At 40.7% G+C, this 1,027,500-nt stretch overlaps 5 protein-coding genes, 1 non-coding gene and 1 pseudogene across 10 annotated transcripts in view; 3 read left to right on the top strand and 4 right to left on the bottom strand.

Moving 5' to 3' along the window:
- The window catches only part of Fmn1 (formin 1), a 365,829-nt gene extending 108,042 nt beyond the window's left edge, over positions 1-257,787 (bottom strand). The window contains exons 1-14 of one of the 3 annotated variants that reach the window (XM_036185303.1): positions 257,698-257,787; positions 220,316-222,300; positions 158,674-158,849; positions 143,991-144,108; positions 112,478-112,539; positions 75,352-76,145; positions 71,659-71,809; positions 37,463-37,550; positions 20,856-20,917; positions 18,830-18,918; positions 12,290-12,419; positions 10,323-10,469; positions 9,133-9,192; positions 2,053-2,173 (exon numbers count right to left, since the gene is read on the bottom strand). In XM_036185303.1, the coding sequence (XP_036041196.1) occupies positions 2,053-2,173; positions 9,133-9,192; positions 10,323-10,469; positions 12,290-12,419; positions 18,830-18,918; positions 20,856-20,917; positions 37,463-37,550; positions 71,659-71,809; positions 75,352-76,145; positions 112,478-112,539; positions 143,991-144,108; positions 158,674-158,849; positions 220,316-222,179 (3,862 nt within the window). In that variant the 5' untranslated portion in view covers positions 222,180-222,300; positions 257,698-257,787. Of the gene's footprint in view, positions 1-2,052; positions 2,174-9,132; positions 9,193-10,322; positions 10,470-12,289; positions 12,420-18,829; positions 18,919-20,855; positions 20,918-37,462; positions 37,551-71,658; positions 71,810-75,351; positions 76,146-112,477; positions 112,540-143,990; positions 144,109-145,534; positions 146,922-158,673; positions 158,850-220,315; positions 222,301-257,697 lie in introns of those variants that run through there. The other 2 variants (XM_036185304.1, XM_036185305.1) reach the window with 2 other exon arrangements.
- Positions 257,788-274,062: 16,275 nt separating this feature from the next.
- On the bottom strand, positions 274,063-284,405 carry LOC118582815 (transmembrane and coiled-coil domain-containing protein 5B-like). Its single transcript, XM_036185924.1, has 11 exons — positions 284,161-284,405; positions 283,379-283,528; positions 282,789-282,906; positions 282,434-282,484; positions 281,344-281,412; positions 280,249-280,305; positions 279,721-279,780; positions 279,193-279,257; positions 275,802-275,877; positions 275,526-275,569; positions 274,063-274,449 (listed from the first exon to the last, which is right to left on the bottom strand). Exons 1-11 carry the CDS (start codon positions 284,223-284,225, stop codon positions 274,251-274,253), a joined length of 954 nt encoding a protein of 317 aa, XP_036041817.1. The 5' UTR covers positions 284,226-284,405; the 3' UTR covers positions 274,063-274,250.
- Positions 284,406-339,148: 54,743 nt separating this feature from the next.
- Positions 339,149-861,104, top strand: Ryr3 (ryanodine receptor 3). The gene is given in 106 exon segments (XM_036183838.1): positions 339,149-339,465; positions 507,345-507,464; positions 539,603-539,710; positions 565,670-565,744; positions 568,555-568,633; positions 574,641-574,753; positions 575,595-575,694; positions 579,057-579,150; positions 583,735-583,809; positions 585,743-585,899; positions 600,371-600,544; positions 603,965-604,086; positions 613,270-613,438; positions 615,345-615,480; positions 615,913-616,008; positions 617,469-617,587; positions 622,204-622,337; positions 623,516-623,754; positions 630,722-630,914; positions 642,397-642,613; positions 647,307-647,411; positions 649,047-649,150; positions 650,338-650,421; positions 652,884-653,043; positions 654,822-654,969; positions 656,781-656,989; positions 657,555-657,729; positions 667,076-667,146; positions 667,148-667,285; positions 669,068-669,243; positions 670,469-670,505; positions 671,828-671,991; positions 675,235-675,400; positions 679,829-679,915; positions 680,324-680,550; positions 682,339-683,131; positions 685,789-685,989; positions 691,234-691,336; positions 692,124-692,261; positions 709,950-710,223; positions 711,485-711,599; positions 713,115-713,244; positions 714,390-714,493; positions 719,625-719,760; positions 731,197-731,377; positions 732,329-732,437; positions 734,252-734,372; positions 736,297-736,466; positions 739,327-739,547; positions 745,012-745,102; positions 746,917-747,057; positions 748,287-748,450; positions 750,390-750,468; positions 754,247-754,336; positions 755,215-755,361; positions 755,522-755,584; positions 756,651-756,726; positions 756,838-756,961; positions 759,209-759,324; positions 759,826-759,893; positions 760,873-760,994; positions 766,303-766,352; positions 766,757-766,817; positions 770,429-770,667; positions 772,131-772,212; positions 779,813-779,943; positions 785,787-786,107; positions 788,799-789,039; positions 802,442-802,529; positions 802,645-802,737; positions 805,307-805,327; positions 807,887-807,901; positions 811,130-811,300; positions 811,575-811,634; positions 814,010-814,141; positions 814,591-814,703; positions 817,894-817,990; positions 819,672-819,778; positions 820,147-820,198; positions 821,119-821,175; positions 822,363-822,462; positions 822,615-822,694; positions 824,809-824,885; positions 827,543-827,616; positions 827,870-827,887; positions 828,292-828,372; positions 829,152-829,240; positions 830,134-830,262; positions 833,082-833,186; positions 834,927-835,008; positions 835,671-837,001; positions 839,025-839,083; positions 839,692-839,863; positions 840,786-840,872; positions 841,997-842,197; positions 846,935-847,065; positions 851,121-851,163; positions 851,576-851,703; positions 852,064-852,124; positions 852,484-852,630; positions 854,439-854,573; positions 855,935-856,091; positions 856,884-856,948; positions 857,338-857,438; positions 859,547-859,598; positions 860,490-861,104. Coding segments are annotated over 106 exon segments (14,631 nt in total). The 5' UTR covers positions 339,149-339,414; the 3' UTR covers positions 860,586-861,104.
- Positions 768,274-768,754, top strand: LOC118581575 (annotated as a pseudogene).
- On the bottom strand, positions 839,243-997,528 carry Aven (apoptosis and caspase activation inhibitor). Of its 3 annotated transcripts, none has more exons than XM_036183843.1 (7): positions 997,226-997,528; positions 975,454-975,631; positions 866,412-866,482; positions 864,838-864,933; positions 862,645-862,978; positions 861,746-861,899; positions 839,243-840,088 (listed from the first exon to the last, which is right to left on the bottom strand). In XM_036183843.1, exons 1-6 carry the CDS (start codon positions 997,454-997,456, stop codon positions 861,784-861,786), a joined length of 1,026 nt encoding a protein of 341 aa, XP_036039736.1. In that variant the 5' UTR covers positions 997,457-997,528; the 3' UTR covers positions 839,243-840,088; positions 861,746-861,783. The 3 variants fall into 3 exon arrangements, with proteins under 3 accessions (XP_036039736.1, XP_036039735.1, XP_036039734.1); XM_036183842.1 differs by lacking the exon at positions 839,243-840,088 and adding an exon at positions 840,099-840,431; XM_036183841.1 differs by lacking the exon at positions 839,243-840,088 and having other exon boundaries at positions 860,766-861,899.
- Chrm5 (cholinergic receptor muscarinic 5) lies at positions 949,296-1,013,851 on the top strand. Its single transcript, XM_036183840.1, has 2 exons — positions 949,296-949,928; positions 1,011,071-1,013,851. Exon 2 carries the CDS (start codon positions 1,011,153-1,011,155, stop codon positions 1,012,749-1,012,751), a length of 1,599 nt encoding a protein of 532 aa, XP_036039733.1. The 5' UTR covers positions 949,296-949,928; positions 1,011,071-1,011,152; the 3' UTR covers positions 1,012,752-1,013,851.
- LOC118583311 lies at positions 988,756-988,884 on the bottom strand. The gene has a single exon (XR_004944895.1). It is a non-coding gene; the product is annotated as a small nucleolar RNA SNORA11 (small nucleolar RNA).
- Positions 1,013,852-1,027,500: the final 13,649 nt, after the last annotated feature.

Raw genomic sequence — 1,027,500 nt, 5'->3', positions numbered from 1 at the left:
TGGAGGCAAGAGTGACACTCAGCAGCATCCCCAGCCAAAGTGAGATGCCCTAGGGAACCTGCCTCTCCCTTCTCCTCCCCTCCGTTTTCTATTCATCATCAAGCTCATATGAATAAGGACAGCCATGAGGATGTCAGGGGCGGTAGGCCTTCACGGGAAAGGGCAAGATCAAACAGAGATCAAGTTTCTTCCCAAACATCTATGAAGGGTCAGGCCAAGGGCTTTGCAAGGGTCAGAGAGATAGGACTAAGAATGGACACTAAGGGACAGTTCACATCTTGTATCCCCATTCCCCACTATGGACCTTTGCTGCCATCCTGAAAGTTGCCTGCCTCCTAACTCTACCACTGGAGAAGTATAGAGAAGACTCCATGTGATGGCTTATTATTCTGTTTTATTACAGTACAAACACAGCTGGTATCAGAGATAAAGATAAAACTGTCAGTTCCTTAAAAGAAAATTTAAAAAAAGAACCTAAGTTCACATAGAAGACTACTGTATAAAAGATCCATTTGGTTGAATTCATTCTCTCAACCACATCAACAACAGTGGGTGTGGGACAGAACCAGCATGCTCCTTTAAGAATAATTTACAAGGTTAAAAATATTAACTTGTAACCACTCTCCTTACTTGAATAAGTTTTATGTCCAAGGTAAATATAAATGACTCCCCCTGCCACAGTGAGCACATCTTTCCCACTTTGCTTCCATGTCCAGGCCGATCTCAAACTGAAGACTGGGGTTTTGGAGCACTCTTTCACAATAAACCTTTTTAAAATGTTTATTTTATGTTTGAGTGCAAAAATATTCCTGGTTGAAACTCTGCATTTCCTCAAGTCCTCCTTCTGGTACCTGGGGGCCCCATTTCCATATTAATACACTCTCTAAATTCTCCATAGAACACTTCCATTGGAGTCACACCAGTGTCCCGGCTAGTATTTATATTCCTGGACAAAGAGATGTCTCCATAGCGAAAACACAGGACTTGAGAGATGCCAAAGGAAAATTCCTGCCCAAGAGACATGTACTTTTTTTTTAACCTTCTAAAAAGCCAAAAATATGGCTTTCAGGCTTTTGGATTCTGTCATTAAAATTGTGAATTTAACTAAAATAGAACATTTACTGTGAGTTTTTAATCTATCTCAATAGAGTTGTGTCAAAACCAGAGATAGAGCTATGGCAGGCGTGCATATATGTGACAAGAATATGTCTTTATATATACATATGTGTGTACATGTACCTATATACATGAATATGTATATATGTAGTAAAATAAGCTTAGAAAAATATATGATATGTAATTGGATAGGCTCGATCAAAACAGAGGACACCTGCCTCTGACCAAAGACAATTTCCCTAAGTCTCGACTTTCTCATCTCTAAAATGATGCTAATATAGTTCCTGCTTATCATAGTTGTTATAAGAATGATTTAAAAAAAGGTATGCTTGTAATAAGCAGCCATTATTATTAAAGCTGTAACTACTGAATATCAGAAGAAGGCAGATATGGAGCAGGAGAGATAGCTCAGTAGAAAACAGCTTGCCTTATAACTATGAGGACTCAAGTTTGAATCTCAGAACTTTTTTTTTAAAAGCAGGTATGGTGGTGCACACTTATAATCTTAGCACAGGAGGCGGAGGGTAGGAAGGCCCCTGGGGCTTGTTGGTAAACCAGCTTAGTCTACTTGGTGAATTTCAGGTCAAGGAGAGATCCTATCTCAAAGACAAAACCAAAAACTACACCAAAAAGATGAGCTATACTCAAGAGCTGACACCCAACATGGCTGGCCTCCACACACACCTGCATGCAAACTCCTCCAACCACAAACAGATGAGTATACAGGGGTAGACAATGACATGGCAAGACACAGAGATGCCAAATGATCACCAGCTAAATCAGAGGAATGTGTGGATTTACTGCCTGCAAATACTGTCCTGAGAAGGAATGTCCCATGATGGCTGCAGTAGCCCATGGGGGATCTCCATACCAACCAACGAGTCAGCCATCAAATGAAACTGTTCTAAGAAGTCACCTTTACAATTATCCCATTACCTTCTAGCTGTCGCTTCAGTTTTCTCAAATCTTTTACGAGGTCTTCAAACTTGACTTGGGAGGCCAGAAAGAAATCTTGAGGTTCAGGTAGTGGGAAAACACTCTTGTCTGTTCCAGCTTCCTAAAAGATAGGGAAAAGAAAAGCACAGGGCTGGAGTGATGGCTCAGCAGTTAAGAGCACTGGCTGCTCTTCCAGAGAACCCAGGTTCAATTCCCAGCACCCACACACGGCAGCTCAAACTGTTTGTAACTCCACTTCCATAGGATCTCACACCTTCACACAGACATATGTGCAGGCAAAACACCAACGCACATAAAAATAATTTTAAAAAATTAGAAAAAATAAACAAACATACCAAATTAACTAGTAGAGCCATTCTATTTCCTGCTTGTTGCTTCTGTTGACATTCCGCAGCATCAGTCAGAAAAAAATAAGCTGACTCATGTGGTTAAATAGGAATCATGGCACTGCTCTCTTAAACCAGGACTCTGTACTTTGAAACCTTTGAGTATCTTTTTGGTCTTCCTGTCATTGAGACTGGCCACAGTGCTGGCATGGGCTGCGTTTCTATCTTGCCTTATGAGTGGAAGAGGAAACTGTCAGGTAGATTCTCATCTATTTCTCTCTATTCCCATGGAAAGAGAGAGAGGGGAAACACATGAAAGTTCTTACATTGAAAGTACTTGTTTGAGTTACACATGCAAGCAATCAGCTAACCCACCTTAGGGTGTGCCAGTGGGTGTGGATTGGACAAGAAGGCACTGAGTGGGGCATGCTAACTCCCCTCCTTTACTTTCCCTTTCTGCAGCTTAAACTCTGGTGTGTGTGTGTGTGTGTGTGTGTGTGTGTGTGTGTGTGTGTGTACAATCCGGTTTTTTAATGTGTATATGTGTGTGTGTACAATCCGGTTTTTTAATGTGTATATAAAGCTCCTGTAAATGCTTTTGGTTTATCTTAGGAGGTATTCAGTGCAGACATGGTTGAGTATGGTTTTGACAAGGTCCACAGCTCTATCTGATGGACGATCTGAGCTGTGAATTATCTTAAAGGATAGACACTTCAGGCATACCGAAACATAAGCGGAGCCTTAAATATCCTCCACAGCTAGGCTGCTTTCTCCTGAGTTGTTTAATGTAAGCTGCTATCTTGCGTATCTTAGTCTTCGGTTGTTTTTCTCTGTGCACAGGTTCCTTTGCCAGCTTTCCTCACACTCCATCTTTCCGAGTGCCATTAGGACTAATTCCAAATGCTGAAAGTGCTTTACAAGGCACTTTATGATCTGGCCTGTGTCTACAGCACCAGCCTTAGACCTATCTTCCCCCAACATCAAGTGTTATGCCCAAGCTTTCATGAAACAAGAGAACAAGCCAGTTTTCATACCTCTAGACCCTTGTTGACAAAGCTGTTCTTTTCCATTTCCTTAGATTCTCCTTATAGTTCCTTGTTCATACTTGTTTTTTAAGTCTTAACATAAACATTACTTCCTCAAAGATTTCCAGGACCTCTCCAAACTTGCATGTATCTCAGTGTTATTCAAGAGTGTCTAAGCCTATTGCCATGGCATTTATTGCTATTAATTTGAGTATTTTTTTAACCATTAGATTGTATGTCTGATATACTAGACTATAAACACATCAATGGTAGGGAGTCTCTCTTGTTCTTGAAATAGTATATCGTATCTGACATATCAGTAAATGGTTTTAGTTAGGCACCACTGCAGACAGTTCATGAAATATTGCTTTGTGAAGTATGCAAATTTATTATATCTATTTTAATAATATGTAGTTTTAATAACTTCATACATGTATAAGGTATGTTTTGGTCAAATCTACTCCCCATTACTACACTCTTCAAATTCTTCCCTTTTCCCCTACAACTACTTTTCTCTTCCAACTTTTCATGCTCTCTCTTAAGAGTATTGAGTCTACTTAGTACTCTCTGCATGCAAATGAATATAGAATCATCTACTAGAGCATGGGTAGGTTCTCAGTGGCTTCATCCCTGAAGAAAAATGACTCTCTTGGAGCAGTCATCAATTTCCAGAGTCTTGTGGGTAAAGGGTTTGACTTTTGGAACCCCTCCACCATCCACATTGGGATTTTGGCTGTTTTCATCTTACCCAGGTCTTGTGCATGCAATGTGATAGAGAAGTCCTGCTTAGAGCTGACCACTCCACAGTACCAGACATGGAGTTTATGACTCTATTTTCCTATAGTTTTAGGAATTGCCTGGATCCTTCCCCTTCCTCTAAGTCAGTCGTTCTCTACCGTTGGGTCTCAAGCCCTTTGGGGTCAAATGACCCTTTTATAGGGGTTGCCTAAGACCATTGAAAAACACAGATATTTATATTACAAGTCATCATAACAGTAGCAAAATTATAGTTATGAAGTAGCAGCAAAAATAATTTTATGGTTAGGGGACACCACAACTTGAGGAAGTGTATTAAAGGGTCTCAGCATTAGGAAGGTTGAGAACCACTGATCTAAATCTTTCAGATTCTTTGGAGGCTTGGGGAAGGTGGCTCTCATCATTTTATCAGTACTTAAACCACCCATATTTCCCCATCTCCCTATACTTATTTTTCTACTTTAAAAACAACTGGAATGTTGTGAATATCAAATCTGAATGCAAAGTGAAAAGCCATCTAAAGCATGCCCTACAAAGCACCATGGGGACCCACACTGGAGGAACTCCAGTATAATACTTTATAAGCTTTGTGTCCAATTCTATCATGGCTTCAATTTTTTTTATGAGGTAGGAAAAAAGAAAATGCTGGTAATGAATCAGTCTGGTAGGATCCAGTCAAAGTACTGGGAGTTGACAAGGCATTTTCTCTGAATAACTTTCTTCAACCTCCACAAACCTAGACTTGGACCCAATGCCAGGCAGAAGAAGCAAGAAGCTGAAAGGACTCACCTATCCTCAGGTCCCTGCTCATCGTCACTGGCCACAAAAATCATCACTTTTGCCCAAGGGCAAAGAACTTCATAAATCACACAACTCCCCTTTGTGCAATGTGTTCTTCAGTGAACACTGATAGGGCACTACACAAATGTGGATAGGGCTCATACCCTGTGTGCAACTATTCTGATCATATTTTCCTCCACAAAGTCAATTCCATGGCATCCTGCTCTCACTAACCACCATATTCCATGGACTAATCTCAGCCTTTCTACAGAACAATTGACTGGCTAGAAACATCTGCCCTTGGGGAATCTACAGTTACAAATGTCACCTGCCAAGATTCCTCAGGGTAGTTCTGGCCTGTGGGTACTTGTTGTCAGAACTTGGAGTATGTTCAGATGTGCCTTCTGCTGCTAAATTTCCCGAAGCTCAGTGCATCTTCCTCACTCCAGAAAAACAAAACTATTTTCTCACATCTAGTTCTTTACATTGGCCAATTTATTCCACTTTTGATTATATTTATATTATATAATGTAGTTAATGCTTATTAGACCAGGGACATCTCCCTGGTAGACACTAAAAAGTTAACAGCGAATTCTGGCTCTCAAAGAAAAATGTCAAGATCATTGATAACTTATATACTATTCACAGAAGAAGCAAAAGAGATTGTTGGAGACCTGAACAGAATATTCACCCAGGCTTCCAAGGTGAGAGCTTCAAAGATTTCCTTTAAGGATCAGGATGTGAGCAAATACTTATGTAAGGGGGGAGCATGAAACATTGGATTGAATGATTGTTTTAATATAGTTTTCATTTTTACAGATGCACATTAATTATGCTTAGTAATTGAAAATTTAAAAAGTATCGTAACTCTAACATCCCCAAATAATGAAATGTATTACTATATATCGTTCCAGGTTTTTTCTGAGTTAGTGTTACATTTACATCTACCTATTTTAAATATGTGTGTGTATGCATTTATAATTTCAAAACACATGCATATAATTTTTCTTGTTTTAAACATGTGCATATAATTTTTCTTGTTTTTTTTTTTGAGACAAGGTTTCTCTGTGTAGTCCTGGCTGTTCTGGAACTCTGTATACAAACTGGCCTTGAATTAAGAGGCCCATCTGTCTCTGCCTCCCTGCTGGGATTGAAGGCATATGCCACCAAACCACCCTATTTTATGCATATATATACATAATTTAAAAGCAGACAGATTATTTTCCAGGGCCACTACATTGTGTCCTAAACACTTTCTGTTGGGGCATATTATTTTAAAGTTTGTTGCATTTTTTCCTACTGCTTTTGTTAACAATTCAAAGATGTGTTTGATTAAATAAAATTAACCTGTAAACAGGAGGCTGAGTCAGCAACTAGCTGACAGGAAGCAGTAAAAAGGAACCACATATAGCAAGGGTTTTTTAAGTGGGGCTGAGACAAGGACACTGGGACTTTTCGAAGACACCAGCAAAGGGAGAAGGTTAGCTACTTGCTATTCAGCAGATTAGAATTCCACCTCAAACCTTGAATTGTGAATTCCTTAGATTTAGATAAAGTTTCCCCTAGTAACTTTGAAATAGTTGGTTCCTGAGGGAACATTATCCCCTCAGGCTGCTGCCCTTGTGGCTGAAGCCATTGCTAAAGGGCAGCTACTGTAGATAATAAAAAACAGTTAACAACAATTGGTGCCCAACATGGGGCTCAAACCATGACCCTGAGATTGAGAGTCTCAAGCTCTACTGACTTTCCACAGCAGTCTATTATTTCATTTGACAATTCTAACATGATTCATTTGTTAAGCATTGGATACCTACAAAAAAAAAAAAAATCAAGTTTTTTGCTACTTTAATTATCATAAGCAGAATAGTAATGCAAGTCCTCAGTTATAAATTCCTAGAAATCTTATGCATATTTCTAGAGTTTTTGATATAGGAAGGCTGAAATCTTTTTAGCTCACTAAGCATATATGTACCAATTAAGCAAAGGTGTCCCTGGAGGATTGCTGGACCATGTTTTAGTTTTAATTCCTTGAGGACTGCCCAAAATTTGATTTACACAACACCTCAGAAACCATTTTACATTCTCAGAAACTATGGTCAAGGGTTCTAAGTAGCCCCTAACATGGTAATATCATTTTCTTTCTACAGTGATTGTCCTAAATGGGTATGTTGGGATATCTTGTTGTGGCTGTGACTATTGATTAGTGATGCTGAACATTTCTTGGTATACCTGTTGATCAGTACTGTGGTCTTTCTTTATATAAAATTATGTAATTTCTTTATAAGGGTCTGCAATTCCCTGAATAAATCCACAATACATGTTAATAACGTCATGGGGAGTTTTCTCCCTAAGACCTCCAAATATGTTATTTCTTGAGAGGAATAATAGAAATGTAAAAGGATTGAGAGATGGTCCCATGATTAAGAGCATTTGCTGTTCTTGCAGAGGACCTGTGTAGTTGGTGACCTTCTCTCCAGCCCCTGCCAAGCCCTGTTAGTCCAACAACCCATTTATAAAATAAACATAAAGACATTTATATTATTTAAACTGCTTGGCCATTAGCTCAGGCCTACCATTGTCTAGCTCTTACTCTTATAATTAGCCTATTTCTATTAATCTATACTTTGCCACGTGGCTCGTGGCTTAACAGTACCTTACATCTTGTCATGGCAGCAGCTGGCAGTCTCTCTACCCAGCCTTCCACCTCCCAGAATTCTCTTCTCTCTTGTCCCACCTATACTTCCTGCCTGGCCACTGGCCAAACAGCATTTTATTTATACAGAGCGATATCCACAGCAGACCTGGATTCATTTGTCAGCACACATTCAGCAGCTCACAAGAGCCTGTAACTCTAGATCCAGAGGACCCAATGCTGATGCCGTTTTCTGGCTTCCACCTGTCATATATGTGGTATATGTATATACAGGCAGGCAAACCTCATGTAAAATAAAAATAAATCTTTTTTTTTTTAATTTGAGACATAGATAGTTCTAATCTGGATGAACATCAGAGTCTTAGGTCTTGATTCACTTGAAGTAGAGATCTATTTCTATTTTGAATATAAAAGTTGTATTGGAAACACACATAAAAGACTATGAGGGGGCTTAGAGCAGCAGTTCTCAACCTGTGGGTCTTGACCCCTTGGGAGGGAGTTCTCTCTACTTTGAGATTTTTGTCTTTTTGTATCAATTTCAACAACCAACGAACAGTCCTCCTTTCTCCTCAAAGTGAGGACTCTCAGTTCTTAGTTCCAAAAGAAGGAATAAAGGAGAAAATTGTGCTCAGGAGTATATACAAAGAAGTGCTCAATTCCAATTGAAATGTATTCTAAGCAGATAGCATGTTCTTGCTCTGTTTTCTTCTCAAATTTAATGCCTCTAACTTGTTCCCTGAGGTACTATTTGTAGACTTTTGGTAATTAAGGTAGATGTGGTACACAAGGCTTTAATTCCAGTACTTAGGAGGCAGAAGCAGGCAGAGTGAGTTCAAGTCCAGCCTGGTCCACATAGTGAGTTTCAGGCCAGTCCAGGATACTTGCTAAGACCTTTTCCCCCAAAACAAACTAACAAATAAAAATAACTAGGCTGGGGAGCTAGCTCAACAGTTAAAGGAGCTAACTGTTCTTACATTGTTCTTACTGTTTCCCAACATCAGTGTGGCAGCTCACAGTTACTGCAATTCCAGTTTAGGGGATTTGAAACCTCTTCTGGCCTCTGCAGGCTCCTGCATACATGTGGCACATATAAACTCACACAGGCAAACACACATACACATAAAATATGAATAAGTAACTAAATGTCTTTAAAAAGAAGAAAATTATAGTGTTTTGATTTCCTCAATGTTGAGCAGTAGCTCAGAATTCAGTTTCAACTCTAATCAACTCCTGAATGAATCTAGAGTTCAGAAAACCCCATCATCTGGTCATGAGGCAATGAGGGATCTATCTGAAGCTGGCAGACTCAGTGGCCTCCTGTCTTTTTGACACTTCCTTTTCTAAAACCCAGGTGTACCTTTTTATCTTCACTGGGGAGCTCTGTTTCAGACACAAAGTTGGACTGGAGGAAAGCCATCCCTCCATGTAGACCAAATCTAGTTCCTGAATGCTAAGGATTCATTAGAGTTGAAACCTGCCGGAACACTGATTTCCCCAGTGCTGTTTTCTTATTTCCTACCTGATCATAGTACCGCAGATAATACTTCACGACATAGTCCACCAGGTTCATCCCATTGTCCTAGGTTTAAAAGAGAAGGCCAAATGACAGCAGTTCACAGGAGACCCTGAATGCTTCCCAGGTGAGAACTGAAAACCCAACTCACACTGCTTACCATTTGTGAGACTGAGTCCTATTTCTGTTACATAATGACCAGATTTTCCTTCCTCCTCCTAGTTTCATTCATTTTTTTAATGCCAGCTATAAAGAGAAATGACACCACACCACTTTTTCCCCCCCAGGAGGAAAACTCAAACAAAATAGGTAATTCAGGAGACCATCGAGATTCCGGCTAAGACAAATATACAAACAAACAAAAATCATCACCCCATATTTCCTGGCATGCTGCCAAGACAGGAGGGGGTGGGAAACGCGAAAGGGAGCTGTGGACTAGAAGAGAAAACCATCTCTCCCTTCCGACTTCTCAGAAAATGTGTGCTCTTAATGGCGTGAAAAACAATCAGGGCCAGCTTAAAAGGAAAGCCGTGCCACTTTATGACCCTGGAAGGCCAGGGGGAGCGGGCCCTCCCACAAGGCAGCCTTTGTGTCCTGTTCACAGGGGTCTAGTTCTAATTTGCCTGTGTATTTCCCTTCTCTGCTCCCCCCTGCCCCCATGGGACGCCCAGATATGGGCTGGTTGTTTCTAAAAAGGTGGCTCCACAGGGGTGTGGAGCCAAATGATAATCAGGCTCAGGGAGTTGACAGGAGACTCCAGCCCCAATTGTTGTGGGCAAAAGAATAATTCAAATACTAGGCTCAACAGTGTCTGCCACTCAAGAATGAGTAAATTACAAGTGGTCAGTACTAAATTCAAACAGACTTTAGCCTCTGCCTTATGACTAATACAAAATGCTGTTTCAGCTTGTACTGCAGTAGTACTTCAATGTCTAACCATATATGTTAGAGCCTAAACATATAATGTATTTTATCACTCAAAATGAGGTCTAATATTAAAGAGATAAAAGGCCACGTTCAAGGAAAAACAAAGCACAGAAGGGGAAAACAGAAATGTATGCTTTCAGCTAAATGATCACTATTAGAGGAAAGATAAGATAAATGGATCCGTCTGTAATACTTTGTTTTAAATTAGAGATTCGTAAGAAAAATAACACTAACACGTAGACACTTTAGTATGAAAAGTAAATAAATACCCGACTTTTGACGTCTTTGAGTTTGGGTAGGATTTCTAAACCATATCCATCTGCTTGCCCTCGAGTCCTATTTCCTCCATTCATATAATTTCCAAAAGCCAGAATGAGAGCTAAGATGTCCTTTACACTCTTCATGTGCAGCAAGCCCTGCGATGGCAAATACAAGTCATTATGGTCTGAACTCCAAACACAGTCATGTCTGCTCAACAGCAAAGGCTTCTTAAAGTAACCAAATCCTGTTACCTGGCTTGTAACCAGTCATATTAACAGTTGGCAAATATAAGATACATTTCATTAAGCGGTATCTTGTGGGTAGGGGAGCACAAACAGCCACAATTTCCTACTTCTGCAACAAAGTTCTAATAACGAGGGCTGGACCTTTGTGTTTATTTTTCATTTTGAGGCAGTTTTGATCTTGGTACTTTAAAGTACTTATAGGTTAATAACAGAGAATGTAGTTATTTTTTGATAATTCTAAGTCATAAAAGGTCAGGTGTCTTTTTAGGACCTCTTTTGGAACCACAGGCCTATATACAAAGAATATAGTCAAACTTAGAGTAGACATAACAGCAAGAGTAGGCATAGTCCTACGAGATTAATTTTGATAAGGCACTTTGAGGTCAGAGGTTATATTAAGTTTTTTTCAAAATGTACCTTCCCTGGGAGTTTGCTTCACATTTATTAACTTTCACAATGTTAAACTGCCAAGCATTTTCTTTAGCTTCCTATCTCTTTCAGTTCCCTCTCTCTCTCTCTCTCTCTCTCTCTCTCTCTCTCTCTCTCTCTCTCTTTGGTTTTTTGAGACAAGGTTTCTCTGTGTAGCTTTGCACTTTTCCTGGAACTCACTTGGTAGCCCAGGCTGGCCTTGAACTCACCGAGATCCACCTGGCTCTGCCTCCCGAGTGCTGGGATTAAAGGCGTGTGCTACTACCGTCCGGCACGTTTTTCTCTCTTAATCTTTGCTTCAAGTGCAAACTTTCAAACAGAAAGTCTTCCTTATACGATTAGTTGTCTTTATCATCTTTTTTTTTTTTTTTTATTACATTTCCTTGTGGTATGGAGTGGGTGGCTGTGGGGGCATGCAAGTGTCTGGAGGTCACAGGACAACCTACAGGAACTGGTTCTTTCTTTCCACCATGCAGACCCTGAAGATCAAGCTCAGATCATCAGACTTAGTGGCAGGCGCCTTACCCACTGAGCTATCTTGCCAATCCAGCTTTATCTTCTTTTATTTTAGGATAAAAAGAAAAATAAAGTTCAGACCTAGGTAGACTTCTGCCCTGGTCTCTCAGAGGTTATTAATACATATATTATATGTTGGTAATGGTTATTCTTTCTTCATTGAAAATTATATGTCACAGGGGAAAAAATCATGCCTTCTGGCAAGTGATGAAGTATTAGAGAATTTGTGGAACACACTTATATCATGATCTTAAGAACATGGATGAAAGTGAAAGGGCTGGGGATTAGACGTGAGCTTTGTTCAGAATGTGGTGTGTGTTGTCAGTCACTCACAATCACAGTTAGTTACTTCAAGTCTCCAGGATGTTTTCATTTTATGATGTAGACAGATTTCAGATGATCACCTTCATGGGCTTCAAGTAAAATCTCTTCGTGATTTGAAGAGTTGAACAGGGATCAACCTATTTTGTTTTTAGTTTTTGGTGGCCAGTATGTACACAGTGAGGTATTGACATTTTATTTATTTATCTTTTTAGAATCTGTAAAAAAAAGATTATTTTTCCCTCTCTTCCCTCTCTGCTTCAGTTCACATCTCGCCGTTTCTTTCCTTCCCTAACCTCCATGCACTTGGACAGGACAAACACCACACTTCCCTTCAACAGTCAATGTAAAGTACAGACGACTTACATTCTATAAATCACTAATGTTGGGTCTTCCTCACCTCTCATTTCCTCATTTCCTCCCAATAAGGGCAAAGCAGGCTTTAAATTAAATGGCAGACATACCTTAGAGGCTCGTGTGACAATCTCTACTTTCCTGTGTAAGGAAGTAACACCCTCGGAAAACACAGCCCTGAAGATTATACATTGGGCACGCTCAGCAAAATTGGGAATCTGGGCTAACTCATGCAGAAATCTGTAAAAATAAAAATAAATCATTTTGCTTTATGCGTAGTCATAGGGGAAACTTAAGAAAGAGGACTGGTACAGATCGACCAAGGGGAACATTCCTTACATCATGATTTCAGTTTATAAAGGGAGTCAGCTGGGCTGACTTAAAGAACTTCATCTGCTCCATTGTTGACAATAGGGCCTCTGTCTAGTAAGCTCATATGATGGTGAATAATGTAGATGAGAAGAAAGTTTATGCAAGTATTCTGAAAATGTTACCTCTCTCGTGTGATCCAAACAAGAGGCTAAACCCAGATGGAAAGCCCTGGTCTTTACTGTATGAGATGACACAATCAATTCTTGTGTCATGTAGAATTTTCTAAAAGTATATCAACGTAGGCAGAGCAGACTGAAGACTTTGGAAAAATGCCTACAGTCAAATGATAAGACCTTGCTGAAGTGAGATTGTTATTATTTTTGTTCAATTATGTAACAGTCTATGATCTCCTTTTCCATATATTTGTTAACCCTTTGTCTCAATTTACCCACATGGGTGCAGCTGATAGATAGCTCAGTACTTAGAAGAAAGCAGAAGCTCATAAAGTAGATAGTCTAAAATCTTTAAAAAGTATGCCAGACAGCTCTTGAGAGTCAAAATTGGTTAATGCTCCACACACAGTAGCTCACTGTCTGGGTGACTGGGCACCAAATGAAGCTGGAAGAGCAGCCTGCTTTTGAGGCCAACCACCAACTACCAGTGGAAAGGATATAAAGTAATATGAGTTGAAATGGTTGGCTATGAACTCAGAAAGGGAGAGAATCCACTAACAGCCCTTAATTTCATTTTGGAGTTGAAATGATTATTAGCAGCTATTTCTGAAAGTCTTGGTCAATTCACAATACCATCACTTTGAAATTATGAAGTCTCCCACCAAATATAGTTTTGTAGATGAACTCAGCTGTTACTCTCTCTGTGTCTAATGAAAGAGGAGCAGCAGGAAATGGAGCAGATGGAGCTGGAGTAGCAGATAGGGCAAGGGGAAGAGAAAGGGGAGGAAAAGAGGAGGGGTCAACTTTCTTCTTCTATTGGCAGTCTTGCTATGTAGCCCAGACAGCCTCTAACTCACTATTCTCCTGCCTCAGTATCCTCATTTATTGAAATTATAAGGATGTACCACCATCCCTGCTTCTACGCTCCTTTCTGTCCTTAAGGGTTTTTTTTTGTTGTTTTTTGTTTTTGATTTTTTGCTCTGTATTCTGTTCTTTCCACAGGATTTTGGGGGGAGGTGATTTAGTGTTCTTGTTTGTTTTTGTTGTATACTTGTTTTTGAGACAAGGTTTTACTTACAGCTTACTTACAGTTTAGGATATCTCAAAATTTCAATCCCCCTGTCTCAGCTTCCCAAGTACTGGGATAATAGTTGTGTAACACTCCAACCTCCTAAGATTTTGGATTTAATACATTTTTTATAATCAGCCATTTTTCTTAAGTCTTCTGACCAGGTCCTAGTTGTTGTCATTTCCCCCTGCCCAGCCTTTTCAAATACTGTGGAAATGAAGCTTGGGGGACTCAAACTAGAAAACACTCCCTTCTCTTCGGGTTCTGAGCCTACAGCCACAGTTATTAGCACGCTGCATACTATTGCATTGAAGAGAACATGGCAGCGTTGCATAGGGACAGGAAGAGAGTAACTGCCTTTCTTTTCTAATTTGTTCCCTCATGAGTACAGTGCAGAATTGACCAGAGTCATTCATCACGAGTGACATCAGAGTTGTCGCCAGTTTGCACAACGAGCAGGAAACATCTCTGGGGACTGGCAGCATTTGGTTCTGTGATGAGTTCTGGGAAGGTTGACTCCTTAAGATGCTGCGAGCCAGTCCAGAAAGAGCCCTGCATTTTTCACCTCCCCACAGCAACTGTGTCATCTCTTCAGACCCTGTGAAGGACCTTGGTCTCTCAACTAAGTAAATGGCCACTAGAGATGAAGACAGTAACGAGGGTGCAATAGATAGCCTATGAGTGAACAAACAGAGCAGTGCTTTGGTTCACCCACCAGGACATGGATGGGAAACAGGTAATTCAGGAGGAAAAAGAACTAATGGTCTCTTAGAGGAGCCATAGGACCCAATTGTGGAAACAAGACTAGAGGCTCTTCAACAAAGAAAAGAGTGAAACTGCAAAGCTATCTGATTAAAAACTTACAGAGGATGAGGGCTTGCTCTGGAAAGGTTCTCAAAGCATCTTAAGGCCCCAGGTCTCAAGGAGTTGGGAGGGGACGGCAGATGAAGGGGCTTTACTTTTGCATAGAACCTATCACTGCTAATGAGTCCTAGTGCATTAGCCGTGGTCACTCAGTTCTTCAGCTGTGTGTAAAGCCTTTACAGTACCTCAGGCCTGGGAACAGGATTTGGCTTACGTATGGTTCCTTTTTGACACTGAAAAAGACACTCATAATTACTGAAGTGTGGAAAAATTGTGATCAGTGATGCGAGGCTTGAGGAGGCAATGTTAGCTGTGGTCACTGAGCCTCCCCATGATGCTGTGAATGGCATGGCTGACAACCAGAGAAGTGAGCTGAGACAGGTTAGATGGTGTCTGTAAGGAAGCTGGGGGAAAGTAAATGGAGTTTTGCATTCTGAAATGTACGTTTTCTGAACAAATGGAGGGTTTCAGGCAGAGACATAATACTTTTAATTTTTTATTTCATACAATCACCATAGCAGTGGCATGGTGACCTGGAAACAGCAGCATATTTCAGGCTTGGGGAAGTGGAAGGGACCTTGCAAGGGGAAGAAGGTAAGAGGTCCTGTGATGGTGGAGAAAGGCAAATAGGTAAGAGGGCTGTGGAGCAGAAAGACCCTGGGGGACTGGTCCCTCGTGATGCTGGAAGAGGCCAAGATGACTTCTGGGGTTTGGCCTTGGAAACATTTGGTAAAATTTAAAGATATAAAACACAAGAGAAGTAAAATCAGAAAAGAAAATATATGAATTTATGGAACTTTTAACACAAATATAAGCAGGCAAAGGCTCAAGGAAAGGCACTATTGCTCTTTCCTCATCTGTCTGGAAGGTGCCAGAAGGAAAGGTCATCCATATCAAAGGCTCCTTGAACCAAGCGTTTGATGAACTCTGCCCCCTGCTCCCTTGTGCTGTATGTCTACTCGTAAGTGCTGGGATAATAAGCCATTACAGACCCCCAAGCACAGTATCTTGAATAGTAGGGCCTTCATATTTACAGATATTCATGGACTAATTTCCATTTGGGCTACTCAACAGTTTAATTCTAGATTTTATAACAGAAAAGACAGACACTCGAGCGAGGGAGCAATGTGGTTTATTTCCCTGGGAAGGACTATAGCTCAGCCTGCACTCACAACAGAAGGGCTGGGGCTCACTCACAGTCACAGTGGCAACTCAGCTGACAGGTGGGATGATGCTGTGTGGTCCGGCATTTGAAAAGAAACTAATGTGATCTCTCTCTCATCATTCCCCAAAACCCTTGGTGATATGATCTAAGGTATGTGCTCAACAGTGGTCTCATCCACGGTATTATTCCACAATGTAGCCTATACTCAAGGAAGCAAAACACTACAGCTAGTTGTGGACCTCTGTGAAAGGTCCTAATGTGATGTGCACAATGTCCTCACTGCAGACCACAGGAGGCCTAATCAGTCAATAGGTCTTACCAGGAGTGCCACACCCTCTCTCCTCTCTCACTGACAATCTCAAAGCAGGAAATAAAGGGAGCGGAGGGACATCCCTGGAGTGAGTGGCTCTCAGACAGCCAGGTCCCAAGCAGATGACACCTCTGTAGAAATGGTTTTCTAAATCTGGCACTGGGGTGTAGGAGAGTTGATGAGGTGAGTGATGAGACCAGCCTCTCCATGCTGTGATTTACAGGACTGGGCAGCATACGGCTCTTAAGAAACTGAAATGCTAAACTCAATGATTCATATTTCCCAGTATGTAAAACATGCTTATAGTCCACTCATTGGGAATAAGTAGCAAATAAAATCGCCAGAGAACCAGTCTCTGGCATAGATCAGACAAAAGCTGCCTTCAGGGACGTGGAGAGCAAAGGTGAGGTGTGCTTGAGTCTGGGGACCTCAACCTCTCGATGCCAGTCCCTGAGCCTCGTCTGCCACCTGAGTAGCCCCACATGACAGGTATCGTTGCCTCCAGTAACAGTGGTGAGTGTTCAGGGAATCAGCACAATGGCCCTCCGAACTTCGAAAATGCTTATCTAGCTAGATCCTGGGTGGTGGTAGGGGGGATAACAAGTAGTGCGCTAATTAGTTGCCACCATTATTCTATGCCCTGGCAATTAGTGCTGAGAAATGATGCTGGGAGGTTGTACTACAAAAGGCAGAGGAATGCCTCTCTTGGCAGACACACACTGTCCATTTCACATCAGTGGTTCATTGTACCCCATCCCCTCAACTTACGGCAGGTTTTACTGAGTGTGGACAAATTAGAGCTAATGGACCAAACCCAACCAGCCATTTCTACTTGTGTGACTTGTGACCTTAAGAATGGTTTTATATTTTAAATGATTGTAAAAAGTATAGGAGTATTTTTGAGATGGAAAATAATGCAAAATTCAAATCTTGGCAATTTTAAATAAAATTGAGGTCCAGATGTGTCCTTTTGCTTACATATTATCCATGGTTGCTTTTGAACTTTGATAGTACAATGGCTGACTTGAGGAGCCATGAGAGATCCTTTAACCCACAAAGTATAAAATACTATCTAGTCTTTTACAGGAAAAGTTTGCCAACCCCAGGCTTACAATTGTACCACATAATTGGGCATACTAACCCTGCCTAATTGTTTGATATGCCTTATCATCTCCAAATACTACCAGTGGCCGTACCAGTGTCTACATATCTCACCACTAGTCACTTCTCCAGTGATCCTTAGTGATTTAACAGGAGTTAATTCACAGTAGGTAAACCTGACTTCTGGGTAAGCAGCATCAGCAGTGGTGGAGGTGGTAGGGCTGATGGCTGATGTTAATGAGACAAAAGGACAGTAGAATCCCATCTGAATTGATCTATACATATTCTTAGGCTTTATGGACCAGGTTTAAGGGACAGGAGTCTGGGCTATAGTTCCATTTGAGAGGATCCCATCTAAGGTTCATAAGTTATCAGCAAGGTTTGACAGTATTTTGGGTAAACCTCGGATCTCTAAAAAACTACTTTGCCAGTCATTTAGAGATGCTTTCTTCTGGGTCTATGAGAACTGAGGCATCCAAACATACAGCATAGAGTATAAGACAGAACCTTGGGTGCCTGTAGGGGTAACCGGTTACACTCAATCTAATTTCTGCTTTCTCTTTGCTTTTTGTAGCTACCTCTCCTTGGCTGCAGAAGGCTAGCTTGAACGGAACGTGAAGCACTCCAAGTAGCAATCGGCACATGAGCCCCAAACTGTAGTGGATAGCCAACCCAGCATTGGCCTGGAAGTTCCAACCCCCATTGAGGCTTCAGTAATGATCACGCCCACAAGGCGGGGCAGAGGAGGGAGCCGAAGACTGAAGATCAGGAGGAGGTAGCTCTCTTGGTTTGGGGCTCTGGACGCTGGAGGTAGACTGAGCAGAGTTCTCCAGAGAACACCGCCGGACTGCGCTATACCTTTGCCAGACCCTGCAACCTATCCCTTCATTAGTAAGTTACCCCACAAAATAAACCTCCCTTTTAACTACGTGGAGTGGCCTTAATAATTTCACCAATACCAAACCAGCAGTGTGTTTGCAGTCTTAGTCCCTAAAGAGCTTACTGGGGACTCCTGGGAACTCATCTGTGACCTGAAGACCTCAAGGGTCAAACCAACAAGAAGCCACTCAGGTGTCCAGCAGAGGTCTGAGTTCTCAATGTGGGGGATTGGTACTACAAACCAAAGCTGACAGTTCTAGAGAATTAATGGAAACAAGAGCAAGCCACACAGATGGGGGATAAGAAAGACCTAACCTAATCAGCACAAGTGGAGAAGTTTGTGGGAAACCGGCCACCTTCAGGCTACATTTACTGAGCATGACATCTAAGAAAACCAGTCTGAATTTGGTTGGTGACTCCGCTATCATCTTTTTAACACATCAGCAAAACTTGAGGCAGCGCAGTAACGCCTTTTTCCTTCCTCAGTTACCCTTTTGGCTAAAATGTTTAGTCTAGGAGGAATTAAGTTGCTAGAACAAGAAAGGGGAGTGGTGTGGGGTGAAAGCAGGGGGAGAGACACACTGCATCCAACAGCACACATCTCAGCAGCCTTCCCAGCAGCCGAGTCATCCTGCTGGATGCAATAGGGCACAGAATGACGCTGTTGTAACTCAGCTCTCTGCACCATTTAGACTTGACATTCATAGCTGGGAGGCAGACAGATGGAGTTTATAGCTCTCCTTTCAGACTAACCAAAGGTATTTCAAGGATCCTTACTGTTCAGGTTTGTCCAGCAGCTTCAAGTCTTCTTCTTTGCATGTCTCGTAGTACTTTCTTATTTTAGTCAGTTCATCCTCTTGGGCTCGCTGCATCAAGAGTAGAGAAGAAATAAACCACACACACACACACACACACACACACACACACACACACACACACACACACATACATACACACACACATACATACACACACATACATACACACACACACACATACATACACACACACATACATACACACACACACATACATACACACACACATACATACACACACATACATACACACACACACACATACATACACACACACATACATACACACACATACATACACACACATACATACACACACACATACATACACACACATACATACACACACATACATACACACACACACACACACACACACACACACACACACACACACAGTCAAGTGAATCAGTCTCAGACCATAGGAATCCATTTGTGATCCCACACCCTGCAGCACTGGTATCCCTTAGGCCTCACCCCAAGCATAAGAAACTCTACAGTTGGGCCCAGAAAACCCTTTCCAGTCATTCTGATACAAGTTCAAGTTTGGCAGTCACTAGCTAAAGCAAACGGTCATGACAAGTGCACGCATCCAGACACACAGCTTAACAGAGTTGAGAGCTTGAGTCTTCTGTGGGGCAAGCTGCCCTTACTTTCTTCCTCCACGGGCTTTCCACACTATTATTTGTAGTTGCTATTTTCTTTTTTCCTGAATTTCATAGGTGTGTGTTATTTACACCACTTATTTAGGCATTTAGTGACACACTTTATAATTTGCCCAACATTTCCTGTTGTGTACAGACTTACTTCCTCTACTGGCCATATGCATACTCTTGAAAACATGACAGTGACAGAAAGCATCAGGAAGGCACCTTGCTTGATAGAGTTCTTTGCCATCAATTACTGTATCCTCATTTTTCAGGGGATAAGTCCCCAAGGCTTGCACTAATCTACTGATAATGAGTTTTGGATTCGGGATCCTCACACTATCCTCCAGGCACTCAATAAATGTACCACTAACTCCCAATGGGTTTATTTGTGAGAACTATACTGATAGAAACAAGTAAAAAGCTCCTACCCAGCACTAAATAATTTTTTAAATACATGAAGAATGTGAAAATATGTAGGGAATTGGTGAGCTCCCTGGGCTATATTAGACTATGGAAATTTAAGGTCCCAGCCTTAAAGCCAATAATCCTGTGAGCAGAGTGACTATAACATGTCACAAGGCCCCATGCAGTTATCTGAGAATTGCCATGGTTTAGGGACTCCAGTTCCATCTATGTTTCTACATCCTGAAAGTCAATGAGCAGAATAGGTGACACTCATGGGACTTCTGATTCTCCAGAATCATGTCCTCACAAGAGCCTATGAATTCTGCTCACTATTTCCACTTACAAAGACTTTGTGCATTACAGTGATGTTTCTTAAACATGATTCATGATGTTCCTAAACTGTGTGACTCGGCTTTTGGAATGGGCTCTGGGCTCCATGAGAAGAACTTATAAGGTACTTAATCAATTCTTGTTCAATAGAAAAAAGTCAGGTAGGGTCCCACTCTAATCTGGATTTTAAAGCTAGAACACACAAATGCCATCTAATGCTGCCTCCTGCATGAAATGTCAGCAGCTCATCTGTTATGAGAATAATCATCCAAGCAGCTATAGGGATTCCTATTCCTCTGAGGAAGATACTGAGTGTGGCAGCATCAAGTAGGAGGCTCACTTTCATTCACTCTGTCAGCTAGCACTGGGGTCAGGCTCTAGGGTGCACCTGTGGTCTCTGCTTTGATGGTGTCAGTGAGATCTACTAGGGCAGACACTGCAGTGGGAGTTAAGAACACACCCCCTCATGTGTAAATTTGCATCTCTGAGTCTGCATCTCTTCCACATTGCATTCAGATCCTAACTACCAAAAACAGCTTGGTGATGTTTAGGGTAGAAATAAATATGAAAACTCCAGCTCTGTATGCCTTTGACACTCACATTTTCATATAAGGCTGCCAGGGTCTCCAGGTCAACCACAGAGTCATCCACGTTAAATATGGCTGTGAAAAAGAAATAAGAAAAAAAGGGATAAAGGCTTTGACTTAGTCCCCAAACCAATGTTCACTCCAGGCCCTGCTTCCCCACAATATAGGCCTGCACCTCTTACACAGGTTCTGCCTGCCAGTTTGTTTCTGTTCCCCTTCCTCTCATACCACGGGGGTTCATTTGAAAGCAAACTCAAAATTGTCCCTATGGCTGGCCTGAGCATTGGCCCTGCCTTATTTAATTCTTCAGGCTTTGAGTCCTTTCTGTAGTTTAATTTAGGCTCCACAGGAGAAGTGTTTGTGCTTTTAAACTAAATCAGTTTTGAGGTTTGAAGCACAATTTTAAATCTTTCTTCCCGGCTGGTAATTGAAGAGATTTAGCACTTAATGCAGAAGAATTGACTCTTGCCCATTACCAGGAAGGGAAAGAGAAGAAAAAAGAACGATGTTGGCAAATTAAATGAATTCAGGCATGTGATTTCAGGCACCTTTCTGTGGCCACCGCGAACATCTTGTTTGGATTAAAAAGACAAGAAAGAATAATCATTGTATCAATAGCAAATTAAGATCACAGAAACCTCCCAGGAACTAGTATCAAGATAAGTTTTTATTTCCATGTTTTTATTAGAATTCTACCTTTGGTTCTGTATCTTAAATGAGCCATTTTGCTGTTAGCTAGTATGCTTATGATTTCATCTGTGGAGGTTCCTTCCCAAATATGTTGAGATACACATGCAACAGATTTTTAAAGCTTTAGTGGAATTGGCTATCAAAGTGTTTGAAATTGGCAGGGCCCACATCTTTAAATAATTATTTAAAACTAATAAGGTTTTTCCCCTCAGCCCTACCTCCCTTCCCTGACTTTACATTGTGAAATTAACCAGCGTGCTAGTAAATTTTCTCTGTGGCAGGCTAATTAATTTTATTAAACCAACCAGTGATGCTCAGAATGCCTTGAAATTCTGCTCTCCAAGCTATTCTGCTCCTCCTATTGCACCATGTTTTCCTGGAGAATGTAGAGATCAAGGTGAAGGGCAGGTTGCTTCTGAATTTTTTTCCCCTCCTATCATTTAGAGTCATATGAGCACATTCAAACATTTCAATAAAAATTATTTAGTGGAGGTAAGAGCACATCCTGTCGTAGAATACCAAGGAGAATACTTAAATTCCTTCGAGGGCCACTTTCTCTAACTTAGACACTCATCCACAAGTTATTTCTAGACTTATAGATGGGAGGGAGATTGGACGATATGGAATTGTCCTTCCAGGAAAGCCAGTGTGAACCCTGACACACACACACACACACACACACACACACACACACACACACACACACACAATGTAGTTTGAGAAAAGAATGAGAGAACTTAAGTGTTTCAGGATCAGGACTGGTGCATTGTTTGTGGAGATAATACTGACTCACTAATTGGTCAGATGGACAATACATTTCCAAATGGCTGATGCTTTTAAACACAGGCAAATGAAAAAGGCCCAGAACAATGTCTCTTTTATGTGAACTCCAATATTCTGTTGTTTAAAATTAGCTGATATGAATGAATAAGAAAAGGCACAAACACAAAGATAGTTTTTAAAGGAATGATTGCTTAAAAAATCATGCACCCTGAGTACTGTATCTGAGCTTGGAACCCAAATCAAACAATCTCTGTCACCGAGAGAGAGAGAGAGAGAGAGAGAGAGAGAGAGAGAGAGAGAGAGAGAGAGAGAGAGATATCTGGGATTTTTCCACACTGAGTAAATGCTTGATTTAAAAGAGTTAGTCATCCTCGACCCCAGATACATGGTTCAGTGGTTTGTATTACTGGGTACCAGGCAGCAAAAAGAACATATGAAGAAAGGATGGGACCAGAAACAGGCTGGGCTCTAGGGACACTTATTCACCCATTTATCCTCCTAGGCACCAAATAATTATTTGTTGAGTGTGCACGAAAATCAGTTTTCCAGAAATTGTCTTCAAAGGCCATGGGCATTGAAGACAAAAGTGTTGCTGACACTTAAAGTTTTGGATCTCATGAAATTTCTATCTTAGACTGAGGAAGAGAAAATAAATAAATGCATGATTGCAGGGGGCAGTAAACTTAAGAGGAAGTAAACTGAGCTGGGGGTAAAGATTAGCTGTAGCCTAGCATGCATGGATTCCTCCTGGGTTTGATCCTTAGCACCCAAAAGAACAGGGAAAAGAAATAACAGACAAATGTGTATAACAAGAGGTAACATGATCAAGAAAGGCTTCTTACGGGAGGTGACATTTCAGTTAAGACCTAAAAAGGTCAATGTTGTGACTATCTTGGCAGAAGAACATTCAGGGGCGCGGGGGGGGGGGGTAACTGCCAAAGTGAGACTCTTTTGGAGGTGGACTGGGGAGAGGTGACTTCCATGAACAGAGCTAACCTTATCCACTGTATGAGCTAATGCGGTAGGATGTGGGACCTGGGGATAGCTGTAAAACAGACACAACACCCTTTACCACTTACTGAAGATATGGAGTGAGGCAATACGTGTGGTTGCCATACCACAGAAAGGATAGGCCCATGACTGAACCTAAGAAAGGCCTATGATGATTATGACTTCAATTATGTATTGCCATGTGTTTAAAAGCTTGCTCTAAGAAGTGGAGAAGACTTGGAACTACCAGGAATTCATGCTCTAAGTACAACTTCTGGAATTCTTTGCTGTTTCAGGTAGTCTTTGCTATGAAACCCTCTTGGTCCTTCCTGCCAGAATCCAACTGAGGCATAACTCAGAAAGCTTTATTAACATGGTAAGTATAGGTTTAGATATCTCAAAGTTATGAAGAATACTGTGTAAAATACCTTATAGGCAACTTCATATATCCAGACCTATTGATATAGCCTAATGCTTCTCTCTAAGTTCAATCCTTCCCACAGGCCATCCTTCATTATATAACCAAAGTTAGTTAATTAGCTAGCTGTTTAAGTAATGAGTGAATGAGTAACAAAGTAATGAGTTAATTAGCTACTTAGTTAGTTCATTAGTTAGCTCCTAGTCTCATTTCTGACCTCCACCTCCTCCATGCTTCTCAGATGCAACTCCCCATCTGTCATCATACCTTAGATTCTTCCCTTTCCACATCTCATCTACTGAGGCTCAGGACTCAGACAGTCCCTGGCCTGGAAGGACAACTCTTGAATTTCGGCTAGAGAATCCTCAGTCAGCCACAGTACTTCATATTTTAAATGGAATAAAAACAGTGTAATGTTAGAACGTGCAACTTGCTAACTGTGCAATAGTTTCTCTCCTGCACTAGACTGGAAGATTCCTGAAGTCAGGGATTGTTCCTTCGGCACCTTGACCACTCTTCCTGGGTTGAAATTGGTACAAAACAGTGGTGTGTGTGTGTGTGTGTGTGTGTGTGTGTGTGTGTGTGTGTGTGTCAGAGACAGAGACAGACAGATGGAAGGAGAGAGGGAGACAGACAGACAGAGAGAGGAAGGGAAGGAGAGAGAGACAGATAGACAGACAGACAGAGACAGAGACAGAGACAGAGACAGAGAGATTGATTGATTGATTGATTCTACGGGGCTCCCAAAGTCTGAATTTTGGTGGATATGAGGAAAGTTTCTTGATAAGGAGAGCTTTGGATCTTGAAAACACACAGGGACACTGAGGTGAGGAAGGGCAGGAGTTAAACAAATCAGAATATTATATTACACATTCTGTATTTGAATTCAGCTTGCTTTGTTCCTTCTTAATCTCCCCTTTCCAAAAATCTAGGTGTTTTCAATTGGGTTAAGTAATCAAGATGTTTAGTTACTGTCTCACTATAGCTAAGCTGCAGTCCTAAATACTGAAAGACAAAGATAATTTAATAAGTGATTTTCCTATCATTAAAGTATGACTACGACAGGTGCTATCCCATCATTCCACCTTCAAAAAATTTTTTTAGGAAGAAATGTCACCTTAGAATAAATTTTTCAAGTTAAGGTTAACTGGTATAATGTTCCAGGTAGACTCCTAAACTCCACTTGCTAATCATTATTAATTAAGCCAAACTCTTGTCATGCAAAGACAATTTCTAAACTTACAATATGTCCCATGGAACGTAAAATGGAAGGACGTGAGACAGCGAAAGAAGGAGATGCTGACAGGTTCACAGAATCTTTTAGAAATTGCAAGTTTTTTTGGCTTGAAAAGAATTAACAAGACTGAGGAGATGGGTCGGCCTGTAGTTGAGGATGAGACCTTGTAGAATTTGGAGCCCTGTGAAAGGACCTGCTACACACTTGATGAGCATCAGGGAGTTGCTAGGCACTTTTGTGCTGAGGAATTTGGACAGTTTAGCACCTAATTCAATGGCTAAGGTGTGAAAACCCTTAGGGTACAGGTGGCTTCCTGGAGCACTCTCTGGAACTGTCCTTGACTCTGGAGAACTGGGAAGTGAAAGCACACTGAGGCTTTAAGGAACCCAGAGTCAAGGGAGAACCCCCATGCCATCCCCACAGAAGCAGATAGAACAGAGCCCACGGGGGTGGGGGATGGATCAGAGGAAAGAGAATGCTAAAGGAAAAGGATATCAAGAGATCACTTTGGTCCTATGATGTGTTTCTAGTAAAGCCTCATGTCAACCAGATATGGATCCTACAATTAAAATAAAATTCAAAGACAGAGGAAGCGGTTCCAAGAGACTATCTAGTTTCTCCTGGGATCTTCAGGAGATTAAATTATTTCTATTTTTTCCTTTGTATAGCACACCCATCAAAAGGGAAGGCTTGGCCACAGGTCTCTGGGGAGGGCTGGCATACATGGACATAATTCAGCTTCCTATTCGCCAAATGTAGTCTAGGTGCTAGGGGTGGTGGCAGGATCCATATGTCAGATACGTCTTAAAATACTGAAATCAACAAAGGACCCAATCACTCATGCAAACATTCATATTCAACTTAGAAGCCATTACATGAACTTATTTAATTAGTTAAATGATAACCACAGTCTTTGATTAAAATATGTGTGAAGTTCCCTAGGATCAGACTGCTTCTGCCATTTTATAATAGAAAATATGCATTCTTGATAAGTCAACAGTAAAGGGCTTGCCTAGTGCATGCAAGACCATAGGGTCAATCAGCAGAACCACAAAACAACAATAACAAACAAATGAATATAAACAAACAAACGCATATTTTTCTCTCTCTCTGTCATTTGCCTGTCCCCACAAATAGGTGTTCAACTTTCTTAGAAACCGAATAAAAAATGACTGCCCACCTAACTCTCTAGCAAGTCACAAAGCTTTGGTACAGTAATTCTGAGTAATCCCTGCTTTGGTCCCATCTGCAAAGGGCTCATTATTCCAACACTCCTGCAGACGGTGTCAGAAAGGTGAAGTGTCAAATCCACAAAGGGGAGACCCCAGCAGCTCTTTGCTACTGCAATATCAATCATTGCTGGTGGTTTTTACTTTTATCTCCCTCCCTCCTCTGTTATCCCTGCCTCACACTGTCAGTTCAGTTAGAATATTTCACCTACACCTCACAATATGTCAAAAGGAAGGAGACACACGCTGTGAAAAGCTGGTAATTTTATTGGGTTCCTTTACCTTTAAAAATCTGTTACTTGGTCAAGTCTGGTTTCTGGACTTCTTTTTTTGCAGGGAAATTGAGGCAAACATTTTTATGTGGTCCTCTGGTGCCTGCTCTGTGCTCCAAGGATTATATACACAAGGATCATTAGAGTAGTGTTTCACCCATTAAGATATAATAACCGTCAGCAGGGACAAAAAGCAGACCAGTATCACAAATTCAAACTAACAGGCATACATAAAAAACTATGTGCCTGCTTGAGGCACATGCGCAGGTCAGGGTCTTACTCAACAGGCAAATCCCCTCCCTGGCTCTTCTGTCAGGGAAGCAGGAAGAACCTACAAGAGTTCTCTCAGCCCTCTAGCCACTTTTCCATCCTGAACATAACTCTGTCTCTGAGTGTATCTGTCTAAATGAGTAGTGTGCTTGGTGTTTGAAAGATGTGTAACTAGAAAGCCAAGTAAAGCAGGGACGGTGACTTGTCACAAGAATATTTGTTCTTTGTTTTTCTTTTGGTGATGCTGGAGTTTGCCATGCTTAGAGGTACTCTACTATTGAGACACATTCCCAGCTTGGGAGATGTTCATTTTGACTGAAGAATCACCTCCACGCAAGAGCTGTGGGAGAGAGATAACACACGGGCTTTCTTATAGGTTAGCCAAGGAAAGTGTGGTTATCCAAAGGAAGGAGATTCCACAGACAGATAGGTGTGTAGAGTAATTCTTCTGCAGCCCATTTTATTCCTTTGTATAATCATTTGTACTACTTAAGTAGCTGACAGGATTGCCTCGCACAGGGTGACCTGTAACAAGCACAAATGACTTAGATCTTTTATCAGCCAGTAAAAGAAAGACTGACAAAATTAGCTGACTCTGTTGGTGAACATTGTTTTGTTGGCAATGCTCACTGGTAAGCAGCCAACATAAAACTTAGTTGTTTTGCTCAAATTACTCTATTCCTTTTCTAGGGATCAATAAAAGTTACTGGTGAGTAAAGGAGAAAAGAATGAGAAAGTAATACAGAAGAATATAGATTTTAAAAACTCTGTATACTTCTCCCAAAAAACTGCAAAAAAAAAGAAAGAAAGAAAGAAAAAAAGAAAGAAAGAAAGAAAGAAAAGAAAAGAAAAAAGAAAAAAATTATTCTCCCAGGCTCAACCAAAGAAAAGGGAAGCACAATGGGGTTCAAGGGAGGGTAATGGCAGAATCTGAGTGCTGAAGAGAAGGCGAGAACTTCTCACAGCTTCAGCTACCAACTATGGAGGCCACCACTCTAAGGGAGCTGGGAGTCCATCTGGTGAGAGGAAGGGATAGGGGCAGGCAGAGAGGAATGTGGAGTCAGAGGTGGAGGAACCATTCTGCTGAGGTAAGACCTCCTGTCCCCACTGAAGGGCCCCTGGACAAGGACAAGTCTCTTTTCTTCACAGTAGCAGAATTCCTCTGGACCCTTTCCTCCCCCTGCCTCGTCCCCACGCCCACCCTCACCCCCAAGTCACTGTGTTTCTCCTCCCCTGGGCATCCAGCATGCCTGTTCAGACACAGATCCATACAAACCCTTGCTGGATGCTAGCGTCCAAAAGATATGCTCCAGGGCACCCACTAAAAAGCAGCATAAAGAAGACTCTGACCATTTCATTAGAGGGTAGGGGCTGTGGGCGGACTTCTCTGAGGATTAGCAGTGAGTGATTACTGCAGGCTTTCTCTGGGCCAGCATTGCTCAAAGTGTTTCACATGCAACTTCTCGAAGAAGGGGGTGCTGTTGCCTGGGTTTTATGAATAATAAAAGTGAGGTATGAAATCACTCAGCTTGATTTCTCAAGCTCAACTCTGCAGTCATCAACCCTCCAATGAAGAAGAGAAATTTACCAGACCAAGACTGTACATCTTCTGTTCTTTATAGGTATAGCCTTACCATTGGAAAAGACATTTAAACAACAAACAGAGTAATCTAAAAACAGACTAAATTCCTCTAAGATAACGAACCATCAACTGGCAGACAAAAGTCTACAGAAAAAACTTCATTTTTCTGAATGGCATTACATGCCTTTTATACAAATAAAGGTGTCTGAGGGGAATCTCATGTGGTTATAAAAAATCCACATTCACTAATATTTTACTATCTCCAGTGTTAACTCTAACAATTCAGTTTATCTAATGCAATGACCCAACTTCAATCTTTTCATAATTGAAGTTATTCTAAAGAATAACCTGGTGTTCCAATTGAGTTACCTTACATAGAATTTCTGGGAGGGAGGAACTGAGAGTTTGAAAATGCTTTCTCTTAAACAAAAGCTATAGAAATAACTGGAATTTTTATATTTCATGCTAAAAGTCACCAAAAGAGAAGCAAAACCACACTGGGAAACGAGGAAACGCAAAATGACCTCCAGATACATAAAGAATAGGTAGTAGCGAGGGAAAGCAATTTCTAGTCTTCACTGCACTTCTGAATGCCTGGTGGAGCATAACAGTAGCTGATGAAGACCTTAATTTAGGCCCTGATGGGATGAGAAGCAAGTGTGACGGACAAAGTAAATATGGGCTGTCTGGAGAAAAGTGGAAATGGTCACACAAAAGGAACATTTAGCTCATCCATCCTAAAACCTCAAAATCATTCAATCTTCTAACACAACAATCCCAACTTTCCCTAAGTCCAGGCATGTACCATGCCCCAAGATACCATCATGTAACTACAGTTAAGATTGTCCGTGGTTCAAACCTCAAAGAAAGGCAGAGTGTCGGATTCACAAGACTTCCCTGCCAGCGTCGCCTCTATTCTCGGGAGGGCGGTGGAATGAGAAGCAGTTTGTGTTAAGCTACCTCTGTCCCTCCATTCGTTCTGCTCTTTTAAGCCAAATTACATTCCAGGCAGATTGGACAGTCTCGGCAGAGTGCCTGGAGGAAAAGTATAAAGAGGTCCCAGCCTCCACTTTCGGACGCCATCCTGCTATTGAAGGAATGTCTACTGGCTTAGAAAGAGGCGAGGGGAGCCCCACTGCCGAGGTGTTTCAGACTCAGTGGGAGCAAAGAAAAGGTAGGAAAGGAAAGGGAAGTATTAGAAAGACCGCTTCCTTCTCCTAATTTTCTAAATTGGCCTCAATCGGTGCTTAATGAATTGACACTCGCCTCGTCACTGGGTTGCTATGCCAGCAGATTATGGTCACAAGTCACTCATGGTGGGTAAGCTCCTTCACTATGTGACAGCTTCACTTTCTTTGCTTTCAATATGTTGTGATTTAGGCTGAGGAGGACAATTTAAGTGAAGTTCTTTTCACTCTAATGTCTATTTCTAATTAAACTTCACAATATACACCAGGTGCCTTTGAGATTTCTGCAGAGAAACCCTACCCTGAAGGGAAATGGTAAGAGAATGGCAGAGGCTTTGTCTTTATTGTCCACGGAACAAGAGTGAAAAGCACAATCATCTCGTATTTGCCAAGGAGCTGTGTCCCATAAACCTTATTGAAATTTCCACCTTTTCATCACAATTGTATCCAAACGTGAATCCAAAGCTATCAAAATTAGCAAGACATTTAGAATCTTGTGAATCTCCTTTAATTTGGATCTTCTGTTTCAGAATGTGGATGTTAGCTCTGCTGTGCATTTGTGTAGCATACATATTAGAATGTACACCTTGCTCTAAAACACCAGACTGGTGAGGGTTATCTGTAAGGGTACTATTGAGTTCTTAGGCTAAGGTGAGATTTTTCTCAGGAAAGTCTTAAATGACCTATGGTGTATTCCCAATGCTGAATCAGATTCATTTGGACAACTTCCCTAAGTACTGACGTGGATTTCTGGAACTTATAAGAGCAAAGCAACAGGTCCAGTGGGTGGGTACTCTGGGATCTGTGTTCCAGGCTCGGAGCCTTCCTTAACTGGCCTTCCTTTCTCACACTGACACTCTGACACTGAGAGGCTACAACACAATGCAGCTGAACCCAGTTGACCAGACCAGTAGGAACTCAATGAAAAATGTTTTATTTTGATGTTAGATTAAATATTATAAATATAAGTTCTGAGTGTGCGGGAAATTCCAAATGAATGCCAGGAGGTTTCTGGCACCTACTCTATTGCAAGGCATATGGAGGTTTATATCAAGAAGAGTCAACAGCAATTTTCCATCTCCCCTGGGACAAGAATAAGAGGAAATTACTAACATGGAATGAAAACATTAATTTGCAATCATGTAGGCAGTCACTGTGTCCACACATGCCAAATGCTTCTAAATGTAAGTCATCCTATCTCATGATTGAAAGCTAGGGGTAAGTAAATCAGTGATTCAGTATATCTTGAGTGAAACACAGGCTTTCTGGGACCGCTGATTGTCTTTGAAAACCATTTTCTCTATAATCACTCCTTTGGTGAATCTGTTCTAGACCTCAGGAAGTATGCTACTTTGAGCAGAGAAAACCCCAGACTTACCTTTTGAAGGGTGTTGTGTCTGTAGCCTAGCCTTACTCCTTTCCCACCAGGGCAGAGTTTTCAGTGTTCCCCAGACACTAGCTTGAACAGCTCTAGTGAAGGGATGCTAAAATCATCTAAAACAGAATTTATTCTTTCCTTAAAGCTGCTTTTGCTGCTACACCTCTGGTTTACCTTTTGTTTTTGTTTTTGTTTTTCATTTGCAAAGGTGCAGCCCAGAATTTGGTTTCCATTACTCCCATAGATGTTACTACTAACTACAACTACTCTCTTTAAAAATCCCATGTTTCTTTTAAAATAATGTATGTCAGCCTTGGTTCTGACCTTCAGCATTTATCATGTAAGCCCACATAATCTCTCATAGATTTATCCACCTGTATTAGTCACTCTTCTGGTAATTATGATCAAATACCCAAAGAGACAAAGTAGGAAGGATTTCTTTGGTTCACAGTTTCAGACGGTTCATCCATGGATGTTGGCCACACAGACTTGGGCAGAAGATTATCATAGCACACGTGTGACAGAGCTGTATTTCAGCTCCTGATGGACAGGAAGCAGAAAGAAGGGGAATATGGGGAGGAGCCAGAACAAGAAAAAGCCCTCAAGGACATGACAAGTCAGAGCCCTCATGAGCTGAGCTGATAGTCTCTGCAGATGCCATCATAGACTTGTCCAGAAGTGTGCTTCATAACACAGGTGTTTCTTAATCCAATCAGGATGGCAATCACAACTGACTGTCAAATCATCTTCAGTTCTATTTTCATTTATTTATTCAACAAGCCCTTAATGATCCCTATGTGGATACCAGACACAGGAAGGAGGTTTCTGGGGTTCACATCTGTGGGCACTCCCTTTCTTGGAGCTTCTATCCTGATAGTGTATGCAAATGTAGGAAAAGAAGACATGCAAACCAAACAAAATATTGGGCTCTGTGTAAAACTAAAATAGTAAATGGTGAGATAGCAGGAGGGTAAATCTGAGAAGGCCTCTGTCAGGTGATGGTTAATCCCAAATCCACAGAAAGATAGGGAGCTGGCTCCACAGACTGGAAGGTAGGAAAGCATTTCTGAAAGAGGGAATGTACTGTCCATATGACATGTGCAGCACACTCAAGGATAAAAAGGAAGTTCCTTAAGGGATCGAGGAAGACCATGGTGGATAGTTAGAAGTTCAGAGAGAGTGGAAGCAAGCAGGGTAAAGGGGGAAATAAAGACTTCGGCAGCAGTATGCAGGACATCAAAGCTTCAAGATACTGTGGTCCTCCGGCTCAGATCACAGTACTATGGCCCTCAAATGTCTTCTGTTTCTGATGTAAAACGTGCAGATCCCTTCTGATGATATAGGTGGCCTTTCCTGGTGTATGTGCTGCTCATGATTTGAGTCTTAGATTCTGAAACAAGCTGCATTTGATTGCTGCCCATACACTGCATTTGATTGGAGCCTCCTTTTCACTTGTCTTGTCCCATGTTTGTCCCTCACTTGGAAAGGCCCCTTTCCCTAATGGGATCATCTCAAGTCTTACAGGACACCATGGCTGTGATTTCACAGCCAATTCTTTTGGAACCTCTAACTGATGACACATCCAGTGAGCTCCTGAGAATGCTTAGAGTCTGGTCCTAGTGCAGAACCTGACAGGGCTAGCAATCAGTATATGCCAAAGGCAAGGCAGGAGGGTGGTTCGCTTTGGTCAGGGCACTAGAACAGAATCTATTCTATTTAGTATAATAATAGTTAATCTTTTTTTCAAAATTGAAATTAAATTCAGCAAATATGAAAATAAGACTTTAAATTGTGATTTGAGTTCATTAGTTCATTTAGTTGTAAGCAGTGTTAACAACCAGAGAACTTCATTGAAACCTGATATAAATGTACAAGGAATTGTCTTTGTTATATGCTGCCTTGCTATTTAGAGTGCCATAACTTCACATTATGACAATTTATTTATAGATAGTGGACCTAGTTAATATCAGACTACCTAATGGCATACTTGATACAGAAATGGTAGCAGGTGGGAGTGAAGCTCAGTGGTAGAGCAAATCCCCAGGAAGTGCAAGGTTGTGTGTTTGATCCTCAGCACTGCAGATAGATAAGTAGGTAGATAGGTAGGCAGATAGATAGATAGATAGATAGATAGATAGATAGATAGACAGATTGAAAAGTCACTGTCATTTAGAAAACAGGAACCCTGAATTGCTTCAGGATGCTGACAGGTCCCTCTACTGGCAAGCTGAAGAGTACATTTTTTTTCCAGGAATCAGGTGTTTACTTTTCAGGATTGGTCTATGCTTGTTTCTTTGCACTCATACCATCATCTACCTGTCTCTTACTCAAAATATGTTATTGTGTTTGCTAGGAATGTGCTGAAGTATAGATCATATCTTACATGGGAAACAGCATAAATATACATCATATCAAGTGGAGACATATGAAGGAAAAAATGGGCAAGCATGGTCACTGTTTTACGTACAATAAACTTTATTCAGTTCCTTTTGCGTATGTCCTGTTGAGTATGACAGATTGCCACATGGATAAGGGTCATTTTGAGTCATGTGATACTGCAGTAAACCAACTCAGAATCATAAATGTTTTCATGGCATTACAACCTCATTGGATTGAATATTCTTTGTGAGGAAAAACAAGATAGTAGCTTGCCTGGACCTTTCCAATGCTGTAGTTGAGAACATGATTATGTGAAATAAATGTGAACTTTTCTGTACTGGATTTCAGGTTATATACACTATTTCTTGGGACTTTGAAAAGAATAAATTAGCATCTTTTGTTTTTGCAGCCTGACAAATATCCTATATCTAGAAGGTAGAAAGATATGCTCTTAACTGGCCATATCAGCCTTGAGGGTTTGCCTAGCTATAAGCTGGACTCCTCCAATCAGATCTTGCTCAGTCTCCTCACATGAACATTAATGTTTCAGGCTGGCACCAGCATGAGGTATTTTTTCAACAGGACAACAGCACAGGGCCAAGTATATTCCATTCACAATCATACTTGGATACAGAATGAAAGCTCATTCAGACACCAGTGTCAGTCAATGACTCTCAAGGAATAATTTAATAACATAGCCTCTGGTGATTTTGCTATATTCATCTGGTATGTATTATTATATGATGAACTGGCATGGAGATTAGTGTTTTACAACTAAGGAGCCAACCGTGTAGAGTATAACTGTCTCAGTTAGAGTTTCTATTGCCGTGAAGAGACACTGTTGACCTCAGCAACTCTTATAAGGAAAACACTTAATTTAGGGGGCTCACTTACAGGTCAGATGTTCAGTCCATTATCATCATAGTGGGGAGCATGGCAGCATGCAGCCGACATGGTAACAACATAGTAGCTGAGAATTCTACATCTTGCAGGCAACAGGAAGTTGACTGAGAACCTGGGCAGTATCCTGAGCATAGGAAACCTCAAAGCCCACCCCTACAATGACACACTTCCTCCAACAAGGCCATACCAACTCCAACAAAGCCACATCTCCCAATGAGATCCTGAGATTGAGATTATGGGGGCCAATTACATCCAAACTACCACACTAACCAAAGTGTCTGTGGCAGAGAAAAATCTATAATCATACATACAAGACACAGAAGTCTGTGATGCTATGATTAGGATTTTTAATGCTAAGACAAAAGATCATGTTTACTCCACATACACACGTTCTTGCCTAGAGTGGGAGGGTCCAGACAAACTAAAATCTTGTTCACTTCACAATGACTATCCAGTCCGATGGGACTGTAATGCCATGGAAAAGTGTATGGCCCTGCATTGGTAACTACTATCTCACATGAGTCAAATGCCCCTTATCTATATGGCAATCTGTCATACTCAGTGACACATACGCAAAAGGAACTGAACAAAGTTTCAGGGGTTGTTGAAAGCTGGAAAATCCATATTGTGAGATAAAATCAAATCTCCCTGGGATCTACCAAGCATGTGAGAAGCACAAGTTAAGAGCAAAACTCTTGTACCACAGTTGTTGAATCTTCTCATTCCAATGATTATACCCTACATGTAGTTTCTCTTCAAAGGACTATCAAATTCTGATTGAAAGTTTCCTTCTAAAAGGTCCTAAAGCCAATGAAACCTTCTAATTTCAATAGTAGGCCTTTCAAATAATAGAGTGTGTTTGAAACTGTTCCAAACTGCCATCAACTATGACAGTTTTCAAGTTTAATATGCACACTTATATGTTTGGTTCTATTATTAAGCCAAAATAATTTTTAAAAAATCAGCCTATTTACATACTCTGTGACTATCATTTACTTAAAACGTTTTATTATCTTTAATAAACTCATTTTTTTGTATTGCAACAAAATTGTAATCTCCTACCAAATCCATTTTGAAAGGAAAAGTAATGTGAGGAAGGATCTTGAGTGACTTCAGAAGCCTTCTCCTGAGCAGCGGCAGAGTAAAATGACTTTGTGCAAGAGGGGCAAACCTTAAGTGAAGGGCTCTTTTCAAGTGTTTGTGCCACTCAACCCATGCTCAACTGCACTGAAAGCCCCTCATGTTATCAGTGACATGTCTAAGTAAAGGCTAACATTTAATTGATGGTTAAAAAGGGGCAATATTGTTTTAATGTAAGACACAAGAGACATGATGACTTTTGGTCTACTTTTATTAAGGAAAATGTATACAAATAAAACTTATTCTTTTTAAAATTATAATAAAAAGGGGTTAGAGAGATGGCTCAGTGGTTAAGAGAAATTGTTGCTTTTGCAGAGAATTTGGGCTCAGTTCCCAGCACCCACATGGTGATTAACAACAGCTATAACTCCAGTCCCATAAGACACTGTGCCCTTTTGGTTTTCATGGGCACTGTATGCATATGGTGCATAAATATACATACAGATATAACATCTATACATACAAATTAAAAATAAATAAACCTTTTAAAACTTATATTGAGAAGCATTTTATTTAGGAAGTCATCTTTCCAGAGTTCAGGTTCTGAAGATTATTTTTATTCATGTCTTTCTGAGGAACCAACATGAAAGACAAAAATTTTCAAGTTTAGAAATCAAGGTGGGATTTTCTCCCTTCCTCTTAATTCATTTTTTTTTCCTAGCCAGTCTATGCATCAACCTCTTTAAATGCTTTTATTTAAAACTATGCCAAAGATAACAAAGTGAAATGCTCTCATTTAAAGAAAGAAGTAGGGACAGACAATGGCAAAATCAAGTGGTTGTTATGTGGTTTTTCTATATAGACATATTCCATCTAAAGAATAAGAAATGATTGAATCCATCCATCAATATCTTATATATTCCTAATGAAGGAATAAACCTAGCCAAAAATCCTCAGTGCCTAGTAACCTCACAAGCCACTCAGTACTAACTTCAAAGAAGTCGTGTATATATACCAAACAGCATCTATGAGGAATTCCTCAGTTACCCAGTGTAAATCTAAACCTGCTGTGGATATCGCTCTGTGTAAATAAATTTCTGATTGGCCAGTGGTCAGGCAGGAAGTATAGGCGGGACAAGAGAGAAGAGAATTCTGGGAAGTAGAAGGCTGGAGAGACACCACCAGCCGCCGCCGCCATGAGAAGCAACATGTAAAGATACTGGTAAGCCACAAGCCATGTGGCAAAGTATAGATAAGCAGAAATGGGTTAATTTAAGATAGAAAAAGTAGGTAACAAGAAGCCTGCCACAGCCATACAGTTTGTAAGCAATATAAGTCTCTGTGTGCTTTCTTGGTTGGGTCTGAGCGACTGTGGGACTGGCGGGTGAGAGAGATTTGTCCTGACTATGGGCCTACAGGAAAACTCTAACTACATAAACCAAACTAATACTGCACAGGAAACATAAGAGGATAGACAAATGTGAGAGATAAAACATGTTAATGTAATTGGCAAAATATCAAAGTGGGAAACTGTAAGGCAAGTGAGTGGGTTTCCTCAACAAATGAATTTCCAAGGTAAAACTCAAAATGAAAACAGGGCGCAGAAAAATATACATCAAAAGAAATTTAAGAGATACCTCAATGGCATGTAGGATGTCTTTTGGGATCCTCACTGAAAATAGGTGCCAAAGAAAGGGTCCATTAATAAGTACATAGCCAACCAAGTAAATGATAGCTGCATCTATGAAGATACTGAGAAATTTTTATTAATCATTTTTAAGACAAGATAATGGGGCTAAAGTTGTATTTTGGGAAAGTCCTTTCCCCTTTTATTGGTAGTACTAATGTTTTTGTGAGATTAATTACAAAATGTCTGAGAGATCTTTCTCCTAACAATCTAGTCGGTACAGGGATTGCTTATATCAAAGAAAAGTAACAATGGATTCTGACTGGGTATTGTTACCAGACAGTCTAACTTTTTCCTGTGTTTGAAAATTTTCACAACTGAGTGCTCAGAAGACTTTCAAAGGAGGACTGTTAGGGAATAGGAAGTAGATTGGCTGGAAATGCAAGAGGGATGATGTAGGCAACAGGAGAGAAATAAAAAATACCTCAATATTCATATAAAAATATCACAGTAAAGCTGTAGTCTTATATAATTAACATGCGTGGAAAAGTACAGAGAATTCAAAAGCCAGAGGGAAATGATGGGAAAGACTTACCCTGTTGGATATCCTTCATTTCTAAATGTAAACTAGATATCAAAATTCCCACAGTTTGAGATCGTTTTCCATCCAATAACTTGATGATCTATAATTTTAAATAAAGAGAGAAAATACAAGCTCAAACAATCATGCAATCCCTCAGGAAAAAAAAAAAAACCAAAGACTTTAAGACTTTTAGATACATTGATATACTTATGGAAAAACTGACCCAGTACCACAGGCACTTGACTTAATGCTTAAATGGAAAGCAGTGTGTCTACATTACAGACATTTTAAAAATAAAGGAAAATTCCATGCAGAGTTCAGCTGGTCTAACACAAACAGCAAAAATCTTTAAAGTATTTTACTGACTTTTTTCTTTTAGGTTTTAAAATACTGTGCCTCACCATGTAGACCAGATTGGCCTAGGACCCATGACCTCAGCCTCCTGAGTGCAGAGGTTCCAGGAATGTGCCACCACTCCTGAAAACTTTGACCTCCTCAAACACAAGGGTCCTAGACAACAAGACATATGGATTCTGACTGCTGCTAGGTGAGAGCAAGCTAATCCACCACAACTTCATTGGGTGGGAGGGATATTATCACAGAAAGCCTCCCTTAGTTCTAGAGTGCTACCTGCCACTGAACTCGCATGTTTTTTCTGAAGTTGGTTCTGCTTCCCCAAAACAAGGAGGGAGGCAAGTATTTGTAGGCTCTGCCCCTACATATGTACTGAATTCTCTTCATGCTTCTAATGAAACCTCCAGACACATCCCTCTAAGTTTCTACTTATCTAGTCTTTTATTATGGAATTAATCAGATTCCTTTTCAAAACACCCATCCTTGTACATCATCTCACCAAAACCTTTTCATCTTGAATAATGGAAACTATCTGAGCGGCAACCTCCCAATACTACCTTCCCCCATAGAGAATCAAGTCATCTAGGAAGAGAGACAACTCTATTTGTTCTTCTTTACTGTAGGTGTATTAATTACTTAATTAAATATGGTGGTTTGAATAGGAATGGTCCCTATAGACTCAAATATTTGAATTCTCAATCACTGGGGAGTAGTGCTACTTGAGAGAGATTAGGGGGTGTGGCCTTGGTGGAGGAAGTGTGTCATTGGGGATAGGCTTTGGGGTTTCAAATGCTCAAACCAGACTGAGTGTCTTGCTCTCGTTATGCTGCCTGACTGTTCAGATGTAGAACTCTCAACTACCTCTCCAGCACCATGTCTACCTAACAGTTGCCATGCCATAATGTTAATGGACTAAACCTCTGAAACAATAAGCCAGCCCGAATGTTTTTCTCTATAAGAGTTGCTGTGGTCATGGTGTCTCTTCACAGCAATAGAATACAGATTAAGACAATTAATTAATTAGGTTATTAATTAATTGATTAATTTTTCTTGCCTAGAACAAGCTAGACCCTCTACTACTACACTAACTGAGGTGGTAAAAGTGCGCACCCATGACTTATTCTTGATTACACTGACAAAGGTTTCAGTTGATCACCATTGATTAGGATATATCTTCAAGCTTTTAAAACATGGCCTTCATTATGCTCAATTTCCTTCTGTGATTAGTTCAGTATGTCTTTTTAAATCAGGAAATGTGTTGTGCTAGTTAGTTTTTTGTCAACTTAGCACAAACTCAATTTAGAAAGAGAAGCCTCAGTTCAGAAAATGCCTCTGTCAGATTGGCCTGTAGAAAAGTATGTAGGGAATTTTCTTGATTATTGATTGATGTGGGAGGGTGCAGCCCAGTGCTAACCTTGGGCAAGTGGTCCTAAGTTGTATAAGAAAACAACCTTAGCAAGCCATCAGGAGACTGCTAGCAAGCAGCATTCCTGTGTGATCCCTGCTTCAGTTCCTTCCTCTGGGTTTCTGCCTTGAATCCCTGCCCTCACTTCCTTTGGTGATGCACTGTTAGCTGTTGGTCATGGTGTTTTATTGCAGCAATAAAACCCCAAGACAGATGTCCAATTTCGTCAAGTGCTCTATGTCTCTTGAGATGAACATGTGATTTTTATCCTTTGTTTTGTTAATGTATCCGAATTATACACACACACACACACACACACACACACACACACCCCACACACATACACATACATATGCACAAATATACATATGGAGAGAGAGGGAGAGAGGGAGGAAGAAAGAGAGGAAAGGGGAGGGAGAGAGAGAGAGAGAGAGAGAGAGAGAGAGAGAGAGAGGAGAGAACACCAGCCATTTGAGCATCACAGTGATAAGCCCTGTGTAACTATAACATTTGATCTTTCCAATGTTATCTTGAATTTGGCTTGCTAGTATTTTGTTCGTGGTATTCCTCTATATTAACCAGGGTCAATGCTGCTTTTCATTTCTTGCAGTGTCTTTGATATCAGAGAAATCCTCACTTCATAAAATGAATCTGCAAGTGTTCCAATTTCAGATTTTTGAAGAGCTTGTGAAACAATGGCCTGAATTTTTTCTCAAGTGTTTGGTAGACTTGTCTACTATTTTCCCTTCAGAGAGATGCTAGAGTTCTGGTTCAATTCTCTTGCAGCTGAAAGCTGTTCAGATTTTCTGTTACCTCATGATACTGCCTTGGGTGAGTTACAGGTTTCTAGGAATTGATCCATCTCATCCAGGTTACTCAAAGTTTTGGCATATCAAATATATATAAATATATATATATATATATATATATATATATATATATATATATGTAGTTATTCATATTGGCTTCTCATATTTTTCTGTGGTATCAGTTATAAATTCTGTGCTTTTGTTTGTGATTCCACATACTTGGGTCTGCTCTCTTTTTTTCTCTTTCCACTTAAAAATTTGTCAGTTTTGTTTATTATGAAAAACGCAGTTTTAAATTTTTTGACATGTTTCCTGTGGAGGCCCAAATTACTCAGGATTAGAGAATCTGAGCTTGCTTTATCAAGCAGGTCTGCATAATGGGATAATTTGGCCATGGATATGTTTACCAGGTGTTTGGAAGGCTCTGCACTTGGCTGTATGGTGTGCTTTGATCTTGCAAGGGAGAGGTCTTTTGCCTCTCCCCTTGACATATTGTAAAAAGCCCCTTTGAATAAAGTTCTGAGTGATTGGGTATTGATCCAGGGCCCTCCCAAAGATATCTTGTGTCTCTATCTTTCTCTTCATCATCTATGTCTATCTTTCTACCTAATATTCTCTCATTCCTCTCTCCTCCATTCAAGAACCATTCGATAGGTGGGAGCAGGTCTGGAGCTGGCATCTCACAGTCTCCCAGTTTCCAATCCTTCTTTTATGGATTCATGTTCAAATGCTTACTGTTTCACCCTTCTGCTGACTCTGAGCTTAGTCTGTTCAAGTCACACAATGCAATGTATGAAGTTATATTGTTAGGATATTTTTCAACATACTCGTCAGCTCTATAAACCTTCATTATTGCTATCTGTGGTATCATGTAAGGTTCAGGATGCTGTGTTATGTCTTTGTTTGTTTCAAGCAATTTTTCTATTTTCCTTTGAGTTTCTCCTTTAACTCTCTAGTTGTTCAGAAGTGTGTTGCTTAACTTCAACTTATTTCTGATTTTTCTAGCTTTCATTCTGTTATTACTGGTAGATTCATTTCATTGTGGTCACTACCAACTTGGTATGGTTTCAACACACAATCAAGTTGGTATGGTTTCAACATCTTAAATTCGTTGAGACTTATTTTGTGACCTGACAATGTTCCAACTGAAAGGAATGTGTATTCCACTCCTGTCATCAGAATGCATTGCAGCATCACCTCAAGGCATCCACAAGGGACTGGCACCAGGGCCATCACAAATACTCAAACTTACTGATGCTCTAGCCTGTTATTGTATGCTTATTAATTACTTATACTGCCACTGAAATGTAAATTGTATGTAGATCTTTCTTAGGCAGTATTTCTCTGGGTATATATAATGACAAGAAATATATCTGCCTATGTTCAACACAACTATCATAGTCCAACTAGGTGAACAAGAGGCAAACAGTGATTGCAAGAGAGACCAAGGAACTGAAAAGACTATGGTAGAGAATTCCAACCTGTCACTCCATGCACAGGGGCCCAGAACAGTACTTGCTATTCAAGCTTTGCTTTCTGGTTCTTCTGGAGTTAAAGTTCTGTCTGTTTCATATAGTTAGTGCTGATGTTGGGTGTGTGCATAGTTATAAGTATGATATTTTTTGATGGATTGGCTATTTTATCACTATGTACTTTCTGTCTTTTATGACAGTGTTTTTTTACATAAAGTATTTCATGGAGTCATGTTTTATATGATCATTTGGCTTCTTTTTTTTTTCTTAGCTAAGGATTTTTCAGTTTTACTGAAGTTTATAAAAGCAACTCTTAAATTGTCTTTTTCTATACTTTCTTATTTTCATGCCTTAAGTGTGTTCCTAAGTTTGAACTGACTCTCTTCTGGACAGTATACTGCTCATCTTTTTATTTTGCAGAATCTGTCAGTGACTGTCTTCTGATTGAGGAAAATTATCCATTTACATTCAAAGACCTTAGTGATAGAGACGTACTGCTGCCAGCTTTCTCGTCTCTGGTTTTTAATTTGTTACCCTTTCCTTCCCAGGCTACTCTCTTTGGTCTTGTTCATTTTTTACAGTGATATACTTTGGTTCTCTTCGTATTTTCTTTGAAGGGCTTTTTGTTCAAACCCTGTCTGGTCAGCTCAGGATTTACGTTAAATGCCCCATATTTGTAACAGTCTAATTTAAGCTGATCACTCACATACTTCTGCTTTAGTTTACCTCTTCACCCCTTTGTACTACATTACTGGAGTCACACACTTCTGATGGTGCAGTCAAGAATGCATTAAGCTTTTTATACTATTCTTTCAAGCGCTGTGGCATGGGTAAAAATGGTTTACTCACTGCCATTAGAGTATCTTATATTTGTTTGGATATGTTCCTCACCAGTGAGCTTTCTGCGCACATGCGTGTGTGTGTGTGTGTGTGTGTGTGTGTGTGTGTGGTGTGTTTCAGCTTACAGAATAAACATCTGCCTTATTTCATATAAAGTTCATCACTACGTCAAGTAGTGAAGAGCTTCTATAGCTGTTGCTCGCCTTTGTTTACTTTCCTTCATACCTGAGGGAGAGTTTGCTTACACACATTACAATTGGCTAGGAGTTTTCTTTCAGTATTTGGAATATAGCATCTTTCAGGCCTAGAAATCATGGTTGGAAAGTGTGCCTTTTCATATAACAAGTGGCTTTTGTCTTGTGTTCACAATTATTTCTCTCCCTTTACCTTCTGAAGATTTGATTACAGTGTATCTTGCTGTGTCCTATTGAGTTCTCCTCATTGGGATCCATTAGACATCCAGATTCAGGAAGCTCATTTCCACACCTATATTTAGGCATTTTTCTTTTGTCAAATGTGCATTCTGCACCTCCTCTCCCATCTTCTCCCATTATGTGCTGTTTAGTCTGCTTGGTGACATCCTTTATACCACCCTCCACCTCCCACCTTAGATGTCAGAGTCCAGCTCTAACCTGTCAAAGGGTTTGTGGAGGGGGAAGGAGAGAGGAATGAGGAAATATTAGATAGAAATATCGGCAGAGATGGAGAGAAAGACAGATACACAGGATAGCTTCGGGAGGACCCTGGGTCAATACCCAGTTGCCTCAAGTTTTATTCTCATGGGCATTTTATATAATACCAAGGGGAGAGACAAAAGATCTCAAGATCAAAGCACAGCCAAGTGTAGACCCTTTAAAACACCTAGTAATCTGGCCCCTTGGCCAAATAATCCTATTATGCAGTCCTGCTGGGTAAAGCAAGCTCAGATTCTCTGACCTTGAGTAGGGCCTTACTATGAGCCTCTGTGGGCCCCCACATTTAGACTTTCTTCACTCTTTTTTATGCATTCCTATAGCTTTGAACTCTCCAGTCACCTTCTCTGCCTGGGTAAGAAAGCTGCTGAAGCTTTGTAGTAATTTTTCAACTCAGTGATTAGGTTTCACCACTTCACAGTTTCTATTTGCTCATTTCAAATGCTTTCTAGCTCTGCTAATCTCTCATCCTGTCCCTGCCTCATTTCCCCCATCACTAACATCACTATTACATTTATCTCAAATTACTTGTCAAGTATATCATGTGTGTTTGCAACTACAAATTCATTTCTGTTATTTGTTTTGTACCTTTGCTAGGTCCTAGCCTCTGTGTTTCTCTATATACCTTGTTACTTTGGGCTGATATATTTATGAAAAAAGTAGTCATTTCCACCAGTCTTTAGCTTTACAGATTGGTTTCAACAGAGAAAGTCTCCTACCAATAAGCCAAAGTGAGTAAGAATTCTTAGGTCCATGGATGAGCATTCTACAGACATATGAATTCCCAAGTTCCCAATGAAAGAGGTCTTAATGGCTTCCCCACACTATGATTCTTCTTCCTCTGTTGTGTGGAGCACCATCACTTCTCTAGAGACATTAATATTTTTCCCAATTCACTTTTGTTCTCATCACCCCCCAAGCATCTAGAGTATGTCAGGTCCTATGAACAAAATGAGTTGAGTAAGAAAGAAACCAGCTGAAAAAAAAAATTAGAACATTGCATGCAACCTCCACTCTTCCCTCTCCTATAAGCCATGGGGGAAGCCACTAAGCTGTGCTGGCCTCTGCCTGTACACCACAGGTGCTTTATAGCAATGGCAAGCCAGCTCTTTTTGTTCCCAGTAGTCCTACTCATGGACAGTATGCTGGGCTTGTCAGTACTCCTAAGTCAGGAAGACAGAAACCAGTCCCTGGGCAGCCCTCCAAAAAGCCAGCATACTGATTGCATGCTCCAATTTTTTTCTTCCCAAGAGAGAAACCAAGAGTTAGGGGTTTACTCCAACCCACACTACATTGAGAAAAGGAAAGAGTAAATGGAAATAAGTACATGCTAGATAGTGTAGTTACCTTTGCTCACAGCCTCCCCCAACTTGGCATCTTCTCTTCTTGGATTGAGACAACAGAAACTGGTCTTTCAGGTGCTTCCTGAATACAATTGACACAAATGACCATCTTCTCCATTTCCCTTCCTAGAGAACCTGAGAGTGTTCTGTAGATCACTATGCAGTGAGCAGGGAGGAAGTCTTCAATGTGGAAATGCTACACATGTTCCTAGCATCTTTATTGGGATGCTCTTTAGGGAACAAGACATGTGGGATGCTCTTAACTGATGTCTGGATTTCTCATAAAGAAAATTGGTATGTACATGGGATGAGGAGGGTCTGGTGCTTTCTACTTTGCCATCTTAACATCATAACATGTTTCTGAGATAGACACAGAAAGAGAAGTGAGTGGTTAAAAGTGGCTGGTATACACTAGGCATGTTGCACAGCCCCAGGTGGCTCACACGGCTACAGTGTGAGCATGAACCATTATATGGAAGCTAAGTCAGGCCACACGGCAAGGTGCCTGGCTTCTTCCTCAGAGTTGGAGGTCAGCATCACACAAACTATAATTTGAAATGTAGAGGGAGACAAGGAAAGGGGGAGAAGGCATATCTAGTTTAAAATATCTTCCGTAAGCCCAGTCATGTCCAATGACTAAAGGGAGACAAACCCAAACAGAATAAAACATGCACCAACCTTAGACTACTTCTAAACTGACCAAAGGAAACTGCCACACATATTTTGATCATTTCAAATTTAGTCAGACTGGCCATGCTGGCTGTGAGGAGCAAGTGTTAGGAGTAAGGAGATGAAGGAAACTGGAAAGCTGAACGGGAGAAAAATGAAGGTTTTCATCTATTTGCTTCTTCTCAAGTCTCAGCCAATCTGATCTCAGCACAGGCTGGAGCAGAGCAGGGTCCAAGCACCGAAAACTCTCATGCTAAAGACTCCAACTGGCCAGGTGTGGCGCTAAAGACTGAAGACACAGATCAGGTTCTAAAGACGTAAGTTCACAGAGATATTTGTGCTGTGATTTTTGTTTTTCACCTTTCTTTTTGTGAATTTGTATTTTTAATAACAGAAACCAATGTCTTTTAGGTGTGTGTGTGGTGTGTGTGGTGTATGGTACATGTACGTGGGTATACAGGTGCCGGAGAAGAACATCAGGTACCTTCCTCCATCACTCTCTACCTTATTTCTTTAGGACAAGGTCTTCTCCTGCTAACAGGCTGGCTGCCCATCCTGCTCACAGCATCCACTTGTCTCCATCCCTCAGTGCTGGGGTTACAGGCACACACAGCCATGCCTGGCTGTGAGTGCTAGAGATTTGAACTCAGATCTTTGTGCCCCCTCCAGTCCTCTCCCCAACTCCACAGATGCCTTTGTTTAAAAATATAAAGAGTAGCCTGGCAATGGTGGTGCACACCTTTAATCCCAGCACTTGGGAGGCAAAGGCAGGCAGATTTCTATGATTTCAAGGCCAGCCTGGTCTACAAAGTGAGTTCTAGGACAGCCAGGGCTATTACAAAGAGGAATCCTGTCTCAAAAAACCAAATATACATTTATTTATATATATATATATATATATATGTATATATATATATATATATAATATATTTTATTATAAATCAGTCATTGTATAATTAACATGTATAACACATATGTACTTAATTATATATTTTATTATGTATTAAAATTATTGTATAATTATAATAACTAATATGTATAATACACACACATATGAGAAACAGTAAAAATGTGCTCTTTTTTTTGTTTTTGTTTTTGTTTTTCAAGACAGGGTTTCTCTGTGTAGCTTTGCGCCTTTTCCTGGATCTCACTCTGTAGCCCAGGCTGGCCTCAAACTCACAGAGATCTGCCTGCCTCTGCCTCCCAAGTGCTAGGATTAAAGGCGTGCGCCAAATGTGCTCTTATCTTCTGACCTTACTCTCTAGTTAACCAGCATTGGTAATGGGGGTATTCCACAGTCTACACCTACACAAGTACACATGCCCACATGTGTAGAGCTTATGGATAAACTATGGAAGTGGCACACTGGAGTTGTAGCTCAGTGACAGAATGAGTGCCTAACATCAGCAAATGAGGTCCCGGGCTCACTAGTGAGAGAAGAAAGGCAAGTGTGTGCTTCCATCTGTGCAGACTGTTTGTTTTTGTTTTGTTTCTCATTCTGCAACTTTTGTCCCAGTCCAGAAATACATCCCTGACAAATCCCATGTCCACAAGTATGTGATACTGCTTGTATCTTCTACTGAGGGATATTAGGACTTCCCCAAATGCTGCCAATTCAGAATGTTGTGATCACCACCAAAGGAACTTGCCCATAGTCATGAATCTGTCTTTTTGTAGAATAGAATTACAGTTGTTCAAACAATATTCCCATTCTAAAAGTTGATATGCATCACCAAATTGTTTTTAATAGGTGGAAGAAACTTACATTCTGACAAGCATTTGGCAGAATGATTGTCCTCCTGCCCCACTTATTCCTTTTATTACCAAGTAAAATCTATTATTATTTTTTTAAAAAAGGTAAAATGTTTTTCATTCTTTCAATCTACAATTTTACTGATGTAATAGTAAGATTAAAGATTTGGGTTATGGGCTGCATGTCCTTATGAACTGTCTTCATATTCTTCTTGGTATGTTCTCTAAGTACCAGATTTATTAAGTTGGTATGCTACAAAGGAATGTAAATAACGATATAGCTGAACAGGTGGAGGAAAGATTTTCTAAGAGACTTCCATAGAGAAAGACATTTTCTCAGGGAATATGAGGCCTGAGAATTACCCTTTACTGTGCCCCAGTCCATTGCACCTTCAAGAGTCCAGACATACAGTTGGGGGCATTGAACACTCCACTATTATAAATTTTACTCCATTAGTGGCTCCCTGTGGATTTGGGATAATTGGCAATGTTTCTGCATTCTGCAGTCCTATAAGGTAAATGTGCTGCCTCATGCTAGGGGTGATTTCAGGGTCCTGGAAACAAAAACACATGGCTCAGCTAGTCCGACTCTCAGTTCTTAACTGTGATAAAAACCCAGGGTCTCCTTACCAATTATATCTCTGTGAACTGAGGAATCTGCCTTTCTAATTGAACAGCCAGAAGAAAACATGGAAGCAAAGAGACAAAGAAAACAAACAGAAGAATGATGATTTCAAATAGGCTGAGTCTTTGAATTAGTTGGTTTTCTACCAATGGTCATTATTTTGTTTTAAAAGTAATTTTTAATAATTTTTAGGATCAATATAAAACTTCAAATAATCAGAACTCAATGTAACAGAAATTTCTCCTTGCAGCATGAATCTTAAAGGTACTTATTAATAAAATCAAACCTGAGCCAGGTATTGGGGTGAATGCTGGAAAATCAAAGAAGCAGAATAAGCCACAGCTTCCTCACCTCACCAGTTCCTCAGCTGATTGATCCTGTTTCCTCAGACTTGGAAACCTCTAAGTCCTCATCCAAATGGATCTCAGCTGAACTGTTGCTAAAAGCCTAAAAGCTTAACCAGCCAAATGCTTCTAGATTCTGGTCTTCACACCTTATATATCTTTCTGCTTTCTGCCATCACTCCCTGGGATTAAAGGTGTGTGTCACCATGCCTGGCTGTTTCCAATGTGGCCTTGAACTCACAGAGATCCAGAGGGATTTCTGCCTCTGGAATGCTAGGATTAAAGGTGTGAGTGCCACCATTTTCTAGCCTCTGTATCTAGTGGCTGTTTTGTTCTTTGACCCCAGATAAGTTTATTAGTATGCACAATATTTTGGGGAACACAATTCCTCCACATCTGGTTTTTTTTTTGTATTACATATATCATTAGTAAGCTAATTTCTAGATAGACAAAGTAAATATAGAGAATACGTCTTAAAAAGAAAGACCATATGACAAGAAGATGAGTAAGTATTAGATATTTGTTGTGCCAAATTTACTGACTTATCTAGGATAGAATGGGCTTGAAAGAAATCTAAAAATTGATTACACCTTCATATTTTCAGATTTAGTGAATATTCTAGACTGGTGATCATGATGATTACTGGAAAAATTAAGATTTCAAAGTTGTCTGAGATTGTCAGATATTAAATATCTTTTCATAGTAGTACGATGATTAACTTTAAATGTCACCTTTCCATAACTTGGAGTCAACTGAGGAAAGAGACTCCATTGGGGAACTGTCTGGATCAGTGGATCTCTGGGTATGCCTGAGAATTTTCTTTGTTGGTAACTGAAGTAGGAAGACGCAGTCTACTGTGGGCAGCACCATCACCTAGACAGGAGGTCGTAAACAGTATGAAACAGAAGGAAGTTGGCTGAGTGAATTGATCAGCATGGATACATTAATTTTTCCTTGCTCTCAACTACGAATGTAGTGTGGCAAGTTTTCTCAAGCTCCTGTCTTTGTGATTTCTATGCAATAAGGGATTGTAACCTGAAACTGGGTGCCAAATAAATCCTTTCCTCCCCTAAGTTGCTTTTAGTCAGGATGTTTTATCACAGCAACAGAAATTAAACTAGGACAAGTATGAATTTAACTGTTACATTTAAAAAATAGCCACAGAATTCTGAATACAAAAGGTTGTATCAAACCAATTAGAAAATAAAAATCATTAAGACCAACTCATTCCATGTAGTAGTCTAGTTTTCATTACTCATTTCATTAAGCATTTTTAAAGTTGTCTGCTCTAAAGAAACAATGTAACAACCTAGAAAGAAGGCTTCGAGTGACAAAATCAGTAGTTCTCCCCTTCAGCTGCAGGCTGAGCCTTTGTGGTCCATTGGCCAGTTATGTGATCAGCATCATGACTGGGTGGAAGTCAGAAGTCTGAAGACTGGCATTCTGTCTCTAGTCCTTGTTTATCAACTCATCCTTGTGTCAGGGTTGGACAGGCAGTGTGTCCAGAACAGTAGCTCTCACAGTGTACAAATTGGCATGTCTGCTGCAAAGGATGGAAAAGTTACACATGCATGCGTGTATGTGTATACACATCTCTGTCTGAAGGGAGTTCAAAGACCGCTTTAAACATATGGGGCTAGTGAGATAGCTTGATTGGCAATGTGCTTGCTATACAAACATGAAAACCGGAGTCCAAATTCCCAGCACCTGTGTGAAAACCCATGCATGGTAATATGTGCCTATAATCCTAGCACTGGGTAGGTGGAGACAAGAGTATCCTGAGGGTTGCTGAAAGTGAATTTATTTAGAGAAGGATTCTAAATGAGATGGCTGTTCTATAGTGTCTGGGGGACTCCAAAACAATTCTCAAAATGTTACCTTTTTCCTTCAACAGGAGTCCAAAGTCTGACCTTCAGAAAAATCTCTCCATGGAGACCAGCAGAGAAATAAGGCTTGCATACCAGAAGCCCCATGCTCAGACACTATTGCCTTTGACTACCATGCTGGAGATGTTTCAAGGCTTTAGGACCCAAAGGCAGTGAGGGCTCTCATGATGGAGAAGGGCACAGGGTTGGTCCATCACCTTTCATTGCTGGACATTGGTAGGATCCCTGACTTTTAACATTCTAAAGCTTCATCTGATGAGTCTCATGTTAATACTTTTCATGTTCATACAGATCCAGTACACAGGAGGCTTGTGTAAGTTCCCAGCTGGAATTTGTTCCATAGAGGTTCTTCAATAGTAGTGTCTAGTCTGGGTTGTATGGGAAAGTTCTTTCAGAAGGAGTTACTGGAGAACACGAAGATTGACATAACTTTGTTTATCCAATGTGGACTCCATTGAACTAAAGAGTTTAGAACATTTAAACCCTAACAATGAAGAAATCTGCAAATTTTGTCTAATTTATCCCTTTGGTGCTATATATTTAAGTATGGATGAGATTTTAGAACTGGTGTGCTTGAACAAAATTATGAAATTCTTATGATTGTATCAATATAAGGCACATGTATTTGTAGTCATTTTCTCACAAGTTAGAGCTTTATTTCCAGTAAACACAAACTAAATTTTTAATCCTTTATGGTATCTACTTTTCATTCATATGCACCTTTCTTGATTTGTCAGAATCCTCAAACTCACTCCCTACCAGCAGATGACTTTTGCTATGGAAGTGTGTTATTTCCCACCCGACTCAAATCCCTAGGCTCCCATCTTGAATAACCTTTTACTATATGCTGGCCGGGGAAGACAGACAACCGCTGGCCACAGATCCCTGCACCAAGCTTGGGAAACCACACGGGCCTCTTAACAAGAGTTGCTTTATATAAAATCCTGAAGAATCGGTTTCTGAGGAATATTAGCAAGCCCTCAGTTTATCTCAGTTCTATCTGGAGTCAGCAGAACTCGGCAGCACACAGCCTTCATCTTAGGTATAATTTCAGTTGGGGGATAATGAGATTTGGGAAGCATTCTAGTGACCTACAAGTGGACCATGTGCAGGGGCAAATTCACAAGTTGCATTAAACCCTATTAGACATGCCTAGTTTAAGGTAGAGCCTTTCCAGACTCCTGCCACATACCACAATTACGGCATGTCACACATGCGCACTATTACAGTGCCTAGGGAACTCAAAGGGAGAAAGGCAAGCCCACTTTCCAGTGCTGGAACCTATGCTTGAGCCAGTGTACACAATTGATATTTTTACATATATGGATTAAAATGAAAAGCTGTCTCACTGAATAAGAATTAAGACAAAAATGAGAAGACAGATGGCTATCCTGGAAAAACCACACCCTTGCCTCTCCACTAGAAATGTCATGACAGATAGACTGAGAATGAACTCTTGCCAAGTTCAGGGAGACTTTTACAGAAAATCTACAGAAATCCATAGGTATTGCCAGCTTGCTGCCTGCACTTGGCAGACGAGGCCAAGAGTAAAAATAAAAATAGATGTTTCTGAATGGACCATGAAAGCTGGACTCAGTCTCGGATGAATGAGGAATGTGTCACAGCGACAAAACTCAGAGCCACGTATCTCCTTCTCCCATGGAGCCTTGTCTTTGCTGAGATCATGAAGATTGATTCCTACAGTTACACATCTACTGGACACCAGACACATTCAAATCTGTAACAGATCCAGCAGACCATTTGTTCTTGGGCTTAGTTCCCCGGCTTGAACCTTCTTAGTCTCCATCATGGGGGTTTTGTCACCCATGAGGTCTCAATAATCACAGACCTGGAGGACAGGCCTCCTGTCCACTTAAATAGATAGGTGGGTAGACATTGACTTTCACAGAAATTATGTACAGCACATACCCACATGTAGCACACTTTCAAGGATGTAGAATAAACAGGCACGTGGCTTGTCTGGTTAGATTGCACAAAAGAGTGCAGGACATGCAGAAAGTAAGTAATTTGATTCTCCCAAAGTTAAACTTTCCAAAGGGGCAAGCTTTTTTTTTTTTTTTTAAATTTTTTAATGTAATATGCTTCTGATTAGTTTGATGCTGGCTTTTACACATGCAATAACAGCCCAGATACTTAAAAATATATGTATCATTTTCTTTTTAATTAGGTATATGTATGTGTGTAGGGGGAGGTATGCATATGGGTGCAGGAGCCAGAGCCAGCCATAGACGAAGTTGGATTCTGAGAGCTGGAGCTTCAGGCAGATGTGAACCTAATGTGGGTGCTGAGAACCAAACTCAGGTCCTCTGAGATATTTCTCAGACCCCAGTCTCCATTTCTGTACTTTTGATTGGTGGTGTCTTGCATTTGTCTTCATATCTATGCTTGCAAATACTAATTCCCGGCAAAACTCTGGGTAGGAAGAGGTTGGTATTCACCTCTTCTAGTGACAAGTTAGCTTGTCTGTGATTCACTGTGATCTTTACATTTCTCAGTCACAGGTTCCAAAACACAATAAGCGATAGCTACAACAGTCATTACAGAAGTTTTGTGTTGTTTTTGGTTTGCTTTGAGATGTGGTCTAACTATGTCACCCATGCTGGCCTTGAACTTGTGATCATCTAGCCTCAGTATCCCAAGTGCTCACATTTACAGGCTTAAGCCAATATATCCAGCTGTCTTGATTATGGAGGCTTAAAGACAGGCATACTTTTCCATTCAAGGGGAAGAAACTGGAGCTAGGATGTAGGAGTGGTAGAGCACTTGTCTGCCCTGCATGTGGCCTTGGGATTAATCTCCAGTGTGGAGTGCATGGGGCAAAAGGGAGGTGCTAGAGACACAATCCAGTTTTATAGCTATGGCTTTTCTTGTGACTCTGCGTTGGTTAATTTCATGTCCACTTGACACAAGCTAGAGTCATCTGACAAGAGAGAACCCCAACTGAGAAAATGACTCTATAAGACTGGGCTATAGGTAAGCTTGAAGGACATTTTCTTAATTAGTGATTAATATGGTATGTTCAGACTGTTATGGGTGGGGCCTTCCCTGGGCTGGTGGTCCTGGGTTGTATAAGAAAGCAGGCTGAGCAAGTTACGAGGAGCAAGCCAGTTAGCAGCACCCTTTCATGACCTCTGCATCAGCTTCTTTTTCCATCATCCTGGCCTGTTTGTTTTGCTCTAACTTCCTTTGATGCTCTGACTTCCTTTGATGACCAACAGTGATGTAGAACTGTGGCTTGCTCTTCATCAGCCACAAAACTTCTGCAAATGACTATTGCATCCATCTCTTGTTTTGCTTTGGAACCCTGTGGCTGAGAAATGTAAAGATTACACTGAATAAGACAATCTAAACTGTCTACAAAATTAACCATTTCCTCCCCAACTTGCTTTTGGTCATGGTGTTTAATCACTGTAATAGTAACCTTAACTAAGGCAGACTCCATCTGCCACTTCTCATATAGAAGAGAATGGAAATGGGACAGGTAAGCAACTACTTCTCCTGGCCAGTGGCAAGAGTGGGTACCAGCTGGAGAGAAGAGCTAGACCAGAACTGGCAGCCATATTACTTTCTACCCTGAGAGACCATGAGCGCTTCCTTGGACATGCAATTGCTCCTAGGCAGGTGCCCAGGAAAATAAATGCAGACTCAGGTCTTGCCTCTCTGCTTTTCCATGTTCCACCCCCAGCCACTGGCATGGCACCAGAGAGACAGTTGGCAGGCTCTATGGTGCCACATTATAAAATGTCAACTGACTTGGTGCAAACAAACCCCAGCTGCTGATGGCCAATGTAGCCCAGCATGCTTCTGGGCAGAGGCCTCTGTCAACTGGCCTGATAATGCCATTAAAATGAGCTTTCCACACGCAGCCTGATAATCTGCCCCATTAAATGTTTCAAGGGAAACTGAGCTTCCCTGTTCTGTCAGAATGTTAGGTCTGACTCTCTTCCATGGCCTTATTTTTAGGGACACATAAAATTACCCAGATGAAGTTTACTTTAAGGATTTGGGCTCCTTACCAAGAAATGTGAAAAGGCAAATTGTCATCCTGTCCTAAGTCTGAGAACATATTTGGCAAACCCATCCCCTCACTGATGAGACTGAAAAACTCTTTTATTGGTTTAAAGCCTGGTGAATTCTGTCCTGCAAGCAAGCTCAGAGGAGGCCACAGCAGGTGAAGGCTGTGGCTGTGGTGGGGGAGCAGTGAAGGATGTGACAGGCAGGAGAAATTTCTGAAGATTTAGCACTTTGGTGTTATATAGAAAGAAAGCCCCCAAAAACCAAATCGCATCTCCCACCACCCACCCCCCCACCCCCCACCCCCACCCCCCGCACTGATCATGAATCTTGAGAGAAGAAATGACAAAGAGAAATCACTGCCTGAAGGTAGCCCAATTTTCAATTTCTTCATTGAAGATCACAAGACAAGTTTTAAGTTGCCAGTTTGGGGCCATTTGTTAAGTTACCCTTGAACAGACACAAGGCATGGTTTCTGATGCTCCTGGTGATGCTTATATACTACTGGTCCATGGGCTGCAGTCATTAGTGAGGTGACTGCAAATTAAAGTTGTATTTCCTGTAACTGAAGGTTGAAGTAGTGTTGAAATATATGTCTTCATGTTTATAAAGATTTATTTTATTCCTTGTGTATGTGTGTATCTGCATATGTGTGGGAATGCTCACTGAAGCCTTAAAAGGGCATTAAATATCCTTGAGCCAGAGTTGTAGGTGGTTGTGAGCTGCCCAAGGTGGGTGCTGGGAACTGAACTCTAGTCATCTGCAAAAGCAATATGCATTGTTAACCACTGAGCCATCTCTGTGGCCCCTGTATGTTTATAAATCCCTGATGATTGAAGTGTCTTTTTCCTCTTGTTAACTAGGTGGAAATACCTCCAGTGTCAGTCTCCATGAAATCACCCACATATTTAGTCAATAATGGTGGCTAAAAAAATCATATAAGGCAGATTCCAAGTACACAGACTACCATATTGCCCTCCTAAAAGCTCTGAGAACAAAGTTTGTATGATGTTTGGACTTCCTGTATCATCTCTATATAATCTGTCATCTAATAAGAAAAACCTTGAACAGTCTTTTATATATCCTTGGTGGCTCAAACAGTGCTTTTGTTTCCCAAGTCTGAAGTGCTAGCTAGTCTCCTGAAAAGAGCATATGCTAGTAATTACTCCAAGCTGCTCAGAGATAATGGACAACAGAGAAGTTATTATCCTCAATGTCATCATATGTCTTTGATATGATAATCATTGAATTCAAGATATCAAAAATGATGGATGGCTTTTGATTTCAAGAATATCCAAGATGCAAATCACCTGGCTTGTCCAGACTCTGTCATGGCTGGTGAAGATCAACCCACAGTGAGCAGTCCAAGCTTCAGCCACTGGATGGTGACAGCTGACACAGAACTCATAAGGAAATACTTCCTCCTTTGAAGACACCTGAGGTGACATCACAGCTTCCTTTTGCAGATCCACTTTACCTAGAGCAGTTCTCAGAAGCCTTAACTGGCCATCACTGCTGGAACGTATGCTACTCTGTTAATTCTGAGAAGCAGCTGCTGACATGGGCAGCACATTGCTTATTGGGGCAGAGTTTCTTTCAAACACATACAATGATGATACTGAAACATGTTAAAAGGGAAAGCTGGGGTAGTTCTGTGTGAGCATGTATGACTGCTAGGACATTGGTGAGGGTCCTAGAACAATGCCGCTCTAATTGGTCTTCTGGTCCTTCTTACTAAGTACAGCAGGTAAAGGAAGGGAACGATTGTCACATGCCTGGTCCTGGTTCCTGTAAAAGGAGTGGGCTCCCTGATTTCCATTTAGCACCAGTCCTAGAGCAGAGCTCCAATCTACTGACTCCAGAATCAGAAACATAAGCACTTTAAGATTTCTTCAAATGGACTAGTTCATAATAAGCACACAGTAGGTGATTTGTATAGTTACCCAAGCATCTTGTGTCCTATCACTTGAAATATATCTCACCTTAAGAAACCCCAAAACCATCAAAATACCTTGGAACATGGCCCATCTGTCCTACTATATTTCATCGAAGACAGTCACATCTTTCATTTAATTACACATAAATAGCAATTATGAAACCATTTTCTAACTAGAATTTTATTTTGCTTTTATTCTTTTGAAAAAGTTATTTGCCACAAACACATAATCCTATAAAATTCCTTAGTTTTTCTTAGTTTTGAACTTTAGAGTAATGTAATTTTTCTTTGGAGAATATTTTAATGAATGACATATTTAAGAATCATCACTGTAGCTACACATGGTGGCACATGTTGGCTAGCTCAGCACTTGTGGAAGCTTGCTAGTTAGAGACCAACTCTGCTAAACACTGAGCTCTATAGTGATATTTTATTTGTATTAAAATGTGATTTTATTTGCATGTCAATAAAGTTGCCTTGAGGTCAGAGCAAGCCAGAGCAGAAGCAGAGCAGTAGTGGGGCACGCCTTTAATCCCAGCACTTGGGAGGCAGAGCTAGGCGGATCTCTGTGTGTTCAAGGACACAGCCAGCATGGCAGACACGCGCCTTTAATCTCAATACCAACCATAGACGACCTGGAGGTCTGTACAAACAGGCAGTGACAAGGAGGTCATGTGGCTGGGTTTACAACCAATGAAAAAAACAGAACAGAAAGTCTTTAAATAGACAGGACACACAGAAGTAGGTCTCTTGCGGAGAGGAGGAACCGCAGAAGCAGTGAAGAGTAAGGTTTTCCGCTTTTGCTCTGACCTCATGGTTTTTAACTCTGCAATCGATTCTGTGTTTCTTATTTAACAAGCCGGATACATCTACAGAGCTCCTAAACCAATCTGGAATAAAAGCAAAAACAAAGACCAGAGAGAATCACTGGTGTAGGTGAAGGTACCTATAGCTCATCTTTTTCAAAGCTGTGCAGCCTTCTATACTCTGAGTATACATGAGTTCATTTATGCATTCTAGCATTGACAAACGAACATTGATGTTGTTTTCGCATTTTTGTTTTAACAAAGGTTTCACAAACCTTTTCATGTATTCTTCTAGTACAAATGTATGAAAATCTGAACAGAGTGTATACCCAGGTTCTCATTAATTAGACAGAGCCACACTGCCTTTGAGCACAAGAAACATTTGAATGCTATCAGCTGTAAGTGGAGTTACTTCTCTCCTTAGGTCTCCCAACATTTCAGAACTAGATTTTTCAATTGTTTTCCAAGCCTATGGGTCCTCAATGGACCTCAGTTAAGTTTTGTTTTATATTTTCAGAATGCTGATCATCTTCTCAAGTTTATTGGCAATTCATTCCATAAGTCTGGCCAAATTTATTATTTGTTTAGTGTATGCATCTGTGTGGGGGTGTGCACATGCAGGGACACATTTGTGTTGGTCAGAGGACAACATGTGGAACTTGGCTCTTGCCTTCCACTGTGAAGGTTCCAGGAATAAATAAAAGCAGGTCTTCAGGCTTGGTGTCAAGTACCTTTACCTGTTGAGCCTTTTCGCTGCCCATACCCTTTAGTTTAGCACCTCTCCATTGGAAATGGAATTTTTTCAGTCATCTATAAGAATCCTATATACACTTAAGAATATGTTTGTATGCATTTCAGATATGCTTTCCAAGCTTGTGGCTTAATTTTCATACTCTGCAGAATTTATTCACAAGCAAGCATTCTTTATTAATGTGATCATTTTCCCTCTTTTGATAATATTTTCTTTATCTTTTCCATCTGATGCCAGGAGACATGGGTCTATATTCTCATTCTGACCCTGATAGATCTATAATTTTTTTTTTCATTAAGGGAGGCTGGGCTTCATTTTATTTCCTTTCACACAATATTATTTTCATCTTTTAAAATACCTTTTCAGTAGTTGATTTTGCTCATGGATTTGAGATACCATATTTCTCAAAGACATGTTCTTAGAAATGCTCAGTCTTCTCCTCTTTCAGTCCTTCTTTCCTCTTGCATCAATTACTAGTTTTCTATGCTATCCTACCAAATCTCCAATTATTTTTCTTGATAAAAAGTAGATGGGGATCTTCTACTCAGTTTTCAACTTCATTTATTTATTGGAGTTTCTTGTTTATTTTGAATTTTTGTCTTCTAAATAAACTTTAGAGTTAAATCCTTAAATACCAAATAATCCTATTTGTTTTGACCAGAGTACTTTGAATCTCTGAATCCACTTGGGTAGCTGATGTAATGCCTGTCTTCATATGACAATATGCCTTTCTCCTTTTGTTTAGAGCTACTTAAATGCTTTCAATAAAGACAATATTTTCTACATTAATTATGAGTGCTTTGATTTATCCTGAGGTAGTTAATGTTTCTATAATAGTATTTTCACAACTAGAATTCCAAGCTCCTTATTGCTAATATATAAAAGTACAATTGGTTATTATAAGACAACATTATATCTAACATGCAATCATATTCTCTTATGTTTATGTTGAATTCAACAGAAAGGGATTTTCTTCACAGAAAATCACATCAAAAAAACAATACTGTTTCATCTATATCTCGTTTTTTTGGGTTTTTTGTTTGTTTGTTTGTTTGTTTGTTTGTTTGTTTTTGAGTCAGAGTTTCTCTGTGTATTCCTGACTATCCATCCTGTAGACCAGACTGGGCCCAATTTCACAGAGATCCGCCTGCCTCTGCCTTCCCAGTGCTGAGATTAAAGGCGTGCACCGCCACCACCTGGCTCTCTGTTACATTTCTGTCTTTGCAACATGGTTTGTTTATCATTCCTTTGGCTGACCACACTGTCTTTGATTTCTACCACAATCATAAACGAAAGCAGTAGACACAGGTGTTCCTGTTTTGTTTTGATTTCAAAAAGAAAGCTTTAAAATTCTCACCAAATATGCCTTTATCTTGTGCCTTTTAAGTAAACACTTAGTTGAATAGTAACCATATTCTCTTCCATTCATAGTTAAGCTATAAAGTTTCATTGTAAATCATAATGACATTTAAACAAATGTTTTGGCATCATCTTTTCTGATCATGATATTGTTTTTCTTCCCTTATTCTGTTAACAACCCACTGATTTATGAGAGCATTTTACAATTTGAATCAAATTTTCCTTTCTGAAACACGTCACATTAATCATCAAACAGTTTCTATACTACATTGCATTCTGTTTTTCAATATTCTGGCTAGGGCTTCTGCTTCTATCTTTGTGGTTTTCCCTGTATCTGACCTGTGTGTCCTGTCTGGTAGTGCCATCAAGGACACGGATGCTATCAATGACATTGACATGATACTCCATCCCCTGAAACATTGCGTCTAGGCAAAGTTGGGAGCAATAAAGCCATCTGGCCTTGGCCCATGCTCTGTGTGATGATTTGAAGCTACTAATCTAATTTCCTTAATATTTGTAGAGCCATCCAGATGCCTTATTTCTTCTTGGCTGTTCTGATAGTTGATATTTTTCTAGGGAGTTACTTTATGTTATTGCATTTACTGGAGGGGCTGGCCCGTCATCTGCCACATACCCCTTTGTATCAGGAGTGACCTGTACTCTTACTTCCTAGCACTTGTTACTTGTTCATTTTGTTCAGTTCTGCTGAGTTTTTGAATACTGTTACAGTTTTCAATTAAACTGTTGTCTATATTGATTTTCTGAGCTGTGTTTAGAGTCTCTAAAATTTGTATTCTCATCTCATTTTAAATGTACAGAGCTCACTCCTATGAGCCTGTAACTTGCAAAAACAGTTTTCCATTGTTAACTTAAAATTTCCTTCTAATTCCTTTGGGTTTTGTTTGTTTGTTTTGTTCTAGCTATTAATTTTGGATGTTTCACTTTTTAAAAACAAATCTTTATCTTACTGAATTTAAATATTTACAACCATACATTTTCAATTTCAACTTTAAATTTTCATACATGGAATTTTTAACTTTTTTGTAATAACTATTCTCCAAATTCTATTATAATTAACTTCTTTTTTTGTTTTTTATTTCGAGACAGGGTTTCTCTGTAGCTTTGGAGCCTGTCCTGGACTAGCTCTGTAAACCAAGCTGGCCTCAAACTCACAGAGATCCGCCTGGCTCTGCCTCCCAGTGTTGGGATTACATGCGTGTGCCACCACCGCCTGGCTTATTATAATTAATTTCTTAACCAATGAATACTACTGATGATAATTATTTTTGAAAATGTAAGAGTTTTTTATATTGACATGGGTAAATAGTTGTTTTTGTTGTTGAATGAATGATTTCTAACATTATCTCACTCTTAGAGAAAGATGTGGGCTATGTGGGAAAGCCCTTATCTTTGTAGAGATTTGCAATGTTCTTCTTTACGGTTTCTAAAATCGGCTTCAAAACAAAGCTTTGATTTGCCAGGCATAGTGTTTCACACCTATAATTCCAGAACTTCAGAGGCTGAGCAAGAAACCTAAGCCAGTCTGAATGACAGCCTGCCTCAAAACCCTATAAGAACAACAACACAAACAAAAAACCTGCTTCTTTTCTTTCTTTCTTTTTTGTTTACACACATGTATAAATATGGCAGTTAATTTGGTGTACTTCTTAATAGAGAACTTAGCCTAGCATCATATTTAAGGATCTCACCATCCCCTAAATCAGCCGTTTTACTTACATGTTTGCATTAGTTGTTTGTAGTCCACAGTGGGCTACAAAGACTTAAGGAGGCCAGGTCACGTTACCTGCCAAACCCTGACTGTGCTAAAAAGGGTGCCAGGATGGAGAGGCACATTTTGTTATCTTTTGTTCTATTCCCCGATTTTCTTTCGGCATTGAGGGCATTCGCCTTACAGCATCAGACTGAAATCCCTTCACTTAAATTGCATAGCTGTGCCCCAGCAGGGCCCACACGAACACAAAGACAGAGCAAAATGGATTTCTGCTAAGCCAGCGGGGCCCAAGAATATCAGTCAAAGGTGAAACAACTGGTTATAACTCAACCTTCTGCTATCCTCTGGGATGACATTAAAGAGGTTATTATTGCTGTTGTTTTTTCTGGTGATGTTGGCAATACAGTGGGACAGTGAACATCTTATGCAGACAACTGTACAGATGAGCCTTAGGAAGGTGAAAGAGTTACCCTTTGTACAGAAAAGAACAGATGTTTCCCAAGCCCCTCAAGCCTTCCTGTACTCTACCTCCATTTCTAGTCTATTCACATCTCTTATCATATTGGGCTTGCTAGAGAAAGCACATGGTTTCACACTTGTAATTTGGGCCTCTTCTGTCGCCTTGCCATTGACTTCCTGTTGCTCTGAGCAGACATGGTGATCTCAGCTATAGGTGAGAATCCTGTATGCTGATCCACATTCTACCTCCTTCTCCAAGCATATTCAATCCCAGAGGCCCATGGCTTCCATAGGTGGCAACTCAATGGCTAAGCCCCTACAAGGCTAGTTTCATATAAACATCATAAGGCCTAGTTTCTCCAGTGTCTTACTAATGCCTTCTAAACATAGTATGCTGCAGGCATTTCACCGCTACATTTTGAATCACATTCTTCCCTAAGCAATCATCTGAATGTCTCAGTTTTTCCATTAGTAAGATGATTAGAGTACAGAGTGATCTATTTATAATAAGCCCCAGCTTAAGCACTGTGGCTTTTCTTTGGCCTCATTTTAAATGCATCTCTCTTTGTTAATTAATATGCCTTATCCCAGATTTGCAAGTCACAAGAATGTTCCTGAGTTGGCCAGGGAGGAGGAGAACCACACCCCGGGCGGAAGCTGCAACCGTCCTCAGAATTGATGAGAATGCAATAATCATGTGAAGAGCAATGCTTAAGAGCTGGGTTCCAGGCTTGTCTTAGGCTGGTGGTTCTCAAGCTTCCTAATACTGCAACCCTTTAATATAGTTCCTCATGTTGTGCTGATCTCCCAACCATAATTTCCATTGCTCCTTCATAACTGTAATTTTGCTGCTGTTATGAGTCTTGATGTAAATGTCTGCAGGATTTTTGACATGCCACCCCTGTGAAAGGGTCATTTGTCCCCTAAAAGAGTCACAACCCACAGGCTGAGAACCACTATCTTAGGAAGGTGACAGAGTCTATGAGAGAGTAAAGAATAATGCTAACTAGATGGGACTGAAACCCTGGGACTTGGTCCCTATTGCTTTTAAACCTCCCTTCTCACCTAGGATATTTGGCACATGCAAAACACCTTAATGTGACTTAGTAAGGCACCTGGCAGAAAAGTTGATTAATGAAGATGAAGACACTAAAACTCAGGTTATTGAGTAACCAGGGCCTGGAGCCAGACCCCAATTAAACCACAAGTGGTAAAGGAAGGGATGAAAATGCCCAGTAGGTTCCATCTGGCTGCTTCTGGGGGTTAGCACAGAGCCTCACAGCCTTGTCAAATTAGCCTTCCCACCTCTTTTCCAGTGCAGGGAGGACCTGAAGGGGTTCTCCAGGGGACCTGGGCAATGCAGGGGCTCCAGCACTCCCTAGAGAGGGGCTGGAAAGTAAGGAATCCCGCTGGAAGCAAGCATGACTCACTGGTAGCCCAATCTTCTTTGTCATTCATTTCACAGGAGGGCCCCTAAACCTCCAATCCCATTTGTACCCCACTGAGGAGATCTGATAACAGTCTTGGCAGACCTTAGGCTTTTCAAACTTCTGGCAGGGGCCTCACTGACCCATAACATGGCTGTACACATGATTTCTTCTCATACTGTCTTTGTAAATTGACCATGGCTAACCTTGCAGTTCTAATCAGATCAATCAGAATAACATTTCTTTAGCTGCTGCTCACTGGCAGCCTCCTGGGCTGAAGCGTGACTCAGAGTCAGCCTTGGACACCAAAGGCGGATTTTGGAGTTTCCAGTGGTCTCAGGTTTCTTTTGCTTTTATCACAGTTGGTGAGCTTTGTAAGGTCCGTGTTTACAGCCATGCAAATTAGCCTCAGCTGGAGAGAACTCAGGTCGGGCCTAAATGAAATCACGCACTGAGTCAAAGGTATTTTATCAAAAATTACAAGTGTGGCCACAATACTGGGGTTAAACCAGACTCCCTTAGCAAGTAAACTGACAGCTTTGTCTAGTGGAACCTGAACTCTTGGCCTCTGGAAGCTGCAGTCTCCTAAGGAATGGTAGGATGATGAAGGGCCAGGCCAGCCTAGTGGAGGCAGGCCAATCCCACTGATGGCTATGGCTGCCAAGCACTTTTTGGATATAAGGACAGTTGTGATGAAGGGATATTGCATTTTTAGAGGAAGAAATGTGTTTGCAAGCTTGGTTTACAGTATAATTTCTGTCATTCATTGGTTGGGCAAGTCTCAGATTGACTGACTTACACACATACTCAGTTTCAAAATGTCTGTGAGACAAGGTGTCTACATGCAGTTAAGTTCTGACATTTTGTACCTGGAAAGAGTTGTTTAAAACTCCCTCTTCAGATGCTATGCCACTTACAAAAGCTAAATGATATAAGACGCAACCCCTAGTTAGTTGCCTCTGGCTCCAAATCTACATTGAGATTTTCCAAAGATTGCCAATTGATATCTTAGTACCTAAAGGAACTTTATTTTAAAATGATTCTGTTAAAATAGGGGGGTTATTAAAACCACAGTTATTCCCTGAGCCCCATGTACCTGTGATTCATACAACACGACATAAGCTTTAAGGCAGCCAAGTTTCCAGAATGCTCCAGGAGTGCTGAGATGTTGGTTCCTGTGAAATTCTCTTGTCTAGCTGCCCTCTCACACAGAATTAAAACCTGTGGATGTTAAGTGTTCTCATCTGCAGGGCAACCATCTGAGCCTCGGAGTCCCTCAAACTGAGGCCTATCTATTGACAGACAAGACAACTGTCACACAGACTTCACAGGTCTCATCCGGGATCTGACTCTTGGCTGGGGTGGGTCGGAACTATAAAGCAGGAGCACTGACAGCAAGCCAGTGCTACTTTGACTGGACAATGACTGGAAATAAGAGTCAGACTTTGCCAAGTGAACCTAAAGTCAACACTGTAGTTACATTTAGATGAAGGCACTGGATTTCATGGAACTAAGAACACAACCCTCAGCTGTCTATTCTTGGCCTGCTACTTATGAGCTGTGTGATACTAGGCTGTGTGAAACCCAACCCCTCTGTACTCTAGTCTCCTAATTGGCAAAATGGGAGTAATGCTGGTAATCACCTTCCTGAGCTCTTGTGGAATTAACTACGTTAATATATACCAAGCAATTAAACTATTAAAACAAAAACCTCCTAGCATCACTACCACTAGTGAAAGCTTCTGTGGTCATCTTCACTTGGAGAATACCCCCCAAATCCAAAATTATTGAGTCTTCTTCTGACCATAATGAGCATCTGCCTTGGGATGGGGCGGGGGATAGTCTGTGCATGTGAAAAGGTAATTGTCAACTTCACATACTCGGGTGTGTGCCCTGCAAAGCATTTTCAAGATTAGTGTGAAGCATCCACATGACCTGGCCTTGTGACTTGAGTACGCATGTTGGATCTTTCTTATTACTTTTCCATCCTCAATACACTTCTCCTGTAGATCTGGACATTGGAAGAATCGCTGCCACCGTCGTATCCTAGCATGGCCACTCAGCCCCATCCCTTCTCCAGCTCCAGGCACTGCTTACCATCTTAGAAACTTGGAATAAAGGAATGAGGTTCCAGGTGACTTCCGAAAAACAACAACGCACTGTATTTAATTGGTTTTCTCCCAGTATAACTTCAAGCATCTAATTACACCTTGTCCTTTTTAATTAGTGATCCTAAAGTGTATATTCAAATAACCCTTCTCTGTCTTTATATAGATTTTAAAGATAAGGTAGAGAAGGGGGTAGGTTCTAGAATTAGTCCAAAGGAGCGGAATCCCATAGTTCATCCACTGTGAATTTGAGCCATTCATTCCACACTCTGCAACTCTGCTTAGGGACAGCTTTTACTGTGCTGACACAAGCTTTTCCAATATGCACTTGGCTCAGAGAACTTGGGATAATGTGATGTGAAATTTGGCCTCCTGGGCTTCCATTGCTCTCTGGACCAGGCAAGACTTAGCTGCGACTCTCATTCTAAGGTGCCCTCTTGTGGCTTTTGGGAGGAAATGACTGTTCTGATGACAAACTGGCCTGAGTTATGAACCCAGATTAAATTATTCTTTTAACAGCCAAGCTTATAAACAGAGCTGAACTCCCAGGACAATACCGTAGATTCGATATTCTGAAACAAACACCGATATCCACACTTAAGTTTTACCCACTTTCTAAGAATAAGCAGGTAAAATAGACGTTGAAGCCAACTTCGGGGGTTATCTCAATTCTGAAAAACCCCAAAGGAAGTAATGTTCTGCTGGTACCTGTGTGGGAGAAATGGTACCCACTTCCTTTGGGTAAACTACTAGTTGGAGGTTTGTTAACTGCATAACAGAAAAAGCATTGATTATTCTAGGTCTACTCCGGGGTCTGGGTAAAGTACTAATATTCCCAGGACGCAGATTTGTACAATCAACACTTGGGCATTCTTGACACAATAACTCAACACACTTATCAAACACAGGAGAAATGTTAAAGACATGCCAACTTATCCTCACCCCAAGGGGCGAAATAATACATATACCTTTCCAAGGCAGCACAGAGAAATTATCTTTGTTTTTACAATTACAAAAGCTGGAGTAATATAAACTTGGAAGGGCAGCAGGTTATAAAAACCCTATAAATTTATGTTCAGGCTTCCAAGCAATGCTCTCTTTTCACCCTTCTCCCCTCCCTACTACAATGAGACACAAAGTCTGGGACTTGAGCATTAAAGCCTCAATCCTCGCCAAAGTTACCAAATTACAATCAATGCTGAAGGATTTTGGCACCAGGAAGTTTCAACAGAGTATCATCTGATAAGCCATCACAGCCCATCTCCCCTAAAAGGACTCAGAGAAAGTGGCCAGTACTTCATTAATTCTTAAGAAATATCCACTAAGGAGACAGAGGGAGGAGGATGCTTTCATACATCTTACAGGAGAGATGATTCATAATTCAAAGTCAGATTAGAGCATCTCAAGAGCAGAAGGATATTGGCGGGTCTTGAAGATTTTCTGTCAGGCAAGTTTAGAAAATAACTGGGAAGCTTATCAAAAATTAGTGACCTCTTTGACAGAGGCCAAGAGAAAGAGCCTCTGGCAATAGAGACAGACACTTGGAACCCTGTCAAGGCACTGACCTTCTTGCTCGGGAACAAATGTAACTTAGGAAGAGTGTAAACACGTACGCACTAATAGTGTAAACACTTATTTTACAGTGCAAGAAAGAGAACACAAGCCAACCTGAGATGAAGTACTAGCTGTTGGAATGTGTCATTACAGGAAGTTGTGGAATGCATCTATAAATAATGGAAAACAAGAATGGTCCAGAGATGTTCTAGATTCTTTTTAAGCTTTTTTTTTTTTTTTAAACAAAACAAAACAAAACACAGTCTCATGTAGCCCAGCATTGCCTAGAATTTATGACCCTCTTGCTTCAGCCTCCCAGGTGCCAGGATTACAAGTGTGTGTCAACATACTTGGCAATGTTTTCTTCCCAAAGCTCTGACATGACAGCAGTTTATAAAACAAGAGATTGACATAAACCTCTGAGAATGCCTATAAGTATTTTCATAATTATAATTTCATTTTATTCCCATAACAGCCATGTTAAGAAGTTGATACTCAATTTTATAGAGAAAAGGTTGATGTGGGAAGGTAGTTCACTCTGACTAGAGGAATAATAAAGACTGTATGGAATGGCGGGAAGACTGTGTCGACTGGCGGGGATATTGTCAATTGTATTCCATGTTCTTGTTCTCAATTTGGTTCCTGCTGTGTCTGTAATGGCTGATGGGCCTGATATGAGGACGAGGATGGCAATAACCTGAGTATGCAAAGTGTCCTGCCTAAGAATTTTTGTTGATTCATAAAATGCAATGGATTGGCTCAAGGGAAATAACACACATGAAATCTATGTATTTCGTAGCACTAACTGTACACAAGGCACATATTTTTCTTCAGGAGTTTGACTCCCCACACCCACCCCACCCCAGTAGAATACTAAAGAACACTTTGGATAATCTAACAATGAAAGCAACAGTTTAGACTTCATCAGGTGTAGCTGTGTCTTGGCTCCTGTAACAATGGCTGTTCCTGTTTATCAACTTCAACTCAATCATCTCAGTGAAAACTGTGACTGTCAACAGTGTGGTGAATTAAAAGAGGAATCATAGACATATGCTGAAGACCTTGTGGATACTCTCCAATGCTCATCATCAACATCTTCCCAGTTAGAGAAGTTCAAAGCCTTAGAATTCACTTCAGTCTTGGTTTCTATGTCATGATGAGAGAATGGAACTACACCAGGAGTGGGTTTCCTTTTCATTCTTTGACTGCTTGTTGTAGAATAAGAGTCTTGCTCAGTTTGAGAAGCCATGTTTGTCTTAGTGTAAGACAAGATCAACTTTGGGAAATGTAAACACTGCTATAAAGCTTGACATTAGAAGTTCTCATCTGAGTTCAGCTGACTGAACAATAAAGCCCATCTTTTCTGAAGCATACATGTGGAATGCTCTGCTCTACCTCAGAGATCTGCACATTTCTGCCTTGATGTTGGCTCAGCCCCTCCTTCCAAAGTTCAGAGAGCTGGATGGTTCAATATCCAACACACACCGTTCTTCCTCTAGTTCAGACATTAGAAAAAGACCTACTGGACAAGTGTTCTTGTGGTTTCCTCATATGGGAACCATCTCATGATTATGCTGAAGGATTTGGCCCCTGAAGCTGAAAGTCCTTTAAAAAGCCACTTTCATCTTCACTTCAGGAGAAAAGAAAACAAACATCGGATTCTAGAAGGGATCCATCTTGACGTTTGAAATCTGGCCACAGGCATGGAGGCTGAGTGGGCTCAAAGGGGCAGGTTTGCAATTTTCTGGCATTGACTTAGCTTTTTACTTTCTTTACAACTTAAAACCCCAGCTTAAGGTAGGCTACAAAGTTCACTGAAAACTCCAAACACCATTCCTCCTGGGAAGCCCATGGAGTTTTGGCTCCATTTGCAGTGAACCCTCAAACATAGCATGCATGCATGTAGATTCTGTGGGGTGATGGAACCTCACCAAGGAGCAAGCCTGAAGAGTTCAAAGGAAGCATATCCCTCCTTCCTACAATGCAATAAAACAAAGAATCAAGGACTAATTGCCTTAATTGAAATCAACTGTTGGGTAGGCACACAATTAGGAGATAAGAAACAAGAATGAATGACCAAATGTTAACATACTTGAAAACAAATATTCTCTTACAAAAACAGAAATAACTCATTTTAGGAAGAAACAACATGTTACCAAAACATCCACAGAGAAACAAAACAGAGCAATACAATTGAAGAAGAAATGGAGAACACAGAAGAATTTAATGTGATATTACATAAGACAATACTTGGTTAGTTAGAGAAGCTTTGTTGTTGATAGAGGTAAACTGAGGGCATCTTTAGAGTATAGAGATTTTCCTTCTGCCTTTCTTATAGTGATAGATGGCATCTAAAAAGCCAGCCCCCCCCACACGCCACACAACACACACTCATCCATCCATCCATCCATCCATCCATCCATCCATCCATCCACCCACCCATCCACAAGAACCTAGCTTTCCTGTAATCTACTTCACGGCTGGTCAGTGACTTCTTGCCTGGTACTGCTCTTACAGATGAATTTCAGTTGTTCCATGTAACATGTACTCTTTAAAGTTTCACTCTGTGACTAGAGAGATGGATCAGTGGTTAAGAGCACTTGCTGTTCTTCCATTGAGCTTGAGTTTGAGTCCTAGAACCATGTTAGATAGCCCACACCTGCTTTAACTCTAGCTCCAGGGATCCAAGGCCCACTTCCAGCCTCCACAGTCATTCACACATTCACATTCACACACAGACACAGACACACACACAGACACACACACACACACACACACACACACACACACACAAATACATACACATGTACACAATTAAAAGTTAAAAAAAAAAGTAAAGATTCATTACCATATCTAATTATTGGGATCACATTTTTCTCATGATAAAATACTTCTGGTGTACTTAGAGGATAAAAATTGCTGATCATGGTTTTAGGCCCATGGGAAAATTTAATTTGGATCACAAAACTACCATCAGGAACTTCTGGTTTGTCTTTTGTAAGATGCAGCCCATTTCATGTAATATAGTTATGTTTGTAGCGGCACAGGGAGTATGAACTGACACATGAAATCCACCACATAATTTAAGAAGGAAGTACAGATGGCAGTAACACCATCTGATATATACTTGAAACTTTCTCAGATCCCCATAGATTTCACAGCACCCTGGTCAAGTAGATTTGGTCCTGATAATCATATCAATAGGAAATATGAGAAGAAAGACAACCACTCCCTCCAAGTTCACAGAGCCAATTGGCAACTGAACAAGGGCTCACTGGGTCCTTAGCACCATTCTGCTGTTAACCAAACATGAATACCAAACATGACTGTGGCAATGTTGGTGACCACAGCAAGCTATCACAGAATGTGGAGAGCAGCCATCATAGAATGTGGGCTGATCACATACCATAGACTATGGACAATATGAGCTCAGTTCATTATCACAGAAGGGCATGATGTATGGCTCTTGTATTAGTCAGCTTTCATGCTCAACAACAAGATACCTGAGAATTCCTGAAACAAATAACTTAGAAAGAGAAAGAGCATATTTTTGCCCATTATTCTGTATGTTCTATGTCAAAATCTAGTGTTTCTTTTGTTTCAGGCCTTCTGCAAAAGCACCAACCATATCAGGACAGGAGAACATGGAAGACCCAACTGCTCTGCCCACTTCATGAGCTGGAAGTGAGGAGAGACTAAGGTCCTATAATCCTATTGAGGGTATGTCTCTAGTGACTTAAGGACCTTCTACAGGACTCTGTGTCTCAAAGGTTGCAGTAGTACCATCCTGGGAACCAAAGCTTTACCAAATGGGTCTTTGGGAGACTTACTAAACTACAACAGATATTATCTTGTGCTATGGCTAAGGGATTAGGAGACAACAAGGGATGGCACCTTTCTTTGTGTTGAGGTGTTTAACTGAGGTCATATTTGGCCTCACTCATATCTGCCTAGTTGCTGGATGATGGTAAAGTTGTTCTGTAGCTGGAAGATTTCCTGTGTCCTGCCTGGCCCACAGTCTGGGCAAATCTCTCACCCACAGTCTCACAGCCTTTTATAAAATAATCACACAGAGGCTTAATATAATTTACAACTGCTTGGCTATTAGTTCAAGCTTATTACTGACTAGCTCTTACACTTAAATTAACCCATAATTATTATCTATGTTTAGCCACATGGCTTGATACCTTTTCTCAATTCTGCCTTCACATCTTGCTTCCTCTGTGTCTGGCTGGTGACTCCTGACTCAGCCTTCCTCTTCCCGGAATTCTCCTCATCTGCTTGTCCTGCCTACACTTCCTGCCTGGCTACTGGCCAATCAGCATTTTATTTATTAACCAATCAGAGCAACACACATTCACAGCATACAAAACAAAATTCCATAGCATTGTTCTATAGATGACTAGTGGCTTTTGGTTTTTAAATCCTCATGCTTTTACACAGAAGTCATCTTCCCAATGGGACTTGCCTTGAAAACCCCATTTAAAACTGCCGCCCCCACCCACACCTTGCCTATGCTGATCCCCTCACCTTGCTCTACTATAGGATTGTCAAAATTTGCTTGTATTAATGCCTGTTAAACTCCACAGGGCAACAACCATTTGGGGGTTGGTTTTTCTCCCTCTTACACATTGCTAATATTTACAAAGAGCTGTCCAAAAGAACTTACTGTGTTACCATATTTAGTAGCTACTGAAGAAAAATAGCTAGTGTAAAGGACTGAACATTCCATTGTTTGTTATTATTTAAATGGCTACATGTTATCACATTCTAGTACATACTTAGAACACTGCCCTGTACCAGAGAGTCTAATAAATTGGTTCTATGAATGAATTTATTATTGATGAGATATAATTGCACATATATATATACATATTTATGTATGCATGAGTGAGTGCATATGCATTTGGAAGCCAGAGGCTGATAATGGGTGTCTTCTCCAATTACTCTACTCTCTACTTTTTGAGGCAGAGTCTCCTGTTGAACCTAGACTTCACTATACTGAATGGCTAGCAAGCCCCACAGATCTTCTTATCTTTGTCTTTCCAGTGCCAATATTACAGGCATTCACTTTACTCCTAGCTTTTTTGAACCCCTGGGGATCAAACTCAGGTCTTCACATTTATTGGTAAGGCACTTTACCAACTGAGCAATCACCGCAGTCCTATGATATCTAATTTTTTTGGGGTGGGATACAAACTACTTTTACTAACAGCAATTTAAACACATTTTTCAATATAATTAATGACTATAGTTGTGCTGGATAGTTTTATGTCAACTTGATACAAGCTAGGTTCATTGGAGAAAAAGGAATTTCAATTGAGAAAATGCCTCCATAAGATCTGGCTGTAGGCAAGTCTATAGGGGGTTTTCTTAATTAGGGATCGATATAGGAGGGCCCAGTTCATTGTGGGTGAGGTTACCCCAGGCTAGCAGTCCTGGGTTCTATAAGAAAGCAGGTTGAGCAAGCCATGAGGGGCAAACAAGTAAGCAACACTGCTCCATGGCCTCTGCATCAGCTCCTGTGTCTAGGTTCCTGCCCTGTTTGAGTTCCTGTCCCAACTTCCTTTAATGACAAACAGTGACAAGGAAGCATAGGCCTAGTAAACTCTTTCCTCTACAAGTTTCTTTGGTCATGGTATTTCATCACAGCAATAGTAACCCTAATCAAGGAAAACAATAGTTCAGAATAAAATTTGAAAATTCAGAAGACAGCAAGCACAGATTTCTTTAACTAACTGGATCCTTCTGCCATCTAAGACTTAGATCATTTTCTGGGGAAAGAGCAAGAACCAGCGGGATGTAGTGAACACCCGTGTGCCTGTCATTACAGCGATGACATCACAGTACCTTTTTGGCTTTGTTCTTCTTCTGATAGGTCTCTGACAGGGGTTTTTTCTTCTGTTGAGTTGTGTCTTTGGAGAATAAATATTCAAATTCACTGGTGTCCCTAATATGAGGTTCTTCTAAGGAGTCCCATAAAGTTGGTGTGGCATCTTGGCTTGAAAGAGAAAAAAGCATCAAGTTAATCATAGGAAACAAAGCAGGAAATAGTATAATATGCTGAAATCTTTCTCTAGTACACTTCTTAAAAAGTGTAAAACCCTGGTAAAGCTCAGATAAAAGCTTTTCAAGTCACACATTTTAGACGTCAAAATACGTAACAGATATTTGAACCTACATCTTCACTTAAACATCCAAAATACATGATGGTGATTAGTTCAGTCCAGAGTGCTAGAGAAGGCCCTTAGGACTAGAATTCCTGTGGGTGAGATTTCGTTCCTCTCTCAGTTGTGGCATCTCCAGAAGCCAAAAATATCATTATAGGGAGGCAGAAGGGATAATCAATTCTATACATGGGCAAGGTCATCCTGTTAAATAAAATGTATAAGCATGTATGCAAGAGACATGTATGTGGGGAAGGATATGCATACCATGGCATGCATGTGCAAGTCAGAGGAGAATTTCAGTTCTCTCCTTCCACCACTCAGAACCTGGGGATCAAATTCAAGTCACCAGGCTTGGCTGCAAGCATCCTACCCCCACAGAGCCATTTCACGGGCCCAAAGTCATTCTTTAAAGGATTGAAAATGGAACAGCAAGGTAGAGATGTGCCCCCTCTGAGGATTGTAAATACAGCTGTTGGGACTGAGTCAGGTCAGCTTAGTCCAGAGACTTAATAAATACATGACTAGTCAGCTACTCATTTGATACATTGGGTGTATAGCATCCTACCAGAGACAACACTGCCACACAAAACCATATAATTTTGCCATGCATCAGCCCCCACCATGGGGATTCCACCTAAAGCATCTATGGGGAATTTGTATTTTATTTTCTAGAAATAGGCTGTTATGAATCAATGAGCATGCAGCTGCTGGAAATCAAGTATATCGGAAGCACCTCGAAGAGCTGGGGTATATGGGCCTCTTTAGAGTCTCCCTCATTTGGAATGTGTGTGTCATTTGCTTTCTGCACACTGGTGGCATTGAAATGCTTTCTCAAGTTATTATTAATGCCACAGAAAGAAAAAGTAAATTTCTTCTATATTGATTTTTCAAATACATGAGCATGGCATGCACGATCCTTAACACTTAACACTATTTACCTTTGTTTCAATATGTATTTTTTGTTTCAATTAAAAATAAAAATAAAGCTACCTTTATATAATAGACTACATAGACTACATATAATAAACACATTCGTTACGCTATTAAAGGATTTGGTAGCAAACCATGATTTTCATACTCAAAGCAGTCGTGCTCAGAGGTGGAGAAATTTTTTTGAGGGAGCCATGATGAAAGAATGGGGATGTGTTCCATTGGCAGGGAGTGGCCATGCTGTGGTCTTAACATCGCAGAGAGGACAAGGCTGACACGTCCACCACGTCAGTCACTCCTAATGTCCTGCTCATCTGCTTTTCAGTGGATTTGAAGCACTAGATTTACAGTGTTTGCAGAACCAGCTCAACCAATGTAACTAATGGAAGTTGGAGCATTTGACTGTTTTCCATTTTTAAAAAAAGTGGGAAATTACAAGAGGAAAAAAAAATCAATGATTTTCCCCCAACTCTTATTTACTCTTCTTTGAACAGTGTATGAAGGAAGGGCCTGTCCTCCAGCATGAGGTTTTATGATGCTATGTCTATGGCATTGGCTGCTCATGAAGTCTCTTGGGGGATGAAGGGAAGGCACGCAAGTGAGAAACAGGTGTGAGACAGTTATATGTGCTGTCAGAATGTGCCGGTCCAGGGCTCACAGGTGGGATTCATCACTGTAGAGTGACTGTACAATGAGTTGAGAGCACTAATAAGGAAACACAACTCAAATATTCTGGGAAATCATCTCTTAGGAAATATCTAAATCTTGAATGAGAAATGGGATACTAGCACATTACTGTTAGTGTTGGGGACTATTTTAGGATCATATTTTTTTTAAACTATTCATTTGGGAAATTATAAAGCACTTTTTATCAGCATTAAATAAATACATCTAGAAATTTCTGCAAGTAAACTCTTGACCCTTATTTTTTGGCAAGAGGACTGGGGACAATATGAAATACATCATCAACTTTGGTCATCACATGCTTGGTTTGGTGGTATTTCCCCTGCTCTTATACTAGTTTCCAATTTTTTTCCTATAATTGTGAACTACAAGTTATTTTGTTTAGTTATATTGCTTTCCCTAAGCAAAATTTTAGAAAAACTTGAAAATTCAATTTTGAATTGGGGAATAAGCTTTTTTTTAAAAAATGTAGTTTTAGCCAGGCAGCAGTGGCACACAGCTTTAATCCCAGCACTCTGGAGGCAGAACCAGGTAAATCTCTGTGAGGTTGAGGCCAGCCTGGTCTACAGAGCAAGACCCAGGATAGGCACCAAAACTACACAGAGAAACCCTGACTCAAAAATATACATTCTTTGCAAATAAATAAATTTCAAAACTAGAAAGTGATTAAGAAACAAGTCAATATTTCTCTCATTGTCTTTCTGAGAGGTTCAGAAATGAAGCAAGAAATGTAACTCTAACGTGCTTGGATGGAGGTTTCCAAGTCACCATGACTTTCCGCCTTATAGCTCAAGCTCAATAACATACACAAATGGAAGGTGCTTGCCATATCAGCTCCCCACACATGCTACTTTCTCTGGATATCAATAAGGAATATGGCTGTAAAAGAAGTCTCATGAACAGAGTTCAAAGGGGGGGGGCATATATTTTAAGACTCTCTTCTGATCTAGACAATGAATAACTCAGCCATCTCAGTGTTTTCATAAAAAGTTGAAAAGCATACTTGTAACTGCTAAATATCTAGATTCAACAAGGAGCCCTAGAGACTAGTGAATAATACTTTTGAATGTATCTACAGGGACATTTCCAGAGAGAATTACAATAGGGTGGGAAGATTAGTCCTGGATATGAGCATATCATCCCACAGGCTCATGGACCAGATGAAAAAAAAAAAGAAAGCTTCTGTTGTATTCTGTTTCTCTCCTTCCTGGCCAGTAGATGAGCTACTTCACTGTGCCATATCCTCACTGGCATGATAGACTGAAATCTCTGAGACCATAAGCCAAAATAAATCCTTCACACTTTTTCTCAGGTATTTGTCATAGTGATAGAAAAAGAAAGGACAACATCAGACCCAAAGGTTGGTTATCAAAAACTAAGAAAGAGTATCATAAAAGACACTGCAGAAATCCTCAATGAACCAATAGTGCAGACTCTGCTCCAATATCTTTATAATTACTCAACTAAGTCAGTGGTGTTAGAGATGGCCCTAGCTTAGACCTGAATTCTTCTCTAGTCCATAAAATGGAACATTTATCTTGAAGACTAATCTGATACTGAACACATTCCTTCTCCCAGAAGACCTGGAAAAGACAATCTCCCCCAGACACTGTAAGCTTGAGTACTTAAGGTACTCACCATATTATAATATTTAAAAATGGGTATTACCCAATGTAAATATTGAGCTGTCAATAATAAAATGCCACTTGGGAAGAATCCTGTGAATTTGTAACAGAGAATGGGACAAGGGAGAGCTTACCTATTATCACTTATTTGTATTCTAGTCCAATACAAAGGCTTCATGGGACAGCTGGGTTCAATGGCTGGTTTACGAGGACACTGACTAGAAGAAGAGCTGAGTCCAAAGGATAGTCCAGGAGGAGGTGGAGGTGCAAGTCCTGGGGGAGGATGAGGAGGAGGAGGAAGAGGAGGAGGAGGAGGAGGAGGAAGCCCTCCACTGTTAGGAGGAGCCAGGACATTAGGAAGTGGTGGTGGGGGAGGAGGTGGGGGAGGTCCAGCACTTGGAGGCAGAGGAGGTGGTGGAGGAGGTGGAGGAGGTGGTGGTGGCGGCCCAGCACTCATAGGTGATATGGGTGGCGCTGGTGGCAAAGGTCCAAGTCCAGTGGGGAGAGGTGGAGGGGGAGGAATGAGAGGGGGAGGAAGAGGAGGTGTGGGAGGTGGAGGTGATGTCTTCTGTTGACTAGATGAGATGCCTTCCCCTGTCTGAAGTGGTGCATGGATGTCTTTTGTGGGAGAGAGTTGGGTTAACGAGATATTCAACTTCTTGGGTACTATCTGGTTGCTTCTGGTTGTCTTGCTTTCACCTTCACAGGGCTTGAGGAATGTCTCTCTGTCTGTCTGGATGCACACATTTCTGAAGGCCTTTGGGGGGCAGTCATCATCAGTGGAGATACATGCGTCTCTCATCTCTTCACATCCTCCTCCCCAGCGGTGGTCTAACTGTTGCTTGAGATTTTCAATAGTTTCTTCAAGTCTTGCTGTTATTAATGCATGCTCACCCCGGATGTGAAATGTCTTAAGTTCAAATTGAGCCTGCAAGAAAAAAAAAATCAAGGGGAAAGTAAGAGCTTAATGATAACAAACCTATAATAGGCATTCAATAGTACCATGAATGTGTAAATGCATCCTTTAAAGCAATGGTTCTCTACCTTCCTAATGCTGCAACCCTTTAATAAAGTTCTTCATATTGTGGTGATTCCCAACCATAAAATTATTTCCATTGCAAATTCATAACTGTAATTTGCTACTGTTATGAATTGCAATGTAAATATATTTTGGAGATAGAGGTTTGCCAAGGGGTCATGACCCACAGGTTGAGAAGCACTATCCTAAAGACTGGCGCACATAATGCAGAGAAATGAAGACATTTGTTCAAGAATCCAAAAAGGTATAAATCTTCATTTCAGAACTTTCTAGACAACTAAACATCTAGGAACTATTGAATAATATCATCCTGTCTGAGTTTATGGGAGATTACTGCCATGAGTTAAGGTTTAGAGTAAATCTACTTAAGAACTTTCACTTAATATCAAATGCAGAAGAAATAAATTTAATAGAGGTTTGGACATGCTTGGATGTATCTCTTACAGCTTTTGGTGTGGACTGAGAAAAACAAAGGTAAGGGCGTAGGGGAGGACACTTAGAGCTTGTGCTGGTGTGGGGCTGTTCTTCTCTGTTTGTTAGAGGGTCTCCCCCATCAGCTTTCCATAGTACTGCTGCAGAAACAGAAGGCATGGGGAAGAGCAATGCCACTTTGGATTGTCTGTCTGTTTTTTCAGTTTCCAGATGAAAGCTGACCAGTGTCACTATTTGGGGCTATTTCTCACTGCTGCCCCTCATCTGGGTTCTTAGCTCCACTGGATGACATCAGTGGAATACTGTCTTTATTTCTGCATCCCAGCAGTGAGTGCAGCATTGGAAAGGAAGGTGGATAAAATCTCAGAAACAGCCACACATACTCTCTGTCTTAAGAGCCTTGCTTAATGGCTAATCAAGTCTTTCTTTGCTATAATGTCAGCTCACAGATATCTAGAATAACAGCTACACACGAGGGTATAATCCTTTACACTGTTAAAGAAATGTGTTTAATGATCTAGTCAGCAAGTTTAAATAAAAAGGAAAGCTTTTCTCTGCCTTCATTGAGATACATTTTAACTATTTTTTTTAACTAGGTTCAAATTTTCCCAATATTGATTCTTACAAATCAATCCCCAAATACCAGGAGAATTTAGAGACAGAAGTTTCTGATCATCCCATTCTTAAACATGGTAGCTCCAGCGAAACTATGAAGAAGCAGAGAGAGCAGGGCACTAAAATGTGCAACACAGTGGATGGGATTCACACTATCTATCCCGTGCCTAAACTTTGCTGCTCTATAGGTCTGTGGCCTTAGCCTAGCCATTTCCTCATTGGGGGTAATGATGAGCCATTTCCAGTTTGTTTGTTTTAATGATTAAATGAGATGCTTCATGTAAATCAGGACACTTCCACTGGTGTTAATAACGATGACATTGGAATAAGAACTTTGTAAATTCTTATTATTGTAAATTTTCAGATAACACTTTGGTTGAATGAAGGCATAAAACCAGAAAAAGCTGAAGCCATCAATATGAGCAATACACTACAAATACAAAAGTGTGCTCAATTTTCATGTGTTCTACTACCAAGCACTTGAAAGCAACTTGAAACTTCATCCAGCCACGGAGTTAAGGCTGACTTTGTTTCAGCATCTTCCCAGATCCATCATTTCTCTCCACCTCTCCTACATCCTACCACAATTTCTATTCCGCATTACGCACCAACATTTTAATTTCTGTGACTACTTTAGTTCTGTCACAACAAAATAACTTAGTATTGGTGTTCCTCACCAAACCTATTTTCAAGACAAGTTTTTGTATTGCTTTGTATTGACAAGTATTACTGAGTCAATCAATACTGACAGGTCAAGAACTGACTTAAGACTTCAACCTCTTACGGATACAAAATAACTGCAAAGACAAGCATTCTCTAAAGAAATTCCCCTTCAATAAGATAACTGAGCAACATCTATAAGTATAGGCCCAGGACCCAACTCTCAACCAAATCTGATGATATGTGCTTGTAAGTATTGTTTTGGAAGCTAAGTGTGAGCTTACTGATATAGGCAGAAGAGAAATTGGACAGGTTAATGTCTATCATAGTTTCTCTGTAAGAAAAATGAGGGTAATAGTAGGATCCACTTTCCAAAGCAGCCATGATGGGTAGATGAGTCCCCATTTATAAAATCAGGCATTGAGGGGCATTTAGAATGAAGTACTGTGTAAGTCCACATCATTGCTGTTGCCTTTTGCAGTGCTAGACATTAACCAGAGACCAATGACCACATCTGTGTGTTGTGAACTCACTACACGTAATCCTAGTGAAATGCTCTATCTATCCTGCTCCATGCTTCAAAAGTATACATTAAATCTTCCCCATCCACCTCTTTTCCTTTATGGCAGAGCTTTTGGGAGTAAAAATACAAGAACAAAACATTTAAAAAATTACCCAACGTTTGCTGTGTCCACTTTTTTAGCTATTTGCTTCTAGCCAAACTACAGTTGGCTTCTGTCCACTGTTCTATAAAAACTCATGTGATTTAGCCAGCATTTTTGGGTGGATTTTACCTGTCCTCTCTGTTGGTGCTGTCTGCAGCTGGTATCTTGAAATTGAATGTCCCTGGAATCCTAATTCCACCCCATACTCCTATCCAGGTATTTTTCCTCCTACCTCTCTGCTCTCTCCAGTCAGCCCTGGACTGCCTTCCCCTTCATTCCTCAGATGTTGATTTGCAAGGCATCTTTTTGTCACTCTTTTTCTTACATTGTACTCTCTCTCTAGGTTTTCTGTATTCACAGGATAAATGAAATTCACTCAATGATACACTGGCAACCTCTAAATTGGTACCTTGAGACTGTGATTCCAACTACCCTTTAGATTAACATGCCTGCCTATTTAATCAGCTAACACAGACTTCACAAGTCTGAAACAGCATTCATTAGGGGAAAACTCCAATTTGTTTCTCCTCTGAAATTTCTCTTACATCATCTGGCATCACCCGTACCCCATGTGGGCTCCTTGGTTGCACTCAGTCTCTGATTTAGTCCTTTGTTTTCATCCATGCCACCTAAGCCTTTCGCTGGACCCTTTTTTTTTTTTTTTTTTTTTTTAAATCAGGACAGGGGTTAGAAATCTACCTGGTTTTATTTGCTTGTTTTATGTTTGTCTTTAAACTTTAATTTAGCCAACTCTAATTCTAGGAAGACTTTTCTCAGAAACAAATTCATGTGTTTTATTCCTTAAGACCCTTTCCACACTGAGCTATTGCTTACAGACCTGAACGGTAGAGTTAGCACAGAGCGCTCCACTTATCACTTTTCTGCCTCCTTTGTGTACTTTGGGCCCTTGCCCCATGCTGAGATATGCCAGGGATTCCAGACTTATATATTTCCTTGCATCTCCCAGGCCCACGCTCTTTCATGAAAATAATTGTCCCCTCGGACTCCTTTCCTTTGCAGCAAACAACCAAGGAAAGATCACCAAGAGTAGATTTACCAGTGTAGATTCCATAAGCATGTTCTATATAAGTTGTACTCATTGCCATGGGGGAGGGATAATTAAGAAGGCAAACAATGAATTCCCAGGCATTCCACACCAACTTGTTGAGGTTATGATGGGAAATCCTACCGATCACTAAGATCACCCCCTTACCCACAAACGAGAACTGAACCTATGCCCACCACTACTCAATAATCTCTTTATCTTGGTAGAAAGCCCCTCATTCCACCCATCAATTTCCTACTAATTATTTCAAATGTGTATGGTTGTGTTATACATCAAGCATCTAAGGTCCATGCACACCAGAAAATGAGCTTTTTGGGAAGCTGCTTTTAACTCTATTTGTGCTCTCCTTACAACATCTCTGCACATGCTCTTTTCCCTTCTTTGTTGAGGCTCATCTCTAGAGGCAGAAGTGATGAGGTCAGAGCAGAACTTTGCTTGATAATCATGTGCTTACTCTAAGATAATCTTTCTTCAGGATCCTGGCTTTCTTTATGAACCATCAAGCCCAGGTCACAGAACCCTCAGCTACAAATAACTAAGTGAATGGAACATAGAGCCTCTATAACTTGTGTACTCTACTTGAACAGTGAACTCACAAGAGTCTCTTAATCCTAGCTCCTTCAAACTCACAACCATCAACAAGGCAATCCAAATTAAATCATGCTGCTTTCTTTCTTCAACATTATTTCTATTGGTCCAAGGAATAGTTCTCAAGCTTGTTCTCTGTCAGAACCTCCAGAGAGCTTTGTAGAAGATACCAACAGGCCCATTCCTGCAGACTTTCCCTTGTACCAGTGGTATTAGGACTCCCTAAGAGGTTTTGCCAGGAGCCAGAGCAGAAGCCAACAGCAACTGTTGGGTCATTTTTTACTCTAATTTAACACAGCAGCTGAGATAATTTGACACCATGGTACCAGTTCCTTCTTATGGCCTTTCCTAATTCTGATATGGCCCAGTAAATAGGGTATTTCTTCACTATCCATAATGAAAAAATAGTACTTTGACACAGCAAACATTAAATGCTTTACATGATAGTTGTTACTTGTGCAAACTTGGTCTCTGCCTACTTTTTTCAGACACTTCCCTATACAATCCTTAAGTTGAACTTGAATGCATCTTCACTCTCACATCCCACTTGCTTGCATGCTACCTCATCAACACCTTCAATATCTTATTTGCCCTAGGAAAAACTCACTGAAGCTCAGCTGAACTTTTCTTGGTTCTTCTAGACACAAATTCTCCATTGTCTGTATTGCCAAAGAACTTTCTAGGTTCTAATTGTATGATAGTCATTTATGTTTATCTTCTTTGAAAATCTAAAGGCTCCAGGCAGTTAGGAACTACACCTTATGCATGTTTAAACTTCCAGAACATTACATGGCATTTGGCTAGTTAAGTATCCACAAATGCTAAGTGAGTTGAATTGATTGATTGATTCACCTTTTAAGTATAAAGTCTTCCTTGAGCCTCTGTAATACCTACCCAACTACAAATGAAGCTTCAATAAATAAGCATGAGGTTCTCTTTGTGTTTATGGTAGTTCTGTATACAGCATAAACTGCAAGACCTCACAGTTGTCAGTTATCAGCCATCACTTACAGATTGATGAAGACCTTTTTCTCATACATGCCCCCAGAGCCCTTCCCTTTGCCTAACCTCTCTGGGTCTATGGACTGTAGCTTGGTTATCATTTTCTTAATGGCAAATATCTACTAATAAACAAATACATACCATGTTTGTCTTTCTGAGTTTGGGTTATCTCACTCAGGATGAGTCTTTCTAGTTCTATCCATCTGCCTGCAAATTTCATGATGTCATTTTTTTTAAAAACAGTGAGTAACACTCCCTTATATAAATGCACCTCATTTTCTTTATCTGTTCTTCAGTTGAGGAACATCTAAGTTGTTTCCAATTTTTGGCTATTATGAATAAAGCCACAATGAACATAGTTGAGGCAAGTGTCCTTATGGTAAGATGGAGTGTCTTGAGGTAAGATAGCTTAGTCTTGAGGAACTGCTATATCGATTTCCATAGTGACTGTACAAGTCTGCATTCCCATCAGCAATGGAGGAGTGTATGACTTGCTCCACATCCTCTCCAGCATGGGCTGTCACTTGTGTTATTGATTTAACAGGTGTAAGATGGAATCTCAAAGTAGTTTTGATTTGTATTTCCTTGGTGGCTAAGGATATTGAACATTTCTGTAAGTGTTTCTCATCCATTTGAGATTCCTCTATTGAGAATTCTGTTTAGATCTATACCTAAATTTTAAATTGGATTATTTTGTTTTTTCGTATCTAGTTTCTCAAGTTCTTTATATATTTTGGGTATTAATCCTCTGTTGGATGTGGAGTTGGTAATAGTCTTTTCCCATTCTGTAAGCTGCCTCTTTGATCGACAGTGTCCTTTGCCTTACAGAAGCTTTTCAATTTCATGAGGTCCCATTTATTAATTGTTGATCTTAGTGCCTGTGCTATTGGTGTTCTGTTCAGAGTCTTCTCCTGCACCAATGTGTTCAAGGCTATTCCTCACTTTCCCTTCTGTCAGGTTCAGTGCATCTAGTATATGTTGAGGTCTCTGATCCACTTGGACTGGAGTTTTGTGCAGGGTGATGAATATGGATCTATTTGCAGCCTTCTACAGGCAGCTGTCCAGTTTGGTCAGCATCATTTGCTGCGGATGCTGTCTTTTTTCCAGTGTGTTTTTCTGGTATCTCTATCAAAAATCAGGTGTCCATAGGTGTGTGGATTTACGTCTTGGATTTCAATTCTTCACCATCAATCCATGTGTCACTTTTTAATGCCAATACCATTATGTTTTTATTATAAATAGCTCTTTAGTACATCATGAAATCAGGATAGTGATACCTCCAGCAATTCTTTTATTATTCAGGATTGTTTTAGCTATCCAGAATTTTTTGTTTTGTTTTTTTCATATGAAGTTGAGAACTATCTTTTCAAGATCTATAAAGAATAATTTTAGAATTTTGATGGGGATTGCACTGAATTTGTAGATTGCTATTTTTTTTTAGGATGGCTATTTTTATTATGTTAAATCCTACTGATCCATGAGCATGGGAGATCTTTCCATCTTCTGAGATATTCTTCAATTTCTTTCCTCAAATCCTGTCATACAGGCCTTTCACTTGTTTGGTTAGAGATACCCCAAGATATTTTGTAATATTTGAGGCCACTGTGAAAGCTGTGAATGGACTTCTTCCTTAGTCCATTTGTCATTTGTATAAAGGAGGACTACTAACTTTTTTTTTTTTTTTAGGTAATCTTGTATCCAGCCACTTTGCTGAAAGTGTTTATCAGCTATAGGAATCTCTGGTGGAATTATTAGGGTCATTTTGTATACTATCATATCAACTACAAACAATAATACTTAGACTTCTTCCTTTCCAATTTGTATCCCCTTGATCTCCTTCAGTTGTCTTATTGGAGCTAGCTAGAACATCAAGTACTATATTGAATAGATATGAAAAGAGTGTACAGTGTGGTGATATTGTGTTCCCCAAAATATTGTGCACCCTAATAAACTTATCTAGGGTCAGAGAACAGAACAGCCACTAGATAATAGAGGCCAGAAAATGGTGGCACACACACCTTTAATGCTAGCATTCCAAAGGCAGAGATCCATCTGGATCTCTGTGAGTTCAAAGCCATACTGGAAACAGCCAGGCATACGCCTTTAATCCCAGGAAGTGATGGCAGGAAGCAGAAAGGTATATAAGGTGTGAGGACCAGGAACTAGAGCCTGTTAAGCTTTTAGGCTTTAGAGCAGCAGTTCAGCTGAGATCCATTTGGATGAGGACTCAGGCTTCCAGTCTGAGGAAACAGGATCAGCTGATGAATTGGCAAGGTGAGGAAGCTGTTCCTTGTTCTGCTCCTCTGATCTTCCAGCATTCACCCCAATACCTGGCTTCAGGTTTGATTTTATTAGTAAGACCTTTTAAGATTCATGCTACAGAACAGGCTTGTCTTGTTTTCTGATTTTAGTGGAATTCCTTTGAATTTCTCTCCATTTAATTTGATGTTGGCTATAGGCTTGCTATAATTTGCCTATATTATGTTTAGGTGTTTTCCTTGTATCCCTAATCTCTCCAGGACTTTTATCACAAAGGAGTGTCAGATTTTGTCAAAGGCCTTTTCTGCATCTAATGAAATGATCTATTTCAGTTTGTTTACATGGTAGATTACATTTATGGATTTTCCTGTATTGAATCATCCCTGCATCTCTGGTATGAAGCTTTACTTGATCATAGTGGATGATCTTTAAGATGTGTTCTTGGATTCAGTTTGCAAGTATTTTTGAGTATTTTTGCATCTATGTTCATAAGGGAAACAGCTTTCTAATTCTCTTTCTTTGTTAAGTCTTTATATGGTTTGGGTATCAGAATAACGGTGATCTCATAAAATGAATTGGGCAGTGTTACTTCTGTTTCCATTTTCTGGAATAATTTGAAGAGTATTGCCATTAACTCTTCTTTGAAAGCTTGGTAGAATTCCGTGCTAAACCCATATGGCCCTAGGCTTCCCCCTCCCACCCCCTACCCCCACTCCCGCCAGTTGGGGAGACTTTTAGTGACTGCTTCTATTTCCTTAGGGGTTATAAGTCTATTTTTTTTTTTAAAGTATAGCCTTACAATTCTCTGGATTTCCTTGGTGTCTCCTGTTATGTACCCTTTTTTGTTTCTGATTTTGTTAATTTGGATATTCTTTCTCCATCTTTTACTTAGTTGGAATAAGGGTTTTTCTATCTTGTTGATTTTCTCAGAGACCAAACTATTAGTTTCATTGAATTGTATTATCCTCTTTGTTTCTATTTTATTGATTTCAAACCCCAAGTTTGATCATCTCTTACCATCTACTCCTCTTGGGTGTGCTTACTTCTTTTTGTTCTTTCATATATGTTGTTAAGTTGCTAGTATGATATCTCTCCTCCTTTTTTAAATATACTATGAACTTTCCTTTTAGTACAGATTTCATTGTGTCCCATAAGTTTAAGTATGCTGTGTATTCATTTTCATTGGATTCTACAAAGTCTTTAATTTCTTTCTTATTTATTCTTTGACACAGTAGTCATTCAGTAGAGAGTTGTTCAGTTTCCATGCATTTATAAGTTTTCTGTTGTTGTTGATATCCAGCTTTAATCCATGGTGGTCTGATAGGATGCAGGGAGTTATTTTAATTTTCTTGTATCTGTTTAGATTTGCTTTGTGACCAAACATATGGTCAATTTTGGAGAAAGTTCCATGAGATGCTGAGAAAAAAAATGGATATTTTTTATGTTTGGATGAAGTGTTCTATAAATACCTGTTGGGTGCATTTGGTTTACAATGTTTGTTAGCTCCAGTGTTCCTCTGTTTTGTTTTTCTCAGGTGATCTGTTCACTGGTGAGAGTGGGGTACTAAAGTCTCCCACTATCAGTGTGTGACAGTCAAGATGCGCCTTAAACTGTAGTGGTGTTTCCTTTACAAACATGGGTATCCTTGCATTTAGGGCATAGATATTAAGAATTGAAAAATCATCTTGGTGCATTTTCCCCTTGATGAGTATGAAGTATCCTTCTCCCATCTCTTTTGATTAGTTTTAGTTTGAAATCTATTTTTGCTAGATATCAAAATGGCTATGCCAGTTTGCTTAGTTCCATTTGCTTGGTATATCTTTCTCAAACACTTTATCCTGGGATAATGTCTATCCTTGATGCTGAGATGTGTTTCTTAGATGCAGCAGAAGAATGGATCCTGTTTTTGCATCCATTCTGTTAGTCTGGTTTTTTTTATTGGGAAATTGTGACAATTGATATTGAGAGATACCAATGATCAATGACTGTTGATTCCTGTTATTTTGTTGTTGCTGCTGGTTGTGGTGTGTGTGTGTGTGTGTGTGTGTGTGTGTGTGTGTGTGTGTGTGTTTCCCTTTTTTTTTGGTTTTGCTGGTATGAGATTATTTATTTCTGTGTTTAAGTGTAGTTAACCTCCTTAGGTTAAAGTTTTCCTTCTAGTACTTTCTGTAAGGCTGGATTTGTAGATAGAGATTGTTTAAATTTGACATTATTACAGAATATCTTATTTTCTCTATCCATGGTGACTGAAAGTTTTGCTGGATATAGTATCTGGGTAACACCTGTAGTCTTTGAGAGTCTACTGCACATCTGTCCAGTCCTGTCTGGCTTTGTCTCTATTGATATATATTACTTGGTCTTTTTCTCTTGCAGCTTTTAATAGCCTTTCTTTGTTCTGTATGTTTAGAGTTTTGATTACTATGTGGCAAAGGGACTTTTTTTCTGGTCAAATATATGTGGTGTTCTGTAAGCTTCTTGTATCTTTACAGACATCTCCTTTTTAGGTTAGAAAAACTTTCTTCTATGATTTTGTTGAAAATATTTTTCTGGGCCTATGAGCTGGGTTTCTCCTTCCTCTATTCCTATTATTCCTGGGTTTGGTCTATACATTTTTTCCTGAATTCCTATTCCAGATCGCCTGGATGTTATGTGTCAGGAATTTTTTAGATTTAACATTTTTGACTGATTTATCTATTTCTTCTTTCATTTCTTCAATGAATGAGATTCTCTCTTTCCTGTCTTGTATTCTGTTGGTGATGCTTGTGTCTGTAGCTCCTGTTCACTTATCTAGATTTTCCATCTCCAGAATTCCCTCAGTTTGTGTTTTCTTTATTTCCATTTTCAGGTTTTGAACAATTTTATTCATTTTCCTCAACTGTTTGTTTTTATCTTGGGTTTATTTGGGGGATTCATTCATCTCCTCCAATTGTTGTGCTTCCCTGGATTTCTTTAAGGTATTTATTAATTTTCTCTTTTTTAAAAAAAATCACTATCATCTTCATGTAGTAACAACCTTTTTCCTTGTGCTTCAGCTATTTTGGAATATTCAGGGCCTTCTGTAGGATAGCAGGGCACTAGTGAAGACATACTGTCCTGGCTATTTTGATTGTATTTTTATGCTGGTATCCAGGCATCTGGGTGTTGGTGCTGATTTCAGGGAGGTCAGGAGGGAATGGTCTGTGGGATCCACAGGAGGCATGGATGGGGTGGTAGGTAGGCTGCATCTGGGATGAACCTGAGGGGATTGGGTCTATTGGGGGAATACAGAGAACAAAGAATTTCTGTAGGCAGGCCATCTGGTCTTGGGGCAGGCTTGGCACATGGTTGAGCAGTGGGTGTCTCTGATACAGACTCTTGACAGGCCACGGACATCACTTCTTATCTGTTTCTATCCACTTTTTTGTCCTAGAAAACTCAGTTTTTAAAATTAATGTATTTCTCAAAGTTATTGTTGACTGTGCCTAGTTTTAATAATTCAAAATACATAATGTGGATAAGTATCCGCTCCTTAGTATATTCAAAGGCTATCCTCATATGAGTGAGAACTGAATCACATTTATGATTCTAATCTGATTAGGAACTGGGTTTTACACAACTCCCCCAGTTTCCTCTGGGGCTGGCTCTCCCTTCCCCTACCAAATCCTCATTATTTTTTAATATCCTCCATAGTACTACCTTTCAGAGATACTATCGAAAGAACACACTGTACTGAAACTCAAGCAACATTAGGAGACATTTGCTTGTCTGGTCTCCACCAGCATGTCTGTCAAAGAGAAGGTGGAAAAACGCCTGCTGATGACAGACACCAGGTTAGAGCCAGCACAGTGCAAGAACGATCCATTAGCATTGTGTTCTTGTTACAAACATTCTCTCCCATTGGTGCTGCCAGGGCAGTAAAAAGTCAGGTTGAACGGCTGTATGACAGGAGCAAGTCAATCCTTTCCAGGGCCTCTTCCAAATGCTCCATCTTTGTGTTGGGGAAAGGGAGACAGTACCGGGAAACTATGCAAAAGGACAGCACAGCTTTACCACTCTAGAGTACAGAGGAAGCTGAGGGGAACAGGGGAAAGGAAAGGGAAGGAAAGTGGGACTTGGAGGATATAGAAGGCTCGATTCAGTTCCCACAGAGGCAAGAATATGGTGCCTCTGTCATTTTGGATATGGCTGGGTTTTTCTGTTGTGTTTCATTTTGATAGCTTGCCAAACACTACAACTGTCCTTAACTGGCTTACTGTTGCCACAGTAAAACCAAAGGTCTCTATTAATGAAAAGAATGGCACTGGGTTTATGAAAAGCCCATAAATTGCCAATAGCTGGTTTTAATTAACTATTATCAGCATTTTTTTCTTCTTATCAGAAATAAAAGCACATCAAGTTACAACCAAAAGGGCATCTCAGGGACACTCAGAAACATGAGGCACATCTGATATATCACCATAATGAGAACTTACTAAAAATGGGAGAAACAGGAGGGGGGGTGAGAGAGGAAAGAACATTCAAAGCAATGGAATGTTCACTTAGATTGACATGGGAGTAGATCCCAATGCATGAAATGTTGGAGTATGAATACATGTACATGGCCTATCTGTGATGCTGAGGCTCTGAAAGGACAAAGAAATCAACAGAGTATTGAGCACACTGCCAAGAGTCTCCATTTACTTATGTAGTTCTTGTAGTTCTGTGAGGCACACTTTGTTGAGGATGTTTCAACCTGTATAAGAGCCCACATCTGGGAAATTGTCATAAAAGAATTTGAATCCTGTTAGGTATAAAGATTCATGTTCCTTCCACAACATTATTCTGAATGATTATCAAATAGCCAACTAGATAGTAAGTTAACCAGACTAACTCTAAATTAGTAAGGAGGAATAATATATACTACTTATAATTTATAATACATTTGTATTATATTAGTGTGTACAATTTTGGCAACAACCAGAATGCTGACTTTGATATTTTTATTTCCCAAATGAGGAAAGAGAAATATAGATATATTTAAAGGGCCACTAAGAAAAAGACTCAAGTATAGCATGCACTTTCTCGTCCAACATTGGTGATTGATAATTTTTCCCACTAAATACCTCATAGTAAGTCAAAATATCAAAACAAATATAGATATAGTTTCTTATCAGAGATCCTTGATTGAAAACACTTCCTGTCTGTTCTTCCAAAAAGTAGCTGGAGTCATTAAACTACAGGCTGAGGTTTGAATAGTTTCCATGCAAATGGCGGGAAGAGCATTGGCTATAAAGGTCAACAGAGCTAGATTCTCCTTCTGGATTCTTAAGTCACTAGCTCCTTGCCCTTTGCCAAGTTTTAAATTTTCTCTAAGCTTCATTTTGTTGTCTAAAATTAGATATTTAAAACTTAATCCATGAAGCTTCCTCTAGCTCTACAACATTAACAATTTTCACACACACAGGACTTCATATCTTTCTCTCAAATTCCCTTGAATGCTGACAGCTTTGGTTTTGAAAACCTCATATAGCTTAGAGTGCGGTATTACACAGTCTATAGAAAGAGCCCCAACTTTCATTATCAAAGCAAATGTTCTCATGAGGTCAGACAGACTCATTAAAATTCTGTGAAAATACATCAGTATCCAATGGAAGGAAAATTATACATATTTTTGAGAGGTGATATTTCAAAGAATTCAGTAGTAAACTTTCAAAATAAGCAACTATAAGTAGAGATAGTCACAAAAGTAGTGGGAAAGTAAAATAGATCAAAAAATGTTGGAAATTTGCACCGGGGCTAGAACTTGAGATACAAAATGAGTGTAGTCAACATGTATTTTGTGAAATAAATAAAAATAAAAAAACTTAGGGGATATCTTAGTAACATTTTACTTCTAATTTTTTAATGTCACCAAATAGAGTACAGGTCTTAGGATAAATACACAATGGGATATCTGTTAAAATAATTTTCAGTCTTCGTTTTTCCAAAATGTAATTCTAAACCTAATGAGCAAACCCAAGACCACACATTTTTAGACAGTTGGCCAACACACTAATCCCTTCTGTAGCAAAAAAAGAAAATTGGAGTTTTATGCTGTATTATCACTACAAATCCCACAACTAATCCAATGAGGTATTGTTTAGAGTTCTTGTGTGCTAAGAAGCAAAAGACAGGGAACTCTGGCCCTTAAAAGTGACAGCCTCTTAAGTATAAGATCACTTTAACATTTTGGTCCCAGTGTCTCACTCACTTGTCTTTGAGGAGGAAACCTCCTATGACCGATGCCCCATCCATACAGCAGTTATATTTTGGAACTAGGATACAGTATCATCTGAAACTAAATTATGCTTGATTTGCATGCTCCCAACTTTTGGCTTGAACATTCTTTTTCTTGTTTTGTTTTGTTGTTTAAAAACCAAGCAGGAAACTAAAAATTACTATTAGGCAAGTTACAAAGAATTGTCCAATGAGAGTTAATCGATATCAAAAAGAACCGGCTGTTAAGTTCTTTTGGAATAAAAATAAGGCTGCAAAATTTTATGTATCAGATTCTGGGACATGTAGGGCCCTGCGAGGTGGCTTAGTGGTGTAAGGCACTTGCTTCCAACCTGACAACCTGAGTTTGATGTCTGGGATCCACATGGTGGAGGTCAAACAAATACAAATACATACATATAAAATATTAAGTAATCCTAGAATTTTAATATATATTTATATACTGTTAATAAATTTACATACAATTTATATAACATAAAATATAATAATATGTAATGTATTAAGATTCTAGGATTTCCATCCACAAAAAAGGTTTATATTTTTATAATTTATATAGACTTCTGGTAACCAAATATCACTCAGGTAAATGATTAAGATAAATTTCCTACTTGTAGCTGGTTTGTTGTTATAAGAACTAAGGAAACCATTAACTCATCTTCACTATAATAATGGAGAAAGGAGTCTTTGCTATCTCTAATAGTCAAATGCTGTAGAATGAGCATTTCCAGTGTATAGAGAAAGTTCTCTTATCTCTAGTAATCAAATACTGTAGAGTGAGCATCTCCAGTGTATAGAGAAAGGGCTCTTTGCTATCTCTAATAGTCCAGTGCTATAGAGTAAGCATCTCTGATGTATAGAGAAGGGGCTCTTTGCTATGGCTAATAGTCCAATGCTCTAGAATATAGAATGAGCATCCCCAGCATACCAGGTCTTAAGAAAATGAGCACCAAAATGCTTGTATTTTGGAGAAGCTTATGTTGAAGCTGAAAATAGCAGTGTGTTCGTGTCATTTGTCACTTGAAGTATGGCTGAGTTGGCAAGGCTTCACAGGACTGTTACTATCAAGGTACTATTCAAATGTAAGTAAAAAAAATCAATTAATTGGGCTCCTGTCATCACACACACACACACACACACACACACACACACACACACACACACTACATCAGACAGGAGAGTAAAACAAGTCCTCAAAATCTTTAAAGGCCTGCAGCTTAGAGATGCACAAGGGTCTAAGCCCTTCAGGGAAATGCTGAATCTCCTCCACAATTATTACATGATTTCCGACTCTAGAGTCCATTTTCTGAACTTCCACTTTGCAAGTCTGGGATGAGAGATGATTGGTGGTAATCATCTGGGATGGCGCTACAAAACTCATCAGCATTCTAACCTTTAGAAACCTGGATCCTGGCCAGGGTGTGTGATGGACAACCCAAGGCTCCACGTTGGGTTGTTCTGTTAGCTTTAAGACTATGATGTTGCCCCACCCCCACTTTTCTCACTGTATTTTCTACCATATTACTGATAAAGGCTCTGATTAGTCTCACAGTAGTTGATCAATAGTATGAATAATAAAATGCCTTTAAATAAAACTTTCCACAATTCTGAAAGGAAAATAAATCTAACATCATCTATCAACTAAACAAAGTTATTTATAATATTAGTATTATTATTGAATTTGCTGTTTGACATTTTCATCATGGATACAATGTGTTCTGATTACTTTCCCACCCCTTGTGGCTCTCTCCCACTCTTATCATCCCCAGCTCCTTCCTACAAGTCCCTTTGCCATATTCATGTGTTCCTCTTTTGTTTTGATACCCAGTGAGTTTATCCAGGGCCATCGGTGTGATCTTGGGCTTTGACCTCTCCTTTGGAGCCTGGTAGGCTCATCAGTGGTTACACAACAGATGACAGTGACTTCTAACTTCCCAGAATCGAGCAGTGGCCACTAGTTCATTGTGGGTGGGGAAAAGGCCCACCCTTTGCATCCTTCCCCATATCTAAGGCTGTCTGTTGACAGGCCCATTTTTTGTGCAGACTAAGTGTGAGAAAGAGCAGTTGTATTGAACTTATAACTAGAATGGCCGTATCATGCCAGATTTTCTTAAACTAGTGTTTGTTTAAATCCAGCCTTAAGAATGGATCAGTATTAGTGTAACAGAGTACCTTAGGCTTTTGAACTTGTCCTCTAAACAACACATGCATATTTTTCTTAGTTACATAGGGCATCACCAATCAAAACAGACAGAATTGTTCCATGATACAATTATATCAGTTGTTTCATATACTTTGGGGGTCCAAGATGAAGACTATATAATTACATCAGCTTTACGTTCTTGCAGAAGTACCTATTCTGTGAAACTAGGATGCTGTTGCTTGCCTTGCTTCCCAATACAGTTTTCATGGAAGGTAAAAAAAAAAAAAAAATTAGAACAAGCTTCAGAAAAACTAAAAAAATAAATTACTGTGGTTGAGAAACACTTATAGGGCTTATATAATATGAGACATAACTAACAGCAGCTACTGGGAATTAAATTTCACTCTCTATCATAAGCTAAGAAAGACTACAACCCAGAGTTGTACGTTTTATGCTGCCATCACCGTGCTGAAAATGCTCACATAAATAGCCCATGGCATCCCCAAATTACCCAGCATGGTAGGTTTTTCCTCATGCTTCTTTGGATCTTTAGATTTCTATGGTGGTTTTAGAACCTTGGTCCTCTTGCTATATCTGAAACTATCCTGCCTCCTATTGGCTTTATTTCTATCATTCAAATATGAGTCAACTTCATGAGGTCATCACTTTTGTCTCTTGTTCTCTTATGCACCCCCAAGCAGATATTTCTGAATCAAGGAAGAGTTTTCTAATGTCCCCATTCAACTCTCAGAAGTCTCTACTTACTTTGTCTGGGAGGACTGGGTTCACTTAGTAAAAGGAAAAGGAGTGGAGGAGGAATGACTGGGAAATGTCCATAAAGGACTGTAACACACTGGGCAGACTCATTTGTACAATCTTTCCTCAATAAGCTCAAAGCTGGTAAGTGCACAGCTGACTATGGCCATGGTCTTTCCTCTCAAATCTCATCAAACCCTAGCACTTAGAAGCCCAAAGTTCTAGGTCCATCCCATACAGACAGTGTTGAGTTTGTTTTGTCTACTGGTTCTTCCATCTAAATAATTATATAATACACACGGGGCCCGGATGAGAGTCAACAAATGAAGTGACCCAGAATAAGTCAAAATAAACATTCTTCAGTGCACAAATATTGCTGTAACTGTGAACAGATGCCACGTTTCTGTTTAGGAAGAATTTTCAGAGCACGGTTCTTATTCTAACATCACTAAAGAATGAATCAAAGTATTTAATTTGATGAATATACTCAACTATTTTAAACACTCTCTCCTCTTCTCTCTTTCTTCTCTTCTCCTTCTCCCCCTCCTCCTCCTCCTCCTCCTCCTCCTCCTCCTCCTCCTCCTCCTTCTCTCTCTCTCTCTCTCTCTCTCTCTCTCTCTCTCTCTCTCCTTCCCTCCCCTCCCTCCCCTCTCTCCCCTCTCTCCCGTCTCTCCCCTTTTTCCTCTCTCTCCCTCTCCCCCACCCTCTCTCTCATATACTGGTTGTCTTAGTTCCCAATTCTCTTTCAATGGAACAGACAACAAAACAACAGAGGAGGGCATGGAAATGCCTTAAGCAATGAAAAGACCCTTGATGTGGCACCTGGTATGGTTTGGACAGCAAATCCCCACCCCCAGTTCTTGTATAGAAGCCTTGGTTCCCAAATGGCAGCACTACAGGGGAGAGATCCTGGAAGCTTGAGAAGCTGAGGCCTAGCTAAAGTCTACAGGCATGTCTTCAGGGGCTCTATGTTGTCCTGGTCCCTTCCTATGCTTCTCTGATTCCTGTCTACTGTGAGGGGATTTGCTTTGTTCCACCACTCGGGTTCTCAACAATAAAGCAAGTCTACCATGAACCTCTGAAATTGTGAACCAAAACAAATCTTCTCTCCTTTAGAATTGTTTTTCCCAGTGTTTGTCACTGTGGTGACAAAATGATTAATGCAGCATCCAAGACAATGTGGGTGATAGATTTTTTTTTCCCTTTGTAGTAGAAAGAATATTTCTAAGTTTCTGTCCAAAAGTAATTTGGTTTATCCAAATATGGACAGTTAAGGGTCTATCTAGGATGGGGCAGAAGTTTTTCTTGAGTTGAATTGTTTCGTATGGAATCTTTTGCAACTAAGAATGTTTAGAACCGGTAGGATAGAAGCTATAAAGTCATCCACAGCCACCAATTTTGCAAACAGCAGTGGCCCCCAACATTGTGCCATTTTGAGTAACAGCACAATTCTAAAACTTCACGGAGAAGTTTCCTGGACCACAGGGCATCAATACCCACCATCTCTAGAAACGGCTTTGGCAGTGTCACCCCAATTTACTTGAGCTCAGAGAGAACTGATGTAATATTTACAAAAACAGATCTGTTCTTTGTATAAACATGAATTAAGAAAAACATAAATCCCCCATCTAGGTTTATTTTTCTGTGGGGTTTTAATTATATATTTATAAACCTAGGGTGTCCGATGCCTTAAACAGTTAAGATAACAATGGGATTTGGCAGAACATGTGTTCCAATTACTAGATGGCTGATGATACTTGGAACTTCGAGATTCACAAGAAACACCATTGTAGAAGGATGTGGTCAGAACAACTTGGAAGGGATCAGATCTCATTTTGACTTGATTCTGTCCTCCTGGAATATGGACAAACCACATTCTTCTTCCCTCCCTCCTCTCTTCCATTAAACTGCATTACTTTTGATTGATATCCATCTCTGTAATCTGTACTTTTTGAAAGGGTAATTACTACAACCCAGTTTTTACCCTAAATACATATAAGAAATGAATTTAAATAACCCTTATTTTCTAGCTGATTAAAAGTGAAATATAATGTATAAAATGTTTTCATCATATATCTTAAATTCTGTGCAATATTTAAATATCATTTCAAATTCGTTCTGACAGAGGATTATGGATGGTTATTCTTTTTCTTCCCTGTAACCCATCTCAGACTTTAGAGCTGCACATATTTAACAGTGTAGAGAGACAGGGTCAGTATCACTTGAAAGCTCAGCCATAACTACTTCACAAGTTATGCAGAGATTAATAACTAACTACATATGTTCATGACTGAGGGTCAGCCTTATAATGTTCCATCAAACCACATGACATCTATGCTATTCCACATGATGGCCCCCTTGCTGTTTCACAGAATGGGCATGTCAGCTACAAGAGACAACTTCTCAGTCTTCTACCACATCCCCTTCAGGAGAAAATGAACTGGCAGAGTAGCTGTGCTAGCCATCTGTCTTAAACAGTTACAAACCACTCACACTCTAAATATTTAGATTACTAGGAATTCTAAGTTGGACCATCCCCTTTTCTCCAGTGTGCATCAGAGCAGAAGGCAGCTTCCTGGTTGCATGCAATTGAACACGATATTATTAGTACAGCATATGAAACTGGTTAGAATGGCTGAGGTATTTGAAGAAAAGAATTTGATTTTTATAAATATTAGCAAGAAGATCTTCTTTTCATCCAAATGTTGTTAAAATGCACCCCATCTTAACTGTATTTGTAAAAAAAAAAAAAAATACAAACCAAACAGAAAACTATTTTCTTCTGAGTCACTTTCTCATTTGTATTTGCTTCGTGTTATTTTTCAGATTTTTAAACCAATTCATCATAGGTAGTAATAGTGTAGAATTAAATTCAAACCTGACCTATCTGTGACAATAATACTAATAATCCAATTCTATAAGTGGAATTCATCAAGGAGGAAGCTTCTTTTCATGCATGAGTATTATTGGCTTTATGATTTCAGGGTTGCTGTGCAAAACCTTTCAGGGATCTTCAGCAATGTCCTCTAGGCTTCTGAGTAATGTTTTTCTTAAAAATCTTTTGTGAACAGAGTGCCTGAATGCAGGTCTGGGGGAAAAATGGGGAAAAGGCATTCCAGGAGGTATTACAGAAGCTGGCAGCCTCTCTGTCTCTTTTCTAGGTAATGAGGTTGCTAATGAGCTGAGTGATGCTGTTAGAGTCCAAGAGCTGAATCTGAGGCAAAAAGAACGGTAAATGTGAACGCTTAGCCATATCTCACAATCCATAGATTTCATCTGAGAACCAGAAAGTAATCCACATGTGATAAAGAATGAGGGTTGAGGGAAAATTATTAACAACTTTTTGGCCTTAAGAACAATTATTTGCTTTAAAATAAAAAGTATTTTAAATAAATGATTCAAAGATGTGCCCACATTCTTTGATTGGTCTGTGAATTCCTAACAGAAATGTGCTCAATTTCATTTATATTTGAGAAAATGTTGTTTCTAAACATGTAAACTTAAATGTCAGACAGTATATTATTCTCTGTATCACCCTCCGGTGTAGGGTTGTATCTACCACTTAAAGTGAAACCAGTGACAACTGTGATAGAGCAATTGATCGGGAAGACTCAGCTTTCAGTCACAATGCTTCTATGATATCATCTTGAGCTCCCCTGTTGCTGACTGTAAGCAGTTTCCAACAACTATCAAAGGATGGTTGACAGTTTTGTCTGTAATAATCCTATTCCTTTAGGAAGTGTATCATCTCCACTATATGTACTGAGAAGGAAGAAAAGGAAGCCCTTAAGCTACATCCTACAACAGCTTTGAGTTCTTCATCTATAAAGAAGCCATAAATGGTCACAGACTCAAAATCCATGTCACAGACACCTTACCTACTATAAATGGCCATCCACAATAACTATCTAAATACAGAGCATATGCTAACTGTTCATCTAAGAAGACCCGAAGTATAACCACCATTCTACCAGTAAAAAAATTACAAATTGACAAAGTGTCTTAAAAGAAAAAACTTCTGGGAAGATAGTTTTCTCACTACAGTTCCCCTTTGTCTCTGAATTTGAAAAACACTAATGTAGTCAAAAGTTTTCTCTGGTCCCACCCAGCCCCCACAGTCCTGTGGCTGCTTATAAAATAATCATTCAGAGGCTTTTATTAATTACTAATTGAATGGCCTATGGCAGGCCTTTTGCTAGCTAGCTCCTATATCTTAAATTAACCAATTTATATTTATCTATGTTTTGTCACATGTTCTGTGGCTTTACCAGTCTCCTGGCATGTTGCTCCTTGGGTAGCAGGCTGGCCTCTCCCTAGACTCTGCCTTCCTCTTTCCTGTCTCACTCCTTGGATTTCCCACCTGCCATAGGTCAAAGCAGCTTATTTATTAACCAATGGGAACAACATATATCCACAGCATGCAGAAAGACATCCCCCTGCACACTAACTATTCTACTGTAGAGGGAGAAAAAGAAAAAGACAAAGAAGGAGGAGGAGGAGGAGGAGGAGGAGGAGGAGGAGGAGGAGGAGAAAGAAGAAAAAGTGAGAAATGTGTTATATATGATATATATATAATGCCAATGAACTCCTATTGAACTCAATAAGTGAGAGCACAAAGAAGGAGAGTGGGAAAATATAGGCAGAAGGTGAAAGTATAAAGCAAAATAGGTACGAAGCTGATATCAGAAGGTTTTAAATACCAGAGTAAGTCCATTACATTTGACTTACTAGATAATCATGAGCCTCTAGAGATGGCTGCAAGTGAAGAATAATGATCTAAGAAGGGCACGGAAGTGTGGAAGCTAGGCTAAAACCCTACATTCACACGACAGCATGAGGATGTTGGAAGGTACATCAGAGAACAAGGGAGCTACAATTGGCATTGTTTGGCCATCAAGAAGATGCTGAAACTGAGAGAGCAAGAGCTGTTAAGGATGCATCTGAGATTTCTGGTGTGGACTTCCAGGAGAAAGGTACAACTTCAAGTAAACAGGGTAGCTAAGAAAAGATACTTCTCTGAGAATTGTGCCATGACCAGAAGGGGGCTCTAAATGATGTGGAGTTCCTCAAATTTGGAGGTTATTAGTCTTCAGGTGCTCCAGCTTTGGAAGTTTTAGAATGAGATAGTGGAAACATTTTCCAATGTTCCAGAAAATGTTCCAGAAATATGATGCTGGAACCCAGGGGAAAACACGAACCCAAACAAGTAGATGTGAAGTGCCCTTGCACAGAGGTAAAGTTGCAAAAATAATCTCTAAGTGACAAAGCCAAGTGAATAAACCCTCTTTGGAAGGGCTGAGTGTGAGGCAAGGCCAAACAGATGGTTCAGAAGTATAGCCAAAGGAAGTACGAAAGGAACTGGGTCCTGGCTGTGGGTGCGGAGGATGCAGAACTGTGAGGTCGGCACCTGCTCTACAACCCAACTCAACAGACTGGTCCAAGATGACGGACGGCACTGGACAATTACCTCAAATGTGGTTTGAGGATCCATGTCAGAGAAACTAGAGCAGAAGGGAACTGGTGCAGGGGACTGTGGCATGAACTTGGTGTTTGGGTACTTTTCCAGGGAGAGCAAGGCATTTAAGCTCAAGGAAATAGAATGATGGAAGGAAGGAATCTAAATGTATAGAATGGCTGAATCCATCACTAAAAATGAGGAAGCCATGTGTCTTGAATGAAACAACCACTGTGCACAAGTGCAGGAGGTGGTCAAGGATGATACCCAAGATCGAGTAAGAAAACACTGGCTGAATTAGGAAGTCTCTCTTCCTGTGTGAAGAGAGAAGAAGTGCACAAAGCAAAAAGACAAGCAAAGAAAAGAAGATGTTGGCAGGTCTGCAACCCCACCACTCCCATTTATTCCTCTGAGTTCCTCCATTTCATCATCTTCCAGTCTTGGGAATATTTTCTGAGCAATTTACACCTTCCTGTCCAGCTCCCCGACTGATCTGCTCAGGCTGAAAATTCGAGACTGGTTTCAGGCTAGTTTCATGCACCACCCATCTAGCACAGGCCTGTTCCTTCTTTATGCAGCATTAGCAACTTTGACAAACCTCAGCTTATGCATTCTGAACAATACAGAGGCACTGTCACAAAGCACAACTGTCGGAAGGGTCTGTTGGGCTGCAGCTCAGTCTGCATCTTCTCACTCTGAAGTCTTGTGTTCTTTCTCCTGGTGCTAGTCAACACAGGCGGTGGACTCTGTTTCTGTCTAAACACTAGTCCCTGGCTTGCTGTCAGAGACCTAACTTTAAATGGCCGAAGGAGCTTGATAAATGGTGTGAAAATTTTATGGTCCTTCCGTCAGGTACCATAATTTATTATCACATAATGCACAGTTAGAAGAACCGAAAGGAACCATCCCACAAAGGCAAACGGTGTAGGGGCAATGGCCCTCTGACACTCTGAGGCCACAGGCGTTATATGGATCCAATAAGAAAGCTGCTTCTAGAAATGGGAAAACAACCTCTTGATCTTGCAGAATGTTTTTAGACACCTAAAGGCTCTTTTATTACTGTGGCTGATTAAAATGAAAAGTCTAAACGACTAAAATGTTCTTTTTGATGAGTTTTTGCCATGAACTATGGACCTTGTAGTCCCGTGGGACTTGAGCCCTTTGATCCTGGGCACTCACATAAATTTAGACCCATAAAACATCATTGGATTTGGTTTTATTGGTGTGGCTGATCTTGCCAGATTTGTAAGGCAATCTTGTTTTCTCCCCTCCTCGGTTTTGAGCCTATCTACCATTGTTTTACAGCCAGAAAAAAAAAAAAAAAAAAAAAGAGCTTCCATTGGCGGTTGATATTCAAACAATCAAAAGTGAGCCGCGCCTCTGGAACATTGGGATTTCGCAGAAAAACCATGATACCGCACTGTGTTCATCAAGATTGGAACCAACGTTACTCTATGTGCTCAGAACAGATTATCAAAACGGAAACCTTGTTCTACATCATAACAATCACAGCTTTTCTCTCAAGATAGTTAACGATGGTGTAGTTGGTTGGGAGCCTCTCCTTAACAGCTGAGCCATCTGAACAACACAAGTTTGAGGTGAAAAAAGTGCAGGCAAATTTATAAGTCCTAAGTGTCTAGCAGGGCTAAATTTGAAAACTTGTTTTCATGGGAGAAATGAGGAGTTACTCAATCATACATTTGTTATGAAAAGATACTTAATAAACACAATTTAAATATTCGATTTATTTCCTTTCCTTATCTTCTAATCATTCTCCAGTACTTGTATCTGTGCCACAGTCCCACATTCCTGTAACCGAAAAAGTAAAATTTTTACTATAAAGAATTTATGAAGTAGATTTCATCTACTGTACAAGAAGGAGAAGAACAGGAGGAAGGCGAGGAGGATGAGGAGGAGGAAGCAAAAATGTCATCACAATTTATGAGCAAGCAAAGCTACAGAGGACTTTAGAAAGTCTTGCATTCCAAGACCAATAAAATCAATAGTTTGTCATAATTATGTTTTAAGGAATAAAATATCAAATTGGGCTGTTAGGAAAACTAATGTTGCATTTGGCCTATTCCCTAGGCCAGGGAATATTTGAGCTGAGTAAGAAGTTCTCAATCATTTTATATTTCATGGATTTTTCTGAAAGCTAGAAAACTGTCCTCTCTAAAGTCATGAGACGTTTCAACAATCTATGTAGAGTGATGTTGAGTATGCGCTTCCATCTCCAGGTTGATGCCTTGTGACAGTCTCAGATGTGCTCTCAGGGAGGACCTCAGAGAATGGACCATCCAGAAGAGAAGTCTTCCCTAGCACACTCATGTCCTTGTCATCTGATGTGAACTCGTTCAGTTAAGCCATGTGAAACAGACTGTTTTATACACCGAGGCAGGTCAAACATTAGCCATTTCCTATAGTTAAATATTTGAACTTCCTCTGTCGAATTTGATTTCTGAATACTTTGAATTTTGTTTATTTATCTCTACAGCAGAAAGGGCATCAAGCTAAAATAAACCAAAACCAAACCAAACCAAAGACACAGCAACAACAACCCACAGACACATGCACACAGTGTATGACATAGATACCTACAGATATTATAAAGAAACTACCCCAGTTGATGGACACAATTGCCTGGTGATGTATGTATAATGAGTTTAGATATGGAAATGATACCCAATTGCACTCAATATGATAGTATATTAGTTGCACCCTCTTCTTCCCTGGTAATTCATTTGAGAAATATTTAGTGTATAAAATCCTGGGTACCACAGACAGCATTAGGCTGTAAATGTTTAAAGCAGTGGTTCTCAACCTTCCTAATACTGAGACCCTTTAATACAGTTCCTCATGTTGTAGTGACCCCAACCATAAAATGATTTTGTTGCTACTTCATAACTGTAATTTTTCTACTGTTACGAATCGTAGTGTAAATATCTGATATGCAGCATATCTGATATGTGACCCCAGGTTGAAAACCACTGATTAAAATGGAAACAATGGTGAGAGACTCAGCAGCTCTAGTTCCAGTAGAAGCCAACACTGGCACAGATACCGGGCCAGTGCTCGTGGCCAGAGAGCACAGCTCTTTCCTTCATTCCTGTGCCTTGAAGTCACCAGTATCTCTGTCGTGAATGACCCTGAGCCCTTCCCATTTCCCTCCATTTCCTAAAATCCACCTCTCCAACAGCAACAGGACTTTGGAAAATGCAGACCCACTTCAGTCTCCACACAGTACCAGCCAGCGGATCTCATCACATCCTCGGGGCAAAAATCCCATCCTGAGGGCAACATGAGAAGACTTGAAAAGAGCCCTGCAAGGCCTCCTGCCTTCCTGCGCTATGGGGGTATTTTAAACCACAGGCCAAGATCAATAGGCAGGATAACAAAGTGGCAGGCCAATTTGTATCTTATCTCAGCATCTCCTTAGAGTTACTCTGTAGGACATCGCATGCAGGAAGTTCTCTTTCACAGCACCCCTTTCCTTCCACATACATGTAAACACAGAATCTAAGACTTGGTAAGATGACTTTCCCCTTCTGAGACACGGCATATAAAGTTTGAGAAGTTCTACTTCAAAACTTTGTTTTCAGCTGTCGTTGTTTGCCGCTCAGGATGCTCTGGTGATCAGACTCTCTGTGGAACTTTGGAGTAGCAAGGCTCTTCACACCTTAAGTGCTACATAAAATGTCACTTCCTAATAGTTTATGTCCTTGCCCACCAAAGTTATACCCTCTCAGATCATGCCTCCAAAACTCAGCACGCAACATTCCATGAGAAATATTCTCTTAATCTTATTCTTTCTCCCCTTTCCCTCTCTTCCCCTTCTCTCTCCCTCTTTCCCCTCCCCCTTCCTCACTCCCCATCCCAACGAACAGGAGTCTGTTCAGTCCCTTTAGCATCTGCACAGTGCTAACAATCTGTAGGCACTTCATTAATATGTCCTGAAAGAAAGAATGAATGGATGATAGAGATATCTCTAGCTCCCTTTTCCATTTTTAAATGATAGAAAATCAGTCTCTAAAGTCATTTTTAGGTGACCTTTTGTCTTTTGTCATATACAATGGATATATGGATGAATAAACAGAAAGACAAAGATGAGAGAGAAGCTATATACTTCTGTAAAGCCTTATCTCTGGTTATAAACACACACACAAACACATTTTATGGGTATGTTTCTCTATGAAATTACTAAGTTATACTATTTATTTTAATTCCACTTGTTAAAAGCAAAAACTCTTAGTATAAAACAGGAGAGGCTTCAAGCATCAGAAGAAAGCATACTTGGTTCTAAGACAAAAAGGGCCAACCTGACCTCCAGTGGTGAGTCTAGGAATTGCTTCTAAAATAAAACTAGATTCCCTATCAGACAGAAAACCACATTTCTCAGTTAAGACTATTTACTATGTACGGTCATGACAGATAAAGAAAATTAAAATAAAAATAAATGGAACTCTATGCACCAGCTTCCACAGACAGAATAAGAAATTCTCACCCATTGATGGTAATCAGAGACATATATATCAAGTTGTAGCTAAGGAAAGTTTTCTTCATAGCAATGATCCTGCGATTCAGGAAGGACTTGTACTGATGGTAATGAAGGGGCACTGACAACTTAGTACAAACATCCATGCCATTGCGAACTAATGAACACATTCTTCATTCTACCTTGCCTCCTTCTGTCAGTTGGTACAACCTGAGACCTGACAACAAGTGAACTGTGTGGGGTCAACACTCAGACAGAGGTACCCTGGATGCCAGGTATGCCAGGGACTGCCTACTTCATAGCCTCCATGAGCACTCAGCTCCAAGTCTACCCACACCCTTCTAAGGAGCCTAAGGGTCTCAGTCACTACATGGGAAAACCAGAAAATGCACAGGATTCGATTCCATTCAACTCATAATAGTTTATATTGTGCACAATGAAAAGAGAGATTAAAATATTCCTTAAGGCATTCTCTTTCTTCTTTTATTGGCACCTTATTTACACTGATATGAACACTTGGGGGAATACCAGGAAAGTTTTACAAAATGTCATGTTTCACATTTGTGGCAGTTTTGTTCAATGTCCAAATTGCTCCCTTGACCTCACAGAAATTATGATTTAAATGTGCTGTGTTGATAAAGACAAATACACAAATGGATAGGTCTCGGATCAACATTTTTTCGAGCTGAGTTGTATCAGCTCATGTGTAGCAAGCAGTCAGTTTGTTCTAACAGCAAGGTGTGAACCATTAGAAAGGACCAATGAACAGGGTCAGAGATTGTAAAGTAAGAACACTCACACATTTCTTTTCATGGAAGCCACCATATCCTTTGGTTCCCCTGGGGACAAGGTACAACCTAAGTTAATATTCCACTTGGCAGTGATCCCTGGACCATTCTGCTGTGGGAGTTACCATAAATGTGACTGTGTTGTGCAATGACCAGAGCCTGCCAGAGGCCATTGCTCAGTGATGCTTCTCCTCACTTAGGAACGGAGCGTGTGATGAATGGAGTAAACCAAAATGCTTCCCGTAAAGGGAAGGTCAAGTGCTGGCGGGTCCATTTCCTTGTATCCCACAACCCAAAGAATAGCAGTGAAGAACAGACAAAACAGGCTGTCACTTCTAGGACAGTCCCAAACTGCTTAAAGTGCTGGCCCTAAACACGACTGCTAAAGCATCAAGCTCCCCACAGACAGCCGAAGGCAATGCTTGTTACTTTTACTCTTTTGCCTTTAAAACAGAAACAACAGAAATTCAAAGAGGTCTTTCTACCCCACATTCCCACTTCCCTCCTGACCCTTAGGAGAAAATGGGGCCTTTCCAGATTTCACAGGCTGTTTTGGGAGCTGCTTCCTTCTGGGAGTGGTATGCCTGACGAGGCTCCACTTAGGGTACAAGTAGGACCCCACCACACATCTCCCCACAGGCCACTGAGAGTGGTTCACTGCCTAATAAGAACAGCAGCTAGAAGGAGCTAAAAGGTTTTTGCTCATTTTAAAGGCATGGAACAAGTAGGGATTTAGAGGCTCTAAATTAGACAAAAACATACTGAAATGTGATACGTAAAAATTTAAGTACAAAGGTGGTCTAGGGTAGCGCTCAAAGACTCTACTAGGGATTGTGTAGTCAGATTCTTCATTTTAGATGCTGGGAAGATGAGCCCAATATGTTGCTCCTAGCTCATGGTATTTACAGTGTTTAACGGAACAGAATCCAGATGTAAGTCTAATTTTCTGTGGATTAATGCTGTGTTGCTTACTGGAAAGAGCAATGCTTTCAAATCAGACCTACCTAGCTGGATTAAACTCAGGCTCCATTTACTAGCTCAGAACTTCCAACGAAAGTCACAATCTTTAGAGGTTTTCTGTTGGGCACATGACAGGGACTTGATGAGAGTTGGGCCCAGTTATTTTCATGTATAAATTATAGGAAATATCTGTATATAACCCATGGACCAAGAACTTTTCTAGGCACTTGCCTTAGAAAGCTTTAAATGTTAATCTGACACACCCCAGAGCAATGATTCTCAACCTTCCTAATGATGTGACCCTTTAATATAGTTCCTCATGATGACGTGACCCTCCCCACAACCATAAAATTATTTCACTGCAGTTACTACTTCATAACTGCAATTTTGCTACTGTTATGAATAATAAGGTTAATATCTGATGTGGTGATATTCTGTGTATCAAATAAAGCTTGCCTGAGGATCAGAGGACAGAGCCAGCCACGAGATTAAACATAGAGGCCAGGCAGTGGTGGCACACACCTTTAATCCTAGCACTCGGGACACAGAGATCTGTTTGGATCTCTATGATTCAAAGCCACCCTGGACTACATGAGATTGATTCAGTCTAGGAGAGAAACAGAGCCAGGCAATAGTGGCACACACCTTTAATCCTAGTATTTGGGAGTCACAAGCATTTAATCCCAGCACTTGAGAACTCATACATTTGCTACCAGTATTTGGGAGGCACACGCGCTATTAATCCCAACACTAGGAAGAAAGTGAAATGGCTGGGTGGAGAAAGGCATATAAGGCATGAGGAGACAGGAACTAGAGGGCTTTTTTGCTGAGGACTCAGAGGCTTTCAGTCAGAGGATTCTTGGAGATAGGATCTCACCTTCCATTCTGCCTGAGGATTTGGTAATGGTGAGAAGTTTCTCTAGTTTTTCTCTGATCTTTCAGCATTTACCCCAATATCTGGCTCTGAGTTATTATAAGACCATTTAGGATTCGTGCAACAATCTGATATGTAGGATATCTTGCCACCCACAGGTTGAGAACCACTGCCCTAGAGTCTCCAGAGAAGGAAGCCTACATTGAGGGAAAGAACAGATCTGAATGGCCTGTGGGCATGCTTGTTTTGATTAATTGATTTGGGAGGGCATAAACCATTGTGGTCAGAGACATCCCCTGGGCAGGTAGTTCTGGGGTATAAGGAAGCTTAAGATATATAAGAGCTTAAGAGAGAGACAATAAGAAGTTTCCTCCATGATTTCTGTTTTAAGTTCCTGCTTGAGTTTCTGCGCTGACTTTCCTTGATGATGGACTTTGACCTGACAATGTAAGAAGAGGAAAAAACACTTCCTTCTCAAAGTTGCTTTTGGATAGAGCAGTTTATCACAGCAACAGAGATCACTGGGTCAGCGTTGGATTAGACAGAGAGAAACACAAAAATCACCGCTGCCTCAGTAATGCCTTGAGTAAGCAGATGAGAGACCAGAGCCTCACAGCACAGATGTGTGATAAATCCTCTCAAAAAATTTGAGTGAAATTCAGCAAGCAATTTCTGCATGGAGATAATATATTATATGACACAACACCACACAGAGATCAAAACAGGAGCTTCTGGTGTCGGGGGGAGCCATTCAAATGTCTGTAGTTCTTTTCTAACAAGGCAAATCTGCACCAAATGAACAGGTAGATATTTCTCAATCTTAAACTGACCCTAAACCACACATCTTTTTTGGGAGCATTTCAAAAGCTGCTGTTCTGTGGAACAGGCTTCAGGGAGACTTGGTGCAGAGCACAGCTTTTTAAAATAGCTGTGAGAGCAATGACTAATCTGACACGAGTTAAGAAGTTTCTGAATGTGCAATGACCAAAAATTAATGAAAACCAACTGTGGGGTGAATCTGAGGTCACTCTGGTGGTACTCGTCCTGGTTGGGTCACACAAATGCGGCCTCATTCCAGAGCATACACACGCTTGCTTCCCACTGCATCTGTCAGCCCACCATGGAACACCCATGAATGCTGCCGGAGCCAGTTCAGCTCCGAGAAGGCAATGATACATTACAAACCCCCGTGTTTTTACTGTGCCTGCAGCTTTCTGCTCTTAGAGAAGCCACGGGTTAGTATAGAAAACATTTTAATATTTCCTTCTCATCATTTCTTAGCACATGGTGTTGAAAATGAATTATCTTTGGCTTGGATAGTGTCATAATATCTAGCTTTAATGTTTGTAAAGTCCCTGAATCGAGTTTCATTTAAAAGGAAAAATTAAATGAATTTTGGCTTGCAATTAGAACAGAATTTCCAAAGACTTCAGAAATGGCCCTAAATATACTTTTGCCATTTTTTTATTTATGCAACATAATCTCAGCACTGATAATTATAATCTATAATCTAAATATCAATAAAACTTAAAAATAAAGATGTTCTATGTACTTCAGAATCAAATATTCAGCAAAATTTAATTCTTTATGCAAAAAAACCATATCTATCTCACTTTGTATATACCTAAATGCCCAAGTGTTCTCGTTAGTTTGTGATTGTCAACTTGATACATCCTAGAGACATTGGGAAGAAGGAACCTCAATTGAAGAATAAAGTTGGCCTGTGAGCATGTCTATGGAGCATTGTAAGGCTTGCTAATCAATGTAGGAGCGTCCAGCCCACTGTGGGCAGCACCATCCCTAGGCAGGTTAGCCTGGGCTTTATAAGAAAGCTACCTAAGCATGAAGAGCCAGGAGCAAACAAGTAAACAACATTCCTTTATTGTTTCTGCTTCAGTTCCTGCTTGAGTTCTACCCTGATTTCCTTCAGTGAAGGGCTATGACCTGAAAGTAGAGGCCAAACACACGTGTCCTAGCCCTCAGCCCCACCTTCCCACCCCTAGCCCCACCAAATTGCTTTTGGTCATGGAGTTTATAATAGCAACAGAAAAATAACTTAGAACAACAGTATTCCGTGAAAATACTCTAGGATGAAATGAGGTCATGAGTAAAATAATGAAGAAGATCCGGTTTGGACCGTCCTGATACTGAGCACCAGAGCATGAGAATGGACTGAAAGCACAGTTAAGTTACATTCAAAGAGTAAGTCAAATGTCCTGAAGAAATACTCACAACATCCACAACCACAAAACTCAAAAAGCACTCTAGGCTCAATTTGTCTAATTACAAAGAGATTTAACCCAAGGAAAATGAATGAGAAGCATCTGTGCTACAGAACCAATGCCATCAGGGTGTGTCCTACTCAACATCCCTTGAGTGGAGTGGTGATGCTAGCTTCACCACCAACAAGGTCAATAACACACAGTTGCTAAGACTGGGAAACTAAGTCTCAGAGAAGTTACCTATTTCATGTGGTCATTGTGCAAGATACTGGAGCCCTGATGCCAAAGAGAACTGAGTTATCTCACGCTACCATATGAAAGGGTTTGTGGTGGTGATTTTCAAATCCTAGGTCCTAAGCAACCTCAAAGAAATAACTATTGTACTGGGAGAGAATGAGTTTTACCAAATGCCTGAAGAGGTCTAAACTGTTTCTACCCGGTGATCGTGAACTTGCTGAGCAGTGCTTCCTATAAACCCTACAGAGAAGCTTCTCAGGCAAGAAGCTCTAAGGAAACATAAAAGGGAAGTTTCTGTCTTTCCCCAAAGGAAGCAAAAATCATAAGATTATCAAAACCTGAACTAGACAATAATGAGTATCATGAAGTGACCAAACTTTGAAGATGAGAAAGAGAACACATATTTTTGGGGAGGGAGATAAAAGAAAGAACTTTCCTATGGTAAAAATATAAATTACATGAAATAATAACATCATAGAAAATGTCTGGTTCCTTCCCTGGTTATTTGAAACATCAGCCAAATGTTTGAACTTGCCAGTAGTGGATAAGCATAAGGAAGCAATATCTGATTCATTAAAGATATCAATAAAAAGTTTTATGTGTGTGAGTACACATTTGAAAAGCTACTCTGAGAATCAAGCCTGGTTCTCACACTACTCCACAACTGTCAGATGAAGAGAATGAAAGAGCCTAAAAGCTCCTCCACCTATTGGCCTTCATGAGACAGTCTGCAAAGCCAATCTCCCACCGGAGCATTCTACATAGTTTCCATTGCTGGAGGATTCTGTGGTCCAGAACAGTACAGAAAGGCAGGCTTAGGAAGCCCTGAAACACCTGACTTCTCCATGCCCTGTCAATGAAAAAGAAAACAAAACTAAAGGCTTCCGGGGCATCACACATAAAGACATGAGCACCAAAGCATCAGACCTCCCAGCCATTACCTTCCACCAGTCCGGTGGTATTTGCCATAGGTAGGGGTGATATTCAGAGAGAATCCACAAGTGCAGCCAGGCTGGGTTTTGGTCTGTATTTGTTATGAACGGTATCTACACTGACTGGTTGCTGTTGTCCATTATCATTCAGAAATGGGAGATAATTGAAGCACACAGGAGTCAAGCAGGTAAACCACCCAGGGCAGACAGTGGTAGACAGAAAAGCATAGGTGAAGTGGTCAGCAGCTACCATGTTAAGCAGTTGGAAGTTACATGGAACAACATTACTGCCAAATTTTCTAATGTATTTAAACAAAATGCTAGAAATCCATTTCTTACACATCTCTGCATTCAAAAATGTGTCTTCCTATTTCATATCTTTAAAGTGCTATATTTGAAATAAAAATGCTTCTTGGGGGCACACCACAGACCGCTGGCTGGCTGCCTGTGACTGCAGTACATTACAAGACTATTCAACTATAGAAACTGGGCTTGCTGCCCACACAGCCGTAGCATGCCACAGGACTCTACAACTTGGCATAACCAATGTATTTGGGTTCTAAAAAAAAAAAAAAAAAAATTTAACTTCACCAATAACATCAAAAGAGTGGATAATTGTTTAAGAAATTTACTCTCTAAAACCTCTAAATTATAATTATGAAAATTTGTTAATGTTCAGTAATGCTAATCATATCATAATCTAACTCATATTTAAAACAGGAATCAGCATCACACTACATTTTTCCCTGTCATTTCCTCTTCACTCTTCCATCTCTTGTTGTTAGTCTGGATGTCCAGTGTTCCCCCAAAGCCCATATGTTCAAAGTTTGGTCCCCAGCCCATAGGACAACAGGCAGCTGACCGGATGGACCTTCAGGAAGAAGAACCTAGTGGAAGGAAGTGAGAACAGTAAGGGGGTGCCTTTGAAGGGAACAGTGGGATCCTGGGCCCCTCCTGTCTCTCTCTTTGCTTCACATACTCAGTGAAGTCAACATGCCTTTCCTGCCATGCACTCCCACCATAAGTCAAATGGAATAAGGACAACTGACTATGGACTGAGACCATGAAGCAAAAATAAACCTTTTTCTGCTTTGAGTCTATTGCAGTGTATGTTTGCTACAGTGCTGGCATGTTGACTAACATGCCAAGATTTTCTTCATTTGAGAGGTAGGATTAGAAGATTTTTGCAGTATAATTTACACGTAATGTGCTTAGCTCAGTGCCCACTGGAGTAATAACTCCAAAGCTAAGCATTTCCCTCTAGTGAGACTATTATTTCATTGGCCCATTCCTTACAGAGCTGATTTGCAAGCAGGAAAACTAAAGACTCTGACCACCTCACTGTTACTAAGCCTGTCTAGGGAAGCACTCCTGTCCTGACTCTTCTCTTAACCATGCTTTAACTATCCACCAGCAACTTCAAATCCTAGGGACCTTTCTCATTCCACCACAGAGAAAAAGGAAGTGACTTCATTTTACAAACAAGGAAATGGGCTCAATCTGTCCCTTTTCCCTAGGAGTGAGAGGCACTTTTTCCACTTTGTTTCTTTGTTAAATTAACTCATTCCCTCTTCCAAACCATGCATATCAGTGTGAATGGGTATGACATGAATCTGTACAATAGCTATTTGCAATGACTTCAGGTAAAACCCAACATAGCGTCTCACTTTTTTTTTTTCTTTTTATGACTTGCTTTCTTCACATTTACTTACTCATGTACTATTTTGTGAGTGGGTAGGTGCGGGTTCATGCAAACATGCACACATGTCCTCATGCTATGGCATGCCTGTGAAAATCAGAGGACAACACATAGGAGCCCCACTTCTCTTTCTACCATGTGGCCCCTGAGGATTGAACCAGGTAACTACTTGGTGACCCCTGAGCTACCTTGCTAACCCTTCTACTGCATAAAAACATACTATAGAAAACTGAAAGGAGGAACTTATACAAATCTAATTAAGTAGTTAGTAAACAAAATATACAAGGAATACAGATAACCTGCTAACAGGAAAACCAGGTTTTAAAATGAGCAAGGAAAGGAGTAGCTATTTCCCAAAAGTACACATAAAATGGCCAGCAGGTATATGGAAATATGCTCAGCATCACTAATTATCAGGGAAATGTAAATTAAAACTACAGTGGGGTGTCCTTTCTCACTTGTCCTAATGGCTATCACTAAAAAAGATGGAGGGCAGCAAGTGCTGGCCAGGACATGGTGAAAGGGAACCATTAACTCCTTTCAAGGGAATGTAAGCTAGTAACTTTATGAAAAACCGAACCACCGTATGAATGAGCAGCTCTGCTACTATAAATGTTCACAAGGAAGCTATCGATAGCTGCAGTCCTGTGCTCCCGGCAACACTGTTCACAAAAGGGAAGATATAGACTCAATCTGCATGTCTGTAAAAGAATGGAAGAGTAAAGAATATGCATAGCACAGCGGAGTATTATTCAGCCAAAACTAAAAGAGGAAATCCTGTCATTGTCAGTAATATGGATGAAGCTGAAAGATGTTAAGAAAAATAAACCAGGCACAGAAAGAAAAACTCTGTGTGATCTCACTTATAGGTTGGTTTTAAGAAAGTGAATTCACAAAAACAGAGTCAAATGATGGCTACTAGGGGATGGGGGTGATAGGTAGGGAAATAACTGAGGAGAGGTTGATCAAAGGATGTAAAATTTCAGTTTGATATGAGAAGTTGAAGTGCTTGCTTGTAGTGGCCATTCCAGCAGCAATGCATTACCTACCTGAACACTGCTAACAGAATGGAGTCTACTTACTAAAGTATCAGTTAAGTATATGAGGTAATACATTTGTAAATGAAGCTCAGTCATGCAACAAAGTATGATATTCCAAAACATGTTGTGCACCATAAATTATATTCAACTCCTATTTGTCAACAATAACAACAACAAAAAATGAACAGGAATATTTGATCCACAAATTCATTGAAGTAGCACATTTGTAAGTAAACTCCATTTAATCTCTCCAGAATGCACACTATCTCCAAACATGCCAGGTACTACAAATTATAATTTCTATTTGTCAATAACATTTAAAAGGAAGGATAGTTTAGCCACAAACTGATTAAAGTAGCAAATAATGGAGTTTATATTTAAGGGAGTAGGAGTTTTATTTAAAATTTGCCACTATTCCTGGATAATGTATGTGGCTTACCCCACCCACGAATAACCTAGACTTCAGGGCTGATTCACTATCCAGCGGCTTGAAATTAAGACTCTGAACTTCCTGCCATAGGCCCTGTAAGCAAACAACAAACCTAGAGACTGACAATTCGATGGTAAACAGAGGAGGACCCACTGGCACCTGTCAGCACACCCTGAGGACACAGGGTGACTCAGCACACTCTTCATCTGCATGATATGCCCCAGGGAGGAACCAAGAGGCACGCAGAGAACGGAGTGGAACAGAAATCAATTCCAGGGTGTAGAGCAACATCAAGTTTTAAAATACTTCCCAAGATCAGTGAATGTCTCAACACTCTCTTCTTTCCTGATTTAAAAACACAGAATCACGCTTGCCAAAGCCAAAAGCATTTACAGTGATTTCTTTCAATGTTAGAAACCAGAGTTTATTAAACACCGCATCCAAGGCTTTCATCCTGGAATAAGGTTGATGCCCATTGGCAGCTGTGAGCTGCAGATGAAATCTAGTTAGATGCTCCCCACTAAGAGGAATATTTACTTCACTTGGTGCCCACTGGCAGCTGGGAGCTGCAGCTGCTATCCAGTTAAATACTCCCTACAAGAGAGGAATATTTACTTCAGCACACAAGAAAAATAACCATCAGAAGGCCAGTTCAATAGAATCAAAGAGATATACCTGCAGGTTTTCGATTTCTTCTTTGTGCTCCCTCTTCAGATGTAAGATAGCAGCCTGGTATTCTGGAAGATCACAAGAGAAGCCAGTTACAAAGGAGCACAAATGAGTCAGAAACTTCAAAGGCATATCACCTGAATCCCAGCCGGCAGCCACCCTCCAAATAACCACATCACGTGTGGACAGGAAGGAGAGCTGTTAGACACATCGTGTCCAGACACAGCCAGGACTGGGGTAAAAGGGGATTCCTTCCCTTCAATACAGCCTGGATCATGGAAAGTGCCAAATTCAGCAACCAGGGCAGGGGTAAAAAGAGAAGAGGCATGTGAGTGAGAGCCAGATAAAGAGTGGGTCAGGTGTTGGTCATCAAGGAGCTGAAAGTTCATGCCCCACGGTGAACAACACAGATGTGTTAAGGGAGATTATAAAAGAAACTTTCTATATGAGATCACAGAGCTCCATTTTTAACTCTGTTTTAAAAAAGAAAACAGAGAGAGAGAGAGAGAGAGAGAGAGAGAGAGAGAGAGAGAGAGAACAAGACATGAATGAAGGCAAGCTGTTTCTAGTCTCTTGGTCAACCAAGAAAGCCAAGACCGTTTGAAGGAGAGATTCCCAGGAGAATTGAGGCAGTTAAGTTGGACAAAAATAAGTTTCTAGTCCACTTTTCATCTGAATGACATTCATCGCAGAAATACAACCCCAGTGTACACAGGAACTGCAGCCAGGTATTAAAACTACCACCCCTACTAGCTGAGCGGAAAGCACAGGAATCACCTCTACTTCCAGGAGAACAGCTAATGTGCATAGGACCACAGAACCATTTGTGCTAGAGAGAACTACAAAGCAAAATGCTGTGACTATGGACTTTTGTGGGACAAACAAGCTCTTTACAAATGTGTTCACCGTCACAAGTCTGTACTGCAAGAAACAGACTATTCCTCTAATTTGGTATCATGAGTTAGGCAGGCAAGCTCGAGTTCCATTTCAAAATGGATGAGGATGCAGTAGAGCCCCACCAGGAGAGGAGCTTGGCTGTTAAGAGCTAGCCACATGGCAGCCCTGTGAGGACTGAGCTCCCGTGGTAATGCTGTGAGCTCTCAATTTATACCACACCAAAGATCAAATCACTTGTTGCTATCCCCAACAAGCACTGCTATAATCTGGGACACCACCATCTTTCCAATACCCTACATTCTCCTTCCCAGAGGCTGCCTCATTCCCCTCTTACCAACATAAACAGAGTTTCCTCCATCACAGTATGAGCAATCTATTAAAGATATGACCCAGACCATATCTCACCCCTGGTTTTCCACAGAACTTGGACTCCAGACTCCAACCTGTAGGGGCCAGGGGGTGGCTCCATGGTGAAAATGCTTTTTGCACAAGCGTGAAAATTGAGTTCAGATACCCAGCACCCAAATAAAAGCTGGGTTTGGCAGCATGCATCTGCAACCAAAGAGCTAGGTCAGAGCAAGGAGACAGGTGGAGTTCAGGGGTTCACTAGCCAAACAGTCTGGCTGAAATAGAAAGGTCTAGGTTCAGTGAGATGTCCTGTCCCCCAAAATATGGTTGAGATCAATTGAGGAAACACCAGACATCAAACTCTTGTGCCTCTACCCCTACCACACAAGTATGGACAAGGGTACCTAGACACATGAGAACACAGGTGTACACACACACACACACACACACACACACACACACACACACACGCGCGCGCGCGCGCCCCAAGGACTATAGCCTTTGCTTTTTGTGATCTGTTTCCTCTCATCTCATGTTACTCCTTCTACCAGCCCATTCATTACATTCCAGGCACACCGGCTTCTTGCCATCTCTTAAATTTATCAAATGCTTTTCTAATGGTCTTTGAGGTAGAGCCCCAACCTATGTGACAATAAATATATGAACCCAGTCAACCCAATATTCTATGAAGCAGTCAAAGGAAACCAGTAAATTCAACCTTCTTGAAAAGTATCTACCTTGCTCTGAACAGAAATCACATAGACCATCTTATACATTTATTCATTTTATATAGAATGTGTCAGTAAGGGTGTGACATATAGAATTATGACTAACTTACTAACAAATTGACAAAAGAGGTCACTGCAAAACTAACACCCAGAAAAGCACGATCTATCTCCTCCTTAAGCAAATATTTTGGATAAGCATACCACCATTACAGGTGAACAGAAAGCACACCCTTATGCCAGTAAGAGTAATAAAAGGAAATGCAGCCTTTATTAATGAGATATTCATTTTAAGACTTCAGAAGGTAACAGGATGGAATACAAAGGTTCCTCATAGGGCTGGCAAGATTGCTCAGTATATCAAGGTGCTTGTCACCAAGCCTGACAACCTGAACTTGATCCCCAGAACCTACATAGTGAAATGAAAGAACTGACTTCTGCAAGTTGTTTTCTGACCTCCACATATGCATTGAGGCAGGCACACACACACACACACACACACACACACACACACACACACACACCATTATATCTAATAAAAATTTAAGTAAACATTCCCAAATAATCCTGAATCAAAGCTAGGTTGGCAGTTTCACAAGTGCCTTATGGGAAGCAACCCTCTGCTCTTCCGTTTCGATTTGAAAATGTCTTAAAGTAGCTTGGGGCACATTCTCAAGGAGGATGATGAGACAGAGATGTTAAGTACAAGACCAAGGATGCTAGCATTAGTTAAGAAGAAAACTTAACCCTGGTATTTGGTGGCTGAGATTTTGTTCTCGTGGGACAGAGGAACAGAGGGTTTGAATCTCAGGACTTGAAAGTGGCAAATCCCTCTGCCCTCTGCAGTCACCAGAACCTCGATGAAAACTCAGACATTAATGAAAATATTTTATATTTTGCACCAAATAAAGAAGCCCAAGACATCCTTTCTTTTACATCGTATAAGAAAGACAGAAAACACAAAATCTCCTTAGAGGCAGAATCCAACATTCTGGAAAATGATATACAAGAACTTCCTTCCACAGAGTTCGTTCTAACCCAGCACTTTAATCAAACTCGGGGCTTCACTTGGCGGCTTCCTGACCTGTTCACAGCAATGAAACATCTTTTCTGTCAAGTGTCTGGCCTGTGTCTCCAACTTGCCAGAGGCAGAATCAGAAACAACTTCGCTAACACTGAAGGTACAGGTCCACCATAGCTGTTGGCTACAGCTGGCCATACACATTTATCTCAGGAAATATGAGACTGGTCTTGTTCTTTGACAGCACTGGCCTCAGGAACAGATTGAAGTACACACTACAGACTTCCAAGAAGACCCTATCATAACTAAGCCCACGTGGCAGAGGAGGAACCTGAGATGTTCAGGTTGAACAGCCTTCCCAAAGCCACAAGCAATAAATGCCAATGACAACACTTAGCTCCAGAGAACCTGTGCCATTTAGCCTGGGGACTGTTGGCTTGGTGTAGCTCTCGTTCCTTTGGTTGGATAAACATGAAGTACATACAAAACTTGGGATCCCTAGAAACTTCAAGGTTGCTCGCTTTGTCCAAACACCAAACTTACTTAAAAGTCTGGATATTTTCTCTAAGTTGTTAAAAGAGGGATTATGTCAGGGCTCAGCAATCAAGAGCCCTAGCTGCTCTTCCAGAGGATCCAGGTTACATTCCCAGAACCCATATGGTAGTTCACAATCATCTGTAACTCCAGTTCCAGAGAATCTCATGCCCTAATCTGGCCTCTGCAGCCACCAGGCATGCATGTGGTTCTAATATACATACGGGAGGGAAAAAAAACCCCACCTATATACGTAACACGATTTTTAAAGTTTAAAAATTAATTAATTAATTAAAAGGAGATCTCATCTATTTTGAATCCCGAGATTTGAGGAAGAGGGGTGTCAAAGTAAACAGTGTAAGGTCTGATGTCTAGTAAATTCAAGGATTGAGGTTAGGTTCCGTCCATTTTCTCCAGATTCCCAGGCTAGTAGTCACTGTCCATTGTTAAATCTGACTTTACTTACCCTCTCACACTGCCTTAGCTAGGGTTTCTACTGCTGTGAGGAAACACCACAACCAAAAGCAAGTTGGGGAGGAAAGGGTTTATTTGGCTTCCACTTCCACCACTGGAGGAAGTCAGGACAGGAACTCAAGCAGGGCAGGAACCTGGAGGCAGGAGCTGATGCAGAGGCCATGGAGGGGACCGGCTTACTAGCTTGCTCCTCATGGCTTGCTCAGCCTGCTTTCTTATAGAACCTAAGACCACCAGCCCAGGGATGGCCCCACCTACCATGGGCTGGGCCCTCCCCCATGGATCACTAATTGAGAACATGCAACAGCCAGTCCTTCCTCTCTGATGACTCTAGCTTGTGTCAAGTTGACACACAAAACCAGCCAGTGTGAGCTCCTGTTTTTAGTATACTTAGGCAGGCAAAGAATGCAGCCAGGTCTCAGCCTGCCATGCCTCCATAAGTAATGCAGCTAGCCAGTGCTAGCCATGTGGCCTGGGGGAAAAAACAAAAACAAAAAACAAAAAACAAAACAACAACAACAAAAAACCTTTGTACCTGCCAGAAACAGTGGGAAAGGAAGCCAAGGTAAAGGGAGAGCAGTGCTGGGGGAGGGGCACTGCCAGCAGGTGGTTAAAGGCATGATGCAAGTTCTGCTTGATGGATGGATGGATTTTTATTTATTTATGTAGGAGAGCAGTGCTGGGGGAGGGACACTGCCAGCAGGTGGTTGAAGGCATGATGCAAGTTCTGCTTGATGGATGGATGGATTTTTATTTATTTATGTATTTGTTTGTTTGTTTGTTTGTTTGTTTGTTTTACAGAGGGCTGCAGTATATAGCCCTCCCTGGCTGACTTGAACTCATACAGATCCATCTGCCTCTGCCTCTTCAGTACTCAGATTAAAGGCATACCCCACCATGCTCCGCATGGTATTTGTTTGAAGTGTTTGAGTGTGTTCATGCGTGTAAGTTCAGTGCCCATGGATACTAGAAGAGGATTCCAATCCCCTGGAGCTGGAGTTTTGAACGATTATAAACAGCCCAATGTGAGTGCTGGGAGCTGAACTCTGGTCCTGTGCTCGAGCTGTAGGGCTTTTACACTCTTAACTGCTGAGCCAGCTCTCCAGCCCCTTGCTTGACACTTTGGATGTTTGGCTGCTGACAACTTTGAACTTCCTTCTTTCCCATCTTCCCATATAAGGGTTAATGGGCAAGAAAGCCTTTAAACTTGGCAATAGTCAGACCACACAAATTACTGCCCATGAATGGAAACCCTCACCCCATTCATGCCTTCAAAAACTAGGAAATCTTAGGCCAATCTCTTTTTCTTGCTCTTCCTCAAATCATTTTCAGACCAGCCTTGGAAATCTCAGGATGTATGGAAAAAAAAAACCTTGTCATACATTCTTGTATGTGTGAATAGTGTGTGCACAAGGTCTCAGCATCTGAGTCAGGTTAGGGGTCAAATGTCCATGTGGTCCCTTCAGAAAGGATGAGGCTGTGTAGAGGTTACGTGAACAATGGGTCAATTGATTACCATCTTACATGTATACAGAAAGGATAATAATTTCTGTACCTAAACAACACAGCACTGGGCAACAGATGGGAAAGATACAATAATTCAAGAATTATAATTGTCAGTATCTAACCTTGGCCAAGAACACTTGAGATTTCTTTGGGCAGAAACATAAGAATTACCAGCATTAAAGGGTGAGGAGAAGCCTCAACTCTCTAAGCTTATTAATATCCTATTGTTTGGTCTAACCTCCTTAGAGAACCCCATTTATATATTAAAATACTACTTCCCTCAGAGTGATGATATTAGGAGAAGGGATCTTTGAGTGGGAATTGGGTTATGAGGACAAAACCACCATGAACCTGTGAATGGAATTAGTGTCCTTACACAAGAGTCTCCTAAACCCATCCCTCTCACCATGGGTCAACATAAGAAGCATCTACCCAACAAGAACATCTGGTGGGTCAGGAAATGGACCCTCCTCCAACACTGAATCTGCTGCCACCCTGAACTTGGGCTTCCCAGTCGTCAACACGATGAAAAATAATTTTCTTTTGTTTATAAGCTCCCCGGCTTATGGAATTTTGGTTACAGTGGCATGAACCTACTCTACCCAATAGCTTCTTTCACTGAGCCAGGCACTCAACTAAGCAGAGTGTGTATAAAAATGAGCAGAGCACATTTCCAAACTCAAAAGGTCATTCAAGCCAGCAGCAGTGTGCACACCTTTAATCCCAGCACTTGGGAGGCACAGGCAGGAGGATCTCCATGAGTTTGAGGCCAGCCTGGTCTACAGAGTGAGTTCCAGGACAACTAGGGTTACACGTGAAACCCTGTCTCAAAATACAAAACCAAACCAAAAAGGTCATTCAAGGGTTAGATCCTTGATATGAAAGAAGCTTTCATCATGAATACTCTGGTATGACAAAATTAAGTCTTTGTTGTCTCAAAAGGCCTTATTTGATCTCATCTGAATGTTTTATTTGCAGACATGGATTGGAACATTGCTAGAAAAATATTCATCACTAGCACCCCCTTTCCTTTGGGATATAGAAAATCCCCTTGCTTTCAATTTGGCCGAGTGACTATCTTGAGCTGATGGAATACAGGTGGGTAGGATTAAAGAGGACACATTTGATGACAGCTTTGCTTGCCTCTAGCAGTACTGCTCCTGCTTTTAGGTAAGAACACACCTTGGGTGCCTGCTACTTCCTTAGCGTGGGTTTGGAGAAAGCACAGACCCAAACCCTAGGCACAGCAGGTAAGGAAGCCAGCTCGGAGGAGCTCACCTGAACAACTATCTTTACATAAACTTGTTACTGAGTGCTGTTGGAAATTACATTGGTTTGTTGCATAGCTTTGCTGCTGCCGGCAATGGTTAATGAATATGTCTGGCAAGTTTCCAGGCAAGTTTACTAGTTAGAAAATTTCAGAGGATTAGAGACATGAGATGGGTTCTCCCCAAACAACATAGGCAGGCAGGCAAAGAAGTTAATGGGCCTAAATGAACATGTATATACTTATACTACTTCATACTGAAAATCTGAGCAAGAGACAGTTCCGAGATAATGATGTGAAACAGGTTCAAAGATCATGGTCATAGCTGTGACTCTGAACATTACCTGTATTGCCAGAGCACATTGCTGGATGGCTCACCCTGGAGAAAACAGCCATTCCATCAAACCCTAGATGCCTTAGATAATCTGTCTTTTTACTTCATCCTCTTACTCCTATATCCCATTCTGTTAGGGTGAAGATGCCAAGCAGTTTAGAATTCCAGGAACACAAGCGTGATGAAGCTTATCTCCTCCCTACACACTGAGAATAAAATGTAGAAACAACTGAAAGTACTTGATTCTGTCACTAGATGGCAGTCACAATACTGCACATTGGAACTACCTACCAAGCACCAGAGCAACTCCTGAAGGCTCCTTGGGATGCAGGGATGAGGAGGGTGAGGATCAGGGGACCTGGGGTGGGGGTGGGGAACTGAACCAAAGCTGAGGAACAACGCCTGTCATTCAAAAAGTTAGAATGGATATGGTCACTACTTCAGAAGAAGCAGAACACGTGCAGGATTTTCCCAACCATGCCTACAAAAAAGGCAAGCATGATGGAGGGGGCTTCTAGGTGTTCCCGGCTAGCATCTGACATCAGCACTGACATCTCAATTATAATGCAAGAGAGTTAAGTCACAGGTGAGTAGCTGAACAGAACATCCTAGACAGCAGTGTGATGAAGCAACCATGTGGTATCAGGTGTCCAGGGCCTCTGGCTCTGAGTTTGCTGGGACCTGGTTCCAGAAGGAGGCAGGACAGTTACTGCAGTCACCAGGGCTGAATACCCCTATGGGTGAAGAAGACTCTAAGACCATGTGTACAGTTCAGAAACCAACAGAGGTGTGCTTCCGCCGGTGGGAAAGGGAAGCCGAAGAAAGCATCGGCAGGATGCAAAGAGGATTAGAGATGACCTGATTAAGAGCAAGCTTCCAACCTTACGTCTCATCCCATGCTTGTTCCCATTGACTGGTCATGCAGCATTTGTATCATTCTGGTAGGAAACCCCAAAATACCATTCTTCTAAGATGCACTTCTTGTCTGGAGGTCTCGTGAAATACACAATTCCTCAAATCATTCTATAGATAGGAACCTTCAAGCCAAAGCTCTAATCTGCACCATCAAGAAACTTAACAATCAAAGCAAACAAAAAGATCAACAATAGAAGTACAATATCACCCAATACAAATTTAAACATAAAACACACTGAAAATGTTTCATCATTTTCAGAATCCTTAGCAAGTCTAAAATAAGAACAATCATTGTTAACAAAAATGACAATATCTCACTTTCAAAACAAGGACAAGGAAAGAACAGTAGGTGACTCTAAAGATGTGACATGCTAAATTTAAACACAGGTTTAGAAATAAAAAGCTCAAGAGCTTTGACATAAACTCTAGTCCAAAAAGCATTTTTGAGTAAAAAAAATACTGAATAATTAAAAGTTTGGCATGCTATAATAAAAGGAAAATAAGAATGAATCATAGGACCAGGGAGTGGACTCGGCAGGTAAAAGCACTTGTGCAGCATGAAGATCTGAGTTCAAATACCCAGCATTCATACATAACCAAAATAAAACAGTACAAAGACCTAGGCATGGTCACCCAGCTGTACTGCAGCCCTGTGAGGTGAGACATGAGGCTCACAAAGGCTTGATGGCTGCCACCCTAGTTCCCAGGTTTGGTGAGACAGCCTACCTCAAGGAAATAAGGTGAGAGGCATCTGGCAGGACACTTGCAATCATAATTAAGAGGCTTTGTCATTGATATAGAGATAGCAAAATAATATATGCAGTGAGTATATGTGTGGAGCTCAGAGAGCAACTTGTAGATTTTCCCCTTACAGGGTCCCAGGGATCGAACTCAAGTCCTCAGCTCGTTGGCGAGTGCCTTTAGCCACCGAGCCATCTCATCAAATATTACTAGTTGAATTTATCAAGAACTTTAGCACACTTCACACATAATGGTGAAACTTGAGGTAAACATATTGATGTAAGATTAGTGTACAGATTTCCACAGTATATTGAGTTACATACTACTAATGAGTCAATATGATGACTTTATTTAATGTCATGGAACGATATCAAAAAATCATGTGTTGAACCTAAAAAAAAAAAAAATAGAATGCTTCATTAGGGAAGCATCTGCTACTCTTTTTGTTAAATATTTGTGATGTGTCTGCCATTGTGCTTTCTAAATCTTTGTGTTTGCTCCCATAGATTACTGTCACTCTCTGCCAAGGTCCCAGAGGAAAACTTTCTACTCTTTTAGTGTGGGAAGTGAGTACTGAATAATAACCGGTCAGGTTCCCAAGAATAACTGACTCTTGTTTTGGCACAGTGACCAGTACCCAGCCATATGGGGGGAAAAAGTAGGCATTTACATCACTCCTTCCCCAAGGCTCAGGGAATCTTGTAGAGGAGGGGGCTGAAAGAATATAAGAACTAAGGAAGGGGTGCAGTGCTGTGTAATTATTTCCTACCAGTTGAAAAACATTCCCTTCTGAAGGGAAGAAGTAAACTCATAAGACTCAAGAAGTAAAGGAAACTTACATAAAAAGGCTGAGGAAGATCCTGAAACTGACAGGATTCAAAAGGCCCCTCCATAGTGCTGTATAATAAACAAGCAATTTCTGAAGACTCTCTAATTCAGTGAGCTGTCTTCAGGTTTTGTAGGGAGCTCTAGGGATGGAACTTTTGAGAGTTATTGACCAATATGCTGTTTTTATGTTAGATTTTGTGTCAACTCGACACAAAATAGTACCTAAGGGGCATTTTCTTGATTAATGATTAATGATTGACACCAAAGGGGCTAGCCCACTGTGGGTGGTGCAACCTCCACATAAAAAAGCAGATTGAGTAAGTCATGGAGAGCAAACCAGTAAGCAGTTGAGTTCATGCCCTGACTTTCCTTCATGATGGAGGTAGCCTATAAGCTGTAAGCTGAAATGCTTTCCTCCCCAAGTTGTTTTTAGTCATGGCATTTAATCACACCAACATAAACCAAATTAAAACACTACGACTAGGGTAGGCTTTGCACAATACAGCTGTTTGTGTCACCCATGCTCCTATACATAACCCAGAGAAATTCAATGGTTCACTAAGAGTAAGAATACCTAGCCTCAAAATCACCCACACTTCTCTATATTACATTAGAGCTTTGAAACAATGGAGTAAAAAAATGGAGATGAAAATTTTTCTAGAGAGATGAAACTAATATTTTTATAGTTGTTAAAAACATATATTGTGATAGCATTTGCATAGAGCTTGAAAGACCCATGCTCTACAGCATCTAGGAATACATAAATAGGTAGACTGTGAATGGCACTCCAGTGAGTTCTGCAAGGTGATGACCACATAAGAAATGCTGGAATCATTCACCATCTCTACAGAAAGCAGCAAAGAAATCAGATACAGGGCTTAGCAAAAGGGTCTTCAAGACTAGCTCCATAAATTTCAGAAATATGAATAAAGATTTAGTAATATAAAGATATTACTCTACCTTTGTTTTGTATCATTTTGAAATTATTTGTGATTCTCTTCCATATCAATAATGAATGTGTTCAAAATTAATATATGTAGTACACTTATATCTATTCTATATGGGACTAGATATAGCAGAATAGTCAATGAGAAAGTGTTAAAACTAAAATAGAATGAAATTACACGGTATTAGAAGATGACTGTTCTTTGTGTGGCATGCATCATCATGAGCTGACTAGATTCAAACTTTGGGAGAAGCTGCTTGCTTTTTCACTTGTACTTCTGATTCAATCACTGAAAGCCCTTTATTTAAAACTGACAAAATGAACCTCAGAAGAGAGAGCTGAAGGTCAGTCTCTGGAGAGGCAGGTGAAAATCAGCCAAATCTAACTGGAAGGAGAGTGGAATTTTCTCTTAAATCAGGCCAGGCAAGTACCCAGGAGGCCAGGCTACCTGCCCAGGTTTCTAAGGGAGACAAGACACTTGTGTCTCTCACATGGTGGAAAAGTACCCTAAATATAACATGTTGCAGCTGCTCCTTAGATTGTTGTCTATAGCTGTAAGGTCTAACTGGCATCATCTCTACCACTCAGATTTTAAGAAGTGTGTGTGTGTGTGTGTGTGTGTGTGTGTGTGTGTGTGTGTGTGTGTGTAAGTAACTTGGGCATATTATTTTCAAGCCTACATCTCTCATTTACAACATTAAAGATGAGAAAACCTCTAAGACAATTGGAAAGGAAAATCAGCCAATGTGATAATTTAGGGTAAAATGAAGTAGTGGTCTCTCAGCAGGAGGGCCCACTCACAAAGAATGTATAAATGCTCTGGCCCTCTCCTCCACTGCTATGCCCAAAGTTTTGCCAGGCATGTAAAATAAAAACAGGTAATGTTCAGTTGCACTCAGAATGTGGACTTACAGCAACAACAGATGAGGTTATGGAATATGTCACATACAATTAAACTAAATATATATTCATTGCTTATGTATGAAGTTCACAATTTGTTTAGCAACTCTAAGACTTCCAAGGATACTTGTTGGAAACTTTGTGCAGCAGGCCAGCAATGTGTAGAAATCCAGGACTATACATGCACACAGGTAGGAACTATCAACTAGATTCTTTTGGATAGCCAAAAATTACTGGTTCTACATATCTCACATGCCTCTTTAAAAGAATCTAGCTTGTACTGTTCCTTGTGGTCACTTTTTAGGATTTTTTTCCTCTTAGTAACAGGATCTTCCTAAGTTAACTGACTTCCTCATGATTGATTCAGTGAGAAATTTCCAGTTTTCCAAGATAAACAAGACACTGAAACAGAGATAAAACACATTCAAATATGGATAGTCTCTACTTTCCCTTCTTGTACGGGGCTGGGAATACCATGGACAAGGGCATACAAAGAAAAAAGCACTCACTGATTCTAATAAAATATAGTGCAAAATAAAGTAACCTCAAAGGCTATAATGAGACACGTGGGAAACTGTGAGGTGCCCAGCTAGCTAACTTTGATCTTGCTCAGCAATGTTAACCTCAGAATCAGGAACATAAATGAGATGATTAGAGAACTGTGAAAGTCAAAACTTTTCCACCAGACAGCCTATTTTATCATCTCATAAAGCCTTTGCCCCATGCTAATCTACTATTTTTCAGGGCTGACTTACATTAGAATAACCTACAGAAGTTGATCCTGGCTCATGCCTGGATCCTAACCCCAAAGACAGACATCTGAATCAAGGTGATTTTGATAAGGTAGACAAAATAGAGAACTGCTGTATTGGTTTTTATTTGTTTGCTTGCTTGCTTTGTTTTGTTTTATTCTCAAGTGTCAGGAGGCTACATTTGCATCTCAATTTTTTAAAGATTTATTTATTGTATATACAGTGTTCTGCCTGCATGTATGCCTGCACACCAGAAGAGTGTGCCAGATTTCATTGTAGATGGTTGTGAGCCACCATGTGGTTGCTGGGAATTGAACTCAGGACCTCTGGAAGAGCTGCCAGTGCTCTCAACCTCTGAGGCATCTCTTCAGCTCTGCATCTCAATTTTTAAAGGTATGCTCTACATAGGACAACTCAAGCTCTGTTCCCTCCAACTCATGAAGCCACTGAGCAGACCTTGTGTTTAACCAAGAGCTAATACAATAGAGTCAGGCTCTTTTTTTTTTTTTTTTTTTTACTGCATGCAGTTTCCCTGAGATTCTAGCATCTATGAATAGTTACAGAAAAAAGCACTTAAGTGTCTTCAAATTCTTCCCCCTTACTACTGATACAACCATACCATAAAGACTTGTTTTACCAACTTGAGAATAACTCAATTGAAAAGGAATAAATGAACCATTACAGTAAATGGCATTGGCAAATTAATGCTAGTCTGTAGTCTTATACTGTTGTGTAGCAACAGATTAATTACATCTCAGATTAATTACATCTCATTTTAGAGGGAAAATTATTAAGACACAGGATGTCAGGCAGGAGGTAAAACATTCCAACCTGTAGGGGAGCTTTAAGCCCAAGTAGTAAACAATATAATGGCTTCAGGAAGTCCCTGAAACGGACCAGATTCACCAGGTCCTTCTCTTGCCACGCATAAATAACCAGCAAGGACTGCTGAGAGATACTCTCAGACAAGGTAAGCTCCCTGGAAAAAGGAGAAACAAGCAGAGCTGCCTGGAAAAGGCCCAGAGTAGCTGAGCTAGCTGGGAAGGGCACTCTCCAACCTGTTGAGCCGCCTGCAGGTTTTGGATTTCACTCCCTGTTTCCAGCTTTCATGAGTTGTCACCCATGCTGGGGTGGGCTTTGGTGATTCAGCTGTGTTTGAGTTATTTCTGTTTCTATAAGTAACCCACAATCCATATTCCTGTCAGTAACATCAATAAAATTTACTGGTTCACCAAGTTGGACTTTGGTGGTATCCATACTTGGGTGTGTCAGCAGTTCTGTATCTGGGTAAGCAGACATTTGTTCACATCTCCCCAGAAATAGTGCCACAAAGCATATACAAAACAAAACCATAATATCACAGAATTTAAAGATGTATTTTCTGAGGCCACTGAGGCCAGTCCTCCTCCCTCTAAATCCTTATAATAAAATTAAGATATGGATACTCAAATCACTCATATAATTAATAACAGAAAATCACAGATCTATATTAATTGGAATCACATTTTATGGTCACACAAGGGGAAAAATACATATAGTTGTTGAGCTGGGGACAAGTCACTTGACTTCCAGCCTAATGTATTTTCTAGCATACTTTAAAACCTCTTTATAGCTTTAAAATGGAATCAAATATTCAGAGTATAAGGAAATGGAGAGAACTGGCTGTTTGATGAGAGGTAGAAAGCATCTGAAGTAGCAGTCGCTGAGAGTGGAGTGTAGACTGGGTATACAGAGACAGCGGCAGGCAGCATGGAGGACCCATATATAATCAGAGAGCACAGCATGGAAGGCCACACATAATCAGAGAACACAGCCTTTCAGTGGCAGAACCTGGAGAATTCCAGAACTTTCTTATAGCAGCTTTTGCTGTTCAGACTAAAGGTAGGAAAAAACAAGAATTAGAATTTTTCTAGAACTGGGATTTCCTAGGTGTCTCTTCCTTAAAGAAATTAAGACATTATTAAGAATGTAACATCATGGGCTGGAGAGAAGGCTCAGTGGTTAAGGGCGCTGGCAGTTCTTCCAGAGGTCCCAAGTTCAATTCCCACCAACCACATGGCTCACAACCATCTATAATGAGATCTGGTGCCCTCTTCTGGCCTGTAGGCATGCAGGCAGAATATGTATATACATTATATATATATATATATATATATATATATATATATATATATATATAATATATATATAATATATATATATATATAATATATATATATATATATAATCACAGATTCCAGAGAAGAAAGTGCTGACAGACAAGAAGTATGCATGGAGTCAACATCCCAAGGAAGAAAGTAGGTATGTGTTTGCGGAAAGCTGAGGAAGAACGTTGGGATGATGGAAAGTGCTGGGGGAAACCTGGAATGTTATACCTTAACCATTTTTAAAAGTCCACAAAGTAGATACATAGCATTAATTAACTAAAATGAAAGAAAATTCTCCTGGAATTGAGAAGTCAAGATGAGAAAAAGATTCCAAGTGGTCATTAAGGGAAATTAGATACTGGGGTTCTGGGACATCAATAGATGGGTATACCAAGAAAATAGACTCTGATAGTCATAGAATACAGCCCTGCAAGGCTTCAAAGGACACAAAGATTATGTGACACTTTGTATATTGATGTCTGATTCTTTACTGGGTTTTGGTTTTGCTCTTAAGGCCTCTCTTACAAGGAGCTTACAATAGATATATCCTTAACAGTTTAGTGGGTTGTTCTAGTCTGGATGTAACTAAAAACCAAATGGATAATAGCCAACTCTTTTTTAGTATTTTATATTGCCAACCTATGTTTTCATGCTTTGCAAATGACATTTCCACAAATGTGGAACTAGAAGCCACCATTAATTCTAACATGCATAGTATTTATGTTCCACAAAGAAAAAAAATGCTGCCAATTATAACTTCACATCCAAATAGCAGATATATACAATATATATCATACATTAAAGAATATTTACTAATAGCTCATAAGAATTTTATGTGCCTGACAACATACCACTTCCACATTAGAGGAAAAGCAAACACGGAAAGGTTAAATAGTTGCCTAAAGCCAGAGGTAACATGTAGTAGAGCCAGGATTTGAACTCAGAAAGCTAACCTCTGAATGTATACAGAATACTATCCCAGCTCAATTAGTACTGAGGAAGAGAAAAGAAACATGATATGAGAATCTGAGCTTTGTACTCAAAGAAGGAATGAGCATTGGAGAGTTTGTGGCTGATGTATCTGAATATTTGGATAAGTCAGAGAGGCCTTGCGTTCCACAAAATAGGTTAGACCAGGCCTGGTCCTCTGCAAACCTTCTTTCCCAGCTAGCAGTTTCTTGAAGCTCGGTCCTGGGCACCACTAGTTAGCAGCAATTCATCTCTGCCAGCTGGGAAGCCCTTCCATCTGGCCATTTTAAATCCATTACATCCTTAGGAATATATAGTCTTCTATTCTTCCAAGTATCATGTATTTCAGTTAATTTAGATAATAACCAGAGTCACAACTGCAGTTGTGACTAACAGAGAAGCCAGCTAAAGGAGCATCCAGGCACCCAGCTACACAGGCTCTGCATCTTCTACATTTTTCATAATCAGTAAGCTGGAAGCCAGACTCATGAAGTTTATTCATTTAATTTACAGCTCACTGACTTAGTTGCTATGGTAACAGATGCCACAGAAATAGAAAGTCACGGTCACGGTTGACATTTCCCACTGACATACAAACAAATGTTGAATTTTACTGATCATCAAAGATATACTGGCAATATACAGAATGGCAATATACCATTATTATGTCTCCCTTTTAAGTCATAAAACCCAATGTCTTAAAAAAAAATCAACAATTTCTAAGCCTTATTATCATAATTATCAGTGAGGGAACGGCAGTTACTTGTGGCTAGAGCTCTGCTAGGACAATCGGTAACATCTGTTGAGAATGTTGTATGAACGAGGCGCTGTGCTGATAAGCATTTACAGAGAAAGACACCATAGCATTCCATTCCATTGGACACTCAGAGGGATCAATTAAGAGAGAGAAATGGGTGCCATCTTTAGTAATTATCTCAAATTCTGAACAGGTGCATGGGGAGTTTGATAACTCTTCCTTTGAAAGCACACCCCCAAAGGAAATTTAGAATTCATTCAAAGATTCAGATGCAAGTATTCATTACAATGTTGTTACAATGACAAAATAGTTATCAACTTGTTGTGCTTAATAAAGTTTTACATTTTTACCCACCACTACTGTAATACTATTGTGAATATCAACTTCATATGTTTAGTAAAGTCCATTATTTAACTTCATCACAATTCTAATACTCTGTAGTTATTAAAATGATGAATACAATGTTCCCTGTAGATGTAACCGTCTTGTTAAATAAGAAACACAGAGCCAATTGCAGAGTTAAAAGCCAAGAGGTCAGAGCAATAGCTGAGAGCTGAAAACCTTATCCGTCAATGCTGCTCTGTCTTTCCTGTCCGCAAGAGAGCTACTTCCTGTGTTTTTTTGTCTTTTTTATAGACTTTTTGTTCTGTCTTCTCATTGGTTGTAAACCCAACCACATGACCTTGTCACTGCCTGTCTGTACAGACCTCCAGGTTTTCTATGGTTGGTATTGAGATTAAAGGCGTGTGTCGCCATGCTGGCTGTATCCTTGAACACACAGAGATCCTGCCTAGCTCTGCCTCCCAAGTGCTGGGATTAAAGGTGTGCACCACCACTGCCCAGCTTCTGCTATGGCTTGCTCTGACCTCAAGGCAACTTTATTAATATACAAATAAAATCACATTTCAGTACAAATAAAATATCACTATAGTTCCCTTCTGTTTATATGGTTTCCCACAATTAGTTTTAGTTACTGGCAGAATGAGAACAGCTTATGCACAGAGTTTGGGTATCTTGGTGGCGTGGCTCTGCTTCTGAGCCAGTATTGAGGAGTTGTTTCCACTCACATAGATCATGGACTCAGAGATCTGAGCATTGTGACTGACGAAACTGGTTCTGGACTAAGAAGGCCTGCTTCAGGTCTCAGCTCTGTCATCCCTGTGCATGGGACCCAAGGGCTCAGTTTCTCCGCTGTTTCCTCCTCTGTCTAGGTGTGTGTGTGTGTGTGGGGGGGTTGATTCTGATTCCCATCCCAGGGCTTTACAAGCCATGGGGTTGATATTTAGACAGTGCTGAGAGGGTTATCTGCGCCCAGACATAAACAGTGTGTCAACGGGCACACTTTCTCCCTCTTTGACATTATTTCTTAACTGTACTCAGAATGCCTCAGTTTCTTCCTGCCTCACTGTAAGCTCTCACTAACTTTCCCTCAGTCTCTTCCTGGTCCAGTCCCTGGCTGGACCTGTCCTGGTTCACCTTTTCCATCTACAATGACCATCTCATCTAGTCCAAAGTTTTTAACACTGACTTTTGCCCATGCCATGACTCCCCAATGTGTAACTGCTGCTAATAAAGCCTCCTCCACTATCCCCCACTCATAACTCCAAGTGCTAGCTCAACATTTGATACTACATGTCAAATCAGCATGCCAATTTTACTACACACACTTCATCTATCCACTTCTCTCCTCCAGGCCATGGGAATTCCACACTCCCTTTGCTCGAGTCAAAAACGGACGCTTTCTGATTCTTCTCCCTCACCTTCAGTCTACTGGGAAATTGTAATGGCTCTTCCTCCCAAATGAATACGTAGAAATGTATCCATTACTACCACGATAGTCCAAGCCACCACCTCCTATGAAATTTAGTTCTTGTTGGGATTCCCATGACTGTCTTCTGAGAATTAGTTTCTTAGTGACTGTAAGTCTACCTACCACCCAACCTCCTACCTTGTTTTCCAGTCAACACAGAAGCCATAGGGAGCCTTTCTAAACAAAAGGACTATAATGTCATACCTCTGTTCAAATATATCTGGTAACTCCCAGTTCACTTGACACAGAACCAAAACAAACACATCTTATGTGGGACTACAATGTTCAAACAAAGGCTCACTCCTTAATCTTCCTGCATCACAGAAGCCTTTGACAGTTGACAAAGTCTATGGACCCCTTCCCAGAAAATGGTGTTATGGTTATAAAGAAAAAAACAACAATAATAAATTGCAGGAGAAATCAATTCAGTTTTTAAATGTTTTTAAGTGCAATGTAACCTATGTGTTCCAGTATTAAAATAGCAAGATCTAGTGGGAGGTCCATGACAGTACTGCTACTTTGTAGAAATGAGTCTGCCACATCTACCTGCTGTGGCAGACAGAACTAATTCAATAAATGTCAACTTTAACCATATGTATTTTTATTCTTGAATGTGACCCAGTTATAGTAAACTACATTTGCAGCAAGGTCATGAGTGCTTGTGGCACAACATTCTTTAAAGTGTAATGAAGAACTCTGTTCTTCAAATTCTTTCATGCACATAATACATTTTAAAATTTTCTTATCCACAAAAACCCACATATGTAAATTGGCATCTAAAACTATTTTAATTTTGATAGAGTCTCACTATGTAGCCTTAGATGGCATGAAATTTACGGTATAGAGCCTTGAACTCAGATCCACCCACCTCTGACTTCCAAGTTCTATAAAACTCCTGTATACGTAAACTGATATAAAAGGAAAGTTCTGGAGGGCTTACAGATCTTGATAACAATTGAACAAACATTTTACAATATCTAAGTTTTAGTCTGAGGCTACTCACATGCAACTTAACAGACCCTTGAATTCTACCCATGAACACTTTGAAATCCTCTTGATAAAGATTGTTGCTCTGTATTACTTCTGGATACTTCTCCATTGCAAACTGCTTAGCTGTTCCAGTGATAGAAACTAGACAGTAGCCTAGAGCAGTGGTTCTTAACCTGTGGGTGGCAACCCCTTTAGAATCACAGATTGGATATCCTGTATATCAGATATTTATATTATGATTCATAACAGTAGCAAAATTATAGGTATGAAGTAGCAGCAAAAATAATTTTATGGCTGGGGATCACCACAACATGAGGAACTGTATCAAAAGATTGCAGCATTAAAAAGGTTGAGAACCATGGGCCCAGAAGCTTCCCATCTTCTGTTCCCTTTGCCTGTATCCCCCTTACCACCTCCTCTTCACTTGTTCTGTCCAGGTACCCGCTCTAGCTACCCCAACCATCTCTCTAAGAGAACGGCTGGGGGCATCTCACTGCATTTCTTCCTGTTCTTCTGTTCTATGGGTCTATATCTGAAATCCACAAGTAACTTTTATTAAAGAGGCTTGAAGCCCTTCACTGACTCTAATTTCACTATGAAAAATGGACAAATAAGGTAACACCCTAGTTCTTCTCTTGTAAACCTCCCAGAGGCAACTCAAAGACTAGCAAGCCCTGTTCACACAGACACTGAGTGGTTTTGTGGGTCCACCATGGCAGGATGTGGTCTTTCACAGTGGAAATATCTACATACTCTCCACAGTCTCATCCCTTCAAACATTCCAGGGCTAATCTGGGCTTGGTGAGAGGGAAGTAGGTATAAGGAGTGGAGGAAATGACCCAGCATACTGACTGAGACCCTGAGGAGTTATGGGAACTCTAGACAGACTTGGGACTGAGGTTGGAGAAAGGGAGAAGGGAATTCTCTGAGCAGATTCACTCTAGAGAGCTGTCTGTGTCCTCTGTAACCTTAGGCTCCAGTTATAACCACTGTAAACCAGGCAGGAAGCCACAGTGAGAGCAGTTCAGCCATGCCCCGGGGAAAGATAAACAATATTGACACTTGTGTAAAATGAGCTGGTTGCTTTGGCCTACAGCACTGACTCGTGTATATTTCATTCCTAGAAGAGATCTGCTAATAGTAGTCCATATTTTCAACAAGGTCTCAGGTGATATGGGAACAGTATTTTTCAGAGTAGAACCCAAAACAGTGTTCTCCAAACTGTTTTGTGCATAAACCCAGGGAATTTTCCTTCCAAAAAATAACATACTCCTTACACATAAGTAAATTGACACCTAAAACATTTTCAAGTTTAAACTGTTGTAAAATTCAAGTTATGAAGAATATGAATACTGATATCTTAAAACAACTCCAGCACATTTAATGGAATCTAACAAACATCTTGCCTTACAACACCCAGCCCCATCTGTTTTTTAAAAAGTATGAACAAATTCTGCTTTAACATTCAGAACTTCTTTATGGCTTCTTTTTATCTCTTAAAACATTTCAATTTCAATTTTACCACAGAATTTATCCAAGAGACAGTTTTCTGACAGAATGACTTGCATTAATCATCTCCTCACAATTTCTATGGGATAAAAATGTAAAAAAAAATTTAAAAAATTTTATTTTCAGAAGAATGTTGGCTGTAGGTTTACTTCTGAGTAAGTTATTCATTTTATCGGAATGAGTAGATGTGCTATTAGGCAATTTAATAAACTCTGAACAAGTTTCCAGAAAGAAATTGTACTGTTAACTTGAACCTTCTGCAAAGCTGATTAACTCAACAGAACTTCGATGACTGAGGAGAAGTTGGATGGTTGCTGGTTCAGAGACTAATTATAATTTGTCTTAGGCTTAGGCTACCTTTAGCCCCCTAAATAGCCATTCCTTGCTTGCCTCTGTGTGACAGAACATCCTGTGACTGGCAGATATAAACCTTTTGCAATATATTTTAAAAATACTACTTTCTACCAACCCAAAGGCTAAGAAAACCATGGGACCACATCCAAGGCCTACAGCAGAGGTTTCAACCCACCCACCTGATGCTTCAACATTTTTTCAAAGTGCCTTGATTTATGACTTCCTTTTTTCCATTACCATAAAAAAACCTCATCAAACTATTAGCATGTTGGAACACAAAACATGGAATCTGGAGAAACTAAATCTGAGCCCCCAGGCCATGGTCACTCATATTTGGCTTCAGAATAAACCTCTGAGGTAAGAGTTGTGTAGTTTTTGTGTGGACCAAGGCATCTCAGGTACCAAGAGGCAAGGGAGCACCTGGGAAGCAGGCTGCTATAAGTTGTCTCCACAGCACCCACAGAAAGGGCCTGCTATGTCCCTCGGTCTGAAGACTCTTCATGTCTTGATTATTCAAATGCTTGAGCATCTTACTAAAAAGAGTCCCAAGACTATTCTTCAGGGAAAACTGGAAGTCTGAATAGGGCTCAAGGAACAAAGTGTTAACAAGTGGTATGAAGCTTAAATACAAGTTCAATAATCAAACAGCTGTCACAGGCAGTGTCTGATGGCCAGGGGATTCAGAAGAAGTCGTGAGAGTGGGGTACAGTCAGGGTCTCTGTTAAGAAAGCAAAGCTGATACCGAGAAAAGTGGGTAGAATCTGAAAGATGAAGTAAAGATAAATAATTGGCAGAGCTGGAAAGGTACAGGATAATGCAGTTGGCATTGTTTCCTTTGGCTCATCAGAGAGACCCCTGTGGAATGGCAGTGTGCTATCTTACTTGATTGTTGCAAATATGATAATTATTTGTTATTAAAAATAAGTTATTAAGAGAAATAATTCTCAGATAAGTTGGTTTTGGACAAGTTGCATTATATGAGCTCATTAAAGAAGAAATGGCCAGGTGCTAAAGGTATGTTTCATCCAATAATTAAATAAGTCATAAAAAATAAAGAACATACATATGTAATATATATGTGTACCTATTATATATATATATAAAACTTTTAAGTTTCACATTCTTCCTAGGATGAGCAAAACAGTAAATATTTTAAGTTCAAATGATCCAATTTATGCTTCCAATATCTGAAGCAATAGGTTTAACATGAAAAAGATGAGGCACCACCTAAAATGAAACCATGAGCAGCTACTGATTTGAATGATGTCAGTTCCATCATTATACCATATCACAGATAATAAACACTTAGAATGTATCTGTCCACAAGACAATGGAAGTCACCGACTGCCCCTACTATCTGCCCTCTAGACCATACAAAGAACTCCAGGCAAGACTTCTTACGCAGACCACTCTTCTTACCTCCCCTGCTACATTAACAGTCTTCCTTAATATCCTAGAGGACTTAATACCATATATGGTTATGTCATTTCTCTGCCTAAAATTGCTCAGTGGCTTCCCCAAATGTCTGTAAGACAGGCCTCAACTTGGCATACCACATAAATTCCTCCTCCTGCTCAAGACCCTTTAGCCTACAAATCTATAGGCTTACTACCATTGCATACCATACTCTCTATCCCTATCCCTCAGGATGGCCCTGAACTTGGGATCCTCCTGCTTCAGCCTCCAGAGTTTCTGAGAGTATAAGGCCCAGCTTGCTTATTTATTTGTGTATTTATTTATTTATAACAACCACAAGAAACTGATGTGTGTGCGTTTGTTCTTCCTCAGCTTCATCCCACGTACCCAGACTATTATTTTCCAAGTTTACTTGTGAGGCTTAGTCTAATTTCTTCCACCAAGGACTGATGTTATCAAACACATGCCATGTATTCTATCAGAGCAATTAGGATGTTGGATTAATCTTTTTCAGATACATTACACATTTTTCCCACACTCCATTCTCCAACCTAACAACCTATACCTCGGCCAAAAATAAAACCAAAAAATAAAAATAAAATCACTAGCTGTTTCAGAGTAAGAATCTAGCTGTATTCATCATTATATTCCAAGCACTTATCACATGTACCCATGCATAGGACTCAGTGAATATTTGCTAAATGAATGGATATATTATTAAATACACTTGCAAATTTAATAACAGTACCAATGAAGTATATACTTACAATGTGTTAGTGTCACTAAATAGGAATGAGATACAATCTCGGACTGTGATATCTCAGCCATTTGCAAGTTCTAGGATTACATCATGAGATAGAATGTGTTCTCACAAAGTCAAGGAAAATCCCCTAGGAGTCACCCTAGCCATGCCACAAAGCTCAACACACAATGGCAGCTCTTTATCTGAATTCACCTCTACTTATCTTGAAAACTGGTAAACTGAAGGAGTCATAATGCTAAGGAAAAAAAAGAGAGAGCACAGAAGACAGATTTGAAAATCATTCATTTATTTCTATTTTAACAGATTTAATATACTTCCTTGGCTATTGTACTCTGTCACTTAATACACAGAAATATCCTAACATTTTCCTTTCAGTGAAGATTTTTCATTATTTAAGATGCCAGATTTCCAGAGGAGGGGTATATACAATGCACATTTTTATTTCAATGCATTTATTATACATGTTCATCTTCACATGTATGAAATGTCATAATTAAATCCTTATTGTAAATAATAAATAAATGTTAATTGTATTGGTTACTTTTCTGTTGCTGTGGTAAAATACCACCTCCAGAAGAAACTGAAGGAGGAAAGAGTTTATTTTATCTTACAATTCCAAAAATGTAGTTTGTGTAATGGTGTGAAAGGCACAGCAGCAGCAGGAAGAAGCAGGGAGATCACATCTCAGCCCCACAGAGGAAGCAGAGAGAGACAGAGATAAAGATAGAGAACCAGAAATGGGGAGCTCTAGACTGAAAGCCCGCCCACCCCCAGTGATGTACTTCCTCCAGCAAGGCTTTACTTCATAAAGGTTCTATTATCTCTTTACAGTCACCGACTGGACACCAAGATTCCAAACACATGAGCCTATTGGGAGATATTTCTTTTTTAAACTGCTACACTAGTGAAGATAAGAGAACATTAAAATACATAGCCAGAAAATCATCAAATAAAATTCAGCATTATATCACAATTGCACAACACTTAACTCTCAAGAAAGTAGAAATGGATCTTCATTAACAAATCAAAATATCAGTCAATTGATGGTGGCACAGGCCTTTAACCCCAGTACTTGGGAAGCAGAGGCAGGCGGATCTCTGTGAGTTCAAGAGCAGCCTGGTCTACAGAGTGAGTTCTAGGACAGCCAAGGTTACAGAGAGAGACTCTGTCAGAAACAAACAAACAAACAAAAAACAAAAATAAAAATGTCAATCACCAACCAGACTGAAGAATATCACAAGTCATTTTAATAAGTATCTCTCTAGTGCAGTAAATTCAAACATTGAAAGGAAGCGTTGAAATTAACAACGACATCCAGATGGCCACTATTTTCTGTTTTCAGCTTTATTTTTCAAGTTCCAGATAGCAGGGAGGACTTGGGGACAACTGTGATTTATTCTCTAATGTAAACAACCCAATTAAAAAATGCACATAGGACTAGAACAGAAATTGCCGCCAACAAAGATATGCATGTGTCCAGTAGGCCCTCAAAAGAACGTTCAGCATCACACAATTGGAGAATGCAATCTACAGCATTGGAGTCATATTCATTAGAATGGTTACTCTAAAAAAATATAATGCTTGCAGGATATGAAGAAATAGAAGCTTGTGAAGTATTGATGGCAAAGAAAAATAATATAGCTATTATTTATTTGTTTATTATGTATTGAGGCCAGGTATGGTAACACTCCATCAAGCTCAGCACTTGGGAGGCAGAGACGTGCAAATCTCCAAAATGGAGGCCAGCCTAGGCTGTCTACATAAGAGTTCCAGGCCAGCTAGGGTATACATTGAGACCCTGACTGAAAAGAAAAAGACTAGAAATTCCTCAAAAAAGTAATCTGTCAATATGACTTCTAGACACACACACACACACACACACACACACACACACACACAGTGGGGAAGGAGAGGGAGGGAGGGAGGGAGGGAGGGAGGGAGGGAGGGAGGGAGGAAGGAACACATACATACTAAAGGACTAAAAGCAGACTCTTGAAGTGGGGTTTGATACAATCAAATAGATGCATTACTGAAATAAACAGGAGATAGGAGCAGCACACACACACACACACACACACACACACACACACACACACACACACACAGTTTCTTAGGATCTACTGAATGATTCCAAAGGACAGTGTCTTAGATTTGAGGGAAGGGACTCATAATGCTGTGTCTTCCCATTCAGAAGCAGGAACTGTCTCTCCAGCTATTCAGGACATAGTTTATGTGCTTTTGTAAGCGTGTACCGTTTTTCTTGTTGCAGCTTTTTCATACTTAAGTGTATTTCTTGATATCTACTTATGAATGGAATTTTACCCAGTGCACACGTGTGTGTGTGTGTGTGTGTGTGTGTGTGTGTGTGTGTGTGTGTGTCTGCGTCTATTGTCTGTGTGTGTTTGCTTCTTTTATACTACCAGGACTTGACTTTAGGGGGGTATGCATACTGGATAAGTACTCTGTCACTACATATACACCCAGCCTTCTTACTACTTTTCAATTGATTTACTTGTTCATGTATATGTAAGCCGCCTAAACTGCAACAAGAACAAAAATCCTAGGAAGACTTGTCTACAAAGCTGTAACAAAAGGTAACATGGGGTAAAGACATAGCCACGTGGAAGCTAAGTCTGTAATATATACAAAGGGGACCTGAGTCTGCCCACCAATGTCCACTGATGGAAGAAAGAGAATTGACGTCTCAAGTTATCCTCTGACTTCCATGTATAATGATGCACCCTCAAATAGTAGGCAAATACCTACACAGATGTATAAATAAAACCCACATTTTAAAACATGCACTGAATATAATATAAATGTGTCAGCACTGAGATTGGGGGAATTATTCTCTGCTCCCCCCCCCCAGCCACAGTTCCAAGCATTACAGCAAGTCAAAGTTCAGTACTTTCACTTCACCTCCAGCTTCCCAGTCTACCCGTCTGCACAAACCCCCAAAATGCAAGGCTGTCCTGGTCTCTAGTCTGTACAGCTCCCGATTTATGTGCTATCAAAATTACTTCATGCAAGTGACTGGCAGAGTGACACACAGAGTAGAACGCTGGAGCAAATCCATCACCGAGGCAGTGTAAGAGGACCCAGGACAATCCTTCTTGATACATGACTTTAAAGCAATATCCACCCATAACTAACACACTCGTTAGCCACGGATGGGGAAATTAAGACTCAAGTTATAGTGAGCCAATAAAATAGTCCAAGATATTTTTAGCTCTCCTTGGCTGATGAAGCAAGCATGTCTGACTCACCAGGAAGAGCTCCCTCACTTCATAAAGATACAAAGGCAAATGAGAAACAAACCAGAGGGTGGGTGGATACTCAGGTGAGGGTTGAGCTGATCCGTAGGTCTCTCAATAAGGAACATTTCCAAGCTGTTCTGAGCTGCTCCAAGCTTTTGGAAGTTTAAGTCCCAGGAGACACACCCATGCTGACAGCTTGCTCCTGAGAACTTCAATACCCTGTGCTGAGTTCTCTTTTCCACAAAAGCCATAGTTACTCTTACGCTCAGAGGACAGTATTTATGGCACTCCAAGCCTGGCTTGGAAGTGTTGGCAGTAGAGAGCAAGGTTTCCTAGATGTGCATAGGAAGAGAAACCAAAAGTCCACAGTCCCTATCAGAGATATGAGTGCTTCTGTTCCCTTCCCATGAGCAATAAGAGATTGACAATTCAAAAAGTGTTTGTGCTTTCCAAGTACTTTGCTAACTTGTAAAGTTACTAACACATTTTAAATTCCACAAGCTTTCACCTTATTTTCTCTCAGGATTTTTAGGCATACCATAATAAAATATTGAGTAATGTTACCAATCACGAAACAGAGTAGGAGATGGATGGGTGGAAGGGAGTAAATGTCATGGACAGAAACCCCTCATCTTAATCTGGAAGCACACACACATGGCTGGGTGTCTGAATCTGGGGGTGTACACATAAAGCTAGGCATCAGACACCATACAATGCTGAGGGCAGCATGTGTTTCACTAGCCTTTAGCTATCACCACATTTTTTAATTAAGTTTTCTGAGAGTTATTTAATTTTTATATTATGTATATGAGTGTTTTGTCTGTGTGTATATTTGTGAGCATGTACACGCAGTGCCCTCAGAATCCACAAGAAGGTGTTGGATACCCTTAGGATTGGAGTTACACATTTTTAGCTACCATGTGAATAATAGGAATCAGCCAGGTCCTCTGAAAAAGCAGTTACATGCTTCACCTGCTGATCCATCCCTCAAGCCCCATCACTATGTTTTAAAGGAGTCTCCAACATTTAGAATCACTAAACAAAGACTCAGAGAAGGCACCTCTGTATTCACTGAGTCCAAGTGTGACCCTAACTGGGACGAACTCTGGACTTGGGAAGACAATCCACAAAAGCCATGAAGCTTAAGCTGTTAGACTGTTAGAATCATTCTGGAAACAGGGCACTAAATCTAAGAAGAAAATTCAAACAAAACATTTATTTTTAAATAATGTGTCTGCAGATATATTGAGGTAAACTCAAAACACATATATAAGGGCATATACATATGTATGTACATAAGCAGATATTATTTTTAGTTTTTCCAAAAACCATAAAGCACTCTGAATAAAGAGTTTTCTATAATATGTGCAAGCAGTTTCATTCTTACCTCACACTAACTTACAGGGCAATGTAATCCCAAGAAAAAATTACCAAAAAGGACCCCTCTGTGAAGAGTTTCAGAAGAATAGATACATCAGAAAACCAAAAATATTTTTTGAAGTATACAGGAGAGCTGGAGGTGCCACTGTGAGGTGTGCTATGGCACCACAGAGCTGAAAATGCCAATGAGATATAGAAACACAGCCAAGGGAAGTCCAAAGCAGGCATGACCTTAGTTCAGAGAGGGGACAGTTATCCCAAAAGCTTGCTGGGAAATCAAGTCACAATTCATGAAAGAAACAATCCTAGATGTCCAACTCAGATTGTGCTCCAAATTAAGTTCTGTTGTGAAATGGAGGGAGAGAGAAAAGGAAGCAGGAAGTCACTTCAGGAACCGCAGGCAGTGTACCTGTACTGGGCAAAATTCACTTACCTCTCGAGATCTGCTGTCACCTTTCTTTACGATCTGTCTGTTAAGTGGCTGCAGAAGACCTGGCTTCTCTTTGAATTTGGTCAGTGGGCAAGAAGACAGAGTAACCCACTTAAAAACAACAACAACAACACCAACAAAACATAAGACTAGCCACAGCTTGCATCAATAGTATTGGAAGGAAGAATGGCAAATCCAAGAGGAATATGGATTTGTTGCACAGACTGTCCCATCCCAAGCCAAGAAAAATTAGGATAAATCTCTCTGTTCACTCAAAGTGACTGAGACATTCAGAACACAAGACAGGATCACACTGACAATAACAGTATAGGAAGGCACAGCACAAGGCATGCTGGAGGTGGGGCGGGTGGTGCAAAGCACTTCAGGCACACTATGAACTAACACTGGGTTCCCAACTCAACCTCTGTAGAGGCCAACTGCAGCCCCCGTGCAAGTCCACTAAGTGACAGTTCTCAAGTGGCACATCAGAAGGGCTCAGAGGCCAGAAGTAGCAATTCCCTTAATATGGGCACAGGACAACCTGAGGCCAGGGGATGCTCCAGCAGAACCCAAAAGACTTACTCCCAAGAGAAGTGATTGCAGTGTCCAGAACCGCAGAAGACGCTGATGGCTGAGCAATAGCAGGAGGGAGCATGTGGGCCATGGGCATGAACAACCACTGTGAAGTACCCTTTAGACTAAAAAGACTCCAGAAACCACCATTAACATAACAGATTCTTCTATATCAGCTCCTTTCCTTTTTAGTCTGAACAAAAATTAATTCACAGGACTAAGTGATTTCTTAAGCCACTCAAAAGAATGCTGATTAGGAAAAATCAATAAAGTGGCTGAGGGCATCACAGAGAAGAGTAGGAGGAACCCATGATGGAAAAGTTAGGCTTTATATGGAATGACCACCTATCTCAACAGCACAGAATTCCAACAGGACATGTGAAATAGAAATACCGAAATCTTACTCTAAGAAAGTCTGGCAAGAATAAAGTACACTGAAGATGTAAAGGCTCAAGACTTCAGCTACCTTGAATTGCCTTCAATCAGACCTCTGTCTCTAAGCTCCCTACAGACTGGCTATTTCAGTATGTTTCCCCAGGGGCAAGGAAGCCAATGGAGAGTCCACAAAATATGGTCAATTACACACCAAATTCTTCTGAGATTTCACTTTACTCAACAACAGAGCTTAAGATAAGCATGGTGTGTGTGTGTGTGTGTGTGTGTGTGTGTGTGTGTGTGTGTGTGTGTGTGTGTTCACTTTCTCAAAATTATCAGTGAGGTACAAAAACGTGTGGGTTATCTTATTCTTCTATGGAAACCACACCTCCTAAAATACATCAGTGCTAGAAGATTCCCAGGCAGCCAAGCACCAGACACAGAAACAGAGTAGTGCCAAAGTATTACCACTGAGGGCTGCCTGGGAGTGCAAAGCCAGCCTGCTGTGTATTACTCCACCCAAAGAACTATCCTTATTCCCTCTTTCATCTGTCCCCTTCTCCCCAGGTCACTTAAGGTCTTAATGGCTCTGGCAACACATGTCAGAAAGACCAGGAACCACTGCCAAGGTTAACAGGGATGGATGCTCCTGCGAGCTTACAGAAGTGAAAGTCAAAGGAATAAGACAATGCAAAAACTAAGGATCAAGTCAAGGCAGGACTAGACTGGATTCAAGATGCGCATATGACATTTCCTTCCTTTTCTGCTCGGCAAATGTCCATCACAACAAGGAAGGTTGCCATGCTATACTAATTAGAACAAGACTAAAATCTCCAAATTAGGAATTAGGACTCATTGCATTCTTTTTTGTTAGTTAAGGCAAATTTCAGGTGATTTAATTGCTCACTCTGGACTACAATAAGCGAATAACTTGGTGGGTGGGTCAATATTGTGATCATAGATAGCATACAATTTGGGTGTGTGCCAGAAAACTGAAATGGCAGTACATATTTTCACTAAGGATAAAGTATTTTCATCCTGTAAGAAAAGCAATGCAGAAAAATAAGGTGATATGAAGTAGTTACTGTGCTAGAAAAATCACAAGTTTGTGGTTGGTATGTGGAGGCTACAGACTCCCTCCAGTCTCCATTGCCAATGTGTATATTCTCAACTGCTAATACTTGATATTACAAAACAAAAAAACAAAAACAAAAAAGCCTACTGAGCCAACTAAACTTTGAGTCATTTACAGAAACAAGTGTTTTTCTATAATTATGTATATTATACTTAATATGCATGTTTATCAACAGCAACAAAAAAATAAGCCACATATAAAAGAAGAATAAAGGGAGAACTTTCCTTCAGCTTCTGAAGATTCACTGCAGTGAACTGCTAACATGGGTAGAATGGGAACAGACACAAATGTGAGGCACATGGAGGAAGTCAGGAAGTCATGAGATTTAGCAATGAAGATTCCCCTGTCCCACGAGGAAGACAGAAAATAGAAAATGCAAAGTCCTTGGGCTCACAGAACAGACAAAATTGTAAATGAGTCTTTTCTACAGGAGAGCTTTTCCCCCTGAATATTGACCAGGACTGAAATGGAAAATGGTGGCATTTTTGCAAAAGCCTGTCCAGCTGCATGACGGACTTCAGCTTTCCTTTTCTTCCTACCACATGACTTTAGTTAAGTGAAAACTGAGCAAAGACCAGAGGTGATTGGTTTCTCAGAAAGCTGCTTCTAGCACCTGCCAATTTCTAGGTAATCCTCTAAATAAAATAAAAGCAATGCCACCCTACTTTGGAGTGACAGTCCTAGGTATGACAGATAAATCTCCAAATACCAGAAAGAAAGTAAAGAGGTTTCAATAAAAACCAACCCCATCTCCTTAACACACACACACACACACACACACACACACACACACACACACACACAATTAAAATATATCCATGTCTAGTTCTACTTGATTTTTTTAAAAATACTCATGTAAACCTTTTGCTTAAAGAGTGAAATATCTAGAGTCCTATTCCATTTGAATAGATTCAAGTTAAGTTCCTGGGAAGTTGTCCAGAGAGTTAGATTGCTTTAAAATTGGACATGCGTTAAATGAAGCTTTGTCTTGCAAAAGTGAGCGAGTAACTGATATGGCATCTGTATGTTCAGTCCGCACAAGGTTCCTTTATCTGGGAAGCATTACTCAGAGACAAACAGCACATCAGATTACAGTCCTGGAGAATCACACTTGCCTCTTCTACTGATGCTGCCAGTTCACACAAACATTATATGTGCATTAGCCACCTGCTTCTAGAAGAATTTGTAATTGACCTGCTCCACTTCGCTCCCCAAAGGCTCTCCCACTTGACACATATGCCCCCTTTCATTCACTCCACTGAAGTCACCTTTCAGCCCTAAGAGGCTCACTCGCAGGAAATGTGCAAAGTGGTGAGCTTTCATACCAGGGGCAAAAACAGAAGAAGCCTTCTGCATTACAATGTATAATGAAACCAGAGCCCCAATTCTGGGAGTTCTCTGGACTTGCACTAAAAGCCATTGCAGGAGGAGGTTGGTTCCTGGGTGCCAGGTCCCTTCCACGTTACCTGCTTCAGTGTACTTCAGTCCCACTTTTTCCTCTGTGTCCTTTGTCTTTGGGGGTGGCCAGACAGCTTGGAGTCTGCCAGGAGTCCTGTCGTCCTGCTCTGTGGGGCTCTGGTCCGGCTGTGCAAAACAGGTAGAGAATAATTTAAGTGGAGTGTGGCCAGAGCACACTGATTCTTGAAAACACACATCTTAACACTAATTCTAATATCAATTTAATGTCCAGTGGCACGTTGCTTCCATTACTTGTAATTGAACCATCTTAGTACAGTATGAACCTCTTTCCAGAAGGGTAATGGATCAGTTGGGGCAAAAACTAAAGCAAATGAAACAAAAATCAATCAATCAAACAAACACACAACCCTTAAGACCACCTAACATGCAACCCTTTATGTATTATTTTTGTTATTCGGTGTTTTAAAGGGCGCCAGTAATTTTTGAACTGCAGAAACAAAAACAAATGTGTTATCATCTGGCACATTTATAGGAATATTTACAAATGTACTCCAAACAAACTGCACTATTTACATTAAGGACTAAGTTTGCATTCTCCATGAACATTAGCAATAATTGAAGACATACTTCTCTAAGCATTCCACACTAATTTTAATTCTATCCTATTACAAAATAAAAGAGATCAATTGATTCCATGTTCAAGTTTTGTTTGTTTGTTTGTTTTTTAAACAGAAGTTGTATTTTGCAACTATAATGCTATGGTGTGTTTAGATTTAACAACTTATGATAATTTTCTAGAGACTTTAATTTTTAATAGCTTAATTAAATATACAAGCAGACATGATAATCCTATACTGAATTGATGTTTAACAAGAAATTCTACCCATTGTTCCCATGAACTTTCAATGCCAAACATTCCCTGGTCATTATAAATTAACTTTCTTTGAATAATTACATCTTTTATTAGCTAGAGTATCTTGTGGTCTGGTTTTATTTATTCTTTCCATAAGGGTGAGGGCTAGGTTCCTCTTTTTGTATATGGGGAGGCAGGCTCAGAGATTATCAAGGTCACCTCACCATAAATGGCAGAGTTGGGATTAAAAAACAGTTCTCATTTTAAATTTAGTACTCAGCCAAAAAACCACATAAACAACACAGAACATCTCAGTAACATCATAAATACATATTTTGCTAAATGGCACACTTTCAAAGGAGAGCCTTGTGTTCACAGGAGAATAACTGAATGGTGAAGAAATCCCTATAAATTTGGGCTATACTTGCACATCACTTTGCTAACGTTTTATAAGCACAATGACCATTGATGTTTAAACTCAGGGTGCACATTTTCCCTTCCTTCCCACACATCCTACACAGATAACAATTACATTCAAGAAAAATAGAAGAGATTACTTTGTCCAACTTTGTACTCTTTTGCAAGATAAATTTAATATCATTATTATATTTTTTTTACCAAAGAAAGTAAAATACTAATAAAGACAGGCAACTAGGATTCATTTTAACAGGAAACCGAGAAAGAAAAGAATTACAGCATTATATATTACGTCAAAATGCAGAACCCAATTCTACATACGCTTTTGGGATCAGAGGGGCTGTCTGCTGGCCTTGACTTGGACCTTTCGAACACAGCGCGGAGTGATTCCCTCTCGTGTCGCATCTTCCGCTTAAGAGCTTCCAGCTCCGAGGTGTCAGCTGTGGTCCCCTTTTTAGGGGGACGGATGAATAAGGCCTTAAAAGCCTCCAGGGCAGTCTCCGGTGGCTTTGCCTTCACCTGGCCACCCTGGACTTGGGCATCTCCAGAACGCTTCTGGCTCTCCTGGTCAGTACTATAGCCCATCTCGTCTGCCCCAGGGAACTCGGGGTCGGCTTCCTTCGCTTCGGTTCTTGGCATGTCAATGTTGAGTAGCTGAGATAGCTGCTCCAGGAGAGTGGGAGTGGCCTTCGGATCGGTTGTTCTACCCTGGCTCTTCACTGTCTGCAGGCCTCCCTGCACCAGAGATTTATGAACAGGCTGGGTCAACTTGAGCAAAGCCAAGTCTCCGTCCTTGGGTTTGATTTCAGTAATGGTCTCCCCTGCCTCGGCTGGAGCCCCCTTCTTCAGCACACGGAGCCCACTAAAGAAAGCTGGAAGCTGGAACGACTTCTCTCCGGGAGCTTCTCTCTCTCTTTTAGATACAGTACTCTCAGTGACACCGACAGTCTGGTCTGATGCTGCGGGTGGGATTGGGGGCCTTTCTTCTGCAGCCTGGCCCTGCCCGTGGCTGTGCTCTGCCACATGGCTACCATCACCGCCAGGGTCCAGTTTGCTACTTGTCTCAGGCAAAGTTCTCTTAGAATCACCACGGAGTTCGGCATCATCAGTTTCCCCAGTGTCGTCAGAATCTCCCGGTCTTTCTTTAGGCTCCTGACATGGTTCAGATGAAACAACAGTGGTCAACTCCCGGGTATCACGGCCACTTCCTTCTTCTGCCTCTTGGCCTCCATCTTCAGAGTCAGAATCACTGGTGGTGTGAACCAGGGTCCCACGGACCCAAATGACACCCTCACCATCCACATTCACAGTGGCAGGTGAAAGCAACTCATGACCAGGGGAAGAGGTGTTTGAACTGGCTTTCCCCTGATTTCCCTCCGATCTTGTCTCCGCCCTTGCTGACTTCCCATCATTTTCAAGATCAGGTGGAACTGGAGCCTCTGGCAGTGGCTGATCTGAGCCTTCACTGGGATCATCTCGCTCAGGAGCGGGATCCACCTCTAAACTGCGAAATGCCTTCAGCACAGCATCTTCTTCCTCAGGATCCAAGGAATCCAATTTACTTGTAAATCCAAACAGTGATTTCATAGAGAATTTACTCAGGATCGACTGAGCCATCTCAAGCCCGGCTTCGGGTTTGTCTGGTTCCAGCACATCTCTGCTGTTGTTGAGAGAGTTACCAACCTCCTCCATGTCCCCGCAGTGCCCTTGACAGAAGTTCTGCCTTGTGTTACCTGCCCTGCTCGCTCAGTTTATCCGCTCCATCTGCTCTTGACTTACAGGACAGGGAGCTACAGGACCGGGGAGAGAGCCAGGCTTTCAGCAGCTCTGAAAACACACTTGGTCTCTTTCAGGTCACAGAGCCCTCCCTTCCGGGTTGTTCGATGCCGGCGTGCCCAGGGCAACTTGCTAAGTCTGGGCAACTCTATGCCCCAAGGCAGCTGGGGCTGCACACCTTACTACACATGGGCAGGCAGGCTGCTCTTCTGGACTTCCGTATTTGCTCCCCAGGACAAAAGGCGTTTTGTCACACGCAAAGTCAGCCTGTCCCGTAATCCCAGCCCAGGACTTCAGGAGGAGCTCCGCCCCGTGCCTACGATTCTCCTGGTCGAATTCAACTTCCTCATTGGTGAGCAAGTTGAGGTTCCTAAAAGTGCTGAGCCGGCAAGCTGGTCCAGTCAGCCCTGAACCACCCCCTGGTGCAGCCCAAGAGATTCCAAAGTGAATCAGCAGAAAATGACCAAAGGACTTCAGAAGTGAGCCCTCTTTTCCATCCTGATCTTAATCAGAGGCCTGGGCCAGCCTGGTCCCAAACCCAGCATTTTGCCCACATCAACAGCCTCCTGCAAACCCCTAATCAAAGACAGGAAGTAAAGAAAAAGATCTTCTCAAAGTGCCTAGAACTCTCAGAGCAGTTAATTTACTACCCTTGGAATGTCTTTTTGTTTTTAAATGCTTTCCTCCAGCTAGCCGGCAGGTTTCATCTGGAATGCAGATTTTCTCTGACTGCTGGGAAGGAAAACCAACTAGACTGGTTTCAGATTACAGCTGTTTTAGCTCTGCCCTGCCTGGGTGTTCTGCAAACAGGTACTTAGACAAACACGCCCACCACGCCCAGAGTCCACCTACTGTAGAGCAGCAGAATAAACAGCCCCAGCTGAGTACCAGTGCTTACTGGCCATCCTTAGGTCTCTTTCTGTCCAGCAGCAGTGACTCCCTCAGTGAGTCCTGGTGGCAGAAGAGACTCCTTTCTGCTTTGGTGTTGCAACCAAATAAATGGACCTGGCATGGCACAATTTTGGCATACAACTTGCCTTCTTGGTCAGTCATTCACCAAAGATTCCCAAGGATCTTTATTTCTCTAAAGGTCTAAAATATGTATCAGTTTTGGTCTCCACTGCCCATTCTGTGCAAAGAATCAAAAACAAAGAAACCCAGCACAGATTAGATAAAATGCCATTTTGATTATATGCAGATCTAGAAATCTGAGGATATAGGGGTAAGGGAATCATAGCTGCCTAGTTACCTCTTGGGAGCTTCCTGTCAAACTCTGTCTGAGGAATTCTGCTTGCAATAATGCATTTTAACAATGTATGATTGCACATAAGGAAAACACAGACAAAGGGTGTGTATATTCCATCACACCTTACAGGAAAGAATAAACCCTAATTGGTTCCTGTGGCTAAATTGTTCCTGGATGACCCCCCAACTCTGATATTTTGGGGTTACTAACTGACCTAAATTTAAAAGGTGTGGTGCTAAGAATGTAGCTCAGTCAGTAGAATGTGTGACTAGCATGCACAAGGCTTTGGGCTCAATCTCCAGGAGAGCACATAACAAAATTAAACAAAACAAAGTAAACATCAGGGCAGGGTGAAAGAAGAAAGAAAGAAAGAAAGAAAGAAAGAAAGAAAGAAAGAAAGAAAGAAAGAAAGAAAGAAAGAAAGAAAGAAAGGAAGGAAGGAAGGAAGGAAGGAAGGAAGGAAGGAAGGGGAAAAGAGAAAGAAAAAGAAAGATTTAATGGTGCCATTCCAAATAAGCATCCGTTCTAGAGGAAATGCCCATTGATAAAAATCTGACTTCATTGAGATTGTGGAAAGAAGGGATCATCACACCAGTTTCATGAGCTACGTACACAAACACAAGACCAGAGGAGGAGACTCAGTTTTGCATACTTGGTATTTTCCTTCTCTCTCAAGATGTTTCATTTGCACAGATATAACTGAGGACTGATTTCAGCCACCTCTACAGACTTGGGCAAAAATACAAGCTGTGAGGGATCATTAGTTCCTCTACATCATAGTTCTGGGCAGATGTACAGGATTTCAGTGTCCCCTCATTATCCACAGGTGCCAACGCTATTTCATTGAAAATGGATCCAGACATTAATGGACCGACACCCTTCTGCTCTAGGTAGTAAGGCTTTATTAGATTTATTTTAGATTAAGAAATCAAAGTGAAGAGAAGGTAATTGAGTAGAGTTTAACAGGGTAGCAGGTGTGAATGAAGACAGTAATATCTAGAATTGAGGATTTACTATGTGCCCAAGCATTGTATTAAATGCTTTGCAAATACTAACTCATTTAGATATAGATAGCCGTTATAACTTGGAACTTATTCTATTTCTCCTACTGGAAAACAGATACAAAAATATTAAGTAATTCATGTTTATAGGGTCAATGAACAATAGAACCAGAATTTGATTCTAGGATGTACTCTTAACCACCCTCTAGAATTGAGAACTGGGCTTCCTGCCCTCATAGGACATCACACATGGCTGAGCCTTGAAATACAAAGGTGGTAGACTCTTAGGATCTAAGGAACACTTTCTCCTTTAGGATGACATGGATACAGACTTCACAAAAAGTTATTGACAGAGAATGATTTATGTTGCTGGAACTTTAGGACAAATTATCTAAAATTTTATTTAAATGCTTAATTATATAATTTAAACAATTAAATTATTATCCAAAATTAGTTTAAATTATTTAGGAAAATTATTACAGAAAAGTCAGAAATGAAGGCAGAATGAGAGAAACTTCCAGCAGAGGAGTTTCTAAGAGAGGAAAATGTCATTGAATTTTTCTTGTCTAGAAGATTTGTAGGGCTATGGCAGAAACTGAGTAGAGGATGAGGTAATCTCTACTAAGGTAGGTTAATTTTCTGGGTTTTCAAGGACTAAATCAATGGTGAGCCTGGACATTCTTGTACCCATGGCCCAACTAGAGAGATGATCGCATATTGCTGATGGACTGCCTACCCAGTCAGGGGTAGATGACTCCTCTCTCTGTCCATCCCTGACTCCAGCTTTGACCTTGCCAGTCTGCTACCTGTTAGTCACTTGACCAACATTACTACCTTCAGATTTTGCAAATGTCTCACAGCTATCAATTACACTAGACTTTCTTTGTTCTCTTATTTGTATGACCAGCTTACAGCTTTACCACGGCAGAGAGCTAACTCCCATCCCAGCCACTAAGATGTACCTGCAGTCTTTCTTGGTTACCTCATTTTTAGCTCCTCTACAGAATGGTCTGAGGTGGTCTACTAGCAGGAACCTTCTAGTTAGACGCTATCCCTCCTTACCTGTCACAATCAGCTCCTTTAGGAGCGAGAATTTACAAAAGGACAATACCAAGTTGTGTCATTCCTCAGGAGTTTCAGAGGGGGCCTGCTAGGCTGCTGTCAGTGGCCCAGAGCTCTGTCCTTCCACTTCTTTTCTGTCTAGCCTGGTTATCTGATACCCAGCTCTTAGACCTCTTCTTCTACATCTTCTTTAGGCTTTGCCAAGTTAACCTTTCTTCTTCCTTTCAATTCCAACCTCTGTTCTCACTTTTACTTATGTGAGCAACTTACCCCGTCTGTGATGGGTCCCTTTCCATTACAAAGCACAGAGAGCTTTCTGTCTGCTGGATCACTATGGAGGAAGGGAAAAGAATGGGCAAGGCTAAACTGTATTGAGTCCAGGGAGTATCTTTTAGTTCACCAAATGAATGTTCACCTGATGTAATATTAGGAAAGTGGAGGGGGTGCTTTTCTGACATCTAAAATTATGAAGTTTCGTCCAAAAGGATCGATCATAGGGTTGTGGAAGGATATGTGTATTTCTGAGGCTGAATTGGACCTTGGAAAATTACAAGTGAAATATCTTGACCTCATTTGAAAGATGAAGACACCTGAAGACTGCTACCAGCTGATTCTGCACAAACAGCCTATCTAGAAGGGAAACGAGGTTCCCCAGCTCCTGGCCACCTTGTAGCATGCTGCCCACTGCTAGGACAGGAGATCTTACCCTTCACTTTTCTCATCTTCTAACATCTTCCTGCTACTTAATTCAGAGGAAAGTGAACTAAACTTTAGAGTCCACACTCATGTAAATTAAGCTGGAGACAACCTTAGGCTTCTCCAAGGCTTGTGGTATCTGCGCCACCACCACTCCCCACCCCCAACCAACTTATACCACCCTCAGTAATAGCCATCAACTATTTCTGTTAATCCGTTGAACAACAACAACAACAACAACAACAACAAAAGGCCATATAGCCAGGCTGTGGTGGTGCATGCCTTCAATTGGATCTCTAGTTCGAGGCTAGCCTGGTTTACAGAGTAAGTTCAAGCACAGCCAGGGACCACACAGAAAAACCCTGTCTTGAGAAAACAGACAAAACCAGGCCACATGTTCACTCTGTAAGGACAAGTCCCAGTGATTAAGGCCTTTTCCTGTGAGCAGGGTAAAACATTTCCAAGACTGGTTCCACCATGGAAATGCGCTAAATATGGACAACAGCATAAAAGAATAGGACAGGAGAATGGTGAGATTGGCCATGCTGTGGAAGTGGGAGGGAGCAGAGTGTGCATGATCTTTCTGTGAACAAGGGCCATGTGCAGTTAGGAGCATGGTTCTGGTTCCTAGGTTCCATCCAAGCTTGGCACCTAAGCCTGCTTCCTGGCCAGTGACATCGGCTCCCCGCGCTGTGGCTTGATCACCTGGAATATGACAGTATTACGTCATGGTGATTGTGAGGATTACACAAACAGCTGTATGTGCTTGATACTCCCCTCCACCATGCCTGGTCAAAGTACTTCGTGAGTACTTCAGCCTTTCACAGGAAAGAAACAACCTTTTTAGTGAGTCAAGCCATATCTACCAGACTAGTTTTGTTTTATTTTTGTCAATAGGAAACATATGTATACTGATGAACTGACAGTCCAAGCAGGCAGCTGCTCCCTTTCAAGTCCCCATAATCCACGCATTTGGAAAGAGGGACCAAAGGTCTCCAAATCACTGTTTCATCTATACTCCACTGGACTCCAAAGCCAATTCTTTCATGGGATTCCTCTGAATGTTTCAGGGCCTTCCAGGGTTGGATTTTCCATCTCTTTCACCTTTGGAGATAGTTTTCACAGGTGACTCTGCAAAAGGCCACTAAGTTCACTCTATTCTTTATTATATTTCCTGGTTCAAGATAATTTTTAAACCAACTCAACCATTGTGAGGGGTGGGGGTTAGGAGATATCTGTAGATATGGAATATCTTTCCACTCTTCCTCAAATGTCCGCTGAAGCACACAGATAGCAACTCTATAAGGAAAGCCATGCATCTGTGATTCCTAAGTCCCCATCCTCACCATGGGAGCTGGGAGCTCTGATCCTTTTTCCATTTTTCCTTTTTTTTTTTTTTTTTTTTGTCATTATGAGAATTCATTAGACTTCAAAGGTGATGTTTATTTACCATGTAAAAAGTAAGATCAAGCTGGCCATTACAAGGCAGTGAGGTTCTTATTATCAAATATTTCTAAGACTGAGTTCCTTGAGCCAGTGTCAAAGATTATCTGATAACAAAGATAACAGAGAGGGAGGGGACTCACTATAATGACAAATGAAATCATGGAAAAAGAAACTCTATGACTCCACTTGCATGGCTGGTGGGAGGGGCAGCCATTAAGGTACAGAATTTTGTGGGCCATGTTTCTGAAGGATCTTGGGGTTCTCCAAAGCAGGGAGAAAGAGTTTGTTGTGCCACAGGGACACTATGATAGAAGGCATGGGGTCTGTGGAGAAACCATTCCAAAGTTGCTTCTGGTAAAGTTACCAAGAGGGTCTGGAATCTAATAAACTACTTTTGCCTAACGTGGCTTGCTTGTTTCTCCTCCTTCCCAAACAGCAACACCAGATAGCTCTCTGCTGCTATAAGTAGGTATCTGTTCCTTTCCTTCCTTGATTCTTATATTAATTATTTAGTTACATATACAATTATGGATCTCATTAGGACATTTACATAGATGTGTATGACTGTACTTAGTACAGTGTACTCCGTTCATATTTGTCTCTTTCCACTCATGGTCTCCTCCAGCTCTCCAAGGGAGTCACCCATCCCAAACTTCTGCTTTACATAACATTAATAGAGAAGAACATTTAACATTTTTAAAAAGTCTAGATTCTGCATATGAGAGATAACATGTAATATTTGTCTTGTCATTTCTTTTCATCATTATCTAGTTATCTTAAGGATTAGTTCAATCTCAAAACTATAATTCCCCAAATCCTTTTATAAGTTTTTAAACTTAAAGTAGTAAATAGAAAAGGCCAGGGAAGACAGAGACATACCTAAAACAAAATGGAGAGGGCATGGTAGCTGAAGTGGCATGCACCTATTGTTCTAGTACTTTAGAGGGGGAGGCAATAGGAAGAAAGTTTGAGACCAGCCTGGCTACACAGTGAGTTCAAAGCCAGCCTAGGCTGCATACTGAGCCCTAGTCTCAAATAAAAACAAAAATTGCTCACTTATTGAATACTTATTTAACTTGTCAAGGCTCTAGATTCAATCCCCAGCATCACAAAAAAGGGACGGTGGGAAGAGAGGGAGGTAAGGAGGAAAAGGCAGATAAATGAGAGAGGCATGCACTGAAACAGAAGACACCAGAGTTTAGTTACTAGGAGATCTAGGATGCAAAGTGTCTTAATTTCATTTCCATTGCTGTGATAAAATACCATGACCAAAAGCATCATGGGAGGAAAGGGGTTTCTATTTTGGCTTTCACACCCCAATCACAGTCTATCACTGAGGGAAGTCAAGGCAGAAATCCTGGTTGGAGATGGGTATGCTAGCTGTGGTGAACCTCACCAGCTTTACAATGGCCTTATAAAGTCTGCTTGGAGACAACCAGAGTTTCTGAATGCCACTGATATCCAAAGTAAGCAGTATACAGGATGGGTTCTTTATGAAATTTTTCTAATGCCTAAATTTGCCCCACAGATCTATGAGAAAGTTATCATTAGCTTCAATTTTTAAAAATTAGTTCTGCACAATGCAAGTGTGTACAATAAAGGTAACATTCTATCTCTTGACCTCTGAAACAGTCAACAGTAGTCCCACTCAGGTGGTTTCTATGCACCTAAAACATGGCCAGTGACTAAAAAAAAAAAAAAAAAAAAAAAAAAGAAGCTTTTAATAGGACTTCATTGTAGTTCATTTAAATAGCCCCATGTGCTAACCAGCCACTCTAGTGAACACTGTTATAGATGTTATAGGGTATTCACAGAAATTAGGTCAAGTCTGAGATTAGATACCCCAGGAATGGCAAAGCCAGGTTTTGTACTGGATCCATCTAAGCATAAATGTTTCCTAGTTTCCTAGTAGTGTGATTTTTTTAAGCTATAGTGTAGCAGTTCTCTTTTCCATTGAAACACAGAAAGGGAGGCAGAAGACATCACCTTAAAAAACAAACAAACAAACAAACAACAAACAAAAACTTTGTTTTATTTCCTTTAGTTCGGTCGTTCGATGCTGTTTTGCATTTCCTTACTGTGTTAGCCACTGCTGTTCAGCTGACACAGCTGGAGTCATCTGAGAAGAGGAACCTTGTGGGAGTTTGAATAAGAATGGCTCCAACCAGTTCATAGATTTGAATGTTTGGTCACAGGGAGTGGTACTGTTTGAAGGGATTAGGAGGTGTGGTCTTGTTGGAGGAAGTTTGTCACTGGGGGTGGGCTTTAGAGTTTCAGAAGCCCAAGCCTGGCCTAGTGGCTCTCTCTCTTCCTGCTGCCTGTGGATCCTGATATAGAATTCTCAGCTCTTTCTCCAGGACCATGCCAGCCTGCATGCTACCAGGCTTCCAGCCATGCTGACAATGGATTAAACCTCTTCAGCTATAAGTAAGCCCCAATGAAATGTTTTCCTTTATAAGAATTGCTGGAGTTATGGTGTCTCTTCACAGCAACAGAAACCCTAACTAAGACAAACTTCAACTGAAAAAAATGCCTCCATCAGATAGATGCCCTGTAGAAAATCCTGTGTGGCATTTTCTTGATTAATGATTGACATGGGAAGACCCAGCCCACTGTGGATTTTGTTACCCCTGGGCAGGTGGTAATAAAAAAGCAGGTGGAAGAAGCAATTAAGAAGCATCCCTTCATGGCCTCTACTTAAGTTCCTGCCTTCAGGTTCCTTGAGTTTCTGCCCTGACTTTCTTCAGTGATAGACTGTGATTGGGTGTGAGAGACAAAATGTAAACCTTTCTCCCCAAGCTGCTTTGGTCATGGTATTTTATCACAGCAAAAGAAAGAAAATTAAGACACTTCAACGTCCTAGATTTTCTTGTAACTAAACAATGAATATCCAGCTGAATGGAAGGACTCTAGCAACCCAGACTAATGCAGGTTCTACTATGATTTATGGATACAAAACTCCCAAGAGTTATTAAATGTTCCAGTTGCCATCCTTTCACACAACTGAGAGTCAGCACAGACATAGGAAAAGGCTTAGGAAACTCAGTCTAAAGGGCGACACTAGAAATTATGTTTAAATTTGAAAGCAGAACTGTGCTGCTCTAATGTCTATTGGTGATCAAACTATTGCCTGGTAAGTATATTCCTCCCTGTCCCTAGGTTTGGTGATGACTTGGATCTGAAATGCCCCACTCAAAGCTCATGAATTGACACCTTGATTCCTTATGAGGGGAGGTGGCTGGATCAAGAGGGTTCTACTTTTACAATGGATTAATCTATTCAAAGGTGTATAACTTAATGGTGGTAGAAGCTTAAAAGAGTTGGGGCCTAATTGGAAGAAGTTGGTTACTGGGAGTATGCCTCAGGATATTTTGTCCCTGTGTGTACTGGCTAGTTTTATGTCAATTTGATACAAGCTAGAATCATCAGAGAGGAGGGACTTCAATTGAGAAAACATCTCTGTAAGATCGGGCTGCAGGCAAGCTTATAGGGCGTTTTCTTAATTAGTGATTGATATGGGAGGATCCAGACTATTATGAGTAGTGCCATTCCTGGGCTGGTGGTCTTAGATTCTATAAAAAAGCAGGCTGAGCAAGCCATGAGGAGCAAGCCTGTAAGCAGCACTTCTCCATGACCTCCACATCAGCTCCTACCTCCAGGTTCCTGCCCATCTAGAGTTCCTGCCCTCACTGCTTTTGATAATGAACTGTTATATGGAACTGTGAATGAAATAAGCCCTTTCCTCCCCAAGTTACCTTGGGTCATGATGTTTCATCACAGCAATAGTAACCCTAACTAAGACACTGTGCCTGCACACCTCCACCTCTACCTCCCTGTGCCTACTGACTGTTAGGAGTTGAACAACCTGACTTGACCATGTATCCTCTACCAGAACAGTCTACCTTATCACACACCTAAAGTAATGGAGTCAGCTGATCACAAACTGGCATCTCTGAAACCATAGCAGAAAATAAACTTGATGTATGTCAGATATCTTGATGGAAAGCTGATTAACCCAGTATCGAAACCTCAGCCCCTTTTCCCCCAGCCAAGAAAGACCTCTGATGCATTTGTTACTAACAGGGTGCATGCACATTTTCTAAATTGGAGACTATTTCAAGTGGAAGTCTCACTTGGAATAGCAACATCAAACCTGTAAGATTCAAGCCACACTGCCTGAAGAAGAGAAGAAGAACCTAAAAGGGAAAGAAGAAATCCAGAGCCCAGAGGGTAGGAACTGCTGACCTGCAGAACCTTAAGAAACTACTCCTGTTGGAAAATCGAGAGGCGTGGAAATATATTTTATTTTTACACATATTCATATAAGTAATGTGTAAATATATATTTAAATATATTTTAGTATATATTTTCAGGAAAAGAGCTTCCTTTCTGGGTAGTGATACCTGTCAAAAGCCCCCAGAACATTTGTGGGAAATAGAAATTGAACATAAGGAAATAGTCCTAAATGTTGAGGGGCAAAAATAAATACTATTCCAAAAATGAAAACAAAGTAAACATTCAATAATGAGAAAATGATCAAACTCAGGCATACCCTTGATATGACAACCACTTAAAGTATCTCTCTTAAGACTTTCAAACAGCATGGGTAAACCATAAAGAAAGAAGGTTGTAAAATCTAGCATGATTGCTTTAGAAAAACAAGTCTTGAACAGTGAAAAATAAAAGAAAATTTATTAATGTGTCACAGTGCTGCCTTTGTGCTGAGACAATGAGTTGACTCCATTCCCTTCAGCACCTCTATGTTTCACATAGTTTTCCAGGACTATGTATGATTCTTGTAATTGTAATAAATTAAGCAAAGACATAATTCCATTCACATAGAAGGAAAAAAAATCAGGATTACATGGTTTGTCATATTTCCAACAAAACAAAACTACAATCAATCGTGAAAGGAAACAGAAGCAGCCTTTCAAAGTCCCTTCACTGTTCTCCTCCAGGCTGCCTGTGGTTTGCAGCCTGCAGTTTGTATCCCATGCAGATCAAAATAATTTGCCAATAGATGTCACTGTTGTACTTAAACTGAGCTCATCCCAGCTTTGACTTTGCAAGGAGTCCAAACAAGAGACTGTACAAATCTCTGCATCAACTGTTAGTTTGTTCCCTTTTGACTTTATTATGAATCTCGCTCTCTGTTTCTCTGCCTCCCTCCCTCCCTCGTGTGTATGTGTGTGTGTGTGTGTGTGTGTGTGTGTGTGTGTGTGTGTGTGTGTTAATAGGAACTGAACCCAACTCCTCTGTAAGAAGCAGCAAGTACTCTTAACCACTGAGACAGTTCTCCAAACCCTCAAACCTCTTTGTATGAAAATGCTTTTCTTTTTTTTGTGCCAAATTTTTTTCTTAAAATAAACTACAGTGACTATTATTGGACAGTTATGGAAAGCAAAAAGTTCTATTCAATGGTTACCACCCATCTGAAAATGGCAGATCTTACACATACCTATGATTATCCAGTGCTACCTAGATGATCGTAAGCCTAACCCACACTCACCATACCCGTAGTTTCAGATCAGAATACAATGAAGCAGAGAACAAGAGATTGTCAATAGGAATCAAAATAGAAAAAGCCACAGGGAACCATAGGGAAGAGAGGGTAGTAAAAAATGGAATGGATGGTTTGGTCAACTCTAAATCTGCCATCTAAATCTGGAAGTGGTAAAGCCTGCCCAATGCTTTGTACTGGGGAGTCAATGCTTTTGTGTCAGTGGATATGTGAAAGAATGAGAAAGGAGAGGCCTGGGTTTTTAAATGGGTCATCCTGTATTTGGCAGATTTCCCACCAACTTGTTGGGCTGTTATTTGAGCAGCTGGAGAGAAAGGAAGGTTTATAGATGTGCAATGAAGACAGGTGACTTGGGTTTCACTGGAAAATGCAGAGCAAATCTGTCAGCTAGCATATGTTATTCATAAATTTTTAGTACAATGATATTAAGTGACTAGCAGCAAATGAGCTTCTTCCCACGGGGAGATTTAGGCATCAGAGCTAATGAGACAGAGTACTCTGAAAAGAAACTATTGATCCAGTCACCTTCCAGTGCACAGATTTCAGATGGCCTTGGTTTGCTGCAGCCCATTGATTTTTTTTTTCAAATAATGATCCACATATAAAATACAGTTTCAGCAACTTTACACATACAATTTACACTAAGTACATATAAAATGAGCCTCTGCTGACCACAAAGAACCACAGATTAAACATGAAGATTTCTACTTACATTGAGATCCAAGTACAATTCGCTTCTACTTGACTTTTCTCTTTCTTCATGTAGCAGAAATGGACAGGGTTGTCCAGCTCTATAACCCAGGACCCAAGCACCTCCATCTTTATTGGGAAGGTCTTTAGCTGTCTGCTCATTGCTGCTGTCACAGGGAAAGCCTTCAGAGGTGACACCTAAGTAAACACAGGGAAGAGTGTCAATGACACAGCAGGCAGATGAAAGACAATGGAGTCTGCAAGTTTAGGACTTCTACAAGGCAGTCTCCATATTCTGACTTCACTTTCTAGTTTATATTTTTAGAGTTTACTGTCCTTGTAAAGGGCTTTCCCAATTACTCTTTTTGGGGTCTCGGGCATATGCCCTCGTCTCTAAAAGGCTGGTCTACTAGCTCTTCGCTATGGAGACACAGACCTGTTTGCCAGCCCAGGTTTGTGCCTATTCACAATAGAATCAGGGGAAGGGCAGGGGAATAGAGGCAGGGGATCTTAGCACCTCTCCTCCATGGTGTCACTCCCAAGCCAAGTCACAAATGTATTTGATTGTCTGGGCCTGCAGCTGTGGCTGTGCCTTATTTCCAGGGACAGAATCTTCATGCACTGTGCACACTGGCATGTATTAGTTTGATGATGGGGGAATGCTGCATGAGTAACCTATTTGGGACTGATGTTGTCATCTCCAGAATATTCAGTTAACTTACTCTTACCTAAACTATGTCAGGATGACAGTGGGGCTGTCTTCAAATTTTAACATAACCTGGAGGTGGGAAACACCAGTGTTCCCATTTTAAGGGGGAAACTAAAGTACAGAGAAGGTAAGCAATAGTCTCAAGTTCATAAGATTGGTAAAGGAGATGGAATGGTCGGAAGCCAGGCAGCTGAACACCTGAGGCTATGCTCTCAGAAACTATGTACATGCCTGACATTCTTATGATTGGCAACACATGTTCTGTGATAAAAGGATGTCATTCATGGTCAGAAAAGCTACATGCTCCAGCCCTGGGTGTGTCACAGTTTATGCCAGTTTACTGAAGAACTTGAGATGCCTCTTAGTGAAAAAAGTGACCCCCTAAACCTATCAAATGGGAGTTCCTCAGACTCATTTGGTCATGGAATCCATTTAAACATCTGCTGAGCAAAACAGGTTGTAAACCATTAGTGCTCTACTGGAATGCAGTTTGGGAAATACTAGATTGGATCAATGACAGACAAGCCTCTTGAGGCATGGGCATTCCTGGTCCACTAAATTCCTGGTAAGCAGCCTCAGCAAACCTGGAGCAACCAGGTGGATGCAAAGTCTTAGGCCTAGTGTCTTTTTGCAAAGGGGATCACCGGATATGTGATAGGGTGTTTATTATACATAATCCCTGTAAGAGAGGAGCTCTGGCAGTGATCCAAAGCCAGCTAATGGCCTCTGCCAGCTGAAAACCTGACTCACAAACAACCTGAGCTGAGAATAACTCAGCACACAAAGGGCTGCAAGGCAGCATGCTTTTCTTAGATTAGAGTAGCATTTTACGAGTCAGAAAAGTTGAGAACACTTAAAGTTTTGAGTTTTGTTTGCTTGTTCAGTTTGGTTCGTTGAGTTTTAATCACACTTCAAGTGAAAATGACAAAGGTCTCAATGTTTCTACAGTTGCCCTCTGAAGGCTGTCCAAAAACCACTTTCAGACATTAGGAAACAAACAAACAAACAAACAAGAGTCCAGGACATCAGGAGTTCACTGTCATCTCTGCAAGTGTAGGGTGTCTGTCTGGAAAGTGAACTCGGATACTTTCTTCACAAGGACACAGTGCCTCAAGATGAGCGTCTGTCCACTTGAGGCCCTCAATACCTGCTATCAGCAGAAGATATAGCCAGCTGGTCACCTCAGCTTTGACTTAGGGAGTCATGTGTTGTGGTGTCCCTAACTCCTGTTCTCAAGAAGCAGGGGGAAAGGCTAATGCCTAAAAGAACTTCAAAGCACCTCCACATGCATCCTGGAAAGGAAATCACTATTGTGAAGACCTGACTCATGTGGCTTTAGTGGCTGTGGGATGGTTCATTCTTCCTTCTAGAACATTCTGCCTCTATTGTTAAGAAAAGAGGAAACCTACAGAGGACTCGCATCATACCCTTGTAAACCTATGGAGTGCACTCACCACACTGTCTTGCTTCTCAGGTCTGTAATTACTAACCAGACCCCTCTCTTAGATCCCTACTGTCTGCACTTTGGCTATGCAATAAGTGCTGTCTTTGGATGAAGGTTACATGGATTAACATAACTATATACACACAACATATACCACAAAATGCATTGTACAGCACCCCAAGTAAGACATTCATATTATCAGAGCATATTGTCTGGTGAGACTAAGTTTATTATTACAGTATGAATAGTGGAATCAGAGTAGTGAATTCACACAATAGCAAAGGCTTGTGTTCTCAATGTGAACACACATACAAACACACTCACATACCTGTAGTGTCTAGCAAACACTACATTAATGAGGTGAGGCATGCAATCAATTCACTCTTTATACAGAGGAAAACAAGAGAAAGCTTAAGCAGAAGCAAAAAAAATTTAATTCTGGAGTTGATTTTCATTTTTATTTGTTTGGTTTTGGTTTTTCAAGACAGGGTTTCTCTGTGTAGCTTTGGCTGTCTTGAAACTCACTCTGTAGACCAGGCTGACCTCAAACTCAGAGATTACCTGCTTCTGCCTCCTGAGTGCTGGGATTAAAGGTGTGCACCACCACCACCCCCCAGCATTGATTTTCATCTTAAAGAGCCAATTTTTGATGCCTAATATCTAACCAGACAATAATTTATGAAGAAAACATTCAAGATAAACCATGATGTGATAATTTTGACAAGGATTATTAGGACAGGAAGGAAAGAGATTACATGAAACTGTTATCTCAGAACTTTGACAAACTAAGGACAGAGGATGAATTCTAATTTAAAAAAAAGAATAGATAACAAATTTAAGAAGTTTTTAAAAAAACTTTAATAATATAAAAATGAATTATTTATAAGATAATATACATGTCTATATTTATTTAAATAGGGCATGCCCATATTATTTTTTTAGCTGAGTAAACAAACAAACAAACAAAAAACTTAACTTAAAACAAGTAAATGTGTCAGCATAGTCAACCGACCCTTAATTTCTTGTACAAATAGATTTTCAAGGTGTTAGATTTTCATTGAACAATCTTTCTGAAACACTGAAAGTCATCAATTTAATCAACTATCTTTCCCTTTGATGTTATGAGTCTCACTGTATTAAATACGCATTAATTGTTTTGTTTCTCGGTGGCACATTGGCCCCTTGATTGATCACATATATACACACAGGTTAACTGGACAGGTGATCATGGTTAATAGGACATACAGCACAGATACACAAAGGGTAAGGTGGCTTACCTTTAAAGTCTGTGCTTTCCCCAACCATTCACATGATGAGCTGCACTCTGCTGAAGCTAACCTATGACATCAGCCCGGGGGCTGCTGTCAGTCATCAAAACAGTGGAAGCAGACAGAAAAAAAAAGGTAATATGCCATGTACAATGGAGGCAGTATTCGCAATCCACCTTCCCCAAGTGCAATCCATCTCCCTGCCTTTGCTCCCTTCCTGCTTTGTCAGTGTGAACTCAGGATTTTACCACGACCCCTATGAGGGCCAGTGTTTCATAACTGTATACATATTGGATCTGGCCATGCAGCCTGCTCTGGCTGAATGAGGGTGGGCAATATAATAATACACAATTATTCACACCCATACCCATAGCTCTGGCAAAAAGTAGAGTCTCATGGCTAGTTTTGGTCAGACTTGGTGCTCTATAGTGTCATGCCCCAACTCCCATTATACTGGTGGCAAATGATAAGATGTAATAGAACTACCAATATGGGTAGAATTTTGAAGAAAAAAAAACCCTGTTAATACATCCTAGAAGAAACATGAGCAAGGAGCAGCAGGTCCTCTGCACCATGAGATGGGATTATGTGAGGAGGAAGGTATGTCTAAGTGGAAGACGGCTGCTGGTAGGTCAGGAAGTAGGAAGGACTGGGGAGCAGGCTATAGCAGTTTGAGAATCTACCAGGGAAGGATCATAGCTATCAAATGAATGAAGTGCTTGAATGTCTAGAATGATATTTAACATCAAACTAAATGAAACAGGGTTCTACTTCGCCTACCCACCCATGTTACAGCTGAGGGAACTAAATCCCAGGAGGATTTCTGTATTTCCAGAACACTTATTAGTGGCAAAGCTGGAATGACAATCCAGTTTCTAGAATGTCTCCTATGCTACTTAGAGAAGGACATTACTTATGGACACTCCATTGACAGGGATACTGAGTTAAGAGACAGAAGAGGGAGTGAGGAAGAGCACTGGCAGGGCTTTGATAGGTGAGCTTGATTCCTGGCTGCCTCCGATACTAACTGCTTAACCTTGAAGCTACCAAGCATCCTCACATCATCACTTCCTCACCAGTAAAGGTGGGATAATAGGGAGAAGCCTGGCAATGAACTAAAATCGAAATAATTTTCTCCCAGGAATTTCCTAGGCTGTGGATTGCATGTGTATGAATTGCATGAGGGATGCAAATAAGTCCTTGCTTAAAGAAATAATACATGCAATGGAGGTACACTAAATATCACTGTGTGCATGAAGAAGAACTTTGTATCAAAGAAGTTAACGGGATTAATTGAGCTCATAAGAATCGATGAAAGCACTCTGGTACTGTAGATCCCAAGTCTGTTCAGAGACCCCCAAAACAGAATTAATATTATCTGATGTAATTGCTCCAGGTTAGTGGCTGATCAGCTCTGGTCATAGCTCCTCAGGGGTCTTCATGGAGACACTAAGACATTTCTTCACTGAAGGTCAGATACACAATCCTTGAACCCAGTATGGCTATTTATAGACATAGCTTCCAATAAAATACTATTTTAAAGGGTTATATCAATATACACTGTGATAATAATTACATTAACCTTCACACATGGTCTTTTCGTGGGAGGGATATAGATGCCAAGTGAGGGGAAAATAGGACTGAAATAAGGAAACTCCTTTGTAAATATAGTCATGCTGAATATTTTAACAAGGATTGCACGTTTCAAGTAGCACAAATGATGCTGAGAATGGGTAAAGACTAGGGGGAGATGCATCTAGGTAAAAATTAGTGTTAAATGACTGAAAGATGTTTAGAAAGTTGTAGAAGTCATGAGACATTAAGACCCTCTTTATAGTCTCAGTAAATGTTTAAAAAATAGATGCTGATTCTTTAAATGTCTAAGTTATCAAAAAACTGGGTATTTTGGTTGATAATGAATATACTTACTAGAAACTCTTCAAAGTCAAGAAAGCATACAGTTTTAAGTCACTAAAAGTAAAACCAAATGATATTTTTCTTTTCATTTATTATTAGTCCAATTATTATGTGTATAGCTGCACAGTAAGAAGGCTGGTTTAAAAAATACATGTAATGATTAAGGAGATATGATAAAGGAAAACTGTAAAGTACTAAGCATTAGCTTGTAAAACATAAATATGAATAATTTTTTTAAAAACCCTGTTGGAAATGATTTTGAGATCTAAAGAAATAAGAACAAACATAGCAAGATAATCAGGGAGTGGGGGTCCTTTTATTAATATCAATAGCAAACATTTAAGAGACAAGAATAAAATCTGATTCTAAGCATGAAGTAAAAGAAAATATGAAATTACATTCCATTATTTCATTTCTGTTACCAAAACAAAGAAAAAGACTAGTCTCTTGGGTCTAATATTGATTTTTCTGATACAGAATTCTGATAGGTGTAGCTATAGAAGTGAGTTTTGATCTTAACCTTAACTCCATGCCAGGTGTTTGACCAATTATTTCCACTGAGTTTTGTTAGCAGCATTGGAGTTATATGGCAGATCAAGTTGTCTGCTCATAATCTTTGCTCTTCCAGCCAGAGAAGTGTGGCTATTGCCTTGAGTGCCCAATGCAGAGCAGCCTGTTAGAAGTCTCTACAAAACATCCAGATTCTCACATCACTGCCTTTTGCCAAAGGGTCTTGACACCAGAATTTTCCAACATGTCTTCTCCCACCAGGCACCAGTACTGACAACAAGCCTTGTGCCAGCAATCTTCGTTGAGGTTCCCAACAAACTAATTTTTCTAAGGGTGAGTCATGTCTGATATAAGGAATTTATTATGTTTTATACAATATATATATATTACACATGACTGGGGATCTTCTTAAAGACTCTGCAAGCTAGGCATAAAGTCTTCCTATTTTAAAGATGAAGTTAGCTTTGCTCAGGGAGAAACAGGAAGTAGTAGAACCGAATTCAGAGTTAACCTCCTGACATACACAGCTAAACCAACTGCAGGAAACAATTATTTTCAGATATTCAAAGGCAGCAGTATATGTCCTGAGAGCATAGAAACATGTGAGATAAGCCATACAACTACCCATGATTTCTGCCAAAGGTTGATTTCTGGATTGCAGAGGAAAAATAAAGTGAGCCCTGGTAACTTTTCTGACATGGCTCCCAAATAACTACATGGAGACTGACTATTAATTATGAAAGTTCAGCCTTACCTTAGGCTTGTTCCAATAGCTCTAATAACTTAAATTAACCTGCTTTTATCAATCTATGTTTACCATGTGGTTTTTTAACTTTCATTCTGCATGTCTGATTTCCTCCATGTCTCATTGGTGCCTCTGCCCTTCTTCTTCCCAGAGTCCTCTCTATCCCTGAAGTCCTTCCTAACCTCTTCTTGCCTAGCTATTGGACACTTGGCTCTTTATTCAACCAGAAGATGCCTTGGCAAAGACACATCTTCACAGAATAAACAAATATTCCTCAACACTTGTCAGTTTCTTCTCATTGGATACTTGCTTCTCTTTCAATCCCAGAAGTCATCTTACGGGTTGTCCACACTTGTTAGTTCCTAGGAACCCATAGACTCCTTCCTGCTTATTTTCTTAACTAGGCCAATCGGTTCAGAAACAACCTCTAAAATTATCTTCAGTTTGGACTCACTAAACCCACTCTCTAACTTTCCTTCAGGAACTCAGACAAAGACAGCCAGCGGCACTTGCAATGGCACCTCTTTCCTGCCCTCTAACATGCTCCAACTTACTAATGTATGTAGGCCCTTGATATCTGACACTCACTGTATTGACTTAGAATAATAGCAGTAATGTAATTGGCCCATCAAAATGATCAAGCCCTCTTCATCATCTATACTGACAGAGAACAGGGAAATTTATAGGCCAGAAAGAAGGCAGTGATTTAAAATGAGTATGCTGCTGTCATTCCTAGATGAAGAGGATTCACTTGGTACAAAAGAGGAACATTTTTAAGATCAATAAAGATACAGGTCCAGGAAACTCCACAGACATAGTTGGTAGCAATACCATATCTGAACAGCAGCTGCAATTGGCCTCCCTGTGTAACTGAGCTTACAATAAGCTAGCTGTTCTCCAAAAGTCACCTAATGTTCTGACAAACCCAAAAGGAATTCCAGTGGTAACGTGCTAAGAATTAATATCATCTCGGTACCTTCCTGATCTTTGATGCTGGCACAAATCTCTCCAGCTCACTCAAGGCTTAGTGTATGTCTTCAAGTAACAGTGAAATAATATGATGCTTTCTCTCCCCAAACACGTAGGTATAAGGAATTCATATTCAAGTTCAAATGAATGGCCTAGCAGACATATTCATTTTACTCACTTTTAAGTATTTTAAATATTTTTATCCTCCCTTCAAAGTATATGATCCAGAAAAAGGAAAAAAAAAAAACCACTAAAGCAGGAGACTATTAGAGGGTTTAGGGTCTTTTCAGTACATTTTATTCAGCTAAAGTGCCACAGTTTCTTTTCATTGCACCTTTGAATCCATTTTCTCAAACATGAAATTAGCCCTAAATCATGTTTAATTAACTAGCTTGTTTTTTCCATCATACCAATATTTGAACACCACCCCCCAGGGACTGTTGCAATCATCAGTGTCACTTTGCTATGTCTTAAGGCTATTATTGCACCAGAAAACACAGCTCTGATTTAAATTGCATGTCTGCAGGAAAAAAAATCAATTTACTAAAAGAAAATTAATTCCATAACCAAAATTTTATGAAAGCAATGGATCCATAAAGTGAGTCAAATGTGTACTAAGAATAGAACTGAACATCTTTCTTGGCCAACAGGGACTTATCAATGTACTCCAATTCATGATAAACATTCACTGGGAAAAATTCCACTAAATAATAATAGAGATCTTTCAGCTTAAGGTTGCTGAAAAAATCATAAATTAGCACAAGATTATCAGTAATGCTTCAGTATCACAAAAAGGTTTAGACTGGCATGTATTTTAGTGACAAATGTTTCCGAAGCCAGGCTTCTACTGTAGGCTTACACTTTATGTTCAGACATGGAAGTAAACTTGCCGAATCATCACAACTCAAGTAGGATTATACAGGTCAGTGGTGACTCTGCAAACAATTAATGCTCTCTTCCTTTATTTAAATGAAAACATACACACGAAGGGCAGGAATGTACTTAATTCCTGGGAAAAGCCACAGGCTCGCTCATGTCCATGGGGTTGGAGGAAATGACTTTTCTGAGGACTCAGCATTGCTCAAGCTGCTGAGACACCAATTGGCAAAGGAAATAAGAACACATTGCTACGGCAACTGGCAACATGAATCAATCCCTACAGCAATGTCTCCCAGCTAATTTAATCCTAAAATAGTTCTGTAGTTTGCCATGGAATCCAGGGCAGTGTGAGTTACTGCAAGGATAAAACAGTAAAGAAAACAATGGGATAATTTGATGTAAATTAGTAAAGGTGCTACTTTGCTGAAGGGACTTAACACTATTTTCTTTGCAAAAACAATTGTTGAATCATGTCTATTTTTGAAACAATCCAAATTTGAGTCTTAATATTTGTACCCTTAAAAGAACAGCAAGGAAGAAGTCAGGGAGACAGCTCAGTGTGTAAAATGCCTGTTTTATAAGTATGAGGACCAAAGTCCCAATTCCCAGTGCCCACACAAAATGTTGATGCAATAGTATGCATCTATGATGGCAGTGCTGGAGGGGTGGGGCAGACACAGTCAGATCCCTGTAGCTCACTGGATAGCCAGCTTGGCCAAATCGATGAACTCCAGGTTCAGTAAGAGACTGTCTCAAAAAGTAATGTGGAAAGTGATCAATTAAGACATTCATTGTTGACTTTTCACACACACACACACACACACACACACACAGAGAGAGAGAGAGAGAGAGAGAGAGAGAGAGAGAACCACCCCCCCCCCCCCCACATGAGTGTGTACATACACATACACAAGGAAAAAGCAATGACAAATTTGAAATATCTTTTATTGTTGCTATGGTACAGAACGACTATTTTCAAGAGTTTTCAGAGGGAATGGCAGCAGCATTCACTGAGGTAGGGTTCTGCCTCATGACACAAAGCACATGCTGACCTGAAGGCCCATACATGCTAGTGTATCTCTCTTTGCCTGGATATAGGAGAACATAAATGGAAGGGCTAACACCAATTGCCACAACCTTGCATGACTCCTGGGACTTGACCTAATTCGGGGGTGGTCATTGAGGGAATAAAGAAAAAATAGACAGATGGACACACAAGAAAGCCGGGTTCAGGTGGACTGGGTTTTCTGATGGAGAAGGCACAGCACTGTGAAAACTCGATGTGTTTATTACATACTGTTGAACAGAGAGGCAGGGACAAGGCAGGAACAGCAGAACGAGGAGGTAGGATTATTTCAGACAGATAATCAAAGAGACAGGGTTTATGGTATACAGCAGGATCAGTAGGCAAGTGTAGCTAATCTCTGCAGGAGCAGTCTCTGTAGGGGAGCAATCTTCAGGATATAGATATTCAAGAGGGGAAAGCTATGGCAGACTTTTTTTACACACTTTATCCACATTCACACTTGGGCCAGGAGAGCAGCTTTGTCGTTTCCCTGAGCCTAACCCAGAGAAGGCTTTGACATTTTTCCCTAAGTCTGAGGCTATGGTCTGGGCATAGTCATGCCCATGTCAACAGCACACACTCACTCAAGCCTTCACACTCAGAATTTCCTCATCTCCTAAGTCATTCTCACACTCTCCAATGATTCCAGGCCCCAAGTGCTGAGTATTCTGAGCAGTTTATTACTAAACAGAGTTATGGTCCCACTGATTACCTGACGGAAAAAGAGAACAGGCAAAAATAAGTAGGTTGTAATGAACAGTGAGTAACCATGGGATTGATGAGGATTTGGTGGGACATGAGCAGAGCATGAAGTTAGCAGCCTAATGTGTTTTCTAGGCTAGACTGCCAAAGGTCCAGACCTCAGGACTAAACCGTCGTTGCCACCCAAAGAAACCCAGGTCAACTGAAATGCTGTTGGCTAAATGCAAGAGTAATGACTGTGGAAAAATCCAGTGTGCTAAAAAAACAAAAACAAAAACAAAACAAACTTGTAATTACTAGAAGGAATCAAGACTAAATTTATATATTCTCACACACTGTTGCTATAGCTACAGATAAGTATTACTTCCTGGTTTTGGTTTAAAAAATATTACACACTCCCCCCCTCCCCTTTTAACGTTAAGAGGATAGGCTAACTGAAATTGGGGGATTTTTTTCATAAAGTTCATAAGTTACAAAGTAAGAAAATGACTCTTCATGGAATTGAGAAAAGACATGAGTGCCACTCAGGACCCCAGACTCAGGAAAGCACCCATGGCATTGCTATTGGATTTAATAGCTGCAGCATTTGGCTGCCCCATATTCGGAAGACGTGTCTAGAGCTGGCACATGCTGTTGGGACCTACTGTGACACACAGAATGAATATGTGAAAATTGGAAAGTACAGCTTGGATTAGCTTCCCGGCCCACAACCATTCTCAGTGTTCTGCAAGCTATTCACGGCATGTAGAGGTAAGCTCTGAGTGGCCATGTCTCCACCAATAGCTAGGCTTCTCAGAGGTGACTGATCAGCAAGGGTCAGAGAACCCCAATTAATGTGAATGTGTTTTTCTCATCATCAAATTATATCCATGAGACTGAAAGAAATAATCACTGGTCTGAGTCTTATAAATAGTAGAAAATACCCACAGTTGTTTGTTTTTTTTTTCCTAGTGTCATCTTTGTATATCTGTAACAACAGGCAGTCCTGAACTCTACATAGTACCTAAGATTTCATGTTAGGCATTACTTCTGTGGCTGAAAAAACTTTAATATCTACAGAAGTCTATGAAACAAAAAAGTGTATTGTTTATCTTGCCATTTGACATATTTCTTTGAACTGTTTAGTTTTCTGTCTTAACATCCTGGCAGAATGGCCCTCTTGTTGTTGCCTCCCTTACACATTTTCTATTTTATTCATAGAATTTATTTCCTGTATTGATGAAATAGCAATACAAGACATAAGATCTATTTCCTTCTATATAGATGGCATTGTGGTGGTTCCCCTTTTAAAAGAAAGAAAAGGCAAATGCTCATACAGTCCAGACATTTCGCATATTTCCGCCAACTCCTGCAGCTCACAACCGTGTTACAGATGTAGCAAAAAAAGAAAACAGGACTTAGGTTGGATGGCATGTTGTAGAAAAAGAATGGTTAGAATCCAGTTATTGGCAAGAAATCCAACAACTTTCAGACTCAATGGAAGGGTTTTGGAGTTCCTTATTAATGTGTTTCGTGGCCCAGGAGGAAAGTGTGAAGGAATGTCCACCCTGTTTTGGGCATCCTTCGACTAATCTCTATGTCTCTGGTTTTTGCCTGAGAACTTATTGGCAGGTCTTTATCAAGGGTATCCTGTCAGATTAACAAGAAATCAGAAAAATATATGAAACTCAACTAGTTACTGTAGCAAAAGTTTTCAAGAGGAAAAAACAAGCAACAAGAAAAGATGCAGTGAATTAGTAGGTATGGCTCTTCTGTTCATTTCTTACTCCTATGAGTGGAGAAAGGAGGGGATAGTGATAGCAAATGAACATGTGAAGTAAATCCCAAATAGCATTGATTATCTTGCTTTCTTTACAATTAAGAAAAGATGATTAGATTATGAAATTATAAGAATGTAATATTGAGAATAATTAGAAGATTTACATTAATAACATAATGCTCTGTGTTATTGAGTAATGGAGCAAGGCTCCTAGAGAAGGAAAAGTTAGGGAGAAAAGAGTAGGGAAAAATTAAAGGATAAGAAAGTCACTTTAAACCAAGAATGACCCAATCACTCAGATTCCTCTCTCACTCTGGAAAGAAAGGTCAACTGATAGCTCCAGTGACATGTAACTGGATCCCATTCCTCTTTTGATGTTCTCACCAAGAAGGGTTTAACTGCCCTTTCCTTGATTCATTAGCTGGTCACTTCAAAGAGACCCTAAAAGGCCAATATTTGCCTAGACAACTCCTTTACCTCAGTAAATCTAGACAAAACCCCCAAAGCCATTCATCCTAAATTTCACACATTATTGCCTTTGGCCCCTGTCAGTGACCTCAGCCTACAATATTGATTGCTGCTTGCCTCCCAATATGAATCTCTCCAATGATCAATCAGTCAGCAGAAGAGACAGTCATCCAATCTGATACTAAAGATGAACCAACATCAAGGGTTAACCCAAGAGGAAACCTCACGATTTAGAAGATAAGCTACGTCTTTACCACTTACAGGCCATTTCCAAGCAAGACAGGAATGGCCCACACTTCATCTGTGACTCAAGATTCTGAAATATGAAGATGGATATGCTATTTAGTAACAAGTAAACTTAAATAACTTATGAAATTAAAAAGGTGTCTTTGTTCTAACAAGTAAGATCTGTGGGACTTCTGTGCAAGGAGAGCGCAGCCATCTATGATGTCTATTTTTCAACACAAAAGATTAATAAGGAAAATTGTCCTTATTAGTAAGTGTGGGGACTGTTCAACATACTAGTAATGAAAGATACACAAGATAAAAGAAGAAAAAATACAGAACGGTCATAAATTTGGAAAGGCTAAAATATAACATGCAAAGCTGGTGACAAGTAGCAATGTAGGCACTCTGTCCTAAGCAGGAAGGCACCCATCATGTTTAAGCTAACCCCAGACACTTATAATACTAGGCCCAGAAAGTCTCCATTATTTTTGTTTAACAAACAAATTAACACATATTATACATACTTTGTTGGGATAATATAATCTACTGGATAAAAACAGGAACAAACAGCAAGGCATGATGTATGCCTTTAATCTCAGCACTCTGGAAGGAGAGGCAGGTGGATCTCTGTGAGTTTGAAGCCAACCTGGTCTACATAGAGAATTCCAGGACAGTGATAGCTATATAGAGAGACTCTGTCTAAAATACAAACAAACAAAAGTCCAACACTAAAAGAATTTTAATGACTTGACATACATCATAATTCTCTTAGCTTTAGTGAACATGTATAATATAAGTCCTTTATATTTTTGAGAATTGTCTTTGGATGGCACTTAAGGATAATAAATATTCAGGGTAAATGAGTTAATATGTCTAAGTGCTATGTAATTATAAACTGTAATTAAATGTTGGTTTAAAATATTTTTCTACAGTGTTTCTGACCTTGTATTTATTTCTTATAGCATATTTAGAACAGTTTATGAACTGATTAATATTGGTTCTTTTCCATTTGTTTTGTTCATGTCAGCTATTAATTATATGCATTTTTTAAATATATGATGTAATGTTTTCAGCATATAGGTAACATAAAATATAAAATATGTTAAAAATCACACGAGATGCATAAAAGTCCTCAGTTGAGATATACTACTGCATACTCACTGGGATGGGTGGCACCAAAGTCAGAACCATAAGTTCATGTGAAGAAATCCAAACACTTATACAGTGTTGAAGGGAATATAAAGACATGCAGCATCTTCAGAAAACAATATAGCATTTCCTCAAAGGGGTAAATACAGAATTACAGTATGGCTCAGGAATTAATTCTACTACTACATGGAGGAAAAAGGAAGACATGTGTCCATACAGAGACCTTCATGTGAACGTGCATAGGAGCATTATTCCTAATAGCTAAAAGGTGAAAATAAACCAAATGCTTGTGAATGGATGAGCAAAATAGGACATATTCATAAAACAGAATGTTATTTGTCTATAGAGAGAATACATTAGAAAACATTATTCTGAGTAAAAGATGCCAATCACAAAACACAATATAAAATATATAATATATGTATTCTATTTAGTTGAAATATTTTAAAAAAGTAGATTAATGTTTACCTAGGGCTAGACGGGGTTGTGTGATGGTGAATGACTGAAAAGAAGTGTAGTTTGGAGGGGTAGTAAGACATTCTAAAACAGATTGGGATGATGGCTATGCTCCATGAATACACTAGAACAACTGAATTGTGTATTTTTTATTTAGTTATTTTTTCCTCCAAGACAGTGTTTCTCTGAGTAGACCTGGCTGTCCTGGAACTCACTCCGTAGACCAGGCTAGCTTGAACTTGGAAATCAGCCTGCCTCTGCCCCTCAAGTGCTGGGATTAAAGGCATGTGCCACCACTGCCCAGCTTAATTGTATATTTTAACTGGGTTAATTTATGAGATGGGTATCTCCATAAAGCTGTCTAAACTAAAGACTGAGTTACAGTCTTATGTGAGCTGTTTGTATTATACATTATGACAGTTCTGAAAAAAAACTAGCATGGACAAAGTGTTCATATTTTTATAACATATTCCTACGTATTTATATAAATTTACTGGAGGCAAAGTTTTGTGAATAATGGTGTTAGCCAGTGTCATTTCTATTAGCTTCTAGCTGAAACAACTTTAAGGGCTCATGTGGAATAAAGGACTCTAAGTGGTGTGGTTTATCTACATGGTAAAATATCATCAACCATTATAACTGAAAACTGTAATTCATAAAACCATACAGAAACATTAGAAGTTTTAAAATAAATGTTGGGGGTAGTATTTGAAATATAAAATAGACATATCTAAGTCACTTAAAATTCCTGCCTCTATGAGAATAATTGAAGTGGTTGGATAATAGAAGTTTTTATTGTCTTTTCCTATAGTACTTTTCTTAGATAATCCTCTTAATTAAAAATATTGTATTGCTATTGCTTCATCAAACCAAAAGTGAGTACAGCAGTCCAACAAATTTAAAAGATTCCCTAGAGATACCTAATAAAACAGCATTAGGAAGACACACAAGGAAGAATAATGGACACCATTGGAATTAGAGGTAGCAGAATCTACAACTCCAGCTCATCAGGTGACAGGAACATATCCTACTTGTGCATGGGGTGTGTGTGTGTGTGTGTGTGTGTGTGTGTGTGTGTGTGTGTGTGTGTGTTGTTGTTGTTGTTGTTGTTGTTTCCACCAAGTACAAGTACCAGGCATTGCTCACATCTGGAAGATAAGAGTGGCATTGAAAGGGAGATCAAGCCATGGGGAGTATTGTTTGTTAGGGAGTGAGGTGAAGATGATGAAGGGTCATTAGGGTCATCCGAATCCTTAGTTTAATAGTCACTGTGTTGATACTGTCCAAAAGCTGTAGCCATCAGCTTCCAACTGCCCTCTGAGGTGCAGCACACAGAGAAGAGGAAAGAGCAGGAAGAGAATAAGAGAACCTTGGCTAGTGTTTCCTCTGTTTTCTTCATCGTAGTCTGAGTGAGGATGGAAATAGAGAATGAAATACTTTAAATAAAGTTCAATCAAAACATTGACCACCCCAAAGCACATCTACCTCTAAACAGTGGGTATCAAATGCCTGGATTGGTTGGTTTGACTTCGATGCCTCAGACCTGAAGCTTGACCTATGGACTTTGTGAGCATCTGTTAAGGGAGTATTCACTTTCTGACATGTGCTCCTTTATATGAGTTCAATCAGCTTCAAAGTAGGAACTGTAGCAAACAAGCGTCCACTACAAATTTAATTATTTATTGTTTTTGCTATCTAAGCTTCCTATTCCTTCAGTTAGTAGTCAATAACAATGAAGCAAAACTGTTAAGTTTGTGATATTTGTTTAAAGAGCATTCCTACCTGCCCTTTATTCATCATTTTAAAAATTTATTTAATTTTATGGGTATGGTATTTTGCCTTCATGTATGTCTATGAACCACATGTGAATGTGTAGTTTAGAACCTAGAAGAAGGCATTGGATCCTCTGGAACTGGCATTACAGACAGCTATTAGCAGTCATGTAGGTACTAGGAATTGAATCTGGATCCTCTGGAAGAGCAGTCAGTGTACTAATCCATGGATCCATCTCCCTAGCCCCCTTTTAGTTATTTACCATTGAAGTAAAATTTACTTGAATGTTAAATAGATGAGTAGAAGGAAGAATAGCCCCAATGTTCAGGGATGAGTGTTGCAATGATTCACTGGATTTTTTCCCCAGTCTTTCTTTCTACAGACACTGGATATACTGTTTTCTTTATGTAGCATCACTATGAACACATGGTATGCCACACATTATAATGAAGCCACCCTTTCACAATGGCAGTTTGTTTCCACTTGAAGTATTAACCTTACTCCTCCATCCTTATTCAATGGCTAGACTTGTCCAAAAGCAAAACATCAGTCATCTATGTATTGAAGCACCTTCCTTTACAGCCCACTACCCCACATTAAGTAGCACCACCACATGCTTTATATGTTGACTGTCTTCTTCTATGCAGGAGCCGCTTGAACAACCAGAGCAGCCATAATGCAGCAGAGCTTCACTGCATCACCTTAGATATTGGGTACCAGGCTTAGATTTGAGCCTGGTCAGATGCTTTAGCCCATCCATTTCCAGAACATCTCCTGTAGTTCAATCCACTGAAGTTCCATTACACTTCAAAGCCAATGAAATCCCTATTGAAAACTGCTCCTACTGTTCCTTTATCATTTGTTTTCCCACAAGTGTGAGAAACCAGATAAACAACCATCTGTCCATTGCTTACTTAGCTCAGAGATTGCTCTGGGCCTGGCTCCCTAAGGTCCAAGTCAAGCTCCTCTCTGGGCAGCAATCCACAGTCTTCCAGGCTGGCTTCTTATCTCATGTCTTCTCTGAATTAAAACCCAGGCTGGCTCCTTTCAGTGCCTGCTCAGTCCTGGAAGTCCTATAGGATGCTACTTCTGGGTCTTGCCTTTCATCTCCACACTTCACAGAAACAGATGGGTGACTCTCCAAGGATACATAGCCCAGGCCTATGGTAGAGACACTCCAGTAGCTCACAACTCCAAGCAAAGCACCCTAGCAGACTAACTTCATGACCTGGACACAAGAAAAAAAAATGGCCTGATGCTTCCTTAACAGCTAGACTTCAACACACATATATTAAGAAATCACTAAAATCTGAATGTTTCCTCAGAAATTTTCAATCTGTGTGAGGACACTGAATTCCCAGAAGCCTGTCTTGCTGTATCTGTTCCTTTTCTAGAACAAGTCATTGTTGGCTTAATCACTTGACTCACCCAGCTGCTTGTTTGTGTACACTAGAACATCACGCAAGCGACAGTCTTTCTTTGTCTCATGACAAAGCACTTGGGACTTCCTTCTGCTGCTGGGCGACCGACAATAAGCCTTTATTGGAGACAGTCAGCAAGTAAATACAGTATGATGGTAGCTTGAACTATGAAGTCTGGATTTCTCATCGCTTGACTATGGACAGAATTCAAATGGCCTTAAAGCACTATAATTAAAAGAAGGAGAAGGATCCTACTTTAGCTGATAAGATCCTTGACTTCTGGAAGGGTTTTATTTTTCCTTCTTTAGTTTTCCTCTCTCTAAACAACTGTAAACATCTGTGTAGCTGCTGTTAAACCAGCTGCTAGCCAAGTGTGCAAGTCTGGTTGATGACCATGTGCAAGTCCAGAATATCATATGTAATGTTTATACATCCATCAAAACTCCATGTGGGAATGGAGGTGGGGTAGCTCAGTCCATAGAGAACTTGCAGACAAAGGACAAGAGTGTGATTCCCGGAACCCATGTGAAAACAAACAAATGAACAAAATGTCAGACATAGTACTAGGTGCTTGATATCCCAGCACTAATTAGGAAGAGACAGGATGCCTCTTGTTGGGCTAATTGGTAGCCAGCCTAGCCTACTTAGCAAGTACCAGATCAGTGAAAAATCCTACCTCCAAAAGAACAGAACTCAAGTAGAATACCAAGGTTGTCTACTGCTTCTGGCCCCAAACACATGGACACACACACACACACACACACACACACACACACACACACACACTTCTTTGTCTGTCTCTCTGTCTCCCTCTCTGTATGTGTATGGCTCATCTCTCCATTCAGTAAAAATGCTGATGAGGCACCAACTATGCTAAGCTCTGGCCTTCAAGAAGTCCAGTCTCTGTGAAGAAAGTAATGGCCTAAAGAGATCCTTGCAATTTAAATGTGAAAGCAAATCACCAAGGGAAAAATGTTTAGTGCCATCTAAGGCAAGGGAAGGGGAGGGCAGGAGAGTAAGGGTCATAAAAATAATACTCCTGGGAAATAATCAGGAACATCACACATAGGAGAATGTATGTGTGTATCTGTCAAAAGACTGGAGCATGCCCTGATTCATGGACAAGCTTCAGCTCCTCAAGGCCCTAATGCACACTCCAGATAAGGAAGTTGCATTTCATGCTCAAGTCATGAAAATGTCTTGATTGGAGAGAAACTTGGTTCCTTGCCAGACTCCCTAACACCCCCACCTCTTTCGTCTCCACCTTTGAAACGCAGGCAGTTCTCCCACAGGCCACAGCTGTGGTACACCCAGCACCTGGCACAGCAGCTGTGGAGAACATCTGCATCATCTAGTCTGTATCCTGTGGCCTGTCTGCTCTTCCTCATCCTTCCTGCCTCTCTTATTCCCTGTTCTATTCTCACTTCCTGTAGTGCAGCTATTGGTCAGGCTTTGTTACTGCTTATGAGTTCTCCTTCTATGATACTGTTGGCTCCTTACCTGCTTGTGGTCAGGTGAGCATATTGACCTTAGCAGTTTCAGGTGACAGCATTCTCATTACTTTAACTGCTATCAGCAGATCCATCTACATAGTTATTTATTTAACTAGGTTCTCACACAGATCTGCTTATGATAGTGATAATAATAACAATTATTATTGTTATTATTTATTATTATTATCTGGTAATGCTGGACTGTGTTAAAGAATTTTCTTGGGGTGGATAGGGACTATAGTCTCTCAACTTAAAAGGCACTGACACAGAAAGACTAGAGATCTAACCATAAAAAGAAGGGTCCCGTGCTTGGTCTACTTGTAGGACTCCTAAAATTGGGAGCAGGGACTGTCTCTTATGCTTTGTCTGGCTCTTGGGAACCTACTCCTCAGACTGGATTGCCTTGCCCAACCTGAGTACAAGGGAATACTTGTATTGAAAAGGAATGCTTATCACGAAAAATTTAGAATAATAAAAAAGTGTGAGCTTTGGACTCAGAAGGATTACTATCCATATAGCTTAGGCTAGGTCCTTTATCTATATATTAGAGGGAGTAGATGTCTTCCTAAAGTTTTGTGAAGATTGAAAAAAGTGAAATATTTAAAATACTTAATAAAGCATAAATGGTTGCTATTATCATTACCACCTACACTATTTCCTACTACAACCAATAAAGTCTGGCAATAAAGTCAATGACCTAATTAAGTAAGAGTTATAGATGATCCTGCAGGGACTAGGAGCATCCTATTTGAAGTTAGAGTCAATATCAGAATCAGATATATCATTTACATATCAAAGAATTAAGAATGATGGAGAACCCACATGATCTACCTTTGGGTCTATTCCAGTCTAATATAGGGGAACAGGACTTTGCCACTAGAAATTCTGGATGATTAATGTAAAGGAAAAATGCCTTAGCTACTGAGTGTTGGCACAAAAAAAAAATTATACTTCCCAACAGATCTCATGAGTCCCCCAGTCCCCAAGTCAAAAAGGAAACTCAAACAAACCCAGTGCCACTGCTGAAAGCTATATGCCCTGAGATTCTAATAACAATGATATCCTATTTAACAACATCTGCCCCAAAGAAATGATTGGAACAACATCTCAACTAAAGATAAAAATAAATGTTTGCTCTTTGCATTGCATTAAACATAGAGAGCAGTTCAGAGTAATATATCAAGTTAAAAATTATGAAGATTTTTTTGCAGTGATTCCAACAAACAGGTATGTGTTTCTGATACACCCCCATCTGCTAAGGATCGGAGCCACCGCAGCAAACAGCATGTTTTTACTATCTCCATAAGACAGAAAGCACACAGATTAGCATCTCTTGAAGGAAGTGCCTCTAAAGCAAACAACACTTGCATAACATGCTCAGAGTTATGGAAGAAATTGTTAGAACCAAGAGCAAAAGTCAGATTTATCCTATATTTAAATTCCCATTTCTCATGCAGCCTGGGTCTTTGTAATGAGCTGGTAGCAGAGAGGAAGAATAATTTCCCTCATGATCGTAGGGAGAAAAACCTTTGCTTTCCCAAACCAAAGTAATGATACAGAATTGTTAATTTGCACAGACATTTTCTAAAACTGATTCTGATCTTATGAGATGAAATACCATGAATTTTAAGCTAACGTAAATATAACTACATGCTTTCCAAGAGATGCTAAGTGATCACAGAATGTAATTTGAAAACTTAAATTATTTGATTTGTTGCCTAATATCCTCCAAAGGGAAGTTTAGCATTTTGTCCTTTAGTTACTAGTTCCCACCAAACAATCTGTCTTAAAGACTTTTCTTGCTTGTTTTTTTACTAAGCTTCCTTGTGGTTTACTATAACCACTTCATTTGGAACTATAGGAATGAATTGATCCTCCAAGCACAGAGATCCTCAATGGCTTACTAGCAAGCCCATTAAAAAAAAAAAAAAAAAGAAAAGAAAAGAAAAAAGAAAAAAATCAAGACTATAGCTTCAAATAAGCACCAGCAAACGGAAAGAGTAAGGTTAAAAAAAATGTTAGTTTTTTCCCCCCTTAGGGCTGAAATAATGTATTTTACATAATTCATTTCAACTATGTAATTTCTCTAGGTTGAATATAAAATTAATGTTTCTGTAGGAATAAAGTAAGAGCTATGAGAAAGTTCTCATAGAAGAGAAGTTGAGAAATCGCTTCACATTCTAATATCCATTCTAAATATGAGGCATGAAATGTTATCACATACATAGCTAAGTAATTTAGGTTAATCATTTTTTGATATTGATACAATATTACACCAACCTATTTTTTTAATGGAATAAAATTTTCATTATTCAAAACCACATTTATACTGGGAGGATTTAGGGTGAAAATAAATTTTTCTTAAAAAAGATTATCCCTCAAATATCCTTTAAAAATTAAACACAGAAATCATTAGTTTAATTTAATACAATCAAAGGGAAATATTAACATTTTTTAAAAGCTGAGACAAGCGGCACTTCAGAGTTCTAACTAGGAAATTGGTTCTCTAGAGTCCCATAAAAATTATTAAAGAAGAATTTCCAATTCTGGTCATCGCAATTCAAAACCAAAAACCCATTTCCCCACCTAAAAATAAATGCAGGGTTATGCTTCCAAGCTTACCTTCCTCTGGGGTTACTGACCTCCTGTGTCGGCACTTCCAGACCTTGGGAACTGAAATGGACTGCCCGTACCTTGGGCTATAGCGGTAGTATGCACCCATGGTGCTGAAGGGTGGTGAGCCTGTAGTAAACATGATGGACTCTCAGCACAGCCTGAGAAGAGCTGTGTGGAGAATGTGGCTTCCCCGCTCCATCTCAGGAGCAACTGGTACAGTGCCACCTGGGAAGAGCCTCTGCCAGAAGTAATGAGTCAACCTTGCAACTGCATCGGTGGGCAGACAGGTTCCACCACCTCACAGTGGGGGGAAGGATAAACACTTTATAGAAACCAACAGTGTCCTTCAAGACGTTCCTTTTGTCCACTTCCTTTTTGAGGAGCCAGCAGACATCGCTTAGTTTGCAGTTAAACTCACAACTTACAGTTTTTGACTCATATTTTTAATATCACTCAAAACTAAGTTGTCTTGTTTGAAAAGTGAATGTATCTACTATACCTGACTTCAGAACATGTTAGGAATTGTATTTCCGGGTTCTGAAAGACAACCCCTTACCTCAAGTTTCACAGAGTGACCTCCATCACTACATTTAACACTGGATGTAATCCTGAACTCTGAAAAAAAAAACACTGTATAATTATCTTAATGAGACTTTGTGTTTACATTGTGTCTTTTATCTAAAGAGCTCAAAGCATTTTTCAAATATATCTTATTAAGCTTCACAACACCCTGTTCAGGAATGCTATACTAAGGATTATTATTATCCATTTTACCAGTGGGGAAACAGAGAGATTACCAATTAAATGACTCAATTTGAGGTCACTAAACACAGCATACTGCAGGGCTCTTAACTCTAATCCCAAGGACATGCCCAACTGAGTAAGAGACCTTCAGGTTGTTGTAAGCTTTAGTTCTTAGAGACAGTCTGTTCTTATTTTGCTGTATAGGTTTAGACAACAGAAAGCAAATTAATATGTGTCATATCACCAATTAGGTCACACCTGCTGGAGCTAGCATAAGTACCCACTCTATTGGCTTTACATTCCTCTGTTCCCAAAGGCCACCACCATCCCCTCCACTGATGGACCAGGCCATAGCCGGTGTTCATGTATTGCATAGAACGGTGGTCAATGAGCTTTTCCCGTGCCCCAGGAGGAAAAGGACTGTGAAGCAAGCACCTTTCCCTCACTTCACGTTTTTGGGGTAATCCAGAGGATGGTAGTGTCGTACCTTACAGGAAAAGTCGAAGCCTCCGCTGCAAAGGAATCATAAGGGAGCAGTGACAATTTCATTTCCCATCTAAGACTTGCAAGTTTATCATCCTATGCATACTCACTGGGATTCAATACAGAGTTACACAATTAAAAAACGAATCTATGATGTTGCTGCCTCCAGAGATTTGCACTCTTGTACCAAGAGATCTGTGAATTCTCTTAGGCAAGGGTACAAGTATACTCTTTTGCAGATTAATTTGACTGTCTTTCCATTTGGTAATATCTCCTCCTCATTGTTATTTGTTAGTGAGCATATAGCTACACTGTTCCTTTAAGTGACTACATTTACATTTCACATACACATATGAAAATATATGAAATTTATGTTACCCTCTCCCATTTTATTTGCTATTTTGGGCATTTCTTTTTATGTCCTATGAACTGCAGTGAGCATCTTTGTGTGTCTAAATGTGTGGGATTTTAAGGTATTTTTATGTTTCCCATTATTACATAATCTTCAGACCACTTGATTCTCTAAAGCATGGCTGGTGATCTCACTGCTCTGTTCAGAGAGTTGCTTATAGTAATAAAATTGTCACCCTTTTCTTAGGATTACTTTGCAGAAGAGGTTTTGACTTTTTCTGTAAGATACTATACTACCATCCTCTATATGACCTCAAAAATGTGAAAGTGCAGGGGAGGGGGGAAGGTGCTTGCTGCTCAAAAAGAGACACTGAATTGGATCTCTAGCACCCACATCAAAACAACAACAACAACAACAACACACACACACACACACACACACACACGAGAATGTTTCCCATATACAGGTGGAAAAATGATTAGAGGAAGTTATCAGAAGAGTATATATAATCATCCATCTGTGATTTATAGTTTATATTCTCCAAGGACTTAGTTCAACAACAACAAAACAAAATCATTTTCTTTTGCCAACAGACAGGATAGTGGGTCACATGTCTTAGAGAAAAATGTGTTTTGCAAATAAAGCCTCAATAACATGATTATCCTGAGCATGGATATCTTATGACTGGATGCTTTGTGCCTCTTACCTCCAAATCACATGGAAGATTCATATTATCTTCAAATCAATGCCAATAGTGTTTTCAGTGTCCTACACTGTCGGTAAGCTGGAAGGCCGATAGGAACGTCTTCTTTCCAGTGGGATTTGCCACTGGGTTAGTTTTACTTTCACAAAATACAAGTTTGGAAGTCCTGTCTGTCTTCTCACTGCCTAATAATGATATAGTTGGCAAGATTCCTTTTTAGTCTGAAGAGCTAAGCCTTAGAGCAGCCAACAACTGAACTGGCCCTCCACCATTTTTTTTTTTATTAATGAATTCATTTATTCATTTACTAAATACGTACTTCAAGCAAACAATGTAAATAAGATCCAGCCACCGTTCTCAAACAGCTGATCATAGTCAGGGCAACAGCTGGAGAAAGAGGTGGAGAGAAATGCTCTGGAGGCATGGCCAAAGTCCTGGGAACTTCCATAGCTAACTAAACAGTGAAACAATTTCTGCTCAGCTGGCAGATGAAGCACTCTGCCTTCTGTCAGTAGAAGCCTAACCTGTCTTACATTCCTCTTCAAAGTAAATGAGCTAAGCATGATTGCTTATTCTTACATAGTTCAATTCCATTTGTTCCTAATTTTTCTCAAAACATTGTTGTGTTCTCTAAGTTCGAGTAACTACATGATTGTGCTTTTCAGGAAAAAAGTAGTTTTTAAACCTAGCAATTCTTTAACAGTAGTCTTTCTGAGAGTGCACGCTATAGCATGAAGGTGAGGTGGTTTAGAATGGGTTTTATGAAAGTTCTATTGCTTCTAGGTCATAAACAATAGTCTTGTCTCTTCAATGTTCTGCCTACAGATAGCTTCATGCAAAGTTTCCAGATGTCTTGAGTACAAAACAAGCAACAGAATAAACAACCAGGCCAACACCCTGATGTCACCTTCAAAATAGTCCCACAAAGTGATGCACTAATAGGTACTTCTAATGGCTATTGATGACATGTGGGATGTGAGAAAGACCTTAGCATATATGTCAAATCTATAAATGCTGAATTTGGTCCTTGCTGGCCTAGCCTACCTCAAGTTTGTTCCTGCAAACAGATAAAGATAAGAGTCTTTGTTCAGACTACTGCCCTCATTTTGCTTCATAATATGAAAGGAGAGAGGACTGCTAATATTTCTTATGTGTCAGGATAGTGAAAGATTGACATAGTAAAGGATTATAAATGCATGCTAAATTGATGTTATCATCCTTTATATTAATATAAAGGATGATAACATCAATTTAGCATGCATTATGTGAGAAGCATTGATTTAAATATTATCTATCTATCTATCTATCTATCTATCTATCTATCATCATCATCCCTTATAACCACACCACTAAGTAATCATTACTAATGCCTTAAAAAAGAACAGGTAGGCCATAGAGTTTAAATGCTTTGACCATATTCACAAAACTTAATAGGTTTAGAGACTATCTATAACCTTCTGACTAAAGCTCAAAGATGAAATTATCTATAATCCCCCTCTTTCCCTTAATTTCAGATAATGATGCCAACTTTGCTATTCTGGTAAAGTTTTCCATATCCTGCCCTTTCTTTCCAGCCTTAGGCTTGGTCCTTATCACAAATTCACCTTTCCCTTTCTAGCCTCTTTCCACCGTTCACTCTGGCTTCTGGTTAATCTTTCTGAGCCAAGGCTGAGAACATGCCTCTCCTCAGATCAAAGGCCTTTTATGGCTTTTCATTATCTTTTAAATTAGGTAAACACTCCTCTATAAGGCATTCAAGTCTCTCTTCAGAATGTAGTTTATAGACATGATTAATTAATGCCTGTTGAATGAATATATGAATGAAAACAGCAGCTATGACAAGAACTGTCATAGTGCTGTATGTATCTTTAAGGCACAAATAATGTCTTCTAGAGTCTATTCAGTCTTAAATTCACTAATACCCAGAAAATATAAAACTTAAAGCAGCATAGGTGGGCAGATGGTACCATCAACAGAGATATCTATTTGAGTTCTGATTTGCAACAACAACTGTATGTCTTTCCCATAGATCCTTAGCCTAGTATTAAGGTGTGCTTTCTTCCATTTGACCTGTGGATCACATTGAGTAGAATCATTACATTGCAAGGAAAGTGGCATCCGCAGAATAGCATGCATTAGCTCCTATAAACCCAATCTCCAGTCTTACAGACGCAGTTCAGCCCAGTTACCCCAATGCTATATGCCTTCTGCATCTCTTGATTTTGGTTTCCCCTTACACTGTCAAGGCAGTCATTACAGCCTAAGAATTATACCCTTCTAGCTTGGTGAACATAGTTAGGAAGGAATGTTCCGGCAAAGCCAGGGTGAACTCATCAGTGAATAGGCTGCATGAACTCTCATTGCCCAATCCTCAGTTGCAGAGGCACCTCCAGCTCCAGGAAGATCAGCGTTACTCTCACCATAGGAAAAGAGAAGTGAAAAGGAACTTCTGAAAGGAAAGAGGAGTGCCATTCTCAGACAGAAGGGAAACAAGTGCAAGAAAAGAAAATGACATCTAGCGTGAAAAAGTTGAGTCATGACTGTGAGAAGGACACAGCTCCTTGCTGGACTTAGAGCTGCACTCTGTTTCCCCTTATTACATTCTTCTGGTAGAGTAATTCAATACAAAATGAGAAGGGGGGTTCTTGGTTCTTGGTTTTTGTTTTACACATTTTCTTTAAATTAGAAAGGGAATCATATCATGGTGCCTTGCTGGCCACAAGGGCAAACCTTAAAAATCCTACGTGCTACTCTTCTCTGCTGAGGCTTTGAAGTTGAACTCAGAGCCAACTGAGTATGGGAACATCCAGAATACACATTCCCCAAGCCCACCTCACCATCGTGAGATTGTCAGATAATTTAGAGTGACAGAGTTTCTCTATACCATTCCTCTGTCTAAAATTGTCTGACACCTCATCAATGAGACTTCAACCAGGGAGGACACTGGGTGCTCTCAGGTGCAGAGGCCACCACCAGGTCCAATGCATACTTGCTCTAAGTGTTCACCTTAAAAAGGTCACCCCTCTCAGCCCAAGTTTATCGTCCATACATTGATGCCATTTCTCAAAGACGTTCTTGTAAGGTTCAGCAATAAAATGTAGAAAGCTCCAACAGATAGTAAGCTGTATGTGAGTGTTAACTAGCATCATTCGGTAGAATAATTTTGTCTTAAAATCTTATCTTGAAGATTAGTGCTGATGGGAAAAAGTTAGACTCTTCATGGATCATAAGCACTAACTGGGACAATACAAGTACTCATGCAGAGTAAGTATCCAGTGGTATTTAAATTGTGATGTTTGGGGCTCAAATAGGCAATCCTCAAATTTTGATATCTAAATTGTAGCTTTAAATGGCAAATTTTGTATGGTCAAACTTTTGTTAGAATGTCCCACCATTTGAGTGATGAATTCCTCCATACCTTCACACAGGGTTATTTAGTAAGAGGTTTGTTAATATTAGATGCCTAAATACCTAACTTCCTAAGCAGAGGTTGGCTATTTATAGCCTGAAGAAAAATGCCAAATTGCTTTCTAAACTGTCTTTTATGAAGCCTCTTTTTGTGGTTAAAAAGGTTCTTCTTTGCAATAAGTCACTAAGTTGAGAGAGTGGTTCCTAAGTGAGATGATGATAATGATGTCGGCCTTGTAGTAAAATTGTGGAAATCAGATGAGATAAAGCAAATGAAAGGGCTCCACAGGTGACAAAATACTGTGTGAACGTGACACTTACACAGCCTTATACAGTGTGGTTCCCACTGCAGGTACCACAGCTGTTGACTTCAAGGGTTACCCTGGGTCATGTGGAGGCGTACATCTTCATTAGAGACATAGTTTGTTACTAAGCATCGTGTGAGGACACACAGGAAGTTATTCTAGATTTCAGAGGAAGAGAGGGGCAGTGTCCAAGGAAGCACAGTTGTGAGGAGAGCAGGGTTCCAAGCCTTTGGAGACAAGCAAAAGTTAAGCATGGAGGAAGGAAAGAGAATGGTGGACTGGCAGTTCTGTAGAGCAGGCTGAAGTAGAGAAAAGAGAGGAGCCTGAGACACAGTGTTTTTGCAGGAAATAGCACATGAAATAGAGCTTGGAAAGGAAGGTCAGTGTAGGTAGATGGAGAAGACAAGCCACCTTTGGGCACTCTCCATACTCACTGGGTACCTCTAAGCTTACGGAAGAAGTCCCACAGATTTAGTTGAGAGGTCTTAGTATTTCTACTTATCCTACAATCAGACCAGAGAGAAAAAGAGGAAGAATGGAGGGATAGGCAGAAAAGAGAAAGCTGCAAAGTCTGGCAGCATGCCCAGAGTGGCACCAACTCAGCAGACAGGAAGAGGAGGCAAGAAAAGAACAGGGGAGGCTGCAGGCAGGTCAGAGCAGAAACCAGGGGAAGGGGTTGGGAGAGACAAATTACTGTAACAGCTAAATTGCAGGGCCATGAAACCTGAAGGATTCTGGATCCGCCTTCCTGGTGTGTCCTCTGGCTTTGAAACCTTGGGAAAGAAAGCCGATACTCATAAATAACTATGGCTGGGAAGCTGCATAGTGGGAAGTGTGTTCATGTTGATGAAAGGCAAGGGGGGGTTCCTGACAAAGAGAGAACTGTGGCTGGTTGGGACTGCACAGAGTTTGCAGGATGCCATCATGGCTACATGTGGGTGTTAGAGAAAAGCACAGAGTGAACACTGCAAAAAGCCATGCTGAGCTGCTGCTGTTCTCCAGGCACTGTGCTGGGGGCTAGAGAGGAGAGGAATGACAGATAGGGTCAGGCTGACAAGGGCAAGGAGGGTGTTTTACATATTTTTTTTCCCATGAGACAAGGTTTCGCTGTGTAGCCCTGGCTGTCCTGGAACTCACTCATAGCCTGCCTCTGCCTCCCGAGTGTTGGGATTAAACTGTGCTCTACCACGCCCACTAGGGTTTTCATCTTATGCTCCAACAGAGAAAATCAGGCCAGATCTGCTTCCTTCAAGAAACTTTTCTCAAAAAGAATCAAATGGTAAAATGCACCATCATTATTCAACCACAAGTTTCCTTCCCCATTGGTTTCAGAAGCCATAATTAATACTCCCCCAGATTCAGCATGCACCCTAAAGTCTTGCAATAAACTAGAGTCTGTCCACCTACTTAACCATCCCCTCAAGAGATGGATCAGGACAACAAAGGTAGATCATGAAGCTGAGGAAATAACTCAGTAACACACTTACTGTGCAAGCATTAGGACCTGAATCCACTCCTGAGAACCACATTTAAAAAGCTAGATATAGACCGGGCAGTGGTGGCACTTGGGAGGCAGAGGCAGGTGGATCTCTCTGAGTTCAAGGCCAGCCTGGTCTCCAAAGTGAGTTCCAGGAAAGGCACAAAGCTACACAGCAAAACCCTGTCGCAAAAAAAAAAAAAAAAAAAGCCAGATATGGTGGTACTTATAATACCAGTGTTGAGGAATCCCTTGGACTCTCTGGCCAGCCATCCCTCATCTACTTAGCCACTTCCAGGCTAAATAACAGACTGTCTTAAAAGACAAGGGAGGTAGCACCAGAAGCTGACACTTGCGCAGATGTGCACACACATGGGTGACTATTAATTAAATAAAATCCAAGAATATATTTCTTCATGAAGTAGGAACCAGATGACAAAAAATTAAAAAACAAAACAAAACACTGAATCCTTTTAAACAGACCAAGTGTTCAGTCATATTAAAGGCACTCAGCCAAAGAAAATACAAAATACAAATATTTTCAAATCAAACCCAGCTTCGTTCCAACTGAAGCTCCTACTTGAGATTGTAAGACCTCCTCTTTTAGTGTAGGTATAGTAAAAATGGCATTCCATTCCATGAAGAACTCTTGTCAGTGTAGGACTGAGTGACATGGATGGCACTTGGCTGGGTTTCTGAGGGATCTCATAGCCTTGTTCACTCAGCAAACAGACAGACAGAGGAGGAGAGGGAATGAGGGGGGAGGGAGAAAGAGTAGGAAAAGCTGAGAAAGGAGATAGAAAAGGGGACAGGAAGAGAGGGAAGCAGGGAGTGACAGAGAGACAGAGTCAGATGCATGAGATAAGAAAACATGCAGAAAATAGCAGCATGCTCAGATATGGAGGGTCAGAGAGAAAGGGCAGAGAGGAAGTAGGGAGGAACCAAGAGAAAGAAGGAAAAGGAGACAGTACAACAGAATAGGATGGAGAAGCAGAAAAAGAACAACCAACCCTTCAGAAAGGAAGGAGGAGGAGGAAGAGAAGGAAGCTTGTGAAAAAGCAATGGCCACAGTTTTCTAACAAGGCATCCATCAGCTGAAAGTTTGGCCATAGCTACTAGTTCTGATTCTGAGTCTTCCAATTCCTGCAGGATCTCCACAATTCACCGCCTCTCTTGGGTTGGCAATTGTCCATTCATTAATCAGCCAAATCACTCTAACAGAGGAATTTGTATTCATATGACACTTCAAAGTCCATTTGTAAAAAGCCTCATGGGCGCCAGCACAGGCATTATACAGAGGGTGAGGCATCGAGGTATTCTGTGTAAAGACGTATTTTAAAGTCTCATTTGCATAACTGTCAGTGAAAACAGCAATTAGGTGACAACACCGTGTGATTAGCTTCCAAAAATTAGAGGTGAGGATTAAAATCACTCAGTGAAATCTAAAAACTCTAGGTCATAAAGAATAAGTACTTTAAATATAACTAATGTATCATTTTTTTTAAAAAAAAAATGAGGTAAGTAGACTCAAATCAAGTTGGGAGTAAAATAAGCCTGGGACCTGAGTGACAGAGAGCCTGAGTGACAGCCAGGCTCTTCAAATGCCGTTGAAATCAGCACCTGCACCCTCCGTCTTCTGTTCAGTGAGATGCTGCTTACTTCAAACATGCCTTTTAACTGACAGGTTGATCAAGAATTTTATGATGTCTACTTCATGGCATGCACCTTACCAGACACCCCCATATACATGATCTCAGGGAGCTGCATATCATCCTTTACAGTGGGGGTGATTATTCCTATTCCAGGGGAGACCAGAGCTTAATGGAGGGAATTCAGCCCTTAGAGTGGGTAATGCCAAGGCCAGCACAGAGTTCTAGGCTTGACACATTTTGTAAAATACCAGACTGTTCCCGCTGTTCAGACTTCTGGGCATGAAGAAATTGACTGGCATCCAGAAAGGAAGAGGCTGGAATGTAAATGTTTGTTTATCTGCATACTTGATGCATATGAGTTCTCATGTATATCTATATACCAGAAAAGGGCAATGGATCCCATTATCGATGGTTGTTAACCACCATGTGGTTGCTGGGAATTGAGCTTAGGAGCTCTGGAAGAGCAACCAGTGTTCTTAACCACTGAGCCATCTCTCCAGCCTGAAAAATCTCTTTTCTTGAGACAAGCTCCCTCTCTGGGGATGTTAGGCTTGGGATTCCTGGAAGAAATTCCATTTCTTGGCATATCTTGATTTAACGGTTTGGTTGCCAATGTGAGGCATACAAGCGTCCATTTAGAATATCCTCATTCCTTTTAGGTATGTGGGTTACAAAAGGAACCTCCCCTGCTGGCACACTCATTTCCAACTTACAGCCTCTAGAACGAGGACATAACATTTTTGTGGTTTAAGCCACTCAGTGAGTGGTATTGTCATATAGTGTTATGGCAGCTCTTGCAAACTCACACAAGTACTTACTGTGTGCCATACACTGAACTCCAGATATGCATATCATATGATCAAAATACAATGTATAAAAGTATGGAATTTTAAAAGTAAATTTAAAAGTAATAATAAAAATGTCATAGTAAATAAGGTAGAGGCTATACTCTCAAGAGTTCAGGATCTTGAAAGAGCCACATTAAAACAGCTCACAACTGCCTGTAACTCCAGCTCCAGGGGATCAGCCATTCTCTTCTGACTGTCATGGACATCCTTGGCATACACATAAATACACACAAGTAAATAATAATATAAATATTTTAAAATTCAAACCGGCAATTAGAATAAGGCATGTTAAATGCTACAGAGGAACAACTGCAGAGTGCTATGGAGCCTATAGGAAGACCATGTAATCTAATGCGGGGATATGTATGAGATGGGGCTTCTGGAAAAAACACCTTTCCATTCTTGACCCCAACTCCCCCCAAAGCAGAAACTCTTCCTCTGTGCCAGTCATTTAAGGTCACTCTACTGACTCTTTCTATTCCTTACTTATTATAACCATTTATCTCATTAAGAAGAAACTCACTGCGTTCAGGAGACTATCTAACATACCCAAATGTGGATCAACATATGGAAACATGGAAACATACACTGCAAAGACCAAGCATATAAACCCAAGTGTGTAGTATATACCTGCAATCCCAGGACTACTGAGGCTGAAGCAGGAGAATTGTGAGTTCAAGTCCAGCCTAGGCTACAAATAGCAAGACCCTGTATCAATAAAGCAACCAACTAATCAACTAACAACCAACATGGAAACATATTTTAAATGCTTAAGTCTAGGCATCAGCTTCATGAAACTGTTTAGAAATGTCAATATGTAAGAGTAAATGTTAGAATATGAGAGCAAAGATTAGCACAAGCTAAGAATGTAACAGAAAGCTTTAAAAAATTAAGTGAGCCCAAATCTAGAATATATGCAGTCCTTGATTTTAAGCAGTTCTGGTGTCAATAAAATACTGTGCTATGATTTTGATAAGACAGATGTGCATTCCTAAACCCCAAGTCATTGAGTGGTATTTGTTTTTAAAATAAGATGTTCTTCCAGTTTTATTGTCAAAATACCCAGTACATTAGGATTTAGTCACTAGCTGTGTTTCCTAGTAGAGGTTAAATTCCAGGCTTCAGTTTTTCCACATGGGGAACAAATAGTAACACTTGTAAATGCTGTCATGCGGCTGAGGGCAGTGTAAGATAAGATGGCTGATGTCTATGACAATGCATGGCAAACTAGACGGCATTGGATTAAAGTGAGTGTGAGTAGTGGGCAACTACTTTTACTGATTCAAGGGCACTCCTTGTGATGACGTCAATGGAAGTGGCACAAAGAAGTAAGATTTTAAGATCACTGGTTATCACCGGCCATCGACACTTGCTCGATGTATGTGAGTGAGGTCCAGCTCACTTTAAGATGGACTCTGCAGGGCAAGGATCCCATCAGTACACATTTCACGTGGATCTTTCATAAGCTATGAATGTAGCATGCAGAAAGCCTCCTGCGTCCCCTCCAGCAAGCATCTTTCCAGATGACAAGGCTGCCATGTGCTCTGTGTGTTCTACATAGACAGATGACTAGATGATCTTGGGCTAAAGTTCAAAAGCCTCCTGAGCAACCAACACACCACAGGAAGGTGATGAGAATGGCAGGTTAGGGACTTAGAATAAGCAGTAAATCCTAGGAAAATGCCCAACTTAGACAAAGAAGAACTCTACAGTGTCATTTGATGCTACTTAAAAAGATGTGAGAAGGTGCTTTAAGACTCCACTGAAAAACAGAGCAGACAGACAGAGCATGTATCATTACCTGCACATGCCTACCTTGGCCCTCTGTGCCAGAAAAGAACAAAAGATGAAGACAGCCAGGGTCTAGCATGTGTTCCGTGTGCTGTGTGCCTTCCTCCTTACCCAGTGCAATTATCTAGACTAGGTAGAAGACCAGAAATAATATTTCCCATATCTGGATAGACAAAATATTTTCTTTTCTTTCCTTTCTTAGCCTGTACCATTCGAACGCTTCGGCATGACACTCCCCACCCCCCTCCTTCTAGCCTGACTGTAAATAATTGTAATTGAACAAAATATGAGCAGGGGGATCTTTTCAATATAACATCCTCTGAGCCTTAGAGCCTTTGGTTTCGCTATGACAGTTGCTCCTGCTGTCTCCCATACTGTGCTCAGGAGAAATGTTATTTCACACACACACTAGCTCTCTTTTTTTTTCATGGAACTCTGACTTGACACACTGTGGATCAACTGATATTTCAGGCTTCAGTCTGATGATGCCACCTGTCAGGTGACATTACATTTTCCCCTTATACACCCCCACATTATGTCATTTGACAAAGGAGCCTCAGCCCAGAACTGGCTTGATAGTGTGAGTTACAGCTATTTCCTGTATTACCGCCATATGCGTGCATTATATTCAGACACTGGCCACAGCTAAGGACTTTCTCCTCTTTGAGCCATTCTCCTGAGAACTTTGAGGGCCTTCATGATTTGTTTCTTAGGTATTCTTCCTATTTCCTCTGCTAATTCTGTATAATGCTGCAACTTGGGTTCTTGCACCACCGTCTCTAGCTCCTCAGGGAGCATGCCATGTCCTACCTGGACCTGCATGACTCTAACAGCCTCTAAGAAACGCCTTAGAATTCAAATGGGAGAAACCCAGAGGGGCTGTAAAGTCTGTGAGCACACACACCCCTCTACTGGACAAAACGTGAAGGTACACAGGCATCTGGGGAAGGACTACAGAACTCTCTAACTAGAAAAGGGTCTCTCTTATTTTTTAATTTCTTTTTTAAATTATTATTATGTGTTTTAATTTTATACATCAGCCATGGGTTCCCCTGTCCTCCCCCTCCCGCCCCTACCCCTACCTTCCCTCCATTCCCTCCCCTCCATTCCCATCTCCTCCAGGGCCAAGACTCCCCTGGGGATTCATTTAAACCTGGTGGATTCAGTACAGGCAGGTCCTGTCCCCTCCTTCCAGGCTGAGCAAAGTGTCCCTGTGTAAGCCCAAGGTTCCAAACAGTCAGCTCATACACCAAGGACAGGTCCCCCGGTCCCACAGCCTGGGTGTCTCCCAAACAGTTCAAGCTATTCAATTGTCTCACTTATCTAGAGGGCCTGCTCCAGCTGGGGGCTCCACAGCCGTTGGTTCATAATTCATGTGCTTCCATTTGATTGGCTATTTGTCCCTGTGCTTTTTGCAATCTTGGATTCAACAATTCACGCTCTTGCAGTCGAAAAGGGTCTCTTATTCACTGACTGCACATGTGCAAGCAGAGGCCCACCATAGCACCTTGAGGCATGGGAGTTAGAGGAAGAGCACTATGGCTCTGTGCCAAGGTGATCGTTGCATGCAAGTACACATCCACAAATCAGTTCACCTGGTCTGTGCCTTTGAGTTCCCAGGGCTTTTCAGGTTATAAGTTAAAACTTTCCCTAGTGGAGTCATCAGCCAAAACTCAGGTGTTGTGAGATAGAACAGTAAATGGTACATCTGGGCACACATTTCAGCCACAGCATCAGCAGCCTCCATGAGCCTAGACCAGACGAGGGTACACTTCCATTGTCTCTCTGAACAATAAAGGAGTGGGAATGGTCTGGAACAAGGCTTCACCATGCAGACATCTGAGGATTCTCTGCATGTGACAGTGCTCCAGAGTACAAACAAAGTCACTGTGGAAAAGTAGGGAAGAGTGCCCACTGGAATGCTCCATATTTGGGTTCTAATCCTGGCGCTAACACCAATCAGCTGTTGGCCCTAGAAGAGTCAGCTCTTGTCTCCAGGGTTCTGGCCTAACAAGAAATGAGGCTGTGTCTGAATGCCCAAATTTCTAGATATTAGCAGCTGATGAAAACTGCAGAATTGACATTTTCTTCTAAGGACCCTAACAGCTCCAGGAGTATGGTGACACATATAGGAGACAACTAGAAGTATTAGCTATTCTACTTGGTTTATAATAAATGCAACTGAGTAGAGTATACACTGAACTATTTGCTCAGAGTTCAGAAGAGCACAATTCAACATGCTCACTCTACTGCCAGCATACCACAAAGCCTTTATAAGTCATGGCAGAAAACATCCAGAAAACCACTGTCCTCTGTGAGTGGTAGTGCACCCAACAAGTTGCCAAATTAGACAGCTGACTCCACTAATCTTAAATATGAATGTAGGAATTCACATAAAAGACGAGTCAAAACCTGGTAAGCATGCCACTGGGTTACCTGAGGCTAGCTCAAGAGCAGGTAAGCAGCCATGCCAAGCTAATGATTTCTAGACACTCTGAGCCCACGTAATCAGGATGAACAACAGGCTTGGGGAGAAGAACACACTCCTCAGGCTAACAGCTTCAAGGCAGGTTCTCTACCAAGCTACATAACCACTCATGGGGTCTCCAGCCCCCAGCCTCGGTTCCACATTCATTCTGTAGTCACCATAGACATGAGAGGAAACAGCAGTGCACAGAGTGAGATTTAGCACAAGGTCAGGTCAAGAGCAGGAACACTGGAAGGAGGGAGCTGGGAAAACCAGGATCCTGAGTAGAGTACTGGCTTAACTTGCATGACATTGAGCTACCTCACCTTTTCTGGAAGATCTAAAAATGCACTGGAGTCACAAGGTTTGGAATTAAAATTAAAGGCCATCTATACATCAGAAATATTTTGTTCCCAGAATTTCTTCCTTCAAATGATCTTTCAGTGCTTTCTCTCTCCCCCTCCTCCTGCCTAGCTCTCTTTTACTAATTAATTATTTGTTAATTAATTTTTAAATTTTGGTTTACCAAGAATTGTGTTAAAAGTGTTCAAGTCCAGATGAAGGGCAGCTCTGTCTGACTTGCACAAAAGACCATCAAGACCAAAGAAGTTAAAAATACTATTTTAGAACTGGTACCAGCAGTTCCTCTAGGCAAAAAGTCTCTTCAAAAGGCTGATGTAACCTCTTAAGAATCTTTGGACTCTCTCCCCTCTTAAGTCTTCCATTGTAGAGCTGTGTCTCTCAAAAGAAAGAGATTGTTGGTGTTAACTGCCAACTGAAGTTTTCACACCAGATCCTTCAGGGTACAGCACAGCTTGGGCAGGGAGGAGAAGGCTACTCTGCCTGCCTGCCCACCCTGGTGTTGCTTCCCACTGGCACCAGGCAGGAAAGAGCCCTGTTCTTCCTAGATGTAAGACAGGCAGTTCCCTTTGGAATTGGAGGTTTCTTGGCAGGATCTTGTGAGGCTAGGAAATCAAGGGCTCTGCTGCTGAGGCTTCTTGGGAGCACCTACTCTCCCACAAGAATGCCACCAGAGTCGATGAGCTTACATAATACTTGTAAAACACATTAGCTAGGACAGAGTTACTATCAACCATTGTACCAACATAAACTACCAAATCTTTAGGTTAAAAAGATGCAGATTTCCCTGTATTAGTTAGAAGTCACAATTGATGGGTTGGTTTATATATTTTGCTATTTATCCCTCTAGAATGAATGTGAGCTCTGCAGAGATGGGAATTATCTTGAGTTTTATCCATTGGGTCTATCTCCATTATGCCTAGAAGGATGATGAATCCATGATAGGTATATTTAATGAATGATATAGTGACTTTTGAATGTCTCATGATTACAAACACAAATGATCACAGTGACAGAGCTGTGTAGATGGCTTAATTTCACAGCATGTCATTTCACTGGTACAGGGACATCACAATGTGCTTAAAGGGGGGGGGGCGCGGGTAATGACAGGTGATGACGCCAGAGTCTTTATTTCCTTTGTATTTAACCTTCTCTATCTTGGTTCCACACTTATTCAGATATAATGATCTCTGTCTCAAAGATATGATGGTTAGGACTCTCTTGAAAAGTGTATGGTATTGAAGAGGTGTACAACTCTAGAAAAAATATGAAAAATACCCATTTTCACAAACATATGCCATCTGCCCCCACAGACAAGGACAGAAGCACATGCAGAAACAGAGATAGAGGGAAAGCTTCAAATCTTCCACCTCCCACATCTGTGGAGTGGCTCTTAAAATGTGGCTTGCTAATTTTATAACTTCTTTCAGGATGGAAATGTCTAAGCAAGCACTTTCCTTGGTGAACAACATTACAGCAATTTCATCTTGAAAACAGAGAAGTAACGATCACTGTAAGGGATGCACAGAGTTTGACACTGAGATATAGCAAGGGTCCAGGTGCGTTTGTATGAAGTCTAAAGCAAGGCTTCCTGCTCTGATTTTATCACCATTTAAAAATATTTTATCTACTATTTTGGATGCAAGTCCCTTAAACCCTTCCTGGAATAAATTAAGATTAAGACTAAGCCTTTTTTAAAAAGGCAGAAACATGCACACACTCACCTAACAGAGATTTTTTTTTTTAAAGAATCTGTTAACAGTGCATATGACTGTTCTATGTAAACAATAAACTGGGTAGCCACAGATGCCTGAATTTGGTGGTTCTTTTCTTTCTTTTTCCTTCTTTCCTTTTCTTTCTTCTTTTTTTTCAGTCTTCAGTCAAGACCACCCCTGACAGTTATTTTTTTATTTTTGTAGCAGTAGGATCTTCACTTCTACCATCTCTTCTGTGTGCTCGGCAAGAGTTTCATCAGCCTTTGGGAGTTCCCACCTCAAACAAGAAAGGTAGCTGTATATGTTAAGGAAAAGAAAGATACTTGGCATGATTCAGAACTGATGTGGTTTCAAAGAAAGTGACATGACTGACAGATCAGTTAAGCCCAAAATACATGAGCTCAAACAACAAAGCTTCATGGTTACATCAAGGAAATTCCCAGCATCTATACTTCTTCCCAGGAAGGGGTGGGGAGTTCTGATTTTTCAAAAAGCTGTAATTCAGATCCTACTCAAGAAATGATTTCCCTATCCAAATCAGATGTCATGTTTACTTTCACATTTCCAAGTCTATGTGAAATGCTTGCATATCTTTTATTTTCCTTTCCATGTGAATGTGTGTGTGGTGTGCATTCATTCATGCTTACATGTGCATGTGTGGTTACACATGCAGGTATGTGGTGTATGAGTATGGAAGCCAGAGGTTGATGTTAAGAATCTTTCTCAGTGGCTCTCCACCCTCCTCCTCCTCCTCTTCTTCTTCCTTTTATCTCTCTTTGAGATCGCATTTCATTGTGTAGAACAGGCTGGCCTGGAATTTACAGAGATCCATCTGCCTCTGATTCTCAAGTGCTGGGATTAAAGGTATGCACCACAACACTTGGTTATCCATATTCTTTTTGTCTTACAGTATCTCATTGAAATCCATAGATGGCCAATATGGCTAGTCTCACTGGCCAGCTTTCTCCAGGAACCCCTTGTCTCTGCCCTCCGTGGCTGCAATTATAGTTGGACAACACATCTCATGGCATTTATGTGGGTTTTGAGGACCCAAACTTTAGTTCTCTAGCCCATGGGGAAATTGCTTTAACTGCTGAGCTGTCCTGCCTGCCAGTCTTCATAATTCTTTAATGGTGAATGACCTTAAGGAAACAGTGAACCTCAGGTACCTCAGCCTCCTAAGGAACTCTGCACCATGTGGCTAGCTCAGCAAATTGGCTCCAGGTTTTTACTCTACTCTCTGTCTCCTGTGAAAGGAGTCATGGTAGTCAGATACAGGACTGCAACTGCAGTTGGTCAAACTTGAGTTTGCTTCTGTATCCTGACAGCCATGTGGGCAATTTACTTTCAAGTGACTGAGGTAATGCCATCTTGTCCTGATCTTACCCTGACTCCATTTTGTGTCTGCTCAGGTACTTTTCAGCCCCCAACCCATGATAAGTCACATCCACCTTGGCAGCACATTTGGTACTTTCTATGACCATGACCATGGCCCAGATGTATAACCATAACAGCTGATGTGTTCTGCCAAAACAAAGGTTACCAGGTTCCCCTGACCCACACCTGACAATGATGTCATTTTGGCTTTGGTTTCTACCTTTATAAATGCTGTATGCCTGAGATTCAATACCAAGAGTTCTTTAGTAAAAGAGGCTGTTCTTGGTTGTTGGCTAATACAAGACTCTAACCTGCCCTTGGTGGTCTGTAAATTTCTCACCTGGACTAGAATGGCTTCACTTCTTTGAATGTGTTTTGCCTTTCATTCTCTATAATGAAAACAGCAGTAACTCTTGAGTGGATTGGTCTGAGTTACCTATAGTATTTATGGAGTGTCTATCCAAAACCTTGTACCTATGAAGCCGTGTTCAGTAAAGGTCTGTTGTTGATGTTACTGCCGTTTGACAGTCAATGTCCAAAGGCACAGATGTGAAATTACAGGCAGGGTCAAAGTCAGTGTTGGGAAATGGAAGAAATTAAGGAACGTGAGAAGAGAAATGGATGTGTGTTCATGCTGGGAAAGGGCTCCAGGAAAGGCTGTCCACAGGAACATTATCACTGATGTCTACACTTACAGGTATTAGATTCCTATCAGAAGCAACCTACAGACGTAGATTGATATGCATCACCAACTCTTGGTCACTGTACTCTGCAGCTGTTGTTTCTTGCCCTCCAGAGCTTCCTGTTTCACCCCCTCTTGCCAATACAATGTGGCCAGAGCAGGTTTCCTTACAGTGGCATCACCTTCTCCTCTGCCACCCCCTCCCATGCACAGCTTGGTTGTCTCCCAGTGCCCTTCCTTGTCCAGCAACACACAGCCCTCAGCTCAGCTCAACTTCAACATGGACACACTGAGACTTGAATTATCTTAGCAGCTCTGCTTTCTGCTGTTTCACTAGATGTTGTAGTTACTTTTTTATTGTTGTGATAAGACACTATGACTGAGGAAACTTATAAGGGAAAACATTTATTTGGGGCTTACAGTTTCAGGTGGGTTAGAGTCCATGGACATCACTGTAGGAAAAACAGAAGCAGGCAGGCATGGAATTGGAGCAGTAGCTGAGAGCTCACATTTTGAGATACAACCACAAGGCAGAGAGAGTAAACTGGGAATGTTGAGATTTTTTTTAAACCTCAAAGGCTACTCCCACTGATATTCCTCCAAAAGGCCACACTGTTTAATCCTTCTCAAACAGTTTTCCCAACTGGGAATCAAATAATTCAAATATAAGAGCTAATGAGGGACAATGTCATTTAAACCACCACATTCCACTCCCACGTAATCACATCATAGAACAAGTGTATTTAGTACAACTTCAAAAGTCCCCAATAGTTTAAAATTCCAAAGTCCAAAGATTCTTCTGGGAGTCAAAAAAACTCTCTTCATTAAATTAAGTCCATAGTATTATCTGATACTAATATATAGGTTATGCTCAATTTATGCTCAAACTGTATTTTATGAATAGGTTATTTCATCCATGTTTCAGACAAAATTTATGTACTTCATGTAGTCCCTATGAATTTTAAATTTCTTTTGTATACAAGAGCAATTTGTATTCTCTCTTCCCTAAGCTGTTTAACTAGTTAAGTAAATGAAGCAGAGTCCCACTTCTGGACTAGTACAGTTTGGATCTAAATGTTCCCTAAAGTTCAGTCCCCAGAGAGGTGCTGCTAGGAGGTAAAAGAGGCACAGAGACATCAGGATGCCTTTACGTCACTGGAGGCAGCCCTTGAAGGGGATGGTGAGCACCTGATCTTCTCCTCACTCTTCTTTGTTTCCCGACCACAAGATAAACATTTCCTCAGTTACATGCTCCCCACCATTGCCAATTGGCACCACTGACATCAATAAAACAAATTCCTTTGTACGTTACGTCATGAAATCATAGGGAACGAGCTTCAGCAGTTCAGGATCCTTCCATGAGTTCTCATAAAGCCTGCCTCTGGGAGCAGCAGGCTGATGCTGTAGTTGAACACAGGTTTCTTTGTCTTTCTTTCTCTTTTTTTTTCTGATTATTTTCTTCACTCATTTCAGGAAGCTCTCTTGACTCTTACAGTGCTTAACATGCTCAGTATGCACATTACTTCTCTTGGCAAGAATCTTGTCTGTGGCTTGTTGGTTTGCAGCAACACCAAAAGTATGCCAAGTGACACTGTAAAAGATTCCAGTTTGCCATGATGACATTCATGAGACGTTCCTTTTTTAAAACAACAACAACAACAAAAACAAAAACCAGTACTCATGCCCTTGATATCTATATTGTCATTTTTTGGGGGGGGCGGGATTCACTCATATGTGGCCTAAAAAACAACCCTGTGTTCTTTCTTTAAAGGCACAGAGAACATATAAGGGACGCCTTTCTTTTCACTTTGTGTTTGTCGTTTTTTATGAATAATTGGAAGACACCTGCTCTGTTTAAAAGAGGTTTGGGTTTGTTTTTGATTTTTTTATTTTTAAAGAATATTTCATGGCGTGGGCTGTGCATGTTTAAAATCAAGGTTTAAATCTTCTCACAAAGAAATATTTGGAATATGTATTTTAAGATCTATATCTATTTTTAAACAATTAAAAAAAAACATCCATAGTTGGGGATTTAGCTCAGTGGTAGAACGTTTGCCTAGCAAGCACAAGGCCCTGGGTTCGATCCTCAGCTCAAAAAAAAAAAAAAAATCCGTGTCCTTTATAATATTTCACATTTCTCATATGGCTAAGCCACATACCTGATGCCCAGTCTGTTCTTGATGACACTGAGTCAGTTTATACACTCAATCCAAAAGGAGAAAAGGATAAAGTTTGTCTAGAACTAAGGCTGCTCTCTGCAGGTCTAGTCTAGGAGACTTCTTGAGGATAAATTCTCTTGCTGGAAACTGTAGGAGACCAGCCCCAACCTATCGAAGGGTTCTTGGGGGCGGGGAGAATAAGGAATGAGGAAGTATTAGATAGAAATATAGATAGAGATGATGAGAAACAGAGACACAGGATAGCTTCGGGAGGGCCCTGGGTCAATACCCAGTCACTCCAAGTTTAATCATGATGTGCTTTTTATACATTAGCAAGGAGAGGGACAAAAGACCTCACCCTTTGAAGGTTGAGGTATAAAGTATCAACAAGTATAGACTCTTCCAAACATCTTGTAATCATGCCTTTGGCCAAATCATCATATTATGCAGTCCTGCTGGGTAAAGCAAGCTCAGACTTTCTGACCTTGAGTAAGGCCTTATTAGGGATCCTCTGTGGGCCCCCACAGAAAACCTAAAAGCACAGATTATCTTTTAAGTCATTAAATTATAGATGGCAGAGTAGATGCAAGAAAATGATTTATTTGACCAGCTGAGCTTGTCAATAATAAAAATGTAAGTATACAATTGAGCTTTTGTTTTATGCAAAGAAATAAAATGCAGAAGCCAAATCTAAACCAAAACTAGACTGTACAAAAGTTTCCCTGCAAAGCATCTAATTTCTGAACACACTCTGGTGGGCAAGGCTCAGAGCCCTGCAGTAAAGTGTAATCCTGTGTAATTAGGTTTGCAAAGACAAGATGCGATAACACATGGTAAATCCTCTTGTCTCTCAATCACTCTGTCTTCTGAACCTTGTTGTTTTTTACAATACATGGGAAAAAAGAAGAATGGGACTCTGGCAGTCAACCAATGAACAATAAATGTATTCTTCCAATTTCTTTTCCTGATGATTTGGAGAATGGGGGAGAAAGAAAGGACATGCCACCGAGCAAATGTAGGAAGGGCTGTAACTGGGAGTGCTGGAGTATAATTTTAATAAACATTAAAAAATAACTTCTGACTATAATATTTGAGTCTGAGTAATTCTAGGACATTGATGAAAAACTTAATTTTAGATAAGGATTTTCTTCTGTAGGCATAAAATCCTTCAATGATGTAAAGTTAATATTTATTAAATAGTACTAGCAGATGAAAATTATTTTGTTATTAGCACATTTTAATATGTTTTAAGTTGGTACTAGTAGAATGCATGAAGTATCCTCAGTAAAACAGCATTCTGTTAAGAGGTAATGGTTATTCTGTGTCTACTATTCTAGGCGTGAAACTCTTGTTAGAACAATGAGATAAAGCCTCTTAGTCTATAATAACAAAGCCCATGGCAGAAACTATTCTTTAACTTATGAATTTATAATGGCAACAAATATTATTTGAAAATAAGCAACTATATACAGTTCAGTGGAGATTTATCTAGGCAGAAGATTGGAAACAAAATATACATGGTGAATGATACTCCAGATTTTGATAAAAATAAAATCTTTAGACATTCTTTATGAGTGCTTTGGTTTGATGTCTATGAGAACATTATGAGCTTTGGTTAAGTCTGACCTGGAATCTACTTCTTCAATCATTATTCAGATATCTTGGCCAGGCTTCACTATGGTCTCACTCCAACTTCCATGGTTCAGTAACCCCTTCGTATCTGAAATATGAATAAAGGCTGGAAACTCACATTTAGAAGGGAGTCTGCTCCATCTCAAATGCTGTCTGAAATGTTCACTATTGGTTGATTACAGGCTGAGAGTACAGACAAGGGAGGGAGAAAGTCAAATCGTTAGACCCCAGACATGCCACATACAGACTGCAGCCCCTTTGGACCCGTACACTGGTGTTTCTGAGCACTTCCAGCCAACTCCAGCATCCCATTTGCTGTGCATTCTCTTAGATAAGAGTGGCAGGGAAGAAAAGCAGGGAAATTATTGTAGAAATCCGAAGCATAACTCTTATCTTTGTTGACACATCTAATTTATGACTGCCTTCACTATCCAATCAAAATCTAAGTTCTTTGAAAATCTATCCTCAGAGTTAACAGCTAACTAGTTAATGCTTTCACAAAATCAACAGGAGTAGTAGTACATTGTGACAGCAGTTGAAGCAGAAATGCTGCTAGGGGTTGTTCCTATTGGCACACCCCGACGGTATGACTGACTGACACTGTGATGACCATCTTACGGACTCTTCTTAAGAACTCTGTGATGTCCATTTTGTTATTCCCAGCAGAGAGAAAACTGAAACTGAAGAGGCTTTCTATAACATGTGTTACATCTCAGCAGCAGAATTCTAATTTGCCTCATTCTGTGATGTCTCCTCCACTCACCATCTAACCAAGCATAGAAAAACCATACAGTTTAAGCAACTACAACTTTTTAAATTTAAAGAGAGGATAGTCCACCAAGAGAATGAAAGATAGAAACACACATAGAAGGCAGTTAGTGAAGGAGGTTCTTAGGAACCTTCCAGAATGACCATGTAGTATCATAATCAAATATTACTTTCTCAAGAGTGACAAATGAGCCATAATAAATGGCAGAAAACCCATTTATTTCTTAAACTCACCTTCCAGGCATCAGCTCACTGTGGAAAATGAACAGAGTCTGAGTAAATACTCTGTTATTAAAATTAGAGAATTCAGAGGCTTAGAACCAGACTAATCTCAAAGAGTCCCTGTCCTCAGAGATTCATTATAAGCTTCTCATTTGACAATTGGCAAGAAGTAGTCCAGGAATATTGTAAGTGGTATTTCAATTACCATGTATTACACTTAGAATTTAAATATAAGTGATGATTTAAATACTGAACAAAAAACATTTTTTTTTTCAAAACCTTGCCCCTTAATCCATATTGAGTAAAAGTCGGAATGGTATACTGTAAAAGTTGCTTATCCCATTGGGTGTAGGTGCTAGTAGTGGTTAATTCTTTATAATAATACTAAGGGTATCAACAAATTGCTTTTAGGGCTGGAGAGATGGTTCAGAGCTTAAGAGCACTGGCTGATCTTCCAGAGGGCCTGGATTTGATTCCTAGCCCCACAACTCCCAACTTTTTCTTGCCTCCCAGGTCACCAGACATGCACATGCTGCACAGACATACATTTAGGCATACTACCCATACACATTAAAATATTTTTAAAGAAATTGCTTATAGAGGAAATTTAAGATTGAAAGTAAATATTTAGATATCTATTGTAGTACAAACTTAAAGTCACTGAAAATCCATATACACTTTGAGTTATCTATAAACCAGTAGTAGGAGCATCCTAACAAGAAAGGAGAACACCAAGACTGATGTTGGAAGGCCCAGCATATCCTGTCACCCAACATCACATGTGGGTAGAACCTTGCTTTTCATTTTCTTCAGTATTAAGGGACTAATATAGGGATTCCCACAACAATATTTTTAATCATAAATATAGAAGGGACAACTATCACCAGTTAAATCATAGGTGGAGCTTGGAGAACTGTCACTGGCTTTAGCAAAAGAAATTAGAAATTGTTGAAATTCCTTGAGGGTATGTGCTTCCAAGAACTTATTCCTGAGGGTAACCTTTTATTTTTTTTAAATATATGTCAACATACTTTATGTCTCAGGAAAATATATTCATCTCATTTTTTAAGGATTAAAAATAAACTCAATGTTACCAACAGGCAGTAATACATTCAAAAGAGAAGCACTGGATGACAAAGGCCTATTTTGTTCTGCCAATGGGGGGAAAAAACAAGTTATCTGCTGAGCCATTTTAATTAATTTGAGTGTGGGGACTACATTTAAATGCATGATGCACTGGGCATGGTGATCAATTAGGAGCCCTTCACAAATAGAACTAATCTTATAATGACATTAGGAGATATATCACAAAAGAAAACAAAGTAATCATGACAGCATCTGTGTTTTCAGCCCTTATCTTGAAGAGTGTGACATTATAGAAAAGCCACTTGGAACTGGTGAGTCCTCTCTTTCAATCAAAGCCACCCAGGTGGCTGGGAGACAGCTTAGTTGGTAAAGTGTCTACTACACAAACAGAAACTATGGAGGAATGATACTTGCTGGCTTTCTCATGCTCATGATCTTATACAGCCTGGGATGACCTGCCTTGGAAATTGTGCTACCCACAGTTGGCTGGTCCCTTCTACCTCAATTAGCAATCAAGACAATCCTTCACAGATATGCCCATAGGGCAGTCTGATCCAGGGAATTCCTCAATTGAGACTTCTCTTAGATAACATTAGGCTATGTCAGTGGACAGTTAAAGCTAACTAGGAGGGGGATAAATATAAATGATGCTTCAGATGGCCGAGAAAATATGTTGGACTTCCAAAGATGTAGTCTACAAAGAATGTCTACTCAACTTTGAGTCTCCATGGCCCAGAGACCTTGGAAATCGCAAGAATAATTGAAAAGTTATTGCTATTTTTGAATTTGTCACCTGCAGTCATCATAATAATTCCATATACCATTTCATAAGATAATAGCATGTTATACTAACATATGGCTATGTTAAATGAATCAAAAATCCTTTACACCAAAATATTTTATTAGAGAAATGATAAAGAGCTATGCTCAGCAAATAATTGAATTATCACTTAGCTATATGTAAATATTTTGAGTAACTGTTATAGGTCTCATCAGATTTAGGAACTTGTACACTGTGAGTATAAACATGTTTCTTATTTTTTATTATCTCACTGATAATTGTTGTGCATTGCTTTTATATGGGAAGGGGTAGGGTCTTGCTGAACATTTTCCTGTCTGTCATTTGATGCTGTGGTCATAATTTTTTATATGGTCATAAATAGTAGCCATTCTGGCCTCAATGCAGATGTCTTCAAATGGTTATGGAGGCCTGCCAAGTGCCAGTTGCTGCCATACAGTCCAAGATGCTACTGCTCCGAATCATATTCAAGTACACATTAGCATGCTAGTATATAGTGATTATAATTAGCTTTATGTTATTAGCAAATATGTTTGAGCTGTCAGATTTCATCTACTAAAAGCATTAAAACATCACAATCACAACCACACATCTACAGCTTTTCTTTAACAAGCCACAGCCCTGTCACTGTGCTGCCATCTTCCTGATGTCCTTAAGAACAAATGTTTTGAAAGAAATCATGTGACAAGGTATGACTAGACTCACAAACAGCCTTTGTCAGGAAACTGTGCCAACCTCATCGCTGCACAAGCTGCTCAATCTTAGCCCCTGTATTTGTGGAGAAACTCATGTCTTTATGGCTTTTGGACTGTTTTTTCTTTCAGAGGAAGAGCTCTGCCTTCTGACAACTCACTTGCCTTTTGGTTACTTCCCCCCCATGTTGGTTAAGCAAGCCATAGTCCACACAGTTGTCAATTGAGCTGGGTTGAGGAAGACACCTGTCTTGGAAGGCGGCAGATTCACTACCATATCACTAAACCTCTGTCTTGAAATCAGAATGTCTAAATTAAATTCTGCCAATTACTAGCTATGTGTCATTGAGCTATTGCTTATCATACAATGAGAGAAATCAGAAGTTCTATAATGGAGAAGACAGCAAGAATGTAAAATGATGTATTATACTGAAATAACTTTAGATTTAGAGAAAAGTTTTAAACATAGGGACTTCCAATATTCCCTCCTCCCAGCTTTTCAACACATACAAAGTTTGAAGCTTTATGTGAGAAAAAGGTTAAGATCAGGAAAAGAATAAGTGTACAAAAACTTGAATACTTTTCAAATTAGTGATCTAAATAGTTTTGGAGAAGTATATGTTAAATACTAAACCAAGTTTCTTCAGTACACATACAAGTGTGTGTGTGTGTGTGTGTGTGTGTGTGTGTGTGTGTGTGTGTGTGTGCATCTATCATTCTGATTTACAGATAAAAAAGCAGAAGAGTTACCAATTTTCTAGCTCGAGGTAGAGCCAGAATTTGATCCAAAATATGTATCTCCAGCATACTGTCACACCAATATGTGATGATTAGCGTGGTCCAGAAATGGAGGCAACTTATTATAGTTACCTCAGGAAAAGTTGTGGGGACAAGGTTTTGATAGTAGAAGCAGAAGACAAGACCAGAGAGGCAATGATAAGTCCTAGACTATGGAAGATCACAGTGTTAGGGAGGACTTTAAGATCTTAAGATTCCTGTGTGCATGCCCAGAATAACTCCCTCATCTTTAGTGAAGGCAGAAGCTATGAACATAGTGGCCTACCATATCCTCTATGATTGAGTTATGAGTTATTAGCAAAACTAAAGGAATTCTGCAGATGTAAAGAAGGTCCTTGGGGCTCTCACACATCCCCATTTCCTAACACCCTCAAACTTTCAGGCCATTGTACAGGTTCATCCATTCCTTCCCTGTCTTCTTTTCAGCTTCCACTCTCAGAATTCTATAAAAAATCTTGCTTTGCTAGGTGATAACAGGAACTTTACAGGCAGACCAGTGTGATGTCTTAGAGTGAGTTTTGCTGGTAGCTTTTGGAAGTCAGTCGCATAATCACAGCTTATGGCTGCATGGTAGCAAGTTTTCTAGCACAATGCTTTCACACAGAACATGAGCTTCAATGGTGGGCATTAGGCACTCCTCAGATGAGCTTTGCCAACAACCCTGGATCACAGCCAAGAGTACTAATAGGCATCTGCCCAGCCTTCTAGTTCATGGACATGGGTCATAAAGCACAGTTCATTCAAGGCAAAGTGCAAAGGTGCCAGCCTTTGATCATGCATAATGCAACACAGTTAATCTGTGACCAATGGAACACATGAAACATTACATGCCTCTGGTTTCTATGATGTTTGATCACTTGGCTACCCCTGGCATTGACAATAAAGTTAAGTTTCATTATAAAATTTAAGATCTGCTCTGATAAAGTTATCACACAAAAGGCTTCTCTTTGAGTACCCTTTTCATTTAATTGCATTCTCACCTTATGTGGGCCCTAGACATCTTATACCCATTCATGGGTAAGTTGTTGTAAGATTATAACTGTCTAATACTGACGGCAATCACATGATACAACATGAAGCAGTTTCATTCTGTTTAACATGGGACAAATGGAAACAAATTGTCCCCATTGCTGGGTTGCAGACAAGATGTTACATCATTCATCCATCCATCTATTCATTCACTATTTAATGAAACACTTATTGAGTACAAATAATGTTTCAGATATTCAAATTGATTTTACATATATGTAATAGCAGTGCTGACTTTGAGGAGAATCTTTTTAAAAGAGGAACATCAGCTTCAATTTCTCTGTGTTCAAATATGAGCTAAACAAGTTCTTGGTAGTAATGGGACAGGACAGAGGCAAACCAATTCTACTCCCCTTGTGGGAGTCAGCAAAAGGAGCTTATGTCTAAATACTCCAAAGAGCAACCTGACATCCCTCCTATTCACTGTCTAGACAAATTAAAGCCACTCAATCACAGTTTCAAACTTCCTTCACAGAAGTTACCGTAGACCATCACATTTGTGTTGACGTCAGTCAACTGCCTGGTCACTGGAAGTTGAAAGGTTGCTGTTGATCAAACTGAACAAGCACCTTTAAAAACATCAGCACATGTTGACCAACCATTAAGGAAATGTGAATCATAAATCCAAAGAGTCTGATGGGGCTTCTAACAGATACAGCAATGAGGACTTTTACAACAAGATGCATGTTATTATGAAGGGACACAGGCAAGTGAAGGCTGAAACCCATTACCTTGACAAAGTAACACAGAAATCAGGAGGAACTGGATAGATAGTAGTTGTAGAGGTTGAGAAGGCTTTCAAGAAAGAAAATATAGTCCTATATATAATTAGTAGGAGGAAAAAGAGATTTTATTTACCTTGGAGTTTTTTTGCTATCTCATAATTTATTTTATATTGCAATATTAGTAATTGAATATTCAATTTAGTTCCTTTATGATTTAATTAAAATTTGACACCAGAATTAATTTAAAAGAAGACTGTGAACCATTTTAAACCAGGCTTTATGCAAGTACATCAGAGACATCATATATAAATAACTCCTTTCCTTAAAATATTTACAGATTTGTTAGAAAATCCAATATTAGTCTGTACAAAAAAGACAAAGTTACCATGTAAACCAATACCTTAAAAAAAACAGAAGCAATCCAACTATTAGTGACTCCACACCTGAGAGACCAATATTCAGGAATCTGAAGCAGGAGGAGTGCCATGAATTTAAGGCCAGTCTGGGCTACAAAGTGAGACCATGTTTCAAAAACAATACAATATAACACAACACATGGTAATATGATACAGAACTAGAAACAATCCAGAGCAAAGAAACCACTTTACACAGCGTAACTGGTTCTAAAGAAATATTTGCAGTATCATTTTATCCCTGGAAAACAGCAACAAATGATGGGCTATTAAAGTCCTTTCTAGCCCCATAGGCTGACAGTAACCTGTAGTTATAATAATGCTAACATTTCCTAGTGATTTAGGAAGTATTTTCAATGATACTATGCCATGGGTTCACAAGATAACATTATGGATTTGATATTAGTCCTTCTAACAAATGCAGTTTGGGGGATATTAAGTTGCAAAATAAGCTGCCTAGACCCATCTTCGTGGTTGTGCTCCCCCTATAGATGCGCCAATTCCTCCTAGACCCTTGTAGAAATCATAGGAACCCAGGGATGTAATACACAAGCTCATAGGCACTGTTCTCTTGCTTTCTGGTTGCTTAAGGTGCCTCTTGTTGCTGACAAAATTGGCACAAAGTTCTGCTCCAATCAAAGGTGCCAGATGGATTGCTCAAGGCACAGCTGCCTACATATCCCACTTCTCCTTAGGAAAAGATAAAATCTAGTTCACCCTACTGTATTATGCCTGCCATGCTGCTTCAAAAGCTCCCCGGGTAGAGACCCTGCATCCATATTAGTACATTCTACTACACAGACTGCATCCTCAGTGTCTCCAAGAAACTTTAGTAGCATTACTTTAAATAGTGACCCTACCATTTGTTTTCTTTTCCTAGGATGCAGACTTGAGCTTCCTAGGAGCCCGAGGGGTTTAGAAGATCTGAGGGACATGAGTCATATTGCTTTCAGACTTATCCTTCCCAGTGAAGCTGGTAGTCTCCAAACTGCCTCTCAACTCCCCCCTTCTTTCGGGTGAGCTGTGTCTTGTGATATTCCTCTGCGGATTCAAGGAACAGACTCTTGATGGGCCCAACCTCCTAATTATGCAGACATGCCCAGACAGCTCTGAATTCTAGGGAGAATGGAAGGGAGCCTCAAGCTGCACATGTTATTTACTTCCCACAACTCCTCTGGGATAGTCTGGAAGCCTGTGGCTTCAGCAACTCACTGGACGATTTGGCAGCTCTTCTTCTAAACCAAAAACTCAGATGCAGAACATTAACTTAAGTTCACAAAGAACAAAAGGTATCATGGCTTAGGAGGAAATATGTGCAACTTGGATGATACAACTTACTGTCTTAGGAATACAATTGTTACAAGACTTTTAGGCATGGGGATTGCAAGGCTTTAAGTCCTGCTTCATTGCTAGCATGAAAGCAGATCCACTCCACAGCCTCTTCTCCACACGGATGCCTGGATCCACCTTTTGGGGGCCTGCTGTTCTGTTCACTCACATTGCCCTTATTGGGGTGCCAACAGCTTCTGCCACGGAGTCTCGGCTTATTGCTTAACAGAAAGAGTTCTGTTTGTCTCTAGTTTCCGCACTACAAGTTGTTGGGCTTCTGACAACAAACATCATGACTCCATTCCTACCAAACTCCCTTCTCCGCAGAGACAGAGCTAGTCTTCCCAGGGGCAGGGAATGTCTGCCCAGATACTTGGTCCAAACTTCTCTCACAGTACTCTTCCCATTGTTCAGTGATCCTTTCTATGACCAACTGTCCTACAAGGACCCTACGAACCCATCTGTGTCTTCTACAAGCCTGAGTTCTAATTCTAACCTAGTTCCAACCCTTTCCTGTAAGGATCTGGGTCCCACAGAAAGAATCAGGTTTGAAATGTTGGGAAAAATTATCCAGCTGAGACTAAGTCATGGACCTCTCTGTGGGAGTGGAGAAACTCCACAACACACTGTGACAGGAGGCTGCATTGCCAGGACATGCAGAGGAACTTTAGGCTGATGACATGCCCAAGCTTCATATTCCAGGGGCCACTCAATATGGTTTGACTTCTATCTATGAATTACTCAGCTGGGTGTGCTGATTCAGGCCTACAATCCCAGCACAAGAAAATGCCTGGCCTACAACCTACAGATCACAGTAATCTACCTGCCTCTACTTCCCAAGTGCTAGGATTAAAGGCATGTGAACACCACAGCAGGCTTAATAGTATGAGTCTGTAGATGTCTCAATCAATGACAATCTGGAAGCATGGTTATGTTTGTTTGTGTGTGTGTGTGTGTGTGTGTGTGTGTGTGTGTGTGTGTGTACATATACACCTACATACACACATCAATAAACACACATTAAACTTCTTTAAAGTTTAATAACTATGTCTTAGTTAGGGTTTCTTTTCACAAGACACCATGATCACAGCTACTCTTATAAAGGAAAACATTTCATTGGGGCTGGCTTACAGTTTCAGAGGTTTAGTCCATTATCATCATGTCGGGAAGTGTGGCAGCATGCAGACATGCTGCTGTAAAGGTAGCTAATATTCTATATCTGGATCGGCAGGAATAAAGAGAGTGAGCCATTGGGCCTGGCTTGAGCTTCTGAAACCTCAAAGCCCAAAACCAGTGACACACTTCCTCCAACAAGGCCATACTTACTCCAAGACCACATGTCCTAATCCTTTCAAATAGTGCCATTCCCTACAGCCTATGGGGGCCATTTTCATTCAAACTACCACAACCCATTTTTTTCTTTTTGAATTTTTAGTAGCTTTTACTTTTAAAAAAAATACTCTTGGTTCTTTTTTTTTTTTTTTTTTGAGATTTATTTATTTATTATGTATACAGTGTCCTGCCTGCATATATGCCTTCACACCAGAAGAGGGCACCAGATCCCATTATTGATGGTTGTGAGTCACTATGTAGTTGCTGGGAATTGAACACAGAACCTCTGGAAAAGCAGCTAGTGCTCTTAACTTCTGAGCCATTTCTCCAGCCCAAGTAGCTTTGACTTTAAACCACGATGCTAATTCTGCTGTTTCAAAATTTCGTCTTTGGAATTATTTAGATGGCTTTGCAAGTCTAACACCACAGACTGCCATCTTGCTTTAACTCTTGTGTTCTGAATCCAAACGAATCACCATTTATTAGAGGGTGTTGTCCTCACAGCACAACACAACCACAGTACAGGAAAGACATTCATGGCCACAGACAGCCTGAACCTCCGAAGCATATCCCTTTTCCAAAACCAAAAAGTGAATGAGAGAAATACCCATCACTTATTGTGTATGGAAATTGACCTTATAATACAAAGTGTTTATTGGTAGATTGTTTCATATACTGATCAGCTATTCTTCATTTGAGCTAACTGGGTAAGATAGATTTAATTCTATGTTCTTAAAAAAGAAAAGAAGCACACACAACAATACCAATCATTGTTGAGAACATGAGCTCCACTCTCTATAATTTCTTTTTCAATCTATGGACCAAAAACTACACAAGAAGGTCTTCTAATTATTTACTTTTTTTCTGTGTGAACTCTCGACAATGAAAGAGACAGTCAACCTGATTCAACATAGAGCTATAAAATATGAAAAGGAAGGAAACACTATAGCAGTCACTTACCACCAAGATGACCATTGCTCTGCAATATATATGCCCACACCCTGCTCCTCCATCTTTGTATTCACTCTGTGGTCATCTAAATACCATTCTGTCTTTCCACATCTAATACTGATATTTTAGGGAGGAACTTTAGCTACCATTTCTACTTGGTCAGCACCCCCTCATCACAGCTCTTACCACCTACTTACCAGATCATTCTACTGAAACAGCTTCCTCTAAGGCAATTACAAGCAAGTCTTTTCTTGGTCTTCATGCTGCAGGCAGTTCACCTGCATCACCAAGTCTGCCACTCCTCAGGTTTCTGAGGCTAGGCCCTGGAGGGCAGACCTTGCAGCTCATAACCAGCAGCTTGTGGTTCCCTTACATTTGGTCTTTTGCTTAGCTACTTCAGAAAGTAAGGCTAGGCTGTCTACTGCTCCTACCACATGGTCCTCCTTTTGAAGTGTTCTTCAGTGGAGAAGAGAGGAATGAGGAAGTATCAGAGAGACCTAGCCAACAAGAAGAAAGACAGAGACACACGATAGTCTCAGGAGGGCCTGGATCAATATCCAACAGCCTCATCCTTTACTGAAAAGAGCTTTTTATAATATGCCAAGGGGAGAGGCAAAAACCCTCCCCCTTCCAAGATCAAAGCATACTGTTCAACCAAGTGTAGACCCTTCCAAACACCTGGTAAACATGCCCATGACCAAATCATCTCGTGTTGTAGCCCTGTTGGGTAAAGCAAGCCCAGAATCTCTGACCCTGAGTAAATTCTCACTAGGAAGCCTCTATGGGCTCCCACAGCCCTCTCCTTTTGGCTCCTTCTTCAGGCTCCAGGGACAACTCCATTCCCTGTTGTCTCACTCTACCCTGATTTCTGTTCCCTGTTGGAACTCTGTCGAATCCAAGAGCCCCTCTAGACTGCCCCTCTTGGTTAGGTTCTGATTTTGTTCTGTTCCCATCAATTTTACCACCAAATATACTCCCTTTAGGGCATTGCCTCCATGACTCTCCAGATACTTACCTTTTTTTTTTTTTTTTTTGACAAGTGCTATATTCTCAGAGCTGAGTTTCCTGTTTCATTAGAAGGCACAGGAAAACACAGAAAGTGTGCTTCCACTATAATCCTACCCCTACACATCACATATACGATATATGGTTTTTCTTAAAGAAATAAAAATGCAATTTCTAGAAGAAACACAGGGGATACCCTTCAAGAGTTTGGGTTACCTACAGACTTTTAAAATAGAATAGCAAAAGTATAGGAGCTAACTAAGTATCAACAGATGGGACCCTATGAGAAGAAAGAGTTTCTGTACAGCAAAGAAAACAACAGCAGAGCAAGTAAGCAGTCTATAGAACAGGAGAAAACCTTTGCTAGCTATACTTAAGCAAGGGACTTAGTTTACAAGGGACTAGAATTTACAAAGAACTGCAGAAATTAAACACCCAAGAAATAAAACTGCCCACCAACAAAGGCAGATGATCTGAATAGACACTTATCAAAAAGAAGCAGAAATGGCCAATAAGTATTTTAAAAGTATTCAATATGCCTAGCCACTAGGAGAATACAAATTAGAACTACTTTGAAATACCACCTCACCCGAGTCAGAATGTATCATCAATACATTTAATAACATACAGAGAGAAACAAACCCTTATTCACTGTTGGTGGGGAGTAAAGACAACCATTGTGGAAATCAGTTTTGAGATTTCTCAGAACTTAAAAATAGAACTACCATATGGCCCATTTCTCTTACTCCTGGGCATATATCCAGAGAAATCTATACACTACCACTGAGATGCTTACATGCCATGTTTATTGGTGGTGCATTATTCACTATAGCAAAGAACTGGAATCGACATAGTTGTCCATCAACACATGAGTGGACAGTGAAAATTTAGTATATGTGACTGGAGAGATGGCTCATCAGTTAAGAGCCTTGTTGTTCTTGTGGAGGACCTTGGTTCAATGACAAGCACCCACATGGAGGCTTACAACCATACACAACTCCTGTTTCATGGCATCCCATGCCCTCTTCTGACTTCCATGGGTTCCAGACCCTCACATGGGGCATAGACAAAAATAAATCTTGAAAAAGAAAATTTGGTGCAAGTGTGTGCATACATAAACACACACACACACACACACACACACACACACACACACACACACAATTCATCTCTAAAGAAAAATAAAAGCACAAAATTTTCAGGAAATTGGATGAACTGAGAATATTAGGCAAAGTCACACAATCTCAGAAAGAAAAGAAGCATGTTCTTATATGCAGAATCTAGCCAGCAAGATATGTGTGTATATAAACATATGTAAATGTGGGCACAGTATACAATTTCAAAAAGAGAAAAAGGCTAGACATTAGGGGATGAAGAGAGACTGAATACAGGCAATGAATATGAGCTAAGAAGTAGGATATACAGCCAATATGTTTTAGTTCTAATGCTGTCATGGATTTTTCAATTTTGGTGGTAGATAATTACATAAAATATATTAGATATGGAAAATATTAAAACACAGTATGAAGCTCTTTCAGAATGAAGATTCCCTTTCAAGTGGCCACTTTAATTGTATAGAAATTCATTGAGATATATAGTTTGGGAGTCTGGTTAATTTTAGTGTTTGATCCCCCCCCAATTTTTAAAACAATAATGCATAAACTAAATTGTAAACTATTTTAAAAAGAAAAAATAAATTAAAAATGAGTAGAATTGGCATTAGAGAAGTAGCTCAGTAAGTAAGACAGCTTGCTGTGTAAGCATGAGAACCCGAGTTCAAATCCCAAGAACCCACATGAAACACTGGGTGGCTGCATTTCTGCCTATAACCCCAGCACTATAGTGGTCAGAGACAAGAGGGTCACTGAGGCTTGCCAGCTACCAGCCTGGCTCCAAATTCAGTGAGAAACCTTGTCTCAAGAGAATAAGGTGGAAAGTGACAGACCAGAACACTTAGTATTTTTTGGCCTGGGCATGGGCACAGATATGGGTACACAGTGATATATAAAAACACAGGTAAAAATAATAAATAAAATGCTTAAAATAATTCTTCCAAAATTATAAGAGTGACATATACCCCCACATCTAGGGAAGCAGTGTAAAAATATGCGAAGTAGAAAAGTGAATGCTCCCATATACCCAGTTCTTACACATTGCTTTCCAGTGCATTACCCACCTGCAACTGTCTTGCCCTTTGAATCTTAACAGCCCAACCAATCTTTCTTTGTTTCTGTGATATTCACACATACACCAAATATTTGCACATGGAAAGAAGTGATAGTAGTTTTGCAAGAAACAAGACCATTCTACATATTATTTTGTAATTTGTTAGAAATCTATATTGATACTTTAGATAGCTCATAACATTACAGAAGAAAAATGTGTTATAATATATTGAAACATGTCTCCACTGATGGACACTCAGTTTTTTTTCCCTAGAAGTTTTGAAAATATAAAAACTGCAACAAGGCCAACAAGATGCTTAGCAGGTAAAGTGTCTGCCATGCAAGCCTGATGACCTAAAGTCAATCTCTGGCGCCCACATAAAGGTAGAAGCAGAGAACTAACACCACAAAGCAGTGCTCTGACCTCCATGCCTGCACACCACCTCCATCACACACATGTACACAAGTAACAGTCATAATAATGACAATAAAAATTTAAATTGCTACAGTAAATACCTGTATGCACATAGTAATACTGGCACATACATTCATTTAAGCTAAGTTCTTAAAAGTCGGGTCACTAGGTCATACCTACACATAATTTTAATGATGACCCTTTGATATCTCCTGTTAATTCAGTTATTATATTCTAGATATAATAAGATATATACAATTTCTATATAATCTCTATTCTATTTACAATTACAGGTAACTTTCTATGTACTACATAATTTCTGAAGTTAGCTAAATATGTGTCTATATATCTATTAATGTTTTGGACTTCCTTAAATTTCATCAAATTACATCAAACCTCAATGTTTAAATGCAAAGAATTTATATCTACTCCACATAATATAAATGCATAGAGAAACCAAAGTTTTGACAGAAGAATTAGATACAATATACTCTTTTACATAAGTGCCTCTCAATTTTAAATAAGCTGATATTAAAATTACATCTTTTATGAGAACAAGAATTGGTCAAATGATTTCAAAATCCAGAAACTCTATGTTTGAAGCATGTGCTTCCATCACACCTAAGACTAACTCCAAACACACTAACTCCATAGACCAAAAATCATGTTTTCTGGACAACACAAAGAAGACTAGATAGGTCTCAGTGTGGTGAGTCAACTGACATGTGATGCTTGTGTCATTCAAAGGGTTCATTTTTAGATCAAGATAAATGAAAACAGAAAATCCAAAAAGGATTCCAATGCTAAGCCCCCCAAACACTGTTATGTAGGTTAGCACATCTAAAATTCTCTCAAAGTTAATTAAAAAAATAACATTTCTCAAAGGCTTGGCAACATTCAGTCACCTCTATCACCAAAGTAAAGTCCTATAAACCAGTATAAAGTGGTTAGTAGAGAAAACTCTGGACACTTTTCATATTTAGTATGTACTCTACTTGATCATATTGTTGACATGTAAGAAACTCCTGTGTACAGGGCATGGGATGAAGAGTCAGAAAATGTATAAAGCCAACAGAAGATGACTCAGTGGCCTTTGCAATACCTTTATCTTATGCCCTCCATAGCTGGCAATGGCACTGGATTTAAATGCTAGGTCTTATTGTGGATTTCACTTTCTACACAGAATTGACTACTTGCCTGTAACTCTAGTGTCTTCCAATTAGAAATATGTCTTTTGATAGAAAATAAATGAAAACAGAAAACCTGAAATAATTCAAACACTGAACCCTGAGGAGTTAATATCTTACTTGAGTAATTAACAAGGACTTTCAATTATCTTGCTCTCATCACTTCAGTGAAAAAAAACCGTAGTTGTTATTTCCAGAGGAAATCCATGTCCACAGACCATAAACTCAAGTTAGTTAATAGCTAACTTGGGGAAAAGGTGGGAGTTGGAGTCAGATGAAGGACCACTGCCAGGTGATGGTAAATGAGTTACCTCCAGACAGCCAGCTGCTACTGTCTGAGGCCTCTACTGAGACTTAGTGAGAGGAGATGCAAAAAGCAAGACAGAAGCAGCCAGAAAGAACTAGCTGAACTCACTGCAGGAGTGACTAAAAAATGACAAGGACTCTGGCTAAAGAAGGAAAAGCAAAGAGAAGAAAAGGTACAAAAAGATATAGATCAAAGGTGCTAGCTAGAACTCTTCCTCCTCCATGCTTCTCAAGAAGAAGCCAGTAAGATAGGGTTTGAGTGTCTTGGGACAAAGTCTAAGAGATTCTATCTAAAACAGAAACCAAGGTCTCTCCCACTCCCACTCTCCTCCCACTTTCCAATCCCTTGCATAAGATTAGATGCACAGGAGGTCTCCATATCAGGGAATCCTGTGATTTTTATAATTGGTTCCTAAAAGTACTACTTGAGATCTCAGTGGAAGGCTGGGCCAAAGTAAAAACAGTGATCATGAAGAACTACAAGGAGAAACCACATGGAAAACAGAACCATCCATTCAACTTGGCCCTCAATGGGTTCACAGTCAACAGAAATTAAATATCTTCTTACGTGCTTACAAACAACTAAGTTTAATCCAGACAGGATGTGGCTTTTATAACATAAGAAAACTGCAATAAATGACAAAATAATCCTAAATTAAGGGACAAAAGTCTTATAAAATACCAAATATGTTCATTGTAGAGATTCTAGATGAGGAGTACATAGAACCCTAGAATCTGATGCAATTTCTAAATCTTAGTTTCTTTTTCTGTTCCCATGATCAGATACCCTGACCAAAGCAACTTATGGGAGAAAAATTCACTTTGGCTCAGATTTCATCATGGCAGGCAAGAGAAAAGCAGCAGGAACTTGAAGCAGTTGAAGCACTGCATCCACAACCCACAAACAGAGAGCAATGAGTGAATATATACGCTGGTGCTCAGATCACTTTATCCATTTTACATCATCCAGTATTCCCTGCCAAGGGAATGTTTCTGACTACAGTTAATATAGATCTTCCCACACCAATAAACATAATCAAGATACTATCCACAGGCATGCCCAAAGGACCATCTCCCAGGTGACTGTAGACTGTCAAGTTGACATCAACACTATCCATAACAGAACCTTCAGAGTTAAGGCAACAACTCTGCACTCTGCTTCCTCCTCTAACTCCACTGAGCTGGCTTGTCAAGGGATTCCAAGTGGCCAGCATCCATGCTGAGAAAGTATTTTCATTATTAGGGTTTTGCTGTGCATGACATGAATTTTAGAATTCTATGGCTTTCCTACTGGGACAGAAAGTGGCAAGTTTTACCAAACTAAGATTGACATATTGAATAAATGAGATGGAAAAAGTATTGACCACATTTTAAAGAAATACCTCCCTGCATCAGGGACATAGAGAAATTTATAAACTGTCACAAACTCAAGAGGAACTGAAAGCTTCTGGCAATGCTTCTTTGCTAAATCAATATATTTTTATCTCAAAATTTCACATGAGTTCTCTATAAATAAAATTCCAATGCCCTCTAAGAGATCATATATCATATTACAAGTTATTTTCTAACCTAAGATGCTGACCATATGCTGCTGAGGAACTGATCACCTGCACAAGGGCATACAAAACCCTGAATGTCTGAGTACACTGGCTTGGAAAACATCAAGGATTGGGACTCATGACTGAACACTCAAAATTATTTTTTATGTAAAAATTTAAATGACATCAAGCATACTAGTCAGAGGAGCTCATTAGTATCTTATGCATGAAAAATGGCATTGTTACCCTCGTCACGGTAGTAACCCATCAATAGAACATACTTAACATTCAACAGCTGCATTGTGCTTGTTTGAGTGACTATATAGAAAAGAGAATAAAAGAAAACCTGACCAAGTTCCTTCTTCCAAAAAAGAAAATTGTGTCTTCTTTTCAGAGCTAAGCTTTCACTGTCAAGTCCAGCTGGCCTTAAAGTTTCCCTGCAGCCCAGGCTGGCCTTAAATTCTCTCTGTAGCCAGGCCAGCCTTAAACTGGTGGTCCCCTTACCCCAGCCTTCCAACTGCTAGAACTATAGGCATGGACCAGCACACTATGTACCCAAATATCTTCATATTAGATTGAATGCTTCCTTTCTGGCAAGAAAAGTATTTTTGTCATAAATCACGGCACTTACATAAATATAGAAAACAGAACAAAACCTAAGTAGTTACTGACATGCGAACACAAACAGCATGTGTTTGTCCTTTTGCTTAGAGACTCCCTAGAATGACATCAGTAGCATCACCAGTAGAATTTAGGTCAATGGGCCAATTACTCAATGCTGACATCAAAGGCAGAGACAAGCTGCTGCTTCTCTGCCTGTTTCTTTTTGAGTCTTAGTGTTAAGCAATCTCGGAAGCAACTTTATGTGCCATAAATAAATAAATAAATAAATAAATAAATAAATAAATAAATAAATAACAAATAATAAGCAAATCTCAAAAGATCATACGAAGTATTTGCTTCTAGAAAAAAATCACACTTTTAGTTCTCTGGGTCAACGGCATGTTTACCATTCCCACACCCCCGACACAAATCTCAGTTTTCTTGTTACCAAGTGAATGAACAGCCCTAGGAATATTAGTCCATTGTTAATTAGCTAGTCTCTTAACAGCAGAAGCCAACCAATTGTATTTGAATCTCCCAAACACAGATGGAAACAGCTTAAACAGTGGCTAACCTGGTGGCGGCTGGTGCTGGGGTGGAGCTGTGATCTTCTCTGGCCTCAAGCTTTTTTCTGAAGGTTCCTCAGATACCAGCCAAGTTTGGCTTGCGCTGAGGGAAGTCGGGCTGCCTCCTTTGGTCTCCGTGACCTTCGTAGCAGATGATGGCTCCAAGGTGACAGCGGAGGGAAACCCGGAGGAGACACCGTTCTTCCTACCAGGGCACTCATTAAAAGCAGCTTCCCCTTCGCTAGGCAGTGGAGGGAGCAGGAGGATCCTGTGGTGTTGCTGAGGGCTGGGGCACCTTGGAGACAGAGGCGAGGGAACAGGTGACAGCCGTTTGTGTGCGCTGGACTGAGGCGATGAATTATTGAATACCATGCTGCGAGCTTTTGGTGTTTGGGGGGCTGGCTTCCTCTCATCACATTTGGGTTGTGGGGAGTCAGGACCTACAGTGTGGGGCAGATCCAGAAGCAAGGATTTATGGCCACTCTTGGGTAGCCCTGCCTTCATTTGGCTTCTAGTTTCCGGGAGAGTGTGGGTGGCCCTTGTGTTGAGGGAGAAGCCTAGTCTTTTCCCCTCAGTGGCTTCATCTAACTTCTCACTCTCTATCACCTTCCGGAGAACCTTGTTCACAGCCCCCTCGGTGCTGGCTGGTTCACTGGGAATGGACCCTCTTTCTGTGGCTGAGGGTTGCAATGACTTGACCCCCTGCTGCTCCTCCCCCAGGCTCCTGGAACTTTGAGTCTCATCTTTAGCTCCTGAGAGGATGAGGAAGTCAGCTTTTGGGATGGACGCAGTATGGGTCTCTAAGCAAAAGGCAACCCTTTCCTCACCATCAGGATGAGCCCTAATTACCCTTTGAACTTGAGCAGAAAGCTCCTGGACCTTGGCCACCACTGTGGAAACAGGTTTCTTCCTGCAAGTCCTTTCCAATGATTTTGACTTCCGAGTCCCGCCCCTCTCTGCCCCTGGATGTTTCTCATGACTTTCGGACAAACTTGGAGGCTCCCGCTCCTGAGGACTCTTGAGCCGCCTTCCTAGGCCAGCATCTCCTACCTCGGTGGGGCTGCTGTCAGGAGACAGAGGTCCTTCAAGATCAGTGTCCTCTGAGGTCCTCCCAGAGCTCCGGAAGCCCAGGTCTGCATCTGGTGTCCTGAGGATGTTGGCAGGGCAGCTCTCTCTCCTCCGTGGGGAAGAGGTAAGTGTTCCGTGGGGAACTAAGTTTCCTCTTTCTTCCAGGAGTCGAAGATTAGGCCTAACCCGGGAAGGAGGAAGGGAGCTACTGGAACAGACCTGGTCCTTCCCCATCAGAGGAGCTGATTCCTGGCGGCCACGCCCTTTCCTCCTGATTCTCTGCAGCCGGAGCTCCTCAGGGCTCTCTCTCCTCCTGCCAGACCTCCGGGGCTTTTTGCTCCCTTGGGTGCTCCTCCTAATGAGCGAGTTCACAGCGAGCTCCTTGCTCCAGCTGCCAGCACTCTGGAAGCAGTCGTCCCCAGGCACAAGGCTCACTGATAGCTCCTGGAAGTTCCCTTCCTGGTTCCCCATTGAAATGCCCAGGATGTGGTCTGACCTCAGCAGACTGTCCAGCAGCCTCTCCCTCTCTGCTGTGAGCTTGTATAGCTCTGTCAGAATGTCTTTTGTGGGAGTCTGTTTGAAAAATATGTCGCCGGGATGTTCGTTGGGCTGCTGGCTGAGGCTGGTGATGTCTGGCCCCTCCCTGACTTGGTAGCAGTTGTGAAAAGCGTTATTGGATCTGTCTAGAGTTACAGTGCCCTTGTATGAAAATCCTCTGACTTCCCCCTTTGGAAGATAGAAGCTGATATAGCAGAGTTCAGTGACGGGGTTATGCAACTGGAGGGTGCAGTGAGTGCCTTCCATTATGCCTACCTAATTATTCATGCTGTGGAGATGCTGGTCTGTGGTCAGCTCCAGTGGGGAGGCATGTGATGGTGGCTAGACAGAGCAGGCAGCTGACAGTCCTCTCCGGCAATGAGGCTGCCTGTTAGAGAAACACAGGAAGAAAGCAGCTTGTCTAACAGAGTGTACACATTGAAGGGCAACATCAATCACGACATAACCACACTGATCCTTTCTAGCCAGGAGCCTGATGGCAGCTTAAGCTTCTACCCACCTTGACCAGGAGGCTTTTCTATAGCTAAGTGATGGGAAGAGCTCTCACTGCAGTCAACGGATCCCCTTTCTTCGCTTGGGGATCCACTGTACAGCCCACAGCCAGTCTGTCTACTTTCTTCAGACCACAATTTCTATTCGGTAGAAGAGCTGTGAACCTTACAGGAATTCTGGGAGATGAGGACTTTGAGAACCTTAGAAACAATCATTGTTTTAGTGACTTATGTTTGGAATGTTATTTTCAAAGCTGAGAAGCTTTTGGTATCATAAAAAACATTCTGAGGTTCTCTTACATTGAAGCACAGTGTGAGGTTGAAGTATCAGAGCAGAATCTGATGAGAGATGAAGTTTCAGGCCTGCTTGATCTCTTGGCAGTGCTCTATCAAGAAGCTTTGTACAAAATACATGATGTTTTAAATTTAAATGTTTAAAATTAAATAATTCTGGAGGCTTAATCAAGTCTTGATTTGTTTTGAGATAGGTCTTGCCATGTAGCCTTGGCTGGCCTGAATGTGCTATGTAGACTAGGCTGGACTTGAACTTGTTGTGATGATCCTCCTCCCTCTGCCAGCCAAATGCTGAGATCAGATGTGATCACTGCCATGCCCAGCTTGATTTTTATTTAAAAATGTTTTCCCTTTCTACCTATTGACTATTTGAAGACAGTGGAATAGCAAAGAAAAATAGTGCTGGTCCTTTGGGATTTTTAATGACTTGATCATAAAAGTCGTTAGAAATGCCATGAGAATGGTGAAAGTGGCCTCTGCTTTATGTGATTTGGTAGGGGAGGTCCTCAAAATTGTCTTCATAACTAATACCTTCACATACAATTATGGAGCTTAGAACGCTATACTATAACACTTCATTTCTGAAGTTAATATACGACCCAGTCTTCAAGTTGCCCTCACTTAAAGGACACCCCCCCCCAGGAATAAAAAAATAACAACCATTTAACCACTGATGTAGTTTGTAAATTACTTTCCCCAAGTGTTTTATTTTTTTTTTCTTAACTGGTTTTAAATTAGAAAAAAAGTTATATAAAGGTATATTTTGAATTCCAAAAAGAGGAAGAATTTGTAACGCAAACTCCTTCAGGAAAACATATGGAGCCAAGTGATGACATGACATGGGCGGTGTATGTGAGTGGGTGGGTGGCAGGGTCACCTGGTCAAGACAGAAGTGTCAGGAGGATTCAGAGATTACATAATTTCAAATTAAAAATATGTCTGCTTGTTTGGAAAGCCTATTTTCTAAGAGACAGGACTTTTGTAAGTAGAGTACATATTCACATATACTGTCATTTTCTTCTTCTCTTAAATCAAAGGGTCTTCAGAGTACAAGGAGAAGATGCCCAGAAGAGATAAAAAGTCATCACAGGCCTTGACTTTTTCATAATTGCATATGGCCTGCTCGCATTCTGATCATCCTATCTTTAAAATCTTTCTAAAATGCTTGCTGTTGTTATATCCTAAGCATGTATGTGTGTATTGATACAAGATGCACAAACTCTCTGAACATATGCAAGAACCCATTTGAGAGGTAACATTTTAGTCTGTGATTTAAAACAATTACAAAGAGTGATGGGTGTCTGCTATGCATGATCAAGAGTTCCACTTATGAATTATGAGACAAGCTGAAGTGAGTACCAAAGGGCTGTTGTGAATTATGGGAAGATAAGTTCCTTTCCTTTGCCTTTAAGTATCCTCCTCTGGCTCAACTTAGCTCATTGACTTCCCTGGAAGATGGGAAGTGTCTGATGTAGGGAGAGAAGCACACTGCAGATTTTTCAGAATCTCTTCCAAATAGCAGTTCACAGTCATGTCATAATGTCAAGTAGGACTACAGCTGCCTATTACCTCTTCCCGAGGAAGATATACACACACTTAAGCTTTGAATTTGTCATCTCATTTAATTAGCATGGCAACATTTACAGATGAAAAAACTGAAGGTCAGAGACATAAGGAACTTGTCTATGAGGGTTCCCCTAAGAAGAGACAAGTTTCAAAGTCAGGTCTATCTCCTAACATTGATTTGTGTGTAAATCTGCTTTCCCTCTATTGTTTCTACTGATGATCAGAGACCCCCTTAGTTATGTTAATGTGATGTAACACAGTTTCCTCATAAATGCCCCATATCTTCTAACATTCACTGAACACTGTCAGCATGTCTGACTAGATGAAGCACTCCTTTTTAAAGGAAAGGTGAGAAAAAGGGCAACAAAAATTCATTGAGTTGAAAAGTAAAAACTGCCTTTGCCTATAAAGGGGGACCCAATGAAATTAAAGATGGCACAAGTAATATTAAGGGAAAGAATAGTAATGGGGATGAGGTATAAGTAAGGAGAGGGAGAGGGAAGTTAGGGATAACTCATACTAAGGACGTTTAAAAAAACAAAATGAAAACCTATGGTTTTATAAATTCATACATATATTTCTATAAGAGTTTACTTGGAGCAACCCTACACAGGAGATTATGCTCATCGCAGAAGCCATACACTGCCAAATAAAGAGTCCACTGTCAGATGTAAAATACCTTCCCTCGAGTTTTTGGTCACAGAAGATGCCCCTCCCCCCAAAAAATACAGGCTATTGTCACTTCTTTTAGTTTCCCACCAGAAGTTGATGGTAAGACCCTATTGTTGAAGATATCACACATACTGTTTAGAAAACAAGAAGAAATCAAGTTCATACTGACCAGCTTCTCTCTGCTGGCTTGTTTTCATCGTAATTAGAAGGTGCTATGTTGGCTGAAGAAGGGAAAAAGTCATTATCAATCTTCCTCAGCTGCGAACCTTATGAACTGCAATAACAACCAGTGTGGCAGAATATGCCCAGTGGTGCAACAGCAGTACAAATGTTGTGAGGGTAACCAACCATTTTCCGATTGGCTTTAAGATCTGCTTCACACACACACACATACACACACACACACACACACACACACACACACACACTTGCTTGGTGCTGCAAATCTGGCCCCAAATCCACGGCTACAAAGCTTCTAGGCCATGTGTATTGTGGAGGGCTTCTGGGGATAAGAGAGTCAGTTTTCCTTAAGGGTCAAATATGCCCCAGTAGATAGCCTGTTCAGGAGTATATGAGAAGCAAAAGTTGGGATCAGGAAGTTATTTATTTAAAAAAAAAGGGGGGGGAGGGCATAAAGTGGGAGTAGATCTGAGAGGAGGTGTATATAACCAAAATATGTTATATGAAATTCTCATGAAATCAATAAAAATACTGATTATAAAGAGAAATCAAGGGTAGAAGGACTCATAGAAAGGCCATTAACTTTTATGAGGATATCAGACATGTGCCAGGCCAGGGAGCTAAGTGTTTTGTGTTCTGGTCTTAGTGTATCTCTGTTATACAAATGGAGGAAATGTCATGGTTACAATTATGTTAGTCCTAATCACAAAACAAAATCAAGGTTTAGGAAATTATGATATGGGATTTTGTAGCAATAAATAATAATGCAAGCCATGCAGCTACCATTACACATAAAGGCTTCCTAGGACTGCATCATCTCCATCCTCCCTGAGATGCCAACATAGAATGCCTTTACCTCACTTGTGAAGCCCAGGTCTGTAGATGTGTTGGTTTTATGTCAACTCTATCACAAGCTAGAGTCACTGGGGAAGAGAGAGATTCTCAATTGAGAAAATGTCTCCCTAAGACTGGCCTATAGGCAAGTCTGCCAGGCATTTTCTTTATTAATGATTGACATAAGAAGGCCCAGGCAGGCCACTGTAGGTGGTGACAACCCCATACAAGTGGTCCTGATTTGTGTTAAAATGAGCAAACCAATAAGCAGCACACCTCCATGGTTTCTGCTTCAACTCCTGTCTCCAGTTCCTGCCCTGAGTTCCTGCCCTGACTTCCCTCACTAACAATAATGTGACCCGAGAGCTGTAAGAAATAAAGCCCTTCCTCCATAAGTTGCTTTTGGTCATGCTCTTTTTACCAAAGCAACAGAAGCCCTAACTAAGTCCCTAACTAAGCTCTAACTTAAGTTTCTTGTGACCAAGAAACTACAGAAATGATTCACCTAAAGAAGAAAAGTGTGTGAACAAATGAACATTCATTCTAAGGTACCAAGCTAAAAGGCCTGAAGGCACACGAGCTCTAGTTGTGTGGATCTATTCGGGAGTAGGATGACTGTACTGAGTCATCACACAGATTTTTCCATTTGAGAAACCAGAGAGAGAGCAGAACTATATGTAAGTCTTACAGGAAAAAGGTAAAGTAAAAAGGCACACAATGTGGAATGGGGTTCAGTATGCCAACACTGCCCTCCATGCTGAGCGTTCGGAGCTATATCAGGCAGCATTTCCTCATTCTGCCTTGACTCAACACAGCAGCTCTGCAGGAACCACACATTAGATTACACATCTTAATTTGGTTCATGAAGCAGCTTTCTCTGGTTGTACTCAGTGTCAAAGCACTCTGCTTCCCTGGGGAGTCTCATGCCTCCCATTTCCTCTTGCTAACTCTCAGGCTGACATTTCCTCTGTGACAATACTGCTGTGGTGATTTATTTCCTGACTAATTTTCCAATAGCAAGCAGATGACTTCACTCAACCCCAGATGAAAATATCTGTTGTGTCTTCTCATAATGAGAAATGATTGCTTTTTAGGAGATGGTATCCAATGCTCATAACATATTTCACAAAATTCCCAAAATAAGTTCCCAGAATTAGTTGAAGTCATTCTGTCTGCTGACTGTAGATTTCCTAATTGATTTTGGCCCTAAAAGACCAATATAAAGCTTTCTTTGGTTAGTCATTGGCACAGACATGACCTGGGACTCCATCTGGGCCCAATATTGCAAAGATTGATTCTCTATAATGTCCATTATTGAACTGTAAATTTTCCATTTGTTCACTCAGGTTCATTCTTCACACTGTTCAAAACACCAGAGAACTGACTTTTATGGATTCAGTTAAGAAATGCCCCTGCAGTTTGACTTCTACTGGGTTTAGTCTTTGAGAAACAACCATAGCAGATTGCAGAGAGAAATTAAGAGAGGCCGCGGTGTTTATTACCTGGCTCCCTCTCTCCTAGGCTGAGGTTTGCTGTGGTTGTACTCTCTAATGGAGACCATGGCTCCTCTTGGGTACCAGGCACTGCTCCAGCCAGAGATCTTTCCTCTGGGTACCAGTCACTGCTCCTTCCCATTGCTTATTCAATTCTAAATGGTTTAAAGTCTCCCTCTTGTGATTTTGGACAAATTCATGCCTATCTGTCCCCTCTCTATCTATCCTCTGAGATTCAGGGTAGTGCTACTGTTTTGTGCTTTGCTTAGTTTTTCAAATAAGAAATATAAAAATTAAGGAAGACATACAACACCTTCCTGGCTTTTCTCTCATTTGAGGAAAATTTTGGTTTTTGTTTTGTTTTGTTTTGTTTTTGTTGTTAACTTACACTCTGTAAAAGTAGGAGTAAGAAAGATACAAAATCACTACAATATATAAGAAAGACACCCAACCTATAAGATATCAAAAAACAAATCAAGAGAGTTCAGGGAATAAAAGACAGAGCACATAATGTTTGTAGGATTAGCATAATTTGTCAGGCAGAAGAAAACATTTCAAGCATCTCCTAACTGAAAGGTAAGTTTGACAGGGACAGATGAAGAAGATGGATAACTAAGAACTGAGGACATTACCTAAGACAATGAAATCAGCTAATACGTACAAAGGGGAAATTCACTCTCATTTTTCAGATGTCTACCAGGAGAGTTAGTCAAGGAAGATAAAGCTGAGGCTGAATAATTTTTAAAGATCATCAATGTATTGAGCAGTAGTTCTGGAAGCTGGAAAATCTAAAACTATGGCATGACACCTGGCGAGGGCCCCTGTACTGCATCACCCCATCCAGAAGGTGGAAGGACAAGAATACACTAGCAAGTGGAGCTAAATGTGCTTTTCAACCAAACCACAAGATGCTCTTAACCCCATGAACTCGGGTCTATTCCCAGCACCCAAATGGTGGCTCATAACCATCCTAGCTGCAGTTCCAGGGAATCTGATGCCCTCCTCTGGCCTCCACAGGCATCAGGTATGCATGTGGTGAAATACAGATATGTAGGCAAAATACTCATACATATAAATCTTTTAAAAAGTAAATGTACTGTAACAGACATTTTGACAGCAATGACAACATTATTTGCTTATGAGGGTAGGGCCTTCACTCCCTATATACATCTTGTTTCCTCCCTTTATAAACACATTTGCATTGGGGACTGAGTTTCTAACATAGGAGCTTCAGAGGAAAAAAAAAAATCAAACCACAGCAACAGTGATGCCCTGTTGCAGAAACATTTAAAATCAGGTTGATTTGAAATTAATTATAACTTCATGGACAAATTATTCACGAAGCCACGGATGAGTTTTGATCAGAGAAGTATGTTTAGCACTAAATTCAAGAAAGATTAACTTGGCAGTAATGTCAGGACAGACTGGAGTAGAAAGAGACTGGCAGGTATTCAAGAATGAGAAGTAGGGACATCAAATTCTGAAAGGAAGTTGAGAAAGAAAGAAATGGAACAGGATTAGACACTGGAAAGTAGTTTCTAAGTAGAACAACAGAGCACTGGATAGTTCTGTAAAGGGTAAGAGAGAATGGTGAGGAGAAGGAAATGTGAGAAGTAGGGTTAAGTCCTATGTTTGCATATTTGTATCATTTTTCTAGAACATTGGGGACCTAGGAATGTTTTTAAGTTGAAAAGAAGGTGGTAGTAAGAATGGGGATACTGAGAGAACAAATGGAAGACTGAAACAATTATGAGACATTAGATAAAGGTGGGACATGCAGGAAGGAGAAGGCATGGGTTCCAGGACACAGGCGAAGAGCCATCATTGACGAGAAAGGTCTTTTCATGTCAAAAGTCTGTAGCTAAGCAAAGAAAAGAAGATGGTAATACAGGAAGCACTGAACCTGATATTACATACTCTCAGTGGTGTTTCTTTTCTTCAGAAAGACTCACAATTTTATGATTTTCTTTGCATTACAAGTAGAGGAGCACTAAACCAGGCTATACGCAAGAGCCAAAATATCTGTCTTTCAAACTCCATTTTTACTGTGAAATCACCCACACTCTAAGTTGGGTCTTATGCTGAAAAGTATCTACCACAAATAAAGAGGAAGCAAAATTTTAGTCAATAGAATTATTTTAATCAGTGAATTATCAAAGCAAGGAGGGGGAAGGGTGCCATATTTGGGGGGTCATTTTTATTGCTAGGCTTATTTATTTATTAAATATTTATTTATGACCCAGCAATGAACCTGCTCAGTTACCCCATATGCTTCATGATATATACGGAAGTTATCCAGATATACTTTGTGATATGTACTGCAAAGTCTCTCAAACACCACAGTGAACCTTCTCTATGCCTGTCCACCTCCTCTCTCCCTCCTCTCCCTCCAAGTCTCATTACATAAAGAAGAGTGAGTATCAGTTTTCCACGTGATCTCCATGTGAACATAAGGTTTGGAATCCTCCATACATTAATGGGTCCATGTGACTATCTGATTTATATCATCTCTATAATCTATGCCATCCATATTGAAGGAATAAGGCATTCTTCATGATTTGAAAAGGAAGTAGTGGTGAGATTTTTACTCACTGAATGCTCAAGGCTTTATCACAATGGCTGACCATGTAGCATCTCACAAAGTGAGTTAGATACACTCCAACTCAGGTGTTGGACTTGGCATGTATTTTATCTGCAGTAGAAATTTGCCACTGTGGTGAGAGCTAGCTTGGAGTGTTGGTAATTCCAAAGTCAAATTGAAGCTCCAAAGGATTCAGAAAATACATAATTTTCCCTCTGTAATGCACGCTGCAAGAACAGAAAAGAAAATGATAAAATCATAGTCTTTACAAATAAAAAGAAAATCATCAAGGGACTATGTGAAGACTCTCTGTTTCAGTGTTTCCTGTCTCATAATTATTTTCTCTCTTTCACTTATTTTTGAGTATGTAACAGTCCTTTCTTTCAAAGACACCTTCTTTTTCAAAAGTTAAAGAGTTTCTTTTAGGTCTGACAGCCTACTCTGTGTAGTTTTTACCCCTCATCCCCATGGGAACTTCAAGTCAAAAATAATCATTACATATGCTAAGTGAAATTTGTGTTTTCAGATTGAAGAGTTTGCTCTTAAGAGCAGCTCTGATTAGAATAGATATTTGCACATGCACACACAGCCCTTTACAGGGTCAAGGCTTCAGACAGGAGCTTTGAAGAACTCTCAGATTCAAAGTCCTATAACAGAGCACAGCACAACAGAAGAAAAGGGACCTCAGGATTTTAGGACAGAAAGTTTCTTAGTCAACCCTTTCAATTCCTTTATGAACATCTCTGTTGGAAGAAAACCCTCCTTGTTTCATATTACTTGTGTTTATGTTTTACATATTCTACAAGTTTTTTAGAGATCATGACAATGTGACAGTTTACAAAACTATTATGACAAGCTGTCTAGCCTGAACTGTTGTGTAAGTCACACAACTATCCAAGGCAACAGCCATCATCATCACCACTGTACACACTGACTGCTTCTACTCACATGTCTAGTCAACAATCATCATGCAACTCAAACCCAGGTTTCTAGACACCTAACAGAGTTCTCTTACCACTCCTCAACTTCCACTTATAGGCAATTTTAAAAGAAAGAGAGTAAGAGAAACAAAATATCATACAAAAAGCAATATTTATTGTTCAATAGTATTTAAAATGCAAGTTGACTCAAAGCCACTTGTTCATAAGGTCTCTCACTCATGTATGACTTTTTAACTCCTCAGAGAGACATCCTTTTAGAATTACTTATCTGATCCTACGAGAGACTAATTTACAGGCAACAGTTTCATAGGTACACCTGACCCCTTTCTACTTGTTATTATTCAGGGAGGCATTTTTATTTATATATCATAAACTCTGATGTTCACCACAGGAATCAAAAGAAATTCCTGTTCATCTTTATCTAGTGTAATTTTATGAAATACACCAAAAGAAATGTAATTTTGCAAAAGTACCATACCTGTATGTATACACTGATTAAGCAGAAGGGTCTCCTTGGGGTGGGAAGGCAGGATAACCCCATGAGGGAAGCCCTGCTCATGAGCTGGAAGCACCTGCACCACATGCCAGTACAGTGAGGACAACTGTCATCACCACTGTGCTCTGCCAAGCTTGTCTTTCTTCATGAACTAGTCAAAGGATGGGGAGATATCACTTGAGGATGAACAATCAAAATCAAGATTGAACATTTCAACAAAAAATAGGTAGCTTCACATTTGGCTAAAGGGGTGGAAGAGGACAGGGGGAAGGAGAATGACATTAACCAGTGCCAGGACCTAGGCTAAGTGGATCCCAAGCCTTGTGTATTCAGTTCCCATGGAGCTTTGAGATGGGTTCTAGCAATTCTTCAATTCCCACCCCTCCTTGGGAACCCAAATCTGCAAAGCTATTGTTACAGAGCTGGAGCTTGAATCCTACCTGCTTAAAAACCGTTATGTGTAGAAGCTATAAAAGACTGCATTTCTAAAATGTTAAGGGGAGTTACTTTGTATGTGGGGACCTCAAGGGATCTGTACCATAACTACTGAAGGATTATTTTCCTTCTCTTTGGAAAGGGATCAATAGTTTGTTGCAACCAACCCACTAACCAGGATCTGTGTACAACTTGACCAGAATATAAAGTCTCTAATCTGGCAGCAGGGAAAAGGACATGTAATTTTCTTTCTTTTTTAATCTTGACAATGATTTTATTTTTTATAATATAAAATATAGTAAGATAAAACAAAAACGAACATATTGAATTTGGACAAAACAAATAAGCAAAAAGGAAAAGACCCCAAGAGAAGGCACAATTTGATACCCACTCATTTGCACACTCAGGAATCCTGTAAAAACACAAAACTGGAAGCCATAATACATATGCAGAAAACCTGGTGTGGAATTTCATTAAGTTGCAAGGCGTTTTTTGTTTTGTTTTGTCCCTGGGCTATCTAATCTCAGGTTCTGTGTCACTCAAGCTGTGTTGGATAAGGGATCCATCTCATGGAGTGGGCCTTAAGTCAAACAGATATTGGTTGGTTATCCCCACAAGCTTTGTGCCACCATTGCCCTAGCATATCTTGCAGGTGGGACAACATTGTAGATCAAAGGCTTTGTGGCTGGGTTGGTTTTTATGTTTCTCTTTTGAGTAGTGTACAGAATATCTATCTGTACCAAAGTTGTGAGGGTGCTGTCTTCAGCAATGGGCTTTACCATCAGTTTGTGGAGAGCAACCTATAATCTTAACAACAGCCTGGGTTGTTTGGAGATGCCCATTGGATTCCTTTGGCCAACAACTCAATTATATGTAACCCAATCCCAGTACTAGAAGCTTCATTTGGTAACAAGAGATGTCCAGTTGGGGCTCTGTCTCACCCATTATTTGTCAAATTTTGGTTAGATCACCTTTATATATATAAATATATGAGTTTCTGCTACATCAAGTTTCCATACTATCCCTCAAATGGCCCTTAATTATAGCTGTCTCTCTCCATATTCCTTCCCTCATCCTTGATCCTCTCATTCCTAATGAGAACAAGATTTATCTGTCCCCTTACTCTGTACTGAACCTCTGTAGTTCCACAGATTTGTACCTTGGTTATCATTGACTTAACTAACATCCACATATAACCGAATACCTGAATACATTCAATATTTATGTAGATGTAACCGTCTCGTTAAATAAGAAACACAGAGCCAATTGCAGAGTTAAAAGCCAAGAGGTCAGAGCAATAGTTAAGAGCTATAAACCTTACCCTTCACTGCTGCTCTGTCCTTCCCTCAGCAAGAGACCTACTTCCTGTGTGTTTTTCCTTTTTATAGACTTTCTATTCTGCCTTCTCATTGGTTGTAAACCCAACCACATGACCTCCTCATCACTGCCTGTCTGTATAGACCTCCAGGTCTTCTATGGCTGGTATTGAGATTAAAGGCGTGTATCTCCATGCTGGTTGTATCCTTGAACACACAGAGAGCTGCCTAGCTCTGCCTCCCAAGTGCTGGGATTAAAGGTGTGCACCACCACCGGCCAGCTTCTGCTATGGCTTGCTCTGACCCCAAGGCAACTTTATTAACATACAAATAAAATCATATTTCAGTACAAATAAAATATCACCACATATTAGTCTTTCTGTGTCTAGGATACTTCACTCAGGATATTTTTTTCTAATTCTATCCATTTACCTGTAAATTTCACTATTTCATTTTTTTTTAAACAGTAGAGTAATACTCCATTGTGTAAATGTGCCACATTTTATTTACCTATTCTTCTGCTGAATCTAGAAATCTTTATAATTTCTGGCTATAATGAATAGGGCAGGAATGAACATGGTTAAGCAAGTGTCTCTGTGGTAGGACGAAACATCCTTCAGGTACATAGCTGGATCTTGAGATAGATTGATTCCTGTCTTTTTAAGGAACCACCTCACTGATTTCCATAGTGGCTTGTTGTGGGATGACTCATCCCTAACAGGCTTGAGGGCTAGCCAGCAAGTAAAAAAGATACTTTCTGAGAGCCAACCTGGGTCTGCCTAAGGGCCTTAGCAACAGCAGCTGAAACATGATCTGAAGATGACCTGGACCAATGAGGGGCAGCCATGTCACACTAGCAGATGCATATTCATCAGACTTCCCCCAGGGTGGGTGAAGGGTACATAAGGCTTGCCTCTTCCTAAATAAACTGAGCTTGTTGTTTCAGCATTCTCCCAGAGTCTGTGTCATTGACTCTGCGCCTACTTGGCCCCCTCCCCCAAAGGGAACAACAGCAAGGACCCTGATACAGCTTGTGGGAGCCCTGCTGGGAGACCGGCTCCCACATTTTTTGACAGGGTACTCTTACAGAGAGAGAGATAAGAGATATTAGATAGAAAGATAGAGGAGAGAGAAACAGAAACACAGGATACCCTAGGAAGGGCCTGGATCATTATCCATTGGCCCCTCCTGTCTCTTCTAAAGGGCTATCTATAGGAATGCCAAGGGGGGAGCAAAGACCTCCCCACAGAACAGCCAAGTACAGACCCTTCCAATCACCTGATAACTACACATGTGGTCAAGCAATCCTCTAATGCAATCCTGCTGGGTAAAGCAAGCTCAGATCTCACAAGAAAACCTATGTGGACCTCCACAGTGGCTGTACAGGTTTGCATCCCCACCAGTAATGGAGGAGTGTTCCCCTTACCTCACGTCCTCACTAGCATGAGCTGTCACTTGTTTTATTGATCCTAGCCATTCTGACAGGTATAAGATGAAGTCTCAAATTAGTTTCTCAGATGACTAAGAATGCCGAACAGTTCTTTAAGTGTTCCTCACCCATTTGAGTTTCTTCATTTGACAATTCTCTGTTTATGTCTATACTCCATTTTTTTTTTTTTAAAAAAACTGGGTTATTTGTTTTCTTGATATCTAGGTTTTCTTTTAAATTCCTATTAAGAATTCTTCTTGTCCTGAAAGTACACTAGGGCTTGTGGTTAATGATTATGTTAAGAGCCCACAGAAGGACTTGTTCCACAGTACCCCATGAAGGGGTAAGAAAGGTTAAAAATGCCTCAAATTAAGATAATTACAATTAAACAGGAGTGTGTTTCTACCAGAGGGGATGTAATAAGAAAAGGTCAGAGTATTGCCTGCAGTCCTTATAGTCTTAGAGTAGTCCTGGCTTTGAGTATAGATAGTTGAACTCTGTCTGCCTAATAATCAAAGCAATGCCACCTTTGACAGAAGGCTACATGTTCTAAAGGTTACATATGAACTATAACTAGTACTTACCCCTTAATATCAGAGTTCACATCAATTAATGCCTTAATTACAGATAATCATAGTTTCTACAGACACTAAGACGGATATTCTAAGTTACAGAAGCCAGTGTCTGACCCAGGCACTTAGAAAGAGACAGTGTCTACATCTTACACCAATAGTACACACCTCTAACAAACTGAGCTACTCTGAGGATTTCTCATTCATTTGCCTCTCACAGCTCCATGATCCTATGCAGAAGTACAGTGCTCACAATTCTTACAGTTGGACGTGTCACATGAAGTTCTCTAATGATTCTTTCACAATGCTATGCCCTGTTGTAGAAACACTACCAGGTGATTCCTTCAATTTTCAATTCTGTTCCTTGAATTTCATAGGAAAACAAAAAACATAAAGGGGTTGTACTATACAAAAATTAAAATAAAAAATTATAACTATCCCAGTGGATAAATAATAAAGACTATAAACATACATTTCTGAGACTTATTGGTAAAGTCAAACTTTGATGAGCATGCAGTGGGCTCAGATAACCCAGTATAGTGACTTCACATTGCTTACAGAATTCTATGTCCCTGGGATTCAGCACACATTAAGAAAACAACAGTAAAATATTCTTTGAAAAAGAGAAATCAGTTTAATAAAAACATTTCTGAATTTGGGGTTGAAATTATAATTTGAGCAAATAAGTACATGCAATTTAAAAACTGGAATTGAGTTTTGTGACAAATGGCTGCTGCTCCGACTTCCAATGGAAACTATGTTGGTTCTCTGGACTACCTTGGAAAGGAAGTCTCTGAGTGCAGAACAAACTATATTGTCTGTGACAGTTCCGACAGATGGTCTGAAATGAAATAAATATCTAATAAGTGCAGCAACTAGATCTGCCAGAAAAATTCAGGATGACAGAGGAATTGGACCCATGGACCCAGGCTTTATCAAAGGTGTTTTCTTGGATAGGCTATGATTTTAAAAACTGCAAATGATACAACTTTTTGCATCCCAAACTGAAAAATAAATGTGTGAAACAGATGGAAACACAACTGAGCAATTACTAAGCACTCTTTTGTCATCAGGTTAAGTCATGACATTCTCTAAAGTGGGCACAGACTTCATGATAAATCAATTTTCCAGCTGGATGATTGGGTGTGGATTAAGAGATGAAAATTTATCAAAGATATCCTCTTCAAAGGGCCTGACACCAGTAAGAGAAATCAATTTGGCTGCACTGGAGGGCTATTTGAACCAAGTAAATGTATAGCCATAAAATGTTTCCTCTAAAAGACATGTTTTGCATCAGTAGAATGTTTCAGTAAAAGCCACATTTATAAGTACTTTCAGCCAATTTAATTCCACTGGTGGTTGATAATAGAGGAAAAGTGAACCATGTTTTTGTTTTCTTTTTTAATCTTGAGTTTAGAAGGCAGGGCATATTTCCTTAGTTTTTCTTAAGTATTAACTGCCTTCCCAGGCTCTAAGCATCACTAATGTAGCAATTATAGTCAGTGCTTCTTCATGCTAGAGTATTTAAATAAAATACTGTTCACAAATGTAGTCAAAAACATGATGACTAATAGCATTAGATCAAGGCCACCACCTGAAAATATAAGACACAGCTATGCATTGCTTAAATAAAATGACTCAAATATGCTTATAATTTTTACAATGTTCATGGATTTCATGATTTTAATGAAAACTTGATGTCATTACTAAAATATATAGAGGAGAACAGAGATTATGAGTAAACACTAACTTACTGTTCATTAATGATATAGTGTAGCCATTCCCTCTAGGCTAAACATGATCATAATAAACTTGAAACTGAGCAGCTATGATGACCTGCATGAGACCCTCATGAGATCTGGCCCAACATTCCCTCACAGAAGGAAGGAGGAGGCTCACAAGATCATCATGAGGCCCTTTCCTCCCTGACATTCCAATTGCTGCTATATAAGAGATAAACAATGGACCAAAAAGGACCCACTGATGCTGCCTTTGAGTCACTCCAGATCCTGTAAGTAACCCCAACAAACTCATTGGTTCACCAAGCTGGACTTGAGTGGAATACTTTGTTCTGTCAGTGCTCCTTCTATCTGTAGTGAATATTTCTGGATGTCTCCCTCCATACTCCCATCGAAGAAGTTGAGGTCACAGCCATGGATACAGTTATGCAGCAGATACCAAGATAACCATCAGAAGAATGGCAAGGGGAAGAAAGGCATAGCACACACTATGGATGTGCTACACAGATCTTCAGAGCCAGAACCACCAGTCGTAGCCAGTGCTCAGTAAAGCATGATATAGTCATCACAAACTAGGATGGAAGACTGGAGAGAGGTGCCTGACACTGGTTATGAGGATTGACATTAAGTTAGAGTCTCTACACTTTTTCTTTTTGTTTAATTAACTCTAGCTATTTGTCTTCCATATCATTGGGATATAATCTTCATTTTTTATGTCATATTACATGACATATTACACTCATGAGTAACAATGGGCAGAGCTGAGCTTCAACACAAGGGAGTCTGATTCCATAGTCAATAACTTCTCAGTACAGCCTGTTTGAACAGGTCAGTCTTGAAGACTGTCTGCCAATATCTTGTCAGCAAAAAGTTTTAAAATGACATAAGGAAAACAAGAAAGTAGGTGATTTCATTCAGTAATGGTTAAGAAAATATGGGAAATGGAGAAGTAAATAATCCAATTTTAAGGAGAAAAAGAATAAGATAAGTGAAGGGAGCTAGCTATGTAACAAATAATGCACCAAGAATGGTTATCTGGAAATTTTCCAATAAAAGAACAACAGTACATATCCCACAACACACTGACATTATGGCTAAATAACATTAGCAGAAGGTAATGTGCCAGGGTAACCTATCTGAGCCGTCCTGGGTACACAGAGTCTACCTCTTCCTGATGCTGGTGGACAAAGATTCCTTGGTGAGTTTATTATTCAAGTAGGTTGTCAGGGGAATGTTTGTGGGGCTGGAAGGGAAGGGAAACAGGGGAGGACATGTTTAGTTATAAGAATCTGGAGGCATGATGTAGGGGAAAGGGTAGAAAAAGAAAGCTTATAACAATGGGGAGAAAGAGACAGATTCTGATTCAGGTGAAAAGAAGGAGGAAATAGTTGGTGTTTGTAGAGAAAAGTTCTGCAGATCCATGAAATCAAGCTGTGTTGATGCAGGCCCAAGAAAAAGGGGCCACTCTTCCCAAGCGGGGAATTTTCTTTTTCTTTTGTGGCAATAGGGATGAAGCCCAGAGCATTGCAAATGCTAAGCAGGCTGTCTACCTCTGAGCTATACCAGCAGTCTTTATGGAGTGCAGCAGAGAAAGGGACAAGGTGCTGGGAGGACAAGGCTAGAGACAAGTATGATTGGTCAGACTGCTGAGAATACAAGACACTGGGAAATAACTGAGGGAGGATTTAAGAGGTAAACTGAGCCCAGTGTAAACAGGAAATAACTAGTGGCATATTATTATGGTGACCTCAATAGATCCTGTAAATAAGTGATTGATGGGTTATGTTTTTATAGGGTGAAGAAGCAAATGACAAACGAATGGACATGAAAGAGAAGAAATGCAGTGATAGATACGGTTTCCATTGCAAAGAAAAGAAATCAAACATATGCAAATGAAATGAACTTTTGAAGAGAGGCTTGATAACCTGTGTCATTTACTACAACTTGATCATAATTTGATAGAAATTTTAATGGAATTGAATCCTTACACATTTGATTCCACAAGCCGGTAACCTTCCTTATCAATGTCTCCTCAGATTCTAATCTACTTCCAGGTTGTTAATTTCTACCTCCATGAAAGATTTCATACCTAAAAGAATTGGCCTCAGAACTCTTTCCTCCTCTGCTGGTGTTTGTATTCATTGTCTCATGAGTTCTCCTTGGAAAAGTAAAAAGTCCATAACATTTTGAACCACAAGATTTTCATTTCAAACAGAAAGGCAGTCCCCAATAATCATTGCATTTTACTGATTTAGATAATTAGACCATCTACAACCTCAACACATACAACTTGATTCACTTGTATTTAAGGGATCAATAGACAGACAAATATTAGCCATTAGATTCTTGATCAAGTTCATGTCACTTTTCATGGTTTTACTAAGGCTGACATTGACATGCTGTCAATCAGTATGGCCAACTGGCCAACATTTTGATTTATACAAAAGTTGGGCACTCAATCAGAAATCTTCCTACAATCAACACCCTGCTGCTTCCAAAAGCAAAGTGTAATGAGTCAAGAACATTGAGATTTCTACTTTAAAATCTGAGGAATGACCTGTGGGCCTGCACAGGAATCTCAGTTTACTGAGGAGACCTTTCAGGTAGAAAGATTTTTTCTTTCCATGTCCATTACTAAGCTGGACCCTTTCAAAGGAAGGAGCTTTTCCTGCAAAGGAAGGTCAGAGACTTCATAACTTCACAGGTTGTTTCTAAGGAGAGGACTGGGATTCTGGAAGGAAACATTCTCATCTTCTAAGTGTGCCGCCATCTATTTACTTCTTCCACTACCTCTGTTTTACAAGAAATTCAAGGAGATAGGACACTTCTGTTCCTTGGCATCTAGAAGAAGAATGGGGCTTTAAAAACCAGCACAGTCCAATGTGCACAATGCTTGCCTGGCAGCTACTAGGTACAGCCTCAGTGAGGTAAAACTTACTACAGACTACAGCAGAGAAACCCTACACATTCCTGTATATGCCATTCCCTTCAAATAAGACAAAATATTTATGATCAGAATTGAACTGACTGTTGACTATGATGTTTCAAATCTCCATAATGCTTTTTTTTGGGGGAAATTCATACACATCATGTTATTTAAATGGGCAATTTACCTGAAAACTGCAGTAAGATCAAAACATAAAAATGTGAGAGACACGAATTTCACTGAAGAACAGCCATTTGGAGCACCACCAAGGGTAATAGTACATCTTCATTTTAGACATCCTTTATGGAGCATTTACTACAGAGTGGGCGTTTTCCTCTATGCCATTCTCGATGGATAATTTGTCTCTAAGCTCCACTGGCCAGCCCCTCTGCATTTACTTTCCCTCTAACTATAGTTGCTTTCCTGGCTCTAGGAAAACTCACTCTTGAAATACAACCAGTTATAAATCATTTAGGCTCTTTACTATCTGTGCCATCCATAAAATCATTTTCAAAGTCCCCTGTCAGTGAATAATGGCAAGCTGTGAAGCTAATTAGAAGAATTCTAGTTCTCTGTAAATAGTGGAAGTACTGATAGGGCCCAAGGATTTTCCTGGCACTGACAACATCCCAACACTGCTGCCTGTAGCTAAGAAACCCGTTTGGAATACAGAGAGGGTTCCAAAGCTTTGGCTACTAAGTGAAAGATAAACACTCTGTTTTTTTAAATAAGACATTTCTTATTACTTAGTGACCACTGGTGGTGCACTGGCTATTCTTCTAAGGACTTTGCCTGTCTTAACCTAATCTTCACACACACAAAAGAAGTCTATGAGGTAGATAAGGTGGTCTCTATGTTACCTATGGAACTCCTGGTGCACAGGGAGCGGCTTCTGTCTGTGGTCTCACAGGCAGTAAGTGGTTGAGCTAGGGTACAAATGTTGCTGGTTTGGGAGCACAGGCTCTCAGGTCTCTCTGAAGACCAATCAGGAACTCTAGTGTCATACAGAAGACAGATTCACTTTTTGTTTTTGCTAGCTTCTCTCTTTAAATCACACAATATGGACTACTCAGCACATACTTGGGTGCTCCAGGACTGAACATTCTTCACTAGAGACAATGTAGCTCTGGTAGTGAAGACAGAGGGGAAAGTAACGAACTCAGAGTGAGAAGCTTTGGACTCAGGCCTAATTTTATTAATTACCAACCAAGTAGAGTACTCTTTGGCAAGTTTCTCAGCCCCCCTCGACCACTTACAGTGCCATTCCATAATTCTCCCAGTAGAGAAAGGGACACACTCAGCAAACTACTTTTCTAGGTGTGGTGGTTTGAAAGAAAATAGCCCCCGAAGGGAGTGGCACTGTTAGGAGGTGTGGTCTTGTTGGAGGAAGTGTGTCACTGTGGGGGTGGGCTTTGAGGTCTCTTTTTCTCAAGTTTCCCTCAGTGTGACAGTCAGTTGACTTCCTGTTGCCTTAAAGATGTAGTACTCTCAGCCCCAGCATCACATCTACCTACACACTGTCATGATCCCCTTCATTGATCATAATGGACTGAACCTCTGAAAATGTGAGTCCCCCTCAATTAAATGTTTTCTTTATAGGAGTTGCCATGGTCATGGTGTCTCTTCACAGCAACACTAAACCCTAATGAAGACAGAAGTTGGTACCAGGTTCTGGAGTATTGCTATGATAGGCCTGACCATACTTTGGTTTGGAGTGATTTGAACTTTGGTACTTTGCATTATAAAAGCAGTGGAATGCTTTAAGCACTGCTTAATGGGCCATACCAGTAGGAGCATGGAAGACAGTGGTGCTAAGAATTATTTGAACTGTCCAGAGGTTTTAGAGAAGAATTTTATCATGTTGCCTAGAGAACATTCTTGTGATATTTTGGTGAAGGAAGTGGCTGCCTTTTGTCCTTGTCCAAAGAGTCTGCCTGGGGCTAAAGTGAATAGTTTCGGATTAATATCACTGGCAGAAGAAATCTCAAAACAGCCTAGTATAGACTGTAATATGGATATTAGTGAAAACTCTAATGAAGATATATAATGAAAGGATCAAGCTAAGCAGGGAAAAATATTTGAGGAGAAAAAGAACAGCAGAAAGCAGAATGAAGCTAAGTTCATTATTCAAGGAGATAAATAGATTGAGAAAAGAAATAAAGGGAGTGGCGACCTCAGGACAAGATCCCACCCAGCTAAGTTTCCAACTTGTGAAAAGGAACTAAAGAAAAGTTTAGAACTGAGTGTGGTGGTGCACACCTTTAATCTCAGAACTGGGAAAACAGAGGCTGGAGAGATCTCTGAGTTTGAGGCCAGGTTGGTCAAAAGATCCAGTTCAAGGACAGCCAAGCTTAGGCAATAAAGGAAACAGGAAGCTGGTGAAGATGAAATTAAAAAGGGGGGCCATGTTCTAGGCCTAGTAAGCAGCAGAACTTGGCAACTGTGGCCATGTGGTTCTGACGTTAAAGATAGAAGAAATGGGTTATAGAGGTTGCTTCTGCACCTAAGGACAGCATGTGTCAGGGGTGCCCCTGAATAGAGGCGTGGTAGAGAGGTCATTCTGTGAAGCTGTGAAGTTGCAGCCTGGATTGCCTTTGAGTACCCAAGATGTCAGAGATGTCAGAGTCCTGGGATACCTGCTGAGAAGAGCTGCTAACAGGGAGTGGAAACAGCCCAAGAGAAAGAAGTGTGTTGCAGTTAACAAAACTGAACAGAATTGGAGAGTTGGAGAGTGTTTTGACATCAGACATGGAGATAGAGAGTTTGGAGTTTGCTCAGCTAATTTTCTGTCTTGCTTCAGTCCAGCATTTCCTCATTATGTTCCCTTCCTTGTGTTTTGGTATTGTGATGTATAACCTGTGCCATTACATGTTGGAACTACGTGGTCTGCTTTTTGATTTTCATTTTTACAGGGGCATTACAGTTAAGAGATTGCCATGCGTCTCAGAAGAGACTTTGAACTTCGGATTTTTAAATATTGTTGAGAATGTGATAAACTGTGGGAACTTTTGATGTTGGACTGAATGCATTTTTTTTTTTTGCATTATGATATGGCTATAAGCTTTTGTGGGTCAGGGAGTGGAATGTGGTGGTTTGAAAAAAAATGGCCCCCAAAGGGAGTGACACTATTAGGAAGTGTGGCCTTGTTGGAGGAAGTGTGTCACTGTGGGGGCAGGCTTTGAGCTCTCTTTTTCTCAAGATTCGCTGTAGCACGAATCTTAAAAGTTCTTATTAACAAAAACAAACCTGGAGCTGGGTATTGGGGTGAACACTAGAAGATCAGAGAAGCAAAACAAGCCATAGTCACCTCACCTCACCAATTCCTCAGCTGATCCTGTTTCCTCAGACTAGAAACCTCTGAGTCCTTATCCAAATGGATCTCAGTTGAACTGTTGCTCGAAAGCCTGAAAGCTTAACCAGCTCTAGTTCCTCATCCTCATGCCTTAAATACCTTTCTGCTTTCTGCTGTCACTTTCTGGATTAAAGGCATGTGTCACTATGCCTGGCTGTTTCCAGTGTGGCCTTGAACTCACAGAGATCCAGACGGATTTCTGCCTCTGGAATGCTAGGATTAAAGACATGTGTGCCACTATTTTCTGGCCTCTATATCTAGTGGCTGTTCTGTTCTCTGACCCCAGAGAAGTTTATTAGGGTACACAACATTTTGGGGAACACAATACCACCATAATTCCCTCAGTGTAACAGTCAATCAACTTCCTATTGCCTGCAAGATGTAGTACTCTCAGCTCCAGCACCATGTCTGCCTGCATGTTGTCATGCTCCCCTTTATGATCATAAAAGACTGAACCTCCAAAACTGTAAGCAAGCCCCCCTCAATTAAATGTTTTCTTTATATGAGTTGCTATGGTCAATGTGTCTCTTCACAGCAATAGTAAATCCTAACTAAGACAGAAGGTAAATGGAAAATTCAGGGTGCACACAGGATCTGAACTGAGACTTCTAAGGCAAAAAAGACACCACAAGACAGTAAGTTGTGAAAGGAAAGTTTAAGAAATTTAGATAGAGGGAGAAAAGACACATCTTTATCATCAATAAGAACTAAAAGAAAAAAATGAAAAGCATTGAAACAAATAATAACATTGAGCATAAAATTAACATGTTTTTGGAATTGCCTCTATTGTTACACAGCAATCACTGTCAGTTTGAGACTCAGGCCATATCCACCCCTCTACCCCAGTATTTTCAAGGCTTCCCCTTCTTTGGTCCAGACATTTAATTTGACATTAAACATATACCACCTGAAAGGCTGTCTTTAATTTCTCCTACATGGCCCATGTACAAAGGTCTTCAATTGGAGACCTTCTAGAGTTTTGACCTAACAGTTGAAAGCAGCTCATTATGTCTTTGTAGTCTTCTCTGGGACTCCAACATCTCTAGCCATCTGTATTAGTCATGGTTCTCTAAAATAACAGAATTTATAGAACAGAATGAGAGAGAGAGAGAGAGAGAGAGAGAGAGAGAGAGAGAGAGAGAGAGAGAGACTGATTTACAGGCTGCAGTCCAGCTAATCTAACAATGGGTGTTTGTGAACAGAAAGTCCAAGAACCCAGTAGTTGCTCAGACCACAAGACTGGATGTCACAGACGGTCTTCCAAATAGGATGGAATCCTAAAGAAGTAGGCTCTAATGCCAGCGGAGGAATAGATGTGCTAGCAAGGTGAGGGCAAGCTGGCAAAGAGCAAAAGCTTCCTTCTTCCATATCTTTATATAGGCTTCCAGCAGAAAGTATGGCCCAAATTAAAGATGTGTCTTTCCAACTCAAGATCCAGATTAAAGGTGTGTGTTGTCTCATCTCAAGATCCCAATTAAAGGCATGTGTTTTCCTGTCTCAAAGGTACCATCTAGAAGTGTATTTACCCACTTCAAACCAAGCAAAAAATATCTCACAGGTGTGCCCTCCATTTCTGAACTGTAGTTTATTCCAGATATAGTCAGGTTGACAACCAAGAATAGAATAGCCATCAAACCATCTGGCACAAGGCTTGCATCAATGTTATTATGCCAAAGAATTCAGATGTTCACATGCCTTTGAGCTCCATGATTCATAGTCTTAGGGACAGAGTATCCCAGATTCCTACCATTAACATAGCTTTAGGACCCAAGTTCAAATGCCAGATCTTCTATTTCAGCATGCCAACCTGAGACAGTTATATAATAAGAATGTGCCTTTATTTCTCATCCTTGCAATGCAGTTCATAATGCTCGATAGCATCTTTTGACCAACATGGTATCTGGAAGACACTTAGGAGTATGCTCTACACCCCTGTTATGGAATCAGTTCCCAGAGGACATTGCCTCCCACTGCCAAAGAGATATTCACAGTGTGGTTATTTTTATTATACTCCAGGCACAGCTACCTTTCAGAGATTCTGATGCAGGCCACATCTTCCTCCCTGGGGCTCTGCACATGCTATTCCATCTGCAGAATGTGACTGCTATCTGTAATTCATATGACGTAGTCTGAATTTTTTCCATATATTTCACAGCTTTGCTCCTAAACAGTCTTACATCAGGTTCTATCTCAGCCTGCCACTTCTGCAGAAATCTCTCACCTCGTTGTCTAGGGCAGCAAACTTCCCTCCTTCTGAGCCCTTTTAGAGTTGTAACTACTACCGTTGGTGCCAAACCACATCCTGTCCACATCAACTCCATAGAGAGAAGCCTGCCCAGGGCTTTCTGTTCAGTGGCCTTGGTGTGTCCCTGGGAATGATTCTTCTTTAAAAACAGACTGGCTTTAGGTCTTATTAGAATGATAGTCAGGAACATCCAGATGATGCAAATTTGGGGACCCATTACCTAAGATTCTAAGTCTAACAGGAAGCTACTGGGGAATTCTAACCTGGGAGAAACATGGTTTAGCTACTGCTTTGTGGAATACAGACTAAGCAGGAGCCTACCTGAAGAGGATCTCTGAAGTCTGGCTCATTCCAGTTGGTTCATCAGGAAGGGAGAAAAATCTTACTCTTTCTTAGACATGAGGCAGGATAAGTAAACAGTGTAGAAATAGACACACAGTTCATCTGCTGTATGAACATTTCACAAAGGGGATGCTTAAATGTGGGTGACAATGAGAAGAAGATTCAGAAATGCTGATCTAGACTATGTGAGAGGCAGTAGGTGTACCTTCTTAGGACCAGCCATCCATTATACATACACTGGCCTGGGATGGCCCCAGAAGCCTCCTGGGCCAATAGCCCTAGAACTGCCCTGTCACCTCATGTTTCCTTGGAGCTGCGCAGACACTGACTCATTCACCTTCTCAATGGGAAGATGGTCCAGTAAGATAAGATAGTCTATTTGCAAGTCAGCTTCTCTGAACACAGATGCTCCTGTTTGCAGCGTCTCTGGAAGTACAAGTGAAGGAAGGAAGTTGCAGGAGGTACACAGGGCAGCGCAGATACCTCGCACCTCAGCGGGACCTCTCTGTCCCATGCTTCACAGTTCTCTTCCTACCAAGATTCTATCTGGTTCTTACCAGATGAATTCCTGGGCTTTCAGAAGAGTGCAAGATAAAGGTCTCATCCCCTGGAAATCCTGAGTAGGCAGATATTCTTTTGTTTGAACATCCCAAGTGCTTTATAAAAATACTAATAATGCCAATAGCTGCTATTTCTTGAACACTTAGGGAGATACTATTGTAAGTCTTTAATTTACATTATTTCATTTAATAGTCTCACTGTTCACCCTATTTTACAGAAATAACACCAAGGTTAAGGGGAGTGAAAGGGCTTTCCTGATATTATACATCTTGTAAGTATATAACAGACACCACGCAATAAACAGTCTTCTAACTCTCAGGCTGTACATACATGGCTTTGCACCTCACCTCATTGGATCACAATCAACAGGCACGCACCTCTTTCCTCTATTATCTCTAATAACCGAAGACCCAGCCCTGATGCCATGAATTTTACAGTCAACTTTTGTAAAACTTCAGGATATTACTTGCCAAGACTCAGCTTTGCCATCTATAAAACAGATACATTAAATGTCTTCCTAGTGGATCAAGACAAAAATCAGACACATCTTTTTACACACCACAGAAAATGGCACATAGATACTTAGCGAAACATGTATTTACTAAGTGACTATGGAATGCCAGATCTTATGTGGGGAAAGTAATAATAAAACAGCTGCCTTTGCAGCCAACACACTAGGAATTTACTGTATGTTGGCTGCACTAATTCTTTGAGGACAGGGGCTATGTGTGCTTTAACATGGGTTTTCTGTGGAAATTCCTGATAGTGAGTAAATATGCAATAACATTTTGGTGAGCAAACAATAAGGCTAACAGTTCACACCATTTCAGAAATCCAAAGTGTTAGAGATTATGTTAACATAGTGGTTGACATTTATCTAAGAGTAGGTAAATGAAATACAAAGGAAATATCCCCAGAGTTTGCATACATGGAAGCCATTTAAGCTTGGCACCACCACTACACAACTTACACTATTATACTTGCAGCCCAAAACAGAATAACAAAATAGAATGGCATAGAAGTAAGGATATATTGAATAATACTCAGATGTAGGGACAAGAGGGGAGAAGTTTCAAAGGCACTCATCTTTAAGAGATAGCAATCAACTGATGCTATATGAAGACAATAATTTATGAGCATAACTTATTCTTAACCAAAACTCTTATTATTTTTAGTCAGACATTTTAAAGAAACAACATATCTGAAATGAGGTAAATTTAGTTCAAGTTTCATTTTTCTTTTAGTTTCATTTTCTTTAATTGCTTAGAATTCAAAAATTTATATTATTTTTGTTATACTTGTTTACTCATTTTCACATAAATATTTATAAACATCCAGGTCTGAAATAATATACATCTAAGGTTAACAATGGGAATTATAGTATGAGAATTTTAATTGCTCTCATAATCTCCTAATTTTTGGCCTACTTGAAATTCTTTTTTTTTTTTTTGAGACAGGGTTTCTCTGGGTAGCTTTGCACCTTTCCTGGAATTCACTTGGTAGCCCAGGTTGGCCTCGAACTCACAGAGATCCGCCTGGCTCTGCCTCCCGAGTGCTGGGATTAAAGACATGCACCACCACCGCCCAGCTCTGCAATTCTTAATAATGAACATACATTATTTTCATAAAGTGTGTTTCAGGGCTGAGAAGATGATTCATACATGCAATGTTTCCTTTACACTTCATTCTCAGGTATTTTACCTACTGTTAGATAATGTCAGCCTACTATGTTAACATAAAGCACTTGCCATGCACACATGGGGACTGGACTTCGGGTTCCCAGAGACCATATAATAGTGAGTACTACCTGGTTTCCCAGCACTCAGAAGGCAGAGATGGGATCTAGCTAGACTAGCAGAAATGGTGAGTCCTGGGTTCACAAGAGACTGGCCTTAACATGAAAAATGGAGCACTCAAGGAAGACACTGGATATCAACCTCTGGCCTCCAAATGCAGGCACAGATGAATGCACACACTCATACCCACCTATACAAGCACACATGCACACAGACCACAACAATTCAAAAACACTTATTTAGAAAAGCTTTAAGTTGGTATAATTTGGAATAATTCAAGGAATCTACTCATTTTATGTAAAAATCCAGCATTCCCCATGTTTAGCATTATCATATCCATATTGCGATAGTTACTTCTTTCAATTGCAGTGAACAACTCATTGCTGACTATACTATAAAGGATAAATAAATTCTTATTGCCTTTACTTTTAGAAATGTCTTCTGCCAATCAAACTCTGGAGCTTTTATATCTGTTTTAGCAAAAGAAGGGAGATTCTATTAAACTATGTTTGTGAAGTGCTTTAACTGCTACTGCATTCTGCCAAAGTATGGGCTGGCATTCTAGTCTAGGAGTTAATGTTATTCACAGGGAAAATGATGCAATCTTTAAAGAAAACAGGTATTAGTCACTGTGCTCCATCCCATTTCAGTACCAGCCTCTCTCCACTGCAGCCTTTATGAATACCTATACCACCTTGCCTTGAACTAATTTCTCTACCACAAAAGGCAACCTCATGGCATTCCAGGTAGCTCTAAATATGAATACATATTTCTCTTACAGTGACTTAACTCTATTTCTATCCATTTCTTCTTCTAACTGCCTGTACTGTAGCCCAGCTCTTCTCCTGTCCAACTACCTTTAAACTCCTGCAAACTTCCTATGCTTCCCGAGGTATCTCATCCTGGCTTCACCATCCCCAGCTCTCGAGTGAGCCCTGAAGTGGAGAGCTACCAGCTTTGACAATCACGATGGTCATTCGACTCTCTCTAGTGGGTAAGGCAGTGCCTAGAGCCAAAACCATTCCTTTGAAAACATGTCAAAGTGTGTTCAGGAATCAGAAATCCAGCTCATGTAGCTGTCCCTTTAAATCATTCGATGAACACATCCTAAGTTGCTAGATTCTCTTACAATTGCTTCACCTATCTTGGATTTCAGTTTCCTCTTTACCCTGGCTATTATTCTTGGCAAACTGGTGATCATTCTTACATTACTTTTGGCTGAAAGTGGCTGAAACTTGGGTTTTAAGGCACCTTAAGCAAAATCGGAAGCAAATGGGATGCTGTGGAATTCATGGACCATTTCATGAAATCAGTTAAAGAGAAGACTGAGCCAATGGCAGGAAGAAGCTGAAGCAGGCCTTCCAGAAGTAAGTTTCTCAGGCTGGACCCTGGAGTACTTCTCTATAACTTAACTCAGGTGACTCCTGCATCCTGCCATCCTCTAATCCAAAACACTAGTTTGGGGGAAATAACTCATGTGTCCCCTCCTGGGTAAAAATTGTATTGCTCATTTATCTAGGTGTGGTCAGGGATGGAGTTCTGAATATATGAACCTTTTGATTATAGGTCATCCTTAGAAAAAGGGAAGTAGGTATTCACAGGACATCTCAAAAAGTTGCTCTGGTTCTAGAAGCAAAGTTACATGCAGAGATATTAATCTATATTCATCTTATTTCCCACCTTTCCTCCTTGACAGGCATCAAAATGGGAAGTTATTGAATCTGGACAAGGGAGGTAAGTAGAAAAACAGAAATAACTTGTCAATAGTTCTAGATATCTCCAAATCTTAAATTCTTAGAAGGATTTCTCAAGACGATAAAAAATCTTCTTAGGGAATTTCTTTGAGACTATTAAAAGAGATAGAGAATTTTAGATATGAAGAGTCCCAAAGAAACATAAAAGGAGGATTCTCTCAGAGTTCTTAGGGGAAAGGGAGAGAGAGGTGCAGCAACCCAGAAAGAGGAATACCCATGCCTTGCTTCCTAGCAGTCACAAAAAAAGCCATAACACCCCACAGGTGTGTGTGTGTGTGTGTGTGTGTGTGTGTGTGTGTGTGTGTGTGTGTGTGTGTAGTATGTGTAGGTAGATGGGTACATAGGAAAGGTCATAAAGATTCCTAAGGACAAAGTATGACCTGAACACTACACTGAGAGAGTTGTGGTGACAAAATGCTGGGTGCTACAATGTCATTCTTGTGGTCTACTACCTCCATGACAAGAAGGCTCCCTCTGCCAATGCTGTGGCATGCTATCATTCTCCCGGACCACAGTTCTGGGGAGTGGTGTAGCTCTAAGAATGGTGGGGGTCAACTGCTTAACCTTCACAAGAAAGAAGATGATTAAAACAGAAATTAAAGCTGTCCGTAAGGAAGAGATTAGGTTCTTGATTTGTGGCTGTTCTCGCTGATGGGGATGCTTATCTCCTCAGCTTGAATGAAACAGACAGCAGCAAAATGAGACCAGTAGTTCTGCCTCACCAACGCGGATTTATCAAGCTAGAGAAAGTGTAACAATGAAAGCCCACCCCAGTTCCTAAAAATTTGTAGGAGAGCTCTTCCAATCCTCTTCTAGTTCACAGTATTCCTTCTGCTGTTCTCCAGGGGCGATGACACGGCCTTCTGTGTGTGTTCTTAGGCTGGACCCGTCCCCTTGTCCCCTCTCTTAGATGTGCTTCAGGCAGAAGCACCACCTTGCTTTGTCATTTGACCAGCTTGGGACTTGCACTTCATAATAAATTCTGTCTTAGCTGAGCTCTTGGATTTAGCAAATAGTAAGAGATTGGCAGCTATGGAGATGCTTCATCCTGAAGTGAAAATAAGAGGGGGCGGGGACTAAACAGCCAACTCACCCAGACTGAGCCTAGGATTTCACTACCCTTTGCCCTCTTCATGTTTGGAATTAGAAGAACAATTACTTCCAGAAAGGAGCTCAGTGATGCAGTGAATAAAGCCAGCGTGTCAGGTGACCTGGATCTATTCTTAGCCCTGTACTGTGCAGGAGTGACCTTGGGCAAGTCATTTTTCACATCCTAATCTCATTTTCCACTATACAAATAAGAAAGACTCCTTGTTACCTCCTTACAAAACAATGTATATGTAAGAATTATGCACATGATGGTGATTAAGAAAACATGTTTTCCTTAGTAATCTGTCATCATTTTTCTGAAGATACTGTGATCTTTGTGGCATTAAAGTTCTTCAAATATTCCTAAGAATTAAAATAACATGTATTTGCAGAGCTTAAAATTAGGACTAGCTTAAGCCAAATCAGAAAGTGGACTTAACACAAAGACAGTACCCTCCACTACACATGACTGTTCTAACCTTAATTACCTGGGACTTACTTGAATGGGTAGCAAAACCAGAATTCAAAAGTCCTGCCACTCTCCTATGGGTAAACAGTGGAGGATGCTAGAGAAGAAACAGATCTATGGAGATGAGGACACTGTCAAACAAGGCCAGGACTGGTGCCAATTCTATAAATGATTCCACTTTCTGCAGATCTGTTAGCTTAATTTTTTTTTTTTGCAAAGCTTTCCAAATGTGTGCTAGGCTTAGAAATGTGTCCAAAGTGACTGCCTTCATCTAAAAAGAGAACGGATGACCATTTTAATGAGTCTAAAAAGCCGCTCTTGCTTTTTCACTAGATTTGTACTCAAAATATTGCACTATATTTGTGGCTTATCCTGCTTTAAAGTAAAATAAATTAAAACCAAGAGTATTCTCACTGGTCTACTAGGGCATAGAAAGTAGAATGCAAGCCTCGCAAGTGGGCAAGATACTAACCAGATCCTACTTAAAACTATACCCTTGAGCAAACACATTAACCTCTCTGAGTCCTGGTCCTCTCTCTATAAGAGGTTCAGCACCACTTACTTTGTGCACATGATAGGCCAGCAGAGCTCATAACCAAGGCAAGGTTTTAAAATCCTGTGTATTAGGATGAGCCCAGGGGAGGCAACAGGCACTTCTCACTGCCTCCCTTTGACTATCCTTTAAGGATTATTTTTCCTTTGCTAGGACACTAGGTTGCATGGACTATGTGTTGGAATGGTGAAAACCCAGCTCTACTAATACTCACAGGGCTAAAAGCACCAAGGTGTGCTTTTTCTTGTCAGTGAACACATCAAAGCAGAAGTGTACATTTTTACACAGTACCTCTTATATAGCAGTTCTCAACTTGTGGGCTGTGACCCCTTTGGGGGGTTGCATAGCAGATATCCTGCATATCAGATATTTATTTACATTATGACTCATAACAGTAGCAAAATTACAGTTATGAAGTAGCAACTAAATAATTTTATGGTTGGGGGTCACTGCACCATGAAGAATTATATTAAAGGGTGGCAGCATTAGGAAGGTTGAGAACCACTGATACAATGCTTACACACAAACTATTTTCCAGATAGGAGACAAGATATTGTATTCTCAATGAATGGGGAAATCTTATTTAGCACCTCTAGAGGCCCAAACACATTTAAACACAATTTGTGTCAATGTTTATTTCTCTCATAATAGAAAGATCATTATCTATTTCCATAACAATTATTCCAAAATAATTTCTACATTCTAGTTCAGCAATTTTATACCATCAACGTGCAAAACGCTTTCTTTTTTCTTTTCTTTTCTTTTTTTTCTTTGGTTTTTCGAGACAGGGTTTCCCTGTGTAGCTTTGCGCCTTTCCTGGAACTCACTTGGTAGCCCAGGCTGGCCTTGAACTCACAGAGATCCACCTGGCTCTGCCTCCCGAGTTCTGGGATTACAGGCGTGCGCCACCACTGTCCGGCCCCCTTTCTTTTTCATACTTAGAAAAATTCATCTAAGACAGCCAAGGCTGTTACATAGAGAAACTCCATCTCAAAACAAGACAAAACAAAACCCCTGAGACCCTGGACAGAGATTTGGCACTTGTAGAGAGCTTTCAGAGAGCGAGGGCAGCACCATGGTCACCTGTACACACCTAGAAGGGTGCCTTCTCTTCCATAGGTGACACCATTCATTCAGACATTTTCATTTGGACTTCATTTGCATGAGTATCAGGCTAGGAAATTAGAATTACTACAACAAATGGGTTACTGGGGGAAGGCTTTTCCTACTAACCAGGAAGGGTCTTGTTCTCTTTGAAACATCTGTAATTTTTCTTCCCATGTTTCATAGCAGGTATTAGAGGAAAAAGCATCAAGCCTGGATGAGTGGGAATAGATGTCCACAGGGGTTCAAAGCAGAGCAGCTATGGCTGAGGGCTTGTTTAACAGCACTGTTCTATTGGATGGATTTTTTTTTTTAATGCACCAGTGTTGAGGTCATTCATGTCCACTGTGCTTCCTTCCCCCTAAACATGCCCTCAAGCACTCTCAGTGAGAAGGGAAAGCTCAGGGCAGGCATGTGAGAATTGGACCTGTCAGCTGCAACATAATGCTATTTGCTGTGCTGCTTTTTATCTATCCTCCCCAGTCTGCTGCTTCTCAATTAATGTCCCAACCCTGGTGGACAACACAAATGCTAAAAAGTCCTGCCAATTCCAAAATACCACCCTCAATCGCTTGTCACCGGGAAGACCAAAGAAAAATGTGGTTAATTTGAGGTATATCGGTATTTAACAATGATCTGCAACACTTTAGACAGGAGATCAGGGATGAATCTAATAAAATAGAACACAAAACAAGTCAGTTTTGATTAGGGCAGGGAAATAAGAGATATGTTGGTTTGGAGAAAAGAAAATAAAAAGGACTTGGCTAGAAGCTGACTTCCTGCAGAGAAGTTAAGAGGTTTGTTCAGCATAGGGAAGTAGAGGTAGGGTAGGGAAGAAGAGGCAGGGAGGCCCAATGAAGGAACAGTTCTCCCCCTAATCACAGAGGCACTAGGGTAGTATATGTTCAAGGGTCGGGTGAGTACAGAAAATCACTAGATTATTCTGTTATCATGAGACTGTTTTTACTCTTCATTAAAGAACCAGGAAACTCTAAGGAAGACTCTAAGAGTCCATTCCTGAGTTTCCAGCCTTTTATTTTGATGAGGTCAGGAGGCTGTACCCACTCTACCTCCTCCTACCACAGTAATTATTGTCTTATAGGGACACGGATTACTGCTTTGTCGGCAGTTCAGCACAGACCCTGAACACGGGGATGTTTGTTTTCTTCCAAAGGCCAGCCTGTTGGTGCAGGCTCACATTTGCTTTCCGTGGTTTAGCATCTCTGCAAAGATCAAGCATGTCAGATGAATGGCTGTAACTTTTGTCAGCACACAAGCTGAGAAATGCTAAGAATTAAGCTGATTTTAAGTCAAATACTATGTACATCCCCAAAATATAGCTGGTGTTAAAAATCTGGCCCCAAAGAGATTATAAGTGACCCCAAACATGATCAAACCACCAACAGTGGAATCACTGCAGGTTCTTCAACATCCCTGATGATTTTTCTTGCTTCCACAATAAAATTTTAATTTAAAATATTAAAAGCAAGATCATCTGAAACAAAATTCAGTCTTCAATGATATGCATGAACTCAGAGCTTTAACATAACTAGGTTGTGGAGCACTGTATACCAGGTCAGAGAAAGGTGTTCCTTAGACCTGTATCAAGGATGTTAACCAACATCATGCCAAGTTCCACACTGTTCCCCATTCCTACCTCTCTTCCTTTGCTCCACCAATTTTATATCTAGATAGGGCAGAAGACTAGGATATGAAACTCAATCCTCAGACAATCATAAGATCTATGGCACCCCATTCCCTTGGCTAAAGCAGTTAGTCCAGACAGGCCATACCTGTGAATAAAGGGCTTTTCAAGTGCAATTCTTTCCTGGGACTTTTCACTTAGGACTTGGGGAAGGGAGCAGCCTTGGGTTATGGAACTAGAAGGATATGAATCTAGAGTTTGTGAAGGCACAGGGAGGGCAGGGTCTGTAACAGAAGAGAGTAAGGCCAATAAGGGAAGAGAAAAAGCAGAGCTAAAAGAGAACCAGCAAAAATACCAAAAGACAAAGAGTTAGAAAACAAAATGGCAACTTTAGAAGCCACCTGGAGGTAGACTAGCTTTCTCACCAGGATATTAGGACCTCATTGGGCTCAGTTATGTGAGACCCAAATGCCCATCCTTTTGCTTAGGATTCTTCTGCTGGACTTCTGTCCCATATAAAAAAAAAAATAGCCTACTAATATAAAGGACAATAAACTCCAAATTTCAAAGTATCCCCCTCCCCGAAGCAGATGGAATGATGTTAAGTTCTCTGAATAAGAGATTCAAACTACATAGTTATTCAGTGGTTCTGTCTAGTTTGTAGTCTTAGAAAAGAATAATGCTGTTACACAATAAGTTACTTCAGGGTGGTGATTTAGAGTTGCTTCAATTCCCACAGACATTTGAAGCAAAGCTGTTTGCTTCCCCTGGGCAGAAGCCAATGTATTCACTAATGATTCTGCAGAAAGCACAATTTATCAAGTCAGTGTGGTGAACCGCCACTGAGAAAAGAACAGCCTAGGACAGACCCAGAGACTAGAGAGGAGTCCCCTCTAAAGCTTCAGCTTTAATGCATTTGAGCTGAAAGCTTGCTAGGCATTTCCACGGGCTGGAGTATAGCATGGCTGCTTAAACACAGATGGCTTCAATCAGTGGGTCCCTTAAGGGGCCATCCTATTGGGAATCTGAAGATGACCACTACCTATTAGCATAAGTACCAAGATCTAAAGCACACAGAGGAAGAAAGAAGGCACACTTTTTAGAGCCTTTGTTATCCTTGTGGGCTCGTATTACTAACAGCACTGATCATTAATTCCACCAATCACTATCTGCCAGGAAATTACTAAACATTTTTATTTACATGATTTCATGTATTTTACAACTTCCCTATGAGAGGAGAGGTAAGATTACCTGCGTTTCTCAAGATGAGAAATTAAGTTCAAGAAGATGACTTACCAAAATCATGAAACTAAGGCTAGCCCAGGACTTGAAACTTGCCTAATGGGTTTATGAGTTTAACCAGTATGATCCACTGCCAGGTATTAACCAGTGTTTCCCTCCAACAAGGCTGCTACCTCCTAGTTCCTGTACTATGCCTAGCAACCTGCCATGTGTTGATGCTGCCACTAGACTGCATACCCTGGAGAGAAAATGAAGATTATTATGGAGGTATTTCTGGCTGAGGAGAATTGGGAGCCCTGGAATCCTCAAAAGCAATGATTCCATGATGAGGGGTAATCTGATATTCGATTCTCAGCTTTAATGCTTTCCTCCTAAAAGAGGGCTAATAAATCAGAGGTCTAATAGACCTTGCAGCAAGCCCTGGAAAGAACTAAGCAATGGTTGTCGAGTCTCAGATATATATCTAGAAAATACCTTCTGGTCTAGACAATATTTAATATTCTCTCTCTCTCTCTCTCTCTCTCTCTCTCTCTCTCTCTCTCTCCCTCCCTCCCTCCCTCCCTCCCTCCCTCCCTCCCTCCCTCCTCATCCCTCTGGAACTTACATTCCCTCTATGGTGACACATACCCCCATCTGCAAGCATGAATACTAAATAAGCTTTGGTACAACTGCAGCCACTGTGGGAGAAAGTCAGATAGATGCTTTGCTGCCTGACCTGTTCCTCTCAAAGGCTCACCTCCTTATGGGTATAACTTGCCTTCCATAGCTCTATACCACAAGATCCCAGACCCTGCATCTGGTCCATCAGGACTGTGTCAGTGCCAACATCAAACTCTGTAGGAGTTAGTAAGCAGAAATGTTGATGATTAAAACAGAGAGGTTTCTTTTGCGCGCGCGCGCGCACACACACACACACACACACACACACACACACACACACACACACACACTGCTCCCAGTTAGTTGTCCTTGAGTTAAAACAAGGTTTGGTTTGTGGTCTCTGGAGACAAGGACATTGTCTGCTGTTGGAAGGAGGAGTGTCCAACACTTACATAGAGGAACAGAGACCGCCTTTGGAGAACTAGAGTGTTCCGAATGGAGGAGGAGATGATGTTGTTGGTGATGGTTGTGATGATGACAAGGTGACAGAAGAAAACGGTAATGGTGAATGCCACCTATAAACACAAGATCAGTACAGCAACAGATACCCTCATTACTGCCAAGACAAACACGAAGCAGCGTCTATTCTCAATCCATCTTCATTGCAGTATAATTGCATCGTTTAAAAAAAAAATTAAAAATAAAAGCCTGCATCCTTCCCCTCTTTGGCCCTCCAACCCTCCCAGCTTTCCTGAGCCAAGCTGGAATGAGACCGCACTGAACGGGTCAAGAAGGCTAGGGCCTGAGACATGAACTAATGACATGAGTTCTGTAGAGAGGGATGTTGGGGTGATTCCAGGGGCCACCAACGCACTTCCCAGCACCCAGCAGCCTGGCTGCAGAGCTGGAGGAACCAACTCTAGAGAGGACGCTAAGGTACGAGCTTATCAGCTTTGGCCAGAACCCTACAGACGGGGAGGCCGAGCAGGTAGCCCTTGGCTGGCAAAAAAGAGGTAGGACAGACGGCCAGGAGCAAGACTCTTTTACCTGACCAGGTACAGCAGGGCAGCGGTGGCTGCGAAGATGCCTCAGCTCTCCAGTCCAGAGTCACAGCAGGGAAGCAGCCGCTGCGCCTGCCACCGCCGAGGCCCCGCCCCCAGCCGCAAGCTCCGCCTCGCTAGCACGCGCCTACCTGACAGGCTGTTTGGGGGAGGTGTGCAATGGACTGATAGACAGCCATCCTGACCAATAGAAATGTGTAGCGGCTGCTGAGCTAGAGGATGGGAAGGCGGGCAGAGAGCCGCAGCGCCAAATTAACTGACCAAGCACTGTTCCTGGCCCGATTGCTGAACCCTCTCGGCGTCTCAGCGTGGCCTGGGACCTGGTTGCAGGGTCGAACACCATGGTTTTTAGGCTTGCTCTAAGTGACCGGTGAAGGGAGTCCATCCCCCTTGCTTGCAGCCTTTCGTGGCGCAGGCTCGGGATTCGCTGGAAGTGATGGGGGAGGGAGCTGGTGCCCTCAGCTTTGCCAAGGTTCCCTAGCTTTAGAGACGTGGCCAGGCCTAGTGGCTGCCTGGGGTCCTCCCAGCGTCCCTTACTGCATTCTCTATTCTAATCTAAAATTGACCCGCTCCCCCTAAAGATGGAAAATTCAATAAACCAAACCTTTATGTTAGTTCTCCAGCAGGTCTTGGCCTAACCTTTCAGTCCCCTCCAAACTGCTCTTCCCGGAAACGACCCAAAAGCTAAATCATTTTAAACAGAAAAATATTCAGAGTTGGGGTGTCGGGTGTCAAGGAGCCGGGGTCCTGCAAGGCAGCGAGCTTGCTTGAGTGAATCTTGCATCCTTGAAGTTCTTTGCAGCACTGCTAAAGTGTTGGTAACTCAGCACAGATCTTGATACCCAGAGACACTGCTTTGTTCCAAATAAAGCTCTAACCACTGATGATTACAGCTCAAACCAGGAAACCTTTCATAAGAGGATTAGAGATCTTAATGACATTGGGATGTGGTATGTGATTTGGGGATCTTTTCCAAGTAGGTAGGCAGGAAAGGGCATTGCCTTTAATCCGCTCCCACATAAATACAAAATCCACCATCTGTTCTTAAAAGCACAGTTACATCCCCGAGTAGTATAAAATGGTAAATAAGTATGAAAATATTTGAGAAAGTGTAGAGTGATTTTTCCTTCAAACATTTTTCTATAAATAATTTGTGAGAACTCTGATGTATTCTTAAAATAAGAGCTAAATGCCAATAAATGCCAGATAGATAGACAGGTAAATGGGTAGGAAGGTAGGTAGGTAGGTAGGTAGATAGATAGATAGATAGATAGATAGATAGATAGATAGATAGATAGATTCTTTTTCGATCCTCACTTATATCTGAAGTGAATTCCATGGACAGATATGGAAATTTGAGTTTCTAGAGGTTAAGTAATTGTCTTCCTGGAGTTCATACTAAGTCAGTACTTCTCTGTATTTATCACGGAGTATAAATATATTAACATTTTTTTTGGCTTGGAAATATTTTCTTTTCCCCTGAAACGTATCCTAGAGGAACCTAGTTACCCTATGACCAGCACCTTCAAATTTCAATCTTCAAAGCACTTCCAATGCCCAAGTATGACCTTCAAAATGTGTTAGAAGTATTTGTAAGTCAGCTTTGCTCATAGGAAGGGCTGTGATAGGAAGGAAGTACATTTATCCAGGGCTTGACACCACCTAGTTGCTAATTGATGTAGGAATTCTTTAAAGTACTCTAACAAAGTAGTTTCTTGGCTTTGAGAATTTAGTCCTAGGAAGGAAATAAAAAAAGGATCTAGTAACCCCAAATCTTCATCCAGTATTGTCTCAACAAAGTTCCAAAGAAATTTCTAAACCCTATTCTGACCTTTAATCAAACCCACAAATGTTGTTCTTACCCAAGGAAGGCAGGAGGAGGGAAGAGGTGGTTTATTAGCTGTCTGTTACTGTGACAAAATATCAGAGATAAAAATCTCAGAGGATGGGGTTGGGGATTTAGCTCAGTGGTAGCAAGTGCAAGGCCCTGGGTTTGGTCCTCAGCTCTGGGAAAAAGAGAGAGAGAGAGAGAGAGAGAGAGAGAGAGAGAGAGAGAGAGAAATCTCAGAGGAGACAGGGCTAGAGAGATGACTCAATAGTTAAGCACTCAATGCTCTTGCAGAGGACCAGGGTTCAGGTCTTAGCACAGCCTATGCACAACTCCAATTCTTGGGATTCCAACACATGGTGCACATGTATACAGGCAAAACACTCATACACATAAAACAATGTATTTTTAAAATATTAGAGCAAAGGGAGAGAAAAGTCTTCAATTCACAAATTCCCTTGTGATCCTTTTATTACCACCAATAGCGAGTAAAATTACCATCCGCATCACAATGGGTTAATTCCACTTGGGAAAAGAAATCATCCTCTTCCTATAGGAAGAAGAGAAGGAGAAGCTTAAGCCAGGTTTTATACTCAGATGTACCCATAATATACCTGAAGTTTCTCTGCCCTACTACTCTTTTTATATAGCAATTTTAAGATTAATTTATTTTTATTTTTTTTAAATTTATGTGTATGTATATATGTGGCATGTGTGTGAGGGTGTCTGAAGAGGCCAGAAGAGGGCATCAGATGCCCTGGAGCTGGAGTTAAAAGTAGCGTGAACCACCTGACATGAGTACTGAGACTGGAACTCAGATCATCTGCAAAAGCAGCGAGTGCTCTTACATGCTGAGCTTGGTCTCCATCCCCTCTATACAGTAAATGAAACCCAAGGATATGTTGTTCGGCTACTAAGGGTTCTCTTTTTAAGAATAAGGTAAATAGGTCATACTCAGATGGCATTCTCTCTGAAGCCTTCCCCCTGTAAATTTCCAGTTCTCTATCATGTTGTCTGTACTTACCCCATCATCTATTTGTTTCCTCCACAGATGCCCTTTTATTACCTCCAACTTCAAGTACCCAGCCCACAGATCACACTGCATTGAATACTCTCAGCAGAACAAACCATCTCTTCCTACAGGAATTCATTGTCTATGGTTTGTCACTGTATCCCTCACAAGTCCTTGTGTATTATTATGAGTGACCTACTTTGCACAGTTGAATCATTTTTTTTTCCCCTGAGGTGGGTGGGTGACTTCAAGGTGTGGCTTCAAAGGATTGATTAACAAAAACAGCAGAGAAATAAGATGCACAGAGAAGAACAGGAATATTGGTGTTCTTATCTGAAAGGACTCTAAACCCAACAGGGAAGCACAGAGATGGGAAGTAACTGGTAACATCTTCTATGGTTGCTAGATCCCACTTCTGAAGTTGTGACCAATCAGAAACAAGGTTTGTCAGGGAAGTGAGTCTGTAGAATTGGTGTCTGGATGTAAGGGGCCAGAAGGGATGATGAGGTACTGGCAGAGACTACTGAGAGGTATAAAGAGAAATAGGAATGGAACCAAAGAGCTCTTCTAGAAAAAATAAATTTGTTCATTTCTTTTGTCAGGGATGATCCCACAGTAAATCATTCTAGAAAGAGCTCAACATTTTATCCCTCTGACTAGTAATGTGGTCCAGCTCAAATTAGTCCACCAATCTCAACTGGTTTCTGTATCTATCACTGACTAGGAATGACAAAGACATACAACATTCTGCAAGATTGATTTTGCATTTATTTCAACCCCCAGATAAACTATGAATGGGAGGGAAAGGCCATCCATGAGGAGTATTAATCATGAAACCAATGATCACATCCCTCTGGAATGTAGGACACTGATGGAACAGCTAATCTCCAAGAAGCTTCCTCCTCATTTGCCCTCAGCTGGATAAGCGGCTTTTTGTCTCAACATCAGATAAATTCAACTCACCTGCTGTGGGTTCACCATAGTATAGATGCTGTACTATAGACCGATAGCTCTCATCATCTCTGAATTCTCTGAACATGCATCAAAATGACAACCTTGCCAACATGTCTAAGAATTCCAGACACAAAAAGCGAAGCTTTGTGCTATAACACTATCAATTCATGTGGGTTCATAGCTGGGGAAAAGATTAGCTGGACTGTGGAAGACAGAATCCAAATAGCAGACCTCCATATTACTTGGACCATTGGATAGCTCATTGCCTTGGATGGGGCTCCTCTTCTGATGTATCATCCAGGTTTATTTATTCCCCACACAGTCTGAAGAGGATTTAAGTGACAAATTACCCTTGTAACATTGTGATGTGTAGGTGAATATTGTGGAAGCCAGTAAAATGTTTGCAGACTGACAAGATTTTTTTTTAACTAGCTCACAGAAGTCTTAAAAAATATCTTCAGTACTACCAGAGGTACCATATGGAGAAATCACTCTCACAGTGCTCTAAAGCTACTGCATTTATGTAATCATTGTGTCCAAAAGAACAAAAACCTGCATCTGAAGCTGAAAATATGAACTCACTCAATAATTCCCTAAAGGAACTTAGCTTTGACTTCCCAGAACACATCACAGTGAATATAGCTCTCTTGAATATAGAGGTGAGAAGAATGGACAGAATTGTGAGGGAGTCATGCCAAGAGACATATCCTAAGCAATGACAGCAGGGTTTCTGTTCAGTAAAATCCTACTGACTTGTCATTAGCTGGCAAGAGTAGCCTGGCAGGTCGCTTTGTCAAAGAGTCATTTATTAGTCACAAAATCCACAGGGCTGCACCCCTGAGGGCAGAAGAGAGAAAACAGCAGGCCTCCAAAGCACCTGCTTTGTGGTGAACAATTCAAAGATGATAGGAAAGGGAAAATACCTCCCACAGAGACTAGGGCAGTGCTGCAGACAATGCAGCCTAATCATGCTCCATGGCATAAATGAGCCCAGAGCTGTCACAGTCAGGGGAGTCAGAACCCAGAACAGCAGGCTCCGCCAAGGACAGCTGCAGCCTCCACCAGAAAGGAAAAGTATTTTAATTTCATTATAATACTATCACACAAATGTTGTAGCTTGAAAGACACAAGAAGCAAATCAAAATTGATGATAACCCAGTATTGAATCAGCAAGTATTCCTTGAACCACTTTTCAATACCAGGCTGTTTTCTAGATCATGGTGATGGAAAGGTCGCTAATCAGCTCTCTTTGAACTTGAACTGCCCAAGAGGAAACAGAGGTGAATTATGTGATCACACAGAGGGGAAGGTTATCACTTTCTAGGCTGAGTACCAGAGAGAAGAGAATGTGTTCTCTAAAAGCAGAATAGAAGAGAACCTGGCTAGACTCAGCAGGGGATGGGAGGAGCAGCATCTGAGAAAGGCTTCCAGAGGGGAGTGACCCTTAAGCTGAGGTCTGAGGAACTGATGAGTCAAAAGAGGATGGAGAACCAGCCAGACAGAAAGAATAACATGCACAAAGCTGCTTGGCTTTGCAAGGCTCAGGAGAGAACCTGCAGTGTATTGAAGAACTGAGAAAAGCCAATGTGAATAGCTTCACAGAGCACAAAGGGGATGGTGCACATGGGACTGGAGAGGTGCGCAGGGTCAGACTACACAGGACACTGTTAACTTTCATATAAGTCCTTCAGGTACCTGTGTTTATGCACATATGTGCTCGTATATTGGATGCACATGTGGACATATGCACATAACCATTACCATCAAACGCTAGTTTTCCTCAGGAAAGCTTTCAGCAATTAATATCTTTGCATTATACAAGTGTCAGATTCATTTCACGCCTCCCAGCATTCATTATTGCTTGTTATATTAACATTTAATAAGCAAAAATATCACTTAAGTTTTGACACAGCTGGGAATAAATATTATTGCCTTTTTTTTTTTTTTTTTTTTGCTCGCTTCACAGAAAGGACTTTTGTTGAAAGCATCTTACCAAGAGAGCCAGTCTACATAATCTTCACTTTCTACTCGTTTCTGAAAAAGGGCATTGACATGTGAAGCAATTGATATATGAAGATTAGTGTTAGATGCTAGCCTTAGTTCAATTTGACACATAAGATTCATTTCCTTCTGGCCATTCACCCAGGGATAGAACTCATTGAAAGAGAAAAGTCTTCTAAGAGTGTTCAGAAAAAAAAAAAAAAAAAGCCACATCTGCACTTGATAGGAAATGGGCTAAAATGAAGGAAGCAAGGAATGATGGGGCTGCAGCTTGTTCCAAGAAAAAGCAGGAACCCATGAGAAGATGGGCACATGAAGAGAAGCAGTTTGGATCCAAACCTGAGAGCTTCACCAGCCTGCTAGAGGAGAGCTTTGCTCACCTTTGCATACATTGTGCGAAGACTCTATGGCTTTCCATCTAACCTTGAGTCTATTCTGCATGACAGATTTTGATATCTGAAATCAGGTCCATGACAGAAGGTGTGTGCATGATGTAAGGGCTTATGCATATGGTATAGATGTTTAGTTTCTTCTGGGAATAAAATCATATACGAGGGCTCACAGAAGTCACATCTGTTGAGTTGAAGATGTGGAAAAGGGAGGATTACTTAATTTCATCCATATGGACATGAGAATCTTGACAGTGATGGTCAGAAGGGACCCAGTACAGAATCTGTTGCACCAATACTGGAGTGATGGTTAAGTGGAGAACTTTATCATTTATATAATTGATTTGGCCCATAGTACAATAAAGTGTTCATCCTGCATAAGTTTACAGTTCTAGCTCACAAGACAAGATGGTGGGACAACCCTGTCTTGGGGTCTATTCTATAATGCTCTTCTTCTGTCTGACACTCTGGGCATTAATGACATACTGCGGTAGCATAGCCAAATATGGCTTCTGTGGACATCTGTCTTGTTCAGTTACAAAGCGCCCAAGTACAGAAGAATATGACAATTTGGTTAATGCTTTCCTTTGATATTTTGAAATTCTAAATTATTTCTGAACAATGGGTTTCACATTTGCACTTTGTGTAGGAATCTACACATATTATAGTAGGTCCTAGTCACATCCCATTACTAAAAATATTGTTTCCAAATTGAAAATATTTACACTTTAGGTAATTAATAGTATAATGTATGGTTAGAAGAAAGTGCTTGAAATAAGAAAGTTAAGAGTTCATGTTGTAGTTCTCATTTTACTAACAGTGTGACTTCTGAGATATAGTCTTTTAAAAACTTCCATTTCTTCATCTATGTCTACATTATAGTTTGAATTTATTTCTAAATTTATAATTATAATGTGGCAAAGTACTCCACTTTCTGTGTGGCATAATACATGGAAATAATATCAGCATGAGTATATGGGCACACATATTTTCCTTTTGTATATTTCTTAATACTTAATGAAGACTTTGCTTCCCTCCAATTCAGTCAGAAAAAAAAATGTCACTTAATAAAAACTTGTATGTGTGTGTGTGAATCAGCTGTCTGACTTCTTTCTTTCATTTTTTTTTTTAAAAGATTTTTTAAAAAAATTTATTTTGTATGCCTACAGGCCAGAAGAGGGCACCAGATCTTGTTACAGATGGTTTTGAGCCACCATGTGGTTGCTAGGAATTGAACTCAGGACCTCTGATAGAGTAGCCAGTGTTCTTAAGCTCTGAGCCATCTCTCCAGCCCAGCTATCTGATTTCTATGCCTCTATATTTCCTTCATCTGTACACATTGTTCTCTAGTCATGGCTGCTGAGGCCCTCCCTGTAGAAATTCCATTAGTATTTCTGTTCATGTAACAGATACATATTTAAACTATAAAACTTCATAAAGAATAACTGCTTGGGATAGACTCTGAATTCTCACACCATTTCCATCCTCATCCCTGTCATCTTCATTCTATAAGAATTTTACATGCCATCACCAAGAACAAATACTATTTTGGCAGTACCATGAGTGGCATTTCTATTTAATCATGTGTATGCCAAGATGTGTAAATTCATATATGGAAGCTTCACTTAAGATCAGGCTGGGGAAAGGCTGAATAAGAGCAGTTTCTGGATAAGCATGGGGACCCAACTTCAAATTACCATAAGTTATGCAAAACTAGCCATCCAACCAACCAACAACAACCAAGTGAGCATGGCTTTGTACACACACACACACACACACACACACACACGCATACATGACACACACTCTGTACACTCAATATATATACAATATATACATATGTAAGTGTGCATGCACAATAACACAAATAAGATGTCAAAATAGAGAACCCAACTTAATATCTTAAAGAATTTCAAAAGTGTTCTGATGTCTGTACCTAGATTGAACTGTGTAAGAAGTATAAAGAGGGATTGATGGATAGGCAGAGGAATGAATCGGGGTCACATCTGTAACCAAGCAAATATTCTTGGTTATTAATTAAAAATCTAGCTGGTAAGGCTAGACTGGTGTGTGTGTGTGTGTGTGTGTGTGTGTGTATGTGTGCATGTGTTTGAAAAAAACAAGAAAATGTAGGGGAGTGATAGTCAGTAGTATATTGTTTGCTTGCATTATCTGGGGGAAAATCAGGAAATGCAATAAAATTAAGATTTTTGTCTTAATGCACTCTGACAATACTGAGCCTGCCTGCTAAAGGGTGGACAGAGGGGGCATAAGCTGCCTTTGCAAAGAACATAAGCTCACAAGGTCATTATAGTCCCCAATACTGTTACAGCCCTAATTCTGATGCCTTGTATCTTTTCTGAGTTTAGGTTTCTCATATGACCCCCACAGACATTTGATTTCCAACCCCTGTTGTAAATACATATGTGCCAATATATTGGTTATGGAATTATAAAATGAACTGTAATTCATTTCCAGAGGTTTTTTTTTTTTTAAAAAAAAAAAACAACATGGAGTCTTTAAAAATCTCTCTCAGAAGTATCTATAAATTTCTTGAAATTACATGCAAAGTATGGTGCTTATGTCCCCATGATTCTGGGAAGACAGCTCATAGATTTTTACTGGCTTTTTAAAGAGATAAAAGCTTCAAGGATGAGAACCATCATAAGATAAGAAGTACAATAACAGCTTTTAAAGTCTTCAAAATTTAAAGTACAATCTACACATAATCAATCAAGTACAGACTTATCTTCCCTTGTGCCTTCTCCAGACATGTGTCTATGGTTATGAGAGAGAGAGAAAGAGGAGTTTGTAAAAAAAAAAAAAAAAAAAAGGAGGAGATGAGTGAGGAAGGGAGAGGAAGGGTCTAGACAGTAAGGTAAGACTTACTGAAGGCAAAGGACTAGTGTAGTATAATGTCAAATTCTGTGGCTTTGGAATGAGAGGTCTTTTTCATTTGCATACTCAAAGGCTAGCAACTTTTTCTTTTGCAGTTCTCATACTTTTAAAGTAGTGGTTCTCAACTTGTGGGCCATGACCCCTTTGGAGTCATGTACCAGATATTTACATTATGATTCATAACAGCAGCAAAATTACAGCTATGAAGCAGCAAGAAAATAATTTTATGGTTGGGAGTCACCATAACATGAGCAACTCTATTAAAGGGTCACAGCATTAGGAAGTTTGAGAACCACTGTCTTAAAGGCTCAGAGAGGAATCTGGGGATGGGTCCACAACACAGAAACTGGAGCCAAGATATTCCAGTTATCTGTTTTCAGACATGAGTGCAATCCAGCCCACTACAGCATCTCTAAAATAAATACTAAAATACTACGAGGCCAAGGCTCTTTAAATGCTCTGCTTCCTATGATTCCTGCTTCTGAGAGACCAGAACACACCTTCAGTCCTAGATCACTTTCTTCTTGGTTGTACAGACTGTTGCAGTATTTCAGCTTTACCTCAGGAAACCCAGTTCCTCACCAGCGGATATCAATGTTGCTGATTGTGTTTTAGGGTAGATTTCACAATAGACCTTCATTAGGACAAGGTGTGCAGCTTCGTTTTTCTCATTTACACAGAAGCATCTAATGGCTGGATTCTAGAGTCATGTGAGGTATAATGATGCTCCTAGCCAAGAAGAAGACAATGGTGACTACTGAGCTGGAGCTTATGCCTCCCTGTGGATCAGGTGAAACAAGAGCAGGAACAAGGCCCACTAGCAGGGAGCTGTGCTTTCATTCCATCCATGCTAGTTTGTGGCTTAGCTCTCCATTGCAGGGAAGCAATCTCTTGTGGCATCAACAGGACGGCTGTTAAACGAGATGTGACCATTAACAAAAGTATGCTTGATAGCATACCATCAGAACCCCTAATCACTATGTTTCCAATGATGAGCCAAGGATAAATGAAGAAAGACAGATGAAGGAAGGAAAGAAGGAAGGGAGGGGGAGGGAGGAAGGAAGGCAGGAAGGGAGGAAGGAAGGAAGGAAGGAAGGAAGGAAGGAAGGAAGGAGGGAGGGAGGGAGGGAGGGAGGGAGGAAGGAAGGAAGGAAGGAAGGAAGGAAGGAAGGAAGGAAGGAAGGAAGGAAGGAAGGCCAGTATTATGGTTTGAATATGAAATGTCCCTACAGGCTCATGGGAAGTCATTGAATGTTTAGAAGGAGGTTTGAGTAAAGGAAATGGGTTGTGAGAGCGGGACTCAAGATTTATAGTACATCCTTGCTTCCGCATATTCTCTCTACTTCCTGATTACTGAGCTATGAGGGAGCTGTTGGCAAGGCCTTCTGCCACAAGCCAAGCCAGATGAAGCCCATCTAGCCACCAAATGTTGGCTGACACAATAGAATGATCCTTCTAAACTATAAGGCAAACAAACAAATGAATCCTCCTCTTCACTAAGTTAGTCATGGCAAATGTCTCATCACAACAACAAGCAACACAACTAACACATCCAGACTCACAGGTGGTGGGGATCTCGAGTTACGCTTGTCTCTTAGTCTTTGGAATTCTTGTCTTTGCTAGTTCAGTTATCTGACTTCTATGCCGGGGCAGAAGATCACTGGGCCTTTGCCCATTGGTACAGGTTGAATACCCAGATCTTACACAAGTCTAGAACACTAGGAAGAGGAGACAGTCGATGAGTGATGTTCTGCTCCCAGAGAGTGTCCTTTACTTCCAGGTTTTGCTTCAGATGTTTGTATACTGCTGGTTTAGGGTAGAATCCCTTGATTAATTTCTACTAATAGTTTGAATTGTTAGCAAAAATAAATACTTCAGATGTTTTATTTTCACTGTGTTAAGTCTCTTTATATCAATGAATCAGGCAATTCGAGTAAAGTGGAACCTACTCATTTTGTTTTGCTATTTAAAACTCCCCTGATTGGTTTAGCTCCAGTAAACTAAGAATCTAAGATAGTCGACACACTTCTTGCCAGCTGAGTGAGCTCTTTGAGAAATGGCCTAGAGATGGAGACTGTAATATTTTCAAGGTCCCACATACACAAATAACACTGATATAAAGTTAGTAGCTACATTAAAACATAAGTAAGCGTAAATCACTTTTAAAAGACCATATGCAAAAGGCTAGAAAGTCCCACCACCATAGTTTTACCACAGAATCGAGTTTTACATTGATATTATCTGGGACACTTTTTTTGTTGTCTCCCTCATCCTTTCTATAACATAAAGAATGAATCCGCTCTGGTCTTTCAGCTCTCAGGAACTTGGGCTCTGCAGGGAGACACAGTTGTAGGATGCAGCCTTATATCGGAGGCCTAGAGGGTCTGACCATTCTACTAACCTTGCAGGTGAACTCTCAGCCAGCTGCCCCAAGCCCTTCACAAACAAGACCCTGAAGATGGAGCCACCTGCTTAATTCAGAATAAAGTCACTTGGTGGTGGTGATGGGGTGCATTCATGACATTTTTAAGTTGAAGAGGGCATTTGTGCTAAAATTTGTCTTATGTATATGGAGCTACTTGCAATCATTTTTTGTAAGCTTAGTAGTATGCTTAATATTTTAAAATTTCTTTCAATTTTAGCAAAAATAAAAATAAACAGAAGACAGCAACCAGATTCCAAGTAACCATAGATCAGTAATTAGAGATCACACTATACCTTAGACACCAAATATGTATTTGGAGTAAGGATTAGAGGAGGAATAATCTGACTGGGTTACAGGAACTTTCCCCCAAACCATAAAGAAATGGTGTTCTCATCCAGGGAGCCTGAGAAAATAGCCCTTCAATTAAGATTAATATCAGAGCACACAGAGAATAATAGCTTCATTGAAAATTCAATTATAAGCCAAACTCTTTCTCTCTGGTTGGAAATGCCTTCTCAGTCTCATGAAACTTTTGACGTCAGTGAGTAAAGGACAAGAGAGTACAGATGAGACACACCTCTGTACTTAAGAGCAGATCATACAGGACCTCTGTCACCTTTTCAAGATTGGAGAGAGAAATAGGCGAATAGCTAGAAGTTGGATTTTAAAGCTCCCTTTTCGTCTCTATGTCAAAGCAGGACAAAGATGTGAAGCTGTCGGGAGAGAATGTAGTTTAAACCCTTGATTTTAGAGTCATCCTGGGATCTTTATATTGTCTAGTTCTCTATGTCAAGGCATCCCCATTTCAAGTTTGGGGCAAAGGGTATACGATATAAGAGGAAGCTCCTCAGCTTCATGTGCATCCATCTCTTTGTGCTTCATGTTTACCCTTTATGGTAGCAGAGACTTGAAAACTGCAACCTGGCTTAACCATTCCAAGCTCTCTGCTTCAACATTTCACACACACACACACACACACACACACACACACACACACACACACTACTAACAGAAGTGAGCACATACTAAACATTGATAGAGCAGCCCTTTCCCAGAACTTTCTCAGCACAGACCGATTTAGACACAATTGCCTGGCACGTACTATAGATTATATCTGGGAAAGCATGGGAGCAGGGCAGAAGGCCAGATCCAGATCCAGGTACACCGAGGACAGCACTCAGCATAGCCTTCTTCAGATTGGGTTCTATAGCCATACTCTGACACCCAACAAGAACGAACATGTCTTATAGTTGAATGCAAATATTTGCCACAGGAGGATGAATTCACATCCAAGAACAATCCAAGGAACAAAATACACTTCAGATTCCTCCCAGTTAACCTGTAAATGTATCACTTAGGTTTCTAAAGCAATCTCAAGCCAGTGACTATTATTCTTAAAGGATCCAAAGTCCTCCTGGCTTGCTGTTGCAAAGTACCATAGTGTGGTGGAATATCATTCTAACTAGGCAAAGATGTGTTACATTTGTTTATGCTGCAGAATATTACTTTAACTATGTGAAAGTGTGTTACATTTGTTTTTGCTGGCTTTGCTAATGACGTAATGATGTGTTACATTTATTTATGCTGCATCTGTTTAATTATGAAAAGATACACTGCTGATTCACTGTGCCTGCCTAAGGCACCTGATTGGCCTAATCAAAAGCTGAACTGCCAATAGCTAGGTAGGAGAGAGATAGGCAGGGCTGGTGGGGAAAGAGAATAAGTAAGAGGAGGACTCTAGGCTTGAGAAGAATGAGGACAGAAAGATGGGGACATGCCGGGAACCAGAAGCCAGCCAGCTGCCAGCTAGGCAGCCACAGGAAGCAGTGAAAATAAGAGATACAGAAGGAAAGATTTTAAAAAGCTCTGAGGAAAAACATAGACGAAGAGAAACAGGTTAAGTTATAAGACCTAGTGGGACAAGCATAAGATAAGACCGAGCATTCAAAACTAACAAGTCTCCATGTCTTGATTTGGGAACTTGCTGGTGACCCCAAAGAAAAAGCCTGCTACACCACAGGCCTAGTAGCTTACAACCAACAGACAGTGATTTCTAGGGTCTGGGGTAATCCAAACCAAGGAGCCAGCAAGTTCAGAATCTGAGGAGAACTCTGGGAGTCAGGTGGGAAGGGGCAGGATAGAAACAAGTGTAGAGGGCCACACACTCACAAAGAAGCATTAGAGAAACCAGGAATGTTAAGCACACAGGCCTTCCTCTTTAGCACAAGGGTTGTGCATACCTGTTTTCCACCAAGAAGGCTGGAAATGGATGTTTTAATAACCTGGTAATCTTTGTTCTTCTGTAGAGCCAGCCCTCACCTGAATCCCTCATATCCTGAGCATCGTTTCTCAGTCAATATTACCCACCCTTATGAAAGAGGTCCGGCTGACGTTTTGCAGACCTTTGCAGATCTGTCCACAAGATCTGAGATTTGAGGAGCTGAAACAATGGGGCAGACTACAGTCTAATGCTTTAGACAACCTTACTTCAGTTTCAGCGTGTTTTTATACACGAATGTTACAGAGAAAGCAATGATCCAAGGAAGGTTGTTTGAGTTCAGAAAAATATGATCAGAAGAACATCTAAATAAAAGCTAGTAAGCATATACTAAATATTGACAGAGCAGCCCATATCCAGAATTTTCTCAGGACAGACAATGGCTATGATGAAATTCCATGACTAAGAGCAACATGGGGAGGGAAGGGTTTATTTCACTGACACTTCCATGTAACAGTTCATCATCAAGAGCAGTGAGGGCAGGAACTCAAGTAGGGCAGGAACCTGGAGGCAGGAGCTTATGCAGAGGCCATGAAGGGTGCTGCCCACTGACTTGCTTCCTTCCCATGGCTTGCTCAGCCTGCTTCCTTATAGAACTCAGGACTACCAGCCCAGGTATGGTATCACCCCAATGGGCTGGGCCCTCCTACATCAATTACTAATTAAGAAAATGCCCTACAGGTTTTCCTACAGACAATGTTGTGGGGATTTTTCTCAATCATGGCTCATTTCTTGCTGATGACTCTAGCTTGTGTCAAGTTGACATAAACCTAGCTAGCACAGGGCCCCAAATGCTGAAGCTTCAGCATGGAACATCTCGGGCCTGGATCCTGTCCTGAAAGGAACCAGAAGAAACTCAGAATTCCCATAAATAGACTTACCTTAATGAGGTGTGGGCAGGGAACCCTCAGAAGGCCCTCACAGCTATGTGGCTGCTGAACCTCTCTGGGTACCACTCCCCTTGACATCTAGATGGTTCCTTCACCTCACCCAGTTCTTTTTTATAATGCTAACTTATTAGTGAACATTTCTTCTCAGCACCCCAACTAGCTACTTAACTTGGCTATATCACATAACAGCATCTGATATTTGTATATCCAATTGCTTGTCTGCTTACCAGCTATGATTTTGGCAGAATTTGGTCTATTTTCTTCAATCCTAAAATTCTAATTTCTAGAATTTCCAGAATACTGACTAGCCAAACAATGTTGTTCAATAAATGTTTTACAAGTTGTTAACTGAATTAATGAGTAATGAAAAATAATTTAAATTTTTAGAAAATAGAGAAAGAACCGTCCAGGAATGATGTCTAACTGATCTTGCTAGTTGAAGGCCGCTGAAGTGCACAGTGCTTTCATTTCATCTGGCCACAAGAGGGTGCTGCGGATCAGTTTTTTTGTTGTTGGTTTTGTTTGTTTGTTTGGTTGGTTGGTTTTTTGCACATGCCATAGTCAAATATTCAGAGACTATTTGTACTTTCTACTTTCTTAGGCCTCAGAAAGGAAACCTGAGGTAGGATCGTGTCTGCAGCCAAAACATTCAATGTGCTGCCTTTCCTCTGATGTTGTTGAACAAAACTGTTAAAAATCTGTATCAAGAATGAGCCCTAGAAGAGAAAACTCCCCCAGGAAGCAAGAACACGTGGAATGTGCTGAGAGACACCGCCAAGAAAGGCTCTTCTGCCGTGGTAGCTTCTGTAAGCACAGAGGTGCTGCTGGCTGAACTGTGGCCTTATGTTTTCACCATCTCCTCCCTCCCTCCCTCCCTCCCTCCCTCCCTCCCTCTCTTCCTCCCTCCCTCCTCCCATGACATCAGCACTTTGTGCTCCTAAAAGCACACACTAGCCTAAGGCCAGGCCCTAGCCTCGTGGTTTTAGCTGTCATCCTCTAGGTGTGCTGGAAAAGGGCTCCTATTTTGTCATGCCACTGTGACAAGAGGCGGTGTGGTGACTGGTCAGAAATAGAGGATGCCTGTCTCGAGGTCAAAGCACTTCCAAACGACAACAGAAGGTGGAAGACAGGGGACTACCGGAAACCCAGAGAAGGTTCTGGGAGCTTTTGGTAGAAGGTGGGAATGGCTGTCTCCAGTTGGGAGGAATTAGAGGGTAGGATTTGATGAAAATCAAAAATATTTGCTTAGCTGTATCTAAAAGCACACATTTTTTATTTGGTTGTATCTTGAAGTATTTTATGAATTTTATTTTTATTAACACTTGAATTTATTTTCTTCTCATTTATGAATGAGTAATTACCTATGTATAGGGAAAAGGGTCATTTTTTTAGAACCCCACTATTTTAAGATAATATAAAGCACAAAAAGTTATAGGGAGAGAATATGCCATTAATATGAGACTGGAAATCTAGTTCCATGAATGCCCTCATGCATGAATCCCTAAATAACTCAGAATCTAACAAACGAACATGTGGTTTTATTTTTTTCTTTAATAAAATGAAGCAGAAAATGGAACTCCCAGGGGATTTTTTTATTTTCATTTTGTCTGAAGAGAACAGGGAACCTGTGAATACATAGAAAGGCCCCAGGATGCACAGACCAACACAGTGAATTGTGGTCAAATGCATTCTGTATTTGACAGAGAGACACTCCAGAAGAGAATTAAATATAAAGCTCAGCTGTCACATAGAGGCTCTGAGTCATAGGCTTCCAGTTTCTCCCTGGCCCACATCACCAACCCAGGGCCACAGCCATGGCCCCTCCATTAGGGGTGCAATGTGAGGCCTGGCAGGTCACCTGACACTAGTGTGGTAGCACATCTTCCACCTCTAGAGTAAGGAAGGGAAACAATATGTCCCTCAGCCACTTCAGTGTGCTTCTGCTCATCAGCACGGGCAGAGTGTCCACGAGAAAGTCCGGGTTTATGTACTGTAGGTGGAACAACAGATAACCCAATAACCGAACGAAGACCATGATCATGAAGAAAAGGTACCGGAAGTGCCTGCAAAGAGGAAGCCATTAGCATGCGGGAACAGAATGCTTTAACATCAAGCAGTGGGAAATGAACTTGTAAATGGATGCCAGCAAATTGCTTTCTTTTGGCAAAACTGTCTGGGGGTACGTAGGGAACAGGGGGTAGAGATGGTGAATGCAGATAACAGAACACAGAAAACCTGTGATTTAGTGGTCAAGAATTGAACATTTCCTTCATGACCTTTAAGTTGGAATAGATGACCTTCTGGTAGTATACATGGGGCAGGGCTTTTGGAGGTTAACAGCAAATGTTTATGATGGTCACATTGTGAGCCTCATGGCCAGGGGTGCTCTTCATGTCTCCTATAACAAGCAATTCTAGAAAACTAAAGGTAAGTCTCCTTATTTCAAAAATTTGAAAAAGAAAAGATAGAATCTGCTGGGCGGCAGAGGCACACACCTTGAATCCCAGCACTCGGGAGGCAGAATCAGGCAGATCTCTGTGAGTTTGAGGCCAGCCTGGTCTACAGAGCAACATCCAGGACAGGCACCAAAACTACACAGAGAAACCCTGTCTTGAAAAAAAGAAAGAAAGAAAGAAAGAAAGACAGAGACAGAAAGACAGAAAGAAAGAAAGACAGAGACAGGGAAGGAAGGAAGGAAGGAAGGAAGGAAGGAAGGAAGGAAGAAAAGACATTATTCATCATTCAAGTGATTTCCCCCTAAATTTCTCAGCCCACAGTAGAACAATAATGAATGTTAATGTGCCCCATCATCTTTTTCCAAGAATGTAGCAAAGGTTTGGGATGCCAGGACCTGAAAAACCAAAAGGGATCACGCTGGGGAACAGAGAGGAATTGAAATGAAATGTGACCTACAGCTTCCATCCTTCTCAAAAGTAGACACTAATTCCTCCAGCTATTTAGAACCATGTTTGTCTGCTGTCCTAATTCTGTATATAGAAAGAAAGGAAGAGTTTAGAGAACTCAACGTGCATGGCTATCTATTTGATGCTAATACTCATTCTGTTGGCCTGTATTAAGTCAACTGCACAGTAAACGTGGCCTGGACCAACTAGGTCAGAGGCATGATTCTGCCACTTACCTAACCAAAAACTTTCTCTTCTGGTTCTTGACGATTTTCTTCTCCTGTGGAAAGTAATGAACACAAAAACTACGCGTAACTGGAATCTCAAAGAGAAGCAGTGCAGTGATTAGGGAACTACAAGGAGAGTCTTGCAGTTAGGCTAGCTATCTGCCTTTTGCCAAATGCCATGGTGTGGTGCTAGGCAACAGAACCTCACTTGCTTTCTCCAGGATTTTTAGAAAGAGGAAGAAGAAGGGCTAGAGAAAAGCCAAAGTGGGGACAGGCAAGACTCACCATGTTGCTTTGAATGGTCTCTACCAGGATTGCCCCAGGTTCCACTGTTTGGGAAGAGTCATTTTGGGCTTTGGATCTGGATTTAAAAACAACAACAGTAACAAAAGATCAGAGCCAGTTGTGATGTGACCCCAGGAACTGCTGCAAGAATTTTCATGAAACACCTGCGGCATGGTTGAAACAGCATACAAAGACATTGGGAAACATGATTGATTCTTTTGAAATTATTTTCAAATTTAGCATACAATGGGTATCATTATGGCCTTTTCATACATATGATTTATTATACTTTCTCCTAATTTATTCCTTTGTAATTACCTTCTTGTGACCTCCTATTTCCTCTTTGATTGATTCACTTTCTCCCCACAAGAGTCCTCAACTTCTGCCTCCATGTCACATGTATTCCTTTTTTTTTAGGGGGGCATTGAGAAATGAACTGAGGACTTTACATGTTCTAGGCAAATACTCTACCACTGAGCTACATCCTATCCCCATTCTGTCTTGGGAGGGTTTTTATTGCTGCAATGAAACACCATGACCCAAAGCAACTTGAGGAATAAAAGGTTTATTTGGCTTATACTTCACATCACTGTTCGTCACTGAAGGAAGTTAGGACAGGAACTCAAACAGGGCAGGAACCTGGAGGCAAGAACTGATGCAGAGGCCATGGAAGAGTGCTGCTTACTGGCTTGCTCTTCTTGGCTTGCTCAGTCTGTTTTCTAATAGAACCCAGGATCACCAGCCTAAGGATAGCACCACCTAAAATGGGCTGAGCCCTTCCCCATCAATCACTCATTAATAAAATGTCCTAAAGGTTTGCCTACAGCCCAGTCTTATGGAGGCATCTTCTCAATTGAGGTTCCCTCCTCTGCAATCATTCTAGCTTGTGTCAAGTTGACATAAAACTAGCCAGCACACATTCCATTCTTAAGAGAAAGATAATCTGTACCTTAGCTCTGCCTAAATCTCTGGCTGACTTTCAAACTGAACTTCTCAGGGCAGTCTGAGCATCCCTGCTGAGGTTAGAAGACTGGACTGGAATGTGAGCTATCACCAGAGACAGACTGTATGGCTCTAACCTAACATCAGAATGATATCCAGAAACTCCACAAGTCTGGCTCTCTTTCTTTCTATTTTTCCTCCATGTTTGAACTGCTCCATACATACAATTCACACAATGTGTTTGGCTTGATGTCAGGCCACAAGGAATGACATTGGGGGAAATAACTTCCTGCCATTCTCCTCTTCAACTGCCCACTCTTCTCTAACACCTGCCTGCTTGTCCTCTCTCTCCAAAGCCTTCTGGGCACTATAGGTTACTTATCTTATTTAGAATTGTTTTCTGTTAGAGAATTAATCCAGTGAGCTTATCCAGCATTTTCATGGTTTGTTTTGTTTTGTTTTGTTTTTTATAGTAATCAATAAAAGTGTAAAGGGAGAATTGGCACAGGCTCTTGGCTCTTCCATGATGATGTAAGCAGTTTGTGTCAGATCATCCTACTTCCAAAAGTAACTATAAAACTGGGCAAAATGCACCAGGGAATGTATTGGAGATGGTAGTCAGGAGTTAAAGGGAAACAAGGGTTTTTCTCAAGAACATATGGCAACCTGCATTGTAGGGAAATAAAGTCCTAGCAGAAAATAGTGATGTCAACAGGCTGAGGAGGCAGAGTTCAGTGTTTAAGACTGTCAAAGCAAATATCTAAATGGGCTTCCCTGGCAATGGGGCTGGCTTCTAGTTACCTGTGTGTCATTCAAGGCTCAAGAAAAGAAAAAAAAAATCAGAAAGCAATGTTAATATACAATTCAGTATATAGAAGCCTACGTATTTCTATATTTTAGCAGTTACCACTCATAAAATCAAATGAACACAACATTTACAATATCAAAAGCTATCAGTATGACTAAAGATGTGTAAGAATACTACATAGAATGACAATACACTATAGGAAAGTTAAAGATCTAAATAAATGGATGGATAAAGTTGGAACACCTGTTAGCTAGACATTAATTAACTTCCAATTTTATTTACAGATCCCAATAATTGCCATCAAAATCTCAGTAAGTTTTTTTTTTTTTGGTAGAAATTGAAACTGTTTAAAAAAATTTGTATTGAAATTTATGGTTCCAAAAGTAGCCAAAATAATCTTAAACAAGAAAGACTTGCAGATTATATCTACCATATATCAAGGCTAACTATGAAGCTATAATAATTAAGACAATTCAGTAGAGGTAAAAGGACAGAGATACAGATTAATTGTGAAGAATAAAGCACATAAAAAATAGGCTCACCAAGGTCTACCAAGGCACCCATGGAAATAAATCATCTCTCTAAACGTTCAAGTTTTAAATACTTAAAAGTTTAAAGAATGTACAGGGCTAGTTGGACACAGGAAAGATAGATTTCAGATGAGTACAAGCATAAACAATAAACATCTGGGGGAAATCATAGTGTCATTCTACTGAGAATTGAACTCAAGACCTGAGGAAAACAATAAGCAAATAGGAATGGCACTTTTACCCACTGAGCAATCTTCCAGCCCAGAATTCTTGTAAAGTTCTTGTGAGTGAGGATATTGATACAGATTGTTTCATCTAGTACAACCAAGATATGTATACCCAATGACCCTTCAAAAATGGAAGGATACATTTAAATATCCCCAAACTTGAAATAGTCAAAGTGTTCATCAGTGACAGATTAGTTGTGTCATATTCATACAGTGGAATATTATAAAGAGTAAGTCAACTGATGCAATAGAGATAAGCCTCTGAGAAAGCCAGACATAAGGATATATACTGAATGTATAGAAAAAATGAGGATAGAGTTTTAAAATGATCAGACTAGTGGTTACTTTTGCCATGGGTATTGACAGGGTAGAGAGTCCAAGGAAGTTCTGTGGCTTATATTCTATGTAGCTCTGAGTGGTACTAATGTATATTGTATAATATGTGATACAATTAAGAAGTATAAACAAAAAGAATATGTGTCAAGTTCTGTGAAATAAACCTACAAATCTCTGGTCATTCATTGTGTCAAAGTCCTGGGAAATGTTGTGAAACACACAGATGCCAGTAATTTCTGTACCTTGCATGTACTATCTCTTTGCTATGTTTTTTCATCTCTGAACATAGCTTGAGTCGTGTTGGGGACACTGTGTTCCACTAAGGATATATGAAAAGAGCATCATAAAAACATTTCAGGTCCCAGTTACTGGGTAGGACACTAGTCTGAATGCTGATGACTATTCAGTCTGAAGCACGAGTAGAGCTTGCCAGGGATGGCCTGATGGGTGTATGTCCTTTACCAATTTGTCAAATGTTCTGCTCTTCAGGGAACTGCCTTGGGACAGGCACTGCGATCCACCAGGGGGCGGTCATTACCCAAACTCACATTTCTTTTTCAAGCAGTGTCATTTCTTGTTCCTTCTCCATCTCCCTCAGAATGTCTTGGTATTTCTTCCCACGGGGGAGAGCATAACAAACAAGAAATGTTGTCTTTATTTCAAAGTCACTGTTAGGAATATTCCACTAAAACGAACTCCTAAGTTGCCAAATACTCACACAAGAGGGGGTGCACAAAGTAGGGGGCATTATTCTAATGAAAAAGTCAGAGTCCTAGTGACAGAATGGGCCTATAAGAACAAAAGTTCCTCTTCTAGACCTTGACAGTACTCAAAATGCAGATCTGACTGGGACTAACAGAATTCCCAGAGCATGTAACCCTAGCTCCCTGAAGCCTTGGTGTCCTCCTCAGAACTCCTCAGACTTACCAGACAAGTGGGTTGAGGAACCCTGTATGACAGGGTTCAACACATTGTCTAGGGCCCTCATATTTGATGGTTATTCTGTTATGAGAAAAGAGCTCTTTCTTGACTTGGGGAGATCTGCCTTCACTCTGACTTCCCCAGTAATGTTGTACCTTTATGTAGTGGGCCTGGTCTTCACAGAGCTGGTATACAGATTGGTAGTCACTTTCCATCTAGAAAAAGAAGAAAGCAAAGGAACCTCATGAATCCAATCGGTACCAAGTTTTGGCTGCTTCCCTTGGAACCTGCCTGGTACATTAGACATGTGGCCGGTTACTTAGCAACTCCTGACTTGAAGGGAAACAACCACCTCTCAAAAGGTGTCCTCATCATTCAGGCACAGGGTCTAATTTTGAGTGGGGGAGGGGGAAAACGTCATCCATGTTGTCCTGTGCCTCTCTGGAAAACAGGAGGGAGTATTAGATTTGGGGTTCTATGAGGCAGGTGAGTGTTTAAAAAATGTTAAGGCCAGTATTTAATGAATGCATTTTTCCACCTGTCTGTGAATCAGAAACTTACTTGCCAGCTTTTCCTGCTCCACCCCTCCCATGCCTGAAAACCTTTCTAAAGCCCCTGAGGCTTTCCCTCCTATTTAGGTCCGAGGTAGACACTTAGTGACAAAGGCACTGGTCTAATCTAACCTTAGCCATTTCCTTCTCTTGTTGTGCACAGGACTCGGTCGACTTTTGTAGTTTCACCTAGGGAAGACAGTAACAGCAGAAAGTGAACAGCATTCCTTTGTGCAAGGAAAACCCAGGCTAGCAGAAAGCAAACTCAGGGTGGCTGTCATGTATTGAGGACAAATAATTAAGGAAGGATATAGTCATTGCCCATTTTTCAAATGAGGAATCAAAGGCACAGAGACATTCTATATACAGCTAAACCAAGTCTCAGAATGGCAGAGTTGACATTTGAACCTTAGTAGGCAGACTCTCCAGTGAATCTTGCCGTTCTCCTTCTTCCTACTGAGCAAAGCCCATCGGCCTTTTTCTCCCACTTATTGAGGATGGTGCACACATGCTCTCTAAATCACACGAGAGTCATAGGAGACCTCCCACTTTGTCAGAGAAAAGCAGACAACGGAGCTCTTGATGGTGGGCTCAGCCAAATGGAATGCTTGCCCCCTAAAACTGCAGAGAGCTTCCTAATAGGTTTTACCACCAACTTGAGTCCATTTCATTTGTTCATTTAACAAGTATCTATTGGACATCTGCTATGTGTTAGAATGTTCTAGCACTGGGGTGCAAACAATATAGTTTTACAAATTAATACTCTCAGTTGCTTTACTTTCCATTAAAGGAAAAAGACAAAATACAATTTGAAAATAAAATTTACTCTATGAGCCACAGCTTAGCAAAGCATATAAGACCATTGATACATCCTTATGTAACTGTGAGAATTAGCATTTACTTTCTACTTGAATGTCTGTATTTGCATTGTCCTTAATTAGATACATACTGCTCTGGGGAAGACACCAGTACATTTTTGGAATGTGTTTCATTAACTAGTGAGACTTTCACTACCTGAAGGCAATGTAGGCACCTCTGCTCCAAGTGTGACAGTAATGTTAGGATACCCCATGGGAAAAAAGGATGCTGGCTCTTCACTAATGCACAAATAGACACACTTGGTGTCACACATAGGAGGATCTATGAAAAAAGTCTCCCAGAACCTAGGACCTATACATGTGTCACACACACAAAAAAAAATAAATCCCAGTTTGCTGTTCTACTCACCTTCAATTCTGCTATTTTCTTTTTCACAGTTTCTGAATCAGGGCCAGCATTTTTAAGTCCTCTTGAAATCTGAAATATCATTCCAAAAACTGAACTCATCAAGGCAAATGGATAAGCTATGAAGGTTAGACCTAGCCAGCAGAACAACTGTGGTTACTAATTCGGGTACTGAAACATCTTGGATAGAAACATGTCTTCTTGATCCTGTGGAAGTTGCCTGACTCCACACTTAGTGTACAGCCTTTTACTTTTTAAAATCCATATTTACTTGTAGTTTGTGTGTGTCTCTGTGTGTGTGTGTCTATGTCTGTGTGTGTCTGTGTCTTTCTGTGTGTGTGTGTGTGTGTGTGTGTGTGTGTGTGTGTGTGTGTCTGTGTGTGTCTGTGTGTGTCTGTGTGTGTAGGTATGTACATGTGAGTGCAGCTGCCTTTGACATCCAGAAGAGGGTGTGAAATCTCTTGGAGCTTGAAACAGAGGTGGTTGTGAATCACCTGACCTGTACTGGGAACAGAGCTCAGGCTCTTTGTAAGAGTATGTGCTTTTGATCACTAAGCCCTAAGGGGACACCATTTTCTGTGTCTAAGACCATCACTGCTCCATAATGAGGAGAGACTGGGCATAGCAGTAGGAGCAGGGAAGGAGAGGTAAATCATTGCTCAGTTTGCAGTTCCTTCCTCTCCCCTGACCTATTGGGACAGAGGGCAAATACTGGCTTTGTGTCTGAAGACTCTGAAGGTGACAGGAGCACAGACACTTCACTGTCTTCTCCTTGTTTTTCTGACTAGAGAGTTCAGGACGTTAACAACTCTATTAGAATTCTTTAGAAATTAGTCATATTTTAAGGATAGACTCAGTGTCTGGAAAAATCCCTTCATTTGTTTGTAGTCTATATATTTTATGTGGTTACATATAATTGATGAGGGTACATATGTATATATATGTACACACAAACACACACACACATATACATATTATTCTGAACATCTCCAGAACTCACCTTTTATGTCTCCTGCCCATTCCACCAGGCTTTCTTTTGAAATGACAATGGTATAGGAAATGGGGTACCTTATGACGTGAGGTGTCTCCTTACCTTTTTCTGAAGTTCCATGACATTCCTGCTTAGGGTCTTATTCTTTTTCTCCTATAGGAAAAAGGAATTTAAGGAGACAAACAGATTCTGCTCTCAGCCTTTTCTCTTACCAAGGCCACTTATGTAATATGTAAGGATGAGTGTGTCAAGTTAAAAAAAAAATGCACCCTGGTCTGACATGGGGATTCTGGGACAGAGCCAAGGTCTTGTCCCCATGCTTCATTGCCCCAGCGCTCTCCCAAGCAGCTGTGATTTCTGTAGTCACAGAGGCCGAGCATGTGGCCAGCCTCTGGGGAGAAGAACAGGATGGTAAGTGCAAAAAGCATCTGAGGGTCTCTTTTAGAAGGCTCCTCACCAGCTTTGCTGTCTCCAGCTCCAGGTCCTTCAGGGCATTCTCCCTCTGCACGGTGATCTCACTGAGGTCATCCTTCTCTGAGACTTTCCCAATGGACAGGGCAATATCTCTTTCAAGACTGAAAAACAAAGTTACTCAGATGTGGCTCAGCCCTAAGGAAGTTGCCACCAAAATCACACCACCAACATCTTGGGTTGACGGTTGTAATAAAATGTCGACCAAAGGAAGAAACTGAGTGCAAAGATCTGTACCAAAGCCTTTTGAGGGCATCACAGCTCGTGTTTCAGGATTTAAAGAACACACTGAGATTTACGCCAGGGAAATACACCTTCCTCCACTTCTCTCTAATATATAGACGTCACCTGAGGAACTCCACTTCCCTCTAATCTATGGACATCACCTGAAGAACTCCACTTCCCTCTAATCTATGGACATCACCTGAAGAACTCCACTTCCCTCTAATCTATAAACATCACCTGAAGAACTCCACTTCCCTCTAATCTATGGACATCACCCAAGGAGCTCCACTTCCCTCTAATTTACGGACATCACTTCGGGGGGCTTCTCCTTCAGAAATGACAAAGCCTGACCTTTGAATAGATTCCTCTTTCTTTTGAATTTTTCTGAGGAGAATCTGATTGGCCTCATCCAGCCTCTGTAGATCCTTCTCAAGGTCCAAGTTCAGATAGTTGAGACTCTGTTTTATGGCTTCTAAAGTCGGTATTTCTGTTATCTCATGCCTAAAGGAAAAGTGCCTTCGTAACTAAACTCAGATCAGAACATTAGAATTCCAAGAAAACATCCCCGAATTCTCAGTCTCCTGTTGTTTATGTGCCTTATTGGTTCACTATTTTTCCCATGATAAACCAACCCCTACAGTGTTTCTCATAAAGTAAATGTCTGTCATATCACACTTTAATTCAAAATACTGTAAGTTATAGTAGACTGTAAATCTTTTGTGAGCAAAAGAAAAACCATACTTTTTATATAAATTATTGTACTCTAATTTGCTCACTTCCAAAATTTTTACATGGAGAATATGGAATCTAAGCAATACCTATAAGGCATTTAAAGATAGAAAATGAAAGAAATTTCTTAAGTCTCTTGTCACAAACTTGAATATTTTCTGTTTGGTTTGTCAAAAGCTGAGGCTGGGTAGGAAGAAAGGAAGGCAATGAATCTTTCCCCTAAATCAGGCCAGTGTGTGGGGTGGCTAGGTGGCTTTTACAGCATGATGAAAGGGACATGGAACTGAAATTTCTTCTAAGATCCTCTCAGGCTTAAGGAGATACATCCTTCACAACCATGGTCTGGATTGCTGGAAATTGGTAGAGCAGTCATCCTTCTAGTTCCCTATTGTGGTATTACTTACCCATCATCCAATAGGTTCTGTCCATTGTCTTCCATCGTTGGCTTCCTAGATGTGAGTGCAGACATCTGTCATGAAAATGAAGGTCCTACAATCCATCATGTCATCAGCCAGAAAGGAGCTGGCAAAAGTCAGACACTCTTTGGGCAAGGCAGAGTCAAGTTGGAGCCTTCTGTATGCTCTCACTTTTCCAGACTCAGTTTCAACATTCTATACAAACTAAATTTCAGCAAACTAGATCACAGCTTGATTTTGGGATCTCAGAACCAATCACATTGGGTGTAGAAATCTTTTCAATTTCTTCTCTTTTGATCCTTTCCCTTTCTTGCTTGCTCTTGCTCTGGTAGGTAAAAATTTAAGGGACATGTGATAGACTCGTGTATGTCTATTGATATACAAAAATAATTTATTTCTCACTCAAACCCTCAGCAAACAACAAAACAAAACAAAAACCCCAAACAAAACGAAACAAAAAAAGAATGGAGAAGCTGGCTGCCTGATTTCTATTAGCCTATTACTTTCTAGCTTTTCAACAAGCTCTGGACAGTAAAGGCTGAGTTGATTAAGTAACACGATACCACTATTGGAAACAAGACAGAGGCATCAAGCTTTGAGACAGACCCCAAAGCTGGTATTTTATAACTACCACAGCAGCACTGAAGTTCAGAACCAAATTCAATCCTAGGAAGGCAGAATACCAGAATGCCATTATCTTTTCCATTCTGCCCTTTGCTTTACAACTTTACATCTTAATACCTTTTGAAGTTCGTCTCCCACCTCTTTTCCTTCCATCATTTCTGCTTCATTTTTCTTTTTTTCCAGAATTCTGTTTACCCACAAGAAAAACCAAACTGTGCTAATACCTTTTTAAACACAACTTTCCTTTTTCAACAGAGATTTCTTTTGTTTCAAACAGATTTCCTTTCCAGCTAGATGCTAGGACTGTCACTCAAGGGGTTGCCTTGCTGACTGAGACTCCACACATAACTGGGCTGGTTACTCTGGCTGGGTGGGGCAGCATGTCATAGTGGGATAGTGACATCGTCTTGTCATCCCAATAGCAAAGTGGGAAAGTCCAGAACTTCAGGGTAGTTCAGGTGTCTTATGAAACAGGAATAGGTCCTATAGAACAAACTTGGGCAGAGCTAAAACATCTTCCAAGGCAGCAACAATCTGCTCTATGAGGAACACACTCACCTCCCAAATCTCTAGACCTAGCAGTTGTTTTGACCTCTCTCATTTCTCTTCCATGATCTCTGTGTGGCACGTTCACAAGTTACTGCAGTTAAACTCAAATGTGCACCTCCATTGAGTTATCCAAAGGGTATGAGGTAGGAAAGTCAGAAAGAAGGCCAGAAGAATCTGAATGGTATCTGAGCCTTTGTTCTTACCACATGGGCCTTTTGGAGCTATAAAAATTTATCCTCCTGCCCTGCACTGGTCCTCTAGGTCATTGGGAAAGAAGAGTGAGATGTTTTGATGGTGACAGGAATACAAGAAGATGAGAAGGCAAAAGTGGAAGGTGGGAAAAGAAATGTTATGTCCAGAGACACAACTCCACTACCTACTCCTATAGATTCCCCCCTTTATTTTTGAGGTCTTAAATTATTGCAGGAGTAGAAGGCATTTAGCATATCAGTGTCATCTTGGCAAACATCCTAGGATTCTTCTCTCTACTAAGATAAGGCAGGATATAGAATTGTAAAACTATCAATAGAGCATAAGCTAGGCATGCCCCTGTAAACAAACTCCCGCCTAGATTGTACTCCATAATCTGAATCAAACCTATTAGAGACAAATGGCAGTAACCTCCAGTCCCTGGGAAGGTCTTTGAAACCATTTTGTCCAGGAATGTGCCTCTCAAGCAGAGACCTCTTCTGTAACCTCCTCACCCCTTCTCCACTAAGCTCACACACTGCTGCATGACCATGTTTCCAAACACCAAACAACCAGTCCCAGCAGAATTAAGCCCTTGACTCTGTTCTCCTGTTTTGGCATTTTGTATTATTTTCAGTCTGGTTTTCATCCTACAGTTAAGCCATAGGATGGCCTCCTGAGTGCATTTTAATCATTCATTTTTCTGTCCCTGCCTAGGTGTGCTCCAGGGTTCTGTTCAGACAAAATTCAATATGGCAGGAATATTTTAAGAATAAATGGATTAATAGATGATTTGTATGATTCCTATTATCTAAAACAGGAGAGCAGGATTCTTTGGCTCCTTCTCCTTCTAACACACCTAAAACAGACTCCCCTGTACAGCCAGATCAGAACATGATCATTATTGGTAGTGTGCCATGGCAGAATCCCACTGGACAGCCACATTCTCTAGGCTCCACTGGTTGAAAAACTGTGATGAAAATATTCTTCCAACCAAACTGCATCTTCTTTTTTTTAAGGACACTGTACAAATTCTCCCTTTATATGAAACCTTCCATGAATTATTCTTAGCTCATCACCTCAAAGAAACAATATATACTTTGTGTGAAAACATATTTTCCTTTGAAACCAAGAAGCTCAAAGGCACAACTGAAGCTCTAAATGTTTACTATTGTACTTTATTCTCTCCTTTTCATGTGAGACCTGGACATCAAATTCAAGTTCTCATGCTTATATCAAATGCCCTTAACTGTTGAGCCATCTTGAAGGTCTCTCAATTTATTTATATAGTGTCCAAGGGCTAGACGATGCTTCATGTCTTTTGTGACAGTTAAGAAGTGTGACAGCACAGTAGTTAATAATGAGGTGAAACTGATTACATTCCAGAGGATGGGATGTAGACCCATTTCCTCATGTATCAGTTGTATTTTGTCAGCTGCACACAAACTTAGACATACTTAGGAAGAAAGACTCTTAACTGAGAAAATGCTTCTGTCACAAACTGCGTATACGCAATTCTGTAGGGCATTTTCTTGATTAATGATTGATATGGGAAGGCTCAGCCTATTGTGGATGAAGTCGGTCCTGGGCAGGTGACCCTGGGTTGTATAAAAAAGCAGACAGAGCAAGCTATGAGGAACAAGCCAGTACACAGCATTCCTCCACAGTTTCTGCTTCAGTTTCTGCCTCCAGGTTCCTGTCTTGAGTTTCCTCCCCGATTTCCCTTCATGATGGACTACAACTATCAGATGAACATTTTCCTTTCTAAGATGCTTTTACTTATGATGTTTTATTACAGCAATAAAAACCCTAACTAAGACAAATCAGTAGCTAATTTGGGCAGAAAAAATGGGGACTTTCATTGCTAGAAACAGGAATTTGCAGGTTGGAGAGATAAATCAGTTATTAGTGAAGGGATTGCAATACAAACATGAGGACCAATGTCCCTAGCTCCCACACACATATAAAAAGAAGGGCATGGCTGCAAGAACCTGTAATCCCAGTGCCAGGAATATTCATGCCTAGAGCGTGCTGCTAGCTGGTCTCACTGAACTGGTAAACTCCATGCTCAGTAACAGACCATGTCTCACAACATAAGGTGTACAGCAATAATGGAAGACATATAACAATTGACTCTGGTTTCTGCATACACACACATTAAATGTCCAGGAGGACAACGGCTAGGCTGTATGATAAATATATAATTGGTTTTTGAAACTACCTAACTACTTTCAAATGGCTACACCATTTCATATAACTATCACTAAATGCATCACAGCTCCATTTCTTCAACATAATTACTAGCATTTGGTGTTGTTATTAATTGACTTTAGTTACTCTGACAGTTTTACTGTTACAGAACAGTAGTATCTTAATTTGAATTTCCCTAGGGGTAACAATGTTACCCTTATGTTTACACACAAACTTGATTGCCAAGCATGATTTGAAGGTATTCTCTCCCATCCTGTGGCTTAGTTTGTTCTTCCATCCTTGTCTGTTTGGTGTGTGTATGTGAGGAGGGGAAGAAGGGGAGGGAGAGAGGGTGTGAGCCAGCATATCTTTTCATGTGGGGGTTTGGGGGTGTAGGCATTGGTATCTTTGTCACTCACTCTCCACTTTGGCTTTTGAGACAAGGACTCTTGCTAAGGTGGAACTCATGGATTTGGCTAGACTGACTGGCCAGCAAGCTTCAGGGGTCCAACTTTCTCTACCTCTCCAGCACTGGGATTTCAGGGGCATATTTCTATGTTTGTGTGGTAAGCAATTTATCCAATGAGCCACCTCTCATCTTTGTCCTTTCATTCTCTAAATAGAGTTCTCACAAAGCAAATTTCTAATAATTTTATATTCAATTCATAGAAATTTTTGTTTGTGGATGATGCTTTTGGCATCATCCCTAAAAGTCTTCTTCAAGCCCCTACTCCTGAAGATTTTTCTCCTATGAGTTTTAGAGTTCTTCATGTCATTAGCTTTAGTAACTCTGCCAGACATTCAAGAAACTGAGAGACTCTAGGCCTATATGGCTGAAGATGGATGCCCCAAAGTTACAGAGGAACTTTGAATGACTGTCTAGGCAGGCAGCTGTCTCTGTCATTCTAGAATTTTTGGAAGATGCTTACAATGCTCTTCCTGTTTACTTAGGTAATATTATATCCTTTTGAGGTCTTGGATGTAGTTGAATACTAGATAGTTATAATTATGGTTTTCCTTGTTATGATAAAAGATAAATTAGATATGAAACTTTAGATTCACAAATACAGGATAGATAAAATATTTTCTTTCTCTTTACAAAATACAAATAGACTAGATATTGTAACTGTAATTCTTGCTTAATAACTGTTTGTTATATGTAATTTTACTATGTTAAAATTAAAACCTTCCTTTTTAATTAAACAGAAAAGGGGAAATACTGTGGGATAATGCTTTTGTACACTGGTTTAATAAAATGCTGATTGGTCAGTAATCAGGCAGGAAATATAGGTGGGATAAACAGACAAGGAGAATTCTGGGGAGAAGAAGGCTGAGTCAGGAGATGCCAACTTGTCGTCCAGGGAGCAGCATGTAATAGCACACAGAAAAAGCCATGGAAGACATGGCGACATATAGATTAACAGAAATGGGCTGAGTTTAAGTGTAAGAGCTAGTCAGTTGTTAGCCTGAGCTAATGACCAAGCAGTTATAGTTAATATAATCCTCTGTGTGTTTACTTGGGGGATGCGAGTGGGAGAGATTTGTCCAGACCGCCGGCAGGCAGGAAATCTTCTGGCTACAGCTCTTAGCTAGGGTATATGCATAACTAATTGGTAAGATCTATCTGATCTTCCTGGGGCACATTTACAAATATTTTCACTCATATGTCAGCAACAAAGATCAAACCTTTTCAGAATAACCTTGAGTTCTTTTTCTCTGATTTATCTCTACAGTGGATAATCCATGAACAACTCACATAAATGTGCACCAAGTTCTCACTTCACTGTTTTATACAGTTTTCTTTATATCTTGTAAGCAAACAAATACAATGGTATCATTGTGACATAATAGACCTTAAAACATTTTCATCCTTAGATGAGTCTAATCCTAAACTCCTTGGGCATCCACAGGCCCACCCTTGCCTGGTTGTGCATTTATAATGTTGCATCCAGCAATGTCAGGCTTCTGTGACTTAGAAAAACAGAATGAAGTCTCCTGTTTTCTCTTTGAAATTATGGCTTTGTATTCTCAACTGTTTATCTTACTGAGAACTGCTTCTGCTTTGCCCCAGGAGCCAGGCAGCGGTGGAGCTCTGTGCTAATTTGGTGGGTCCAGAATGTAGTTTTAACCTTTGCCTTTGAAGTCCTGTAAGTCAAAAGGGTTTGTGTTGTTATACTATTTTAGTTCTCCACAAATATCACACTGTGATGGGAATAATCGTTGTGTTGTTAGGAATTAGCTCTGTTTTCCAAGTGTGAAGGGGCAATTTTCAATTGTTAGATTATATACCCAAAATATGACTAAAAAGATGGACTTAATACACATTTCAAAAGATATTGTGTTCCCTGATTCATATGCAAATATGTGAAGAAAAGAATATTTTATGGTTTAGAAGAGACTTAATTCTTTTGTATCTTATATAGCTTTTCATAACATTAAGACTAAGTTGTCAATCAAAACCAACAGAATTAAATAAAATAAAAATTTCTGTATTATTAAGAGAGTTTCCCTGGGGCAATAGTCAAACTACACAATTTTTAACTAACATCTATGTTGTCTGAATGGAAATACAGCAAATGGATTCATACAAAAATCATAGCCTCTAAACCATTATGATAAAATGCCTTTACCCTGGTGTCACTAGTATCTCAGAGAACACTAAATTCAATGACTCCCAGAATAACTAGTAAGATGCTGGGCTATTTGAGACCAGAAAATGCTACCATCAGAATCTTGAAGACATCAAAATCTGATCTCTCCTCTGTAATCCACCTATAATAGTGTTTGTTAAGGGAATCTTAGCTGCCTTCCTGCCTTCTCCATTAGCTGAGAAATTTGAACTTGAATCGTCAGCTGGACAATGCTAGGCATAACCTAATAATTTACATGAGGTAACAAAAGGTCACATGTTCTACTTACAGGATATGGACTGGAATACGAATGGTACAATGTATTTGGAGACAGCAGCTACTCTGGAGGGTTCATGTATAAAAAATTGTAAATGGCAAAATAGAACAGATACTTGATCCCATGGTTAGAAATTTTACTGTCTGTCTTATCTTAAAAATACATGTGAACTTCTACGCTGAAGAAAATGCACAATCCTTTTCATGTAGTACTGCTAATAATAGCTACACATTGACAGAAACTTTAAGTGTAGTGAGCTGTGGTTATAGACATAATTTGTGACACACAGAAGTAGAAACCATTTGTAATGACATTGGATAATGTAATTGAACCTCCTGATCATAATGCTGATCCAAATAGGCAGAGCACAGAAGAATGTATGTGCTTTCATTCAATATACATAAGGTAAAAAACAGACAAAACTAAACATTGTGGTCAAGGGTAATATATGTAGGTGATAAGACTGAAGTAGAAATAAGGGGATAATTATAACATTCACAGTGGTTAGTATTCTAGAAAAGAGAGGGGATGAGATCAGAGTAGGAAAGGGAACATGTGGAACATATTTCATTTTCTGGCCTGGGTATATGAGTGTTGCTTAATAACTCTTTCCTCAATGTTATGCATATATTTTATACTATATTTATACTTGATTTCATGCTAAAATATTCATCTCAAGCTTATCATAGTGACCTGTGCTTTAAATCTCAGTTTTCAGAGGCTGGAGGAGGAGAATTATAAGTTTGACACCAGCTTGAACTATACAGGACTTCTCTAAACAGAAAAGAAAAAAAATGCATATATCTTTTAAAAAAAAGTTAAATCCTCAAGAACAACTTGTGATCAAATATTCTTGGCAGTATGATCTTCCATTGGAAATTGGCTGACCCAGCAGAGGCTGCATTGTTAGAGAAAATGGTCTCTCCCCTCCCATCAGCTCCACAACTAAGGGTGAGGTTGTATATATAGCTTCCTTCTCTGTGCAGGGATGCTGTCTGGCTTGGGCTTATACAGGTTTTACACATGCTATCATAACTTCTATGTCTTTGTATATGCAGCTGCCCTGCTGTTCAGATCAGGTTTCTGTGTAGTTTCATCCACTTTTGCCTCTTACACTATGTCCACCTTCTCTTCTGTGATCCCTGAGGCCTGAGAGGATGTGGCATATATGTTCCCTTTGGGACTGAGCAAGAATGTCTGTGTACCATGAGTGTACAGTGAACACAGACGTCAGAAAAGAGCATCAGACTCTCTAGAACTTGAGTTACAGTCAGTCGTGAGCCACCATCTTGGTGCTGTCAACCAAACCTGAGTCCTCTGTAAGAGTAATGAGAGCTCTTAACTGCTAAACCATCCCTCCAACCGTCCTCTCCAAGACAGGGTTGACTTTTATGATTGCTTTGCTGTCAATCATGCTAGGATCCAAACATAATCAAATTAACTCATTCAAACTTAACATTGACTTGCATAATGCATACTTGTATAGTGCTTGAGGTTTGCTAGTTGAGCAGTGTGATTTTGTAATATTTCTCCTATATCTACAATCCTGTTACATTCAGTTGCCATTACTTTAGTCTCTTTTCATATAGATAGTTTTGCCTTCTTTTGTCTTTCATAGACACTGAGGGTTTTGAAGAGTATAAGTAAATTGTGGTTGATGTACTGTGCACCCCAATAAACTTATCTGGGGTTAGAGAACAGAACAGCCAGTAGATAGACATAGAGGCCAGTAAATCGTGCCACACACACCTTTAATCCTATCACTTGGGAGGAAGAGATCCACCTGGATCTATGTGAGTTCAAGGCCATACTGGAAACAGCCAGACATGGTGACACATACCTTTAATCCCAGGAAGTGATGGCAGGAAACAGAAAGGTATATAAGATGTGAGGAAAAAAAGAAAAGAAAGGAAAAAAAAAGGTGTGAGTGCCATCATTTGGGTGTTGGTGGCACACACCTTTAATCACAGTACTTGGGAGGCAGAGGCAGGGGCAGGCGGATCTCTGTGAGTTCGAGGCCAGCCTGGTCCACAAAGCGAGATTCAGAAAGGTGAAAAACAGAGAAACGCTGTCTCGAAAAACCAAAAAAAAAAGATGTGAGGAAACTTCTAGCCTTTTATCAGCAGTTCAGCTGAGATCCATTCGAGTGAGGACTCAGAAAATTTCAGTCTGAAGATTCGTGGAAACAGGATCTGATGAGGAGTTGTTGAAGTGAGGTTAGCTGTGGCTTGTTTGATTTTTGTTAAGACCTCTTAAGATTCATGTCACAGTGAGTTTTCACACAGAATATTCCTCCTGGCATGTAATAAGTGGCTTATATATAATTTTTTTCTTAACACCAAGAAAGAAAGAAGAATAACAAAAGAAGGTGGAAAGGGCAGAGAGGGAGAGTGAGAGAGAGAGAGAGAGTGAGAGAGAGAGAGAGAGAGAGAGAGAGAGAGAGAGAGAGAGACTAAGACTCCAGGCATGCTCTAGGCATGTCTTAGGGTTACTATTTCTGTGATAAGTACCATGACAAAAAGTAACTTGGAGAAGAAAGGGTTTGTTTCTGCCTATGGTTGTAGTCCATCATGAAAGAAAGTCAGGGTAGGAACTCCAGCAGACAACTGGAATCAGAAACTGAAGCAGAGGCTATGGAGAAATTCTGCTTACTGACTTGCTCTCCATAGTTTGCTCAGATGGGTTTATATACAATACAGACCATCTGCCCAGGTATGGCACCTGGGTTGCTAACCATAATGGGTTAGACCCTCCCATATCAATCATTGATCCACAAAAAGGCCCACTGACTTGCCTACAGGTCCATTTTATAGAAGCATTTTCTCAGTTGAGGGTCCCTCTTCCAAAAATAAACTCTAGTTTGTAATCAAGTTGACACAAAGTTCTCATGATCTTATTCCATATAGGTCAATTTGACACATGAAAAAATTAGTTTCTAGGTTAATTAAAACTAACTCAAAACTGATCATCCAGACAGTGTTAGTTCTAAACAGAAATCTGACATGGAAAGAGAGGTCTTGTGAAGGTTGGAGTGCACTCAGAAATTGTCACAAAGCAAGCCGTGCTTTTATGAAGCAACCAGAGGTGGCAGACTGGATAAGCCTTACCAGGACACAAAAATCTGTCATGCCTTATGAACATCCATGTCTGTGGCAGGTTGCACTCTCCAAAAAATGGCCCCAAGAGTGGCACTCTAGAACCTGCCACTCTGTTATCCAGATAAGGAGTTCCAGTCCCTCCCCCTTGACTTTGAACGACTTGTGACTGTGTACATAATTAAACTGCACTGGAAATAATACTGAGTGGTTTCAGAGATTAGATCAGAAATATCTATCAGCTTCAGCCTCATTCTCTTGAGACTCAGGCTTCGAGCAAATCCAAGAAGGCAAAAGAAAGGAAGAGAGCTATCGGGCCCCAGGCCTGGCTGAGTATCTCTGCAATAGCCAGGACTGATCCTGTCATCACACAAGAATAGTAGAACATGAGTCCTCTAATCTCCAGCCAGATAGCTCTGTGGAGAAGAGGGTGGGGTTTTTCTGAGCCCTAAGTTGTGGCTCTGTCTGCCGGCAGTTGTGTTTGTCTTCAGCTTTTCATTCTTGTGTGTAATTTCTTGCTACATAGCATTTGATCACCAAGATGATGTCTAATATGTACGTGTCACATGAGCAAGAGGCAAAAAACAAGGAGTGAGGTACTCAAGCCATTTCTAATAACAAGCATCCTGTTCAAGGGTTCCATAAGGGAAGGAGGCAGATGTGACACCCCTGAGCCATATCAACAAGAAACAGAAGTCACCCCTGAAGGGCTCTTGAAAGACTGTCATTCCAGAATCAAAGCTGGCTACAGAGACCTGCCCTTGTCCTTGATGCTAAATGTGACATTTCTTGTCACATCCATCATCTTATGATTGTCCTGCTTCTTAGATCTTAGTGTCAGTCTCCCAGGCCACTCTATGTCATCGAAACCCAGCCTCAAAAATGCAAAACATTTAGCAGCCGCTTCCATGATGTCAACCCACAATTGACAAAGGTAGTCACCACCATCATGTTCAATATTAACCCAATTGTTCAAAGCCCAAGTCCTAAGTCAGTCTCAGGAAAGAAATGTTATTATCTTCTGATAGATTTATCAAATGAGGATTGGGCTTTTTCATCCTTGATTGATAGTGGCCCTTGATTGCCACAGAAAGAGCTCTCAATCTCTTGTAAAATTTATTATCAACTCTTTCTTTTTCTCAAGTCCATCTAGGGAATATTTTGAAGAGTTAATTGCAATTGATAAACTGTAATTAGGAGCTTATGGTTTCCCTAGAGTTTGCAGCCAATAGCTACAGAATCTTATTAGAGAATTTAATTAATGGATTTCCATTTCCATTTTCACTTATTAGGAGAGAAACCAGAACAGTGATGAAGAGCTTTCCACAGAAATGGAAAAAAAGTTGTATAAATTATAATTTTTAAAGCCTCATTATAAAAAGAAAATACTTTAAATGAAATCTCATTCAGATAAATAAAGAAGGATGCTCCTCGGCTCATTCTTAATTGCTATCCCTATTTTTAAAAGAAAGTAAGTCTCAAAGCAATATTCTAGCTTCTCACAAAACCAGTTCATTATAGATTTAGAAAAACATAATCTGGATGATATGGGAAATTTGGGGCAAAGATTACTTTGACTAAGAGACAACTTGGAAGTTAGTGACATTAATGCCTGCTTGCTCAAAAATAGGCAGTATTTGACAGAATTCTCTTTATTCTGTTATATTAGTCTTACTCTGTCACGATATTTTATTTGTGCTTTGATAAATAAAGCTTGCTTGGAGATCAAGGGGAAAAGGCCAACCATTTTAAGTAAACAAAGTCAGGCAGTACACGCCCTTAATCTGATAATTTAGCAGGCAGGGTCTCAGTGTTCAAGGCCATACTAGGGAACAGAGCCAAGTTGTAGTGACACACGCCTTTAATCCCAATACCAACCATAGAGAACTGGAGGTCTATACAGACTTGCAGTGACAAGGAAGTGAGATAGCTGGGCTAAAAGCCACTGAGAAGTCAGAAAAGCAAGGCATATAAAGGCATGGTTAGATAGGATGCAACTCACATTTGGAAGCTGCAGAGTTGGTGAGGTAAAGTTAGCTGGTGGCTCTCCCTATTTCCCTGATCTCTCTAAGGCTTTCACCCATATATTTGGCTCCGTGTATTTTATTTAATAAAACCATTTAGAAATTCATCTACATTACTCAAATATATTCCTACCAATTTTTTTTCTTTTTTTTCTTTATTAAGAAATTTTCTACTCATTCCACATACCATCCACAGTTCCCTCCTCCTCCCTCGGCCTACCCTCACCCCTCTTTCCCAAGTCACCCCACATTCCTACATCCCCCAAATAGAGGTCTGCCATGGGGAGTCAACAAAGCCCAGCACACTGAGCCTAGGCAGATTCAAGCCCCTTCCCACTGCACCAACGCTGTGCAAGGCATCACACCACAGGCACCAGATTCCCAGAAGCCTGCCCACCAATTTTTAAAAATGATTAAAATACTCCAAATATCCACTAATCAACAGTGAAAATTTTGGCAGATGCTGAGAATAGAACTCAGGTGTTTGTGCTTCTGTGGCTAGCACGTTACTGACTATATCTCCCCAGTACTCACTTCTTCTTTTATGCCATATGTACACATGACTTTATGTATCTATATAAAACCTAGAAACCATAAATGAGAGGAAACATGGTACTAGGCTTTCTGAGAATGGTGTAGTGCACTTAATATGATTCTTTCCAGCTGCATCCATTCTTCTGCAAACGATGTAACGTTGTTCACCTTTACAGATGAAAAAAATCCCATTGTGTCTATGAATCACATTTTCTTTTTCTGTTCCTTTGTGATTAGAGACACAGGTTGGTTCTGTTACTTAGTTATTGTGAAGTTTCTCTGCACTATGTTGCCTTGGACTCTTTCAGGTAAATGCCTAGGAATAGTGTAGATAGGTCATATATCAGGTTTATTTTAGCTTATTGAGAAAACTAGACATGAGTTTCCACGATGGCTTCGCTAGTTTATGTTTCTACAGCTAGAAAGTTTCACTTCTGTCCATGTCATCATGAGCTTTTGGTGTCGTTTGTGTTCTTAATGACTGCCGTTCTGGCCAAGGTGAGACAGAATCCCAGTGTGGTTTCAACTTGCATATTTCTCTGATGGGTAGTGAGGTTGAACACTTTTTCATGTGAATTGCCCCACTTATAATTTATCATTTGAGAACAGTATGCTATTTCATTCATTCACTGATTGGTTGAATTGTTGGATTTCTGTTTTTGTAGTTCATTGTATATTTTTTTTTAGTCCTCTGTTACATGTGTAGTTAGAAATGATTTTCTCCCAATCTGTAGACTGTCTCTTTATTCATTAACTCTTTCCTTTCTGTGCAGAAGTTCTTATTTTCATGAGTCCCATTTGTTAATTGTTGGCATGATTTCTCCAGTGAGTGGGTCCTATTCAGAAAGTCCTTGCCCATGACTGTATCTTGTTGTCTTTTCCTATTTTTTCCTAAAAGTTTTAGAGTTTCTTGTTTTTTTCTAAGAGTTTTAGATATTTTGAGACAGGGTTTCTCTGTGTAATAGTCTTGGCTGTCTAAAACTCACTTTGTATAGACCAGGCTGGCCTCAAGAGTTTCAGATCTTATATTAAGATCTTTGGTCCATTGGCAGTTGTGTTTTGTCCCTGTAGATAGGAGCTTAGGGATCTAGATTAATTTTTCTCTATACAAATATCCAGTTTTCTTAGCCTCAGTTGTTTCATCTTTGTAGAAAATCAGGTGACTTTAGACGTGTGGATTTATATCTAGGTCTTTGATTTTGGATTGCTTTGGATGAGATCTATTGTGCTTCCATATTAATTATATTTTTTTATATTTATGTGGAGATAGCATTAAAATTTCAATGGTGACTGCATTGAATATGTAGATTGCTCTTATTTTAGTCTAGCAAATTTTACAATATTAACTTTTCCAAACCATAAACATTGGAGTTCTTTTCATCTCCCATTGTTTTCTTCAGTGTCTTAAAGTTTTCAGCACAGCATTCTTTTACTTCCTAGGTTATTTCAAAAATATCCTTTTTTATTGATTAAATGTATCCTGTCCTTTAATGATTTCATTCAGACTATAATATGTAGTCTGATGATTCTCCTATGATCTCCTCTCTTAGCTCCCTTCCACACCTGTCCTCCCTCTCCCTCTCTAAAGGTTGCTTTCCAATGTTCATGTCTTTTTCTGAGTCTAAGAGGAGGTGGAACACATGTCAATTTTAGGTGTGAGCACTCAATAGTCACTTACTCTTAGCACTTGGAGCAACCTTGAGTCTTTGCATTCACTGCCATTGGCTGTCTTGACTGAATGCTTCTTTTGAGGCAACTGCAAATGGAATTTGCCTGATTTCTTTCTCAGTCACTGGTACAAAGGAAGCTTATTTGTGTGTGTAGGTTTTGTGTTTTTGTGTGTAGCTTCCTGCCATTTTCCTGAAAGTGCTTTTAAAATCTAAGAGTTTTCTGGTAGAGTCTGTGGGATTTCTAGTACATAGAATCATACCACTTGCAAAAAAGGATATTATGACTTCTTCCTTTCCTATTTATATCCATTTTATTTCCTTCTTTTATCTTATTTTGATAGATATGACTTCAAGCCTTGTATTGAATAGCAGCGGAGACAATGGACACTCTAGTGTTATTTCTGATTATAGTAAATGTACTTTTAGTTTTTCTTCATTTATTATATTGTGGATTGTAAGTTTGTTGCATACAGCTTTTATAATGTTAAGGGGAAAGAGGAGAGAGAAGATGACAGCAGAGCATGACAGGCCCAGCTTACTAAATTGGCATTGGGTATTCAGTAAGGGCGAATAAATATGAAGGGGAGAGAAATGGGTTGGGGTAAGGAGTCTGAATGCAATCTTATTTGCTTTCTGATTCCAGCCCAGCTCTCTAAGTGTCTCTTCCAAAGTTCACAGGTATCTGTCACACCCCTGGGTGGTCCTTTGTAAGTTCCATTATAGGTACTTGTCACATCACTGGAAAGACATTCAGTGGCCCAGTTGTGAGTGCTGTTTTCACTTCCATGTGGTCCTTCAAGAGGTGTGGTCACAGATGCTGAGTCCATCAGTGGGGAAACCTTTACAAGATGGTCCATGCAGGTAACACCCCTGGGTGGTCCTTCATAATTCTAGTTGTGCATACTGGCACAGTCCTGGGTGCTCCTTCCTCATATTGAGTGCACTGCTTAGAATCTTTGTCTATGTTCTCATGAGGGCTCTGCTCCTGACCAGCTTTCCCCTTTGCTAGGTACTGTTCTCATTAATACTCCAGTGACAGAGACATAGAGGCATTTAAAAAGTATGTGATGGATGAATAAGTAGAAAAAGGATGGCCATAGTTCCTTCAGCTAAATTCCAAAAGTAAAGCACATTAAAAGGCTGTCCTCAGTTTTATTTAATCTTTGTAATTGTTGTGTCAATCATTCTACTATATTTCACTGATCAGAAACAATAAAATTGACTAAATAAAATTGAGCTCTGTGTGTGTGTGTGTGTGTGTGTGTGTGTGTGTGTTTGAGTGTGAGTATGTGTGTGTGTGTTTATGTGTATCATATCATACAGAACAGCTATATGAGTTCTTTTCTTTTAAAACAGTGATCAGGGTTCTATAAACTTAAAATAAATCTATTTCCACTGAGCAAATAGATATAGATGGAGTCACATATCTCCCAGAGATAGTTTTTCCTTTCCAATCCAACTTAATTTGGAACCCAGAAAACAGATGGCCATAAAGAGAAAGGAAGGAGCTTTTTCCTCCTTTTGTGAACAAGAACATTATTTCCACTGGGTTCAAGCAGAAACCTTACACTGAAAACTTCTTACTTTATGTCTCTGTCAAAAAGGGAGCCAGATAAAGCTTATCCAAGCTGTGCTGAGGTCACTTCTGGTCCCCTTCTCAGGGCCAGATGATCTGAGGCTCTCTATTGGGTTGGACTTTAGTCAGGCTGCATTAAGCCACTGAAAACGATCCTTTCTCACATCTTCTCTAAAAACAAGCAAACCAGATTATTTCCTTGCCTGATAAAGACAGATGCCAATGTTAATTGCTACTTGAAATGAGAAAGGTGGCAGGAAATGATTTTAATTAAGATTTTTGAAGATATACATAATTATCATATTTTTGATTAAGTATCTGGAACCATATTGAATGCCCATACAATCAGTAGTTGTCACAATTTATATTAACATGTCAAGGTAAATCATAATACTGGGACTAAACAGTAATGAATGATGACAATAAGGAAGGTACTTTTATTAATTGTCAAACTGAAATATGCAACGAACTACTTCCTAGAGTTAATATGTAGCGAACTACTTCCTAGTGTTAATATGCAGCGAACTACTTCCTAGAGTTAGAGAAGTGGTTTATGAGAACTTAATTGGCTTCAAGAACCCAAATGCTAAATATCCTAATTCTCCAAAATGTTTAAAATATCCAATTTCATTTTTTATGTTCCCAGTCTTCAAGATACCCTGTTTTTCATGCTCCAAGGTACCAAACAATCCTTGGGTTAGAAACAGAGTGTGCTGACTGTGAGCAGTCTAGCTAGGTTTATAATAAGAGATAGAGGGCTTACAAATGATTTGCTGCAGGCCTAGGTGGACTAGCCATGTGGGAGAGCTCTGTATTTGATTGAGAGACTTGCTTCATTGAATATGGTGGAAGAGTGACCTAGGATGATTCCTTACATCAACTTCAGGCCTCCATCTGCACATGCATAGCCACCCCTCCATGCATCCACGCATATATGCAAACATGCACACACACATACAAACATGCTTATATGCACACACATACATACACACATGCATAACACATACATCAAAAAAGGCAAAAACTCAAAAAGTAATGATCTGTTGGATATAGGCAGACCTGGATTCTTTTTGATGAGCTGAGAAAGGATGAAGCTTGTTTTCAGATTTTAATTAAAAATCACATTTTTGTTACTCATTCATCTACCTACTGGACATATAAGTTGCCCTCACATCTTATTAATTGTGAGCAATGTTGAAATGAACATAGGTTTGCACATATCTCTAAAGAATCCTAGGTCAAATGGTAGTTCTATTTTTATGTTTTGGAGGAATGTTCATATTGTTCTCCACAGAGACCATACAAATTTATATTCCCCCAAAACAGTTCACAAAGCTTCCCTCTTCAAATCCTCATTAACATTTATTATCATTTTTATGTAGTACTTATCTAAACAGATGTGAAGTAATAGCTCATTGTGGTTTGGACACAAGTTTATTTGATGTTTAGCAATGTTAAGATCATCAGACAAAGATGTTGAGCTTTGTGTATCTTTAAAAAAAATCTACTTAGCAATTCCTTTGCCTATTTATAATTAGATTCTTATCTATTTGCTATTAAGTAGTAGGATTTACTTGATTTTTTAATGTTAACTCTTCATCAGATGTTTTATAAGTTCTTTTACCCCATCGTATTAGTTACTTCTTCATGGGCTTTTTTTTCCTTGAGGGTTTTTATATATGAGAATATTGTGTTTGCCTAATTTCCACCCACTCAAATGCCTGTGCCCCACTAATCAACCTCTTTCAAGTTTATGACCTTGTCTTCTCCATTTATTTTTGTTACACACAAACATGCACACACACACACACACACACACACACACACACACACACACACACACAAACACACACACCTGGGTCCAATTACTGTTAACCTTATTTGCACATGCATACAGCTGACCACTTAGAGGTCTTACTGACTTACTTAGGGTCTTGACCTTAAAGTAAAGCAAAACAGCTCACCAAATAAAAACAAATCAAATAACCAACCAACCAGACAAACAGACAAAATTGATTCACCTCTCCTTAGTAATCATTGACTACCTATAGTTTTCCATCTAGGGGCAAGCCTTGTGAATTTTCCTCCATTAGTGTTGGTGTACCAACTGGTATGGTCTTTGCAGATCTTGTGCAGGCAGCCTGTTGAGAGTTATGGGTGCAACATCCTTGTCACCCGATGATCATTTGTCTGCATTTTGATCAGTTGTAGATTTCTTTCCTAGTCTCTATCTGCTGCAAAAAAGAATCTTCCTTGATGAGATGTGAGGGCTGCATCTATGCAATACATAAGGTTGGGTGTCTTAATCAGGGTTTCTATTGCTGTGATAAAATACCAAGACCAAAAGCAAGTTGCTGAGGAAAGGGTTTATTTGACTTACACTTCCAATTGTCTGTAATTGAAGGAACTCAGGGCAGGAACTCAAACAGGGCAGGAACCATACAGAGGCCATGAAGAGAGCTGCATACTTGCCCATGACTTTCTAAGCCTGCTTTCTTGCAGAATCAAGGACCACCAGCCTAGGGGTAGCCCCACCCAAAATGGGCTGGGCCCTTCCTCACTAACCACTAATTAAGAAAATGCTCTATAGGCTTGCCTGCAGTCCAATCTTATGGAAGTATTTTCTCAATTGAGGCTCCCTCCTCTTCAATGACACTAGTTTGTATCAAGTGGACATAAAACTAGTCAGCACAGTGGATATTTTGAAGGCAGTTGAAAACTTTAGTAATATGGCAATAGTAGGTTCTCCTTGAGGACTTCTCTCACCATAGATTCTTGGTTTACAGTTACCAGTCATCAGTTTCCTCCAATTGAGCATACTTTAGTTCTAAATAGACAGCTGTTGATCAACTCCAAGATACAAGTGCCACTATTACCCCATTGGAGATACTCACCTTGCAGGCTCTTTCATTGTTGTCATTCAGTCCTTATAATTAGGTAGGGCTATTGCTAACCTTTAACTCCCTTGTCAGTTTGTATAGAACTTCCTGAATCTCTGTCAGGGAGAGAGCTTCCAAGTCCTGTGACTGAATTGTATGGCAACAGGGTCTTAACTTGATGTTCTGGCGTGGTTGCCTCTTCATTTGGCTGACTATTTTGTTGTGGTACAGAAGTATTTCTAGTTGGGTAGCATTCTGCTTATCCCTTTGCTTTGTTGCCTCTGATTTTGGTGTCATTCTCGGGAAATTATGATCCAGAACAATGTTATGTCAATTTTACTTTGTTCTTTTAGGATTTGTTGTTGTTGTTGTTGTTGTTCAGAGAAGTATTTAAGTTTCTTATTCATTCTGTGTTTTCAACTTTTATATTTCAAGTATGGTTTAAGATGAGGGTCAGATTTCATTCTTTTACATGTGGATAACTAACTGTTCCTATACTATTTTTCTGAAGAAACTATCCTTTTCCTTTTCCAATTGTGTGTGTGTGTGTGTGTGTGTGTGTGTGTGTGTGTTCTCTGGACTTCATGAAAGATAACTGGTGTTGTAGAGCACTACTCCTAACAAACCAGACTCTGTCTTCATCAGATTAGCAATGCCTGTTTGCAAGAGGATATCCTGATCTGGCTTGATAGCAGTTGGTGTTCTGTCATAGAAAGAGGATTAGGGAGAGTTACTGGACTCACCTGAGATTCCAGAAGCTTAACCCAGCCATTTGTATGCAGTTACACACTAAGTTCACGTGGCCTCAAGGCATCAGGAGGTGCTAAGGTATATACAGGTGGGGGAAGGTTGAGTAGGAGGCTCCAGCTGCTTTGAGGTCACCTGTGTCCTATAAGCAACCTTTCACCCATGGTCTCTGAATACGCTCAATGTTTATGGTTCCCCAGGTTGAAGTTTGAATGCATACTTTGGTTTATCCTTGGACCTTTGTAATGAGAATGTAGACACTGTTTACATCTCTCTAGGGAAGGAATTCTCACAGCAATGGGACTGCTACGTGCATGGATTTATTTTTGGGTTCTCTACATTATTTACGTGGGTCTGTACATTGGCTTTCATGCAAAGATCATACTGTTTGGTTACCCTAATTTTACAACATATCTAAATTAAGAAGAATGATGCAGTTTTTCTCTTGTTCAAGATTATTTTGGCTATTAGCTGCTGTTGCTAGTTTCCTAAAATAATATTATAGGGTTGTTTATCCTAAGTCTCTGAAGTTATTGGTATTTTGATGGAAATTGCCTTAAATCCTTAGATAGTTATTTGGAAAAAATTTTAAATATTAACTTATCTATTGCATGGAAATTTCATTTATAAGGGGAAATTTCATTTATAAGTTTACACAAACAAAGTAAACTCTCAGATTAGCTCCTGTTGTATTCTGTGAACCACACTATTGGCTGTTTCAACTGCTCTACCATGCTTGGCACAGCTTTTTCTGCCACAGAGGGAACTGAACTGTGTTCTCTGTGAGCAGCTCTTCCTTGTTCTCAGTTATTGGGATTGTCCTTGGCTGGGTATGCAGTCTAGGGAGGCTGAATTCAGAGAAGACCAAAACAACAGTGATCAAATCAGAAGAGTGTGGAAGAATCTCTGGGATGCTAATGTTCGTTGGTTGTCTCTGGGGGCATATTTTTATTTTGAATATTTGTGTTTTCCTGAATTTGCTGTTTGAAGAAACAAATAGTCAAAACAACCTTTAAGAAGCTTCTTAATATAATCAAAGGAAAAAATACTCAGATTAATGGATTCTTATACCAGTAATGTTTCTCCAAAATGTCTGGGAAGTGTTACTAGCTAGGGGTCTTGTCTTGTTTGGGGTTTTCTTTCTCTGCCAATTAAAGAATCAACAGGCAGGGAAAAATTCTTAGCTACAGCAGGCAGCAACAGGTAAAAAGCTTATTAAAGGCAAACATACAGACACACAGATACACAGAGACACACACACAGACACACACATAGACACACACATATGGATGCGCACACAACAACAAAGAGAGACATACAAACAGAGAGAGACATACAAACAGAGGGAGGGAGGGAAGGAAGGAGGGAGAGAGAGAGAGAGAGAGAGAGAGAGAGAGAGAGAGAGAGAGAGAGAGAGAGAGATTGAGACTATTTGCAGAGCAAAAAGGAACAAGTCCATTTCCCCTGGTTACTCTGGGGATTTTATAATTTTTTGGTGGCCTGGGATGGATCCCCTCCCCTCATTTTTGGTTGATGGGCTTTTAAAAAGAAGAAAGTAAAGTCGATAGTCTCACAGATTTAGGTAAATAGAACCTGTAGCCTTGAACATGCCTGACCAGCCTGAATTGGTCAGCTAGAAACAACTGGCACTGGTGGGAGAAGCAGCCTTCCAGGTGTTATCTCAGGTCAGGACGGTAAGGGAGAAGCTGAAAATCTGCAATCACTTTCTCTCTCTATCTGCCTTCCAGGGATCTGTGTAGATCTTAGGCCCTTGAAAGTGCTCCACCCTAAACACAGATCCCTCCTGACAAGGGATCACCTGTATCCCTAGAAAGGGGCTAAAATGTTTCCATCTCAGCATCTCACAGTTCCTCTCATTGTAGTGACATGCCCAATAATACTGTAATAATAACTCAGCGTAGTAGTATAATCATCTATAGGGGGAGGTACACTCAATGAATACAAGCATCTATCCTCCTGATAGTTAATATTTTCATTATTAGAAATTAATTATTAGCTTTCTATATTTGGCTTAAAGTAATGGATTTTGTTTTTCAGATTCCAACTGAGAACAATCCACCCTCAAAGTCACCTTATTCCAAATCCTATTTCAGTCTGGCTAATGTGTTTGTCCTCACATGTCCTGGAGAGGACACAGGCTCTGCTGCTCATCTGCTACAGAGGAGTGGTCTGAATACTAGTTAGCAACCAATTATTGGAGCTATTGCCGAAGATCAAATATTTTATTGAAACCATGCCAGGAAATAGAGAAGTTTAATTAGACAGGGTTGCAGACCCCTCTTCATCTAGTATTCATTCAAGGACTATCTTAGAGCATTTTAAATGTAATTCCCTAGTGTAACTGAAGAGAAAAAGCTTCAAGATAAATCATGATTGTCCATCAAATCACTCAAGAAGGGATCATAACTGATGTGAAGGACCAGCTAACCTGCAGGTCTTATCTTAGCAACATGCTGCTGAAGATGGGAGAGAATGGGCAATGCCCCGTCTTAATGGATAGGTAATGGCAAATCCCATGTTTCCTTCCATTCCCTCTTGCCATTCTAACTACTCTTGTAACACTATTTTTGTAGTGTAACTGACTTATATATAAACACAAATAACTACAGTGTTAGATATGCTATAGATGTGTTATAGATAGCTATAACTAACTCATTGCTATTTTCTCTATCATCAGTGGGCTTGTAAGCATACAAGAAAACATTATACTTCGTAGAAAAAGCTGTTTAGTCTATTTAGTAAAAGTCTTAAAAGACAATCTTTATAGGGACAGTGTTAGAATTCCTAACTTTCAGATCTCTTTTCTTCAATAGATCCAATCCGTGTGGCCTTGACCTTTGAGAATTGAGACAGGCCCCTTAGAAAATAAAGGTGGTAAGTCGGATCTTTTCAACATCTTCAGTTTTATGAAGAGTGGGGAATGGGAGATGAGTCCCATAAGCCAGGACTTTCATCTTCTCTCCTTCTGGAGCCTCTGCTTTCAAGGAACATGGGAAATGCTGAGGTACCACAGTCCTAGGGTTCTGGACTGTATCCCTGGGAAAGGTGATGGATGCTGCTGACCTTCTGGGAAGCCTGGCTCGCTCTTTGGTCCATGCCTATCATGGCGTCAGAGTGACAGAAGAGGAACCTGGCTGGATAGGTGAGCCTGGAGCACTGCTCTTTATTTGCTGTTGGGAACATTTTGTCTGAACAGATCACTCATGCACCCTGCTGAAGAGATGGGAAGTGCCAGGAGAGCTAGGGCACCAGCAGGATAAAGAGAATCCAAGGAAAGGTGTCTTCATAAAGGTTCAGGTGGCTGTGACCCAGGCTCCAGAAATAAGTTCCTGAGCATGACACCAGAGACCTATATGAAATTGGCCATACCATAATAATTATCACAAGAGGTTGCAGTTAAAAAGAAAAAAAAATCATAGAGACCAGAAAGCCCCCAGAGGATACCCACAGTAGGACCACTATAAGATGCCTGATACATCACTCTAAGAAGGAAAAAAAAGGGTAGGTCAGTACCCTGAAAGGTTGAGAACTTACCCAGAAAGACTGAGTGATCCAAAATGTACCATTCATGTTAGTCCCAAAAGGAAATTGAGCACTGAATAATCTTATGACTTAACCAAAAGGAGATTGGTTAAATCCTAAGAGACAGAAACTTTAATTAGGAAGCTAATTAGTAAGTTTCCTTAGTACTTAGTGAGACTGGAGGCTTATAGAAAATTAACTACATATGCTTAAGTATATAGTCTGAGTTATTTGCATCTCTGGTGCATTGGCTGAGTAAACACTACTGCAGCTCCAAGGAAAGTGATTTCTTTGAATTTGGCTATGATCATAAACTGCACATAGGGAGGAAAAGGTGAGTGGGTGCAGACTATCTAACTCATCCCAGTTCTGTCCATAGACACAGGGATCATTCTTTGTTCTTTTAGGTTATGCCCTGGGGATGTTCTCCTTGTATTTTTGAATCTGTCTCTGAATCTCTTCCTCCTCCTCCCCTTCCTCCTCCTCCTCCTCCTCCTCCTCCTCCTCCTCCTCCTCCTCCTCCTCCTCCTCCTCACAGTAGCTAAATTAATAAGGAAATGTACCAAGTTCCATCACTACAAGACTGCAGGATTCATAAGGGTTTGTATGGTGGCTCAGCAAGGGTATTGAAGCTCTGATTTTGTTCCATCTTCCTGGTTGTCACTGGTGCTGTTTTACCTGGCTAGTGTATTGTTGCTACAATTCTAGTAGTCACATGACAGTATAATATCCTGAGGAAGTGGTACCAATTTGTCCCAAGGAAGTGATACCAATTTGTTCCATGTTTCCTAAGAGCCCTCAGGTCTTCCTGATCTTATTTGCAAAACTTTGTTAATCTACTCTTAGTCATACATTGATAAGGGGAAGGAATTCTAAAAGACAAACTGATTTTATTTAATAAAAGTGGCATATGGTATCTGCAATAAATATCTATTTCTTGTCTTTTTTCTCCTTTCTCTTTCTTTCTTTCTTTCTTTCTTTCTTTCTTTCTTTCTTTTCTTTCTTTCTTCCTTCCTTCCTTTTTCCTTCCTTCCTTCTTTCCTTTCTCTTTCTTTCTCTCTTTCTTTCTCCCTCTCTCTTTTTTCTGTCTTTTTTACTCCAGTGATGGATGATTAATTTCTTCCTCACTATTTCTTGAAGTCTTGGGTACATTTTTGGGGGTGCAGATCTTCCCAACTGGTTCTGCAACAATACTAGTATCATAGTATTCATGGTGTGGAAGGATCTAGTGCAGAGTAGGAGGAGAAGGAGCTGTGGTTCAAGAAAATAAGACAGTCTGAATTCTTGTTATCAGCACACCACCACTGTATTTTCCCTTTTCCTTTTAATGCTTCACCTCTCCCCACTACTTGCCTTTTTTAAAGGAAGAAAGAAACATGAGTTGGTATGAGAGATAATCTTCCATTTGACATTCAAAGCTCTCCATGTCCATAAAATGGCATTTCCCCCCCCAGGATTTTCCATATAATGATCTCCCTTATGTATTTCAGTTGTCTTTGCCCAGGCATGTCATGAGACTTTCATTTTTCCTTACCAGCCTCATTGAAGCTGTGGGAACACGATCAAACTGTCATATTGTTGGTTGAGCATTTCCAAGTGTCTGAGATACAAACATTGGGCAGAGGTGGGGTCTATGTCCAAATGAGGATTGCAGAGATCAGCTCTGGGGAGGTAAGGAGGAAGTAGTTTCCAAAGGATAGACTATGTGGGGCTGACCACTGGGGTAGAACTGCGTGTAATGTTTGCAATACTATATGAAATGACTGGCATCATATTTGCATCCTTTTTTCCTTTAATTGAAAATACATTTTTTCTTACATAATATATTCTTTGCCATACAGAAACTTTTCAGTTTCATTAAGGTACCATTTACTAATTGTTGATATTAGTACCTGTGCTAATAGTGTTCTATTCAGAAAGTCTTTTCCTGTGCCAATGAGTTCAAGGCTATTTCCCACTTTAGCATAGTCTGTGGGTCTGGTTTTATGTGAAGGTTTTTGATTCATTTGGAGTTGAGTTTGGTGCAGGGTAATAAGTATGGATCTATTTGGATTCTTCTACATTGAGCCATCCAATTTGACTAGCACCATTTGTTGAAGAAGCTGTCTTTTCTTCCAGTGTGTGTGTATATATATTGTGTGTATATATATGTGTGTGTGTGTGTGTGTGTGTGTGTGTGTGTGTGTATTCAAAGGTTTGTGAATTTGTCTGTTTTCAATGTGATTCCATTGATCAACATTTCTGTTTTTGTGCCAATACCATACCAGGCTGTTTTATTACTATAATTCTATAGTATAACTTGAAATCGGGCATGCTGATACCTTTAATAGTTCTTCTATTATTCAGGATTGTTTTATCTATCTGAGTTTTTTTTTTGTTTGTTTGTTTTTTGTTTTTGTTTTTTTTTTTTTTTTGGTGTTGGTGTGTGTGTGTTTCCAATGAAGCTAAAATTTGCCCTTTCAAGATCTGTGAAGAATTGTGCTGGAATTTTTATGGGAATTGCTTTGACTCTGTGGATTGTTTTTAGTAGGATGACCTCTTTTATGATATTAATCCTGATCCATGAGATATTCATGGGAGATATTTCTATCTTCTGATATCTTCTCCAATTCCTTTAATGTCTTAAAATTTTATCATGCAATCATTTGCTTGGTTAGAGTTACCCCAGGATATTTTTCTTTTTTGAGACTAATATAAAAGGTGTTGTTTCCCTGATTTATTTTTCAGTCAATTTGTCATTTGTATATAGGAGGACTACTGATTTTTGTGAGTTAAATTTGGATTCATATACTTTGCTGAAATTTTTTTTTAACGTCTGTAGAAGTTTCCTGATGGAATTTTTAGGGTCACTAATGTATACTATGATATCATATTCAAATAAAGATACTTAAACTTCTTCCTTTCTAATTTATATTCCCTTGATCTCCATCAGTTGGCTTATTGCTTTAGCTAAGACTTCAAGTACTGTATTGAATAGATATGGAAAGAGTGGTCAACTTTGCCTTGTTCTTAATTTTAGTGGAATTGCCTTGTGTTTCTCCCTATTTAAGTTGATGTTGGCAGTGGGCTTTCTGTAAACTACCTTTCTTGTGTTTAGGAACGTCCCTTTTGTCCCTATTCTCTCCAGGACTTTTATCATGAAGGAGTGTTTGATTTTATCAAAGACCCATTTTTTTCATCTTATGAAATGATCATTTTTCTTTTTGTCTTGCAGTTTGTTTATACATGGTTCAGTACATTTGTCAACTTATGTATATTGAACCATCCCTGCATCTCTGGAATGAAGCTTACTTGGTTGTGGTGGATAATCTTCTTGATGTGTCTTGTATTCAGTTCGCAAGTATTCTTTTGAGAATTTTTGCACCTGTGTTCATAAGGGAAATTGGTCTATAATTCTCTTTGTTGGGTCTTTATGTGCTATGAGTATCAGGATGACTGTGGCCTAGTAAAACAAATCAAGCAGTGCTCCTTATGTTTCTATTTTGTGGAAGAAAATGAGGAGTATTGGCATTAAGTCTTCTTTGAAAGTCTAGTAAAATTCTGTGCTCAGCTCATCCTGCCCTGGGATCTTTTTTGGTTGGAAGATTTTAGTAACTACTTATATTTCAGTGGGGGTTACAGATCTATTTAAAGTCCATATCTGATTTTCATTTGACTTGGTAATATTATATCTATATTCTTTATATTTTCCAATTTTGTGGAGTACAGGTTTTTTAAGGATGTCCTTATGATTCTCTAGATTTTCTTGGTGTCTGATGTTTTATCCCCTTTTTCATTTCTAATTTTGTTGATTTGGAGCTCCTTTCTGCTTTTTAGTTAATTTGGATGAGGGTTTGTCAGTCTTACTTATTTTCTCAAAAAATCAATTTTTGTTTCAATGATTCTTGTTATAGTTTTTGTCCGGTTGTTTGTTTCTGTTTTATTGATCTCAGCCCCAAGTCTAGTTATTTCTTGCCATCTACTCCTTTGGGGTATGATTTCTTCTTGTTCTAGACCTTTCAGTTGTACAGTTACATGACTAGGATTAGATCTCTCCAATTTTTTTTATGTAGGTACTTAGTGCTATGAAATTGCATCTTAGAACCACCCTCATTGTGTTCCATATACCTGGGCATATATTGTATTTATTTTTATTCAGTTCTGGAAATATTTAATTTCTTTCTTGATCTACTTTTCATTCAGTAGTGAGTTGTTCAGTTTCCATGAGTTTATAAGCTTTCTGTTGTTTCTGTTGTTGACATCAAACTCATATCTGTAGTGGCCTAATAGGATTCAGGGAGTTATTTCAATTTTTGTCTATCTGCTGAGACTTGCTTTATGTCTGGATATGTGGTTAGTTTTTGAAAAAATTCAATGGGTGCTGAGAAGAAAGTATATTCTCTTGTGTTTGGACAAAATATTCTGTAAATATTTGTTAGGTCCATTTGGTTTATAACATCTGTTACCTCCAATATTGAAGATTTGCAATTAGCCTACCTCCTTCCCTGGCTGGAGTGACCTGCAGGTTCCCAGGGCTACTTGCACACTTTACAGCTCATTCTATCATTACAAAGTTCCAACATAATCACTAATAAGTAACTATCATTTTAATTCTAATGAATAGGTATGAAATGTTATCCCACTATCCCCAGGTTCATCTGTGATCTTCAGTGGTTAGCACACTGTACTATATACCTGTGGTATCTGCATTCACAGTGGATTTAATCAACTCATATGCCTCCAGAACCTACTAGTGTTGTTTTGCTAAATGGAAATGTTGTCAAACTGACTTTTGAACCCTCGTATTTATATCCATTGATTGATGCTGCTCTCAGCCTGGTTAAAGAAGCTTTTGTTTGCTATGGTGGCAATTCATGCAGAGACTCATGACTAGTCAAAGTGCTGAGAATAAGTAACTGCTGAGTCATCAGCTGTAAATGAGAGATATATGTCTCCTTCTTCAAGCTGTAGGGGATATCCTAGAGAATGGGGCAGACACAATGTGATAGTCAGAGCACGGCAGGAGCTCATGCAAAGGACATCTTCTGGACATGACATGACTGTTGCACTCATGAGTTCACAGCCACCAGTAACCTGCACAAGACCCACACAAGACAGAACCAGTATTCTATGATGGATGGCAGATAGAGGCTCATGAGGTTCCATTTCTCCATTAGGAACTATGGGCAATTAATGATTTCTGGAAGAGGGAGTATTATTTTCTTCTGTAATGTGGCCACTGATAAACTGTCAATACTCCAGTAGGTAATCTTCAATCATGCTGATGTATTCACCCATAATTTAACTCAGTGGATCACTAAAAATAAGACACAAAAGTAGGAGGGGAACAAGGAGGGAAGAAGGTGTTCAGTGGGAGAGGGAGGGGAATGAGGCCAGATAATGGAGGGTAATGACCAAATTTCATTATACACATGTCTGAAATTGTCAAAGAATAAAAAATAATTTTTCTCCCCCAACAAAACACACCTGTGCTGATAGGCTTTCCTTGTCATTATTTTCTGAACAATAAGCATCCATATAGTAATAGGTATTATCAATAATCTAGAGATAATTTATATAGACAGGAGATCTATATAGGATATATGCAAATACAACATTATTATATGAAAGAGACATGAGCATCCTCCTCACATTTTGGAGGAGCAACAATTGTATATATACTAACTTAACGACAAAATTAAAATGCTGCTAAAACATATTTTTACTCTTAAAAATGTAAACTTGGTATTTTACTAAAGCATTATAAATTGTAAAACCACTCCAGGAATAAAATAGCAGCATGTTTAATGCCACCACTGCGAATAATTTGTCTTAGGCTAACATGCACAGACGTTTTCTACAATATACACACACATATATGTTTGTACATAATGAATAACAAAACACAAACCATTTTGTAAATCACTTTTGTTACTTAAAACACAGAAATAAATATTTTCTCATGTAATTATTTCCCTATAACATAAACTTTTTCCTTAGTAACTCTTTACTGTCCTTAAATCATCACAATGAAATATTACTAGAGACTCCCTTTCTTGCCTCTGTTGTTTGCAGAGAAAAATATGAACCATGAAAATTTTATAATTGTCTTAAATGAACATAGAAGTTAATGAAAAGCCAATGTTGGATGAGAGTCCAGATCTCCTGTAGGCTCTTAGTTCCCCATATAATAAATAGATCTGACTTGTCTCCTCTTCTCAAATGTTCTTATCTTTTCTAAAACGTGGGACAGCATAGATTTAATGTATTAAAATTCCTCACATGAGGCTCCAAAATGCATCAATTTGAGCACATTAATAATAAATTCAGACTCACCAATAATATATCAGTGTCAGCTTAAAAAAAGACATCAAAGAACTTCCCCTTGTCATTTCACTATGAGTGAGCCCAGATTTGAAATCTCCACTTAGCTCTCCTTGTATCTTAGTTATCCATGTCCGTTATATTAGTTAAATCTTTGCCCACATGAATGCTGTCATATGAATCTGTCTGTCCCTCTGTGTCTGAGTGTCCCTGACAAAGGGATTCACTATCTCCTTTATTGAACAGCAAAGAAATACCAAAGGGGGAAGGAATGGTGGGTAATTTACAGAAGTCTCTGGCAGAGTTTTAAAAGGAATGAAGTCACTGTCTCTGATTAACCCCAACAGATAGTAAACAGTGCTGTAAACATCATTGTTTATCAAGCAATATTCATATGTTGCTTTCAACTTTATAGGTATGCATTTTATAAGATTGCTGTCAAACTATATTTGCTGTTTTCAGCAAATGATTATCATAACACACATAAAAATGCATGCATTACTCTTGGACCAAGGACATGGAAGGGGACATATACTTAAGACAATAGCTATATATTAGCCTAGGATATAAAAATGGATTACATGGAAAAATCTAAGGCAAGCAAGATTGGATGTTAAATTGTTCTCTTAAGGGCAGGTTAAACAAACAGGCTGAGTATACAACAGGATAGCAGTCTTAAGTCTTAAGTGACCCCAAGGTGTATTATTAACTCTGGCTGTCAAGTCTAGCAAAAAATTTAGTCTCTTAGAATGTGAAAGATATTTTTTTTTCATAATGCATTGCCATAGGAGCCATGGGTCAGATCTCCGACTGGCCTAACAGTATAATTTGGATAGACACTTGAAAGTTCTCCCCAGTAGAAATCTGAAAGAAAATTCTTCCTTATACATCTGTTTTCAAGAGACCATTTTGTCCCAATATATTAATACTTTCCTAATTTCTCTAGGCTAACTGTAAATTCTGTTCACATACAGCCTCTTTCAGTCAGATACTATGCAATTTTCATCCCTTTTCTAGCTCAGAACCATTCTTCTGCCTCCGTACCAGACAAGAAAAACTGCCATTGGTACAAAGACTCTACCTGTGCCCAGTCCCATGAAAGAGAAAGAAACTAAGCCAAGTAGCATTCTAGAATTTGTCCTAAATCTTGGACTTCATTATCAATAGCTGCCTGTCACCTGGTGTAATATAGCGCAGTGTTCTTTGTGTCAGAGTCTTTTAATATTACTATCATTGTTTCAGTGCAGATTTCTCAATGTAGTTAGCCATGTGGGTGGGAGCACAATCCATCTAACAAATGAATAAATACAAGGAGTTGGTCAATGGTCAAGCATGAAGGGACCAGTGATGCATCAGACTGATATAGCGAAAATTCATTTGACTAAGAAAATACAGTAGGAAGTGGTAAGCCATGACAGGGGTGGGAAGGGGGCACAGTGGCAGTGCCCGGAACTACAGAGTGCTTAATGCCCAAATTAAGAGAGACTGTAATCAAGAGAGACTTTCTGGATGATGAAAACGAGGATGAGAAGGAGTTGTCTTTAGAAGCCATAATGTTTGAAGACATGGTGTGTGTGTGTGTGTGTGTGTGTGTGTGTGTGTGTGTGTGTGAGAGAGAGAGAGAGAGAGAGAGAGAGAGAGAGAGAGAGAGAGAGAGAGAGATTACAATAAAAAGAAATGAACATACCTATATAAGTAGATCACTGGTTTCTATTACTTAATTAAACCAAGCTATAGGCAAGCCGCTTTTGTATTCACACATGTACACTAGCCTGCCTCTTGACCCACCCACTTAAGCCCCCAAATAAAACATACAGTGTTTGTCACTTAGTAAATGTGCAACTAAACACTTCAGTTCTGATGTCTGTTAATTTTCCTTGTAATCTCAGCCTAGTACCAACATTTAAATACCACCAACTTGAGAGCTTTTTTGCTCCTTACTGTAGTACTGTGACTGTTCTCTTTCAGTTGGATGGAACCCTAGAAATGATATTAGTCCATTTGTTTGGTATGTGTAGGGGCTAAGGAGACAGTTCAGCATGTAAAGTGTGAGGATCAGAGTTTGGATCCCCAGAAACCCATGTAAATGCCAGTTGGACACTCAGCTGTCTAGCCAGGGAAGGAAGAGACAAAGGATCCCCAGAGCCAACTGGCTATAAGACTAGCCAGCTCTTCAAGCCTCAGGTTTGATGAAAGACTTCCAAAATGAATAAGGTGGAAGAGGAAAGGAGGATGATTCCTGACATCAGTCTTGGGTCTCCAGGCACACGTAAGTGTACCCTTACACATACAAAAGTGTATATGCACACACACACACACATGAAAAGGTGAAGAAAAATACCCAGCATGGTTGTGAATGCCTGTAATCTCAATACAGGGAAGACTGAGGCAGAAGAATCATGAGTTAAAGGCCAACCTGGGTTATGCAGCGAGTTTCAGGACATTCTGAACTACTACATAGTAAGACCTCACTCAGGAATTTAAAACACTAATATGAAAAAATAATAGGTTTAATATAAAAGCATATCACTGTTGAGTGAGGTGCTTTCCTTTAATGTGAACATTCCTGCTTATGGGAGACATTCTATATTTCACTATTGCTAATGTTAACCATTTTCCTCCCTGACCAGTTGTGATCTAAAGAGGACAATGTTCTAAGTAACTGGGTTTGACATGGATGAGTATTTTGTGTAAAGTGCATGTAAATCTCACACACATCTCTTTTTGGCAGGCCTGTCACCCTCAGTAGGCTATAGATACCAGGCTACAGCCTTGTTGGGTCAGAGCTGTAGGTGGAATGACCAGAAACCAGACTGTCCATGAAATAAGGATGGATTATAGAGCAGGCCACAGAGGCAAGAAAAGCCAAAACTTAGTTCCAAATAACTAAGATCCAAATCAGCTATAAATCAGACAAAATCAGACAAGTGATTACTAGTTATTAATCTTGTGTGTGTGTGTGTGTGTGTGTGCATGTGTGTATGTGAGTGTGTGTGTGTGTGTGTGTGAGAGAGAGAGAGAGAGAGAGAGAGAGAGAGAATGAATGAATGAATGAATGAATGAATGAATGAATCAGAATGCAAACAACCCCCCAAACTCAGTGATTAAACGTTTGCTCTTCCGTGGCTCAGCTGCCAGGTCATGTGTGGCTCTTCTTAGCTTGTCTGCACATGTCTAGACTTGGCTTTAGTGGTTGGAGCTACACAGAGACTACAGGAGAAGCTACTAAAGCTGAAGAAGAAGCCATTAGCTACAATGTGTGGTTTATTGAGGAAAATCAAAGTACAGACAAGTTGGCATCAGCAAATTGCAGGCTTGGACATGATATAACTACATTTGTTGAAATTTTATGTATGCCAGGCATGCCCATGCATAATAGCAGTCCCAGCACTGTTCAGGCATAGGCAGAAGTATGAGTTCAAGGCCAGTCCTGGTTAAATGGCAAGTTACAGGACAGTCTGAGTTACATAATAAGACAATGATATACATTTTGTATAAAACACATCTATTTTGAGTGAGACCTCTCATGGGGGAATCTTCATCACATGACTGCTTTGACCAAAACCATGTTACCTGGACACCAGGCTGGAAGGAGTCCTCTGCCTGGGAGAATGATGGGCACCCCAGTCAATCCCCTCTAGCACCTCAGAATATTCATCTGCAATAGTGGGGCTAGTTGCTTTACCTGTTAGCATTCAGCATACTTTTCCTGTTAATTGGGGATTGATGTAATTCTTTTCTGGCTGGTTGCACAAATAAAATTTTAACAGCTGGGCCACAATTAAATTTAATTGGATACTTGAACAACAGAACTTGTTCAACTCACCTATTAAGTGCTCAGTGATTTTAATGTTAGCCCACATTACTCTGTCACCCATCCTCCCTACAAGTATAGTTTATATTTTCAAATGTCATCAGTAACTCTTTGCTATGATCATAAAACCAATGGTTTCAGCTGTGATGCTGATCTCAGTTCTTGAGTATCCTTACCTGGAAACTCCAGAGTACCTGAGTCCCTGCATCCCATCTCTTGAGGTGTCAACTACAGATAGCTTTGCCTGTGAACTGTCTTTTGCTTTTTCTGCAATATGCCCTTTCTTACTGTCTTTCTGCATAATTCTGTTAGCCTCTTGGGAGCATTATAGTCAGCCATAATTCTACCCTTCATCATTATACTGTATGTTTAACTTTTATTTTGACATATTTTTGGATGTTCTGAAGAATTTTGACAGTAAAATAAATTCCAGAACAATTTTAATATTAATATATTTTAACTTTCACTTCTTCACTCTCTTTCAAACACACCACATACTTATGTGACTAGTATCCATCTCATATATAAACACATATGTGTATGTGTGTGTCTCTCATTATACACACATACATTTATATATATACTCCTATATTTCTGAACCGTAAGACAGTTGTAGATGTTTCTTATTTCTAAATGCTTCAGTATACATTCTCTACAAATAAGAATTTTATCCTGCATAGTAGCAATAGTAATTATTAAAATTGGAAATCACACTGACAATACATTTTTCTAATCTATAGACGTTATTCAGTATTCTCCAATTATCCCAATAATGTCCTCATGGTTAATACCCAGATCACATGCTTCTTTCAGTTGCCACATATGCTTAAGTTCACTTTGGATATCAATCTGAAACTACTTGTGTTTATTCCCCTTACATGGAATCATCCTCTCCCTTTACTGAAGACTTCTTGGCTTTGTTTAAAGTTCATGTTTGATCACTGTCAAAATTAGAGTTAGTTGTAAAACACAAACCCTTGAATACTTTGAAAGGAGTAGTAATCTTTAGTAGCTAGATTCCCCATAGGCAGCTATATTAATCCAATGTCATTCCCATTTGTGATCATATTGTAAGGCTCAAGGACAATGGAAATAGAAGGTATCTCCAACTGAGCAAGGCAGGTGACTAAGTGTGCACTGTGGACTCAATATAGAGATGTAAGCTAGTTGTCATAATTGACATTCATCTCTAGTTGCAGGCTGTAAAATCATACAGCCCAAGCCCTACTTGTGGCCAGCCTGTGGACTCCACATGCCATTTCTAAATAATTTATTTATTTTCACTTCACGTGCATTGGTGTTTTGCCACAGGTGTCAGGTCCCTTGGAACTGGAACTACAGACAGTTATGAGCTGCCATGTAGTTACTGGGAATTGAACTCAGGACCTTTGGAAGAACAGCCAGTGCTCTTAACCACTGAGCCATCTCTCCAGCCTTGCTTTGCTGTTCTTGAAACCCAGTCTCTACTTGGTATCCAAGTTCCAAAGGCTGCCTTCAGTTCTTATGATCTTCTATCCCTCGCACTTACCTCTGTTAACTTCCTGCTCTTTTATCTCCAGGACTATACTTTGATCTTAATCTATTTCTCCAGGAGAATGAGACCACTTCCCATGAGTCTGACTAGTCACTGGAGTCCTACAAGTTACAGACTGTTTTTGTAATACTGAATGTCCTCTTGGTTTTCAAAATATCTTCCCTTCCTTAGATTCCACATAACTTTATCACATATATGTTATAGAAGACACACACACACACACACACACACACACACACACACACACACACACACACACGAAGTACATGAGCTGTATTTTCTGCTTTCTCCAGGTGACTACTTTCTTGTTGTCTGAAACTGTAATTCCTAGATCCTGGCTGTAGCCACTGGACTGGGTTCTCCTCAGTCTTGACACGTGACTCTGTCTTCTGGTAACTCTGGCTCCCTCATTTAGCAGGTATACTCCATATCTGGACCCTTTCCAAGTTGTCCTATCCTGCCACTTCTGGCCATAAGTAGCCAAACTACCTCTCATTACTGCAAAGTGTTAGTTAATTAAACAACCATATGTGCAAGCTGCAGGTTGCTCAATCAATGTCAACTTGTCAGAGATCCCTAGAGAATACTGAAGGGCTTTCAACCTGGAGCTGCACTGTTCAATCCTTTTGTCTTTTTAAACCAAGGACTAGAAGAAAGCTAGAAAAGGAACGTTTGTAAAATATCTAAGTACCTGTAGCTCAGAGAAATCATAAATATAGTCTTTCAATACTTAAAGTATGTTCTAAGCTAAGACCATAATGAAATGGGAAAATAAATATGTACTGAAGTCAATACATATAAAGACCTTCCTTTAGCTTCAGAGCTTGAATTTACCAAACATAGAAAAATTCAGAAAAATCTAAGTTTTCATATCCATTATCATTTGACTATCCAGCAACACCAAGCTGTAAACAACTCTTTTGGATGCTGTACTGGCTGGCTTTGAGTTGATTTTTCCACCTAGAAGAGCCTTCCCTGCTCCTTTTGCCTCTCTCCATCTTCTCCCTCCATGATTCAGATGGTTGCCTCCTTAGAGCCTTGCTGGACAACCTAGATGTGCTGTTTGCTCCTCTTCTGTGGCCTGGTGTGTTCCTGTTTGTTGTACCAAACACATTACATAGGAGCATGACCTACATCTAATTCCCAAAGGAGTCTGGGAGATCTCCAAGACAGGGATGCTGGGTCATTCTTGCTCTTTCAGTTTTTTACATTATAGTACATTGCCAGGCCATGGCACACTAAATGATGACTAAATGTGTGAAAATGCTAAAACAAACATGTTCCTTTAACAACCTCTTCTTCTTCCATGGGCTTGCCTCTAGAAGACATAAGCTACTTCAAGCTACCTTTCTGAGTTCCTGGAGGCTTGCTTTTTACCTCTGTCTGTACATCCTGTTGATGCTCTTGCTTGTTCATTGTTGAAACCATGGTACCTTCTTTGGAAGGTAATTCTTACATGACTTACTCCCCTTGATTATTTAACTTACTATATAGTTTCTAACTTTCCCTTGCTTGGAGCCTACATTCACCCTCAACTCACTGCTTTATTTTCTGCTTAGCCTGGGTTCCCAAACCTGTAATGAGGTCCAGCTTTGTTTATATCTCCATCCACAAGTCCAGCTTCTGCCCTGAGACTCAGTATATGTAAGAGTCATTTTCTGAACCATTGTTCTGCAGTCCCCTCTTGCCCCACCTTGTCTCCACTGGCCCTGTGTGAGGGCTAGAGGAGTAAGCTCTGGGCTTTAGTTGACTTCAGGTGTAAGACAAGCTGTCAACATGACAGAGCATCTATTAAAGCACATGCTTTTGTATAATTCATTAGCAGAAAGGCAACAGATACCATGAACAGAATGCCTTATTACATTCTGACTAGACAAACCAATCAAGATGTCACATTTAAGGACAATACAAATTGAGTTTCTTCAAAGGAGGCAAACCAGCAATCAGGATTCCTAGTCCTCTCCTGGAAAGCAGGTGGTTTGGGGGTATAGAGATTCAATAACAGAAAAGTCATCATGGAAAGAAATGAAATATTGTTCTAAATGGTATGGCAGCACATACTTGTAATCTCAACTCATGGGAAGTAGAGGCAGGAGAAATGCCTGTCTATAGCTTGGCTGTCCTAGTTTTCTCTCTGTTGCTGTGATAAACACCATAACTGAAAGCAACTTGGGAAGGAAGGGGTTTATTTGGCTTAAACTTCAGCATCATGGACCCATGATTGAGGGAAGACAGAGCAGGAACTTGAGGCAGGAGCCTGGAGGCAGTAATTGAAGCAGAAGCATGGGGAACACTGCTTATTGGCTTGCTTTCTTATACTACCTAGGACTATCTGCCCCATGGTGACACCACACGCAGTGGTCTGGACCCTCCCACTTCAATCATCAATCATTAATCAAGAAAAGGCCCCACAGACATGCACACAGAACAATCTGATGGAGGAAATATCTCAACAGAATCTCCCCCTTCCTAGATATGTCTACATTTGTGTCAAGTTGACAAAAACTAACCACCACAATGGCCATGTCTCAAAAACCAAAGCACAACAACAACAAAAAAAAGACTAGCAATGCTTTCTTTTTTCTCTATTTCCCTCTCTCTCTCATTTATTTACTTATTTATTTTCATTTTATACCAACTACAGTTCCACTCTGTTCTCTCCTCTCATCCTCCAGTCTCCCCTCCCAACCCACCTCCAGTCCCTCCTCCAACAAGGTAAGTTGGAGTCAACCGAGCCTGATACACTCAGTTGAGGCAGGTCCAAGCCCCTCCCCCTGCATCAAGGCTGTACAAGGTGTCTCACCATAGATACTGGGTTCCAAAAAGCCAGCTCATGCACCAGGGAATGATCCTGATCCTATTGCCAGGGAGCCACTTAAGCAGATCAAGCTACACAATTGTCTTGCTTATGCAGAAGGCCTAGCCTAGTCCCATGGAGACTCCACAGCTTTTGGTCTAAAGTTTATGAGTTCCCACTAGTTTGGTTTTGTTGTCTCTGTAGGTTTCCCCATCATGATCTTGATGCCCTTGTTCATTGAATCCCTCTTCTCTCTCTTCGACTGGACTCCTAGAGCTCGGCCTGGTGCTTGACTGTGGATCCCTGCATCTGCTTCCATCAGTTCCTGGATGAAGGCTCTATGAGGACAGTTTAGGGTATTCACTGATCTGATTACTAGGATCTAGCAATACTTTTTAAGTGAAGTCTTTTGTAATAAACAATGGTAGAAATTTCCTCTAAGAACAATTTAAATGCAAAATGGGGTGTTTTCACAGTTTAGTAGTATATAAATGTATACTATACATTGCATTACTACAATTATATATAAATTTCTACATTTTAATATAATTTCCATATTTGTATATAAGTGTTTTATTTTCATACATATATTTTAAGAAAAAGAGGAAAGGGATGGTGGGATGTCTTAGAGGCTCAGAGTGCTCACTGCTCTTCAGAGAACACAAGTGTGGTTGCCAGCATCCACATTACGGAGTTCACAATTACCTATGACTCCAGTTGTAGAGGAATTGACATTTCTGGTTTCTTGTGCATATACCTGCATTCACATGCACATACACACACAGACAAAAGATTAAAGAAATAATATAAATCATTAAAATAAAGGGTATTTAGAAAACCATGAATATCAGGCATTTTATGGAACTTGTTTGCTGTGAAAAAAGTTGGAATGCATACATTCTAAGATGTCTTTAGCCTCTATAATTCCCATCTTATAAACTACTAAAACTTAACTTGCAGCCCATTCTCTACAGTTATGCATGCAGTCACACATTCGACATATCACCTTGCAAACTTATTGAATGAATATTGTGTCTTTGTACCCAGTTCAACTTTCCTATCCTTATAAGGAGGACATATATACCATACAAACTCATCAATAAGTATTTGCACATAAATTAATGGATGAATGAGAGGATGGATCAAACAAACATGTGGAATATTACTATTCTTGGAATTGTTCTGTGACTTTGAGGAATCCTTCAACTTTTTCCTGATTAATAAAATAAAAATTATTCATTCTACTACCTGAAATATTAGAGGATATGGTTATGCATGCATTTAAAGGCACTGCAAACATTAATATATTAGAAGAAAACATATTTTGAGAATCCTTTTTCTTTGACCTTTTTGTGTTTTAAATTCCTCTATTAAAACTTGGACTTTTTTATATTATGGAGTTTTATAGCAGTCATTTAAGGTTTACATGCATTTTTATTCATGAGATTAATTTTTTTACTATGTCATATTCTTTGTAAGAAATCTTTACGGAGCCATAAAATCTTTTGTGGCATGGGTTAGAATACATTAACTAAGTAATATGGCTTTAGTTATACTACCTAAATTCAATGTGTTAAATAAAAATTATGTACTTTCCCCATTAATTATCAACAGCAAAAGTAGGATCAGCATACAAAATACTCATGAAGTTTCAGACAAGCAATTTTTCTTTTTCGGATGGGCAGGCATTGACCCCTTCAGTTCACACTTACTCTATTGTCTGACACAGGCAGTAATTCCACCCCATTCACCTTATTCACACCTTCAGTTATATAAATCCAAGAAGCTCCTAACCAAAACTAGAACCATCAAATACTCATCCTTGTAGCACAAATCTTAAAGAGTCTTAGTAATAAAAACAAATCTGGAGCCAGTTATTGGGGTGAATGCTGGATCAGAGAGGCAGAACAAGCCACAGCTACCTCACCTCTCCAGTTCCTCAGCTGATCCTGTTTCCTCAGAGTGGAAGCCTCTGAGTCTTATCCAGATGAATCTCAGCTGAACTGTGCTGCTCAAAGCCTAAAAACTTAACCAGCCAAATGCTTCTAGTTTCTGGCCCTCATACTTTATATACCTTTTTGCTTTCTACCATCACTCCCTGGGATTAAAGGCGTGAGTCACCATGCTTGGCTGTATCCTTGAACAGATGGATTTCTGGCTCTGGAATGCTAGAATTAAAGGCGTGTGCTACCACTGCCTATCCTCATGTCTAATATTGTGGCTGTTCTGTCTCTGACCCCAGATAAGTTTATTAGAGTGCACAATATTTTGGGGAATACCATACCACATCTTCCCAAATCCAAGTTTAAGAATGAATTTCAATCTCACTTCTGGTAACTTTGTCTTGATGTCTACTTCTGTCATACCCTCCAAAGCCTTTCAAATAACCAGAAAAAGGTGTTATGTGCACTCACTATTTTTAATTATAATGTGTATTTTTAGTCTATATTGATTTCAGTCTTCTGGAGAGCGTTTATTCACTGAGTTACAAATAACATTGGAGATAGTTTAAGGAAAATTTACTTAAGGTTGTTGGAATACACAATAAAACCCCCAAACACAGAGCTTGATAGTGATAGTATCAGACCTAGAACCCTGTCACTGTTGCTTAGATAATCTTTCAAACTCAATTATTCAATTATTTTTGCTTCCTGGATATTTTCAAGGTTGTTGACCTTTTATGTTCACGTCCATATGGAGTGGGTCTATGAAGATGTCCTGATGGAGTCACGTCTTTACATACAGGAGGGTTGTTTCCCGCTATCAAATATACAATCAATCTCAGCAGCACAGAGCACTTATTAATGGCTTTTTTTTTTTTTTAGAGAAAGAGAATACTATAATGAATTATCAGTGATATTCTCTAGATCCCTAGTTTCTAAATTCTTCACAAGGTATAGGAAAGGTACTATAGTTGCTTATTGTTTGCTCATGTTCTGAAAATTCTGAGTTTATATTTGTTACATATAAAAACTGTCAGAATATTTTAGATAAACCTGATAGATCAAAGCAAATTCAAATGCCTTATCAGAAACTAGATTCACACCATGCCACTAGAGGGCAGCCTAATGTAATTATATGAGGGTGTGTGAGTCCAGACTCCTGAGAATCTGGGGTAAGCCTAAAATGTTTCAGAAGGGGAAAAAAAAATGCCAAACAAGAATATCCATATAGGATGCTAAAATACAAACACATACAATCTTCTGACCCTGGTTTGTTCATTGAGGACATAATTACTATTCCCTGCTTGATACTATTTGCCTTGGTTATTTTTAACTCTGGTTTAATCCTGGCTATTGCCTATTGCAATAGGTCATACATTAACTTTGAATTCAGGTTGAGAGACTATTATATAGTGTGAGTCACCATATTTCCAATTTACTACCTAAACTTGAAAGATCTCATGAGCCACTGCAAACACACAGGAACCCCTCCAAATGCATCCATTCCATAAATTCCCTGGTCCCTCCTACTGTTACCATAGCCACGGAGTTCTCAAGATCTAACCCAAATTCCTGACTCTATGCAGAAACCCACTCCTGGTTTATCCTGGATACTCTTGGAAACAGCTGGTTACCTATGCAGAGGGCTCTGTGATGTCCTTTTGGGCCTTTTATTCTTCTAGTGACACAGTGTGCTTTTCAGCTAGTTTCCTTTTGACATCACAGGCCACTGCTGCCTTCTTCCTCAACAAGAATAGCAGAAACCACTTATTTTAGTTGGTTTTGTTCTTTTTAACCTTTTGTTCCAAAATGTTGGATTAACTTGCCTCTCAGTGCCAAATTGGGGTCCATCCAATGGTCACTGGTGAGTGGCCTTTTCTTGCTTACTTTGGCTTTAACCAAAGGTATCAATGTATACCAGAGCCCATATCCACCATGAATACTTGGTGTTTCTAATCCCTTCAGCAGGATAATATGAAAGCAGCCCCCAACTCTCTGCCAAATAGGATAATGGCTCCTTAAATCAGCCTTTCCAAAGTCTAGCTACTGGACAAGCCACAGCCCCCTTGTGCCTGAATGCAATTTCTCAGACAAGCCTCAGTGACAAAGCAATATTCAGGGACTTCTGGGTAGAGGAGCCTGTGAAGTTGGGCACTATGGCCTCAGCGATGGCCACTTCACTCAGAGTTCATCTCTAATAATATCTCATGAATACAATCTTTCCAGGGACACAAATCAGGTGGCTTCTTCAATCTGTGTGCCAAACTCCTAAGCTATGTATGGGTCATGCTGCAAATATGTGGGCATTAAGGCCTGGGTTTTCGTGGATGCAGACCTGAGGCAGCTCTGCCATAAGGCATTTCCAACAACCTCAGGAACCCTAGCAAACAAACATGCTGCTGATCAATGCTGTGTCCTTTCCCAGCTAAGGAGAAAAGCTCCTATCCAAACACTGACAGGACATTCTTGGGCCGAAGGGTATAGCCGCTCATGCACACAGCAGAAGGTCATCATGGAAGAGAGTTTTCTTTAGTCAATGAATGGCTCCCTTTCCCCCATTCTTTCTCTTTTCCTCAACAGTTGGAGGAGAACGAAACAGAAGCAAGAAAAGTGCTTTATGTTTTATCTGTTCTCATTCACAGCAGGGACTGTGACCAATAATTGGTCTCTCTAGTGCTTGGCATATTAAATATCAACTATGAAATAAGAACAGAAAGCCCACTTTCCAGCTTGCCTATTCTTTCTGACACACGTAAGTTCTAGGCATTCACTAGTAGCTGTAATGAACGTATTTTCAGGCCTTTCACTGCGCCACACACTTGTGCTAATCATGTTTAGACTTTTGTTGTTGTTGTTAATTTTCACCACAGCATTTGCAGGTATCATTTTCATCATTGTTATTATTTCCATTTTACAGATGGAGAAACTGAGGCTGGGAGAGTATAAGAAATTTGCTCAAGTTCTCACAGCTGGAAAAGCCATGAGACCAGTTCTGAGTTAGCATTTGAAATGACATTCTAGACTAGGCTTACATAGTACACTGAACTAGGGCACATACATGTACAGTGGTGTGATTTTTGCCTCTGTTGCCAATCACAAATGTATACTTTAAGCGTCTATGCTTTAAAAACAAGTGTGGTAACAGGGAAAAGTGTAGCATCTATGAACTCTGCAGCTTCACAGGCCAAGGAAAAGCTCTATGCCCCACCTGCTAGGCTTGCAGAGAGCTTAGCCTGGCCTCAGAAACAGTTCCAGCTATAGGTCAAGTTCTAATTGAATACACTTTGTACAGGTGAATGGCCAGCAATATCCACACATACTTTCACACTGTGTATTATAGGCTCAAGGCCCTGCTGGGCTTTAGAAGATAAAGAAGAAATATGAAAGATGACCTTAATTTGCAATTGAACTTCAGCAAGAAAACAACAACAAAAACAAACAAACAAACAAACAAACAAAAAACAGGACTCAAGGTTTTATGACCACTTTACATGATTCCTAATCCCCAAGGCCGGCTGGTCATTCTTGATGTCTACCCGTCAAACCCAACACACCTTGCTTCCTGCTGCAGCAAGAGCAGAGCAGAGTGATATCTGGAACTGGTTTGTCAAGCCATTGGTCCTATGATCCCTTAGATCTTTAAACAGGTTTTTGTGAAAACTGTACTTGATAATATCTATGATATTAGAAATAAAAAAGGATAATTTAAAAATATTAACTTTCAAGTAACAGTAACAGAATAATTCCATATGGCATTTTATTTAAACTTAACTGCATTATTCCCTCCATTAGTGAGAAATGGCACTGTTGCACATTTTCAAATGTCTAACATTTATTTATTTGTTTAGTGTGTATGTGTGCATGTATGCAGATGTGCATGTGTGTACATGCATGTACAAACATGGCACATGTGTGTAAGTCAGAGGCTAACTTAAAGGACTTGGCTCTCTACTTCCACTGTGTGGGTTCCAAGGATTAAATTCAGGGCTCCAGGTTTGGTGAACCATCTTTCCAACTTTCAAATGTTAGGGACACCTCAATGTTCTCACATACTTGGAGATTTTTTAGTTTTTTCTTAAAACATTTGGATTAGCAAACACAATATAGGTTTCATTATGGTATTTTCAAACAAACCTTTTGTTGTTGTTGATTCTCATCCACATCTTCTTGGGGTTCTGGTATGGCAGCTTGTATGGATTAATGTCTGCCTATGGCTTATCTTGGAAAATGTACAGAAATTCCCTGTGTAATCAGACCCCTACCAGAACAATGGGCTTCAAGAAGTCCAAAAGTACTTGACTTTCCCTGAGGACCTCATCACTACTGTAATTTTTGGCTTAAGACATTGGACGTTCCTATTAGCCATCCTTTATATGAAGAGACATAAATTCACAAGACTCCACTGCAGAGACAAGGAAATAACTATGGTATATAAAATCATGTATTAGCCAGTGGTTCCCTAAGAAGATGGAGAAAGAGAGCAAGAGAGACAAGTGTTGATGGTTCAAACAGTCAGAAGTATCTGAGGAGGATATTATCAATGATCAATTCACCCTGAAGTAGAGGAACACAGCAGGGCATAAACTCGAGAAATTCCTGGAATTCTCACAGGGGCGGGGATGAGGTTTTCTTCTGTGTTATTTAATTCTTATTTTTCAAATGAAAACATCTTTCCCTTTGAAACATGGTGAGGACCAGTGACAAAATTATTGGATATTCCGGTCCTTCAGGATTCTAATAGATACAAGAAGCAGTAAGTTCTCAGGGTTGTGTACACATATGCAGGACGCAGAAGGCTACTTCAAGGAGCAAACACAGCAGTTGTGAGGAAGGTCAAATTCTTATGCCTGCTGGGTAAACTGTCAGGAAGAACAAACAGGAAACTAAGGCAGCAGTTGCAATGTACATGATTCATCTTCCACTAGGTTTCAACTCATTGGACCAGGTCCCCACAGAAAACCTGGCTCATCTCCTTTCCATAATGTAACTGTAAATATTAATGAAAACTACAAAATGCCTCCAAGACCACCAGAGAAGCATAAAACTGACCCCTGCTCACCATTTTGCTTGAATAAGTTCCTTTCTACAAATTTGTATAAATAAAATTATTTTCAAGCCTAGGGACTAACTAGAAAAATACAGAGCAAGGAGAAGATAAAAAGAAAAAGCTGGTTATATGCAAAGGAAATAGAGGAGAAACATAGGATGGAAGCAGAGAAACTGCCACAGGGAGACATGCATAATTATAAGGCTGATAGAAGAGTGGCAGAGAGAAAGATCACAGTCCATAGGGTAAATCACCCTTAACATTGCCTTTATAGCAGGAGTTAGAGAAATAAACATTATTTACAACTCTTTCTTTTTCCTTATCTTTAGTGTGGGAAGGAGAACTTATCTGACTTTGCCAGGCAGGCTTAATTGACCTAAATTATTAACTCCAATGAGCAGGTCTCTGGACCAGAACTTCCTATCCCTGTGTTCTTTGTTGGATAACTTGGACTCTTTCATATTTGTTACAGAGAAGATGTGTGCTCCCCTCTCTCTCTGGATCAAGTCCTTACCCTCAAAGTTACACTGAGTAGGAGGCAACCTTTGAGATGGTCTCCAGTGATCTCTACCTGCTGGTATTTCTCATGCCTTTTGTGTATCTCCTCCCTTTAATGGGGGGTGCTGTGCCTAATGATGAGCCCCTAATGAGTAGAACACAGCAGGACAATGAGTATTCATTTTTAATTTAAGCTTGTGACTGTATTGTTAGCACTCTTGACTTATCTGAACCTTCTCACTTGTTAGTGAAACAAACTTCTCAGCTGTAAGTTGCTCTACAGGGAGACCCACCTGTCACAGAGTTGAAGGTAAAAAGGAAATTGGATGCTATGCCTCAGACAGCTCATTTGTAAAACTGGACCGCAACAATGATGACAACACAGGGCTTCTGTACTTTAAAGAGTTTGATGCATGTTCAAAACCAGAACAGTACCTGACACACAATAAACATACATACAGCCAATGTTAGCTTCTCAGTACTGCCATGGACCATATCACGACCACTGAAAGTTCAGAGAAAGATCACTGGAGCTCTTTCTAGAGAAAGCACATTATACTGATGGATTATTAATAACAATGTTGCATCTTACATCGCCAACATTCAATTTTCAGTCTTAACTTCCTAAGCTTTAAATATCTCTGATCAAAATAAAAAAATGGAATGTCCTTAGACATAGTTACTCTGAGATCCCAGTGCTCTTCTGATCTTGGAACAATAAAGAAGATTTCTCAGCTATGTGAGATATAAACTACACAGACATCTTCCATTTGGTTCTTCTCATCATGAAATGATTTCTTCCCCAAGGATATTTAGTTCTTGGTTATAGAATTGTTTGCTAAAAGTGTGGAAAGGATTGGCTTGGAACACTGAGTGAAAGCTGCTTCTACCTAGCCTGGTTAACCTAGAATATTACAGAACCGCTCCTTCTATGACTTTTTGTTGGGTTGGAGGCAAGGGGTGTGTGGGAAGGAGTATGCAACATGCAAAGAGCAAGCCGAAAGGTCATTGTCACTCATCTCTCTTTTCTAGGTCACAAACCGAGGCAGATACTCTTCTATCACTACTTCTCCAAGCTCTCTTATGAGGAGGGAGTGAATGCTTGAGTGATGGTTTCCCCAGTGCATCTGGTATAGCAAAAGAAAAGCTTCAGGTAATAAGTATTTTGATTTTCAAAAATACTGCCCGAAGCAACAGATGGGATGTTAAGTACTAGCTGGATACTACTCCTGGTTTTGTAAATATGGGGCTGAACCCAGATCTCAAGAAATTCTTCCACTCCTAGAGATCCAAGAAAAACAAAGGTGGAACATCTGTTGACCAAGGCAAGGAAGCTGTCACTCAAGTGTGTCTCAATCTATTCTTTCTTGTCCGTTTTCAATTGCTTTCCAAAGTCTTGTAGTAGCTACTGTAAGACGGTTAGCCAGAGAGACGGTCTCCACAGCTGAGTTGAAATGAGGAATACCAAATTGTCTATAATATGTAAGTGCTTTATATCAATTTGCAGGATATAATTTGACTATCTTTGTTTCTAAATAATTTCAAAGAATTCCTTTTGTCTCTTTGAACTGGAGATAACATCATACTGATTTGATTTTCCTTTGAAATCAGACAATATGCCAATCCCATGTTAGCTGAGAAACCTTATAGCTGCTCCTTAACTTTCACTCTTATCTGTAAAATGAGGTAAAATGCCTACCTTGCAAGATTGCTGATAGTTGTTATGCTATGAGAAGCAAAGTTTAGTGTGGGAAGTCAGGATAGGGGTAGGGAGATTAAGAGCCCTGGCTGGCTCTGGAGGAGGTAGTTTAGAATGGGTAGTGTTATCTCTGGAGTAAAGCACTTGGCATATTCTGGGATACTGATAGATTGTAGTAAGCCTCAGCCCCAGCCCCCAGACTCTCAGCATTAACAAACAGCAAATGAATCCGGGAAGTTCGTAAGCTCCGTCAATGTATTGCTGCCTCCTCTAAGTTTCAATTTCTCAAAGCAGAAACTGATTTTTTTTCTTCAAATTACTAAATAGTTGATTCCATGAATTGTGTGCCACAGATTCTTTCCTAGATTCCTGGGATTTTTGTTAAGGAGACTCAGGGTATCATCTGGGATGAGAGGACCAAGTTCTCCATGAAAAGTTCTGTTCATTGCCCCCTACTGGGTTCATTTCTCCACTGCTTTCATTTTGAGATCCTGCTCTCATGTCTTGTCTTTGGATGTCAGTGGCAATGAGGACCACGATATATTTATTCACATCGAGTTTCTGAGGACCTCACCATCATAGGGTACTTTCCGGCCCAATTTCCAATTGCTCAGTGGCTTGTTCTGTCAGCTGGAGCAACCTGGATGTGCTGGAGAATTAACACACCTGGGAGCAGCTTTCACCCATGGGCTGACCAGAAGGACTTTATAAATAACCTGGCCTCCTTGTCTTCCTGTGGGTGGTTTTGAGAGGCATATTTGTCATTAGTCACAGAAAGATTAGGTTCTGCTCCTCATACCTATAGCTGGGTTACTAACTTAGTTTCTTCCTTTATTTCCTTCCTTTCACACGCTCTGGGATCACCTTGCAAACCCTTTCCTTGGGTCTGCTTTTTGAGAAACCACAGGGCAACCTAAGATATCTGCTCATCATCACCAGACTCTGCTGAGGACTTCACTACCACTGACTCTTTCCGTTCTCTGAGCGCTGCCTGAACATTTCTGAAAGTTTCCTTTCCCTTTGTAAATAAGAAAACCAAAGAAAGGAAAGGTTATGTATCTCACCCAAGTCTACAAAACTAGTAATTATTGGTGCTGAGATCCAAAGTGTAATGTTCTCAAACGAAGGAACTTGGAAATCTGCTGATCCAGTTAGAGAGTTTGCCCTTTGGATAAAAATCACAATGTCCTCCAAATCCCTTAGCAAAGCTATTTTTCTCTCATTAAGTCCCGAATCTTGCTTTAGTTTTAAATGTTTCAAATCCAGATGATCTTGGTTTGTCACTCAAAGGTGACCCTTTATTAGAGGTGGGAGTTTTGCTTCTTTCACTCCAATTGCATGATGGGAGCCAGAGCAGGGGCAACATGATAAGGGTGAGTGGGGAGTCCTGCTATAGTTCCTGAATAATGTTGGTTCTTCTGGTTCCTGTGCCCACAAAGCAGGGGAGCCACAGCCTTGGTTCCAATCATTGTGCTCCAAGGATCGTAACAGGTAAAGAGATGTTGGGAGGCAGGAAAAGCCTGGTTGTACATAGAAAAGGATGATTTAAATTCTGTCTTCAACACTCTGTTTTTGAAGAACCAGTGAGTGGTACATAAGAAATGGCTTGAGGTATCTGGCTTGAAGCTAGCAAGATAAATCAGAAATTAATTGGACAATAAACATGTGAACACAGTAACAATGGCTGATGAAGGGACACAAATCCAGTGTTTGGAGATGAAGTGGGTGCAGGAAGGGATCCTGAGCTGCTCATTTCTCATGTGAGGAGGAAATGAGGTCAGCAGAAGGGACAGAGAAGGAACAGCCCATTGAAGGAGGTGAACCAGGATAGTGTCAGAGAAGTTGTTTCAGAAAATACTGATTAACAAGACCAAACAACACAGTGGTGACGGAGAAAGGAACTGATGTAATGCACTTCTGACATCTCATAATATGAAGTCATAGACCATAATGCTGAGGTATAAACTAAAAGGACCCAGAAAACATGTAAAAAGGTGTGTGAGTCATATAATTTAATAAATCTATGCTTTGCTTTTGTGAAGGCTGTACTAGTATACCTAAAAATGTGACTCCACCAGTCCTCATCATTTGTGAGTATACTGTTTTGTGAGTAACAAGTATTTAAGCTAAGAGTCCTTAAGATTAACTTCAACCTGGTCTTTGTTTCTCTCTTTCCTTTTGTTATTTGTATTAGTTTTAAAAAGCAGCAAATAGCTTCTTAGGTGACAGGCTCTAGCTAACCACAGAGAGAATTTCAGCATACTTATTATGTACTTCAAAGATTTTGAGCTTAGTAAATTCACTTAACACTACAACTTTACTTAGGATGAACTGATTTTATTTGAAATTAAATATGCTCTCAAAGATCTTATGCACACAGTGATATTACCCTAAGTTCAGTTACAAAGAAACATGGAAAATAAATACTAAACAAAGAACTTGGAGACTGGTGCCCTAGTCCCAACTTTTATCAATGCAATCTAGTCTTTTATCAATGCAGTTTACCTAGCAATGGCAGAACTCATTTTTCTTTTAACTTAAAACTAATTTAGTTTGTATGGGCATACTTATGCTGTGGCATGTGTGTTAGGGAGGGTGGTTAGAGGACACCTTGCAGGAGTTGGTTATTTCCTTCCATGACATGGGTTCTGGGGATTAAATTAAGTTGTCATGCTTGGTGGCATGTACCTTTATCCACTGAGCCAACTCCACAGCTAGGGAGTTGACTTTTTATCAGGGTTCCCAAAATTAGTATTGATCCCTGATAAAGAAGTGTGTGTGTGTGTGTGTGTGTGTGTGTGTGTGTGTGTAAGTATATTCATGCAATTAGAGAAATAAAGGGAGGATAGAGTGAGTTATTGTAGGTCATATTTGTCTTTTCTCCTGTTTTAGGTTAAAACAACATACTTTTTTGTACAATGAAAACAGCCATCACCCGTGAGATTTCAGTGTGCTTAATGGCAACATAAAAAGCTTACAAACCCATGAGATACATTTTTTACTGGTCTGTAGATGCACTGGACAACAATGGTTCTGTCTGTCCAACTTCTAGGTTGTATGTATGCAGTGGATAATAATACAAAATATCTGACTCTTATTTCGAACTTAGACCAGAGCAACAGGAGCCACTCAGCAGCCCTGCAAGGCTCTCATGTAGAGTCCAGCAACATTCTGCCATGCCTGCTGGCAGTACTGGTGACATATTGAGAAGGAAATTTCAAAGCATAACTTGCATCCCAAGACACCAGCACTCTGAATACCAACAGAAAATTATGCATCCTTGTCATGCAGAGAGAAGGAAGGTTTGCTTTGTTAAATTGCGTGAGCTATTTTAAAGGAAATTCTGCCAGCTCAAATAAGTTGGAAATGAGAGCTGTTGAGAACATGGTGTAGGGACAGGTCGAACCCAGAGGTTGGCATAAAAAAACTACCCTAGGATCAGAATCAAAGTCATTTACCTACATTTTTGTCTACTGAAATGTGGGTCTTGCCCTGACACCTGAAATAGATGACATAAAACCCTACCAGTCTCCCTTCCCACTGTGTATCATCCTATTTCAGCAGTAACTGTTCAAGCTGTGGTGAGTCAGGGCGGATTGTTGATGGCAGCAGCTTTAATATATCTGTGCCACAGAGTTGTGGGAAGAATTAAAATGTATAAAGTAAAAATCAAATGCATCCAGGTTAGTGTGAGACTTACAGGATTAAGTATAGTTCCATGAGGCACTGGGGTTCCATCCCATCAAGCCCAGGGGGAAACCTGAATGGAGAAGATGGGTACTGACAATTCCACCTCCTGGAGGAAGCCATACATTTCAATATGCCATAGCAACAGAAGACATTTCTCATTAAAGGTAAAGGCATAATACAGCTCAGAAAAACCCTCCTAGAAACAAACAGAAAAAACAGTATTGATATTCACCATTAACTTGTAGTATATGAGCTCTGCCCAAGATATTTTGCTTATTGTGACTGGAACTCATTTTCAGAAGCCAGTAGTTCTTTCTATATGAGTAAAAACTCATTAAAATCAAATGCCAAGAGAACTTAAAAAAAATGCAGGAACACAGACATAGCTGAAAGGCAGGCAGTGGAAACCACAGCACAGGAGAGAGGTAGAGACAGACCTGCAAGCCATATCTCAGGATTTTTATATGGAACACACTAAAAAAGATTTTTAAAATGAATTTTTTAGTGTTTATGTTGGCGGGAGGGTATGTGCACATGAGTGTTGGTACCCACAGAGGCTGGAGGCATTGGAAGCCCTAGGCCTGTAGTTAAAGGCAGTTGTGAGGCACCTGATGTGAATGCTGGGTTGCAAACTCAGGTGATACAGCTGAACCATCTATCCAGCCCCTATAGTGAGCACTTGCACGTGGTGCTGCACAGCATTTTATAACCACCAAGTCATTTAATTCTGCTTACAGGAACCCCAAGAAGTAGGTATATTCACCCCCATTTCCCAGAAGATGAAGCAGATCCTAAGAATTCAAATCTCTCTGCTCAGTCATTCAATCCTTAAATGGCACAGTTTAACTTGGGCCTCAAACCCTCATCTTATCAACGTCAATGTGGATATAATGCATAACAGCTTGAGTTCTTGTTAAATTCAGGCTGACCCAGAAGCAAATGTATACAAACCTTGATGGTGATAGCAGCTTCAACTGTTGCTTTAGCAACTTGTCATAGCTGGAGGTTCCTGAGGGTAAAGAAGTTCTATGGATGGCGCACGGAGAAAGCCTTTGTAGGCATGCTCAGCTCACTTCCATCTCTGCTGTGAACACAGGGTGTCCCAGAGAACAGAGTCCTTTCTTTGATTGTCTTAGGAGTGTTGCACCAGAATGGTATATTAACTCTGACCTTATAATGTAGTCCTTCAATCTTAAGATATTGCAAAAGAAAAAGAAGCAGGGGGAAGGGGAGAGGAAGAAGACAGAGAAAGAAAAGGGGGGAATTCCATGTGTTCAGCTTCAGGCAGATATGTGTGATTGTGGATCCTTGCCTGTGTTAAGCATGTAGGTATCTGTAGCTTTTCTGAGAGAGAAAGAGTTATCACTAGAAGAAGAAATGCATTTTTCACACACCTATCCCCTTCCAAAGAAGTGAATCTTGCAGTTGCTCCTGAAGTCAGTAGAGCAAAGATAGACACCAACTTGGCTGTTTATTGTAGATGTTCTAGAAATGAATAATAATCACTTCCAAACATTAAAAGACGTTGGTAAAATGTGTTTCCCATCCTTCCTATTGATATCAAAAGTGGTGTGCTTTCCTGTTACTTTTGCTCATGAGTTACAGGTGGCTGAACTAGTTACTTGTCTCATTGCCGTGACAAATGCCTGGCAGAGCAGTGTCAAGAAGACAGAGTTCATTTTGTCTCCCAGTTTGAGGGCGCTGTCTATCACAGTGGGGTGGGGGAGACGTGGCGGAAACTTGAGGTTCCTGTTCATATTGTATGCACAGACAAGACAGACAGAGAGGTGCACATGTGTACACACACACACACTCACACTTGGGGTGGTGGCAGGGGAAACTCATGCTCAGTTCACTTTCTCCTTTTGTTTAGTCTGCCCCCAGACCATGCTATAGTGGTACCTGAATTCAGGGCAGGTCTTTCCTCCTCTGTTAAACCTTTCTGGAAACTCCCTCATAGACAGACCCAGAAGAATGTTTTCCTGTAGGTTCTAAATCCAGTTACGTGCACAATGGAAATCCACCACCACAGTAGAAATACCTTTTGTCCTATCACATGTAGAAGAGATTCATGACTTAAATACCCAAGTGAAAAACACAGAAAGTTTTCTTTTCCCTTGGCTGATGGAAAAATAAATATTCAGTCAATATATGGATAGGATTAATCTATATGATGACATATTAAAAATAACAGTGCTAGCAGAGTCAGCTTCCTCAACTCTACAGTTCTTGAAATTATTGCCTTTATCCTTTCTCTAAGTGGAACCTGAGTCAGTACAGATCAAAGCATGAGCGTAATTAGCTCAAGAAATGCACTTCAGCAAATAGATGATGTCTAAAGTTAGGGGATGTTTCTAGTGTGATCTCTGTTACTGTGATAAACATCATGACCAAAAGCAACTTGGGGAGGAAAAGCTTAATTTTAGCTTGTAGGTTACAGTCCATCATTGGTGAGAGCCAACTGTGCTGGCTAGTTTTATGTCAACTTGACACAAGATAGAGTCATAGGAGAGGAGAGAGCCTCACTTGAGAAAATGACTCCATAAGAGTAGGCTGCAGGCAAGCCTACAGGGCATTTTCTTAATTAGTGATTAGAGGGGAAAGGCCCATTGTGGGTGGGGCCACCCCTACTCTGGTGGTCCTGGGTTTGGCAAGAGAGCAGGCTGAGGGAGCCATGGGCAAGTAAGCAGCTCCCCTCCAAGGCCTCTGTAACAGCTCTGGCCTCCAGGTTCCTGCTCTGTTTGAGTTCCTGTGGCGACTTTCTTCAGTGATGAACAGTGATGTGGAAGCTTAAGCCAAATAAACCCTTTCTTCCCCAAGTTGTTTTTGGTCATGGTGCTTCATCACAGCAATAGTAACCCTAATTAGACACCAATGTAGGAACTTGATGCAGAAACCATGGAGAAATGATGCTTACTGACTTATTTACCTAGCTTTCTTATACAAGGACCACACACTCAAAGGTGATCTCTCCCACAGAGGACTGGGCTGTCCTCCATTAATTAGCAATCAAGAAAATGTTCCCACAGATTTGGCCACAGGCCAGCCTGAAGGAGGCAATTCCTCAACTGAGGATCCCTCCACCCAGGTACGTCAAGTTGACAACCAAGATTAGTCAACACAGCAGGTGATGCTGAAATGGCATTGAAGGGAAGTTTAATGTTATATTCAGTTTACTATAAGTCCATGTGGGCAAAGAAAAAAAGTCAAATATGGCCTCATAGCTCCTAGGTCCTCAAGAATCATTTCGTTGCTGTATTTAATGCTGTCTTCCTTCTTGCTAAATGAACAAAGATTTATGAGGTTTGGGGACAAAGTGAAGGGGCCAGGTCCTTAACTCACGAATAGAGTGAAACTAAGCAGCCTTTCTGGGATTGAATACACAACTGTGGCCCCATTAACACTATAACACTATACATATAACTGGCCACCATGAATAACAATGCATAGAAAACGAGGTGCTTATTTACATGGCAGGGGCCATTTTTCACGAGTATGCTAAAGCTTTGTTTATCTAATTGATAAAACACACCTGAGAGTCCCTTTTGCGTGACAAGTAAGCAGGATTAAATAATTACAGAAACATAGTGTTAGTGATATTTTCAGAGCCTAGCAAACTGTGTGTGTAAATGCACAACGTGCTGAAAGGACTAAAAGTGAAAATTGTCTCTGTCCCCATAGGCTGTCCCCCAGCTGCAATGGTGTCAGTTGCACAGTCCCCCTCCATGCAAATGCCCCTGGCTTCCTTGCTGACTTTTTCAACAATTCAAGCATCCCAAGAACATTTTATTGTTCTGCGGGTTCTGCTGAAGATCTAACTGTGGCTGATAGCTTTCCTGAGGATTTAGAAATCCAAGAGGCCTTCTGCCGTTCAGAATGTACTCTTGTTCCCAATGATGGAAATAAGAAGAATCTTTATCCAAAGATAGGTCATAGAGGTAAGCATGGCCAGGTGGCTCCCAAAATGTAAAACACCACAATGTATAGATGGCATGATTTGTCCCAGGCAGGCTTTAGAGAAGTTGCTAGGTTTAAACCCAGAGTTGCCACTTGCCACTTGCCTACATCTCTCAAGGCTCTTTCTTTTAAACATTTCTTTTGCCAGGAAACGCCTTGATCAGCATTCAGAAGGGGCATCCTGCACCTTGAGTCTTCAGAGGACCAATATGACTGCTCCTAAATCCTAAAAAAAAAAAAAAAAAAAAAAACCTACCCAAGGCTGGGTGAGTGTTAGCCTTCTAGGACTTGTTGTATGTACTCCCTCTCCTTTGCTCTCCTCAGAGTCCACAGGGCTGGGAGTCTAAAGTGAAGAGTAAGGGTAAGGAGGCACACAAAGGAATGACTCTGATGTCATCTAACTTCCAAATTGAGGACAGAATGGGAGCCCCCTGAAGCGCCCTGTGGCTACTGCATCTTTATTCAGTGGAGGTGCAGTGTGTCCTTATCAGATTTGTGTGTGTGTGTGTGTGTGTGTGTGTGTGTGTGTGTGTGTTTAAAAACATTTATTGAGTTTGTTAGTCGACAATTTCACACATATGTAATGTGCATTCTGATAACTATACTCCCTCCTTTGTGCGTTCTGACTATTGTACTCTCTCCTTATCAAATTTTAAAAAGAGTGAAGGGGTTCTCTAAAGGTGCAAGATGAGCTACCCAGGGAGTTACAAACTTTGTTATGAATGAACAGTCACAGCACCCTTCTCTCCTTGCTGTATGAAAAACCAAGGCACACACAAACTGAGTCTTCCACGCGTGGTGATGGGTCAACGCCATGAGATGGGCATTCCAACGCAAATAGGAAATTTCTCTCTCTCTCTCTCTCTCTCTCTCTCTCTCTCTCTCTCTCTCTCTCTCTCTCTCTCTCTCACACACACACACACACACACACACACACACACACACACACGCAAAGTGGACAAATCTAGAGGGCTGGTGCCCAATTTGGGGGCACCGAATCTAAGCAACTGGCCTTTGTGTAAGAGCCATCTTCCCGTCGCCGCGGGGCGCGCGTCTCCACCAAATGTGCGGTGCGGTGCGGTGCGGGGGAGGCTCCACGGCGCCGGCCCGGGTCCCCCGCTCTGCCCCACACCCGCCTGTCGCGCGCCGCGCTGCGCTGTCCGCGGAGTCCGCGGCTGCCGCGCACTTGGCTGGGGCGAGAGGAGAGAGGGGTGGGCGGGCTGCTCGCCTGGCATTGGCGCTCTGCAGTGCAGTCAAGTGTTAGCCCAGCTCCCTATATGGTCGGGGATTAGCCGAGGCTGAGCGAGGAGCGGGAGGAGGAGGACGAGGAGGAGGAGAAAGAGCAACGGCAGAGCGGCAGTCAGCGCACGCCGCTGCCTGGGGGAAACAGAGGCGCCCGAAGCTGGGGCGCCGCCGCTCACGCCCCGGGAGCCATGGCCGAAACCGGAGAAGGAGGCGAGGATGAGATCCAGTTCCTGCGGACTGTGAGTCTCCGCGGTCGGGCGAGGCGGCGGGCAGGTGGGGAGGAGCGCGGCGCGGCGAGGAGGGGCTGCGCTGCGCCGCGGTGCGGGGCGCGTTCTCCGCACTCGCGGGCTGCAGAGGCGGACCTGCCACCTACCCTCCGGGCGGCGAGGGGCTGCGTGGGAAGCGGCACCTTCTCCAGCCTTTCCCCTCTTTTGGTGCCGTCACCTCTCACTCTCAGCTCTCCCACCCGGGACAGCTCGCTCTTGGGGCAACTCGCTACTTGGTCTGAAACCTTTGATGTCCAAACTTCAAGCTGGGCTTAGCTCGTGATTGCTCAGACCCACAAGATCAGAGGTGCTCTACGATCGAACGGCCTCCTGTCACCTCCACACTTCTTCCGCTCCCTTTCCTCATTCGAGCTGTTCTCGGGCTCTAGGGGACCACCAAGAAAAGAGCCAGTGGGGCAGGGGTGAGAGTGGGGAGCTCGGTCCAGAAATCGATGCCTGCTCTTGGTGGCAGTACTGGGACCGCTTAGAAGGGAATTCACCCAGTGCTGTCCATCTCCTCTTTCTTTACATCTCTATCTAGCAACTGCTGTTAATCCTTACTTGACTCACCGGCGGGTATGTGAGAGCTACTGCTTCTGTTCCAGGCTCCCAAGAACCCTGCAGAATAGGGAAATCCCGGTCTGTGGCTCCGCGTCATCAGGTCCCCTTCCTGGCACTGGAGGGCAATGCTCCATCCCAGATTTGGGAGCGGGGGCGAAGTCCCATTGCAGCTATGTCAGCCTTCTCCTTGAGGAGTTAACACTTCAAGGTGGACCACCACCTTGGAGGATGAGGAGCACCTGGTTGCTACTTAGAGCTGATTTCAGCCACGTGACCTTGAGCAGCTCACATAATTCTCTCTACCCAGCCTCAGTTTCCTCTTGTGTAAAATGGAAGAAAATGTAACTAGCATTTTCTGGCAGATAAGAATTAAACGAGATTGTGAATGTCATAATATTTTTAAACAGCAGAATGCTTTGTAGGTGCTAAGTGATTTTATGCGAGCTATCTAGGTCTGGAGAATTAGAATGAAATTCTTGTCTCGCAGTGTCTTCTTTGTGATCACCCTGCTTCTTTCTGACCTGGTCACAGTGGATGACAACTTCTCTTATGTCCATCTTTTGGAACATTCCCTCCCTCTTTGAAGAGCTTCCTTATTTTCAGCACCCCACTCTGTTGTCTGTTTTTTTCAAACATGGTTTCTTGGCCAAGGCTCAGTCTTGGGTCTTGTTTGGGGGATTGGGAAGGACCCACCATCCTCCTAATACTTCTGAAAGCCAGAAGCTCTACCACGTCCTCCTGGTTCATCTTTACACTACACAGAACGCCTGGCAAGCTATCTGTTCTTCCCAGAGCCCTGCGGGGCCCTTCTGCTTTCCCTCCAACAGGTGTCCTCAGTATTGAATGGCTGACAGAGCAGGTGTTTCTAGTTTTGTGCCCTCCTCAGTCCATGTTGTTGTCGTTATTAGTCATTATTGTTATTAGAAAAGTCTAGGCACTGATAATTGAGGAAATTCCCCTTGGAAAGATTGTGGCAACTTGAAGATGTGACTCAAGGAGTTAGGTTAGGGACCCGAGACTTTCTTCAGGTCTTTATCTAAGCTGCTTTTCTTGAATTCTGTGGCCATCTTCCCCTCAGTGCTGGGCAATGGTGCTGTATTAGAGAACACCTGTAGCCAAGACTTAGCGTAGCAGTGGTTCTTAAGCTTTGTGTCATCAGCTTCCTGGAGATCAGAGTAGGTGGACCCCTTTTAAAGCCATCTAGAAAGCTTGTGAGGTTCAGGCACCCTGATAAAGAGCCCTGTTGCAGAGTGCTTAGTATATGCACAGCTTAGAGGGAGAGCCGAGGTCACCGTGGGGGTGAATGACTCTAAATGTGACAAAATCAATACTTTCTTCACTGTCATCATATGAAGTATGGTTTTGGGTGTGTTCTTAGTTCTTCGTCCCACAGAGCAGCTTACGATTCTCATCTTATTTTTTCTTGGAACAGAGGAAGGTACAGGAAATCAAATGACTTGGCTGTGACTGCCCAGCAAGTTACTGGTAATTGTCATTATGTAATTTTAAGTTTAACTCCCAATGGGGCTGTGAGGCTTGCTCCAGAGGTTAGAATATGAGGAGACCACGCAGATGAAAACCTGCAGCTCTCTGAATTTGATTCTGTCCCTCATTGTAGTTAGAGTTTTCCTGCCTGGCCCAGTCAGGACAAATCTCTCTTACCCGCCAGTCCCATAGTCGCTCAGACCCAACCAAGAAAGCACATAGAAACTTACATTGTTTACAAACTGTATGGCTGTGGCAGGCTGCTTGTTATCTACTTCTTCTCTCTTAAATTAACCCATTTCTGCTTATCTATACTTTGCCACATGGCTTGTGGCTTACCAGTGTCTTTACATGTTGCTTCTCATGGCGGCGGCTGGCAGTGTCTCTCCCTAGCCTTCTACTTCCCAGAATCCTCTCCTCTCTTGTCCCGTCTATACTTTCTGCCTAGCCACTGGCCAAACAGCATTTTATTTGTACAGAGCGATATCCACAGTACTTCCCCTTTTCTTTTTTTTTTTTAAGGAAGGTTTTAACTTTTACATAGTAAAATTACATATAACAAAACAATTATCAAGCAAGAATTATAGTTACATTATTAAAGAAGATATTCTATCTTATATTGGTGAGCCTAAGGTTTTATATCTAACTTATCTTGTATCATAACTGAGCAAAATTATAACTATCTAGTCTTTAACCACATCAAAGACCTCAGAAGGATATAATATTACCTGAGAACCAGGAGAAGGATGCAAGCATTTTTCGGGAGTCTTGCAAGGGTAGACAGAGACAGCTGGCAGCCTGGACAGTCACCTAAGGTTTCTCCACAGTGTTGGGGCATCATCTTCAGCCTACAGGCTTAGCGTGTCTGACAGACTCTTTTGTGAACTAAGATGTATACAAGGTCAACAGTTTGACCTCACTTTTGGTGAGAGCAGTCCATGTACCAGAAACACCTGAATTCCATTAGTGTCATGACATGATTCAGGATTTTAAATTCTGGAAATTATTGATGTCTTTTCAATTCAGCTGTCCATTTTTCTTGGCTGTGTATATGTGGCTTCATCTTGGCATCCTGTTCTTCTCCACATCTCTCTATTAAACGCCAGTCTACTATTGAGAGAGGTGAGCTTAGTTATTCTTCAAGAATAACTGTTTCATCTGCTGTACCATTGCATATCAGAAGCCATTGGCCCACTCCCTGTTCAGCTGCCTTCGAAGAAAAGGGCACGGTACCTTTTACAGATTGCAAAGGTCACTCACTTCAGGGATGGTGCCATATTGTCCTGGCTTCAGAAGATGCCTTTTGTTAAAGCCACAACCACACTTGTTTTGGCAAGAATTGGTAGTCCTTGGTTTCATGTCCTGTCTGTCCTGTTTGTCAGCAGTTGATTCGAGGATACTTTGTTGTCCAGTGGCTGACTTTTGTCACAATGAAAGTTAGCTCCATATGCAGTTTCTTCAATGCCCATATTTTCTCTGAAGTAGATTGGTACTGCCAGGAGCCGTCATGTCTCATAGTCATAGCAAAAAAGAAAAATTCTTAAGTTATTAAAACATTTTAAATGACATATTCTGTAGATCTCTGAAGGGTTTGAAGATTACCCGTCTATCTGAAATATCTCTGTGTATACCTAGAAGACTTAACTAACATGGCTATGAGTATGATTATCATAGATGACCAGTTATTAATCTATTTTTAATTATCCATTACAATTTAAATGAGCTATACAAACATAATACCTTAAACATGATTAGAAATATACACACAGTATAACAAAATTAACTTTAAGTTTGTATCAATAGACTAAAATCTATACCAATGTAAAACATTTTAAACAAGTTGTTGCTCTTTAGAAGTAAGTTCCTTAATCTATCCTTTCATCCTATTATATCTGTATCATATCCCCTTTTCTTCTTTAGAAAGAGATCACATTTATAATCAACCTGCTTTAAAGAAAAATATTGGTTTTTCTCTGTCCCACACCAGAGGGCTCTTCTGATTTGGGACACAAGAATCTCTTAACCCTTTCTTTTAGCAATATGTCTGGGTTTAGAGAAGGAGTGAGCCAATTCCATCTCCAAAGCCAACTTGATAATTTTGGGAATGTGGGCGTAGTTTCTCTTACTACTTCCTGCTGGAGGGGGGCGCTGTATCTTATGGGGACATAAAGAAAATTTTAGGATTATGAAGTAGTCCATGAGGGTAAACCTCTGAGCCAGTTGCCTTAAAACCATTCTGGATGTTGGATCATCTGGGCCATGGTGTCATCTGAGACCTTTCAGGTGGTCTTGGCTGATCAAACCTGATGTATCTTAATCTGGAACAAATCCACAGCCTCTGGCTTTCTGTGGAAACAAAAGCAGAGACTCTTCCAAAGCAACATATCCTTATATCCAACTTTTGAAGTCAAGGTACCATTAAAATTTACATACTTGTTTAACTCAACAGCTTTTACGAACAAATCTTTTTCTGCAGTTAAAAATCCCAAAGACAACATAAACCAGATTCTCTGTGTAATATCCATCTTTGTAAGACTGAAACGCTGCTGTGGCTGCTGGCTCCGCCCACCTCAGCTTTCCAACATGGCGGTGATAGTTTACCACCAGCTCTGGGTCTGGAGCCATGTGTACCATCAACTATCAGAAGCAGTTCTATTAAAGCAGCGCATAGCCCAGAAACTTTTTTTTTTTTTAACTAGCAAAGGCTAAATCCACCATGCAGCAGAGTAAAGTGCTGCTTGTAGACTCCTCATTCCCGCCACACTGCAGGTCAGACGCACATGCCAGAAACCCGCCATAGTAGCTCAAACCGGCAGGCTGCCGCTAACTTGAGAAAGACAACTAGGAAGCTGTTTTTAGCTCCGTCTTAGAATCTTTTTTCTCAGGTTTTAGGTGGAAACTCTTGCCAATACGTTGGGCGCCATTTGTAGTTAGAGTTTTCCTGCCTGGCCCAGTCAGGACAAATCTCTCTTACCCGCCAGTCCCATAGTCGCTCAGACCCAACCAAGAAAGCACATAGAAACTTACATTGTTTACAAACTGTATGGCTGTGGCAGGCTGCTTGTTATCTACTTCTTCTCTCTTAAATTAACCCATTTCTGCTTATCTATACTTTGCCACATGGCTTGTGGCTTACCAGTGTCTTTACATGTTGCTTCTCATGGCGGCGGCTGGCAGTGTCTCTCCCTAGCCTTCTACTTCCCAGAATCCTCTCCTCTCTTGTCCCGTCTATACTTTCTGCCTAGCCACTGGCCAAACAGCATTTTATTTGTACAGAGCGATATCCACAGCACCTCATTAGCCATGACTTAGATGAAACAGTTTATAGGAACTTGGGAATCATAAGCTTGATCTCTACACAAAAATTTGGTATTATCTTTCTGTGTTTCAGAGAGACAAGAATTTCTATGCTATTCTAGCAGGGTCATGATTTCACCTGAGAAAATACCTGTGCTGTACATAGTGTTTCACTTAGAACTCACTTCTACATTGGTATTTTTTTTTTCTTTCTCATGAACAGAATCTTCTAAAGCATATTGGCCATGTGTCAGTCACCTTAATATTGTTTTCAGCCAGAGGTGATCATTTGATAATGGAACAGAATCATCCTTTTACAGCTGTGAACTTTAAAGGAATGCCATCTCAGAGAGCGGAGGCTTTTAAATCTACTTTAAAAACAAACTGTAGAGTAGCATTGTGCCATGGATCTTAATCAAATTGTGGGTCATTATGATGTCATGTGGAATATACTAGTGCCCAACAGTGAAAGTAGCTGGAATCAGTGGTCGTATGAAATGAGCTAGAAGGCAGCCTAGGTGTGCCTTTAGATACTTATGAATTGGTGTTCTATATTCTGGCACATATGAAACCCACTGTTTCCTAAGCAAGCACAGGTCTACAAAGGGGTTTAGAAATGAAATTTAATGTCCTTGTACCCAAACCTTAAGAAGGTGTGATGAAAGTTCATAAAGTCTAGACTCACTGGAAGCCATGTCTATTATTTAGAGAAGCAGACAGAAGAATCGTCTTATCTTTAAGGCTAGATTTTTCTCTCCATTGCTGTTGGCAGTGGCGTCTTCCTCCCTTCCAATTTCTTGCTGACGTAGCCAGTGTTGCTGACGTGGCTCTGGAGCTGCTCGGAAGCAGATAAACCTGCCAGCCACTGATACAAAAACAAGAAGTTATGGGAAGAAGAGTGACAGTTACCCTGTCTTCAAACAGTTGGCAGAGTGGCTGGCAAAGAGAGTGCCAGGGAGATGCTGTTTCCCCCTGGACTAGAGTAGTCATTTAAAACTACGACTAAGCTCTGAGCCTTCGCCTACTGTTTTTCAGATGCCATGCACCTCTCCTTGTTAATTTCATTTTATCATACAGGGAATTAAAACAGAACTTGGGGTGAGGTAGGCATCCATTCCTATTAAAGATTGGTCACAGTCTGCCAAGCTGAGCCCCATCTGTAGAAAACTGTTCTCCTTTGCCCCTGAACTACACTTGAACAAGGAAAGGTATTTGGTCTGAAATTCAAGGACTGCTCTGGTTCTACCATGGTGCCTCAGACAGATCCTTGCATTAGACTTTTACCCCTGATGTGAGTTCTTCTGCCCCTCTGGAACTCGTGGCCCCTGGCTGGAATGCTGATGAACATTTACCTGGTGGCTCATGGGTTCTAGCTTGCTTTCTTGTAGGCATTGTGTGCTTACTTACCAGCTTGTAAAGTCAGATACTTTTGCTCCGTATGCCAAATAGGAAAGATGTGAAAAACATCCTCCTGGTGTAAGAGAGAAGAGTGGAGGTAGTGAAAGAAGACAGACCCTAGACACGCAGGTGTGGACTGCTGCAGGCTGGACCAGAGGCTCTACTGCTGGATGAGTGTGGATATTAAAACTGGCCTCCCAAGGTCACTGCAGGGCTTCCCATCTTCACAGTCTCTTTCTTGACAGCCTCTCAGAATTGGTTTGATTTTTGTACCAGTGGACCAGTGTATCCTCTTCTTCTCAGTGAAATGCCCCTACTGGGTGTGAGAAGGAAGCAAGATCCTTTCTCCCAAGTAATCAAGTTGAGCTGGGAAAACTGTTTGGTGTTTTTGTTTTTGTTTTTCCATTAGAGTGTTGTGGCTCTTATCTTGCTGCGGCCTAAATGCTCATGACCAGGCTTGACCAGAGTTTTTAGCTTCTGAGCTTTAGAAAAAGAACGGACAGTGGCTGCAAGCTTGGGAGTGTTTAGCCCACTACAAAGGGTGAGACCAAGCAGCCAGCCTGCATTGAGGGATGCATGAGCAATGCTTTTGCTTACTCTTTTATGAAGGTATTAAGGAAAGATGAGGACACTTAAGGGAAATTGTTCTTTTCTGATGAAATTTTAAGTTTAGTTTCTAACCTTCATTTAATGTACACTAAGTATGTTTCTTCAGCTCTTTGGGGCTGATCCGAAGTGGGGGAAATGTTGAATTGGAAATGGGTGGGGAGAATTTACCTGGAGAGTAAAATACTCTAATGCTTATTTTTGAAAAGTTTGCTTTTGAATTGGTTTATATCCATATTTGCCTCTTTGATTGTTTTATGATTATTTATTTTACTTTATCCCTCGACTTTCCCTTTGTATTGCTACTTAAAGAATTTTATGTTTAAATCCACTGACCCCATGATTTTGATTGACCTGCACCCTATTTATCCTTTTCAGCAATCTTACTTCTCTGTGTAAGTTGAGGAGGCCCCTGTCTTCAGAATGCTCTATTGTAGCTCCATTTCCTCAGTTCCATCAGAATAAACCCTTCTAAATTAGCTCTATTCATAAAGATACCCTCAATATAAGATTTATCCAGTAGGAGTAGAAGGCTGTAATAAAAATATTGAACTTAGAGGAATTCTTATTTCTTATATTAGCTCATTTGTGACCTTGAATGAGTCATTTAAGAAAACTGAGATGTTTTGTTTGTTTGTTTCACACTCTGTATAGAGAATATGCCTTACTAGAGAGTCATGAAAGGCAACAGTAATTCCAAAAATACTCCCAACGACAAAAGCAGGCACATTTCATAGGGCACTGTCATTGTGTCTGTCCTACAACAGGAAATCAATCCTGCTTGTGATTGGCTCTTGATGGAAAAGTACCGGAGTGGTTCCCCATCTCTCCAATGTGTTCCGTGTCTTCAATCCATCCAGATTGGATGCTGCTCTGGTGCTTTTAACTATAACAAACCTCAACTTCTTTCAAGCTATTTCTTTAGAGGATATGAAACGCAAATTATAACACATATAGCCAGGTAGGCTCCTGGGAGTCCGGCTGCCTAACCGGACACTCAGGTGCTTATTGTCATCTCAGAACATCACCAAAGCTGCTGGTGTCACTTACTATTGAACCCCACAGCTGCCTTTCCCATCTCCCTCCACTCGCTTTCAAAGCTCATTATTCCTTTCTCTACAAGATTTGCTTTCCTTTAAAGCACTATAGCTCTCCCACCCAGAGGTTTTGCTGTTTATCTTATCTGGTATCTGCTTAAGAAGTAGGGTCCTTTGCAAAAAGTCATTTTGAAACCAACTGGAAACAGATGCCATTGTAATGGAGACTCCTGCCCAGCCAGGGCTAAGACTGTTTGGGTGATCATTCTCCCCAGGGGGCCGTGGTGGTCTTGCAGGTCTAAGATTGATGTCCTCACAGACATCCTCTTGTTTGGGGTATTTTAGGGACATCCTTCCAGCCACTGCAGTTTGCCTTGGTTCAGTGAGTTTTGCCCTCACAGCACCTCTCCAGTTCAGAAAGAGGGAAGAAAAAGTGCTGGCACCTTACCCCGGATCCCGCTACAGTGAAGAGCCAGCTGAGGTGCCAAGTTTTGTTTTGTTTTTTTCTTCTTCCTTATGTCATTCTTGATTCTGGGTTGTTAGAAAACAAAACTCAGTTTGGTCTGAGACTGGTGATGTAGTATTTCAAAGAGCCACACCCTTCCCCTCACACACATTCCTTCCTTTCTGTAGCTCAGGGCACCATTCCCTCCCCCTTTTCCTTTTCCTGTATACTTAGACAGTGAATCCTCCATTGGTTTATGGTGATCATTGTCTTGGCATGTCTCCTTGGGGTTAACTATTATTTCATTCAATGCCCTAGAAAAAGAAAAGGAAAACATTCCATCTTAAAATCAGATTACAACGGTAGTCAGAAACTACACTTTTCCCTGGGTGATAGCTTCTGGCTTCTGCTTGGTTTAAAGTATAAAGGAGACAAGAAGGAACTCTGGAGGCAGAGCTACAGCTGGCAGTACTCTTTATCAACACATTTCCTACTGACTCAGTTTGTGTTATAGGAAGCAGCCAGGGTAGTGAGCAAGGCAGGGCAGCTGGAATGAAAATGTGGGAATGAAAGTGTAGGCGGATCTTGGTGACCACATGACCCATGTACAAGATACCTTTCTCCTTTGTCTGCCTTTGGGGGCAAAGTATTGTCTCAAGGTATTTCTTCTACCCAGAAAACTGAATTATGAAATTGTTAGTTCAGCAGGTACCGCTAATGATTAGCATCATTAACAGCCAAACAAAGCAAGTTCCCAAAGAAGTAGGCGTTGCACTGGAGAAAGAGAACATGCAGAAGCACTGCTGAGGGGGCCAGTGTGGGTGGGAACAGCACTGGCTCCCGCAGAACCCTTAGTGTGATCTGCAGAGTCAAGGTACAGGAATCTGGGCCACATGCTTTTGGTTGAGTAGACAGTAGAGATTTCGTATTTATTTCAACCTTTGAGCCGATTATGAAGGGTGAGTAAGAGCTGTCCAGCCTGACTCAGGCATTAGGAAGACCAATCTTTATAGTCATGATTGAACCTAATATATAACATACATTTAAAAAAAAAAAAGCTACTTGTTCTTTGGGGGCCTGCCACCCAGCTCTAAAATAAATACACAGAGGCTTAATTTTCCTTACGAATGCCTGGCCTTAGCTTGGCTTATTTTTAGACAACTTTTCTTAAGTTATCCCATCTACCTTTTGCTTCTGGGCTTTTTACCTTTCTCTATTCTATATACCTTTCTTTACTCCTTACTCTGTAGTTGGCTGTGTGGCTAGCCCCTGGTGTCCTCCTTGCCTTCACCTTCTCTTTCTTCCCCCTCTTCTCTTCTTCTCCTTCTATTTATTATCTTTGCCTAGCATCCCTGCCTATCCCTCTCCTGCCTAGGTATTGACTGTTCAACTTTTTATTAGAAAAATCAAGTGTTTTAGGCAGCTTCACAGAGTTAAACAAATGCAACACATCTTTGCATCATTAAACAAATATTCCACAGCATAAGGAAATGTAACACATCTTAAACTGATTCCACAAAAATATATGTTATCAAAAATGATTCAGGATCAAAGATAACAATATGAGAAAGAAAGTCTCACTTTTTCTAAGATGATGTGGCTTTACATCAAAGTGAGAGCTAAGCTTGCATCTCTCCTGAGGCATGGGAGTGTCCAAACGATAAATCCATCGTCAGTTATATCCATTGAGGTATACTTGTTGTAATCCTAAGCACATGCTCCAGACTCTACCAAACCAACCACAGAGCAGTCTTATAGTAAACAAGGAGTGTGTTGAAGGGAGACACAGAAACAAACAAACAAACAAACAAACAAACAACAACAACAACAACAACAAAAATACTTCTTCCTGGAAGATGGTCATGGCTACCCCACCAATGATGAGGCCTGCTGTTCCTTCTCTAACAGTTTTACAGTTGACCTCTCTAATGAACCTAAGTATAGAGAGCTCATCAATGGGACCACAGGAAGAAGTGGAAATTCTCAATAGCACATACATGTTCATGTTGTAAAATATATTGATTTGAACTCCCACACTGTGATATAGTAAAGATCCAGGCTGTACATAACAGTAGGACAGTAAGAGAGATCTAGCTGTTGACTACCACACTGACCCAGAAACAAAATCTAAGAGATTGGATGGAAATAAGATAACTGTCTTAGAAAAGTTTGAGCCTCTCATTGCAGGCACTCAGGACACAAGACTGTGGTTCCCCCTTCCATCTATGCTGGCGATTCCTAAAATAAACAACATTAAGGCTTTAAACAAATATAATTTCTTTACAAGAGTGAAGCATGAAAAACACAACAAAGAACATAGGGGTCAAATGAATAAAGTCAGAGCCTTAGTACTTGGTATACTCTACAGTATTTCTTTTGTTGGATACCTGAAGGGCTGAAGGGTTGCCTGCTCTTTTGAGGCTTTTAGTTTATTCATTATAATGGCATGTTAGTTATTATTACTTCTCAGGGATACTTTGGGGGACTCTGAAACTGCTCTAGAACCCCTACACACACACACACACACACACACACACACACACACACACACAGACACAGACACAGACAGACAGAGACAGACAGAGACACAGACACAGATACACAGAGTGAAAGATTTAGAATAGCACTTATCTGATTGTCTGGAAGACATTTACCTTTGTAGAGCATTAGCTATATACATTGTGAAATCCAGAAACACAGGAATTTTAATTTAGTCTAGTCAGTTCCTTAGCACCTAGGCACTAGAGGAACCACAAGTTTAAACAACATTGGGGAAATCAAACAAATAGCTAAATGTGTAGATCAGCTTTATTTGCAAAGAAAGGCTGGCCTGCTACACACATTCAAACAAACAAAATTCTTAATGCTACCAGTCAAGCAAAACACATCTGCAGCAGAGTTCAGAACTGCCTGCCAATTTGCAGCTGTGGATGAAGCCTCAGAATCTGTTGGAATGAATGCATGCTGCAGAACACATGAATATTTTTATATGAGTAGGATTGGGCTCACAGCACATATCAAGATCCTTGGATAAAGCGTTAATATAAAAGATGATGTATCATTTATCACAGTAGAAGAAAGATTGGCAGGCAGACAGATTAATGGGTTTAAGAAGTGATAGATGTTATCATCAACAATGAAGGCAGTATTTTCTAGCTTTTGAAAACCCCTTAAAATGGTTTTAAAGATAGACATAATAAAATTTTAAGTAAGCAAGCTATCTAGTCAACATTTATTGACCAACTACTGAATAAGTAGTTGGAGTTACCTCATCCTGAATAAGTCCTTGGAGTTTCGTCTATGAACAAGAAGACATTGTAATGGTGAAAGACTGAGAGAATCAAGTTAATAGGTATCTTACCTGTGTCTTGAATTAGCAAGGATATCAGTTACTTCTAATTATAACTTTTTGCATGTTTTTATGGTGAAAATGTTTTCTGGTTAATGTGTAGGACCTTGGGAGGTTTAATTCTGTACCAATCTCCTTGTGTGTTAAATAAGGGTACTAACAGTGCCTGTCTCAAAGGGTTGTTGTGAAGATTAAATGTGCGAATCTATGTAAGGTGCTTAGAGCAGCACCCAACCACAATAAGTCCTCAGTAAATATTAGCTATTAATATTGTCTCAACAAACAGTGCAAACATTGACATTAGTCACATTAGCTCTTCAAATGTCACTACACAGTACAAAGAGACAATCCCCTATGGTTAGTTCATGGTCTTGATTCCCAACTTTCTTTTAACTATAAAAGCAGGCCTGAAAAATGGAAATGAGCGGCAGTGCCTGGGCCCTCAGAAGTAGAGGTTGTCTAGTTAGTGCTTGAAGGTCTTCTTTGCAAATTGTCCTGATGCAAAAGCCAGTGATTTCTCCCACCAGCACTTTTCACTCATGTCAGAAAATAGGCAACATAATTTGGAGAATTCTCAACCACGAAAATCTCATTGTGTTGATGGGGGAGTTATTTTATCCTTGTTCAACCTATGCTTTAATGAAGAAATTTGTGTCTCCCTGGAAATTCACTGTCTTACCAACAACATGAAGTCATCCTATTGTAGAGACCTGGCTATTCATTATCTCAGTCCTGATACCCTCTTATCTAAACCCCAATGAATGACCCTAAAGCCATGCCTGACTCTTCTTCTATGCTGTCATGCCATTTTTTCATACAGGCTTGTGCTGAGGGGAGTGGTTTAAAACTCTGATTCATTATCCTCCTCTCTATCAGCATTTTTCCTATCTTCCCCTCTTGGCTTTCCATGTAAAAATTGAATAACATTGGTTACTGAAATCTGTGACTATTTACCTTGTTAAAATACTCTGATTTGTAAAAAGTGATAGGTTTGTAGGTAAGCCTAGGCATGGGGGCAGGATGGTGGTGCCACTTTTTGATTAGATTAGAAAACCCTCACTGGCTTCTCATTTCACTCATAAAGCTGTTTCCAGAAACTGTAAACTGAATTATACAAGTATATGGGGAATTTAACTTAAAAAATTAAAATATGTTTTCTCTAAATAATGAGGATAGATTGGCTTTTAATTTCCTTAAAGGAGTTTTTTTGGGGGGGACATTTAATCTTAGTATTTTACTAAATATCAATAATACCTTTCACTTCTTAAATTGTGAGTGGAAAAGTAAACTACATGGGTAAGGCAAACATGATCACCACCATGTCAGAAACAAGCTGAAAAGAAAACTTATATGGATGAGTTATTTTATCTAGTCCAGCTTCAACCTCAGTCCATAGAATTTTGAAAATGATAACAGATTTCCCTAACAATCAGTTTTTCTGTTTTTGTGATAAAATATCCTGACAAAAGCTACTTCAGGGAGAAAGGTTTTATTGACTCACAGATCAAGGTTGCAAGTCTGTCATGGTGAGGCAGCCATAGTAGCCAGAGCCTGAGGTAGCTTGTCGTGTTATAGCCAGAGTCAAGAAACAGAAAACAATGAATGCTTATGCTTATGCATAGCTCACTATATAGAATATATATATAGAATATATATATAGAATATATATATATATATATATATATATATGTGTGTGTGTGTGTGTGTGTGTGTGTGTGTGTGTGTGTGTGTGTGTGTTCTAGAATACCAGCCAAGGGAATGGTGCCACCTAACAGTGAAAACATCTTACTTTAACCTAATCAAGATTATCCCCTATAGGCTTACCCAGCAGCCCATCTCCCAGGTAGTTCCAGGTCCCATCAAGTTGACAACTGAGATTAATTATTACACTTACAGAGAGGGATCAGAATGAAATGAAGACATTCCAAGATTCTGTAGAGCAAGGCCCTATTTTGTTAGTTTGTCTCCCTTCTTCTCAACATCTGATGTTCAACATTTGAAGATATTCTCAGCCAGATGCTTTGTAAAGTTCTTACTGCTCCAAAGATAACAAACATACAAGCATTGGTATAGGGAGGGACACATTTGTCCCTTCAGAAGCTCATGTATTGGAATCTTGATCCAGAATTCATGTGTTGATAATAGTTGAAGACCTTTACGGTTAGACAAGGTCATGAGAGTTGAGTCTCCAGGATGGAATTAGTAGTTTTAGATAACAAGTAACAGAGATCTTAGCTCACATGCTCCCTATATTTTTTTGCACTCATTTTTCCCTATTCTAATATTATGAAGAACTACAAAGACCAGATACACGCACTATGCTCTTGCACTTCCAGCCTCTAGAATTATGAGTCAGAATCTTCTGTTATTCATAATTTAGGAAGCCTGTGACATTCTATTATAGTATCATGAAACAGGCTAGCACATGATCATTGGAATTTGGGAAATAATGAGCTCTGATTATATATGTATTGAACTTAGTACTCTAAATAAATAAATTTTCAATCAAATGTATTATATACATAATACATACATATTAATAAATACATATTATATGTATAATAATATAAAAGAAGTTTATTTTGTGTTCTGTATGCATTTGTTTTTGTATGTAAATATTATACTGATTTATCATTAGACATGATTGTACACACTTCCTATAAATGAGTGTAATAAGTATGTATTGCCTAGTCAGAACATTTTTTTTTCACTGAACATCTTAGTTCTATCCTGTTATCAGTCATTATAGTTAATGGTTTCCCAATGGTCTTGTGATCAGTATCAATGCCTCTGCTCTAGGTAGTCTCTGAAAAGGGTGGTTAAGTGTTTTAGGTGATTCAGACCCATATATGGATTCCACATTTGTCAGTTGCTAATTATGACATTGACAGTTTTTTCATCTTCTGGAAAAACAATACTAGGAAGTTTTCATGTTTATAGAATCATGATGAGCATAGAGCCTGTGTCAATTTATGAATAATTTTCTCCTGTATTACTGATGTGTGACTTTCTGGGGGTACATGAGCAAACATCTATTCACCCCAGATATGTCATCATCAAAAGGACAAAGTAACAATTCATGGAAGATAGGCTCGAAAAACCAGCAAGTTCATTGGGCTTATTTACAGAACGTGGACAAAGAGTTCCTTACAGGCACATGATTGGCTCAAGGATAGCTCCATCATCAATAAGCCCACTCCAGCACTAGTGAGGAGTTCCATCAGCTGCATCCTTGAAGCTCCTGAACAACTTGTTAGCTGGTGGAAATCCTCTGCTTTCCAGAAGTCATTTACTGTTTATACAACCTCCAAGTGACAGTCTGGTGAATCTTGGGAGTTTCAGACTTTGTAGAGACTTGCGAGTTGCTTGCATCCCAAACTTACAAGTTTTGTTTACTTTCTGAGTCTTAACAAGCATCCTCCAGGAATGGAGTGTTTCAATTAGGAGTAAAAAGCTATATAACAGTTACTATATATGAGATGAGATGTAATGCACATTTCTGTGGTATGTCCTACCTACTTTCTGGTGGCTGGGAACTAACTCCCTTGCCAAGTCCCAGTATGCATGTTCAGCCTATGCTTCTCTGAGCCATCTGTGATCCTGAAGCAGCTGCTTTTCAGTGATATGAGAACTGTTTGAGGGATATAAAATATACTTAAACTGTTTATTTACTACAGTCCCTAGCTTAATTAATTGAGAACAGAATCTAAATAGCTCCCCCACCTGTACCCCAGAAGCCACAGCCAAGGGAAACCTGCGGATATGCTTGTGTTTGGGTTTAATTTTCTGAATCTATGAAAGTTACAGCCCTAGCTCATGCTTTAAGGATCAGCATTAGCCTGAGCCTGTCTCTCGGCTCTCTGGTGTGTGATATTTTAGTTGATCCCTAGGCTGTGCCAAGAGAATGTCACTCATGTTCATGTCTCTGTGAAGCCTCTAGATACATGTAAGATGACAAATAATTCAGAGAGTTGAAGAGGCTCCTGGAACTAGTGTAAACTGCATCAAATTAAACTTAAAGACAGATTTGTTGGGGTTTTAGTGTAACAGGGGATTTAGTGCTAATCCATTTCTAACCCAGAGGTTAGGTATATATTATGCCCCTGAGGATGTCAAGATATTTTTTCCCAGTGCTTACTGAGTTAGATCAAAGCTAATAGTTTTCTTTTGAAATTTTTTTATTGCATTTATTTATTTATTGTGAGGGAAGTGAGAGTACAACTTGTTAGAGTGAGTTCTTTTCTTCTACCATGTGGGTTCATTTGAGAGCGAATGAAGATTGTCAGGCTTGGCAAGCAAGCACATTTACTTTGTGACTCATCTTGCCAGCTAATACCTTTCTAAAGATGCATGAAGGCATTTAAGGTTCGATAAAACTCTGGACATTATCCATGTGTTTGGAAGCAGAAGCCACTGATATAGCCAATCAGTCGTTTTAAAGTACTTGTATGAAAGGAATAGGTTATGGACTGGAGAAATTTGAAAGTAAACAAGGCATATAACTTCATTCTCAAGGACTTTAAAGTAGTAATAAGAGAGACATAGCTAAAGAACTAACTATGAGACAGGTCAAAATGTATTAAATAAACATGTCATAGATAACATATAGAAGGAATAGCTAATTTTGACAAATGAATCAGGAAAACTTTGAAATGCCTAGGACTGTGTGAACTGTGTGGATTCTGGTAAATTGCAAAGGAAGTTGAAAAGACATTTAAGACAGAAGGGTCATTGTAAAGCAAGCCTTAGAGAATAGAAAGTATATAGCCAAGAACTATGAAGATTAGAGTGTAGGAAATACATGAAGACTACAGTCAGAGAAAACGATGGGGCTGGTAAACTGTTTTGGAAACAAATCAAGACCATCTGACCTCATTCCTTTAGACAATGGAGAACTAGCTAGCATAAATCTAGTTCTGTTCAGAAATCTAAACATACTGATGCTAATTTATGTCAGCATGGTTTTAATAAAGCAAATTGTGTAGACACAGATTATGTAAGGCTGCTTTTTTGTATTGGTTTCATCAACTCATAATCATATAGTTCATACTTTAAGAATCTAAGTGGTTCTTTAAGGAAAGATTATATGAACGACTGCAGGTGTTACAGTCCAGCCTTGAGATGTCAAGAATCTTAGAGAAAAATAATCCTCATTGAGGGAGATTGTGCCAGGAAATAAAAGAAGTCTCAGTTGCACCTAAGCTTTTCTTCATGGCATGAGTCTTGTAGCTCTAGATGATGATTCTCCCATGTTGTAGCCCCTGTGACAAAATTCCTGACCAAAAGCAACTTAAGGAAGTTTGGCTTTATTTTGATTCATAGTTCAAGGATTCAGTCCACAATGGTGAGAGAGTCATGGTGGCACTAGCTTGAGGCAACAGGTCAACATTGTAGCCACAGTCAGGGAACAGAGTGGTTTGAATGCTGGTTTTCAGCTACTTTCTCCATTTTATGCAATCTGGGACCCAGGCCCATGGAAATTTAGTGGGGTAGGGGGCTCTTTCCACATCAAAACTGATCTAGAACATCATCTTGCACAGATAGTTTTCTTCAGGGTGGTTCTAGAGCCTGTCAAGTTGACAGCATAAACATTCACACCAAAGGGCTGAAGGTGACAGGAGAAGAAGGATGTGTAGAGCACATGTAGAAAACAGAAAGTGATTCACACTGAAGAGTGCTGAAGACTGTCTGTGAAAGCTGAGTATCAGCCACATGTCTTAAACTCATGTTAAGCATCCATAGCTACTCTGTTCCTGCTGCATGGAGAGAAGTCAACAGGCCATGTAGTCTCTCTACAGCAGTCAGGCACAGTGTGTTACAACCCCTTTCTCAAACACACATTATAAACCTACTGTCCAGACTGCTGCCCTTTGAATCTGCCATTCCTCAGATCTCATATTGAGTCAAATTGGATTAGAAATTCAAATTACATTTAATTTGTTTAAAAACTGGCTCAAAATTTACTAAAGATTATGACTGGAAAGGATTGTTAATTATGGTTTTCTGATCTAAATATTATATTTGATGGTGTTGTACAAACTTTGATTCACTGTTTGTAAAACTTTCTTCTACCATATTGAATAGTCCCTACAGGCTAGCATATTTTTTTTCTTCAGTTTAACTAGACTCTCTGTCAGTACTCATATTTAGACACAGCAACCTTGAGTTTTTATTTCTTGAATGGTTGCTCTTTTTTAAGATTTATTTTTATTTTATATGTATTGGTGTTTTGCCTGCTTATATGTCTGTGCATCACATCTAGACAATGCCTGTGGAGGCCAGAAGCAAGCATAGGATCCACAGATCCACTGGATATAGTGAGCTGCCATGTAGGTGCTGGGAACCAAACCTGAGTCTTCTGCAAGAGCAGCAAGTGATCTTAACTACTGAGCAATCTCTCCACCCTCATTTAAATCACATTTTATTCATCTTTTTGTGTGTGTGTGATTCTCTTGCTCATACAAGGAACTAAGCAAATATTACTTCAGATTGCCTCCTTCTGGAGTGATTGCTTATTCTTTTTCATGCTTGCTACTGTTGCCTTACAAATGTGTTTAATTGTAAGGGCCACCCATCATAGCTTCTAGCTGCCATTTAGATTCCAGTTGTCTTTTCTCAGATTTCCCCCCAGCTTTTCTAGTTGATACTTATTCATTCTCCCTTCCTTCATCCCTTGCCCCCTTTCTCCTACTTTGTTTCTACCTCTTCCCTTTTTTTAAACACTTGCTTTCAGCTTTTCTTCCCTTTACTCATTACTTGTTTCTCTTTCCAGTATTCTTCTGGAAGTGCTTGTTTGTTTAGTTGTGGGTTATGAGAATATGCCAGAGGGCTTCAACTACAGGAAATGTGAGGTCAAAGAAGCAGCTATTGCTGTGACTTATAAAACTTCTATAGCTGTCTATCAAGTCTGTCCTGCAATACTTGTGACCATTTATGCCTCCCCTTCTTTCTTTTTTCAGTGTCCCAATTAAGAGCAGACTTCTCAAGGACACCCAGGTACATGAGCTGCCACACTTTTCTTCCTTCCTTCCTTCCTTCCTTCCTTCCTTCCTTCCTTCCTTTCTTTTTTCTTTCTTTCTTTCTTCCTTCCTTCCTTCCTTCCTTTCTTTCTTCTTTGTTTCTTCTTTCCTTCCTCTCTTCCTCTCTTTCTTTCTTTTTTTCTTTCTTTCCATCCATCTATTCATCTATCTATTTATCTATCTGTATCTATATATCTATCTATCTGGAAAGAACTAGTGTGCAATTATAAGCTGGGTTTCCATAAATGGGTTCATATCAAATACTCATTTTTTTTCATAAAAACCAAAAATTTTTATGTACCCAGAGAACTTGTATGCTGACAATTACATTTATAAAAGATGTATCTAAAGACTAAAGCTAGGCAATAGATTACTGGGTGACTACCCTTGTCTTAACTGATGATCTAGGGTTCCAGAGTTCACTGTGCTTTTCAGTGGGTGAAGAATTGATGGGGACAAAGGGAAATCAGTGCTCTTGTAAGGATATTTATATCATGCTCACTCATTTTGGTGTGTGAGAGAATTTACTTTGATGATATTCATAAGAAGTACAAGTATATAATAGATGCTAAGAGTTTGTGCTACACATTTCCAATATTTCTTAACATCAGAATATAAAAAAAAAGTTTTAGAGAATTGTTCCTTTTTAATATATGTGTTTGGGTGTGTTTTGTTTGCATGTATGTCTGTGTACCATGTGTGTAGTGCCTATGGAGGTCAGAAGAGGGCAATGGATTCCCTGGAACTGAACATATAGATGTTTATGAGTTGTGATGTTCACACTAAGAACTAAACTAGGATCCACTGCAAGAAAATTCAGTACCCTTACCCACTGAGCTTCCTCTGCAGTCCCTTAACCTCAAAGTCTTCTGCAATCACATTACTTCTTCTTACAGTGTGACAAATGATAGTGCATTTTTAATAATGTTATCTCACAGGATTGGCTTATGGTAGATATAAGCAACCCATAAAATAGTGCCAGATAGGAGATGCTGGCCTGTGCATAAAGAGATGGCTTTCAACAATTCACGCTCTTACAGTTCCTCCTCTTTCTCGATAATTGGACACCTGGAGCTCCACCTGGGGCCTGGCTAAGGATCTCTGCATCCACTTCCATCAGTTATTGGATGAGAGTTCTAGCTCGACTGTTAGGGTGTTTGGCCATCTGATCACCAGACTAGGTCAGATCAGGCTTTCTCTCGACCATTGCCAGCAGTCTACAGAGGATGTATCATTGTGGATTTCAGGGGACCTGTCCAGCACTCTGCCTATTCCTGTTCTCATGTGGTCTTCATTATCATGGTCTGTTATTCCTTGTTCTCCCTTTCTGTTCTTGATCTAGCTGGGATCTCCTGCTCCCCTAAGGACTGTAAGAGCGTGAATTGTTGAGCCCAACATTGGAAAAAGCACAGGGACAAATAGCCAAATGAATGGAAGCACATGAATTATGAACCAAAGGCTGTGGAGCCCCCAGCTGGAGCAGGCCCTCTGGATAAGTGAGACAATTGAATAGCTTGAACTGTTTGGGAGGCACCCAGGCTGTGGGACTGGGACCTGTCCTTAGTGCATGAGCTGGCTGTTTGGAACCTTGGGCTTACACAGGGACACTTTGCTCAGCCTGGAAGGAGGGGACTGGACCTGCCTATACTGAATCCACCAGGTTTAAATGAATCCCCAGGGGAGTCTTGGCCCTGGAGGAGATGGGAATGTAGGGGAGGGGCTGGGGGGAAGGTGGGGGTGGGGGTGGGGGCGGGAAGGGGGAGGACAGGGGAACCCATGGCTGATGTGTAAAATTAAAACACAAATATAATAATAATAATAATAATAATAATAATAATAATAATAATAATAAAAGAGATGGCTTTCATTGTATTTGTCTTTGGTCAGGCAGTGGCAAGAAGGTCTTCATGGACATGGAGACCAAAATGGGAGTAGGAAAGCAATGCCTGGTGAGCCACAAGGGCAATAAGTAAGCAAAGAGGAGTGATCCAGGATGAAAACAGCAACTCTAACAGTCCTGCAGGACATTCTTCCTATGAAGGCCTATGTCCTCTAGGCCCAGAACAGTCTCAAGTAAAGCTGGACATTTTGTCCTCTCTCATATTCTACAGAGGTCACCCCAGAGGGTTAGCTCATGAGTCACTTACCTCAGGATCTATTCTTGTTGACTTCAATTTCAGACTACATTTTCTTTTCTTTTAAAAATGGTGATTACTGGGGCTGGAGAGATAGCTCAGAGGTTAAGAGTGCTTGCTGCTCTTGCAGAGGAATGAAATTCAGTTCCCAGCTCCAAAACCAGGTGACTAACAGTCACCAGTAACTCTAGCTCCAGGGCATTTGATAGCTTCTATCAGCCTCTTTGGGTATTTCACATAGGTCTGCAGGCATGCACATATACACAGAAATAAAAACAAAATAAATCTTTTGAATTAACTATCATAATATTGACCTCTAGTGTGCATGTTGGAGGTACATTTTCTTTGTCTGATAATAATTACAGTACACTTTTTGTGAGTTTCATTGTCTTCTATTCACCAACAAACCTCCCTAGTCTTTCATTAAAGTCTTCTATTTATTCCCAGAATTTACACAAGATAACTAAAGAAGCACTTCTTGTTTTCCTCTTTCTTGTGTCCCCTTTTCAGAAGTCTGCTCAGAGTAGTCACTATAGCTTCCATTTTTACTCCCTTCTTTTCCTCTCACCCTCTGTACCTTCTTAAGCATGTGCACTGATATGCTGCTCATGGGCTCAGCCACCACAACAATATCTATCCTGTACATCAACTTTCCTGCCCTTTCTCTCCTACAAAGGTTCCTCATGGGGCATTCATTTACAGTGATGCTGTTTGTATCTCATCAGTACACTTAAGAATGAATTTGAATAGGACATTGGAGACTAAGAGATAAGAGAACTTTGTTTTAAAAATCAATCTCCAATGCTTTCACTCATATGACCAAGTTATAACTGGACTCACAGGCAGAGCATTCCTGAACAACCTAGATTGTAACAGCAGTAGAATGAACTACTCAGGACCACCTCAGTGCTAATGTTATCAGGACTTTGCATCAGCGTTAGGGGTAGAGTTGTACAGAATTACATTTCAGCTTTAATGACAGCAGAATATTATTCTTCACAGGATATTCTCCTTAACAACACCAACTTCACTTGTGGACTATAGTCTTAGATCTACCATTGGTCCTGCAAATTTGGCCCATGGCTAATTGAAGTGTACAGTGAATGCTCTTCTGTTGCAGTAGCCTCAGCCTTGTTTCCAGGGAGCACAGTCCTCAAGTGACTGTCTTGTTTCTTCATGCAATTTTATGAGTGTATCTATTGAGAAAATCTATTTTAAAGGCTACCTTTCACAATGAAGCCTCTTAGTCCTCGTGTGTATTTTTTTTTTTTAATAATTAGAGCTAACTGCTTCTTTCTAGCTAGACTAATATGCTTTGGAGCTTTGGGGAGAATATTCTTTAAAACTGACTTATTCTCTTTCATATACCAATTTAAAAATATTCTTGATGCCTCAGCACTTTAGAATGTATTCACACAGTCAAGCAAGCCAAATGACTGGCGCCTCTACCTATTATCTTAGATAGCTGTTTAATTTGCTGATGTTCCTACAAGGTAGATCACTAGCTAATTCTATATTTTAAGGGGGAGTACTGAAGTGTAGTCTGCTTTAATTAAGTAATTTGGGGACATCAAATTAGTTGTTTAACTAGAAATAGATTCTTAGTTTCTGCGTTTCATTTGGTAAGGGCAATACCTATAGTCATTTGCTACACACACACACACACACACACACACACACACACACACATACACACACACACACACACAAATAAAAAGAAAGAACATGCTATGTATGAGAGAAAATCAGGTATTTAGTGAAATTGTTTTCCAAGTATGAAGCCTCTATAAGAACGTTTTCAGATAAAACAAATCCAAGAAACTTTTGAGCAACAGTTCTCAACTACAGAATATCAGAAGGAAGAAAAGTGACCCCAGAAAGAAAGAGCTGAAAAGAGAGAAAAAGGGCTGCATATGGTGGGACACCCCTTGGGTCCCAGCACTTAGGATCAGTAAGTGGATCTCTTTGTGTTTGGGGCCAGTCTGGCCTATATAGTAAGTACCAGGCCAGCCATAGCTACATATTGAGACCCTGCCTCAAAAAAAAAAAAAGACTAATAAACAAACAAAATCAGGAATAAATAAACAAACAAAAAGAAGTAAGGAGAAATAAGAACCATAAAATTAAAATATAACAAGTCGAGAGTATATGAAACAGCATAAAGAAGTATAGACTTCAGGTGGAAAAATTAATGCATAAAGTTGTAGATAATAACCACATATAAATGGTAAGAGCAGGAAGCATTTGAAGATAAAGAATTCATAAACACATTTATTATTGAAGGAAGGAAAAGATGTTACATTGAGAGTTTAAAGGTGCAAATTAAAACTTCTAGAGTATCCAAGAAAGAAAGAAGGTTGAAGGGGAGAAGAAAGGAGGGAGGCAAGAAGAGAGAGAACAGGAAGAAAGTTTATATAACTTTAAAGAAAATAAAAGAGAAAAATACAGCAACGTGAATTTCAATCAATCGAAAAAAAAATCACAAAAAGAAAGAAGTACAAAGTGAAACTGTAGAATATCTAGACTGTTAACAACAAACTTAATGGACTTATTTCTCAATTAATGCCAAGATTCTCAGAGTGGATATATGAACAAATGAGATAAAACTTTAAAACATACTGCTTATGAGTGGCATAGGATGAATGAGATACTGCTTATTATCCCCTGAGCATTTTAGTTCACCAGGAAGTTATGAAAGTAATCATCACATGCTGGAAGACACAGGACCCAAACACTCCTCCTACAGAGCCTTGATAAGCTTTAAATAGGAAAGAAAGTAAAAGATACTACTGTCACAACTCTGTTCCAATCATTTGGCTTTGAAAAATGAATGGGTACAATGGTGTTCCAATAGTGCTTTATTAACAAGTGGAGTCAGTTAATCAATTTAATCAGTGGCTCTTGGTTTGCCAATTACTGCCTTAAAGATTGATATTAGAAAGTGAGAAAAGTTGGAATAAATAGACTACTCATGAAAAACAAATATAAAAAACCAAAAACAATAAGAAAAGGCTGTCTAGAAACATATAGAGAAAAGAATAGAAAAGAAATACACAGAGATAAGAACAGTAATATATAAAAAAGAAAAGTTCTATAAGCAAAGCTAAAATTACTTAATTTGAAGAAAGTTTTGCCTGGACCTTTAAATCCATAAGTTTAGGTGAAGACTGAGGTGTCAGATACCTTTATTTAGTAGGCTAAAAGTGGGCAGCAAACTGTGCTGTGAACTGTCAAGGGCAAAGAAAATGTTCCAACAGGCAAGTTCAATGAACATTATGAGCTTTTGTTCAAATCTGAAAGCAAAACGTGATCCATTCCAGGTGTGTATGTGAAGGTGTGTTGTGGATCTCTCCCTCCCTCTCTCTCTCTCTCTCTCTCTCTCTCTCTCTCTCTCTCTCTCTCTCTCCCTCTGTGTGTGTGTGTGTGTGTGTGTGTGTGTGTGTGTGTGTGTGTGTGTCTCAGAGAGAGATAGACAGAGATAGAGAGCATGCATTAGAATAAGCACTTACAGTGGAGTTCAATGAAATGTAAGAATACCCATGAGCCTCTGTTTCAATAACAAAAAGAACAGTACAGCTTCTAGAACTCTGTCAAAATGGATACAAAAAGAACAAGAGGTATGAGTAAATGATATGAGGAATTAAACATGGATACTTGCTATCGGAGACATTTAAAAGGCAGGCAAATATATGAACACATGTCAATAAATTGGAAAACTAAAGTGTTAGGTCAAATTTCTACATAAATACAAACTATCAAATGAAAACAAAATTAGGAGGCTCCTGTAAATTTTTAAATAAAATCAATAGTATATTGTACTTATTTCCTCAAAACAATAACAACAATAAAAATCCTAGAGAGATTGGGTAACTTTTTTATACAAATTTTTCAACAACAACAAAAACAAAATCAAGTGATCCATAATTCCAATCTTGGAAAAAAAACCCATAACACTTTAAAGGAAATAGATAATAGATAGATGTATAGATAGAAACACTCTCAAGCCCATAGAGCATTAAAACTAAAATGAATAAAAACTTACTTAAGAAAGGAAAGTTAGAGCCTAGATTCACTTTTGAATATATGTGCAAAAAATCCTAAATAAATTTTAGCTAAGAAGTAAACACATCATGAATCTTATTATGATGGCCACTATGAATTAAAACAAAATGACAGTGTTTGGGAAGAGGATAAAACTGTATGTATTCTTATCCTATGCCCCCCAATTCCTCACTTTAGACAGAGCATTAAGTATGTATTCAGACATGTTCACAGTGTTCACCTGGGAATAGCCCACTTGCCTGACAATGACATAATAGAGAAAGTGTACATATTGCACATAGGTTTAAATGTATTTATGGAGAGAACAATTAAATTAATTAGCTTAGTCTGAGATTTATATTTTAGATAGAAATTTTCTACCTATATTTTGGAGGGACATTGAAAAAGTAGAGCCAGTGACAGGGGAGCCAAGTATAAGACCTCAAGTATAGTCTAGGCTATAGATCACAGTGCCATTAGAGAAAGTGGCAGCCAGGACTTGAAGAAGGGGTTTGATGAGCGTTTCACAACAGGATTGAGTGGCTGTGAGAAATTTGTTTCATTAGGTGGAAGCTTGGTTCAAAATTCTAAAATCATTTAAATATACCTGCCCAGAATATCAGAAGACGTGATATATTAGTCTGCCAAGTCCACTAATAACAAAATACTTCAAACTGAGGTGGCAGGGGTGGGGGTGGGGGATATGGAAGCAGAATTGTTTTGCTCACAGGTCTAGAGGCTGTCCAGGATCATACTCAATGGTCTTTCACCAGGCCTGAATCCTGATCTTGATGTGACCATCTCATCACTGTGACTTCATACATCCTTTTTTTCTGTGTACTCAACTCCTTAGTATCTCTCCCTTTTCCCATAATGCCACCAATCACATTGGATCAAAGCTCCACCCTTAGGACCTCATTTAGCCTTAATTAAATCTTTAAAGGCACTGTTTCCAAATGTAATCATGTCATCATTTAGAGCTTTATCAGTCTTAGTGTTGGTGGGGATGTAGATAATTCAGAAATACCAAACATGGCACCACTGCACACCAGAAGGATGATCCTGGGCAATTGACTTGTCCTCTTCTCCTGTATTCTTTATCTAAACATGAAGGTCAAGGTGTTATAATGATGACCATCTAACTTTTGTGTTTATCAGAACCATCTACTGTGTTAACTACACTGTGCATTGCTGAGTCTGTCTATTAAGTGTCTGATCCTCTGAACTGGGTGAGACTGCTTTTGAGAAGTTTCTAGGTGGTAGTGGCACTATTGCTTGGAAACCCATACTTTTGAGAACCTTTGGAATAAAATGATCCATGGAGGTTTTGCAGCATATTATTATGTGTTGGTAGTAACATCCATTTTCTCATCTAAGGTTCCTCATCTGAACCACTGCTTTGCAGATGACCTGAGAATATTTCTGCTCAGTTCGTCCAAAAATGGTATATAACAGATACTATTGGGGTGCCTCGGTATATGTGTGGCAATCATCATGGAGGATGGATGCAATACACACTGAAGCCCAATAACTCATGTGGGAGCTACTATTGCAAAGGGCTGGTGCCAGAGTCCCACTTGTACTGAAAAGATTCCAGCAGTGTTTATTTATTTCCAATTTGCATCCACAACCTGCAGCAGAGCAGAAATCCTATCCCAGTTCATTGCCTTCTGTACAAAAAGGCAGAAAAGGTTAGACCACAAAGCAGTTACAAGTCATTTCTAAACCAGAGTTAGCATTTTTTTTCAGCAAAGGCAGCTGAGCTTCAAGTATGACCTACTCAAAAGCCACAAAGCAAGTTAAAGGCAAGGCCGTTTAAGCTCAGTGTCTGTCTGGCCAGTCCAGGTGCTCCATGTCTACTTAGTGTAATAAATGAACTATTCAGCAGGGGAGTAAGAGAGTCATGTGGGAGAGGGTGGTCAGGAGCCCCTCTTTTTAGCAGAAGCAGCAGGCCATGCCTGGCAGCTGTGGTGGGGTGCATACGTCGGCATTTCAGATGGCAGCATATGCCACTTTAAGTGTGCCTGCTGGGAGTCTGCACTGGCTTCTGCCCCCTGCCATCTGTAAGTTTCCAGACATCGTTTAGAGAAACAGCAATTTGTTGCATTGCCTTAAAACTCAGTGTTTGTGAATTAGGAATAAAATAGGTTATATAAATTATACCCATTAGAGAAACGTATACCTGTGAAAAAGAAAGATGTGTTTGCTCCCAGATTAATAGAGAGTGTCTTATACTGAAGAGACATTGCTTGATGTCATTTCCCTTTATTTACTGCTTGATAAATGGGCATCCATTTACTGCATATCAGGATCATATTAATAAGTAGTTTCTAGAATCCCCCACCTCCCATAGTTAAAAAAATCATTCAGAAGGAAAGTAGACCTCTAGATTCCTGTATATAACACTACTTGGGGCTCTTCCTCAGTCTGTTTCTGTCACTTTCCTCATTTGGAATCTCTTCTCCCTTCGAATTCAAACACAGAAGAAAGACATTTCTGCTTAAAATGTCATGATTTTAATTTTTAAAAAATGTGTTCCAGCTATGTGACTCGATGCTTCTGATCTCTAACACAGACTACTGAGAGGCAGCCTCAAAACTATCCCCAAAGTACAATACCAGTTCTTACTTGTATGAATTCACCACCAGCTTTGCCTAAACTTGGTCTCTTTAATCTTTCCGGGGGTGAAAGGAAAATCTGCACCAAGTATTGAGGCACCAATGGATTCTTGATGGGTAGAAATATTAGGTTTTGAAAAAAAATAGAGTTGATTGCTTATAATGGCCTGTCTTGTTCCAGTTAAAGCAGAAATGCGCATCCACAACCATGCTATCTTTTGATCATGGAGATGAGAAATTGAATTTAGGATCTCTGTTTTAATGCCTCCCATTATTAAAAATAGCTCGCCATTAAGCTGATGTCTAGAGCTCTGATTGCTGGGGTACAGTATTTTATTACATTGTTAAGGCATGTGTATGGAGAATGTCTTCTCTTAAGTAGAGTTCTCTCAAAGGTCCAAGTCTCTATTAAGGAACAAAGAGCTTTCCCCACAAGCTCTTCACTTCCCCAACTTGACCTTCAAAGTTTAAAAAAACAAACAAAACAAAACAAAACAAAACTCATCTTCTATTCTCTCTCCCTAGTCTAACAACACCCCCTTTGTGTTTCTATCTGAACCATCTCTTTGCTACAACTCCTGTGGGATCACACAGGGGCATTTATTCTGGGCGATTTTGTCACAATTTTATGCCTCCTCCATGCTCAGTTTGACTTTCCCAATTCTCTCACCCCCCTACCTTTTTCATTTCCCCATCCTTTCCATTTTCAGACTGACTTACAAACATCCCCCTTGTGTTTCACTGTCTTAGAACAGCAGGGTTTTGTTATCAGTGGGGGGAAAAGGGCATGTTATATCTTGTTATTTCTTTAGAGGCATTCTTTAGAGTTATTTCTTGTCTCATATCTTAGCATTTTCAAAATTGTTTGCCACTTATTGTTCTACTTAGTTCTGATTATTTTGATTCACTTTTTCAGATGTATTAAGAACAGGGGAGGAAGATGTTCTCAGTGGTGTAGCTACTGATAACTTTACCAAAGTCTAGTAAATGACCCCTATACATACTCATGAGTCCTAATTAAACTCAGTGGGTCACTAAAACAAGAACCAAACTGTATAAATTGACAGGAAAGTAAGGGGGAAGCTTTAAGTATGAAAGGAGGCTTCAGAGAGAATATGAGGGCATCAGAGGGTAATGAGGAGAGGATGAAATGATGAAAATACATTATATACACAAATGAAATCATCAAAGAATAATAATTTCAAAAACCCGCATAGAATAGAGTGGGAGATGTCCCATTGCTCAAATAGAAGCAGATTCCTTACTGTGTCTGATCACTTGGCCTATTACTAATAGCTCTGCTGCTGTAGTGAATCAGAAAGACCTTGCACATTTGCATTTCCCTATACAGTGATAATTCTTGATGTCTTCTAGCCTTGGAGAAACGATTAGTGGATTGGAGAGAAGTTAGGAAGATCTTGAAAAATGGCAGCTTCAAGTAGCCTTTTTTTTTTTTTTTAAGATTGAAAAAATTCTCTGCCACAGAAGTCTGGAAATGTGTCACAGGCTTAAATTTAAAAGCAGACATTCACTTGCTGGAGTTTTTATTGTTGTATTTTACAATGTGGGAATTGAAGAGTCATGAGCAACTCCCTGTCTGCACAGCTGATGTGCATGAAAGCTCATGCCCTGAGTGAAAGTGAGGACTCAGTTCATCAGTGTGAGGTTACACTGACAATGGAGCCCCATCTGGTAACTTCATTAAAGAGTCCAGGCCCGGAACAAAAGCCTGCTGAATGACTGCACAGTGGTATTTTATAATATGGAGTGAAGTAATGAAAAATAATTTCTTCCTAAAAATTTCCAAGTGTTGACCACTTCTAAGTTAAAATTAGGAAGGTTGGGTGTGACTTGAGTGTATCCACATGAGTGAATACTTTTCAATAGTTTTCTGTCTCTCTTTATTTATTTTATATATTATTTTTAACAGAAAAATGATATTTTTCTAAAATAAGTTATGCAGCCATCTTAGTCCTTATAGAAAAAAAAATGGGTTTACTTTTCCAAGAAGAATGTTTGACTTCTAACTACTATGCTCATATATCTTCCCACATGTTTCCTCTTGACTCTAACTTCAAAGACTTATTTGTGCTTAAGGTTTGATCACAGAGATATGAACAGTTTGAAGGCAGTTTATTTAGTCAACCAAGATGTGCCTTCTATTTATAAAAGGACTATTGTTTTTCCAACCATTTCACTTACACTGGGCGGAGGGAGGTGATTTAGCATAAACAACTGGGAGAGCCAAGACCAGAAAAGTCATGTCTAATTTGTACAACTGAAAAGGCCTAAGCTTAGGCATCCCTGCACATACAGGGTGGCAGGGTCTGATACTAATGCGTAGTTGTAGATGTTCATTACTGAAACCTGCCTTCTTAATCCTGCTGCATTGTAGAGGTGGAGAAGAGGAATTTACAGATGTGATGAAGATTCAGCAAGTTCATACAACCACTCAGTAGCAAAATTAGAAAAAGAAGTCGGGTTTCTTGATATCTAGTCTGCTCTTTTATTTCCTTTGCAAGTTTAATATGAAATAGCTGGGTGATGTAGTTACTAAAATTTGTTTAGCAAACTAAGATAAAAGAACATCAGAGCCTCAGAGCCAAGTGTAAGCAATCAGCTTATGCATTCAATAAATATAGACTGGACAGTATGTGCCAAGCATTGTATATGACACAGCATTAAAATATCTCTATAGGATGCTGCTAGACACCTATTCTATGACTTAAAACAGCCATTGATTTTTGAAGGGGAAGTTGATTGAGAAGGGGTCTCCATGTTTATCCCAGGCTGGCCTTACACCCTTGAGCCTCCTACCTAAAGCCACCCAAGTACTGTGATTATAGGCATGAGCCACCCCACTAAATTTTTCATATGGAAAGTTTCCTGAGCATATGAGGCCTGTCTTTTGAGGTGATATGCTTAGTTCCCAAGACTAGGCAGCTGCTTTACAATTATGAGGAGGATGGAGGTTTGTGTGAGATAGCCTCTGACATCTCCTGGGAAAGCCATTTTGAATGTCTCTGTGACAGGGTTTCAGGAGGTTGCATGTATTCTAATCAAGCCCAAGGTCCCTTAGAGGTTCTTGGATACTGTGGTGCATCATGCATGAGACCAGCTGGGTTTGGAAGTGCTAGGAAGGGATGGGACCTAGCTGCCTAGTGCTCATACCTCTCTCTATACCAGGCCACCCAAAAACTCAAGAATAAATCCAGACCTTATTTTTAATTTTGAATCTGTATTAAAGTACAGATTTTTACATTCTGTTTTTAAAAGTTCAAAAACTGTTCTTGAACAGAAAGGGAGAACAGGAATAACAGACCATGATAAATGAAGACCACATGAGAACAGGAATAGGCAGAGTGCTGGAGAGGTTCCCTGAAATCCACAATGATACATCCTCTGTAGACTGCTGGCAATGGTCGAGAGAAAGTCTGATCTGACCTAGTCTGGTGATCAGATGGCCAAACACCCTAACAGTTGAGCTGGAATTCTCATCCAATAACTGATGGAAGTGGATGCAGAGATCCTTAGCCAGGCCCCAGGTGGAGCTCCAGGTGTCCAACTGTCGAGAAAGAGGAGGGACTGTAAGGGCGTGAGTTGTTGAGCCCAAGATTGGAAAAAGCACAGGGACAAATAGCCAATCAAATGGAAGCACATGAATTATGAACCAAAGGCTGTGGAGCCCCCAGCTGGAGCAGGCCCTCTGGATAAGTGAGACAGTTGAATAGCTTGAACTGTTTGGGAGGCATCCAGGCTGTAGGACCGGGACCTGTCCTTAGTGCATGAGCTGGCTGTTTGGAACCTTGGGCTTACACAGGGACACTTTGCTCAGCCTGGAAAGAGGAGACTGGACCTGCCTGTACTGAATCCACCAGGTTTAAATGAATCCCCAGGGGAGTCTTGGCCCTGGAGGAGATGGGAATGTAGGGGAGGGGCTGGGGAAAGGTGGGGGGGGGGGCGGGAGGGGGGAGGACAGGGGAACCCATGGCTGATGTGTAAAATTAAAACACAAATATAATAATAAAAAAGTTCAAAAACTATAGACATTCCCATATGAAAGTCTGTTATCTTTCAGACTTCCTATAAAGTAGTGTGGTGAGCATTCTCCTGGTATTTTCCCCCGATTGTAACAACATATGGCATTTCTTAAAAAATGCCTAATTAGGTTATAGTTAGCAACTTTGTTTTTGTTTTTTAAAATATAATTACCATAAATATACTCTTAGATAACAGATTTGAGTATGTGGATCCAACTATTTGTGCATCCTTATTTTGGAGATTGCAAAAATTGAAAAAAACAATACATAAGAAACAGGTAGCCTAGAAATATTGGAGAAAAAAACTAAGAAAAACTGAAGTATGTAATGAATGTATAAAACATTTGTAGGCATAAAACAAATGCCTACAAATATAAAAAAATTGAGATATTTTATCAATTTTTATCAATGCATATGCATATAGCATCCATTCAAAAGCTGAGACTAATTTGAATAAACATAACAATGCAGTATGAATTAAGTGTAGTGACACTGTATTGCTGTGACCAGTCCCAGCCCCCTCCTGTTGCTGTGGTGGTCCTCACAGGGGTTGTAAGCATCTTTAAAGAGTTGTGATGCTGATCATCGTGTCTTTAATTCCTTTCTGAAATAAGGTGCAAATGACGGTAAGAAGTGATCTCTCATTATTCTCCTGTGGTTTTCACCATATGGAATGTATCTAATGTAAAGATATATGTTAGTTGACTGTGCTATTTATTAATAAGGCCTCTGACCAACAGTGTCTGTGAGTACGTACACTAGCAGTGGGAATCAAGAGTTATATGTACAGATTTTATTCTGTGACATCAGCATGCCTAAGCTTGGTGCTATTTAAGACCCAACTTTATTTTTCTACATTACTGTATGTACTTGTTTTACCTTACTAGGGATTGAACCCAGGGCTTCATACACATTAGGTTTGAGCTCCACCAGAGAACTACAACTTCAACTGAGCAGAATACACATTTTAAAATGTTAGCTAGCATTTTGTTGAATGCATGTATTTAATTTTAAACAACCATTTACATTTTTGAATCTTTAAAACAACAGTGCTAAATCAACTTTTAAAAGATTGTAACCTTTGTGTTTACAAGTTGAACATGACATGATGTTTAGATATGAGAGAGGTACAAAGCTAGGGGTGTGTGTGTGTGTGTGTGTGTGTGTGTGTGTGTGTGTGTGTGTGTGTGCTGGAGCAAGAAGGACCTGGCTTAGAGGGTTTCTGTACTGAGAAAGTATCTCACAAAAAGAGCCTGTGATTTCTCCACAGAGCACGTGTGGCAGTTGGTTTCCACATGCTGACCTGGTGCTTTAAAACAGTACCACTGAAATTAATGGGGGAAATCCTTGTTCTCTAATGATTTCCTTGGCTCCTCAGATGAAACTTGAACCACAAGTATGACCGTAACCCAAGATACCACATGGAGAATTTGGTATGGGGAAGCAGTATGCTTCTACTAATGCTTCACCTCCACTTCACATTTGGGGGCACATATTGCAATTAGAAATTTTGTGCATAGAGTTGCCCTTGCTCTCCTTTTGTAAGTGTGTGAGAAAACATACAGCCAGCATCATTCTATTTGCTTGATTTGTGAAGTTCCTAAAAACACACTATCGCACAAATTAATGGTGTTGACTTTTTTTGTTTATAGGCTTTACTCTGTAGAACAGTATATTTACAAAAGGAGAATGAGCAGAAAATATAGAGTTCCTGTACTAGTCCCCTCCACCTACAGTTTACACTTATTAATATCTTACATTAGTATGACGGATTTGTTCCAGTAATCAGTATTCAAATATAATTATCAACTACTGATCAAAGTTTATTCAGATTTGCTTAGGTTTTAATCAATATCCATTTTCTGTCCTAGGATGTATCAAAGGTATCACATCACATTCAGTTTTTTGATTATTTATTTTATTGGAAATAGATTCTTCTCTCATACAGTACATCTCAACCACAGTTTTCCCTCCCTTTACTCTTCCCAGCTGGCCCCCACCTCCCCACTGCTCCAGATCCACTCCCTTCAGAAAGGAGCAGGCCTCCAAAAGACAACAACCAAACACATCAAAACAAGACACAATAAGACAAGGAAAAAGCCCTCACACTGAGGCTAGACAAAGCTACCCAACAGGAGGAAAATCTCCCAGACTTACTTACCTCTTTCCTCCCTCCCTCCCTCCCTCCTTCCCTCCCTCCCTCCCTCCCTTCCTTCCTTTTTTTTTTTTTTTTTGGTCAAGTCAAGATGCATTTGTATGTTGCAGAATGTCCCTGTACTAGAATAAGTTTCATGATTTTCTCATGAACAGGGAGGATGATCACACTCTTCAGCACTGTTTTCATCACATCCTAATGAGAGCACATCATATCAACATGACATCAATGACTGTGGGTACTGACCTCAATCACCTGGATGATTGTAGGGTTTGCCAGGCTCCTTGAAGGAAAAGTTACCACCCACTTCTATAATGTCCTTTTTGGAAGTCACCACATGCAAAATGAAGTCACAGAGGGAAGAGTTACGATCTATGCCCTGAATATTTTCAAGGAATATCTGCAAAGATCATTTGGGAATTTACTGAGTGAGAGATTTTCTTTTCTCCCTTTATTTTTATTGATATCAGAATGAAATCAGATTTTTTTTTACATTAAGTATATAATTTGTTATAACTATCTCCCCCATCTCACAATAGATGGGACATTGAGAACTGTTTCACTCCACTCCAGTGACCTTTTGAGAGCATCCCATTGATTATGTTCTTTGGCATTACCTTGTATTCTAGCCCAAGAAGATACTTAAGTTCATCTTACATATGTGCTCCCTCAGCCTCAGAAACAGCCATTTGTCTTGGTACTTCTAGATCCTTTTATCAGAAAATGTTATTCAAAACGAAGCCCAAGACACTAGGTGATTATTATAATAGGCATTTTGGCTCTTTTAGACCTTTTTTTTTTTTTTTAAACTGTCAAAGAGGAAAGCTATGGGTTTGTGTTAACCCTAACATCTACATGTACCTATAAGCATGTATAGCTATATCAATCCCTACCAATATTCAATGAGATATAAGTCCTTCTCTGTATCTCTGACTCTAATACATCATTGCATAGATCATTCTAGCCTTCCCTTGGTTATCTATAAATTCCACTCACACAGTTAGAAAACTTCCCACCATCCACTATCAATTTATTTAATTGTTTAATTCCAGTGTCCATAGATAGCTGTGTCAGAATTGCTAACTCATACCCCTTTGGGGAACAATTTAATCAACTAGAGTGCAGAGCCTTTCTGCAATTCTGTTTGTCTTTAATCTTACAGCCTTTGATGCAAGCATTACTTAGACAAGCATCTTTTCCTTCTTCCACCAGTGTCTCAGACATTTGTAGTACAATTTGATTCTCTTGTCATTGTCTTCCTTTTTCCTGAGATCTTTGACCACATGAGGGATTTGTCAAGTTTTCATACATTGAGGCTTATTGTTTATGCTGTTCAGCATGTTTTGAGAGATGTATAATGTTACATAACTGCCACTACAATATATAGAATATTTCTATCACCCCCTCCCAAATTTTATCTTTTATCTCTTCCTCACCTAGAATCTTTTGAAACCACTGATGTTTCCACTGCTTTTTGTTTTGCTCTTTCCAAAAGGTCAGACAGTTGAACTCAGCTAGCCAGTGGCCTTTTCAGACTGACTTCTTTTGCTTAGCAATGTGTACTCAAGGTTATTTCACATTGTTTAACACATTTTTCCCTAGATAAAGGTCTAGCAGTTTGATATACTACACTTTATTTATCCATTTTCCCATCAAAAGACATTTTGCCCTACTAGTTTTGGCAATTATAACTAAAGCCATTATAAATTCTATTAATGTACAGATTTTCATGCGGACATAAGTCTTTATGTTGGTTAAATAACTAGGAGCATGAATGCTGAGTTGTATAGTAAGAGTATGTTTAATTGTCTAAGAAACTGCCAAACTAATTGCCAAAGTTACCTATACCAATTACATGAGGGCCAGTGATGTTGAGTATCTTTGATATGCTTCTTAAAAGTTTGTGTATCTTCTTTACTGAAATTACTTCAGATATTATCATTGAGTCTTAAGAGTTATTTTTATATTTCAGCCCTGTACCAGATCTTATATGGAGACCCTTACATGCAGATTCTTTATTAGATATATGTTTCACAAATATTTTCCCTCATAGTATGACTTGTCTATTCAACCACTTAACAGCATCTTTTGTGGTTTTAAATTTTTATTGTTGTAAGAGGACACACAGGGTTGAAACAGCTGCCATAGATAAGATTGGTAATTTTAATTCAAGCTGTGTTTTCTTCCTCTCTTTCTATCCTAGTACCCACTGGTCTAGATTCTCACCTCTGGGCTCAGATTTTCCAGAATTTGAAGTCTTCCTTCTTGACTTAACTAGAGGGAAGCAAAGGGGGATGGAGGTGCTTGGATGTCTGGGGACCTGACTCTGTTTCTTGTCACTACTAGCAGCATGGCCTTAAGTAATAGTGCTGTACTCTTATTTCACTTACTTTGGATATTGTGCTCTATGAGATAATAATGTATGGGAATTTACAAGTGAAAGCTTTAATGCCAAAATATTTGATGACTCTCAGAGCTTCAGAGTTGACTGCTATAAGTAAGCTTTCCAGCAAAAGCTTAATCCTTCTTTTGTATACTCATGGTAGCCTACTTGAGAGTGGCTGTTAAAACTGCAGCTGGTTCATGTCTAGAAAATAGGATCAAACAAATCCAAAGGCTTTATTCGACACCCAACTTTATGGACCTATTTGTTGTATGTTCTATTTATATTAGGCTTGGGTGTTGTATCTAGGAGTCATGTTTGTAAAGACTTCTGGCATCTATTAGATCAAGTAAAACAGCATAGGGCAATAGACCCAGTGTTTCAACTTTATCCTTCTTTTCTAAGGTATACAAATACGTAAAAAAATACTTAACTTGAATTTAAATGAGAACAGTCTTGTCTATGTGGAAAATAGTAATATATAATCACATGAGTTGTTTTTTTTTTATTTTGCCTTGGTAAGGTATTTCTATATTATTCTGTTTTCCAAGGAAAATAATTGGAGGGTTTTAAGGAGAAATTGATGTTATTTGATCTCTTTATTGAAGCAACTATAATTTGGTGTATACAGAGGAGAGTTTAGGGGGACAAGAACAGAATTGGGGAAACATACTAGGGAGTGGAAGAGAGGAGAGAAGCTTCCAGATGGATTGGACCAGCTGGGGATGCTGGAACTGGAGAAAAGGCTACAGGTTTGGAGTGTCTGGGGAGACAGAGAAGACTAAACATGCTAATGGATTAAGCCTAAGTGAAAGGTAGGACAAAATTGTCATCAAGGTTTTCATAAGACCATCCCAGTTTGTGCACTAAGTAAGATCCTACATCCCAGAAATCTAGCCTGGGGGTAGATGACCATGTTGTTGAGGGAATATCCACTCTTTAAATTCAGGTATTGAAGCCACAAAGCATTCAGGTCCCCCTTCCTTATTGCTAGGATTCTGGGGACCCTACTAAAGAATATTCTCACTTCAACTAACAGAAGACCTCATGGAGATCTTGGCATACTTTCTGGTAGAACTGTAACAGATATTTCCGAGAATATAATCCTTTGTAAGAATAATACAACATAACTGATAACTGATAACAACTGTGTGAAAGAAAGTTCTTAATTGCTAGGGGAAATTTAATTTTTCTGAAAGAGAAAATAGTTCAAGAAGCAGAAAAGTCATGGCTGCTCTCATTGGAAAGGTCTCCAATGAACACATTAATCATTACAATGCAGGCTTCCCAGAGTCTAAGAAAAGTTTGACAAAGTCTCCTATCCTCTTTTTGATGACTCCTTGGACAATATAGTTCAAGCTTTTTCAAAGTGTGGTGAGTATTTATTTCATCACCATGAATGTTTAGAATTCCATTTTCTCACATGTAGGTGGCCTTCATAAGAATGTCTTAGAGATGCACTTAGCCTTGAGGCTGTTAAATTTGGCCTCAATAGTGTCAGCTAAACCACCCATCTAGAAACCACATACTAAGATGGTGTACAGCATTTGTGAGTGTTTCTTTTCACTTGATTCTATTTCTTAGAATTGAGTCTCCCTCTCCTTGCTTCTGTTATAACATTGACTCCTATTTGCTTTTTCTTTGTGCATGCTTTACACAGCAGTGAAAACATTTTGACTAATGCTATATATGAAGCTTTGAACCTACCCATGGGGAAATGTTAAGAGTCTTTTCAAAACCCCATCTAAGATCGTGTAAATGAATGCATCTTTACAAAAGGGAAAACTGCTAAGTGTCAAGTATCGCTTCAGAGTGCTGCTCTTGACTTTCTTAATTCACAAAGCCATGCCTTTTATCTATTTTTGCAAACCTGCTCTAGAATTGATTGAATCAGCTTTTTATGTGTGGCAAGAAGCTGTGTTATGGGAGGGGGCTAGGAGCAGGCTTTCACTAATTCTCATATATACTCCTCATGAAAGCAGGATGGCTTTCTATCAGGTGATGGGGTTTAGTGGATGTTCTGGAAGGTTACCTTGTTTTACTTTTCTAAATTCCACAGCAAATTAGAAATGAAGTAGTTGACTCTCTTGGCCCATTTCTGACAAGACCAGTTTAAAATCACCATTCAGTGGGCATTCATGATGAATCCTGATCACACCATTAGCTGCTTTGGCAGGCTTGTCATCCTATACTTTCCAAATAAGCACAGAATTATGGGAGATTGAGTTTTCACTACTTAAATTAGAGGATTCGAATTTGAAGTAATTGTTTAAAGGCAAGGAAGAATTATGCTTATGAGATTAATGAATATTTATTTACTACACGGTAATGTGTCACTGAATAGCATGCCCATAAGCCCAGAAAAAATAGATTATTTCTTCCAGTGAATAAATAAGGAAACTGAATCTGGGAAATGGAAGCATATGTTTCAAGGTTTTCTCAAGCTCACAATAATAGTAAACACTAGACATAGGTCTACACATACTGTGTATATTGCAAACAGAGTCATGTTTATTTTTAGGCTCCTATATAGTTTTTTGAGGTAATCTCACAGAGTATTTCATTACAGCTATGAGATAATCAGTATGTCTAACTCCCAGGCTGGTGGTGTTCCCACTGTTCCTTGTAGGTTCATTGTCAATTAGAAAACCAGAGAGAAACAGCTCTCTCTCTTCTCTGATCCTTTAGGTTGGGTACAACTGATCAGTGACACTCACTGAAGACAGAAAGGAGGAAGCCTGACATTCTTCTGATCTTTATGCTTCTCAGGTCTCTGAAACAACACTGTGGACTTTCTATATAGGAATACATCATTTAAAAATTAAAATGTTAAGTGCCTGCTTTATGTAGGAATCTATAGTAGAGAATATGAAAAAAAAACAACAACCAAAAGAAGAAACCTTTAATTAGGACATTCAGATGGAGATACAGTATATGGATGTCAGAGTTACCATTGGATATAAGAGATAGAGAGGATATGAATGTAGATTTATAAGCCATGCATATAATGAAATTTTATGAGTCTTTGTGAAACAGCATGACTTATTGGAAGGATACCAGAATTAGGAGTGATGTCTGTGATAGAGTCTTATTTTTGCCTCTTACTTGATATTTCTGGCAATCTATATAACCTCTGTAAACCCCTGATCCCTTCTCTCAGAGCAGAATAATGATCATTATTACCACAGCATTATCACAGAATAGCAATAAAGTATGATGACTTGCTTAGAATGTGCTATCAGCATTTCCCTTGTGTTATTATTATTACCATTATAAGTAAATGCAAAGAAGGAGAGGAGAGTGAGTGCATGTAGACTAACCCTACAGTGACAGTGTGACTTTGTAAATTCAATCTTAGAAGACCAAATTTGAGCTTGTGGATCTTTCCCTAGGGATAGATTCATATCATAGATAGAAGAACTAATGATAATTAGTCACATGCCAAAATTGTATGCAGAAAAAGATTAAGTTGCTAAATCTCTCTGAATCTTGGTTTCTCCCTCAGTAAAGTGGGGATAATTATATACACACCACATGCTTATTCTGAGAACTAAATGAGGTAATTTTGAGGATTACATGAGACAAAGCTCCAAGAATAGTCTCTGGCACATGTTAAGGGTTTGGAAAGTTGGCTCAATCACTGTGGAAAAGCTGTTCAGTACCATGGTTACCTATCCTCACCACTTGCTTTGACCAGTACTTAAGTTTTCTCCCCCTGCTTTCTTATCTGTATTTGATTCATCATTACAATGCTTAGCAATAATACCTTAGATAGGTGTTATTAATAGTAAATGGATAACAAGGTGGTGGGTAGAGAGGAAGTCCATGGAAGCTGAATGTTTACATAGATGAGAATAAATGGGAACTGTCTATCTTTTTCTTTCCACTAGTCAAGGTCCAGTGTCTATATGGGTAGGGTGCTTCTTATCATGCAGATAATCAAACAGAGTCAAAGACAGGAGACCCATAGAAGACCACTATACCTGAAATTGCCACAGGCGAGCTATTTAGAGAAAAAGATGGAATAAGGAAGTGGAAGCAAAATTTAGCTGGTTTACTTCCTTGAACTCCAGAAAGGAGATATCCTTTAATTTCACTCACTTGGAAGACTATAATAAAATGAAACATTAAATTTATAGTCTTGGGGATTCATTATCTTCAGTAAGTATTATAGCTACACTGTCAAGTAACAAACACTGTTCATCTAAAGCAGTAACTAGAGTGATGGATGGATACAGTAGGTCATAGTTCATCAGCAATAACTTACAAAAGCTGCTGTTAAAAGTTTATGTAAGGAATCTTCTGTTAGCCACTGTATAAGAAGTGCTAATTTCTTAATTTGGGTGGGACCGTCATATTAGCTGGTTTAAAAGGGTTTTTTTGTTTGTTTGTTAAAATACTGTAATTATATGATTTCTGAAATTTAACATGGTGAAATAAACTTCAGGAATTGAACCAAATAACAGGTAAATATATCAATACTGTGAACCTAATCTGTTTTTTTAAGGTGTCATTTTAGACTAGGTTATCTAGATCAGCCTTGACTGAAAGGAGGTTTACATTAAAAATGAAAATATTCATAGCAGTTCATACTTTTTTGTGATGTTAAATGTCAACATCTGTGATTCTGTTCTCCCAGAACTAAGTGAGCCAGGTCAGGGGACCAGGGATGATTGATATTGATGAGGTAGGGTGGGTACAACTTCTGAGTCAGAATCATAGGAGGGTACTAGAAGTGGAAATCCACAGCCAGGCAGCCCCTCTTTAGAGGCACCTGAGAGAAGACCAAGAAGCATGATAAGTGCTTGGACCCAGGCTCATATCAAGAGAGTGTAGTTCTGGATAGGGAATGGAGGGGCAGGAGGTCCTCTGGGTCATTGGCATCTGTATCATGCTCATTTTTGGTGATACTTGGAAACCTGCATTGAAGGTAACATTGTAAATGCAAAGTTTCATTCTAATTTCTAGTGAGGTTGTTCTCGAAGTACCAACATTCCAATTAACAACCCTCTAATCTGGCATACAGCAAAATTCAGTAAGCCAGAGAGAGTAATTTTCATAATACAGAAAGAACAGGATTTGGGAGTTATGGTCAAGTGATATGAGATGGTCTAGCTTGATGCTTTCTTGAGAAGCAGAGTTTCGTATGGCTGGTGACTAATTCTCTGAGACCTGGGTGTCATTCTCCTTTCTTTTACTTTATATAATATTTTATGAATTTTTTTGAGATTTCATACTACGTATTTTGATCATATCTATCCCAGTCCAACTTCCAAGTCCTCCCAAATCCACCCTGCCTACCTCTTAACCCCTTCCTAACTTCATGTTCTTCATGTCCTCTCTCTCTCTCTCTCTCTCTCTCTCTCTCTCTCTCTCTCTCTCTCTCTCTCTCTCTCTCCTTTAAGTATCTTAGTAGGTCCAGTTGTATTGCCCATGTATGCATGGTTATAGGGCAAATCACTGAAATATGGTTGACCAACCAGGGTCCACACTCTTCAAGGAAAGTGAATCTCCCTCCCTAAGAATCCACCAGCTGTCAATGGCTCCTCAGTTAAGGGAGGGGGCAAATGAGCCATTTCCCCTGACTGCTTCTTGTATATGTTCTGTGAAAACCACAGTTGCTGTGAGTTTAAGGGTGCAGCGTCTCTTCCTTGTCTGGAAGATGTTGTTTCAATACTGTCCTATCCAACCCTCTGGCTCTTACCATCTTTCTGTTCCCTTTTCTGTGATGGCCCCTTAGCCTTGAATGTGTGTGTGTGTGTGTGTGTGTGTGTGTGTGTGTGTGTGTGTGTGTGTGGTGTATGTGTGTGTGTATGTATATGTGTGTGTATGTATGTGTGTGTATGTATGTGTGTGTATGTATGTGTGTGTGTGTATGTGTGTGTATGTGTGTGTGTGTGTGGTGTATGTGTGTGTATGTGTGTGTATGTATGTGTGTGTGTGTGGTGTATGTGTGTGTATGTGTGTGTATGTGTGTGTGTGTGTGTGTGTGTGTGTGTGTGTGTGTGTGTGTGTGAGAGACACTCATGTGTGATATAGATGTTCCTTTTACAGCTGAGTACAACAGTCACTTTCTCTCTGTACTTTGATCAGCTGGGAAAGGATAGTCCACAACATCCTCTTCAACTATGAAATTCTTATATCTTAAACTGTCTCTGATTAAACACTTTCATGCTTGTGGGTTTTTTCCCCTGGGAGTTTTACTACGTAAAACTGGAACTCACTATGTAGACCAAGTTGGCTTACATCCTACAGAGATTCACTTTCCTCTGCCTCTCAAGTGAAAAACTTTAATGTTTTAAAGTTAAATATCTAGTTGTACTGGAATCAATACAGGTTTTCTAACTCAATTTAATCTTTTATGATATTTTATAACAGAAATTTTAAAATTACATTACAAGTCTGTATACCATAAAATTAAATCAATTTATGTATATCTTAGTAAGTAACCCATGCTTTCATGATAATATTTTTTGTATTTAAATATATTTATTTATTAAAATTTTTTTTGTTTTACATATCAACCCCAGTTCCCCCTCCCTCTTCTTCTCCCACCTCCTCACTTTCCTCCCACTCTATCCCCATCCACTCCTCAGAGTGGGTAAAGCCTCCCATGGTAGTCAACAAAGTCTGGCATACCAAGTTGAAGGAAAGTCTAGCCCCTCCCCATTGTCTCAAGGTTGAGCAAGGTATCCCATCACAGGGAATGGGTTTTAAAAGAAATTGTAATGCATTTCTTTCTCATTCAGTCAGCATACAAAGGGCTATTGTGACATTTTCATACATATACATCAATATGCTTTGTTTTTATTTATCACTCCACTACCTTCCGTGACCCCTCTTCCTCTTTGGTTGCTCTCCTTCCTTTGGATATACACACAGAGTGGCAGATGTAAGTCTTACAATAGTCCTAGTTTTAGATTTCTAAACTGGTAGCAATAGAAAGTGACTTTCTCACCAAGAGTGTATAAAGTTCTTTTTCCACATCCTTGCCAGCATTTGTTGTTTGTTTCCTTAATCATGGTCGTTCTGATTGGGGTGAAAGGGAATCTCAGTGTCATTTTAATTTGCATTTCTCTGAGAGCTAAAAATATTTTTTTCATTAATTTTTAATGGCAACCAACTGATCATGTTGTCATTTGCCTGTGACCCCTGCACTTGAGAGGTAGAAGCAAGTGAATCAGAAGGTCAAGGTCATGCTAGACTACATATCCAGACTGTGACCACTGTGGCAGCTTAAGAAAAACATACAGAGCTACTTGCCTTGTCTCCAGCAATCACTAGTGAATCTAATAATGTTTAAAATTTTATTTTGCTTGTCCTGAGGATTTAAATGAGGGCTGTGTTCATGAAGCATGTGCTTTGCCACTGAGATACAGTCCTATATAAGCTCTGTTGGGTAAGAACTATTTTGCATCAATGGAATTGGACCAGAAAGAAGAATTTCTATGTTCAAGACCTTTGCACACGAAGATAATTTGTAAAGGACTGTAGTGATACATTGTGTCCCCCAATGTATTGTGTACCCTAATAAAACTTATCTGGGGTCCAAGAACAGAGCAGCCACAAGATTAGACATAGAGGCCAGAAAATGGTGGCACACACACCTTTAATCCTATAACTCAGGAGGCAGAGATTCATCTGGATTTCTGTGAGTCCAATGCCACATTGGAAACAGAGCCAGGCAGTGGTGGCACACACCTTTAATCCCAGGATTTGAGATCTCATGTCTAGCTTGGGAAAGACACATGCCTTTAATCCCAGGAAGTGATAGCAGGAAGCAGAAAGGTGTGTAAGGTGTGAGGACCAGAACTAGATGCTTTTAAGCTTTTAGGCTTTTTAGCAGCTGAAAAGTTCAGCTGAGATCCATTCCAGTGAGGACTCAGAAGCTTTCACTCTGAGGAAATAGGATCGGCTGAGGAGTTGGCGAGGTGAGGATGGCTGTGGCTTGTTCTGTCTCTCTGATCTTTCAGAATTCACCCCAGTATCTGGCTCTGGGTTTTTTATTTATAAGACCATTTAGCAATTCATCTTACAAAGGACATTTGAAGTTGCTGAGATGAAGACCACCTAATTGTGTAAACAGAGGTGGAGTTTCTCTGTCCTGACCACCAAATTCTCTTATTAATTACAAAATGCTCAGCCAATAGCTCAGGCTTATTATTAACTAGCTATTACTTTTAAATTAACCCATTTCTATTAATCTAGGTATTATTACATGGCCCATCATCACCTTACCACTTCTTTGGCATCTTGCTTCTTGGATGGCTCAGTGGAGTGTCTCTTGACTCTGCCCTTCTTCATCTTAGTCTTTGGTTTGATTTCCTGCCTAGCTTTATCCTGCCTTGCTATAGGTTAAAGAGCTTTATTATTAACCAATGAGAGCAATCCATATTCACAGCATACAGAAGGACCATCCCACAGCATAACTGCCTTGACAGACTGTTTCAGGCCCTTCCTTCAACTATAGTCAATGCTTTCCATGCTGTAATAATTGAGATTATTGAATAGTATGAGGTCAAACATGAGGACACATGCTATGTGCCTTGCTTTTCTCCCTGGTGAAATAATTTCACAAAATGTCAGTGTCACAGATCACAAGCTTCCAGGTCCCCTAAAGGCTCCTGGTGGGATGTAGGTTTAGGCCTTGTGTAGCTTACTCTACCCATTGGGGCACTGCTGTTCACCTGCGATCCCAGAATCCAGCAGCAAAAAAGGAAAGGAGCATTTTCCATTGCTAAATTCTCACAGTCTCTGTTGGGCTTGTATGGAACTTGTTTGATAGTATCCAGCTGACCCATAAAGACTGGGATTTAAAGAAGACAGAATGCACCAAATTCAGCCCTGTTTCCAAATATATAACACTTTGTTGTGCTACTGTGAAGAGGGCTGCAGAAACACTGACTTGCTATGCTTCAGTCCTACCCTCCATGGAGAATAGGTCCCTAATGCCTGGCCTGGAGTCTAATGCTCACATCGTGTCTACTTAGCATCCTGTAGCATCTGTTGAAATAAGAATAATGGTGATATGAAAAAAGGAATTGTTTTCCTTTGTTCCAACTTAATTTTCACTCTTTGTTAATTTATACAGTTTTATTTTTTATATGTGTGGGTGTCTTGCCTGCACATATGTTTGCACGTTTGTGCCCCATTTGAATGCCCAATGAAAATTGAAGAGGGTGTCAGATCCTCTGGAACTGGAGTACTGGGAATATAGCCCAGGTCCTCTGGAAGAGCAGCCAATGCTCTTAACTGCTGAAGCATCTCTCCAGCCCTCTTTGTTACTTTTTCTTCTCACATAATCCTTAACATTTTAGCAGCAGTTGGACTTGTGAATATGAAGCCCACCCATACTCTCAAATATGACACTCACCCATACCTCCCAAATATGAAGTCTGCTAATATCTCCAAAATATGAAGCCTGCCAATACCCCCAGATATGAAGCCCTCTCATGACTCCTGAATAAAAAACAGCAACCTCTTCCTTGTCCTAGTGAGATGAGGGCTCTTGCATCAGAGAGGAGTGATACAGGGCTGGTGATGAACTACATCTGCCATGAACATACTTCTATCCTCTTTCCTCCCTCCCTCCCTCCCTCCCTCCTTCCCTCCCTTTTTTCTTGCCCTCCCCCACTTTTTTGAGACAGGGTCTCATATAGCCAGGCTGGCCCCAAAATTTCTCTTTTGCCATGACTGACCCTCCTGCCTTCCCCTCCCAAGTTCCAGGATTTTAGATATGTTCCATGTGCTCGGCTTATTCTGTTTTCTTCAGAATATTCTAGGAACTTCTCTAAGCACTGTTTTAGCTGCTGACTGTATTCTAAGCACGGCTCACCCAGATGAGTTTCAACAGAGGTAGAAATCCACATGACTGGTGTTACCAACAAAAGGTAGAGTGATTTCCCACTTGCCCCTTTACACTTCATACTTAGGTGCCACCCACTCTCCAGCCCAGGCAGTTGCTATTCTGCCTTTTGTCGCTTTGGACCAATGTGTCTTATATCTGGCTTATTTTGTTCAGCATATTTTGGGATCTCTTCTAAAGACTTGGTGTGTGTGCCACTGATTCATTCTGTATTTATTTATTTATTTATTTATTTATTTATTTATTTATTATCTGTTTGTTTGTTTATTGTTTTTTGAGATAGGATTTCTCTATGTAGTTTTGGTGTCTGTCCTGGGTCTCACTCTGTAGACCAGGCTGGCCTCAAACTCACAGAGATCCACCTGGTTCTGCCTCCCAAGTGCTGGGATAAAAGGTATGTGCACCACCGCTGCCTGGCCTGTTTTATTATTGAGTATCAGTGCATTGCGAAAGACTACCAGTTCCCCTGTGGATGGATACTTGAGTTGTTCTAGTTTTGGTTTATTATTAATAAAGTGGTTATAAGCATTTATTCACAAGTCTTTTGTGGGGAGGCATATGTAATAGTTCTTTTAGTTAATATCTAGGAGTGGCTATGTATGAATCAACTTATCAGTGAGGACTTACCAAGAACATAAAGCCAGAAAGTAGTCAAGCTGTGGTGGATGAACTCCAGATGCCTGGATTTAATTTTGTTTCTATAAATCAAATTAGCTAAGTAGTTTCTTGAGGGACCCCCCACCTCACAGTAGCCTACCCTCTGTTCTTGGAGATAGACCAATGGTCTGGGGTCTGAGCAGATGTTACATGCCTACTTCCCATTGATCCCAATATTCCTCTCTAAGCACTTAGCAGTAACTGCCTTCAAGAACATGCTGTTGCTGCAGCTTTTCACATGGCATTTTCCTCCATCACTACAGTGTCTTCAACTTGGACATAGTGGGGATGACATTGGCATCTTGGATGCAGGTTATCAGCTTGATTGTGGTCACTCTGTGACTTCACTTTCCATGGATATGGCTGGTAAAGAACACTAGATTCCAATTCCCCTTGGTGAAGAAATTCTCTTCTTTCTCACCTGGGCCTGGGGGCTTAGTAAATATATGAAACAGAATAATTACAAATGGTATACCCTCAGCAAGCTATAGAAAACTGGAAAGATGAGGTACTAGTGCAGTGATTTAATGAAGATATGCTAGTGCAGTTTTTTTAATTTAATTTTATTTTATTTTTGAATGCTCCAGATAAAACTACTTGCCCATGCCTGAATTCTCCATTATTATTATTTTTTTTTGAGCTGAGGGTCGAACCCAGGGCCTTGCGCTTGCTAGGCAAGCGCTCTACCACTGAGCTAAATCTCCAGCCCCTCCATTCTTGCAACGTGCTATTACATGGAAACTGAAAGCACTTGAGGTTCCCTGACCTCCAGCAACATTATACATGCAAGATTTGATCCAAACAAGCAGCAGTGAGGACTTGTTTCATGTGGCAGTCAGTCCCAGTCCCCCGGGCCCCTCCAAGAGCCCCTTGTTTTGTGTTGTTCCCTTTTGGAGCAGAAACAGCTTGGCTAGTGTATGAAGCACATGTGCCAAACCACTGTGTGAGGAGTAACCTTGTGGCATTTTCAAAACAGATTTCCAGGATCAACTCTCAGTGATGTAGAGCTGACTGGTCTGGGCTATAGCAGACCAGCTGTAGACAGCTGCATGTTAGGTATCCTCAGATCTGATGCAGGTTCTCAGGGAACTGAACTTTAGAAAGAACAATGGAAGTCTGCCATTCTTTCTTTGAACAGAGCTCACTGGCAGCCCTTGACGGTAGCTGACAAGAAGCTAGCTGAACTTGCTTGGACTCTGGGGCTGAGCCTTCTGGCTGGCAGCCATCTCTCCACAGCCACACCTGGATCTCTTCAGAATGGTCTTCACAGTATCCCACAGGAGGTGAATGTGACAGGTTAATGTGTTATTTATAACACGTCATTCCTGCCTCCTGCAGCCTGTCACTCCTTATATTTTTGTACCAAATGCTTTGTAGCTCTTATAAATAAGAACTCCCTATTGGATTGTGCTATTACCTTTATTGTTTGATATTTTTGTCTTGTATTCTGTTTCCTGTGTTCCAAAGTGAACAGCCAGCAGATTTCCCATCTTCCTGACTGCACAGGTTTATTCTGAGAATTAAATGCACAAATATGTGTTATAGTATGTAGAAGAGAGCCTGACATACAGGAATTACTCAGTAAATTTTAATCATCATTGTTATTCCCATCATTACCACCATCATCATCATCATTATCATCTCACAAATATGAACCTACACATTTGTATAACTATGCACATATGTTTAGTCTTCTGTCCAAATGCTTTAAGTGGCTCCCCACATCCTGTGTAATAAGATGTGAACAATAGCCCAGCATTCATAGCAGCCCTAGGCTTCCTTGTCCATCTCAGTTTTCTTTTCCCCATAGTGTTTGAAATGAGCTGACATGCTCACTGTTTCCTCCTAGTCTCCTCCATGGTTTTTCTTACACTAAGCTTCATGATGAAAGAACCTTAAGTACTATCACCATCCTTTAGTACCAAGCACAGGCAATATGAACACATTGTCCTCATGTGAAAATGAGATTTTTCTGTGTAATTCATTCATACTTACTTTATGGTTTCTACCATATTCTTCCTTGTGTTGAAAATCAGCCATGTGCCGGGCGGCGGTGGTACATGCCTTTAATCCCAGCACTTGGGAGGCAGAGGCAAGCAGATCTTTGTGAGTTTGAGGCCAGCCTGAGCTACAGAGTGATTTCCAGGAAAGGTGCAAAGCTACACAGAGAAACCCTAGGCAAAGGAACAATAGGCAGCCAATGTGGTCAGTGCCCTCTTCTGTTATATCTCTTCATCTTTTTCCAAGTCTATAAACTTTCCATCTTAGCCCCCTTTCCATCCATTAAAAATACCTTGGTTCTCCATTGAATCATTGACTTGCTAACATTCAATGACTAATTTTGGGAGTATGCTAAAAGTTAATAATACCTTCAGAACTTCCTCTGCCATTTTAACAGTAATGACCTTAAATACTCATTTTGCATAGGGAATTCTCTTTGCCAATACATTTGAACATGAGTCATAGGACTCCTGAGATGTGACAAGAGTTGTTGTAGGTCTTTAGATTCATGAGTGTGTTAAAGTACAGATAGGTTCAAAACAGCGTGCAATTAACAATTACCAAGATGGCTGAGGGTTCAAATCAAGTGATGCTTGTGAAAAATATTGCCAACACTAGAAGGCATTTTGTTTCAGCTGTAGAAAAGTGTGGCAAGAGAAGGCACTTGGATAACTTCCTTCTTTGGACAGTGCTTGTCTTTGTTCTGAGATTGAGAGAGTGAACACTAGTTAGTAACAGGGAATCTAGAGTTCATATCTCTAGATGTAGATGAATTTTATCTCATGGAACCAAGAGGCAATCATAAACATCACCTTGTTTGGGATCAAATCTTTAAGAGATAGAAAGAGGAAGGTACTTATGACAAAGGAGGGTGGGATGAAGGAGGAGGGATATGGGCTTTGCTGATTTAAAAAATAAAGAAGCAGATTCTAGAGACTTTTAGTGAGTTCTTCAACAGTTCCAGGCAAGACTGTAGTGTAGAGTATGAAAATAGTAGTGTGAATGTTAGCAAACACATCGGGAAAAACAGGAGTCAGCTGAAGTTCAGCAAGAATGAAAGCAGAGCAGCTTTTCTGTCACCAGAAATTCTCAACAGTGTGGTTTCCTAAACAAGACCTAAAAGATAACAACACCAACTGGCATGCCAAGGTAGATGGGGGAATTCTCACAGGGCTTCACTCCTAGAAGAAGAGCTACAGTCAATTGATGATGATGATGATGATGATGATGATGATGTGTGTGTGTGTGTGTGTGTGTGTGAGAGAGAGAGAGAGAGAGAGAGAGAGAGAGAGAGAGAGAGAGAGAGAGAAATAAGAAGGCATAAATTTTAGAATGAATGGGAGGAATTGGAGGAAGGAAAGAGAAATAGAGAATGATGTAAATATAGTATTCATATAAACTACTAAGAAAAAATAAATTTAAAAAACAAGTAAAGCAAACAAAACACTAAAATCAGTCATTTCACCTACTGTCAGAGTAACTGTAGCTAACAATGGTGCATTGTGTATTTAAAATTTTCTAAGAGGCTATATTTTATGTTAAATATTCTTACTATAAGATGAAGTTAATAATGATATAAATAGTAATAAAGGAGGCAGAAGGAAATTTTGGATATGTCTATGGCCTTGATGGTGATGAGTAGTTTTATTGGTATATAATTCATTCAAATTCATTAACTTACATACATTAAATATGTAAAGATTTTTCACATGCTAGCTATAACTTTATAAAATATTTTTTAAAATGTTATCTCAGAACAGTTGTGTTGTGGTATATTTGATCACACTGTGAACCCCGAGTTTGCATTTGCATTAATTAAATAAAATTAACCTTGGGTCAGGAGGCTGCATTAACAGCTAGCTGACAGAAAGTAATCACAGAGCTTCAGAGGGCATGCAGGAGAGACAAGAGTCGCAGGAAGTAGTAGGGTGGGGGTTGGGGTGGTGCAGCTGAAGCATGAAGTGTGGATCTTCCATGGATGCTAGCAGGAGAGAGGGTCAGCTAGTTGCTAGTCTGAGCTCACAGGTTTTCACCCCAGCCTTTGAAACTCAAGTCTTATTTATAGTTAGAACAATAGAGATTTAGTTAAAGCTACCTTTAGTGGCAGCTACAGGGCCAGGGCCTGAGGGAGCAGAATTCTCACCAGGCCTCTGCTAGAAAAACAGCCAGTAACTGGGAAGTCGCAATTGCTGGCTGAGATAGCAGTAGATTAAGGTGCAGCCACTGTGCCGAGGTTAATACAATACAGATGGTTTTTATTAATTTGTCAGCATTATTTAGCTCAAATATTAAAACAGTGTTTTACATGTGTATCTGCAGGTCAAAGGACTATTCAAGTTTGCATAATGCTCTTGAAAGCATTATGAACCAAATTCAAAAATGTCAACCGAATGATCTCAGAACTGTGCTCAGTAACCAATGCCCATAACTAAGACACTAACTCCTTATTAACAAGCACATACACTGCACATGAGCCAAGATTTGGTCAGCTTCCCATAGTTTCTGCATTATCCTCAAGCTTCATTCATAGTAAGTGACTGCCAGATGAGTCCATGGATTAAATACTTTGACAATTGTTTATGAACTTTCCACTATTCATATTCATAGTCAGCCTGCTTTATGGTCATGTGTTATTTGTTCTTTTGTCATTCACATTCAACAGTTTTATCATTGAATTGGGTTAATTTGAAAAACATGCATTTATAAAATTTTTCAAAAGTAGCTAATATATCAGTTGGATAAGTAAAAGTGTGAAGACAGGCACACTGGACCTCATCTAAGAAGATAGATGTGAATAGGAATAACTATGGGGCACAGCACTTCATTTCAAAGAATAGAGGACCAGCAGCAGTGCTACCTGTGAGCAAGACAGGTAAATTGACAACAAACTCAATAAGAGTTAACAGGATGTTGTGTCTGCTGGAGAATCCCTGTGAACTTCAGCTGCAGTGTGGTAAAGACATGTTAGAGGAGAAGCCTACTATGTAAGTGACTTAGGACAGTAAGAAGACTTGGTAGCATATGCCAGATGGAACCATAAGACCCATGGGAGTGTGGAGCCTGGAGACGTGACAGGTGGCTTTAACTATTCAAAATACAAGTGAATTTTGTTACAGATAAGAATTTTGCTATATAAGGCCCAAGTGGGGAACAATGAAACCAACCAACACAAAGCAAGTAAGATGGACTTGAGCCCAATTAGTGAAGGGATTTCTAAAATCTAAGATGGAATGGAATATTACAGAGGAAGTAAGTACCCCATCTCTGTAGGGATGCAAGGATGGCTTAGTAACACCAAGTGTGTCTGTTATCAGTGTAACAAGTCTAGAACTGAGTCTAGAATTGTATTTATTTACTTATTTAATACTAAAAAGGCACAACTGATGATTTAAGAACTATGAAAACTGAATAACAAAATACTGTTTTAATTTCTGACAGTAAATTACTCTCAGTAGCCAGAGGCTGTGATAATGCCTGGTGGCTGTGCTGTTAAGTCAGAAACCATGAAGTTTATTACCAGATGTTAAATGCTGTCACATTGTATTTCTGAAAAATATGTTCAAGAAGGTATGAAGGAAATAAACAATTCCCTCCAGTACTTGTAAAGACCTCAGCTCCATTCTCTTACATTATCCCTCTTCTTTTTTCTGCCTCTCCACTCTTATTTTCTTATGCCCAGATAAGAGAAGTTTTCACTGGATCATCATCATCATCATCATCATCATCATCATCATCATCATCACTTATTATTTGATCAAATTCTTACTGTGTAGCCTGTCTTATCTAGAATTCACTATATAAACCTTGAACTTACAGAGATTCACCTACCTCTGCATCCCAAGTGTGGATATGTTGCACCATGTCTGGCAGTTTCCTGGATATTTTCTTGTTTTGATAGAGTTGGCTGGGTGTAAATGATGGGGAGGTTAGACTAAATTAATGGAAACATCAACAACGACACATATACACACCAACTTCACAGTGGGCAAAAGATAGAACCTAAGCAAGAATCCTATGCAGGCTTTGACTAGGTGAGGACAGTTTATAAACAACACTAAGTACCTGGACATTAGGTTTCCTAAAATAGGATTTATTTGGGAGTTGTACTCTGATTTTAAATCCTGGGAAAACAGTAATATTGTCTCTAATATACAAATATAATAATAGAAGTGACACATTCTGGGCTGCTTCCATCTCTCTGGACAAGTGTCAGTTGAGGTGCTGGCTGAGGCAGTGACATCACATTCTTCTCAGTTCACAAATTCTCTGTATTACAAGGGACCTCTCAGGTTTGCAGTATAGCCTTGTTCCTTTTATGATATGATCACTACCCCCTTTATAAAAATCAGCTTAGCTACCAATTCACAGAAAAACATAAGGACTTGGAATGAAGACTAGATAAACCCTTATTGAGTCTGAATTGCCTTAGCTCATCCAAATATGTAACACAGGACTTGATTCTGAGTCCTATCTGGGTTTTTAAGTTTGAGAGTATTCTGTTTCTCCCATTAGAACATACCTCTGTATCTGCAGGCTTGTTGAGAACACACGGTTTGGCCTTCAGTCCTCCCACACTGACTTGTGTGTCCCTCATTTAATGTTGGATTTTCCCAAGGTTTTTCTGAAACCACAGGAGATGGATGAGAGACCTACTTACTGGCTTCTCACTGGCAAAATTCAGTTTGGTGGTGATGTTCAACACAAAGTGAGGACTGAAGAAACAGTCAAGTACTTGATGCACAAGCATCAGTAGCTCACTTTGACCCCAAAGTCCAAGTTTAAAAAAGTACACAAAAACTCAGGTGTGATGCTGTACATTTAAAATTCTAGCTTTGGGGAGGTTAGTGTATCGATCTAAGTAGCTTGCTGTTGAGCTATCCTAGGCTGCTGTTTGGTGAGTTCCAAGACAGTGAGAGACAATGTACCAAAAGCAAAGCACCTAACGAACAACACCCGAGGTTGCCCTCTGGCCACTGAGCATGAGTGCACATGCACATATACATCACACACACACACACACACACACACACACACACACACACACACACACACATTTGTACTCCTTCTGGTGAACATTTTGGAACACCAAGGGAACCTCCTTACTTCTTATTTCCATGAATCTCCTTTACCTTCTGTCCACATAGCCAGAAATAAAAGAAGCCTCTTCCATGGAGTGGGTTCTAGTGCTCTGAGATCTGTGAAACCAGCCTGCTGGCCTCCATAGTAAATTCTGGAAGATGTGAAGGTGATGGATCCATCTCAGGACTCCAGAATGTTTTCTCATTCTTAGGGACACTGCTCAAGATGTGAGAGAGGCCCTGCATTCTAAAACCCATTTTACCAGAAAAACTTGGCTTGTCTGCTTAATTACAACATGGACTGCTGTAGACCAGATAGAACTTAACATATTTGAACTATATAATGCCACTTGATATTAACATTGCTTCTATAACCCTCCTATTTTCAGAAAAGGAAACACTCAACAGAGTATTAGGTCATTTGCTGAGTCACACACCTAGAAGGTATCATAGCCAGACAGGATCACTTGAAGACCGGGTCCTGACCACCCTTCTCTGTTGTCCCAGGATAGCCCTTGCTAGCTACTTCAAGCACTTGTATTTGTAGTTCTGTATCTTTGTGCAGTTTCCGGGTCTCAGGTGGCTTTGGGCATCCTTTTGTTCCTTGAGAATATTCCTTAAGAATCCACAGCTGATGTACTCACTGATAAGTGGATACTAGATGTAAAGCAAAGGGTAACCAGACCTCAACGCAGCTCCAGAGAAGCTGGGTAACAAGGATAACCCTGAGAGGAATGAATGGATCACCTTGAGAAAGGGAAATAGATGAGATCTCTATTGGTGAAATTATTAAGGCCACTCCACGTAGTTAAAAGGGAAGTTTATTTTGTGGGGTAACTTACAAATGAAGGGGTAGGTCGCAGAGTCTGGCAAAGGTATAGGGTAGTCCGGCGGCGTTCACTGGAGAACTCTGCTCGGTCCACCTCTCGCGTCCCGCGTCCCGGAACCAAGAGAGTGAGTCCTTCCCGATCCTTCGTCTTCCGCTTCCTCCTCTGCCCCGCCTTGTGGGTGTGACCATTACCGAAGCCTCAGTGGGGGTTGGAACTTCCAGGCCAATGCTGGGATGCCTATCCACTACATCTCCCCCTTTTGTCTAAATAAGAAAGTTCTAACCTAATACAAGACTATATATAAAGAGATGGTTATCAAATATTGTCCAGGAGTAATGAGGGATAATGACCTAGATAAGTTGGAATTACAATAAGTACAAACAATATCAAGCAAAAAACACATAGTAAAATCCAGGGAAGTCTAGGGCATGGGTAGGTGGCGTGTTACAAAGATCATTCCAAAAGGTGTCCTATCCTAAAGAACCTGAGTCTAATACATAATATATCCTATCTAAGATATTATATATGTATATATATTAAGTTGTAACTATTTAAGAAGGGAGGACAATAGAGGGGAAGGGATGGGGAATGAGAACATGAGGGAACAGGATAGTTGAGCTGGGGGAGGGGCATTGTGGGAGAGCAATGAAAGAGATATCTTGATAGAAGGAGACATTATGGGGTTAGGGATAGAGAGAAACCTGGTGCTAGGGAAATTTCTAGAAATCCACAAGGACGACCCCAGATTAGACTACTAGCAATAGTGGAAAGAGTGTCTGAACAGGCCTAACCTGGCAATCAGATTGGTGAATACCCTAGCTGTCATCATAGAGCCTTCATCCAGTAACTGATGGAAGCAGATGCAGAGATTCACAACCGAGCACTGGGCTGAGCTCCAGGAGTCCAATCAAAGAGAGAGAAAGGGATTATATGAGTGGAGGGGGTGTGTCAAGATCATGATGGGGAAATCTATAGAGTAGAGATGAACCAAGCTCATTGGAACTTACAAACTTTAAACTTATAGTTGTGGAACCTCATGGGACCAGAATAGACCCTCTGCATACAGTAGACAGTTGTGTAGCTTCATCTGTTTGAGAGGCCCCAGGCAGTGGGATCAGGATCTATCCTGGTGCATGATCTGGCTTTTTGGAGCCCACTACCTATCTGTGGTGGGATGCCTTGCTCAGCCTAGATACAGGAGGAGGGGCTTGGTCCTGCCTCCAGTAAATGTACCAAGCTTTGTTGACTCCCCATGGGAAGCCTTACTCTTTAGGAGAAAGGGATTTTAGGGGGGTGTCTGGGAAGGAGGCTGAAAGGGAGCATGAGGAGGGATGAATGGGAGAATCTGTGGTTGGTATGTAAAATGAATTTTAAAAAATTTCTTAAAAAAAAATATCCGCAGCTGACCTCTCAAGCCTCCTCCATCCTGAAGCTCCTCTTTCTCCTTCCATCCAGGATAATCTTTCTACGCATTCCCTGCTCATGCTCCAGAAGTATTTTCATCAAATGATCCTGTCTATTACGTTTGTGGAGATCATTTCCTCCCCTCTTTCCCTCTCCCTCTCATTCTCTGTTGTATCTATGTGTCATTTGTAATCATTTACCCTTCTAATTTATCATTCATTGCTCAAGTCCTCCCATTCTCAAGTCTTTCCCTGCCCTGTTTATTTTTCTTAACTCTGGATCCACAATACCTCTAACACAGCTTGAACTAAACTATTTTTGGAATGTATAAATAAATAAATAAATAAATAGTTGTTTGTTTGTACCTTTCCTTCAATAGCTGTCACATCATGCCTTATATATTATTTCTTTGCAAAATGCTTCTCTGACAGACTTGATTATAAACCTTGTGGAATCTAAGGTTTATACCATAGACAGCATTTTATTCAACATAGGTTCCATCCTCTGCTTAATATAGCATGCTTGTTAGAGCGTGTGCCCTAGTATGTGCTTGCTCTCTGGAATTGGAGGGGCCTCGTGAACTTTAAGCCATCACACTGCCACTTATTTGAACGTTACTGTGTTGCTAACAAGTGTTTGAAAATGATTCTCTTTCCTCCTGTAGGAGTCTTGGTACCATGGCAACCACATTGGTTTGATTTTAGAAGCATATCTCAGAACTGAAGGCTTTTCCTTGTACCTGCTGCTATAACAACCAAGAGCTTGGACATTTCCCTCCAAAGGGCGTTTGTTTCCATCTGAACATATTTAAGGAGGTATAGCCCATGCTCTCTAACATGGTTTCTACCTTTGCTGCCTACTCCCTACTCACCCAGGTCTTGGTGGGTTATTTTAAGGTCTGAAATCATGATGTTATCGACTCAATCACAATCACTACTTTGTTACTCCATCCCATGAGTTCAGATCTCTGAAGTCCAGAATTCCAGGGCCAGACATGCTGACCAGACATTGTACCAAGTTGTGCTGTTCACATAGTTAGCATCTTATTCTGGCTATGGCCAGTCACTAAAAATGCTGACCCTGTGCTTGCAAGTGATCACTGTCACAGCCCCGTGGAAAATGAGTTTATTGGACACAGAATATGTTCCCTGGTTTTCATTTTACAGTTAAGGTATTTTATGGGAAATTTCATGCCACAATGCTGGCAGCTCTGATGCAAGAAGAGCAAGGCTGTAAGCCAAGCTGGCTAATGTCAAACAAGGCATCTGAAGAAATAAAACAGGACCAAAGCCAGCATCAAAGCAGAGGCAGGTTCATAGCAAACAGGGAGGCAAACAGGGAGGACAGACATAAGACACTGAACGTGAAGATAACTCATACCTATAGCAGGTGCTGTTAGAGATGGGGACTTTGCCATAGAATCTATATTTTGGAGTGATAAAGCTCTTCCAACATGTTTGGCCTGTTTTTTCTCCTGACTGACCCCGAGGTTCAGAAAAGTTATTGGCATGTAGATGGTGGGCAGCAAACATTTGGTGAATGAATAGATGCAGGAAAGAGATTTATTTATTTAATATTTATTTGGTAGCATATTTAGCAAAGGTCTTCACAGCAGCACTGAGCAGGAGAATCCTGTCTTTTTTCTGGGAACCAACGATTGATTTTCCACCTGGATAATGCAATCCTGGAAGGACTGCAATGTCCAAGCTTTTGCTCAGAAGAAGCAGCGCCTGGATTCTAGTCTGCTGCTGACTCCAGTGCCTTCTGTCAGCTCCACTTTTGGAGAGAGAGTGAGCTGAGCCAGCAATGATGGCTAGCTCTGCAGGAACTCTCGGGCATTATCTAGTTTAACATGCAGCTAAGATCCCAAGGCCTAGAAAACTTCATTCTAAGCTGCTTACTCCAGCCAACTGGGCATTTGCTTTCATGAGCTGGTCTGTAAATGATGCTTTTGGGATGTTATACTTCTTGATACTCACCATGCATTTGCCAGGCAATGTGCTAGCTGCTCTACATGAATCATTCGGTCATTACAGCAGTACACTGAAAGAGATATCATCACTATTCCCAACTTAAAGATGAAACTTAGGCTTTAGTGGTGTCACTGCTTGGCCCATGAAACTTTAATTCCTCACTTCCAATTTCTATGCCTGCTTCAAAGCCATTAGAATTCTAATTTAGTGCATAACAGTAGACATCCTGATGTTGCTTGCTGGTTCATGTGTTCCTGGATGCCTTATTGTAGATTATTGACTAAACCTTCCCAGGCTCCTTTGTGCCATATTCCCATTTCTACTTTCAGTGAACTCAGAGAGTGCTAAATTCATTTTGAGTTAGTTACCTGGTAATCATGCAGATAGCCTTCCCCTTTGTTGTAGAACTTGGTTCTCCTAGCAAAAGAGCTGCCATCTTTATTTGTCCAATCAGCTGTGTCTGCTTGGGACCTGTGGACTATTGACATTTTTTCATAGAAGGATGGAAAGGGGGTGGTCATTTTATCCTCACCTAAGTATCCAGTCATTCCTTCTAGCCATTTGTATGCAGTTATTCCATAATTACCCCCATGGCCTCATGTCTGAGTATATAGGCTAATATAAACTAACAGAAAGGGGTTTCATTTACAGAAAGAGAAATCCATTGTTTGTGCTGGGTGTAGACTTTGTGGTGTAGTGTCTTTGGGTTCACCAATGCTCTTGCTAGTAACCCCTTACATGTGCCTGTAAGCAAGCCTAACAAATTAGTCTGTTTCCCTGGGGTAAACCTTGGTAAAATAGAACCAAATAGAACTTGATAAGTTATTGGGACCTTATGAAGAGGGGATAGATGTTGTTTATGCCTTCCCCAATCTGATGATTTATCACAACACCCTTCTTTTCACTTGACTTCACCAAAAAGCATCTGTATATGCCTGACCTTGACCAGGGAATCTTAGCATCTGCCTCTCTTTTAGGACTCTATCTCCATGTGTGATAACTAGGGTTCTTTCTTATTGCTACTTTCCTTTTTCTCTAAAGTCATGACTATATATACACAAGGGGGAAAATGATAATGTGATAGATTTATTTCTAGTTCACCTACCAAATCATGCACTACTGTAAATCAGATTTCTCTATTTATAAAATAGGGTAAAAAAAAAAACTACTTCAAAGGGTTATTGCAAGGGTTTAAATGAAATAATATATACAAAAAGTCTGACATGGTAAATTATAAACCCATGTTTAAGAAAAATCAGCAGTGGTAGGTGACAATCTGGTGCATAGATTCTTACGTATTTCTAGGCATTTTTCAATATTGTAACAATATCTACTTTGGTTTTGGTGGTTCTGTGTTTTTTATTTGCCTATAGCAAATTTCCAAGAGGGGACTTGACTTTCATATTCTGGTTATTTTAAACTGCATATAATACTAGAAAAGGGCATCATAACACTTTTCTTACTCTAGGTAAACAGTAGTCAAATTTGGATGCCTTCAAATTGCCCCCACAGTGATTGGAAGCAGTTGTGAATGAGAAGGTAGAGCTCTGTCTCACTTGTCTTAGTTAGTGTACTTATGTGCAAGTGTGGTTAGAGCTCCATGGAGAGTGAGGCAGGCAGAACTGAGCTCTTGACTTCTTCAAGACAGTACAGCTCATCCCTGTGATCTTTGGGAAGTATATTAGCAGTGATGGGCTCACTTCTTTAGACCAGCCCTAATAGATTAATTTATAAGCAGCTTTAATGGCATATGAGGCTGAAAACACATCATTTCCTGAAACAATAGCCAAGAGTTCTGACATAAGAACCTTCCAACTACAATCCATGTCTCAGGGGATGGAGCCAACAACCGCAGCAAGGGATGTGATCTTATGGTGTCTGCTTCTAACTCTGAACACAAAGTGTGTAAGACCTGACTCATGCCTTTCCCCAGTGACTGCCCACATTTACAGCATTTTGTAAAAATACACGATAAACAAAATGGGAAGTAAAATTTTTTTTAAATGCATCATGGTAGGAAAAGAGAGTAAGAGTCAAAGAACCATAATAAGCAATAGAGATGCACAGGTTTTGGTAAATTGTTGAGACTATGGAAAACTTGCAAATTTTCTCTAAGCTCCAGTTTCTGTCCTATAAAATGGTAGCATAGCTCCAGTAGGGGATTGCACTAAAATTTTAACTTACATAATATATACAAAGTACTTAGAATGATGCTCTGGTGTAGGGTTAAAAATGGGCATGGTAATTACTGGTATAGCTTATTGCTAAGTTTTCAGTAGTCAGGGGAGAAGAGAGGAGGTGATTCTTCTAGTGAGGCTGGTCATCTGGCACATGTTCATCCTATAAGATGGTGAGAGGAGGGATAAAACCTTAAAACTGCTTAAGAGAAAAACATCATCCAGAAAACCAGATACACACACACACACACACACACACACACACACACACACACACACACACCCTTCACATAATTTGGACATAGAACATTTCTGTCAACATGGAAAAGTTCTTTTTTGTCCCCTTCCTACCCTGGAGAAACTTAATAAATAAAACTTAATAAAACACCATAGTTTTATCTGGTTGGGCACTTTATACAGAGAGTTCTACCTTGTAGACTTCTGTGTGTCAGGATTCTTGTATTCAGGCTCAGGTTTTTAAATCTTTTATATTTAATTATTTTGTGGGTGTAGGGGTGTGTATATACCATAGCGCATATGTGTGGATCTCAAAGGACAATTTGCAGGTGTCTGCTCTCTCCTTTCACTGTGTCAGTTCCAAGTTGTCAGGTTTGACAGCAAAGTCCTTTACCTGCAGAGCCATCTCACCAGCCCCAGGCACCTGCTTCTAAGATCCATAACATTGGATATGTTAATGGTTTATTTCTTCCTACTGTTGAGTATTATTTTTATATGGTATTTATCTGTTCTCCTCTGATGGCCTTTGGGGTTTCCAGTTTATGACTGTCATGAATAGAGATACTCTAGGCATTCATGAGCAAAACTTTGTGGGTGTTTCATTTCTCATAGGATAGCCTTCAAGAGTATCCTAAATTGAGGCATGGGAGAAGGTCTTTGTATCTATAATTTAACTAGACACTATTGTTGGGGGCTTTTATTCTTTCGGGGGCCTGTCATCCAGCTCCCAAATGAATCACACAAGGAGGCTTAGTCTTAATTATGAATACCCAGCATTAGCTTGGCTTAGTTTCTTGCCAGCTTTCCTTAACTTAAATTATCACATCTACTTTTTGCCTCTGGGCTTTTCCCATTCTCTTACTTCTGTAAATCTTAATCTTATTCTGTGGCTTGCTGTGTAGCTAGGTGGCTGGGCCCTAGAGTCTTCCTCCTTCTCCAGCTCCTCTCCTTCTTTTTCTTTCTATATATTCTCTCTGCCTGCCAGCTCCACCTACCCTTTCTCCTGCTTCACCATTGGCCATTCAACTCTTTATTAGACTAGTTAGGTGTTTTAGACAGGCAAAGTAACACAGGTTCACGGAGTTAAATAAATGCAATGTAAACAAAAGTAACACACCTTAAAATAATATTCTACATTTACCACCTTTTGTCTAAACAAAAAGCAAGGTTTTAACAAAAACGGTTATCAAGTAAGAATTATATTTACAATATTCTGCCCATTTGCAGTTAGCATATTCAGAGAAAATAATGCATTATCTGTCCTATCTTAGTGAATCCAAAGTTTTACACCTACCTTCTTTCTATCATAATTAAGGAAAACTTCAACTATAGTTATCCAGTCTTCAACTCTTTCAAAGACGGAAAAGGATGTGAGATCACCTAACAGCAGAGACATTTGGCTGCTGGGATAGTCACCTGAGGTTCCTCTGCAATATTGGGGCCTTCATCTTCAGCCTACAGACCTAGAGTATCTGGCAGACTCTTCTGTGAAGCAGGAATTTTGAAGAACTGACCATCCTGCTGTCTTTTGGCAACGTTCAGCAGTCTTTTCCTGTGTGTCCTGCATGTCCAGTCTGCACAGCACATTGTCAGCAGTCAAAGGCAAGAGCAGTTTCTTTGCCCAGTGGCTGACCTTGCTACAATGAAAACAAACTCCATAAGGGGTTTCTTCAATGCTCATCATTTTCTCTGGAGTAAATTGGTGCTGCCAGGAGCAGATGTTTTCTCATTGTCATGTAAAACTTTAATTTAACAAAACATTTTAAATGCCATATTCTATAGATCTTTGAAGTATTTGAAGACCATCTATCTAAAATATATCTATTTGACCTAGAAAACATACCTAACATATCTACAAATTTGATCAGTATAAATAACTATTGACCTATATTTCTTGATTGTCTTATATAGTTTATAATAATAGCTTTCAAAAACTAGAACTTTACCTTACATTTTTAAATGAATTGTATAGATACAATACCTCAAACAAGAGTTAGAAACATATATACAATATGTGGTAACAAAACAATCTTAAATTTGCATCAATATACAAAAACCATTGAGACAAGAGTAGAAACATATAAAGTATAACAAAAACAACTTTAAATTTGTATCAATTTTCTATATCCCTCTAAATGATAACAAACACCCATAACTCACCAAATAGCCAAAACTACCCACACCCCCTAATTCTTAGGAATGTGAGCGTAGATTTCTCCATACTTCTTTCTGCTATCTGTAGATGAAGTATCTTTAGGGTCCCAAGAGAAAATTTTGAGATAATGACCAAGTCCTGGCAAGACCAGTAGTAACCTTTGCTGACAGATATCATCTGTCAATTTTAGGAGGTCTCACCTGATTAAACCTGATTGATATTAACCTTGAAGGAATCCACAGCCTCCCATCTCCCGTAGGAACAAAACTCCAAAACACTTTTGACAAATACATTTTTTTTTTTACTTTTTAAAAGTTAAGGCATTCCTAAAGTATCTAGATTGGTTCAATTTAGCACTCCAGTTCACAACCCTATGTCTTTTAGTAGCTGCTATTTGCTTAACAACAATTTAAAAAATTCAAAATCAATACAATAACATATACAATCCAGATTCTCTGTGTATTTTCCATCTTAGATGGCTCATTCTTTTTTACATTACTTTACTTCTTTCTTTAAAGACTCTTCTATCTTATAAACTATCCATTTTTTTCTATGACCTCTTCTTTTCTTAAGCCTACACACATTGTTAAACACACTAACATTTTTAGAGGTTTCTTTTTTCTGTCTAGACCTCTTTTACTGCATATCTCTAGTCTTTTTTGACTGTGTGAGAAAACCTTTAAACTGCTAAGCTACACCTGGATTCTCTGTATGCTCCTCTCAGCTGGCTGTGCCTACTTCTCAGGTCAGGAAAGCCAAGTGTGAAACTCACAGCTGGTTGGCCAGAGATTTTTCTGACCAGGAACAGCATTCAGCCTTCCTAGAGCTCTAGAATGCCAATGCTTGCCCTTGGCAAGCATTTTTACTTTGTTTTTTGTTCCTACTTAACATATTAGCTGATCAAGGGCTCAGTGTCCAGAAGAAACTGTCCAGCCGAAATTCTTAAAGGAGCCCCATCCTTCCCTTTTTTTCTTAGCTTTCTTAAGCTCTATGTGGAAATTCAGTCCCATGTTGAGTGCCAAAATGTTGTTGGGGTGGTTTTACTCTTTTGGGGGCCCACCATCCAGCTCCCAAATAAATCACACATGGAGGCTTAGTCTTAATTATGAATGACCAGCCTTAGCTTGGCTTATTGTCTTGCCAGCTTTCCTTAACTGAATTATTTTGTCTACCTTTTGCCTTTGGGCTTTTCCCATTCTCTTACTTCTGTAAACCTTACTCTTACTCCATGGCTTGCTATATAACTAGGTAGCTTGCCCCTGATGTCTTCCTCCTTCTCTGGCTCCTTGCTTTCTTTTTCTTTATATATATTCTTTCTGCCTGCTAGCCCTTCCTATCCTTTCTCCTGCCTTGCCATTGACCATTCAGTTCTTTATTAGACTAGTCAGGTGTTCTAGACAGGCAAAGTAACACAGGTTCACAGAATTGAACAAAGGCAACATAAACAAAAGTAACATACCTTAAAATAATATCCTACAACAAGTTACAGAATGTGAACTGTCTTTGGTAAAGCAAATGTTCTTTGAGGAGAAAACATCTGGAGACACTCAGGGGATACTGCAACCACTACCTGCAGATGGGGTAATGAGGGTCTTGTTCTAAAGCAGACCTGGTGGAGCATCACAGATACTACTATAATCATCTAAGACCGTTCTTCTGTACCATGCTATTACCCATGTTCTCATTTATGTCTATGTTCTGTCTCAAATGTATTATTGTGCATAAAGTGAGTTTGCTGTGGAAGTTCATTTTGTGCATAAAGATCCTCATTTGCAGCAGCACCAGTTGTTAAAAGACTTGCCTTTCTCTATTGAATTCCTGGGAACTTTTGTTGAAAATCAATTTACCACATATGCGTAGGCCTATTTTTTGGCTCTATTCTATTTCATTGATCTATTTATCCTCACGTGAAGCAGTTTTGAACAAAATCTGGCAGAAATAACATAACCTCTTGTGGTTGGGAAGGCAATTTTCCAGCTTAAGGAAAGGAGGAATATAGCATATAGCTAGCTTATAATTCATTTTAGAGTCATACAATAATGGCACCTAATAGTTAAAGCCTGAGGTAAATTGGATGGCATATGTGCAGAATTAGTAAGGCCATGGTTACAAACCAACCCTGAAATTTCAGTGTTTTACTCAAATAGATGTTTACTACTTGTTAGCATCATGCTTAATATGAATTATTCTCTAAGCAATGACTCAGACACTTTGGCTGGTTCCCATCTTATATGTATGCCATCTAGATATGAGCATGAGAAAGAAGCTTAAGTACATGTTAAATTGTCTGCCCAGGACATGCTCATATTAATGTCCATTACCTGTTCATTGTCCCATCACATAACCCATAGGGCTGGGAAACAATAGTCTCCAACAAACCTAAGTGTTGTCCCTGCCACAGCTAAGCTCAGAAAGAATCAGAACATGAGCAGTTAGCATTTGATTACTGTAACACAGAAGCATTGAAGCCTAGTGTTAGGTTGTGGGCTCTAGAGCTAGATTGCTGCAGCTTAACCAATCCTGCCTTTTCCCACAGGGGTGACCTTGAGCATGCACATCTTTATCTGTTGTATGCAATGGATAATAATACTTATCTTAAGTAGTTCTTGTAAGAACTGAATTGGGGGAATTGTAGCCTTTAGGATAATGCTTTCCATAGAATAAGTATCTAATGTTTCTGTTACTCCTGGAGAAGCCTGTAGACATTGACGTGAGGGAGCCAGTCTATCCAGGCTTCCCTCCACTCTAGTTGGCAATTTCTTTTAAGCCCCTTGGAATACTTGGAAGGGAACAGAACATCAGAAATAAATCTTATCATTCTCTTTGCTGCCTGCCTCTGACCTCACACTACCTTAAACTCTGTCATGTTTCCTGGGAGAACTGACAGGTGATCAGAGTTCCTACACTGCAGAAACAGTTCCTCACGCCTTATCATCTAGGGTTGGAGGAATTCTGAGGTTTTCTTTTTGTCTTTGACAGAGGCTAATATGGTTAGCAATAAGCTGCTTTCTGATAACATCCAACAAGAAACAGGTTAGTTAAACCAGAAAACAAGGGCAGAGGGAATCTAATGTTTCCTTATGGAATCAACCAAAAAGGTGCCTGGGTGTTTCACTCATTATTAATAGGCCCAGAAAGGGGACAACATTATGTTCTAATATTACATTTAATCCAAGTGCAAGATTATGTAAGTTACTGAAAGTTCTCTTTTCCTCATTATAAGTCATTGGAAAGAAATTACTTCACATCTCTGTTGTCTACCTGTCCACACTCACAGAAAAAGTGTTCCAAGAGAAGTTTCTCAGGAACAAACAGTTGGGATGCTCCTTTGTAATCACAGGCATTGGAAAACTCTATTTTCAAGAATTTGAGATGTTTAATGGGTAATGTTTAGAAATAAGCCTTGAAGTGACCCTTGGCTATTAGTGACCAGTCATGTGGATGCTCTTCAGTATACTATAGGAGGAGGGGAAGTGAACGGCTGCATTGGGGATGGGGACAGACTATGACTGGGCATTACAATGTTTAATGTTGTGGTTTAACATATGAGAGAAAGAAGCTTTTTATCATTGTTCTCTTAGCAGACTCCTGACGTTAACTCCAGATATCCTGACTCCTCAGGTCTCATCACAGTTTGCTGTTTACTCAACTGGAAGCCAATAATGAGATTCACAGGTCAAGAAAAATGGAAGTGAAACTGAGTCAGTGAACTCTGCTCTGATTTCTAACTAAGTGACTTCTCTCCATGACAACCTTCTGTAAATGGGCTCCTAGTGCACTGGGCTTACAAAGGGGACTGACCACAAACCAGTTCTTGGAGGCAGGAAGTGAGATCGGGGAAGGGAACAGTTAAGTAAGTGCTTATTACTCGCTCCAGGGAAACCCTTACGACATTCTATTTTAGGGCATTTTCTGGCAGGGGATATTTATCTTTGAGTGACTTCTAAAGTTCTTTTAGCCATGGGAAAGCTGAACTGGGGATGAGTGAGTTATTAGCTACCAGGGTGCTAAGCATGGTAAAATTTTCAAGGGAGAAGGCTAAAGATAGAAAATCCCACAAGCAGTACTTGTTGTCAGAATGCCATAGGCTATGGCTCACATTACTTGGGCTTCATTCACCTTCTAAATATAGTTGGTCATATTTACCCATATTGCCAAGCAGTACCCTGGGTGATGTCTTTCAGCTGGTAGGGGCTGTATGACATTCCTCTGGCATGTGGGGCATTCTCTTGAAGCAGCACACATACACTTAAGCCTAGTCATATACAAAGTTCCAGAAAAAATGTGTCTAGCTTTTGAAGCCTTCTTAGTTCTAATAGTCTTGGTCACTATCATGACACAGAAGCTGTTGTGGCCCAATATTTAGCAAGGCCAGCATTTTTCGAGAAGTTTATTTGTGATATATTAATTCTGTGCTATTCAGTTGTGATTTTTTTTAACTTTTATTCTTCTCTCATACATTGCATCCCATTACATTTTGACCACCGTTTCCCCTCCATCTATTCCGCCTAGCACACATCCCCTGCCCCTGCCATGAATTCCTCCTCTGTTTCCCTTTTTTAAAAAAAAGGCAGGTCTCCCAGGAGTATCCACTGAACATGTCCTAGCAAGATACAATAAGACAGGGTACAAACCCTCAGATCATGACCAGATATGTCAACCCAGTGGGAGGAAAAGGGTCTCACAAGTCAGAGGCACTCCCTACTCCCATTGTTGGGAGTCCTACAAGAACATCAGGCTACACAACCATAAAGTATATGCAGATGACCTAGCTCAGACCAACACTGGCTCCACGATTGCTTCAGTCTCCATTAGCCCCTATGAGCCCTGGTTACTTGATTCTGTGGGCCATGTTCTTGTGGTGTCCTTGACCCCTCTGGCTCCTACAATCCTCCCTTTCTCTCTTCTGCAGGTTTCCCCTGCCTCTGCCTAGTGTTTGGCTGTGGATTTCCGCATCTGCTCCCATCAGTTGCTGAATGACACCCCTTTGATGACAATTGGGTCAGACACTGATTTATGAGTATAGCAGAGTGTCAAGAGGGTTATTTCATTGAAACTTTTTTCTTTTTCCTTTTTTTTTTATTGTCAGTTGTGTTTGGTTCTATCCTGGGTTTCTAAGCTGTTTTGCCTCTGGTTCCTGGCCATCCAGGAAGTGTCAGGTGTGGGCCCCCTCATGCGTTTTGGGCCACAAGTTTGGGCCCTAGCATGTCTTGCAGTCAGGACAAATTGTAGGCTGAAGATTTTGTGGCTGGGTTGATGTCCTAGTCACAATTCTATGGGTCTTGCCTGGCCAGTTTGGGCTCTGTATCCTCTATTACTAGGAGATTTCACTAGTGTCACTCTCATAGATTCCAGGGAGTCTCCACTGTACTAGGTTTCCACATTGCCCCCAAATGCCCCCCAATTCCAGTCATTTCTCCCAGTACTGATCCCTCCTATACTCATCTCCACCTGCCCCTACATAAAATATATTCAATTTGCCCTTCCCAGTGATATTCAGAGGTCTGCCCCCTTCCTTCCCTGTGTCTGGCTTACCTCACACAGGATGATTTTTTTCCAGTTCCATCCATTTGCCTGAAAATTACATGATGTTATTCTTTTTAACAGCTGAGTAATACTCAATTGTGTAAGTGTACCACATTTCTTTTATCCATTCTTCAGTTAAGAAACATCTAGATTATTTCTAGTTTCTGGCTTTTATGAATAAAACTGCAATGAAACATCATTGAGCAAGTGTCCTTGTGGTATGATGGAGTGTTCTTTGGGTATATGCCCAGGAGTGGCATAGCTAGGTCTTGAGATAGATTGATCACCAACTTTCTGAAGAACCACCATATTGATTTCTATAGGGGATGTACTAGCTTTCATTCCCACAAGCAATAGAGGAGTGTTTCCCTTTCTCCACATCCTTGCCAGCATGAGCTGTTAATTGTGTTTTTAATCTTAGCCATTCTGACAGGTGTAATATGGAATCTCAAGGTAGTTTTGACTTGCATTTCCCTGATTCCTAAGGATTTTGAATAGTTCTTTCACTATTTCTCAACCATTTGAGATTCCTCTGTTGAAAATTCTGTTTAGATCTGTATCCCAATCTTAAAGGGATTATTTAGTTTGTTGATGTCTAGCTTCTTGAGTTCTTTATATAATTTGGATATTAGCCCTCAATCAGATGTGGGGTTGGTGAAAATCTTTTTCCATTCTGTAGGCTGCCATTTTGCCCTGCTGATGGTGTTCTTTGCCTTACAGAAGCTTCTCAGTTTCATGAGGTCTCATTTATTGATTGTTGTTCTTAGTATCTGTGTGCTCAGTGTTCTGTTCAGGAAGTTGTCTCCTGTGCCAATGTGCTCAAGGCTGTTTCCCACTTTCCCTTCTATTAGGTTCAGTGTATCTGGTTTTATGTTGAGGTCTTTGATATCCATCATCCTGAACAAAACTCAGCTATGTTTTTTATTGTAGGGTAGGTGGCTATACCCTTATCGTTTTGTAAGGATCAATGATTGCCTAAGTGTCCATATTTATCTCTTCCATTGAGCAGAACAGCTTCTCAGAGTTGTACCCTGCAAGCATTCCCAATAAAAATTCAACAGGGGCCCCTATTGCCTGAAGGGGGTGGGGAGGCCAAGATTCCTTGGCTTGTTGTCATCTCAATCCAGTTTTTCCAGCCTCTTCCTAATAATCTTAAAATGTTTGGAAGAAAGACTATTCTGGAAGTGCCCAGGACATGTGTGTTGTAGGCAAAGATGGAAGCCCAGAGCAGGAAAGTGGTCTCTCCAGTGATATGCTAGGAATCTGCTCCAGAGGCCGAGGAATGGAAAGCCTTGTGAACTCAGGGACTTCTGATTACTGCTGTGTCACCAGAGTCCAGGACAGTGAATGCTCAAAACACATTTACAGAACTAGTTCTTTTATCTTTTCTTTTTGAGATTATATAGTTACATCATTTCTCCCTTCCCTTTTCTCCCTACAAATTCTCCCGCATACCCCTCCTTGCTGTTCTTCAAATTCTTCTCATTAATTATTACATACATAGATATGTCTATGTATATTCAGTCTGTAGAAGGTAACTTACATGTATGTTTTCAGGGATGACCATTTGGTATTGGGTAACTAGTTGGTGTGTTTGTCCCATATTTCAACCCTCTTATCACGTCTGCAAACCTCTGCTTTCCAAGCCTCAGTTGCCCTATTCTGAGGGTTGACATTCTGTTCCCCAGGCATTTGCTAAAGGCTTTGTCCTATCTTGACCACTCCACTCTGACACTTAATTCAGTACTGCCCTATGTTGAAATCAATCCTGATGGCCCCAAGACTTGGCAAACTCTTCTCTTTTGACCTCTCTTCAGCATAAATGACTGACTTAACTCATACTACCTTTAATTGCAGTTTCCTTCCCTGAGCATGTTCTGTTGGTCACCCACTTCACCTTCTGTCTTGTGGGTGTTTTGCTCCTTGGTGGTGAGTCCCACTATTCTTTGTAGACAAATTACTAAAGAGTCTTATTAATAAAAATCACAGGGCCAGATATTGGGGTAAAAACTGTGAGATGAGAGGAGCAAAAAGAAGCCAACCACATTCTTACCAGTAGAAATCCTCAGCCCAAAAGAGGGCACTATATATAAAACATATATATTCCTGTATACTCATGTCTAGATCCTTTCTATCCCTGCCATCTCACTTCCTCTCTCTGCCCAGCTATATCTCTTACTCTTTCTGCCAAGCTCTATCACTTCCTGTCTGTCTGTACAAACCTCTAGACCTCCATGGTTAGTGCTGGAATTAAAGGCGTGTGCCAGTCAGCACACCTGGCTCTTTTCCCAGTGTGACCTTGAACTCACAGAGATCCACCTGGATCTCTGCCTCCCAAATGCTAGGATTAAAGGTATTTGCTAACATTGTCTGACTTCTATGTTTAATATAGTGACTGGCTTTTTCCTCTGATTGTCAGATAAGCTTTATTTGGGTGCACAAATAATATATGACCACAATTCTTCCTTGAGAGTCTCCATTATATATCTTAGTTATATTCTTGCCTCCTCATCCATATCCTGTCTTAAATGGTAGGGCAATGTTATACATAATTATTTTCAGAGCTTGTGGAAACAGAATAGCACAGAAATCAAGGAGATTCAATATAGAGACTTCAAAACTGTACTAGAATTCAAATACTTTTAAAAGGTAAGTGAGAAATATCCAAAGAGCAACAGAGGGCATTGCAAGTAGATGCAAATTAGAAAGTGTTTTTGGAAAACTGCTTGTGGAGAAGTGGAGATGAAGTAAATGGTGAAGGCAGCAGCCAAATTGTAATGACTTACTTACTGAACGTTGGTACTTAAGCCTGATTCTATATGCATCAAAGTTTTGTTTCACAGGGCTAAAAGTAACAAAAGTCTCAACAAGAATGCTAATTGAATGTTTTATATTACATTTGAATACTATGAAAAAGAATGAACTAAATCAGCACATGATGTCCTTTTCATAAATAAGGTAACAAGCATTTATACATGCTTTTTATAAGATGTTTTATAAGATGTTATGTAATACATCTTGGAAGTTTATATAGAATATATTCATGAACTATTGTGATGTTAGGATTCCTGGGGGGTGGGATGAAGGAAAATGGAGTTTTAATGAAAATAATTATTCCATTTCAGTTGTGGGATTCATTGTGTCTTTTGTTAGTATTTAAACTTTTAAATTTGACTCTATATTGCCTTGTCTTTAAAAATGTATCACTTGTGCTCAGCTCTAAAGGAGACATCTTTATCAATCCCCCCCATCCTCTCTCTGCCTAAGACTCAGAAAACTTTGGGGAAGAAGAGGCAGAAAGAATGTTAAGAGATAGGAAGATGTGTGGGAGGGCTGTGAAATGCTGTCTTCTGGTCATGGCATGGCTATTGTACTCATGAACTCAAGCCAGCTCTGGTGGCCTGCACAACACCAAGTCAGTCAAAATTCTAACAGTGCTAGGAAGGAGCACATGGAGCCTCACCCCTGGAAAAGAAGCTATTGGCAGTTGATGGTGACTAGGGGAGGGAGAGTCATTTTTATTTGGGGCTCTGATGACTCAAAAATTTTCACATTCTCTCATCAATGGCTCATCACATCTATACATATGTGAGCATCACTAATTAGACTCTCAGGGTTATTAAGAGAGGTGAGTTGAAGGGCAGGTGGAGTAGATAATATAAGTATACAGTTTATCAATGTATAACATTTTCAAAAATAAAAATAATATTTAAAAATTTTTACTTTAAAATGACATGGAGTAGGGAAGGACTAGTTGGAAGGAGGAAGAAGCCAATAGGAGTAGAAGGAGTATGGGAGAGGGTAATAGAGGTCACAATGTGTTATATACAAGTAGGAAACTGTTAAACACATACCAAGTAGAGAATGTGGAGCAAGGGGAACTCTCTTCCACTGTTGGTGGGAATGCAAGCTTGTACAGCCACCTTGGAAATCAATATGGCATTTTCTTAGAAAATTGGGAATCCATCTCCCCCAAGACCCAGCTATACCACTCTTGGGCATATTCCCAAGGAATGCTCAATCATACCACAAGGGCATTTGCTCAGCTATGTTCATATCAGCATTATTTGTAATAGCCAGAACCTGGAAACAACCTAGATGCCCTTCAACTGAAGAATGGATAAATAAAATGTGGTACATATACACAATGGAGTACTACTCAGCAGAGAAAAATGATGACATCATGAGGTTTGCAGGCAAATGGATGGATCTAGAAAAAAAACATCCTGAGTGAGGTAACCCAGACTCAGAAAGACAAACGTGGTATGTACTCACTCATAGGTGAAAAACAAAGGATGACTAGACTGCTACTTACAACTCTAGGGAGGCTACCTAGAAAAGAGGACCCTAAGAAAGACACAGGGATTGCCCAATGACAGAGAAATGGATGAGATCTACATGAGCAAACTGGAGGTAAGGAGAGGTAATGAAGGGCAAGGATAGAGGGAAAGAGAGCTTAGGGGAGTGGGAGATCCCAGCTGGATCATGAACAGAGAGGGAGAACAAGAGACCATGATTCTTGAAGACCCCATGGGAATAGGAAGAAGCAAAGTACTAGAGAAGGCCCCAGAAATCCATAAAGATACCTCCACAATAGACTACTGGCAATAGTCAAAAGAAAGCCCGAACTGATCTACTCTGGTGATCAGATGGCCAAACGCCCTAACTGTTGTGGTAGAAATTTCATCCAATGACTGATGGAAGCAGATGCAGAGATCCATGGCCACGGGGTTGGGGATTTAGCTCAGTGGTAGAGCGCTTGCCTAGCAAGCGCAAGGCCATGGGTTCGGTCCTCAGCTCTGGAAAAAAGAAAGAGAGAGAGAGAGAGAGAGAGAGAGAGAGAGAGAGAGAGAGAGATCCATGGCCACGCCCCAGGTGGAGCTCTGGGAGTCCAATGGATGAGAAAGAGGAAGGGATTGTATGATTGAGAATTGTTGAGACCATGATTGGAAAAAGCACAGGGACAAATAGCCAAACTAGTGGAAACACATGAACTATGAACCAATAGGTAAGGAGCCGCCAACTGGATCAGGCCCTCTGGATAAGCGAGACTGTTGATTAACTTGAACAGTTTGGGAGGCCCCCAGACAATGGGACCAAGACCAGTCCTTAGTGCATGAGCTGGCTGTTTGGAACCTGGGGCCTATGCAGAGACACTTTGCTCAGCCTGGGCGAAGGGAGGAAGGGACTGGACCTGCCTCGATTGAATCTGCTAGGCTGAGCTGAATCCCCAGGGGAGTCCTTGCCCTGGAGGACATGGGAATGGGAGGTAGGGGTAGGCTGGAGGGAGGGTGGGAGGGTGGGGGGTCCTGGAGGAGGGAGGACAGGGGAATCTGTGGCTGATATGTAAAATTAAATTAAATTATAAAATAAATGTAAAAAAAGACATAGCAAGTAGAAATAAGAGTTTTTTATAACTAGTATTACTTGGTACCCCTCAAAGTGTTTAAGAAAACAATAATAATCTCAGGAAAAAAATTATTGGGCAATAATGAAGAAAAAGAGACAGATGTGCCTAGTGGAGTTGGAAGGATCAGGTGGCTGCCAGAGACTGTACAGGACTCCGAGGCAGAGGTGATGGGGTTACATAATAAGAATCAGGATGAATTCAGAATGGAGAAATGAAGTACAAGTGTGTCAGAATTTGAGGACACAAACACAGGAAAGTCAGGGGACTGGTGCATGCCTGCCACATTTGCATTTGTGTGCCAGCTAGCTCTGAGATGTTGCTGTCCACAGTGGGAAAATACAATTTGGAAGCTAGATGTAAGATTCGGGACTAGATCACATTTATATAATTAATATTTTTAAGAGAACTTCTGATTCTTGTCTTCCAAGAATAGTCTTTTGGATTTCACACCCAGGAACATGGTTAATACCCAGCAGTTTCATAGAATTGACCGCATCAATGCTTAGACTCTAAGCTTTTCTTTCAAATCACAGATGTCCAACTTAGTGCCTAGTGTGAGCATGGGGAAGATGAAAGAAAGCCTGACTTTTGTACATTCTGCCTGCATTTGATGGGGAGACAAGTTTGTATTCCCTTTATCAAGAATTGCTTAGAGAGTTTTGTCACAGCAAATATCTAAGGTACAGCTTTGGGACCCAGTAAAAAAGACTAGACTTCATATCTTCTTTATTGAGGCTTCCAAGAGCAACTGAGATGATCTGAGGTGAAGGCAAGGGCAACTAGTTTAGTAGATAATGCCAGTCAGAGGCATCAAGATTTTGCTTGAATTATGTGGATAATTTATGAGGTTCTCTGGTAGTAATTTTATTTTGTAAAGAAAAATAGAGCACTACATAGCTGTTTGTATTGTTATTTTAACTTTTAGTGGGCAAATGAAATTATGTGTACGGAATGACATTTTTCTATAAATTATAAGATCACTAAATGTACCTAAACAATATGCTTTATTTACTTTATTTACTCTTTTGTTATGAGTATATTAAAGACCCAGTCTTTTAAAATTATTTTCACTAATATGGTGGATGGTTATTAGCCACAATGGCCATGCTGTACAGTAGACCCCTGAACTTTATGCTTTGGCTATCATTCCCTAGCCTACATCTCTGCCCACCTTGAATATGCTTGGTTAGACTAATGGTTTCCCAAAGGCTGATTTAAGTTGGTATAGAATTTTCAAGGCTGAATCATAAGAACTTAAAAGCACAGGGAAAAATGCTTTAAAGCAAAAAATAACTCTGGAAAGAGACTAAATTATGGCTGAGAAACCAGGGGCCTTAGATTATCCTGACAAAATACTAAAGAAGAAAACTAAACAGGGTCCTAGGAAATTGGATGTAGAACCAGTCACTTGGTTCAGTTCCTCTTATTCCCTACCTTTTCATCTATATTAAGGGTCATTTATTTTCTCGGCTTGTACGGTACTTGCCACTCCAATCACCAGAGGACGGCTCATCAGTGGTCAATAAGTACTTATTGATTACTTCTGGGCCTCTTGGCAGACTGAATTAGAGCCAGGTGCTATCCTTCCATACTCTGTGATAATTCTTTGTTGTTTCTTGGTAAAATGTAGAGAAATATATTCTTTTTGGTAACAGCAGTGACAATAGCATAATGTCAAGTGCTAGAGCATACTCAAGCGCAACTGATTGTTTTCCTATGGGTGATGAGAAGTATGACTCAAGCTTTTTTCTGTAGCTGTGTTCACTTTTACATACTGATTTAAGGAGCCTGTTTTTGTCATTTGTTGTGTGAGACAGGGTCTCATGTGTCCCAGGCTTACTTACTATGTAGCTGAGAATGACCTTGAATTTCTGATTCAATGTCTTCCTCCTCCTAAGTGCTGGGATACAGACATGAGTGCGCGCGCGTGCGCGTGCACACACACACACACACACACACACACACACACACACACACCCGAGTTAGAAGACTCTAAAGTCTAAAAACTTAATTCTTTTCTTCTCATATTAAAATAACCCAAAACTCCAGAGTGACTTTAAATTCTGAATGGTAAGGTGAAATGGTTTGATGACTATGGCCAACAATGCCTCACTTCTATAACAAGGATTCTCATGGAGTCCTTAAACAGCAATGCTTCTTTTTCTCCTCCCTAATAATAGCAATCCAATAGTACTTCTTCAAGAAAATAGAGCATGCCTTTAATCCCAGTACACAAGAGGTTGAGGAAAGCCTATCTGAGAATTCGAAGCTTGCCTGGTCTACATAGCCAGTTCCAGGCTTCATAGTAAGACTCTATGTCAAAGAAAATATTTATTGACTTAAATACTAGAATTATTTTTAGAAATATTTTTATGTTCTATGGGAATTTATTTTAAGTTGGTAACATTGTATTCATAGAACCTGGAATTCTTCCTGTTCAGTGCTACCTTTCTTGCTATCTTTTATATTTTCTAAGAATATTTGGATTAAGAAGAACTGCTTTCTGAGCAGTTTTTTTTAACCCATTGTATGTTTCATTATCTGTCATAATTCAGACCATTTCCAAATCCAAAACAACTTGTAAGGTGTCAATTAGACCTAACCTTGATGAAAAAAAAAAGGTTTATATAATCTGTGGTGATAAGATTGTAATATTATAATATTACAATACATTTTAAAAGCCAATTCAAAAAGCACTAGCATGACCTGGCTCACTCAGATCAACTTGGCCCATGGCAATGGTGGAATACTGGTGCTGTTCCTCCAGTTCCTGGACCAGGTCCTCTCTTCAGCACAGTCTTCACTGTTCTAGCATACAGGCCAGAGTGTAACTATAACCACAGTGTTGTACAACCTGCCTCATCTGGAAAATCTCCAGCTCATTAAACAGCAGTCCCCATTTCTGTCTGTCCTTATCCACTCATAACCTCCATTCAGTTTTCTGCTTCTATAAATTTGACAGAGAGATGTCATTCAAGTGAAATCATACAATATTCTTGTTACTAACTCTAGCTTTCCTGTTTATAATTTCTCAAGGTTCCTTCATATTGCAGCATATGTCAAGATTTTATTCTTTAATGTACAATAATATTCCATGATATGCATAGACTGTTTTGTTCATTAATGTATTGATGGACCCTTGTGTTGCTTTGGTCTTCGGCTGTGAATGGTGTTTCTATGAGCTTGAGTATACAGGTACCCATTGAGACCTTGATTTCAGTTCGTTGTGTTTATACACAGAAGTGGAACAGTTAGACTGTTATTAGTAGTGTTCTTTCTACCTTTCAAGAACCCCATGCTTTTTCATAGAAGCTGCAGTATTTTCCCTTCTCACCAAGAGTGCATCTGCATTACATTCCCAACATTACCATAAATAGCAGGTGGACTTTTGTTGTCCATACTAGCCATCTTAATGAGTATGATTACCCTCTCAGCTTTGTATTAGCTAATTCTTCGGTATTCATTATTGAAGACTGTCATATATTTTAAAAATAATACAAGATGGATAGACAGAAAATCAGCCTCATAGGAAGCAGAAACAAATCAGAAAAGACTGTTTTTCTTCTTTTTCTTTTAAGGTTCCTAGAAAAATTAGTTATTCAACATATAAAACAACACATTTTATAAAAGGAAGAAAGAGCAAAATGCTTAACATATTACCTGGACTGAGGATGTGGCTCAGCATTGCTTCTCACATATAACATACACAACCCTGATTTGATCCACAGTATCACAAGATACAAGAAAGTAAAACTGAAAATATTGTTGAAGTCTTTGAAAGAATGAAAGAGTAGAAAACATTTCTGAGGCACTCTCTTACAAATCCATAATGGAAACATAATAGTGACAGCATGGTTTTGGCGGATCAGGGAAAACAGAAAAAGAAAAATACAAATATTTTGAGATAATTTTCAAAAACTGATAAGATGGAGGATCCACTGCCTAACACAAACAAAACATACTGCACACATTGCATGGTGTGTGAATGCACTACAGTATAGCAGTGAGCTCCACAGATAGGCACAGTTATACCAATCCATTAAAACAACATACCTACTGAGAGAACAGTTTGATTCTAAAAGTTCTAAATGGAAAGCCCTATGAGTTTGCTAAAGAGTAAGCCAACAAAACTAACCAAACTGTGGGAGCCGGGTTTCAGGTTCCTCATGGCTTTACCCAGCAGGTCTGCATAGAGGATGATTGGGGCCACGGGCCTAGGTACAGGTGTCCAAGATGGTCTGCACTTGGCTGTGCTGGGGGAGGAGGTCTTTTGCCTCACCTCTTGGCATCTCTATAAATACCCTGGGGCAGAGACAGTCAGGGCCTGTTGGCATAGGTTCCAGGCCCTCTCGAGGCTATACTTTATTTTCTATCTGTTTATTTATCTCCACACTATAAATCCTTCTATCTAATATTTCCTGCTGCTCACACTCAAGAAAACTCTGGGGAGCTGTGGGGTTGATGGGTAAATGCCCCACACCAAACAAACATAAAAACAGGCCAACCACAAAGGAGCAATAATCACAGCAATAGAGCTGCAGCATATTAACGGAGTAGATGGGAAGTTTTTATGTGAATATGACTTTCATGTTCAGATTTCTCTGCTTAGCAAAACTACCAAAGTTGTATAAGGATATATAAAATACCAGACATATTCTAACAGAAATGAAAAAGGGAAAAGGGAGAATGGAATTTCAAAAATAATAATTTCAAACCCAAAGAGCAATGAGGGAAAATCCTAGGATGACAGCCAGATTGTACTAACAATTAATCATGACCAAAACAGAAGAATGCCTTGGGAGAGTTATGAGGGAATAAAAACAGGTGGAAGATATTCTATTCTACAGATATATCACTGCTTATTGGTCTTTAATTAGTACATGGAATCAAGAATACACATTTAAAAGTAAAAGGCCACTAGAAATTTTAGGAAAAGTGAGATCTATACAGTAAGGAAATACAAGTGCATATTACTATCTGGTTTTAAGAGTGAACTGAATACTAGTTGTAGAGACATTTTATATATATATATATATATATATATATATATATATATATATATGTCTATTTGTTGATGTATCCTTTATTAACCTTCTAAAAACATGAAAAAGTAGATTTAGCTACAGAATAACATGTAGATATCAGCCTTCACGTTATAAAGTGTAATTATGAACACTGGAGTTAAAATCAAGGAGAACACTCATAATCCCTCATTCTCACATAATGAACACTTAAAAAATCCTGTCTGTAGGAGATGGAAGAAGTACAGTGTGACATTTGAATAACAAATAACTTATTTAAAAAACTCAAAATATTAATAAGTAAAATCTAAGATCAGTAAATTACAGTTTAAGGATGTTACTAACTAAAGTAGACATTTAAGTAGGTGCTACTAAAGGACATTGGCTGTACTCTTACAGCCAGGGACTGTCACTTTTCATATGTTATGTCTTAATTGTTTGATTTTTAGCAATGGCTGTAAGTTATTTTGACTAAAAATTAAGAATCAATAGGCACAACATCAGATTTAAACTGCATTCTGTATACCAAATAATGCAATAGAGTGATAATTTATATTTGTGGAGAAGTAGAATGGCCATGTTCAATCTATGAATCATGATGTACAATATTGTCATAAGTTTAAAAAATATGTTTAATAAGATGCAGCTAATGTAGACTTTGGTGTGAATTTGTGAATGATTGCCTCTGCAAATCCTTATGTTGTCTATGTTGCTTTCTTGAGGATACAGTTAGCATTGGGGGTTACTATTAGATGCAGCTTTTTTATCTTTTAAGATATTTGTGAAAATGACACACGGAGCTCCACCTGGGGCCTGGCTGAGGATCTCTGCATCCACTTCCATCAGTCACTGGATGAGAGTTCCAGCCCGACCGTCAGGGTGTTTGGCCATCTGATCACCAGACTAGGTCAGATCAGGAAATGTAACGAGCAAATGGCATCTAATAAACATGCCATCTTGGCACTAGTAAAGATTACTCTGGATATAACAGAGACACAATGAAAAGGCTCAGCTGATAAGTTTCCAAGTTCTCTCATTTCATATATGTAAATTATTTACTGAAAACATGGTGTATCTGTGTGAAAAAATGGTTTTATATTATTGAATGAATTGGCTTCATTGCTCAAAGGCTGTATATTTGTTCTAACCATAGTCTTGCTGTTGGGAGATGAGAGAAATGAATTTTCAGTTTTTAATCTGCTTTTCAAATGAAAGTAACCAATAATGTTACATTTGTCTTGTCTATCTGAAACATGAAATAAGCATTTGGGTTGGCCTAGTTCTTGAGCTAGGCCCAAATAGGCTTTGATGTCTAAAATACTTCCGTGACATAACAATGGTGTTTCTTAACCACCTAGGACTAAACCAAATAAGAGTATTACTGTAAGACTACAGGTTAAGCTGCTTATCTTTATCTGTCAATCATACGATGCTGAAAATAGGGGAGAGTTTTGCTCATTCATTCACAATTTGCCATTCATGGAGTGGTCGTTGTATATGAAAGACACAAGGTCCAAGGTTGCTATCATTTATTTTTAACAATTTTATCACATTCTTTCTTTTTTTATTGAAAATATTTTGCATAAAATATATTTGATCAGTTTCCTCTCCCTTATGTTCTCCCAGATACTCCCTACCTCCCTACTCACCCAACTCCATACTTTCTTTCTCTCGATTTAGAAAACAAATAGGCAAATATCTTTCAAAGAGTCTGTTTGCAATGTTGGAAATTGGCTGGCATCTAATGGTTTGTAACTGACCCATTCTCTAACAGACACAGGTAGTCCAACATGTCCCACATTGTACAAACTGATTTATACTGAACCCTTGCTTGCTTCTGAATATCTGAAAGAATGATACTTGCTAGGCAGAAAGTGCTGTGTAAGCACATCCCAGTAGAGACCTCAAATACTGAGACAATATTGAATTGGCAGCCTGAATACAATATTGAATTTCAGATTGCTGGAGAAAAAAAAAAGTGTTCTTAAGTGTGTACTGCATAGGCAGCTCAGAGTACAGGAGCACTGATTCCCTGTCTGATTCTTGCCCCTTACCATCCAGCTATGTATATGTATGTGGTTACAGGTCTACATAACTTCTTTGCTTGAAGTACAACTCTCTTGAGTCTAGTAAGTCTCCAAAAGTGAAGGTGTAGTACAGTAGGAAGTAGCTTAGTCATGCCTCCACACGTTCTTCTATCTCTACTCTGGCAAGATCAAAGTTCTCAGAGTAATTCTCAAACATGGATGAGTAAAATAGTAAAAGTGTTGAGTTTTTCTTGAACTGTCCACTGAAACCACATATCCCTTTCAGGTTCAGCTTCCTTAGAGTCCTTTGACCAGTTTGATCATGTACCTAAGGTGAAAGACTTGTTGTACTCTTGTATAATTATCAGGTCACTTTTTTTGTCTATAGAGTGGAATCCTGAATCTTCAGAGCTTTTATACACACTGTTTCTACTGCCTGAGACAACATTCCATCTCTTCACTTGCTTATTCCTACCCAGCTTTTTCCTGTGACCAAAGGCTGCTTCCTAATGGAAATCTTTCTTAAGCGAGTAAATGTCTCTTTTTAAAATATTTTGGTTGTATTCTTTGTTTTTGCTTCATAATATCTATCAATTGGATTCTTGCTTGCTTAATGTCTGTCTCTTCTACTGGTCTAAATTAAGTGAGAAAAGGATGATATGTATCTTGTTGACTATTGTGGCCCTAGAAACTGGTATATGGCCAGGCATATGATGAGCCCATGATAAACATTTGTTTGATGAAATAATGATAAAATTGTGTCTTGGCATGACTGTATACCTTTTGAATCTTACAGCATATGTAATGGCCATAAATTGGACTGACCCTTAAGTCCATAAGGATGAAATACACATAGTTTATTTAAATGGTGATCCAGCAAGCATTTAGAAGGGATATGGAAAAGTGAGGCAGAAAAGGGAAGGAAGCCAACGTTGGGGAATGAATAGTAGGATGTGGGCAACAAGGACTCTGTCCTGCTCAGAACCTTTGGGGGACTGTGTGGAACATACCTCAGAGTTGTTCTAACTAACAAGTAAAGTATTGGGTGTTTATTTACTGATTCCTTTCTAGTTTGTTTGAAGGCTACTCCATGGGCCATTAGTTCCCTAATACTTCCAGTCTGTTCCACTTAAGAACTAAGAAAACTCCTATGATGAGAGGAGATTCATGAGGGGAGGGAGCTCATGACACAAAGGCAAAGTTTCTACTGAGATGGCGGTTGACGGGGTTTGAGTGGGCACTCCAGTAACACTATGACCAGAAACTCAACTGAGTGCAGCTGAAACCAAGAGTAATTATTATCATATGCTGAAAAGAAAGGCAGCAGACAAAGCTTCCTAGGTGTTGTGAAGCTCAAGTATATTTTAGGAAGTGTACAAAGATGCAAAAATTACATGAGAAGTTACTATACTACAAATTTATGGCTGTGGTAGTAAGAGGTCACATATCAGTTATAGTATGGAAGCTTTGAAAACAAGCTCCTCTGTGGACCTAAAAAAATAGTTGGTGCCCTCCCCCATTTGGTACATGGAGCCATTTCTATCAGGAGGGCTACTTACTATCTAGAGGATCTTTTTTAATGGGTGTTTTGTAATGGCATATTTTTCAGGAAATAATCCTGTTGTGTGGATATTAACAGATAGGGCCTATATAAGAACAAGGAGGAGTTAAACAAGGGATAGAAATATCCCAGGGCTGAGAGAAACCTGCCGAGTCCTCTTCCTAGAACTGCTTCTTATTATTAGAACACCTCCACATCTCCACAACTCTTGGCCCTTCTTCATGCTGTGGTTATATTTCTATAGCAATGTTGTTACAAAGACCACAGGAACTAGGCAGAATATATATGTGAATGTAGCATTCTTGATATTACTTCTAGGAAGAAGAAGAGAAAGAATCACACAGTAAAAAACAAGAGGAGGAAATTTTAGAAGTTTGCCATTTGTAGTAAAATAAATCCATTCAAGATGAACACATGCAGTTGAGGATGAAGGCAAGGAAAATTCAGCAATCTTGAATGTTTGTTTGGCAGAGCCCTGGATTGGGAACTCTCAATTATGGATTTTAGGCTTGACACTTCGCCAGTTTGGCAAGTTTTCAGAGCCTCTGTTGGATGCTGATACAGAGTAGTACACATGAACACTAAGGCAAGCAAACTTACCATCCTGGATCCTTAGATCCAACATGGCTTTTCCTGTTGGCTTTCTCAATCCATTTCCAGGGAAAGTAAACAGCTACTGAGCACAATGGTGTGTGAGGTACAATGTGAGTTAATCCACAATATGATGCCTCTGTTAACATATCCAGAAGCTTTGTAGATAGTGTCATGATTCTCTTCTCAGATGGGGATATGCAGGTACAAACTAATGAGAAAATTCTCTCAGTTCATCCATCTAGTAAAAACCAGAGCCAAAATCAGGCATATTTGATTCCAAATTTTGCATTCTTTGTACTAACCTGAATGGTACAAGTTACCTATTAATTCTCTTGGTACTTTGGGAAGTCAGTTGAAGTATTATTACCCTTGTTTTCCATGTTGGGAAATGTGGAAGGCAACATATTTAACACTACACTGCAGAGTCCCCTGCCCACAGTAAAGCTTGTATTGGTATGTTGCCAACTCTACAACAAGTTAAAACAGAGGGGAAGAGAGGAAGTGATTACAGAGTACAGAAGTCTTTCATAAACTTCAACATTGTTAAAAATATTTTTTGTAAAGCCCAAAAAAGAGGTGGGAGGGTTAAAAAAGCAGGTACTGTAGCATGAGTTGTCCAGGTTCAGTAATGGAGAAGAGGAAGGAGGGGAAGAAATGGGAGGAAAGAGAAGGGAAGAATCATTTTACATTCCAACCTTTCATGTGGTTTTAAGTTGGCCGAAATTACAGTAACTTTAATTTTTTTGTCGTGTGGGGGTAGGTAAGAGGAACCCTATTATTCCATCATCTTTAGTCACAAGTTGTCACTTTGGCTGTCAAGCTGGTTTTCTTAGTGCCTCTTAGGGTGTTATCTTGAGAAAAGAACTGTAATTTCAGTGGAAGAATTCTTTTCACTGTTCGGTGAAACTCTTGTCCGGTACCACAAACTAATTTATTCCTCAAATGATGCACTACAGCACAACTCATCTCTAACTTTCTGATACTTTACAGACCAAGCATACATCAATTCTGTTTTTCACAAATCGAGGTAATTTCTCAATCATGGATCAGTGAGTTAGGGCAGTCACAAGAGGGAGGGAAATTGATTTTAAGATCTAATTCTGAGAAATGAATGGAGAAAAATTGGAATTTGAAAGGTAGGGAGAACAAGACAGGTATATAATGCAAGTCACCAGGTGTTTCTATATACATTAATATCAGATAGTGTTACCCAACCCCAGAGATTCTAGATAACTAGTGTGGTGTGTTATGGAGCATAGCATTAACATAGAGATTCTGTAAGCTCTCCAAAGTTCATAACCCCTGGACTAGGAAATAACATGCTATTCAAAGGATTGTAATAATCATAATGATTGTGATAATCAGTGGTGGTCAGTTTTAAACTGTGAGAAACTAGTGCCCATGCTCACAGTCGTGTACACAGACATTTCATGCAATAGACTGAATCTGGGAAGATATTTATAATGCAAAATGTGTTATCTCTTATTCTTTTCACCTGTAGCCCCCACACCAGAGCACTGCTGTTTATGTTTTGTTTTTTTTTTTAAATCTGAGACTCAATAATGAAATGATTTGGCCCTCTTTAATCTCCACTATCTGCTTCATAACACATTGCACTGAAGTAATTCAACACTACGCATTTCTGAATGTCAGGCTGGCCTCTAAGATGATGGACAGGTAAACCAGAGAGACAGGCAGACCATATATTGAGCCGGTGATAGAATCTGACCAGACCCACAGACTGACAGTCCTTTAGTGACATAGGCAGACACTTGGCTAAATCCTACCACTGGAGTCCCACATTTGTCAGACAGCCTAGAAATCCTATTTGGTTGCTCTGTGAAGTGACAAATCCAGACCTGGTTCACTCTGAGAATCCTGTCTCTTAAATCTTCTCTGATTAGCTAGATGATTTATAGCTGGGGACCACTTGCCTGGAAAGCAAGTTGTAGTCTGTTCCTCTCTGCCTGCCCCCTATCTTAACTTCCAGCATTTGTGAGTGTGTAAGTGACTCCATTCACCAGCTGTCCTTCAGCCACACAGACATTTCAGATTTATGCCAATGACTTTCCCATAGTCACATAGAGATGGGGGTGTCATGTGACATGAACTTTTGCTTTGTTTCTGGCTTGCTTCATAATTTTTGAGAGCTGAGCTCTGGCACAGAGCAGCACACCTTTCTGAAGGATACCTGCACAGGGCTTCTTCAGGACAGCATCCATTTACACTGAGACCCACATAAATATATCCAGTCTATCCATGAAGAGTGGAACATCTCCAAAGTCCTTTGGCATTTTGTGCCTGGTACTCTGACTGGCACCTCTTACCCATGCCAAGAGAGTCAGTCTAGGGCTTCTCCATAATAGTTCTCTAGCTTGTACCCACCTACACAAATGTCACATTCATCTTCCCTTAAGTGAAGTAGTAGAACTTTGTCACAAGATCTCTAGCCCCTAATCTTTTTAGCTCTTGTTAGACACTTCAAGCCCAGGTAATCACATGGTGGGAAAGATAACACATGGGTGAAGCAGGCCAGTGTAGGACTCAGTGGGAGGATGGAGGACTGTGGCAAACTGAAGAACAGGTGGCCCATCTGCAGACAACACCTGCTACTCAGCTGAGTCAGTTGTTGCCAAGAAGAAACTGAGAGCAGGGAGTTCCAAGAGAAACTATAAATACAGATTATTACATGAAACCTGGTCTTAAATGTTGACAGCAAATTTCATGTTATTAAGACCATTGAAGACAGACACAATGTTCTATGGGTCAGGCAGGGCCCAGGAATGCCATTCCTGACCCTTTCTTAGAAGCAATCTTTTCTATGCCTTTGGGTCTTTCAACCTATCTCCCACCTCTACTTTTCCCTGACTCTCAATGCTGTTTGAGGGATCTGTTACTGATTTCAGGCACAGTCTGTGACCTAACACAGGACAAGGTATAGGAGCCTGGGGATATTTTTGTGCCTCATTCACCGAGACAGTGTGCTCTAGCTAGCAAGAAAGACCAGAGATACTGTTTCCTCCTTCAACCTCCATTACAGGCTTTGGATCCCAGAAGGCTGATGCTCATATATGACAACAACCTCTTTGTTGCTCTGCCTCAGGAAAAAAGCCAGAAGTTTTGTGTTAATAGTACTAGGCAGAAATGATTTCTGTGAAAAAAAAAGGAGCTTCTGTATATAAGAGAAGGAGGCATAACACATTTGATTTTTATTATAAGTCAAAACTCGGAGATGTAAGATATATACAATTGAATAAAATAATATATTTAAACTATTTCTCTACAGTCCCATTGATAAAATTCTCTATTGGGATTCCTTTCAAGAATGATACTGGTCAGCCTTGGTGGCCCATACTTGTAACCCTAACACTCAGAAGGCAGAGACAGGAGGATTTCTATGAGTCTGGTGCTAGTCTGTCCTACATAGTGAGTTCCAGGACACCTGGACTATAAAAAGGGACTCTGCAAAAAGAAAAATCCTGCATAAATTTAAAATAATTTTAAAATGTTCCTATGTACTTCCCCCTTCCTGCCCCAGGACAGGGGAACCCATGGCTGATATGTAAAATTAAAATACAAATGTAATTTAAAAAATTTAAAAAAGATATGTGCTATGTTAACAGAAACTCTTGATGAACTGCCCTTTTAGATGACCTTTTCAGAGTTGTATTTGCTCATGTCATGTCAAAGTTAAAGTAATGTGCCTTCATTGTTAACCTTCTGAGTTTGGACATATCATAGTAATGAAATGGATTCCTGACTTTTACAGCATCTTCATTTCCAAGAACGTTAAAGTATTGGAAAGGAAAGGAAAAGAGTAATTGAGTTATAGTGACCTTATAGTAATAAATTAGGGTGAGTAGTTAGGGTAGTGGTACACACCTGTGATCTCTGCAGGATAGGCTGAAGGAGATGAAATTACATGTTCAAGGCCAGCCTGAACATGTAAGTAAAAACCAACTTGGGGTATAGCTCAATTAAAAAGAAAAGAAAACCCAGGGTATCTGAGTCAAAGAGGTTAACAGCTCACTGAAAATGTAGGTAGTATTAAAAACAGCAAGCAAATCTATAATTTCAATATGCATTGAACAAGAATATTCTTTTGATGGATTTTTTTTTTTTTTGGCGTTCATTTTCAGAAAGAGATTACCCCCCACCATGCTCCTCTTTCCCAAGCAGATGAGCTTTGGTTACTCATATCAGAGTGGGGTTATGTGGTCAGAAACATATGGTGCTGTAGAGCAGGGCAGCTCAAGGAATTGAGAGCATGATAGGTAGAGAAACTTAAAGAGACAAAGCCGAGCCACATCAGTCAAGGTAGGCTTGTTCAAGCAGGAGGATGTAGGCATATCCTATGGCCTGGGTACCTGGGTGCTAATAGGGATTGCAAGCTGGCATCTCACACTGTATGCTAAGAATGAGCATCCTGGAATATGCAGACACTTCCTGTTTCTTCAGGCTTAGTTCCCCTGTGCTGTCACATTTCATGTTAATCTGCAATCCTAGCTTTGCACAGGAGCTGGGATTTCAAAGACCTCAGCTCTCTTAGAGCAAGACAGGCTTTGATAGCAAACAGACTTTGGAACTCATCACAATTGGTTCTAAGTACTGGAATTACAGTGGTAAGGCTGACTCAACATCATTTGTTTTTGCCTGCTAACCAGTTTAAGGGCAGCAATTACAGTGTTCTTACATTCTGCATTGCTACATTCAGTAAGCAAGTTGATCCAGATCCAAGCCCTTTCCAGTTAAATGAGAAGATGAACACTCCTCAGTTGTTCATGGCCCACAGCTGAGTTGTCTATGCCTTCCAGTCCTACATGCAGGGTGGGGAGTGACAGTAACAGATGCTAAAACAAACATGAATCCTATCTACAGTTACAGATGTAACTATAAATAAAGACAGGGGTAGTATGTGAATGCATGTGTGAACATGTCAATCAAATCCTAGATCTTCCTTTTTAATATTGTCTTAAAGACAAACACAAGCATATATCATAATAGCATCCATTAGGGCATCAAAAGCCCCTTCCCACCCTCTCCTTCCCTCCTCAACCCACTCATTCTGTCCTGACTTTTTACCCTTTGTAAATTGTGTAAACGTTGACATTTATTAAAAAGGTTATGTAGATATTCTTTTGTGTCTAGCTTCTTTCACTCAGCTTTCTCTTTATGAGCATCAAACCCATGAATGCATGATCTCATACTAAGGTGACCATATGGAAATGAGATCTGTCCTGGTTTATGATACTGTCTCAGTGTAGTTATTGATAGTATGTTTTCCACTTGCAATCGTGTCCTGATTTAGAAAAACAATGGAATAATTCAGTGATTCACCTCCTACCACCAGGGAAAGAGATGCAATCCTCTCTTCCCTGTCACTGGACAGGTTGGCCTTCTTGGTTTCCTTTTCCTTCCAAGCCCACTCCTTCTGATGGAGGTAGTTGACTCCATCTGACTCTCTCTACATTTGAGCACTGGAGACAGAGGAGCCAGTGAGTCCCTGACTGCCCTCCTTAGAAATCTATAAAAACTGAAGAGGCAGGTGCTTGCTCACAAATTTGAGCTACCTTCATGGAGACTTTCATCCTTCAGTATGAGCTGTGTGAAGCACGGTAATAGGGAAGTTCAGGAAGCACTTAGGAGGAGGGAGGCTTGTTTTAGTTGAAGAAAAAGTGACTTCCCTAGTATAGGGCTCAAGTTGCCTCCATGCAGTGTACATTACAAAGGGATCGTCACTCACTCCACAGCTTATATCCGCTCCCATTAAAGCCATGCCCTCAATCAAGAAAACATTTGTAAACACTTTTAAAATGCATTTTATCTCCTCTGATCTTTGAGCCATTGTGTCTATGCATCACAATGACCTAAAGCCAAGGCAGCTTATACAGGCAAATTTGAAGTCTGTGATTTGCAAGGCCAGCACCATGCCCTAGCCAGCCACTTGGATTTGATCACTCTGAGACAGCTGTAGTTTCCATAACAGGTATTTTCTGGTCGCTAGGATATATTAAGGGCATTAACAACCCTGGGCTAGTTTTGACCTAATGCCCTTCTCTGTACTATGTGAGATGTGCCCCTTGAGAGTCTCATTTGGCAGCATCCCCTGCTTGCTACAAGGAAGCAGTAAAAATAGTACTTCATTGTTGGGGCAATATCTTGAAGGGCTGCAGAGTCAAGAAATCCTTCTATGCCTCCTTCAGAGGATTGGAGAGCTTTATGCTACATTCAGGGCATAATACACTCATACTCAAAGCTCATTCAAATATTCATACATTTTTCTATTCAATAGTCTCCTGCAGGGTAGATGGTACCTTTCTTATCTCCAGTGTCTGTTATGATAAGTACATTTTATATTGCATAATTTAATCACCTGGTAAAACCCTACAATAGCTCTTCCTACAGATATGGTCAGCATTATCTCCTCCCCCAGCGGAATACTACTACATGGCTATTAAAATAAGGATATTAATGGCCAGGTGTAGTAGTGCACATCTTTAGTCCCAGTGCTTGGAAGGCAGAGCTAAGCAGATCTGAGTTTGAGGCAAGCCTAGTCTGCATAGAGATTTCCAGGCCAGTGATGAGGCAAAATCAAACTCTTGTCTCAAAAACATTCTTTTTAAATGCTATTGATATTGTAGAATTTTTTACCCAGAGAGTATCTTTTGATGGATTTTTAAAAATTCTGTGGTAATTTTGTGAATGTGGGTACCCATAGAGTATATTTCTAAATAGAAAATGTTTATACTCTTGTTACCTGAGGAAATGGGCTACAAAACTGTTGACTGTGACGCTGTGTTTGGAAAGGACTGCTCATATTTCTTTGATCCAAAGAGAACTTTTCCTTATCACCTCACAGCATGAATGCCCCACCCCCTACAATGGATTTTGTTATTTAGAAAAATATTATGTATGACATCATCTTAAAGTCAACTATTTTTCACCTTCCTAATACGTTCTATGTAAATGAAAGGGATCAGCCAAAATATCAACAATGATTGTCTTTGTGGAAACTGTTGGTGACTCAATATTTTATTTTTCTCCTTTATCTTTTTCTAGAAAATGCATATGAACACAGTATATATATTAAATGTTTGCTTTACTGATTTTCTTTTGCAGTATTGGGACTAACCCAGGGCTTGGCACAGCTTGGCAAGTGCACTCCACTGAGGTGTGGAGTCCCGGTGTTTTTTGTTGTTTGTTTTTTGTTTGTTTAATTTTTAAAAACTTTTTCGTTTTCAGGTTAAGTCTTCCTAAATTGCCTAGACTGGGATTTTATTTGCAATCCTCCTGCCTTAGTGTCTATGTAGCTGGCATTACAGGCATGCAACCAGGTTCATCTGATAATGGTTTTTTAATGGGATAACTAACATACCAGGCCCTCAATCAGAACCAATTACTCTAGCAGAGAAAAAGAAATCTTTTTTGTAAAAATTTCATTATTGTAAAAAGGTAACAGATGCAGAAGCAAAGAATTCAAGATCTTTTGCAGAAGCTGCTGAAAGCATTAGGAGCCGTCTGTTCTGCAGAAAAGGAAATAGAACTTGGTTTAAATGTACTTTAAGAACATTTTCGTGGTCATAGATATTTCTGAACCAGTAAGAATATCAGGTAGAAAAGAAATTATAAGATACTATAAATTCATACTTGAGTCTGTGCTTGATTCATTCAAAGGACAATCTCTGATACCTCAGGGAGATCCTCTATCTTACAGGCAGGCAATCCAATACCTAGTGTGGCTGAAACACATGGTTAGAAAGTGACAATGTAACTGAAGTCTCTCCATTTGATTTGCATATCTTAAATATTTAAAGCACAGAGGAGGCTCTCAAGAATCAATTATGTCAGTCTTGTAAAAGGGTGGGAAACTCTGCTTGCTGGTCTTTTTCTAGTTGTCAGGGTTCTCAACAACTTGCCCGGGATAAATATTCTTCATTCACCAACACAACCTACTTATTAGCTGATTTACTATGGAGTATAAACAGAGGATTGCCATCATTTATTAATACAAGTCTGAACTTTACATACTGATCAGTTTTGCTGGGCCTAAACACCAGCCTTGAAGATTGTCAGCATAGATCCTACACAGCCTGAAATCATGATAATTGGGCAGTGGGGTCTCAGAGACTCCCCCATAAGGTTTGAGCACTTGCTACCTGCATACCAAGTTTGTATTTGTCAAGTCTTGGTAAGGTTAATGCTCCTGTTGTCATGAAGCCATATGCCTGATGGGTCCAGGGCTCATTAGGTTGACTGTGGGGTCAGTTGAAGAGATGTAGGGAGCAGCAATTACACCACAGAAGGGTGTGGTTCAGTAGAGCCAGCCCCCAGCCTCTGCCATGAGCCATACTGGGCTCACTGTTAAATGACTAGAAAAGTGATGGCTTACATGAGCATGTCATGGCATTCCTCTTTGGTGTTGCAGTCTGCATCTATACAATGAGGCTGTATAAAAGTGAGTGAGTGTCTGGGATAGCTAATATAGACACGAACAAACTTAAGGACTTCATCACTAAACCAGGACTCTACAAATAGGTTTGAAACCTAGTAACTAATGAACAAGCTTCAGCATGTTGTGTTGTGTCTGTTTACTTTCAAACCATGCACATGGGGCAAATTAAACCCAGTACATGGTGGTACTTTTCCTTTTGAAGGCCCAATCCATTATCTTTAATTAACAAATATTTGAGTTTCATGAAGATGAGCAGATCTAAACTCAACAATGAAATATATGCTAAAAGTCACAGAGCTAACTTAATGTGGTACTGAGAAATTCAAATAGTTTATCTGACTCTATATACTATATACTATAGTTAGATACTCTCGGTATGAGAGTATATTAGAATCTTTGATACTTTTGTTGGTCAAATTGTGAGTTTTAGTGCAGGATCATTCTGTGCCAAAACCCTCTATAAATATCTACAATATATTCTTCTTAATGAGTGTAATTTTACAAAATGTGAAATGTATCACGTTTCTTTTATTTTCCCACTGAAGTAAATGACTATCATTCTGTCTCCCATTTGTTCCACTAATCTTTGTGTTCAAGTATTTCTATGTGTCCCCAATAAAAGCTGCTCTTACATGGTCTGTAAGAATGTGTGTAGTCAAGTATACCAATTTCTTCAATTCCTTCAAAATATCTTTATTCCTAGCTGAGCGTGGCCAAGCTTGTGCTTTAAATAAATCTTGGGTAGCTTCCAGATTAAAGTCAGAGGAGATGTTCTTAGCTAGCTGTAATTTCAGAGGAGCTGTTTAAAAAATAAGTGCTATTGGGAAAAACATATGGAATGTCTTGTCAATCCAGAAACAAACAGTTGTTTCTTATGGCCATTTCTTATAATAGCAAGCCACATGTTACAGTGCTTTCGGATGGTTTTTCTTTTCCTTGCTTATGCCTGTCAAGGTATCTGTGGTGGTAAAATGATGGTGAGCTTGCATATGAAATTATGCCTTTTATTAGCAGAAATGATGACAGGATGTAAAAATCAAAATATTGCTTGTGCTATATATTTTTTTCACTTGCACCTGTGACTATAAAGGATGGAACATACTGTGATCTCTAGAGGGAAAGTAATTCATGTTTATTGGATATTTACATATTCATATACTCATTTAATCTTTATAGTAGTCCTAAGTGGTAAATATTGTTTCCTCCTTAACTATTAAAATTGGCCCTTAAGTGGTCAAGATGGTTAGCCAAGGTCATACCAACAGGTGGCTATGACCTGAAACTGAGCTTACCTCCCCAAACAAAGATTGTTCAGTTTGTCTGTACTGCTATCTTGCCAGCTAGTTGCTCCTGACACAAACACCATCTTTGATAAAACTAGTGTATGTAGCAGGAATCTTAAAAGTCCTTATTAATAAAATCAAACCCGGTGCCAGTTATTGTGGTGAATGCTGGATGATCAGAGAAGCAGAACAAGCCACAGCTTCCTCACCTCGCCAGTTCCTCAGATGATCTTGTTTCCTCAGACTGGAAGCTTCTCAGTCCTCATCCAGAATGAATCTCAGCTGAACTGCTACTCACAGCCTGAAATCTTAACCAACTAAAAGCTGCTAGTTTCTGATCTTCACGCCTTATATATCTTTCTGCCATCACTCCCTGCGATTAAAGGCTCACTTTCTGGGATTAAAGGTGTGAGTCACCATGCCTGCCTGTATCCTTGAATTTACAGAGATTCAGGTAGATATCTGCCTCTGGCATGCTAGGATTAAAGGTATGTGCCACCACTGCCTAATCTCTATGTTTAATATTGTGGCTGTTCTGTCTCTGACCCCAGATAAGTTTACTAAAATGCACAATATTTTGGGGAACACAATACCACCACAAGAGTAGTTAGTTACCACAATCAGGAAAAGGGATCAATTTCATAACTTTAAGTGGAGAATGACTATTTACTAATATGGTATGTTACTCTAACTTTACTGATATTTTAAATAATCCATTGAGTCCAATTTGTGTTGTCTACATACTCATGTACATATGGCACACCCAATTTGTTACCTGGGTTCTGGTGCTCAAACTTGGGACCTTGTGTTATCTGACTGAGCTATCTCCCTATCCCCACTGTAATAAATTCTTGGTGTGCATGAAATATAGATTAAGTCTTTGATAAAGCCACAAACAGAACTGAAAATAATTTGGTATTTGAAAACTGTAGACTAGAATACTTATCTTTACTCTTGATATATATATACACACAACCTTTATTTTAAAATCAGGGTTTTGTTGTTGTGGCGGTGGTGGTAGCAGTTGTAGATTTGATTTTGATTTTTGATGTCAGATGCCAAGGAAATGCAATGAATATGGTTTGAGTCCTCGGGCCAAATAATCTTAGGTTAACTCCTGGTTCTGCTGTTGGCTCACTGCATGGCATTGTGCAAATGGTCCTTTTTGGAAAACCATCACTGTTTCACATCAAAACAGGAACACCTTCTACATGCTATAAAGCCCACCTCTACCCTGTGAGTTGTTTATAGAAATACTGGGCATACATGGTATTCTCTGAATCATAGGCAATAATAGTTTCTGTCAAACATATAAATAAAATTTTGATTCTCTTGGGGTGAGCAATTTTAGTGCAAGAAGGGGTTTAGTAAACTAAGCTAATAGCTATAATGGTTTCATTCTTGAAGGCCACAGTTTTGGCACCCAGGACTCTAAATCATCCTATTGATACAAGTAGGTGGCTTGGAATTTAACTGGGTAAATCTGACCTGACAGACTGTCTTGTGTTTACTCTTCAGGTATTCTCCCTAAGACTTTTCATGAAGTTATTCAGCCAAAATGCCAGGTGGCTAAGTAAGGTTATGGGACTGTGGGAGGTTTTGTCTTGACTTCCATAGCAGAAAGAAATAGTTAAACAAGTCTAGAAAACCATCTATGCAGAGGTATTCTAACCTACAGACAGTGTGTGTTCCATTAATACTATTTCTGGTAGGAAGCAAAGCAGTTAGCTCACCTGGTAGACTGATGTGCACTGAACTCTAAAGAGACAAGGTCTTCCAGTAATTATAACATTGTTAGTTGAGTCAAATCTAGTGGCAGCATTAGAAACCCAACTCAAATGAACTTGTGAAGAAGAAACCCCATTTGCTCATGTAACCACACAGTCTAAGCAATGAGCCTGTCCTCTGACCCTGATTAATCTAAGGATTGATACAATGTCAACAGGACTCTGCTCTGCTTTCTTTCTTCAGCTTTGCTAGCTTTTTTTCACTTCATTTTCACATAGGTTCTTTTTTGTTTTATTATTATTATTATTATTATTATTATTATTATTATTATTAAGAGATTTTCTGTTCATTTTACATACCAACCACAGATTTCCATCTCCTCCCTCCCCCAGCCTTCCCCCGCAATGCACCCCCATTCCCACCTCCTCCAAGGCAAGGTCTTCCATGGGGAGTTAGCAGAGCCTGGCTCATTCAGTTGAGGCAGGTTCAGACCCCTCCTCCCTGCACCAAAGCTGCACAAAGTGTCCTACCATCAGCACTGGGGTCCAAAAAGCAGGCTCATGTACCAGGGACTGGTCCCAATCCTACTGCCTGCCTGGGGGCCCCCAAAACACTTCAAGTTAAACAACTGTCTCACCTATCCAGAAGGCTTAGTCCAGTACTATGGGGGTTCCTCAGCTATTGGTCCATAGTTCATGCGTTTCCACTAGTTTGGCTGGCAGTCTCTGTAAATATTCCGTCGTGATTTCAATGTCTCTTGCTCATAGAATCCCTCCTCTCTCTCATCGATTGGACTCCTGGAGCGCTGGCCATGGATGTCTGCATCTGCTTCCATCAGTCACTGGGTGAGGGCTCTATGATGGCAGTTAGGGTATTCAGCCATTTGATCACTAGAGTAGGCCAGTTCAGGCACCCTCTCCACTATTGCCAGTAGTCTAAGGTGGGGTCATCCTTGTGGGTTCCTGGGAACTTCCCTAGCACTCTGTTTCTCTCTATTTCCATGATGTCTTCATTTATCATGGCATCTCTTCCCTTGCTCTCCCACTCTGTCCTTGTTCCAGCTCAAACCTCCCATTCTCCTATGTTTTCATCCCTCATCCCTTGCCCTCCATTAACCCCCTCACCACCAGTTGGCTCATATATATCCCATCTATTTCTCCTTCGCTGGGCAATCCATGTGTCCTTCCTAGGGTCCTCCCTGCTAGCTAGCCTCCCTGGAGCTGTGGGTTGCAGTTTGGCTATCCTTTGCTTTACATCTAGTAGTCACTTATGAGTGAGTACATACCATATTTGTCCTTCTGAGTCTGCATTACTTCACTCAGGATATTTTCTAGTTCCATCCATTTGCCTGCAAACCTCATGATGTCATTGTTTTTCTCTGCTGAGTAGTACTCCATTGTGTATATGCACCATATTTTCTTAACCCATTCTTCAGTTGAGGGGCATCTAGGTTGTTTCCAGGTTTGGGCCATTATTAATAATCCTGCTATGAACATAGTTGAGCATGTGTCCTTGTGGTATGATTGAGCATTCCTTGGGTATATGTCCAAGAGTGGTATAGCTGGGTTTTGGGAGAGATTGATTCTCAATTTTCTGAGAAACCTCCATACTGATTTCCAAAGTGGCTGTATAAATTTGCACTCCCACCAACAGTGGAGGAGAGTTCTCCTGCTCCACATCCTCTCCAACACAAGCAGTCTTCAGTGTTCTTGATCTTAGCCATTCTGACAGGTGTAAGATGGTATCTCAGAGTTGTTTTGATTTGTATTTCCCTAATGACTAAGGATGTTGAGCAATTCTTCAAATGTCTCTTGGCCATTTGAGATTCTTCTGTTAAGAATTCTCTGTTTAGCTCTGTAGCCCACTTTAAATTGGATTGTTAGGTATTTTGATGTCTACTTTCTTGAGAGCTGATCTCCAAAATATATGAAGAACTGAAGAAAGTTGATGTCATGTAGGTTCTTTTGAGTGAAGAGAACCACTGGCTCCAGGCCCATAGAAACCTCCCAAGTGTATGTCAGAGAGCAAGGAATGTTCCCTTCTCCTCTAGCATCCATATTAATTCCTAAAAAGGATTCTCAATGCCTCTGCTTCATCTCTTGAACTAAGTGGTGTTTCCAGAAGGCTATGTTATTGGAGAGTCTAGCCTGAGTTACCAGCTCACATGTGTAGCTAGAAAGGGCATCAGGGAGACAGGGTTTAAAGGATGCTGCAGTTTTCAGTCAAGTACATTATGTACTTTGTCATGCATACATGGGGAGAGTAATCCTAGTAGATACCAAGGAATGCTTTCTTCTTGTTACTGTTAAGACTAAATAGGTGGTAATGGAGAAGATGTCTGAAGAAGTGCACCCATGATAACAAATGGTTAGCTTTCTATGGCCAAATTGCTGACCCTCTCAGTATTCTAATTCTCAACTCAATATGCTGACGCCAGTTTATCTACTTCTGGCCTCAGCCCATTTCCATAACACTTCTGTCTATGATCCATCCCAATCTGCTGGACAGTGAAAGTGTAAGCCTATTAGGTGTCATTCTTACAAGAGCATTTGTCCTGGGGAAGTTAGAGTTATAAATAAATAAAGAGTTTATGTTATAAATAGATACATACAATAAAGAGTTAATATGAAACAGTAATGAGAAGCTCTCTATCTGGGGCTAGGGTGTTTCTACCCAGATATTTCCTACATCCTGAAGTGAACAGGCTTAGTTAGTTTGGGGGAAGTCATGTGGTCTTTTAGACACAACTGATAGTGAGCAATCAGACAAGGACTTGCTAATTCAGAGTGAAGAACTACCTTAGTCCAGATCACTAATCATTTCAACAAGTATTTACTGAGTTCCAAATACTGTCTCAGATAGATTCTTATAGCTGAGAATATACTAATGGATAAAAATATCCCTATCCTGAATGTTCATTCTAATATCTGAAAAAGGTGTCTTAGTCCCTTTGTTTGCCTATAAATAATATCAACAATTCGGTCATGTATAAACAATAGCTGCCTTTCTCTGCATGATTTGGGGGGCTGGGAATTCCAAGAACAAATTACTTTTAGAACTGGTGTCTTGTAAGGATTTTCATTCTGCTTTGAGTATGGAGCCTTAACACTACACCTGCAAAGGAGGGTGGGAAGCACTGCATCTGCACATATTAGAATGGCAGAGGGGGAAAGGAGTTAAAGCTAGTTCCTTTAGGTCTCTTAAAACTCTCTTAATCCTGCCCTTACAATCCAGTCATCTCCCAGTTGATATTACAATGCAGTCTCCTGAATGGCTTCACTTCTGAACAGTATCAAAATGGGGATTCAGATTCAACATGAATTTGGGAGAGACACAAATATTTAAACTGGCAGACAGTGACAATAAATATATGTAGTTAGAGTTTTCCTGCCTGGCCCACAGTCAGGACAAATCTCTATCACCCGCCAGGCCCATAGATGTTCAGAACCAACCAAGTAAACACACAGAAACTTATATTGCTTACAAACTGTATGGCCGTGGCAGGCTTCTTGTTATCTACTTCTTCTATCTTAAGTTAACCCATTTCTATAAATCTATACTTTGCCATGTGGCTCGTGGCTTACCAGTACCTTACATCTTGTCATGGCAGTGGCTGGCCATATCTGTCCCTTGAGCCTTCCACCTCCCAGCATTCTCCCCCTCCTTGTCCCACCTACCCTATCCTTCCTGCCTGGCTACTGGCCAATTAGCACTTTATTTATTTTAACCAATCAGAGCAACACATTTGACATACAAAACATCCCACAGCAAATATATCAATAGAGCAGTAAAACAGAATGAGACAGATAGGGTGGGATAGGATTGGAGGAGGTTCACAGGGCAGACAGCTGTCTGAAGATAATGTACCAGGCAACAGGGACAAGAAGTACATGACCTAGAGGTGAGTCATGCTTGGCATGATGGAGGAAGAGGAAAGGAAGCAATGGGAGCCAGATCCATAGGGGCCTTGGAGTTGGGCTGGAAAGTTGGTTTGTACTCTAAGGAAAATGGAAAGGCACCAGCATTTTTTCACATACCCAAACCTGACAACCAGGCAGCTGTGGCTTGGGTGTTATTAGGTAGAGTTAGGTGGCATTCACAACTTTGACCTGTGATAATATTAAGGAGAAATTCCAAAAAAATGGTGGAGTGTGTAGAAAACAGTAGCCTAAGATATGAAGAAAGGCGCTTGTTCTAACTGCACCATTAGATTTCAGGTGAGCCATGAGTGGCTATGAAGAGTTACCAACTAGCTGTTTGAATTGTAGTGTGTGCGTTCCTCACTTGCACATTTCTTCATCCAGAAGCTTTTGATCATTTTTTCAGGAACATTTTTTCAATACAACATTGCTTGGCAATAGGACTGTACAATTTAGAAAATAAAAATGTCCTCCAGTTCAACATGGATACCAGACAAATAACAAAGGTTTTTAAAGGTATAACTAGGTCCACTCATTGTGTGCCATCCTGTATTTTATTTTGCAAACCTAGCATAGAAGAATTTTTTGGTACTTTTTCTGGTCTACACCTCAAAGATTATCCCTAAAGAATTGAAAATAGCTCTTTCAGATATATGCTCATCTACTCAGAACAGTGACTACAAAAGTGAACCTCACAGATCTTTCTGAGGTAAAGCCCATGAGATAAGTCTTTGCCCATGCATACTGCAATGGGAAAATATATGAAAATCCTAAACAAGGCTGAAGATTCTGATTCTGGTTGCTAATCAATATTATTTCCATTACAGAATACTAACAGGTAGGTAAATTTGCATGAATGACTGCTACCCAGTTGACTGGCCAATGGCTTAGGTGACTTTGACATAGAGAGGACTTTCTTGTTCTAGGAAAAACACTGGGATTCCAGCATTTGCTGCTCTATATTCCATCATATCTGACTTGCAAAGATACCCCCATTTGCCTAGACTCATTTGCCTCATCAGTTCACCCTGTACCACCTGGCTACATCCACTGCATGGGATACAGTCTAGACACACGAGCTCAGAGCTGGGTCAGTGGTTTGCTATCATCCATTGTCCAATGACTTGGAGACTTCTGTCTGGTAGACAGTGCCTTACCTAGTTGTTTTAGTTAGAGTAGATCAAGCATTTATGTCATGTCAGTTAGAAACATATGTGCAAATATCCTAACAGTTACCTTAAGAGTAACTCTCTTGTGGAGTTCTAGCTGTCTTTGACAATAGCTCAATTAAGACCATGTCTTAGAGGAAACCAAAAACTCACCTTTCAGACTGAAAAAAAAAAAGTACACAGTTGTAAAACCTTAAGGAACTGCTACTTCCCATTCTTTTCTTCCTCAGGCCTGGACTAAGGGTAGTGTCACACAAGATATTTCTGAAGGAACCTGGGTCTGTGATCCCATGATCTTGGTATTGGTTTTCCTAGCTTAGAGCTATCCAATGCAGGCATAAACCCCCCACAGTGAAGACATCACTGGAAACAGACTTTCTTTTTATTCCTGTTAGAATTTGAACATAAAAAAGGCACATATCCCACTGCTTATACATAATCTGTGGCTCTGTGTATGGTGATAAATGACAATAGGGTGAAATATATACTCATCTCCTTCAATGTACACCCACACATACACCGTGGGGAATACACTGGCAGTACCAATTTAGCAGATATCTGGGCCTGATCTGCCAGCTCATCAGGGTCAGGGCATTATTGCAGCTCATGTATTTTTAAGGAACTGAGCATAGTTCTTTGTTTCTTGAGCACACCTGGCTTGACAGGCCAGGGCTTCCTAATCTGGAAACATCTGAGATGAACTGGAATATGAAGACAGGTGGCCTCCATAATGGAAGCAAATGATCTACTGTGTGTCAGCGTGCTGAAAAGGACTTGCTGTATGTGTAGATGGGTCTATCAGTGATGCATTCAGGAAGAAAAACTTGTCAGATGAAGGAATCAGACTTCTCAGAAACGAGTGAGTAGCCTATGTGGATTTGATTGCCTTGTTTTAATCAAATTCTGGGGGAGAGTTGAAATGGAGGCAGAAACATCACTGCTATATGGTTTGTTACTGTATGTTCTCTGGTGCACAGTATTTCTGGTCTTGAGGGCTCCATAAGGAAACAACAATTGACCCTACAGGTTACAACTGTTTCTTCAATCCCTGGCCTAAAAGCTCATGTCTTACTGGCATCCCAGTTTCTAGCCTCAGCCTCAACTTGTCTTTCAGTGGCTGTTAAGTATGTGCTTCTCATGCATATGTTGTCTTGCTGAGCTCCTGAGAAAAGTTATCAGACATGTAATATTTACATAATATTTTTTTCTTGAAGCTTCATAGCATTTAGCAATCATTTTGACATCTTTAATTTATTATAAATCAATAAGGAATTTTGCATCATGTCTTTAATTACATGACAGAGGTGTGTAATTCTGAGTATTCAAGTGAACAAATCTATTAGTTCTCTTCAAATTTACACAGAGAAATTTCTGTGGCTGCTTGTGGACATGAGGAAGGATTAGGAGAGAAGGCCAGCTCAGATCACAAAATGAAATATAGTGGGCCACCTGTTCCCTGAGAATGCTGTCTTCAAAAGTCAACTCTTCACTTTATCTGGATACTGACTCCTTATTTACTCTCTTGTTATTACTTAATAATTTGTCAGATCATCCAAAATCTGAGTTGCAAGTTTGGCACATGATATCAAGCAATATTTTTTCCTCAACTAATACCATGAAAAATTGGAAGGGCATGAGTGGTTTCAAACCTTTGGAGAGGCTGTGCGTTCAAGAGCAAATGATGTTTATAATCCCAAGTCACTTCTGTTTGATGGTCCAGTGATAGCTTCTTGGGATTATAAACCTCAAGACAGAAGAAAACTGACATGCCAGATACTTTGTGGGTGTTTGGCCTATGTTTCCTATCTCCTTGATATTTTCCAGTGGTAATTAGTTCCATGAAGACATTTTAGATCCAAATTAATTCCCAAGAAAGAATTTGTCACAGTTGTCTGTTGAGAGGTCTCATGTTACTGTGAATCCAATATCTTCTCCAGATTTCTTATGTGTCAGCTACACCTGTTGTTGGGCATGCATTTATTTGGTGAGTAGTTTCTTAGTGACTTATTCCAGTGAGTAAGGGAAATAGAATATGATGAATTAAATGAAGCAGATGTGGGCTGTGGGTTCAGTGGTTTGTGATAAAGGAATGAATCTTTCCCATTTAATAACATCCTTGGCACATGACCAGAGCAGTCATGGATTGTTCTGGGCACTGACTTGATGGTGACTGCTCCAAAGTGCCAGAGGTATGTTCCCAAGATGGATCTGGGCTTTGATGCCACTCCCTACATGGAGAAAACTGACAGCAGAAACCCTGGCTCTATTTCAGGCTTTGAAGAGACAGCAGGTGGTGGTGTGTGGCATTCCATCAAGTAATTTGGTTGTCACCAAAGGGCTTGTTTTCCAGCCACCCTGGCTATGCTTGTCAGCAGCAGGCTCTGTGATCTCTGGGGATGGAGGAGGGAAGCCCCAAGGCTTGCCTTTGTAGCCTTGTGTTTGTGACTAGGGCTCAGAAGGATCAGAACTGGGCTTGCCCTGAATGGCTGGAGCTGGACCAGCGTGGCGAGCGTGGCTGAATCAGGTCTTTGCACTACTGTTGCATTCAGAACTGTCCTCCAGTTTACGGCTTTCACACCCTCCTCCCACTTCTGCAGCCTCCTGTTTGCAAACAGATTTGCTTTTCAAATGGAAACACTAACTTTGTATGCGTTTATGTCAGGGAATGGAGGAGGAAAGCCTTCCTGGTAGAAGGCAGCTGGGGTTGAGTGTTGATGATGAGAACAAGAGTCTCTTGAAGAAAATCTCACATCTCTATCCCACTCCACTTGGTCTGAGGATGAGTCTACTGTCTGGGAGCCTGAAAGACAAGTGCACCAATCCTGATCATCATTATTTTGTCATTTCAAAGATATTATTTCATAGATAAGAATTATCCTCTTTTAAAGGGGAAAGTGGGGGGTAATTGGGACCTCTTGAGTTTTAGCACATATTCTCCTAAGAGGTAATTGTTATGCCCTAAGAAAAAAAGGGAGATCAATTTGCACTTTGGAAACATGAATAAAAACACATTTGCATTGTTCAAGACCTCTTCTCACTGGCTCACATGGTTCCAATGTGATTCCAGTCTTGAGCCAAAGTTTATTGTATTATAACACACTTCTCAAACAAGGAATGTTAGAAAGAGAAGTGAAACAAGTATGATTTCCAAAAGGAAATGAAAAAACTCTGAATCCAAAGCAGAAAGAACAGTCTAACTTCCAGCAGAAGTGTCCTGAGGACAGGTGGGAAAGCAGAGGAGAAAGCATTGAGGCCCCGTGTGCCCTGGATTGGGAATATGTCATTCTCTGGTAGGACTGGGAAGAATGTAGTTGGTGGGGGATGTCATGTGAGTAAAAAGCAAGATGGCTATCAGACCTCTGATGTAGTCAGTCACATGGAGAATCATCCACACCCAAACAGTTGAAAATGTCTTTGTATTGAGTATTCTTCCCTAAGAAGGATGGTACTCCCACTGTACAACAGCTTCTGTTTCTTGCCCCTGCTAACTCCAAACTATCCTTGATGCTCCCTTTACTCCATCTCCATAAGAACACCCCTAACCTGTTCCCTTTGAGCAACTGGCTCTTCTCCTGACTTAATGCTGTTATTGATAATGGTCTTTTTTTATTTATTTAAATTTTTTTTTCATTTTACGTATCAACCACAGTTCCCCTCCCATCATTCCTCCCATTCCCCACCCCAGTTCCCCTCCAGCCCACCGCCCATCCACTCCTCCAAAAGGGTAAGGCCTCCCATGGGGAGTCAACAAGGCCTAGTACATTCAGTTAATGGTCTTAATACCACAAGGGGTTATGATATTCATATTTGAAAAGGCTCTTAATGGCTGCTTTAGAGTAAAGGATAAGGCATTCAATGTATTACGTAAAACCACCAGGGATGGGTTTTGGAATTAGTATCATTTTAAAATTCTTCAGATGCATTTAATGTGGCCATAATCATATAATATAGAATTGAATTATCTTCCAAAGTGCTTAATGAACTTTTTCATCTCTATTTGTTATAGTTGTCATACCTTCAGGAATCTCAGACTCCTTTCCTTCCCTAACTAAACTGCAATTAATCACACTATAAAATTATAATAAAATTTTATTGATTTAAAAGCAATCTGTGACAAGATGGGGGGAAAAGTCATATTGAAGAGAAAATGTGTGTTAAGAAAATTGCCCAGAACTGAGACTTTGTAGAAAATAGTGATTTTGAGCTGAGACTTTTTCAAATCATCTGAACAATAATATAGCAAGCTGGATGTAGAGAGTTGTAAGTTGATCCCATGAAGCCAAAGTTTTACCAACAAAAGAGAAGAAAAAGAATACTTTGTCTACCTAAAGCTTTTAGGGTCTCAAGGTCTTCATGAATAGCATCCTTAACTTTGTGAAAAAGAACAAAGCCATCTGGTCCCAAGAATGTCTTCAACATTTTGACTAGAGCAGCCTATGAGTAGTATTTGAGATTCAGTTCAGAAGTAGTGATAGGAGACAGTATGGCTTTGGTGGAACTCAGAAGGCTTTATAACCCATTTTTGTGGCTTACCAATAATCCATTAATTGTATCTGTGTCTATATGACTTATGGTTAACATGCAGGTATCCTACCACATATATGCATTTGGAATAATAGTAACCATTATCCAGCCATACCTACCTATTCAGGACCTGGAATGTGACCCTCCCAAGCTGATATGTTCTGTACATAAAAAAAAAAAACTACACTACATGAAAAAGAATGTAAAATTATCTCAAGAATTACTTTATTACTTTAAGTTCAAATGATAATACGTCATATAAATTGTACTATTGAATATATTAATGATTTAGTATTAGTATTTACTTCTTATTATTGATAATAATAATAATAATAATAATAATAATAATAATAATAATAGAAAGTTAAAGTTATATTTGTGCTTGGAAGTATATTTCTTTTTTTACTTTGTTCATAGCTCTCTAATCTTTTTTATTAACATTTTTTATTGATTCTTTGGGAATTTCACATCATACACCCTAAACCCTCTTATTTCCCAGTTCCATGTCTGCCCTTCATCCCTATAATCTCCCTCCAAAAAACAAAACAAAACAAAACAAAAAAACACTTCACTCATCAGTCTTTCCCACCTTTCCATCACACATTCATTTGTCATAGTGGCCTTGGAAGCAGAGGTTTGTCCTGCAGTATATCCTTTTGCCTAAACGGCTTTACTTGCAAGTGTTCATGGCAATGAGTTGTTGGTCTGATTCAAGGCCTTTGGCTTCTGGTAGAATACTGAACCCTTACCAAAACTTCTTTCAGCTATCCTACTGTTGTGCTGAGTCATGGAGCTCCTATGGCTATGGTTCCACAGGACCAGTCCCTTCATGCTCTCCAGAAGATCATAGATGGAGTCGATGTTGGAGTGGGCCAACTCAAAGCCTGAATGTGGGCCTAGGTGGTAGCTAAGTTGATTAGTCTGAGCCTCCACCAGGAACACCCCCCACAGGGTAGGGTCAGGGCCAGCTCTCCCACACACACACCATCAGGGCCAGCACTCTCTCCTGAATGTGGGGCCAGTGCTGATGAGGTAGGGAACACTCATCTCACCTGTGGCTGAAAATATATTTCAAACACAGAGAGCATTGATTTAGATATTCATGTGAGTATGTATCTATAAAGGAAAGCTATTAAATGTTCCATTGTTTATCTTTATTTCTGACAGGCCTTACATTACAAAGAGGAATGAAGAAGCAATCCACTTTTAATACTTGTCAGCTTAACATTTGATGAATAAGATACATTTCCTTTCAAAAAAAATACTGCATTGCAGTTTGGAATGGCTATAATCAAGAAAGTATCAGTGAAGAAGATGCAAGGTGTGGTGGGTTACAGAGAGGAGGGGAAGAGACAGAGACAAATAGACAGAGAAAGAAATGGAGACAGACATAGACACACTAACTAGCTGACCCCTGCAAGCCAAAGAGTGGGCAGAGGCTTCAGAGTAGAGTCCACACTTGAACCACACTTTAAATGAAGAGTAGAAATGGATCATCTACTGGAGAATCTGGGAAGAACGTATTCCAAGCAGTGAGTTAAAAATGTAAAGGGACACAAACATGGAGTAGCTTGTCTGACAAATTAAGTTCTTTTGAGAATTCTGTAGCCATAGTGGTACCAAGTGGAGGAAGATGATCCTAGAAGGGCAGATGGAGAAGCTGGACTTAACTGTTTACTGAACAACCTCCTATAGAGTAAGACTGAACAACCTCCTATAGAATAAGACTGAACAACCTCCTATAGAGTAAGATTAGCCTATAGGGTGTCACTTAAGGTTTTTGGACAGAAAATGATATTTGCTTTGATATATTTTTCCAGACACTGACCTGTGGGAGCAGCGCCACTGAAGTAGAGAAGGCACAGACAGAAACCTTCTTACAACTTTAGATTCTTAGTGTCTATAATCCCAAAACTTTGGAGGCTGAGGCAGAAGGGTTGCTGTAAGTCTGAGTCAAGCCAGGGGTACATAGTGAGTTCTAGGGCACATTGAGCTAGTGTGAAACCCTAGCTTGAACAAAATAAGCAACCTAAATTTCCCAAAACTTCAGAAATAGACATAATGGTGAAGAGAAAGCAATATGTTTAGAGAATATTTAGGATGCATAAAGAAAAAGATTTGGAAATTTAAGAAAATTGCTTTTGGGGAAATGGATTGCTAGCATGGAGATGGGGAGGATCTAGAAAGCTTCAGGTAAGGGAATTGATGGAGATAAGAAAGGAAGGTCCATAGTGACTTTGTTTGCAGACCCCCACAGTGCAGGAAGCAGTGTCTGTCAGTGGAAGGACTCCCAAGGTAGTGCACATTAGGGAGGCAGAAACTTTGGGTGCATAAGAGGACAGGACCAAGTACACAGGTTAGGAATATGAGAGCAAGCAGGATGCTCCATGGGAAACGTTCCCTGGGGGAGAAGGGGCAAGGGTTGAGAATCAAGAATTAGGTAAGATAGGCGTAGTGTCACATACCTGTAATTCCAGAAGTTGGGAGTCTGAGGCAGGAAAATACTGATTTTGATGGCCATACAAAAAAAGAAAGTGTGGAGAGGGGGGCAAATTTGAAAAAGTCGCTGGAAAGGTTGCTAAATTCTCAAATTTCTTTTAGTAATAGAAGTAATATAATTAATTCTTTACCTTAACCCGAGTATCTAAGAGGCATCAGCTCTATTTCTGTTGCTATTGACTTTTTCGGAGGAAATGGGAATCCATTTAAATTAGGAAAGTTGGTACTGGCTGAGGGAAGAAGGCTCTGGGCCTTGGATTTTGGGACCCTGGGGCCAGCAGACTCTAGGTGAAATGTGATTCCTGTCTTTCCTTTTCTCCTTCCTTCATCTAACCATTTGTTTTTAACCCAGATGCTCTTGTTTGGACTTCTGTTGGATGTTAAGTGTCTTTCTTATAAAGGGCATTACCAAATTTAAGGCACAAATAAGCACCATTATCAGACCATGTAGCCAGAGAATCCTGGTGCCTCATGGCCTTTTTTATCTTTATCTGTAAAATGTGAGCATTTGCTGAGATTGCTGGGAAGATTCCATTTCTAACCTTCTCTGCTTATGCGGTTCCAAGTTGAACTGATGCCCACTTGCAAGATGTGAAACAGAAGGAGCGAGTGATAGATACAGTGTGTACTCAGCAGCGCAGGCGCTGGTGTTGATGCACTACATATGTATAACATCCCTATGTAACTGCACCAGGCTTCTGCAGGAATGGGACATTTTGCCTGCACAAGCAGCGTATGCTTCTCCTCAGAATATATGCCAAGCACACTTCAGAACTTGCGTTATTTTGCAGCCAAACTACAACACAGCTGGTCTCCTAAATGACTTAAAGTCTCCCTCTCTAAAAGCTGCATTTGTAAGGAAGAGACTGTTGTGGTTCCTCTGTGATAATAGAGATGCAACCTGTAATTATGAATTTATCAGACAATAGGTGACTCTCCACCACAGTCCTTAATGTGTTAATATAATCACACTTTCTCCCACAGAGAATCAAGCCCTGTTTTTAAGAATTTGAATTGCTTGGAGGAAGTTGAACAAGAAGTTGCTTATCTACAGCAAAACATATGTGGTGGCAGGGGAGGAGCATCTCTATGCAGAGATAGAGAGACAGAGACAGAGACAGAAATAGAGAGATATGGAGACAGAGGTGACATAATAAGTTGAATGAATGTATAGCCGATGACTTTTGGGGGATATCAACATAGGACCCACATGAGTTCCCACATTTTAATACATGTATGATAGGGGCTTGCCTAACATTTCAGTCAACTCTGAAGAGCAAGGTACATCATCTAGATTTCTTGCTGGCTATTTTTTTCTAAAAAAAAGAATAGAGGGAGCTTTATGTCTCACCTGTCATTTTCACACCATCCTGATTACATAGTCTTTATCATCCCCATTTTCAAGATGAAAATGTTAAACAGGAAGAAGTCAGTTTTAGCCAACCAGGTCAAGGACTGTTGGAACATTAGAGTAAGGTCTCTCAACCTTGCAGTATGTTCAGACCTTTAATAAAGAAAAAAAAAAAGAAATTAAAATGTTAAATATAAGTGACACATATTGAGCTGACATTTGACTTACATGCCTGGTTCTTCACCTACCTTATAAGTTTAGGAGCTGTTTGTATCTGATAAAGACACTTGATGAACTACACTCACAGAGAAAAAATAAAAAGAGTGAATAAAACCAATCTGGCCCGGTAACTAAGATAGACCCCAACATGCCCATTGCCTATGTAGTACAAGGCTAAGCAGTCCTTTTCCAGGCATTGTTTAGTACTTGCCTTGTATCATCAGGCCATATACTTAAGACATAGTGAAGGGCTGATACACTATATAGGCCCTCTTCTCACCAAGTCAGTGTCTAGTAGGAGGTAGAAGTAAGGAAAAGAGATGATTTGAGTAGTTCTGTCATCCATGTATTGGTTACTACACTAAACCATGTCATCCCCCAGTCCTTTTTTTTTTTGGAAGTCTTGGCTGCTTCTGGGATGAAAGCCTTGAAAAATATGATTGAGACCTAAGTGGGTTAGCCAGGCTAAAATGTCAAATAACTTGAGGGAGGTTAAGAAGACTTCTGCTTGCTACTCATCCTGTCTGCAGAAGATGCCTGAGCTAAGATAATCCTAGAGAGTTGAAAAAATAAGCTAAAAGGAAACTGTGTTTTTAGATGGAAAAGGATGTATGACTGGACTAGAAAAGGAAGCTGAGGGCAGATGTTGTAAGGCCTTGGCTGGGTAAGGGTTTAACTAGCCAGAACTACTTTGCAATCAACCAGGCTGGCTTAGTGATAGGCAAGAGGGCTACAAGACTAGAAGTCTGGAGACCACTCAGCAAATTAAAGACCATGCCTTGCATTACAATATGACATTGAGCATTAAATTACCTGGATGATCTGGGAGAAGATTTAGAGGACCTCAATACTGCTGCTTCTGGAGAAAGAGGCAAGAGGTATTAGGGTTATCTACCTTTCCGGTTCTGAAGTTTAGAAAAACAGTGAGAGAAGGAACATCAGAGGATGAGAAATGGGTATGGGGGATTTTAGACCCTTTGCTGTTAACTGTGAGAAATGAAGGGAAGATTCCCAGGGAACATTGGATATATGAATCAGAGTCCAGATGAGAAATCTACGTCTTCAGCAGATGAACCAAAGCCTTCAGAGAATAGTCAGTACTGTTAAAAGTAGCATACAGAGGACCTCAACAAAGCAGAACATGTAGACTACATTGTAGAGGAAGCTAAAAAGAGCTTCAGTGGCTGGTCACTATGTTGAAACAGAAATATGTGATCCACTATTATGAAGTGGCCAGAATAGGCAAACCCATGGAGTTGGAAGGAATAGGAGTAGCTGCCAGGGCCTGAGGGTCAGGTGAATGAGGAGCAACTCCTGGGGGTGCAACATTCTTTTTGGGGTGACAATTAAACATTGGATGATAGGAAAAGTCAAACAACTTAGAGTTGACAGAAAACCCCTGAACACATCCACTTTGGAAAGGTGACTTGTATGGTATGTGAATGATGCTTCAATCAGTGTATTCTCTTAAAAGGATGCTTCAATCACATGCAGTAATGAAATGTCCCAATGAAGGACAGAAAAGTCAATGAAGATGGGGTAAGGACACAGCAGGAATGTTATAAACTGTTTTCCTTTTTTTTTTTTTTTTTTTTACTGAATTTCCTCTCCTTCAATCATCAGCCTGAATCATCCTTTCTCAGCATTGCTCCTGCCTAGAGGTTTATGTTTACAATTCAATGAATTAAACTAAAACAATAGACAAACATGAGAAGGACATCTCATTTCAAAACCACAAGACTGGAAAAAGTGTTTTCCTCGGTACAGTGAGCACAAAACAACCACAACGTGAAAGGACTCGAGGCAGCCAAGACTTGGAATTACCATCGTTTTTCACATCATCCCTGAGTGAGCAACGCTATCTTTTTTTTTTTCTATTATTTTTCTTAACCACAAAATAACCAGAACTTATTCTTGCAAAAATTGCAATTTAAGTTCTTTTGACTTGAACCCCAAGTGTTTTTCCGTTATAGTATCTGTGGGCTTGGCTTCAGCCTTCCATCTCTCTGGGACCCTGCTGAGCTGCTATCTCCTGACTTGTTCAATTTCCAAAACTCCCCCAGGGAGTAAAATTGGCTAAGTTAAAATGGAAGTGAAGCGTGGAGAAGGAAGCCAAGTCAGTGTAGAGAACAGTATGTGGCAGCATATTCGAGTAACCCAAGTTTGTGTCTCACTCTTAATAATTGGTGAAGTACAAGCATTTGGTCCTCACATCTCATGTGATTAGTTTGCAACATCACTGTTATTTGGTTAGCTTTTCAGATACGCAGGACTCTTGATGCCTGTGTTAAAAACCAGTGGCATGGGGAGTCAGGAGAACATAGCAATGCCAGGCTTGCATAGAGGTTACGTCAGAGCTTTGGAAGATCTGACCACCTTTGCTTGCTTCTGGCACCTACTGTGGGTCTCATCTTTGGGTTGTGAGGACTTTCACATTAGACTTACCAATGAGCTTGTGTGATTTCCTCTCTTGTTGCTGGCTCAAGATCAGGCCAAGCTACATTCTTGTGAAATGAGTATGTGAAGCCTTGATGAAATAAATGTGCTATGGCCTTTAAAACTTCCTAGGAAAGCTACTAGGTACAGGATCAGGACAGAATACAGTTTGTTCCTTTCTGTAATGCTTTGAAGACCAGTAAGGCACTGGCCGTGGTGCTGGTAGTGCCTCATGAGATCAGACCCTGAGTACCTGCCATCCCCAAGTGCTGGCTGGGGCCCAGACAGCCCAATTGCCTTGTTGGTGTTAAACTTTGAAAAAGAAAAGAATGGGATCATGCTAGGCATGTGTAACTATCTGCTATGTGAGTAACCCAGAATGCTAGTTAAAACAGGGTATCACAGGCAGGACCAGAGTCTAGTACAAGGGAGGTAGAAAGCCAATGAACACATCCCCATGAGGATTGCAGGCCAAGTGGCCTACATAGACTCCTTGACCCACTACATCCTCGCTAGTCCCTCTCCACCCTCCAAAGAGTTCCCCTTTCTTCTTTCACATCATATACATGTCATTGCCCCTACTCCCTTTCCCCCTTAAGAGCCCATCCTCATATGATAATTCTATTTTCTGAGAAAATGCCAAACTGGCTTCTATAGCAGTGGTAGCATTTTATAACCCATCAGTCTAAGATGGTTCTGATTTCTCCATAACCTTAATATCAATTATTTCCCAGTTTAAAAAAATACTATGTAGACTTCCTGATGGATATAAACCAGAATGTCATGGTTTTATGCACATTTGTTTTGAGATATGCAAAAATATTTTCTAGTATCACTAAGCTTACAGATTCTTAAGTGTTCTTATTTTAAAGAAATGATATTTGGTTTAGGTTTAGGTTCTCAATCTATGCTAAGGTTATAGTTGAAATGTTCTTTTTTGGAGATAGGGTCTCACTCTGTAGCCTGAGGTGGACTTGAGTAAACTATGTAGCAGGGCTGGCCTAAGATTCATGGCAGTCCCCTGCCTTAGCCTCCCAAAATGGGATTACTGGCATAAGACATCATGTCTGGCTGAATCATTCTTTAAAACATTTTCAACTGAGAAAATCTTTTTTTCTCTGACATACATTCAAGTGCATTCAGAATCAACTCACTGAACCACAGACTTTTGGTACATGCTACTATGTGAGTACAACTGTTCTTGCCTTGCCCCAGACTCCCTTCATCTCTGACCTGGTCTAATATAGCAGCCTGCGGATGCTCATGCCTACCCTCATATTTTCTTCTTGTTCTGCCCACTTGTTGAAGGCAGTAGATTACGTTCACATGGACATTGAGGTCAGACCCTGGTCTGGGTCTCAGCTTTGCCGCACTCTCACTGATGCATTGAAAGGATGCCATATGGATGCTCTAGGAGGCTCTCTGAGCCCTATTTCCTTACTTATAAAATTGGAAAATGGTGCCCATGGGACAGGGCCTTTGTGAAGACAGGGCTTGTCAGTTCTTGATTATCTTGTTCAGGACCACACAAACTCCTCACTAATTGTTACACAGAGTCATACCAGGGTTCCTAAAGGTGTTTTCTATAAATAGAACAAAAAATCCTGTTAGAGAACTTTTTATTGTTTTTAACTTTTTATTGTTTTAAATTTATATATTTTGACAAGGCTCAAACTACTTAGATGTCTGTAGGAACATTTCAGCAGCGTGCACTACCACCTTAGTCTGCTGCCTCAGCCTCCTGAGCCATTGGATGGAAAAGGCCCACTAAGTGTGTGGCCATTCCTCAGTGTGTGCTCTCCTATGTGTGCTAAGTTTCACGTAGGGAATTTGTTCTTGTCTCTCAGGTGCCTTCTCTGTGAGGTGCCTTCTGTGAGACCCCATCTCACATGCTGGGCTGGGTCATGACTAATGAAGAATGGTTCACTTTGTCATGTGGATGTTCTTGTAAGCTCTGCTCTGTCTTGTCACAATTATAGGATGCACTGTAAACAAGCTTGATTAGAAGGTAAATGGTGTTGTAGTGTACATGTAGAATGTCCCCTTCAAACACATGTGTTTGAACACTTGGTCCCCAGGAGGTGGCACTGCTTTGAGAGACTGCAGAATGTTCTAGATATAAGGTCTACCTGACAGATGCAGGAGCGGGCCTTGAAGGTTAGAAGGTAGCCCCACCTCTACTCTTTCCCACTATTTCCTTAGTTTGGGGATGTAATACACTGTGCCCCTGCCTACTGCTGCAGCTGCCATACCCCTCCCCTGCCACAGTGGATTACTTCCTCTGAATTGTTTGCCAAAATAAATCCTTCCTTCTGTAAGTAAGTTCTATCAGGCATTCTCATGGCTGTGACATGAGAAAAGTCAGTAAGACATATGGTTGTTGTTCTGCTTCTACAAGCTTATTAGAGAAACCAGCAGTGTTCCTTTGTTCTCTAACTTGGCATGGTTGTTATGGTTGTATGTAAGACATCTACTCCTTAAAACATGGGTAGCCACTACCCAGTCATGGGAATAAACTCTTAAAAGTGAACTGTGGGTGAATCCTGTTTGCTAGTGTCAGTGCTGAGGATGTTTTATTTATCAGGGACTCTATTGAAAATCCAGTTTGTGTAAGTCACTTAATAGTTCCCTAAGGGAGACAGAGAATTGCATAAGGAACTTCTGCTAATGAGGCTTCTCAAGATAAATGTGTTTGCTTGTCCCGTGGTTTTGAGGAATGCAAAATCCAGTAAGAGAAATGGTATTCTCTGTGCGTTTTCTGAAGAGATTTTAGGAAATTTTGATCTCTCCTGTCGTTGTATTTCTAAAATAGTTCAGCCTTCCAGCTTGGCAGATGGAGCCACTTGTAGTCCTGACTCAGCTCCTGACTTTCTGGTGAAATCTGAAATGAGAGAAAGGAGAGAGATCCTGCTGTATGAAAGAAGTCAAGAGGGAGACCACCATAGGTAACACTCCAGAAGGAGGCTCTCCATGAAAGACTGAGTCTGCTTTGACTGTCTGCTTCCTGACAGAGACTGTTGGTGCATTTTCAGTTGTTAAAGAAAACATATTGATATGCTTCTTCATGGTTTGTAGTCTTCCTCTTATTTAAAGATCAAAGATCTTAATTAAAGCTCCAGAGTCACTGGCACTATTTAAGAGATATTCAGGAAAGAGTGAGGAATGAGGAGAAAAGCTAAAAGCATTCTATGTAAAATAGGTCTCAATGTAGTTCTGAGCCTCTCAACAGTTAAGACAAGGTGGGAAAATAACCGGGGTTGAGCTGGTGCCTTGAAACCCTTTTAAATCACCTAGGTAGGTGAATATTTTTTGTATGTTTCTTTATCAAGAGATTTGTGGCATATATCAGCATCTGCAGTAAGCTTCTGCCTTGCTACGATATTGGAGACAATATTGATGCCATCCTTGAAAGTGAGAATGGGCCTTTGTTTCTGGAAGATGCAGGCTACAACATGATTAATATTTTAAGCTACTTGTTAAACACACACACACACACACACACACACATACATGTGTATGTGTGTGTGTGTGTGTGTGTGTGTGTGTGTATACAGTTCTTTAAGATCATCATCTTCATTGAACAAGGTGTCACTGGGGCTTAGAAAGTTAAGTATATCATCATATGGATATACTTATGTTAATTGTAAATATATATGTTTAAGATTTTATATATATATATATATGTATATATATATATAAAGAGAGAGTGACATATACTATGATAATATACTTATAGTATACATATGGCAGAATCAAATGGAACCAGACACTCAAAGCACCAGAATTCACTTTTTCTGTCATGTCATGTTCCAACAATTATTTTTTGGTGTCTTAGTTCAAGCTACTATAACAAAATACCAGAGAGTGGGTAACTTATAAACAGAAAGTTACTTATCACAGTTCTAAAAGCTAGAGTTCTAAGTCCGAGATACAATTATGGTCAAGTTCTGGTCTCCTATGCTACAGATGGCTAACTTCTAACTACATCCTCATATCACAGAATCCTTTTATCCACAAATTCCGTGGATGATCCTCCACCATAGTGACTTGGTTATATCCCAACAGCCCAATGGACAAATAAATTGGGATTTAGACTCGAAACACATATTTGTGATGGGAGTGCAAACACTAGGTCTGCAATATCCAGATGTCATGGTTACCAGTTAGACAGTACTGTTGATGGATGTGGAAGTCTATGATAATGTGAGCAAAGCTCTGAACTTACAGGGGAAGGAATTGTGTGGACATGTAAGTTAGTAAGTATGCGTTACAAAACTACAAAACTATCAAAATTTAATGTTAGCTTGTTCCCTGGAGTTGGTCCCAATCTCATTTTAGAGTGGATATTGCTAAGCTGTTTTTGATTAAGGGTCAAAAAGATTCCAACTGGGCTGATTGGTGGTTAGTAATAGAGGATTCTTCTCACAGCTACAATTTGTGTGTGTGTAATGAGTGCTGTCTTCAGTGAAGATTTATGACTAGTATTCTCTCTTCCATGAAAATTAGTTTTGAATGAAAACTGTATAAAAAAAAAAGTCTTTGATTGTATTTTTTAGAAGTGGGTGTTTGTATTATATTACCGAAAGTTTAATCATGGTTCTCTCAGAAATGAGTATTTATGCAAAGCTCACTCATCTTCAGGCAGGACCAACCACTGATCAATGGCTACACAATAAAAGCCAGAGATGGAGAGAGTGCAGATTGAAGGTGACTCATAGAAAATGTAGAATTGAAGCTTGATAAATAAAGAAGCATCATGCTGCTGACCCTACCCCATTCCTACTGGGCAGTGTGACCCAGATAGGAATTCTGGTCCAGAGAGGAGGAGAAAGGGCTGACTTGAATGAACCTAAGTTAAGCTAGTATGTGAACTGGTTCGCAGTACATTCTGAAGTCCGATCTTTGCTAAGTCAGAGACTTCCCTCTGGCCTTACCTCCTCTTTGTCTATCCCTCTTGCATTAGAGAAACATTTTCATTAACAAGATTGGAGCTGGTAACTTTACAAAGCATCACACATTTTTTCACAAAAGCTCTTCAAATTCTTGGGGTTATAAGACCTCCCAAGAATGTCATTTCTACATTTTGTGACTTCTTTTTTTCTAATCAGCAAAAATTTCCTTTTGAGGCCAACATCAGGACCTCTCATGAGCCTGGTCCTCCAGGATCCAAGTGGCCCGGGCTTGGACTGTGTTTATGATGCTATGGGCAGAATGCTTTGAGAGATTGTTTCTTCTCTGTTCCTCCCTTCTTATATTTGAATACTCTTTAAAGTGCCTTCAAAGTAGAATGCAGGAGGCCTAGGAGACCTCTCGACGTCTTACGGCCTGTAGGAGTTGCAGTAGTGTCTCCAGAAGTCTACAACTTCACTTTTGCTCAACACATGGGAACTTAGGAGTGAGCTAGGAAACTGCTTTTTTTATTTTATTTTGTTTTGTTTTCTTAGCCTAATGTTTAGCCTCTAGTGAAATACCTTATTCTCTAAAGATTGTTGTGTAGCTCAAACAATTTAATTTTTTTCTTCTAAACTACCTTCCTTTTAACAATAAAGCCATTATCTCTGAGAAAAGTTTAAAACTCTCAGTTAATAAATTGCAGGTGCACCTTGCTGCAGGCTTCTTCTTTCTTTTGAGTTGCTGAAAGGAAGACCCCATGATCAGATTTGTGTGTTTAAATTGCATTTTAACTTACTTAGTTAAAGCCTGCAATTGGTGCCCCATGCTTCCATTGTGATTTAATGAAGCTCTTTGAAAAGTAAAAATATCCTTCAGAACTCCTACTGCTTCCACACCAGCATTCCTCTCTCTGTTTCCCCAAAACATAACTTTCAAAGTCCTTCTTCTGTATATTTCACTTAAATAGATTTATTGGGGACTTCTTGATCATGCATAGAAAAATCACAAAAAATCCCATGAATAATTTAGGATGCTAACTCTAAACAACTAGGTAACTCTTATATGGTTTGTGTTTGGAAAGGCAGAAGTGTTAAATATTGTATGAGATAGACAAGATCTCTTTTCATTAGTAGTGTTTCCTTGGGAAACAGTCACAGCAACAATTGGTAAGAGATATTAGCTTAGTTCTCCAGGATTCATGGAGCATGTAACTGGTATGGCAGTGGCTGATCTTAGGGGAAAGGAGATTTTCCCCTAAGTCAAGTTCAGCAAAGACTGGGTAGGAGAATGTGCCTCATATTTATTCTGAGAGGTGTTACTAAGCTCTTCAACTTCTGGCAGTCTCAGATGACAATCTGAATTCTTTTTTTTTTCTTTAGATCCAGCTTCTCTATTCTTCCCATTGGGATAACAGACGAATGATTGGACTCAGAGGTCAGAGTGAGTCAGAGTGAACTGCCTAAGCAAATATGTTCACACTGTCAAGAGGGTGATGAGAGTGTGTAATTTTGAAATTCTTACACATTGCCAGTGGGATTATGAAGGGTCACCCACATCTGAAGACATGAATTAAAAGTTACCAACCAATCCTGTATTCCTGCTCCACTATAAAAGTATCCATTGCCACATGGCAAAGGTACTTCCACATTTATGGGAAACTTAGAAGCAGTCAAAGGAATTAAACCAAATTTTATTCACATAGACATGGAGGGATTACCAGTATACACTGAGTACCAAGAAAGACAAGCACAAGTGTGCACCTTTTATGATGTGGCTACATTTGTGTACAATAGTCCATATCTGTGAATGTATTTATACATGTATACGTGTAGCTACAAAGAAACAAACCTATTTTTTTTGCCTGGGGAAGATCAGAAGGGACAAGGAAAGAGGATGGTTACTAAGGCTTTACCCTCTACTGAATTAGCCTCCAAAAAAATTTTTTTATAAAAAGTATGCCTTTATGTTTTACTTACCTAATCGGGTGTTAAAACCATGAAGAACATTGTCCCTTTCATGGTGGTCCTGGATAGTTTGGGAGGCCATGAAAAGCTGAAATCTATTGATATATTTTAGAGAAAAGACACATACTTTATAAATTATGGAAACTAGGTCTATTCAGCCATAAAGTTTTCCTTGCTCATCTTGCTTGTCCTAGCCTTTCTTTGTATTTTGCTACTTTTAAAATACTAGCTTTTCTTTAACTCACAGGTACCTCACACACATTAATTATGCAGTTTCTGGTGGGAATAAGTCCACATTTACTTCATGCCTGAATATATTTTTAGGAAAAAAAAACAAGATAATTGTCAAGCAGGAACATGTAAGGATCATAAAAATTACAGGCATGAATGTAAAAAGATGACTAGAACAGCAGGAAGAAGCTGGGTGTCTGCATTTGGTTTAAAGGAAGAACAGCTTGATGTCTTGAGAGCTCATGGATATTATTGAAATATAGAAATGTAGTTTCCAAAACAGCACACCTACATCTAACCTGCCAGCACTCATCCTGTGGTGTCATCATCTGTTTTGAGGAAAACTGCTGTTCTGAGATGTTTCTTTTCCATCAATGTCAAGTCTGGGGCTATGTAGTGATGCTGTATTTAGGTCGTGCTTGCAGATGACAAGGAGTTTGTCTTGAGATAAAGTCAGCCATGTTTTTCAGCCATTTTGAACATGGAAACCATTTGTATTCTATTAGATCTGAAGCTCTTTCTAGTCCTAGTAATTCCACACCAAATTAATTAGTTCTTTGGTTGTGTGAATGTGTGTCTAACTAATATGGAGTAAGGATAGAAAAAAATCAATAGAATCCAACTCTTTGACCTAAATTGATCCAGTATTACAATGTGGAAAATAATGTCCTTTGTGTTAGCTTCATCAAATAAGTTTATTGAACAACCCTTTAATTGGTATATCCAATTGCTTGAAACCAGCATTGACCTTTTTTTCCTCTAGTGTTTGGTTCGTGAGCACATTTCATGAGAACATTTTGTAGGGAGATAATATGGGACCCTCTACATCATTAATATATGCATTGTAGAGGTGGACTTTATGTTATAAGAACTTAGCATGTACTTTCTGTTAATATGTCCTGAACATTAAATTGTCATCTGGGATTGAACCCAGGAGACCCAAAACTGCTTCATTTATTGTCTCCCACAGAAAATTCCTTCTGTTCCATTACACATAGAATCCTTGTATAATTAATATGGATATCAGCATCAAATTTTAAGCATGTCTTTTTAAACCATTTATTTAATTAGTAATAATTCATCTTTGAATATGCATCTAAAACTATCTTGGACATTGATCATTTTATTTAATAAGTATGTATTAATTGCTCAAAGTGAAGAGATACTATGACAAAAGAAGTAATGATGACCTCAAAGGTTAAGGGACAATAGAGAAGAGAGATATATAAGTAAATAAACACAGAGAAGTATAAGCAAAATAATGAGTAGTAAAGATGAGAAATACTCATTTGGGATGAGTTTCATATGACAACCCTCTAAAAATATTTCTGCATTGATATATATGTATGAAAATTTCTTGATAAAATCCATCAGAATTCTACTTCTAAAAACTAAAATATATGAGCAAGCTGGTTACTCAGTAGCTAGCACAAATCAAGGTTCAACATATTAGTTACTGCCTCTCTCTTTCAAGCTCTCAGATTCTCCTTCCATGAAGAGGTAGCTAAACTCTTTGTGTTTGGAACATTGATGCATTCCAGCTGCAGTCTTTTTCTAAGCCATCTTCCACACAGGCAACCTCATTGGTCACTCCTCATGCCCCTAATTGTTGCACTTAATCTTTTTGTGTCTTTGCCATCTCCATCTCATTTTCTTTCAAGTGAAATAATTTGAAGTGCACACAGTGTTCCAAATACAGAAGTACTCTGATTCTCCAAGATCTTGGGATAATGTTTTGTACCTTTTCTGATGGCAATTGACACTTTGTTGGCCATTTGTCTATGTAATAGCATGCAGGGTCAGCATCTTCTGAAATAGTTCATGATGTCATCAGGGGTTCTTTTATAAGTTATGCCCAAGACAAAGTCTATTATGTAGTCAGTAAAATGTAGATGATTTCTTCAGTGACAATGATTCCTTGGACTTGCCATTCTTTGTTGTTTGCAAATTAAAACGTCAGTAGTTTGCTCTGCAAATTACCTCTAGCATCTTGGAAATTCTGCCCTTGTGGTTCATATCAGCAAGAGTTCTTGATATTTGTACCTTTGTAGATTTCATAGTATACTTAGTGCAGATGGTGTTAGAACTCAGTTGAATCCATTTATTTCTCCCCTTATTTCTATGTCTCTGAAACTACATTCTCCCAATATATGAGCCAATTCGCCAGCTTCTTGGCAACTTGAAAATTGTTTGTGGAGTTTTGTAAATTTTATAAATATTTGACTCATATGTAAATAGCTTGTACTCATATGTAAACTGGAAAGAACAAAGTTAAAATGAACATTCATATATCTACTATCAGCTGAAGCAACAGGACATAACAAACTCCCTGGTTGCATTCTTCTTCTTTCCTTTGCAAAGATTGCCTCTATTTAGATTTTAGCATTCTCTTGCATTTCTTTGGATGTCTCTCTCTCTTTCCCTGTCTCTCTCTCTCGTTCTCTCTTATATACACACACACAGAGTTCCCATATATAGTCATATATGTGTATTTCCTAGGCAGTAATAAACAATATCAGTTTTTTTCTTTTAATTACATAGATGCATCATGCTCCATATGTTGTTCTGAAACTTCTTTTTCACAATATTACATTTCTCTTATACTATATATTAATGTATAAAGTGGCCATTGATTTTCAATTCTTTAACATCCCAATATATACATTTGCATTTGTCACTGTATGTGTGGCCAATGATAGTTTGTGGTGGTGGTGGTGGTGATGGTGGTGGTGGTGGTTTATGCCTGTTGTGCATTTTTATCCATTTTATCTGTTATAAACATTCTTAGTTCTTGGCCATTATCAAGAAAATAGAAAATAAACAAATGTTGAGGATAAAGAAGCACTTATATGCACACTGCTGGTGGGAATATAAATTAATCTGCCATGATAGAAGTAAGTTTGGAAATTCTTAAACAAAAAGCAAAACTAAAACTGTAATTCTTAAATGATGCATACTTACCACTTCTATAATATACTCCCCAAAATATCAAAGTTGGCTTACTTTAGAAACACTTGTGAATACTTATTTATTAATGTACTTTTCTAATAGCCTAATTATTATATTACATCAGTCCATGTGCCCACTAGGAGGTGAATAGAAAACAATGTACTATATGAAAACAATACACACAATGGAGTTTTGTTTGAGCATAAGGAAATGTGAACTTACATTATTACAGGAATGCCATGTTGAGAGAAATAATCCAATCACACAAGTATTATGTTTATTTTTTATTTTTGTAAATAAAATCTATTGGTAGAAAATACATGATCATAAAAGGGGAATATGAAATAGTGGGATTAGAAAAGATAATGGAGGCAAATATGATCAATGTATATTTTAGGCCTGTAAGAAAATGTCATAATGAAATGCCTTTGTACAGTTAAAATGTCAGTTTTGTTATTTCATAAAATCCTTAGAAATGAGAATCAATGAAACAAAGAGTTGCTTCTTCAAGAAAATCAAAAAGATAGACAAATCCTTATCCAAACTAACCAAAAGGCAGAGAGAGAATATCCAAATTAACAAAATCAGAAATGAAAAGAGGGACATAACACAGATACTAGGAAAACCAATGAATCATTAGGTCATACTTCAAAAACCTGAACTCCACAAAATTGGAAAATCTAAAAGAAATGGACAATTTTCTAGACAGGTACCACATACCAAAATCAAGACAAGATAAAACAATTTAAGTAGACCTATAACCCCATTAGGAAATAGAAGCAGTCATTAGAAGTCTCCCAACCAAGATATGCCCAGGGCAAAGTGGTTTTAGTCCAGAATTCTAACATAATTTCAATGAAGAGCTAATACCAATACTCTTCAAACTGTTTCACATAATAGAAACAGAAGGAACATTGTCAAACTCTTTCTATGAGGCTACAGTAACCCAAACCACACAAAGATTCAACAAAGAAAGAGAATTACAGACCAATCTCCTTCATGAATATTGATGCAAAAATACTCAATAAAATACTGACAAATGAAATCTAAGAACACATCAAAAACATCATCTATCATGATCAAGTAGACTTCATCCCAGAGATGCAGGGATGGTTCAACATATGAAAATCTGTCAATGTAATCCACCATAGAAACAAACTGAAAGAAAAAAAAAAAAAAACATCATCTCATTAGATACTGAAAAAGCCTTTGAAAAAAATCCAACACCCCTTCATGATAAAGGTCCTGGAGAGATACAAAGAATATACCTAAACATAATAAAAGCAATATATAGCAAACCAACAGCCAACATCAAATTAAATGGAGAGAAACTCAAAGTGATTTCACTAAAATAAGGAACAAGACAAGGCTGTCCACTCTCTATATATCTACTCAATATAGTATCCAAAGTTCTAGATAGAGCAATAAAATAACAAAAGGAGATCAAGATTATACAAATTGGAAAGGAAGAAGTCAAACTTTTGATATTTGTAAATGATATGAGATAGTATATATAAGTGACCCCAAAAAACTCTACCAGAGAACTTCTACAGCTGATGAACAACTTCAGCAATGTGGCTGGATACAAGATTAACTAAAAAAAAAAATCAGTAGCCCTCATATATACAAATGATAAACAGGTTGAGAAAGAAATAAAAACAACAATACCCTTCACAATATCCACAAATAATATAAAATATCTTGGGGTAACTCTAACCAAACAAGGGAAAGACCTGTATGACAAGAACTTTTAAGTCTTTGAAGAAAGAAATTAAAGAAGATATCAGAAAGATCTCCCATGATCTTGGATAGGTAGGATCAACATAGTAAAAATGGTAATCTTACCAAAAGAAATCCAAAGATTCAATGTGATCCCCATCAAAATCCCAACATAATTCTTCACAGACCTCTAAAGAAAAATACTCAACTTCATATGGAAAAACAAAAAACCCAGGATAGCTATAACAATCCTGTATAATAAAGGAACCTCTGGAGGCATCGCCATCCCTGATTCCAAGCTCCACTATAGAACTAAAGTGACAAAAACAACTTGGTATTGGCATAAAAACAGACATATGGATTAATGAAATCAAATTGAAGACCCTGACATAAATCCACACAACTATGAAGACCTGATTTTTGACAATGAAGCCAAAATTGTACAATGGGAAAAAGAAAGCATCTTCAACAAATGGTGCTTTCATAACTGGATGTCAACATGTAGGAGAATGCAAATAGATCCATATCTATTGCTGGGCACAAAACTCAAGTCCAAGTGGATCAAAGACCTCAATATAAATCCACTTACATAGAACCTGATAGAAGAAAAAGTGGGAAATAGCCTTGAATGCATTGGCACAGGAGACAACTTCTTGAATATAACACCAGTAGCATAGACATTGAAATTGAAAATTAATCAATGGTACCTCCTGAAACTGAAAAACTTTTGTAAAGCAAAGGACATGGTAAATAAGACAAAATGGCAGCCTACAGAATGGGAAAATATTTTCACCAACCCTACATCTGACTGAGGGCTGATCTCAAAAATATATAAGAAACTAGACATCAAAATTGCTGTGGATATCTCCCTCTATGCTGTGAATGTGTTGCTCTGATTGGTTAATAAACTAAGTGCTGATTGGCCAGTAGTGAGGCAGGAAGTATAGGTGGGACAAGCAGAGAGAGAATTCTAGGGAGAGGAAGGCTGAGTCAGGAGACACTGCCACCCACCACCATCATGAGAAGCAGATGTAAAGTACCGGTAAGCGACAAGCCATGTGACAAGATATAGATGTATAGAAATGGGTTAATTTAAAATATAAGAACTAGATAGCAAGAAGCCTGCCACAGCCGTACAGTTTGTAAGTAATATAAGTCTCTGTGTGTTAACTTGGATGTGGGACTGGCAGGTGAGAGATTTGTCCTGACCATGGGCCAGGCAGGACCAGGAAAACTTTAGCTACACAAAATACCAAACAATCCAATTAAAAAATGGGCTATAGAGCTAAACAGAGAATTCTCAACAGAAGAATCTCAAATGGCTAAAAGACATTTAAGGAATTGTTCAACATTCTTAGTCTTCAGGTAAATGCAAATCAGTACTACTCTGAGATATCATCTTACACCTGTCAAAATGGCTAAGATCAAAAACAGTGATGACAGCTTATGTTGGAGAGAATATAGAGTAAGGAGAACAGTCTTTCACTACTGGTGGGAGTGTAAACTTGTACAGCCACTTCGGAAATCAGTATGGCAGTTTCTCAGAAAATTGGGAATCAATCTACCTCAAGACCTGGCAAAAGCACTCTTGGGCATATACCCAAAGGATACTCAATCATACTACAAGGATACTTGCTCAACTATGTTCATAGCAGGATTATTCATAATAGCCCAAACCTGGAAACGACCTAGATGCTTCTCAACCAAAGAATAGATAAAGAAAATGTGGTGCATTTACACAATGGAGTATTACTCAGTGATAAAAAACAAACAAACAAACAATGACAACATGCAGGCAAATGGATGAAACTAGAAAAAATCATCCTGAGTGAGGTAACCCAGACCCAGAAAGACAAACATGGTATATACTCATTCATAAGTAGATATTAGATGTAAAGCAAAGGATAACCACACCATAGTCTACAGCCTGAGAGAAGCTAGGTAACAAGGAAGACCCTAAGAAGGATGCATCAATCACCCTGGAAAGGGGAAATAGACGAGATCTCCTGGGAAAATGGGAGGGAGTGGTAAAGAGGAAAGAGTGGGGCATGGGAACATGAAGGATCTGGATGGATGAGTCAGGGGAAGGATGGAGAGGGAGAGCAATAAAAGAGATGTCTTGATAGAGGGGGGCATTATGAGGTTAGGAAGAAACCTAGTGCCATGGAAACCCTCAGGAATCCACAAGGATGACCCCAGTCAAGACTCCAAGCAATGATGGAGAGGGTGCCTTAGCTGTTCTCCTGTAATCAGGTTGGGACTATCCTAATGGTCATCAGAGATACTCTATCCAGTAACTGATGCAAGCAGATGCAGAGATCCAAGCACTGGACCAAGCTCCTGGAGTCAAGTTGAAGAGAGGGAGGAGGGATTATATAAGTAAGTGGGGGTCAAGATCATGTCTGGAAAACCCACAGAGACAGCTGATCGAGCTTGTGGGAGTTCATGGACTCTAGACCAAAAAGCTAGGGCGCCTGCATGTGACCAACCTAGGCCCTCTGTATGTGTGTGATAGTTAGGTAGTTTGGTCTGTTTGTGGGGCCCCTAGCAGTGGGACCAAGATCTGTCCCTGGCACATGAGCTGAATTTTTGGAACCTATTCCCTATGGTGGGATGCCTCTGTTAACCTTTAAACAGGGAGGAGCTTGGTCCTGCCTCAACTAGGTATGACATGCTTTGTTGACTCCCATAGGAGGCCTTACCCTTTCTGAGGAGTGAATTGGGAGGCGAGGTAGAAAGGAGGTGGGGGGAGGGGACAAAATAAGAGGAAGGAGGGGAAATTGTGGTTGGTATGTAAAATAAATTTTAAAAATTAATTAAAAAATACAAAACAAAAAATATTAGAAATGACTTAGAATGAGTAGTTTCATTTCATTGTACTGAAATTGTAGATTAAGGATAACTGATACCTTCATACTGTATACTTAATTAGGGGTCCATTAATGTCTTTCAATAATAGTTGTAGGGTTTTCCTGAAATGGATAGATCTTAAAGTATACTGATCGCTGAAAGCATGGAAACAATAGTATACTATAATTTATATTAGTTAATTTAGCTGCATATAAAATAATAACCTACAGTTGATGAGAGTGTATACAAATATAGGTTCTAACACATTAAACACAATGGGGGATTTCTCTGTAGGATAGTAATGGAAATGAAAGAATGCACTGATGCTGACTTATGGGTTAAGCGTTGAGAGATGTTATTAATTGACCCTCCAGAATGCTAAAATACACAATAAAAGGTTCTGTAACCTTCTAGTAAACATATTTCTGTTTGCATATTCATTGTTGTTACTACTTAAAATTTACTGTTTAAAATTTTTGGTTTTGTGATCTTTTACTCCTAGGATACAAAATACCTTTGCTATTTTTGTATATCGATCTAGTTACCTTTGGGGGATAGGAAATGGTTCGGTGGGTAAAGCTCTTAGCTCATAACATAAAGACCAGGTTACGATCCCCCGCACCTGAGTAGATCCTGGACTAGTATGGCAGCCGGCTCTAACTTCAGCACTAGGCAGGCAGAGACAGGTCGGTGATTCCCAGACTGGCTAAGTCAGGGAGCTCAGGGTTCAGCCAAAGACTCTGCCTCAGTATATAAAGAGAATAATGGAGGCAGACCCTCAATGTAAACCTCTGACCTTCTCACATGCATAGGATCCACCTACACACATGCCAGTGTGCATATACGCCATACCCACCACCTACTACACTCCAGTCCAGAAGAAGCTAGTCACCTTAAAATTTCTGAATATTTTGTCTTTGGGTTCATTTGGGATTTTTATTTCTCTAAGTAGTTATATAGTCTGCAGATGATGATAGGTTTCCTTAGCCACCTTTTTTATTTAAAATTTTTTTATTCATTTCACATACAAACCACAGATCCCCCTCTCATCCCTCCTCCCACTCCCCACCCCCACCTAACGACATCCCCCCACCCACCCCTCCTCCAAAAGGGTAAGTTTTCCCATAGGGGGACAGCAAAGTACATTCAATTGAGGCCAGACCCAGCCCCTCATACAGCACAGTGTTAAAAAGAACTAGAAATAGTGGATAGGTGTGTGTGTTTATGTGTGTGTGCAGTTTTTAAATTCACTTAAATTCCAAGTTTGCCGTTTGTTTGTTTGTTGCATTTCTGTTTCTTTAACGATTTTTGTAGTTTTATCTTATTTTTGTAGAGTTTTGTTCCATAATTTTTTATTTACTCTTTGGGAATTTCACAACATGCACAACAATCCCATTCATTTTCCAGTCCTCCCATATCTGCCTCCTACTCTTTAGCCTCCCTCCCAAGAAAAAAATTAAAAATTAAAAAACACAACAAACCATCTTGCTGACCCCTCTGGGCATGACCTGCTCCTCTAGTTCCACTGTGGATCTTTCCTGCCTCTCCATCAAATTTTTGTTCATCTTAGTGGCACTGGAAGCTGCGTGTGTGGTGCAGTATGCCCCTTTGCCCAAACAGCTTTACTTGTAAAGGTTCATAGCAATGAGTCATTGGTTGGTTCAAGACCTCTGGCTTCTGCTACACCATCAATACTGGACCTTCACCAAGACACTTCTTGGGTATCCTGTTGGTGCCCTCAGTCATGGAGATCCTGCAGCTATGGTTCCACAGGGATGGCCCTTTCACAAGCTCTAGTAGTTCATAGATGGGGTAGGTACATTGTAAGTAAGCCAATTCTAGGCCCTGAATCTGGGACTGAGTGGTAGCTGAGTTAGTCAGCCTACCAGCCCTCTGGTGCCCATGCCACCAGGGACAGCTCTCCCACATTGCCCAGGCAAGAGGTAGAGATAGCTCTTCCATGAAGCCCAAGTTGGCTAAGGTTTTTGATTTCTGATTTAACAAATGTGTATTCCGATTTTTACATCTATTGATATAACTATGTCATTTTTATACTTTATTTCACTAATATGAGCACAAGAATATAATATCTGATATTGTGTCAGTTTAAAAATTCTTGGAAGGGACTTTCTTAAATTATGATGTAATATTATCTTCACACTTTATAGGACTTTCTGCCATTATGTTGTTTTTGTTTTGTTTATTATTATGTGTTTTAATTTTATACATCAGCCATGGGTTCCCCTGTCCTCCCCCCTCCTGCCCCCACCCCCACCTTCCTCCAAGCCCCTCCCCTCCATTCCCATGTCCTCCAGGACCAACACACCCCTGGGGATTCATTTAAACCTGGTGGATTCAGTACAGGCGGCTGAGGAGCCCCCAGCTAGATCAGGCCCTCTGGATAAGTGAGACAATTGAATATATTGATCTGTTTGGGAGGCACCCAGTCTGTGGGACCAGGGTCTGTCCTTAGTGCATGAGCTGGCTGTTTGGAACCTTGGGCTTACACAGGGACACTTTGTTTTGTTTTTTAATTCATGTTCAAGGGTGAGAATGAAATTGTTTCTTCCTTATTTTCCTATGTGGTCTTACTCTCATAAAATAAGTTCTAAAAGAATCCTTATTTCTGATATTTATTAAAGATATTTCAAGACTACTTGACAAAACAGTAAAGAAGTTATGTGACCATGAATAAAGTAGTCATTCTCATTAAAACACTATTCTCCTTAGGAAATAAGAATGATGCTAATGGCGTGTGGTTAAGAGAATTAATTAAAACAATCCACTTATCCACCTGAAGCACAAGGCTTATTGGCTGGCATACTCAATGTATAAAAATAATAGATGTAGTAAAATAATTATCACTTCCTTTTAAATCCATAACTATACAAATACATTTTCCTGTAGAAAACAACTTTCCCCTTTTGAGTTATAGTTAAATGTACATTAATTTTTAAAACCACCAAATGTGAGATGATGAATTCTACAGCATGATTAGTTTTTAAGCATCATGTATTACATCTATAGGAACAAGGACTTGCTCCTTTTAAAAATTCATTTATATGGGTTTAGTGTTAGAGCAACTAGCAACAAGTAGGTCAAAGCACATCCCCTGTAAGCCTTCAAATTAAAATCCTTCACTTAGCAACTTGAGTTTAATGTTGTGGAAAGGATTAGAGAAAATGCATAACTGTGAGACTGCATATGGAGTGCTTCTCAAACCCATTTCAATAAGGAGGGCCATAGGTAGCACCTGAAACCCATTGTTTCACTAAGCAGTTGGTTATACATGATCCCATTCATGTTGGAAGGCAGAAAGCTCAATGGTCTTCAGTTAGGTATACTTATGCCCCCACAGGACATACAGAGTGACTAGTACATAGGGGTTGGCAGTGCTGTTAACATCACACACAGCATGGTAACAGTTATCCAATCCGGAATGTCATCAGTGCTATCTAAAGCCTACTTGTATCAAAAATGATTGTTTAACGTAGATAATTTGGGTTTCTTTTTCCACAACTCCAGGCTTCATCATCAGGCATTTTGCTTCAACTCAGCCTTCAAACATGAATCATTAAAATACACACATGAGCTTGACATAGGTGCTTCAAGAAACTGATGCTAAGAAATACTGATGTGAACAAAAAGTGAGACCATATCAGTAAATTAATTTACTTAGTGTATGCAAAGGCAATAAAGAAAAGAGTGGTGGGAACATCAGGGAGAATATTGGTGCTTAGAGCTGAATGTACAGTAACCAGCCCCTCATAGGCTTGCTGTTCTAGTGGTAACAGCGATTTCTCCAGTCACTGCCTTTTGTAACTATGACTTCTTACCCTGGTTACATCCTCAGCATAGCTGAATGGTTCCTGTCATTATCAAGTGTTTTGTGCTCAGCCAGCCATATCTTTAGGGTCACTTTGCTGGTGAGAATCTGCCATCTTTCTAGGGCAGGCTGCAAACAAGGCAATGCTGTGGGTCAAATTCACACTGCCATCCACAGAATTGTATTTACTGTGATCTGTTATAGGTAGGGTTAGGAAATACCCAGAGAAGACCGAACACAGAGTTTTCTCTGTTCTTTCCAGATTTTTAAGTCAGTGTAGTTTTCTGGTTTTTCTTTCCGGGTGGACCCAAACTCATCTTAGTGGTTTTTCTTTCTTTAATGCTTGTTAGCCAATCCTTATATTTCACTTGGGATTTTCCAGGAGTTGTTCTAAATACTTGAAATATATCCCTTAATTTTTATGACAACCAGAAGGTCAGTACAATTATAGTTCCTATCTTAAGGTAAGGAAGCTGAGGCAGGGTGGAGGGTAGAGAGTAGGGATTAAATAATAGTATGATAGGCCTATGTTCACAGGACTGATAGAACTGAAGACTTGAATTGGGGCACTTTGGTTCTAGAATCTATGTCTCTGCTACTTAATTCCCACAAAACGCTGTGGTCATCAATTTATAAGACATTGATGTCCTGTGGAGTCATTGTTTAGAGAACTCTACTTTCAAGTGAATGCCTTGCTTTACTGTTTTGAGTTTATTTATACAAATGTTCCAAGAATCTTATTGACATTGACTCAGACCCTGCCATGCCCATGTTCCATATAACCATGCCCCACCCCCACCGCCACTGACAAGTGAAGTATCATTTTCTTGAGAATAAGGAAGAGACAAGGAGAGAGATAAGAGATACTATATGTAAATAGATCCATTTCTGGATATATCATTGAAATATAGCTCAACAAATTACTGCCTTTGGGTTATTCATAAGAATTTTAAAATTTTTACTTTCTCTTCTATTCAGTTGCATTATCTATAGGATGAAGGTAGGGAGGTGTGAGTGTTACCAAGTCACACCTAAGTATATCTAATCAAAGAGAAGCATCATTTCATTTTTCTGCTTGATATTATCAGTGCCTTACTATTTGAATATAAAACTATTATGGAGCCAGTATAATGGAGAGTCTTTTGATTTCCATATCTAGGAGAGTTTGGGATTTCTACCATAAGTTAATGATATTGTTTTAGGCCATCTTATTATTATACTCTCTGGAAACCCTGTTGATAATTTTTATACAGCTTCCATTTGTGTGTGTTCACTGTTTCTACCTATTTTGATTACCATTTGATAGTTTGAATTTTTTAATATTTATGATGTCTCTTTAGTGAGCTCCTAAAGTTTCAAGGTTCAAAGAAGTCACAGTTTTCAGAACTTCCATGTGGAGTGGCTTCCCACAGTACTCCTGACAGAGCTAAAGAGAGGAGTGAGTTTGTAAAGAACTGACATTCAGGATGGTGTTGCTGATAGCAAAGGCAATTAGTGCCATAGGTCATGACCATTGGCCCATCAGCAGACTGCACATGGCCTGGAAATGTCACATGTTGTTTATTTGTTTATATCCTTTTATCAAGCTGAATAAATGTTAGACAGAAATTTCAACCATAGCAGAGCTTTAATGATCTGGAGGTCACTTATCCGATATCTGTGAACATTTAAAATATACCTCCTAATCTAATAATAAAAGGCCTTGGAGCAACCAAAATAAATGTTAGAAACACAAAATGCTAAGTTTATATATTTATTCACCAAAAGGGCTAAAGTGTATTTTTCCTTATGTTGGAATAGTTCTAATTGTTCTGAGAATAAGAGAGCCGGATCCTAACACAATAACAGAGGAAAGAGGGAATTCCAAGCTTCATAAAAAAAGCAAAACGTTTCTAGTTGACAGTTTAAAAAATGAACCAAACTCCAAGAGTCAGGAAAATGAAAAGGGCAATGTGCCTTAGAGCTGTGAAGATAAGGTACCAGCTGTATTGAGGGCACAGTATAATTACTTAACTTGATTACAGTGAGCCTAAGTAATAAACAATAGCTAAATTATCTTCAATATAGGCTATTTAATAAGGCAAATGTTTATAATCCATTTTAGAAGAGATTAACCCATTTTTCCCATTGAGAAAGCATAGAAGACAGTGCCCAACTGTGTAGCAATGCTATATATTAAAAGCTGGAAAAGGAGGTAGGCTTTGGTGTCCACAACAGTAGTTGTCAAATTGTTCACTTCTTTATTGATTCACAGGACATGGACCCCAGACTCTTGGAATGATGAAGTGTAAACATAACATAAGTTTGCCCACTTGGCTGATTTTGGAACTCACGGGCAGTGCTCAGCCACTTGCACACAAAAACAGGGTGCTCTTTATATAAAACTCTTTATAATTACCCCTTATCTTCTGTATTCAAGACTAACTCCTATAGTACCCTTGCCTTGACACTTCATCTAGGGCCTGCTGTAAGACAACTCAAAGATCTGTTCCATAAAAGACAGTCATTGTGTGGAATCAGGTTATCACACATACTGTAGTGGTGACTGCAGAGGGCCCAGTGTGCCTAAAGTGAATTTGAAGCTTTTGTGGTTAACTGCTTTGAAAATGAAATTTTTAGTCAGGAAAACTAAGTTTGGACTCAGAGTAATGAGATTTTAGTGATATTTTGCTCTAATTCCTGGGATGCTAATGTGGTCCAAGTGAGGACCAGGAAGTTATCTCAGACTCAATGTAGACAGGTAAGTGACACTAATTATTCTACTGTGGGAGACATGAGCTTATTAAAATGCTAAATTTCCTTAACAGTTTCTCAAGTTGAAAAAAATCTGCATTTTTATTTGCTTTCTGAAAAAAATATCAAAGACTTAAAAAGTATTTCTCATTTTGCTGAGTTGCTTACTATTTTGATAGCAATAGGAAAATTAAAATGTCTCACTTTGTAATCTAGCCACACTCTCTACTCACTGGTAACACTGGTCCAATTGCTGTTTGCTGACCATTAGCTGTATTCACAGTGTAGGACATCTACCAGAGATAGGGGAATAAATACAGAAATAATCCCCTCTCCTCTATTTTACTGAGCTGGACAAACAAAGTGTATAAATACATAAGGATTTGCACCTGTGTTCTGCCATGTATTGAAGGTGGTAAGAGAAAGACTAAGGACTGCTTCAGCTAGGACTGCTACAATCAAGGCTGATTCTTTGAGCATGGAGGGAACCAGCCACCTCAAAGATAGCAGAGAAGCAGTTGAAGAGTAAGACTTGAGCAGTTCTGGAAAGAGCCAGCAGAAGAGGAGGGTAAGATAGAGAGAAGCATCAGAACTCTGCACACCTTGTCTGTTTGAGTGAGTGAATAAGGTCCAGTGCAAGTAGCTAGGTGTACTATAAGGATAGTACTGGTAATTGAGGTAGAGATGAAAGCAATTGGAAACCTACATAGGTGCTTTTAGAATATGGTAAGTGGATTGGATTTATCCTATAAAATGAGACATTATTAAATAGTTTTTAATAGAGGAATAATATGGTTTCCAGTATGTAGCTGGAAGGTTTCCTGTGTCCTGGCTGGCCAGTGGTCAGGACGAATCTCTCCCACTCACGTTCCCCAAGTAAACACACAGAGGCTTATATTAATTATAACTGCTTGGCCGTTATATTACTGACTAGATCTTACACTTAAACTAACTCATAATTCTTATCTATGTTTAGCCATGTGGCTTGGTACCTTTTCTCAGTTCTGCCTTGCCATCTTGCTTCCTCTGTGTCTGGCTGGTGACTCCTGACTCTGCCTTCCTCTTCCCAGAATTCTCCTCATCTACTCATTCCTCCTATACTTCCTGCCTGGCTACTAGCCAATCAGCATTTTATTAAACCAGTGTACAAAAGCATCATCCCACAGCACAAATATTTTAAAGTGATCCCATTTATTCACTCAGATAGTGGGCTGGAAGGGAGAAGAATAGAAGCCAGAAATGTGTTCAAGAAGAAGATGGGGTGCTCAGAGCAAAGGTGGTAAAAATTTGGGATACAGGATCAGCAGTATGTTTGCCCTGAAGTGGGGAGAGGTGGATCTTCTGGAGATGGTAGTTTGGCAACAGCCGATGGATTGGGTAGGGGAAATAAAGTTGAAGGAGAAACCAAAGATAAATCTTAGTTTCATTGTTTGAACCAGGCAAATGACAGTATATTCAGAGATTAATAAGACAAAAACTTGCAATACTTGTTTTTGACATATTTGTGTTGAAATGCCCATTAGCTTTCTAAATACAGAACATCTGATTTTTCCCCATCTAGAGCCTTCTAGAGGATGGAGCTTGGGTACATTGGCCCCCAAATTTAGTAAGAATCACTAAATTACAGGAAACATACCCCTCAATTTTATCTTACTTTGCATCAAGAATAAATGCATTACCACAAACATGATGTAATTTTGTGCAAACACATACCTGGAAAGTCCTTTGAAATTCAAAGAAGGAGTTTAATGACCATTTTTCTGCTGAAAGTTAAAAATAATTCATCCTTATCTGTTATCAGAACACTGTGTTTTTCCTTAAGACCCCTTGAGAGGATTTCTTTTGAACCTTTACTTAAAGTTCCAGGTGTGGCTTTAGTGTATTATAGAGTCCTAAGGATAGTGAAGAGAATCACTCAGGAGTTTGCCTACCCATAACATTTATTTTCTGCATTGGAAAGTTTTAAAATTAGATCAAGGAACTTCCACAGCCTGGAAAAATTCCTTTACTTACTATTGGCTTCAGAAACATTCAGGTCTCCTGGTGGTCTTATTCAAATTATCCTCTCACAAATGAATAGGAAAAAGATTGGGGCAACAGGTTTGCTTTTTAAATTGAAGATGGAACAATTGGAAGCTTTAGAATAGATACCACCATCTCTTTGTCTGAGTAGATTTGGTTTGGGAAAAGATGATGTATTTGTATCCCTCTCTGGAACTGCTATAGCAAAGCCCGAGACTTCAGACCATGGGAGGTGGCCTAAACTACAACCATTTATATTATCAAAGTTGGTGGTGATACATGACTATCATCCCGATGCTTGGAAGGCAGAGGACTAAGAACTCAAGGTCAACTTCAGCTACAGTGAGTTTGAGGTCAGCCTGAGTTACATGTAACTCTGAAGAAAAAAAAAAAAACATATCCCCAAAGTGTTAGATTTCTCTGAGTCCCTCTCTTGACAAATAGCCACCCTCTCCTTTTGTTTCCACAGGGTCTCCCCACTATGACTACCTCTCTTTTAATCTGCTCCTCTTATAAGGAAACCAGTCATACTGGATTAGGACTCATTCATATTATCTCATTTTACTCCATTATTTTTTATTCATTTGTTTTCAAGAGAGGATATCTTTATAAAGCCCAAAGCTTAGCTGCCCTTTTAAAAGCTATATCCCCAAGTAGTCCATGTTGAGGTGTTTGGAATTAGGTCTTCAACATTATAAAATTTGGAGATGAAAGTTTATAGTATGTCTAATTTAATTTCTGAAAAAGTTCACTGTTTATAAACTTAAAACCTACTGTTTCCTTAGAATTTTAATACTATTACCAGTTCTTATCATTCTTTTCCTTGCTACCTTATAGAAAGCAAGTTCTACAGTACCCTATAGTCTTACTCAACTGGCTGATAATCTGACAACACATTTTGTTCTGACACAACAGTCTATAGTCACACAATGTAGCCCTGGCTGCCATACACCTCACTGTGTAGACCAGGCTTGCCTAGATTGCACAGAGATTCACCTGTGTCTGCCTCTCAAGTGCTGAGGTTAGAGGAGTGATCCACTACAGTCAGTCAGTTGGTTGCAGTCTTTTGATGCCATTGCATTGTACTCTGCACCACAATTCTCCAGTCATACCCTAACCCTGGTTATAATGGAGAAGTGTGGTTAAGGCTGCATTTAATAAATGATGGTATTTATCCTGGTATGCAGAAGCAAATGCGAAGGAAAAATATATGAAAGTGCAGACAAACTATATTTCATATACACTGTCTAGAAAGATAAGCTTTTGCTCATTCCTCAGAGCATGCTATATTCTGATGCTGTACTTAATTGGTTTAAATTTTTGTGACTTTATTATTTTCACACAGAAAATACTATGACTTATTTTAGCCAGTGACTATTAGAATGAATGAAAGAGAATAAGAACAACTAGATATAAAAGGACCAGCATTGTTCACATCATATGGAGCTGCATATCTTTGCTGTTCTGTTGGAAAGGTCTTCTATGCAAAGGAACTTCCCATTAATAACCCATGCTCATCTCAATAGTGCTGTCCTCTGAGCAGTGTTGAGCTCTTAGGATCCTTAGGTCAATTATATTTGACAGTGCTCTCTGCCCAGGGCAAACATCTCTTTGAGTTCCCTGTGGGACATCAGGGACATTGGAATACCAGGTATCTTCTGAATCTGTTCATCTGTACTTAGGCTGATTCTACAACTTGGCTGTTGTGAACAACATCATAGTGAACTTCAATTTTCAGATATTTCTGTTATATATTGACGTGTGTGTGTGTGTGTGTGTGTGTGTGTGTGTGTAATATATTACATATATTTGAACAATATATATTTCAAATGACTAGGAGACTCACTAACGCTTCTGTCTCTAGCCTTAGGTATCTGTACTCAAGTGAAGCCTGGATCTTGACTTTCACTGCAGAACAGGACTTCAGGATGGGACAGTATGAAGTAGAGTTGGGGTTTATTAAGAATGGAATAGAACATACTTCAGATTTAAGCATGGGTGGTGAGAGAGAGTCACCTCAGTGTCAATATGGATTTTGCTTTTTGAAACTGCATTTCTCAAAGGATGTGATTTGCAACCAGGTTTAGAGATAAAGCAGAGTTTAAATTGATTGAAAGTGTGTTCTGGTTTTTACCAATTTATCTTAAAGAAATTTCTTTTGCAAATGACTGCAACATGGTTATGATGTGCATTATTTTGGTTTGGGTATGAGAGAGAAGTGTTAATAGAGCTAAACTCAAAGGTTACATACATGATGTTAAACATGTTGCATTTGCTGTTTAAACATTTTTTTTTTTTTTTTGAGATACTGCTCAGGAAAGTTAAATATTGTCTCTGCAGGCAAGCTTTATAATGTTTTCTCCCCAAGTTGTGTCAAAATTCTTAAACCCTCAGCCAACTAAAAATTAAAACAGATTCCAGGGTAAGGAACCATTTTACTTTCTGTTTTTGTTTGTTTGTTTTCTCTTTCTATAATGCCTCAGTTGTATTTGTAGTTGAGACTTTGCGTTGATTTCCATGGAGGTAGCATTGAGTACATTCTCACCAATGTATAGACACATCCAGGCACACAAACAAACACACACACAGAAAGAGAGAGAGAGAGAGAGAGAGAGAGAGAGAGAGAGAGAGAGAGAGAGAGAGAGACAGAGAGACAGAGAGACAGAGAGACAGAGAGAGAGACAGAGAGAGAGACAGAGAGAGAGACAGAGAGAGAGAGAGGGAGGAAGAGGGAGAGAGGGAGAAGATTGGAGGGAAGGCGGGAAAAGGGGAGGAAAAATGAGCACACTCTCAACAGCATTTTTTGTTGTTTCTTAATCATAGCCCTCCTGCCCAGAGGGAGATGTTGTTTTGATTTGCAGTTCCTTTATGGCTAAAGATGTCAAGTATTTTTTCATATATTTATTGACCTTCATGTTTTGCACATTATCTATTTAGTTTGTTTGCCCATTTATTGAATAGGTTGGCTACTCCTTAGATGTTTAATTGTTTAAGTTCTTCATATATCATATAGATGAAGACCTGGCCTTCTCAGACAACACTTTTGTATTCTGGAGACTGTCTCTTACTGTGGTAGTTGTTCCTTCTGCTGTTCAGAATCTTATCATTTCATGTACTTACATAGTTCTTGCTGGTATTTTAAACTATTAGAATCCATTTTGGAAAAGCCCTTTCTTGTATTTCTGTTTTGAAGTAGTTTTCCTATTTTTTCTTCAGTATCTTCAAAATTTCATATCTTAAGATTTGAGATTTTTGATCCATTTAGGACTGATTTTTACAGGTTGAGAGGGATCTAGTATCTGTTATATGCATATTTAATATTGCCTACACCACTCTTTAAAGGGGTTGCTTTTATTTTCTCCTTAACATAAAGATTTTAGTACCTCCAGCAAGAATCAGATGACTAGGGCTGTGTGGGTTAGTTTCTGGGTTCTCTGTTCTATTCCATTGTTCTGCGCGTGTGTTTTTGTGCCAACATGATGCTGTTTTTGTTGTTACTGTTCTGTGATATGATTTGAAATCAGACATTGTGATACTCTCAGCACTGTTTTTCTTTTAATTTCTGTGAAAATGCTATTGGGATTTGAGGAAGACTGCACTGAATCTGTAGCTTGTTTTTTGGCAATATGGCCATTTTCACAATATTCTGTCCACCTGTGAATTTGAGAAGTCTTTCCATCTTATAGTACCTTCAATTTCTATCCCCAGTGTTTTATACTTTTCATTGCAGAGGTATTGGATCACTCTGATTTAGTTCATTCCTAGATATTTTTATTTGGGGGGGCATATTGAAAATGAGATTTTACTGACCAATTTCTAACCATGTTTCTTACCATTGTAGGAAAAGCTACTGTTTGCTGTATATTGAATATATACACGGGTACTTTCCCTAGAACTTTGGTCAAACCTGACAGTTTCCTTATATGACTTTAAAGTTTAGAATCATATGCTATGCTAGCAAAGACAATCTGGACTCCTTTTTATTTATATCCCTTGTATTTGTTTTCCTTATCTTATTGCTCTGACTTATACTTTAACCACTATATTGAATAAGACTTTAAAAAGTAGAAACCCTTGTTGCATTCATAAATTTAAGAGAAATGCTCTTAGTTCTTGTCCATCTAGTACAATATGAGCTGTTATTTTGTTCTATATTGCCTTGATTTTGTTGAAATATGAGACATAAAATATTAATTTGTTAATGACATTTATCATGAAAGAATGTTTACATTCACTGACACATGCTTTTTGCATATGTTGAGATGATCCTATGACTTCTGTCTATGATTCTGTTTATGTCATGTGCAACCATTACTGATTTCTGCTGTTGAACCATCCTTGCCACCAAATTGATAGTTATGATATTTGTAATGTGTTGTTTCATTGTATTTACAAGTATTTTATTGATGAATAAAATCACCCAAAGAAGAAGAAAAAAAAAAGAAAGAAAAAAATCACCCAAAGAAATTGTTCTGTATTTTTGTTTTTGTTGTACTTACTCAGCTTTGGTATCCAAGTAATATTGGCATTATAGAATGAATCAAGACTGTTTTATGGAATAGTTTGAGGCTTGTTGGTTTTGCCTTAATGTAGATGTATCCTGCTTGTTAAATAAGAAACACAGAACCGATTGCAGAGTTAAAAACCACGAGGTCAGAGCAAAAGCAGAAAACCTTACCCTTCACTGCTTCTGCGGTTCCTCCTCTCTGCAAGAGACCTACTTCTGTGCGTCCTGTCTATTTAAAGACTTTCTGTTCTGTTTTCTCATTGGTTGTAAACCCAGCCACATGACCTCCTTGTCACTGCCTGTTTGTACAGACCTCCAGGTCTTCTATGGTTGGTATTGAGATTAAAGGCGTGTGTCTGCCATGCTGGCTGTGTCCTTGAACACACAGAGATCCGCCTAGCTCTGACTCCCAAGTGCTGGGATTAAAGGCGTGCCCCACTACTGCTCGGCTTCTGCTTTGGCTTGCTCTGACCTCAAGGCAATTTTATTGACATACAAATAAAATCACATTTCAATACAAATAAAATATCACTATATTTCCCCTTTTCTATTTTAATAAAAAGAAAAAAAGGAAAAAGTTATAACTAATAAAAGAAAAACTATATACAAAAGTATAATAACTATATATACCATATATACAAACAATAAATACCTAAACAATGTCTAGTCCATTTGTATTTGACAAATTCAGAGAAAATAATTCCATTATCTATCCTATTTTGGTAAGTCCAGAATGTACCTGATTCACTTTTTATCCTAACTTATATAGCTAACGGAACTGTCTTATAATGTGGTGGATTTAGCCTTTGGTAGTTTAAAAAAAAAATAAGTTTCTGGGCTATGCACTGCTTTGATAGAACTGCTTCTGATAGCTGATGGTACACATGGCTCCAGACCCAGAGCTGGTGGTAAACTGTACCACCGCCATGTTGGGAAGCAGAGGTGGGCAGAGCCAGCAGCCACAGCAGCGTTTCAGTCTTACAAAGATGGATATTACACAGAGAATCTGGTTTATGTTGTCTTTGGGATTTTTAACTGCAGAAAAAGATTTGATCGTAAAAGCTGTTGAGTTAAATAAATATGTAAATTTTAAAGGTAACTTGACTTCAAAATTTGGATATAAGGATACATTGCTTTGGAAAGGAGTCTCTGCTTTTGTTTCCACAGAAAGCCAGAGGCTGTGGATTTGTTCCAGATTAAGATACATCAGGTTTGATCAGCCAAGACCACCTGAAAGGTCTCCGATGACACCATGGCTCAGATGATCCAACATCCAGAATGGTTTCAAGGCAATTGGCTCAGAGGTTCACCCTAATGGACTACTCCATAATCCTAAAATTTTCTTTGTGTCCCCATAAGATGCAGCGCCCCCCTCCAGCAGGAAGTAGTAAGAAAAACTACGCCCACATTCCCAAAATTATCAAGCTGGCTTTGGAGATGGAATTGGCTCACTCCTTCTCTAAACCCAGACATATTGCTAAAAGAAAAGGTTAAGAGATTCTTGTGTCCCAAATGAGAAGAGCCCTCTGGTGTGGGACAGAGAAAAACCAATATTTTTCTTTAAAGCAGGTTGATTATAAATGTGATCTCTTTCTAAAGAAGAAAAGGGGATATGATATAGATATAATAGAATGAAAGGGTAGATTAAGGAAGGAACTTACTTCTAAAGAGCAACAACTTGTTTAAAATGTTTTACATTGTTATAGATTTTAGTCTATTGATACAAACTTAAAGTTAATTTTGTTATACTTTGTATATATTTCTACTCCTCTTTAAGGTATTGTGTTTATATAGCTCATTTAAAATTGTAATGGATAATTAAAAATAGATTAATAATTAATCATCTGTGATAATCATACTCATAGCCATGTTAGTTAAGTCTTCTAGGTATACATAGAGATATTTCAGATAGATAGGTAATCTTCAAATACTTCAAAGACCTTCAGAATATGGCATTTAAAATATTTTTAAAATGTAGACTTTCTGGACAGTGAGACATGTCTGCTCCTGGTAGCACCGACTTACTTCAGAGACGAGGATGGGCATTGAAAACAAATTCATATCTTATCTTCACCTTGTCAAAAATAGCCATTTTGGCAACAAACTGTTCTTGCCTGGACTGCTTGATCAACTGGACATGCAGGACCCATAGAAAGGTGACCACTGAACTTTGCTTGACAAAATGGTCCTTCAGGTTCCTGCTTCACAGAGGAAACTGCCAGACATTCTACAGGACACTGAGAAAAGTGACCAAGAGACTCTAGCCCTGTGGGCTGAAGACAAATGCCCCAACTTTACAAAGGAACATTAGGTGACTGTCCAGGCTGCCAGCTGTCTCTGTCTACTCTTGCAAGACTCCTGAAAAATGCTTACATCCTTCTCCCAGTTCTCAGGTAATATTATATCCTTCTGAGGTCTTTGATGTGGTTGAAGACTAGATAGTTATAATTTCCTCAGTTATGGTACAAGATAAGTTAGATATGAAACTTTAAACTCACAAATATAAGATAGATAGGATATCTTCTTTAATATTGTACCTGTAATTCTTGCTTGATAATTGTTTTGTTATATGTAATTTTACTATGTAAAAGTTAAAACCTTCCTTAAAAAAAAAAAAAAGAAAAGGGGAAGTGCTGTGGATATCGCTCTGTGTAAATAAAGTTCTGATTGGCCAGTGGCCAGGCAGGAAGTATAGGCAGGACAAGAGAGAAGAGAATTCTGGGAAGTAGAAGGCTGGGGAGACACCGCCAGCCGCCGCCATGAAAAGCAACATGAAAGACACTGGTAAGCCACAAGCCATGTGGCAAAGTATAGACTAACAGAAATGGGTTAATTTAAGATAGAAGAAGCAGATAACAAGAAGCCTGCCACTGCCTTACAGTTTCTAAACAATGTAAGTTTCTGTGTGCTTTCTTGGTTGGGTCTGAGCGACTGTGGGACTGGCGGGTAAGAGAGATTTGTCCTGACTGTGGGCCAGGCAGGAAAACTCTAACTACACCTTAAGACTTCTTTAAAGTTTGGTAGAATTTACCAGTAAATCTATTATGTCTTGAGCTTTTTTGCTTTGGGAGAATATTACTGTTTTAACTCTCCTTTGATTAATCTGGCAAAGAATTTGACAATCTTTCTTATCTTTTCAAAAATAAATTCTGTTACAATAAGTCTTTTTATTATTCTTTCAGTCTCTACCGCCTTACCTTCTGTTCTGATTTTTATGATTCCTTTCTACCTAATTTTTGTATTTAGCTTGTTCTTCTTTCTCTAAGGGGTATCATTAGGTTATTGGCTTGAGAGTTCATTAATATTTTTTAATGTAGATACTCAAAGATGTAACTTCTTTCTTAGAATTGTATTGTTGTATCCCAAAGGTAAAGCTATGTCATGTCCTCTTCTCATTTGATAATAGGAATTTTTAAATTTTCTACTTGTTTTTTCTGCTGATCATTCTTTCTCAGGCATTTGTATAGAATCTGCAGCTTCTGTGCTACTGATACCTAATTTTATTTCATTATGATTTGATATAATGTGTTATTATTATTTTCCTCTGTATTTGTTAAGGCAACATAATTCTTTGGGGGATTTTTCATCATAGTCTGGGTTCAGGTTCCTGCTGCTTATTTTGTCATTGTTCCCAGTGTCTTTAGGTAGCTAATTCACCATTGATAGGTACCCTATTAATAGGTTGCCTCTTTCTGGGCAGCAGAAACCTGCCTGTCTACTAATGTGGAGGTGAATTCCCATCCTAACAGTTTGTTTTGAAATGAAATCTGAGTTTCATGACTGCTTTCTGTTCTTCTCTTTGCTGGAACTAAGCAACATTTAATTAGAAAAAGCACAAAAGAACATAGATTGAATATATCTTCTCCAGAAGATGTTTGCAGGTATTTTGGACTTTTAACAGATTTTGGAAGATAGATGGATATATATATATATATATATATATATATATATATATATATATGTTTATAGACAAAGATACATAAATAGATATATGTAGATATCCTATCTTAGGAATGGGAAAAATATAAACACAACATTTATTCATGTTTCTACATGTTTTATATGTGTAACCTGGAGGTAATTTAAGATATTATTTTAATATTTTCATATGTAAAGCTGCCTGTGTACTTGTATCATCAGAACAGAAAGGCATCACTGTCTTTATCACTATGCCCATGATCTTTTGCATTATTAGGTAAAAGATATGTATCAGCTTAAAGGAGCTGTGAGTGTTAGTGCCCTTTGGGTTTATGGAATCAACTGTGCATTTTACATCTGTGTTTCCACTGCAACCCATATCAATGATGGTAAATTAGGCATGGAGTTTCCCACATGCAATATTGATAACAATGTTCAAAATGTTTTAGATTCAGGAGCACTTCAGAATTTTGGATTTTTTGAGTTCTAGATGCTCATCCCATGTTTTTTACTGAGGCAAGGTGGTCTCCCAATGAAAAAACGTACTCCTTACCCAAGAACAGAACTCTGAAGGGTTTAGGAGTCCAGTCTCTGATTCATGTTTCCCAGTGAGTTATAAAGCATGCTGGCAGGGGCAGCTAGTATAACTTCCTTGAGAAATGGATATTCCTGAAGAAGGGAACAAAAGCATATCTTTGAATGAGAGCTGTTACAGGGCTGTGTGCAGAGGAAATACTCCAGTTGTGTGTGAGTTAGAAGCATGAGAATGGTTCAAATGACGACAATGTAACAAAGGCCCTTTTGAGCTAGAGCAAAGGTGAAGTTCATACAGAAGTAAATTCTTCTTGTAGTCTTATTTCTTTCAATGCAGTTTGGATACCGAAAAAATCAAAGGGAACAGAGGCTGTGGGAAGCTGAATTTGGTCCTTGGTAGAGAGAAAACAGCAAATGAGGACTCTTTCTTGACAGTTCCGAGACAAATCCAATTCTCATGGCTGTCTGGAGCATGGGGAGAGGTTGTAGAGACCAATTAGCCTCCTCTTCTTCAGGTTCAAAAAAGGAACTGGTGTTGCTGGTAGCAGGTAGCTATGAGCCAAGGGCCCAAGAATATCAGCCTGGGGAGAGATTTGAGTACTTACAATGTCTGATGTGGAAAGGAATTAGTCATCTGTTCCTGTACTGCATTATCCCAAAGCTGGGTGACTTGGATAGCAAACTGATTGATTGTGCCATGGTTTTTGTGGGTCAGGAACTTGGGTTTGTTATGAGTGACCATGTTAGTTATTTTTCACTGCTGTGACAAAATACCTGAGAGAAATATGGGAAAGGAGAAAAATGTATCCATGTTCATGATTTCATATGTTTCATTCCACTGTCACTTACATCCACGTGTCTGGTTAAGGTGATACTTCTGATGGAAAGACATGATATTGGAAAGCTGCTTGCTTCTTGGCAGTCAGTAAGCAGGGTGCATGTAGAGTTAAAATGCACTCTTCAAAGACATGCTTCTAGTGACCCACTTCCATCACTTAGACCCTTCATTGTAGTGGTCCATTCAACTATTGATAATGAGGTTACATGATCCCATTACCTGTTAATTTTATCACCAGCTGGGGACCAAAGTTGGCATATGAACCTTTGAAGACATTTGATATAGAAACTTTCACTAGGAGTCCCCCTGGCTTAAGTCCTCCCATAATGCTGTTCTCATCTCATTCATCGTAAGGGGCTTGGGAGGGACACTTCCAGGCTCACTCACCTGGCTGTTGGCTGACCCCTGGTCCTCACTGGCTGTTAGCCAGAGGTATCTGTCTCTGGCTATGTAGATTCCTCTCTAAGGCAACTGCCTTCAATCACAAGTGAGGCAAGAAGAGAGGCATGTTACATACAAACAGCACTCATTCTTTGACCTGTACTTGGAGGTCACATCACCTCATTTTTGCTGCATTCTTTTCATTAGAGGCAAGTTCCTAGATCCAGCTCCACTGAAGGCACAGGGATGGCAAGGGCTTGAGTCCCAGGGGGCAGGGATTGCTGCAGGCTGTCTACATAGCACAGTGGGACTGGAGGCAGGGTATAGAATGTATTATAGAAATACATGGGTTGGGGATTTAGCTCAGTGGTAGAGCTTTTGCCTAGCAAGCACAAGGCTCTGGGTTCGATCCTCAGCTCCAAAAAAAAAAAAGAGAAGAAAAAAGAAATACACTTGTTTTCTCAGTCATGTATTTTAAAATGTAGCATGGCCATGTGTAGTCCTATGCTGAATAAAAAAATCAAAACAGATGCCATCACAAAAGCTAGAGGAGTTCTGGAAAATTCCTGAAGTATAATCAGATTTGTATGTGCATATGTGTGTGTGTGTGTGTGTGTGTGTGTGTGTGAGAGAGAGAGAGAGAGAGAGAGAGAGAGAGAGAGAGAGAGAGATTGAGAGCGCTATCATCATGAGGCTAGGATTTTTAACAAGGTGTGTTGAGCTAGGTCATTTATTTGGGTGCATGAATTTCATGTGAGCATGAAAAGAAGGGATTCAGACAGGACCAAGTATGGAACACTAAAATCTTGAGAGAGGTGAGGGTAGATGGACAAAGGGCAGTTGAGGAAATGGTCTTGATGAGGCAGGAGAATACAGAGAAGAAAACTTGTTTCTAAATCTGTCTTTATGGCAGTCCTATCCTTCTATCTGTGTCCCCTTTTCCTCTTTGTATGGCTTTTCCTGGCACTTTCCAAGGATGAAACCTCAGTACTTTGAGAAGAGAAGAAGGAGCCAGCTTCAGTGAGCTGTTTCTTCAGCGCCTCAGCTACAGTGTTCCTCACACAGAAAGATGCCGGGGCATTATTCACCTCTACTCACTGCTTTCAGAAAGCCTGTGTCATCTTATAGGCAAAGAAAACATCCTGCTAAATGATTCATTTTTAAGTCTATTGGTTGCACTTTATTTGAGAAAACAAAAGTGTGACCAAGCTTTGTGGCACACAATTGATTCCTAAGATGAGGATGGAGGGAAGGAATGGGAGAGCCTGGACACAAGCAACCCCCAAGCCACATGCTGCAAAGACACCCCTACCTCTTGTCTTCATCTGGCTACCTGAGGTGAATGTTTTGAGCAACAATTCACACATCCCAAAGGGCTGAGGTGTAACTATTTGGGGCAGAGTGGCATTGGCACTTTCTGGGCAGAGCTCTAACACTCTCCCTTTTTAGATATGATTTCCATGGTTTTGAGTTTAGGGTTTTGTGGGGAGGGGCCACAGGTGAGGGTGGAAATACAATGTCAGCTTAGGGACTGTACATGTAGCTTAAATTTAGACAGCAAACACCAATGACCCTTAGTCTCACAGAAGCACGGAGTCATGGATTCATGAGTTTTATGACAAGTGAGTGTATTGGGGTTATTGTTAGTTCCTGTGTACATGCTGTTAAAGAAAAGAATTCCAGGGTATGTGTTTGACCCATAGAAAACTGTGTGGTGCTGTCTCCCTACTACAGTCTATCTTCAGCTCCAAGTAAAGAAGATGTAATCATTTTCTGGCTTAAAACTTCTAGTTCCTACTTCTGTCCTCGCCACAGTTTGTGGACATCACTATGTCCCTGTGGGCCTTACTGGAGATGTCTCACATACCTTCAACAACCCAGAATTTCCAACAGCAAATGCATTTCACCTAATTTGGCTTCTCATTTTATCATCACCATTGTATGGCTTTGGGCAAATAAAAAATTCTGAGCTGGACTAGTTTTGGCAAAAAGCTGGTGCACAACATCCTCCCCCCTTACACACACACATACACACACAAATGGTGTCTTGCTTCCCCTCCCCCCAGCAGATAGCAGTGACTGTCACTACCTCAATTGGAGCTGGCACCCCAGCCTACGCTTCCCACTCTGAGTTCCTCATTTTCTATGCGTCATTCAGGATAGTAACAGTTCTCATTCGCCTGGCTGAGAAACATACCATGTGGATGAGAGTGTCTACTGGCAGGAAAGAGAGACCTGAATTTTAAGAGTGGGAAACATGGGCTCCACAATCCTGTAAGTGAGACAAAAAAACAGGTTAACTCAGGAATTGTTGATTCCTCTGTGACCTCCATAGCAATCCTCCAGAATCTAATAGGAATGAAGAGAATCTGGAAAGTCTAACAATTAGAAGTCAAATCAGGATAGGACAGGGTCTCAACTGAGCTTGGAGACTTGACAGGAAAAGAAGTTAATATAAATTTGAATTCATGGTTTTTTTGTTTTTGTTTTTTTTTTGTTTTTTCCTGGTAACATTGTTCTTTGCAGTTAGTCCATAGAGTGCCTATGTGCATGATTAGTTTCAGTTTGTAAGTAAGATTCACTGAAACTAGGTGTTCACACAGAGTCAAGAAGCCAGTCCACAGAGACTCAAACTGAATCCCTTTGGAGTTCATTCTGGCATGCTTCTATTGAAACACTGTCACTGATTTCATCACACTGTCCATAGCACGGAATGTCAAGTTGGAGGGCAGGAAGGGGCTGCTGTGCTGTGAAAACCAAATGGGATGAAATGTTGGAACAAGACTTTGCCAGCCAGCTGTGGTTATTTGCACCTCTCAGGATTGGTGTCAAAGAATAGAAAAACCCCACTTCATGTTGGAGGAAATGTATGTAGTTATGGAGTACAAGTAGACACTAAAGGGGATGTTTCCCATTTATAGTTTCAGTCTGGCAGTCACTTGGGAGCTGCCAGTTGATTGTGAGATGGAAATGGCATGCTTTTCCTTTAAACTTCCCATATAAGACAGACATTGAGTAATCAGTTAAGGATAATTTATGCTTCGTGAATGTAAAACAGTGTTTCAGTTGTCAGAAAAGCCATCAGCAACCCTACGAAAACCAGCCCTGTGTCATCTTCTTCTAAATCACTCCACCAATTTTGCAAACATCTATAACATGTCAATGGGAATTAGGCTGTGTATCCTGCTGTTACAAAGACACATAGGCCATTAAATGTTGGTAATTCCTAAAGTGCTTCTTCAATATAGTTGAAAAACAAAAAAGGATACAAACATCTATTGACTAGTTGTTATATGTAAATGCTTTGGGAGGGGGTTCTATTTGTTAATTCAATGCTCAAATAATTTTTTTTTTTAAAGTGAAACATTAAGGCAATTTGCCCCAGGTCTTATGGCTGGATCCAGTAATGAGATTTCAGCCTGGCCAGTCTGATTTCAGGACCCAATACTCTTCACTACTCAGCTGTAACGGATTGTATATGAAAATTGAGTCACAAAATCAATCAATGCACAAGACAGCCTTAAAAACAATTGTAATACTTTAACCATAATTACATAAAACCTACAACAATACATTAGTGTCAGAGGAAGTTTGGGCTCTATGAATGTCAAACCCATCTGAGAAATTCTTCCTCAGAGTAGCACTTGATAAGCTGGCACCACCTCTCCTCCGAAAACTCCAGGGATGCTTACTGCCACAGAACTCTTTCAAACACTGGCCCCATCATGTAGTTTTGAACCAATGAAGACCATTAGCAATCATCCATTTGCAAATTGTAATTTAAGAAAATTTAGAATGTCAAGTACCATATTAAAGCAAACTTTATTTTTTAAAAAAACAAAACCTTTTTAAAAAGGCAAAAACAGATGTCTTTTATGTTTTCTGTGTCCATTTACATTACATTGTGGCCCAGATGTGGGTAAATGGATAAGCTGAGTCTAGTTTTAATAGTGGTGGACCTTAGTTGTATGGGAGCTTGTAGTGTCAAGGACCACACGATAGCCTCTTTGTCAGGCAGGTACTAGTTGCTCCAATTTCACATTAAATCTACAGAATTCATCACACATCCTGTTTCATAGTTGTGCATATTTTTGGCAGTGCTGGGGGTCAAATATCTATTCTGTTTTGTTTTGTTTCTGCAATACTAGGGAGCTGAATGCAGGGCTTCATGTATGCTAGATATGTCAGATAAGACCTCTACCACTGGTATATATCCCAGCCCATGTTTCTATTTCTTTATGAACAAGACATCAATAAATAGGACTTCATCACTGAAGCACATGACTCTTTCTTCCATGTATAATACTCGTTTGGGAGACAGATTGCTCTAGAGTAGGAAGGTAGTCATACATCATAAAATGACAGAGACATAGTCTGAGAAATGCATCATAGATGGCTTCACTGCTGGTCCTATAAGATTATACTAGAGCTAAAATTTCCTGCTTCTCAGAGATCATAGCCATCATTACAGTGGATCCACCATCAAATCCACTCCACCGTCAGTCACATAAAAGCCTACACAATCATGTCCAGTTCATAATAAATGTTACTGGTTTATGCATTTACTATTTATTATTATTTTAGAGTGGACTCGCATGTGTTGCAGGGAAGGGCTTCTATATGTATGTGCATATGTGTGCGCTTGTGTTTCTCCTAAAGACTTGGGGGAAAATTTGGAAGAGGAAGCTAATGGTAACTGATTATTCCAACTATATGTACATCTAGACTACTGTTTGTATTGTCTTTATTTTTAACAAGATATTTTAAGGTAGTATAATAAAATACAAAGATTTAAAATAGGATGATGTGAGCTGTGTGCATAGATGAGTAGTTAAGCATTACTAGAATGCACAAGGCCCTGGGTTTGATCCCAGAACCACATTAAATAAAGAAAAAAGAAAAAGGATAAAGCTTACAGGATAATGATATAAAGAAAACATTTTTCTATAGATGACTGTGTGTTTTAAGCCAAGTGTTATTGCTCCATTCAATCTAAATATATAGGACACTATCATCTAAATTTGCCTAAATATGCTCTATGATGTTTGTACAATAATGAGATCATCTGCTAGTAAGTTCCTGAAGATGTACGTTTGTCATTAAGTGATACATGACTATGTTTCTATTCTGGAACACTCTCTCCACAAAATATCTATTATGGCACATGGAAGAAAGAAACAACATCTGGTTCACTGATTGCCTGGGTGTGGAAATCCTATATGTCAATTACTTAGCCATAAAAAACAGAAATGGGTTTCATCACCTGCACTGGCAAGAAAAGGCAAATATGAAATAGGACTCACAACGATTCTGTATATTTAATACAAAAGGAATCAAATGATATAGTAAAAATAGTGACAGTTCAGTCTTCTGAGAATGTGCATCTGTGTGCAGATGTTGACTATCCCCTTATTATACCACATATCCTGTTGTGCTTAGAAAACAAAGAGTCTGTATTGCATCCTCTTTGTCAATATTTAGGCTTTGGTTCATGACTTATGTGTCAACAGAAAAGATAACCTTTATAGAGAGAATCATCTTTGTGAGAGAAGTATTAGCTCCAGCAGAGAACATACTTGGTTAACTTACAAATAACCCAGGCTTCCTTCACACACACACACACACACACACACACACACACACACACACACACACACACACACACACAGGATGGATGGATGGATGGATGGATAGGGATAGGTGGGTGATAGATAGATAGATAGATAGATAGATAGATAGATAGATAGATGATAGATAGATAGATAGATAGATAGATAGATAGATAGATAGATAGAACGATGGATGGATGGATGGATGGATGGATGGATGGATGGACAGATGGATGAATGGAAATAGAGATATTCTAAAAAAGCTTAGCAGTTTAGTTGAGAAGACAACTGAGTTAAACATCCCTGTTATCATTAGTGTTAATTGTCAATTTGAAAAGCTCTGGAATCACCTAGGAGATGAACCTTTGTTCATGCCCATGGCAGTTATCTCAATTGCCTGAGTGCAGACCACCACACTATGGCTACACCGTTCCCTGGCCTAGAATTGTAGACTGTAAGTGGAGAAAGGGAGCTGGGCAGCAGCATGTATCCATCGCCCTCTCTGGCTGTGACCAGCTGCCCCTGCCTCTGGCCACCTTGACTTTTCCACTATGCCTGGAAATCCAGAATGAACACTTTTTCCCTTGAAGTTGCTCCTGTCAGTATTTCATCCCAGCTTCAGGAAAAGGAACTAAGACAAGACTCTTTTCCATGGAGTTTTCCCCTAGAATCTGTGGATAAGTGAGTAACTTGTGTCAGATTGGAAGTTGCTGAGTTCTCTTCAGCTGAGACTTAGACAATGGCTTTGTCCCTTAAAAATGTCAGTAACTCGCCATTTTTTTCTATGTTAATCCTGCCTATCCATGAGCATGGGAGGTCTTTCCATTTTCTGACATCTTCTTCAATTTCTTTTTTCAGGGACTTAAAGTTCTTGTCATATAGGTCCTTCACATGCTTAGTTAGTGTAACCCCAAGGTATTTTATATCATTTGTGGCTATTGTAAAGGGTGATGTATCTCTGATTTACTTCTCAGCCTGTTTGTCTATTGTACATAGGAGGGCTACTGATTTTTTTGAGTTGATCTTGTATCCTGCTATGTTGCTGAAGGTTTTTATTAGCTGTATCAGTTCCTTGGTTGAATTTTTGGGGTCACTCATGTATACTATCATGTCATCTGCAAATAGGGAGAGCTTGACTTCTTCCTTTCCAATTTGTATCCCCTTAATCTGTTTATGTTGTCTTATAGCTCTGGCTAGAACTTCAAGTACTATATTGAATAAGTATGGGGTGAGGGGACAGCCTTGCCTTGTTCCTGATTTTAGTGGTATTGCTTTGAGTTTCTCGCCATTTAATTTGATGTTGGCTGTTGGCTTGCTGTAGATTGCCTTTATTATGTTTAGGTATGTTCCCTGTATTCCTGATCGCTCCAAGACCTTTATCATGAAGGGCTGTCGGATTTCGTCAAATGCCTTTTCTGCAAGCTGTAGCACTCTTGGGCATATACCCAAGGAATGCTCAATCATACCACAAGGGCATTTGCTCAGCTATGTTCATATCAGCATTGTTTGTAATAGCGAGAACCAGGAAACAACCTAGATGCCCTTCAACTGAAGAATGGATAAAGAAAATATGGTATATATACACAATGGAGTACTACTTAGCAGAGAAAAACCATGACATCATGAGGTTTGCAGGCAAATGGATGGATCTAGAAAAAATCATCCTGAGTGAGGTAACACAGACTCAGAAGAACAAACATGGCATGTACTCACTCATAGTAGGATACTAAATGTAAAACAAAGATGACTAGACTGCTACACAACTCCAGGGAGGCTACCTAGAAAACGGGACCCTAGGAAAGACCCAGGGATCACCTCATGACAGAGAAATTGATGAGATCTACATGAACAACCTGGACAACAGTGGGAGTGCAAGATTTGAGGGAAAGAAAGCTTAGGGGAGCAGGAGATCCCAGCTGGATCAAGAACAGAAAGGGAGAACAAGGAATAACAGACCATGATAAATGAAGACCACATGAGAACAGGAATAGGCAGAGTGCTCGAGAGGTCCCCAGAAATCCACAATGATATATCCTCTGTAGACTACTGGCAGTGGTCAAGAGAAAGCCTGATCTGGCTTAGTCTGGTGATCAGATGCCTAAACACCCTAACAGTCGTCTTGGAACTATCATCCAATAACTGATGGAAGTAGATGCAGAGATCCTTAGCCAGGCCCCAGGTGGAGCTCCAGGTGTCCAACTGTTGAGAAAGAGGAGAGACTGCAAGAGCGTGAATTGTTGAATCCAAGATTGCAAAAAGCACAGGGACAAATAGCCAATCAAATGGAAGCACATGAATTATGAACCAAAGGCTGTGGAGCCCCCAGCTAGATCAGGTCCTCTGGATAAGTGAGACAATTGAATAGCTTGATCTTTTTGGCAGGCACCCAGGCTGTGGGACCAGGACCTATCCTTAGTGCATGAGCTGGCTGTTTGGAACCTTGGGCTTACACAGGGACACATGCTCAGCCTGGAAGGAGGGGACAGGACCTGCCTGTACTGAATCCACCAGGTTTAAATGAATCCCCAGGGGTGTCTTGGTCCTGGAGGACATGGGAATGTAGGGGAGGGGCTGGGGGGAAGGTGGGGGTTAGCAGGAGGGGGGAGAACAGGGTAACCCATGGCTGATGTATAAAATTAAAACACATAATAATAATAATAATAATAATAATAATAATAAAATTACAATTACAAAAAAATTCAGTAACTCAAAATATGAACAACATAGCCCTAGTGCTGAGCTGCTAGAAGGCCAAAAGTGGAGATTAACCCTTGTAGAGTATTTTCAAACCAAGGAAATCAGCCTGGAAGGGCTGTTACACTTCTTCTTTACAAGATTTTAAACTAAGGCTAGTTTACAGGTGACATTACAGGTAACGGCAGCCTTATCTTTTCACATACTTTTCCCAGCAGTGGTCCAGGCTAACAAAAACTGTAAATTAACCTTTGATTTTTCTATAACATACTAAGTTTAAACATAAGGCCCTGGCCTTGCTATGCCAAACCATAGTCTTTTAACACTTACTGGTAGATTTATCCTACACAAAAAAAGTAAGGCACTCAGAGATCTCACAGCCAGGAGACAAGCAGGTGAGCTGAACAGTAGTAAAAGTACAAGGTATCAAATGCTATGCCTAAGTGCTGTCCCTCAGAAGATTATCTTCCAAGGGTATTTGTGTTACAGGCTTGGTCACCAGCCTGTCCTACTACTGGGAAAAGAGGTAGCCTAGTAGACAGAAGTTGAGTTATTTATTGGAAACATGTCCTTGAAGGGAATAAGGGAATATTAGGGCTCTCCCTCCCTCTCTCTCTCCCTCTCACTTCCTTCCCTCACTCCTTTCCTCTCTCTCTTCCTTCCTCTTACCTCCCCCTCCTTCTCCCTTTCCTTCTCCCTCTCGCTCTCTCTTTCTCTCTCTGTTCTCTCCCCTACCACTGCTTGCTGGCCCCATGAACTGGACAACTTCCTCTATCATGTGCTCCTGCCTCATCACAGGTGTGAAAATAATAAAATCTATTAAGTATATGCTTGAATCTCTGAAAACAATATCCAAAATAATTTTTCTCTATAAATTTAAAAAATCTCAGGTATTTTGATATAGTAATGGAAAATTGACTAGCACATACATAGTGTGTGTTGAAGATATGGAAGCACAGTGGTGGATCTTCTAAAGTTAGATTATATATTAAAAGGTTAGAAAATAAGGAACTTGATAGAGATATAGCTGCCAGAACAACAGAACTGTATGTCCAGAGGCTCAGAGATAAGAGAGATGGAAAGCGGCTCCCTGGGGCTGAAATTGAGCATTTTGGTGTGAGAAAAGGAGCACCTGAGAGTACACAGAATTACGTCAGGACAGGATGACAAAGAACTTGGACTTTATCTAAAAATCTGAATGTTATAGGGGAAACTGGGCAATAATTTTGAGCAGGGGAGTAGGCATCTCAGATTCTCACTTCACTGTGTTGGAAACATGTTGCTTTGGTAGAGAATAAGCAAAAGACCAGACTCAGAATGGAAGCCAGTACTATCGTCCTAAGGGCCCAAACTAAGACACCCATGATGAAATGGAGCAGAGAGAAGTCAAGAGAATCCTAATGGTATGTGTAAAAGGGAGTAGCTGTGGATGACTTCCGTATTTCTCTATGGCTGTGTGAGTGAATGATTGCACTTGCCACTGTGGAAAAACTGCAGATGAAACAACTCTGGAAAGGTTAGATACTGGCATACTTCTCGAACTGACCTGCACTTAGATGTCTGGATGGAGATGAACAGCATTGAACACAAGGGGACACAAGGGGCAAGAGCTCAGGTAAGATTTAGGAGTCATACATAAGTAAGGAGTTCTGAGTTGAGATCAGTGATTTGGTGGGTTTAGTCGGTCTATAATGTAAGAGGAAGAGGCTGGGGAGAGAGCTAGAAAAACTTGAAAGTGTGAGAGACTGAATGGGGAGAGCCAATGGGCAGCTAGTATATTGCCTGAGAAGCCAAAGAATTTGTTCCAAAAGAGATCCACGGTATCCTTGCCACACACAAAAGTCAAGTAAGCCAAGGTTAGTGTCTCAAGATAGGATACCTTGCAGCTCTCTGAGAACTTACAGTGAAGGCCATTGGCTGAGGAACAGATGACAGTACATACAATTAAGCAAATAGATGTGACTGTTATGCTGTCACAAGAGGCAGAGCCTGGGGATGCTGGTTCCTTGGTGTTGATATTGAGGGAATAAAATCATAGGCAAAAATGTCACCCTTGTTAAAGAGCAGCAGAAGGTTTCACAACTTACATGCACTGGATTGCCATGTTTAAATGAGTTAGAGGGATGTTTATGCATAGTCTTATGTATTCATGGAGCTCGAGGTCTTTATTGCACGGGTAACAAGATTCTACAACTGGTTAAACTGGCCAGATAGAACCGTTTTAAATGACTGTTCCTATGGTTTTGTTTTCACACAGAATATTCACCACAAAACACTTTGACTATCCCAGAGAAGCTAGTTCAGTGTTCACTGTGTAAATAAATATAACTGAATCGTGATAATTTACAGTGGTGTTTAACCCTCACTTTCAGTAAGGCCTCTCTCGTATCTCATTTCAATCTCTTCTGCTATATTTTTAGGATTATTCTGTCTCACTCTGACCTTGGTGAATAACAGGTTGTTACCATCTTCCATATATCAACTCTTGCCATATTGGCAGATGAATAATAAATTTCCTTTCTACTTAGAATTTAGAACTCTTCAGTATAAATAACTATCAAAAAGCCTAAATAATTTATCTCACAGACTGCCAAGAGGATTAACTAGTTAACAGACATAGATTGTAGGCTGAGCAGGCAAGCCAGCAAGGAAATTTAGAGAAAAAGAAATTTTATGAACATGTTTGTGTATGTGTTCATGGGGTGGGGGAAGAGTGAATATATACGTGAGTGCATGTATGTGTGGAAATCAGAGGAAAACCTCACATATCATTACCAGGCATGCCACCGATGTCCATTGAGGCAGAGTCTTTAATTGGCCTGGAGCTTCCAGTTAAGCTAGGCTAGCTAACCAGCAAGTCCCAAGGATTTCCTTTTTTCCCTTCCCAGCAATGGGATTACGAGGATATGTTATTATACTCAGCATTTGTATGTAGGTTCTGAGGACCAGACTCAGATTCCCATGCTTTTGAGGTAAGAACTTTGCCAACTGGTCTATCTCCCTATTCCCAAGAGAAAGCTTTTAATTAGAATATGAACTGTACAAGGTATCATTGGGTTGTGATTTACCTATTATCTTTGTGGCTTTGTGTAGGAATTTCTTCTCTCATAGAACTATTTCAAGTTCTATCTTGAACTACTAAGAGGTTTGAGTTTAATGACTATACTAACCTGTTAACTCCACATTAACCACCGCCCCTGTGATTTTTGCATAGACTATTTTTTTCTTCTCTTGTCTTGAAATGTAAATATATTTGCATGAAATGTATGAAGAGATGTGAGGTCATAAGAACCTTCTGGGGTTTGCTGGTAGAGATGAGCACTGTTTTTAGCTGTTACTGTGTGCATCTCTGGCTTCGTAGATTAGCTTCAATTATAAACAATCAAAGCAACAATTAGCAGCAGCTGTATGTTAAATATCATTTTTCATCATTGACCCAACTTATAGAAAAGTAATGGATGTTGATTGCTCACCCCCAAACTGGCTCAGAAATTTATCATCTAAAAGCTCCCGATCCCTTGGATCATGTATACTGCATACTGAGAAGTGGGGTGTGTGTGTGTGTGTGTGTGTGTGTGTGTGTGTGTGTGTGTGTGTGTGAAGCATATAAATAGCTACCTGCAGATGAACTATGATTTTAAAAACTTGCTAGAAACACATTTACTTACAAGTCACATATGTTATTTAACACTGTGTAATAGTATTCATGTATTTTCCCGACTTTGAGGAAGGAAGACTAAAATTTCTTTCCTTTTTGTCATATAGGAAAAACTGAGGTGGATGGATATTAACTTAGTAACATATTGAGGGCTTCTAGCTCCTGCCACTGAGAAAGAAATGTGTTGCTGTCAGAAATAGACTTTAATCTGTTTCTCTACAACTGTGAACAGTTCAGTTAAGTGTTTTGAGACCTAAGTGTACCTAGCTATACAGCTCTTTGTTTTCTTTAGGGACAGAATGTTAACCATGGATAATAAAATAGTTCTACCTACTCTCATTGGAGTTACCAGAAAGTCATTCACAGTTGTTGTGGAGCAGATTGAGAATAGATTGGAAACAAACTGGTAAGTTGCGTGACATAGACAGAGCCAGATACATTAGAACATTAATGACAACTTGCTGGTGGGTCACATAGTGTGATGATCATTTCCTGTTCTAGGTTACTGGGTTCAGGAATATCCAAGAAGGAGGTAAAACATTTCTGGAAATGCCTCTCAGGGTGTTTCTAAAAGGGCTTCCTATTGAATTAGGAGGTGGAGTTAAGAAGACCCATATTCTAGTAGAGTGGGTAGACATCATTCAGTGGGTAGTGGACCCAGATTTAAAAAAAAGGCAAAAGGAAAGCAAATTCTGCCCTCTCCTCGAGCTGGATCATCTGTCCTCTATTGACAGACTTCAGACTCCAGGATTTACAGCAGCAGCAGCTTCTCTCCTCCTGTCACTGGGGTTGTCACATCACAGGACTTTTTGGCTTCCATAAACACTAGTTTTGTGATAAATCTGTGTGTGCACACACCTCCTATTGGTTCTGCGTCTCTAAAAACCCCAACACAGCAAGGTTTCCGTTTTCAACTTCTGTCCTAGAGTGAATTTATGGTTCCCTAATTCTGGCAATGTCAGCGAGGCGTTAGTTGCTTCTGATGATTCACTCAATCTGTCAGATCCTCTTCCTACCTCATCCCTGTCTGCAGGGAAGAATTCTCAGGAGGCCTCAAGAAAGAGGAACAAAGGGATCAGCCTTTGTTTTAAATCAACTTACTTAATAGGATAGCTTTTGGTGACCTGAAACCCTGGGGTCAAGAGTGGCCTAGGGCTGTGTGGCCTCCTAGCAGGGAAAGAAGTCCAGTAACTGGTCTTTCACCCACTGTTTGCCCTTCCTATCCAGAATTTGCTCATTGTTCCCTGTGACTCCATACCTGTCTCGCAATACCTGCTATCCCAGCTTAGGTCTTGGTACTTTTCTCTGTGCACCAATCAGAGACTCCCATGCATTTGGAGTGGGCTTGGGCCCAGGCATCCATACGTTTCTTCAAGTGCTCCAAGTGACTCTTGTGTCCATGTAGAGTTGAGCTCAACTGCTTATAGAAGGTTTGGATTAGTTCTTTATCCTGTAGGCTCCGATCAGATGAGGAACTGTCATAAAAACAACAACAAAAAACTGTAGGATACAGAAGTTATATCTTCTGCGCCCTCCTCACCAAAGTAAATCAAGAGTCTCCTAGAGATCTAGGGCTTCCTTTTGCATCATAGTGAAAGAGACTGTAGTTTCCCAAAGTAATTCAAATACAAGTATTTTCGTGGTTCTTATACTGATGGCCCTTATAGTGATAATAGAGTGTGGCTAGTAGCCAAACCTGGGAAATATGTGCTTCTTAGAGACTGGAGTGAGCACATGGGAAGGGCTGATTGGTAGCAAAACCTTTTTCTGTGTGTAGTGCCTATGTGCTCACCCCATGAGGGCCAAGATCCTAGAAATGAGGAAGCTGAACCTGAACCCAGGACTTAGGATGGTCATGTATCTGTGGATAAAAAGGGTAATGAAGTAATGGCCATCTGCTTTTGCATGTACCATTCAGGCATTTTGGCTACAACCTTTAGAGTCTAGGCTACTTTGCTCCTAATCTATACACTTGGTAAATCTCCTGGGATTGTTCTACAGCTGTAGGTAGTAAAAACTTCCCCCAAACAAGGCTTGAGATTGAAATTATTATAAGAGTTCAGTCAGACATAATGTGGAGGGGAGTCAATGGGGGATTTCTTTCATCCTTCTTTCCCTCCCTCACCAGAATTTGGAAGAAATCCCAGTCTTTTACAGAAGTAACAAAGCATTATGTTTAATAAAATTGAGTAGTCCTATCTTCTATGCTTTCAGTTTTATTGAGCTTTTATCGGATTTGGATTTGGCCAAGATTTCTAAGGACTTTTATCACAGAGTAGGTATATTTTTTGAGCCCTTTCATGTATATGTATATATATATGTATATATATGTATATATATATATATATATATATATATTTCATATATTTCACATATATGTATATCTTTCATATATATTAATCTGTATGTGTGTATATTTGTATATGTACATATAAATTTTTATTCATTCTTCTCTCATATATTACATCCTGTCCACAGTTTCCCCTCCCTCTACTCTTCCCAGTCTCACCCCCAACCCCCTCTTCTGTTTCCCTTCAGAAAAAAGCAGGCCTCCCAAGGATATCAACTGAACTCATTGTGAGCCCATTCTTAAGACAGACTTCAGAAACGTTATTCCATGACTTGTGATCAGCAGTGAAACTGTGAATGGTGAAGAGGAGGGAATCTCCATGGAGTTGAAAGTTGTGCATTCTTCTGAGAGGGGTTTAGAAAGTTGGGTTGTTTGTATTTTATTTAAGAAAGCAAAACTGTGCCCACTCAACAAAACCTTTTTGACTGCATTCCTTCCCCACCTCTACTTTACAGTAATGGAAGAAACTGAAAAAATTAGCATCACTAAGTGTGTGGAAAGTATCAATTACATAAGAACTTGAAACACACACTTGACAAAGGAGCCTTGGTATGGTGAGAGGAATTTGGGCTTGGGAGTCATAAGGAACTGAATTTAAATAGCCATTTAGTAGCTTTGAAACATTTTTTATTCTCTGGATCAAGCTGTGCACAGCATGTAGTAGGCAATCAATGGATACTCAATAAAAATAATGAAGGAATAAAAGCAATAGCTATCCAATTCCAGGCAGCCACTTAACATACCTGAGCTCAGGCCTAAGTGTCCTTCCCTATAGAATGGGCCTCAAGATAATTATTTTGAAGAGAAGTTTTAGGATTTGAAAAATACAAAATGTTGGAAATAATTCTTGGAAGGCACTCATTACATTTGACTGTCTTGCTGGTCCATCCCATCTGTACTTGCTCTCTGCTCACTGGTGTATGATATGAAGACTCTACTGATTTGCAGTCTTTAAGCCAGAAGTTATCTCATACAACCCTCAACTCTGAACTTCAGTGTAGTACCTAGACATTAAACACTTAGCCTTGCCTTTGGTTTGAGGAGAGTTCCTGCCAGGAGAGATGGGCTTTCACTCAATTAGGTGTGTCTTTTGCTTATTCATGATATGTATTTTATAATCCCATATGGTATCTGATATAGTTCCTGTGCTTTGGGGTATTTTTAATCTACAGCTTTTTAGATTTGACCCACCATTCTGATCCATTATTTCTCATAATCATTATTTCATTCAGTGTTTGTTTCCCAGAGGGCAGGTGTTTGGAATGAGTAGCCAAGATGACAATGAACAGGCTAAAATCCCCTCTGATCACTAAGTATCTGGGAAGGGCAGATTTAAACATAAAATCCTACCTTGCAGTGTAGAGGTATAAATTCTTAAGAAAAACATACATTCACGATGGCTCAGCCTGGGGCAAGGAAGGTATCAGGAGAATTGTGTGGAAGAGAGAGGTAGATCCAGTGTCCCTGTGCTCCTGTCACTGACTGACTCTGGTGCTTCTGTATCCCAAATCAGTCACCATCTCTACATAGAGCTGCTATCCAAAGCCTGTTTGGGCCAATGTATATCATGTTTATCCTCTTAGAACGTCAGTTCTCTGAGAGTGGTTACCTTGTGGTCATGTATGCCATCAAGTCCCTGACCACAAAACAGAGTCTAGCACCTTACAAATGATACAAATCTTTCTGGACTGCATACATGCTTTTTATCTGAATATAACTGGAAGAAGTGGATGATTTTTAAAGACACTTATCCTGGACAGGATCATTCACAGGACTTTATCATTTAATAATGAAAACAAGTCCTGTTTGCCAGCAACCTGTTTTCAATATTTTACCCATCTGACAAGGGTTTAGAAAGTAGAGTTGTCCATAAATTTCATTACAATCTACCAACCATCAAGTATCCTTTTTGAAAAGACCAGTGTTCCACAGCTCTTAGATTTTGTATGGAAATTGCTGGATGCTTTGCTCTTGCTTTCAAATTTTGCATCTGGCAATAGATTAATGAGATTATGTACACAGTATTTTCAGTGCCCCATACATTGCATTTTTGTTTCATTGACATTTTTCTATCAAAAAGTACCAGAAAAGTATCAGAAACTACCTTGAAGTATCATAAACAGAAAGAATTATCGTCACTGCATTATTTCCCAGAAAAAAAAAAAAGTGTATGCATGACCGCCCATTCCCCAGAACATAGGCACTACCAGAAAGTCTCTTACAAGGTGGGTGGGTATTATGAAGAAACTGTATGGCCAAAAAAAGGTGCTTCAACACAGGAGCCAATGAGAACACTTAAGGAAACCAACTGAATAAGTAGTTCTCTTAACATCCAAGGGCATCTGTCATGACACAGTTTTATCAGGATCCCTGGATAGCAACACTGTACAGAGTTGGATACTTTTCTGCCTACAAGGTCACAGTGCTTAGTATGAAACAAAGTGGAGACATGCATTTATGATATGAACCCATAAAGTTAAAGTGCCCTAGTCACAGCTTTTTAAAGAATAAGGTTCAGGAAGCGTTAGATCCAGAGGTCAAAAATTTTTCCCCTAGCTTTATGCCATTGACTTTTGCTACCTCTGAGGCTAAACAATCCATGCTGTGACTTGCTATGGTAGTATGGATTTCTCCTGTTTATATCTCTCCCTGTGGATAGTGTATCTAAAGCAGAAAAAAGCCAAAGCAGCATATGTTCAGGCAGTAGGTGTGGTCATCAATCTTGTGTGTTTTGACTAAATGATGAAGAACTGTTCCAGTTTTAAATGTTGGCTTCTGGATAAATTGTCACACTAAAGATGCCTCCATGTGACCAGGCGAAGGAGATGAGTCACAATAAGAAAGGGTAAGGAGGATACCAACAAATGCACCAAACTAGATGGGGAAAGCTCCTGAACTCTCAACCTTACACAAAGAACTGGGTAAATCTGGGAACAGGAGAAGTGGTCCTCCCCAGGGAAGAACACACCAATTGTTGTTCAGTGCCAAACAGTCAGCACTGAGACATACATATAAGTAACATTTCATGGATTCAACAGATTATAGCATTACCAAGGGAGAGACTTCATAGAAAGAAAGCACCCTGAGGAAGAGTTTCTGAAGCACTGCTCTGGAGTTAGAAAAGAGAATATTAAAGAGATTGTCAAAGATTCTAGAAGGATCAGCCCACAGATGGAAGGAAGAAATAAAAAGTATTGCCTAAGACATATGAAGGAAGTATTAAAGAGAGAAACTGTATCAATTTTGTCTGTTGTCTCCCAAAATCTTTATTGTAGTTTGCCACAGTCCAGGAGTAGTAAGGAGTCAGTGATGGGTAGTCATCCCAACTTTGGACAGATTCTAAACCATTAAGAGCAATACCAAAGGGGCACTAAAAACCTAAACCAAAACAGACAAAATGTTAATGCTGCCACTGGGAGTGTTGTAAATGCTATCTCTTAGCCTTGGAGAGTGAGACACTGAACTGGTTGTCCCCCTCCAATCTACAATATCTGGTTCATAACTTCTAAGGAGGGCTTAAGAATAATGGAATGTCTCATCACTCTTCTATGAGAGCAAACGGTATGTTAAAACTTTTAAGAGGGATCTTTATTAAGCAAATTTATGCATAAATATTTTTGCTAACATGGCCAGTTGTTCTAGAATACATAGGTCTCTCATTGACTTCACAATGTTTGTGCTTTTCTATGTAGTGAAGATACGCTGTTAGGCACTGTGAATTTTCAGGTACATAAGTGGTTCTTTGCCAAAGATATTAGAATAAAACGAGGCAAATAGTCACAGTGGTAATCAGAACACACAGAAAACCCTTTCCTTAGTCCCTGTAGGACAACCTGTAGATGGTCTAATTCCAAAAGTTCTGTTTAGTTTTCATTTAAGAGATACTGTTAGTAAAGCCTTTGCATGATTTCACACATGTCTGTGCATGAACTTAACAGGCAGCAATAACATTATTGGCTCTGTAAAACAAAACATGATGGTCAAGAAAACTGGGATCTTCCTTTCAGAGACAGTCAATGTCATGAATTTTTCTCTGCAGTGCTAGCTGCCCGTAAATGTGAACCATGACATCTACTGGCCCGGGCTCTGTCTCACATGCTCACTGCCCACAAGCCTCTCTGTACTGATGATGCACAGTTCTAACTATAGGGTTGTCATCAGCCATCTGATGATCTACCTGAAATAGGATGGCCAGCCATGTTGTTTTATCCTAGAACATTCTTTCACAGTGACCCCGAGAGAAGAGAGCCAAAGTGCCTGCCATCAGCCCCTACATGGGAAATGTGGCACCCCATTGTCTCAATCCTTGAGCTTCAAGCTAGGAGACAAGAGAGAAGCAGTAAGATAGGAGAACCAAGCCCCATCATTTTCAAGTTCTGATTCTTTTGGATAGATGACTACTTTGCTTTGTCAGAGAAGACTGGTGATGATGTGAACTCTAAGCAGAGATTGTCCTTGTTCAGGGACAATCACTCAACACTACCACCAGCTGAGTGTGACGGGAATAGCTGGTACGCGTGAGCCTCATAACTTGAAGGGATGCTGACATATAATATACACCCTGGATGATCATCATTTTTACCTTTAATGAAGGTTTGAGGCTGATGGTCACTGTTTCCAGAGTTGTAGTCATTAGACATAAAGGTTTTTTTTAACTGACTTTGAGCTCTCTGGAACAGGTACTCTGTGGTTTTTTAACATTGTTTGACTGCACTAAAGGGCTGAAATATTCCTATTTTTATCAATTCCATCACTGTGATACTTAAAGACAGATAAGCATGAACTCATATATATTGCTAAGGTCAGTCTCTTGATGACCAAGATCCAGTTTGGCATCATGCTAGGGTGACTGAAGTTTGAGTCTGTCATCTACAAGATGTGTAGCACTAGGCAACTCATTTTACCTGTCATTGACCTATTTATCAAATACAAAATATATTAGCACATACCTTGTAAGAATGGAACTATCATCTAGTAGTATATAGTCTCTATTATAAAATATGTATAATTGATTAAATTGACTTTTGGTTCCCCTTTTGTCATTTTCTTCTTTGCTGCTTAGAATTAAACTGAGAGTTACCCCTGAGATACATGTTCCTCCTTTAAAATTACCTTTTATTCGTTCTGTGAGACTAGAATGTATTTTTAACATATTCACTGCTCCCCTACTTCTCCCAGATTTACCCACTTTGTATCCTTTTATTTTTTTTAACAACCCACTGAGTCTTAATTTGTCTTTCCCCTTCTAGTCCTGAGTGTAAGGTCATCTAGTGGACTATGGTTAACTGACTATGGGTCACACTCTTACAGAAATGACTCCCCTACCCCAGAAGCCATCAACAGTAGATAACTCCTTAGATAGGGATAGGAGTTCATGAACCCCTTCCTGCTCCATGCTGGAATGTTGACTGGATTGATTTTGTATGGTTCTTGTTCAGGTAACTACAGCTGCTGTGAGTTCATGAGTACTGCAATCCTATAATGTTGTGAAGAGACTGTGTGTCTCTGGTCCTCCCAGACCACTTGCTCTTGCCATTTTTCTTCCCCCACCTCTACAATAGTACTTGGGCCATGGGTGGTGGTGACATAGATGTCACCACATGGTGAAGATGTAAGTTGCATAGCACATTCTGAGGAGTAAAACTGAAAGCTTGGGGGTGGTTGAGGATTCCAAAGGAGGCTGATGACTCTGTATGCAATCTCTATCTTTAGGAGAGGAAGGAGAATGTAGAGAAGGGAAGTACCTGGAAGAAAGGCAGAAGAGCCAGAATAGAGTGAAATAAGAGAATGGAGGGCTTTTGACAATAACATTTTAGAGTCTCTGGGCTTGATTTGCCTGGAAGACAAGACAGTTGGAATGAGGGAGAGGTGAAGCTAGAGCTCAACTGTGGGGTACTAAAAGAAACAGAGTTGGACTTGTTTGAGAGGAGGCAGGGACGTTTTCATGGTCTCAAAGATTCTGTGTCATGGGGACATGTGAGTCACAGCTCTCACCCTGAAGGACAGAGTGTGTGTCCTAAAGATCTTATTATCTGACCCTACCATTGCTGATGACCCCCAAAAGCACTTGCTCCTCTCTCCTTTGCTTTTCTCTCATGGAAATAAGAAGTGTGGTTATTTGATACTGCCTGAGTGATATCTGTTTTGATTCCTTCTCCTCTTTCAAAGAGGAAAATTTGTAGTTTTATTGCAGTGAAATCAAAGTTGAAAATATGTTACTAGGAAATCCTATAAATTTATACTGACACATAATATGAGTAATTTTTTCTATTAAAAAAACTCGTTCCTGAGGCAGATAAAATAACTGGCTGGGGGTGTTTTCTAGAAACTGACAGTCTTAATAAAGTTGAGCAAGACTTGAAAGGAAGAGAATAAGAATTCAAAAACAAATAACAAACATAGGGAGAGAAAATTAGGTTCTCAGAGTGGAATAGTTTAGCTTTGGATTTTAGAAATGGATCATTCTCAATTGTGGCCAGAAAAGTTTATGATGTCTTACTAAAGCACAGTAGAAATAATTAAATCCCAGTGTCACTTCAGGCTCATTATGCACATAAACCTTAAAGTTACTTGGGATGACAGTTAAAGTGAAGTAGAAAAATCCCACACACTGGCCTTTCACCCTCAATTCCATTATTACAGCGTTAATGGATCTTGCCTCATAAAACTTTGTATATTCAGAGTAGTCTAGCAGAATGTCTTGTCATTGGAAGTTAGTCAATAACTGTATGTTGAACTCATGCAAATAACTTTATTGGGTTTTCTGATTGTTCTTAAAAGCCAAATAAATGATGGGAGAAGTGTAGGAGGCTGGCAGGTTGCCAGAGATGCTTTAGAGAGTGGCAGTCATGCCCCCCCAAGTGGAAAGGATTTTGCACATGAGCAGGAGAGTAATGGTCTGAAGTTGGCATTGAGGTGTGTGAGAAGAATGCAAGCTTCTGGGGTGCTATAAGCAAGATGTGGGAAAATGTACAAGTTCCAAATAAGGGGACTTCTTTACTAATGGTATCCCTGGACAGTACTTGGATGTGAGGTAGAGCAATGTGTGAACAAAAGCAAGACAAATTGGTGGAGGGAAGTGTACAGATTAGTACAGGAATTGGATAAATTAGGAAAGGCTGGCAACTGGAGGGACTTGTGGTCTGTATTTTATTAGTAAAAGAAGTGACTCATGCCATTACTCAAAATGGAATTTAGTGCAAAAGTTTGAGCATCAAGCACTTGGTGGCTCCAGATGTCTGTCTGTGCAAAGTCTGTGGAGATAATAGCTGCTGCATGGAGCAAAAGCAGGTGCAGGCAGTCATGCCAGCTGTTGTCTACAGCCAGGTCAGCACTGAGCATATGGCTCTGGACAGAATGGAAAAGAGTGAAGTATGACGGTGGCTGAAAATTCCACAGTCATCTGCATGTCACCTACACTGCCCATCTAGATGTGTGATGGCATAGGGCTGCTTCTGACTTCCTACTAAGGCATGTTCTGGTGTGGGGCTGCTTTTTTGGTTATGTAGTCAAATGGTTATTCAGGTCAAGTTCATTTTATTTATTGCTTTCCTGGCAGCCTGTGTTATTATAAGAATGTATGGGCATGTGTGTAGACTGGAAATTTTTCAGAAGACCAATAGGCCCTAAGGTAGCCAGAATGAGGTCAAATTACAGTGGTTTATATACATTGAGATGAAAAGGAATGGGAAATGGGGTCTTGGAAAGGGACTCTGAAGACCCAGATAGAATAGATTTCCCTAATTTTATTGGTCCATGGAAAAATCTGGTCTATAGCCACATTCCAATTTTTTTTTCAAGTGCCTATTTGGGGATGTTTGTTTTATACCAGTAAAATGTGTGTAGAAAGGAGATAGTTAACTACTTTTTTCAGTGCAGGCTGTAATTAGCATTTTTCATGAAAGCATTAGGCACTTGGAAAACCATCTCCTATATTACAGACCATTTAACTTCTATGACCCCTGCTTCCCAATGTAAGTAACCTCTTAGTCATTTTGACAACTAAGTCCATTCCCCTGCTGCCAGTGTCCTTCAAAAAGATCACACCACTTCTGGCTTATATACAGGCTAGAGGGAAAAGCCACCTGGGGAAAAATTTCATTCTCTCTAGAGATTTCACTGAGCCCATATTTAAATAGCAATGATATTCTGAAGTGTTTTTCTTTCCACTCAGTAAAAATGAAGACCATGAAGTCTGACTTCACTGCTCAGTGTCCTAAATTGATGACAGACTCAATTTGATAACAGTAACATTCCAGTGATGCAATATAACCATAGCACTCTGCTCTTGCCCGGAGTCTCCTCTGCATACACCTCCAGCTTGTGGCTAGTCACACTGCTCTGTAACCCTCACCTATCTCAGGATACCTTCACACATCTCTGTACACATCTGCTACTAGTCAACATGTTCACATTCCTTAGGGGAAGCGTTTTTTTTTTTTCAATTAATTTGCATATTATGGACACAGAGTAAGAAAGTCCACTTCTATTTAATGTGACTTTCCAACTCTCTAAGAGAAACTGAGAGCTTAGGAGCCATGAGGGAAGGACAAAGATAATGGAGCTCATGGCAAGATAGAGGTATGTTCTAGATTGGCTTCTGATGTGACTGCACCTGGAAATCTTTCTGACATTGGCAGTCCAAAGTCAAGAGAAATAGATGGGGAAGAAGCCATAATGCCAGATGGGAGAGCAGGGATGGAAGATGGGAAAGGACAGTGTTTCGACCTGAGTGAGAGGTGTTGTGCATGAAGTGTTCTATTATTGTCAGTGGAGGTATGCCTCCTTCCCACAGCCATTGGCGGAAAGAGTGCCATGATGACCTGTGGAATTTCAGGAGGGTTGCTTTAGAGGATGCTCCAAAAGGGAGAAGTCCTCCTTGAGAATTCAGACACATTCTTCTGCTTGGGTTTCAACCCCTCTGTCCTGTTTGGATCTCCAGACTTCTTTCAATCTTCTTTTCCCATAAAATGTTCTTTCTGTGGCCTTTGCCATCTTTGATTTATCATCTTTGGCATGTGTGCTTCCTTTATTCCCACCCACTAACCAGGCTTGCTGCGTCTTCCACAACCTGACATGAACTTTCTCTCCACTCATCTTACCCCACTCTGACTGCTTCTGTATTTTCTGTTCCCTTCAATCACATCCTACTGTGCCCTTCACTTTTGGAGTGATTTCTTTGACTTATTTTTATATTCACTCAAATCTTGAAGTTATATCTTCATGTAGATTATACATGCCAGAAGGGAAACACATGGTGTATATGTACAGAACATGTCTGTTCCATGATCAGGTTAAGTATCTTTGATCCAATCAAAATGCTTAGTACCAGATGTGTTTTGGATTTCAATTGTTTTTTTTTTAACATAATATCGTATCTTGGGGAATAGATCCAAACTTAAACATGCACTTTACCTAATTATATGTAAATGTTACACAGAAATCAGGTGATATAGTCTTGGTGAGTAGGAGGCTGCCCCCACCCCTCACACTCTGTTTCTCTTCTGACAGGAGGATGAAGTGGTACTCCAGTGCATAGCAAATGTTCATAAGGAGCAGCGGAAGTTCTGCCTGGCAGCCGAGGGACTTGGGAATCGCCTGTGCTTCTTGGAACCCACCTCAGAAGCCAAGGTGAGATTAAATGCCTGTCCCATACCTTCTTTTCCTGGCTTCCCATGTAGTCATTTAGGGTAAGTGTTTCTTGGAGATGATGACAAAGGAGAAATTTGAGATGATGTACTTGTTTTTTCAAGGGGAAGATTGGATTTAAAATATGCCTTTGTCAGCCCAGGAAGCACTGACGTCAGATCCCAGAGCTGATATAAATAAGAGAGGGGAGGTGCTCTTGCCTATCAGAGTTCTCTAGGATACAAGAGAAGCCTGGAGCTGCCAGCACTGACTGGGCAGGGGGATTTCTTGATACTTCTAAGATGTTGTCTTTGATGTTGTTGATTCTTAGAATCTGGGTTCCTGTTCTGTACCCTCAGCTTTCATTTTATTGCCACAGGGACACTTGGCTGTTTGAGCCTGTGTTTTACAGTCCACACACCACAGTTCTGATTGGATTGAGATTGTTGCAACTGCCTGCTGTGACCCAATGGTAGTGAAGGCCATTTGCTCTGATACCTTGCCTATGTGAAACTTGTTAATGTCATGTCTATTGAGCTGAGTTTTCTCCCAACATATTCCAGCTGTGCCTGTATGTTCAGAATTCTTAAAGCACATTTCAGTCTTGTCAAGACCTGTACTGGTCAGAGTTCTCCAGAGAAATAGAACAAGAAGCTCAAACAGATGGATGAGGAGTTACAAAGATTCACTTAGACAAATTGTTCACCGTCCATGGAATTCTGTGTGAGCTTGAAATCTATAGGTCATGGTTCAAACTGCAGTCTGTAGCAGCATAGGCTCTTCCCCAGGAAGCCACAGGGGCAGTGAATGAGTCATAGCCAAGTCACGAGAGTCAAATGACCTTTACTTAGGGTCAACTGACTGCAGATGTTCATTCCAACTAGAAAATGACCACATCACCTGAGTAGATGGCTTTGGGAGTAAAGGCTTCTGCCACTAGGCCCAATGACCTGAGTTCAATCCCCAGGATCTGTATAATGGAAAGAACAGAACCAACTCCTGCAAATTGCACTCTGATGGCATCCATGAGCCCCTTGCCTCAACACAGAAAAATAAAAACAAAAACATTTTGATTAAATGGGGAGGATGGAGAGGAGATGGAGGGGTGAGCTAGCCAAGTTAACATATAACCAGTTATTATACCTTCTAAGGTCAGTTTTTCTCACGGGGTCTATTTTTAATTAAAAAAAAATGGTATGCCACCCTACTGCCATGCTACTTCACACATGAACATACACAACACAGGCACACTTGAAATTTGACCAAATTCTGGAACACCAAGGGTGCAGGATTAATAGATACATCTCTCAGAGCTACCTCATTCACATCAGTGCTCTGACACCTCCATATGTAGGTTGCTGTTTTCTGAGGACAGACATTGGCCAGTACCTATAGGGCAGAGTCCTATGAGATAAATGGCAGAGAAAAGAAGTAAGGGGGATTTTTGTCTTTTCAAAGTTCTTAAACTTGATTTCCCTGAGGCTTTCGCACATTTGCTTTTGTTCTTAGAAAGAGATCTCACATTTACTTTTGTTCTTAGAAAGAGATTTTTCTTCTCATTCCCACTAGTTGTAAATAATAGGAAGATTACCAGACTAGAAGTCAAGATGATAACCATCAATAACCATCAATCACTCACTTGTCATGTGACTACTGACGACAAGTCACTCAACTTTGTTGAAGCTTTTCTTTCTTTCTTTCTTTCTTTCTTTCTTTCTTTCTTTCTTTCTTTCTTTCTTCCTTTCTTTCTTTCTTTCTTTCTTCCTTTCTTCTTCTCCTTCTTCTTCTTCTTCCAAACCTGATGCAATATGGTATGGCACCAAGAGTATTGATGAGTGACAGAGCAATGAGATGGTACCAGACCTACTCTTCCACAGTGGGCCTTGTGACCGTGATTCTGAAAACAGGCTGTAGTTGGGATATAGAGTTTGAATCCTGTCTCTACCACTTAATAGTCAATCCAAGACCTTGGACACATTATCTGATCTTTCAGGGTTTAGTTTTCTCATCAGTTTAATGGGAGTTTCATTGTTGTTTCCCTTGTAAGATGAAATGGCTTAGTTTAGTGCTTGTTTAGCACTTCGTTGTTGCACTGTCTACTATAACAACACGATCACTGTGGTTATGACTTAATATTCAGTAAGAAACTTAAATAGGAGTCAGTGTCTTATATAGCATGCACATAACTACAATTCAGAGGTGCCACAGAAATTAAAGAACAACAATATATACAAAACGCACAGTGCTTAACTCATTGGACAGTAGTTGGAGCTGAAAATAACGCCAAGATTGGCACTTATATTAGTTTCCTTTCTGCTTATATAACAAATCCCATGACAGAAAACAAATGTAGAAGAGTTTGTTTTGGCTTAAGGCTCCAGAGGGATAAGTCTGTCATGGTGGGGATAAATGCAGCAGGCATGGAACATGGCAGCAGGCACAGGAAGCTGAGAGTTCACATCTTCAACCACAAACACAAAGCACAGTATGAACTACTGCTAAGGCAAAGCTATGAACTCTCAAAAGCTGCCCCAGTGATGTCCTTCCTCTAGCAAGGCTCTGCCTTCTAAAGCCTCCTCAACCTCCCCAAACAGCACCACCAAATCAGCTCTGGACCGAGGGTTCAAACATTAGCCTATGCAGTACATTTCACCTCAGCATTGTTGCCCCCTTTGGAAGCACAAAGCCTGATTTTGTGTAGCCAGAAGAAAGATTGTGGATTAGTCCCTAGACTTACAAAATCATGAGCTTTAAAATTAAAGCCTTAAATTGAAATTAATTTAATTGAAATTTTATAATTCCCTAATTCTGTAGATGTGATATTTATAACAGTCAAACCTAAGTCAGATAAGAGAGGAAAATTGTACATTGCGCCCTAAGAATGCTTGCATTCTCCAGATATAAAACTGAACCAGATCACTCATAAATGCATTTGGAGGCAAGAAAATACCCTTATTTTCTAGCTCCCACATGACTAAATGATTATTCTTGTGATTGTATTCTATATTTGAGTCATTGATATACAGCATATTGTGCACCCCTCTCTTGTCAAAATTCTTCTCAACCTAGTGCCTGTCCGTATGCTCTTGTTTTCAAAGCTGTAGTCAATGTGCATACTTTATGTGTTTGTCTTTACTAGTTCAACCACTTACCAAATGTCAAGTTATCTTCACAGGTGTTTTTAAATCATATATGTAGTTTTGTTGGTTTAACTTCCTAAAATATATATTCAGGATCAGAATTCACAGTACCTGGGGCATAAATAATAAATGGGAATTGCTTTCCCATGAGGGTAAATGTCACTTGTTACAGTGACATTCCCACCATTGTGTATCCTATATATGTAGTATGGGGGAAATAGTCACTGATTTTGTTATGGAAAAGCAGGGCAAGTTCGTGGAAAAGATAGAGTAGATATTCAGAATTTCCTGTCACCATTCTGGAGAGAAGCCTGATAGATGAGTCCATTTTCTAGGAATTTTATTCTGTCCTGAAATCAAATATGACTGTGTATACCTCTCTGTCAGCCTGCCCCTTCTTTTCACTCAATAGGCCCTCTTATTCCCTGCCACCTAGTTTCCCAAACACTTGTGCTGTTTTAAAGTTCTTGGAAGATAATGTAGGTCACGCAGTGAGGTGAGAGGCTTTGCTCCCCAGAATGGCACTGAGCACGAGGCACAAACATCAAACATGATTCTTATCTGCCACCTAAGAGTCAGTCAGTGCCCTTGAGGATTGCTAGACCAGGATATTTTGAGCCAGTTGACACCCAGAGGGATAAAACTGAGATGAACTCTGGGGAAAAGAAAGACTTCAGAGAAAGAAAAACTAAGATGGGCTATTCAAAAGATAGTCTCAGTATATGAGCTCTAAGAAATGAGAGAACTCGTGGACATAAAGAGTGAGATGGTAGAAAAGTAAGAAAAAAGTGTGATGATATCATCACATGTTGTAAATATGAGACTCAGCTGACATTCATGAGAGCTTCAGTGGCCAATTCCTATATGCCATTGCTGTGATGGTTTCCAAATCTTCTGGTACTGATAGACAGAAGCATAGCCACTTAGCTGCCCTCTCAAATAAGCACAGGTGCAGTGGAATATTGTTTTAAGGTGTGTTACTTTTGTTTATGTTGCATTTATTTAACTCTATGAAGCTGTGTTGCTGTGCCCATGTAAAACACCTGATGCTCTAATAAAGAACTGGCCAATAACAAGGCAGGAAAAAGGACAGGTGGGCCTGGCAGGCAAAGAAAATATACAGAGGGGGAAATCTGGGAGAAGGAAAAAAAGAGAGAGAAAGATGGAGGAGTGGAGAGATCTAGCGGCCAGAGAAGAAGGAGGATGCCAGGGGCCAGCCACTCAGCTACACAACCAACAAGCCATGGAATAAAAGTAAAATTTACATAAGTAGGAGAACAGAAAAAGACCAGAGGCTAAAGGTATATGAGATAATTTAAAGTTAAGAAAAGCTGGCTAAAAACTACGCCAAGCTAAGGCCAGGCATTCATAATTAAGAATAAGCCTCCGTGTGTGATTTATTTGGGAGCTGGGTGGCAGGTCCCCCCAAAAAAGCCAAAAAAAAAACCCAACAATACACAGGCCCAGGGATTAATGGGAACTTGCATGTAGGAATGACTCAGAACCATAACCAAAAACCAGGAAACAAGGAAAGGACATGTTTCTTCTTAATTTTCTAATAATAGCAAATGCTTTATTTACTGTAATTTTAAAGTAAAATATTTTTTCTTTGGCACTAGAATTTTAATGATTTTTTTCCTAGTCTTTCATATCATATTGTATCTATTTGGTCCCATAGGGCCTTGAGGAATAATCTTTGATTCTACTTAATATTCAATCTTGTAAGACATGTTGGTTCTCTTTTCTCAGAAGGAGATAGGACAAGAATCATGACTTGCCATCCAGGAGGTGTCAGTCACTACTTTTCTGTAGATAGCTTTGCAGCAATGCAATTCAAGGACTAGCACATGAATATCCCATCCCAGATGACTGCTCAGGATGCAAGAGAGGAGGTCCGTGGCAGATCTGAATGAGAGCTACTGTGGTTTAAAAGCCTTATGCATCACAGGAGCTATATCTTGTAGCAACTCCATAACCTAATGGACAGCCATAGCTAGAACCCCTACACTTGAGCAATTACAACAGTGGGACCTCCCATAAGATCTTGATCATCTTCCCAGTCTACACGCAGCCTGTCAATTGAGATCATTTCCATCAAAGCAGTTTCCCTGGCACACTAGTTTTATTAAATGGCCATAGGAACATAACTGGTCCAATGAATAAGAAGAGATTTCATAGCCTTTCCACATTGATTCATTGATGACAATTATACAAATACTATCCTCTTTTCATATTCATCTAGAATCTTAATTCCTTTATTCCAATACCTTTCCAGTTCCCATGCTCTAAAATCCTACATGCCTTAATAAAATATCATCAAAAAAAAAAAGAAATGAATATGGGAACTTTTTGTTTTACTGATTTTATTGATTAGAAAACTGAAATAAGTGATATTGAAGCAATTTAACCATGCACTCTCAAAATTCATTAGCATATCTCTTGATAGCTTGGGCATTTATATATAAAAAAGTTCTCCTTGCTTGGGAGTTGGTTACTCATTATCTTACTGATTACAGTTAATATACATGAAAACTTCAATTAGGGTCTAATTTTAAAGTGGAAAATTTTGATAAATCTTATTGGCATTGGTTTTGTTTCTTGTTTAAGGAGGTAAAAATAAAATAGAATAGAATGGAATGGAATGGAACAGGATGGAACAAAACAGAAGAGAATGTGGTCATTTCTGAAAGTTGTGTAGACTCTCAACACCCAGATTCAAAAACCAAGCTGCTGATTAAAGATCATCATGTAGATGATACAAACTAAGATACAGTTCTCAGCCAAAGTTAACATTGTTTTCTATCATTTTCATAATTGTTGGCTTTGAAAAAGATTTTCTATTTACTCCTAAGAAATAAAGGATGAAAATCTGTAGACAGAGGTGCAGCCTGAAGCTTACTGTCTTTGAATTACTTATGTTTTTGCAATATTCTCACTGGCTCTCAGAGCTTATGAAACAATAAATGACTATATGTATTTTCATAAAACTCCCTTATCATGTAATCTTATGAGCCTCAGAAGTTGAGACTTGGATTTTTTCTGACATTAATCAGGCACCCTGTGCTGAGATGATCCCACTACTGAAACGGTGTCAACTGTTTAATCTTTACAACTCTGCAAAGCAAACAAAGAAAAATAAGTATATGAATTTAAATGGAGTTAAGTGACTTTCTAAAGATTATTCATCCTAAATTTAAACCAATGTCTAATTTCTATAGTATTAAAAAAATAGAGTATCAAGTTCCAAGTTACCTAAGGATAAAGAAGAACCTGTGTTGTTGCTCATTTTAGATAGACATCAAGAATACCTTTCTATATCTGCCCTATGTATTTCCGGCATTCCAAGGTTAGAAACATGTATGTTCTCTCAGTAAAGAATGACCTGTTAAAATGTAAGGTCTTTGAGAAAGCATATGAAACAATGTTAAAATTTTTATTGATAACTTTTTCAGTGCAAATGAAATGATGGTGTATTTTCTTCAAAGCAAGCCTGTAAAGGGAAATAAGGAAGATTGTTAGGTGTCTCTCATTGTGATACAGACATGGTCATGGTGATATGTGTATGTGTGTGTAGGTGAGGGGGAGTTCCAAACATCTACCACATTGAGTTATCTAGTCTACCTGTCCTATCACCCATTTTCCACCAGTCTATAAGCTCAACATTCAAGGATTTTACCAAGCACCATGGTAAATAAACCTAATATTAGAGCCAAGTGATCTGGACCGACAATTCTAGTTCACTACTTAATAGCTCTTTGGGAATAAGTGACTACCTCTTTCTGCCCCTGCCTCTTCAATTTTACATTGTAAGTGTCTCATAGGAAAGAGGAATCTTTACACACTGCTGATACAAAGAAGTCAGTGTAGAGGTTCCTAAAATTATTAAGACTACAGCTATCATATGACTCAGATATACCACCCTGGATATGTGTATACGCAGGACTCTTATGTTTCACTGCATGGATACTTGAACTTCCATGTTCAGTGCTGTACTTGTAATCACAAAGAAATGGAACAAGTTCAGATACCTGTCAACAGATGGGTGAATAAAGGTGAATAAGACAATGTGGTACACATACACAGTAGAATCTTATTCTTCCATGAGGAAAGTTGAAATTGTAGCATTTATAAGGAAAGTAGAGATTATGTTAAGTGTCTTAGGAAGTCAAATGTTATATCATATTTCTTTCATATAGACTCTATATAGGGAGATGCACAGATACAAATATTTATTAATACATATATTTTTATTAAAAATATAAAGGAGAGCATGGGAAGGCAGGGGAAGATCTCGAGGGTAGAAAAAGGGTATGATGTAATACATGCAACATGAAAGCTGAAGGGGGTATTGTTTTGTGAGAAGTAACAGGACCAGCAAAAATAATGGAAGAAGACAGTGGGAGATGGGGTGAGTCAGAACAAATAATCACATTTGTATTTAAAAAAAAAAAAAGCTATAATATAGCTTATTACTTTGGATGATAGCCTAAAAATTAAAAATATTGTGTCTACCTCAAAGGACTACTCAGGAGGCATATGGGTTTATAAATGCAAAGAGCTTTGTATCAGTGCCTGGTACATCCTAAGTGCTATAAGCCTTGATTATCCATGTCACAGGATCAGACACACATCAGAATTCTAGGAAATACTGACTGACTCAGTTAAGTTGCCCCTGTAATGAATTTAACTAATTAAAACTACATTACAAAGGCATGAACTTGAGAATCAAAACATTTGCAGCAATTTCAAAGAGAAAATCAACAATAACTAGAAAGTCAGATATGAAGGTATCTTAGTTACTTTTCTCTTGCTGTGAAGAGACACAATGACCAAAGAAACTTATAAAAGAAGCATTTAATTAGGAGCCTGCTTAGAGTTTCAGAGGCTGAGTCCATGACAGTCATGGCAGGGAGCAATGAAGTGGGCAGGCAGGCATGGCATTAGAGCAGTAGCAGAGAGCTTACCTTTGATCCACAAGTGGGAGGCAGAGAGCGAGACTGGTCCTAGTGTGGGCTATTAAAAACCTCAAAATCCACCCCTAATGACCCACCTCCTTCAACAAAGTTAAACTTCTAATTCTTCCCAAAGCACTTCTATCAACTAGGGACCAAGCATTCAAATATATGAACCTATGGAGGACATCTTTATTCATAACACTACAAAAGGGTTATGCAAGGAATAGACATTTTTAAAAAGCAAAATGAATGGGTGGGGTATGGGTTTTAATTGATATAGTTTACTAATCCCAACATACTCAGAACATTTATTCTGTAGATGTTCAATCTTTGCATTTTATGGGGACTCACTTTAGCTCAGCGTATGGTCTGCTTTGGTTACTGTCCCACATGTACTTACACAACTGTATTCTGAAGCTGTTGGACAGAAGTGTTCTGTGAATGCCAAGGTGGTTCACCATATTGTCTAAATAATGGCATATCGATATTGATTTTGATCACCTTGTTCTATGAATTACTGCGAAGCACTGTGAAAATCTCAATTAAGGATTTGTTTCCCTTTAGTTCTGTCTCCTTTGTTTAAAAGCCTTTAGAGTTCTCTTGTTAGGTACAGATACACTTGGGATGTTCACATGTTTATTGATGAATTAATCATTTTCTTACCAGACAATCATATTCATCCTTGATCTTGTAGTACTTTGATTGAAATCAATATAGTTAGAAGCATTTTTATTCTTATAACTAGCATTGTTCACTTTCTATTATTATGTTTCCAACATGCTTCTGTCTTTATGTGATTGTATTTAAAATGTATCCTTCAGAGTTGTTTGTTTTTTAAGTGAGACTTCCTTGGAAAAGACTAAATTTTCATTTGCAAGTAGTCAGGACAAATCTCTCTTACCCACCAGTACCACAGTAGCTCAGACCCAACCAAGAAAGCACACAGAAACTTATATTGCTTACAAACTGTATGGCCATGGCAGGCTACTTGTTATCTACTTCTCCTATCTTAAATTAACCCATTTCTGTTAGTCTATACTTTGCCACATGGTTTGTGGCTTACCGGTATCTTTACATGTTGCTTCTCATGGCAGCAGTTGGCAATGTCTCCTCCCAGCCTTCCTGTTCCCAGCCTTCTCCTCTTCCTTGTCCCACTTACCTTATCCTTCCTGAATGGCTACTGGCCAATCAGCACTTTATTTATACAGCGTGATATCCACAGCAAGTGCTTGTTAATTGGAGATAGGTTCTGGTTAGGGGTGGGGGCATGTGTCTACTTCTTTCAGCTCTAGGCCCCCATCTGGTGTAGACTCACAAAGATCCTATGCATGCTGCCTCAGTCTCTACGAGTTCACACGTGTATCAGTCCTAATGGCCAACAGAAAACAAAGTCAGTAGCATCTTTGGATGTTCCTTGGCTCATAATGTCATGTCAGAGCTTTTTTTTCCCTTTATCTTTGTATTCTCTCTCTCCCTCCCTCCCTCTCTTTATATGTTCTTTTCAAACATATTATGGCTTCTGGTTTTTTGTATTTATGGGATCCATGAGTGTGCAAGTGTGTAGGTCTCTGCACCTGTATCTGTTTCTTGGGCTCTTTTCTTTTGGTTTGGTCCTACTCTGATATATTTTTTTTTTTATCCTTTAGATGTCTGTTTTCTAATGAGAGACAAAAAGGGGTAGATCCAGATGGAAGGAAAGGCAAGGTAGGACTAGGAGGCATAGAGTTTGAGAAAAATGTAAACAGGGAATATAATAATATAAAAAAATCTATTTTCAAAAAGAGAAAAGTTAAATAAAATAAAATGTATCCTTTGTAAACAGCCTATAGTCTTGCTCCCCATTTCAAAAATCTCTTTTGTTTTAATACAATGATCAGCCCATTTGCATTTGTTGTAATAAGCAGATCTCCAGTTCTTTCTGTACCTCTTTTTATAGGATTGCAATTGTATGATATCTTGTTAGCTCTACATCTTTATGTATAAGTTTTGAGTAGTACCTTTAAGAACTAGAATATAAAACCTTAATTAGTCACAGTCTTCCTTCTGTCAATACTGTACCTGAAAAAGTCCTTTGTGCTGCTGCTAGTCATGTTATTTCCACATGTGATAAGATGTCATATCCTACCTTGTTATTATAGTCAGTTGTCTTTTAAAGAAATAATAAAAGACAGAAAGAGTCTCTATATCAACATAATTACATTTTCAGTGCTTTTCATACTTTTCTCTGGGTCTAGATTTCTATTTGGCAACATTTTCCTTGAGTTTGAAGGAATCCTTCCATATTTCTTGTACTGCAGCTGTGCTGAAAACAAAGCCACCCACATTATGTTCTACTGAAAAGCTTTTCATTTTGTCCTTACTTTTAAGGGCTATTTTCTCAGGATATAAAGTCCTGGCTTCCCTTTATTTTCTTTTAGCACTTTAAAGATGGTTGTTCATAGTCATCTGTCCCCTACTGCTCCCCATGAGAAGTTGGCTATCATCTTTATTATCATTCTTCTGTGTCTAATAAGTCTTGTTCTCTAGAAAGTTTACTATCTTTCTTTACCTTTGTTTTGTTTTGTTTTGCTTTTAGCAGTTTGAAAGATGTGTTTGAGGATGGTTTTCATTAGGTTTATCTTGCTTGAGTTTTTATGGGTTTCATGGTTCTCTCAGCTGTTTTATTTCATCTGCTTTGGAACTGGGGGGCCATTATGACCTTGAATATTTCATCTTACACTCTTACTCTCTCTTTCTGAAATCAGTGACTTATGAGTTAGGTTCTTTCGTATTGTTCCACAATCGTGGTCCATTTGTTAATTTCTTACCTATTTTAACTTATATTTTAGTCTGAATATTTCCTTTTGCCTTTTGACTTATTTGATGTTTCTTTGTTATCTTCTTATTCTAAATATTAACCCTTTAAGGAATTTTTATTTTAGATAATTTTATTTTTAAACTAAAGGTTTTTTTTTTTTTTAATTTTCATTTTATGTGTGTGGGTGTTTTCCCTGCATGTATATTGGTGAATCACATGTGTGCAGCACCTCTGGTAGCCAGAAGAGGGCATCAGATCTCCTGGAACTGGAGTTACAGATGGTTGTGAGCCACTGTGTGGGCACTGGGAATCAAACCCAGGCCCTCTGGAAGAATTGCCAATGCTCCTAACTGCTGATCCATCACTCTATCCCTCATTTTAAAATGTTATTTTAATGTTCTGCATGTTCTCCTGAGATTCATTGTTCACTTACCATTCCCATTTTTCCTACAAGTTTACTCTTATAATAATTATTTAAAGTCCTTGAATATTAGTTTAATAACTGTTTCTGATGCTTGCTTGCTTTTTCTCATCTCTTATTAAGTTCTCTCTTTTTCTCTATCTCCCTCTGCCCCCTCTCTCTCTTAAAAAGGGTTTCAGCATGAAGTACAGACTGACCTCACACTGTGCTGCCCCAGCCTCTGACTTCCCAGTACTTTCTATTTCTTTTAAAATAGTCTTTTTAAAGATTATTGAATTCTGGATATTGTAGTTCGGTAATTATTCCTCTTTCTCTTTCCCTTGAAGACTGTCTTGTTTTAGAAGGCAGTTAAATTACTGATGGATCTCATACTGAATCTTGGGCTGTGTTGGTATCGTTTTACTTTTCTTTTAGCTTCAGTGCATACTCCTCAGACTGGGAATACATTTTTTTCTGGATTTTAATGAAAAGTTTACAGTGTTTTTCTAAACCCCTCTAAAGAGCAAAACTTAAAGACCAATAGTTGACACCCTAGAGCTGGATAGCTGCTTGAGCCCCTGCTTATATTAACATCCCCACTCTTGCTTTCCTCTGCATACCTTATAACATGACCCTGTACCACTGGCCAAATCCTTAAGGGTAGTCTGTGATGGTGCTGTCTTATCTGGAATTCCCTATTCACTTTCCAGACATTCTGACACCGTACTCAAGCCTTTGACCCCATACTACCTCTTAGGCATGGAACCTGTGAAAAGGTCTGTACCTTTGTGACAAGGTGTGAGTCCATATGGACATCTCTTGGCTACCTTTCCATTTTAAATATCTGTGTTCCCTCTAGCTGTAGGTTGCTCCCACCATCATTGAAGAGTTAATTTCAAATAGTCATCCAGAGGATGTTACTGTTGTTGGCATTATATTATTATTCCTCCACCATAACCTGAGACCCAGAACCCCACCAGTGTTCACAGCTCTTTGAAGATGTTGAGTATGAAAACCTTGCTGTAAAGAAGGTATTTCCACAAGGGTGCTTCTAGGCATTGAGGTTAGAGGCTCTACAAAGTGGACTAAGGTGTCAAGAAGAGAGTGAGAGCTAGTAGGTGGTACTTTAGTGATGGAATTAAATTGAGTGTAGCTTTAACATATACAAAAGGAAAGAAAGGAGGTGAGGACACAGACAAAGAAAGTGAGAATGGAAGGTGAATGTGGATTAGGACTTATTTCTGGAGGTTTCCACAAACCTGTGGAAAATGAGCTGAAGAGAATGGCACTAAACAGGAATTCGGGCTTCTTTATGGAACACTCACAATTGTGAAGGAGTCAAGATAATAAAATCAAGCAAGAATTGACATTGATAGGGTCTGGCTTCTTGTTGGTGTCATTCCATGTTGTGAAATATGAAATATCAGAAAGAAATGAGATTAGACAAAGGAAGTGATGATGGAGTGTTCACAGAGTCTCTAACATACCAAGAAAAAGTCTTGAAGAGTGTGATGGTTGGGATGAGAAATTTCTCCATGTGGTTGAACACTTGGTTCCCAGTTTGTGGTGCTATTTAGGGAGGTTACAGAACCTGTAGAAGGTGGAAACTTCCTGATCTGAATATGTCATTGGAGGTGGGTTTTAAGGGTTTATTGCCTCACCCCACTACTCTCCTCTCTCCCCCCTCCCCTGCTTCTTGTGTGTGAATGAAATGTGATCAACCAGCTTCTTGCCACATGGAGTGATGTGGAAGCACGCTGACCTGGAGTAGAGAAGAGGGAGAAGGGAGGGGGTATGAGATTGGAGAGTGAGAACACTAAGCAAAGGAGACTATAGGAGTGATGATACAGCAAAGGGTATCAGCAGCCGCAATTGACTAGGGTATAATATCCTAGGGTATAATCTAATGGCTTAGTGGTGCCAGATTGGAGGACAGTGGACACAGTGCTGGAACACAGATGATGGAAGCTTGGCCATCATTCTGTTAGATACGCACATTCCCTTTCCTCAGACTTACGAACCAAATGATTGGGATAGGATCCTGACTGCTCAGATTCTGAAGGCACGGGTCTGCATTCCAATTCCTTACATTGAATCTCTACACTGCTTTCTTCAGGCACTTTTTCTATAACTTCTACATTCTCATTCATCATCTGATCTACTATTTCTAACAGGCAAGAAACGGAGAAAGAAACAGATGTCCCAGGTAATAGCATGGATGTCAGTGGCAATTCATGTTGAGTATATTAACACACTTGTCATTTGGTGGATCCATAGTTAAAGAGGGAAAGGGAAAAGTGCACCCTCTTACCTCTGAGATCTCTTCTCATCTATCTTGTCCTCCTCCCTGCCTGAGTTATTAATGCTGTCATGATGACTTACCTGCTAGAGGCAATGCCGGCCCCTTTATATTTAAAAGTAATCTGTCCCTTAGTGAAGGAAATCTCCACCAAGAATTTATTCTGTGTGTAAAGTAGCGCCGTGACTCTGCTGTTCATTTGTCATCTGCTTGTTCCCAGCAGGCAAATGGCCCCAGGTGAATTATGACTAAGAATTATTCACACCCAGACACCTCTGTACCCAGTTCCTTGCTCTTCAGACCTAATCACTGCTATTTTGGTCTCGATTAACAGTATTATTTTCTTTCTCTATCAACTCGAGAACTCACTAATTAGTTCACAAAGCGGTACCTCTTTTCTGCGATTAGGGGGGAAAAAGGTCTTTTTTCAAGTTGCTTCTTTTCCACAGAGAAATGAGGTGTTGCATTTGTTTTAGAGCTTAAAAATCAAAGCCTTATTCCCTCTAAACCTGAAGATAAAACTGAAATCATGCTTGTGACCTTCTGAAGCTAAATGCTTACTCATAAATTTACAAATCACACTGAATTTGCAGAGAAAACTAGATAGTGATTCAAAAGAAGAATCTGACTTTACTCTCTCCATCTTGTAAAATGTTATGAAAAATAACCTCTCTGGCCAGAGCACCTATCTGTCACAATGAGGACTGTTTCATGAAGGAAATGTTTAAAGTGTTTTCAGATGGTAAGATTTCTGGACATTGAGACTGACTATCTCATTTCTCCTTTTCATAATGTGTATATTCACTCATGAAAGGCTCACTCTTAAATAATAGGCCAAGCAAATTACATGGACGGAGATATTTTTCTATCATTTTTATATAATATCCTATTTATTCTCAACTCTCTGGCATGTAGAGAATAGGTGATTTTAAATAATTCTAAACCACTCTGGGGAAATCATGGGTGTTTTTTTTTTTTTTTTCATCTGAATTGTATCAAGGGATGGCCACAGCAAGTCCCTAGCTTGGATGTCCCAGGATTTGCTGCTTTCTTCAATGAAGATATTTCACATCATCTTTCTCCCATTTCACATAAACTCCATTAAGCTTTGCTCAGGGTCTTTGGAGCATAAGAACAATTGGTACACAGAGCTATTGAAGCAGCTCCCAAACAGCTGGGTTGTTTGGTTTTTTTTTTCTTTTTTTTTTCAGCTAAAGCATGGTTAGAAAAATTAAGAAACCCTTGACCTAATGATCCATTTCTTAATAGAGTACTTTCATCAGGATTTTTGCCCAGAACCCTACTTTGGCACTTGACTATATATATCCTAAGACATTTTTCTTCAAAATAGAACGAGATTTCATATCTTTGGGATGGATCAGCTCTACTTCTGCCTGAATACAGTGGGTGGAATAAGTGATCAATGCCCTACTTTTTCAATCCCCAGAGCATCATCATTTGACTTGAAAATTGAGTTATTGCTCTAATAATCTGACATCTATGTTCAAATACCTTCATTTCTTTTACTTAAAGATACAGACAGTACCTGAAATTCATGCAAGAAATCTCTTCCACAAAACTTTAGTTAACAGGAGTATGCCTTGTGAATATAAGTCACAAAAATGTAGATATTGTTGTTGCTCAGGAGAAAAATTTCACTCGCTTCTCTGGCCAGCTTTCAAATTGAAAGCTGAATACTAGGGCTTTATCACTAGAGTCTCGTAGATAGATGTCAAGAACACCCTGTCTCAGGGCTGCTCAGGCAATAAAATGCTCATTGCATAAAAGCATAAGGACCTAAATTCAGATCACAAGATCCCCTGTGAGGAAACTAATTGTGATTGTTTGCCTTTAACTCCAGTGATGGAGAGATAGAAACAGGAGGATTTCCAATGCTTGTTGGCCAGTCATCCTAATGTAATCCGGGTTCATTGAGAGCTATCTTAAAAAAAAATAGGTCAAGAGTTATTAAGGCACCCAAACATTGATTTTCAGTCTTTATATGCACACTCACATGCACATGTACACAAACATGCACATATATACACACAAACACAACACATGAAAACAAATTTAAAACATCCTGTGTTTAAGGATGATAAGCTGGGGTAGCAAAGTGGACCTTGAACAAAACTTAGTCAGAAGTTGCTGCTCCTTAAACTTTGGTCAGAATATGTTATTCCCACCAGAGCCCCATGCTTGGGACTAGAAATCTGATTTTATTGTACTTAACAGTGCAAAGACTTAAGCCGTAGGGAAGGCAGTGCTCAATATTTCTGATCAGAACATGCACATCAGTTCTACCTGTGCTCTTACCTTTGTAAATCAGATCATTAGCACAAGCAAGCAGTTCTGCATAGAACACAATGTTAGCTGGCCTTTGGACTTTCTTACTGAAGTGGAAATGATGTTTAGTTTGATAGCTATCACAGTATAAAATTGAGGGAAACTAGGTTTGGGGAGTGGGTAAGCTTAAGACTTTGGAAATTGTAAAGTGGCTTTTGTAACTTGTTACTGGGGAAACCTTAGAGTTTGATCGGCCTTGTGGACAGGTCCAGCGGCTTAGGAGTTGAGCTGTAGTGTGGATTAGCCACACCTGTATCACCTAGGATGGGTGCCCTTGACTAGTTTTGGGTGCAAAGGAGGGATCAGAGCTTCCTCTCTGTGTCTGCTCCTTTGTGACAGGTAACTTTAGAATCTTAATAAGGATTTTACTAAAATGTGGTCAAGAGTTTGAAATACAGGTCATGAGTCCACTGATTTTTTACAGTTCTCAATCTATGAAAGTAGAAACATGTACAGTCTGATAAGAAAGGAAATGCAGTGGCTTTTGATGTTTCTTAGCCACTGCCTCCCCTGCCCTTACCACCGGGGAGCTGAAGTTTCCTGCCTCAACAACCCATGTAGCACCTAGAGTACTTTCTCCTGCCTTAGAAACAGGAATGACGCCTGTGTGTTTGACAGGCTATGGAAGAGTCCGTGCAGCTAGTCAGATCTGTCTCTCAGGAAAAACACTGACTTCTTCCTTTTGTTTCTGACTTTCAGTTTGTGAGATTACTCTATCTTTTTAAATAAAATTTTATTTCTTTCAAGGAATTTAAAAATAAAAGAAACGCCTTTAGAACAATTAAAAATCTGATTTTATTATTTTTTGAACATGTTATGTATGTGGTTCTCAGACCATACTTTGAGAATTTGTGGCAAGGCTAAAAAATTTTCAGTCACTGGCTTTCAAGCACCTGTCTCCTGATTGGTATACTACTGCTGATGACAAAGTATCAAGTTAGCTTAGGCATGCCGATATAATTTAAAAATGAAGAATTTAAAAATGAAGCAAACCACTGACCTGGACTCACTAGTATCATGTTCAAACTTACAGCCTGCCATAGGAAGCAACAGCACTGAACACATTTGTTTCTTTCCCCAAATGTACAAGTTTAATAGGAAACTAGATATGCCTTTCATCTTCCATCTTGTTGACTGCAAATATACGGACAATCCCAATGAAAACAACTCACTAACTGGAAGCATTTATCTTCAGAAGATCTGACAGACTGTCCTTCGATCATCATGAGCAAGGGCTTTCTGTTTTGAGAGGTGGTGCAGTCCCCTCTGACTATTGATATATCCATTCTCTCTGCTGCTGTTGCCAAATTTAACCATTTTGTGTTGAGTACCTTGATATCCAAGGGGAGAAAAGAAACGTCATAATCAGTTATGTGGCACCCTTTCGCTATGCTTGTTATTGATGGGAAACCTTGGGTCTGTGAGTTAGACACTTAGCAGAGAGAAGGAAAGATACTAAAGATTAAAGAGCAGTCAGGCACACTTGGGTAGTTGGGCTGACCCAACATTTGACATGATTTTTCCATCCAAATTCTGAGTTAGATTCAAGTAGGAAGAGAATGAATCTTCCATAGTCTTCCTTGTGTTTATCAGTCCTGGCTCTTGCCTTGGATGATAGGTACCAGTGACCACCTAATACAGCTTTGGAGAAAAGTGGACCCTGCTAACCTTCACAGTTTAGGATTGTTGGTTTTTCTATCCTCCACTCTTAGAGATTTTCTGGCAAGAATGACAACACTAAAAACAGTATAGCCCACGGTGGTAATGGGTCTCTCCATTACCATTCTACTCAGTCAGTGCCTATTGCTAAGTGAATATTTTAATGTGTGTGTGTGTGTGTGTGTGTGTGTGTGTGTAACACACTAAGTATTCACTTAGTAATATGTATATGTGTGTGTGTGTTATCTTTGTATATACTTATCTATGGAAGTTTATATTATATATATACTCTTGAAGAATTTCATAGATGTATATAATATATTTTGGTCATATCCAACCACCACTACCCCATTCCAACTCCTCTCTTATCCCCAAGCATATCACCTTACCAGTCTCATATCCTTTCTTTAAAACTCACTGAATTCAATTACTATTGCCTTATTTAGATGGATGTTTTGTCATTCACTGGAGTCTGGACAACCTACCAGGAACCACAGTCCTAAAGAAAATTCACCCCAACACACACCCATGTAGTTATCAAATGCCAATAATTCCTCAGCTATGGGTAGTGCCTCATGTTCCCTTCTCCATCCATGCAAGAATTTCCAAGACAGTTACTTGACCCTTGTCAGGGGAATAGGGAAGGAATATAGATGTCATTTAAGTGACTTCATAGTCGTTTTATTCTCTGTGCTTTAACCAGTTATGAATCTCTGTATTAACTGATGCTTATTGTAAAAAATGAAGCAGTTTTGGTGAGGATGAGGAGATGCATTAGTCTTTGAGTATAAAGATGAATCTTTAAAAATCAGTTTGATGTTCCATCCATCTAATAAATAAATACTAGTATGTAGCCAGAGGCTTTTGTGCATCCTGTCCAATCCCACAGCCACTTGTAAAATAATCACACAGAAGCTTAATATTAATTATAAATGTTTGGTCTATTGCTCAGGCTTATTGCTAACTAGCTCTTATAAATTAAATTTACCCATTTCTGTTAATTTATGTATTGCCACGTGTCTATAGCATTACTAGTCTGCTGGCATCTTGCTCCTTGGGTGACTGGCTGGTGTCTCCCAGACTATGCCCTTCTTCTCCCTGTATTTCTGCTTGGATTTCCTGCCTGCCTCCTATTCTGCCTTACCAAAGGTCAAAACAGCTTTATTTATTAAGCAATGGGAACAACACATATTCACAGAGTATGGAAGGACATCCCACATCACTAGTAGCTTTTCACCTTAGACTTACAACCTCCCCAACAAGGGGTTCTTAGCTGGGTTTACAGTACCAGGCAGGAGTTTTCTACTATGGAGTGGACCTTAAATCCTATTTTTAAAAGTGATTGGTTACTATAATAACATTCATCCCATTATTGCACCAATGGGCATATCTTGCCAAGCTAGTCATGTAACTTGCAGTGTTCACAGCTGGGTAAGATTGTTGACAACTTTAGTTTTAGTAAATGAACAAGACCAATGACAAATACAATAATTTGTATCATCTGGGAATCCTCAACATCTCAATAAGAGGTATCTCATACCCAGCTTTGAGGGTTTTTTTATATTAACTTGTGGCTTTGTGTTATGGAATATTTGTTTAACCATGCAAAGATGTATTGCATTTATTTAACTATATAAAGGTGTATTGCATTTGTTTGTGTTACAGAATATTTGTTTAACTATATAAAGATGTATTGCTGTTTTACCTTGCCTGCCTAAAGCATCTGATTGGACTAATAAAAAGACGAGTGGCCAATAGAGAGGGAGGACGTATAGGCAGGACTTCTGAACAGGGAGAGTAAGTAGAAGGAAGAATTTAGGCTTGGGGAAGAAAGAAAAAGAGACACTGGGGAAGACACCAGGGGCTACTCAGCCAGAAATGGAGGAGGCAGGAAAGTAGGACATACAAAATGAAAGACAGTTAAAAAGCCCTGAGACAAAACATAGATGAATAGAAACAGGTTAAATTAAGTTAAAAGAGCTTGTGGGACAAGTCTAAGCTAAGGCTGAACATTCACAAGTCTCAATGTCTTTATTTGGGAGCTGGTTGGTGGCCCAAAGAAAATTCTAACTATAGCTTTGGGAAGAGCATGATCTCTCCATGTAGGATACCTCCATTCAAATTCCTTTTATAAAATTATATTTTAGTGCACTTATAAATAATTAGACTTCTAAATGACTTTTTCCAACTTTCTCTGTTACTTGTCCCTCACCCACCTCTCTTCTTTCCTATCATAACAAGACCCTCCTCACTTCCTGCAGCCACTGTCTAGCAATGCTAATTGTGCACAACAGCTGTATTTTAAATATCTGCAATGAATGCTGTATGCCCTGTGGAAAATGTGAATATCTAGAACTGATGGTTCTTCTGAGATACTAGGAGGTTGTTGAGGAGTAGTTAACTGAGTTATCTGTGGAAAGATAACAGTACTTTTATATCTTTGAGAAAAATATTTACAAAACTTATTTTCACAAAGACTTTGGAACACTGAATTTTCTGAATATCTGCCCATGCTTCTTGCCAACTTCTCAAAGGCCAGAACTCAGTTTGTAGTCATATGCTTACTTCTCTAAAAACAAAAATACCATGTAGGGGGTGAAAAAAGTATGTCTAACATGAAATTTTGGTTCCATTTAAGAGTGGGAAAAGGGTGTGGGGGGAACCCTAACATTGAGAGGCGAAGCTATTATTCTTGCCCTTAGTTGCCTCAAGCTTTGTGTCCACTTCTGTCCTGCATCTGTGAGCTTCATGGAGCTAACACAGTAGTCACAGGCTGACCTGGTACTGAGGATGCTCTCCAGCAGCAAGTAGTACTGTCGATCCATGCATCGAGGAGGGCAGTGCTGTGTCTCTGTCTTCTGTTAGCCTCCCCCTCCAGCATGCCACTTCCTCAGTTCTCCTAGGAACCTCATGTTATTCTCCAGCTTCTTTCTGTTATGCAACCAAAAGACCAAGCAATGCACAAGTGCCCATATTGTCTGCTGCTAGGTACAGTGACAGTAGAGAAAATCTCACCATCGTTTCTGAATTCTATAAGAACAGCTTCATCATTACCCAGAAGAGAAGAGAGGTGTACTGGCTAGTTTTATATCAATTTGTCACAAAACAAAATAGAGTCATCTGAGGGGAAGGAACCTCAATTAAGAGATTGCTCCCACCAGATCAGGTTATAGGCTAGCCTAGAGTCATTTTCTTCATTAGTGATGTGGGAGGGCCTAGCCCACCCCTGGGATTGTGGTCCTGAGTACTATAAGAAGGCAAGCTGAGCAAGCCATGGATAGAAGCCAGTAAGTAGCATTCCTCTGTGGCTTTAATGCAGAAGGACCTGTCTCGGGGTTCCTACCCTATTTTGAGTTCCTGCCTTGGCTTCTCTCAGTGGACTGTGATTCAGGATATGTAAGCCTTTCCTCCCCAAGTTTCTTTTGGTCATGGTGTTTCATCACAGAAATATGAACTATGACTAAGACACAGGGTTAAGTGACATAGCAAAGGAATATGTGGGAGAGGGAATGATGCTTGGTGTGCCTTCTGTGAGCATGAAAGGAAGTTTAAGGCTAAACCATGAACATTATCTTAAGGCTAGACCTTGCTTCTCCCTTTTCACTTAGCTGTGCTCTATCTATCTCCCCGTGTTTGCTAGCTTTGGTTATCCTAATCTCACCACCTTCCTCCCTAGTGGATGTTCAGACACCTTGATTTATTCATAAGCCTTTCTTTTATTGGACACTCTGCCTTTCTTCCATCCTAATTCCTGCTACTTGGATGTGCAAGCTCTTCTGAATAACACCTTCAGACTGTCTCATTCCACCACCAGCTGAAAGCTAGAAAGCCAGGGTTGTCAGGTTCCTGTTAGGCATCTGCAGAGCCTGTTGTAGGTCCTGTGCTATCCATGGGTGTTAGTTTCAGTTTTACACCTTACATATCCTATACTCATTTATACATTTTTATGCATTTTAAAGCCACAGGAAAAGTCGGTGCTTTAGGGATCTCTGCAATCAGCTGTAGATATTACTGCTGCTCATTAGTACAGTTTGCTTCTCTCGATGCCACAAGTTTCAGGTTGCCATCTATTGGCACCTTAGTTGTTTAACATGCCAGCCATGTACTGCCAGGCAGAAAGAAAAAGTTGGCTCAATAGAGAACCAAATCAACCATCCAACCTGTCACTTATGCTTTTCCCAGCAGGCATTTTATAAGCCAGCTGCCCAATATGTTTTTTTCCTATTCCTTGGCTCTCTCTCCTCTTTCTTATTTTTAAGAACATGAGGTTTATAGCATTGATTTCCACAGGCTCTTGATAACACTGTCCCTCAGTGCCAGAAATAATGGGTGTTTGGCAGGATTCAGGTTTTCTGGGTAGCTCAGTGTTCCTTCTAGCTGAGACCTTGTCAGAGAAGATCTCTCCTTACAGGGTTAGTTTTAAAGTGAGTTTTTGTGCTTTGATAAGTAAAATGACTTAAAGAAGGTTCTAGATTGAGAATCAGCATCTTGGGGACATGCTTTTGCTTATTGGTCCTATTCTGCAGTATCTCTTGAATATGAGTCATACCTCACAATTACATGGCTTACTCTTTCCAAGTGTCTCCTGGAGAAAGGTCCCTGAAATAGGAAATGTAGCACCAGGGGATTCTTAAACAACTATGTCTCTGTAGTAGTATATCCAGAGCAAGACAATATTTACATTGGCTTTTATTTAAAAAACCCCAGGCATTTCCAAGAGGAACTGATGTCACAAACATCACCCTCACTAAGTCTGTAAATATTCTCTCTGGAAGAAGCTGGACTGCCATGGCTCTGTCAACCAGTATGATTCAAACAGCTGGAATATCTGAGCATGGGTAAAGACACAGTTATGAGTGGCTTTTTCTCTATTGTCATGTTCAATTAGTTTTTCTCTGCAAGACTTTTGTGGGAATTTATTTTCCCTGAATTTTGAGTCCCTTACTTCCCATAAACAGTGGCATTTCTCTCAGATGTTTCCGAAAGCATCTTTCCTAAGTACATGTTTACTAAAGCTTACTGTCACAAGTTTCTTTTCTTTTCTTTTATTAAGGATTAACAACTCCTGGCATTTGGTAGTATTCTTTTTCCCTTGAACATGATTAGCATGTTCCAACCCTTTGCATCCGAATAGTCTCTCTTGGTTAGAGTGAACTCAGGCCAGTGCTACACCTGTTAACTGCACTCCGTGTTGGGCAGGAGATGCTTCAACTTCCAGACTTGCTTGATGCCTTGATTCTCAGGACAGCTCACTCACCAGAGTGACCCTGGAGTCTGGCTTTTGCTGACAACATGGCACTCCTGTGGCAGGCTCCAAAAGGAGACTTCTTTACTTCCTTTTGATTTCTTCCTGATTATCTCCACTAAAGCCTGCCTTCTTCTAGCTGTGAGTTTCAATTTTATGTACATTTAGATGTAATAGAAATGGCCAAGTAAAAACTTAGAATTCAACTTTTTTCAATAGTGTATACACATACATGCAAACATATATATGTATGTGCACATATATTTTAAAGAACCATTATCCTTTACCATAGCCAAATATTTTAATAACTTAAGGTTTTGTACATTTTAACTTGATTTCAAGATTATAGGTCTTAACAGAAACAGGCAAACTCTCTTCCCTCAAATTGCTTTAAATCAGGATGTGACAGGCTTTGCATTTATAAGTATATGTCCCTGTTTGGAACTTGGCCCATCATTGGCAGTGTTGAATTGCCTTGTGGAACAAATAGAAAGTTTACCCAGTTAACTAATGTCAGATTTTAGAACTTCACAAAGCCAGGCATAATCTTACCTGCCAGGAATTTTCTAAAGCTCTAAGCAGACCAGAACTTCAGCCTGCAGCTTTTACATTCCCAGTGACAATTATACAGTAGTCAAGCCTTTCTGAGATAATAATAATAAAAAAAACTAATATGCAATTCTGAACTTCATTTAAACATAAGATTTGGGAGAGAGGTGGCCCAGTGAGATTAGAATTCTGAAAAGTTCATTTTCTCCTCTGGGATACTGATGCAGAATGAGTTGGAAAGCTGGGTTTAAAATTCAAGATATAAATGACCCAACAGAATGGTGGTGGGAGACAATAGTTCATGATAAATGGTAACAATTCATGAATAACTGGAAGACAGGAGCTCCTCTTTAAGGTCTCCAAGACAAAGTCATGTAAGGAAATGAAAATGTTAACTTTACTTGAATTGATCAGTACACATGGTATACCTGTTTGAAATATGATTCTGTGCCAAATTTATAAGTACAATTATTACAAGTTAATAAAAATTTAAATCGTTTATGGAGATGAAGCTTTTTAATTTACACTCATTAGATCTTTACATATAAACAAAGAGAGGGGTGGAGAATCAAATTGTAACATTGTGACTCACAAATTTATATAATTAGCAATTAAGTATATAAAATTTACAAAAAGGGTTAAATCTTCTTTCTAGAAATGTAGTTTAGAGGAAGCCTTTCAGCCTTTCTGAGTCGCAGTTTCTTCTTGTATAAAATATTTTAATCTCCTCTCTCAAAAGGTTTTGAGGTAAGAGTTAAAAATGACAATACTTAATGAGCCAGTCTTAGTTCAATGTCTGGTGCAAGCTATGTAGATAGGCACATTGATACATATAAAATTGCATTGATTGATTGATGGATAGCCAGACAGATGATACATAGATAGCTAGGTCGATGGATTATACACATTTTGTTTTGCTTTGCTTTGCTTTGCTTACCTGTATATATATTATCAAATTCTTCTGTATCTCAACTGACTTACTTCTAAGATGGTTATAAAACAATTAACAATCTTTATTTTTTTTTTTTAGAAATCCAGAAACTAAGCAAAAGCTTTGACTTCAAACATTCACTATAGACTTATTTCTCTTTATAAGCTATCAACAACTTTTAGGGGCAACAGAGTTTAATTTGAAAAGTATTTAACTGTATAAATATTTAAGAGAAATCTGGTTGGTGTAGAATGTCGGTATTTGGTTGATGACTGGTTCTGCATTTGAGTTATAAACACAGTACAAATAATTGTGCATTATCAATAATTGATTGGAAGTTCATAATGAGCTCATGTCTCCTGTAGATGGATTAGATAATGTCTGTATACTCAAAGCTCTTGAATACAAAGTATGCACTTATCCCTGTATGTCCTGATACTATACCACGAGATACCAGTCTTATCCAAATTTATTCTAGTATTAATGGAGTCTCACTGACTTGGCATATTTTTTAAAAGAAAGGAATTATTTTCTAGACAAGAAGGCTTGGAAAGAATATTCTGATTCATGTCTTTGAATAGAGCTACATTGAGCCATCTTGAGGACATGGTTATCAGTCCTGTTTGAAACAGTGTCGTAAGATAGAGTACATACAGTGGATATAGAAGCTAAGTTACTCGGGACTGAGGCCAGTCTTGCACCAGCAGATATAGTGCCCCTTGAGAAAGACACTTCCTTTGTCTACACAATTTAAAATACAGGACAACAAATACCAGCTGCATTTGTTCCTTGACTAGGCAATCTCAAACAGCATGATAGAGTAAAAAGGGAATGTATTCATCAGTTTTCCACTGTTGTAGCAAAATATCTGAGGCTGGAGCTCTATTAAAAAAAAAAAAGCTTCTTTGGTTCATAGTTTGGGAAACTGAAAGCCTGAGGTTGGAATTTGCATTGATTTGGCTCTAGTACAGGTCTAAGGCAGGTGGCAATGTGGCAGAGGTACAAATGAGGGAGATCACACAGTGGGATGGGACAGACATTAAGAAAAAGCCAGTCCTTCTCTTTATAGTAACCCACTCTTGCTGAAACTCAGGTTCCATGAGAACTATATTAATCCCGTCCTAGAACACAGTCTTCAATGATCCAAAGCATCCCTTGCCCTAGTCTTCATCTCTTAACAGTCCTTTAACTTAGAAACTACTACTTCAATTAATGAGGTTTTCAGACAGAAAGGAACAATACACAAAATACAGAAAGTAGAAAGCTCACTTTAACCACTCATTAAACAAAAATTTTAATTCTTTCTATGTACAAGAGGTCTTCTTCTTCTTCTTCTTCATCTTCTTCTTCTTCTTCTTCTTCTTCTTCTTCTTCTTCTTCTTCTTCTTCTTCTTTTGAGACAGGGTTTCTCTGTGTATCTTTGGAGGCTGTCCTAGATCTCGCTCTGTAGACCAGGCTGGCCTCGAACTCACAGAGATCTGCCTGGCTCTGCCTCCTGAGTGCTGGGATTACAGGTGTGTGCCACCACTGCCCAGCGAGGTCTTCTTGTTTAATAGAAAGAATCATTTTTATCCCTTCTGACCAAGTTCCTACCTGGGTGAGTTTCTTAATCACAACATCCCCAAAGGGTTCATACCAGTCTTCATATACCAAGCTTCTTAACATAGCAGCAGTAGTAGTGTGTGCATATATATGCATATGCGTGCATGTGTGTGTGTTTATATGTACTTGTTTTGTTTATAAAGTACAATGCACAGGAAAGACTTCTTCAAATAGGTTAAAATTTCATTAGAACATAGGAACTATGTCTTAGTTTGCTTCTTTGATCACACAGTAGCTAGTACAACACTGGATATGTATTCTTATGTTCCTTAACTAGTTACTGATTGTGACGGACTTGGGAAAAGAGGTTAGACTGATTAGATGGGCTTTAGTAACCCCCTTGAGTGGGAATATGAGCCAGTTTCTGATGTTCCTCCTATTCTCCCTGATCAGTGCATCTCTACAGATATCTTAGAAATACCTCCACATGATCAGAGAGTTCACCCATCCCCTGTCATCTGTTAGTCCATCTACAGTGGGTAACGTCCTGAGTGAAACTGTTGTTACGGGGGCCTCACCATGACGTGGTCTTACTGATCGCTCACTATTTGTACACTATCCCACCAGTGGTAACCTGGTCACCCTCTCTTTCCTTATTCCCCATATACAATTAGTCCCCATGCCACATCTCTCCTAATTATTTCATGATTTTCTGAATGCATCCATTATCTCCATCCCTACTGCTGCTTCTTTAATTCAAGTCTTTACCTGCTAAAAGAATCTCCCAATTTGTCTTTCCCTTAGCCTACATCACTTTACAGCATACCTGCAATGATTTTTCAAAGATACAAAGTGGATCATATTACTTCCTACATAACTTTCTTTAATGCTACTCATTGCTGTAAAGATAACATCTGTGTATTCTTTGAAAATGAGGTGCCAGATACCATCGCCCCTTTTTTCTACCTCACTGCTCACTTCCTAGTCTTGGTAGCTCTACCCTGACAAAAACATTTTCACAAGGATCAACTCTTTCATGCACCCATCCACCTACCCCATCTCTCCCACCCCACCACTGCCACCCTTGCCTACTTCCACTGCCTTCAACATGGTTCTTCTGGTACCTTCCTCACTCAAATATGGATACTTTGCTTCACAGTCTGGAAATTATCCCTTTGTTTCCTGAACATGGTCCCAGATCACAGTCTTGAAGGTTAGAGACTTTGCTTTGTTTCTCTACAAAATAGTGACTTCAAAAACAGAAACTCCAAATAAATGAATATTTAAATTAGCTATTGATACTTCAACTCATCCTTCTTCATTGAACTCGTCTAACATTAAGTATTTACTAAACACTGGTCCCAATTTTGAACTTTTAAAAAATATTAGAAGTTTCTTATAAAGAACTTACAAATCAAAAACTTCGTATACTGAAATTAACTAGACCCAAAGTCTATACATCTCAATGAATTTATATTAGGATAGCCATTCTGAAGCTGTGGAGATTCACATTGGAAGTTTCACTTGCACTATCAAATGTAACTTTATGCACTCATCCACGACCAAACAAGTGAAAAGTATATGAGTTAAAACTAGAAAAACAAATTAGCTTTATGTCCTTTTTCGTAACTCAAGTGTCCGTTGCCTGCATCCAGTTTTAAGTTCTTCAAACCTAAAATGTTTATCTGAGGAGATACTATTTTACAAAGCAGGAAGCTAAGGAAGAGAAAAACCAAATTATTTGTTTCACATCACTTAGTTCACAACCTTTGAGACAGAGATTTGAACTTGGGCCATCCTACAACAGTGTCATTCTGCACAGAGCATTCTAACTTGCATTGAGGGCCATCTATTCCCATAAAGGGCACATCAACAGAGATATGGCGCTGTGTGAAACAGACAAATGAACAGGGAAGTCAAAGAAGATCATAACAACAGGAGAAAAAAATCAGTTAAGTCCTGAGCGGGAGGTCTGGAGAAATGACACAGACAGGGAGGCTCAGTGCACTTTGTCCACAGCAACAGTTATTATGAGCCATACATATCTGGATGACACTAGATTACAGAGAACCAAACATGCCCTGCTTTACCTACTAGGGTAGAATCAGACCAGTTTTTCAAAGAGCCCACTGCCTTTTAAATAGATGGACTTCAGCACGTCAAAACCTAGACAAGTGATAACAGACTGTGGTTAACTTTGTGAGGGAGGGGTGGTGATTCTTGTTATTGACTCCTTGCCTTGCTTCCTTGAAGGCTTCACTAGTATGTGCTACTACAATGGGGAATGTCTCTTGTGGGGTACTAAAGAAATGTGAAATGCTCTACTGATAGAGGCATCAGATTCCCACCAGCTATGGTGCAGAAGCCTCAGGAAAATTATGCTGTTGTATAAGTTTGTAGAGTATGGAGGATAAATAGACCTACCTCCTTGCAATTTTACACATAGTGGGGCTAAATGAAGACTTGTTCCTGGCTTTCCAGGGCCCTGGTGTCTCAAGGTTTTCTGTAGGACACTTTGAAATGAAATACTTGTGTAGGCTAAGGACAGGCCTAGGAGAGTGATGAGGAACTATTTCAGAACAGATGTCAACAGAGTCTCTCTCCGTGCCGAGAATCATCAAATATGTGCCCAATGTCTGGCAGACAGAGTGACTGAGGCACAGGCTCCCCAGCATCAAGACAATGAGTTGGCCTCCTGTGAGACTCTCCTGAAGGCATACAAATGAGCTTTGATGAGAGAGTGGCCTTTGCTCATTCTTCAGGGGTGCAGAGGTGGGAACTCAGTCCAGTTTGGAGTTTAATTAAGGATGGCAGCTGGCATAGCAGGTCAGATGACTCTGTGCTCATTCATGTCACAAGTTGCATTTTGTTTTTCTCCAGATATTTCTGTTACTCTCTTCTCTCCCTTGACACTGCCCACACATTATTCTGTGTTCTATTAAAGTGACAGGATCACTTTCCCAAATATAAAGAGTTGCAGGCAGGGATCACATGCTAGAGATACAGAAACAAAACCATAGGGATCTGTAAGGTTCTCCCATTTGAGATACATCGCACTGATGCTGATGCAAACCATCCCCTGCCTAAATGTACCTATTCATACCACTCATGGAAGTATTTCCTTGATTATTTTAGTACCTGGAGGGAAAGGACAGATGCAATTATAGCATGCCAATTGTCCATGTTGTCATCAACCCTCCATCTTAATGAATGATGGCAGAGACAAGAGCTCCAATCTCCTATCCAAGCAAACCATACTGAGAGAAATGGTTGATAGAGCATGGAATCTCCCATATGAAAAGGTCTTGGATAGTTGGAGCTGTGAAGGGAATTGCTCAAATAGGTTGATTATTAAAGGCATATATAATGAGACTTTAAATTACTAGTCCCCTTTCAAATATAAACTTTAACTGCAACTCTTTCTGAATGGAAAATCTCCAAATCCCATGGTCTAAAGAAGTCAAGGAGGAAGAAAGACTGAATGTTTCTGTTTTCTATTCTGGTGACATGAAATCCAGGTAGACACAGCTCTGTAAAATTTCCTAAGATGGCATATTTTGAGATACTGTGTTTGGTGGTATATGCTTACAGCATAAAGTCTCCAGGGAAATACTTGGTCATATAATTGCATACTACTTATAATAGTGCTAAACCTGCTCTACTAGATGTGAGGCTCAGTTGCCTGCTGTCTTGAGTCCCATGAAAATGAATTAATCACCTGCTTTAGAAATGGACTTTGAAAACAAAGCAAAAAAATATGAAATAAAAATAATGTGATATTCTTTGTAGGTTCTTAACACTTTCTCCTTGGCTAAACTGTTGTGATAAGAACCAGAGAAATTCTTTTTCTATCAGAATTCTATGACAACTCAGCTTTTAGATTTCCTGATTAGGTAGACCTTATGGAGAAAGACCTGAAACAGAAAAATATTCCCTCAGATCCTTAGTAGAAAATGGTGACTTCAAAATGGAAGTTACCATAGTTAGTAGCCTTTGGGATAGGATGGCCTATTTCTAGATTAATACTTTAACAAATGGGGTCTTAAAGCTTTATTGAAAACATTCCCAGTAGGTCCAACATATAGGACATCCATCATCTTACATTTAGGACAGCAAATTCTTATTTTTCAGAACATTGAGGTTGGGAAGAGATGAGAAATATACAAACACATGAAAATAAAAGTAACTTAAAATAGTCAGTTCCATTATTTTTGTTTTTTAAACACTTATCTGGGAAGTTACCTAACTCTTAGTAAAGGGCTGTCTTTGCCTTTAAACCAGACTCCATGGAAACAGCTTTGCCTGTTTTGAAGCATTAGGAATAGCTGTCAGTTACTGGTTCCTATCCTGAAGAACAGAAGGTGAGGGGTGGGGAAACGGCTTTTCTGTTCTTCTCAAAGGAAAGCTGTATTTGAGAAGCACAGTTTAAGTGGTTTAGTTAGCAAAGCAAGCACTCCAAAGAGAGTTTGGAGTGGGCTGTCCCAAAGCAGGTATAACAACACAGTGGATTCTATGCTGTGTACTGTTTTAAAGGTTTCATGAATATTTATGAGGTTTATGGGACGTGCTTAGGATAAGGTGACCCTTTTCCCCTCCCAAATCATGGTAAACCAGATCTCCTTTTTAGGGATTTTTTTTTCCTTCCGTTTCTCTAGAAAAGCTCACAAAGATGGGGGAAGTGTTCCATCAAAAGCACCAAAAGCAAGGTCTTTTGAGGATACATGCACAGCATTAAGACACATGTGGGGCAATGCTCAGGCACAGACAACCTGACATCAGCTTTGAGGACATGTACTCACAAGGGATCTTGTGACTGACAGACACAGCTACCTGGATACAGCTGTGGTTCTCTTGGTTATTTCATGGCTAACTCCTTTTTGAGACAGCTCAAGATTGTGTGATTGAGGTCATGACTCTGTCAGTTAAGACATTTTGTTATCTGTATTATTTTCCTTTAAACAGGCTTTATGTTGAAGGCTGAACCCAGTGCTTTACACTAGCAGGCTACTCAAGGGAAAAAAAAAAAAAAGCCATAGGCTGTCTGTGAGACTCCCTCCGCCAGCACCACATCTCATGACCATCTTCTACCTCATAGCCCCACACTTCTCATTGGTGTTATTCTCATCATGCTGATGTATTATCAAAGGAAGGATGGACGTTTAAGATGCTCACAAGTTGTATTCCCAAGAAGAGAGTGTACTATGAAACTGGATTGTAAGATCCTGAGGACAATGGCCTTGCTTTTTATAACTTCCTCAGTATCAAACACTGTATTTACAGGAATGCAGTACTTAAATATTTGCTAGCCTAAAATGTTCTAATTGTAGAAAAAAAATCTTTGCTGTCTTCATTAGTACAGGGAACAGCATAGGGTTAAACACATGAACCCTAGAGACAGTCTCCATGTGAATCTGACTTAGCCAAATACAGTACTTTCAAAGATGACCTGAATGTCCTGTGCCTTGGTTTCCTGGGCTATTGACTGGGGCAGTAGGAGTGCCTGTCTTACTGGGTGCTTTAACAGACTAGGTGTGTTAATGTATGCAGAACATTTAGAAGAGTGCCTGGCATAGAAAACATGCTCATTTGATGAGTATTAGCTATTACCAGCAGTATTCAGGGTAGGTGCTTTAACCGTTGGAAAGAAATATCCAGAACAAATGCTAATGTCATGATAACTGATCCATGCTAAGTGACTCTAATATATTAGAATGGTTATTATAGGGGTCATAAGTTCTTATGTGGACCTTTCCTTGTTCAGACTGATGTTTATGGAGCTTTTAATCCCCTTGCCGCCTCTTCATGCATGACCAAATCTAGGTTTTCTTCACAAATAAGCAGATTTCCTACATTGGCTGTTGTAGTCCAAATCCACACTTTATCTAGTTCGGTCCTGTGAATTCTTGTGGATGAGAGGTCAGGGGATTTCTTCCTTTGGTTTCACTTAGTCTTGAGTGTACACAAGCCTTTTCTTTCCTTCCTGTCCCTTCTTCAACAGGGCTGTGTGTGTTCTTCACCCTTACGTACCACCAGGCTTCATTCAAGCTGATCCTGACATTTTAGCCACTGCTCCCTTGAAGCTTTGCTTTCTTTCATCCTTTACAATCCAACTTAAGCCTCATCCTAAGTTGAATAAGGGAAAGCCACCTTGTTACATTTCCATCCACCCAGGCAGCTGTCATTTTAGTTTGTAGGTGCCAGTGCCTTTGTGACGCCACTGTGTGACTGATCCCTGGCTGATATGAGCAGGCATCCTCACTCTGGTTTTATTTCCACAGTACATTCCTCCAGATCTCTGTGTCTGCAATTTCGTGCTGGAACAGTCCTTATCTGTCAGAGCACTGCAAGAAATGCTTGCGAACACCATTGAAAATGGCGGAGAAGGGGTGAGTATGTGAATCATGCCCTGGGTTTGCATTAGACACCCCACAGCCACAAAGCCTATTTGGCATTTTATCCTTTCCAGTTTAGGACTGGAAAACCTCCATGTAGAGATAGAAAACCTTTCTTCCAAGTTTAGATACCTCTTACTCAGCAACTCTAATTCTTTCTCCTTTGAAATGACCAGCTTCCCTCAGAAAATAGATGAGCACACCACTGACACTGGCTAAGAGGATCCCTTCTCCCCCTCTTACCCTCAAGTCTACCAGAGAACATGGAGAGGCCAAGAGCACCTTGAAACTAAAAATGCCTGTGAGGCAGGTGATTTTTCCATGGAGGATCTCACTGAGATTTTATGACTCTAGCCAGAACACAACCATGTTACAACAGTTGAGAGAGATCTCCTGTAGAATTCTGGCTGATTTCACTGATGACAAGCAAATGCAGTCCTTCCTTAAGACTCTGTTGTCACAACTGTTAAACAGAGTAGAGTGCTCTGTTACCTTCCAGAAAGTTCTTCAGCCAGGGAGTTGATTGCCCAGGTATTTCAGAATAATTTTTAATTTTCCTATCCCCTAATGACCTACTCATTTATGACTGTTTATCATCAAATTCTATAATTGTAGAGCCTGGATATTCAAATCCAATTATCTCTGCTCCATTCTCATTCCCCATGCTCCACTTGATGACACTCTGTCTTCTGGGATACTGTAACAGCCTACTGACTGTTTTCATTCCTTTTGTACTGACTGCCTCCTCCCAGTCTTCCCCCTCAGCAGTCATGAATTCCTTTCTAAAGTTCATGCCCAATTAATTGTGTTCCCTTGTTTTAAATTCCTTTATTTCCCCAGTGCTTTGAGATGAATTACAAACTCCCCAACACAGCTGAAAGTCCTACAGTATTTGGTGAGCCCTATTCATCTTTCTGCCTCATATGTCACTACATCCCACCCAGCACTTAGTGTCCCAGACACACTAAACTCCTCCCACTGCCTCCAGCATGCCAGTTCTCTTTGCCTCTGATCCTACCTACCAGCTATTTCCTTAGTGTAGCACAGCATCCCTCCTCCTCTCTTCCCTTGTGTAATCCCTCCTTATCCTTCAAGGAACCAGTTTAGACATCAGATCAGCCCAGAAGCCTCCACTGACCCTACAAGTGTGTTTCATGGAAGAGACACTAAGCTTTTCTATGGCTGTTCTCTTCACTCTGCACTCTCATTACATATTTTAATTTTTTTCCTCTCCCAGAGAACATACTGCTCATGGGGAGGAGCAGTTTGCAATTCCTAAGAAGCATAGTTTATTCTAATTTGACACTGATAAAATCATTCCCAATACATTTGTGGTTGATGAAACAGTGACCGTCGATGTGATTGAGTTCGTGCTTACATTTTGGTCATTTTCCAGACCATAATGTGATCTTAGATAAGACCTCTAAAGGCTTAGAGCCAAAATGTTCTTTCCTATATAGTTAGTGTCTATATCTCCAGGATCATAAATGCCAAAGGTTTATGGTTCTTCATTGTTCTGATTAGTCAATAACTTGATAATAACATTTCTGTGTTTCTCAGAGCATTGACATGAGCGAGATCTTTCCTCCTCCTTTGACTTCACTTCCTCTTCCTCATCTTTGCATTAGCCTCAGCATCCCACATCTCCATGTATGCCCCCCACCAAGCATTGCCAGTTTGATGAAACAGCAAGAAAATACTTGCTTATTCTTTTTCCAAGATTCATCATGTCCAGATATCCTTGATGAGAAACCTGACTAATTTTAAGTATCGCCATGGTTGGTGTCAAATAAGACCTCCTCTGCTCATAGCTGACCACTCAGCAGACCCAGAATAGATAGAGAGTTGAGTTGAAATAGATGCCTATATTGATACCTTGGTTATTGTCTTATCCTGTTATATTCAAAGAAAATATTCCAAAGGGTTCCTTGATATTTATCATTTAGTTTGAATCACTCAGAGAATTCTATAAATAAGAAAGTAAACTTCTTTGTTACAGAGAATTTGATCCATAGTCTTATTCTTTACTTTGTCTTTAATATGGACCAATAACAATTTATTTTCCAAGTAAAAGAAAAAGACAACTTAAAAAAATTGAAACCTCAGTTCTAGAATATATTAAACAAGGCCTCCTTAATCACCAGCTATGTTATAGCAGAAGTTTATTCAATATAGTTGTATTTTTAAAGTGCATCTATTCTTTATAATATTTAGATAGTTATATGTTGAATATCATTGAAGGACTCTACTCTTTTGAAAACTCATTCAAAACAAATGATCCATGACATTTTATTATTAATTATCCATTGGATAATGGTCACAATATTGATTTTTGTCTCCAAAATTTATCATATTACCTTTTGTGATATTTTACCATATATAAACAAAATCCCATAGTTATCTCCTATCTTATTATTGTTATTACTGATCTTTATGGGAAATCTTAGAGGAAGAAGAATTTTTTTTTAAAGATGGATCACAGATGGGAATAGTGTTCTCAAAATTATTATAGTTTTAGCATCCCTTTGATGACTCTGCGAAATAGTTACCTGGATAACAGCTTCAGCCACTAGAACCTACTTGCAATCCTCTCACACTTCCATCTGGGCTTAGTCTTTAGTGTGAGAAATGCTATTTTTATATAATCTCTCGAGTCTGTCTGTTTTGCTTTCCTAAAGTGACTGTGCACATTTACTATTAGCTGTTAATTTGATTTTAGAAGATAATACTCAGTAGGGAAGAAAAAGAAGTTTAAAAAATAAAAAGGAAAAATAAAGAAGGAAGTGAGCTAACACGACAGAGCATAATGAGACTCAGGGGAGCCTGGGGATGTGTGAGCAGGATGCTGCCTTCTTTTGATGACATGCCATTCTGTTTGGAAATGGCCATTTACTGCTTTTAAATAAGTATTACTTTCAGTAATGATCACAACTGCCACCGAACAGAATGCCTTGAAGAGTGTAATTCTTTTCCCTTCTAGTCAAAAATTGGTCCTTGTGTGCTGCACCTGTTCACTGCTGTGTAGCAACTGGGCATTTTAAAAAATGATTTCGGTGTTGTTTGCTCTTTCACGTGATGAGTGTACAGAAGCTTTTTTTTTTTTTTTTCAAGGATTAACCATTTTGCAGCAATTTCTCTTGGTAACAAAGGCACCTAGCCAAAGTTAACAGTGGAGAATTATTATTGAAATGTCCTTAGCTGCAGCAAATGGTATGTGAGAGCCAGCTGTATGTTGAAACGGAGAATTAATTATAAGGGCCTCTGGGCAGAAAGGTGCAGTACCTTTCAGAGAGTTCCCAAGCTAATCTCACCTGTGGATCTTCTCCTCCTGATCTAATCCTATCTGATTTTATTTTGGGGAGATTACCAAAGAATAGACCCTTGGCATGAGGCCAGCTCTATGGCGGTTGTTTGAGATAAATGCTTGCATGCAAATATTAAAAGTTTTCAGATTATTTTTTATTGACCTCTAGGTTATGGAATGTTCATGAGCATTTAGCATGTTGTGGAGCCAAGAACAATGTCCATTTCCTCCAAATCCCAATCCCTTCACTGTCCAAAAATAACTCATTTATAGTATAGCAACACCCCTAAGAATCACACAGGCATATTGTCAGTCCTGCCCATCCTGACCAGGTGGCCTCTAGAATAAATTGTCTTTTTCATGCCTTACTTCCCACCTCCTCCAAATGCACCCTTCCACACGGAGTGATTGTCAAGATCAGTGCTCATGGCTGCTAGTCAGAGGGCAGCTCCTCCCTTTATCTCTCCACTTCCTCCTCTCACAGATTTTTTTTTTTTTTTAAAGAAAATCCACACTGTGACAAAGGAAGGATTCCCTTATGAAATGACCAGGCACATATCAAATCTAGTGCTGCCCAACTCCAAATGGGTTCTGACACTAAATGACACAGTGCCTCTAGAAATGAAAGCCTTTGCTTAACACCCTCCCCCACTGCACTTTTTCTGATAAGGGTTCTGACTTCATCAAATGTCAAGCCTGTACAACTAAAGGGAGAGATTAAATACGTATATGTGTATATACATATGTGCATATATATGTACACACATACATGTACTTATATATAAGTAAGGCTATGTGGTTGCAATGTGAACATTAATTTTATCCATAACCTAGAAACCTAAAATTATGTTTGACTTTATAAGGTTAAACATCTTGTATGCTAATACATTCAACCTTCGAACAATGATTGGAAATGTGAAATGGAAAAATAGTATCTCTGCAAGAACCTTCATCATAAATACCCTCAAAGGGGTTCTTTGTAGTGAGTAGCCATCCCAGCCTTGGCCTGGAAGTTCCAACCCCCATTGAGGCTTCGGTAATGGTCACACCCACAAGGCTGAGGGAGGAAGCTGAAAACCCAGGATCAAGAGGAGAGGTCTCTCTTGGCTCTGGGACCCTGGACACTGAGGTAGACCAAGCAGAGTTCTCCAGAGAACACCGCCGGACTGTGCCATACCTTTGCCAGACCCTACAACCTATCCCTTCATTTGTGAGTTAGCCCACAAAATAAACCTCCCTTTTAACTACGTGGAGTGGCCCTTAATAATTTCACCAATAGTTCTTCTCTATTTCTATGTGTTACTTACACAATAGCCATTTACTCTAAAGTGAGTTTCAGGTTCCTTTCATTTGTCCTTGTCCTTAGAGTGGGGAATACTACACAGAGAACATTTGCTAGAGAAATTCTCACATGTGATGTGGCATGCTTATCATGCACTGACCCTTCTTAAAGAATGCACATCTGTGCCTATTGAAAAGCTAGGGACTGTTACTAAGGATCATGTGACCTTGTAAACAACCAATGAGAACATAGACATGCTATTCATGCAAAAGACATAAAATTAAAGCATAATTCTTTGCTGTAGTTTTTTACCTTACAGCCAAGTTCAGGACACACAGCTATCACATAAAGTTACAGGGAATTGCATAAAAAGAAGGAATCTGCTACCTCTGATGCTACTAGGTAGCAAACAACAAACCACACAGTTGCTGATGAAAGTTTTCAGAAGACTTTCCTTTAATGGCAGAACTCTTGCTGTTCCCAGACTTAAGGAACTTCTCCAGAATAAAGAAGGCTAAATGAATATTTTCCACCTTCTTCCTGGGTCCCTAGATCTTCATAGACATCTCTATATTACAGAAACAAAGGAACCACCCCAACCCATCATCTAGTTTTAGCCTCTGACTTTGAGATGTTTCTGATCCCTTTCTAATTGTCAAAGGAAAAATTCAGATTGAGAATGCATTTGATTAGGAAGAGAGCAAGACCTGTGGAGGAAATGGGTACATGATTGTGAATCACCTGGATACCCATTTATAATGTTAAAAATATTACACCTTTAAAAAAGAGAAATTGTTTAATGGTTCACCTCCAACAATAGGTAATTCATTATGCCTTTGGAATACTTTATAAGATTTTCTTCTTGAAAAAAAGTACAAGGTTACCTGTGTTCATTTGATGGTATAATCCTAGCTTGCCTACATGTACACCAAAGCCCTAGAGCAAGATAGGCAGGCTATACCGGAATAGCCACAGTAGGTATGAAAATGTGAACTTTCTTTGTACATGTTAGTTAAGAGCTCCTGTTCCAAGCTGTTCAAAACCTTGCTTTGGTGACTTTGTCAGGGACCCTCATTGCCTTCCCAGGTCTGTTGCCTTCCAGAGTATTAATCCAAGAACAGCCCCCTCCATCACTCAGTCTGTAAAACCAGGACATCACATCATTCCATTCTTAACAGAAGATCTCATACTGCAATGGTAGCATGTCTCATTCCATTCAATTATTAATGAGTTTGACTTGACCTTGCTTTTTATTTAGAAGGGAGAAAATCAGTAACAGATTCTGAAAGCTGCCCCCATTCATTTTTTTATATATAGCTGGTGATCAACTCCCATTATGAAGCCAATAATATTTTTGTGTCCACACAATAATAAGTCTCTTAGTAAATTGCTCTTACCTACAAATGCTTGTCAAAACCTGCTCTTTAAATCTGCCCTACATTAGAATTCCCCTTAATATTTGCTTGTGGCAGGCAGCTTGTGTTAATGACAAAGCAAGAGACAGAAGGTTTAGGTTGGTCCTAAAGCTGCAACTACTTAGAAATGTAATTCTAGGCAAATCTCTTTTTTGTTTTGTTTTGTTTTTTGCCGGAGCTGAGGACCGAACCCAGGGCCTTGTGCTTGCTAAGCAAGTGCTCTACCACTGAGCTAAATCCCCAAACAGCAAATCTCTTACAGATCTGAGACTTTGGTTGCAACATCTCTGAAACAGTACATTGCTTAGATATTCAATCCCTGGTTTGCTATATCAAGTTCAAATGGGAAGGTGTCAACACCTTCCTCCTGTGGACTGTCTGGTTGGTTGTAGCCCATCACTAAGTCCCTATGAAAATGTTGACCCATTCATATCAGCCATTGCACTTAATATTTTGACTCCTATATTTAGACAGAATGAATAAATGTGTTGGTTCTTTTTCTGCTTTGGTGTGGGCAAAGATAACCTTCCAAAGCCCACCTAGGACAGCATCTCCTAGGGAGTAAGTGCTGATTATATACTTTGACCTTTAGGAAACCTGGTTCTCCTGTAAAATCCTTACAGAAGGAGAATTATTCCATCATTTTGACAAGATTTGGTTCTTCAAGTAACCAACCATTATTTTTAAGAAATTAAATGTTGTAATAAATGAGAGGAATACAAAGTAGGGTCTCTGTGATTTTGTTTTTCACACACCAAATTGTCAAAATATATTTATTTTTCTCTTTCTCACTGTTCTTCCACAAGTTACGATGTGATTTGGGGATTTTGTGCTGATGGATGAATTTCAATGCTTCTGTGGTGAGATTATATATATGAAGAAATGAATTATTAACTGATATTTCATTTTTTGGACTAGTCTTTTTGATAACATGGTACTTACTATATTCCATCTTGAAGCCATTACTTACTTCACAGTAAAAACCTTCTTTAATTAAGAAAAAATGCTGATTAATTCATTACAATAATTCTAAATTGCCTGGTATAAGGACTGGCCATTTTTCTTGGGTAGATTTTTCTAATGTTGAATAGCATCACAGGAAAGTCAGAATTAGGCTATAACACTTCATGTGTTTGCTGTTTCTTAGTGACATCAACACTAAACAAATGAAAAACAACAGCATACTTTAACACATAGTCTGATTCTAGCTACAATAAAATGGTCGACAGGTTAGACATCTCTACCCCCTTGGTTCTCATTGTATTCTGTTTCTGTTTTCTGTAGTAAGCCGAAGTTGATTCCTCAAATGAGTTGAAAGCTTTCAGAAAATCCTGTGCTCACTAAAATATCCATTCACTGTTTTGTTTCTTACTTTGCTAGCTCAGTGACCTCTCGGAATGGGTATGTTTTTCCCTCCTTAATATACATGTACTTTGCATGGGCAACTGACTCCAGCTGTATTTGTAATGATCTGGGCCTTTCACTTGTTAAGTGTTCAGGGCATTTCCATTCTCTGTGCTTCTGCTACTTTAAAAATAAAATACTACTGCACCACACATTTCAGTCTTGTAGAGCTGAGAGGTGGCTGCACACTTAGAAATCCCAGCCAAGCAGCTTGTTCTTCCACTGCTCTGCAACTGGGAGAACAGCTTGTCTGTGGACTTGTGCTTTGCTTTTATTTTTATTTTTTGTCAGATTTCCCCCCTTCAAGATGTTTAAAGTTCTTTTCCAAAGTTTCTCCTTTTTCCTCTTGATATGGTCTAGATAGCTTGTGTCCTTAGATTTCAACTTGATGAGATGATACAAGTGTGCAGCCTTGCCTTCATTCAAGCTTCCGGATGCTTCAGACTTCTGGTAGTATTATGCAACTCCAGCTCTGCTCACCCATAAGGCTGGAATTCATAATAAAAATGAAAAAAGCTAGTTTGGTATTCTTTTGTTTCTCATGTGATATTTCCCAAAGTGACCCAACAGAAACAATTAAATGTTAATACCAACAATTAAGGTTAACTAGCTTTTTACATTTCTTCACATCCCCATAGAAACATTTTCAAGTGAAAAAGTGCAGAGAGTTTTTAAAAGCTCCAGATCCTCTCAGATCCTCCACTTTGTAGTTCTTGCTGCAGCTTTCATGTAATTGCCTGTTCTGTGATGATGCCATCCTCTGCTGAAGTGAAAGCTGCACATGAGACCAGTCTGCCTCTGTGGTCCTGATGGTGTCTTGTAACCCTGAGAACATTTAGCTTTGCTGGTTGTTACACACACCCTGGAGTTCTTGCCATTCTTGCTGTAGACATTGAAATGCTGGTAGGGTAGCTTTGTCGAGTGACCGTAACCATCTTAGAAAGCATGACTTTCTGATGAACAGGGGTGTTTTTGTTTGGCTTTCTAAATATTTCATGGCAAAAATAAACATGTTTATTAAACTTTAAGAGAGGATAAAAAGAAGGATTTGAGTATCTGTGCTTTTCCTAGTACATTGATATGTTTTCATGGGAGATTTTGCAGGATTCAAGATAAGTAATTGATATGGCAGAGTGGGTGCTAAGATAGGTTAGAGAAACAGGATTCTGCATCAGGAGGAACCATAACTGTAAATTGTTGGATACGTGGCTTTAAGGGCAATATTTTCTAATGCTCACTTACCTTTTATCAGTAAAGCACATTTGGAATTCAAGAAATCCTAAGAGAATAGAAACCCTTCCATTTATTTATTAGACAATTTCTTTGATCGTGTAATTCATTTTTTAATAGCTACCAGAGTTTAAATTATATATTTGCAGAGAGAATTGGTTGAACTAGAGAAAATAGCTTGCTTCTATTTTGTGAGAGATTAACAAAAACACCAATTTGGATATTTGAGTAAACAAAATTTAGCTTAATGCCAGAGAGTCCCTGATGCCAGTGGGACACTGTAATTTTCATTCGAGTAGGAACCTGGGGCAAGTGTCCCATTCCCCATTTACCACTGTCTGGCTGGAGAACATGTAAGGACCTGAAGCGATGAAGTAAAATAGTGGGAAGAAAGCAGAAATCAAGACTAGAAGGTCTAGCGGACCCGGGGGGTAAATGACCCCGCTGTTCTGCAGAGGCCAGTATAGCTGTTCACAAAGATGGAAGCTGGCAGTATGTGCTTCTCTCTTTAGCTGTGTTCCTTTCAGGCTTGGGCTCAGGATACATGGAGGGGACAGGGGGTGTCAAGACAGACTGAAGCTTTGTTCCAAAGGAGATAATTAAGAATGGGCTTTGGGAGTTTGTGTCAGAAGACCCTTCCCTGACTGACTTGCCTAAGTCCTGCTCTCTGGGTGTGGGAGGGGTAGGAGATGGAAATTCATGGTGGGCCTGCTCCTAAATATTGCTGCTTTCATACCTTTGCTATGAGTAAGTTGAGCAGAGCATACTGCTTTTCTGTGTATTTATCTCAATTGTTTTCTAAAATTATGACTTGTTTTTAGAAATTTTCAGAGCTCTTTTTTTAAGTGCCAAAATTTCCAGATTTTATTTTATGTTTTTATGGGTACAGATAACTCAGCTGTGATTGCTGGGTCAGCCATGCAGAGGAGGTTATGGTGTTGACTTTCTAAAATAGAATGTTTTACTCTGCTCTGCAGTTCATAGTGCAGCTGCAGAGGATAGAGAGACGCCTCGTCCCAGCATCCTGAACAACTATGTCTCCACTCTTTGCTACCCTGGCAACTTTACATTTTATTTTCCCCGTGGGTTTTTTTCCATGCCAGCTTAGTGAAGACTCTCTCCAAATGCTGATCCAAGTTTAGAATTTACCTGAATTTCAGAATTAATGATCCAGTGTCTCAAATGCATATTCTTTCAGCCTAGAAATGGGCTCAATAACTTCTGTACCAGCATGAACTATGGCCTCCTAACACTGGGGGATAGAAAGGGGATAACAAACTGCATGACATATCAAAGCCTTTTGCTCTGCCCTTATCAATTTTGTGATTAGTCTTGACTCCATACTTACATACAGCATCTTGTCATGATGGACATAAGCCCAGGAATGATTTTGGAAACCTCATAGCAGTATAGATACCAGAAGTGGTAACACTGTGACCCAAGACATTTGACCTCCGGTTGCCAAGTGGATGAACAACTGCTATTTCTCAATCCATCATTACTTCTAGACAACTGTTTGGACAGGTGTCATAGGTGTGGAAACAAAGGTACAATACAAGATTTACTAGCTGTTTCCAGTCTCTGTCAGTGGGAGAAACAGTAGTTCTGTAATATCCCCAGGCTTATTCCAAAAGACAGTGTCAATTGAACCTACTACAGTATCAAATGGACCTCCCACCCTTCTTCCCTAACCCTAATCTTCTCCTATAACACAAATCCTCTGGCCACTTGTCTCTTCCCTCATGTGGAGCCACTGAGACTATGCTGACTTCACCTCTAACTGTATTGATTTTATCTGTAATTTGTATTCAATTTTATTAGATTCCGCTGCTTCCAGGGCACTGGAGAATAGCTAATTCATAGAACTAAATCCTTGATCCTATCAGGTCCAACTCTAACTGGTTTCTTACATCTTCTAATATTTTACTTGCAGGAATTTCAAATGCTGTGTGATTCTGCCAGTCCGTTTTGTCAGCCAGTTCATAATTATATACTTTTCTCTAAATATATTAACTTCATTTTAATGCTTTTCACAAATGTGGATAGTTTTAGTACACAATAGATATCACCCAACAAGTAGATAGATGGCATTTCTGAACTTATCCCCTTGCATAAAAGGAATGTGTTTATGTCTCTCTTTTTCTTTCATTTATTGGACTCTGGTATCAAAACATAATTCTAGCAAAAGAAAAACAGCCTGTCTTGTGTTTATTTTTCATAATCTATGTTTACTTTAAAAATAAGTTCCTTAAGTCCCTCCTTCTGAAGAATGACATTTTGATTGCTGTATCTAAGGAAATGTGTCAAAATAATCAAAAGATTTCCATATTTTACATCTCCCATTTATGTTCAATCATGTCTACTTCAATTTTTCCTCATATCCCGGTATAAGACATAGGTACATCCAGTACATCCAGCCCAGATGATCATGTTTTTTACATACATACAGATATGCATCCCTCCAAAGCAAAAGGCGTCAGTGTCTATAAGATTGCTTTATATGCATAAACTTGATCCAGGAAGAGGAGCTTCAGGCGAAATCCAGAATTTTATTTTCTTACACACCCCAGAGGTTCCTAAGCAGGAAGCTGCTGAGTCAGATTCTGTGACATCACTTGTGTTCTGTATCTCCTGAAGCAAGGTCCAACTGGCTTCAGACCATTTAGTTTGTAGCCCATGAGACCTTGCACAGCATTCTGTAGAAGCCGGAACTCCTGCAGTATTAAGGATTGGCTTAACAGAAACACATATCCACAATAAGAGACAAACCAGGTCACCATGTTAACAAAATCAGTGTCAAGACCAAAGAACTACCCAGTGTTCTCTCCCATCCTAAATAGCCTTTCTAATTACATCCTTATTCTAATTTACATCCTCATTTTATAATCTAGTGATTAAAAAATAACTTCAATTTGGGGTTAGCATAATTTGAAGAACATTGCTACAAGTTTTGCTTCGAAACTCAAATGTTCACCACAGTGACCATTTTTTACAATACAACATCCTCTGATGGATCAGTATCATCTTACATTATTATACCTCTTAAGATGTATCCCAAAGTACAAGTATCATTTTATCTTAGATTCCCAGATGCTCCCTGCTTGATCCAAGCAAGCATGTCTTTTTAGGATTGAGATTGGGGAAGGTTTGGTCCAATCAGAAAAGCGACCTAACTCCTTAATAACAGTATAAGAATTTATTTGTGTAAAGAACATGGATTTATCATTCACAGTGATGAATAAAATATTTGTCTGGGCTCCATTTTCCCCACACCTTGTTTAAATATGAAAACCTAGCCAGGCAGTGATGGCACACCTTTAAGCCCAGCACTCAGAGGGCAGGTGGATCTCTGTGAGTCTGAGGCCAGCCGGGACTACAGAGTGAGTTCCAGGACAGGCTCCAAAACTACACAGAGAAACCCTGTCTCGAAAACAAACAAACAAAAGATAAACACCTAATGAGACATTTTTTTCAATAGCAGACATCCTGTGATCCATGGTTGTGCTACACTGTGTTGTATTCCTCCATTCACGTAATAAAAAGCACTTCCATGGCCCTTTCCATCTTCTGGTTTCCTGACAAGACCTTCTAGATTGTCAAGGAGGACTTCCTTTCTTGATCCTTCAAGCTGCATAAACAGCCTCTTGGTGTATATTGGCAATGGGGTGGTGATGTTATTGCAATAACTAGGAATAGCCTGTCTCATTCCAGTCTGTCCATCTTTCTCTCTGGTTCTGCTTCTCCTTGAGGGCTGCCTACTTACTACTGCTTTCAGACTACATGTGATTTGCTCTTTGAATTCCTGGAGGAAGAAGTGTTGATGCAATGCTCGTTTTTGGTATCAAGTTTTATAACATTGCATTACGAGTAACCACAAAGTCCACTGAGAAACAACTGAACAACTGACTTGGTTTTTCCCTATCCATTGAAAAAGGCCAATGGGGAAAACAACAACAAACAAACAAACAAACAAAAGGGCAAGTTAATATAATTGAGATTTTGTTTCATTAACCTTATAGAATTTCTAAATCTGAATGATTTTCCACCTAAATTGTGAGCAATGGTATTTACGAGGTGGTCTCCCCCTGTCCTCCAGGAACTTTGTGAGAACTCCACTTAAAATGCTTTCTTGTCTTGCAACAAAGCTTGCTATGAGGCCTTGTAGCTTTGGGGAAGTCAGGTTTCGCTATCAGCCCGGTATGTTATCCTCTCCCTGTCAGTTTGATAAATTCCCTTTCTATACAATGGGGAGAAAATAGATCAGATGGTACGTGTTCTATTTGGGTCCCAGCTTCCATTCACAGATGTAAAGGAGAATTGTTTTTAAAATGAGGCTTTTTTTTCTGCTGACAGAGGGGCTAGGTGGTGAGAGGAACACTTGACCCTAGACTAGGTCTCTGGAAGGTGGGCTTTTTTTGAGAGCAACCAGTGAAAGGACTGCCCAAATATTAAATTATTTACAACTCTGAGAGATACCGACTCTGCAGACATGGACAGAAGTGGAGTAGTGTAGATGATAGTGCATAATTTTGAGTAAGGCATACCTTGAAGGCCTGAGGGCCTGTAAGACACAGAAGCCAGAGGAACATTATAAGATCAGAGGTGACTGATTCCAGTATTGTGTCAAAGAAGAAATGATGCCACTCTCCTAACTCCATCTCCATCTAGGTTCTGAGGAGTACAGAGGTGAGGAGCTTAGGGATATAAAGTTGGCTTTAGGCACATTTCATGGATGCAGAGAAAGCAGCAAGATCATAGTGGGGCCAGTACAATGGGGACAGAAGGATGAGAAAATAAAGGAGGACAGTTGTTTGATGGAGGACACTTAGAAAAGATAAGGGAAATGGGAGCTCTAAGAGCTTCAGAAGAGAAAGGGACAGAGTCAGACAGCAAACTATGGCCATTTAGGGGTGCTTTTGAATGCACATAGATAGAGGTACTCACACCCAGTAACTGTCTGCTAGTAGTAGGTGCTTTCTCCTGTTTTTAAATCTGTCCATGTCTGGGATAAACAGTAATATTTTAGTAGAGAGAAATAATAGGGATAATGTGAAAGTTTTCATTTCATGGTACTCTGACCATCTTGGGTTCTTGGTAGGAAATATCGCTTATACATTAAATTTGTTAAAAAGAAATTATTGGGCAAAGTTCCTGGTCCTGACCCTGCATGGAACTGGCCCCCTATTCCACCAGCAATCTTAGTATAGGTAGTTCAACTAAAAACTAGAGCAGTGACGGAAAAAAATCAGGCTGACAGGTCCTTTTTTGAAGAATGAACCTGATGTTGTCTAGTTCTAAGAAATCTGTTAGATATGGAAGAAAGGGGAAAAATTAATTCTAATAAAAAAAAAGTAATTGGCTCATTTCTTTCCAAAGTATTCTTGTCATCGGTCTAATTGTCACTAATACCTTGACAAATAGCCTGTCAATTTGTTTTTTTTTCTTTTTTTATTAGTATTATTATTATATTTGTGTTATAATTTTACACATCAGCCATGGGTTCCCCCGTCCTCCCCCCTCCCGCCCCTACCCCCACCTTTCCCCCATCCCCTCCCCTCCATTCTCATCTCCTCCAGGGCCAAGACTCCCCTGGGGATTCATTTAAACCTGGTGGATTCAGTACAAGTTTGTTCTTTTGAAGGTGCCATAAGAAGAGCTGTGTGTCATAGCTGCCATCCTGGCAGCCCACTTTCCCCATGGCAGGGATGCTCAAAGAAAAGAGTGATACCATCTCAGAAAAGCCACCCCCAAGCAGCCACCTGCTCACCCTTGGTGGAGGATACACAGCTTCCTGCTTCAGGTGCAGAGCTTATCACATCTCAGGCCTAGCAGGGACTGCAATGCCATTTCCAGCCACAGTAGCTCAAGAAAGAGCACAGGGAAATGCCTGCATAAATCTACAGCAATGCTCAGAAGTCAAACACTTCTGTCAGCTTTGGGAGTTGAGCCCACGGCTTCGTATGCAGTAAGTGTATGCTCTATCACCATGCTTTCACTAGCCAAAACTTGCTCTTGAAGATTTGGAGGGAAGAAGGTTCCTTGGTCGTCTTTAGCCATACCATTGGGGTTGAAAAGTACAACACCCTTAGTATCTGTGCTACTGGTGTTGTAGTTAAGAAATGGTCTCCTGTGCCACTATACTCAAGACTACTTCCTATTTTTTCTATCATGTTCAGTGTAACTGGATTTATGTTGAGGCCTTTGATCCACTTGGACTTGAGTTTTGTGTGTGGCAATAGATATGGATCTATTTGCAATCTTCTATATGTTAACATCCAGTTATGCCAGCACCATTTGTTGAAGATGCTTTCCTTTGTCCATTGTAGAGTTTTGGCTTCTTTGTCAAAAATCAGGTATTTATAGGTGTATAGATTAATGTCAGGGTCTTCAATTTGATTCCATTGGTCAACATGTTGGTTTTTATGCCAGTACAAGCTGTTTTTATTACTGTAGCTCTATAGTAGAACTTAAGGTCAGGGATGGTGATGCCTCCAGAAGCACATGAGCTGGCTTTTTGGAGCCCAGTACCTTTGGTAGGACACCTTGCACAGCCTTGATGCTGGGGGAGGGGCTTGGACCTGCCTCTACTGAATGTACCAGACTCTACTGACTCCCCATGTGAGGCCTGACCTTGTTGGAAAAGGGAATATGTGATGGGTTGGGGGGAAGGTGGGAGGGATGGGAGGAGGAAAGATGGGGGGATATGTGGTTGGTATGTAAAATGACTAAAAATTTCCTTAGTAAAAAAATTTTTAAAAGAGTACAACACCCAGGAACTCTTCTTTTACAGGAAGAGCATTTTATTTCAGAGAAAGAACCAACTTTGTCTCCACAGCAGCAGTACTAGTCTCTAAATGACCCAAGCCAATTTATCCTGACCCAATGGACCACATCCGAGTATAGTAGACACCAGGAAGGCATCCTGGAAGAGCCTACCTCACACTGTGTGTGTTTCTGTACCCAATGACAAGTGTACTTTGGAAAGAAATGAGCCAGTTACTTTCATATTAGAATATTTTCCCCTTTTCTTTCACAACCATATTTCATGGCAATAATGACCCAGAAGTCTCAGTTTCTTAAATTAGACTCTAGCCTTTGACTCTATTGTCCTAGAATACTTTCATCAGATTATAAAATTAATGAGATGAACTAAATGCTTGAACCACTTCTCATCCAGGAGAAATCATCCTAGCTACTCCTAAAAGGAAAGGTTGGCTGAGTTCAATAAATCAGAAAGCAGGAGAATGGTGAATGTGGCATATATTGGCAAGCATGAGTCTGGGAATATTGTTGAATTTGTTTAGCAGTGAAATGCATTTATTTAAAAAAAAATAAAGGAGGTCATAGGAAAACAGCCTCTCTGCACTGTCTTCAGGGCCTTTTCTGTGCTGTGATATAAAGTGACAGTGAGAGGACAGCCCTGGATGTGGCAGGTGAGGTTCCCTGGGATCACAGTCACCCTGCTGCCCTGGGGACAACAGCTTAGAAGCAGATGGAGTAGTGATGACCACCATAGACCTTCTGCCACTATATGCAACATTCATTTTAACTCAAGGTGGATTGTATCCTCAGAGTTCCTCAACATCAGCTGACTTCAAGTGAGAGCGCCATAAACACTGGATTCAGGAAACTGGGGCTGCTGAGTGCTGTACCTTTTTCCTCTTTTCAGAACTTCCTGAAAATTCTGTCTTGTAATTTGGGTTTTAATTGATATCCCAAGAGGCTCTGGAAGATACCCAGAATGTGAAGACCTTCTCTCAAGTAGATTTGTCTAAAGAGTTAGTACTGCCAGGCAGTGGTGGCTCATGCCTTTAATCCCAGCCTCATGAGGCAGAGACAGGATCTCTCTGAGTTTTAGGCCAGCCTGGTCTATAGAGCGAGTTCCAGGACAGGCTCCAAAGCTACACAGAGAAACCATGTTTCAAAAATAACAACAACAAAAAAGAGTTAGTACTGCTCATCTTAGCTGCCCCACATGCATGTGAAGGACTTCTTAGGGAGAAAACTCTTTGTGATTCTGTCCCATTGCTTCTGCAGCCAGCATCTCAGGAGTCTGGTTCTGGACTCATAATCAACTGTAATGAGTAGAAAATCAAAGTGTCAAATTACAAGTGGATGCCTTATTCTCATGTCACATTTTAATTCTCCACAGCAAAGAGCTTTAGAGGGAAAGAGGATGTTTCCCCAGCCCAGGAAATACAGGCTTTGGCAGCTACATAGCTGAGCAGTAGGTCTGACCCAAAACAATGGAGAAGAATGTTTAAGTAACTTATTTTTCAATTCCCACAGTTCATGTGGACTTAAGATAGAATTATGATACCTGTAGAATACCTTTTGAATTCCTGTTGTCTCATTTGCCAGCTCTGGCCTAATCATGGGCCATATTAACCTGTGGTTGTGGTCCTCCTGTCCCTGAGATGTGTTGTTTGAATTCCAGTGTGTCTTAACAAAGTCTTTCTTTCACTGGAACTAGAGAAAAAAAAAATGTCCCTATTTATAAGCATTCACAGTCTAAGACCTACCTGAAAAGTCTCATTTGTTCCTTTGATATCCTCAGAGCTGAAGAGGTATTGCCCACCCTTATCTGTCTATCCCTCACAGAAGAGTATCTTGTTGGATTAAAGTCTTGGGAGTTTGGTCAGACTTGGTGGTCCTCAAGCCTGCAGCTATAGTGAAAGACAGATCTGACATCTGCTAACTACATAAGGTAGTCTTGAGAAGCACAGAATTGTGGAGAACCAAGTCCCCAGGGACCAGAGTGAGATCCAAAGAGAGAAAGCTACAGATTCAGAGGTGATAATGGGCTAGGAACCCATGCATGATGTGGACACTCCACAGCAAGTGATCCCCCCACACACAGAATCTGGAGCTGAGACTCAGGAAATGATAAAAATAAGAGTTCAGGTATCTTAAATAGAGACTTCCTCTCTGAGATTTTCTTGTAACTTCAGATTGGAGAACAACACTCTAGAGCCAATGTCTACAAGCACAGAGTAGCAGTGTACCCTGTAGCACGAATCTTAAAAGGTCTTCTTAATAAAACAACCTAGAGCCAGGTATTGGGGTGAATTCTGAAAGATCACAGAGACAAAACAGGCAATAGCTAACCTTACCTCGCCAACTTCTCAGCCGATCCCGTTTATTCAAACTGGAAGGCTCTGAGTTCTCATCCAGAATGAATCTCAGCTGAACTGCTGCTAAAAGCCTAAAAGTTTAGCCAGGCTCTAGTTCCTGGTTCTCATGCCTTGTATATTTTTCTGCTTCCTGCCATCACTTCCTGAGATTAAAGGCATGTATCACCATGCCTGGCTGTTTCCAGTGTGGCTTTGAACTCAGAGAGATCCATATTGATCTCTGCCTTCCAAATGCTAGGATTAAAGTGTGTGTGCCACCATTTTCTGGCCTTTATATCTTTTGGCTGTTCTGTTCTCTGACCCCAGATAAGTTTATTAGGGTTCACAATATATTGGGGAGCATAGTATCACCACATTACCCCATTCTGCCTCTCAGATAGACTGAGTCATCCTACTGAGGATCCTGGTAAATAAACTGCACCCTTGAGCAACTGAAAGTTTAATGAACAAAGTACATTCATGGAAGTCCATCTCTTTAAATGCATACATCATGATGTCTCCCATACACACATGTATGAATTTTATTGAGATGATGATGTGGTAAGTGTTAAAGAAAGTTTAGAGGGTTGGGGATTTAGCTCAGTGGTAGAGCGCTTGCCTAGCAAGAGCAAGGCCCTGGGTTCGATCCCCAGCTCAAAAAAAAAAAAAAAGAAAGAAAGAAAGAAAGAAAGTTTAGAGCCAGGTAAACTGCAATAGTTCTGCATCCATGCAAATGGCTATTTCACTGTTTTGGTTTGTGTGTGTGTGTGTGTGTGTGTGTGTGTGTGTGTGTGTGTGTGTGTGTACATGCGTGTGTGTGTGTGTGTGCATACATATGTGAATGTTCATGAGTGGGTGAGTACTTGTATGCACATGTGAACATGCATGTTTGTGCGTGCATATTCATGTATGGGTAAATATTTGTATCTGCAGGTATATATGCATGTGTGTACATGTGGATGCCAGTTCATGAGTAGATGAGTAGATGAGTATGTGTGTGCAGGTGTACATACACATGTGTGTGTAAGCACATACACATACACTTGGAAGACAGAGGAAAACCTTGGTGTTGTTCCTCAGATGCTTTCTCCACCATTTATAATTAATTGCCTTATTTCTTATTTCTTGACAAGGACTCTCTCAGTGTACCTGAAGCTCTCCAGGCAGGTTATGCTGATTGTCTAGCAAATCCCAGAACTCCACCTACCTCAGGCTCCCTGCACTGAGATTACAAGCATTCCATGCCACACCCAGCATGTTTTATGTGGATTCTGGATATCATACTAGGTCTTTGTGCTTGCAAAGCAAGCATTTGGCTGACTAAGCCATCTTCAGTGTCCATATTTCACTTTTACAGATTTTCTTATCATCCTTGTGTATATACAAGTAGTGGCTGAAGGTGCTTTGCATTCTGTACCTTGTCACAACAATGTATCATAAACATTTTCTGTTTCTACCTACCCCTGGTGATTTCAGCCTTTAATGGTTGCAGGCTAGAACATCCAAAAGAATTCATGTGATTTAATAGATAGTATTTCGGTTGCATATTTATATTCTTGCCAGGTTTCCTTTTGTTTGATTGTGACCATTACAAGGCCCTTGCCATAGCTATGTGCATACGTTCTTGCTCCTTTTGAATTATTCCCAGAAGTAAAATTACTATAGCAAGGGTTATGGACTTCTTTATGGCTCATTTTATATACTAGCATATTGCCTTGCAAAAGGGCTATACTGGGTACCACCTTACACAGGCTTGCATCAGCTAAACTACAGTTCACACAGTATTTTCCCTTCTATTTTGATGCATTTTGTAGATATAAACTGATATAGCCAAGATCATGTAATTGCAATTTCTTTCATTCCTAAAAGAAATAAAAATGTTTCCATATGTTTTCATTTATTCTGATAGCTATCATTTATTCATAGCTTTTGCCTACTTTTTTAGTTGAGGCTTGGTTTTCTGCCACATTTCAATTAGACAAGAACCCCTTTGTCATTGTGATACAAGGTCTTTATGTGGTCTATTAAGTGTTTCAGTTTCCATTTTTCTGGTTTGGGTACAGTCATGTCTCCTTTTTGTTTCCTTTGAATGCCTGTTCTACTTGAGAGCATCAGCAAAGGATGTAGACTATTGTATTACATGCTAGTTGTTCTGTAATTTAATTTTAAAGTAGAATATTTAATTCTCCTAGTACCCATGGTCTGATGTTCTTATCCTTTCACTGGCTGATGCTGAATGTCTCTGACTTGCTAGCCACGTACAGGAGACATGACTTAATCCTGCCTCTCTTCTGTACAGGAACTGCCTCCTTATAGACTATGATTCATGCTGTCAGATCTTTATGAACTGCTTGTGCCTGCCATACGCTTCTTCTTGAATCTGGTACAGAGTGAATTATACAATTTTGCTTAAAAGTATTTTGTAAAAGTTCTTTTTCAGAAAAAAAGTTCCTTTTCAGAAACAAACTTTCTTATTGTTCATATTTCAGCACTAATTTCATTAACAATTTTGTTGAACTCCAAACTACCTCTTAATTGAAACCACACAGAATCTGTAAGTGAAATTTAAGGGATTAAACAATTCACAAATTTTACTTTTCCCATTAGGTGTACCAAAGTATACATACCTTTCCATTTCATCAGTTCTGAAATTTTATCCAATAATTTCTCTTATTTCTCCTTAAAGGTTCTACTCACCTAAGTAGACTATAAAAATCTTAATAATTTATAACAGTCATGAGTTGAGCCTTTCGTGGTGAAATAGCTGAACTAGCTGACTCTGCTAGGTTACCTGCTTTAGCTTATTCCTGCTTTTTCATTTTGAATATTTAGCTTATTCACTCTCATTGTCCTGTGATTAAAAGGCACCATTATTATTTGGCTCTCCTGTATCTAGTGAAATTCCTACCTCCCGTACTGTGCAAAAGCCTCTACTGTATCCTACAGTCTTCTAGAGAGATGTTTTCTCTCTTTTGCAGCCTGAGTGGTACCAAAGAGAGATGTAGGATAATCAAGGAAGAGAAAATCAAAGCAGGAACATCCAGAAACAGCTACACACTACAAGGTCTTCTGGGATCATAGCCCTCAGAGTGTGGCGGGTCACATTAGATTCATCAGGGAGCCATCCTGGGGTCTTGGAATGCTTCTTAGGGCATAGGAGCCCCCAGTGTGGAAATGAGCATTTCAGACCACAGGACAAGTCAGTTTAGAGATATAGCAGTCTTGACATATTGGTATCTGGCTAGAAGGTAAGCCTCCATAGCTGTGATTTCTGGTCTACCTTCATGAAAGTCATTGTTCTCTGGAAGCTACAAAAACAAATGTCAATAATGAAAATTAATCTTGAAATTATAGGTGAGATGATTGAAATGAGCGTCTTGTGACATACTCTTACTCTAGACATAGAACCAGGACCCTTTAACAGCTTTTCCCTGTTGTACCCCCACAATATAAGGTGACTCTAAGAGTATCCTTCCTCCAGTGATGACATTCAAGGACACTCATGGCAGGGATAGGACTACCACCCAAAGAAAGTCTCACAGCCTTGAGATGTGAACACCTCCCCACAAACAGCCATGTGTATCTCTTATGTAAGATGTGACTCTTTCCTGAGATGCTTACTAGTCCAGGGTTCATATTGAAAGAGGTAGCAGAATTTGTTCTTAGCCCCAAGTTTAGATTCCAACCCAAATGTTCAAGGCAACTGTGAGAAGCTTGTTGAGTTGTCTATGCCTCTTCTTTCTGATATGCAAAATGGAGATCCAAGGGCCACATCTACTGATTATTTACTCATTCATTTAGGAAATATTTGGTGAGTGTCTCCAATTCATCTGATTCTCATTGAAATAACAGAGACACAGTATTTTAGTTTGAATATTCATAAAGATTACTATTTTGGGGGAAGGAAGAACAGATACAGAACAAAATTAACTTAGCAATTTACATCAGGTACTAATAAAACAGAAGACCATGATGGAAGAAGCCTATCTTCTGGTAAAGAACGATAATAGGAGATGTCTCTAATGAGATATGTTGGACTAAAAATTAATATAAGGTAGAAGTTGGTTGTGAGAACATTGGAAGTACATTCTGGGGAGAGGGAAACACATGTGCAAAGGCCCTGTAGTAGGAACAAGGTTATCTGAAAAGTACAGAGCAGTCAGTATGGCTAGAGCAGAAGCAATGGGAAATGTGCTTCTGGTAGTTGATGTCAGAGAGGTGTAAGGGAGCCAGCTCAGGTAGAGTAATGTTTGACAACTTAAAATCAGTGAGCAAAATCTAGCCTGTAACCTTTATTTGTACAGTGTGCTAGGGTTAAAATGGTATCCAAACTTTGAACAGATTCCTTTAAAAACTACGTGAGGTGGGACTGGTAATTTTAAGACAGAGGTGACAGAACCTACCATAGTCACTGTGTTGGTGCTCAGAGAAAGATTTCCCATCCTAATGTAGAGAATTAGAATGTACAGTGGGAGCATTGTACTTCTAACTTGATAGCAAGCCACTGAAGGGTTTGTAGCAAGAAAACAAAGATGTGATTTACAGCTTTGGAAAGGGTGGCTCTGGCTGCCACATTAACCTACAACTTACTTAGCAGGCACATTTAGAGTTTGTTACCATAGGATAGATGAGACACAAAGCAGTCTTGGAGACTAGGAGCAGTGGGTGGATGAGTGGTTCCCTGAAGAATGTTTTTAAAGGTAATACCAACCGTTGTTTTAGATTGGATGACAGAAAGGAATGAAGAATGACACCCCTCCAAAGTTTGGCTTGCTCACTCCCTGTCAACCATGTGAAAGAAACCAAATGAGAGAATAATCACTTCTGCCCCCCAGGGCTTGACTCCTCTGTTCATCTACCACTGACTTCCCTTTCTAAGGTACAGTTTTGACTGTGACACCATCCTTTCATAAACTACTACAGTGTTTGCGGCTATTGGACAGTGAACAAGTGAGTCTTGGTCCTGCATAGGCTGACCAGTATGTCTCTGTCCCCAACTTATCCACCTGTCCCTGTCCATGGGCACACAGGGCACTAACTACTAGATAGCTGTGAATGTTCAAGTGTGACTCATACTTCCTACTTCCAGGATACAGTTGACCTGTGTTGGTGTCTCTTTCTTACCATTTGTATGCCAGCAGTCCACAGTTGGTCTGCCTGTTCAATAGAGCCATCCCCTAATACATGCTCCTTACCGTCTTGGTCTATTCAAAACTCTGCTTCACTTCTTCAATATGTATGCTGTTTCTATATGTAACGTGATTTTAGTTTTGTCCGAGTTTCATCTTGCCTGCCACGCTACAGAAAAGGCAATACTGTGGTGCATGGTTAAATACCCTTTGTGAAGTCCAGACTCTGCACTTGGGACCTGTATGACTTTGAGCAAGTTATTTAATCTAAGTGTCAGTTCACATGGCTGTAAAATGGGTGTGATTATGATTGCATCACTAGTTAATATCACATGAGATGTTTCCTGTGTACCACTCTGTGTTATGTACCTACCGTAGGGTTTGAGCTAATTAGATCCCAGCTATATGAGTCCCATGAAAGATGTCTCTGTATCTCTTCCCATTGGTGGCTTGTATAATCACTATGCACACATTAGAAAAATGAGATTAAGATCTGTTGTTAACCCAAGTGTATATAGTATTATCATTATCAACTGTGACACATAAGGCAAGCTACCCTCTTCAGGTACCAAATTCCTCCCATGTGAAATATGACATTCATTGCTACCTTGAAAGATCATCATGGGAATGGACCATGATAGTATGTAAAGCACTTGATGCATGCATAGCATGTGCTCCATAGCAGCAATCAACATTATAATAGTAATAGAAGGCTCCTCTTCTATTCTTGCACCAGAGCCATCTATTCCCCTAACAATAATTCTCAAAATTTTGGCCTTAAACCAGCAGCATCCCTATCACTTAGAGCTTGTTAGAAATGCAGATTCTTGGGCCAGCCCCGGGCCTACCAAAAGTAGGGACCTGGTGATTCTGATATCCCCCTGCATCTACTGTTTTATATGAGAAAGAAGCTAGAATGTGAGGTTCCAAGGGTCGGCAGAGCAAAATTACATTTAATTCCAATGGGCATTTAAATTCCTTTCTTTCTCTGGTGGCATCATAATGAAAGACATGAGGTCCCATCAATGTTTCTAGAAGTATCAGAGGAGAAGAGCAGCCCAAGCCACTCCGGGATACTGCTTAGAGTCAGCAACTCTTGACTCCCATAATTACAGAGCTGGTGGGAACACAGAAGAATTAAAAAAGAGTGGAACCCAGGGTTGATAGCAGGACATCTAATTCAGTCAGTTATTCACCACAGAAGTATGCGTATACAATATAAGCCATTAGAAACATCAGTTAAGTTGTAAGGATACAAGCACATAGGGACAATTCCATTTAGACAGACAAGATGTAAAATGACTTAGTACATCTAATTTTAATGTAAGGTGTTGACACATTTGTAAATACAGCTGAAGTTAGTGCAAATGATTTCATGAAATTTGGAAATATTGTGAAGAGCAGTCTAATCCTACATGATATTAAAATCTGAGAATGCTTAAATATCTCTATAGGAGGGGGTGAGCACAGCCACGTTTATATTTAGTTATCAGCCTCTTTTCAATATATCACATTTGTCTTTTTTTCTCTTTAGACTCATTGTACAACATGGTGGAAAAATCTCTTTGACAGAGCAATTCTGCTAATCCAAACAGAATTGAAATGAAATCACTCATAGCTTATTATCCAGACCTGTTTCTCTCTCCACCACCTGTTTCTTGTCCTCTACATTGCTCGTTGCCATGCCTGGAGGGGACAGAATGGGTAGGAGAAAAGTGCAGACAGTGCCTTGGGCAGCCAGTCCACAACTCTGAAAAGAATGGGATGCATAAAAGATGCTTTTGGACTACAGAAGCAAAATGCTAAAATTCCTCTTGATATTGGTCCAGGAAAGATGGCTTGGGGAGTAGTGTATTTGCTGTGCAGAACTTGAGTTCAGACCCCCCAATACCACATGAAATCCAAGCATTGCAGCATGCACCTGTAATCTCAGCACTAGAAGGAAGAGACAGGAGGTCCCAGAAGGTTTCCACCTAGCTAGTCAACTGGTCAGATTCAAAGAGAGACCCTGTCTTAAAAAATAAGGTGAAAGTAAGTAGAAGGATGACCCATGTCCACATGCACAAGCATGGGCAAGTACACACACACACACACACACACACACACACACACACACACACACACACACACAAATCTTGGTAGGTATCTCAGACTTTGGAGTCTCTTTTGGTCTATGTATGAGGACAGAGCCTGTTAGCAGCAAATGTCTTCTTTTAAAAGAGTGTGTGTTTAAAAAAAAAAATGTGTTACCTGGGGATAGATTAGCATGATGTCAAGAGAATTAGATTGGTACCAAAACAATGTTTTCAATTGTTAATTTTAGCTGACCGTTCTTCATACCCACTTGTAACTGGGAAGTTATGCTTTAGTTATACAACATATGTTGTTCATTTCAGGTGGCTTGATTTCCTTTGGGCCATCTTATCTTCTCTGACCTCCCTCTCTGCTGTTTGAGCAAAATGGATGTGCAGAGGGAGGTGGAGAGGATAGTCACACGGGTCTCTCCATTAAGGGGATTATTTCTGCAGGACTAGTTATTCTTTGAAAGTCTTGGGTTTCAGAGCCATCCTTGGTTGGTGAGATCTGTGTAAAAAGGACCCTTTGAGTTGGATGGGCAGAAAGCCTAAGTGTCCAGAATTGAACAAAAGACTGCAGGACCCAAAGTGCACATTGATGCTTGCCCACCATGTTGCCCTTCTGCATAGACTGTAGTTACTTCACACTTGTTTCTCTCTCATCCCGGATGCTTCTGAGAAGTTCAAAGGAAGGTAAGCAGAGTGTACCTCATTTACATTCTTCCAGTGTAGGACAGCTCTGGGTTTCTGCTCATCCTGGGCAGCAGCCATTTCTGAGGAGAGCAGCAGGCCTTGCTGCCCTCTCCCAAGGATGCCGCATGGCTATGCTCACAAAGTCTTCTTTTGCCCATTGGCTGGACACTTGCTTCATGAATGAATTCTTTGGGAGTTTTGCCATGGTTGTTTTTCTTAGAACCTGCATCCCAAATCGTTCATGTTGCTTTTCTGCCAAAGAAGCCACAGCTGATATGTGCTGACAGTTTTCTTCCTCATTCCCACAGGCAGCACAAGGGGGTGGCCACAGGACCCTGCTCTATGGTCATGCAATTCTCCTGCGGCACTCTTTCAGTGGAATGGTAAGCACATGGAGATGACAGCTTTCACCATTCATGGAAAGGATGAACACTGAAAGCAGTTCAGAATATAACTAATTCAGTCCATTGTTGTCGTCCTACCACTTCCCTCTAATTCCAGGGATTTATGTTTACTGAGTGTGTGTCCTATTCAGTGAGAAAAGAATCATTCCCTTTCTTTAAACTTCACTAAGCCTAACCCCACCAAGGACAGTACATTGGCATTCTAGATACCCAGTAAATATTTCTCAAATGCATAACTAATCAAATGAACTGTGGAATAACTGATTTATTTTGCATACAAATAAAACAAGTCAAATGGGATTTGTGTGACATTTCTCTACTTGTACACAGCTAAAGAAATGGAATGATGTCCAGGGCCTTCGGTCCTGGAACAATTTGAAGGTATTATGCTAACCCAGTGACAGACAGGAAGAAGACAATAGATGAGGCAGTCACAGAAAACTAGCCTAGGCTATACCAATCAGGGATTCAAAACCAAAATACTAGAGTGGTGATAATTCAGCCTCACTTGGGAAGCAAAAGCTTGGAATGAAAAGTATGCAATCTTTAATAAGCATAACTTGCAAAATGCATATACTTCTGATGTTTTGCAAGGAGTTATTGCAAATATTGTGATGTTAATCTAGTATAATATGAGCTGACTGTAATAGTATTTGCTCTCAGCTCCTACACATATAATTCTTGAATGCTATTGGTATAAGGAAGATTATTCATCATTTTCTAGCCCTAATAAAGCTGATACATTAACTGTGCAAACATGAGGGCCTGAGTGCAGACCCCATCACCCGCTGGAGAGGTCATCATGACAGCATGTGATCTTAGCAGTGGGAATGGGAATTACTGATTTTTTTGCACATCTACAGGTTCTCTGAGCAAAGTTCTTCTTGAAGCTTGGACTACCAAATTGTAGCATGATCAGCAGCTACTTCTTAAATAATTGATTTGCTGCAGCAGATTTTGTCTGAGCACTGATGAGAGGTTGACCTTTCAGACCGAACACTTGTCTGCTTTAGTACTTCATGGCAAAAGACAGAACAAAACTGGCCAGCTGTATCTGAGTATTGGGGCAGGTTTGAATGGGGAGACCTTTTCCTGGCAATCTCTGGAAATGAGAGGTGATCACCTTGTAGAACCTGTTGCTTATTGAGAAGGCAAATGAGACCCTAAAGTATGTTTTCCTGCCCAGATATATATAATAAGTAAATCTTGAAATAGTGTGCCTCCCATGGCTCTCAAACTCAGGATAGCAGCCTGGTAGAGAGGGAAAAAAAAGCTCACTCCCAATTAACATAAACGCTACACTGGCTTTTTTTTAAAAAAAAAAAAATAGCTTTGGTATAAAGCCTATGTAATAAAACTTTTTAATGCAACCATTTTCCTCCTGTTTGCAGAGAGCGAGAGGTCTGCCTGTGCTTATTTTCTCCTACTCTAATTCCAACCTACACTGCTGTGCCATCAGCAAGAAGCAAGGAAGAGGCCCTCAGTTTATTTCCTTTATTAAACTGCTTTAAAAATCATTTTCAAAGTTTCACCTGCATATATGTTGTCATAACCCACAAAAAAGGATAGATGTTATTTTGAGAGGTTTAAAAATTCAGGAGTTTAAAAGAAAAAAAAAAAACAACTACTAGCAGTTGACAAGGCAGCATGAACAGGGAAAATCCCGAATGGTCCCATCCCCCAGATCAGTGGTTCTCAACCTGGGGGTCAAATGGCCCTTTCACAGGGGTCACCTAAGATCATAGGAAAACACAGGTATTTACATTATGATTCATAACAGTAGCAAAATTATAGTTATTAAGTGGCAACAAAAATAATTTTATGGTTGGGGCTCACCACACCATGAGGAGCTGTATTAAAGGGTCGCAGTGCTAAGAAGGTTGAGAACCATTGCCCTATGGCTGCTGAGAGAGAGAGAAACTGTCTGCTCAAGGAACAAAGTCCCACATAGGCTATCCAACCTCAAGTGATCAGCCCTGGACACATGGACTCAGTAGATTATATATACGTATGTGAATGTGTGTGCGCATACATATGTATATACGTGTAGCAGAAATAATAGAAGTCATGAGTTTGGGAGGCCATCTGGGAGGAGTTGGGAGGGGAGGGGCCAGAAGTGAAGTGGATGCAGTGCTTATGTATGAAGTTTTCAAGAAAAATGTTAAATTAGAAGAAATGGGGGATTATCTGATTCCCAGCTTCTCCCACCCACCTTACTTATCCAAGCACAATTTTTATTATTATTCCAATATAATTCATTCCAGCCATATGCTACACATTTAAGTTTTGTGTATATGTCAACTATACAAATGTGCTATTTTCTGTGACTTCTTGGCCCAACATCTTATAAAAATAAAGTTATATACTATATGCACATTCTTCATCAGGACTCTTAGTGGTACAATACTCCACAAAACAGGAGAACCAAAGTTGATCTAGCCACTTCTTTACTGCTGGTCATTGATGTTCCATTTGTGTTGTTCTCAAGTTCAAGTTAGTTAAAGGTTTCTCAGAGTGATTTTGAACTGAAGCATATGAAATATTTCAATTTTATTCTATATAGAGTCCTAGACATTACAAGATAATCAGATAAGAATGTCTTTGAGGTTTTACATTTTAAAATAAAAAATATTTTCCAAAAGTATAATGTCCATTAACTTTCCAATGAGGGAGAAGACTGAGCATATTTCATAGTAGCTTTTTTTTTTCAATTAATGGAAAACTAAGTAGTGATGGTACTAGGACCTGATAGAAGGATATGACTCCTAGCATCTGCTCTTGTTCCACAGTATCTAACATGCTTGACCACATCAAGATCCCAGACAGATAAACTTGCCTTTGATGTAGGTCTGCGGGAACACGCCACGGGTAAGTTATCATCCCAAGCTTCAGCCTGTGGGATCTTGTGCTAAGGACTTTTGAGAAAGAAGCTGGATATGTTACTCATTTGGAATTCCACATCAGCAAGGTCAAAAAAGATAATACTGATACAAAAAATTTTTGAGAATGATTCAAGGAAGGATGTGTGAAACATATGAAAACATGGAGTCTAAGGCAGGGAGAGTATGATACCAGAAGCCTGGGTACTGGAAACTGTTTTAATGTCTTACTACTATAAATAGATAGTTTAGTTCATAAGAACTATAGATACTGAGTAGCTGCTAAGAAAACATGTAAAAGTGACTTCATTAGTGCTTTGTAGTGAAATATGAAATAAGATGTCTAGATTAGAGAAGTGGGCCCTTTGTATTCAGCAAACAAGCCATTCCCAAGTCAGTTTCCCTAAGGTCAGCCCTTGATGCCCACTAGCCTCAATTTTGGCATTCCAGTGTATCTCCCATATATTTATTATCGTATATTTTTCTATAAATTTACTTAAGTTTTATCTGTAGTATTTTAAGCAAAAACCTATCTCTGTAAGTAGAGAAATGGTTTTTTGCCATAAAGTATATAACAGCAAAAATGATTATCAAATAGATTGAGAAAATGATAAACAATTGTCAGTATATTAGATCTAACCTTAAAACTTTTGTGATAGAATTAGTTCAAAGAGTTTTTTCTCTTAAATTTCACACTAAATAATCCAATGTCATTTGTCTTCTACAGAGCATCAAATACATTGGAAACCATTTCCATTTTGTGTGTATATATATATATGTATGTGAATAAAGCAATATATATACATATATACATATATGTATATATATTGATGACCAGCCAGATGTGGTACATGCCTCTGATCCTGATGCTAGGGTATCTGAGAAAGAAGAATCATAAATTCAAGGTCAGCCTGGGCTACTTAGTAGGTTTAAGGCCAGTCTAAGCTACATAGCAAGTCCCCATAGTAGTCAGTACTAAGAGAGGTGGTTGTCCAAGCCAGGATTGACTTGGTCCTGCCTCAACTTAATGTACCAGACTTAGCTATCCCCCCATGAGAGAACTTACCCTGTAGGAGGAGGGATCAGAGGGGGATATGTTGTTGATATATAAAATGAATTTTTAAAAATTAATTTAGAAAAAGGTGGTTGCCAAGATGACGGCAACTTTCTCTGGAATCCAGAAAAGAAGGACAGAGGCCTAGGAAAACTATCTACACATATATATAAGAAGTTACACTATCAAGAAAGTATCATTTTCCTGGGGGCTGTTCTGAAGGCCAACAGAGAAGTGGATAGAATTTGAAATGAGACAATTTTACCTTGGTAAAGGAAAACGCTTTGTAATATGTACAGAGGAATGGCTTGCCAGGGAATGTAGCATGTTCCCTGTGTCTGGAAACATGTATAGACAATCTGACCATCTGCCAAGCACATTGCATATAGAAATTCCTATTCCAGGTAGAGGTTGGGCTATTACCAATTAGGAAGTGTGGTCGAAAGCAACAGAAACTGATTCTGATGGGTTTAAGTGGAACAGGATTTGCTGGAAGGATACTGAGTAGAACATGGACTAAAAATAGAGCTTCAAAATTAACCAGGCTATGGAAGGAGATACCATGGAAGTAAAGTCACTTAGAGAACTACAGAAATTCTGTTTGGAATATAGTCTTTAACAATATGGCATTTCCCCCTAACAGGAAGGCCATTCCAATGTTCCATCTCCAAAGAAGGACAGAAGTCTATGCTGTTGTTCTGAAATGAGACTAGTGTATTAATTATGGGTGCAGATTATCTGATTTTGTGATGATCAGAAAACAATGCAGGAGCCTATCCACCATGCACCTGCTGTTTCTGTGGCCTGCACCAGGCTACCCTCTCCCTTTGTACACAGAAGTCAGAGCCTATCTCTGACTGTTGTGAGCTTTTTCCCCCTAAAAGAAGATCACACATGAAATAGATTTGAGGTTTCTTTGTTTTTGGCTTGTGTTTTTCTTCAAGTATAATTTCCTCTAAAATGTCAATCATTGTGAAAAATTACAAATTGAGTGGAATGTCACACGATGAATGTAAGTTGGCCTCTCTCTATAAGCCAGATGCCAGTATTAGAGCAAAGAGTCATATACAGTCCTTCTATTTATAGCAGTGAAATTATGGTATATTTTCTGAAATCTGCAAAGGAATAGAAAAAGAACACTTTCTAGTAAAGAGTTCAAGTAATATACCAAATTTACTGTTAGAGCCTCTAATGAAAAGGAGGCAAATAGACTCTCTTACTTATTTCAGAAGTTATTTTTTGAGTCCCTGAGATCAGAATTAGTAGGAACTTTGGTGACAGCAGACCTACTACATGCTTGAGCTGGACCAAGTTCAAAGTGGCTGCTCAGAAGATGATCTGTGTGTAGACACGTAGGAAAGGGATGACTGCCTGCATGCAAATTTAGGTTCTGAAGTAATTTGCTTTTCTTTCACCCTCGATCTACTCTGCTCATATTCTCCTTGAGTCAGGAGAATGTACTGGCTTCCCCAATGACATTCAGGGTTTTATGGGATAAGACCTATCAGGGTGAGGGGGTCACATGGAAGCCACTGAGACAGAATCGTAGTTCCTTACCCGGCAATCCTGTGAATGTTCTTTAGAAGGCTGCTCCTTAGCTGGGTTGGATGTTGAGGAGAAAGTGTGAAGAAATAGTAGAGGACATTTCATCAATAAGTCTGGATTTTCCCCCTACATACTGATAAAGTCTTAGACTGGATACTCTGTTCAACTGAGTTAGTTGCTCAGTTATGCACACTTTTAAAGTTTTGTTTTGATTCTACTATGCTGACATAGATTTAGAATTTAGAATCATGAGGACAGGATGCTGCAAATGCTGCCATGCATCTTGTAGCCAGTGACTGGCACACCCTAGGAATTTAGGGAACAGCTCTAAGGACGAGAGACATGTCAGAGAAGTGTCTCTCTCCTTTGTGTGTGTGTCTGTTCATGATGTTCTTCATGCTGTATGCCCTCTCATGGCCCACAGAGTTTATACCAGATAGTCTGATCAATTTTACCTCAAATATACAAGTCATATTCTTTTGTAATGCATTTTTAATGTAGTCAAATACCTATACATAATTTTAATAGATAAGTGGCACTTTGATGTTTATTAGAAATATCTGCTCCGTACTCTAGATTCCTGCCTCAGGCACCTGTGTTCAGCTCTTCTAGTATCACTTGCTACTGTCCATGAAAATGTGTATACACTGCCATTTCAATGATTCTTTTCACATTAGGTTTTATCTATTCTCATCCTGAGAAAGTTTAATTCTTACAGTGAATTTTCACTGTCCTTTTTCCTTGCATTCTCAATCTATTCATATCTGTTTTTATGTAAAAACTAAACCAACAACTTCCATTGGTATAACTACCATCACATATTTGTAAATAACCCACATACTATATTATATTATAGTCAGGTTTGTTTTGTCTTCTGTGACTGAATCATGGATTCACTTCCAAGCTTTCCCATTGACCCAAAAAATGTCCCTAATTATTAGGATCAGTCACATTATCTCTTCATCTTCTTAGAAATATCCATCATCACCCAAGAAGTTCACTTTGCCTCTTCTAGCTTCTGCTTCTTCTTCACTACACCACGGATTACTATTTTATTTCAGGAAACCACACTACACAGTAGCTTTCATAGAAAAGATGCATGCAGGTACCAAATTATCTGAAGGTTGTTCATCCTAGCTTCATAAGTAATTCATAGTTTACTTTAATTCTGTATTAAAAGTATTTTTTCTTGGCTTCCTACAGGCTTTTGAGACAAACTGGCTGTTGAGACGAGCGTGTTCTGATTCCTGATGCTTTGTGTGTGACAATTTTCCTTTCTAAAATTTCTTTTTTTCTCTCTCTCTAATGTCTGAAATTCTGCAGTGTGTCTTGTGGATTCTCTCTGTTGTGCGGTCTCAGGAGGATGCAGGATAGGGTGGATGCTTGACTATGCGAGGGACTCTGGGACCTTTTCTATTTGCAGATGTTTGCTGTCCAGCACTGGGAAAGTTTTAGGGATATTATTTCTTTGTTAATACTCTTTATTCTTGCTTCCTGGGGATTCCTCTAGATTGTTTTCTAGAATTTTATTTTAATCAAAATATTTTCCTCTTTCCTTTTCCCTTTCAAACCTCTCACACGTCCTTTCCTTCCAACCCCTCCTCTCACTTCCTCTCAAATTCTAATTCTTTTTTTTTTTTCAAGATCTCACTGTGCCACCATGGAACTCTATGTAGACCAGGCAGGCCTCAATCAGCAATCCTCCTGCCTCTGTCTCCTGAGAGCTGGGATTAAAAACCTGTACCACCATTGTTCAAATCTAATTTTCTTTCTTTCTCTCTCTCTTTCTTTCTTTCTTTCTTTCTTTCTCTCTCTCTCTCTCTCGCTCTCTCGCTCTCTCGCTCTCTCGCTCTCTCTCTTGCTCCTTTCTAAACTATTTTTCTGTGTGCCTCTTGGAAGACTTTCCAACTGTCTGTAATTATTTTAGTTTTCTTCAGAATTGGAGTAATTTTCTTTCTCTCTTAAGGGAATCTTCAGATACTTTCTGAGTATATTTTCTTTCTTTTTTAAGATTGCTACTTGTAAAATTACTTAAAGTTTTGTTCTCTGCAATCTTGATTTTTCTGGTTCCTGCCCTATGCCACCATTTTTGTTTTTGTTTGTTTCCTGATATCAATGTTAGAGGCATTCCTCAAATTCAACATAACCTTTTGTCTTTGCTCATATTCAAGTCCAGGTCATAAAAGCTAATGGGAAGCTGGGTTGTAGCTTGGCATCTGTTAGTACTTACTCTGGAGTTATCTTTCAGAGCTCTGAGCATTTGAGATGAGAATCTCAAACCCTGGTAGCTTTTACCTTTAGTACATTTCAGCTTCTCTAAAAAGCAGTCCTCAAATCAGAGAACTGGTAAACATCACTCAGCTTTGCAGATGGCATTCTAGAATCTGAGAGGTAGAAGCAAAGGGAAAGAAGTGGGGGTATGTCTAATCACACAGAAACTCTAGTTATCTGCTCTCAGCAGGACCCCACTTTCTTATTTGGCGGTATCTTATGGTATTTCCAAGACCAGACCCTTGGTGGTTTGCAGCTCCATAAATTCTGTAGCCTGGAGGAGGAAGAGGCATCTGCTTGCGTGGGATGGGGAGGGGATCTTGGGCTTAACTGTCCTTAAAACCTTTTAGCCATTCTTCCTGTTTACAACCCATCTTTACCTCCAACCCAAGCAGTTTTCCTGCTGGAATCTATTCATAGCAGGGTGTACTTTTAAGTGAGTGGCTTCTTCTCCATTGTGTTATTTAAAATTGTCATTCCCCACCCCCATAACAGTTTTCTTCCTCGGTACATATATTTTCACATGTGTTAGACTGTTATAGTTCTTACAGGTTTGATCCTTAAGAATCAAACAAAAATTCTCTTTACTATTGTTTTAGCACATTTCATAGAAGGTGAAGAAGAAAGATAATATTGCTAAAATACTCAATATGTCAATGACATAGAGTCCTCAAGGTCCCCTTTCTGTGGGGACAAGGGTTGAGGTCCTCTCATATAGCCCAGGCTAGCCTCAAACTCATTAAGCCAAGGGCAGACTTGAACTTCTGGTCTTCTTGCTTCCACGTGTTCCACCAAAACATATTTTGAAATCAATTCTTAAAAGAAATACATAAAAGGCAGTGTGAAAAAAATCATGTCCAACATCTGTTAAAATATTCAGACTTCTGTAGTTACTGACCTCCAATAATCTTTCCCAAATTGTGTCTTTATGTCTTTATGGAAAGTAAAAAAAATATATATAGTCTAGATCATACATTAGACAACAAGGCTGGTTGTAGGTAAATAGATATTGAAGCCAAGAGAGTTGGGGAGAAGGGAAAGGTGTGTCGTCTATAAGGAATATGGGGCAGAATTAGGATCACTGCTTTCTGGGACACAGAGGCTAACTCATGAAGCCTTTATGTAGGAGAGGCCTGTTGGTGGACCATACATCCTGCTTCCAAACAGAGGTCTGAAGGAGAGAAAGTAAGAATTGGAGATGACCTTATCCTCGTCAGTGTGTCCTCTGAAAGATACCTTGTAAGTACCTCTTGACAGGCGCTTCTTTTGTTTACAGAATGCCCCCTTTAGGAACAGGTGGCCACAGGAAATGGAGCCACAGCAGGCTGGGTATAACAAGATGTCCCTCCCCTACGAGGCAATCATAGTGCCTGGAATTTAACTGTTAGCTTTCCTTTTAGATATTGTGTAGTGTTGAGCAAATGCTGCTAAGATGAATTAAGTCACGGTAGTATGAATTTATCGCATTATTTGGCTCTTGCCAAGTGGAATACAACATGGCTAAAAGAAGACAGAAAAATAAGCTTTTGGTGCAGAAAGAAAAAAATGTAAAATGTTTGTTAGTGCAGGGGGTATTACAGAAGCTGATAGATGCATATGAGGTCTTTGATCTGAGTATAGGGACCAGGCAAGCTCTGCTTAGGATGAGGATGCCTGAAGATAGAGAAATGCCAAAGACAGGTGTTAAATTTCTCAGCAGTTTCTCATAGGGCCAACCCTGCCAGCTAATTTCTCCTTGCTTTCTCCAAATATTGAAGTAATTTTTTTCCCATTTGTGGGTTTTCTTATCCTACAAAAAATAGACATTTTATAAGTGTGTAGTGTCAGGGATGCAGCTGGGGTGACAAGGTTAACACTTGTCTACCACCTCTGTGGCTGCAAATTCCTTCTTCCTAGAATACAGAGCCAGATATGAAGCTGCTCCAAGACTGAGTAAAGAAAGTTCCCACACAGGCTATGTAGAAAGAACCACAGAACACAACGGATGCTGTTTAATGGAATCCTTGACAGTGTAGCCGGCAGCTCTGACAGGACTGGACTACTGGTTTAAAGGAGGATTTCACTTCTTTTCCCAATGCAGCATCTCTCAATATCAAATGGTAACATACAAGTGGATGCCTCCTTCATGCAAACACTCTGGAATGTACATCCTACGTGTTCAGGAAGTAGCATCGAAGAAGGTAGGCCTTTGTAATGCAGTCAGCCCTGAGCTTGACATTCCCTCTGGGCTGTGGATGTCAACATTGTCTGCTGTTTCAAGTTCCACATACAGTATGGTTTTATCGCTCCAACTTTCTTTCTCTGGTGTCAGTATGTATTATTTTCTATTCGGACTCCCCATGGGCATCATTAAGCTTGTCTTTAATTCTTTGGTACCCATGGTTAGTTTATCACTACAAGCACACAGAATTTGGACATACACCTTCCCTCTCTCACCAAGTTTTGACTTTTATTCATGCTTACTATTGGTAAGTAAACAAGCCCAGAAACTTCCATCTTGGGAGAGATCATTTGCCAGAAAGGTAACATGACTTATTCCCCATCCCCTCCCATGCCTCTCTCCATAGAAGGAAGGAACTTCCTTTATAATAAATATATAATTGGTCTTTGATTTTTACTTACCTTTGTAGAACATCCCTTCATATAATAAATGAAATTTTCTCAGCATTAAATTCTTTCTGTGGAAATAAGGTCATCCAACTTTGTTTTCGTAACCTATTTCTTGGAGACAGGCAAAGTCAATGCACTTTGTAGGTTATATAACAAACACGTTGGCCTTACCTCACTCACAGGTAATACCACAGCTAAGCAGAAAAACAAAATGCCAAAGACCCCAGGGTTACTGCATTCCATTCTAGCACATTACAGAAAGATCTGAATTTTTATAAATGGTCTTATCACAGGCTTTAACCCTAGTTTTCTTCCAGAGCCTCCTAGTTTCAAACTGGGGATGTTCTTCTGGGTTGCGATGTTTGAAAATGGGGAAATGAGAGTTGTCAAGATGACAGCCCAGTTTCAGAAGGTACCACAGTTAAGCTAAGTGATTGGGAAGTGGCGAACCCTAAGTTTCCTGGTAGTATACAAGAGGCCTTTAAAAATCAGATATTTGCTGGGGCTATAAATCGGTGATAAAACACTTGCTGGGCATTACCAAGCCCTGGGTGCACTTTGTTCTCTCTCTCTCTCTCTCTCTCTCTCTCTCTCTCTCTCTCTCTCTCTCTCATGTATATCACACACACACACACACACACACACACACACACATACATACAAACATCAATACACATACAAACACACATGAACATATACATACAAACATCAATCCACCTCTTTAAATCTATTCAGTCTTTCCCTGCTTTCAGGAATCCAGACTCCCTGTCTTAAATCCTTCCCTAGAAAGTTTCAGCCCCATCTCTGTGTTAAATGTTTCATCTTCAACCACAAAAATAAAATTATCTTAGTCCCAACAGAGAGCTTGTGGAGATTAATTAAGGAGTGTTTGCAAATCATGTCAAATGGTTCTCACAGAAGTGCTGAGTGCCCTTGTGTGAAATTGGAAGAGCTCATCAGCTCAGTCATGGAGCTGGGTGGAGAATGGCCATTCAGCATCCACAGGGAAGAAACCCTCCCTGCCCTCATGGAGTTTAGTGGCCCTCCTCTCCATACTTTCTTCCTGACTGTGACACACACACACACACACATACACACACACACACACACACACGAGAGAGAGAGAGAGAGAGAGAGAGAGAGAGAGAGAGAGAGAGAGAGAGATCTGCTAAGAAAAGTTGTAATGCAATAGCATTTAGCAGCTTTCTCAGCTGAGGAGGATATTGATTGAAAAAACCCACAAACTCATGCACTAAGGACAGGTCCCAGTCCCACAGCCTGGATGCCACCCAAACAGTTCAAGCTATTCAATTGTCTCACTTATCCAGAGGGCCTGATCCAGCTGGGGGCCCCACAGCCTTTGGTTCATAATTCATGTGCTTCCATTAGTGCATGAGCTGGCTGTTTGGAACCTTGGCCTTACACAGGGACACTTTGCTCAGCCTGGAAGGAGGGGACTGGATCTGCCTGTACTGAATCCACCAGGTTTAAATGAATCCCCAGGGGAGTCTTGGCCCTGGAGGAGATGGGAATGGAGGGGAAGGGCTGGGGGGAAGGTGGGGATCGGGGTGGGAGGGGGGAGGACAGGGGAACCCATGGCTGATGTGTAAAATTAAAACACAAATATAATTTTTAAAAAAATCCACAAACTATTCATGATGGATTCTTAATGGTCATAGTCTCACCATCAAGAGAAGATAGAGAGTTTAATCAAGGGCTTGATGGCTGAAGTTTTTAATTTTCTGTGTAAATTGGCTACTAGGAATTCCCTTCAGTGCATCATGAATTATTCAAATGCAAAAAATGCAACTGTACATATTAGTATAATTAGCTATTAGAAAAATACTTGTGATATTTGAGGGAAGTTTAAGATAATCTTTCCTTGCCTAGATTAAAAAAAAAAAAGAAAGAAAGAAAGAAGCTAAGGAAAATTGGACCATCACTGCCCAATATGCTCTAAGAACACCAGTTTCCCATCTAGCAGGGTTTCTCATTGATACTGTTTTAATCCAGCATCCAAAATAGTTTGAGATATCCCCCTAAGTGTTTGAATTATATAATTTAAGAAGGAAGACTCTGAATACAGACATGGAGCATATTAAGTCCATATGTCTCCTGAGAACAGGGTAGCCTAGAGATTTTTTAATTCAGAAAAATAACAAATCCAATTTTTTTGTGCAAATCTAGTTCAGTCAGGCCTGTCACTTGCTAGTATGCTCCTTGAATTAATGCTTGGAATTTATTTGTAGTGGGTCATCATGCCCTTGAAGTTCATTATTTCTTTTGAGCATCTGAACTCCATGACTGTTGAGGTTTTTCTCTGCTGACAGCAGTTAGTGTGCATGTCCACTCAGACATGCTGGAGAAGTTCTGCCTCCCACTTTTTGCTATAGATGCATCATCAAATTTGATCTGTATTTGTTAACTACATTTAAAATCTACCTTCTCCTAAAGCAGCTCTGAAAAGCACAATTGCCTTTTCCTAAACAACTCTTAAAAAGAGATTGTCACCCTATTCCAGGTCATTCCTACCCATATCTATAATTTGATTTGGATTTTTCCACAAAGTGCATATACTAGGATTGTAAGAACTTCTCTGGTCATTTTGATACTGAGTTATTAGCTTCTTAAGAAACTGGAAAATCCTGATCTTCCCAACAGTAATTTTCCTTTTGTTTTTTAATGATAACAGTTGACATAGTGGTTTCACCTTCTTCTTGGTCTTTAGTTTATTTCTGAAACTCTACTTAACTGCCAGTGTTAGAATGCTTTTCTGCCTGAGGTCTGAACTCATGGACTCTATAGTTTCCCAAATGCACCTCTCTTGCTGTTTGCTAGAATCATCTATGACCTGCATGAATTTATCATCACTAAACACAGTGTTCTCTTTAAGCTTCCCATCAGTTTATTGTAGAATACTGTTCTTTCATAGGATACCTACTTGGTGGGCACGTAGTTCGTCTTTTCCATGGTCATGATGAGTGTTTGACGATACCATCTACAGACCACAACGATTCTCAGCACAGGTAAGCCACTGTCCTCGTGTTTTCTCTGAGCTGTCTGTAGTCTCTGGCAACTCATATTAAAGAGTTTGCATTTGGCCACACATGAACTGTGTAGGTATTTCTCAGTTGGCCTGAGCTTCATCTAATCACAGATCCAGTTTGTTAAATAGAAGTGGCAAGACATTAGCGTTTGCTCACGGAAAAAAAAAGAAAAAAAAAATTGGTGTGTTTACATTTAATCTAAGCAAACAATGCTACAATGTATCCCAAGCCATTCATTGTCTTTGATTGCTCCTGAGTCTGAAGCACCCCTTTGGTGAGGGAAATCTGTCATTTTGGGAGGCGGTGTGTTTGCACAAGTTATTGCTGGTCCTTGAAAGACAGCTTACCTCTGTTCCTCCCACTTTGTGTACTAAGTAATTAAGATAGAGTTGGTTGGTTTCATTTTTCTTGTTACCATCTCAGTGGGAGAAACTAGGCATCGGAATCCAACAGAAGGTGGGTTTAGCAGGGAGCAGTGTGGAGGAATATAGCTAGAGGCAGTATTGAAGTGAACTGTCTTTAGTTCAATAGCTGATTGATTAATGGGCTCTTGTTAAAGACTCAAAATTAAGTGAATCGGCCCTGCTGTGTCCAGAAGACACTGTTTCCTTGAAGCTCTTCAGCACCCCTGTCTCTTACCATCTTTCTGCCTCCTCTTCTGTAGAGGTCACTGAACCTTGAGGGGGATGGTTTTGATAAGGACTCAGTTGTGGATCTCTTTGTTATTCCCATCTACTGCAAGAAGAAGCTCCTCTGCTGAGGGTTGAGCTCTGCTCTGCTTTATGGGTATAGCACTATGTCATTAGGTGTCACTTTATTGCTATGTTCCTTCAGCATAATAATCAATATACTAATAGTAGTAAGGGATACCACATGGTTTTTCTGTGCATGTGCTTTGTGTTATGTTTTTGTATTTTTTCTCATACTGATTTTCTTTAGCTTTTCTGTTTTGATTCTCATTTTTTGTTCTGTTATTGTTTTTCCTGTGTGTTTATATTTTTGAGAGAAAGAGTAAGAGAAAGAACATGAAGTTGGATGGGTAGCAAAGTGGAGAGGATCTAAGGGGAGTTTAGAGTAGGGGAAAGGATATCAAATATAGTATGTGAATTTTTTCAATAAAAAGTTTCTAAAATATTCAAAATTATGAAGTGGGGGATATTAACCCACACAATAAATATATACTTAAGATTTATTACTATTTTGCTTACAATCAAAGGAAGAATACATAAAATGCTCTGTACAAGTCTCAGATATTAAATAAAAATCAATTTTTTATCCAAATTCAACTTAATTTTGACAGTAATTAGTCTGATCTGGTGACAGCAGTTTCTTGTGTTTTTGTCGTGCTTACAAGATCCTTCTCAACTACGTTGATTTTGCATTATTGGTAATATTAGGGCTAAATCTTGACAATTTGGAGATCATCTTGATCAGACTTCTGCCAGTAGTGACATCCTGACTGATTTCAGGTGGGAGCCTAGAAAGCCAGATTTTTGTCGGCTTTCAGTCGGGGCTCATTTCTTACTCCATTTCTTATTCCATTCCATGCTGAAGAACCCAGAAGCATTGTGACTGAATGTATTACTGTAGAAACTTTCCTCCAGTGACTTGAGCCTCTTATACTATGTCTATTCCTACTTGTTATGTCCTCTGAATGTCCTTCACAGGAGCTAGATGTGACATAGAACAGAGTCCAAAACACATTGAACATAGATCTATATAACTGTTGTGAGTGAATTACTCCCTGCCTCCTTAATCATGGTCAGTGGCTGATGGTGATGTCTACATAGTTGACCTGATTTCTCTTAGAATTATGGATCACTACCTAAATATTGTCATGTGATCTTAGTTGGTTGTAGTATATTTTTCCAGTTCATCTTTGTTTCGCATTGGTTTGATTTTAGTGGTTTTTATTGCTGCTCCTGCTTCTAGGAAAGGGTCTTACTATATAGTTCTGCCTAGAATTCACTATGTAAATCTGGTTGGCTTTACAGACATCAGCCTACATCTGCCTCTCATTTCTGGGATTATATGTCTGGCTTATTGTTGTTTTTATCTTACTATGTTACTGAAGAAAATGAGAAAACACACTTGTCTCTTCCCTTTGCAAAGCAGTTTGAGGGGCTGACTGAGCAAAGAAGCTACTATTGGGTCCTTTGGAGCCTGAATTCTTGAAATTTTCTGTCATTCTCAATGAATGCAGGGTGGCAAGATGCCTTGGAATTTTTTTTTTATGTCTAGGGACTGTGACTGGTAAGCCTCTTCATTGATGTCTGTTACAAAAAAAAAAAAAAAAAAGAATCCTTAACTAGCCAGGATTGTTGGAAACAATGAAATCACAGGGGTGGTAAGGGAACAAGAAATAGGTAACATGCTAAGGATCTCTGGGAACCACTGAGTCATGCTATGGTACTGACTTCCCTGATGAAATTTATTTTCTTCCCTCTGAATCCTGAGGGTAGGCAGGCTTGGTGGAAATATTACCCAAGAATGGAACCTAAAGATCCACAGTCTCACATTCTGAACTCAGATTCTTGGCTGTGCCTCTGGCTTGTCAACTGCCCTGGGCTAAGTCACTTGACCTGTTGGAGCTAAGGCTAGGCTGTCAGTCAGGCTTTCAAAAGCACCTCAGCTGTCCACCCACTCTACTCCTTATTGCAGTCATTTACGATTGCAGGAACAAGTTGTTTCAACCTTAAGAACCTGGTGAAATTAAACAGTCCAAGCTACAAGAATGTCTCATTCAGGAAGAATAGACTTTTAAGTATGCTTCAGAAGTTGGGCTTAGAGGTTCCTCTGATGCTAGCTCCAGGGCAGGATTGGTTGAGACCAAAGGTGGGCCACTTCATCTCTACTTTTCTTTCAGCATTTGCTGAAGGCAGAGATGCACCAGTGAAAATCTCAGTCAATCTGTGTGAGTGGCAAAGTCAAAGTCGGTAGAGTAGCATTTCCATTCTTGGCCAGATACATAGACACCTGGAAGTTATGGCTATAAATTAGTACAATATTTTCTTTACTAATTATTTTCTGGTAGAATATACATTTAAAACAAGGCTCAGAAATGTCCTCTATAACCCCACCTTGATGATGTAACCATGCTTAATGTAATATTTTATTGTATCCATGGGCCTTGATGAGTTCTTCAAAGCATATTTATAAATATCTATGTTTAAGCAAAATTTGGATAAATCTGTATTTCATAGTTCTTTGTGTGTCCATGAACATTCTCTTTAAACATTCTTTTAAAAATCACATTAAGTCTTTTACATCTCATGATATAACTACCCTTAATGGGCCTGTTTTATAGATGAGGGAACTGAACCACAGAGAACTGACAGATCTTTCCCTAGTTCATAGTACTAACAGATCCAAATACAGCTATCTTCCATTTGAATGTGCATCTTTTGAATGAATTCAGACTACTTCACCATGGGGGACATATCTATTTCCTCTTCATCACTGTTGAAAGTTTTTGTCAGAAAATCTAGGTCCAAATTCTTCTGAAGCTTTGAATAATTCACTTTTGTGACATAGACAAACCACGACAGAGGTAGGATGTTAGGCTGGTGAATTCAAGTGCAGGTAAATGATCAGTCTCGAAAGGTCTCCAAACAAGACATCCAACCTCCTCCTCTGGCTTCTTCACATGCACAGTTATATACATAGTCACACACGAATGTGTGCATTGCATGCATGCACAATACTGTTCTTCTCAAAATTCTGAGTGGTAAGAGAACAAGGGAGAAGTGGGAAACACTGTGACAGCAAGTAAAGAAGACAAGCCTGACCTTGACTGCAGCACTCTAGATCACACCCTCTTAACAGGAAAATAACTGTTGGAAAATTTTGGATGAAATATGAATAAAGTGTTGAGTTCAAGTACCCTGACTGGCTACAAGTATTGGCTTCTCAGTTTAGGCAAACACATCTAGATGATGCAAGATGACATTGTGAGGGGAATCAAGTGACCACAACTGTACAGGAACTCTGTGGACTATTTATGAAATTCTTCATGGTTCTAAATTTAGTCCAAAATAAAAATTATTTACAAGCATATTAAAACATAATTCTTAAAGCTGGGAGGAAAGAAACCATTCAATAATGGAACCATGGAACCTGTGGCAGCTGGAGACACAGATTTATCCAGGCTCCCTAGAACAGTGACAGGGGATTCGCACTATAGTGCATATGTGTTTTAAAAGTAAAAATCCATTGATAAGAAGTGTAAACTACATTGAGAAGCCTTAGCTGAAAGGCTTGGAGCATCCTTTATCAGCAACATGGTATGTGACTGGGCTGTTTTAACAATGAAGAAATGGGAGACATTGGCATCCCTTTTTCCACTGTCTCTCTAGTGACCCATGAGTGTCCGTTGCATGTGGGGTGCAGTCCCCTCCCCTTAGGTCACTTTTATTTGTCCTCGGAGTAGAGATAAGAACCCACAGCCAATCCTCCCTTTGAGTTTTGCTGACTTTGGGAGGCTGAGGCCCTGGTGTGATCAATTGATCCTCCCCTGAAAGGAGCTGTCCCACAACTAGTGCTGATCTCCATCTCTGCTCACAGGAGAGTTTTCTATGAAGCTGGAGGAGCTGGGACCAGAGCCAGGTCTCTGTGGAGAGTGGAGCCCCTTCGGATAAGGTAACACATGGTCCAGATGGTGCCATTTGCAAGAGTGGTTGGTTTTCCAGTACAGTCCATTCTCTTATATTTATCATTTGTTATGTATCTTGAGATGAACCCTCAAAAGTCCATGGTTGAAAGCTAAATTCTGAAATTTCTAAGGCTTTGATTATAAGGAATCACACACACACACATGGGGGGGGGCAATTGACTTTCTCACTCTCATGCTATTTCCAGGCTCCTACTTTGATTCTAAGGTTGGTTGCATCCTATTCTTATAAAGCCTGGGTAATCAAATGATAGTTCTGACATTACCACCTAAAACCTTCAGAGCTTCCCATCCCCCATCTTATTTTATTAAACAAATTCTCTGGAAGCCATCAGTGGATGTCTTGGCTCCAGTTAAGAGCTATCTTTAAACAACAAAGATAGACAGGTAGTCATGCTGGCAGTTAGTAAAATAAGATTCAAACTTCACACAGCTGTGAAGAAAACAACATTTGTCAGAATATTTCAAACAGTAATGTACGTAGGTGGAAGGAACAAAGGCTGATTTTTCCAACCATGAGCTGAGTAACAGCTTTTAAAGCTTGAGTAACTTGTCCTTTAAACTCCAAATACTGAAGGCCTGTCTGGTTGAGAACAAGTCCTTTTATTTGCTGGGAAAATAGGTAAGTTGAGTTAGAGTTAAACAGCAGAGGGAAGAGAAGAGAGAATTAATGTTGCCACCTGCTTCTTCTTCTCCATTTCCTCCCTAGAACTCAGACCCATGTTTCCCTAAACATGTGTTCAAGGGAGAATTCTTTCTCATGAGAGATGTTTACCCCCAAATAAGGTCTGCTAGAGATGAAAAGTAGTGGGAACTCTCCCACACCTCCCTCTCCCTCTCCTTTTTTTGCTTCAGTTACATAGTTTATTGAGAAGCTTTTGAAGATATTGATTTGGAGTGTATCACTGTTGTATAAGTAAAAAACAAAAGTATATACATAATAGTGTATCTGTGTGTGAGAAATACTGATTTATTTTTAATGAGGCACCCACTTATTCACTCACTCAAGACTTCTTGTTTAAGAGACCTTTCAAATGTAAGAGTAGGTATATACATACTGTCATAGCTGTTAGCTGTTAGCTCTTTACAGCAGACATCTAAGCATAAAGAATTTAGGTCTTTTATCATTGTGATTTGGATTCTCAGATGTTCCTAAAAATTGAAAAGGTGGATAATGATTTTAAAGTTTGACACAGATATGGTAACCTAACTTCAAGGAAAAATTTTGAGTTACTAATGATCCCATGGATAATTCCTCCCCTAATATTTACCATATTTTTGAATGCTAATCTTTTGGTGAAGGGCCATGAAAAGACTGACACTCCACCTGAGGTTTTTCTTATCTCATTCATTCAATCCTACTCTACTTTTTCCTACAGGATATATCTCCTTTGACTGTACCAGGATGTCTGTTTCCTTATTGCATCCCTTACTACCTGCCTCTCCTGCAGACATAACCTGCAGTGATTGTAGGTTTGATTTGTTTTATTTGTTTTGCAGTTTGTCATGAAGACATGACTTTATGATGGTGGAATATTTGAGTTCCAATAACCAAATGGAAAGACTGGTTTTCTAGATACAAGTGTTCCTAGAAATGAGATCTTACCACTGTTTTTGAGGTGGTTTGCATAAAGGTGCATATTGGTAGACTGAATGATAGGTTGAAACTCAGAACTTCCAGTCAAAGTATGTACTGCCCTGCCATCAGGATCATGGACCTTGTCTTTAAGAGGAGTCAGAGGAAAGCACTGTGCTGAGTTCTAGGCAAACAGAAAACACTTCATTGACCCTTAATGATAAACCCCAGAGAGGGCATAATGCTGGAGTTTAGGAAAGTACAGGATAAAGGTTGGACAATACTGACTTCTGTGTAAATACAATTTCTCATGTGCTTTTTGCCAGCTGGAGTGGCAGCAACATCAGGTGGGGCCAGGCTTTCCGACTCCGGCATCTCACCACAGGCCACTACCTGGCCTTGACAGAAGACCAAGGCCTTCTTCTACAAGACCGGGGGAAATCGGACACCAAATCTACAGCGTTCTCCTTCCGGGCGTCAAAGGTAAGTCACTATGGAGGGAACATTGACTGCACTGGAGTTTAGAGCCACTGGAGTCTTCCAGGTAGGCCTCTGACTGGAACAGTGGAACAGAGTGACATCTGATCATCTGACAACCATGCTCTTTGATCTTTTGAGATGGTCTCCTGAGAGAACATCTATCTGGGATGAAGGATAAAGTCTGTAAGAGGAGACTAGTAACTCTTAGAAAACACACAGTCATCAGAGTAGACAGTATTGCTCACAGACTAAAGGAAGCTATAATTTTTAGTATATTCTATATAGTGTTTAATTACTTCTAAGTTACATGCTTTTTTTCTCCTATAAAACAATGGAAGCATGAGGTTCAGGCCGTATTTACTTAAAGTAAGGAAGTTACTTCATTGAAGATTCAGACATGATTCTGGACAGAGTATTACCTTAGAGTTTTATACAGTTACTAGTACCTCCTCATCTTTCTCTCCTTTCTCAGCTTTGTCCTGTCCAGTAAACTTTTCACCGAGGAAGATCCTCAGGTAGTTATGTTAACTCCAAATGGAAAACTTTGCCATTTGATGTGCATATAAATAGCTACCTTTTCAACTATCTAGTGTTCAGTCTGGTTTGGATTCTGCTTAACTGAGAGCTGGATATGGCTGGAGTCAGAATTGCATGCTGAGTTACTTCTGATGGACAGTTGGATGTACCGCCACTTTATGATTGTTCTGAAAAGATCATCCAAGCATAAGAAGGGCTCAGCACAGATGTATGCATAGCTATCAGGCTGTCTGCTCCTCTGAGAGGATAGGCATTCTCTCCTTTGGGAACTTCATCTCTAGATTCATTTTTCCTTGCATTTTTGGAGAAATAGGTTTTGATTTCTGTTCTCAACATGATTTCTGTGAAGGATTATTGATGGTTCTGATTGTGATGGTAGGTGTGCGGTTGACAGTTGAATTTTCTATGGGACATCTCTGATTCCTAAGCATCTGCCCTTCCTGACCCCTTTATGGTTCTATGATCTACCCTTTAAGACAGAGAAACACTTTGACATAGAGGTTTTATTTATCACACAAAAAATTAAGCCTTTTTAACATCTGTATTTAAAGCATCAAAAATAACCAAGTTTAGGAGCTCCAGGTGTCCAATTGTCGAGAAAGAGGAGGGACTGTAAGAGCGTGAATTGTTGAGAACAAGACTGGAAAAAGCACAGAGACAAATAGCCAAACGAATGGAAGCACATGAATTATGAACCAAAGGCTGTGGAGCCCCCAGCTGGAGCAGGCCCTCTGGATAAGTGAGACAATTGAATAGCTTGAACTATTTGGGAGGCATCCAGGCCGTGGGACCCAGACCTGTGCTTAGTGCATGAGCTGGCTGTTTGGAACCTTGGGCTTACACAGGGACACTTTGCTCAGCCTGGAAGGAGGGGACTGGACCTGCCTATACTGAATCCACCAGATTTAAATGAATCCCCAGGGGAGTCTTGGTCCTGGAGGAGATGGGAATGGAGGGGAGGTGATGGGGGGAAGGTGGGGGTGGGGGCGGGAGAGGGGAGGACAGGGGAACCCATGGCTGATGTGTAATTTTTTAAATTTAAATTAAAAATAAAATTATGTCAAAAAAATTAAAAACAAAATAACCAAGTTTAGAGGCTGGAAAGATGGCTCTGCAGTTAATATGTACTGCTCTTGCAGAGGAACTGGGGTTGGTTCCCAGCACCCACATCAGGCAGGAGGATCCAACACCTCTGGCTTCCATGAGCATCTGCACTAAAATGTACATACCCACACACAGATGTACACACATACACATATTTTAAAAATAAAGTGAACCTTTAAAAGTATATGGACTTCTTACCCATTTCTTCCTAAACTCACTTCAAATGCTACCTCCTATCTATTTCCTGTGTGGTGGCATGCTAGCTACTTGACTTTATTCTATCTTTTTGAGCATATGTCTTTTACCATTAGTTCTTTTTTCCTTTGTTTAAAGATTCCTAGCTTGAGGTTTGGGGTGGAGGTTGGTTTGGTTAGTTGGTTGTTTTTGTTGTTGTTGTTTTAGTTGGTTGGTTGGTTGATTGGTTGGATGGTTGGTTGGTTGGTTAGTTTTTTGAGACAAGATTTCTCTGTGCAGCCATTGCTGTCATTGACTGTCCTGCATCTCATTCTGTAGACCAGGCTGGCCTTGAACTCATAGAGATCTACCTGCCTCTGCCTCCTGACTGCTGGGATTAAAGGCAAGTGCCATCACTGAGGATTGTAAATCTATGTCTATTTAGCAATTATTCTGGCTACCAGGAAGTGATTTATGGCAGTCCAACTTGCTAAAATAATCTATGGGGAAAAATAAAACAGAGAAAATGTAAGAATAGTGGCAGACAGGATCCCATTCTCTCCTGAGAAATGGGGTGTAGAGTGAGGAGATCAGCAGGTGGGAAGGAGGAAAGAAAGTGGAATATGAGAAGTGACTCATGGTAGCTGATAACCCACTAAGTCCCTTTCTGAAAATGCCAGGTTGGCCCTTTCCTACCTCCTTTTCCCCAACCAGCTATAGATGTGCTGGACTAGAAAAATGACTACAGATCTTTACTGTTTTGTTTACACAAAGGATTCAGGCAACTTCCCAGGCAGCTGGCAGGATCCTGCTCCCAAGGAACCTTTCCACGGCATTTCTTTCTTGCCTTAGCCTTGTGCAGCAAGGCTCCGCAATGTGTTATGGTACCTGAGGGAAGTTAGAGAGACTCAGAGCCCCATAGTATTATTACAACACTTCTCTTACATCACTTCTGGCTTCTGAATTTTATCTTCCCATCATTTATCTCCCCAAGTTCCTCCATTTCCACATACATGAAGGCTAGCACCCAATATATAAAAAGCCACTATTGTTCTGTGGAAGCCGGCAGCTTAACAGAACTAGATGTAAGAGCTGTCCTGTGCAATTGGCAGCATCCTTACATTTTACTGGAGTCACTGTATTAGAGGTTTTAAATAACTCTCAGTTCATTTGTACTCAGCCCAGTTAGCTTCATTTCCATTATAAAAGAATCAAAATTGAAATTACTTCAGCTCCATAGCAGGCACATATGGCTGTGTTCCCACAGGAAATTGGGGCTCCCTTTGAGTTGTAGTGTGGGAGGAACATTTGGAACCTTAGACTGTGAAGCTACACACAAAAGGAAGACAATGTGGGGAGCGCTCAACCCATGGGAATAGCTGTGGGGGAAGAGCACTAGAGGTGCCCTGGCTTCCCTGGGCCTCCACATGGCTCCTAGCTGAGGAACTAGTTGCAAGTGGTCTTCCCAGGCTGCACTTTGGTGAGCTTCTCCTCACTGGACAGTAGTGATGATCTCCAGAAGACACAGGGGATTGATTAGGACTATCTATTTCAACAGTGCATGGGCATGATGTTCTCACTCTTTCCTGTTATCCATGTTAGTTAACAGAATGGACAGTAGACCACATTCCAGGGTCTAGATGATGCCTGAGGAGTTTGGGATATCTCAGTGTCAAGGCTGATAGGTAGAGACAGAGAGTTGTATTCTGTGAGAAAAGGAGTGGTGGAGAAATCCGAGTGTTCACTTGGCCTTTTCTACAAACTGGACAGTCTGGTAATAGAAAAAGAGGTTCCTGGGAGTACTAGTGCTTGGGCTTCGGGTGCATGCCCTTAAGGGATGCTGGTCTGGGCCTCTTTCATTTGTAATTATATTTCAATCATCCTCTCAATTGAAATAAAGATGCATTAGTCTATAACAGTTATGACTGCAATAAGGGGCCATGGTCCCCTTGCCAGTATATAACACCCTTAGCAAGCTGCCTCTACAGGAAGGGTGACAGGTGGGTGCTCCTGAGGGGTTTGTGTATGCTGTAAGATTAGCATGTGAGCCAGGAGTGATGGCACAGGTTCGTGTCCTCACTACTCCGGAAGCTGCAGTTGGAGGATGATGTGCTCAAGGCCTGTCTTGGCTGCAGAGTAAATTGAAGACTAGCCTAGTGAACTGGCATGACCCTGTAACAAAAGGTTAAAAAGAGAACTGTGGACAAAGTTCAGTTTTAGAGTATTTGCCCAACATGCATAAGGCCCTGGGTTCAATCCATAGTACCACATTTAAAAAGTGAAAAACTGGGGCTAGGCCTGGGGGCACACACCTTTAACCCCAGAACTCAAGAGTCAGAGGCAGGAGGATCTCTGTGAGTTCAAGACCAGCCTGATCTACATAGGAAGTTCCAGGACATCCAGGGCTGTGTAGAGAGACCCTGCAAACAAATAACTGGGGTGTGACCGAGCCTTGCTAAAAGGTGACCACATTCAAGCCCCAACTGCAGTAAGAGGCCTGGGCCTGGCTCTGTAGATTCTTACTAAAATTTTTGGGGAAATTGCATGAAACATGCAGAATAAGAACAGAATATGATCTTGGCCTAGGCTCCCACACCACCCCTTCAACAGAATTATTCAGATCAAAGTAGAGGTTCTGGGATATGTTGTCTCTAAAATATGGCACCCCAACATTACTCTGAAAGTAGTTAGTATGACATATCTATCACACAGCTTTAATGTTGCCTAATTCTGGTCTTGCCTCTCATCTGTTTTTCATGAGACCTGTAAAATAATCTTTAATCTATTCTGACTTCATTTGAAGTCTGCCATGAAGACTCTTTTGCATCTGACCTCTGCCTGCCCCTCCATCATGTCTCTTACCACTTTCCCATGGTCCCTTTCAGATCCAGGTATGTGTTGTTTCTCTCACAACCAGCCTTTTCCTGTAGCATTCTTTGGTCTCTCCATATCATCACCATTGAGGTCATTCTTTTACTTGCAGGAAGGTATGAGGTGTAGCTTAGGAGAATAAACATTGTTCATGCTTCCAGTAGGAGGTCCTAGTGATGGAGAACATGCCTATTCCCCACTGAAATGCTTTTGTATCCCAGCATCTCAGTGCATACTGGGTAGAAACTACAGTTGAAAATGGCCTTATGAAGGAATATATAAATATGATCATAAAAGTCCACAGTGAAACCCATTTCAATCTAACCTCCTTCATCTTTGCAACCACGTTCTGTCTTGCTTGTGTAATCATTTTGCTATCATCCCATCCCTGAACGCACTCAATGAGAGAGATTCATTTTCTTTTGAACATCTAAGTCAAATTTCTATGAATTTGATTTCCCATCATTTTCCACAGTCTTGACATTGCAAGTCCATTCCCTTAAGATTGTCAGATAATGTGGTTTAATATTTACTCTGGCATGGCAAATGCTATTTAGATGTCATGCTTCAATGTCAACTTACAACACTGCATTCCTTTCAGGCAAGGCTGAATTAATAATACTAAAGCAGGCCTTATTATGTATAGCCATCTATTTTATGGCTTCTCTACATGTACTTTTAAGAACTAGTCTTGAAATGATGGGGAGAGACTCCCACATTTTGCCTATTTCATTGTGTAAGGCTGTACAACTATCACTGTTCCTACTTACAGGAAATTTTTCCTCAATAGCAAGGACATTTCATTCAATTTAGGAAACATTTATCAAATAACTGTTAGGTATTAAGTACTGCATTTTTGTTCAACATGCTTCTCATGTGCTCTTGAACTTCAGCAGCCTGTAGCACCCCCAAACAAGGAGGCAGTTGGGCTCCTCGTACACCCGTCTATGGACAGAGTGGTGCTGACATTGTGTCTTACCAGTGACGGCTTCCTCTGACTGTTTCCTCATGAACTCATCAAATGGGAAGAGAGGGTGCAGCCATTTCCAACCCACAGCTCATGAGGCAGGGAATAGCTATGGATGTGGCTCAACCCAAAAAAGTAAACTCACTTAAAACATCATAAGAATTTGGGTCTTTGTTTTGTAGCTGAACTGCGCAGTTCTCAAGGGTGGCCTTTGTAGATGACAGTGTTCTGTCACAATGTCGGAAGGTTGGACACATGTGGTAGAGCAAAGGAAGGAAAGTGAGAGGAGAAGAGATAAACAAACGATCTCAGTATCTAGAGACACCACCACCTACTGTACTTTCTCTTTAAATCAAAACTACAAAGGATTTAGACATCTCTAATGGATGTGTTTTCCCAAGCCTTTGTTGTTCAAAGTGAACCACATAGAGGCAGTCAAGGAAAACCATGGGCTGTGAAGTGGGAGGAATCTGGATTTGAACCTTGATGCTGCCATTTGCTGTTCAACCTTAATATTTCTTTTTATAAAAATAGGGATAAAGACATATATTTTGAAGGATTACTTTGAGGAGTAAAGGAGACCAGGATAGTGACCTATGATGCTGTATTTTTTTAATCCATGAAGTGGAAGTCGGGTTGCTGACCTGGGGCTAGTGTGATATAAAGATGAAAAGAGAAAATATAGGCTTCTTCTCAGGAAATGTGCTTCCCCTGCTGAGGCGGATGGGCCCGCTTCCTAACATGCTGTGACCAGCAGAAGGCCGCCTTGTCTTCCCACCCAGCAGAGGCCTTGCCACCAGCCCCAGGGGTCTCCAGGCTCTTTGCAGCATTCTATAGGCTATATTTTTTTTAAAGCAATATTAAGATCTCTGATTCTAGGTGAGATGTTCATGAGGGGACTATATTGGTATAGTGAACCCAAAGTTAATTCCTCATAGTTTGTGAAGAGACAGATAAACAGAAGTGGTCTGTGACTTCCTGAAAGATTCCCTTTGGCATCTGTTAATGAGTTCCTTCATCCCTTCTATTTCTCTGACATATTTTAGATGCTTACAGTATATGTTGGAAAGATATTTTTTCTGCAACTTCCATGGATACATGTAGTTTAATTGTGTTAAATAGCTGCACATTCACTCTAGTGTGTATGAATTAGAAGCCCTTTCAGACATCTTCCTCCATATTATTGCCATAACTTACAGCTTACTCATCTCTAATCATAATTCCTTTCTGTCTACCTTTCTCACTGATACTAGAATGATTATTCTAAGATGCAGCCTGGTGCCTCGATGGCCTTGCATTAGCTGCATTAGCTTTCCCTGAAAACAGATTCCAAATGATGCTAGGAATGCTGCATTAAACAGAATTGAATTGATTACTTTGTCAGATAGTGATGATGTTTGACATTTAATGTGGGACTTACAATCCTGAAAGCTTCTGTTTGGCTCCTGGAAGACACATTATTTGTCTAAAGGTACCTTTTCCTGCAGAAACGTCTGCTAACATTGTGATTTTGAAAAGCAAGGACCTGTAGGATGGTGTATTTAGTCCTTAGTTTTTATCAACTTCCTCTCGAGATTTCACCACTCTCCTTGACTCATTTTTTTTTTCACTTTCCAGGACACCATCCCCTTCCAGGTTCCTACTGCTATGGCATAAGTGTGGCCTCTAAGGGGTTCATATATTGGAATTATATCTCTATTGAGGTATTAAGAAGGTAGAAACTTGGAGAGATAGCTCAGCAATGAAGAGCCTTATTGTTCCTACAGAGTCAGGTTCCCTTCCCAGTACCCCCAGGGTGGCTCATGTCTGTCTTTAACTCCAGTTCCAGGAGATCTGACACCCTCTTCTGGCCTCTGCTAGTACTGCGCATACATGAGGCACTTAGATAAGTATATATAAAGCACTCATATCCAAAAAATAAAAATTAGTGACATCTTTAAGTAAAAGAGCATGGGAAAAGCTTCACTAGACTGTTTAATGGTGAGGTGTTTAGAGTTGGTTAAGATTAGATAATGTTGCCAAGATGGATACTATGGATACTGGTGGCTTTATAGAAGTGACAGGCCAGCACAAGCTCCAACTGTCCTTTGAATGCATACCATGTCACTTGTTTGTAATTGATTTATGTAGATAACTTCTAAAGTTTGTATAAACCCAAAGCTGCTTTTCTCATAAGTAAGAGTGTGTATTTTAACCATTTCCTTATATTGGCCTTTAAATAGCTAAGACATTGATGCAATTAATTACTTATCTATATTAATGGAAAAACCATTCAAATAAGTCTGTTAAAATGGGTTTTGGGAATCTGACCTGGCTTAAATACTGTCCTTTTGCTTTCTAGTTATATAGCTTTAAGCAAGTTGTTGAGTCAATATTGGTCTCAGTTTATCCTCAAGAAAGCAAGTTGACAAAAGCAGTGTGGTCTTTGGAAGGGTTAGAGAAAATATTTATAGAGATTTATATATTACTGATGTCACTTTGTAGACACAGTTCTTTAAGTGTTGGTGTTGTCCTTGTAGAGTACTTAGTAAAATACCTGTCTCGTAGTAAGCACTGAGCAGGTATTTATTTCTGGAGAATAGCAACTTGATCATCTAAGCCAAATGCTAAAGTGTCAGTTGGGATGTACTCATGAGCATCTCCTTCATAGCTGTCAATGGAGAAAATAATGCTTATTGCCTTCCAACAAGCATCAGGACAAGTAACCTATTCCTTCTCAGAATCATCAATGACAGGCAAAGATGACATCAATATACAGATATGCAAATCAAATAGCTGCAGAACAATAAAACAAATCGTTTGCAATCTATTTCAAGCAGAGCACTATATGGAATGCAAAAACAAATTCCTATTCTTCTCTTTGAGAAAGCCTTTGTTTCCCAGGGAGGTAGGGCATGTGCCTGAAAGGGTCTCTCACATGCATTCAAATGCAGATTTTTCTCCCTACCCAGGAGCGGAAAAGCAGTGGACTAGAAAGTGGTTGGCTTTGAAAGTACATTTTCTTAGTCACAGTTCTGAAGACTGGGGATATGCCCAACCACACATGTCCAGGTCAGAATGTACCTTTGGGGATAATAAGGATATGTCTTAGTTAGGGTTTCTATTACTTTCATGATCAAAAGTGCCTTGGGGAGAAAAGAGTTTATTTTACCCTACAGGTCCATCCATGGAAGTCAGGGTAGGAACTCAAAGCAGGAACCTGGAAGCAATAGTTGAAGCAGAGGACATGGAGGAATGCTTCTTACTGGCCTCCTTTTCATGGCCTGCTCAGCCTGCTTTCTTATCTCACCAGGCCCACCAATCCAGGTGTGGTACCATCCATAGGTTAGGTGGATCCTCCCAAATCAACCATCAATCAAGAAAATGCCCCACAGGCCAATGTGGTAGAGGCATTTCTCAAACAAGGTTCCCACTTCCCAAATGTCTGTAGTTTGTGTCAAGTGACATAAAACTTGCCAGTACAGGGAAGAAAGAGAAAGAGTCATTTTGTGGTCCCCATGGAAAGGGATGGCAGAGCAAGGATAAGCAAGTATCAATTTGGTGAATTTGAATACATTCAGCAGGTTCTGGAACACAAGGCTTGTAACAGCTTTGCAACTTGGCCCTGGTAGTTTGGACAGGAGAATGGTAGCCTAGAGTATGTCAGCTCTATACAGGAAGGAATTGGTTTCTGGCTGATGGAGTTCTTCTAGGCCAACCTTCTGCTGTTTTTAGGAATCAATTGGTCCTATGTAAGACAAGTCCTATAGGGAGTATGAGACTATAAAACTAGAGAAACCAGAGGTATCTTCTAGCTCTGGATGTGGGAAAGGCTTGATGTTTGCTCTGTGTTCTTTCTGTGATGGTTAGTCACATGGTATGAGAAGGAAGACATGAGGACTCTGGGAAAAAGTTGTTTATTCTTACAATTCCTAGCACTGGGAGGCAGGACATGGCATTCAGGGTCATTCGGCAGAGCACCAGTACCTAACAGAAGGAGAGGATGAGGGTGGAGGAGGGTGGAGAGAGACTTGGAGGGTATTTTATGTCATCAGATATACTGGAGTTTCTATGGGCAAAAAAAGGCAGTTTAGAGTTCACTAGTTGGAGTAATTTCAGCTATAGAGGTGTCCCTAGCTGACCTGGGGATGACAAAGCAGAGGGATGTTGCCTCCTGAGGTGTGAAGTCATTACAGAGAGGTCTGGTTCTGAATTGTTCAGTGTGTAGGTAGCAAGTATGCCTTGGAGCCTCTTAGGAACTCCAGGTCTCTCCCTACTCAGATAAGTTTCAAAGGTGTCAAAGTACCAAAATATGAAGAAAGTATTAGTATACAAATATTACAATTGTAAAACTGCAGAAGTAATCAGGCGATTCAAGTAATAACATCAAGAAAATCCCAAAGAAAAGAAGAATTTGGTACATTAAGATGTATCCCAGAGCTGTGAGTAAAATCACCATAACTCAGTGGTGAAGTGTGGCGGGTAATTGTGTTCCCTGAAATATTGTGTGTTTCCTGAAATAAACATATCTGGGGTCAGAGAACAGACAGCCACTAGAACAAAGCCAAAATTGGTGGCTAGAAAATGGGAAGAGTAAGCTATAGCAGAAGTTGGGCGGTGGTGGTGCACACCTTTAATCCCAGCACTTGGGAGGCAGAGCTACCAGATCTCTGAGTTCAAGGCCACTTTAGAAACAGCTAAGCATAGTGACCCATGCCTTTAATCCCAGAAACACAACCTTTAATCCCAGGGAGTGGGGACAGGAGAAAAGTATATAAGGCGTGAGGACCAGGAATTAGGGGAGAAAAAAGCATGTAATGAGTAAAGCATTCGGCTGGTTAAGCATTCAGGCTTTGGAGCAGCACAGTTCAGCTGAGAGCCATTGAGATGAGGATTCAGAAGCTTGCAGTCTGAGGAAACAAGACCAGCTGAGGAACTGGTGAGATGAGAAAACTGTGGCTTGTTCTGCTTCTCTGATCTTCCAGCAATCACCCCAATAACTGGCCTCGGGTTTGGTTTCATTAATAAGAACTTTTAAGATTCCTACTACAGTGAAGCACTTACCAAGAATGTGGGAAGCCCTGGGTTTGATCCCCAACACTGAAATGAAAGAGCTGTCACTCATAACCCAGTTTGGTTAAAGCATATGTTACATAAGAAATGAGGATTATGTTCTCTTAGAACTCAGGAACTGAAAGGAGGCAATTAGCTTAGCCCTGTTCTTCAGGAAAGTGCCATTTTCTAGCAACAGGATGATTGCATCTGAGGCCATGGTCATGTGAAAGAGGAGCTTTGGTTCACAGTCACATCAACAGTCAAGGTACCCTAACACCAGCCTCTTCTGTTTCCATGGTGATTTATGAGTGTTGTGAATTGGGTGGAGCTGGGTTTAAAAAGTGTTCGTTGACATTGATATCTGAGTTTTCTTGTTGTTATCCTTCTAAATGAGAAGCAGCCACCGCAGTGTCCACCTCAGTGACAACTGGAAGATGATGCTCTTTTGTAAAAGCGAAGGCACAAACACATTATAGAGAACAGTGGCTCATATGTTTCAGTGACTATAGGAAATAGAGCCTCCTATTTATTTTATTTTGGAAAAGCCATATTTAAGTAAACAGAAAATGAAAAAATAAAATGCTAGTTGAAAATATGCATTATTTTTACCAGGAGCAATTAGAAACAAGTATAATTACCACATTTAACAGCTGTCTTTTATATTGTTTCTATTTTAGTGTGTTGAGTATAGCTAGAGAATAGGCAACAGATAAAAATGTTGACATCTTGTGAGCCCTGTTACTGGCTGGAACACCTATAGGACTGTGGGTGTTTCTGTGATGAAAATCAAGTGTCCATTGTTTCATAGAATAAATTCATTCTTGACCAATTGCCTCTAAGAAAGTCCTGATGTATGTATGTTACAAAATCAGAAATCCTTTTCTTTTGAATATGTTCATTTTGAGAAATAACATACTTTTTATAATTCTAGACAATGTCTCAGCACACATTAAAATAAAGAATTTCTCATGAAATATTAATACTACTCAAATTGATATTTTATGTGTGCATAAAGTAGATGATTTTCATTTGATGAAATTCTGAAGGAAAAGAACTGAAGTATAAAATAAATACATAAGAAAGAAGAAATCACTCAGCTAGACATGCTACCTCACAACACATTCCATAATTAATACAGGTGCTGAGTTCTCTATTAAGAATCCTCAATTCGTTGCCCTGATTCTTTTCATAGATCCATTATGAGATGCTAAGTGCTTAATAGAGGAATGAGACAATGCCGGGGAGATGCAGCCAGAGACATGAGCTAGCCTCACAGATTAAGTGACATCTAAAGGGGGAATTGAAAGCTGAGTCCCATTGAGACTAATGAAGAAAACAGATATGAGAGAGGAATTGTTTTAGTTTTTAAAGTTTTCTTGGACATTTTCAAACATACACAATGTATGTTGATCATATCCGCCCCACTCCCCACCTCATACTCCATTCACAACCCTACCCCAATCACATCTCCCTCCTAACTTTACATCCTCATTGTCAATTTTTATATGTTTATTTAAATAAATAGAAGTAGACCTCTTTCTATGTTTTATATTTTTATTGAAAAAGTATCTTTTCATATAATATATTCTGATGAAGGGTTTCCCTTCCCTAACTCCTCCCAGATCCCAGTTCCTTGACTGCATTCTGGCATTACTCCTGGTTATTGCTTTCATTTTTCTCATCTGGAGAACTAGGACAATATTTGTAGATCCATCAGAGGCTTTTTTTATGAAGAGTTAATACCTGAACCTGTAAAGAACTTAAAGTTGGTGCTGAGCACGATAAGGGCTCAGTGCACATGATGCCCATCATTAAGAAGAGGAGGAATGTGATCACAATCAAAGGGAATAGAATGATACACTTTTCATGTTGGAAAAATTCAAAGCACTGCATAGTTAACAGCTCTTACAACTGAGCGATTTAATGCAAGATAGAGAAAAGAAATGGAGGTAAAACATTAGAATACAACCAGAGAGGCCCTCATAGATGAGGAAAGGAATAAAGCTGCTATACATCGGTATCTATTTCATGTGGCAGGCATATCAGGTTATCACAGGGTGCTTACTGAGTACAGAAGTCCTGTTTCCACACTAGAGAACAGGCCAGGAAACAGTGGACACTGAAGAATGAAACTGAGCACAACAAAGGTGGCCCCTTGTCAGAGTCCCTTCACTTTGAAAACATGCAGGAGAAAGCTGGAAGGCGGGTGGGTTTACTTTGGCTACAGTTTCAGAATTTTCAGCCCATAGGCTGCTGCCACCACTATCTTGAGCTCTGTGGTGAGGCCACAGATCTGTCATGGCAGGGTATGAATGGTAAAGAAGGCATTCACCCCATGGCAGCCAGGAGCAGAGAGAGAGTCTAGGGTTCTTCTGTCTTCATCAGAAGCACACCAACACAGACCTAAGTCCACCCTACCTGGCTCTTCATCTTAAGCAGTACACCACCTCCCAGGCTGACAAGCAAGCCTCTAACACATGACCACCTGGGAATATTTAAGATACCAATTTTAACATAGCCCTAAGAGACTAGTATACAAATAATAACTTTACCTTAAAACACAGTAGTACTCTCTACTTGCTAAATGTATTTATCCTGACTTATTTTTACTTTTTTATTAGTTCTTTTAAAATTCCATACAATATGTTTAAATAGGATTCATCCCAATACTTCCCAGTGAGGGGTCTGTAGAAACTCACTGGCCAACAACTTCAAAAGAGGTAACTCATTGCTGGCACTGGGCTTTTTATTTGTTAGCCTCTGATATCTAATAGGGACATTGTCACCCCAATTATAGAGTAATTCCATTTTAACATGTATCCTCTCTCTCTCTCTCTCTCTCTCTCTCTCTCTCTCTCTCTCTCTCTCTCTGTGTGTGTGTGTGTGTGTGTGTGTGTGTGTGTGTGTGTGTGTGTGTATAAACATGCTTCCATAGCAGTATGTTTACATATGACTTTTTCAAAAGGTCTTTATTCTTATTTATCCCTCCCCATATTCTCTATTCCCCTTTTGTCCCCCTCCGCCAATTTAACCCCCTCTTCATTGTTTTCCTTTAACCCTTTATACCATTGAATTCTATTTCTCCTCCCTTTAAGACCCCCATGGCCCCTTACTAATATTTTGACCTCTATTAGGTGTTCAAAATGAAATACACATATCAGAAGATTCAAAACTAACATTCAGAAAGAGAGAAAACATGTGACATTTGTCTTTCTGGGTTTGGGTCACCTCACTTGGAATGATTGTTTCCAGCTCCATTAATTTACCTATTAATTTCATAATTTAATTTTTCTTAACAGCTAAATAATAACCCCTGTATAAATTTACATTTTCATTATCCATTCATCAGTTTATAGATACATAGACTGTTTCCATATCCTGGCTGTTATGACTATGATATTAACAGATGGTGTTTTTAAGCTCCTGAATCATGTCATTTGTGGAAGAAAAATGAGTTAACTGACCACTTGAAAGTTACTTGTTAAAAAATATAAGAAAGAAGCATATAATATCACCATAGAATAAGAAACCTACCAACTGCTTCCTTTTCCAGAGTTTTAAATACCTTTGAAGTGGCCAAAAGCTTCCATGCATTGGTTTTACAATTAGCAGCAGATAAAGAAAGTCAGCCTTTCTAAGATCCTGCCCTGGAGACATCATGATTATTCTGATAATAGCTTTTTGTCTTACAGATTCTGCACAAGTTATTTGTTTTATATATTGAGTTGCTATGTAATCAGGCATGCCTACATTTGTTTTTTTCTTTCTCTTTTTGTATGTGGAATAGGAAATCAAGGAGAAATTGGATTCTAGCCACAAGAGAGATATGGAAGGCATGGGAGTTCCAGAAATCAAGTATGGGGATTCTCTCTGCTTTGTCCAGCATGTAGCCAGTGGCCTTTGGGTCACCTACAAAGCACAAGATGCCAAAACTTCCCGCCTGGGACCTCTGAAAAGAAAGGTGAAGTGTCTGAGGCTTGTGCAGGGTTGTTTTACACTGAGTGGATACAGCTAGGCAGTAGAAGTGATTCTGAGTACCAGGTGGGCATGATTATGTTTTACCCATTCCTGCTCTAAAGAGTGGTTCTGTGACAGATTATCCGTAGTTTCTCCAGTAAATTAGGCTAATTTGGTCACTTTAACTCCATTTTCATTTTTTTAAGAGTACACTATTCATGATGACTGTGTGGAAGAGCTGGAGCTTGTTTGATTCACTCTGAAACCCAGTCTCAATGATTCTTAGTAGTTCCACTATTTGGGGATTATCCACATCATCGCTCCCTTCATTTAAGTAGATAATAGAGTTATACTATTTTCATAAGACAGAGCCTGACTAGAATATCTATGGAGGAAATGTAGTTTGCCTAACAATGAGGCTGCAGACACCAATGTGCAGAGAGATGAGAATTGATGTTCTGTCCACAGATGTATCCAGACTTGAGTATTGCATCACAGTCTGCCATATCACAAAGCTAACTTGGATACTTGGAGCATCTTTTCATCAAAAAGCCAACTGCCATAATAGTAATTCTTTTTTTATAGGAACCAGAGAATAGATGCCAAGGGTGTGATTTTCTTGGAAAATCCTTTCAAAATGCTTGTTTGGGCAGTCAAGGAAACCCAGAATAAGTTTATAGGAAGTACTAGTCCCACCATATTGGCCTAAAGCAATAATGATCATGTCTCTAAATGATAGTTATTATAGGATATTGGAATCACACTATGTGGTAATAGGAAGGTTTCACAGACCAAGACCCCTTGAATACAAGCCCTGCTGGTTAGAGCAGAATGTGTGGACATGACAGAAACACCTACTTTGATCTTTATGTTATTGCCTCCACACAGTTGCTGATCTGTAGACTAGGGTGGGAGGTCTTAGGTTGGCTCTACTGTGGTGGAGAAAGAATATAGACACAGGATTAGCCAGTATTTCTGGGATTTCTAGGATCAAAATTCCCAAGTAGAAATAGCTACAGACACAGCCAGAAATTCTACAGGCAGTTTCTCATAGGATCCTAAGCTGTCCCTGTGTGAGCTGTGTGGGCAAGACAAAAAACCCAGGAGATCACAGCTGTGATAGAGAAGCACAGGCAGAGACAGACAGTATGATGGTCCTAAGGAGACAGAAGCTGGCAGTAACTGTCTCCCACTTTGCGATGGCGCTGGGGAAGCACAATAAGCTTTCAGTGAGTCCTGATGAAGCCACACTCTAAAACAGAGAGCTACACTCGAGAATAAGAGAAAACTGAAAACATCTGCCCAACTCCATCCTCTGAAGCCTATCCCAGTCCTCTATAGAGTATTGTAGTATCCTGACAGGCTGTTTGGTTTTCTGCACGTCAGCCATGATAATGCTAGAGTAGAATCTGTGAGTTTGAGACTGAGCCTCTAAGGGACTCTGTCCACATAGAAAGATGTTAGACTGCATTGTTGAGATTTGTGTATCTTTTCCTGCCCATAGACCCATCTAACTGCTAGAATATATATACAAATTTGGGGGAGATCTCTTCTATATGATATTCTAGCACTTGGCCATTGAAAGGCAAATGATGCTATATTTCATAAAAGCAGGTTAAGTTTTCCCTCTAAAATGTGCAGACCTGTGTGAAATGAATAAAACCCAGGAATGACAACCACAATAAAGAAATTGACAAACAGTCGCTCATGTTAAAAGGAGTGGCCCCTATGCATTCTGAGTACCTCCATGAAGATTATGATCTAAGGACTTGAATTATGATCAATAGGTACTTAATAACAGTATAACCAGTGTTCTCAGTCCTTGTTACTTTATGGTTTGTCTGTCCAGTTTGCATATTATCTGAACAAGCAAAACCCTAAGAAGATTGGTCTTTGGGGACCAGAAAACCAGGAGCAACACAAAGTGCACATAGTAGGAGTATATTGCTAAATTTCACATTGTTAATCGACACCAGAAAGGTCTGGAAAACTAATACTGCCTAAAAGCTGGGAAGTCCAATGGTTAGGTATCCTATGCAATGCTTTATCTTCATTATGCGTAGGGGATGAAAAGTATCTTTTTAAGGAGAACACAAACTTTTCCAAGCCTGTATCCTACTTCTTGAGTAAATTCATTATATTAGGCTTTGGCCAAAAGAAGAAAAATATAAGAAAGAGATTTTCACATGGAAAGAAAAATAAGCTTTAATTTTAAAAATCCTGACATATAGGCCGGGCAGTGGTGAAACACTCTTTTAATCCCAGTACTCAGGAGGCAGAGCAAGGCGGATCTTTGTGAGTTCAAGGTCAACCTGGTCTATAGAGCAAGATCCAGGAAAGGCACAAAGCTACACAGAGAAACCCTGTCTCAAAACAAACAAACAAACAAACAAAAAATCCTGACATTCAGACTGAATTCCAGGACCCTATGTGATCCCTCATTTCCACAAGATGTTGCCATGCTCAGGAATTTAGATCAGGATTGGACCTTAACTTGAAACAGGGTCACACCTTCCCACATACCACCTGCACATACTTGAACCATGTGAAGAGGACAAGGTAACAAGCTCAAAAAGTTGCTAGCTTTGCCCAAGATGTATCATGATGTCCTTGGTGATCAGTAAGTCTGAATGGTTTCTTGATGACTGGCCAAAGATCAGTAATTATTGCCCATATAGTGAACATCCCTTGAGTACCTTTTACTTTCTAGGAGTCATTTTGATTGATATGTAAATCACCTAAACCCTCAAACAGCCCTTCAAGATAAACATAAGTTTGTGAATGGTGACCTGGAAGCAGAGAGGTTCAGTAAGTTACCTGGAGTCACTCAGCTGGCAAATGGCCAAACAGAACTGGGAGGAAAAAATGGCACCTGATATGAGAGACCATGCTCTGAAATCAGCCCCATAAGAAACACACTCCCACTTAATCCATTTTCCCTGGCCCATCTGCTAGTTAACTAACTTGACCTTCAGTAGAGAAAGCCAGACCTGATCCCAGGAGAGAGTTTTGCTTTGAATTGTTCTTGCCCAGTTTACATATGGAGGAGAATGGTCTAAACAAAGGAACTTTCCCCATCTTCAAGGGTAAGCCTGTGTTCATTTTAAAGAGAAAAAAAATCCATATAAATGTATGTATGTTTTCTCCCTTCAAATTGGCCATCCAGGCCCAGGAAATGTATTGCAGCTCATACCATGGTGGCACATAAAATTTCATTCTCATCAAACCACCAGGTTGTGGGAATAATTCACATGTCAGTAATGGGGCATATGGGCAACATAACTTTGTTAATGTCCCGTTTTCAAAATGGACTCAGGGGAGCTTGGCTAGGGAAAAGAATAATAAGAAAACACCACAGAGAATGTGGGTGTCCCAGCTGTGGAGTAATGTGTAACCTGGACTTGTTCCCGTGCCCTGTGGGTAGGTCATACTCCATCAGGAAGGCCACATGGATGACGGATTAACACTGCAGAGGTGCCAGCAGGAGGAGTCCCAAGCTGCTCGAATCATCAGGAACACAACAGCCTTATTCAGCCAGTTTGTCAGGTACTTTGGCCCCCTTCCCTTTCTCTTCCAAACCCGCCTACCCATCTCCTTTTGCTACGAGGAATGTTTGGGGAAAGACATTAATCACCATTAAAATTTTGTTGCCAGAGAGAGATTAGGACAGAATTTAATCTGCCACATAGATAACCTACCAGCTTCACTCATTACTCAATGTTTCTAAGGCCACACTGGTTGCTTGGGTTAATGAATAATTAACGATTAATTAGTGCAAAGAATAGCTAAAGTCTTTGCAAAATGAAAAACAAAGTGAAAAAAAAAAGTGCTTTTTATCCTTTTGTGTTCACAGACTACAGAGAGGCAAAGGGATAGAAAGAAACCCACCCAAGCCCTTCTAACTATTTAGAAAGGGTTTCTGTATCACTCAAAATTGTTGTATTTGCTGTGGAAGCTTTGATTTACCCAAATATGGCTTGGCTGTAGCTGGTTGGATGGTAAACCCTTCAGCCTCATCATGTTGCCAAAACAGAATGCAGGATTCTTTTAATTAATTAGTGTGAGGAACTGGTCTTTCTGGAGTCAATACAGTGATCCAAGCCTTTCTTCTCTTGTAAGAAAATCTCTTTAAAACCAAGGGGGCTTTTATGGCTGGGGGTCATCACAAAATAAAGAACTGTATGAAAGGGGCACAGCACTAGGAAGGTGGAGAACCAATGGCCTAGGTGATGCCTGCCTGTGTGTTCTAAAGTTCAAGAAATTGTTCCCCTGGAGTAGACTTCTTAACCTTGGCTAAGTGTTAGATTCACTGAGGCAACATTTAACACTATAATTTCCAGGCTGTGTCTCAATTCAACTTCCTCAAAAGTCTAGAGGTGAGATCCAAGAGCCAGAAGTTAACAGGGCCCAGCCTGTAATCCCTGTATTAATGGCTATGGTAGGAGGATTTTGAATTCCAGGCTAGTCTGGGCTATATAAAAGCTGCTATCTCAACAGTAATGACAAAAGCCAAATGTCAGTACTTCATTGAAGCCTCTGTCATGATTCTAACATTCAATAACAACTAAGAATCATTTCAGCAAATTTCCTTCATCTATATGGTCAAAAATAGCTTATTAATGTCACTGTACCTAAGATATGCCCTGCAAAGGGGAAGAATAAGGAATGAATGATATTTCATTTTATGAATGATAACATCTAGATCACTTTATATAAGTCCATTTTTCAATCATTCCATTTGCTAGAATTTAATCAGAGAGAAAACTGCATAAGAACATATTGTTCATGTGATCCTGACTAGCATCCAGTCCATAACTCTTGAGGTGGATGCTTTTCTTGTCTGTCCTCCAGGTCTCCCCGGGTTTGGTGTTAAACTTTCTTTGATGTCAACAGCTTCAACTTCACATGCAAAACTTAACTCTGAGTGAATCAAAGATCTAAATATGAGAACTAAAACTATAAAACAGTTTTAGGACATAGGCATAAATTTTCACAACTTTGGATTAGAATATGATACCAAGGCAAAAGCAACAAAGGAAAAAGTAAATAAATTGGACTTTGTTGAAATTTGTAAATGATTTCACTGCAAAGGATGCAATAAAGTAAGCAGAGACAATTCACGTAAAGGAAGAAAATGTTCATAAGTCATATATGCGATAAGGGGTTTGTACCTAGGAGAAAGAACAGGAACTTTCAGTGATCAAGTTAAAACAACTGATTAAAATAGTTAAAGGATCTGAATAGAAATGTCTTAAAAAGAATATACACAAATGACCAGTGAACGCATTAAAAGATAAAAGATAGTTCGGTAACTATCAAGAAAATGACAGCACAGATCACAGCAAAATACCTGTCAGTACCCACCAAGATAAAACATGTTAAATAGGAAATGTAGGATGAAACTAGAATCTTCACTGCTGGTGGTAATGTAAAACATAGGAGCCACTTTGGACAACAGTCTAGAAATGTCTTTGTAGGTTAAATATAAGAGTTACTATAGGACCCATCAATTCAACTCCTAGATATATGCACAATAAAAATGAAAACATATGAGCAATAATGTCCATAAGTACTCAGAGCAGTGCTATTTATAATAGCTCCAATACAGAAACAATCCAAATGTTCATCAGTTTGCAAACAGATACATAAAATGTGTCATATCGATAAAATAGAATAAGGAACTACCAATGCATATCATCACATAGTACATTGCTTTTTCCTTTTGTTCACCTAGGTATGATCAAAAGCATGTTAAGTGAAAAAAGCCACCCACTGTGTAGTCTCATTATAGGAACTTAATGGGCAAATCTGTAGACCCAGGAAGGAGATGAATGGTTAATGATAGCTAGAGGATAAATGGTTGGGGGTGGGGAAGACAGCTAATGAAAGAGTTCTGAAATGGTTTACGATTTGCATAACTTTGAAGATGCTAAACATCATTAAGCCACTGAATTCTATCCTTTAAATGTGTGCTTGTGTGAGATGTGAATTAATATTTCAATAAAACTGTTATTACATGGTTAATGATGGTTACAAGCCTGACAATGGGAAAATTATTTTTAAACAGCTTATTGAGGCAGAGTTTATATATAATAAAATTCACTCTCATCAGTATATAATTCAGTGAGTATTTCCATTTCCCTATAGTCTCTAATGCCCACTGAAGTTTGGTCCAGCTGCCACTCACAGCCCTGTTTTATCTCGACTTAAAACATTAAATGGATTAAATAAGATATATTATCTTTTGAGTCTGCCTTTTTCATTCAGTATTGTATTTTTTGTGGTTCATTCATATTGTCTTTTTGAATCTGATGAACAGTATCTGCATTCTTATATGTATATGTATGTATTAAGTATATGCATGTGTACATAGACTTACCTATAGAGAAATGAATACACATTTTATTTTAATCAGTAGAACCATGAATTATTTCCACTTTATCATTTTATAAGTAATGCTTCTAGAGATATTAATGTAGAAGTTTTTAGACGTGTGTGTGTGTGTGTGTGTGTGTGTGTGTGTGTGTGTGATATATGTCATGTGTATGCAGATAGACACTTCTGTATATTCTCCTGTGAATTCCAGAAGTCAATGTCAAGTGTCTTCTTCCATTGCTCCCCTCCTTACTTTTGGTGACAGAATCTCTCACCGAACATGGAACTTGCTAATTGGCTAGACTGACTTGTCTCTGCTCCCACCACCCAGTGTTTGCCAGCACTCACGATGATGACTGGTTTTTGCATAGGTCCTGGGAATCCAAATTCAAGTCGTCTTTCTTGTAAGGCAAGCACTTTACTCACAGAGTTGTCTCCCCAGTTCCCACTTTAAACTGTTTCCAGATGTTCCTCTCAGTGGCTTTGCACGAATTTCTACTGGTGTGCAGCCACCCCACTCACCATCATAGCACACTGAATCCTTGTGCCAGTTTAACAGTCACCCCATTCTCCTTTCAATGTCTGTGTATTTCACTTTTCTACGTCTTCATATAAATGAAATTACATCATCTTAGCCCTTCTGTGCATGGTTTATTTTACATAGCAAAAGTTTGATCCATTTATCAGAATTCCATTCCCTTTCAAAGATGATAAGCATTCTATTGAATGCATATACCATATTTTGTTTGGCCCTTCATCCATCAATTGAAATTTGAATATATTCTCATTCATATTCTTTCTCTCTCTCTCTCTCTCTCTCTCTCTCTCTCAGGGCCTTGCACATGCCAGGCAACAGCTCTACCATCTGAGCTGTATCGTCAGACCTGCTTATTTACCCAGAGATAGCATCTTTATGTCTTGCCCAGGATGACCTTGATCTCCTGATCCTCCTAACTCAGCCTCCATAGTGCTGAAATTTCAGGCACACACTGAGATGTGGGACATGTTTAACTCTGAAGAAACTAAAAAGAACTGTTCCCCAAAGGGGTATATATCACTTTAGTCCCCTCATAAATGAATGAAGTTCCATTTTCCCTACATCCTTGCCTATATTTACTGTTATCTGATGTTTTGATTGTAGCCATTATGTAGGTGAAGTGGAATAGTATGGATTTGCATTTCCAGAATGAATAATGGTATCAAAACATCTTTTCATGTATTTTTTGGCCATTCATACATCTTCTTTGATGCAGTGTAATCAAATGTGTGCCTCTTAAAAACTAAGTCATTTGTCTTCTAATTGAGATTTCTAAGTTCAGTGAGCCTGCTAGTACAAGTCATTTACCAAATTTATGATTTACAAGTATTATATCCTAATCTGGTTTTTCTTCTCATTTTCTTTTTAATTTTTTAAATTTTTAATTTATTTTATGGCTCTGAGTGTTTTTCCTGCATGTATATCTGTGCACCACATATATGCCTGGTACCTGTGGATGCCAAAAAAGGACACTGAATCTTTTGGGACTGGAGTTACAGATAGTTGTGAGCTGTTATGTTAGTGCTGAGAATCAAACCTGGGTACTCTGGAAGAGCAGCCAGTGCTCTTAACCATTGAGCCATCTTAATAGTGGCTGGGGAGGTGGTTCAGTGAATAAGGTGCTTGCTATACAAGCATGAGGACCTAAATTCACATCCCTAGCAGCCATGTAAAATCTGGGTGTGGCAGTGAACATCTGTAACCTTAGCAATGTAGTGTGGAGAGAGGGTGCAGAGACTGAAGGATCCTGAGGGCTCACTGGTCAGCCAGTCTAACCTAAAGAGTGAACTTCAGGTTCTATAAAAGGCTCTGTCTTAGAAAATGAGGTGAAAAGTGATTGAGAAAAAAATGTCAGCCTCTTGACTCCACACATTATACTCAAGTGGATTCATTCACACCCACACACAAACACACATATATACCACACAAGAAAGAAGAAAGAAAAAGAGCAGAAAAAACCTGGCCCTAGTGATATGCCTGTAATCCCAACATTCAGGAGGCTGAACCAGGAAGACCAGGAGTTTAAGGCCAGCCTTGGCTACACAGTGAGGTGTAAAGAATGTCAGATTGCTCCATACAATTTGCTTGAAAGACTGCCTTTCCCCATCAAATGGCCTTGGCACTTTTGTTAAAAGTCACATGAGCATAATCACAGGTGGTAAACTCATAATATCATCCCTGGGGAGGTAGAGATGCTCAGAGTCCCCAGGCAGACCCACCTAATTAGCAAGCTCCAGTGAGAGACCCTATCTTAAATTCTTAAATGAGGTGGATCATTCCTGAGGTATAATAGCCAAGGCTGGCCTCTGGCTGCTGCATTCACTTGCACATGCAATCATGTGTACACCCCCCCCACACACACACACACACACATACACAGAGAAGTCAAATGACCACAAATTCAAGAGTTTACTATTGATCTCTTAGTTGTTTCATTGACCCACATACCTATTAATATTTTAAAATACTGCCTGGGTTAGTTCAAACTTGTTGAAATCATGTAGCATGGGTCCTTCAATTTTGAAATACATCTAAAGCCATTCTGCTTTCTTGTGTGAATTTTAGGGTGATTTTGTCAATTTCTGTAAAAATAAATAAATACATAAATTTTATAGAGCCCTGCTGGGATAGTTTTAGAAACTGCATTTAATCTGTAGATTAGGTTTGGAAGGCTTGTTGCTTTAGTAACGTTCAGTAGTTACACAAACAGGGAAGAAATTGAGGTTGTCAATGTATGTATAGTCTTGGAGTTCTTTGGTGCGACTCATTCCTATGTGTTTGTGTCTTTTTAGTACTATTGTATGTGAAATGTGTATTTTAAATTTCAGTTCAGTTTATTTTTATAGATACATCATTATTAAAATATTAATCATGTATCCAGAAATGTCTTTGAAATTGTTTTTTTAATTCTAGGGGCTTTGCTTCACTGTAGAATTTAACAGTTTTCTCCATAAAAGATCAGGGAATGAATGAAGAGAGCATTTTCTTCTTTTCTAGTAGGAATGCTCTTTATCCCCCCCCCCTTCTCCTCCTGCTTGTCCTGGTTAGAACATCCAGTACAGTGTGTAATGATGACACTGTGAACAGATATTCTTGTTTTAGTTCTAATCTTAGGAGGAAAATGTCGAGGTGTTCCCCTGCCCTATTAAGCTCAGTGTTTTCTGTAGTGTTTTTGAAAATGCCCTTTATCAAGCCATCTGTTTCTATAAATTCACTATGACCTTTTTATTAATAAGATTTATTACTTGCAGTGACTGAGGATAAGGTATTGACATTTCTAACTGCTACAGGATTTTGTCTTCTGACTGGAGACTGTATGTTTTTCTTTGTATGTTCTGATCCTTGTTGTCCAGTGTTTGCTTTTCTGATATGTACATTGACTTGAGAAGTTGACTCTTTTGAAATTATAAATTATCTTGTCTTCTCTATAAGTGCCTTTTTACTTGACTTTGTAGAGTCTCTCAGTATCACACATGCAAAGTATAGCACAGGTTAAACTTCTTCACTCCCATGCCGTCACTTCATCAGTGACTTTGACTCTTCAATCTCCTGGAGATTGCATCTTCAAATCAAGTCCGGCAATTGTTCTTTTTATCAGTGTGATTAATGCAGTTATGTTTAATTATATTTATAATTGTCATTTTACTGTTTTTGTTCCATCTTTTACTACCTTCATTGGGGTTAAATATGTATTTCCAGAATACTGTTTAGTTTTGGAAAAAATTTTATTTTTGTTGTTAGTGAGTTTCCTTTTCTTAATAATATCAATGTGTATTTAACTTGAAACAACCTATTTCAAATTCACACTAACTTACATAAAGCAACCTTATTCAAATATTGCTCTACTCTCTTCCTCCTCCTTTACGGTAACATTGCCATGGTGATGTCTCCATCTGTTAAAAACATAGCAGTACAGTTTTGTAAAGATTGTTTTATACAATGGTTTGTTGAATCAATTAGCAGACCAAAACAGAACATCATATTTAAATACTTCTTTCGTTATGCCTTCTCTCCTTTCTCCCTGTTTCTCTGTGTGGTCTCTACCTACTGTTTGGAGTTGTTAACTTCCTAAGGACTTCATTTAGCATTTCTTGTCTAACATTCACTGATGGGTCTATGTTTGGCTGCAAAATGCATTTGAAATTCAGACAGTTTACAGTTCAATCTTGGAGTTTATTTTATATGAGGCCTTACATTCACCCAGATATGAATGGATGGCATGGATCCTAACCAGTTCTTACCCTTGGTCTGCCCTACCCTATCGAAAGTCTTTGCCCTAAAGCTGACTGAAAAGTATCCCTAAGCTAAAAGACAGTAGACTCCCACTGTTCTTACAGAAGTTTGTTTATAAAAACAAACAAAGAAACAAAAACACCACTTTCCAGTTTGCTATGCATAGGATATCTTCTTTAATTTTGCCAGTCTAGTTATTATAAATAGACTAGATATTATAACTGTAATTCTTGCTTGATAATTGTCTTGTTATCTATAATTTTACTATGTGAAAGTTAAAACCTTCCTTTTTGAAAAAGAAGAAAAGGGGAAGTACTGTGGGATGTTCTGTATGTCAAATGTGTTGCTCTGATTGGTTAATAAATAAAATACTGATTGGCCAGTAGCCAAGCAGGAAATATAGGCGGGACAAGTAGAGAAGAGAATTCTGGGAAGTGGAAGGCTGAGGCGGAGAGACACTGCCAGCTGCCGCCATGACAAGGGAGATGTAAGGTACTGGTAAGCCTCCAGCCACATGGCAAAGTATAGATTAATAGAAATAGGTTAATTAAAGATAGAAGAAGTATATAACAAGAAGCCTGCCACGTAAGCAATATAAGTCTCTGTGTGTTTACTTTGTTGGGTCTGAGTAGCTGTGGGACTGGTGGGTGAGAGAGATTTGTCCTGACTATGAGCAAGGCAGGACTAGAAATACTCAAGTTACAAATTTTATATATATATATATATATATATATATATATATATATATTTATATAGCTAGCCAGTTTTCATAATCCTAAATTTTATTTAATTCTGTCAAGTTTTTGTATACAGTGTGTTTACTGAGCTCCCTTCTTCCACTCTTCTAGATTCTTCCCCCTCAATGGCTCTTGTTTCTCCCGTCAACACAGGATCTTTTAGAATAAAGAACGACTAATGACAAATCTACGCAGCAGAAGTGACAACTTTGCAATAGTTAGGAAATGAAAAGTAATTTGGAAACAGATTCTTGTCTTTCATCTCCTCTGAGAAGGCAACAGTATGCTGGAGCCTTCTAAGAAGGCAAATCTAGATTATGGAATAGGAGCAGAGCAAGAGAAAGCTGTAAAGAAAGGAAGTTAAAATTCCATTGTGTTTTTTCTTCACCCTCTGTACAGTTGCTAAGAACTGTGCAGGAGGACAAATGAGCAAAGTGCTAGAGACTCCCACAAATATGCACAACGTGAAGATATTGACAGTAGCCCTTTAAGTTTGGGATTAAGAAGGAATGGAAGCCAAGAGGAGTAGACAATGAAGCTAAGAGGGATGATGTTGAGAGCCTAGAAATGGAGGTATGGGCAAAGGAGGAATCCAGGGGTAAAAGGATCCAAAGGTGAAAAACAGACACAGAGAGCAAAGATGGCATTAATACTTAGATGACAGAATGCAGGTATGTGTACACATGCAAATACAAAACCATATACAGATACATCAGAAGACACTTGGAGAGAGGAAGTACATGAGGGAGAGAGAGAAGACAAGATGGTGTAGGTGGAGAGACGCCCCCAACCTCCTCCAGCCTTGTGTTTAATATATTCTAAGAAGGTATCACAGATTGAAAGAACAGTATTGTAGGAGGTTAATACCTTTGTTATTTTTTGCAAGTGTGTTTATTTAAAGAGAAAGTGTGACAGACAGACAGGGGTGAATGGAAGGGAACCATCTGCTGCAGATAGAGACTGACATCCTAATAATCCCAGTTGACATTCCCTCTTTAGATTACATAGAAATCATCATTAGACACTCAGTGAAGACCTGTTTGATGCTGAGTGCTGAGCATAACAATGTACAGGATAAATTGTAAGTTTCTTGAAAGCAAATGTGCCAAAAGGAATCATGTTCCCTTGTTTATGACATAGTTTTAAATGGATACAAATATTGTCTCCCACTGCTGTGTTGCTGGGTACACTTCATCTTGTCATCTTATGGTTGTTGGTGTAATGACTACCCCAGCAAGTATGTCACTGGGCCCAGTATGGGTGTGAAAGGAATAAGGACCCAGTAGACCTTAGTCGGTGCCCTGCTGGTACCTGATGCCTGAGCAGTATCTTCTTATGTTTTCTTAGCGGAAACAATCGCACAGCTGCCCCTGTCACCTTGCCAATAGAAGAGGTCCTGCAGACTCTACAGGACTTGATTGCCTACTTCCAGCTGCCAGAGGAGGAGATGCAACATGAAGACAAACAGAATAAGCTTCGTTCTCTCAAAAACAGACAGAATCTTTTCAAGGAGGAGGTAAGTCAAGAGATACTGATTGGTTGGTTGGTTGGTTGGTTGGTTGGTTGGTTGGTTGGTTGGTTGGTTCTCTTTGCATTTGTAGCTGAAATATACCTATAGCTTCAGCTTAGCTCTGTCTATATGCATACACATATTTGGGAGCAGACTCAAGAATAAGAAGCTTCAGCCGGGCGGTGGTGGCACACGCCTTTCATTCCAGCACTCAGGAGGCAGAGCCAGGAGGATCTCTGTGAGTTCAAGGCCAACCTGGGCTACAGAGTGAGTTCCAGGAAAGGCACAGGCACAAAACTACACAGAGAAACCCTGTCTCGAAAAACCAAAAGAAGAAGAAGAAGAAGAAGAAGAAGAAGAAGAAGAAGAAGAAGAAGAAGAAGAAGAAGAAGAAGAAGAAGCAGCAGCTGGGGGGAAAAAAAGAGGATTTACTGGGGATTGATATTCCCTGAAACCACCAGTGGTATATTAGTGATGGCTGGCCCATTCAGACTGTTTAGGAGTTGATGCTTCATTGCGTATTTGTATCAAAATCCACAAACAATAATCAGCTTGTTATAGCATGTCATTGGTTGTGATCCAAAAATTTGGGATATATCAGAATTACCTAGGAAACCAGTTTTTTAAAAACGCAAATGCTTATATTCCATCACAACAGAAGTATCTGGGAAGCAGGTTTGAAGGATACAGATGATGATGTATCTGTTATTAGACAGTAGACATCTGAGTCACTAGAGTAGGGACTGATTGTGAAGAAAACATTAGATGGCAGTGTGGTGTCTTGAGACTCAACCTATTCTGGCCCCATTCCTGCCTTCAGGTGACCTTAGATAAGTCATAGTCTTCTCTGAACTTGGGCATGAGGATCTGGGGCTACTCAACTATGTGGTGGACTTCTCCTTCTGCCTGCAGATTCACCCCCAAGTTATTGATATGGGATGTATAACAATCACTGTCCAGTCTTCAGATCTTAGCAGAGTAGGAATTGGAGGTCCACTGACTGTGCTTTTAGACTGTTGAAAGGACATTCACCATCCTCCCTCCTACACATTACTAATAACTAGGCACAGAGCTTCTTGTGGGGTGCCGTCATCTTTTAAGAATGCTGGAAAGGTAGTTGAAAATGCTCTTTAGGCTTCTTGTCTCTACACCCCACCTAGGGTTAAAGAAAGTGAACATTGCTGTCTCGTGCAAATGAGTGAACTTCTCTTTTTATTGAAAATAGATTTTTTTTTTGTTCATACAATATATTCATAGTTACCCCTCCCCAAGCTCCTCCCAGATCCTTCCCACACACCCCACCCAAATCCACGTCCTCTTTCTCACTCTCATTAGAAAATAAAAAATCCACTAAAAAAAAAAAAAGAAAAACAGAATAGGACAAAATAAACACACACACACACTAAAAAAAAATACAAGAAACACACACAGCTGCAGAGACACACAGACTCACAGGCACCAAAATCCCATAAAAACACAAAATCAGAAACCATAATATGAATGAGATTTCTCAAATTTGAGGCTTAGGAGGGAAGTAGGTGCTACCCCCAGAGCAGTTTCTGCCTGGGTCAGAATCACTGCCCATCAAACTGAAGGGAAGTGTGTGTGGGTTTCATTCACATGGTCTTCCTTGCTGTGTCCTTGGACTGAGTTAAGCACAGCACATGGGGACAAACCTGTCACAAGAGACTGCTGACTCACTCCACAAATGGATGTTATTTAGGTCTACAAGGCACTAAAAAAAAAGTGTATTTTGTTTTTAAGAAGACAAAGCTCTGCTGGCACTGTGAAAATCTGTTGCCATATAAGTACCATCAGTTTTAGGAGGTGATAGGCATAGGAGGGAAATGAACTGAGATCCACAGTGCCTTTTTTTGTCAAGAATGCTGATCTCTTCCTCAACTCTCCTCAGGGAATGCTGGCCCTGGTGTTGAACTGCATTGATCGCTTAAATATCTACAATAGTGTAGCACACTTTGCAGGGATTGTAAGGGAAGAGAGTGGCATGGCCTGGAAAGAAATCCTGAACCTGCTGTACAAATTGCTAGGTGAGTATACTTGCAGCGCCTCCCCCCAGGGGATATGTGAAAAGCTGTATGGGTTATTGACTTGAAACTTAGAAGTCCTTGGAGGCCATGTGTTAAATGTTCTATTCTAACCTGATGAATTGTTGTTAACTGGTAGCTTATGTACTTTCCAAATTAGAGCTAGAAGTTGTCAGCTGTGGTAGCCAAATGTGTATGCCAGGATATGTAGCCAGTGTACGTAGCAGAAATGCATGTGAGAGAGAGAGAGTGAGTGATAGATTTTAATTCCCCTAAATGTAGAAATGGGATGTATCAAAGGGCCAGACAGGGTAAGATGGTCATTCAGGACCTTTTCAGAGCTAAGCTTATGAATCACTCAAGAGCTTTCCCAGTTCTTACCCCATCACTATGGCCTTTAACCTACATGATCGATATTTTCTCCCTCGGTTTCAGCTGCTCTCATTCGTGGAAACAGAAACAATTGTGCTCAATTCTCCAATAACCTTGATTGGTTAATTAGTAAATTGGACAGACTAGAATCTTCCTCAGGTAAGAATTAAAAACAACAACAACAAAAAATTTAACTGCAGAAGAATAATTTTTGCCCCTTTTGTAGAAATAAAAACAGAATTGACTCATTTCCATCTGGTGGCCAATAGTCCTCAATTCAGCAACAGCAAGAGAAGGAATGCTCAATGCTTCCTAACAAGACTATGCCTGTATTTAATGGACTCTGAGTTGGATTTCTATAATCCTTCCTCTTTTACCTAACATTTCATTCTGTGCCTTTGCCTTTACTCCATGGTGCTTCCCACACCCCCATCCTCCTGCTCCACTGTTCTCTGGATACTTAAAATGAATCCCCCTTTCCATGTCAACTTAGCAGAATTAAAAGATGACCTTTAATTTAAGAATAAATAATCCTCACCAACCCACCCCCAATGGTCATTTGTATCACATCTATGGCCCTTCCTGATGACTCTCAGAGAATTGAGCATCATGGTCATTATCGGTAAGTAACCACTCACAAGGCTGAACAGTTCACTTCTGAGATGAGTGCACATGGCAGATGTGTGCACCCTATGCGAAGCTGCAGTGTTTTGATGCTTTTCTTACAGGCTAGAGGTGGCAGGTGCTTGAGGAAACCAGCCAAGGAATGGTCCCCCAAGGACCTCTGTCCTGCTCACATCATTTTAAGCTTCTCTTCTCTCTGGTGCCTTCTTTTGTTAGTAAAATTATATTTCTGGGCACGTTAAGAACACCTTGATTGTGTAAAACCATATTAAGGAATTTTTAAAAATAAAACCTGTGAAGCTCTTGGCTAGCTACTTCTCTTGGATTCTCATTGTGAGGTTAACCTTGTATGTGCCATGATACAGTAATATTAGTTTACCTTAGAGCTTCAAACTGCACATAGAAACCCATCCGCTGTGCCAATGAGGTCAAATAGTCTGTTTCTCAGGCTCATACTTTATTGGCTATATTAGGACATCAAAAATAACCTCTTAGTTCTGTTCTTAGAAAAACACTTACTCTGAGGATAAAGTCAGAATAGTTTTAAGTTGTGTTCATGATCTTTGTAATCTATAGGTAAAGTGGGCAACCGCTTACAAAGCTGTATTTAAATGAAGTACTGTTTGGTTTGGTCAATTTAAGGGTCCCAATTTTCAACTGCTTTCCTCTATTTGACAAAGAGCACTTTACTGTCTAGGAAAAGGAGGATTAAGTTAGTGTTGAATTAAACTCACCTCTAAATTACAAGCTATGTGGCTTTGGGGCTCCTGGAATCTCTCAAAAATACCTACCCCTCTCTTCTGGCTGGGAAGGTTTAGCAGAATCAACAATCTGTGGTACTCTGGCCCCTTAGGATGCTCCTTTTACTCTCGGGTTTCTGAGTTTGGCTAGTTCTACAGCATGCTGAATGCTCCCTGTTGGTAAAGTGGTTAGGATTCGGCGCTCTCACCTACAGCATGCTGAAAGGCCACGTGATTGTCATGACATCCATGTAGGTATCTTGGAGGTCTTGCACTGCATCTTGATTGAAAGCCCAGAAGCCTTAAACCTGATAGCAGAGGGCCACATCAAGTCCATCATCTCCCTCTTGGATAAGCATGGGCGGAATCACAAGGTGGGTATGGAAGGAGGGCCACTCCTGATGGTTTATATTTCCTGCCTTTTCTTTCCCTAACACTAATATCCATTCTGTGTTGTTGGAAGCATGATGTGTAGTCCCTTGCTGATTTTGACAAAAACTTTGGGAAACTGGGATTCTGAAAAATCTACAGACTCATTCCAAGACAGCCAGCCTCAATGAATCTTAAATAATCTGGGTTTCTCCAGCTTCCCAAGACCAGCCCATCATCATTAGCCCTTAACACACATCTCACTGTGGGGCCAGTTGAACAAGATTGATTCTCACTCTAGGATCTATAAGCTTAGCAATGCATGATTTGATTGGATGTGTGGGGTATAGCTGAGCTGTCAGGGATTTGAAAAGGTGAAGTTTAGTTCCCAGCTCGCTCCTACCATCATTTTGTGGGAAGGGAACTATATTTTGCGATGTGCTTCAGTCCAGGAAAAGGAGCCCCTGCAGCACTGACCACATGATATGCAACAGCCTGAGGAAGCAGAAAAACTATGGTCCTTAACATCTGTGAAATTGCTTGGCAAAGAAGAAAAATATGTGGGGTTTGTAATTGCTTTTTCAGACATGGTAAATCAAAAGCAAGCATGAGGCTTGAGCCTTAGTCCAGCTACTGTACATACCAAAATGTTCCTCCCTGTCTGCAAAATGTAGTAAGAATTACTGATAAGCATAGAAGAAATGTATGTCTTGAGTCACAATCTAGCACTGAAGAAAGAGAAACCTTAAAGAGGAGGGTTTCCCTAGTTTCATTACATTGGGACCTTGTTACAGTGATTAATTTTGTTTTTAGCATTTCCTAAATCTAAAACTCTTCAAAGTGGAACTCCTACAATTCAAGGCCATAATATGTTAACACTGAAGCTTGAGGATCCCATTATTCATTAAAGTGATCTTTAAAGAGTTTTGTGTAGATAGTGGAGGATGAGAATCCATTCTTGTCCCATCGCACCTCCAGTCATTTGCTTAGAATCAAGACTGTATATAAGTGTAGCAATAGTTTCACATCCACTTCTTCTCTATCCTATTTAAGTTTTTAACTGGTCACTATATAGAAAGCATTGCTTCTCATCTGAAGCTTTACCTCATTTTCTATCACAAGTTATAGGAAAGAACACAATCTTTATGAAAAGGAGAGAAGTGGGTTGTAGGATCCACTCAATTTTTTTTAATACACTCCCACCTTTGACCTCCCAATGACTTTGTTCCTGGGTATCCATCTATGCCTCCTCCCTTCCAACTTTTCCAGGACCTATCAACACTCTTCTCTTGTCAGTTAAAAAGCAACACTGAAACTTTTGTCCACTCTTGAAAACTTAATTTAAATTCCATTCCTTCCATGCAACTTCAAAATTCCAGATGTAATTGATATCCTCATCTCTTCTCTTAACACAACTTTTATATGTTATAACAACTGTTCTACCTTGCATTTCACTGTGATTATTTTCACAGAATATTTCTCTTACCTCATGATAGAGACTATCATTGTGATCAGTACAGGGTCAAGCTCATATACTTAATGATGCAGGCATCCATACATGCTTGTCAAAAGTTTAATAAACAAAATTAGTAAATGAATTGAACCTAAATTCACTCCTGTCTCACCCCAGATTCATGGAGGCTGCACACATAAACATGGCATCCTTACAAAACAAAAGGAAAACCAATGAAAAGAAATGTTGTCACTAGCACTAATTTGTTTGGCAAAAAGAATAATTGATAAAAAAAAAATTAGAGCATTTATCCTGTATTTTCCCACAGAGCTAGCTTTTATTAATAAAATAATAATGATGATGCACTCATGTACTTGCTTCCCTAATGACTTGCCCCAAATCTACTCAAACTTGTCACAGATAAACATTTTTATTATCTTTTTCACAATAATTTTGAGTCACTTGTAGGAAAAGTATATAATAAAATAGTAATCTCATTGGTCCCTAGAAAGAATGAATCAGAATTAAAAGTTTATCCTGCATTGGTGGAGGATAGAATGTAAGTAAACAAATCATTAACTCCCACACCATTGCGCCAAAGCTCCTAAAATCAGTTGTTTCATGGCAGCCACAGGAGCAGAGAATGAAGCCAGCTACTCAGTTCTCATCCACAGAAAGAACAAATCTGATGTTCTCCACCCCTGGAAACACTCTTTTTTCAAATGTATAACTTGATGTAAAAAAAACACAAACTAGGTATATTTTACATTTTAAAATACATCTTATTTCATACATAAAGACTAATGGTAATAAAACATCCAAATAATGTTTGTGTTGATATATAATACACATTACTTTTCTTTAAAGTAAGATCCCCATATAAGTGTATGTTTCCCATACAGACTGAAGGAGGCAAAGACCAGTGTATGCCTGTTGGAAGAAATGTGGTATCAGTGATGAAAATGATTATAGCTCTATAAATGGGCCATTGATTAAGGAGGCCTAACTCCTAAAACAAGCCTACCTTCAGTAGCTCGGCATATAGGGTTTTTGCTCACATCACTGTCCAAAGCCCAGCAGTTGCAGGGCTCCACTCTATCTGTTCAGAGACACAAGCTCTCTCAGGGCATCTCCAGCTGCCATGGGCTTACAAATCTAGACATAGCTGGAACTTCTTATAACATGAAGGCTTGGATTTAGAATAAGGGGGAAGGGCCTGTGGCTTGGTGAAGCAATCCATGCACCTCTGTTTCTAGCAAGCTCCCTGTCCTATCAGCTGCTAGCCCACAAATCTGAGGAGTTGCTGGTGCTGTAAACCCGCATTGGATCTGTATGCAGAGGGAAGGAGAAGAGAGAACACTTGGGAGAGCTTGGGGGACGTCATCACATCCACCAGTTTCTCTTGAGCAGAACTCAGTTACGTGATCCCCACATACCTGCAAGGTAGACCTCCCTGTCAGCTCAGGAAGAGAAGGGTGCAGAGTCTGGGGAACACTCAGCAGAACCTACCTCACTAGGCAGGTTTTCCAGGGCTGCTGAGAAATTAGCAAGCACAGATGGTCTCTAGGCAAGATGCCTGTGAGCTCTCGTGGTGCAGTCCATCTACACCCACTTCTCATTGAAAAGATCCCATTTAAATACTTTCAGAAAGAAGTGTGTCCCTATTCCCCCCATTATACATGAAGAAATGTTGTCTTGTTGGTGTCAACTGTTTATAGGTGAGCATTGCTCTGTCAGGCTGTATACTTCTTGTCTTTATTTCTCTTTGCTGGTGCTATTATATATACATGCTCAGCTTTTACTCTGGCTGTGGCAGCAAGGTTCCTACAGCCATCACTCCCAGGCAAAACAGATGAAAGTGTATGATGGGCCAGATGGAAAGTACTTAATTTTCTGGCCATCCATGGCTCTTTGCTTAGAATGAGAAATCACCCTCTGGATTTCGAGTTTCCACGGTCGATATCTGTCATGGAGTGGTAATGGTAAGAGTGCCCTCTAAAGCTGCCTTGGGGCTTCTTTCTCTGTTTCTCCCATAAATGTGCTCTGTATTTGTCTGGAATGAAATTGACATTCAGGGAGTCAGGTGGAAAATTGGTTTGTGAGAATTATGGGCCCAAATGCTGTCAACAATCTTAAGGTACCCAACCTCACCAAGTGCTCAGTCTTCAGTGGCCACTTGGAAAGACTGAAATGTATTTGCCCACCTTCCTGTCAGTGTGGCTGTTATTTATTGACTGCTATTTGCACACTCTTCCCTGTGGAGGAGAGAAGAATAGTACCTGCCCCAGCACTGTTTGCTCTGCCGTGGTACAAACACAAAATCTGAATATAAGGGGATGAGGCACAATGAGATAGACCAAGTGAGATAACAGCTTGAAGGAGAAGCAAGGGGTAGAGGACCATTTCCACTTACCAGGCAGCTGGAACCAGCCACCATGGCTAGGTGACAAGTCTCTCTGCTTTATGAATTACCTGGGCTCTTGCAGATTTGCTATCCTACCAGGTGGAAGGAAGAGAGTCAGTAAAACACTGGTTTTTAGCAATTTATGACTGTCTTAATGTACTCGGATGATATCACAGCAAGCTACCTGAGAACCGGAGTCTGCACCACTACCTGAGGGTCGCAAGCCTGCTACATTCCAGATCCTAAGCAAATGGGCTCTGAAGGCTTATCATTCCCAGCTGTCTGAGCACCTCACTAATCCACAGTGCATGAGGGCTGGGGAAGAGTGTGAAGCTGGGTTGCAAGACCTGTGGACAGCATTTGATTTAATGACTGAGCAAGTGAGTAGTGACTGGATTTGGTGCCTTGAGAATCTCATGGCACCCTAGTGCTGACCCTGGCTGGACAGCACATCTCCATAGTTTAGGGCCTCACTGTAGTAGGATTTGACCACAGGTGGCATACGAAGTCTGGAGAGATGGAGCATGAGACTAATGCAATGGGTCCAGAAGGACACCAGACCTCCTTTTCCAAGTAGCAGCTGCCTCTGGAGCATCAGTCACTCCTGCTGAGCAAGACTCTCACAGCTCTATGCTAGTTCTCCATGCACCCTTTGCTCACCCTACAGGCCCCCTCCTACTGTAGTGTGTAGTGATGTTCAAGTTCTGCACATTGTACCCCTCCTCCTGGAGCCCAAGTTTAGAGGTGGGTGTGTCCTCTGGCAGGTTCTCGATGTCCTGTGTTCCCTCTGTCTCTGCAATGGGGTTGCAGTAAGAGCCAACCAGAATCTGATCTGTGACAACCTACTACCCCGGAGGAACCTGCTCCTGCAGACACGGCTAATTAATGATGTCACCAGGTAGGGTCACTACTGTCATTCCAGATGCCAAGTGTGTCTCTAGGTAGAAAAGAGGACTTTGTGGCAGCTCAAGCAAGTAAGACCAGACCAAGCAAGGGTACACTTTGTATGACTAGGACCATGTTCTCTAGCTCCTTTAAGGGAGTTTTGCAAAATTATCCTTAAAGTAGCTGAGAATGGAAGATAAGTACATTCTTAAATGACTGAATTTTTATTTTAAAAATGAATACACCTTTAATATTCCTTTATGATATATTTATGTTTTGTACCATTTTTCTAAAACATTTTAATATAATGTATGTCCTACATTGTTACTATAGTTGCTTACATTCAGGGACATGGGCATTTATCCTGTAAGGGTCAATATAGATCCAACCAAACCTCCAACCCACCTGGTCCCAGCATGTGGCTGAATGTAACTCATATAAACTCCCTGAACCAGGCAGGCCTTGTGTTCTTCTTATATTTTCCACTAGGCCCACAGTTGTAAGAGAAAAACTTCCTCCCAAAGTACAGAGCAACACACAGACCTCACCACCACCCACATCTTCCTTCTTAGCAGACATCTTAATACAACCTGAGTTACATGTGTCTGTCTCCAATAGAACATCCCCAAGCCCAGGAAAAGTCTCTTTTCAAGTATAACCCAAACATCCAAAAGTCTAAATTGTCTGTCCCACACTCTTAAGTTATCTGTCCCATACTCTTAAGTTGTCTGTCCCACACTTTTTTCAACCTCAACAAGGTTGGATAATAGTGACTTCTTACTGCTTTTAAGTATTAATTATGCTTAGGGGTTGTACTTAAACCTGTGTACCAGAGGATGGAGGTCATGTAAATGATTTCGCCCTCTTACAAAAAGATACAACGGTTGGTGGTCATACAACCCTTATACCATTTACAGCATCGTTGCACAATGGTTGGCATTCCCCAGATGTGTTGCCTTGAATTGAATATTTAAAAGACCACCTTTATATTTCATAAGAAGTTACTGCTGTCCCCATAACGCCCACTAAGAGCTTGGCCAATTGCTGAAGACTGTACAGTAACAAAATGAAATGATTAAAATGCTCTGGCTTAGGTTTAACTGTGCCAATGCCTTCTCTTGGGTCTGGTTCAATTTGTTCTGTTAGTTGTTTGCTCTCTGCAGAAGCAGCCTGTCCCATGTTTAATTTCAGTATCCGGCCGAACATTTTCCTGGGAGTTGCTGAAGGCTCACCACAGTACAAGAAGTGGTACTTTGAGTTAATTATCGACCAGGTGGACCCTTTCCTCACAGCAGAGCCCACACACCTGCGAGTGGGCTGGGCCTCCTCAGGCTATGCCCCATACCCTGGAGGTGGAGAAGGGTGGGGAGGCAATGGTGTTGGTGATGACCTATACTCCTATGGCTTTGATGGACTTCATCTTTGGTCGGGTGAGTACCTTGTGAAGGCTTCCACTCTCCATTCTATTGTTGCAAATAACTGTGCCTCATAGTGTTCATGTTGAGTTACAATGATAGAACTACTTAAATCCCATGGGGTTGTTTGGTGGGAAGAGCAACAGGTTTAAATAAGCTTCATTCATAGCTTTATTCTGAGAGTTTCTCACTATGTCACCCAATACAGATCACTTAACTTAAGCTCACTTTTACAATTTAACTGTAAAATGCTCCTCACAGGCTCATGTGTTTGAATACCTGGTCACCAGCTGGTGGCACTTTTTGAGAAATTGTAGTACTGTTAAGAGGTAGCACCTAGCTGGAGGAAGTGGGTAATTGGGGTCATATCTTGAGGTTTATGGCCAAGCCCAGCCTTCTGTCCTCTCTCCAGTTTCTGGTTCACTAGTATATTAACAAGCATCTGCCATTCATTCCCATTTGCACAGATCTACCCACCACCATGCCTTCCCTGCTAAGATAGCTATAAACAAACTTAAGTCCTTCATTCCTATCTTGTAGATATTTGATCACAGCAGTAAAAAAAAGTATCTAATACACTTAGTGTCTATATATGTCAGTTTTTATTGCAAATAGGGTTGTTAGGGTTTTATGAATAAGCACATAGACAATACTCAGCTTTATTTAGTGGGCAGTGAGCTACCTGCTTTAATGTCATAATGACCTTTAGGGTAGCAAATACTGAACTCATGCTACAGATACAGAGACTGATGCACTAAGACACTAAGAAATGTATTCAGTCATCCTAGGAAGTCTCCTGATCTGATTGTGTCATCAAGGCCATGATGTCAACACTGCTTGCTGCTTCATGTTAGGATTGTTAGCATCTGTAGATTAGCATTAATCTCAAAAAGAATTCAAGACTTTTAAAAAAGATAAATACTGATGTTTTTCCCATGAGTGTGAAGGGATGTATTGTTTCTACCTGGGTGAAAAAGGTAAGGTAAGTTTTTCACCCTAACAAATACCACACCTCTCCTGATTATTGTCCAAAGCATTCATTGTCTGTATTTCTTTAAGAACTGCAGTTGGAGGTAATGTGTGCCTAATAAAAATGCCTCCACAGAAGCACAGTGTGGAATACTTCTTACAGAGGAGCCAGTATGCACAGTCTTCCTTAATTTCAATTATGAGAGAAATGTTTCTTTACAAGATGAAACTACATACTGAATTTTCTTGTATAACTGAGAACTGCATACCCATCACATTCTCCTTCTACCCTTCAACCAGTGGTTCTCAACCTTTCTAATGCTATGACCCTTTAATACGATTCCTCAAGATACCCAACCATAAAATTGTTTTCGTTGTTACTTCATAACTGTAACTTTGCTGTTATAATCATACTGTATCTGCTTTCAATGGTCTTAGGCAACCCCTATGAAAAGGTCATCTGACCCCTTCCCAGAGGAGTCATGACCCACATTTTGAGATTCACTATTTTAGACAATACCCTAACTAATAATCAGTGTTATCTGATTCTGATGGCATGCTTCTTGGAGTAATCTTAATTTTTTTTATTTGTTAAGATGAAATTTCTTGTTATTTTTCTGCTGTTTTACATGTAGTTTAAAGCTTTTAAGACTATTGTAAATATACTTATTTGTACATTTTTTATGTATTCTGGACCATTGAAAGGGATGGGGAGGATACAAAAGTCTACTCATGTTCTGTGTGCTCCAAGGGACAACTTGGAACAGACAAAAATATTGGAAAATGGCAGGAGGGAAAAGTAAGCAGAAGGAAATTTGTCTTTTGCTCTACCCCCCAACTCACATTCCCTGATTTCTTCCTTTCCTGGTTCTGCAAGGCCCACTGTGGAATCACTGAGTCTGAGGGTGCACAGTAGGATCCTTTAGCTTAGGTTATCACCACATGATCTACACTATTTCTGTGAATGGGAAGTGAACCATGACTGTGAATGGAAATGAAGGATGCTCACACACATCAGCAACTCCTGAGTTGGCTGAGATGGCAGGATGAAGTCTGTGAGAGACTGAATGAGCTTCACTTGTGGAGCCATTTCCACACTGGCTTCTAATAGCCACCATCTCATCACCCCAAGTCTCTGTGCTCAATGGAAACCAGATCATACATACCTGCAGAGGACTCTGCAGAGAGACTAAGAAAACACAAATCACAGCTATCCAATGGATGAAGCATATCAGACTCTTGTTTCAAAGACAAATGAATTATTCTCAAAGGAAAAACTTCACTTCATCCTTCTCCATGCTGCAGCAGTAAACTAAAGCACTTAGGAAACTCTTGTGTCTATTTATAGAGACTCTTGGGAATGAATGCTTCAGTGAGTCCAGAGGAAAAGAAACTAACCACTATACATCAAAAAGAGCCACACTCTTGTGCATTTCAGGACCTTGGACATCATAATTGTGCATCATGCCATAGTTGCTCCTGTCCAACTCATCCTTTGTCCCATTTTGTGTGTCCTATGAGGCAAGCAAGCTAGATGATCCAGGGCCACACTTGTCATCTCTAGCAGTAGCTCTGTTTTGTTGAAGAAGTGAGAAGATAGCTTTGCAAACTGTTACTGTTAAGTTTGAGCATTACACGAGCTTCTTGGTATAATGCTGTAGAGATGTGTTCAAGGTTCTCGATCCCTTGTTCTCTACCATCAAGACAGATGTAGAGAAGACAGTGTCAATGAGATTTATACTTTCCATTCTCACTCACTGAAACCCAAAGCTTCCTTAAGTCCAGGCTACATCCTGGCTTCTTAAGCTCTGCACAAGAACATCCATCTTGTAGGAGGCATTCCAGGTAAATATATCACCTTGTGCTTCAGCTGAAGAAATAAGGTGTCTGTTAATGATGCCCACCAGAACTGCAAGGAATTTGGGGCATCTGAGGAAAGCATAATTACCTGATGAATAAATGGCATGGAAATAACACTCAGCTTATATAGGAGAGGATGGCAGATGATTAGGGAGAGATACTGGAAACTGGTCATGACAGATTTTCTTCTTTTTCTTGAGATTTCAGTTTCTAGGTCAGTTAACTTTATAGTTATCTGTGTAAATAAATTAAACCACTGACTCGAACCAATCTGTACATATTTATTAAGGAACAATCAATGTAGTAGTTGGGAAGAATTGCTATGCTAACATTTTATTAGTGAGAAGGGTCAAGGGAGGAAAAATAGCATGGCTTTGCCAGGCACCCAATTGTTGACTGGGAGAAAGGTGCTTGGCAAATTGCTTACTTTGTAGAGACTGTTTCTTTAATTAATTAGAATAAGATATAAAGTTGGGCTGAGTGGCACATGCCTGGAAATTAAGCCATTAAGAATGCTGAGGGAGCCAGGCAGTGGTGGCACACGCTTTTAATCCCAGCACTCAGGAGGACATATTTCTGGGAGTTCAAGACCAACCTGATTTACAAAATGAGATCCAAAACAGGCACCAAAACTACACAGAGAAACCATGTCTCGGAAAAAAAAAAAAAAAAAGAATGCTAAGAGAGAAGGCTCACTTGAACCCAGGAATAAAACAGCTGGACCACATTTTGAAAGTGATAGTTCTAGGGAAGGGAATTTTCTTCAACGGAGTGACACTGGGCATATCAACCACTAAGAGGGGTGGCTTCTTATCTCTCAGTGCCACATAGAACTCACCAAAGACTTGAAGGACAGAGGATAGTAGACAAAAGAATCACAGCTCAACATTGCAAGTTTCATTGTTATAATTGAGACCAAGATTGGAAAAGCACAGGGACAAATGGCTAAACTAATGGAAACACATGAACTATGAACCAAAGCTGTGGAGCCCCCAACTGGATCAGGCCCTCTGGATAAGTGAGACAATTGAATAGCTTGATCTGTTTGGGAGGCATCCAGGCAGTGGGACCCAGACCTGTCCTTAGTGCATGAGCTGGCTGTTTGGAACCTTGGCGTTACACAGGGACACTTTGCTCAGCCTGGAAGGAGGGGACTGGAGCTGCCTGTACTGAATCCACCAGGTTTAGCTGAATCCCCAGGGGAGTCCTTGCCCTGGAGGAGATGGGAATGGAGGGGAGGGGCTTGGGGGGAAGGTGGGGGTGGGGGGGAGGACAGGGGAACCCATGGCTGATATGTAAAATTAAAACACAAATACAATAAATTTTTAAAAAGGGGCAGGGAAGAGGTTTAGGAAGTTGAAGATCCCAGTGAATTGTGTGTTTATCTATCAAGGTTCTGGATGCTTTTAAAGTCAACTATCCAAAATCATATTTCAGATGTTTGCTGGTTTCCCAAAAGTCACAGATATGTTGGGAATTGTTCATCAAGGATATTTTCCAGAAGCTAAAATAATGTAAAAGGATACGTTTTATTGGTAACAACTATTTCAATAGGAAAATCAGAACTCAAGAGTGGGACAAACAGAGCATGTTTTTCTGAGTTTTCTTATCATAAATTCCTTTCAAAGTAGACTTGAGTGAAAAAGAGAACAAATTGTTGGACCAGGAATGTCTAAACTCCACAGCAAACTAAGGGGAGTCGGTCATTTTCAATTGGAAAAACTGGCAAGATGCCAACACCATCTACACTCCACACTGTGCTTAATTTTGTTTCACGTTTAAATCATTTTGACTGTAGGTTTCCTACTGCAGTTATCTAGAGTCAGTAAAGTGTTGAAGTTATAAAATCAGAGTCCAAGGCCTCCCCACATGAATTGGAGATCACCACTGCTGACCGGTTCTACAGTGTAGATACCCAAGCTCCGTGTTCTATCTGGCTTCATTACCCCCACCCCATATCCCCTGTCTCCCTCTCTTCAGGCCTCACACCTCAGCTTCAGCTCTTTATTTCCCATTTGTCAAGTATCCTATTTGCTCTCCAAGCCTCTGTGTCTCCTATGTTTGCAGACAGACAGACTTAGCCTCTTCCTCTACCTCTGGCAGACATGGGCCTTCATTCCAATATTTATCCTATTGTTGTAATTTTTATTTGAATATCCACTCCCCACCCAGAGACTGTGAACTTCTGAAGAGCACAACATGGGCCTTCTGCCTTTGATTTCCAGCCCTAGAGATAGCGGCTGGCACAGGGAGAACTTCCTTGTTGCTTGTGATAAAGGGAACGGGGCTCAGACATGGTTTTTTCAATCACCTCACTTAGAGGAATATTTATTTTTAAATTAAAAATACAATAATTTTGCTGTTTTTTAAATCAACCATTTGGTTTTTAATCTATTACTAAAATAGCAGCAGCCATCAAAAACATTGAATGCTTCTAAATTGAGATTAGAAATATTACCAAATATGTATGTACAAAATTTTTAAATAGCACATACCCACCAAGAGTAGATTTATTTTAGGTTACCTTTTATGATGCGTTCTGAAGCCGTTAAAATCTAGCTTTTAATATATCTACTATTATGCCATAAGTTATAATATGATTTATCAAAAAAAAACCCAAGCAGGCTTATTCATCCTGAGTTGGATAATGTATAAACTCTGTATAATGTATGTGTGCACATGAGAATTAGTCTGTTTTAATGAAAGCTTTTTTTTTAGATTCTTTGACAATTTCATAGATGTTTATATAGAATTTTGGTCATTTTCATGCCCCCATTACCGCTTTCATATCCATCTGACACCCCTTTATCTTTTGCTAGAAATTTTCTTCTTCCCAATAAGTCCCTTCCTACTTGAGTGACTTTTTTTTTTTTTTTGCCTTTGAGTTTAATTAGGGTTGTTCACATAAGCATGTATTGGGGGTTATTTACTGAAACATTGGCAACCTGTCATTGTCTATACCTTTGAAGAAAATTATATCCCCACTTCTAGTACCCCTTAACTTCCTGTAATCCCTCAGTACAGGGTGGGGCTTCATCAGCCCTCCCCCATGCATGATGAAATGTTGGCGGGTCCAATCCCATATAAGTCATGTGTAGGTATCCATAACTACCATAAGCTCATTACGATCAGCCTTGTTATGTCCAGAGGACTCCGTTTCATAGCACTCCTCTCCAACCTCTGCCTCCCATATCCTTTATGATCCTCTGGGTGATGTTCCTGAGCCTTGCAGGGGCTTGATATGGATGTCCTGTTTAAGGCCAAGCATGCCAAAGTCACTTACCCACTGCATTGTGGAGTTACATTCTCCTTTTACTTACTTTTCTATATAATGGTTAATGTTTATAATGAACACGTATTAATTGTACAATTAAGAAACAAGATGTCTTTATCTTGCTCCTGAAACCCCATATTAGTTTCCAGCTTCTCCCTGTCTGCTCCTTTGTTCCCAGGAGAAACATAAACAGGAAAGGAGGATGGGTAAGATCATGATGATAGTAACACAGAAAAACAAGGTATTTTCTCACTACTTGTGGTCAGAAGTGTTCAATCATTTTATGGGTAAGATACAGGAAAACAGCACTAATGTGGATTTAAATGACAATGTGTTTGCCTCCTTGTCTGAAGTAAGAAAGCTATTTAAAGCAGGCAGACCTTGTTGTGTGGTTCCCTGGCTAGCAGGGATGCAGTCCTCTCTGCTGGCTTCCCACACAGTGGCCATATCTTTCTGAGAAAGCAGAAGTGAGCAAGGCCTTCTCTTACCTGTGACTAAACATCTACACCCCTACCTCCAGTGACCCTCCACGCAGTAGAAGCCATCTGTCCCTTCCTTGCAGCCCCAGGGTAATCTGAGCACATGCCTAGTAGACTCACTCCTCACCATTCTTATTCTCACTAGTTTTAGGGCTTCCTCCAAGATTTGGTTCGTGTCAAGCATGGTATCTATCCACTCACCAGCTTAAGAAATAATTTCCTCTCTCTTATCTCACACAGTAAGGAATTGCATTTCCACTGCAGTAGCATATTCTGAACTCTTCTTAAATTGCATACTTGTCACATTTCCCCATCTCTAGTAGTAACTTCTAAGTATGTCTGCCTACCTGATGCTTGCCTCCAGGGTTCCACAGTTTTATTCCTGTTCTTTACACATCAGGCCGGATACCCAGAGCTGTGGCCTCCATCAACCAGCATCTGCTGAAGTCAGATGATGTGGTGAGCTGCTGCCTTGACCTTGGAGTACCTAGCATTTCTTTCCGAATCAATGGGCAGCCTGTGCAGGGGATGTTTGAGAATTTCAACACAGATGGACTCTTCTTCCCTGTGATGAGCTTTTCAGCTGGCGTCAAGTAAGTGATGGCTGCAGTTTCCTGGAAAATAGCTATGACCCCACCTTAAACTTCCCCATCACCCTTGTGTGCTGAGGAACCAACAGTTTCTTTCAGGGTTTTGTCTCAAAAGCCAAACTGCTCATAAGAAAGTAATGGCAAAAGGGCAAAAGGCAACCCAACTCATTCCCTCCACCTACTTGCTGTATGGGTTCCTCCTGCGGGGGCTGTCCTGTAGGACAGACTTCTAAATGTATGAGAAATCCAAGGAGCAAATCAATAGTTATAAGAACAATACATGCTCATTATGAAAACCTTGAAAGAAATATTTACAAATACACAGAAAAAGTCAGTTTCTTTTTCTTTCTTTTTTGTTTTTTGTTTTGTTTTGTTTTTCTAGACAGGGTTTCTCGGTGTAGCCCTAACTGTTCTGGAATTCACAATGTAGCCCAGGCTGGCCTCAGACTCAGAGATCCACCTCCCTCTGCCTCCCGAGTGTTGGAATTATGGGTGTGCCATCACCACTTGGCTCATCTTCTATTCCAATGCTTACCTATAATCACTGTTAATATTTTGTTATATTCATCTTTTTGCTACAAATGTGGGTATACTTTCTAAATTGCAGTCACTGCAAATGTGAAGTATAATTTTTCACTCAGAAATAAGTAATGATCCTTTTCCTGACTCATTAGGTACCCTCAAAATTATTTTTATGGTCACATAATCTCTCTTTATTTCACTGCCTCATAATATAGCCATTACTTTAGTGTTATGTTTTCATGCCAATTCTATTTCTATTGTTTCAAATAGCATTATTACAGACATACCTACATACCTCTTGTTCTGCATTACCATTTTCTTCCTCTCAGAAGAAAGAGGAAATGTATTATATTTTAAGATTCAAAATTTATAATGATATGGCCAAATTGATTTTTAGAAAAAATTGCATGAGCTATTAGGACCTTCTTATCAATAATTGCAAAATCTACATTTCTTTGAAAACCACAAATTTGTTCAGGACACATGTTGCATCAAATCTAACCTGAACTCAGGTTGTAGCAAAGCTGTCATCAATAGAAATTCAACTAGTTTTCAATCTTTGACAGCGTAATTCCTATGAATGTTTGTATATTTAACTGCAGAGATATTAGTAAGTCTGAATACTGGATCCTGCTTCTCCTCTGGCTAGTGGTTCTGTTTGAGATGCGTGCATGCTACACAGAATCTCTTTCCTTTTTGAATGTTTATGCATTCCAAATCTCCAATTACATCTCTAGAGATTCCAGATAAAATATCTGGACCTGTGATATCATTTAAAGTGACATATTTGTAGAGCTGAGAAGATAGTTCAGTTATGCACAAAAAAAAAAAAGGAAAAGAAAAACTTGCATTCACTCCCAAGGACACATATAAAACTAAGCTAAGGGATTGCATGCACTGTGATATCGGTGCTGAGAAGGGGAGATAAGCAGATCCCTGAGGATTGCTGGACCAGACATCCCAGTATACTTGGCAAATTCAAGGCCTTTAAGAGACCTTGTCTCAAAAAGAGGCAAATGGTACCTAAGGAACAGCATCTGTGGTTGTCCTCTGGCCTCCACATATATGCACACACACATGAGCACATAAACACATACAAGGAAAAATAAAAGCAACATATGAGAATGCCCAACTGATTGAATCCATACTAATTTTACCATTGCTGGTAATTTTTTATTTTACCAATTTGAAATTATAAAGCACATTTTTTTGTTTCCTTCTCCACCTAGTATTTTTACTGGTTTTATGTTCTTAGCCTTTCTGGTATTAATTTTGGATGGTTTTATTGTTAATCAAGTTATGTTTAAGGCTGCTGATCTGTTTTCTATAGCTTCAATATTTTTTCCCAGTGATTTACCTTTTATGGTTAATTTTTATCCTGTCTCCCCCTTTTAATGTAATATAAGCCAAAATCATGAAAACCCAAAATAGCACCACTCGAAGATAATAATGTTATGTTTTACATATAGGTAGTTTGCATTGACTCGGGGATGTACTGTGCATGCTGTTTTCCTATATCTCACTGCTTACAGTTGTATCGACTGTGCCACCCCCCTCTTTCCTTGTACCATGTGAATGCTGTTTTAACTCTCTTAGCCTTGTTACACATTTAGATGTCTGTAAGTCAAGACCCCACAATAAGCCTCTTTCCCAAACTGTCTCAGCCATTCCACTCTCCTGCTCTGTATTTTAAAGAGCTCATAACTGACTGAGCAGGACATAGGAGTTACAGTTACCATCACACTTGTGTCCATGAATGCCATCGAACAGTGCAGCAGGAGCAGGGTATGACAACAGGAGCCACAGAGGGGTAAGAAGCTGGCACTGCAAAGCCCCGGAGTAGGATTTGCAGAATGTTACCACAGGCATAGGCTTCAGCACTTCATGCAGTGCTGAACAAAGCCAGATAAGTTCATATATTTTCCAACGGGAGATAAGAATGGATTAGAGCAAAGTCCCTGTGGCAGTCAGGAGGAACCCCAAGTGTGAGTCAGAGCGCACAGCTCCCCAGCTCCCCAGCTCCATTCCCTAGGAGCAGAGACACTAATGCAGCACAGCCACATTAGGGTCATCATGTTGGCCCAGAACCTTCTCTGGAGAAATGGGTGACCCTGAATGATCAGCACCTAGAACCACATTTGTCTGGGTGGTTTATGGCCTCAGTTTTCCATCCTCAACATCTTCCCCTTTCTGTTCTATTTTGACCAGTGCCACTCACTGGCTTTAGATTATTTTCACAGAGAAAGAGAGAGAGAGAGAGAGAGAGAGAGAGAGAGAAAGAGCACTTCTTAAGATCTCATTTGTGAAAACTATTTAGATGTTTAAAATAGATACGCATTTTATTAATATTTAATTTAATACATTTTAATAAACATATTTTGTTAAAATATTTTATTGTTTGAAAATTTCATTTATGTATATAATGTGTTTTGATTAACTCTAACCCCATTTCCTCCTCTCTAGCTCCTCCTATGTCCCTCCGCCACTATCCTTTCTAGTTGTATGTATTACATATTTAAGCCCACTGAGTCCATTTAGACCTGCCTATATGTGCATGAAGTGTAGAGCAATTAATGAAGCATGAGGAGCCTTCCAGGAGCCATGTTCTTGAAGAAAACCCACTCCCTCTTTCCCAGGAGCCATCAGTTACCAATAGCTCCTCAGCTAGAAATCGGACTTTGCCATACACACCCCCATCTTGCTCAGGTATTGTATACTGAGTCACAGCCGCTGTTATGCAATAGTATTGTCCTATTCAAGCGGCACTGTCTCACTGAAGTCACCTATCAACTTGACACTTATAATCTTTCCACAGCCCCTTCCACCATGATCCTTGAGCCTTTGGAGGATGAGGTGTTATGATATAGATAGATGACCCATGTGTAAATTCAAATTTTCAAAGACACTGTCCTTTCCAATCTGCTGCAATTGATTTTCTTTCTGAGTAGTTTGCATTTAGAGAAAACTACATCTGCTTTTGCAAAGTGCATAGTAATTATTTGTGTGTGTTTGTGTGACATGTGTGTTCATGTGTATGTGAATGTGAGAGCATGCATGATACAGTGTACCAAAGTCAGAGGACAACCTCGGGTGCTGTATCAGTCCTCACCTTTCACCTTGTTTGAGATAACTTCTGTCTTGTTTTTTGCTGTTGCTTGCATCCGGTTAGCTAGCCTACAAGCTTTACTGATTCCCCTGTCTTCTTGTTCTATCTCCCAGTTGGGGAATGCTGGGATAAAGGATGCTTGTGCTACTCCAACCGCTTTTAGTGGGTGCTAGGTATCTAAACTCAGGTCACCAGGCTTGCTCACTTCAGGCTTCACTTACTGAGCCGTCTCCTGGTTTGGTAATTCTTAGTCATCATGCCATCCATTCAGACTCCTTCAAGGTAATGAGATGGGATCTCCATGTCTGTCATTTGTATTTGGTTTGAGTGGACCTTGCTTAGGAATCCTCTCTTGACTGAGAACTTCAGAACAGGTAAAGACATAAGTAACTGAATGCCATCCTTATTTAGAAGACATTTCTAGCATTTCATCTCTATGTCAGCAGATCACATAGCCCTTGGAGCACACAGTTAACAGAGAAGTAAAGTTACAGGATAAACAGTGAGCTGTTCACTGAGACAATTTAACAAGTTTGAAGAGTCTAGATGTGCTGGCTTTAAGAGTCAACAGCTTAGATCTGGGGGCTTTTGCTCATAGCAACTAAACATATGGCATGTGTAAGAGCAGTTTGGGTGTCTCAATGACGCCTGACTCCTGATCCTGAGAACACAGTCAGCAGTGGGCAATTTCTGTGTCTGGGTCTCATGGCAGGGTATGATCATAGAGAAGTAGAAATACTATCCCCACATACGTGTTTCTGAAATGCATCATCAGATGGCGTCTTGCTCCAGATTATTGCTGGTCTTATATTGGAGAGCAATCAACTAACTATTTTCAATTATGAGTGAATGGCTTCAATAAACCAACACTTTTGTATCAACTTGTGAAATGTATTTTGGTGCTAAAATATGTCACTTCCTGCACTGATCTAGTTTAGTTATGCAAAGAGAGGCCAGGATATTAACTCTATGCTAATTAAGATATCTTACTGAAAATAAGCATGCTCAATATATATTTTTTAATTTTTAAATTACCATTTTACACTATATTTTAAAACATATTCTTGATTTTATGGCAGTTCTCCAAGAGAGAAGTAAGTTAGCAAGCCCACCTAGGAAGAGAATCTTATTTCCCAACACAGGATCCTTCAGAATTGTTTCTCATACTCATTTTTAATTTGTGTGTAGTTTCTAAATGAGATTTCTCTTCTGCAATCCCATTACCTTCCACTCAGTGATCTTTAATGAGGTCATACTCTTGAATTTTTAAATTATTATTTGTATCACTGCAAACTATGTTGTTAATTACACCTGATTAGGATGTCCCTGCCAGCAATCATGGAAGAGCAAAGTGCACAAAGAGCAAAAATCTTTTTCAATTAGATTTACCCCTAGTGAAGTCAAAGCCAGCATGAGTAATTACTGACAAAATTCACAAATCAATATGTGTTCCCTTCCCTAACTGTTATGAATGTGTACTGCTCTAGTTTTCTCTCCCTGTGGCCTGTTTGTAGGTAATGTGAGTAGTGCCGCAATGTGGCAGTGACAACCCTGTTCAACACAGAGTGGAAGATGAGCATATGTACCTTGGAGCCCAGCCAAAATTTCCAATTATTTTGATGCCAGGAAGCTTTTGTTAAAGATGACATCACCCTTGCCTCTCATCTGGAAATAGTACCAGGGCATGAATCACCAAGATGGCATTATACAAAAGGCCAGAGTAGATAGTAAATTTGGGGTGCTCTTTTTTTCTTAAAAAGTTGAGCTTTTTACTCTAGTAAAATATATTTGACAGCTATACACTCCCCTATGGACATATTTAATCATCTTATGTAAGTGTTACAAGCCTTTTCTAATTAATAAAAAAAAAAATCCGGAAACAGTTGGTGTCTGTAGCTGCTGTTAGTTTCCATTGGTATCCACCAGACTTGGCTAAAATTCAGGTAACCAACAGCTTAGCTATTTCCAGCTTGCTGTGGTCAATGTTGTGGAAAGTATTGCTGAGATAAATATATTGCTGCAGAGGAACAAGATGAGTGCTGGCTGGATTGCCCTGGGCTTCACCACATGTAAGCCAGTAAGAAATAGGAATGTGAAAATGTCCATAACTCAGATTATTCTCCAGTCTCAGCATTGCAGACTAAAGGTGCAATTATGAATCATGAGATGTGAATTATACTCAGGTCAGTAAAAGCCTGCTAACAATCCCCTCTTAACCTGTATAGTCTTCTTCTTTGGACCACTACCCCAGGCCTCCCAGAGGGATTAAATAGCAGCCGCAAGATTGAAACATCTGGAAAGATTAGAACACCTCCATGCTTGCTAGACAGCTGGGGATGGTGACAGAGCAGCATGATGAAAAGAAAACTGGGCATCATTTTTTATCATGGCAAGACTTTGTCTTCATTTTTACAGTGTTTTTATTCATGGATCAGTCTTTTAAATCTGACAAGGGTATCCTCATTGCTCCTGCAAATTAGCAGGCAGAAATCTCCAAGATGAAATTATAAATGCTACCAGAGCTTTTCAGTGTCATTTCCCTTTGTTTTCAAATTTTGACAAGCAAATAAAACTTCCCCCTACACATCCCAATATTTTTTATTTCCAGGACACTATGATTGAAACACTTGCTTATCCCTGAGATAAAGAAATCTTTACCTATGTAAACTTGATGAAGAAAAAAAAATCTTCCTCATGTCTGAGTTCTAGGAAGAACTTCAGAAGATGGAACAGGTGCTTTAGTGGAAGAGACTAGATTGGAAAGAGAGAGAGAGACAGACAGAGACAGAGACAGACAGAGACAGAGAGAGTGCACATGTGCACACACACACATACATCATTTTAAATCTAGGCTCCATATGTAAGAGAAAGATCATTTAATATTTTTTCTGAGTCTGGTTTATTTCATGTAACATAGTGATTTCTACTTATATCTACTTTCTTGGAAAGTCATGATTTTATTTTTTTTCTTTATGACTACTTAAAATCCCATTGTGAATATATACCACATTTTCCTTAACCAACCATTTCCTGGCTAATTTTGAATAGTGTAACAATAAATGCAGAAGTCTAAATATTTCTGTGGTAAGTTGACTACCAGTCAGATAGATAGATAGATAGATAGATAGATAGATAGATAGATAGATAGATAGATAGGGATATCTCCACTATTTTGAGTGCTTTAAGGAACCTCCACACTCACTCCACTGTGGCTACAAAGGTTACATTCCCACCATCAGTGAATAAGGGTTCATCTTTCCCCACATCCTCACCAGAAATCCTTTTCTTTCTTTTTATTTCTTATTAGTCATTCTTACTAGAGTGACTTGGGATGTCAAAGCAGTCTAAATTCCTATGAAATTGTTTTTTAAAATCTGTTGGGGGAAATCTGAGGATAAAGAACAACTCATCCTAATGAGCACAATTCTCTGCTTTACGGATGGTAGAAGCTGGGAAATTTGATGGAAACTGGAGGGCAGGGAAAAGCACCTAGAGAAAAAGAAATTTATTTTTCAATTTTATGTTCTCAGGTGTGAATGATGAAGAGTTATTTTTTATTAAGGTCAAGATTAAATGTCCAATACAGAATTTATTGAGAAAAACAAGTGGGTACATGGAATTTCAATTTCTACCTCTGGAAATCAATCCATGCTCTAGACTTCTGACCCTGAATGAGTTTTAGGTGGATACTATAGCTTTTCATGGTTCCTGTTAGGAATAAAAATACTGAGGTCCATGATATAAAACCTTCAACCTTTTGATTATGAAATAGAGTTGTAGCCAGTCAAAAGTCAAAAGCTCACCCAATTCAGCCCTGCAGTGAGAGTCCAGGTTAGGAACTGCTCCCTATCCAGTAAGCCAGCTCCTGTTTCAGATCTCTCTAGAGTTGAGTCCAGAGATACCTATCTAGGAATTGTCATGAACTATAGAATTGGTACAGTGGTCATGTGGCACTGTGCCATTGGGTGGCATTCAGTATAACGGCTACTTCTCTCACCACTGAGGCCCATTTGTAGATTTCTTAGTGAGCTGCATGCTGAACTCTTCTTCCAAGGTCTTTGGCATAGCCATACCCCATGATTCCCTCATTTCCTCACACTTCCAGTCTACCTCCTCATGCCTGGGCTTCTCACCACTGCTCAGCCATCCACCTTTCTGGGCAGAGGTCCTTGGATGAAGGATGATGGCATGCTCTTTTGTGGAGCCTGTATTTGTCCTTCATCACTCTGATCAAAAGGACAGGTATCTACTCCACAGCCATTTCTTGCTCATTGCTCTTTACTCCACCAAACTCCAGGGGATGCTGACCTGTTTCTGAGAAGTTCCCATCAGACACCTTCAGCTGGATGGACAAACTCCTCAGTCCTTTGCAGCTCTCTCTGAGAGGATCTTTTCCCTCCTCAGTCTGGAGACACATGTGATCTGAGACTGATAGAACTATCTTCACAGATGTTTTGCCATAATCTGCAGATTGACCCAGCATTTATCTCTAGAGTATGAAGATACTGGTATTCTGAATTATGGATTTATAAGTCTGCCTTTGAGCCTCTTTCAAAATTTAGAGACCACACATCAATATTGTGCTTCAGTCTGGGGGTATAACTCAGTGGGAGAATACTTGCCTTAGCATGCACAAGACTATGGATTCAATCTCTATTACCAGAATAATAAATAAGGATTCAATAGTTAAAGTGGATTTGGGACATTATATTTTCCTCTAATTGTTCTATTCAAACTTAACATGTTATCACATGTCATTTTTTTTAACTCAATCTGGATCCACTGGGACAGATACAGTCCCATCCTCAAGTTTTGGAGACTGTTTGTTGGATCCCTTCCCACAGTCTGTCAGGCTGTTCCTGGGCATGAGAGAAACACTGACAGCTGGAAGGTATGTCTTGGGCCAGTGCCTACTCGGTTCCTCCTGCTGGGATGCAGGGGCTCTCATCCAGCAAGACTTCAGAAGTAGTACACAACCTTGTCTTCTGCCCAGTGAAGCACAGCATACAATGTCGAAAGATAAGTGCCCCAGTAAGCAATAAGCACTCCTTTCTGCCTGTGTTAATTTTCCATTTTACGATTCTTGTGGCCATTGTAGGAAATACAATTTATAGCCAAACTATTACTCTCGTTTTAATAATGAGACATAAAACCAGGAAGCATTGTTCTCTTTAAATGATACACAGAAGCCGACCGGTCTTAATGTGTTATCTTTCCAGTGTATTTTACAACACAAGAAAAATTTCAAACTTAACTATGCTTGTGAGTAATTAAGTCTAGCTAGCTAGCTAGAAATCCACAGAATAGACCAATTATGTGTTCCTGTAATCCACAGAGTAGCAAGTACCAATGTTCTTGCCTCATGAGCTCTCAGAACATTGAACTTCTTATAGGAGGGCTCCTGGGTGACTAGAAGAGCAGCAGATCACTTCCCTTTCCATCTCTCCACTCAGACCAATCCACTTCTATCCTATACTTTCAGCATGTCAATAACACAACTTAAGTTGGAAATTCTCAACAAATGCATCTGTGGTTTAGTCATTATTTCCAGAAGGTTCACTAAATTAGTAACACAACAACCTAATGACTCAATTTCATTTTAACGTCATTGCTCATATTCTTTATACACAAAAAGCATTCCCTATTGCATAACACTTTGTGTAGGCACGCTCCCAGGGACAATTGTGGTTCTAATTCTATACCATTGTTTTTTAGTGCTTTTAAATAGGGGAGTGGGAGGCTCTGTGTGATTTCTATAATTAATTTTAAAACAGCATTTTATAAAAGGCCATTTCAATAATGTGTTCTTATTGGAAAGGGAAAAATTTAACATTTCTCACTTGGAGGAGTTTTTATTTTCCAGATTCATAATTAGGATATTTCCACAATTGCAGTTATGCAGACAACACAGAGACTTTCTTACATGGCTCCCCTCCCAGAATGCTCCAATTAAAGGAAGTGATGCCAAGTGCAAAATGTCCTGCCGTGAAAGCTTTGCTTAATCATAACCTTCCTCCACTTATATCAACCCCCTCCAAACATCCACCCAACACACCAGCAATTCCTACCAGTTCTAATGCCAAAACAAAACTGACATCTGGCTGTTTAGATCACCTTGGCCCAACCTACCCACCTTTCCCTATGACTATTTCAAGACCTTACTAATTGGTCCCCAGACCTATCTACATAGGAGTGCTAAAGAATATTGTATTTCCTCACTTTAAACTCTATGATTAATTTCCCACCTAGAATAAAGACAAACGCCTTACCAGGGAATTCAGACTGCTTTATGCAACCCTGTCCTCATATTTCTTCTTCCATTCATCAGGTAAATAGTGTCCTCACCTATAGCACTACCTAAGTACTTTCCTACCTCAGGGTCTTTGCACATGTCCCTCTCCTGAGACTCTCTTCCTCCACATTTTCAGCTCAGTGACTTCTCCACAAAGAGTCCTTTCTTGATGCCATCCCTAGAAGCCACCTCTTTTTCTGAGTTATTTCACATATCCCTGCTTTATTCCATCAGATGCCCCCTCATTAGAAATTAAGCATATTTACCTGCTTGAAACCTGCTTTTGTAATACTAGGAACACTGGATATGTTGTTTATAACTGAATGCCCTGTGCAAAGTCAGGTATGCGTGGTATAGGCTCAGCCATTGTTTTTTTGTTTTGTTTTGTTTTGTTTTGTTTTGTTTTATGGAAGGATGGAAGTAGTGAGTGAATATCAAGTGCTAATACTGAGTTTATATTGATGTTTTTTTCTGTGAGATTATCATTGAGTCGCCAAGGACTATATATATTACTATGTTTTAATTACTTAAAACTGTAGTCTATTTCCTTTATTCTGTGTAATTGAAGTTGATGTGTGAAAGGTGCATTTCCTACTGAACTAGGATAATATGAAGTGCCACTGTCAAATGGTGTGTTTACCTTTTCCTCTTTGTGTTTACCTTCACCTCTTTGCAGAAAACTTTGGCATTTACCATAACCTAACTTCTACTTACAGACAACTGAAATTCACCCAGAATGCTAGATAAAAATATTAAAATACTTCTTGTGTGTTGGTAACTATTGTCTGTCTACAATTACTGTGAGCTCCAAAGAGTCTTTTCTCCTTCTCTGGAGGGTGAGAATGGGTTGGACCAAGGTGGTATCAGCAGCCAGAGGCTCAGTTTTAATTTAGAATTGGTACTGTCAGGAACTGCTGTTAGATCAAGCAATTGTGTGCAGAAGGGAATAGAGTGTGTGGATCAAGGTTGTGATTTAGAAGTTGGATGGACCATCGTGTCAGGCCTGAATGCCAACAGAGAGATGGTGCCCCTTAAGAAGGCAATGACATCCCAGGTACCAACTGCCCTTTTATCCTCCTGCACCACCACCTACTACTGTCCTCATATGGCTGCTCTGAGAACTGCAGACTCTTCTGGACTGAAAACTCTAGTATTGCATATTTTTCCTGAACATTCAGCATTTATTATTTTATCTATATAATTTTATTGTATTTTCTTTAACCAGCATATGGGTAAAGATACATTTCCATGGTGAAGTTTCAATGGGATTTTTATAGAGAAGAATCTTGCTATGTTCTCAATATTGAGGTAATGTCAACTGTAATTACCTACTGCAGTAATAATAAACACCAAGTGATTTTTAAATAATAAAACTTTTAAGAACATGTCATTGAAGTTCACTTTAGCATGGTGCCTAGACACTCAGTTCTGTCTTGTCTACAGACATGAGGATATTTGCTGTGCTGAATCTGAATATGGTTTTGAATGTGGATATAACCTTTAATATTCATTTATTTGAAATAGGATGCCTTTTGACCTCTCTTTTCTGCTTCTTGAAATGACAGAGTACGTTTCCTGATGGGTGGTCGACATGGAGAATTTAAGTTCCTGCCTCCTTCTGGCTATGCCCCTTGCTATGAAGCCTTACTTCCAAAGGAGAAGATGAGATTGGAGCCTGTCAAAGAATATAAACGTGATGCTGATGGTGTCAGGGATCTGTTGGGTACCACTCAGTTCCTTTCCCAAGCCTCTTTCATCCCTTGCCCCATTGACACAAGTCAGGTAAGTCCAAATTGTAAATGACAGGCAATCTCAGTGAACAAACATATTGAGGGTGTGCCCCACATAAGGCACTGTACTCTTTAAAGGATACAGATAAATATCCAATATTCTTTGAGAATTCATATCCAAGTTGAATATATAAGAAGCAAATAAGTTATTTTTTAAAGGTCAAATGTAATAAATGCAGAATGAACAGTATGCATGTCCTTTAGGGTAGGATGTTTGTAAAAGTCTGTGAGAACAGATGGAATTCCATCTGGACCTTTATGAAGCTTAAATGGAAAGGGGCACTGGGCAGGGATATAATAGCATAGGAGGAGTTGATATAACAGCGAAGAAATGAATAAGGGCTGGGAGTAGAAACATAGAGGAGGGAGGGACAGGTGCCCATGCCGGGTCTCACATGGATGGACAGTTGTGAGAAGGAAGAACAGGGAGACAGCAATGAAACTGAGAGGGTATAGTGTGGACTCTGTAGGAGTGGTTGGCAAATGGGTACTTTATCCACGTTCATGTGGTACGATAGAGCTTTCAGCAGGCTTTCTACACCAGTACCATTTCTTTTCATGTGTGTACGTGCTTGTGCATGTTTGTGAATGTTCAGGAGTATGGGGCAGGAATGTGGGGTGAGGGGTACATGCATGTGCACAGAGGCCAGAAGAATGTCATACTTAGGAAAGTCTTCCACCTCCTTTGAGTCAGAGCCTCTCATTGTCCTGAAGCTCACCATTAGGCTAGATTTGCTCACCAAAGAACTCTATGGATCCTCATCAGTGCTGGGATTACAAGAATATGAGACCCTGACAGTTTAATGGATTTGGGGTTCAATTTCAGGCCCTTGTGTTGGCTTAACCAACAGATCGATATCCTCAATTCCACCAGAGCTATTTAAATCACTATTCTAGATGCTATAGGGCAGTAGTTCTCAACCTTCCTAATGCTGTGACCCTTTAATAATAATAATCAGTTCCACATGTTGTAGTGACCCCCCAACATAAAATTATTTCCATTGCTACTTCATAACTGTAATTTTGTTACTGTTATGAATCATAATGTAAATATCTGATAAGAAGGATATCTGATATGCAACCTCTGTGAAAGGGTTATTCAACCTCCCCCACCAGGGTTATGACCCATAGATTGAGAACAGCTGCTATAGAAATTAATGGAAAAAGACCTTGCTTCTAAAGTACTTAGAGTTACCAGTACATATTAATAACTGGTCCTTTCACATATAAAATGTTTCTAGTTTGCATTTCCATAACATTCATATCACCCTACTACATTCAGGTACCCTAGCTAATCTTATGCTCACTGTGTCTCCAAGGCTGGCTTTAACTCTGAGCAATCTCCTGCCTCAGATTCCCAAGTCCTGGAACTGCAGCCGTATGCCATCATACCCAACTTATTCATGCACAGATAGTAATTTTAATCTCCCATAAGCTGGAAAACTCTGCATCTCCCTGCTCATTTAAAAGCCTCTGGGAAGAATGTAATTCCACCTCTGGGATGTAAAGAAGGGCTTTGCTGGGAAACTAAGGAGCTTGTGAGTTTCAAGAGATCCCAAAAATCAGAGAGTCTGATTACTGTGTGGTCTAGATGTAACAGAAGAAAAACTTGCCTTTTACCCTCCCACGTTCTGTAACTGGACATGCACAAATTAAACTTGAGCTAACAGGTTAACAAGAGAAAAGGTGTATTTTAATTAGTTAGTAAAGCGTTAACAAAGAATGGCCACTCAGAGAGGAAGGTAGACGTTGGAGATTATACTCTCTTACTAAGGATGGAGGGAAAAGGGGGAAGGGAAGAAATAAATAACTCTAAGAAACAATAAATGGGTCCTTAGGAGACATGGTTAAGTTGTGTGTGTGTGTGTGTGTGTGTGTGTGTGTGTGCGGTTTTTTTTTTTTTTTTTTTTTTTTTTTTTTTGGACAGTGTCTGGATATGGTGCTGATAGGTCTCTGGTGGCAATGGTCAGCCTTCCCTGGGAAGAAATGGTTGAATCTTCAGGAGAGTTTTTCCTTTAGAAGGATAAGAGACCAGAATAATTCCTGCAGCAGCTGTTCCCAGATATCTTCATCTTAAAATAACCCTATTCCACAGGACCATATTCTGATATCCTGGACTCCTTCACAGATAGGAGGCTTTAGGGACAGAGACAGAAGCAAGTTCTCTGAACACAGATCTGTTTGTGCCAGTGCAGGTGTCAAGGACCAGCAAGCAGGAGTATCTCTGGGCTGACTGCCCCTGCTAACCTGTCAGAAACACAAAATTATTATGACCAAACTTCCTGGAAGAGGCTTGGTAAACAGAATTCAAACAAATGAGGAGAAAACCCAAAAATAAGAAGAGTTCTCTAAACATGTGTGTAATGATGAGCATTGATTGTCAGCTTGGCAGTATCAGCAACCAGTCAGAAGACAAGCTTCAGGCACACCGACGAGGGATTATATATTTCTGGTTAGCTGTGGTGGATTACCTTGAATAGGTTGAGGTGGGAAGAACCATTATAGAGGGTGGCACAATTCCCTGGGCTGCATAAAGGAGGAAGCTAGCTGAGCATAACCATTCATCCATCTCCTTCTCCTTCCTGACTGTGGCTACCACATGACCAGCCACCCCTCAAGCTCTTTCCTGCAATGATAGATTACACCCTTGCTTGACATGATGGACTGTAACTGTGAGCCAAAATGAACCCACTCTCCCCTTAAGGTGCTTTTTGCCAGTGTATTTTTATCACAGCAACCAGAGGAATAAAAAGACAATGCAGAATTAAAGATTTGGAAATGAAAGAAGTGTATATACAAGCCCTGGGAGTGTTGATGTCTAGACCCAAACCTGAGTTTTAAGGACTCTGTAAGAAAGGCAAAGCTTCTAGCCAATAAGAAAATTCTCTTTGAAGAGGATATACTTTATTATTGTGAACTCTTTGGAGAGATGTGGTTCATTACCATAAATACCTTGTAATTTTTTGGACTCTATCATTCTGGGAAATTATTGTCAAAGGAGAACTTAAATATAAGATACTCAAAAGCCCCCTTAGGGCACTTAAGAAATACTTCGTAGGTTAATAATTATTAACTAGATCATTTAATGCTTAGCCCAACTAGACTTCTTCCTGGTTACATCAAGCCCAGCCCCTCACTGAGGGCTAGGAGATAGCACCCCCATCTCCAAGCAGCCACCCTGAGGCCTGAGACTCCCCAGGAGCAATCGTCAAGCCCATGCTGCTTTGTCCTAAGTTACCAGTTGGAACCACTGAGATTAGGATTCACACTAACTTGTGGAGGTTCCTTTCTCTAGCAAGTGTATCTTTCCCTTTCTCTGAAGCATTTAGTTCCTGTAGCCTGAAAATCCATTTTAGGGCTACGATCAATGATGGAACACTTAGTTGATACAGATGGCATTTAGTTAGCTAACAAAAGCCATGCACAGTTATAACTTGTTTGCTAATAACCTCTCCCATTGTGTTCCTCATCAAAAACATCATGTCATTTGCATCAAATGGCTTTTTAAAAAAATTACAATAGTTTTTGAAATGATTTTATATTTTTGTTAATCTTTTGGGAATTTCATTGAGTGTATACATTTTTCTGTGAAGTATTTTCTCCATGAGCTCCCTCTATCTACCCATAACAATTGAGATTCTTTTTGATTGTGGGGTTTTAGTAATAGAAACCCTAGTAATCATACTAGAGCTGGGGTTAGAAAGCCCAGCACATTGGTTGTCCTGAGCTGGACAGCTGTGTCCTAGCTCCTATTAATACCTGCCAAGCAAGTGTGGGTCCAAGACTAGGCATTGTCCAAGAGCCATCAGTATCAGCTTTGTATTTGAGTCTCTCATTCCTTAGAGACTGTCGAGCCATAGACATGAAAATAATAATGACAACAAATTAAAGAAAATAGGAGAAGGGCTGAAAAGATGGCTCAGTGGTTAAAGGCACCAGCTGCTCTTCCAGAGGTCCTGAGTTCAATTCCCAGCAACCACATGGTGGCTCATAACCATCCACAATGAGATCTGGTGCCCTCTTCTGGCCTGTAGGCAAACATGCAGGTTGAACATTGTACACACAATAAATAGATAGATAGATAGATAGATAGATAGATAGATAGATAGATAGATAGATAGATCTTTAAAGAAAAAGAAAATAGGAGAATAAAAAGTGAGTCCTCAGTTTGTGGCCTCTGTTGGGAAATAGGAACAAAATATCATGAAAACAGAGAGACTCCCTGGAGGTGACCAGCCTATCAAGAAAGGCTTCCCCCCAGTGAGTGAGTGTATTAAATAGCAAGTACTTGAATGGTGTGGAGTGGTGTGTGTGTGTGTGTGTGTGTGTGTGTGTGTGTGTGTGTGTGTGTGTGCGCGCGCGCGCGCGCTATAGGGCTCATGTAAAGATCAGAGAACAGCTTTCTTGAGTTGATTCTCTCCTTCCACTCTGGGATGGGAAGAGGATCAAATTCAGGTTTGTGTGTTGCATAGTTCTGATAGGGTTCAGATTGGACATGTGAAGGCATAGAACTAAAGCAATGGGATGATTTGAGAAGTTTGGAAGAACCAGACTCAAGCCAAGTACTGAGCTCTAAACAGAGCAGCCCTCCTCCTCCTCATTTGCATGACTTCAGCTGGGGCACCTGAGACTTTCATCCAGTCCACTCCTGCAGTTCTGCTTTTCTCTTGCTCCTTTTCCTTCAGGTTGTTTTGCCACTTCACCTAGAGAAGATCCGGGACAGACTGGCTGAGAATATCCATGAGCTTTGGGGAATGAATAAAATAGAACTCGGCTGGACTTTCGGCAAAGTATGTGCTTCAGTGGCCAGTCCCGGGAGGATTATAATATTATGAGGAAGGGTCCCTTGAACATTTCATTGAGAATGGGAATTGGTGACCCAAAATGCTTCTCTTCCTACAACCTGCCTAACCTTTGCAGTTAGTTAGTCCATCTACAGCCAGCAGCGAAGAAACTGGCTCTTCACAGGCACAGCTGGGAACCCACCTGCTATTTACCTCCTAACTCTGGTTTCTTTTATTAGAGGACAGTGGATGCTTCCATTTCCCCACCCCCACCCCCTCACCCCCAGACACCTCTCACATTTCTCCTTCTTCCCATCAGTAAAAGCAGTCTGCTCTGTGTGGGTGGTGGTAGTGGACTGATTCATCATTTTGAATCAGAAGTTGTTTAACGTGGCTTTCAGATGTATCACTAAGATTAATGGAGACCAGAGGGGGTTAGGGAGTCCCTTGCACTAGAAAGCATTTTTCAGAGAGGATGTAAATTGACTTTGCTCTGTGATTTGTATAAGGTCACTTCTGGAAGCAGAAGGATAGGTGCGTTTTACAGCTTCCTGTGACCTGGACACTCTCTAGTCATGCATATTCCTATTAGTTACTGAAAAGGCCCCTGCACTCTAACACCTATGTATGCCCATAGCTGCCACAAAACAGTGTCCTTATGAAAGATCACCTCTCTGCAGTAGGCTCTTGAAATCTCTCCTTCAGAGAACTCAACACAGTGTAATTTTAAATTGCATTCATTCTTGCAAATAGTTTATCTCTCCTTCCTACTTCATTAGACTGTTGACTCCATGGAGGTGGAGCTATCTGACCTCATTAGTAAGCTCATAAAATCTAGCTTAGTACATTCAAGCACTTATGAAGTGACTAAATGAATGGAGTAAGGTGATGCTCGGATCCATACTGTTCAGTGCAATAGCCACATATGGCTGCTGAGCAGTTGAAAAGTTTCTAATCAGGATTGTCATGTGCTGTATGGTGGATGCAAAACTCAACTGGATTTTTTGTTTGTTTGAGATAGCTCTATCTGTCCTGAGACTTCTTCTGTAGACCAGGCTGCTCTTGAACTCAAAGATCTACCTGCCTCTACCTACCAAGTAGTGGGATAAAAGGTGTGTGACACCATGTCCAGCTTCACACTTGATTTTTAAGACTAATTTTACACTATTTTATTCTTACCAACCTAAAGAAAAATATACTACATGTATAGAGCTAAATAAATACATTGTTAAAATTAATTTGATCTAATTCTTTGGTTTTTCTAACATGGCTGTTAAAACTTTTGAAATTACACATGTGGTCCATATCTGTAGCCCTTTGTGATTATACATGTAGTCCATATTTGTAGCCATGGTCAGAAGATTGCTATCCTTCAGTAACATTATGGTGACACAAATTTTTAACAAAAGCATGGCTACAACTTGTAAAATTACTTCTCTGGAAAATCATGTTCTAAATGCAGACACCTGTGTAGAAATAAATCCACAGAGTTTGAGCCATTGACAACTCAAGAACCATGTGCACCAGTTCTAAGACAGGCACATGTGTTCACTTACCAGCAAGTTGCTGTCTTTGTCCTGACTGGTATGTATTGCCAGCTGTCAAAACTTAAATTCTCTTCTTTCTTATACTGTCACCTAGATACGAGATGACAACAAAAGACAACACCCCTGCCTTGTAGAGTTTTCAAAGCTCCCTGAAACTGAGAAGAATTATAACCTGCAAATGTCAACTGAAACCTTGAAGTGAGTGTTTAATTGAATGTGGACTAGACAGTGAGAGGATGGTTTGATGCATTATAGCTAAACTGCAAAGGTGTGTCCCTCTTGTCTGCAAATGTGACACACTGATAAATCACAGGCAGCAGTGATTCTTCATGTCACAGATCTTAGAATGGTGAGGAGCTGACCCACATTACTATTTAGTATACATATTTCTCCAGAGACCATGTGCCATTTGCTGTTTTCTGGAAATAAGTGGGGGGCGGGGGAATGCAGGAGGCATCAGAGGAGGGGCAGGAGGAAGAAGGAGAGAAATAGAATCAAAAGACCAATGTCATTTGTCATTGGTGTTAAAGCAAGTAAGAAATAATAATAAAGTAGTTTTAAATTAAAAGGAAAATATGATTTGATTACTAAAATCCCAAGTTTTTTAAATCAATTTTCAATTGTGCAATGATCCCATTCATGGTCCTAAAAAAGACCCAGATTTTCTAATTCACATTGGTACCTCCAATTTTTAATTCCCTTTGTGTTTGTTACCTGCTGTTTCTTTGTATATTCCTGTTCTCTGTCAGTGCAGAACACTCTAACAATGTCTTGTTGACATAACAAAGATGTAAGCTGCTTTGTCTCATAGGCTCACATATCCACTATCTGTAATTCCAAAGAGTTTTATGTATCTTGGTATATCAAGTACAGGTCAAGGTGCTATACTGGCATCACATAGCAAATATTTGCTGACCTGAAGATTTGATGTTAGAATCCTGTCTATTCCATGAAATCAATTGCTTGATATAATTCAAAGTGAATTTATAAACTAGAAAATGTCTCCACGTGGGGCAATTAACAAGATTCTCTTTCATGTTCTTATGCCTGTTATCATCTAAATCAGAAGTTGGCACATTATGGCCTGTAGGACAAACAAACCAGCCACCTGTTTCTGTAAATACATTTTCATTGCAATAAAGCTGGGCTTGTTGGTTTGCATATTATGGGTGGCTACATTTATTCCATAATGGCAGAGTTAGGTAGTTGTGACAGAGTCACAAAGATAAATATACACAAAGCTTTGCTGTCTGCCCCTTAACAGAAAGTGTTGGCCAACTTCTGATCTAAAGGAACGGCTTTTGTCCACTTCAGACATAGGTTAGGGCTCTTGTTATCCTTCATCTTGCAGTTGACACCAGACTCTACCTTGTGTTACATCACAGAACCCTGCTGGCCTTGGGGTGCCACATTGCTCATGTTAATCCAGCTGCTGAAGAAGATCTCAAGAGAGTCAAACTGCCCAAAAAGTAGGTGAATTTTCTAATGATTCAAGATGAGTGTGAATGCCAGGAGGGTTGGAGGCCTATGTACCAAGGCAGATGACAGAACATATATTCAGTAGCATCTTAGAATGTTCCCCCAGTTACTTAGATGTCACTGAGACCCTCAGAAAATGTCTACTGTAAGGAAGCATTTCAAGGCCCCCTCTCTTTTTGACCCTTCTGGCCATACCTAATACCACTATGCTTAATTTTGGTCTAGGAGGTATATCGACCTCAAATTAGTGCACTGATTTCTGGTCAATGGGAAGAGCAGCTGTCAAAAGAGCTTGGAAATGGCTCCTACAGCAATTCACTCCTCTCCTCTGGCACTTGGCTAGTACCTAAGTCCTTTATGGAAACTGGGATCTATACCAAGATTCCATTTGCCTCTCTATATCTATGTGTCCTGCTATCATTCCCACTTCCACATTCAGGCAAAGTCACACATTCAGATAATTGCTCACTGATACATCTTCTGGCTCATTCACTGTTTCATTCTCTTGCTCCTCAGTGCCAGCTCTGGATAACCCACACAGTAAAACACAAGTGTCATGATAGCAGCCCAAGCAATGCCAGCCTTAACCAAATGCTCACCATCCCCGTCCTTGTTGAACTCCCACACTGATGAGTCACTATGATACATAGCACCTGGCATCAAGGAAGTCATATCTATCTGTGGAGGCACACCCCTAGTTGAAGTTGCTAGAACCAGTATATGTTGATGCATGTTGAGTCTGCCGGAAGCAGCTCTCTTGAGAAGATAGAGACAGGGCGGTTTCCTACAACTACAGCAGATTTTGTATCTTATGCTATCGAGAGGGTTTTACATAGAATGGGCCTTAGGGGATGGAGAGATGGCTCAGGGGTTAAAAGCACTGGCTGCTTTTCCAGAGGTCCTGAGTTCAATTCCCAGCACCCACGTGGTGGCTTATGACCATCTATAATAAGATCTGATGCCTTCTTCTGGTGTGCAGGTATACATGCAGAGCACTCATAAATAAATAAAATATAAATAAATAAAATTAAAAAAAAAAAAAAGAATGGGCCTTAGACTGTCACATTCAAGTTTTTGCTCTAGTCTGGGCAGTTGATAGTCTTAAAGTCCTTTGGCATCTCTAGACTCATTCCCACATGGATGTGATTAACTGCTCTGAAGATAGTTAACTTATTCATAGTGTACACAACCTTCCCCCTTACACCATGTATCTACCTGAGTTGTACTAAACTCTTTCACATGTTTTGCATGCTATGTCTCAAATTATAGTCATTTGAGGACATGACTCCTGAGGTGGAGAGCCAACTGCAAAAGTCACTTCAAGCTCACAAATTTTCTGCTTTTTTGTGTTAATTCCAAGATGAAAAGATGAGCTTTGCAGGAATGGGTGGCCATTCTATGCTAATTTATAAGAAAGCCCTTAGTTCAAGGTTTTATCCTTGCCAAACTGGTTTTAACATTTTGATTCTTAAGTAGAATGGAGGGGTTTCTGATAGTGTTGCAACATGCTGCGTGTGTCCATCATTTGCAGGACACATAAATAGTTTCCTTAGATATAAGAATGCATTTGTATTGACTATTTTCTTCATGTTATACTTTGAAGTCTATGAGATTATATTAGTTATAAGATGGTAGGTACATTAGGAGCTTCATCTGTGAACACAAAGTAGTTTTTTTTTTTTTTTCTATCAACCAAAGAGGGGGAATTTTGTCTGTGCCCTCATTTGCTTAGTGAATATATGTGTGTGATGTATGTATATTTGATCTTTATAAAATAAAATAAAATTGGTTCATACAGAGACTCATTGCTGTTTACAGTACTGAGAGTAGGTAACTAGACATAGTCATAAGTGAGTGCTTAGACATAGATGGGTTAGCTGTATCAACACCAAAGGCTCAGGGAACATCCCAGAAGAGGGTTCAGGAAGAGTTAGAAGGTGGGAAGAAGTGCTGTGAAATTATGTTGCATGGACATAACACGGTTGTTGCACACATGAACTCAGAGCAGCTGTGCTTATCTGCAGAAGACAGCTATGATTATTAACAGAATTATACATAATCAAGCCAGTAAAAAAAAAAAAAGTCAGCAGGAAGTAAGAGGAGTTCCAGAGACACTACCTCCCAAGGAGGAGCTATTGGCCATTGATGGCTGCCTGCTAGGGATTGAGAGTCACTTTTCTTTGAAGGGGGCTACTGGTAGGTTACCTGTGCTCCACTGGATGATCCCACACCCATGCAGATATGGGAAGTTCCAACTAGACTCAATGCATTATTTTTTAAAAGAAGAAGAAGGGGGCATGAAATTTGAAGTGAAGTGTGTTAGAGGGAGCATGGAGGCAATTAGAGGAGGTAACAGGGTATTGACAAAGATATGTTATACATATATAAAATTTCAAAGCATCAATTTGTAAAAATCTATTCAAAGTGTGTATGCTTTTGCATTTACTTGTAGCTATATGATGTCCAATGGGTATAAGCCAGCCCCTTTGGATTTGTCTGATGTTAAGCTGTTACCACCTCAAGAAGTGTTAGTGGATAAGCTTGCAGAAAATGCACACAATGTTTGGGCCAAGGACAGAATAAAACAAGGATGGACCTATGGCATTCAACAGGTAAGGAGTATTGGGTCAAGTATGCTGCAGAAGTAGATGTGGTCATCCATCAAAATGTCATTTTGCTGTGAAGCATGCTAGATTGGAATATGGGCATTGCCCTTGCACTCTGTCCCTCACACTGTTGTTTGTTTATTATTTATAGAATCATGGACTGGTGAAATTTGTAACTGTCACATTGACATTGACTACAGGCATCATTTCAATTGGATAAAGTTTATCTTTTCTTTAGTTAGAGATTCACTGATAATGTGTACACACAGGGTGATGTATTTTAGCTCATTCTCTGTCATATTGTTTTACTGTAGAGAGTTAAGTTTTTGTGATACCCTCCAAGACCCAGGTGAGGAACAGATTTCAGGGATAGGATGTGAGAACAAATCAATATCATGGGTCAGCAGTAGTTCTGATAGGGCCCCCAAATAGCTACACTGAGGTAAATTCAAGGGGGAAATAGCCTAGAAAAGGAGTGAAGCAACCTGCACAGAAGCACGAGACACACACACACACACACACACACACACACACACACACACACACTTTAGCCCATTGAACTAAGGATTCTTGGGCAGAACTAGAACTTATGGCCTGATTATCAAGTAACCTAACAGCTCAGTTAGGTGTGTATGGCTTCAAAACAAGGAATCCAGCAGAGTTTAGAATCAGGATTCATTGCAAGCCATTTGGCCCAACTCTTTCCCGAAATTATTTCTCTCATTTTACTAATCACTAAGTGTTAGAATTCAGAAAGTTCACATGAGTTAACCCATACCTCAGCCTCTGTGTTGACTTTTTTCATCACTATGACAAAATGCCCAACAGAAGCAACTTAAAGGAAGAGAGGGGCAGAGGAGTTGACTCGTGGATTTAGAGTATAGTCCATCATGGTGGGGGAAAGTACATGGCTAAAGGAGCTTAGTTGGGGCAACAGGAGCTTATGGAACAGCTTGTTTGTATCTTTCTGAATCAGGATGGGGCCATCACCTTTAAATGCTTGCCTACCACCCAGTGTCTCTTGAACCAGCCCAGTCTCACCTCTTAAAAGAGGCTGGTCCACAGGCTCCCAAAACAGCACCACAGACTGTGGACCAGATGTTCAAACACAGAAGCTGGGGGGAGTGCATATTTAAGTTTCAAACTTTGAAATTTTCCAAACTTCCTTCCAGGAAATCTGGAAGGCAAGACGAACTCAGCTATTAAAAACGTGGAGGCCTGGGAATAAGGACATTTGGACAGTGTGCCATCTTAGTTTGATTGACTTTCCCTGCAGTTGACCTTTCAATACTCTCATAGCCTTGCCTAAGGAACTGAGGATGACTCCATGGTACAATGTACCTTTTGTGATGGGATGGACACACTTTGCCTCTGCCACTCTTCCTAGTGTCTCTCTGATGACTTAAGATGCTGCTGTGATGGGGTATTGACAGTTAAATGGTAGCATGAATTTCCTTAAGGGAATAGCTACATGGTCCCCATCGGCCTTACCTTTGGAATAGAAGTTGTTAACCAATTTCATGACACTTTATTTTATTTGTAGGCTGGCATTATTAAAGTGTTTTTTTAATGCTAGCTTTGAGCATTAGTAAGATTTCTCCTTTTATACTCATTTAATCCTGAAGAGAAGTGGTAAATATGCACACTGCTAAATATCAAGCCACATGGGGAAAATCTAACAGACTAGTATGAGCCAGCCAAGCAGTCAGGAGTATGTGAGTAGGATGGGCTGCTTGTAAAACTGAAATATGTTTTCCTGGCACCTTCTCTTTGGCTTCACATAGGATTTGAAGAACAAAAGAAATCCCCGTCTGGTGCCATATGTATTACTGGATGAGCGTACCAAGAAATCAAATAGGGACAGCCTACGTGAAGCTGTACGAACATTTGTTGGTTATGGGTATAACATTGAGCCATCGGACCAAGAACTAGGTAACAAGCTGTGATCATTCTTTATCACAATAGTTTACTAAGCAAGTCCTCTTATGGGGAAATGTTACCTTTAAATAGGTCTAATTTATACTATGGAAAATGGTACAGTTCTGAGAATGTGGTATTTTATTCTTCAAGAATTTCATACATGTACATAATGTGTTTTCATTATATTCCCCCATTTCTCCTCCCCCTAACTCTAAATCTGCTCTCACCTGTCCTCCTTCTAACTTTATGTCTGTTTTTGTTTTTATAACCCACCAAGGTCAATTTATTCTGACTTAGTAGTCAGAAGATTCTCCAGTCCTGCTAGGCCCCCACAGTCCTGTGGCTTGCTTATAAAATAATCACTCAGAAGCTTATATTAATTATAACTGCTTGACCATTAGCTCAGGTTTATTACTGACTAGCTCTTACACTTAAATTAACCTATAATTCTTATTTATGTTTAGCCACATGGCTTGGTACCTTTTCTCAGTTCTGCCTTGCCTTCTTGCTTCCTCTGTGTCTGGCTGGCGACTCCTGAGTCAGCCCTTCCTCTTCCCAGAATTCTCCTCTCTGCTTGCCCCACCTATACTCCTGTCTGGCTACTGGCCAATCAGCGTTTTAATCGATCAATCAGAGGAACACATATTCACAGCATACAGAATGACATCCCTCAGCAAGACAAAGGTTTCTGTGAAACATTATCCCATTGACAGATATTGTTAAAATGAAAATGCATACAATATATTCTGATCCTGATTTTCCCTCCCCTATCTCCTCCCAGATCCTCCCCACCTCCCTATATTCAATTCCATACCTTCACCTTCTTTCTCTCTCTCTTTAGAAAGAAGAAAACAGGAAAAATAAAAACAGAATTAAAAAAATAAAATAGTGAAAAACACAAGAGACACACACACAAAAAAAAAATCCATAAAACACAATATTGAAAACCATAATATGCAAGGAAAAGACCAATAAGGTCTTTTTTTTAATGTCCAAACAAAGCAATGTGAGGCAAAAAAAAAATCTATGAAAATACCATTGAGGTTGGTTTTTGTTGGCCATCTACTGCTAGTTATGAAGCCTTCCCTTAAGCATGGTTTATATACCAAGTGATACTCCATTGGAAAAAACTAATTTTTCCTTTGCAAGTGATTGAAATTAGAGATAGGCTCTTGGTTAGGGATGAGAGATCATGTCCATTTCCCCCTCTTAGTGCTGGGACCCCATCTGACTTGAACCTGTGTATGCCTACTGACAGATATTTTTACAATGTGCATTTCTGTGACGAAGCCCTATGGCGAATACATTTTCTATAGGGTAGCAAAGCTTTTCAGGATACCCAGTTACAGGATGAAATCACATTTATTGTCTCTCATCCTCCAAAACTTGAATGTCAGATTATTTACAGGTCAGGAAATGACAGTTTCAAGTTAAATTCTATTACTGTCAAAAACACCGGCTTACGCTGGAAGTACCAAAGGCCATGATGGTTCATGAGATGGAATCAGTCCTGGATTCGGAGCTTTTATTCTGTTTATTCTGTTGCTGAACAACAGGTGGAACCTCTCTGACCCTCAGTTTTTCCATCCTGGCCTTATAAGGCTATTGTGCAAAAGTTACTATGAAGTCAGTATTCAGTAAATGTTGGTTCAGATCATTTTTGTGGTGTCATGACAGTAAAGATGAGTGTTATGGTATAAACAAAATGCTTCCCTGGACAGTGGGAGATCTATGACCATTTTAGTTGTTGACATCAAGTTCTTTGAGGAATACATAACTATTAAAAGTCTCTTTCCCTCCTCCCCATCTTCTGCTTCTCACAGTAGCTGATCCCACTGTTGAGAAGGTCAGCATAGACAAGATTCGATTTTTCCGGGTAGAGCGGTCATATGCCGTAAAGTCTGGAAAGTGGTACTTTGAATTTGAAGTGATAACTGGAGGAGACATGCGTGTTGGCTGGGCCAGGCCAGGCTGTCGTCCTGACATTGAACTGGGGGCTGATGACCAAGCCTTTGTGTTTGAAGGCAGCAGGGTGAGTCCATTCAGTAGCCACATTCCATCAAGACAAGTTTACTTTTCTAGAGTTTTCCTTGGAGGCTGGAACTACTGGGTCTTAGTCTTCAGAGAGGATAGCTACAACCACTGTATGATAGAAACTGAATGAGTATTGAATAGTGATTGCTTCTTTGCTTTTGATCCTAAGAAAGGGGAAGACCACCCTCTCAGTAATCACCTCCACTTCTGCCCTTTCCTACACGATGGTTGGCTCTGCTCCAGGGGTAACCAACTCGACACTATGAAGCCAATGTACTGAGATTCTTTTGTATGTGCTATGAAGAACTGTGTTTACTGTTGAGGCTGACTATGAACCAGGAAACTCAGGCCATTTTATCTCATGACACTTGTGTGTCCCAGTTTCATTCATCTGTAAGATAGGCCCCTGCTCCTGTGGACTATGTGTGATAGACTCTTTATAGAGATCATCTACGACTAGAAATTAGGAGATCCTGTTTCTGTGGCCATTTCTCCAGCTCCTGGGATTCTTGGGCTTTTTTTTTTTTTCTCCTCTTCTCTAAGACTGTGGTCTTGTTTTGCAGGGTCAGCGTTGGCATCAAGGTAGTGGATATTTTGGACGAACTTGGCAGCCTGGAGATGTGGTCGGGTGTATGATTAACCTGGATGATGCTTCCATGATCTTCACACTGAATGGGGAGCTGCTGATCACCAACAAAGGCTCTGAACTTGCCTTTGCTGACTATGAGATTGAGAATGGTAAATCCACCTCTAGGGAAACACAGGCGAGCTGCCGGAGCTCTGTAGCACTCTATTGAGAGTACACTGTCCTTTCCATATTCAAAACCCCAAAAGAGATGGCTTTCCATCCTTTATGCTGCAATTTCTGAAGAATCAGACAAATAATGGTGACAGTGTGTGATTGTAAATATAAATTCTGTAGTGAGGCTAATTCCATGTCCTGTACCCTGACATTTTAAGATTTCCCACGTTTGCTTTCAGTACAATGGAAATGCTAATTGTGTATGGTGGAATGTCCTTGGCAGGAGAGAAAGAAAAATCAGTGGATTAAAGAGTTATCCTTTAATTCTGATTTGAATTGTCATTCTGCATGTTTGTGTAATTGAACTTGATGCTTTGATGAGAACCATTGGAACACAAAAGCTAGATTTAGCTGTTCCCTTGAATGAAATATAATTGATTTTGAAATTCAAACACACTGGGAAACCAAAGCAGAGTTGTACTTATTATTGGCCATAGATGGAGGACAATCAGGACAATGCTTGCAGCGACACAAAGGAGCAGTTAGCACTTATTATTTTTCTGTCTGCATGACTGTACAAGATAGACACAGATTGTTGGCATTTGAAGAAAGAGCACTGGACTACAAACTGGCAGAGCTGTTCCTTTTTAAACTGTGCAACTCCTGTGGAGACTGCTTGACTGCTCTGGGCTTCAGATTCTTCATCTGTCAGTGCAAGAGGATAGAAATAAATTCCATTGTTCTTCCCAGATTTGAAATTCTGACAGTGACATAACACAGCTGCATGCTCATCCCTGTGCTGTACGTGTGGTGCACTCAGCATCATAATTTCAGATAGGAAGGATGCTGTTCTGAGTCTGGAGACAAGAGCCCTCATCCTACACCTGCCTACTTGTGACATCTCAACCTCTGTGAGCCTCATTTCACCCTCTGTAAATGATTAGAACTACTTTTAGCCAGAATTTCTGAGAGATTATGAACATAAAGAGTCTGTCTAAAAGACACTAGAGTGATATAACTGCATGAGCAAGAGAATAAAAAACATATAAAACCGTGTTCACATGATAGGAATGTTCATTACTTACAGAGTGGTTTAGCTTTATGAAGACATACTTTTTAGAGGTACCTGTTGTCTGCAATGTGCATGTCCAGCTGAACCACTCAAGAAGTTTCCAGGAGTCTAGTATTTAGGGAATTAGAAAGGTTGCAGCTGAATCTGTTTTCCTGGAGTGAAGGAATCACTAAATGCAGATGGGGGTCATACTTGAATGCCTTTTAATAGGTTTAAGATCCATTTTGAAGAATGTCCTGATTGGAGAGTTGAGTGGGAAGATGTGTATTGCCAGCAGATGGAAATGTCAACTGTGCAGCTTTGGATGCAAATGAAAGAGACACAGCAGAGGAGACCAGTGCAGTGTAGGGAGTCATCCCGGGGTTCCAGCATGTGCAGGGCTGTATCCCTGAGCTCAGGAAGAAAACAAAGGACTAGACAATCCAGTTGTTTCCCCCAAGGAAAATAGGAAGAAGAGTCAATAGACCAACACTTTTTTCCTGACTTTATTGCTGTGTGACCTATAAGGGGATTATGTATCTACTGCCTTTGGTTCATTAAGAAAGATGAGAATCTTGTCTGACTTGCAGTTTTAAGAACTTTGTGAAGTTTGAATAGCTTTGCATTAAGCATAAAGCCTTGATATTCAAGGTATATCCCACCTTGTTAAAAATGCAGGATCTTAGTCCCACAGCAGAATCAAAGTCTGCATCCTGCCCAGAGGCTCTGGCAATGTGCATATACCTTACGTTCTGAGAAGCAGTAGTCTAACACAGGAGCAAAGGCAAATGGTGGCCATGCAGAAGAGCTCCTTTCTAATTGTGGAGTGAGATGAAAATAGGGAAAGGTGACTAATAATGCAGAACATGAGTTATAAACAGCAAGTGACTAATGCAGAGTGAAAAAATCTCACACAAGTGGCATCTGAATTGAATGTTAAATAAAGAATCCAGAATGAGTAAGTCAAAGGAGAAATGTAACCCCATTAAGATGCAAGGAGGCTAGTGTTGTAGCAGCAGGCAGCCTCAGGAAGGGGTGGGACCATAAGAAGGTAAAGATTTATATATGGGATGGATAAATGATAGAGCTGGCAAGGTAGAAACAGTGTAGATCGTGGCCTTACATGTCAAAACTCAGTCTTCTTATCCAAGAAATCCATGTCTAACCTGAGCTGAGCATCCTTGGACTTCACCTTGTGAAATGGGCATACTACAGTGTTGGAGCAGAGAGATGCTGTCCAAGAGAGAACTGTTGAGAGTAGCTCAGCTTCCAAAGATTATCTGTGCTGTGATGAAAGCGATGCCTTTTTTGTGCAAGGACATGATCTGACCTTCAGAATAACAAATGCTATTCTTAGGACGCTGTCTGATAACAGACTTGTACTGTAATATGTTTGTGCATTATACTGTAGTATTGTATCTGCTTTAATAATACAGAGACAAGATCATTGGAAGGCTCTTTCAGCTCTGTGATAGCACAGGAGTGGGCAGAGGGATGGTTGAAAGGAAGCTGGTGTGTTGTTCTTTAATAACAACAGCCCAGAGGCCAGTGATAATCATACTGCATCTCTTTGTTCAATACAAAACGTGGAACAAGGCAGCAAATCTTGCCTTGACTTTTAAGAGAACCATCTTTTGAAACTAACCATGTCATGTTTTGTAATAACCTTAAGGTACAATGAATGCCCTATGTACTGGTACTCTTCAGGTCACCAATGTGGCATCCCCGATCCAAGATTCTCAGTAGGGATTGTTTGGTCTTCTGTAGAAGAGGAAGGACAACCATTGTAGGAAGTACCTTGTCCTTTGTCTCTGAAGAGTTATGCAGTCATTGTTGTCTCTATCCCCTTCTGCATCACAAATAGTAAGCTCTTATCTGTTATTATCTCCTGGTCTGGTCCCTGGCCTAGACCATCGTAGTTCTTAATATTGTCACAGCCTCATGTATCTGGAAGCTTGGAAGCTTCCAAAGTAGAAGCTTTGCAGTTAGGCTTCACATTTCCTTCATGTAAATCAAAGAGAGAGAAAATCTGAAGATCCTGCCAGACCTTGGGATGAGACAGCTGGAATAGGCTTTGGTATGTGCAGTCCCCTGAGAAACATCCTGTCTCTTGCTGCAGCTTTGGAGTTTACAGGACAGTCTTTTGTGCTGTTCCTACCCATTGGTCTAAGTCAAAAAGATCCCAGGACTCTGCTAACAGCTAGGAGTTAGAAAATAAAAGTTATTTAATGGAAATGCCCCTGCCATTTGTGCATTGTACCTTAAGGTGATGCCCTGTTAATATTATTCTCTCTCTAGATGGACACTGTGCTCAGAAACTTGATGTGGCATAGAAGTGTCACCTCTTATTTCCTGAGCATTCTATGCATGCTCCAGTCATCACAGGGTTGTCTCTGAATTCCATCTCGAGGCTCAGCAGTAAATAAAAAGAATAAAAGCACGTGCCATGCTTGATGTTCAGAGTAAATTCCCAAGAATGGCCCAGGGTCATCCAACTACCTCTCTGTGAGATCTGTTTCTGCCCTTCCACTAGTGACACTCCTCATGTCTGTCTGCAGACTGAAATGAATAGCAATCAATCATCATTTGGATTTTTCAGATAATTGCTTCTTTCCAACCACCAACCACTGTTGGGAGTGATTGTCATGAGCTACTGTGGGTTATGACACAATTATAGCTTATAGCAATTGATAATACAGGTGTCAACCCACCAGACGAATTATTCTCAGTGGGATAATCTATTAAGCAAGGTTTGTAGAACACCGAGTCTGAAAACTGTTGCCTTCATCTATAATCTCACTTGTGCAAGAGTAGCTATGATATCTCCCCAACACCATGCATTTTCACGTAATGTGTATATGTAATCTCATGATTGCATCTCAATCTTTGGGTACATACATTTGTGGGTGGTCAAGAAGATGAATTCTCACTGAGATGTATAGTTTTGATATATGGACAATATGCTAGGATATGCTTCATGGCTGGGTCTGTTGTTCCACAAAGACTGTAGACACTTAAAAGCCTACCTTGTTCCTTTAACTCAGACTAACACAAGAAAATAACAGTTTCTCCTCAGTCTAAGACTAACTGCGAGCCAGGCTGTAGTGGTGCATGCCTTTAATCCCAGCGCTCGGGAGGTAGAGCCAGGTGGATCTCTGTGAGTTCAAGACCAGCCTGGGCTACCAAGTGAGTTCCATGAAAGGCACAAAGGTACACAGGGAAACCCTGTCTCAAAAAAAAACAAAAAAACAAAACAAAACAAAACAAAAAAAACTAACTGCACAAATTTCGCTCATTTTTACCTCAGAGCAAGTTCAAACTAGACTAAAGGCCTTTGTAAATAGATCAAGTTTAAAACGTTACAATTATGCACAAGGTCAGAGTTGCAGATGTCTAACCAAGGTTGGGTATATAAAGTACCCTAAGAAAAGCATGCCAGTTCTTCACTTACCACATCTGCTGATAAAGAGCTATGTCTCAAAGTTTGTCATACTGGGCATTGTGCCCCCCTCTGTGGTCCTGAAAGCTTGAAACCTTGTGTTGCCATGGCTTCTTATTACTTACCCTAGGAATGTTCTTTTGACCAATAAGAGGTAACTCTTGTAATTTTTTTTATTGCTTCAAGCTGCCTTCAAGCTTCAAGAGGATTTTTAGGCTAGATGGGTAGAAGCAGGAGGATTAGAACAGAGAATTGGAGCTAAGAAATTATAGACAATTAGGACAAGAAAAGTAGAAGAATAAAGAGAAATGTTTGGAGCAGCATGCCTGTGAGAGGGAGAGTTTGCCCTCAGATACCCTAAGTTCCTTTCACTTCCTGTAGCAGCTGATTTGAATCATGAAATAGTTTTCAGAGCTGGACTCGGAGGCTGTTGTCAAACCATCAACCACATGAGATTTAAAACAAAACAAAACAAAAAACACCCCCTCTTAATCACAAAACCAGTATGAGATACCACGCATATAATACCAGAACCTAGGATCCTCTGAAATTTTTAAGTTCATAATTTCTTCTCCTTGCTCTCTTGGGATGGCAGTTCTATATACATGGTTTGATTTAATTCCATTTGCATGCAATCTTGAACTTCTTTAAAGTTGTCTGTATAGTCACACTTTTTTCTGAGTGTAAGGAGGGGACAGAGGGAGATGGCATTTTTACTGCTTTTATTTATCTTCTTTCTACATCTTCACTCTCATTAGGCTACAGGTTAGTTGGCCGTGTATGTAGTGACAGTCCTAGTTTGTGACAATAAAATGTATGCTAATGGTAACGTCATATGGCCTTGCCAAGTGGGTCCTATTATCCATACAAACTTCAGAGAGTCATGTGGATCCCTGATCCTTGTGTACAGGTAGACCTGTTCCTCTAAGGGAACTGTACGTCTTCAACAGCCTAATCAAGAGGCAAAATGGTAAACCATATGACTCAGCAGCATTTGCAGAGGGAAGGAAGATCCAGCCACAAATATAAATTAGTTTAAAGTAGACTTGGAAAACAGCTACCCTGGCTTTCACCTTTGATGTTTGCTCTGGAGTTCTATTCAGACCACAGTGTCCACATACCCATGCTACAGTTTGCCTAGTAAAATTGAGCAAGTTACTTAATTCCCTATGTCCTGGTCTCTTCATCTGTAAAATGAGCACAAAGACATAAATCTGTAAAGTATTCATCCCAGCATTCAAAAAGCAATTGACAATTACTTGCTGTTGTAGTGTATTGCACTATTGTTGCTCCTCCCCCTTATCTATCATGCAGAATTATAAAGTTACAAGAAATATTCATGCATTGAGTTGAAAAATCCCAAGACAGTGAGATGGTTAGCTAGACCTGGTTGGTAGATGGAAAGAGTTAAGTAAATGTGACCAGCTATCAAATCTATTTCGCCAAAAGAAAGAGCTTCATGTAAATTCATCTTTCTTCTATGACTTCCTTGGTGTCCTTTGTCTGATTCAAGCTTTAGAGTTACCTTCTCTTCTACTGCATCACTGAGCTTCTGTAGCTCTACCCACTTAGCCCCCAGGGGTCCCCAACACTTACCTCCCATTGCTCTAGCATCTGTGAGTTCTATTGCTTTTATATTTCTTCTCCTGTGTTCAGCCTTCCCCAGAAGAGAGGGCTCCAGCCCACGGGGACAGTTACTCCATTCTATAACATGATGTCCTCTATTCTGGGACATACTGCCAATTAAATCCAGGGCATTCATCCCTGTACCATCTATCTACTTCTATCATACTGACTAGCATTGAATTGTGACTCAGAAGGTATAAGATCATATCATATTGGTAGTCCTCCTCATGACCTTGGTCAAGTCGGTCAGTGCCTTAATTCTTCAGTTTCATCCTAGTTGATTACAATCTCTTAATAATAATGAAGAACCCACGTTTCTTAGGGGGGGAAAGACTCAATGCAAATAATACCTCTCTCACTTTCATTTGTCTGTGGGTATGTCTCAAGGCTAAGTCATCTTTTTGCTCCTTCTCACCCAGAATTTTACATCTGCTGAGTGCCTATCCCACAATTCTACAAAAGAGGAAAAGAGAAGCAAGTTTCTTAAAGTTTCCTAGTCTCTGCTCACATCAAGCTTGGAGTGTTTAATATCTGGGCTCTAAGATAAAAGCTCCATAGTATTGCATTTCTGGCTTGAGTTAACCTTTTATCAGAGGGACTGAAATACCATCTTGGGAGAAAGGTGGTTTACATCAAAAACATTTACTCTTTTAAATTCCATTCCCTGTAATGAGCTCTTTGAGATGGGAGTAGTTCCTCCTCATCCCTGAAGTCTAGTTACAACATATATCAGAGCCCCCTGTCCCACTAAGGAACTAGGAACATTTTCTGGTAATCTGTGTTCTACTCTGTAGTCAGATTTCCAGGTAACTTGTTTATAAGTAGCAAGCGCAGCATTGCTAGGGCAACTTCTGGTTTCGTCTACTGCCTCTCTGGAGTGACAGGGCCAGAGGTCTGGCCCCAGCAGAGGGCTCTGTCATTCTGCTGGGAGGACATTAATGTTTCTAGTTTTAACGATGTTACTAAACACATCTTTATCCTAAATATGCTCATATTTCTTAATACCACCAACTAGTATGCAGTGCTCAGTTTACCTATGCAAACACCATGGCTTATCTGACTAAAGAATGCCACAGCTTACATGGCAATATGTAAGTACTTACTCTACAAAGAATGCAGTTTGCCCTTGGGATATATGAACAATATAAAAAGTTCTTATTGTTTGACATAATGTCTCAAAATTGCCCTCTTTTCCCAGAAAAGATGAAAATGTCTTCCTGAAACACATTATTTCACACACTAAAAAAATATTAATAGTAAAACCATTTCTTCCAGGAGTGGCACCAGTTTTCTTGGCGCCCCAGTGCCTGCATGAGGCATCGGCCTCGGAGATGTTCCTTCCCTTCCCAGCCCTCTCTGCAGCTTCAGCTGTCTTCCAGCCGCCTGCCTCCCACATCCTCCCAGATCCCAGATAATTAGTGTTTTCCCTACTTTCCTGATCTGTTGGTCTACAATTATGATTTATAAATAACCCACAAACAAGAAAGCCAGACAATCTGAACTTCTGCTTTGGTCTGTTGTGAGTGTTTAAATATGATCAGGTCATAGAAGTGAGCTCAGAGAGATGACAGTAGCAGTGGGAAAGAAAAGTCGCAATGTGTCTGCCGTAGCTCAGCTCTCATGTTCTCCTCACCTGAGGAGAACAGTAGAAAAGGTGGGAGGAGCTTATAAACTAGCAGCGGTAGAGTCTCAGTAGTCAACACTCTCAAAACACGAAGGACCATTGACTTCTCATTTCACTGAGGCCCACAACAGTTGAATAATTCGCCCTGCACTTTCTTTTTATTGTTGGATTCTGTTCTTTGACAGTGTCATGTAGGTGCATATATCCTGATTACATGTCCCACACAACCCTCTTTTTTCTCCCTCATCCTTGTCAATGACCTCTCATCCCTTAGAGTTCCTTGCCCAGATTCTTGACTTTTGGTTTGATTTTGTGACCCATTTAATTTAACTAGGGCTATCTGTGTGACCACTAGATTGGAACTGTCATTAGAACTCATAGCGTTGCCAATAAGAATACAACTAAGGGTGTGACTACCACTGTTACTGAATATATCAAGAGCTAATAGTTATTAGTGAAGGGCAAAGCCCCTTGAGTCCCACCTCCATCCATGCCTGACTGTTGATAGCCCTATTCTTGTGAAGACTCCATGTAGACATCCACACTACCAACGAGTTCATAATTACAGTGACTGTATCTTGCCCAGAGGATGTCATATCACAGTCCTATTCTCTGTCTTCTAGCTCTTTCCACTGCTGCTTCCAGAATGCTTTCAGAGGGAATTGTATAAATGATAAATGTCTTGGTTAGGGCTAAGCACTCTTCGACCACTTACTCTCCACACTTTGGGCATTCTCCAACATTCAGTGGAAAGAGACACTTCTCTGTTGAAGCATAAGTGTAACATTTCTCCATGGGTATAAATACATGTTTAGAAGGCAGCTTGACACTACATCAGTGTAGCTGAACAACAGCATCTAATTACCCTGCTTGGACCTAAAAGTTGTTCTTCCATGGGCCATGTATTTTTAGCCAGGTTCACAGTATGTATCTTGGGTTAACTGCAATAGGGCATGCCTCAAATTCAATCATAAAACATTCGTTTAGCCCTATAAGAGTAGTATCAATAGATACACTGTCATTTTTTAAATGTATATGGGAGAAAAGGGTGAGTTTTCTTCAAATCGATTTGTGGAAAAAAAAAAAAAAACCATGTAGCTACAAGTGTTCTTAAGATGAAAGAGTAAAACAAATTTGAAAAAAGTGAAATCTATTATCTATGCCTTATTTAAAATTGATCTTAGGGCCTGGAAGGATGCTTGAACAGTTAAGAGCATTGAATGCTCTTCCAGAGGACCCAGGTTTGATTTCCAGCATCTACATGGAAGTTTACAACCATTCCAGTCCCTGGGTACCCAAAGCCCTCTTCCAGCCTCTGCCAGCTCAGGACATGCAAGTTGTTCACAAAATCCATGCAGTCAAAATATCCATACATGTAAAATAAACAGAAACAAACCAATTTTGTAACAACAATGAAGACATGGTGTCTGCTAGGGCAGTGTTGTGTCCAGGCAGCTTCCTGTTGTTGATTTTGTGTGCCAAAAAGACAGGTGAGGATTGTTTTCCTGGAGCTCCCAATCTGAATAGGAAGTACAGCTCCGGCCTCTCCACAGCTTCCCCCAATGGTACCTCCGCACTGAAGCTGCAATCTTTATTCTGCAGGTTTTGTGCCCATTTGCTCTCTGGGGCTGTCGCAGATTGGCCGCATGAATCTTGGGACAGATGCCAGCACCTTTCAAATTTTATACCATGTGTGGCCTCCAGGAGGGCTTCGAGCCTTTTGCGGTGAATATGAACCGAGATGTTGCAGTGTGGTTCAGCAAGCGCCTCCCAACATTTATGAATGTGCCAAAGGATCATCCCCACATAGAGGTAACATTACACCATGGGTGGTCCCTGCAGGGTGAGTGGGCCAAGGTGGATTGTATTTCTCTGGTTGCAGGATAGCCATTATTTTAGAAGTGTGGTTCTAAATCCCGGAGGTCTCACACACCTTTGACAAACTAACAGACTGTAAACTTAGGAAAAATAGAAGGTGTGATAGAGGCATTTTCACAAAGTCTGATGTCAACAGGAAATGGCTACCTAAGTCCCTACCCTGGCTCCCTACCAATCACCTCCTCGGGTCTTCATAGCTACAGTTACAGGCCCTTTAACTTACAACATCCCACAAGAGCTAGTAGCCTTGTATACAATTTTCCAGACTGCTTCCCAGGCTAGGTAACTAGATTCTTTGCCAACATTCCTACAGTGGTATTGCCATGGTACTTCAGTGTCCAGAGACTTAAAATGTTGTTCTCTTCACAAAGTTGAACAATTCTACTTGACATTACATATGATAAAAATGTGTGTTCCTCCATGTGTATAACTTATCTTTGTGGCTTTATTTATATTGGTGTTGTTACTAGCATTGAAGCTGAAATGGGAGACTTTATTATGGCACTTCCACCTTTAAGGAAAGCAAAGAACTAAAGAGTGTAATAAGCCAAGTTTGAGTTCTGGATCTATTTTGAGAGACCCACCATGATTTTCACATGATAGACATGAAGAAAGGAATGCTTTCATACAAAGCAGCTTCGTTGCAGTGTTACTTGGGTTCAAGCCAGTGGTTTGCTTCCAACTGACTCTAAGCCCCCCACCTCATCTTCTAGAAGGTCTGAACCTGGCAAGCCCCAGCTCTTAATTGCTCCTCCCTCTTTGACCATCACATTTTGGGGTAGATTGTGTTTCTCTGGTTGCAGGATAACCATTATTTTAGAAGTGTGGCTCTAAATCCCGGAAGTCTCACTCACCTTTGGCAAACTAATAGACTCTAAACTTAGGGAAAGTAGAAGGTGTGATAGACAGTATGTTAGAAAGCATTGTAATCTTAGTGCTGGAGAGACAAAATCAGGAAGATCCTTGGAGCTGTCCAGCCAGTCAGCCTAACCTAATTACTCTCTCCAGGATAAGGAGAGAAGCTGTCTTTCAAGACTAATTGTTGGCCTCCACACACAGGTGCATACATGTTCTTGTGCTTACATACACACATGTGCACCCACATGAACACACACACACACAAACACATGAAAGTAATTATTAATATTGCAGGTTACCACTCTGCAATACCTGTGGTCCAAAGCCATGAATTGTCTTAGGATTTAGAGCAGGCTCAGGACACCTTAGTTCTAGGGCTGGGACTCCAGCACTGATGGAAACCTGTGGGTGAAAGTACCCTCTGAGAGAGCTTGTATGGTTCTTCCTGAGTTTGGGGCTTTCTGGTCCCTTTCTGTAAGATGTTCTCATGATGCCCACAAATCTTTGGAAAGATTTCCTTTCCATCACTTATCCCCCAATTTAGAAGGTCAACATTATGACGACACCACACTATATCACCCAGACAGCCGTACCTCTCTCCAGTATTTGTTCTCCATCTTTAGCTTTGTAGTGAACCTATGGATGTGTTTTACATCACTAATTTCTCCAGCCAGGAACAGAGCTGAAGATTCCCAGCAGAGAAAGCCTACATCGTGAATAGCATAGTTTGCTTCATTGCTGGTGATGTTCATCATTTGCAGAATGTCTTGTTCTGTGTTAGGTGGGTGATAGATAGAAACAGGGTCAAGGTCACACCCTCCTATATGTCAGGTTAAGGACTCACGGTGATGTTCCCAGGTTGTGAGGATTGACGGCACCATGGACAGCCCCCCATGCCTCAAGGTGACCCACAAGACATTCGGCACCCAGAACAGCAATGCCAACATGATCTACTGCCGCCTGAGCATGCCCATCGAATGCCACTCCTCTTTCAGCCACAACCCCTGTCTAGACAGTGAAGCCTTCCAGAAAAGGTGAGGGGGTGGGACAGTCCTATAATTCCCAGAGGTACCAAATGTTTCTACTCTAAGGTTGCCTTTCTCCTTGTTTTGTACTTAACCACAACATAAGAAGTGGGTTTACAGTGGCCTCTCTGCTTTCAGTCAGGTAAAGAAATGAGGATGTAAAGGGCTTGGGAGATAATTCTGTCTGTAAAGTGTTTGCTGCACAGCATAGAGACCTGTCTTGGGTCTCCGGAACCATGTTTGTTTGTTTGTTTTTTAAGAAAGATATTGTGGCACATACCTGCCCTCCCAGTGCCAGAGGGGCAGGAACAGGTAGATCTTAGGTGCTCACTGGCCAAGCAGCCTCTCAAAAACAAAGTAGATGGAAGGTGGGGAATAGCCCCTGAGGTTGGTCTTTGGCCTCTGTACTCATATATATGCATGCATAGGTGCCTATACGCACATGTGTGTATATCTATGTGACCCTGCATACATGCACACACAAACACACACAAAGAAATGACTATATATGTATGTGTGAGTTCATGCAAGGGCATGTGTGTATAGAAGTGCACACAAAATTAAGAAGCCCATGCAGCTAAACAGAGGAACATCTGGAGAGGATGTTTCTGCTCTCCTTGGACTCTCCGGGCTTGGGCCTCTTTGCCTTCATAATTCTTGGAGTTTGAGAGCAAAAAGACTGCTTCTGTGTGAAATGAGAAATTTCCAGAGGCCAATTGCTGTCTTTGCATAGCTATGGGCATTTCCCAACCTTGCCTCTGTGTGCCTCTTGAGTAATGTGATTTCTTCCCTCCTGATGAGGAATGGATTCCTTGCTGTCTTTCTTTCCTTTGATGTCTATTTTTAATCGCTGGTGTGTGCCTACTGTCTAAGCTATCTTGTCCAAATCTCTTGTAGCAGTTCACTATCCACCAAGGTTTTGAGTAAGCACAGCTGCTTGAGGGAGCATAGGAATCCATTCAGAGGCATCTCTACCTACGTTTTTACAGCGCCCCCATCCTCCTCCACATTCACTGACAACCTGCAGCAGGGGATACTGGAAGTCCTAGTATTACCTATGGCAGAAGCTTACAAATGAGCAGCTCCCAAGACCAGTTGCAGTCCCTTGTGTATAGAAAACAGCCAGTTTCCTAAACCTGCCTCGATCGTTAAAAGTAGATAGATCAATTGCCTGTGAGAACTGTGGTGTTCTCTACACAACTGAATAGCTAAACTGTGGATTATCTCCCCCTAGGAAACAGATGCAAGAAATACTCTCTCACACAACAACAGTAAGTAAATATGCTCAATTATGGCTTTAATTATTTGATCTACTCTTCCTGGTAATATGCCCCACACAGCAAAGCTTTGTCTAGAGATCTCCTTTAATTGTCAATTGCTCTGTCTCATAATATACATTTGGATGCTTCCAGACATTTCTATGGTGTTTGTCAAGTAAGGGAAAGAAAGCAGAGCTCAACCTGGAGCTCCTAATTGGGCATCATGTGTCCTTGTTACCCATTTGCCACCAGGGACCCATCACTGCCTTTCTGATTGAAAGAAACATGAGTTGGAAGCATCCCAATTAAATCCTTTTGTTTGCTCTTTTGTGTCAACTTCTATGAGTCGGTTCCCTGGTGTCTCTGTTTGGTGCCAGGAACAATCTTGTAAGCAATCAAAGAAGGGGTAGGAATGCAGCCTAGAGGATAGAAGCTACTTCAGGTTCCTTTCCTCAGTGACAGTAGTCAGGGGAAAATGTTTCCTAGTTTCCTTCTTCCATTCCCCCTCAGCACCTGGTGTCCATGGAAGAAATACTTGCCGCCCCTTCTGTAAAGTTCCCCTTGAGTTCATAAACTAAACAACACCAAAACCAAGATTCTTGCTGCAGCAAATCATACCCCTACTATTTGGGCACTATGGCCCAGAACATTATGTATATTCCCATTTCATCTCCATTACATTGACTTAATCCCAACCCCTGTGAGATACATGATACTGTGTACAGAGAAGACAAAAGACTTACCCAAGCTCACACAGTAATAATCAGTTGTCCCAAAGATTCAAGCCTAGGGTTTTCTGACCATGCTTTATCTTGTCTCAGTCAAGAAAAATTTGGCATAGTACTAATAAGTAAACCTGCTCAGTGTCATAAAGAAAGGAATGAAGTGGTCACCTTCCTTGGTGCCATAGCTGTTACTATAATGTGGTGATAAGCCTCACAGATTGTATGATCCTCATTGGGAACGTTTATCCTCACCACTGCCTATGGTTGGCATAAAAGCCACATAGAGAGGGTTGGCAGCTGGTACATAATTATCTTCTTTTTCAGCTTCTTTCTCAAGACTTTGCATAAACCAAAGCCTTTCCTGAGTCTAGAGTGCAGCACGGTAGACCTCCTCAGCCAGGCATGGTGACACAGACTCAGAAAGGAGAAATACCACAAATTCAAGGCCAGCTTGAGCTACAAAGTGAAACCCAACTTGGGAAAAGAAAAAGAAACCTTCCATGTGTGCTTCTTCATAAAAATGAGCCAAGTGAACTACTGAATGATTTTATCCCTCAGCTCTCCTCCCCAGACAGACACCACTCATGAATTTTCTTGTCCCCTCCACAGCAATGCTACTATGCTATCCGAATTTTTGCTGGGCAGGATCCATCATGTGTCTGGGTTGGATGGGTGACTCCAGACTACCATTTATACAGTGAAAAGTTTGACCTGAATAAAAACTGTACTGTGACTGTCACCCTGGGAGATGAAAGAGGTCGGGTCCATGAAAGGTAAGGGGGATCCCAAGAGGCTCCTTTCTCCCTACAATAGTCACTTACACCTCATCCTTCACCCCAGATAGAGAAAGTATCCCAGCCTGTCTTAAAAGGTGGACAGAAACTTAACTTTTAAAATCATTCAAGGAACTGGGATCACCATGACAGTGAAAAGGGAGTTTCTGTAGAAACAGAGGTTCATTTATCACAATATATAAATCACAATTCAGGGATGGGAGATAAAGATAGACAGTTGGGCCGGGCGGTGGTAGGGCATGCCTTTAATCCCAGCACTCAGGAGGCAGAGCCAGGTGGATTTCTGTGAGTTCAAGGCCAGCCTGGGCTACCAAGTGAGTTCCAGGAAAGGCACAAAGCTACACAAAGAAACCCTGTCTTGAAAAACCAAAGAGTATGCCTTTAACCTCAGCACTTAGGAGGCCAAGCACACATCAAATGACAAATCAGAACACCTCATCCCAAGGGTTTATAATGTCTAAAAGCATAAAAAATATAAAAGAGACATGGAAAACCCATTAATAACAACCAATGAGTAGAAATTAGGACTCTTTGGGAGAAATACATTTTAAACCCCTCCCTCCAGGTTCTCCATTGTCCACTGGCACTGCTCTCAGGGAAAATTTTTGCCTAGATGTGAAGCTCGATCCTAATTAGTCTTAACAATAAAAACCTATCATCAGATAACAGGGTGAAAGCTGAAAGATCAGAGAAACAGAGCAGCCATCCACTAGAGACTTCATCTAACCCCTATGAAATCTCAGACCAAAATGTAAAGATCCTGTCTCTGTAAATCCTCAGACTGAATGGGGCAAGATCCTGTCTCCACCCACCTTATATTCCTGTCTCCAACTCCCAAGTGCTGTGATTAAAGACGTGAGCCACCACCACCTGGCTGTTTCTCTTTTAAACTAGTTCAATCTCCTGTAGCCCAGGGTGGCCTTGAACTCCTGATCTTCCTGCTTCCTCCTCCCAAGTGCTGGAACTGAAGGTGTGAGCCTCCCAGGTGCTGAGATTAAAGGTATGAGCCTCTACCTCCTGGGCTCTATGGTTAACTAGTGGCTAGCTCTGCCCTCTGATCTCCAGGCAAGCTTTATTTGTCAGAACACAAAGACATCATGCAACATAGATGTGTCCCAAACATGACCTTAAAAAAAAAATCTGTTTTTTATGTGACCTTAAAAAAACCATCTTATCATCTGTCTATTTCCTATCCTCTGGGCTTGGAACATCTTTTCCCTGTGTAGCCATGTATCAAGAGGTAGTAGGTTCTTCTTGGATAGGCCTTCACACCCTACCAAGTGATGGATCCTTTTCAATTAGTGCTTTTTCTATAATAGAGCTCATCAAAAGCCAACCATCAGAGGTGAGTCATATCACCCTCAATGCAGACCCCTGTGGGTCCATGATGAAAAGCACAGGCTATAAACCCAAGCTTAGAAACTGACTAGGTTTGAAATGAATTCCCAGTCTCTTACTAGCCATGTGAGCTTGATCTCTGATTTCCTTATATATAAAACTCCTTATATATAATTATTCAAATCCCAGAGTGCTGTAAGAAGTAAATGAATTAATTCATTAAAAAAATGCTTAAGACAGTGCCTTACCTCGAGTACTTGATAAATATCAACTATTACTGTCAGCACTTAAAGCAAGGCCTGGTGCATTGTGGCGATCAATAATTCTTAATTCTTTATCTGACATAATAAGCAATAAACACAGGATTGAGTTTTACATGTTTCAGGGTATTTTAAATTTGGTATCTTTAAAATATACATAAAGCCTGCCACTTCACAATGCACAGCTCAGTACATCAGTAATTGAATTCTGTAATTTAAAAAAGTGATAACATGGCTTGAGTTAAATCTTTATAGAAATCTATCCATGGCTATAACTGGAAGTCACAGTTTGTAGAGGTCAGTCTCTGCCCAAGGACACTCATCCTGAGAAAGCAGCCCCATTGTTGCCCCCAATTAAGAGAAAATGAACAGAAAGGGATATATACTAAGAAAGGGGGTTTCCACTCACAGCAGAAAATGGCAGACTTCTAGAAATAGAAGAAAACAGAATCTCTTAATCTAGGCTGAATTTTCCAAAGAATAGCTCAGAGAGGTAAACCGCCTTCAGGATATAGGATTCAAGGATCTGTCCATCACACAGTGCCGAATGCATGTTCTGGGTTCCTTCACACAACTGAGTGCTGCAGTAGGAACCTAGGCCAAGCCATATCAGATTAGTCTCAGTGTGTTCAAAGGGGTTTCTCCAGCATCAAGTAGAGAATCAATTATCCATTAGCCTAAGAAAGGCCATATCATATCACTTCAAAAGCCCAGGTTCTTCAGCTGTTGCAGCCCAGGTGAGCTGAGGAGGCAGGACAGACTGCTTCTTTCCACTACCCATTGTGAGGGGCTCCGAGAGTCACGTTGCACATTGCCTATCTTCTCCAAAGCTCTCTCTAGGTATAAAATTCTGCAATTAAGAAATGAGAGCTGGGGGTGTAGCTCAGTAGTAGAGCCCTTCCTTGCTCTACATAGGATCCTGGGTTTGCTTCCTGTCACCACAAAAATGAAAAAGATAAAGAATTTGGTTTGGGAGCCTTTAAAGGTTCTTGGTCATCCCAGTTTGATTTTAAATGTAAAGGCCACATGGCATTCTACACTCTGAAAATTGGTAGACAGACAGAGAGGGACCTAAGTGGTTATTTAGCTACTTAGGCTATTTAGTTGTGTATCTTGCAGACTTCTAGAGATCAGGAACATACAATATAGTACAGTTCGGGGAGCTAAGAGGCCATCAGAGACAAGCAGTCTATCTGGACCCCAGTTGGCATTCCAAGGAATATAGGCCAAGTTTTCAAGCACATTAGGGCCTATGACCCTGGATAGCATAAAGGGATACTGAGCCCAGATTACTCTTCTGCTTCTCATACCAAATTCGTCTATAGATTTACCTAAGGTTAGTCCCTAAAATGGACAGAAATCTTCTAAAAATCATCTCCTTTGTATCAGAAGATTGAATTGCTAATGAGTTTTGGAAATAGCTATCTGAATACTGAGGTCTTTAGAAGGAGGCAGCCTGCCATATTGCCACATCTCCACACATAGTATTTCATGCCTGAGTAAACTTAGTTGTAGCTGAATGGTTTCATTCATAGAAAGAGTTCTGGGGCATTTTACAAGTGAGTTATGATTAGAAACCACCCAGACTATATTCTGTAACTCCTCTCTTTTATCTGGTTTTCAGTGTGAAACGCAGCAACTGCTACATGGTCTGGGGTGGAGACATTGTAGCCAGTTCCCAACGATCAAGTCGGAGCAATGTAGACCTGGAAATTGGCTGCCTTGTAGATCTGGCAATGGGCATGTTGTCCTTCTCAGCTAATGGGAAGGAACTTGGCACCTGCTATCAGGTAGGTGTGGCTTCTGAGGCTGAGCTGTCACTTTGGGCTTTGGTCATGTTCTTCATTCTGTTCCACATGGACTTCATCATCCTCCACCATACAGTTGATGAGACTGTATGGTATACTGGCCATTAGATTAGCAAATAAATGAGAACAGAGTGATTGTATTTTATACAGAGAAAAATATATCTATTTACTGGGTGATTTTTATATACTGGTCATCTCTCAAGAGGAAACAGCAGCTTTTCCCTATTGAGCTCTGAAATATTATTCATTTGTTCCAAAAGTATTTCTCTGTTGCCTACTGTCTGTGTCAGATAAGATTGGAGATTGAAAGGGTGAACAGAGATAGTTGTCTCTTTAAGACATTTGCTTTTCAGAATAGAAACCTATAAAAACTGAAACAAGAAAACTATTTGTGGATCTTACCTGGTAGTACTTTATGAGCCTAGAGACCCATAGAGCCCACCGTAGGAAATGCTATGCTGAGGGATTGTATTTCCAAGCATTTTCAACACTCTTAAGCACAGGACAGTGAGTCACATATATGGGTAGGTAGCATTTGCTCAAGAAGTTATCTCTCACATGAAGAACAATCAGGAGAGTCTCATGAAGGAAAAATCTTGGTTTTGAAGAAGTGAAGAAAGCAGTACTCTGCAGGGTGGGGAGCACAATGGATCAACAGATAGAATAACAATTTGCTCTATGAGTGGTAACGAGGGTTCCATTTGGAGAGAGAGGGAGGTATACATAGGAAATAGGGAACTATGGAAGGTCTCAGCATAAAAGTAATGTTCAGTAATTAAGGAAGCTAAACTTAGTCTCCTAGGGTCAGCAGTATAGATAACCACAGCAGATATGTAATACCCTGTTACTCTATAATAGATTAAAAAAAAAAAAAACCTGATTCTTTGGTCAGCCCCAGGTCGCAGTCTATGGAATGAAAGGCTTTAGGCAGCCATCTGTCTCACCTCTGCTTGGGGAGATGGGCCCAGGTGTATAGCAGACAGAACAATCATTCCAGTTCTGAAAGATTCGTTAACCAAAAATGATGGGTGGACCGAACTTTGTCTACATGTCACGAGCAGCTCGCCAACAGGGAGGCAGTTTACCTGTCTCTTCAGTAGTTCCTGCAGTGAATGGCACACCTCCCCCCATGAGGAGTACAGTCAACACTTGGCAAGCTTGACTGGCAGCTGGAGGGCCCAGCCATTTCCAGAAAGAAGCATTTGTGAAACCAGGCTCTGAGGAAGAGAGTTAAGTACTCTTCTAGTACTGACTACGATGCTTCCCTCAGCCCAAATCCCTCGAGAAGCTTTTATATACATTACTGCTGTCCTCCAGAATCCATTAGTGTTTTCCCATTACCTTCTGAAATAAGCTAAACTGAAGGGTCCCTCCTGAGCTGCAGAGAATTCTGGAACATTTAATAACTTTCACAACCAGTTGGACTTTGGAGATCTGCAAACATGAATGAATTAACAACAAAACAAGGTGGCATTTGCAATAGCAGTGACTTGCATGCCTCAGAAGGGTTCATGAGGCTAACAAGATGCCACAACCAAGAGAAGGATGCTGCAGCAGCTTCACATCCTGCATAGTGATTTCTAGGTAACATCAGGCAGGATGGACCATTATCGTCTTTGAGCGGGGTGTAAACATGCTCGCCTGGGGCATCTTCTTTATTCTATACATTCAAACTCTTCTCCTACTGCTCAGTATTCTAGTCCCACAGAGCTTTGCTGGATGGGAGAGTGGCAGAGTTCTGCTGAGAACCCTTAGGAGGTTCCTACCCAACCATCCCCTTCTAATCTCAGTGAGACACAAGCATGTCCAGCCATGTGTCTGGTCCCTGGCAGCTGGATCATTGTTATTCCACAGCTGTTGTCATTTTCATTTTTCAATTATCTCAAGAGGAACAGGACAGCAATATTTATACACTGGCCTTCAATTCAGAATGGGCCAAAACAATGAGAGAAAGATTCTCTTAAACAATGTTCCCAGGCCTCCCATTAAATGGTGCTAGGCAATCTGAAAACCTTTCTCTCTCCCACTTAATAAAATCACTAGAAAACTGAGTACTAAAATACATACTCACAAGTCAGTCCTGAGTAACTGCCCCACACCAGGTATATAGAAGACACAGCCAATTATGGGATTCAGATTTATGAGAGAGTCGAGCTGTAGATTCTAGCCAGTTTCTAGGGCCTGACCTTCACACATGATTAGAAATGGGGTGTCTATCAACACAAGGACAAATAGATCAGCCAGTGATAACAAATATTAAAAAAGAACCTTAGGTACAAAAATGAAAGAAGTCTGCAACAGCTCAAGTCCAGGTTCTGAGCATTGCACAGGAGGTGTGGGGGCGCCCTCTCCAGCTTGTCAGTTGTCCCAGGGCAGGGCCCAGCTCTGGGCTCACTGTCTGTGGAGCAGTAGCTGGCACCTCATGGGCACTCACTGATATTTTGTGTTGTCAGACTAACTAACTTGGCTGGAAAATCACTTGTTTCCACTTTTCTGCCTAACAAGTTGCCATAAAATTAGCAGCTTAAAATGACCTGCATCCATTACTTCACAGGTCTGTGGCTTGCCAGGCACTTGAGCTCTCACAAGGCAAAAGCCAAGGCTCCTGCTGGACTGAACCAGGTTCTTCTCTGGAGGGTCTGGAAAGAACCCCTTTCTGAGATTTTCTGAGTTATTAACAGTACTCAGTTTTTCATGTTGTAGGTTTATTGTTCTGAGGGCCTATGTCCTTGCTGACTGGTAGCTGGGGTCACTCTCTGCTAGCCAAGTATGCCTACAGTTCTTTCACGTGGTCCCTCCACCTTCAAAACATTGTCGTCTTATGATTCAGATCTCTCTAACTTTCTATTCTGCCTCCACAAAGGAAAACAAAATAAAAGAAACAAACAACAAAACAACTCTGCTTTTAAAGGACCCTCATATAACGACATAAAGCCCACATCTTCCTCCAGCTTAAGTTCAGCTGGTTAGCAGCTTCACTTGCACATGCATAATCCAATTTTCCATTAGCATAATCACAGAAATAAATCCCTACAGAGCCTTCTAGAATTATATTTACCGCATCAGTGGCCCCATTTTCTTTCCTCTTGTATACCCTGAGGAGCCTACATTTGTATTTTCTTCTTATTTTAGTCCTAAACAAAATTTTGCATTGTTCATCCTGGTGAGAGTGTGCTCAGGACAAGAAAACATTTACTCTCAAGACTTTCAAAGCACTCCCTAAGTCAGGCATGAGGGGAGCCCTGGACTTGAGTTGAGCATTTTGTGAAGTTTGCGATAAGCCATCCTTGTAGGGCCAGAAACCACCGCCTATAATGCAGCTTACTTCCAAAGCCAGTGTGTTTAGATGAGGCTCTTTTTCAAAGGAGTGACAGCCTCCACATGTTTGGTACCTTTCTATTTTCTAGATATAAAATGAAGGCTATAAGGGTAATGAGCTCTCAGGGGATAGCCAATATAGCTACTTATCCTTGAATTTGTAGGCAGGGAGAGTTGCAACAATTTCCCATCTACTTAATGGTAGTGGAGGAATATCATCTAAGTTTGTATATATCAAAATAAACAAATAGTAAGTGAAGCCCCTGATTTATATGCAGATGCCTCATGCAATCTTGCAAGGTACAGTTGGAAGCCAACCAGAGAATCTCAAACCCTTTAACATAAATATAGCAAGGGTAAAGAGTAAAAAAGGCATCCAGAGCATCCCAGGGAGAAGGCAAAGTCCATATTCCAACTAAGATCCTCAAGGTCTTTGCCCTTACAGCATCAATTCTCAATTGTGATGTGTGTCTGCCCCAAGCCCAGGACACTTGGCAATGTCAGAGAACCTTATTAATCATTAGGATTATGATGTACTGGCAGGTACATAATAGGTACAGAACAAAGATGTCACTCACAACAGTATTGAGGGTAGCTCTCCCATCAAATTACCAGTGCCAAAATCTCTATGAGACTAAGGTTAAGAATCTTGACTGCAGGGTATCATGGATCTTGTGAACCTGCCATTTGCCTTCAGCAATGATCCCTGAGTAACCACCCAGACATACTATTGTTCAGTGGCCATCAGTGCTGTCTCGCTAGTGAGTAATAGAAGCTTCTGGCCTTATGACTCTGCTCCTGAACTGCAGAGAAAGCTGCTGGCTGCAAGTATCTAAGGAAGAAAGGGAAAGAAAGGGTGTGTGTAAGGTCTTTTATCCCAAAGCAGAAAGGATTTAAGGCCTCAAGCAGTGACAGTCTGAAGTAAAACAGGCCAGGTCTCCAGAAGTGTCTGAGCAGTAGGGAATGACCAGTCAGTTAGTTGTCTTCTCTTCGCTGAAATCAGATGGGTTGACTGACTACTGTGGCCAGCGGCTTAGCAAACTGTGATTCCCATAGCCCTGGGTAAGCCTCTTGACTTGTTTTTGTTTCCAGGTGGAGCCTAACACCAAAGTATTCCCAGCAGTCTTCCTCCAGCCTACAAGCACGTCTTTGTTTCAGTTTGAACTTGGAAAACTGAAGGTATTTATCTGTCCCTTCGATTAGTACCCATGCTGAGGGAAGGCCAAAATGACCATCGTGGGGAAATCCCAAGCATCAGAAGGCAGGGAAGATCTCTTGCTTCTCATTCACCTCCCTGCCTCTTTCAGGCCTCTAGAATTTGCTGAGAAGTCCTAATGACAGATTTTTTTCACTGTCCTTTTCTCTCACCCATTTTGGGCTGCTGAAAGGATTGATTACTTCTCACATAACCCATTGTGTACCATCCTAATTAATGACAAAAGCCTTTGGAGATCCTCAGGATAGATAGTCCTTCTTTAACTTATACTAGTTATATTGATGACCATGAGCCAGGTGCATGATCCAGCAACTAAAACTCTCCCTATGACATGTCTCTTTTCTTCTTTGATGTCTTTCTGCCTTCCCCAGAATACAATGCCCTTGTCAGCAGCCATATTTAAGAGTGAAGAGAAGAACCCCATCCCACAGTGTCCACCTCGGCTGGATGTCCAAACAATCCAGCCTGTGCTATGGAGTCGCATGCCCAGCAGCTTTCTCAAAGTGGAGACAGAGCGGGTGAGCGAGCGCCATGGCTGGGTGGTGCAGTGCCTAGAACCTCTGCAAATGATGGCACTCCACATCCCAGAGGAGAGCAGGTACTTGAGGGAACCACCAAGGAAGGGACAGTCCTGGGAAGCCAGGAAGCTTCAAAGGAAACTAGGAATATCTTCATTGAACCCTAAACTATCCCAAGATAACTGTTCATTCCCCACATCAGTTCTATCCTTTCCCTTCCCCAACACCATCATTCAGTCAAAAATAGCAGAGAAGCCAGGCGGTGGTGATGCATGCCTTTAATCCCAGCACTTGGGAGGCAGAGGCAGGTGGATCTCTGTGAGTTCGAGGCCAGCCTGGGCTACAGAGTGAATTCCAGGAAAGGTGCAAAGCTGCACAGAGAAACCCTGTCTTGAAAAACCAAAAAAAAAAAAAAAAAAAAAAAAACCAGCAGAGAATAGAGAATACACCATAATGCCCCAGCCATGATACCTTCTGAAGACCAGGAAATATTACATGCTTTTAATTCAAATACAAGTGATACTGAAATATACATATATACATATATTTATTTTTACAAAAATTAAGAGAAGAATGACCCATGTCTAGCTTGACTTAGAGAACTAAGAGTTGGGGTCCTTGTTTCCCTGTGTTAAGAGGATTGTGACTGGGTTCAATCCCAGCACTTTCATTTCCTGCATATGTGGTTTGCTAAGCTGCTCACATACTCCAAGCTGCAGCAATTTCAGCCATACTTCAAAAGAGAATCCCACCCACACTGTCGATAGGGTAAGAATGAGGTTGTATGTGTGAAATCCAGCATGGTTTCTGGCCATCTTGAGAACCGAGTAAATTTTATTGCTGCGGATGTTATTATCCCTATGTTTCTTGACTGAAAAAAGTATGTGCATGGGGCTGGAGAAATGGATTTCTGGTAAGGGCACTTGTTCTTGCAGAGGACCCAGGTTCAATTCCCAGCACCCACATGGTGGCTCACAACCATACATAGTTCCAATTCCAGGGGGTCCAATGTCCTTTTCTGACTTCTGTGGACACCACAAATACACATGGCACACATTAATATATGTAGGTAAAACACTCGTCTGTATAAAATAAATATTAAAATATAAAAGCAAAAGCATGAGCAGAAAGTGAAGGTATTTGATACTCTTGGGATGCCTCTTTGGGTATCCCCTTGAATTGTGTACCACTTACAGGACAGGAGAGTATGGGAAAATGAAAAAAAGTATTGCATCCATCCTAGAACTCCATCTCTGGGCCTCCATGAGCAAGAGAACAACACACAGGCAAGCAGGCTGCAGATGTCAGGAAAGAAGCACTCACTGGGTTAGGCTAAAGAGTACCAGTTGGCAAAGTGTTTCCTCTCAGAACAAAAGTGCAGATGAAAGGGTGGAAAGTCTTGTAGGTGCCACAGAGCTGGATCACACAGGTAGTATAGGTTGGCAGTGGGAGCAACAGTGGGTGTGGCGGTGGGCGTGAGCTGCGTCTTCTGAGAGATTTGTGCCAGAGAAGCAGATCAATTTCAGATAAGAAGGCCAGGTCATTGTCATATTCCCAAGTGTCTTTCTCCTTGGGACCTTAGGGTTTCCACCTCCTTTTTGGTTTTTTGATAATTAATAAGCCAATGTCTTATATTTCCCAGGCTTTTTAGAATATTGTAATGAGGCAAGGTGGATCGTTAGTAACTGGGGTGTGGACCATAGCTCAGAGAGGAGGAATACCCTGTTAGAGAAAGCATGGCAGAGATGTCTGTCCCTTCTGCCTTTGCTGAACTGGTTGAGGTCCCTGGGGTTTTTTACAGGGCAACGACACTGAATTCTGACCCTTGCTTCTCACTGTGGAATGGTCGATTGCTTTGTCTTCCTCAGGTGTGTGGACATCCTTGAGCTCTGTGAGCAGGAGGACTTGATGCAGTTCCATTACCACACCCTGAGACTTTACAGTGCTGTGTGTGCCCTGGGAAATAGCCGAGTTGCCTATGCCCTGTGCAGCCATGTGGACCTCTCACAGCTCTTCTATGCCATTGACAACAAGTATTTGCCTGGACTCCTTCGATCTGGTTTCTATGACCTGCTCATTAGCATCCACTTGGCCAATGCTAAGGAGAGGAAGCTGATGATGAAGAATGAGTACATCATCCCCATCACCAGTGCCACCAGGAATATCTGCCTATACCCAGATGAGTCCAAGAGGCATGGACTGCCAGGGGTGGGCCTGAGGACCTGCCTTAAGCCAGGCTTCCGGTTCTCTACTCCTTGCTTCGTGGTGACAAATGAGGAGCATCAGAAGCAGAGCCCTGAGATTCCCTTGGAGATTCTCAAGACAAAGGCTCTCAGCATGCTGACAGAGGCTGTACATTGCAGTGGGGCCCACATCCGAGACCCTGTGGGGGGTTCTGTGGAGTTCCAGTTTGTGCCTGTGCTGAAACTCATTGGAACCCTCCTAGTCATGGGTGTTTTTGATGATGATGATGTTCGTCAGATTCTCCTCTTGATTGATCCCTCTGTGTTCGGGGAGCACAGTGGGGAGACGGAAGAGGGAGCGGAAAAAGAAATGAGTCAAGTAGAGGAAAAGGCAGTGGAGGCTGGAGAAAAGGCCAGCAAGGAGGCTCCAGTCAAAGGCTTGTTGCAAACCCGATTGCCTGAGTCTGTCAAGCTGCAGGTAACTGGGAACAACACACATGCTCTGGTAAAGTGCCCTGGAGGGAGAGAAAGCCTGGGTATGGGGGACTGTGGGCACACATCTCATTCTACTGCTGGAGTAGAGGTATGCAGAGAGTCCCTGGATTGATGCCTATTTCTATGGGATACACTCTCTAAGCTTTCCCAAGCCAACATGAAAATGCCAACCTTTATCAGTAAGACACGTTGAAATGTTTAGAGATCATATAGAAGTCTCTTCTGTTGTTGGTTGTTTTATACTCTTTTTGGGAGGCCCACAACCCAGCTCCCAAGTAAATCACAGAAGCTTATTATTACTTATGAATTTGCAGCCTTAGTTTGGCTTAGTTTCTAGCCAGCTTTCCTTAACTTAAATTATCCCATCTACCATTTGCCTCTGTCTGGGCTTTTCCTGTTCTCTTACTTCTATAAATCTTACTCTTACTTTGTGGCTTGCTATGTAGCTGGCCCCTGGAGTCCTCCTCCTTCTCTAGCTACTTCTTCCTTTTCCTCTCCTTCTTTTCCCAGATTTCTCCTGTATATTCTCTCTACCTGCCAGCCCTGCCTATCCCTCTCTCCTGCCTTGCTATTGGCCATTCAGTTCTTTATAAGACCAGTCAGGTGTTTTAGACAGGCACAGTAACACAGCTTCACAGAGTTAAACAAATGCAGCATAAACAAAGGAAACACACCTTAAAATAATATTCTATAACACTCTTCACCAGAGTTGGGCTTGCCCATGGCTCTAGGCCTTTGAGATGTAAATGATTATCTTATCCCTGTTTAGCAAAAGGGATAACATTCTGGTTGTAACCAAAGTAACCCCCAAGGAACTGACTCACGGGACTATCACCTGAAGCAATGCTTCCTCGTGTAAGCTAGTATGATCCATACGCTAAGGATGATAACCTTTGTCTTCTGAGCACTGAGACAAAGGGGAAAATTGAACAGTGAGTCTGGGTCAGACATTCCTAGGATTTTATTCCCTCTCTGCTGATTACTGGATTTGTAAACTCGCCAAGTCAGTAACCAGCCAAGACCTTAGAGTTATTATCTGTAAAACAGAAGGAATACAAAAAGATAATGCCAAATATATTTTCATGAAATATGTGAAATATGTTCTATCATAGAATGTGCTGTAGTAGAGTAATCAATGATAAAAGTTCTCTCTTCTAATATAATGGGATTTGTACATAGTTAATCAGGATATTGGGTATTAGAGGAGAAATGTAGCTTATGTATAATCCTATGGACAGACACACACACACACACACACACACACACACACACACACACACACACCTTAGCATTTTATTAAATCTTTTAAGGGTGCTGCTGTGATAAAGAGCCAAGATCTTTTCTTTGGTATAAATCCCCTGACCAGCACTTGAAGTTCTTCCATTTTACATTTGACCTCTGACATATAGCATCTATGATTGCCATTTCAGGGATTTTTAGGGTGAACATGAGAGATCCAGTCATGCATAATGACACTTCAGTTCACAATGGACCACATAGATGAGAGTGATCCCATAAGGTGATATTTCTTCCCAGGGGGAGATGTAAACAACATCTCTATCCCTTCTCCTAAGGTCCCGATAAGCAAACTAAGGCATGATTCCACTGAAGTTCACACTGGAGAACCAATGTGTTTATTGGGCTTCCTTTCAGAACATAGGTGAGGGGCTACTTAGAGGGGTCTGGGTGCTCCTCCCCCCACAGGCTGCACCTAGAAAGTCTTTACCCAGGAGGAATGAGGTCCTTCCTGTAACTGTGTAGATGGAGCTCCTTCATCTTTTCTGGCCTATGCACTCTAGCCCCTCCCTGAGGCCATGTGCAATTAAGGCCGTGTAGATGACGTCATAGGAAATGGCTAGAGAATAAGGTGAGGGTCTTTTGACCCTTTCTGTCCCTCTATGAAGGAACATAAATAGTCAGCAAGCCCAGCTTGGAAAATTCTTTTGTAAGTGGACACAACTGAGCTCCCCAAGATGGTGATACACTGGTTCAGAGGATAGTCACTCACAACACTTAGTGTGTGATGTTTTCACCACGGTGAAATCCCCTAACTGTGAATTCATCAGAGCGTATCCTTGTCACCAAGTTAGGACTATCACTAGGAAATAAAACACGTTCAGACTTTAATGATTTTCTCCAGCTTTTTACAGTTTTCTCACACCTAGTTCTTTTTAAAACAACTTAAATTTACAGAATGATAAGATTATTATAATAACAAAAGAACTGACCACAGTTGAGCTGTGCGGTGAGTAGCCAACAGGGAAGATGAGTTGGGGAACAAGCTTTTCAACTTTCCCATCTTCTGCTGCTGGAAGGGGGGAGAAAGGAAGGCAATGCTTACATGAGCATTTTGATGCTGGTTTTCATACATGACTCCTGAGGGAAGTACTTTCGAGAAGATGCTATTTTCAGGAAGCTCATTTCTCTGTCATTCCCTGGCTTCAGTGGCTGAAGAGTTCACTTCTAGATTGAGGCAGACTTGGATTCAGTAGCTTCATGGTTACTCCATAACACTAGATGGATCACTGCACTTAACCTAAGTCTCAATGTTATCATCTATAAAGCAGGGCACTGGCAACTTCTTCTGTGTGCATTAAGTGCATTCTATATGGATGTATACACACACACTTTTTGTTACAGATGTGTGAACTCCTCAGCTACCTCTGTGATTGTGAACTGCAGCATCGAGTAGAAGCTATTGTGGCATTTGGCGACATTTACGTGTCCAAGCTTCAGGCAAATCAGAAGTTCCGCTACAATGAGCTCATGCAGGCTCTGAACATGTCTGCAGCCCTCACTGCCCGAAAAACAAGAGAGTTCCGTTCACCACCCCAGGAGCAGGTGAGTCACATCCTGACCTACATTCCAATTCCTATGGAAAATGGTACATGAACCCTTTGTGTTATCTTCAACAGACTGAAGAGCTATGGAAGCCAAGAAGAATCACCACAACACCAAGAGATAGGCTTGAGTCCTATGTAAATAATGACTGCAGAGTATTTTCCAATTATCTTGGCTGGGGGAAAAAAACCTTTCTAAATTGAGTATAACACAGAACTTTCTTCTCCCACCCTCCCCTCCCCTGTGTATACCTCTACTAATTAGTGGAAAACCAGAGGAGTGTTGAGGTTCAACAGAAATCTCAGCCACCATTCATTACTCAGAAGGATGTTGCTAGCCCTCCTGGAAACCCCTCCCTTTATATCAGAGACTAGAAGAAAGTAGTTGGTGTGCCCTGGTTTGTGAGAGTTGAGGTGCAGCCTTTCTCATCCATCTGATATGTCCAAGGCCCTTTAACTTAAATTTGCATTAAGCCTTCCTAGCCCCATGAAGCCTGGAGAACAGGATTCATTGTGAATCATATTTTGTGATGTGTTCTATAGAACCCACTTATGCTTGTCACTGATGAGACAGAAGGTGACTTTGAGATAAGTCTAAATGAAGGAATGGCATCTTGTGGTATAATAGTGCTATCCAGGCTAGTTGGCCACTGTTCCCTTCGTTTTCAATAGTAAGATAGATCCTTCAGTGAGGAAACCACTTCTGCTTTTAAACTACATCTTTGAATCTTATAAATTTTAATAAGCAGCCTATTTATTGTTATTGATATAATTACCACTATTTTATATTAATGGTACAACTACAACTTCATTCAATTACTTTCCCAACCTATTTTATGGAACATAGTTATTTATATTGTCTTGCCAATAAACCACATATCTTAGCTTTTGAAAGACTCATGAATGACAATGCCTAAAGAGAAGGCAAAGCGAGTCATTTCTCTAGTTGCAGAATGAAGGTCCTTGAGACTGGCTGAAATAGATATGGTACTGTACCAAATGCATGAGTATGCTGTTTCTCCAGCTGCCACCCAAGAATTACTCAGGGATATTACAAATACTATATAGGCTACTTTGAGACTGTGGTGAGTATGAATGTCTCCCATGACACTGAGCAAATGATGCTCTCCAAAACTTTTATGGATAATTGGAAGACAATAATATAGAGATAATAACACCAATATTGGCTTCACATAATGACACTCCAGATCTTTTCCCCCATCACTCACATGTGGTATTGGGTTCTTGACCCCTTTGTCTCAGTTTCTTTCGCCAAGTATGGGTAACATTCATATCTCTAGCCAAGGATTCTTCTCAGGATGCCATGAGATAACTTATTTTAGACCGCTTAGCAAGGTATCTGCCACCGAGTAAGAATTCTGTAACTGTTCCCTAAACTGCCAGTAGTTTTAGTATTAGAGAAATCTGCAGCCTCACACCTTCTTCTATGGCCTGCTGCCAGTGGCCTGGTGAGTGGAGGTCACAAATTTTCTGACATCTCTAACCCAACCATCACCATCCACAGTATCTATGGCCTAAACTTCTCCTTTTCTCCATTCTAACTTCAAGGTTTTTCTTCTGCCCTCCCTAAAACTTCTATTGCCTCCTCCTCCAGGTATCTAAGTAAAGAAACCATTCAGAAATCTGTAAGTTGACGTCTCCCTTAAGGCATAGACCAATGTATCACTGCATGACAGGCCACTGGCACCAATACATCTTAAACAAGGTCACCAGAAGATCCTAGTAAGTCAGATCATTTGGCCCTTTCTCTGGGATCTCTGACTCAGTTGGCCTGGGGTAAAGCTCAGAGTTTTTCATTTTTAGCAAGTTTTCAGACTTTTTTTTATGCTGGTGGCTTAAAAAACAGTACTAAGAGCTGAAGAATTCATCTGCAGGGTTGGAGATTTAGCTCAGTGGAAGAGCACTTGCCTAGCAAGCACAAGGCCCTGGGTTCGATCCTCAGCTCCACAAAAAAAATAATAATAATAATAATAATAAAATAAATAAATAGATAAATAAGTAAAAGAATTCATCTGCTCCACCCCTTCCAGAGGAGACCAACCCATAGAGTTCTCAATGAAAGGAAATGTTTAACATCAGTGAAAGACAATTCAGATCAATCTCAGAGGTTAGAGATGTAGAACCACTTAGAAAATCAAATGCATGGAAATTGGAGTCTTAAAGAGTGATGATTTTCACAGCCTGTGAGGAAAAAACAGAAGTTATAATCCTCAGAGTATTCGAAGTAATGGAGAAAATCATGGGGAATGTGAACAACATAAAAATAATGTAAGTCTAAGAGTTGTTTCATGGTTTGGACAAAGTGGCTGCTTACAGTCACCTCCCAAAGGCCTTTGGGAGAGGGGACGACATGACTAGTAGAAACCCTATTTGGTCTGCCCTCCCACCCACCTTTTGGTTGTGTGCTCTTTCAGCAGGTGGGGCCCTTCCTAAGTTTTCTTGACAGGAGGAGTCTTTCAATAAAGAACTTCTGAAACCATATCTTACAACCTTATATGAGTTTAATAAACACATATCCTACCTTGTTGATGTAATTATCATGATTTTCCTTTTCCAGCCTATTTCATGGACAGTATTTAATTAAAAATAATACCTCTACCTACTTACAACAAGATTTGAAAGAGAAGTTCTGAATGAGAGACTTTCTGAATCATGTTAAAATTTAGTAAGATATTAGAAATTCTTCTAACCATGAAGTCTTCTATGCCTGGTGGTTGGGATAGCATAGAGTCACAAAGAGGAAAAAATGACCTCTAGCTGCTTCTGCAATTTCTCTACCTGATCACTGACCTGTGTGTAGTTGCGGACCTGCAGGAAGTATTCCAAAGTCCAGAAGCTTAGCCAGGAAACAGAGCCTTCACTGACCTCCGCGAACATCACTTTTCATGATTAATGGATACAGCAGAACAACTCCCCCACTTTATCACTAGTGGGGATCGAACATTTTCCATGACACTTTGTAGTGGTTACATTTAGAAATATCTTTACATTCAACACTGCTTCAGGATTCAGGGCCTCTAAGAGTAACCAATAGGTCTCTTCATGACAGCTAATGATGAAGTACATTTATTGCTATAACACAGAATATTTTGGCTTTAATAAATGACCTTCACCACTATCATTTCTCTTTGTAAGTTTGTAGCAGGAATCTTAGAAGGTCTTATTAATAAAAATCAAACCTGAGGCCAGTTATTGGGGTGAATCTGGAAGATCAGAGAAGCAGAACAAGCCACAGTTTCCTCACCTCAACAGTTCCTCAGCTGATCTTGCTTCCTCAGACTGGAAGCTTCTGTGTCCTCATCCCAATGGCTCTCAGCTGAACTGCTCTGCTCAAAGCCTAAAAGCTTAACCAGCCAAATGCTTCTAGTTTCTGGTTTTCATGCCTTATATACCTTTCTGCTTTCTGACATCACTCCCTGGGCTTAAAGGCTCGATTTCTGGGATTAAAGGCGTGAGTCACCATGCTTGGCTGTATCCTTGAACAGATGGATTTCTGCCTCTGGAATGCTAGGATTAAAGGCATGTGCTACCACTGCCTATCCTCTATGTTTAATATTGTGGCTGTTCTGTCTCTGGCCCCAGATAAGTTTATGAGGGTGCACAATATTTTGGGAAACACAATACCACCACATAAGTTTGTATGTGTTGTTTTTTAAGATAATAATCCATAAATTAGTTGCCTCACTGAACTTCAAGAAAACTACACAGTAAATAGAAAAACATCAAGAACGGAATAATAAAAACAAAAAGAAAAACAGAGGTAGTGCAGAACATAGACCTACACCTCAAAACTGAAACCTAAATGAAGCCCCTAAACATAAAATGAAAAGCTAACTAAAAGAACTCTATTGAGTATATATTATAAACAACTAAAACTCCAGAAATCTGAAGAGGATGTATTAGAAAATGTTTAAGTTGAAAAATGTGCAAGGCACTCCACCAGCTAATTTTCAAATGGGTAATTACCTGGTAGAAAAATGGAGAGAGAGCATGAGAAGAAAAACTTTACAAAGTATGAAATAAAATTAGTCTTAATGCATGGAAAATAAATTTCAACCTCACCAATTAAATGCAAATCAAAGCAACAGGGGTATGATATGCTTCACCCATTAAACTGGGAAACATTTGAAAATGTGTTAAGCTCTCATTGCTGTAATAGAGATGCCAAAGTAACACACACTTACATAAATTTGGAATAATGCAAATTGTTGTGAGATTTCTGGGAAGCAATTTACAATTTATATCAGAAGCCATTAAAATATACAGACCTGTTGCTCCATTCATTTCGCTTCCAGTAGTTTATCCTAAGAAAATGATCTGAATTGTGAACAAAAAGCTTATAAAGTATTCAAAGCAACTTTGTTTATAAGAAAAACAAAGAGGAGTCAAGAGATGGTCTGATGTGTAATAGCACTTGCCACACAAGCATAACGATGTGATTTTGAACCCCTGAAACTCTCATGAAAGCTGATGCACAGTGTGAGCATCTGCAATCCCAATGCTCAGAGGGAGAGAAGGAAAATGGAGACAGGAGAATTCCTGGAAGTTCACAGGACAGCTAGCCTGATGTATGAAGTGAAAACCAAAACAACCAGGACCCTGGATGGTAAGATGGAAGGCAAGGACCAACCCCTAAGGTTGTCTTCTGACCTCCACATACATGCTACAGCTCATATGTGCCCACACACACACACACACACACACACACACACACACACACACACCATACCAGGTACTCAAAAATAATAATAAAAGTAGAAACAAGCATATCTTAGCAGAAACTTAATTTTACATAAATTTGTATCTATCCATAGAGTAAAATAAATAATTTCACCATTTTAAACTCACGTTAAGAAAAATATCCCAGGCAAAGTCAGTCAGAAATTGGATTTTAAGAAAGTTTATATAGAGAGTTTGGCTTGAATTTGTGAGGCTATACATAAAGTCTGAAATAAATTTCCTAATATTATTAACAGGACTTATCTTTGGGTGATAGGAATTTTCTACTCTAAGTATTCTCCAAATTCTGTACAATCAATAAGCAGCCTTTACTATAAGAAAAAAAAGAGAGAAAGCTACTTTTGTAGGTTGGCCACTTTTACTTCCCCCACCCTCCAAAAATTTTGAAATAAAAAATTCAAAGACTGTTTTGTGTCTAAGGCATGATCTGAGCTCCCATGGCTGACATGGAGACTGGCTAGAGATTGCTCTTTTGCCCTCACAGATCAACATGCTCCTCAGCTTTCACCTGGGAGAGAACTGCCCCTGCCCAGAGGAGATCCGAGAGGAGCTGTATGACTTCCATGAGGACCTTCTGGTTCACTGTGGTGAGCTTCTGAGAGATGAGCTAGAGCTCCATCTTCCTTTATTAGCCAGTGAGGGGTTGAGAAGTTACTCTTAGGTCTAGTGACTCTTATGGTACCAATTGTTCAAACTACACGTGTCAGAGAAGATACAGGAAGTGTCCCTGACAGAATGAGAGACTGACAACACTTTTGTCTAAAAGAATCTTTGTGAGGATACAGAGAGGGGGAGGGAAGGTCTTTGTAGGAAAGACAAAGTCATCCCTGTGGGGGATGACTGACTACACCTCACCTAGTTCACTTGCAGTGGTGCTGACGTCATGTGCTCCCAGCCAAGAAAAGATTGTGATCCTTTTTCTTTTAGCTATTGTAACTTTCTAAAAAAGTGGGTATCAATGTCTTCTTGAAGGATTCTAAGTCATAGGTCCCTACTTCGATACATATCTATGATTTTTAAGTGGGTGGTGGCATTTATGATTGTTACACATTGGTAAATTGAGTAATATGTAGAAAAAAAGCTGAGCTTTTCATTTGAAATAATAAATGTTAAAGTATTTCTAGAGACTCTAGGGCCCTTTTTAACATAGGTTAGAAAAAGTAAATCTTTGGGATTAAATTTATTTGATGTTCTAGGACACAGAAAACCATATATTTTAGCAACTATTTGAAAGACATAATGCAGATAAATATTCTTGGGAGGCTGCCTGTAATCTCTTGAAAATGTTTCAGGAGGATGGGAAATTGTTTTATTATGTTCTTCCTAATTCTTAAAGTACTGTTTGGGTTTGCACTCTGCTCTGTGGCTTGCAAGGAGTTCCCTTGGAGGAAGAAGAAGAGGAGGAGGAGGACACTTCCTGGACAGGAAAACTTCGTGCTTTGGTGTATAAAATCAAGGGCCCACCCAAGCCAGAGAAGGAACAACCAACAGAGGAAGAGGAACGGTATCCTAGTAAGTGACACTGCCTTTCAATCACATTGTTCACACCCCTGTGCTCTTCTGAGATTTAATCAAGGTGACTGGTTCTCTCACACATGCTCTAAGACAAGCAAGGGCTGTTGAATGCTAAAGTAAACATTGAGCTTTGTGTTGGCATTGTTGTCAGTGTTATGGATTTTTTTTTCTCTGCCTTTCTTGTGATCCAAGGAATTACCTTTTGGATTTCTCTGACACCTGAGAGATCAGCTGTTTGGTATCTGCTCTTATTGTCTGTCTACTTAGAAATTCTCACACAAATTCTGATCTTTCTTTCAAGTTCTAAGCATTGTTGAATTCCCTCACTTCTGTTTGCAGCTACCTAAGCAAGGAAAGCTACTCTAACCAAAGCAGTTAAACAATAGTGAAGCAGCACAGGTAAAAAAAACTAAAGGTCTCTTTTTTTTCTCTAGTATGGCGTTAAGATTGAGACAGCCTGCAGTCTTGAACCTGTTTTCTTTTAAGGATGGCAACTATTGTCCCAAGTAACTCCTCTCTTCTTTGCTCAGTAGGTAATCTCAACCATTTGATGCGTGTTGAAAGAAGAGCACTGACCTGCCTGATTGTCTCTAAATGAGTTAACATTTCAAGAGACAGATTGTCTGAACATTATATGTAATCAATCTGCTCCTTGCTACAAATTTGACAAGTTTAACATTTGTCTAAAGAAGTGTAGCAGGTTCAATGTCATTGGTTTTTTATCTTAGTCCCTGTTCCTATCCATCTTGGAACACACTTGCAGATCACCTACAAAAGAAATAGACTCTCAAGATACAATAGGTGCATCTGGGATAGCATTTTAGGGGTTCACACTTCTTATTGCCCTTTATATTAACCTTTCATCTTTGTCAGGCTATCTCTGAGGGGAATAGATTATTCCCATTTATCAGTGGGGCATTTGAAGCCTCTCAGAGAATATATGGTAACATGATTCTAGCAATCCTGGTCAGTCCTGTCCTATCACCATAGAAAGGATTTGACTTTGAGGGTGAGCCAACTGGGTTGTAGAGCCAAAAAAATAAAAATAAGTGAATAGAGATTCTCTTTGTGGTTACCACCAAATAAGTACCGCAAATAGCTTGCATTGGCCCACGTATCTCCAATAGCACCTGCTGAGAACTGATTCTGGAAGTGGATGCTTTTTTGACAGTATGTTATGAAGAGCATTCCCACAACGTGACCATGTCATATTAAATGAATCAAGTCAGTCAGATGAAATCATTCGTCATCTGCCTCTGTGAAGTCTCACACTGAGGATGGGTTCAAACACCACAGATTACTTCCTGCACAACTGCTCCTCAACCTTAAAGGAGACAGATCGTGTTCTATTTGCTTGGATAGAACATACACACCTGCCAGGCCTGTTAGATGGGACTGCAAGGGTTCACCATGCTGCCTTCCTCTCACATGGGGTTATGACACATCCAAGTTCTGTGCCCTGAGCCTTCTGAGGTTCCCAAAATAAAGGAAATGGTCAATCAGTTCAAGCAACACTGGTTGCTATTATGTGGGTTCCCTGTAGAATGTTCCAGAAGCATGGCTGGAATGGTATTTTAAGATAAAGTCTATGAAGCTGTTTGATACCCCTCCAGAGAATTGTTTTTCACTGGATCATATAGAGGCAGTGTTTCTAAATGTACAGCCCATTGTTAAAATCCTATAAATTACTGACAGATTGTCCATGTCACTACTTACATGATTTATCTTGACAAAAATAATACAAATTTAGGGGATTTTAGTAAATTGACAATTTACCAAATGCATTCATATATGCTAGTTATTAATGTTCCTAACAGATGTTAGCTTTCTTCATTTTTTTCAATATTCAGTTGAGAGAAATAGGATTCAAAAGAATCAAGAGATACTAGTTCAATGATTCTTCCTTCTATCTTGTATCCAGAAAATTTTCCTGGTGACTTATTAACACAAATCTCATATAACTAAATCAAGTGAAGCTGTGACTTTACTCCAGGTGTCTACTCTCCCATAGTACCATACCACACTGTTTCTACATTTGAGATTAAAAACTGTTGGGAGTGGTCATTTATGATAAAAGTCAGGGGGGTGGAGAGATGGCTCAGTGGATAAGAGCACTGACTGCTCTTCCAGAAGACCCGTCACCCAGCACCCACATGGTACTTCACAACTGTCTTTAACTCCAGGATCCAACACCTTCACGCGTACATACAGGCCAAATGCTAATAAAATAAAAAGAAATAAATTATGATGAAAGTCAAAACCCAATACCATTCAGAATTTTAACACTGGAGAGTTAGTGATGCCAAAGATTTGAACTGGAAATCTTCAGGTAAAGTGGTGGTGACCCCTCCCTGAGATTCACCTCTATAAGCTGTGGTATGGATCAGATGGGCTCAGGAAAGAGAGAACAAAACTGTTCTGAAACTCATTTGAATGCTGCTAAGTAGCTCTGTGTTAAAGAGATTTGCTTAAATTAACTGCAGGCCACACCATCAATGAAAACTATTACAGTATTATCAAAGAGCTATATGATAATGAAATGATAGATATAGCAGCAGCCCATCATACTAGGTCACATTTTTATGTCTCTGTCTAACACATCCATAAGAGAGCCCTTGTATGCTAAGACTGGACTGCAAACTACAGTTAAAACAGGATTTCCTTAAATATAAATGTGTAGCTGTAGCAACTGAGTTATTTCTCCAGAAGAGACCAAACAGCTGTTTCTCTTGAATTCTAAAGTTAAGAAAATGAAAATCAGCTATCATATTTTACAGATTAAATGATACACTTATGCCTTTTCCATGGGAGATGGTTTTCCTCGTCTTTTCTGTACAAAGAAATGTCCCAGAGGATATTATGTTCTCAAGTAATGCAAGCAAAAGAGACAGAGCCCCCTGCTGACATTAGAGACCTTTTGCTGACCCATTGTAATTCAGCTGTGGAGAGCAATGTGAAGAACTGGATGTAGGAGTGAGTCTGTCTAACAGAAGTGAACCGAATTCTCTTCTCAGCCTATGCTGTTTGCACAGACTCTGCCTCTCACAGAGCTGAGCTGATATTCTTATCCCTGAGACATACTTGTTTTCCTCTGCTACTCTTCTGATAAAGATCAGACCAGGAGTGTCCCTAGAGATGACTGCAAATCCATCAAGTTCCAAAGTTGCCATTTGGGAAAGCTTATACATTGTCACTGAATGTATAACAGCTCCAGGCCAAAATTCTCTCCAGTTGAAGGCTTATTTGTGAATACTACTGGGCAGAGAAAGTGCTCTTTACAACCAGAATAAGTCCTGGCCTCTGGTACAAATGAATGTCAAGTAAGATCACTATACTACTGGTAGAGAATATAATGATGGCTCAGGTGACATCATTAGAGTCATTTTCTAAAATTTCTAAATTCTTTCCAAATAGCTGTCCCGTAAGACAGACAGACAGATGGACACACAAACACACACACAGCAGGTAGAGAGTCAGCCCTCCTCTGTGAAGTCTTTCCTCTAACTTTGTTACCCTCCCTCCTGCCCCAACATATCATGTAAACTCCAATAGGACACACTTCCCTCCTTAGATGGAGTTTTTATTCATCTTTCCTTACTGTGTCTTAATGTGAGGAATTTTTTTCTATATTCATTCTATTGACCTAACTATCTTTTTTACCTCTAACAACATACTGGTTAGTTAAGGCTCACAAACATGGAAACGTGAGGTCATGGATGTAAAGGTGGAATTGGGTCTGAATAGATAACTCTTAAAATAATGAGAGTAGTTTGTGATGTTGAAATACAGATACACTCCATGGCTAGAGGAGGGTTTGGAGGTGTTATAAAAGTGTGAACAGGTAGATAAAATAGGAAATAAAAGCATTTAGTTGAAAATGCTGGTCAAAAATGCCAAAAGACAGGCAAGTTCAGGCTGAATTCAGGCATGGCAACAGGTAAGGGAGAACTGGATTCTACAGGGAGCTGAATGGGTTGTGGTGGGGATGTAAAGTGATTCAACACTGTGTTTTGAAGAATTGCTAATAAAACTGGATTCATCAGTACAGTGTTCTCATTTGCTGTATAAGACTTGGCCCTGGGGTTTCAGGGATGGAAGGTTAAGCATGTGTGTGGTACCCACGTTAGCTTGTGTCTATTGCTTCTCACAATAACAATACACAGCCTTCAGTCTCATTCCTATGTTATAGTTAAAGAAACTGAAGTAAAGACAAATTATCCAAACCTTATAGTGGTGGCATTGATCTTCACATTGCTATTCCTGGATGTATTCATTACTTAGAAGCATTGTGTCCCCTGTAAACAGTGACTGTGGAAGTTTCTTAAAAACTAAATCATTAGTTTGTTCAGCAGTAGTGAAGTGGTTATGATGTACAGGGCTCTAAAATTAGGCTACCTGGTCTTAAATTCTTGTTCTGCCTCACTTCTGTAAGGTTAAACACGTGACAGCTTTGTGCCTCAGTTTTCTTTCCTGTGAAGTAAAAAGAGATTAAGTACCTACCTCATTGGGTCACTATAAGAATTAAGTTATTTAGTAAACGCAAAGTATTTTAAAGTGTATCTGGGACAGTGTTTAATTTTGACCTGTTTTGACCCTTAAAACATTTGGTGATTACCTACCACATTTTAGGCACTGTTTGGGGAACCAATGAAATCTGTTTCAGAAAAACAGTCTTTCAATCAAGGATTTCACTCATCCCTGCTGCCGGCAGACATTGGAGCCATGGAGACAGAAATGCTTGGGGTGAAGCAACGTGAAGTGTGGCAGACAGTCTGATACCTCAAATGATATCAACGGGTCATATACAAACATGAAATGTACAAATATGTTGAATAGGGAAAGAAAATGCTGGTTACTGATAGGGTTAAAGATGCCAGGGAGCTAAGCTTTGATTCGGAAATAGGGATTATTGGAGTGGAACCAGAATGATCACAACAGTCCTTGAAAGGGAATGGGGGCAGCAAAAGAGAACCAGAGAAATGCAGATGTGAGAAGGACCTGGGGTCGAAACTCACTGTATTGGCTCCCTGTCAAGTGCCTGACAGCCACAGATATGAAACGGGGCTCATGGAAGCAATGATGGGCCCTGGATGTTGGCCATCTGTGTTTTAGAGCTGGAGAAGAAAGTCTCAGGAGATAGAAACTCTGACATATACTGAATGAGTCCTTTGTATCTGGTACTATCCTGGATACTTCATGTCACCTCTCTTGACTTTTTCCTCACAGCAAGCAACTGAGCACAGTGACCTCATGCTTCCCATTTTACACATCAGGTATTTAGACCTGAGTAAAGAGGGTGGGCTCAAGTTGCCCAGTCCTCTGTGATTCTGTCTCAGCTTTGTCTTTATTTCAGGTGTTTCTCCATGTTAGTCCTGTTCTATTGCTGTGAAGAGACGCCATGACCGAGGCAGCTTTAAAAGGAAGCATTGAATTGGGGGGTTTGCTGACAGTTTAGAGGATGGGTTCACTGCCGTCATGGAGGGGAGCATGGTGGCAGGCAGACAGGCATGGCACTGGAGCCGTAGTTAAAAGCTTACATCCTCATCCACAAGCTGGAGATAGAGAGAACGAGACTGGGTCTGGCATGGGCTTTTGAAACCTCCAAGCCCTCTCCTAGTGACACACCTTCTCCAACAAGGCCACACCTTGTCCTTCACTAAACAGTTCCACCAACCAAGGGCCAGGCTTGAACCAGGACTGAAGGCCATTCTCATTCACGCTGCCACACCGCCCTTCCCCCGCTCAGATCAGCAAACTCTCTCTGTCCCTCCTGTGCTCTTCTCTCTGTCACATCATCATCAGTCATGTAATCGCCTGTACAGTGTGAGCAAGTGATTACGAGGCTGGATGACTGATTTCAAAAACAACAGGCTAATTATCTCCTTATGATGGATGAGACCCCAGGGAGCCAGAGAGCAGAATCTGGCTGCAATGTTGGAGTGCAGTTTCACTGGTGCCTTGTAGTGCCACTTCTGACAGGGACGAAGTGCCCAGGTGGTGAGGAAAGCAGGGTGGGGTGAGCTCACTTGTTTCTAACCATGTAGGTACGTATGAGGCTCTCACCAAGGTAGAAAACCATATAGAGGCCAAAGACTGGAAGGGGAAATGCTGGTGTGGTGGTGTGTGCTTATAATCTCAGTGAGACAGAGACAGGGCAAGCTTTGATGCTCTGTCTAGCCTTCCTAGCCTATTTGATTAGTTCCAGGCCAATAAGAGACCCTGTCTGAAGAAACAAGGTAAAAAACACCCAGGATTGGCTTCTGGCTTCCACAAACATGCTTATGCACATGCGCACATACATGCACAAGAAAACAGAAGAGAAATTTAGAGACAGATTTAGCAGATATATACAGCAGCCAGATGATTGCACACAGTAGTCTGCCCTAAAAGCTAGGCTCCAAGGCAACCAGGCCAGTGTGACGTGAACAGTTTTGTGGGGTCTACAGTCTGTTGTAAACAGTTCAAACCCCTCTACATCCTGCTCTTACCTCTCACTGCCTTGCATGCCTTAGCAGACCAGCTATTTACAAGAACCCACTGTCATTCACTAGACTGAAACAGTTCATTACTTAGACAGAAAGTGAAGTGAGGATTAAGCTGGTAAGGGCCATGATGAAGGGAAAATTTGGTCACTGCTCTTTCCATCTTTTCTGTTCTTTGTGACAATTATGAGGATTGAATGCTCATTCAGGTGTAGTCCTTAACACATTGCTGAACACACAGGAAATGCTAGATAAACTGTGGCCATTATCATTGCAATGAGGAGAGTAATAACTGGCAAGGAGCCCTACTCCTTGCCCTACTCCTGGGTTAGGGAAGCCCGCATAGACAAAAACAAGTATGTTTGCCCCAAAAGCACACAGAGAGGTGGGGCATGTGCTGCTGTGTGAGCCCTCAGCCAGCTTCACACCACTAGTGGGTGTCTTTGTGGTCTAGTAACACACATTAGGCACAGCAGCCCGGTGTCTTTATAGGTTTTTGCTTACATTTCAGACCACCTTAAAATGTCATTGCCAGTGATACCTCATAGCACCAGTGTTCATGTTAAATAAGGTAAATTGGTCCCAACTGTAGATCCTGGGTCAGAGAAGCATTGGGGAATCACAGAGAAATCGGACTGATGACTTTTCCTAAAGTTAAGTCCTTGAAATTTATGGACTTAACTTCCCCGGCCTTTCCCATTGCTAAGCAGTAGATATTTGACCATTTTGTAAATGTGACGTGAAGAAGCTCCAGGACAGAGAGCACAGAGGACTTAAGTCCCTTCCCCAGTAACCGTGGGAAGCTGAATGGACGGTATGTGACTGTGCCATGCGACCTCTGACAGACAGTTTCCTCTCCACTAGCAGCCATCACAGAGGCCATGGAGTCCCCATAGCTCACCTCCTCCATGTAGGTGATCAGTGGTGTGCACTGACGTGTTGATTATGGTCACTTCCTGCCGTTGGTAACTGCTAGAATTCTGAGATTTTCCTTTATTTCTTCAATCTCAGGTTTTACTTGTAGGAAAAACCAGCTGAATAACATTGAAATTGGACACTGAAAGTGGTAGTAAAATTCTTGCTGCTTACCCATGTAGCCCAGTGAAGCCACAGGCTTTCATTGACTGCTTGAATAAATGAGTGCTACTCTTTCAAGAGCACAGCACATTGTGTAGACATAGACTCTCAGAAGCAGACAGAGACAGAGAGGTAGGTGACTTGTCTGAGGACACACAGCTGTCCCTGCCCAGTGCTCTTGTTCCAATACTGCAATCTTCAAGAGGAATTTTATAGGGTAATTTTATTTCATCGGTAAAGAAATTGAGGCTCTGAGAAAGCAATCTGGCTAAGAGTGTCAGGAAAAGAACTAGAGCTTTATGGGTTTTAGGATTTCACATCTGAATCTATTTCATGACTTATTAAGAAAGTGTCTAGACAGTAGGCATAATAGAAGTTTAAGGTACTAATAAAAATAACTATTTTCTGAGTGTTATGAAGGTAAGCAACTTGAGATGATAAAGTACACAGAATAGATTCTAACAGCCTGGAGCCCCACCATTTGCCAACCATAATGTTAGCTAAGTTCTTAGTCTCTATGTGTTTCTGCTTTCTTTGTATATAAAAGGAAAGTAACAAAGAAGGATTTAATGAAATAATGCCAGGTTTAATGTTCTGAAGCCTAAAAGTCTGCATCCACCTTGGCTTCTGCACTGAGTGTAAAAATCATAGGTCATATGAACTTCCTTTCATATTTATCATGTCAATTCTTTTGGCAAACAAGAAATAGAAAACCCAGTTTGTGGAGAGCAGCCAAAGAGGGGCCATTGTGACAGAGATTACTGTGGGATTAGAGATGGAGCCAGCCGCTGTGATGGACTGATCCAGTAACTATACTTACTTCTTCCACAGTCTCCTTATTCAAGTTTTGTTTTTAGAATAGCAGTGGACTGCCAGCTACAGTCTGGACCTTAAATCCACTCCTTACCAAGTCCAAAGGATAAGTAAAATACCTTCTCCTGACATTCTAATCAAGGGTCCTGAGACCAACTAACTCCTCCCAGTTCCTCCCCACTTCCCCACCCAACCAAATCCACAGCTTTCCTTTCTCCTTCACTTTAGCACAAACAGGCATCTTACACTTGGAAATTATCCACACCTGTTCACACCTCCAGACTGTCTACAGCATACCACAGGCTGACTTTCAATATCCTGGAATTTTAAAATAGGTGCACATTGTTTAAATGCACATAATTTTCTTTTCCATTGTACTGTGAACGTTATAAATCATTTTCTGAGTTTAGCCTAAGTACAGTGCAGTTTCATTAATTTCTTTTCCTCAATGTAAATGGATTTTTTTTTCTTCCAAGCTGACCCAGATTTAACAATGCTCACAGACAATTTAGCAGCACAGGTATGGGATTTGCTTTGCCAGTAGCCGACATCTACCCTTTGATAATAAGTATGTAGTTCATCGAGTGAGGACCATTTGGCTTGTCATCTAAATTTGGAGAGACACAAAAAAAGATACATCCTGAGAAGTATTTGGAAGTTCCAGACTCCTGCAGCCATAGCATGGAAACATGCACCATGTGAGCAAATGACCCTTCTCTTACAGCAGTTGGCATGGGAAGCTGGCCATTTGACTACTTAAAGGAAAGGTCTTGTGATAATGGTAGATAGCTAGGGAGTTTTCCTGTAAGGGTCACATGTGGATGACTTAGAGGTCTGAAATCAAAGAAGCAGGTTATAAAATGACTGGTGGGGGACTGAATCAGACATTCCCAAATGGATGTACTAAGCTGAGCTCTAATGTTGTTTATGTGCAGAATATATGACTAGTCCAAGAGTGAAGAAGCCATTGTCTTCTAAAATGTCCCCTTGTCTTCTAAGATGTTCCCCTAGCAATCAAGACCTCCTAAGTCATACAGTACATTCAGCATATTGCCATTCTGAGTTAGCTTGAATAATCATTTTAAATGTAGGATATAGGTTATATATTTCAGAAAATTGCCTACCTATTGTTATACTAATTGCAAAATTTGAGTGAATTAGAATGTTAATAATAATCCCATCAGGGAAACCATAGTGCACAATTCACTTTCCTCAATGTTTTGTTTGACAATTTGCTTTATTTTCTCATCACAAAGCAGAGGCTTAGTTACACATCTCCCTTTGTTCCTCCCTTCCTCCATTCTGTTCTTCATGGAATAGATATTACTCCTTTCTATAAGTGCCATGAGATGAACCACTGGGTGTACTTGGCAGCGCCCTGTTGAAGTAATGGAAAGTCTAAACAGTTCTGATGAATATTTTATTTTTATTTTACTTATTAAATTGTTTTTTAATTCTTGACAATTCCATTCACATACACAATTAAATATATACATATCTACCTCATCTCCTCCTTCCTAATCACCCTGCAGATCCCCTAGCATGCCTACCTACTAACTTCATGTCCTTTGTCTTTTTTCTAGAGATTTATTTTTAATTTTGCAAATGTGTATGTCTTTGGTTGGTATAAGCACCTAAGTGCCAGTGCTCACATAGGCCAGGGAAATCCAATACCCCTAAAGCTGGAGTTACAAGTGGTTGGAAGTCACCTAATATGGATGCTAAGAACTGAGCTCAGGTCCTGCACAGAAGCAGCTCATGCTCTCAACCATTGAAACATTTCTCTGTAACTCCCCCCTCTTTTTTTCTTTCTTTTATGGTTTTTGTGGAAGGGGTTATTATTTTGTTTTGTTAGGTTTTGTTTTGTTTTGTTGTTTTAGATAACTCACAAAGTCCAGTTAGTGCTCCCTGTAGGTACATGGGCATAGGGCCACCCACTGGAGCACAGGAAAATTACCAGTGGGAACATCTTCAAAATAGAATGATTCTCCCTTCTCCAGCAGCAATCAACTGGGGGTCCTTATTAAGGGGTGGGACCTGGAACATACCTCTCCCATCCATGCCAGAACTGGGGCTTGGTGGTTTGATCTAGTGTAAATAACCACAGCTGTGTGAGTTCATGATGGTGGCAGCCATGCCGTGTCTTGAATATAGCATTTCACTGTATCCTCCTTATCTCCAGCTCTTCCATTCTCTCTACCCTCTCTCCCATGACATTTCCTGAACCACAGGAGGGTGGAGTAGTTAATAAAAAAATATCCCATTTAGGGCTGAGCACTTAGTCTCTTCTTTTCAGCACTGTTAACAGTTATTAATCTCTGCGTTAACTGCTGCCCACTGCAAAAGGAAGCTTCTCCAACCAAGGTAGAGCAGTCTAGGTTTATGAATATAAACATAAATATTTAGAAGACAATTTGACAACATGCCCAAATACCTTACATATATTATTGAATTTCCTCAACTAAGGACCTATGAGCAGTAATAGTGTTCTGAAATTGTTTCATAGAGGCACTTAACTCACTCTTGGGCACCTAACATTTCCCCATAAAATAGCATTTGATTAAGAAGCTACTTGGAAGTGGCCCAACAGGAGGTAACTGGGTATTCAGTCAAAGACAGTCAGAAACATGTGCGTAACATATATCCTGGCTCCTACAAGCTCACTGATGATACAGTGAGACTCCTACAGCTTATAGGCAAGGCTTCTATTACTACTGAGACCATCTGCATTGATAAAGATATGCTGATGTTGAGGTTGAAGAAATAAGTCCCCCAACCCCAACTGCAGCCTGCTCATTCTTCGTGTGCCCTACTTGGGCCACAGAACCTGCCAAATAAAGCCACACCACTACTGCATAACACAGGCCCAGCCCCTCCTTTCTCTGAAGATGGCTGGACTTAAATCCAAACTTAGCCCAATGAAGGGGAAACTTTTAGAGCCCTTCAAGCTAGCAGGGAGCACTTTAGTGCCCTGTGAGCAATAGTCAAAACCCTTAACCTCCAGATTCGATTTTCAAAATAATCATTCTTTAATCCTCACTCTATTTCTCAATACCAGGAGTCCTACTCTCATGCACTCATGGTTAATCCATCCAGAAGCAAGCAGTGAAATATCCTTAAACTGTAGCTGCTAGATGAAGGGCTCAGCTCACTGACCAGAATCACACAGCCTGGTGGAGTGGAGTTTACCTGAGCTGTAGGGAAAAAAGAAAAAGGGAGAGTATACAAAGTTGGGTAGGTAGGACGGGGGGGGGGGTGGGGTATCTAGAAAGAGTTAGAGGATAGGGTAAACAAAATCAAAACACATCATACCTCAACTGAAAAAAAGAATACAATTAGGCTAGATTGCTTGCTGGTTAGCACTACTACATATTTTTTGTAGCTGCATGAATTGTTTTATGGAAATCATTATTTTCTTGAGTAATACAGAGTTATCAGCTGTTGACACAGTTCATTATAAAATATTTTCAAATCACATTTGCTAATATCAATAATTTAATCAGGATCTTTAAGTCCTTAAGTGTTGAGAAGCTGTCAAAGCTCACAGTGGCAGATAAATGTTTGCCAGAATTCTAGTTTTCACTTGAAATTCAAATTTTCTTATTGGCATTAAATACTATCATTTAAAGTGAAAAACTTATTTCTTTTTGAAGAAAATATGTTATCTGAGACCAGTTAGCCACAGGTTGTTTTTATTCTCATTTAAAGGGCATTCCATTAGACAAGAGGCTAGTGTAGCTGGTAACTCAATCACACGCCAATGTTTTACCTCAAGAAAAAACACTGCTGACATACAGCTTTGTGCATATCAGCATTATGTCTGTGGGGTTAAATGATATCATCTTGAGAGTTTTATTGACAAGATTCTTAGTTCTTCATTCAAAACATTCAGATGTGAATTGCCTGTTTTCCCAGGCAGGTGATAATAAGGAATATGGTTGAGTCTTGCTGACTTCTTTGTTTTCATGTGCCCGCACTTTTGCCTATCATTTCTTTTCTACCATCAGTGCCAAGGTAAATATAATTGAAACAGCAAATAAATCTTTGAATTGTTATGACCTTCGAAACTGCCTAAGGAATTCTGAGCCCCCTAATTTGTAGTTTAAACTTTCAGAACTACTATTATTTATAGTATTAATAGTTAATGTTTATAAGTATGTTCCCAGCATTGTTTATGCACTGATTATTTTAATTTTCATATGTTCAGATATACAGAAGACCTAACACATTATAGAAAACATGTTTTAATATAGATTTTTATTACTTTATCACAATCTTTCTGTACCCTCTTTTGTTATATCCCCTGGGACTTAGGTGTAGAGGTTGTATTGTAGATATATCAGTTAGGGCTGGGCACCCCATAGAGTTCTCTGCATCATAACCAATTGTAGACTTCTGTGATGGTGTCCATCTGCTACAACAATAATGTTCTTTTTTTTTTCTTTATTAAGAAAATTTCTACTCCATTGCTATCCACAGACCCCCCTCCTCCCTCTTCTCATCCCCCCAGCCCTCTTTCTCAAGCCACCCCACATCCCCACACCCCCAAAATCAAGGTCTCCCATGGGAAGTCAGCAGAGCCCAGCACACTGAGCCTAGGCAGGTCCAAGCCCCTTCCCACTGCACCAAGGCTGTGCAAGGTGTCGCACCACAGGCACCAGATTCCAGAAGCCTGCCCATAGACAAGGGTCAGATCCTGCATGGGTGCCCCTCAAACAGTAGACATCAAAATACTGAACAATCCAATTAAAAAGTGAGCTACAGAGCTTAACAGAGAATTCTCAATAGAAGAATCTCAAATGGCTGAAAGGCATTTAAGGAATTGTTCAACATCCTTAGTCATCAGGGAAATGCAAATAAAAACAACTCTGAGATACCATCTTACACCCGTCAGAATGGCTAAGATCAAGAAGAATGTTCTTTGATGAAGGGAATGAGCAACCTTTATCTGTTGGAATAAAGATAAATATTTAGACTGTATTTGGAAATCACACTATTAGGAAAGTGGTAATAATAAGTTTTCCTTTGGAGTCCATGACCTCACCAGCAATGAGTAATTGCCTTTGTTTATAGTACCAAGTAAAAATTCCTTTCTATTGAGGGATCTGAAGTCCAATTACATGGCTGTTGGTTACCCCTAAAATATAAGTGCCATTATTGCACCCTGTGGGATTTCTTGTCACACTGGTCATTGCTGTGTATCATAGGCTTTACAGAGAAGTAGGACTAATGATTGCTTTTACCCCTTGGCAGCTTGCATAGCACCTTCTAGTAATATGAGAACTAGTCTTCAGGGAAGAGACTTCCAGGACAGCTTGAGCTCCATTCCTCCAGTTCCCATGTCCAAAGTACGTGGTATCTTCACCACTGAGGTCTACCTTCAAGTTCTGGGAAGGAACCAAGAACGATATTCATTTATTCATATTTTCTCTCTCCTATATATAGCCTATATAGTTTGGGAAACCTATATAGTTGGTCTCCCTGACCAACAACTCAGAGACAAAGCCAGGTTAAGGGAATGCTAATATTTATTTGGTTTCATGACTCTGCAAATGTCCTGTTGCAAAAGAAGTAGCCTTGAGCTGATGAATGATTCTACCTACTCATAGCTTCTCCTATGTGGCAGGGACTTTGATGCTGTGTGTTATTTCTGTGGAGGATCTGGCCATTTATGGAGAGAACTACAGTTGTTTCATGCCAGAATGTGTGCTTTAAAGAAAGTATTATTTATAGGACATTACAACTTGTATCAGGTGCAAGAGTTTCTGTATTTTTGTATATTTCCTTTGTTCTTGCTATCTTAACTAGGAGAAATAAGAATAGATGTACCTGGGAACAGTTTCATTTTTTTAACTTTAATTTTTAAAATACTTTTATACAATATATTTTGTCATGTTCTTTTCCCTCCCTTAACTCCTTCCAGATCCTCCCCACTTCCCTACCTACCCAACTTCACATTCTTCCTTTCTCTCAAAGGAAAACAACAAAAAGCAAAAAATGAAAACCAAAACAGACAAACAGCTGAAGAAAGAAAAGAAATCAGTAAGACAAAAATAACACAATTGAAAACATACCTAAAAGAAAGCATAAAGTCTGTTTTTTATTGACTGACTACTCTGAGCATAGGACCTGCCCTGGAATGTGGTTGATATTTCCCGTGGCACTCCATTGAGAAAAACTGATTTTCCCTTTCCCAGAGATATTAACTGCAGAAAGTTTCTTGGTTATGGGTGGGACCTTGTGTCCATTTCCCCTTCTCATTGCTGGGGTTTTATCTGGTTTGAACCTGTGCAGGTCTTATGAGTGCTGTTACAGTCTCTGTGAGTTTATATGTATATCAGCCCTGTTGTGTATGGAGGATGCTGTTTTCTTTGAGTCATCTGTTGCCTCTGGCTCTGAAAACATTTCTTTCTCCTCTTCCATGTAGATCTCTGAGCCTTGAGTGGGGGGCTCAATTTAAAAAAAAAAAATCCACTTAGGGCTGAGTGCTCCAAAGTCTTTCACACACTGCATTTTCCAGCTGTGGATCTCTTTGTTATCCCATCTACTTCAAGAAGAAGCTTCTCTGGTGAAGGCTGAGCAAGGCACTGATCTGTGGGTGTATCACTATGTCATTAGGAGCCATTTCATTGCTACATTCCTTTAGTAGAATAATAGTAGTAGGTTTTCCTCTAGGCCCAAGACCTATCTAGTCTAATGTTCATGGACTCTTTTTTTGCTTGTTTGTTTCTCTGTGTAGTTTGGGGGCCTGTCCTGGATCTCGAACTCAGGTCAGGAATGGGGTCCATCTCATAGAGTGGGCCTTAAATCCATTTAAAAGGTGACTATTCATACATGTCACTATGGCATGAGGATTTTGCAGTATTGTAGGCCCAGGGGTTTGTATCTGAGTGATATTGATGATTACTTTTCTCCTCTGGTAGGGTACAAAGTACATTCCAGTGCCAGGAATGCTAATCAGTAGGAGTGAAAGTTCTAGTTAGACTCTAGCTTGATTTTTCCATGTTTGGTGACATAAGTATGTTGTGTCTTCAGCAACAGGCTCTTCCCATTGAGTTATAGATAGTAACTAACAGCCTTGCTAATAGTTGGTGATGCTTGGGGGGGGGGAGCCTGTAGAACCCCTTTGCTAATGATTCAACAGGGAAATTGTTGAAAAAAGCCCAACACAGCCCATTAACAACTTGTCCCTCAGAAGGTGCAGATATTAACAGGAATTAAGTCCCTACTAAGCAAGACTTTTTAAGTTTTTGAGAACTTCATACATGAATACCTATCTACATCACTCACACTTACTCTCTCTCCCACCTCAAACTTACCCTAGCCCCTCTCTCCAAAAGTCATGGTCACTTCTTTATTATTTTACACACACACCACAGAGAGAGAGACAGACATATATGCAACCCACTAAGTCCATTTGATGTCGTTTTTATGTACTTGTTGCTTATGTATACATGTACATGACTACTTGAGGTTGGACATCCTATGTAGGAACTCATTTCTGGAAAAAACTAATTCTCTCTCTCCTAGCAGGCATTGACTAACTGAAAGCTCTTCATCTAAGGATGGGACCGTGTGGAATTTCCTTTGTCTACATTGGCATGTCAACTGGTGTTGTGATTATGCTGGTCTTGTCTAGGTAGCCATATTGTTGGTATTTCATGGTTATATTTTCCCTGTCATTCCAAGGGGACATTAGCAATAGGCACCCTGAACCTCTGGCTCTTACGATCTTTCCACCACCTCTTCCATGACATTCCCTGAGCCTTAGGTGTAGGGTCAGCAAGTTCTCTTAACTGTGCTTCTCTCTAGCCTGTGTATCCTTTTTTTTTTTTTCTTAATTGTTTCAGCTATGTCTCCTGCCTGAACCTGAAACACCCACAGGGTTGATAGACACAGCAGTAAGCTAAATTAATCCTTTACATCTAGATCTTTTAGAGCTTTGGTGACTAAGTTCTATTTTTATAGCCTATGGTAGAGCCAAGAGTGTATGTGGAGCAGACATCTGCTATGTATAGTGATGTGGAGTAGAAAACTTGACTATTGGAAATGACACAGACTACAGCAAGCATCCATCTCAATGTATTCCTAAACCTCTCCCTGGTGGATTCAATGACCTTCATTGTTCCCTTAGCTCTGGTTTTATCACCTGGCCTGAATGAAGGCTCTGGTACAATCCCTACCTTCCAGAAGTGTGTTGGCAGTGTGAGATGTGGACACAATTATGGTTTTGAAGCAGTGTTTATTCCCCTGTGGTGGAATCTTCTAAAACTGTGTATGCAATGGGAGGGATGAGAATTGCCTCACCAGCTGTTCCAGCATGTCTCCTTTCACCTCCTGAACTTACTCAGATCAGCCTTTGCTTCTTAATTTCTTCCCAAAGCAAAGCCAACCAGCAGTCATCAGGAGCCATGTGGTCCATCCACCACGAGACTCTTAGCTGGTCTCATTTTAACTGATTTCCCCTGTACTTGTGGAACTGGCTAGGAACCCAAATAAATCCTAAATTCAATGCCATAGTGGTTTCTTTCTTTCTGTGCTTATGGAAATATTTCCTGCTGCAGCAGTAGTCAACTCCTGCAAAAGATTCAGTACAAAGAAGCCATTTCCATATATGATGGTCAGATGTCCAGCCTCTGAGCCTTCAAACCTAGTCTTGTCCTTTCTATTCCTCCACTTCTATTCTTCTCCAAATATATGTTATGTTCATGTCATCTAAAATATCTTTTATTGTTAATGAATTATTAGCTCTACTTGGTCCCCACCACTGGGTATCTCTAATATATTTAGAGGCAGTAATAATGTCAGTTACCAGTGTTTCATTTGCTTTATTCTAAAGAAGCATGGGCCAATGCTTTACTTTCACACCTTGACCCACCCCAGACAGCTACTCTGTACTCTGTCTCATGGTGCTTGCAAGTACCTTCATTGCAGCATTTATTGCATTGTATTATACAATAACAATAAAATTTTTACCACAAAATAAAAATGTAAGGAACTGGCTTATGAGCTCCCTGAAGGCAAGGACAGAGACTTACTTGTCATTCAATTTTCAGTATGAATCAAAACATTAATCAAATGAGTGTTGCATTTTTTAGTATGTAATTGTGATATTTTTATTGTGGTATAGGTGGCATTTTATGTCTTGATATATTCTACTTTTATACATGCCATGACTCAACCTTGAAATAAGAAAAGATTTAACCTGAGCCAGCTGTTGATATGTCTGGTAGTTGAGGGAAGTTTCTGTACCACCTAACTTTCTCTGCTCTGGGGCATCCATGGTTAGTGTTTTCTCCAATTCTCTTTTCAGCAACACTGAAGGAACTAGTCTCACAAACAATGATCCGCTGGGCCCAAGAGAACCAAATCCAGGATGCAGAGTTGGTGAGAATTATGTTCAACCTCCTACGGAGACAGTATGACAGCATTGGGGAGTTGCTACAGGCTCTGCGGAAGACCTACACCATCAGCCAGGCCTCCGTGAGCGATACCATCAACCTGCTGGCTGCCCTGGGCCAGATCCGGTCCCTTCTTAGTGTCAGGATGGGCAAGGAAGAGGAGCTTCTCATGATCAACGGGCTAGGGTAGGGTCACTCATAGCAAGTGCAGTTCTTTAGAGAGAATTCTCTCTCTCCTTGTGGTGGGACATCCTTGTCACATGAGCTACCTCTGTAACAGGGGACACCAGACCACCTGTTGTGCAAGGCAGAAAGGGCATTACCAAAAGGAATGAGCGGAATTCTTAGAGACTCTTGTGAAATAGCCTGTGTGGGGTCATGGAGACACATCTGGAGGAGAGGGCAGCCTATTTAACCCAAGAGAGAAACAAGTTGAGCACTGCAGCCTCTGGCTGGGTGTCTTCTGGGGCTTCTGAGGTATTCCTGTCTGGCCCCTTTTCTCCCCAGTTCTAAACTGTGGAGTGATTTTGTTAGTTCTGTGAGATCCCTTAACTTACAACTCATGGATATGACTCACAAACCATGTACACAAGACGATTCCTGGCAATTACAGAACATAGAGGAGAAAACAGGAGCCAGAAATGTTCACTGGCCAACCCACAGTGTTACCTGATTAATATCAAAAGCAATGTTCCTCTCCTCCCCATCCTTGGGCTTGAACTGTAGAGAATCACTAAGGACTAGGAAAGTGGTTTGCATGGTTCTCAGGAAAGAAAGGGTGTGTGCATGCATGATTCCCCAAGTTCATTTGCAAAGAGGAATATTATAATAGAAATGAAGAGACTTTTATGGGAGGGAAATAAGCTGCAGAAACAGCCCCTCCCTCTCTACCCAACTTACAGGCAATTGTTGCATATCCAGACTTTTATTTGCCTAAGCTTCATGGTATGAGTTTGTGTTAGGTAGCTTAAAGGTGTGATGGTTGTTACGTGTTCATACCATTGCTTTTGAAGACTGGTATCCACAAACTTCATTGTATCAAATACAAAATTCTTATAAGAAAGACATGCAGTCCTCTCATTAAGAAACTGAATACAAAGAAACACAGCTATCAGGAGAGAAAAGACGTTCTTGGGTACACAGAAAAATCCAGTGGTATGGGTGGTCTTAGAATTTATTATAAGCAAAAAAAGGATGAAGGGGGAATTGTTTAAATATCATTAGAAATAAGCATTTTAAAGGGGAAAAAAATCAAACATTTAGAATTATTTGGTGCTCCTTTTTTATGCCAGCTAAAAACATTCCATATGTACTTCACGACCTAGTACCCTCTTACTATTTTTCTCAGCCTATCATTTTAATATTACTTGACCTAAATCGTGTTTGTGTGGATTTTTATAGCAGAAGAGCAACAGGTGCTGAACTCTCCCTCTCGTTTTTCTGTTAGGGACATAATGAACAACAAGGTGTTTTACCAGCACCCCAACCTTATGAGAGTCCTTGGCATGCATGAGACAGTGATGGAGGTGATGGTGAACGTGTTGGGTACAGAGAAATCACAGGTAATGCCATACTTAGCCAGAGTTTGACTCTCAGGGCAGGACTACTTGCTCAGGTATCTGTTGCCTCAGTTCTCCCCTGGGAAGAGGAGAAGATTTTTACAGATCTAAAAGGATGCAAGAAGGGGACCATTGCTGTTAGCCTAGGGTGCAACTGGGAATTTATACCAGTTTTCCTGAGATCTTACTTAAATTGAATGGCTTCTTTTTGATGTTTTTGCATATATATATGTTGATTTACATGTGCATGCACAATTATGCACATACATATGGAGGCCTGAAGTTGTCATAAACTGTCTTCCTAGACTGCTTCCCACTGTCTCCTAACTGAGACAGGGTCTTTCACTGAACTCAAACATCACAAATTCACATAGTCTACCTAAACAGCTTGTTCTGGGGATTCTTGTCTCTGCCCCGTGAATGGTGGGATTACAGATGGGCCTATTCCCCCTTTGCTTATGAGGGTGATGAGGATCAGAACTTCAGTCCTCGCACTATCACAGGAAGCATTTTATCCACTGATTTATCTAGACTGCATGACTTCTGGAGGCAAAATATGGAGTATGGTTTCAAGTGTTGCTGATTCTAGGGTGCCACCATCCCAGGAATAAGTGGTGTTCTTGTTTTTTTCCATTGCTGGGATAAAAATACTGACCAAAGGCGACTTAGGGTAGAAAAGGGTTTATTTGGCTTGTACTTCCGGGTCACAATTCATCATCTTGGAAAAGTTAAATTTCTTCACAGAACCCTAAGCACATCTGTATGCCTCAGTGACAACAGATTTCAGAACTGTTCCTTAGAGCTCTTCCCATGATTCTGAAGGGGGAATTGTGATCTTTCTAGGAGTCTGACATTGTTTTTGAGCATTGTAAGATCCCAATAAGCTAGAGCTTGCCATAGAGATGCTAATTGTTTCGGAAAGCAGAGAAGGCTACCAAATCAAGTGATGAAGGATTGCACCTCCATGCTAACTTATATGCATCGGGTGTCAAGCGCCTTAGATACCTGCAGAAGATCAGTGATTGAGGCCACATACTTAGAGACATGTTCACAGAAACAGGGCATGGTGCCTTTCAAACTTTCTTAACTATGGGGATCACCCTTGGCCCAGAGGACCCAAGTTTTAATGGACTAATTGGCATTGTTTTTCTATGATCCCTCAACTCTGTTTCTGATATTACCCTTTATTGCTCTACTCACTCTGGCTGGAAACAATGGTTGTGTGGTCATGCACTTTTGTCGGACATGTAGAGAAGCAGGTTATAATTGATAGACATTGCCCTTAGAAGGAAAGATCTTGAGGACTGTAGCTAATTTCCAAGATTTTTGGAAGCCTCATTCTTAGGCATTCTGTCCCTCTTATAAATGTCTTAGGGAGAAGAGGTGTAAGGAAAAAGTTTATGTTCTAAACAATTCACAGCTTGTGGGACTTCAACCTGAAACTCCTATAAGTTTCCACTGTTCATGAAGGCCTCGTGATAGATTCTTCTCTCTAATACTTCCTGCTTCTGCCCACAGATTGCCTTCCCCAAAATGGTTGCCAGCTGCTGTCGCTTCCTTTGCTATTTCTGTCGAATTAGCCGGCAAAATCAGAAGGCCATGTTTGAGCATCTAAGTTACCTGCTGGAGAACAGCAGTGTGGGCCTAGGTAGGTGTGGCACACCTTATAACTTCCACCTTTGGATCCAGGCAGTCCATTCTCCCTCCTGACTACTTAAGAGAAAAAGAGAAAGATCAACATGTATGCCACGATACATGTAAGTGTAAAACAAGAGCCAGCCTGTCCCCCAAAAACAAACGCATAAAAACATGTCTGTGGCCTCCACTTTCTCCATAGCTGTTGCTACCAACTCCCACTAAGTTGCTCTCCTCTCTCAGGTCCAGTGCCTGTAGTTTATGAAAGGCTGCCTGGAATGGAGGATGTGCTCTCAGGACAAATTCTCTCCCAGCCCACTTAGCTAATCAGTGAGCAGAGCTCTTAAGACCAAGGTCATGGATCCAATCCTTTCTTGGCAAGCTGGCTACAGGACTCGTTCCTGGCCCACCAGCCACCCAGCAAATTCTGCCCTGAGCTTCAGGGCAGCCTGGCCAAGAGCAGCTAGGGATAAACAACATGATAATGGGAATGGATAAACAGCAGTTGGGCACCACTGTGAAAAGAGCAACTTTCCTTGTTTCTCCTGGCTCACCATGCTGGACAGAAGCCAAAGGATGAGACATAAACAGACACATACACCTGAAATGTGAAATCTCACTTCTCTTTTGTTTATCAAATGCAACCTCAAGCTATCAACTGTTGTTTTTTGCTTGTTTGTTTGTTTGTTTTTAATATCACTTGAAGTTTTTCATAATTGTATCTAGGAGCCAAAAACAAGTATCACAGACAACATTGGTACACTAATGTAACCATATGAACTTGTGCTGTTTGAGACTATTTTTAAACTCCAAGTGGTAGCCCGCTTTGGGCTTTGGGCCCAGACCATGAAGAAGCCCCTGAGTCTTCAAGTGATTACAAATGCCAAGAAGTTTTGTGTTACGAAGGTACTTGAAACTGTGTAGTCCCAACCCATTCCGTAGCGTGATTTTGTTATAATTAGTATTCTCAGTAGTAATGAATGTGAGAAGGGAGAACAGGACTCTTCTAAAGTTAGGCTGGCGGCCCTCTCCGAGAACAGCAGTGTGGGCCAGGTTTCAGTGTATTTGCTGCCCTCTCCTGTCCACATATGTTCACTGCACGCTGAAATCCGAGCTGGGTGGCCTTAAATGCTCTGCGTCTTTTTGCTCCATCCTCAGCTTCCCCATCGATGAGGGGGTCCACCCCACTGGATGTGGCAGCCTCCTCTGTGATGGACAACAACGAGTTAGCGCTGGGCTTAGAAGAACCGGATCTTGAGAAGGTAACTGGGGAGACAACGTGTTATTTTTCTCCTAACTCTATTGCAGCCAGACAGAGGAAAAACAAGCCAACACCTAGGTTTCCATTCACACCCATTTCATAATGGTGAAAACGTGGTATAATATGAGTGGCTGGCACCACAATGATTAGGCCCCAAGGGTCACGTATGAGTGAAGGAAATCGGCTTCCTAGACAGGAGAGTGTGGCATTTGTTTTCTTCAGATGTGGAGGCCCCATATTACTGTTCTATATGGAATGTCACTGGATCCCTAAAGAAAACTTCTGTGTGATCTAATTCATGAGTCCACATATGAAAGAGATCTAACAGGAGGTTGTAAAATCGACGTGCTGGCCACTTGCACACTGCTGCCCCCTACTGGAATCGTGAATATCAGACCGGCCTGCCCGTGGTTGATAAAGTTGCAGTGCTCTGTGACTTAAAATAACCACTCTAGAAACTTCTCCATGCTTGGTACCGAGTTTTCTGTACTCAACTTCCCTAGCGGTGCTGCATTAAGAATTAAGAATTAGGACGTTCAAAGTTTATAGCAAAGAAAATGACCAGAGTAGGCCATGGTGGGACTTCGGTAAGTATTCAATTGGAAGGTTTTCCACCGTGCCACTCGTGGAACTATTTGCTTGACTGGGTAGCTGATAAGATTAACAATCTGTGTTCTAAGTGCGAAGAAGAAAAAAGAGGTGGGCAAGGAGTGGGAAAAGTCAAAGGCGGCCCACACTCCAGTGAGTGGGTTTGAGAGCTGTCTCTTAGGGAACTGACAGCTGAGGGATGAGCAGAAGGAGTCAGCCGCACTGTTGGAGAAATTTGCCAGGAGTGTTTAAGGCTCAGCCAGGAAAGCCCACGTCTAGGACAGTCGGAAAGTCAAGCATGGAAGAACCATGGAGAGCATGGTGAGGAGGGTGATGGGAGCAGTCAGATATTGGACTTGTTAATAATAGAAGTTCATGCTCATATGAGATCACTCTCTGCCAGACCACACTCGGAGTGCTGCCCACAAGTTAACTCATGTGACCCTCAGAACAAGTCATTTTTATTATTGTTGTTGCTCAGAAGTTTTGAGTTAAGGAAATGGAGGTGTAAGGGGTAGGCCTTGTCCTCAGTGCCACAGGGTAAGTGGATCAGAATTTGGCTCAAGAGCCGATGCTTGTTCCAATTCTATTACAGTACCTCACTGGAGAACCATGAGTGACAGAAACCAGAAAGGCCCCCAGCAGGAGAGCAACACGATATGTTGTGTGGTTTAGAAGGCTGCAATAAGGAAGTTGACTGGACGAGCTCTTACAAGAGCTGGGGCAAGAAAAATTGCTAAGAGTTATCTTCAGCAATCCAAGCATGAGTGGGTGCTGACTTCAGTTAATATTGACACAAGCAGATGTGAGAAGTACTTGAATCCAGAAGACCTAGGGAAGACAAATAGCAACTATTAATCAAATATTGCTCTGGTTCACTTGCAGGCATGCCCAACCTGCACCCTAAAGGTCGCATGCAGCTAAGGAGGGGTGTGGATGCAGTCCAACACGACACTTCAGAAACTTACAATATGATGAAATTTTGTTTTTGCGTGTTTGCAACTCAATTGCATGGCTCTTGAGCATATGCTTTACAAATAACAATGTCACAGTCTGATATCAAATGGTTAGATACTGCTGTCTATGAGTTCGGGGGTGGTACAGAGGTGTCCTGAGGTTCCCAGATGGAAATGTCAGCTGGGGAGCCGACTGCATACTTAAAGCTCAGGAGGGTTTTCTCAGCTGCAGACAGATCATGGAGAGAGACTGAAGCCCTCTGGGTAGGTGAGATCCTTGCAAGGATGAGTCAGAGCCCTGAAGACCACTACCACCCACAGAGTCACAGAAAAAAAAAAAATCAACAACTAAACAACAGGAAGAACAGCCAAAGAGGGATGAGGAGACCCTAAGAAATATATCTGTGAGGCTGAGGTGAAAATTATTTTAAAAATACATTTTCTTTTGTTCCTTCTAAATAGTATAGGAAGGCTCAAAGAAGGTTGAGAAGGCAGACAAGGAGGAGTAGTGTGTTATGATTACGTTATCTTGACAGTGATGCCCCATCTGTCTGAAGTACCACACAGACAGGTAGACAATGTCACAATGTCAGCAGTCCTGAAGACCCTGTTAGCACAGCCAGGGCAGAGAATTGCCGGCCAAGCTGCAGAACCATGTCCAGTCTGTTGAGATGATAACTACCCACTAATAATTTCCTGAAGTTCTGTGTTGGGACGTTGTTTCAGATGTATTTAACCAATAATGATTGAGGGTCCATCATGAAGCAGGCAGGCTACATGCCTGTGTCATGTTACTTATTTCCGACTGGGCACACTTATTTTGTGGTGTAAGGGGATATTCATCTTCTGGCGCCTCTGGAATACATGTCCACAGATGGGGTGACTTAAATATCAGAAGTGAAATGTCTCAGTTCTCCAGTCTGGGAAGCCAAGGCCAAGGCCTGTCAGCTTTCAGTTCCCCTTAGGCCCCCTTCCTGGTTTACAGATGGCTACCTCCTGGCTGTGTCCCACAGGAACTGTCTTCTGCAGAAGCATTCCTGTTATATCTTTGCATGGCTATGTTTCTCCCTTTGCTAAGGACACCACCCTAGAAGACCCCTTTCTACTTATTGTGTTCTTCACAGGTCTTCCCTCTATTCAATGACATTCTGATATGCTGGAGCTTAGAGTTTCAGTGTATAAATTCGGGATGAAACAATTAACAGAAGATGTCTTTGAGTTATTCGTGTAATTTAGTTCTTTGGGGTGTTTTGCAACATCCAGGAGATAATTTTAAGTGATAATATTTTAGGAAAGGACAAAATATTAGTAAAATTTTAATTACTTTGTCAAATCAGTAAGTATTGCTGTTGGCTCTAATTAAATCCCTAATATATCACTAAGGTAAAAGCCAAAGTCAGGAAAAGGATCTTTATTTTAATTAATTTTCTTCGACCATATAAAGAAATGTGTTTCAGTGTGTGTGTGTGTGTGTGTGTGTGTGTGTGTGTGTGTGATTGTATTTGTTCTTTTTTGTCCCCTTCTTGCTGGTCTCCTCCCCCTCCCAAAGAGTTACCCATCCTTCTTTCATGACATGTATATTCCATTACCTTCTCCTCTGGTCCCCTCTTCTTCCAACTCTGCTCTCTCCCTTCCCTCACATAGGCCTCTTCATACCTGTGTGCCTTACACATACACACATACACACACACTACCACCCCACACACACATCACACACATACACATGCCATACATCATACACACAAATACACACACCACCACACACACATACACACACACCCCAACCACATCACACACCACACAACACACACACACACACACACACACACACACACACACACACACACCTCTGTTATGAGAGTTAGCAAAATTTTCTTCTTCTCCACATATACTCAAAATACCAAAGTCAAAAACAGAGTAGCAATTCAATCTTAAGTAGCAGTTGGTTTGCTGGTATTTGTCCCTGATTTCTGGTGAAAGTGGGTAAAATCTGAGTCTTGTGAGCTGACAGCCTGAGATTCACAATCTGTGTCTGGCAGTCTAGAAGCAAAGAGACCACTGCCAATCTAATTTTTGTCTTGTTTTTGGCCATCCCAACCTTAGCATGTTGGCCTTTGATGTTAAATGGCTGTTGTTGATTAAGCATTTGAGTCAGGACCCCTGATTACCCAAATACCACTCAGAGACCATGTATCACCATGGTCAAGGGAACATGGCCAGCCTTGGTGGCACAAGAGGCTCTCTCGTGTCTTTGTAACTTTCCAAATGCTTATATGCTTACGAATAAACTATTCGGCCTAAAAATAAATAAATAATAAAAAACTGAAAAAGCAAGACCTCATGTAGGACTAGGCTACCTTCACACTCTCTTTGTACCTTGAATTCTTGATCCTTCTGCCTCTCAATCCAGAGTGCTGAGATTGTAAGCATGTGCCATCACACTAGCTTACATACTGGTCAACTTCCTCTTTCTGGAGTTGGGGAAACCTGGAACCTGATCATAATACTGTTGATTACTTGCAAGCAAATGTAGACTGGAGGTTCTGGTTCCAAATCTACTAAATTAAATATCCCCCAAAGAAGTTGGGGGAGGGGAGTCTGTGCTGCACTTGGACCCTTGATCCTGTTTCTAGAGCAAAAGGGCCCAAATAGAAAAAGTATATAATTATTTGTTTGGCAGGGGAAGGTTAAAAATATTCAGGCTCTCTCTAGCTTCTAGAAATAAGAAGCGTCCAGTTCCTAGAAATGGAGCTCTCATGGTTATTTTAAGAGGCATTTTAGCATATCTCTTGGCCTTAAATGCATGGGGGTTTTCTATTTTTATTGTGATTAAATGCACAAAATTTACTCTCTTCACCATTTTCAAGTGTATAGTTCAGAGTCACTGAAGCCTTTGATGATATTTCATGAACAGTACCACATTCATCTCCAAAGCTCCTTCCATTTCATCAAGCAAAACTCTGCCCATTTAGCAGTAATTCCCTATTCCTTCCTCCCTGCAGGCCCTGGCAACTGCCATTTTTCTTTCTGCCTATATGGTTTTGACTGCTCTTGCTATCTTATATATATTAAAGCCACACAGTATTTGCTTTGCATGGCTCACTTATTTCACTTACTGTATCCTCAAGGATCGGCCAATATGTGGACCTAGCCTATGAAAAGTCCCTTCCTTTCTAAGGCTGATTATAGTGTATTATCTGCATATGCAATATTTTTCTTACCCAATTATCCTTTGAGAGATACTTAGGTTGCTTCTATATTTTTAGTCGTTAGGAATGATGTTGATGGGAATTTGGATTGTACATCTTTCAAGACCTTATTTGTAAGTTTTGTGTATAGAGCCAGGAATGAAATTTCTGGATCATATGGTAATCCTATTTTTTTTTTATTATTTTTTTCAGAAACAATTATCCTGTTTTCCATGGTGGCTAGTTTCCATGTTCTTTTCACCAGGGCTTACTCAAGGGGATCCAAGTTTTCTTTACTGAAACTTGTTTTCTTTGTATTTTCTGTTTATTTGTATTTTGTAATGCAGCAGTTGCCCTACTGGGTGTACGTGGACATTCACTCTCATGCTGTTCTTGGCAGGTGGTAACCTACTTGGCTGGTTGCGGCCTTCAGAGCTGCCCCATGCTTCTGGCCAAAGGATACCCTGATGTTGGCTGGAACCCCATCGAAGGGGAACGCTACCTCTCCTTCCTGAGGTTCGCCGTCTTCGTGAACAGTGAGTCCCATGCGATCCATGCTCAGCATAGAATAGTTATTAATTATGGCTTTACATACAAAAAGGGCATCGTTTCACTGCTTTTTGTCAGTCAATATAAATGACTATAAAGATGGTTGGCAACTGGCAAGAGAACTCCCAAGGCCTGGCAGTGGTGGCTCACACCTTTAATCCCAGCACTCGGGAGGCAGGTGGATCGCTGTGAGTTCGAGGCCAGCCTGGTCTATAGAGTGAGTTACAGGACAGGCTCCAAAGCTACATGGAGAAACCCTGTCTCAAAAACAAACAAACAAAAAAACACTTCCCAAGAAGGAACAGGCCAGACGAACATCAAGGGAATCTAGTGACAGATACAGCAGGAAACTTACTGCATGAGCTTGGACTTGGACTCTCAAGTCATCTTCTCTTTGTAATGAATTCCCATTCTATCAAAACCCCTTCATCACACCAGGATAATGAATGAACATTGTATAAGACAAGTGGACTACTTTCTTGGAAAGTACATTGTCAGCCAATATATTTTTGTTACAGCACTAATTCGCTCATATTTGCATTACAGTTACATTTCTCTGCTCTAGCAACTAGATCCACACTTCTCCACCAAAGCCTCTTCTTGGCCTTTCCCACTGATTTTCTTTTCTCAAAACCAGTTTTGGTATATCCTTGAACAATCTGTTTTACTTCTTGTCCAAATAATCATATTCCAAATTAGCACAGAATTAATTAGTATACCAGGAGAGAAGAAAGATGGAGAAAGAGAGAGAGGGGAAGGGGAATGGGGAAAGGAAATTTTTAAGAATTCAAGGTCTGAGGCTGGAGAGATGGTTCAGTGGTTAAGGGCACTGGCTGCTCTTTCAGAAAACTGGAATTTGATTCTCAACACCCACATGGCAGCTCCACTCCTGGGGTATTCAACCTCCTCTTCTGGCCTCTGTGGAAACCAGGTGTGTGTGCAGTACAGAGACATACATGCAGACTAAATATCCATGCACATAAATTAACTAATTGTTCTAAAAAGTCAAGGACTGGAGAGAATCCTCAGCCATAAAGAGTACATACTGTTCTTGCAGGGGACGATAGGTTGGTTCAGTTCCCATCACCCACATCAGGCATCTCACGACCAGGGGATTTTGACACCCTCTTGCAGCCCCAAGGGTATCCACACACATGACTATACACACATGTATATTCCTCTCTCTCTCTCTCTCTCTCTCTCTCTCTCTCTCTCTCTCTCTCTCTCACACACACACACACACACACACACACACACACACACACACACAAGTAAAAAGTAAAGAAAAATATTTTTAAATTTATTTTTATGTACATAGATTGCATGACAGATGAACTGGATGCAAATTGGTTGAATGTTTTCATCTTATCCTCCTTTGTAGTCAAGATCAAGAATTTTATAAATCCTTCAGTGTAACTGTTAGCTTGAAAGTATCCACTGGCTATGATGCTATGTAGATTACATGAATTCCAACACTTAACTTTTGCTGATTAGGTACAAACATAATGAACTAAACTCTGGACCAAAACATGTGGTCTGTCCCTCTTATCTTTGTGCTGTTTATATCTTTTTAGCAATATCTCTTTAGTACATTTTCATAATGCAACAAGTTCTAGTAAATTGGATACACTTATGAGCTTTAATATTTAGGATATCTCTAGAAGAAGTACTATATTTGTTTTAAGCAAAGTATGCCAGCTTCGGCTTTAAAATAATTTATTGTCTTTTAAAGGAGAGTATATGTACACAGAGATCACTATCTTAAAAAAATAAATAAATGGGGTAAGGCAAGGAGGGAGCACTCAAGAACTTTGAGAGGATAAACTTGTGCCTTTGAGATAATCAGAGAAGATGCTATAAAGGAGGCCATGTTAGAGATGAACCTAACGTGTCAGGTTTCTAGAAACAGATGCAGGAGAGGTTATCCAGTCAGAGAGCAGCATGTACATGGCCTAGAGGCTAAAACACTCTATTCTCAGTAAACAGTGATCTGTCAATCCAGAGGTAGCTGAATGAATGAAGCAGTAGATGAGGTTTGAAAGGTAGGTGGATGGTTGTAATACGGAGAGCATACATGCCAAGCTGAAATGTTTAGTATCAATCTTTTGTGTAGAGAACTGGGAAACCTTAACAGGAGACAGAGTGACAGGTACTACTGACAAGTTCTGTGCTCAGGTTGGAATGAATTATAATGGTGAAGATGGGGATAGATGAGAGTAAATACATTTGAGGTTTACTATCTAGCAGATAGAGATTACAGAGAAAGAATTGCTGGTAGTGGTGGTCATAATGATAGTGGTGATGATGGATGGATGGACAGATGTGAGTGTGTTAAAAGCTAGGTACTAAAGTGAAATTCTTCAGTGAGAGATTTGAAGGTAGAGAAGAAAGAAATCAGGATAAAAGAAGAAAATGGCTTAGTGTAGATCACAGTACATATATTTTAGGTCAAATAATACTGATTTTACTGTGTGTTATACTCAGAGATGCCCCTAAATTTGACTATTAGGATAAGAAATCAATCAGACAACAGATGGAAATTGTATATATCTGCAGACAACTTGTAGCTGTAATGTTTTAGACTGTCTCAAGGGACTGTACAAAGATAGTTATATGGCAATTTTTTTCAAGTAATAGTTTGGAATACCTACAAGTCAAAGAATGTCTCAGTCATATTTATATGGGAGACTTCAGGATGGAAAATCGAACATTCAGAGTTTAAAATCAGCTCTATCATTCACTGGCTATATAAAATTTCAACAAGTTAATGAAACTTTCCAACCTCCGCCTTTTTAATATATAACACAGCAAAAATAATAACACATATCTCAGAGTTATTTTAAGGTACAGATGAAATAATCAACATAAAACTTGACTATCATGGTGTTACAAAACACAGTAAGGCCTACAGCTATGTTAGTTACCATTATTTATTATGTTCTCTACAAGGACTGGAGCTTTTGAAATTGGGAGACTAATAGATTTTTTGAGACTTCAAAGCACTATGTAAATCCTTACTATCTAAAGATAGTTTAAAAGGATACTGTGGCTACTTTCATGTCATCTGTTCAACAAAGAGATCCTCTGATCATTAGTGAAAGAGTAAGGTGATATAAAGAACCATGGTATAGGATATGAATGTTCATGATGTATGATGGTGAATGATGGTGGATAGTGATGGATGGTGTTGTAGATGACGGAGCTGTTCACAGTACGTGATGGTCTTGGTGTATGATGATAGTGAATGATGGGTAGAGGAGTTCTTCATAGATGAAATTGAGTGATGGAGGAGGAGGATTTTGGAGGATGAAGTGTAGCACAAATCTTAAAAGGTCTTATTAATAAAAACAAACCTGGAGCCAGGTATTGGGGTGAATGCTAGAAGATCAGAGAAGCATAACAAGCCACAGCTACCTCACCTCACCCGTTCCTCGGTTGATCCTGTTTCCTCAGACTGGAAGTCTCTGTGTCCTAATCCAAATGGGTCTCAGCTGAACTGCTGCTCTAAAGCCTAAAAGCTTAACCAGCTCTAGTTCCTGGTTTTCATGCCTTATATATCTTTCTGCTTTCTGACATCACTTCCTGGGATTAAAGACTCTTGTCACCATTCCTGGCTGTTTCCAGTGTGTCCAGTGTGGCTTTCAATTCACAGAGATCCAGATGGATCTCTGCCTCTGGAATGACAGGATTAAAGGCGTGTGTGCCACCATTTTCTGGCCTCTGTATCTAGTGGCTATTCTATTCTCTGACCCTAGATAAGTTTATTAGGGTGCACACTATTTTGGGGAACACAATATCACCACAATGGAGTGTTCATAGTAGATGACAGTAAATGACAGCAATAATTATAGATGACCTAAGAGGTTCATGTTGGGTGGTGGTGGTAAATGATGATGGTGAATGATGGGGAAGTTTAAGGTGGGTGATGGTGAATAGTGATTATTGATGATTTTGAATGATAGGATATTCCTGGTAGATGACAGTCAGTAATAGTCAAGATTATAAGTGATAACAGAGGTGTTCAGGTCAGATGACATTGAGAGATAGTGACAATGAATGATGTTTATTGGGATGGTCATGGTGGATCTTGGAGGGTTATTATTACAGTATTGACAGGCACATGGGAAATGTCCTGATAGTAGAAGATTATACCACATGATAGCAGATAGTAGGGATGTTTATATGAGGTTATGTTGATTGATAATAGGGTTTTTTTAATTGATGATAATTTTACAATTACAATTTTAATTGGTGGTCTCTTTTACAATCCCATGTCTCTCAGCAGCTGTCATTTGCTCATCATCATTCAAAAACTTCAAAGTCAGCACAACACCATACAGGATCCAGGCTCCTTGTGTATTTTCTATCTTTAAGTGGATTTTTTTCCTTTATATTACTTTACTCTCTCTTTAAATACTTTACTTATTATTTTTGAGCTATTTATTTTTCCTATGACTGTCTATACCCATTTCTTTTCTTTCTTAAGCACCTTGGCACATTTTTAAACACACTGTAACCTGTTTAGAGGGTCGTTCTTTCTTTCTTTCTTTCTTTCTTTCTTTCTTTCTTTCTTTCTTTCTTTCTTTTTACTGGACCTGCTTTACTGAGCACCTGTAACATTCTCTGACTGGTAAGCCAAACCTTAAACTTGACATACAGCTTTGTGCTGGCAGCTGACTCCACCCTGGGTTGGGTCCATGAGAGCTGAGCTGAGCTTTATGCCCCACCAGCCTGGCCGAGAGCTGGATATAATTGGGAGCTGCAGTTTTTGTTGTTGTTGTTTTCGGTTTTTCAAGACAGAGTTTCTCTGTGTAACAGTTCTGGCTGTCCTGGAACTTGCTTTGTAGACCAGGCTGGCCTCAAACTCACAGAGATCCACCTGCCTCTGCCTACCGAATGCTGTGTTAACCAGGAGCTGCATTTAACTGCCCCAGCTCTAGGAAGTTGGTGCCTGCATTGTGACAGGTGTTTTTTATTTACCTTATTGTTTCTACTTAACTGCCTACTTCTTGGGTACTTGCTGTACCACAGAGCCACACCTCTATACACTGTGAGCATCTGTTTACTAGGAAGCCAAATCTGGAGGGTTTTTTTTTTCCTTTTTCTCATTCTTTTTTTCCCCCAGCTTTCCCAGGACCTATGTAGAAATATGTGCCCCATGTTAGACACCAGGAAGATCCAACAAACTCTCAAAACTATCCCCAACAATAAAGGACAGTTGTGAAAGGGTAAATGTAAACAATGTCATTATGTATCCAAGAGGCACTAAAAACTAGGATGTTAAGAGATGGTAGGATACAAAGAATGTTTGAGATTGATTAATGAAGGTTTTATACCTAGCACTTTTGTTACTCTTTCTTACTGATTAAAAGATGTGTGTGAGCTCTCCAAATCCAGTGCCACCATACTCACTTCCCCACTGAACCTCTTGGAGTCTCTATGCCTGAGAAAGAGAAGGAAGTCAATCATAACACCCCCAAGAATTATATAGAGACATATACAGTGAACTATGACTCTATCTGTGAAAAGTCAAAATGAAACAACCCAGAGAGGGGTTTTAAAGAGAGAATGAGTGTGTCATTGTGCATGTCTGTAACTCAGACATCTGATATAGACAACTTATTGGAGGAAAGGTTTATTTCAGCTCATGATTTTATAGAAATCAGTCTACAGTTGCTTGGCCTCGTGCCCTTGGACAGAACATCATGATGGCAAGAAACTGATAGAGGAGCTTCTTCAGCTCCAGATGAACAGAAGCAGAGAGAAGTCAATAAGGAGGCAAGAACAAGGTAGCCCCAGGAAAGACCTCAGTGACCTGCTTTCTTCACCTAGACCTCACCTTCTAAAGTTCTAGAACCAAGCTTCCACGCATGATCACATATAGGACAGTACATGTTTAAAAACTAGGATAAAAGAAAGACCTTTGACTCTGCTGCTTCCACATGAAGTGCATAGTACAGCAGCTATCCTCCAAGGTCCCTGCTGTGTTTGTTGACAGTGCTATTCTTGGCAACAAACCCACATGTTCAGAATGTCATGTGTGTAGCTTTCATCAGTCATTTCAATAATAAAAATAGCAAATGAAGCTTGAGACCTAAGCCAAAGTGGATTTTAAAACCATATCTAAAAGCTGTACATCACCAGCATTCTTCCTACAAGATATTATATGCCTGGCACTTATCACACATTAACTTTCCTATTGAATAGATGCTATATATTCTGTCAAAATGCACATCAATTCTGACTCTAGGTTTCCTTCTCACTTTATGTCGCATTTTTAAAAAGATGTAGATCCCAACTGTAAACATATAATCAATAGTTTAGGATGATTAAATCCTGATCCTCAGGCTTCCACTGTGCCAGTGGAAGGATAGTCCACCCTGCAGGACTTCATTTGTCCCTTCACTTTGAAATCCACACATATCCTGATGTTCTTCTTTGTTTTCTTCCCTAAGTCCCAGACTTACACTTCCCCACTTTATATTTCGCTAGAGGTCTAAGAAGCATCTAAAATGCCATAAATCAAAAGGTTGTATCAATAATTATAACACCAAACTCACTCTTTCCCCAAGAATTTCCCAGCTCCTTACCCCAATCACCCATTTTTCAGACACACAAACCAAACAGATAGCTGCATTTTCTCTCATCTACATCACCTGTCTATCATTGAGTTCTGTTGATTCCATGTCTGAATGTTTCTGAAGTCCACATGCTTTTATTTTTCTCCTCTCTACTGGCCACATCCTATTCCAGGCCATTTTCTTCTACCCAGGCTACTTCATTGCATTGGATCTAAATTCTAGAGCTTTACTGTGCTAGATAGTTTTATGTCAACTTAACACAAGCTAAAGTTATCTGAAAAGAGGACCCAGCCCATTGTGGGTACTAGAACTGATACTGGGTTCTAGAAGAGAGCAGTCTGAGGAGGCCATGAAGAGCAAGCTAGTAAGCAGCTCCCCTCCATGGCCTTTGCATCAACTCCAGGAGCCTCCAGGTTTCTGCCCTGTTGGAATTACTTTCCTGAAATTTCTTCAGCAATGAACAGTGATATGAAAGTAAAAGCCAAATAAACCCTTTCCTCCCCAACTTAATTTTTAGTCATGGTGTTTTGTCATAGCAATAAAAACCCTAACTAAGACATCCACTCTCCTATATCTGTCTGTAGACAAATTCATATTTATTGTCATGAGATAATAATCATTCATTTATTATATACCTATAAGACAGCCGGCAAGTGCTTATGTCAGTCTATGGATCCGATAGGACAGTTCTGTCCCACTGGGCTCATTCTGGGATCCAGGCTTTGCTGTCTGGTTTAATACTTGTCCATTGTTCCCAGATCAGTGACTAGAAGCTATCAGGCTCATCAACAGTTTGAATTAATGAGAAAATCAGCTAAGACTCTCTGGCTTGCTCTAGTCCTGTCACAGTAGTTTACAGCCAGATCCCTAACTCCTCCCTCTCAGACCAGAAGCAGTGTCTTCAGTACTTGTGATGATTTGATTTGTACAGGTCTCCTGGCCATATTAAAAGCAGCATTTACTGAGAAAGATATTTGGGGTCTTGACCCACACCCCTACCTTGTGATACTCTGTTAGCTAAACACAGTATTTCTAGATTCCCTGCTGAATCCCATGTTCTATCTTTCTCCAAGGGGATCTCTCTTTCCTCTGGGACTAATTGAAATCTGATAAAATTCACAACTTGGGCTCTTGTAAATGGAAGCTGACAATGGTCTGATAATACAGTGATAGGCAGAGTTCTCCCTGAAATCATTCAAGTCTCTCCCTTGAATGAAGTTTATTCATTTATTCAAGAACTCTTCTGTAGGTGAGGGTGTAGCTCAGGGTAGGACATTTGCCTAACATGTACAGGCCCTGGGTTCAGTTCTCAGCACTAGAAAATAAGTAAATAATAACTATTTTTGATTACTTATTACATGTCAAACATTAGCAAAACCCTGAGCATACAGGATTACATAATTCAGACACAGTACTATCTTTACAAAACATGCAGTTTGGTGAGAACAGCAGATACAAAGAAGGGTTCAGAGTGTTTGAGAAGACCGGATTTCTGGAGCTCTCATGCTTTAAGTGACTCCTGAAGAATTCCATGGAGTTAAGTCAAGAGTTTATGGCAAGAAGATGGAAAGGAAGAAAGCATCCCAGGCAAATGAACTTCATAACAGAACTGTAGTTAGAACACAGAGCAGACAAAAGGTAATAAGGTTGAAGAGGAAATCGGTGAGGTTCTATTATTATTCCTGAAGTCTAACATCTTTGCCAGTGTGAAATGGAGTGAATCACTTCTATTTCTGTCCAACTGCTCTGACATGTTGGAAAGAAAGTCACAGCATTATCAACACTAAGCTGAGAGCCTTTGAAGGAAGGCGCTATGGCCATCCATACTGTTATCAAACTCATTTCTTACTTTGGAACTCAAGCAAAAATATTATGGTATGTCCTTGGGCAAAAGCAGTTTACCTCAAAATGTTCTTCCTCCTTTGAAAAATATCCTGAAGATCAACATTTGGCCTCACGAGAGTAGGTTTGGTTGGCAGTCAGACTCGCTGAGCTACAGGCTATCAGGAAGCATTCACATTATTCTGTCCCTACTACTCCATGAAGCCTTTTCAAATGCTTCTCCTCAGTCTCCTGTCTAATCAGCCCCAGTGGTTAGATTCTGGTTTCTTCCTCTAGCAGAGTACATTTGCATCCCTCACTTATGTCCAAATTAAAATAATCAGTGAATGGCTTCCTGGGTCACTTCTCAGAGTCAACCTAATTAGCTAAGTTCTGAAGATGTGAGATTTGGATTAAAAGGGGGCTAATTGGGCAAATGAACTTTAGATGTGATCTCAATATACAACTCTGATTTCTCAACTTCTGCTTCTGGTGCTTCTGTATCCCATAAACTCTGTGGTGCTAATTGCTGTGGGATACGCTGAGCTGAATTCAGCATGCTGATTAGAAAATGTGCTGACCCACAAGCATTTCCAGGGTGAGCTAAAAGCATCAGAACACAGTCTTTAGGTCAGCTTCATTAATAAAGTTGGGGTTTTCCCCCCAAGTTTGAGTTTTAACATTGCAAACATTTCAAAGGACATGTGTGTATGTTATGTGCTAAGAATTACAGGCTAGAAATATTTGAAAGTAGTGACATGTTACACCTATGTCTAAGAGTATTTGGTTTTTAATATGTTACTCTTTCTGGTACTTTTACTGAAGTATCTCTCCTGTGAGTAAACTATATTGGGATATATCAAGAATATCAGGTAGAAGTGGCATGCTATTCTTTAAAAAATACATTTATATTTATATTTGAGAATTTCATACATGTGCACAATGTGTTTTGATAAAACTCATCCTCCACACTCTCTCCCTCAAACTCTACTCACACCCCATCCTCACTTTTCCCTGCTTATCACAAGTATTCTTTTTTTAAACCTTGGACCTTTTTAAACCTTGCTGCCAGGATGTGTGCAGGTTATGCTTTTGGGGTGTTATATGTAGGGTAAAACTTGAACAGAAGTTGTTTGTTTTAAGAAAGGGCCTCACTCTGCATTCCAGGCTGGCCTTGAACATGCAGTTCTCCTGACTCAGCCTCCTAGTCCTGGGATTATGGACACATGCTTCTGTGCCTAGCTTCTACATGGCAAATATCTTCATAGATTCTCTAAACTCTCCATGAAGACAGGAGCTATATGACAATTAGTAAACAACAATAAGCTGTTTAAATTCAGTTTATTGAAAAATTCTGGATGATGTGAACATATAATTCTAAAAGATCCTCACAATCCCACAGTGTTCCCATTCTTTTGCCCAAATTGTAGCACTTTTAGGTGTTGCTAGAGATTAATCCCAGGGCTTTGATCAAGCTAGACAAGTGCTCTGCCACTGAGCTTTGTTCCCAGCCTTAATTCTTCTAAATAAAAAAAAATTCATGAAAGAAAATTTAAACTGCCCAGATAGTTTTTAAATATGTCTCTAAATTATCTGGTATTCCTCCCTCCAGAACATGGAGCCTAAATCTCCTTCCTTTAGGTATGAGCTAGGTTTGGTGAATCACATCTAATGAGTAAAATACTGCAAAATAACCTTGTATAACCAGATTGCTACAAGCACTGCAGCTTCTGCCTTATTCTCTTGATCTGTGGCACGTCAGTGGCCACGTCATGAGAACACTCAAGCACCCCTCCAAAGAGTTCAACATGGTAAGGAGCTGAGGCCAAATCTACCATCCAACAAGAAACTGAGGCATCATGCCAACAGCCATGCAGTGAACTTAGAAGCTGATCCCCCAGCTACAGACATCTCTCCAGAAGACTGCAGCCCAAACTGACCCTGAGACTGAATCCCAAGCCAAGACCATCTAGCTTAACTAACTCCCAAAGTCCAGATTCTGGAAACTGTGAAACAGATGGTTATTGTTTTAGACTATGACAATGTGAGGTGTGTCTTCAGAGGAATTAATAATGCCATAGCCTATCTAAATACACACTCTCTTATATATAGTTCACCCCCTTCCAAGAAATACTTAATGGTTTTGAAAAAAAGCATTGTTCTTAGGTTTCATATAATACACATAAGGAAAAAAAAATGCCTGAGACTCTGGCTCAGGGATCACATTCTCAAACATACACTAGGATTTCACCCAAGAAAGAAGGTATGTTTTATAAATTATTTGAGCAAGCTGTAACACCGCTTTGGAATGTAAATGATGGTTCTGACACTCATCAGCTCTCCTTTACTAAATGTTCCTTTTCCTTTGTCACTGTCCGGTTTTTTCTTGGCTCCTCCAAAGAAAAATGCAAAGAGAGCATAGCTCTATGCCCTGTCCTTTCCCTCATAGCTATTATTAGAAAAGTTTATCCAGTAGATTCTTCATCCTGATCAATGACTTCAGATATGATGAAGCCTGCTCTACGAAGCCATGCTCTTCTGGGATATGTATGTGACTCCATAAGAGTCATCAGGTGAAGAGCTATAGTATCATTTCCCCAGGCTGGCTGAGGCAGGCCAGCTTGAGTTATCTTCTTACCTCCTTTCAAGGAAGGAAGCCAAGTGTTAACTCAGAAGGCACCTAGTAAGATGTGAGGCTCTTTTGTCCCCAAGTCACTTGTAAATGAACTTGTAACAGGAGATTGATAGGTATATGTACCCTCTGAGCACCTCAACAAAGTGGGGTCATCTCAGAGGTAAAAATCCTGAGCTGAAAAGCAAAATTCTATTCCATAATGGTCAACTGTGTAATGAATAGATCTCCCTTATTTATCGGAGGTCACATTTCTTTCATCAATATATCCTCATAATATTAATAGGTGACAAAGAGAATGAAATGCTGTTCTCCCAGCTTATCAGCCACAAATAACTTGGAGGTTGCCCTTCCTAGTGTGAAGGACACCAGGCCTCTCTTTTCCTCAGGTGAAAGTGTGGAGGAAAATGCCAGCGTTGTGGTCAAGCTGCTCATCAGACGTCCTGAGTGCTTTGGCCCAGCTCTGAGGGGTGAAGGAGGAAACGGACTGCTGGCAGCTATGCAGGGTGCCATTAAGATCTCCGAGAACCCTGCACTTGACCTCCCCTCCCAGGGTTGCAAGACAGAAGTGTAAGTGAATGACTCCTGTGTGTGCAGTTGGTAGGCTGCCAAATACTGTCAGTTGGTGAACCACTAGGGTGGGCCCAGTAAGTTTGCCAGTAGAAAGAACACAGATGTTTTATGGTGATTAAAACACTTAAAATCACTTTGTCAGGCCCATTATTGTTATGACTTGCCCAGAGAGCCTAGGGATCAGTACCAGCTCCTTCCATTTCTTTAGACCATTCAGTACAGCTGGCAAACCACTGAGGCAACAAAGCCTTCTAGTTTCTACAGCACCTGCCTACAGCATTGCCTCAGGAGGATGCTCAGGAAAGCGTTTTGAGTGTTTGGCTTCCTCTCAGATGATTATGGAGTTTAAAGGTTCAGAACTGAGATGGTACAGTATCTGGTTGCCTTGTCATTGTCCCTCTATCGTGTTCAGTAGTCATTTGCCTTTATTTACCCATTTTAGACCCTATGGTCGACAGAATGTGTGTAACCCACCAGAGTTGACTCTCCAAACAGTTGGCTCTTTTTCCCCCTTGTCATCAATTCTGACAGATCATATAGTAGACCAGAGAGAACTCAAAACACATTTGTCTCAATGTTCTTGTATAACATGAGATAAAACTAAGACGTGAAGTAATAGAGTTGGATAACCTTGTAGCCAGAATGTGAACATAGCCCTCCTGGCTCCTTGTCTAACTAGCTTTCCATGGACACTCAGAAAGGAAGAGGGAATGAATGGTGGGTAGTACCTAAACTCATGTTTCAAGGTTCATGGGATCCTAAAGCTATCGTGGAAAAATATTTTGGGTCCTTTGAGTGTAATGAGTAAAACCAGCTTATCTGCTTCTGAAGAGGGGAGTTGTGAGGGAAAGTTTGTTCAACCCAAATGGAGTGTTTTGAATGAGCACTACCTCCTAACAGCACGGCAGTCTCTCACACGCCTTTACCATGTTGATTCTTTCTCTGCAGCACAGAGGATGATGAAGAGGAGGAAGAGATTGTGCACATGGGCAATGCGATTATGTCGTTTTATTCGGCTCTTATAGATCTACTGGGCCGCTGTGCTCCTGAAATGCATGTGAGTGATACAGTTTACTGACAGCAGCTTTGAGGAGCCTGAGTCAAGAACACCAAAGAACCCCTGAATGTAGTTTCTTCATCTGTGCCTGGCATTGACTAACAAGCTTCTTTCTAGGTTTCTTTTAGCTAACACCAAAGTAGTTTCCACTTCCAATGCCTGAATAGGCCACTTTCTAAGGAAGAAAAGGGTGTGTGTGTGTGTGTGTGTGTGTGTGTGTGTGTGTGTGTGTGTGTTCTCTTTGGTACTATCTGGCTATAGACTCTACACATTTTGTTTAAAAAGCCTTCCAAAATGAGTCTTCCATGTCCCTCGGCTTGACCAAAATGTGGCTAACCTGATTTTTGGCCATGCCCCTGTTAATGGCCTAATGAGTGCCATGGGGACATCTGTGTGGGAAGTACTGTCTTGAGGACCGTGGCTCTGGGCTCTAGGAAAACAGTCAGTTTTGCAGGCACACACACAAAGATGGTTCTATCTGAAGTGATGTCTTCTCAGACCTCCAGTTTTGGTCTAGAAAGTGTTCCTTCCCTTCCATTTTTCACCCCCCCCACACACACACATGGGATAGTTGGTGTTATTTCACATAAAGCCTCACACTGAAATTGAGAGGAAATAGTTGCTCTTTCTAACAGAAGAAAAACTTAAATCTTGGTGTTGGAGGCTGATGAGATTCACTAGGACTCCAGTTCCTTCTGTGACACACACTAGCCCTACAAGTCAACTCGCCTTTACATTTCAGGTCCTTTAAGCAAAGAAAGGAACTCAGAAGGAAGCCAGGGAAACAGCAGGGTGTCTAGAACTTAGAGAAGTGGCAGACCCCTTTTGTTAATACTCCAGTTCTCTTGATCATTCTGTATTACTTCTGGAAGGAAGTTACATAGCAGACATGCTCTCAGAAAGACAGAATGTGAAAGCTAGTTCACCAGAGCCTGCCTAAGGAAGAAATAAATACCTTCTCTTCTGCCTACCTTTTCCCTGCCCTGTTATATTCACACACACACACACACACACACACACACACACACACACACACACCTTCTCAGAACCCCTCCCTGGCCCCTTCTCCTTCTGTGGAGAAGAAGTAAGCTGCATCATTATTGACAACCCACCAGAAAGAGTGGCAGGCAGGGAAGATGAATAGGATCCTGCTTTCTCTGGGGCCACTGAGCCCCGTGTCTCAGAATGCACCAGCCCACATGAGGTAGATCTGATCTTGTGCTCCTGGATAGTTACTGCTCAGCAGAAAGTCCACTGGCCCGTCTTTGGAGACTTCTGCTGCAGGGAAATGGACATGTACACGAGTGTACATGCAGACTGACCAATTGCTATGTGTATGAATAAACCTATCCTCCTTGGGATGACTCCAACAAAACACTCAAATTACCTTTGACAATGTCTATACTCTTCTTGCCCAGCCCCAACATTCTTCAAGCTCAGAAGAAACTGAAATTTGTAAGTCATTTTCTCATCTGCTACAATTTTGAAATCTGGTATTGTGGACACATTGTCAGCACTTCTGACATGGCTGTGAGGGCTCCCTGCTGAGGGTTGATACCTTAACTGCTGAGGGTTTCAGCCTCGGTAAAGAAAGAATGTGCCTGCCTTCAATGGAATTATTACCACAGTCTCCTTTCCTGCAGTAAATCAAGAGGAAGTTTCCTGAGGCTACACATATCAATAGCAATTGGGGGGGGGGGGGGGACTCAGAAGCAGACCCCACTGGTGGGACCATTTTCCTGCCATAGGTTAGGAAGTGCAGTGTGGCAGGTGTGGGGGCTTCATCTTTTTATAATCTCTTTCCTGTATGACAGCTCATTCAAACAGGGAAAGGGGAAGCTATCCGGATCCGGTCCATCCTGCGCTCCCTGGTCCCCACAGAAGACCTGGTTGGGATCATCAGCATACCCCTGAAACTGCCCTCCCTAAACAAAGGTAGGGAAGCAGCTTTAGGCTGAGCCTGCCCTCTAGTACTTGCCTGCTCAGCAGCAGGACTCTGCCAGAGTCCCCTGCCAGATGACAGTGCAGGCAGCCTGGGAGAAATGCCTTGCTCTTTTTCTAGTGATGTGTTTTCTGTAGACTTAACCTAGTTCCTCTATCATCCACTTCCCTGTGTCAAATCTTTGGCCCCCGGGTATAGACTGGCCTCACCATTCTGGGACCAGGGACCACTCTAGCCTTCTGAAAGGTGATAAAGTGAGCAGGTGACAGCCCTTACCATGGCCTGACTTCTCCCTTGCCAGTGTGCCCTAGGAGAGTGAGACAGCCAGTAGACTTGCAGACTGTCTTCTGCCATGGACCTGGAAGACCTCATAGCCCAGGATAGTAAGTTACCCCCAACACTACTTGTGGCATTTGACACCAATCATTCCCAAAGCATTTTGATTCTCTGGGTCACCCTGCCTGGTCTTCAGGCACATGGTGGAATTAAAAAGATAGCATGAGTCTGGCTGTTGCAATGTTTCCCAAACTGCCATTCCACGTAACAACTTCAAAGGATATTTTAATACACTTACGTAGTAGGGGCTCATAGGCAAATAAATATGGAAACTGTTGTAGAATATGCATTTCATAAAATGTTCAAGAATATGTGCCACTTTTATAACTTCATCAAGCACAGTTGAGTAGTAGTGTGTCTGAGAAAACAGGATAAAGAAAATAGATGTTAAACTCCATGTTTCCCAATAATGTGGTGCTTTCTTTTAGCACAAAACACTTGCTGAATCCCACAGAAATAGTATTCATCAAAGCATCACAGCTGTGTATGAAACCAAGCCAGCCTCAGACATTCAGCACCCAGTCTTCCCTTGTGCTTAGGGAGGAGAGGCTTCCATGGAGCCCTTCCCTCTTTCCAGCCCACACAGACTAATTAGCAGAGGGAGGCCCTAAGCTGGACAACACCTCAGCCCTGTGTCTCTTGGGATGCCTTAGAAATCCAGTCCAATACTCACATATGCTGTGGCTCTTCTTGGTCATTTAGAGGTCTCTTTTCTAGTTTTTGATGCAAGAAGAGGGAAAAGGGAACCAGACTATGATATTTAGCATAGTATGTTTTCATAGCATGTCTGGTTACCCATTAGGTACCAGGAGCAATTTTTCTATTATCCAATTCTCTCTCCAGAGAGAAAAGGCTATTTTTTCATCCTCCCTAAAAATTATTGTTATTCTCCAGGCCAAGCAGGTTTATTTTCCCTGTGGATTCCTCACTTTATCCTTGAGCCAGTTTTTTTTTTTTTCATTCAAATAAAACTAAAATAATGAAGTAATGTGGTCTAAGGATCACCTAGAGCAGACACTGAAGGAGTCCTTGCTATTTTGCACTGTGGTGTGATGACTACAGTTATGGCCTATTATTAAATTTAATCTACTTTCTTAGCATTTTGCCCCTCATGTTCCTATATCATCCACCAAAAGAGCAATAACTCAAACCTTGATTCCCTAGAAATTTCCCCTTTTTGGAGGATAAATATTCCCATTATAGGTTACTCCATGCTATCACTGTGGTATCACAGAACAAGGAGTTGGAAAGAGAAGGCCTAAAGCATACCATCATGTTCTGTTTCAATATATAAATTATGGCTGATGTAAGTGAGTATACTTTATAATACTATTACAAATTGGTGAACTATGACTGTGGGTTACCTTTAAAAATATAATCTACTTCACTGTAAATTTAAACTTTAATTAAAAATGTGTTTAATAACCAGCTCATAGAAATTTGACAGCTGCTTCTACCTTCCTAGATGAAGCTGCTTCCAACTTCCTTCTTCTTTCAAAACTTCCTGTTTCCCTGTCCCAACCCGCTGTGTTTTCAAACTTTGGAAACAGGAAACAGGAAATCATGTGTTTTGTCTTTCAGATGGATCAGTCAGCGAGCCAGACATGGCAGCCAACTTCTGCCCAGACCACAAGGCACCCATGGTGCTGTTCTTAGACCGTGTTTATGGCATTAAGGATCAAACCTTCCTGCTCCACTTGTTGGAAGTTGGGTTTTTACCTGACTTACGAGCATCTGCATCTCTAGATACAGTAAGTAGCCAAAATAAAAAGTGTAGAAGAGAATTCCCCTCATGGTTAAGTGAGTGACACATTGGACTTAGAAACACATATTTTCTGCCTACTTGATGGTCATATTTTAATGGTCTGTTTAAGAATGATAAAAACAGAGGTATCAGAAACTGGAAGATCTTAATTTATTAGCCCAAAACTTACATGTAGGTAAATTTGGCCTTAATTTTTGGTTCCAGTCTCTTCAATTGAAGTTTCTCAAACCTTGGGGGCACTATTTCTTGAGGAAATGGGAAGAGGGAACCAGACTATGATATTCAGCATAGTGTGTTTTCATAGCATGTCTGGCTACCCATTAGGTACCAGGAGCAATTTTTCTATTATCCATCTTCTGCTTAGAACCAAGTATGGACATCACCAAAGGTCCCCCAGGAGGCAGACAGACAGACAGACACACACACACACACGTCACACTCTTGGGAGAATATGATTCTGTTGTTGATGGAAAAGGCTGACTGGAAGCATTTCAGGCTAGAAATACTCTTCCCATTCTCACTTATTTTGCCCCATATACTGACCACCAGGAAGAATAGTCTGTAGTCAGAGGTGTGACACAGCTCAGTACAAGAAGCCAAGGGCAAAGGCACAGTTGGAACTCAAAGCTGGGGTAAAGAAATCCAACATCCACAGGCATCGAGACAAGAAGTGTCTGACCATAAGACAAGAGACGCCAGCTTTCGTATCTCTGCCTTCGAGGGGCGGGAGAAAAGAATGCAACAAGCTAGATCCAAAAAACAGCTTCTTACAAGCTTCTTTGCAGCTAGGTTTCTCAAGCGCGCCACCTGGTGTCCAGTAGGCAGAAGTGCGAGCTCTGGAGTGAGGGATTTGTGGCCAGGACATACATTCATTGACTCATGGAGACAGGGCATGAAAATGAGGAGTGGTCTATCAGTGAAGGAGTCAGAGCCATAAGATCCTTTCATATCTTCGTCATACTCCACTTACCACTACTTTAGTTTAGAGCTTGTCTATAAATCCCTCGGTTTTAAAAACAACTTTTAAAATCCATGGACTTCAAGTTTCCTGATTAAAGCATTTTTTTTTTGTAGTTCAAACAGCAAATTCTATTCTAGCATTTGACGTTTGATCACATGCTTGCCAAAGCACCATCTGCCCCTCCAGAAAAATGAATGAATGAATGAATGAATGAATGAATAAATAAATAGATAAATAAATAAATAAATAAATAAATAGTGAGGGTTTGTGTTCAGTTCCTCATCTGAGAACTTTCAAGCCATGGGAATCAAAGCCCTGCTTCCTCATCTGAACTACTCAGCCTCTGAAAGAGATAAATATGAAAGACAAGCTATTTTTCCCAGTGACCAGTGTCTCCAGAAGACAAACTTCTGATAATTAATACAGAACTGTGAAGGGTTCAAAGAAACAGTTTATCAAATCATAAGTTGTAGGAAATGTTCATTCAGATATAACAGCTGTGATAATTATAGGAAATAATGACACTTTATCTCTGTGGGTCTCGAGGCTTCTTTTGAAGTCCTTCAGTCTTCAACAATGATGTTAGTCACTCTTTGGCTATATTTAGTGTCACTAAATGGATCTTCCCTGAATCCAGCTTGTCCATCTAAGTTTACAAAGAGGAACATTGTGAGCGAGGATTATACCAGAGCATTAGAGAAGGCCCTAGATTTCTGTTCCTTTTTATACTTCTCATGCAGCGTCTCGTTCCCTCTAGTGAGGTCAACCTTTGTATAATTCATCAGATTGTGAACTGCCCACAGAACTTTAACTAGTGGGCATCAGAGAGCCCACTTTCTTTGTAAAGCTAATGAATTTGAAGGACAGTGTAGTATACACCCATGTTAACCTTGATCACGGGGGGACAATATGTGAGAGCTCAATCCAGAATAAGGATGGAACCTGGACATTCAAATATCAGGTGATGCCCATCGACTCATTTTAGTGAGGGCTTAAAATTCTTCTTTGAGATCATTTAGAATCCAGCCGTTTTTAGATGTTTCCTTTGTTTCTGGGGGTAGGGTAGGGGCTAATCATTTTTTTTTTCTTTTAAATGGGAAAGAGAGGTGGATAGGTGTTTAGGGGTCCTGTAGGCTTTACAGCTGGCAGGGAAATGATCCAGGTGAGGGAAGAATGGTACTCAGTTCACCCCAATTTAGGTAACTGATGCTGGGTCAACACTTTAAGAGTGTGACCTAAGTTTGTTTATTTTTGCCATATCTAAGCATAGCACAATTTTGGGGGAAAAAGTTCTTAGGTAAAAATTAACTCAGTCCCATGAGTACAGCAAAGCTTAAGACATGTTTACATTGAAGCTCTTCACAGAGTATGTGTGGTTTCATTCATAAGATGGGTTCTTGTTAGCTTAGAAACAATACTCAAGGTCTAGGGAGAATGACTGGGGTAAGCATAATGCCTTGCAGGAGCCAGGATTTGGTCTGGCCCTGTGAAAACAAAGAAGTCACTTACACTGTTGTGAAGTGCAAATGACATCTCTCTCAAGAAGACCTGGAAGCAAGGTCTGGGATAAGTAAAACCTAAATTCTGGGAGATATGGATGGAGTCTAGCTCATCAGACAGCAAAGGATAACCAGGTTGTAAACAACACCCATTCCCAGCATTCCAGGAAGAACAGGTTAAACATCTGCTTTGGAAAGCTGCCTGTGTGCTTAACTTTCCTGGCTTCTCCGGTGCTTATCTATGTGCACGAGGACTCTTGCCCTCTCCATATAGGCTGAGTACAGCCATGTGTAAGTTTCCCTGATCTTTCATGGGGCCCCATGCCCTAGATGAACTGGCTGCTTTCTGCAAGGTTAACTAACGCCCTCCTCACTCCCTTTCTCAGGTGTCCCTCAGCACCACCGAGGCTGCGCTGGCACTGAACAGGTACATATGTTCGGCCGTGCTCCCACTCCTTACTAGATGCGCCCCTCTCTTTTCTGGGACAGAGCACTGCACCTCTCTGATTGATTCTACACTGCAGACAATATACCGACTTTCCAAAGGACGGTCCCTCACCAAGGCTCAGAGGGATACAATAGAAGAATGTTTACTTGCTATTTGCAAGTAAGTGTGCTCTCCTTTGTTTTTGACTTCTGCATATGTATCCCTGCCAAGTGTATTTATGTGTGATACAGTTATACAGTGCACAACTGTATAATACAATAATGCATTGTGAAACTCGTGAGAAAGTCTGAGGAAACTACCAGACCTTCATCATGTACCCAGCCTTCCCCCAACCATCTCTCTTCAAATGTGCTTGTTACCTGTCTTGTCACATCATCTTCCTTGGAATCATCTCTCATTGTGGGGAAGAGGAGGACACAGTTCAGGATTTACCCCATTGGGGTGAAAAACCAGGAAAAAGATTTTTGTCTCTCGTGCTTGAAGTATTTCTCTAATGAACTAATGGTCTAGTTGTGAAGAGAGACCCAGAAAGATTTCTCTACCATCTAACAGAGAACTTTTATGCAGAAACCAAACTCCATGTGTAAATCAGAGCAGTTCACCTCCAGGTCTCCCATGTCTGGAGCAAGGAATCTGGTCACAGCGGGGAATAGTGACAATAGCCAATGTAAGCAGGTGTCAACGCCAACAAAGGACGCTGGGAATCTGCATCAAGTCTGGAAGGACAAAGGATGAAGTACTTTTCAGCAACTGGTCTAGGATTCCAACCCACTGCTGTTATCCAGTAGTTCCCCTGCTAGCCTGTGTATTAGAGTCACTTTGTGAGATCTAGATACATTTCCCAGTTCCCAGACCACATCCCAGCCCCAGGATTCAAAATCCTGTGAGATAGAATCCAGGACTCTAGCATTGAAGTTCTTTGAGTAATTGACTCTATTAATGATGTGTAGCTGTGGTTGAGAATCACTAGTAAAATGGTCAACCAGCTCCCACCTTAGGGGCCAGAGGGACAATGTTCCTGATTCTTCTTAATGACATGTGACCCCATCACATGCATTAGAAGGCTCATGATGGCTAGAAGAAAATCCATCAGAACTGTTCATCATTTAAACATCAACTAAAAGCAACCTCAGCTATGTGATATTGTGACTCACCTATTAGATGATGCAATGATGATGACACAGAGGCTGAAGATGTGGCCAGGCAGGACTCTCATTGGCTGTTCATGGGAATACAACACAGTGCATCTACTTTGTCAGACAACCTTTGTCAGACAGTTTCTCACAAAGCTGGAAAACTCTTACTGTAATTCCAATAATCATATTCCTTTGTGTTTACTCAAATTATTTGACAGTTCACATCTTTTTTTTTTAAGATTTATTTATTTATTATGTATACAGTGTTCTGTCTGCATATATCCCAGCAGACCAGAAGAGGGTGCCAGATCTCATTACAGATGGTTGTGAGCCACCATGTGGTTGCTGGGTATTGAACTCAGGACCTTTGGAAGAGCAAACAGTGCTCTTAACCTCTGAGCCATCTCTCCAGCCCAAGAGTTCACATTTTATAAAAACCTGTATGTTTATATCATGTTAGCCATATCATATAATATACTTGATTTTTATATTATGTTAGTCATCATTAACAAAGCTTAAAACAACCTTCAGTAAGTCAGATAAATAAACAGTGTAAGCCCAGGATATGGAATATTACTCAGTACTAAAAAGAACAATCAAGCCACAGAAAGAGTCAGCCATGATTAACAAGAGACCAGCACCACTGAAGTGAAACCTTTGTGTTCCTGGGACAACTGATGCTGGTTAACTGGAGCTGAGAAATTAGCAGTGATTGAGAATAGACCAGCATGGCTGAGGTGAAATCTACAAAATTTTTCCTGAGAGTCAGCACACAGAAGCTGTGCTCCAGGGGTGGCCAAGGTTGTAACTCACACTGGAAGCAGAACTTGGTAGTGTATGAGACACCCAGGTGGTTCTGGTTTTGAAGGCATGAAGGGGTCATGGAGAGCAGCTGAGGCTTGCCACTGTGAGAGGCCAGGAGAGGCCATTGGTGAAAGTCCAGCCTCAATGGCAGTTGAAGGCCCAGGATTAAAGGACCCAGACAAAGAAATTGAGGCTTGGCACCATGAAGATAGCCCATGAGAGGCTATTGATGAAAGTGCAGCCCAGCTGCAGCAAAAGACCCCAGCATTGTTGGAGGTGCCAGTACCACAGGATGACCACCAAGAACAGCAGCACTGGAAAGTGGAGCCAGCCTGAGCTTAGAAGATAAGCTGTCTATGCTTCAGAGGGCAGAGCTGGAGAAGTGACCCAAGCCTCTTGGAGGAGCCCAGAAGATTGTGAGCGAATCCCTAGTATTGGACATTGTGTTGTTTACACAGTTCAAGTTTGGTTTTGTTTGGATTTGTGACTGTGCCCTGGTTCTTCCTTCTTGAAGTAAGAAGGTATTTAATTTAATTTTAATTTTTACAGGAGCCCACAGCTGAAAGACTGAACTTTTTAAAGAGATTTGGGATTTTTAGAGAGAATTGATATTTTAAAGAGACTGAAATTTTAATGTGTTTGAACTTGTAAAGACTGTGGGACTTTTAAAATTATTTATAATTTTAATGTGAGATCTTGGGGACAAATAAGAAAAGAAGGGTTATGGCTTAATAGAGATGTGTTTGTGAGTCAAGTTGACAAGGGGTCAGTTGTGCTGGCTGGTTTTATGTAAACTTGACACAAGCTGGAGTTATCTAAAAGAAGGAACCTCAATTGAGAAAACGCCTCCATAAGATCCCTCTGTAAGGCATTTTCTTAATTAGTAATTGATGGTACAGGGCCCAGCCCATTGTAGAGGTCCTAGGCTGGTGGTCCTGGGTTCTATAAGAAAGCAGGCTGAGCAAGCCATGGGGAGCAAGCCACTGAGCAGCACCCTTCTATGACCTCTGCCTCAGCTCCTGCCTCCAGGATCCTGCCTGCTTGAGTTCCTGTCCTCACTTCGATGATGAACAGCAATATGGAAGTGTAATCCAAATAATCCCTTTCCTAGCAACTTGCTTTTTGGTCATGGTGTTTCATTGCAGCAAGAGAACTCCAAACTAAGACACTATACAGACTACTTCGTTCATTCCAATGTTGCTATCATCGGTAGAAATTAAGTTAAATAGAGGACGGTGGTCTTGCAAGATAGACAAAGCTTTGTAGACACACTGACCCACTAAGGATTACAGAGACTGAGGTTCTCTGCTTCAGCACCTGAAAAGGAAGAATTCTGGCCTCAGTACTCACTGATGTAGGTCTCCACCTTTCTCCTCATTGGAGGCAACAGGACTAAGTAATAGCTTTACTCAAGAACATCTCCCCTCTGTCAGTATCAATGCTGTGCCTGTTTGAAGAACTAGGCTATCCTTGGTCTGACTTTGGCTAGATCTGAACTCAGATTAGAACACATCAAGAAAGGAGCCTGGTGTCTTGTCATTAAGTAGAAAAGCCAAGTTCATGTGACTGATTGGAACTAGAAATAGCTTCAAAGAAACCAGAGTTTGGGGAAAGCAGAAGTTTATGTTGAACCTGAAATGAGGCTCCGCATTCTGTCCCTGCAGTTCTGGGGGCAATGTTCTTCTCCGAACTTGAGCTCCAGGTATAGCAGGCATTTTATTATTTATTCATCATAAGTCAGTGCCGTGGTTAGGATTCTATTGCTATGGTGAAACACCGTGACCAAAAAGCAAGTTGGGGAGGAAAGGGTTATTGAGGGTTGGGGAGGAAAGTTGGTTTTATGACTGTTCAGTGTTGAAGGAAGACAGGACAGGAACTCAAACAGGACAGAGACTTGGAGGCAGAAGCTGAGGCAGAGGATATGGAAGAGTGTTGCTTACTGGTTTGCTCCCAAGGCTTGCTCAGCCTGCTCTCCTAAAGAACCCAGGATCACAGCCTGGGTGGCCCCACCCACTATGAGCTGAGCCCTCTCACATCAACTGCTAATTAAGAAAATTCAGCACAGGCTTGCCCAAGCCAATCTTTTGGAGGCATTTTCTCAGTAGAGGCCCCCTTCCCTAGATGACTCTAGATTGTGTCAAGCTGGTAATAAAACTAACCGGGACAGTCAGTCAACAATAGAGTCACAGATTTATTGCCCCCTCCTTTATTCAAGTTAGTCTGGGTGACAGTTGCTAACTATCTGAACAGTAATAAGAAACACTGAGTCAATTTTACGTTTTAATTACTAGATTCAATGATAAGGCTGTTGCTTTGGGGATGGGTTTTGATTAGCCTTTCTCAGCCCAGGGCTTTTTATCACAAGACCAGTTCTTGGAAAGTTGTGATATAGATAGGTTTTTGTCCTCTCTGCCTGCATTCATCCTCCTTGCTGAAGGTGCTTTGACGAATTTTCTGGTATGTCTCCTTTACCAACTGGTCTCACCTCCCTAGATCCTTAGGTATCTATGGAGGAATTTGGGGACTCACAAACTGAAACTTTATAGCAAGCTCTAGCGCTCGTGTGTGTGTGTGTGTGTGTGTGTGTGTGTGTGTGTGTGTGTGTTCATGCTCTGGAGAGAATCCATAGGTCCCTCTTGACTTTAGTTTGGCATCTGAAGAATGAAAGTTAACCTCTCCTAGCTCTCCTTCTCTGTCTCAGAATTTACTTGCACCAAATACCACAGTCGTGAACAGTGTAATTTGATAAGTCTTTCTTTAATTAATTTTTAGTTACTGTGTTTGCCATTTGTTGTCCTGAGAACAAAAGCCCTAAGAAATAGTGCCAATAGTGTGAAATCCCTAGGCAGATTGTAACCAGGGAGACTTTAGGGTTGCCTTCAGACCATACCAGTAGATGGCCTCAGATTCCACCTCTGCAGCTGAGCAATTATATCTTCTCCCTTTGCAGTTACATAGTCAGACCCTGACAGAAAGAAAGAAAAGAAAGAAAGAAAGAAAGAAAGAAAGGAAGGAAGGAAGGAAGGAAGGAAGGAAGGAAGGAAGGAAGGAAGGAAGGAAGGAAAGAAAGAAAGAAACTCTTAGTTCTTAGAAGTCCTTAGAGATGGCTATGAAGCCAGCTGCATCTTCTTTCTGTTATGTACTTTGCACATGGTCACTGGATATATTTTCAGTGCACAGCCCCCAGAACATGTTGGTTCATGGTAGCTGGAATTTAATCTTAACTATCCCAATTCATTAGCACATGTCCCTTTTAATATTTTAACCATATTCCATTTTTAAATGGAGGGCTTTACCATCCACTATCACTTGTCTAAGATCTGTGTGTAGACGCTCTTTGTTTTGATGCTTAACCCTAATTTGTGCCTCTTTTTAAATTTTATGTTTTATTATTGTGTGTGAATGGAGTGTGTGTGGTGTGTGCGCGCACGCGCGCACCCACTTGCCCCTGCATCCTCCTGTGCTGCAGGGCACATGTAGATCTGAGAAGAGCTCTATAGAGTTGATTCTCTCCTTCCTGCAATGGGGAGGAGATCAAATTCAGGTTTGTGCACCAAGTGCCCTTCCCCACTAAGCCCTCTTGCTCTTTTCTTGCCCTTTTCTTTTTTTTTTCCTTTCTTTCTCTTTCCACCATTTGGTATTTACTTTGTCCTGTCTTTCTGTTTTCTTCCTCTGAATCACAGTCACTTGAGACCTTCCATGTTACAGCAACTCCTACGACGTCTTGTTTTTGATGTGCCGCAGCTCAGCGAGTACTGCAAAATGCCTCTTAAGGTAAACATAACCGTCACCACAGACGTGCAGTCAACGGCACAGCAGGTGTGCTGGGGGTGCACAGAGCGTACACATTTCAAGAAGCAACACAAGTGTTAGATTTTGACAGCTTCACAAGGGGCAATGCACAAAACCAGTCTCCAGCTTGAATCTGCAACTTCAAAAGCCTGGGCCTGTAGCTGTTACTTGCTGTGGGTCTCTTGAGTTACCTTCCACTACTTGATTTTTAATCAGAGATTGCTAAGGAGACTTGGAATTTATCCTTTCTTACCCTATCTAGGTTTTAAAAATATTTTAACCTCAAAAAGTTTTGAAAGCCCTGTGGTTTTTCTTTTCTTTTTTAAAAAATATTATGTATTATTTTGCATGTTCCAATGTTTTGCTTACATGTATGGCTGGGCAACACCTACATGCAGTACTAGCAGGGACCAGAAGAGGGTGTCAATTCCCTGGGACTGGAGTGGTTGTGTGCGCCTCTATGAATATGCCTGGAATCAAACCTGTGTCCTATGGAAGAGCAGCCTGTGCTCTTACCCAGTGAGCCACTGTGGTTTTTCGAAGGACCTAAAATGTCCCTTTCCACATTGTTTTGTGCCCCCCCCACCCCCACAACAGGTGCTCTTTATTGTTTTCTATTTATTAATGAAAAGAACACAGAACTTTTTGTTTATTTTCTCATTCCGATGACTTCTCTATTATAGCCCCAGAACACCTAATCCAGGGTGGTGCTAGAGTGAGTGGCCACTCCAGAGGGCAGCATTTCAACTTCCCTCTGAGGCTCTCTACCTTCCTTGTAAATCCCAAAAGTGTCAGCAGAGATGAGCCACACTGACAATTTCCCTTTTTTCTTTTTCTTTTTCTTTTGCTTTTCTTTTCTTTTCTTTTCTTTCTTTCTTTTTTCTTTTTTTTTTTAAGGAAATAGTTCAAGCAGGGCTTTAAGGGAATATTTTATTGAGGTAACCAGAACTCTCAGAAGCCTTTGGTTCAGTCCCATAACCAGCAGGAAGCATTACACAATTGCAAGGGTTCTCAGTCCTTCTGGAACTAGTTTTCCTTCCAACCTTAACAGTTCTGGGTCTCAATCTCAAAGGGTATTGTAGCTGAAGGCCTATTCTGCATTCCTCAACTTGATTCTGCTTCTTGTACAGACCCCTGTTATCAGGTGATGCTGGCTCCTAAGAGACATTACTGGTGCCACTCAGTCAATTCACTTTGACATCTCACGTAAATGGCATTTCCCCCACTTAGATGTGAATCCTACCTGCTGGGAAGGGATGTTACTATAATGTACCCTCTTCTGGCCACCTATGGAATGGCTGTCACATTGAGCTGTACAAAGGCCAGAGAGACCAGGAAGCCACAGACAACCATCAGTCTTCAAACCCACAATTTTCTGCCCACTGTCCTCTCCCCATATCAGCACACCCCAGGATATTCCAAAATTATATGCAATCATATGAAATTATTCCCACACATGATTGACTGGTCAGCACACTGTGACTCCTTTCAAAGGGTAACATTTTCTTATTGAAAACAGGACTGACTCCTATCCATTTCTTAGTAACTACTTGGGGCACACCGGGAGGCAGGAGAATTAATCAGGCAGATGCAGCTCACTCCAGAGCTCCTTAGGTGTGAGAGCAGACCCTTCCAGGAGGCATCTGAAGAGCCTCTTGGTTGAAGCCCAGCTCCCTCGGATCCTGGTTTCCTCCTCATGATTTCTCGTACTCCTTCTTCTCCCTGCATGTCTCCGATGCCTGGGGATGTGCTGGACTCCATGTGTGACTGGTGCCCCCGTGTTCCGAAACCCCCAGCTTCTGACAAACCACTATGAGCAGTGCTGGAAGTATTACTGCCTGCCTTCGGGATGGGGGAGCTATGGGCTAGCTGTGGAGGAGGAACTGCACCTCACTGAGAAGCTCTTCTGGGGGATTTTTGACTCCCTCTCCCACAAGGTAAAGACTACTTCCTGAGAAAACAGGTGGCCCCAGTGACCCAGGCCCACAAGAATTGACAGTGGTTTGGCTTTACTGTTTTCTATGGACTGTACTAAGGACCTCAGGAGAATTTTATGTTAATCCTTTAAACTACCCCTTAACTTCCCACCCCAACCCAAAAAAAAAAAAAAAAAACCACGCTCCAGAATGGGAATTGCCGTAATCCTCAGAGTAGTCAAATAAATTGCCAGACTTGCTGAGCTTAACACACCAGAGAGCAGCCACCAAGGCAAATTCCAAAAGCATTTCCGCTTCCAGTTTTGAGTCCTTATCCCTCTTGTTCTTTTTCTCCATGAAGTGTGACAGCCTGGTCCCATTTCCTGTACACTCTGCATCCTGATTGTGAATGCCACAAGATGCCTCACACTCATTCTCCACCATGTTGATCTGTTCCCCTCAAACTCCAAGACAAAATAAACCTCCCTCCTTTCCTTAAGTTACCTTTGTCTGGTATTGGTGAAATTATTAAGGCCACTCCACGTAGTTAAAAGGGAGGTTTATTTTGTAGGGTAACTTACAAATGAAGGGGTAGGTTGCAGGGTCTGGCAAAGGTATAGCACAGTCCGGCGGTGTTCTCTGGAGAACTCTGCTCGGTCTACCTCCTGCGTCCAGCGTCCCCGAACCAAGAGAGAGACCTCCTCTTGATCCTCGGTCTTCCGCTCCCTCCTCTGCCCCGCCTTGTGGGCGTGATCATTACTGAAGCCTCAATGGGGGTTGGAACTTCCAGGCCAATGCTGGGATGGCTATCCACTACAGTCTGGGGTTTTTGTCACAGCAATGGGTAAAATATTAATGTAAATCTCTATCCACCACTGTGGAATTTAGACAATCTTCCCATTCCCCCTCTGGTTATAGGTTGGGCCATTTCCTGTAACTATTCTTAGCAGGGATGTTTATAGCCCTTCCTAGCCTAGTAAAAAACCATCCTAATCTTCAGATCTTCTTCAAATGTATTTGGAATGATGTTGATATAAGCCTTTAATCTTCTTCAACTTAAAGTGAATGGTGACTTGAGGGCTCTACAGATTGCCATTCCACCCTCCAGGAATAGTTTTCTGTAGGAAGTACTGAAGATCAACTGGACAAATGCATCTTTTGTATCTGTACTTCCATTGGTGAGTGAATGGTCCTAGATGATGGCTGTGGTTCTGGTTTGTCCATTGGAGTGCTTTCTGTTTCCCTCACAGAAATATGACCTGGATCTTTTCCGAATGGCCCTGCCTTGTCTCAGTGCTATTGCTGGGGCCTTGCCACCAGACTATTTAGATACAAGAATCACAGCCACATTGGAGAAACAGGTCTCAGTGGATGCAGATGGGAACTTTGACCCGAAACCTATTAACACTGTGAAGTAAGTTCTTGTATAATAGTTAATATCTTTCTTTCAGACTGTAATAGAAACTTTCATTTTTCCCTTTCCCTCCTGCCAACCCTGCTCATCATCCACTCACACCAGAAACAAGTTTAATCCATCCATTTCTGATTACATACATATATGTGTGTATGTATGTATGTATATGTATACATATGTATGTATATATATTCTGATTTTATATATTGCTTATATTTTGGAGGAATTTAGTATGAAACAGACTCACTTCCAAAAATAAATGTTGTCTGAGGCATTAAGATGCCTACCCACCCTGATAAATGATATGATTAATTTATTAATAAATTTTTGACAAAAATCTTCACTCTTTGTAAATTGGGCCTATACCGATATAATAACACCAAAATAATTTCATAGTAACAGAAGAAACCAAGTCCTCAGGGTGACAGCCAAATACTTGAGGTCCTTCAAGAGGTTGGATCTGCTCTTTGCAATACTAAAGAATACTAGATCTTTGGAGTCACCCTATAGCAATGCCTTATCATTTCTTCCCATGAGTATCCAGAATCCTTTACTGATGCTCAACAGACCAACAGATGCTTTCATCCAGTGTATTTAGCCTTGAAGCAAAATTGTGCTGTGTTTAATTTTCAAGCATCCTTTCCCAGTTCTGAGTATGTGTGCAGGGGCAATTGACTTCATCCCAGGATACATTTTAATGAAGAGTACAAAACTCTTCAGAATGAGCTGAGAAGTAAGTACAATCCCATATGATCCCCCTTGGACTTGTGTTCAATGAGAGTGGCTTTCAAATAGGAGCCTAAATGCTTCCTAAGAATATCTGCTAAGGTATAAAATTTATCATTGGGATAATTCCATTGGACAAAGCCTTGAGTGAAAGGATAATGAAAACAGAACTGGAGATAAATGATGTGGTAAAAATGGAAGCTCAGGCAAGAAAAGAAAGCACATACTGGCTTTAGAAAAGTTTGCCTTATAAAAATGGAAGCATGGAAAAAGACAATAAAGCAAATGGTGTGGTGACTGGATGTGGTACAAACATTATCAACATTACTCTAGCAACTGTGTGCCAATGATGAGTGGCTCCGTGGCACTGTGAGAGCTCTTATTGCTTTAGACATACCTTTGACAGCAGCAAATTGAGTAATGTGAGCACTAAAGTCCCATTTCTAAAATCAAAGAGCCCTGATTACCAAGACACAGGGTCATAACCAGAACCTAATAAAAAGCTAACGAGCCAGGCCTCTCCAAGGACAATGACAATCTCCAGCAGTCTCCACCAGATGAATCACCTTGAGCTTCTTGCTGCCCTTGTCTCATCGAACTCTAGATTCAAGTTCCAGGGAGAGTGAATTTGATCCATCTATTCATAAGCCTGACCTTGATGGCCATGTGCCTAACATCATATGCAGTACCAGAAGCTCATATGATACATGGGAGAATGAAGAATGGATGAGCACTGCTAGGCAAAGAGTGATGACAGGCATCTACTGTATTTCCAAAATTCTAGTTGTAATGAATCACTAATTCAAAATAATAGACAGCCAGTATTTTGTAACCTCTGACCCTCAGGCTGCACATTCTGTTGTTCTCAGACTAGAGCTATAGTATGATAAGATTCTCATTGACGGAGACCAGAGCTGGCTTTGAAATCACAATGATTCTTCAGGAGCCAGGAGGGCCCAGAGCAGCTGGAGGGGGGCCACCTATGTGCAGATGTTTCTGCAGAGAAATCTTGCAATCAGACCTGGATGGTGCTGAAACACAACACTGGTTTTGCAATGTTACTGTGTCTAAAGTAGCTTAAGCTATGAGATTAGCTTATCTCATAATGTTAACAAATCCTGCTAGAGGTAGCAGACTGTGAAGTCTACCTGCCTTTTACAGTATCGAGCTAAAATGCTTACAGGGGCTATAATTCTGTTCTCTCGATTCACAGTTTTTCCTTGCCTGAAAAATTGGAATACATTGTCACCAAGTACGCTGAGCATTCTCATGATAAATGGGCCTGTGACAAGGTAGGGATTATCAGCTGATTGACAATTGTCAGGGAGGGGAAAAAAAACCAAGAACATTATTGGGTCGGATCCTGGAAATCTGCCCGATTTGTCTAAGTGACAGAGTCTCCATGCCAAGAGCATTCATTGTTTCTGGGCAGCAATTTCTCAGGGTTGGTAGAGGTCAGAGAAATAGGCATTGGCAGCTGCTGGTCTGCATTTGAAGTGTTCAAGAAAATGAACAATTCTGGAAGTGTTGATTGCTTTCTTATCACTGCATTGCCTGGAGTTTATGCCCAAGCGTGCACTTGTGTGTGTTTAACATAAATGTTTTATGGGGGTGGGAAGATGGTGATTTAATTTTTTCTTTGAACTCAACATTGGAAAAGAACAACTAAAATTGAAAGCCTCCCTCTTGTTTTTGCTTGGGAGGCTGAATTGTATTCCAGGAAGCTGCATTAGGGCCTTCCTTTGGGGGTGCCACTAGGACTTCTAGGTACTTGGCCCATGTGCTGTTTGAAATCCCCACCACCACCACCATCACATGAGGTCAGGATGCTTAATAAGTTTAATTGCTCTGCCAAAAACATGTAGAATTGGAACAGGCAGGCAGTGAAGGAATGGGTCCACTGATCAGCTTACAGCTTGTAACAGTGGATGGATTTTAAAGGCAGGGTCATAGAATGTCATCTCCCTATAGTGCAGTCACGGATAAGGGAAACCATGAGCCACCACCTCTGTGTGGATCTGTGCTCAGCTCTTATCTCCTCAAGGATTCCCACTTATGCTGATGATAACAACCTATGAACTTTAGAAAGAGCTATACCTCATGATTGTAGACCAGGATTGGAAGCCTCTTCTGTGTAAAGGCCATGATAACCAAATGATCAATAATAAAATGGATAATGAACATTCTCAGCTCTGTGGGTCAGTCTCCATGGCAATGACTCAGTTCCACTGTTAGAACACAAAAGTGGCCACAAACACAACACTGACAACAGAAGGGGGCCTCTGTGCCAGTAAAACTTCCTATAAGAGAAAAGGGGGCTAGAGAGATGGCTCAGTGGTGGCTGCTCTTCCAGAGGACCTGAGTTCAATGCCCAGCCTACACATGGCAGCTCACAACTGTCTGTAACTCTAGTTTCAGGGGATCCAACACCCTCACACAGACATATATGCAAGCAAAGCACCAATGTACATAAAATAAAAATAAATAAATCATTTTTAAAAATGAAAATAAAAGGTAGCCAGCTGGACTTGCTTAGTTTAGAATCTAGAGCATATGGGTTTTCTTATTTCTTTTCAGTGTGGCCATTTGCCAAAGCATGGCTTAGGGAGAAGGGGTATCTATGAATCTACAGCCATAATTAATCCATCTTTAAATTGTGTATTTTACCTCTTCAACTCTTTATGAATTTCTACAGCACTCTGTCCCAATGCCATGACTTCAGTCCCAGCTGCCATTATCTTTGGCCCAGGCCACTATGATCTCCTGGCTGGCCTTTTCATGTGTGTTTTCGCCAGTCTTATTTCCAAACCACAAGCAAGTAAATGTTCCAGTATGCATATTTGGTCACATGGGATAAGTGCTCCTCCTGTCCAGCCCCCCATTCCATCTGAAAGTTCTGTAATAAGTTCTAATTCTTCTTAAAATAAAGGTCAAAATCCCCACATGGACCAGTAGGCACTGCCTTGCCTGAGTCTCAATGAGAGCTCCCTTTTCTCTCTGCCCATCAGTCTCTTCCTATACTTTTAGACCCTCTGTCACACACATATGCACAAAACACTTCCCTGGCTGAGCAAGGTGGCCACTTGCCATCCCTACCTCATCCTGCAGGTGTCGATCTAAGCATTCATTCCTAGGGTGACACTTCTAAATTCCTTGTATGCAGACCATCTTAGTGCCTTATTCTTCTCCTTCATAGTGTTTTTCAAGTCATTTATGTATAAAACATTAACATAATTTATAATAGTTGCACATTTGTACATTTGGCCCTATCATCAGTTATGTATCTACCAGTGTAGTTATTTGATGATTATCTCTTCCTGACACCTATGTGAGCCTTCGTGAGAGCAAGGATATATGCTTGCTCACCATTGCCCAGAGGTTCCAATTCCTCTGATCTCAAGAACCTCTTCCTGGGGCTGGAAAGAGAGCTCAGTAGTTAAGGGTGCATACTACTATTACAGAGGACCCAAATTCAGTTCTAGTACCCAGGTCAGGCAGTCCACAGCTGTGTATAACTTCAGCTTTGAGGGACTCCATCACCTTCTTCTGACTTCTGAGGACGCTGAACTCACCTGTACAAACACATAATTAAATATTTTAAAGTACCACTCTTCCTAGGGGAGAAATAGAATTATGCAGCCACAGTGGTACAGGTTGTAGGGTTTGTGATAGGCATGAGCACAGGGTTAGAACATAAAAGAGTACCAAATTCCACAGTTGGTGTCCAGAGATGCCATCTAGAGTGGTAACATTTACAGATGGGCAGGCATTCATCACATTCATTGCAGGGAAAAGATGAGCTTATTGCTGGGTCAGCACACGCAGACCATGAGAGGCCAGAGAGTGTATCGGCTTTGGGGAGCCACATAGCTAGAACATGGAGTAGGACAGGGTAAGGAGGGTGGGAGATGAATATGGAGAGGGTTACAGATTTAGAAACCATGGGAGTTTCCATTTTTCCCCTGGTGGCAGGTGACAATCAGAAATCATGAGGGAATAGAGTTCTCTAGCAGGATGATTCTGGTGACTATCACCTAACAATAGTAGAAAATGAGTCCATGAATAGGTGGCAAGATTGGAGGGGGCGGGCTGAGAAAGCTATTGCAGTCACCCAGGTGAGCTCATACTAAGAAGGAAGCTGGCGAGAGGCAGGCAAAGGAGTGGGCCTAGGAGGCAGAGAGATGTGAGGTGTGTGGAGTAGAGTCAACAAGGACCCCCTGTTACAGGATTAAAAACTGAGCAGGAGCTCAAGAGGGCACAACCCCCTGGGGTGAAGGAACCCAAGAGCAGGAAGCATTGGAAGAAATAACTGCTGGGTTCTCTTTAGACACCCTGGTAACACATCAAGCAGAGATCATACTATTTGGAAATTAGAAGTCAGCTCTGCTCTAGAAATGCTGATCTGACATCAGTCAACAGTGGTAACTGAAACTACAGACCTAGATTAGAGCACCCTGGAAGTACATGCCTCTTGGAAAGAGAAACTTGGGAAACATGCACTTTTGACAAACAGGTAGAGGCAGGGATTGAGAACAGATGAGTAGCTGGTAGTATTTGGGCTTTGATGCTAGGGAAGTCGGGGCTCCTGCTTCGCTCTATAACCACAGTGCTCCAGACTCCTACTGAAGAAGTAACTCACTAGTGGTGTTTTACTGTCTTGAGCTTCTGCAACCCTAAAAAGCATGCACTGCTGTGAGTTTGCCAAGCAGACCCCTCTTGGTGGCCGGTGGTAGATCTGGTCCCCTCTGACTTCTGCCTACTGATCTGACTGTGAGTTTGACACAATGTCCTGAGGTATGGTGTTCTCAGTGTCTTTTGAAACAGCCTTCTAAGTGGCCCTAAAACTTACAAGCAAAAAAGTGAAGAGGACAGCAGCTGGGACAAGAAGGATTGCAGGAGCAAAGGTCAGGATTGGGGAGGCACAGACTTGACAGCCTGAAAGGAGCAATTAGACGTTTGCTAAGGGACTCTTTAATCTCTGTCATGATCCATTATGCTGCCTGAGAAAACAGAAGCAGAGATCTGGGTCATCTAGCAGGCTCTTTGTTTGAACTGAGAACATTTCTACAGAGCCACAGTGGATGGAAATATGGGATTTCCCTGGATGAAAACGTGAAGACCCACCCATTGATACGGCCCTTCAAGACACTAACAGAGAAGGTAAGAAGCAGGATTTGTGACCATGTGGCCTGCTATGTCCTTCCTTGGGGATTGTATCAGACAATCCACCCCTCTCACGATCCTCAGCAGCTTCCATGAACTTCCCAAGCCCCAACTTCACATTCTGGTCTTCGGCTCTGAGAAACCATGTGTGAAAGAAGCCCTAGTCAGCACTGGCAGATGGTCCCAAATGCACTGAGTTCCTCCTGCAACTGAACCAGGAAGGGGTTTTATTAGACTGTTGAGATGGGATGGAGAAATTTGGAGAAAAGGATTTAAACAGAAGAGATTTCTTTTACGTGGAGTATAGTAAGGATGGAAAGTCCCTGTGGAAGTAGAAACAAGCCTCTTGTTCTTCCTTCCTTTCTTTCTTTCTCTTTTAAATTAAATAGTATGGTTCATCTCAACTCTGAATTCTGGTCTTACAATCAATAGGTATTCCTTGTAAGCCTAAGTTTAGTGTCATATGTAAGGGATAACATACATATCTTTAACTGTTGGCCATTCATGAAATTGGGCATACATCAAAAGAATTCTAAGTTCTGTTTTTTGGGATCAAGGAAGAGCTTAGTGCAAATGCATTTTGACAATATCCCATCTTAAACATAAGATACAATTAGTTCTTTCCTGGCCCTTCACATCTTTATAAACTATAGACAATGTCACTGATGATAGTGCTTTATTTCCCCTAATAAAAAACACCATAGGCTTTGGATCTTATATTCAAAAGCATCAGAAAGACTATGTGTTGCACACAAGATGCTGCAAATGACATTTTGACCTTGTGAGGGGGGGATGGAGCAAATTTTCTCCTCTGTGTGCTGTGGGGAAATGGCAGGGTGTGTTCTGCATGGCTCTTCTGGGCAAATTTCCTCTAGGAGAAGGAAATTTATCGCTGGCCTGCCAGAGAATCTCTGAAAACCATGCTTGCTGTGGGCTGGACAGTGGAAAGGACCAAAGAAGGAGAAGCTTTGGTTCAACAAAGAGAGAATGAGAAACTTCGATGTGTATCCCAGACCAATCAGGTATGACTGCCACACTCAGTAAGCAACACTTGGCCAATAGAAACCATGGCGGATTTAAGAAAAATCTCCCTGGGGTATGGTGATGGGTCCACCCAAGGTGAATAGTGGGTTTGGGGAAGCCCTGTGTTTGATAACCTAGTAATTGCTTCTGTTCTCCTAGGGTAATAGCTACAGCCCTGCCCCACTGGATCTCTCAAATGTTGTACTATCCAGGGAGCTCCAGGTCAGTGCCAACCCAGATGCAGAACATCAGTGCTTTCTAGACCTTTCCAGTACAGGGCATGTTACCCACTGAAGAATAAAAGGAGAAAAGCAGAGAGTGTGCCTAAAACATATTTCCACTAAAATATTAAACCTAAAGAGGGTTGTGTTGTGCTGAGGCTATGGGAAAAACACCACAGAATTAGCCAGTCATCTAAGAAGGGGAGACTGTGCTTCCAAGAGTACCATAAAGGGTGACAATTTGGTAAAAGGAAAAAGAGTCAGCAAGGTCCTCATGTCAAACTCCCAAAATAAAATAAGGGAAACTCAGTGAAATACAGCACCTGGATTGAAATGCTTGCATGGTCCTTGTTAATCTCACAAGCTGTGAGGATACCCTGCATGTGCCAGGGCAGATATGCTCAGTTTCCCCACAATGGTGCAGGAAAGTGATCACTGTCCAACTCAGAGCTGTAAAACCAAGTAGATGCAACTAAAAGCTTCCCTCGACTCCTCTTTTCCTACACATATCAGTGCCTGTGGCCTCTGCTCTAGCCTGGGGTTCTTCCAGTCCCTTGGACCTTAGAGGAAGTTTTTCTAAAGAACATCCTTTGCTCTAGGTGAGAGTTGTATACGCCTTATAGAAAGATTCATTCTATTTGATAAATCTCAATGACAGCAGTTTGCAGCAAGGTGTGATTTTTTTTTAGTTTGTTTAGGTAAAGATTTTCATAGATTCTTGATTTTGACCTGATTCCTCCTGCCCAGCTCCCTATCTTTGGTAAGAAGTATAATAGTAAGATAAATGGGGTGCTGGCAATGTGCAGCTTTGGCTGGAAATGTGTTTCTCCTGGATGCATTCAACTGCCAGGATAATAAGTTGCAAAGGAAGGGCAGAATCTGAAATTGTTTTCTGTATATGGGATGATATAAAACTAATGAGGTGTGCCACACAGAATAATTAATAACGGTAGAACTCCAGCAGCAGGCGAATAGTATTTGGTGGTGCTGTTCCAGAGCAGGGAAGATAAAGAGATGCTTTTCTTCCTTGCTTTCTCTCTAACTTGTATCTCTGGGGTGGGGAACAGGGAATGGTGGAGGTGGTGGCTGAGAACTATCACAATATCTGGGCCAAGAAGAAGAAGTTGGAGCTAGAGAGCAAAGGTGAGCGTGTTTCACAGCATCCTGTGTGGAAAGTGAGCTGGGGGGGGTGGTTAACTCTGTTTTCCCAGAAGTACAAAGGACAGTTTGTGTTTATCTCTCTTCTTACTCCAGGTGGTGGCAGTCACCCTCTTTTGGTACCATATGACACATTGACTGCCAAGGAAAAGTTCAGGGACCGAGAAAAAGCACAGGACCTGTTCAAATTCCTCCAGGTGAATGGCATTATAGTTTCCAGGTAAGTCATCATCTTCCACGTGATATTAGTGGGCCAGGGGAACTGGGGTGAGTTTGGCTTCACTGCTGGGTATTTAGCCACCCGCCTACAAAAACCATTAGAGTAATGACAGTACTTGACACTTCTGGAAAGGATTATGACGAATGTTTGCATATGCACTCACAAATATTATGTTATAAGTCAAAGCCTATTCTTTGTATATTGGTCCAGCAATTGGAGTTATAAACCACATTCATAATACATCCATGAAGTTTAGAATTTAGCCACCTTTAAAGGGAATGAGAATTTGAAGCACAAGCAAAATAATGTTTGGTATGCTAGAGGATTTTTTTTTTTTTTTTTTTTTTTTTTAGATTTCTTCTCTACCTCTTTTAGATGTCTTGCTAATCCTTAATTCAAAACTATGGTTATAAATTTTCAGCTAGAGATCTTAGCTGTATATTTTGATAAACTACATAATAATAACAGCAAGCACAGCCAATAGAAGCAGTCTTGGAACCACGGGAATTGATCTCCTGAAGTAGCAGTTCCTCTGGGGAGATGGAACACATTGTGATGTCCTAAGACATTTTATCACAAATTGGTGAATGTGTTCCATGAAGTCAGCCTGGACTGCTTACTCTTTAAGGAGTTGCTTACTCACTAATCAGCTGTCTATGGAGAGCTATGCAGCACTGTGCTTGCCGATTTCTTTGTAGAATGAAAAGCCAAGTGGTGGGCCTGCTCTGATACACCCATTCCTCCTAAGGAAGTATTTGCCAAGCAAGTTATTTCTCTTTTTAATTTCCTAGAGATTTTTTTTTTGCTAGTTAATTCCAAATAAATAAAAACTATACAAATATTTCTATTGTATATCCTATGAAGAAAATTACAGAACTTATTTGCTATATTAGTCATGTAGGAAAGGTCATGCTGCAGGGGACAGCTGCTGGGAAAGCACTGAGGATGACTCCCTGCTCCGCTTTAATCCTCTTTTTAACACTAAGATGAATGTGATAAAATTCCTTGCTCACAGAAATGAAAAATTCCCCTTTACTGTAACCAAAAAGGAAGTCAAGGAAATACAATTAGGGATAGATCAAATTCAGCAGCCATATTCTGGGTAGTTATTAGACACATATGGGGCCCCACAGGGGACATGAGTGGGCAGGTGATCAAGTCAGGCCCCATCACCAGGAGAAAGCCCTCTCTAACTTCACCCTTCCTATCTGCTGGTGAAAGCCTATTTTCAGTTGTTCAAGCCCCAAATCTTGACTGTTCTCTTTGTTCCCAAGTCCCTTCAATCTTTAAGAAAAATTTAATTGTTCTACCTTTAAAACGTGCAGAATCTACCCACTCTTCACTGCCTTCATGCAATCAGCATGATTACTGAGCTGGTTTCCCACTGGGGCTGTCTGCTTTGACCTTTGTTCCCACCCATGCCCAGTTCTAAACGCAGCAGTCCAGAATAGTTGAGCGCCATGCCATGTCACCCCGCTTCAGAACTGACAGTAGCAGTTCTCATCTCACTCGAAGAACAAGCAAAGTTCTAATGATTTCCTGCAAAAGCCCTAAATGATTTGCTGCGCTTTACATATCCCTTTCCCCTTGGATACCTGCTAACTTCCGTTCCACCCACCCTGACCACTCTGCCACACTCCTTCAAGCCAGGATGCATGCTCCTGCCTCAAAGCCTTTGTACCACCTGTTCCTTGGGAGAATCTTTGCCTAGATGTCCTTATTTGTAACTCACCACTCCATCTCCTTAAGCCTTTACTTCCATTCCAGTTTCCCAATGATCCCAACCCTGATTACCATACTTCACATCATAGTCCACAAAACTTTACAACCTCATCCTCAGGCTTTTTTATTCCTACTTTCCTTTTTCTTTATTTTTTTAATATAACATATTGCTTTTATCATTCCACATAATTTGTATTTTGCTTATGTCTACTTATAGCCAGCATTAGGTCAAACATATGAGGAATATTTATCTTCTCTCACTTATCTCCAGCTTAATATTTTTAGTAATAATTATAAAGATCTTTCTGAAGACTCTGCTGAGAAGTCACTTTAACAAAAGTGTTGCGTGTTCACATAGTCAGGTCCAAGTGCAAGAGTAAATCAGTCCAATGATGAGTCATTCCACTAAGCCAGGACAACTGTCAACACTGAAAATTCAATTCAACAACATGGGGAGGATGGATAATACACCAAAGTCAAATATTTTTCTCTGCTATTTCTGGGGTTCATCTCTATCCATTCTAGAGGTATGAAGGACATGGAGTTGGATGCCTCCTCCATGGAAAAAAGATTTGCCTACAAGTTTTTAAAGAAGATCCTGAAATATGTTGATTCTGCTCAAGAGTTTATTGCTCACTTGGGTAAGTATAGCTGTAAAACGTCAGGAAAGAAGGTGGTATTCCTCTGGGAAGAATGATCTAATTATGAATGATCTTCTTGTGTCACTATAGCTCGTGATTCATTGAGACAAATAATTTGGGTGGAAAACAGTGGCTGAGATTTATTTCCTCCCTACTTAAAAAGTTAGTTTAGATCCTTGAGTTCTCTTCTGGATTTGACTGGCTCTCTTGTTGTTGTTGTTGTTGTTGTTGTTAATGCAACTCATTCTATTAATTTTCCCATGCTTTGTGACTATGGACATCACTGAAGCCCCTTCAGAAAAGGAGCAAGAAAGCCATGAGAGAATTGCCATAAGACACACCCAGCCAATGCAGTCACAAAGTGCTGTATAAAATGTTATTTTGTGGAAGCAACTAAGTTTGTTGGTTGTTCTTTTGAAAAGCTGCTCTGCTTCGAAAAATACTGTGACTGTTCATTTGTTTGTTTGCTCTGACCAAAGTGTGTTACCCCTGTCTTTGTAGAAGCCATTGTCAGCAGTGGGAAAACCGAAAAGTCTCCCCATGACCAGGAGATCAAATTCTTTGCCAAAGTAAGTGTTTCTCCTTTGCTCAGGATCTCTACTTCTGGGGGTGTAGTTTAAAGGAGTCCATCAAGGAGATTTAATACTCCAAAAGCTTCAGTGGGACAGAGGTGTATTCCTCAGCTATAGAACAGACCCAGTGTGGGTAGGAGTTCCAAGAAGGGATGCAAGCTGCTCACCTCCACACTGTAGCCTCAGAACTCAGGATCCTCCTCCCTTGTTCTGTACCATCTGTAATGATGAGCTTTTTGTTACTGAGGTCCAAACAAGGTCACCTTAATCCTATCTATAGGAAAGGGATGTGTAAAGGAAAAGGGAGGACAGAGCTCGCTGCTGCTTTTCTGAAATTTTAACCTTGTGGTGCAAGTGAACCCTTTTAGCTTACTCTGACTACAAGGAAAACTGTGTAAGGTACTCCCTGATTCAGTGGTCCTATGTTTCACTAAAATCTGTTGCTGCGAAGAGACAATGCATCTGGTACCTAATGGTGAAATTATTAAGGCATAGTTAAAAGGGAGGTTTATTTTGTGGGGTAACTCACGAGTAAAGGGATAGGTAACAGGGTCTGGGAAAGGTGTAGCACAGTCCAGCAGTGTTCTCTGGTGAGGGCTCAGTCATACCTGCTTGTACCTTTTGATGACATGGCCAAGAAGGCAATCTGAGTTCCCCAGGTGTCCTCTTCAAGTCAGATCATCATCATGCAAGTTTATTTACGCCTTTAGTCAATGTCCTTTCCTGTCACATAACCTCAACACCTCTGGTTAGTAGCACAGAAATAATAATAATAATAATAATAATAATAATAATAATAGTAATAATAGTAATAATAATAATGCAAAGTGAAACCCAGAATAGAATTTTCTGGAAATCTGCAGCCAATGTTGAGAGGCTTTTGCTCACTGAGAATGACTTAAAAAAAAAAAAAAGAATTGGCAGATAGACTCTGATCCTTAAAAATGATAAAAAAATGATGTTTGATGGTTTCCAGGTTCTCCTCCCGCTGGTTGACCAGTACTTCACCAACCACCGCCTTTACTTCCTGTCATCTCCTCTGAAGCCACTTAGCAGCAGTGGGTATGCTTCCCATAAAGAGAAAGAAATGGTAGCCAGGTGAGTCCATGAAATCAAGAGAGGCCTCTATGTTAGTCAGCTTGGAGTTACTGTAACAAAAGTTCTGCTATAAGTAAAGCTAAAAGGCTTATTTAGCTCCTAGTTCTGAAGTTTCATGTCCAGGATGAGTAGACACTTTTCTTTGATCCTCTGGTAGTGGGTCCAGATGGCAGTAATGGGGAGCTCACTGTGAGGCAAACGGCTCAGTTCATAGACAGAAGTCAAAAATGGCAGGATCCTAAGCTCTCCTTAAGGGCATGTCCCATTGACCTAAAAACCTCCCACTCAGCCCCATTCTCCAGGTATCCCTAGCCTCTCAGTACCCCAGTGGCAATAACCTAGAAACAGAGCTTCTAACACATGGGCCCTGGGAGGATATTTGTTCAAACTGCCATTCTAAGTGCAAATATGGTTTATATAAGACATCAGCTACTTGAGGACTGAATCACAAGTTCTTTGTAGAAATGATACATAACCTGATTATTAGTAATGGATTACCATCTTGATTTGAAAATGTTTATATTTGTGTATATCTTGGTGATTTTAGGAACTAATAGAATTGCATTCTTTGGGGTGTTCATAGGGGCTTGGGAAACATGCAGATGCACAGGTCAATTGCCCTGAAATAATGTTGAGGAGAAGGCCAAGACCCTTCTGAAGTTTGGGGGAAATTAAACACACTAAGGTATATACTGCTTGCTGTCACCTCCTTATCAAGTTTGCAAGATTCAAATTTTTAAAACACAGCTCTTACTAGTCTGAGTTGAAGGATAGAACTGTATAATTCAGTCTAAATGTTTATTCAGAAGTTTTTTCAGAGCTGAAGGGGTGACTCACTGGGTCATTTGCTGCTCAAGCATGTGAACCTGAGTTTGGATCTCAGCATCCATGTAAAAAGCTGAGTGTGGCTGCATGTGCACCTGTAACTCCAATGCTATAGGGGGCTAAGATAGGAGAATCACTGGAGCATGCAGGCCACCAGCCTAGCTCCACAGTTAGTGACAGACACTGTCTCTAAAGGACTAAGGTAGAGAGTGATAAAACCTAGACATCCTCCTCTGACAGCCAGATGCACAGGCACGCACACACACACACATACACATACACTCACACATCAGCCTACCGTCCTCTAGACATAAGGTAGGGATACCTTAATGGACCTTAACATAGGGGAAGCTTCATAATGAGGCTGAGAGGTGCTGTCTAACATGCTTCAGGTTCTCTTTGTTTGATCAATAAAAGGCCAAGTGTGGATTAGACTTCCAAATAGCAAAATAAAGAGGATAGTGAAAGTCTAAATACTCTCCTTTGACAGACAACACAAATGTTGTCCTGGATAGTTGCTCTGCCACTATCGTACTTTTGGGGAATATATTCAACTTAAAGACTTGCCTAACATTTACTAAACATTCTGTATAGGGTGGGCACTGAGATTAATTTTCATTTGCAAGAGTTATTGCCCATCTGAGTAAATATGGTTATGAAACCTCACAATATGTTAAACTGAAAGTCCTAGCTGTGTCTTACAGTCTCCATTTTATAAATCAAGACTCGGAGCACTTAGCTTCACTCCAGTACCCATAGGTGGTTAAGACTGAAAATTCAGTCCTCACGACATTGTGTGCCTCTTCTGTACTGTGATTACTTAATGTCACTCAAGACAGAAGAAACCCCATGCCGACCAAACAGGATACTTTGGAACCAGGTACTGACCCCAAGACCTTATAACTTGAGGTTGAACTGATGTGTTCTCTAAGAAGCTAGGGAAATGAAGGGCCATGCGAGACATTCAGATAATCCAACAGAGGGCAGCTGTGTCTGTTTTCTTCATCTGTTGATCTTAGACTGTTAATTCATGGAAATGTAACATTTGTTCAACCAGGCACCATTTGTCGTGGCTGGAATACAACCTAGAGCTGATCAGCCTTGCAAATAGCTTCCAAATCCCCCCGAGAGCTGGTGTCTCCCACAGAAGCAGTGGTGTTTGCGCTGTACGGGTTTGCCCTGACAGACTCTTCCTCTTTCCCCCGGTTTGGTTTTCCTGTAGTTTCACCCTAACAGACTCTGTTCTTCTTCCTTTCCTCCTTTTCTTTTACTCTTTTTTTCCTTTGCTTTTTTGGGGGAGGGGTGTGGCTGGGAGATTGTTGTTCATTTCTTTGTGTGTGTGTGTGTGTGTGTGTGTGTGTGTGTGTGTGTGTGTTTTGTTTTTCAAGACAGGATTTCTCTGTGTAGCTTTGCGCCTTTCCTAGATCTTGCTCTGTAGACCAGGCTGGCCTCGAACTCACAGAGATCCACCTGCCTCTGCCTCCCAGGTGCTGGGATTAAAGGCATGCGCCGCCACCACCGCCCAGCTTGTTCATTTATTTTTGAGACAGGATCTCAATACGTAGCCCTGGCTGGCCTACAATTCGCTATGTAAGTCAGGCAGGCCCTGAACTTACAGAAACCTGCCTGCTTCTGCAAAATGCTGGGATTAAAGGGCCAGCTCGTGGTGTTGGTGTTTTGGGGTTTTTTGTTTGTTTGTTTGTTTTTCTTAAGGACAGAACCTCCACAGCCCAGCCCCGGCTTATCTGAAAGCTACCCACTCTCTTTCCTCAGTCTTTGATACTCACTAGATTCCTTCTTATTGAATCCTTCGTCCTTGGTCCACCTCATCTTTAATCTGATGCCTTTCACAGTGTGGAGGTTCTAGGCAATAAACATTTCTCTTGGAATAATTTCATTTTATCTCTTTGTCTTTATCTTTTTTTTTTTTCCATTTTGAGATCGAGCCTCTCTCTATAGCCCTGGGTATCCTGGCTAATAAGGTTTATGCCACCATGTCACCAGGCCAGTCTATCTATCATTTTTAAACTCTGAGAGGGCAAAGAGCCACCTGGGAACTGTAGCTCTTTATTGTTTTGAACTAAAGGTAATTGTCTTAATTGGGGTATTTACTGCTGAGATAAAACACCATGATCAAAAGCAACTTGGCAAGGAAAGGATTTATTCCATTCTATACTTCCAGGTTAACAGTCCATCATCCAGGGAAGTCAGGACAAGAACTTAAAGCAGGAACCCAGTGGCAGTTACTGAAGCAGAGGCCATGAAGGAATGCTGCTTTTGGCTTGCTCTTCATGGCTAGCTCAGCCTGCTTTCAGGATCACCCACCCAGGAATGGAACCCACACATCAGGCTTCCACGTCAATCATTAGTCAAGAAAATGCCCTACAGACTTGCCTACAGGCCCATCTTAAGGGGTCATTTTATCACTTAAGATTCCCTCTTTCCAGACACGTCTCTATTTGTGTCAAGTTGGCAGAAACTAACCCTAAAGTAATTCTTTTATTTAAATCATAGACTCTTGAGAGACTGCAACAACTTTTTGAAATTTCAGGTGCTGGCTTTTGCAAGTCTGAGAAAATACTTCTGATTTCCTTTTTTTAAAAAAATAATCTATTTATTTTTATTTTATGTACACTGGAGTTTTTCCTGCATGTATATCTTTGAGGGTGTAAGATCTTGGAGTTACAGACAGTTGTGAGCTATCATGTGGGTGCTGGGAATTGAACCTGGGTCCTCTGGAAGAGCAGTCAGTGCTCTTAACTGCTGAGCCATCTCTCCAGCCCCACTTTTGACTTTTGACAGTGAGGGGAGCCACTTCCGTATCTAATCCTAATAGCCCAACTATGTGCTTTAGGTAGAAAAAACATTTGCTTTCAATTTCTACAAAATGTGTGTTCATCCACTTGAAGTGTTTTCAGATTTCTGAGTTGTTCTCCAACTTTTGTAAAAGAGCTGTTTGGTTACAGATGAGGAAGCCAACACAGAGCAGAGAGCATTGAAGGATCTTCACCAAGACAGCCTAGTTATTCACAGGCCAAGCACAGAACTAAGCCGTCAGCAATGCAGGCTGCACTGTTCAGTACTTTCTCCCCATCCAGCTCCATGAGTTCACATCAAAAAACAGGAACCCGTATTAGTTTTGCATTAGCTGCCAAGTTTCTGTTGACTCACTGAGTTGTCTTAAGCTCTAGATCAGGGAGATTCTGACTTATTTTCACTCATCAATGGTAACATTAGCTGTAATTTTCCAAGATAGCCCAGGAAAATCCAGGACATTAACTGACAGGTTATATCATCCCTTAAATTGATGGAGTTTCATCAACCAACACTAGGGGTGCATTTCTTCTCTGAGTAGTCCTAAGGAGACTCTGTCCTGTGAGAGGCAAAGATCTTTCTAATTCTGACACTTCTTTCCACCTTCCAACTAAAGCTTCACACTCCACTTGAAGGCAGCAGAATGATTTACAATTCATTGCAATGATAGAGAAGCAAGATGCCTTTTAGGATCCTCCTCTCTTTTTCTCCACATTACAGGAATGAACATTTCAACACATGGTACCTAGCACCAAGGGAAGTTTATACAGGGCCACTGCCAAATATTATTCTCTGTTGGTTGTTTTTGCTCTTTTGGAGAGCCCACCACCCAGCTTCCAAATAAAGAACACATAGAGGTTTGTTCTTAATTATAAATGCCCAGCTTTAGCTTGGCTTGTTTCTAGCTTTTCTTAACATAAATTATCCCTTCTACCTTTTGCCTCTGGGCTTTTCCTTTTCTTCTGTAATCTTACTTTTATTCTTACTCCATGGCTGGCTGTGTAGCTGAGTGACTGGCCCTTGATATCCTCTTCCTTCTCTGGCTACTTCTTTTTCTTCCCAGATTTATTCTGTCTGTCTGCCAGCCCTGCCTATCTTTTCTCCAGCCTTGCTATTGACCATTGAGCTCTTTATTAGACCATCAGGTGTTTTAGACAGGCACAGTAACACAGCTTCACAGAGTTAAACAAATGCAGCCGGGCGTTGGTGGCACATGCCTTTAATCCCAGCACCCGGGAGGCAGAGGCAGGCGGATCTCTGTGAGTTCAAGGCCAGCCTGGTCTACAAAAAGCTAGTTCCAGGAAAGGCACAAAGCTACACAGAGAAACCCTGTCTAAAAAAAAAAGAAAAAGAAAAAGAAAGAAAAAATGCAACAAAACAACAGTAACACACCTTAAAATAGTATTATATAGCATTTCTCATTACAGAGGGATTTTTTTTTTTAGTAGGATGGAGCTGCCTGCAAGGAACCTTTCATGATTTTTCAAAAAGACAATATGAACCACATTATTTCCCTAAATGTGGTTCCAAAGACTCTTCCAGAGGACATGGTGCATCTTCCTAAAGTTCCAATTTATGCACTGTTTCATATATGAGGGATGGAAGAATGGCATAAAAATCACTTCTTGAGTCTCTGTAGCTTTCTGAATTGCAACCTTTTCTGTTTTAGTCTGTTCTGCAAGCTGGCTGCTCTCGTGAGACACAGGATCTCCCTCTTCGGTAAGTGAAGGGATGTGTTGCTGAAGGCAGCAAGCCTTCCTGTAATTATCTTGAGCTTCCATTTTGCCTTCATTTGTGGCTCCCTTAGAAAACCTGCACCTTGGGACTGAGGTGTCACCTAAATTTTCCGTAGAAAATTGGTATGAAGCATGATTAATGACCTCTCTACCCCTTTAACAGCTCACATTTTCCACACCAATGAATGTTTTAAGCTCTGCTGTGACATCCATCATGAAGCAGAGGCTGTGTCAGACTAGAGATAAATGCCTGGTTCCTGAACACAGACCTGGCACTTTGTGTGTTGCTGGTTAATTATACTGGGGTATGCCTGGTGCATATTAAGAAGGCTGCATTTAAAAGCCAGACTGGGTTTGGAGAGTCACAGGTGATGTTTTTTATTCTAGGGAGTGATTCAACTACAATGGTGAGCTGCCTGCACATCTTAGCTCAGACACTTGACACAAGGTAAATCTGATGTTTTCTCTTCAGTCCTTCCTTATGACTACCTCTCTGGTTCCCAAATAGGAAGAGAGGGCCCTAGAAGTCAACATTCCAATTCTCATTCCCACAGTACAGACCTACTGTCATGAACTATCTTAAATCTAAAACGACTGATCAGTTCTTACCTTCTCTTACTGAGTTCATTTGTCAGAAGGTAAAATGTATAACATAGCAACATTCAGTTTGTACCTAATTGTGTACACACACACACACACACACACACACAGACAGAGAGAGAGAGAGAGAGAGAGAGAGAGAGAGAGAGAGAGAGAGATCTGGTAGGTGGTGAAACCCTCATCATACTGAGAGGTGAACAATATCATTTTGAGTTCAATGTGGCCAGGAAAATGCAGGGATATCTGACTTCAAAAGGATAATACAGGAAGCCAGAGAAAGAGTCCAGCAGATAAAGGCATTGATGCCCCAGGTTGACTTACTGTGACTCATGTAGTAGAATGAGAGAATTGACTACCAAAAATCGTCCTCTGGCCTACACACCTACACACATACATATGCATAAACAAATAAATATAATTTTCAAAATACATCAGCTAGCTGGTGAAGTAATATATGTCTATATTCTTAGCATGTAGAAGACAGAGACAAAAGGATGCCAAGTTTAATACCAACCTTGGATTTATAGTAAAACCCTGTTGAATAAAAATAAAAGATACAGAAAAGATGGCTGAACAGGAAAGGAAATTTTAGTTTTTTTTAAAAAAAATACATAATTCTGATAATATTAACATACATGATATTTTTCAAGAGAAAAGTAGTATAAAGAACTAACAGGAGTTCTTCTGAACAAGCTTATTAAGAAAAGTCCTAATGTTGGATGTGGTGGTGCATGCCTCTAATGGCAGTATTCAGGAAGCAAAGGCTATGTAGTGAGACTTTGTCTCAAAAAAACGTAAATAATAATAATACAGTCATTATCAGAATCAGGAAGAGGACATGCCCTTCAAGATCCAATGCAAAAGAGAGCCACCTTCAAAAGAGAGTGACCCAAAGATGGCAATCTGTGACAAACTGAAGCCCGTGAAAAATACTAAGGGCTACAGAGTGGGTAGAAACGCTTGCCCTCCCAAGAATGAGGACAGGAATTCAATACCCAGGACCCACAAAAATGTCCAGGGGTTATAGTGACTCATCAGCACTCATGCAGACACAGGATACCCAGAGCAAGCTGGCTAGCTAGACTAACCAAATTACTGAGCTCTGGGTTCAAATAAGAGACCTTGCTTCAATATGTGGAAGGTGGAAAGTGATCAAGAAAGATACCCAGCATCAGCCTCTGGCCACCACATCACACAATATACACATGCAAAAGGGTGCAGATTGTTACAGGAGATCTCTGGTCTTCAGGTTATAGGCAAGGGTGTTTATAAGAAATTGGAGTGGCCAGGGTCTGTACCAAAAGATGGCAAAGGTTGGGTAGAAGTCAGTGTTGTTCTTGTGTCTGTCTTGGTAACATTTACCAGTCACTCATTGTAGAAGCAATTTTCAGAAAATTGGCATCTGATGAAAATGTTTCAGATAATTGGAGGATAGACAGTGGAGCTTCATCCACCTATGAAGTGGGGGAATCTCCCTGACTTTCATGGCAGCACTGCACAAGAAAACATGGCATCCCCATGAATCACATTGCACAGCAGATTACAAGAGAAGACTTTGCAACATTCAATTATATACTATATATGGATGAAAGAAATCTGAGAGATTTGAATAGAAAAAGTAATCAAGTTAAAAACTGCAGAGCTAAAATTGAGCCACTTGGGAGCTATAATCCATAGAAACATCTCATTATGGAAGATCCCTAATATGACAATGACTCTGACTTCAAACTGGTGGACCAGCAATGCCTCAGGTGCCTTAAGGCCTTCCTGGAGAAGACTAACTAGATTGTCCTGCCCACCACCATTGAGTGACTCACCAGAGCCATGCCCAAGAGTGGTGGCAGTCCTTAGCCCCATGCCCCACGTGTCTTTTCAGCTGACTTACTGTATATCTCTAAAATAATTGTAGGTGGAAATTAGATATATGTTCAGAAGGATAAAAATATTGGAGTAAGATAGTTTGAGGTATGGCTAAGCCTTCTTAGACTAATGGAACCTCTCACCTTGCCCTAATTACAAAATAGTGAATAAAAAAATATGGAACAAAATAGAACCCAATGGAATAAGAATGACCTACAAGGTCCAGGTCGGCCTCTGAGCCCAGCCAGCCAGGTAGTCTGGTCTAACTAGAGTGTATGCATGGCCGGTACCCAGTGGTGCCATTTGCTTGCCTTATGCCTCTCTATCCTAGACTCTTTTGACAATAACTCCATCCATATCAGCCTTCCATTTAACACTGGAAGAGTTTAAACTCAGACACACTGAAAACATTCAAATATTTGAAAGAGAGGAGAAGCTGAATGTGATAACGCAGGCCCGCAATTCCAGCAGGCTATTCTGGGCTACACAGTGTACATAGGAACAGATTGATAAAATGATCATTTTTACTCTTACTTGGTTTTTGTCTAGTGTTTTTGAGCTTTGTTCCTATTTGAGCCACTTTGCCTCTTTTTTTTTTAAAAGTGTGCTTTAATAGTGGTATATTTGTAGTCTTCTTTTATCATTTAAAAAAGTTACAGGCAAGTATAAGTAATTTTAGTGCATTTTCAGAAAAGTGACCTCAAATTCATATGGCTATATGTCAGAAAAGAATGTGAGTTAAAGACAACTGAAATAGAAATATGGTATAAGCCTGCTTTCTTATTAACAGATGAAAAAAATATATATCTGGAAAAAAAAAAGAAATTAGAGCAAGCCTAGCTGATGGCCTTTACTGTTCTGGTATGTTTGATAATTACCAAGAAAACCTTGAAGATAAAGATCATCTTCCCTTAAAGCAATTCTGTCTTCATTTTCTGAAGATGTTGTAATGTGGAAGATTATACTTATGCTTATACATTTTGTTCCGATCCTACATTTTATGAAATAGTTTTGAGGGAAGAAATCGGCTGCTCTTAGCTTCTTAAGTTCTCAGGGTGTGTGTCACTGTCCTTTGCTTCAGTGACCTAATAAAGCTGGCTTCATAAAGGACTGGATCTCCTTTTCTCTCCTCTCATCCAATCTAGGACTGCTCTGCAGACTAAAAGGTGTGCAGGCTTCAGGCAACTTCTCTCCTCTGTTCCTGTTCTCCTCCTCCTACACACTACACGTAAAGGATCTTGATCCCAAGTGAACTGTGGAAAAGGCTCACTCCTGCCCTTTCATTACATAGTAACAGAGGACTAGGCAGCTGCAACACAGAGGAACTAATACCAGTTTCGTTCATCTCTATGTGTCCTGAAGAGTTCAGCAATGATCCCTACAAGCCCAGCCCATCATTCAATCACTAACCAGGGAACCATGTGGTACAGGTTTCCTTTCCAGATGGAAACAAGACAATTCCAGTGCAGCTGACACATTCTCCTCTGGTGACCAGAGTACCTACTGCCTGCCCAGTTTGCCTACAAGTCACCACCATGTAAGGGGAGGTTGATTCCACAGTCCAATTGTGGCCTGCCTTTGTCTGCTGTTTCCTTACAGGACCGTCATGAAGTCAGGCTCAGAGCTGGTGAAAGCTGGGTTGCGCTCATTCTTTGAAAATGCAGCAGAAGACTTAGAGAAGACTTCAGAAAACCTGAAGCTGGGGAAGTTTACCCATTCCAGAACGCAGATCAAAGGTGTTTCTCAGAATATTAACTACACCACAGTGGCTCTGCTTCCCATCCTGACATCCATCTTTGAGCACATCGCTCAGCATCAGTTTGGGGTGGATCTACTCTGTGAGTCCTACTGCTGTTTGTCATCAATGTCTATGCACTGCCACAGACAGATGTGAGACCCACTCACTTATGTTGACCTTGAAGGCAGAATAGAAAGACAGATTTCCCATACTTTTCTTAGATTAAAAAAAAAATTAAGTGATAGACTCTTGGAAAAGGGGAAAAATCCCTTAATTTGAGTATAGAATATTCATCTTTTTCCAATTTCATTATGAACCAGTTTCCCACCTGCTTTTCTAGCTACCAGCTATTATGCTTCCATTTAATTTGAAAAGGTTATCTGAGCAATACACCTCAGATTCTGCTACCAGGGTTTCCAGACACTGTGCTCCATGTTAATTTACTCACTGGTACCAGGAGCAAAGGAAAGGCTAAAATCTCATCTTTTTTTCAACTTGCAGTTAGTTTTATTTTGCTTTGTACTTAGCAATGTGTCCAGCCCCATCCCCCATCCCCACCATGTTCATATTATGTCATCAAGCTTCAGTATTGCTTAAACACTGCCATATAATTTAATTTAATCAGCTGTCACACTGTGTCTTCCATCAGTTAGTCCCACTAGGTAGGAGTTTTATATCCTAGAAACAAGGCAGTTCCTTGGTTAGAAAATAAAATATTAAATTAGTTCTGGTTTTGTTGAAATAGTTCTAGCCATAGAATGAGGTCTAGATGCGTCTGGGGGTATGATGCCTGCTGATGACATTCTTTGGTTCCTTCAGAACTCTATTCCTTTAGAAAATAAGGTGAGCTCATGCTACTATTTGGCTAGTTTTTTTAAATACAGCAGAAAATTTTAAATAAGCAAATTTGAGAACTTGCTCTCTCTCTCCACCCTTCTCTCTCTCTCTCTCTCTCTCTCTCTCTCTCTCTCTCTCTCTCTCCCTCTCCCTCCCTCCCTCCTTCCCTCCCTCCCTCCCTCCCTCCCTCCTTCCCTTCTTCCCTCCCTCCCTCCCTCCCTCCCCTCTTCTCTTCCTCTCTCCTTCCCTTTCTGAATAAAGCATGGCAGTTGGATGGACCTTCTTAGAAAATGATCAAACATGACATGGAAGCTTTGAGTTTTATTCATCCTTTGACCCAAAGAAAGACAATATTACCCTTGGTAAATTTGGAATATACAATCTTCCTTTATTGGATAAGTGACCTATTATGGAGGCGCCATTGGCCAAATGATTCCTTTCTCCATGAAGCTTTGTGATCTTGATCAGCAGCTCTGCAAATGACCTGGGCAGCTTTGGTGAAGCATATGTTCCTATCAGTGTTTCCCAGCAACTAGCAAAAGAGTATGTAGTTTGAACAGTATTTCACGAGTTTACAGAGGCAGGGATGAGGGAACAAGAGAGAGGAGTCGTCTGCTCTTGACTAATGCCTGCCTTAATATTTTTCTTCATGGGCTTTTCCATGTGTTGGAGCTGGAGCTGGAGCTGGAGTTGATATTTGCTTATGACGTCTCTTCTTTGTTTCAGTGAGTGACGTGCAGATTTCATGCTACCACATTCTGTGCAGCCTCTATTCCCTTGGGACTGGGAAAAACATCTATGTTGAAAGGTACTTAATTTTTGCTTGCTTGTTTTTTTCAGTTAAAACATGTGGCTCAGAAAAATATTGTTGGGGAGGGGGCCTTACATTCAGCCTAAACATGTGCTGAACAAGGACAACAATAAACATGCAAATGTGAACTTAGGATAGCCCAGGAATCCTCAGCCCTACCCAAAGAACTATAGGCAACCAAGGAATGCTGAGGACAGGAGAAATAGTCTTCCCCTGGGAAGAGCACACCTATTGGTTATTCAATACCGAACAGTCAACCCTAAAAACATGTATACAAGTACCATTATGCAGACTGAGAACTGAGAGTTTTTATTTATGTTTGAAAACACACACATAGTCCATGAATTTGAAAGAGGGCAAGAAGGGGCATATGGGTTTAGAGGAAAGAAGAGAAGTGGGAAAATGATGAATGCACATATAATTTTTGTTTGTTTTTGTTTTTCGAGACAGGGTTTCTTTGTGTAGCTTTGCGCCTTTCCTGGAACTCACTTGGTAGCCCAGGCTGGCCTCGAACTCACAAAGATTCTCCTGCCTCTGCCTCCTGAGTGCTGGGACTAAAGGCGTGCGCCACCACCGCCCAGCTAAAATTCTTAAAGGTTAATAAAATATTATGTAAAAATTTATTTTCCCCCACCCCTTATACTAAAATTAAAAAAGAAACACTTAACATTTTTCAGTCCAGCCAAACATAAATATTCACTGATCAGAAATGGTAGCTTTACAGCTGAGTTATGAAAATTTTGTAGCAATGTAAAGCATCATAATGAGGTTAATCAGATCAAAGGCTTCTGTGGAGAAAGCTACTGAATATATATGACTACAGGAGCTATAAAATTCTGCAAAATCATATGCTGGTAGCCAAAAACTGTTGAAGGCATGTCTACTTCATTATCAGTTTCTGACTAGCTTCCAGAGTTCCTGTGGTTATAGCTTGCTGAGACACTCAGGGACCTAAGGGAGTTGCTTTAGTGTTTAATGAGTCTCTGTGTGATACACCCTTGGACCTTTACCATTCTCAACTGTCAGATTAGCTACAGTTTTAAACAATGCACAGTTTGGAACCAGAAAAGCTATCTGATAATCTTGAGTCTGAACAAGCTTATCTGTAGAGATTTTAGGTTCTAATTTTGTCTCTGTAATCTGCCTGTGGCAATGGAAGCTTTAGCGACCCCTAGCTTTCCAGAGTCAGATACGGTATGTTGCGTTGTTCTATTTAAATCCAGGGGTAAAATCAGAATGATAAAACTTCTAGACTTAGCTTTATCCTTGAAGGACTGTTTCCTTTTTCACCTATCAAATAAGCAAACCTGGAAGAATTTGATCTGCTCCAAGTAATTTATTCTGAATACTCCTTAGGATCTACTTATCATGAACCTATAAATGAAGCTTGTATCAAACACCCTAAAACCTGACCCTCATTTCATAATGAAACACACATATATTAAAATGGTGTCAGTCAAACAAAATGAGAATTTGTCCCTTAAAGAACTTAAGAGCTAAACTAGTGGATTGAAATCTGGCTTAGGGATAAATTGAAAATAAGTCTATTTCATTACAACCACAGTTTCCAAATGGCTTTCAGGGTTCATGAAGCTAGTTGAAGAACTAATGATTAAATAAGCTTTATGATTATGTCTTTACATTTGCCTGGCTTTCCACAAAATATGGAGAAAGAGTTTTGTAGTCAACATATGTATATGTGTGTGTGTTTATAGATAGATAGATAGATAGATAGATAGATAGATAGATAGATAGATAGATTGATATATATTGAGGGTGTGTGTGTGTGTGTGTGTGTGTGTGTGTGTGTGTGTGTGTGTGTGTTTCAAGACAGGATTTCTCTGTGTAGTCCTCCTGGCTCTCCTGGAACTCACTCTGTATATAGCCCAGGCTGGCCTTGAACTCACAGAGATCCACCTGCCTCTGCCTCCTGAGTGCTGGAATTAAATGTGTGTCACCACATCCCAGCTTATTGATTCCCTAGAACTGGAATTACAGATGCTTGTGAGCCACCATGTGGTGGTTGGAGTCAAACCCAGGTCCTCTGGAAGAACAGCCAGTACTCTTAACCACTGAACCATCTCTGCAGCCCTGAGATGAAAATTTTAAACATGTATTTTTAACCAATAGGATCAGTAAAATGATTTTCCCCATTAACACAGAATTTCACTTAGGGGAGATATCTCAATTAGAGGGGGAGGGATGGGGAGGGAGAGAGAGAGTACACATGCACACCAAGGAACCTTATATAATTTTTTGTACAGTTTCTACATTATTCTTTTTAAAAAAAGTAAACAAAAGGTCAACTCTAAAATGTCAGACCAGAAAGACTTGTTTCTCCATGGCTTTTTGTACTTTATTCATGTTCATTGCAGCGTTATTGCTCAGCTACAGGCCTGGGAATGTTTGTGTTTGTGTATTGTATTCTACATCTGCATAAGACTAGCTAGCCAGGATTGGACTAAAGAGATGAAACAATTGAAAAACTAGAGACTTAGAATCCCAGAAGTGTGCTGCTGGCACAGCTAGTGGGTATTGTCTGTCTATTTTCTTAGTTTTAATTGTGAAAGGCATGCTAATTCACAAAACAAAATCCAATAGTAGAGAACTTTGTCAAGTTCAAGTCTGCCATTTTCTCTACCCTGTGCGGCATCCCATTCAGGTCCTGGCTAAGCCAAGTGAGGAGTGGGTGAAATTCTGCACGCTGAAGTCAGGGGATTTTCTGAGAGAGTTAATGTATGTTCATCCTCTGGGGATTTTAGGGCTGCAGCTATAAGACAAGTTCTTTTTCATCCTTCCTTCCATGCCATTGTACCCTTGCAGTTTCTCCTGTCTGGTACAGATGACAGGAATGGCAGGCACATACCATTCTCAGACCCAGCTCTTACTCTGCAAGATGGAAGCTTCCCTTGTACATATTGTCCACCAGGTCTTCCATGGCCTTCACATACCCTGAATGCTCACTATTTCAAGCAACTTCTAACTCCTGTATTTACTTCCAAAGACCTCCTCACACTCTTCTAATTCTAGAAAGTATGGATTTGGGGTTTTTATTACTATGGTTGGTTTTAAATTCATTTATTTATTTCACATATGTGAGTGTTGTCTGAATATATGACTGTGTACCACATACATACCTGGTACCACAGGAGGTCAGAAGAAGATGTCAGATGCTCTCAAATTGGAATTACAAATGATTATCAGTGGCCATGTGCATGCTGAGAATCAAATCCAGGTCTTCTCAAAGAGTAGCCAGTGCTCTTAACTGATGTTATCTCTAAGGACCCATCTGGAGAGTGTGTTTTTAATCTCTGCACCCTCACTTGATTTGGTAGTTACTTTATGGTTTTGGGTTATGATACATACTGTAATTTCAGCATAGATCCAGACTTCTTTTCAATTTCCTAAATTTTGAGTTTTAGGGAGAAACATGTAATAAAACCAGCATTTCTCTACTACCTTTGTATAAACTGATGTCATGAATACTCCATGGTATGGTTAAGGGGAAGGTTTTTCTTGTAGATATAAGAGAGAGAACAACCAGATGCATCTAGAAGAGTCCAGAGAAGATAGAGAAAGTAGCAGAGCAATGATGGCCAGCAGACCAGACCTGGCCATGAGAGAAACAGAAACAAAACACAGAGATAGGGAGCGAAACACAAAAAGAAAGAACAAGAGAGGAAGACAGAGAGTGTGGGCAAAAGAGAGAACATAGCCCAAATAGCAGGGTTATAAGAAGAAAGTAGCTGTGGGGAGGGAAGCCTGTGAGGTGGAGATGTTTAAGGTAGGGAGGAGGTGAGAAGAGCAGAAAAAGAGCCAGTGTGATGGCATGGAATTTGAAATGTGTAAAGGTATTTGTGATACTGAGGGAGCCTGGAGGCCACAGACAGTCATTGTTCCCTTCTGCCAGTGGTAAGGGAAATGGCTCCTTTTGGTAGAGGGGAACCAACTTCACAAGTTCCTGAGGAATGCTGGCTTTTGCCTAATCACCAGAATTTGGAAAAGGGAGTTTCCTTTGGAATGACAACCATTAACTAAACTTTTCTTGACAAAAGAATATCTTTTGCTTTACAGAGGAATCACTAAGTGTTTGGCCCAGCTGTACCTGGCATGTGCCTTGTAGTTAGAAAAGATTCCAGTCACCATAGTGATGGGATTGATTGTGGAAAGAAAAAGTCATCAAAAGAGTGAAGAACTTTCCTTCAGAATAGTGAAAGTAATATAGAGAATTACATTGACCTGTGAGGTTTTCAGATATTGAATTTCAAAGGGTAAGGGCTTTGTTTATTTGATTATGCAAAATCCCTGAGTTCTCTAATAAGGGGATTTTTTTTTTTTTAATGGATTTAAAGGTTTCAGGGAAGATTTTTCAGAAAACCAAGTTTGGTACTTCAATACCCTTCAATAGTAGTTTTATTTTGAATGAAAACTGTATTCCTTCCCACCCTCACCACCCCCACCTCCACCCCCACTTTACATTTTAAATGCTTGTTCCATCTACCCTCATGGCTACCATTGACCAACAATTTCTGATTGGATAGCTCACATATCTAAACCACTAAGTTTATAAATATTCCCATTTAGGACTTTGTTCCCACCCCTACTGTATTTCCCCTGCCCCTGCTGATGTTTTCTACTCTGTTATGTGCTGCTTCCTTTCCATAGGATCACTGGGAGTATACAGGATAGAACTTTAAAATCATGAAGCATGTATGTATATAAGGTATTTGTCTTAGTTAGGGTTCCTACTGCTGTGAAGAGACACCATGGCCATGGCAACTCGTACAAAGGAAAACATTCAATTGGGTCTCGCTTACAGTTCAGAGGTTTATTCCATTATCATCATGGCAGGAAGCATGGCAGCACACAGGTAGACATGCTGCTGGAGAAGGAGCTGAGAGTTCTACATTAGGATCTGCAGACAGCAGGAAGAGAGAATGACTTTGGGCCTGGCTTGGGCTTCTGAAACTCCAAAGCCCACCCCCAGTGACACACTTCCTCCAACAAGGTCACATCTCCTAATAGTGCCACTCCCTATGAGCCCATGGGGGCTATTTCATTCAAACCACAGTATTATTAATATACTGTAATTTCTTTGTCTGTGTCCCTGACAATAGGCATTTGAGAGACTCACTGTTACTGCATCATGTAAATATAGTTAAGATATTGACAAAGAAATCCTCATAGTTGGAAAATTGGAAGTAATATACTGAAATACATATGGAAACCTTTCCAATCAGCCACACTTGACTTACCTATCATGTGAAAAATACTCTACTTGGCAGTAAAGATTAAAGAAAAACAAGTAGTTTCCAATGATAAACAAATCTCTCCTCTCTTTCTCTCTCTCTCTCTCTCTCTCTCTCTCTCTCTCTCTCTCATTGCTATGGAGATAACTATACAGCCCATACCCTGCCTGGAAGCTTTTCCCATACCTACATTGCCCCCTGAGGACACTAATGACTGGAGAAGTCTATGCCTAGCTCCATCACTCTGTGGGTCTGGAGGCCCCAGGTCATTCTCTCTGGCATTTCACAGCCAGAAGTATTAATTGTCAGACTTCTGGGTTTTACTGTGTTAGCAGCAGCTGGGCCAGGAGAGCTGTTATTTATCTCTCTTGGCTGAGCAGCTAATTAGCATCTGCATGTGCCCCTGACTAGAGAATGCCCTGTTGAGAAGTTGGTGTGACTCAGATTGTTCAGTAATTAATATCAGAGAGGACAGGGCCATGTCCCTGTCACTGCAGCCCTATACAACTGGGACTTCTCAACTATCTTCTCCCCCAAGACTTAACTTTATAGCTGCCTAACTTTCCAAACACCCATGATCATGAGCTCATAACTTTAATTTCAGTAAAACCACTGAGCAAGTAGAGGAACCACAGGTTGGGCACCACTTCCCAGTATCAACTAAAATTGGCCCTCAGACTTGGGATCGTGCCTGGTCATTTCATACCTGAGTGTCTCCCAGACACTCTTGCACCTGTGTTTCCCCCTGTGACATCCCTTTCCCCATCATTCTTCCTTATTCTCTTCTTTGAAAGCAATACAGAAGAGACATCCTATAACTTGTTATTGACTACTCTGCTGGTAAACATTGTGAAATGACCCTTCGTGGACTCTCCCCCATTTTACCTCCTTGTCCTCTGAGGGTACTGGCCATTTCAGATCTGAAGTTAAAGTGATGGTCTTCTCCTCAGGGTGGACTGTCCTCTTGAACTTGGCCAAAAAGGCAAATAAGAAAGATGGGGTGCTGAGAACAATTGAGGGAAATGGGCCTGACTAGAGGATGCTCAGAAAAGGGGCCTTGGTCTCAGTGGCTTACACAGCTCTCCCTCTTCCCACTGACACATCTCTGGAGGAGACACAGGCAACATTGGTACACAGGCATGGGGTCTTGGTTTGGCCCAAGGGTACTGCTCTGTCTGTGAAGTCTACCTCGATCAGGGGAAGGAGCCAGAAGTATTCTGACAGCCAGATCTTTCTCTGGAGGAGAAAGATGTGCATCAGCTAGGAGGTGATGGTCTGACTAAGGACCTGTCCTTCAGGGATGATTTGAAAGTTATCTTCTTACATACTTCATAGCAAATAAGAGGTCCATTTCATAGAAGCCAAGCCTGAGATGATAAAGGGTAAAAATTACTTCTATTAGTTATTCTTTAGAGTAGTTTAAAAGATCCCTTTTAAAATCCTAAGTGAAGCCTGAGTGGGTTTTTTCCAGTGAATCCAAAGCTTTATGCCCACTCAGCCACCCTCTGCCTTTCTCCTCCCTCTAGTCAGCACATTAGTCCTGCATCTCAAGCAGGGCCAATCTGTCCTCCCTCAGGCTGCCCTGCAGACTCCAAGTCTACTCCAATGGCCTTATCCAGTCATTTTATTCAGAAACAGTTAGGATTACATTTTTAAAATTCGACTCAAATGCATCTCTTACTCTAACAAAGCTGCAGGTTGAAGCCAATCCTTATGATTAGTTTGGCAAGATCCGGCTTTTTTGAATTGCATTGTTTCAGGGTTCTATATAGAATACATGTTCTGTCTTTGGTCTATATTAGTGAGAAAGGACTTCCACCACCTAGCAGACAAAGGTTAAGGCCAGCATGGCTTACTCTTCTGTAAAAAGAAAAAGCTACCAACTCTGTAAATCCTTGTTACCTACTTTCAGAGAATCTATGTTTTTTACATTCCAGCTTCTTGGTGCTGTTGAAATTGTTGGTTCTTGTCCACACAGTGAAGGGTGACAGGTTGGGAACTGGAAAGGAATCCTACAACTGGCAACCTGTTCCACAGATTTTCAGTAGTATGGCATTGACTCTTGGGTTCCAAGTTCCTTCTCCAGCAGGCTGTTATGGTGGTCCTATAACAGCCCCCACAGTATATCATATTGTCTTACCACAAACTAGGTTCAAAGCAATGAACTCACCATTAATATCTGCATAAAGATGGGGAGAGAAAGTGCATGCAGCCTTACAGTGCCTCAGGATACCCAGTACATTAAACCATAAGGAAGTAGTGTGAGACATCCTGAGAAGGGGACCTAACTGGTGTGTGGGGTCAGCATACAGATGGCATCACTTCTAAATGGACTTCTTTGTTTCCAGGCAACGTCCTGCTCTTGGAGAATGTCTGGCTTCCCTGGCAGCTGCCATCCCAGTGGCATTCCTGGAGCCTAGCCTTAACCGCTATAATCCCCTCTCAGTCTTCAACACCAAGACTCCCAGGGAGCGGTCTAGTAAGTATCTTCTCACAGAGATCATCAACCCAGGGGAATAGCCAGGAAGGTGGCAGGGATGGAACAGCAGTCCTGCAGTGTGTTTTATGTGGTATATTGTTAGCTACTTTTCTTGTACCAGATAAAATACCACAAGGAAAGAAATTTTATTTTGGCTTGTGGTTTAAGGCAGAGAAGGCATGCAGGAAAAAGTATGAGGCAGCTTATCACACTGCATCCACAGTGAGAAAGAGGAGAGACAAATGTTGATTCTCCATTCACTTTCTTGTTGGTTCGTTTGTTTGTTGTCAAGACAGGGTTTCACTATGTAACCCTGGCTATCCTGGAACTCTCTCTGTAGACCAAGCTGGCCTCAAACTCACAGAGATCTGCCTGTCTCTGCCTCCTGAGTGCTGGGATTAAAGCTATGCACCATCACACATTCCATTTTATTCACTCTGAGACCCCAGTGCATGGAATGATGCTGCCCACATTCAGAGTAGATCTTTCCTCCTTGGCAAAACTTCTCTGGTAATGCCTTCACAGGCACACTTACAGATGATTCTAAATCCCATCAAGTTGACAAAGTTAATCCTCACAATGTGAAAGTAGGTCAGCAGGTCAGAGTTAGGGACCAGATGATGTTTCTATCTTGTTGGAGAAATGAGCTTGAATGAGACTTTTTTGATCATTAGACTTTTGATAGCTCTTTCATACAATGAAGAAACAGCCTAGTTGGATTCTAATTTCCTGCCATCTCAAAACCTTGTGGTCTTTTATCTGCCTCAGGTCTCCATTTCTGAGCTGTACCTGGGGGTATGACTACCTTACAGTAGGTTTTATTCAGAGGGGCATCACAACAGGGCATATGTACACTAGTCACGTAAGTATGTTCTTCAAGAGGAGGCTATACTTCAAAGAGTACTGAACACATATTCTCTCCATCATGGAAAATAAGACATTGAATAGCACCAGAAGGAATTGCAGTTATACAAGGAAGAGGTTCTGTTAACAGTAGCATTGACATGCACTAAATTCTATAATAAAGACTGGTAAACTATGTGCATAGGACAATTCTGGCCCATAGCCTATTTTGATAGATTTATTGGAAAACAACCAATAGTCAAAGTCCAAATCAAATTACAATCCTCCTACAGTGTGGGTTCAGTGTGATATTAGTTAAATATTGTTATGGGGAGCCCACTAGAGATGACCACTCAGACACAGTTTTTAGCCCATTGAAAGTCTTTATTCCAGCTAGGACTACACTCAGTAATCAGTGCCAAGTGTTTAAGGTAAGGGGTTTAAAAGGCAAAAACCACATCCTGGTATCTTGCTGGCAGCTGCACAGAGAGAGTTTGTGCAAGCAAACACTTTAACAGAAGCTAAGATAAGTGGTTAGCTGGAGAGGGAGGTTTGCACAGAAGATAAGTTAGCTATGGCATCTTGATCTCAGGTTCCTACAATAGAGTTGGGAAATTTTCCATAGTGTTCTCCACCAAGAAGATCAAATTCTAGTTAAACTTAAAATGGCCTCAGCAAGAATACAAAACAGGACCGGGTGGTGGTGGCGCACACCTTTAATCCCAGCACTCAGGAAGCAGAGGCAGAACTCTGTGAGTTCGAGGCCAGCCTGGGCTACCAAGTGAGTTCCAGGAAAGACGCAAAGCTACACAGAGAAACCCTGTCTCGAAAAACAAAAAAAGAAAAAGAGTACAAAACAGAGGAAACTCCATACTGTCTTACCCTGTCACAAGTTAACAAACTAGAACAGAAAATCTTCCATATTTATCTTTACTAAATATTGGGTCCCAACAGATGAAATCTGAAGCCCAAACTGCAAAATTATAGACCTAGATATTAAGAGAAAGAAAGATACATAGTAAATCATTTTATATTAGAATCCATCCCATCTTGAGCCAAGATTTTCTTAAATTATGGATATATACTACAAGTGAATGGCTACACTCCATATCAATTCCATTTGTTTCAAGTATTATTTCTCAAACTGTCATGGGGTCCTAAGCATACCTTGTCACCACTATCCTTCTACCCTAGAGTGCAGAGTGATAAGCCACAGAAGCTTTATCCCCTCTTGCTTCTTATTTCACATAATAAGAACATCCTGCCCTTAGAAAGGGTCCCTAGAACAATTTAGGTAGAATTATTAGAACTAGAATAACAGTGGAGACTGGAGGTTAATGTAGACTTTGATGTATGCCACAGGTATTCACCAGTAGAGAACCAGATGCCCCAGTCACCAGAGGCAAGGAGAAATAAGGGAAGTGGCTCTTTCTGGCAGACAGAAACCCATTTAACAGGTTCCGAGGAATGCTGCATGTAAACATGTGCAGTCTGAATTAAGCCCAGACTGTCATTTAGAGACATCATTGCCTTTTAGGGGGATTGAAAGTTCCCTTGCACTTAATTCCTTTCTCCACCAGTAACACACTGAGAGACTTGGCACCCTAGTCTCCTGTCTTTTGCTATTGGTTTAAATAAGCAAAATGTGAATGCTGAGCATGTATGTGGCTCTTTTAAAAATCATATGTGCATCAATATGTATTTTTGGATACACAGAATTAGCTGGAGAATGACTGATAGCTTAAGGGGCCATAAGATAGCAGACTTCATTCATTACAAAATGGGTGGCCTAAGGAACAAAGGAGAGGAAGGGATATTTAAGGTGCCATATTAACATGATGACATGTTTTTTAAATGAATGAACTGATTTATAGCATCAAACCTTCCATCAATTGGACATCTCTATTAATTGATTATTGGTGTTGTGCCAGTAGAGTTAATTATATTAAAAGCCTCAGCACTCTAAGAACCTGTAGCAATTTCCTACCCAGAATTAAGATATACCTAAGAAAAGGTTAATACTGTTTTGTGGCACTTTTTCAAAATGGCAGAAATCCTTAGTCACATGGATGTAGCCTATTAATCAGAGTATTAGGTTGATGGAAACATCCAGTCACTAGCCACCTTGCTTACCTTCCACACCCTGTTGGAATAATCAGCCACCACAGAGAAAAGAGGTCCAATTCCATTGTAAATCATCAAGGAGCTCTTTGGATAAAGGGCTTCTAGGAGAACATAATAGTACTCTAGGATCATTGTGTTAAAGATCACCAAGCCCTACCACTCTCAGTGGTGTTTCTAACTCAGTAACCTAGAGTGGGGCTTGAGGTCCTGCATCTCTGTTGTGTTAGATGAGAGGAACCCACCATGAGAACCATTATCTATGACCTACAAGGGCAGTGTGTTCTAGTGACTTTACCAACACTCTTGTGTCTGCTGCCAGCAGAACTCATTTGAGGCTGACTTCAGTTAGCTAATTCATCAGAGTTCACTGAGCTTATTGTGTGGCATTTGGAGCACAAAACACCTTCTGAATCATAAATGTTGGTTCCATTCAAGGACCAATTATTGTACATATAAATAATTTCTAAAGATCATTATCATGACTCCAATGCACCAACTATTAATCCCAAAGATGGGAGGAGAAAGACCACCAACCCAAATCATCATGGCCAAATTAATTAAAGAAAGCAACTAATTAAAGGGAGATTTTTTTAAAATTATGTACACAGGCTGTTCCCCCTAAGGCAGGGTTTGAGAGGTCAGCCTTGGATATGAGGAAAATAAGGCTTTTATAGCTCAAGGGTAGGAGGGTTCCAAATGGAGGATTTGGTGAGCAAAATAGATGTGGTTATAAGAGCAGAACATAAGCATAACAAGTTAGCCCTAACAACCTCCTGAAATAAAGACATGGTTGCAAGGTAGGCATAACAAGGTAGCCGTAACAACTGGTAATTGTAGCAAGATAGTTGTAGGTGGTCATATAACCTTTTGAAACAAAGGTAGGGTTGCAAGGTGGTTATAAACAACTTTTTGAAAAAAGACATGGTTGCCATTCCTGGAACAGGCAGTACAGAACCATTTATAGTTAAGGTTACAGGTAAGGTATATCCTAGTCCTTGAAAAAGAGATTTAACCATAAACAGGAATGAACCTAGTTTGTCTTACTTAGGCTTTTAAGCCTAAGATGGAGGTAGGCTATTTCTTTACAACCTCAAGCAATTCCTTGTTCTTCTTAAGTTGGAGGAAGAAGTGTCTATGGTGATGTAGTTATCTGTGTGACTTTCCAACACAACACATGAGCTTTCTCATTCACAAGTCTAACAGCAAACAAGTGTGTCAGTTGCCTCTGTATTGGTTGGCATTGTTCTGTACACGGAGCTCCTGGTGGAAAGTTTGACTGCTCAGAACTAGACTATTTACTTTGAAGTAAATAGTAAAATCACCTTGTTTGTGAGGACCTCCCAGGATTCCCAGGTTGTTGTCCATGTTTTCTGCTGCAAAGTGCAAGAAAGGTGCATACTTCACCAACAACCAGCATTTCCTTAGAGCACAGGTGGCATTACACTCTTCAATCCATTTTGAACTGACTTTTCTACAGGGGTTAGAGAGTTGGTATTGGTTACTTCTCATGACCATAAACAACATATGGATTAAAAGTTTATTTTGGCTTATGGCTGCAGAGGGCTGGAGCCATAATAGCAGGGAAAGCATGGCCTGCCAGCAAGAGCAGGAAGCTGCTTATAAAATTTTATTTGCATAAAGGAAGAGAGAACAAGTAGGAATAGAGTGAGGCTATAAACCCTCAAATCCCACCTTCAGTGACATGTTTCCTCCAGCAAGGCTCTACCTCCTAAAGGTTCCCTAACTTCCCCAAACAGCACCACCAATGAGGGACCCAGTGTTCAAATGCATAAGCCTATGGGGGATATTTTTCATTGAAACCACTGCAGATACAAATTTAGTTTCATGTGTCTACATGTGGAAAACTAGTTTTTCCAGCACTGTTTGTTAAAGAGGCTGCCTTTTCTCCAATGTGTGTTTTTGACAGCTTTGTTAAAATTTAGGTGGCTGTAACTGCATGAGTTTATTTCCAGGTCCTGTATTGTATCCCAGTGGTCTACCTGCCTGTTCTGTCAAGAACCTAAAGACACTTAAAATCTTCCATCTGTCTTGCAGGGAAAAGTATTCCTTAACTTAAAGGAAACAAAAGAGATAATTCATTTTTGTTGTTATTTCTACTTTAAAAAAAAAAAGTCTCCTAATCCTCTTTGTATAATGTTGAATTCTAATTTCACTTCATGCTGGCTGTCCTTATCCAGTGAAGTAACCTCAGTCATTTGAAATGGAGAAAAGGGGGTTAGCTCACAAGTCCCTGTAAATATGCTTTCTTAAACAACAAAGTGAATGACTGACAGGAAGTCAATTAAATCTCCTAAGCTTATTGATCATTTCTGTTGTAAAAGCAGAAAATCAATCCATGATTTTTTTTCCTCAGTGTATTTTCAACGAGATGCTAAATGTTAGAGTCCCTAGTCTAGCTGCAGGAGTGTTTGATGGATGTTTTCCTTCCCCTTTTATGGCAGTACAGAAATGATCTGGGTGAGTGAACTATCATCCAGCACCTGAATGTTGAGGAGTTATTTTACCCCTGAGGCCACCTCTATGGCAGTGGACACACCAAGGTCCGATAGGCAGGCCAAGGGAATAGCCAAGAATCTGTTTGTCACAAAGTTGTCTTACGTGCTACACCTCAGCAGTATCTCCATGGTGCTTGCTTAACTCTATGTTTCTAACTTCAGTATGACCTTTAGGAAAAGGCCCCTGGAAACTACAAGTCTTTACGCGCACAACTTGAGTCCTGAAGCTGCTTTCATCCAAACTCATTTCTTTAAGGCTCTGCAGTGGAAATTCATATCTAAAAACCAAAAGAAGGCTTTGCTCCATCACTGTGCCTTTGAATCACTGTCTCTTTCTTCACCCTGTACTCTCTTGGTCAGTTCTGGGGATGCCAGACAAGGTGGAAGAAATGTGTCCTGACATCCCCCAGCTGGAAGGTCTGATGAAGGAAATCAATAGCTTGGCCGAGTCAGGTGCCCGGTATACGGAGATGCCCCATGTCATTGAAGTGATCTTGCCTATGCTCTGCAACTACCTGTCTTACTGGTGGGAGCGGGGCCCTGAGAACCTGCCCCCCGGCACAGGGCCTTGCTGCACCAAGGTCACCTCTGAACACCTCAGCCTCATCCTGGGCAACATCCTGAAAATCATCAACAACAACCTGGGCATTGATGAGGCCTCCTGGATGAAGCGCATTGCAGGTACCAATGCCCTTTCTCCCATTCTTTGACCCTGCAGTGAAAGCAGCCAGGTTTGCTTTTTAACTCTTGGTAGTTGTATGATTATTTTGAGCAAGTTCTGTTCTGTTTTTTAATCTTCTACCTCCTGTTTGCTTAGCACTTAACTGAGGGGTAGAAGTTTAGCACAGTTTGTAGAGTACTTACCTAGCATATGTGAAGCCCTGCGTTCAATCCCCAGCAGTGCAAAAACCAGGTATTTTGGTACAGCCCTGTAATATGAACACTTTCAAGGTAGATGTAGGATGATCAGAAGTTCAAGGCCAGCCTTGGCTACATTGGAATTCAAGGCCAGCCTGGGCCAAGTGAGATCCTGTCTCAAACAAAAACGGCACAGTAAACTGAATGGGCATACTTTCCTCAAGCCTTTCCTCCAATCCTGCTCCCCTACTAATCCAGGCCCCTCAAATATCCAAGGAGCCCTTTAGATCAGCTATACTAACTGTGATGATCATTGCCTTATTTGTTGGGGCGCTTAAGAAATCTGTTGCTCTTCTGTTACTATTTATCTATAGTTTATTGGTAAGTAACCCTTTGCATTTGATTCTTCTGTATCAAATATACCAGCTTCCATCCTGGCTGCACTAATTTCCTCAATGTCCTTCCGAGTTGGTATTTCACTTTCTGCTTTCTAAGAGGGGCTTGAATGAAGCTAATAATAGCAGCACTTTGTTTTGTTGATTTTTTCCTCTCTTTGTATCCCTCTTTAACTCCTGGCATGCAGTAGGCTCTTAATGAATGTTATTAGCCAATTTTCTGTTCCTCAAGCAACCAAAAGAGGAGAAGTTTTGGAAAATGAGTGTAATTCCCCCAGTCAAGGAACCATGAATATTTAGCATCCTATGTGTCAAACTAGAGTCTGGGGAGCTCAACACTGTGGAACATCATTCTTTTTGATACAACTTCAGTTTAGATCATGGAGTCCACTTGTCACAGCTTCCCCCATACCATGAATTGCCAAAGCTAGGTTACAGGGAGCATAACACTGCACAGTGACTTTTCATAGCAAATTAATAGACACACATAGACTACTAGAAGAACAAATGAGAAATACTCCTACCTCCCTTCTGTCTCAGAAATGAGCTGAGTTTAAAATTGTAACTATTTTGATTGCTGGATAACACAGACCCTGTGGACATATTATAAGCAGAGTAGACAGCCCCTTATTACCAGTTACCCTAAAACGGTTGTTAATCATAAGGTAATTTGATGGGTTCTTATCTATAAACCTGAGTTTAGAGAAGGCTGCTCCCAAGAGTATCTGTCACTACTCTGAGGGCCACTGATGGAAACAGAATTTAAAGATGTCTTTCCTGCAGCAAATCCAGATCTCATTCAGTAAGGCCACTTAATTCCTGGTGACTAATACAAGTTTTAAGCAGTAACCTCAAGCTCAATTAGGTACAGCAGCAGTCCTATGCGTAGGAGAGTGTAGAGAAGTCAGGACTCCTTAGCTAATACATGTCATCCAAAAGCTACCCTTGCCTTATCTGAGTGAAGCCATCTCTTTCTCTTTTATTTGAAAAGCAAAACATAAGGAAACGTGAGAAGAAAAAGAAAAGCTCCTGGAATGTAGCTGTTCTTAATTGAATTTCCCTAAGCTAAAGAAATGTCAAAACGGACATTCGCATGTCCATTGTCAATGGTTTAGGATGCATTCATTTCATTTTACTTTTTTCCTGCAATTACCCCAATTCTGATATTCAGACTATTCAGCTCAGCTGGCTTAAGTCATAATAATATAATCAGAATCTAGTCAGTGGGATATAAGAAATAGGGTAGAACATGTAGGTTTCCATCATTCTAACAAAAGGCCAACATTGCAGGCCCACTAATTTCTTGTTCAGTTTCTCTACTTCTAGCAATGCCCCAGTCTTTCCCAGCCCATATTTACCTCCCTCCATTGAAGCCCAAAGAAGATGCCCATGCTGAGGGCTTAGAACTTGACTGGGCTATAATGCTTTGGGCACATTTTTTAATGAAATAATTGGAAAGCATGTGTATATATTTTTTAATTTTAACACATAATATTTGTACATATTTGTGGGGTACAGTGTGACTTTCAGTGCACATATTCTATGTGTAATGACAGATCAGGGTAACTGATATATCTATCACCTCAATAGAAAGCACACACCCAGTGCTTGCTCCCAGGTCAGCACAGTACCAACTGCTATGAACAAAAAGGCTTCTTTCAGGGTCATAAAATCTAGCTGGTAGAACAACCAATATGGACAGACTGTCAGATGATGCAAGATAGTCTGTTATGGTTGGGGATTTAGCTCAGTGGTAGAGCACTTGCCTAGCAAGCACAAGGCCCTGGGTTCGATCCTCAGCTCAAAAACAAAAACAAAAGATAGTCTGTTAGGGAGAGGAGAGCTATGGCATAGGCCATGCATACATGAGGAATTCATGTAGGGTGGGGCTCCTGTGGACTGGAGGAGATGATAGTGTTGGGACCTTCTCCTGCAGTGGTCCTAGATGCCCAACCTCCACTGTGGACTTCCATGAGAGGGAAGTATCAAGGGAGGATTAAAGGAAGGAGCTAGACACAGGTACCATCCTGGGTTGACAGATTCCTCAGTGTCACCTTTCATTGTCGTGAATGGTCGCAATACATGGGATGAGAGTAAGATGCTTTGTTTGCAAATGCAGTGTATGCACAGCCGATCATCAGCAAAGCCAGGCCTGACCTGCTGCGAAGCCACTTCATCCCCACCCTGGAAAAGCTAAAGAAGAAGGCAGTGAAGACCGTGCAGGAGGAGGAGCAACTGAAGACTGACGGCAAGGGGGACACCCAGGAGGCTGAGCTCCTCATCCTAGATGAGTTTGCAGTCCTCTGCAGGGACCTCTATGCCTTCTACCCCATGCTGATCCGCTATGTGGACAACAACAGGTACGAAGAAGATCTCTGGAAGCTGCCTGCTGCTCTCTGAGGCTGGTTTGGGCAATCAAATAGCATGGAAAGATGATCATGTTGTCAGGGAGATGAGGGATCCACAGCTACCACTACCAGTCTCCCCACTAGTAGTCAGAGCCTATGTAGAGTGATTTCCTTGACCAGTGATTCTGTATGGATTGAGACACACATCCTCATGGGCCACTAGGAGGCAGGAGGAGCTAGTTGAACAGGATTGCATTGACTCATTTCGGACCCTCTTCTATTCCCTTATATACTCATTCAGTGGATGTCCTTGACTGTGCCAGGCACTCCTCAAGGCCTTAAGGGAGAGGACATACTCTTCAGCATAGGAGCATTCATTCTGGGAGTAAAGAGGCACAGACAATTAGAAAGAAAAAAAAAAAAACAGAGTAAAACCATGTTGAGAGAAGTAAAAAGAATTAGGAGAGGCAGGGAGAATGGAGTGGCAGTTCCTTTACTGTGATGTTCCTGGGAAAGCAGCATCTGAGCAAATCCCTCAAGGAGTATGAGGCTAGGAACCATAAGGTCCAAAACAAGAGGATTGTAGAAAGAGGGACTATGGGCGAAAGTCCTCAGGAAACAGTGTCTTCAGGATGTTCAATAGTTGAAATGCTCAAATGTCACAATTAAGAAAATTAATTCTTAAAATATCAGAAATTTTCTGTATGAGTCATCCTTTATCCAAACCAAATATATTCATTTGGCATATGAAATTTAATTGTGATATAATGAATGGTTAAACAGTAATTTGAGATATATGAAGGCCTGTGGTCCTATATGTCTGTAAAGAATGCAGGGTATTTGTAGAGTACGCACAGATATGTTCAGGGAAACTTAGAAGGGAGTATTGAAGCCCCTTACTGCATCAGTTACCTCTCTCCAGGCCATGACCAGACGGGAAACAACTTAAGAAAGGAGTTAGTTTGGCTCAAGGTTTGAGGAGACACAGACTATCATGGAGGGAAGGTGAGGTAGTAGGAGCTTACATCTGGGTGGATAGAAGCTGAGAAAGAGAATGTCATGGTTCCATTGGTTTCCCCTTTTTTCTCCTTATTTATTCAGTCTGGGACCCCAGTCCAGGATATGGTGTCACCTACCTCTAGGGTAGGTCTTCTCCTCTCATACAATCCTCTCTAGAAATGCTTTCATAGACACAAATCTGGGCCTCACTAATACCCTCGGCATTTCTTTTTAAATGCTTTTTTGAATCTTTATTTTTTTATTTTAGTTTAGTTTGGGGTTCCTTTGAGACAGAGTTTCTCTGTTTAGCCCTGCCTATCCTGGAACTCACTCTGTAGATTCATAGATCCACCTTTCCCTGCCTCCAGAGTGCTGGGATTAAAGGCATGTGCCACCACCACCTGGCTTTAGCCTTTATTTTTATTTTATGTGAATAGGTGTTCTGCCTACACATGTGTTTGCACACCATGTGATTGTTTTATACCCTAGGACTGGAGTTACTGACAGTTGTGAGCTATCATGTGAGTACTGGGAATTGAACTCAGGTCTTCTGGAGGAGTAGTCAGTGCTCTTAACCCTTGAACCATCTCTCCATCTCACCCCTAGGTATTTCTTAATTCAATCAAGTTAATAATTAAAATTAACCATTACAAACCCATCCCTTGTCAACTTGATACACAAATGTGCCACTTTACACTGTAATATTTGACCTTTGCTTTCTTTCTCCCTACAATTAAATATATATTGTTTTCCCATGCTGGTTCTCCACTTCAATATCAACAGGGTACCCAACAATGTACACTAATTCTGACTCTACCTAGAGTTACTATAATCCTATAAGAATGCCCCAGCTTCAAACACCAGCCATATATGGAGTACCCATGGGTTAGGAATGTAGGTAGTTCAGTAGTAGAATGTTTGTATAGGATTTTTAAAAGGAAATCACTAACAAATACTATAGATGTAATTCTAAACGGTTTTATTAAATGAAAACAGAGCCAAATACAGAGTTAAAAGCCCAGAGATCAGAGCAGTAGCCAAGAGCTAAGACCACCTTATCTTACCACTCACTGCCATCCTTCCCCTGAGAGAGAGAGACCTTCTTGCTGTATCCTGTCTTTTTATTGCCTTTCTGCTCTGCCTTCTCATTGGCTGTAAACCCAACCACATGATTTCCTCATCACTGCCTGTCTATACAGACCTCCAGGTTTCTATGTTTGGTACTGGGATTAAAGTCATGTGTCACCATGCTAGCTGTGTCCTTGAACACACAGAGACTCTACCTTCCATGTGACTGGATTAAGGGCATGTGCTACCACTGCCAGACTTCTGCTTAATGGCTATGACCTCTGATCTTCAGGCAACTTTATTTATTAACATACAAATAAAATCACATTTCAGCACAAATAAAATATCACCATAAAATACTGCAACCACTAACTCACAACTGAAGTCATGTGCATTGAGCCCACACAAGATTTGCCATTTCAACAATCTGTCCATGAACAGAGAGTAGCTCACAGGGACCCACCTTTACTTCTGCATGATTAGATACTAATAGATTCTGGGAGAGGAGGGATTATTGTCTTTAGTTTTGTGCCCTCTGCTGAGCCTACCAGGTCCAAAGGATAACTCTAAGCCCATGGTCACCAAGATGGTTTGTTTATTCCCAGCAGATCACAAAACAAATAGATAATAGCATAAAAGAGATATTTGTGGGAAAGAGGGGAAGTGGCAAGGTGGTAAGAAGGTGGGGGGGGGGGCAAGAATGGACAGTATGTATCACATACATGTGGGAAATTGTCTAAGAACAAATTTAACAAAAGTGAAGTTAAAGCTAGGTGGTGGTAGCACATGCCTTTAATCCCAGCACTAGGAAGGCAGAGGCAGGTAGATCTCTGTGAGTTCAAGGCAGCCTGGTCTACAGAGTGAGTTCCAGGACAGCCAGGGGCTACACAGTGAAACACTGTCTTGAAAAACAAAAAACAACAACAACAACAAAATGTTATAAGGAGGTGACCAGGTTAGCCACAGTCTTGCTGTGCTGTGCAAAATAAATATAAACTTGGATTTCTTGACCCCTGCATCACAATGATTCATAGTGAATAAGGCCTGGCTCTGGGTCAGAACCCATAATAAGAGAAAATGGAGAAATCCATGTTAATATGGGGGAATGAATTTATTACAGTTTTGACTGAAACTGAGGAGAGGAATTCTCAATCTATCTCTGGAGCTGTGACAATGCTCTAGTTTATATGGGAAGGGAGAAAGGAAACAAAAGCCAGGAAATGTGCAAATTTGATTTAACTGAGGGCTCAAGTTAGCAATAGTGAAAGATGGGTTGGGGTGGGGGAAAACCCTCTCTGGGGAAGTCCAGAGTTCATGGGACTAGCTCTTTCCACTCTCAGTATGGTTTTTTTCCTGTAAGGTATTCCAGTCCTTAGGGCCCCCATAGAACTCAAAGCACATATGGTTGCTGATTTATTAGAAAGAATACAACTCAGGAACATCCAAATAGAAACACATGGGTTTGGGGTTGCTCGGAGTTCCCATGCTCTCCACAGGGGTAGCAGCCTCTTGGCACATCAATGTGGTCAGCAGTCTAGAGGCCCTGAACTGCATTCAGGAGTTTTTGGTGGTGGTGACATTTGGTTGTGCTTTCTTTTGCTTTGCTTTATTGTCCTGGACATTGGGCCTAGGATGGATTGCCTGATAGGCAAGTGTTCTCCCACTGATCAGCAGCTTTGATCTTTAACAGTTTTATAGGTGCTGTTGACTAATTGTATCAATAGCCAATGGTGTTTGAGTTTGAACTGAATCCTCTCAACTCATTCCAAGGGGTTAGGAATAAGCCTGAAAGTTCTGACCCTATAATCTGATTCCAACTAACACTCGAAAGTTCTATTCTGTCTGGGTCCCAGGTGCTACCCTGAGAAGTTGAGAAACTTACAATCGGGGAGCACTAGAAGGGATGGAAAAAATAGCTGAGAGAACATGACTGACATTGGAGTTATTTCCCATGTGTGGCAGGAATTTGATATTCATTTTAGCATTTACCTTTATAATACAAGCTGCACTTAATGTAATATGAATGAGCTTAATCATATTTAGGATTTGGGAAAAAAAACATCTTCTGCATACATACTGTCTTTACACATACACACACATATGTATCAACACATATGCATAAATATGTACATTAACACTAGAGTAGTGTATTTGCTTTCCTGGCTACAGGAAATTATACTCACTTTGACAAAGAAACTCTTCTCTTAGAATATCAGCTTTAGTCGTTTCCGATAATGTAATTATGTTAGCAATTTAAAGAAGGAATTTGTCAGAGTTTGAGGTGAAAACAAAAATAAAAATGGAGTGAGATTGCTCCTGGAATAGCTTTTGAATTGCGTCTGTCGCCACGGATGATCAAGACTCAAGAAAGAGCGTGTTCTGTTTACAGGGTGCTTGACAGTTGCTAAAAATGGCAATGTCAGAGAGTCTTCGAGATCATCATTAATTCATTCATCTCCACTTTCCAACCCGTTCTTCCCTGAGCATCACAGCCATGTGAGCCTGCTTAGAAATACATCCTCTAACATGAGTGCTTATCCCTTCAAAGACCTTTGTAGCAGTGAAAGCAGAAAGCATGTATACCATACTAAGTGTGAAGTGTAGGAAAATGTTCAGAGCAGTGGCCATGGGGCTCAAGCCTGTAATTGCAGCACTTAAGAGGCTGAGGCAAAAGGTATACAAGACTTCAGCCTAGCCTACAGAGTGAGACCCTCAAAAAAAAAAATACAGAACAACATACTTATTACGTTGATTATTTTGGAGGATATGGCTATGCATTATTATAAAAGCAATTCTTACGTTTGAAGAGACTGAGGCTTTTGCTGGTCCTCAAAGCCAGAGTTAATAATACACCTTAAGGTCACTGAAGACTTAAGACTGCTTTCCTACTGTGCACTCAGCCTGTTTGTTTAACCTGCCTTAAAGTGAAAAACAGCCAACCTTACTTGCCTTGGATTTCTCATGCAATTTCTCATACAGCCTAAATTAATGCATAGCTGTAATCTTAAGTAGTCTCTCATGCCCCTGATCTTGGAGTAATGCATGTATGTTTGAACATGTATTACGATAATCATTTGCTGAAAACAGCAAATATGAGTGGAAAGCAGTCATAAAATAGACAGCCACCATAAATGTTGAACAAAGCAGTCAGATACTGCTTGATAATGTTTGTTTTGTTATCTGGGTCAATTAGAGTCTGTGACTTAATCGTTTATAAAACTCCAGTAAAGCTTTCTGTAAAGTATCCCTCATTCCTTCCCCAGGTGGTATTTTCTGTGCTGTTCAATAAAAGAGAGAACAAAGCTCTTTGTTAAAGACAGACACAGGGACAATTTCGCAAGACAGCCTTCAGACAGGTGTAGATTCAGACTCATAAAATAGGCAGACAGGATGGAGGAAAGAAGACAGGGGGAGACTGACACAGAGAATTCAAATCTGGGCTTGCTTCTAGTCAAGTGATACCAAGAGGAAGCACTTTGATTTTTGCCCTTAATTCGACACCAGCACATTATTGGTGACTGAGTTTATTATTAATGCATTTATAGGAGTGCAGGAGGACAGTTGGGGTTGCGGGTCATAGAGTAAGGCTTATTTTCGCCTCCTCTTCTAACCTTTCCTGAATCTCTTTTCACCTTTGTCCCTCCTACAATCTTTTCCCCAGTCAAAGGCTGCTCCTTCCTTTCCTTGTGTCTATGGGAAATAGTTTATCTGAGAACAAGTGCATGCTTGGCAGGCCCAGAACTTGGAGACCAGAAGACCTCAAGAATGAAAAAGACAAGACTTGCTCTATCCTGAGATTTTTTGCCCATTGTCTCACTGTGGTTAGAGATCTGAGAGAGGGAAGTTGTTGTCTTTTTCCTTAGGGTCAGCCTTGAATAAACCCACTTGGCCAAAATCTGTCCCTGGGGTTTTCAGTAGAGTGGAGAGCAGCGAGCAGTACAGACTTTAGATCCCACTAGTACTTTCTTCATCCCAAAGAACCACCTTGCTTGGAATGATGGAGTGGAGGAGTTGGCAGAGACACTGTCGTCACCTCATGTGTCCCCCACCTGGATGGATAAATATCTCTTCCCTTCTCCTGACCAGGATACCCTGTATTGTTTGCTTAGCCCAGTGAGGGGAAGGAGCGGCGAACAGAAACAATCTTGCTTTGCACAGAGTCCCATCCCTGTTTTAAACTATCTTCAGCTCAGCTTGTAGCTCTTACCCATAGGCTCTAACTTTGCTCTCTAAAGCCAGAGAAAATCAATCTTTCATATGGCAGCACTTTAAAATGTTGAAGAAACTCCATGACCTTTCTTCTTCTCTGTTTTTCTTCATTGTATTAAGCCTTTGTACTTCCCACATCCCTGTGGGATGGTGTTTAAACCTTCTGAAAAGAAGTTTTCACTGGTCGGTGTTGAACCTGAAGCTGGCAGGATACAAAAGAACCCTGGGTGTGTTGTGAGCAGATCAGGGAACATCAACCCCCCACCTCCTCTTGCCTACAGACAGAAGTCAAGACAGATTCAACAAGACTCTAAAAGGGCAGACTAGTCTTCTGCCTCCTTTCTGAGAAACAGAAACACGTAGAACCATGGATTTGGTCACATGATTTTGGTTAAAAAATATCTCTGAAGCTATCAAAGCAAACCTTGTGTGGTGGCCATCTCAGACCGGACCCTGTGTGGAGGGAAGGCTTGCAGTAGCACTGAGAGAAGCCCCCCTCACCTCAGACAACCTGACCCTGAACCCAAGAGCACAACCTCGGTAGCTTTCAAAACTTGAGAACCTTTCATTTTTAAAATGTAAGTTTAAGTCTCCTTACTCTTGCCATTGCTCAAGATTCTATTCTATCCTGTTTGGGGGCACATGGAGTTGGAGACAAGGCCTTGCTTATGTAACCCAGTCTAGTCTTGACTACTCTTAGCAGTTCTGATGGCTGACTGTGGATATAATCCTCAGTGCTGGGATTATAAGTGTACAACTGTTGGGAATGGAGGGTCATAATTAGTCATAATTACCAGTTTATGTTTAGACAACATGGCAAGACATGGATTCCCAGCATGGGCCAAAATGGCTAACACTGGACATCTATGGGGCTATATGTCCTCTAACACAAAAAGATGGACACCAGATGTCCAGAGAACACAAAAGTGTGTAGTGATGGGATGTATTATGTAACTATTTCTGGCAAAATGCCACTTTTGTGTAGGTTCTTTATAAATATGGCCTTGAGGTCAAAACCAAAGACTTTACCTTCACCAGCCAGCCAGAATGTGCCTATCTGCAGGCATGTGAGCCTACTTCTGTATGACCTGTGTACCAGTCTATATGTATGCACATGTGTACTGGGTGCCTGCCAGCATCTGGATGCCTAGCAGTCTGTATAGCAGCCTTCACCCAGTGTGAACAAAGTATGTCTTCTCTGTCTGCAACTCCTCATCTGAGCTACCTCCTCTCCTGGCATCACAGTTGGAACCTTGGGGCACCATCCTCAGCTTGTTAAGATTCTATTCTCAACGCTTCTTGTTTTCTCTGTTAACGTACTCAGTTATTTCTGCTGCTTGGGTGGCTTTCCTCGCCATCTTACATGGACAAGTCCCAACTCACAACCTCCAAACTGAATCTCCCCTTACCAGGAACCTAGCATGTCATGGCTGCCTTTTGGCAGCAACCAGTGCAGATAATAAAAGACCCACAGGCTAAGTAATGATCTCCACAGGGATCAAGTGAATTAGATGCCGAATCCTCTGAAAACATGGGGCAGGAAGAAGAGAAGCATCCCTCTGAACAGAGTGAATCTGAGCAATACACATGAAAGCAAAGTATTTTCTCCTGCAAATAGCATCTTGGTCTGGCTTGAGGGAGAGTTGCAGAGAGCTTGTATGCCTGGGAGAAAACACTTAACGGAATGTTCTTTGTATTCATCAGTCTGGATCAAGGGAAGAGCTTTACTAGAGACAAGTAAAGATTTGCATTTCAGAAGAGGAGTGAGAAAAGCTAAATTCCTATACCTCAAGCTTCATCCCAACATGAAGGCAAAGAGAATGCTCTTCCTTCCACCAGGAAACGGTAGCTAAGGTCTTGTTCTTGCCACTCTTGCTTACTGACCATCCCTGTGGATGTACCTTTCCTTGGCAGATTAGGATACGACCCTTGCCTCTTCCCACTTAAGCCACAGTACAAATGCATAAAGTGCATTTAAACCCAAAACACCAAGGAATGAACAGCTGGTGGTTCTGATAAAGCGAGAAATGTAACCTTGGAAATGGATTCTGGGGGGAAAAATCAATGTAAAGGAAATCAAAGAGCTTATCAGTCTCAAACCTCAAACTTGAATTGCATTTGGGCTGCAGGTAATGGAGTGACTATACAGCTTAAAGAGATGAGAAGTCTTTCATACATAAAAGAAATCCAAAGATAGTGTATGGCCGGTATGATTATTCATTGTGGAACCTTACACCTTTGTCTTTGTATCTTTCCCATTGCCTTCCATCTCCAAAGTTATTTTATGTTTTAATATGGCAATTATAGTTCCAGACTTTGGGTTTTCACTCTAATCAGAAAGGATTAAAGCAAATGTCACAGGCAAAGGCAAAAAGACACTCTTCTTAGGGAACTGTTCCAGGAAGTTTTTCTTCAGTCTGCACTTTGATCTCATTGATCAGTTCCTGGATATAGGTTAAGGGGTGTGGAGTAGCATGATACTTAGTGGGACAGGATGACACTCTGAACAAAGGAAGATCTTGTTGTATAGAAGAAAAAGGAGGATGGGTGCTAGGCATGCAACTTGTAGTGTCTATTAAATGAAGAAAATGCCAGTTGAATTTGAAACAAGAGTGGTTCAATAATAATGTTCTTGAGGCCGGAGCCCAGAGCAGAGGCTCACAGGAGATGAGAAGGAATGGAGTCTAAAAGTGATTTGACCTCTAGAATGTTTCCCTTCCTTGCCTAGCATGGAGCTCTCCATGAGTGGGCACGACTATCAGGATGCCTAGGAACATCACTCAAATTTCCCAGAACTGGCTTTGTTTGTGTATATGTGTATGACATGTGTTCACCTTTGTATATGTGAGTGCAGGAACATGTATGGAGGTCACAGGTATTCATCCCTACCTCCCACATTAAGACAGGGTCCCTTTGTTATTTGCCTGACACTACACCAGGCTAGCTAGCCCATGAGCTTCAAGGGATTCTCCTGACTTTGTATCCTATATCGCTGTAAGAGTATTGAGATTACAGATGTGTGCTACCAAGCCTGGCTTTACATGAGCTTTAGGGATTCAAACTTGGATCTTCCACTTATATGCTGCATACTTTACTTGCTGAGCTGTCGCCTCAGCTCCATAATAATCTATATGGGACAAGGGACAGCAAGTTTTTCAGATCATCTGTGAGAACCAGCCGTTTATTTTTTCTTTCTTTCTTTTTTCCTCTATGTTTTTAGAAAAGGCCACATTATGTAGCACTATTGGCCAGGAACTCACTATGTAGACCAGGTTGGGATTGAATTCAAAGAGATCTGCCTTCCTCTGCCTCCCAAGTGCTGGAATTAAAGACATGCACCAACACCAGCAATCAACTGTTTATTCTAAGAAAGCCATCTAATTTAACTTCTTTATTATAGTTATATTTTAATAATGACCATCTTCAGGGAAGAGCACACCAACTGGTTATCTAATATCAAATGGTCAGTCCTAAAAACACACATATAGTATATAGACTGAGTAGGTTTTATTCAGCAGGAGATATATATATATATATATATATATATATAGTGTGTGTGTGTGTGTGTGTGTGTGGATACTTACATGCAAGTGAAAACAATTAGTGAAAAAAGAAGCCATGACTTTGAAAGAGAGCAAGGAGCGATATATAGAAGGGCTTGGAGGAAGGAAAAGGAAGAAGAAATGATGTAATTATATTATAATCTCCACAATAAAAGAAATTTTTATAACAAATAAATGTAAGTCTGGCATGCAGATTACTGGAACAGAGCTCTTAAAACCCTTGGTATTGTCTGAGTTATAGGATTGTCTTTTGTTATTCACAATAACCCTCATTCCACCATATTTGAGTTCGCATTCATGAAGAATCAACCACATGATTAGATGTTTGGAAATTTCAGCCTGCCCTCTAACTTCTTGACCTCTCCAGAAGAAAGGAGCTAGAGACTGAGTTAATCACCAAAGCTGGTGATTTAACGAGCCATGCCTATGTGTTCTAGTTTGCTTCCTGTTACTGTGATAAACACTATGGCCAAAAATAACAAAGGGGAAGAAAGGGTTTGTTTCAGCTGATAAGTTATAGTCCATCATTGAGAGATGAGGGCAAACACTACAGCAAAAGGCGCTTGAAGCAGAAACCATGAAGGAAGGCTGCTTACAAGCTTACTCTCCCTGGTTTGCTTGGCTACCTTTCTTATATAGCCCAGGCCCACCAGGCTAGGGATGGGACTTTCCACAGTGGACTGGGCCTGTCTATATCACATAGGCCTACAGACATGCTCACAGGCTAGTCTGAAAGAAGCAATTGCTCAGTTGACACATCTTTCCAGTATGTCAGGTGGACCTCTGAACTATAGCACTATGAAATAAAACCCTAAACTCTGGAGTTTGGAGACACTCTGAATTGAGGCACATGCAATGAGATGGGAGAGCTATTTTATAAGCCCAAGATGCTATCTGATGACATTCCTAGCTCTTGGGTTGGCAGAAGCCAACGTTCTGATAAGTTAATTGAGTCTAAGGGTTGGTTTTTTTAAATCTATTGTCATGAGGTGTTAATTCAGATACAGAGTGGGGCAAGGAATGGCTGTTCCAGAAGGATGAAACTAGAATAAGATAAAGTAATTAGCCTCTGAACCTACAAACAATCTCTTCACAGTACTGAATTCCAGTTGGTCAATCAGTCTCTGCAGACACAGAAACTCCTTCCAGCAGTTTTGTTCACAGCAAGACAGATTCTTTTCAGGAATTTTCATTCATAATATCTTGTCCTATGTCTGTCATGTTTTTCAATTATATTTATGATAAACTATTAATAACAAGGAAAGTGACTTCCCAAGCGAAGAGCTCTTCTTGTTAATTATGAAACCAGAGAATTGTCAAAACCCCCGATTTACAGCCATTCTGAGGCTAGTGTGTGAAGTGGGGACCAATCCTGTGGGGCTGAGCTTTTAATATGTGAGGCATTTACTAACTCCAGACAATGTCATGGTTGAATTGGTGGGTTGATGTCTAGAAAGCAGAGTAGTTTGGTTAATGAGAAGAAGAAAGTTCCATGTTTGATATGAAAGTGTCGAGTAGAAGAGCAATATTCTGTTTATTTAGTTGCTTTGTTGGTGTAGGTTCTTAAATCGTTCTGTGCAGATATTTGGAAATAGCAATTTATCTTGTCTTTTTTAACTAAAGCTTAGTTCAAATATGTATGATACCCAAGAGCAAGACAACTTAGAGAAAATGACTGAGTTTGACTTAATTTGACCTTCTTGTCACTCTTATGTTTGTATGTCTTAACCCAACCTAGTTAAAAAAACCAAACTAATGTATATTTATAAAGAATGCCCAAGCCATTGAAGAGGTTAGAAAGGACATTTGGTTCTGGGAGAAACAGCTTAGTTAGTAAAGTTCTTGCCTATAGGCATGATCCCCATAAGCTGCAGGATTTTTGTTTTGTTGGTTTTGGAGTTTGTTTTCTATTTTGTTTTATTTAAAGGCATTCAGAGATAGGCAGCTCTTTGGACCTTTTGTGGCTAGCCACCCAAGCCAACTTAGTGAGTTCCAGGACAGTAAGAGATGGTATCAGAGGAACGACACCTGAGGTTATTCTCCTGACCTCTACACATGAACACATGCCCCTCACCTGACCCCCACCACCACACCACCTTACCCCCACAACCACACACCACCACACCACACACCCCCACACCACACACCACCACACCACTACACCACCACAACCACACACCACCACACTACCACACCACACACCACCACACCACCACACCACCACAACCACACACCACACACCACCACACCACACACCCCCACACCACCACACCACCACAACCCCACACCACACACCACACACCACCACACCACCACAACCCCACACCACACCCCCACACCACCACACCACCACAACCCCACACCACACACCACACACCACACACCACACCACCACACCACACACCACCACAACCACACACCACCACACCACTACACCACCACAACCACACACCACCACACCACACACCACCACACCACACACCACCACACCACTACACCACCACAACCCCACACCACACACCACCACACCACCACACCACCACAACCCCACACCACACCCCCACCCCACCACACCATCACAACCACACACCACCACACCACCACACCACACCCCCACACCACCACAACCCCACATCACACCCCCACACCACCACAACCCCACACCACACACCACACACCACCACACCCCCACACCACACACCACCACACTACCACACCACACACCACACCCCCACACCACCACAACCACACACCACACACCACACACCACACACCCCCACACCCCCACACCACCACAACCACTACACAGAAAGATATATGATTTCTGCTAAGACAGTTTAAATGATAGACAATTTTTTTTCTTTCATTCAGAAACCTAGCTTCAAGGGACTGGAGAAATGGCTCAGTGGTTAAGATCAAATACTGATCCCACAGAGGACTGAGTTCAGTTCCCGGCATCCACATTGTGGCAGTTTACAATCACCTGTAATTACAGTTCCAGGAGATCTGATGCCCTCTTTTGATATCTGCAAGCACATGAATTCAAAAGCACCCCCAACACGCACACATACACACACAATTTAAATTGTTTTAAATCCTTCATTCAAAGATCTGGATTTCAGAGTAAGAGGTGTAGGGCATGACATGTTTATGAGGTTCAGATTTTCAGAGGTTTTCCAATGACAAAAGCCAAGAGCAGGACTGGATGTCATAGTGACCAGTGTTTTCATAGGTTTGCTAGGCTTATCCATTAAATCTCTCTGCAGTAAGGCCTCTGGTATGGTTTGTCTCTAAACTTACAGTTTAGCCATCCATTTACACAAGAAACAAAGCAAAGGTGACAGTTTTGGAATGTTAATGTCAGACATTTTGTGTTTGCCTCAATTCTTGAAAACTTTGATAAAAGTGCAAATAATACTTGTTCCAGTTCTGAACCTGTACCTTAATGTATAAGGATTATTGTCTTTGTATGGTAATGCAGTTTTCCCTGACTGAATATATACTGCCTTTATTTGTGGGGTATGCTTGTAATCACTGCTGATTTCCTGCACCTGTTCCTTTGCTTCTCAATGCAGATCTAACTGGCTCAAAAGTCCAGGGATGGACTCTGACCAGCTCTTCCGCATGGTGGCTGAGGTCTTCATTCTGTGGTGTAAATCTCATGTAAGGACACACTGGGCTCTGAATTATGAATCTTTTGGGCAAGTATAGATCCAGAAAATCTTCCTTTTAATGCTTACTTTTTTTTTCAATCTTCCTCTACCTTGCTCTGCTTTAGAACTTCAAGAGGGAAGAGCAAAACTTTGTGATTCAAAATGAAATTAATAACTTGGCATTTTTAACCGGAGACAGCAAAAGCAAGATGTCAAAAGTAAGTCCTCAGAATTCCTTCTCAGGGATGCTCTAACCTTGACCTCGTGGGTCTAGTTCATATTCTGTGGGGCTTTGTGGCACATCCAGATTGGGTCCCAGCAACCTCTACTGCTGTTTCTTTAGAATGTGCCAGAAGAAGCTCGTGTCACATAAGTGTAGTTATCATGTTTTATGAAAAAAGAGATGCTTGTATATCAGAAAATTGAAGTCTCAAGACTTGCCCAAGGCATTTGAGAGGTCTCCAAACAGACGCTGCTATGAATGGTTTTAAAAAAAAAAAAAAAAAGTGCATCCAGTACAGCCACACTCCAAAAGTGCAGATGTGCGAAGCCATCTTCTGATGGCCTGGGAGGAAATGACCTTGCCTTCACACCTCCACAGCACACACCCGGGCATCATGTTTTCTTTCTGTTTGGAACACTAACATCTGTTTTATTCCAGATGTGCTGACCTCTTAATGCCTGTGTTCATTTTCCATGACATTTTTCACTCAGAAAGTCAAACATCTGTCCATCTCCTTGCAGGAGATGTTTGAAAGAGGGCATGTCATTCTACTGTCCGGGGTGGGAAAAGCTAACCTAGAGGAGGGAACTGTGATACAGAAGGGGACAAAGTGGACTTGCATCTCCTCCTCAGTCAGCTCTGTACAATGAAGCTTCATTGCCTTGACTGGAGAGAGACAGCCATGCTTCTTCAGTTGCACATACAAAAGCCAAGCCTTCTTGACTGTGATGTCTTCTTCCTGGCATTGTGGCTCACTGGTGGCTCTGTGAGGTTTGGCTTCTATTTCAAGTGTCAGCCACCGGTAGTAGCTGAGAGACAGCCCTCATGGATGGCGGTACTGCCTGTGAGGAACACGAAGGTGAAATGTGCATGGGACCCCTCAGAAGTGAAAGGTGGATCTAGCAAGACGGGACTCATGGGCTTGTAAATGAAGACCTTGAACATCCCTCTAGTAACCATTTCAGACAGATGACCCATGTCTTCGCACTGCAAGAAAGAGGCTATTATGATACCACAATGAAAATTTGAGTGCCTGGGGCTGTACTAAATGGGGCAGCTGGCTCCCATCAGCTGCAGCTACTGTGCACTGCCTCTTCTGTCTTTCATCTGTCTTAACACTAGCACTCTTCCAGTATCCAAAACCTGACTGTAGAGTTTACAATCTACTCTCTAGTATACACCAGAGCACACTTTTCACATATGCTGCCTAATAAAGTTGACATTGAAAATTTTTCATATACAAAGTAGAGAGATTTTATTTGAGGAGACTCTTGGCTGCAAAAGCATCTTATGGTATCTCCTTTGGTGCTTTAGGTACACTTATCTGATTTTCCACAATCCTCCTTGCATTCACTTGTTGATAGAAACAGCTGTTCACTTGAGGAATACAAGCCCAGGTTTCCCAGCTTCCTACAATGCCAGCTTAGCTTTGCAGGGTCTTGTAGCCATCACAAGCTGCCCTTTAAACCCAGACATCTTACAGAAAGTCAGTAAGTCCCAAACAGACACCATGCATTGGGTAGATCCCCTGGCTCAAAACTGACCCAGCTAGCATCCATGACAACCTGATGCAAGGATTTGGATCCCTGATGAGTACGAATGGGGAAAGCCATCTCAGCCCTCGGGCGATGAATAGATCTTCAAGGTCCTTTAGTTTATAAATGAATGAGTCAACGAAAACCCATTTCACAACTCAATTCACCCACTAACAAACTAACACAACATTCTTTTATTCATGGTGCTAATGAGGAAAGGGGGCATTTGCTTGGCTCATTCCCAATGCTGAAAAAGGAAAGGGGGGCATTTTCCTGGTCAGAATGGTTATGTTTGAAACATGGGTATCTTTCCTTTAGGCTTTGTTTCATTCACTTAAATCCTCAGAGTCCCCCTTTCCAATTTGTAATGGGGTTGAGTTTACTACCTGACTTTTCTAAGTTCTACCAAGAGACTCTGGTTAAAATTCAGTTTTCATGAGCATCTGTCAGAATATCATTTGATAAATGCACTAAAGCAGAAACATTGCCTCCAATAAATAGCTATTTTTGGTATCTGAGGATAGAGAACTACATATGGAAAGCCAGGGAAGGTACTTTCTTCCATATCAGTGTATTGAATTCCTCTTGCCCTTGCTTCTGTTCAATCAGACATTCTCTGCTACCTGATCGGAATGGGCACCTGTTACCTGTGCTTGCATTTGTCTCTGTTCTCAGTTGCATTCTGGTGTTGTATAAATGAAGTTGCCTTTGGTGCATATGGCAGTCTCGGTGGAGGTATCTGTCTGTGAATGCTGCATGTCATGCACTGCATAAGCCATGCCTGATGGCAAGGAAGCACAAGAAATATACAGTGGGCCACACTGTTCCCACCTGATTAACTGAAGATCCTTTCAAAGACATGTTATTTTGCTGGCAGCTCACACACATTTCTTCCTTGAAAGCTCATTGTATATTTTGTCTATAAAGCACTGGTTTGTGAATATACGTTAAGCTATTGTGACTAGCTGAGCAAGTATTTTTGGTTTGGTTTGGTTTTTAAATGTACTTTGTTTTCTGGCCATATGGCAGCAGCTTCCTCGGAGGGGAATGGTAAGTTAGAATGCATTTAGCCAAAGAAATGTTAAGCCAGCCCTTGACCAATTTTGTAAACACTAAAATGCACCATTGAGATACATGAATTGGGATGTGTTCATAGTGAGTTGAAAAAGGACAGGAATTGTCTAATAAGGTATATTTGAATGTTTTAAGAGAGTACAAAATCATGTGACTTTTGCTCAATGTGCTCAAGTGCACACACACACACACACACACACACACACGTATACACACATACAGATACGCACACATAGACATATACATTATTCTCTTTTACTTCCTCACTCTGCATCCTTTCTCTTTTATTTTCTTTGTTCTTACACTTTTGAAGTATCTCACATTCATACACTCATGTTCTCTCCCTCCCTCCCTCCGTCCCTGCCTCCTCCCTCCCTCCCTCCCTGCCTCCTCCCTCCCTCCATCCCTGCCTCCTCCCTCCCTCCCTCCCTGCCTCCTCCCTCCCTCCCTCCCTGCCTCCTCCCTCCCTCCATCCCTGCCTCCTCCCTCCCTCCATCCCTGCCTCCTCCCTCCCTCCATCCCTGCCTCCTCCCTCCCTCCCTCCCTGCCTCCTCCCTCCCTCCATCCCTGCCTCCTCCCTCCCTCCCTCCCTCCCTGCCTCCTCCCTCCCTCCCTCCCTGCCTCCTCCCTCCCTCCCTCCCTGCCTCCTCCCTCCCATCCTCAACCTCTCTCTCTCTCTCTCCCTCCTTCCCTCCCTTCTTCCCTCCCTCCCCCTCTACTGTCTGTCCCTTCCCTCCTATCCATCCACTTTTCCCGTGAGCTTGATCCTCCCTCCATGTGCCTCCCTTTCTCCCCGTCCACCCGCACCCCCAACCCCTGTGTCTCAGATTGATTTCTAGAAATTCTTTTTTCCTCTACCATCTCATGTTGAATTGACTCACATTAACTTCACTTACCCTCTAGATGGTATAAGGACTTCCCACAGTGCAGGTCTGCCTTTGATCAGAGCCTGATGTGAGTCCCCTGCGCTATATTGGCCACAGACAACACCAGGCAATGTATCTTCATAAAACCTCACATCTCAGAAAAACATGAAGACTGCAAAGTCTGGCTTGTTTTTTTTCCCCCTTAAGGTCTAGACAGAAAGTCACTTGTTTGATCATAAAGTGCTGCTGTAGTTTATGACCAAAGAGTGGATAAGTGGAGTTGTTTTGAGGGCATATGAACCAGAATTTGGGAATTACCATGAGGTAATTAATCTGAGCAATATGTGAAGAGTAAAGATATAGCCTTCATGATATAAGGACCTTTGACTTAAAGTGTGTTTAAAAGGTGCATTGTAAGAAGGGAGAGGCTCTGTTATTTAAGTTGTAGAGTGATCCCAAGTCACTCTGGACAGTCCTACACTACCCCCAGTAACACCCGGCCCCCTCTCTCTTTATTTCTTTCTCCACCCCTCACTCTGTTTAGAGACAGAGTCTTACTACATAGTCTGGGCTGACCTCAGAGTCTATCCCACAGTACAAGCTGTCCTTGAACTCTTTATCTGCCTCAGCCTCCAGTGCTGCCATTAAAGGAGTGGATCATCATGCCCAGCCCAAAAGTTTAGTAAGGTCTCTTTGTTGTCCTTGTTGTTTGCTCTGCTTTCGCTCCTTCGATTGCAGTGCATAGGATGGAAGCCAGAGTCTGGAGTGAGCTATGTGCATCCCAGACCATCCAGTAATTTTTAAATACATTTTTATCAATTTCAAATAGCAAACACAAAAAGGATTCCAGTTTTTGTTTTGTTTGGTTTCTATGTATACTTTGGGGAGGGGGGATTGGTTTGGTTTTGGTCTCAGATTTTTTTTTTTTAAGAGAGAGAAAGAACATAAAGTTTGGTAGATAGGGATCTGGGAGGAATTGGGAGAGGGGAAAGAATATGATCAAAACAGTATATGAAAAAAAAAATTTAAATATTAAAAAAAAATAAAAATGGGGGAAAATGGCACATTAGGCTAGTGGTTTGTACACCAAATATAATAAATGAACTTGAATAAAAATGTTTTAAAGATTTTTGAAAAGATTCCAAAGTGAATATATATATATATTCATCTATATGAATGCAAACATTTTAGAAGAAGCAAAGGCATTGCCCTTAACTTGATTCTCTAATCTGCTGGAGTGGATAATGTGGTGGATGGGAGGAATTAAAACTTGAGGTCTTTGGGTACATGCAAATTGTCTGCAGCCCCCTGTGGCTAAAGGCAGTAAAAGAGGAGACACTGTAGATATAAAGAATTGCTGTGAGTAGCTATTGTGAATGGGATCTACAGAGCATCCCTTCTGGAAGGCTGGTCTCTGAGGTAACTTCCTCCCAGGCCCGAAGTGCTTGATGAGGATATACATATATATAATTCTTTAAGGCAAATTAACCTACATCCTAACCTCCCCTCAGACTCCATGCTATGCTCCCATGAACTGTTGGGTTTCTGTTCTGCTGACTGAGCAGCTGGGCCCAGGAAGCCATGAATGACACGCTGCCTGCTGCTTTGGATCCCTGCTTTGACTGACTGACTCTTCTTCTTCTTTCTTTCCCTTTGTCTTTCCACACAGGCCATGCAAGTAAAGGTACAGGTCAAATGCATGATGTGTCTTTTCTGTCCTAGTAGTAGAGAGAGGTGCCAGGCTCTGTCCCCCTCCACATTGTGGTCACCATGGGGGTGGTACAGATGGATTTTCCAATCTGTGGGTCCCCAGGGAAGACAAATAGCCTGTCCAAGAGTGAATGGAGGCTTATCCACCCTTGGGATGGGAAAGTCAGGCAAGCCTTGCTTTAATGGAGGTCTCCTTGCTCTTTCTGTTCCCTTCCCCCAGAGGCCTTCTCTCTGAGTATGGCTGCCACCATACTGCCAGAGATAGGGAGGACCGGCAGGCTTGGGAGCCTCAGAGCTTCACTCTTCTGCCATGGCACCAGGTTCACATTTCTAATTTCTGTTAGTGGCCCCAGCCCTCTCACACTGTACATGTGCTGCCTCTGATTCAAGCTCCCATGATTAGAGGAGAGTCTCCCAGGGACTGAACTCAAGTTTTAAATCAGCAGATAACCTTAAGTTTTTGTATAAAATATACACATGATGGAATAAGTTGACAATTGTTCCTAAAGTTTATGTAGACATTCTTTTCTTTCTGTTCACTAATAAGTATCTAATGCTATTGTTCCAAACCCTCTGACCCAAGGTATGTGGTGGAGAATGGGAGGCATGTAAGAGCCAATTTACATGCAGCTCACAGAAAAGAAAAATGGAGCCTTGGCAAGATAGACTTGTATCTGGGTGATGTCTCAGATACATTTTTATTGTGTGACCTCAAAAAAACTCAAGATCCCTAAGCATCATGTTTTCATTCCTAACCCATTTGAAGCTTGTTCTAAGGACTAGACATGCACTAATTATGTTTCAGACATATTGAAGTCATACATGTAGTGGTTATGATTAGAATATGATACAGGCAAAATTAACCAGAGGCTAACTGAGGGATCACTTAAATTCTATATCAAATCCACAGTTACATTTTGGCATATTTACCCATGTGCTGTGTGTTACTGTTCACATTTACACATGCATCATACCATGTAGTTCATATGTATATAGCCAGATTCTATCCTTAACAGATAGTTTAGGTGATGGACGACAGATGGGTTTTGCTGCTGGAATTCCCCACTTGGTGGTAGAACACAGAGGGAACCAACGAGGCTCAGTGAGCACCAGAACTTGCAGTGTAGTGTCTTGTGTGAAGCAGCCTTCACACTCTGCTGTCCTGGTGTGTGAGAGGCCTCTGGTCCTTGGCATCACTTCTTTCCTCTTCAGTTGTGGTACTGCTCTCCTGACTTGCATCCTGGGGCTCCCTTGTGGTTTTGGAGTCCCGGGGACACAATCAATGCCTCTGCAATTCTCTTTCATCAGACTGATTTCCAAACGGTAATATAACCAACTGAAAGTGCTGCTTGCCTACCCCAGGAAGAAAACCACACTTTCAATTGAGTGTTATTCATCATTAGGAGTCTCTTTCACATATTGGAACATAGCTATTGGTCCAAAGGCAGAATTAATTCTGACTCTTCTCTAGAAAACACATGTCCAGGGCTTTGGAGTTGGCTCAGTGGTTAAGAGCACTTGTTACTCTTCCAGAGAAGCTGGGTTTAGTTCCTAGCACCTCATGGTGGCTCACAAGCATCTGATCCAGAGGATCCAATGCCCTCTTCTGACCTCTTTGGCACCAGGCACACATATGGTACATATACATAATGTACATACATACAAAACACACATGCAGAACACTCATACGTGTAAAATAAAATAGATATAAAAAAATAAAAAGAAAATGCATGTCTCATAAATGGGCCTAAGTGCCACTTCTAGGGGAGATAATAGGGACACAGAGCTCTGTGTGCATGTGGTTGTAAACTACACTACTGCTACTGCACCTTTAGCAGACACACTCTGGAAGCAAAACCAGTTTTCCTTCACCATGGGCCCTGACTAATTGCAGGCCACAAAGCCCTCCCTTTTATCAGCTGAGGTCAAGTCTACCAGGTAGAGAACCATGTTATTAGCATTGCTCTTCGACTCATAGCCTCATAAAAGCAGGTTGCTGTAGCATCCTGTCTCCTGAACCCACCCAGACGACCACATGCTATGCAATGGGTGCTAAGTATTTTCAGTTGCTTGTTCGGGAGCTACCATTGTCCATAGAGAAGCAAGTCAGATTTCTCTCTTACACTTCCCACTCAGAACCAGGTACGTATTTTGTACCTGTAATCCTGGGAGTAGAGAGGCTAAAGCAGGATGGGCACAAGTTCAAGGCCAGCATGGGCTGCATAGTGAGACCTGCTTCAAAACAACAAAGCTGCATCTGCTTCCACAACAAAAACAAAACTCAGAAAACAAAACACTAACACTTAGCAGAGTGGACTCTGTAAAGGACATGGCATGAACAAAAGAAAACTCTCACCAGCTGGAGTGAGGACTCAGTAGTTAAGACCATGTACCACTCTCACAGAGGACCCCAGTTCAGTTCCCAGCACCCACCTCAGGCAGCTCACAACATCCTGTAACTCCAGCTCCAGGGGACTAGATACCCTCTTCCGGCCCCTGTGGATACTGCACTCATGTGCGCATACCCACCCAGAGACACATGTAAATGCAAATATGCAAAGTTAAAAGTAAACCGATTAAAAACTCCCATAGGGTGAGGGAGTCCCTTTATTTCATGTATAGTTTTTCTTATACCTTCCTCCAGCCAGATCCTGAAGCAATCCTACTGTAGATTTTCCTGTAAGAATTTGCGTTCCCCCAGGGTGGGTGGAGAGGCTATGTGGAAGGCCTGTGCTGTCAAATGTCAGCTTCAGCCCTGGAAATAGGCCCCTGGTACCGGGCTAGATGCTCTTCCACATGTTAGCTGGTACTTCAGTGGTAGGGAGCTGTTCTTCGTTGGAGTTATTTTACCTGTTGTAAAAAAAAAAAAAAAAAAAAAAGCATTCCTTTTGTTGTGACTGTTGTCCATTTGGTACAGAAGCGCGTAAGCAAGCACTATGGGGGTCTGTGCTGTGTGTCTAGCTACCGTGGTTTTGTGTGCATGTACAGAAGTGAAGGCTCGGGGTTGGGCTACTCTTTCATGCCCATCTGGTTTGTTTTTGCTTAACACTTTTTTTGTTTCTGTTTTTCTACTGTTCTTTGAAATGTAGTAAGGCCCAGCCTGTACGGACAGGGCCTCAAGGAAGCAAGCTACCCCTGAGCTGAGGCAGTTCCTTTCAGAGAGTCACTGAGCCCTTCTCTTTATTTCAACATCATCTCCTAGTCTGGAGGACAGGACCAGGAACGGAAGAAGACAAAGAGGCGAGGAGACTTGTACTCCATCCAGACCTCCCTCATCGTGGCTGCGCTCAAGAAAATGCTGCCCATTGGTCTGAACATGTGTACTCCAGGCGACCAGGAGCTCATCTCTCTTGCAAAATCTCGATACAGCTGTGTAAGCTGCCTGTGTGGGCGGACTGAGTGCAGAGTGTGGGCTGTGGGGAGTGGGTGGTACTCAGCCTGTAAAGGAGTGGTCCTCTGGGGGCTGGGGTGGGGTTGAGGGAAAGGTCTACACCTTGTAAAGCTGTCTGGGAGTCAGTAACTTGGGGGTTAGTCTCCTTCACTTCTCAGATCTCAGTTAAATTGTGCACTGTCCATCTATACTTCCTGAACCCTTGTTTGCATTTCCACAGTGATCCCTAGGAATAAAATTTAACCTCTTTCCACAGAGGGACACTGATGAAGAGGTCAAGGAACATCTGAGGAATAACCTGCACCTGCAGGAAAAGGTGATGCTTCCTCTCACAGGCAGCCCCGCTGGCTGTAGGACCAGTCCTCCTCAGTCACAATGTTTGTCTATCTGACTGTTAAGCTAGAGTCTTGCTAGGCAGCCCAGGCTGGCCTCAAAGTCAAGACCTTCCTGCCTCAACCTCCCAAGTGCTAAGATTACAAATGTATACCACCCCACACCTTGCTCATGTTTTAATTTTTTTTTCAAGACAGAGTTTCTTTGTGTGTAGTCCTGGCTGGTCTGGAACTCATAGAGATCCACCTGCCTGTGCCTCCTGAGTTCTGGGATTAAAGGCATGAGCCATTACCACCTGGCTTTTTTTAAATTATTTATTGTTTTGCCTGTATAAGGATGTCAGATCACCTGGAACTAGAGTTACAGACAGTTGTGAGCTGCCACATGGGTGCTGAGTATTGAACCTGGGTCCTCTGGAAGAGCAGTCCGTGCTCTTAACTGCTGAGCCATCTCTCCAGCCCCTTGCTCATGTTTTAAAATGTATTCTAAGAACTGTTTAATTGCTACCAATGGGAGGCAAAGGCATGAGGATCAGGAGTTTAAGGCCAATGTTGGTTATGATAGCAAATTTGAGCACAGCCTGGGCTACAGAAAGCTCTGTCGCAAAAAAAAGAAAAGAGAAAGAAAGAAAAGAAGGAAACAAAGAAGAGGGAGGGAGGGAAGGAAGGAAGGAAGGAAGGAACGAAGGAAGGAAGGAAGGAAGGAAGGAAGGAAGGAAGGAAGGAAGGGAAAAAAGAAAAGAAAAGTGCTAAACTCTACGGCTATGCCTTTAATTATTGTTCATTCCTTTGCTATGGCAAAGAGGCCTCTGATAACTGTATGCCACACTTTCTACTAAATGAACATCAAGACATCACAGAAGGTGTTTAGATTAAGTCTCAAAATGTATTTACTACAAGGTTTGTTGAACAAGGAAAGAATCACTTGGGAGGACATTTTAGCACCTGCCATTCTGGAGATCTTTTGAGACAGAATAAGGCTTTGCCATGGGTTAAAAGAAGAAGAAGAAGAAGAAGAAGAAGAAGAAGAAGAAGAAGAAGAAGAAGAAGAAGAAGAAGAAGAAGAAGAAGAAGAAGAAAATAAGAGCTAGAATTTAAAGGCAACCTGAGATTTCTCTGATTCTTTAATTTTGAACAGCTCAAAAGATTCAGAATATGTAAGGGAATGCTCCAAGTGAGTAACTCAAGCAATAAAGAACCAAGAGAAAGAAACTTAAATACAAATACAGTAAAAACATTTAGACAAACAAAGGAAGCAATAGAATCCACAAAATAATAATCAGAACATTGTTTAAATGGAGGGGAATGGGTTTGACAAAAAAAGCATAAGGATTATACAGATGAATAATCTTGCAATTTAAACCTTTATCTATGGGCATTAGTTATAAGGTAGACATAGCCAAGCAGAATTGGGAAATTGGAAGATTGCTTTACAGAAATCATCCAAAATGTAGCACAAAGAGATAAAGGGATGGGAATATGCAGTTCATATATAGCATTTATATGTTGTAGGAATAAGAATGGAGGAGTGGGGCTGAAAAGATGGCTCAGCAGTTACACCTGCTGCTCTTCCTGAAGACTCAAATTTGGCTTCCAGCACCCACATCACATCAGTCAGCTCACATGTACTTATAACTCCAACTCCAAGGAATCTAGCATGCTCTTCTGACATCCTCAAACACCCAGACACGTTTGTCATATACTCACAGAGTTATATACACATATACATAAATAAAATATAACATACTTTTTAATATAATAGGGAGGAAGGTAAAGGAAAGGGGAGGAAGGAATGAGAGCCAAATTTTAAGTTTTAATTGCTATATGGAAGAAATCCATGAAGCAAAAATGCCTCTGGTCTGCAAGCCCCTTGCCCAAGGATAGATAGTTCCTGAAATGCTGGAGGCTGTTGTTTATGGGAGATAACAAGCCACATGTTTTCACTCCCCTAAACAAGTTTGTTTTACCCTCTGCACAGATGTGTTTGATCATGTGTGGGCAGGAGGTCCACAGGCTGTAGATATGCTTGCCCTTGACTGGACCTGATGGGAAATGTAATGAATTATGGGTTTTCCTTCTTAAGCCACTGCAAACTGTGATTCTGGGCCATTTCCCAGGAACCTGGGTATGGACCTGGCCAGAGAGCCCATCCACCTGGCCAGTATTCAATTAAAGCTTGCTTTTAAATTGGCTTTAAACTGTAGTAGTGGTTTTATTCTGGATCGGTGGGATTAACCAAGGGAGAAAAGGAAGTATAATCAAATGAGTCTTATTATATGGAACCCTGTGGGACTAAAACTATTGTTTAGCACAAGAGATACAGAAATTGCTTAGCTCATGGATATGCTTCAACTTTCAGTCAGATGATCCAGCTGTCAAATGGCAGCTGAACCTCTATAAAGATGTTCTGAGGAATGAAGAACCTTCTAATCCAGAAAAGACAGTGGAGCGTGTGCAGAGGATCTCAGCAGCTCTCTTCCACCTGGAGCAGGTATGGAGCTTTGCTCTGAGGAGTGAGTGAACAAGACTGCCCTGGAGGATAGAAGGATCTTCCCTGCACTTGGATCCCAATTACAGGAGACCTCTTGAGGCAAAAGGCAACTACCAGAGTGGACTCCATATCACCCCCAAGTGTTGCCTGCTCCCTCATAGCTAGCTATAGCTCCCCTGGCTTCCCCTTTCACTGTTTACAAGTTCTTGCTATGACTTCAAATAGGTTTTTCAGTTCTTTGCCATTTGTGAAACAGTGATAAATGTCTAGTGGCCTTTGGGGAAATGACAGAAACATAGGACCTTCACACATGGATGACTTCCTGCTGGGGACATGCTTGCTAACTTTAGTTGGGAGAACAAAAATATCCTAGAGTTAAGATGCCTGAGCTACTCAGTCCGCCACTCAGATGGGCCGACTGTGTACCTACTTATGTGACTTCTTCTTAGGTGGAACAGCCTTTGAGGTCCAAAAAGGCTGTATGGCACAAATTGTTGTCCAAGCAGCGGAAACGAGCAGTGGTGGCCTGTTTCAGGATGGCTCCTCTCTACAATTTGCCCAGGTAGGGGCCCCATCATTATTTTCTGCCAGGTGAACCAGGGATTGGAATAAAGGTGTTGTCCCACAGCTGAGCTCTCTATGGCCCTTAAACTTGATCCCAACAATAGAAATTGGGGTCTTTGGCTCATGGCACCTTGCAGACTGCATAGTACAATGGTCTACTAAGCAATCAAGGTAAGTATGGAAGCTGGTAAGATTGCCTCATCCTGGGCCTTCACAGCCTCCCAGCACACAGTGAAGCTCTCTGCTTTTGCTGAAATAGGAGTCTTTGTGAGAACATAAAGGCTAGGAAAAGAGAGCTGTTTTCTAAATACCTTAGTAAGCCCAAATTCCATCATTTCCCTACACAGGCACTAGGTGATATGACAAAATTTACCATTCTTGAGCAGAGGCAAATTGTAACCCAAGAATCTTTCATCACAGTGTATTTACCATCAAGATGAAGAAAGGGGAAGCTAGTTGTGGAGCACATGCCTGTAATCCCAGCTCTCAGGAGGTAGAGGAGGATCATGAATGTGAATTTAGCCTAGGCCACATAGCAAGCCCTTGTCTTTAAACAAAAGAGAAAAAAAGGCTAGAGAGACCCAAAGAGGCTAGACAGAAGCACAATGTACTTATCTTGGTCTCTTGTACTTTGAAGTAAAAGTTATGTGAAATTTTGGGGCATATAGCAAACTGTGTAGCATATCTTCTGTCAATATAAGGAAGGGAATCTGTATTAGTCCAATTTCTACTACCACAAAATAGCTGAGGCAAACTGACTTAAAAGAAAGGTTAATCTTAGTTCATGGTCTCAGGGGCTTTAGCCCACATGGGGTCATCATTTCCAGTCTATGGTGAAGGAGAACATTATAGGAGAGGATGTGTGGGTGTGCACTAGGGCAAAGCTTCTTACCTCACAGAGGTGAGGGAGCAGAAAGGAGGGTAGAGCAAGGTCCTAATAACCCCTTCAATGGTGTGTCCCAGTGACCTTGCTCCTGCTACTAGACTTCAACTTCTAAAGGGTCTACCACCTCCCAGTAGCATCAACGACTGATGACCAGTCCTTTAATGCATGACCTTTGGAGGGCATTGAAGATCTACGCCATAGTAATACCAGTAACCAGGGCCTGTACTGACTACTAGAACTGTCTCTGCATGTCTGGTGATAAGACGGCTTTATCCTTCTCTAGACAGACTGGAGAATATGTGAAGCAGGCCTGTAATCAGTCTACCAAGCTGGTGACTGAATAACCACCTTTGATTTACTAACTTCCCAGTCTCTGGGAACAGCCTCACCTGGTCACAGAAAAAACGACTGACTTGGACCAAAGCATTCTGAATCCTATACAATAGTATGCTTCTTTAGAATATGAGACCAGGGACCATCCTATGCTTTGCCTATGCTTTTGTCAAATGAGGGATCTTGACCATTAATTATCCAGAATATTCTGTACCTTGCCTTATACCAGGTGAGTCTTCCCTTTGAGGGTCTTTGAAGATGGTGGGGAAATCATAGCTTCTGAGATCTGCCCCTGCTTTATGGGGCCTCTCCCAGTTGCTTTATTTGGAGGGGAATGAATTTATGAATAAAAAGATGAAAATGGAAGCCAGCCATAGGTACAGGGGCTGGTGAAGTCCTCACATAAACGTGAAGTTGATATTGTAGAAGTATGTACGATTTTTATTTCTTTTCTGGACATAATGAAAACACCAGAAAACATTTGCCACCCTCTCTTGGTCAGAACTCCTGCCTTAGGATGTAGCATGAAGGACTGAGCTCTTCACCTGTGCAGGGCCAGGCCAGCCAGGCAGAAATCATCCCTCTCAACAACAAGCATTTTTTTAAATAATGTTGATATCATCCCTTCCTGTCTGGGTATTCTTTCAGCATTCCTACACCTGTATATGTCAGCATAGTTCACGGAGCCCCTGTAAGGAGGCATGACATCCTTAAGCCAGTTGCTCTGGAACAGCTGCCTGGGTTCTAGCATGAAGAACTGGGAGTCAATTTTGTACCAACCCACTCACCAAGAAGGCAGCTGTGGAAGCAGCTCCTCTTCCCTACTTTGTGATGGTCTAAGCTAGTGGAATCTTCCAGACTAAATGACTGAAGGGGCTGATCTGATTATAGAGATGCTGTTTCTCTGGTGTTGGTGTTTTAAAGAAAACCCTGTATGCTTTTCTCCAGACACAAAATTAACAATTTCTTCCTGATCACCTTTCAACGTGTTTGGCTGGAAAAGGTTAATGAAAAAACTCAGTATGACAGACTAATACCCATTTTAATGGTAATGTAACCTGAAAGACACCAGCTCATTCTCTGCACATGCCTCCTTTCTTGGCCATGATTTAATGTTCCCATAAGAATACATATTTTGTACAATTTTTTATAAATAAAATTCTGATTGGTCAGATTTTAATGGGAGAGAGGAAGGTTCTGGTTCTACCAAAACACCAACCAGGACTTAATGGCCACTCTCGTCTTTTTCTTCCTTCTCATCCTAGCTTGCTACTTCCTTCACACTTAGCTGTGCTTCTGTAGCTAACTTTCCAGGAAGTCATTCCTGGCTTACAGGAATTGGCATGAGCCAGACACCAGGGCATAGCCAGGATCCCAGAGGCACACAGAAGGCATGCTCACAGCATGGCATACCCAGATCTTGCCTTCCTAAGTAACCACTGGAGTACCTTTGCTGAGGTGTTCCTTGCCTAGGGGAAGGCAGAGAAGCTGAAGTTAAGGGTTTACAGTTTGTCTGACACTAAACTACAACACGACTTCAATTGTATTACCTGGACAGAGGACTAATCAAGAAATAACTAAACTACCATCCAAAGCAAATATTTCCAGATTTGATCTAATCAGCTATTTCTCACTAGAATGGCAATGTGCTAAAAATAAATAAATAAATAAATAAATAAATAAATAAATAAATAAATAAATAAATAAACAAACAAACAAATAAATAATAATAAAAATAAACCAGTAGAACTAAATGGGGATGCTGTGTCTTGCTGTGATTATGGTGCTCAGGAGGAACTCCAGTATTTATGAGTTATAGGGAAGGAACTATGTGAGCTACTGACTTTCCTGACCAATCAGAAGATGAGAATTGTACAAAAAGTCTGCCCTGCGTACTAACCACTAACCACCCCAACTAAAATACCAAGCCCACCAACTCTCCTGACCCCCCTCTCACCCTTTCATTCAGGCACCGCTCTATTAACCTCTTCCTCCATGGCTATCAGAGATTTTGGATAGAAACAGAGGCATATTCCTTTGAAGAGAAACTAGTACAGGATTTGGCTGTAAGTACTGAATGAACTGGGAGCAGACACGGGTATGAATGGGTTTGATTTTTGTATCTGTGTTTGTATATGTTGTGAAAGTCAGGCATTCACAGAGAATGCATGTGGTGTATCAACCTGAAAAGAACTAACTGAATTCTCAGGGTGATGCTGCCAATGGTCCTAGGAGCCAGAGGATGGAATTTCAATTAGAGGTGCTAATGATATCCTCACCCCATCTCCATCATCATTAACAACTAATGTTTCTTAAAGTACACAGCCGTGTCATGGGGAGTTCATGCCACCTTAAGTTTTGAGCACCGTTGGTTACAGGAGGCCCCCTGTCCTGCTTACCCTCTGCTAAGACCCCACATCCATAACAATAGCTCTGCTGTTGGGAAGGCGCATCTAAAGAATGGCCTTCCCTGTACCTCTTAAATCTGGCATGCACTCTCTCTAACAGATGTCATACTCTGAAACCAATGGATGTGGAACCCAAGGGAGCAGCCTCATCCTGTCTCAGAGGAAAATAAGCCAACGTGTGGTTCTCTTTTCTCCTTGCCTCTCCAGTTTCTCATTTTCTGTTTTTACTTGCCTTTGGCTCTAATCTTCTACTGTTTCTCATTTATTCTCTTCTGTCTGTTTTTCTCTTTGCGCTATCATCCTGTGTCTTTGCCCCCTCCCTCCCTTTCTTTTAAATCTCTCTTCCCCGTTTTCCTTCCCTTTGGTTTCAGGTCCCTTACCTTCCCCCCACACTCCTGTTGATGAGAAAGGTGCTGCCTTTGGCTTTCCACATTCCTGATTGGTGTGAAGCTGGCAGCAAGCAGCATTTTAGCCCTCTAATGCCAAACCGTGCACACAGCCATGGTTCTCACCAATTCACCAAGTATATCCACACTACTGACTTGGCCTCTGCCAGGAAATTTCGCTGTTGCCACTAACATCAGCTACTATTTCCCTTTCTATAAAAACAGACAAGTGACTTGGTAAGAGGAGAACAAGTCTTGCTGCCCCTAAATAGCAGCTTTGCAGAACAATGCAAATTTTAGGATAGTGTGAAGCTAAAACAGAGAGAGCATTTTTGTTAGGTTAAATCTAGACTAACACTATGGTAAGGTTTTGAATTGGTCCCTCTCATTACAGTATTAAAATAAGTCTGCTAAATTTATCAAGTCATGTTCATGCCCTGATTTTATATACTTGTATCTACATTGTGATGCTTGAAAAAAAAAAGAAAAACTAAAATGATACAACTGGACCCCAAATAGCCCCAGAGATTTGTGCCTTTTGTCTCACCCCTATCTCAAGCCTGCTTTCCAGAAGAAATCCCATGTATTGTCTAGAGGGACTCAGTTTCTTAAGTGACAGCAGGGTCTCCCTCCTGAACTGGGGTGCCCACAACTTGCATGAGTTGATTGGAGTCTGTAGCTATTTCCCTGTGGTCAGCCATTTGCTTTCTTTTATTTCATTTAATTAAACATTGGGATGTGTCTTTGACTGGCTGGGAGAAATGTATCTGTCTGTACCAACCTTGCATCCTCAGGACCCCTCCCCTGAAATAAGCATCTGGTAGAGGCTTCCTTTCTCTGCTTTCAGCCTGAAGCCCTCTGTGCCTTGCGCTTTGCCTTCTCTTTATTCGCATGCAGTTGTATGGTACCTGCAGGGATCTGTGCCTAAAATCTGTCTGTGTTGCTCTGTGCAGAAATCTCCCAGGGTTGAAGAGGAGGAGGAGGAAGAGACAGAAAAGCAGCCTGACCCGCTTCACCAAATTATTCTGCATTTTAGCCGCAATGCACTCACGGAGAGGAGGTCAGCATCACCATGGTGTTCTTCCCACAGGCCAGGGATAGTGCTTGGTCATATCTGCCCCTCAGTGGTCAGCAGAGGATAGAAGGGATTTCAGAACTGACAGGCTCTGTTCATGGCCACCAGGAAACACCCAGTGGACAGGCTTCTCATCATAATACGAGACAGACTAAAGATGGAAAAGCATAAAATTGTGACTTTACTCCTAAATTCCATGTCAAGCCAATGCTGGCTCAGCTTTTAAGAGTCAAAATATCTAATTAGTTCACTAGTGCATTAAACTTGGAATTTATATGGTTTTTAGTAGTTTTGTTGTTGTTGTTGTTGACTCTAGAACATAGCCTGCTAAATATTTTCTCTATTATTTCCAGCAAATTGGAAGATGACCCATTGTATACCTCCTATTCCAGCATGATGGCCAAGGTACACCTCGGTTCTCACCACTTTGTCACAGTCTGTCTATATTTAGACTTCTTGGTCATGTAAAATTGTCATGTGAGCAAGAAGGCTGGGGCTTGGTCATGACACAGGTTCTAGGCATCATACAACTCTCACACCATAAGTGTGACACCTTGAGACTATAGAAATAGTGGCAACTGGTGGCTAGATTCATGGTGCAGTTGAAGGCTAACTAAATAGGGCCTGGGCACAAAGATGTCTCTACCTCTTCAGCTAGCAAATGGGAGAGGCCAGGAAGTTCAGTCTGTGTGCAGACAAAGGACATAGCCTGGACACTAGAAAAAGGTTCCAGTGTCCTAGAGGAGTCACAGTGACTACAGGCATGCTACCCAGAAGTTTGACAAACTCTGGAATGCTGAATATACATAAGAAAGCTGTCCTCAGGCAGAAAAACATCCAGGAAAGAGGAGACAGATGCTGGTAAACAGGAACCCGTTCTGCTTTGTTCTCTATGTCTCATGGCCCTAGTACACAGTGACAATTTAGGGTGTACATCACAGGTATCCCAGTCTTACTTTTACAGCCCCAGTATATGTCTTAATGGGGACAAAAACTCCTTGCATGCCTTGGTTCTCATTTACATCAGAACTTTTTAAGGAAGGGAATTCATGTCTGTGGAAAACAGGTCACTGTTGGATATGTGAGCTCCGTGTTCTCCTTTTTTATTCCTTAACCCCTTGGTAATTGCAGAAATGGCATTTAATGTAGATGTTGACCTGCAATGATCAAAATGTCCCTAGTTTTACAAGGTACTGAGGTCTCGAGGAGTCTATGAATGATAGCCTGTCCCCTGCCCTTGCAAAATACCATAGAAGTACTGTGCTCATTAGACTCCCTATAACTTGGTTTTCTGTGTCCTCCTTTCCCTGCTCCATGGAACCCAGAGTTGTCAGAGTGGTGAGGATGAAGATGAAGAGGAAGACAAGGAAAAAACATTTGAAGTGAGTTTTTATAAAGATATTAGAACCAGGGCCCTTGCAGGCCAATAGGTTGGAGCTTCAGAATGGTGACTGCCATTTGCTTATGAGGTTCACAGTACTGCTGTGTCGGCAAATCTGCCATCTGCCTGTGTGTGTGTGACTGACAAGCAGCAGGCAACCTGCTCATCAGCAACATCCAATTCCAACAAGGTTGGTTCTGATGGGAAATGTTCTGCCTCCCTTATACTGCAGTTACAGGCTGTCGAAGGATAAATTTAAACAACCAAAAATGAAAAATCAAGGACATTGGGATGACCTATACTACTCTATAAATACAAGTTGATAGCAGTTTTTATTTCAAAGCAGTACAGAAGCCTAAAACTCCTAAAATTACACAATTTTAGGTTCTTGTATTCTTTGACAGGCAAAGGACCCAAAAGTATTAAAAAAAAAAAAAAAAAAAAAGTGAATGCAGGTAATTAGAGTTCTGGTAACCAGCTCTGGCAGAACATGTCTGCAGTGTAAATACAGGGACATTTTTTACATTCAGACAAATATAATCAGGTGGACCCTCAAGCATGGTCCCTGTATAACAAAACATTGAAAACAAGCACATTTAAATCTTGGCTTGCAAGGAATTGCTCACTGGGAGATGGAAAAGCTAGAGCCCTGGAGGCAGCCAAGGAGGAACTTGTGTCCAAGAGACTTATATCTTGTCAGGTGGCCTTGCAAGAGAGACAGGAGCTGAGACAGTGGCGGACCAACTGCTCCAGACTTTGACCTGCACATGCTAGGGCCCTGAAGTCTAAGACTGAGAATGTTCACCGGTTCTTTCTGCTCCTCTTCCCAGAGTGGCTATAGATCTCCTTCTTCTGCTCTTCACTACTAAAATGATAATAATAAAAATTTGCTTTGTAATATCAAAGGTGAAAATACTGCTACCTATCAACAGAAAGATTGGAAACCCATCACTAAAACGTGAGGGAACTATGGGTTGATTCTTTGGGGAAGCTAGGTCGTGTCTGAAAATACAATGTAGAGGTTTGCTTTACTTCAAATTGTGTGCACTGCCTTTCTTAGGCTATGAAAGATTCACTCTCAGTGTACCTTGCCACGCTGCATTTACTCAAAGGGAACATGGGCAGAAGGTAGGAATGAGGGCACTGGAGGGGCTGAGAGCAAATCTTCCTGTCTGATTCTTTTTCTAGGAGAAGGAGATGGAGAAGCAGAAAACACTGTATCAGCAAGCGCGCTTGCATGAGCGTGGTGCTGCAGAGATGGTCCTTCAGATGATAAGTGCCAGCAAAGGTGATGGTCCTGTTTCTAGGTAGACCCTGAGTGACTAGCACAGAGCTAACACACCATGACCTACAGTCACATTAACAAGCCTGGAGAGAGCCCTGGAGGTGTAATTCACCACCTCTTTCCTTGGTGATTCAATCAAATCTTCACCCTGGCAGGTGAGATGAGCCCCATGGTGGTTGAGACACTGAAGCTGGGGATTGCCATTCTGAATGGAGGCAATGCTGGTGTGCAACAGGTAATGTGACACGGGGGATGGTATAGCGTTCCATTTGACAGTTCTCACTGATGAAATTGGATTTGCTCCAAGAGGGCCACCCACAGTTGCTTGGCTGGTGTTTGTCCTTAGTGGCCAATTATGTCAGAGTAACTGGGAACACAGATAAAAACCACAGCTGGGAGTCTGCATGCAAATGTGTACTTAATAAAGAGGATTTTTTTTACCTGGGATTAAAGGAACAAGACATTGCATTTTCCCTCAGATTTTCCCGCAGAATTGTAAATCCTCCGAGCATGATGTTTCTGAAGCCTCTGGTATTTATCTCAGCCCTTTAACCTGTGAGCAGCTTTACCATACAAGTAACTCATTCCTTTATTCCCTTTTCATTAAACAGTTACTTACAGATTGCTCACAATGCCTGGTTCTGCTGTAAAGGCTGAAGTTATTACCATGAGCAATACAACTAAGTCCTCATTTGAGAAGCTCACACTAGAGGATTTTGAGTTCATGGCCAGCTTGGGCTACATAGTGAATGAGACTCTGTCTGGTAAACCCAAGGGTCAGAGACATACCTCAGTGACAAAGCACTTGCCTAACATGAACAAGGCCCTGCATTCAGTTTCTCAGACTACAAAATAAAACAGCCAAGCCTCCTATCTCACTGATTACTTCTAGTGAGCATAAGGTGAGACAGTCAGTATGCAGACAGCTGCTAGTCACTCAGTGTCTGAATTGGAACTGGTTGAAAAATGTGGGCATGCATGAGTAGCTCCTGAAGCAGTGGTTCTCAACTTGTGGGTCACAACCCCTTCTGCAAACCTCTTTCTCCAAAAATATTTATAGTATGATTTATGACAGTAGCAAAATTACAGTTATGAAGTAGCAACAAAAATAATGTTATGGTTGGGCGTCACCACAACATGAGGAACTGTATTAAAGAGTCGCAGTATGAGGAAGGTTGAGAACCACTGTGACCTGGAACATCTCTGTGCACAAGAAAGTGAAGTTCAAACAGAACTTTAATATTCATAAGGTATATCCCAGAGCCTTTGCAAGACTCTGAATTTGTAGCTATCTTACACATAATGTTTCCTTAGTCTTTAAATCTTCCCAAGCAGACATTCTCATTAAGAATTGTTATTTTTCTTTCTGACTAACTTTCTTCTTTCTTCTACTACCACATATCAGCTAACTAACTTGCAGCAAGGTCTTTTTTTGATATACAAAAATTTTATGTCACAAAAAAAAACTCCTCCTTTCTAAACACTGAGACCGTATAAACAAAGTAAACATTTCCGTGCTTTGAGCGGGACCCATTGCTGCCTCAGCTCTTCCTACAAACACCACTTGCACAACAAGCAACTGAGATTGTACCTCAGCACCAGTAAACATTCCAATGTCACCATCCTAACTCCCATCCAAAACAGTAAAGACTTTAAACGATACATCCACAAATGTCAAAGGTCTACTCTACACTGTACTGAAATAGCAAAAAAACAGTAAGCCTCTGTACAATAGAATCTGACTTCCCAACTAGATGGTTTGACTCATACACATTTTTCTGTGTTCTTGTTACATGAATGCATTCATGTAAGCATATAAATAGAACATGCTGAGTCCATTTAGTGTTGCCCAAATGTGTGCTTTTAGGGCTGACCACTTGGTATTGGATCACCTATCAAGGGATTCATCCTTGGGGAACATTGATTCTCCCTCATCAATTGTCTGGAGTTCTCAATTGTCTGGAGTTCTTCATCTAGGGATAGGACCTTCTTTCCCCCCAAAACAGATTGGCATGTCATCTGGTGGTGACACTGTTCAGGCATTGTTTAGGGAACCTATTGTTGAAATGTCATGGGTACAGCTTTGCTATACTGTAGAGAAGACAGTCTCGCAGCTGACATCCTGGTCCTCTTGCTCTTACACTCTTTTGGCCTCTTCTCAGATGTTCCCTGACCTTGGTGTAGAGGTTATATTTCCTCAGCTACACCAGTAATCCTGAGATGTAGCCCTAAGTCTGCTTTTGTGTGCTTCCACGGCAGGGGATTTGCCATTTCTCCATCAGGACTAGGAAGACCATCAGTTGTGACATAGTTTTCACTGCTTCCCTCTAAACTGTCTCTCCTTTGCAGAAAATGCTAGATTACTTAAAAGAGAAAAAAGATGCTGGATTCTTTCAAAGCCTCTCCGGTCTTATGCAGTCTTGCAGGTAAGTATGGGGAAACCACTCAGCATTCTTAAAAACAATTAAAGAGAACGGGGGACAAGAAGAGGTATACAAAAATCAGCTACCTTACCATGGAATTGTTGAGAAGATCCAGCAGTTACCTACCTTAAAATCCTAGAGAGTGTTCACTAGCCTTCAGGATTACATTCAAACATTTAAGAGAAGAAATAATCCCCCTCAGCCACAAACGTCATTCCCTGTGCTGTGGTGTATCATCCCCTTCTCTCCCCCCCTTTCTTCCTATGTTAGTTTCCTCAACCATGCATGCCTCCAAAAGTGAAGTCAAATAAGTGATAGAAAAGAGAAGGAATATCTCACTCTGACTGAAGGCTGTTTTCTTTCAGCCCATGAGACAACTTGTAATCTTTTCCCCTAACAATCCTTTGACGTTGAATAGGTATTTGATAAGCATATACTTTGATACATCCATTTTGACAAAGGTCTGTCCTGGCATGGGAACAAAATTTTGATACAGGCTAAAAAGCAAAGCATCAAATTAGTGAATCTTACCTTTTGTAAGCTGCCCATCATGGTTGAACCCACTTTTGAATAAATATCCCAAAGTCCTGAAGTCACCACACAAGCTCATTTTTAAAATGAGCTAACAGTCTAAGAAAAGTGTCAGAAACCGAGGTTACAATTAATTAACTAATTTTCTTCCAACTATCAAGAGTTAAGATAAAACATGGTGTCTTCCATTTGAAAATTTGGAGAATAAACATCCTTTCAGTAGACTTCATAATCTTGCCAATCTTGTTTACAAGGAGACCATCTGAGCTGCAGCATAACCCCTTGTTCCTTCCTCTCTCTCTCTCTCTCTCTCTCTCTCTCTCTCTCTCTCTCTCTCGTGTGTGTGTGTGTGTGTGTGTGTGTGTGTGTGTGTGTGTTGCACTAACAGTCCATTAATTTATCATCTCTCTCAGGAAAAGAAAGTGTAATATTGCCAGGCCTGACTCATTGAAGATAGAATAGTCCCTGTGGATTCAGGGATGGCAAAATGAGACAACTGAGTTCTACGTTGCTCATGAAATCTCCATTAGGTCTCTAAGAGTTCTCTCAGTATGCTGCAGCACTTGATATTGATAAATTTGTTTGTAATTCATTTATAATGATAGCACAGAGGGACAAGTGACATATACTTAATTGCCAGATGACTTCTCACAGAAGTTTTAAGGTGCTTTAATGGGTTTGATTATTACACAAATAATACATTTCTGTAAAATACTTAAGCAGTAGGAAAATTAAAACATTCAACATGGGTGTTTAGGGATTAAAGTGAGACTTAGAAATGCATGACACCAATTCAAAAGCAAAGCTTCAAAGCAGCAAAGACCAAATGTCATTTCCTATGTTCACCTTCCCATCTACTACATCCCCCAACCCAGTGCAGCAAAATCCAAATAGCAAAATAGCAGGATAATTTGGGGTTTTTAAGCAGACCTTTTTTTTTAATCCCACAGGCTGGGATGGGAAAAACAGCAAAGCTAGAACTTGGAGAGATGTCAGAAGAGATATAAGCCCTTGTAGCTTTTACAGAGGACCCGGGTTCAGTTCCCAGCACACCCACATGGTGCCTCACAGTGATCTATAAACACCGGTCTCAGGGGATCTCACAGCCTCTTCTGACTTCCATGGGTACCAGGCATGTACATGGTACATATTCATACACAAAAATAAATATTTTTTTTAATTTTAAAAAGAAAAATAACAAAGGTAGCAATAAAAATTTCGCCGGTTTCTGTTTAAAATTCTCCCCATTTCAGAAATCATGAGTCCCCAAAAAGAAAATTAAAAAAAAAAAAAGAGTGCTAATATCTCTCTAGTCTGCAACCATGTCCTCTGAACACCAGGAGAATTAAGGCTAATGTTAGTCTTCACAGGCTCATCCATGCATGTCCCTAAGAGCAATACCATTATAAAACATTTTGCTCTAGGACACTTTTCAGACCAGAGAAGGAATGAAACTATTAGGAAAACAGGAGAATGCTTACTTGGAAGTAATCTGATCCCACAGTGTTCTCATTCCCAGCCTGGAACTGGAGCTTCTTTCCTTAACAAAACTTGACTGTAGCTAGGAAGGTAGGGAAAATGGGGACAAGAACAGATGCCAACTTTGCACAAATTTAGGGACACCGTTGCACAGAAGAATTAATCCTAGCTGCTACTGGCTTTTGAACAAAGCAGGAACCATAAAAGGGTGTGGCCTTGGAAGTCTTAGTTTCTAGCTCTCTTCTCCAATCCTCATCCTAGACACTAGGGATCACAATTTCCTGTGATCTTTAGAAAGGAGCTAGAGGCAAGAGGTGAACATTGAGTGTAACTTAAGAAATCTCAGAAAGAACTCATCTCTTCCTGATTTGGGAAGGGTTTCTAAACCTTCACCCACAAGAAAAGATTCAAACTGAACAATGGCCATCACCTCTCTGTGCATATAACAAGGTCTGTGAGCTGCCACATCCATAAACCACAGTGCTTGGCACAAACCCAAAGACTTTGTTCGGCTTTTTTAACCATGTTGTTATGTGTTGGTCTATTTATGATAATAAAGAGACAAAATATTCTTTGTAAATACATTGACATTAGAAAGCTATTTTTCCAGTGTGGTTAGCCCTGAACCTTGTTTTCTTTTGTCAATTAAGTGTCCTTGATTTGAATGCATTTGAGAGGCAGAATAAAGCTGAAGGCCTGGGAATGGTTACAGAGGAAGGAACACGTAAGTAACTAATGAATGCCAAGGTCATCCCCTTCTGGTTAAAATATCAACTCTTTCTAATCAGAGCCTTTGCATGTAATTTCTTAGTCTGCAAAGACTTGCTCCATTTGAGCCAAACATTTCTATGTGCAGTGTTGCTGAGGCCAACATCCAGGCTGGATGTATTCTTAGAATTAGTTGTAATTGAAGAAAGCTTGTTACAGTATCTATGGGTTTCTTACTTTGTATTTTCTCTTTTTCCTCTTATTACCAGTCATTGTCCGTGAGCGTGGTAAGTGTGAGTTCCTACCATGTGTGCAAATCCTAAGAGACTGGATTTAATTGCTTTGGTACAGACACAGCTTGGGTCTGGTGGTTGCATGTCAAGTTTAACCCAGCAGTTTGATGCTTAATTAAAGAAGTGACTTCTATCTGTAAAGCATGGGTTATTATGGGCTGTGAGCCACTGGCTGCTATTGCCCTAGTTGTTCTCATTACATAATGTGTCTTGGGACTAAACAGTTTACTGTGTGGGCTGTGTACTCTGCAGCTTTGGCTCCCAATTAGTTGGGTTTATCAACATTAGTCCAAAGGCCCATTTCCAAACCCTTTTGTCACTTTTGGAGTCCTTTGCATTAGAAGGTTTTCCTTGCTGAGAAGTTGTACAAATGCTGATGTACATATTATGTTTTCAAGGTGAAAAGGTACTCCAGAATGATGAGTTCACACAAGATCTCTTTAGATTCCTACAGTTGCTCTGTGAAGGACATAACAGTGGTGAGTAGAAACAACTGACTTGTCAATGGAAAGCAGCATTTGTGTGCACAATTCTCATTCAGTTCAGTGGACTCCACGTGATTCAGATAGTTGCTTTCTGTCTTAGTTACTGTTCTAGGGCTGTAAAGAGACACCATTTCCAAGACAATTCTTCTTTTGGAGCTTTCTTACAGTTTTAGAGGGTTGGTCCTTGACCATCCTGGTGGGAAGCAGACAGGCATGGTGCTAGAGCAGTAGCAGATCCACAGGCAGCAAAGAGAGAGCGAGACTGGGGCTGACATAGGCTTTTTAAACTTCTAAAGCCCACCCCAGAGACACACCTCCTCCAACAAAGCCATCCCTCCTCCAACAAGGCCACACCTCCTAATCCTTCCCAAACAGTTCCACTAACTAGCCACCAAGCATTCAAACATATGAGCCTTTATGGTGGGCCATTCTCATTCAAACCACCACATTATCCAAGTTCATCTAGTCCTTAATAAGAAAGGTTATATAAAATGACCATCAGATTTATGGCTGCCGTTGCTTAGTGTCAACAAGTCTAAACCACTCCCAGAATCACCAGCCCTCCCTTTTATATAACCTCTTGGATCTTCCCTTATTTTATGTGTCTTCAGGTTGTCAGGGCTCAGAGTAGAGCAGGATCTGTGAGGCTCCAAATATATTATCTGTGTGAGGCTTGCCACATAGTGTGCCACGTCTAAGCTTGGCTGAGAGGGTATGCCTGGGTCCCTTTGGTATAATGGTCCTAGATTCTGACCCAGCACTGGTGTTCTCAGACTTTCAGAACTTCCTCAGGACTCAGATGGGCAACACCACCACTGTGAACATCATAATCAGCACTGTGGACTACCTGCTTCGTCTGCAGGTGAGTTGGAACAATAGGAAACTGTGCATCTCATCTATAGTTACATGAGTTAGCAACAGCTATGCAGAGCCAGGGAAGCCCAGGATACAGATGTTCCTCAATGGAACTATGTCCTGATAAACCAACCATAAGCTGGAGATGCATTTCATACACCTAACTACTGAATGCCATAGTTTAGTGAAATGATATACTATAGCATTTTGGTGATTTGCTCTTAAGATTATGTGGCTGACCCTCCACTATGGTTCATGACTACTGATTAACATTATGAAAAGACATCACACCATAAATAGGTATCTGAAAAATCTCAGAATTTCAAGTACAATTTCAACTCAAATGAATCTATGTCATTTTCATATCATTGTTAAGTCGAAAACTTATGCATTAGACCTGCATAAGTCAGAGAATGCCTATATAGCTTAACCCTCAAAGAAGGAGTTATAATTTATGTCCTCATTCTTAGGAAAGTTTTCATTCCTAAAACATGTGTTCAAAGACAAAGTGAAAGGACCCTTAATTATGAAAATGTCTGTTATAAAATGCTGGGCTTTGTTTAGTGTAGTCAGTGAAGACCCAGCTATAGTGGCCAAAAAAGAATAATCAAATAACCTATGGCTAATCACTATTATCTTCAGTGGACATGGTCACCTTTGAATGTTGTATAGCATAGACTCCCTGGTGCTAAAGGCTGTGTGTCTTCCTTAATGTTCTTCTCTGTGAAAAAGTATGTGTGTTTGAAAGGTGCTAGGGACCAGCTATCTCTGTCCATCTTCACAGGCTCCCCAGCTCCTGTCATAGCAGAGATGTAGGAGATAGGTGAATGCCCTTGTCCATTGAGTTTATCTTCCTTAAATTCAATCAGAGAAATGTCAAAATCTGCTGTTTGCTTTTAGGAATCAATCAGCGATTTCTATTGGTACTATTCAGGAAAGGACATCATTGATGAATCTGGACAGCACAATTTCTCTAAAGCTCTGGCAGTCACCAAGCAGATTTTTAATTCTCTTACAGAGTACATCCAGGTAGGTGCTAATGAGTGCAGAGTTGAATATTTTTAATATTCTCACTTTCTATATTCTTTAAAGAGTATTTGGATATACATAGTGATTGACCAATATACTCAGCCCCAATGCTGGCATTATTTCTTATCTATAAAAAAGAACCATTGGTACTTGTGGTCTATGAGAACCTACAGTCTGTGGTCCCCTAGTGGGACCTGTTCTTGGTGTTGTCGTACTTTACTTTCATTTACCTCATTATCTTTTGCTTCTCTTTCTAGACTAACAACTTTAAATGAATGAAAAATGTATTTACCTTAAAATTCTTCAGTCTAGACTATCTGATGATGTACCAATAATCTGATGATGTAAGCATGGAGAGTAAAGTAGAGAAACTATTTATAGAATTATAGAATAATGGCATAAGCAATATCCTAATAGGTATTTTTTAAAAAGAATTTAAAAAGATTCTAGCCTACCTGTGGTGGCACATGCCTACAATCCCAGGGCTTTGGGGGCTGAGGCAGGAGGATCTTGAGTTTGGAGCTAGTCTGGGCAATACAGTGAGACTCTGTCACAAAATGAAATAAATAACAATAAAAATCCAGAATCTTCAAGCTCTTACTGTGGAAGAAGTAATGTCAGGTGGATTTCAGGGTGAATATCTTAATGTTCTAGTATTCTTTCTCTTTCCATAAAATGTCCTATTCATTTCCTACAACAGTCTATCTACTGTGAAGAGAGATGAATGATGTATGTAGGTAAACCTGTCTATATAATCAGTAGCCACATCAGCCTTCTGTGATACAAGATTTTTTGAAGCATAATTGAATAAAATATTTACACATTTATTAACTAAACAAAATATTTATCCTGTGTTCTCTTCTTGGTTCCTAGGAAGAATAGAATATATTGTCTCTACCATGAAAGAGCTTATAATATAGTTGAAAATGCATATAAATATTGAAAAAATACTTGATATGAGATGATCACACATGATTTGAAACAATCATACATATTATGCCTCAAATCATAACTTTGATGCACCAAACATGTAGAAATGGAATTGAGGATAACTTCAACAACGTACTGAGACTCAGAGTCAGACAACAAAGACATAAAACAAACCACATATGTATGAGTTTAATGGAAGAGAAAGCTCTTATGAACCTCAGGGCTTAATGTCATCACAGAGACATTCAGACTGTAGATAAATAAAGATATATACTGGTCTTTTGGAGAAGTCATGGAGATAGGGTTGTGAGAGACTGCATGTAGAATAATGTCAGTAATTACTTTGGCTTGCTGTAACTGAAGAAGAAACAAGGAAAGACATGAGGAATGTCCCATCCCCTTCCTTCTGTACTATCATTTCCTTCTCGCCCTATTCTGTAAGTCAAAAGTAAATCTCAGAGTGTGGCTCTTTTTTTATATCATGGAGTTGGAATTTGTTCTATGAGAAACATTATCTGGAAGATGAGGCAGGATGATCACAAGCTCAGGACATGCCTAAGGTAGAGAGTGGGTTCAAAGCCAGCTAGGTTAAGGAGATTTCTGTCTCAAAATTTGGATAATTTTAAAATGGTTGAGGCTATAGCTCAATAGTAGAGTGACTTTCTTATATGTGTGAGACCCCAGGTTCAATTCCCAATACTGAAAAAAAAAAAAGAAACAAAAGAAAGGGAAGGGAGGCAATTAGATTTTCATCCAGTGTCCATATCATGAGACAACTAGCTCACTCAGATTTTATTTTCTTGTAAAAATAATTACAAAACTTAGTGTACCACCTGGAAAATGAGTTGTTGTTTTTTTAATGTAGCAAAGTTAAACTATTAAAACTCAAAAATAAAAAGGAGGGCTTCACTAAGGAAAAGACAGTAGTATCCCACTCAAGGGTAGATGTAGAAAGGAGAAAGTTGCTAACAAAGAGAGATTTCTCCTGGAGTACTTAACACAAAAGAGAAGCTTGCATTCTGTTTCTTTCAACAACCAGTTTTGTTCCAAAATGAACTCATTGGCCTCTAGGGCCAAGAAGTTGAACATAGATTCAGTGACTTTTAAACATGCTTGTGTGATTTGGGAAAACAGACACTATTTCTTCTTTTAAACTTTCCCTTGGGAATCCTACCAAGACACTCCCATTCTTGAGGTAGTATGTGTGTCCTTTTTAGATATGTGTTATTGAAGAGAAATTTGGAGATTGATTAAAGTTTAAAAGAAACAAGAATAGCCTATGATGGACAGTTAATAATGATCATAAAAAGGAAAGTTATTGTCATAGAAGGACAAACTGGTAACTTAAGTCATCCTACATTCAGTTTTGAGAAAAATATCTGAGATGGTATTTATATCTGACATTTATATTTATATTGTTAGTATAAAAATCCTAGAAGTAGTTGATCACTAGGATTGTTACTAAGATTTTAAACCTCAATTAGTCAGAGGTTATAGCACTTATGTGTAGCTTTGCTTAAAAGCAACAGGTGGTAGATTACGCCTGGTTTTCATACTGTCGTCTCCAACACCTTGTTTTCCTTGGAAGCCTTGCAGGGAAAGAAATAGGTGAAGAAAGTGTAGAGGAACACCCTTCAGATATGCTTTAACTACAGTATTTAACTATTTTGTTAACTATTTTCTTCATTCCGAAGCTAAAAGAAAATCACTGGGCTGTGAAATCCCCATTCCCCCCCCCCCCCGCTCCCAGATCCACTGGGAAGAATAAAAAGTATCTTGGGAAAATACTGAACCATGAAATACATGAGTTTAGAAAGCACTGCCCTCTCATAGAAACCCAAGTCAAATGACCTCCTGAGACAGGCTCTGAGGAACTCTTTTCTCTACAGGGCCCTTGCATTGGGAACCAGCAGAGCCTGGCTCACAGTAGGCTGTGGGATGCAGTGGTTGGATTCCTCCATGTGTTTGCTAACATGCAGATGAAGCTCTCTCAGGTACTGTGGCCTGTTCCCCTATGGATTCCATTACTGTAAAATGTTGGGTTAATTCTCGCCCTTTGGACTTCCTCTTGCTTAATCAAAGGCTGGAAAAGTCAAGCAGATTAGGTCTCATTCTTAAAACTGAGGACCAAAATGGGAAGCAGGGATGAATGCCTGGGGAGTGGGGCGAGGGTGGGGGTTGAGTCCCAGAGGGGCTTTTGCATGAATGCAGCTTCCCCCTTCCTTGTGCCCCACCAACCTATCATTTTGTAACTGCCTCAACACTGCTTTCCATGGTTCTAATCCCCTTCCTTGTCACTGTCTTGTCATTTTAGAATACTACCCACCGACCTTTCTCACCTGCCAAATGTTGCATGTCTCCACAAAAGCCCCCTCCCTTACCCCTGCTTCCCTTCCTTCCCCACCTCTACCTTTCTTTCTCCCCATCTCTCTGGCAAGATGAATCAGAATCACTCAGAGCATTTATTATGAACAAATAAATGTAGCATATGTAGTAACTGATCGCCTCTCTCCATGGCAACCCATGAGGGAGCTCTTCAAAATGTGTTGCAGACTGATTAGAGGGACATATGCAGCATTAATTTAAATAATATTCATACAAAATCTCAAGGCTGTCATACCTGCCTCCTCTCTTTTGGAATGTGCTGTTTAACGCTTCATTTTTTTCCCCTTTTGACTCTGGCCTTATGGGAAGAGGGTTCCTGGGGGACTACTAATTTGGCAGTAGCATGTCCATGTCTGTGTCAACCATGACAGTGTGGTGTAGAGGCTCTGGAGGAAAAGAGCCCTTACCCTGCCACCTCCTTATCAGTGACTTTTGGAAACTTATTCACTGCTTCTGGCTTTCAGTTTCATCATGTATAAAACATTCAGGGTTAGAAGGAATGACCTCTGAGGCCTCTTCTCAGGTCTAATAGTCTGTCCTACTGTGTATTATTCTTTCTTTCAAATGTAGCTGTGATACACAATAGGTAGGGAAGAGTCCCTCGGGAAACTGAATGTTTAGGCAAAGAGCTATGCCATTTTACAAGAGAGACAATCTGTAAAAGAGGTGCGACCCAAAGAACTTTTTAAAAATTACCTTCAGCTTATTCCACCAAGCATTATTTTCTAATTTAAACTTTACCCTTAGATGAGCTCTTCATATACCACCCTATATATGCCAAAGGGTTTGCAGCACAGAGCTTGCATTGCAGAACTCTGCCTGTGTTGCTTAAACTAACACCAAACAAAACGTCAAGACCATCCAGAGGAGTACCTGTGCTGACATTCTTTTCAGAACTCAATGACACCCTGATCACCACCAACTAAAACTAGGTTAAAATAATCTGGGAAGAAAAGAGAATCTACTTGGTAATCTAATGTTTCCTTATTTCAACAATATTGCCCATGAAGCTCATGGAAGGTAGTCCTCCAGTATAGAAAATGATAAAATAAACTGGAGAAGGTACCCGATGGCTCTTCAGTGGATGGGGATGTTAGGGAGCGTTGAGTAATGGACAGTATATCTGCCACATTTGTACTAAGGAGAATGTGAAGGAGCCCTGATGGATAAGTCTTCCCGTACTACAGGCAGTGGATATAAGCTACCTTCATTCACAGCGAGAAGGGAACGCATTCCTGACTTTAATGCAGCCTTCACCTCACCTTTCCAGAGCAGGCCCTCCTTGCTCACTGCCCTGTACTTTGCTGAGGGATCAGATAGCTCAGGGGTATCTCCTGTTTCTGTTCTAGGATTCCAGTCAGATCGAGCTGCTGAAGGAACTCTTGGATCTCCTTCAGGACATGGTGGTGATGCTTCTGTCCCTACTGGAAGGTTGGGCTGTTTGGTATAACTAGGCATTCACATGATTGTAATTGGTCTGAGCACTAACCTTACTAATCACACAGATTATCCTTCCGGCAGGTCACTGATGTCAATAGACATTGGTTAGAATGACAAATTTTCAGAAAGGAAAAAAAAAAAAAAAAGAAGAATGAGTGAGGGGCACATGGTCTGATGGACAAAGCCTGAAACCAACTCATTTGATGCCAGTAGGAAAGCCAGAATGAACTGGGGAAAACCTCCAAGCTTTGCCCTTCCCTATCCTCTCGCTCTCCCCATTGCTTTCAACACATCTGGCTGCCAGTGTGTATGCCAGCCATCTAACTGGGAACCCTCCCAGGTCAAAGGGGATCAAAGGGACACCATGTATCCCTACATATTCCCAGAGATCTGATAGGAACCACCTCTTAGGCCCCAGGGCAGAAACAAGGCCATGGCATCGCCATTTCCCTCTCACACTGGGTTTCTTCCCCCTTGGCTCCTGGTGGGGTAGTTGTTACAGCTTGCTGCTCTCTAACTATTTTCAAATCTCACGATCAGAAAGGAACTGACTAATTTGGCACAAAAGTCTTCTAAAAAGAGCTACCTGTTCAGTTACATGATAGCTTGGGTTCATTTACATATTTGTATGTCTTTTTAAACCTGCCTCACAGGAAATGTGGTAAACGGAACTATTGGAAAGCAGATGGTTGACACACTGGTAGAATCATCTACTAATGTAGAGATGATCTTGAAATTCTTTGACATGTTCTTGAAACTTAAAGACTTAACCAGCTCAGACACCTTCAAAGAATATGACCCAGATGGTAAAGGGATCATCTCCAGAAAAGAATTCCAGAAGGCCATGGAAGGTCTAAAGCAATATACACAGTCAGAGATCGACTTTCTCCTTTCGTGTACAGAGGCTGATGAGAATGACATGTTTAATTATGTTGATTTTGTAGAGCGGTTCCATGAGCCAGCCAAGGATATTGGGTTCAATGTGGCAGTGTTATTGACAAATCTCTCCGAACACATGCCAAATGATTCTCGCCTAAAGTGTCTGTTGGACCCAGCAGAAAGTGTGCTAAATTACTTTGAACCGTACCTGGGTCGAATTGAGATCATGGGTGGGGCCAAGAAAATTGAGCGTGTTTATTTTGAGATCAGTGAATCCAGTCGAACTCAGTGGGAAAAACCTCAAGTGAAGGAATCCAAGCGACAGTTCATCTTTGATGTCGTCAATGAAGGTGGGGAGCAAGAGAAGATGGAGCTGTTTGTGAACTTCTGTGAGGACACAATCTTTGAGATGCAATTAGCATCTCAGATCTCAGAATCTGACTCAACTGACAGACCAGAAGAGGAAGAAGAAGAGGGTGAAGATTCTGCTTATGTGCTAGAAATGGATGGGGAGGAGGAGGAAGATAAGTCTTTTGAATCTGCCTCTGCCTTTGCCATGGCCTGTGCCTCAGCAAAGAGAAATGTCACCAACTTTCTGAAGAGAGCAACTCTGAAGAACCTCAGGAAACAGTACAGGAATGTAAAAAAGATGAGTGCGAAGGAGCTGGTGAAAGTGTTCTTCTCTTTCTTCTGGACATTGTTTGTGGGCTTCTTCCAGTTGCTCTTCACCATCTTGGGAGGAATCTTTCAGATCCTCTGGAACACAGTATTTGGAGGGGGCCTTGTAGAAGGAGCAAAGAACATCAGAGTGACCAAGATCCTAGGTGACATGCCTGACCCCACCCAATTTGGGATCCATGATGATGCAATGGAAGCTGACAGGGCAGAAGTGACTGAGCCAGGTGCCACCACTGAGCTGGTCCACTTTGTAAAGGGTGAGCCAGGAGATGCAGACATTATGTCAGATCTCTTTGGAATCCACTCCAAGAAAGAAAGTGGCTTAAAACAAGGGCCTGAAGTGGGACTGGGTGACCTCTCTGAAATCATCGGCAAGGATGAACCCCCTACACTAGAGAGTACTGTGCGGAGGAAAAGGAAAGCACAGGTGAGCATAATCCCTGTCCATTATCCTTGTCCCCATAGCACTGTAACAGGTCTTGAAATCAGTACATGGTTTGCACAGGTAATAACATTGATGTTTCTTCAGATAGGATTATTCTGACATCCCAGATTTGCCAGGTATGGGGATATTGTGACTTAGATGAGTGGTTCAGTGTTTAGCCACCAAGAGAACTACTAGTCTACAGTGTAGAGCTTGAACTTATGATGTTCTGAGACCTTCTCCTGCTTCAGACTTTTATTAGATTAGTGTTCATGGTGCATAGGTTGATTTGGTGAGAGCATAGGAAACCACGGGTAATGAATGAGGAGATTTCTTATGAGGCAGTATTTCTATATACCCTGTAAGCTCTGATGAACTCCATTTCACTGAAGCGCTATAGTAGATATGTTCTGTTCCTCTTGTTAACTTTATGATCCCAATAGATCAGGGTTCCATTGGCTGGAAAGGTTACTAAACACTAATACTTAGCAAGTTCATATGATATTGATGATGATATTTACTACTGTTTATTGACAGCCTATTATGTCAGTGAGTCTGATCACGCCTTGAACATTTTTATCATTAGGGCTTTGAGTCAGTCAACTGGATCAGATAGATAAGACAAAAGTAACTTAGAGGCCATTGGCCACGGGATGTTCTAGGTGCTCCCTTCTCTTGCAACACCCAACTCACCCATGCCACTTTAGCATCAAAGGAAGAAGTGAGATTGCAGACAAAAATCACATCCCTCCATTAATTCCATTGTCACCCAGTGGCATGCTAACATGCGCATGTCACTATTCTGGGGTCTGAGAATTGAGTGATAACTGAGAAAGCCTTATTCCTTGGAATTTTATAGAAGAGACAGACACTGAACCAGTTGGTGCAAATAAGGAGTATGCTACGAAGGAAGTATTGAGAAATGTAAGAGAGGTGTGGAGAGCCAGGGAGGGAGGTACCAGCATAGGTGTCCTTACTGTATCATTCATTTTTGCATTGCCTCTTGCATAGGCTCATGACATAGAACCATTTGACAAAGGCTAGAGACTTTAATAAAAGCAGGTACTATGTGCACCAGACTCTGTTCTAGTTAACAAAAAAAAAAAAGAGTTTTGCTTTCATGAAACAGTCTCTAGTGGGAAAAGATAACAAGTAAATAAGATTTTGGTGATGTTTGTTCAGGTTATAAACAAACTAATGGATTAGAAGGGACAAAGTGGAATCATCTAGGTCCTCTGGATAGATATATAACTCTTGATAGCATTTGCTATAATCAGGGCAGCCAAAAGATTCCTGAAAAGACAAGATCTGAGCCAAATCCCAAAGCGTGACAGGCATATGGAAAGCCAGAGTTTTGTGATCCAGACAGGGGTAAGACTACTGAAAAGTTGCTGGTGCACAGGAGGATTCAGACTCCTTTCCATGAGAGGAAAGGTTGGAGCATTGGAATAGAAAAACAATAAGTCAAGTAGTATTATTTGAGAATGAAGATGGAGAAAAAGCCTAGACCCTACAGGATAGGCTGGCCTCACTAAGGAGCTTCATTTTATTCTGAGTGCAGTGGCTATCAGCCAGAGGGACCAGGAAAGTGACAGGAGAATTGGGGACAGGCAGGAAGCTTGTCAGATAGAGGGGGATTCCAGATTAGATTTCCTATCTCCCTCCTGCTTCCATTGGGCTCCCTTGAAGTTTGTGTGTAAGTTTCCTGCTTGAGTTGAGTGAATAATAGGAGGGCAACTGAATTTTCAGATGTCTGTCTTGGCATCTCTCCATAGCAGCAGGTTTGATGTACAGCAAGACACTTTACACCCTGAAATCCTGAAAGAAGCTGAAATGGGGTAGGGGTTGAGGGGTTGGGAGACAGACAGATACACAGACACAGACACACACACAGACACACACACACAGACACACAGACACAGACACACACACACACACACACGGAATTGTAACCATACAGAGAAAGGTTCGTCCTGGACTTGTTTCTCTGAGGAAGCCTTGACTGGCTGCTGTTTCTTTGATCTAGGCAGCAGAGCTGAAAGCAGTGCATGAAGCAGAAGGAAAGGCTGAATCTGAGAAGGCTGAGTAAGTTCCTGGTGACGTGGGGTACTCTGCTTGCTGTGGTGGATAACGTTGGCTGGTAGCTGCCATTGTGTAACTGTGGTAAATAGAAAACCTGACTTCTATCAGTGCAAGAAACAGGTATTCTACAAGTCCTGGGCATACTTTTTATTTAATCTCAATTCTATAATACAGTTATTAACTTAATAATTCCAATAGTACATCAGGGTTTCATTGACTGGACAAATTATCAAACACCCACATTTAGCAACTTCATATAACATTGAGAGTAGACAATTTGTGATGTTTATTGAATAACTACTATATGGCAGGCCTGTACTTAGATCTTTTAGACATCACATTTAATTCCTGCTTAAGTTTATAGGAGTAGGTACCATTGCTAATCCTAAGAAGGCTTACTTAGTAAGGAAAGGACACCATTTTTTAAGGGAGAAAAAAAGTTAAGTGTAATTCCCAAACAGCAAACACTCATTATGTCTAGTGTACACATTGGCTCATCAAAATGGTCACTACTCATTAAATATAGAGTTCCTGCCCAGGCAGTGGGTTGATAAGGGCCAAGCTTGGCCTGCCTTTCTCCTACATGCTGAGTCAGCACCTCACCCCTGCAGCATGGAAGACAGAGAAAAGGAGGACAAAGTCAAGGAGGAGGGACAAGCTGAGTACCTGTGGGCACACGTGACAGTGAAGAAGACGCGGCGGCGTGGTCAGAAGGCTGAGAAGCCAGAAGCCTTCATGGCCAATTTCTTCAAAGGGCTGGAAATCTACCAGACCAAGTTACTGGTGAGCTCTCTGACCCTTGCTCCTTCCTCCTAGAGGCACTGGCCTGGTAGACCCCAGGGAGCTGACCACTGATGTGTGTCACTTTTCCTTAGACATGCTTCCTCCACTTTCTCATTCCCATTCTCCTCTGTTTATCTTCCTCTTTCTCTTGTGTTGAAGGAAATGGGGGCTTACTTGGACACCACTCCCAAGCAGATTAATGTGCATTTCACAACTTAGTTGATCCTGTTCCAAAATTGCAGTAAATCAATCAATTGGGATAAAGAAAAAAGATTCTTTATGAGTTTATGTTGCTCAACTAGCTCCCCCAAATATCATTACTGTAGGTACAAGCAAGCTTCAGTAATAATAGTATGTATATATTTATTCTTTTTCTGATCAGTTGCCCCCTGAGGTTCACTTGCTCCTCAACCAGGATTACACTTCAGCTGGCACCATCAGTGAGGCCCCATGCAGGGTCAAATCCTCCCCAGCTGCTGCAGGTCCATCCTCTGAGGGTTGAGTTTTCCAGGAAAGATGGCAGTGAGAATGGTACACTCTGGGAAAGTGATGAAGGAGGTTCCTAGGGCTGTGATTCAGAAAGGGATAAGAACTCTGGGCCACAGTCTGCCTACATTGTGTAGGAGAGGGGACTGCTTCTCTCTGTGCTGGTAGCATGTTAAGAAATCTGGTTTACTGCGACATGGCCCGAGGTAAGGATTCCTCAGACATTCTCTTAAGCCATTTTTAACTAATCAGCATTTCTGGTTCTCCTCAAACAATCTGTGCCTATGCTGACAAGGTCAGGGCTTCCTTAGAAGAGTGTGAACTGAGGCACAGATACCCTGTAAACCTCTACCCAGGGCACATCTTTCAGTGTCAGGCAGGGAGGTTTTCCTTTCTACCCTTGGCTCTTCTACTTTTGCTTATCCTTTTTTTCCAGCACTACCTGGCCAGGAATTTCTACAACCTGAGGTTTCTTGCTCTGTTTGTAGCCTTCGCGATCAACTTCATCCTGCTTTTTTATAAGGTGATACTTCATTGATGCGTTATTTGCTGAATACACAACAGACTAAGCATGCTTTACGTGGAAAAGCTATAACAAAAACTGTTACTTTTATCTGGAACAAAAATTCAATGTCTAAAAAAATTCCTAAGACACTAACCTCTTAAAAAAAACGTACAATATTTAGCGACAGGAGGAAGGCCGACAGGAGAAGCAAATTAGGAAACTGTTTCAACTGCTTGGATTCCTATTTGATTTAATCTCCAAATATTGAGCATAGTCTATATGCTAGATGCCATGATAGGAACTATGGGAAGTTTTGAAAGAAATAATGAACATAGTTCTTTCCTTGAGGACTAGGCTAATCATGACACCCATCAGTGTTGACACATAGGAGACACCATAGCGAAGGAAGAATTAGTAAGCATTAGGAAGAGAGGGTCCCTCACCATAATTGAAGACTCTGAACATGGATGAGTGGGACTTGTATGTTGCATGTGAATGGCTATTAATGAATTAAAGAATGGTCCTAAGTTCTTGATATAGTCTGTTTTTTTCTCTCTTTGTTTCTGCTGGTTCTTGATTAAAACTAGCAATCCAATTTGTTACAAAACAGTGTTTTTTTCTACATCATCCTTCAGTTTGACAAACCACGGACTTGTTGACCATAGAAGTTAAGTGGTAGTCTATAGTAAGGTATGTGTTGTTGGTTTAAAACATACAGCAGGCACTTCAATTTACAGGATAAAAGCTTGAGAGGTGTAGAACTGAGAGTCGCTTGTAGAAACAGAAGGGAAAGCCATGAATAAGAGGAAGAATGGAGAATATGGAATGTGTATGAATTGTGCTTGTGCTCCATCTAGACTCTTGCTACCTTCTTCACCACAGGATTACAACACAGATAATTAAAAGGCCCATAATTTAATTTTTTTTTTTACATTCTTTTCAAGAGATAGGATTTGTCTCTACCTAATTCTTATTTGCAAGTATTAGAAACAACACTGGGGATTCTTATCAGTAAGTTACCTAATTGCCCCATACTCAGCAGATAACATTGGGTTGGTAACAGTATTAATAACATAAACTCTATAGGAAAGGCCCAGTGACTGAAGCTCCTTCTGATAGTTATGATGTGTGTCTTGGGCTAGGTCACTGAAGAACCTTTGGAAGAAGAGACGGAGGATGTTGCAAACCTGTGGAACTCCTTCAATGATGATGATGAGGAAGAAGCCATGGTATTCTTTGTTCTTCAGGAGAGCACTGGGTATATGGCACCAACACTGCGTGCCCTGGCCATTGTCCACACCATCATCTCTCTGGTCTGTGTAGTGGGCTATTACTGCCTGAAGGTGAGCATTCTAGCCATCTGCCACTCGAGGTCTTTTCTGACTTCTTGAGGAAGAAGTGTCATTTTTTATTCCACCATCTCTTGTCTTCTAAGGCACTAGAAGAGCAAGACTGGTGGGACATTACAAGTGCTGCCACTCAGGGGCTGCTCACAACCGCAGGATCTTAATCACCAACTTGAGCTTTTCAACGAAGATCTGCAAAGTGAGCTATAGACAATTCTGCTGTAGGGGAAGCACTTCAAGCACCTCTTAGTATCAGAGTCATTAGACTAAGGCACACATGAAATTAGCCATGAGAGCTTCTTGTGATCATTGAGTTGCTATCAGATTTTTATAAAAAGTACCTTTCCATTAGGTTGTAACCATTTGAGACCCAAGATGGATCTCAATGGTGTGTTCCTGTTTCAGTTATCTACATAACAAACCACTCCAAAATTTAATGTGTAGAACCAACATTTCCTCTCTCTCAGTCTGTGGACTGACAGGATATACTCAGCCATTCCTCTGCTCCATGTGAAAGGGCTCTGTCTGCAGCCTTTTGGGATCTCAAGTAGGTGAAAATGGTCAAGATGGAGAGTTCCTGTGTCTGGTGTCTTAGCAGAGGAACAGCTAGGAAATGGGTCCCAGCAGGAGTAGTGGGAGTCCATCTTCCCTCTCTCCATGTAGATACAGAGCAGCTCCCTTTGCACGTGGCCTGCCCGTGAAATCTCTGCAGTTGGGTAGACTTCTTATATGGATGACTTAGAATTTCCCTAAGGATCACAGAAGTGGAAAATGCTAGCCCCTCTTAAGAAACAGACCTGGAATTAGCCACATTGTCACTGTCATTTCTACTACCCTCTATTGGTTAAAGCAAGTCACATGATGGCCCAGATTCACAGATGAATTTGGAGGTCCCTCAAGTCATGAACCAGAAGCGTCACTCACTTGGAACATCTTTAGACACTACTGTAGGGACATCAATCTTCAGTCATTCCATTTTGTGTTCTGTGTTCACTTCTATTTCTAGACATGATAGTATAGGTTACTTTTCTTGTTGCTGTAAAAATACTTGTCTTATTTGGATCACAGTTTGAGGGTACAGTCCTTCATGGTGGGGAAGGTATGGCAGTGAGAGATGGTCTAGCTGTGGTAGCAGGAAGGTAAGGCAACTGGTCACAGACAACAGCAAATGCTGGTCATTCACTCACTTTCTCCTTTTTGTTCAGTCCAGAACCTGAACCCCATCGGATAGGGTGCATCTTTCCTCATTGGTTAAACCTCTCTGGAAACACCTTCACAGACAGGCCTAAAGGTGTCTCCTTGGGATGCTAAGTCTTGTCAGGTCGACAATCAAGCTTAACTATCACACCAATTTTTATAAATACTTTATTTTCATTACATTTTCCCCTCTAATTTATTATGTAAGCAGTGTCCTCAACTACACACTAAGTTATCTTCTTGGAAAGAATCCAAGAAATTTATTCCTATCTTTGTGTCCCTTTCTTCTCCTGGTGAAACAGCATCATGTGAGAACTCCATCTTCCCTCCTAGAGAGAACCTGTGCTTCCCTGCTATACTGAGTCTGCCACGGTAACCATGAAAGCATGGACTCTGGAGCCAGGCTGTCTAGGTTGAACTCATGACTGTTGTGCCATGTGACCTTCCTAGTGCTGTTTCTACTCAAAAAAAAAAAAATGAGTATTAGGATAATAAATGACAGTCCAGGAAAATAAGTGAGTTCATACATGCAAAGATACCCAGAACATGGCCAACAGTCAATCCAGAAGCATGTTTGCTGTTTTGCTGTTGTTTCTGGATCTGAAATCCAAGAGCTTGGGGGATGAGATGCATTTATACTGGTGACCTGTAGAAGATACAGTGGATTAAAATTCCAAAGATGTACAAATACCTTGAAGGACAAAGCAGAGTGTTTGGAGTCCCAGGTATCAGTAGTAGACTACATCTTGGTGGTCACATTATTTTCTAGAGCCTTCCAAACAGATAGCAGAGTAGCTTCAATTCTGCTTCCCTGCCCACGTCATCCGCTTGCCAGCAGCAGCCGCCATTCCTCATGGTGTGTCATGCCTAATATCAGCCCCTTTGCCACCTCCTGTCATTGCTCTTCAGTGGTGTCTGCTGTTTTCGAGGTAGGAGGGGCAAGAAGTAAGTTTTTACAAATAATTCTTGCCCTTTTGTTCCAGAAATAACAAAGCGTAAATAGTATGAATGTAATGACCTTTGACGAAAAACATTAAAAACATAGTTTGGAAACTAAAGTCCCAAAGACGTCACAAAGTAATTAGAGGCATCCTACATGAATGAGATACCTAGGCTGTGTGTAAATGATTATTATTTTTTCTGGCTAGAAGAGGTCTAGCTATTCTGACTTCTCATTTCAACAGCATTTTCTGACCTCTCTAAATCTATCCCGTTAGTTAAGGTCATTGGATTGCTCCTTATCCCTGTTGGTGTTGATCTCTGGTTATATTTATGTATAACTTGACTGGTTAATGTTCCCATTGCTGGGACAAAACCCCCAATAGAGGCAATTCAGGAGAGGAAGGATTTATTTTGGCTCTTGGTTTGATGGTTCAGTCCATCATGGTGGGGAAGGCAGGGCAGTGTGAGCAGCTCCTGTGGTGGCAGAAGTGTAAGGCTCGCTCAGAGCAAGTCTCAGGAAGCAGGGAGGAATATTGGCATTCTACTGGTTTCTCTTCTTACCTCTTTTTATCCAGTCCCATGTCCCAGCCCTTGTGATGTTTCTACCTGCATTCAGGATAGGCCCTTCTCCTCAGTTAAACCTCTCTGAGAATGTCCCAGAGGCAGTGTTTCCCCTATGTCATTCTAAAGTTGATCAAGTTGACAGTGAAGACTAGCTATCAAAACAGCCATGCTACCATATCTAGTCTAAGATTAAGTGTGGTGGTATTCACCTGTAACCATAGCACCTGGGAGGATGAAGTAGGAGGACTGCCAGGAATTTGAGACCGCACTGGACTAAATGATGAGTTTCAGACCAGATTGGACTATAAATGAGATCCTGTCTTTAAAAAAGTTAGTTATGTACCATGTCCACCCACCGACCTGCTTAACATGGTTTCAGCTACTTACAGTAAACTGTGGTCCAAAAAATTAAATAAAGTTCAATAGATAAAAAACATATAAATGGCCGGGTGGTGGTGGTGCATGCTTTTAATCCCAGCACTGGGGAGGCAGAGCTAGGTGGATCTCTGTGAGTTCGAGGCCAGCCTAGGCTACCAAGTGAGTTCCAGGAAAGGTGCAAAGCTACACAGAGAAACCCTGTCTCGAAAAACCAAATATATACATATTTCTATGTTATTTTAAGTAGTAGGATGAAACTGTACACAATCTTATTCTGTTCTATTTGGAACATGAATCACCCCTTTGTCCAATATATTCACACAGTATAATCTACCCACCTGCTAGTCACTTAGCCCTCTCAGTTATCACACTGACTGGCAAGATAGCACAGTGCTCATATTCAAGTAATTCTTATTTTACTTAATAATGGCATCCAAAGTGCAAGAGTACTGATACTGGAAATTCTGCAGTGCCAAAGAGAAGACATAAAGTGTTCAAGTGAAGATGTGACAGTTCTTAATGAGGGAAGAAAAGAAAATCAGATGAAGATGCTAAGATCTACTGTAAGGGCATCTTCTATCCATGATGTCGTGAAGAGGCAAAAAGAAATATGAGCTGGTTTTACTGTCACAGCTCAGCCTGCGAAAGTCAAGGCCACAGTGTGTAATGGCAGTGAAGATGGAAAAGGCCATCAAATTCATGCATGTCTAAGAGAAAGCATAGTGCATACAAGTTTGGTTCTATCCATGTTTTCAGGGACTCCCCAGGTGTTCTGGAATGTGTCTCCCACAAATAAGCAGGTCTGTTGTGTAAGAGAGTGACTGGAAGTAATAGCAGAAAGAAGCAAGTATGCTGGAAAGAAGAAAACATCAGTATACTGTAACAAGTGTGCCCAGAACCCTCTGAACTGTATCACTGTAACTATCAGAACACATTGCATCCACTAACCTTTATGCCATGACATGAATATGACCCTCCCTACTAGTGACTGTTGGGAAACTGCCACACATTCCCAGGTTGACCATCTTCTAGAGTAGTTCATTGTCCTTTCTATTTCTTGGTTCAGTTCTAAGCCTGGCAGTCCTAGTAGACAATTCCCATTCAGGCTTGGAACTAAGCATGCTCTTCTCAGGACTCGTGCGTGTCTTACTGTTGTCAACTGTTTAACCTTCAAGAGCGACTCAGATCAGCTCAACTTTCGGAATGGTAGGTGTAGTAGCCAAGGAGTGAGATTTGCTTAGTTTTGGCCATACAACTAGTTACCTTAAAAATCCCAGTGTAGGACTTAGAGTAAAGGCTCAATGGTTAAGACCACTTGCTGCTTTTCCAGAGGACCTGGGTTTGAGTCCTAGCACCCACATGGCAGCTCACAAACACCTGTTTCTCTAGTTTCAGGGCATCTGGTGTTCTCTTCTGGCCTCCTTGGGCACTAGGCATACAAATGGTGCACATACATACATACATACATGTAATGTGTGTGTGTGTGTGTGTGTGTGTGTGTGTGTGTGTGTGTGTGTGTGTGTGTGTGTGTAGGCATTAAATCCCAGTATAAAGGGTTTCTGCCATTACACAGGAAGGTTGATTTGTGACAAGTCCTGAGAGAAGGTACATTAGGCACAGACCTCCAGGTTATGAGTGTCTTCTCATTTGTAGGTGCCTCTAGTGGTATTCAAAAGGGAGAAAGAAATTGCCAGGAAGCTGGAATTTGATGGTCTTTATATCACTGAACAACCATCTGAAGATGACATAAAGGGGCAGTGGGACCGCTTGGTGATCAACACACCGTAAGTGCCCTTCATTCCAATCCTATAGAAGCAAAAGTGTCTGTGTTATCACCATGAGCAAATGACACGTTCTAAAACCAGTACATTTACAACTATGAAAATTGTAAGATAAATTATTGTAGTAAAAGTGAAGAAATAGAAGTGAACGTAAAGGCAACCTTGTTAAAACTTTTATCTGTTTCAATTAAGGTATGCATATTAGATAGGATCCTGATTCCAGGGGAATTACTTACTACCTATTCAAAGATGATTAAGGAAACTAAGAGGCAGCTCTATAAAGGTACAAGAAAACTAATCAGTGTCTAAGAAGGGAAGGCTTTGGGGGAAATAACATGAGCAGTAAAAACCTATGCTCTGTCCCTGACTGCAGATTCCTGTCCATCTCCTCATACAGGGAGAAACAACAAAGCAGTTTAAATGTATTTTTTTCATCACTTGCCATTAAATTACAGACATTTTGGATAACATCAAGTAATTTAATACTTTGAGAAGTGTTCTGTCTGATATCCAGGCCATGTGATACAGTGTGAAAGTAAAAAGGCCGTTCTGTTTCTAGAACTTACCTGAGACACTGAGAACAATGCACTGCAGCTTTCCAAGAAGATCAGCCAAGCCGTGTGTTTGTGAGCAGGGAAGTCCATAAACAAGTAGAGCAACTGTTGTCAAAGCTGATTTGTTTTTTCACAGCAAGGGCATCATGGGATGGGGCAATTCTGACAATAGCATCATTACTCACTTAACCACATATCATGTATAAATGTCTTTTCTCTTAAAATCTAATTATAAACTCAAATTTAAATGACATGTAATGGAATATTTAATTACTTTACAGAAAGAGTGTTATAATTCAACAACTGTATATTATCAAATCAGGGTGATCAACATTTCTGTATACTAAAATGTTATCACTTCTGGTCCTGGGAACCTTTATATTTTCTCTAGTTCTTTTGAATTGATAATTCGTTGTTATAGGCTCTATTTGTCCTATTTTGCTACGTAGAACTACTGGGTCTTGGTGCCTATCATCCATTCTGAGTTTTCCCGTTTTTATATTGTGAGATACACACAAGGACCTATAAAATATGCACATTTATTTTAATAGAGAGTAACAAATCACAGAGATTAAAACTAGAACATTGTTGCTAACCTGAAAGTTCTGTTAATCCTCGCAGTCATGTTCCCACAAGCCCAGCTTACATATTCCGTACTATCCATTAGCGGCTAATGATACTTCTCCATAAGTAGTTATTAGTGCTATTACTTATGGAGTCATTATCTTGCTTTAACTCACATTTTAACCAGTTCCTTATGCCTAAACACATTACTTCACTTTAAATATTCTGAACTCTATGAATATGGGATTGTCATATTACATATGTTTTACAGGTAGAGAATCTTTTATTCATCATTATGTGTTATTTCTGATCCTTGGTGAACTCACCTATGTTGACAAGTTGTTCTCAAAACTGTAATGTTTTCCATATAAGCAAGACTTGGTGCATTTTCCTGACAATAGATATTTCAGCTGATTCCAGTCCCCGCTATTACAATCAGCACTACCATAAAATCCCTGTGTCTGTGCCAAGTGAAAGAGCTCTTCCCACTGAAGGGACTTGGCTCCAGAGTAAGGTATGGGAAATGCTTAGTCCAGTATCATTATAAACTGCTAGTCAGAGACTTTCTACTTCTCTCCCTGTTTGCCAGCACTTGTGTCAGGCAATTTTGGTGATCTGGCAGGAGCGTAACGGCATCTCATTGTACATTCGCCAATTACTAAAGAGGCTAAGGATTTAAGCATATCCTTTATGCATTTTCTTCCACAAGTCTGTTCTCTAGGCCTTACTTTAAAGAAAATAACCAAGTAAAACTGTATGTTCTACCTTCAAGGCACTTCTTGATCTTAACTCCAGTAGGAGGTGGTGGGGACAAGATACTCAAAATACTAACACCAAGATAAGATCATGTCCATGAAACAGCCTTAGACACGGCCCTTTAGCATTTATTGTGGAATATTCTACTCGGAACAAAATAGGACAAAGAAATCAAGATGTATGCTGGAGAACATTTGTATATAAGAATGAAGAAAGCTGGTCAAGGTGACCCACATGTATAATCCCAGTACTTAGAAGCAGAGAGGAAGATCACTTTAAGTTGGAACCTAACTTTGTTTGTATAGTGAGTTCTATGTCAGCCAGGGCTACGTAATAAAACCCTACCTTAAAAAAAGACAAGAATAAAATGAGGAGTGGGGGTTATCAAGGAGGTAAAGGAAAGATGGCTGATTTTTATTCTTGTATGTGATACATTAAAAAAAAAAAACAAGTAGAATGCACACAGAAGAGGGTAAAAATAATTTTTATCTTACAAATATATCTATTGGCAGCTTATTCCATAATACCAGAATTTGTTTTTAATTGGCAATTATATGATTACGATAAATAAACAACTTTTACAGCAACCAAAACAAATCTGTGAGAAAATCTTTACCCACAAGACTGCCATCCTTTTGGAAGAGGAAGGTCTTAACTTTCTTATCATGAACTAGTAGTCTTTGTAGAATTGGAGACTGCTGTGTGACTCTAACAAAGAATGACTCAGATAAAGGAAAACAAAGTAAGAATGCACATAGCAAGGATTAGTTCTGCTCCAGTGGTAGCTTTATGGGAAACCCTTTCAGGAAGGGTCCGCTCATTCTGGCTAGAAGCAACACATTTTTGCTAACATTTCCAAGGATGGCAGTTTTTTATTTGTTTGGCTTTTTGTTTGTTTTTTTAATGAGAAGAAAAAACTTGGAATGGAACTAGAGAGAATTCCAGGCAGTGGCACATAATATCACTGAGGAGGCTGGGATGTCATAGAACAAGATGCCACCTCTAGAAGAGAGGGGTCTAAGACCTGGAAGGAAGTGGGTACCACAGGAGTATATGGTGATGAAAAGTGAATAGAGGATCATGGGGTCAATAAAAACCCTGTGTGGTGATATTTTATTGTATTGAAATGTGATTTTATTTGTATATTAATAAAGTTGCCTTGGGGTCAGAGCAAGCCATAGCAGAAGCTGGACAGTGGTAGTGCACGCCTTTAATCCCAGCACTTGGGAGGCAGAGCTAGGCAGGATCTCTGTGTGTTCAAGGATACAGACAGCATGGAGACACATGCCTTTAATCTCAATACCAACCATAGAAGACCTGGAGGTCTGTACAGACAGGCAGTGATGAGGTGGTCATGTGGCTGGGTTTACAACCAACAAGAAGTCAGAACAGAAAGTCTATATAAAAGACAGGACACAGGAAATAGCTCTCTTGCGGAGAGGAAAGACAGAGCAGCAGTGAAGGGTAAGGTTTTCAGCTCTCAGCTATTGCTCTGACCTCTTGGCTTTTAACTCTGCAATTGGCTCTGTGTTTCTTATTTAACAAGACGGTTACATCTACAACCTTGTCTAAATTAACCTAAATTACTTCAGATTGGGAAATTGATATAAGAAAGCTTGTGCACGTATCCCAGCACATACCATTCCATCTCCCCAATCACTGACAGTCCCAGAATGAGAAGCATACATTTCCTTCTGGTTTTGGTTTCTAGTGTATACTGGGATCCAGGTAGATGGGTCAAGAAACAGCTGGATTTGTGCCTCTGAAGGAACAGCAGAGGGTGATGCAGGAGGTCCACTGGGGCTGTGGTAATGACACTTGTCCAGGAACATGACACCAGGGGAGTGGGGAAGGGAGTGTGCAAGGCAGGATTGGTTTTCAAAACAAAAACCAACAACATATGTTTCTTGCTAGTGTATCATCAGGATTCCTTGTTCTTAACCATCATTTTGAGATAGAAACTGCAGAGCGGCTTTCCCAGCGCCTCCAAGTGGACACACAGCAGTAGAGCTGTAAGGCGGGAGCCCTGGGATGACTCTGAACATCAATCACAGCTTGACTTCCTCAGCGAGCAGGACAGCAAGCAAAAGATCATACATCCAGACATTGAAACTGGAAGGTTTCTTGATGTGTTTGCCTTGGAGTTAGTAATTAAGAACCTGTCCTTTTCATCTTCGTTTTCAGATCTTTTCCTAATAACTACTGGGACAAGTTTGTGAAGAGGAAGGTATGCCTTGTCTGGGGGTAGGGTGAGAGTTGGGAGTTGTTTGCACTCCTCACATACTAACCTGAGTAAACGTGACGTCAGGCTTCAGATGGTGTCTGAGGAGAATCAGCTGCAGAGGATTTGCTCTCTTACTCATCTGCTTTCAGCACAATCCATGCTGCCTTCTCCACATGAGGCTTTCCTTTCTCTCCAAAGAGACACTTACTTCAAAAGAAGTTTTCACTTACTTGCCATTATTTCTTTAGTTTTCTCTAGGGGTAACTTTTCCTTTTCTGGCCAGTTTTGAATGGTATCTTGTTTAACCCTTTGAAAAAGTCCAGAGCATAGCAAACCTCTCGAAAAACCTCAGAGCTGGAGAAAAGTTGGGTGGTGGTGTGTAGCCACAGCTCACCCTGTCATTTCTCTGTTTTAGGTGATCAATAAGTATGGAGATCTCTACGGAGCAGAGCGCATTGCTGAACTCCTGGGTTTGGACAAAAATGCCCTGGACTTTAGCCCAGTAGAAGAGACCAAAGCAGAGGCGGCATCTCTGGTGTCATGGTATAGATCTGAGGAGTTCAAGTCCAAGGGGCTAAGATAAATTCTTTGTTTTCCATTCCTCTCCAGTGAGCTAGAGGGGAAATTATCAAATTCTTATGCCCCAAAGAGCCCAAAGACTATGGTTCCCAGTGAATGGTTCAAACCATTCTTTGTCTTATGGCCAATCAGTTCTTATGCCCCAAAGAGTCCAAAGACTAAGGTTTCCAGGTGCATGGTTCAAACTATTCTTTGTCTGAGAAATCTATATAACTTGAAAAAAAGTTGAAGCTGTGTTTCTGTTTTTAACCATAAGAAATTATCCCCTTTACTAATCATTTAACTAACACTGACATAAATTGTGAAATTATTGTCCCTCTTTAGGCTAAGTTCCATCGACATGAAGTACCATATTTGGAAGCTGGGGGTGGTTTTCACTGACAACGTAAGTATAGTACAAAAAAAACAAAAAAACAAACAAACAAACAAAAAAAAAAAAACAACAAGATCTTGTGTCGCAAGTCAGGGGATCTTGTTGGAGGCCACAGGGAATAAGCCAGCCCTAGGTTTCTCAGGCAGTCTCCCTGGGTGATCATGGATCTGAGAGGTGTTGAGGAAAGCCCTGCCTTGTACAATAGTATTTCATAAATGGGGCTCCTTTGTAAGGTCTTGGGACAGCTTACAGCACCCCAGTACCTATGCCCCTTTTCTTCATGTTGTTCCTCAAAATGAGGGGAATATAGTTTAATGAGCCCATTGTATCATGAATGCCTGAAAATCGCCAACTTTCTCTCATTTCCACAGTCCTTTCTCTACCTGGCCTGGTATACAACTATGTCTGTCCTGGGCCACTACAACAACTTCTTCTTTGCTGCTCATCTATTGGATATTGCAATGGGCTTTAAGACTTTGAGGACAATTCTGTCATCTGTAACTCACAATGGCAAACAGGTATTGGGTTTATACTCATTTGGAACAGAATGTATAGGAAAAAAAAAAGTAGTATGCTGGTGTATGTCAGGAAGAAGTTTGTCATAGTATGTAATGCTCCTTTCTCGGCCAAATATTTGAACTACTAGCAGTTTTTTGTTTGTTTTTTGAACCCATATCCAACTGATGATGGAACACTGAAGTTAGGATCAACTAGGAGAATAAGGATGGGCTGAGCAGAGTAATGAACATATCAGAATTACTTTGGGTACCTTTTATGGACCTACCTCTTCCTCCATGGATCTTATTTAACCCCTGAGAGATTTTATATCTGACATGTGTCCCTAATAATCCATAATAGGTATACTTTTATTATGCATACATACATACATAATGTGCATATCTACATGGCTAAACAAAGAATTGACTTTGACCATATGTAAAAGACTGGATACAACAATGACTATGGTCACATTAGAAGCCTCTAATGGATTCTCCTTATTTGCCAATTCAAACTGCTCAGCATTTTCTTCTTCAATAAGTATAGTTAAGTATGTATGAGACATATTCCATCATATTTCTAAACTTTTGTATGGGGCAGGGCAACAAGAAAGTTAGAATATGCCAAGCTTATGCCATGTTTCAGGTACTGAGTCTCACCTTATAAGGTACATGTTAATCTCAAAGGAATTCAGGCTAAGAGGCTGTGTGGCCCCTAGAACTACACAGCTGGTATGTGGCAGAGCTTATGTCAACAATCCCTTTGCTTTACTTTCGTAAGAGGACCAGTTCTCCCTCTCCTCTAAAGCACTTCCTAGGAGCTCTGTTCCTCAAGATCTGAGGAACTTCATCTCTCAGGAGGCTAAAAATGTATCAGTTTTGATGCTCACCTTCGCTTTTGCCTGCTCCCTTTCGGACAGCTCCTCAAACACAAGAGATCGACGCTGTTTATCTTCCAGTATCTAGTCCCTGCTGGAATGGGCCACAGAAGCAGGTCCTTGGCCTCCTTATATAGCATGGAAGTAAACATGTCCTGTGACACCATGGTGGGCCTATGTGGACTCCTTGGATCAACTACTGTAATATTTATAATAACTTCCAAGCTGTGGTGATTATGCAGATTATGGCTGTGATAAAATACAGCTGAGAAATAGCTACCAGTCTGAGGAAACTTTAGGTTTTCTCAGTAGCAGCTTTGGAAAACAAGTAGCTCTATACACACAATAGAACCCTCTCACAGCACCTTCACTTGGATCCACAGGTACATTCACCCTTCGCCTGTGTGCAAAACCATACTCCAGGTATTAGTGTGGTGGGGATGCCTTAAGAAATTACTAGATTGGTGACTTAACTGATGGAAATCAGTAACTTCAGGCTCTTGAGACTGGAAGTGGAAGTGTTAACTGGGTTGGTCCCCTCTAAGGTTTATCTCGCTTTGAGCACAGTGATGCTCTGGTGCCATTACACACGTCACTCTGGGTGCATATGTTTTAAGTCATTGGGTTCTTAATCTCCTTTTATAATGACATGAATGAGATTAGACTGGGGACTACCCACACAGCCTCCTTATAACTTAACCTCTAAACACTGTCCCCAAATAGTCACAGCCTGATGTACTTACTAGTGGTTAGGACTCCACACATAAACTATAGGGAGGATACTGTTCAGCCCTGAACACTTGACCTATGAACTCCTTTCTCCTGATAAGCCTGGTCAGCCTGTTCTCCACCAGTAGTCAAAGCACATCACTGTCTCCCTTACTACTGGGGACCCCATGAGCCTTTCAGGGTTGAAATTCCACTCCTCTACATCTGCTTCCTCATCCCTAGCTGGTTCTGACTGTTGGCCTCCTGGCTGTGGTCGTTTACCTCTATACTGTGGTGGCCTTCAACTTCTTCCGCAAGTTCTACAACAAGAGCGAAGATGAGGACGAGCCGGACATGAAATGTGACGACATGATGACAGTGAGTACCCATCAGCCATGGTCACAAGGCCTCTTTGGAAGAGATGAGTCAGAGGCGTGGTTGGCAAAATAAACAGCTTTGTGGTGTTTGAGCAGAAGAGACTAGGTGTCATCTGTCCAAAAGAGGGCAGTGTCCTGGGGAGATGGAGGTGATGGTAATGGGTGTTATGACACCATGGAAGACAAGGGGTACCAGCATTTCTCTCACTTTGGGATGATGATTAGGCATGCTGTGAGTGAGCACATCTCAATTTCATGGCAGTAAATCTTTAGTTTTCATCTCTGAAAACTGGGAGTGAAGTTCTAAGGATCAGACCCTTAGTTCAGCCACCCACTGATCTTCTTTCAAAATAGCTACCAAAGGTTAAAGAGCCTGGCACAGCTTGGGGTAACACATACTGTGGAGGTAGCAGCAGCATTTTCTATCACAACCTAATTTCAGGGGAAGACATGCTAGTTAAAGGTCTGTGAGCATTTCTCTATAAAAGGTAATGCTTATTGCTAAAACTCCCCTTATGCTATCTTGGGACAAGGACTCTCACAGGACAGCAATGCCCATCATCAGATCACCGATGTAACCAGTACCTGGCTTCAGGCTGCTCCTTGCTCTGGATTTGCCTTTTCTCTGGGAGCCTAAGCCCTCTGGTGAGCTAAAGGATAAGGGTGCCCGGCTAAATGAGGCAGTACTTGGCTGAGTGTGTTGAATGATCCTTATCCAAATTCTTGGGACCATAACTGCTTCATATTGGGGGATATCTGCATATACGCACGCTATGTCTAAAAAAGTGGGGTCAAAAATCTAAACATGAAATTCATCAGCTCCCTCTATATTTTAAACCCAAAGTCTGGGAGTAATTTTACGCAGCGTCTTTAGAATGCTTGTATTTTGACATGACATGAGGTCAGGTGTTGAATTTTTGACCTGAGGAGGTGTCATGACAGCATTTGACCAGTTTTATGTTTAAAAGCATTCTGATTTCAGGTTAGGGATGCTCAACCTATATTTAAGATTCTACAAATCCTTGACAAATATACAGATGATAAAGAAGCAGAAAGAGCCTAAAAACCAGGCTGGCACTCTTGAAATTCAATAAGACAAAATCAATAGCTGGCATGTGCCATACCATCAGACCCTAACAACCTTTACATGCAACACAATTCAAAGTAGGTTTTCAAAAATGTAAGAATCTTTTGATCCTGGTAGACAGCAAGCTGGGTGCAGTGGACAGAAGAGGCCAGCATCACTAAGAAGGTCCCTGCTTCCAGTTCAGGATTATCATGGTTAGGTCTGCAGAGTGAAGTGAGCATGCTCCTGGAGAGCCATGTACCTTTCACCTGAAGTGCCTACCCCATCTTCCCTAGTGCTACCTCTTCCATATGTATGTGGGAGTGAGAGCGGGGGGCGGCATTGGTGATGAGATTGAAGACCCCGCTGGTGACCCCTACGAAATGTATCGCATCGTCTTCGACATCACCTTCTTCTTCTTCGTCATTGTCATCCTGCTAGCCATCATTCAAGGTAGGGTTGTCAATTATAGTATGTAGGACCTGGATTAAATAAATCTAGTTTTGCTTTTCTACATCCATCAAGTGATTGTTTTATAAAGACTATTCCCCCCTAATTCATCTAACTTGTCAATCTAACAACGCATTGAGCACTTACTGTCTACGAAGCCTTGTACATATAGAGCCAAAGGGCCACCCAGACTATTCTAAGAAACTTGAGAACATGCACAGAGTTCTCCTCACTCTAAATTACGTCTTCATCCCTTCTGCTTCTGAGATGTCTCCTGTGGCTTGCCTTACCTGTCTTTGTTCTCCCATACAGAGATGTGAGGAAGCAGGAGAGAAAGCAGCTATAAAAATATGACATGGCTTACTGTTTTTTAGAGTCAATAGGAATGTACTGCTATTTTAGTCAACAGCTTGCTAGGAACTGAAGAAGGAAAGATGATGAATTTCGTTTGAGTCATGCTGAAATGTGGTACTGATATTTAAGTGTTGAGGGCTCAGAAGCAAATGAGGGAAGACACTGATCGAAGACCAAGAGATCGGTATCTAAGGGATCAGGAGAAGGCAGCGTTAGGGGAAGTGGCCATCAGTACTGAAGCACCCAAAGAGAAGTCATGAGAACTGATTAGCCAGGACCAAGTGTTTGAAAACACAGCTCTTCCCCCCTTTAATTTTGCTATAATTGACCAGCTCAGCTTGATAATTCACTTTTTTGACAAATCAAAATGGCCTCTGCCACTTCTCCCCTAAGACCATGGTGCAGGTGAAGGTACTTTGTCTTTTGCATTTAAAAACCCAGGTCTGATTATTGATGCTTTTGGAGAGCTGAGAGACCAGCAAGAACAAGTACGTGAAGACATGGAGGTACTGTTCTTTCTACGTATTTCAACCCCACATAGGTTCCTCAAACCACAGATAGGGCTATTAATTAGGGTCATCCCTAAGCAAAACTACTAAAAGGTTTGCTTCCCGTGCCCGCTGTCACCCCTTCCTCTGCACCAGTCTACCAGCCCTGGGCCCTGATGCCCTGTGTGCTACACCCTCCTGTGCCTGACACACTGCTGCCTCCTGTCCCATAACCGGAGGGGACAGCCCCTTCAGCTAGGAAGGTGGGACTGTAAGTAAATGCCTGATAGCCAAAGCATTCAACAGGAAAGCAGCTTTCCATGTCCCCAGTTCAACCAGCTGTCAGCGTTTTTCCTCTCTGTTGCTATGCATACTAATCCCTTTTCTACTTTTGTTTGATTTGATAGACCAAATGCTTCATCTGTGGCATTGGCAATGACTACTTTGACACAACCCCTCACGGTTTTGAAACACATACGCTGCAGGAACACAACTTAGCTAATTACCTGTAAGTAGTCTTGGTTAAGGATGCCGTCGTTAGGGCAAAACAAAACAACGCTGTCTCAAAGTTTAGTCTGCTCATGTTGTTTCTGTTTGGAGAGGCAGCCATGCTCAGTAAAGGTGCCTCTATGCGCCCCTGTCGTTCTCTCTGCTCTTGGTTGGAAACAACTTCACAGTTTACACTCTTCCAGACCTAGGCAGCCCAACTCATGTCTAGGCCCCATTCCTCTCAAAAGCATGTGTCTCCAGCAATTCTTTACATCCTTAGGAATGTCCACTTTTACCTCCAACTATTGTCCAGCCTTACTGCCCCCACCTTTTCCATTCTCTGTGAACGCCTTACTAAAAGGCCTTCTTTCCCCACCGTATCACAAGATGGCGTTGTATCAAGTAGATGCAGTCAGATTCATGCTGGTGGCCAGTTTTTAGACACTCTGCTCTGCGGCTTCCATTAAATTCTGTGAAAGTGAGATATTCTGGGGAATGTTTAATGTTAGCAATGCAAATAATAAAAAATATTTCACTTTTCCTAGGGTCAAGCATTTACTCAAGTTATTGGAACCCTATTTAGTACCACTTATAGGGTATATCAATTATATGACCTGGTTATTCAGACTCCAGAAAGTGTGATTCTCAAGGGGAAAGTGATCTACTTTCTGACCTTGCTCTTCCTGCATTTTGTTCACATCTCACTCTTTGGGATAAAACAGGCCAAAGCTTGTGTTGAGTTTCTTTTTAAATAACCAGCATCCTTCCCCTAGTATCATCAGTATTTACCATGGCCATTTCTCATTAAGAGCACTCTCAGTCAAGAATACAGAAGTTGAGCCCACAGACCTGTGTAGGCAACACCAGGGAATGATACTAGAAGATGCTAGATATCTGAGTTGGGATTCCCTTTCATGATACCCTGGGACACTCTATGTGGTGACCTGCCAGCTAAATAAATGTGCCAGGAAGAGAAGAATGTTTCACCGGCCCAGGGCTTCAGTATGATAGAAGTATGAGATTCTGAATCTTGGGAGAGAGAAAGGAAGAAGCCGTCATAGTTAGAGCCGTTTCTGTGTGCCAGGACATAAGATAAAAATAGTACTGCCCTGTAAGATTCAAGGTTTGGGGCTCTGCTACGTGCAAGATATTTTCTCGACCTTCCCTTCCTTTACCAGTGCCACATTTTCCTTTCCCAAAGGGCATAAGACTGTTTTTTCTAGAAACCGTCTCTGGAGTTGTAGAATATGAACTCAGAGTATAGCCCCCTGGACACTTGTGTGTCACAGACAGACTCAAATCTTTGATACAGACCTTTTAGCACAAGTGAAACCACACCCAAAGCCTTTCCCCAGTTTTCCACAATGAAAAACAAAGCGATCCTTCTGGAAGGAGCATGGACTGAAAATAAATACTGTCCACATTTTTCATGATTCATCCCTGACATGGGATTTCAAGTCAAGTTTATATTACATGATAAACTGGCCTATGGATAGTTTTGTGGTAAAGGGTCCTGCCCCCCACCTTTTTGTGTGGTAAGCAAGAGAGCTTGCAAGCGGGCCTAGCTCAAATTTGGGGGGATTAAGAAGGCTCTCCCTCATTGGCTTGGAGATGAGCATCGATCATCATTAGAAATGCTTCCTTGATTCTTAAAGGCTTCTCAGTTTTCAAACCATATTTCCAATTTCTCTTAGTAAACAGTGTTAGATAGTTTGAGTAAGAAGTACCTTGGGCTGGAAGAGGATGGCTCAGCTATTAAGAGCACTTGTTGCTCTTGCAGAGGACCCAGGTTCAGTTCCCAGCACCCACCCAGGCAGCTCACAACTCTAGTTCCAGGATATCTGGTACTCTTTCTTCTGGACTCTGCTGGCTCTTGCAGGCACACAATATAAATATTTTTTTGTTTGGTTTTAGTTTTTTGGGGTGAGGTGGTTTTCAAGACAGGGTCTCTCTACATATCCCTGGTTTTTCTGAAACTTGTTCTGTAGACCAAGCTAGCCTCAAACTCGGAGCTTCACCTGCCTCTGTCTCCCGAGTGCTAGGATTAAAGGTGAGCACCACCGAGCACACTCGTTTGTTTGGTTTTAATTTAAAAACCTCTCCCTTCCCCATTTGTTCTTTTTCCAGATTCTTTCTGATGTATTTGATTAACAAGGATGAAACAGAACACACGGGTCAGGTAAGAACAAACTTTTTCAGTAAGAACTAGATAGTAAAGAAGACAACACAAACCTAAGTCTTGAAACTGAGTAGTACACTTTGGGCTATCTGAGGCTATTAGTCTCTTAGATGCATTTTTTTTCCATCACCCTTTTTGTTACTTAAGAAGTGAGAATTTCATGGTGACTTCAGTCTATTCCCCAAGTTCCCCTTGGTAATCCTTCCCCACAAACACTGACATTTTCCAAGCCATTGTGTTTACTGCTTCTGTATAAAATAGCTGGGGGTGGGAGGACAGTAGAGAGAAAAAGACAACGAAAAACCACCGAGTGGGTGGCTGTAACAAAGAGCAGGAGCTTCAGAGGAAGACAGTGGGAGAGACAGCATAAGAAAGAAGGGCCTTGTGTGGGGTGACAACAGGAATGTGGAGGTGTGGTGAGAGTGGATGAGTGAGTAGCTGTGTCAAGTAATTCTGTGACTAACTATGAAAAGGGAAGGTGGAGAACACAGAAAGAAAAGCCTAGTTACTCAACATTCAAACGTCAATGGATAAGAAAACTTTATGGCGCAAACACCTGGGTTTCAGATCGAGCCTCGGGTAGCATGAAATGTCCCCTCAACCCGCGTTCTTCTTTAGTCCCCTCTTTAGTCCCCCATTTACAATTGGCATGGGATTGAATAGCTAGAGGGCCGGAGGACAGGTTTTCTTCCTCCACTTTACCATGATGGGAAGACATGACTTCTTGCTCACAAAACCAAGTGGGCTAGGGAGAGTATGAGAACATGCCCACGTGGCTTTGCATCAGTTCCCATTGGTCTTCCTAAAGCAAATCACACAGAGCGAAAATAAACTGATTTTAGCTTGTTGTGTGGTTTCAACACAAAGTACTCTTTGCTTACACTGTTTCAGGAATCTTACGTGTGGAAAATGTACCAGGAAAGGTGCTGGGACTTCTTCCCAGCTGGCGACTGCTTTCGTAAGCAATATGAAGATCAGCTCGGATAAATCTGAATTCAAGATGAGCCATGATTCTGGACAGTCACCTTCTAATGCAACAGAATCCTTTTTTTATACTTCCTTAAAAAAAAATCTATATTTGGAAATTGATTTGGCATTTGTGTCCAATGGACAAAGAATGGCAAACAGTCAAGGATTCCACCCGGCTGCTCACAGGGCTCCCAGTTCTAAGAGTTCAACTAGTTTATTGGAATAGTTCAGAGAAACATGAAGTCTTGAACACCTACATGTCATGCAAGAGGACGCCGGCCAGGGACCGATGGGGAGACCTACACAAAATTATGTTCAACTCATGTTAACTGCAACCTAATTTTTCCATGGTACTTGCTAGTGACTCTATCCAGAATCAGCTTGAAAAGCTTTAAGCAGCTAAAGAAATAGAAAACAAACACTTTGTCGAAACTGAAATATCGATTAAGTGCCTTAAAAATCTCTTTAGATATAGCTATGCAAGTTTTTTATGTTTGTGTTCTGGAAGGCCAACTCCATTAAACAGCTGTGCTGGTATTCTGTCTTACTTTATGAAACTGCACCTGAAGGTAATTCATATCATTTCTTCACTAACAGCTTCTCAATGGCTGTTAGTTGAAGAAAGGCACTGTACTGAAATTTCAGAAAAATCTCAACCTTATGCCAAACTTGAGTGATGCTTTATGGCCCCGTGTAAGTAGCGGAGCTGCCATGTTTTAGGTCAATCTCCTCCAATAAAGTCAAGTGCCCACTGCAATAAAGTAACACATGCCAGTTCATAATTTGGCTTCTCGTCACGGACCATTTCAGTCATTCCACAGCAACCTGACTGCTGGAGTCAGGGGCCAGAGACAAGCAGCCCACGGGCTTCATACCACAAGGAAATGTCCATAGAGCAGAGGGTGTTTATTTTGACCAGCTGCATGCCTCGTTGCTTGTGTATAGTCCCTTAGCTAGCACCTATTATTCTGTAGTATTGGCAGGAAGGAGACTGAAAACATAGCTGCGATACCCCCGGTCCTTAAATCTATTAGGTGACTAAGCCGATAACAAGAGAAACAAAGCCCCAAGCAAGCCTCATACATGTATTCAGATGGCATCAAAAGCAGAGGTAGGCATTGGCTGCAGTAACAGTACATGTTAGCATGGGGTATTCTGGTAAACTAGCCCACCCTTACTTAGTTTGCTTCAGGCACATTTCCCCCATCCCTCCTCCTCAGGAAATCATGCTGTCCAGCCAGTCTTCCAGCTCTTCCTCAGTAACATTTTTGGATGTGCTCGTCTGTTCAGGTTCCACATTTTTCTCTCCAGTCACAGATGGTTTTTCAGGAACTATGGAAATAAAATCCACATTAGCCACCTCACATCAATTACAATGGTGAGGGTTAAGGCGTCCTGGGGGTTTGTTTGAGGATATACTTCAGCCCAAATTACTACTTTCTCCACAACAAGCAAGAAATTCTCATTATTGTTCCCGCTAAGATACAATCAACAGTATCTAAACAAAATAAGCAAAGGTACAGATTTGCTCTTCTATTTATACTGAAGATGAATTTCACTGCTCACTAGTGTTGTGGAGTTTGTTCTAACACAAAGACCCAACAGCATAGCTTAGTGTCCTTTTCCTGTGGGGGCAATCCTGAAACATCATAATGACTCTCGAGTTCTGGATATGACAGTTACCACATCAGAAGGGCTACCAGCTCACAAAATATTTACAAGATAGAAACATTCTTTTGCTTTAAAAAACGAAAACAAAACAAAAATCTGTTTCCAGCCTGTTCAGTCGATTAAAAGGTCTTCTACTGAAAGGCTTTTACAGCAGTTCAATTTGCAGCTCTAAATTTAATACTGCAACTGGGCTGGCAGCCACTTTGGAAGCCTAAGATATACTGAGTAAGAAAAACTGTCAGAAAGGTCAAAGCAGGGGAAGCTGTGATTTGCCCAGGGGAAGAGATACCTGGGACATGGCTAAATCAATATCAGACACACAGGGGTATGCACAGGGGATGTAGGGCTGTTCCCATAAAAACACCAGAACTGAGAAGATGAATGGGAAATGAAATGACAGCCATACCTGTTTCCTCCTGGGCCACCTGCCCCTCTCTTTCTGGTTCCTGGTCCTGAGACGTCTGGTCAGGACAGATTCTGTCTTCCTCTTTCACAGGTGCATCTAAATGCAGCAGCACGTCCAGTTCATCTTCCAGATGGTCTGCCACTGACTGTGGTGGGAGTGGGGCTTTTTGCAAACCCTCTAGCGGGCTTGGTCTTAAACTGTCTTTGCCCAGAGACCTAGGACAACTACCCACAGCAGATCTGAGCTCGGAGATGGGCCCCCTTAACTGCATGCCCAGCTCCTTGCCGTCATTTCTCCTTGGTTTCACCTGTGGAAGTTCCAAAGGGACTGTGGTCTGAAAAAGAAGCATGATGTCAGAATTTAGTAGAATCCTCATGTTTGCTTAAGCACAAGAAGTTAAGGAAGCCATGCAGTCTTGTAGGTAGGAAACTCAATTCAGACAGCCCACAAAGCATCTCCTGTTGGAGCCCTATTGTAGCACTCTTCCTGACCCCCAGGGTGAATGACAAGACTATGTGGAAACATTACAGGGCTGTGTCTCCCACTCTACTCCCCTCTAATACGTGCTAACTAGGTCCGAGGTGGAATGAAAAGCCCACATCTTCCTATCCCTGGCCTGAAAGCTGACTGTACCACCGTCTATTTGAATTGATACTTGTCTATAATGAAGAATGGCCTATCTGTAAAAGTTATTAAGTAGTAATTAGCCAAGTAGACTTGGTCACTGTGCTTAGATGACTGGGCAGAATCATTTGCCAAGAAGAAAAGAACTCACCTATCATTTGAACATACAATGTCAAATCTGAAGAAAATCAGACTATTTGGCTACATTTATAGAACATTCAAAACCAGGTAAAACTATGGTAATAGAAGCCAGGGTAATGGCTGTCTTGTGGGCAGATAGGGATTTAAGGTATGTGTGGTGGCCTCAGAGGAACTGGCAATATTCTGACTCTTGAATGCTGATTCCACAGTTACATATACTTATCCATACATTTGGCCCTATCTGTGCTATGCTTCAAAGATTTCCCATATGACTGTGACAAGGTCTCAGCCTAAGGTTGAGAAACAGTCTTTTGGGGTAAGGCCACAGGGATGGCAAGGGCCCACAATGTACAGGCTAGACAGTGTGCCATAGCTATAGCAATTGAGCCCTACTCTTACTTAAAGGCCCAAATTGCTAGTAACTCCCAGAAGTTTACTTCAGCATGGCCTTATAAGCATGAACTAGACCAATGTCCAGAATTGCAGTGTAGAAAGCGAAGCCAGGGTGTGGTCCTCTATGCTAATCCTACAACCACTTCATAGATCTCTGTGAGAACCTGGAAGTTGTTTTCCTTCTTTTTTAACCTCCTAGGTGATAATAATGCGCACAGTTGAGAACAGACCTGAAGTCTATGGATATGAGTGTGAGTGAGTGAGTGAGTGAGTGAGTGAGTGAGTGAGTGAGTGTGTTTGGGTGTGTGTGTTAGTGTCTCTCACCTGGACCCAGGTGACAGCTTTCTTAAGATGGCTTACCTACTCTGCCTTTGTACAAGAGCACACAGACACAGCCATGAATACAAACTCCAACCGCTCAGCCTGCTTTCTATTCTCCCAGCTCAGTATTTACCATGATCATTTTCATTAATGCGGACCTGCCTGGGTCATCATCTCCTTTCCCTGCAGCTCAAGTAATCTTATACCTCAGACCTCAGCTTACCCACTGCTTCCTGAGGAAAGCCAGTCCTAGGCACACCAATCAGGTTCATTACTACAAGCTCTTATGGCACACTGTAATTCACATAACTTATCATTTCTATACATCTGTTGCTTCATTAAACTGATTAGTATCAATATTTTCCAGTAGATTGAGCTCAGGGAAGGAGGAACCACATCCACCTTCTCACTACTGTGTGCCTAGTGCCAACTCAGAGCCTGATACCTGAATATTCTGTGGTAATAGCTAGACTTTATAGTCCTTCTTGCATTCAATTCTATTACATTTGATCCATTAAAATATGTCATATATAAAATGTAACAGTAACTTCAAACAACTGTTTTGTTTTCCTTCAAACTTTCCAAGGTGACACCTCAGTATGAGGCCTCAGCTAGTGATGAGAAAGGCTCAGGCTGAGATGCCCTGCAGGCTATATTCTTCCCTCTGGTCTTTCCTCTGTCCCAACCCAGCCAGTAGGCAGACTCTGATTTTACCTGGATCAGCTCCGCAGCAACATTAAGCCGGACAGACAGTGGCAGCTGTTGAAGGGGCCAAACCAGTGACTCACTATCCACATAGAGTGCTGAATTCTAGATGGAGTGTAAAAGAGAGGGGGGTAAAGTAAGTGTGCGTAAGTCATTCACTGGAGTTACTTTTCTCTGGGAGTCCAGTAATAAATCACATCTAATGAGCTTCAACAGCTCTCTACCAACAGTGAGCCCACAGCTCGCTCACTCACTCAGAGACACAGGGCAGTGGTCACCATCACACCAAGCTGACACCATAGCCTTAAAATTGGGAGAAAACTAGCATTTTAATGAAATCTGACCAGAAACTTCCCCTAAACTCAGACTGCCGGTCCTAGGCAGAAGAGAAAAGAGCTGGTTAGGTGGTGACATGGAGTTGCCAGGTGTCCCCAAAGGAGCTGGTGGGTAAGCTCTGCTTCTCTTCAAATCCCAAACCAGCAACTTCCTCTCTCCAGCCAGCAGCGCTCGGGGTGGTGGCGGCACTAAAAGCTTCCTTTGACCCTTTCCACCCAGAAATGAAGTTACATTCTTGCACTGTTGTTTCAAACCAACAGTCCTGCTAAGTCCACAGCCAGACCAGTGGCTGATCATCTACTGTCGGATTAGCTACCTTGTAGGTGTCCTGGTGACTTAAGAGCTGGTCCTAATGAATTCTAATAGAGGCAAACACCATCCACCTCCAATGTTGGACACGGACTTTCATAGGCCCATCCAGGACCATGTCTTGTCCTGTAATTACTGATTTCACATTGGCAAAAAGCCAGAGATCCCACTGATAGCTCTATTGTAGGGGCATCTCAAGGTCAAGTGTGATAAAAGAAGACACCTGACATCAACTTCCCGCATTCTCTTCTCCTTCTCCCCTCCTCCTCCCTCCCTCCCATAGATGCAAACACTTACATCTCACCATAAAAGAATGTGAGAAAAAACAGGTGTGTAGTGGCCCAGGCCTGTAATGTCAACATTTGGTAGACAGACACAGGAGGGTCATGAATTTGAGGTCAGGCTGGGAAACAGAATGAAATCCTTTCTTACAGACCTTTGGAGGGAAAGTGGCACCCAGTCCACTCCTTACTCATGAACACAGCAAGGACCCTGACTAAACCTACAGCACAAACACAGACTTTGTGGTTTAAGGACGACGGACTGAAGCCCTTCTATGATGCCTGTTTTTAGTTTGTACGTTTATTCTACTAAATGAGGGTAATAAAGGTACAAGGTTAAGGAAGGAATGTCAGCGAAGGGTGAGGCTGGCAAAAAAAAAAAAAAAAAGCAGAAGAAAAAAGAAAAATAGCAAAGTAATCTACTGTGTTAAAATCATAACCATTAACTTCCTACTTCACAACTCAACCTATGAGACATTCATGGATGGCCTAATGAACTCAAGGTTGATGGACCTTATCAACTAGGTCTCTTACACATTCTCTCCAGAGCCAGTAGCAGAGAATAAAATGCATGCTCTTTTCCACAAGATTCATCTCTGCTATAATGGAAAGGTGCAGGGCCTTGGTCTTGAGACATTTAAGACACACTTGTCTTACCTGCTTTGGACATGAAGTTTCACCATCCCATTCTTTCTCCTCAGCAAATCGGAACTGTGAGAAGGAGTCCCCTAGGAATAGAAAAAAATATGTATATAATATACATACACATATATAATTTTATATACACACACATATAATTTTACACAGAAGACAGTCAGTTTCTGTTTCCATTTTAAAGCACAAGTGACATCCTGTGACATTCCCAAATACAGTGACATCATGCTGCAAGTCCTGGACCCAGTGCATATATATGGGCTCCAGAAAATGCTGTTGACAGTTACACTTACTTCATTCTGTTTTCACTCAATACTCCACCATTCCACACATCAAGGGACAAGCAAACAGGCCTGCAAACATGGCCAATTCCCCATATCTAGTCTATTTCCATCTTTTCTGCTCAGTGTATGCAAAGAAGTTTGTAGTTATGATGGGGAGGGGGCAGCAAGGCAGAAGAAAGAAGATGAGACTGAAGGACAGCATCTCTGGATTGACCCACAATGATAACAGACTATCTTTTTGATAAGTTATAATATTAATAACCTCCAATATTACTCCAAATGTCACCTAGTCACAATGTCAAACACAAGCTAGACTCAAAGACCGTACATTAGACCATTGTGTAAATCATAGTGCACTACTCTGAGTCTTGAGGTAAGCAACAATGTATGATGGTAACATAAGTAAGCATTGAAAATGATCCTGGGCAGCAAGCTCTATGCTCTGCTACATGGCTTGCTTTGTACATGCATATGCATCTGACAGTTTGCAATAATTCATGACTCATGAAGAATTCTCTCTCTAGCTTTCACAAGGATCTAAAATTTGGTCCTACTTCATTTACTTCCTGTCTCCCCAGGCAGCCCGTTTGTGCACTTTCATGCAGACAGTTCAATGCTCTGTCTCATCTTCTTCTTGTCCTGAAGACCCACATGCCTCTTGCCCTGCATCTCCTACCATCACAGGCCACTTCTTCCCTGTGTCCCCACCCAGGTGACAGAACCATGGGATTTGTTCCTTTCTTTCAATTAACAGAGTCAGGGAGAAAGAATTCAAAAAGGAAGAGACAGACAAAGGTAAAAAGTAGAACCTTCCTCTACATCCACAAGTACATGACCATGGTATTTCATTGTTGGTGAACCAACCTGATACTTCAAAATTCTTCAAATGTATGAAGTCTTATGTGTCCATATATGCACACATCTATTGTGATAATCCGTGCTTACTGTATAAAATGTCTGTGCAACATCATTTTTACCTACATTACTTTTTAGCAGGAGAAATGAAACTGAATAGTAAGGATACAGGGGAGAGTTATAAACTAATACAAATCTACCCAGAAGCTTGAAGGAGAATTCTGCAAGGAAAAGCTGGAGTTTTAAATACCTTTGTTACTAAATAAAGAACAAAGGACAAGAATGCAACTGTTCTATAGTTAGTGGGGGAAAACAAAACAGAGAAGCACAAGAAAAACTTTCTATTCTTTCAGCATTAAAAGTGGCCGGAACCCAATGCTTTATGCCTTCTAGGCAAGCACTTTACCTGGGTTCTACCCACAAGCCTCATTTTTTTTTCCTTAAAGAAGTATGCACATTAACCAATCTTACCTAAGTAACAGAAAGCCAGGAGAATTATCTCTTAACAGTGAGATCAGGCACTGTCTCTGACTCTGTTACCTACTTTGGGGACCCTTTCCTCCTACTGGATTGCCTTAGTCTAGCCTCAGTAGGAGAGGGGGTGCCAGTGTTACTGCAACTTGATATACTATGGCTGACTGGTGCACTTGAGAGGGCTGTCCCTTTCTGAAGAGAGGAGTAGATGGGGGAAAGAGGAAAGGTTCAGGGGAGGACTGGGAGAAGAGGGAGGGAGGACTGGGAGAAGAGGGAGGGAGGACTGGGAGAAGAGAGAGGGGGAGGAAACTGTGATTGTGCTGGGAAAATATGTTTTAAAAATTCAAAAATTAAAAATTAGCGCACACACACACACACACACACACACACACACACACACACACACACACACACACACACTGAGGGGGGCTAGATAGCTCAGCAGGTGAAATGTGTTTGCCACCAGGCCTGATGATCTGAATTCCATCCTCTGGGACCAATATGGTGAAAGAGGAGAACTGCCTCCTGAGTGCTGACCTCTGACCTCCACACGCTCTATGTGGCATGTGTGCCCAGACACACAGACACAGACTCGTACACACACTTGCATAAAATAAATAGATATGGCTAGGTATGGTTGTATACACCTTGAATTCCAGCACTTGGGACACAGAGGAAGGTGGAACTCTTAAGTTTTAGGCCTCTTAAGTTTAGGTCTACATAGCAAATCCTAGGCCAGCCAGGGCTCCACCATGAAATCCAGCCTCGAAAGAAAGGGGCCGGGGGGGGGGGGGGGGGGGGGGACACACAAAGTGTGTGCATGCATGTAAATACATGCAAGTGTGTGTGCATGCATATATTAATTTCACAATTAATGTCACAGCCAGCGCAACTAAAGAAAAGAATGAATTATCAATACTAGAAAAATAAAAGAGATGAAACCGTGACCATCTGAAGAAAATAGACTGTCACTATTGTACCAGGAAGATCCAAAAGTATGAGTAGGAAAGGCTTCAGAAAATTTATAATAAAAATAAGCAGCTCTTTTAAAATCCAGTTGAAAGTAAAATGGAAGAACATAACATGAATATACACAGAATTTCTAGGAATAAAGCATAATAAACATTTATTAAAAACAACTAGTTCAAACTTTTTACCAAGGGATATGAAAAACAAATTTATCTAATTTAATCCAGAAAATCAGTATTCATTTCAAATCTCAAAAAGATTTTATCAAATCATTTTTTTTAAAATATGTAAACCAAGATAAGAAAGGTAGGTTTATTTATTTGTCTTTAAGACAAGAGTCTATGAAGCCCTCACTGGTGTGGAACTCACTGTGTAGACGAAGATGGCTTCCAACTCAGGGACCCACCTGCCCGTGTCTCCCAAGTGTCAAGATTAAAGGCATGCACCACCACATCAGCCTTTCAAAGGGTGAAGAATTTGTCTTCAACTTTAAAAATGCATTCAAAAATCTCAATGAATAAAATAGAGAGCTACTCATAAAACAGGAAAGTGCCAAAGAGACCCAGGTGCGTGGACATTCAGACAACAGCAGAACATGATATCTGTGGAGAATCAGTCTTTATTGGAGCTAAAACATCCCAATTCCAATACTCGAAGATGTATTTTGTGTGGCTCAAAGACAGAGACATTTGGGGAAGGCAGAACGACAACAAACAAGGCTGAATTTTGAAGTTAAAGAAGTATAAATTAAATTCCACAAAAATAAGATATAAAGATATTCTTAGGTCTTCTGTGACAATAAAACCAAACTCAAAGATGACACAGTGATAAGAAACATTTCCAGCACAGACACAAAAGAGCTATTGTTTCTAATATAGAAACAGACTCTGCAAGCCAATCAGAATAAAGCAGCCCAGGAGACAAGCAGGACAAGAGAAGGGTATATGAAGAAAGTCGGCTGATAACATGCAATAATTAAAAACCAATCTTGGAGTTTTTTAAATTAGCCAGCAACTGCCTGCGTTATTCAGTGCTGTTTTGTCATTGCTATGTGTGTGGGTGCATGTGTGTTTATGGGTGCACATGTATGCATGTGTAAGTGGAAGCCAGGGGTCAATCCTCAGGCTGCTCACTATTTACTTTTTTTTTTTTTTTTAAAGATTAGCTTTATCACTGACCTGGAACTTCCAACCCAGGGTAGGCTGGCTGTCCAGTGAGACTAAGGGATCCACTACTCCTGTCTCTAACATTACATGTGTGTATCCCTGTATTCGATATTTCCTTGCCAGCATTAACATTACATGTGTGTATCCCTGTATTCGATATTTCCTTGCCAGCACTAACATTACATGTATGTATCCCTGCACTCAGTATTTTCTTTTTAAGTGGGTTCTGGGGACCAAACTCAGGTTCTCAGGCTTGAAGCATTTTTGCTGACTAAGCCAATTCCACAGCCCCATTCATGTAATTCCTGAACTTCCATATACAACAAATAATCATAAGACCTGATAGATTATAATATACAATTAGGATAAGGCTCAATAATAAAGCATAATGTACTTATTTTTAATATTTCAATAATTTTAAATACCAATAAGAGTTTAATAATGATTAACTAACTTGTAAATCAATCTTTTTGTAAATCAATCTGCAAACTAGAAGAACTGCCCTCCCCACAAACAAATCCCATCTGAGGAAATCAGAGCACTCCGAAGATATAATCAAAATATCCAGAGAGAAGAGAAGCACACAGGCAGTCAGGTTGCCTTTGAGGACTGCTCTCTGCTCCCGCACTTCCCAGTTCTCCACAAGGGATCTTGGAGGTAGTAAGCAACAGCCTAGGTGGTGTGAAGCTGGGGGAGCATCTCCTAACCTTGCACATGGGTGGCACAAACAGTTTAGAACTACAAAGGCACCAGAGTTGAAAAGTCAAGGTTTCCAGGTAGGGTCCCAAGTCCTCCATGCTGGAGCAACCCTTATGCTTGAGGCTCGCTGTGAGACAGTGCAAGCCTAAGGCTGGGAGACGGTGCAAGCCTAAGGCTGGGAGACGGTGCAAGCCTAAGGCTGGGAGGCAGTGCAAGCCTAAGGCTGCAGCCCAAAGAGGAAGATTACAGGAACGACAGCCCACAGCTATCTACAGCTTTCTACAGACTGTTTATTAAAGAGAAGAAGGAAAAACACAGGACACAGTACAAAAAGATCCACAGAGATTGACATACTGACAATATTTCAGAATCCATGTCAAACTTTATAGAATAGAAACGGCTAAAAATCATCAACAATGATGCTCGTGAAGTCATTTCCAACCCACAGAAAAATCAAGTATGTATAGAGAAGAAAATTTTAAGGAAGAATGAGATATCTAAAATACTGCTTTCAGTAAACATCACACTGATATAACTTAACAGTGTTTTTATCTTGTTTTGTTTTAAGATCTCAGGGCTGGCGGGATTGGCCAATGTTGGGAAAAGCGTGAGTTGTGCAGGCCTGTCCTGAGTTCCCTTCCTAGAACTTACAGAGGAAGGTGTTCTTCAGACACCACGTGTGCGCTGTAACATACACGTGCTCCCTCCCCCTCGTCACCCCTCTTGCTCACACACTCTCATTCTTTCTCAGACACATAATAATAATAAAATTAAGTTTTAAATAGTCCTCGTGGATGAAGCACATAGAGGCTAATTGCTCTAAATAACAAACTTGCTAAAGGAAGAGGACTGCTATATCATCGACTGCTCACCCCTCTCACTCTGGCATTGAAGATGAAAGAATATTCACACTTCCAAAGCGGGAGCCCCGGAACACAAGTTCTTCTAAAATATGACTAAAATTGTTCCTTCTGAATCATACCATGACATGCAATGAGAATGGTGGCACCACCATCTGGCTCCTTTCTCACAGGTCAGACATGCGGCTGTGCACAATCCGGGGCCTTCTTTAAGACACAGTGCACAGTGGGTCCACAGCATACTCAACTCTACTGGAATGCACCAGATTCTCCCACCAATGACATGTTTCATGACTTACAAGAGGTCATAGGGCAGCCTTACTAGACATGCACACAGCATCCTAATGCAAAACAAAAAGACTAAGGCTATTCTATAGCCTGCAAAACAACAAACATTCCCCCACATCTGACAGCAAATAAGAGTGGCAACATGCAGAGCAGGCCATGCTATCTGAGGAAGGCTGGAAGGGAGGACAGTGAGTTCAGAGCCAGCCCCCACTTAAAAGCTGCAAACCATTCTGCTCCAGAGGCAGACTTGAAGGGCACACAGTAAAGGCTGAGATGGGGAGAAATTGTATTATGTTTTCAAAGTCCTTGCTCTATTGCCAACTGTGGCTATCTTCTATAGCCAAAATAAAGAGGTTTTTCTCAAAAATCAAGTCATTGTGTAAAGGAATCAAGTATTAGAAAATTATGGGGGGGGGCGGTACTTTAAAAATGCTTCCAACCATTCAAAAAGAGTCTGGGGAGATGGCTCAGTAGACAAAAGAGCTTGTATAAGCACAAGGACAGGAATTTAGATTCACCTGAAACCACCTAAAAAGCCAGGCACAGCCTTGCATGTCTGTCCCCGGTACTGGAGAGAGACAGGGGCAGATGTTAGGGCTTGCTGGCCAGCCAGCTGTGTGAAAACAGTTAACTTCAGGTTCTGTGAGCAACCTGGTCTCATGAACTATGACATAAAGTGATGGAAGGAGACACATATCAGGCTCTTCTGGACTCTGCACATTTATACACACACACACACACACACACACACACACACACACACACACACACACCACCCCACAAAAATGAATACAGTGAATAAGTAAATCAAAGAGAGTGTTTTAAGCAGCACACAATGCTCTGATTTCTGAGATTGCCTGGGTAAAACTCATCACCATCAAATAGCTCTCCAGCTCCAGGTGCTGATGAGAAACAAAGCCTTTAACCACTCTCTAACTCTTTGAGAAGATGAAAGCTTAACTATGGAAGAACATTCCTGTGACCAGCCCACCTCAGATGGAGGCTGGTACCTACTGAATATGGCAAGCCTGTTTGGAATGCTGTTATCATGGCAGGTGTAATCTCCCAGCTGTCAATGCTGGGAAAGCAACAGGTCTGCAGGGTGCCACGACCGGAGTCACCAATAGACACCTTACAGTGATGTTTCAGGTAGGCTTGTGTTACGTTTGATTATTTGTGGAACAGATACCTAACACTCTATGAAAGCCTTTTAAAAGTAGGTAGCCAGGCGGTGGTGGCACATGCCTTTAATCCCAGCACTCGGAAGGCAGAGGTAGGCAGATCTCTGTGAGTTCGAGGCCAGCCTGGTCTACCAAGCGAGATCTAGGAAAGGTGCAAAGCTACACAGAGAAACCCTGTCTCAAAAAACAAAACAAAGCAAAAGGGTTGGAGATTTAGCTTAGTGGTAGAGTGCTTGCCTAGCAAGTGCAAGACTCTGGGTTCGATCCTCAGCTGGAAAAAAAAACAAAACAAAACAAAACAAAAACAAAAAACAAAAAAGTAGGTAGATCTACATGTACTAACACTGAAATATAACTATTGCCTCAATTATATAAAAATCAACATGTAGAATATGAATGATAAATCTGATAGATATATAAATATATAGATATGATTGAGATGTATATATCATGTCCTCAAACTAACAAAATGACCCAAGACAACTATATACCTAATTTAAGAACAATTCTCTCTCAGCGAGTAGTGGGGTTGAAGGAAATTTTCATCTCTGCAAATGCTTTTCCAGTTGAACTCCCTTTGTCAACAATAAGCTGTTTTTGGCACTGAACCAACAAGAACTAAGGGAATCTGTGAAAAAGTTAAATATTCTTGAGGGCAGGAACTAAGATCTGTCAACCCCAGAATTTATTATTGTATTAATAAATTATTTTCTTATTAACTAATAAAACTCTCTCCAAGTTGGCTAGAATTTTCTAAGTTCCACAGAATAAAAACAAATTTTCAATGAATATTTTATATCTAGTACCCCAATATTTGATATGTTGACACCATTCAAAGGTATGAAACCTAAATTAAGAAATAAACAGTACTTTGCTTTAGAAATCATCACAGGCTTCTGAAATAATGCCTATAGTGTTTTTAAAAATATGAACTTCTAGTAGACTCTACATATTCCCATGGCAATATTGGTGAGTTAAAGAGGCATACACAGCCCATCACTGAATTTAAGATGTCCAGGTCTCTCAACCTGCTTAACTTCCTCAAATTGCCCAACAGATGTCATGTGACCCAAGGCAAAATGGACAACAAGCTTGCTAGAATCCTACAGAACCAGAATGCTTCAAAAGTCTGCCACATTGTCACAAATAACACCGCTTTCAGTTTAAATTTACCCTCCTGGTCCCTTAACAAAATAAACAAACAAAAACATTTTCAGCCAAACAAAATCATTTAACACACTCAGAGAGCCTGGGCATTCAGGTCAAACTATAAAGAACACAGAAAGAGATATGAAAATGATGCCTTTGGACAGCATAGGTCAGGTATACATAAACGCAGATGGTAAAGTGGAATTCTGTTCAAGCCTCACACCCCATTCCTATCATTTGGTCATTTCCCACAAATGAGACCCTTCCTAGTTCCTATGATTTTTGTTTGTTTGTTTGGCTTTGGAGACAAAAATATCTCTACATAATCCAGGCTGTCCTTAAATCTGTGATCTCTTCTGCCCCAGTCTCCCAAATACCCACCTACTGTTCTGAGCTTTTAATCATGAACTTGACCCATATCCTTTGTTTTGATAGTTCTGGACAAGCACTTCATTGGAAGCTCCATCCCTGCCCCCTTGTTATCACTATCCCTTACCCTCAACCAGGAGCCAGAGTTTAAGAAATCACACATGAACACTGTAGGCTGACAAAGCTCCCACAGGGAATAGGAGGCTAAATGATCTCCACAATGGTTGCCATGGAGATGGAAAGCCCTAGATGTTCTTTCTGAAGGTTCCTCATCTGTGACACATAGCAATATTTGGAAAATCAGAGCCAATCTTAAGTCCACAGGCTCACACAGGTCAATCCAAGAAAGATCAGAGTTCAGCCTATAAGGCATAAAAATTATCACTCTCAATTTTTTAGCCTTTTCAGATTTACCATTTTAAATATGGAAGTCCTTCAGTGTTTAACCTAAAACAGAAGAGCATCTCACTCTATTATTGAGAGGAAGACAATATATGCCATTAAGTATCTTAAAAGTTAGATCAAGCTATATAAGCAAGAGAGGTCATCAAAATCCCTGTCTTGCCCAACTGTGACTTATAATTAACTTTCTTACCAGCTGTGAGGCTCCCGAAGCCCCTGAGCATCAAATGTTCACATTGAGCTTCACATAGAGGATGTGTCTATCTTCCTAACACCCCTAGAAACCAGGTGTTCATCTGCATAGAGTGCGTGGAAGGACAGCTGAGAGTCAGAGACTGTAGAGTTCCAGACTTTATGAGAGAAGGATGATGCTGACATTCTGGAACTTAGAATGTAGTTATTTTCCTTCAAATTATTGGTGAAATACTTCTGTGCTGACCCTGTATCACTGTTGACAATGTGGAAAATTTTTTTAGATCAATCATTTTTTACAAGAAAGCCAACATCAAACCCTGGCACAGCATTCCAAGATGAGAGTAAATAATCTGAGAAGACTGAATAAATAAGAGGCTCCAAAGAACTTCAGAGAGACACGGGCATTGTTAAGATCACACAGTTGATTTGTGGAACCCTGAGTCAGCTAGGGTCAGGTCTGAGTGTGTGTAACTAAGACAAAGATAATCAGGGCAGCTCAAGATAAAAGGCTACACCCCTATCAACCAAATGACGTCTAGACAGGCTGTCAAAGACTGCCCTGGTAGCCCAGTCTCCTCCCAGCTCACTGCTCTGCCTGAGAGGCCGTTCTCCATCTGAGATGATCGTCAGAGCTCCTAGTGTTGAGCCAGAACTGCAACATCAAGAAGGAAGAAGAGTGGAGGGGAAAGGGACACATGGCTTTCATCACCAGGTATGGAGGGATTCCAGGAACTGTAACATTGTATTCCCACTTACTTCTCATATATCATACTATTTTTGCTGAACCATAAAGGACATAATCTAACTTTTCCCAGAAGGCCTTGTGCCAAATTGGAATTAAGAATTCTCTTCCCATAGGAGAGAGGAGAGAGTGCTGTGTAGAGTGTTAGGTAGTCCTGCATGGGCAGTGGGTCCATAGCAGCAGCTTCTAGGGTAGGAGGTTGTGTCTAGAAAAGCATGACCAACTTCCCCTACCCCAGAGATATTTCAGTGATCTTCCTGTAACATTTCAACTTCTTTGGATGGAATCTAGTTTGGAGAATATGTCTTTCAACTTACTCACCTTGCTGATTTTGATATGGGATAAGTGTGAAATAAACTGAGGGTTCCAGCAAAAGGCAAGAGCGCTGTACGGAGTCAGCGCCATTTTCTATGGTACTATAGGGGAACCACCCTCTGCTCTCCTTGCTCTCATATAGGCCAAGTGAGCAAAAGTTCCCTGAGACAGAAAAGCAGCTTAGGAGTGGTGAAACTCCCTTTCCTGTTTCATTTTTTCTCATGTACATTCATGTATGTAATGCTATCTTTGTGCTGCTGACGAAATTAAACAAGATGTAATACATGGGACATGAGAGCACAGAAGGACTATGAACAAAGATCTAATGGGATGGGGAAGAGGAGGGGAAAGAGGGAACTGGAGGAAGAAAGATGAAATACTGCGTGTTTTTCTCTAGTCCAGACGCTAAACTTAAGACACGTGTGTGCGTGAACACATACAACACGGAAGCAAGAGGAGGGAAGGAGACTAGGAGAGGACAATGGGGCACAGATCAGACAAGGACGATGACTTACATGCATAAAAGCGTCATAAGAGCCAGTGAAATGGTTCAGTGGGTGAGATGTTTGCTGTGCAAGCCTGATAACCTTAGTTCAATATCCAGGTTGTTCTGTTACCCAGGTTAGTACACTTAGAGGTGTAAGAAGAAAACTGACAAAGTTGTCCTCTGCCTCCACACACATGCCATGGAATGTGCACAACTCCCCCTATACACGTCACACATAATATACAATAATATTAATAACATTTAAATTTCATAATGAAACCCATTATTTTTATGCTAACAAAAATTATATATGTATATAAATGATTTTGTCCCCCTAAAAGTTTATTTGTATTTCATTTATATCCTGACACACCAAAATTAACTTTGAACCTAATACCCCCAGTACTAACTTGGTTGGGTACCTCAGCTGGTATAAATCATCATATAAGTAATCAAGGAGATCAGATCTAACAAACAATGCACACTGCCCAAACATAACAAAAAAATGCCAATGCCTACACAAGAAAAAAAAATTACCAGACGGTAGTGGTACACACCTTTAATCTCAGCACTTGGGAGACAGAGCCAGGCAGATCTCTGTGAGTTCAAGGCCAGCCTGGTCTACAGAGAGATCCAGGAAAGGCGCAAAGCTACACAGAGAAACCCTGTCTCGGGGGGGGGGGGGGGGGGGGTACAGTAAAGCAGGAGTCTTATTTAGTCACTCAACAAAGCTACACATGGCAGGTGCAGCTCCAAAGAAGGAAACTGAATCATTTAATGTCCGTCTGAAGTGAGGTCATGAACATATAATCAGCTACAGAGCACACAGCGGTAAACACGAAGACGAACAGAAGTATCACGTTGCTGTAGAGGAGGATGTAACCCAAGGGAGTGTGGAGGTGCGGGAGGCTTCCTAGAAGAGGTGAGGCCTGCTTTGAAAGATAACAGAGGAAAACAAACCAGGAAATCATAAATGAAAAGCAGACCCTAAATCAGAGGGGGAAATGCAGCCACTGGAGGCCCTTCCTACAAGCGGCTGAGTGTTTCTGGAACACAAAATGTGACAGGATAATGAAAAGGCAAAAGTTACCAATGGAAAATGCATTATAACTGAAGATGTCACATTAATGTTGATACTAAAGACAACCCCAAATTCCTATTAACAGTGCTCACCAAAGGTTCATGTTTTATATCATTAATATTAATACTCCTATTATCTGTAATGTAAGCTCTATAAAATACTTTGGGAATTCAGATGTGATGGACGTCTCACAGATGCTCTAAGAGACATTATTTGGGAATATCTTCAGAAATAGTCATGCTATATTTTGAAGACTGTTGTTTAATTCTTTTGGTGCTACAGAGGGAACATGAGGCAGAACTACATCTCTGGCCACATCTTCCAGAACTATGCATTAGAATATCAAAATATATTGCAGTAACAAAACCATAAAATGGATATCATTTAACTACAGCAGTAAAAGACTTTAAATGGTATGTATATAAAGTAAAATTTTTAAACTCTAAAGCCACATTCAAACAATGGTGGACTTGCATATTTATTAATTACTTGGTCAGGATCTATTTAGTCCAATGTAGCATGAATCTTAGAATGTCTTATTAATAAAATCAAACCTGAGGCCAGTTATTGGGGTGAATTCTGGAAGATCAGAGAGACAAAACAAGTCACAGCTACCTCACCTTGCCAGTTCCGCAGCTGGTCTTATTTCCTCAGACTGGAAGCTTCTGAGTCCTCATCCACATGAATATCAGCTGAACTGTGCTGCTCCAAAGCCTGAATGCTTAACCAGCCAAATACTTCTAGTTTCTGGTCTTCACGCCTTATATATCTTTCTTACTTTCTGCCATCACCCCCTGGGATTAAAGGCTGGATTTCTGGGATTAAACGCAAGTGTCACCATGCCTGGCTGTTTCTAATGTGGCCTTGAACTCAAGAGATCCAGAGGTATTTCTGTCTCTGAAATGCTAGGATTAAAGGCGTGTGCTACCACTGCCTATCCTCATGTTTAATATTGTGGCCGTCCTGTTCTCTGACCCCAGATAAGTTTATTAGCATGCACAATATTTCAGGAAACACAATACCACAGTCCAAGCCTGCCTTGAACTCACAATTCTCCTGCCTCAGCCTCTCTGGTGCTAGGATTATAGGCATGTGCCACTATTGGTGAAATTATTAAGGCCACTCCACGTAGTTAAAAGGGAGGTTTATTTTGTGGGGTAACTTACAAATGAAGGGATAGGTTGTAGGGTCTGGCAAAGGTATGGCACAGTCTGGGAGTGTTCTCTGGAGAACTCTGCTCAGTCTACCTCCTGCATCCAGGATCCCCGAACGAAGAGAGAGACCTCCTCTGGATCCTTGTCTTCCGCTTCCTCCTCTGCCCTGCCTTGTGGGCGTGACCATTATTAAAGCCTCAATGGGGGTTGGGACTTCCAGGCCAATGCCAGGATGGCTATCCACTACAGGCCACCACATCTGGTTTTGGGTGTCTTTAGTCTCACAGTCAGCACAATAACATTCTCACCAGTGCCAAGATCATTTCTGTCCATATTCAGTGGGTGTTTATTTTTTACTATCCTTCTCTCTGTTGGCATGGGGACTTTATTTTGAAAATTATTAGGCTAATTAAGAGGCTCACACTGTTCCCTGGATTTCTCTACCTCACATATCAATATGTCTTAATTGTCTGTTTCTCTACCTCTTCCTTCTATTCAACTCAAGGAGTATGAGGAAGTTTCTGCATGGAGGAACAGATCAGCACTGAGTTTATTCTGACACTTTGGGTGTGATTTTTGTTTTTGGTAAACACTAGTTTACTGTGATTTATATGAGCAAACATTTTCCAGGGTCATTTGAATTTTAAAAGATTGTTGATTAGGCTTCTTGTCAAAAATTAGAGCACATTAAGGCACAAACTGTAGCTTCCATAGCTACCAATTTGCCACACAGTGTGAAGGCAAGTCCCCACATGGTGTACCAGAGTGGTCCTACTCTTGTGACATTCATGAACCGTTAACAATATCTAGATTTTTGAGTTGAGCAGTGATGGCACATGCCTTTAATCCCAGCACTCAGGAGTCAGGGGCAAGCAAATCTCTGTGAGTTCAAGATCAGCCTGGTTTACAGAGCAAGCTCCAGGACAGGCACCAAAACTACACAGAGAAACCCTGTCTCAAAAAACAAAAAACAAACAAAACAAAACAAAAAGTAAACAAAAACAAAACCTAGATTTTCATATGTTATTACAGAGTTTTCATTTTTAGCCTCTATGCAGTGTTTGCAGGAGTTATAGTAATATGTGCAACTCTGACCTTTGTGAGGGTCCCAGCCCATTTCCCATGAAATCAGGATGCATTCTGCACATTACACACACTGCAATCTACCACATACTTCTGGGACTGCTGCAGTGCCTGGCACACTGCAGACGGTTACAAACTGTGCCTACTACCTAAACCTATGCGTAAAAGAATGAATGAGCCAATAAATGAATACAGAAGTCTAAGACCAAAGCAAAAAATTACTCTAAGTGGTCTGTCTATGTGCCAAAAAGGGGAATGAAGAAGTAAGAAAAAAAAAATCTTCATGAAGTTTGCTAAATATGTAACAGAAATGTAAAATATAGAATTATGTTTGTAATCAGAATTTTCTGGGACTGAGGACTTCTGATGGGAACAAGTGGGAGGGAGTTGAAGGGGACAGAGGTCTCAACTGTAGTTGCTCTTAAACAGCTCTCAAAAATGAAGAGAAGAAACTAAAGATATCCAAGATGTGAATATTTTAGTGATGACTACTGAAGTCAGTACTACCGACCTGTAAGATGGGAAGTGGTAGCATGGTTGTTAAAAAGGGTTATAACAAGTCTAAGATACCCAAAATCATGGCTTTAAAAAATCTGTTTGTTCTTAATAACCAAGTTTTAGAAATTCCTCCTAGGAAAATTTTAATATATAGGAAGGGATTTATACAAACAGTAGCCTTGCTTATATTAGAAGGCAGGATGTCCCTCAGGCCTGTCTGCTTTATGAAATGCTGTTTGCAGTGCATAATGATCCCATTTAAATTCTTCTTTAAAGTTCCTGTTTGTTCGTTTTGTATTTCATATTTCCTGAACGAGAGCTGAGGTCACCGCTGTGAGGAGCAATGCCCCGTGAGCAGACATGGAGTGGGGCTGTGGGAGCTGATAGCACGCACACCTGCTCGAAGTTTCACCTGATGAGCTGCTCTGACTCAAATTGCAACAAACCAAAAACGAACTGGTGCTCCACCCACATACACATTCCAAGGCTGCTCACTATAAGAACGGGAAGAAGAAACCAGCCTGGGAATGAAGCCTGGGGAGCAGCTGTGGCCACTCGCACACGGTGGCAGGACTTGTTTTCTCCTGGCAAGAGGAAATGAAACCTTTGGCAACCAACACAGAAGCCTAACTGAAGGGGTAATGAGCTAACCAGCGCCTGTAGTTGGGGTGGTAAGATGGTCTGTCTTCCAACAGCAAAGCAAAGCAAGCGGCAGATCCACAGACGTAAGGAAGCTACAGATCTGTCATATCCTCTCCTTATAACTGACCTTCAAGATTCACATCCCAACATCAAGCTAAGCCTTGAGCACTGTACTTCTGACATATATTCTCCCAAACTGGAGTTACTGTGTCCAAGAATGAAATATATGCTGTATTTTTGTATGTTACTGTATTTTCTCACTTATAGTATATTTGCACACTTTGACATAAATGTGTATTATGCCTACCATCACCAGAAGCTGGTGATGCAGAATGCAGCACAAAGGACCCACTCTCACAGGATTTACACTCTAAATGTTTGCTAGCCCTTTCTGTTGTCACTGTTTTTGAGACAGGTCTCACTATGTAGTTCTGGCTGGCCTGAAGCTCACTACGTAGGTCAGGCTGGACTGTGACAATCTTTCTGCCTCTGCTAAAATTTCAGGGATGTTGCCACCACACCCTTTTTGAGAAAGATATTTAAATAAATTTGACTGTTTCATAAAATCAATATAGTTTATATGTATACTCACACTTTTAATGAAAATCATGTTTTTCTAGGATTTATTGAATATCCTTTTGCCATGTGTATGTGTTTGTGTATACATGTTGTCTGAAGACACACATGCACATCTATGCTCATGTGTATGGAGACCAGTGGTCAAAGTTGAGTGTCTTCCTCCATCACTCTTTACCTTGGTTTTTGAAGGCAGAGTCTCGCTGAACCCAGGACCTGAAAGCTTGGGAGCCTTGGCCTGCCCTTCCAGCAGTGGGACTACAAGGACTGGCTGGGGTGCCACTAAGTATGTGGGTGCTGGAGACCAAAACCAGGGCCTCATGCTTACGCAGCAAGCAATTCGCCAACTGAGCCATCTCCCCCAGCCACTTACTAAGTGTATTATGTGATTATAGAGAGGTATACGCCTTCTTATTACAGGGGTGAGAGAGAAGGGGAGGGACGGAGGCAGGGAAGGGGGGAGGGAGGGAGAGGGAGAGGAAGGGGGAGAGGGAGAGAGAGAGAGAGAGAGAGCGCTAAAATAGAAGGAAGCAACAAGTAAGTATAATGAGGAAAATACAAACTTTCCAGTTTTCTCTAGTGCAGAACCTGGATTTCCCATATGAGTGTGTGTGTGTGTGTGTGTGTGTGTGTGTGTGTGTGTGTGTGTGTATTCATGTGACTATGTTGGCATGAGACAGTGAAGCAGCACTTGTGAGACTATCTGGAATGAAGAGGCCCCACAGGAGGGGGGGGGGGTGAAGGAGGACAGGTGAGCATGAACAATGCCTTACATACACACACAGGATAATCCATCATGAAATCCATTTACCCACTATTTTTCAAAAATAAAAGCAAAAATAAGCCTGATTTAAAAGTTTAAAGAAGCAATAGTATAATGTTTTAAGTTAATTCAGTTGCTTATATAATGTTCCAATTTTCTACATAATTTTTCCTAGATGCTAATTGCTATGTGTGACCTGTGTAATTAAAAGGCAACATCTAGAAATTAACTTTGGGGATACATCTCTGATGTTCTGATTCTGCAGTATATTAAATCAAATCCTGGATGTTTCTTTATTTAAAACATGTTTCCTTCAACTTTCCTCTAGGGATTAAATGCTCAGGTTTTTCACATGAATTCTCATGTTTGTCAATCTTGCCTTTGGTTGGTAACATATCTGGAGTCAAAACTAAATTATTCTTACCCCCTTCAATAGAATTGCATCTTAAAAATCAGGCTGGGTGGGGGGGGTGGGGGAGGTTGCTGGAGAGATGGCTCAATTGGTAAAGGCACTTGCTACCAAGTCTTAGTAACCTGAGTTCAATGCCCAGGACCCCATAACGGAAGGAGAGAACTAATCCCCACAAGTTGTTCTTCGACCGTGGCACACACAAAGGCATAGATCACCCCTCCCCAGACAATATAATTTATAAAAGGATGTAAAAATCAGACCTTCATTTTGACGGATTTTCTGTCTCGTTTGAATTGTTGTTTTCCATTGGTCCCCACTTCCTCCCTCAGGGATACTGTTGGAATGCGGACACTTTTCACTCTATTGCTGGTTGCCTGGTTATCACTCACATCTATTTCTTAACTGATTTTTTGCAGATGTATCCTAACTGGTTTATCTACTTCCAACATAACCTCAGAGTCTCAGTAAGTCAACCAGAGAAGCAGAACAGTTTAGTCTCTAGTTAAAACTAAAAGTTGGAGGCAAGGTATTACTACATTGTCCAGGCTAGCCTCAAACTCATGACCTCCTGCCTCAGGCTTCCAGGTGTGAGAAACAAAGGTGAAGACCACCACAGCTGGGCTGATGAGGAACTTTTTAAACATGTATATCTGAACACCGGGTGTGGTGGCGCATGTCTTTAATCCCAGCACTTGGGAGGCAGAGGCAGGGACTGTGAGTTCGAGGCCAGCTTGGTCTACAGAGTGAGTTCCAGGACAGACTCCAAAGCTACACAGAGAAACCCTGTCTCAAAAAACCATAAAATTTTTTCTAAAAATTAAATAAAAAAAAAAAAAACATGTATAGCTGATCCAGTCAGGCTCTTAATTAAACCACTCCTGATTTTAGATAAAGTAAAATAACTCCTACTTCCAGCCAAAACTGAGGGTGCAATGTATCCTCCCACTGAAATAATAAAAAAAAACAAAACAAAACAAAAAAAACTGACAAAGAAATAAGTCTTTTGGGATATTGTACATTAGACAACTAGGGATTTACCCCAGTTACCTGGCAAAAACTCCTTGCTGTGGTGCGACACAAGAAACTATGCGAAGTTCAACCGAGTCCACGCAGTGAGAGGAGAAGTGGGGCCGGAGCAAGACGGGGCAGACGCCTCCATCTCGCATTCTTGCAGAGGCCGTGTCAGGTTTAACTAGACTCTGATCTCCTTGATGGAGAACCTCATGGAAAATTGCCAACTGTATTTTAGGAACTCAAGGTCAACATGCCCCAGCTAAGTTATCTTAGTTTCTGTTAAACTGCCAGCTTGTGCAGACCCCCCTCCAGCTAACCACTTACTTTAGCTTCTGCTAAACTGCTGCTTCTGCAAAGGTCCCTGCTGCAGTTGCTGAGCAAGATGCCAGGCCTGGGTTTTGCCTTTAAAAACCCCATGCTCTGGACACTCGTGACTAGATCCAAGTCGTCAAATACCTGAGTACAGTCCTAGTCAGCTGGAATAAAGACTTGCAGTTGGCTATAAACTGTATCTGAGTGGTCATCTCTGGTGGACTTCCTGTAACACCTACAGAAGAGAATGCCTGTCATGAGGAACCTACAGACCAAAGGCTCTGGAGTTCCAGGCATGCTTCCCTCAGGTACTCTGCAGACCACCAAGCACAGCCAAGTCTGAGCAACCACACAAGGGCAGAGAAAAGCAGATATCCAAACGTGCTATAGAAAGTGGTGTTGCGCACTGGTGGTCAACACCAGGAAGAGTGTCTTTTCCACAGTCATGCTATAAGAGACATGATCCACAGGGATTCATCATACAGAGATTCATTCTATATGCAAAAAGGCCTTGCTGTAGTGGTTATCCCACACTAAACACCACTCTGGTTCCATCTAATCAATATTAAAAGGAAGATCCCAAGGATCAAACTGTTTTAAAGAGGCTTGTCTATACTTCAGAACAAAATTACTTATTTATAAGAAAACAAAATCATAAAGCACCCAACAAAGTAAAGCCCACACTTCTGACATGCATTCATAAATTACCTGTCCCTCTAAATTATCCAGCCTGCAAAGAGGCTGGAAAGGGACCTGCAATGTGGAAAATGGTCAATCAATTGAAACTGGGCCAGAACTGACAACGATTAAACAAACAGACAAAACCACAAAAATGCCCATCCTCTCTTGCGTTCAGCTAACTGTTTCTCCGGGCTGGAATGCTCAGCTAGAGCTGTGCCAGGAGGAACCTCGTTTGATGTGTTTAATACCGACGGTGGAAACACCCACCAAGGCCAATTTCACACTGTCAATAGTGTAGCTTGTGGAGTTGCTGAATTTTTAATAATCAGATCATGTGCTAGATCCACCTCTCCCAGTGGAGTCCAGTCAATCAATAAATCAATCAATCAATCACCTTCATATCTCAAACATTAGTTCCTTTGGAGACCATTCTGTGAGTTTCCAAATCTGAGTTAAATGTTCCTTCTCTGGGCTCCCCAATACACTGTGGACACACCACTATGGCACTTAAGATATTCTATTACTATGAGTTTGATTCATGAACCCTGAGAGGGAAGATAATGCCCTGTAAATTAATCTACATGCAGAGCATGTCCACAGTAACAAACATGGGATGACACACTACTAGCCGAATGAACAATAACATGGAGCTGCTCTGATAGGTAGAATATAGAGGACTCACTAATACAAGATCTCTAGTGTATTACACAGTGTGAAAGGGCCAGACACAAACAGCACATACTATATGATTTCATTTACATGACACTCTGAAAGTGGCAAGCTTACAAATCCATGGTTGCTAAGAAGAAACCACAAAACAACATGAGAGAACTGTAGGTGGATAAAAAGGACTGGAAGTCACAGACTGTGCACTTATATAAACTGCATGCCTATTAAGGGCAGTTTTACTCAACATAAACTATTTCCATAGTCAGCAGCTGAATGATGAGTAAAACAACCCTAAGGTCTTAGTGAACTAGCATTAAGTCTGTGGAAAAGATCAGATGAATACACTGTATTAGTTTCCTAGATTCACCTTAAAAACATATCACAATGTGGCCTGAAACAACAGAAATGTACACTCATAGTTCTAAAGGTGGAAGTTTGTCCTTGAGGTGTTGGCGGGTCATGCACTTCTGAAGGCTCTAGCTGGGACTCTGTCCTTACAACTTAGTAATCAGTATTACCAGCATGCCTTGACACTCCATTCCTCTGGCCGTATCACTCCAGCCATTGCCCATGGGCCTCTCCTCTGTGTCCACCGTCAAACCTCCCTCTCCTTTGAGGACATCAGTCATTGGGCCAGAGCCCACCTGTCTTAGTTATGTTTTCAGTGATGAAACACCATGACCAGAGCAACTTAAGGAGAAAGGGGTTTATTTGTCTTACAGTTCTACAACCCTGTTCATCATCAAAGGAAGTCAGGACAGGAACTTAAGCAGGGCAGGAACCTGGAGAAAGGAGCTGATGCAGAGGCCATGGAGAGGTGCTGCTTACTGGCTTATTCAGCCTGCTTATAGAACCCAGGACAAGCAGCCCAGGGGTGTCACCACCCACAATGGGCTGGGGCCCTCTCCCATCAATCACTAATTAAGAAAATGCCCTACAGCCAGATCTTACAGAGGCATTTTCACAATTGAGGGTCCCTCCTTTTAGATAACTCTAGCTTATGTCAAGTTGACATAAAACTAGCCAGCACACTATCCTAATCCTACATGACCTCATCTTCACAACATTTGCAAAGACCATTATTCCCAGATAATGTTATAAAGAATAGGGGCTAGACCATGAAAATATCTTTTTGGAAGAACATATTTGAACCTACCACACAAAGAACTACGTCTAAAACAAAGAAATGTATGACAAATGTAACAAAATGGTGTATGAAGTGAATGACGTAAGGGCTCTAGGAGATTCGGGGAAGGACAGAAGTGCTACACTCTTACAGGACAGAGGCAGGCAGGAATGATAACCAGAAAAAGGCCTTGTATTAGTTACTTCTCTCCTTGCAACGTAAGAAAGGAAGATCTATTTTGGCTCACAGTTTGAGTGTGCTGTGCTGGGGACACCACGGCAGTAGGAGCTTGAGGCAGCTGGACACAGTGCACCCACAAATCAGGAAGCAAAGAGAGATGAATGTGGGAGCTCAGCTCGCCTTCTACTCTTCATTCAAGGAGGACTCCGTTTGATGCTGTCTAAACTTGGGTCTTTCCCAGCCGGGCGGTGGTGGTGGTGCACGCCTTTAATCCCAGCACTGAGGAGGCAGAGGCAGGCGGATCTCTGAGTTCGAGGCCAGCCTGGGCTACAGAGTGAGTTCCAGAAAAGGTGCAAAGCTACACAGAGAAACCCTGTCTCAGGGGGAAAAAAAGAAAAAAAAAAACAAAACCTTAGGTCTTTCCCACTTCAACCCCATCTAGAAACCCCCTCATGGGCATTCCCAGAAATTGGTCTCCTAGATGTTTCTAGATCCTAAAAAATTAACAAACAAATCATCCACCACAGGGCCCAATTTGATGAGCACATCAGCTCTGAGTCTGATGGACCAGAACGGTAGGCTGAGCCAAGGAGCAAGAGCCCCACATCTAAGTCTACTGAACTCAGCAGGTTGTTGGGGAACTACTGAGAGGCAACAGTGGTTTAGAAAAGAGCCCCATGTTTTCCCTCTGGCACTGAAGAGGTTCATGAAATACAGCAGGAGACAGATCACAGCACCAGCAATTGCTGATGCTCAAACTCAATTTTCTCTGTTTATCCAGCTATGTGGCAACAGAGCTAAAAACAGCCTGGGTGAAGGGCCCCCAAGCCATGTCACTGCGTTTAGTCCATTCCATTCATCTGCTGGGGCAGTTCCCTCCTGAAACTGAAGCATTGATTTAGAAGTGGTTTGGGGTTTTTTTGTTTTGGGTTTGTTTGTGTGTGTGGGGGGGGGGGGGATTTGTTGGGTTTTTTTGTTTGTTTGTTTTGTTTTGTTGCTTTAGTGAAAGCCTTTTCGGCTGTTAACTGACACAGAAAAGTTAATAACATTTTTTAATTACAGAGAAACTGTTCTCCCAGGTAATTCTTTTCTATGGAAGTATGTTCCAAGAATGTATAACAGCACAGTCTTTTAAATTAAAAATGAAATATCCTCAAATCACAGCATGGTTGTTTTTCACACACAAGGACAAAGTCATGTGTGGTTAAGGACAAAGAAAGGGAATCTAAATGATTAGCTGGTCTACTGAAACTCAGTGAGAATGCCAAGGTCACAACTGTTGCATGCACTCTTGTCTTAGCATCTACATCTGCATTTATGAACCAAGGCCCCCTACCTTCTCTCTGAGCTCTTCACTAGGACCATACAGTTAAATTCTTCTATTGAAAGCAAGTCCTTGAAACCATATGGGATCTAGAAGGCCACTCTCCCACAAAGCCATAGTAAATTGAAATGCTCTCAGCTATCTGTTGGAGGTTACAGTCTATTTAATTGTAGAAAAGTGGAGTTTCAGAAAAACAGCTAAATGTCTCAATACAAAAGTCTGACTGCACAGCCATATAAGTCATATAAGCTATAATTTTGGTGCTGTATTTTTTAACCACACTGTAAGATATAAAATTTGACATTTAGCTGCAGATAATAAATTTAAACAAATTATACACCTAAGTCCTAACTGTTCAAGTTCAAAATTGGCACTATTTAGTCAACCATTAATGACTGACTATAAGACATATTATCTCCCTTCTCATTCAGACTCTTGGTTGAGGCTGGAAGGTGGGAAGTCACATTAAAAGTGAATCTGAAACAAAAGCAGCTCTGTTTGGTAGCACACACCTACATTGCCAGCAGCACTCACACTCAGGAGGCAGAAGCAGGATAATTCAAGTTCAGGAGTGGTTTGGGCTACAGAATAAAAGCCTGCTTCAAAACAGCAATAAAAAGCTGGGCATGGTAGCACATGCTTTTAATTCTAGCATTCCAGAAGCAGAGGCAGGCCTCCAAGCCTGGTAGACATAACAGGTTTCAGGATAGCCAGGGCTACATAAATAGACTCTGTCTCAAAATTATTTTTAATTTTAGTAACAATAATGAAAATAATTTTAGGAGAAACCACGAGTTTACTCTTTCCAGTGCCATTTTTACCTTCAGTGAGAATCTTGTTTCTCAAATTTTCCCAATTTATTAGGTTTATTTTGTTGTGTGAAGTTTAATTTTTTTATACTTGTTTATATTATATGCCTACTTATCTATATGGGAAAGTAGTGTGCATTGCAGGCACACACACACATGCACTCAGAGGTCAGAGAAAGGCTTCTTCCTTTATAACTCTCTCCCTTATGTTTTCAGACATTGTTTCTCATTAAGCCTGAAACACATCATTTTAGGGGGCAAGCAAGCTCCCAGAATCTGGCTATTTCTGTTCCCAATACTGGAGTTGCACACAGCACATGTCACCAGCCTGGCTTCTATATGGATGCTTGGGATTTGGACTCAAGGTCTCTTGCTTGTACAGTAAGTGCTCCCCAGCTGCTAACTGTTGTTTTGAGATACTGAAGATTGATCTCAAGGGCTTTTACATGCCACTTTACTTAGCATATTGCTTGTGCCATGGAATCTTTCTCATTTGTTTTGGTTTTTCCCCCTATTTTTATTGAAACATATATTTGGGTATATCTAGGTCTACATCTTAATCATATAGACTGAGATTTATTTGGGTAGTATACTCACATATGCGATGCCTACACACAGAAACAACATATTAAGCACCCCCCCCCCCAGAAGTCTCTGTTTCACCCAAATAAAACAGTCATGAGTTAAATGACAGGTTAATTTTACCTTTTTGCATAGTATATTCCCATAAAATTGAATGATGCGTGCTCTTATATGGAAACTAAAAAAAGCTGATTTACTGGAAATTGAAAACAGAATGGCAGTAACCAGGGGCTTGGGAGAGAAGTCAGGAGGGCAGAGAGAAAAGCTGGTCAACATAAATATGAGCAAGATACTGTAGGGTACTATTGTACTGTAGGATGACTATAGATAATAATAACAAGCTATACATTTCCAACAATCAAAAGGGTTGAAAGTTGTCACAATAAAGCAATGACAGAGGCTGGAAAGACTGTTCAGTAGTTAAGTGCCTGTATGTCAGAGGAGCAGCAGATGGCAACTGACTTCGGGGTGTCAGCCCAGCAGGAAGAAAACCCCTGATGGGTAAAGCTTAGACAGACAAGGCCCCGAGATCACAGACTCCAGAATGTCTTTTGCTTCTGCTGTGCCTTTACATGCTTGCTGCTGTCATATCTCTCTGGTATCTGACATGGTGAGAATGGGTGTGAGGAGATCCCCACTGCTTATAATGTATCTCATGAAAACATTTTTACCTGTGGATTATAATGATGATTTATTCTTAAGCTGTACTGTCTAATTGATAATAATAATATTAGTTTAGAGTTTTGATGATAAAAAATAAAACAAGAAAGTGTCACACAGCTAGAACACGTGAGTTTCTATTGAGGAGCTATATAGACAGTGGCTTAGGTTAACAATTAAGAAAAACAGCTAAGTCCCAGTGGCCCAGCCAGTTTAAATTCTTCTAATCTTAATGTTGGGAGACATGTTCACAGGTTTCAGAGTGCATCACAGCTGACACAAAGCTCTGCAAATAAAGTTTTGTTGAGTGCTCCTCTGTAGTGCAGTAGCTTCCCAGTTTGATCTAGTCCCTTCCATTTAGTTTTGCTTCTTCAGTTTAAGCTTCAGGTGTAGTTTTTAAATTTTGAAAAATATTCCAAAGCCAAGAGCTTCCAATGTCAAAGAGCTTCCATCATAAATTCTCAATGAGTTTTATGATCCCAGGTCTTATAACCACTGAGTTCATTTTTGTGTATGGTATTTGATAAAGGTAAAATTTCATACTTTTACATGGTGGATATCCAGTTTTCTGGGTATTAAGCGAAACTATCCTTCCCAACATGTATTCTTAGCACCCTTGATGAGTTGGCAACTATACTGGCTAGTTTATGTCAACTTGACACAATCTAGAGTCATTTTGGAAGAGGGAACCTCAATGGGGAAAAGGCACCCCACCACACACACCTCCATATTGACCAATATGCAAGCTTATGGAACATTTTTCTTGATGGATGGTTGATGTAAAAGGGCCCAGGTCATTGTGGGTGGTGCCACTCCTGGGCTAGTAGTTCTGGGTGCTATAAGAAAGCAGGCTGTACAAGCCATGATGAGCAAGCCAGTAAGCAGCACTTCTCGATGGCTTCTGCATCAGCTCCTGCCTCCAGGTTCCTGCCTTGGGTTTCTGCCCTGACTCCTTTGGTATTGAACTAGAAGCTATAAGATGAAATAAACCCTTCCCTCCCAATGTTGATTTTGTTCACAGTGTTTATCACAGCAACAGAAACCCTAGGACAGCCACATAGATTTGGATTTATTTCTGGCTCATTGCCACTCCCTTGGTCTATGTTTCTGTTCTATGTCAGTACCAGGTTGTTTTGACTATTTTAGCTTTGACACAAATTTTTAAACCAGGAATTCTCATTCCCTCCAATTTTGTTTGTCTTCCTCAGTTTTGCTATGGCTACTCCAAGTTTCTTATTCTCCCAGTTTTACAAGAACGTTAGAATTCATGTTTCTATTTGTGTGAAGAATACCATGAAATTTAGATAGGACTGTACTAAATGTATGTATTAACTAATGTCCTAGTTAATCTTTATTAAAAACTTGGTTAGAATAAAGCATATCTCTGGGTGTGTCTGAGCAGTATTCCATACATCCTGGATAACAAGTTCACAATCAATGGATTAATCATTGTATGATGAATTCACAGTATAGGACAAGGTTGGGAGGTCATAAGAGGGGGAGCTGGGGCCTTGCTGGAGGAAGTCAGTCACCAAAGCTGTGCCCTTGGGCCTGTAGCTCACCCTGGCTCTTCCCTGTACTCCCTTTCTCTGCTTCTTGTCCACCACAAGGTGAACGGCCTCCTCCTTGTGGCCCTCTCTGCTTCTTGTCCACCACAAGGTGAACTGCCTCCTCCTTGTGGCCCCCATGGCTTCAGCTATCTGCTCTTTTTTTCCATCTCCATCACAATGGATTGAAACCATAAGCCAAATATCTCTTTCCTTCTTTAATGTTGTTTCTCTTAGGCCACACCAAGAAAAAAAAACTAACATAGGCAATACAGACATTTTACCAATATTAATTCTTTGTATTCCAGTGAACAAGAAATATCTCTTTACTATCACCTTTCCAATTTCATTAATGTTTTACAGTTTAACATAGAAATAGTTCATCTCTTTAATTAAATCTATTCCAAAGTCTTTCCTTTGTTATTATATTACTGAGGTGGGGTTTAATTCCTGGCATGCAAGGCTGGTTTAAGACATGCAAATTAATATGAATCACCAAATAACAAAATGAAAAAGAAGGCTGTATGATAATCACAACTGATATAGGAAAGGCAACTGACAAAACTCAGCATCCTTTGATTAAATACCTTTAATAGTTTAGGAACAGAAGGAAAATTCCTCAAAATAATAAAAAACTTTTCTGAAAAACCTACAGCCAGTAATATCACAGCCACAGGCAAAGAGTGGACGCATCGCCTGAGGCCAGCACAGGCAAGGGTGCCCAGCCTCACCATTGCTACTTAGCACACACTTTGAAGACAAGAAAGCAGACAACACAAACAAGAGACATCCCGATCAGAAGTAAAGCCATGTCTATTTACAGATACAGTTCTACAATATAAAAAAACAATGATTCTATACACACACAATGCAGATTACACCCACATAAACACAGGCATACACATACACCCCACACACATGTGAACACTTGTGCACAAGCACATATACATACACCTAATAAGGAAATTTGGTGAGGCTACCGGGCACAAAATAAACACACAAAAACACATGCATTTATACACAAATTACAAGTGAAAAAAGATTGAGAAAGTCAACCGATTTACGATGTTATAAGACTCAAGGATAAACTTTACAGTTTAATTAAGTTTTGCTTCAATCAATGTTTAGCTTTCACAGTATCCCCTATAGTTTAACAATCAATTCGCCCCCTTTAAAACTGCTAAGCAACTGTCACTTACTGGGGCCACCAGGGTCTGACTCCCCTTTCTAATTCTTAGAGTCTCTCTCTCACTTTAAGGAACAGACCTACCACTATCAAACAGTCAAAGCCAAACATGCCACTACCACTAGCATCTTATGCTCCAAGATATGTGCACACTAACAAAAGTGGGCTGAACAGCAATACTAACGCCCAGAGGCTGATCAAAAGCTAGTGATGAGACCCAGTGTCTGTGCAGAATCACACTCCTGAAAGGACAGTGCCCGCTGTGCAGTGTCAGTGCTAATGGCAGAGGTCAGTTTCCTTGCAGCAGTGGATGCTTCCTCACCGGCTCTGTAATACAATTTGAGGCTCCTTCCTGGCACTCTGTTCTCAGCCCTCCCAGAGTGTGAACTGCCCAATGCAGTAAAACTCCAGCTCAGCTTGATTCATCCAAGGCAGCTGCTGTTGCTGGCGACTGCAATCCTGACTGACTCAGCACCTTGTCTCCTGAGACTCACTTAATGTTCTTATGTCATTACACAATCTTATTAATTATAAGTTTCCTCAAAGGACAGATGGGAAAGACATGTTCTTGAAAAATTATGCAACGTTAATACTTTCATCACATAGGTTTCTACTGACTCTAACCTGGAAAACAGCATAAAATGAGAGACATCTCAGAAGCTTTGGAGAGTCAACTGTTTATTTCACACATACAAAAAAATGAGACTTATTCTTTTAAGACCAAATAATAACACACTGTATGTACACACCTCATGTTGTTTATCCAGTTTCCAGCCTGCGGGCATGTGTGGCTTTCACCTCTTTGCTAGTATGAATAATACTTCTATGAACTTGGGTGTACAAGTATCTGTTAAAATTCATGCTTTAAATTTTGGGAGATCTACATCTAGAAGCAGAACTGCTGAATTATATGGTGATTTTATTTTAATTTGTGATGCATAAAGGCATTATGCCAAGTGAAACAGCCAGTCACAAGAAGATAGACATTTCACAATGTCACTATAGACATTTCTACTTATTTTTGTTGTTGTTGTTGTTATGTTGCACAGATTTCTTTTACACTGTCATTTGACTTTCATAGTTTTGGGCTACACACCCATATTTTTTATTTTATATATATATATATATATATACACACACACACATACATATATACATATTATATATACATATATGTAATATGTAGGTATGTATGTGTGTATTATACATATGGCATATATTATATATATTCATGTTAATAAAGTATTTGCCCTTAGACTGTGAAATAACCAATTTTGCCCATGTCATCTCATTACTTCAAACTTTGTCTTCATGTCTGCATCTTTGCTGCTTATGAAGCTCATCCCTGGGTTTGAAGCTGGTGGTGTGGCTGCAGTATTTCAAGTACCTTCCTGTTTGAAGAACTGATAGGACTTCAGAAAAGCTCTCTATTTGATTCCCACAGAGCTGGATTTTATCTAGTCTCCAGTTGTCAGAAAGAGAGCCGAGAGGTATGAAAAGCAGTGAGCAGTATGAAAGTCATGCTTCCGCAGCAACTACTAACAGACTACGAAGACCTTTCAACAGCCTGGCCTGAAAAACAAGTGCATTTCTTTCTCCTCTTTTTCCCGTCCCAGTCTGTAAAAGCGCAGTTCAGAGGGTAATGACCTTTCAGAAGCAATGGTTCATGAAAAGGCTTATCTAATATAAAAGACAAGAACTGCACCAACACTCCAGATCCCCTCCTCCCTTCTAGCTCCCTGAGTGCATCCTGACAGCTGGCCTTGGGATGCTGTCCTAGAAACACGACAGAGTCAGAGGGAGGAAGGGACAGCTTCTACCATGTCAGGTGTGCACTGCAGTGACAATCCCAGCTAAACTGATACCTGACACATCAGCCAGTCCTGGCGACGTCCTGGCGACACCTGGGACACTGTCATGCTGGACCAGAAGCAGTCCAGGTGCCAAAATGGAGAGGTCTCCAAATCCTTGACTATTTTTCTTTTTATTCAAAATTTGCTAGAGAAGGCTGTGGAGCATCAAGCGAGTTTCCATCCTTGTTCTGTCCCCATTTCTCTCTAATAAGTGAGTTCTTTGAAGTTATATATGTATAGTAAAAAGGCTGGAGAGATGGCTCAGCGGTTAAGAGCACCTATTGCTTTTGTAGAGGATGCTGGTTCAGTTCCCAGCACCTAAGCTAGATGGCTCACACTCTCAAGCTCCAGCTCCAGGAAATCAGATGTCCTTTTCTGGCCTCCACCACACAAATAAAAATAAAATCTTTCAAAACTATGGCAAAAAATATATTATCATAGTTATCCATTTGGTCACTTTTAGTGCACACATCAGTGCCTTTAGAATTATTCTTATTATAATTGCTGCTATCTTTTATCTTCTCAAAATAAAATCCTATATTCATGCAATGGTAACTCCATGTTCCCTTCCCCCTAGACCCTGGTGATCTCCATTCTATCTCCCATCTCAGTGGATTTCACTACTCTCACCATTCACATGAGCACAATCATAGAACATGTGTCCCTTTGTTACTAGCTTATATCATATAGCAAAATGTCTCTGGGCTGCACACATTGGAATATCCTCTATTTGAAAGGCTGAATAGAGCTCCACTGTGCATTTATAATATTATACTTTCTTTATACATTTATCTGAGGTGATTATGTGGCTTCTATCTTCTTCATCCTGTGTACAAACTGGTATTTTTGTTTTTCGTTTGAGACAGGGTTCCTCTGTGTAGTCCTGGCTGTCTTAGAATTCACTCTTGCTGTGGGTATCTGTATGCTGTGAATGTGTTGCTCTGATTGGTTAATAAATAAAGTGCTGATTGGCCAGTAGCCAGGCAGGAAGTATAGGCAGGACAAAGAGAGAGGAGAATGCTGGGAAGTGGAAGGCTGAGTCAGCAGCCGCTGCCATGAGAAGCAAGATGTGATGCACTGGTAAGCCATGAGCCACATTGCAAGGTACAGACTTATAGAAATGGGTTAATTTAAGATATAAGAACTAGACAGCAAGAAGCCAGAACCATTAGGCCAAACAGTTTAAATAATACAAGCATCTGTGTGTTTATTTGGGTCTGAGTGGCTGCGGGCCCGGGCTAGACTGGAGATAACTTCAGCTACACACTCTGTAGACTAGGCTGGCTTCAAACTCAGAGATCCTCCTGCCTCTGCCTAGTCCTCCTGGGATGAAAGGTATGTGCCACCATGCCTAGACAAGCCGGTGTTTCAAACCAATAAATGATTCAGTTAATGGACAAAGCTTCAGCAGTGTGGGGCTCGTCCACACTGAAGGCTTCAAGAAGAAAAGGAAAGCAACGACAAGGGTAACAGGCCCAGAGTGACAAGACTGAAGAGGGACACAAAGAACTGCCTTCCACCATTTCTGTGGACTCTGAAGCTGCCTCAGAGAATAGCTGAGGCATTCTGCACATGTCGAACTCTCCCATGGCTATCTCCAGAGCCCTTGGCTGCCTGCCTAGGTCACCCCTCAAATTATGTTCCTAACCACTAGTTTTTGCTTGGTCTATGAGTACACATGCTATAGTTTGCTGGCGGGCTAGTTACCAGGCTGCCTACGTTCAAGCAGACATTCTGCACCTTCAAGGTAAAGAGATGAAGTAAACAGGTGATAGGCTGGCCGGTCAAAGAAAGAGACAAAAGTAAAATTGGTATTGCAGGGGGAGTAACAATCACAAAAATATAAGCACTCTCGTGTGAGCAAACCACTTGTGTATCCACACTCACAAAGTGGCATACACTCTGCTGACGCATTCACAGTAACAAGAATAAACACTTTGGTCTTTCCTTCCCTGATAACATTGGCCTAAGGAACAATCTGCAGCAGGAAATCCAGGTTTCCTGCCTGTGGGCACTGCTACTGCACCATTCCTGGGCATCAGCAATTAGTTCATCATCAGAAATAAAAGGATTTCAGTTTGATGCCACAGGTGCCAGCTTTCTTCCTTCCCACCCACCAACCTACCAGTTAAAACCATCCAAACACTTCACTTTTCTAATGTGGAAAATTAAAATAATCTTAGACTAACTAAAAGCATAATCTATCAGGCACACATAATTATAAACAACTCTGCATTTTCTTTTTAAAGATTAGAACCATTTGTTTATTAGTCAGCAAAGTGCTGGCTGTTAAAACACACCTGTGTGAGGAACGCCTTGGTGTCTGTATGAGGCACATGTTCCTATCATTTCTCTGAGATCTGCTAATGGAGAGGTAGAGAGAGTACTGAAAACCAGATGGGATGGGAAGCTGAGAGATGGCTGTGAACTTGCCAAATATCTAACAAGATTTCTGTTTAGAAATGGACAGCAGTAAATAAAGAGAAAGAAATTTTTTAAAAGGCAAGCATATTACTACATGCCCAGTATTTACAAGGCATTGGCCCTATAAAAATGCTGGTGATAAAGGCAGAGAGTGGGCAGAATAGAAAGGCAGTTTGCACAGGTATTCACACACACCTCAACATCCTACTAAGTAATGCTACACAAGTCTTCTTCTTTCTTTCAGATCACTACTGGAAATGTCTGCTCTATGACTTCAAAAGTGAGGAGGAGAGAGAACACATCTAACAACATGCCCAGCTCATACAAGAGGGCATTCATTATGCCAGAAAAAGATTTAAGTAATGAGACATGCTGCTGAGGCAAGAAGTAACAGAAACTCTCCATCCAACTGGGCCAAGGGATGTGGTCCTAGAGGGACAGATCTGGAAGGAAACTGGAGTTACACTGAAGCCTAGCTTTCCCTGCCAGGAAACACAACTCAGATGAAGGAAAAGGAGACACATCAGGTCCAATGCCACTGCTCAATGGTTATTTCTTCAACTCTCCATTCCTCTATTTCTCCATATAGTTTAAAATGTTACAAATAACATTTTAGGAAACATCAAGATAGCAAACACTCTGTTAAAGGACTTTGAGTTCCTTTCAAGAAAAGCAACATTCAATCAGTAAAATTGCTATGATTTCTCCTTAGGCCAAGGAGAAGGGGGCAGTTCCTAAAGCCAAGGTACACAATATGCAACCCATTGTTCTCTCAAATATATTTATAAAAGTTGAGTAAGATACTGGGGATATGGCTTGGTGATTAAGAGTATTTGCTGCACAACTATGAAGAACTGAGTTCAAATCCCAGAACCCATGTATAGTGGTTTCAAAGAAAATGGTCCCCAAAGGGAATGGCACTATTAGGAGGTGTGGCCTTTTGGAGGAAGTGTTTCACTGTGGAGGCAGGTTTTGAGGTCTCATAAATGTTCAAGATATGCCCAGTGTTACAGTACTTCCTGTTGCCTGCAAGATGTAGAACTCTCAGGTAACTCTTCAACACCATGTCTGCCTGCATGCCACCATACTCCCCATCATGAGGATAATGGACCTCTGAACTATAGGTGAGCCACCTCAAAAAAATGTTTTCCTTTCTAAGAGTTACCATAGTCATGGTGTCTCACATCAATAGAAACCCTAATTAAGGCACCATGTTACAAGGTGGCCATGGGCCTGTACTCAGCCTGTAATCCCAGCACCTGGGGGGAGGGCGGGTAAAGACAAGAGACTCACCTTGGTGGCTGCTTTCCTAGCTGCAAGACACAAGCTCCAGTTGGAGGGAAAAGGAGAGTGATATATTTTAATTAAAATTTTTTAAAAAACCCACAAGTTCCTGTTCAAGAAGAGACCCTGCTTCAAAGGAATAAGGAGGAGGGTGACAGAGAAGCTTTGAGTTCCCTTCCCTTTTTGAGGAGAAGCACTGACTTTCGGGGGAGGAGTTGAAGCACAGCACACAGGGTTTTGGCCACGATGCTGTAGCCACACCTCTACTGGGAGGCTCAAAGACGTGTAAGCTGGCAGAGTTAAAAGGGATCAGAGGGATGGCCAAGCTGGAACAGGGACGGAGTGGGAGGGCAATGAAAGAGAGAGCATGATAGAGGGAGACGCCATGGGACAGGGAGAAGACAGGTGCAAGGGCAGTTCCCAGGAACCCACAAGGATGACCCCAGTAGACTGTTAGTGCCTGAACTGACAAGCCAGTAATCAGATCCTTCATCCAGAAACTGATGGAAGATGATGCAGAGATCCACAGCCAAGCACCAGGCCGAGTTCCAGGAGTCCAGTAACAGAGAGGGAAGAGGGATTCTATGAGAAAGGGGCATCAAGATCATGATGAGGAAACTTTCAGATACAACCAAACCAAGCTAGTGGAAGCTCATGAACTTTAGACCAACAGCTGTGGAGCCTTCACATGGGACTGGACTAGGCCCTCCGCATAAGTGAGACAGTTGTGCAGCTTGATCTGCTTAAGGGGCCCCTGGCAGTAGGATCAGGATCCATCCCTGGTGCATGAGCTGGCTGTTTGGAGCCCACTACCTATGGTGGAACACCTTGCACAACCCTGATGCAGGGGGAGGGACTTTGACCTGCCTCAACTGAATGGACCAGGCTCTGCCAACTCCCCATGGGAGGCCATACCTTGATGGAGGAGGCAATGGGGAGTGGGTTGGGAAGGGGGAGCCTGGAGGGGTGGGGGAGGAAAGAGAGGGAGATCTGTGGTTGTTATGTAAAATGAATGAAAATTTCCTTAATAAAAATAAATTTTAAAAAATAATATAGGTTGAGAAACCAAAAAATAAATAAATAAAAGGGAACAGAAATGCATACTGGTTCTAAATACTGCTACTTCTCCAATAATCAAGCTGAAGCCACCAAGTTAATAAAGACTGCAACAGAAACAGTCAAAACATCATTTACTTGGGACTATGGGGCACATCACAGAATATAAGAGATTTTGAGCATATTTATATTCCTAATTATGTTTTGCTTCATCTAATATTAAAGTCATCTTGCAGTACTTCCTAGTCTCACGGTGAAGATGTGATGCTAAGTGGCTGCCCTTTGAGTCCGGAGGAGATCTAACTCAGATGCATCTTTCACACAAATTACCCTAAGGCATTAAGGTTTACACATCTACTATAAAACTGAAAATCAGTCCTCTGAGTCATAACAAAATGATCAAGGAAATAATTAGCATCCTGGATGTCTTTCCCACAGTCAGGAAGAAGGCAAGAAGGTCCTCTCTTCCAGCTTCTGCACATTATCTTGGACCACATGTAAGCATCTACATCCCTTGTTACAGGGCAAGAACACCACATGGAAATTCAGGTCTACAGAAATCAGGGGGTGATATTACGCAGGTGCACAGGCACGTGTTTTCTCTACTCTCCTCAAAAGATGACTGATCATCTGAGGAAAATAACACCATATGATGGGTTCATTATTAAGTAAGGAAAATAACATCATACAGTTGGTTCATTATGAAGAAGTTAACGATAGATAGGGGGCAGCACATAGAAAAAAAAAATCACACTGATGAAAGTGTTTCTACCTAAGGGAGGAAGGTGGAGAAAAGTAATGTCTACATTTAAAGCATTTCCCCGTGTTACAATGAGTTTTTCTACAATAGGTTTGGATTCGTTCTTTATAAAGTTCAAGTGCAGAAATGAACACACACAAATGGGTAGGAACACAATGAAAAAGAAGAGACAACAAGGTAACCCAGACTCAGAAAGACAAACATGGCATGTACTCAATCATAAGTGGATACTAGATATAAAGCAAAGGACAACCAGACTGCAACTCACAACTCCAGGGAGGCTACCTAGTAAAAAAGACCCTAAGAAAAACACAGGGATTGCCCAACAACAGAGAAATAGATGAGATCTACATGAGCAAACTGGGGGGGGGGGGGTAATAGAGGGCAAGGGTCAAGGGAAAAAGAGCTTAGGAGAGAGGGGGTCCCTGCTGGATCAAGAGCACTGTGGGAGAATGGAGAGGGAGATACCAGGATGAATGAAGAGCCCAGGGGAATAGGAAGAAGCAGAGTGCGAGAGAGGTCTCCAGAAATCCACAAAAATACCTCCACTGTAGACTACTAGCAATGGTCAAGAGAGTGCCTGAGCTGACCTACTCTGGTGATTGAATGGCCGAATACCCTGGCTGTCATGATAGAACTCTCATCCAGTGTCTGATGGAAGCAGATGCAGAGATCCATGGCTGAGCCCCAGGTGGAGCTCCAGGAGTCCAATCGGTGAGAAAGAGGAGGGATTATATGAGCAAGAGATATTGAGACCATGATTGGAAAAAGCTCAGGGACAAATAGTCAAACTAGTGGAAATGCATGAACTGTGAACCAATGGCTGAGGAGCTCCCATAGAACTGGACCATGCCCTCTGGATAAGTGAGACAGTTGATTAGCTTGAACTGTTTGGAAGGCCCCCAGGCAGTGGAGCCAGGACCTGTCCTTGGTGCATGGGCAGGCTTTTTGGAACCTGGGGCCTCTGCTGGGACACTTTGTTCAGCCTTGGTGTAGGGAGGAGTGGACTGGACCCTGCCTTGGCTGAGTCTACCAGGCTGGGCTGACTCCCCAGGAGAAACCTTGCTATGGAGGAGGTGGGAATGGGAGGTGAGTTGGGGGGAAGGTCTGGAGGATGGGATGGGAGGGAGGATCCATAGCTGATATGTGAAATTAAGTTAATTATAAAATAAAAATATTTTTTAAAAAGAGAAAAGAGACAAGAAATTATCAAACCACATCAAAAGCTTCTTCGATTGAAACAACTGTAGCACATGCATACTCTGAGATGCCAATGGAAGAGAAAATCCAGAAGAGATCCATGGCAGCAGGTGATAAAAGGTGCATCTCAAGTTACCAATGCAACAATGGTCTTTTTAATATACAGAATTGATTTAACTGGATAGCAAGTAGGAAAAAAAAAAACACATTAGATCCATTCTTTGCACTATATGGAATAAAAAAAAAAAACTCTGAATGCACTTAAAATTCAAATTTAAAATGTGAAATTCAACAAGTACTTAAGGAAAATATAAGTAACTTACTTGCTTTTTTAATTTTTCATTTTGTTGTTGCTATAGTGTATGTTATTTTTTCTTTTTTATTTATTTTTTTTGTACATTCCTTTTAACATGAGTTATTTAGAGTAGGCTTTCAAATTATGAGGAAAATTCCAGACATACAAGCCAGACACAGTGCTATATGCCTGTAACTCCAGAACTGAAGAGGCTGAGGAAGGAATAATGAGAATTCAAGGCCAGCCTGGACTACACAAATGAAGTCTTGTGGTTTTGTTGTTGTTTGCTTTTGTTTTTAATGATATTAAAAATATTAATAAATTTGACCACAGTTTCAAAAGAAAAACATTACTACATATGCAAAGTCAAAAATCAAACTAGTAGAAAGACCTCTAAAATATACAGAGATGGGGCTTAATTGTAGGAGAATTCTAGGCCAGAAGCCCAACTCTGCAGGAGTCTAACCAAGTCAGATCTAATCAGTTAACCGAGAACCACATGGTAAACATCCTAGTGAAAAGGACTTTTTAGTCCTTTCAAATACCTTCCGTCCTATTAAAATACCAGAAAAGGTATTTTTATCAGCCTGGCTCTACCAGGAAGTAAGGGGCCAGTGTCCTCAGCCCTCTCATCATGAGCTTCAGGGTAAGAAGGGAAGCAAGAGAAGCAGAGGTCAGGAAGTACGCATAACCAAGCACTATGGGTCACACTGGGGGCTCGGTGAACCTGGGGCTGGTCTGCACTTCTGCCAATAGACATTTGTCCATCAGACCCTTTGCTTCTGGAATCCACACAGCAGAGAATGACTCAGAGCAAAGGAAACAGACTCACAATGCAGGCAGAGATGCCAAGGTTTCCCAAGTGAAGAACCAGTCCTATGGCCAAAAGGAGACTCAGAGTCCTTGTTTCACTAATAGTTTTTATATGGAAAGACAATTCTCAAAATCTTAAAATGGTCCCCAAAATTTGAAAAGATGTTCAAAATGGCTAACAATATCAGAAATGCAAATCTGTTCCATACTGAGATACCACTGTCTGGCAATCTTGATAGAAACTGGCTAATAGCCTTGTTGGCAAGGTAATGAGGAATTAGGAGCTCTTACTCTGTTAGAAATTCCGAACAAAACAAGCCTGTGAAGGAAAACTGACAAGATCTAAAGAAATGTAACATTTCATGGAGAAGCTCTTCACCAATGTGGAAATCCATGTGCACATCATTACCTAGTCAATATCATTTATAATCAAAAAAGTTCAAGAATGGCCAACACGTCAGTGAACAGAAAATAACCTGAGTGGACGAACTGGATACACACAGCAGAGCACTATGGCACCATAGAAAAGAGCAAAGATCTTCCGAAACTATGATGAAATAGCTCCTACAAAATACAGCTGCATGTACAAAATGCACAAAGTGAAGGCTGACGAGATGGTTTGGTGGTTAAAAGTGCTCGATGCTGTTTCTGAAGACCTAAGTTCAGTTCCTAACCCCTATACCAGACAGCTCACAATAACCTCTGCTCCAGCACCAGTGGATCATATACCCTCTTCTGGCCTGTGTAGGCACTCATACTCATGTGCACATATCACACATAAATACACATAATTAAAAATAGACCTTAAAAAATAAAATAAAAAGTAAGTGAAATGGAAAGGGAGAACATATGTCTTTAAAGTTTTACTGAGACAACACACAGCATGCACAATTAAGCACCCAGTTAAAACTTCTCGGGGTCTTTAGAGTGTGCAACCATCCTTAGAGTTGTCAAACACGTTCATTGTTCTACAGAGAAACCCAGTACCCCATTACCCATCATTCCTCATGTGTATCACACTCCCTAGACCCTGGCAACTCTGACTTTACTTTCCATCATTCTAATATTTACCTATCTCGGACATTTCAATAGGTGATGAGAAGGAACAAGCACATGCATATTAATAAACTTTACAAAACAAAACCTCAGAAGGTTAAGAAGCAAGGCTGGAGAGATGGCTCAGTAGTTAAGAGTACTCTTGCTCTTGCAGAGGACCAGAGCCTACATGGTGATTCACAACCACTTGTAACTCCAGGACCAGGGGATTTGATGCTCTCTTCTGGCCTCTGTGGGCAACACACACACACACACACACACACACACAGACACACACACAGACACACACACACACACACATACACGTGTGATTCATAGGCATACACATAAAATAAATAAACCTCTTTAAAAAAATTTTAAAGGCCAAGAAGGCAGAAACAGAGGTTACCAAGGACCAGAGTGGAGTAGGGTAGACCAAGAGGAGGTAGCCATTTTTGTGGGTGTATCCTATGACTTTTCAAAGTAAGTTAGTTTTAAACATATAATTAAACCAGCAAGGATGTATCAGGAAAGAAATGCCTGAGAGTGATAAAATGCAGGGCTTAAGAGATAGTGCAATTGGTAAAATACTTGTCTTGCAAACATGAAGACCTTAGTTTGATCCCCAGAACCTATATAATAAAGCTGGGCATAACAGTGTGTACTTGTAATCCTTGCACTGGGAAGGCAGAGGCAGGTAGATTCCTGGAACTTGGCCAGCCATCCTATCCTAACTAGTGTGGTTCCAGCCAAGTGAGAGACCTTGCTTCAAAATAAAAAAAGGGGGGACATACCTGAGCAATGACACACAAGATTTTTTCCTCTGGTCTCCTTATGCACTCATACCTCTACCTACCAATGTACCTGAGCACACAAACACACAAAAAAAAATTAAATTTAAAAACTTAAGTCCAGCCAGCAGCAGTGGTGCATGCCTTTAATCCCAGCACTCAGGAGGCAGAGCCAGGCAGATCTCTGTGAATTCGAGGCTGGCCTGATCAACAGAGCAAGATTCAGGACAGGCACCAAAACTATACAGAGAAACCCTGTCTCAAAAAAACAAAAACCAAAACCAAAAACAAAACAAAACAAAACAGCCCCTTAAGTCCACTTGCTCCTACTTATAAATTCAAGCTACTAATATAAATCTAGCAATCCTTTTCTAAATGTTGTCTATTAAATAAAGTAGACTGTGTAAGCTGAACAATGCTGTAATTTGTGAAAGTAAAAGAGCATGTTGTACAACTTTGTGCAGCATGATGCATCTTCCAAGTCTTAACTCAGTCACAGTTTACAATTAAATGTTTTCTTCTAAATTATATGCTTTTGACTAAAAAGAATCTCTTCAATGTGGCCAAAGTTAATCTACCTTTATCAATGGAGGTTAATGCTGCTGATGTGAAAGACTCCTTCCTTGCCTTCTGTCTTCTGCTGGCAAGAAGATCCTTGTTAGTATCTTCCTTGCATAACAAATCCCACAATATGTTCCAAGCTTAAATATTGTCCAAATACTATGTAGGGGTGATACTATACAGCAAAGGCAAATATTATATGGTGATTCTAACTAGACAAATTTGATACCCGTGCAACTTAGGTGTGAATCAGAATCATCCAGGTGATGACAATACAGCCAATACAAAGAACCATAAAAATGGGTAGAGAGAGCTGGAAAAGGGTACATGCTTTCTGGATCCAAATCCAAACACCATGCCTTCCCTGCCTGCTGCTACGTCTTCCCCACCTTGAAGGAATGAATCCCCATAAGCCAAAACAAGCCCTATCTCCCTGAATCTGCTCTGTCAAGGCACATTATCACAGGAGCAACACAGTAACTAAGAAATCCCCTACACTGACTGACCTCTGTCTTCCACACACACATGCACACATGTTCAGGTGCTCCTGCATGCACATGAGCATACGCACACAGACACAAAGTAAATCAAGAAGTTAATTAAATAAGATGTAGAGAAATAAATGGGATTCTTCAACACTGGATGTTGACCTGTCATCCCTAGTGGGCACACACACTAGTTGATGCACACACAAAAATGAATACATAAAGTATAAGCTGGGTGTAGTGACACATGCCTGTAATCTCAACACTTGAGGTGGAAACAGGAGGATCAAGGGTTTAAGGTCATCCCCAGATACAGTGAGAGTTTGAGGCTAGCCCAAACTAAGAGACATTGTCAGAAAAAAGTAAAAATAAAATATATTTTTATAGAAAATTTTATCTAGAAATGTATTATTAAAATTACTTCCTTTAAAGGCTTTATTAACTTACACTGCCATTAAATACATGATGAGAACAACCTCTCACACCATGCACATCAGCACTGAACTACCTTCTCATTTGTGTTTGTTGATTGAATGAGTGATGGTACTTTTACTTTTAACTACTTTATTGACAAATCTATGAAAATAGCATTTACTCTTAGTAGCTAAGAATCCACCTCTATTCCTAACAGTCATTGATATTCAATCTGGCTCTGAGGAGAATAATCAGAAGACTTGACTGTACTAACTAAAAATACAACCCTCTCCTTACTCACCTTTTCTACAACTAGGGTTTTTCAAAGAGTGGCAACAAGTAAATCAATGAGTATGACTGTGTTCTAATAAAACTTTATCTACAAAGGCTAGCAGTGGGCCATATTTGGCCTCCACAACATAGTTTGCCCATCATGTTGTAGAGAAACCCCTTCTCTGTCTACTGTTTATTGAATTCCTAAAGCATATCAGACCCACAAAGAAATGGATAAAATTTGGCCATGCTTAAACAAAAAGCTGAGTAAAACAAATAAAAAGCTGCGAAGTGACATGTGGCAGCATCTGGTGAGCATTAACAAGTGCAAATAAACATTGGAATAAACAAGGAGAAAGAGGGGGAAGCAGGGGGTGCTTCTAAGTTAAGTCCACCTACTGTGCTTGAAAAATAGGAGGTACCATGGTGAGCAAAAGAAAAAGTTGTTGGAGTCATATTATGCGGACAGGTTTTATGCTATCTGAGCAGGTCTACTTCTACTGGAACCCACAGACAAGTCTTACTGAATGTAAAAGACAATGTCTATAGTACATTTTGCAGGTGTGCATGTTTATCAGGTTGAGTTCAGTAAAGCAGAAACCAATGTCATGTCAACAGTTAACACAGTTGTACTGAATAAACAGTAACAGCTTAGGCTACAATGTGAAGGCAAGCAGAGGAGAGACTAACAGTGAGAAACAAAGAAAGTAAAAACAGTGGGAAGGGAAAAATGCAAAGTAAAATATAGAACGATCTTAAGGTGAGCACGAAAGTCTGACAAGAGGTCTGAAAGGAACTCAGGATGAGTGAGAAAATGCAGTTAGAGTGCCAGATCTCCACAGAGAGAAGCAAGGTTATAGTCAGTACTTGGACACCTGTATGTGATTCCAAGTAGTCAGTAAAGGGAAGCTATGAGATTTAACACAAACCTGCTGTGGATATCTGTATGCTGTGAATGTGTTGCTCTGATTAGTTAATAAATAAAGTGCTGATTGGCCAGTAGCCAGGCAGGAAGTATAGGCGGGACAAAGAGAGGAGAATTCTGGGAACAGGAAAGCTGAGTCAGGAGATGTAGTTAGAGTTTTCCTGCCTGGCCTATTCATAGTCAGGACAAATCTCTCTTACCCGCCAGTCCCACAGTTGCTCAGACCCAACATACAGAGACTTATATTGTTTACAAACTGTATGGCCGTGGCAGGCTTCTTGGTATCTAGTTCTTATTTCTTAAATTAACCCATTTCTGTTAATCTATAAATTGCCATGTGGCTTGTGGCTTACCAGTACCTTACATCTTTCTTGTCGCAACGGCTCGTAGTGTCTCCCCACCCAGCCTTCCACTTCCCACAATTCTCCTCCTCCTTGTCCCGCCTACCCTATCCTTCCTGCCTGGCTACTGACCAATCAGCACTGTATTTATTTTAACTAATCAGAGCAACACATCTGACATACAGAACATCCCACAGCAAGGAGACGCTGCCAGCCGCCGCCACCATGAGAAGTAAGATGTAAAGTACCGGTAAACCACAAGGTAAACCACAAGCCACGTGGCAACTTATAGATTAATAGAAATGGGTTAATTTAATATGTAAGATCCAGCTAGCAAGAAGCCTGCCACAGCCATACAGTTTATAAGTAATATAAGTCTCTGTGTGTTTACGTGGGTCTGAGTAGCTGTAGGCCCCTGTCAGGACTGGAGAAATCTCTAGTTACACAAGACTCTAGCACAGCACTGACCAGAAGACATCCCTACAGTGGTGGACATACTATATAACCTCACTGCCTAGTGAACATCAACAGTGCAAATAAACATCAGAATAAACAAGTGGAAAGAGTGGAGAGCAGGGGGTGCTTCTAAGTTAAGAGAAGCCGAGTGCCCAACACCAGAGTCAGGAGTCCACCTGGACCTAGTCAGTGGTTTGGTGGATTTCTTGAGAATCTCTCAATATCCAAATAAAGGTATTCATATATGCCTACTTTCATTAAACCACATTCTGAGTGTCTTGTTGTATTTTATTAAATATGTTTGTGAATTTTTTCAATATAATTTGGAGTATTAAAGTTTTTTTAGGTCTAAGCATTCAGAACACATTGTGGTCTTCCAGAATAGTTCATGTTGTTATAGACCCATAATTATTAACATTATTTGAAGGAGTTGGAGAATATATAATTGAGAAAATGTGGTCCCTGCTATGAATTAAACAAAATAAATATGTAACTCATATTTTTAGACTATAAATAATGTTTACAACATAAATTATGACTATAGAAAAATGTTCTAGAACTCATTTTGCCTTAGTTGTAAATACCCTTATATTGTAAAATTTTGCTTTAAAAATAATTATTCAAGCCAGGTGATGGTGGCGCACCTTTAATACCAGCACTCGGGAGGCAGAGCCAGGCTGATCTTTGTGAATTCAAGGCCAGCCTGGTTTAAAGAATGAGATCCAGGACAGGCACCAAAACTACACAGAGAACCCCTGTCTTGAATAACCAAAATAAATGCATAAACAAATACATAAACACATAAATAAAAATAAATACATAAATAAAAATAATTATACATATCAAATTTAGGACAAACTCACCCCTCACTAAGCTCAGTGTACCTCCCTTATCTGTTCCTCAGTGGCACTCTAAGACAACTATCAGAAGTAGTCCCCTGTATCTCAAACTAACATGATTTTTAGAAAATTCTAGGGAATCATTCTACCAGTAGTAGATAGAGAGAAAGCCACCTCAGATTTCCCCAATGAACTTCACCAAAAGAAACCAGGACTGAGCATCTCATCTCGATAGGATTGAGGTAAAATGGACAACCATGAAAGGAGCTGTCTGGTTGAAGACTTAGTGAGGACACTTCAGTGGGAAAAAAGGGGGAAATGGGACTGCTCCTTCTCAGGAGCTTCTCCTGTTCTGCTCACCATGTGGACGGAGCACCATGCAAATAATTCAGGCTCTATGGAGTCTAAGGCACTGCCTTCACCACCGGCTTGTGGGTTAGTGGCTGTTAACTGTATAAAATACTTAAAGGTAATCTCTGTGCATAAGATGGGTGAGGGCTGTATAATATGAGGCAGTAAAACTGGAGTGAATGAGCTGCATAATTTAAGAGATTTATTTATCTGCCAAAGAGCCACAGTAAGGTTAATTACATGCCAAGTCTCTTTATATTGAGAAGAATTTCAAATCACGGCTAGAAGTCAATCCCAGATTTATTGGAGACACAATGCTTTAAGACAAAAAATCCTATATCCCTTTTTTAGAGCCTGTTCAGAAATTATCATTAAGAAATCATTCCATTCTTTGTGTTTTCTCAAACTGTCTCTGTCTTACCTAATCTACTTTCTCTTCATTATTCTTACTCAGTAAATGGAGACACTATATAATAATCTTTGAGCAAACCTATGCATGATGATTTTCCAAGACACCATTTTCATCTGTATTATCACTTAAGCATGGCTTTTCATAGGGGAAAGGACACTACCCCATCAACTGTGTGTACCAGGAAAGCATTCTGGCTACAATGTTAACAACGGAAGAGAGAGTGTTGCTCAGAACGTAGACAACATAGTACCGTTAAGTGCTTATTTGTCCTTGTTGACCAGTCTGTGATGTTTTCTCCGGAATCCCAATTAGCATTTCTTTCATTTTAGCTTCTTTTCCTCAACTCTTTTTCTTCCATTTTCACAGCTTTCCTCGGGTGGAAAAGCAAAGGACATTAACACAAAAATATCCCAGAAGGTCACTCTTCAACCTCTTGCATCAGGTCAAGGCTGGTGGCTCTCAGGAACAGAGGGCAGCAGAGGGACCTCCAGGATGAAGACTGCAGAGCTAAGCCTTTGCCCCAGCTCAACTGCTCATGGATCAAGATGCAACAGCCACATTCTCTGTCCCAAATTTTGATTCCATAAAATGAAAATAATAAAGCAATCTGATGCTTGGTGCTATCCTAAGGATTAAATGAAATAATGTAGTTAGGTGTTCCTAACAGTGCCTGGCATGCAGAAAGTGCTAAGTGTCTGTCACTGTTAGCGATAACAAGTTATCCACTTCAACAAATACTCCCATGTCAGCTACACATACAAGAAACTTAAAAGCATTGCTCTGAACCATATTTCACTATGACACTTGGAACTGCTTTCAACCACAGAGACAAAGCCTGAGCTGAAGCGGTTTACATAAAGCCAATGAAACAAGTTTCAGGGACACTCATTTGCATAGATCCCTTCCAAGGCTTTCTTAGACTCTAATAATACATTCATGTGCTCATATGTTTTTGTAGAGTTTGGAAAAGTAATACAATTTCATCACAATCTGTTAAAAGCATTCTTTCCAATACAACTCCATTTACGCTGACCTTCAAGTTCTCAAGGTGTTACTTTGGAGGATCTAGATCCTTCCTAATACTCTGACCCTTTAATACAGTTTCTCATGTTCTGGTGACCTCAGACATAAAATTATTTTGTTGTTACTTCATAACTGTAATTTTGCTACTGTTATGAATCATAACATAAATATCTGATATGGAGAGTATCAGATATGCAATCCCAAAGGGGTGGAGATCCAGAGATTGGAAACTGTTAATCTAGATAAGGGAGCTAGAGTTAGGGACATACGTATATGACTTCAATAGAGCCAGACATCATGGTACATGAGTGGCTTCCAGAAGTTTCCATACTCTCCCTCTGCCTAAGAACACAAAGGTGACAGGCAGACAGATGACTGTGTATCCTACCATGCCCCATGATAAAGTGGGTAGGGTGTGGGAAAGGATAAAGGCAGAAACTAATTCAAATTCTTCCCACCATCAATTTAGTCTCTTCTCCACTTTGTTGAACTGAGAATCTCTCTTTAATAAAGCAGTATTACTGAAGAATAGTTCAGAAAGTTCTAAATAAACCACTACACCAAATGCATGAACAAACTGGTAGTGCTGCTGATTCAAATACTGTTTCTGAACAAGAAAACATGATAGCTCTGAAATCCAGAGCTCACACTATGGAAGAAAAGTGAGAGGTGTTCTTAAATATGACAACAGAAAGCAGAACCAGTAAGTGAAAGCTAGAGATTAGTCTAAGGCAGGCTGAGGTGCAGACCAAAGAGAAGGTGGTCCCAGCACAATCAAAAGATATGGAGATAATGCATGTACACCTTCTCTTGGGGCTAATATATGATAGAAGGTGCTAAGACTACACAGTGGGGAACTATACACAGAAACAGTGCTCCCCAAGAACTAGGTGAATGGGGAAGAAAGAAGAAAACAGCTCTCAGTCCATGAACAGACAGGATATAATATGTATGCCACCTGACTTCACTGCTGTGTGGACTGTGAAAGTAACACACAAGGAGCTTGGTTGTTCTTCACAGAGCAACTACCTGAGAACCAGCTAAGAGAAACCGTCCTATGGAGGTTTCTGCAGAACAGAAGTAGTCCTGAACCTAAAATAGGTCTGACCAGAACTTCAGAAGTACCTACCTATGGACTGGGATGGAAAAAATAACAAGCAAAGCAGAGTAGTGTTTGAATGAGAATGGACCTGAGAGGCTTTATATTTGAATTCTTAGTCACCAGATAGTGGAACTGTTTGGGAAGGATTAGGAGGTGTGGCCCTCTTGAAGGAGGTGTGTCACTGGGAGTGGGCTTTGTGGTTCAAAAACCTAAATGGGGTGTGTGTGTATGTGTGTGTGCCTGCCTCACTCATGTGTGCTCGCTCTCGCTCTCTCTCTCTCTCTCTCTCTCTCTCTCTCTCTCTCTCTCTCTCTCTCTCTCTCTTGTTCCCTCCTTCCATCCTTCCCTCCCTCCCTCTTCTTCTCTCTCCCCACCCCCTGCTGGTGTTAGGAGGAAGTAGTACTGGGATACAACCTAAGAGTTTATGGTCTAGAGGAAAGACTCATCAGCCAGGCAAAATCAACCCAAATAGTGACCTCAAGAAACTAAAACACATGGCTGGAGAGTTAGCTCAGTGCTTAAAATAAAAACACTTGGGGCTTTTCTAAAGGACCCAGGTTTGGTTTCCAACATCCACATGGTAGCTTACAATCATCCATAACTCCCCTTCCAGGGGATCCTATAACTTCTTCTAACCTTCATGAGCATAAGGCATGCACATAGTGCACATATATACATGTAGGAAAAAAGTTACATACATAAAAATAAATAAATCTGAACATGATACAAAAATTCTTAAAGTGGCAACGTAGTTATATCCATTACTTCCCACGTATAAAAATTTGTTCCTGGTGGCAACATATTTATTGACTCATTCATTCACTGAAGGATGGTTTCACAGGGTCGTGTCATGTAGTCCAAGCTAGCCTAGAACTCACTGTTCCAGAGACCTTGAAATCCTCCTGCTTTACCTATCAGATGCTGGGATTATGGCTGTAAACCAACACACCTGGCTTGGTGAGGTTTGGGATCCACAGAGGTGGAGAACAGGGTCCCTGACCTAGAATAACGAACTATGGTCAGCACATGAAGTACACATTTTAGTCTCGGTTTGTCCTTCGACACCTTCTGCTTTCCACATACATTCCCTTTATGTCGCCTTCTAGTTACCAAGGTGCAGTAATGTTCAACCAGGACCCCAGGAAAGCTATACTGTCAGTATTTTTTTTTTTTTAAGACAAGGTTTCTCTGTGTAGCCTTAGCTGTCCTAGAACTCACTCTGTAGGCCAGGCTGGCCATTAACTCACAGAGATCTACCTGCCACTGCCTCCAGAGTGCTGGGATTAAAGGCAGGGACAACCATTGCCCACTCCATGCTTTGAAAGAGTATTTATTTCCAACTAACTGGACTGGGGCTAACTTCCAGCCAAGACAAAACAAAAAGATGCTTGGTAGGACCAGTGCTGGTGCCAGCTTCATATTCCCCAAGCAAAGCAGGTGGGCTTTATAAGCTACTAAATTCACAGACGCTCCAAGAATGCATCAGATTGTTAACCGCTTAGACAAACCGTGAAGGTAAAGCTGGAATTCTTTGCCACCATCATAAAATTAGAATCGGTTTCAGCAACCAACCTAAATTTGCACACAAAATGAAAAAAAGTGATTACTCTGACTAATTACTCTTTACTACCCTTTTCAAAGATAGATCAAAACATCCTTTAATAAATGTCAATTTAATTTTACTGCTGAAGATTAGCAGCAGGTGATAAGTGGGAAACGCAATGTCCTTAAATACACAGTGAAGCAGATCAGCTATGAAGGAAAATTAATTCAGAACAAATAGGAGCATAAGGTACTGAGCAACTAAGAAAATTAACAAAGCGTCTATGACAGCAGATTGATGAGGAGCACGGATGCCCACAGGGAAGAAGCCATCCCTTCTTCACAAGCACTGCAGGTTAGTCCTCTGCTGAGGCATACCGAAAGAGCCCCATAAATGCCCCAGTGTTTGGAAGAATAGAATAGAAAATGGCACTAATATGGCATGGAAAGTCTCCAAAACCATGGGGGGAGGGGACAAGAAATATCTTTCAAACATTTTATGAATTATCTGCCATCCTTCTCTGCTTTGCCCTCAGATTGAAAGGTTGTATTTGGGGAATAATAACTTGATTCATACAATATCTTGAAATCTAGACGCCCAAGGCAAGAAGCATTGTTCTGAGTCTATCTGTGACAGTGAGGATGAATTGGGAGGGGTAATATGATTAAAGTATGTTACCATGTATGAAAATGTCATGACACCCATTATTTTATGCAATATATGCTAACAAAAAATGACTTCAGTGATCTTTAAAGAGATTACTGACTAAATTCTAGAAGTATCAGTCAAATTTAAACAAAGTGAAAACAGGGTACTATGTGGCAATGAAATGTTCTGAAAATCCCGTATTCTAAGAGACTGAAACTCTATTGGACCTCACAACAGAGTTAATAATACATGTTAAGGACACTTAAGACTGCTTTCCCACTGTGCACTCAGCCTGTTTGTTTAACCTGCCTCTAAGAGAACAATGTAACAGCCAACTTTATTTGCCTTAGATTTCCCATGTAATCAGCATTAGCGAAGCTAATGCATAGCTGCTGTGATCTTAAGTTATGTACTCTTCCACATCCCAGACAATGCGCACAAATCATTTGCTGGAAGCAGCAAATACAGAAGTTGAAAACAACTTTCTAAAATCCACCATGAAGGCTGAAAGCATCTGCTTATGGTTACTGGTTGGTAAACAATGATGTTATCTGGGTTGGATAGGATCAGCGGGAGCCAGAGACTTAATTCCATGTAAGACTCTGTGAAAGATTTCTGTAAAATATCCCATTCCTTCCCCATGGGATGCTCTCTGTGTTGTTCAATAAATAGAGTGAGGGACAGACAGTCACAGCCCTTACAGACACACAGCAGATACAGGGACAAATAGACTTACCAGACAGCCATCAGGCAGGTCTGGATTCAGACTCATCCCACAGACAGAGAAGGAAGACATGGGAGCATCAAGCAAATCATCCAAATGTGGACTTGCTCTTAGTTAAACAACTCCAAGAGAAAGTGCTTCTCTTTTCTTAATGCAACACTGATACACTGATACACTATTGGTGACTCCAAGTTAACACTACTGCATTACAGCCCGTGCAGTTCTAGATATAAAAACATCCTACAAAGGACATAAGTGTGAATCAAATGTGCATAAACTGTGATCTGCAACTCTTGAGGCCACGTGGTAGGAATGTTCCCACTAAGTGTAAAATGCTATTGCAAGAGTTGCTGTTTACTCCCAAATAAGACAATCATGTTAATTATACATCCGAATAAAAGCAATGTTAAATTCCACAACTCCTTAGTGCTTACTTCTGGGTAACCTTCATTTCACAACTCAGGAATCTCCAACTCTTTAGAAAGAAACAAGAGTTACAGCTTCCTGTCAGTACTTTTCTATCATGATCCAAACAACAAATCATAAGCAGTTATCCCTCTTAGGAAAAGTAAATACCAAGCCCATCTATAGGACCCTTTGTATGGGCTTACTTGGCAGTTATTTCAACCAGCGCATCACACTCAAATTAAAGGAATATTGAATATTTTCACTAACCTCACTAAACAATGCTGCAGGAAAGCCAACTAGTTCATTTTTAATTATTTTACCCCATTTTTTCCTTAATAAAAAATTCAGTCATTAGAATTCAAGTAATCATAAGGTAAGATCTGAATAATCTTGTGGCTAGAAGTACAGCCAATTTATAACAAGATTTCATCACAGTAAAACTAGTTCCCCTGACAAAAGGCAGATCAGAAAAGGAATAAAACATCAAGTCTTCACACTCATTTGGGAAGTGATTTTGAGATGGGATTGATCTCCAGACCAGTAAATGACAGCACAAAGTATTATCCAGGATCCCATAAAGTGAATTTCAACATATTCCCAGCAGGGGAAGATAATCAAGATGGAGACCACTAAGAGTAATGCTGTATCTCCCCCCTTCCCTTCTAAGTGTGTGTGTGTATATGTGTGTGTGTGTATGACTCACCCATATACACACACATACATACATCTACAACTATAAACATAAAAGTGTAAAATCTGAGAATAAAATCCAGCATTGAGAACCTGGTGCTGTTTGTAATATATACTAGTAGTGTAGATTATAAATTATAATGACACATACCCAGTTTACAAATTCCTAGCAACTATGTACAAATCTAACACATAGCTTGGAACCTCCACTTCCACTAGTGGGCACACATGTTAAAAGTCACTCCTTCATCTTGTCAGTCCCATATGTTCCCAGGAAAGCTTTCTGTGCATCTATATTGCTATGTGCACGTGAAAAAAACTAAACTATAACAGGAACAAAATGCAGTTATCAAGAAAAATGAAAATGCTCTGTATGAGTCAAGGGTATTTTTAAATTAAGGTGGATCTCCCAATCAATATAGTAGATATCACCATTTTGAAAAAAAAATAATAAAATACAACCAAAGTTATAGTATGCAATAATGTAAGATAGATTACTTCAACTTTAGTCTCTAGTATATGGAAAATGGGTAAAGCAGAAACTGTCTTTCCTACTTGATCTTTATTCAAAACACTCTGAAGCCACTGGCTCAAACATTACCTTCACAAAACAGGTAAGAGCTTACTTGAGGGGATGGAAGCCAAAGGAACCATCTCCTTCTCACACTGGCTGTAGCTCCAGAGTCCCAGAGGCACAGAGGAGTGGCAGCCATTGCAAAGACAGCCCCTGGAATTATGAGCAAGAGCATGAATCTGAAAACAGACATGGCTAGACCGGAGTGGACTCTAGAGACACAGAAAAATGACCGTGACAGTGTAGCCTGGGCTCTATAGTGTCTCTTTCACCCCACAGTAGCACTCTTAACTGAATAAGGCTCAGAAAGGTAAGTTGGGCTTGGCCTCAACCTAGAGCTCAACTCCGTCCCTCCTGCAATGGACTACTGTAAAAGCTGGGTTAGGAAAATAGCCTCGTCCTAGACAAGGCCATACCACAGCTCTTTAACAGTCAATGCCCAAACTCTTCTGAGTGTTGATAATATTTAAAAGACAGGAAGCTGCAGCAGAGGAAGCCAGTGTTTTTGTTTGGAGGTGGGGGGGTTGTTTTTGTTTTTGTCACAAGGACACAAAGAACTTTCTGTCTATATCCAACAAATGGCTATAAACCTGGTAATTCTGAAATGCAGAATAGAAATTATGTTTTTCCAACATCAGGGTTCAAGCTGTTAAACTGACAATTTTTCTTGCAGAAGTCTTCCCCAGTTACCTTTACAATGCCAATGAGGTGTTGCCTAGAACTCATTCACTCTTTATCATTGCTACATCACATATTAACCCTGGTTATGATCAAGGTTTCAGCAAGAAACTATCTACCCCATCCCCTTTTTTAATAAAAGCATAAAGTAAAAACTCATAAAGAAGTTAACTACAACAATATTACACAAAAATCAAACACTACCTCTTATAAAGTTTAAGCACCTGAGAAATGGGAAATCTTTTTTTCACAGGATTAAATGGCTCTACCTTCAAAATAACTCCTAAAAATGCAACCTCTGCTAAGATATCTAGTAGAGATGAATCCTCTCATCCGAGAACAGGTCACACATAATTACTGTGCAAATCCCTTAACATGGGCATGGCGAACATATTTTGATATCTGTACATAAATTTGCCCATCGCATTACAATGTCAGAAAACCTCTAAAAGTTACACAATAAGGGCTGGAGAGATGGCTCAGTGGTTAAGAGCACCAATTGCTCTTCCAGAGGTCCTGAGTTCAATTCCCAGCAACCACATGGTGGCTCACAACCATCTGTAATGAGATCTGGTGCCCTCTTCTGGCCTGCAAGGACACATGCAGGCAGAATACTGTATACATAATAAATAAATAAATCTTTTTTTTTTTAAGTTACACAACAAGCTGCAGCAAAGTCTTGTTCCAACTCTTACTTTTTCTTTTAAGTCACCAAGTCTGTTCATAAGTGATCTGCAGTGAAGGTATGTAGCACAAATTATGGATAAAGTCTTAGATTTTATCTTTAAACACACTGAAAATTAAAAATCAGCATCAGCCAAAAGAATAAACACATCATGGTGAAAGATGAGTTGGAGAACAGGAATTTTCTTGGTGAAGACATTCCTGTGCTCACACCGCTGATGCCTGATCCCTTTAGCACAAATATCTAAGGGAACTAAGATGGCAGGATTTGTGGTGCTCCCATCTGCAACTGTAGTTCCCAGCCACAAACGCCAGCTGGTTCTGGCAGGCTCTCTGTAAGTGGTCTCTCTCAAGCACACTCAGATCCTTACTGAGCAGGAGGATATCTGAGTCTTCACTGAGGAGTCAGTGTCTGTAGAAAGAGCCTGAAAGCAGTGTTCTTGCTTCGTATCTGACCACAGTCGCCCAGAAAGGAAGTAACGTAGTCAACAGAATGTAGCTCCAGCATCAGGCAGTAGTTCTGGACCAAGATTGGTCACTTTCTTGTGCTGCTGCCTTGTGGGAGTCAACACCTTCATTTTAAACCCACTTCCTCAGTGGTGAGGGGACAACAAGAATCAACATTTCACAGGCTCAGGAAAGCATTAAAAAATAAAACAACACACACAAAACAGACTGCCTGGTGCATGTCAGGCCTTAAGTACTATTTATTTACTTTGAAAATAATCTTATCCACCTAGAAACCCAGGAAGTACTTCTGAATTTTGCTTGTTCATATACATAAGAGGAAAGTAAAACAGACTAATCACTAAGGCTCATTGCCAAGGAGGGTGAGGCAGAGTGCCAGTTCCATGGTACTCACGTGCAGACATCATTCTGATAGCTTCACTGTCTATTTTGAATCATATATGCACAAACTGACAATCTTGAGATACTTAGTTGAAGGACTCTCATATGTGGCCATAAAAAAAAAATCTTGAAGACATGGAAAGGCTGAGGCATCAGTCCTTTTTTGAGGACTCTATAACACAAAAAGGCACAAGCAGATAGAGCTCTGTGCACATATGTTCACAACCGGAGAATTGGGCTGAAGAGATGGTTCAGAGGGTAAGAGCACTGGCTGCTCTTCCAGAGGTCCTGAGTTCAGTTCCCAGCAACCACATGGTGGCTCACAACCATCTGAAATGAAATCTGGGACCCTCTTCTGGCGGGCAGGGGTACATGCAGACTGAACACTGTATACCTAATAAATAAATCTTTAAAAGAAAAACTGAGGATTTCTAAAGCATGGTACATTTTCACGAGATACTCTGTGTGGGAAAAAAAAAAAAAGCTAAGAACAACCATGATAATCTTGAAACATATAAATTGGGAGTTTTGCCACCGCAGCTGTTAAGATTATGAATTGTGTCTCCTGTTAGCAAAATTCTTCTGCTGTGGTCCAAAGCAAGAAGGTTACCATATACAACCCAACAAGACAACCTTCGGATACTGACTGCGATAGTGCCTTGGTTTTAGATGCCTGTCTTTCAAATCTATGAAAAAACTAATTTACTTTGTTTAAGATACTCAGTCTACAGTTATGACAACCTGATCAAACAAATTCATTTCATAAACAAAAAAGGAGGAAGGAAGGGAGAGAGGGAGGGAGGGCGGAAAGGGGCAAAGCTATACCCCAAGCTGACAACAAAAGTTGGTGCCATCCATGTAGTCCTGGTTTTACAGGCATGAAGAACACAGGCAAGCACAACAATATCACAGAGACTGTGCCAAGATGCCAAAAACAAAAGTTAATAAGATCAGAAACATATGGCAGGGTCATCTTCCCTATAGAGAGGCCCTGAGGGTCAATGTGTGACATCAAAGCCTAAGTTGCATGGAGACCTTGTGATTTTACAAATGTCAGGAATGTGTAACATCTGCTGAAAAAGCTCTAGGCATCAACAGTGGCTGAAAATGTCAGGGCCAAAGGAGTGGGGCTGACCAATGCTACCATCATAGATCCTGGATACTGGAAATGGATTACAAGATCTCTTTGCACATCTGGATTTCCGTCTTGCTTAGTCCAGTCTTTCCTGTGGCAATGTTTAGTCTGTGCCACTACATACTGCAAGTATGTCTTTTTTTTTTTTTTTTAAATATGGCTCACAGGTAAGGCTGTCTTGATCTCGGAAAAAACCTTGGACACTGAATTTCTCAAAGCTGTTGGGACTGTTTAGACAATGGAGACTTTTGCAGTTGGACTGAATGGAATTTGCAGTGAAGCAGTCATGTATCTATGGGAGTGGGGCACAACGTTAGGGTTTGCATGTGAAATGCCCTCCACATGTCCATGTGTTTGAACACCTGGTCCATAGCTGGTGCTATGTTAAAGGGCTGTAGGACCTCTGGGACATGGTACCTCATTTACAAATGAAGACCCCTAAAGGCAGACCTCTGACAGCTATACCAGCCTCTGACTCTCTCTGCTCTACCTCTTTGCTTATCTGCTGCCATGTGAAGAAACAACAGTCATTTCACATCTTCTGACCGTGAAGAGCTGTCCCCTCTGAGTCTAAGTAAACCTCTCCTTCCTCGAGTTGCCATAGCAACTCAAAAGTAACTAATGCAGTAACCACTAGATGCACCGTGCCCCTTTCTCTCACTAGCACCCTTACTCTCCTGGCTACAGATGCCCTATAAAACAAGAAAAACAGCAGCAATAGACTCACTCAACAGCAGGCTTACACTCGGTATTCACACCAAAAACAAAATCATTACTTAAGTTGAAGTAGCTTCACAAGGGCTGAGGGAAGTGGAGCACACTGAGGTCCGTGTTCTTCAGCTTGTCAGCATTTGCTCTGTAGACAGTAAGCACTCTTTTTTGCTCTACCCATGGCAGAGACAGAAAATAAAGGGACAATCTACCCTAAATCACAATCACCAAAACACCCAGTCCTGGGAAATTATATAATAAGACAGTGTTTATTAACCAGTCCTCTGAATTCACTCTAGTTCTGAGATGCAGATCATTACAGATTCGAAGGCTTACTGTTATGTGTCACAAGAAAAATAACTTGCCCCCACCATATACTTCTAATTATGGGTATTAACAAATTCAGAGAAGAAAATATGCTGCACATCAGCTCTCAGTGTCAAGACTGTATAAGTCTAGGATCGAATTTTTCTATATCTTTCATATTCTTCTTGCTGTCATTCCCAATGACCTCCCTCCATCAAAGTGTATCACACTGAGAACTGCCTTTATCAGTACTGAGCTATGATAAGGATGTAAATGAGGTGGGCTGGTAACACGCAGCTTTGGAAAGCTTTTGTTCTTCATGTATGTGCATGGACTGTTCACAACTAGATTGACCTACAGATTTCTTTCATAACTTGGGGCTTCTTGAAGTTTACTACTTCCATCAGAAAGGCTCCCCAATTTTGGAATGCCCAGTCCTAAATGGGATGTCTTCATCAAATCCCTCCCCTCAAGGATCAGGGGCTATTCAGAAAGGGAAGCAGAGAGACTGTAAGAGCCAGAGGAGACGAGGACTCCAAGGAATCACTGTCTTCCAGACACAAAAAGACTGATGCACATATGAACTCAGAGACCATGGAAGCATGCACAGGGCCGCAGAGGCTCAAACCAGATGGAGTCCCAGAGCTGAGGTGGAAACCGGACACGGGCTCCTGTGAGAGCCAAAGTTACATTTTAAGTCCTAAATACTATGCCAGAGATCCATGAGACAAAAATGCCTCTGACCTGCAAGCCCCTTGCCCAAGGACAGATAGTTCCTGAAATGTTACTGTTTATGGGAGACAACAAGCCACATGTTTTCACTCCCCTAAACAAATCTGTTTGACCCATCTGTACTGGATGCACTTGATTACACATAGGCAGAAGGTACATGGGCAGGAAATATGTCAGGATATACCTTTGCCCCTGATTGGATGTAGGCAGGAGGTATGCAAGCAGGAAGTACATCAGGATGTACCCTTGCCCCTGATTGGGCCTCATGGGAAATGCAGTGAAATATGGGTCTCACCTTTTTAAACCCCTGCAAAACATGACTTGGGGCCATTTTCTGGGAAAAGAGAGATAGACCTAGCCAGAGAATCCATAACCTGGCTAGTAGTTAATTAAAGGTTGCTTCAAATTTGACTTTAAATTGTGGTAATGGTCTTATTCTCAACTGGTGGGATTAACACTCCCACCCTTAACCAAGAAGCTATTTGTAATTAACAACCACTTGCAAAGGAAAATTTAGTTTTCTCCAATGGAATCTCATTGGTACATTAACCACACTTAGGGGAGGCCCCATGCCCAGCAGTCAATGGCCAACAGAAAATGAACTCAATGGTATTTTTGGAGACTTTTGTCTCATATTGATTTGCTTGGGCACTTCTGTTTGTTTTACTAGTCTTTTGTATGTATGTTACGGTTTCTGATTTTGTGCTTTTTATGGGTTGTGTGTGTCTATCTTGTGTTCTCTTTCTTTCCTTATGTTTTTATGGGGTGTGGGTGTGTGTGTGTGTGTGTGTGTGTGTGTGTGTGTGTGTTTCTTGTGTCCGCCCTTCCTCCCTTCCTTCCTTCACCGGTTTGTTTGCTTTCTAAGAGAGATACAGAAAGGAAAGGCATGGAGTTTGGTGGATGGAGGTAGGAAGGATCTAGAAGTTGATGGAGGAGAAACCACGATCAAAATATATTGTATGAAAATAAACTTTTTTCAATAAATAAAAGAAAATCTGCCATAACTCAAAATGTAAAGTCTTCTAGTTTACCTTTAATATTCACTGAAAATGCTGATTAAAGGAGTTGGAGATTTAGCTCAATGGTAGAGTGCTTGCCTAACAAGAACAAAGCCCTGAGTTCCTGTGTGTGTGTGTGTGTGTGTGTGTGTGTGTGTGTGTGTGTACATGCCTTTAATCCCAGAGGCAGGCAGATATCTGTGAGTTGAAGGCCAAGGCCAGCCTGGTCTTTTACCTGCAAAATTAAAACATATGCAATGCTGTCAAGTATGTGGAGAAACTGAACCAAATGTATACTACCACTGAAACTGTAAAATGATATACGTACTATGGAACATCTCAAGCAATTAATAACAGAACTACCAGACAATCCAGAAATCCCACTGCTGGATATACATAGATGAAATGAAAGAAAAATGTTAATGAAAAATTTGGACATTTCATAAATAATAGAAACCATATTTACAATAGCCGAGAGGTCTCTGCTGACCAATGAATAAACAGACAAAATGTGATTTGTATATATATAAAAACAATGGAACACTATTCTGTCTCAAAAAAGAAATCCTGTTTTAGGCTCCACCATGGACAAACCTCGAGAGCATCATCATAACAAATTAAGCACAATAGTCACACAGAGACAAAGCTGTTTGGTTCTACTTAAATGAGCATCTAAAGTAATCAAATACATGGAAACAGAAAATAGGATGATGAACAGGAACTCAAGAGGGGAGAAAGTAGAGTTGTTCAATGGTTAGAGCTCCAGATTTTCAAGATGAAATACAACTGAACCATGCACTTAAAAAATGGTTATGCTGCTCTATGGTTGGATGTCTTGCTCAGCCTTGATGCAGTGGAGAAGGGCTTGGTCCTGCCTCAACTGAATGTACCAGGCTTTGTTGACTCCCTGTGGGAGGCCTTACCCTTGGGTAGTTTGGAGGGTGTAGGGGGAGGGGGGTAGAGGAGGGGAAGGAGGAGGAATTGTAGTTGGTATGTAAAATGAACAAAAAAAAATTTTAAATGGTTATGCTGGCAAATTGCGTGTGTGTTTTTTAACCTTATTTTAAAAAACAGAGTTGACTCCAAATCTGGCTCACTGTGAAAGCCACAGCTGCTTTCTATGTGAATCTGGTCAACACTCAGCAAGCAAACAGCCAACTGCAGTAAGCAATGGGGAACAGACAGGGTAAAGGGCAAGATCCTTGAGCCAGAGCAGCCCAGGGGAGCTCTCAGCACCTAGCTCAGTGCTGACAGCCTGCGATGCATGCAGGAGGGAACTACACAGCTCTGGCCTTCTCTTCAGTTCCCTCCTAAACTACAGGACAAAGTTTCCATACGGGGAAGTACAAGGACAGCATGGGCCAGTTGAAGGGAAGTCACTTCCGTTGTTGCAAGCACCCATATGAAAGTTGTTTTGTAAGGGGAGAAAAAAAAAACGACAAAAATACCTTCCGTGGAAGCAGATGTGTGAGAGTGTTTGCAGTACATATTAGCCTGGTACAGCACGCTACCGTCTCCACAGCAACAAGAATAAGCAAAAGCTGTCCAGAAAAAACAGAATATGAACTCCAAAGAAACAGAAAGTCCATGGGTGAGATAATTAGGAAAAAAAAAAAAAGTGTTATTACAAAATTCCACAATTTCACTCATCAGACCAGATGAAGTGAGTTGGAAGCAGCATCTGCAAGGGGGTGTGTGGGGCATCTCCCCGAAGACCGAAGATCAGGGCTCACGCCACTGATGTGTCTAATGGATACTGCAATGTCAATTTTGTCATAAATTCTAGTACTCTGGCTGCAACCACAAGAGGCAGTCCATAAGAACAAGCTCACTATTCTGAGTAATAGCACATCCATGAGCTATTACCACAGAAACAGGAATGTGATAAAACAGGCATTATGGGGAAGGCTGTTTATCTGCTTCCTCAGGGTCTCATCCCAGGCCTTCATCATTCCTGGCTTATTACAAAAGCTTCCTACCTGGCCTCCCTTGTTGCAGACCCCCTGCACATCTCAGTCCCATCCTCATTACCATGGCTCTTCTCTGCTTCCCATCTTCAGTATTCACAGAGTCCTCAGTTCTGCAGGCACAGCACAAGAGGCTCTTTACGATCAAGTCCCTACATGACACAGCCCTACAAACTTTATTTGTAAATGGTTTCAAACAAACAGAAATCTTACAAGAACAATACAAAGAACTCCTGTGCCTTTTCATCCAAATCTGTCATTTTTAAAATCTTTAATTTTTTTCCTTTTTTTTTTTTTTTTTTTTTTTTTTTTTTTTTTTTTTTTTTTTTTGTGTGTGTGTGTGTGTGTGTGTGTGTGTTTGTGTGGTAGGGGGTGAGGTCACATGTGATGTGGAGGTCAGAGAACAGCTGTCAGAGCTGGTTTCTTCCTTCCACAATGTGGTCCTGAGGATCAAACTCAAATCATCATGCTGAACAGCAGCACCTTCACCTGAACCATCTCACTGGCCCCAAACCTTTCATTTACTAATCTTGTTGAAAACATGAGTTGTGTGCTTTATTCATACTGTTTGACACATAGTTGGTATTTAATGACTCCAAAGAAGTGAATAAATGAGAATAAAGAAGGTCAAGACTACTGTTTAAATGAATGAATGAAATTCAAACATGAACCATCTCCTAAACCCTGAAATAACACTAAAGACCTTACGTTTATGCTTTGAGACAAGGTCTCTCACTGTAACCCAGGCTGGACTGGAGATTACTTTGTAGCCCAGGCTAACCTCTAACTCAGTATCTTCCTTTGGTCTCCTAATGTTGGGATTACAAGTATCTGCTACCTTGTTTAGCTAAGATAGACACACACACACACACACACACACACACACACACACACACACACATTTAAAGTAGAAATTTATAAGGACAACGAGAAGTAATGACAGCAACCAAAGGCAGGAACTGGCCTGACCTGACATCATCTCTGGTCATTCAAACTCCGAAACAATTCATAGGTAAAGCTTAGGAATAGAGGTATGGGTATTCACAATGTGTGGGGACAAGGAGGTCTCAAAAGAGAGAGGCCAACAGAAAACCTTAGTAAGATCGGTTAGTCACCCCATGCCTCTTCACTCATGGTGGCTACCCCTTCCTCCTTCAAAGCATAACTAATCCTCTTCCCAACACTAGAAGAAAATAATCTCTACGAAAAAGCCGACAACTGATAAGCTACACCGGGAATGAGGCTCTGTCCTAGACACATAGACTTCTCCAGGGAACAAGGCTAAGTCTTCTCCTATGGGGAACCATAAGCCAGTGAATCGGGAATGGCTTTGATATGATAAATGCACTGGTTGCGGAGAACAGGCCAGGGGTAGGCACTGTGATACAGCTGCTTTGGAGTGCAGAAATAAAAGAAGGCAGCCCCGTGCATCCCAAGGGAAGCGCACTCCAAACAGAAGGCATCATGGCACAGATCTCAAGGTACACATCTTTCACAGGGTAGCAGACAAATTGCTGGGGTGGGAGAACAGGAGCAACTGGGAGATCCCAGTGTGTGAGACCAACATGTGCCTCTGCCACAAACTTCAAACAGCTAGAGGATGGCTAACTGGTGCCTAACTCCTACCAGAGCTTCTGGTCTAACTGGGATCGGTACCATGCTGAGCTTTGTATCTACAAATCCCCATGTTCCACAAAGGTCTCTGTGCAGGTGGTTTGGCTGTTGGCATGTGGTTCTACCAGGAGATGGTAGAGTCTTTAACAGTGACTAGAAGCTGACTAGAAGAGAGAGCTTTGAAAGGAATATTGAAACCCTGTCCCTTTTCCCTTTCTTTTCCCCTCTCTTCCTCCTTCTCTTGCGTAGTAGTTTGAACGCACTGGCCCTCCTAATCCATAGGCAGTGGCACTATTAGGAGGTGTTCTTTGGAGTAGGTGTGGCCTTGGTGGAGAGTGTGTCACTGTATGGGGTGGGCTTTGAAGTCTCCTTTGCTCAAGCTACTCTCAGTGTCAGTCCATTTTCCTGTCGCCTTCCAACAAAGACGTAAGGTGCTGAGAAAGCCAGCACACATCTGCCTGTCACTGCCATGCTCCCCATCACAATGATAATGGACTAAACCTCTCAAATTATAAGCTGCCACCTCAACTAAATGTTTTCCTTTATAAGAGTTCCCATGGTCCTGGTATCTCTTCACAGCAACAGAAACCCAAACTAAGACATCTTCCTTCCTTCCCTCCCTACCTCTCAGCATCCTAGGCACCAGGAGGTAAGCATCTCCTTCACAACATGCTACCACAACCTCACCATAGTTTTGGAGCAACTAGGCCAAAACCTTGAAAACCATGAGGCAAAACAAACGTTTAATGGGAGAAATCCCCAGAGTCTACTTTAAGGGCAATGGAATTTATTTGGGAAAGAAAACTCACAAGACAGAATAGAGGAATTTGTTGCAGGATCCTGGAAAGGTGAGACATAGTCCCACGCTATTCTTCTGCCTGAGACTGCCTCGTCTGTCCTAGCATCCAAAACCACTACAGGGAGTGAAGAGAGAGACTGAGTACATGCATCCCAGGTCTTAAGGGTCCCTTGGTCGAGGTCCCAGGGCATGTACTTCAAGGTCATAGGCAGGTGTAACAGTTACCTACTACCCCATTAGGGGCAGTGCTTCAAGGTCATTGCTAGAACAGCTACCCACTACGAATGTTTCCTTTTAAATTAATTTATCTCAGGTATTTGTCACAGCAAGTGAAAGCTGACTAACAAATACTGAGTGTGCCTAGTTATCAATATTTTCAGACCTGCCCAGGTCTAAAGAGGAGAGAGCCATGGAATAGAACTCTGGACTACACCCTTGGTACCATATGCAGATGAAGAGCAAGGCCTCCACTAAACAGGGGAAGTAAAAGATGGCAAACTCCAGAGCAAAAGCTGCCAGCCTCTCTAGCCTCTTTTCCATCTAGCTCCCAGACACCACCAGCATGCCAAGTACTATGCATCAGCCAGAGGATGAAAGGGAAAAAATGTATGCTCCTGGTACACAGACGGTAAGTGCCAGCAGCTGGGGTGCACCTCGGGACTCAATTCCTTAAAAACTGACGGATGAATCTCAACAAATGGGACAGAAGAGGTGGAAACGTGTGTGGAAAGACTGAAAGAAAAGGATGTGAGAGAGAGAGAGAATTCTGCAGAAAATACACAGATGCATTGGGAAGCAACCTGAATAAACAAGCAGTCTAAGGGTTACAATCAGGTGCCACTGGAAACAGTTATGTAGAACAAACGCAACAGCTAAACCATGTCTGTGGTAGAAAGTACCTCAGCAAGGAGATGTGGCAAGTGGGAAATGCACGAACAATTCCACTGCTTTAAAGGTTTCATTATCAAAGCTGACAAAAATTAAGCTTTCTGGTGGTGGGGAACGAAGCACAAATTTCTCTAAACTACATTCCAGAGAAAAATCTACTGAAGCTAAAGGTAAACAGGCTTGGGTATATAGGTAACTCAGTGTCAATGTAAGTGAGTACCTCACGGTAATATTTCACATGTGTTTAAGAATAGATGTGTGCTGAGTGGTGGTGGCACACACCTTTAATCCCAGGACTCAAGAGACAGAGGCAGGCGGATCTCTGAGTTTAAGGCCAGCCTGGTCTACAGAGCCCATTCCAGGACAGCCAAGGCTACACAGAAATACCCTGTCTTGGGCGGCAGGGGAAGACCAGAAGTGTAAGACAATGGGGTGTTATTTTCTTTTAGATTGCACCCAGGCTGGCCTTAAACTCACAACCTTCTGCCCTCTTGAGGATTACATATACACTCCACCATACCCTGCTTTCAAGATTCTGTTTTCTCTCCCAATGTTCTTCTCACTGTTGTTACTGTTAGTGTGTGCATGTGTATGAGTACAGGCGTAGGTATACCACAGAGAAGTCAGAGACAACTTTCAACCTTCAGTTTGCAGATGTCAGAAGCGGGCAGGGCATCCACTGGGGCTAAGATACAGGTGGTTGTGAGGGATCCCACGTAGATGCTGAGAAGTGAACTACAGCCCTCTGCAAGAGCAGTATGCACTCTTTTTAATTCCTGATTTTTTTTTTTACATCCAGACCACAATTTCCCTTCCCACCTCTCTTCCCCAACATCCACTGCTCCTCTGTTTGTCTTCAGAAAACGGCAGGCCTCCCATGGAAATCAACCAAATATGGCAGGCATATCAAGTTGCAGGAAGGCTCAGAGCCTCCTGTTGTAAAAGGCTGGACAAGACAAGCGGAACAGGAGGGATCAGATGTGGAGAGGATGGAGGGAGAGAGTACTGGACCAGACTAGAATGGGGGTGGGGTGGGGGATCTCAAGGACAAGCTAGAAACCTAGTGCAATGGAAACTCCCAGGAATCTGTCGGGGTGACCCCAGCTAAGACTCCTAGCAATGGGAATATGGAGCCTTAACTGGCCGTCTCCTGTGACCAGTGGAGGGATTGGGACACTAACCCAGCCATGTAACCTTCCACCTACAATTTGTCCTGCCTACAAAATATGGGGGCTAAAGGTGGCAAAGAACTCGTGGGAGTGGCCAACCAATGACTGCTCCAGCTTGAGACCTGCACCATGAGAGGGAACCCACCCTTGACACTTCCTGGTGAGCCAGGACCCAGAAGCTGGACAGCCCAGAGACCTAGGACAGACCCAAACACCACTAGAATAAATGAAGCAAAACAGAAAGTCAATGAAATGCTTCCTAATGCTACTCAGCAATATGCACTCCTGACTGCAGAGCTATCTCACCAGTTATGGCGTGAGAAGTATCACAGTCCACCAATATTTTAAAGATGGCAATGATGCAAGGAGACACTACAATACTACACCTTTAGCATCTCAATAAAGATTTAAGGATTGAGATATTAAAGGTGTAAAAGTGTAAGGCAGTGAAATGAGTTTGAGAAGCTAAGAATGCACCTAAACCAGGTGCTGGTGGTGCGGGCCCTTAATCCCAGCACTCGGGAGGCAGAGGAGGGCAGATCTCTGAGGCCAAGGCCAGCCTATTCTACAGGGCAAGTTCCAGGGCAGCCAGGGTGACACAGAAAAACCCTGTCTCGAAACAAAGAAACAACAACCCAAAGGCATGGATTTTGAAGTCTACTTAGACATGGCAATTCAATTCGAGCATCTCACTTACTGATTAACAACCAAATGCCTGCCAGTGATGTGACTTCCAAGACAAAAGGCATTCCCCACAGCCATCCAAGGGCCTCGGGGTGCTCACAAACACAACAGCTGAGCAAGTGACTACAATCCATATAAAAACCAAGGTCCAAGGTAGGTACAACACAGAGAAAAGAAAGGAGCCTGATTTCCCAGGACAGAATGTAGCAGGAATCTTAACAGGTCTTATTAATTAAATCAAACCTGAGGCCAGTTACTGGGGTGAATGCTGGAAGATCAGAGAAGCAGAACAAGTCACAGCTACCTCACCTTGCCAATTCCTCAGCTGATCCTGTTCCCTCAGACTGGAAGCCTCTCAGTCCTCATCCAGAATGAATCTCAGCTGAACTGCTGCTCCAAAGCCTAAAAGCTTAACCAGCCAAAATACTTCTAGTTTCTGGGCCTCACGCCTTATATACCTTTCTGCTTTCTACCATCACCCCCTGGGATTAAAGGCTTGGTTTCTGGAATTAAAGGCGTGAGTCACCAAGTTTGCCTGTATCCTTGAACAGATGGATTTCTGCCTCTGGAATGCTAGGATTAAAGGTGTGTGCTACCACTGCCTATCCTCATGTTTAATATTATGGCTATTCTGTCTCTGACCCCAGATAAGTTTGTTAGGGTGCACAATATTTGGGGGAACACAATACCACCACAACAGAAGAGAAAGTGTCTCTCAAGGGAAAAAAAAAATATGAGGCTGATGAGAGATCTTAAGGAAAGCGCGAGAGGTGATGAGGGACAAACCAGATCAAATGAAACACTAACGGAGCTGAGAAATTCTCCACAACTTGCTGTCTCTATAGAAGAGGTGACTGTTGTAAGCAGCCAGGCCAGGAGACTCAACCAGGCCGGAGCGGGACACCATTCCCACCCTCAGCACCCAGACCTGTCCAAAGGCAGCCTGGGGAAACAAGGCAAGTAAGTACCTCCATCTCCCGGGTTCCATTTGTTTCTAACATTCTTCACAGTATTCCTCAGACAGTTTGAACAATTAACACTGGGCTGTGCAGCCATCACATCCCTGAACCAGGAGATCTAAACAAGCCTTCAAAACTCTTCATTAATTCCAAGCGTCCTCTTCCTAGGCTCTCCAATTGTCCTCACCTGGGGCCATGTTCCTCTAGTCTCATCTTATCTGCCTCCCTGAAGCCCAAATAATCCCCATGTATGGGAAACAATCTACCCAAACTCAAATTCTCAATCAGATCTGCACCCACATCCTTCAGTGTGTGCTCTCTCCATAACTACAATCATTCTAGAACCTCTAAGGACCATTTCCAACTGATTGCCTTTCTGTACAACTCACTTTTTGGTACAGTGTCCTAGGGATTCTGCATGTGCTGTATCTGAACTGCAGTGTGAACACAGCACCATGGACACATTGCCAGCAGAAGAAAGAAGAGCAACCAAACGCAAGGGCCCCCCCGCATTACTCACATGATGCGTTTTCTCCTCCTCCTCAGACTCTCCACGTCGCCACCCTTCCCTCCTAGACCTGCCAAGGAGCTCACGTTTCTCGTGCTTCCTCGTGCTTTCAATCTCCCATGCACACCCTTCCAAGGGGTTCTGCCTCTTGAAACATCTCTGCATCTTCTCTAACAAATTTCTCAGACAATAAACTACACCTCCGTGCCACATTTTCTTCCTGTTCACTCTTCAACCCCTATACTGTAGCTGTGGTACCCACCGCTCCATAGGACAACTGGCGAATAAATTCTTCCCTCAGGTTGGAGGGTAGCTAAGCGGTGGAGCACCTATCCTAGGCTCCAGCCCAACACTTCAAACCTCGTCAGTGTCCTTGACTTCTCTGCGGCATTTAGCACCACTGGCTACTTCCTCTTTGAAACTCTTGACTTTTCCCTTACCGCCACACTTCTCCACCCTCACTGCTCATTTCTCCGCTATACATCACCTGAAAACTGGTGCTTTGGGGAGCTCCTGTGTATAAACCTCCCTGAAGAGAATGCTCACTCCTTTTTTGTTACCATGCACAGCATTGGTCATACATACACTTACAAATCCTTCTGCTCCAGGAGCTGGAAGCTCCTCAGACCAGAAACTTGCTTGCTCTTCTTTGAATCCCCACCAGAATCCCCAAGCTCAGAGCACAATGCCCAAACAGCAGTTCAAAAGATCTTTTTAGAGAGAATGATAAAACCATAACTAAACATTAATAGAATTGTTTATACGTTGAACATATACACACAACTTATGTAACATTAAATCAATTCTGCTTTATTTTCAATAAATGAAATTTACTTTAAGTATTTAAACAACATGTTACAGTTCATTGTAATTATGTCTCCAGTGGCTACTTTACCAGATGTCAAAGACTATGAAAAGTCACAAAGTGTTTCTTATCAAATGAGCCACAGTGACTTCAAGATCTAAGTCTACATTAAGGCCATAGGAAAAATGTCTTCAGCCTTAAATCAATTTTTATTATTAGGCTAGTTCCAATTAGGAGGAAAAGGTACCTATCTTAAAGTCACCCTAAAACAAGGCTCACAGTAAAGAGTTGAAGATGGCAGGAATAATGACTTCCTGTTCTAGAACCATGGCTATCAGGACAACACTTTTTTCTAATCAAGAAAAAAGTTTTAAGAACTAATTTTGAAGTGGAAAAAAACAGTACTTGTGTAGGAGAGAACTTAAAAGAGTCAGATTTTAAAACAACAACAGGCTCTTCCCTGAGAAAGCTGCTTCTGTTCCCCAGAGAAGACAATCTCAACTCCGTCTACAAAGCTGGCTGAGATCAAGGCCAAACATTAACATCCTAAATGCCTGCCACACACAACTCGTATTCACCATGGAAGCACAGCTCAGGAGCTCAGAACTCCATCCAATTTCTATAGGAATCGCCAGATTACTCAGGGTTTACCCAGCGAGGTAACCAAAGACATATGCTCAATGCAATTCTGTCTGACTTTGCTGAAGAAGTCTCTAGAGATGTGGCTGTGCAGATAGGAGCCGCTCACTAACGAGGGTGAGAACAGCAGCATTTTCGATTAACAACGTAAGTCCACCCACTCTCCACATGAAACAAGAAAAAATGCCTGGGGCTGTTGGCATGCACCTAGGGCCTCAGCTGCTCAGGTGACTGAGCAGGGTCCATTGAGCCCAGGAATTTGGCATTTGAGAAACCTCATGTTTTAAGAGCAGCACTGTAGAGCATGACTCTAATCCCAGCATTCAGAAGGCTGAGGTAGAAGGATGGCCATAAATCCCAGGCCAGCAGGAAAGAAAGTCCATCATCTAAAAGGTTTTTTGTTGTTGTTTCATTTTTACTTTAAATAAACAAATTGGGGTTGGGGGTGTAGTTCACAGTACTTTCTGCCAGTAAGTAATCCCCAGCACTTGAGGGGTGAAGGGAGGAGCTCCTGCATGAAGGGGGGAGGAAGAGGGGGTGAGAAAGGGAGGAGAGGGGGAGGAAGGGGAAGGGAAGAGAGAGGGAGAGGAGGAAAACAAATCGTCTGTTTCAGAGGTACAGATGTAGGGAGTTGATAAAGGCAAAGCACGGCATCTTGTAAACTATTCCCCTAACTATTAGAGGTGACGCTAAGGCCCACATGCTGGAAGGTTTGGATAGATGCTTGTCCATAATTGGTAACACCTGCACTATTTACTGGCTAGAAAGAAATTAGGGCTTATTCACTGCAATTTCAGTTTTTCTTCCCTTTCTGACTCAGACACTGACACAGTCAATAGCAAAAAGAAATCACAATAACCTCTGAAAAGATGTGAAATGGCAGAAATGACGAAAGAGCAGTATGTTAACTCTTTAAAAATGCTTCCTAAAAGAGCATAAAGTAAAAAGCTTTTAAAATAATATTTTGCCTATTTTCTGAGATGGGTAAACTAGATGTGGAAATAAAAGTTTCCATCTGAGGAAGAAAGAAAATAATGTGAATTGAAAAATCAGTCAGTCTGTACCTACATTAAATACACATCAAGACATTATCAAAAGACATCTACATACACCCAAAACACCAAGTTTGGTAGGAGGTTGAGGGCAAGTTAGAAATGGTCAGGGGGTTGAGCTTGGAGATTTCACAAAACAATATGCCACACTAGGCTCAGAGTCCCTCTGTCTGCCTGAAGATTAGGATATAAAGTCTCAGATACAGCTCCAGTGCCGGTGTGCTGCCAGTCTCCCTGCCATGATGACATGGACTAAACCTCTGAAACTGGAAGCGAGCCCCAATTAGATGCTTTCTTTTTTAAGAGTTGTCATGAGAAATGGCTCAGTGGTTAAGAGCACCAACTGCCTTTCCAAAGGTCCTGAGTTCAATTCCCAGCAACCACATGGTGGCTCACAACCACTTGTAATGAGATCTGGTGCCCTCTTCTGGCCTGCAGGGACACATGCAGGCAGAATACTATATACATAATTTAAAAAAAAAAAACTTTTAGCCGGGCGGTGGAGGCAGAGGCAGGTGGATCTCTGTGAGTTCGAGGCCAGCCTGGTCTACAGAGCTAGTCCAGGACAGGCTCCAAAAGCTACAGAGAAACCCTGTCCGAAAAACAAAAAAAAACAAAACAAAAAAAACAAAAAAAAGAGTTGTCATGGTTCTTACAAGGACTCCAATTTGCAGTAAGGCTCGTTAAGGAAGGGAATGCCTCAGTTGCCTTTAGCCTACCAGCTATGGGTGGGTTAAGACTTTTCTGTATCGAACACACAGACTGCAAGCCCAGCGCCACTTAGAGATTTTATTTTATTTGTGTGCGCGTGTGTGTGTGTGTGTGTGTGTGTGTGTGTGTGTGTAGCTGAGGATTGAACCCAGGGCCTTGTGCTTGCTAGGCAAGCACTCTACCACTGAGCTAAATCCCCAACCCCCTACTTAGAGATCTTTGGCAACAGTTAACTCTGCAGCTCTCACACAATTGAGCCTGTATGATGAATATTCAGAGACGAGTAATGAGTAATGGGGGGGGGCGGGCACTCACCAACCTAAGACAAAACACCTGTGTGGCCTGGACAGGTGTCTCCATGACGACGTCCCACGTAACCTAAGTCAGAAGCTCATTTTTTAGTAAAACGGGGGGGGGGGGGGAAGGGTGCCTGTAGGTCCCTGGCCCCCGTTTTCGGTAACTGTTGCATTGCTTGCAGACCTTGACCTTGATATCCTCCCTATGCTAATTCCCTGTGAGATTCCACCCTCCTGAATGCTTAAGGGAAGCTCCTTGTCTGTGTATCCAGCATATTGGGTGTTAACAGCTTAGATGCAAAATTGTAAAACATCAGAAGCAGGGTTGGGAATTTAGCTCAGTGGTAGAGCACTTGCCTAGCAAGCTCACGGCCCGTGGTTCGATCCTTAGCTCCAAAAATATATATATATTTCAGAAGCGAACTTCTGCCCTCCAGGGTTCTCCCATTGTGCTGTAAGCCTGTATTTAAGACCTCCTCCCTCCTTCAATAAACGGCATTCAGCATTCAAAATAAGAAGAAGAAGAAGAGGAGGAGGTCAAGATCATGATGGGGAAACCCACAAAGACAGCTGACTGGTGCTAGTTGGAGCTCACTGACTCTGGACTGACAGCTCGGGAACCTGCATGGGACCGAAATGGGCCCGCTGAATAAGGGTGACAGTTGTGTGGCTCGATCTGTTTGTGGGGTCCCTGGCAGCAGGATTAGGACTTATCCCAGGTGCATGAACTGACCTTTTGGAGCCCATTCCCTGTGATGGGATACCTTGCTCAGCCTTGATACAAGGGGGAGGGGCTAGGCTCTCCTTCAACTTGGTATGCCAGATTTTGTTGACTACCATGGGAGGCCTTACTCACTCTGAGGAGTGGATGGGGGTAGAGTGGGAGGGAGGTGAGGAGGTGGGAGAAGGGGAGGGAGGGGGAACTGAGGTTGGTATGTAAAATGAAAAGAATTTTAATAAATAAATATATTTTTAAAAAGAGTTGTCCTGGCGTCTCCTCCCAGCAATACAACAGTGGGTAAGGCACCTGCCCTCAGGACTTTGTCAAGGCCCCTTATCTCCGTGGGACTCTAAGCAACAGTCTCTCCACACTGCCCTCCCCACAGGAGTCTCAAGGCTCTCTCTGACCTATGGCACTAACTTCACACGGCTCATTCTCTAGCCCACCCCAACTGTCTATGGCACTCCCCTGCCATGCCATCCTTTAACCCCAACGTTTTCCTCTTCTACTACACTCCAAGACTTCTTAAACTCCATGGGAACTCCTGTCTCCAACTGCCACTTCAGGGAGTGGCTGGTCTGCATGTATACACATCCCTATGTTTCAATTTTAAAAAAATCTTGGTTCTTTCTTTTAAAACACTGTCCAATATACCAAAGAATTCCAACACATTACCTAGTCATACAATCTAACTTTTCAAGAATTACTTTCTCTTCTACCATACCAGAAAAGAAAAACTGGATATGGGGCTCATGAGTGGCACTTCCTGGTAGACTTCACACCCAGCGTCCTAACAAATGTCCTACACGTAATTGTGTCAACCCTTGGTGGACTATCCACCTGGCTCTGCCTACTTGACACACATGCCTCATTTCCTAACCTGACTGATCCAGGTGTGAAAAATGTCTCTCTCGAGGCTGAAAATTATGATAAAATCCAGGAAATCATTCACAGGGCTAAAAAATAAACCCAGCAGCCTTTATGGGCTAATTTGCAGCAGTCCCTCTTAAATTTAGGTCTCAACAGGCAAGAAGGAAAGTGCTATCTACATACCACTTTACCTCCCACTCTGCTTCAGATAAGAAGAAAAGCTCAGAAAGCAGGAGGAGGACCTTCCAGCCCTCCAAGGGACGCATTAAAATGGGCTTCGAGGTCTTTAACCACAGAGGAGGAATCAAAGCAGCCAAGTGAGAAGGGTGCCAGGCAAAACAGCAACTGCTGCCCAGGGCAACAGATGAACAACGGATAGCGGCTGGGGCCTTCTGCAAAGCCACTCTAACTCTCGACTCTTCTAAGACCTTGTCCAAGGTGCAAGTAACATCAGGACACACGGAAAGTAGACTGCTCTCAAACTTGTGAGAGGGGATCAAGCAAATATTTGCGACCCTAACTCATTGTTCATGTTATGGTGATCTCTACTGGCTTTTGTGGCCCAGGTAGGGAGATCAGCCACACCTTCCTAGCTATCTAGTTCCTTCCCTAAACTACCAAACTTATACCACATAGCAGCCCTGAGATAGGATGTGACGACAGGATTAGCTCCCTGAATCAAGGCTAAACTCAGGGACACCTCCTCTCTAAGCTCTGAGACTCTTCCCTATGCAAGTTCAGAGGACCCTCTCCTTTCTACATATAAAGGTAAGGAACTTCCTTTGTTCTGTGGGTTGCCAGAGCTCTATCACAGCTTCCTCCAGGTGCCACTGGCTGAAGACATTTCATCTGAAATCCATCTCAAGGCATCCCTCTGTTGAACCTTGAATGACTTATTTGAAATTGTCCACAAGAGGCTTGACAAAAAAAGAAAACCAAAGCGTACCTCCAGGACACACACAGCTCCCTGAGAATCCCAACCGTAGTGTTCGAAAATTCAGATCTGTCTAAACCAGACCAATATACCAATAATGACTCATTGCAACAAACAACCTTTGGGTGGGCTGGCTGGCCAAAAGGGTATCTCTGTGACACACCACAGGTCCCAGTGCCACTAGGGTGAACAGGTGCTGGAAAGATGATGATCAGGTGGGTCTTTTCTTTGTTTTGCTTTTAATTAATTTGAGGGGCAGGTTCTTTTGGGAGGGATGCAGCAGGGGTCAGGGGTGGATATGGAGGGACTGGGAGGTGAGTGGGATCAGGATGTGTGATGTGAAATCCCCAAAGAATCAATTAAAAAATTAAGTTATTTAAAAAAAGAAAAGAAAACTCAGATCTTTCCAACTGTTTCCAACTTCTACAAATTCAATTCTTTGGAGATAATTCTTCCCAAGCATTAAGTTTGTATCTAGAGAGTCATTGAAGGGGCAGTCAGTAGACAGTGTGAAGTGGTTACAGATCTCACTCACTAGAGTACAAACCATCTCAGACAGGGCCTGCTGGTAAGAATTCAGTACAAAGACGCCTGCTTTTCAGACGCTCTGGAGACCATCACTTACCTGACTGAGCAGCACTTTTTGTTCATTGCTATCTGTTGATATATTTCAGAAAAACACTAACAGGTCTATGTTGGTCAGTGACTATAATTGCTCTACTATATATTCCTTTCTGCTTAAGATTTTGACTTAGTGACTCAAAATGGACACTGAAATAATCTATGGGGGAAAAAAATCTAGATCACAACCAAATTGTGAGAAGTAAAATGTACATCAAGTTATCTTTCTAGTTTGAGCATATAATTAGGTTCTTGGTCAGGAATGTGGGCAAACAAGAATCTCATTAAACGTTTGCAGACCTATTGGCCCCTAGCGTTTAAATCTGAAGTCATAATACACAGTGTTTAGGATGCTAATGGCCTGGAGCACAGGGTATCTTCAGCGGTCATCTGATCCAGCCTCTTCTTTCAACTTTTAACGAGTCTAAAAATGATAGTGACTTCAATTTCAACAACACTGTGCATCTTACAATTCTGAGAGTAAAATGAGCAATTTAGCAGAAATAATGAAAAGGAGTTAGAAAAATAAGAGGAGGATCTAATGAAAGAACTATTTTCAATTTCATGTATTATTTGCTTTTTGAAAGTCAAACACTAGTTGATACATCTCTCACCTACTCAGTAAATTTATACTATTTATTTCTTCATTAATCACATGGAGATAGGGAGTGGGCAGAGCACCCCACTTTTGTCCCAAGCATCCAGTGCTCTTAAAGGAATCTAGGAACAGTAATAAGCACCAAAATCAAGAGATGAATTTCAGTTTTTCAATACCTACAAATATGTTCTCTAAAAATTTAGTTTGTGATAACCCACAGCCTTATGCCAACTTGACACAAACTAAAGTCATCTGAGAGGAGGGAGCCTTAATTAAGAAAACGCCTCATAAGATAGAGTTGTGGGGCAGGCCTGTAGGGCATTTTCTTCATTACTGACTCATCATGGGTGGGGTCATCCCTGGGCTGGTGGTCCTGGTTTCTATAAGGAAGCAGGCTGAGCAAGCTATGAGGAGCAAGCCAGTGAGCAGCGCCCCCCGCCATGACCTCTGCATCAGTTCCTGCCTCCAGGTTCCTGCCCTGCTTCAGTTCCTGCCTCACTGCTTTTGATGATCAACAGTTATGTCAAAGTGTAAGTGAAAATAAACCCTTTCCTCCCCAAGCTGCTTTGGTCATAGTGTTTCACCACAGCAATAATAACTCTAAGACGATTATCATTTCTTTGATGCACTGATTTTTCACTTAGTCCTTTTTAACGACTTTCTTAAATACAAAATCGAGAGATGCCACATTCCACTGTGACCCTGATGGCGCATTGCTAAGTGACACCCTTGAGCTATGGGCTTCTGCAGGCCTGTCCACCTCCAGGTGATGAGCATTCTCAGTGCCTGCTGGTCCTCCTGCTTCTCCTCTTGCCGTTTCACTCCCGTATGCTGTCGGTGTGCACACCCCTGCTTTACCCTGCCTGCCCTGTTCTGAAGCCTGAACTTTCCCTCTTCTCCAACACCCGGCACTGTATCCTCTCCAGCACGGTGTCTCATCTAACTTTCAGCCAGACTGGTCACTGAAAGTAGGTATTTAGGTTTAATTAGTTTCCTTTCTTTTTTCTTTTTTTCTTTTTTAAAATTTCTAACAGTGAGTAGGCTGAGCATCTTTTATTTGCATTTTACTTTCTGTGAACAATCTACTCCAAAACCTTCGTCATTTGTTTAATTAATTTGCTTACTAACACAGGATCTTGTAATATAAACCAGGCTGGCCCAAATTCACTATGTAGGCCAAGATGGGCTCAAAAGCACAAGTAATTCTCCTGCCTCGGCTTCTAGAATACTGGAACCACACCCAAGGTTATTAAAACCAATCAATGGCATCCAAAGTTGGTTCTCAAAGAGGAAGATTACTATCACCACACGCCTGTGCACAGAGTCCTCTGTCCTGCTCTGGCCCTACAGGAATCCTTAATTTTTATACAACTAAATTTAATAGTCTTTTCTGTGATAGCTTCTGCACTATAGGTCATATTTTAAAATCCTTTCCCCATTCTGACATTATAAGAATTTGAGTGTGATTTGCTTCTGTTTTCCATTAAACTTTGACACCTGCAGACTTACCCTGTTACACAATATGTAGTCTGAATGGCACCTTCCTTTCCTCAGACGGCAGCTTCACCGGGGCCAATCCCAACAATCTGAAATAATCTGAGCTTTTGCTTTTAGATTTTTGCTCTAATTCTCTGATGCTTAGAATTTTCAGATAAACTAAGATTAAGAGTAGTTTAGACTGCAAATGTTCCCTTCTATTTTCCATTGTAAGGACTTATTTTACTTATGAGCTCCATAAGAGACTAACACACAGTAAACATTAGTGGACGTTCTTTCAAAGAATTATGGACTTTGCCGGGCCGTGGTGGCACACGCCTTTAATCCCAACACTCAGGAGGCAGAGCCAGGCGGATCTCTGCGAGTTCCAGGAAAGACGCAAAGCTACACAGAGAAACCCTGTCTCGAAAAACAAAAAAACAAAAAAACAAAAACAAAACAAAATCATGAACTTCATTTCCTTCTGTCACAGCACAGACTTCAGCTCTCAGAATCTGCTAGAGTATCACTGTGAGTAAATGTCTACATCCCAAGGGCAACGCTGCCTTGTCCTCCACAACAGGCCTTTCTTCTTTAATAAAAGTCCTTCAATCTGGTCAGCATTTAGAATCTTCGGTGGAGTGAGTGAAAATTTAATCTCAGTTAAACTCTTCACATACTACATCACTGTGGAAAATGATTGGGGGCTCATTATAAAATTGAGTACAAATCTACCCTATGACTCAGAAATTCTACTCCTAGGTATTTTACTCAAGAGAAGTAAAACTATTTCACATATGGGCCTGCATATCAAGATTCTGGAAGGTTTTTTGGTTTTGTGGGGGTTTTTGTTCTTTGTTTTGTTTGTTTGTTTTTCAAGTTTTCAAGATGGAGTTTCTCTGTATAGCCCTGGCTGTCCTGAAACTTGCTTTGTAGACCTGGCTGGCCTCGAACTCACAAAAATCTGCTTATCTCTGCCTCTCAGGTGCTGGGATTAAAAGCATGTGTCACCACCACTTGGCTCTAGGAGTTTTATAACATCCCCAAACTGAATCTAAAACAAATTTCTGTCAGTAAGAGAACTACTAGATACAGATTATGCTATGGTCATGTTATAGAATACAACTCAGAAGTAAAGGGCCAAACTAACTGTACTGGGTGAATCTCAGAATCACGTATTGCACAGGAAAAGCCAGACAAAAGCATGGTGTAACTCCAGTTGAAAACAGCAGTTATCAACCTGTGGGTCTCGACTCATTTGGGGGCTATATATCAAATATCCTGCATATCAGATATCTACATTACAATTCATAACAGTAGCAAAATTGCAATTATGAAGTAGCAATAGTTAGGGTTCACCACAAATAAGGAACTGTATTAAAGTAAAGGGTCACAGCGTTAGAAAGGTGGAGACACACTGACATACAGGAATACCCAGGCTACTCACAATAGCAGAAATCAGAATTATAGTTGCCTAGGAAAGGAAATAGAGGAAAGAGAATCTTTCCAGAATGAGGTGCTGTGGAATAATCATCTTGTACACTGTTAAGATTTGTCACTCGAACTGGTTTAATAAAACATTGATTGGCCAGTGGCCAGTTAGGAAGTGTAGGTGGGCAACCCAACTGAGAATGATGGGATGAGTAAGGAAGGGTAGAGTCAGAGCAGTCGTCAGCCACGTGAAGGAGTTGGGGACACACACACACACACACACACACACACACACACACACACACACAATAGAATAGAATAGAGGTAAAAGCCACAAGACTCCAGGTACCACATAGAATAAAAATGGATTAAGTTATAAGAGCTAGTTAGTAACAAGCCTGAGCTATTGGCCAATCATTTATAACTTATATTAAGTCTCTGAGTCAGTTATTTGGGAAGTGACTGTAGGTTATTTGGGAGCAGGCAGTCAGGACAGGAGAACTCTGACTACAATGAGGTGATGCTTCTAAAGTGTGTTCTCAGAACCAGCAGCACCTGGGAACTAACTTTGAAATAGGAATTCCCAGCCCCACCCAGATCCCCAGCATTTGCAACTGGGGAGTTCTTGCAGCAACAGACAGCTTATTGAGCCATGCAGGTGTTTCTGACACTGGGTAAAGGCTGAGAACCACTATTCTTTAACCTGTTTATGCAAGTGATTACACACTTGTATACAAACTGCCAACACTTATCAAAACATTCACTGAAGGTCTGCACACTTTATGTGGAATCTGTACCTCAACTTTTAAATTCTGGAATATATTTTTAAAATATTATGTTTAACTCAAATTTGCCTTTCTTACCTATTCTACTTACCTTGATAAATAGAAAAATCATCCACTTGGCAGCTTGAGTGAGAAAACTCCAGGGTCTGGAGAGATGATTCATCAGTTAAAAGAGCTTACTGCTCTTTCGAGGACCCAGGTTCTAGTCCCAGCACCCACACAGCAGCTCATAAGCATCTGTAACTCTAGTTCCAGTAGATCTGATGCCATCTTCTGACTTGTGAGGCCTCTTGAATGCACGCAGTACAAATCCATACACACAGACACATAAAATAATAAAAGAAAACTCCTCTGTTGGTTGATGTCCCTCACTTGTTGTATACATCAATCATCAGAGCTGGTAAACTGACTTCTCAAGTGCTCCTCCCTTCCCTCCATGGCTGACCCTCAACCTCCCTCTAATTCAATAACGCCTCTCTGCCTTTCACCTGATCTAGGACAAAGTCATCCATTTGTCTTCCAATTCCCTAATTTGCCCGAGCTATTTTCCATGACATGGATAAGCCAAAAACCTTGTTATTTAAATTGCTTGCTCCCTCAAGCACCTTAATGGGGCACCAAAAACTTTTAGTGACTATAGCAACAAGAAAGTCTACCATAAGAGGCCAAAGACAGAAAGCAGAATCCTGCCCTCCCCTCTCTGACAGGTCCCAGCTGCATGGAGCTTGACCTGTGACTTCGGATGCCTTTTACTAACAGTTGGAGCCTAACTCCTAAGGGTCCCTGGTGCCTCACCCCACACAGCCAGTCTCGGGGAGGAGAAGTGGCACTGTAAAATCTGCTACCTCAGGATGATAAGCTACCCCCTCTTAGATTCTATTCAAATACAGCCTCTTACATATGACCCAAGAGACAAGGTCAGATTACTTAAGTGCTATAAAAGAACAGGAGACAGACACACATGCACACACACACACACACACACACACACACATACCTGCCTCTCACACATGCAATTCTCTGAGAATTTGCTCACCATATTTCTATCCAGTGTCTATTCTTGACTAAAATTTACGCCGGTGTTGGCCTGGTTAGGACTCTTTCATCCTCCCAGGACTTTGTTCATTGTTTTACATCCTAACCAAACAAAGGACAAAGTTTTGGGGGTTTTTTTTGGGGGGGAGGTATTCTGAATTGGGAGGACTACGTCTTAAGGGAAGGGAAAAGGGCAGAGAGTGGTGGGATACATGAGACAAGAAAACTGAAGGGGAAGGTAGGAGACAAACCAGAGGTGGGCAGAGGGGGTTAAGACACCAAGTTAAATGGCGTGCGTGTGTGTGTGTGTGTGTGTGTGTGTGTGTGTGTGTAAATGTCATAATGAAACCCATTACTCTGTATGTGAACAATAGAAAATATAAATTTCCTTTACAAAATAAACCAGTGACAATCAGCTTCAGCCTTTTTCTAATGTGATATTCCTTACATTTCTGTGAACTATATCATTTACTAATGAAAACAAATAAATATTCACAAAAGCACAAAGCCAGACATCAAACTTACGGACTTTTTTCAATAATGGGTGGCTGATGGTTTTGGACAACTGAGTGAAAACCAAATCAGGGGATGGATTGAATTGTTTTGTCATGTCTGTGAATGTGATGCTGAATTTTAAAACCCTGAAAACTGCACCGGACACAACCTTAACCACAGCAGCAAACGTGCTACCCTTATCAGGTTGTTATGGCAACTAGGCTACTTGGGCTGAGGAGAGAGAGTGGATCTTTTTGTCTGAGAGAGATTTTGTTGCTGACTGCTATTAGAAATACTAAAGAATGTTTAAATATAAATCTCAGAACTTGAGGAAGCCCCCAAGAGATTTCCCCTTGCATCATTAACATGTCAGTTGGTGTTGTAATTATTCAGGTATTGGTTTAGAAAGCTGTATTATTGAAGTATCATGGGTGTAATTTCCCTGCCATTTCTAGGAGACACAATCTGCCAAGAAAGGGAATCAATCAATGGCCCTCGACAGCTGTGACCTATGAACCACAACAATGAGCAGCATGGCAAGATATCCCCAAAGATGCAACAGCAGTGGTAACCAACAGATGTTGGGATTAAAGGTGCGCGCCACCACAGCCCAGCCAAATTTCATTCTTAATGGCTAAATAGTAGCCCATTTGGTATATTGTACAGTGATTCTATATGTTTAGAAACAGATTCATCACTTAAAAAGTGACTAATCACTAACTTTTAAATTTTTCTATGGAACCTCTGTTATAAGAAACTGACAAATTGCCAAGCTTTCTATATCATCCCATTTCTACTAAACCCCTTGCTGATTGCTTTCTAAAGTCATCCTTACACTTGTTTGGAACCACCAATTACAATTTAGTTCAAAATATTTATCCATATAAAAATTCTTATGAAACAGTGTGATGGTTAAGTTGATACTAACTGCACCAAGTTTGGGCCTTCCTACTGAAATATGTATCCCTGAAGAGAACAGGCTATGCACCCACATGAGAAAGGACGGATCCCAGCACCTACTGTGTGAAATGGGGGGGAAAGAAATACATTTTCTCTGCAGTGCCTTCCAGAAGTAATAATATATTACATTCCATTACAATGATGACAACAATGATGATGTCCATACACGACAGTCATTATACTCGGTGCTTCTCATGGATCACTAAGAGGACTTTGAAAAGCATGCTACCTTAAGGCACATTTCTATTTCAAAGACCGTGAGACCAGACATTCAAGCTCAAACAACAAATTCTCTAGAATAAAGCAGCAAACTTCTGCAAACCTCAAGAACCTGGCAATTGGGATGCAAAGTGCATGCTGTGGTTGGGGTCATATGTGGTCCTATGAACATATTCCTCACAGAGACCTCACTTTTTTTTAAAGCTACGCTCAGGCCACAGAACAGAACTGGGACTTGAACATAATACTTAATAAATCTTAGTACCCAATGTCTCCTGGAGCGTATCCAGTCTGTACACTCAGCTGTAAAATCAGCTTCCTGAAGTGAGGTCTGGGGACCTCTAGTGGCCGTCTACAGTTCACGGAAAGAGGAGGTCAAAGACAGGTCAAAGTCTAAAGCAGGAAACCAAGATGCAATGACAGAGGGATGCCTCGGGAAGTTTAGAAACACTTCTGAAATCTATATCTGAAGGTAAAAATGCTCTCAATTTATTCAGATAGGATCAATAGGAGGAAAGCAATTGTTCCCTAATGGTCAACTTTATTATAAGGGTCACAGCTCCTGATAGCATCATGTTAACTTTTCATACTTTCAATGAAATTTAGCTGAATGAATCCCTAGCTCCATAGTTAAAGCCCTTGCCAAATGACTGTGAGGACCACAAATGGGAGGTGGTGTAGCAGCTACCTGTGTAATTCTAGCACTTGAAATAATGATTTCCCAGAGTGATCTGGCTAGCTAGAACAGCAATACTAGCAAGCTCTGGGTTCAACTGACAAGCCTCCGTGAGCAAGGTAAGGAATGAGCAAGGAAAACATCCAGTAGCAACTCTGGACCTCTGTATGCACTCTCATACACATTCATTTGCACCCTTATGCACGTGTGCCACACACAGGCAAACACAAATATACAACAGGAGCGCACACACTACATACACACGTACATGCGAAAAAGAGAAAAAGATCCATGTATAGCATTGTAAAATATACTATTTGGACCAGGCAGTGGTGGCGCATGCCTTTAATCCCAGCACTCAGGAGGTAAAGCCAGGAGGATCTCTATGAGTTCGAGGCCAGCCTGGTCTACAGAGTAAGATCCAGGACAGTCACCAAAACTGCACAGAGAAACTCTGTCTTGAAAAAAAAAAAAATACATTATTTGAGGGACCATGAAGAAACAGAATATATGATTCTAGAAAGTTTAAAAAAAAAAAAAAAAAGTAATGTTCCTTTGTAAATGCAAAACATAGAAGAAAGAAGAAGCTATCTTTCTCTCTAAATTCTCATTATATCCTCAAAGAGGGTCAACTCTCAACACTATCTGCAGGTCAGCTGGGGTTCCAAAGAAACTTCACATCTCATCTGGTAGAATGCTGGTCACGCTAGAGAAGAGCTTCTGCTTAAAATGATAACAGGTGTCTGGTGCACCCAGAACACTCCTCACTCCCAGTAAGGAATGGAAGGAGCCTGCTGGCCTCTGGAGCCATTGTCTTGATCATACCACAACCCAACTATGTACTATGAGCTATGTACAGCCGAGAAAGTAAAAATAAACTTGTAGCTTTCTATAAACAAGATCAATACCGGGTATGCTTTATAGTCAACTTGACAAGATTTTAATCACCATGGAAACAAATCTCTGAGCATGTATATCAGGAATAATCTAGATAAGGCTAACTGAGGTAGGAAAACCCACCCTACATGTAAGTGGTTCCGTTCCACAGAGAAGGGTCCCAAACTGAATGAAAAGGAGACACTTTTGGGTTGGGAACAGTCTAGGCCATCAAAGGAATCAATGTTTTTCTTCTAATTCAGTTTATAGCTATTGGAAAATCATGATTTGAAATAGAGTAGAAACTTAAACCTAAAGCATCCAATTTATTATTACTGCTCCTTATGCAGCCTCTCTGTTCACCAGTTAATCACATAAACTTCCCCAATAGGACAGATGCCTCCCTGATGCTGACTGGACATTATAAATGACAAGGATAATTACAGACCACTTAGAAAGAGGAACGTGGCACTTTGGCTCATCGTGCAGTTTGAACTTATATATAATGGTCATAGTACTACCTCCTGGGCCTTCTATAAGTGACTGGCACATGTCTAAGTAATAAACACATACAACTTTATTTAACAAGACAAGAGACAAGGCATGATTGAGATCATGTAAAAATGCTACATACAGTTACTAAGCATTCACACCACAACAACAGAGTGAGGAGGACCTTGGCAGTGTGTTACCTTTGATTTATGAGCGCCTTCCAAGAGGGGCATTCCATAGTTGGAAGCCCTCAGCACTGGCTTTAAGCCCAGGCAGGCACGGAAATACAATTTCCGTCCATGTTCTTTTAATGGCTCCCCATATTTCACCCTCTAATTTCTCAGTCATCCCGCCACTTAGGGAGTTGAAGGGAGATGAGAGAAGAGATCTGAATGGGAGTAAACCTCAGCAAAGTAGCACACAGCTTTCTCAAACTTCATTCATGTTCTTGCATTCCTGGAAAAGCATCCAAATGCTGTCTGATTAGGAGCTGGGTGTTCACAGGTGTAGGAAGTAAAATTCACAGAGAACTCTAGACATGAGAGAGGTGTGTGGTGCCCTAGTCACTGGTCCTCATGAACACCATAGCCTCACTGGCTAGGTTTTTACTTCACAGAACTCTGTCCCATGCCAATGGTGAAACATTGGAATATTCATTAAAGAAGTGTCTGTGTTTGATAAGAAAACAAGCAAGATGGTTTTACTCAGCAGCAACTATATTTGACTACATTTGCCTAGCCCCTAAAATACTCTTGAAATATTGGGACAGGATCTTTAAGGTTTATTTATTTATTATGTATACAGTGTTCTGCCAGCATGTGTCCTTGCAGGCCAGAAGAAGGCACCAGATCTAATTGCAAGTGGTTGTGAGCCACCATGTGGTTGCTGGGAATCGAACTCAGAACCTCTAGAAGAGCAGTCAGTGCTCTTAACCACTGAACCATCTCTCCAGCCTGGGACAGGATCTTGAATTCTAGACAGAGTAAAAAAAATCCCCAGAAAGCAATGAACCAATCCAACCACAAGTTTTTTAAAGATTTTTTTTTTTTATTATATTTATGTGTGTCTGTGTGTGGGTATGTGTGTATGAGTGCAGATACACAAGTGCATGTGCACACAGTGACCAGAAGGTGTCAGGTCTCCTAGAACCAGAGTTACAGGTGATTGTAAGCTGCCCAACATGGGTGCTGGAAACATGGGTGCTCAGGTCCTCTGTAAGAGCAATACACACTCTTAATCACTGAGCCATCTCTCCATGCCCCCAGATTTGTAATTCTCTTTAGTAGTGCGCATCAGTGTCAAATAGAAAAGGGTTCAAGAAAGTACTAGAGACATTTTCTCTTGTATATTCATGCTCCAGATTAGCATGGGAGATATTATGAAATTCAAATTACTTCTTTCTCATATGTAGTTATATAATGCTTGCCAACTAAGTACGAGTGTACACTCTGAAGTCTCACTTGAGAAACCCTATGAAAAGAGAGAGCTTCTGAGAAAAAAGGGATTTCAAGTAGAGTGGCTACTGTGGATGACCACAGAGAACATCTGAAAAGGGTTTGTGTAGTATTAAACTACATAGAGTTAAGCAGAAAGAAATGAAATGAAATTTCCTTTCAAGTATTTCAATAAAGAGAAAAATACCAGGAGTTACAGAATCACAGAAATGGGTCAATAGGGAGTCTATGTATTTCCTTTCACCTTTGTCCAAGTTTGAAGTTTTCAACAATTAAAAAATTTTAAAACATCCTAGTGGCTAGTCATAGTCCTAAAGGACTTCGTTGAGAAGTGGGTGAAAGGTCCTTGCCAGATTTTACAAGTACAAAAATTATGAAACTGGCATTTTTATATCTATACTTTGTATAGCCAATCAGAATTTCATGTAGTTTAAGAAAAACCAGTTGAAGACCATTCATTACATTTTATACCAAGTGATTTGTAATGCTTTATTCCAAAGCAACAAAACATATGCACCCAAAAGATGTATAAAAACATATGTGTCTTTTATTAAGGAAAAGAAAGCCTTTCCCTGTCACCGTTTTAAAAACTCACAGTATATGCTTTCTTTCTAGGACCTCTGAAAAGTTCTCTTTTACTGGAGAAAATTGGACAGAACCTCTGTAACACTGCATGGCAAAGGCGGGAAATGTCTCCAGCCAAAGGACAGACAGGAGAGATGCCATTTCGTAAGACATCCGGGAACTGCATTCCAGCTACCTCTTGCTAAGCTAAGCTCTCTTTTTTTTCCCTTCCAAAAATACGTCACTTAACTGCCTGTCAAAATAAGTCTTGCCTGGTCTACCTGATCCACACTCCAGAGCTGCAGCCTCCTCTGGATTCCCTCCTCAGTGACAAGCTGCTCAGAGAGCACCTAGTGAGCAGCACACACCCCTCTGCTCCTTTCTCTCTTCCTACTAGGGCGAATCACAGTCCATGGAGAGAAGTAATTAATGGGTTCATTACGTATGAAAGCAGCATCCCACCACTTGGCTGTCTGGTTTGAACGGATCCTATCAGCGCTTCATTCATGTTCAGTGTCTGGGATATGATAAAGCTGTTCTTCCTTTTGGATTTTTCCCTCACCACTCAGAAACCACTAGAGCAACGTGTTAATAGAAGCACTCAGGAAAAGAATAAATTCTTCACCTCTGCAGACAGGAGGCTGAGGACGGAAAGTTGTTCAGGAGAAAGCCAAGGAAAGCAGAAGGTGCTAGAGAACAGCCGTGCTTCTGGAACACAACACTGTTGAAGCGGTGTGATTTGGGAACGTTTGCGATTCTGAATTACAGGTGAGCAGAACTTTTCCAGAGCATAAAACATCTGCAGGAACAATCAGGATTTCTCACCGCCGAGAGAGCCAATGAATTTTTAATAAGTTCTGAGCACTGTGGTCAGATCAACTGCTGTTATCTGATAAAGGCAAAATTCGCCCTCTGATTTCCCTAATCCTATCCAAATGGAGTCTTCGCCTTGCTGTGAGCAGTTCTAACTAACACCAACCACGGGATTAGTGGGCCTGGGAGATGACTGCAAGAAGTAAGACAAAACGGTGAAAGAGATCACCACAGCAGTCGAAGAGGCTTTTCGGGTGTGAGAGCTTAGCATTCCTCACTGAGCTTCAGCCAACTGCTGCCAGGTAAGCCTCAATTTTATAACATTCATTCATAGCTTGGCTAGTGGGATGAAGCCTGCTACTGCGGTCGGTGAGCCAGGAGATCTGAATTTCATGTGGTTCTTTCTCCCGTAAGCTTTATGAGATTGAAACCTTCTGAGGTAAACACCTGTTTCTACTTAGGCTGCGCATTAGTCCCTCACAACCTGACAATGAAACAGCTTGCAAATCCCATTCATTTTTCACTGAATGATCCCACCTTGTTCTTCATTTTTTCAGAATTACAGTTTTATTTAGTGACTTGAAAGCATAAGAAGAATCCAGAATGCTGCCTAAAAGGCACCCACCGAGGTGCCTTGCCAGGAAACTTGGGGGAAAGGAGGGATTCATGGGCATGGGTAGCAACATTTCTGTCAATGTTTTTAAAAGGCTCAAAGACTGACTTTAATTCTTAGCAAAAAAACAAAAACAAAAACAAAAAAACAAAAACCCACCTAACCCGTGACGTCACTCTCATTCACACTGATGGAAACTACCTCTAAGGGGTGAATTTACCCCACAGACAGCAGCGTGTTTCTGTAGCAAAGCAAATAAGGAAGAACAGAAAGAAGTCTGGCACATTAAAACCTCCAAAGTTTTTATCCAGGCTGGTGGTCCAAACTAAAAATGCCAAGGACTAGTGAAGCGATGGAAGAATGTTAAAGGGTAGATAGAGTGCCTTGTACAAACTCCCTAGCACTGGCTCCAGAATGAGGCTTCTAAAGAGACTTTCCATGATGAAGTCACAGAAAGCAATCATCAACCGTCCTTCACCTGATGACATTTTAATTTCTTCCATCAAACTTCATTGGCATGAAGTCATTGTCACAAGTTCAATTGAAAAGTCAGGTTCAAAAGTCTTTGCGATTTCTATGAGTTTGGAAGGGTGGGGTAAGAAAACAACAAATGCACACCACACCTAACGGAAGAGATTTGCTAAACCAAGAAAAACCGCCCGAAGCTGTTATTCTAACAACAAATGTGAGCACAGGGGAGATGGCTCCTGAGCAGGCAGACCACTTGCCTGGCCTATGCAGGCGGGAGTTCCATCCCCAGCACAAAGTTATTAATAGGAAAGAGGAAAACTGTTCCATTTCACTGAACTCTGTTTTCAGTTTTTAACTAGGATAGTGGGATGTAGAGCCTCTTCGACTCTTTGTAAGACTCTGCATGAATAGCCCTAAATGTCACACCTATCTTTTGCATCTAAAGTCATTATAGACTCTCACTTGTCATTTTCCAGTAACAAAGACAAGCAGTAATTCCAGTACAGATAGTGACCTGCCTGTCAACTACACCAATGTGTTTCAGGGGAAAAAAAAAAAAAAAAGACTATAAATTCCAAAGTTTCACTTATGTAACAGCCTAACTAAAGGGCTAGGTTTTTGCTTTTTTCCCAAACCCTAACAGTTGAGACTTACTTGATCATTACAGGTTCTTTTCATCTGTTTCCACCTTGTTTTACAGATTGACATGCTTCAAAAAAAAAAATTAATTTTAAGTGAAAAATGCCAAATAATATTTCAAATCATAATTTAATTTTAAAATTTAGTTATCTAGAGGAAAAGGAGATTACAACATCGTGCAGAATGGAAGGGGATGTAAAATAATGGCCCTGAGCTTTTTACTTACTCACTGTTATGAGGAAGATTGACGTGCCACTTCTCGGGGACTTTGCTTCCTTCCATAGCTTAACCTCCAATGACAATAGACGGACAGACAGACACAAAATACCAACTCCTGAGTCAGTCTATGACAGCATCAGTGCCAGTAATCCTTCCCTTTCTCTCCATTCAGAAAGCTACGTCATCCTCAGCAACAGCTTCCAAAAAAGACAGAGTAATTCAGAACAATCTACAATTACCAATGTACTAAAAAGCTAAAAGCACTATTATCTTTAGCATCTCATAGGTACAAATGGGTAAAGTTTATTTTTTATTATTTCATTTATTTATTTATTTGGTTTGGTTTTTTTTGTTTTGGTTTGGTTTTGGGTTTTTTTGTTTTGGTTTTGTTTGTTTGTTTTTGTTTTTGTTTTTTTTGTTTTGTTTTGTTTTGTTTTGAGACAGGGTTTCCCTGTATAGCCCTAGCTGACCTGGAGCTAACTCTGTAGACCAGGCTAGCCTCACTCAAGATCTGCCTGCCTCTGGGCATGTGCCACCATGCCCAGCAGGCTTAGTTTTTCAAATTGTTTGTGTGGGGTGCATGTGTGAGACAGAGACAGAAAACAGAGACAGACAGAGACAAAGAGAGACAGAGACAGACAGAGACAGTAAGAATGGTGTGTGGGTGGGTAGATGGGCCACCATAATGGAGAGATCAGAGGAAACTCTGTGGAGTTGTCTCCTTCTACCTTTATGGGGGATTGAACTCAAGTTGCCAAGTTTACATGGCAAATGCCTTTGTTCACTGAACCATCATTTAAAACCATGTAAGGGATTTTTAAGTGAGTACCTTAAGACTGAATTTATTCATGAGAATTTTCCTTAGTATCAGTAGATTTAACAATTAATGAGATTTTGAATCTTGGTGAACAGTCAATGACTACTAATCATTTCTGTGAATCAATAAGATATGGGGTAAATGTTTTAACTATTGTATCCTTATTAGTGACATCTATTATGCTATACCTTACATTCTGGCCATTTGTATAATCCAAACTTTCATTTATATCATCCTTTAAGTTTCCTATTTAAAGTAAAAGAAAAATAGGTGCATGGGTCAAAATGAAGCTCTTCTACCAAGTGTCTCTGCTATTATACCAGTCTTTTAAAGGAAGTCATTTTACCTGAAATGACAAGCAACATAATTTTATTATTATGTATGTTAAAATTAGAAATATATGGGTTAGGGATTTAGCTCAGTGGTAGAGCGCTTGCCTAGCAAGTGCAAGGCCCTGGGTTCGATCCTCAGCTCAAAAAAAAAAAAATTAGAAATATATATAAAATTCATGTTAATGTATTAGCATTTATCTTATCAAGAAGCCCTATTTTAAGTGCTTTAAATATGTGTTTGCTTATATACATTTGTGTAACTTATAAGTTTTAATTTTTTTAAACATTTTTTTTTATGTGTATAGTGGTGCATGCAGTGTTCTACTTAATTTAATGAGTATTTCAGTAGGACTTCAGCAGGATTGTGTGTTGTTTTCTAAGAAGTGACTGAGTTTGAATAAAGATGTAACTCATCATGGACATTCTCCTCCTCCCCAGCTTGTTCCTGCTGGGAGAGAATGATCATTGGTTTGTGACATCATGGTCTATGACTGGGGAATTGGCTGATATCAAATATGATTATACCCTTTCAGAGGAGCTAGATGCAGAAGAGCTGCAAGCATGCTCATTTCAAGTCACACCACTGAGACACCAGAAAGATCTGTGGCAAGAGCTGGGTTAGGAAAGAAACATGCTTTCATGGCACCTCTCACTTTTCAGCATCAACTATGGAGGATAAAAGTACCACTTTACGGTTTACCTCACTAATCATTTGAAACATCATGGAGGATGTAAACATCGTGTTACCTAATTTCACAGATGAGGAAAAAACGGGATAGAAGAAAATTCCAGTAAGCAAGCAAGAGACATTAGTAGAGCAGGAGTGAGAAAAGAAAAATCTCAGGCGCAAGGCGGCCCCTAGTACAACTGGGGACATTAATGCTGCTCAAAGAAACCTGAGAAAAGCTGTCAGTACACCTCAAATGGGAAAGACAGGGCCTCTCACTGAGAGAGTCCCAAGTATATATTCTCATGTGGAGCCCAGGGTAACTAGTGTGTGACATTCAAACTAGTGTGGTAGCCTGGGAGTGAGAAGGGCCCAGTTAACACCCTTCTAAGAAAACAAGAATTTGTTAAGAGAGAATCTCCTTCATTAGTAAAAATACCGTGTTCCATAACATCCTTCAACATGAATTTGCAAAGAAAATATAAAAAGAATTCAGAAATTGTAAGTCAGAGCTCAACACAGGAAGTGAAGACAGGCGCTCCTCTTACCAACGCATGTACACATCGAAACTACATGTCCTCTTATCATCAGCTTTGTCTGCAACTACAGTTAGCTTCAAATGACAGTGGCAGACAGACAAGTCTTCCACAAACACGGGTATAGTTTCCCTTTAGCCTAATAGCAATCATCCCAGCTCAAAACCCTAGTCATCTGTGATGGCCTCCTAGGTATAGAACATACACAAATATTACATACAAAGCAAAACATCTCTACACATGATTACAAGCCAACCTCATTATTTATGGTGACACTTTTTGCTTGAAATGACAGAATATGACCAGACGATAAAAGCACTTATCTGCTCTATGTGCTGATTAATTGCACTGTATTATTGAACAGTTGGACAATCCTGACATCCTCTATTTTTCACACAACATAAAATACGAGGGGCTGGAGAGATGGCTGCTCTTCCAGAGTTTCTGAGTTCAATTCCCAGCAACCACATGGTCACACAACCATCTATAATTCGATCTGGTGCCCTCTTCTGGCATGTAGGCAGAATACTGTATACATAATAAATAAATAAATCTTTTTTAAAAAATTAGTCAAATAACTCAAGAATCCAGATAAGAAAATGCTTTTATAGTTCTCATGTGCAATGTCATGCTGCTATTGTCATCAGAGCACATGATCCTTCCTACTTATCACCATAGAAACATAGTATCAAATACTGAGCTCTTTGAACAACCAAGCAAGAGACAATGTCCAGTTCAGTGCCTCTAATAAAAATCTTGAACTTTCTGGAATAATGATCCAAAGAGGCTGGCTTACGTACAATTAAAGTCGTGGTTTGCATCAGGGCACTCCTCTAGTACTTATCTCTCACATACTGTTGTAAGGACAGTCTCCTACGGGGGGTCATTCTGGGGACTTGTAATACCTACAGAAAAGCCATTCATAGCTAGGAACCGCCTTAGCGCTTTGATACCTGCTTCTCCTCTAGCACTCTGCCAGGTCATCACTGAAAAATGTACGCTTGTCTTGTCTAGGAAACTCTGCATTACTTATGGGCGAGAGCCATAAGAATAATGATCAGGGCCGGGCGGCCACGGCGCACGCCTTTAATCCCAGCACTCGGGAGGCAGAGCCAGGCGGATCTCTGTGAGTTCGAGGCCAGCCTGGGCTACCGAGCAAGATCCAAGAAAAGGCGCAAAGCTACACAGAGAAACCCTGTCTCGAAAAACCAAAAAAAAAAAAAAAAAACCAAACAAACAAACAAAAAAAGAATAATGATCATACCCATCATCTATTTTCAAGTATGTTCAGAAATAATTAATCAGTAGATGTGCTCAATAAGTATGAAAATATATATCCTAGTAGTACATTCAAGAACAGTCTCAAACAAGAAGAAAAACAGAAGTCCTAAATATATTTCAGGTTCCTTCACTGGAAGAGGGCAAGTAGTTTACTCGGTATGATGGCCTTTTAGAGCACTTGTACTGAAATAAAAGCTATGTAGAAAACATACCCATTAAGAAAACTATGATATTAGCAAATGAGAAAATATAATATAGCATATTTATCACTTATATTTCTGCTCTACTTGAAATATGGAAATCACATTTTCCACACTATGTTGAGATCCAGGAAATCAATAGTCTCAAAGGATTTCAATTGGTTTTGCTGTTAAAAGGTGATTACAGAAAACTGGGCAAACATTCTGCAAAGAAACTGAAGAGACAGGGCCTGGGGAGAAGGCTCCAGAGTGCTGCTCTTTCAGAGGACCAGGGTTCCATACCCAGCACCCCCATGGTAAATTGCATCTCCAGATCCAGGGGATCCAATGCCCTCTCCTGGCCTCCTAGGTCACCAGGTACACATGTAATGCACAGACACATGCAGACAAAATACTCATACACATAAAATAAATGAAAAAATAATAAACCACAGAAACTGAAGAGATAGTGACATCAGCTATCAGAGGGTGAGAGCAGAGAAAATTACACCCTCAAAATCTTACATTTATTTTCCTTTTCCCTTCAGCCCTTAGACTCTGCTCAAGTACTCAGACAAATCTTCCTGTGTTTGTGAGTCAGCCTCACCAGAACCTCCGGATTTCCCATCAGTTAAATCTATGCCAACAGTCGTGGTTTCTGTATGAGCAAGGGCAGTGGCAAAAGCCTGTGCTGTGATGGAAATGAAGGCAAGCATAGCTGGTATTGCTTTAGAACTCATCCTGGGTGCTGTGGTTGAGTTAACTGCAGTAAAGAAATAGTTAATTGTGTGGTTGAAGACCATGTCTAGAGTTCGATGTTTGTGTGCACAGCTTAAGGTCTAGAGTTTCGTCATCTCATATTTTAACAGTAACAGTCCTTCAAAAAAGGTCTTGGGTAAACTGTTGCTATGGAATGCACAGAAACCAGATCGTCTCTGAGACAGAAAGGCCTGCAGGTCCTCTGCTTTTGCCATCTCTCCCATGCTCTTCCAGGACACTTCCTAAAGTCTACACATTGTCATTGTTCTGCCACGTACAGGATTCACAAAGGCATGCTCCATTTTACATGTTTTTGATTCCAAACAGATACTGCCAAGGACCAATCCACAATTCCTCACGTGAGTCATGTGAATCAATAGTATTTTCTAGCTAAGAGGATACAGGCTGCAAACCAGCATTGCCTAGACACATAGAAGGCCACACGGTTATTGTGTTGCCTCAACAATGATCAAGCAACCAAGACCTAGGATTCAAATAGATTTAAAGTTTATTTTCAACAGCTATAATTTGGGTTGGGTGAAATATGCTGGAAGTAAATAAAATGAACAAGATCTCAGTAAATTATATCATGTGTAATCAGAAAGTCAAGCACAGAAACAAAAGTGAAATTTTGCCATAAAATGTTTAGAATGAAGCATGAGAAACCAAAAGAATGGTTGGAAATACCAATAAGGAGGATCCTTTCAAATACTCCTTCCTTAATGTTTTGCCAATCATTTTATCATCCTAAGCTGACTCCAGGCTATGGGCTCAGGAACTTAACTGATTATGAAAGTAAGAGAGAGCCTGAGTACTTAAAACTAAGCTTCAATGTAACTGAGTATCATAGCATGTTATAGTAGATAAAATTCACTTTAAAAGTAGGGAATAAGTAATTCCAGAATGTGGGAAGCAAAGTCACCCAGAGCTACATAGTGAGTGAGTGCTTGCCTATGCACAGTGCATTTGGTCCCAGTACCTGCCATTACCACATCAGCAAGGCATAGTGGCCCACACCTGTAACCCCAGCACTAGGGACATACAAATTGAAGGACATGAAGTTCAAGGTTACCCTCAGCTGTAAAGCAAGCTCTAGGCCCCTGAGCTACATGAGATACAGTCTCAAAAAAAAAAAAAAAAAAAAAAAAAAGAGCTGGGCAGTGGTGGCGCACGCCTGTAATCCCAGCACTCGGGAGGCAGAGGCAGGTGGATCTCTGTGAGTCCGAGGCCAGCCTGGTCTACAGAGCTAGTAGTCCAGGACAGGCTCCAAAACTACAGAGACACCCTGTCTCAAAAAAAAAAAAAAAAGCAGAAATCCGATCTATGCAAAAGAAAATTTTGATTATTATATTTGACCTATCAGTTATGTGACAATTTACTCATTTCTGCTCAGCAGCCTTCTCCAGGTCAACTCCATTCGCTGAGGAGTCGTCATAACTGTTATCAAATGAATCCTATTTTAAAACTAGTTACCTGGCTGGGGAGATGGTTCAGTCAGTAAAGTGCTTGCAGCCAAAATTTAAGTCAGTCCCTACATTCACATTTAAAAAAAAAAAAAAAATGTCTGAAATGGTGGCAGACACTTGTAAGCCACTGAGGAAGCAGCAGATGGTTCCTGGGGCTTACTGGCTAGACAACCTAGCTTAATCAGTGAGCTCCAGGCCACTGAGAGACCCTGTATCAAAATTAAGCAGACCACACCCAAGTAATACCACCCAGGACTGTCCTCTGGCCTCCACATGCAAGCACACAAATGTGCGTCAACATGTACATGAACACACAAACACGGTTACAAAGTAACTAATATTTTCTCCATTTCCCAAAAGATGTGTTTTAATATATGCTCTTGAGATTCTGCTGTATTTCATTTTGAACTATCCCAAACCAGCCAATGCCTGTGCAGTTACTACACAGCTTTAACTGTCATGTTGCACTCCTGAGATCACATGCTTGTGTGGGACAGCCATAATTAGACAAGAGGAGAAAAGCTCCAGTGGCCAACACACCTTTATTGTGTAGGTCCTCTAAAACTACATTACAAATTCCTTATAATTTTATACTCATAACGGTTTTAAGAATCAGACTGGACCTTTACCAACCCCACATCTGACAGAGGATTGATCTCCAAAGTATATAAAGAACTCAAGAAACTAGACATCAAAATACTGAACAATCCAACTAAAAAAATGGGCTAAAGAGCTAAACAGAATTCTCAAAAGCAGAATCACAAACGGCTGAAAGACATTTAAAGAAATGTTCAACATTCTTAATCATCAGAGAAATGCAAATCAAAATGACTCTGAGATACCACCTTACACCTGTCAGAATGGCTAAGATCAAAAACACTGAAGACAGCTTATGCTGTAAAGGATGCGGAGCAAGGGGAACTCTCCTCCACTGTTGGTGGGAATGCAAACTTGTACAACCACTGTGGAAATCAGTATGGCAGTTTCTCAGAAAATTGGGAATCGATCTACCGCAAGACCCAGCCATACCACTCTTGGGCATATACCCAAGGAATCATACCACAAAGATAAATGCTCAACTATGTTCATAGCAGCACTATTTGTAATAGCCAAAACCTGGAAACAACCTAGAAGCCTGTCAACTGAAGAACGGATTAAGAAAATGTGGTACATATACACAATGGAGTACTACTCAGCAGAGAAAAACAATGACAGCATGAAATTTGCAGGCAAATGGATGGAACTAGAAAAAAATCATCCTGAGTGAGGTAACCCAAACCCAGAAGGACAAACATGGTATGTACTCACTCATAAGTGGATTCTAGATATAAAGCAAAGAACAATCAGACTGCAACCCACAGAACCAGGGAGGTTATATAGCAGGGGGGACCCTAGGATGACTGTGACTTATAAGTTTTGGTTTTACTCAATTGCTGGGCAAGCCTCAATCAAACATTTCACTATTAGGATAAGAATTTATACTGTATCAAGCTGATAATAGAAAAATAAATTAATTAATTAAAAAAAAAGAATCAGACTGACCTGTTACAGCCATAAATGTACAACCGTTTACACTACCAACAAACCTAAGTACCAGGAAAAAGAGAGAACTTTTTAAATAAACTTCTCTTTTCTGTCTCAGATTGCCAACTGAACTTTTGAGGCAGATGTCCTAGACAGTGGAATCATGGGTTACTTTCTTTTGTATGCTGTCCCCTCCCACTTCTGAGCAAGGCTCTGGTGGTATCATCCACTATGGACAGGAATAAAATAACCAACATTACAGGATCTCTTGAGAGGGAAAGCAACTCCCAACAGCCATTTCTTATACAAAAAGGAGATGCCTAAACTGGTCCAAGTGATGAGGAAAAAAGTGACTGCTAAGTGCTCAGCCTTAGGGGACATCTCTGTCACCCCCTCCAAGGCTCTGGGAACATCAGGGAAGAGAGGGCAGAAGAATGTAATGGAGGAAGGGGTGGAATATGGAACACTGTCTTTCAGAAATGCCATAGCTGTTTCATCTATAAACTCACAGCAGTCTGATCACCTGCACAAATCCTGCAAAGCATGTACCCATCAACAAGCTGTCATGGAGAGGGGAGATACTCAAGAGGCCTCACCCTTCCCTGAAGATTTAGGTGCTTGTGAGTGTGGCTTCGTGGGTAGAGAGCCAGTTTAGCATACCAGATGCCCTGGGCGTTATCTCCAGCACCACCTAACATGAGGTGCTAGAGGTAGGCACATCTGGAATCCCAGACACTCCAGAGGTGGAAGCTGGAGGATCAGGACATGCAGCTCATGCTAGATCTTAATCAGCTAACAGCCCACTCTGTATACATTAGACCCTTCTCAAAACAACAAAAGAAAGGTTAGAGCCATCTCTGGATGTTTGTAAGTAGCTAATGGTAGCTAGTGGGGAGGGAGTTCATGAGGCCACATTCTTCCCTGAGTCTCTATAGGAGGTGATTGCTGAGTGAGGGAAAAACATTTTCAACCCTAATTAAACCCATTAGGTCACACACACATGCACACATACACAAGCAAAAGAAAGAAGAAATGAAGGGAGGGAGGGAAAAAGAGAAAGAAAACTCACGAAAGTATAAGGGAAAGTAATTAGCAAAAGCAATCAGTGAGGGGGAGTCGACAGGAGAGGGAGGACACTGGGGGTGGAGAGTGCGATCAACATACATTTAAATGTATGGATTAAATGCCAATAAAATCCATGATTATATATAACTAATATATGTTCATAAAAATACCTCTGTTCGTGGTCACATCAACTGCTTATGACATGGTTAATACTCTGTACAGAAAAAAATAACTGTAGGCTCAAGTAGGTTCTCAGGAGAATAAAGTGGAAAGTATCCATCTCTTCCCTCTTGACAGCAGAAAGCCTACCCTCTACCCCTCTTAGAAACAGCTTGAACAACCTCCACTGCTTCAATTCAAGGAAACACAAAAGGCTTGACGACTGCCGCGAGACTAGGAGGCTCCTTCAGGAAACAGCTCTGCTGCTATCCCGAAAGGTGATTTTCATGAACTGCTACCACTGAAAGCCCATCTGATCAACACTTCAAACATGTGAGGGCAAAACAGCCTGAAACAAATCCTCTGCTGCTCACTACCTCCTCCCTTAGACACCAAGCACCACAACCCATTCCAACGTATGCGCATGCTCATTCTCTGTTAGAGGGCTAGGTCAACATGCTTAGGGTTTCACGCTGCTCATGCCAGCTCAGTGGCCACAAGGAGCACAGCTGGCACCCTCTCTCTCCTTTGCGATGCTTTGAAAGCAAGGGCGGTCCACGCTTACTTGTCTTCTCCGAGAAGAAAACTGAGCTTTGAAAGTCTTTGACAAAGTCTCTGCCAATAGAGAATCATATATTCTCTTATACTTGTGTTTTCTGTGATGGAATCTTGATGCAACTTTGTCTTCTCTGTAACACATCCAAGTTCATATTAGAAAGGACTATCTCTCAAAATTCACTATTCCTATTTAAAACTATAAAGAGGCCCGAGGATGGCTGGCCATCATGAGTAAGTAACACTCACGTACTAGCAGTATTTCCTGAACTCGATCTGAGCAGATCCCCCTTTACTGCACTAGGACAAATTTAACATAGGCAAGGACTTGCAGTGACTTTTTTTAAAAAACACAAAAGTACTTTTTAAAAGCAAAAAAATGAAACCTATACTGGACAAATTGGTCCCTAATTGGTCTGAGAAAAATGGAACTCTGGTTGGGGATTTAGCTCAGTGGTAGAGCGCTTGCCTAGCAAGCACAAGGCCCTGGGTTCGATCCTCAGCTCTGGGAAAAAAAAGAAAAGAAAAGAAAAGAAAAATGGAACTCTGGGGGGAAAAAAACCAAAAACCATAGTTGTTCATACCAGCAATACCAACATTTAAGAATCCAAGGCAAATGGATTACTTCAAGTTCAAGTCTAGCCATGACTACACAGTGAATTCCTGGCTATTCTGGGTTACAGAGTAAAACTGTCTCAAAACAAAACAAAACAAACAAACAAACAAAAAAACCCTATGTAATTATATGTGTATGTGTATATATGCTCATTGTGTTTTTATAGCTCACTGCAAAGGACAAAACACAAAAAGGACTCAATTCCTAAACCCCATTCCAAAAGAAAACTTTAAAATTCAAATGGGTGTGTACTGCCATGATTTAGCTATAGTCTGTGCAGCTACGAACGGAAGGAAGGAAGGAAGGAAGGAAGGAAGGAAGGAAGGAAGGAAGGAAGGAAGGAAGGAAGGAAAGGAAGGAAATTCTTCTTTGAGCATCTTACCTCCCACAGATACCTGCATGGCCCTGGGTTAAACTGCAACCCCTATGCATTTCAGTTCTCCAATCTAAAAACGTGAACATTTTGGCCAAAAGATGGCTGAGATTGTGCATGAGATAAACACTCTGTGACTCTTTGAAGACTGAGGGAAGAATGCCAATGGCTCAAAGCACATGGACGTCACACAACACAGCAGTGTGATACTCAGCAATCTAACGAGCACATGCAGGAAGGAACAGGTGTTCAGTGGTCAAGAGAAAAACAACCTGTGTACTTGCACATCTTTCCTCTAGCAATTCCTTCTACCTACTTAACAGAAGAGCAGATCAATTCAAGAGGACTGATTGCTATCAAAAGAATCCATTCAGAACAACAGCTTCTCTAACCATGAATTCACCATGTAATGATGCTTCTTAACTGTCTATTCTCTAGTGTTCAAAACGAAATTCAACTCACTTTTTCACATCTCAAACTCCAAAGGAAAACAAGTGTAAGAATAAAAATGGAGATTTAGACTTCCTAACTGTATCAATGCTGCCTTTCAAAATGATACCACAGTAAACTAGTGTGGCTCAGCAACCAGGGGGAGCAAAGACAAGGTACACCACAGTCAAACATGTTCAGCTAATGATGCCTTTAAGCTAAGCAGCAGCAAATTCTTTAGAAGCTATAGTAGTTAGCTGACAGGCACCCCTGACAGGCACCCACACTCCCACACAGACTGGATTTCAGATTGTTCTGTTAACAGCCTACCTTCCACGGTTATTCCATTGGGAATGACTTAACTTGACCATCCTGAGCTGACACAACTTGCTAAAATGGTTTCCTTATCCCTGTGCCTTCACCTACATAAGGATGCTCTGATGTGGTTCCACGCACCAACACTCCCGGTACATTAACTCTCAGGCAACAATCTATAGCCACAGGCAGCAGGAACACACACTGAATATTTAACACACATAGAAGAGTTCCTAGAGAGGTACCCTGAGAGTAAGCAAAGCACAAAGAACATAGGAAACTTCATATGTCACAATAGGTAGTCAGAAACTATGGGCTGGAGAGATGGATAGCTCAGCAGTTAAGAGCACCGCTGCTCTTCCAGAGAACCCAGGTACAATTCCTAGCTCCCATGTGGACGTTTACAACCTCCATGGACAGTAGGCATACCTGCAATACACAGTAACTCATGCAGACAAAACCACCATACACATAAGAGAAATAAATTTACATAAATAGAAATAAGAATAAATTTTAAAGCCTAAATAAAAAAGGGAAATTGTTTTTCAAGAAGAGGGCAGGCTCTGAAGACAAACTTGCCTCCCAATTTGGCCCACTTATTGTCCACAAAGCAGAAAATTACTTCCTGCTATAAGAGAAGTACAGAAAAGTGCGTGTCCCCAAATCCTATTTACATTATATGCAAAGAAAACATAAAGAGGATCAAGAAAATCAGCCATCTGGACTTCAAAATATAGGGGAAGAACATAGTTCTCTCATAGCCAATATCATAGCTTACCTAAAAGTGGTATCATGAGAACCTCCAGTCAAAAGGATTCCAACAACTTAGAATTCAGAAATGTTTTGAAATAAGTACCTTCTCATCTTAAAAAAGGAACCAGGCATGATGGAGCACACCTTTAATCCCAGCACGCAGGGGGCAGAGCAGGCGGATCTCTGTGACTTGAGACACCAGCTTCATCTACAAAGCAAGTTCCATGACAGCCAGGGCTACACAGAGAGGCCCTGTCTCAAAAAATATCAAGAAGAGGGGGAAGAAAAGAAAAGCCGTCAAGTCGGAAGCTATTGTGGCCACTTGGAGTCACACTGAGCTTAGGCGCAGCTGTACAATCACCACTTTGTCACACCTTAGCAGCAACTCCTCTCAATCATCTCTCAAAATTGCCAGGGGGGGATAATTGAATATTAAAGCTAAGCAGCAGTGTGAAAAATAGTAAGAAAAGTGGTATCTTATCAATTTTCCTAAAAAAAAATAAATAAATAGGAAGCAGATTAATTTTCTTGACTTTTAGCATGCATGACTTATAACACATAATTATCTTTTTGCTTGAATTAATCATTCTCAGCAGTCAAGGAAAACTCATTTTGTGTTGGAGCTCCTAAGTGTCTCTGTCATAATAATCCAAGTCAATGCTGAAATAAATCCACATTTCCCAGGTTTTTTGGTTTAAATGAAGTGAATAACAATAGTGTTTTCGGGCTGGTGAGATGGCTCAGTGTTTACATAAAGAACTTAATCTTTACAAAAATTTGCAGTGAAACATGACAGTATGAATAATCTTGCATAACAAATTAACTGCACAGAATTCCAAATCACTACACTATGGAGTTTTTCTCCATGGTGGGAATACTATGGGCGTTGGGTCTGTGAGAACATCAGGCACCTAGACTTCTGGGCTGCTGTTCAGAGAATTATACAGATTGGTTTAGGAAGCAAAGACTCCCCAAGACAACTGATTCCCTGGGTATTTCTTGAGTTCCTATTATTGAACATTTCCTGGAAATTCAGAGTGCCTGGCCCCTTCTTTTCTCAAGAGGTTATTTAGTGTTTTCAAATGCTACTTAACTATAAGTTGACTTTGCAAATGCACCTGTCCTACATTTGCTCACTAGTTACTATAGGGTTTGTTTGTTTTTTAAGTATTAAAATGAATAAACTGGTAAAGCTTTACTGTAGGTTTTTGATGAACCTTTGGAGTTTTCTCCTATAAAATCATGTCATCTGCAGAGATAATTTCACTCCATCCTTTCCCTTTGGGTTTCTCTCTTTTCTTTTTCTTGCCTGGTCAATCTGGTGTGGAACAGAAGCCCTCTGCAGGTCCATTCTTGTCTTACCTCTGATCTTATGAGTAAATTCTTAAACATTTCACTGTTGGATGTGGGTTTATCATATACAGTCTTAATTTTTTAGGGAAATATTCCTTCTACACCAAATTTGTTAAAAGTTTTCACAGTGAAAGGATTTTCTCAAATGCCTCTTCTGTATCTATAGGATGATCATGTTTGTCCATCCTATGAATATGATGAATCCCACTCGCTAACTTACATGCCCCAAAGGAAAAATCTTACTTGATCATGGTGAATGATCTTTAACATAAATTCACTTCTCCCTATCTGTGGGTTCTACCGCCAAGGATTTATCCAACCATAGGTCAAAAACAAAAATTTCAACCGTATTTGACTGAACATATACAGATATTCCTCTCGTCGTTATTACCTAAACAAAACAGTACAGTAACTATTTATTTGTTTTGTATTAGGTATTATTAGTAATATAGAGAATGGGTAAGATTTTGGAATGTGTAGCTCAGTGGTAGAGCACTTGCCCAATATGTACAAAGCTCTATACAGCAAGCATTTAGAATGTCAAATACACAGAAAAGGCCCTTCCTATGTTAAAACACTATAATAAAAACACTAAAATACAGAACAAAGTACACTGAAAGCTGCAATAGAGAAACACCCAGTCCTACACAAAGTTAGGCCCACCAGAATAACAGCAGATGTCTAAACAGAAACTCTAAAGTCAAGGAGAGCTTAGAATAAGGTATTCAAGCATTAAGTCACAACTGCCAATCCAAAGTACTATACCTAGAAAAAACTAGTTGTCATAATTGAAAAGCAAATGAAAACTTTCTAAAGTAAGAACTGGCTAAAGGAATTCATGACCACTAAACAGAAGAAATGTGAAAGAATCCTTCAGAATGAAGAAAAATAAATAAACATACTCATAAAACCACAAGAAATAATGAATCATGTTAGAAAAGCAGTTAAGCGGGGCTGGAGAGATGGCTCAGTGGTTAAGAGCACTGAGTGCTCTTTCAGAGGACCCGGGTTCAATTCTCAGCACCCACATGGCAGCTCACAACTATCTGTTACTCCAGTTTCAGGGGGCCTGACATCCTGCAAAATACCAATGCACATGATATAAAATAAATAAAATTTTTTTTAAAAGTAAATATTTAAAAAAAGAAAAGCAGTTAAGCAAATGAGAAATAGGAAACCATTAAACACTACAAAAATCTAAAAAATGACAGGAGTTAATATACACCTTTCTACACTAATTCTGAACATTTAACAATCTTAACTCCCTAATCAAAAAGCATAGACCAACATATGAGATTAAAAAATAGGATCCAGGGGTTGGGGATTTAGCTCAGTGGTAGAGTGCTTACCTAGCAAGCGCAAGGCCCTGGGTTCGATCCTCAGCTCAAAAAAAAAAAAAAAAAAAGGATCCATCTATCTGTTGCCTCTGCACCTCAACCTCACAAACAGGCACAACTTTCATTAAAGGGAAAGGAAAAGGCACTGCGAGAAAATCAAACTAGGAAACCAAGAACGGATCGATGCGAAGCCGGGCACAAGAGTTTCCATTTGCTCAGAAAACTTTTTCTGTCCTTAGTTTTCAGTCTCTGTGAGTCTTCTAAGGTGCAGAGTCACGTATTTGGGTCTTGTCTGTTTTATCTAATTAACCACTCCTGAGGGGAATGGAATACTTTTACATTCAAAGTCATTGCTGATGGGTAAGGACTAACTGGTATGAGTTGTTGTTTGACTGTGTAGTAGCTAAGGTTTGGTCTCAACACACAGAGAGATAACAAAATCTACCATAGTTGGTTGACATTAAGGTTTAAAGAACCAGAAGAAGAGCCTTATATACTTCATATGGAGTCTGCACTTGATAGATGTTGAGGAAAATGGCATCATTTATCACCTTATTCGCTTAAGGTGTCTTATCATCACTAGGTCATATATTACCATATGCACACACCTCTTCTCCTTATTTTAACTATAATCCTAAAATTGCTAAGAACTCTATGTTTGATGTTCTTGGTTTGAAGATGCTACAGAACTATTAAAGGTTCAAGGAAGTCAGGAAAATAGAATTTATTTGCCTACACAGTAGAAAGGACCACAGTTAAACTCATGGCAATCAAATGTTCTCTAAATGACACTCATGGGTGAGATGCACACAGACACTCATGCAACTCCCAGCATTTTAGTTATGCACATTTGATTGACTGTCTTTATATCTTGAAATATATTTGACATCATGGTTAAATCACCACTCAACTTCTTTTGCTTAGCATGATAAACCTTCCACCACAGATTCTGTCCTTCTCATGCTAAACCTTTGAGGTTCCTTGTGTCACATTCATAGTTACAAAGCTTCAACATCAGTAAACCTTCCTGCCCTCACCCCACCACCACGCCCAGACCTTACACATAAAACAGAGTTTGTGGCCATTGTTTTCGTATTCTGATTAGGCAGCACCACACTGTACATTCTGACACACCTATTTTAATGATCTGATGTCAGAAGTTAGATTCTACTTCTACCCTTCACAGTTTGCCTTCCTCACGTTGTAGCCTTTTCTAAATAAATTCAGTCGTCTCTTGAAGGATGTGGTCATGAGTCCCCCTCACAGAGTCTGTACAGCTCCGATCACCTGACAGTTCTAGGTCAAGTCCCTTCCATTCAACCTTCACAACCATCTTACACTGCAGCTGTCTACTGAAATACACGACTCTGCACTGGCAAGGTTATTAACTGCCTTTCCCTAACCTTTTAGTTCTTTCATTTTTGTACTCTTTAGGAAAAAAATTCTACACCAAACTTTACTAGAGACTTGGCCAAAAACACACTTGCTTTTTTCTTCTCTCTCTACCAAGAAGAAGAGAACAAGTCAACCCAAATTTCAACATGGCAAGACCATAGATAGCATGTATTTCCTGTCATTATTCCATTAAACATAATGACTATTTATGTGTGCAACACACATATATAAGCGTGTACATGTGCATGGAGGTAGAGGTCAACTTTGGGTGCTGATCCTCCAGTGTCATGCATCTTGTTTCTTGGGACAGAGCTTCTCACTGCCATGGAGCTTACTAATCGGCTAAAATGGCTTGCCACCCAGCCCTGCCATTCTCCTAGCTCCACCTCCCCGGTTCTGGGATTACAGATGTACACCAACACACAGCTTCTCGTGTGGATGCTGGGGATCCAGACTCAGGTTCTCATGCTTATGTGTCAAGCACTTCTGCTGAGTCATTTCCTCAGCCCCCATGGTGGTCTTTTTAATGGGAATAAGAGCAGTGTGGTGTTTTGAATGAGATTGGCTCCTACAGACTCATATATTTACATGCTTAGTCCCCAGTTGATTTGATGAGCTGTCAGGGAAGAACTAGGAGGTGTGGCCTTATTGAAGGAGGTGTGTCATTAGGGGTAGGCTTTGAGGTTTCAAAAGTTCATGCCAATTTTTCTTCTCCCTCTCCTTCCTCTCCACTGCCTCCTACTTGCTGCATGAGGATCATGATAAAAAGCTCTCAGCTACTTCTCCATTACCATGCCTACCTGCATGCTGCCATGTTTCCCACCATAATGATAATAGACTAACCCTCTGAAAGTGTAGACGGGCCCCAATTAAATGCTTTCCTTTTATAAGAGTTGCTTTGGCCATGGTGTCTCTTCACAGCAATAGACAAGCAGAAAGGAGGCAAGAGCAGTTGAAAAGAATGTGCTACAGCTGTTAGCATGTAACACCCAGACTTGATGTGGCTAAGTAGACATTTGTCAACCTGAAGAGTATCTGTAATATAAGTCAAACCCCAAAAAGACTTGTTAATTTTCTCTTGCTAGAAAAAAGAATAATCTAAATTATCTAATCATCTAAATAAGCCAACACTCAACTAGAAAATGAACTTAAAGGCAGTCACCGCCAGGGATCCTGTGACATTGGCTCTGGGGACTAGGACAAGAAAAAAGCACATTTGCCAAAAATGGTGATAATGTGGACAGTGGACAGAGCGAAGTTTACCAAGTATTATTTTGGTGACTTTATAATTTACCAGGGCACAAACTACTTAAGGGAATAGATCAAAATGAGTGAAAGCTGAGTACGTCAAGATATAATGATAAAATACACGAGTTTAGGGCTGACAAAATAGTTAATCCTGGGGCCCAGATGGTGTAAGGATAAAACTAATTCCAAGCTATTCTCTGGCCTCCACATGCTCATGGTATGCATATCCCATCAGCATACGAAGAAATAAACAGATGTCATAAAAACATTTTTGAAGCTGGTGACATGGTTCAGTGGTTAAGAGCACTGGCTGCTCTAGCAAAGGACCTGGGTTCAGTTCCCAGCATCTACATGGATGCTCACAACCATCTAGAAGTCCTGCTCCAGGGTATCTGACACCCTCTTCTGGCCTATGCAGGCACTTCATGCATGTGGTACACATGTACAGATGCAAGCAAAACACCAACACACATAAAATAAAAATAAAGAAATTTTAAGTCTATATTATTATATTAAGTCTTTAATATAACAGTAGCAGTGTTGAGCAAACCAGACAATACTTTTGGAAATAAATGAAGATAAAACTAAAAAACAAACCTCTCTGTTGAGTACAAACTATCAGACCATTAAGGACCACGAGGAATAAGATGCAAACAGATCCAACTGGTGCAACTTTGGTAATACAGGAAATACTAGAAGATAAGGTTGAGCACAAGGTATTCAGATTAGGTCACTACTCACAGTTTTTAAGGTACTGAGTCTGCTAACAATTCTATACAGGCCTTACTCTGATGTAAAGACACAAACCTCCTAATATTCCTCAAGGAAGATTACTTTCAAAGGGGGAGTTGGGGAGGACTAAGAAAAGCAAAACAAAGCAAAAGATAAATAACTCCAGCAAGGACAGAAAGAACAGAGATGCTAAGGATCTGAACAGGAGCCTCCAGACCAGCCATTTGGTAAAACCACTGGGTAACTTAAGATGACAGGCCACACCAAGACCCACGAAGATCCACACATACTTTCATGAAAGCATGGAGAATTAAAAAGGACATACTTCAGCAGAGGAGCAAAAGAGACAATAATTTTATTTAATAAAAAAAAAAATTCAAGGAGCACTAAACGAAACTGAAAAGACCCCTAACAGTAACTGAAGAGGAACAAAGAACTGATGTGGGAATGCTGGGAGCAAGGGCCCTAAAGGAAGCATTACAGAAACTCACAGACATCTACAGGATCCCTAAGCAAACAGGGGCCAAAAGATCATAAACACAAAGGAGAGAACGTGAAATAAGGCCCCCAGGCTCAGGCCTCTGAGCAGGTTCAGGTAAGGAGGAAAGCTGGCTGTGATGGAGCACAGGATACAGCTGGCCCGGCAAACACTCAGAGAGCCTGCATCACAGCAACAGAAAACAAGACTGGAAACTAGTTTAAGTCTTCAGCTGCTCTTACCTTTTTGAGGTTTTAAAAGAGAAAATCAGATTTGACCCACTTCTATATTCCAGTGTAAAAAAAACTATTTTTGTCATTAAGCTACTTTTTTAAGTTTAATGTCTAGTTCTGTGTTTTGTTTTGAGATTATCCACATACCAGCGGGAGGGTTCCCTTACTAAGTTGCCTTTCCCAGATCAAACTATTTTAGTACAAACTATATACTATGTAAAAAGGTAAGGGTGGGGAAGATCAGTGTACTGAGTCAATGGAACTGCTCCACCACTAAATATAAAGAGTGGTCCAAGGTTTAGAAGCACAGGCTACTGGTGTGTTATCTTCTTCTCCCTTTCATTCAAAATTGATGATGCAAGAACACAGCACAGGGAAATCAAACACCATTAAAACTAAAATCTGCCCCACAAAGTAACTTTCCACAGTTACACTGAGGGAGATATGTAAGGGCTTTATATTAAAATACGCATATCGATAATGCTGATCCCAAAGACGGGAGGAGAAAAACTACCGACCCAAATCATCATGGCCAAATTAACTAAAGCAAGCTGTCTTAGTTAGGGTTTTACTGCTTTGAAGAGACACCATGACCATAGCAACTCTTTTTTTTTTTTTGAGCTGAGGATCAAACTCGGGGCCTTGCACTTGCTAGGCAAGCACTCTACCACTGAGCTAAATCCCCAACCCAGCAACTCTTATAAAAAGGAAAACATTTAATTGAGGCTGGCTTACAGTTTGAGAGGTTTAGTCCATTATCGATTGGCATGGCAGGAAGCATGGCAGCATGCAGGCAGACACGGTGCTGGAGAAGGAGCTAAGAGTCCTACATCTTGGGCCACAGGCATCAGGAAATGACGGTGACACCCTGGCCAGGCTTGACCTTCTGAGACCTCAAAGCCCACCCCCTAGTGGCACACCTTCTCTAAAAAAGCCACACCTACTCCAATAAGGCCACACCTCCTAATAGTGTCGCTCCCTATGGGCCTATAGGGACTATTTTCTTTCAAACCACCACAAAAGCAATTAATTAAAGCAAGCTTTTTTGTTTATTTATACAGGCTGCCTCCCCATAAAATGAGATTCATGAGGTCAGCACTGGATGTAAGGAAGACAAGGTTTTTGTAGCTCGGGGGTAGAAGGATTTCCGAATGGGGATTTGGCAGGCAAAACAGGTCGGATTACAGCAGCAGAACAAACAAGTTAGTCCTAACAACCTCTTGAAACAAAGACATGGCTGCAAGGTGGGCATAACAAGGTAGTCATCATCATAACAAGGTTGTCATAACCTTTTGAAACAAAGGTAGAGTTGCAAGATGATTATAAACAACTTTTTGAAACAAAGACATGACTGCCATTCCTGGAACAGGGAGTACAGAAAGAACCACTTGTAGTTAAAGGTTACAGGTGGAGCAGAGCCCAATCCTTGAGAAACAGGTTTAACCATAAACAAGAATGAACCTAGTTTGTCTTTACTGTAAGATGGCTTTTACGCCTAAGATGGAGGCTGATTGGTTCTTCAATAACTCTATGACCAAACTCATTTAACCATGTCACTTTCATATTTTCACTAAAAAATAAACAAAGCTGTACACTTACACCTAATTTCTTTTCTTCTACATTTATCTTCAGTTTTATCCTGGTATTGTGCTCGCAATGTGAGCACTTTGGAACTCTGGTAATCAGTGGTATCTTGAAAGGACTAGACATGGCATGAACTCAGTGACTATTGGGGTGGGAAGTAACAAGAAAGAAAACACTGCTTCAAGACTTACTATTTACACCTGTTTACACCTGAGGGCAAATGAGGGCAGGCTACCACTTCAAACTTTGCTGCTGTTGTTTATGGTTTTATTGTTGTTGTTGTTTGTAACTGAAGTTTTCCTGTGCCTGCTTGGCTCCCACAGCCCCTACATCTGCTCAGACCCAAGTAAACACACAAGAGACTTATATTACTTATGAACTGTATGGCCATGGCAGGCTTCTTGCTAACTAGATCTTACATTTTAAATTAACCCATTTCTATTCATCTATAAGTTGCCATGTGGCTTGTGGCTTACCAGCGCCTTACATCTTACTTCTCATGGTGGTGGCAGCTGGCAGCATCTCCTGACTACCTGTTCCCAGAATTCTCCTCTCTGCTTATCCCGCCTATACTGTACTTCCTGCTGGGCTACTAGCCAATCAGCATTTTATTTATCAACCAAATCAGAGCAACACATTCACAGCATATAGAGCAATTGATATCCACAGCAGTTGTTTATTTTGGTTTTTGAGACAGGATCTCTCTCTGTAGTCCTGGCTGTCCTAAAACTCACCAGATCATCCTCAAATTCACAGAGATCCTCCTGCCTCTGCCTCCACAGTGCTGGGATTAAAGGCATGCACCACCATAACCAGCCCCACTTTCAAACTTTATTTTAAATTTATTTATTTTATGTGTCTGGATGTTTTGCCTACATCTTTGCATGTGTACTACATGCATGACTGGTTCCTGCAGAAACTAGAAGAGTGCACTGGATCACCTGGAACTGGAGTTACAGATGGTTATGAACAACCATGTGGGTGCTGGGAACAGAATTCTTGTCCTCTGCAAGTGCTCTTAACCACTGAACCATCTCTCCAGCCCCCAATTCTTAAAATATACCTGAGGATTAGAAGAATATTATCTAGAAAAAAAAGCTAGTAGCCTAGTTATCTGGTTCAGAGGCTTACAGAAAGAGCAGACAGCTGCAAAGTTCCAGTCCCACCAGAATGAGTATGACCTAGAACAAACGATATGCCTTCCCATGTACTCCAGAAATAAAGACGTAGATGCTGCCAGCCATGGCTAGAGACTCAAGGCAGGCAGTGCCTGTCTGTACAAGTTAATGAGTTCTACAAAGGAGTGTCTTTTATAGGGAGACTTGAAAAATTTTAAAATGGACAATACAGCCAGGTGTGGTGGTGCAAGCCTTTCATCCCAGCACTCAGGAAGCAGAGGTAAGCAGATTTCTATGAGTTCAAGGCCAACCTGGTCTACAGAGTGAGTTCCAGGATTGCCAGAGCTATTACACAAAGAAACTGTCTTGAAACCTCCTCCCCCCAAAATAGAGAATACATATGAACAATTTAAAGAATAACTATTAAACCAAGGTAGCCATCATCCAAGCAAACAGAGTACTTCCAATGTCCAGGCCTACACACCTGTTGTATGCCTCTCCCTAATCATTACCCCTCTTCTCCGGCCTAAATAACACAGTTAACTTTTTCTTGCATTGGATCCTTTAAGATACAGTCTCACGGGCTGGAGAGATGGCTCAGAGGTTAAGAGCACTGACTGCTCTTTCAGAGGTCCTGAGTTCAATTCCCAGCAACCACATGGTGGTGGCTCACAACCATCTGTAAGGAGATCTGGCGCCCTCTTCTGTATACATAATAAATAAATAAATCTTAAAAAAAAAAAAAAAAAGATATAGTCTCACTGTGTAGCCTAGTAAGGTGACCCTCCTACCTAGCCTTCCAGGCACTGGATCACAGGTGAACACTAGCACACCTGGGTTCCATGTTTAAACAGAACCACATGGAGGTCTCTACAGGTGTGCGATGTTTCTTTTGCTACACAATGTCTGAGAGACTCACTCATGTCTCTGTGCATTCTTTTCACTACTAGTAGACATGTGAGTTGCTTCCATTTGAGAGCCTCCTGAGCAATTCATCTATGAACATTCATGCACATATATTAGAATTCTGTAGGGATTCATCAAGGGTAGAAGTGTTGGATCCTTGAGGGCACTGGGAAACAGACAACAACCCTCCAGAGTGAATCTACCAACATAAGCGAACACCAAATGGCTAAAATAGAAAGTTATTCCTAATTACCAGTCCTCAAAAGTTAACTGTTATACATGGAAATCCAACATAGCGATCATTCATAAGCATTCCTCCCTCAAAGCCTTTGAGCTTGCTGTCTTTGCCTGGAATACTCTTCTATATATATCCACAATGCTTCTTCCCTCCCCTTCCCCAAGACTTTAGCCAAATGTTACCTTCTCTGGCCACCCTACAATACTGCAATAGCCTTTCCCCACTGATTCCTACCCCAAGCAATTGCCAAGATTTAATGAATTAATTTATATTAAAAATGAACAGTATAAAAAATCAGAATCACTGTAAGGAGCAGGGAATGTATATCGGAGGATACTTTTCAAATTTTATGACCACAGAATGAAATCTAGCTCAACAGGAGACCAACACAGATGTCCTGCAACATGCATGAAAAGACAGGGCAATTCTCATCAGCATTGTGCTGCAGCAAGCACCCAATAAACCAGCAGCAGCATGGAGCAGAAACGGAAGAACACAGCAAAGACATGTCAACAGCAATCTCCCAAGACAGAGATAATCAAACCTCAAAGAAATCAGTAAGCAGACTATGAAAAAATAACAGAGGATTCAAGCATGTGCCTTGCTTTAAATTATGTAAATAAAATGCTAGAAGAAATAACCAAAATCATAAGCCAATGAACAGGCCTGCTGGGCTAGACTAGAATTTTAATTGAATTCAAACATTTATGCAGTATCTCTTATTGCCAGATACTCTTCAAATAATTAAGTATAAAACTGATTGCATTAAACCCACATGCAGAATAGAAGTTAATTTAATTGCATTATTTCAATTTTATCCTCCAAGATCCTTTGGCCAAATAGCTGATAAGAATTAACTAGCCAGCTACATTTTACCTCTGTTTCCTTCCTCCTCCCTTGAATAAAAAGTGTTCATAAATTATAGTTGGCCAAAGTGCAGGTAATAAGAAGGAAGCACTCGGTTGACCAGTTCAATTACTCAGGTTTTGAGCTCTTGACTAGTCAGAGTGGAATGCATTTGCAAATCCACATAAAGGGGCTGTGCTATGAGCAACATCAGTTCACAAGCACCAGAGTGAATCTTCTGTGTGCTTCTGGCTCACAATTTAATACCTTCACAATTTGTCCTACTCAAAATAGGTTCAATTATTATTCTTAGTCTAGCACAAGCATTCAAAATTATAGGCACGGGCCAGCAAGAGAACTCAGTGTGAAGGTGCTTGCTGCCAAGCCAGACAACTAGGTTCTGTCCCTACTATGGTAGAATGAGAAAACCAGTTCCTGCAGGTTGTCCTCTGACTTCCACATGCATATCCTGGCACAGCCATACACTGACACATACATACATTATGACATTTGTAATGTAATTTCAAAAGTAACGGATGTCTATGCAATCCTCCCAGCACTGAGCAGCAAGCACACAACTGGAACCTATACCTGCAGAGCTCAGGAGGACACTGAAGTCCGTCCCCCGCTGTGATTCTCCACTTTCATCATTGGCTTCTTTTTCAGTATCTTGATATCGATCCCAGTTAGAGACAATCTTTCTTCTAGAAAAATGTCCTTGCTCATCATTCTCTTCTCCATGGGTCTCTGAATCACTGTCATCTTCCACCTGCATTCATTAGAGATAAATCAATAGTCAGGCAGTGCAATCCTGACACTGGGAGTCTCTACAGTAAAATAATAGGACATTGGTGTAACACTAAAAACTGAATTTGTAAACAAGGCTGGGACCCTAAGCAATATTTCCAAAGAACCTCACTGTACCAGAGCATTATCTTGGGTTAACTTCCTAATAAGCATGCAAGGAAATCAGTACATTCTGCCTGGACCTACCCCCACATATAGTGGCTGTTTCATCTACTTAAAATCACTGAGGCCATAGGATTGTTAAGACTTCAGGACCAGAGCCTGGCAAGATGACTCAGGGGCTAATGGCACTTGAGGCACAAACCTGATTGTCCAAGTTCCATCCCTGAAACTCACATAGGGATTATATATATATAATATAAATATAAATATATAATAAATAAAAGTTCTTCTGCCACTGACCCCCACCCCATTCCATTAAGTTTGTTTAATCTCTTCTCTATTCTGCCACCATTTTTTCTTTTGCAGTTTCTTTATTTCCTACAAAAAATTGGCTGCATGTATTTCTGGGCACCATATGCAAAGAGGCCAGAAGAGGGTGTTGGATCCCTTGGAACCTTGACCTGCTCTGAAGGCTACATCCAGGGTCCAAAGAGAAAGCCATAGCATAGCAAAACTTAACTTAGGACCTGTTTTATCTGAGGGGTTAAGTCTCATATACATGATCTGAAAGGCATGTTCTTTACCCTTCTGTTACAGCTCTAATTCTCTCTACAGCTCCAACTCTTCCTAAATTCTGATTCCTTCTAGTTTCTAATTTCTTCCCATTCTCCTTTGTACAATATAGCTATATACATATTTTTAGGAGACTTTTTTCAATAGAGAGAAGCTACCTCTGAAAGTCACAGCACATTCCTTTAGTAAACAGTAGGGGGCAGAGCCATTTACCATGGAAATGCAAGGTTACAAGGTTCCTGGTGTAAGACTGTGACCAGAGGCCAGGGGCACAGTGCCCAGTGAGACAAGCTGCTAAGGGATAGGTCTTTATCAGCCGGACTCGGCAAGCGAAGAATTGGCATGATTTTTTTAAATAATTTATTTGACTTTATTTTATGTGCAGTATCATTTCCCCTGGAACTGGAGTTAACGGACAGTTGTAAGCTGCCAAGTGGATGTTGGGAATTGAACTTGGATCCTCTGAAAGAACAACAACCAGTGCTCTTAACCACTGAGCCATCTCTCCAGCCCCTTGGCATGATTTTTTAGGTTGCTTTGTATTAATAACCTTGGTCAGACATCTGTGATTTTGTCCTTGTGCATATCTGTAGAGCTTTTAACTTATGATCTGTTACAGAAACATTCAGTATAGTTTGAACTTGCTCTGAGGTAAAAGTGAGCTACTTGTGTGTAGTTCATCTAGACTGGGGAGAAATTGTTGCTCTCTCTGTTAGTTTGAGTTAAAGGAACAAAGTAGGCTTTTAAATGCCTTACAGTCCTCATCAGACAATAGATCTAGTTATGAAGCATATCCTAGTATATTTTCTCTATATTAAAATTATACAGCTTAATGAGAAGTCATCTTTCTGACCATCTATAAATATATGTGCCCATAAGATTGAGATGCAATCGTAAGATTACATATACATGTCACATGAAATTAATGCAGGTATTGGGGAGATACCACAGCTGATCCTGCACATGTGAAATTACAGACAAGAGCAATAGTTTCCAGAGTTGGTGGTCCCACAAGCCTTGCCTGGCATCATTCATTCCTCCATCAGAGAATCATTCCTCTGGTGGGTTGGCATCTGAATCATCAAATGCTATAAGCTGTATTTGCATCATGGCCCACAATAGCTCATGACAATCTATACTCTGATTCAAATAGTCTAACCAGAGGAAATAGTCATCATGAGAACAACTGAGAAATGTAAACAGTGACCAGACATTTGACCATACTAAGAATGAGCTAGTAATACTATTTACAGGCCTAACCCACTCCTGGTGTAGATTTGTCCCCATTTCTATCTAGAACGTTGCTTTAGTGTCACTATGGTCCTCTATAAATCTGCAGTTTCCCATCAACCATTCACCCAACAAATTTCACATTAACAATTCTCACCTAAATGAAACTGCAAAAGTTTCCAAAAAGGATGGACTAAATCAGCCTTTCAACATCTCTTTCAGCCCTGAAAGACCGTAAGCTTCATTGCAAAAGAAAATGGTTATTTATATAAAAATCTAGAAATTACAAAATGTAACCTGAAGCCTGAAGGCTGCCATCTCTATAAAATTCTGAAGACCCAAAGATGCTGATTAAAGTTATTTAGTGAGTGAAATCTGCTACAGGTGTCAACCGGTACTCATGAGAATTTGGGGGCTAGAACTAGAACTGGAGGTGTTAGCAGGCTTCCGTGGGGGAAAACCCAATATTCTCTTGTTGTCCCCCTGAGTAAAGTTCGGAGAAGCTTCTCCAGTTAGCCTGAAATCTCTAACCAGCTAAAGCACATGGCAAACTGTGGGCCTGGGCAAGATAACGATGCTGATGTAAAAGGCAACTGTGACTGGAAACACCTGAGAGAATGCTTCTGCAGGAAAACAAACTCTGAAATGAAAGGCAGGAGACTGGAGAGAACCAAGAGGCCTGAAATTATCATCATTCAATAGTCACCGAGTGTTCAGAGCTGCTGGCCTCCTGCAGATAAGCAATTCCCTAATCTCCCATTAGAAGTGTCACCACACTAGGATCTCATTGCTCCTACCCAAATGTAAAGGTCAGAGGAGCCCCCATCAGAGGAGAGCAGAAAGAAGAAATAAAGCATAGAAGACATTTGCTTCATTATACAAACATGGACCCAGCAAGTGGGAATACTGAAGTGTTGTTTTTATGTTGACATCATTTCAAAGCCACACTGGTAATTTTCACAGCAATACTTTATACCTGGAAGCCCATCCTTGGTGGCAGTGTTCATAAAGTAACAGAAACCCAATTAGGTTACTTATGATCAAAGTACTGCCAGGCTATTATCTGGCCCAGTGGTAACACAAACCACACAAAAAATCCATTTGGAACACACAGAGGGCCTCAGCTGAAATGAGAACTGTTTTACTTCTGATGGGCAAGAGTCAATTTGGCTTGACCTTCTACAGAACGAAGAGGAAGACAATCCTTCAGCGGACAACTACTCAGGGTCGACAATCTAAAACTCTCTATCGGCTGGGTGTGGTGGTGCACGCCTTTACTGCTGGCAACTCAGGAACAAAAAAGACTAATCAATTTTCCACTAATAGGGAATGACATGGTAACACTTTATTCTCAGGACAGTAGATTCAGCAACTCTGTACACTAACACACAAACACCAACAGAAGACCAGGATTTACCAAGGTCTCCACCACTTTAGAACAAAGCTCACACTCCCCGATGTTTGGTAACATAACTCTCTTTTCTACCTGAGATCCACCCTGAATTACCTTAGGGTTCACATTTCCAATGACAATCTCAAGACAATTCAGACTCCTAACGTGCATCCCCAAATTTCTCCAGCCCATTACCAGTTCAGTGGTCATTTCTATTTTTAAAGATGTTGCTGCAGCAGCACCCCACTTCCTGAAATAAAAATCTGCTTGGAGAGACTGGAGAGATTGCTCAGCAGTTAAGAGCACTTGCTGCTCTTCCAGAGGACCTAGGACCCAGGTTTGACCCCCAGTACTCGCAGGCACCTCACTACCACCAGTAAACTCCAGTTCCAAGGAATTCAAGGTCCTCCTGTGGCCTCTGTGAGAAGCTGCACGTGTGTACCATGCATACACTCCAGCATACACACATATTCATAAAACGATTAATACTTAAAAAGAAAATCCACGTGGAGCCAAGCCAAACAGCTGTGGTGCATGTCTGTTAATAGCAGTGCTTGAGAGGATGAGCTAGTCAGCCTTGGATACAGAGTAAGAAACCTTGCAAAAACTAACAGAAACAGCAGGAGCTGGTGGTAGGCTCCTGCAACGTATCTCAAAATTAAAAGGGAAAAGAGCTTAAGGTGCAGCTCAGTGTCAGAGCATTTACCCAGCATGTGAGAGACCCAGATATAATACCAGAACCAGGAAAAAGAATATGGGGGATGGGGGAGGGAGGGATGGAGGAAGAAGGGAGAGAGGGAGGGAGGGAGGGGAAGAGGAAGGAGGGAGAGAGGGAGGGATGGAGGGAAAGAGGAAATAGTATGGATAACCCAGGGTCCGGGGATTTCGCTATGTCTGGCATAGGGTACCTAAGGGGAAAAAAGTCTACATACACCATGCTCTTATGTCTGTTAACTTTATTCCTCTAAGACAAAACTTTATCTACTCAGCTACAGCTCGGTCAGGCATTCAGGACAAGAATAAACCTAGATACACCGAGCTCTTTATCCGTCTACTGTATTTCTCTGGGATGAAATCCTGTCTCCATAGCTTCAGTTCTGTCCTGACACTCAGTTCCTCTTTGTCCTCTCTTACTGTTCCCTCAAAGTCCTGCTAACAACAAAGCTCTTATGCTTCCCACCACATCTGCGTCCTCCGTTTCTCCCCCTCCATCTCTAGTGGCTCTCTACTCCTCTACTAGCTCTCTACTCCTGGCTCAAGAGCTCTGCCTTACCTTCCACATTACCTCTGTGTCCTTCTCTTCTCCCTGGTCATGCCATTCTGTCTCCACTGAACATGCCTGTCTTTCTTTCCTGGCCTCCCAGTTCTCTGCCTCCTCAGCAATGTTGCTCTACCTTCCACCTTGATATGTAAAAACCTCTTTCGTTCTCAATTGCTCTGGAGAGCCACAAGGCCTCAAAGCAAAAGGATGGTCTGAGCTTCATTAGCCCAAGAAACAAGGCTAAGTGTCTCCAGCCAGCTTATCTCCTAGGCTCAGGGCCTGGGAGTTAGTTACCTAGAAGTTCAGCAGGTCTGAGGAGCTGAACTGTTTGCCAATTGATCTAGGAATATTTGGGCATGCAAGAATTTCATAGCAGAAGACAGCTGAAATATTAAAAGCTGGATAACACCAAATATTCATAATAAATGACTTGCCTTTCGACAGACCCTTGGCCAGTCAAAGTATAGCTTTAATACACAGCTGAATCTCTATAATATATTCTTGTGGCTCACCACAAAATGGAAATGAAATCTATTTGTCTCCAGAACTTCCACAACAAAGTCTCACAAACTAGGGGCTTAAAAGAGAATTGTTTACCCACAGTTCTGTGGAGTGGGCATCTGAAAGGCAGGTGCTGGCAGGACTCTGAGAGGATCTGGGGGAGCAGTGACTCCATGCCCCTTCCCTGGCCTCTGCCAGTTGCCTACAACCCCTGGCCTTCTTTGGACTACAGACATACCACTCTGGTCTCCTGGTCTCTTTCTCTGATTCATGGAGTTCGTTCTCTCTCTCTCTCTCTCTCTCTCTCTCTCTCTCTCTCTCTCTCCTCCCCCGCCCCCATGTTTTAGTATTACCTCATTTCCTCTTGATACCTCTATAAAAAAACTATTCTAAAACAAAGTCACACACTCACATAGCCACTACCCATAAAAACCATGTAACGAGTCAATGAGACAGCCTCCAACAGCACCTATGTCCATAAAAACCATGTAACACGAGTCAATGAGACAGCCTCCAACAGCACCTATGTCCTATAGTCAATGAGACAGCCTCCAACAGCACCTATGTCCTGTTGTCAAGCATCTCTTCCTGCTACTAGAGTTTTGGGATGTGCAGTCTCTGTAGCAGTGGTTCTCAACCTGTGGGTCACGACCCCTTTACAAATCTCTAACTCCAAAAAAATGTTTACATTACGATTCGTAACAATAACAAAATTATAGTTATGAAGTAGCAAAATAATTTTCTGGTTGAGGGCTGCCACATGAGGAAATGTACTAAAGGGTTGTAGCATTAGGAAGGTTGAGTGTTAGTTATTTGGCACTCTTACCCTGCGAGGAAACATCCCAAAACAAGACAAATCCACAGAAGAGTTTTTATTAAGACAGGATAGGGGTTGGGGATTTAGCTCAGTGGTAGAGCACTTGCCTAGCAAGCACAAGGCTCTGGGTTCGATCCTCAGCTCAAAAAAAAAAAAAGAGGATAGGAAGAGACAGATGTGAACAGGCCTGTGGGACTGTGGTCAAGAGACACGTGGTCAAGAGAAAGGAGAGACCAGTGCAAAAATGGAACCGGTTTTATAAAGGGTGGGCCGTGCATGTGTACAGGAACACATGTGGCTACTCCATGCATGCGCATAGATTACATGGCTGTGCCCGCTTTACACAACCATGCAAAGCCAGGAGTCCTAGTCACACAAGATGTTTTGACCTGGAAATGGCTATTTTGAACCGGAAATAACTAGGCAAGAGTGTCTAGGTCCGCCGGGCACGCCCAACCGTGTGGGCATGTTGTGACTTCATATCATAGAACCTCTGCTCTAGACTTATAAGTCCCACCTTTCCCTTTGACACACTTCAATCAGAAGTATCACCATGGTATTCATGGCTATGCTACAAAGTATAATGTGAATCTTTTATAAAATATTTCTAACAGAGGTTTTTGATCCAGTCAACAAACTTCATGAAACCTGTGACCCTGTTTGCTAAACACTGGTGTCTTTGTGGGCTTGTATGGGTGCACATCGGGGATGAAGTATGTAATAAACACTTAGAATTCTTCCTCTGGTAACTGTCAGTTCCCTTTTAAACAAGGCAAGAGAAGTGCTTGAGTCCAAATTCAAGGCCAACCTGGACAACATGGTAAAACTTACATCTCAATAATAATAATAATTAATAAAGTTTGGGTGTTTTTTTCACAATCAAAATTCTAAACCACTGCTTTTCTAGTCTTTTCCTATCAAGGTATTGGCCAAACTCTCCTTAACTAAATCCACCTCCTTCCCAAATCCACCACCCAATCCACCTGTTAACAATTCACCAACAGCCTTAAAGGAGAGCGCAAGTCTCTCCAGAGAGATGAAGCAAAGCAAAGCAGCCCTGCCACATGCCAGTCACCCGTCCTGATCCAATCAAGCTGAGCAGCTCCCCCAAAGGAAGTGTCATCTCATCAGCTACTCTGAAGGGCCTGTCACTTAAGACTCTTCCAAGATTGTCCCTGTTGCCATGTAGCCGTCAGTTCTGATAAGATGCCAATTACCAAGATAAATGGCTTCGGGAAGCCTACATTTCTAAAACCTTTAAAAACCTGGTTCCCTGGCAACCCTTGCAAAATAAGAATCATGATGTCTTCTTGCAGTTCTTGTCTGTGCTGATACACTTCAGTCAATGCACAAAACAGCTTCAACTGAGTCTTTCTTGATTATCTCGACAGGGCCTGACTAGATAACCCAGACTGACCTCACACTCCAGGTCCTCCTGCCCCAGGCTTCCCAAGTGCTGGGGTTATACACAAACACTGCCATGCAAGGTTTGGATTCTTGATTTTTGGGTTTTTTTTTTTTTGTTTTTGACAGAACTGGGGTTGAACCTAAGGCCTCCCTCATGGTACTACATGCCCTAACACTGTGCTGTACCTACTACCTTTGTTAGTGTTTCTTTTGAGGCAGCCAGGGTCTCAGGGTGCCCTCAAAAGCCTTGAACTTGTGATTCTCTGGCCTAAGCCCCCCGAGTAGTTAGGATTACCAGCCTGCATAACCAGGCTTAGCTGGATTAACTTTTTTCAATGCATCTGACTGGAGCTTTACTACTGGGTAATGTTGGGGGAGGGGGTTGTCTGAGACAGAGTCTTGCTGTGTAGCCTAGGCTGGCCTCAACCTTAACAGTTCTCCTGAGAAGTGGGATTATAAGTACATGCCACCACAACCAGCTTCCTTTTCCATTTTGTGTTTGGTTTTTCGAGACAGGGTTTCTCTGTGTAGTTTTGGTGCCTGTCCTGGATCTTGCTCTGTGGACCGGGCTCCGTTTTTAAGGGAGACTTTTCTACTGGTGGCTTTACAAGTTTCCTCCACAATATAAATCCAAGGAGGCAAAGTGGAAATGAGGCTGAAAATATACTGTTTTTCAGTGGAGACCTTTCAAGGGTTCCTAGTGAGAACTTACTCAGGGGCCGAGATTCTGAGCTTGCTTTCCCCAGCAGGGCTTCAAAATGGATGATATGACCACCGGCGTAGTTACCAAGTGTTTGGAAGGGTCTGCACTTGGCTGTGCAGTGTGCTTTGATCTTGCAAGGGGGAAGGTCTTTTGCCCTGCCCCTTGGCATTGTTATAAAAAGCCCTTTTGAAACGACAGAAGGGGCTGGCAGATTTTGATCCAGGTCCTCCTGAAGAAGCTATCTTGTGTTTCTGTCTCCTCTCCGCCATCTAAAAGTTTCTTTTTTTTTTTTGAGCTGAGGATCGAACCCAGGGCCTTGAGCTTGCTAGGCAAGCACTCTACCACTGAGCTAAATCCCCAACCCCTAAATTTTTTTGTTTTGTTTTGTTTTTGTTTTTCGAGACAGGGTTTCTCTGTGTAGCTTTGGCATTTTTCCTGGAACTCACTCTTTAGCCCAGGCTGGCCTCAAACTCACAGAGATCCACCTGGCTCTGCCTCCCGAGTGCTGGGATTAAAGGCGTGCACCACCACCGCCGTATTTATTTATTATGTATACAGTGTTCTGTCTGCACATATTCCCACAGGCCAGAAGAGTGCGCCAGATCTCATTATAGATGGTTGTAAGCCACCATGTGGTTGCTAGGAATTGAACTCAGGACCTCTGAAAGAGCAGCCAGTGCCCTTAACCACTGAGCCATCTCTCCAGCCCTCTAAAAGTTTCTTACTCCTCTCTCCTCATAGGAACCCTTTAAAAGGGGGTAGCTGGCCTCTCACATTTCTCTTAGAACAACCATATGCCATTGAATTCTCTGGGCTTTAAAAATGAAATAAGGTTAGGGGGGGGGGCGAGGGCAGGCTTGTTCACAGTCTTATAGGCAGAAGCAGAATGAAAAAATCTTGAAGTGCAAATCTCTCTTCACTAAGCAAAATATTAGTGTGAAAAAAATAATTTTCTCTACATGTGGTCACCCATGCCTATAACTCCAACACTCAAAAACGCTAAAGAGAATCACTTCAAGGTCAAGTTGGGCTGCACAGTAAGTTCAAGGCTAACCTGGGGCTATAGAATAAGACCACCTAAAATGAAAAAAAAGGGAAATACCTTAGTATCTAAAGGCCTTGTGAAAGTTCTCTTGACTTCTGATGGAGAAGAGGGAGACTAACTGGCTGGAGTCAGGAACTGAACAGTGCTGGAGACTGAACTCAAGGCCTGATGCACGATTGCCAAGCTACATCCCCAAACCATACATCTTTCCAAACTCATTTTCATTCAATGATCTTATTTAATTCCAGTGAAGCGCTACAGAGTAGACAGGATCTTACACCTAATCAATTATATGAATACAGATGAAGTCTATTGAAATCGATCATGTCCCCACTCCAAAACTTACCAACCACACAAGTGAACAGATCCTGGACCCAAAACTTACTCATTGAAACTCATCCTAGAAATCACTGAAACAGCCAAGATTCAAGTCACAGAAAACTCATCAAAAAATACCCCACAACTAAAACAGAAGTCAACTGTTGGCAAATTATGGGAGGGAGGAAGGGAGGGAGGGAGGGAGGGAGGGAGGGAAAACAGACGTGGGCTACAGCTCACTCTGCCTATTCTTGCTAAAGTTTAATTCCACCTTGTGCTAAGTAAGGTCCCCTCTCCTCACTCTATCTAAGGGCTCAGAATGAGCTACAGTTCTTGCTGCCCTTCCCTGACACCTCAGTGTCTTCACCACTGGTCCCACCCCACATCATTTGGACCCTTGGTCAAATTATAATCATATTCTCCTTGTGGCAAGCCTTAAAGTGTAACTATTATATTAAATTTCACAAAACTCAAATACAGTATCTATATAACATTTTCCCCTCCTACGGACTAATGTGCTGGCCTTGCACATGTCAGCTATTACTGAGCCCTGCTACACAACCCTTCAGCTGTCTTCTTAGACAAAGGTCAAACCCAGTCTAACCAGCAAAGACTGTTTGATTTGCCAGTTCACACAAAAGTAAAAACAGATCTGCCAGAATTCTTCTCTTCAAGGGTGGCAGTCACACGTACACACTGACCGAATGAGGAAGAACAAGCCACTATAACAATCATGTAAAAAGTCTCTGTGGAAGGGTTCTGGCTTCCAGCTTGTGAAGCTCCTCTTGAATTTATCCTCCTTTTCCTTCTCCTTTGGTGGCTGGTGTAGAAAACGCACGTCTGTTCTGCTTTGAGAGCTGGCCGCGTTTGTTTCACTTAAAATCATTTCTTCGTGGCATTAACTCAGGAGAAAAGCAAGTGCTCACAGAACTCTCAGAAGAAACCCACAGAAACCACTGCACAAGTTATAGACAGAGGTCACTCACAAGGCTTTTGTAAGTAGAAGGAAAGGTGTGATTCCTCAAACCTCCTTTTGCTACGGAGTGCATGGCATTTGGAAGATGCTTGCCCGACACACCCCTCTGATTGAACTGATCCTTAACTGCATGGCACCATGGCAACACGTTAGAAAACCTCCTTCCCTTCCTGTCTCTACTGGAGTCAACATAAAAAATGAAATAAGAAAAGGCACTTTTCTGTGAATTTCAGGAGACCCTTCCTCCTACAACAGGGCAGAGTCCTGCGGTCTACACCTTCCTTCTGCAGCTCTTTCCAAGTGTGACCTTTAGGAAGCTCTTCCAACGTTAGGAAGGGAAATCTTTTCATTAAAAGAAAGGGCAGCAAAGACGCCAGAGGAAAGGAGGAAGCTTTCACCTTGCTTTAGAGAAAGGTGGATTTTCTCAAAGCTCCTGATCCAGCAGGACAAAATGCAAATCCCAGGATCAGTGTGCTGTGTAGGGGAGGTGAGCCAAATGCCCGAGCCACAGTACGGTACACCTTGGTACCCGAGTGTGGGAGTTAGCAGTGCCAGCCAGCACTGTGTGGCCTTATTTTTGGCAGATTATTGACCTCTGCTTCACAGAAATCCAAAGTAACATTTAATTCCACATTCCCCAGATCCCCACTGAAAATGTCCAAATACTCTTTGGAGAAAAGTACAAATTAAATTCTAGTGTTGCTTTTCCTAACCTTGAGGCCGCTGAACTTAAACTATATCCTAAACTCTCAAGAGGAAGGCCCTAGTTTGCTACTTATTGCTATGATAAAGACCTGACCAAAAGCCACTAGAGGAGGGAAGGGCTGGCTTGGCTTACACACCCGGACCACAGCCCATCACTGAAGGAAGCTGAAGCGGGCACGCAAGCAGAGCAAGAACCTGAGGAACCGTGGAGGAACCCTGCTGACCTGCTTGCCTGCCATGGCCAGGGCTTGCACAGCTTGCTTTCTTATACAGTCCAGGACCACCTGCCTAGAGTGGCACCACTCCCACGTCAATCATTAATTTTGGCAAAACAAAAACTAAAGATTCTCCTGCTTCAGCCTTCCAAGTGCTAGGATTACAGGCATGTCCCACCCACCACACCTGGGTGAACTTGTTCTTTAACATAAATATAGGATCGGAGAGATAGCTCAGCCGTAAAGAGGGTTAAGAGCGTGTGATGCTTCTGTAGAAGACCCGAGTTTGGCTCCTGGCACACAAGTCAGGCAGCTCACGTGTGCCTATAGCTCCAGGCCTAGGGGATTTGATACCCTCTTCCAGCCCCCATGAGCATCAGCACACACTTGGCATATACTCACACACATAAATATAAAATAATGAAATAAATGTGTTTTCAAGGATGTGCTAATTGGGTGAAATGAGTCATAGGCAGCTGTGACACCAAAACATCATTACACATGTAAGTTCTCTGTCTACCATCCAGAAAACAAGAGCGTACACTAAATAAAAATCAATATATCAGAAGATGCTAAAAACCCAAAAGAAACTAACAGCTCCCAAACCTTGCTACTTCATGTGGTGTATTCTGTGGATGTAAGTGCTACGTTGATTCTGAGCCCCAATATGCATTAATAAGTAAAATTATACCAACATTCAGAAACATGGTAACACTCCAGGCCCGGAGTTTACTCTACAAGCTCAAAAGAGCTTTCTCTGCAAAGACAAAGCAAATCGATCTCTGTACTCAACAGAGTTCTTTCAACCACAAAGGGGGAGAGCCACAGCACGTGCAAGAAAATGGGCACAACGGGGGGGGGGGGGGGGGGGTGTAATGAGAGCAAATCCAACCAGTCTCAAAAAAAAAAAAAACATGTTTTCTCTCATGTGTGGGTCCTAGATTTTGCAGACATATAAAGTCATGTGTCTGTGAAACTGTGTGGAAGAAGGGAAACTGAGGAACAAAGGGAACTAACCAGAGTAGGACACGGGGAGAAGGGGTGGGAGGAAGCTCAGCATTTATGTACTTGTGGGAAAAAGCAACATAGACGACGAACAAATAACACGCACAACGGAGAGTCTTTTAAAATGGACATTTCTCTGTAAAACAAAGGGAAGGGAAACAACGAAGAGCGTGATGAAGAGAATGTTTTAGTTCTCGGACCTTCCCAGTGGGTTGGGACAGCAAGGTTTCAGGAAGCCTTACAGCTGGTAGCAAATACCTAGCCAATGAGGAGCTTCCCCTGCTGCCCTTTGCCTGCTGCAAGCCAGGCATGCGGGCTCCATGAATGCGCCACTTGCCCCACCTGCTGGTCACAGCTAAAACTGTGCTCTGACTCCAGTTTCGCCCAGCTGAGGGAGAGCACAGCTCAGGCAGGGGCTGGTACCTGGGACTGGCCGGAATGTCTTCCCCATGCCGACGGAGGATAGGACCTAGGCACATGTTTTCACACCTAGCTACACCTCTTGTCCTGGGCCTGATGTTCTCTGTTGTTTTGGAGCTGGAAAGGGGCTTCAGAGGTGGAGTTAACACACATTTGACAGAGAAGTAGATTGCTCTTTATTTGATGTAGTTAAAAGACACAATTTTACTTATCTTGGTTTTGTTTTGTTTTATTGTTTGTTTTTTATTTTTTTTCCAAGACAGGGTTTCTCTGTGTTGTTTTGGTGTCTGTCCTGGATCTCGCTCTGTAGACCGACCGCACTGGCCTCAAACTCACAGAGATCTGCCTGGCTCTGCCTCCCAAGTGCTGGGATTAAAAACTTGAGCCACCACCGCGCCGGCTTGTTTTGTTTTTAATGTGTAGGGCATTTGCTCAGAGGAAGGCAACACATTCCGTAACCCTCCTCACACAATGACCAGGTTTCTATGGGGTGTGTTATAAACGGAGGAGCCATCCTTCAGGCACCCTGCTCTGAGCACACCCCAATTTACAGATTTGCTTTCAACTCTGGTTTCTTGGGGGGAGTGGTGTCCTGCTAGATCTGATGGCATATGTCTATAATTCCAGCATTTAAGGCAAGAGGACCAAGAGCTCAAGGCCATCTCAAGCTACAATATCATGTTCCAGGACAGCCTGGGCTGAACAAGAGACCTTGCCTCATGTAATAGAGAAAGGAGGAAGGAAGGAAGGGAGGGAGGGAGGGAAGGAGGGAGGGAGGGAGGGAGGGAGGGAGGAAGGGAGGAAGGAAGGAAGGAAGGAAGGAAGGAAGGAAGGAAGGAAGGAAGGGAAAGAAAGAAAATCCTTTAAGGAGAATTTGTGTTGATAAAATGCTGTTACTTCACACTTCTAAGTAAGCCACACTCCTGAGCATGGCAAGGACAGACTGAATCTAACTCTTATACAACCGCACAAAGAACACAAGGTTAAATGAACAGACATTAAACCATACCAGCACAATTCCAGATGTCCAAGGAATTCCAAACACACATACATGAAAGTCACACAGCACATTCTCGGTACTTACTAGCTGAATAGTTTAAAGGCTCCTGTCATAAATGATAATGATCCTATTCACACTGGAGAACTATAAAGGTATCTATAGTGACTTTCTCACAAAATACACATCAATTAACAGTCTCTCGGTGTTAGTAACTCAATTTCATAAATACAAAAATAAGACTATTATAGAATTGATGAGCTAAAACAATATATGATTTTGATGGAGAATGAGAAGTTCAAAGCCAGTCTGCCCTATGTGAGACCCTGTCTCAAAACAAAACAAAAATTATTACATAGAAAGTGAAAGGCAGCTACTAAACAATTTTCTAGCATAAAATATATTACCCCAAATAAAGTTATGAGTAAAATGTGGAACAGCTGAAACTTTTATTAGTGTGATTTTTAAATGCATGAAGCCATTATCAAGTCACTACAGTATTTAAGACCATTCAATCATAAAAACAGTGTGACTTTTATTTTTAATGCTTCTATGGCTGTTGTTGAAAAAGGATTCATGTAGCCCACAGTGGCCTCTAACTACTGTGTAAGTTCTGAAAGTCTGCCTCCCACTCTGAATTCTGTAAAGAGTCCAACACCATACCCAGGGTTTATGTGGTGCTGGGAAGCAAACCCAGGGCTTTATGCACGCTAGCCAAACACTATCAATGGAGTTGCATCCTCAGCCCTTAAAATGCTTTCCTGCTCCATGTTTTAATTAACAAATGCAGAGAATATGCTGGGAATTGTATATTTTAAAAGTATCTGGTCCATTTGATTTCAAAATATATTAGCTGTAAACTTATAGACACAACATTATGCATGGTTTCTTCAGAATAAGTAAAACACTTTGAGGATGAATTATCTGTGTAGATTATGGAAATATGTGGGTGGAATAATGGCCAGTGGGAAAACAGCACACTGCTAACAAGAAGAGCTACACAGGACACTTGATGCCCACACAATGGCTCACAGTAAGAAGAAAGAATGCCAAATACCTTTTCCTCACAATGTAGCCCAGATTGTCCTGGAAGTCACCATGTAACCTGGCTCCAAAATGTAATCCTAAAGCAATTTTCTGTTCAGACACTCAGGCACTTTCAGCTTCTAGCTAAGCTAGCTTCAGTCTTTTGGAAAAGTGAAAAACAGTCTTAGAAGCTGTTGCTAGAGTCCGAGTTTAATAAGTTTACAGACACTGCTGGCTGTCATGATGCCAGTAACCCCCTTGAGTCTCAGGGACAGAACAAGCCTAAGACACCTGCCAAGACCTGATGTGGCACCAAATCAGGTTCTAAGGCTGAGCACCAGAGCCAGACACTTGCCTTTTACAACGTATAAGAATCTCAGCAATGGCTAGTGTTTACTACTCAGGCCAGGGAGTAGTTACAAAGCAAAAAAAAAAAAAAAAAAAAGGTAAAATAAATAAATAAATATACCTTCCAAGTTCTGCTTTCCCTAGTGCAGTAATTTATAGCTTTCTTGCTTTTTATTGGCTAGACGTAACTAAAAAGTGGTCAGACTAGGAATGGCAGCGCAGATAAAGGCCCGCTGTAGCAGGGATCGTAAACGGCCTCATTAATAAGATCAAACCTGAGCCAGGTATTGGGGTGAACGCTGGAAGATCAGAGAAGCAGAACAAGCCACAGCTTCCTCACCTCAACAGTTCCTCAGCTGATCCTGTTTCCTCAGCCTGGAAGCCTCTGAGTCCTCATCCGAATGGGTCTCAGCTGAACTGCTGCTAGAAGCCTAAAAGCTTAACCAGCCAAAAGCTTCTAGTTTCTGGTCTTCACGCCTTATATACCTTTTTGCTTTCTGCCATCACTCCCCGGGATTAAAGGCATGAGTCACCATGCTTGGCTGTATCCTTGAACACACAGAGGTCCAGGTAGATCTCTGCCTCTGGAATGCTAGGATTAAAGGAGTGTGCTACCACTGCCTAACCTCTATGTATTGTGGCTGTTCTGTCTCTGACCCCAGATAAGTGTATTAGGGTGCACAATATTTCGGGGAACACAGTACCACCACAGTCAGCCTGGGCTACATAGTGAGATTTGTTTCTTTCTTTCTTTTTTTTTTTTTTTTTGGGCTTTTTGGTTGTTTTGTTTTGTTTTTGTTTTTTGAGACAGGGTTTCTCTGTGTAGCTTTGCGCCTTTTCCTGGATCTCACTCTGCAGCCCAGGTTAGCCTCAAACTCACAAAGATCCACCTGCCTCTGCCTCCCAAGTGCTAGGACTAAGGGCATGCGCCACCACCGCCCAGCTTCACTTTTTTTTTTTTTTAAAGTGAACCACACATATACATCTGCCATAAAAATATGGATAAGGAACACAAAGCTTTACCAGTATCACTACACAGCCTTATAATTACATTTAAACATGAGGGGGAAGAGATGTGGAAACATCACAACAGTTCTCTCTCTCTCTCTCTCTCTCTCTCTCTTTCTCTCTCTCTCTCTCTCCCCCACCACTCTCTCTCTCTCCACTCCCCCTCCACGCACGTGGTATATCTGTGTATTCAAGCCTTCAGGTATGCTTGCAAAAGTCAGAAGACATTGGGTATTTTCCTCCATTGCCTTCTGCCTTATTTACTTCAGACACTGTCTCTCACAGAACCTGAAGCTCGGCCAGGCTGGCAGCCAGCAAGCTCTAGCAATCCTCCTGCCTCTGCCCCAACCACACAGTGCTGGGGTTACAGGTGCAAACTGCAACGCCCAGCTTTTTACATGGTGTTGGGGATCTGAACTCAGGTCCTCATGCTTCTGCAGCAAGAGTTCTGACCACTGAGCCACCTCTTTTCAAACTGTACCAGAAGCTCAGAGAAGTAATAGAAAAGAATGGCTCAGTGTTGGGGATTTAGCTCAGTGGTAGAGCGCTTGCCCAGCAAGTGCAAGGCCCTGGGTTCGGTCCTCAGATCCGACCAAAAAAAAAAAAACAAAACTAAACAAAACCGGCTCTGGAGTCAACAGACCCAGGTTGAACCCAGGCTCAGTGAGCTTCGGATTAATTGTGAATTAGTAATTTAACCATAACTGTGAGTGACTTAGCTGTGCCTCGATGTGAAAGTCTCATAACTAAGTGTTCAATAAATGTTCACTACTTACTATTATCTGCAGGAAAAGGGGTAGGGGAGGATCGCAAAAAATGCTAGCAGTCCTTAATTTCCTCCCTGTTAACAACTCACCAAAACAATAATCATGCCAGGTGGTGGTGGTGCACATCTTTAGTCCCCAGCACTCAGGAGGCAGAGGCAGGTGGATCTCTGAGTTCGAGGCCAGCCTGGTTGATATAGTTAGTTCTAGGCCAGCCAGGACTACATAGTACAATCTTGTCTCCAAAAGTCTCAGCCATTGTAGAAACACAAAAGGACATCCAAACAGAAAAGGAGGGAGTTCAGTAACCCCTACTCCCATGTGACATTAATTATGTATATTATATATAATTATATATATGATTTATATAAATTTATATAACAATGCTAACAAAAACATTAAAACTGAAATTCAGAAAGGTTACAGAATACAAAATTAACATACAAAATATAGTTGCTTTTTTTAGTATAACAAGCAATATTGGTGAAAGTGGAAAAAAAAAATCAAAAAACCGACACCAGCAAAACACTTTAAATAAAATACATATAACTACATTTAGCCAAAGAAGTGACTGACGTCTGCAGTGATGATTATAAAACATCACTGGAAACAACTGCAGAAGACACTGAATTACAGATTTTCGCAGAGCCTTCCCGCATCCATGGACGGAAGAACTACTACTGTTCAAATGCCCGTGATTGTTGTTGGGGGTTTTGCTCTTTTGGGGGGCCTAGCCACCCAGCTCCCAAAGAAATCACACATGGAGGCTTATTCTTAAGTATGAATGCCCAGCCTTAGCTTGGCTTAGTTTCTGGCCAGCTTTCCTTAAGTTAACCCATCTATCTTTTTGCCTCTGGGCTTTTCCTTTTCTATTCCTGTATACCTTTCTTTGTTTCTTACTCCACAACTTGCTGTGTAGCTGGGTATTCGGATCTCTCCTCCCAGATTTCTCCTTCTATCTATTCTCTCTGCCTGCCAGCCCCACCTATCCTTTCTCCTGCCTTGCTATTGGCCAGTTCTTTATTGGACCATCAGGTGTTTTACACAGGCACAGTAACACAGCTTCACAGAGTTAAAACAAATGCAACATAAGCAAAAGTAGCATACCTTAAAGTAATATAATATTCTACTACCCGTAATACCCAAAGTGATCTACAGATTCAGTGCGCTACCCGCTGAGATACCCAGACATTCTGTACAGAAACAGAACCACCACTCATAACATTTGGATGAAACTGTAAAAGACCCTGGATACCTTGAGCAGAGGAACAAAAGTTAAGCATTACAGTGTCAGACCTCAAAACACACTACAAAGGCAACAGGCTGCGCTGTATGGTCCTGGAACAAAGACAGCTGGTGGCTGAAATGTACTATTAAAGCACTCCATGCCGAGTTCAGTTCCACCACCGGAAAGGAGGAGCCAATGAAACAGAACAGAAAACCCCAGGGATACATGTACATATCCATACCCAAGAGACATAAACTATATACAAAACCAACTCAAAGTAAATTTGAAACTGTCAGGAAAGACATCTCAGAATATGGCTCTGGGCAAAGTTTTCTCTGGATAGGACCTCCAAAGCCCAAAAAACAGAAGCAATTTGACAAATGGGATCACATCAAAAGAAACCACCAAGAGTGCGAGAACAGCCTACAGGAGAGGAAATGTCTGCAAACTGTTTACCCAGCAAAAGAGGACTCTGTAAAATATGTAACAACCTCAAACTGTTCAATGCACAAAATCATGAGAACAAACTATTTGCCTAGGAGTATCTAGAAATTTTTCAATAAAAGCAAAAAAAAAAAAAAAAAAACAACTATGAGAGAACACCTTCAATCCCAGCACTCTGGAGGCAGAAGCAGGCAGATCTCCGAGTTCAAGGCCTGCATAGTCTACATAGTGAGTTCCAGGCCAGCCACGTCTACATAGTGAGACCCTGTATGCAAAAAAACAAACAGAAAAATAAAAACAAAAAAAAAACTGTTAAAATAAAGCTGGGGCACTCCTGCAATGCCAGCAACTGAGAACCAGATGCAAGCTGAGCTACATGGCAAGATTATGTCTCACAAAACAAACAAACAGTTAAATAAAGAAAGCCAGATGTGGTGAAGTACCTGTGTAATCCCATACCTTAGAGTACAGGCAGAAGATCCTGAGTTGAAGCCAGCATGGGCTACAGAGTTAGATCCTGTCTAGAAGAGGAGGAAGAGGAGGAGAAGGAACTTGGAAAATAACAAGGACTAAGGAAGATGCAGAGACATGAACTCTCTTATGCTGTGGGAACATCAATTCCTACAGCATTACAGAAAGCAGTATGGATGTTCTAAAAAAAAAAACAAAAAACAAAAAACAAAAAACAAAAAAACCAGTAGGTATTCCACAATGCTACTATTAGGTACATATCCAATAGAACTGGAATCGATATGCATAAGAAACACTGGCATTCTCATGTCTATTTTTATTTACATGTTTGTGTGTGTGCATGTAAGCATATGCCATGTGTGCAGGTGCCCTCAGAGGCAGTTAGTTAGGAGCATTTGTCTGGAGGACACAACTGCCTTTAACTAGGGCTCCAAGGATCTGATGCCCTCTTCTGTTAGCATTGCACTTATGTGCACAAAAACACATATATAATTGGGGGGGAAAAAAAAGGCTTTTTTCAAAAGGAGAGAATATATAGACACAAAGGATGATTATTCAGCCAGCCTTCAGAACATTAGAATGAAATGATCACTAGCAGAAAAATGGATGGAACTAAAGGATTTTATGTTAGGTTAAATAAGCTGGGTACACAAAGACAAATACTGTATTTTCTCATTTATATGTGGAAACTAAAAAGCTGATCTTAAAGAAATATGGAATAGTGGTTATGAGAGGCTAGGAAAGGTGTGGGGAAGGAGGGATTAAGAAGATGGTTAATGAGTACCGGAGTACATTTGGATAGAAGGAGTAATTTCTAAAGATCAAAAACAAAGTATGATAACTATGATTGAAAAAATAATTATTAGACAGCAGCTAGCCTGGGGGATTTTTAATACTGCCAACTGTCTTAGGGTTTCTGTTGCTGTGACGAAACACCATTACCAAAGGAACTTGGGGAGGAAAGGGTTTATTTGGTTCATACTTCCATATCGCTATTCACCACCAAAGGAAGTCAGGACAGGAACTCAAGCAGGGCAGGATCCTGGAGGCAGGAGCTGATGCAGAGGCCATGGAGGGATACTGCTTACTGGCTTGCTCAGCCTGCTTTCTTGTTGTTGTTGTTGTTGTTGTTGTTGTTGTTGTTTGTTTGTTTGTTTTTCTGCTTTCTTATAGAATCCAGGACCACCAGCCTAGGGATAGAACCACCCACAATGGGCTGGGCCTTACCCCATCAATCAATAATTAAGAAAATGCCTAACAGCTGGATCTTATGGAGGCATTTTCTCAATTGAAGCTCCCTCTTTTCAGATAACTCTAGCTTGTGTGTCAAGTTGACATAAGACTAGCCAGCACACCAACACAAAGAAGTAATATATTTCTAACATGATAGGTATATCAAATTCTTCTGATCTCATCATTACACACACTGTTGCCATATTTTGAAATGCTACTTGATACCCCATAAATGTATAGTCACTGTGTGTCATTTAAATTTAAATATATATATTGGGGCCAGTAAGATAGCTCTATAGCTTGTTGTACAAGCCTAATGACCAGGGTTCTATCCTGGTAACCCATGGTGCAAAAAGAGAATAGACTCCAAAAGGTTGTCCTTTGACCACTCCTACACCACACACACACACACACACACACACACACACACACACACACACAGTATTTCTAAAAAATAAATACTAAACAAAGTCTCGCATTTTACGAAGTTAATGATTGAATCAAGGATATCATCACATTTCAGCTAGGGTATTCAGTGAAGATGACTGGCCTGAGGATTTGGTTATCAAAGTCAGTGAGCTCAGGGCTCATACCACCCATCCTAAGAAGGGAGGATTTCAGAGCCTCTTGGTTCCCAAATAAGTTACTTTGGAGTAGTACATATCCAGAAGTTGTTTCCATTTGCAGTCTAAGTCATCCAGAGGCAAAGCAAAGGATGTACACTGTGTGGGATCCCTGCACTGCTGGCCAAAACTCCATTGATTGTTTAGCTTTCATAGCTCTGCAGTTAATCCTGATTTAAGGCACCGATGTGCCCACCATAAGAACAGAGAGGCCTCAGGAAGGTTGGTCAGTCTTTAGGTACCCAGAACAGTACGCTCAGCAACACGAAATATGAATCTGAAGAGTGGAGTGGATCTTAGAGATCACCAATCCAAACCAAAATGAAGACATAATCTTCCTTCCACACGTCCCTTCATCCAGATGTGGATGACAACAGAGACTGTTACCAAGGCAATGCTGGAATGGGATAAAGGAAACACTGGATAGAGGAACACCTCTCTGAGTAAACCTGTTTGGGTTCATGCACCCAGGGAGAAACCTCTCCGAGCCCGTGCCGCATGAGGGGAGGGGGGTTAATTTCAGTGACAGCGCGCGGTAGCCGGGACACCCTCAGACTCCGGGACCCCGGCGCCAGCAAAACCCGGAGGCCGGTCGGTCGCCCCGTCTTTGGACCGCCAGCAGCCAGGGGCCTGCGCGTGCACCGTCCACGCGCGCCCCCCGGCTCCGTCCCGCGCAGGCGCCGTGGCGCTCGCGCGCGCGTCCTGCACGCCGGCTGGCTGCCGCAGCGGTCCGCACCCCTTACCCGTGTGCTAGCTCCGCCGCCTCGGCCTCCAGGCTCCCGGCGGCCGCCTCGCGGGGCGCCGCCTCCTCGGCCTCCGCGGAAGCCCCGGCCTCGACCCCGCCGGCCGCCTCCGTCCCCGCCGCCTCCTCTCGCCAGCGCCGCCGCGGCTCCGGCCCGCTCTCGGTCCCCTCCGGGCCGGTCCCGACCGCCCCGCCGCCCGCGGCCGCCCCGAGCCCCGCGCTCAGCCTGCATGAGGCCGCCGGGCGAGATGAGCGCGCGAGCCGCCGCCCAGAGCGCAGGCCCCACCGGAAGCGGCCGAGCACGGGCCCCGGGGATCCCGGTGCGGGGCCCGGCCGGGGCGGGGACCGCAGGAGTGGTCTGTAGTGAAAGGACGCTATAGAGTCACTGAGGGTGATCGCTCTTAATTCATACGAGTATTTGCATGACACCAAGCCCGAGATGTACAGTGAGGTGTTTGGTTGTTTGTTTGGTTAACTTACTAATTGAAAGAGGATATGTCGTTTTAAAATCGGGATTCAGGAAGGAGGTGTGGGTCTAGGGTGAGCCCCACGTGGCAGGTGTGGACAGCAGCTCAAGTGGATAGAGAGGAAGATGGGAAAGTGGAAAGGTACTTGAAAATCTTGAAAAAAACTAGTAAACATAATTGCTGTAACTCACATTTATTGAGCGCTTGATTCTCATAGGTACTCGTGTTACCTTTGTTTGGCAATGAGGTAACAGCCCTGGAGAGGTTAACTCACCTAGCAGGACTTGCCTAGACAAGGTAGCAGCAAAGTTTTAGAAAGCCCTGAGAGGGGATTGGGGATTTACCTCAGTGGTAGAGGCCCTGGGTTCAATCCTCAGCTTAAAAAAAAAAAAAGGCCTGAGAGAGCTGAGAATGTAGCTCAATGGTAGAGCTACATTCGTCTTTGGCACGGGTGAAACACACACACACACACACACACACACACACACAGAAGCCAAGGTTAATCCTGTCTTAGGGAAGCTACATGAAATAATGAAAGCAAGCTGGTGGTGCCACGTATGCCTTTAATCCCAACACTCGGGATTCAAAGGCAGGTGGATCTCTGAGTTCATGACCAGTCTGGTCTACAGAATGAGTTCCAGGACTACACAGAAACCCTGTCTCAAAAGACCAAAAAATAAAAAATAATGAAAGCAAAGGATGAAAATCAGCCTGGCAAAAGAAGTGTCACCTTCATCCCCAGCCTTTCATGACCCTTCCTAATAGCCATATGTTGTTTCTAATTGCACACAGAACTATACAGACAGTACTGTGTCCAGAATTTAAAAGAGAGATTGGCCTGAAGTCCTGAACTCACAAAGAAGATAATTATATAAACCGTGATTTCTGCTACAGTGAGCTGAATGCAATAAGAGGTTCAAGACAAAAGCCAGATGTAGGCTTTTCGTGAGTAGAAACCCCAGCTGCAGCCTGCTGACTGAACCGGAGCTAGCCCAGCTAATAGGTGGAAGGGAGTGGGAGAACCTATGAAGATGAGGGGACCCCTGAAGGTCTGTCAACTTGAGAGATACACTGTCTTTAAAATGCTTGTCCCTTGCAGATCACTTAAAGCTCACCAGACACCGTACACTGTAGAACTCCTTCACCAGAACTCAGCAGGCCTACGATGTGAACTACTGCACTTGGGCTTGGAACCCAGACTGAAAACACAAAGGTTAGGATGGAGAAATAGCTCATTTGGGAAAGTGCTGAGCTCAAATCCTCAGCACCAACATGAAAAGCTTGACTGTGTCCCCCGAGGTGAGGATAGGCAAATACCTGGTGTTCGTTGGCCAGCCACAATAGCCAAATCCAGGAGCTCCAGGTTCTGTGAATGTCCCTCTTACTTTCTTGTTGCTGTCATAAACACCATGAGCAAAACCTACTTGGGAAGGAAAGAGTTTCTTTCATCTTCCAATTTGCAGTCCATCATTACGGGAAGCGACGGAAGGAACTCAAGGCCGGAGTTTGAAGTAGAAACCACAAAGAGATCCTGCTTTCTGATTCATTTCCAGGCTCAATTTCAAAAACTGTTTTATTGGCCGGGTGGTGGTGACTTGCACCTTTAATCCCAGCACTCGAGAGGCAGGAGGATTTTTGTGAGTTCAAGGCCAGCCTGGTCCACAGAGCGAGTTCCAGGGCAGGCTCCAAAGCTACACAGAGAAATCCTGTCATGGGACAGGACGTGATGACTTCTATGTGTATGAGTGTTTTGACTGCATGTATTAGCATGTATTATGTGCATCACATGAGTCCCTGGTATCCACAGTCACTCACCAGAAGACTGCTTTGGCGTCCCTGGAACTGTAGTCATGTGAGTCACTGAGTCACCAGGTGGGTGCTGATAATCAAATGTTGGTCGGCTGCAAGAGTAACAAGTGCTCTTAACCACTGAGCCATCTCTCCAGCCTCTCAGCTACATTCTGTTTCCTATGCAGCCCAGCCCCACATGCCTGAGAATTGTACTGCTCACAGTGGGCTGGGCTGGGCTTCCCACATCCACCAACAATCTAGAAAATGCTCCCACAGACAGGCCCTAAGGCCAATCTGATGAAGGCCATTCTTCAGTTGAGGGTCCCCTGCCTTGGTGTGATAACAACCAAGATTAGCCATCACAGTGAGAGACCCTGTCTGAAAACCATGAACAAAATGATCTTCTATAATTGTTTAATGTGTAAGCTTTCTGGATAAATATCAAGAGACAAAGGAACAAAAAGAGTTCAGGTCAACAGTGTCTTTGTAACCTACATTTGCCTTTATTGTGGCCGCGTTTACTTGTAAACGTTTTAATTTTTCGTAGAATTTGACTTATTTTACATTAGTCATTTCATCAAGTACATGCTGACAAGTTTATCTGCATTCTCCTGATAAAAAGCTTAGTTCCTTTCCATTTTAAAATTACAAACTGCAGTTTAATAAGATTTCCTCCTCCACATGTACACTGCGACATGTGCACACATCAGTCACACGACACACACACAAATATTAATAAGAAATTTAAAAATTAAACACAAATTAAATACATTGCTAGAAAAAAAGATTTCCTGCATATGCAAATAAGCTTGTAATCATTTCTTTACAATTTTTTTTCAAAATTTTCTTTCAAAAAACAAAAAGGGGGGTTGGGGATTTAGCCAGTGGTACAGCGCTTGCAAGGCCCTGGGTTAGGTCCTCAGCTCTGGAAAAAAAAAATAGGTGGAGCATGATGAGTGATTGAGGAAGATCCACCAAAATCAACTGCTGGCTTCCATACTTACCTCACATAAGCATTCACACTCAAATATACAATAGACTGCACCACATACACAAAAGAAAACACAAACATTAAATAATTCTATGGTCATAAGCTAGTAATTAATGGCATGGTTCAAACCCAGGGTTGTCTGGCTTCAAAGTCTGCATATGCTCTCAAGAAATCAGTCTGTAAAAGAGATTGAAGTTCCAGTCAGAGACATTAAATCACTAGGAAAGTTCAGGCCATATTTGTCAGGGTGTGAATGGAGATGAGAGCCAAGAAGACAGCTGAGAAATGGGAAATTTAGAATCTTGCATCCAAATGTAAATGGGGAAGTCAGGATCTGAGAAGTAATGGTGATGCCCACATTTATTGCTTGAATGGACAATTAGTTAACTGTGCCATTAATAAAGAGAGAATCAAGAGTTGAGGAGAAGGATTAGACCCACCCAAATCACAGTATTTTTTTTTCTCATGTTGCTCACTTGGTTGCCGTATTAGCTTTATTGAGATGATGTGGAATGAAACTTAAAACATTAGGGATGTGCTTGTGAGTGGAGATTTTCAACACTTATCTCTTGATGTTTCTAGTTTTCTTAAATTTGAACCATTCTTGCATGTTTGGTGTTCTCACTGATACTTATTTTATGTTCTTGTTTACAGTGCTATGGATTGAACCTAGGGCCAACCCCAACCCTAGCTTGGAGTTTTAGTTGATAGTATGTAACCCGAATATTTATTTATTTATTTGTTTGTTTTCCTATTATCAGCTTGATACAGTATAAATTCTTATCTTAATAGTGAAATGTTTCATTGAGGCTTGCTCAGTATTTGAGTAAAACCAAAACTTACAAGCCACAGTCATCCTAGGGTCCCCCCTACAATATATATAGCCTCCATGGTTCTGTGGGTGACAGTCTCAAATCACAGTATTTTAACATATATAAAAACTTCACCCTCATTACCCTTGCATGTACCCTAGTAATAATAGTACTTTTAACATTTAATTCTGTATTTTTGTTATCTCTTTACCATAACAGTTAGTTAGTGTAATGGTATAAATAGCACTATTATTTCTGACATGATGCATTTATTTTCTTTTTTAAAAAATCATTTCTATGTTTTCCTTTTATTTATGCACACTATATTTTTCTCTTTTCTATTTGGTTAGAGAGAGAGAGAGAGAGAGAGAATGGATAGATAGGATAGAGATTGAGATAGATACTTCATATCTACCTGTGAAATTCAGAATGTCAGTGGCACTCAGGATCAATGTGTTCTTCCCTCTTCTGAGCCTTCAAATTCAGCGGTCAGTTCCATCTCTCCAAAAACACCAAGCACAGAACGATAACAATAGGAAGGAAAGTCATATTCTTTTCTCTACACACCATAAAGGAACCACCAAGATTTAAACAGGTATAAAAGCCATTTTTAAGAACACACTGGACAGTCTAGAGTCCATTCTCTGGGTGACCAGATCAACAATGGTTTGGTACATTATCTCTTTAAAATTCTGTGTTCAATGAGAAAGCTGGTAGCTTGAAATTAGGCATTGTCTTAGTTAGGGTTTCTGTTGCTGTGAAGAGACAACCATGGCCATGGCAACTCTTATTAAGGAACACATTTCATTGGAGTTGACTTACAGTTTCAGAGGTGTGGTTCATATCATCATGGTGGGACGTGGCGGCAAACACGGTGCTGGAGAAGGAGCTGAGAGTTCTACATTTTGATCTGCAGGCAGCTGAGGAGTCTGTGTGCCACACACCAAGAGTAGCTTAAGCATAGGAGACCTCAAAACCCGCCCCCACAGTGACCCACCTCCTCCAACAAGGGCCCATCTACTCCAACAAAGCCACACTTTCTAATAATACCACTTCCTGTGGGGGCCATTTTCTTTCAAATGACCACAAGCATTGTGGAGATTTTTACTCACTAGAAATTGGCACATTTCTTCAAAGCAAGGCTTATACACAGGGCGGGGGGTGAGCAATTTGAGTTCTTTTGGCCTACTATAGCAAAATATCGTGAACTGGGGAGCTCACAAACAAATCTGTTCCTCGCAGTTCTGAAGCTGTCAAGTCTAAGAACAGGGTATGGGCCAATTTTCTGTCTAGTGAGGGTCCATGCGCCTGATCACCACACTTCTTGTCTCCTCACGTGGGAGAGGACTCCCCTCAAATTCTGGTTTTATACTCTGATTTGTTGTTGTTGTTGTTACTGTTTTCATTTTTCATCAATGAGAGCCGATGTCAGTAAATTACAAATAAGCAAATACTTAGATTCCTACCTCCAGCTAACAAAAACACATAATGTAGCATTTTTATTAGATAAGACTTGATTTTTGCACTTCAGCAAGCATGCCATAGAACACTTGAACAAAACATCCTAGCAAAAACCATTACTAGAGGAAGTATAATAAGTACATTTTATTTAAATAAATGCTTCAGTAAGAAATGGAGAATTCCTTGCCTTTACTTATTTTTTTAGTTGTGCATAAAATGCCTTCCTAATGTTCATAGCCTTTCATCAAGTAAATATACTTCCAGGAATTTCCCTTCAGAAAATGAGCAAGAATATATCTAAAGGTTTATCTCAAAGGTCACTGTGGCCTTACATTTTTTAACTCAAAGCAATCTTAATATGCATTTCCCCTTTTATTGAAAATAGATTTTTTTTCTTGTATGAGATATTCTCCCTCTATTCCACCCAGTTCCTCCCACTGCCCCCCTCCCATCTGGATCCACCCGCTTCCTGTCTCATTAGAAAACAGGCATCTGAGGGGTAATCATATCAGATAGAACAAAAATTAACACATCAGAATAGGAACAAAACACAAACAGAAGGAAAGGAATCCAAGAAGAGGCACAAGAAATAGACACAGAGACCCACTCATTTGCACACTCAGGAATACCATAAAAACACTAAGCTGGAAGCCATAATGCAAAGGACTTATGGGGTAAAAAGAGAGAAAATTTTTAAACTTAAATAAAATAAAAATAAAAGATAAGATAATAATTTTTTAAAAATGTCATTATCAGACAAAGAACCTCCAAAGATGCCATTGAGTTGAGTTTCTGTTGGCCATCTATGGTTGGGCATGGGGCCTGCACTTAAGACTAATTTGTTTCCCTTGGAGGAAACTAAACTTTCATTTGCAAGTGCCTATCAGTTGGAGATTGCTTCTGGGTTAGGAATGGGGACATGTGTCCACTTCTTTCAGCCCTCGGACCCCATCTGGTGCAGACTCGTGCAGGCCCTCTGCGTGCTGCCTCAGCCTCTGGGGGTTCCTGTGTCATCAATCCTGTTGATTTAGGGGGCCTTGTTTCCTTAGTGTCTTCATCCTCTCCGGCTCTTACACTCTTCCCAGACCTCTTCTGTCCCAAGGCGGGAGTTTGATAGCAACACTCCATTTATGGCTTAGTGTTTAAGGTCTCTCATGCCCAGCATATTAGAGATGGGGTGCAGATTTAAACAGAGAATTCTCAAAAGAGGAAACTCAAATGGCTGAGAAACACTTAAAGTTTAACATCCTAAGCCATCAGGGAAATGCAAATCAAAAGTACTTTGAGATTTCATCTTACACCCGTCAGAATGACTAAGATCAATAAAAACAATGACAGCGATGCTAGCAGAGATGTGGGGGAAGGGAAACATGTACCTGTTGCTAATGGGACTTCAAACTTATACTGCCACAATGGGAATCAGTGTGGCGGTTCCTTGGGGAGATAAGAATCAATCTACCTCATGATGCAGCTATATAACTCTTGGCGTATACCCAAACGATGCTTCATCCCCCCCCAGAGACTTGCTCAACCATGTTCATTGCTGCCCTATTTGTTTTTTATTTTGTTTTGTTTTTCAAGACAGGGTTTCTCTGTGTAGCCTTGGCTGTTCCAGAACTTACTCTATTGTAGTTCAGGCTCGCTTCAAACTCACAGAGATCTCCCTGCCTTGGCCTCCCCAGTGCTGGGAGTAAAGGTGTGCACAACCACTGCCTGACCCCTGTCCTATATATAATAGCCAGAAACTGGAAACAATCTACATCAACAGATGAACGGATAAATAAAATGTGTTACATATTAACAATGGAATATTACCAAGCCATTAAAAATGAAATCACAAAATTCACAGAAATAGAAAACAAAAATCATCCTGAGTGAGGTAACCCAGACCTAGAAAGACAAATATGGTAGGTATTTGCTTATATGTGTACATTTGCTGTTAAGTCAATGATAACCAAGCTACACTCCATAGAACCTCAGAGGTTAGGTATAAAGTAAGGGATTGGAGCAGGGAAGAACAGATAGATCTACCTAGGAAAGGGAAGTAGAAGAGATAGCTATGGATAGATTGGTGTGGGAGGGACTAGAATGGGAGGATCAAGTAGGGAGGAGGAGAGGAGGAAGGGTGAGGAGGATGAGGTAGGGAATGTGAAAAGAGAAAGCTAAAATTAAGGGCCATTTGAATGGTAGTATGGAAAACTAATACAGTAGAAACTTCCTAAAATATATACATACATGAAAGCAATCTAAATGGATTTGCCAAATAATGGGGCAGACAGAATCCCAGCTAGACATCTTTTGTTACTAAATGAAGTATCTGGAATGGGTTGCACCTAATTGAGTTTTTGGACAAAGGGGTTCTATGAAAACCTCCCAAACCACCTAAACTATTGCCAAGACAACAGGTTGCTCTCCACAAACTGATAACAAGGTCCTATTGCTGAGGACAACATCTATACAACTCACTGAACACGGAGGAGTCGAGCTGGTCCCTACATAGAGACTTCACCCCTACATGCTAGTGTCATTGGTACAAGAAGGTACTCTGTGTGCTACCAAAGGAAAAATGTAAATACCAACCCGGTCACAACTTTTGGTCTACAATATGTCCTGCCTGCAAGATACGCCAGTGCAATGATGGCACAAAGCCTCTGGGAGTAACCAACCAACATCTGATTTGACTGAAGGCCTATTCCACAAGATGGAACCTATAACTGACAGTATTTTGATGACTGAGAACCAGAGACTACTATGGTAAAAACCAAATAACTACTGTTCTGTTAAAATAACATAGAAATAAAATGACTCCTAATACCATTCTGTTGTACTGTTTTGATTGAACAAATCAATGCTTTGTTCAGCCATCATTAGAGAAGCGGCCTCCTCACAGCCTTTACTTAAAATAGTTATCTGTCTTTTTTTTTTTTTTTTTTTTTTTTAGCTGGGGATCGAACCCAGGACCTTGTGCTTGCTAGGCGAGCACTCTACCACTGAGCTAAATCCCCAACCCCCCTTTTTTTTTCAAGACAAGGTTTCTCTGTGTAGCTTTGCGCCTTTCCTGGAACTCACTTGGTAGCCCAGGCTGGCCTCGAACTCACAGAGATCCGCCCGGCTCTGCCTCCCGAGTGCTGGGATTAAAGGCGTGCGCCACCACCACCCAGCTGTCAAATTTATATACACAGCTCAACCACATTTCTCTATGGAAACATCAGTATTCCCATGTCACAGAGGATTGCTACAAGTTCCAAGCCAACCTAGTCTGCGTAATGAGTTCCAGGACAACCAGATCAGAGTGAGACCTTGACTTCTTGTCTTTAAATGTGCACCGGCATTATGCCTTCATGCATTGCCTGAAGGGACCAGAAGAGGGCAACAGAACCCCTGGAACCGGAGTTACAGGTGGTTTTTTCAGCCACCATGAGAGTATCGGGAATCCAATCCATATCCTCTGAAAGAGCAGCCAGTGCTCTTAACAGTGGGGACATCTCTCCAGCCCAAAATGTTATATTAAAAACAAAACAACAAACAGAGGGAGAGGGAGAGAGAGAGAGGAGAGAGAGAGGGAAGACAAGTAGTATAGCCAGGCATAGTGCGAGTCTGTAATCTCAACATTAGGAATTCTTATTCCAGCCTGGGTTACGTGTCAAGATCCTGTCTCAAAACAAACAAATAAACAAAAATTACTAAGAATAATTATCATGCCTATTTTCAGACAAGACTTGTTTTTGGAAAGTGATTGCAAACATTTATTTAGCATTTTGCTCCTGACACTATTGCATGCACTTGACATACATCAGGGGTGTGATTAGCTTTTTTTGTTTGTTGTTTTAAGACAGTGTCTCTGTACATAGCATCAGCTGTCTGAGAACTCACTATGTCATATGTAGAGCAGGCTGGCCTTGAACGCACAAAAATCAACTGCCTCTGCCTCCTGAGTGCTAGGATTAAAGTCAGACACCTGGCTTTGAAGATCTTTTAATCAGGATAATGACCATGCTTATCTCATGGAGTTTTTTGTTTGTGTTGTATGATCCGGGGGTTAACAATGGGGCCTCCAACATGCCCTGTGTCACTGAACTACAATATCTTCAGCTCTTTATTTTGAGAGAGTTAATCTTGATTGTCAACTTGGTAGAATTTAGAACCAATATGGAAAAAGTCTGTGGACATGTCCATGGGGAATTATCTAGATTAAGTTCATTGAGGTAAGAAGCCCCACGTTGAATGTGGGCAGCACCATTGCATGTGCTGGGGTCCCAGACCAAATAGAGAAGCGGACTTCCGACAAGTACTCATGCTCTCTGCTTCCTGATTGTGGAGACCATGTGACCAGCCACCTCCTGATTCTATGTTCCCACCATGCTGGGTTGTGCTCCCTGAACTGTAGCACAGAGCAAACCATCCCTTCCTTAAGTTGTTTTGTGGGGCATTTCCATGCAGCCATGAGACAATGAACAATACTAACCCAGACAGTGTCTCGTTCATTTGTCCAGGCTGGCCTTGGACGCAAAATTCCCCAGCAGCTGCCTCCCAAGTAGCTGGACTTACATCCTAGCCACCAGGATGGGCCCTTCTGTGGTTCTGATGCATAGAGAAAGTGTCAGCAGTGAGGAAAAGGCCACACAAGAATCTCCTGCGTTGCAAGGAGCTAAACACCTTTTGTCTGTATAGAAGGCAATGGGATTTCTGGTATTGTTTTTTCTTGATAATCCTAGCTTTAATATATGCCATTGTGTCAGTTTAAAAACCAGTTTTTCCTTAGGGAACTCCTAAGATACCAAAACAAAGTGTCAGTCACACAGGGAGAGCCTTAAGAAAATAAGCTTACCTTTTTGTGTATTTTTAGTATGTTTGACCTATTTTGTTTATTTTTATTTAATAAATTTTTGTTTTTTTTTTTTTTTGAATTTCACATATACATACAATCTACATCCTCCCAACTTGGTGACCTCTTTTTTTTTTTTTTAAGAGTCCATAGACTGCAATTCACTCTGCCCACACACTGACGGTGCCATCCACTGTAGCATAGTTGACCACGCAGTGGCCATTCCCTTAAAGAAAACTGACTCTCCCCTAGAAGACATCAACTGTCAATAGCTTTTCAGTTAGGAGTAGGAGCTCAGGAGCCCCGCCTATCTCCGGGCTGGAATGTTAACTAGCTTCATCTTGCGCTGCTATGAGTTCATGGGAATTGTAATCTTGGGAGTTCAAAGACACTGTTCTGGTCTGGGCCGCCCTTCAGCGCCCCCCACCCCACCCCAACACCTCTGGCTCTTAGACTCTGTCTGCGCATCCCAGTCCTATTTTATAAAAGGAAATCAATTAATTATGTATCATTTTCAAAAGGTGGAGTAGCAACATAGTGTCGCTTGTTGAGATACAGACTCCTACGCCTCCCTGCAGCCAGACGTGTAAGAGTGAGGCCCAGTGATCTGTTTCAATAAGCTTGCTGGTGACTGTGATGCGTATTCATGTTAGAAAATCACTGTCATCAGGTAATATTGGAACTTTCATTTAAACCTCACAGGAAGGCTTCATAAGTCCTGCCCAAGACCATGGATCTTACAGCTTCTCTACACTTAGAAAAGAAAATATTATTATAGTTCTTTCTTTCTTTTTTCCTCTCTTTCTTTAATTTAAATGTATTTCATTATGTATGCCTCAGCTGGCCTGGAGCCCCCTATATAGACCAGGCTAGCCTTGACCTTACAGAGAGCTGCCTGCCTCTGCATCCCAAGTGCTGAGAATTAAATTATTGTGTGTAATGACAAATATAAAGGAAGGTAAAGTGGGTACCTTTTGGCAGGCCCTGCCAAGGTACGCCACTAAGCACACACTCCACGTGCACAGACTTAGTGCAAGAGGTTTGTTGGGGAGCGGGGGATGGGGGGACGACTGTGTTGGAGTTGGGACATGAGAGAGGCAGCCTTCCCTCGGGATACTCTTGAGGGGCCTCTGCTCTAGTCCTAAGGGATTTGCCTCCCTCTTCCGGTCTTCAATTGGCGTTGCCTACAGGCAGGCTTGAACGTTGTCCACAGACAAGCATGCAAACATAGTCAGTAGCATAATTTCCTCACACTTTTCTCCTCCTGGTCCCTCTTTGGCGTGTTTCACACCGCCTTCCAACCACCACAGTCCCAAACAACTTGCTAAGATGCATTCTTATCTCCTTGGAACTAAACCCAGGCTCATGTGTCAGTCCTAATCTTACTAGATTTATCAGCTTTGCTTGACGAAGTGTGTCACTGCCTCCGTAAGACATTTTCTTCCTGTTGCCTACAGAAAAAGATACTTTTGTTAGGACTGCAAAGATAAATACATAACCCATGCTTTTACATCTATTGGGAAGAGTTCACTAACTGCCAAGGAATTCTTCTGGGCTTTCAGATTTTCCCATAAACCTAATTGCAGCAGTACTTCCAAGGCTTTTTAATGACATGGCACACATAGACAAATGATATATTCCCCAAAGTCTGGGAATATTACACAAGACAGAAGGGAAGGGAATCCACCCCCACCCCGACCCCAGGACTGGGAGACAAGCTTCACACAGGAATCCAGTGGCTCCAGTTTGGTCCTCAAGCATACACTGTCTGATCAGCTTTCCTGCCCTACAGCGACAGTGTGATCATTTAATATCCTCAGGAATAGACCTTTCTGTCCCAAGAATTTGGCCCGAAGAAGGCTCAGCTTTCTTCCTGGATACTCTTTAAAGCTGAACAAGATTAAGTCTCTTAATACATGCACTCTTTGATGCTCCAAGGCATCTAGCATGCTGGCAAACAGTATTTTTAAAGTGTTGGTTAAAAAACCTGCTGCAGATAATATTATCACTTCAGACAAAACGAGAAACCATCTCTTTTCCCCCCTGATTTTTAAAAATTAATTAATTAATTGTTTTCCCCAGCCAGTCATTTTCTCCTTCCTCCCTCCTCTCCTTCCAGCCCCCCTCTCCATCCTTCCCCACGTCCCTCCACTCGGAGAAACCATGTCTTAATTGAAATGAGTTTTTGAATTGAAACAGCACTTCTTCTCTATGAATCAAAAGAAGTTAGGCCAGGCGGTGGTGGTGCACAACTTTAATCCCCGCACTCGGGAGGCAGAGCCAGGCGGATCTCTGTGAGTTCGAGGCCAGCCTGTTCTACAGATCGAGATCCAGGACAGCCTCCAAAACTACACAGAGAAACCTGTCCCGGGGAAAAAAAAAGTTAGAAGTGTGTTACTTAAAAAGAGCAATCTTTTTTAAGAAGACATGTCAAAACTTTTCTTCACACATTCCTTCAATAATACTCCTTGACTTTTAACCCTTTGTGAGCAGGCGTGTTTTAAGCCTGCCGCCTCTGGGTGCTACCTCCAATGTTCATTTCAGGTTTCTATCCTCTGCATTGAAGCCTATAACAATCACACCCCACCTCTACCTTACCCCCCAAACCCACCAGAGCCCCACCCCTCATCCCTACCCTACTACTCTTCATCCCACCCTCTACCCTCCCCCTCTCCCAGTCTTTTAAGCAATTCTATCCTTTTCTTTCTCCTTCATCTTCTCAACCCCTCTTTAAAAAATTGCCACAAGAGGGCAGCAGTTTCACACATACGAATGATACTCAGGCAGAGAGGCTCATTAAAGTGCAAACAGTAATACACTAAGAAAATAAGAGAACGCGAAGCTGGAGGGGTGGGAAGGAGGGGTTGGGGGAGGGAGTGAGTATGATCAAAACACATCATATGAAGTTCTCAAAGAACTATTACATTTTTAAAAGAATGTATCATGCCCTGATAAAAATGTTACTAAAGGTCTAGAGATTTCCGTGTCTAAGAAGAATTTCAGTCGGAGAATGAGAGGATTAAGACAGGGCATCGGGGTGTGAAGATGACCAAACATTTTTTACATGTATAAAAATGTCAGAGAATTTTCATTGAAAAGTATTTTGTAATTGAAAATTTTTATAACTAAAACCCAATACTTTTGCTCATTAGACAGAAGAATTTTGCAATGATAAAAATATATACATCTATTACTATATTGTTATTCATTGCAATGATGTGTACACACACCTACACACACACACATATATACATACATATATAGTTGTCCAAAATTTATTTTGCCTTTTACCTTATACTTAACTATTTCAATACTATCACCAGTAACAATAGTTTGATAACAAATTAAGTCATTTTCTAAGAAAAAAAAACAGGTTCAACAATCCAGCATCTTGCTCTGCATATAATTCATATTCTGATAGAAATGATGAACCCAAAATGGAAAAGAAAATCATACAGAAGTGTGATGAGTGGAGCTGACCTGTTGATATCTCTTCCAGATCCTGGCCGAGAAGAGAGGAGGTAGCACAGTGAACAGCTCCAAACCTCAGACTAAATCCAAATGTAACTTCTTGAACCAGGATGGAGGGGCAATCTTACCACAATGAAACCACAGCCAACGACACCCCAGTAGATCACCAGGCTGTGGAACGCCATGGGCTGTGGGAAGTCATCACTATTGCAGCTGTGACTGCTGTGGTCAGCCTGATGACCATTGTGGGCAATGTCTTGGTCATGGTCTCCTTCAAAGTCAACAGTCAGCTCAAGACAGTTAACAACTATTACCTGCTCAGCTTGGCCTGTGCAGACCTCATCATTGGAATCTTCTCCATGAACCTCTACACGACCTACATCCTCATGGGACGCTGGGTTCTCGGGAGTCTGGCTTGTGACCTTTGGCTTGCGTTAGACTATGTCGCCAGCAACGCTTCTGTCATGAACCTTCTGGTGATTAGCTTTGACCGTTACTTTTCCATCACAAGACCACTGACATACCGGGCCAAGCGTACCCCAAAGAGGGCTGGCATCATGATTGGCTTGGCCTGGCTGATCTCCTTCATCCTCTGGGCACCAGCAATCCTTTGCTGGCAGTACTTGGTTGGGAAGCGGACAGTACCCCCTGAGGAGTGCCAGATCCAATTCCTCTCGGAGCCCACCATTACTTTCGGCACGGCCATCGCCGCCTTCTACATCCCTGTCTCTGTCATGACCATTCTCTACTGCCGGATCTACCGGGAAACAGAGAAGAGAACCAAGGACCTGGCTGACCTCCAGGGTTCTGATTCTGTGGCAGAAGCCAAGAAGAGAAAGCCGGCTCACAGGGCCCTGCTCAGATCTTTCTTCAGCTGCCCTAGACCCAGCCTGGCCCAGCGGGAAAGAAATCAAGCCTCCTGGTCATCCTCCCGCAGAAGAACTTCAACAACAGGAAAGACAGACCAGGCCACAGGCCTAAGTGTTGACTGGGACAAGACTGAGCAAGTCACTACCTGTAGCAGCTACCCCTCCTCAGAGGATGAGGCCAAGCCCACCACTGACCCTGTCTTCCAAGTGGTCTACAAGAATCAGTCTAAGGAAAGCCCGAGGAAGGAATTCAGCACCAAAGAGACGAAGGACACGTTTGTGACCGCACAGACTGAAAACAATGACTATGACACTCCCAAATACTTCCTGTCTCCGGCTGCTGCTCACAGACTCAAGAGTCAGAAGTGTGTTGCCTATAAGTTCCAATTGGTGGTAAAAGCTGACGGGACCCAGGAGGCGAACAATGGCTGTCGCAAGGTGAAAATCATGCCCTGTACCTTCCCGGTGTCCAAGGACCCTTCAACAAGAGGCCTGGATCCCAACCTCAGCCATCAAATGACCAAGCGAAAGAGAATGGTCCTAGTCAAAGAGAGAAAAGCAGCCCAGACCTTGAGTGCCATTCTCCTGGCCTTCATCATCACATGGACCCCTTATAACATCATGGTCCTGGTTTCCACCTTCTGTGACAAGTGTGTCCCTGTCACCTTGTGGCACTTGGGTTACTGGTTGTGCTATGTCAACAGCACTGTCAACCCCATCTGCTATGCTCTCTGCAACAGAACCTTCAGGAAGACCTTTAAGATGCTGCTCCTCTGCCGCTGGAAAAAGAAAAAGATGGAAGAGAAATTGTATTGGCAAGGGAACAGCAAGCTACCCTGAAAAGTCAGTAACTTCCCTGGAAAGAATAATGGCCACAGTCTGGTTTGCTTGTTTTGAAGAACATCATCTGCCATTCTGAGTCCCCAAAGACTTGTCCAGGGATCTGTTGTCAAATTGAAGAGTCACACATAGCCACTGCTGCCATGTGAAGTGAGTCTTGTCTATTACCGAGGCCACCTGATGCCACTAGCATTTGCTGGTGAAGCAGAAAGACAGACTCAGGGTCCCTCTCTGGAAATACACTTGAGTCATCACGGACAACGACTTTGAGAACTGATCTGTGAAGAACAGTTGGGACCAAACGGAAATCTTCCCCTGGGGCATTCTGTCATAGAGCATTGTGCAATGTGTATGTGTCTATATGAAACTGTCTTAGACCAGTGAAAATCAGGAGAATGTAAGCCTCTGTCACCTCTGGATAAGAGTGGTATCCAACTGGCTTCTAAGAATATCACTCTTCATAATTTAATCAGCATTTATTATGCAGCTGTCATGTGCTTTGTACTGTGGCCTGTTTTTCTGTTCATATGCCGAATGATGCTCTTACTCTCCCTTTCATATCTATGACAACTCCCAAACCCAGTGAAACCATGGTGATTCCCACTGACCATCAGTCTCTCAGAACCCAGAGTCAAGAAAATGCTGACATTGACACACTTGCACACTTGGTTTCCTAGAGGAGCTTCTATTCTGCTGCTAATGATGATCAAGTTTCCACGCAGTTATTTTCGTGTTTTACCAATGAGGTAACTAGTTCTCCAAACAAATATTGTGTATCATTTTGGTGCCCATTTGGAGTCATTTATGAAATATGCTGTGTTCTCAGCAGAAACTGATTGTATAACAGCCCTATCCGGTAAGGATTCTCGCCAGGATATTGAATGCTGGGTCTTTTATGTTGTTTTCAGGAGAATTGCTTTCTAATCTCCTCTCAGGACAAATCAGACACAAAACGTGGAAAACATATGATTCCTACCATGCTTTCAATTTTCCTTAGGAGTCTTTGAAGTTCCTAGTCCCCCTCATCCAGACCCAGACACACGCAGATCACTGTCCTGTGCTGGGAAAGAAGTGCTGCTTGGGCAAAAGGAGGGGAGTGTTCTTCCTTCCTCCTTCTTCCCTTCCTTCCTTCCTTCCTTCCTTCCTTCCTTCCTTCTTCCCTTCCTTCCTCCTTCTTCCCTTCCTTCCTTCCTTCCTTCTTTCCTTCCTTCCTCCTTCTTCCCTTCCTTCCTTCCTCCTTCTTCCCTTCCTTCCTCCTTCTTCCCTTCCTTCCTTCTTCCCTTCCTTCCTCCTTCTTCCCTTCCTTCCTTCCTCCTTCTTCCCTTCCTTCCTTCTTCCCTTCCTTCCTCCTTCTTCCCTTCCTTCCTTCCTTCCTTCTTTCCTTCCTTCCTCCTTCTTCCCTTCCTTCCTTCCTTCCTTCCTTCTTTCCTTCCTTCCTCCTTCTTCCCTTCCTTCCTTCCTTCCTTCTTTCCTTCCTTCCTCCTTCTTCCCTTCCTTCCTCCTTCTTCCCTTCCTTCCTCCTTCTTCCCTTCCTTCCTCCCTTCTTCCCTTCCTTTCTTTCCTTCCTTCCTCCTTCCCTTCCCTCTTCCCTTCCTTCCTTCCTTCCTTCCTTCCTTCCTTCCTTCCTCCTTCTTCCCTTCCTTCCTTCCTCCCTTCTTTCCTTCCTTCCTCCCTTCTTCCCTTCTTCCTCCTTCTTCCCTTCCTTCCTCCTTCTAAGATTTTTTGTTTTTATTTTTTGTTTGTTTGGGTTTTGGTTTTTGGTTTTTTGAGACAGGGTTTCTATGTGTAGTTTTGGTGCCTGTCCTGAATCTCGCTCTATAGACCTGGATGGCCTCAAACTCCTCCCTCCCTCCCTCCCTTCCTTCCTTCCTCCCTTCTTTTCCTCTTTCCTTTTTTCTTTCTTTCTTTCTTTCTTTCCTTCCTTCCTTCCTTCCTTCCTTCCTTCCTTCCTTCTTTCTTTCTTTCCTTCTTTCTTATAGGTCTTTCCTATTTGAAAGGAATGACTTCCTTGCTCAGTCCTATCCCAATGTACCCAGAAGTGAGAAGCTCAGAAATGCACAGTTGAGGGTTGAGTGCAGCTGGTTATGCCCTTAAACATGAACACCTTGGCTAGGAGGAGCCCAGTGATACAGCATGAGACACTGGATTCCACCCTCAGCACCAAAACAAACATTGTTTAAATGTAAGTTTCATCTTAAAAACTAAGTAAAAGCCGGGCGGCGGTGGCACACGCCTTTAATCCCAGCATTCAGGAGGCAAAGCCAGGCAGATCTCTGTGAGTTTGAGGCCATCCAGGTCTACAGAGCGAGATCCAGGACAGGCACCAAAACTACACAGAAAAACACTGTCTCAAAAAAACAAAACCCAAACAAACAAAAAACAAAAACTAAGTGTAAGGAACAGCAACATAAAAACGAAAAATTATCAACATGCATTATGTACACTGGAATTATTAAAAGCGGAGTTTAAACTGAACTATTTAACTGAAGTATTTTTTGTTTTGTTGTTTTGTTTTTTTGAGACAGGGTTTCTCTGTGTAGTTTTGGTGCCTCTCCTGGATCTCGCCTCGAACTCACAGAGATCCTATTAAAGTATTTTTATATAAACAAACTGGAGGTGGAGTGATGCTCAGTAGAGAGTGCTTGCCCTGCATGCTCCAAGCCCTGGGTTTGAGTTTTAGAACTAGGAGTGTGGGAAAACTGAACCTAAAATGCTTCTTTGATGATTCTAAAAATAAATACATGCACAAGAAATTAAAGGTGTGAAATAAGTTAAATTAATGAATGATCCACAATAAAAGCTGTGCAGTGCTACATGGAGAGTTAGCAGGTGCAAAGTCCTGTCAGGAACTTCCTAGTCACATTTGCTATCATTTGACGCTGTGTTAAAAAATTCTCTCAACTTTAGCTGGCTGTGGTGAATCACACCTGTAATCCCAGCACATGGGCAGTGGAGGCAGCTTTGTCGATAGCAAGATCCTATTTAAAAAAAAAAAATCTGGATTTCATTTCACTCAGTGGAAGCCAGCTCTCTTTTTCTAAGAGGATGGGAAGAAGAAGAAGAAGAAGAAGAAGAAGAAGAAGAAGAAGAAGAAGAAGAAGAAGAAGAAGAAGAATTAGCCTGGTTTCCTGGGAATTAGATGTGTACCTGAGTTCTTCCTCCAACCCTGAAAGAACAGAGTTACATGCCAAGGAGCCTTTGGGATGGGGGACTCTTGGGCAGGACAGGGCTAATCCACCAGGCCTCTATTCTAGCCCTGCAGAGACCTGATGTTGAGATAGAACATGTTTGGTGTACCATAGTTGTGGAGCCTTTGTGAAGGGCAGGTTGACACCTGCCAAGAATTTAGTAGAAAATACTAATTGGCTCAAATCCCTGAGACAGAAGTTCCCAGGCCTACATGATACCAGGAGGGTGTGACTTTATTCAAAAACCTGCTCTACCAGCTCTAGACGTACTTGGTTCTTTTCCTTTAAGGCCTTGGCTGCTGGCAGAATTGGAAATCTTTCTACAAAAATGGCATTTTAATTCTGTATTGGGTATTCATCACTCACAATAGAGGGATAACCCAGTTAGAGCAAAGGGGCCCAGAACTGGAGTGGGAGAGTATCGATCCATGGTCACACAGAATTAGCCTCTTTAATTTATCTTTCGTGAAATTGATCCTTATTGTCTTTGAAAAGTAGCCAGGTTTACGGGGCTACTCATGCCCATTAACATAGACAAAGAATACCCCCAAATCATTAGAGGAAACCAAAGTGTCCTAGAGTCAGGACCTTGAGTGGGGCCTTCAGAATGCAAAGATTCTATTGTAAACTACAGGTACTGGGTAAGTGCATGGAGCATGAGCTGACCTGATCCTAGTCTCCTGAGTTCTGTTTGTGAGGGACTATGTTCAGCTTTAACCGGTTATCTACAGGATGATATATGTTGCTAATAATGTGATTTGTTTCTCTTTTTCGCTGTGAATTTGGTGACATGTCCCAGTTTTCTGTTCATGTTTTGGTTAAACAAAGCACGTTGTCAACCCTTCTCCTTTACTCCTCTGGTGGGTGTCCTCTGAGGATGATGCTGCCTGTTCTTTGTGATTGTGTAATCTGTACCTAAACCCCTGGGTGGGGGCTTACAGCTGTCTACTATAAATATCTGAATCACAGCAAAGCATATTGTACTCTCGTTGTTCTGGACATTAAAGAAACTTAACCACACAGTGATTCCATGAAAAGTGTTAAAACTGGAGAATGTTCTCTGGTTAGCATGATGGACCCAATTTGTATCAAGGTCTTACTCAGCTCTGCATGGCCTTCCCTTTTAAGATAGGGAACACAATATGGAATACACATCTTTGTTGCTACTTTCTGTGATTTGCCATTCCAGCTACCAATGATCAAATTAAGATTAAACAATGATGATAAAAAGTCTGTGGCTAAAATTCTTTTCAACTGGACAAGGGTGAGGGACAGACCTGGAAGCCCAACTCTTCTCAGACAGAGGCCCTGTGCCAAAGGGAACAGCCTCACTTTCTCCCCTCTCATTTCATTACCATTTTGTGATTGTAATTTTCATCTCGTTCATGTCATCTCATCAGTAAAGTTCAAGATTATGCAAGCTCTTCACTAATTTAAGGAAGTCTAGACAGGGAGTGGATAAATGTGTTGGAAAGGAGCCAAAAGCACATTAAAAAAGAACAAATTCTTTCCCCCATTGTGCTGTAAGTCTGTATTTAAGACCTCTCCCTCCTTCAATAAAAAAAAAAAGAAGAAGGGGTCAAGAACATGATGGGGAAACCCACAGAGACAGCTGACTGGTGCTAGTTGGAGCTCATTGACTCTGGACTGACAGCTCAGGAACCTACGTGGACTGAACTAGGCCCGCTGAATGTGGGTGACAGTTGTGTGACTCGATCGGTTTGTGGGGTCCCTGGCAGCAGGACCAGGACTTATCCCAGATGCATGAACTGACTTTTTGGAGCCCATTCCCTGTGATGGGATACCTTGCTCAGCCTTGATACAATGGGGAGGGGCTAGGCTCTCCTTCAACTTGGTATGCCAGACTTTGTTGACTACCATGGGAGGCTTTACCCACTCTGAGGAGTGGGTGGGGGTAGAGTGGGAGGGAGGTGGAACTGGGGTTGGTATGTAAAATGGAAAAAAAAAAGATTTAATAAATAAACATATTTAATAAAAAAAGAACAAATTCTTTTGAATTTTGAACTTATCTAAAAGCTGAAGAAATACTACAAACAACTCTTTACCCTTCATCTGTTTTATAAACCCATTACAATTTTGTCCTGTTAGCGTGCACCCTCTTAGGGTGCTGTGTGTGCTGGCACATGATATTTTTTCTCAACTGTCTTAGAGTAGGCTGTCTCCATGTGTCTATTTACCTTGGAATGTCTCCGTGTGTGTTTCTCAAGAACAAGGTTACTTTATGTAACCTCTGCACAAATAACAGAAATCAAGAAAATTGACATTGCTACAGTGTTGTTCTCTGGTCTACAGACTTCTCAAGTTTCAGGATGTGTACAAATGCTGTTGGTTCTATGAATTTCTTTTCCAGTTCAGGATCTAATCTAGGACTAAACAGAACACTCTGCCATGGCCTGCTATGGCCTGTTTAGAACCCTTTCATCTGGAGGAGGGTCTCAGCTTTGCTTCGCCTTTCATTGTGTGTGCATTTCAGGCCTACTGCACGCTAAGCAAACACTCTTCTGTTATCTGCAGATTCAGTCCTCCATGGTCTTGCACATTCTTTCCCCTTATGTTGAGACAGTCTGGCTATTTTCGTACTCATGATTCTGTCTTAGCTTCCTGAGGGCTGGGACTTTAGCCATTGGCCTCTCCCCACCCTAATTTCATTTCTTTTTAATAAGTAAAATATTAATGTTTGTAAAAGTCAAAACTACAAACAGGTTTACTCCGAGAAATGTCCCGCTGTCCTCTATTTCTTTTATCCCATTCCATCATTGCTTAGATAATAATCTCTGTTTTTTTTCCCCTTTGTTTTGTTAACAAAACAAACAACAAAGGCCAGGGTATGGCTCAACAGATCCAGTTGCTTGCCTCCAAACCTGAGTTAGATCTCTGGGACCCATGTGGAAGGAGAGAACCAGTTCCTGCAAACTGCCCTCTGACGGCACCCAAACAAAATAAATCAACGTAAAAAGCTTTTAAAAATTCTTATAGCCACTTTTCAGTGTTTGCATTCATTTTTAAAAATCCTGCATATTTTGATGTTTTAAGAAAACATCTACTACTTTTCTCTTTCTGTGAAAAATAAAGTTCTGACTTTTCCATAGTGATTACTTCCCAAATACCCATCCCTAGGGCCCTCAATTTACAAGAGCTGTGTGGACATGAGTGTCTCTGTGAAGCAATTCTTTGTTGGGTACTAGGTTCTAGAGCTCTCCATAAAGCTAAACACATGGGTCCTAGAGAAGAAGACACATATGTCCCCTCCGTTAGCAGGTACTATTACTGAAAGCTATGAAGACATCCATTAGAACAAGTTGGGTTACATCTTAGGGTTTCTGTATTTTGGTTTTTGGGTTTGTTTTTTCTTTTTTGTTTTTGTTTTTTCAAAACAGGATTTCTCTGTGTAGCTCTACCTGCCCTGGAACTCACTCTGTAGACCAAGCTGACCTTGATTTCACAGAGATCCACCTGCCTCTGCCTCCAGAGTGCTGAGATTAAAGGCATGTGCCGCCATTGCCTGGTGATTAGTTAAGGTTTTTTTTTAATGCTGTGAAGAGACACCATGATCATGGCAACTCTTATAAATAAAAACATATAATTGAGGTGGCTTACAGTTTCAGAGGTTCAGTCCATTACCGTCAGGATAGGGAACATGGCGGCATGCAGGCAGATGTGGTGCTGGAGCTGAGAGTCCTACATCTTGACTCAGAGGCAACAGGAAGTCAACTGACTGTCACACTGAGTGAAGCCTGAGAAGAGACCTCAAAAGCCACCCCCACAGTGACACACTTCCTCCAACAAGACTGCACCTACTCCAACAAGGCCACAGCTACTAATAGTGCCACTTCCATTGGAGGCCATTTTCTTTCAAACCACCACAAGTTACTATAGAGACAGTAAGTGATAACAGACAAAAGACCAACTGATATGTTCATGTTAAACTCAGAGAGGCCACAGCCATTATTATCCTCCAAGTGACTGCACTCCATCTCCCTCAGTAATTCATGAGTTAATGTGCGGGGGCTGGGGGGGAATACAACCTTAAATTCATCAGTGCTCAAAAATTAGACAAAGAAAGCCAAAGCAAAATGAGCCTGGATTTCGCTCTTTGTGTCCGACAATCATGTATACTTACTTAATATCAGTATGTTTCTATCTGCCAAAAAATCCTAATGCCTTTTTTTTATATGGATCCTAAACAAGTCTCAAACTACTAGATACCCACAAGGATGTTCTTATGTTCCTTCTAAGAACAGCTGTCCCAAGAGTGTCATTTTCCCAGTCCTTGGCTATGCTTTTAGGAACATGATTATCTTGTATAAATGCATCTGCATTGTCATCCTAATAGAAGGAAAAGGCATCTTTACCTCTAACACAGAACGATGCAAATGAATTCACTTATTCCAAATATCACAAGATGGGGATTGGTACTTATATTTAGCAGTCCTCATGTATCCAAAGATGGACAAAGTTACCTTTAGTCAAAATCCACAAAACTATTGATGATAATATACTAACAATAGGCCAGATTCCCAACTCAGCAGTTCAGTAGATTGCTGTAGAAAACACCACTTGCTGAAAGACAGCAGTGGGAAAGACAGATCAGATTTCCTCTGGTATTTTGAGTACCAGTCTTCTAGGGACGGACAGTCCTCAGATGGGACCTTTGACACCCAGGAGGTAAGGTATATTAGGGGGACTAAGAAAAGATGAATTCCTTACCTAAAAAAAAAAAAAATACTAGATGGCTGGAGAGATGTCTTAGCCATTAAGAGCACTAGCTGCTCTTCCAGAGGATCCAGGTTCAATTATCAGCAGCCACATGGTGGCTTACAACTATCTGTAAATCCAGTTTCAGGAGATCTAGTGCTCCCTTCTGGCCTCTTCAGGTGCTAGGCACACAAGCAGTGCACAAACATACATGCAGGCAAAACACCCATTGGAAACAAACAACAAACAAAAATAACCCAGAGGACCAGGCAAGGTGCGGTTGGGTAAAGTTCTGAGAACCTAAATTTATATCCCAGCATCTGCTTAAAAACCAGTGTGCACCTATAACCTCAGAATTGGGGAGATGAAAACAAGAGCATTCCTAGGACTTGTTGGCCAGCCAGTCTAGTCAAACTGGCAAGCTCCAAATTCAGTGAGAACCCCTGTCTCAAAAAACAAGGTGAGAGCAATTGAGAAAGAAGGTCCATGTCAATCTCTAGCCTGAACATGCACACACACACACACACACACACACACACACACACACACACGCATGCATGAACACACACACACAAAATTATATTCAGTTTTGTTTTATATTCACGATACTTTATAAGACAATGGTTAATATAGCAATATGTATTGTCTTAGAAAACAAACAAATGAAAAATTACTAGGAATTCTGCCAGCTGGAGATGACTGCAAAATATCTTAGCATCTACCCTTTGAAATCTCATTGTGTGCAAAGACATACCTTAAAATTATCATCAGATTTTAACTGTATAAAATAACGTTTTGTGATATTTTTATAGAAACATATAATAAATATACTTAAATTGTACCCACTCCAGGAGCCTCGCTTGTCCCCCTCCTTTTGGTCCCTTTTCACCTGTCAACTAGTCCTTCTGCCTTCAGTATCTTTTCATTTTAATAGAGATTCTGTACAGAGAGAAGACACGAGCATTTTGTTTTTCTGAGTCTGGCGTATTTTTGCTTAACACAATAATCCCTAGTTTGACCCATTCTCCCGCCTGCCACATGGTTTTGTTCATCTTTATAGCTGATTAAATGCCATTGTGAGTAGACAGCACATTTTCTTTATCCATTTATCCACCGACAGACATACCTACTGCTTCCAACACTTGACTACATGAACAGTGCCGCAATAAACCTGGGGTGCAGGTGTGCTCTTTGACCCCTTCAGTTATGAACACAGAAGGAGCTGACGTATGCTAGTTTTATTTTTTTGTTTCTTGAGGAACATCCGCACTGACTTGCACAATGCTGGAATTAATTTACACTCCCATTAGCAGTGTATAAAGTTTGGTTTCCCCTGCACCCGCACCAGCATCTATAAACATGTTTCATTTGAACTCACAGTGCTATTAAGTACCATTTGGCTGTCCTTGAACAGAAAGCATCTGGCCACTTAGACTCTTCAAAGAAGAAAGCATAAGGCTTCAAGTGACACAGAAAGCCCCCACTCCTGACTAAATATAGATCAGAAAGAGGCTGCACCTGTCAGTTTCCATCTCTGTTATGTGCAATAGTACAGCTTAGAGGATGAGAAGAGCACTGTCCTGGAGAATTCATGTTTCCTTCATCACGCTTTTAGAGCCAAGAGTCATCATCCAGGCAACCTGATTATCCTATGCCTGGTTGCCCATTTGTTCAACAAATAATTATTGATCTATGCAATGAGCTTGGGAGTGCAGAAGGGAATGGATACTGTTCCCCATCCTTCAGGGATGTAGACAAACAGAATGACGAATGGAACAGGCAGTAGTACAAAGAAAATCACACGCGGCGGTTGGGTGCTCTGCTCCTCCCCAAATACAAAGATTTCTCTTCTCTAAGCCTCTTTTCTGCTGTTCTTAGGCACAGACAGAAAATAATCAACAGAGTCTGGGCCTGTATGCAAAGGCTGGAAGAAAGGGTGAGCCAGGAATGTTAAATACATAAGGTTGTTTTTTCAAGGGAAAAGATGTATAATCTGTTTTCTGCCCAGAAGGCAGGGGATGGAGCTGGCTAAAAGCCTGGGTAATCTCTGTGCTATCTATAGGTCCAGGCTAGATCTGGCTCCCCTAAGCAGGGCCTGGTGTAGCTAATTGTCTAGATGACCTTTGTCTTATCTGTATGGCCAGGGGGTCCTCCAAGCTCCTGCAACTAGGACCAGACAGGGCTAATTTGTGCTATCTGTGTGATGGAGACCACACCAGACCCTTCCCTAGGCCCTTAAGAGAGCACATGTAGCCTCTAGAAAGTGTGTTCTCTAGAACCAATCCTCATGGAAGAGGTGGCATGTACTTTGAGAAGAGTTTCAGTGTAATTATGGCTTCTGGTGCACACAGGATTGTTACACTAGGAAACTTTTCTTTCAAGTTGTACTTAACTTATATATGTCTAAAATAAACTGCCTAGTGTCAGACTCTAGAAGTCTGAACCAATACCAGCTACTGAGTTGTGTTGAACCAGATTTCTTTCTTGTCTCATGAGGAATGATGCTTTGTTGGCTCTGGTGTCTGCAGAGACACCACACAACTCCTGGCAGAAGTCAGGTAGCATTATAGAGATGAAGAGCCGTCTGCAGAATTCAGCCAACATACCCTATAAAGCAAATGCATAGTCACATATGCCTTTATAGGCATATAAGTTGAAGCAATGAAAACAGAAAAGCATTCAAGGTGGGAGCAGCTGTGTCAGGGTAGTAGGGCTAACCATCTACCAGGAACAAGGAACTTCTAGGAGGCCTTGCACGAGGGCAGGTATGTTCTTTCCCACCAGTTCCAAAGAGGATGCAGATAAAGAAAAGCTGTCTCTATGCTCCTGGTCCCTGCTGGGCCTCATCAAAGATTTGAAACTGGGACTACAGCTATACTACCCTAAAGCTCCTGACTTCATTTGATCTTGGAAGCTACGCAGGGTCTGGCCTGGTTAGCTTTGAGTCTGAGCCAGAGGTGGGCGAGGAGTAAGACAAGCAGGAAAGGGAGGCCTATGCTCTTCCAATTAACATTCTCTTGCAGTTTTTATTTTCTTTTTGGGCACTAGAGCCTGAGACTATGGCCTGGCACATGCTGGAGATGTGCTCTACCACTGAGCTTTACCCTACCTTGCCTTGTCACTCTTTGTGATTGGCTTCAGCCACTGTTTCAAACACAGGTTGGCTGACCTCAGTCTCTGTTCAGTTCCACTTCTTGATATACATGCTGACTCAGTCACTGTCCTTCCCTCCAATATTGGGGTTTGAATCCAGGGCCTCTCACACGCTAGGCAAACATTCCACCACTGAACTACATCCCCAGCCCTTTTTTTTTTTTTTTTTTTTAAATTTACTTATTATGTACACAGAAGAGGGCACCAGATCTCATTACAGATGGGAATTGAACTCAGGACCTCTGGAAGAGCAGTCAGTACTCTTAAACTCTGAGCCATCTCTCCAGCCCCATCCCCAGGCTTGCCCTCACTGTGATCCTCAGTGTAGCCTAGGAAGGCCTTGAACTTGTGATCAGCCTCCTTAGTAGCTGGATTACTGACCCATACTGCCAGGCCCAACCCAGGGTGCTCCTTTATGATTTTGCTACAAAGACAAGGTACCCTCCAGAAGACAAAGTAATATCAGGTTTGCAGTGCATCCAGGCAGCAGTCTTCACAGTTAGCAGCCCCAGTTCTGGGAGCACTTTCTTTTAGCTATCCTTGTTCAGTTCCTCCATAAGTCATCCCACTCTCTACCCCCCTACCCCCTCCACCCCCACCCCAACTCAGTAGTTACCCACTCTCGTCCCTTCTCAGTTTCAATCTGCTTAATCTCTACAGCCTTTCAACCTTACCTTGCATGGCACTTTTTCCTAAACTGTACTCTAGCTACCAAGGCAGGTCCCCACTTAATTAGGACTTAGCCTCTTTCTTAAGCATTCATAGTGGCACATGTTTGGAATCCCAGCATTTGGAAGCCTGAGGCAGGATTATCATATATTTGAGGCAAGGCTGGGCTACATAATGAGTTCCAGGTTAGACTAGGGTTCAAAATAGGACTTTGTCTCAAAAACAAAAAAGCAATCAACCCTTTTGTGTGTTTTCTAATTAATGTTAAGAAAGCAATACAGATTCCTTTATCCCGAGAGAAGAGAAGCACTCTACTTGTCCAATACTGTGGCTTGAGAGCTTCTCTTTAATTAAAATAACCCATAAGGAAAAGTTGTAAAAACTTTTGTGACTTACTGAAGTCAATTTAGATCTCCAAACTAAACACTGTGCTGTTGTCCTGCTTTAACACTCTAAAAAGAACTCTAAGACTGTAAAGAAGAGCAATTTAAAAATACCCCAGCTGTGTCCCTATGACACTGAGGTTGGTTTTCCATCCTTGGGCTGGGGGGCGTTGCTTCTGGCTGGGCTGCTTTCCCCTGGCCACTCTTTGTTACGATCTGTCTCCCTCTGAGATAGGTGCTGGGATATTATCCATCTCTGTATTCTACTACAGAGCATAGCACACAGCTGACAGGTAATTGTGAAATGAACACAGGGATGAAACTGGAACTTAGTGTTAGGCTTTATACTGACCCACATGTCCACACTCTAAATAATAAAATGATAACTGCATTAGGAACATGCATGCCACTTCACAATCAGGGAATGTTTACCGTGAGTGCAGGTTTTAGGATTTTTACTTTTGAAAAAGTCTTATTCTGTAGCCCAGACTGGCCTCAATCTCAAGGCCATCCTCCTGTATCAGCCATTTCAGTGCTAGGGTTCCAGGTGTGAGCCACCACACCTGTCTTAGGTGGAAATTTTGAAACCTATGGCCCCATACATAAAAGACACAGTGCATGTGCTCTTGAAGGACCAAGCACCACTTCTTCTTCTTCTTCTTCTTCTTCTTTTTTTTTTTTTTTTTTTTTGGTTTTTCGAGACAGGGTTTCTCTGTGTAGCTTTGCACCTTTCCTGGAACTCACTTGGTAGCCCAGGCTGGCCTCAAACTCACAGAGATCCGCCTGCCTCTGCCTCCCCAGAGTGCTGGGATTAAAGGTGTGCGCCACCCGCCCCAGCTCAAGCACTTCTTTTTAAAAGCAGAGCTCAGATAAGGAAAGGATAAAACTGCCCAGAAAAAGGAAAGTAGTAAAGAATGACAGAAGATAATTTTATCTCTGGATTAAGACCTCTTTAATATACATAATGTATAGCTATTAAGAAAGAAAGGCCGGCTTCCCTTGTAGCCTGACATCTCTTCTATTTAGAGAGCCAGTGTGTGAAAGTGGCTTGCAAATCACAACGACACCACAGAGATACTAACAAGCAGAATAGTGAGACAAAGGGGGATGGGCACCATCCACCTCCAAATATGTCACTAAGGGATCAGGAAAACTCAGGCAAGGGAGGGAAAGTGGTTTTGGAGAGGGGCTGACTCAAACTGTAAGAGCTTCAAGTAAATTCTATATATATAATTTCAGTTTCTTCAATTAAATTTTTTAACTATAAAATGTGCAAAAGTATCAGAAACACAAAGAATGCTTTTACAAAAGAGAACACCTGTAAAATCAAGAAATAAGCTCTGGTGGTGTAATCCAACATTCCTAAAAAAAATTCCTAAATCTTGGATGTCAAGTTTTGTTTTTTCCCTATCCTGTTCTCCCCCTGGTGGCTATGACAAGAAGAGGCTGAGGACCCCTGATAAAAAAGGAACAAGGGAGAGAAGGGAAGAAGGGAAGAGAGGAGGCCTGGGTGATGGATGAACTGATCACCCCTCACTTTCACATCAGCACTAATAACCACGGTAAGTAGGCCTACCTGATCTCTGTGGTTCAGGATTTTGGCAGGAAATACATGGAAAGCTGGGAAAGAGTGATTGTCAATTACCCCATCATTAAATTTTCTGTGGTACTGTTAAAGGACATTGAAAGAGCAGGTCTGATACATGCCTTTGGTTAAACCAACTGGAAGACAGAAGAAAAGAGAACAGAGTTTTTGCAATCCTTGAAGGGTCAACCTTCCAGGATGTAAAGCAGGAAGGCTACTCCGTCGAGGCAAGCAAAGTACATCTAGCAGAGGGTCTTCTCTTCTTCTGGGGAGCAGGCTCTATACGACCATTTCTTAGTCTTATTATATGAGACTGTTCCCCTCATAACCTTCCCAAAAGGGAAGGTCCTGATGTCTTACTCTTTTCCATTAACTGCCATTCCAATTTCTCTACATTTATTAACTGAACTCTTGCCCTTAATGGCCTTAGGCCCTGGATATGAACTGGAGGCATTTCATCCTGGGGGTCAGATCTATCTGGTAAAATCTCCAACTTTCCTGTTCTTGGCATAATTAGGAGGGCACAATGGAATTCCTGGTTTCAAAGTGGCGGGGATTTTTTTCCAAAGAATTATTTTGTTTAGAGAAGCTACCACTGTACACTTTTTTTTTTTTTCAAGACAGGGTTTCTCTGTGTAGCTTTGTGCCTGTCCTGGAACTCACTCTGTAGACCAGGCTGGCCTCAAACTCACAGAGATCCGCCTGCCTCTGCCTCCCCATTGCTGGGATTAAAGGTGTGCACCACCACCGCCCAGCACACTGTACACATTTTTATCCTTTAGCAAAGCCTGCACAAATTTCCCAAAAGGAAAGGCATCACTATTGAAAATCACTAAACATGAAAGTAAAAAGGTGCTGTAGAAGTGTGGTCTGCAATGGTGAAATGCTGGAACTTCACCAAGTCTAGCGATGCGTTATAGTGTCATCCGTGCCTTGGTCTGCAGGGCTCACTGAGTACTGGTTCAGACACCATGGCTTGAGTAACCAGTTCCCGGTGATTCGGCAGTGCTGATGCGCCTATGGAAGTTGAGGGCATCAGATCACCTGGACCACTT

The sequence above is a fragment of the Onychomys torridus genome, chromosome 4 (genome assembly GCF_903995425.1).
Source record: "Onychomys torridus chromosome 4, mOncTor1.1, whole genome shotgun sequence".
In the NCBI taxonomy this organism is placed as follows: domain Eukaryota; kingdom Metazoa; phylum Chordata; class Mammalia; order Rodentia; family Cricetidae; genus Onychomys; species Onychomys torridus.
Note: the sequence above shows the minus strand (reverse complement) of the source record. Positions and strands in the feature narration are given on the sequence as shown.

Bases quoted from the DNA above. Each gene is read 5' to 3' on its own strand.
- LOC118582815 (XM_036185924.1), bottom strand. From the start codon at position 284,225: ATGTCTGCACTCACATCTAGGAAGCCAACGATGGAAGACAATGGACAG. The intron at 281,413-282,433 runs GTAAGGAGACAC...ATGATATTTCAG, and splicing joins TCATGGAACTTCAGAAAAAG to ATTTCAAGAGGACTTAAAAA. The intron at 275,878-279,192 runs GTGAGTTTGGGT...TTTTAAATCCAG, and splicing joins ACACTGCTTGAAAAAGAAAT to ATCCAAAGCCCAAAATGACT.
- Aven (XM_036183843.1), bottom strand. From the start codon at position 997,456: ATGCAGGCTGAGCGCGGGGCTCGGGGCGGCCGCGGGCGGCGGGGCGGT. The intron at 975,632-997,225 runs GTAAGGGGTGCG...TAATGAATGCAG, and splicing joins GCGGCGGAGCTAGCACACGG to GTGGAAGATGACAGTGATTC. The intron at 862,979-864,837 runs GTAAAATCAGAG...CTTCTTTTTCAG, and splicing joins TTGCTGCGGAGCTGATCCAG to ACCACAGTCCCTTTGGAACT.
- Chrm5 (XM_036183840.1), top strand. From the start codon at position 1,011,153: ATGGAGGGGCAATCTTACCACAATGAAACCACAGCCAACGACACCCCA.